Source organism: Nylanderia fulva, unplaced genomic scaffold (genome assembly GCF_048542155.1).
Source record: "Nylanderia fulva isolate GAGA-0341 unplaced genomic scaffold, ASM4854215v1 Scaffold1, whole genome shotgun sequence".
In the NCBI taxonomy this organism is placed as follows: Eukaryota; Metazoa; Arthropoda; class Insecta; order Hymenoptera; family Formicidae; genus Nylanderia; species Nylanderia fulva.
In genome coordinates, this window is record NW_028189192.1 from 8972424 (window position 1) to 10002675 (window position 1030252).

General features: G+C 37.9%; 26 protein-coding genes and 5 long non-coding RNA genes across 75 annotated transcripts; 17 read left to right on the plus strand and 14 right to left on the minus strand.

The window, feature by feature from the left end:
• Positions 1-12802: 12802 nt before the first annotated feature.
• On the plus strand, positions 12803-17441 carry Rh5 (Rhodopsin 5). Its single transcript, XM_029314420.2, has 8 exons — positions 12803-13147; positions 14560-14751; positions 15269-15484; positions 15774-15904; positions 16199-16371; positions 16475-16632; positions 16716-16811; positions 17053-17441. Exons 1-8 carry the CDS (start codon positions 13086-13088, stop codon positions 17159-17161), a joined length of 1137 nt encoding a protein of 378 aa, XP_029170253.2. The 5' UTR covers positions 12803-13085; the 3' UTR covers positions 17162-17441.
• Positions 17442-116169: 98728 nt separating this feature from the next.
• Positions 116170-422870, plus strand: Lar (tyrosine-protein phosphatase Lar). Of its 7 annotated transcripts, none has more exons than XM_029314443.2 (22): positions 116170-116226; positions 157057-157168; positions 205619-205754; positions 291801-291839; positions 303479-303610; positions 304639-304797; positions 383728-383910; positions 397128-397238; positions 398534-398809; positions 399343-399627; positions 400881-400904; positions 401395-401495; positions 401574-401903; positions 402164-402314; positions 403567-403863; positions 412791-412930; positions 413294-413496; positions 413587-413753; positions 413979-415339; positions 415431-415657; positions 415745-417551; positions 417813-422870. In XM_029314443.2, the coding sequence occupies exons 3-22, from the start codon at positions 205694-205696 to the stop codon at positions 417879-417881; spliced, it is 6123 nt and encodes a 2040-aa protein (XP_029170276.1). In that variant the 5' UTR covers positions 116170-116226; positions 157057-157168; positions 205619-205693; the 3' UTR covers positions 417882-422870. The 7 variants fall into 7 exon arrangements, with proteins under 7 accessions (XP_029170276.1, XP_029170267.1, XP_029170273.1 ...); XM_029314434.2 differs by lacking the exon at positions 116170-116226 and adding an exon at positions 155946-156139 and having other exon boundaries at positions 157057-157102; XM_029314440.2 differs by lacking the exons at positions 116170-116226; positions 403567-403863 and adding an exon at positions 155946-156139 and having other exon boundaries at positions 157057-157102.
• Positions 158507-202520, minus strand: LOC114939968 (uncharacterized). The gene is made up of 4 exons (XR_003821369.2): positions 202116-202520; positions 160464-160635; positions 160177-160336; positions 158507-159085 (listed from the first exon to the last, which is right to left on the minus strand). It is a non-coding gene; the product is annotated as an uncharacterized LOC114939968 (long non-coding RNA).
• A 91-nt stretch (positions 422871-422961) lies between the features above and the next one.
• LOC114939977 (putative Golgi apparatus membrane protein-like protein CG5021) lies at positions 422962-425302 on the minus strand. 5 transcript variants are annotated; one of them, XM_029314457.2, is made up of 7 exons: positions 424963-425300; positions 424745-424889; positions 424550-424659; positions 424390-424466; positions 424076-424310; positions 423280-423534; positions 422962-423166 (listed from the first exon to the last, which is right to left on the minus strand). In XM_029314457.2, exons 4-7 carry the CDS (start codon positions 424452-424454, stop codon positions 423101-423103), a joined length of 621 nt encoding a protein of 206 aa, XP_029170290.2. In that variant the 5' UTR covers positions 424455-424466; positions 424550-424659; positions 424745-424889; positions 424963-425300; the 3' UTR covers positions 422962-423100. The 5 variants fall into 5 exon arrangements, with proteins under 5 accessions (XP_029170290.2, XP_085337373.1, XP_029170288.2 ...); XM_085481247.1 differs by lacking the exon at positions 424550-424659 and having other exon boundaries at positions 424720-424889; XM_029314455.2 differs by lacking the exon at positions 424550-424659 and having other exon boundaries at positions 424963-425296.
• On the plus strand, positions 425075-457889 carry Zip48C (Zinc/iron regulated transporter-related protein 48C). Of its 2 annotated transcripts, none has more exons than XM_029314452.2 (6): positions 425075-425854; positions 429717-430101; positions 431625-431776; positions 431882-431967; positions 450068-450325; positions 454218-457889. In XM_029314452.2, the coding sequence occupies exons 1-6, from the start codon at positions 425747-425749 to the stop codon at positions 454294-454296; spliced, it is 1068 nt and encodes a 355-aa protein (XP_029170285.2). In that variant the 5' UTR covers positions 425075-425746; the 3' UTR covers positions 454297-457889. The 2 variants fall into 2 exon arrangements, with proteins under 2 accessions (XP_029170285.2, XP_085337360.1); XM_085481234.1 differs by having other exon boundaries at positions 425077-425854; positions 429717-429966.
• LOC114939978 (uncharacterized) lies at positions 433117-442418 on the minus strand. The gene is made up of 3 exons (XR_003821372.2): positions 442001-442418; positions 433393-433483; positions 433117-433319 (listed from the first exon to the last, which is right to left on the minus strand). It is a non-coding gene; the product is annotated as an uncharacterized LOC114939978 (long non-coding RNA).
• A 10999-nt stretch (positions 457890-468888) lies between the features above and the next one.
• LOC114939960 (uncharacterized) lies at positions 468889-512766 on the plus strand. Its single transcript, XR_003821367.2, has 4 exons — positions 468889-469319; positions 478866-478957; positions 493188-493265; positions 512374-512766. It is a non-coding gene; the product is annotated as an uncharacterized LOC114939960 (long non-coding RNA).
• Positions 512767-523795: 11029 nt separating this feature from the next.
• On the minus strand, positions 523796-553807 carry LOC114939964 (transcription factor Sox-9-B). 2 transcript variants are annotated; one of them, XM_085481286.1, is made up of 6 exons: positions 553281-553807; positions 537193-538740; positions 533244-533372; positions 528140-528476; positions 527337-527650; positions 523796-526684 (listed from the first exon to the last, which is right to left on the minus strand). In XM_085481286.1, exons 2-6 carry the CDS (start codon positions 537417-537419, stop codon positions 526420-526422), a joined length of 1272 nt encoding a protein of 423 aa, XP_085337412.1. In that variant the 5' UTR covers positions 537420-538740; positions 553281-553807; the 3' UTR covers positions 523796-526419. The 2 variants fall into 2 exon arrangements, with proteins under 2 accessions (XP_085337412.1, XP_029170265.2); XM_029314432.2 differs by having other exon boundaries at positions 533244-533390.
• On the plus strand, positions 544887-554565 carry LOC114939974 (uncharacterized). Its single transcript, XM_029314451.2, has 4 exons — positions 544887-546028; positions 551673-551850; positions 552245-552332; positions 553290-554565. The coding sequence occupies exons 1-4, from the start codon at positions 545911-545913 to the stop codon at positions 553959-553961; spliced, it is 1056 nt and encodes a 351-aa protein (XP_029170284.1). The 5' UTR covers positions 544887-545910; the 3' UTR covers positions 553962-554565.
• iPLA2-VIA (calcium-independent phospholipase A2 VIA) lies at positions 553882-559036 on the minus strand. 2 transcript variants are annotated; one of them, XM_085481257.1, is made up of 5 exons: positions 558794-559036; positions 558408-558709; positions 557330-557420; positions 555020-557149; positions 553882-554606 (listed from the first exon to the last, which is right to left on the minus strand). In XM_085481257.1, exons 2-4 carry the CDS (start codon positions 558626-558628, stop codon positions 555065-555067), a joined length of 2397 nt encoding a protein of 798 aa, XP_085337383.1. In that variant the 5' UTR covers positions 558629-558709; positions 558794-559036; the 3' UTR covers positions 553882-554606; positions 555020-555064. The 2 variants fall into 2 exon arrangements, with proteins under 2 accessions (XP_085337383.1, XP_029170279.1); XM_029314446.2 differs by lacking the exon at positions 553882-554606 and having other exon boundaries at positions 554671-557149.
• Positions 559037-559291: 255 nt separating this feature from the next.
• Positions 559292-563157, minus strand: LOC114939972 (uncharacterized). Of its 3 annotated transcripts, none has more exons than XR_003821371.2 (7): positions 562744-563157; positions 562406-562566; positions 561983-562142; positions 561311-561892; positions 560913-561203; positions 560490-560819; positions 559292-560301 (listed from the first exon to the last, which is right to left on the minus strand). XR_003821371.2 is itself a non-coding variant. In XM_029314448.2 (7 exons), the coding sequence occupies exons 1-7, from the start codon at positions 562799-562801 to the stop codon at positions 560263-560265; spliced, it is 1527 nt and encodes a 508-aa protein (XP_029170281.1). In that variant the 5' UTR covers positions 562802-563155; the 3' UTR covers positions 559292-560262. The 3 variants fall into 3 exon arrangements, 2 of the variants coding, with proteins under 2 accessions (XP_029170281.1, XP_029170282.1); XM_029314448.2 differs by having other exon boundaries at positions 560584-560819; positions 562744-563155; XM_029314449.2 differs by having other exon boundaries at positions 560611-560819; positions 562744-563154.
• A 188-nt stretch (positions 563158-563345) lies between these two features.
• On the plus strand, positions 563346-566799 carry LOC114939971 (malonyl-CoA decarboxylase, mitochondrial). 2 transcript variants are annotated; one of them, XM_085481262.1, is made up of 12 exons: positions 563346-563412; positions 563684-563855; positions 563938-564078; positions 564308-564448; positions 564580-564732; positions 564821-564974; positions 565110-565249; positions 565394-565529; positions 565582-565794; positions 565971-566076; positions 566152-566353; positions 566601-566799. In XM_085481262.1, exons 2-11 carry the CDS (start codon positions 563688-563690, stop codon positions 566291-566293), a joined length of 1494 nt encoding a protein of 497 aa, XP_085337388.1. In that variant the 5' UTR covers positions 563346-563412; positions 563684-563687; the 3' UTR covers positions 566294-566353; positions 566601-566799. The 2 variants fall into 2 exon arrangements, with proteins under 2 accessions (XP_085337388.1, XP_029170280.1); XM_029314447.2 differs by having other exon boundaries at positions 563351-563855.
• Positions 566442-570858, minus strand: Rga (CCR4-NOT transcription complex subunit regena). Of its 5 annotated transcripts, none has more exons than XM_085481275.1 (9): positions 570316-570858; positions 569416-569487; positions 568845-569345; positions 568432-568658; positions 567840-568082; positions 567488-567749; positions 567098-567205; positions 566795-567020; positions 566442-566542 (listed from the first exon to the last, which is right to left on the minus strand). In XM_085481275.1, the coding sequence occupies exons 3-8, from the start codon at positions 569168-569170 to the stop codon at positions 566801-566803; spliced, it is 1386 nt and encodes a 461-aa protein (XP_085337401.1). In that variant the 5' UTR covers positions 569171-569345; positions 569416-569487; positions 570316-570858; the 3' UTR covers positions 566442-566542; positions 566795-566800. The 5 variants fall into 5 exon arrangements, with proteins under 5 accessions (XP_085337401.1, XP_085337396.1, XP_029170283.2 ...); XM_085481270.1 differs by having other exon boundaries at positions 570312-570858; XM_029314450.2 differs by having other exon boundaries at positions 570306-570858.
• A 443-nt stretch (positions 570859-571301) lies between these two features.
• LOC114939945 (protein MEMO1) lies at positions 571302-574555 on the plus strand (the record flags this gene model as incomplete). The annotated part of the gene is made up of 8 exons (XM_029314412.2): positions 571302-571407; positions 571799-571880; positions 571977-572045; positions 572396-572508; positions 572670-572781; positions 572943-573162; positions 573289-573393; positions 573504-574555. Coding segments are annotated over 8 exons (945 nt in total), but the record flags the coding sequence as incomplete, so codon positions are not given.
• obe (activating signal cointegrator 1 complex subunit obelus) lies at positions 573555-584422 on the minus strand. The gene is made up of 8 exons (XM_029314422.2): positions 583436-584422; positions 582400-582546; positions 582077-582168; positions 581676-581824; positions 581346-581594; positions 575958-581261; positions 575497-575845; positions 573555-575408 (listed from the first exon to the last, which is right to left on the minus strand). The coding sequence occupies exons 2-8, from the start codon at positions 582537-582539 to the stop codon at positions 575320-575322; spliced, it is 6372 nt and encodes a 2123-aa protein (XP_029170255.1). The 5' UTR covers positions 582540-582546; positions 583436-584422; the 3' UTR covers positions 573555-575319.
• Positions 584423-584792: 370 nt separating this feature from the next.
• SCCRO3 (defective in cullin neddylation 1 domain containing SCCRO3) lies at positions 584793-588950 on the plus strand. The gene is made up of 3 exons (XM_029314424.2): positions 584793-585002; positions 585275-585582; positions 585756-588950. The coding sequence occupies exons 1-3, from the start codon at positions 584918-584920 to the stop codon at positions 586353-586355; spliced, it is 993 nt and encodes a 330-aa protein (XP_029170257.1). The 5' UTR covers positions 584793-584917; the 3' UTR covers positions 586356-588950.
• A 993-nt stretch (positions 588951-589943) lies between these two features.
• Positions 589944-605882, plus strand: LOC114939955 (uncharacterized). 3 transcript variants are annotated; one of them, XM_085481310.1, is made up of 16 exons: positions 589944-590294; positions 590745-590925; positions 591085-591319; positions 591416-591655; positions 591758-591924; positions 592066-592449; positions 593960-594224; positions 594841-595093; positions 595180-595489; positions 595664-595733; positions 595837-596124; positions 596215-596379; positions 596486-596785; positions 601842-602093; positions 602256-602489; positions 602662-605882. In XM_085481310.1, the coding sequence occupies exons 2-16, from the start codon at positions 590760-590762 to the stop codon at positions 605150-605152; spliced, it is 5820 nt and encodes a 1939-aa protein (XP_085337436.1). In that variant the 5' UTR covers positions 589944-590294; positions 590745-590759; the 3' UTR covers positions 605153-605882. The 3 variants fall into 3 exon arrangements, with proteins under 3 accessions (XP_085337436.1, XP_085337446.1, XP_029170256.2); XM_085481320.1 differs by having other exon boundaries at positions 594053-594224; XM_029314423.2 differs by having other exon boundaries at positions 589944-590049.
• Positions 605632-607221, minus strand: LOC114939957 (centrosomal protein 20). Its single transcript, XM_029314425.2, has 3 exons — positions 607062-607221; positions 606491-606700; positions 605632-606346 (listed from the first exon to the last, which is right to left on the minus strand). The coding sequence occupies exons 1-3, from the start codon at positions 607087-607089 to the stop codon at positions 606210-606212; spliced, it is 375 nt and encodes a 124-aa protein (XP_029170258.1). The 5' UTR covers positions 607090-607221; the 3' UTR covers positions 605632-606209.
• Positions 607222-607644: 423 nt separating this feature from the next.
• On the plus strand, positions 607645-615624 carry LOC114939950 (popeye domain-containing protein 3). 4 transcript variants are annotated; one of them, XR_014924427.1, is made up of 10 exons: positions 607645-607944; positions 608827-609006; positions 609309-609570; positions 609674-610041; positions 610885-611042; positions 611161-611263; positions 611404-611544; positions 611761-611926; positions 612578-612852; positions 613728-613792. XR_014924427.1 is itself a non-coding variant. In XM_029314417.2 (9 exons), the coding sequence occupies exons 3-9, from the start codon at positions 609348-609350 to the stop codon at positions 613793-613795; spliced, it is 1227 nt and encodes a 408-aa protein (XP_029170250.2). In that variant the 5' UTR covers positions 607645-607944; positions 608827-608942; positions 609309-609347; the 3' UTR covers positions 613796-615624. The 4 variants fall into 4 exon arrangements, 1 of the variants encoding a protein (XP_029170250.2); XR_014924426.1 differs by having other exon boundaries at positions 608827-608942; XM_029314417.2 differs by lacking the exon at positions 612578-612852 and having other exon boundaries at positions 608827-608942; positions 613728-615624.
• A 1158-nt stretch (positions 615625-616782) lies between these two features.
• Positions 616783-674690, plus strand: pio (zona pellucida domain-containing protein piopio). The gene is made up of 9 exons (XM_029314413.2): positions 616783-618008; positions 621703-621740; positions 628401-628461; positions 647299-647513; positions 670307-670474; positions 670753-670958; positions 671062-671224; positions 671482-671664; positions 671827-674690. The coding sequence occupies exons 2-9, from the start codon at positions 621705-621707 to the stop codon at positions 672028-672030; spliced, it is 1236 nt and encodes a 411-aa protein (XP_029170246.1). The 5' UTR covers positions 616783-618008; positions 621703-621704; the 3' UTR covers positions 672031-674690.
• A 301-nt stretch (positions 674691-674991) lies between these two features.
• LOC114939931 (uncharacterized) lies at positions 674992-691912 on the minus strand. Of its 4 annotated transcripts, none has more exons than XM_029314379.2 (16): positions 691894-691912; positions 688339-688397; positions 686796-687082; positions 686258-686510; positions 685675-686094; positions 684986-685589; positions 683946-684121; positions 682865-683829; positions 682529-682714; positions 682295-682445; positions 682036-682226; positions 681758-681931; positions 681510-681672; positions 681242-681428; positions 681044-681147; positions 674992-679886 (listed from the first exon to the last, which is right to left on the minus strand). In XM_029314379.2, the coding sequence occupies exons 2-16, from the start codon at positions 688352-688354 to the stop codon at positions 679837-679839; spliced, it is 3927 nt and encodes a 1308-aa protein (XP_029170212.2). In that variant the 5' UTR covers positions 688355-688397; positions 691894-691912; the 3' UTR covers positions 674992-679836. The 4 variants fall into 4 exon arrangements, with proteins under 4 accessions (XP_029170212.2, XP_085337470.1, XP_029170213.2 ...); XM_085481344.1 differs by lacking the exon at positions 691894-691912 and adding an exon at positions 690220-690381; XM_029314380.2 differs by lacking the exon at positions 691894-691912 and adding an exon at positions 680845-680874 and having other exon boundaries at positions 688339-688432.
• Positions 691913-708993: 17081 nt separating this feature from the next.
• Positions 708994-721354, minus strand: LOC114939944 (uncharacterized). Its single transcript, XM_029314410.2, is given in 8 exon segments — positions 708994-712758; positions 713191-713503; positions 713758-713939; positions 714080-716239; positions 716340-716694; positions 716697-717571; positions 717810-717971; positions 721195-721354. Coding segments are annotated over 8 exon segments (4302 nt in total). The 5' UTR covers positions 721247-721354; the 3' UTR covers positions 708994-712555.
• A 201-nt stretch (positions 721355-721555) lies between these two features.
• On the plus strand, positions 721556-730703 carry INPP5E (Inositol-3-phosphate synthase). Of its 4 annotated transcripts, none has more exons than XM_085481371.1 (7): positions 721556-722701; positions 722990-723484; positions 724575-724850; positions 725713-726022; positions 726120-726679; positions 726753-727218; positions 727346-730703. In XM_085481371.1, exons 2-7 carry the CDS (start codon positions 723001-723003, stop codon positions 727458-727460), a joined length of 2211 nt encoding a protein of 736 aa, XP_085337497.1. In that variant the 5' UTR covers positions 721556-722701; positions 722990-723000; the 3' UTR covers positions 727461-730703. The 4 variants fall into 4 exon arrangements, with proteins under 4 accessions (XP_085337497.1, XP_029170251.1, XP_029170252.1 ...); XM_029314418.2 differs by having other exon boundaries at positions 724632-724850; XM_029314419.2 differs by lacking the exon at positions 724575-724850.
• A 401-nt stretch (positions 730704-731104) lies between these two features.
• Usp7 (Ubiquitin-specific protease 7) lies at positions 731105-745858 on the plus strand. 3 transcript variants are annotated; one of them, XM_029314385.2, is made up of 18 exons: positions 731105-732440; positions 734014-734112; positions 734284-734559; positions 734664-734782; positions 734952-735086; positions 735178-735372; positions 735471-735642; positions 735724-735916; positions 736047-736200; positions 736663-736857; positions 739511-739732; positions 740303-740597; positions 740735-740954; positions 741127-741294; positions 741429-741933; positions 742024-742095; positions 742163-742259; positions 742397-745858. In XM_029314385.2, the coding sequence occupies exons 1-18, from the start codon at positions 731975-731977 to the stop codon at positions 742519-742521; spliced, it is 3708 nt and encodes a 1235-aa protein (XP_029170218.2). In that variant the 5' UTR covers positions 731105-731974; the 3' UTR covers positions 742522-745858. The 3 variants fall into 3 exon arrangements, with proteins under 3 accessions (XP_029170218.2, XP_029170216.2, XP_029170219.2); XM_029314383.2 differs by having other exon boundaries at positions 731106-732440; positions 742157-742259; XM_029314386.2 differs by having other exon boundaries at positions 731106-732440; positions 742157-742259; positions 742418-745858.
• A 749-nt stretch (positions 745859-746607) lies between these two features.
• Positions 746608-755558, plus strand: Shmt (serine hydroxymethyl transferase). 5 transcript variants are annotated; one of them, XM_029314392.2, is made up of 8 exons: positions 746608-746964; positions 748934-749267; positions 750738-750931; positions 751028-751239; positions 751332-751656; positions 751750-752249; positions 752477-752660; positions 755079-755558. In XM_029314392.2, exons 2-7 carry the CDS (start codon positions 749088-749090, stop codon positions 752641-752643), a joined length of 1578 nt encoding a protein of 525 aa, XP_029170225.2. In that variant the 5' UTR covers positions 746608-746964; positions 748934-749087; the 3' UTR covers positions 752644-752660; positions 755079-755558. The 5 variants fall into 5 exon arrangements, with proteins under 5 accessions (XP_029170225.2, XP_029170221.2, XP_029170227.2 ...); XM_029314388.2 differs by lacking the exon at positions 755079-755558 and adding an exon at positions 752763-752970 and having other exon boundaries at positions 746610-746964; XM_029314394.2 differs by lacking the exons at positions 746608-746964; positions 748934-749267; positions 755079-755558 and adding exons at positions 750322-750388; positions 752763-752970.
• On the minus strand, positions 753635-756714 carry LOC114939936 (Golgi to ER traffic protein 4 homolog). The gene is made up of 6 exons (XM_029314396.2): positions 756560-756714; positions 756393-756471; positions 756045-756279; positions 755825-755963; positions 755508-755648; positions 753635-755423 (listed from the first exon to the last, which is right to left on the minus strand). Exons 1-6 carry the CDS (start codon positions 756670-756672, stop codon positions 755174-755176), a joined length of 957 nt encoding a protein of 318 aa, XP_029170229.1. The 5' UTR covers positions 756673-756714; the 3' UTR covers positions 753635-755173.
• Positions 756715-757630: 916 nt separating this feature from the next.
• Positions 757631-763310, plus strand: LOC114939941 (uncharacterized). 4 transcript variants are annotated; one of them, XM_029314408.2, is made up of 7 exons: positions 757631-757870; positions 758436-758678; positions 758762-759146; positions 759281-759671; positions 759778-759900; positions 760044-760176; positions 760246-763310. In XM_029314408.2, exons 2-7 carry the CDS (start codon positions 758437-758439, stop codon positions 760292-760294), a joined length of 1323 nt encoding a protein of 440 aa, XP_029170241.1. In that variant the 5' UTR covers positions 757631-757870; position 758436; the 3' UTR covers positions 760295-763310. The 4 variants fall into 4 exon arrangements, with proteins under 4 accessions (XP_029170241.1, XP_029170240.2, XP_029170238.2 ...); XM_029314407.2 differs by lacking the exon at positions 757631-757870 and adding an exon at positions 757901-758191 and having other exon boundaries at positions 760250-763310; XM_029314405.2 differs by lacking the exon at positions 757631-757870 and adding an exon at positions 757902-758191.
• On the minus strand, positions 762194-796347 carry LOC114942119 (protein-L-histidine N-pros-methyltransferase). 2 transcript variants are annotated; one of them, XM_085481398.1, is made up of 4 exons: positions 795917-796347; positions 782998-783209; positions 765929-766141; positions 762194-763833 (listed from the first exon to the last, which is right to left on the minus strand). In XM_085481398.1, the coding sequence occupies exons 1-4, from the start codon at positions 796115-796117 to the stop codon at positions 763377-763379; spliced, it is 1083 nt and encodes a 360-aa protein (XP_085337524.1). In that variant the 5' UTR covers positions 796118-796347; the 3' UTR covers positions 762194-763376. The 2 variants fall into 2 exon arrangements, with proteins under 2 accessions (XP_085337524.1, XP_085337525.1); XM_085481399.1 differs by lacking the exon at positions 765929-766141.
• An 85-nt stretch (positions 796348-796432) lies between these two features.
• On the plus strand, positions 796433-802172 carry LOC114942121 (uncharacterized). Its single transcript, XR_003821755.1, has 3 exons — positions 796433-796638; positions 799774-799864; positions 801918-802172. It is a non-coding gene; the product is annotated as an uncharacterized LOC114942121 (long non-coding RNA).
• A 92-nt stretch (positions 802173-802264) lies between these two features.
• LOC114942112 (uncharacterized) lies at positions 802265-969507 on the plus strand. The gene is made up of 4 exons (XR_003821752.2): positions 802265-802308; positions 831984-832216; positions 832299-832340; positions 969201-969507. It is a non-coding gene; the product is annotated as an uncharacterized LOC114942112 (long non-coding RNA).
• Positions 836413-970187, minus strand: zfh2 (Zn finger homeodomain 2). Of its 4 annotated transcripts, none has more exons than XM_085481446.1 (8): positions 969014-970185; positions 925885-929198; positions 920931-923752; positions 920737-920796; positions 917823-920567; positions 917216-917678; positions 866276-866346; positions 843545-843620 (listed from the first exon to the last, which is right to left on the minus strand). In XM_085481446.1, exons 2-8 carry the CDS (start codon positions 929006-929008, stop codon positions 843606-843608), a joined length of 9300 nt encoding a protein of 3099 aa, XP_085337572.1. In that variant the 5' UTR covers positions 929009-929198; positions 969014-970185; the 3' UTR covers positions 843545-843605. The 4 variants fall into 4 exon arrangements, with proteins under 4 accessions (XP_085337557.1, XP_085337564.1, XP_085337572.1 ...); XM_085481448.1 differs by having other exon boundaries at positions 843560-843623; XM_085481431.1 differs by lacking the exon at positions 866276-866346 and having other exon boundaries at positions 836413-843623; positions 969014-970187.
• Between the last annotated feature and the right edge of the window lie 60065 nt (positions 970188-1030252).

The window sequence follows — 1030252 nt, forward strand, 5'->3', positions numbered from 1 at the left end:
GTAAAACGATCACGAAAAAAAAAAAAAATTAAATTAAATTAAAAAAACCGTGTAACGCATCCTTCGCGTTTCGTACTCATTAATGTACGCGTGTAAATTTGATAATTTCAATCGCTAATAATTTGTAATAATTTATAATTCAAATAATAATTATTTCTATTTACGAATTCGAGTAATAATGATTTCGACAATTAAAACAGTTTAAACAATAACAAGTTGAAAAATGGTAAGCTAAAAAAAAGAGTGACATGTGAGGCTGAAAATAAAGGGTTGCATGAAGTTTCGAGGCTCAACGCGCGTGCTTGTATGCGCGACACAGTTTCGGAAACTCTAACGTTGCCGTGAGCACCCGCGAGACTCGTATCCTAGGACAAACTGGATGAGAAACTGCACGAAACGCGTTCAGACTAAGATCTAACGGGAAACATGTGCTATGTGTATAGAGTGTATATACATATCCGTGTATGTCTGAGCTCGCATCTTCGCCACAAAACGTGCTGGATCGCGTGTTCTTCAGATATTTCCGCCCACATAACACACGACAAGTCGCATCGCGAACGTTACAAATAAAGAACTTGCAGACTGGTAACAAAATTCGCGGAATCAAATTGTTCACTTAATGTCACTTAATGGATCGTTGTACATAACGTGACATTTTTCTCAACACGTTCCACGAGATTCAACAAATCGTCGGAATCAATTTTTGATACGCGCGCAAGTTCGCAAGATATATTGTATATAGGATCGCGGATTTCATCGACCGAATGAAAACCGGGCCGCCGCTGCGAATGATATGCCGGAATAATCGTTATCGAACTTGGATGACAGTTCGACGATGAATCGCGACTCGGCTGACCAAGATCCGCCGGTAGGTACATCCCGTCGGAAGTCGGCCGACGACTGTCTGTACGCCGGGACTTCCCATCGAATTAGAGAAAAGTGTTCTCACGGCGTCTTGCACACTCCGCCACAAGGACAAACTTCTCCGTTAATCTCCTGGAAACCCCTGCGGGGCTCGATTTATCGAGGATACTCGATACGCGGAAGCTTCCTCGTTTCTCGATTTATTCCGGACCTCCCTTCCGTCGTGCCTCGGCACCTCCTTTTCCTTCCTTCCTTCCTTCTGCCTCCCGATTCTTGGCAACTTTCCGTCTATCGAGGCCACGTTTTTTCCCATTATACTTCGCTCAGACGTTTTACAATGAGGCACTTGTATATTCGAGAAGACAACGCGACGGATCTCGAATCGCGCGAATGCGCCGATCGTCGGACACCGTGCCTTTGTTTCGAGATTTAACGCGATGTAACTCGGAGTCGGGAATACGTTAGCATGAATGGAATATCTACGAGTTTCTGGAACTTCGGAAGGGGATTGCCTCGTTTACGCATGAGTATTTTGAATATATCGATATACTATGGTATTTTGATGTTCACGTCAATAAATAATATAATATACGGCTTGTCCTAGATTATATTTCTCTCTCATTCCTCAATTATTTTATAATTTATTTATTATACAATTTTGTTATTCAAAAAAATTCATTGAATCACATCAATTTTACTTTTTCATACATATTTTGACATATAATATATAATTAAAAAAAAGGTACAGCATTTTAATTTCTATTATTTCTTTGGATGTCTATTATTTCTTTCTGAAGCATACTATTCCAATGACATTCCAGTGCAATGGCAAAGTTACTGTACAAAGAATTTAAAAAAATATTCCGTCTGCAAATTTAATATAATTTCTAAAATTTATATATATTTTCGGTAATTGCACGCGAGAGAGAGAGAGAGAGAGAGAGAGAGAGAGAGAGAGAAACCGAAAAATCCGCAGCGGCTTAACTCGAACATATTTCGCGGAATTAGCGAATGTGTAATGGAAAAGGAGAAACCGTGAATCGAAGGAATTTCCAATTTGTTAATAGCGCTATTCTTTTCCGCGCCGAATTATCTACTGGTCATTTCGAATATTAAAGAGTAAAAATGGAATCGGAAGAATATGTCCCAGTAGTGACCGAGAAACGAATGTTAACTTAACTGCTCCACATGGAAAATGGCTCGAACCCGAGACTCTCCCACATTCGACTCATTAACTTGAATTATTCGAATAATATTTTCTTGTCTAACAGGAAAATCAATGCGTCTACCGGAGCGATGCATAATTCATGTCGTAGTATCAGACAGATCGAGGATTAATAGGCCTGATCGGATGCTCTGCAATCGAGCATTTACCGTCCTTTCGCTCTCTATTCGCTTTCGTTTCCTCTCTCATTTCTTCCCGTGTTACGTTACTTTGGTACCTTAAAAGAAATCGATGAGCTATACCGAAGAAAAAGCTTTTAAATGATTCAGGATACCATTAGAACGATGTTTCTGTAATTCATTTCCTAACATTATTATCTAATTTTAGTAGATCGATAGTCGACGAGAAAGGGTTATTTCAGTTTACGTCTCGCAGTGTCCTATTTAATATTTTATTTTACTTAATATATTCACATTGTATGACATATAAACAAAACGCAATTTAATGGACCAACTTTTAGACATCACTGCCTTGGTAACGTTCCTTTCTTTCTACATTCACAAAAAATTGATTGCAGAACAGGAATTTAATTATTCTCTCTGGGTATACGGTTTGTGCCGGCTGAGTTCGCATCAGAGGAATATTTAACCTCTTCAGTTAAAATAAAAGTCTTGTCGTGAGCTGCAAATTAACGATTCGAACAATGATTTGACCCTTTCGCTTTTTTAACTCTCTGAGATAAAAAATGAATAAATACAAACAGAAGTACATAAAAATACAATTATAACTAAACCTTGATTTCAAAAATTAGAAATGTATATTATTACTTTTCAAAAATTATATTCTTATTAATTAAGAATTAATTATCAAAATTTTAATTCCACTCAAACTTACAATAGTATACGTATTCTATTTATTTTTGAAGAATTTCGAGCTTGTACACTTAGATAAAATGAAAATTTGATTGCAAATCGGAAAATCAAGACCAAGATTTTAATGCTATTTTATATACATGGTTTTAATATACATATATGCATAGAGATTAACATAGAGATTGTTCGCGATCGGTATAAAGATTTAATCGAGACGAGCACGTAGCGACAGATAATTCAACGACTCGTCTGCAGAAGTTAAGTGACGTGACGTAGAAACTAAGCACAGTTGAGAGAAAAAAAACAATCGGTGGCTGGATTTTAAAAGAGCGGTCGAACAGTAGGTTGTAACGCGGTTAGCTGCGGTCACGAGTCGACCAAACTTCGATAGCACGGGTTAAGAATATATTTCAATTGAAATCGTTAAAAAGTAGTACGGCAAAATAATACGGAAAAAAGAAAAAAGAAGAATAGGAATATCTACCGTTGAAAGAAGCGACGCGAAAGCACAATTTAGCCTCAATTTTATTCTCGAAGCGTTTCTTAATCTTATTATGAAGTTGAATATTTTGTGAACGCTCATTTCTATATTTCATAACCGATATAATTTTCATTATTGTGATTATAGACTATACTTAGAATTCGCTATAGAATAAAGCGGGACAAAAAGATAACGGAACAAGAGACTTTTAAAAAAATTATTAAAATAATAAAACGTATTGCGCTTTTATTACTGACAATGGAACATTTATATATTTTATTTATAATATTGATGTCGTATGCATGTGTGTGTGCGTGTGCGTGTGTATGTGTTTGTAATGTTAAAAGTCGCTGTTCCATTTATAAATATTTTTATAAAATAATTCTGTGCGCGTACATTGTGTGCGCATATATATTTAAAGTTTATTCACGAATATATTAATTATGCAGAATATTCCAGATTAATCATATCTCCTTTCAACTACAAAATTTTAAATCAATATTTTTTATTAAAAATTTAATAAGGTTTTGTAATTTTTTAATTTTTTATGATGAAGATATCTCAATAATTAAAGTTTAAATTAAGATTTTGTTTAAAAGAAGTTTATCTGAAGGCTGTGTGAAGAATAAGACTGTATTACACATTTCCATAACTAATACAAAAGCGTAGAAAAATTTACTCTACAAAAAAAATTTATTTTTAATCCGTCATTAAAATTAAGTACAATCCGAATATTTTATTTTTAAATGTTCTCTAACTTACATAAGATTTCTTAAATATATAAATTTATTTTTGTACATAAATATTAAGAATAAAAAATATTTTTAAATCTTAATACATCTTTTAATAAAAATGTTTTTAGCTTACTACTCAGCCGTGACTCAATGAATCGATTAAAAATCTAATAAACACATTTTTATAATAGTTTTATTTAGATGACCTTATCTTTAGAAGATATCTATTAAAAGTTTAATATAGTTGATTATTCATTTATATCATGGTCAGTAAACGCATGAAAGCATTAGATTCCTCATACATATTTAAGTGTGTATTTGTGTTTCATCAACACATTACAAATTCTGTGCTAACACTCGAGAACTTCCTCGAAATATATTATTAACTACTTAATAAAATCGCCATCCTACATTGCATTTTTCTACAATCTAATTGCTAATCTAATAATAATTAAATTAAAAATAAATTGACAAATTAAAAATACAACATCATAAATCAAACATATTTTGTGTAGAAATTGTAAACAATTTTTTAAATTGTAAATTTACATAATTTTAAAAACAATTCCTAATTGCTTTATCAATTCGTATAACTACTGTATTTATTATCATGCACCAATATAAGCTTCTTTAATTTTACAAAAATAAACAGAAAGTTGATCTAATTATACATGTATAAAAATGATATGCGCGAATGATAAAATTTTTTGTTCACTATTCTGTTATATATTTCTTTATATTCCAATAAATAAAAAATAGGTATATTAAATATTTTGGATTAATCGTAAAATTTTCGAGAAAAACAGCTAACTTTAAATATTTACATAATAAAAATGAATGGCTGCGATTAACCCTTCGGGCGGCGCTTCTTTACTCTCGTCGACCATCATGCGATTCATTGTCAGTATCGATTCAACGGGATTTTTAATTTCTCCAAAAGCCGTGCGGTATCCTATACTACATAGTGTGTCACGTGGCCCGAAGAGTCTCCAGATGTTGGCTATACATCACGGTTGTTCGAGCATTGCGGTGCCCGGTTATATCAATTTCGCGCTGGCGCGCGCGCGTCCGCGTCCGCTTCCCGTCGTGAAAACCACCGACGCCCTTACAAATTGCCATCGCGGGTGCTAACTAAACGTGCACCGTACCCGCTCAACGAGAAACGGCGACCCATTAATATCGCGAGAATGGCGCCGCGGGATCGCCGATGCTCTCGTTGGCGCTCGTACGTTTCCCCAACACGGACTGATTGCAGTCCACGAGAAACGTGCTGAACGACGATAAAAATTGGACAATCTGTGGTTATATTTTTCTTCTTTTTTATAATCTAACAATTGATCCTCTGAAAAAGAACAATTGTAACGAATTTCTAGTGCCAAAATAAATATCTCTACTTATTATATATCCCTGTTCTTCAATAATAATTATTTATATAATATTATCACGGAACTGATCATTTTGATAATATTTTCGGAAAAATACACATTCACTTACCTAATTTATTCTTTCATTATCAAATTTTATTCTTTCATTATAATTCATCGATTAAAGTCCATTTTGGACAATTTATAATTCATAAGAGAGCAAGAGAGAGAAATTTATTCGACACAACGCGCGCGTACACACACATGCACAAGCTTTAATTTAATTTTTTTTAATAATTTTACGTGCCGCGTATTCTAATTCTTTTCTAATGCTTTTTATATTTTAAAGCACGTAGAAATGTAAATAAAATTATATCTTATCTTTTATCGCAATGTATAGGTCATGCAAAGTGCTTGAAATATACATATATAAAGATAATAAAAAAAATATGTCAACTCTAAAAAAATAGCAAATAGACAATAGATTGGCTTATAAGCTCGAGCGGATCACGCGCGTTCAACGATGCTTCCCAAGATTTCAAGGTCGGTAGATATTGTAAGCGATTCGTAAGCCCGATACGATATTAAGAGGGGCCAGTAGCACAAATTAATGATTCCTGCCAGCGGCGTTCGATAGTACAGGACGAGATGTATCGCACGAAATCACGCGACGGCGCACGTAGCTACACCAGGGCGGCGACGTTGTTTCCGGCACAACGCGTTGTTCACCAGCCACTCATATTATATACAACCCTGCATTAGATTTGTCGAAGGTGTGCCAAGAGTCCGTGCATACAGAGAACCGAGAAAGAGGGAGAGTGAAAGACAAGCGCGCGCGGGAGATCAGACGAGAAACAGAAAGGGTGTGCGGGAATAGGGGGCATATAATGGCGAGTATTACGGGCACTTAGTCACTTTTGTGCCGCGGTCGCTATTGTACTAAGACAAAAGATGGCGAATCCCCCGGAGCGATTCAGCTGTCCCGTTTATACGAACCTGTAGCCGCGCGCGCGGCATCGCTCGGCTCGGCTCGGCTCGGCGCGACGCAAAATGCTCGAATGAGCATGATACTCGGGGCGAAATTAAGCCCCCCCGGTTTGCTTCGGCGATATATGTTCGTCTTCGTTGCCAAAGCGAATTGCAGCGAGCACCGCAAGCGTGCGCGCGAGCAAATCCAGACACACATTGTGCGCGTACCAGCTTTTGTTATTGCACTGTTCTATTTTAAGCTTAAACAGAGAACGCGCAGGCGTTGCCACTTGTAATTCTCATCTACGTTTTCTTTGATGTTCTTCTAGTAAAACGTATAAAGGACACTTTGACAGAATGGTTTCTCTTTGTTTTAAATATATCGTTGATGAAGCCATGAAATATTAAGAGGAAAATACGTCGCGTGTCACTAGTTACGGTAACTTTCGAGGAAAATGGCTGTGAAATGGCATATACTAATCAATGTTAAACGTATTAATGAATTGCTTTAGGAACCGATCGCGAAACTTCAAGAAGTACGGCAATTTCAACTGTCATTCATGCGGTTTGTCATCCAATCGAAAATTCAATAAAGGGAAGACGAGAGATTATTGCCTTCGCTGAAACGCAATGACGGATCTCATTGTCAGATAACTCTTGTTTTCATTGCATTTTTTAGAATTCTTCAATTTTTTTATTCACTAAACATTGAAGCTACGAACGAGAAGAATAAGAACGTGTTGAATAAAAGAAGAAGCAAAGGAGATTCGCATAGAAGGTTAAAGAATTCAGCGTCGCAGGCCTTTTATCTCGAACTTCAAAAGACAATACTTGAAATTATGGAGATTTTTCCGAAGAATTTCGCGAAATTGACGTTATTCTACTGACGGGTCACGGGCTCTTTGTCGGTGGTAACACGCTCTGGGACGGCTGACAAAGGAGAGAATAGGTCGAAGGAACAAATGAGATGTTACCTCAATTGCCGTACGTATATACGTACCTCGTCTAAGCCGATGATTTTAGTTTACGTCTTTGCATTTTGCAGCGAAATTCTTGTATTCTTTATGTCGATGTTCGAAACAAATAGATCAATTGTTTTTATTTTACAGAGTGACATTTATTTCGATGTAATCACAATATATTTGTACATATACATATTATGTTGTATTATATATGCGTATTTGTAATAAATAATAATTTTATTTCAGCAAGATAAAAAATTAATGTTATTTGTTGATCATAAAAAATATATTTATTTATATATATTTATATATTTATTATTTATGTGCTGTAAATTTTAATATACATTTAATACACATTTTAATATGTTATAAATATATGCATTATGTTTTATATATTATAATAAATATACATATATTAAAATATACGCGCACATAAATGATAAATGCATCAAATCTTTTTTTTATATATTATATTATGAAATAAAATAAATATATTTATATTTATAAAATTAGAGGTTACTAATGGAATAAATATATACCCGAGCAAACTTATAGATATAATATCGATATTAACAATTCCCATATTGATTGTTCTAATAATTTCATTGGATTCCGAGGAAATAATAATGCATAGTTAATGAATTTGCGATTATCAGAACTATAATGAGTAATGCTAACGCGTTAATCATGTTCGCGATGCAACGAGCCGCAATTGCGCCGCGTATAGAGGCCGACCAAGATAATCCATTTCCACTATCTATTTTATTCAGCATCATCCGGCTGGCTGCTCCGAGCAGGCCGAGTCAAAGTCGTTCGATCAAATCGATCCGTGTTTCGGCTATGCGCTTCGTTTCTGGTTGTCGGATCTGTCGCTTTGAGTACATTTGCGCTTACAGTTGCATCGACCGCAACGAATGTCAAGATCGAATTGCCGCGGCCGTTTGTGTTTCCATCGGGAATTGTACGCGGCCGAAGAAAAAGGAATTGCACGATTATTCGCGAAACGACTTGTAATGATATATAAAGAGAGAGAGATATACAGTTACATTCATTTGATATTCAGAAAGAATTTATAAAAGTTGACGCGATCAAATTATGCAACTTATGATTTCTGTAATAGATACGTCATTGTGTAAACATTTTTCTTTACTTTCTATTATTTATCATGATTTTGAAATATATGCTTACAAAAGCGTTTTATCATTATTTATTTATATGTAAAATAGCATTCGTAGCAACAAATTGTATACAAGTATAGGTGATCTCCTTGTACAGAAACATTATGATACCTTCGATACATTTATGCATATGCAGTTCTCTCTCTCTCTCTTTCATTCCAACTCTACTATTCAAATGGGTGCATTTCGTTTCGCGACATCATGCAATACGCTTATTTTGGACGATGGGTGATATTACGCTTTTGGAAATTGTGATTTCCAACAATCGATGGATATCTACTCACCGCGTGCAATCAGCCGTAATCACTCGACCGCGTATGTACATGGTACGTACTTCCTGCATAATCGGCGGCAAAAATTTGCGTTCGTCGTAAAGTATCGGACAACTATGCCTCGTTTTTTTGCAGTATTCTTTCCATTTCGATAATGACTACTTTTACAATCAGTCACCGTCGCGCTTTTTAAGTTTCTTTCGTGCAAAATTTCCCTAAAATGCGGAGCGAGAGAATGGATTTTTCTTTTCATCGAGCGTCGAGATACTCTGAAAGAATGCAAGTGTATACATCGAATGCGCGCAGAGATATCCTCACGAGAGGTGCATAATGCGCTTTATTGTCCACAGCACTATATCTATATGTATATAGCTTTTCTCCCTCTTCTCGCATAAAAATAATCGCGACATAAAAGCGCATATAACGGCCCGCTGCATATCGTAACTGGCGAGAAAGCGAAAGAAGAGCGAGGGAATTTCGTTGAAGCACTTTGTTATGCTGATAAATTGAAAAAAATTGTTATTACGTCGTTTGTTAAATTAAAAAAAATTAGCCACTCGTGTACTACTCTTTATGTCAACCGCACTTCAAATACCTTGCTCTTCCAAAAATCGCGCGCGTATCCGCGATAATAATTCCCCCTCGGTCGATCGCATATCATAATCTCCCCTGTTGTAAGAACGAACTTTGATTAAAAGTGGTGCTGAATTGATGACGCGTAACAACGACGCGTCGTGACTGACTTTGATGAGACAATTTGAATAATAGTAATGGCTCTTGACTTGGAAAAAAGTGTCAACCTCCAATTCGTGTTGCATTGAGAATCATCTCGACTTCACAAGATTGAACGGTCGTCTGGAAACGAGGGGACTCTACCGTGGGATTATTTCCACTTATATTTATTCGTTTCGGTGAATTGCCGTCGCGAGAACGGCAAAAAACGAAAAGTTATCATCGTCGACCGCACAATTGGCGTTAATCCTCGTTAATCCGTCTCTTCAATCTACATTTCTTTGTCCGTCGTCCCTCGTGACTCGATTTTATATACATACATATATATATATATATATATATATATATATATATGAATACCGAAAATAAAAGATCATATGTACGGGAGAGTGAGAATCAATGTGATGTGGCGAAGCAACGGAATGAAGACATTCGGGAATGAAAGGTTAAAGGTAAACGAGGTAAGATACAGTTTATCCCACGAGTCTTGGCCATTAATACTTCAGTTTCGTATATTTATGACACCGATCAATATCCTATTCCTATCTCGCTCTGTGCCGAAAGCGACCCAGATCCGCGCAAACTAGGGGCAACAGTTTAAGGTCTCATGTGTGTTGCAAGGAGAATGTGTGACAAGTCCTGCCGCTTGGGTCATGATAAACGCATGACCTAACGAAGTGGATGTACTTTAACACAGCAACGTTTATTGTACATGTCAATATAGTTGTCGTTCCAAAAACTTATTTTTAACTATCGTATTTTTTGTAGTGTTTTATACATCCGGTTACAAATAATAAATATATAAACGTGCTTTTATATATATTGGAATTCAATTTATCCTTCCGTTTCGGACTTTTGCGCCGTTTGTAAAATCACAAAATTGCGTTCACCAGATCAAATGTCGTCAAATGTGACTTATCGAATCGTCGGGATAAAAAAAAATACGTACAGAATACTATACGTTATATCACCTAAAAAGACGGGTTACAGTCCAATCAAACGGTTCTATTGGCACATGTCTCGTTGGCTCGTAACCAGAGCCATGATCGATCTCTATTTGTATCGGCTGGCAATCGGATATTGGCTGACGAACATACGAAAAAGAGGAAGGCGTCGACCAAGGCAGCAAATAGATGTAAGCAAGAGATATCGCGTGGCTCTATAGTGGCAGGTGCAGTAATGTTTTATCAAGTCAGTAGATAATATTTGAAATCGATTATCTGTGGCTTTACGAATTCGATATATGTAGTTTATTTCTTTAATTACGACGCGCCATTGTCGACAGACCGAATGTATTGACCGATGGACGTTTAAAATCGAGAAATGATAAACCGCGAAAGTATATCTACATGCGAAAATGCGAAGAGTACATACGACATGTGTGAAAGGCGAAATAGAAGCGCAAACTGCAAACGCAGACAATCGTTCGTCGCTACGTTGCTCGCCACGCTTACATTGTTGTCATAATCTAGCCAGACTAGGTCCATTGTTTGTCATTCAATTTTTCCGCTGAATTTCCATCACGGACAATGGTAGCGGCGCTTCATAAGTCGCGTGAATTACACGAGCGAATGTAGCTCGTAAATATAGCCATAAATATATCGTGCAAAAACGCCGCCGCAGTTACTTCCCCCTCTCCCTTTCATGGACAACGATGTTTCAAATTCTCTTTTTTTTTTCCTTAATAAGATTCTAGGTTGATGCATTCACGCGCGCGCATTTTATTATTTTTTCCTATAAAATTCAAGCAAAACTTTCATTTATCGAATATTAATTTAATACGGAAAAAATAACTAATTTAATAATCGCGTCTAATAAAAATGGAATAATGCAACTGCGACACGTGAGATACGATTTAATATTACTGTATTTTTCATTGCGTTCACATATGTATACCGGGACAATTAAATTCTGATTTTATTTTGCTCTCTCGCTCTGTTGCCGCCGCGCGTGCATTTTTTCCTGATGACGGGTGTTCTTCCCATTCGAATAATCTTTATCGAGCTCACCGATGAAAAGCAGATAGTTCATCTTGCGAGAGAGCCGGGGAACGAAGTCGCCAACGATCGCCGACCGAATAGATGGATAACAACTACGAATACCACCTGCGCGAGAAACGGGAGTAACACGAGTCGCGATATCGCTCGTAAATCAGCGCAATTTTGCAAACGTTCCAGGACAATTTTATGATTTAATCCTGTGGATGCGTGAAGGCTGCGGTCGCGAACGGGGACAGCGAATGGAAACGCGAGACACGTCGCTTGCACGGTATACCGGGTGCACTCTTCGAGATGAATTTCCCCGCGTATCGCGCCGGCATGATAACCGCGAGAGTGAAAAATCTCTGCGGCTAACTGCGAACTCGCGGTGTAACGGGAAACACACTCGCCCATTCGAATTTTCGCCGCCGATTTCAGCGTTGCGTTTACGTTTTTTTTCTTTTTTTTTAAATGGATTACGCAGTTATCGGTGACGGATGTATCGCAATAAGGCGAAATAAAATATCGATTAGGATCTACATCGAAAATTTAATTAACTCGGAACGGACGGTCGCGCTTCTGTAAATTGCATTTTATTATATCGGAAATCGATTTTTTCAACCCGGCTTGAGGCGCCAGAGGTCCCTCTCTTTGTCTCTCTCTCTCGCTCTCTCTCTTTTTTTCGTCGTAACAACCTGCGTTCGCCACTTAACACGTTCCATTCTGTCGGAAATGGATATTTGCAGCCGACGTTATATTGCTTAGTCAGAGGATAAATACGCAATGAGCGTACTTAGCTTCGCGGGAGGTCTGTCTCTCTCTCTCTCTCTCTTTCTCTGGTGCGGAAATTAATTTACCTCGCGTCTCTTAACTGCGGCAGGGTGATAGCAATCATGTATAAAGCGTTACCAAGTTGGTTTTTGCCGATAAGTTTATTAAGTCGGACTATTCGCGAGCGGGGTATTTCAACGCTGACGTCGCACAAAAAAAAACGTCGACGAATCGAATAATCGCGATTACCTTGAACAGAGATTACGATACATCGCAGAAAGAAATCGCGCGGCGAGGATCGCTCGCTTGCGTGACGGACGGGAGCTTTGCGTCCTAGCAAAAGGTTTCTCGCATTCGGTAAATCACAAATCGAATTAAGCTCTCAACTTGCACGCCATCCGAAATGTCGTGGATGTATAAAAGGGTGCGATAACGACGCGGCCGGACAAGTGAGTTGCGGAACGTGCGCCCATCCCTTCGCGCCGCGTCTCACTTCAATCTAGGAGGAATCTCTCGCGGCTATTACTGCTTTTAAAGTGTACAGAACTCGTCATCCGTGTCCGAGCGCGCCGGTGGTCGATCGGGCGAGAACGAGAAAAGGGAGAAATCGACGTCGTCCAACATCCTCATCCGCTCGAGTTCGCGAGTCAACTCGGAGAACTAGTCGAGCTTTATCTGGAGTGCGTCAAGCGGAGCATCGACCTGTCAGTTTGTCAGCTCACGACTCGACTCGCATCGAAGAATGTTGATGCACAACATTAGCGGTATCGTAGCCGGGCCATTGGCTTTCACTAGCAGAGTCGGGTAGGTGTGACGACGTATCATCTTTCTGCATAATCATTTGACATTCTGCAGCGGCTGTGAAGTGCCGCCGATGCGGGGATAATACTGCATCACCAGAGAGGATAGAGCGAGTCAGAGATAGAAACGCGAGCGAGAGAGACGAAAGTTTCCAAGGCAAACGCGTGTATATGCATTCGCAAACATAGATGCGTTATACTCGGATAAGATCGCGATATGATAGGGGAAGCTTACAAGTTATCTTACGGCCGAAAGATAGACGGATTATCAAATCGTGTGCGCACATTATAGTGTTATGCTACTTCGATCTCCCGATATCAGATCAGGAAGACTAATAACCACTCGACGTCCCAATTAACGCGCGGCCAAATTTAATCCACCGATGGTGCAGACACAACGTTTCGCTTTCAACATCATTAATGTTAGCTGTACGTGAAGGCGCATCATTTTCCACGCGATGAATGAGAATTTTCTTTTTTTTTTTTTTTTTTTTTTTTTTTTTCATAAAACCGCCGGCAGACACTGCAACGAAGATATAACAATGCCGACGATAATAATACATATAATATCGACTGCACGCGGACGCGAAATATTTTACGATATTATTCATACCCATATAAGTCTCAGCTATATGCGGTTATATTGTTTAAGTTCGTTCGTTTAATACGTCACAACTTCACGTGATGTAATGTTCTTTTGGTTATATCAGCGGCGATTTTATCGTCGAAATGAACAAATTTGCCGCGCGTAAATGGATCACGTTTGTATTGCGTCGCACTGGGATCGATACAGCGAATTTGCGGGTCGTCTTATTCGGGAAAGTCGCAATTCTTATCGTTGACGCGAAAGCTATTTGTCCTACAACCTGCTTTACATTTGCGATGTCGTGACGGAGTAATAATGTCGGTCACGAAGGAAGCGACAGAAATTACCCTCACATAAGTCTTATGGAAATTCTTGGCCGTTTGTTCAATCTCTTGAGATGGCAATTCGGCAATTTGTTCTTTCGCAGTTTAATCCAACACTTACATTAAGAAATAATTATTTTATTAGTCAGCTGTCATTGCATTAATCATGTTCTTTTTTTATTTAAAAGCAAATTTTTAAGTAAAATCTAAAAAATTCAACGTTAAACTTATAATGATATATAGAGCCTCCGCTAAATTCGAAACCAATTCTGGTTTATAGAAAATTTTGCGAGATAATGTTTCAATGTTCAATATTAATCATCCTGATAATTAAATCTCAGATTAAAATTTTGAGAGAAATCAGATTCACTGAATTTAAACAGACAATAAGCTCTCGTTATTTAATTTGTATATCACAGAAGCTTTATTTATACGCTTGAAGAGTTTTGCAAATTTCTGTAACTCGATAATCAAATATTGATTAGCCCGTGTATTTTTGAATAACAGGGATGTACAGCCGTTACAAGAACGATTTCTAGGATGGAACTTTCCTGCCGAGCACGCGGACCTTGTGCATCCGCATTGGCGCGCATTTCTCGCACCCGGAAGATTATGGCATGTCGCTCTTGCGCTTACTTACCTCTTGCTCTTAATGCTCTCTTTCGTCGGGAATGGCATTGTCATTTGGATTTTCAGCACGTAAGTTTGCATTGTTCAAGAAACTTAATTCCGTAATAATTTGAAAATGCTATAAAGTCACAAATTAAGAAAAGCTAATTATAAGCAAAAATTAAAGAAATTAAGAGCAAATTGTGCTATTTTAAAAAATTAAACTATTTGATGTATTTCTAAAGCATTATATTTTACGATTTACTAGTATCTTTTATTACATAACTAAATAATTGTAATTTTAATTTTAATGGCTATATAAAATTACATACACAATTATTTCGAAATTTTCTGTGTTTTTTAAATTCGACAAGTTAGAATATTTTTTTATTTATTGATTAATCGTAAACTGCAATATGGTAGTGCTGCCGCCATCTCTATACATGCAACTGAATCGTTTCGGCACCGTTTGCGACATACATATCATGCAATGGAAAATATTATATCGCATATTCTCTATTTCATTGTTAATAAAAAAATAATTTTATTTAAAATTTAATCAATGCACGATGTATAAATATATTTATTTCTAGATATTAATTTTCAGATCAAAATCATTGAGAACGCCATCGAACTTATTCGTCTTGAATTTGGCCGTATTCGATCTACTGATGGCAACGGAAATGCCTTTGTTAATTATAAACAGCTTCTTAGAACGAACAATTGGTTGGGAAACCGGATGTGATGTATATGCATTACTCGGTGCGATTTCTGGAATGGGACAAGCGATCACTAATGCGGCGATCGCTTTCGATCGATACAGGTCAGTATGGTCAATCTCATATAATTTTATAATTTTTATTAGTTATTATTGGATAATATCAATGGAAAAATAGCTATAGCTATTTGTTAAAATTTAGCAATCTGTGAATTTATCACAAACGATTATTATTTCGGGGATTATAATATCGATAATATAGATTGGGAAATAAAATAAAAGATTTTACAATCTAGTAAAGATTTCTCAGAATTTATGATTAGGCAATTTGTAATCAATAAGTACAATAGGCTGTACTATATAATGTATGTATATATAATGCTTGATATTACAGAACAATTAGCTGTCCGATTGACGGTAGACTAAACGGAAAGCAAGCTATGGTGTTAGTTCTCTTTACGTGGTTCTGGGCACTACCCTTCTCGATATTGCCCATGACGGGATTATGGGGTCAATATGTGGCAGGTGAACAAATACTATTCCATTATATATATATAACAAAATATAATATTGACATATAAAAAAATATAATAAAAAAAATTAACTTTTGCATCTCTACATTTTAATTCCGAATAGTTAAAATTATATATTAATCTTTATTAATTAAATCTATATTTTTATTTCATATATTATTTAAATGTTTATTTTATCAAAATAATATAATATAGGTGTGTTTTTGGATTATTTTACTATTACATTTTCTAGAAACATGAAACATTTTTACTAAGAAAAATATTTAGTGATTCGTATAATTTTCAGAGGGTTTCCTCACCACGTGCAGTTTTGATTATCTTACGGACAATGAGGATACAAGAACTTTTGTGATAACGATATTTTTCTGGGCGTATGTCCTTCCTATGCTGCTGATTATTTATTTTTATTCGCAGTTGCTAAAGTCTATTCGCACTCATGAGAAAATGCTTCGCAACCAAGTAAGTAACAATTTTGTGCTTCGTAATCTTCTTCTTTGACGTCACGATAAAGTATGCAATTTGCGGGGGGCTCCATTTTTACCGGCGTATTGCGTGTGCACAGGCCAAGAAGATGAACGTCAAGTCGCTCGTTTCAAACCAAGACAAAGAGAGGAGCGTCGAGATGAGAATCGCGAAAGTTGCTTTTACGATTTTCTTCCTCTTTGTACTCGCATGGACACCGTACGCGGTCGTTGCTTTAACGGGAGTCTATGGAAATCGGTAAGACGGTCTATTTCCAAAATTATTTTTTCAAAGAGTTTTTTTTCTATTTTTAAATCGATCTTGTTTTACGTGTGTTATAGCGAAATGCTTACTCCACTCTCGACTATGTTGCCAGCCATATTCGCCAAGACGGTATCGTGTATCGATCCATGGATATACGCAATTAATCATCCTAGGTAATGCATCTATATATGTTTCTAACATTTTATTATTTCTAACCGAAATTTCGGACAGTTGTTAATTTTGATAATCCAAATAGTTTATTGACTAAATAATTAATGCAAAAATAATTTTTAACCGAAATTTCGGACAGTTGTTAATTTTGATAATCGAAATAGTTTATTGACTAAATAATTAATGCAAAAATAATTTCTTTCAATTAATATTTTTTAATCTAATAATTTTTGCATTGTTTAGATATCGACAAGAATTACAAAAACGCTGCAAATGGATGGGAATCCGCGAACCTGTAGCCGAAGATTCCGTATCGACGCAAACCGAGAAAATTACTGCTGAAGAATCATAATCTCACTGATGTTCATTAAGTATCGTCGATGACGATAGTCGAGAGAATGTCGATCGGTCGTGTCACGAATACAATATTGATCAACTTGCCTAGATATTCTTTTCTCTTAAAAGATATTTTATTTGTATAAAAAAATATAGATGGAAATTCTCTCTTTTTGTTTTGTGAAAGCAAACTCGCGAATAAAAAACGATCGCGTATTATTGTTTATAGTTTATACATGTCAAGGTATTATATAAATATAATTCTGAGCAAATATAAAAAGTTTTTTCTTCCCAAATTTTTCCATATTCTTAATAATACATTTATCCTCATGCAATTCAATTTTTTTTTTAATTAATTTTTATTGCACCATGCTTTCTATAATTTATCAAAGATGGCAGAGTATGAAAGTCCGTCTTGTGCTGCCATCCTTACTGACTGGCTTATTTTTTATTGATCGTTGATTACAAATGTGAAAACTTTTTGAATAAAATTGTTTGTCTTGATCTTTTATTAACATAATAATGAAAAATGTCTATACTTAAAAATAATCATAAATTTGTTGGATTCAAAATATCTAGGAAAACAGATTCTATAGAAAAGCAAATCATAATTTTGAGTTTTCTATATTGTTTAAAAATATTTATTTTATTCTATTATATTTCTTTTTATATTTTTCTTCTTATATCTTCTTGTATTATTTTCAATGCCATGTCCCCTATATTGCAATAATTTTTCTTTCTTTCTCTCTCTACCTTTCTCTTTTTCTCTTTCTCTTGGTAAAAAAAATATTTATGTTTTGAAAAAGGTTTTTTTATATAAAATTAATGCTGTATTTAAAAGAAAAAGACAAAATAGCTCTTTTGACAAAATTACAAACAAAATAGCTCTTTTGACAAAATTACAGACAAAATAGTTCTTTTGATATTCTGAAAATCAAACCAAGGATCGCAACGAATCAATCATTTTAGATAGTGTAAATTTTCTATCCGTCTGTGAACAAAGAACGACTTATCTACTGGGTGAATAGAGTGGATAGAGATCTCTTTCTGTCCTCCGAGAGTGGAGAAACATTGTCTTATCTCGGAACGAGGTCACGTGCCACCCGAAGCGCGGAGGAAGCCCGGATAGAAAAGAAAGTCGGTAAGAAGAGCGAGGATGAGAGAAGAGAGCAAAGAAAAAAAGACGAGCACAACTCGAAGACAGCTCCGAAGAATACCACGGCACGTTCGCGTTTATGTGTTATCTTTTAGTCTGGGAAAAATATTGTCCTACAAATCAACTCCAGCTGAGAAATTGCTCGCTCGTGAGAAGACCGAGGCTTCTACTAATCGTCGATCGCATTTCAAATTTTATCCCGCAATCGAATTAGTTCTCGATGATAAGTTCAATTATTGATACGTAAAAATTGTTGATTTCCTATGTAATTAAAAAATATCGTTCTCTATAAAAATTTTACATTTATCGAATATAAAGATTTTCGCATAATGTACGCTTTCCTCTATGCGCTATCACGGAGACGTATCCCTTTTTTATGAGCGCCCTTTGGACGGGCGCTTGTTACGGAAAATTGAGAGGATCTCCTTACTCTCTCGTTATCTTGATCCCCTTAATTCGCCCCGCGGATTTCCGTTCTCTGCCGAGGGAAAGCGATACGCTATATGAGTACCGTTCACAGAAAATAGCGCTCTACGTGTGTCATGAAACATGTTCCCGCAATATATATTTCGTAGAAAATACGTTATGCCATATTTGTTATCTTTTATTTGCTATCTTCATGCTATTTTCAGCGTACTTCGATGTACCTCGATTCGGTAATATTGATTGCTATGCTAATTAATTGCTACTATGCATATTTCCGTCGATATTGTATTATTATCTGTGATATATGTATATGCATTTCAAAAAACATGAATTAATAAATATTACTTTATTTTAAAATCATTGATTATCTAATAATATATATTATACATAATAATAATTAGAAATAAGAAATTTATTTAAAAACTGTCAATATATTACTCGTAAAAAACATCGTTGAAAATAATTATTAAAAGTCAGTTTCATCATAAATGTCCAACTTTAAGAATACTATAACAGCGAGACGAGTAAGCTTGGTTGATCTTGGGTCTTGTACGACGTATTTTTTTTCGCGATTGCCCGGAATACGATCGCGCAGAAGGAACAAAGGTAATGAATAACGCGCGACAGCGTGCTAACTTACTGTCTAACTTTCTTGCGAGCAAGAAACATTGTTCCATGAATACGTATATATATATATATATATACGCATGGAGCGTCTCGCGAAATATACAACTACCGAAGCGCAGCAAAGAACTTTGAAATCTGACGGACGGAAACTAGAAAGAATCGCGCTCTTTCGAAAAGAACATTGCGCGGTGGGATAATATTTTTTATTCGCCAAAAAGAATGTATCCTACCTTATTTCCGGGACTTTGACCATAGCGGACGAAGCTTCTACACCACCTGAAACACAATATAACAATTTTTCATTTGAATTTGCGGATGACGATAAAATAAATAATTAATGTGATTCCGACGAGTTGACGCGAATAGCGCAAAAGGATGCTAATTGAACGATTTCGGGTAATCCCGGTCAACCGGCATGCTGTCGATAATTGTTTCCATCAACGAGTATCCTAATCCATCAGGGAAGACAAGGTGATTACGTGCCCGGCGCGTCGGTCGAGAAAATTTAGTCCAGTCTGTGAAACGGCAGTGAATTGCGCGGTGCGGATCATTGAACAAACGGATCATAGGCGGGCTTCACAGATAATTTAGGCAGTTCGGTTAATATGCAGTTAGTACGTCATTTGTTTCTCGCCGCCGGGAGAGAGCTTATCATTATCCTTGACGTTATGGCACTTTCCGGATCTCCGGCTGTTATCGCGGTAGTAGATAAACGCATATACCGATCAGCTGACATCCGATCGACTGGTTGTCGATTTCTCGAGGTTTCTCGAAGCTTGATTCTCTCGAGATAGTGGCTGGCCTCGTTTATATTGCGACGGAAATAAATCGCGACGATATTACAAAATGTTAAAAATTATCATTTTTCACATATTTCAAACGAATTTATTCGCGCCGAACACGAAGAGATTATCGTAGGAAAAAAAAACGTTGGCGCATCGACTCTATAATACAATTAAGAATGGAATTTTCGTTTTCAGCAAATAAACGCGATTTCTACTCGGTCTATTTTCTTCACCGCACGCGCTTCTTCTGCATAGCTTTTTACGTAAATACATCACTATATCGGCAGATTGAGAAATATATGTGCTATTGAATGACAGGATTTCCAATCAACAGAAATTTTACCGCGTTTAAGCCGGCTCTCGGCAAACGTCGACAATCGATGGCAACCACCTCATAATATTCCTTTTTCGTTCCCGCTTCTGACTTACATACAATCAAAGTTTTCCACGCCAAATCTGTGCGACGACAACGCCGACAACGACGACGGACGAGAGCGAAGGTAAAAGGAGAAGGAAAGAAAAGGAAGGAAAAAGGTGGAGTCAAATTGAGGAAGAAAGCGAGAAAGATAGGGGAAGAACGTTATAACTATAGAGCGAGGTTCTCGAGCAGGACGAAGTCTCAAGAATCGAGGAAATCCTTGATTAGATGTTCGCGTCAAAGGAACTCTTCCCTCGCTGGGAGTCAAAGAAAGCAGAAGAGTCAAGAAAAGAGCGAGAAGGAAAGTCGGCTTTCTCTTTCCCTCTCTCTTTTCCTCTCTTGTTGCATTGCGCCGCGGTTCGATCTAAAAGGCGAGAATTAAAAATAGTCTCTGACTATGAACGTCGTAGAATCGATTGCCATTCTGTCTATCGCGTCATAAGGAAAAAAAGAGGGGAGAAGAGAGAAAGAGAGAAAGCAAAGGAGGAAAAGTCGAAAAGGGCCGCGCCTTTCAAAAGCGGAATGGAATCATCTAACTCCCGTTCAAGATACGTTCCGTTCCGTCCTATTTCCTGAGGTTGCGCCAAGCGACGGCCAGTTATGGATGTTGAAAATTCAATTACGCGGGATTTATGGCTGCCGGCGCTGGGCATATTTATTATCGCACTATCCTCTTCTGTAACTTCCGTTATCCTCTCCGCGCTCTCGTCTACCGTCGCCCCAATGACGTCCGTTTCCGGTGACACCACCAATGATTAAATAAAAATTCATCCGCGACATCGAATAATCAGTGTCGATTTTCATTGCGTTAATAAAAAATTTAAAACAATTTCTTTTTAATTTAAAATAGACATCGTGATCATCAATATTATGTGCACGATTAAGTTATCGAAGGAAGAAAAATTATTGGCGAATAAAAATTTATCGACTGCTTTAAGGAGAATTCAGACATTTGAGCAAGAAATTGAATTCGAATCGCGCATATAATCATATCTTTTCGATCATTCGCACGTATGACACTGCGATTATCTGAATAATATTCGCGTCAACCGCATGCCGAATGAATATGAGCGAAGTTGACACTATGAAGGGCAAATTCACAATGACATTATTAAATATACAATGTGCGGCACCTAATGACGTGACAATGTCCATATTATTATTAATTTGTACATAATTAATAGATACCGTATTTCGATTTCGATCGTGACGCAAACCCACCACAACGGTTTCATATAATCAACGAAGCAATTTTAGCAAAAATAATATATGTATGTATGTATGTATGTATGTATATATATATATATATATATATATATTTATATTTATATTTCTCCTTCGGATACACAAGTGGAATAAATTTGCTTAATCGCCGTGTTCATTAGCGCCCAAACTTTAGTCCATGCGCAACACTATCATGTGATACTGTAAAATTACGTTCCATTTTATGTGTTGTTGTGGCTTATCGATTGCGTATAATTAATTTTAGAATTATAAAAGAGAGTCCGTTTTTTCAAATTAATAACATTAGTTATGAAAAAAATTTTTTTCACTATTTTAAACCAGACAAGATGTTCCTTATATATTTTTGGATGCTGCGACAACAATGCCGCAAATTAATTTTCACTAACATCTCAGGTTTCGGAAACACAATTGAGGTTTAATATGCAAAAAACGACTCTTTTAATAATTTAATTTGAGATCTCTTCTATTACATTAAAAAAGTTAACGTTATCTGGAAAATCTGATAAGATATCATGAATATGTTATTCATCCCTTATTAAAAATATATTTTTTTTTTCGTTATCTTACTTTTTAGTCATACTATGCAAAATTAAAGCTAATAACTGTTCATATTATATATTTAAAGACGGGTGTTTCATATGAAAAATTGTTTCCAATATTTTAATTTTCATTTTTCATAATATGGCTAAAAAATAATATATAAAAAAAATACATTTTATAGGAGATGAACAATACAATCATATTTCATCAAAATTTCCAAATAATGCTAATCCTTTTTACAAAAAATTTCAAATATTGCAAAAAAGCCGTATTTTACATAATAAATCTCAATTATTTCGGAAACCTGACGTGTTGATAAAAATTGATTACGGCACCGTTGTCAACATTCAAAAATCTATAAGAAAAACATTATCTGGTTTAAAATAATTTTGACTGTATATATACTACTGTAATTAAAAATTTTAAAAAGTGCGCGTATGATAGAATATAGGTATATTTAATCGTAATTTATAAATATATAATTTTGTATCATAATTATATATACATATATATAACTTTATATACAATTACAGACATAAATTATTACGAAGAAATATTAATTATATATTATATATTAATATGTGAAATCACGACTGCAGTCGCGAGTGCCATCAATTTCAGCAAGCAAAAGATATTACCGGAATGCGCGTCCTAGTATGCGGCGTAACGTTGTTGTCCCTTAATATCACGACGCGAAGATGTAACATAAACGTATCGCGCCGTCGACACGGGACTGTCCCAGTGCACACCGACTCTATCGACTCGATACACCGGCTTGTCTGACTGGCTGGTTACTACGGTAAACTACTGACTGCGACAATCTGCATTGCGCGTGATTCACACATACGGTACATCCACGATAGATGCCAAGCCTACACTCCGTCCGATAGCGTACTCGCACACCATTGCTGCATCGCTATTACAAACGTAAGGGACGTATAACTGCTATCGACCATGTGTTTCACCTGTCATAGCGGTCCGATACGCACAGAGCTACGGGAACCGACGACCGTGCTGATACGAATTACTTCGGCTTACGCGGTAACGTGCAGCAATTAATTTCTACACGCGAGATCACAGTTTCTGCGATATAATTACCAGAGTAAATAACACATATATATATATATATATATATATATATATATAAATTGAGACGCAAACTTATTGTCCGAAAAATGCACATACCTACTCAAATCTAAAGGTATTAAGACAGTAGTCGATTTTCAAGAATTGTAAATCTGTTATCGTACAGTTTTTGGCATGTACAATAGTTCTTCAAATAAGAGTTCTGATAATAAAAATGATCAAAAATTTTTATAAAACAATTATGTGCGGAAAATGCATAAAAAAGCGCAAGCGGATTTGAAATTCTTAAAGTCGGGTGCTGCGCATTTTTTTAAATTTCGCTTTAAGATCGATCTCGATCTATCTTTGCTTAAAGACTTGCTCGAAATAAAAAATGTCAGGCATTAACTTTCGAATCAGGCATCAGGCATTCCAAAAATTAATTTTCCAACACGGAAAATGATAGCATTTCATTTGTAGTCAATGTAAAAATAAGAAAAAATTAAAATTATGACCAACACCTGATTTTACGATATCTCAAGTTCGATTGCGCAGTTTTCTATAGAATCGTTTATAATTGATTGCAATGATTTTCGTTTCGTTTGTAGTTGCGCGATTTAGAAATTACAGTAGTTTAAAAAAATTGTCTAAAGTGATTTTCATCAATTTTATAGATGTTTAAATTCTGCCTTTTCCATCGAATATAAGTTTTGACTCCAAACAACTACAAACGATTCTAAAAAAGACTAGGCAAACCGATTTGAAATATCTTAAAGATGATCACTTTCTAAATTTTTTCTCGCTTTAAGATCGACATCGATCTATCTACGGTTAAAGACTTATAGAAATGTCGTGTTTTCAGTTATGTCAATGTGGCACCTGACTTTAAAGTATTAATTTTTTAATATGGAAAATGATAGTATTTCGATCGCTCGCGTCGTCAATGTAAAAATCAAAATTTTAAAATTATGACAAGCACTTACAAACGATTCTAAATAAGATTGTTCATTCGGATTTGAGTTGATCTTAAAGTTGAGTGTTTGTCATAATTAAAATTTTTTTATTTTTACATTGACGACGCTAACAATTGAAATATTATTATTTTCCGTATTAAAAAATTAATTCTTTAAAGTCAGGTGCCAAAAAAATATTACCAGAATATTTGGTGAGATATTCTGGTAATATTTTTTTGGCACCTGACTTTAAAGAATTAATTTTTTAATACGGAAAATAATAATATTTCGATTGTTAGCGTCGTCAATGTAAAAATAAAAAATTTTTAATTATGACGAACGGTAACGAACTGATGCCAGATTCGAAAGTTAATGCCTGACATTTTTTAGTTCGAGCAAGTCTTTAAGCAAAGATAGATCGAGATCGATCTTAAAAGAAAATTTTAAAAAATGCGCAGCACCCAACTTTAAGAATTTCAAATCCGCTTGCGCAGTCTTTTTTTGCATTTTCCGCACATAATTGTTTAAAAAAATTTTTGATCATTTTTGAACGGTGGTTCAATAATAAAAAATATTGGAAAAACACGTGACCTAACGTCCAGTTAAGATATTTAATACCCTAAAGTAATGACAAATTGATTATCGCAATTAGCGATTTAAACTCTTTAAAAAATGAAAGAACCTGGTTACAAATATAAAGAAATATTACCAGAATATAGCCCTTCGTTCGATAAAAAAAATATTATAAAAACATGTGACCTAACGTCAAGTGAAGATTAGTGGGTAAATAAAGTTGGTAGAGCCGCACATTCACATAACTGAAAACGCGGTATTTCTAAGTGCGAATAAGTCTTTGATCAGAGATAGATCGATGTCGATTTTAAAGCGAAGAATTTAGAGTTACGAGCTTCAAAATATTTCACATCGGTTTGCAAAATCTTTTTTGGAATTGTTTCTAATTTGAACTATTCGCAATCGAAATTTATATCGATGAAAAAAGCAGAATTAAAAAATTTTAAAATTGACGAAAATCACTTTTGACAATTTTTTTAAACTACTGGAATTTCTAAACCATGCTGCTACTACCAGCGAAACGAAAATCTAGAAACAACTATAAACGATTCTAAATAAAACTGTTTATTCGGATTTGAGTTATTTTAAAGTTGCGTGCTCGTCATAATTAAAAATTTTTTATTTTTACATTAACGACGCGAGTAATAAAAATACTACCATTTTCCATATTAAAAAAATTCATTCTTTAAGTCAGATGCCACATTCACATAACTAAAAACGCAACATTGTAAGTATGAATATGTCTTTAAGAGGAGATAGATCGATGTCGATCTTAAACCGAAGAATTTAAAAAGTGACGAGCTTGAAGATATTTTACATCGGCTTGCACAATCTTTTTTGGAATCGTTTCTAGTTGTTAGAACCATTCGCAATCAAAATTTATATCGATGAAAAAAACAGAATTAAAAAATCTTAAAATTGACGAAAATCACTTTTGATCATTTTTTTAAACTACTGTAATTTCTAAACCATGCAATTACAAGCGAAAAGAAAATCACTAAAAACAATTATAAACGATTCTAAAAAAGAAAGCGGATTTAAAATATCTTAAAGTCGGCTGCTGCGCATTTTTTCTCTTTGACACCGATATCGATCTATCTATTGTGTATTTCTGTACGTGAAACACGAATTTGTAAATTAAAATTGTTTTTTGTCTAAAAAAAAGTTATAGTGATTCCGCTCTTCCCCCGCCTCCCTTCAATAGCGAAGCTAAATTTTAATTTAGACATTTGTTTTTTATGCACAAAATACATGATATTGTAAATGTGATGTATTGCATTTATTTTTGTATGCTATTCGGCAATATTTTGGCGTATATTTTTTCCATCGCTTATCGATAAATAATGAAATAAACATTTTAATGTGACTCACAATTTCGATTATTCTTCTCCGAATCACCGTACTTCGAATTCCTCACCGGCACCATATTTTTCCTGGAGGAAACCAATCTTGTAAACTATCCTCGTCTATAAGCTTCGAAACACTGCATCCGCGTTACTTTTTTTCGTCAAGACAATAACGGCGATGCCTCGGTTTTAGATATCACATTTTCAACGTATTTCAATAAAACACGAAAATCGCGAGAGCTTATTCGCGCACGAAGGTACTCTGTTCTCGCGTCGCCGCTTTTTTCAATGTCCCTTATCGAAGCATCTTGTCGAATAATAGCGACTTTACCACGACGCACTCAGTAATCACCGATATTGGAGAATATTTCGGTCATTACACTTCACTATTATTTTTACTTCACTGAATATTTCATGACGAAGAAATCGCGAAACTCGCGCAGGAGCTCCGAATAATGGCGCGCCAGAAATTGTCCGAAACTCGGATAAATAAAAATCGTAGTGGCGACTGCGAATACCGAAAATCGTCCGACACTTGGGCTTGACGCGACGACGATGACGATGACGATGACGACTTCCCTCGCGACGCACTTGGAAGTCCGCGTCGTAGTTGACCTTGGCGATTTTCACGAAGACTGCGAACTTTGTTCGTCGCGGAAACGGTAGTTCGACACGAAGACCCGAAAATACGACTCGTAATTCGATTCGTCCTAATATAAATTCACGAAACGCTAATCTCACCCAGGACACCATCTTCCGACGACTGGAGCTCGGAGACATCAAGAACGCGAGGAACGAACGTCGAGCGAGATTCGCAACGAAAACAATTTCGCGGATGGGATCACGATTACGATACCAGGACGTACGTCGTCAGATTTATGCGTTAATTAACCGCTCGCGTGGACCAAACTGACGTTAGCTACACACGCAGGGTGACCACCGACGAGACTACGCGGGAGACGGGCCCAACACTGACTGATACGGTTCCAAGATGTGCAACTCGCACCTACACCTCTAGCGACTCCTCTGATTGGTTGGACAAGTAGCGTTCGACCAATCGGAGACCGAGGCCGCGGTGGTGGGGATACGCAAGAGGTCGCGACGTACGTGCGAGTTGGACATCTCGTGACTGTTATCAGTCAGTGACCCCTTTTACTGTACAGTTTCGTCACTCTCGTCGGCGATTACGTACACGCAGGCGCAGCTAACGTCGGTCCGGTCCGCGCAAGCGCGAGTGCGAGTGTTAATTAACGTATGAATCTGATCGCGTCGTACGTCCCGACATCGTGATCGCGATCCTATCCCCGAAATTGATCTCGTCGATCGCGAATCTCGCTCGACGTTCGTTCCTCGCGTCCTTCATGTCTCCGAGATCCAGTCGGCGGAAGATGGCGTCCCGGGTGAGTCCATTATTAGCGTCCGGTTGAGTCCATTATTAAGGTCTCGTGAATCCGTATTAGGACGAAGCGAATTATCGGCTTTCGACGAGAATTTCCGGAGCTTTTTTAGCGTTGTCGATCGCACTCTAACCGGACGATTGCGCGTATTTAGTCGTATTTCCGGGTCTTCGTGTCGTTCCGCGACGAACAAAGCGTGTAATCTTTGTGAAAATCGCCGGTATCAGTTGCGACGCGGACGTGCGGCAATGTTATTGTTACATCTCAACATCGTTTCACAACTTCCACGACTTTGTCGCGAATCGTCGAGTCGGAAATACTTGGCATAGAGCGAGAAAAACATATATTAATCGTACATCATCGAAATACGCCACGCTCGAGAATATACAGTGTTCGGAAAACGCTCCTTGTTTCGCCGAATTCTCGCTCGAGGAGATTCTCGGAATCGCGTCGAGCGTTGTCCGCGCCATTTCGATTCTTATCTGAGTTTCGGCGACATTTTGATGCTCAGTTATTTGAAGGTATCAGGCATTGAAACTCCAACGCGATTTCCGCGATTTCTTCGTATTTCAATCAATAAAATCGCGATCGATAAGTGAATTTCGCGAGTGTCGGGATATGTATCGGGAGCGTCGAATTATATAACGGGTGATTACTTAGTACATTACATTAATTCGTGTGATCAAAATCAATATAATATTCATAGACGACCACAAAATTTTGAATAGGTATTAATTTATTATTTTTAGTAAAATTATGTTTTGCTTGTTTGATTATTTTTTGTAGTGTTTGCTGAAAAATAGGACACATGTAGATAAAAGAGCATGTGCAAGTTTTGTCTAAAAAATATATTATTTTTTTATTAGTAGTAATATTGTTTTCTGTATCTTATAGTATTTTACACGTTTCACCAAAGACAGACTGAAAACGCATAGATAGATTAAAGTAGTCCTAATTAAATATTTTATTAAGTTTTAGTGAAATTGTGTTCTGCATGCTTGATTATTTTTGTAGTGTTTGATGAAAGACAGGAAGCACGTAAATGAAATAACAGAGCACGTGCAAGTCCTGTATAAAAATGTATTGTATTATTTTTTATTAGTAGTAGAATTGCTTTCTGTATCATATAATATTTTATGTTTCACGAAAGACACATTGAAAATACGTAGATAGATTAAAGTAGTCCTAATTAAGTATTTTATTAAGTTTTAGTGAAATTGTGTTCTGCATGCTTGATTATTTTTGTAGTGTTTGATGAAAGACAGGAAGCACGTAAATGAAATAACAGAGCACGTGCAAGTCCCGTCTAAAAATGTATTGTATTTTTTTATTAGTAGTAATATTGCTTTCTGTATCTTATAATATTTTATACGTATGACGAAAGACAGATTGAAAATACGTAGATAGATTAAAGTAGTCCTGATTAAATATTTTATTAAGTTTTAGTGAAATTGTGTTCTGCATGCTTGAATATTTTTGTAGTGTTTGATGAAAGACTGGAAGCACGTAAATGAAATAACAGAGCACGTGCAAGTCCCGTCTAAAAATGTATTGTATTTTTTTATTAGTAGTAATATTGCTTTCTGTATCTTATAATATTTTATGTTTTACGAAAGACACATTGAAAATACGTAGATAGATTAAAGTAGTCCTGATTAAGTATTTTATTAAGTTTTAGTGAAATTGTGTTCTGCATGCTTGATTATTTTTGTAGTGTTTGATGAAAGACAGGAAGCACGTAAATGAAATAACAGAGCACGTGCAAGTCCCGTCTAAAAATGTATTGTATTTTTTTATTAGTAGTAATATTGCTTTCTGTATCTTATAATATTTTATACGTATGACGAAAGACAGATTGAAAATACGTAGATAGATTAAAGTAGTCCTGATTAAATATTTTATTAAGTTTTAGTGAAATTGTGTTCTGCATGCTTGATTATTTTTGTAGTGTTTGATGAAAGACTGGAAGCACGTAAATGAAATAACAGAGCACGTGCAAGTCCCGTCTAAAAATGTATTGTATTTTTTTATTAGTAGTAATATTGCTTTCTGTATCTTATAATATTTTATGTTTTACGAAAGACACATTGAAAATACGTAGATAGATTAAAGTAGTCCTGATTAAGTATTTTATTAAGTTTTAGTGAAATTGTGTTCTGCATGCTTGAATATTTTTGTAATGTTTGATGAAAGACAGGAAGTACGTAAATGAAATAACAGAGCACGTGCAAGTCCCGTCTAAAAATGTATTATATTTTTTTATTAGTAGTAATATTGCTTTCTGTATCTTATAATATTTTATACGTATGACGAAAGACAGATTGAAAATACGTAGATAGATTAAAGTAGTCCTAATTAAGTATTTTATTAAGTTTTAGTAAAATTGTGTTCTGCATGCTTAATTATTTTTGTAGTGTTTGATGAAAGACAGGAAGCACGTAAATGAAATAACAGAGCACGTGCAAGTCCTGTATAAAAATGTATTGTATTATTTTTTATTAGTAGTAGTATTGCTTTCTGTATCTTATAATATTTTATACATATGACGAAAAACAGATTAAAAATACGTAGATAGATTAAAGTAGTCCTGATTAAATATTTTATTAAGTTTTAGTAAAATTGTGTTCTGCATGCTTGATTATTTTTGTAGTGTTTGATGGAAGACAGGAAGCACGTAAATAAAATAACAGAGCACGTGCAAGTCTCGTCTAAAAATATATATTTCTTTTATTATAGTAGTAATATTGCTTTCTGTATCTTATAATTTTATACGTATGACAAAAGACAGATTGAAAATACGTAGATAGATTAAAGGAGTCCTGATTAAAAAATATATTTTATTAAGTTTTAGTAAAATTGTGTTCTGCATGCTTGATTATTTTTGTAGTGTTTGATGGAAGACAGGAAGCACGTAAATGAAATAACAGAGCACGTGCAAGTCCTGTCTAAAAATGTATTGTATTATTTTTTATTAGTAGTAATATTGCTTTCTGTATCTTATAATATTTTACAAGTTTCACGAAAGACAGATTGAAAATACGTAGATAGATTAAAGGAGTTGTGATTAAGAAATATATTTTATTAAATTTTAGTAACATTGTATGGTATTTTAGGAAAATTATATTCTGCATGTTTGATTATTTTTGTAGTGTTTATGAAAGACAGAAAGCACGTAAATGAAATAACAGAGCATGTGCAAGTTCTGTCTAAAAATGTATTGTATTATTTTTTATTAGTAGTAACATTGTTTTCGGTATCTTATATAACATTTGACGTTTCACGAAAAACATATTAAAAACACGTAGATACATTAAAGAAGTTATTAAAAAATATATTTTATTATATATATAATTTTGATTAAAATTTTATTTTAGAAAATATTTTGCATGTTTGACTATTTTTGTAGTGTTTGATGAAAGACAGGAAACATGTAAATGAAATAAAAGAAAACGTGCAAGGTCTATCTAAAAAATATATTATTTTTCGTTAGTAGAAAATATTAGGTTAAATATTTAGGCCCGACATCTCGCGCGATAATTACTAATATTATTTTGCGTTATTCTATCATCAGAATTAAAACAAAGTACGCGCCGAATATAATTATTGGAAGTCGCGCGATCGTCATATTTGAATGATTAGTACGTTTACGATCGTAATTAAGCGCGAGTGTTTCGCGAGTGTTCCCAAAGATACAACAATAATGGATTAGGCGAGAAGCAGGCCTAGGGCGGTATCGGGCATCGTCGGAGCAGTCATGAGGTAATTTTTTATATATTATACATATATTATTCGCGGAAATAATTTTTTGTCGCGATGGTCACATAGCATATTTCAATTCCATTTCGCATTGTACTATATGCAGTACTTATCGTTTATATGACAAACATTTTTAAAATGATAACAATATCCTCCCGTGATCTTCCTGTCACTTGAGAAGCTTGAAACTATTATCTATTGTTATATTTATCTATACTCACAGTTGACTTATCTCTGCACAACGCACAATGAATTGTAATTTGCTGAATAAGTCATTTTATTAAAAAATTTTAAAAATGTTTATATTTCTTATTCTAATTGTTTTAAAATAATTTTAAATAATAGATTAATGAAATTATTGCGATTGAAATGACGTCAATCATAATATTATTCAGACAGTTTTCAGTTAAATACATTTTTACATTTACATAATATATATTTTTACTAACAATAAGTATTATATAACAATATATATTTATTACGTATCTAATATATAACGAACACACACATGTTTTTATTATATATTATTATTGAATAATCTATTTTTATTACCTAATTGAAAATTATCAGAATAATATCGTGTTTGATATCATTTTAATCACACACATCTCATTAATATCTATTAATATTATTGTAAAAAAAATACAATATAAAAATCTTAGTTTATACTATAAAAGATTAGTCACATAATATAATACATGTTTAATAAAATATAATGGTAAATTTATATAATGTTATATTATTTATATATATAAAAAATATTAGGTTTTGTTTTTTGTAAATTTTATGAAATCTTTATTTGAAAGATTTTTTCTGTAAATTATTTTATTGAATACTTGCTTGAAAAGAAATATTTCTATGCGCGTAATAATTTTTTTTTAATATTAATTTTTTATATTTTCTGCTACAATTTGGATATTTTATATTTTATAGGTCAACTTTGATGTTACAACTTTGTCGACTTTGCATCGGTGAGTCAACTTATAGTTTTCTTTTTATTAAAAAGATCTGTGAAAGAGAATTATGGATTAAGAAATATTATTAAGAATGTTACAAGATATATATATATATATTCTTTAAATCGATGTACGATGACACGTTGCGTCGATTATATTTGCATTTGTTTAGGAGGAAAATAAAATCGATAAGCAGAAAGAGATATATTTTGTTTTTATGATTATTTTTTAAAAGTAATAAATTTATTTTATAGTAATAGATTTATGACAAATCCATATTTGTAATTGTTTATAATATATTTTTTAATATTTTTAATGTGTTCTTATAATATTCTTAATAATATTTCTTAATCCAATGATTTGCAACATATTCAAAGTAACGGCGCGATAGCAGAACGAGTGCCATATTATATATTTTTCAATTAAAATATAAAATATATATATATTTCTCAATTAAAATGTGCAGTTATAAAAATAAGAAGATAAATAATTGTTTTTCATTTTAATGGAAAAAAATATTAAAATGTGTCATTTATCACTTATTAGATTCATCATCAATTATATTTAATTATTTTATTCATTGTTTTACAATTTAATGAAATGTATTACATTTGACAAATATATTCAAATTTCTTAAAAAATAAAAATTATGTTATACAGAGAGCATTATCGAGTTATGTTGAGCAATCACGGAACTCTGCAACATAAATGTTTGTATGTCATTCTCGGGTAAATCGACTATTTAACAGCATGCGTTTATGTTACAAGAAAGCAAGATACGCTGCAAAGCAAGTTTTTGAGAGTCGTCAGCAGATCAGGTAGTTTATCTTCAAAAGTTCGTTCGCATTGCTAGTTTGCGCACTGTTACGATGCAGTCTTACCTTTTATCTTTTCTACCATGAACTTTTACGGTGCTTCGCGAGCGTCTATCGAACATCGTGCTTTCATGATATTTTTTCACTATTTTCGCCATTAGGATAGCTTGCAAAAAAAACTTAGTTTATTTTATGCTTAGAGATTTTAAGGATTATCTTTGTCGCGCCTTTATATACTTTCTCATAATTTCATTCTTTTAATATTTGCTAAATTGAACATTTATATGTAAAAACAATGATTTTATTTTCTTTATTTAAATTTATATGTATATGTATATTTTTTTTTGATATGATGTTTTTATTTCACTTATAGTTAGCATGATATATGTATGTATATTTACATTCGCATTAAATATTGCTCTTATCGGTACATTTCGCCACCTTGTTAACGCGCATTGATTTTTCTTGTTGTGCTCGTTAACGTGGGGGGATTGCGGATATATAGACCGGCGCGACGAGTTTTGTGGATTTTGATAAATAGCGTCATCCCATAACTGGTCCAAAAACGTTCGCCGTGCATCCCGTTAAACCCAAATAATTCAGCATTCTCCCTGACCTCCGCGCTATTATACGATGTTCGCGAACTATACCAGTCGCTTCCACTTGCCGACGACCCCTTATTCCGGTTATTAATCTCTCGTAGGCAGTTCCGCGGAAGTCCAATACACCAAAACATGTCGCTAAAAAGTACACTATCATTCAGAGAACCACGTGCAAAATTAAAGGACTTATAGAAGCATATAACGAAATATATAATCAGCATTGTTTTGTATCTTCCGTTTTTTTGTTGTCATTTAGATTTGCTAGTAATTCAAATTAAAGTTATACACGTTGATATCTCTCTCTTATTCTCTCTCTCTCTCTCTCTCTCTCTCTTTCTCTCTTTCTGGAGAACCGTTTTATATTTAAAATGGTTAGTAAATCTAAAAGTCGTAATAGCTCGTACTAAAGATGTCCGCGTTGAAGAAATAGAATTAAAACTTGAACGTGTTCTACAAGCCGGTACGCGCTCAGTTTGAGTAAAAAAAAGTCAAGCGAGCGAGAGTTGAGCCAGGGTTATATCGGATGGAATTAATTGAAGCACTTTAGAAGACTCTATCGTGTAACAGTTTACATAAGAATGTTGTACAGCGAATGGTTTTACCACGCTTCAATATAATAATATAGATAGTACTGAGAGAACTTTCCGTGCAGTCAATATAAAAGATGTAACAATAGTTTTCTCGATATCCGTGTTACTTTTGACGAAAAGTGTTTGACAGCAATCGGAAGAGCTTTAGTCGGAGCTTACTATCGGATAGTAAATATACCGTAAAAATGCTCAATCAAAATAGTTTTCCAAACTTTTTCTTGACGTGAAAAGGTTCTATATTTACAATATTGAAAAATATCTTGTTAACTGCAAACAATTTATTTACATTTATAAAACAAATTTGTTATGTAATTATTAAATTATCGATTGATTTGTTATGTAATTATTATAAATTTGTGATTGATTTGTCATTGACAAATAGATTGCGGAGATTGATTGACTCTATTCTCAGAACATTATATTTTTGTTCGTTCTCATTTTAATACCTAAATCCAAATTCGTGCCGGAGCAAAAGGTCGAGCCATCCATCTATCGTACAATCGATTTTTCCTATCTACGGGTTTAAGTACGAGAAAATGTCCTGCCAGTCACGTGTTCCGTCGATCGATATTTAATAGCAGCTGTCACGGTTAGGAATTCGATCGTAAAACTTTCATCTCAATGGTGCTGAACTCGCAAACTACGTTGAAGATCTTATCGGTGACTGCTCCAGGAATGGCTATATAGCGGGCGCGATGTAAAAACAGTTCATCGATTTTTGTAGACGTAGCCAATCCTGTGACTATCTCGAGAACGAATTAATAAGCGCGAAATCCTCGAACGACTTGACTATACGTTGATGTGACGGTAAATTGCACTTTGTAAACGTAGTATATTCGTCCTAGCGGGAGAAAAGATAAAACGCCGGATCAACGTATTCTCGTTGATAAGTTCTCTGTTATCGATAGTGCATCACGAACACTTCAATAGCTGTAGTCCTGAAAGCTAAGGTCTCGGGCAAACACGATCGACGCCTCTCAGAGTGATACAATACAGGGATTGTTTCTCTTGTATACAGATAACTATTATTGTACGAAAACGACAGACGCATCAAACAAGAGCTAAATTAATTGATATCTATATCACTTAAAATTATAATTGGTTTATAATTAGTCATTTATTTTGCGATATATTTCAATCTGCGTTTATCTTTCGATTTGGTGAAATTTTTGTTGTTAATGTATTGTATGCATGTAAAAAACAATTCATCAATGTACATATAATTTGGACGTGTAAAATATATTCAAAGTAAATAGCTTTTGATAATCGATTATCGAAAGTTATTTACTTTGAATATATTTTACACATCTAAATTTATTATACATTGACAAACTATGTTTTTTACATACATACATACATTAACAACAAAAACTTTATCAAATTGGAAGACAAACGCGGATTGAAATACGGAACGTCTCGAGATCTAATCTGAAACTAATTGAGGAAATTGCGAAAGCATATCCGGGGCAGATGCTTTCGCAGGCACATTTAGTCAGCATTTGCAAGCATGAGCAAATGCCACGTGGCAATGAGAGCAACGTGCGACAAAGCGTGTAAGAACGGAAAGCCGAAGAATATATATTCTCTCTCTTCTGTGTGCCGTGAATATTTAGCGACATTCATGTGTTAAATCTATTTAGAACTTGAGCTCAGTGATATGGGATAAACGGAAATATGGAAGGAGATAGTTGATTATAGAGGAGGTTGACATGACTAAATAAGAGATGAAACAAAAGAGATAGTTAACGCAGGCTTGTCCATCCGCGCGATGCAACTCGTACACCGGGCATTACTTATACCATCATGCAAACGTCGTGTCTGAGACTGAAATACTAAAGTGAACTTAAGTGCGTTGCCATAGGGACGAGGGATAGGGAAGGAGAGGTTGGAAATCGACGAGATAGGTAGGTAGATAGGACACGAGAGTCGTAGGACGGACAGGATGCGCACAAGTATAACGTGTGCCTGACGACGACGACGACGACGACGAAGGCGACGACGACGTTTTTCGTGCTACCCCGGCGGTATCCCGTTATGCACGCCGTCGTGTTTTCCTTTCTCCTTCTCTCTTTTCCCATCCACTCTACTATTTCATTCGTCCGGAGGATTCTCCGAGGGTTCTCTTTTCTCCCCCGTGACACCTAGCGCGCCACTTAACTGTCCGGAAGTAAATGCGATCGAGATTTTCATGGATTCACGCGCGAAATTGAAATCCGCCCCATGAGATCAGCTGCGGATGCGGCGGCGCATACTCTCAAGCCCGGATATTCCCGTCGCGCATCGCGCCATCGCCTACGGCTGCGACGCCTGCTCTTACTTTTTACGAAGTACGAAAGAGGAGGAATGGTGAGAATGGCCGGGTCTTAGGAAAGTTCTTTAGGAAAGTGGATTCGCGCGTGGCCGCGGTTGCGAAAAACGGAGCCATCGCGCTCCGTCGTACGTCGTTATTCGGTCGAGTTATCTGAATTTAAATTTGCCCGCGTACGCGAATAAATTACCGCGGCAAGGAGGAGGAGGAAAACGTTTATTATAGTTTTTCCTAGCGGGAAATGAACGGCACGAGCTCGCAAGGTCGCACGACTACCAGAAGACTATCTTGACAAATTTTCTGCGAGACGCGAGCACGAGGCAAGAAACGCAAGCTATTCGAAGAGAATATTTTATTGGCAAGGAAAGGACTTACGGCTGAGAAAGAATTGCGGAGAAGATATTGGTAGGAACGATCTATACGAGCTGTACAATCTTTTATAGACGAGTTCATGAAAAAGCGAGAGGGAGAGGGAGAGAAAAGAAAAGAGGGTATTTCGTCGAGTTTTGGTACGTCCTAAATACGTCAAATGCGTAACGTGCGCGCATTCATACATTACACGTAGGTACGTCTCTGTATACTTTGCAGGTGCATTTCCGCAGCAGATGCACAACGGCGCGGAAGAACTCTTCTCGGGAATCTTTCTAAATCCGTTGATACGATATCGACACAAGAACGTTCGCGACTTCGAATTTCGATAAGTTTCTTTCACTCTTGCGCACGACGTCAAGTATCACACTCGTTTTGTCAATTATTACTGTTTTATCTAATTTAACAGGTAAAACTATCCGTTTTACTGCTACAAAAAACTTAAAGAGATAAATTAATATCGACAAGAAAATTTGATGAAATTTGAAACGTATGTTGTTTTTCATCTAAGTCCTTTATTATTCATATATGAAAATTCTTTGAAATAAAAAATTATACTTTTATAAAATTTCGTTCTCTCGCTGATACTAATTCTTTCTTGCTTTATTCATTATTTTATCCAAAAACTCGTGCACTATTCAAAAGGTTACGTCGCTTCGAGAATTATGACTGCATACGAGGCGACAAAGTGATAAACAAGCAAGCGTTAAGTGCCATTTTTGTTTTATATTTCGCCGTATACTCGCGTTTCTCAATTTCCGCAAAGTAAAACAGGTAATAAGGGTAACGGGGTGGATATTTATTCCCGTCTCGAACCGACATCCCGAACGCGGGCATCGCGGCCGTTTATTATTTGCAACTTAAGCCGTCGCACGTCCGTAACAATACTTCGTAAGTTCGTAATTTGCATCTCGTTCCGGATGTATTTCGTGTCGTCTGCTACGTATCAGCTTCACGAGGTTGTGCCATCGTTAAACGAGTTTTCCCCGCGCGCGTTTCTTTCTTCCGTTCATGCGACGCCTTTCCGCCCGCCTGGAGTTTCCCGGATGTTTTTCTTCGTGTTTGCTTCGGGCAGCTTGTTGAGAAGGATAAAAATTCCTGTATTCTCACCACGACCGACCTGGTCAGAATTACGAGGGATATAACAGCCCCGGTAGAAGTGACGTTGCAGCCGCACAACGCCGCGAAATAAAACCGCGACGAAGAATACTTTATTAAATCCGGACCTGTCTGATGTGAATGAAGAGAGTAACGATGCTCTGTAAAGGGGATATGATAGGACGAGGTCGACGGCAAATCGTGCTTACTTAGAACGCGGGTTGATGACCGCAGAATGAAAGGAAGTAAGGGAAGGTGAGAAAGCTCGGCATCATAGTTACTTCGTTAACCCTTTGCGCATAGTCGAGTGTCCAGCTTCGTTGCATTCAGGCGCGCCGTAACGAAATTTGGCGCGGTCATCAAGGATGGACGTAGACACAGGCTTAAGTACACACCTAGACGTAATAGATGCATGCGGTGCAGTTGCTTTTCGTTTCCTTTAACGAGCACATTTAAAATTAGGATTTCTATCTTCGATGCAATTCGCTCGGTTAATATTCTGTTAGATACACATAATCCACATATATATATATATGTCACGAACGATATTTCGATTGCTGTATTAAATTAGCATGCGTTACCCGCTACTTATACGCAGAAGAAAATTCACGAGTCGGGATTACTAAACAAAAGATACAAAAATTTCAACGTACCGGTCGTTTCGATGCATTCTCGGTTACGTCTCAAGGAAAGAGAACAACGTTGTTAAGAGTACGTGAAGCTTACTAGAAGAGTGGCTAGTGGAGTAGGAAATAGGAGAGAGAAGAGAAAGAGACCGAAGTAGTGCGAGCTTTTATCGCGTCATTCGGCGGTAACTGTCGACCTTTTTTTTCCAAGTACATTTCAGCGCATATTTTCACATTTTTAACGTTGTACGTGTAACTTCTGCTCTCCTTCCGTCCCTCGGCACTCTGTCCTTGCGTCTTCGATCCGTCGTCGTGGCGTCCTCCCGCTTTCACTCTGTCGACAAAGGAGTTGCGAGAGCGAGGGCTTCGCGATGGGGGACAGAAGGTGTGCGATCGCGACTGCCGTAGGGAAACCGGAGGAACCAGACCAGCTGCAATACCGCGATACACAAACTTATTGGCGAAACTCGCGAAACTTGCGCGAGGCTTTCGGAATTCCAAGATGGCGCGTATCCGCATAGCGGATTAACTTGAGAATACCTTTGGCAGATCGAAAGACAGAGAAAGAAAGAGAGGGAGAGAAAGAAAGAGAGAAGAGAGAAAGGAGAAGAGATGCTACAGATGAAAATAAAATGCCGACGAAAATTCATAGCATGTGATGCAATTCTGGTATTGTACTGTTCGCAATATTAGCAAACTTGATTACGGTAAAAGTATTCTTTACTATTCCAAATGCTGGAAATAATATTGAAATCATAAAGGAACTTTTTTTTAGAAAAGAAAATTCGAGAAAATTGTATATACCAAATACATTTATTTACTTTATTCCGCGCATTTGAAGAAGAAAATTTTATATTAAAATATGAAATCGTGTTTTTTATTTTTTTGTATTCTATTTACTATTGTCTAATTCTAATTTTATAAATATAATTATGATTAAAAAATAGATTAACTAATTTAACTTTTAATATATCTCTTTCACTCTCTCTCTCTCGCTCTTTCTCTCTTCTCTCGTAATCGGCGTACTGTACAAAAAGCAACTGCGTTGGAGGAAGACAACGGATTTCCTCGCTAAAATTCGTTCGGTGAGTTGTTCCACTTGTAAATGGCATTGCTTAATTAGGTCGACCGTGTGACAATTCGGTGCAATGGGATTCGAGCTCGACAACGATAATGGATCGTATTAATTATAAATGTCGTACCATCATAAATATGCACGAAGCAAGCAAGTATTTTTGCATTTTCCGCCCAGTTGTCTGGCGCAAAAGTACAAATTAAACATTATTTTATTATTAATACCTTGATATCGCATAACAGAGGTTTCCTAACATTACGCGTATTAAATTATTTTACAACATTAATTATATTTTTGCGAAAAAGATTTGTATTTTGTTTTGTTCTGTTTACTACAGTTACTGTATTTACAAATACGATTTCACAATTTTATCTAGTTTTATATGAGAATTCATTAATAAAACTCACCGTTTTATTAAGTTTTGGTTAACTTCTTTATTGTTTTTTATTTAATTGTTGAGTAATCAATATTTATTTCTCGATGGCAAATCACGAATTTAAGATTTATTGTCATTTACTTTATTGCTCCTTATTCAAGGTCTCTCTAGAAAAACTGCGATAAAGCAACCACCCTGTTCGCAACTTATCGTTCCTGGTAGTCAGCTACTTGTTACGAACACTCGTTTATGAGAGACGATAGGGAAGGGGGAAAAGGGCGGTGCAGGAAACGTTAACGGTTGTGCAGGAACGAGATAGAGGGAACAGAAAAGTCTCGAGAGACGTATAGCGCGCTGGCGATCGTAAATTCGTCGCGAATTGAGAATGGGAAAGAAAAAAAATGAACGGAGGAGAAAAATGTAGACAATATGGTTCGACCAGTCGTCCATATACGCATTTTTCTTAGACAATTATTGTAACAAAATGTCTTCTTCTTCTTCGTCTTTCAATTAGACATAAATGCACTGTAAAAAAATATGTAATGTATTACATAAATAATAAGTGTAAAATTTTACACGATAAATAATAAAAATGTATATATATTTTCATTATTTATTGTGTAATTTTACACTTACTATTTATGTAATTTTACATATTTTTTTTACAGTGTGTGCTTCTTCATCTTTTTCTGAAGTAAACTCTCAGCTCATTTTTTGGTGACCTTCTCGGGTATTCGATTTTCTTATGTTTTTTTTATTAAGCGTTTATCGTTCTGCTGACGTGATCGTTTCATTCTTTCCTTCGTCTTCTTCCAAATTTCATATTGTCATTTATGTTACACTGCTGTCCTACAGCTGTATTTTGTGAATTCTGCTCCACCTGATTTTATCGATTATAGATCTTAAAGTATTCATCTCCGATATTTTCATTATTTGCTTCGTTTTGTTGCTTTCTGGGGGTGTTTCAGCGTCATATGTCATTATTGATACTATTGATTTACATATTTTTACTTTGCTTTCCAGTGACATGTTACAAAATGTAAGCGATAAAATGCAAGAAAACGTAAATTGCCATGCAAATTGATCCTCTTATTCATATAACGACGATTAAATGAACACTGTAAGTGACAGTTTTGTTGATAGAAACGGGAAAAAAGAATAAACATGCAGCGTTTTTAGTATACATATAAACACATTAAAATAATAATAGTTGTTGCTTTTTTTGACAGCGTCCAAATTCCAAAAAAAAGTTTTCCTAATATTTTTCACCAAAAAAGAACAAAAAATAGTAACATTAGTGTGTGAAGCTAGCATATCATTTAATAGAAGATCATAAATAATTGAGATTTCTAATTTTATTTTCAATATTTATAGAATTCTTGACAGTTTAAATCAATAATTTTCTGGCGATTAAATCAAAGAAAATATTTAAAGACAAATTGATATGCCAACTTCATGCAGTATATTAGTTTATCCTATACAACATTTTCTTTATCAATAATTATCAGGATTTAAAAAATTTTTAGTTTTACGTGAGTCTTAAAGAGTTCTGCCTTCTAAAGGCAAAAAAATGTTAATTAAGTTAAAATAAAAGCAATTGGATATTTATATCTGTAGATATTGAAATGATACGCCGGTCGATTTTCGAGAATTGTACGTATATCTAAAGCTATATCTTTTCGAACGAATCTTTTTTTAATAAAGTAGGATTAATATTAAGTTATGTATAGTATCACGCGCGCTATTAGAATGAAGTTACCGATGTTTGTAGAATAGCGAATAGTTTCGGCCATTATCGAAACGCCGCAAGTATCAGATAGTTCGAGGTGCGTCCTGCTGCGATTAATTATTAAGCATAATCGGTTCTAACTATTTATTGTAATATTTATCAATCGCATATCATAATTTTAATGTTTATATATAGTCGTAATTGTTCGAAACGCATATTTCGCGAGCAATTCAATGCAAAATCTCTTACCAACAATCAATCTAACCCAACCTAATTTTTTTTTCGTGCGCATGAATATGTTGCGATCCGAATATATGTATGTCTATCGTTAATTCTAACTTACATATTTATATTGTGTATATGTCATAATGTGAAATAATAAGATTATTCTAATATGTGTATGTATTTTATTTGTTGCAGGTAGCATTGCGATACACAGTGCGATTCACGCGTCGTTTCGGGAGTGCCGTGTAAAATTTCGCGTGTCGGGAGCGCCGTGCAAAATTTCGCATGTCGGGAGTGCCGTGTAAAGTGTCGGGCGATCGTAATTATTTGTGTTTTCGCGAGTGTCGTGAGTGCTACCAAAAGCGGAGAAGGAGGCCCAGGGAGGCATCGGGCAACAGCGGGGCAACTGTAAGGTATGCAAAATAAAAACATTTTTTCTATACTGCATTGTTTACGAGATATTCGATCGTTTCCAGATTTTTGTATAGGTATACTTAGATATATATAATTTGTATATTTTGTTTTCAGATTATCATGCTGTACTACACTGCTGTAACTCCGCTATGGCACGTATCGGTGAGTGAGAAGTTGTTTATTTTCTAACATTTCTATGATGGTAATATAGGGGTGTGTGAAACGTTTCATTTCATAAAAATTCATAAATAATTGAGAGTTCTAACTTTATTTTTAATAGTTCTAGAATTCTTAATAGTTTAACCAAATAAATAGTTCTAGCAATAAAATCAAAAAAAATGTCTAAGAACAAATTGATACCAACTAATAAAAATAAAGTCAGAACACTCAACTATGATCTTTCACGAAATGATATGCTAGCATTACACATACGTAGCATTATTTATTATGCAATCAAATATTTTAATATTATTATTGCTATATTTTTTGGTGCATTTATATCTACGCATTATAGTTGCGACAAAATTTTGCGAAACACTTGAGATCTAGCTTGAACAGATAGTTGATGTAAGACAGCTAATCTTGCGTAGGCTTCAATTTAACCTGACAGCGCGAACGATCGTAATGCCGACCCGTCATCAAGTTGATTGCTCTGATTCTCGCCTATAACGAGCGTATCCTCTCCTAGGATCGTGGAAAGCTCTTGGCTCTCTTGATGGCCGTATACGTCACTTTCCGACGTGTGTTTGTACGGACGGAGAACGACGAAACCGTCAGAAAATAGGAAGTCGTTCTTTCTCGGGTAGATTTTTCGTCCACATTCTCGTTGATTTTATCTTTAACCCTCGCACATCCGCGTATCTTTAGCGAGATGTCGGCAATCCCTTCGGAGTTACGGGTTACGATTATGGAGTCAACGGAAATGGATTTGCTAGGCCCAGATGAAAAGCTGCCGGCAAAGTGATCGAGCTTTCTCGTGATCTCGCGGGTCGAATTTTCATCCAGCGAAAAATCTTGCGTGGCTCGACGGATTTCGGGAAACGGCTTATTTCGTCGCTTCTTTCAGACATTATATTGTGTACCGGCACTGTCATACGAATCGTATATGACAATATAATTCGCGAATGTAATTGTATATTCCGTGGATAATTGCGGTTAATTGCAATTTTTTGCAGTTAAATACTGCAAGATATATGATTGTATTTCAACACATAATTTGAAAGAATTAAGTAGTCATTAGTGAAAGCATAATGAGCAACTAACTGCTTTTAGTACAGATATATACATTAACTACATTTTTACGAAGTGTCTTGCTCGGAATGCTATTTTCTGTTTTTTCCGCGTATAAAATGTACAATAAAGGCGTTCGATGGACAATTTAGCTTTGTACAATATTTTCTCGAGAGAACTCTTCTCTTCTACTTTGATAGAAAAACGAATAAGATTTCCCGGCATGTTAATGAATTCGTTTGCCGTGGGCGTTTTAATTTAATATTAGCTGTTTTCTCTCGATTTTTATATTAGCGTCGTTTTTTCTTTTTTTTTTCCTTTTTTTTTTGCGCTGCAGCTTAATTCTGTTTCTTCAAATACAACGACGGTAATCTCAAGGCGTGTAGAAATTTAATCGCCGGTCCTCGCGGACATTGGATAATTGCTGCGCTCGCTTTTTATTTGCAAGGATAAACGCGATTGGAAGATCCTTTTTGCGGAAACCGCCGTTATACCCTCGAGTTAAATCTTTAATCAAAGTCGCAAAGACGCGGCGGCGTCGTCTTCTTTTCCGTCGAAGCCCATATTCACGAAGGGGGATTCAAAGCTTCGTTCCTCCGAGGCTTTCGGTGAGCTCGAAGGAAATGGGTTTGCTAACCCGCGCGGGCAAGATGTCTGCGTCGACTGAATACAAGCTTCATACGTATTATATAGATATATATGAAATGATCGAGTTCCTTTGCGGTTTCTTGGGGGGTTCTTTTCCCGGTGTCAAGTTCGCCCCGTCCATCCAGTGCTCCAGAAACTTTCCCCGCATCATTCACGATTGAGGACAACAGAAGTTCGTTTTGCCGCGAGAAAGCATGCCAAAAACTCCGTGATACGCATCGTAACGTCGAGATATAATCCGTGATCGACAATCCGCAATGAACAAGCTCGACATTTTCATTTGTGCTCTCGTTCGTTTTTTATTTTTTTATTTTTTTTTTTTTTACTGCCGCTGATATGTTCTCAATTTTCTCTGCAATTAAATTTTCACGTGTGAAATATCAATTTATCCAGTTCGATTATTGCATACTGCTATTAGAGAGAATATAATGAATAAACATAATATTATTATATCTCAATTTGATTAACGATTGGTATTAATTGATTAATTGAAAATAAGAATTTAATGCTAATTTATCTAATCAAAATGCATTTATCGTCATGCAGATGTGCATCATTGATATGAGCGTGAATGTCTTCGCGTGAATTACTTTGATAGTTTTGCGTTATATAACGCTGCAGAAGAAATATATATTTTATTTTACCGATTATACTATTGTACGGAAAATTATGAAATCTTGAGAGGCTATACAGATTTATATTATAATATATAAAAAGACATTTTTGCTATATTATAATAACGTTGCGAAGTCTTTCGCAGCGTGTTCATTACAACTTATATGAGAAATTTAGCGAAGCTATTTCCATTTTAATTTATTCTCCTTAACTTATCTTTATTGTATTACATAGCATAAAGTTTGATATAAATGAGGTATAAACTTACAAAGTAATGTTTATAATATAATAAAATATTAAGGTACACATTTCATTTTTTATAACTCACTAGCGCGTTTTCTTAATCAAAATTAATATATGCCAAAAGAAAAAAAGTTAAAAAGAAGAATAGGTTACATCGTTTAAAAAAATTTCCACCTATTAATTTTACATAGTTTTTTTGCGAATAATATTGCTCGAAGTTTTAGCGACCTTTCGTGGAAAATTTTTATTGTATTTTTGTTTGAAATGCAAGGAATATAACGTTAACGTAATCTTTCATATAAGGACAGAAGTACCTACTGTATACTAACATTATTTGGACCATTAAACGATTTACGTGTTGACTTCAAGTTCGTTCATTAAACGGTATAAGATCGTTTAGAGCTTGTTACGTAACTTTCTATTTTTATTTTATTCGCCACGTAGGGAGCTAAGAGAGCGTGGGAAAGAAAGAGTACATGGGGCACATGTTTATCCGGTAAACTCAAAACATGAACGTTATTAAAACGGTATCCTGGGGTCAATATCGTGTAGTTGTCAACGATGGCCTCCAACTCTGGCGACGATCTTTTCATCGAAATCGTGAAAGCACAACAAAATTCCTCGTTCGTGTGTCACTAGCGCGTGTCAGTTGACACAGTGTTTTAAATTAAAATCGCCGGCGCGGTTTTATCGCGAACGGAAGAGTGCGGAATTTTTATCGAAAAATACGAGGCGACTGTCGCAGTCGCGACAAAATGCATCGTCGGTGCGACGCGAAGCTGGGGCCTGCTTGTTTCAGCGAAACGTGAGTTTTCCTTCTCTGCGAGTCTACACCACTGCCGGGTCGTTATTTCGTGCCTTGTTGCTAGAATAAAAAAATGAAAGAAAAGGAAAAGGAGAAAGGAAAAAAAAAAGGAAAAAATCGAGTAATTCGCGTAAAAACGAGCCGCTTGCCATTTTGCCGCGCTGAGAAAAAAGAGTTTACAACGAGTTGCCGGCACCGCTTTCCCGTATCTTTACGGCCACGTCGGGGTCGGCAATCGAATTTAAGGGTAGAAAGAGCGAACGCCGGTAAACGTGCGAGGGGTTGCGCCTGAAAGCCGTTCGACTCTCCGCGCGAAGCGAAGAAGTAACGGGTGCTGCCGTGAAGGGACGATTTTCTCTTAACGGGCGAGGATTTTCTTGACCACCCTGTATAGGCGCACCGTGTGATGTATATACACACATTCACACAAACACACACACACACACACATATATATATATACAAAGTGACGTGCCGTTCGCACACAAGCCAAGCGGTAAAATGCGGAGCATGCGCCTGACCATCTACGAGAGTACGACGGTCGCTTTTAGATTCAGTTTAACCCCCGACGTCAGCAGGGGTAGAACGCGTTTCGGTACCGTCCAGCAACGTGGATTTGTCGTACCGCATCTTTCGTCCCGACGAAGCTCGCTTCACTTCGTCGTCTCTCTTTCCCTGCCTGTGTTTCTCCATCAGAAAATCGTATATAAAGTAGAACGAATCAATGACGAGTCAGACGCGACGCCCAAGTAGTTATTCGCGCGTCTGGTCGAACAATCGACGTGACAAGATCCTAGGTGCCCAGACGGAACTGTAATCACGAACGACTGCTACGTCTCGAATGGACGTTTATGTCGTCCTGTTAACGACGCAAATTCGCGAGTGAACGTTTCCTTGTCGATCGAAAGTATAAAGTATCACGCGTCTCGGTGAAACAGAAAACGTCAGCGTGAGACGGAGTGAGATAAAAGGCCGTCGTTTCCGCGTTTGCTATTGTGGTGCTGGTGCTGGTTGATAATAATAGTAGTAGTAATAGTGGAGTTTTGTCGGTGGTGGTAGTAGTGGTGGCACACGTGAACACTCAACGTCGACGTATACAGCGTGGAAAAATGCGGTGAACCATCCCCCTGCTGTCTTGCCGTGCACTACGAGGCATTCCTCAAGCAGCTCGCCCATTCAGGTGAGTGCGAGAGGTATTCCTTTTTCCGCGCCCTTCTTAACGCTTTCCGCGAGAACATTTTTCTTCTTGTGTACCTGACATAGCAATAATTGCATACCCAAATGACATTGCATCGAACATATGACGATGAGGATCGGTAAACTCAATGGTCTGTATTTTCACTGCACACCTAGCACGATAAATGTAATTATTTGATTCTCGTTTGAGATGTTCACATTAAATATATTTTGGAATAAGCGAAACTCACGATCAAACGGTCGTATTTAACATTACATGTGCATTGCAAATATTTTTTAAGTGCGAGCTAATTGCAAATATCGCACGACAGTTTTCGCGAAAGCAATTAAATATTTGCATCCATTAATAAATATAAAATATAGTATTATATATATATATATATATAAAATGTAAGTTTATATATATTAGTTTAACTGCTTGATTCGTATAATATTTGTTTGCAAATAAATATACAGTTTTAAATTAATGCACACCAAGTCTAGTATTTTTCGCCGCGATCGTTTTCAAACAAAAATAATCGTTATCGACATGGACAGGATGAAACACAATGATCGCTCTTAGTATTTTTACGAGCTAGATATAAAAACAGATATAAAAATACGTTGAGCACATCAATAGTTAGCGAACGACGTAATGATCGACTCTGTCGAGGCGTAATCATCGATCCAGGTCATTGCGCGATTATAGTATTTTTAACTATGGTACGATGAACTCGCTCGAGTACATAATACACGAGAATTATGATCAAAAACCAGGTTTGAATATATAAAATTGGTATAACTTTTGAATTTGTGAATGAGGTTTATTCATACGTTTAACGTGCAATCCGATTATAAATAAAGGCAGACGACAATTGATCAAGAACGACGATGATCTAAGCTTTTAACTTTGTAAGACTTTCTCTCATAAAAGTGTTAAAAGCGATTGTATAATAAAGATTTAACTTCTAACTTTTCTTCAAAGTTATAACGATTTAAATTCAGAATCGTATTTGTAATTCAATCGTCAATCGACTTATCTATTTAAGATAATCTTTCTTTAGATGTTACACACACGCGACGAAGAAACATATACATATATATGGATCTGTAATAATTTATTGCGGCTGTCTTGAGCAAGTGCGGAACATGGCGTTTGATACTCCAATCGACCCGGTGCTTACGCCACATTGCCGTTATCGCGTAATTTTATCGCGTAACCCCAAAGCACAGAACCTTTTAGCTGTTATCTCTTAGTAGTGGATTTCATTATCTGTCCTTATGCAGTTTAAATTGAAGTTTGTTTTTCCTCCTAGGAAAATCATTAATTTACTATAAATATTTATTATAATTTTCTAAAAAAAATCTATATAATTTATCCACAACAAGTATATATTAATATATTCTGTGTATATTAATGTATTCTTTTTCTTTGCATGCAAATGTCAAACAGAAGGTTCAGACAAGATACGGAGAAACAGGATTATCAAACTAGCACATACTGTACTCTATCTTTATCTGTTTTATTTTAGTCCGACGGCGATAAATCTCTGAAGACTGAGCTATCTTTTAATATTCATGCATTAATACGAGATTTGAGATTGCACTTCTGTATCTCTAAAATTGTGAATTCTATTTATATAAATATAACCTCACATGATTTCTTCAAGATAATATCTTAATGTTACTAGGATTATATAAATGAGTTATTTTGAATATAATACATTAACATAAAATTTAAAAATAAGATAGAGAGAGAGAGAGAGAGTGAGTGAGAAATTAATAAATACATGAGACAAGAAAAGAAATATACACTCTATTTAAATACTATTTAAATAAATATTTAAATTATATATTTAGAAAAATTATTTTTTTTTAATATTTTAAATATGGCAATTTTATACAATTTGTATCGTGATTTATGTATTTATATTTAGCTCATCTTTGTGATATTATCTATGTTACTTCTCTTAAATCCTTCATTTTAAGTTTGCACAACTAAAACGAGTATTATTCGTTATGGCAGAAAGATTAAAGCATACATATGTGTATGTGTGTGTGTGTGTGCAATAACTGATCGTCGACGAAGTAGTATTTACGTTTCCGCACCTAATTATGCTTGCCATCTGCCTTGAGCGGTAGCTTACGAATATCCGAGGTATTAGCAAAGATTACGGAGATGAGGTACGAGTTTGATCCACGAAAGTACGCACAGAACACTCGTCTATTGCGCACACGGTCAAACAAAGTATCAGGTGTACCGAGAATTCTCCGGCAATAAGTTACAAAACTTTACTTCTCTGATCCCTCTAGCGGTTTTCCACAGATACGAACATATACGGACTATTTCACGACTTGTCTAACCTCCTTTACATTAAATGAAAGCAATTTATTTTTTATATTTTTTCCTGATATAACATTTTTAAAAACAGGATACTCTAACGACGGTACAAAAATAATCTGCCGAGATTTTTATCGTGATTTGCCTTGATGTAACTGTAGCTCTGTTAGAACTATAGCTCTGTTAGAATATTATATCGATATACATTAAAATTTTAATCCATTAAGATAATAAAAATAGATTAAATCACACATAAAATATTTAAAAAATATGTAAAAGGTACTCTCTTTTTCTTTTTTCTCTCTATCTCTCTCTTTAAAAAACATCTAAGAAGAAAATAACTGTTACATAACAAATTCTATATACTTTTGCATGAAAAATATTTTTGTTTATCTTTTATGCGTCTGCTTGGTTCATAATTATCATATGATATTATCATATAATTAACAATGTCCATCACAAATTTCAATACTTCCAAGCGTGAGATTTTGCTAGGAAAATGCAGTCTGGTATCGTTATGTTTCAAATGCGTTCGCACTTGATAGGATTACTAACCGCGTTGATATATCGAATTATATATCAACTTGTTTTATGCACAAAACAATTATGTCGTTTAAAGGTGCAATATTATCATATAAATAATTTATGAATCTAGTGTTTCAAAATCTAATTGTAATGATAAAAAAGGAAGTTTACAGTTATATACCGAATGTTCGGTATATGTAAATATATTATAGAGTACGTGAAACTCAACATGACGTGTGAATAATATTCACGACTAACGCGAGAGTGTACAATTAATTTCAAGTAGCAATTGCATGGTAATTATTTAAGAGAAAATGACCGGACAGATATCATCCGTATTCGTTTCATTTTAATATGCTAGGATTCGCGCGTGAACCAGTATTTTCTTTCTTGACGACGTTAATATCGATCGCGAAACCCATTTGCGTATTTAATTTTTTCTTGATTATTGCGGGATACTCGGATAAATAAATAAAAGCGCAAAATTTGAAGCCAATCCATTTTTTGATGTCGATTTATTTTGTGATGGATATTGCTCAAATGCTCGATGACAATTTTACCTCGTCATTAAGAACAAAGTTTACACAATAATTTCACCATTTTTTTTCGTATTTTCTCTAATTCAAATATATTTTCATGTTACCAATACAAGCTATTAGAAGCTATTGAAGCAATATTATACTCGCGTCTATATAGCTTTTTGAAGCTAGGCAGCTTCGGCTCGCTTATCAATTCTCTCTCTAGAATTATAACCAGAAATTCCAATAATTTCAATTTCGAAATTTTCGAAAATTATTGGTATTTCGAATAATTTGAATTTAATAGTGAGCTCTTTTGAATTGATTAAAGTTCATTGACTGAAATATGTCCCTTAATAAAATAAGTACCAGTATAGAGATGTAAGAAGATAAATTTTATTAAACCTTTCAAGAATATTTCTAAATGAATAAGATATTATTTTAGGAAATATAGCATTTATTAATTTATATTATAGTATTAATTTATTATTAATAGCATTTGTAAAAGAGTTGCAATTTCGTTAAATGTCACATGGATTAGTGATACATCTATATCTATCATATATGCGTTAAACGTGCTAACTTTGCTGCTACCACTCCACTGACATTAATATCATCGATGAAGTTATGGTTATATCTAATGATTACGATCGAACATGTACGTCATGGTAGCTTAAGTGCATGCGGTGTCAGTTTGTCGTCATCAAATTCTCGCTTTACCCCGAGTCACAGTTTTATTCGCGTGGTATATTGATTAATTTGTATTTATAGCTACTATTATTTATAGCTATTTATTTTTATCCGTAATATCGCGTAGCTTTCTCCATTCTGCTCGCAATACTGTCATTACACGCGTGGTTAGGGAAAAAAAAATATATATATAACGGGAAGTGCGGTTACTCCGCTATGAACTTGGACTTTGAAGGCTATGAAAAATATGAAAATAAAAACATAAAAAAGAAAACCTTTGAGATAACATATATCGATTCGTACTTTCAGCAGTTAAATACTATCAAAGGCTAAATTCATAAAATCTCTCGTCGCATATTACTTTGTTTCTTAACAATATCCGTTTTCGCTGTTATTGACATCTGCGATGGCGCTTAAGATATCGAATTGAATCAGATGAAGTTATAACCGGGTAAATCTCCAAGCAGCGTTTAGCACGCTCGAGGCTTGCGCTCTACATCCTAGCTCGGGTGTAATCGTTAACGGCGTTTTACGGCGTTTAACAAATGCCGGGGGCCGTCGAACTGCGGGGCATGGTGACCGTTGGTAGTGCGGGCGCGACATTAATCTCATCGACAGGACGTTGAGGGTGATTATGGACGGTGGAGAGCAGCTCGTTCGGTGTCCCAATGGTGCGCAGGGTGGTAACGTTATATCGGCGAGAGTTCGTCGAAGGGAGACACGCGGATGATAACGTTTACGAGAGGGACTTTGGCTCTCGACGGAGGGAGCGAGTCCGTGTCGTGGTATTCCAACGGAGAGACAGAGAGGGAGAGAAAAAGAGGGAGAAGGAGCATGGCAACGGAACGCGAACGAACGTGGGTGCGTACGTGTATGCGTTCCGCGCGTTGTACGACCCTCGCTTACACGCGCGCTCCCGGCACACCGCAAACAGTTTCGGGAATTTCTAGCATGTGTTGCGAACGCGGTGATATGATTTAGGAATCGCTTCCTGCACGGGCCATATACAGAACCTGTCTGGGATTTGCCTACTACGCAGCGGGCGTTGCATCTCTCCGAAACGGCGCCGTGTAGCGCCGCCAACGACGCGTTTCGATGGCGTTACTCCGTGGCGATAGCGCCGGCCAAGATTTACCGAGCTTACGTGACCTTCCGTCCGCGAAATTAGGCCGATTCATCATATCTCGCTTGAATGCCGAGAGAGAAAGAGAGAGAGAGAGAGAGAGCGAGAGAACTGCTCTATTCAGGGAGAACTTCGATCGGTAGCGGGTTGCGTTGACGTCTCTCACCGCAAGGCGTATTCTGCCCACGGGACATATCGATCATCTGGTGATATATCGCCTCTTCGCCTCGGTACCTTGTCTGTGATCGCCTCGCGGCGATTGAAGGAGGGACTGGACGTCAGACGCAATCGGGGCAATTATCATACGCGATAGGCTGGCGAACTGCCTTGACCGTGACGTTCTGCCTTCTTGTTATCGGTGTGAAAATCGAGTCAAGCAATAATATCTCGCGCTTCGCGATGACGTAAAACACGCTCCTATATTTTCTTTCGCATTATTGAAACGAATATGCGTTGGCGACGAAACACTGTCACCGTATATAGAAATATATATTTATGCATCAATTGTGCAAATAATACGCGACATCCACGTGGATATTTGACATATTCCACAAAATACGCGGACGGCAAACAGATACCGCGAAATTTTGCATAAAAAAATTAATAAAAGATAATTTTTTCCACGCGCGCGCCAACATTTTCCATGTGTTTAAAATATCACCGTGAACAATTCTTTTAAGCCAAATTAAGGGGATAAACTCACGTCGACAAAATAATTGAATTCGGATAAATTCGATAACTCGTCAGTTTTTTTAGTCAATTTGAATACTTAAGTAACTCTTATTTTAAAAACATTGTAATAATTCACATTCGTACAGATGTCATCTTTTCTAAAAGATTAATTTTTGCATCAATTATAATTCAAAAAACGATAAGAGGTATCGATTTACTCTCATCGATATAATAAATTATTCGCAATATGATAATTCGCGCACAAAGTGCTACAAATTCTCATATCAAACTTTGCTCGCGCATAATATTATTATTCCATTATGATTTCCTCAAATGATTGACGAACCAGCTGAAGCTGTATGTTTCTACGTGCGCGTTAATTCTATTATCGCTCCATGTTAAACTTTCACGATGAAGGACGCAATTGGTTTATATCGCATTCTCCATCATTTGTGCCTTGCATTTTATTCCTTTGTTGCGTGCCGAGGGATGGCTGTTGACGAATACCAGTAGAAATTTTCCGCGCGTTAGCCGTGTTGCAATGTAGTACCATAAAAACAGATTTTCGCTTGTCCGAGCATAAATACCACTGAATATTTGCGATGAAGTTTCTTCCCTCTCTTTCTCTTTGTCACAAAAAATTCGGGCATTTATGAAGTGAATAAACAATGGTTATTTCGATTATTTATTAAAAATATTCGATGTTTGTTGAATTTTTACATAATTCACATAATTTATCTTTGCAATCACATGCGATAATAACGTTAGATACTCGCAAATGCATATATTGTCGATTTAAACTTTAAAAAATGCATTGTTGCACCAGGGACATTTATGCAATTTGATTTTACACGAAACGGTGAGCAGTTGAAAATGGTCGATAAAGGAAAAGCAATATCAAAAACGACACGTTCACACGAACGAATGAGAGACGGATATTTTTCAAACACACCCTCGGTCCTTGTTTCATTCGTTTTTCGGCACATGCTCCAGTACCGTGAAATCCTTTTTTCTCGTCGCCCATCGTTCGCGTTACGTTTTTACTTTCCTTTCCTACCGTTCGATGCTACTTCAACCTTCTCCCAGGTTACTCTTTATTCCATCCCTACCTTTAACGGTCGGTGAATCTTTCATCGTGCACCTGTTTTGTCGGATTGCCTAGGGGGATGCGCGAAAGGGCTTAAGGATCCTTGCCAGACCCACGTTTCTTCTGTCTCTATATGTTAGATATTTGCCGAGATTTCTTGAAATACGATTATATTTGTATGATTTAATATTACACATAATATATATAGATGAAATAAAATATATATATGTATATAAATAAAAATTTTTTAAAATGTAATTATAAAAACAGTAGTCTATTGGTCACGGTTTCTGTAATTAATGAATAATAAATAGATAAGATAAGAAATATATATATTTTTTTTTAATAAATAGATAACTTGTCAGATATGATAGAGAAATAAATGAATTATTATATAATCATTATTAAAGATGAGATAGTTGTCCTAAAGCCGCAGATAATGGAATTAAAGGATTTTTTTAATATTATGTAACATGAAAAGTTGAAATTTAGTCTGTCTCATTAGGTCACACTACCGCATGGAAAGGTCGACCGTGGAACCTCACGAACTTCTACAGTCTAATAATAAAAATAACTCGCGTCCCTAAATTGCAAAGTGCACGAGAGCGTGAGCGAGACACCGTATCGCGGAAAAAAATGACGAGGTCAAACGTGATGCCGAATTAGCACGGTTAATTAACGCTGAGAATAATGACTACTAATCAAAGTTGACGTTATGATTCCTCATTGAAAGATATTAAATGTTGTGTGTGTAAAATATAATGATGAAAATGCATTAGCTTCTTTAATATTTCACGCCATTTTTATATTATATATGTTCTTCATTGTATATGTATGCATGTCATGTTATATACATACATGATATTCAACAGCATGTATTCTACAGTTGCAATCCACATCAATATAAATTAGATATTTAAAGTCAGTACATTTGTATTCTAAATTAATACGATTCAATCCCGCTTTGCATGTACAGCGTCAAATGATGATGAATAAAGCAGCAACTTTATTGAAAATGACTTCAAAGTGACAGCAAACGATATCTCAAAGTATAATATCCATGTACGAATATTCATCATCGTGAGAATATAAATGCATAAAAACGCGAATGCTTGTATTATTTGTGGATTCGACTATTTTTTTCCTGTTTCTTTTTTTTCTTTTTTTTTTTTTTTTGCGTAAATAATTTGCCGCATATAGAATTATTTATGCTTATGCACGACCGCACGGCTGAAAATTATAATGCCTCTGACAATTTTATTGCGAAATCAGGCGTCGCGCTGATTTAGATTTATGACGACGGGAGCCTTTTTTCGCGTACCTCGATAACGTTCCCTCGTTATCGACGTTCGACGACGATAATTAATGCGCTGGAAAGCAAATGACGGTCTCGAAACCTTCGTGAACACAAGCACGCGCAACAACGCGTAACTCGCGCACTGTTGCATATTCATAAATAGACAGTAACGACAGTCGGAGAGGCTTTCGGCGGAGATCTAGTTTGTAGGTTTCCCATGTTTGTTAACGCCTCTCTATCGTTTATATGCCAATAACCTGCACGTTTTACCCCGCGCAATACCAAACGTCAATTAACGCGGTTGGTAGACAATGTCGTCGTCGCCGCAGAGAACTATCGTAAATTCCAACACACGATTTTAGCCACGTTCGCTTCATTTTTCTTCACGTTCGGAACGATCGAAGACTATGAGAAAAAAGAGAGAATTTTTGAATGATTGATTGAAGCGCTTAGTGGAATAAATACCTGTTCTACGAGATGAGTTTTTTTTTAGAAAGATGAGATATATAATTGGACTAAACCATATATTTATAGTTATAAAACCATTTAAAGAGAATAATACCTATTTATATATGTTATTATTTTAGAATTATCTCTAAACGCGTGATAATTATACAACAAATTCAAATTGTAACTCATATAATACTTTTTAACATCGGAAAATTTCTAATTAGTTAAAAAATACGCCGTTTTAATTTAAACAAATGCATGGAAACTTTTATCTTGCTTTTCATGTCACAATTGCAATTCTCTATATCATTTTTATTCGCTTTGCTTTTACTCTATATTTTCCATTTAATATACTTAAAAGATTACTTATCACAGTAAATATAATAATTCTACATATAACTTCTTTATTTATAAACTGTTATCATGGTGAAAATTTATCGTCATTCATTAAATCAAATTGATCTGATGCGCACGCGGCGATGACGACGACGGAATTGCCGAGATTAAATGTCAGTCCCAGCTCGGCCAAAAGCCAATTCCGCTTTTGCAAACCCTCTTTGCGCAAAGTACGAGGACGGCCTATATCTCTCGCTGTCTTCCGAGCCCGCGGCGATCTCTCGACTAATCACGATGATCGCAAGAGAGAACGAGGGGGCCAATCGCTTCGTTTCGCGAGAGAGAAAGAGAGGAAGTCGAAATTAGAGCTGTTGCTGTATCAAATCTAAGTTCCGTGTACATCTACCCTATCATTTTCAGACGAACGTTTACAGGATGTGCGAGCTTTATAGGCACGCACGAGAAGCGAAAGCGTCAGACCTCTCTCCACGACGTCACTCTTCCGTGCTGGTACTCTGTCATTAACATTCCCTTCGTACCTTCTCCTACTCCCTTCTCATCTCTCTCCTCCGTCCGCTTATATTTTCCTGTTTCCGGCCTGCACCATCCATCCATCGCTTCTTCTGGAGTTTAGCTCGTTAATCTTACCGCTTATCCTTGCCCGTTTTCTCTCACCCTTTCACCCTCTCTTTCTCTTTCTCTCTTTCTGTCGCTCCTTCTTTCACGTTATCTTCCTTCCTATCGACTCCACTCTATATGACCCACTTTCGTACTCTCCGTGTTTCTCTCGCTTCTTTAATATGTCTTCCTATATAAGTGGTTCCCTTCTTTTTATGAAATATCTGATTTACGGTAATTATTTTGATTTTTGTTAATAAATACCGAGATTTATTAACCTACGTAGTTTTGAGAAAGATGCAAATCAGTCATGCGAAAATAAATTTGAATATGAATTCAATTAAAATCGACTGAACATCTTTTATTCATTCGACAATGCTCGGATCAAATTTTTTATTAGACTTCAATATATACTATAAATTCATAAGGTTGATAACTGAATATTTTGTAAAAAAAAAAAAAAAAAGAAAGAAAGAATTAATTATAAATGAAAAAAATCATTATTTCCGACACACTTCGGATTTTCTTCGTAAATGTCTCTTGTTTCTGCGTCGCGCTCTTTGTACTATTTTATTCGTTTGCTTTGTAGAAGCTTATCCCCGAGCGATAAGCTTCGCTCTTCTCTCGCTCTCTTCGCCCTTATTTCTCGGTTGGGTTCCTGCCTACCTTTAGACGCGCACTCCTTGCTAGCGCTATTTCGTGCAACGCTCACTGCCACAAAAACCGAGTCACCCGACCGCCGCTGCGACTGTTGCCTCTTATCCGCCTTGTCCCAACATCGCGGCCGTTTATCGTAACTTCACGCTCCGTGAATGTACGTCACGGCCGCTTCGGCCTCGTTTTGTCGACAACGAAGCCTGTCCTGAACCATCTAGATCCACGCGAGACTTTATTATGCCACTTCGGTGTTGTTACAATTTTCGAGATTAGATATAGGATTGCATGCGATTGCGTTCGGAGATTGAAAGAATCGATTATAATTAATTTGTTCGAAATAGCAGATTGAGAAGATTTGACGTGAAATGTTACGAATTTTCGCCTTTAACTTATTACAAATGTATCCTATATGCTGCACATTATTTTCTCTTACTGACATGTAAAATTATCTTTTGTCTCGTTCATTAATGAAGCTTTTCGCTACTCTCAGAAACGTGCACATACATACAAAGTATTTTCGTCATATATGGACCGCGTGAAAACGCATGCGAGCTTTCGGTGAGCTTACATTCGCACACGGCGCTACCGGTATTTGCGAGAAACGGCGAGAGACGAAAGGAATCGCGAAGAGTCTGGCATTAAAGCACGCGCGTGTGCACTAAAGTCGAGAGTACGAGAGAGGCAGAGAGAAAGAGAGACAGACATAGCGACTAGACGCGTGGGACGTTCCGTTTCGACATTGCGAAAGAGACGGAAGAAGGACTCCGCTTCCCTCCGACATCCCTTCGTGCTTTCCCTTCGTGTACAGTGCCAGTCAAGCCTGCATTGTTTGAGTTATCACAATGGCGGAACAAAACCTCAACCGGGGGATCGAACTCCACTCCAAAGCCCAAGCGCTCTCTGTTGCTTTTCTCCTCGGCGCTAGAGGCGTCGCCGCCGCCTTTCCTTCCTCTTTCCCTTCGTACCATTCATGTTCACCAACTCGCCATGCCATCCTTCGGTCCCGTCTGGTCCTCCTCTCGGAGGGTTGGGTCCGCAAATAACAAAACTACTCCCAGGCGTTGTGGCACTGCCGCGTGGCGTGCATTTCACCCTTTCTTCTCTCTTTCTCTCTCTCTTACACACAACACACACACATACATATTCTATCTTTTTCTTCCCTACATCTCTCTTTTGCACTCCCTCTTCCGCCGCTTTTCGCGGTAGAAGCTGCCGCTTTTCGAATTGTAAGTGCTAGCCGCAGAACAAAAGGCAAAGGTTGGCGGTGCAAGATGAGTCTATTGTGTCGGCATGAGCGCGCATATACGTCGATGTTTTTTGAATTACGATACGGACCTCGTGTTTCTTGGTATGCCAGATAAATGTTCGCATTGTATAGTTGATCGCTCAGGCCTCGCGAAGGTATTTAAAAAAAGTCTTGATTTAATTAAAACAGAAGAAAATTGCATATTGTTAATATTTATTTTATTATTTAATTTATTTAATTTTACTTTGTGTAATATATTATAGTAAATACATTATATTTTTTCAGTGATGTATCCTTGAACGACATTTATTGTTGCATGCAAAAAATAATATTAGGTATTACTAGAAATAATGGTAAAATCCTAATAATGTTTTGAAAGATTTGGAAAGATTAATAACAAATTACATTTATATTCATATGCATGTAGAACATTAGAATCCCATTAAGACGATTGAGCATATCTGTTCTTATATATAATGGCATAAGATGATATAATAAATTTATTAATATACCGCACATTCCCTCATAATTTTATTTTTTATTATTTGATTTCGTTTCTTTCGCTTTGATAATATGTTCGTTTCTTTTAATCTCGATAAACTGCGCGCACTGCTCTTATATTTTCAAAATTTTATCGTTAAACGTTCAAATTTAATCATTATTAGTAATTTAATTACTAACCAACATACATGTTTTCGTTCTAATTTACACATATGATTTTTTTATTATTATCGATCACTGTTTTATAAATTCAGTATGTCAATTTTACTCTTTGCAAAATGTTCGACAGAGATTGATTTCCTTTGTTGCGTGCGCAAAATCGTGTATCAACGATTGTCGTTCGATGGTATATATCAATCTCTCCCTGAGGGTATACAGTGTATTTATGATAGTATAGTTTACAAACTAAAAGACACAGGAATAATTTAATAATAGTTATTGATTGTTATTATAAATGAAAATAATTAAATGTTAAAGTTCCATCGTCAATTACATTATAGTTGAACACAGTTAAAGTAATTAAAGAGTACATATTGATTTTTACTCGTTTGTTGCAATTAATTACTCGTGAGTTAACTAATAAAGGATTTGAATTGAGTATTTATAAATGAGGAAGATATATGTGTAATTGTGAAAAATTGTAAATTTAATGATTGTTGTACACGATGTAAAATCAAAGTTGACTGATCAAAAAAAGAGCTACAATCGAAGGAAACTTGTCAGATTTATAAATAAAATTTCAATTGACATCGAACGTGTCATGCTCTGCTCTGCTCGGATACGATATATATATATATATATATATATATTCCTATTCTATATAAATTCTCGTAAAGTAATACAGTTCCGATTTCTCCATGTAACTGTCGCAAGAAGCAGAGATTCCTCTCTTCGTCTGTTTTCCATTTCGTTCGTGACTTTATTGCAACAAATTTCATCGATCTTGGCCATTCTTCTAGTTCCTACAGATCTTCTCCCTTTTTCTTTCAATGATCTTTTCCTTCGTCGCAATTCGTATTTTTCTTACGATTTTTATTCTTCTTACGATCGTCTTTTTTGCATCCTTTTATGGCTCCTGCTGTCCGCGTCCGATGTCAGAAGTTTTAGCGAGTATTTTATATTATTTTCTTTTCTTCATTTTATACTTTTTATCTTTTTCCCTCATCCGCCTTTGGTGTCTTCGATGGCCATACCAATCGCCTGTTTCTCTTAGGAAGAAACTGGATTTCCTTTCGCCACCTTTTCGTTCGATTCTCCGTTACTCTTTCATGCGCTGCTTTTCCGCCGCATGGTATCGTCACTTTGAAATAGACTTTAAAAGATTTCTTGCGCCTTGTATGCGATAAAATATTCTTGCTGAGATATCTCCGTTTTACGTGAAAAATTCTCGATTCATAAATATTTTATATATTATATAAAACATGCATTAATATAATATTGTACATGCTTATATATATATACTAATACATATACTAATAATTGATATTATTACACAATTGTAGATATTGTATGCGTATATTTTCAAATATATCATTTAGGAACAAATCCCATGCTAATTGCATACATGCGATCGCACCATAGATTTGTACCTTAAACTCGCTAACTTGGAACGCAAGCATATTAATCTGCGGATATGTAGAGCGTATGGGAATTAATTTCAAACAATTGGTTCGCAGGAAGTTCGCGTAGAAGGGTTATGAGTTTCGTAATTCACGGATGTTTTTTAAAGAAACTCGAAATCGAGTTATCGAATAAAACAGCGCACTCAATTTTAATGTATTCACTATATAAGTGATATCATTTATTTGCGGTATAGGATATATATAATTCCGAATTGGAACGAATCTTGTTCGTAAAATATGGCGTTTCTATTTAAAGCCAAGTTTTTTATGCTGCTACGAACATTCCAGTGATCCTACTATAAAATTCAATTACGGCTTTTTACGCGACTCGCGTAATAATGCGGCCAATAACGTGGTGTAATTCAGTGAACGTGAATCGATCTGGGCGTAATCGACTGGGTTCTAAATTAGTGGCCAAATTTTCAGACGTCACGAATTTGCGGCGCACGTCCGCGACTAAATCTCAAGATCGATCCTACTTGGAGATTGCGTTGCGGATAGAATTGCATTCGTTTCTTGGCACGGAGGATCACTTGGATGTGACTTCGTGCAGTTTTAAAGATGTAACCGTACAACGAGAATCTGACGACAAGATATATTTTTTCAAGATGTTATCTGATGATGTTTAATAATTACATTTGTAAATTAAAAATAGATAATCTATAAAAAAATTTTTTAACGTGGTATTTTATATAACTATCTATTTTAACTATTAAATTCTTAAATTAGAATTAAAAATTTTTTATCAAATTATACTGAAAATCTGATAATTTGTAGAAAAATTTAATTAACTTTTACTGGATAATGCTTCTATATAGGGAATAAATAAAGAACTAAAATTATTGAGAATATCACATACGAAATAAAAAAAATATTCAATTTACTTATAACTTATATCATTCTTATTAATTAATTTCTAATATTTGGAATATTCGATATCTGTTTTAAAGTATTTTTGCGACTTTGTTTTCATTTATTTCATGTTTTAGTTTATGATATATATATATATATATATATATATATATATATATATATATATATATATGATTTATGCTTGGAAGTGATGAAATAATTTTGATGAGTACTGATTATATCGACATTAAAGCGTAATCGATACCGTTCTTTATCGAATATGCAATACTTAATTATTCAAGAATCTGGGAAGGTATAACGATTTTGCGCCTATCTAATGTGATAAATATTTAATGTGAAAATATTTAATGCTTAAGACTCAGCAAATAAAAAAATAATATATTTGTGGCATAAACAGATAAAAATTTAATTTTGAAAGCTATTGAATTATGCACTTCTTTTATTCTCTATGTATCCGTGCAAAAGATATTTATTTATTTAATAGAAATTGAAAATCTGAAACACGTATCAAATGTTGAATTAATTTTTATTGCTTAATAATCTACAATAAATTCAGACTTTTGAGACAACTGTAAAAAGTTAAAATTACATTTATTTTTTCATTTTTTATGAACGCAATAATAATATTCAAATATCTATAAAAGCTATTTTGAAATTGAATTAAATTAACAAGAATATTGATAAAGACGTGATTAATTGTGCAAATATAATATTTATTTGACGAAAATCTATTGTGCAAAATTTATGCATCTAATATTAAATTAACGCTGCAGCTTTGTTGGATGCACTCGCATATTTAATCGCTTGAACCACTTAAGCTCTATGATCATTCAGGAATATTGAAAAAAAAACGCGCGCACTAATCAACATGACGATCGCCTGATTGCCCGTTCGACATTTCCAATACTCGACCATACAAGCGATGAACTTCGGACGTTGACATATGTGACATACGCGATCGGACACCGAGTAGATGCAACACAAGCATGAATTATGCACAGTTAATTGCTATTGCACATACCGTTATTTGAGTGTTCTTACAGCATTTACAAACTAGAATGCAAAAATTATATTTTCAATTATTGTTGGGCAAAATTTGCAATGCAAAGCAGAAATTATTAACTGTCAATAGCATACAACAACATTTATTGTTACTTTTCCACTTTATAAATAGACCAATCGTTCTCCAATGATCTCTTGATGATTTAATTATACAATGACTATCACATATTTCGATGCATTTCGTGAAATTGTCAATGTTGTAATATGATGAGAAAACATCTGTGACCAGCTATATATGTAATGCATCTTGTAATTTCAAAAATTAAGCTTTACATCATCGATGATCGTCACGAACGAAAACTTGAGATTATTCAAGAATTATTAATATATATTGAGTTTTTTCTCATGTGCGGATAGTCGATCCGTCACCAATATCAAATTTATTGCTATCATGCGCGTTTACTAACGTAATTTATCTCGCGACGGTAATGGCTTTCTCGTAAATCAGCGCCGATTGGTTCGTTCATTCATCGTGCCGCCCTTCATCTCTTCATGCTACCTGCGAAAATTCACATTTCGATGACTTGAGAACCAAATAGTCTTATAATGAATAATTTATCTTTAACCTTATTATTTTCGCAATTCTTATTAAACTTTTAATAATAAATAAATATACGTATTTAATCTGTCAAAAATTATCTCTTATAAATTATTAGGCAAGTCAAATTTAATTTCACCGACTACATTATGATAAAATGCATTAATATCAAAATATAGACATCTTCAATATCAGAAAATTTTCAGCATTACAATATTATTTTATAACTTACATATAAAATGAGAAATAAAGAATTAAATAGTCTAAATAATTTTAAAATAATTCGCAATTATTTTCGAAATCTTGATATCAATACTGAAAAATCATGTATTATTGCGTACAACACTTCTTCCTCTCGCATATCTGCGTAGGTAATCATACTCGATGCATTGTTTCATTTCTCATTCCCTTTGTTCTGTATCCTTCCCGATTTTATTTGCCATGCTCTTGTAGCGCCGGCAGGTAGAACGTGCAAAATAGAATTTGCTGGCGTTAAGTCGGAGTGCTTACGGTGCTTTATTTCTTCGCGCTCCCGTGTCCCGCCTTTTCTTCGCTTGCGCGCCGCGATGAACGACTTCTCTTCGTTAGCTGCTGATTATTCGGCTCGTTACCATTGACATTCCGTTCCCTTTCCTCTCCTCGTCGCCTTTTTTATTGCCGAAATAAGAACGCGCGACTTGTGAAATTAGTAGTTGTCATTTACGAGTTCTTCGGCAAGGATACCGCACAAATTGAATTTATGCGAGCAGATGGATGCTATCCTTTACTCTGTATGTCCCGTTGCGAGAGAAAATAATACGAGAAAAAAAGAATAGAAAAAGAGGAAGAATCAAATGTATTGTCTTATAAAGCACGACTTAAAACAAGATTTTTTTTTAATACGAAAGCGCAACATACATATGATAAATTGAGAAACACGCAATTAATGAAAATATTTAATGATAATTTTTAAAAGCTTCAAATTATTTATTATTATACAAAAAAATATTTCATAGATGATAATAACAGATAGCTAAATTATTTATGAAGAAATCCGATAAGAATAGAGAAAAAGACGGATGGCGACGTCGAATCAATGGGAAGGGCCCTATTCGTTGATCGTCTCGCGTGTACACCCGATATGTGGTCGATAACGAGCGACTCGGTGGACCATGGATGCACTTATACGCTTATATGGCCAAGACGCAGAGAAATGGGCGAAGGCAATGAGGTCGGGGGAGATGGAACGAAGGGAGATGGCGGAAAATGTGTAGGTTCTTCCTGTCTACCACGTTGGGAGGTAACGGGAGGTAAGTCTACTGCCGATAGAATAAAGTTGTCAGCCATAGCCCGAGACATCCCGTCCGAACCGCCTCGTAAATCTCTCGAAAGTTTCGCCGACGAGGGACGTTTTTTCGGCACTTTTGCTTCTTGTGCGCTCACACACACACACACACACATACTCGAAACAACGCTTATCAAATATTACGTCAGACTGCATGTTCGACAACCTTCCTTCGATTTTGATGCACGTTCTTGATGCACTTACATGCAGATAGAGCGGCAGACATTTACTGATGGCATTCAATTTTCCTTATAGAGGCGACAGGTTTTCAGCGAAGTAACAAATTTTACATACTGTTAGATATTTTTTGAATGAATGATTATGGATGTATATGTATTTTATTTAATTTTTGCATCTATAAAATTATAATATGAATTTTTTCTAAGTGGGCCGATATATTTTTTATGTTATTTACTTAAGACGCTCGTTGTCTTCTTCAATTATCGATTGCTTAAGCTCACTTGTGCATTACACGTTCCAATTAACACCTGGCAATCATCGGGATGAGAATATGTTAACGAACGATGATTGACAAACAACGGTTCTAATTAAGTAACAATACTAACTAATGTTGTTTCATGTGCCATTTATCTTTGATATCAAAAGCGATTCGGATGATTATACGCTTTATATTATACATACGTCATTTATCACAATAAATCATCAACGAATTCTATGATGCAATTCATGCGCTTATTACGATTTCACTTGTTAGCATTGTCGCCGCCCTAAATTGGAGGATCTGCCCGCATAAGAGATCGTCGCTTTACGGACTAACGACTGCAGCCATTGCGGTCCACGATGTTTTGCTTGACTTCCTAAGGAGAGTCCGTAAATCACGACTAAACGTTGCGATCCCCGGTCGTTATATCGAATTTTCGCATAATACACACGAGACCGCGTACCGTTAAATTTATACGAGTCATTACAAACACTATGGTTTATGCAGTTTCTACGTCGCGTGTTAATTAAAACAAAAAATTCCGTTTTTCCCCAATACGGATGGCGTTGCTCACAAATGAAAGTCGTTGATCGCTACTAGTTTGACTAAAAACATTTACAATGCTTATTTTGCGAGATTAATCCTGTACAAGCATCGCGCGATATAAATAATTTGAATAATTATTATAGTGAATAATTATAATTACATGCATTCTATTACAGTATAGTAAATGTTTTGCATCTAAATTTTGTAGTGAAATAAGATATTTTTTTTAATACACATATTTTTTTACGTTTAATTTACGTAATTGTCAAGATAGAGTCAATGATATAGATGCTTCGAGCAACATAGAGTCGATTAAAATTGATTTATGACATCGAAATATACATCAAGATATTTATGATTGATTGCATTTCTAGAAAGTTTATTCTTTTTTATAATTTCAATACTTTTTTATTAATCTTTGATGTTAGAATCAATACGCGTGTATTGTTAGAAAAAATGTCAAACATTCACAATAACGAATATTATCTATCACAATACACAACGTTCCAAGATTCTTGTACAATGGCATCTTTATCGTGCCATTGATTTTAATTACTCGTAATCACTGTAATTACTTTTGAGGTTAAAGCGATTCACTTTGAAATTGCGTCGCATGCTTTATTACATCGAACCGTTAATTCGCGTCTTAAGGTGCCATTTCAAAATTAGATTAGTGGGTTGTGGCGAGGCAAAAGCAGCATTAAGTCGTTCGGCTATACCTCACGTTAGCGTGCGCCAATTACATCGGAAGTGTATGCAATAAAAATAAGACTATAGGAATTACACTTTTTTTTACGTTCCTCGAACTCCTAGCGCGAATAATCGCAAACGGTCATGCAGTATCGATAAACCCTATAATACCTCAATTCTTTTTCATTTATATATGTACACAAGTGTAAAAAGTTTTAAAATATTAATTAAATTATATTTAATATAAAAATCACAGTGTTCAAACAATCGAATAATAATATCGTAATTTTTTAGAAAAGACTTCTTAAAAGAAATTTTCTTTTTGCATGAAATATATTTTTCCGAAAAGAATAAAAATGTTGAAATTATATATCGAAAGATATAAGATATCTCTTTGGTCAAATATCTTTCTCATGTTCCAAGCGTTATGATTCACGGTGGCCGTCTATCGCGAGATACATTTCGACTTGCGCATCAACTTGAAGTTACCTAGCTCCAGCATCGATTGATACCCGTCGAATGGCATTCTCGATTGTTCCAACGTATAGTTGCATCGAGCGCGCCTCGCGGTAGCGGAGAGAGAGGCGCAACGTCATTCAACCCCGTTCGCGAGAAGGGGAGGAAATGCGAAGAGGGAGATGAAAATAGGGATGGCACTTACACGACGTCGACAACCTCGTAAAGCCGTCGGTACACAAATTCTATGCAAACGAACGCGCGCGAGAACGCATCTTCTTGCTTATATTCCATCTCGGACGAGTATCGCGCGTCGAGTTATCGCGCGCGCACGACCACATACGTATATATGTATATATACGCTATCGGTGTATACGCTCGCGGTAATTGGCTATCGACTCTACCGGGTGCAACAACCGTACGGCGCGCAACCAGACAGCTGGGAATGTGGGTTACGGTATCGTAATCGCGCGCTATCCAATCCCATTCCGCTCCACCAGGTTCTGCGTTTCGCCACCGCGTTCCTTCTTCATTTCCTCCCTTCGTTTCTCTCGCTTCTCCCTTTCTTCTTCAGACATATCGATACTCCCTTTGCCTAGCGGACACTTTTTCTTTCCCCTCCGACAACAACCTCCGAGACTTGCAGCTTTGATGTGGTTATGCAGGTTATTCACCACGGATATTCGGTCTCTCAACCATCACTCATCAACCATTTGCTCTCATTCATCTTCTCTCAACTTCTCTTCTTTTGATCCGAGAAAGAGAGCGCGCCGGTTTCAACGCATTTCCGTAAAAGTAGAACCTCCGCGCGCAATCTCTTTTCACGACGGTCTTTCCTTTGGCATTCTGAATTTTACGCTACGCCGGAAAATGTCAAGCTCCTTTCGTCGCATTTTACGCTAGCCTCGTATCTTGTTTGATTCGTTTCATTCTCATCGCGATTTTCTCCGCTTGTACGCTCAATAATTATTTTGCGATTTTACGTGACACCGTTTGTGAATTTAAAAACTCACGAGAATCGATTGTTGGATAATAATACTCCATTTCTTGTCAATATCATTTATCGAATAAAAAATTTTTAAATATTAAAATCAGTATATTTTAATATTTAAAAAAAATGTTAAAATATACAAATATAGCAAGAATGAAAGAAACGATAAAAATTTTACAAGCAGATCATTTAATGATTCGTGTTCTTCAATTTTCATTCTTCGTTTCTCGATCAGAAACTAAATTATCTCTCAGCCTCGCCCGCCATTACATCCCTTCCTCCGGATTCTATCTATTTTCTGAGAGATTGTAAATAAAACCCGCCGCTTTAGCATGTCAGACATACTGTACCGGCGACGCCGTTGGTCTTACGGCAACGAGACACTAATTTCTCATACGCTCCAGTCCGTCGCGCTCTGCATAATACTCGCCGCTGCAGCGGGATCTCTTTCCTCTCTCTCTCTCTCTCTCTTTCTCTCTTTTCCTTCAACGTTTTCTCTCTCGCTCCCGTATTCTTCCGTCTCTCGCGAATATCCTCGGTAATTTAGAGGTTCGTAGGCTTCTTCTTCGCCGCGTTGCCTTGTTAAACGCAAGCGCTTCAGTAAATTGCAAGAGCGAAGCAGCGTGTTCGGATTATGCTTTCTTAAACGCTCACGGAGAAGAAGCTCGCAAAGTGTCTGTACGCGGGGAAGGGATATCGCGAAGCAGCGCGGCTATTAATTAGCTGGAATTGTAGCGTTCCCGAAAGGTTGAAAGCGGTTAATTAGTATGCTCGCTAGTTTAAAACAGCCAGTTTGCATCGCCACCATCAAGAGACGTCGAGAACTTTATATTCCGCTCTAACGCGGTTGATTTTCTTACAATGCAACTTGCGATCTCAACGCGGTCTCCCCGGAGATTTTGCTCCATATTCATTGCACGTATCTCGCGGCGAACGTACGCGCTTTGCGTAGCGCTGTTTCAAGCGACAGCCGCGCCAAGGTAATAAATGTTACGTCACTTTAGTTACCGGGTATTTGCTCCGAATCAAGAGAGCAACTGTAATGTTTCTCGTAATCAGTGATTTCGTAGTATTTCGTGGCGCAACTAATAATAATAAAAGCGAATGTTGGTGTAAGCATGGCCATTGAACACTTTTACGATAATTTTAGTAGCGTATTCTGCGCGTGCTTTTTACTCGCGAAAATTCACGTATGAGCTAATACGTTATGGCATGACATATAATTATATCATAAATTATATTTATTGCTACTTATAAGGCTAGTATAAAAAACTCGTGGAAAGAAATAAAAGTTTGTTTAATAAAATTAAATAAAATTTAATCTATAGGGACGCATTATAATTGAAAACTACATTATTAAAAGTTTTCCCCGAGTAACTTTATTTATTTTCAAAATTTTTAAGCAAAGATTAAGATAACGAAACATGCATTTGTAAACTTTATAAACGCATTATTCTCGTAATACGCTTCTAGCTTCCGTGTACATATACGTAAACGCAGTGTGTGTGGGCATATGTATATGTGCATATATAAATGAATATATATGTATATATGTATAATATGCAGCGTCACATTGGTGCACCTGCGCGTGTGGCGTTGGCGACTGGACTTGCGGAATTAACTGCGATCCTTAATTATCTCATAGCCGGAAACCGGAAAGCGGTACGCGAATGACACTTTTAACTCTCTGTAATTTTCCCCCAGCCCTCTGGACCATTATAATGGCTTTGCCGGATATGAAATAATCTCGCAAATAGATCCCTTCCCACATTCCGCGAGAATTCATTGAATCATAATGAGAATTTGCGAGGAAACTGTCCATTTTTACCATTTTTATATATCTCGATTTATCCGTTGTTTCAAAGTAGATATTTTTGACGATGAGATAATGTGTAATAGATATAGATGCGTGAGTAGGGAGAGAGACATTTTTATATTCTACTTATAAAATATCTCGGATTAATATTGTATGCGAAATAAAGATCAATATTGATGACCGAAAATATAAAAGTTTTCATTCTCTGAATAAATAATAGATAATCATATTAACGCTCAACTTTTTCTTCTTGTGCGTTAATTATTTATCTCTCTTTTCTATAAGTTTGACATTTATGCATGCGTCTCAAGAATATCGATAGAAATATATATCGCGTCTTTTCAATTATGAATTGATAAAGTTCACATTTATAGAAAATTTAGAAAGCCCTCTGCCACCTAAAATTCCCAAAATTCTTTAATATTTTCTCTGTACCTGACAGAATACTATATACATATATTATTTTTTGATCCGATGCTAATCGATCCTATCGTATATAGTCCTGCAAATGCCTTTATAGTGCATTGAAGCTCATCTAATCGTCGAGGGTGAAGGGGAGAGAAACGACAGCTACGTGTACGTTAATTAATCGCTGTCATGCCGCAAAGTGCTTCCGATTCAGCGTGATATTACACATAACATGGGGCTCAAAAGATATGTAGCGATGACGTAAGCGTCGACGTTGTCGGTGATTGTGACTCAAAGCGCAAACACACGGGAGAAGGCTTGGCACGGGGACGAAGACACGAGACGCGGAGTTCTCTCTCGGTAGAACCGGGGAATATTAATCGCAGCCACTGTTAGCTCCTTCCACTCCTCCCACTCTTGCCGCCTCTTCCCTTGCCACCCCCGACTACCATCCTGCCGGCGAGGTCCTTCAGCTCCCTCTTGGCCTAACGGGACCCTCCTCCATGTAGCGCATCAAGCCAAGAGACGGCTACTAATGAGGCCAAAAACATCAGAGTCCCGAGTTACGACCGTTCCAAAAACGTTACCGTTGTGATTTAGGGGATGATAATGGAGCGGAGTTTACCCTCGACAGAATGCCGCGCGACGTTGCCATTACGGATAGCTTTCTATTGTTGCGATCGGTTGCGATGTCTTAGCTCGCGACTGGACCAGCGAAACTTAATACCGACAATTCTTTATAATGAGCGCGTCAATCTCTTGCTAAAATATAGTGATACTCCTCATCCGTTCTTATTAGACTTATTTGACTTCAACAATGTATGCGACAACTTTTATACATATAAGACAAATTTAATTAAATAAATGATTTCTATTTAATATAATATTTAATTAAGTAAAAGAGATTAAATTATATAAACACACACATGTCTCTTTTGTTTTTGTTGTTTTTTTTTGCTTGTTATTAAATGCAAAACTCGTTTCGTGCAATTTAAAAAAAAACATTGATTAGCTGTTCTCTTCATATAATTAAAAAAACGTTTCAGAGATTTTTAAAATATCATTTAAATTATCCGCGGCAAAAATAATATAATGATAAAATAATGAAAACGCGAATAAAAACTAAAGAGACTATTTTTTAAAAATAGAATTGAATATTCTAATGGCAGCAAAAATTTTACCGATAGAATTTTAAGCTTTTCGCTTGAAAAGAAGACCTTCCATTTAAACTTGGGGACGCTATCGTTTATCTCGACTACTGTAGAAAATGCTCAAGATAGTACCATTTAATTTCATTGTTCACATATGATGTCTCTCTTTCGAGAACATGATATCTGCCGCGTATTTTCTCTTGTAATTATCATCGTTAACCGTTCTACGGAAAAGTATTCGTAAAAGTGGTTTCGAATAAACGAACAAATATTTCCAAACAGTTTCGTTTGTCGACGGTGCGATAACAATTGCAAGAGTTTTTGACGTCCCATGTGAACGCGACTCTTTATGCCGTTGGCTACTTGCTCGCGGTTTCCCCTTTTGATATGCACTTTTTGCTTGCAATAAAAGCCAGAGGTTTCCCAAGCAATAAGAAACTGGCGTATCGCTAGTTCGTGGAAAACACACCGGTAACACATCACCCCGCAGGAAATTCGCGCAACCATTACTTATATCCCAACGTTAGTCAGCTGCAGATGCAAAAGCATTTTTCTCCGCGCCTTGCAAGTGACTATGATGCAGTATAATAATATTCCACCGGTTTTTTCTCGCGGCGCACTACTGTATTCGTCGGCAATAAATGTTAAGGTTTCTTCGCGCCATCCGTCGGCAACAGTCGTATTTGACTTGCGCTTCTTTACAGCGCATAATTAATCTTAGTCGCATAGTTAGTTGACATAAGATCCTCGATTTTGTGCATAATTGTTTCCGTACAAATGGATACAATAGCAATAATAATACTTCTCAGATTAGAGTTATTATTTTCAAAACTTTGATATCGCACACGTTCTTGAGGAAGAAAGTATTACAGGAGAAAACATTGCTGTCGTGAATTAACGTTATGCAGAGATATGCACCCCTTAGTATAAAAGTAGCGAAAGATCGATAAACATTTATCCATATCATATTATTCTTTTGCGATTTTATCTTTCAAGTTCGCTTTATCTCGCGTCATACGAACGAATTATCTTTGTTTATTATTTTTTTGATTTTGTTAATTATTACATTGTATATGCGCGCGTATACAAGTTTGCTCGAAAATGGGCTGTATCCTCGTAGTCTGTTTCGCGGTGAAGAGGGTGCGTTGAAATAGGGACGCATTCAGGAAGTGCCGTTAACGACGCACGTGGCGCGCCACTCGACCGAGCAGGAAGGGAAGAGAGCCGCCCGTGCAATGTTGCGACCCTTCAACAGCGGCGTTACCGCGGTGACATTTGGTACGTGTCTCGAACGTGTTCGCCGGCGTTGGCGGACATGTTCAGGTCCGCTGATTCGTACGAGAGTTTCGACGCAAATACAGTTGCGATTTTACGATTTCAATCCGTGACATGGTCGCCGAATTACTCGTGTAAGATGTCAAAGGGCGTGCGTTTCGCGTAACTTAGTTCAAGATTTAAGCGTCAAGTAGAGAGAACTTCTCACACTTGAATGAAATGAGCATTTCCGAGTCTCTCAGCACGAAATAGAATAATCTACGTTCTCCGGAGACAAGAACGATGTAATTCTTCCTAATACCGTTGAGGAAGATCCAAGCAAAGAAACGTATTTCCTGACGTTGCGAGTAGCAAATAAGAGATAACTTCGGAGTTATGTCGCTCTTACATTAGCCAGAAAACTTGACGGTGCATCAGTGTTTCAAGCTATTTTTCCGGCACGAAGAGGTTTGCAATTTTTTCTGTTATTTTTCGAAATAAAAAAAAGTTGCAATAAGTGCAAATTTTAAAATGTACATTAAAATAGTACCATTACTCTATCTTGACATTTACATACATCATTTAATCAGTTTAATCAATTATGAAAATCTTGACGCGTATATGTCGTAAGGACGATCCGATATTGCATCTTGAGTTCATCAGTCAATTTTGATCGACGACTCTATGTCGTTCGAGGCATCTACAATTGTGAACGGTACTTAAGTCGGTACGCTATTGACACGCTTGGGAATTGGAACTGGTAGGGCAGCTGCTACTAAAGTATGCATGAGCAGAGACTGTTTTGTATCAGTGGCTTCGTTGTGCGCACGCGGGTGTTCCTTGTAGACGTTAGGCCATACCGTTGCTGTATACTAAAACTGCAATGTGTATACATTGTGCAGCTATCATATGCTTAAAGATAATGTCCAATGTCCTTGCGCCGTACTGCTTAAAGTCTTAGAAAATTAATGTAACCTAGAAAAAAATTATTATACGCTTTATCAAGAAAATTTCACGTGAAGAAATATTTTAAAAATTTAAAAATTTCAGGGCAACAAGAGCAAAGCTATTGATTAATTTATAATATGCACGCGATAAGAAAATCTATGGGGAAGAAAAGCTTTTTTTGTATTATAAATATGTCGTATTTTTTATAAAAAAAGAAATATTATTTGTTCTCAGAAAACATTATAACGATAATATAATTGCATTTTATTATGAAAAAAATTGATGGATAGTATATTTTCAATTTTTTAGCAGCATTTGGTTATCCAAACATAAATTTTCTCTAAAGCGGAAAAATAATATTATGCACCGCATGAAAATGCCTTAACCTTTCGTTGATAATCGCAGCATTTTATTCTGCACGGCATGCGCCCGATGATTTTCTCTCCGGCTTAATCGTCCGCGCGATTATTAAATGTAGCCGTAGTCTGCCGCGCCAAGATAGTACACGCGTAAGCTTCAGGCGCAAATCCCGCTATCTTGAGTTTTCCGAAGTTCGCTCGCACCAACAATGAGAACGACAACTCGACTGTAGAATAAAACAGGAGATCGGACAAAATCGTCGTTTTCCTCGAAGTAGGTTGTAACTTACACCGAGGAAATCTATATTGAGAAAAGAGGGCTATTTCGATGAAACTTTAGTCGACTTATCGTCGGGAAGGAAACGAGGAAAATCGGTTAGCGTCGGATAGGAAGAGAGATCTCTCGATGAGATCTTTCTTCACAGGCTTCGCAGGAACTTCTTCTAACTGTTAAAACACCGCGGCGCGAATGATTCTCCGCTGTACGATAACGCGAGAGGAACAAAGATCGCTTTTTTCCTCACTCGGGAGAAAAAAAGAAACGACAGTCGTGATAAAATCAGTTCGCGTAAAAGAGGAAGGAAGTCGGAAGCATAATGTGGAAGTGGGCGCTGAGATTCTTTAGAAGCGATATCAGATTAACGCTGATTAAACAAAGAAAATCTACGACATTATTAAACAGTTTTTTTAAAAAAATGTAATAAAATATCAAAATTTATTCTTTTCAATAATGTAATGAAAAAGTATGTAAGTATTATTTTATATCAAAATATACGTTTCAAGCTCATGCAATGAAATCAAATATATGTTTGGTTGACATTTCAATATTGCATGTAATTATCATAAAACGAACCCCTATCATCAACTCTGGTAATAACGATCGTATACGTTAGGGGCATAATAAAAGTCGCGCTTCAATGAGCTGCTATAGCAAGCATGTACATTGCAAATCATAATGATATTTCGCACATTGAATTTTATGGAAGCGCGCGTTACATTAAATGGAAATTGCCAACCGGCGCATCAAAGTCGTTCCGCTATTCCTTCGCCATTGTACTCTTCCGGCTATAACTTGAACTCATATCACCATTTTTAAAGCAGACCATGATTTATTTGACATCGCGCAGCCAATAATTTAATTTCATCGCGATAAGAATACATTTGTAGCTTTGCCGCAATTTTTACACAAGTACTTTATCAAACGTTGACATTTAATAGATTTTACAATATTATATTATTGAAAAATTAGTACTTTGAAACAAAGCTTGTTTTTTAATAGAAGAGAAAGAAGTAATAATTTTATATGAAATATACATATATTTTATATAAAAATTATGATACATAAATCAAATAAACGACACAATATATTTCTTAATCGTGTAAAGATCGATTGTCTTAAGCAACGTGTACGGATTCTCGATGTCACTGGCCGATGTCTAAAATTATTTCGAAAGTCGGATTGAGTTTGGATAGGAAGCCGGCAACTGTCACGCGAAACTATCGATGCCTCATCGTCCCGTTTCGGCTTTCGACTTTCGAGGGCGATCGAATCCCATCGCGATCTCCACGCGCGACTCGTGTATTTCGCGGCTGCTAATACCTTCTCTCTCGACTCCATATCCGACCTTTTCGTCCGCCATCCACTGCCGGCGTCACCGTAACTCCTCGACAAGGAACCGGCCTTTAATGTACGAGTCGTGTTCGAACCGAAACCTGTTTGAGATAGTTACGAGACGTACGTGGAACTTGAGTGTCTGATACCTATCGTTCCTGCGGTACTCCGCACGTACTCGACCAGAGGGGCTCAGAGGCACAGTGACCTCAGTGGTACGCCTTAGGCGTTATACCCACCGAGTCGCCGTCCCTGTGAGGGATGTACTCTAACTCGGGTGTCGCGACCGACGCTACGAAGATAATTGCGTTTCGCTGCCCCGAAGGCGGAACGACCGCATTCGATAAAACTTTTTCGGCCATCTCTGGTGCTCCCTCGACTATTCCCTTCATTCCAGGCCGCGCACACCGCTACATACCGTGTGGTTCTCGTTACTTCGTTCTCCCCCGTTATATGTGTCCGCATCTCCGTCTGTTTCCCGCTCTCTCGCGACACGTCGCAAACGGGAACGAAAATGGCACCGTGCAACTCCGTGAAAACTCCGAGTGTGGTTTTCCGTTGCCGCTCGCTGCTGCGCATTGCGATGCACCTGAACCCTCAGGCTGACGCCGGCTAAATAATGCGCGCCCAGTTGCGTTAAGAGCTTCCGCGCCCAATTAACGCGTCAACTTTATTGCGCAGACTATTTTGCGCCTTTTCGCGACCTGCGGTGAAAATTATTTCACTTTGTAGTTTGTTCTAATAGAAACGTTACTTTAAGCTAACTTGATGGGAAATTCCATATTAAAAATTATAAAATTCTATTGCACATAATATAATCTTCCGCGCGAATATCTTTTTATTCAAATTTGACGTTGAATTCTTTAAAGACATCTTTACAACTTCTTCGTAGAGAAAACATTCTTTAGTAAACTATTTTTTTTTTTTTTTTGATCGTGCAATCGACAGCTGTTTTATGTATTACACATAGAATAACAAGTTTAGTACTATGGCTTCATCGCCTCTCCATTACTTAATCACTTTCGTAAGACTATTTCTGAAAGACTTTAGTTTCGGCACATTTGACCGGATACTGAATGTAGAGACGACGGAAGTCGAAGAGAAGGACTCGAGAAAGGCAGAGCGTTATTAACGGACGAACTTTATCGGTTACTCTCGCACTTTCGGAGTAAATATCGACGCGATGATATTGCTCGATGATAAACAGCTGGCAGTTGGAGTTCTCAACTAGATATTGCCGATGTCTCACAACTTTTGAGTTCTCGAGGATTATATCTTTTCATTCCGGAAACGAATTATTGTAGAAAACAAATAAGCTGGTACGTGTCGACAAGATTTAACTTCTCTCGTAATAAATAAAATACACACACAATATATATATATATATATATATATATATATATATATTTGATATAGTATTAAAAGTAGTCACGTATATAATCTACGCTTTCCCTTCTTAGCTTAGCGATGTAAAGACGTGATAAACGCGTCGGTTTAACGCGCTTCGAACTTGTAATCACAAGGATGTTTTCGACAGAGTCATACGTCAATGTCTCTTCATCGATACTTAATAATTATTCACAAGAAAAAAATTTACTCTTCGGTGATTCCTGTCTTCGAGAGGATGAATGAAAGTAAATCATGACCGATGGCGATCATCGCGTAAATAATCTTAATTAAATATAACATGATTTGTTTTCATAGTTTCAAATAATTTCTCTTTAAAAAATAACGTAAGCTTCTGATGATTGTCATCACGATACGATATTATTTATTATATACTGTTGTTGTATATTTATTCTGTTTATCGAAAATGCAGTGTCACGTTTACAACTAAAACTTGCCATGGAAAAATTATTTACACGAGTTATTTCTCAAGTTCACACATAGATTTTTCGTCTATCTCTACTGTTTCTTTTTCTCTGCTCTCTCTCTCTCTTTCCCCTCCCCCTCTTTCTACCTGCCAGTCTTTTCTCTCTTTTCTTACTAACATACCTACTTCACTATATGATACGCCCTTCGTTTCGAGTAATGGAAACTCAGACCGCTCGCGCAAAATGAGAAGCTAAGGCATTCCTTATTTACCTGCTGGAATTAAAACACAGTACGCACGCGTACATATACGCACGGTATACCGTGCAGTATAATTATGTAATACAGTACCTATCAGTTGGCACACACCGTTTTTTACACTATTTTTTAAAATAACGCCTTGGGTATTTTACGTTACTTTTAAATACACTACTCGTTAATGCATTTCTTTTCAATTATTTTCAAGACTGCTTCATTATAAAATCCTCGTGCGCGTATATGTTGAATGCTCGCTGCGTTTCGAGAAAAATGAAAAATGTATATAGTACATCTGCGTCCTTGTTATATGTTTTTCTTGTTTATTCCTGTTACTATTTATATTATGAATAAGAGATAATTTTTCAAAAAAGACTCTTCTCTCAGAAACATCTTAGCATTTTGTCGCTTAAGTAATATACCAAGCTCTCTTATGTTATTCTACAAATGCAAAGTTTTTCGCAGAGAAACGCTATAGATAGCTGATAGGCAATCAATGTCCTTTAAATGCAAATCGGCATAAATGTGACGTTATTTGACATCCCCTATTCCGTAGGTTATTGGACGAGAGCGTATACGGGCTCTCTGTCGGGTTGACGGTATTTATCTAATGCTGAGATGCACATACATACAGAGAGAACACGAGAGAGCGAGAGAACGCCAGAGAGAGAGAGAGAGAGAGAGAGAGAGAGAGAGAGAGAGAGAGAGAGAGAGAAAGGAAAATTCGGTACGTCGAACCGCCGCAGTTGAATTAAACTACGGGCATTCCGAGTTGAAAATGTCTCAGGGTCGGCAATGCTTTCCGCAACAACAACCGATGCGACCGTCGTCCCACATGCAGTTGGTACTTTCGCAAATACACGTATGTAAGCAAGGGATTCACAAAAGCTTGGTTGTATCCGGCCATGCGCGTATTCTGGTGCATTTTCTCGAAAATGGGTCGGTCGGTCGGTCGGTCGCTCGGTCTTCAGCCCTATACAGCGCGCGTATACGCTCGTCGAGTCGCGCACCTCCGCTTCGATGAACGCCGACGACAAACATTGCGGATAGAAATTCTACGTATTCTCGGTTATCACGAGTGCGCGCCAACGACGACGACGGTTCTGGCTTTCGTGGTATCGAAATTGTATTTCGGGAAAGTTGCACGGTGTGTTTCGCTCGAAATTCCGGTGAAGCTCGATGCGCATGCTATTTTTCGCATGCGTATGTGTCATTGCACTGTCGCTAGACAGTTGGTTACAAGCACGATTTTTTTTTCAAGACTTTATTTTATTCGTAATAAGGTGAGAATATGATTTTTATACTTGCGCGTACATTTCTTCCTCTCTTAATACGAGCGATTCTTCAGCGATTTTTAAATTATTAGATTTTTCAGGAATTAATTGCAAGTGTCGCTTGTAGTTGCATCTCTAATATAGGAAAATCGGATATGAAATTGAACGAGCTTGTTGGCTTGTGGCTAAGTTGATTTTAAAAAATTGCTGGAATGCACATCGATTGATCATATTATCCCATCGTATCACATTCGTCAGTGGAATTGTGGGATAGAAAACAGAGATCTAGTCCGTAACAACGCGATGTAACAGATACGCTATACTCGAATTCATTTGGGCTGAAACTCTTCCATTCTGTCGTTTCCATTTTGTCTATTCAGCGCCGCGAGCGATTTGAATCGCATAATTTGCTTTGAGTTCTCTCTCCGCGTAATCGTCTATGCTTTTATCAAAGAGAAGATTGAGTGGGCTTTTAAAGAGTTTGGCTAACGAGAGTTCGCGAGAGTAAGCAAGCTTTTCTTAAGGCACCACCGGAAAATTTACATTGAGATTGATCCCGTCAAAGAAATCATCGTTTCCAATCTAATCCGAAGAAATTTTGACGAACGACCGTAAATCGGGCCGGAATTTCGTCGTAAATTAAAGGAGACGTTTGAATAAAAATATCTCCAGCTTTCTATCTTTCTATGTTCGGTTATAAGAGAACTGTTACACTTTGAAAAATTCGCGCACGAAAGCTCTTTACGCTTTATCTAAATCTTTTTTCGCAATTATCCAACACAATGATTTTCAGATTTATTTGATGAGACGAGGAAAGAAATTAGCAAGAAAAAAAATGTACAGGAATATTAAAAACTGTTACCTTCGTAGAGTAGGTAAATTGTCTTGGTCCGTGTATGAATTTTAAATTGTAATATTTGTTTTATCGTATAATTTTATTTATTTTAATATTTTAACGCGGAAATATATAATTCATCAGGAATTTTACAGCAAATAATTATTAACATCCATTCAAGTGGACGCGATACGATATCGGTCTCTGTATTCAATGTGATATTGGCATTAGTTGCCATAAACCTATACGATGCACTGACATGCGATACACTATCGATCGACGATCCAGTGTATACAATATTATATATGCTGTAATTTAAACGTTTATCAACGCGTTACGATAGATAACAGTTCACGGGCACACGAAGTATCATGTTCGACAAATTTCATAAAATAAAGCAGATATATGAAAACATGAATATTTACTACAGTCTTCACGAGCAAAAAATATATTTTTTACATATATTACAAAATACATATTTCGTGTTTCGTCCGTTTAAATCGATCTTTGAAACGTAACGCGCGCATATTATTAAACAAAATGACATTCGTCCGACTTTCTTGTGCGGATTATAGGAAATAAGGTATTACAACGAAGAGACTATGGGGAATATCGGTCCATGACGGTGGTTAGTCCGTGGAATTTCTGTGGATTAAACCGAGCTCGGTAAAGAAGAAAGGAGCAGCGCACCGGCATTATATCGGGAATATTTCGCCGTGACTTCATCCAACCATATCGGTTTCCCCTCTCTATTGTTATACCCCTGCAAGTTTCCCGATACTTGGCGTTATATTAAATTATTTTACTTTATACACACCCCCTTCCCCCATTGGCGGCGAAGCTCGGGCGCATTGCGATGACCCTGTTGTAATACTCTTCGCTTGGCGCGCAGAGTATTACGCATGGTTCCGCGGAAGCTGCTTTCGGAAATTGGGTGATAAATTGGAAAATCGATATGCACCCGCGAGTTGTTAAGCGCGATACTTTACACGCCGCGCCACTACGCCGCTGCCATTAATGAGACTGATTATACAATCGGACCTGGTTATTAATTACTCGAGAATCGCGAGTATCTCGTAACGAGGAGGTCAAAGAGGTTCCGGTGATTTTCGCACAAACGTTAACGCGATTCTCGCGCGAACTGTCTTCCTCGCAAACTTCTTTTTTCCCGGATACACGGATACGCGTACGATGCTACGCTTCAGTCGTTGCAGGCGAAGAAAAATGTTTGTTCGGAAAGTGGTTACGACGTCATAATCACCGGAGGCGGGTGGCACAGCCGGTGGGCTGGCTTAACTGTTGACCGAGCTAGTACGTTAATTCGGGTCGATTATCGCTCCCGTGACTGGACAATAATTAAACGGGCTCTCTGTGAAGTGCTGCGGTTTTGCTCGCATGCTAACCTAAATTCATGGGATATATTTACGTCCGCATACTCACGTGCACACGTCCGCGGCGGTACACTGCCTCTACATCCCGAGAGATTCGCCCGGATCTCGAATGCTATCGTCGGCCGCCGCTACTTTTCCGCATCGGTTCCACCGTTTCAAAACTAGACCGGTTACATTTTCTCATCGTGAGTTATGGCAAAAAGCCATAGGGTGTAAGTTCAAGCCAATTTTCTCTCGTCGCGAAAGTGATTCATTCAGTCGGTACCAATTACAGAATATAGATTTTCGCTTACAAGTGCTCGTTACGTTGCAACAAAGCCTCTTATTCTTATGTTGTAAGAAGACTCTCTCTATTATTTCTGCAGATTTAATGCTACTTACGTTAATAAAAATCACATCATCATTGCCATCTTTTCCGAGTGAAACTATATATCTCAATCTTTTTTCTTTCAAGTACTATTAAGTTTTTATTCTGTAATTTCAAACGAGAATCTTAAATTGCATTTGAAAAAATTTTTACACGCTCAAATTAAATAATCTTTTTCCTAATTTTTAATGTGTTTAATGTACCTGTTGTTATTAAAGATATAACGTATACGTATTATTGGGAGAAAAAGAAAACGATTATTAGACATTGAAGAAAATTCAATTTGTTGCAATTAATGATTCGCAGTAAAGACGGGGAATATCGTGCAAAAAATAATGATCCATTAGGAAACGAACGATAGACCAATAGAGAACTCGGTGTGAGATTCTCCGTTCTATCGACGGATCCATTAGCATCCATTACAGTGCGATGCATTATTGCCCGACTGTACGCTCATAGAAATATCTGCATTCGTAGAACGATTGTAAATAATGGAGTTTCATTGTGTTGAGATGAGGACATTCGTCGACTCCAGTAATAATAGAGCCGGCGATCGGTATTAACGACGTGGCACATCGTGTCAATTGCCGGCGAATGAATTATCTTCGTAGCATGAAAAGGTAGAACACCAATGATATGGCGATTCAGAATAAGTGGGCGTTCTCGTTGTTGGCGTTGGTGCAGTAATCTTATTTTTAAAAAATCAAATTTAAACGATTCTCAATTCAACACAGAGAGATTATCCTTTCTCGGCCAACGTGCTTGAAACGTATTAAAAGTCGTATATTATCGCAACTGCGATGGCTGCTAATTATCGAAACATTCATGAAAATAAGCTAATAACGCTTTTATAACGCGATCGCGTTTATTTTAGCATTTGTCATTCCATCAGAAATCTCATTACACTGTTCTCATTATATTTTGTTTGATAGTAAACACGCATATGCGGCATGTCCTAAATGCATGAGATAAATATAATATAGTAATTATAAATTAAATTATTATACTATATATACATTCGAGAAAAATTCAGAATTTCAAATGTTCTGTGTATGAAAAAAACAATGGGCTGTATGTGCGATCAATACGCACACACAGCATATACTTACAAATCGCAATATTTATGAAAAAGTAGGTTATCGTTTACAGGTCAATAAGCGTTTTCTCACGATGTCTTTTGCGCAATGTAGACTTTGTAATGGACAATCTTATCAATGTGGTGTAGCATACGAATCAGACAAGGTTTTTATTATTTTACGGCTTCTTTTGCGTGCATTGCGCTCCGTTACATCAGTATATCACGTTCACACCAGGCGTGTCTGACTATAACTGGATCTCGCTACTTCGTATTTCGCGAAGCAAATGCTTTAAGTAAATTCAGTGACACGAACGATACACGGAATCGCGATTCGCGGTACGTACATTTTTTTTATACACGCTTCTATAAATATGTATAATATAAATTATCATTTACGTATGTATTATATCAAATAAAATGAAATATTTTGTTTAATTAATTTTTGTCGATATAATTAATAGTAATATAGAGGTTCGGAAATAATGTAAAACATATTGATAAATATTGCAAAGTTTGATAATGGCAAATAAAAACAAATTTTATTACATTATTGTAATAAATATAGCGATTAAAGTTATATTTAATAAAAAGCTTCATGAAAACACATGTCAGTGCATGTATGTAAAATATAATTAATTGAGTAAAACGTGATTTATAATTGTTGAATATATACGAAGCTGTGTATAAAGGACATGTAAATTCGACATGTAATATTAAAATCCAGAAATGTGTTGCAATATTATGAATTGCTAATAATAATGGTTTATTGCGCGATATCGTGTATCCTTATTCAAACGTATTTATTATGTAAATGTACTTTACCGTCGCGATCAAATTTGCCTTGTAAAATTTTTGTTTACTTCTTCTCGTGAATACTTCATCCCGTTTCGCTCCTTCTTCTCTAACACACCGGTCCGTTATTTTCTCTTCTTTCTTGTGCAGAAACGTCGGCGGCAAGTACACAGTTCCCGCAATTTTTGCTCATTTCAATACTTGCAACTGTACCTACGAGCTTTCTCTTTTTCGAAACCTTCATCCCCGATTACAACTTGGAATTTAATTCTCAGTTGAACTGCAAAACAGGTAGGAACCGATTCAAATAACAAATCATTAACGAGAGAGAAAAGGAGATCTTAATATAGGTTCAGCAGAATTGATTTCAACGTGTCGCTTTTAGATCTATAAATACATGACGGAGTTTAAGTGTATCGATCTTTTTTTAATCAAATCTATTTCATTCAGATGCTTAAAAAATAATCGGATATATTTATCGTCGTAAAGAAACCGTTTGTAAATGCATTGCAATATTCATGCATCGATACGTCTACATATCCCAACGACCGATGGGAAGAAGTAAACACTTCGTCACACCATCTTCGAGTACGCTTTAGGGACCTATTACTTTTTACATGGCCGAGCCGAGACGCTCGACAACGAAGTAAAGGACTAACGTGTCATTTCGTACAGCCGCAGAAACTACTACACGATCATCTTTTGGATATAAGATCTAAGATAAGGAGTCGTTCGGAGAATATGCTTTTTAATATTTGCCATAATTACCGATTAGTCCTACTTACGTTTCCATTACTGCAGATAAAGAAATTTACATAAATTCCATTTCGTTCAATTCAACATTGTGCGTGTATTTAATATTATTTGAAGTGAGAGAGAGAGAGAGAAACTTATATCTATTTGACTGTGTTTTTATTATCTGATTTATACTCTCTTGTACATATCTTGAATATTTCATTTAATATTATATTATATATTATTTAGTATTATCTTTTATTTCTACTCTTAGCTACCCTTGTGGATGAAGGTTATATCTCTATGTTAGATCCGCCCATGCTTTTAACGTTAATAATTCAAATTCAACGTAGACAGTAATAGTCATATTTCGAGGATAGTACACCGACGGACATTTAAATTACGTTCGCGCACTGATAATTACTAAAGCAATTGCGATTTTATCTCTCACGACTGGCACAAACACATGATATATGTACCTTCAAAATTAATCGATCGAGTACGGCAATAAGTAATTGCATCCTTAGTGAGCTGGTTCCGCGAGTATCGTTCACGGAATTCGCATCTTTGTTACCGTGATTAACTGATCATTTCTCTAATTAAACTCAAATCAACGTATGCGTAATCGAGCTTAAGAGCGATAGCGCATAATTACAGGAAAACGAGAGATAACTGCAGCTAGTTGGATCGATGCCGTTATTTCCAAGTTGATTCGTTCTTAACGCGATTTAAATTCTAATGAGATTAGCAATTACGAAAAAAATAATCGATCGCTTTTCAATAGTTGTAAAATATCTAAGACGCGGACGGAAATCATTTAATCCTCGAATTCGAATATAGAAGCCAGGTCGATAGTCCGTATAAGCACTCGAGATGCAAACCGGATCCCGTGCGATCCGTCCTCGGTTCATTACGGCATCGTAGTCGCTGTTAATCTGGCGTTACATCGTCCTCTCTAAACCAAGCTCTCCGGATCCTAGGCCGAAACTTAGTGCGCAGCTACAATGCCTCGATCCGGCGACCACGTATATCGTTTAAACACGACATAACGATACTGTGCGAGCGAAGTAAAGGGAGTTACTTTAACCTCCGCGGTTAAGCTAAAACGCCTTAGCGAGCCAAAAGAGAGAGTGGGCGGGAGAAATAGAGGAGGATAGCGACGGTAGAACGCGGGCGGTCTAATGTTACCGCATCCAGGAACGCCGCGATTTCTCACCCTTATCTTATCTGCCAACCTCCGCGCGTTCTCCGCCACCACCAACGACTCTTCGCTTTCTCTGTCGTCCGACGCGTTTCAACCTCAGAGAGAGAGTCCCCAAACCTCCTCCCATCCAACCTCGAAGATAGATCCCTTACCTCCTTCTTTCTCTCTCTCTTTCTCCCAAAAAGGGGATAGAGACGACGGACGAACTTAAATTCGCTTCTCGGGCTTTTAATTCCACGGATTGACGCGGAATTTCGAGTACAGTCACTCGCACCAACACTACCGTTCTCTTTTCACTCGCGACCACCACCTTCCAACCAGCTCGTCTATTTGACTCTTTCGAGTCCGTCCTGCGGCAGCCAGGAGAGACTGGTGGCGAATCGGAGCGAGCTGGAAAATCTGCGCTATCGATCGGCGCTTGGTCGCGACTTGCTCGGAATTACGACCGTCGATCGAGCGAGCGAGCAAACGGAGGAACGGCTATCACCGCAGCGACTAGCAAACTCCGCGTCTTCTTCTCTCCTCCCACCGTAAGATCTGTCCTCGTTCCTTTCCGCTTTTCCGCCTTCTCGACCGTTCGCGGGACGAACGGCCGGCTCATTTCCGGTTTCTGAGGAACGATCCTTCCTTTGGTCGGCAACGCGCGAGGCCTCTGCTATCACTGGCGAGTATCCATCGTTAATCCGGAAAGACTACGGGAAGTGGTTTCCATGAATCTTTCAGATTTTTCGCGACCTCGGGATATTTCCTGAGCTATGCCGGGATAAGTAAATCTTGGAGAAAATTCGATTAAATATTTATGATGAGAATATTACGTTATATTATAGCTTCTACCTATATGCGGCTATGCATGTCAATATTTAATATCAAGTCAAGAAAATGTGAACGGTATCTGCCGTTGTAATAGAGATTTATTTTATTTTATAATTCCGTTTAATATATATTTTAAATATAAATAAAATATTAAAGATGGAATCTGGTGCGAAAGAATATCATTGCGATAATAAGTGAATCATATATTTAGTGATGTTTACTTATAATTGTTAAATAGTTTAAATTAATAATTATAATAATTCTATAATCCCATTGTGTTGAAATAATTGTTGCAAAATAGTTGTACGGGGTTATCCTAAGTTTACGGGAATATAACTTTGAAACACAGCTCCAGTTTGCGATACGGTATATAAACGAAGCGTGTTACCGCGATGTCGTAATCTAGAACGATTAATAAAAGTTTTCGCGAATATATAGTACACAACACGCAGTAGCACGCCAACCAAATACACTTACAACAGCAGTATGAACTATTAAAAAACGAACAGCAACGTTAATTCAACACAAGTTTCGGAATGAACGGCAACTCGTTACATCGACGCGCAAAAATTTCGACAAAAGGAAAGTTTAATCCCCGAGTCGCCCGTGTCAAAATTAGTTACGCGTTTGTAATTGATTTTGAAATTTCCGACAGTCGGCCCGGATTCGCGCGGGTGTACTTGAATGCATACGAGCGGGAAATGCACGAAACGACGGCGGTTTTCCAGGCCACCAAAGAGGACGCGAATATTCCTGGTTCTCGGACATAGTCCAAAAACGACAACGTCCGCTTGCATTATCGCCCCGAAATCGTTCTGCCGTACTTCCCGCATGTCACCGGATGAACGCGATGCCCGACCGACAAAAAAATTCGTCGACGCAATCGCACCTCGCCGCCGTCAACCCGTTTTCACGGCCATTAAGCGCGTTCGCGCGAATGTACGACATACATACTCGTCGTCCAGCTTGCGGAGAACAGGTCGGAAAAATTTTGCTCCACGTTGCGTACGTGGTAGAGACGAGGAACATCGTGACCGGATAGATCGGGGTAAAGGGAGGATGCGAAACGACGGCAAAGGGAGAACGATTTGGTAGCGTGCCGGGCAAATTGGCCCTGGAGCTTTTTGATTCGATCAATTTACCGGACACGCCGCGTATTTCGCCCTCTCGCTCGATCTCTCCTTTTCTCCCTCGCACGTACGCGCTCGTCTCTCCTCTTTCCCGTTCTTTCGTTCAGCAGGATGCAGTACTGCTCGAAATGAAATGCCGAGAATTTATCAATCTCTACCTTCCACCAAAAGCATTCTGCACATGGACGTCGATTCCCAATTATATAATCCTGGAACAAACGATTGACGAGCTGCTGTGCCGTGTGTATATACATGTTTTCGCACATTTTAAGCGAATATTTTTAGCTTTGTTATTTGAATCTGCTGTTCATCTTTGTACAATTAATACAATTTATACAATTAATATCTTGAAGTAGAGATAAAATACGGTTTATTGAGTCGGGCCTGAAAATAACTTGTTACTTGAAAATATAGATAAAATATAAATATATTCAGAATTTCAGTTAGTTTGATATTCTTCAAGTTTAATTATATTTATAGTTATACATAATTGTAATAATTATATACTAGAATAATTTATAACTTTATATGCACTCTCATTAAGGATTAAACATTATTATAGTAATGATTGAAATGTGCAAATGAGGGAAATATAATGAAGATAAATTTAGGTACATTTTGATCAAAATTTGATATTTTCACATATGCATGTCAGATTTCTATAGATATACTTATTACTTCAAAGATTTTAATGCAATTTATTAATTATAATTAGTTTTAAATAATAATATTAAATATTAATAATATGGAAAGAAGAACAATTCTGTCATGTACTAGTTAATCTTTGTTCCAAAGCTGGTGTAATTAAAGTTTAATAACCATTTGCATTATATATGTGCAATATTGATAAAGTATTTTTTGCATCGACTGCTCATTTTAATTTCGAGTTTATCAGAATGCTATTTATAATGCGTTTCTATATTAAGTTTACTGGAATTTTTTTTTATCGCGCTTTATTGACTTGTGAAGGCGATAGAAAGAAAATTCCTTAGGCTTACGATCAAACGCGACCGTGCTCGTGCATGAAATGTGTATCGCCTAAGGAAATAACATTTCTCCTTATCGACGCGCGACATCAAAAGTGTGACGTGTGTACGTGGCCTCTTTACTTTTCGCTGACAAATTCCGCACCAGTCTCTCGGCGGCTATGAAATCGGACGAGAAAAAGACGCGGCAGTAGGTACGTACTGGCGAAGTGGGTTTTGTAGACACACACAATTTGTCAAACTGCCGCGCGGCGCACAATGAACCGTGTATTTTCCCAACAGATTTTCCGCTGCGACAGAATTCAGGCCAACGTTGTCACGCTTCTAATTCCCGCCGCGTGGCACGTCCTTCTCCTCCTCATCATATAACCAACATCTTCGTGTTTCGTCTTCTTCGGTTTTGTTTTCGTATGTGGTACTCTTGTCGCACATACAAATACACATACACAAACTCTCTCTCTCTCTCTCTCTTTGATCGCAGTGCCTTCGCGCTGTTTGCATAATTCATTCGAGAGTAAAGTACCATTTGAAAATCAGGGAGATTGCGCTCGTCATACGTTTATATAGATTTATACGTATATACACGATGTTATTTAGACAGAAAATTACTAAGCATCTTTTTCACATTTTAATACTTATAAAACTTTTTAATATTTACAAAATAAATTCTTTTTAGTGTTTAAAAGATATTATCAATAAAAAATTAATCGTTTAATCGTTTAATATATTTAGAAGTTAGAAAGTAACACGGTAATTCCGAGCTATTCTTTATTCTGAATTGAAATACACGCAACGCGCAATCACGTGAAAACGGAGCTTTGACTATGTAGGTACATCCGATTCCCTCGATACTCGTTTCTACCTATTTACGCAGCCTCGCTTCATTTAGTTCCTTCGCGGTTCGTCCATCTGCCTGTCGATCGATTTTCGCGTTTCCTCTGCACATGTATGTGTATGCGTGTGTGCGGGTAAGATCCAATATCGATAGGATTACGTATAGGAACGCAGCACTTTGGTGACGTCGACATTTGTGATCCGTGAAAAATCTCGGTTTAAAGTGCACAAGCACGTAATCTTATAGAATGTCGAAGGTATAGTACTCCCACATTTTTTATCTCCAATCTAATTCGATTTAAACCACACGGTGATATCAAATTTATCATTTGCAATTATTTTATTAATTGCACGAAACTATATGTGTCAATGTGACTTACTCTTCATTGCGGGATAAATGTTTTAAATGCCAGTAATTTTAATAAAAATATTCGTTTCTCATAATAATTATTCTACCAGTTTCTATAATAATCTCTTCTACTGTAATGTAGTACACTCATTTTTATTCGATGCTTTGTTACGCACTATTTTTACATGCCATGTTACTTTTTCACATTAAATTTCACATTGTACAAAAAATGAGCTTAAAATATCAAGAGATCAGAATGTTCTGATTATGACACTCGTAAAAGCGGTCATTTGTTTTTTTTCGAGTTTGATTAAAAGTTTTCTTCCGCATCCGCAGATCCTAGGAAATCTTGCAGTTCATATATAGATTCTTTGACAAACGTTGCAGCAGCGCGATCAAGCTGCGCGTTTCTGTGTAATTAACGTTCGCGAAATAAAATTGGAAAGCACGCTCTTCGTTCTTCTACAGCCGTTTTTCAAGCTTTACGCCGGGGCACGATTCGATTACAACAAATTACTGCCACTTTCCATCTTACCGCTAAAGTTCGAAATTTCCCAACGTTATATTTTATAAAATGTGCTTGAGAAATAGATGATACTTTGCGGTATTTGCATCTCGTTAATTAAAGATCCAAATGCTGTTTATTTACAAGATCTTTTATATTTTAAGCTGAACCTTTATCGTAAACTTTTCATTAATTATTCCAAGAAATCATTATTATTTGCACGGTTTTGTTGAAAATCCTTTATAATATATGTATATCGCTTTTTTTTTAATGTCACTTGAATGAAAAGATGTGTAACACAATTACTTAAAAATATAAAAGTAACAAGATGCAAGTGATATAAATTTTCGATAATTTCTTTTTTTTTACGTTTGCACAAATTGTAATGAAATTGATTATTTCGTTATAATCTCAAGCAAGTTTCTTTTTCTCTGAACTTTTAAAAATCGACTTTCCGCTTGACCAATGTCGTTATCCAATATAACCGTCGTTGTAAGGAAACGCTGCAGAGAGGTGGGTATGCTGGTCCTAATGGAAGGAGAAAATCATTTTTCGTTTCGCACGCCTTCTTTTCCCCCTTAAAATCGATCCTCGTCGACGCAGGACGCGAATCGCAATCTCCCCTTTTTTACGGTGCATGGCGACACGTCCGGGAAACATTGGGAGTGAGATGCGAAAGATATTTTTTCGCGCCATCCGCCTCGGCGAAACACTGGCCAATTTCACGGAATAGCTCGTACGTGATCCGCAGATAAAGAACTTTGACGTCTTTCGTTGGAAAGTTTTTTATGTTCGTAAAGACGTAGCTTTCGATACCACTACACACCAAATACTCAAGATCTGGATACTTGTGCAAAGCTTTCTCTCGTGTTTGTTTAATCGCCTCTTCTCGCCGCCCACTCAATTTCGCTGCAGGATAGGCGTAAACGCGTGCGAATTCATCATTATAAATGTTTTCATGAATATCAAAATATATGTCAATCTCTCATCTTGTTCCCAAGTCTTTTCAATTTTACACATTTGCATTTAAGTATAACATATATGAATTAATTCATACTCGTCGCAGTTATTTTAGCAGAAGTTTTTATAACTGTTTTAAAAATACATTTAAAGATTATTAATGTATTAATAATTATATTAATATGTTATTAATTATTAATATTAATTACTATATTAATTTCTATAATTTTGAATGTGCTATCAGTACAATAATATGTTGCGTATAATTATGCATACACTCTCTCTCTCTCTCTTTGATAGTAAAAGTATTTTTGCATAATTTTTTAAATCGCTCGAATACGTTTTACGCATTTCATCCCCTTTTCGAAAATGCACGATGAACGAAGAGCATTCTCCATACTGAGATCGTAATTTAGAAATGGAGTCTCCGCGTGATAAAGCGTTGTAAACGGCTGAATCCGTTTTAGAGCTCCGTCGACCTCAGACATCTTCCGCTTTTCCGTAAGGTGAACCGATTGCGGGAGTGCAAGTGCAAAGCGGCGAGGAAGAAATGGAAGGGTGAAGGGAGAAGACTCGGGGTATCTTAACCTTCGATTTTTGACCTGTAGAAGAGAAGCTCGGCGCGTTTGTCGGCACCACTTGAGCAGCTCGTTGAGGAGAACTCGGCGGCGTTTCAAGACCGAGAGAGTCTCACACAAACGCGGTTTCGGTTCCCCAACTTCTCTATCTCTTCTCCGCGTTACTCTACATCGACTTATTCCGTCCTTCTCTCTCTCTCTCTCTCTCTCTCTTTCTCCCTTCGATGTTTCCTGATAAAAGCGCGCGCGCGGCGTACGAAGATGCTGGTCGAGCAAAGGAACGCCTTGGGCTAGGAAAAGGAAGACGTTCATCCTACGATCCTCCACGAAAACGTCTATCCTTTGTGTGTACAGCATCGATTGTCCGTCGGTGTTTGCCCACCCGTGTACGTATATCCTGTCTCCTGCAAGTAACCTCACGCCCTCCGATGCACGACTCGAACCTCACGATCGATCGATTTTCCCCGTGGCCCCGAGAACGAGATACCATAGAATTCGAAGCGACTCTCGAGCACTCGGTCTGGTGGCATTTCTCCCTTTCTCCATCCTTTGGTTCTCTATCTCTCTCCTTTCGAGACTTCCCTACTCGAGAACGCTTAGGGGAAAGGCTCGTCTTTCGAATACGAGTTCGAAGTAAAGTTTTACGGTCCAAGTTAGGCTCCCGCGCGTCGAGGCAGGAAGGAAGGAAGGAAAAGGGGTTGGCAGCGAGAGGTGTTCGAAGCGACGAAGGGAATATAGGGTAGTGAGGGGTCAAAGAAGTGGAGAAACTAAGTAAAGGCAGGAGGAGGTAAATTTCGCGGCGGACGGCAAGCGCGCACGCGGGCTACAACTTCGCTCGTAAATTCGATATTCAAAACAGGAAGTGAACAATGCCCCTTATACACTTCGCCACCCGTGCGGCGAAGTCCACTTCGCGCCGGGTGAGTATTAGAGACGCGATTCCTCAGAAAATTGGACGATTAATGACTCCGCTGCTAGTGCATTGCTCCATTAATGATCAACCTAATTATTCATTTTCCGAAGCTTGGCTCACACCTACACTCATTTCTCGTCGCGTCGTGATTAATACTAATTAAAAGTAAATGAAATGCAAAAAGTAATAAGGGATATGATTTCCGAATTTCTCTATATCCAGATTAAATTGTTCGAAATCATGACACTCGGCGAATGGAATATTAAATATTTCTATCATATGAGTGTATCTGTATATATGTATGTATATACGTATGTATGTGTGTGTGTGTGTGTGTATTTTATTATACGTTTAATTTATCAAAGGATTATTCTTTTTTTATTTTTTAAATATTTTAATATTATTTATATTAATATAATGAATTATTATTAATTAGTTTTCTATGTCATTAATTATCGTTGGTTGAATATTGTAATATATTTCGCACAGTATCCGTTATCGCCAAGGAAGAACATTGGCGAAACATTGTGCGCATTGTTAAATACGCTACATTTGTGGGATGAGTAAGAGGAGGATAAGCCGCAATGGAGAAGTCCATAGCCGATTAATAATTCTCCTGGCCGTTCCCTCTGGCGCTCGAACACTCCAACAGTAATATCCTGCGGACGTAACGTTCGATTTATCGGCAATGGACGCGCAACAGTACGAAACGTACGCGCGCAGCTCGTATAGCTAGAGCTACCAAATTTAATTTCGCATTTCGACGAATTAAAATTCAAACGATCGAACGATTGACTGTATTTGCATACCGTTGGTATTTATTAACCGGGCCGCGGACCGGTCCAAGCTCTGTCTCTGTTGCTCCTCTCTTTTTCTCTTTTCATCTTTCCGACTTTTTCTCTCCCTCTCTCTCTTTTTTTTTTTGTATGTGTGTGTATATGTTAGTCTCTTGCTATCTGAGTCTTTCCTCTGTCGCCGTTTCCCTCACTCTGGCGTTTACTCGCTCCCTCTCTCATCCCGGCATGTATAAAAATGAAAATGGATCGTACAACGCGCCAAATGGCCAAGTGGATTTATGCCGGAAGAGGCAAAAATTTTCATTTTTCCGTCGCAAACTGTGCGCCTCGTCCGTTCGCCAACGGTGCGCCGAGTCTCTCGAGTTTTCAGACGATATTTCCTACTATCTAACGGAGAGGAAAGAGCAGGCTAAACGCCGTGTTTGCAAGGTGACGTAGACGCAACAAACGCGTGGACGCATTTCTTTGACAGGCTCTTTGTAAACGATTATCCATCTATCTGCAGTTCACGTTATCTTACATTGCTCGCGCAGTCATTCTTCCAATCATTCTTTGATCGACGAGATCTGCTTGGATTCGTTCGCGTATGAATTTTTGATAAATGCACCGTCGGCACGTGGTCGAATGGGAAACGCAACGCGAAAAATATAAGGGGCTGCCGCGTTTTATTCGGAACCGGCGCGTTTGCTTTACGACTCTCCTGTGAATGGGAAAAGCGCGCACTCGCAAAGTTCCGTTTTCCATTCCACGATGTTGAAACACAGAATATCTCGAAACGAAAAGCGCAGCTCTACTATCATTTCCCCTGTCTCCCCCGAACTATATTTATTGTTTAGATGTAGACAGTGACGTACAGTCTGCCAATCAATTGAACGGAATGTTTCTGACATATCGCGGCACTTAGACGTAACAGTACAATGTGGAGATTACAACGGAGATGTTAGACGTAAAATTTTGAACGATAATGTGACATATTTTATTTGTGAGATTTTTAAAAATACGTTTAATTTATATATTTTTTTATATATATTATTATTTAATATTTTTTTTATCTTCAAATTTATTTATTGATAACAAATAAGTAATATTAATAATTAAAAATATACTGAAATAATTATTTTATATAAGAAGTCTATTATCTTCTCTTTACACAATTTTGTAATAATACTCGTTATAAAAAATTTTACTTCGAAATCTATTTGTAGTTAAATACAAGTGATAAGTGAATTATTAGACGGAATAAGAGTAAGGGGTTGCTTAAATGACTGAGAAGAAAATGGCAGCAAACAACGGTTGCGAGTGGGCAGAAGTTGAAAAAAGAAAGGGAAAGAACAAGATTGTGAAGAGAGAGACGAGTCGTTCAATTAGAAGACCCTAGGCGGCACGATCGAATGCGAGAATTCAATTTCCTCGGTCTTTCAATCATTTCGAGTGCGCGAGGTCCCTCAAGCTTTCTCGCTCGCACATCCCCCTCCCCCTCCATTTTCTTTCACCCTTCTGTCCTAGTCTCATCTTAGCTCCTGGCTGGCTCTCGCTTCGTTATCCTTGCGAACGGCGTACCATTTTTCCAGCAACCCGTCTTTTCTTCCATGATCCAACCACATCCTCAAAAATCCTCTTCGACATCTCACCCTCGCCCTTCGCCACTTCGTAACTTCTTATAACTTATAAAGTCATCAAAATCTAGCAGGAAGACAATTTCTCTAATGCGGCTTACACGGATTTTCCGTAAACGAAAAGTGAAACGATCACTTAAACACGCATAAGTGCACGGAATCATGTGAGTCTTCGTTTAATCACTGCTTTCACAGTTCGAGAAATTGATCTCTGTAAAGAAGCGTTGTAAAGGAAAATATTAATTACACACTATTACATTATAACCAGTCAATTATTCCTGTCAATTAGATTGAAGCAGGATGATATAATTGATAAGCGTTTGGTATATATTTCAATAAGTTTAAGCCGCGTGAAAATAATGCTACATTATTTTCTCTCGTATAACGTCGGAGACTATACTTGAGAGTTTACTGTTGATCTTCTGCGTTCTGAGGTGCGATCTGTATCAGTCGAATTTATCGTGCTTCTGGGACTTTCGCGAGGGAAGTTCCGAGCTCGTTAGCACGATCCGCATTACCTCATTACATTGGACCGAGTTTGGTACGCACAGTCTACGTATAGAATATCTAAGTTATCGTCTTATAGTCTCTATCAAATAAATAATTAAAGATCTCGTAGGCATCAGATTATTCTCTACATTACACTGGTTTGCTTCGAAATATTGTAATTTGCATTCTGCCCCCTCTTCTATATACATATTATAAATATTTACGAAAATTTTTACATATTGAATAATAGATATTAACAATGTTTGCATTAAATAAAATAATTATATTTTTATTAAAATAATTTTCAAAAGATAAAAATATTTTATATTTATAATATGCAGTATAGAATACAAATAATTCTTCAAATATTATTTTACATAATAATAATGACAAATATTAATTAATAAATATACTTTTGTATATTAAGTGAAAATACATGTAACTAACTTTAAATAATATTTAGTACAACAATTTGATATAAATAATTTTCTAATTTTTTGTTACAAAATTAATATAAATTACAATGTCCTGATATATAAAAGAAGAAAATAAGATAAATATAGTTAGTTAAAAATATTCTTTGTTCACCGACGGTTTTTCAATTAAAAAGCGACCGTTGCTTTCTGCCACTCGTTTAATAACATTATATACAAGCTTGGCACGCTTGGTTCGTATACACCAATGCGATGACAGCAGTTGTTTTCTATCCTCTCTGTAGGGAATGTAACGATACGTAACGTAAAAGGGATCCGCCTTTAGCTCACCTGCTATATGTTGGACTCAGGCGCGTGTAATGAAACACGCGTCCTCAGGGACTTCCATCCCCTGGGTTGTCTTGAAATGGCATATTATCGTCACGATAGTAGTCCAACGTTGGAGTACGTAACGTGGCACAAGCCTCTCGTTCTATTTTATTTTTTGCCCGGCGGATACCGTTTACTCTCGTCCCGCTGTACTCGGATACTCTTGACTTAACTCTAACCATCGCGCGGGCTTCTTTGGAAAACGCGTCGACGTCGAGAGTGGCCTTGTTTTCCGACCGCTTTGATCTCACCAAACGCAATCTGCACGTTTGCACGACGCGACGCAGCCGGGTAAATGAAAAATAACTAAAACTAAACTAAAGGGAGAATGGAAATGAGGTTGTGAACCGCATGGCAAAAGGGCAGAGTTAGATAATAATGGGTTTTACGATATCTCCTGTGAATAAAGAATAGAGGTGGACTAATGTAACAAAAATATTTGATAATACTCTTCGTCCGTCAGAAAAAAATAAAAGGAAAAGCCGCAGTATTAAATGCTGATATATACGTTGCAGTCAAAAATTATAACTTAATGTGTGTATATGTGTGTGGTGAAATATATTAATATACTAAATATAAATTCTAGTCACGGAATTGCATTATGGAAATGTCAATCAATCGAGAGAAGAGATGGGTTGTTTATCTGCATCGTCGCGAAGGAATGGCGGGATTGTTGTGCATTTGTTGGTTCGCGAACGACGTTGCACGAAGCTACACTCGACGCGAGTACAAACAACTTCTCCAAGGTAGGATCTTGCGGTACGTTTCGTATATCCGCTGGGAAATCTATCGGCACGTAAATAAGTCCCGGTTATAAGAGTGGCAGCGTCGATCGATCGTCGACATAATTTCGTTTTCTATCCGGTTTAGCTCGGCGATCTTTTTCGCGCCGCTTTCGCACCCACATGTCGATGATAGCGATTGTTGGTAGTGGTGCTGCTGGTGGTGGTGTTGGTGGTGGTGATGGTGGTAGTAGTGTTGGTGCTCGTAGTAGTGGTAGCGCGAGAGAACGTCGCTGCGCGCAAATTGGCGGATCTATGTCGCGGCGAATTGAACGAGTTTCATTCGCTTCTCCTCGTCCGCGGAATACTTTTGCGAGTGAAACGCGATGCGGTGGCAGCGGCGGCGGCGACGACCGTGCGCACGGTCGTCTAATTTCGAAAGCAATAGTATGCAAATCCGGTGGCAACTTTGTGACGGCCACAATTAGCGTTATAAAACGAACGTCGCTTTCTCTCGCCTCGTCCTACCTCTCTCTCTCTTTTTTTCTCTTTCTCTTTCTCTCTTTCGACATGGGAATTCCGGGAGGTGCGGCGAAAAATTATTTCGTGAAATCAGTAAGCATTAACTGCGAACGTAATGCGTAGCCGACCGTGCGCGCTCTTCCTCCCTCTTTTCTCCTCGAAATTTCAATAACCCGCTTCTCTCTGTTTACATTGTATACCGCAGAAACTGCATCTCTCTGAAAGTCGAAAAAAATTTAATAACCTTGCATCGACGGGAGCATCGCTGGAATTTCGCGTTCCCGCCAGTTCTTTCGGCTTGTTTTTTCTCCCTAAAATGTGACGAGTTCCTTTTTCCAATGCGGATAGAATTTCTGTCTTTTCGGAGTTGCAAATTCCGTTCCGTGAAGCACGCGCGCGCGCGCACGCCGATAAAACAAAAATTTCTCCGCTCTTCTGCCCTTTTGCTCGAGCCGAGCCCTATATGTACTACGACTGCCGGATTATCGTGAGTGGATGTCCGAAGGACGAACTCCTGACAACCGGAAACGACGTAACGAAGAACACAGTAATGCTGATCCTTGAGAAAACACTTCCGTAGCTGTTCGGTGTGACAGCGTGGAATGCATTTTCGTCCCCGAAGACTATTCGTTCTGCCATTTCAGAGGCGAGCGAGATATATGACTTGAGGAGAATTGTTTTGACAGAACCGGAAATATACGACGGCTTAACGAGGAACTGTACGAGGGAATTTTATAACCTTATTCGCGTGACGATGTAATTTTTAATATCACGCGGACACGCACGACCCCGATATTCTTCTTTCTCGCGTGCGAAAAATGTCTTCGGGACTTTAGAAAAGACATATGTGGAGGGTGAGCACGCCGGAAGAAAAATTCAACGAGAGCGTCAGCTGCATATTCTAGCACATATTCTCGCTAAATCATAGGAATAAGTTTTCATTTAATAGAATCTCTAAGGGTAATTTAGACGTTTCCTCCTCCGACGTAAATAATAAAACGCAAACTTCGAACGTACTTTTCAACGGTAACAATTAGATATCTCGCAGATTTGTTCCGCAGTGACGGTGATAAAGTTGGCGCGGAACGAGAAGCAGGAAAACGAAATAGCGAAGTGGAAAGATGGTGAGTAAGTGCTGCAGGTGTGGGGTTCGTCGGGGTTTGAAACTGCGAGGAAGTCGTAGTAAGCAGGAGAGGACCGGCTCCACACTATTTCCACGTATAGCCGGCTCATCAATCATCAGAGTTTAGAGTCGGACACGTAATTTCCGGGGCGTGGGATTCGTTCGACGCTCGCGTCCGTTCAACCGCGTCTCCGATTGGCTTCTAGAGTCTAACCGGGCTACGCGATTGGCTACAACTCCGCACCGCCTATGATTTATGAGCCGCGATGCGTTCGTTAATATAACCGTTGATCGGTTTAGACGAACGAACCGGCAACCATCCAGTCCGAAGAGACACAGTTCAACTGCGACGTACTTGTCGAACTGAGTTATGTCTGAGCATTTACGTCATTTCCGTGGGATACATACGTCGTTTTTAGTCAGCCTTATCTCTCGTTCTTCTCTTCTAAAACGCGTCATGATAACGAATTTCGAAACTGCTATCCGATATTACAAAAATAAAATAACAAAATATTAATTATATTCAATTAATAAAATATTGAAATAATTAAAGTTATAATTAAGTGATTAACTTAATTATAACTTTCTTTTAGGAATCATGAAACGCGAATTTATCGACTAATTCACAAAAGACTAGATCTTTATAACTTACAAGCTCGAAGATTAATAACTATGTATTGATCTTTCGCGATTATATTATAATTTTTACAGAATTTAGCTACTATTCTTGCTGCAAATGGTAAATGTCGAGTGTCAAATTAATATCATCAATGCCGACTTATGTCGATAAACATATAAGATGATCGTTATTATTAGAAAGTAGTGCAAACAACGAATTTTTTCTTAAATGTAATTCTAACATTATTGGTACATTAAAAAGAAAATAATCGTTGAACTTTCTCAATAATATTTGGTGATTATTTGTTATTAAGGTCAAACGTATTTCATCGCTTTTATCGTACCTTTATCATAACATTTCTGTCAAAGCTCTGCTTTAGAATTTTACTTCTTTTTATCCTTTTATAAAATTGGGACTTGTTACAAGACAATGCGTTACACTTTCAATAATCATGAAAAATTATATAGTTAAAGAATATAGCAACGGTGCTGGTGCGAACACAAAGACAGTCATCTTTTCCTTTAACGACATTCGTATTTGTTCAGCCGCTGCGAAGGATGCCATTTCGTTTCACGCGGAGGCAAACATTTACTCTTGTTTCCGGGGTTCTCTCCTTAGCCGATTCCGTGCAAAGAGAAAGGAGAGAAGAGGGTCGATCTCTCCCGAATTTTTATCCCGTTTTTCACTTATGATACACAAACGTCTTATAATAAATTCGTTCGATATATTTTATACTGCTCGGCTTACAGTGAACGCGTTTAATACTTAATATTAAAATGCTCCTGTGTGTGTGTGTGTAAATAATATAATAATGAAAGTAGAAGAGAGGTTTTTTATCGTTTATATTTAATTTCTATATGAATCGAAATTACTTTGTACAAATACTAGAAAGCTCTCTCCATATTTGTATATAAAAGTGTTACATTATCTTTAAAATATCGCGATGAGAGTAAATACTATGCAAACTATCGTAGTGAACGAATTAAATTGAAAGTTTTAATGATGCAAATACGCAAACGCGCACGTTTCGAGGTAGATATGTAAGAGCAATTCTACATTCGACGACGTGTAATTTCATAGACTTCTGCTAATACTGGATTTCTATTTGTCGTGTAAAATAACATACTTGGAAAGAGAAATGTCGGAGCTATATAACGTAAATCTGACAAAATTTAATGAGATAGCATCACTGAGACGAAGAAGATAATTCGTGATGATGTGAACAACTATATTTCTCGTGTTATATAAAGAGCACATTTATTAAATTACAAGAGGATGTGCACTGTATCTTATACATCTAGATTATATAATTTACTGCTATTTGTATTAATTTTTTCAGCTTTCATTAGTATATACTTAGTCAGCTTATTAATTCTCGCTATTGATTCACAAAATAATATATTTTTATTTATATTTTTTATGTTGTTGATTTTTATTTTTAGCCATAAAATTACTTAATCATTAATTAGAAGAAAGAAATTATATTATTAACTATCATATAATATATACATACATTTTTTGTATCATTTGTAAAATTATATATTACTACTATTTCCTATTAAAATCTAGATCTGTTGAACATTTTGATAATATTACATGTCGGATCGGCGCGATTATCGCGATAATGGCAATTTGTGTTAAAAAATCATTTGTAAAAATTAATCAGCTGACGAATTATCGGACTAAATTTATCGCGCGAGATCGGCGCAGCGCTCGTAAAACAGACCCCGACTGGGTAGTTAAGTGCGTCATAAGTGTACGCGTCGCGGTGAGAGAGGAGAGTCGAGTACATTCGTGGACGAGAAAGGAGAGACGTGGGTGGGAAGTCGAAGGGGCTCCTAGAATGGAATCACAATCTCTTAACCAGAGGGTGGAAACGAGCGCGCAGGTAAGGTGCGAAGTAAAGGCGGTTACGACTCGATCTCCCTTGTTACGACGGGAAATGATTATTCACCCTCTTGCGGCCCCGTTCCCCGCCACGCCGTCGTTACGTGGCCCGTCTGACGTTGAACGAACGTTTCCACTTAAAGACGTTACCGGCTTTATCGCGCGCGCCAACTACGACGCGAATTGCTCGAATGACGAACGCCAGAGGTGGATTATCGGTCGGCACCTCGTAGACGTAATTCCGCCATTGACACGGTTGCGTTTGACAAAGAATGGCTGACGCGTCCCGATGAGAATCGGTCCCGATAATTACCGTTCCGTTATGTACCTATCATCCATCGAGCGTTTAATGGTACGCAGCAAGATATTAGAGACGGAGATATACTATCGAACATTTGACAGAAGATTATCGCTTTTTATTGCGGTTTCTTTTACGCGGTATCAGGTTCAATCATCGGCTTGTCGAGTGCGATATTGAATTTAATGTCTGTTTCAATCCGCAAATATCAATTTGTTTACCTGAGAAAAAAATTGAACGAGTTACAATTAAATTATAACGGCTGCGGTATTTTTTGCGAAATTTTCTGGTTGAATGACATGCCATTCTTTTTTTTTCACAAACGCAAATTGATATATTTGATAGCACGTAATCGCCTATGATTTAATGATTGTTGACGTAACAACAAAACAACGATACAAATGATTGCGAGCTCGCGTGTATTCTGCCAAGTATAGCTCCCAAGGAGCTCAAGGAGCATCGCGTTTATTATTTATTGTCCAATCTTACAAGCATGGAATCACCTTCCTGGTTCCTCAGACCCAATCTCTCGTCCATCAGCTTAACTTGCGAGCTATGCTTGCACCGCGGGACATCGTGACGTTGTCCGGTTCCACTCTGTGACTGCTTTTCACTGTTCTGCGTTTACTATTTCGCTCATATTATAAACTAGTTTGAACCGTTTGTGAACTAACAGCGTTATCTATCGAGTATCTCAACGGCATTACGGGACCACAGTTTGAAACAGTTTCGACTTTGATATACTAGGTATACTGGCCTTTGGGCTACATTGGCGGATCTCACTCGCTCGCTTTTTAGGTTCGCGAGGTAAGCTTCGTTCGCGCCTGAGGTGTCCATTCTCGTAATTTCGTTCCACTAAAGTACGCGTCTACGAATGCTGATGGACATTCGGGATTTGTTATTTGCGTGATTGATAGAACCGAAAACACAGTCGCGAAATTTCAAACTATAAACAGCGCATAAAATTTCGTGCAATTACTCAACGGGAACATTGATGAGAAAATTATTTCCGGAAGCGAGATACTGCTGCCAAATAATTTATTACATTTTATAAATAACAGCATCAATTTGACATGGTTATTATAATAGCAGGCATCAATTTGATATAGTTAATTTTAATGTTTTTCACAAAATATTCGATAAATTTTCTTATCAATTATTTTACGCAAACACTTTGGAAACTGTATAATATAAAATTAATATGAATATAATTAACACCAAAATTTGTTATTATTATATGAAATGATATTTCGGCAATTTTTAAGGATAAGAAAATAACTCAGAAATTCAATATTACTACGAACAGGTTAATCGGACGGGATCGAATGAGACGTAAAAGTTTTACCTGAATTCGTGAATACGTAGCAGCAATTCACGATACGATAGTCTCTCAAAATAAAATTAGACGACTCTTATGTACACTTTCGAAACTTTGCCTTGAGATTCGCGTGTACGCTCGCAGTTCGTTATAGATATAACATAACGCGGAGGAGTATTGTCTAACCGCCAAGCTGTAGACACTTCACCTAAGTTACATAATGTTTCGTTAAATATATTGGCCAATTAAACCGTATCGTCATTAACTGCACTTCTTTGTAAAGCACTGCCTATAGTTTATCCGTATATATCGTGAAACTCTTCTTTAAGAAGCGTGCTCGTGATTATCAAAACAGTTTTATACGAATGTGCCATCAATCGTTAACGGTACTTAATAATTCCTTAATCGCTTATGTCGTCAACGCGAAGAGACGGAGTAAGTTTCTCCGAGTTACAATCTTCCGCGTCAATTTGATCGACGCCGCTTACATTAAGCCACCTGTTACTAACGGAAACTACGGCAGATTGTCCAAATTGACCATTAAATGGTCTGCATGTGTTGACAACAGCACTGATTATCAGATAATTGATTGTTAGTGAGTATATTCGTCTTTCTTCTAATTTCCATATCGACTAGTCTTTCATCTCTTTATACGCGAATTATGACAGCAGGCTATTCTTGCAGCTAAAATCTTTAATTTTAGATATGGTTGTTGAGAAAATTACGACTTCTAAGCTGGAAGCGATGTATTTTTACGGTGGCTGAATTTATCAGCATAAGAAATAAAAATCGTGAAATTTATTTGTTTGTTTACAACGAATATTTTGCAAAACGTCGCTGGTATATTGCCTGTGTAAATTTCAACTGGGCAACACGCAATAATTCTGAAATACACTAGACAAATTTATCTTCTCTGATTACTTCGTCGACATATATGGTAAAATTGAAGCAAAATGACGAATATATATTATTATACATGTCCCGTGAGGATCTTTATGAAAGTGGAAGCTGCTTCCGCGACACCCTTTTACGTGGATATTAACATCCGGTTTCGTGCAACATATAAATTTTGCAAATGACGATATTAATGCTCATCGATAAAATCGATAAAATTAAATCACGTTATTTGTACAATATTATGAAGTTAAAGCAAATGCATTCAACTTTGTAATTGTATGCAAACAAGGGAATTGATTATAACATAGAGTAATGAACAAAAATGATATACATTTTTAAACTATATGCATTCTACATGTAATTAAATGTATTCTCTCAAGAAGATATTTTTAATTGGAGTAATCATATTAGAGCTTAATTTATAAATTAAAGGATAGATTTCTGTTTGTTGATATGAAAGTAATACTAGTGGACCATGAGAGTATAAATTTCAAAAATCAAATTTCGAATATAATGAAAACATACCGCGCGATTTCTACAGGGAATATCGATGTAGATATTTTTTACGCTTTTATACATTTCTTTTGAAAGATAAAACTTTTTTGCACGGAGAATTTTTACGAGTAGGCTTTTATGGAGAATTTCAAGCTCTCTCCTCTATCTTGTCGAAGGTACTTGATAATCATCATTACCACCGTAGGAGTTATTTATAGACACGACGATCTGGTTTCACAGTGATGCCAAATTTAATCGCAATTTCAAATTAGTCGGGACATCCAGTCGGGAAGATCGATCGTCATTTTGGCAGCTACTGGTGGTGCTCACGCAATCTCGGATAACAAGTCGACCGAGCGTTAAAGTTTTTAATGGCTCGTCGCCTTATCACTGTGCTATTCGTTCGGAAAGAGCACGGGCAAGAACCGGCGAGAAAGTGTGCGGGAGTATGAGAAGGAAGGGAACGGTTGGGGAAATCCCTTTTCTTCTATTTCGGACTGTCTACTTCTCCCGAGAAAATAGCGTCGCTTAAGAGGATCCGGCTAGGTTTTCATAATGGCCGCGTACCCAATCCCGTGTACCCACCCACTACAATTCCCGCATTTTGCCCCGCTTTTACCCCCTTTTACCCCCCAACGTACCCTGCTACGTCCGGGATGTACGAAGAAGCGTAGTGCTTACCCTTGGAGCGCCGATAAACTTTCAAAGTGTGCCACTTTATCGTTTCGTCTCATTACCGGGACAATGAGAGAGATTGCATTTCACTAACTAAGCGGAGAGCGAGCGAGAGGACGGACCCTCTCTCGCCTACACGAGGAGGATAGCTTTGAAAGTCTTTCGCTTTCGCCCCTCTCATCTCTCCACTCTCTAAGCCTCTGTCTTATGTCGGCCGATAAGATGTATTGCTCCCGTTGCTGAAGCGAAAACTATATACGCGCCTGTAAGTAAGTTTTTACGTGTACTTCGGAAATCCATACGTCTTACTATCGATCCCTCGTAGTCCCGTAGTCTACGAGCGTCACTCGCAACGAGTGGTAATTCGAGCACAACGCGCGTTAACTTATTTAGAGTGAATTACTTTAAAATGAATCTCACGTCGGACCTTGTCGGATACGCGCGGCGATTGTTAGACGTTACCGGCTGTCTGAAAGATGCTAATTGGAAGGATTGAGACGACGCGTCGCATCGCCACGCCAAAACCCCGTTTAACGGCGAATAGGATAGGACGAGAAGGTAAACCGCGATTGCGAAAGTCAGGACCTCCATATTGATTAGCGGTTGCGAAGGCTCTTGCCTGTTTGTCCTGGCTTACCCTCCGTAACACCGTTAGCTCCAAAGTCTGCTCTTGTCGACGATGAGACCAGGTCCGGTTTGCCGATTGACTAATGAGATTGTCGACGGTGATTAACTATAATTATGCGTGACACAAAGGAAAGAGAAATCGTTTGTTATACAATCGTGAAAGAAAGTGGAAGGAAAGAGGACAAAAAAATAAAGAGCAACGCGATTAGATCTTTTTACGTGAAGCAGCGTGTAGTTTCGACAAGTTCAAAACGAAGTGTTTGCGGACGCCACTTGGAAATAACAAAATCGCATCGTTTAGTATTCATCCAATTTGATCGGCTTTGGAAGACTATTCACAAAATACGAATGCACGAAGCGGAATTTTCTCTGTCATCTCTTATAAAGCGTAGTATGCGTTATTGGAATAGGATGCGTTAGTATTGTTCGTCTCTCAATCGGTTAACCGATAAAATATTGAACGGGACACGAGCATGCAAGAACGCGGCGAACTAACTTGATAAATAGCGAGGTCTCGTGTCGCTCGCGAGATTCTAGAGCAATGCGACAAGAGCTTTCGAAAATACCGACGCGACGCGACGGCACGATGCGCGCTTAAGAGAGGAAATAATTGTTACGTATTCTGTTATATGCATATAATGGTCGTGATGTATGATGCAAGATATACAGAGCGCTTCAGCGACAATGACTGTAAAGGCCGTAATTCTGCCGTATCGCGGTGGTCAATGTACAATTAGGTGCTTTGTTGGAATGTACAATCGCGGTCGGAATTCGGGGCAGTATTGCGTGTTTGTTACGCGTTTTACTCAATCGCGACACGTATTCGCTTTACACGCTATACACGCTATCGGTTCGGCTGCGATGAAAATTTGATCCCATAATTAGCAAATACCCTGTAGGTCGAAATTACAAATTTATTTGCACGATGCGCGAAATGACTTTAATCGTTAACGCAGTTAACGCATCCAGCGTGCGTTACCATCGTTGCATTGTGCAGTTTCGTAATAATTATAACGATAATATTAATATTTTCGTCGGTGTGTACATAGGCCGACCGCGCCGACCGCGAATAAGCCGCGCGAATTGGCAATTAGCGCGTCATTAATATTGTCACGTAGGGCTTACTAACGCTGCGACTCAACTTTCGAAGCGAAGCAAATGCGAGATGGTTGTTACGATATCAATCGATGCATGCGCACGACTACATTTCAGTTTCACGCTGGAGCATAAATTGCTTACGTTTGCAAATCACAAAACTCTCCTCTGCAAAGGGATCATATAATATTTCAACACTCTCGAATTTATATTCATATTTCTTGAAAAAAATTGTATCTTTTGATAGATTATTTCTATACAAATTATAGAAAATTTAGGAATATTCTAGAAATTTTTGGCTAGATTATAATTTTGAAATCTAACTTGTCGTTGCATGTCGAAAGAAATATAAAGCACAGTGTTTTAATAATAATTAATGCTTGAAACGAGTGAACAAAATTAACTGAAAAGAATGACAAACATTTTATTACAGTTAAACATTTATAAAATGACTTTACAATATTAGCTTACATGTACGTTTGAGATTTGTAAGCGTACATACACCGACAACGACGTTTGGTTGTCTCGCCTAAATCTACTCGGTGTTCTCGATTGTATACAGAATCACGCGAGCGGGACGAGATCCCTTATTTCATCCAGTTCGTATCTCGTATCTGCAAGGGCGCAGGCTTTCGATTCGTGCTTGGGAAAGAAGATTTCGAGAAGTTCCGTCCGAGATTGGACGCAAAGTATCGCGTTACCTTGCGCTCTCCGTTTACATGAATTCCGGCGCGTTATACCGCCGACATTTCTCCTTTTTTTCCCCTTCAAGAAAGTCACGCGGCGGCGTTTTGTAAGCCGTCGTGGAGAACGAACGCAGATGTTACGCTATTGTGTGGCGTGCCGCCGATGGTTGGCGTGACTTCCGGCGGAGGCGCTGAGCGCCGGAAACCAATCGTAGCCTCTACCAGACCGAATCATCTGCGCTTCTGCGGTCAAGCAATCCACGTGCCGTCGAGCTTCTCTCGGTATTCGTTAACAGCACATCTAGATAGAGACGAGCTGGAATATCGACTGCTCCTACCCTTGTAACTCACGAGATAGGACTCGCCAACTCTTGGGAACAAAGTCATGTCCAAATGCGCGCGAAATATCAGAATTTGTATCCTGCATCTACAGAACAAAATTATATTTATAATATAATTTCATTTATTTATACATTAGATGTGTTACGCCATACCATTAAAGTATTAATTAATCGAAAAGTAATTAAAAGACTTATAAGCTTATTTTTATAAAAATATTTAGATATATTTCTCTTTGCGAATTAGCCTTCTAATTTTTTCATTTATGTTATTGATCTTTTAGTATATCTGCTAATTTCTTGATATAAAAAAAACTATAACAATTTACGGAAAATATTCGTTTTTCAAGTTTTTTATTATGAATGTATATTGTAGCGAACTTTAATGGGCAAGAAAATACGATACTATCTAAAAATTAAATAATAAGAAATTGCATTACAAAGAAATTCCAAAGCAAGATGTTTCCGGATCGATATGACGTGACTTAAAATAGAATGGAAAATGTATAGTGTATCTTAAATAAGAAAAAACAATGCACTTTTGTTATCATTAACAAAAAAATATTGTATAAAAAGTTTTTCTTCCTTATTATTAATGCTTTGCTATTTTTATTGAGAGTATAACTTTAAAGTATGTATCTAGAGATATTTTTATATGAATAGATATTATAGGAAATAGAAATTTATAGAAAATCCATATATGTCGTATATACACATATACTATTGTTCACATTAGATGCGAATCGCTAGCAAGAGATTGTTGCCTAATCTTTCTTGAATATTGGACATTCGATCATACAAGTCGTCATTTATCGTTATCGTCGACCACCTGGGATTCTCTTGTTCTTCCGGGCATAAATCCGCCATAGTCTTGTGATATTCTTATATCGTTGCAACGAGGTATCGAACTACACATTGGGATATTGAGATGAAGAGAGAACAAAAATGGGCGACAAACGAGATAAAGTGAGATCGAAAGAAGGAGAAAAGCGATCGACGGACGAAAGGCATCCGACGTTCCGAGGGTGGATTATCGGTTTTGTTTGCCCGGAGGGCCGTCATCGAGTATCGATATTCGCAATCCCGCGGAGCCTGCCGTCGAGCTGATGCAAAAATCAATGAACCAATAACCGAGGTGGAGTCTCGTCTGCTGTGCTTATGTGTATGGCATGCAAGCGCGCATATACGTGCGCTGCTTGTTAGCCCGGAATCCACGAAGGGCTCTTTCAAGACTGATGAGCGAGGGACAGTAATAAGAAAAAAAAATTGGAAAAAATTCTTTCTCTTTGTTTAAAGTAGCATCGTTTCTGCAGTGCGAAAGCATGGCAATTTACAGTCTACAAACTTGCGATGCGAAGAAGATTTTACCGTCCGTATATCTCGACGATATTAATAATACAATATATGTTAACACGTACGTTATTAATTATCAGTAATATTAAATTTGATACATTTTCGTGAAATTAATGTAATGTTATATCCAAATAATGAGAGATCGTTAAGAGAGTCTCATTTTTATCGAAGGTAATATTACAAACTTTTAATTAGGAGATTTTTAATAAAGTTAAGATTAAATTATGATATTAACTTAATTTTCGCATACATTTTGTTATATTATTATGTTCAAACATTATTTTGTTCAAACATTTAAAAGATATATAAAAATGTATAAGATGGATTTATCGGAATCGATCTAAATCGACGAGATAGTTTTGCTGTCGTCAACAGCAGCAAGGATGCGTAATAACGCGAAATCCAGAAAATAAAAGCTCGTGCATTTTCTTCGTTCGATGCCGCGGTACTGAGCGGATCGGACAAATCGATGGATTAAGTGAACGGGCAGAAGAGTCAGAAAGGGGTTGCACAATCGCGGCGCGCACTAAATCCCAGCAACAAAAAATTCACGATCGGCATAAGCCTTTCAAAGTGTTCCGACGATGTATGACGGGCCAAGCCGAGAAATTGGGACGTTAGTTGTTATCTCCGTCTGAAACAAATTCATTTCTCTCGTCTATTCTTCTATCGAACCATCACTCGAGAAAAATTAAAACTCGATGTTGTGCCTGGGACAGATGCACTCTCGGTACGAATTCACTTTTTTTTTGTACGCGACTGCTGTAACAAATAGAAAGAATTGTCAACCTGGCGGAATTCAATTTTTTTATAATGGACACTGTAAAAGCCTGGGATTTTGAGTGTCTAGGATATAACATGTCTCGTTCTCTCTACGTTCGATCGAAACCCATTACGAATTAATTTCGCTCTTGTCGTCGCGATATAATGCGATATAAAAAAGTTCTTTATTGGGTTCATCATGAAAGCATTGCGCTAATGTACACGATATTCGTGTTAGGATAACATTATGTTATATCGCGTGGAGAATATTGCCGCGAAGGTATTCCAGCCACTGATGCAACTAGTGCACGAGGTGCGCGTCAGCAATCTCGTCATAAAACGATCAGCATTTTTCCGTGGGAGCTTGGCCCAGTGAAAGCACGCGGATTAAAATTCAAAAGCTTCCGGCGCGCCAGAGATCGCTTTAAATTTGCGAAGTTTCGCGGTGCCGGCGTCCAACTTTTCGACGATGGATCCGTCCGAAAAAGAGGCGAGTGAAGAGAGGCGGAGAGGCGGCGATTGTGGCGAAAATAGCATCGAGCCTCTGCACAAATATTCACCGAGCGCTAAATATAAAGAGAACTTCAAAATTGCACAAAAATCCCCGGATTCCGCGAGATTGGCTTGAAACTTTTGTGCACGACGCTCGGAATTTTCGTTGTGAAAAGGTAAACGATTAATTTTCTCCCTCTGTGTGCGCGATGTGATTACGTTATGTTTATTCCGAAATGTTTCGCGAGTCTTTTTTTACTAGGTGCTCTCGATACAATTGCAATATCTAATTTTACCAATTAACGAGTGAAATGGATTTTATTTACACGAAAAGCTTTTTTCGATTACGCGAATATTGTTTTTATATTAAATTTTGAAATACCGTGCATTAAAAAAATTGGTGTGTAATAATTAGAATTTAATAGGTCAAGCAATTCTTTGTAGTAATTTGAAAAAATTTGTTTTTATATGATAATACTGAAACCTTTTTCAACGCCGCTAGGGCTGAATGGTTTCGCAACGTTTTCTCGATTCGCGGCGGTTAAATGTTCCGCCTGATCGTCAATCCGTAGAAATCGCAAAAGAATGTAATACGACATAGACGCATACCGAGTATTATCCGTTCTCTTAAGTCCAAACCAACCTGAAAAACGCCGCCGCAGAGGAACGACACGATATCCGAGGACGACCTCTCTTGTCTGCTGACAAAAAATTGCTAGCATTTCGTTTTGTCCGGATTTGCTTCCACGTCCGAGAAACCAATTTTCCGCAGGCCTTTCCGCGCCATTCTCTTATTCTTCTTTTAAAACGCTCTGGCGAAACGCGGCTGACGGAGGAAAAGAGAAAACCGACGTTCGACTTCGAAGAAAGGGATGGAAGAAAAGTACATCCATTACTAAAAAAGAAGAAAACACATCAGTTTCAATTCTCAGGAATAAATCGACGAGTTATTTTAGCGAGGATTTAGCGACCACGCGAGCATTATGTTTAATCGGGACCATTATAACTCGGCCAAGTTATTACAAGCCAAGGCTATTAAGAACTTTTGTGTTAATCCGTAAAAACTGTCGTGCCTCGCCGAGCTCGGCGAACCATTCTCTTCTGTGAAATTTCAGAACAACAAAGCACAAGCTATTTGAGATTGCTTGCCCGTAATTATGAAGATACCAATCTCTACATTTAGTCGCAGCGTAAAATCGTGGGTGAATTTGCGTTAAAGGGACGAAACATCGTACTCTGCAAAATGTGAAAACGACTATTCTTAAATAACGCGAAAAGAAGAAAAGAGAGAGAGAGAGAGAGAGAGAAGGAGAGAGAACTGACTTCTCTCTATGGATTCTCATTTACCGAGAAAAACGTTTGTAGGCAGTGCGAAGGCGTGGTATATTCTATCCGATGATAAAATTCGAATCGTGCCTGTCCCAGTTTCAACGGAAATCGTAATTTCGTGCCGGTAACATTATTCGCGAAGAAGCAAGTCCATAAGGAAGTACCGGCAGATGCACGAGGTTGAATTCATTACGCGAGACCGGCCTTAGCTTATAACCGTAAAACTGGAGATTCTCACGTGCTATTTTATCGATCCGTAGCGTTTTACAGAAGTACATCGGTCAAGATGGTTGCCTGCTTTCTGAAAAGTAATTCCGCACGGAAGAGCTCGTCCGCATTTAATTACATGCTCGATGCCTCCGTTAAGGCTGATACGATCATTTATTATACTGCTATAAACTGATCATACACGTGTATACCCATGAGAGCGCACGTAAATATATGTAATATTATTATGCTTAGTTGAATTAATAATTCCAAGTATTCATCATTTCCTTAATTTACTATTTGATAACATGTGAAATGTCTTTTTTGTTATTTCTGATTACATAATTACAATAATATATGATTCAAAATATTCTTAAATTATATCTCTTTTGAGATTCGTAATTACAATTTTATAAACGACATATTTTCCGGAGAAATTATATCTTTTTTCGGGAGAAAAATAGAAAAGGAAATAAATTTGATAAATTCGAAAAAATTTTTTTAAGCTCTGCGATTAGAAATATAGCAGTGTCGTAATGTCTCGGTGGAGAATATTTGATCGCGCGGGAACATCGCGGATCGAGAACGAGCTCTAAAACAAGGCGGTGATTCGTCACGTCGAGGTTGTCGCCCGGATTTAGACCGGCATCAATTATTCCGGAATACCAAGCCGATTTTCAATGGAGCGTGATATCGACCCGGTCTGCCGCGTTGCGCGGATAGATACGTAGTACATCGCGTCCGTGATATAGGCCGGGGTGCAGTCGCCTAACGAAGAAACAATGGATATTTTGGCGTTAACCCGCAAAAACCGCAGCGACCCCTCTCTTCGTCTCCGCCGCCATCGTCGCAGTTATCGACGACGCGTTTCGGTAGCTTTTGGTGTCACTTTTTTCGTTAGTCTCGCACCGCTGTGCCGCGCGGTTCCGTGTTTCGTTAAACAAAAAAATAGAACACCAGGCAGGAGTATCGAGGCAGGGATTCGCGCAGGCTGCCGCGGATGTTTATCAATTTTTGCGGGAATCGCCTGCCATGTGTTGTTTCAACGTAGGTATTCTTGATTTCGTTCTGGCATTTCCATTCGCGCGTTCTCCCCGTAATACAGCGGGAACGTCGGAATAGAGAGAGATAGACACACATACGCGTATACACACAAAGAGATAGAGAGGGAGAGAGAAATATGCCGTACCGATATGTCAGACAACACTATATCATTCTCTATCTGTTTGATGCTACGACGTAGCTTATGTGTTACGATTGCATATGTACTATCCCGGAATAGTCGAAATTCCATTATGCTTGTCAGCTTGATGAAAACGCGTTTGAAGAATAATTGACAAGTCTCGGGATATGGTTTGGCTGTAATATGTCAGCCACGGCGTTCGCGTTGTATTATGTATCAGCTTCGCTGTATTGCTTTTGTCCTTGGTTCGGTTATGCATCCGTTTCAACCGGATGCAATTTGAAATTAAATCAAATGCATTAATGAGTGATTGTTTAAAACAATACTATTAAAAATACAACCTATTACATTAAACATAATATCATTTTCGCTTATTTTTACGCTTATTTTCCAAATAGCAAATAAAGTTTAAATTTACTAATTTACGATACATTGTTGAATATGTATTAAAAATAAATTATTTAATATATCTGTTTAGTTAAGAAAATTAAATTAAATAGAAATATTATAATTTAACATTATTAATAAAGAATTATTATTAAACAATTGCCAATTATTGCTAGATGTACCGTTTCAATTTATAACAGTCTGATAATGAAAAAAATTAAAATTTATGACTATATACAAAACGATATGATTTTATCTGATTATTATTTAAAAGATATAACTTTACACATACACACACACACACACACACATGTTGTGTACTTTACATGATCGCAAAAATCGATACATATAGTTTGTTCTTGCTTCGTTCATTTTATTTCTACGAATTTATTCATTATGTTTGTTCAGAATCACAATCGCATGCAAAATTGCAGTGCGAAAATTAGCGTCTTTAAATAATATAACATGATTTTAGATGCGCACATTTTAGTAACACTTTTGTGTCAAAGTTGTGCGTAACACCTTCGTGAAGTGCATAACGCAACTGTTAATTTACGAGTAATGTTATGCTTCGCAGGCGTTAAACGTCGCATGGGTCTCGTTTTGTCGCGTTATTTAATTAAATCTTCTATTCAGACTACTGTTGCGCCACGTTCCAGTTCACGGCTCAACACTTTAATTCGCTCCTGTTTTCGCTCAATACAAGTACAATTTAACGATAAACAGTTTTAAAAAATAATCTAAAAAGAGAAGATATATAAATAAATACAATATACATATTACAAAAATATTTTTTGAGAGTTGAGATTTAAATTGAGAAAAAAATATATTCACTTTTTACTTGACGAGAAATTTTTTGTACTCAATCAATCACGTGAGTTGTGCGATAGGTATAATGAAATCAAACAGTTAATTCGTTCAGTCATGTAAACCTCGCGCGACGAAATTTGTTTGTTTCTAAGTGTATAATAATAGAGAGAAATATATTGCATGAATATTACAAAGATGTCCTAAAATTCAAATATAGAAAAAATACTATATATTTTAAGTATTAATAATAACATATACAATCCCGCGAAAAGAACGTGCATTACGAGAATCTTGTCCACACTGAGAGGTGAAAAATGTCCTATTTACGAAAGGAAAGAATCCACGAGAGAAGGAATCCACGAGAAACGAGTGGATGAAAGGACCGTGTTAACGAGTAGATGGCCAACGCTTCTCTTATCTCGTGTGAATGTCAGGCGAGCTCTGATGAATTTGGTCCCCGTTGTGTTGTCTCGCGTGGCAAAAGGACGAAGAAATACTAGAGATATTTGGCACGAAAATTCCGTTTGAAATGCATAAAGAAATTTTCTCGAATTCGCTCGTTTATTTTAAAAGTTTACGTGAACTGGCCATAAAGTTGCTTCCCTCAGGTGACATATTTTGCGCATTAAAAATATTTCTACACGATTTCATCTCGTTCCCGAAACACTCAACAGGAAATTTTATTTTATCTCTCTCTTTCTCTCTCTCTAACACGTTTTACTTTATCTTTACCTCACATTTGTTAGGCCGCAAGTGAGAGATACGCGCGGGATATCCCAATTATCGACACGACCCTCAGTCGCAAATTAACGGCAAGTTGGTGGCGACTACGAGTTTGACCGCGGCGCAAGCATCGAATGGTTGTGCGATAGTTATCCGGGTAACTTTGCCGAATGACTTTGATAACTGCCGTCATTAAGGCGAGTATCTTCTTATTGGCCATATCCTTCGGCGATTGTCGAGACGGCATATGTCGGATATTAGTGTAATTGGTATCTCGGAACAAAGGCAATTTAGCTATTGGTTCATACTTGAACTGGGTATAACGGACACGTGCACGCATTTCAATAAAAATCGATAAATAATATTAACGTATATTTGTGATTTTCTGATATGATAAAATAAAATATATATCAGTATATATGTCATTATTTACGTATACATATGCATTATATATTTTTTGAAAATATTAAAATTTATTATTTTGTGTGAATATAATAATAAGGAATGATTTCACAATTATGACAGTAAATTACTTGGGCATTAGAATTTCGTGACAAAAATGTATTTAATTCATCCCTTACCGATACAATAGACTGTCTGGAAAGTTGTCGAACAAGAAGCTACGCGACTTAGTAATATCTCAATCTTCTTGCAATCTTGTCATAATCGAAGAATATTATAATAGTTATATAAAGGTGTGTATGTGCATGTCAAATAAACTTGCAAAGTTTGACAGTGATTCAATTGCCTTATAAGGTACCGTTCGATACGTCATTCGTTCATATACGTTCACTATTAATTTCCGAGACATGCCACATAATCATATACCTACGGAGCGGTGGCACGGTTCACGTGACCGAGCGAATTAGCTGTCCGTAGTTGTGTCGCGCGATTCGCGCGTTGCGCGAGGTTCACGTGACCGAGCGAATTAGCTGTTTGTCATTATATCGCGCGATTTGCGTCGCACGCCCATGCGGCTCACGTGACCGAGCAGCTGTTTGTTGTCACGATGGTCGATTTGCGCATCGCGCGATTCGCACGTCTCTGCTCGTAAATCACCGGTAATTCTGGAGAAAGAAAATGTAAAACGGATCAAAGAAATTTAGCGTCATTGATTAACATAATTCTGGCGATTTCGACAAATGCAATATTTTGTGCGAAAAATTTTATACAATTATTTAAAAAATCGCAATGCAATTCTAAATCATATTAATATTAATACATACATATTTAGTTTATTCACATACTAATTATTTATTAGCAATTATATACTAATTCTACAGCTTTATATTTTACATCGTTCATAAATCAATATACTCATTCGAATTTGTGAAAGAATGCTGAATGAAAGAACAATTAACATTCAATAGAATATGCGTTCATAAGTTCTGTTTTCGAACGATTAAAAAAATTATGTAAATTATACATAACATCGGGTTCAAATTTCTTTCAGCACTCTATTTGAGAATCTTTATTGCGCCCTACAAAATGTGATACGTCTCATCGCCGTGTAGCCAGAGGGAATTCTATTACATGTTGAAAATGTTCCAGGTCCCGTTCCACCCCGGAGGAAAGAGCAGGAACGTGCAAAGCGGAGAAAGAGAGAGAGAAAGCATTGAGAAAAGAAAGGAAGGCAAAGTTTTCTCAGCAGCGGCAGCGGCAGTAGCAGCTATAGCTGGTATGTAACGTAAAAATTTAAGACTATCAGGCCAGCTAGTGCCATTTCCTTAACAATAGCGACATTGGTATTTAGCCTCGAGGTAGAATGTATATTTTTTTTCTCGCGAACGGAATCATTCGGGAAACGATGGCGGGACGGCCGTCAAGTTAGACGGAGAACGGCGGATAAAGAGAAGAGCGCGAAGGGGGATAGGAAGGGGCTGGGGAGAGTTGAGCAGAAGAGAAACCGTGGGGACGATGGAAACGCGCCATGGAAAAATAAGAATTTCAAATCCAATTTTCCGAGGCATATTTAATAGGCATCCCTCCGCCGCCCTCCATCGCGGCCGCCATCACCGTCGCTCGACCCGATTTGTGAGCACCCTTTCCGTCCATCGTCTACGGTAGAGTTTGCCACCTCTAGAGTCCTTCTTCGCCGCCGAGAAAATGAATAATTGAAGAATACATTAAATTAGGTGGAGGGACGCGGGAAAGCGAAGAGGGAAGGGAAGGATTTACCGGTAGCAACTTTTCCGCTAGCTCTTACTCCGCTTTAGGTCGCGAATCACCGCTTGCGATTCGGGATGAATGCGCTCGGCGGATTACGAAAATCTCACAGATCCCGCTTTCGGGATATATTCGCCTACCCCGAAAATCTCAGTGTTCGTATAATAAACGCGAACTACTTCTCGATCGTTTTACTATTACGCGTTTTAAAGCTGGGCTTAATAACGTACGGATACGTAAACGCGGCGGAATCGATCGATAAGCTAAAGCGAACGCGGCTGACTAAAGTTCGTGGAATTAACTCGATTCCCAGTTGAATACCGGTGGTACTTATAATTGCGCTCTGTCTCGTTTTATGACAACGTGTGGCGTGTTTCGAGATCGACATCGATCGAACACGATCTATCTAGCTGATGCACTCGTAAGACGTCGAAAGATACCAAGGCGGATTTTCGTTGCAACGAACGGAAAAGAACGGCTTAATGCCTCGAGCTTGACCGACGCTTCTGCGAGGGCTCAATGGTGACGTTAATCGGCTTTTCTAGTAAGTGGCGTATTACTCGAAAGAGATAAATCGAGACAGAGAACGCGAAGAACTATTCGTTTTGCTCTGCAAGGTTTGTTGCTCCAATTAGCTGCGATTCTTTGGCTGAAGACTTCAATCAATTTCGCAGAAGACTAGGTCACAGATGCTACCAATTACGTTCCGTCGGTGGTAGCGCCATCTTTTTCTATCGTGTCCAGGAAGAAGTGGGGTAAATGATTTTTCTCTCCTTCGGGACCAATGGCGTGGGCCGATCGAACGGACGAAAGCCATTTGACGACTTTACTCCAATAATTGTCGTGAGAGCTCGCGACCGTTACGACCTGGTAGTCAAGCATCTGACCCGTTTCTTTCTCTCTCTCTTTCTCTACTCTTTTTGCAACAAGCAGCAATAATTTTCTCGACTCGATAAATCCAATACCGTGAAACGACGAATTACGGTAAAGGTGCCCTCGGAGCCGTTTAACGCCACTTTCGCGAACTAGTGAATCGTATTTGCTACTCCTCTACTTGGTGGAAAATACATTATTTAGTCGATCATATGCGATCTCAATTGATCGTGGTGTGCGTGCAATTAATCCCCACGAGACTGCGCACAGAAATGTTATCGATACTCCTCGAAACGTTGTCGTCCTTCGACTATATACTTAGTCTCGCATGTAAGGTATTAGCGTTGGACGGAACTACCAGGTGGTTTTCCTTATAATTAATTATACGTGAGGCGAGTTCCTCGCTGCGACCTGCAGGGCTTCGTCTTGTCTTAGGTAATGAATGGTAGAGTGCTTTAATCTCCTTTTGGAACCGCAATTTTTCCGAGGATTTTTTTTTAACTCCATCGGCTGCGCACGCTCGTGAGAAAATTCCAGACCTCGTATTTCAGAAGTGGCCAGAAGATCAGTTTATGCCCAGCTATAAATTTACAATCGACGTCTATGGATTTCGAACGTATGTACTTGAACACACAAATTAGTTTCGAAATTTTCGAGTTGATCGAGACCCATAAAAACTATTATTTCGTCAACTCATCATCGTATTTTTTTTTTTTTTTTTTTTTTTTTTTTAAGAACATTTGTAATTTTTTACATCAATCTCTTACCGATTCATGTATAAATGCAAAAAATAAGAAAACATTTTATATTTATATGAAAATTTTTATTTTGTTTTAACATTTTAAGAAGTAATATTTTAAACATTTAGTTGTTATAAATTCTATTAATAAAATAACAAAAGATTAATAAAAAATTAATTAAAAAGTTAATAAAAAAACTAGAGTAATATGAAATAATAACAGAATTAGTAGAAACACAATAATAACAAATGTATTTATTCAAGGAACGGATAAACTACATCGTAAAATACCGATTCTATCTCAATTTAAAAATTACAAACAAATATCGCTTTTATTGCTAATGTTTAAATTTAGATTAAACATTCGAGACAAACAACGAGTTGATTTGCAAGATTTAGAAAATATTTTCGCTATACATTCGCGACAATTTCCGTTTTTGCTTTACAGTCACTCTTTCCTGAATCTCGTTGAATAATGCAGCTGCATCAGACATAACGCGCGACACCGAGAGCTGACTATTTATAAAACAATGAATAATCATCGACGGTAACGATGTGTCTGGATGCGTAAAGCAATTACGCTGCAGGTTGTACAATTTATTTTAGTGCGCCGGTTCTGCGGTCGTTTCAGTCGGATCAAGCTCCAACTGTGCTATATAAATTCCAGTCCTTTCAGCTCATTCTTTTTAACGAATGTAAATGTGATATAACGTATGTATTTTTACTCGTGCATTTCTCACGTTTTATCCTTATCTATTTGTTGTGAATTTTATTTGTTGGCGATTTTTTTCGAGAACCCATATGAGTATAACTAATTATTATAAAGTTAACTTAATGCTGAAGATATATAAAAGATAATATCAAATTAAGAATAAGATATACATATATTAAATATACATTTATTCATTATTATTATTGTTATTATTATATTTTATTGTTACATATTGATTACCGTTGAAATATGTCATTATATAATATTTAGTTTGGATCATGAATTTTCTCATAAAAATATTATTGCATTTTATATGATAGAGATCATACCGTAAAATCGATTCGAAAAATGGATCTGTGTTACATTAATGGGATAGCTATCTTTTATATAACTACATCTTTTTCGAGCGTTTTTCGCAAGCAGTTACGGTCGCTTAACTGGAAATTGTCCAAACTAGCCGACAAGAAGAAAGGCAAAATGCGAAGAAGGGAGGATAACTTAGAGAACATTCTTTTTCTTTTTTTTTTTTTTGGTACACGTAGTCCGCGATAAATTCTCTTGACTTGGCTACGGTCATTAGCCGGCCTACGGCAAGCTGCATCATCAGCTAGTGTCAGTCGTATATTACGAAATTAAAACGCTGCCAAATAAGTTGATTAAGGGTCTACGTTTTGCCAGAATTGATCAAATACGCTTATCCTTTTTAGAGGCAGTTTTTATTTTGAGTCATTTTATGTGAGAAGAAATGCGAGAGAGCTCAGAGTTTTGATAAAATAAAGAGTCCACGGATCTCTCTCACTTTGCGCACTTTCACTTATTCTTGCCAGCGCTCTGATGCAACCGTTTTTTTTAAGGTGCAACCAACAGAAATGACTGATTTGCGTGGCACACGCCACGTTGCGCTCCGCGTTTTTCTCGCTCGCTATTTTAAACATACGCAAGAGACGTTAAATGCGCCTCTAAAAAATAATGAGTTCATTGTGAGATGAATAAAGCGTCGAGCAACTATTAAAATTTTATAATAAGATTTGCTCATATTATTATTACTAACAGATTTATTAAGAGCGCGCGTAGATAACGCAAATAGACATATTATCGACATTTATATATAATTAAAAGATAAGAGGATCCTTTACTTAAATTTAAATTTTTTAAAACTCTGATTTTTCTATACTGAGTTTCCTCGGGAAATTTTATGAGATGTAATGAACAAAGCACTACTTTTCATGTTTTCCTTCGGGGCAAGTTAAATTGTCGCATAAAAATTAAGTGTTTTAACTTGCGATTTGAACTTGTATTACAATCAGTATGCGTCGCAATAATCGTAGTCGTAGCATCTAACGACCCACAAAAGCATGAGGCGACCAACGAGAACGGACTTCATTTTACGGCATCACGAAACTTTCAAAGTGTTGACCCAGAAACGCTTGTCGCTTTCACCCCGAGCTCTTCAGCAGCAAAAAAAAAGAGAGAAGGGAGTGAACGAGAGAGAAAAGAGTGAGAAAGTGAGGGAGAGGGGGAAAAGAAAAAAAAGGAAGTATTCCGGCGTCCATCACAAGACATAATGCGGCACAAAAACGTATGATAAATTTTTCAATAGACGCGAAGAAAAGTTTCTAGCGTACGTGACTGGAACGCGGGAACCCGATATAATAATAAGCATCCCTATGTGCTGTTCTCTGCCGGGTCACTATACTTTCTGAGGACAAATATACTGAGAGAAAGAAGGAAAGAGAAGAAAAGAAGAACCAGCAATAGGTACATGTTGGAAAAAAAGAAAGCAATTCTTATGATGTTCTCTCTCTTTGCATTAAAACTGTATTATCGCCCGCTAAAACCACGAAAAATCCCACGTAACGAAAGTAGATTAAATAGTCACAAAACCTAAAGTTGCTAAAACTTTAAGGTAAATGGATATAGAGAGAAGTTATTATTTTCTATAGAGAAACAGCACGATGTATTTTATACATATATAATATATACATATTCTTAGAAATAATACTTAGAAATAGCATAAATGGTACGTATACATTATAGTATGTGCTTAAATTCAAGACTGACTGATTAAATGAAACATATACATAATTTAATTTGATATTAACTATTTATAACGTTATAAGAGAGCGATAGAGAAAAGTAATCTTTTGTATCTTGTACACCTTTTTACATTTATGAGAGAAGTTGAAAGAATATATATATATATATATATATATATATGTGTGTGTGTGTATATAATGAATATTTTTTATTTTTTTACCTAAAAAAAATGTTAGAATTGAAAAAAAACATATAGTAGTTTATTTATATTGTAATTTGATTTATATTTTTATTTCTTTTTATAGTTTTAGATATACAGACTTTTATGTGATTTGAATAAAATCTAAACTTATGTTTTTGTGGTAAATATTTATATTTACAATATTTAATAACAATAAACGAACAAAAAATTTAAACTACAATTTATTTGATCAATTAATTATCTATAGTTGAAAGTTTCAATTAAAAATAAGATTAATAAGAATAAAAATAATAATCTAACACTTTACGAATATCAGGTACACAAAGTTTCTTGAGAAAATTAGTTCTTGTGCAGATTTTATTTATTTATTCATAGTGCAATAGTGACAAATACTGCAGAGATATCAAAATAGCAAACGAAATGGCGAGTCTTCCCGTTCTGCACGAATTTTACGGTCGCGATTTTAGAAACTCATTAAGCACCGAGAGAAAACTTATCACGCGCGCGCGGAAGAAGAGTGGTTGCAAAGTAAGGGGAGTTTAAAGAACGATCGCAAACCGACGCGAGGGCCGAACGACTCTGCGGAACGAACAAGACGACGTGGAGCAGATAGCAATGGCGACCATGTAAGAACGATCGTGCACGCTCTCGAATAAAATCGCAGATAGCAAGCCTGTGTGCCCCGGGGGGATGCCGATAACGCATATAAATGTTACCTGGTCATTTCCTTCAGCCATCGAGCCCCTCATGATTTTACGGTTAGACTACGGTAGAAATCGGAGAATATCGATGCATCTACGCGCGGAAATTGTAAAGGAAAGTTAGATAAAGCGATTTGATAGAGCAAAACAGGATATCGAGCTTATTTGATTGGATACTCTTGCGAAGAACTTGTGAATTTTGTTTCTTAGACTGAAAGGAGAGTCGCAGATCGATACAATCTCAAACTGTAACATCTTAAGAAGGGTCGGAATAGGCCCGTATTTTGAAAATAATATCTATGAAAAATATTCTTACATAAATTTGTTGTATTCTTTATTTTTATATCATTCGTATGTGAAATTAATTCGAACATCGCTAAAGCTGCGGCTTTCAGAGGGAGATATTAAAGAAGTCTGCTTGACGTATATCATCCACGTGCGCGTTTCAGGGCTATGATAGCGAAGAAATCCGCTCGTCCACCGTAACATTATCAAAAAGTCTTATCCCAGGATAGTATTTTGACGCAGAAATACTGTCAAAATGTATGTTGCAAAATTCTGACCTCATGCAGCAAAATGTTAGATTAAATCGCGACGCGCGGAACAGTATGTAAATCATTTGCCCCGCAATTATGTACCATATACGAAGCGTACAGGGTAAGCCCTTAATGCGGCGTAGAAATAATAAAGGGACGGGCAAACATGCTGGTAAACGCGCGATGGAAGATGTTGCAGGTGCAACTCGTGAATCTAAACATGACCCGTAAAGTCCGCGCGCTCGCGCTTCCTTGTTTTTCCATAAATCATTCCTCGCGCGCGGATTCGACGTATCACCGCCGTCGACTACAGGCGGGCACGTTAACCGCACTCACACGCTCGCTACGAGAATCGATCGACCTACAATAGCGGCGAACACGAACGTCCGGCGCTCAGACATCGAGGGAGGAAATGCGCGCTTTTGTCGTCGCCAGTAAAAAGGGGCGCACGCGCGTTCGTCGCGAATACGTACCGTGGAGAATTTACAAAATTGAACCGCTCGCCGCTAAATTAACCGTCGGCGTGAATTTTAATCCGTAATATCGCAAGCTCGCGACCTTCGCTTACCGGTGAAGCACGGGGCAAAGAGTTGATTTAACGCGAAAAGAGTCGGGGATAGAAAAGTTCAATCGACCAGATTACGTTGAGAAACTACTTCGCTGAACGATCCAGGAGTCTCGCGGGAGAGACTCAAAAGCGCACGAAATTTCGGGATTGCTCGGTGTACTTTGTGTCAATGCCCGAGTCTATACAATTTCGATAAAAAAAAATCGTTCTCGCTACAAGCAATATTGTCGAGATCAAATTGAACGTACGCTCTTCGCGTTTCGAGTAAATGGTTGTGGTAAGAAACTCGGCAAAAGAATGATTCTATAGCTAATTTAGAGAAACGTCAAAGAGTTTGAAAAAGTCCATCTTCGCGAAGCATCGTTAAGCATTTTTGTTCTCTCGTGCTTACCCTCGGATTACAGCCATAAAAAAGGTTCATCAACGACAACGAAGCATGAAAAATGGTTTTTCGCGTGAGTGGAGGAAAGCCTTATAATTTCACCGAAGCAGACAAAAATGACGCATACCAACACGCTGAAGAGCTTCCATATAATTTGCTACCTTTTCATTTTTTTCCAAGATGATTTTTTTAGATGACAAGCGCAACGCGCAAGATTTAATTTATAATGAGCAGAAATTTTGTCGCGCTGACGGAATACAATTTTCCACGTAATTACAAAAAGTGCAAACCTCCTTCCCACAGCAAATGTTTTCCGTCACTCGTATCTTTTGTCAAGTCTAATTGTCTTAATTGGGCAATTTTCATATTTTTCAATGAATATTGCTTTTTAATTTTTAAGCAAAAATTACTTCACATAATTATCGTAAATAACAATATATCGTTACTTGAACAAATGCTTCAATATGCAATGTAAAAAAAATTAGAACCATTTTTCTTCTTGCTCATTACATTAACTTGCTTCGTTGATTAGTCTCTTCTTTATCTCTATCTTTGGCGTCTATTTCTCTCGAGTAATCACCTCTATGTATCGTTTAGTCCGCTCTGCCGTCTAGCAACGATTCTTTTTCTCTCGGGACGTCGAGCATTGCAACCGGCGCGCCGTTTCCATCCGGAGATCGATAATCGAGACTTCTTGCGGGAACGGGTCTAGAACAAGGAGGTGAGATGAAATTATTCCGAGCCTCGGAGTCAAAAGTCCCCCGGGATACCCGCCGGCGAATTTCATATTTTTGCTTCTTATAGATACCGAGCGTCGAAGTCTTCCAGAGGACCCTTGCGCGTCCAATTTTCTCGTAAAGAGAACCCTTCGCCCCATTGCCCTCGTAAAGACCGCACCTAGGGGTGAAAAATAATCAGAGAAGTCCGATAGAGCCGTAACTGCTTCTGATTTATATAAGCGTATACCCTCTTAAAGCAAAACGTGTCTACGTTAACAAATAAAGATAAATCGCGATAATTTGCTGGCGTCGATTATTAGCGTCTTCATTAGTGTGCGGCGCATAATCGCGCGCATTAGCACTCAAAGAACCGGTAGTTTCTTTTCTAATAGAAAAAAAGCAAGATATACATACATATGTGTGTATTGTATATATATATATATATATTTGATGTTATTCATGTTCTAGAAAAATATAGATACTTGATTGACAATTATTGACGTAAAACGATAAAGCCACTGAGAAAGAAACCGATAGAGATGCACCTAAAATAGACTAGCTCGCGAAAACGGAAGAGGTTTCCAAAAGTAATTTATTTCCATGCATAAAAAGAAAACTGGGACGAAAAAAACAACAAGAAACAGAGTAGACAATAAGGCAAACAGTTAAAAGGAAGGAGATGGATGTATAATAGAAACGAGAAGAATGTGTGTAAAGGGGTAAGCAGGGAGAGACACTTCAGGAAATCGTACTAGAAGCTCGCCAGCGTTTTCATCCCGCTTTGGTGCACCACTAGTATTCCGAGAAGAGAGACGACAGCGCAAGAAAAATAAAGGCTTTCTCCTCCTCTCTTGGTACAGAAATGCCGCTTCTTACATCCCACTCCTCGCTATGAATCGCGTTTCTTCGTACCACGACTTGCTTGCTTCTCGTCCGTAGCCAGAGTTTCCTCTCTCTCTCTCTCTCTGTCTTCTCGAGAATTATTAAAGGGAAAACACCCACGAAATCCGTTTTTGGCCGAGTGGAGAAGATGGCGGCGTGGCGCGGTTACTCGCGGATTCTCGCTGCTCGGTGGTTCACGTCATCGCTCGCCGCGTAGTAGATAGATAAATGTCGCAAACGAAAGAAAATTACGTACTACGAGTGGCGGCGAGCGCCACGACCTGCTGCTCGTGAAATTTTTAAGCCGCCCATAAATATTCTATTCATACTTTTACTCTACCGCCGCGTTGGATACGGCCGCGCGCGTCGGCTAAACGCGCCGGCAGCTGCCTCCGTTCGCGTGCGGGATTCGAAAAATACAACGAACGAAAGAGCGATTCGTGCAACGGATTTCGGAGCATTGGGGCGTGATCAAAGCCGCGTCAAGCCGAACGGAAACTTTCGGACGGATATATTCCATATATTGCACAGCGACTGCCTTCAAATTTTGGAAGTTCGATAGCCGCCAGCACCATTATTACATACAAATGGAAGTTCGGTCGAATCGCGGCTGGCCTGATTTGCCATGTTTTACACCGTACCTAACGAACTGGACAACAATCGATTTAACGCACGGTTTGCCTAATAGCGTATCGCGATCAAAGCGCGGAGCGCCGAACCGCGAGACAACGTCGAAAATATGAAGATCTTTATGTGCAATATTATTAATATAGCGCGCGATTATCATTATCTCTATATGAAAGATTAATAATCTTAATTATTTATGTGTGTAATGTATCATAATCTAAACTCTTATATCCTACATCTCTTTCTTTCCTTAATTAAATATTATTTTATTAGGCAATTATATGTATAATTATATACATATATCATTTTGGAAAGATAATTCATCTACAATAAAGTGGAGTAAAGAGAAAAATAAGCTCTTTGCGAAACAAATTCGAAATTTTTATTTTCTGATGTTCTTGCTTGTTAAAAAATAATAAACTTTTAAGCAATACTCAGATCAAGAACTAATCTTCACTTAAACATGGCAGTTTTCATCATTAAACTTATAAATGTTATTTCGAGTTTTTTAAATGTTTAGCATTTGTTAATAATTTATTCCAGAACGTTATCGAAGTTATCTTTATCTTTATATACTACTTTAGTATATGCATCAGTTAATATTTTCTATTAGACACACCGATATCCAATTTTCCATTTTATATTAGACACGAGAGTCATTAAATTAAAAATATTTTTAGCATTAACAAAAGATAATAAAAATATATTAGTGTAAAATTATTTATCGAATTTTCATTATATAAAATTATATTTGCCGTATTTTTTATTATTATTGGCAAATAAAACGCGCAAATAATAATTACGATAGATCCACTTTTTTATGCTTAATATAATTTACTTTTCATATACGTCTTTATGTGTGAATGTATTATTTGAAAAAAGATTCTCAAAAATAACGAAATGTCTCATTCAGGATAATATGATTGATTTTATTATCAATGATTTAAAATTATTTTTGTATTTAATGTTTTGCATACCTACTAATCATTAGACTTCTTAACGCGTGTTTTATTAACGCGACACGATTTATGCTGCATGTACAATACTAGTATGTTGTACACACAATGTGGAAAATCAGCGATTATCGCAACGAGAGGCTGCTAACTTATTGATTCCTGATTTTAGCCTGTATGCGTCACTATGCGAAAATCGCTGAAAATCTGCACTCGGCCGGCCAATTATCGCAAAACATTACATTTTCGCTACCAATTAATACAATCGTACTTGGTTTTTCGGTCTGCTGCGTAACACGTTGCCGGGATAAATTAACGAGGATGAAGAAACTAAAATCACGTATTGTTAAGCGTAACATATTTTACGATCTATTCAAAGCATGAGCAAATAGTTCATTAACAGATGCATCCAAGGCATTTGTAATATCATCAGAAGATTAACGCGGTAATAAAGGATAATGTCGCAAAATACTGGGATTTCCGCGCCATTTAAACGCAGCCCGAAAGTATTCGCAATGATACGTGTCGTACACGATCGGTGACGATGACAAAGATTGAGTCGTGTCGTCGAAAGGAGTGGGTGAGACAAATATGTATAGAAGAATGACGGGAATATAACATGGAGGGGAAGTATATCGACGCGTCAATCGTCCTAAACAATACGTCCCGGTTATATACGTTTGCCGCCGAATATGAAAAATACGTCGCGATAACAGCCGCGTCGATACGAGGTGCATACGAGGCGTTTATGTCATTTTAAAACGAGGCATCGAAATCAATCCGAATAACGTGAAATGGAGTAACGTGACAGATACAATTTTAGAAAATGCAATTTTTCGTTGGAACGTTTCTAAAGAGGGTATATTAGCAGTTGAAAATACACACCATCGTTCTATGAAAAGATTTTTCACTTAAAAATGATATTATTATTCATTGTGTATGTCAAATTATTTTATATAAAATCTTTGTTTATTTCGATTTATTTCGTCGATTGTTTTATTTATATTTATGCTTTATGACAGCATATTATAACAAAAAATATCATTTAAAATATTATTAACAATTTAAATTTGAATAGTTTCCAGATAGTAAAATTTCATCCATATTAGTTTGACATGGCAATTAAAAATTATTTTATTTAACCACCAAGGAAAAAATGCACACATTACTATAAATACAAAATTGTCAAAAAATTAATCTCCCCTCAATGAAAAAAAAATTGATCTTTCCTCATAATTTTCCTTCATTAATATTAATTGTCAAATTAGAGCTATGCGAACCTTTTTATGCGACTGACGAAAGAAATAGCGAACAAAATGACTAGTTCTACTGTCAACGATATCGATCCAATAAGAAAAAAGTGAGATACGATAAATGATGAGCGTGAGTAAAAAAATGTAAGTGTAAAAAAGTAGTAGCCAATGGGAGCACGATAAGAATAGAGTACAAATTGGTTTAGATACGATCGCGATATAAAATCTTGGTGAGACTCAAGCCATATGACGTTCCGACGTTCTACAGTTCGTATGTCCGACCATGCGCATACTATTCTACTTCCGCAGCGATATTTCTCATTGATTTCTTTTCGCCAATGCATCTCTCGCCACTGAAACACAAGGCGATATTTTTTTATGCTCTTTTTTTCTTGGATCCCGCGATCCGCCCCCTTCCTTGCTGTATTCCATCTTCACCTGGATCTTTTTCATTACTCTCGAAAACTTCCATTACTCTGTGAAGCTAAATTGCTCGCTAATAAAATTAATGAGGCATATCCGTGTATAATTTAATTTCGTAATTTCTTATCATAGAGAATTCTTAATTATTATTATATCGATGTTGCATGATGATTACTCGAATATAACAGATGACTTTTGATAGTTATAAATTACCGATTATGAGATACAAATTAAATTTCACGTCCAAGATATTTCTATAAAGTTTCAAATGACAATTATTAAATACTCTGGAGAGAGGGAGAAACTTTTGAATATAATATTAAGTATAATTTTCAAGATAACTATTGCTCCGAGTAGTATATATGTATACATATATATATATAAAAGATCTATATTTTATACGCGATATTGTACAATTATATTTCCTACGTGCCAAACATATCTCGATCTATATCCTCAGCGCGAATCAAGTATAGTTATATATATATATCTTTATATCGGTTTCTTTCCGCGCGTCGTTAAATGCAGCAGCTGAGCACAGGGGGAGGAAAATGGAAATGGAAACATAGAAGGAGAGAGAAAGAGAAAGAGAGACAGATGCGCAATAACGTCGCGTTTGTGCGCGGTCGTAATTCCGGTTATATCAAGCGTCCCACCATGACGAGATAGGAGTGTCTGGATGAACAACGAGCCGGTAAGGAAGGGGATGAAAGGGAGCGAGGCAATACAAGCGGAGGAGGAGGCTCCGGATAGCGGCTAAATCATTTAACGGTACGTGCCACGGCAGGCTTAGGCGCTCGGAGGCTCGGGATTACGGCTCGCTTTGTGATCAATCGGGTTCATTGGTTTCTAATCGCTCGCTACAGCAGGCCCGTATTCGGCGTACTGTGGAGTATAACTACTCCGGTACGTCCGTGATAAGCTTCTCGCTTACCTTTAGAATTGATTGTGAATTCGTCATCCGTTATATGGACAGTTGACAAAGACAAAAATTATTTAAAATGACAAATAAACGATAAAATATTTTTCTAAATTTAGGATCTTTTTTTTTTTTATTTACTTTTTTAAGAAAAAAATTTTTAATCAATCGTCTTGAGAAAATACGTAATTTTGAACATTAGAAATCATAATAAGACAGCTTGATAAAAATCAAGAGAAATATAAGACGTAGGATTCTCGAAGGGTTATTGCGTAGGTAGAACCCGAGATGAGCAACTCGATCATTATGCGAACTTTGTTCCGCTAAATTCGAATAGATGCCGGCATTTCCCACGATTTCCTATGGGATCTTTTGCTCTCTTCCATTGCATACATCTCATTTCCTTTTGTAATACGTTAGCTCCCACGGTGCTAGCTTTGTACAAATAAATTGCATTTCTTTCCATAATAATCTCCTTCGCCGTCGTAGCTTTCCATAAATTGCCACGCGATTATATGCAAGTAAAAATATAACGCGGAAATATAAAAAGTAAAAAGAAAGAAAGGCAATATACAATTCGCGCGTTGTAATGAGAATGTATTAAAGTATTGAAGAGAATTGAAAAATTATTGTATAATGTCTATTATTTCTTGAATATTCCGGGGCAATAAAATGCAATTGATTGATAGAAGATAGATTGGATATATATAGTGTCGTTCTCTCAAGGAAGGAAAGTCTGATTAAAGTTTTCTTCATTTCTGAATATTAATTCAGCGACGGAGGGAAATCAATGTTGCCAACTGGCAAATTGCATCAGTTTAGCAAGAATTCAACGCGATACATCGGAACATTCTTTTCCGAAAGTTGTATCCCGCGCGCTCCTTTCTAGGCACGTAGCGCTGAATAGAGGATTAATGATCGTGTTTGTAACTTTGATGTGTTGCGACGACTGCAAGGCGCAGTCGCGGCAACCGGGATTGAATGCAACTGCAGCATTCGGCTGGTGCTTGCGTTATGCGGCGACCGTAACTCGGCGAAACGCGAGACGGATGGTCGTTTGAGCGAGTTTGAGGGAGGTCGCCTGGAGGAAGAGGGGGTTAAACGAGGTGTTTTGTTGTGTGTCTCGGACCGTACGAAACTCGAGCGTATATATATATATATATATATATATGTATGTCGTATAGCAGTTACCGGCAGTATTCCCAGGTGTAAACAGGCGAGTTTGTCGGATTTCACATCGACGAGATTATTCGATGCATTCAAGTCGCTGATACTCATCGGTTCTCGGGGAATCGTTTTTGCCATGAAACTACAACGAGTGACAGATTCGTTTAAACCATAAAATGTTTAAACATTGTCAAAGTTGTATATGGAAAAAAACGCGAATCTTACGGAAATGGGAATTGAATGCATTGATTTTGCAATTATATTTTTGCTCAAGAGACAAGTTTAAAGTAAAATCGCGCTCATCGAGTCTGTATAGAAGCGATCGTATCGACATTGGACAAAAAAATTTCGTTTGGTTATAAAATATTAAAACTATCGCATTGTGAAAGAGGACCTTGGAGTATTATATCGCGGTAAAAGTTGGGAATATTGGTTTCGTATTTATCTCGCCAGATTTTTTCGTGTCTCTCATGTTTACCTCCGCGATTTTTACAGTTAAAAGCAAATTGACACAAGAATACGACATAAGAGCGTATCGGGGAAATACATCCTCGATACTGACGAGGGACGGATTTATCGGCCAAGCCGATAAGGCACATCCAACAATAAAGGATTGCTTGCATTCGGATCGAAAGTGTTAGGGTGACGGGCGGCTCTAATGCCGCTCGTTGAACATTATTTATAAAGGTACTTGGGTTCTCCAATACTCGAGATCGAATCTAGTATCGAAGAACGCGTTTGGAAAATATGATTGTATCTTAGTATGGAGCAGTTAAGAGCCGAAAGAAACAAGGGTCCACTGTTTCTTTTCGGGTGAATAGAACTTTTTTCCCGATCGTTTGTTCAACGGAGAAAAAAAAAGGAGAAAACAATCGCGAGAGAGGGAGAGAAATATCAAACGAAACTCGTTCTCGAGTTCGACCAAACGTATTGCGGCTTTCGGTTTCAGGTCAGACGTTCGATCATCTCGACATATGGAAGAGGTAAGATCGAAGAGGAAAACGATTTTGAGCACGAAAGCACTAAACCGGCTCGCGGAAGGACTTTTCAAGAGATTTAAGATCTCTCCGATCGCTCGCGTCCCTCTTGAACAATTCTTTCACGATGATAAGTCGATCTGTCGTTACGAGACGAACAAGATTCGACATTTCTTGCAATACTGCGGAATTTAATATTCTTCGGGAGGAAAGTTTGGCGGAATCCTTTTAGAGATCTAGACGAGAGCAAGAAACGCGCCGGTGCTACAACGTTCGTCGTCTGTAAGATCGAAGGCGAAAAGTTCAGGATTTCTATTTACGTTTTGCTTGTAAAGTGTGAAAGTTGAAGCATATTTTGCCCGTCTTGCTAACTTTTCATAGCTCCCGCTGGAATAATACTAAGGTACACGGGGCGAACGTCTAGCGAGAACGAACGGAAGTGTCGAACAGCGTGGTAATACAAGGACACGATTTTCGTAGGAAATTCCCAACGCGACAGTTCGTTCACCGATCGTCGACTTAGCCTTGTATCCTGTCCATCGTATTAATAATTGTTATCATCAAATTTGAAATATATATAATAATTTATCAAATATATAAATAGCTATATATATATATTTATTCATTTTATGAATTACTATTATTGTGTGTAGTGGCATAATATTCGTTGCCTTGTATCCTGTCCATCGTATTAATAATTGTTATCATCAAATTTGAAATATATATAATAATTGATCAAATATATAAATAGCTATATATGTATTTATTTATACATTTTATAAATTACTATTATCGTGTAGTGGCATAATATTCATTGCATATATAGTGAAAAATTGACGTGGATGATAAAGGTAAATGAAGCATATAAATAAGGGGTTAGGGCATTTTTCTTCGATGTTCGCCATACTTCTTGTCAATGTCGCATATACGATCAGAGAAACAACCGGACAGCGGGAAAAATAACGAAAGACGAGCATTGCGGTTGAAACATTTACGATGTATAACTCTCTGGAATGGAAATTTAAAGTCGACACCTAATCCATCACGACATGCTTTCATCTCGCATACAACGTTGCTTTTGAGCGCACTGATTGCGTTATGAATTTCGTTCCGACGAGTTTATTGTCTTCTACGTTTATCGATTTCTCAACTATTGAAAATTCAAGAAGGGAATCGATAATATATTATAGAAAATAGAAAACGCTTATAAATACTGTATGTTGAAAATCCGCTTGTTTAAAAAACAAGTAATCAATTTGTTTCAGTAAGAAAAGCAGGAAGGAACGTTCGAAAAGTTTTATAAGAATCTTCCCATATCGATCGGCGTTACATTAATTATTCCCGTGAAATTTATTTTTATCATCGCGCAAGAAATTTATTCGCGCTACGAAAATCGAACGGTAGGGGTGAGGGGGGGGGGGAAATACGAAGAATGTTCATTCGCTGGATTGATCGGCGGAAATGGGACGAGCGAAAAGTATACAGAATAACAGATGCGGAGAGAAGCGCTGGAGGGACGAGATAAATGAATGGCGCGGATCAAACAGATAGAGAGAAAGAAACGCGAACGAGAGGGAGCGAGAAAAAAAAAGGGGAAAAGCCGGGGGGGGGGGAGGGAGGGAGGGATTGAGAGATCGACGTATAGGGTCGGACGAACGAATGCGGGGAAGCGGAACTCGAAACTGCACCGCGCTCGAGAAAATTGCGTTCCCGTTGATAATATCGAGCCGGGGCTGATAACGCAGGGGCGTGCTAAGGGGTGCAACGAACCCCGCGTGCCGACCGTTATACCCTCCCCTCTTCATAGGTTTCCCCCGTGTGCACGTGATGTATGCGCCGACGTGCACGCCTGCTTTGCATTTTTACGGTGCACGTAGAATGAAGCGGTATAAAGCAGTCTCCGCGTTTCGTTCGCTCTCTCTCTCTCTCACTCTGCGTTTTGTTTTTCTCTCTCTCTCTCTCGGTCACGGGACGCGCAATTGCGTGTTCTACGGGAATCCAGGGAAATATCGTCACGAAGCCAATGGAATTTCTCTTGCAGTTATCCGTATATTTTGCGTAGCTCGAGGCGCGCGCGCATATAGACCACGCTCATTTTCCGCGTGACATGTGTCATCGGATATACACATGCGTTAAGTCCATAGTAGGCCGGACCGCCGCCGCGCCGTGCATTTCCGCAAATCGATTGTGCGCGATGCCAAAGAGGATTGCGGGAGAGAGAGCTCGCCGCAGAGAGTCGGTGAGAGAACACGTTGCGTTATGCGATCATCGAGGTGTGTGTGTTTGCAGTATTATCAACGATTCGTTGATTGGGTCGATAAAGAAATCGTCTTTTCTTATTTTTCCCTCTCTCGCTTGGAATTCTTCCGCCGCATTAGCGAAACAATTAAATCGCAACGTAGGACGAGGCAACGTTCACGCGTTAAGTACACCTACCTGTCCAGCGAGCTCGCGTTCGCTTGTTGAGTGGAGCGGAAAAAGGAACGGAACGGAAGAATCGGGAAAAGGTAGCTACTGCTCTGTTAGAAATACGATTAAATCTTTGCGCGTTAAATGAGATTATTCATGAGGAACATTCCTCTTTATTCGACATCGGTGAAATAGCACGCTTATTATATAATTTAAGAATTATTTGCAAATGAAGATTTGGAGATGTATGTACACGTTAAATCCTCAGCGGTTTCAAAGTTTCGTCTATTCATTGTGACTTATATATGAGCAAAATTGCGCACACATTTAAAATATTATCTTTAAATTTTTTTAAACATGTTTTGCAATCGTAAAAATAATTAAAATGTTTTCATTATTTCTCAAACAAAAAAAAGATTAGATACATGCATATTTTTAGTTGTAATGAATATACTGTTATTAACACGAATTATATATGAAGTCGGAAAGAATTAATACTCTGCTTTCCCAGAATTAACATTATTTAATACAGGAATTCATGTGCATGCGTAAAACGTTATCCGGGATAACAATAATAATTAACGACGTTACTATACTTATTAAGTAACCGTAAAACCATATGAATCGTATATTCGCAGTAATTCAGATCTATGCACTAAAGCTAGTGTTTAAAGAGCAGCTGGTATTCTCGAAATAATGAACAGCGTAATTGCGTCGATGTATATGACTATTACAGCGAGTACGCTGAGTGGAGTAATATCCAGAGGTAAATCTTACAGGCATAACTAAACGCCTGGAATGTGGCGAAATTTTGCAATGTACAATTATTTTACACTCACAAATAACACAAATTTGCTCGCGTCGTTGAAATTTTTTTTTGGAGACATTCTATACACACTCGTGCAAATAATATTTATTGCACTGACACTGCACTGTTCAATTATATTACAAGCGATACTTTTCATATCAAATATGTACTTTGCTGAAAAATTATCGTGCACCGGAACGGCAAATAATTCTTTATTTAACGAAGAAACTCTTCTTTGTCCGAGACGGAAATGTACGCGCGACAAATGGAATTAAACTCAACATTCGCCTTTCGATATAACCCGGTGAACTTTCGGCGCAGCGATGCTGCGAGTCAGAGAGGGTTGCTAGACTATCCTACATTCGGAGCAGCCAAGAGAGTTTCCGCGGTAAACATCGTTCTCCAAATATTTCCTTCGCCGACGTCTCTTCGTCGACCTCACTCCGTTATAGTACCCTCGAAAGAACAATAGTTACGAAACGTTTCTCGGCCATTTTGACGAAAGTCGTTTGTCTCTCGATCTCTTCGCATTCTCTCTCTCTCGTCTTCGTCTTCGGTGCATATCTCCATTGCTCTTCGGATCGATCGAACAACGAAATATCCTCTTAGACTTGTCACTCGCGACACCGTTCTTGGAGATTTCACTCTTGCCGTCACTTCCACGGTCGCGAACATTCGCAGTCAGTTCTTGCGCTTATCTATGTGATTCAGGTTTCCTCGACGATGCATAATCCTCGGGTGCATGTTGCGCCTATACATATTGTCCATATATATATGCGTGTGTGTGCATGTGTGTATTTGCGTGTCTCTTGTCGCTTAAAGCACGTTTTATACGGCCCAATCCTCGTTAATCTTTCAACGTGCATTCGAATGATGAAAATTATATGGCTGCAACAGTTAATAGTAGTAACACAAGCTGTTTCGATGTGGTTACAATGATGCCTTACATGCATTATTGCAAATATCGCGGCACAATTGTGAAAGTGGATTTTTATATTACAAAAATACAATAATTGTTTTATTTTTATTAAAAACATTATTGCATTTTCGCACATATAATTGTGCAAATATAGTATTTTACATACAATAGTAGACTAGAATTTTTTTATTTGACAATTTCACTTGAATTTAGAAAAAATTGTGCAATAATATAAATGTAATATATAGAAATATGTATAATATATTATATATAACGCTTATGTACAAAATTAATTGCAAACGGTCGCGATGCGGTTATTGCAATACCGCATAACATAAAATTAATAGCTGCGCGTTCGCTTTGTTCCCTAATAATTCGTCAATAATGAAAAAGTTTATATAAATATTAATCATAAATAGTTTTAATTATAAATCAAAAATTCAATATATATATATATATATAATATGCATATATACTATTTAATATATGTATATAATCGTATAATATTCATTTATAATAATCCTAATATCCAGTTTCGCACATACATATACATACAAGTACATATATGTTAAAACTCATGTATTTCTTCTCGTATAATTTGCAATCATGAGCGTCTTGTAATTTTCTGTTTTCGTAGTATAAACCAAATTTATAACCGCATTTTCACGCAAAACATACACATTTATACATTGAAAGAGTGAGAGAGAGCGAGCATCTCCGCGGTTTGAATATAATTCGTGAATATATACGTTACACGGGCGTTAATCTTAGGCCGGACCGCGTATATCTAGGATACATGCATGCAATATATTCTACCTTAAATGCAGTTACGTTCACACATACCGCATTCAGAAAAACGCGGACTTTTCCGAATTCGCGGTCACGTTCTATTTTAACTCGCCTCTTTTTTCGTGCTCGCCACGCCACGCTTTTGCCGCTTCCGTCCCGATTCCGCGACGTTATTTTTTTTTCTACGCTACGCTTTGCAACGGGTTCTGCCTGCGTTTCCTTCCCCTCCCCTTCTGTCCCTTGTTTCGTCTGGATGTATCCACCGGTTCCGCCGGCAACCCTCGAACAAAACCCCCGGTCGCGTTGCAATGCCAACGAACGCGTACTACCGCAACAACCCTCCGCAAGCCACTGTAGCAGCATCCCTCTTCGCCGAAATCCCTCCTGTGCCGCAACGGAGATGCAACCTTTCCCAGATATAGTATAACCGCCCTACGACCGTCGAGCTTTTATTTCGAATTAACATTAACAGGTTTCCGCGTCGGAGGATTTATATGCGAAGGTATAACGCACAAATAAGTCGCGCTGCTCGTGTTCAAATGTTAAATGTTAGTCATGTTTAAATTTGTCGCAGTACATACGTACACATAAATATATTTATAAAAATTGACAAGTAAAAGTTGATAGGCACGTGTTATACATTGTTCGGTCTCAATCTGAATTTTTTTATATACGTGTGATAAATAATCTTATATTTACGGAATACGTAAAGCGCGTGATGAATTGCAAATCGATAGAGCGAAGTAAAGCGATAAATTTGTATTTGATTTTTATTTTTAAAAGCAAGAATAATTGACGTAAATATTCCTGTACATATTTAAATAGGAGTGCCAAAAAAGTTTTCTCTCTCTCTCCGCAATAAATCTTTGAATATTGATTTGCAATAAATAGATAAACGCGCCACGGATTTACTTTACATATCACTATTTTACATATCAAATCAGTAATTAAATATTTTCATCAAATTGGTTACATAAACGCTTAAATTACCGCTACGAAAGTTCATTGCACCGCCACGCGCTAACTAGGAGTTACGTCGTTGATAAACCCGACGGAAATTCAATAGTGATTTTGAGGATTATCGATCCTGCCCCATCAACGGTCGTGCTTGCCTCGCCCCGAGAATACGCCAGGAATTTTTTAAAAACGAATCGCGAAAATGCGCGAGGATAAATCCAACGCGCGCAAACGGGTGTGTGCGAGCGGCAAAAAATTCATATTACTACAAATGCGACGCGAATGAATTTATGGCTGACATAAATTCTTGCTTATTCCAAATTATGCCCCATATCTGTCGTTACCTGCCGCGACGGGATAAATTATGGTCCAGATAACACTGATATCTATCCGTTTATAATAAATAAAGCGATCTCATTTTAAATGTCCGCTCTCGATTTGCCCGTCGATGAATAACGGCGCTCTATCTATTGGATTAAAAAAGCCAAATAAAAAGAAAGAAGAAGAAAAAAAGAAGAAATATTTAGAGGATCGCCGAAACTATCGCCGGCGTGCCGTGCACTCCTGAAATAACTGTCGTTCCGAAAGTCTTCCTCTTTTATCTTTTTCCCCGCACCACACTATTCGTTCGCCACTCCCTCTCTTTCACTCTTCTTTTTTTTCTTTTTTTTTTATTCGAGCGTCTCGTACTAGGTATTCGACCATTCTAACCCGAGTGCGGTGGTTTCGAGTAGGTCGACCGACTATTGGACATTCCACTCCATTTGCGAGACCTTTAAAATTGTAATATACTTCTTTTTTTTAATTAAATTCCATCCTATTCGCTCGTTCGTGCTTCTCGTCTGTGCGTTTATGCTGGAGACGCGAGACTCGTTGAATGCATCAAAGTTCGATCACTTTTCGCGGTTCTTTTCTTCGATTCTTCGTCGCGATTAGAAGCCGAATAACTTAAATTTATGCCGTTCGTCACATGTCGATATGCGTACGATATAGGACGTATATTTGTCATCGCACAACGATTGGATGATATGAACTCTCGATATTACGGATCACTACCTATCGATAGAGCGAGCGCAACGTCGTCTCGTCGGTGAGACTTTTTGTACGCTCCTTCACAAGAATATCTCGCGAGATATATCGCGGAACCGGGTCAACTTGAATATAACAAAGTGAGCTCGAATCGGTTCGAGCGTCGTCTATAGTAAGTTGAATCGTTTTGAGGCCCGCTCGCGTTATTGCAAACACGATACAAAGCTTTTGTAAAGCTACACAAAAATAAATACATATATGTGGGAAAAAATTACACCTTCAAACATGTTTACTTTATCTTTTAGTTTCTTTTTATTTACAAAGACAATATTTTTTTATATAAATTTTATATAAAAAAACCACTTGATCAGTTTGCGAAATCAATTCGTTAAATTTGATAATTTAATACGTTATATAATTAATATATTTGCCACACATAATTATAAAAATATACAAGATATTTAAATGTTTTAAATGCGCGATTCAGTTTTGAAATATTAAGTGATATTGAATTTATGAAGCCTTTCAGCAAAATATACGGAATCGACAAAATAAAAATCGCAGAGATGCGAATGGTTTGCAATGAAACCCGTTACAAAACGTATCTCTCGCACAATCCTGAAGCGTTTACTCGTGCCATCCTGCAATTTGGACAGAGACTTTGTCTACGTTAATGGTGGTTCTCTCGTGCGTACGCTATAAATCGGCCGATGGCTAAAACCGTTTACAGTGTCGATTCACGCACCGCCGGGCTTTGATTCGGCATTGCGAAGAGCAATTTTCCCGGCTGTGCTCTTCTATGACAAGCGCACACGCGCGTTACGGCTTTTACCAAATGTAAACGCGAATCTTGTTCCTCGTTCTCGTATATAAGCGGACCCTTCTCTAAAGCGTTTGCACTGTTTGCTTCACCGCGCGCATACCAGCGTCATGTAACGAAAGTGCGAATTTTGTACTTCTCCGGCAAAGAAAGATGACCGAGCTTCCCTATAAATCTCTGTCACCGTCCGCGATAAAGAAAAATGTATCTGCCGGTAAAACGAAAATTTTGCTAAGCTCGCGACTTTTAAGAAACGCTGTCCGATGATTATTCGATTCCCCTTCTCTCAAATTTTCTTCTTTCTTTACGATATTGAGATATTTCTATTTCTATGTGGCTCGTAATATTCGAAACTTGATATATATATATTGATACAATATTTTATTTTTACAAAATCAAGTTTCGAGAAAATAAAATATTGTTTTACAGTCTATTTCTATCTGAAGAGAAAACATTGATCTTATAAAATAAATGAAACGTGTTTCAAAGATTAAACAAACTAATTGTATCTCCGATAATATGTTTCTAATACTAGTCTCTCTCCATCATTAAACATTTGTCCATTATTTATAATTAAACATTTGTATTTGTGTTCGAAACTATTTGTTTTAAAATAAACTTAATATATTGTTAAGTCGATTTTCGACAAACTGCATTTATAATTTAATCCTTTAATCTTGATCGAAAGTTTTTGCACGGGTTTCTAAAGTTGCTATTGAACAAAGAAAGAGCGGCAAGAAAATTTCCCTCACGGGAGAAATATTTCATCGATTATCAAATATCATGTCGGAAAAGGTAGATTTGTAACAAGCTGAAGGGGAGAGATGGGAAACGCGGATAGGGCGTCACGAGGGGAAAAAATTCATCTTAGACTCCCTAGAGACGAGGTCCTCGCATCGCGCGAAGATAAAAGACAGTGATAAGAGTTTCTGAAAGAACAAGAACGAAGAATGTTAGCATTACCGTCCGAAAGGATATAGTCTTTGCGAGGAGTGACGTTGCAATTTATGTCTCATTATAACAGGTAGCTCGCAGTTTTATCAATCGATGATAAAAGAATCGATATCCAGGAACCAAGAGTTTTTATTACAAATCAAAAACTATAAATAGAAATGCGAAAATGTTCCAAAATACTAAAAATAAAAAAAAAAATAAAAAAGCATCGAAAGTTACAAACTATTTTTAACTGTCGTTTAATAGTTTCCGCAACGCGGAGGGGATGGAATTAAAAATGAAACGGGGCGAGTTATTGCGCGGTTATAAATCATTTTACGTGAAAAGTTTCGGCGTGGAAGATATGCTGTTCGCCGATCGTAAACTTGTCTGAAACACGTTCGTTCTCCAGGTCCGATAACGTACCGTTGTCCCAATAACGTTTCTGACAAACCGTCCCCTAGCGAGAAAAGGGCCAGATTCTTACTATATAGTATAGCCACTGGAAAGTTTCTAAGCGCCGCGAAAAGGAGGCCGAGTACACGTAACGTGGAAGAGAGAGTTTAAGAGAGCGAACCGTGCGGAGAGAACTCGGTCGACGACTGGGATGGGATTAGAGCCCGAGCTTTAATGCCTTTAAGTCAATCGGAATCATCCTAATTGAATCGATCGCTTTGACGCGCAACTCGGTTTCCCTCGCGGTTTCCGGCAAAATCGTTTGACCGTCCCACGAAAGTATTAGATACTTCGTTAGACCCTCCTCCGTTAAATCCTATCAGCCATTAACCGACGTAAAGCGGAAGAGAGCTTGCTGCTGACCATGTTCGCCCATTATTGTTCTCCCGTACAGCGCGCAGGTTAAAGTAATGAACGCCTTAAGCGTTTAAATCAAGAGTGTCTATATACTCGGCGCGCTTTAGAAGAGAAGACTACGTGAAAATGTATGAAAAAAGATTTACGAGGTACGACAACATTTACGCACGAGTTCTTTCCCGCACGGACGCGGAAGGGCAAGAAGAGTTCGCGTACTCTGCATTATAAAACGCGCATACGTCACTGCCGCAACGCCAACTCTACTTTCGCGGTGGAGTTCCATCCACCTGACAAAACTAAGGCTATTCCTCCAGTTTTACTCGTCCGGGCAAGTGCACGAAGAATTGGTAAGTGCGCCGGGTGGTTTCTGAATTTAAGACGACGTGCTGTCTCGCATTCCCGCCGGAGAAAGAGCGAGATTATCATTCATAATTCAAGATTAAGAACTACACGCCGTCTCGAAACTTTCCTAATTTCTCATAAATCATCAATCTTAAAAGCCATTTCATTTTATGAAGGATGATTGAAAAATTATTATACATTGTATCACTTTCTCCAAGAATCTAGAATTGATTCTAATTGCGAAAGAAGAAGAGTTCGAATGAAAGTATGATTCGGGAGATCGACATACGCGAGAGATCGATAGATGCGAAATCGTATGCGGACGACAGAGAGAAAGCGGGCGATAAAAGAGCGAGCAAGGGAGTCGTAATCGCGGTTTAGAATGCATGGAATAATTGTGCGCGAGCGAGCGAGCGAGAAGCGAGCGAATGCGTCGCATTGTAGGCGGCTTAAACGCTGCTGCAATCATAAAATATAATTTCTTCAGAGCGGCTTATTACGCCACTCGTCCCTTCGCTTTACGTATTCGCACCCCCTGATCCTTTTTTAAGTCCCGCCTCGCCATTAGGTACTTTACGGCACGGCGAAACAGCCGACGCTGCAGTGAAGTAGCCGTGAGTATGGTCCGCCAGGCAGGACTGAGCGGTGGACCGTACGTAATACATTCGTTCGTGTGTTTCTTCGTGCCTGTGTGTGCACATCCGTACATATATATCCGCCTCAGATACGCGAAATATCTCATGCGTTCCGTAATAAAGTGGAGATAAACAGGACACGAGCTTTTTTCGGCGGCTTTTCACCCTGCACTTTTTGCACGATCCAACGGATTTGCGAGTTTTGAGAGCTGTTTGTATCTCTCGTTCGCGTATATATTTTTCTCGTCTCTATTCTTATTATACCTTACTCTCACGAAGCGCGAATCATACTTGACTAATGCATATCGTCACCGATGAGAGAGTACTGCTTTGATGTTTTTTTTTTTTTTTTTCCTACACTTTCAATACCTAGTTTCTTTTTTTCTATGCCGGCTCGCATTGTTTTTGGACGCCGGTCGCATACCGAGAGTGTTCTTGTTAACGAAATTGCTCGTGTCCGTGCGAATGTCGAGCAAATAAGAGAAGCTATTGTTCACGCGAGGAAACGAGAACGATGGAGAAACGAGAGCGAGAAATAATAATAATAATAATAATAATAATTCGCGCAGAATCACGAGTCGTCTGTAACAATTCGCCGATTGCTCGAGCAAGTTTGTTGACCCGGCAGAACTGCCGTCTTACGAGCGGTATGAGAGAGAGAGGATAGAGGTGAGAGATAAACGCCAGTTCCACGCTTGGCAAATTTTATCAATTTCGCTATTTCCTGGCAACGGTCCAGCAGCAACGGAACGGTCCTGAACGTCCGCGCGAGCGAAGCGTTTATCCTCTGCGCTAGCGCGCGGGATGATTCGTTCAGGAAATCGCGGAACACGTTTATAACGTCGCGCGGATTTCCCGAATGCTACCTCGCTATTCAGACGAACGGTGGATATGCTCCGTTTCAGATTTATACAATACAACTCGAAGCGCGACATTCAGATGATACGTTTCATGCAAAACATATAAGAATTCTTTTTCATTTTTCAAAACTATTTCTCTCGTACAATTCTTTTTGCGAGCATATTTGTTATACGTTTCAAGCTGTACGATCCTGAAACTCGCCGGAAAAAAGTCACGATATATATTTTATATTATTATTATCGGTTATTTAATTTTTCGAGAGCGAGAGAAATTAGCGATTTTCAATTATAATTATTAATTGCATTATTGCTATTCATTTAATTGTGCGAAATTTTTTTATTTAAATTTTTCTCGTCAAAAAACGAACAAGTTTCGATGTGACCTGTGTCTTTTAATAAACGTGGTCGTTCGTTCGTAGCTTCGTTTTCTCGCGTCAACAGAACTCTAGAAGCCGGAAGAGAGCACAAACAGTCTTTCTAATCAAGTGACCTTTCGCGTTCCATTTTTATAGGAAGCTCGAAAAATAAGACGAGAATGCGAAACGTGAAGAATTGGTGCATGCGTGGCAAAATATTGCGTTCTTCGATACGATTGCAATGTTTAAAAAAAAAAATAGGGATTTGTTGTTGCAGAAGAATTCGAGCCAAAGATACGCCATGTAAATGAGACGTTTAAATATCGTAAAATCAAATGGCGATGGTTTTCTCGTTGAAATCTAGATATGTGGTTTATGCGTAAACTATCATTTACGAGAGGAAAAAGGGAGAGCGGAAAAGAGAGAAAGAGATTGAAAGAAAAAGATTGTATTTATATGTTTGCCGACTACAAGGCGTAAAACCACGTAGTATATATATGGAGTTTGCGATCGAAACTCGTTCCTCTCTGATGATTTCTGTATATCGCTGTAAACGTCATATACACATATAGATACGAGATTGAATGAAAAGAAAAGAATAAACCATCTTATTTTGTATAAATTTAAATTGTTTATTATGTACGAGTCGAGAGAAATCGATCGCTCGCGATATTCTACACGCGGATGGTTGGCATTTAAACAATAAATAGACTCTCATCGTTGCACACGATACACAAGATGAACGCAAAAAACGCAATTAATTTTTTTTTGTTCGAATAAAGTGTTGTATACTCAATATGCGTTGTAAGTACGCGTCGATAGAATTTTTACGATATCATAAACTATCTATGCACGGAAAGTGCGAGGTGACGATACGTACTTTACTCTTCTGAATATTCTTTCGCCAATTCGCTTTGCTGACGAAGAGCATAGTATCGAGCACAGTATATAAGAGCCGAGTGCGCTACTGGCCTTTACGCCGGTATTGCTGGAATTTTATTAGCTAGATTTTTCGCTGGTCTCGCGCGTCGGATCTCTTTTTCCTTGCCTATCGTGTGCCTCGTTTATCTCCCTTTCTTTGCTTCTCTGCTGCTCCATCTTTCTTTTTTCCACCCTCATAGGGGCACTCGGAAATCTCGCTTGGCAAGCTTTGGCAGCCAATATCTCGGAGTGCGACTTAGTCCTGATCCCTTCTTTATGTCTGAATTTAAATAATGGAGACTGTGCTAATTTGCTGTCAGTGGCGGTCAATCTTCGAGCATACTCGATGGAATTCAATCGCGCGATTAAGAATCTTTCACGAAAGTCTGTTAAAAAGTGTTCTCGAAGATCTATAATTTTTCTATAAATTCGATTTGCGAACAGAGACCGATCGTTGAGACTCAATCATAAAACTTTCAATGATTTTGTCATAAAGTTATAAGTCTTTTCTGTAAAAGCTGATTGAATTTTCTTTCTGTATTTGTCCTCAGTCAACGCTCTTTTAAATAGTTTTTGCTTAATCCAAGACTAGAAGAATATAAATATGATTAAATGATTTTCCAAACAGTTACTACAAATAGTAACATATTAAAAGTTTATTTTTTAACAGTTTTATAAATGTGGATGAATAACTTAAAATAACTATTTCATATCACGCTAAAGACATTAAAAAGATTTTAAAATTAGATTTTTCTTCTATTAGTAAACATTTTTAAGAGCAGAGAAAAAGAGAGATCTTCTATATTTAATTTTCATACTATTCCACTTTGTTTTATAATGGGGATTAATTTTTTAAATAGTATGAACACACATAATCCTTTTAGAGTAAAAATATAAAATGTGCATTTATTTTAGAAAAAATTTTTAAATTTTAATAAACGCTTTAAAATTAACTAAACGATCTATCATATTAACGATTTTCTCAACAAGACCTGATCGTAAATGCAATTTCTTTATGAAAATAAAATTACTTTTACAAATCAGAACGATGAAGATTTTTTTTATTGAAATATTTGATTTTCGTATATTATTATTGTTTTCAAAAGATCACTATTTTGCTATCCGTCTAATATATAAGTAAGTAACACATTTTCATTGTTTTGCGACATTCTGTCTAATTTTAACTTTATGTATCGGAAGGAGGACTACAGTGAAGTGTTTTCTGTGCAATAAATTACATTATTTATTAAAGAATCAAAGGAGCAGTTAACAAACCAATTGCTCGAAGCTAGTTCTTAGAGATAATTTTAGCGCTGCAAAGTTCAAAATGTTTTCCAACTTCAATATCTATGCTAATCCTGTCTATCGTTTCTTCACCTTTCGTAATCGTACTTTTCCACGATGGTCGCTTTCTTCGTTCCGTGCCGTTGCATTCCTTTGTCGATTTGCCACTGTCCTTTTACGGTTACGTAAACAGCGATTTGAAAAGCGATTTCCATGGCGCGCGCAGCGACCGAAGGCAGAAAAAGATAGTTGAACCTAGCTTGTAATGTCGCAGTAAAAATACTTTTATAGCCGGTAAGGTTCCTGTGATCCTAGTCAACGTAATAGCACGGTATATTTTTAACAAAATTATTTTTATTCAGTAGTGAAACTAGTTATCAGAGAACGGACGATCTATGAACGACGTAAGAGACATTAAAATACTGATTTTAATTATTCTGAAATATTGTACTGAATTTTATTATATTTTATTTCCTTATGCCGTTCCCACACATTATTATCTGAAATCGTATTTTGCGCACCAATAAATATACCGGCGCCGAATTATTAATTAAAATTAACATAAAGCCACATAATGTCGCGACATAAAATTGTCCCGCCGTATTGGAGCACGAACAGCATTGGATTAAAGTAAAACATTGTTTTAAATAAAATTTATTCAAGTTCATATTTTCGTTATATTTAATACAAATGCAGAAAAAATAAGGACATAAAAAATGTTTTAGTAGAACAAAATATAAATTATAAATATAAATATAAATTAATAATACCATATAGCACAGAAAATAATATAAGGATCGAAAAAAAGGGATTGTAGTACATTTCAAGCAAACTATACGATTAATGTAATCGATGTTTACTAAATTACTTTTTTTTTTATGGACGAACGCCCGAGTATTCATTAATTTATTTAATACATTGCACGTTCTAGCTTTTTGCTTCTTAGGCGCTTTGCTACGGTCGTCGTGTGCTCGGAACCAGATAAAATAAAATGAAAAGCCTCACACACCTTACATAAGCGTTATTGAGTTATACAGAAGTGAAAGCTTGCCTCAGCGCTTCCGTGTTAGGACCACGGCGGCAAGTGTGCTCTAGCTCGCTGGTTGGTTTTATGAATATCAAGTGTTATCGTTGTACCTCGAATACTGTCATGGCAAGTAATAATATATTGTACGTCGTTGTTTACCGTATCAACGACGCCCTCTTTTCTCCCGGGCAAACGTTTACTTTTCAGTGCCTGGTATTATTACTTACACCGTCGACAAATATTTGTCTATCGGAAAATTTGCTGTTGCTATATTTTGTTCATAAGTTATGTCATACTGTCTTAATCGTGTGACACTCTGCCAATCTTTCGCGCATAATAATGACAATCGTGGAAATGTGTTCTACTTTATTAAATAGAACTGCTTGTAAAAAAAACTGTTATTGCAAACGTCATATTTTAAATTGTTGGCTATAAATGCTGCACAATTAATAAATATATAAATAGAAATAAGTGAAGAGCGAATCGAAGTTTGTCAGTAGAACATACTAAAATATTTCATTTAATATGCGACTAAAATTCTCTTGAAAATTATCGGATCGCTTTTGAATAGTTTTGCGCATATCGATAACCGCGACGTAGATTGCATCGTTAAATGATGCTACGAAAACTTGTGTGTCTAGAATAATCTATTTATGAGAAACATTAATAGATATGCGATATTTTTGGGCTTCTCGGTACATAAACAACGCCGAATACGACGGATACATCGCGCAAAATTGCGCCGTTCGACGAATTGTTGCAGTCAAATGTGAAATTCAAATCTATTTAGCCTTAGATCGCTCGCTCAACTAGAATCACCCATTTCCTATTTCGGGCCAAATCCCCTCTATAGAACCCATTAGTTCGAGTCTAATCTTCTATTCAGCATTTCCGTTATAGTTGTCAACATTACAATGGAAGGCTGATTAAACCAGCCCGTCGTCGGTGCCATTGCCATTGCGCACGCAGCCAGTGTCGCCGGTAACGCCGGTGTTGCTATTGCTAAAATAATTATTCGATCACTTTCCAAATTGATGCAAATCGGTAGCGCCGCGTGCAACGCGAATAAATAGCGCAGCCGGTGTGGAAAAAACACTGCAAAAAAATGATAGGGGGTAGGAGGAAAGGCCGGCGTGCTTTCCAACGAGAGAGAGAGAGAGAGAGAGAGAGAGCCTGGTATCTCTCGTATTTTTTCGTTCCATCGTGTAGCCGGTCGCTACAATTTCCCAGATCGTTATTATTTATTATCGAAGTACACGGCGTGTAACGCCGATACGCCGCACGTAATCGACCGTGCAGAGAGCTCGATCCGCTCTTGTAAAATGTGTGTGAGAGGGATCGAGAGAGAGAGAGAGAGAGAGAGGAATAGCAAAAACGTTTGTTTTTCAAGATAATTCCTGAAAAACAATAGACAATATATATAGAGAGTTATACTTTTTATACACTGGTTACATCGCGACAAATTGATAATATGACGTATGTTTATGACATATCGTTATGACTATCAGAGTATCTATTTTAAAAATTTTCCATTGACGTATCTACATATACAAAATATACATACATACATACATAGTTATTGTATACATACACTGCTTTCGTCGATATGTATATTTTTATTTCTCCTTCGCCGAATGCAAATATCGAAATTGAAATTTGCAAAAGGGCGAGTTCATCGATACAATATTTCGGTCCACGGGGAAATAATAATTAGCCGATCCGGGAAGAGAGAGAGACGGAATTATTATGGTATGTAGCGTGTTATACGCAGACTATCACGAACATTACAATTTCAGGCGCGTGATTCGCCGGTTTCCAACCGGAATTCGAAATTTCGTGCGGCTATAGCGGATTCGCGGATAAATAGCATGTACCGATATAACTTGTTGCAAGAGGCTAATTTTAACCGGCGCGATTGTAAACGGCGCGAATCGAACCAGCCGCTTCGCGCTGTTCCGTCGCGATAATTTTCAAAAAAATCCGACACGCACGTGTTCTATGCATTTCCCGTGGGCGAATATATACTTCGGCCTTAATTGCGACCATTGCTTTGTTCCTTCCGCTCTCATCTTCTCTTCCCGTGTTTTTCGCCGCCTCTCTCGCTACGAGCATCGATACGAGGCAGTGATCATTAGCGCGAATGCACCGCGAATCATTAACGCGATTACGAGGTGTGTAGCGGCGGTAATCGGCGTAATATATTTCACAATTTTGGACCAAGCGCGGAATACGCGATAATACAATTTTTCCGACATTAATCCGCAATCGCGTATACATATATATGATTATTCGTGGTAACAGTAAAAAACGAAAAATTATTAGTAATTTAATTAAGTTTGTTAAGGAAAGAATGATATGCGTTTGTTTAACAGTCATTTATTAAAAGATTATCAGTGCGCTTGCAAAGTAAATCGGTTGCTTAAGCAAAATCTGCTAAATTATTTGGTACTTTAGATATTATACTGTCGAAATATATTTTCTTTTTTTTTTTTTTTTCATCTTTTCAACATGTAATCTGTTAACATTCCATGCGTGGTACTCGGCGATACTCGCTAGCCGATAAGCCACGCCGATTAAATTTATCCGAAGCGTATATTCGTCGAATTCGCGCGCGTTAATAACTCTCAGTTATCAGCAGTTCATTGCACCTAACTCGCAGACAAATAGATCTACAATAAACATACGATTTATGCTGTACGTGTACGCGCGTATAGAAAGGGACATCACAATTTGACATATGGATATCGCGCGGCAATATAGGCAATACAGGAGTCATTACTTTACATCTCGCGCACGGGTCACCGCCCAATTATTGACAGTCGGTGATGTAATTATCCACCGTTATGAAACGCAGAAATCACGACTAAATGTAATCTGCAACGGCATATCCGATATTCTTTTATGTTGATTCCCGCGCATCGGGATTTCGTGCCGATAATCATTCCTCGTTTTGCATAAAGGCGAAATTGAAACGAGCAATTTTGAAGAGCAGCTAGCCAATAATCCATTTCGCAAAGAGATATACGCTTGCACATACAGGGAGAGTCTGAGAAACGGAACATTTAAATCATCTTTGAGTTTTGAAGATACGGAAAACTCTATGGAACGCATTTAACGTAAATTAAATATATATGTGTATATTGTGATTACATTTGATTTTTACTTTGCTTAAAAGACTTTCTTATTTTTTTTTTATACTAGCGCACACAAATGCATAATGCAACGAAATTTTGATTTTTGAGACGTGTAATCGTATTAGCTAATTAATCTGTTAGAATATATCGGTTCGCTAAATGAATGCTGCACAGAGTATTTGTGCTGCGAACAACGGGATCTCTGTGCTTCTGGTTTCTTTATTCCTTTCATAAACTCACAATAAATTATTTGTACAGATATTTTGTGCCCTATCGAAACAGTTTTGTTCGCGAGTTCACGTATAACTGCCTCTCAATTAATATATGATAACTCGTCATAATAGGATTCATCATAATAGAATAATACGAAATGGAAGTAAAACGCGAAACTTGTCCATGAAATACTATCCATGAAAGCATGACTAAACGTGTCTCATTTTCATTATTTTAAAAACATGATCTATAAAATTTAGATTCACATATATACAATAAATCTTACTATTTTAAAAATAACTATTACATCACAAGTAGAGCAAAAGGCTCATATCTTTTTATACTTTTTACGAGATTATATTTACTTTATCCTCAATTCGCGAATTATTAGACAGACTTTTTAAAAAAACGTCGCGATAAATCTGGAACATCCGGCGTACTTTTTTAATTTCGAAGAAGAATATATATATATATAGATCACTTTACGTACAACGTAGGAATGTCGGTCAGTATGCGCAAAAGCAAACGCATCTTCGTAGGAGAAAGAGCAAGAAGGAAGGAAGAAAGTCGATACACGGGAAACCGTAGCAAGCGTTTACTCAGACTCATCTAACATCGATTTATTCGCGTTATACGTGTTACGTCACGTGTGTCCAACACCCGCGTTGATAATCGATCTGTCGCAGTCTACTCTCGCAAGAGGCAACGAAAGCATATTCACCGACTATCAATCGTCCGTTCCAAATGACTCTAATGTCAGCCGTTATTCGTATAGGAGAGAAATTGTCCGCTGCGAGGAATAATAGTTTTTGGCGCTTGCCCTCGAAACGTTTGTAATTATGCCGCATTATCGTATATCTTACGAAATGATCATTACACCGAGGGTGATGTTTAGTGGCTTTTACGTAAATGGAGGAACGTTTCACGTCAGCCACGCCTTCGGTCACGCATTTTTTCTCATTAGTAACGCGCGGTAAAAAATTTGCAGAATACAGTCAGAGTAGACTTGTAACATGCCATCCGGCCATGAAAAGATATCACTGTTCGGGAGAGTAAACGCGATGAGATAGCAAACGGCTTACTATGTATGCATATATACATACGAAGAAGGTTTTTGCCATTGCGCGAGACTTTATTCCTTCGCTCTGCTCGCGAAACCGGATGAAACTGGCGAGAGATGAGCTTACGTAAACAGTGAGAGAAGAGAGAAAGAAAGCTCTCGAGCGTGATCGCACGTGGGGATGAGTATCCGTTGCGTGAAAACAAAGAGAACGCCACCCGATATATATCCGCTCCGATTGTGGGTACAATCTCGATTAAAGGTGGTTAGCCGGCTGTATTTTCCCGCTGCCCGCTTTTATCAAATCGCGCGTTAAATATCGCGTCGTTATTTGTGGCTTCCGCGCTTCCGATTAATATCTCTGGATATCCTAACTAAACTCGACGACGAGGACAGCGCGGCCGAGAATTCGACAATACTCCGACCAAGCCCTCACGTATTCACCCCCGAGGACCGAGGATTCAACCCCTCGGCTGACCTTTCGTAAATAGCGCGGAAGCTGACTCGATAACACGCGCAACCGTGCATCCTGTGCAGAAAATCAAATGCGCGTATATAGGCGTTTGCGGCTCGGAGAAAGGTCACTCGTATATAACGTATTCAAAGTTAGCAGTTAAATGCCATGCTTAAATATGTTCCGCGGGAAATATCGACTATCTGTCCGGCATAGCAAAGCCGGCGACGTTGGTCAAACCGCTGCTTTCTGCGGCGTGCAAATTTTTCCTCTCGTGCCTCTACGCCGGATTTCACTCTTCGGGGACAGAAATTGAAGTCGCTTCCGCCTCTCGGGCACGTACACCAGTTATTTCAGCGATATAAGGAATTCTTAGGAATTCGCCGTTGGCGATCGAGTGATCTGGATACTTTACCGGTACGAGACAGTGCTATGAATTCTCAAACAGTTGCAAGCTTCGTAATTCCTCACGTATCCAAGCTCGCGTCGAATCCTAAACGTCTCGCGAGTATAGTACCCGCAAATCTTGACTCAATTGCATATATATAGCTTAGATCACCGTGAAGGATGTATTATAATATTTTCTCCAATTTATAGACATCTCGAAGGAATAGAGTGACAAATAGATGAAAGTATAGAAAAATTATAAAATATCCAAATACAAAGACAACTTTTTTTTGCAGATTAAGAATTTAGAATTTTAAATAAATATTTACAAAGTATATTTAATTCGTTTCGACATTTTGATGATTGTCTATCTTTACGAGAAAAATCACATAATATTCTCTCTTATTGATTTAGCACTATCGTTATAGATGCGTACTAATTTACTTTGCCACACAAATTTATTCTTCTTCTAGAGACGCGACGTGCACATTTAGTAATCTGGCATCCCTGAATCTCTAGAAGAAGATCGCAGTCTCGTCCAATTTCAGTTAACCCTTTAATGACACCGATCTTGCTTGGGGTGCGATATAACACTCGTAAGGGTCACACACACGCACGTTCCGCTCCCTTTTGGTAATGGGAATTGAAACGCCAGTCCGACGATTTACGAGATCAATGCCGAGCACTCTGGTCCAAAATTTCGAACACGTAACGCACATCGTATTGTACGTTCGGTGGGATTCGTAACATCGATGGCATATCGCGATTTATTTGTCTCTGAATATTCGTACTTTATATTTTCGGACATTAAAGTGGTGTATCTGTATGTGTATCACATAATAAATTACTACAATAATTCTATATGCACATTATACACGGGATAATTTTATTATAATTTTATTTCTCTTGTATTTTATTTTTTATTCTTTATTGACGATCAATTTTAAAATAACTCCAATAAAACAAGATTTTTATATAACTTGGGAACATAATACAAAGAAGGGAAAGAACAATTTGTAGAGAAGGATGAAACCGGAAGTAAATATCTAAAGTTTTATCTGTGAAGATAGTTATGAAGCAAAAAATCGAAGCGTGTATCGTGTGAAATTGCAATCTAAGTCTTTACGATAAATTTACGCGAATTTCCAGTAAGACATGGCAGCTTTACTTAGGATTTATCCCACGGGAAATCAGTTTGGTGAAATTCGCAATATTATCGCAGCAAAGTAGCAAGTTTGAAGGAAGCCAAATAATCGAACGTCGATCCATTAAAGTCGATAGTCGATTATAAATGGTCGCAATTGACGCGTTACCTTTGGAAATTAATATTAATATTTGTTCGAAAAAGATATGTATGTGTGTGCGCATTTGAATATTATATACTAATTATTATGTAAACTATTATACGCTATCTCTATTATTCACTAGTTATGTGTTTATTAATTAATTTGCGATAATTATAATTTTATTAGCAACATTAGTAAATTTGTATTAGAAAAATATTTTATTAATTATATTGTGAAGTCTTTTAAAAATATTTGATAAAAGAAGAAAAAAGCGCGTGAGAAATTACGTGATATTTGTTCTATGTGTTTCATTCTTCTCATATTCTACGAGAGAATGTCAATGTTGCCCTTTTCTGTTTTCGATAAAACATCATCTGATCGTTTTGTTATTGACTGACGCATATATATATATATATATTGTGCCGTACAATGCTTACAACATATACAATATAAACAGTACCGTGAAAGAAAATAATACGAAAATACATAACGCTTTGATATTTATTTCATTACTCAATTCTTCAGCGCTTATGTTAAGTCAGATGCGAAATTGGTTTTCGTCCAATCTCACTTTTATCTGTTATGTGGTGCTTTTCTACGAATGCCGTAATCAACTCCGACATAACATATCCCCGAGTCGTCGCATAAACATTTCTGCTTCCATACGATGCGATGTAAAATGTCGGATATTTGCTGCTCCTTGAACGTACAAGTGTCCCCTTTGCGAGTAACGTTTCGCGAGCAGCGAATAGCAAAGACGACGCGAGACGTTCACGTTCTTCCTATGCAATACCTTCGAAAGGTATTTTATTAACGGTGAATGAAACAGACAGCGCGGACAAAAGCTGACGTGCTACATTGTTCGGGCGATACATTGGACGGGACGGAACACGCAACACGAGCCGCGCAATTGCACCGACCTGCGTTCCCAATGCACGCGAGCAATGCGGTCGCTGACTGCAATTGTGGTCTTCGCGCGAACTATTCCGGAAAAGCAGATCGACGAGTTCGACGACACATGGTGCTTTCTCTCGCTAAATTTTATTTATTAAATAGTTATAAAATGTTACAATTTTAAATTTAATCTTTCGATTCTCTCTGTCTCTCTCTCTCTCTCTCTTCCCTCTCTTGATAATAAAACGAGAATACTCCTCGTTTATGGATTGCGCTATATCCTGCGTCTATTTCGCTGGCAGTCGGACTCTTTGCTATTGCGTGTCCTGAAAAAAAAAAAGAGAGAAGTCGGCTTACAGAGATTGCGTAACGCACCAGAAACAAGTGTCTAAAAGCTTCCGTTGCATCGTTCCGACTAGTACAAAGTTTGCGAAGTAATCAGAAACGTGGAAGGAGACCCGCGCCGCGCTGCACACATTTATGCGAGTTTGAAACTCCACCTTCGCAACCTCAATCTCCTCCTATTATAACGTCTACGACGATGAACGAAAATATATCTCCGGCGCAAAGTTTTCGGAGGCTGAGTTCAGTGCGAGCATAAGTTATTAGACACGCCCGCGCAATAAAATTATATTTCGCCTATATCTGCCCCCGGTGGTGGAAAGTCACGTCAATTACGTGATATCGCGTCGAAGCTAAATTTTAATTGCTCGCTCGCACTGTACTCCGCGCTCCGTTAGCGGTGAGTGTAACCGGATAACCGAAAACGAGCCAACTTGAAACAGTTTTAAATTCAAGTTGGAAAGTAAGCAATTAGTAATTCCTTTCAACCAGTTTCTCTAACGGGCAGAAACTTTGGACTATCCTCTAATTGTGAAGAAACGAACGATGAGAGAAAGAGAGGGAGAAAAGGGAGAGGAAAGGAAAAAAAAAAAAGGATGACATTCGCCGTTGAAAGCGAAGGCACGTGTTTCAAGTATCTTCCGAGCAAGGAATCCTTGATATTAATTAGATGAGCTCGTAACTCTGAAATCGGAGAAGTAAGAAGCCGAACTTCGTTTGGGAGTTCGTTAAAGGAGTTACTCGCGTTCGTATGGCGGTGGATATCCTAACTCGCGTAACGACTCTTAACGCGATGGTCTCCTCGCTCCTTGCAGCCTCCTTCGTCTTGTAACGAACGCAAAGTTCCTAGCGTGAAACACACCCTTGTGTGCTTACAATTTGTTGCACGCGACAATTTGTTGCACGCATGTCGCGAAGCTAGACATTTTCTCGCGCGCGATTTTCTCTCTTTATATATGTCGCTCTGAAACATTTTACGAGTGCTATCAGCTTTAAACGCGCGTTCTATTCTTTCGAAAGCTCTCTCTGCATTGCGAAAAAAGCTGACCAAACATTTTCATCATCTCTAAAAATCTCTGTTAATAATATCCTGACTTTTATAAAAACATGGAAATTATTATCCAGTTGTAAAAATGAAAAATATATTTTTTTCTAGCTTATATTCTTAATTAATTTATCCTACGAGGCAATTAACAGAATATGAACCAAACTACTATCGAGGAATGTAATATGAATAGCCATTTGTTTCATAATACTCGTTGTTATGTGTCTACATTATTTTATATGTATATTTTTTGTTTTAAAGTCAAAAGAGATGACTATTACTGTAAAAACTTTTGTCGCAAAAATTGTCGTTCTATTTGGCTGGACTTTTAACACAAGCATATATCAAGTACATGCATTTGTGTAAAATAAAATCGCATCAAGTGATGCGTTGAAATAGTTATAAGTAGATTAAACCATATTTTTTGAAAGTCATATTCGTGGAGCCATCTCTGACTATTTCTGTGTAAATGTACGAATAATTTTTAAGTAACATCACTGAAAGTTTGATTTAATTTTAACAATTTGAATCAATTAATCCAAAATTGACGAATAAATATCTAAATGATTAATGACTCGATCAAATTTGTATTCGTTCTAAAACTAATTACAACGTGAGAAGGAAGTAGTCTATTGTACCGACATATATTATGTATCTATATGATTTAATTAAATTCTTGTTCTCTTTATATATTCCGGATTTCCTGTTAGGAAACCAAATAATAAACTTGGAACAAAATAAAAAATTAATAAAATATTTATTTATGTCGATACAACAGACCGAATCGGCCCGCTCTTTTTGTAGATGCTTTCCAAATTGTTCACTAGGTAGAGCAAGACGCGGCGTAGCACAATATGGCCGCCTAGTATTGGCATCACTATGGCAATCCTCTTGGCAGCTTCCTAACTATTACCTCTTTTATACATTTTACACGAGTTTTTTAATATCAGTGCCTAGGAGATAGGTAGTGTGCGTGCGCATGTGTGTTATGATGTAATTGCGGCACGGTGAGGTGTCGGAAAGATCGCCGTAAACGCGGTGAGTGTTTTTCGTCGTTCTTTATGCGCAGTACTCAGCGACTTGCTCCGTTTTGCGCTGTCAGACAGTCGGATTTGTTTACCAGTCCTCGGGCGTAAGAATCGATTCCACAGACTAGTCGCGACATGTGATTCGAAAAAAAAACCAAGCAGCAATCGTCCGAGCGCATTCCGGACAATGAAGTGAAGTGGAGTCGCGTGTGTTAGTACTGTCAGTCTCGCCGAGTCTCGTCAGTGCGCGCGACGTATAACCTCTCTGTATATTTCGCAAAGTCAAGTCAATTTTTCTCTCTTTCCACTTTTTTTCGATATTTATGGCTCTTTACCGAGTCGCGTTACCCGGAGTCGTTGTTCCAGAAAAATTCCGTCGCGTGATTTCGCCGTCAAATGTCGTCGAATGTCGCGTGAATGTCTCCAGGTACGACGAGAATGTAACGCTAGTAAACAATCGGGGATTGTTTATATACCGATTCCACTACGCTACGTCGACGACGTCCGCGTGTGTGCGGTCATTGACGCGCCGGTAGATAAACGAGCGTCACCATAGTAACCCGTTCGTCCGCGAGCGTTTCGCGTATTGTGACAGTTGGCCAGAATGCCGAATATATCGAATGTCGTGGGCGCGAGATCGAACGCTCGTCGCTCGTTCAAGTATTATTGTGATTTTATCGTTGTCGCGTTTCGAGACGAACGATTCTTCGCGTGCACGTCGTCCTCGTCGTCTCGGAGTAAATCGCGTCGCGAACTGACACTTCGACACTGTCACGCTTTAGTCGGATATATATAAACATAATTGCCAGTACTTTTAAATGTGACAATATGGCTAAATATAATAACGACGGCGTTCCTCGAAATGCGAAGGAACGTATTGATTTTTCCATTGAAATTAATGTGTGTCTCTGTAATGTTTGCTTTCAGGGCGGACCTAACCACATTCCGAGAGTTTCTGAAAAACGACATACAGGTGCGTACCGAGAGAGACATCCCGTGGAGGGATGTTCCAAGTATCCGAGCAGTAACGCCGACAAACGTATGTTTATTATTATGTTGTTTATTTTATATTTTGCATTTCTTGCTGACCAGAATGATCACACATATACGCATATAGAAAATAATTTTAACATCTCTATTGTCTTATTTTTTTAATTATAAATTATTCAAATCAAATGTTACACAATTGAGATATATTTTTAGAATTTAATATTTGCCTTGTGTATACACTATGTCTGTAAATGAATATTTATAACAAAATGAGTATACTATAAATATCAATTACATATATACATAATTATTTGTGTTCTATATATATTATATGATTTTATATTTGAAACATTGCAGAGAAAACACAGTTGTTTTACATTAAACTCTTATTTAAGATTATTGAGGATTATTTTTAAGAATCATGTATTTTTAATTTACTAGAGATGATAAAATTCTTATCAAAGAATGTACTATGTACAATGCATATATATGAGGTCTATTTTGTAGCTGAATTTTGTCTTTGTTGCATATATTAATTTGTGCAAATATAAATATAATTACTTTTTGCTTTACTTAGATTCTTTACTTCTTATAATGTTTACATAAACATTTATTCAGTTTTATATTTCTGATCTAATTTATATATATGTTATTGTTAAAATAAACACTTTAATTTAAACTATTTTAATTTACAATTAATATAAAATTTATTTATATGCCATATATATAACACCACAGCAGCTAAATTATAATTATTAATTATATAAAAATAAAAAAAGAAAATTATAAGTTTGCACAAAGGTTAAATATTTTTCTTGTATGAGTTATGCATGTAACAAACTATTTTATTTTAAAACTTTAAATTATTATTGTATTTAACAAAAGAAGAAATTCAGTTATTTATTATACTTTTATCATATAAGGCTATTTGATACACGTTGCTACACTATTAGCAGTACGTTATATTTTATGATATATTCATTACGAAAATTGACCCCAATTTAATTTTTTTATGCTGTGATATATTTTTACAATACAATTCCCAATTCTTGAGCAGTACGACTCGTTTGTTACGAGTACATGAGACATTTTCATTACTCTATTAAGATACCATTGAAATGAATGCAATAAAGTTGATTTGAGATGTCTGATTTTAATTCAGATTTGATCAACAAACATTAATTTGCATGTACAAAAATGTACATATTTTAGTATAATTAAGAAGATTAATTTCATAAACATATCTCGGTGAAAATCATTATCATTTTTTAATAATATTAGATAATGCAAAAACAAATATTATTCAATCTTATAAAATATTTCAATCTTTGATTTTTTTATTGATATGGTTTTATATGAAGCTCGAAATTTAAAGATATGTACGATATATCTTACATTCGAAAATGGAAATATATGTATATAAGTTGTTTGTGCATAATCACGAAATAGGCGAAAGTCTTTCTTAGACATTAATCTTTCTACTACAATTCTATTACAATTATTTTGTTATATAAGTTCAGACTCAGATATTATTATTATAATTAACTATGTCGACATTTATCATTAATATACGGTTGTTATGTTTTAGCGATACAGTCAAGTTTTTTTTTAAACATACAAATCTTTCTTAATATTTAATATATGCATTTTTGTACCATTCACTCTCTTGTAACTACAAAAGATATGTGCTTTAAAGCTTTAAAACTTTATTAGAGAATAGTAGAAAACTGTAATACGATTTTACCGACTCGTATCGCAACATAACACCGTTCCTGGTAACTTACGAACAAAGGTAAGTCTTTGATACCGACGGCAGCCAATGCATTTATATCGGGTGTTGCAAAATTACACCTGAAACTCGTGTATCAACCTCTGCGTTACCGACTTGCATATCGGTAATAATCCTTCCTGTTTGTTGTTACTGACTTCCGGTTTCCGGTTGTTGAAATGTCAGTCCACAGTTTTCCTACAATCGAAACATTTATTTATTATTGCTATAATAGAAAACCTTACATCTTATATCTACAATAAAAATAAAATAAAAATCATATCATTCCATAATAATTCATAAAATAAGGCAATAATCTAAATATAGGAATTATAGTTTGAAAAAATAGTAATAGTTTACATCCAGTTGATATAGAAATTTTTGCAATTTAAAAACAATGAACAAAAATTAATTTAATCTATACATATATACAGTTTGACTTTATCAGAAATGAATATAATTAATACTTTATTTACTGCAAATTACGTTCTAAAATCTACTATTGCGTTAGTCAGTAAATACATCAGTAATTTACTGACTTAAGGAGGCAAAAATTTGAATCAAATTTATATCTAAAATTTATCCGCAGTTTTACTTTGACTAATAACGCGTTTTGTGTATATTTTGTGATGGGCCTGTTCGTAACACGAAAGAATTAGCTGCTTGTGACGGATTAAAATGATATAGTAACATAGCAGCGATGTGAATAAATGGAAAACGAAAGAAAGAAGAAAATTACGAGTTAACGTGAAGTGGAATGGCTTGTGGATGGGTTTACGTTAGTGTACACGTGAACAAATTTCCGACCGCGCACGCGTTGTCAGGTATTATTTTTAATCACTCGATAGTTCGCCCGAATACCCGAGTGCGAATCTCGAGGCAATGCGATTATCTCGTAATTGGATTTACGTTTGGCTTCCACCTGTTTTCATGCAGATACGCCGCGTTCGTTTCTTTTCACATCGCCGATAGCGCCAAGAGGTGCCAATATCGTTTTTTTCTCTTCACTTTTTTAATGCAGCAATTCACGCGCGTTAACCTTTAGTGGTTCTCCATATAATTCACATTATAATTCAACAACGCATTTTCCGACAGGAAGATCATGAATTGTAATGTTTCAACATTATAAATTGTAATTTATTTCTAAATTATAATATCTTCGATCAATTTTTATATTTGACACATAACTTCTTTAATCTTTAGAAAAAGAAAGAAAAAAGAAGAAGCAAGCGAAAACTTAAAATAACAAAAATTTTTTTAATTTGTTTGAATTGCAAATTTATACTGACACACACATCCCCATATCCTTTTAAATTGACCATGAATCATGAATTCCCGATCGTACGAGGGAGCATCTGGTACTCTTCGCGTATATTGTGTCAAAAGGGCGAGAGATCTCAGGAGGGTAGTAAACCAACAGCCAATAATCGATCATACGACTCGGTAACCCTATATAATAGTGTATAAAAGAAGAGATAAGCATTATAAGCATTCAGCATTGAAACGCGTGACATGTATGTGCACATGTACATATATTAACAATCTCTTTCATATGAAAACATTGCCGTTTTTATACCGTGAATTAAATTATTTTTGCTTCCGTTCTCTTTCGTTTTTCCAGTAATTTATCCAATTGATAACTGGATATTTTTTCCTTCAATTTCCATTAAATGAGTATTTTTACTTGTATCTTTTTCTCGTGGCTTAGTGAGGTTCTTATATCTTTATACACTGCTATTGTTAAATACCTGAAAAGAGAAATTTCTGTAGTATTTTCATATAGAATTCGAAGAGATTGTTAAATTATAATGAAGATAGTGAAATTTCTTCTAATACAAGTTTTTTAATTCGTTTTGTGACATAATTAATGAAAAAGTGATTAATTTCAAGTGTAGGATGGTAAAGCTTACGGCACCATCAGATTTGAACCGCATTGCTAGGTAAACTAAACCGGGCGAGAGGACGACAAGTAACTGACCGCAAGAGTTTTTTTATTTATTTTTGTTTTCTTTTACGCGAAGACCCCATTCGTTCATTAGACCTGACCACCCATGCAACACGCTCGCGTAGATCGAAGTTGGTACCGAGTTTTCTCTCGGACCGCATGGCGTACATCTCTCATTCTATCTTCTCGCTGATTTAAAATTTTCTCATTCCATCCTTCTTCTAAACCGTCTGTCCTCACATTGATAATTTAAAATAATTTGAAAATGTGATCGCATCTAAACTTTATATTTCATATGTATTATTTCATTCTTAAAAGATTTATTTAATTTGCATTATATAAGCCATCTTTATATTTTATGCTTTTTATCTTGGTTAAAAATGAAGGGACAAGCAAAATTATACATAGGGAGGGATATCAACGGAATTAAATTTACAGCGCTTTCTTTTTCAATTATTTTGTATTACAAATGATTTTATAATATTTATAAATATTTAAAACGTCATGTTATTTTAGCTGTAAGAATATTTTGCTCTATATTCTCTAAGAATTTACAATTATTATTTCAACATGCCTCGTTCTCCTTCCCTTTTTGTATAATTAATTCTCGCACGCTTTGTCCAAGAGTTAGAACGCATTTTCGTGGTGGGTTGATCGCGTTATAAAACATCCCAGTTTTCATAGTCGGTAAGATTGAAGCAACCGAAGTGGAAGTAAATCTGAGAACACGCGTTTGATCTTAAACCGTCCAAACTATTTTTGATGCCGGTGCATATCCGTTCTTGCGAGAGAGTGAGAGGAAGAGCACGGCTCTTTCATTGATTAATACAGCAAAATGCCGCGCGTACGTGCTTAAGCCTGAGGCTGTATGCATTTAATTACGTAATGTCAGACACACGGTGTAGCTAAATAAACATGCGCGTAACGCATGCGGAGATGCGTAGAGTAATAGTTTAACGTAGGGACGATAGTGGTAATAGTAATAGGTAGTATTCGCACTGTAAGCATTTATATGCTTTGCGAATCTTTTGGCACTGGATACCTTTGAAAGTATGCGAAATTGCATTGAAGTTGAACGTCGGTGCAGCCACTCGAGGCTAATATTTCGGTAGCAACGTTGATCTTTATCCTCACGTTTGTATCTCTCTCTCTCTCTCTTTCTCTCTCTCTCTCTCTCTGTCTCTCTCTTTTCTCATCTCCCTTCTATTCTCTCTATTCCGCCCATCAGTTGTCCCGTGCTTGGCAGCTGCCTCTTCCTGCTGCTTCCGTGCTAATTAATTAAAGGACGAGAGACAGCGCGGCCATAGTGTAGAGTAGCGAGAAAAAAAAACATTTGCCAAAGTTGACCCGTTTTTCAAAGACCGTAATGTCGCCCTCTACGCCGTTCGATTGTTTTGTTATATCGATTGGAACCTACCGCGAAAATAATCTTCCATGTACTGTTCTCTTGTATTACGTATATACGTCGGGCGAATTACAAATGTAAATTGCAATTGCAGCAGCTGGCTTAATAACGCGTTTAACTCTTGTATTACCAAGGGACTAACAAAATTATCGCTTAGGGCTTTCTACCGTACTTTAATGTCATGTAAATAATTTTCATCGTCGTCTTATATGTTGTTGCCTATTGAGCATTACAATTCGAAACTGCTCGTCCCGATGTAAATGATGTATCACGCATGAGAAAGAAAGAAAATGCCATTTCGGCAAAAACCGACCGACACGCGCGGTTTCATTACTGTCACTTAAGACTTAAGCCTAGCTTAAACTCCGCTACAGGCGATCGTAGGATTTGCCGTGTTAAAGCTAAGCCACCAAGAAGCGCCGTGACGGTAAGGATACAACAAAACAGACCGTCATTCGCACGGCATATCCACTTTAGAGTTCTCGCAAAAGTTGTTCGTTTAATATTGTTTACACGTAAATCCGGTCTGATGGAACTAGTGCAGGACAGAGAGTGAGAGAGACAATTTAATTGCTAAAAATGCGGAATCATATTTCCACAGCTTTGTCCGCTCAAATTTTTAGAGCGGATTAATCGACTTTGCATGTTAAAGCATACGGTCGACAAAATTAGTCTCGGCAGAAGTAATAATTATTTATTAGGCTGTGCTAATGATTAATTTACTGTTTATACAAGTATATATACATATATGTATACCTATATGTGGCATGTGAATTGTATATATAAATGTAGCATATATCATATATAGTAATATGGCGAGATTATATTGCGCGAAAATAGAGACCGTTCTATCGCCTGCGGATAATATTGAAATGCCCGAATCTCATATTATGCTTTCGGAAAAAAATTGGATATCCGTAGGCAAGAGAATCCAATTAAAAGATATATTAATACATATAATTAAATTTCATAAAATTTATCGAACGCAATCAACTCGATGCTCTCTGAATTTTTACGATATAGTGAAGTTTTTGTAATTTTTAACTTATAATGCATGATCAATATAAAGAAAATAGAGTTAGGAAAGAAGAAATAGCAGTTATGATAGGAGAAAAAATGACGATTTTTTTTCTTATACATCTTATTGTCAATTTAAAAGAAATAATCATCTTTCTTTTTTATTTATTTATACGTTCCTTGTGCGCACTGCATTTGCGATACGAAAACTACATTTCACCACATTCGGTCGGTGCTTGATTCTTTAAACAGGAGAACTAACTTTAAACGCTAATTGGTAGAGTGCACAAGTCTCTACTTGAACATGAAGCAAAGTTTCGCTTTTAGCGTCGATATTTCACCGCTGCCTAGGAAAAATGTTTCGAGTAGAGTCAACAATTTTAATTCGATCTGATTGAATGTATGAAATTACGCGATACAATATATATTATTATTTTTGATGCGGTATTTCATCGCGAGATGAAGTTTCGTTATATTGGCGTAGTTAGCGGTCCATCGGCTGCTGATATTTCAACGAAACCACGAGCAGCGAATCGCCCAGTCAAAATTGCAAATATTGACGAAACATTACGGGTGTTCCGCAAATTCGATAGGCGTCCATAGGCATTTTGTGTAATGGCTGGGATGGATATGTTTTTACGCAGGAATTTCTCGCGGATGTGCGGATACGAAACACGCGTACTCGATCGTATTCCCTCGTGTGAAAGTACAATCTAATTTACGTAGAGTTTCGTTCGCTAGCGTTTCGAATATACTCGATGCATGATAAATTATGCATCAGAGTTATAGCTATTGCTGTATTCTATCGAATTTTTATTTGCGGCTTGCGTTTTGCGTTTTGCTTTCTCTTAAACATTAAATTTTTGGCTCTTTATAATGGAATATTTGAACACAATATTATAACGTGATTTAGAAAAATTTATATTGTGTTATTAATATATTTTTAATGTAATTATGCTAACAAAGTATATATTAAAACCTAAAATAATCACAGTTTAATTTTTTGTTTATGCAAAAACATTAATTATATCTGTCAGCAGAGTGTAGATTGCGGAATATAATTCTCATCCTCGATTTTAATCTGTGTAAAAACGATGCTCATGAAGATAAAAAATGACGTTGAAAGCAAACTTTTTTTCCTGCGTATGCTAGCGAGATGCCTCGATTATCGATTTATCATCCTTCTTCGTCCGCTGATTCTCTTGGTCCATATTTCCCGGTCGCATATTATCTAGATAGTCATCTACTATCGCTTTAGAACGTTACCGGTTAAGAAATAAAAGAAAAAGGAAATCGAACGAAATAGATAAATGACGATTTTATATAGCCTAATACTCGGCTATTTATTGCATATGTATTATACATCGCGTTAACAAAAGAAAATTTGGAGTATTTTTTACGCTTTATTTTCTATTATTATCAAAAATTTATAATTACATAGAAGTAATAGGTAGACAATAGAACTCTCTTAAGGGAAAATATCTATTAAAAATTACAAGAAAAAATCTATTGAAAAGATCCATCTTTCATTTCTCTCGAAATAGACTTAATAACTAATAATGAAGAATCGCTGAACGATAAAGAGATCGCTTTTCCTTAACAAGCTGTTGAAAGATTATGTTCACGGAACTGTCATTAAGGGTCGATATAGATATAGACAATGGATGTCTATAGCAAAACAACGGTATATATGATGTATTATATGAAATTATCGCAGTCGCTCAGGTAACGCGTGAAGGATTTGTCCAAGAGTTCACTGGCATAATAATATTAATATCGTGCCAATGCTCACGGTATGACGACCAGAAATCGTGCAATCATCGGCACGCGAGAGTACGCCCTGTTACCGTTGGCGATAAGAACTACAATCGCGACGCCGACAACTCAGTAGTTTCCATTCGCGAGCCGACAAAACAACGCGTGTGCCACGGATTGGGATTATTCGAGTCGTCGAGCCACATTTCGCTTTCCCTCACGGGAAATTTCCGAAACCCGGTTACTTGCGTCGACATGGAATTTAGTTTGGCACGGCCTTAATTCACTGCGTAAAATTGCCACCATTCGCGAGTAATGGAACGTAGAGAGGGATTCTCGGACACGTAAAAGTAGGACTGATTTCATTTCGCGGAAACTCCGCGATCAATTGATTCGATTGTCCGAAAGTCCAGTTATCGTGTAGGAAGTAACTGTATTCCCGATTGGCCTCGACCATTGTAGAATTAAAACAGTGAGAAAATGATCCCAAGAAATTTTTTATCGCGAAAAATCGCACTTTCTTATTTTTTCTCAATAATAGAAAAACGTCTTGCGATACAAAAAATATTTTATTTACTAATCTAAATTGTATTAATTGGAAAAAATTAAGAATTTCCGATATTGTGTGGAATATATAACGATTTTAATTCGAAAATTGGCTTGATATTTAAATTACGAATTATATTAGGTATATGAATCTCTAAATGCTGACTGTCACTGAAACACGTATGTGTGCGCGCGTGTGTGTGTGTGTGTGTTATTTATATTTGCAACTACATACGTATTCCGGATAGGTAAGCTCTCCCGTTGTCGCTGAATTTCAAGGCACGCCCTAAGACGTATCCGGTACACGTATGAAAGTGCAATAAAGAAAAGTGGCGTTCGTGCTAAGCTCGAATGCGCCAGCCCACGCGCGACTCGCGCACTCGTTCTCGTTGAATTTATTTTCGATCAAAGTGGCCATTGCTGATTAGCGCGACAATGGCAGCTTTGTTCTACGATTAACGACGTTTTCTCCAATTCCACCCATTTCGTGTACCCTTTCCAGGTTCCCGATAATCGTACACTCGAATCCGGATAAGATTTAAAGAGCCATTCTCCGAAACTTACGAGGGCGCTTAACTATATGTAACGGTTTTCATTAAATTTTAAACCTAGGTACTTACGAAACGCGTACAACAATACTTGTCGTTACAAGATTCAGCTATTTACGATTGCATATAAAACGTAACGATGCATCGCGCTGTCTCAAAGCCCGCCAGAGCCGCCTCGTCTCGTTTTTATCGTCACGAGTAAGAGCGCCGTCCAATTTCATCGACGTACATTTTTTTCGCGAAACGATGTATCGCACATTTTGAGATTATCTACCCGTTAAGATCCCTCGAGAGATAGTATAGTACTGCGAGAAGAAAGGAAAAGTGAGACTTTAACGGATATGATTATAGCACCTTTTTTAAGCAAACCCTCCACGAGAAAAAGTGCGTTATCTTTTGGTGAGAGATATCTAGGTAAAAAAGAAGTTTTTAACGTAGTTGATTTTTTTCCGAGCAAAAACTTGCGAAATCGTCGATATAGGGATGCTGTTCATCGCTTCTTCGCGTAATAGAACAGGAGAGTTAAAGCTCTGGGGCTCTGACGAAGCTTTTGACCCTTTATCCGTGCAATTACATTCGCATCGATGCCTCGATATCTACCTCTCGCGTGGTACTCTCTAAATAATGAAAGTAGTCGAGATCTTCTTCGGAGGAATGCAGCTGCTTTTTTGTTCTTTTTTTGTTTTTCTTTTTTTTTTTTTTATTTCTTTGCCGAGAGAAAAGCGTTCGAAACGGAAGTACAGAATTAGATAGTGAAAACCGCCGGGCGCATGTCGACAATTCCATAGATATTTCGAAACGAGGAATGCGATTGTTCACAGCGCCGTCGAGAGGTGCCAATATCTCATGCTATCGTTCAGTATTTTACCGAGTAATGAAAATATTTCCTCTCAATGCGATTAACCGTTTACATTTTTTTCCTCTTCAGTATTTTCACTCGACAAATTGCTTAAACTATACGGCACGAGGCATGCCGTGCGCGCATTAATCGAGAACTTTGTTATTTAGATTGTTATTTATTGTTCTTTTTACTCTTTTCAAGAGAGCAGGGGATGAGAAAATCGTTGCAGCATAAAGTTTTATGGGACATAGCCGGCGCATCTATTTCGCACAGCGATGATCGATGCGTTCAATATAAACGAGGTAATGACAAAGTATTTATCACGGGTAGCGAGAGTATAGCTCGTCGCGCTCTCGTAAACACGAAACAGCGTGAGATAGCGTTGTGTCGGTTGTGCTTTGATAAACCTGATGATAACCAAGCGGATTCGCGGCATCTGTATATAATTACTCTACGCGGCCGGATATATGCGCAAGAGGCTGCTTCTTACGCTTGTACGCAATTTAAGCACACGCGTGTCTACACCGATATCGGTTTCACTTTAAACTGTACCCCAAAGTGTCGGGAAATTTAATCATGAAGATTACCCTCATAGAGTGTAGGAGGTACATGGTACATGTAGATACGATATAGCATGCGCCATCTCTGTGATTCTCTTTTCTTCAGGGAAAATTCCGCCATCGGATTCTCATAAAATCTCATCCCATCCATTTTCGTGATTAAATACGAATTTATATGATTTATACGATTATTTTAATTACATTATATATGAGTGTGTCTAAAACGTTTTTAGATAGGTCAGAAGATTGTTGATGAAATTGTTGACTGTCATTTAAATATAGTTACTGGTAAAATAGGATCACATTATTATATTTTAGAGTGTTACATTAAAGGATCAATCCAAATCTGTCAATGCACATTTTATTCGTAGATTTTACACATTTTCGAGAATTATTATTAAACACTTTTCTAATATTAATCTTCAAATTACAAATATGTCTGAATCAGTTTATATAGGAAAATTTTTAAAGATAATGTTTTTTCTACTTGCAATTACATTTGTAACTTATTTATTATCAATTTTTTTAATAATTCTGTTAAAAAAATAAGTGGATAAAGGAATCTTTAAAGAGAAGCTGTCGATTTTTGCCGTTCATAAATATTAGGTTGAAAAATATCAAGTATTTTGTGTCATTTATTTTCACCAAACTTTTATTGTGCGGTTTTTTTTTTACTTACATCACTTTTTTGTAATTGTTAATATTGAATACGTTAATATTGAACTTTACAATTATGTTTCGAAAAAAATTTTTGTAAGGAAGAAAGCTCTCGCCTGCAAATTCTTCAAAAAAGCACACCCTCGAGGTCGATCTGACGTTCTATCGTACGGTTTCTCCCGAGATATTTCTCGCGGTCGATTCAGCGATAAAGCGCCTGTCGGAAGGAGAGCGAAGCCGCGTCGAAGGCGGGTGTTGATTGGCCGCCAATCGCAAAGCGCAGCGGAAAACCTCGAAGCTCGCAGTTGGTACGCTGTTGGAGGCTGTTCGTGGATTAAAGGCTTTTCTTTCGAATTTCACGTCAGTCAGCTTTGCGCCTGGGATAATCCGGGTGCTGTATTCGCGGCGCGTATATAAAATAAAGATCCGCCACGTCTGTCGTGCCAGTTGCCCGCTTAATAACGCTTAATAAACGGCGACCGATCTGACGTGATGCGCGCCTTTCTTTTTCTTTCTCTCTCTCGTCAGTTTTCTCTCGCGATCCTTCTTTCCGGAAGCTTTTATACGGTATACGGATTATGCTCTTTTACGCGCGTTTGGTACGTGCGACAGGGGTGGAACGTAGGGACCAGAAAACTTATACGAAAAAAAAAACGGAGAAAAACCTGTTTTGCTATATATACGAGATGAAGTTGATAGGAAAGAGCGAAGTTACCGCGCGATTTGATGAAGATACGGAAAATATGTACACATGGAATGCATATATACAGATTATAAGTTATTACGGGCGTTACATTTCTATTATAAGCATTTGCAGCATTTGTATTATTTATTTTTAGTTAGAGTTTGATATGGTATTTGACGAACGATTCTATATATAACTCGAGTATATATGAGCAAAGTTTTGAGAAAACAAAGTACTCTCCGCGCAATCGTAGATTGTGGCAGGTAATAATTAATTAGGCTAATTGTAATTATATCCAAAAGTTCGATATCTAAAACACAAACGAAATTGATTTGCACGTAACTACCTTTTGTAAGTTTTAACTTTCAAAGTTTACGAGCAGGAGTTTTGTCTTTTTTGCCTCATCAAGAGTAGCAACGGGAGTTTATTTCGCTAGAATTTACTCGGTAATTAATTAACGTGGCGAAGAAGTAGCTAATGTCGAAAAGAAGTTTTATTCTCGTATATATACGTGTAGAAAAGAAATTACGCATCACGTAATGTTCTTTCTCTCTCTTCCTCCATCTCTTACGATTTTCCATTAATTGCTAAACAAATTTATTTACGATGACGATATTTTTGTTATCGGTTTCGACGACCGTGGCGAGTTTGCTTAATGGACCGCGTTTACAACTTCAATGGCGCGTTGATCGAAAAAATTCAATGATTCGGAATTTTATCTGCTTAATGTAAAGATTATATTGAATATACGATAGAAAAACAAAAAATACACATGTAACATTAAATGTGCGATGTTACCTAAAGTTAAACATTTTTTTTAACGTAAGTATAAGAATTCAAGTATTCGAATTTACCCCGATAATTTGCGAACCGATCACGATGATGAAGTAGATCCCCGATCATGCACTTTCTCCTCATTTCCATCGCGATCGACGATTTTTTTCCCCGCATATTCGTTCGCCACTCTTGTCATCTCTTCGATAGAAGTGCTATCGAGCGTAACAACCTATCGATCAACATGAGAGCTGCACCCTCCTTCGACAAACTCAGACGCGACTTTTGATAACTTTAATCCCCCACCCTTTTGCGTTCTAGTAGGGCGCGAGCGAAATCCTTGGATCAGAACGGCTGTAACCATCCCCTACTACCACTTGGAAGCTTTCCTGGAACATGAAGGTATTCCTCGCCAAACCAAACTACGTGGCGGTCCGTGTTGAACTAAACCGCAAGCCGTCGGCCAATTATACGGAACCCTAATAATTTAACCACGTGTCGTTGGCCTGTCTAGATTTGGCCATGATAACGCTCTAGTGTGCGAGGGTCATTGTATGCAGCCTACGACTGCAAAGGGTTGACTCGCGCCCGCCGATCCCCGGGGGATATTTTATGGTAACGTTATGGCTTACTAATAACGGGTTACCGTCGCATTTTAGAGCTGTTAATCACACAAGCTGCACGGTTGCATGAAACCAACGAACGCGTAACATCGGTTTGACATCGAGTTTGAAACGAGCTCACGCACGCGGAAATATAATAGCGAACTTTTTTACAATCAGTAGAGCTTGCGCCTTCAAATTTAATTGTCGATTTTTTTGTATTTTCAAGATTTACACAATACATTTTCAACGGCGGTATCGCGAAAGTGTTATGAAATTTTATTCAGTATAAATTTGACTCAATATGCGTATGTACATGTATAAATGTAGAAGACAAATAATATAAGATAAATATTATTTGCAAAAAATATATATCTTTTGCAATTTATTAAACGCGAGTTGGATACTTTGAGAAAAACTGTTTCAAGTAGAACGCATCTACATACGATATAATTTAAAAATTGAGATAAATGCTTCTTTCCGCAAAGTTTTTCGCAAAAGTCTACTTTCGTAGAGAGTAAGCTGATTTATTTAGAGGCGTATTTGCGCGAAGTGCTTCTATCAACTTCGTCGGAGATTTACAAGTAAGCGCCTAATATTCGTCTTCGAAGTTACTCGGCTTTAACGTCCCTATACAATACTATTAGCCATCTCATTCAGTCGCCTCGTCTCGGGAGTCGTGATTATTGGATCAGTAAGTTTTATTGCTTCCTAAACAATTCTCGAGATGCTTAACGAACCAATAAACGTTATAGGTCTGATAACTGTCTCGTACAGTGCCGCGCGAGACGGCGTTAGTAGTGCTACGCGCGTTAACGGGTAAAGCAAAGTTTCGTCGTACTTTGTAAAGCGCGTCGAGAAACTTTTTCTCCCTTGCGGCTTAGCACCTCACGGATTTGTCGTCGTGCTCGTTGTTATTACGGCGCGAGGCCGATATGTGCCGTTATGGAGCGCTTTCCAACTAATGTTCAAGATACAGGGGCAACTCTCCGCTACACCGAAACTTTCTAACTGCATTAACTCAACCGTACGTGCGCCACATTCCTTGATAGATCGTACTTGTAACCGCCTATTTCGTCCCAGATTGATTACGATTCTAGTAGCGATTGCGTTAATGACGAACTTTGCAACACAGATCGGAAATGTAGCCAGGCGCGCTTGTCCTTTGATTTCATTTACAGCATACGGAACATGACAAGTTTCCTTTCATCTCTATGGATCGTTTGATTAATTTGAAGTCGACCTATTCATGGCGAAAATTTGATTGGACGATCTTTTTGTGTCCGCGACTTTTTACATTTTAACTTTAAAATCTTTGCAACTAATTTTCAAGTTGAAATCCTCTTGAAGTAAAATCCGTTTGAAGTTAAATGAGGAATAAGACTTTTATCCCTTCATCGGTTACTTTTGAAATATAAATCGCAAAAATTGTTTTTAATTTTTGCGCGACCTTATAATTGGAAAAATTATTGTCGCTTAAAAGACGTATATTGTGTTTAAAAAAAACTTTATTTACATTGACAGAAAAAAATAGTTATTATAATATTTATAATTTTTTATGATATGCATAAAATTATTATTACTGTGTATAAGAAATTATTATCAATATTATAGCAATGGCACAAATAATGATTATAAAATGGAAATCTCAAATCTAATTATTTTATTATGCAATTATAATGGCAAATAAATATCACATACATTTTTCTCTCAGTGTGCAAAGAGTTTCAAAAATTATTCATATATGAGAAAAGAAGTATGAGAGAAACTCGAGAATCTCAATAGATCGATGCCGTGATATTTTTAGAAAGTAATGTTGGTAAAGTGCTGCAAAGCGATCTTCCGATAATTTTCCCTTCCAAAGTTACGTGGATGGCTTAGATATTAAAAAGTACCCGTCTTCATTGTTGAACTCTTGTCTCCTCAGACTTCATCGATCATCGATTATGATGTGAGTATTCGTGATGGAACTTCATCTCGGGCCGTTTCCATCAGGGGAGTTAGAGGAGGTCGAAGCGGAGAATAGGGTAGTGAACACGCTTCCATTGTATTTGTCCTCTGTCTTCCCCTACCTATCTTTAATCCTCCTATTTTCTCAGCTTTTTTTAACTTGCCGTTGGCTCCATCAAAGCGCACTTCTGCTTCGTTCTTGACTCGGTTGTCTTTTATCCTATTTTACGCGTGCATCGCACCGCGGTTTTCCGCAGAATTTCCGCCGGAGGCACACAGACAAAAAATATCTAGCAAACGTTTTACGGTCGACGATGAATTTTCTGACGCTTGAATTTTCTTTTTCCTTTTCTTTTATTTTTTTATTATTTTTTTTTTTTTTTTTCACAATTTGACCGAGTGTGTCGCACGACGCACAGGTCATGATGGAAGCGTTCAATCAATTCACGTATCGATACTTAATTGACACAGTTTATATACAAATATCGATAGTTTGAGAAACATGCGCGCGTTGTATCGGATCGTACGTGAAACGCTGCTGCTGTTTGACTTGGTACAGTGTCAGTGGCGCGAGTAAATACTTACATTCCTTTCGTATCGCATAGGCTATAGGATAACAATACACAAGGGAACTGTTTTACGGCATTGTAAGTAGACTCGCGTGGCATTCTGTAACTGTACATTTCCATACTGTACCTGACCGCTCTCTCGCTTTCCCGATCTCGCCCCTCGCAAATACACCTGGCTCGGGCTTCCGTAGGGTCCTCGTGCGGCTTTATATTTTGCTCTCTTCACGCGTGACGTCATCACCAAAATACGTGAGCGGCGTTAGAAATTGCGGGGCAACACGTATAGAGAGTCATGGAAGAGCGCGGTTTCAACGAGCGCGGCGGGAACTACCCACGAAGGAATCTCATTCCGAAAAGAACCGCTCGTTCCTCGAGGCTACAGCTATTCTTATAAGTTTCTTAAAAAAAAAAAAAAAAAAAAAACGATGTTTAGTATTTTCACACAATTCGATCTTCAATCGAGTGCGCACTTTGTCGACTACCGGTGTCACTGTGTTCAAGAGTACTGTACGTTTCGTTAGAGATGACAATGAAAAAAATAGCGCAGAAAGAATCGATCTCGAAACGCTAGCGCGAAAAATCGTCGGCTCTATTGAAAGAGAAATCCGTGGAATTTCGAGGACCGAAGGAGGCGGCGGTATCGAGTTTGGCTCTCGGTACCTGTGTAGTCCCATCTAGAATTCAATGCAATTCGATGGAGGAAAAAAAGAAAGAAGGGAGCGAGGGGAAAAAAAAAAAGGAAAATCGTAATAGGAGGAAGCGACGGAAGCGAAGCCCGAGGGAAACGGATGGGTTTTAATATCGCGGGGCTCGACGGAGCCCGACGGCGATAGTTATAACGGCGGCGCACGCGGACTTGCTAAGCCTTACAGATTGTGGGTTCGAGACTCGACCGAGTAAATCATGGCGTCACACGGTGTGCCATCAGTTTGCGCTTTAGGATGTGCCAGAGCCCAGCTGCCAAGCTACCCTAGCGGATCATCCCCGTGGGATTAGCGATACTTCAATAAACTCTCTCGTACCTTCCCGACCCGAACGAGCCGTGTGCGCGAGTTCAATCCGCCCTTTCCGTCTTTCTCTCTTGCTCTCTCTCTCTCTCTCTCTCTTTCTATTTGATGCCGACAGAGGCGAGAGTAGTACAAGTTCGTGAACGCGAGTGCGCAAACTGCATTTAAGTGCAATAGGATTTAGTGGGGTTAAATGATTATCCAGCAGTAACCATTTAAACAGCGGCTCGGCCAAACGACCGACGGCTATTCTTTGAGCTTGCGTTTCATTTATCCGGTGACGATGACGGTGGAAAATTCACGGAAGAGAACGTTTCCATGATATGTCGAAGGAATACGGGCGCCATTAGCGTCATTTCCGCCGTTAGTTAAAACTCCCCGGGAGAAGAGATTTGACCTAGTTACCGATGCGCGCGTAACCCTGGGACTTTCCGAGATCCGAGTCATTACTTATGTATGGAAAGGAGCAGTAGACGGGTAGCAAAAGAAAAATGGAGCACGAGTCGAGCGGTAAAGGTCGTGAGTCTTGCAAATGAAACTAATATTCGCGCTGACAGGGTCGATAAAAGGCAAGAGAGCGAGCAGCAGCAGCAGGGAGGCGAAGAAAAGAGGCGCTGCTTCTTCGGTGTGCCCGCGCTAAAACTCACGGAAGGAGTTTAGGTTTTTATACAATAGATTTAACTTGATCCCCTGCGTTTCTCTCGACCGTTCCGCCGTGGATGTGAGCGGAGAAAGAATATCTATTTCAGAGGTATCCGACTCTCCGAGGTTACCGCTTGCCCGTTCTTCTTTTTTACTCTTTCTTACACGCTCTTTCCTTCATCTTACAATTCGGGATTCTTCGTCTTTTTTTTTTCCTCTCTTTCCTGCTCCTCGTAGTCGCTGTTCGTGCGCATCTAACAGCGAGGAAAGTATTTTTCGATATCGCCGACGCGACAGGCACTTACAATTATTTCAATTGTAAAAAATAGTTTGTTCCATTTTGATAATCACGATCACATTTATTTTTTTTATTTTATTTTTTTTCACGCGAGAATCATCTATGCGTGCATTCCAAATGTCGCATGACTCGTACTTTGAAATGTCGAAATCACGGTCTCGACTACCTCGCGCGCGCTGCTGCAAGATATATTCGTCTTAATTAAAATGTATATTTTCGCAGGGCGAGTTTATTAAACGGCCGAGACGTAGTCGCGTCTCTATCTCTCTTTCTTCACACCGTTCTCGCATCGTCGCGTCCCTTTCCATATTTCCGCCAGTCCTTCTCTTCGTCTCCACAATCCCTCTTCTGCGCCTTATATTTTCCGCTTTCGCTGCCTCGCAAAGTCTAGTAGGATTTAACGTGACTGACGCCCCAGGATCAACCAAATCAACGTATGTAGGTATACCGCGGATTAAATCCTCCGCGAAGTTAACCCGATGTACGCGGAAGAACGAGCAGCGTTTTGTTTGTGTCGGGGAATAATAACGAGTATATCCAGGGAAACTCGTGTTTTTAGTTACAGTTTAATTATTCCATTCTGGCCGGTAAAGAAACTCTATGTAACACTATCGAGTTTTAGCGCAGCGTGTATGTGGAACCGCAGAGAGAGAGAGAGGGATTCTCTGAATTTACTGTGAACTGCGCGAATAAAATTAGAATCCACAGTACTAGAGATACTCAGTCAAAGGATGTTTGTCCTGCGGACGATAATGATCGATGCAGTTTATATAGGTGTGCAATATTAGCCGACTTACCGTAAATGCACATCGGTTAGATCGTCGCGTGACGATCATCGTAAACAACAGCGCAGGAAAATACGATTGTCTTGAGATTTTACGAGATTACGTGTATATTTCTGCATATGCAAAAATGGCAATTATTTATACATTTTCAACAGTAATTTTAGTCTCGCGGAATACAAATGATGCAAGAATTCCAAGTGCGAAAATAAGTACATAGTATGTGTCGCACGATTTTTTCCACTATTTTTTTCTTTTTATTCGTCTCGTTACTCTCGCGATTATTGCGATATCTGTAAACATTCGTACAAATTATAAACGCAATAACATAAATAATTTGATAAACTAAACGCACATAAATTTTTATTTCGCTGTAATTAAATCTCAAATCTAATTAAATTAAACGAGATATAAAAGAGCAAAATACACGTTCTCGCGTCTTAATCATTTCGTCGAGTCAATACGGATAGGTTCTCCAAGGGCTTCTCGTTAAGGAATTCGTCGCGCTAATACGATTGGTATCTGTCGAATCCACGCGACCTCATCGCCATCGTCCTCTCTGTATATTCACGGGCACTTGACGTTGCATTGTTACGTACGGTAGGTAAACACGAGGTAGTTATCAACACTGAAAGCTAAGTCTCGTTAACCGTTCCTAACAGGCGAATGCGAAGCATCCTGCCATTGAATTTGATGCTTCGCTCGGGAGACCACCTTCCCTACGTGCTGTCACGTCTGGAGACATTTGCTAACCCGCACGATGCACCGTCAGATAACACGAACAAGAGGGTTGCACGTAGCACCCAAGGACGGCGAGAGCGACGCGACCGAATGCTCTCGGAACACTCGCTCGGTTCGCTTATGTACGTACTAATCCTGTGTGTGTGTGCGCACATCCGGTTAGTCCCTCATGGGGCGCGGCGTTACCGCGTTATTTACGTATGACGTGCCTCATTATCGGGTTTGCACGCTGCGGCTTGAGAAAATTTCGACGACGTCGCTTATACATCGCGCCGGAAGAGCGATCGCGTTCTAGGATAGAGGAGGGTAAATTTTCATAGCTCGGAGGGAGACATTTGTTCGCGATCTCTCTCGGCGTGCAAGTAGGCTTCTCCGGCGTCGGCACGTTCCTACCGTTTATCCTGGAACTCAATGGATTCTCGCGCTCGTCGTAAAATATGATTAAATGTAAACACGTGCCACTCCCCATCAGTTAGATATAAACACCCCGGCGTATATACTGCTGGAAATACCACAATATACTATGACGACACAACTATACACTGCATATACATTCGATGTATTGAATATCATATATGTATTTCATCGTTAATGACGAGATTGTACATATCGCGATGGTGTAATTAGGCATTCTGATGCACGCAATTGCGCTGTTTCGGGATCACGGTAATGAATTTCGCCGTTTTTTATGCGAACAATGCAATCTTTTTTTTGCTCATTTTATCCGCGTTACCGCTCTTTCCTATCTGACGCTTCGACGCTTTCTTCCGAATCCGACGCCGTGTAATTTATGAACGAATCGCCGATCGATAATCTGATAGAATCAACGTAGCGTTCGCTTTTCCGCGTGAGTGCGCGCATACCGTGCAATTTCCTCGGACAATGGAATCTCCTGTTTCTCTAACGTAGGGCTTCGAAAACGAAGTCATTTCGCTATCGGGAGTTTTGTATTTCATGTCATCCTCGGTCTTCTGTCCTTTCAGTTTCCCTTCTCGCGATAGATGTTTCGCCAAGGATGCCTTTTTCGTCATTTCGCCGCAGTTTCGTCCAAACGATCCTACAATTTAAGATTGACTAGATTTCTATACATCTTCGATATCGAATTACCTCCGCCACGATTCACAATTTATTACATCTTATAGAACTCCCTATACCCGTCTTCCAGATTTGTACGCTCTTTTTATTGAAACTCGATCGTGCTTATTCGCGACGGTTTATCTTTAAACCGTGACTTTCTTTTCTGTACGAACTGTCGTTTGACCTATTTTATTTAAGCGATTTCATAAGGAGGATATATGCGATCAATTAATTGTATTCTCGCGCGCTAATTCGGGACATCTCGTGAACTTTCGTCCGGAATTCTTGACCGTACTATTTCTATTACGAGGAACACAAATTTACAACTGCGATTGACATTATTCCAAACGTACGTTTTCACGCGTATTATTTATTTACGATTCATCGATAACGCTCAGATTTATTATTGTGTTGCGATAATTTATTAACGATATTCTGCTCGTCGATAATATAGTACATTATTACATCTGTGTGTTCAAAAATTCCCGTTATTAGTTTTGACAATACGTACCTTTGGCATTTCACGGATACCGTATAATCAAAGATAGATTATTTATTATGTTATTATTACGTCACTCTTTGAACTTTGTTATTGGATAATATCGACGGATATTGCAAGCGATAAAATGTACAAGCACACCCGGAGAAGTCTAGGAAGGTACGGAGCAACGTTCGGTCGTTATATGGATGACACCACGGGGTTGGATATGTTGTAAGCCGCAACAGTTTATTAGGCACCCCACCGCGACCTTTATTAGCCTCCTCTATCTCCTTCATAAACCAAGTTACACGTTACGGGCGTGCACGTTCATGGACACGCACACGCGACGGGAGATGTGACACGCACTCACGCGTGTCTTCGCACGTTTATTCCGTACGGGGGCGGCCGTTTGGGCTCCGTGACGAGAATCGCCATGGGTTCGTTATTAACGTCACGTATGCAGACCGACCTCTGTTTTATACCGCGAAAGTTATACATCATAATAAATTTCATCAAATCTATACCGAAACGGTTAATTAAACGTTTTATTACTTGTAGGGGATGGCGACGCGATGGCGCGGCGCATCGACGATATTATAAGCGGTATTTCTTGCAAACGCGTCCGTTCTCACGTTCGCGCGTAACGCGTTAATAGCGAGATGAACTCGAATATTCCGCGAACGTACACCAAGTCAATTTTGGCTCCGCAAAAACCTCACGTCGCTATATCTCTTTCCGCTAAAACCGGATTTCTTCCGGTAAGCGTTTTCTGCCTTTCACCTTTATTCCTTTAGATTTAACGCAATCAATACGTCGACATTTTGCCCCCTGCGTTCTCTCCGATACAATTATATATTCTTATTAAAATAAGCTATCGCTATAATTACGCTCACTTCTAAAGTCTGAAATTAGACGCCGAATAATACTTTATCGCGTGTTACGATCGCGTCCACTTACTGAAATGTTTTTTATCTCGCTGACGAACACTTCTTTGAAGAGTTACAACGCGATGATACGAATTAGATTTCCTACAGATGGAACAGAGGGAAGGTAAGATTCTCCTCTACTCTACTCTCTCGGAAACCGAGCTTTGGGCGCGCGAGGATTGGCAAAAGGTGAGTTCATCACTAAGTCATGATGCTTTTATCCGACGTTCTTCGTCATCCTAACGTCTCGTCTCTCTCCTTTTCTCACTCGTTTCCCGTGGTTCTACCACAACGACGATTCCCGCAATACCCCCAATCTCGCATCTTCTCTTCTACCTCTACCTCCGTCTGTTCCATCCAGAAGACGGTGGGCAACGAGAAAGGTTGCACCCGCTGTCACATTGCCGAGTCCTTCGAGACCGCTTCCTTCTCACTTCTGTTTCCTCGACCGCATTTTCCTCGTGGCCGATATATCCATGTACATGCGAACTGCATGTACCTACGTACATGTATTTATATTTGTTCTCGCAAGCAGAGAGAGAGAGAGAGAGGAGAAATGACCAAAACCAGGGATAGAAAGGAGGGCGGGCTTGGGATTGAGAGATTTTACGAAGGAGGTCATTACAGGTCGCCGAAGCGACCGATTAAAGTACTCGTAGTCGATAAGATCGAATATTAAAGTAGACTAAAAATATTTGCATATGTAAGTATAACGTGAAATTTGTCGAATTTTAATTATTGTATTACTCGGCGGCGGTTTTAATAATTGGATTCATCAATTTATCCCTACTTCTCTAATTATGTAGGTTAAATTAATTTTAATTCAGTTTAATTTTCTAATTTTTAATTGATTTTTAAAATTTTAATATAAGAATACTATCATAATTTATGAGATATTTAATAATTTACATTTTTATGTTTTACACGTTTATGAAATATCTTACCTATAAAATATGAGAAAACATTAATATGCATTGAATATAGATTTACATGGATAATGTAGAGTAGAATATTACATTATTTTTTATAATTAATCTAATTTCGTTCGGCATTTCCCGGTTTAATAATTTTTTTTTGCCGAACATGACATACTTCGTTGTACACAAATTATCAAATTATCAAATTAATAAACCGTTGTTTATTTTCTCTCCTTGTCCGTACATATATATATGTATAGTATAGTATATACAGAGTGTCCGGTAACTAACGGACCAATGATTAAGGGCGGATTCTCTGGCCAATTTGGAGACGATTTTTCCTTAGCAAAAATTGAGAAGTCAATAATTTTCGAGTTATGAGATTGAAAAAAATGGGTTTTTTGAAAACTAAACGTTTTGGAGTTAAAAATCTAACATAATTACATTCTTCAGTTAATTTCAGGTAGAGTTTACTATAATAAAATTTTAATTTGAGGCTTAGTTATAAAGATACATAATGACAAATATTGGAAAGTTGTAAAAAATTATGACTTTTTCGACATTTTCGCTGAGGAAAAATCGTTCCCAAATTGACTAAAGAATCCATTTGTAATCGTTGGTCCGTTAGTTACCGGACACCCTGTATATACATCCGGCTAAATAATAAACTTTTTACACGGAAGATTCTCCGGGTGTGGAAGCGACCTTTGAGAATACTAGGCAAGAAAAGATCAGAGCAACGAGGCGAAAAGCTGTATTTAAAAAATTTAAGCAGTCCGTCTGCCAGTTCAGATATATTTTCTTCGCGCGTAGAAATCTCGACATTGTCTAGTCAATAATTTCACGTGATGAGATTTGGAGTTTCTATTTTTCGTTCTCTCGTAGCCCGCCATGTCAAAAGAAACGATCTGCAGAGACACATTACGTCCCTTTTATACTAACATTATTGATTTGTTTTACTACGGAACAAATTTGGATAACTTGTTTTTTAACTGATATTATACGATTTTACTAATATATATTTTCATTTATCGATTATAAGAGTACAGGAGAATATTTGAATTATTCAAATTATTTACATTATTTAGCAGAAATTAAATTAAACGCGTTAATCAAATTCATTGATCAAATTAGTTTTAAATAATTTTAAATAAACATGTTGTTGTAAATGATACACTTTGCTTTTTAAATGCAACGCAGAATATTTACTATATCATTCTTTTGGGATACTGGGATTATCGATGCATTTTATTTATATCGCATGAATAAATTTATGTGGATTGACATTATGAGTAAAATCTTTATATCGCGTCTAATTCGAAACACTATTAACTGCTTGACACAAGCAAGATTTCTTCTGTATCTTGCTGTTCATTTTTACGAGCGACTCGTTATAGTCGCGAGCGCGGCGCATGCAGTTTATTACGCGGTGCATAATTAAGTTGCGCCATATTTAAAGCTGGGTACGTCTCGTATGCTAAGTAAGAACGGAGCACAGACCGATAACCGTGTATTAATTCAATTTTCTGCCACTGGGAGGGTACTGATTTGAATTTATGCGGTAACATCATCGATCTTTCGTGTGTATCGCGTACTCGACATTTCTGCGGAATAGTTACTTATTTCATATTTTTTAATATGACACAATTGCGCACAAATCCTATGTTCCTATCAATCACTAAAAGTTAGTTGCTAGAAAGTATGCTATGTCATAAATTATATGTATATGTGTGAGAATGCGTTTCTTTATCATGTTCCTTCTGAACGTAAATTATGTGCTTCTACTTTTGACTTTTAAGATTATTGGTGCAAAAAATACATATAATATTAAAATTATGATTTAATGCGCGATACAGTTAGTAATCCTTCGTAATTATATTATTTCTCTAGTGTTCAATTTTAATTTTCTTGATTTTTATCACATGATTTAATATATATTTTGAAAAACATTAAACTTTTTAGATATTATCTGATTCTAAAAAGAATAATTGCATTTCTGAAATATGTAATATATATAATATTTTTATAAAAGGATAAGTTAATTTAAAAAAGCAATATTGAAGGTAATCAAAAATTAAAAGATATATATGTTAAAATATATTAAAAATATAAGACGATTTCTAGTAGTACCATTAAATATAATATCAGCTTTTCGGTACAAAATGGAATATAACTAAATATTTAAAGCCGATAATTTACATAGTTTATTTTTCCCAAATAAAATAACGCAGCGGGTAACTGGATTTTACATGAATCAGAAATAAGTTTGTAGGAAAAGAAAACTGTGAAGTTAATTGAAAACTGGCTACAGTTCTCAGACATAGTAACTAGGAAAATGAATCAGTAAAATAATTCTCAAAGTACTTTACAAGACTGATTAAGAAAAGTATTACGCCAAGCATATAGCGAATCGCTCGAAGCGTAGCAAAGTGCATCGCGGAAAGATCACTTGTAAAACGCAATTCGATACTGTATTCGGATTATGTGTATAAAGGGTGTACTATAGGCAATGAATGGAAACTGACGATGGGGCCGACAGGGATAATGGCTTTACGACATTTCGCCTTTTTCGCGATGGCGGAAAACTGCGACGGAAGTACGTTTTTCTTTTATTTCCGATGTAGCGCAGCTTGGTGACAGTGCAGCGCCAAAATAAATAGCCGCCTCCGACAATCGTACGATAAATATCGGTTCATTCCCTCTTGTATAGTGTTCTCTCTAGCTCTCTTTCGCTCTATTCCTTTTGCTGTTACATTCCGAATTTTTCATAGTATTTTCAAACGGAAAAAAGATATAGAAATACTCGAGATATATTTTACAAGTATTAAAATTAAATCAGGATAAACGCGAATTTGTTTCTGCTCCGATCTCGCGGATGCATTTTTTATTTTTATTAGTATCACTTCAAAAATTTTATATTTATTTTATAATTTGATAAACACGCATACACAAAATTCTTGATAAAAAAATATATACAAGTCACGCTTAAGAAAATATTCTCGATTGTATCAAAATTACAGAGCCTTTAAAACAGATGATAAGTTCCATTGTTAATCAATGATATAAAAAATAAATTAATATCAAGTTGCAAATATAGTAGATAAAATATTAGTTTTTACATTGGAGTAAATAAACTTATTTTATAAATGCGTAATAAAGATTTGTAATATATGCACAATGATCGACGCAAACATAAATCGCAAGCAGAAGGAATGAATTGCAAGTTTGGAAACTATGTGATATATATCATAGTGATCGAGCAAAGTGGACAATCGTGTTATTTGTTCCGCGCCGCTTATTACAAGTTACTTCAGAAGTAACGGACACTGCGAAATTTACGGACAACATTTAATTCGAATGGTCTCTCACGATCGGCAGTAATGGAACCCTTTAGTCCTCCACACATCCGGAATTCACAATATTATTGAACGCGCAACTTCTGCCCAGTCTCCCCTCCTTCTTCCCAGGTCGCTTCTTCTTCCTCCATATACCTGCCATCCTCCTATAGTTACGCAAGTTCCCAATAGCATTATCTCCGGTCGACCGTCTACCGTCAGTAGCGGGCAGAACATCCTCTTTGTATACCCTGTCGTGGTTCTCTCCTAATCGATTTAATTAGGATTTTATCGGATCACGGTGTCGATGTGTACTTTTCCGTGCAAACAAAACCCCCGATCACGGCAACCCCTTGCCCGTCATCGTACGGACTCCATGGCTTAATTTAACGATATTTTCGACGTCGTCGTTGCTTGTGTCCCTTCGGTAAACAGAAACGCCGCTGTCTTCCGAATTAAAGTATCCCCCGGATAAGTGATCGATTAAACGAGGTTCGGGGATGTATCTCTCTTCGTACTTTGACGACAGCGCGGGAAGAACGATTTGACAGTCAGTCATAACTTTTCGACCTTAAGATTTAGGTAACTGCCAAGACTTTACGGCACACCGTAAAATAGATACAAAGAGGCTATATTATCTCGCGAGTATCAGAGCGTGCGCGAGCCGGGACAGAGACGTGAATCTGCATATGGAACGCGCATTAAGTAGTTTCTTCCGCGTTTAATTTAATAGCACGACACAATGAGTGAGACTTCAACGCCTTCGTTATGCGTACCGTGTTATATATATATATACATGTATCTCTCGCACTTTGAGTTTCAATATCGTTTTTGCACACGTCGTGTATAATAAGGAAATATATCAATTTTTCCAAGTCACGTAATATCTTACAATTAATATTACAGCTTATTTCATTCAGTTGTTTTATTCAATGATCAAGTACATTATATAATACTTTGGCCGGAGAGGAGTGTGAACTTTTTTTACCGTAACACTTATTCATATATCTTTATTCACTGGCGTGTTTCCGTCAACAACGATTGCTGCCATGTGTCAATAATAAAAATAGCAGCGAAGAATGGAATATCGAAAGGCTGCAGTCTTTTTTCATTATTTCTCCGCGTCGATTCGCTTATCGCGCAAGGTTTCTTCGCGTTCCCCGTGATCGAAAGATGCTCCATTATTTTTATCTCCGTTCCATTTAAGTACCTTCTGTACGTGTAATCGCTACATTCATCTGTTCCTTATACGTTTTCTGCTTCGAGCGGCGCCAAGCAGATTGCACTCTTCTCTCTGGAAGCGTCGCGACGACTCTCCCTTCTATTCCGTTGAAAGCCGCCCTTAGAGAAATAGGGGTCGAATGGCAAATTCAAATCGATTTGGAGCGAACGGCTATCACGTCGTTCGCGATGACGCTCCGCATCTTTTCCATGGGATAATTTTCGCTGCGACACCAGCTCTTTCTCTGCTGACGTCGCGCGAGGAAGAAGACGGTGTAAGGTCGATAACGTCGGGCATTAGCTTTCGTCTGATTTTATTGGATTTCACCGAGATGGATGTCGACGGGGAACACGGGCGTTACGAGATGGAAACGGACGCGTCCTCTCCGGCCGAGGGAAGGTAAACATCCGGTCGGTCGCGCGAACGTGACAAAAACGGAAGACCCTCGACGTATTCGTGAAGCAGCGGCGAAACCTAGGAGAAAGAGGAAACGAAAGAAGCAGGTGGCAGACAGGGTACAGGGTAGCTTCATTTCTTCATAACTTGGTGCGACAGCCGAGAGAAAAATTGGTTCTACCCTCGCCCGGGCCACGGAGGTGCAAAAGGATTCTCGGGAGGGGACGGGTTTGGAGGGAAGCCTGGAACACTCTCTAATATCTTATGATTTAGTGTTGGATGCAACGACGCAGCTTAAACACCGCTCCGGTGGTATACGGCACTGCCGGCCGATACTGCCTCGAAATTAAACTTCCGCGGATTCTTCACCCTGTCTCACTTTGTCTCGCGCTCTCCGCCACTTTCTCTCTCTCTCTCTCTCTCGTCCTCGATTTTTTATCTTTATCCTCGATACGACATTCCCCGAGAGCCACGCCTTTTTAATTACTCTATAAATATACTTCGCGCGCCATGTCTTCTTTTAGAATTTTAACCAGCCGAGATATACAGTATATGTACGTGTGACACTTTAGCGAGAATTTTATTTTTTATTTGCCAAAAATGGTGATTTTCAACAGTCGGACTAGTTCTGTAGTTTTCTATAGTTGATGAAGATTTAGCTTTGCATAATTTTATACGTATAATTAACATATTGCATTTTATAAATTATGATAATGTGAAAATTCTGTTTCTTTTAATTAAATTATTTTTCACTCTGTATTTTCTACTATTATATTTTTGTACACGAGTTCTTTTATCTTTCTCTTTACATAAATTTTGTATGTAAAAAGAAAAAAGAAGACAATGTTTCTCGCTGAATTCCGCAGTGAATGCTATTTCACATTATGAATGAATACTGTACATATATTCGAAGGATATACGATATAAAGATCAGAGATTTGCTCAAAACGTAATCGACTTACTAGTCACCTTTTATATTTCACGTATATATCATAGACGCACGGTGGACAGCGACTGTCTCTAAATTTACGAGAATGGACATTAAATAAGCGGCATAAGCCAACGCCGTGGACGCTCTTACTCCGGACGACAGTCCGGAAAAAAGGATCGGCCGGCGGTCGTTTGTCAGTTGGAGCGCGTCCATTAGGAGTGAAAAATCGAGCAACGCGTCGACCATAAACAAACAAAATTATACAGCCGGCCGGAGGATTCCCGACTGACTTGTGCGGTGCATACACGAGGTATTATACGGCCATATGTGCGCGCGCGTGTGTGACTCGCTTCCTATTGCTCGTCTCTTCGTCGTCTTTCATCCAGTTGGATTAGCATGCGGCGTTACTATCGTGTGCACTCGCCGAGTAAAGTATGCTTTTGAACGTTTTCCGTCGTTTTGCAATTCTTCTAATAATATAAATTAACACGGCAGTCCTTCATTCCGCGGTTCTTCTCCTCCGACACTGTTTAATAATCTTCTTATATCCGCTCTTTGTTTTTTTCATTCGTATAAATATAAAATATAGAATATATAAAAAATAGATATCTCCGCGAGTATTTACCGAAAAATATTATTTTTAACATATGACAATGCGGGGAGACTGTTTCTCGAACATACAGCTCGGCGTATTTTGTTTTCGGAATCGAACATAGAAACGTGACTGTCGGTCACGCGGGATATATGCGATATATATCGACCTACCCACATGCAAACATGCTGGTACATTGTTACGCTAGTGATGTCGATTGTATTCGGTCGTGAAACTCACTTTTTTTTACTCGTGCAACGCGCCAGCGACGAAATAGCAAATGCGTTACCAGGTTGTTTCAATGGACGACATTATTGAGCAAAATGTATATGCGGAAAACTGTAAAATATATCGCGTGCACAGTATACATGTTATACATGACATATAATACCTATCATGGTGATTTTATTCACGAATGTGAAATTTGCTCACTCAGTAACAAATGTCTAATTTGTTTATATACATATATAAATTCTGTAAGCAAAATTAAATATTTAAATAACAAACGCAGAATATTCTTTTGTTAAAAGAAAATTCAAAATAATTTCTTTTACAAATAATATTTATAAATGTAAATGATGTATAAAGTAAGCACACATTGCTCTTTTGACAATGTTAAAAACGACGATTTGAGCTTGCATATAATTTTATGGCGAAACGATACGAAAGAAAAATCCGATAATGACAAACAAAATAAATCAATTTACGGCACTCTTCAACTTTTTTTTATAATTTACAGGTTACAATCACAAGTCTTTGATAGACTATACGCATATGAAACTTTCTGTAGTATATGAACTGATTTGTGTTTGATGCGTATTCATGCGAGTAAAGTAACTAAACTAGAAAATTAATTTATCTGGCAAGTTTATAACTTTTACTACGCAAACCTTCAAAGTATGCATTTCAACTTTGCTCTCTTTGTACAGGTATGCAAGAGAGGAGGCAAAAATTTGTCTTTTCTCATCCATTGATTATCGAAAAAATTGCATGACCTGTCAATAGTTTTAATAAACATTTTAGTAAACTTTTTTCCGTCAGAATAGGTTTTGATGAAAGAGGACGTGTATTCTATTGTATATAATATTAATAAAATCTATCAAGAATTTAAGGATTAAGAAATTTAACAAGTTTTGAGATTGAAATATATCGCATATATCCGGCTTTTTATGATATTATAATTTTTAATTTTTCATATAAATATGAAATGATGCTCGAAAACCAAGCGTTCACTTTATCCGGAAGATTCGCGCAATGTTACAATATAAAGTTCATAAGTTCTACGCGAGAAGGGATATACGCACATTTTATGGATGTATCCTTTCGCGCGTATCATTTTACGACTATGCCTCATCTATTCACCGCTTTCGCGCACTGTCAAATTTAAAACATTCCGATTCAGTAAGGATGAAATATACTGCTATGAAAAGCGTTACCGTGAACAGCGACGATATCGCTTTCGTCGCGTGCCGTGTATGTGTGAGAGTTTCCGAGATTCGCGGAGAAAAAGAGAAAAAGAAAGAGAGGAAAAAAGAAGATGCGCGCCTGGATCACCGGTAATCTCACTCCGAGCAGCGGGGCACACACTATCTTCGATCCTCTCAGTAAATTTGGCCCGAGGTCACCTTCGACATTCGTGCGGAGAGTTCCTTACGAAACGATCGGTCGGTACCTTCCCTCCTTTCATGTCGAGCGCTGTCCCCAAGGCGGCCATTTATATGTCCTGCGGGAAAGTTTCGACGGCCTGGCGGGCTTTGCGGTTCCCGAAACGGATACTAAGGGCGAGCCGCAGAGAACGAGGATGGACGCTCCTCTTACTCGGGTGCGCTTCCAGTGGCCACGTAGGGATTAGCATGTTTAGATAGCACTCACGGAGTAGTTCCACGAGCTGCCGAATTAATGCCACGACGGCACAACTTTGAACTATACCTTGATCCATCTTGATATTTCGGGGAAAATCCAGGGACGGTTTTCCGACCGAAGGAATAGCGAAGACAGTCCTTTTGTAAGTTTCGGACCGTCGAGCATTGCGTCTTTCTTACTGAAAACATGTGTGTGTGTCTATATATATATATATATGTACACACATAGAGTAAGTCACGAGAAATAGAACATCTAAATTCTAAATATATCTCCGTTAAATTTGAAGATAGATTTTGAATTTGAAAGCTACTTTTGCTTATCCGCACGTATTCTTTGAAAGCGGGATAAAATTTGTTATGATTTACAATGGCACATGTACGCGACGAATATAAAGGGAAGGAAAATAATGAAGGATAAGAAAATGTCGCGGAAAATACTTTACAGGGAAATCGTTGAAACGTTTTTGTCTACGATATTAAGAGCAATTGCGTTGATCGCAATTTTAAAAAATGATACAAGCTAGTAAACCGACAATCGTTTGTGCATAAATCTTCCTTTCTTAAAGTTACGGCTTATTGTTATATATAAAAGCTTTTTATAACCGATATCCTAAGATTTATTGCCGTTGAATTTCTAATTTAACTTTTTTATACTTTATATTTATATATTTTTTCTTACTCTGTATCTACTTTTGGTTACCATTACTATTCAAGAAAATATTTGTAATGAACATAATGCATAAATAGTTACAACAAAATCGAAAAAAATTATTTAATTTGGAATTAGTATAATTTTTATCACATTTCTTTTGAAAAATTAAATTACTCGACAATTTTGTTTCAAAAGATATTAATAGCCATTTTTACGAGTGAATAATTTACATATTTTTTTATTTAACTTTATTTAATTAATAACGAAACCTTAAATTACACTCTGATATTAAAAAAGCTTTACATAAATGTTTGAAAGACTATATACGCGATATATAATTTTTTTACAGAAAGAATATTTTGCTTACAATAACATAGATATTATAAATATTAGCTTATTTAATTTATATGAATCTTTTTATATCATTTAAAAATAAGTTGATATAAAAATAAGAACATGTGCATGTTTTCAAGACTAATTATAAAATATTTCTTCAAACGTACGTTTGATTTCCGAATCCTATGTTTGTGAAATGCAGAGCAGATAATATGCGTATGCAATACTCATTATCTATACGTACATCAGATCATTACTCAATCTCTTGTTATCATTTAATTATAATTTAATTGGCATATGTTGCATCATCCCTCCGGATATACATACCTTATCAAAATTCAAATGGGAGTAGACAATCTGACCGGAAAGTAATCAGATTTCGATAGATGAATATATGTATATCATTGAAGATGGAAACTTACATGATAATTTGAAAATCGTTAAAATAAAATAAAAATATGTCGAAAAATTGTATTTACATATAATATATATTTTTGCAAAAGGTGACGCAAAATGTAAAAAAGCATCAAGGTATTATTTAACGTATAAATTTCCGATGTTCTCAAACCGCACGTTTATCATCTCTAAAAGAGGGCAGCAAAATTTAATGCGGAAAATTTGAAGCTCGGAAGCGCGGTATGTTTTAGACTCAGCTCCCAGCTATTACCTGTCGTCGACTCGAGCCTAATACGTATGAGTTGGCTACCGAGCAACAGGCTGTCGTGACATACATAAATCCCAACTAGGTAACTGGTGGCACACCTGACTTCGTAGCCGACGTGTCGGCTTTTCCGGAGGGAGCGAGATAGTCGGGAAGCGAGCGGCTGGGCTGGTGCAGTTTCATGGGGAATGAAAGAACTTTTCTCACGCTTAAGTTCGAAATTCTGACAGAGTTGAAATAGCGTAGAGTGTAACGTCGCGAAAACTAGCCATTTCGCGACTAATCAACGTTCGTCGGTAATGATCAATTTACCAACGAAATATTACCGCAAAATGTTGTCCTTGTTATTTGAGATCGCATCAGCAGAGGTGGCGGAGGAATAAGGTCGATATCGAAGTTTTTTTTTTTTTTTTTTGTAAATTTTGCCTGCGCTACAAAAGTATTGGCGCAATGGCGACGCCTTCGCTCCATTCGCAAAGCTGTCAAAACTTTTCATCCCCACAAACGGCGATTTATTGTCCAATCTTGTTCGGAAAATGTCGGTAACGCGCACTCTCGCTGACGGACTATACTTTAACGCGCGCGAGCCACGCCGCGGTGTAACTTATATTTAATTACTGCCGGTAATATATTAGATTTAAAGAGTTTTCTCGTAAAATATCGCAACATTAAGGAAACCTCCGGTGCTCCGCCGCAAGGCGAGCGAGCGGTCGAAGGAAATGATTTACCTTTCATGAATTCTTTACGGCTACCTGGACGACTAGAAAACCCCCGAAGTTGCAGCCACTTGAGCCCTCTTTTTCTCTCTTCTTCGCTCGTCTCCTTTCGCTCGATGCACCCCTCCATTTCTTCGCGACCCACCGCGCTCTCGATTTCTTTCCATAATGCGCGAACTTTTCGTGTCGTCGTTCCATCCACTAGTCCAATATTCCCTTAATTTTCCTTTAGTCGCTCGCACTTCTTAACGATTTCCTTTTACTCCTTCCGCAGTTTGGTCGATCAATTAAAAAAGCTCTTAAAACCGTTCGTCGAGAGGATCTAGAATTATCTATTGTCATTTTGTCTTTCAATTATTACCATTGAAGAGAAGCCGCGAATTTATCAATTATAACAAAAATTTGCACAAATATATATTAAACATGCGAACATTGTTTGATATTTTTTTGAATTTTGATTGATTATTTTTTTCAAGGATATTTGAGACGAGCTGTTTGATAGCTTTTGATCTAGCAAAAATTGATGTTATCTCCTTAATCAACGTCAGTTTCGGGCTTTTATTCTATTTACAAAATAATATATATTTTTTAAACAAACTTATTTGCAAATAGAATAACATCATAATCAATAATCAATTAACCTCTCGTTCTTTAAAGAATACTTCTACCCTGCAATTAAATACGAGCAAAAGAAAATATTCGTCACTATAATTTTACAATGTGTTTACTCGCGAATAAATTATTCGTTTTACAAAATGGATATTTTCTAAGAGTTCCGTGCGCGCAACAATGATGCTCCATCATTGACATTTTCTTTCTTTGCCGAGCGCAATGTTAATTGGCTTTGAAAGAATTTATTTCGTCGGGATACACGCGAGTGTAGCGATGAAATAAGGAAAATGTGGTAAAAGCGTACCACCCAACTACAGAATTGATGTGCACGATGTGTGCGAAATATCATACCAGTACATTTCACGTCGCGAGAACGAAGAAAAAGCTTAATAAAGGCATTCGCTTTAATTCATGGTACATCGACCGTACCTAACGCGCTTTTCGTAACCTATCTCACCCACTTTTAAACCTGGTAAAGCCCTTAAGTCGTAAAAAGGTACCCGGTAATACCGTCCGATTTACCAGCCTCCTATAGTGCGAAGTTAATTCACATTTTAAGGGAACTAGGGAGTTTGAAGTATGAAATAAAGAAGCAAAGTGGGTACGCATACAGCGAATGAAGTGAAACGATAATAAGGAGAGTGCAGTATAAATTATTAAATATTTTGATATAATCTTGTTTTATATTTTCGCAATATTTTTCAAGATGACAATATATTTGAAAAAATTTACACTCGTATGAGTTTTCTAATTAGAATCGATTTTTCATCGCACGTATTGTAAAATATTTGTCACGCTTTTGTGTCATAACTGCTCTCGGCAACTTTTCGATACAATTTATTTGTATCAAAACAATCCAATGAAATTAATGTAAATAGACTTTGCCATCGCCGAAAAATCCAACTCAATTCTACGTGGCTTTTTTTTATTTCATTCTTATCAGCGCGCGGCATTCGATTTAGCGTGTGCATTTGAAAGTAACAGCTCGGAATGCGAATGTATCGTGAAAGCGAGCGGGCCAAAAACAATGTACGCGATTCTGTAGCGGACGAGTTACCGTTCAGCGAATATTCGAAACGTTAACCTGCCGCCAGGCCAAGTCCCGACGAGCTTTTTCTCTGTATCAACTCGCGTGTAACGATCCGTCGAGGAGAGTTTCATGGCAGTTCGAATGGTCAATGTTCGATGAAAAATGCAGAACCGGCGCGTGATATCGTCCAACGGAACAATTCCATTAGAGATCTCGCTTGGGATCGACTGACAAGGGATGTTGGTCGAGAGCGCGGAGATCGAATGAGAAAAATAAAAAAAAAAGATGAAGAGAGCAAGGGAGACAGATAGAACGACGGGGAGGAGGAAGTAGGCGACGAGAAGAGAAGTAAAACGAGCAAGAACATTTTTCGAAAAGAGCTTGGAAAACCCAAGCGGCCAGTTGAATTCCATACAATGGCATTTCGTGCCACTGTTAAGGGAGCCACGCGCGGAACTGGAGAATCCCTATCTTGCCCATACCATCTTTCTTTCCCTTTTACATGCATCTCAGTTTTAAGTTTTGTGAAAATAACGCTGCGAATGACGAAGCATTGTCAGTCGATGAAAATTATATGATGTCTAGGCTGAATACGTGATTGAAATATTCAGCTTTATTTCAATGATATGCCACTAATCATTCTTAGCATTTCCTCGGACTAATTTCGCTAAGATCGAATGTCTTTAATGTTAGAGAATTTGTCGAAAATTTATATAGAGCTATGTAACATTAATGCAATATGAACCTTAGCACTTTTTCTTCGAAAAACACCTGAAATTAAAATATTTAGTAGTTGGAAAACTCATTTGCATTCGTGTAACAGACTTTGTTGACGTTGCAAATTTAATGAATTTCCGTTTTCATCTTTTTCAAGGAATTTGTAATGGAGAAAATAAATAAATGATATCCCGTGAAACTATAAACCAGCACTTGAATTTTTTGTCGGCATCGAAATAATGGAAAAACTGTGGAAATATTCTTACCACGAAGTTTCACGATAAAAAAATGAAATGCCATGAATTACAAAATAAATGAAGATGCGATTTTGATATTATATAACTGCATATCATCTTTTGAAATTATTTAACGTGTTTGTAATTTTCACACAATTTTTCTTTATTACATTTAAAGTAATCAGGAAATTTTTTATTTTGCTTTATTATTTATTATGATGCTTCATTACATTATTAAAGATTAGATTTGTCGAGAAAGAGAGAAAATTTTTTATTAAAAAAATTTGTAACAAAATTCTACTCTCTCTCTCTAAATGATAGTTAATTTTTCCAATAGAAAGAGTATCCATTTAGAACGAATTGGTACTAAAAAAATTTTATTTTTTATAGTTTTATATTTTTATATTTTTTATATTAATTGAAAAATTTCAACATTTTTATATATTCATTTTTTGTGCAATTAGTAATTGTGGAAAATATATTATCGATAAAAAATCTTTTAGTTTTCAAAGACTTACGAAAATATTAGTTCTAACTTTAATTCTTGAGATGATACAATGATGAGAATTCTTTCCAATAATTATGTTAAGGTTTTTTTGAGCAGATTTTTATTAAAACAAGAGCTAATAGTTGAAAAAATCGATAGTTTATGAAAAATATAAAAATACAAAATAATTGCATATATTTGAACGTGTTTTATTTGTAATATCATGAAGAAGGTTGTATTAGAGATTAGATTAGAAAAATATGAAAGCTGAGAAACAACGGACAACGACACAGTAGATAATCTTGGATGAGAGACAGCCATTTTTTTGTTTGAGATCCAATTTAGTTGAAAGGAATTACATGAATCGCTATGACACTTATAAAAAAGTTAGCAAAAGGGGGGAGGAAGCAATTTCTCGTACAGATGAAAGTAGGATTAAGATAGTAGTTGAGGAAGTGTCGAACTCGTGTCGCAATCTTCGCAGTCGTTGTCTTGTTGTCTAGACTCAAAAGGTGGATACGACTAGGGGCTTTCAAAAACTTTTAATTAATACAGATGACGAGTATACAAAGCCTCAGACCTAGTAAAGAATTTTGGAACAAAGGCGAAAGAAGAGCATTGTTGTCGGATCTTGTTACGAGAACGTACCGCGTTGGGAAAACAAGATGGAGTGACAGCAAAGCGAGCAAGAGGGCAGGTGAGAAGGAGGAAAAGAGAAAACAAGAGATAAAGAAAGAGGTGGAAACGCGCACTTGAAAGAAGCGAAAACACATAGAAAAGCCTAGATCGACTTTCCGTTATGGTATTATTTGTACCTTCTTTGCTTTTCCTTTTTCACTTTCTTGGGCAACAAAAATATATAAACTAGAAATCTTTGGTACCAATAGTTTAGTGTAACATCAATTTATCATAACGCTAAGTGTCAGCAATGAGATTTTATTAAATATTCCCTTTACTACATACATATATAGAACAGCTATTTTATAATTTTGTGTCTTAATCTTTGATACATTAGAAAAAAAGAATTCATATATATATATATATATATATATATAATACACTTGTGTGTATGTATATGTAATTGTATATATAATTATATACAATTGTGTGCTATTTCTCCTAATTATGCACAGTAAATCATAGTAATGTTTGTATATAGTTTGGATATATTTAGCAATTCGAAATTTTGCTAATGGATTAAACACATATTGATAATTACGTGGCTATTACAAATTTGCACGGTACCGTGGATTACAATCGAAATGTATTTGCGTTTGTGAAATTTGAATTTCACAGTCTTGTTTTAACCGCAATATTTCCGTGAAACTAGAAACATTAATCTAATATGAAAATTTAAACAGCAAGACAGCTAGCGCGTTATTTTATCAATTTATGATAATCGTCTTTACAAATGAAGGGATAATGAATTGAAACAAAATTTGCGCGTATAAAAATTGTTTAACAATTTAATTAACATGGAATTAACATGCGGTATGATACAAAGCAAAATTCATGCATTTATATAGAAACGGATATGATAAACGATTGTATAAGCGAAAAGTTATTACGATATAATCTCATAGCTTTTAATAAGAAAATATTTTTAATAGCAAAATCGCATATTCTTTATTATTTTTATTTAAATTAACAAATTATGTCGTTTCTCAAAACAAACATATGATATGAGCCTGATGCTAGATTTTAATTAGTCTTTTCCGCAATCATATGAAATGTTACAGAACATTAAAATTTTAATTCCTCTATTTAACTTTCTGCGCCCGTCGGAACTTTAATAGCCGACATAATTATGCTTAATTATGAAAGAAGGAAATTTAATAACGATATTATCGTTCATCGTCTTAGACATTCAAAACTTGTAACGTAAGGTAATTTTACTATGCGATATCTTGTTCGTGTTCGTGGCATTTCAAGTAAATATCTATCTCTTTCCTACTTAAATTAATTAGCGACAGGTCCATCCGATAATATATGCAAGCAGTCTCGCTTTCTATCAATATTGACGGATAAACTGCTTAATATATTTGATAATTAAATAAACGCACATTTTATGTGTATATAAAATGATTTAAAATAGAGTCCATACAAATTTAGATACCTACTCATCAAAATAATTAAAAAATGTTCAATTAGCGTAAGATAAAAGTGGATAAAACTACGATATCTTTATTAAAATATATTGATCAAGATTAATAACATTAGTAGATAAGAATATTGACAAAATAGATATTGCCTATATGTGATAGATATTGCAAGTCACACTGTTTGTGATATATATCGCGACTATCATTTATTTTATTCATTAAACTTTGACAAATAAAACTGTCAACTTCTGTCAAATAATTAGCGAAAGAGATGTGAATATTTTTATGGTATCTATTTTTTAATCTTTATAAGAGCATTACACAGTTCTAAATTCTTCTCTGCTTTGATTTTTCTCATTTTAGATTCTTCTATATTCAAATATTTAAATTAATTTTGATATCCATTTATTAATTTGTTGACGTGACAAACTTGTGACATGAGCTTGTGTCATTATCTATGGATTTTATTTTACATGACTATTGAAAAAAAGAATACGTTATCTATAGACAGTGTAGCAGATGTGACACACAAATCATATATAGTATGATTGAATTCATAATCATAAAAATAAACGTTTAACGAGGATTTATATTTGAGTATTCAGATAACGGACATTCGAAATAAGATTAATAGGGGACATTTTTGCGAGATAAAGGCTAACGTATGCGTGGAGTTGAGGCGGCGCAAACGTTGGCTGTACTACTGCCGCACGGTAGAACGTTTGCACGCGCAGCTGAATCACAAACGGAAACTCAAATGATGGTATTGAGAATCTGTAGTCGGACCGGACGACACCGACCGCGTTCGATTGCGGACGCATTCGTTTACACACGCATGTTCGTTACATTCGACGCCATTGCGTTGTGGTCATTGCGGAGTCGGAATGTCTCGGGGTCATGTGGGGAACGAGATTGAAATCGCGTAGGGCGTACTAGTATCCGAACTAGATTAAAAGCATTCGTTAACGCGTTACGTCGATCGTTCGCGTTCTCTAGGCTCGCATGAATACAAAATGACGATTGCGAAAGAGTTACTGCAATTAAACTTTGAAGTTTTTAAAGCAAGGTTTTTAAATGTGTCTATATATAATTTTAATTAATATTATAATTTTTTGTGAAAAAAACGAAGAATTAAGAGTTTATGCCATTTCTACAATTTTATATACATTTGTGCACAAATTGTACAAGGCAATATATTTTTTCTCAAAAGTTTATATATATTATATATTTTTACATATATTATTATACATGTGCATATGTAATGTAATAATATACAGGTAATATATGTAAAAAAAGATAATAGTTATGTGTTCTTATGATGCTATACTCGTAACATTCAAGCACAAGATCTCAAGGAAAGACTCGCTTTCGAGTAATGTGTATAGGTGGGAATAAAACCGACGGTCTCGCGAATGTTGTTTAAAAACAACTTTGTACCTCGATACGAAGCAGATCGCGATTTAAGAATGTAAAAGTTAGTCGATAGTAAAATCCGGCGGCAAGTACAATACAATAGTCCTGCTTCACAATCCTTCTTTCTCGCTACGCCGAATCTCCGATTCGCACTATTCGGCGGTGTTCGAAAGCACTGCTTTAGCCAGTGCCTCGCCGTTCCTTTGGCACTGACAATTGGATTCCTCGCGCTACTCCCGTCGAGTTACAGATTTTTCCTTTCCGCGAGAATTTTCCTGCAGACGCCTTTGAAAAGGGATATCTCGCCGCCGCGCCGTCTCCATCGTCTTCGACGACATTTCTAAATACCGTCCGCGAAAAGAAGGATCGTTACGGCCGGCCCTTTCCTTCCCGGTGCACTCTTTTTCAAATCAGCTTTTCTTTGATTCGCGTCGAGAGAGAAAGAGAACCATCCCCATAAGCACACGATGATGATAACTTATACGGAAAGCGCGAGTCACTGGTCGTTATCGATATCTTGTTTAGCTTGGTAAACGCGAAATTGCCATCGTGCGCAATAAAACTCGTGATATGACTTTAAGAAACAAATACTCGTTACATCTTACGATTTTATATATTAAGCCTTAAGAGGTCTGTTTCGCGTCTCGAAAAAGATTCGATCTTCGAGCAGCATTAAACAAAGTTTTCAAGATGTAATGGTTCTGCCATCTCGAAAAGCCTTTTTTTTCTAAGTATTTTCTCGCAGTCGAAGTGGTTCCGTGCCGAAGTCTTGATTTTTAACTGCTTTCGTGATCGAGACCATTAACAGCTAAAGAGGTAGGGTTAGAAAAAGGGGGGGATCGAAAGGAGAGGAGATTAAGAAAGGAGAGGAAAAGATCGAATCTGCACGTTTCCTAGTGATTTTTCACGTCATCCGAGTCGATTACGCTAGGTAAATGTGCTGTAATATAAAGGTTTTAAGTTACAAATTACAAATTGTTGCGGTTTCCGTGATACCCATGCACGTTTGAACAAACGCTATTATCAATATGCTGAAATCACCATCCGTTTTATTTTATGTCGATTTTTATTAATCGAATAAAAATAGCAAATTACATCGCGGTTAAACACAAGATAATATCGATTGAAATTCTTGGCTTAATTCTCTGCATTAAATTTTGTTTACCTTATTTTATTTGGGAATGTTAGTATCGCATTTTATATAAATATATTTTTGTATGAGGAATTAAAGTTCATATCATTTTGTATTTGCGTATATATTGTTAATTTGAATAAAATATTAAAGTGTATTAATTTCTCTTTAATTTTTATCAATGACTGTAACTGAAAGTAATTTAGTTTTGTAGTTGTTTTAAACAGAGAGATCGAATAATTTTACGTTTGTGACAAAAACACGGTACCTTTATAACCAGTTAACTTTAAAAGCGAAAGAGAATTGGAGAGAGATCAATTTTATATAAATTTGCGCTTAGCATATTGGTTTTATGGGGAACGATTTTGCACCATTTGCGGAAAATAGCAATATCTCTGCTATATTTATCAATGTAATAGCGAACTAATTATGGAACATTGATCATAAACGCGTAAACATTTAAATCGCGAAAAACAATTTTCATGACTTGTTAAACCATCATTGGCAAATACGCATTTTTTTTATCTCACAATTATAGTTAAATTTTTTAAAATTCTACAATATATGTGTATGTATACCTATATATACATATATGTATATATTCATACTATATCTTTCTGTAAATTATATTATCAATCCTACTACGTCAACTTGAATAGAATTTCAAGTTTTTTTGTACTTCAAATTTCTATTTTGAATTTTTATTTATTTAAAGGATTATTTTAAAAAATAATGAATTACTTTTAATTTGTATATCACAGGCAGGTGATCTAAATCCGTCATCGAATATTTTTACGTGACATTATACATTGTTACATTTTAAAGAAACTTAATTTCTAAGAAAAAAAGAGATAATTTTGTTATAACATTTATATATCAATTACTTTTTCTGATAATACAGAAATTTTTCAAGCTCGATTATCGGATTTTACAAGAACAATTCGTGCACGAAGAGGATAGAATCTCTCATGAGAAAATATAATACGAAAATCGAGGTATTTCCGAGAGTAATTTTCCGCTGAGTACCTTCGAAAAATGTTTATTCATAAGTCAGCGGAATGTGCGCGGTGTGTACGATTGTTCCGCAAGCTTCTCCGCCGCTCTTCCGGAACACCGTCGGCGTTTTCCTACCTTCTTCCCATTTTCTTTTGCGAGACGTCTCGACGTTAATATGGTGTTAATGGGGAAAAGATTCGAAGAAGAAGCATCGTTGATGTCCGCTTTGCGGACAAGCGCAAACAAATTCAGAAAGAACGCGCATACTCCGGGAAAAAACTTTTGAGAATTTTCCAGTAATGAGACAACGTCAGCGTCAGCGAACAGGGAAAGAAAGAGAAAGCGACAAACGGGTTATGCATGAAAAATATACGCATCACTCTTTATGACGAGTTTTATCGTAAATTATATTAAAGTCTCCTCTCTTGGAGAGAGAGCGCTATATATTATCGGTTATACTATACATAACACCGCGTTGCGTTCTGAACGAAATCACGTATTCTTTATAATCCGTCGAATTTCTCTGCATTTTTGAAACACGTTAACCAAAATTTTAAATCGATTAACGTTAAATTGTTAAGCGGATCAGGATATTACATCCGTTTCGGGGATAAACGAACAAATTTTGTTTTATGAGTAACCTGATTGCAAATGAAAATCGCTCGAGCGCGCTTGATTATGAATTCCGGATGTCGCGAATGCCAATTTATTCGTCATTAATTTTCCATGAAAGAAGTAAATACGAAAAAATAGGATATAATATAAAATACGAATCAACAGCTGCTTTTCTGGTTTCGCGATAACTTAATATAAAATTCAACGAAGAATCCACTTATATGTATATTTCTAGAACGTGTACAGTAAAAGTAGCGAATATTTTTGTTTTGTAAAAAGATATATCAATAATGATGAATAATAAGCCATAAATGAGTTATAAGATAATACGTCTTCCAATACAAGTTGTATTCTGTTACTCTGTTTCATACAGCATATTTTGACTTTGTTCACATTTTGAACGAGTTACACAGCACTGTATATATGTATATGATTTTAATTTATTTTGTTAAGATATAATAATTAGTATAGTAGAATTTTAATTCAATCACATTGAATCTGCCAAGAAGTTAATTATGAACTGACACGACAATTGCCGACGATTTTTATCCTATAACCCCTTGTCCCGAGTTACTCTCCGTCGTTTCCGTGCACGTTCGTAGCCTGTCTCCTTGTCTTGAATTAAGACCTACTGCCGTGCTCGACCGCCGTGCTTTCCGGTTACTCTTATTCCGGTTGTTATCTTTTGTTCGGGGCGAGAGAAGAACGAGGGGAAAGATTTCAGCATGGACGAGAAAAGCCGGAATAGGAGGTGGCGGGAAGGGTACCGAGAAATATATATCATCGAGCAACGGCGCGCCGGCCACGGTATTAAATTAAGTTATGCCCATCTTAGAATTTTTTATTATCACCGAGAACGGCGAGCGCATTTCCCCGGTCCTCGACTACGCGTAGAACGAGAGAGAGAGAGAGAGAGAGAGAGGAAGGGACGCATTTTTATATTTCTTTCTTTTCCTTCTTTCCTTAGTTTTCGCACCGGCCGGCGCGTGAGCGAGCTCACGCTTTCGCGCATATTTCTGCATTAAGCTCTCGGCACTCACTTTACTGTCGTCCGACTTTATTTGCAATTTTAAACGGCGTTCGATTTATGAATAAAGTTTCCGTATAGATGATGAAGACATGGGCGGGCCTGCCGTTCTACGCCGTCTAATAAATATTTCCACGCGACATTTATCAAATATTCCGTGTTCCTAATTTGAATTACGTGATTAATGTATGATTGTTTCGTGTTTATAATGGCTGTGATGACATCCGCTCTAATGGTCGGATCAATCAAATCATACACATTTGTTATTATCTCTATGTTATTGAAGATCGTAGAAGGTAGATAAATATTTATAATTAGATAAAATAATATTTCGACATTTCTATAAGATGAAAAATGTCAAAATTTTATTTAAATGAAGAAAATTAGAAAAGTTATTGTTTAAGAATATTTTTAGTAGATATTACACATACGTTATATTTAAAACGTCAGCGACATTTTCATGTCATGGAAGTGAAATATCTGGAAACACCGATATCTGTATGGCTAATCTTATCTGTAATTATTATTATATATTGCTCGATTTTTTCTTTATCATGCACGTTACATCTGCTTATATCAGAATTTATTAATAATTTTTTTCCTTCTGTTTTTATCCGAACTAATATACTTGTCACGTTAACGTGAGATTGTAACGAAATAACTAATTTTTATTCACGCCGATATATCATGCTCAAAGAATTCGATATATACCGGCATATGCAAAAGAGTCGCGTGTTGATCCAACACATTTGCAAATACGCATCTATTGCGGAAGTGAGTCAGTATGCTGGGGTTAGCGATCGAGGGGGAACGGGAACGACAGAAGTGATGAGAGAGAGAGGTAGCATTAAAGGTATGGCTAACCGTAAAAAGAGAACGCGAAATAAGAGCACAAAGGAGCATAAATTAGCTTCCGCGTCGATGTCGTAAACATTGACCAATTACCACGAATAATTAATTGCTATTAGACCGCCATCCTATCTCACTGTTCAATACCGAAATTTTGCCCGATTTTCTAAGCTTTCATCGGGATCTTTGGATAAACGAAACGATACGATGAGTTTCCAATAATAAAGTTATTCACTGCGCACGTTTACATTTTCGATTTTATGATAATGACTTTATTTAAATCAAATGACTTTAATACGATTATGATATTAGTTCAAATAAAACACATTATTGGTTCGTTAATAATATTATAGAACATGTAGTTACTGGTAATATTTTAATTTTTTAACGTCACATTACCCTATTTATCTATGATTGCAGATATATAATTTTTTCAAAAGATATTAGACATCGCGATGTTTCCTTTATCACGACAATCTTCGTAATATTTTAGTACAATCGGAAATTCGATTTGTCCCGTTCAAACGCACACATGAACGAATATACACCGGCATATGTACATGTAAACGCGTCACGGCACTTACCTGTTGAAAAAACGATCGGTCCCACCGAGTCCGTCTTCCATGTAGATTCCCAGGAGTCTCTTGAGTTCCGCGACTGGACGACGAAAAGTCCAAGTGTTGGCGCGAAAGAAAGAAGGAAAAGACCCGGACTATCTCTCGAAGCAAGAAGGCGCAAGCATGGCAGATCGTGATCACCGTAATGTATCGATAATTTCTCCTTTGCCGCGTACGTTCTCTTTGTTCCTCCTCCTCCTTATTTTCATCTCTCTTTCCTCTCCCTCTCTCTCTTTTCTCTCTCCCTTTCTTCCCCTTCTATCCGCTTTGTCAACTTTCTTCGTGTGAGAGGTGCTCCTTCAGGAGGTACGTCAGCGGCACCCTCGTGGGTTGCCACGAGCACAGCCGTCCCTGGGAGTACCACGCGGACAAACATCAAGCCAGAAACTGCGATACGTCGGCCGGAGTACGGCAAGCAGCTCACCCCGGACATCCCCTTACGCGGGAGACGCATGCGTCGCTTTTAAACCAACGCCGAAACCAACCCCCTACCTAACTCGCGGCTATCTCTTCTTCCCTTTCTTCGGGTCTCCGAATTGCTCCCGTTTCTCACTCTCGTCTCGCTCGCTCGTAACAGTGCCGCTAACGATTTCGCACAAGATATGATTTGCGATCAATTTTCACACTCTGCGAGATGGAATTGTTAGTTATAACACGCGTATCTCTCTCACGGTGAGAAAGAAAGATCATTTTTTACATCGTCACTTTAATAAGAACGTTAACGGATGGAGGAGGAAATACATTTTTCGAGATGGAAACATCGTTGCGAAGAATATTGAAAAATTTCCAAGGCCAACAAGTTTTCCCGCCCGACTTGCATTCCCGACATATATCCCGGAATGCATAAACTCGCTCGTAACTCGCGACTTTAGTCCAGTGAGAAAAAAAAGAGGTATGAGAGAAAGGAGAACCAAGAGAGTATCTCTCGATAGTCGTAAAATCTGGTCTGGCGCGAATTCGTACGTGTACGTACGGCGATCCCGAGGTCGAGAGGGCCGATGCGCCTGCGTCAGGAATGTCGGTGGCGGACGGATGGGGTGGGGGGTGCCGTCGGGGGGCATGGGGGTGAGTCAGTCAGGCCGCAGCGCGCGTTCAGAAAACTACCCTTAACGCGGGGTCTCATACGCTCGCCGGAGTAATTTATTAATTGAGTCGCGGGTACGCGATAGAAGTCCGAGGCTCTTTCGCGTTCGCCGAATTTCGTGTTGCTCCTTCCCTGAAAAATTTCAAAAACGTGAAACTTCCGAAAAAACAAGCCAAGCTGTCAAAGGAAACTGACTCTTTTCCACGCTTTGCACAAGAAACGCGACACACGGCATTATTTAGAGTGTTGTTACGCCTAGTAGGGAGAAAAAGACGTATAGAGAAGACACGAGAGATTATTGTCCAAGTTTTTATCGTTGTTAAAAATTTTGGGAAATAAAAAAAGACAGGAAGAATGGGAAGGACGACCGGAAACGCGAGCGTTCGCGAATTTGAGAAATTGGATTAAGTTCTCGTGAACGTCGAGTACGACGTTTTGGAGACAAGGGACAGGAAGTGCAACGGGAAAACAACGTGTTGGAAGACATACAAATGCAGCGAAAAACACCGTGGAAAATATACTCGCAGTGCTCGAATGTTGAGAGGAACGTAACGTTGCGTGCGGCGAGAGAGGTAGCACGGAACAAGATTCGAAGGAGTTCGTAGTCGCGAGTGCAATGTACCTCTGTAATACCGCCGTACAAATATCAACACGCGAGCTACTACTATTAATCGTACCCGTCTCGTTTTTCTTTCTCGCGAAACAATTTCTCTGCCCGACTCTGCCGGACTCGGCTTGATCGCTAAACAGAACGGATCGCTCGCATTTCCTGACGAAAGTTGGAGAGAGCTTCCTACATTTTATACAACGCTCCGCCATTGTTTCGCGAAAAAGGGCCGCGTTACAGCACTCTCTCTTTACAGTGGTCTTATCAAAAACCAGCTATTCTATTTCTGGACTTTCTCAGCGGAGTTGCGTCGTATATATGTATGTGTATATATACTTTGCTTAACGGAAAATCAAAGGAAAAGAGAATATAACGTGAACGCGCTAAGAGCATAAAGTGGAAAATGAAAAGTCTATCCGCCTGATGAAAGTTAAAGGAAAGCAGAGAGGAACAATTACAGCCAGTTACGTGGAGGATGTAACACGAGTCGGATCCGTGGTCAGCGCCGAGTCTAAGGTCAACGTTTTGCGCGGCAAAGCTCGTTAAAAGCTTTGTCGTGAGGGCTCTCGGCTTAGAGCGTGGAACGCGCGAAAATATGGGATGGTCGTGGAATCACAGGAAGAAAGAGTCGAGATAATCGCAACGAGAGCCCACAGTCAAGAATGTGGGATTTTTGAGAGTCAACGGCAGAGGAGTGTCGGCATAAGAGGCGGCAGATAATCATTTACAACCAGCAAATACGGACTCTGAAGCTGCTGCGCGTAGCTTATTAGCGCCTGTCGTCGGTATCGGAGAGAGAAAGAGAGTGAGGAGAAAACGACACGAAGAAGACGACGAAGGTGACGAAGGTGACTCGGCGAAACGGAACAAGAAGGAAGAGTCGCGACGTGAGAGTGGAAAATGTCGGAGGGAGAGTAAAGTGGAAATATCTTACATCTCCTGGGAAATACATCGCAACGTTCTGCCTTTCGGAGGCCAGTCTAGAAGTGACATCCTTTCCAAAATTGATCCTTCCATTAAACCGGCAAGAGCTAGCACGAACGGACGCGGCGACGGTGGAAGAATGTAAATAGTCTCACTTTACGAGAGTATACAGAGGGATACCGCCGTGGGAAAGTGGCACACTACGATCGCAGTCATTATTACGATGTCAGCGACCGGCTCGGAGGAAAACGCGCGTTTCTTTCTTCCCTAACGTCGACATCTGTTTTTCGATACATTTGCGGAATATTTTAGCGCGCGCGAGGAAGAGACAGAGAAAGAGCGGGAGCGAGAGACAGAGAGAGAGAGAGAGAGAAAGTGTGTATGTGTGTGGTAAATGGAGTGTGTCGATACTTTCCCTCGACAGCCGCTGAATAAGCACATTTGCGTTATTCCGTCGTTTTGTACAGTTCTATCGCAAACGCATCAGAAACGACAGAAGTATTTTTTTACGCGTAGCTCAAACCCCTCGTTACGCTTCCTCGTTCCTGTCTGAACGAGAAGCGAGAACGCTAATCTCTGCGGGATCGTCCGCGCTCAAGTCGTACTGCTCTAGAATTCAACGTGTCCGATTTTTCTTTCCCCTTGGAACAATCTTCTCCTCGCGGCGCCTGTGTGTGCGACGAAGGAGAGGAATTTTTCGATCCTACCAATCACTATCCAGTGTCACGTTTGCGGAGCAACGTCTTCTTCATCAGGAAGACGTGTCACATCATCTCATCGTCCTGCTTTTCTTCGTCCTCCCTCACAGTGATGAAGGTGGTATGTTTATGACGAAGGTGGTTTATCTTTTCATAGGTGGCACGCTGCTGTGGTGTTAAGTGTGCAGTGATCACGGGTGACCGAGGGAAGGCGGGAAAGAAGGTGGTCAATATGACTCCTATCTTCCTCGTCGTGTTGCTGGCGATTGACCCGATTATCGCGCAGAATACTGGTGAGTAAAGATCAACGGAAAAAATGTTCTAGTGTTAAAAACTCTTTCTCGTCCGATTATTACGTGATACGAACAATTCTCTCCGCTGTGGACATTTCATGAGGACAATGACCGCGGAGACAGCGCGAGTGTTCCTCACTTCCTAGGACTCTCGAAATCTACGAGAGCCCGAGCGACGCGCCACTTTTCCACGCGCGTATCTCGCGTTCGATCGCGCGTATAAAAGAGAATCGAGTCGCATGCGTCGCGTCGCGAAACCAGATCGAAAGCTCCGATACGCTCGTCCGCTCGAGCGTTATTTAAACGCGACGAGATAATCCTTTTGCACGAACGAACGTCCTGGATCTACGTAATTTATTACGGTTTACTTATTAGCTATGACGCCGCTGTCGGTCGTTCGCTTTCGATCGATGGCGCATGCAAAAAAAATTTATCGTCCACCGGAACGCTTATAAAAATTAAAATTATAATTTCTCCCCTTTTTTCGCGATGATATTTTTGACTTCAAAGTACGACTCGATATCTCGATACGCGTGATCGTTTCGCGAAATTAGCCGTGGTCGTAATAATCTCGTTACAAGCGCGACGCAAGAGACTCTCGCCGTTTTATGCGCGAGCGAGAAAATAAGGAAACGAACTATTGTGTGAGAAAGTATGCGTATATAACGTTCTCTCATTCGAAATACAATACTCACGCTTCAAGGACACTGTTCTGCGGAAGCGGAAAAATAGAGAACGGACTATTATAATACATCGCGAGTGCCGAACGCTCGGAAAAAGACGAAGGACGAAAAACATCGTCGACGCGACTGCCGCTCCCTAGGGCCGGGTTCGAAAAAAAGCCCCCCCAGGTCAACTCGTCTCTTCGAGACGAGCAATAACGCGTGTTTCGAGGGAGCGGCTTGGTGACTAAATGGCGAGCGCACGCATTGCGCTGAATTTGCGTGCATGTTATATCGCGAACATGTGTCAGCGTTGCGTCAGCACGACACCTTGCTCGCAATTAAAACTCGACTCGTCGAAAGTACGAATAATTTCCGCGTAACCGAGGTTTTTCGCGTACGTACATGCATTTTCGTCGAAAAAAAAAAAAAAAAAAAAATACGAATACGCTGGCGCGTACTTGCTCGAACTTTGACGGAGGAGTGATTCGCAAGTCCTCGGCGCCAACGCAATCTTGGATATGGCAATGGAGTGTAGACTTTACGGACTTTAAGACCGCTTACTGTTAAACTTGACCGAACGAGGCGATGCCTCGCGAGTCCCCTGGTTTACAGATTAGAAAAGCTTTGTAGTTAGCGTACAAAACATCATGGCATATTTCTTGTCGTTCAGCGAACGTGAATTTAGAGATCGGATGACCGGATGCAATGCTAACTGAGCGATCATTACGCGGTAATCTGTCGCCGCAGTCGGTAATCCGGCGAGCTTTACGCTGACTCCGTAATGACGATGATACATCCCCAACATTTCAGTCAATTAATTATGTCGCGACGTAATCCTAATTCGAACTGTCGGAAAGCTCTCGCTGGATTTCGATGCGAGTTTCAGCGATGTGGGAAATGATAATATCGCATCGATACTCGATGTGCAAAACGCGCGGGGCGTTGTTGCTGCCGGGTCAATGTAACAAAGCAAGTAAGTAGGTAATGGAAAATCGGTGCGCTATACGCTTTTAAAAGCTCCCCTGCGAACGTGTTCGAACGATGATCGAATTACCGATCACGGGTATCCACTCGAAATATCGATTTATTTTCAGAAAAAGCGCGGAACACCCAACGTTCAACGTCCTGCGAACGTATAGTGGGACTAGCGCACTGTTAGTAACGAATGACGAGAGTTAGCTACGATCAGTGCGGAACGAATTATTTTCCCCGATGGAGATGCCGATCTGAATTCAATAGCTCCGTTTTCCGCAATTCTCCCCGACAGTCGACGGACGGGCGTGCATTTAGGTAACACGCCGGGGAAATCCACGGACGCTTTTTGTTTCTTTCTTCTTTTTTTTTTAATTCGCGTAACGCGACGGTCGCTCGGCTTTCTATCCATCGGTCGGTCGGAAAATTGGCACTCCGTGTCAGCGACGTCGAAAGCGGACAAGAAAGAGGCAAAGACGTCGCGAGGGAAAAAGAGAGAGGAGAAAGAGGGAGAGAGACACGGTCGAAGTAGAGAACGGACCACGTGATAGAGAGGATGGGTAGAATCTATAGTTAATGCAGATTCGTCTCGTCTGTCCTGTCTAACTCGAGGAAAAGGAAACAGTCCGGGTCGACTACGAAGATTTCCTCGGAGGCTCGCCTCGTTCGTGTGGCGATGTCTTCGTGGAGTAAAAAGGAGCGCCTCCCTCGCGAGCTAAGAGAACGAAGCTATCGAGATCGCGTCTTTTTTCATTTATTTCTTTCTCTCTCCCACTTTCTCTCTTTTGTTCTCGGCGGATCGCATTTTCCCGCGTTTCCGGCTAGCTTCGTGTACGAGTTACGTGTTGTACAAGCGTGTACTGACTTTGCCGCGTATATTGTGAAAAATGCCGCCGGTGGTGTGTCCCGGTTACAGACGAGATCTGGTAATTCGTGATGACGTAGGCGGCGAATATTTCCAAATCACACGTCATTTCCGTTTCGGCGTAGCGCGTTTCAGATACGATGTAGTACGCGCTAGTACCTTTTATAATGCATACATATACGCGTACATATGTATAAGAGATACATAGTGCGTAGATTGCTCTTTCATGTGTTCTCCTCTTTTGGTTGTTTCTCTCTTCTTTATTCCCGTTCTCTTTTTCCACTATCGTTTCTCTCGGTCGCGCGGTATGTCAACGTCCTGCTTTTCGACGTTACGCTGTAAAATGGATTCTCTACGGCTCGACCTCAGCACGACAACCGAAAGCGAGCGAAGCAAACAATAAATAGATTTTTCGACGCCATAAAGAGAACACCGAGCCGGGGTAGCTGGCTCTGGCAGCATCCAGAAAATAGCTTTGCGAATTTTTTAAATGAAATCGCTTGCTGCAATCGTGTTTCGAAAGTCGTAGAATTTCGGATTTTGAACCTACTCATCTCAAAATGTATATTTTTATATTCTGTCTCTAATAGATTTTTTATTCGCACTTTTAAAATTTAGATAGGACTGCACTCTCAATATCTATATTTCAACATCGACGAGATATCTATTTCAAACTGACTAAAAGAACCGTAATTAACGAGTGATACGAGGAACCTGAATATGAAAAAATAAATATTATAAATAGTCACGTACATATTAAACACAATCGTATATTTAGCATAATGTAATTGAGAAAAATTTATATATCATGGGTAGGTGATCATTTATCGTATTTATGTATTGTTTGCGTTGAAATCTTGATTTTTTTGGCATGCAAACGCGCGTAGGGAAAAATCTACGATGAAATATCCCCGTTCTCTCAGTCGGACGCGATAGAAACGGTCGGCTACCGTCGTTGTTTCCCGAAAAATAACCCCGCCGCGCGTTTTATGAGACATTATGCACGCTGAACGATGCCGCATACACCTACATTCCCACGTTCCACGGACGTTGGTTGCCGTGATCATATTTCATCGGCATGTCAAGCGAAGAAAAACTCGTTTCTACCGTAATCATATCTCTCTACGAATCTGGTTAGACCCGTCGCCATAATACACCGCTATTACGATTGAGATAACCGGAGAAATCGTGCGTCGGGGAGGCCACGCGAGATATCGCGGGCGACTTTTAAAAAAATATTTTGACGTGAAAAAAGAAATTTCTCAAACGTCACTGCTTTCAATAAAATGTTTAGAAAATAGGGGAAAGATTCATAGAGAGAAAAAAATTGTATCACTTTACGCAGGGTGTATAGGGACGTTCAACGGATTTCTGCAGTTAGACGAATGACGCGCAAGTTGTTCTCTCGCGGGATCATCGGCCCTTTTTTTTACATCGTTTTAACCCAGGCAAAACGGCCGCCGCATTTTTGGGCTCGGCGAGGTCGCGCGTTATTTATCGTCCGGCCAGACGTGATAATTTACATTCCAGCCACCCGCGTTTCGGTCGTAGCCTGTCGTTCGCGCCGCGCAACCTGTCGTCGTTTTTATCAGTAATTGACAGAGTAGACGTCGGTACTTTTCAAAGGGCTCGGCGCTGAGGCGGACGAAGAACGAACGGTTGAAACAAACAAAAAAAAGCGCACCAAAAATCGAGCACAACATGTAATGACGGATGACAGCCGCTTGCGCGTGCCATCGGTGCATTTTGTTCTGCCGGTTTGTACCTGGTTTCTGTATTCGTCGTTCAAGCGTTTCGCGCCTTTGTACATATAGAATGAACGCTCTCCTAGGGGAGAGAGCAACCCTTCCTCCCTACCCTCTCCCCGACAGCGTCCCGTCGACTATCCTCATTCGGCGCTTTCCGCACCACCGAGCATGCAACGCCGGACAATTTGGGAAACCGAAACGATTTTCGACGTCCTCTTTTCTAGCGACTGCCATTCGACGGGGACTCTATGCGATTTGTTTCGAAATGCCTCGCGAAAAAAATATTCGCTTTTAAAAAGAGAAAGACGCGGATATTGCGATAAAGATATGCTTAATTAGCCGGCGTCGCGCCAAACACGTACTTATATCACTGAGCAGCCTCGAGGAGAGTCGCGCGACGTCGGCCTGGAAACGGGGAGACTCTAGGTTACTTCGATCGCGCTTTCGTACTCGCGTGTTCGCGTGCTTTACCTTACCTTCGTATGTATGTAATACCAGTTACACCTATCTACCTACCTACCCACCTACATACCTACCTACCTACCTACCTACCTACTACCTACCTATCTATCTATCTACGTACCTACGGTCGCGTATATGCAAGCACGCCGAAGTAGCTCGCAGAATAGCCGGATGATAAAGTAAAAAAGTTACCCCAGTCATTTTATGGGAGCTCTCGAAGTCAGGGGTTTCGGACGATCTTGGCTGGGGAGCGAGAGGAACGACTCCTTTTTTTTTCATTCCACTTTTTCTCGCCATCTTTGATATAGCGATGCCCTGCAGCTTCTTTAGCCTTCCTTTCCCTTTGCTGCGATCTTTGACGATATCGAACGAATGTCATCGTCGAGATAAATCTCTTCCCGGACTGACTTCTCTCGCAAGCCGCAAGGCATCGCGCGAGGAGGATAGTGTAGCTTAGCCGCAACATTCTCGGGTTTACACCCCGCGGCGTGAACTTACTTGCGGATTTAGGATTAGTCACCGCCGACGGAGCTTCGTTTGCGGGCTAAACTGATTTCCCGTTGTGTCGCGGCGGCAAACTCGCGCGATTGCGCCAACTTTTACGGTGTTCGACGCATTCTAGGGGATCGTGATTTTCTGCGCGCCAGGTTTTTTCGTCTCCGAAATGAACTCGAAAACGCGATCGTTTGCTGCTAAGTCGCGCAAATAAGGTTCGGTAATTGTCTCTCTTGATCCTCCTAGCAGATTAAATGAAGAATATTAACGGAAATTTAAATGACGGGTACATAATTAAGGTGAATATTTAAGTAAAGAATATTAATGTTAAACGTATCGCGCGGCAGAGAGAGCTTTGCCGGTGAAACTGTGACTTCAAAAGAGCCTTGAGATTTATTCTCTCTCTCCGGCATCGTCCGTATTTATATATACATTTATATAGAATACGGAAATATCGTCGAATAATATAGTAGACAACGACGCTCGCCATCGTGAATTCAGCGTTAATTAATCGAGCAAACTTTTCGCTCGCGTTGGACTCGCATCGACTGCAATCGCATTTAGCACCGCGTATTGAAATGCAGATGATAATTACCCGCGCGTAATGTGAAAAAAATCGCTCGTGTTAATTGCCAGAGACCGAGAGTTACGACGTCGTGCGGCGACCGTGGCGACGAGTTTCTCATTTCGTTGCAGAAAGCAGAGGCAGACCGCTGTCTCGGATTAGGGATGACGTTGGAGCCCCGCCGCAAAAGTTTGTTAATGTAATTAACCATTCTATGCGAATCAAGCCGCAAGCCTTTTGCTTCAAGACTTTTTAGTCTTGCTCGCGCGAATCTGGCATCGTTTTTTTAAATCCTTGCATCTTTTTTTGTTTACGATAAAAAAGACAGGATATAAAACAGAATATTATAGAAATTAGAATGAAAAAAAAAAAAGAAATTATAGTAAACTTAAAATTTATCGCAGACGTCATCTGCAATGCATAACACATTATTTACGTCGAAAAAATCGGAAATCTTTACTTTAATCGAAAAAAAAATTTATCGATAAAAATGATTATTATATATTTCCGTCATACGAAAAAAATAGAGCATCTCAGTTTTATTAATTTAAAGGTTTTTAATTTACGAGAAAAGTCGCAGATCATAATATATGTGCATATGAAATCATCTTTATATAAAGGTTTTTATAACAATGAAAAATACTCCTGAATGGAAAAAAAGATTGATAAATATATCCGCTTTTTGTAAAATCCGCGATATCTTTTATCCGCTTTTGTGCTATAAGGCACCGCGTTACACGCGGTTAACGTGGATGTTGGGCGAATTTACAGACAGACGCGAATTCGTTGGCAGTTGAACGCGGGTAAACGCCCGCGTCTCTCTATCCGTGCGTTTCACGTCGGATCACCGAAACGTTACAAAATACGGGCATCACCGCGGTAACGATCACGAAAACATTTACGGACGCGAGCATCGCACCGTAATAGTAGTAGGTTGCTTTGCGGAACTACGCTCCGTATTTCTACGAATTGTGCGAGATTGGATTGCAGCGAGGCGCCTAATCAAAGGATAATAACATTCGCGGAACGAATTTATAATCTACTTATGTGTAGGACTCGCGCGAGCGCGAGACGTAAAACACGTGCGCAGTCTCTCGCTCCCCCAAAATTACGGCTAATCTGCGCGCACGAATCTCCGAACAGTTTCTATCTTGACGTTTTGATTTATTAAATGCTCTATGCGATTATTCATTCCGTTCGTAACGCTTTGCGCTGCCGCAACGCCGTCTACGCAGGAGAGACAAAAGCGCGACTCGAGCATCAAAGTATACGAAATATATTTATATACATATTTTATATACTCGCGCAAAATACAAAATATGAGCTACATATGTGTGTAATCTTGCTATATATTTTTGTACGCAGCCTATTATTTCCGCGTTTTTCTCCGTGTTTTTACCATTAACTGTGTATCCGCGAAAGCTATGCGACTTTTGGGCTTCACTAACTGCATTTCCTAGTACATTATCGGACAGATTTATATCGCCGGCGGAAACGAATGGCTCCCAAAGCGCGCGGAACATTCGTGAAATTTCGAATATTAAATTTATGATGGATCGCTGCCTTCCGCGAGGTACCCCCATTTTTCGAGAATAAGGCCGGGGGAATGTTATCGCCATAAAAGGAAGCGATGAAAGCGGGGAAATAAAAGGCGAAAAATCACATCAACGCTGCGCGCTTTCCGTCTCGAAAAATGGGAGGACGTAAAAATCATCGTTTCAGGGATACCTTTATTATTAATCGCGCGATGTCTCGAACATATCTCTCTAATACAAAAAAAAGTTGCTTATGTATATCTCTCGTCGCAATGATAAATTTATAATATTATATTATTTGACTCGGAATTATTTTGTTATATGCAACGTGCTTGTTCGTCGTTCGTTTTTTTTTTTTTTTTTTTTTTTTTATATCGACCATTTTTCCCTCTTTTTTAATGTTAAAATTGCTTTGTACCATTATGCGATCATCGATAATAGGCGCGAACAATTCTCTAAAAATCCACAGGGAATCATCTTTGACAAGCGCGTCAAACGATTGCTTGATTGGATCGGTGCTCCAAGCGAGAGATGAAAAAGGGTCATTCATAAACAATATCAAACGATGGGTATCACGCGGGCGTGAAACATTTTTAGCGAAAGCTCTTGTGTGAAGCTATTCACGTGCCATGCAACTGACCGAGCTTGCAACGAGTGCACGCCCGATATCTCGCTAATGCGAAGCCGATGTAGTCGATGTTTGAAAAACGAAACTGACCCTGTGGAAACTGATCGTCGCTAGGTAGAGGGAGAAGAATGGGTGACGAACGATTGTTAAGGTTCTCTCCATTAACGCTCTTGAAATCGCGGCGCGAATTCGCGGTCGCGATATCAACCTAGTACGTTTTAAATCTGACCATTAACCGCACGGACAATTACGGCAGATTACTTATCGATTACCATTATGAAGAGTCTCGCACGGCAGGCGGTATGTGCTGCTCTACCGTACATGTATCGCCCATCGATGTGAGAGAGTGTCAACGTTCCACATAGTGGCACCATAATTTGCAATAACTGCTATAATAACCGTAGCTCCTTACCGAATATTGGAATAGTATCACAATAATTCCTTCGATAAAAATGCAACCCCTCTCTTTCTCTCTCTCTCTCTCTCTCTCTCTCTCTCTCTCTCTCTCTTTTTGTCAGCCCTTCTCTTTTGCTCGACACATTTATACTCGCGTATCTGATTTTTCCAATACGCGTGTGATTTTTAAACTGTCATGAGGGAAAAAAAAAAGTGAGAGCTCGATGTGTCATTAAAAAAAAATAATAAAAAAATAAAAAAAAACTCGATCGTTGGTTGCGCCGAAACGTTACAGCAACCAACCACTCTATTTACCGCGACCGATGTTCGCCGACTCTTGAAACTCGGGTAATTAACCGAAAGAGTTGCACGCGGCTCGCTACGTGTCAATAGTGCGAATTCCAATTGCTGCAATGTTGCAATCGGAATCCCTCTTCTAGCATGTGAAATACGAACGGCTAATAGCTAGTTGTTCCGTAATGATGAAATGGCGAGCTCGCGCATAAATGTACTTGCGAATCGGATTGATTATTCTTATCCGGAGGCCAATCTGTTTCACCTTACTCCAATTCACCGTATCGATTCCGATAGTCATCGATATTTTCGTTCCCGCGATAATACGGGAATAAAGTTTCACGGTATAAGTACGGATAACCAGCGGCGAAATCTCAAGCGCGATTGAATATTCCGAAAGAAGGACGTGAGTTTCCGGAGCTTTGCGATTCCCCTGCATCGATCTACATGCACTTGTGTATGTGCGTGCATATACAGGATTCTTCGATGGTCGTTGAAAATTCGACAGCCACAAGTACCAGGTTTCGCTCCCGTTTGCATAAAAAGAAAATTTTGATCGCCAGCCACCATCGACCTATATCCTCTCTCCAATTTTTTTTTTTTTTTATTTTTTTATTTGTGACACCTTTCTCGCTTATAACAGCCTACTGTGATGTATCACAAATGTGCGCGCTTCGCACTTTCAATTTTACGTCAACTACTTTTCACGTAGCTTTCTTGCCTCTCTTTCTCAATCCCTTCGGAACTACGTTTCCAGAACTAACTTCGAAACGCCTACAATGTGTATACGTACTCTGCGTCATACGTACTCGGCAAATACTTTTTTTTCGTCGATACGGGATTCTTCTTGCCAACTACTTTTTTCTCCCGTCACGGGGCTTCTCCTTGCTATCTCATATGGCAAGCAATATGCGGATGGAATAGAATCGACGACACGTTGCAATAGCGCATGAAATAGTGTTATGTCGAAACTTTATCCGCGGTATCGTTACAGCATAACGTCAGAATAGTTTTTGTTTCATAATAAGATCAATGATTTTTTTATCGATTTTTTTTCAATCTTTTAAGCTTTTAAATATGTTTATATGGAGAAAAGTAATATGCTGGATATATAACAATCTTAGCGCTGCGCGATTTTATATTATATTTATGCGTAAATAAAGTCTTGGAATTCCGTGCTGCTCTCTATGGATATATTATGTTTATATTAAAGTAACGCGCGTGTTGAATTTGTCGGGATATAATTTTGCATCTCTTTCTCTCTTTTGTTGCATAATTTTGAGAAATTCAAAAAATCTCAAAATTTCACAATGGCTTATCTCGTCTTTGATCATTACCTTGGCTCTTTTTATTAGATTTCTACGTACCTGCCAAAGAGCAATTGCGTATAATAGGAAGTTTTATACTCTGTAAATATGGAACAGTACACCTATATTAAAATAGTTTGTGCTTTATACGTCTAAAGAATGAGCGATCATTATTTAAAGGAAACGTGGAGGAAGAACTCTGTGTTTTGTGCTCTTGTTCCTTTGGTCATACAACATGTAACATATAGCAAATATCTTAAGCTTTCTATTATGCATTATTAAAAAAATGAAAGAAAGCACGGAAAACGACTGCCAATTGAAAAATGCGTTGTAAAATGCCGATGCGAAAAGAATGCACTGTGTGCCCGTCTTTAATAAATTCACGTTTCATAAATACGATGTACAAGTGCTAAGAATGTCTACATTTGAGAGCATCTTCTTAAATACAAAACTAAGAATATTACATCGTTGTTCCTGAAGAATGCACATTCTTTGATGAATTGTGTGCACTCTGTTAATTCTCGTATGAACACGTAGAAAATTATATCGTAATGAGCAACGTGATGCAGCGCATTTTACAGAGGAAAAAGTAACGAGTTGACAAGAATAGAAGCACATATAGACTTTACATACACGTACACAGATTTTTTAAACGTATACACGTGCAAGTACAATTTAAATAAATTTTCGTATAAAAATACGATTGATACAATTTGTAGCTTCTATATAAAAATTAATTTGTATCGTGTCGTTTTCGAAAGTGTTACGCGACGAGATATCTTTCGAAGAGATTCAAGTTCTATCGAATAAATAAAAGTTTGCGTTGCGACACTTGGTGTGTACTCGTTCCGTATAAAAGCCCGCAGAGATACACATAGTCACCTTTTAAAAGCGCACCCGCCGAGAGTGATCATTCAAAGAGAGCTTTGGTTATCCGCGCTTCACGGGCCGCCGGCTCGCGCGCCAGATACTATTTTTACGTCAACGCCCTTTAAAGAATCTCGCGATCGCATTTCCTCTGACCTTTTTCTGAGAAAGCATCGACCGTTGTCCCCGCATCGTTATCGTTGCACGCGTATTTGCATTGCTGGATGCAGTGGGATGCTCATCCCGCATCCGACGATGACATTTCTTCTATATGCTGACCTCCGTGGATCGCGCGAGAATAGAAATGCTCTCCTTCTCTTCTCCTCTCTTTACCGTTACATTTAATCGGGAATGCGTCGATAAAAGCTCGACCGAGTTATTCTAAGCCACGGCAAGCTTCATCATATTTTCTTCCAGCGAGTTTCTCTCGCGAGAGTATTCAGAAGGGGAAACTGAAACAGAATATTCCGACGAATCCGAGTTCACGTAGTTGTACGCGGTGGCTTATCGTATTCTGGAATTCTTCGACAACTTGTCTGTAAAACTCCGGGGCTTATCCGCGTATGAAGTTTCGGTCTTTCTAAAAAAAAAAAAAAAAAAAATCACCTCGGCGAAAGTTACGTTCTGATTTTCGCCCCGACCTTTGCGCGCGGCTGACCCTTACGGTTCGTTTCCACTATGGTGACTTTCACCTCCGTATTTCGGTACTTCCTTTCTCACGCCGCGCCGTCGGTCCAATGGACCAGTAGTTCCTCCCTTGTTCTTATCTTAACAGCCGATCTACATTGTCTCAAGTTCTTTTTCGCCCATTCCCTGCCGAGGAGGTTTATCGTGAACTTTAGCAGCGCGTTATTTTTTTTCCTTTTTTTCTTTTGCTCGGACGAGTCCGAGGTCGGAAGCGAGCTATTTCCACCTTTCTAACGATAAAAGAACTCAGCTCCGAGACTATCTCTTCGATATCTATCCCTGTCATTAATTAGATCCTATATCCAGTTACTCGATTTCGTTTAACGAAACGCGTGTAGCGATCGCAAGTGGAAGAAAAATCGCACGTTTATTTAACGTTTCCCGATCATTTCAATAATTCTATTGTGAGTTAAATTAATAATTGAACTATATAATTATCACTAATAATAAGAAAAAGTTAGCGAAGAGAAATATATACTTATCTGCGAAAAATTTGATTCATCTATTTTACATATACAGCTTACATATTAAAATGAAACATCTTTTGAGAATCTTCCGTTTCAAGAATCACAAGATTCTTTCGTGGCACTTTGTCGTCGCTTGCTCCGGCTGGCTCATCCCGTACGTGTCTTTTCCTCTTTCTCGAATTTTCTTCGCTCCCAGTCTCAGCTGCTGGAAGTTTCGCAGGCTCGAAACTCGGCGAATTAAGTGCTAACTTAACTCGCTCGCGCGAAACTTGGTTCAGCGTTTCCGTGTGCGAACGAAGACTACGGGTGCACTGACGACGACGACGACGAGTCACGTACTGGAACTAATTGCAGTTTTGTAGGGAGCTGTGAGATTTCGTCGCACCTCGCGGAATAAAGCTGGAAATTAATTCTCTGAGGATCACAGAAGTAAACAGACGATGCTTTCGCATGCGCAAGATAAACGAACTCGCGACTCCCTGCTGATCGTTGTCGCGTAATGCGTGTCTTGACAGTTTTCGCATCGGTCCCGATAACGAGAATGTGGCAAATGAAATATTATATCTTCTTCCCGACGACGTCGCATTCATTTTCGCTCGTCAAAATCGTCTCGCGCGGTCGAAGGTTAAACATAGACTACGGTCCGGAGGGATCCTCGAACGGGATACACACTCGAGGGTCGATCCTCGTCTTCCAGCACTCGACTTTTCGAGCGTTACCCGACACCAAATTAAACAGTTAAGAGCCTGCGCTTCGTTTTCCTAGCTAAATTGCCGCGAAATCAATCACGGATGCTCGCGCATTCGAGCGAGAGACGCGTCTACTCTCGGATTTCGCCTCGCGGGGCATCTCACGAGAACATATCCCTTCCGACGAATGCAATGATACCTCGAAAATGTAGGCATCACCGTTCTCGCGCGACACTGCGAGCTTTTACCGAAAGCATAGTTATAATGCTATCCAGATAATGTTGGGTTCCGTTTAAGGCAGTAAATTGCGGTTTCCTGTTTCCTTATGTGTTGTCCACGTGTGTGAGTGTGTTGGATGTAAACTGGCGTTACCGCAAGCACAAGGACGTGAGTGGAGCATGCGGTTGACCCGAGTGTAACGCGCAAAGGCCCGTTACGGGAAGGTCTTTGAGCTACCGCGAAACTACCGACGAGCGAGAGAAGGAGAAACGAGGCAGAGGATAAGGCACTCCGCGGACTAGTACGGACAGTTATAATATAAACTGCTTATACCGCCGTCACGTATAGTTGCATATTACTCATACTTCTCGTAACGATGTCCGTAAACTAATCTTCCCATGGCTGTATTAAGCTGCCGCGTGATCGCGGAATTAAATCTACGACGAGAATAAAATTAGAGACACGACGCGATTAAAAGTCCTGCAGTCTGAGATTGCTTTTTTCTTAAACGACGCGCTTTTACTTTCTCTTTCTTTTCCATTTATCTATTTTATTTATTTTCTTTTTTTTTTTTTATATTAATACAGAAAAACTCAGATTACATTTCTTATATATAATCTAATATTACTCGTTACTTCTTTCTTTATTTTTGATTTTAAAAATAGCACAGAGTGTAATACATGTTTTTTTTTCTTGTGTTAAATAAAATGTCATATAATACATATTATAAATGCACGCTAAAGACGTCAACTATCCGGACACTTATCAATTGATTTTCGTTATTCTCTTACAGCGCGATGACGCTATTTTATTCATTGAAGGAATAGAAAAGCGACAGACGCGAACGCTCGAATGGCGGCTGTAACACAAAATATACATAATATATCGATCGAGTTTATTCGGCAAAAGCTAGAGTATATCCCGCGAGTGCGATTTGTATTCGTTATACGGCTCGAGTAAGGACCAGTAAGTCCAATGGTCCAATTAAATCCTACATCGTCTTTGCGATTGTGTTCTCGCTTCCATTTCTTTTTTTCCATAAGTTCCGCTATCGACGATTCATTGTTAAATCTATATAACGATCTTGGAGTCTATTGTCTTTACGGTGAAACGGAAGAGTACGGGACGGTTATACGGGACACAAGAAACTTGTGTCGTTTTGCTAAAGGATGATGTAATCCTATCCCGTTTAATTGGCGAAACGTGACGACGGATAATGACGGCGATTCGATCGATGACAGAGACGAAGCGTGAGAGTAGCGCTCTACTCTTCCCCGGGACATTATTGAGATATCTTTTGCCAATTACATCGAATAGCTGCAGCTCTGTTTCCATCGACAATTAATTTTTCTACTGAAAAATATATAGTGGAATAATCGAGCGTGCGATAAAAAATTTTCGACGTTTCTGGCGAGGTCTCTAAAAGCCAGTTATTAAAATTATCCCGCGATATCGATTTATTTTGCAAGAAGGAAAACGAATTCAGGGCGATAATTTTAGATGATTAATTGGAAGGAAAAATGAGCGATATCACTTATAATTCATCGTCTTTAAAAACTTTAAAAACGAAAATTCGACCGATTTTTATTCATAGACTCGTCGCTCGTACATATATTGTACAATACTTCATACACAGTAGGCATGCATTAGTTTTTCTACATTTTGCTTCCCTCCCTGTGTTGCTTGTACCCCTTCGTAGTGTGACAAACGACCACTTTCAGCCCTCTCACCCTTCTCTTTCCTCGTCTCTCTTCTTTCTCTTCCACCACCAATCTCGCGGCGGGATTCTTTTGACGTGGGTCGCGAGGACGTTCTGGCGCAGATTAAAATATAGATTTTATTGTTTTCCGAGCGTGTCGCGCGCGCTCGCCTACGATTTATACGGCCGTTACTCACGCCGGGCTCGTCCCCCTCTTTGAATCGCATATGTATAATAATTCATCCGCGATGCACGTTTTATGAGATATTCTATTAGATGCGCCGCGTCCGGGAGCCCGGTAACAAATTCGACGGTCCGACCGTCGATTCGTCTATGCGACGTCGAACCGGAACGAGAAATCCGAACGATAATGATGACAGGCGGCAGCGTCATAAATCCGTTCGAAAATAAGCTTTTATGCGAGATTTTGAAAGAACATTATCCTCGAGCGCAAAAGTTACTTTACTTATTTTCATTATAATAAATGCATTACTTTACTTGATTTCCGACATGTATTCGTTATAAACGGGATTATCATGAATATATTTGAGCTATTTATTTTCCCATAGTAGTAAATATTGAAGATTAAAATTATAATTAATACCACGACTCAATTACTTTTCACTTCTCTATAATTATCCCCGCGAATTAGTTCAATGTTTTATATTATGTAAATTGATTATTTTTTTCTTTTATTTCACGTTTTCCATTACACGGGCCGCGAGCCCGGTACCATTATCGATCAGTTTGTTTGTTTTTAACGTCATCTCAGCAAACAAACTTGCAGTATAAAAGATTGACAAGATACGGTACGTGTAACCGAATCGGTAGCCAATTCAATTAATCGACTCCATTTAGATTGTAGACACGGTTGCGTCCCGGGCGATCGATATAGATGCGAGAGCGCGTTCCGGTATCGTAACGGCGCGGCGGCATCAAAAGCATTTGACGTTACGTTCCGCGTCTACCAGGTAGAGGCAAAGTCTAATTAACAAGTATCGCGAGAAGTGGGTCATTCGGTATCAACTAGAACCTGTACTCCCGATCTTCCATCCGAGCTGGCTCGTTTCGAGACTTGGCTCTCGTATCTACATATTATAGAGATTCGCGTCGATTCCGACGACTCCACGTCCGATAAAGCCGGAATCAACAACCAGCCCAACAAAAACGGCGAGGTCAACGGCTCTCTTCCGTTCGCGTTTTATAATCAACATCTCGACGGATTTCTCAAACGAGGCGGCGCCTCAGGCTTCGACGTCTCGTGCATACATAGACGCGCGTGCAGATCGGTCAGTTAGTGTGTAACCAGCGGCGTGCTAAGTTAACGGCGAAGGGGTTGGAGGGAGGGGGAGGCGGCAAAGTTCCCCGTCGACACGCCACTCGACGACGTACGGCGGATCGCGTGCCGAAGGTTACATCGACCGGCAACCACCGCACTGCGCGAGCAAAACCGGCTCTCTTCGCGTTACTATAGTGTGTATATATATATACGACTCCGTGTGCCTCGCCTTCCCATCCCTCGTTCTCTTTCTTTCTCTGTTTTTCTCGAGAATCAACGCGAATATACTCGTCGGCACTGGCCTGTCGAGCCACCCCCGCGCACAAGCGGCAATCTAACCGGGCGCTTTATGAGAAAACGCTGAAGAGCTCCTTCGTTGGCGGCGGACGTGCCTCCCGGCTGTTATTACAACAGAGACCGCGGCTTCTATGGCGCCCGGCACGATTAGAAAGGATGGAAGACCGGTCGGAACCGGCACGAGAAATTACACCAATTTATGCGCTTGTACAACCCCCCGAGGTAAATGGAGACGATCCTGTTTTTGTTCTTCTTCCGTTGTACGCGATTCGTTCTCTCCTCGCATTCTTTCTCTTTTTATCCATTTCCTACGAGAGAGCTTCCTCGTACTTTTCCCTCCCGAAAGCATCTTTTCATACAATCTCGCGTCGTTTCCAACTTTCCTCTCTGCATAGTCGATACGGCTGATTTGATCACGATTCCGCGAGGATGTCGGGACTCGATACCGAGAAAAGCGCGCGTCTGTAAAATGGATTACTAGTTTCATGCGGCCGTGTGTTCGAACAACCGTACCATGTAAGGTGCCACCGCCACCACGACATGGGCTTTCCGGCGTGGAATTGGAAACTTTTCGGGTTCCGAGGACTAACCGCACACGTTCTCGAATCCAATTCGAAAAGCGCCGCGAGTCATTCTTCCTAGCAATTAACCTAAGAGGATTATACGCGGTCGTACGTACACAGCCTGTGTCGCGATGTGTACTGCATGGCGGTAACCCGCCGGAATGAAACTATCACGTGCTCGGTTTTCATGACCGTTTCAATTTCTGTCACTTTTAAGCGGATTTCGGTGTTCGCCTTATTAAGGCGTACCCTCGCGATCGTTATTTGGAATTCAAACCTTCGACATTATACGGCGGTACAACTTGGGAAATCGATCGGATACTTATAGGCAGCAGCCTCCTTTTTATATTAGTAATGATATTACATTCAAATTCAAGTCATCGAAGTAGGCATACACGATTTTTTTTTTTTTTTTTACTCTCGAACATTCTTTTTCTAAACGTCCACTTTTTCGTTGATCAATGCTAATTAAGCTCAGCTTTTACTTTCCGAGAGACTTATTAATCAAAAAAGTTTTTCCATTATCGAGAATATTTTCCGCTTTCAATTACAATCATTATCGTAATTCGTAATTATTTCCTTCGCATTTTCTTCCGAATTCCTACTATATTTTTTTTTTTTTACCGTCACTTTTATGCCAGCGGATACTTTATCAAACCTTAGGAGAATTAAACGTTGCATCGTCCATCGTGGATGTCATTCAATGAGAAATTGCGCCACGCGCATACTAACTTGCAATAACAATGGCTCGACGTAAAAGCCGAACAATTCTTGTCGCTGGGGGGCACTATTATTAATTATAGTCTGCTTTAGAGAATTGGGACTAGCCTCACATTTCCCCTCGGCATCTGATAAACATTAGAATAGACATTTGCAGCTTTGCGTTCTCTCGCTTTCTCTTGCGAGCAACAAAGTTCATTTAAATAATTCATACGTTCAAAGATGCGCGATTTTAGATTCAAAGTACCACGTCGTCATTCGGGAGTTATGCTTAAGACTTGATTTTAATTCTTAATTAGATTGATAATATAGATATTCTAAATGCCTGAGAAAGAGAGATATTTATATTTTCATATCTCTGTACATTTAATTTCCTAAATTTTGTTCATTAGAAATAATTCGTTTTTATTAACGATTTAAATGAACATGCTCGAGAAAATTAGCGTAACGATAATTATGTTCGATAATATGTTCGGGGAAAGACTGAGGGAATAAAAATACGTATAGTTTTCGTAGAGAGAAAGAGCAGCAATGAATGCGAGTCGGTGATTCTTGGCCGTTAGAGAGAACTCTAATTACTGAGTATTTAAAAACAAGGTATTCTCTTCATTCGTTCGAGCCATTTCCGAGCGTTTTCTTAGCCAACTGGAGGAGAGAGCCAGGACAGAGTTGTCTACTCGTGAGAACTCGTACAAGTAAATGGTCACGGCGCTCACTAAGTGCAGGTTGTGCACGTGCGCGCGCGCGATTCTGCACCCTCGCAGCTGCAGATACTCGAAACAAGAATGTAGAAGTATATCGCCGTTGTTGCCGGTAGCATTTGTAAACTAGCTTTTGATAGCGCTACGAAATGGCGTGGCGGGACTGCTCCAAGTTTCGTGCTATCTTTCTTTTCTTTCTTTACTTTCTCGCTTTCCCTTCCTTTTTCTTTGGCACAACACTCTGTCTCTCACTCTCTCTCTCTACCTCCTCCGATCTCTTTCTCAGTCGCTATTACACTTTCGGCCTTGCCTCCTACTCTCCTCCCACGAGTCCAACGGAATCCGCCCCTGAATCCGACCAACGAGGAAATAACTGACGCTCCGTAAGTCTCTTCCGGAATATCCGCTACCGCCGCTGCATTCTCTCCACCTCTCGCCGAATAGCTTGTTCCCGCTTCTTTTTAGCTCGAGCTTCTTCAAAGCAATCACCTCGTTCTTTTTCGCTAATGCGCCGCTTCTATTTCGCTCTTTGCCGGTAGTCTGAAAACTTGCCTCAGTCACGGTTGCTGCTGTTACCTCTTTCTTTTTTTTTTTTTTTTTTTCAACCTCCGAAGTCGTTGCGCGCTCATTACACGCGCATACAAAGCCAGCCGCAATAATTGAATATAACTCTCCCTGCCGGTTATCGTAAATCGCATCTGCGCTCGCCCTCTAAGCATCCCCCTTTTTTTTTTAGCACCGAGACAATTATCGGGCAACCGGAATTTCGCTACTTTTTCCTTCTTCTCGTACGCTATTTCGATTATCCTCGCGTTTTCTCGCACCATCACACGGGGAAAGAGGAACGATACGAGCTGACCCGACTGTAAACGTCGAGGCAGGCACGGGCTCGCCATTTGGTGGCTGGGAATGAAAAACGTTCTGGAATCTGGCAACCCTTCCCCGTATGTAAATCCACGCCGGGAGACGGATGTGTGTACCCTATACCTATCTCGGCTGGATTCGTGGCGCACCATCCTCCGCATCGCATACACACACACACACACACACACACGCATACACGCCACTTCTATCTCGATCTCCGTTCATTCGTCCATCCGCATACAAACAGATCCGTTTCTCGCCGTCGAAGCCGACTCTCTTTCTCCCTCTTTCTCTCTGTACCGTGAATGACACGGGGCAAAAGAGTGTCGCGCGCTATTCGGCAATCGTCCAATCGAATATTCGCTCGGTAGTTATAAATGCGCTTGAAAGCACTTATCAGCAAAAGGTGCGACGCGACGAATGCTTTTTACGGATTTTTTCACTATGCGCGTGATCTCCTCTGGATTATGTACGCGCTTCGCGTTTACGCATTTAGCGATTGATATTTAAGCTGCTAAGTGGAAAAAAATATGTATTTTATATTTTAAATCGCCTGGCGAAACTCGTGAAAATCGCAGAAGGTTGGCCGAAATTGTTTTCTCGCCATGTGCGTCGATAGAATGGTCGCTTCTCTCTCCGGCAAAGATAAATTTAGACCGCGCGGAGTTTAACCCCACATCGTCCCGTTTCCTTCTCCCCCACCTCGCTATCAGAGAGAATCTGTGATTTCGGTCGGGAGCGAATTGATTTATAGACAGATCTGCGCGAGGCCGAATAAGGACGCGATCGGAAATAAAATCTCTCGCCGTGATCGATACGAACGGCGTCATCTGGCGAAACCTTTTTCCCGAGGATATGCCCGCGTTCTCTTAACTCGCTTACGGTGCTTACCGGCAACGTAGTAACGCGAATCTCTCGTCGAAGTAGCGAGGCGTCTTTTGGTTTCGGAGGCGGAACTTGTTTACCGGATTCCGCGCGACTCGCCGCAGTGTCGAAGTCGCGATGCACTTTGCCGGACTTTGGCCGTAAAATGGGCACTCGCGTCCGCTGTTTGCCGAGGCAAAGTTCGCAGTATGGACGACGTCGGAATTTACCGGAGGTTTCACGGCGAGAGGACGTTGCCACTTGGCAACCACGTCCGACACTCGGGAATGCCTTAGGGATATTATTCGCCGGTTTCGTATATAGCAATCCAGAGTAACTTTGGACGACTTATAAATTTCAGAGGAAGATAATGATTTATATATAGTCGCGATAATTATAATAGCTATCTTGGTTTGGTTATTTCTGTCGATCCGATATTATTCTCAATAATCTTTTGTGCGAAGGTGTCTTTTAATGATATAAAAAAAATGATATTTTGGGAAATTCTTTTTGCTTCGTATGTTGCAGCTTCTTTATTTTTCTTATTCGTGACTTGAAATAAAATAAAAGGGAATATTTCGAATCGCTCTTTTAAATAAGCCTCCGTATTCTGAAAATTGTCACGATAACGAAAAAGCGACATTCTCGAGAGATTGGTCGGCCGACATTATTCTCGATCGTATCTCGACGCTCGGTCTACCCTCGGCAATCCAGCCGGGTGTGCTATTAAATTTGATCATAGCCGGGGCGCGTCATAAAATTTATATCCGTTCGAACTGACGTCGATCGCTCGGTGGATGACACCGCGAAATCCTTGGGTGATAACGGGGCGTAAAAACCTATTCGCCGACAAAATGGATCGCATTCGCGGAAGTGAACAGAAGGAGGAAGTACGTTTTGCGACTCGGTATGCTAATATCCGGCGCTTTTAATCCTTGATACCGGCAGCGTCCTCTTCCGAACGCGCGGGATTGAGTCGAAGAAACTCGTTCGCCATGTGTGTAATGAACGTTTTACGCTCTCCTTCCAATACCACGTATTCCGAATGTACATGCATGCATTGGAACGGCTACGTATTCCCGTCGAAGAATGAGGGTAGACTGGTAGTAGAACGGAGATGGGGGATAAGAGAGGGCGTGATCGAAGGGGAGAGGGTGGTACGAAACCGAAATGACTTTCCATCGTTCTTCCTTAACTTCGTCCGCCTCATCGATGCGCTCGATCGAAACGAGGCTATAAACCTCGTCGTAAGTATAAGCATAATGGCGATTCTCCGCCAAGGAAAATGATAGTGGCAACGCGAGAGTGGGGCGCATCGAGAAAGAGAGGAGATAGAGGGCAGGAAGAAACCCGACGAGAAAATTACGTTTTCGAACAACCACCGGTAGCCTCCCTTTCAACCCTCCCAGTATCATATGGTGGTACCGATTGTGGCTTGCGTGCGTCGATCCAAACAAAGATTAATGTCGACGAACGAGCAATTTTCCATTTTGATTCTGGGCCTGATGGTTCACGCGAACCGCCAGCAGTTTCGAATGTCCTCTCACTCTCTCGAAGCGATCCACCGAATAATTTCGGAACTGCCGGGCTCGTTCTTGCAAAACCGTATAATTACGGAAAAACGGAAACCCGAATTAATCCGGAGACCGAACTGGGGAGCGAGTATATCTGCGCGCACCAACGGGTCTCTTACTACCACATGACCGAGTTCAGCTTGCGAACGGAAGTGGCGTCACATATCCGGCTTCTGCGAACTAAGTTCGTCTCCCATCTACCGCGCGCCAGGTTTACCTACCTATCTACTCTCTTCCTCCTCCTCCAACGAGTTCCCCTGTACCTCTCTCGACCTCTGCTACCCTATCCATCCATCTATCCATCCAGCCATCCATTTATCCGTCCGTCCATCCGCTCGTCCGTCCGTTTGTCGGTTCGTCCAGCCATCCGCGTGTTAGTCGGTGCGGTGAAATCTCACGAATGCAATTATCAACCGCGGAAACAAGCGACTCGCTAGTGATAGAGGATCCCGATTACTTCCGTTAATTAATATCGTTGCAGGAACGTTTTACGTTTATTCTCGAACCGATTCTGCCGCCTTGTGTATTTTTCGCTTATGTACATATACGCTTTTTCTTCTTTTTTCCCCCTTTCTTTGCTTTTATTTTGTTTGCTATGATTTCCGCAGTCAAACATTATCTTTTTTCTCTGTTCTTTTTTTTGTTTTTTCGACATTATGGTCGTTATTATATCATTGCTCGAATTCATTCGTTACGCGACTTAATTGCTAAATTCAAATTGAAACTGAACAGAGTGTAAATGTTCGTAACGTGTGAAATTTTTTATGGAGTTAAAAATGTGTGAAAATTTGAAGAACGTGTACCGATCCGGTTCACCAGTTCAATCTGCGGGGAATTTAATACGATCAATTTTCATTTCATTTTTTATTTGTCCAAAGTGCACCGTGATAAATTCCAATCAGGCGAATGTGCATTTTTATTCGGGATGCACAATATGATGACGTTATTGCGGCTAAAATTTCAATAATTGGTTGATTTACGCTGTGCATTAAACATTTTTTAAATATTTTCACGTCTTATATTTTATTCGTGCGCTGTTTAAATTATATAATTCATCTATCACAATGTAAACATGTTTCGCGTAAGTGCAACGTGTGTAGAAATAAAACTAAAAGATTTGGACATTTCTTCTACATGATGTAGCACTTTATCTACGTCACTAACATCTGATCTTTTTACTCTTTAAATATAATATTTTTGCCCGTCTAAATATATAGAGTGAAATATTGCGTGCGTGCGCAAAAAGGTTGAATTATACATAAAATTTATCAATTCCGGTATCTTTTGCTCTTGTTAAAATTTCACATTAGCGTGCACAAGCCGCGGAAAATCATAAATAGCGCCATTTATTTTTCGAGAAACTCCTTTCGGGAAACTCCTTTCGACTTTTATTCTTATTTCGATAATTAAAATCCTTCTGTCAAAGACAATCGGTGTGTCTGTGTGTGTGTTATCTTTTCCTTATATCTCGGTCATATTTGTATTCATGAAACGATAAATTTGTATTTGTGCGCGTGGATGTGCATCAGTACATGGGCAGATATCCACATCTAACGAACTGACACGGGGGTTGCACCCGTGTGGCATCGGTATGCCATGACTATGGTCCGTTTCTCCGGCATAGAGAGCGCATAGACATTGGCTCAAACCATATTGCGTCCTTTACGCAAATCGTGTAACCTAATGCGTCCCGCAACTGTAACGAGCGTGTGCCCGTTAGTTCTGACCATGATTTAGCGGTGCGGTCGTAATCCCGAAAATATGTACGCGCGGTTTCTCAACTATGCGCGCTGCGGTATAACGCGCTGTAATCTTCCGATTCTTGAGATTTTCGCGAGAGACGTGAAATATTTATTGTAGATATATTATATCGAATATTCATTATATTGGCAATTTAGCTCGGATAATTTAAACCGTCAAGCAATTTTTAATTCTTATTATAAAATATAATACACATTTTTATTTAAAATCTCCAATTTTATTATTTCGCTAATTATATCTTGTGTGTCGAGAATATATAATTGTAAGTAAGACACTTTATGATTTTATATAGAAAAAAGAGAAATCTCAATGAATAAATTATGATTCGTTAAAGATTAATAAGAGTATAATTAGGATAATTAATCGATCTCTACGTTTATCGAAATCTTAGATCGAAGTGTATATAAGTCGCCTAAAATGTTTAAACGCAATTCGTTCGCACATAACTAATAAACGACGCTGTTAAGTCAAAGCATGTGCGCGCGCAAACGCGTGATCCGTGGTCGATGGTGAGTAAGCCGGCTGCTTTTGTGATGCGGAATATTAGTCCATTAATGTCGGCCATTGTGTTCGCCGGCCGAGTCAGCCGACAATACGTCAACGGTTTGACTCCGCCACAATACGGCAATAATCGAGCCTCCTCCTTCTCTTCGTCTTTGCTCTCGAATATCGCAGAATGCGTATACGTGTACACCCACATAGAAGGGCTTCTATTCGCGCTTACACATCTGTACCAAGTACAGTGTACCTCACGCAGGCATGGTTAGAACGTACGTAGAATACGTGTGTATACGCATATATATATATACTCTGATCAGCAGTCATGTCGGGAATTCATTCGAAAACCGTGATACAACATGCTTTCTGTGTTCCTCAATTGGGCATATCGTCTTTCAGTGTTCTCGTCTTTCCTACAGCTCGCACACGTCCGGGAATGTCTTGTCCGCTTTCTTGAGCAAGGTTAAAGTCCGATTATTCCGCGGACAATATCTCCGCCGTCTAGTTTGCATTCGCCAACCAAACGGCCATTCGCGGTCCGCCGAGCACCATTTTGGGACCGGTACGTTCTGCGGAAGGAACAGGAGATGAACACGTCTCAATGGAGAGATTGTGTGTGTGTGTGTGTGTGTGTGTGAGGGAGAGAGACAGAGAGACATGAATCAAAACTTCACTAAATCGTAGCAGGAGTGAAGAATCCATTACTTGAATTCTGACTTTTCCTTTGCAGACATAATCAGACATTTATTCACACGCGATTGTTTAAACATTTTAACGGAAATTTAATTATTTATATAGAAACGTACAATAATTAAATTTAACATTTCTGTTATAAAAATGAAAAAAATTACAAGAGGTTCAGATTCTCTTTACCACTGGTGCTCGAAAACAATTTTTGCCACAAATGATATCCAATTTATGTCTCACTTTCTCTTGTGCAATCAATTGAGTTTTGTTTACATGAAATAAATTGCTTTACGAACGATTCGTGAGCAATAAAACGAGTTAGTAGCCAGCGACGCGTTTTCGTCCTGCCGGTTACACGCGTGCGCACCACTGTTTTCATTAAGCCATTGAAAATGTTTGCTTCGCTCGACGTCAAAGCGCCTTTGGGATCCGCGGTCGCATCCCCTGCGTTCTCCCTCTCTATTCCTCTCTAGTCCTGTCGTTTCTGTCTCGTCCTTTGTTACTCCTGTTCGCTCATTTTCGCTATGTATATACGTACCACACGCATATGAGAATTTCATGACATTCTGTCAGCGCAGAGTAAAAAGCACGCTGTCTTTACGCATTGTTAAACTCAACTTAAGAGCGGTAAAAAGAAAAAGAAAAATTTATTTGACAATATTTCTGTCTTAAATATCTAGTTGAACTTTGTATATCACTCGTTACGTCTTACTCGTTACGTCTTGCGTAAAATGTTATTTCTTCTTTAATAAGAAAAACGAAAGCCGATTAAGACTATAAGACGGAAGCAAAGACCATGTTACGTGCAGATACACATGTGCACGTATTGGATACGCCGATCTTTACAACGATATTACAGCTGCTTTCTTTCATATATAAACGTTACTTTACGACGCTGCAAAATGCACCGTAAATAAATCTCTTTCGAGTCTCGTCTCTCTTCTCCGGCTTGACCGGGATTTACAGCGAAGATCGTGCGTAATTATGTGGTGATATAATGAAGCGTGTACGGTGTATATAACCGGAACGATTCACTGCGTGGTGATAGGATAAGAAGAGACCTTTCGTGCTGGGATTTAAAACTCATGAGAACTACCCTCATCCAATTAAGGTATCATCCTGCCTTTAAATGCGAGCGTTTTCACGGTGAGGGAAGTCGCGGGAAAGGAAGAATAGAGGAAGATAGATAGATAGAGAGGTGGTGGTCGAGAAAGAGCTGGAAGGCGCGTATGGATCTACAATCTACAATAACGATCCCGCGCAAATCTTTCGCTACGTGTTTAAGTCGCGAAAATTCCTCATTCAATCGCGTAATTCCACTTTATCCGCCGGGCGAATAGTTTAAAATAATTTCAGCTGTGAGTAAAGCGAGGCAAACGTGAGGTAACTTTTGTTCGGGCCGATCGCGTGCCCTCGCGAAATAATTTATCCGGAAGCATGTATTTGTTGCTAAGACGTTCATGCCCGCGAGTTTCGAGACTTCGTGAGAGTTTACGGATATAAATGGAATCTCACCTCAATAATAATCTCCTCGAGAGGTTTTAATTCTTTTTTAGAACACTGAAGAATTCTTAACACGGAATTATAGCGAAAACACACAACTCTCTCAAACTCTCTCTCTCTCTCTAAGAAAATATATTCTTGATTATATTACAAAAGATGTTAATATTTTGCTTCTCTATTATTAACGAGTGATTTGTCGAAAAAACATATTTAGAAGTAATCAACATTTCGTTCGTAATATAAGAATTTATTACCCAACTTCTCGTACTAAAATTTCACTTGCTTCTCGCATACTGCATGCATATTACTTATCATTAGAGCATCTGCCTGGATTATCCGAGCTACACAAATATCTCCAAGGTATATAATTAGCGAGTTATACGCGTCGTCGGGAACGTGGGAGTGCTCGGAACGATTAAATTCTGCAGGAGGTGTGAAAAGCTCGCTCTTAACGAAAGTCTAACTTAATATAAGCCGCTTGCTGGCGGCCGACCCTTTCCTTTCCTCTTTCAAGATACCGTTATCTACTATCGCTCGTCTCGCTCTTACCCCCGTCTTATCTTCTTAATATTTCAAAACCCGAATTAATTCTCATTCGCTTATCGTATTTATTTTTCTCGTGCGCGCTCGCGATTTTCCGCGAGTCGAAATCGTGTGCGAGGGAATTCACGGGGGAATAGACGTAGAAGGAGGAAAGAGAGGAAGCAACTGCGCCAAGTAGGAGTCGAGATAGCAAGAAGGTCGATGGTAGCGACGACGACGTTGGAGAGGAGAGAAAGACGGGGGCGCGCGAGCAACCACCCTCATAAATATTCACGATGAAATCTACCCCTCGATAATAACGGGCCCCGAAATATACGTGCGAAGCGCGGTATCTGATAGGGGTAGCTCCACCCGGGCGACCGCGCCCCGCTTAAACCTCCAGGGTGTATTAAGTACCAACATAGAGAGCGTTCCGGTTTCACTTAGGGTTCCCGTCTACGGTAGCGTCCTTCCGATAGCGCTGATTCGAATGAATACTCTTCGCGAATCTGTGTGATCTTGACGTATCTTTCATTTCGACGCGTATCCACGACACGACTTGAGCGAACCTGAGAGATTTACGATTCTACTTGTTCTTCCATCAAAAATCCGCGTCCATAAGTCGCGGCCAATAGCACGGTTGTACGCGAGGAGAATTGATAAAAATGTTCGAGGATTATTTGCGGACTAGCGGACACGAGGGCCATTCTTTTACCTGTCGCGGTTCTCCCCAGGCGTGTCCAAAGCTTTTTCTTCGCCTCTTCCTTTGTCTTTTTCTCCGTCTCGTCGTTGCGAATGTACCTCCTTTTTTTTTCCTATCCACCCTTTACGTTTAACATCGACGGACTTTCACCTATTTCCTTCTCCGTTCCGATTTATGCCCTTTCGCTGTTCTCTTTTCTCCATTGACAATGTTACTTCCTTTGGCCAAGTATATCGTAGAGCGAGACCGTGTATCCAACCAGGAAATCGCCTTGGTTTCGTCAAAGTTGAGTGCACCGGAGAAAATCGAAGTAGCCCTTATAAAAAAGGGGGAGAGAAACGAAGGAGAGAAGCCTTGGGCGCTTCTAGAGAGAGCTCGCTTTCCTCCCGTGGTCTTTGTACTTGTCATCCTGATTCGATTCCTACGTTCTTTTCTAGAAAACGGACCGCGGATAAAAATCCCCTTTGACGAGATATATCGCAGGAAAGGTTGCATCGCGCTACACTGACTTTAAACAAAATCTATGCGGTACACGAATCTATACGAATATTTTTTTTAATTTACATACAGTCATGAGTTTATACATACCTTCATAAAGCTAATTATATAAATGTTTTCAACGTTGACATTTATATTATACTTGTTACAAGGAATTGTCTTGTATTAGTAAATTATACATTTCCATTTTCAATGGCTACATATAAATACTTGTTAGATATAATGAATCATCTTGTACGAGCATTGCCAATTTCGTATAACTTGCACGTAATAAAATTATATTTTTATAATGTTTCTTATCTCTCTTTTTCGAGTAATTTAAAAAAATTTATTTATAAAATTTTACGCGACTTTAATTCGATTTTTTAAAATTCTAACTCGATTTATCTCAACCTATAAATGTATGAACAAAATCTATATCCAATTCGAATAACTTTGTAGTTTATTTGCGATATTCTCTTTCCTTCCTTTACTGCCTCGTATATGCGTATTTCGTTTACTGAACGTCTGATAGTATCGTGCTCAGGCTCACATCTTTCCACCGTTGCGATCACTATGTCCGTCCGGAAATCCGACCTCGTTCGCTCCACTTCTGTCTGGTCACTGCGTCCAAATGAGATTTTCCATCGACCCAGCCAGCACGCTTCTTCCGTGCTCGTACCTCGAAGAAGAAGAAGAAGAAGAAGAAGAAGAAGAAATATTTCGCTGTGACATAAAGACGCGCCTCTCAGAAAGGTTGTTTGATATCGTAGAAGAATACACAACTTTTGTAACTGGAAACGCTCGTTTAGGATTCCATTTCCATTATACGCTCGCAATGTTCCTCCTACTCACCGCGATCTCGCGTTACATTCTCGCCATTATCGTCTCCTTTCTCGCGGACAGGTCAAAACACGAGTACTTTACACCGCTTCGGTTTTAGAGATGCCCGTTTGTGAATCATAACTGAAAAATATATTTTTGATAGGATTCTCGAATCAGCTTTCCATAAAATTAAAATTGGATTACAAGAAATGAGCAAAATTATTAAATGTTCTAATTAACGTAGAAACAGATGTAATAAAAATGGAAAAATTATTTAACCATGTTGTTTTTAATTATTATAATGTATATGATTACATAAGAATAAGAGGTACAACTTTAGTTAATCTTATGGTTCTTCCTAGTAGTTTTTTCATCTCTTATGTTACATGTGCTAAAATATTTTTTATTTTTGATCTCGTTAATATACATAGAAAGAGAGCTTTATTACCTCAAAATATATGTTATTTTGTTGCTGCCATAATCATGACATAATCGGCATCTAATGGACATCTAAAAGCTTTCAAAAATTGTTTCGTTATCAATATATTCATTTATCTTCGTCAATATTTATAACATTAAAAACAATGAGATATTCGCTATTATATGTTCGGATTAACCAATAGTATAATAATATGTCTGTTAATCCTAGTAATTGTTGGATATAATGCAATATAATTTTCAATTAATAGCGAGATTACTGGCGTATTTCATATGGCTGGATTTTAATGTTAAATATATAGGAAAATGATATTTCGAGCATTTCGTAGACTGTGCGAACGCGAATGACAAAATTGACATTCGAATCGGTAATTTGCAATTCGCATGACTATTTGGCAATTCTTACCGCATATGATGTAAAGCATTAATTAATTAATAATATTTTTGTACCTCCATATTTATAACGCAAGATCGATACGAAAAGATACACGAGTTTGCTCTTTATTTCAAATAAGTCTACGCTTAATTGGCCTGATTCCGTTTATTATACCACAAAGAATATATGTACCATTTATGGAACATGTAGGCACAGCACCCTAGTAACTTACTCCGCGAAAGTTTTAAATTTACACAACTTTGTGAACTTCTAAACCTTCCGAAAGTTCGAAGGGGGCAACTTTGCGAACATAAAATGCCGGCCGGAAAGTTACCGGCTAAAAGAATATTTCGTAATATCTTAAGGAATTTCGCTATCATATATCGCACGTCGCGCGACATTTCTTTGGTATCTGTCCACGTGAGAGAAGTTTACATCGGGGCTATATTTTTTATATAAAAGAACCGCCGCGCGGTTACATATCGCTTAACGTTGAAGCTGAACGTATTTCGAGAACGGTCGATGCATTCCGTTTCTGGTGTAAACGAGCAGCCGCAGGCAGCTCGGAAAGCCCGAGCTAGGGGGATCCCTCGTATATCCACGTATGCGACGACGCAAAAAACGACGGCCCATTTCTTGGGGCCGAAGATCGACAAAACGCGAAACAGACGACGACGACGACGACGAGGACGCCGCGGTAGGAACTAAAGCCCGGATCCTTCTTGCTGCGCCTTCGCCAGGGTGGTCGCATTACTGGCCGACAAAACCACCGTCTGTCACAGTAAATACTCACCGTATGCATACCACGGCATCTTGCCACCCCGATTGCGAACTGCTCGCGCGAGTTTCCGGCGCTACGGCGAATTACTGTCCATTCCACGAGCTTGGAATTTTCAATCGCCGAATTCAATCTAATCGTCTTGCTCGGCGCAGCCGGAGGTCGGAGGATATTTCATGGTTATTTTGCCTTTCCTCGCGGAACGCGTAGTTTTCTAGAGAAAATTATCCTTGAAATTGCGTACCCCCTTCTGTACGTCAGCAAATCCGAAGATAAAAGAAGTAAAATTCTTCTTAGACCTATGTTTTATTAGGTTTTCCACAATATTTTAAAATTTTCTAAATATGTTACATATAAATAAAACTAGAAATGTAAGTATAATTAATTAGAAAATGAAAAAGAGAAAGAAGTATAGAAAATATTTATACACAAAGTAACGCACATGGAAGTATGCAATACAATATTCGAGATTGTAATTCAGATACAATACAATCAAATTTCTTAGACTTGTATCAATCAAGATTAAATTTTACATTCTTTTATAAAGGAACGCGGAAAAGTACATTTTGAATTTATAATGAACCATGCTCAAAAGTTTTTACCTCTCTACAGGTATAATTGATTAAAAATAAAATATTCAATAAGTTTTCTATACATATAACGAAATAAGAAATAATAAATCCTCTCAGCATATTTAAGTTAATAAAAGAGAAAGAGAAAAAGAAAGAAATAGCATTTGAACTTTATCGCGACGGGATTTTCTATCTAGCCGGTACTATCAACGGTTCTCAATTTTGCGGGGCGGAGCAGCGACAAGCACGATCCGGTCTTCACGAAGAATCAGAAAAGTCGCACCACCTCGAATAACTTCCGGTAAAACTTTGCGAAAATTACCTAGAGATCGAGCGTGTTCATGGTAGCGGAAAAGGGAACGCCGTGGCGATCTTTTTTCCCGTAGAACTTTTCTTCCATTGATTACGGCGTGCCGATGTCGCAGGCGCCTGTAACTTCGCCTCTTTCTTGTTAAAAAGGTCTTCAAATATTTTATTGTGGGAAGCTTCAGGAATTCTCCCACAGGAATGAAAGAAGACTTATTCGTTCAAGAAATTATTAAGAATTCGATTTATCACAATTGATGACAACTATCGTTCATTCAAAATATTGTAATGTGCAATGAAAAGAAAGAAACAAGTAACGTGTCATCTAGAAGCGACTGCATCAATTTATTGATATTGTATTTACACTGCTTTAACGCGAATATTTATCGAAAAAATTCATAGCTAAAACTCGAGCTACCGACCTAGCAAAAATATTTAAGAAATCGACTTGCAATTGATATTGTAGCTACGTGAGTTAAATTCGCTATGCATCAGAGCGCAGTAAAAAAGACTTCGATTCACCGAGATCCGTAAGCACGATCCGCCCGATCACCTCTAACCGAGCTCGACTCCGGTCTACCTATACGTGCCGGTTTACTACTGGCTCGCACAACCTCGGTTACCACGCTCTCGTTTACCTCTACGTTCGCCCGTGTACACTCTTCTCTAGCCGCAACTCCGGCAATCGGCGGCGAAAGTCCCCACAGAGTGGCGCATACGAGAGCAAGCAACGTCCGTAATGTTTCCTACAACGGAGATGTTATCGGGAAAGCATAGCACTAACCCAGTAACGTTATAGTTATTTGTGTCTCGCGGTGGATAGAAACAGATATTTATTAAAGAATATAAAATCTCATTTTTTTTTTTTTATTTCAATTAAGGTAAACGTCCCAGTGGTTGAACGATTAAGGTTACAAATTTATTTATTAATATTTTTATTATATAAAAACAAGAAATTTTCTTAAGGATTTGCATTTATCTTGTAAACTGATATCTTTATTGTTTAAAAAGCATACAAACAATTGTTTTTATTAATTTTATTATATAAAAATATAATAAAATATGAAGCTGTGTAAAAGTACCAGTGTTTAAACGATAAAAACGCGTTTGTCCTAATGGTTGAACGAAGCTGTCCCAATATTTGAACATAGCAAAGTTTTAATTATAGAAATAATTTGTCTATACAGAAGTTTTTTTCTTGTTCTTTCTTTCGGCATTATCTTTGAAATTATCTAAAATATTAACAAACTTAAAAGAAAAAGAAAAATGACATTTACACAATATATTAAGAGAAAATTCAGTTAAATCTATAAGTGTAGAGTAGCGAGAATAAAATTAAATCGGTGATATTTTGAAAGAATTTTTAGCATTGTAGTCATTTTAATAATTGTAAGACAAGATGAGAATTCTGAACAAACTTTATCTTTTTTTTATCGATCTGTCGTCTGTCTTCTTTTCACCATTCTTTAGGAATATATATTTTAATCAAATTTTAGTCATTTCTTAAGATGAATATTTATAATAATAAAAAAATAACTTTTTATATTGATTATTTATATGAATACTCATCACTATTATCTTTTTTTTTAATTATTACATTAAATATCATCCTACTTTAAATGTCAGCATCAAATAATGTAAGGCTAAATAAAATCTAGACATATGTATCGCAATGTGTTGTGATAGCACAATACGTGTATATATATATCAATGGATATAGTATGGTTTAATAGATACAGATAATCGAAATGTCCAATAGTTCGAATTCGCGATTTATGGGCAAGCAAGTTTTTATGAAACATTACTTCTATTCTTCCACATAGGATTAATTCCCCCTCTCTCTCTCTCTCTCTTTATCTCTTCTGTTGCTGTAATATCCGAGATCTTATCCATGCCTGAAGATATACCATTACTGGATGGCTTCCCCGATTTCAAGTAATATAGTCGTGTTGACGGAAGACAACGATCTACCGCAACAACAAAACTTTAAGTACATATACAACGCTGTATATACATGATACAAAATAACTCTAAAGCTGTTAGATAATCTTCTCGCAAAAGTGTAGAATTACAAATTTGATGTTAGAATTACAAATAGATATATATATATATATACATTGTCTACCTTTTCTACAAATATAAATTCCATTATAATATTAATCGACAATGAAATTGCATGCTGAGTGCAACAATATTATGCGAACATTTATTTCTATTTATCCTGAAGATAGAATCAAACAGCGAGACCTACAAGTTGTATTGTTTCTTGAGCCGCTCTTCCGGTTTGTACGTCAATAAAACACGGGGAAACTTAAGCAAATAAACATTAAATGCACTATTTAAATAGAAAATTGCCAGAGCACAGTCTCTTGCGTTCTAGTTTTTTTTCCTTGACTTTGTCGAAAAGCTGTCCGTTGTTCGTTTGGAAAAAGAAGGAATTTTACCCTTTCTTTCTTCTTTTTCTCTTTCTATTCGTGCATCCTCTACAGTCCGTAGAATTTCTTACGTCGTAAGATAAAATTATTTGTCGAGAAACGTTGTAAAATCGCGATAAAATTGCGAGAGATGCGAGAAATCGATAATCTGATGGTTCGCGGATACAAACCGCCGTCTTTTCCCGATCGTTAGCGGGATATTCGATTTCGTTGGATTGGTTGCGCAATTTACTGTTAATTAAGATCGTAGATTCGCCCGCGCAGCTAACCGTAACACGGTGGAAACTAATTTCGTCCCATCTTGCGAGCCATAGTCCCTTCCACCGCAGCCGCATTCCTCGAGAACGTCGTACGGAAAGCAATGAGCGCGGCGCGACATCTTTGGTGGTCTCTCGATCTCGGGAATCGTTTTTAAATATCCGTTTCGAAGCGCAAGCGCGAATTTTATCACCGGACTTCGAGAAACTATATATATATATACCTTGCATTCGCTCGCAATGCAGCAACAGGGATCGCGCGGCCACGAGAACGCAAGGACCACCGATGTTCATTTCATGGGCCGTCACGTCGTATCAGTCCAATGGCGCAGAGTGTGATTTTTCCCAGGGAATTTCGGTCTGTTTAATAGAGATCCCATATCCGATTCGGCCTGCCGCGTTCGCTCTCCGTGCAATTCTCACGCTTCTCGCTTTTTTCCCGAACCGTTCTTCACTCTTTCGATCTACCCTCTTTCTGCCGCGCCGCTTCATTTCGTCATTACGTCTCTTGTTCTGCTCCGCTTGCGCGGCTTTATTTCGCTTGATTTTGTCTTCGTCTCATTATCCGCTCTCTCTCTCTCTCTTTCTTCTCTTCTTTTCCGTGTTTCGACGTTTCGCAAGTGGCGCGATTGTCTTTCGGCTTCACTGGCTTCAGCGCTAATAGATATTGCGTTTCCGTCTATCACGCTCTTTATTGCGCGTTATTCGTCTAACTCGAACGCGAATCAACTGTAGACACACTGGCTTGGCAGTCTGTTTATGAAGGTAGAATCTACTCGCTGCGATTATTTCAACGCCCGACACTTTTGCTTGAACAATTCATTTATGTTTACATTTACATTGAGATTAAGCTTAGCGCATTTCTTTGCACAGGCTAATACTGATGAAGACTCGCGCGATTTTCACACGCGAGTTTTCATACAATGACTTAACATGACGACGCAACGGAAACGATTTAGAATACATTTCTTCCGTGGCATTCATTCGTTCATTCTCAGAGATCGTTTTCACGTTGGTATTCGAGATTGCCAAAAGGAAGAGATTGCTGTGCAGTCGGCGGTATTAGCGAGTCTCTGAGATTTGTTAAATGTAGAAAGCACTCTCCCGCGAGAAACTCTACTACATACAATTTAGACGTCAGGACGAGAACGGAAGCTTCTCTCTGCGCTCTCTCTCTCTGCGGAGCCAAAACCACTTTTCGACCACGAAACGCAGCCCACTTCTACTGTTATTTTTCTTGCTCTCGTTTCGACCACGGACGTTTCGCCGCAAGTATATAGGATCTACTCAAAGATAAATGACTTTTATATTGCCGTATCATCGTTTTGTAGAATCTCAAAGATTTTTCAGTCAAGGAAGCGAGATTCAACACGAAACTTTTGACACAATATCGCATTATATGAAAACAGCGTATTCCCAGCTGCATATAAATCAAACGAAAAATTAATTTGTATCTTCGTCTCTCTTTTGAATATGCATTTTCCAGAGCCGATAAGCCTTAACGACTTCCTTTTAACACTCACCGCGCGATTATGTCTCAATTATTTCGTGTCGCCCGGCGCTTCGCGGATATTCGAGGGCATTGTCGCGTAACGCTTGACAGCGGCACAAAGCTATTGTTTTCATGACGACCACGCGATACCGCCATAATTAACTGCTTCATCGTCAATCGAGTGGCGCAAGCGCGCGTGTACACACATATTTAGCTCTATTTCACGGTGCAATTTGGTCGCTCTCAACATTGCGCCATAGCTCCGCTTAATAGCCATAATCTTCTTGCGTGGCCGATTAAACGGCCGATTTAGTTTTCTTGCGGAATTATTATATCGCCGCCACCGCGCCAGAGGTCGTTTACGATCCGTAATAAAGTTGCCGAGTGGTGTGTGACAGAGAAAATTTTGCCGGGAATAATGCCGCGATTTAAAATGCTGTGCAAGGAGAGGGAAACGCGCGCGTGCTCATTCGCGCGAAAGTGGACCGACCGAAAAACACAGAATATTCGGACCGACCGTTGAAAAGTCTAAACCGAATGAACAAAAGCGGCGCGAAAAAACTCTGAGCTAAACGAATGGCTTTCGGCTGAGCTTGCGAAAACTTTCACCGTGAAAACAACAATCGTTTAACGCGTAGGAAAAAAAAGAAGTGCTGAACTCGTAGAAAAAAAAGGGAGCAGCTCGCGCGCGCGAGCGCGCTAGAACTTCCCGTGAAGGATGATGAGCTTTTTAAACGAAGCGACCGGTCATCCGCTCTTCTCTCGCTCTCAGAAAGAAAAGAAACAGGTTCCAGTTCGTAAAACTGGTAAACTAGCGATAATGACTCGGCGAAGAAAAAAATCGCGTACGTCGTAAAAGCCGTAACGATTTCCGAAGTTGATGTTGCGACGCCAACGACCGTAAATAATAATCCCATCGATCTTCTGTAATCGACGTTTGTCCTATCTGTATTGAAATTTTTCTCACGTTCGCGTTTGTCGCCTCTCGATTGTCGGTCGGAACATCTACCTCTCGGCGAAAGAGATAACGCGGTTAGAAGGCAACGACGGAGAAGGGATTTGCGGTACTGGTGGCAAATTTTCCGGTGTGCAGACACCCTTAGTACGTACCGTCGCGTCGAGACCCGGACGCGGAATCCGAAATGCGAAAAGTACGGTTGCGGCGACGACGACGCGGCAGCAGCTCGCTCCATCAAGTATTAAAACTTCTCAAATCGACGCCGCGGTAAAAAGGGAAGAAGAATCGTGCCGACACCTGCGAGATTCTATGCCATTACACTCGCTCTCTCTTCCCTCGTTCTCTCTTTCGTGCGCGAAATCCGTCTCCCCTTCCTCTTTCGCGAATCGTTCTCGTACAACCACCTTGCGTCAGACCCTTTCCTCTCTCGTACAAGTGCTTGTATTACACAATCAAATCTAAGAGGCGTCGCTTTCTGCAATCACGTGAACCTTTCGTAGAAACGACGTGACTTTAGCCGCACGCTATTTCTTATACCATGACAGCTATCATTTAACGACGATGTATATACGTGCCTCCTGCACTCCCGCGGAATTACTTCGTCACGCCGGCTAATTTCTTTGTATTCTGCTGTCGGGTATAGGTCCGCCCTTTGCTCTGCGCGAGAGAAAATATTTTTTTTTTTTTCTATAAAACTTTGTTATTCACGCTGTCGCGTGACGTTTTTATCGCGACGTTGGTTTTTTGCGTCCACCTTGGTACACACCGAAAATCTACATACTTTCATCTTTTGTGAACGGAAAGCTTTACTAGTTGGGCAAACAAAATAACACTTTTGCACTTTAAGCGCTAAATACAGCTGCCTGCTTTTCACTTTGTGTGAAACATTGAATGTCGCTACTTTCCAAAGAATATATTGCTCGATATTTAATACTAGTTTTTTTGTAATACTATCGCGTAAAAATTTAGAAGTCGTGTACAATCATGAAAGGAAGCGAGATTGCACGTTTAACGGGAAAGAAAGTTTTCGGTGCGAAATAGTGTGATAATTTATAGGCGAAAGCCTTATCATAGCTTGCTGACTGGCCTCCTATAGCGCTATAATAAGGTGAAGTCGAGGTTTTATCGGTCTCGCTTTTTAATTCAGTGCGCCGTAGCGCTAGTTAGACTTGAATTCCGATAGCTTACCTCCGGTTCGCTGCCCTTTCACGGCTGGCGTGCCGAAAGAATACGAAAGACGATGAACGGAAATGGAGAACGCTGAGAGAGAGAGAGAGAGCGAAGAGATCGGGGGAAAAAAAGGAAAGAAAAGGGAAAGCTTCCGTAACCACGAGACAGTCACCGGAATGCCGAGAGACGGTGTCGCCCGGTGGAGTCGCATTACAATAATTGAATTGCATAGGACACGCGGGTCTTCCCGCCTTCAAAGAACGTAAGAAAATAGCTAGAAAGCTTCTCTCGCGGGGAACGAGATGGCTTCCGGAGAAAGAGGTGGGTCTCTGCGTCACGAGAGCCCGAAAGGGGTGGTTGCGTCGAGGTTCGAAAGCGGACACGGGCGCGAGAGGGAGCCCGCCCCGTTGGAAAATCAATATAGAAACGTTTCGTTCGTCGCGTGCAGTTAAGTGACTAAGAAATTAATATCTTGATGAGGTCGGGCCTCGTCGGACTGAGTGCTTAAAAAGGTGGAGGTATAATGGGGCAATAATAACGGCGGTGCTCGCTCTCTCTCTCTCTCTCTCTCTCTTTCTCTTCTCGGGAAGGAGAGACCCTCTCGCCCATGTTCGTGAGCTCAAGGCCAATCTTCGTGTGCCTCGTGGTCGTACGTTTCTTTCGGTTTTGTTTCACAAAAGTAGAACGGCAAAAAAGTGCTGGTAATACGCGATTAATGTATTTAGAAAAACCATGTAGCATCCATAAATTATTTCCCGAGATACATCATTAAGATTTGTTGTTTTTTTTATCGCAGAGTTTTGGTTTGCAAAAAAAAAATGTATTTTATTATTTTCTGTAAACACATTCTGTATATATACATATATTCAAATCGACATGTAAGAGTCCAAATATTTCTCTTTATTTTCGTCGTAATAATAATACAAAGCGTCTTACATTTGACACGCAAAGTTAGAAATCCTTCATGTCATGATATTGTCCGACTCGGAAAAAACATTCGTGATTTCGCCCAGTTTTCTGTCGGTTGACTCTCGGTAAAATACCAAGAACAAATAAAAAAAAAAAGTCGCCGGGCAGCCTTCCAGTTCTCGGAAGTCGTAGGAATGTCCAGTCGGCAAGACGGTACTAGACTGAGATCGCGAGATTCGATCTACGAGACGGAGCCAGGGAGCTCGAATAGCGATTGAAAAATGGAGGTAGTCGCCGAGGAAAGAAGAACGAGAGCGACAAGAGGGAAGAGTTCGGGGAAAGCTGAAACTACCTCGTGGAAATTGTCTCGGGACGAGGTCGTCCGGTCGAGAAGCGGGGAGGAAACTAGGATGAAAATAGGAAGGAACGTCCTCTCAGGTTCCTTCGGCCATTCAACCTGAACCGGCGCGCGATATCGTTGGTGATTGTCTCGGCGACCGTCCCAATGTGTAGAACAGAGTAGGAAGGGGGAGGGAAGAGGACAAAAAGCTCCCGGACTTGCTCGAGTCCGAAAGCCGAGCTGTAACGCGAGACACCCGCAATTTACTGGCAATCAGCGGTGTGAGTGTTTTGTGGCCGTCGAGGGAGACGAGCCGGATGCACCGTTTATTCCTCGTTGTCATAGAAGAATTATAAGTCCTCGGGCGCGTACACACACACACACACACACACATACATACACGCGCACACGCGACGCAAAACACAAACCAGGTTGCTCCGTCCTATCCAGTGGAACAGGATCGCTACGTGGCGGGCGTAATAAACACACGAAGCCTCGGATTACGATTTCGAAAAATCGCCCCGCACGCGTTCTCGTTTGCGCTCGCGTCGACGATTTATGGCCGGTATGGTGAGAGTTTAAAGAACGAGTGTGCGGTTCGATGGCGGCTTTGTATGATTAAAAAGAGTTGTTTACCGGTGCACGAACGCGCGCTCGTTTACCGAAAAGAGAGAGAGAGAGAGAGCGAGAGGTGAATAGCTCAGCGACGATTTAATCAACGCGGGTTGCTGACTCCCGGCTCCAAACTGCGTGATGTTTCAAAGCGCGATCGGTCCGACGCATTTGTCGGTTCGAAACTACGATGCCGTCGTTATTCGTTGCCATAATAATCGCCGGCCTCGCATAATCGATGAAAGGCGATATGCCGCGATACGCGATATATTTATCGAATAAACTGGATGGCCAGTTTGAACGCACAGCGATATGGTTCAGAATATTATCCAGTAGCCTATTGCATATTTGGGAATATAATAATAGATGATGAAAGGGAGAAAGGAAAGAGAGTTGCGCGGATCGTATTTCAAATTCTATAAGATGCACAAAAACGCTATTTCAATCAGTTTGATTTGACGCGTGTCAGCATGCAAATCCAACTATCTATTTTCATTCGGTCTCTGTTTCGTGTTTTTTTTTTTCTTTTTTTTTTCCATACGTTTCGAGTTTCGATATATATCGTTATCGTAAACGCGTTACGGTTCACTATCATACGAAATGTGAATATTTCGGAATACCCGCGTGAGTATCATATTGTAGCGATATATATTGAATTTTTAAAATTATATCTGGAGAAACTGCTTCCTTGAAATTCCGATCGCTATGACGGTAAACAACGTCTGCGCAAGTATTTACGCGAACGAGCACAAACAAAAGACTGGCTCGGAACATGGAAAGGTAGGATCGCGAAAGTGATTGGCGTATTGTCGCGGAACTTTTAATATCCTTCACCTTGTTTCCGATACGCTGCGTCCGCTGAGAGTGACTGACTCCTATATCTCGTCGCTCTCTCTTTTCTGGTATATCGCCTCCTCTTTTCCTCTGTTCTTCTAGTGACGCGTCTCACATCTCTCCGAGCCCCATATTTTTCCGAATCCCGCTGTGCCACCCCAAAGGACATGAATATCTCGTAGACGCGTTCACCCTCAGCGTCTTCCATATACCGCCCGTCGAGCAAACTCACCATGATGAAAAGTGCATTTCGATATTTATGCATCGGGATTTATGCGATGGAATTACGCGGCTCGCCGCGTATCAACGCAATACATCAGGGTCGACATCTTTGTTCGATAATCTTTGTCCGATTATTCTATAATGACTAGAAAGACTTAATCCGTTTTACACTATGCTATTGGAGAATCACGTTTATCTATTTGAAGTAATTTCTAACAATAGATTCAACCATATTAGTCAGAATATGATTAGTTAAATAGCGAATCATGTGAACTGTCACATTCTGTGCATCAATTGTCGCGCTGTCTGATAATTCTGTCTACGATTAAGTTATGAGTAATTACATTACAGAAATGATCTATTTTGGAGGAATATTATCGCGCAGCTTGTCATTATTTCTATAATAAGAATAATAAGAATAATAGAATAATTGAAATTAACAATCTTTCTTCGGTGATTTTAAAAAGCGCAATTTTGTTATTCTCGAATGATGCATTTATATCAATTTAAAATATGTATTCGAAGACAAATAATAATGCATGATAAAGAGCATTACAATCGACGCACGCATCAAAGAGCTTCGAAACATTTTTCTCACCGTTATTATCTATTCTTCCTCGATTTTACTCCACCATCAGGATAGCGAATACCTGCCATATAAATGGCAACATTATGCCCCGTCCACAGCACTCTTACTATCGCTATTGATAGTCGTCAAGGAGGATGGTGAGTCGCGCTTCAGCTTTCAATATTTCAAACACTTATCGTTCGCGGCTGTGTGCGGCTCGAGAGGTTGGATGGCGGGTAACGAGTGGTAGGTCCTGTCTTCATGGTCGGTTCGCGGATTCGAGCTTGGCAGTTGTGGCACCACCTTCCCACCTTCATCCGGTATAATAGTCGCATTTATATCATCTCTGGCCCGACGGTTTTGACTTTATAATTTAATGCGGAAGCCCTCGACCCGCCCTCGTGCCCGTCCTACGCCATCGTCCAGACTGGAAAGGGTTGCGCACTAGTACCCAAGTATCTCCCCGAGCTACTAGTGCGGTGAATTATGTGAAACGTATCTGATTTTCCGCCACGGTGCCGGACTCCGCACTGGCGGAATGATACACTTCCTTCGACCGATAGTCCGCCGATTTTGCTGTACCATCCTCAGAATATATCATCCGTATCCGTGTGAGAGGTGAATGAGATCGGAATAAGTTTCAACCTCCGTATACGTCGACCAGAATTGATTCCGAATATGTTGAGATAGTGTGGGGAGCTCTCCGACGTGATAGAGTTAACCAAGCAAGTATCTCCCGCAACGTAATACTTCGTTATTACTCTCGCGCGTGTTTGGAAAATTGCTAGAGGAAATAGGGAGGCGAATAAACGATAGTTTCGGTTCCGAGACACGAAACTATTAGCCATAGAAGCTATCAGTGAGATTCGAGGAGAACTTTTATGACATGCGACTCGACAATTTTTCCTTTTCTTTCACGAAACAATCGAGTCATGCAGTTGACGGTATAAAATACAAAGACGCGATTTTTGAGCTTTAAAGAAAAGTTTAAACGAAATGTTTTTTACATATTTTAACATATTAATACTCCAATCATTTTTATGGAACACAAAATTATTATTGAGGGATTATTATATCTTGTTTTATATCTTTGATTTTAAACAATCATAAATTTATTAAACTGAGATTAAAAAATATATTTAATTTTCATTTAATATTTAATTTTAATAAAACATAAATTAATACAAAAGTTTTAATTTAATATGTGTTTTAGCTTCATTCTCGTTTCTAACATATTATCGGCTTTCCGCGGTCATAAGTACAAGTTGTGTGGTGAAATGACTCTTCCCGATCCACTTTGCCCCGTCTTGCGAAGAGCGGCCGGGGTACTTCATTATTAGTTTATGGATCGTACGTTGAAAATGTGGCTCAAGTGAGAGCTAATATTCTGAACGAGGACTTTGAGCGTTGCGCATCGTGGATCTTCCGGTTACGAGCCGACGATGCAGAGAGATACAGTATATTAAATGGCCAAGTGCAATAGGTGAGCGTTATAGCGAAACGTTAGAATGGAATATTGCCGCTATGACCTAACGCCGAGCCGGTATATACATAGCTGAGTCAGGCGGTGCTTCTCTCCTCGGCGGCACAATAGTTTCATGAAGCATGGGTAGATGCGGAAAATATATATTCGCATCGATCCGCGAGCTGCGCTCTCACTCAGAAGCCTTAAATCTTGCCGCGCGCGAGAAAATATATCCGCGATGCGGTGATTGATCCCTGTGAAAAAGTCCATTCGCGGGCCTTTCGCGCATCTCCTCCGCCGTAGCCGACTCGGAATCGGTCCCGGGCCTTTTTATTATGCATCGCGAGATTCGCGCCATGCATCAAGCTTCCGCTGTAAATGCGTTTATATATATATATATATATATCTCGTAGAATATGTACGCGGCAAACGCGCGCGATATTGTATATCTGCAAGAATTCTATTCGCGCGGTCGCGGTGTTCCGGTGCATCTTTTTTGATTCTCTTTACTCTTTTTTTCTTCTCTCTCTCTGACACCCGGAGGCAAGAAAATATCACGCTCGTGTAACAGGAGCCGTCTGGAGTGCTCGTCACGCGAATGCTACTCGCTCGTCTTACGTCACTGCGGGTTTTCAAAAATGTCGATCGGGTATGTCGGGAGATGCGACACCTCGACGTGGAAGAGCTGCTGCGGGAGCTAGAGTTTATGACAACGAATTCCTTGGTGACTCGATCACTCGGCGATGGAACTCGATTTCGGGATTTGTCGGGGAGCGAGAGAGTGACTTTTTACGAAACTATGCATCTCTCCACTCTGTCGTACTTAATTTATATCCTATAAATAAAATCCGAAAGGAAATTTTTTTGAATAATGCTTATTTATTATTTTTTAAGCGAATTCTGAAAGATAGACGACATAATATAATTTAGTAATAAATGGTTTTAGTAATTAAATTAAGAATTTCAAAATTAAACAATGAATGAGAAAAATGAAGTGCACGCGAATAAAATACTATATATATTATATTTGATACCATTAATATTAAAAAATATGCATATTCCGCAAATTCTCTCTATCACGAATATTATATTGTACAATGTAAAGTAGAGAGGAATTTTCCTCGCGATCGAAGTGATTACACGTAAAAATATAATTTTAGAGTATTCATATACGTGTGCGCGTTGTATCGCGTAGATGATGCGACGGACTTAAATATTGTAGCGTCGAGATGGCGTGCGATCCTAATAAATGTCCAGCGGGGGCTAAGTGTCGCCATTATACGGTGGGTCGCCGGGGAACCACAAATGTGTCAGAACGCTTGTCTCTCGACGTCGCGTCGGTCGCGATGTCCCGCTACCCTCTCGGTCGCATACAAGTTCAATCCCCTTTGTTTGTGTCCCTCCGCTTATCGCGTACTCGACATAACATTTTCTACAAGCGATGAACGAACATCCGCGTCGTATTGGAACATACAAGCGCGGTTTAATAGCTATGCTTCACATTTGAATAGTTAATGGCCGCTAATATGCGAAATTAACTGGCTCTTCATGCTCACGTTCCTGCATTTACTATCTCATCAAAGACTCGTTTCAAGAGAGATGTCCCATGCGCAATCCGCTTAAGCCGGTTAATTCTTCCGCTTAAAAATAGATTGACTCTGAACCGATCCCTCTCTCTTCCTGTTAGTCTGTCTTGTGTATAAAAAGTACAATAATTTCATCGTGAAAAAACATATCAAATTTATTAATATTAATAGTCCATATTTAGAGCTGTGTAGACTGTAAAAAAGAATATGACACAATACGTGTGCTGCAACTATTGTAGCTTATTTATATAGAATTTATAAACATTTATATAGATTCACGAGACAACATTCAATTTAGCGATAGTAAGAGAATAATACCACGTGAGCGCATAATTTTTCGATCAATTTTTATATACGTTATACGGGAGGAGAAAGGCCGTAAAGTATACTTGTACACACACACACACACGTGCGTGCAAAGATGTGTAAGATATCCGGTCGGAATGGGGCTCCGGAAACCGGCATTCCCTGTCCCAGAAGACCACATCACAGTGCATTACCAAGCGCGATGCGGATGCGGAGGCAGTTTGGTTAGCTGTATTAAACGCGGCGCGTTCTACTGGCATCGGTCGGCGTAATGCGGCTTTGTACCACTTCGCGGCGATAGCGATGTACAGCCTCGGCCGAGCTGTGCCGTCACCAGTCGACGCCGCTGGCGATCCTGCATCACCGTGTGTATATACACGCTCGGCTCTTTGCACACAGAGACATCGACTGCGAGTGCAATAAACGGCCGATTCGATCCGTTCTATTAAAGCTGCGGCTAACATAGGACGTACGAGCTTGCGAAGGGATGCGGTGGTTTGCCGTAGTTTTGAAATGCGAAAAAAAAAAGAGAAAGCATTTCTCTTACACCTCTCTCGACGCTTCTCGACAGAAATAGAAGAAGCGACGTAACGACAATCCCGTAAATGTAAATGAGAATGTCGCGCGTAACTACCGCACCCAATTGCTTCATGCTCTTTGCCGATCGAATTCTCTCCAAGTGGCTTGTTATTCTGTGAATCATAGGACGCGTCTCACCGGTTTTTTTTTTTATTTTTATCTTTGCATAGAAAAGGAAGATGCGACTCGGTAATTTATAAATAATGAGTGGAATATAATCTATGTTTATCGCGATATACCGCATTAAATACCGTAAATGGAAAAGATCTTGGGGACACCATAAAACGACTATCAAACATTTTTTCTTTAATTTATTTAATATTTGCGCGCACATAATTATGTTTATTAAAATTTAAGTTCAGCCTTGCATTTTTTCTTTTGCAAACTTTTTAAATTGCCGATTTTATCTGAAAGATCCCAGTTATAATTCTTGATCTCTAAAGTCGATGTACTGACATTAAATATAGTTTAAGAACCGACTCACAGAACCTCCGAAAACATTCGTATCACTTAATGCTTGAGCTTCTCACAGACCGTCCAACTATATTTTAGAGAAAACGACTGGAGTCTATCCATTGCAGCTTTCGGGGAAAAAATTTCAACTGCTCTCGAATTGTTAAAGACATAATTTATACTTATATTTGTAAGATCAATTAATAGAAACAGAGCGACATAATCAAGATTTGAAATATAGTAATTTTAAATGATTGAAAATAAAATATCAATATGGCAAAGAACGTGACAGTATTAAAGATTATTTTAAATTAACAAAATAAATACAACAAATTTTAATAAAATTGTCGTCAATTTATATTTTGCAAAATCACAAATGTCACTTTATTCTTTCGAACGCTTTCGTATAGAAACGTGTACTTCTCAACTTTGTGAGTGTTGTAAAGTGTTTTAAAGTTGTAGTAAGTTTCAAACTAATGTTAAAATCAATCGAAACGCCGCAGGATTAAAAGATAATCTAGTTTCCGTTAACTTTGACCGGCGTTGTCGTCGTAATTAAAACGTGTTGCTTAACGATAACGGATGGGGATAGAGAGGGATTGAGAACGGTGGCGTTAAAAATCTAAATGAACGAGAGGCTTCGCACAATCTCTTTCTCTCCCGTAAAGTACACTTATGCGGATCTTAACATCAACGAGCCGACCGGTCATCCACTTCTTTCTCCCTGCCTCTCTCCCTGTCGCTTTTTCTCCCTCTCTCTCTCTCTCTCTCTCTCTCTTCCTTTCTCTGATAACTATCTCTAGGGTGAGCTTGGCCCGCGGCCAGCGTGGCTGCATCTCCGGGGACTGTTCTAGATCTTCGTAGCCGTAAGGGACGGTGGAGAGAACCGTAACACACTGGCTCGGGTATTTACGGTCATTTTTACGGCCAACTCTGTCCCGCCATATAATTGCCGTGGTCTACCAGTGTTTTAAGAGCTCCATGCTCTCAGACAGGGCTGCTCGCAAGATGGGTTACACGAGGTTGCGCACCACCGGTAGATAGCCTGGCCGATGCCGAGACCCTTCTAACTCTCGCCTCTCGTGACTATATATACCAGAAAAGTGAGAACTCACGTGTACGTGACGACGATACCCGAACGTTTCCCAGGCCGGTTTCTCAAAGACGCGGAAACTAGCCAGGCGATTCGCACATGGCGATTTCGCATGGCGACTGCCGTAAAACGAGCGGTAAATGCCTACGGTTTCTTGCGCCGGGCGAATGACCACCACAAGAAAAGACGTAACAATAGTCTGAAAAATCGCCGGCCATCTCCATCGCTTCTGCTTTACCCGCGTGCAATTGCCGCTCGCCGAAAATGTTTGGCGCATTGCCGAAAAATATCTTAAAAATTTATTTCGTACTCGTTACGCGCGCGCAGCTGTAAATCTTTTTTTTTTCTTTTTTTTTTACGTCTGCACTATGTCATCGTATCGTCTATTTTCGAGCGGTTTTAAACTAAGATGTAATTTTATTTCGCCCGTATGCTAGTTGAAGGAAGATAAGCGATCGGGCGGGATCGCTTAAATTACAGTCAAGTAATCTACGCTGCGAATACTCTCTCCTTCTCTCTTGTTACGTTCAAAGCCGCTTTATACAGACTCATAACCCGCAAAATGAAGCGTTTTCTTGGCAGACGATCCACTAAAAACAGACGTTTAAAGATCTTTCTCTTTGCCTGAATTCGAGCGAAATATCCACGAAAGCTCGCCAAGAGGAAGAGGAAAAAGATGAAAAAGAAGAAGAAGGAAAGAGGAGAATCAAGACAAAAACAGCAACAAAAGTAGGGATTCCGTGTCGGAGTTTGTCGCTCGCCGGACGAGGGTTTACGACATTGTATCTTTAGCAGAGACTCCTTCTCTACCTTCTGTTTTCTCGGATCGACCAAGGCTTTTGCCTTCCGACAAGAAAGCGCTACGTATTCACCCAAATTTGATGCTCTTACGGTATTACATTATACTCGCCTGTAAATTTGCTTTAATACGCGTGTAATTGTTTACTCGCGAAATTTCTGTCACGTCGCCACAGGATTTCCCTCTTTTATTCTTCACGATATATGTTCATCTCTCTTATCATCTTTGTTATCGTCATTATCTTTGCCATCGTAGCAGTTTCACGAAAGGAGGAGGCAGTTACGTGATGCAAATAATTTGTCATATCTTCGCTATGTGTCCCCGTCTTTTATTTCTTCGACTAATTCGCCCCGGGACAGTCCTGTTTTCTAACCAATTTCATTAAGCACCATCGAGGGGGCATCTCTATTATATAATGTGACTTCATTGGCAAGGGGAGCAATCTTACTAATGGGTACGCCCAGCGCGCACTTACACATAGGCAGGTAGTCGGGACGAACACAGAGTTGCAAGAATAACCTACCACGAATTGCGCGAGGGGAAACGAACGCACGAACGAACGAACGAACATGGGATTGTCACTCGACGTATATCCGACCAACCATGTTCTACTCGCACGGAGTAATCCTTTACCAAGGAAACTGTCAAAATAGCCCGTCCGACTGGACGAACAACCGGATTCTGGTGACCTGCACTTTGCAGATTTTGATTCGTCCATGCGCTTATCATCGTCGCGCAGAAGTTTCGACACGCGCTGCGCTCGCGTTGATTAACAATATATCAATTTACGTCGCTAAATTACACCGCGCGATCGAGACTTCTCAGTCTCGCATGCGCTTATCGATCATTAAATTCAAATAGAAGCTCGAATCAAATTGAATAAACATATGATTTTGTTACAAATTTAATTTTTCGCAAATTCGGCGGAAGAAAGTGCCGAGTTCCATGACCTCTTTGCTTTTAATTAAAAAAAAAAATAATTGTCTGTAGATACCACTCCAGGAGATCGATAGCCTGAATTATTTTTCTCACGCGGCACCAATTTTAACGCGACGACGTTCGGACGCTTCGTTCTACATTCTCCCAGGTTTTTTTTTGTTTGACGTAGCAGCATGTTGCAACGAATAAAGCCTTTGGGGAATAATATTTTCCCGTCCAATTACGACGTTATTACGAGGCGCGGAACGTCGCGCGCGCGCGCAAGCATTGGTAACATTAATAACGAATTTAATAGTTTTCGGGATGACGGCTGGAACGCGGAATTGGTATATATGTGCACGGGGGCAAAGAGGTAACGGAGGTGAAAGATGGAGGAGGTGCGAGACCGTTCGGTGCCTGCAACCCTTGAAACAATCGTCGTATTGTAAGCGTCGCAATCCGGAGTTTCGCAGGACAATGGCGGGCACCCTAGCACATATCTCGACTTGCTAGACTACTCTGTTCCATCTCTCCCTCTCACTCTCTCGTTCTTCTTGCTTCTCCCGCATCTCGTACCGGTATATCTCGCTGCCAGCCGGATGAACAATGAGAGGCAAAGAGAACGTCGCGCTCTCCTCTTTGGCTGGATTCTCTGTTGTTGCATAATTCGGAGTTTTCAATACTTAAGTCTTCCCCGTAAATGGCGCAAATTTTGCCAAGCTTGTATAATACATAACTTTGAAATGCCTTTACGATGCTTCTTACGTCGTTCACCGCACGAGCACAATGTATCTTGGAGCAACGCGCTATTCCATTAGGTCGTCGAGATATCGTAATGAAGTATTTAATAGTTATATATTGCGAGGCGCAATTTCTTTTACACACTTAATTCGTCGGCATACAATTTCTCGTCGGAACTTTTGAATTATATAAGAATCGTAAGCTCATTAGGAGAAATGATCGCGACTTGATATTGCGTTAAAGACTCGATTCGAATGAAAATATTTTCATTGATAGATCGCTTTGATGATTCATGAAACGTAAATGCAAATAAAGTGCACTTGAAAAATTAAAGGAGAACATTAATGGAACAACAACAAATATATATATATATAAAATAGTTACGACGATGTCGATTACGAGAGAGGCGTAATTAAAACATCGAAAAACATCGGTGCTTTAATTACGAGTAAGAGGCCGGATTGCTTTCCGATAACGTTGAATAAAAGATTTTTACGAATCTTGGATTTAACTCGCGAAGGTACTTTTGAACAAAATTCAAACGCGATGGCCTACTTCGGTACTTTTGTCGTCGCTCATCAATTATTAACAAGACACGGGGTGAAACGATCATTCATTGTTAGTTTCTTCATTATATATACAATACCGATTTTTTTTATTATTCACATCATCAATTATTCGCTTTATCTCTGACACGAAATCTTTGTAATACCTCGCCGACGCCTACAATCCTCGTAAAACCAATGACGCGTACATACTTTTCACCGCGAACGCGGAGAAAGATAAAGAGGCCGAAAGAATGAAAGTTTTTATGGTTATGGAGTTTTAAACGAAAGTCGCGTACGTGGGATAGAGACAATATGAGATCCGAGTTTGCGTTCGTGTGTATATATATGTATGTATGTGTGTTTCCGATCGCCGGCGATATCCAATATCGGGCGTCGCGAGCACCGGTGCGATTTTTCAAAAACTTTTCGACGGAATGGTGTTTCGGGAAAAGTTCCGATCGTCCGGGCAAAACGAAGGTTGACAGGCGACAGCGGGAAGGCTGATGGCGGAAGAAAGGGTCAGAGAGGTTCGCCGAGATAGGCCGGAGGAAAATACCGGCAATACGATCGGACATAAATCGCCGGTCGACCGATTCGATTAGACGAACATAATTTACGCGCGCGCTGCAAAAGTGTGCGGCAGAAGCCACGTTCCGAGAAAACAATTGCCTATCAGGCATAAATCTGGACCACCTACGTCTGTACATTTATACACACATACACAGACACACACAAATACGATACGGACTCTTAAATTCTCAAACTGCAGCGGAGCCGAGAGAAGGACCCTTTATTTCTGTTCGTCCCTTCTCGCCACTCTGTGTCGTGGTATTTTCTTCCGTTTCTCTCCGCGGCCGTCTCTAATTTCTTTCGCCCCGAGGGTCGCCTGTTCTCACTCGGGGGTCGTTTAATTGGCCAAGGACGACGAGACGACTTCCTTAAATTCGGGTCGGCAACGAAGGGCGTCGTCGCGCGGAGCGTCTGACCAGCGAGGAAAGAGACTCCTTGAGAAATATTCGAGTGTTCGGGACACTGCCGTGCTGTCGCTGCGATAAAAGTTGGACGCCAATCTCGCTCTCGCGAAAATCCAAGCAGAAAGTTTGGCGCGACTCCGGCGTCGGCGTCGCCCGACACACAATAGCTTGTTACGGGACAATGGCCGGAGTGGCGTAAATTCGGCCGAATTTAATTATGAGACGCCTTGGGAAGGCGAGCGAGCGATGCTACTCGCTCTCGCGAGAGGGAGCGAAACAAGGAAGGAAGGTGGAGAACTCACACCCTCGGGAGAAATTGAATACGAGGCTAATTTTACCCGCGATACAGCCATTGATTCTCTTCCCCCTCCCGGTTTCATTCTTTTTCACCGCGCCGTTCGTTCCGTACAGACACAAACGAACGCCCTTTTTTCCTGTCGTTTCCGCTAATCGCGGAATCGGAAACCCGAGCAACGCTTATTCCGTTCCTCGCGCTTGTCTCTTTTTCACCCACCCTTACCTTCCGCTGCCTTTATTTCTGTTTGCCTTTGTCTCTTCTTTCTCTCTTCGCGGGGCGCGCGAGCACGTCTTTGTATTCTTTTTCTCTTATTGGCACCGCTTTCATAAATATTCAATGGCCGGCAACGCGACTGCGAAACTTCTGGACGATTTCGCTTGTGTCGAGTACTTTGCGCCTTTGAACTGGATATGGCTAAAGTCGATGTTTCATTAGCTCGCTCCCTGAGGTATTCGTGAAAAGAAAACATTGCAATTTAATCTTTAGTAGCGCACTGCGGTAGTGGTCCTCCGGTACACGTAAAAAGAAAGCGTCCACCGTTTTCGCGCAAATCTCCAAGAGAAATTGGATAATTTCTCCAACAGAATGCGCGATCGATATATAGATATATATATATATATATGATACATGTATACGGGCGACACGCGGGGGATGCATATAACGCAATTATCTCGGCAGATGTAATCTTTGACAGTGACAAAGGCGTGCCTTGTTCGCCTCGAATGACAGATTCCCGCGAACGATAAACTTTTCGTTCTCGCTGATAACTACCGCAGTAAAGCGCGCTGTCTTTTGCCCGTCCAGTTGTTGGTAAGAAATTACCAGGCTATCCAGGTAGAGAGGAGAAGGAAACCGAGGTAGACAATGACAGGAGAAGGAACAACGATGCGCACGGTAGTTTCGAGAGAGCGAGCTCGGCGAAACTCGACTGCGAGTCGCTCTATTATAGTTGCCAAGTCTGTAGTAATCATGTTAGATATTTTAATAAGAGAGAAGGAGCGGAGCAGAGAGAGAAACCGGATATCTCATCCCGCCACTGTCGTCGCCACCGTTCTTCCTCCTTGTCTACCTATTCCACCTTAGCTCGTCTTCCTCGCGGAAACCCTCTGGCGAACCTCCGTCGTATTCCCTCCGACGGGCCTCCCTCGCGTTTTTCCTTACCATTTACATTTATATCGCGACTCCAGGTGATACCGTGTCTATTCGCGCATCTTCGCGCAACGCCGGGATTTCGCCCGTCCGGCAGAGGTATAAATGGAAATTCAGATTTCTTTCGCCTATATCCTCGCGAATCGACCGTGCGCAGATTTATCGGAAGAATTTATATGTCCCGATTCCCATCGTTCTCGGCGAATTCTTTTCTCGGGAAGACAGAGGCGCCGGTAAATGAATCTGTCCAATTTCAACGCCTTCGGTGCCACGCGCGTTCGAAATTGCGAACCCGGGAATTTCGAGAAAGTCGGAACCCGATTTGCCAAATCCGACGTTCTCTACGATCGGATCGTCTTAATCGAGACAATCCTAGCGAACGATCGGAACACACGTCGCCCGTCTCAAGGATAATCACGTTATTTCGATCTAAGCCGCGTTGCCGCCCGCTTGCCCGCCCGTTCGCTATTCCGCGCAATTCCTCTTCGATCCCTCAACTGTTTTCCTTCAGTTCGATCCGTCGTATTCGTTCCTTCCGTTCAAACTCACCGCGCGGCGAGTCCTTTTTTCTACGTCGGAAACAATTTCGCGCTGTCGAGTCGATCGATCGGATTTTTCGCCAGACCGTCTCGCGCGCAACCTCGAAAGATTTTCCCGACCAACGTTACGTTCGTTCTTACGTCTCGTTGCTTTAACCGAGCATTTTATTCTGCGTACTCTTCTCTACGGCTCTCTCTCTAGTCTTTTCATCGCTCTTTTATATTTCTTTTTTTCGCCGCGCGAGGGAAGGATCCGATGAGTCGGGCAACGATCGCAAAACGATCCTCTAAACCGGGGCTGAGCCATTCATCCTGCATCACGCAGGATTAGAGACGCGAGGAGTTTTCCATTTGTAAGAAAATACGTTTTCGGAATTTTCTTCTTCGGGAACACCGACCGCGTCGTTCTCAGGTTTCTCTCCTCATTGTGCGGAAAAACGGCGACGCTCAGAGCTCGAAGCCCTCGTTCGTTGCTAACGCAAATTTATCATCCTGAGTTATGACGTCGATGTTGAGAATTCGGAATGAGTAACGTTAATACCGGGACGCTTTGCTGCCGCTCGTAAATTAAAACGGACTGCGGAGAGAAAGAGTGTGAGAAAAAAAAAGAGAGAGAGAGAAGATAGGCAGATTTTAATAATTCCGATATTCACGGATGGCGCGCGCGCAAACTCCTTTCTCTCGGTTTTTATACATACATTTCGCCTTGAAAAAAATGGACCGGCTCCGCGGATAATTTTCTAGCGTCGCCTAATGGCGCGCGTCGATATTTTAAGTCGCACGAGTCGGATATCGCCTCGATAACGTGATCGAATACGATAATGCCGAAGCCGTCGACTTTGTTTCTGGATTATCCGCGCGTATATCGTCGGCGCGCGTCCTATATGACGTGTACGCAATTTAAAGTCCAGGCGCAGAGTTACGATATGCCCTATGGGCGCAAGTCCGCCTGCAATCCGCGATACAAACAGGTCGCTGAACAAACACGATAACGAGATATACGATAGCAACGCGCGCCCAGGGTAATCGCCGCTCAAAACACGTACGAACACGAAGAGATATTAAATATGAATACTCCGTTCGCTGCATAGAATCACGGGCTAGCCTGGCATTAATAGCCAGCACGAGGGTGCATCCGGAACACGGAGATTTTGCGCGAAAAATATATCGCGCTCGTTCACGAACGAATTTTTACACGCGCTTCTTGCCGCAAACGAAGGGGTACGATTTTTCGCCGATCGACGACGAGATAATAATGGATCCGGCAATTTACAAGTTAATTAATGGTCCGTTGTTGGTTCCGGATCAGAAGTTTCGCCGATTACCAATCAAGTCCTTGACTAATGACGGGGCGAGATCTTCGCTGCCTCTTCTTTGTAACGCGTGATTAATGGGAGCTAATGATACCGATGTCAGACGCAGAAACGGCTTTTAAGCTGCGCGTATCTCCTCCTCACCTGTCTGCCGCCGGCGTCGTAAAAATACGATAGATCCTCCCAGTTAACCCTCACCGATCGAAAATCGAAACAAATAATTTGCATAGAAAATTTTATTGTTTATTTTTATTGTATCTATATCTCTCGTTACTCTATTGATAAAATTTAATTTTGTTCAAATTAAATATTATATACAATATACATAATGTTTAATTAAGACGAATTGGATTGTATATATATTAAAGGGTTAATCGAGAATACACTATATCGATAGACCAGTCTATAGAGACAACCTTACAGTGTGTCCTTCACGAGAATTGCCTTTGATAGAGATGCAAATGCAAATTGTCGCAGTTGGCTTCGAATTTCGAAGATCCAGCTACGATACGATCCTTCCTCTCAAATGCAAGGACTTTGAAATTAACTAATTAATTCTCTCGAATGCGCGTCAAATAGCTTCGATTACCGATATTTCGCAGGAAGATCGAGATACAGGCGTGCTGCGGTAAATTACCAACAAACTTTGCCATTTTCGATGAAGTAATGTATGAAATAATGCGCCTCGCGGGAACGAGCTAATACTTGAATAAGAAAAACCTTATCGCTAGATACTGCAACTTACGCTACAGCGTGATTAATAGCTTTCCTTCATCACGAAACTGCTAGTAAAGAGATCGGCAAATACAGACTCGGTTCCTTCGCCACACTATTAATCGACATTTTATTAATCATGATTACGTAATCTGTTGATTCAGTTCGAGACGAGAAATTTGAAAAATTAAAATTTAAATGCAATTTAAACGCAATTAACCATGATCGTTAAATGAATTTGTAATAGTCCTAATTGAGTAACACGTTAATTGGGTTAATGTTCTTCGAGAAGTCATCGCGAGTCCCCCGAGAATCAAGTAATCAAGAATCCGTTCGACTATAATGTTTAATTTACCTTTATTCTCGGAAACCGAAACTTTACCTTTCTAGAAGGTGTGTACATTTGTACGTCGACATCGTTGGCAACATATACTCTCTTTTCCCTCATTACACCAACTTGTCGGCACTCCCGCTAATTTCGCTCCGCGACTTTGGCAACGTTCTCGTTTTGGCTCGATCCCTTAGACGGCGTAAAAGCTAAATCGACCCGAATCGATCCGTGATGGGCGACCAAAGATGGGAGGCAGGGGACGGCGAATCGTCCGGAAGACCGGTAGTTGTCGAGGGGAGAGAGAAGGGTGGCAGAATTGGAAGGGTAACTAATGGACGTTTTACGGCGTCAATTATACACCGTCATAAAATATGAATAATTGCTCGAGATTATGGGCATGCAAGATTTGTGCGAGCCTGCTTCTCCGGCCAGCGGGAGCTGTAAAATATACTACGGGAGGAGTAAAAATGCGAAATGCCTGGTCAGTCTGGCATCTGCGCGATGTTGTACGCTAGACCGAGTGCAAGCCATTTTTTTTAACGCATGAATTGTAGATGAGTTCTTAAAAATCACTTGATATACACTAATTAATGTTGTACGCGGATATCAAAGCTGAAATGTTGAATTTATTCCACTAAAAAAAAGAGAGAAAAGAAGAGATAATTTTTTTAGTAATCTTTTATGCATGAGAATTTTGATTAAAGATTCCATTGATACATAGCTACGAATTTAAACGCGATATTAATGGTTTATTATATGATTGCAATCAGAGAGTAATTGTGTGTTAGAGATGTTAATATTTAGTGGAATACTATAATTTGCGAGGAATTCTCACGCATAGCGGCGCAATTATTTATATTGTAAATAATAATCTATTCATGTCTCTATTAAATAATTTTGCTACAGATAATTCATGATTTGTGTCGATTTGTTACAATATACTCTTAAAGCACGTGAGGCGATTTGCGTCATAGCGTATAATATATATATATATATATATATATGTGTGTGTATAATATATGAAGAAATGAGCGCAATTAAATACAATGAGTGACAAAAAAATCGTCCTGTAATATTTTTACGCGTAAGGATCAATTTCATAAAATGAAACGTCAAACGTCTCTCGGAAATGACCGAATTATCCCAAGCTATATATCGAATTTCTCAAAGCGTATATGTCAAGACGACACGTGAAACATTTCGGATTCCGGAATACGTGATAGAGAATTTAGGCAACTGTCTTGGATACATTGGAATACCGGATGACACGTCGAGAGAAGGAGAGACACGTGGCAGTGTGCGACTAACGCGGTTCGCTTAATCGCTCGCATTCGAGCGGAGTTTCCTTTGTAGGATAGCTTATCCTCACAATAGTTCCAACCTCGATCACTTTCGACACCGTGCCATGTTTGCAAATTAATTCGCTTTACTCGAGTAGCGAAATGCCAAACTGTCGCGATATCTAAACTACCACGGTCGCCGTTACACAAGTTCGAAATTAAAAAGATATTTTCGAATAGAAAGTACAAATTAATACAAACGGTCGAACAATAATTTGTAGGATAATATTAAATTTTCTTTTTTTTTTTTAGAAAGAGGTCATAAGATAGGTATTTAAATCAGAGTAAAATTTATAATTATACCTGCCTAAATATATTTCAGCTCTTGAATAAAATGCGAATCGGTTAAATATTAATTTTTCGATATTATTATCATATTGTATCTACATTAAAAATTGAATATTCTGAAATAGATATTCGTGTAATAGAATTTCAGCGCACGTAAAAATATTGGAATCGAGGATATCAGCGACACTATCAGTTTGCAGGTTAAATTTAATAATCGAACCCACGGACAATAGGAACAATATGTCGCCCGGCTGTTCCGTATAAGCACGGTTATAGCACTTAAGCACATTCGTCGATTTTAACAGCCGGATGCTCCTGATTTCGCGCAATTCCCATTCACCGACGCATCCCGAAGTACCACGGTCCGCCGGTCACATGTGAAAGAAGAATACGTATTCTTTTTCTCCCTTCGTCCTATAGCTTTTCGTCGTCCTCGTGCTCCGTCTTTACGCGCTCGAGAATTCCTATTGAATCGGACTTTAAAATGTTCCCGTATGATCCTCCTGCTCGCATTCTCATCGATCCGTCTTACGGATACATGTACTCGTATGCGATCAATTGTGGAGGAAAATATAAACGACAAATTTGAGTTTTTTCTGAGCGAAACATTCGAAACTTGCGAACTTTTGGAAAAAAAAAAAAATGTTTGCGAACATTATTTTAAATCCACGTATCATATGAATATTTCAGATTTTATTTCGATTTCTCCAACGATGTAATAGTGTTTGTACGCGCTATCACGCGAAAGTAATGCAACTTCCGGTGCATTGAGAAACGGCATCGCGTCTGCAACGAATAATTTCCGTTACGTGATATATCTGATTCTGACTTTTTTTCACATATATCCCGCGAGATCGCGAGTGTTTCCTATACGCACCGAAGAGAAAGAGAGAGAGAGAGAGATAGACAAAGAGAACTCGTTTCCGCGAACGAGGTATTAACCCGAGTGCATAATTTTGTCGCACGACGGAAGGAGAGGAGAACGTTGTAGAGAGAGAGAAAGGGAAAAAAGCTCGGTATAAAAATAAAATGGCGCATAAAGCAGGAAATGACATTCTACAAACGGTGATGCGGAATTCTGTATATACACAATCTAGCCGCGCATCCGACGAAACGCGCAAAGTCCAAACGGCGATGTGTTTTGCCGCGTTACCGTCTCTAAGCTTGATTGCATTTTACTTTACGACATCGCACGACGGTCGAGTCTCCGGACATCCTCTAACTCCAACGCAAGAGCGATGCCACCGTTCGCGCTGGTATATTCTATCATGGATTTTACCTCTGCGTCGCCGTATAAAGGCGTCCGTTTACGCAATGTTGTGCAATAATATCGTACATGCAGTTACGTCGCTGCCGGCGCAATAGAGGAGAGCGCGAACTTAACGGAAGCTCACCGAGAGAAGCGGCAGCAACAGCTGTTTCACCTACCACCTACCTATCTGCGATACGCGCATTAAGTTTAATTGCGAATTTAGTTAATGAGCGGCGACACTGGATGCACACTTAAGTAACTGGAGAGGCGTTTGACGTCGGATAGTACAGCCTGCCTTTGCACGGCATTGACTCCCGCAGCGGCGTAATGTAATCCCCGGCTCTGTATAGTTACATATTCTATATTTACCGCAATAAACTGTCTTTAGTATTATTAATACTGGCTGAGCGCGAGGGCGTTAGAGCGGGATAAGCTTCGGCAGTATGTAATAAAGCGTGGGATCACGCGAAGCTGTATTCCCTGTATATATCTTGGTGCCTCCTCCCTCACTCGTCGTCTTTTCTCTGCCCGTTAGCGCTAGCTAAAGTCAGAACCCTTATATAGGACCGTATAACCGATCTTACGATCGATCGTTAATCGTCAGGGGGATCATCCTCTCTCGAGCTTCCTTTCTCTCTTCTTTTAACATTCTGTCCATTGAGAATATAGCTGCCATATAATGCGGACATTAATGATGATAAAAGTGGAATATTTTCATATTTTAAGAGATCGCGCGATGAAAATACGCGAGCGAAAATTAACGAATATTCATATCGAGTCGCCAACGTTGTTTCGTAGAAAAATCTAATATTCTCTCTCAAAAATCCTTCTCAATTTATTTGTAAAAAAAATACGATAATTTTCAAAGTTAATAAAAGTAAAGGAAATTATATTTGAGAATCTCTCAAAGATGCAAAAATTCCGAGAGTACGTTGTAGATGGATATAAATAAATTCGCGTTAAACCGACTGAGCTGACTAATTTCGAAGTTAAGATCGAAGGGTTTTGCGCGCAGATCGCGCGAGCGTTTCCGAGCAGACGCGCTGCTTAACTTCGTACGTGCTTCTGTCATGCACCGAACTTCCATAGTTTGGGCTTCCATGGGAAATATAACTTTGTAGCTTAAATAGGAACAAACCTCGCATATATTAGGCGCGGTTTTGTTATCGCCCGCGAATAAACTCGCGGAATAAACTTCGCCGAACTTGATAATCGTACGGAGGGGGCGAATTCGGCTCGGCGGATTCTAATTACCGGCGAGACGCGGCCGAGCTTGCGATTCTTGAGAAACTTCCCACAGTTATGGCTCGTATATATTCCGCCTTTATCGATGCCTCCGCGTTCTCCTTTTTTCCCACCTAGCTAGTAGAAGAGCTAGCTTTCTTTGTTTCGGAGACATTACTCACGCAAACGAGCGGCGGCCTACTTGTGCAATCTGGTCGCGAAACGAAATATTATTGAAAACTCGTTAAAGGGTTATCAGCATATATTCTCGCGAACTTGATTCGCAAAGTAATCGCGCAACTTTCTCGACGATCCCTTTTCTTCCCAGAGTTTCACCTTTCTCCGAAGAGAGTGCGCGCATATTTTTTTCGCACACGATAAACGAACATAAACTCGCGCAATCTCGCGCGAGAAATGTTTCTCTCTCCCTTTCATCGGCATCCTGTCCTCCCGCGGAAAGTTGTTTATTTTGCTTCCGGAGCTTCGTGCTCTCCTTCCGCTCCCACGTCCAGGCATCGTCCCGGTGGCATTGCGAAGCTTTACGACCTTTTAATGGACGTCGGATTTAACAGCGCCGCGCAAAAGCTTCGCGGCAATAAGGCGGCAACCGTAATCGCCGTGAAGAATCTCGGTCGCTGTTTTGCACCCGCGGTTCAGCCCCCTTTCGTGCGCCCCATTGTGATAGCACCCTAAGCAACCCACGCCCAGACGAGCCTCCTCGTCGCTTCGCCTCGTAACACATTCAGAAACGCGACGAGACCGGTAATCACCGTCTACCTCGATAAATCATGATTTTTTTTCCTCCCCCTTAACGATCGCCGTCCGCCGGTTCTTTATATTCCGTCCGAGCTTTGTTTAAATTTAGTCCTTCGACTTCCCCCCAGGCGACACAGGTGTGTGTGTATACACCAAGTATCCACAGCTGACGGAAGGAGTGCGAGTCCCCTCTGCCGTTTGAAAAATTAAATGAAGCTAAAAGTACGCGAGAGCAAGAGAGAAGAGAGAGACGGTTATTGCCGCAACGGCTTCATCCCGCTAACTGATTCATAGTTATCGCCGCGCCATGTATAGGAAGCTACGAAGATTAACATCTTTATTAACGACTCGCGTAGCTCGTTTCCCATTCCCGTGAAAATCTCATTGGAATGCGCTCGAGGGGCTCGTTTCGGCCCGCACAATCATGCCGGCCCGACAAATCGCGGTTTTATTTTAACGATCGACCGCAGCCCGCAACAGAGCGATCGGCGGTTTCGTCGTTATATACGCTGCTGCGCCGTCATTGAACTGGGATTACGTCAATCTACGCTCACAAAGTTCGTCAAGGGGAAGCTCGTTCGCGCGACGGGATGTGGAGGTGAAAACGATCGCTCGTGGTAGTGGCAGGTCGTTCAAATTGGGAATTAAACTGCGACAACAAGGTGCGAAAAGGCCATTTTTTTCGTATTAAATCGCGCGGGCCATCATTCATCAGCGACGTATCCAAAGATTGAACGTGCGTGTTAATGCCTTTGTTAATCGCGTTAAGCGAATTTTTTTCATCGTTCTTTATTATTTAATTTACAAAGAGCATAAGTTTTATTTCGTCGAATAAAACGTTCGAGATATATTTTCTAAATTTCTACTTTGAATAATTTCTTCTCAACTGTTCCAATTATAATAAATAACTCTTATTATAGCTGAAAATTATCGAATAAATTTATCACACTTTTCGTTTCATTAGCATGCGTGTTTTAAATAGCACTTTTCGAATAAATTATCGAAATTGCTTTCTGAAATATATTACATAAATAAACGCGTCATCGGCCCCATTAACACATAATCGTTTCGACCGACATTCCACATCGATTATTATTATCATCCTGTGCTGCAATATCATTTATTCAAGCCTCCATTCCATCGAAGTCAACTACACGGCGTAAGTCTTGTCCAACGATGACGAACTACTTCCTCGTAATGAGCGTAGACGAAATCTTCCCGCGCATATTACCGAACAGGTTAAAGGTAAAACAACCACCACTCGTTTCGTCAGGTGCAATCTGTCTCTGTCACTATGCAATAACTTCCCTCGCCTGCTAGAGAGAGGCGTGACTTCCCCTTCCGCTTCTTCGTGGAAGCGGTGAGTTTACCTTCATCGAGATACCCGCGCGAGTAACGTCATTTTGAAGCAGATTGAACAATTTCAATAATCTTGGACTTTCAGAGTGACTGATTTTATTTTTACACACCTCGGCGGAAATGGCAAAGATACCACCGTTAATACATTCCGCGAACGTTCTCATCCCTTACTTTCGACGCCCCACGATTCGAATCGATCCGTCGGTATTCGAGCGTGGTTAATCTATTACCGCGGTGTAAACATCGCGCGGATACACACAGACTCGTATTTGCAATTAAATTCGATCACGACTACGCTCGCTCCGGAAGACGGAGACGCGGCGCGGTCGATTAATGATCCGGAAAAACGATAGCACGTCTCGAATCTACGAACCGAGATACGAGAAAGAGCTCGAGCTCGAGCTCTTTTCTCTCTCTCTCAACTCTTTCCATCGTCAAATATACGGTACGGTTAGATGTCTATGCGCGCGCACAATCCGCTTCCCATCGGATTCGGTGATGGAGGCGTTAGGATTAATTCGTGTCAGGGCATATAAGTGGGAATGTGGATTCCGAGCTGCAGACACACACACGAACACGTAACTTAATTTTCCGAATCGCCCATCTATTTGCATCGAGCAGAGAATAGGATCGTTTCTAATTAATCTCTTGTTAATCTTTTGCAGAATCGTGATTTCTTCTTTTCAGACCGGTGTCTGTCATTATTACCGCTATTTTCCACTGTTATTGTGTGATTCTTCTCGTGTGTTAGGGAATCAACGGATTAATTTCACGCAATACACTATATTGGTATATTATTATTAAAAAATGACAATTTTTCGCAATACTTGCTTTTAGTAATATTTAAATTTTATAAAAACAATTATATATATATATATATATATATATAAATGCAATGACCTATTTTTTCATAATCTTTTATTTTAAGTGATCTAATTACAATGCGCATATACGTATATTAATTCTTTCGATTTATCGATAGTCGTTTATCGACGGAATTAAAAATTAATGAAACGGTATAAGGGCAATATTTTCCATCCACGGCTCTTACCGAACGACACAAACACACACACACACACACACATGTCATCTTGTCGGCAAACTCTTTCTTTATCTTACTCGCACAAAGCGCGTTATCCGATCGATACTCTCTCGATTCCTTCTTTTTGTCGGTGTTCGATGCTCACGTTCGCTGGGGCCGCGGAAATATCTACGTGCCGGCAATACATGTGTGCGATAACTCGGCGAACGGTGGACATTACCGCGACCTACACGGCTATGCGGGGACACAAAATTACAGCCGGTTGCATTTACGTGACTTCCGTTGCGCCCGCACACACATACGCGCCGCCAAGGCATTTCCTTTACGGCGATTATCGTTCGCCCCGAATTGATCGTAATACAAAGATAACCGTTAATAACTCAATTCCCGGTACGAGGCGTGCTAATGGTACATCTGCCCGCGCCTGTCTCGCCCTGTAGTATCGTACATGTTAACGAGAACGCCGAGCTCTTCTCTCCAACAGTTTAGCCTCTGCGCGCGAATTCATTTTAAGATCGTCGGCAGTCCCCTAAGCTACGCTCCATCAATCATCCGATCATCGAATTGACGTTTCGTTTAATAGCGTTAATTCCACGAAGCGATTACGTATAAAATATATATGTAGCGTTTTAAATATTAATGCGGCAGCATCTTTACTCTCGCTTAATCAGACGATTCTTCTCGACTCCATCGATCGATCATTGAAACTGTGTTTTTGCGGAAGTTACAATGTTTGCGTGGATATACCTATCTAACTTCGACAAAGGAATAAGAGGACATTTCTTTCTCCGTAACCGCGATGGTTAGAGAGAGAATCCAAACAAAGGGAGAGACGGGTTATTTGTCGAAAGGGTGTCGGCGAGAAAATCGCCTGTGCGCTCGCATACCAGCGTTCAATTTGTCGGAGGCTTTTTGGAAACGGAAACTCGTGGCCAGGAGCATCGTATCTAAATCCGGACACGGGTGGTAAGGGATGCGCATTGGGTAGATGGCCCAGGGGCGACGTACATTCGTTGGCTGGGGATGGTGGTAGGCCGCGGGTGGAAGAAGGACGCACGAGCATATGGTTAAACCGTAATGGGTGTAAGGGTGATATATTTAAACCCGGCAAAGTTTGGTGCTTGGCTGTAACGCAGGGGCGCGTCGGGCGTGCCTCGCATAAGTTTACATTATCTTACCATCTGATAGCGACTGTAGCGGCCCAGGCTCTCTCGCGCGCGAGCCAAGAGGTCGGCAGAAATTTTGGCTCTCGAGAAATCGCCTTGGAATTATCGATAACGACGGAACGAAAGTATATACGTCGGCGCGCGAGCGTGTCATCGAGTTCGAAAAATAAAATATCCCCCCGAGACACGCGAAGATCATTCCCTCGGTCAAGATTATACTCTCTTACTACTATACGCGCATTTTAATGAGAAAATGTGTGTGTATATATACGTTACGTTCTCTATTTTATGCGCATAGATTAATAAATATTGTACATACTCGTATATTTTATAAAGAAATATTATAGAGTACGAATTGATTTATCATCTATTTAAATTTCTCGATTTCAATATTTCGTGGTACTTAAATTTTTATAACGTGCGATATAATTATGAGATTATTACTAATTGATTTATCATGTATTTTAGTATCTCGAGTTTAACATTCGTGACTTAAAAGTGACAATCGACAAATCATTTTTACGATGTAGCGATAAAATTACGAGACTACTAATTGATCTATCATCTCTATATATATTTTGAGACTTAAATATATTCGTGACACTTAAAAATAGTCGACAAATCATTTTTATGACGCTGCGATACGACGACGGTTTTTTTTTTTTTTTTTAGTTTTTTTTTTTTTTAGTTTTTTTTCGCGGCCGCCGTTTCTTGGAATAGGATCGTTACCACCCTCTCCGATGTAAAAGATATCGACCGTCATGCACTGTTTCGATTACATATGCACACGTGCGAGTATCACGCCAAGTATTACGCAATCTTTTCAATCTAATTAACCAGGCCGCGCATATAATTTGATACAATAAAATACATCTCGTCCCCATTTGACTTGTCTTGAGAAGGATTTATTCTTCCCAGCAGTCGGTTTTTTTTCCCTCTCCTCTTTTGTCTAGCTGCGAAGATATCCCCGGGCGATGACGAAATTTAAGAATATCCAAGTCTCTTGCTCGAAACTAGCTCCACTAAACGAGACGTGATTACTCGAAGAGTAAACTCGAAAGTTTCTTCAGCCAAGAACCATAGAAGTTGGTGGTAAGCCAAACACTATCGCAACCCTCGGACTATTTTCCATCTCTCTCTTTCTCGTCCCTCTTTTCGGCCTACTCTGTCAACCTTATTATAAAACAACCAATTAATCCGAACTCGGTAAGAGGATCAGCAGATAATGAATGCAATAAAAATATACGCGCCAATAACAATAGCGAACTTGAGCGAAATATGCTAAGAGGCTTAGCGAAACCCTCGTTCGCTACGTTTTGTCTGCCTCGCTCTCGATATCATTGTCTTTCGTCGGCTGCCTCGAGATTTACGAGAAAGAGCGACTAAACGGCGCGATTGTTTGTATAATATAATCCGTCGAAGGAGAGCTGTCTTTGCCGACTTTGAACATCGTTAAACTTAAAATTAACAGATTTATCGTTACTGCTCCGAAAGGATCAATAACCCGCTGTTAATAGTAACTTATAACCGTGGAGAAAAGGACTTATGTTGCGTTCTTAAGAACGGAATAAAATTGTAATAAAATCCAATTAAAATTGTAAACACTTTGCGCTTATTTTCAATTAAGTTTGCGAAACGCAAATCGTTACTGCATCGTGCGATGCGTGATAATGTCTTGCATAATTCGCAAATATGTCCACGCGTTTACGCTCTAGCGTACACTGTCGCGCTCCGTCATTAGTCGGAATCGATTTCATAGTGACGAGCATTAAAATAAAACCGGCTAAATTGCCACCGGACGACACGGTGGTGGCACGTAATACTCGCGCGGTCAAATTACCTTCGGGGAAGGGTGTACTTCACGAACACGCCATTGCGTAATTATGTACTTTATCTCATTAAGAATATTAGTGGTGAACCTTTAATCGTGTTTGAATGAGCATCACTGTTTACCGACGAGTTTCCGGCGAATCTCGCGGTCGATGAACATTGTCGCTGGAGACAGTCAAAAATATATTCCTGAATCTTAAAATATCGCTCATGCATATTAATCTCAAAAAAAAAAAAAAAAGAAAAAGAAAAGAAAAATGTTTCTTATAAAAGTTTTACAATTATAAAAAAGAGCTTACGATAAAATATATTTTCAAATTCTTCTTTTCTTTTTAATTCGGTTATAGTTTTCCGCAGATTTCTACATGGCATTAAGAGACTTTGAATGATTATATTGCTAATAACGAGAAAATGAACAGAAAGAAAAATATAAAAGAGATAAAATTCTTCTTTGTTGCACTATACGTAAGAATATTCTCATTAAATTTTATTAATAATTTCATAAAATTTTAGATGGCGATATATTGCGAGAATATATGTAATCTACGTAATATACGTTATATATATTCCCACAATATTCTCATCTAAATTTTACAGCTAGTAGCAAATTAACTTGCATACATACATATATATCTTGCAAATGAATTTGCTACAAGCTCGCATTCTTCATTATTATAGCGCGTCCTCATTTATCAGTAAAAGATCATTGCTGTTAGATTTTATCCGTATTTTTCGCATCGAAAAATGGACCGGGGTGGATATTATGATGTTGGTTCCGAATTTACGAGAACAGTAGCGACGAATTACAGAGGAACATCGTTACTTCGCGCACGACTTCGCCGCAGGTGCGCCGTCGTACGATATATTCGACCCCTCTAAATCGTCGTGCCCGACCTCTCGAGATATTACCGTGGCGCGCGGTGGTCGTGGCGGCAAGGAGGGCGAAGGGAGATCGCCAGAATGTGTATATATATATATATATGTGTGTGTGTGTGTGTATGTACGTGCGCTATGGGGGAAGTGGAGGAGAAGGTCGGCCGGTATAAATTGCATCGTGCGGTCGACGAAGCGCGGTCGAAATTGGGGAAATTAAGTTCGCCGTGTATAGGGCCAGTCCCGGGCTATACACCGTTGTAGATGGTACACAAAGAGACCGCCGCGTCATGTGGTAACCCCGGCGTCGATGGTCCATGTAACCCCGACGTCGATGTCGAGGTCAGAGCCCGCGCGCGAAAAGAGCGGAGCACGCACACGTACGCACGCGCGTGCGGAAACTGGGATATTCCGAACCGGGGGGAATCCTTCGAGGATCCCGTGGGTTCTCTCGCGATTAAATATATATTTACGTCGCGACAGCGTCGTGGCTCGAAATCGAAAAAACTCCGACCCGAGAGCGAAAATAAGGCGCGTACCGTTTAGACGTAGGTATTTTACTATCAAAGCGCACGTCTCGGCGTCGAGGAAAAAATCAACGGTGACGCGTTTGATTTTTCTTTTTTTTTTTTTTTTTTTTTTTTCGCGCATATACTCGTGCGAGAGACGAAATTGGACCCTTCCCTCTCCTCGTCGGATTTCGCAAACGTTTCTCGCTAGTGGCTAATGCGACTCTCGAGTTTCCGGACAAGCACGTGCGCTTTTCCATCTGTCAATTCGTGTGTGTTCTTGCAATCGATAGAATTTTCGAAACTTGATCAACGAACTTTTTTTTGTCGACATAACGTTATTCTCTTATTTAATCGTTTAGTGGCGGTTAGATAACAATAGAAAAAAAATGTGCGAAAAATTGCGTTCATTTTTCGAATGTGTATCACTTTATTGTGCGAAGTAAATCACTTTTTCCTTTTAAAGAGAGCAATTATTGATCTACTTTGTCAATTTTTTTATCCTACGGATTCTGCTATGGATCCTCAAGTTCCAAAGACAAGATAGGAAATTGTAAAAACTGTTTAGGACGAAGAAATAATTATGGCACTTATACAGATTCTATCAAAGTTTTGCTAATAATAAAAGTTAAATTCGAAATTAATTTTAAATAGCTTTCTTTTCGTCTAAATTTTCGAAACTTTGATATACCTCAACTTTCTCGCTTCGGACTTAAAATATGTAGGTTGACCCTGCGCGTTACTATTTAAAATATTGCTGCTACATATAGTGCTTCTACCGTGCCTCTCTCTCTTCTCTTTTTTTCGTCATTCCTCTTACTCTCCAGCGTTGCTTAATCGTGATTCAATTTAGAAGAAAAGTTACGCCGAGCACCAGAGCGAAATCAACCAATGAATAGCGGTCTAACTACCGGGTTGTTAGCGGCACGCGTGCGAGCATGGAAACGCGTTATGAATCGTTTAATTCCATTTCATTCTCAACCTGGAATCCCGCGCCTCTATTTTCGTCCCTCGCACATCCTCCCTTTCTGACCACGCGACGCATCGACGCTGTACAGTCATTGAAAATTGGCTGCCGCAAACAACCCTGCACTTTGTTAGCTGTATTCGAAAACGTTCGGGCTACCGCTCATTCCTTCCCCAAAGCTACTCTGTCGCGATAACCAACCTTTTTTATTTATATTCCCTGATTCGTTTTTTATGCCACGCCCGTCCGATGTAATATTTAACGCAGTGACGCGGTTTTAGCGGGACCAAACCATATAACGTTATAGACGAGGATGGCGGTTATCATTCAGTTATTATCCAATCGTCATATATATTTAACTTACTATCGCGGTACATTCTCGCGCGCGGAGAAAAAAAACGAGAGAGAGAACATATCTCTGTATTAAAAATATGGAAAGATGATTAGATTTATTTATTAAATTTTATTTACCAGATTTATAAATAAAATCGTAGTAATATCATATAGGCATGAATTGTAGCAATAAATATGAATAATTGAATACTTTATAGCTTATTCTGTGTCATTTCGCAGTAAAATTTGTCGCGAAATTGATCGTATAGTTAATTTTGAAAATGATTTGTTGTATAAATAAATTGCATCACTAGTTACATTATATACACGGAATATTCGCTCGAACGCGAAGACAGATATATATGACTTCGGCAACGCCGATGATGTTCATTTTCAACGGTTTATCGTAGGAGCACTATAACGCGAGCTAAGCAAAACCCCTCGAATGACGGGGACTACCCGACGAAGCGGCGGAGAGAATCGTAGCGGCGCAAAATGAAGAATGACAATCGCGGAGGCGGGGTCGCTCGGAAGAATCAAGCATAATTTCTCGGTGATGGTGCGCGGCGTCGGCTTTTCAACCCTTATAATATCTTCAACGTCCCAGTCACGACCCCTATCGCGTCGTCCTCTCCGGCTTTCCCTATCTCGCGCGTTTCTCTCTATCCTTCGGTTTCGCTACCGGTATACCCTCGCTCCTGGGAATACATTTCCATGCATTTTCCTGGGCCACTCTCTCTCTCTCTCTCTCTCTAACGCTTCTCTTCAGCCGTACCGACCCTGTGCTTCCACCGTCTGTTTCCTACCCATACCTCGACAACTCTCGTCGTCCCCGCCAAACCTCTCTCCCCTCTCTCGTCTCGTTCTCTCTTTATCTGTCTCTCTTTTCTGCGCTTTTTCACCCTTCTTTCTCGCGCTTTAATTACCAACTTTTCCCTGTTTTCCAGAAATTCGCGCTCAAGCGAACAGCTTTCTCGCGCCGACAGTGCTTTCTCTCTTTCGCCTGCTCACATCTCCCTCACTTTCTTTCTCTCCCTCACACATACCTATATACATACATACATACACATACATATATGCAAACTCTCCTTCTGTGTCTTCTTTTTTTTTGACTCGCGATCGACTCGACAGACTTATTTATCTTTTTTTGTCCAAGTTTACCTCCGCTCGCTCTCCGACGATATATCTAACACTCCGTTTTCGGATACATGCAGTTTCCGTCTACGAAGCATCTCCGTAAAACGCAAATATACACAGTCGCGCACTGAGCGGAGGATCGGGAAATCTTGTAATGCTCCGCTTTCCATCCGTCGTCTCTCTCGCCGCTCTTCTGCTTGTTTATTCGTCTCTTCAATTCCCCTCTCGCCTCCGACAGAGACTACGAAATGTGATTTGCCAACATCTGCGCGATACGATGTATCCGTGCAAACACACAAGCGATGGAAACGCTCTCGACGCGCGTAGTCCTGCAACGAGTTTCATAGTCAAAATCGAGATCCTTCCGGTCACAAAATTCACCAACGTTAGTCCTGTTTCAGGAGAGAGAGATAACAACGTGATTGTTCGGGGAAGTCTTGCGTGCATCACTTGCGCGTCGTCTTACGTCACAAATATAGTTTTGTCGCGCTCTCTAGCGATTTTTTATGAGAATTACGTCAACTCACTCAACAAAATTATCACGCGTCGAAATACGCGTGATAATTTTGTTGAGTTCGCTTTCGAAGGGGAGAGAGAAGGAGAGCCGTGAAACATCCTGAGAGAAAACCGCAATCGTACCTTCGGCGGAACATAAATATAGAGAAAGCAGCTGACTCGATAGGCAACGGGTAGGATGGTTAAAAGTTTTCTCCGGTTTTAACGATTTGCTCGTTTGAACCCCCGGAAGTTGAGGCCTTCTCCCTGCCGCTTCTCTTTCCTCTTTTCTTTTCGCCGTTTTCTCCCTCGCGCACCCTTCAACCCATCTCTCCACTCTTTCGGACTCGTTTCCCAACGCGCATCCTTATTTGCGGTCGATGGTAATGGGTACGTAAGGAATGCTCAGAGAGGCCTTCGCGATTCTCAACTAGACTCGCCGCTTCCGACGGCCTCTTTAACTCTCGACAGGGTTGCTTTCACGAGGGATACTGCTGGTCTAGCTATCGTTATCGCTCGCTGATTCAACGGGCGATGTTATCGCTCGCGGTGTTTTGCCTCGACTCGACGCGCTTCTTGACGCTCGTTACATTACCGTGATGTTTTAGCGAAATTTGCAGCGCGGAATAATAGCGGAATAATAGCGGCGAGAATTAAATCGATCCGATGGGAAAGATATTTGGACATTTCGCTTGCGCAGAAGAGAAAGCTTGACAAGCTGGACGAAGGTTGACGAAATTTAATTCGATATCTGATATCTGATTTATAAATTTAGATTATTCTAGAGAGAGAGAGAGAGAGAGATTACTCATCATATTTTCTTCTATTTGAACTGTTTTATCAATTTATCTTGAATTTGTACTCAACCGAAATTACAAAATATTCAGAAGCTCTTGAGTTAATGAGATTTTGATTTGCAATCTCTTGATGCATTTAAATAATAGAAAACGGTTATTCATAAATATATTAGAATAGACAGAGAAGCTTTATATTTTAAATTATGGCAAAATTACATCTTCAAAGTTCTGCTTTCTAAAGCACAGCGTATGTTATGCGCGTCTTGGCTCTTCAATTATCTCGTCTCGCGACGCGCGATATTTCTCTTCCGTCCGCAAAGCGAGCTATTAAGCCGCGTGCGGAAAACTCGCTCGCAACACACGATGGTGTTTTACGAGTACTTGGGGGTAATTCCCAAAGAGATTATCGAAGACGCATCACCGCGGGCCCACGTCCAGATACAAATTGGTCCCATGCAACCGTGACTGGTGGTGTCGGAACGTACGGCACACACGACTCCCTCTCTCTCTCTCTCTCTACGCGTCTATGTAGGTAGATTTGTACGCAGTCGGACGTGTGTGTGGGTGTGTCTCTGGCTTGTGTGTATGCGTGTGCGTTGCACACGTGGGCTTGAATACAGATCGGTGTACAGGTGCGACGTCTGCGCAACGAGGAAATTGCAGACTCGCCGGTCCCCCAGGTGCTCTTCGTCATCATAAAGCCTACGGCGCTGGCGTTGTACCTGTATTAAACCCAGCCTCGAATACACAGCCCTCCGACTCCTCGCCCTTCTCCATGTGTGTTGCCTCGACTCGCCTCCTCGTTGCCCTTTCCTCCGCGTGTATCCCGTGTTCCCGTGTACGCGTCGCGATCCGAGGGACATCAGCCTCAACCATTCCAGGAGACCGCTACGAGCAGCCTTGGTCCGGTGTCGCTGTACGCGGCTATTTAATAATCAGTATTTATGGCAAAAACTTGCCAGACGTCCGGCTGTTGCTACGGACCTCCCTTGTTCGCCGCCTCGAAATCTACGACCTTGCGGATATTTTGTTCGACGACATGAGGAGAGAGAGAGAGAGAGAGAGAGAGAGAGTGCGCAGAGTGAAGTTGTTTTTAAATATACGCTTGAGAATTTTATCACGAGTTAACTCGCTCTTTCGTTCAAATTGAAACGAATTAATTTATAAACTTGTATAAGTATATAGAAAAAAAAGTTTAAAACGTTCATTAAAAAATTTTCAAGTGTAGAATCAATCGCGGTATTCGAACGAGAATATAAAGATTCGATTGGAAAAACATTTTTTTATGAAAGAACAAATTTGTACTTTATATTTAATAGATGTGATTAAATCGCATAATTAATAACTAATTACATATATGTTATATGTCAGTGTGATTAAATTTATTTAACCATTTATCGCGCTCACGGCTCTTCGCTCGAGTTTCCTCGATAGATCTCGATTCGCGGTTTGTTCCTTATACACGAAGGAAAGCGATATCGTGCGTGTGTGTTGGCAATGTGTGTTGCGAATGCGCTTGAGCGTATATATTCGTTATCTCGCGCATAAGTCTCGCGTTTGCGTGTCCGTCAACTTCTTTTCTTCTCTTTTCTCTCCCGAGTCCGTTCTCCGTGATTTCGCCAAAGTTAATCCGTTTTGCCTGCACGTCAGGATAGCGTAGTCAAAATTTCAATGCCCTTTCCGTTAAGCTGTTTAACTGACGATAGCGTGTAGTATTCGTCATTCTAGGATCAATACGTTCGATATACGAGAGAGTTATCGGTGTATGACACTGTACATTAATATGCCTCATTGAAATACATACGGAATGTTTCCGATGATTGCGCATTATATAAACCGTATTCGAGACAGAAAGCGATATGGCAAACTATTAATGAATGACCATATTACTACTGATCGCGTTTGAAAAGAAGATCGTTTTGGCACAGAACGCACAAATATACACGGTTTGGGATAATCATTTATTAGAACGCATGGTTTGGCACGTAAACTGCCGTGGTATCGCTTTTCTCTTTCTCTCTCTTTAATCTCTTTAATCGGTATCTATTGCTCGATTTAACTAACTAATAATGGTCATTTACACTCATTTAAACGGTAGCTTCGATATAGTTGATTTTTCATCTTTATTTAGTGAAAAGTCTCTACAACAAAAAGTTGTTTACAGTATTTGAGTAAAGTTAAATAAAATTATATAAAAATCGAATCGATTTTGCAATTAATCGCAATGTGCATTCGATCGCGTAATTATTTTCGCAAGATTAAGCGGTGAAGTCGCTAAAATACTTTGTAACGAGATAAACTCTGCTTGGGTCCGTGCAAAGAAATTATCAGCTGTGATTCTCAATTGCTGGCGGTAGCTTACTTGGTATAAAACAACATGCAAGATACCGGGATTTTAAGAGTCATTGTCCCGGGAGACCAATGTAAATACAAAGTTTCCAGCAGCTACGGGGATCGCAAGATCACACAATACAGAAAATACGAGAGCTTAGAATAAATTATAACACTTGAATACTTGACATAAAAAAATGTCGATAGCATCCTGTACTTTCTGTTAAAACTTGTTTCTCTTCGCGTATAAAATCAATAATATTAAAAAAAATATTGCAAATACTACTTATATACGAGCAGAATATAAAATATATTGATGGAATATAACAAAATAGATATGAAAGAGAAAAATATTCTTTACTTGTTTCTCTCGAATAAACAGGATAATATTTTGTGTAAAAAGCGCGCACGGCTTTCACGCTGATTGCACCGTTGTCGATCGTACGACTGAATTCCTATCTCCGGGCTCGAAGCGATCGCGTTGCGGTAACGCTCGGATTTTAATACTCCCAGTCCGGTGGTATGACGAGAGATCGTGATCCTACGGGAAGCGTTCGAGCCTGCTGCCGGATGCAAATCGGACCCGCGCGTCGTGCTCTCGCAGCACTCGCCGTTGTCCACATCAGAGACAGCACCTAATAATAGACTCGCTGCCCGTCCCTCTCTCTCTTAGCCATCTACCAATATAAACTTCTCGTTGCTGTCCGTTCGTTCAGACTGAATTACCCCGGTCCCGTCCCTGAGGAGTCTACAGCCCGCCGTCCAACAACAAAGTTTGCACCGGCGAGTAAAGCTTAATTAAAAGCTACGATGACGCTCAAGGGCCTCTCTCGTCAGCCTTAGCCGAGGGTCGCCGATTCGTTTCGCCATGGTATCGGGAATGAACGGCTGTCCTGCCCTAATCGTTCTTTGTTTACTTCAACAGCTTCAGCAACTTCGTGGCCGGCACGCGAGCGAGCCGTCCACAGGGCCGCATTTTATATGCCGATCTCAAGAAAAGTGACGAAAAAAACTTTACAGTATTTTCACGAAACGACCGAGAAAGTGCGTTGTTTCATAAAAAAAAAAAAACATCGAAAAACTCGCGAAATGAGAATAGGATGAATAGTAAATTGCTTTTAGTGAAAATTTATGATAGAATTTAATTGAAAAAGCACTTAATGCAAATGTAAAAGGACTTTGACGAATTTATCCTCGAAATTAGATAAACAGATATAGCAAAATTTTGTTTTTGAATTTATTTTTTGAATTTTAAACGCGAATCTTATTTCATTTACATTTTAAATTTTAATCGTTAAAACATTTAACGTTGACAAATTTATCATATCTTGGTATAGTTTTTATTACGGGAGAATCAACAAGATAATTTTAAAAGTATTTTTTAATAAGTGCAATATTATTCGCCGACTATTACGCTTCGAATGCAAGCAACTGTAATTTCAGACGGGAATGCGTAAGGTGTTCTCTCGCTAGAATTTTGCGGAAAAATGAGCATCATAGTTTCTGGAAGCCGTCTAGCGATGGTTCCGTGGTGCGCCGGACAAAAGCTTTTTAGCATCGTCTAGCGTCAACCATGCTTTCTTTCGCACGCCTGATGGCGGCGCGCATGAAATGACGTTATTTTAATACATGGGACGCCATTCCGCCTGCATTGTGCTGCGCATTATGCGAACGACTCGCAGTTGCAACCGCAAAGGACATTTTGCATTTATAATTTATGGACTCTTCTACCGTGTGACAAGCGCTTATCGCAGTCTTGAAACATTCGGAAAAGATGTTTCGCGGATTTGTGAGAATCAAAATTTTAAATTATTATCTTCATTTTTTTAATGCGCGTATTCCTTGATAATTATTTCAATACTTACATTTTTTAATTGACGCAAAACGTGACGGAATGTCATTTGCGCGTGAGATTAAAGATTTCAAGTGATACAAGTCGTGCATTAGTCAGCCGTACGGTCACATGCATTTGAATCGCAATCTCGCTTTATAAAAGAATTATAATGAATTAAATAATGGAAAATAATCGCGATTCGTGGTTCTAAAAATAATCTTGTCTTCAAAAAAAGAAAAAATCGACGTTATATTGATGAATCGATTAAATCAAAGAAACGATGATAGTTCCGGATTTGTGAAAATCAAAATTTTAAATGATTATCTTTATTTTTTCAATGCACATATTCCTTGATAATTATTTCAATACTTTAATTTTATAATTGACGCAAAACGTGACGGAATATGTCATTTGCGCGTGAGATTAGATTTCAAGTGATACAAGTCGTGCATTAGTCAGCCGTACGCTCACAGGAATTTGAATCGCATTCTCGCTTTATAAAAGAATTATAATGAATTAAATAATGGAAAATAATCGCGATTCGTGATTCTAAAAATAATACTGTCTTTAAAAAAATCGACATTAAATTGATGAATCGATCGGATCAAAGGAACGATGACAGTTCCGGAATACCGTGTACAATCTAACACGCGAACGAAACGAGTTTCCGATTTTCTTGAGAAATGTCATTTCTAACGCAAACGCGCATCATTGTTGCGATTTTATCCGTTGTTAAGTCAAAGTAGCACATCTCTTTTTTTTTGTCGACGCCGAAGGGTTTTCTTTGAAAAATGCGAACCTCGCGTGGCCTGCGTGTTTTTCAGCCTCGGGTCGCCTGCCTCGCGCCCAAACCATAGAACTGCCATAAGAGAACCGAGGCTTACTGCCATTCCCTCTTTTACTCTTTCGCTCTCTCTCTCTCTCTCTCCTTCTTTTTCCTTCAGATTACCGCGACTTGATGTGAATCTACCGTCAGACGACGGCAAAACATCGTAGAAGTTCGAGGCCGACTGAGACAGGAGGGAAGGCCGAGGCAAGTCGTAATTGTGGCACGCAAATTGTTAAGCTAATAATGCCGAGCGTACACGGCTTCTTTTATCGACGTAAATTTTTTGAGAAATGACACGAAACGGGCTCTTATCGGAATCTTTTTTCTCTTGCTATGCAACAATTTTCTCGTCGTGCTCGTCAAGTAAGCCCCTCGGTCCTACCGGCTCTAATTAGTTACACGAGGTAATTAGCATCTAATTAGCGCGCTGCAAATAATTTGTAGATGCTTTCATGGAGACTGATCGAATTAATTAATTGAGATTCACAACACATTGTATGTCACATCTATGTGATATATATCATGTTCTAAGCTATTGTTTAAACGTTCCATCGCGCATTAAATAATTTCTCATACAAATTAACTTGTCTCATACGAAAAGATTCATTTCAAATATAATTGTCAAAATATGCACTTTGTGTGTGTATATGTGAAAGGAAGGCTATTCTCTGTCAGTCCGGGAATTATTAAAAAATCAGATAACGCATTGTGATTAACTGGAATAACAGTTACATCGTTACAAATATATATGTACATTGTTACTTATTTGCCAACATCGATTCTCGTTTACAAAGGTAGCTCATTTTACACGCTTGTCCGCGCACTATTATTCTCTGACGTTTACAAAATATTTCGCTTTTATATGTACAATCGGTCTTAATAGTTTTCTATATAAAGTGCATTTTGAAATTGTGCCCGCGGAACAGGATTCATTTCGAGCAAGGAAGCCTGTGTGTGGAAGAGAACAAGCATCGTTGCTCTTTGTTGTCTCGTCGTTTGCGTGGTGTAGCTGCCGTTTACTTTATATTCTCTATCCCTACCAACTCGCCCTTTCCGTCATTCCACCCCTTCCCAGTTTCCCCGCCACTTTTGCGCTTTTGCCATCCTATATCCATCCCATCCACCGCCACGCACAAAGAATCTTTGTAATCCTGTTCTTGTAGCTCCGGGCTGCAAAAACGTGGCGGCATCCGCTCCAGTCTTCCGTATCGTCTGCAGCTGCATGCATCCGATGTACCCGCGGCACCATCGTCAGCTCGTGAATCAAATGCAGAGATCGCATCGCAAGGTAAATTGTTCGGAAAGCCAGGTCGCGTTTGAATTTCCGCCGGAAGGTTTATGACTATTTCTCCGTTGGGGGTCGTTGCTAGCGAATCGAGCGTATCGTGCGCCTCCTTTCTTAAAGGATAATATATAAACAGAATTCTCTCTCGGCAGGCGTTTAATCGAGTATCTAATCGATTTGGGGGCATGCCTCCTTTTTCTTCACCGGCGCAGCGATTGCTCACTCGGTGTCGCTTCAGACTTAAACGGCATACAGAACGATCTAAGAAAAGCCTCAAGAAATTTAGGAGTATGTACGACATTTAATCCAGTTGGTAAAAAAGAAAGAAAGAAAGGAAAAAAATCTCCGCAAACTTTCGTAAATGTTCTCTCCCATTAAACTTTTCTCTCCCTTCTGCTCGAAGAGAAACACGCGCGATTCCGATATTGCTTACTCGGTCGAATTTTCAGATTTAATCGATTTCTCCATTGCGCTATAAGCACTTACGTCAAATTTCGACGGCGGTGGTTGAGGCAACATCCACCACCGTCAAAGAGAGATAACGGGTAATGTGCGAGCGCAGAGGTTTGGTCGGAAGGGACGTTGCTCGTCGACGGAGTAGTAGCACTTGACAGCGTATACCAATTATTGCATCGGACGCGGCTCGTGGCCAGGGAAACCAATACGCCGGGACAAATTGTCAATTTATGCTTTCTCGTTATTACGCCGACCTGATCATAGCCGCGCGCGCCCGCGAATTCACATCTGTATATGTTTGTGTGCGCTTCGCGAGCTTCCCGATGCACACGCATCGTCGCCGAATGCATTGTGCAATGTATGAGAAGGAACGACCACGGCGTGTACGTTGTGTAACCGCAGATATGGATGCATCCCGCATCTATAGGCGGAATTCGCGCACGTTTCAATCCCGCGGCTGTTCGTGCCTCGTCAGGCTCCATTACGGCGAAGCTCTCCGATCGCGCATGAATAGCGGGGTCCTTTTGTAAACTTATCGGGACCAACAACCACAATGAAACAGTGTTGGACGTAGCTTGTATGCTTAAAGCATATTACCTGACGCATAATCTGTATAGACAAACAACGAAAGCTTCGGTAAAATTCTCGATATACAGTGTACACAAACTGCTGTTTACTCTTTGTAATATTTATCACACATCTGTCACATATTATTAGCTTGGTATATATTTTAAATAAATGTGTGTGCGTGTGTATGTGTCCGTAATGTGTGAGCCAGCGTTTAACTGCGATAAAAATTCGACGAAATAAGATCGAGATCAGCCGCGAGGTAAAGACCTAAGAAAAGATTTAGGGAGTTTTAAGAAGAGGGAAGGATATATAGAATTTATCCGCTGCATATTGCGGCCGCCGCCACCGTGAAGATTCTGAAAGGGGAGAGCAGAGGCTTCGCCACACACGTAGAACCATAAAAATAAAGCATAAAATCAACTGCTGACTCGATTGCGCCTCCTACTCCTTGGCAACGGTGGGAAAATATTGCGGAGTATGCGATTTAAATCATAAAACTCGAATAAAAATCCTAGACTGTTTTTGCAGCTGCAGATGCAGCATCATACCGGCGGCAGGAGTATAAAGGGGAGAGCATCAGAGCGCAGTTTGGCAATGAAAACACGAATTTCAGTGTGTGGCGTGTTAGTCTTCCGTTGACGATTCCTTCTTCTTATATACTCGATTCAATCTGTTTCACACCGCTGGCTTGTGTTTCCTGTTTCGCCATGCTTCAGAAACGATGCCTAACTCGTGGAAAATAGGACAGTAAACTCGTAAAAAGAAACTACATGTGCGATTTTGCCAGGTTGAAGCTGTTCGCGCCTTCGTGAGAATGTGCTATAATACGAATTTACATAATTCAGGTTTATCGATCTCTTAATCTAAAGCGATGTAAAGAATGAATCGTATAAACCAGTCTCTCTTTCTCTCTATTTGCATATTAAATTGTTCTTCTTTTTTTTTCTTGTTATTTTACAATTATTAAAATGTTTGAATATCCATGTAGAATCTATATACTCGATAGATTGTAAAACTGCAATTTTAAAACCGGATCTTTGCGCTTTTGTACGCGTTTGTAATAATAGAGGACGGAATAATTTAATAAACCGGGTATATTTAATTAAGCTTAGATTTTCCACATTAATGCGAGAATTAACGAAATTGCGGAGGTCGGTCGAGAGAAATAGAGGAATAAAAGCGGTACGGAACAGGTCCAGGAATATTTCATTCGCAGGCACGTAATATTATTTTTCAATAGTTCAGCTAGGCGGCGAAATATACCGGTGGCCGGCTATATCGTCCGGCTGACCCTTCCCTGGTTTTTTCCCTATTTCTCACGCCGTCCACATATCCTACCCTTTTTTGTTTCGCTCGCTCTCTGATCTTAGCTTCACGGTGTGCGCAATCGAGCGGTCCCGTATTAGCATCCGTGTGGGTCGCGGCTAGGCGTCGTTTTGCGACGCGGTAGGTAGAGATGAATGCGTCGCGCACGGTAAATTCTCGATGCAAATGAGATCCCTGATACGCGCGAAATATAAATCCGAAAAACCCGGGGAATATTTATGTCTATTATCTGAGGACCGCCGCCGCCGCCGAAATCGCTCCCCCGATTCGGTCCGATCCGCGTCGCGCTCGCTCTTACGCGCGCCAGAAATACGGTCGAGTCAGATTACGCCACCATTTTCGGAGATATTACAGGAAAACCACTTACAGAATCGATTAACCTACTGTCAGGAGATATTGGGATTGAAATACCGCGCGCGGAAGCTGCGCCCGAAAATAGTAATAAGATTTCTCGAGTGGATATTAATCTTATAATAATCGAGAAATATAGCCAATCGAGAGCCATTATCTGTCTCTAATCGGATTAAATAACTCAAATTAATATTTAATTGTTGTATTTCTTCGTTGATGAAATTTAGATCGATTTTTATATATTTAGATACTCGAAAGCTCCTCGAGTTTTTCTGTCTATATGGAATAAATAGAATTTATATAAAACTAATTGAAAAATTAAATCTTTCTCCAGAGAGTAAATATTATTTTCGCATATTAAAGTGTTTTGTAAAATATAACTTGACTTAGAAGGTCTTTTCTTTTAGAAATTTTAAAAAATATTTTATATTATACACATATATATTATAATATAAATTGATTAAAGTCATGAATATCATAGATTAAAATTTGAAGACAAATTTGACTGACATTTAACAAATAAAATGGCCATTTCAAGTCTTAAAACTGGAACTCTAATTAGTAGAACCGCTTAGCCATGTTAATCGTTTTAATCGTATGTTTATTATCATTTGGAACACGTTTCAGAAAGGAATATCACGCAAAGTCTTGAGGCCTTTCAGAAGCATCGATGTACTATATCGCTACACACTGACTAGTTCATTTGACAAAGTTGTCGACTAAATAAAATTACAGATTTATGCCAGTAGGTCGCGTTAGCATTATCTGATTGGCAAATCGTGATTCAGTTTCATAAAAAAAAGAAAAGGAAAACGCGAAATGGGTATTGTATTAAACCGCGGAAATGTGCAACGTGCTCGCAAGCTGCAACTTATCGATTACTCTCGAACTCGATTCGTATATTTTGCTTCTCTCTCTCTCTGTCTCTCTCTCTCTCTCTCTCTCTTTGGAAGAAATATATTTTATTTTGAAGAGAAATATTTTATTTCTCGAACACATACATACCGTATTGTGGAAAAAAATTGGCAAAAATGGGTGAGATTTTTCAATATAAGATTTCTTTTAAATTCATGTGGAAAAAAGTATTTGTTTAATTATGTGAACCTTTGTATTTCTATAATTTTAAAATTGGGGAAATTAGTATTAAGCAAAAAACGAAAATCAATATTATATGAATTTCTCTCTTTTTCTCTTTCTGTTTTAGAATCGCGATTTATCAATCGAATTTCAGGGCTAATTTTAACCAACTATTCGGCAGATTAGAAACTTGACACGTACATACACACATGATAGCATAGGCGCGGCCGGAAAGGTGCTAACTTCTCGAAACTAATAACCGATGTGACAAGCAGATTTCCCATTTCCAATCGAAACCATTATTAAGCCATCTACTGTCCTCGCGGCACTTTGTCCGGATTGGTGGTTTCATCCCCTTCTTCCTTGCGTTCCTCGGGAGCTCGAGCCGGGATTTGGCCGGGTGCCAACGTATTCATTCCAGAAACTAGCCGCCCGATCTAAGAGGCCAATTATTTAATCAATTCCACCCTCTTAGCGGTCCGGGATAGCAGAGATGGCCCATTCGAAGCGTGGAACTGCCGACAACGACGTCGACGTCTACGACGTCGGCGACGACAATTGAAATCAGTATATCCTTGTCTCGCTCACGAAATCCGGACCCGACAATCTCGCCGACCAACATTCGGACACGCTTCGAGGACATCGTGTATAGAATCTTGTACGAAATCCATCTTTGTGACGAAGATTACATCTCGAAATATTAAACGCTAGGTTCGGTACGCTTCGGGTAGATTAATTGCCATTTCATTATTAACTTTATACTCTAAGGATATAAATATAACGGATTTACCGATAAGCGCGATCTCTAAACGATCGCTTAGAGCTCTAAATGGCTGCAATATCTTTCGTTTTACGAGTCTCTCTATAACTATCTCTCTTTTAAAATATAAATGTTTGCGTAAATAAATTGTGCTATAAAAAGCATTATTATAACATATTTTACAAGGAAAGATTTTCTTTAAATAAGATCTTATGAAAGATGAATAAGAAAAATGAAGATCTTTATAAGTGAAAGATAATTTTTATTTTATAACTCTGCATCGCGCAGAGTCTCTAAATATTATTTTTCTTAGAGCTTCTAAAGTTTTCAATCTGTCACAAAATAGATATAAATTCGCATATTTATAAACCCGGGTGTTTCGAACGAACTAAGCAAATAAGCCCTTTCGCACGATGTGTATTCGTAATATATCGGTTTATATTGATCGCGTATCACCATATCCGAAGCGCCACGAAGCAGGTTTAACGTCAATTAATTTGAAACTTTGGCACAGCAATTGCGAGAGAGCGAGAAAGAGGGATAGGAGGATGGGATAGATGGGATTTCATGAACTCGCGAAGATCTGAATATTGCCAATGAAATTAAGGGGAGTGAAGGAAGTACGTAGCACGTCGGTATATACCGCATTACCCAGTTTCACTGATAATATTATAGTCACTGTTGGATCAATTTTCCTCTTATTAATGATTACATGCGTCGCTAAACTACGATTAATTAACTGTTAACCATTTGATGGCAAGATGTAAGCGAAAAACTTTATATCGAGATAAGAGAAAATACCGAATACTTAACGGGAAATGGATTATTTAGAACCAGAGACGCGAGAAGCGTAGATTTTTAATGAATATGTATTGATTAATTCTATAAATGTACGTTTCGGTTTCATCATCAATATGTAAAGTAAGCTAAAGACGACCTTTAATAACTGAATAAAATATTGATTTTTAAAAAGAGAAAATATTCCAATTTGCATATATTTTTAAAAATATTAAATTAAAGATACTCATCTTTTTTTTCTCTCTCTCTCTTCTCTATCTTTACGATAGTTTGACAATTCGTGCAGGCACGAATACAAAGTGTCATTTGTGCGATGCGATACTTTGGTCTCCCTTGGGCACCCTGAAACTACTGAATAGTAGCTGAACTAAACTACCAGAACTGCTGCGTAGTTTAAGAAGTATTGAACGCAATAGGCAAATTCACGCGGCCAGGATCGTGGTCTCGCCGCGCTCGCCAACGTTGTACATCACTGGCCCCATGAGAAGCTGATCCTATAAACTGTGCGCGCGAAATCAGAACGTCGACCATTAAACTCAATCGCGTAGCGGTCAATGACATTACCGAATTAATTCGGGATACCTATTGCGTCTCTGAGATTCTATCCATTTAATCCGAATTCTCCCTTTGCACGTTTTATACATTTTATGTTTTTTTTTTTTTTTTTTTAATTATCGGACGATTAAATCTTAATAAATGTGTCAAGCGTTTGGAGCGAATGGAGCCTCGTAATGTTAAACGAGTCATTTTTATGTGAACGTTACGAAGTAATATTCCGGCAATAATATAATATCACAATTTAGCCGCGATTTATCGAGTCCCGATGATGTGCCATAAAATGTTTCCCTCCCATCGTCGTTTATATTGAATTTCGCCGGCGCGAGCCGACGTCTTGCCTTCACATATTAAGCTAAAGCCCTTTCTCACTTACACACGAGACGCAATAGGAATTCGGCTGCGTGAACTCATGGTCCGATGGCCCGGAATGCCGATGAGCTCAAGAGGGACCGCGTGGAATGAGTGATAATAAAAATCAGCATTCACGCGCGCTCCGTTAATTCGCGAAGCGAAGCGCGTTTCTCGGTGTCTGAATTTACGGAATCCCTGGCACGGACACGGATTTTAATAATCAATCTTCGACTTGGTTGTGGTTAATTCTACGTGCTGGAAATCATCGCGATCTCGCGAGAGAAAACCTGTTCCTCTCCTGCTCTTCCCCCGCAGAGGCAGATGGTAATTTCGCCTCGGTACAATACGGGGCGCGATCGTGATCCTCCGCATGAAAATACGATCGAGTGCGCATATACACGTGATCGCGATACGGATCGCGACGTCGTGTATATAGGTCAGTTATATACAGATCGTCGAGTAGTGCGCGATGCCAACATGCATCCACCGGTAATGGCGCAGATACGGTAGACCTATTTAAATATGTACATAAGGAGGTCCGCATACACAAGAACTCGCAAACATTTCTTTCGTCGACCTTCTTCCCCTAAATATCGATATTTTGCGACGACTCGGCAAACTTTCGCGAGCTTATTTATCGCGCGATTATCGACAATCTTTTCTTACAATCAGAGACGGCTGTCGGAGATAGACTTATCTTGCCTGAAGTAAACGCGAAATAAATATTATATAAATGTATAAAACGAATTGAAATATTCGTCTCGGAAAAAAATTCAAAGTTTATTCGAATTAATGGAGTTTTTTTTCGGATGAGTAAATACATCTTTCAGAGAGATATCTCACAAAGATGTCTTTGTCATCGAGGTTCAATGACGTTGCACAGGTTGAGTAATAGATTCACATTACACTAGCCCGCATGGATTTCCTCTGCCAACGGTGTGACGTATCGCGCTTGCAAGTTCCCGTGCACGGTAACTTCGTCATGACGTCGAGGGGCTGGCATTAATTTAATGTTAGCTCGCGGTAGGGGAACTAATTATAAAATGCATGTTATGCGGCGGTTTTCAAGTTCTCTCACACCGGTAAATTCAACTGTTTATCCAGAGTTTATTCGACACCGACTCACTGCTCTTTTACAATGTTGCAAAGGAATGCACAGAAATTTGAATTTCACAAAATTATAAAAAAGTTTCTCCTCGAAATTATCCGATTCGAATTTAATTTTCGCCGGATTATAATGTAACAATTATAATTATTAAAATACACAATTTCTCTCATGTTTATATATTACTTATATAATATTAAAAACAAGCCACTCGTGCGAGAACTGAAAAGAGAATGCGTAAAACCTTTTCAGTTGTGTGTCAGCTCAATTTCGGCGCTTTTGATACCCATCGTAAAAAAAAAAAAAAAAAAAAAAACTCCGCACCATCGTGGGGCGGCGGCAGTAATTTTCGCGTCTCACATCCGGGTCTGTCGTACGAACGTGTAAGGCCGTGACACGTAACTTTTTATGATCGGAGAAATAATCTCGCGCGATACAACTGTGGGAGAGACCGATACCCTGATATTATTCAGCCGCATAACACTCCTCACCATCCTTCAAACTTATTAACGTATCGCGAACATATAAGAGGAACGGAATGATCTCTTATCGAAAACAAGTTGTGTCGCCTCGATTTTATTAAGAGCGGCAAATTTAAAGAGCGACTACGTAAAATCGAGGAAAATACGCGTGATCGGGGAGATGAATAATCGCGAGATATAAACTCCGGGGTCAAGCCAGAAGGGAACGGAAGAAGGATGGCCGAGGATTATTACGCGAGGATGGTGTTGTATCGCGAACGAATGAAAAACATGATAAAACGTGTCGCCTTAAGTACTTAAGTGTCAGTAGGAAGAGTGATCGGGGTGGAGGAAGGGGGGACTATATGCGTATGTATGGTACGGTAGAAGGTGGCAATGAAGGTGCGATATAGCAGAAGCAAAGCGATACCACGCCCGCGTTATTATACGCCGAGTTAACGACAAGATTGTTTCTCAAAGTTAATTTACATCCACCGGGCCCGCTTAAGAGAAGAGGCAACGTGCCGATGCCTCTTCCTCCTTCAATCTCTCTCTCTCTCTCTCTATCTATCTCTCTTTCGCGTGCACGCGCGCGCACAATCTCGCCAAATTAATATTCCGCTCTATTCGGGGAATCTTCGACGATGAGACGATGCGACATATCGTCGCCGAGCTCCGCAAACAAGACGGAATAACAGTGGTTGGGTTAACACGCGCTCCAAAATGGCGACGTATCTCCAAATGCATCCGCTTGTTTGCTGTGAGAAGCTTCACGCATGAAGGAACCTATTCACTTTATCACGAAAATGATGCTGTGTGAGTTATATATGTCTTTGAATATTATTACATATCGCGACTACAGCGACAGGTTTAATCGAAGAGAAACAAATCAATTTTACAACACGACAGATTTGTCAATTAATGATGACTGTCTGGGACAAAATAATGAATAAGATTATTTCTACAATAATTTGCTAAATGAATGAAATTTGCAAATGTTTGGCTATCTAACATTATATTAGATATTTTTGACATTTTATAATAAAATCTGTAGAATATAGTTACACACAGTCTACAATATTTTAATAATACATAAGTATTAATCTCTTTGAGATGTCTATTTGAGAAATAGAGCGGTTGTTTTTCCAAACATATATTTAAAGTAATAAACGATAATGAGAGAGATGAAAATCCTATGATAAAGATAACACTAATAATATTAGCCGAAAAATAGAAGCGGATCTCGCGCGATTCTCTCGGTATAATTTCGGCAAGACGTTATAATTTTCCGCAATTTCTCGCAGTGCGGATACTTTGAATTTTAAAACGCGCCATTAACGATTCATTTATTCGCGGGAACAGAAGGGAACGCGGCGTTCAACGAGACCATACAAGAATGAATACTAAATATCGAGCGTATAAAAATATCGCGATCGCCATCGACTGTTATATTCTACGAATAGGGAAACATATCTCTCGCATTCACGTTTTTCTGACAGAGGGAGGGAGCTTTCGCAACCAAGTCGCACACAAACCACCAAATGCCCCCCTTTCTCTCCCTTTCGTGCTCCCGAGGGTTCGTGCCCCGATGCTTTTGCACACGCGAATATTCCAGTCGGTGAAGATCGACACGGCACTCTCGAGAGTGCGACTGTATTATCGAGGGATGCGAGTCGCGTGTCGATGGCATGCCTTCGTGGCTCCGAAGAGGACGTAGTATGGCGATGAAATTCGAGAGCGATATCGGAAGCTTGGCGTATATACTCCCACTCTATTGTGAACTTGGTCGGATATAGATACTTGCGACGTTGAATGTGAGAAAAATATGTAGCGTGTGGCGCACCCTACTTTCATAAGTCACTTACCTTATTTATAGAACAATTTTAGGATTCCGCGCGAAAAATTGTGAACGATAGAATTGCGTTTGCGTGTTTCGTCGTCGACTAAAAAATCGAGACGACCTAGAATATAATTAGACGAGTAAGATCGAAAGACGAGAAATAATGCCATGATGTTTGCGTATTCCCGAAATTAATTGTAAGACATGTGTATCCGCGTCTGGACTCGCGAGACATCGCCGTTTACGTACGACTTGACTCAACGAGCTTCTTTCAGGAAACATCAGCGACTCGCAATACATCACGTACATGACAAGTAAGTACAAACAATGCCTAGCATGGGGTAGAGCGAGCCCTAGATGTTATCCGCGTGGTCAACATCTAGGGCGCCGCTCGCGCTCGCGCACACGTAAAGCAACGTATAACAGAGGCAACGAACGGTGGACCCGTTACGCGGGCTCGTTGGCAAAAATACACACTACCCCCGTGTGCACACGATGTGGAGGGGAACGAGGTCAGAAGAAGTGGACCTCGCGCGCGCACGTAACATCGATCAGGCTCAGAATCGCGTTTCGAGACACGCGGCTCTCGCGTATACGTAAATCGGCCTGTTTTTCGAGCACACGAACTACTCAATTTTGGTGAGAGCCGCGTGGTATCTAAATTTCAAATCCGCTAATGTGTATTTTTGCCCCGGTCTCTCGCGCTATTTCTCTTTCTCCTACCTTATCTTTTTCTCTACCTTTCTATCTATCTCTTTCGCCGTGTTATCGGCCGGCTTTCTCCCGGACGCTTTGAATTTCAAATTCCGTACGACCGCTGTGTGTCGGCCGCGCCGCGCCGGCAACAACAACCGACTTTCGAGTGTTTCCACCCGCTTATGCGCTGTCATTTGTTTCCGTCGACCCAGGTATATACGGACATCCCGCGATCTACGGCGCGGTATCTCTCGCGTATCCCTGCACTTTTATTTATGGCGCCACTCGGTATGTATCAGAATTGATTCTGTGATTTATTACGCATTTGATGGCGCCCGCTATATATATATATACACACGATACGAAGGGGAAGGCGATTTTCGATCATCATCATCATCTCTCTCTCTCTCTGGTCTCGCTACGATGAACGACGACGACGACGACGTTGCGTGCGACGAAACGATTACGCGTTACAATTTCTCGCGTCTACTTTACGGAGCGAGTCTACTCGTTCGCACCTCCTGCTTTTCGCGTAATAGTCGCCGGGTGAAATAACGCGCACGCATAACGAAAAGCGAGAGCGAGATAGCCGTCTCCTTTCCGGAGAAAAATATAACACACTCGAGCATCACGCTAATGTGCCGCTTTAACGGCAATGTAACTCCGACGTTATCGTCGACTAATCTTCTGCCAGGCAATGTCTTTTAACGGTTCTTGCCGGTCTTCTTAATGCACGAGACTTTGCACCTAATTGCACGCTACGATCGCGAAAGTTCCTTCGCTCGCGCGAGCAACGACAGGAGCACAAGAAAGTCCTCTCGGCAAGGGACGAGGGAGAGGGCACGACTTCCTCCTTCTCCCCATCCGGGCTAATTGAAGCGCAATTAACCGCGTTAAAACGCCAAGTGCTGATTAGGGCGCTTCGTCTACCATCTACGTCGCAGAGCGACCTACTAATCTATGCGCATACGTGACGCCGGTGGTTCTTGCGTAAATTGAAAGTCGTCCTTGCGCCCTCTCATCGCTCGACTCGGGATAAGCGATGAGCACTCGACCGCCGAAATTCATCGAAGCATTACCCTTCGTCTTATTCGACCCTCGACGCCGTTAAGTGCACCGTTTATGAGTTTCTAAGCGAGAGAGCGGATTAAAGAAATGGGAGAAATTTCAGAGCGACGAAAATTGATTTTATATTTCATGCAGAAATTTATCTCGGTAAATAGCACAGTGAGATGAGTATTGAGATTTTAAGAGTCGATGAACATTTCATTTTATTTTCGAATGGGGTCATGACATATCGAATAAACATATATATATAGTAAAATGATTGAAAGGTAACATGCGAAAGAATGTGAGATATAGGATTAATACAGGAAAGATTTAGAAATGCGTCATATATTTTTTTAGCTTTAATTGAATTGTTTTACTATATTGATTTATTCATTGAATAGCTATTTTATATCGAGTATATATATGGAGCGGAAGCTAGTACAGAAGCTACGTGCTGACGTTATTGATGTTAAAACTCGCAGCTATTTTCAATTTGGTTATAAAACGGACGGTTCTATAACACGGTATGATATAACGATAAATTCTTATTCTTAGATCAGGTCACTCATAAAATAATTTTTAATGCCAAAATCCAAGTTTCGCGTTTCGATCAAATACAAGTAACAGAGAAAAACAATTCCATTCGTGGTAAAAAAGTATTATTTCGAGATTGGATAATTCAAGAACGATCTCGAATGCTCGCGACGGGATTTCGTGAATATTCACAAGTCCGCCGAATCGAGAGGGGGCTTCTCCCGCTGGAACTTGGATTGTTCTCCCCGGATACCGCAAGAAGCATCGTCGTCGTCGTCGTCGTCGTCGTCGTCGTCGTCGGGACACTCGGAGAAACGCGAGGGCGGCTAAGAAACGTTAATTGCGCCGAAGACGGCGAGACGCTATCACGAGAACCGCCAGCAGCGCGATTTTACAATGGACCGAAGGTGGCGTTTGGTTGGTCGGATTCGCTGACGTCGGATCCGGCGCGGTTGAGGACGAGGGGGAGTGTACCTACCTACTTATTTAGAATATTGCCGGCATACATCTGCATAAATTCAGCGCAGGTTCGTCGACATTCGCGCCCAACCCCGCCAAGACTTACATATCTCGCGGAGACGCTCTTACGACGAGGGTGAATAGTCGGTCGACACATGGGGATTGCGCTCCCTCTCTCTCACTCTCACTGTCGTTCCCGCAAAAATTATTTATTCAATCCAAAATCATAAATTCAATATAATCACTGAAATTTTATATTCAATTTAAACAGTTTCAACTTTTTGTTATAATACTCACACAACACATATGATACACTAATTATCTGTTATGACATGTCAATACACACTCGCACAAATACATTTTCATAAGTAACAATTTCTATCTACACACACGATATACTAAATTATTCGTCGAATTATGATTATTTGTATCTCTTAAAATTCGTGCGCTTGAGGGGACTTGTCCCAGAGTGCTTCGATAAATACACGCTTTCTCTCTCTCTCTCTCTCTTTCTCCGCTCGTAAAGAAATCCCTTGCGATGTTGCCCGAAAGCCTTCTTCTCGACGCGAGAGGGTAAAAAATAAAAATTCCAGGCGCGTTATAGACGTATCTTCGACGCGCGGGCGTGTATTATCGCGCGCGCTAGAGAGAAAGATTAAAGTATCCCGACGAACGTGCTCGGTAACCGATGATCCATCCTCGATGGATGCGAACGCGCGCATCTCTTGCCATCCCCCGACACATCAGATGCGCGACGAAAGAGAGAGAGAGAGAGAGAGAGACGGTGTATAAATGAAAAAGAAACGACGTGAGACGTAGAGCGCGCGAGAGAAGCGACGCGGCGGGTGAAACTCGACGGTAATATCTATATTACGCGAGCGAGAGCAGAGCGCGAGAGAGTGTATATACATATACATATACATATATATATATATATATCCCCGTTATATATGTACGCGGGAATTACGCGAGCGCCGATGGGAACGCGGACGTACGCGCGCGGCCCGTTCGCGCCGCAGGCCCCGTATACATATTCAAATTGAATTATACGCGCTACCAGACGCGTTGATTCGAAATCATTCGACGGCTTGGCATCTCCAAAACAAGCTAGTATCGCGCCTCCTCCCTTCGCGCACCCGCTCCGTCAGCCGCCCGTCATCATCCCCCGTGTGAGTTTCTACTCTACAGGGCGCTCCCACCCTGACTAATGGAAATTCTCGGCGAGAAGTTGGTTAAACGCATTCGCTTTGCATACGTATATCGAGGGCGCCTATTGCCGTATCATCTCGTGACAACTTGCGAAAGCGATACTTCCGATGCAAACATCGTTTTTTGCCCAACATTCAAATTTGAAAGTCACGATTTCAATGTGCGTTCGGTGCGATTCGTCGGATTTTCGTTCGGTCAGCGATGACGAAATGTAATTATACGATATCCGAATATAGGGCTCGAAACCTTTTGAATTTGAATCTCCATTCGATAAAGCAAACAAGAATGCGAAACGCGATAATAAATACGATGATTCGTGTCGTCGGCGATAACATCGCTGTGTGTAAGAAGGAACGTTTCGCACGTGTCAAGACTCGCGTATTCATTTCTTCCCGGCGAAAGGAGCGAGTGAATAAATTAAGAAGGCGCCTGGCGCGCGCAAGGAAGAGTAACGAATCTTCCGTCGTGTCTTCTCGTGTCGCCGTGGAAATTATTCTTCCCTTCCCTCTCTCTCTGCTTGCTTGGCGCGCCTTTCCGCCATCGTTGTTTATCTCATTAAAGGAACGCGGAAAACGGATAATCCCCGGTTGACAAATCGCGCCTGGCGTCGACGGAGTCGGTTCTCTCTACGTTCTTCGCTTCTTTCAGGAACGTAACTTTATCGCTGGCGGAAAGAACGAACGGAAGTGTCGGGCGGAAAGGGGTTTTAGAGTGCCGGCGCGGCGACGCTCGGCGATGGATATAGGAGAGAGTAACACCGGACTCCCCTGAGCGTTGCCTGCTCCTCTGTAATGGACGCTTTAATTCCATAGGAGAATAAATTGCAATTTTTCCGACCGTGCGACGTCGGCCGTGGAACCGCGAGAGCGCCGGCCGATCCCTCGTTAGCTCGTACCAGTCGTGTCAAAAAAATACCGTGATTCAATTTGAAAAGCGCGCGCCGTCGTGTATTGAAATCTTCGATCGCATTGTCGCGTCTGACGGAAAAGAGAGACGTGTAATTTTCTCTAATATCTCATTTCATTAAAATGATTCGACTACAAAAGCGATGCAAAAGATTTTTTTGCAATCTTTTTTTAACCAGATTTGCTAAATTATTTCCAGCGGATATATTTCCGTTTATGCCACGAAAGAGTATTTCAATCGAGAGTTGGCTTCGAATTGTGTATAATAAGAAATAAGGACGAGGTCGAGATATTTTTAGTTTGTTCCAACTTTGAATATCGCGTTCCACATTAATTTTAGGTATATTCGTGTTTTACGGTAATTTCATACTTGCGGATTCATGCGCAGATAAATAAAATGTTTGTACCTTTTCAAATTAACAGTTTCCATTTTCAATCGTTATTCGGCGTGCCAATCGGGAATTGTTTAATCGGTCGTGAGACCTTGCTCGTTGACTCTTTCTATTCAAATGCGTCCATTCGATTAATTTTTTTCTGTAACGCGAACCGTGTCTCGTAAAGTTTCGACCGACATTAATAATGAAATCCAAAAATATAAATCAGACGTAACAACAAGTGTGTGTGTCGACCGTAAGAAAAATATCGACGTAATATTTTCACTTTGCTTCATATAAATTTCTATTTAATTACATTTGCCTCGTTCGGTGTTTGCTCAAATGAGCGCACATATTTTCGAAAATTACCCCAACGAGAACGGCGGAAAATTTTCATTATTTTATCCCAGCCCATTCACCGTTGTTAACACATCATATTCGAGCAACGAGACACAAACTCGACCTTACGCCGCGCTCGACCTATCTACCTACCTACCTATCTCTCTGCACCCCAGGTTTGAAATGTGTACACGTCAGCACGCAGAGAGAAGCGCGCCGCGTGTGTGGATGGAAACCCATTTAAATTAAATTAATATTTGCCGTGCGGCCAAACGCGAGGTACGCATGGTCGGAGCGCGAGTCTGGGATTTCGATACCAAAATGCGAATAAGACTGGGACGCAATTATTTATGATAAACCTGTCTCGTATTTGCCTATCGAACGCGTCACATCCCTCTCTACGATCGTCTCGCCTTTGTATACGAACCCTTTACCCAGCGGACATTATCGTTGGTTGATGCGAGCTCGCGTATGTGTTATACATGCATTTATATATATACAATATATATAAATGGCCGCGTTTACAATCAACGCCGAGAGCGGGTCGGAGCGAGAGAGATGGCATCGGCGCGACGACCCTGCATCGGAAATTGCACACACGGCGTATCGACCCGACACGGACGGACGAAATTTCGAGCGACTCGCCGCGCCGTCGGGAATCCCCGCGTTCTCTTTCGAATTCGGTCGTAGTATACCGGCGAGCCCGAAATGACTCCCGATCCGTAATTACCGAGCCGCTTCGTTTCCATAAATGAGCCTCGCGTACGCCGCACCACGCCGCGTTTACGTGTTATTTAGGGGTTGGGCGGATGTATATATATCAGAATCCGTTTAAACGCATCCCGTATTCGTTTCGCGATTCACCGCCACCGAAACTCGCCCACGACGGTCCGCGGAAAACGCGTTAATGTAATTGCCGCGTATTTTCACTAATATTCCTACAGCGTACGCGCGGCCTGGTTCGCCTTCGCTCTCGAAAATCACAGCTTTAATACACCGTATTTTGATATTAATTAACGATAGTACGTATATAGCCTGTGTTCGCTCGGGCGCGCCATTCGGGGATTTACCACGTGACGAAATTCATTGAAGCATTATCAGTACGGCATCGAGCAGTCTATCTATCATCACCGCTCTTTGCCAATCGAAGATTCTACGAATAAATTAATTACCACTGATGACTCTCGCCGAATTCTCTCTCTATTTTTTTTTTTTTTTTTTTTCGATGTCGCGAGGCATCGTTCTCGAGCGCGGTAGCCTCGAATCGATTTTATAATACGTTCGGTAGTCAGTAACGCGTAATGTTATTCAAATCACATGCAGATTGCTCCGTTATCGGCTACTTTTTCAATTACGACGTGGCGGGCTATAAAATGTAATGCCGACACACCGGGAGCGAAACTTTTTCTCCAAGTTATCTGAGCCCCGTGCCGAATAGCTATAAACTTTAAGTATGAGATATTGCCCTCGCGCATTTTTATAAGCGATCGCGATCGATTCGCGCCAAGTCTTGCCGATTACTCGAGTGTGCTCTGTATCCAATAAGATTCGTGTCGAATGTCGAATAAACCGCGCGAGCGCGCGTGCGACCTAGATATTCAGCGGATAGATATTACAAAACATATTTCACACGAGCTCGATCATATCTATATCCTCGATTACGCTGAATTTTAGTATGCGGAATAAGTTTATTGCGCGACGAGAGAGAAACACATTTCTCCACACGAAATTTCACACGGATAACTTTACGAGGATATGCAAGAATCGCCCTCTCTAGAAAAAGTCTATGCTACTATTTTCATTCCCGCTAAAGCGCATCTCCCCTCCCGGAATGTTCTCTCTCTAAAAGTGGTCCAACATTCATTTCGCGAGATGCAACAGCGGCATGCCTCGCTTTTCGCAATCTAATTTTCACCGGCGTTTAATCTTTGTGTACACTCTCTCCTCGCGTGTAACCCAGCCGCGCGAGTCTCTCAGAAAAAGGATGGAGAGTGGCTGGGCACGTGTAAGCTTTTTCAATATTTTTCAAACCGTGCTATTACTCCCGCCTTGACAACAACGCATCCCCTTCTCTCGCGTGCTTTTCTTTTATCGTTTCCGTCGAAATCACATTCATCGGCTTTCATCGCGTTTTTTCTTCCCATTTCTTTCTTCTTTATCGTCTCGTCGTGAATGATTTACTCGCGGGAAATAAATAAATTGGAAATGTGAAACAATTTTGAATAGATAAATGTCGACGGCTGAAACAAATTTTCAGTCTTCAAATATTTGTACCACATTTTCGAAGCACGCGTTCCAATTATATCAAAAATATATTGCGGAGTTAATTCTTCGCCACAATTGGTTCGAAATTCATAAAGATTATGTCTCGTTGTATTCCCGAGATATATATTTTCAGCTAACAGTCACGTATGATAAATCAATTATCGGAATATAATAGGTTAATAGCCCTCTCTCTGTGCTAGATATAACTGCGGCCAATGAATGTACGCGCGCGTCCGCCAGCTTAATTTCGATCTATTCAAATTAAACAGAAATTAGTTTGGCATTAATAATTATAACTATTGCGCACGTAGAGACACTTTGTATCGAATCGTATGTATATAATTTATTTTTTACTTAGACCGTAGAGAGTGTGTGTGGAAAGATGATTCAAATATCATTATCAGATTTCAGAATTATTATTCCGCGGTAGCTAATAATTGTAATAACTGCGATCCCGAAAAACGAAGCGAAATGGCTGCGGCGGTATAAATTACGCGAACAATTAAATTGAGCAAATTGCTTATTGGCATTGTTATGCCTCTCGCGCGGGCTTTACTTGTATCACGTTTTGAATTGCTGACTAGGATCGAGAGGATGGGGAAATGTATACTCTCGCAATAGTAGGGACGGTCTTTCTTCGCGAACGAGATCTCTTTCTCTCTCTCTCTCTCTCTCTCTGTGTTTCCCCGTTCATCGACTTTTAATGGAATCGAGCAAACGGTCACTTTTAGCAACGGAAGATCGAAAACTGCTGCAGTTGGGAAATTGATTCGGGGACCGCGTCGGAATTTATCTGGCATCGCTCTTCCGTATAAAGCAGAAGTTCCGGAGACTCGAAAACGACATTCCGTAATTCCACGCATTGTGCATTTTTACTTGATTTAACTATACATGGTTAAAATTTTCGTAATATAAGTATCAATATCCGAGATTTCAATTATGACAAATGATTTTTAAACGTAGTTATATTTCATAAAGCTAAAAACGCGAAAACTGTGAAATTAACGTAATTTTTTGACTCGCGAACTATATAATTCCGTTTATATTTATCGGGGTCTTTTCAATTGTGACAACGATTACGTTATCTACTGCAATATGCAAAGATAAACATATTTGCGTGAAAATTAATATCGCAAGTTCACGAGATAAAATCGCGGCAAATTATACAAAAAGCACGGATATATGGCGAAAACAGTAAGAGTCGCGGTCTCGTTATGCGTATATGTACTATATGTATTCTATGTGTACGCACAGAACGACCGTGGTCAACTAATGGACCTGTTACGAGCAATTCCGGTAGAACGACAATTGCGCACGGCGGGTACAATGCACATTCGTATATAAGAGTAATTCCGAATGAGCAATTCGATCAAAAATTACCTGCGTTTCGCGCTCGTGAGCGTTGGCGGAATAATATTTAGCTTAAATTGCGCGCACATAAATGCGCAATATGTTTGTGCGAAGCGGCATCCAAACTGCATTTGCAGAATTAGAGTAGTCTGTATCTGTCAACTGGCAGCATCGTCGAGTCTCTTTTCCGCAAATTTAATTTTACATCGCGAAAACTATCGCTCATTTCTTAGCTACATATATCTTGTCTTCATTTCTTTCGCGAAAGAAAGCCTGCCTTTATAAAATCAGCTTGTGTTACTTACCTTGGAAAATTACTTCGCCGTTGATCAAATTTATATAATATAATTTATGATCACCTATTCTTTCCGCGATCTTATCTTTTCCTATTTGCATGAAATTATATTACACTTATTCTTATAATTATATGTACAAGTTCTAAGATCTATAAGTTCTGAAAATTGTAGAGAGAGAGAGAGAGAGAGAGAGAGAGATCGGAGAACTATAGTTTTAGAATTTAAAACTTTGTATAAATGTTCCCAGAAATAATGCAGTTAGTTCTCTGAAAATTTGAAAGTGAAAGCCGCACACAGATCAAAGACATTTTAAAAATACTTGCTGCATATTGCGGGATGTTGCGCATCAGCGCGTTTACCACAATAAATCGTTATTATTTTTCAATACATTCTTCCTTTAATGGGCGATAAAAAAAAACCTACCACTTGTGATAATACGACATTTTATGATAGGATAGTGACCGTTCTAAAAACCCTGCAATAAAAATGTCGCGCGAGCCGCGAAGTTCCGCAAACACTCTCGGGGCGGTTGCGCTTCGGATTAAAAAGTTTTTTACTGCGTGCGATGCGCTCCGACATCGTAAAAGTATGTCTAATGACCTAGAAAGAGGAGATGCCGCGCCGTAGCAAGTAGTAGAAGTCGAGTTTATCGCGTACCGGGACACCCGTAAACGTTCGCCGGACAGGTATTTTTCGGTCGTGAAACGATCGTATAAACGCCTGCATTAGCCCCCGACAGCGCCGAGATAAACATTCTTTCAGCATTCCGTCGGCTGGAAAATCACATTTTATTATTATCCATTAGTCTAGCCCCGCGATGAAATCGTTTCGGCGCATCGAAAACAATTAAGAGAACCAACGACGTTCGGCCAATGTTCGACTATGAAAAGATAAGACTGCTCCGTTTATTTTTATTTCGACTCTTACAACTCTCGCGAGAAAAAATGTTCATAAATGACGTATCGATTTCTACCTGTCGTGGAGTTGCGACGCGATCGCAAAGTTCCAGAGACCAATTTAGTAGTCACTGACGGTAGTCCCGCTCCAGATAGCGCAACTCTAAGCGCCCGTCCCTTTCCCGGGACGATTCTCTCTCTCCCTTTCTCTCAGGAGGACGCGCGACATCAGAGCGAAGCGCGCGGCTGACAAAGGAGCGCGTCACATTCATCCATCTTGCACCGGCCGTCTCTTTATTCCCGGGGTTAAAAGCGTAGCAGCAGAGGCAATTTGGACTTCCCGCTGCACTAAATCCACTAATTTCGGTCACCGACTTCTGGCCCAGTGTATTCGTGCGGCCGCCGCGCGTCCTGCGATCGATGACGAGAGATATATACGTCGCTACCCGACGAGTATAAATTTCGCGAGTGCAATCAGATCGGATTTTTAACGTTAATTCGTAGAGGGCTGCAAACGCCCCGCTCCAGGAATCCGATACAATTATCGGCAACATTATTCCCGGCGTTTCGATCCTTTTACGAGAGAAATGCACGAAAATCCCCGGGATATTCCGCTCTTCTCGACGCGATGATAGTCAAGATGGTTCTGATCATTTTTTTGCCTATCAAGATTTTTTTCTGTCTATCGCATAAAGCTCTCGACGCGCGCAATCCGTCATCCCTTTTTACATTTCACCTAAAATCTACGAAAGCCATTTTAAATGATGGAAAGTAGACTAATGATCCGAATTGCGAAAAGTGGACTAAGTACCTTAGCAGAACCCCGACCTGGAAAGAAAATGTCTGCGTAACCGAGGGCTGCACTTTTCCTTTGCAAATTAACGTTTTCCATGCCGGTCGAGCAAGCGAGCGTAACTGTGAACTTTTTACTTTAAATTTTAATACGAGAAACGTTAAGACGCATAATTTTCACGAACGAACGCTTTATATGACTTTTCTGCTGCTTTGCGATTCTTTATTAAAAGATTACATGGTTTTTCACTGCAAATAAATGATAAAATTTTTACTTCGGTACAATTCCAGTTTGTCAATTTTCCAAAATAAATATTAATATTTTATATAATTTTACTCTGCTGTGTTCTTGGAATAAATATCTTTACTACACATAAATTTAATAAAGTCTTTATTATGCGCGCCAAGTAAAATTGAAGATTTCACATAAAAGAGGCTGCGAAAGGAAAAGATTTTTCAAAATGAACTGTACCTATATAATATAGACATTTAGCGTGAGAGAAGAATTATAATTAATGACTATTTATGAAAAATATTTGACATATACCTTATTTTGCAAAAGAAAAGAAAGTAAATTGCGAATTAACAAATCGCAGCCTTTTTCATATCGAATTCTCCAATTGACGGGAAAAAGAAGTTATATTTTTGTCAGAAAAAATACGTGACGAACCGAGCCTTAAAAAAAGCAGTTTCGCCGCGATATAGACCGTATGATATAGAGATCAACGACAATTGTATTGTGCGAGCCGAGTCTAATCAAAGAATCCCGTATGATCTTTTGTTCGCAGGTCCACCGACAATCCTGGTGAAGCCGCAGTCACAGCAGGTGAAGGCAGGCGGGATAGCGAGTTTCTACTGCACTGCGGAAGGAGCACCTCCGCCGCAGATACACTGGCGAAAGAACGGCAAGAGAATTTCACGTAAGTTCGTGTGCTCTTTCGCGAGAAATCCTCCCTTTCTTGCCCCATCTCACGGTTTGCATCGTCCGCTTGAAATCGTCACCGCCCGTTCGTTGAAAGTGCCCAAGGGTGCGCTTTTTGGCGCTTCGTATAACCCGCGCGTCTTCGGGGGATATGGGTCGTTGCGGTGAAAATGAACGCGGACAAAAATTCTATCGAAATTAAAAACTTCTCTAACCGGGATTCGCTTTCTCGTCCATTCCGTTTTATCGTCCCGCGCGCTGCATTCTGCTGCAAAGTGCATTTTCCGTTTATTGCGCGTCTCGCTTATCTGCGGTGTGCTTTTTGTCCAACCGGTGAGATTTTTGCGCTAACCAGTAACGGTAGCCAATCGAGGTCCCTTGAATGAATTTCGCTAAAGTGCACGTGTCACTTGACATTAAATTTTCTTTAATTTTAACTTTGATTCTCTCTTTAATTTTGTTTAATCTCGATTGAATCAAATATCTCGGCCGCTCGAATTATCGTGACAATGATTCCTCAAGAATGGTTTCCCACGCAACGTTTACAATTAGAAGACTGATCCGCTGAATATATGTATCCGAGCGGTTCGGTGAACGACTCACTAATCCGGACGAGGAATATTCAACATGATAATAGCCGGCGACCGCTTGTAACATTTTGGACGGACAATTCGCGCGGTTGAACGCGAGCGGACGGGGAGAAGAGAGACGATAACAGGGGCAGGCCACCCCACACGAAATTTATACAGACGCGCGATCCAATTCCCATTCAATATTTCTCGGGCCGCGGAATTGGATACGAGAGAGGACACACATACATATATAGATGCCCCCTTTTATTAGATTCCGCAACGGCGCAATTTTCGATCTTATATATACCGCGGCCGTGTGAATCGTTGGTTGCCGCCACCGATCATTTTCGCGTGTGCCCCCGGTATTTTTCTCTCGCCTTTTGTGACGGGGGAGTATTCCTTTTCACGGGGTGTAAAAAGACGTCCGCCTCAATCTTCCGTCTTATGTCGGCAGAATCCCAGTCTCGCTACGTGGTGCACCAGTATGAAAATGGTGCTTTACTGCGGATCGAACCTGTCAAGCCCGGGCGCGATAATACCGTCTACGAGTGCCTAGCTGAGAACGGAGTCGGCGACGCTGTTTCGACCGAGGCTACGCTCACCGGTTACGAAGGTAAGTGAGAGTTTCCGTTACTATCGATATCTGCGTCTAGTTGATAAGCGAGCCAACTCCATTATGCAGCGAGGAAAAAAGTACATTCCCGAAAACGAAAATGTCTTTTATATAAATCGACGCTTTCGTTCAATTATAGGTACTATATTCAAATCGGTAAAAAGATAAGTAAAAAAGATCGTTAATCTTGTTGTCTTCGAAACTCATTTATCTGATTATTATTTGTCTTCCGTTTCTCGATTAAATAACAAATAATATCAGATTTAAACTTTTTTTTTTTATAGTATTTTATTTTTAAAATCAATCATAAATTCAATCTCTCCGCCATTCTCTCTGCAATATCACACGCGCAATATATATCTATTTTTCAAGAATATATAAAACACAAATCTATCTTATTTCCTTAAAAAATTTGCGATTGCGTATATTGGTTTATTCAAAAGTTTTAAAAAGTTTCGTAATATGCGACATGTCGCGAAAGTTTGCAAAGTATAAGTATCACATTGAAGAATATATTATAAGACGCTATTATTAATTGCAATTACGCTGTAAGCTGAAGTAAGATAATAGAATCTTGCGCAAGCGTGAAAGCATACGGCAATAAGGATTTCTCAGACAGAAATACATAGATAAAACGTAACGAATTTCGTGTCGCGGAAACCGCGGAGAGATGCATCACTCATCTCTGTCGTGTAAAATTTTTGCTTTTACGATGGCACTGCATGAAAGAAGGAAGAGGGAGGGACTCTTATTTCGAAACTACATGCCCCAGCATAATTTTCGTCGGCAAGCTCGTGCTCTCAAAAGGACTACGTTATACGGGTATGGCGAAAAGTTCTAGTTTTATCCTTCTGGTAGACCGTGGCTGGTAGCAGGGTGGTACCGAGAGAGCACACGGTTTTGTGTTTTATAACAAAGTCACTTGCCTTGGGAACAGTTTTCCCGGGCGATACCGCGTAATAACTATTAGCGCTATCGGGGACGTCGCGCTGCGTTGTTTAATATTTAAAGGAAGCTTCCGGGACAGCTGCCACCGTTTGGTAATGTTCGAAGCTTTAAGCTTCCTATCCCGTGTAGTTTGACTGTATCGCCCGGCTTCGAAACTGTTTAGTGATTTAAACCTCGCTTAAACGTATGTTGAGTCTGATGCTGACGTGGACGGCTATGCATTATTCATTTGTAATTTATATCCTTAAAATCGGCAATCTCATAGGTTGCGACGCACATCGCTCCTTAATCACTGCTAATTAAAAAAAAATATCTTGAAATTTTTCGCCCACGTATTAGAGTAATTTATAAATGATTGAAAAGTAAAATGCATATTGTAGCACTTTGCTTGATTCCGCCTAGTCACATTAATAGATAGCAAAGTGAATCTTTTTGAAATTAAACAGAAACTTTGCCGAATCCTTCTCTCGCTGCTTTCGTAGTTATGCGATATTTATACGGAAGAACGAGCAACTTTAATGCTGTCCAGTTCAGTGACTAGATGGCAGAGACGTAATAGAAAGAGAAAAAAACATGGTACCGCTAAACCGTTTACCCCTTTCTCAGAAGAGAATCCGTTAAGCTTTTGCGAAACGCTTTAACTGGCTTGTGGTCAGATTTTCGACTCTAATTTCACTCCGCGAATATTTTTGCTCGCACTTTTCGCAACGGAGAAGAAAAGAGATAAGCATTGGACTACATTTGCGCTTCCTTTTGTAGCGTTTTCCCGAGCTTTCTTTATTCCGTCTTGCTTCCATTCATCGATGAGCCGGGTGATCCAATATGCGCGCCGAGCTTTTTGTTTTTTTTTTTTTTTACCTCGATTGTCGTGCATTTCCTGTCAATGCTGCTCTCGCATCCGACAGTTTCTCATAAATCACGGATATTCACTTGATTCTCTGAAACCTGCGCCATGATTTCAATTTATTTGTTATAAAGTTGATTCCGGGCAGATGAGCGTGTTCCCATGGGCGCAATAATATACGCGCGCGTGCGCGCGGGCCACCGTGAAATCAGCATTCGTCAAATTGATCGTCAGTTTTCGCCCCGTGCCGTTTTATTTGCGTCTCTATTTTATTTGCGGATCATTAATGCGCGCGTCGCATCGGTCGATAGAGAGAGCGAGCGAGCTTTCTCTGATGAATGAAAATAATTTTAGCGAGGCATCTCTTGCAAAACAAAATGCATTCCGCGTCGACCGCGCGCGGCATCATTTGCTCGTCCGCTTCCGCTTAACACTGAGAATTAATTCAACGAGCCCTTACTGGACGGCCTACCGGACGAGGTTTTTTTTAAAGAAAAAATCCTCTTGACAAAAGACACAATTAATTCCCCCCTGTGTATTCTCAAATTAAAATGCCGCATTGAAGTTGTGCGCCATGAAAAGAGGCGATCGCGTTTGCTAATTGCACGCTAAATCGCGAACCATGGAAGCTAAACACGTATTTTCTCGTTGAAAGTTCGCTAATCGCTGACGTCCTCGGCAACGTACGCGTGTGCTTTTATATCTGTACATTCTTCTAATGTGTCTCCGCTTGTGTCGTAAAATTGTTGAAGCACGGTTCTTTCTTTTTTTTTTTTTTTTTTTTTACTCGCGGAAACTATTTTTTACATCTCGCATAAAAAACTTTTAAAAGCGATTATCCAATATTTTAAGGCAAGTTTTTTAATTACGAAAATTGTTTGAAAGAAACGATATATTCTTGATAAGCGATATTTTCGCGAAGTCTATATGCTACCCTATTTATCACCACACGTAAGCTCATGTCAGCCATATCGACCCCCTGCTGTACGTATACCACGCAAACTTCGTTATCCAATCCATTGATACGATAAATACCTGCAAGCTCGCGGTAAAGCCTCATTCGGATAATGCGATTAATTGTTAGCCGAGGCATGTAATGATATAATGACGCGCGGTTATATGATACGCGCGCATATACAGAAAACAAAAACGCACAAACGATTAGTCAAATAAATGAAAATATTGACCGAGCCACCCACATAGTTTATTTGTTTCATTTGTCGTACTTGAAAAATACAATACATCGCATTCTTTTGCGATGTTTATTATTAGATAATGCCGCATTAAAAACGATAATTATGCGCTATCGCGCAATATCGTTATTTTCATTAAAATAAAATTTGCACGCTTATCAAAATATCTCTGGCTCAAATATATATTTCGGTAAAGTTGTTCCATACAGTAATAACATATATTCGATAATTGCATCGCATCTCGTGCTAGTATCGGATAAATCGAACGCTTGTAAAACCACAGTAAGAGAGGGAGGTGTGCGAATGCGATGTTGATGCGCGAGGAACATCGGATATAATGTAAGGATCAACAGACATTACGGGAAACACCCGCATTGCCGTAGTAGAATTTTCATGAGAATTTCGTTCCTCTTTTTCCTCCATCTTGTAGATACCGCCATTCTTTCTTACGGCAAAAATCTGAAAACCATTTCGAGATACGTGGCTGGAAACATCGTACTGGCTTGTTGTTATTATTGCGGTTTTATTCCGAGTATCTACCATCTATCGTAATCCGGGATCGCACCAGCATTACGAATTGTTTGTCAATCTTATCGAAATCATAAAAATGTACTTTCAACGACGAAATAGTATCTTGCAAATATCACGATAAAAAAATGTTAGATTTCAAGAACTATAATTATTGACACAAGCGTAATATGTAAAAAGAAAACTTTTAATGGACATAATATTTTCAGATTTTATCATTTTCCCAAAAGAGCTTTTTCTTTTCTTTGAAGGAGGACGAGATACTTAATTTGATTAATTCAGGATATAAAATTATATTGCTATTCGATCATATTCGTTTTTCTCGATACAGATCTCGTTATTGACTTTGTCAAGAAGGAAAGTATCTAGACTCGCTGTTTCTGAGCAAGAACATTAAACAATATTTGAATTTAATGCAAGAGTAATTGCGCGCCAACAAGTAATAGAATAAAAATGTGCACGATTTACGTGAGAAACTTGCCGTGATGGCGACACGGCAATTTCTCGCTTCGGGATTCCCCGAAGCGCGGCTGCAGTTCTTGCGCGTGCACGAACAAAAACTCGATTGTTGAATTATTGGTTGCGTTTCTCTCGACGGGATAATGTCATTTTCCAGTGACATGTTCTTGGATCGATGTTTCCCTTGTGCGAACAAAACAACGCACGTCCGAGAGCTCCGGAAGTTTCGACGACAAATGGAAGGTCCGATTCGACAATCCTCTCGTTTCCCGCGTTTTCGTTCCACGGAAAGTCATGCAATGTTAAAGGGCGGGATTGTGTGTCGTGTCACGTTTTCATTCCCGGGGCGATTCATCGCGCTCTATCGCTAAATGCACAAAGTATATTAACCTTCCTGATGATGCTGCCCCAATTTCGCGTCCCCTGCAGGGAGTTGGAATTAAATTTGCACGAGGACTAAGTGGCGTCTTTGGTTCTCGTAGCCGCGTAGCCGAGCGAACTATCCACTTCGTTCTGCATTCTCCGCATCGAAACGTCGAAAGTTCGATGGCAAATTGCACCCTCTCCTCCCCGTTCTCCCTTCCGAAACTCTGTTTCGGAAATAATTCTTTTAGAATGCCGTCGGCCACTGAAGCAACAGAGAAGCGGAAAACGATCTCGTTTTAATTGCTATTGTACAATCGGCACCCGATGTAAGAACGCGATGAACGGTCGACGGTATTCAGAATGGAAATTGCGTTAAATCCTGCACAATGAACAATGGCTCTATGGCGAAACGCGCACTGTGTTATCTTATTTCTTCCGCTTTGCCGCAGCTCGTAGAGCGGTAATTAAGAGAGCGTTACATTGCGAGGATCGATGCATTGCGATAACAGCGGCATTATTTTAATGAGGCGTTGTAATATTCATTTTAATTTCTTACTCTTTTGTGAGATGTTTCTTTAGACTTTGACAATCTTATAGATTAAGAAGTTTATGTAAATTACTTAAATGACATAACTAGCCACTTTTTATATCTTTAGACTTTTATTGAATTTTATATCTGTAGACTTTCCGGTATTGACTCTCTTTTTTCATAAAAATTTTAGACAAAATTGTCTATTTTTAATCAATTAATTTTTATTATCTTTGCATTTCTCTCTTTCTCTTTTGCCTTCGAAAATTTTATTCTCAAAACCTTTTATTTTCATTATGAATTATTATGGAAATTGTTAGTTCTTTGAATGTTTTATTAAAGAAAAATTAATTACAAATTTAAAAAAAAATAAAAAAAGGTAAAAGTGGCTTGTTAAATTTGGGACTTATTCTTTGGCATTATTCATCAAGACGAATTAATCTCGTTGTAATAGATACATTACACAATTTTAATCACAATAATTGGAAATAGAAATTTATGACTTTTAACTTTTGATTCGATTCCAATAGGCAAATACTCGGACGAATGTAAAATAAAGTTCACGCTCATTGTTTTGTCATCTCTTTAACGTTTCCGAACTCCAACGAAGAACCCAAATGATCAGAATATTGGCTAAATCCGATACTTAATTAGCAAGCTACGTTTCTTTTTCTTTGCTCGCGATTTCCCTGCTATTTGACTTTTCGTCGTCTATACGATTCGCCATTAGTGACTTTTTTGCCTTCAGACGCGTAAAAAAAATTGCGAAGAAAACAACTGGATCTCGCTCGCTTCGTCTTTCAATCCTCTACGAGAATCTCTTTGGGCGGAATAATTCAAATGGAACTTTTGCTAGGTCGAATGTTTTAATTCGAGAAGCGATTGAACACGTTGGAAGAAATGAATCTACGAGGTAGCTAAAACTGTCTCGCTATAGACATCGTAAATAAGTACGAGGCTTTGCGCTCGTATTCGCATTCGTTACATGCAAATGTCGATTTAAATGTGCTCGTGCCGGTACCTGTAAATGCGAAGTAGTTAAGAAAACGGAGACTTTACGATCTTGCAAAATGTGTAACTACTGTTTCCAAAGTTTCAGCATGAAATTAATACTTTAATTGAATGAGATTTAATTGATTATAATAACAGTTTTATTTGTGTATATTATACGAAAATATTCGAATTAAAAATATCGTAACAATTTTTTAATTATTTAAATCATGATTGCATTGAAATATATTTTTATAAAAACATAAAGAGAATTTTTTATTGTCCCATGAAATCTGTGAATATACTATATAATGGTCTCTCTTTGAAATATTGCCGATAAGAAATTTTATTATATTTTTTGTTTTATTTTTTTTATATTTAATTTTTTGACACATACAGATTTAAATAGAATTATAAAATATAAAACCCATGAAAAAATTCTTAAAAAATGCGAGAGACAATGGAATATTTGCAGTATGCAAATATTTTACGAGTAAAAGTACAGTGGATAATCCATTCAATTCTATTGTATCATTTTCTGGAATTCAAAAGTCAATCTATATATTGTGTATTGGGAAATGCATACATTTCAAACGCGTAAGCCATATGTTTATTGCAATCAGCGATTACTATTGATTAATTTTATTGCGGCATGGTAATACAAACTGGATCCGAATTAATTTACATTGTGCATCATCAAAACCATATAAATATATGGAAAAAAGAAATCTTTCGAAACAATAGAGTATCGATATATAAACTGATTGAAAAATGATAATGATGATTGAAAAATAATGAAAATACAAACGAGAATAATTCATATGACGTATACCAATAAATGATCTACATATAATTCCAAATTCTTGGAGTGTGAAATTTCCGCGATAGCGATATTCTCGCCGTGACTTATGAGTTTCGTCGCATCGCTATTTGCTTTATAAAAGAGGCGCACGCTATGTTAACTATCGCGAAATAATCGATTAAGCGTGATGAGCATCGCGCAAGAGAGCTCGAGCGGAAGTATCGATGTCCCGGCTACGTCGAAGCGTGAAAAGCTCGAAGAGACTGTCGGCGCACTGTCGATGTCCCCAAGTATTATAACAGCTGATGTAAACTCGTACGCGAGAGGCGTCTAGTGGACAATATTTACTCCTGCTCTGGAGAAAAAAGGGCGGCGGGATTTCTGTTTCGAGCACGGGACTCTTTTGTTTCGTACGCGAAGGGGTTGTTTTCTTTCTTCGCCGTACTCCATTCCGCTTGTTTGTCCCTCGCTTTTGCACCCCAGGCCAACTCATTCCTTCCTTTTCTTTTCTTGCCCCCCTGACTCGTCCCTTCGCGAAGCTTTTCTCTTGGTGAAATCAACGGCCGGGTAAGCTCGCAGCGACCCTTACAATCGAACCAGGTCTATTCCGCGAGAGTCAAGAAACGAGAGGACGATTCACAGGGAGCGAGGAATTAGAGGAAACGCATAAACATCCCATGGTAGAAGCGCGTCTGCAGTTGGCTGCCTCTTCCATCGAAGTAAAATTACAAGCTGTGCGCTCCTCTAGGCAAGCCACTACCGATAGAAAATCAACCTTATCTTCTTCGGAAAACGCCTTGAAATTTCTTGAAATTGCAGCAAACGGTCTCGCGTTTGCGCGAAGATAGAAATCGAAATTGTCTACTTTTCTGAAAATATTTCATCGAACTGAATGAGCAAAATTCGCCGGCGGTTCTAAGATTAAAAATATTATTTGAGATCGAAAATTAATTAAAGATCTTGGAAAATCTAGTTTTTGAATTTCGCTCACGTAAATGTCTTTAAATGAATTATAAACGTCTTTAAATGAATTATAAGTATTGAAGGAAATTAAAATATCTTTCTAATCAATAAATTCAGGGACTTTATTTATATAAAATTTTAAGTGAATTATATTTTAACATAAATATATATGTGATTTAATTGCCAAGACGATCGATACGAAATGATACGTACATTCTGAAGAATCGTAAAAAGTAACGGGTCACTATCAAATCTTGTCCGAAAAGAAATCGACTAGGAATTTTTCGGAAAGTCTGTAACTAATCGCGTGACTAGATCTCTGGTATTCAGTATATATCCGCGCAAACCCACCGATTAAAGCCTGATCCTCAATGAAAAAGCGAAGGATAGAAGTTTTCGAACGGAAGAAGAGCGAAGTGTCGCTAAACTGAACATCTTTCAAAAAAGTTTCAAACATGAACGAGAAATCGAGAGGGAAAGGGGAGGATTATAGAGAGAAAGAGAGAAGTTTAAGTTAAGAAGGGAACAGTCATCCCTTGGTTGGAAAGAGAGCTGCTTTTGTATTCTCTCCCTCTTGTACCTCTATTTAAACTGTCGTGGCGGTTCGCCCGGAGAATTTAATTCGCCCGAAAAAGCCGCACCTTAATTAGTAATTAATTGGCACATAAATTAGCTGCAAATTTTCACCCGCGACGAAACGTACGTGTCTCTCTCTCTCACCCCCTTATCTATCCGTCCGTCTCTCATCCGCTAACCTCTTTCGTACGTCCTCTTCTATTCTATTTTTTTTTTCTTTGCCGGTGCCGGGCCACCAACCGCGACAGAGATAAGAACGCCAGCAACTATTTCAGCAATCTAACTTTCTCGCGGGTTTCCGGAGAATTTCCTGCCCCGAGGCATTCGCTGCTCCCCCCATCGCCCACTCTATCTCCCGTCGGTCGCGAATTGCACTCTTAAGCCTCGGCAATGAAACCTCTCCAACAACGTCTCGACTCCGAAAAGGAGTGATGTTCCGTCGCGGTGATAAAGCGCGCGCGACGAACTAAATCGACGAACGAAGTCTCATAGAATTAGATCTTCGGCATCTTTTGTCGTGCCGCGCGGAACAACCTGTAGCTTTCGTGTCGGCGAGAATTCACGAAATCCGTTTGTGTATTGTGTAGCGCCAGATCGTGCTTTGATGTCTTTCCGAGTCAATTGTCCATAATAACATTCATTGAACCGAGTAAAAACAATGTTTTTAAGAAAAGGATTTAGTAAAACGTTTTTTTGTGAAAAGAAATAATTTATAGAAAAAATATATCTCCATTGAAATATGTTTATAAAGAGAAGAAAATACAAATATCTTATGTCGATATCTCTCGCGAAAAGAGCATTTCTGATCTTTTTTTTTTTTTTTTTTTTTATTCGCGCTCGAGAAAGAGAATTCCGAAAAAAGCACGGGCGAAAACATAATTTTGCGGAAAATATCGCGGAAGATTCCAAAGTGATCGGACAATGGAGAACGAAAAGAAGTGAAAAGGAAAAGGAGTCGACTATCGAAGGTACGCAGGCCAAGCAAATTGAACCTTTCCAAGCTTTATCGGGGAGTAATGCGGCATTTAACAATGGATGTTTGGTCCTTTTCGGGTAGGCGTGCGAAGATGGTAAATGGCGTCGGAATAGAAAGAGATAGGGAGAAAAGTAGAGATGGAGAGAAGATCCTAGAATGAAACGCGTGGCGGAAAGAACGGCGAAGACGATAGGAAAATGCGCTCTCTCTCTCTCTCTCTCTCGCTCTCTCCTTCTATTCAGCCCTCTCGATCGCGGCCCAAGAAATCCGGAACCAGTTTCAAACGGCCCGACCTTTCAGAAGCCCGTCGTCGCGCACCACATGCACGTCCTTTATTGAAATCGATGATATTCGGTCCATGCACTCCGCGATTTTCTCCGCTGAATGTACGAACCACTCTTTCCACTTCCTTTCTCTCCCTCCCTCTCTCTCTCTTTCTTATATATATACACACACACACACTCTCTCTCTTTCTCTCTCTTTTTTCGATACCTACTCGGAAACGAAAAACCATTATTCGCAACCACAAAGTGGTTTCATGATTTCGTACTCCATTTCGATCGATTCGCCAATCGTACCAATTTTTGTGGTCCTGCGTGATCGTTTCCTTGTATACGGAATATACCTCGAACACATCAACAATTTTATAAGAAATCTAGAGTAGGTAAATTTGATCATGATTTATCTCAATATTTTTAATTTTTTTTTTAATATTTACCCAATTATGTGATAAATTGAATTTTTCTTAAGATGTCACGTAATTAAACTTGGTCGAAACAAAGTTTTGTTATTTACAATCTTAATGTATTTAATTTTAAAAAATTATACTTAAAAATGTATTTTTAATATTTCTGTAACATTGATTTTTCTTTACAAGATTCTTTTTTTATTCGAACGTATTTGCGAAGATAGAAAGTGAAATTCCGAAGAATATTTCGATTGCTGATAAACTTTAATAAACCATGAAATGTCAAGAAAATCTCTCTTTTTCGACATGATATGATAATTAATATTTAATTGAGCTATTACAGAAGCAAATCGGATACAGCATGAATTATGGATCCGTTTTTTTTTTAATTTGTCCTACTTATCGAAGTTCGTTGGATTTTTTATATCGCAGGGAGAGCTATGATTCGTGGGATGCGCGATTCAAGGAGTGTCTTAATTGGAGATTCTCGTAATTGCGTCTCCTCGTCTTATAATGAATTATTGAGTGGATTGCGCTCCGGTGCAGGCAAGTTGTTTGAAGTTGCACTTCTAGTATCTTATTTATTTCTCTTTAGTTAATGCATTTGTTACTTTCGCGGATCGACAATGTTTGCTTTTCGCTTCGCAATTGTTGCTTTCGTTTACTCAATTTTTCATATCGAGCGATCGATAGTTGAAAAGTTCGCATTTGAACAACGGGCAACAAAATAGATTTGTTTTTCACAATTGTTTTAATTGTTATAAATCAGCGCAAATGCTATAAACCAACAAGTAGTTTATATATTTGTTTTTCAATGTAAAGTTGCACTAGTAACTGCGCAAGCGTAACTTAATTACGCGAAAGCGCATAATGCATGCATAAAAATCGCTAGTCTTAAAAATTTAAACGGTCGTTGTCCCGTTTATTCTTTCCTCGGAAAGTCTTTTAACACAAGCTTAAGTCGCCGAGAGTCGAAGATTAAAGTGCCTGCAAGTCCGTGCAGCCAGCACGAAGCCGTCCCTGGGGCAATTTTAATGACCGACTTTACTTCCTTGCAGAATACTTTTTCTCTCGCGGCGCTTTTCCCACTTATTTTCAACCTATGCGAAACGCGCGCAAAGAGGCATCAACTCGACGCGAAAAGTAACCGAGGAAGTAATCATCGTTTGCGACAATGCAAATCATGAAATGCGAAAATGAGTACAAATTTCTGCAACGGATTCATAATATTAAGGGGCGAAAACATGTGAAGAATTTTGGATGGAAAACGCATAATTAAGAACAACATCGCGAACGTAATTAAACTTTCATTTCACAATTAATCGCACAAAAATAAATTTCATTTCGACAAAATTAATTTTTAAGTCTACCGACCAACTCCCCAAACGAAAGAAAACACAAACAGTTTGCAGGAGGGACGTCAGCAAATTTGTTCATATTTTTGTAAAAGATTTCGAAGCTTAGAAAGCATTGCTGATCGTGAATCACGGAGCCATGTTGGGAATAATGCACTCGATAAGTCTCGTTTCTCGCGAACGAGCTGTTGCATCATACGAGACTAGGAAGGAAAGATCGCCACGACAGGAAGTTTGTCTCGTAGAACGGCTATTTGTCTCCTTTACTTCCATCGAGAAACGCGCATGTATCTCTTCTCTCGTCGTTCTAATCTCTCCTAGAGAAGAGGCTAACGGGAAACTCGGTTGTCTTACAGAAAATACCAAAATAAAAGCAATCATTTAGACTATCTTTATTTCTCCATTCCGCCGCATACTTCCTCTTATACATTTGCTATATACGCGCGCTCAATTTTGGGAAATAAACTGAAGAAATAAATATGAATTTTACGCGACAAAAGTTTTTGAACAGCGAAAGAGCGCAGAGTGAATCGAACCGATTCAAGCGTGGAGAGAGAGAGAGAGAGAGAGAGAGAGAGAGAGAGAGCACAAGGGCAGTGGAGTCCGCCTTCTTGCATTCTATGTACGCAGAAGGTGCTTCCAATCGACCGGAAAATCCGGTTTTCCTGGGAATTAAGCCCGTAAGGATGGGTAAGAAGGAAGAACGAACTCCAAACTTAAACGGCGGGTCACTTCCGGAATCGCATAACCGGAACCGCACAATATGTATCGGTATAAACCGGTATTCCGCTGGGTGACACGAGAAATTTTATGATCAATAATTTTTCTTTTTTCTTTTTTTTACACTATAATCTAGAGTAATAGTTTCTTGAACTCTCTCGAAATAATGTACACATTTTAAATGTATGTGATATATATAAAGTTATTCTACATTATAAAATTCTAAATAGAAAGTAAAAATGTCTAATTTGAGAATCAAAATAACTTATAATTTGATCTATGGTACTCTTCGGAATATGACGCGACACTTTTATTATGTTAGAATAATCATATCTACGTAACTTGGGATGTGAATATAATCATCTGTGATTGTACAGAATTATTTATAAAATCATACATTGAATATGCATCGTTACATGCGATGACGTCAACTAAAAATATGGTAGATTCGCATATATTTTGATGGACAAAGTTCGATCGTAACTCTTTGAATCATTATTTACGTTCGATTATTACTATTACGATTGTATTATTATTGTCATCATCATCATTATCGTTTAGTATCATCATTATTCTGCATTAGCCTGGTATGCTGCTATTTTACATGGAGTAAAAGTTGTCGACAAAACAGACGGACAATTGTAAATAATGCATTGAATTATTGAATCGGTTATAAAAGTCATATCAAAATTTCATCGGGCATTGTTTCGACGCAAAACAAAACGCGCTGAATACATTGTCCTGTGTAATCGATAATTAATATTTTGAACGAGTTATTTACCCGGTTGCTGACATTATTTGCCGCGTAATGTAAATCAATCATAAGCTGTACGCGCGCGCGTTACATTTTGATTTTACACAAAGTGCCTCGCAGAAATTGCGCGCATTTTCTGAACCTTTTGAAAATCCTAAGTCAAATAACGTGTATATAATAGTGTTTTTAAACGCGCGCATTAAGCGTTTGAAAGAGACGATAACATCGATCTGCGGAAAACATATATATTCACGGGATTAACAAGGCGACTCCATTAGGAAAACGAAGACGCGAATAAAAGGATGTCGGAGTTTGAACAAAAGCAAAAGAAAGGAGGGATGGGGCAGAGTGACGAAGAATCGCCCGGAGACGAGGCAAAAAGGAAGGTATATTCCGAAATTCGAGAGTAACCGGCATTAATCCAGCGGGCGTTCGTCTCGTGGCGTGAACGCCAACTCGATTTAGTTTGTAGATTGAATCAGACCGGCCGCGAAAAAAGCGGATTCTAATTTCTTGCGAGAGAGAGAGAGAGAGAAGTCCGGGGGATATTCGTCAAGAGGGAGACACTTTCTTCGTCGGCGCGATGAAATCTCCGCCCTTATAAAACGACTTCCAGGACTTGCCTTTCTTCCCTTCGCGTCCTATTCGCATCGACCCTACGGAAGTACCTATCAGACAATTTCTTTCTTCCTTTCCTTTGCTCGAATTCGCGCGTGTCCCATTCTCCCGCCGACTTAAGCCTAAGATCAAAATTGTTTCTTGTGCCGTACAATTACGAGGATCGGCGCTTGACTTTTTTTTTTTTTTTTACCGCGATAAAATTGCTACGCGGAAGCGTTTATATAGCCTCGTTAAGATACTGTTGTTTTTATGAAGATATATAAAGTCTGTCGTATACGCGAAACCCAATAAGTACTATACGCGCAAAACAGTCGCTCGTAGATGAAACTATTAGACGAGCGTTAAATGTGTAGAAGGGAAAAAAGAAACAATGACCTGTAATATCGTATCCTGAAGTAACGATAAACACTTGGCGGTATATAATTTTGTGAAAATAATGTAGCGATACAATTTGACGTAAACTCTTCGTGCGATATTAATTTCGCGTAAAAATCATTGGCTTGTAGTAAAACAACGCAGTAAAACAACAAAAAGCTGTTTCGTTTTGAGATTAAAATTGTGACTGAATCTTTCAACGATCATGTCACTCCCGTAATTATACAGCATAAATTATTTTAGCAATGCACTTTTTACGTGTTTTTTTTTTTCTACGATAATATGATACGAGTATTATAAAAGCCACTATGCAACAGCATATAATATATGGATGAAACTCTCTTCGGAAATAAAACCGCAGTTCCTCTTCAGTTTTATTGAAACTATATCTTTTTGAATTCTCGAAGCGCCACGTACGTATAGTAAATTCAACTTAGCCGTCAATATTTGTCTCGTTCACGAGATACGTCGCATTAGGCGAACGGGAAGTTCGTACAAATGGAAACCGTCATCACATTGTTCTTATTCTCTTACGGCGAACGAAGGCAGACGAACCTTTTTTCTCTCCCCTGAGACTTGTGGAAATGTATGGAATTGTCTGTCTGACCGCTCCTCACGAAAACTCAGGCAAAGGGGGACCCGAGCCGGAAAACTCGGGAGCGTGTTCGCCGGACTTTCCATCTTATTCCCGAGTTTCCCTTAGGTTTCTCTCTCGAAGACCTTAACGGCGCAGGGAAAACCGATTCGCTGACCCATCGTAGAATTGATAGCTAGAATCTTAATTGCGCGCACATAGACGATGGATCGTCACGGACGAACGACTAGGAAACGAACAGCGAACGGACATATCATCTCGCAGCGAGACGGAAAAGAGTCTCTCACGAATGAAACGCGAAAAATGTTCGCTATTTAAATCAAAAGTTAGACCGCGTAGCCGGAAATACCGGCCAAGTTGACAGGCATTGTCCGATAATAGGAGCTATTAGTCAGTGAAATATCTCATTATATTAGAATAATAGTCAAATGAACGAGAGAGGAAGGGAGAGCGAAAAATGGAAAAAGTAACGGGAGCGAGAGAAAGAGAAAGATAACGAGATAAAAGTTGGAAAAAAAGGGAGATTTTCACGAACGAAAGAGAAGAGATAGTCGCGCGCGAGCGATCAACGGGAAGAGGAGAGAAATAGTGAAAAATCCGTTGCGGAAAAACACTTCTTTTTACCGCATCTGATCCGATATTTCGCAACGAAAATATTCAGACTGACTCCTTATTTGTGAGTTTTGCTAAATTAGCTCGAGCTGTCGGCGCGAGGCTCAAGTGCCTCGTTACCGATGTTCAGTCCTCGTGGAATATCCTGAGAAGAGGAACACCAGCTTTAATTTCACGCTGTAACGACGTCCAACTTTGCAAAACTCGATAATCGGATGACTTTGCCGGGTAGGATGAAAACGAAGACAGAAAATCATTCCGAGTTTTTCTTTCGGTACGGAGCATAATATTTTCCACGGAATAGTTTTTCGTTGCCACTGAATTCATGAGAATAGCATACGAATCTTCGTTTTATAGTCTAATTTTTATGTCGTTCCGCTTTTGTCCTATATATATATATAAACATTGTAACGGATTCGTTTTCAAAGTAATCTTCTTTGTTATATAAAAATATATATTTTAATATGATTTAAGAACGTTTATAATATTCACATTTTATTCCAACGTACTTGATTTTTTTAATATTAATTAAGATTTCATATTATTAAACAAAAAATGTTTTCCATTTTAATGAATCGGCTTCCTGTATTTATGTCGCATTATATTATATCTTTATAGTCTTTGTTTAATATCTATTTACATTTATATACTGGAGATTTAATGTCCTCTAATTAAAATTTTCACATTCCTTTAATGTACAGATTATATTCCACATTAAATAGATTCAATAAACGCGAAATGATATAACCACAGTAGTTATTAGTATGCATATATTGCAATAGAGAGAATATAATATCAGAATATGTCTTTAATAATTTCCAATATAATGACTCGGCTCCTATTCAACTCTCATGTCAATCTATATCTAGCAGTTGTGCGCGGCTGCATTCGGATTTATAACCAAGCAAGGTGTATAAACCTAGAATGTATTCAGACGCGAGCTTTTTCGCTATACACGCAGCAAGTGCACTTCCCTCGTTTTTTTATTTTGGCTCCGATGAATCCAGGATACTCTACATCGAAGGTAGCTTCCCTAGTATCTTCTTCTAGCCGCAGGCGCAGGCGGCGCGATGAGTTTCGCGTTCCGGCCTCAACCGGATCCCACGTACTCTCATAAACATGGAGGACGAGCGCTCTTCTCGAATTTCCATCCCCCATCGATATATACAGCCTGGTCGGCGCTGCGTGGCGGCGGTCGAAGATTTAAGGGTGGGTCCCCGGCACCGAGTGGCCGCACGAATAAGTTGTTGGCTGAAGGATGGGCTTCATCTCTCCTTGCCGGTAGGACCGACAGGGGGTCCGATGCTCGGCTACTTAATATGACCGATAGGAGTCTCGGTAACCCATCAAAGTGTACCGTCCGCTATTCGGGGGATGCTGGGTCAGCCATATTAGTTATCGTCAGAAACCGACCAGATACCTCCGCCCGCCCATTTCCACCATCAGCTGCGTCCTCGCTCCACGTCCGAATCATGCAACTTGGAATTATCGAGTCTAACGCGAGACTCGCAAAGAAAATTTTACGAGCTTCAATTCTATACTCGTCGCCGTCACAACGAAGCTGTGTGTAAACGGCGGATCCGAGTAACGCGAGATAAAAAAAAGAAAAGAGAGAAAGATCGAATCGTGCATGCTAAAGCGTGTTTTATTCGTCGCATATAAATTTCAGGAAAAGATGGCAGCGGCTGACCGGTGTACGCCGGGGAAGAAAATCCGCGAAATTCTTAGGGCGCGCTTATGCGCGACCGCCACCGGCGTTCTTCATGTTTATATGCATCGAGATGGGGTGGACCGTTCGCGCCAAGAGCGGTAATAAATAGCCCGGCCGCCGACGAAAATCCGCACGTTCGAATAGCCGTCGAATACGTTTCTGAATTTCTACCGTGTCTCGCACGACTGCCACCGATTTTATTTACACGACTGTTTACGAGGATCAAGCGCGGCGACAAATATCTATCCCCATTTCGCACGATTTTGAGCTTTCTCGAGGAGAAACTTTTCCTTTGGATTTCCTCGACTCGTTATTTTCAATATTTTCCGACATTTCTTAATATATAATATGGTCGCTTCGATCATCATTTTCCTCTTAGCAGCTTGTTTCTTCTTTTTTATTTTTCCAACACTGCTGGAATATCCGATTATTGATAATTATTGATAAAAATATTTTTTTTACGCTTAAATATAAATAAAATTATTTTACAATATTATACAGTTAATATTAATTAAAAAATTTGTCAAAAATATAATATGAATTTAATATGAAGCATTTCGATCGTTTCACCGTTAAGCCGGATTTAGAAAACTCGCAAAATTTTAGCGAAAGCCGAGACCGCGTCGAAGGGAAACTTTATACGTTTTTAAAGGTGGTTTTTTTGCGCGAGCCGTTTTCCAAAGTAAAACGCATTCGGATGCATTCGTTAGCGACCGAACGCGCATGCAACGAGACCTGCCGTAAAATCGATATAAAGGTATTGCCGTGCCGAAATGCAACTCGTTCCGGGCAAATGTGCCCTCGACATAGAAAAGCTCGCAAGAGCCGACCGAAGAGCCTGTCATTGAAATCGTAAAAGACAAGGAGGAGAAAGAGAGACCGTCGTTGCCGCGAATAAAGAAAGATGAAGAAATTGAATTCGAGTAATGAAAAAAATAACTCCGAGGAGGATCCTCCTTCTTCTCCTTGCCTTCAAAATTCCATCGACCTTTACCCGCCCTCTTTCTCTCTCTTAGTTTCTTTTTACGCTTTTTTCTCCTCCGTCTACTTCCTCCCTCTGCTATTCTAATCCACGAATTTTTGCTGAAAAGCTCTCGACAAAAAAAGCTACGCAATTCTTCGCTAACATTATTAAATCTTATGAATACTTGGCTATATTGTATATTTATTACGACGAAGCGAGAACAACAATAACTCCTCGTAGAAAAGCGCCGCGCCGGATACTTCGATGCGTGAGCGACTAATATTGCCGGTCTCGACTCGCACTCGAAATTCTACGAAGGACTAGCTACTCCTCGGGTATGTAGATTAAATCGGATAACTCGCTCCCGTTCTCGGATCCGTCCGTCTGGTACGGGAGAAAATTCCCACGAGCACGATTCGCCGCACGACGAACTCGGAGCCCGAGGGCTCCTCTCTCTCTCTCTCTCTCTCTCGCGAGGGAAGGACGCGGCCTGATGAAGATGGCAGATAATCATATTCGATTAGAATCATCCCCGTGGCCGGATCCTTTGTCCCAAGCGAGTCTTCGGCCTGAAACGAACGAGCGGGCGAGGAGAGATTACGGGGGTAGAAAGAGATCGCAGGTGCTGGAGGATGGGCTCATCGTTCGAGTATCCTTCATCTCGCGCACTTCAATTCCTTTCATCTCGCGCCCTCTTCTCGTCGCATATCCATATATTCGCGCGCCTCGCCGTCGCTTTCTCTCTCGTCTATATATATACATATATATATATATCCATACGCTTTCTCTCTGCTCTCGAGGGTTTCCCTAACTCGATCCTTAATCTAAATCACGACCCGACCACTGCCGCTGTGTTCGTTACTCCCACCGCGCCAAGTCGAGCTCTGCGACCGCGTGTGGTCGTGCAGTCACTATAAATTGCCTAATTATAATCCAAAAGGATTTGCGATCGGGAAAGCGAAAGAAAAAAAATTAGGCGACTACTTTGAAGTATCTCGCGCGACGTTAATTGACGAAATCTATATATCATCTAATTGGCTACGCGCCAATCTGCTCGGCAGTTCTTCGGCAAGAATGAACATTTTAATCTTAGCTCGATAAAGAATGAAGTTAGAAAGTAGCTAATTGTTTCTAATTTTCATGTGCAAAATTTTCACGGAAATGATTATGCGAAATAACACTTTATGCCCATAATTTTGAATGTCACATATAGGCTTTCTTTTATCATTGGCATTCCATTCAAGTCTAGTACGAAGCACGCTGCATGAAAATTCGCGAGTTTTTTTTCTCGTTCCACAAGATTCGAAATTCACAAAAATAGTAAAAAGAACACGATGAGACGGATAGATTTCACGAACGCGGGAGGATGAAAATATACAGAAAAGAGTAAGCATACTTGCTTACAACATATGAAGGGAAACACAGAAGCAAGTTGAATGGGCATTCAAGCGAGTAGCGGCCGGCTCTTGCAACGTGCCGCGTGTTGAATGCTACACGGCTAGTAGCACAATGGCGGGTGGAAGCCGCGACTTCCTACAATACCGTTGGAAATGGCCGCGCGATAAATTCCTACAACTTTTATCGAATAGGAGGAGGGCTAACAGACCGGGGGAATATTGTGAAAGTTCCGTCCCGTGGTTGCGGCTGACTGGCCTTTGGAATTCATGCTCTCCGCCTCATCCCCGATGCAACCTTTACCGTCTATGAAACTACCCCTTTCCTCCTTCCATCGTTTCTCCACGATCCCATACCGCGTTCGCAGTTTCATTCATTCATCCGCGATGTGTGACACGTTACCTATGACATCCAATTTGCTTCTAAAATACACACCGCAGCGGTCACTCATTGCAAATTTGACAATTCTCGCCGTGATAATTCTACTCGTCGAATAAATTTTTCGCGATTCGTTTTCACTGTGTGGAAAAAAAGTTAGCCAATGGAATTACATTTGATTTTTAATTGTTTTTGTACTATTTTTAAAAGTTAAATTTATTCTATAATAGAGATATTTTTTAAAAACGTTCTCAAACGTATTCCTGTCGTTTTACTATTTTTAACGATAATTTGATAATCTTTAATGTCGAATTAGTAAAAGTATCGATATCCTATTAAATTGAAGCGTTCTAATCGATACGCGAAATATCCAGTTCAGATTGTTTGCGATCTCGATAGACGCGACAAATGATGGAACGACTGGGGAGAGAAAGAGGAAAACCGATACCGGCGAGGCATGAAAATCAATTGCGTGATCAAGTCCACTTATTTCCTCGACGAGGAAACTTACCGCGCTCGCTCCTTCCCTCCGTCAAGGAAACTCGCAATCAAGAGGTTTCTGTGGATAGTAGAAAGAGTGTGCAGACGAGTCTAGACGCTAAAGAGCCGTCGGAATAAGACAGAACGAGAGGAAGTAGACAAAGTGGCGATGGAGATTAGGAATGAGACAAGGAGTGAGAGGAAGACGTCGGCCGATAAATGGCGGAAGGTCGCTCGAGACGGCGAGATATCCGAATAAACGCCACGGGCTGGAAGTAACGCGGAAAGCGGAAGTATCTCCGGAAAACCTAACCATTTGTAGCCCACATCCTTAACTCGCTCCCAAAGATGCGGGTAGTTCTCTGGCAATTATACTAATGGAAATCGAGATGTAAGCGACTGAAAGGGTATTCTTCGACTAGGGTTGACCAAAACGCGGGAATGGAAGAAGGCGAGGAAGAAGTACGTTAACGAAGAAGGCGGAAGAATCGGCGAAGCGATGTCTGTATATATGTGTGTGTGTGTGGGGGTATGTATGTTTTGGGATAAAAAGTGAGCAACATTTGGGGAAGAAACTTGCTGGATACCGAAAAGCGAGCGACGAGAGTAAGGAGAGCGAAGCGAAAGAGCTCGGAAGGGTTGGAGCTCGCTCGAGTATGCCTGACCGCGTCAGTCGTTTCGCTGCCAAAATAAGAGAGGCATTAATGAATGAGCCCGACTGAAACACGGGTGAAGGACGAAGGTCGCAGGGCTTGTATGTATGAGACAGAGAGAGAGAGAGAGAGAGAGAGAGGAAGGCACGAGATAAGGGAAACGAGTTTTCAAAGAAACGCTAAGTGGTCTGACAGGAAGCTGTCGAAAAAAATAGCCGAAACGCTCTTTTCGAGCGAGAAATGTACTCCCGTCTCTTTAATCTCCGTCAAATAATAGCTAGGCGAGCGCGTTCAAATAGAACGCTGAACAACGAAAAATGTTGCTTCAAAATTTGGCCTTCCTTTCTTTCTTTTTACGTAGGAACGCGGCAATCGTGTAACGAGCAACGTTATAAAGTTTTAAAATTTGCATACGAACAATTGTAAAATTCGTACATTCATCGTTTTACTGCCTATATTTTTTTCAATTTGTGTCATTAAAAAAATGTAATAATTATTACTTTCTTCACAATTTTTTGTTTCAACATTTTATCAGCGTATTTAAAATTTAGAATATATACCCATCTGCTTTTTTGTTTAATTTAGGACTTTTACTTAATGCAATAATGGTATCAAATTTAATTATAAAAATGTATTAAAACTGAATATTAAAAGATTGATTTAAAAAAGTCTTTCCTAAATAAAAAATCGGTTTAAAATCGATAGAATAGATACGTATAAAAGAAGAATACTATAGTATTTAATTTTCGTCGCAAAATAGAGCATTGTTGCCGGAAAAAATGATATAGCGGCCATTGTACAGATCGAAACGCCGGAAATGGTACAGCTCGAAGTAGATCGCGAGAGAGATATCTAGTCGAGTGAATCGAGTATGATGTTTAACGACAGGTTAAACCATTAGACGAAACTATGATCGATCGGATAATACGAGACGTCTGCGAATTTGATCGCCTATATCCGTGCCAAATTTCTGTAATCGGCGCAAATGATTACAGTGCGCTTTGTACAATACTCGATGCTTCCTCCCTCCGCCACGTTGTTGCACCCATAACGTTCCGATACCGGCCGCAATTGGAGTAAATATTTGAGCACTAATTGAACTATTCGAACCGCATGTATCCCGTAGTTTCCCGGCTAAACAGTTACACTCGATTGCGGTAAATCATAATGGAAATGTCGTTACCGCACAGAGCCGTATTGCGCTTTCCTGCCACTTGCATCGTTCGGCAAAATATTTATGCGATTAATTATATAAACGGGCCGGCGCCCGCGTAATGTCGCTCTTTCTCTCCTTGATTAATTATTATTATATCGGTAGCGTCGCTTGCGCAACATCAGTTCTTGCACGCGACGAGATAGCTTCGTTAAATATTTACGTACTTCGATTTGACCGATCCATGGCGGGTGCTAGCTAGACGTTCGATGCTCGTTAATGACACCCGTGAATAAGGAATATATGCTATATTTCGTCTAAAGTATCTTCTCATCTTAATGCAATCGATACTAATGACGATTTTATATCGATCGATATTTAAATTTGCGCCTCATAATATCGTGTTACGATAAATTCAGAAATTCATTATGCCATAACGATCATCATGTATAATTTTACCTGAGATGTAATTATTGCCGTTTGAATTTTAGATAACATAAATAATCACGTTATTTATATTCCGAAAATTATATTTCTAACAGCATATTCTAAACTATTTCAAATATAAATTGCTAATATAATAAATAAGTAGACGCACGTGTTAAACATATCGACGAGATCTATATTTATACGAATATGTCCGAATAATGCATCGGTCGGACGTTGTCCCTAAGGTCTCTATCGACGAGATTGTCGTCTAGCCTAAATGGAAATGGAGCACGTTTCCGGCACGTTTGGATCAACTCCTCGATATTAGTAACGTACACCGATCCCATGTAAATCCTTCACGCGCGTATGCGTAAGCGCTAATGAGCCGAAACACCTAACCGGGGCAGCTTCGTCTCCGCGCGTGGTGTTGGTTCTAGTCTCCCCACGAGAATATCCTCGCACTAGCGGGACCCGCCATAGCGCCTGTGTACCTTGATCGGGCATGCAAACCGCGCGCAATGCTGACCGAGTGGCCCACGCTCGTGTGCAGACCTTTAAACTCGGATACCAAGTGGAATGAACAAGTAGAACCGTGAAATATACATGTACAATGAATGCCAAATCATTTATAGGAAAAGTTTGTTTTATGAATTTAGAGTACATTTTTCGTTACACCGATGAATATTATTGTACGCTCTTCTTTAATCCGAATGATATGTATGTGTATGTACATATATGTATGTATACTTAGTATTATAGTTTCTGATAACTAAACTGTTATGAACTAGAAATACAATACACGAAACGCGTATCTTGTTTTACTTCGTTCTGTTAATGTACTGCAGAAATTCAAATTTCTCGGTGTTATTATTATTTTAAATTATAGAGAGAGAAATTTGCGAGTCTCTAAAATAAAGATTTTGTTTTGTATTCTGTAGAATTTTCAATTGAACGTAAATTTATAAATAACATGTAACTTAATATATGATTTAAAAAAGATTTTTTATTGTAATTATTATTTTTGAAATCTATTTAAACATTTACATTTGATGAGATTATCTTATTTTATTATTTACTTTAACAATTACTAAATTTATTTTTAAAATTTTATTTCGAAAATACCAATATATAATATTACACGATGTCAAGCAATTCGGGCTCACATTACATTGCCTTCTCTCTATACGTCTGCGATATAAAAATAAAAAAAAAAAAAAAAAAAAAAGAATCTCTTGATTGCACCCTGCTGGTAGAACAAAAGTCCTTACGAAGCGTCTCGAGGGGGATCGGATGAATAATACCCCGCGGTCATAGGGAAGACCCGCATTGCGAAGCACCAGAGGCATTAATTATCCGGGAAGAATCGTGAAAAAGTTGGCCAAAGGAGCCAATCAAACCGTCCGGCTGGCTTTGCCCTGGTTTTAACGAAGGAGCGCGTGGCGCGATGGTAGCGGCGGATGCGCTCGAGCGGAAGAATCACATTACCGGGCGTCAATTAACGGCGCCGTTTCGCGCGGTATCCGCGATTAATTAGAAGCTTCCGGGTGAACTGGCAGCGGCTGCTGGGCTAGGATTGCCGCCGCCAGGAAAGCTGTAGGGATACGACGGAATAGGAACTACGACTACGAGCGAGAGGGCAGAAGACGCGCGTCGCCGATGGAGCATCGTTCCGTACTTCCGTAGAAGTCGTGGAACTCGCGCTCTCCTTCTACGGCAGATTAACCGTTAATTGGTTAAGCGTCCGGAGAAGAGGCTGAGAGGGAGGTGGGAAGGGTAGATATGCCCGCTCTTCATCTCGGTAGCGGAGTTTGATTTCCGCCGGAGTGCACGTGCCCCGTCACCGCGGATATAACCTCGCGATTGCCCGGATTCGTCCTGGGATTGTTAATTAAAAGATCGCATTTCGCTTTCTTTACTCGTTTTCGAATATGGTTGCCATCGCGTTTTCTTTTTTTTCGACAATTATTTATTCCTGACATGTAAAATAAATTTTCATGCACGCTGGAAAGAACAGAATGGAATATGATATGGCATATTTAGCTAAAAGAGAAAGCAGTGATATATCGTGAATTTAAAGAGACGTGCGTATTAGATTGTGAGTAGCGAACTAAAGCCAGAGGCTTATGCGAAATTTATTCCATTAATATTGATGAATATTTTATTTTGAATGTAGGTAATGAATAAGTACTCGAACATCGAATTTAGAGCATTTATATCAAAATATGCGATATTTATAATTAACATTTTAATCAATATTAATTTAATAATTTTACGGCTTATATTTTCTATAGAAATACAAATCCTTACTCTTAACATTTTTATTTTTCGTTTGTCAAAATTATAAATAGAAGAAATTATAACTTATAATTAATATTTCATATTAAAAAATATTTGTTTCATTAATAATTAAATATAAATATGAATAATTAAAACCAAATTCAAAAATGTATTTTATGCTCGCATATTTCTGATTGATAATAATTAATAAAAGAATTGTTACGTAACGACTTTCTATTATCTTAATTATTCGACCCTGCGATTCGTGTGTTACTTCGTTCTCTTTAATCTAGAAATAATAATGATAATAAATCACATATCGGTGAAAAACGGTTCAAGTGCAACGCGAAATATATTCGAGTCAGCATTGTTGAAAAAATAATTATCGCCACCATAAATACATATTACGACGTGATAAATTAAAAGTTTCATTTTTCTATCGCCTCGGACAAGCTATTTAATATTGTCTCGGATATATGTATCACATAAACATATTAATAATCAATAACAATCCCATGATCGGATTTTTTTGCGCTTAATATCGCGTTGCCGCAACAATTTTTGATAAAAGCAAACTAATGAAACATTTCGCAGCACATTTATAGGTAAAAGCAAACTAATAAAAGTCCATAAATTCGTAATAGAGATTTTCCAATCTCTATTACACTCTGTAGGATTACAAAATGGTTTATGCAGTAAATCCAAATAGCTTCTGTCTTTTCAATATTAACAGCATTATCGAATTATCGAAATATCTGAGTTTTTAATGGTCTCATTGGTAAATGTTCGGTTGATAAGTGGCTCTCGTGTTATACATTTTGCACAGAGTCGTATAAAATCTGACAAAACTCGCGGGCGACGTAGAAAATTTATGCTCGATCCCTCGCGACAATCGTTGCGCATTTTAACGTGATAAAATTTGACGTGCTTTATGCGCAATCGTGTTAATAAGTAACGAGGCATATCGATAAACCCAGCCAGTGCAAACCTTCTGCTAGAATGTCGGAAGAATTATCCGGGTGTGCATCAAGCCCGAGCAATCCGAAAGCACCGGTCATTAATAATTCCCTCTGTAACTCGGTAAACATAGTACGAAGCTGAAAGTAATTCGCTGCGGCAGCAACTACCCCAATCTGGCTAATATTAAGCACGGCAACTGCACGGGAATAACTGCGGGAATTTCCGAGAAAGAGCGATGTTAACTCACGTCTCGCGGTTGTAATCGATGGCACTGTTGATGAACAGTGAAAGGTACTCTTTAAATGTACCTCAACGAATTACTTGTATAAAATTACATTTTCAACTTTAAGCGCTAAAAACGTGAGTGTATTATTAATGTCAATAAAAATATTTTTCAGCTCGATACAACCAACGTTTATGTCACAGCATTTCAAAGGTTTATATATTGATGTAATGGTGTATTTTTGTAAGCTTTTTGTAATCTTTTTTTTCGTAATGCATCTTTATTTTAAAATGTGGGTTTAGCACAGTTTTAAAATAAGCTCTTTAATTTTTAAATATCCACATCGAACAATGTATAGCCGCGATAAATTTTTCTCTGCGTTATAATACTATTTAATGCGAAACGAGATATTTATTGTTTTTAGAGAAGACATACTACTTTTAATATCCTCCGCTTGCTCATTCAATTTATCATTATTTCCAATACCAAAGTCGTTCAGTATTTTTTTCTTTTCGAAGTAAGAAGGTCCGAATCATTTTTATTAGCGAAAAACGAGATCTCTACAAGCTACTCCAAGATAATCGTTGTATATCGAGAATTTACCGTCGGCCTGGCAGCTTCTTCCAAGGTGTGTAGGTAAGCCAATAAGCCGCCGCTTACAGGTGCCTGAACCCTCCTTCGTCCGGAAACCGGCGCGGTGCGCATCCGCGTATAGACGGCGAAAGGAGCTCTTATATTTTATGCAGCAGTTTATAGAGATATATCGGGCGTCTAGCGCGACGGCATAAGTCAAAACCTACTTTACCTAATGGCCTCCTGGCGACCTCCCCGGTTACCTTCGCTCTTTCTTCCCGTCTGTCCCCTTCGCTTTCCTAGCAGCCGCAGTTTCCCGGCCTCTAAAGTAAAGGCCACTCGTAGTAACTCCCGTGGTTGTAGCCATGCTCCTTTAGCTTACGAGGACTCTTCCTCGTGTATTCTGCATCAAAATTGCATTTCCAATTGCAGCTTCCTAGACTGCCAGTTGGGACGCATTCCCTTCCCCGTTTCTCTTTCTTTCTCTCTTTCTCTAGTCTCTCGCTCGATCTTCTTTTAACCTCCATTCAAACCTCGCACTCTCCCTGGTGTCTTTTCGTCTATTTTCCTACATCTATTTTACATATGCTGCCGAACGTACTCACGTGACTACGGATACGGGTGTCTGCCTATTCTCGGCCTAGCACGTCACGTCCATCGATAATTCTCGTCTTGGGAGTCTTATCGATTTTTCGATACGCGAATCCGGAGTGCTTTTGGGCGAGGCAGGAGAGAGAGAGAGAGAGCGCTGAATCCATATTAAACCAAAAATCCTGACAGTTTCGAGAATACGATATATTTTGCCATTTTTCACCAACAGTCGAATATCTCGAGAATTACAATATAGGTATCTATCGCTATATATTCTTCGTGACTCTTAATTTACATCTGAAAGAGAATAGGTTCTTAACATCTCGTACATGAGATCACCTTGAATTTATTAGGAATTTTTAAATAGAAATTTAAATAAATTCGCGATAAATTGTCTCGTTTTTCCAAATTTGTTTAAACACGCGGGACAAATTCAGCGAATGCGAAAGCGTACATGATCCTTTCGGAAGAACGTAACCGCGAAATTATGCACGGCAACGTAATGGCATTTCGACATTTCGCGAGAAAGCTTAAAGCTCTCGTGATAATTATATATTTATGGCATTTTAAAACTCGCGATGCTCTTTGTGAACATACCTTCTTATTTAATCACAAACTTTTATTATTCGTTACCGACGATATCTTCATCGCGTTTTCGCGCATCTTTATCAAGCGCTACGCACCCGCAAATGCTCGCTCGTGCGAAAATGCATGCGTGGATGCACCGCGAATTGCCTCACACGCGATTCTCAAACTGAAACACACAAGATCGAGAAATATCTCTCGCGAGCGAGAAATTATCTCGCGTATTCTATATGCATTACTATGCAAACTGCTAGTTTTCCAAATTAGAATATCGACAGATTCTCCTTATCATTAACGCTATAGAATATCCGGAGGCGAACGATCTGTAGAGTAAGTTTCTAACTTTCGAGATAAAGTTTATTTTAATAGAATTGTTTTATTTTTTTAAATTAATCACATACTTGGAATACGTGTGAATTATTATGCCAGCGAGCCACCGTTTGTCGACTGGTAATTTTATCATTTTACTATAGAATTACATTTTAAAGATTCTTCTGGCACTTTCATTCCTTTCAAAAGTATGTTATTAAGAGAAACATGGGTAGTTAAATACATGACGATGTTAATACTTTCAAAAGAAACACCAGAGGTACACTCGGTTATATTCGCCGCTGAAGAAACTGAAGTACGATATTTCAATAAACGTACTTATGTTGTTTTAAATTTTGTTGTTATTCTAAATGTAGCTTTTTCATTCTTTAAAAAAATTGTATAGCGGCGCACATTATAAGGACTTGAAAAAAGTAATTAAAAATTTATCATTGCTAATTAAAAACTGTATAAATAATATAAAAATATAACGATATAAATTCCCCTTTCTGTAGGAATACACCTTTGTACAGTTGTTTCCCCCTTGTTTCTCATGCAAAATAAATTCATTCAATATCGTCTTAAGAGGAGGCCTAATGGCGAGATGTTTAATAATGCAGTGTTCTCGCATACATTTTCGCGTCACCGATATATATATACACCACAGCTTTCCATTTATTCCCCGGTGACGGTGCGGGCCAACAGAACTCGCATGCTATCTCGATGTCGCGTTCGCGTGTAGTTTTTTCGACATAACGCGCGGAAGCGTAGCTATGTCCGATGGCGGACATGGAACGCGGGCATGCGTACGAGAGAGTATGAGTATGTGCACACATGTAAGCGTGTAGAGAGAGGCGCACGTGCAACGTGGGAATATAGCCGGACAGGCGTATACATTTACATACGCGAATACGCGAAAAGAGAAACACGCGAGAATGCGGAGAGAGAAAACGGGGGAAAAAGAGAGAGAGAGAGAGAGAGAGAAACGGTCAGGGCGACATGCCGCCGACTCTGCTAAACAACATGGCCCGTAAAATCAAACATAGCCAAGTACATACGTATGTCACGTACGTACGTAAGTCCGTACGTGTATATGCATCATGCCCCGATACGTATGTATTTTCGTATCCGCGGCATAATTGCACCGTCGCGATTAATAATTACAGACACGTAGAGTCGGAGGGGACGTCGTCAATCCGCGCATAGAGCCAGCGCGATGATTCGATTTATCGACTCGATTCGCCATGCCGCACCGGATATCGACTTCGCGTCGTTGATTCCCCAGATTCCCAAGTAAACTAATTATTGTCGAGCAAACTTTCGACGCCGCGTGGCGTAGGATCGCGCGAGCGAGCTAACATCCGTCGTGATTTTCGACCCGATTCGTCGGTGTCGGAGAAAATCGATGCGAAATATTTACAAATGGTTAAATGAGCTTTTATTCGTTCACCGCTCTCCAATGCAAATCCCACTGCAGAGTAAATTAAAAGCGGCAAGGAATGGCAAATTATATTTGCTTTACCGTTCATATTTCCGTTTTGCGCGCGCGTGGAATTTTTATAAATGTATTATTGCCTTTATTCTCTCGTTGGTCGGGCGAATTTTTCACGGGGGTTGTACGTTCGTCATTGTTGTGTTAGACATCGCAAATAATGAAATGCATTGCGAGATTTTTTTTTTTTTTAATCAGCGCGCAAAGATTCGTCCTGGCGAAGCAGATCGTTGGTCGCTACGAGATAAGAGATTAGGGGACTGGGTAATAAAGATTCTCGCAGACTCACACCTCGATGCAGCGCGAAATGGTCCATAAGCACGGTCGGTATCGTCAGATTTAACCGCGCCCTGTGCAAAGCGCAGAGGTTAACCAATTTAGCCTCGAATAATTCACTAATCTGGTTAGCCGCGCTGGATGAAAATTACAGATAGCTGCGGAGTTGCGCATTAGTCCGTCTGATTAGCGGCCTCGCGCACGTCCGTGTCTGTCTATCCACACGGTGCGCCTTAACTTGATTTAACGATACAGCGCAGTATCCAAACGCGCTGACGAGAGAGCCCACGATTTGAGAGAATAACTTCCCCGAGCGCGCATTTCTACATCTGGCGAGACGAGCTTAAATACGAAGGAGCGCGCAATTTTTACCTTTGAAAGGAGGAGCATTATGCGTTGTTGTAGATTTAACAATTTAAATTTCGATAGTTGTAAATATTTTCGAAACCTCAAAAATGTTGCTGATTCGCAAAAATGTAAAAAATAGTTTCAAATATTTTTACAAACAATTTTATGTGTATAAATATAATTTAGATTTTTTTTTTTAGAGAATTTATATCCTAACTATTTTTTAAATAGAAAAAATCGACTAGATTAACCAAGCTTCATATAAAAATGTTCATTAGATATTATGGCAGCTGGTTTCTCCGGTTAAGTTAAGACGCCTAAAGCGTTTGAAGATCTTGAAATGCCACCTCGCGAAAAATTTGTACTGTCGTGCGCGGTTGTCTGGGATTAACCTTGAGGGCTTGTTCGCCAAACCGCTTCTCTCTCTCTCTCTCTCTTGGTGTCCCAATTTTGCCAAAAAGTGACGAGACCAAGTCGAGTAGGTATGTGTCGTGCTCGGTACCGACTTCCGACGGATATACGAAGTTCCCGACAAAGGTGTCGCGTTTCAATTTTGATAAACTCCCCTGTACGCGTCCCTGGAGGGCGTCGGAACGCTTTCGAAATTTCATGAAACGAGAACCCCGTTTCTCTACTTGACTGTCTCCCGCGCGTCATCCTGCGCTGAGTAGCTTTTTGCGAGAGGTCGAGCTTCCAGAACGAAAAGTCGTTGTCCACCCTTCGGGCGAGAGAGTTGCCGACATCGAGGAAAATGATAAGGAACGCTCGTGCTTCTTACAACGAAAAATCTCGTAAGCGATATTCTTCTTTCACGTAATCTTTGTTAAAGGCTCGAAAGTGTAGAAAAAAAGCGAAACTAAATCTCAAAGTTTTCTTCCTCTTTAATTAAACTTTCGAAAACGTTCATTTAAATTAAGAAAAGAAAAGTTGATGAAAAAATTAATTTAATAAAATTTTGTTTTTTTCTATCTATCGTGAGTTTATTAACAATTTATTTTGAATGTAACATCTCGATTATTCAAATGAAGGTTTCTTTCATTTTTCATCTCTTTCGCGACGAGCGAGGACACGCTTCCATGTGGAAAATCCTTGTCGCTCTCGGGACGGAAAAGCAGGCGAGGAAAATGATAAAGGATACTACTGAGCTTGTCGGGGAAAAATTCCAGCTCCGCTTTCGTTAGGATCTCTCGAAGCAGCGTGTGCGGGATTTTTCTGGATTTCCCATCGACTTAACTGCGCGCTACCCCTTACGGGATTTTTTTTTTTTTTTTTTTTTTTTTCTTTTGAGGAATGTCGCGAATGGTTGGCAGTTAGTTCCTTCACGGACACAATACGACTTTTTGCAACAGCGAAGTCAAGCTCGAGGACGAGAAATCGTCAATGCCATTGTTACACCGACGGTGCAATGGGGCGAGTCGATTCCAAGCTGTTTCACCCTCCGATACCGAACCTCGACCTCTCGACCTTCCGCCATCGCGTTTCCCGTTACGCCATTTGTCCACGCCGCCTGTTATTTCTTCCTGCCGCTATCTGAACACGCTTCACATCCGGACAATGCCCGACACGTTCCTTTTTCGACGACGACGACAAGGACGAAGACTGCGGTCGACGCAGCGCTGTATCGTTGCCGTTGTTATCCCACCGTCTCGAATTCGATACGTCGACGTGAACCCCCGCCCTCGCCAGGGGGGTAGAAAGGGAGAGAGGAGGGAAGGAAAAAGCGTGACCGAGATGGTGTCGTGTGCGGAGCTGATCGATGGGGCGTGAAACCACCGATAAAGCGACCCTTGGTCTCTGCGCGTCGTACGGGCGATATCTCGATTAGCAGCATCGGTCTTAAATTGCTAGTCACATCCCGAGTCTTCCGTGAACAAGGGATGGATCGAGGGGGACGAAGTCGTGAAGAGCGAAAAGCTTGGCTATTTTCATTTCGTTTTCACCAACATCTTTCAGACCTCATTTTTTGTTGCCACAGACCTGGAAAAGCGGGAAAACCGGGAAAAATCAGGGAAATATGTAAATAAACCTGGAATTTTAAACTTTGTTCACCATTTCCCATAAATGCTCAATATTATTGCATTTTAAATATTAATCTATGCATTAGCTAATTAGTTATTTTTAAAATATATATTAAAAATTGTTTCTTTTCTGAAATTTAATGTAGAAATTAGATATATTTACCAATGTCAAGTTTATTTCAATTTTAATATTTTTTAGAGATTTATAAAAACTTAAATTATATTTTTTTTAACGTAAATTAAACATTAAAATATATCTTTTATTAAATATTTTTATTCAATTCACTTTTTTGTTATTCCTTATTTTCGCTGTCGTCTGGAAAATATGGAAAAGTTAGGGAATTTCAAAATTAATTTTTTGTGACAACTCTGATCTTTCAATTCCTTCTTCCTAGAAATATCCAGGAAAAAAAGGCAAAAGTTATCTCTCTGAATTTAAATTGTTTTCATAATGAAATGACACTCTCTTGCATGCAAAGAAATTCAAATTTCACATAATTTATAATTTGTTCCGATACATCTAAATGACAGATCTTGCTTTTGCAACTGTAAATTAAGATTGAAACATTCATGATATAATACAATTTTGTTCGTATTTAGAACTGATAGAAACGTGTCACCTTAATTTGTATATGCTATTCTACTATTTATCGCATTCAAAAATAAATGTAATGCATTTGAATTCAATTGACATTTTTCAACTCGAGTTTAAATTCATATCAGATAAATACTTTTTTTAAAGAAGAAATGTAACAGAACTATTTTTACATAATACATCTTCTAATGTAAAACAGATCTTGTCTCAATTTTTTTTTTCTACCGCATCAAAACATCACCGCGTGGTGAGATTAACATTAAACGTCGCAATTTTTTTCCGTCTTCCGTACGTTTTAAATGCAAGTGAAATACTCGCGCGACGTGACGAGGGATGGATATCGCTCTACAGTCTCGAAAACATCTCGCCTCTTCGTATCCCTAAGTCAGCGTCGTCCGTTGCAAACGGAAGATGAAGAAACAACCGCGAAAATAGAAATATATGCGCCACGTAGCCCAGGCGCGAACACGAGGAAGCGAGCTAACAAGTCGCGCACACGATTCCGGAAATACACGACGTCGTCGTCTTCGTCGTCGTCGACGTTCTCTCGCGCGCGCACGCGTTTGCGACGAGAAACTACGTGCCGGAACTTCAGAATTTTATGTATGGCATTTCGTCGCCGAAGTATGCCGACTCGTTGTAGACTCGCCGCGGAAGAATAGCTCCGTCGTCTCCTCGCAAACTTTTCGTTCCTTCGTCTCCGAACAAGACTGCGGCTCGCCACCGCTATCGCATCTCCTCGTCGCCTTCTCTCGTCCGGATCTTCTCGCGCGCGCGAACCTACTTTTTTCTCTCTTCCTCTTTCTCCAGTAAAGAAACTCTCCGGGAAAACTCCACTGAATATTTTCCTCGCCTAGCCGTCCGATCATCGCCTCGGCCGCTACGTTCTCCGCTAATACTGCGGCAATGGAAAAGTTCCGCGCAGACTATCTATATTCCGCACTAATACCGTGTCGATAGAAAAGTCTGGCGAAATATAAAACCGTAAATAGTCTTCCGTGCACTCCGTTTCGATAAGCGGATTTCTGAACTGTGATAATTGTATCGAATTTATTAACATTTTTTTTCATTGAAACCTTAAAAACTTTAAAGCGTCTGGCATAGGTGTAATATATAAGTGTGTGTGTGTGTGTGTATGTATATATATATTACGTTGTGTAATTAATCGCGATGTTTTTTGAAACATGATTTTTATTTTTTTTTCTTTCGATGCACAATGTCATTGCTGAGATATTGTATTTCGTTCTGCATTGGTCGTATTTTATTCATTGTTATATTTTATTTTTCGAAAAAAAATTATAAAAATCTGTCACATCACGTTGAATAACTTGATGCACTTTTTTACGATGCATGATTCAACATGGCTGTCAAACATTAATTAGACTTATTTATACAAAACCGTTGATGAATATGGCTAGGTGTCCGGCTTAATGATCACGGATTAAACGCGTCGTGACCCCGAAAAATGTCAGTAGCGCGAGTCGGTCTTTCGCGGTCGAGAGGTATAATATTACGGTGCGCCGGTGCATGCAAATTTTATTGTTTCCCCGACCGAAATTAGTTCGCGGCTATATGAACTCGTATATTCCGAAAACTCGCTTTAAATTTTTGAGATTGTTCGTAAAAAATTCCATCCGCGGTTACTCATAAAAATGTACGACGTTGCGTGGAAACGCGCTTTAATGACACCAATGCTCTGTTTAACTTTTTACCGTATTAATATCGCAAAAAAAAAAAAAAAAAAAAAGAAAACAAAAAAAAAATCAGCAGAGAGAGAAACGATCGCTCCACCGCATCGTCCCGTTGTATTCGCGAGACCGATTATTTCGCAGCAGATCTCGATGCATAATCTCGACGCCGGGATTCGCCGCCGACACTAGGCGGTCCATGACCGACTATTTTGTATGTACGGAAGCTTCCGCAACGGAGCCGGCGGTAGCGTAAAAAGATTAGCCGTGCACGCGAGTTTGTAATGCTCTCACGAAAATCCAATTACCTTCGCGTCCCAGAATTGTACGAGCAGGTGCGGCGTAATTGTCGAACCGGTTGTACATTTACTGCCTTTGCCCGGTAACTTGATTATTTATTCGTGCAGAACTTTATTTTACATCTCCGCATCCTGCGTAACGCTCTCTATCTCTCTCTCTCTCTCTCTCTCTTCTTTCGCTCTCGTTTTCTCTTGAACGAATAAAATTCGATCAGCTGCAAGATCTCCGCGACGGGAAAAATATTGTTTCCCGCAGTATGCTCTTTAAAAGGAAACTCCGGCTTCGCGACTCGATCAAAAAACGACAAAGGCACGCCGGAAAGAAACTCCCTTTTCTCCTCTTCTCGGCAGGCATCGCGATTTCCTTTCCCGCTTCAACGGAATATCGGTCGACTAACGGAATCGAGACTATAGGGTTATATAGCGTTTGCTAGAAGGAAACGGAAATTCAATTGCTCGTAGCGATTGTGGACGGAGAACGACACGACGATTCGCGAGAACATCCGAAAGAAAGGATCATGAAAAACTGATTCTTTTTCCCCTCTTCTGATGCCTACTGGTCCCCTCTTTTTTCCCCCTATTTTCTCTATTTTCGGCCAACGAGCGCAGAAATAGCGGTATTATTGGCTTATACGTCTCGCCGCCAAGACAATGTACTCATACTCGTGCACAGTGACATTTCTACGGAAGGAGCCGATACCGTCCGCGATATCACTACGTGACTAAATCGCATCTCTGCTCGAATCGGAGAAATCGGGGCTGTATCGTAATTCAGTTTCCCGCTGAGAGAAACTCCCGGGTATTATTTTCGATATCTTCCCACTCGCGTGGGAGAGACGTGAACTTTGGACGATCCGTAAATAGAAACGAAACCGGACATCACCGCGAGTCGATCGAGGATGAAGTCGATCTTTTCACCGGGACTTTTCCCCAACTTTCGTCAGATTCTATCCCCCTACATACTGCCGTTTACCATCATCTATCCATGCCATATCTTTCCGGTCCACGCGGTTTCCGGTTCCCGCAGATTTTTTCCCCAATCTTTTTCTCCTCTCTTATACCTGCGACTTTCTTTCGAGAACTTTTAACGTCCGTCCGGCCAAAAGCAGATGGAGAAAGTTTCCCGGTCTCTTTCTCTCTCTCTCTTCCTTGTCTTCTTACAGGGATTCGGTAGGATGGCCGATCGTGGCTCGGTTCGCAACAGTACGAGGGTGAGAGAAGAAAGGAGGGGGTATGATTTATTGCCGTTGCGAACTAAGATGTATCGCGAAAGTATAAGCCGAATCGGATAATCACGGCAGTGGATAGTATATATAGGGCGCGGCTTTTGCCAAAGAGAAAGAGACACGAGACGGCGAAACGATCGACGATGAGAGAGCGACGGTGGTAAATATCGACGTGTCTTTGATTTATTTTTCTTTTTTTTTTTTTTTTTTTTCCATCTCGGGCTCGATCTTTCTCGCTTCGCGTGGCGATACGCCATTCAATAACACGGCCGATATTGAATGACGGATGAATTATTAAAATAGGGTGGGTACGTCGCATGCAGAATGCGAAATGAAGTCCGATGAAATTTTCCTCTGGCCGTCGATTTTCGGCGATTTAAATTATACAAAATACGGTGTAATTCAATTACCCCGCGGGCAGCGGCGCATTATAATGAAATCAAAGGGTGAAGAGTTCTGGGCATACCAATTTCGTCCGCGCCCATATATATCTTTAATCAATTATTCCGCGATATTACAGCTCATTATTAATTTGTGTTGTTTCAAACACGCTGCTACGATGTTATTTGGAAATTTCATCGATCTCGTTCGGAAAACATGAATGCGGGACGAGATTCGTCGAAATTAATTTCACGATCGAGCGATTCATTCGTGATTTTAGGATTTTCGTGTTCGTTACAAATCAAAGCCAAACAAATTGGCTTTTTTTTTTTTTTATTATTTCTACTCGAAGAAAGAAACAAATTAGCATTTATTCTACGTTTAAAGATTAATCGATCTTGGTTTGCGGAGAGACCCTAGGATCATTAGTCATCGTACCGATGAAGGAACCGAGAAACTATCGGGAGACATTTCTTTAAGGGACAAGGTTAAGCTGACGGAAAATCTAGAAAAATCCTCCCGTGCGAAGTATAGCGAAACCCTAACGAAAGGATGGGCGGAGAATTCTTCCGCCCTAAGCTCCGGCGTTCTTTATCATTTTCCTCGTGCTGCCGAGCCAGCTTTTCCTCTCCGCCGAAGGGCTGCAAGGAGCTTAAATGTCTCGCCATCGTACGAGATCGACGAGTAATGGAGCAAAGGGCGGTCCCGGGATATACCTCGCGAGGGTTAATGTTTACGTCACGTCGCGACTAAACGGGGTGAAAAAGTCTACAATTACACGATGTCGACGAGAGAATCATAATAGGCGGATATGCTTATTTCTACGGTATTGATCGCGCGATCGAGTCCCCGACGACGTCAATATTTGCCGGCGTCGTGTTATAATGTCGAATCGAACGAGGAAAAACGAGGAAAAACGTCGCAGCCACCGGGTTCATGACGCTACTGCGAACGTCACTCGGAACGGAAAAGGACGCCCATCAATCTCGCGACACAACATCGATATACGCATTCCCCCTATTTAATCCTCTCGGTAATTTCCTTAAACAAACACTGCAACACGCAGATCCACGCGAATTATTTTCGCGGACCCGCTTGCGATTAAAAATTGCATCTCCCGCGTCGTCTGTATAATCCCGCTGGCTCAACCGCATCGCTGTAATGGAAAAATCATCCCCGATACGATATGACGTTCGCGAAATTCACTCTTTCTCCGTCCCTCTGTCACACCCTCCTCCTTTTGTTTGCGAAAAACGTCGACGTGATCGAAAATATTTCACACGCAAAATTAACAAAACATAATTGATTTCCATATTTACATATCCACATGCAATGTTAACTTTCATAATAACATCGTTAACAATAATATTGTTAATGTAAAAATTCACGTTTAAAAAAATTCCTATTGTCTCGCGGCTTGGTTGCAATTTTACGCAATGTATATATATATATATATATATAGAAGAATTAAACTAATCAATCTCGATTTTGTTCTCTTGAAAAAAATCGAGATTGATTAGTTTAATTCTTGATTGACATGATTTTCGATTACATTAAAAAAGAAATTTCGCCAAATTCATCCTAATCATAATCGCACACAAGGAGAACGTACAAGAAGCGCAAGCATACCGAGAAATAATTGTAGCTGCCATCACGACTATTTTCTTATGACACGCTCTTGTCTCTCGACACCCAATCTCTGTTTCGCTTAGCATCGCCAACTACGGCGATAACCATTATAATCAGGAGTTTTGCTGCTTTGGCGCGACGCCATCGTCGTCGACTTTTGCATACGCTCGGAGCGCATTTAACGTATTATGTCGTTGCTCGAAATTACTACGGTTACCGCCTTAGAAAACGGATATTATCTCGCGGCTACAAACGTAGGAAGCAGAAACAGGAGCTTGCTAAAAAAAGAAGGAAATTTATCACACACATATATCCAAGTTGATTGATTCCATAATAATCTAAAATAAATAATCTTAGCTAACAAAATATATGAAATATCTTTAATCCAGATTATCACGATTCAATCCGAACGACACTTGTAAATTAAAAATGAACTTGTGTATAGAATTGCGATAAAAAAATAACGAATGAGACTACTAACAAAATATATATATATTTCATTCTCTCTCCCTCTCTCTTGATGGATTTTGACAGAATTTGAAAATCAGGTTGCGGGGAGACTATGCAGCGGATATTTTGCGCCATGACAGACTACATTAAAAAGGGACGAGCTGGATCTGAGTCAATCGTCGTTATCTGGTCGTTTTTATCACGGACACTGTCACGCGCGTCCCAGTATGACATATGGTGCAATGCAGTTGCACGTAGAACGATGGCATGTCTATCTTTTTTCTCCTTTCTCGGTCATCGATATCTTTCTTTTGCTACTGCGTTCTCTACTATCAATCGCGATGATAATCAAGAATTTTACTCTCCAATATAACGCTTTAGTGCATCCTCAGAATTAATTCTACGATGCATAGCCTTTCCTTTCTTGTTTTTGGAGTCACTCACGCGATGAAGATATCATCCCCAAGTCTCTTAACTTATGTACGGCACGAGAATGTTTGCAGAACTTTAATAAACACTGATAGCACATCTGCCCTTGATTATTTAAATGAGAAACTAAAATACTAAGAGTTATCCTGCATTTTCCCGTCCAACATCTTCCGAATTTTCATAAATATTTACTGCACTTTAATTTAAAATATAAGTCGGCTCGTTAAGGCGACGCTTTTATCGCTAATTCGAACGTGTGTTAATCCTATTAAAAAATTAGAGATTTAATATATAGCTAGATAATAATAATAACCGATATGCGTGACGCGCATTCTCGGCGCGTGCTTCAGAAAGATCATATCACGCTAACAACGATCGGGTATTCATCGAACGCGCCGATCACTAAATCGCGCAATTAATTGAAAACTATCGCGCGGCGCGTGTCCAGTACTTCCAACGAGTTGTCGGTAGCGCTGTAACGATTTTATCCTAAAATTAACGCGGAAACACGCGTCGTTTACCCCGCGCGTCGAGCATTAATTTGGCGTTAAAAAAATTTTTTTTTTATTTTTCATTTTTTTTTTAAAGCACGTTCGCTTTTCCGCCTTCAATTAGTTAAAATCAGATTTATTTTTACCAGTGATAAAAGCTACAGCTTTTGTGGAGAACATACATATCTTATGTACTTTTATCCGAAAATCTATATCTATTACGTGCATGTGTTATTCATAATTAAAACGCTATCAAGCCTTTGCCGAGCATGCACAAATGAGGGAATAATTGCTGTTTTCTTTATTTAAAGTCTTACTAATTACAAAAGAAATCGAAAATGCATACGATATATATTGCGATTTATGTTCGACGCCAATCCCTAATGGAATAATGTGAATGTTGTAAATTAAAATTTCAATGTGTGAAAAAAGAAGAAAAATAGAAAAGAAAAATCCAACAAATTGAATATACATTGCGATTTGAAGGACTTTTAATTTGCTTCCTATATTCGCTTTCAATTTTCCGATGATGGCATTTAACCGCTAAATGTCAAACTGTCGATAGAGAACTCATCGTTGATCTGAATTTGCACACACGAATCCTGTAATTAGGCTAACACTGGATAAACGCCAGAAATGGAAAATTAATCAAGGAGAGTGAGTTGCACAGGGGAGAAATTAATAATGCGTGATTTTAAAAGTGTTTAACAGCGGGATTCGTTCAATCCGCATCAGTTGATCTTTCTATTTTCTCTCCGAACAATCGTTCGAGAAGCTCAAATCATGATGTAGAGTAATCGATTCAGCATTTCAGAAACGTAAAATATATAGAAGAGAGGAACGCGAAGTCGTTTCAAAAGATAAGAAAAGATCGTCCCAAGGGAGACAGAGAAAACGCTCGGACCGACCGTTTCGTACGAGAACGCGAGAATGGCACCTATAAAAGTGCCTTCTCGCGTATTTTCAAGTTTTGCGAGGCGCGTTTCATCGCGCTCTCACTGCCACGATAATAATTATTTGTTTTACGGATTAAATAAAAATTCAAATGAGTTTCATGGAAACTTAGCCGCTCGTCTCGTTGTATATCGGAATAGGCGGAAGCGGGGTAAGAAGACGCACAGGAATCGTAGAGGTTTAAGACCGACCGAGGAGAGAAGGCTACGGGAGACGAGAGCTAAAACTTTGATCTCGCGTTATTACGTTCCGTAGATAGTGGAGAAGCTTTTCCGTAAGCTAATATTGCGCCGAAGATCGACAACAAAGCCTGTACGGAGATTCGCACGGGAAGTACAACCATCGGCTTCCTTTTCTCCCTCCCCAACTGTATGTTTCGCGAGGAACAAATCGCGCGCGCGAGATTTCGCGGACACGCGGAGGATGAAAGTTTTATATCTCGCTCGCACGCGAAAGTTGCAACTTGAGTTAGAAACGCGTTATTTCTACGCGCGAGAAATATTCCAAGTATCAAATCGCATTTCGAAAAGAACGGGGAATCTCTGGACTCCCGTCTCGCGAAATATTGCATTCTCCTCCTCGCCATATAGACGGAATTCTCGATTCGCCGCGCCGCGTCGGCGACGGACGTTCCGAACGAAGATGGATGCGTAAAAACTCGACGAAATGGATGTAAATCGCGCAAACCTAGTTTCCGTGTGCTCGTTCCTTCGCCTTCTTTTTCACCGTTTTTTTTAAACGCTTTCGCGACTGTCTCAGGATAGATTATAGTGCCACAGCGAACATAATTATTCCGTGAGTAAAATTTTGCTTCATTACTCTGAATCAAATTGTCGTACACATTTAACATTGCTTCTTCACTCTCGAGTCTTTTCCTTGTACCGACAAAGTAACTTTGTGCCGTGATAAAAGAATTGCAATTAATGTATGTATGTATTTATAAAAGTTCAATTTTTTAACGAAAACTGACTCAAAGATTGATTTTCAAGACAGAGAAACATTTTTGCTACGAAAACAAAATAATATCTAACGTTAGAAATTGAGATATAAGATATATACATATGTATATATATATATATATATGTATACTACGAATACGAACGCATACATTATTCGCGATATCATATCGCGAACATATCGACAGTTTTGAAACTCACGTGAAATTTTTCCCGTTTGAATATTCGACATCATCTTGCCGGTGATAATGCCGACATCGACCCGATAAAAGTATTAACTTTACACAAGATCGTCTATAAATAGTAATATATGTATATCATAAATATAAACATTTCTGTATGGATTACATTTTTTCTCTATGGAGTTATAGTCCATCTCTTTCGCAATAATCCATAAAATGTAAGATTAAACCGACAGAAGAATCTTATTGTTAGTAGTAAAATGAACAAAATAGTTAGTTGAAATGTTCTTAAGCAAAATTTCCATATCTATTTCGAACTTTATCACACAATCGAAGGCACGTAGCAAACATTTATTTTTCGAAATACTTATTTTCTTCGCGATTTTTATTTCAATTCTTGTATGTTCTATTTCTAAAAATGATGTAATAAAAAACTCATTTTTAAATGTGAATTTAAATAAGATGAAAATATAAAGCGATGCTTCGCCTTTAACAAGATATATATTTTATCATATTCACGGATATATCGCTTTTAAAATATATGACATATATACTAAAATAATAAATATCGATTTTTAATATTTTATTGAAAGTGGAATTATATTGAATCTGTTCATGCTGAAATTAGTTTTATATCATTTTATTTTTTCCGTACTTCGATATCTATTTCGAATACTTATATTAATCCAATTAATGGAGGTCTCGAGATATGCGATTATTATATGTGCAATTCGTAAACGGATCGTCTAATCGAAACTTGTCAAGAGTTTAAATTTTCATATCTTGAAAACTCTGAAATAAAACATGTCAAATACTTTTACAAGATGCTTAATATTTTATATTAAGATTTAAAGACATTATATCTTATATAAGAGCAATTAATTTAACAAATAACCAGATAATAAATTCATAAAGTTATGAATCGCTCACTACATAATTACTTCACCGTCATCCGATGCCTTCTCTGAATCTCTTCCTCCTCCTCTCTTATTCGTCCTTTGCAGCTTTTCCATAGCACTCATGCGACACTCGCGAAAACACAATTACGACGCGCTGTATAATCATCAAAATAGGACTGCAGTATAGCATTTCCCATTAATCACGGCCTCAACGCTATGCGCATTTTATATTGCGAGAGGAGAATGGGAAAATGAATTATACGAAGCAACAATCCACTCGGCGAATCGTTGAAATTGCGCGATTGAATTCCGACAATGTTATTTCTGTCAAAAATGTACGTGTATATTTCATACATGCATGATTTTATTGTTAACTCTCTATATTATTAACTAATTGTAATTGTAATTATCTTAGAGAATCACGTTTGGCATTTCCTTGTCGCAATTGTATTTCGACATGCGGAACGTTTTGCGTCGTTACGTTCTTACTCGCGATTCGTCGCGAGACTGATTCCAGAAGGTGACCGAATATAAACATAACGCGCCACGCGTCGCCTGTTTTGTCCCGTCAACATTGTTGCTGTTATACGTTATTGCTATTATCTCTCAAAATGCAATCACAAAAAGATACCAAACGCCATTCCCAACATAATTATTACAATTACATTTAGTTATAATGAGAGATAAAATCACTTTATAAGCAATGCGTTTACTATTCGTTAAAAGAGATGGTTAGCATTGTATAAATTTGGTCGTGATTTTCTAATGCAAAGCTATCATAGTTTTGTATATTCATTTTTTTACATTCACACAATCAAAATTTAAACATTGCTAAAAATTTATATATATATACAATAATTTATAAATTATAAGTTATAGATAATTCTCTCTCTCTCTCTTATATATAAGAATTTTATTTATCATATTTTATCTACAAGTTTCTGTCCAGAACAATTTTTTTAAATTTTGTAATATGTTTTATTAAATATTTGTTTAAAAAGACAAAATTTATTAATTGCGCGCAATTGTTCGAAATATTTATTATTTTGAATTTTATAATTGGATATATTCAGATTTCACAAATTAATATTGTGTTCTATAATTTCACCGTTGCACTAGATTGATAAATGTTTAATTTTTTTAAATCGTAATTTTGAAATAATAAATTACAAGATAATATATATTACAAATGTGTAAAAATACTTTAAAATATGAATTTGCAATAATGTAGCAAAATTGAGAGATATATACACAAAAGGTCAAAAAATATTTAAAATAAAATATGGCAAGAAAATTTAGAAAAATCAAATAAAAGAATATTTCACAAAAAAAGAATAGAATTTCAAACAATTTATTTTTTGAGATGAGAATTTAAAGTCGGTTACATCTATATTTAGACAATTGCTTATTTGAGTTTGCATATATGGTACTATTAATGATCGCATATATATTTCAAGATCCTTATTAACTTGGCATCCTCTATAAGAAATAAAATTTGAATATATTGCATAATTAAGTGTTAATTACTTTAAATCTGAATGTATTACTCTCGTGAAATAAATTAAAAAATAACTTACTAATTAATTACTAAATTTTTAAAAGTTGTACAAAACCCATATAGCTACAAAAGTAAATTAAGTTAATGTAATTAATTTCTCCTATAAATTCAGGCAAAAAAAATTATAGCAATAAATTAGCACTTAATTATAACTTCAATTTCAAATGTGATTTCTCGCGATGAAGACAAATATCCTAGTTATTACAAAAAGAAAAGAATAAATAGACGTGAAAAATATGTTCTTCAGCCGACGAAAACTAAAGCCAGCTTTGCGAAAGTGCAACCGCGAGCGAATATAACGCGATGAAGTCGCAAAACACGACAGACAGGCCTTGAGGCATGTAGAAGGAGGGTTGCAATCTTCCCGTAGCGAGCAAAACGTCTTGGAAAATCCGCGGTAATGGAGCGACACGAGACGATACGTAATCCAGATGTTTACTTAATTAAAAGTAATCCATTACTGGCGTATCGCTTGGCACCTTCGCGAGGAGACAAACCCCTGTTTGCTTCTGAAGAAAACGCATGTCTGCGTGTCTGTGCATCTGTTCACTATGTTTCGTCCTCCGACAAAATTACGCGACGTAATGGCGTTCGGATAAATTCGACGATTCGGCTAAATATAATTAAATTTTCAACGTGTCAACTTTTCATTTTGCGTAAACTTTTTTAACGAGGATAAATTTTTAATTTCTTCTTTTTTGCTATATAATTTATCTAGCTATTAATTTATTTCCGTACACAAAAGATTATTGCACGTATTGCACTTTTCTCATTTTATATCTCTGTAATTCAAACAAATATCTTGATAAAATACATAATCTTGTGTATATGTACGTTTGTATAACTACATTTAAAGAGAGAATCTTTTTATAATATTGACATAAATGTAATACCGATTGGATTGTTTGTAAAAATGTTCATAAAAAAAACAATGTAACCTAAAAGCTTTCTCAATCATAACCACCGAAAGCTCTCCAAAAATTTATACGTTTTAAAAAACATACCGTACAAATCGAAAAGTCATCTCTCATTTCTCCTAATTTAGAAATGCTGCGCGCAGTGTGCGCATATTTTATTCAAAAGATCATTTTCAGCTGTGATATCGATTTTCCTTACGATAAAAAATGCAAGTCTGACCGTCTAGTCTGAAACAATGGACGTAATAAAAAATAAACGAGTGGATAATAGATTAGTGATCAGATCTCTCAAACTTTTGGGCAACCTTGTTATAGATCGGAGAATCGTAATGTATGAATTATTTCACGGGTTGATAAACGAGATTAGACGCAAGAGTACACTCGGAATGACTCCGACGTCGCGCTTATATATTCCGGAAGCTGCTTGCACAGACAACTTTAGATATCCGGTGGTGTGTCATCGGAGAACATAATGCTTCCTTGAGTAACTCTATCCGTTTGACGCGTAAAACACGGAGAAATGACACGAACGGCGTCGCGAAGGCGTTCGACGCAAATGGAACACTCGTTATAGCAACAATTCTGTTCTGCAGAAAGTAAAGGGGAATGAAAGTAATAAAAATTTAATCGAAAGCAAAACAAAGACACTCTGGATTTTTTAACGAAACTGCTCATAAACTTGACTAGATAGAGATCTCGTCGAACAATGAAAGCGTATAATAACATATATAATTTTCGCGATACCAAGATACTTGTCCGACATAATCTGCTCAAGTATAGCGATGTTGATTGATATTTTTATCAGCACAGAAAGAGAGAGAGAGAGAGAGAGAGAGAGAGAGGTAGAGAGCAGACTATTCGAAGAATCGAGAGGGTAGGAAGTGAGAAGTTTCTCCGTGCGTACTTGTCCTAACGTTGAATGTAGGATGGAGTGTAGAAGAGAGGCAAAACGCTCGGTAACGGTAATTATTTTCCTTTCTCGACCGTAACTGCTCAGTCCACAGGTTAACGGCGACGAAGGACTGCGCTTTTCACGGATTAATTAAATCGTTCACGGAACGTTCGCTGAACAAATACTTCTCTCGGGTCGAAACGAGGAAAGGTGGTAAGAGAGGAAAGCACGAAAGACTTCGCGAAACAAGGTAAAGGGAAAATGAAGGGGGCAGAAGTGTAGGAGGCAGGTCCTTGAGACTCGTCGTCCTTTTCTATCACGGCGATCGGAAAGCGAAAGATAGCAAACGACGTCAGACCTATAAGACGAATTTGTGTGCAAACAATACGTGAAGAATCTAAAATTCATCCTCTGTCTTTCTCTACGCTCTATCGCATTCCACAATATACATACATATATGTATAATACTAGAGCGCGCGTGAGCGAAAATCGTAAATTCACATTTTTCCTTAACTTTTCTCATATCCCACGCATTTACTAGCCGCCACATCGTCGATATCCTCTTCCTTCTTCTCCGTTCGCATGTTTCGAAGTACCGGCTAGGTACATTATCCGGCGAGGTAAAGGTTCGCGAAGTTTATTGCGAAACTTGTACTTAACTGTAGATTCCGCGATAGGCCACGACTTCACCCTTCTGTACAACCCTTCTTTTTGACGATACAGATTACGCGATAACCGTTCGTAAAAATATTCAGTTTTCTTCGCGTACAAATTTTCTGGCACGACAAACAGATTGTAAACAGACACTATATGCGAGTAAACTTTGAAAATCTCAGAAATTCTGAACCTCTTCGGCGTTCATAATAGACAATGATAGATTTCAAATGTTAGAAATATGTATAGAGCAATATATAAACATCGTAAAGATATAAGAGAAGTCATTTTTTTATTCACAACAGAGAGAAAACTGTGTCATATTACTGCATAATGAAAGACAATTAAAAAATTTTATACAATAATACTAATATCAAAAATACAAAATCTATATATATAGATCATAAACATGACGGGTAATATGACAAATGGCGGAACAAAGCGATATAAGTGACAGCTCGATACAATTAAGCCGCGTTCGTCAAAGAAGCAACCTCCGGCCGGATGCAATTGTTTACCCTCCAAATATATTTTTACCCGACGCATTAGCTAATTGGGCGAAAATGATCGCTCGATAGTCGACCGGAAGCGGTAGACGTTCGAGGGTAGGGAGGGTGAAATCTGGGTGAAGCGTTTCAGGACACATAACGACCCGAATTACGTTAACGACCGCGAAACACCCAAGTCTGACCGATGTGCTACGAGGGTAATCGAAGATCCTTTGGATAACGATCACAATGTGGGGAGGCAGCTCGTAAAGCTCGAACGTATGTGCGGGCGAAACGAACTAATAAAGCGTAGAGCCACGTACAGGAAATGACTATGCGCGTTCTGAGAAATCGCTAATGGAGATTGTAGCGTTATCCAGTAATTCGCTCGAAATCCTCCGGGAGATGTGACTGTCTTCAAGATTCCCACCGCTGAAATGGCGCGAATAATAGTACGCGGTTTGATAATCGGAAAATGCGCGTAATCAAGATGGTTGCGAAAAATCTTACGTATAATTTTGACAAAATACAATGAAGGATTTATATATAAATCTCTCTTGTGTAATTATATATATATAATATTATTAATTAAATTCTCTACGACTAAAATATTTTCTCATACAACGAGAATCTAAAAATTGATGCAGAGAAGTGGATTGAAAACGTAAAACCCGTGGGAATAATTGGATAACTCGCATATAAATGTTACGAAAACACACAACATTTGAAATATATATATTTCAAATAAAACGTATTTTAATACTATTGTGTTTTACGCATCGAATTTGCAATATTTTCGTAACATTTATATACAAGCTTTTCAATCATTTCAGCGAATATTTGCAGCGCAGCTACAATGTGTAGTATTTCAATATATTTTAGTTAAATACTGTAAAAACGAAAACGATAAAAAAGACATGTTCCGCGTAAGTGATCTAATGCATAAAAAGATACCTCGTCGCATCTCGTACGTTATCATTTCGAGCTACAAATGGGTTTAACCGGCAAACGCCGTATACGCTTAAAGATCTATCCAAGGTAGATGAGCGTAATGGCGAGCTACCCCGGCTTTTTGCCAAACAGTTTCGCGGCAGGTATACGCAAATAAAACGCCCTCGCGCCGCTCTACGACGCTTTAACGCGCGCATCGAATGCATCGCGAATGCGCTTCTCAAAGCCCGGGAGGTATCCCGTGCATTTACATCCTTTACGCGGCAACATCTTCCAACCCGCAGACACGCCCTCGAGAACACCCCGCCGACGGCATCGTGCGCGCGTTGTATCGAGGTGAAGACTATGCACTCTCTCTCCCGTCCCAGCCCCTCTTTCCACTTGCTCCGCATCATAAACGTCGACGCCGCGTCCTGGCGGGATATACCAAACTCTTCAAGTGGGATCTCTTAGATGGAACCTTGCCTAATGCACTTCCTGCATCATCGCGCTCTACCGCGAGTTACAAGATTCAAAACCCTGAGGAGCTCATACTCTACGAGGGGCAATAAGGTCGAGTACCTTTGACGGGATGTCTGTTCAGACAACGCGTTCGATGTCTGCGGAGGCTTTCAAATTGTCGGAATTGACAGAACCAAGACGAAAGGTTTTTGCGCTTGTTTTGCTTTTTTGCTTCGTTTTTAAGGTGTAATTTCTTTATTTTTTTTTTTTTTTTTTTTTCTATTTTTGTAAATTGTTACCAAGTTTTTAGTGGGCAATGAATACGTCGCTAATGAATCTTTATATTGTATATAGAAAACAATATCGCAATTTGCTGATATCGATCTTGTTTCGACTATATAGTAAAATTTCGTTTTTGCACGTTAAAGTTTTTAAATTCACTTTCTCTCTGAAAATAATATTAATATACACTGTATAAAAATATGTAAAATTACATTTATTACTTATGTAATTTTACATATTTTTAATGTAATTTTACATCTTTTTTTACAGTGTATAATGATTGAAAGAAAATAATGTATTTACAAAGTACAAGCAAATATTAATATGCTTATTCTTTTTTTCGAGCAATGCACATACGGTGCTTTTGTCTACAACATCGAAAAGAAAAGGGAAAGAATAAAGCAACAACGATTGATGCTTTGACATTCGAAATGGATCCGTCTAGCAAAGAGTATATATATATATATATATATCCAGATAAATATTTCTCTCTTCTTACAATAGAGGTAACAGACTATTGAATAAATTGTTAACTATATATATATATATACGTATATTCTAAAAACGACGAAAATAATTTTATAAACGCAAATAAAACTGCAAGTAATAGTGAAATTGATGGACAATACTTTGACAATTAATATTGAATGGGAATCAGTCTACGTCAGGCAAGGATTAAATATATCAAGGAGAGCAATATATCTTTTTTTTTCCGAAGAGAAAAAAAAACAAAATATTGAATTTAACCATTAACTGTACATATTTAAAAAATGTCGATAGCGATATCGCGGCTGCAAGTAAAATTTGACACGCGAAAATCCTCTTTGTCGTTTTTCGAGAAAGCTTCTGATGTTCTATTCTCATGTCTCAAGAGCAAGACTATTCGCGCTTTCGGGCGAAGTTTCACGTTATAAGGGTGGACGGAAGATTTTAGGTCGACTTCTCGCCGGAGTTTCGGTTTCCCTAATATCGACTGCATCTCCCCGGCCTCTTCGTTCGCCCCATCGGTCGGTCTCGAATACGTATCACCCTCTTCCACCTCGGCTGCAGTGAAGTTTCCCTTTATATTTGCTCACCGAGAAATCTCTCTCGCATTTCCTCCGAGAGAGCGAGCGAGAAAGAGCTCGACCACTCGTATTCTCTTTTTACTCGTCTGCCGTTCTCCTTTTACCTCCCGAGACGAGCCGCTCGCCGATCGATCGGCGTCCCTTTTCCGTGTGGTACAAAAACATGGACGAATAATATCGTGAACGGCCAATACTTGAGTCCTCTCTTGCAATAGAGGGCGAAACGAAAGAGAGAGAGGAGAGGGCGATCTTTGAGGCAAATTTGCGAGCGAAACTACCGGCGGAAATTCGAAGCCGTTTCGTTGGAGTATACGAAAATCTACAGTTTCTTGTCGATGCTTCTTCACATCCTCTTCTTCGACCCCTGCATCTTGCTCTCTCGGTCTCTCCTCTCCGGGACTTTCGAGCGACTGATGGATGGATAAAACGCGAGGCGCTTCTTTGAATGGAATCTTGATGCGGGACTTTCGCTGCGTCAAAAAGATTCGTTCGAAGTAATGGCGCGTGCCTTAAGATTCAACCTGCGCCTCGCAAAGATATTTTAGAAACGAGTGTAGCGATTTCTCGTATAACGCGCATGCATTTTTTTATTATTATCTCTGCAAATTGACACCGTGAGTTTTTACCATACTTTCGATCAATTTTTTTCAATTAGAGATTAATATCATGGAATATACACGATATTTTCTTCATTTTAACATATTTAATTTTGAGAAAAATGCAAATATATATATATATTTTATAATTACATTAATAAAAAAGGATATATGAGCTCTCTTGTTATGTGAAATTCTAGTGGAAATATTTACATTTACGAGATTAATTCGAAATTTCAGATTTGCGAGATTTTCTGAGCGTACAACTACACATAATTATACATGTGTGACGCGTTTGCAGATTTATTAGATTATTAATATATTATCGAGATAAAACGGCTATATTCTGTATAACATTTTCGCGATGCGATAAGCCGTATCTCCGGGGCTCCTGTATTGTTATCGTTATCTGGCCTGTTGGTCGGATCAAGATTCGCGACAGGATCATCGGGCGCTATCTCGGGGATTCGGGATAATATCCCGCGGGTCTCTCCAGAACGTAGACCCCTTTCTAGAGAAGAGTCGAGGGTCGGGGCACAAGAGTTAGCAACACAATAACGGTGATTAACGATCGGTGTACGGATGGCGAGGTAGTTAAGGAGTTTAGGAGTCCTAAGTACGGTCGCGCACCGTCGATGACTCGACGGCCGACTCTCTCTCTCTCTCTCTCTCTATTACATTTGTATGTCTTTTAGCGTTCACGTCGGATCTCGTCCGTTCACGTCCGTCAACCTAACGACTGCGTCAGGACGCGCCATATAGACTTCCTCTCCGCTCTAAACCGATAGCGTGCGTTTCTATGTGGTGTACCTGTACGCGCGGCCTACCTCTGTGTACACCTACACACACACACTTACGTGCAAAAGTGCCTACGTGCGTTGTCGGGTATGCACGCTCGTTGGCGTGTACGTGCCGCTACGTCGAACTACGTGTCGGCGAACGCAACCGGCGGCAACGGCAGCGGCTGGCTAGGTGGTACGGGGGTCTTGGATCGATCGACCATTCGTATGGTAATGTAAGCGACTACCGGACCGAACTGCTTGCCGGAGCCGAAGACCCCATCGGCCAACCAATGTCGGCGCGATGTCGAAGAGGAAAGGGAGGCATTCCCGGATCTCCCGCGCTGAAAGGAAGCAGAGAGAGAGAGAGGGAGGCATCATCATGCTTCGACAATATCCACGCCTCGTCCGCTGCCGCTGACAGGGATGCCGACGTGAAGTCAGGAAACCGAACGATATGATCTATAGCGTTAGGCCCGACGCTAGCGATGATTTAAACGCGTAATGGATAAATCGGACGATACGCGGAGTCCATGAAGTACCCTCCGTTTAGGCATGTTGTGCTTCAAGCCGAAACAGACGGCTATCAGTTAATCAACGTTTCCTGTTACGGCTTATGATGGATTTGATGGATTGCCGAGATGCGCGCGAGAGAGAGAGAGAGAGAGTTCGCAACCTTGAGTCTAACCGAAAACGTAGTTAGTACGTCATTCAGAGAGAATCGAGAGGAAATCACAAGGGAATGCGATGATAACGAGGCAGAATATTTTTCGTTAACGAATCGGTTCGGAGAAATTTTAGCGCAAATCTTTCCGATCAAGAATCGGTAATAAAATGATTAATATCGTAACAATTATAAAAATAGATCGTTATAAATCGTTAGACGTTTCATGTATAGGAAAAGTTAATAGTAATAAAAAATAAATTAATAACGACACGATGATTATATTATATACATCCAAAGGTTAATGTTGAAAGATAGGGAGACTAGAAAAGCGAGGAATTTTCAAATTTCAATGTTATTGAATTTCCCTATATCGAATAGCGCATGGCATTGACGTAATGCGGGGTTCGTTTACGACTAGTCAAAGTTGGCGGAACGGCCGCAGCGTGTGCGTTATAGCTTGGCGGACACAAGACACTGCGCGACTTGCCTGGATGACGGCACACATTGGCTAGTTTTGCCGAGCAATATCTTCGGCGTGGTCACGGAAGGTAGGAGAGACCATTGGATGCCGGGGGAACAACAACCCTGTGGGAACCGACGAGCACCCGGAACGAAGTTATCGCGGCAAAGTGCACGGTAACTGCGTTACCGTTTCACAAAGCGTCCTGCGCGCGCGCTACACTTCATCCTACTGTTCCCGACGACACAGGCAACTTACCGAGATACCGGAGATAGAAGGGGACGATAACCGCGAATGGGATTGTTCCCGCGGTCGCCGATTGATTGGAAACGCGTCCCCACAATCTCGCGCGGCCGTTTTCTTCATTGGCCCCCGAATAACGTATTCGTATGCATGTGAAAACATTTGCATACGCTTTCGCGAATCAAAGGCACAAAAGAAGGGAGCATGTTTGTCCGGAACGCTTTCTCCGGAAGCGTTATCTATCCACCGGTAGAAATGAAACGCAAATAAGGAGGGAAAGATGACGTTCTTCCGCGGCGGGATAAGGATCTCGATTCGCCACGCTGGATTTCCAAATGTTTGGAATTCATTAAGACATTTATGATTCCGACTCCGTATATCCCCCGGGACGCGATGTTTCTACGTTTTAAAGACGCCCCATGACGAGGAATTACGAATCTTACGCGGATATAATAAATCGCTCTGTTATTTTCGGGACGAGATACAGATACGCCGAGAACCGCTCGACGACGAATGGGTCAAGATTAGGAAATTTCGTAATTAAACGTGGCGCGAGGATCGGTGGATGAAGTCTCCAGAACGGACGTTATTTCTGCGCTTAAGTACCTGAAACTTTGTCACTTAAGAACTTTCGACTGTTATCAAGATCAGCCGTGGTTACTGGTTAGCACATACCTCCGGTGAGAGCTGTCACTTTTAATTACTACTCGTAAAATTTATATCGAGACGATATCTGACACGATTCCTATGCTGGAACTGCATCGGATCGCAAATATCCCTCTGTAGCGATTTTCCTCGATTAATAACAATTTCGTTGCTTCTCGGTAAAATCATTTCATTTTCGCTTGTCAATCATTAATAACGAAAAGGGCATTTATGAAAACGATGATAATGGAGAAAGAATTTATGCACGGAGAATATCTCCTTTCAGAAACAGAGTTCGCATTCTTAAAAGCATATATTTTTGCTAGAAGAAAATGATATGCGTGTAAAGTACTAAAACAGACATATACGAACATACGTTATCTTTGTGCCAGCGCAGTAATATTGCACGCTTGTTAATACTAAAATTTTCCCAAAACGAAACTTGATTAATTTTTTTGATTTATTACTCGCTGTCAAGTTTAGATTGAATTTTATGTTAGGTAACTTTTCTTATAATGTTTCACCCAACGACGTAAATCTTAAAAATACCGGCCAAGATGAGAGATAGTCGAGAGAAGAAACGCGGCGCGCGAACAAACACTGATTTCCACTGCGCGCACGAGGCCGAAATTCCTTCATTCCGCTGGATATTATCACCTCCGAGACCATCCGCGCTCCGGATGTGCTTCCCCGTGCCTTTGCGGCGAGCCGTTGAGGCGTGCGCGTCATTCCTCAACGAAGCAGAGAGCCGGTGACGTCGACAGACTTGCACGAGCAATCTCTACCAATCTTGGGTACGAAATCTGATTACGCGCCACTTCGCCCGCTTGTAAACTGGATACGTAAAATTAATTATCAGAAGGAAAAGCGGAAGGGAAAGAGAGAGAGAGAGACGACGACGACGACGACAACGACGACGACGAAGCATAGTGGTGAGAAACCGAGATAGAGAGCGAAGGATGGGACGCATCCCCTCGCGATGAGGAGCGTAACACCGAGGGGGTAGGAGGAGAGAGTGGAAATTATACCGAATAGAGATGCTGGATGGCTGACTGGTTGTAATGTCTTACTACATCGGCGCGGCAAGTCCCGGCGACGCTTTTAGACTAATGACGCAAACACAGGCGGAGCGCGATCCACAAAATTGCCGATTCGCGGCGCGGAGCAGTCAGCCGCGTCTGTTTCCCGGATGCTCGACGAATTTACGACGGTCGATTTACCCTTCGGCATTTTCCTCGACAATGGCGCCATTTACTATACTAAACTGAATGCAGCGTGTTGAAAGAAATTAATTCTTTTTCGGGTGAATATTATTACGAATTTATATATTACAATTCTTCTCACTCGTTGTTTCTCAATCAATTTATTCAATGTATATTTATAGCGATTTATAATTCAACAAGCGCTGCGAAATCGATCGCGCATGTTTCATAATATTCGACAAACGTTTCGAGTGTTGTGCTGTTTTGACCACTTGATCTCGACACGAATACTTCCTTTCAGTTATAACTTGTCGTTCGTCGGGAAAAAGCGACAAACAATTAACCGCGTTCTAACAGCGCAATTGCCGATAATCCGTGTGTAAATCCAATTTCAATCAAACGCAGTTAACTTGATATGAGAATTGTGCTTTTCGATAAAAAAAAGATATTTACTGGAATTACCATCGTGTTGATGTACCAATGAAAATACATACGGGAATCGTGACGAGATTATGTTTATCATGCAAATGAATATCTCGAATTCAATTTGGAGCAAGCAATTTTAATAAGCGAAGCGAAATCAAAGCTCTTCTCTATACTATCGCTTTATGTTTTCGTATTTATATGGTCTCCATAATTTTCATAGGACATTTTTAGCTAATATCAGTTTAATATTGAAATAAACTGTGGTTACATAGCATATCATCGTTACAGAACATGAAACGATGTTAAATAGTCTTTTAAGATGGAATAAAACTTTTTTTTCAGCAATTGATTTCATTAGTCATCTAATAACGTGAACTATTAAAACTGTTGCTCGTTTGTCCAATCTATCACGGTTGATTGAAATAATATAATAATAATTATTATTATTATTGTTGTTATTATTAATATATTCATTAATAACGTAATAATAATAGAGTTATTATTGTATCACTCTCATTGCTTCTTGCGATGTAATAATATATATATGTCATCAATAAAAATAACAAGTTTGATTTATCAAGTAAATTACTTTTTGATTGTTTCGATACTCTCTCTCTCTCTCTCTTGCTCTAATCCGCTAACGCGCTCGTTTATATAATCGCACTTAAAAGTTTAACCTTAAAACAGGACGTTATCTGTTACGTCGAGTAGTACACATCGTTTACGGGCGAACGCTATTGGTGCCAATATAATACCGGAGATCATCCCGCCGACCCTCTTCTCTCCCAGGGCGCGTAATCTAAAATTCGTTCGTGGCACAATTTCAACATCGAACCGCGATCGATATTAAAGTCCATTAAACTGGTAACCCGCGCGCTAACGGTTCCCAACCGCCGCCGCGCGTCTGACCTGTACGAGGTTGACCTACTGCGCGTGGGGTATTAAGTAGTAATCTCCAGGCATGATCGGACCGCGCGATGAAAGCGAGAGGAAAAAATCTGCCGCTAAAGAGACCGGACATGCCGCGCGCTCCGTTGAAGCCGCAATCTTCGAAAATATGTTGAATATCTTCTAATATATTATATATATACATATTTTTTTTCGTTTCCACATAATTCCCACATATACGTGCCGGTAATTTAATTTCTCGCCGACGATGGAAAAAAAAAAACGGTCGAAACGATTTACGATGCACGTCGAACAATGGTTCGAGGAAACGTCGCGTTAACGCTCACCAGACACTCAATCGAAAACGATTCGCGAGTAGAAGAAGGGGAATTGAAAGAGAAAGAGAGATAGGGAGACCGTCCCGCGATAATTCCGCCGGCGGCGTGCTGCGATAGATTTTTACGAGGTCGTCGCGGGTTATAACTCACCTCGTTTGCGGGCGGCTCTTTGAATCCATTATACTCCCGGCGGCCGTAATAAATTTGGAAATTCTGTTAAATCCGCTTCTCCGTGCGCGCGCTAACGTTTTCCAATCTCGACGTCTGACCGCGAAGCGAGAGCGAACAGCAGTAGCAGCGGGCTGTTTTACGGAACTGTCGGCCAGCCGAGCGGCGGCATTAAGTGGTAATCTCCAGGTATGAGAGCGGGATGGCGCGCGGGAAGGACTGTAAAAAACGAATTAAAAGAGCGGCGGTGTGTCCGCGCGACCGCCACACCATCACCACCCCGGTTCCGCCAATCACTTTAAAAGGATCGGCCATTTCGCACGCGGCCGCGACGTAACGATCGTTACGCCTGTTAAAGCAATATCGAGGGGGCGATTCGCTTTTACCTTTCGCCGGACATCGGGCACCGAGTTCGTTCAGACGATCGCGATGAATAATTGGGAACTTTTCCGAGCCGGGCTCTTATTAATCGGCTTTCCGATATAAAGAGAAACGCGGAACTGCGCGATGTTTCCCGAAAAAAAAGGAGAGAGAAAGAAGGAGGCAAAAAAGAGGAAATCCAATTACAGCGCCAGTATAATTATAAATTCCCAACTCGTACCGCGCGGAATTATTCGTTCGAGGGACATGGCCGGCAAAGAGAGAGAGAGAGTCAAGGGGAGAAAAAAGGGAAGAAAACGGCAGTTTCGTTGAAAAATTAACCGCTCCTCGCTCTCTCCCTCGTATCGCCCGTTGCCCCATCCTTCTTCACCGGAAGAACAAATAATTCGACCAACTGTGGTCCGCGTAAGTCATTGAGGACGCGCATCGCTCTTTTCACGGTCCTCCGGTCGCTCCCTGCCGCTTTTTCTTCCTCTTCTTTTCCCACTCTTTGCCTCTCGAAAGCCCGCTATCGCCTTTTTTTGCGGTTCGCACACAAAAGCTTCCGAAAAATATGTCAGTTCGAAGAAAATCCGGCTTGACGACGCGTGCGAAAAGCGGCGAACCTCGAAAAAGATGAGAGGAGTGTTTGTAGATAGGACATTCTTCAAGATTCGAGAGGACAAAAAAAGATTGGGGGATAAGTGGGGTGTTAGATCGTGAAATCCTTGTAATCGGTAAAGAACGGAAGTCCGAGCGTAGAAGAGACAAATAAACAGCCGTTTTCCCCTCGTAATCGACTATAAGCACTGTCACAAGCAGATTCCTTTACTAGATGTCACTCGTTTGCTCCCTCTTATTGTGGCTCCCTATATCGTCCCTCTATTCACGATCAGTTATCATCGCAAACGACTTATGGTATAACATCAACCGTCTCTTTTCTACTCTCTTCATTTTTTCCTTTTCTCGCCTTTCTCCGTTTTTCCCCCTTTTTACGTTTTCCTCTATTCTTTCCTTTCACAACAAGTCTCGTTCCCGGGTTCCTTTTTACCGACTCGTTAAGGATACGACTCTTTATGAAGTAATCGGAATTGTATCGAATCGTAGAAGGACGAAATTGCCAATCTTCGGAAATATAGACGCCCGAACAAATACAACAATAACCGCCCGCGGTCATCTTCCTTCAAACCTTTGTCGCATTATAAAATTGTAATAAACGATATAATTTTTTGGCGAGTATTTTCGAACGTTAACGCGGATCGAATTCTGCTGGAAAAAAAAAAAAAAAACGAACAGACAGAAAATAAGAAATTTCTAATGAAGAAGTCACAATAATCATATCATCTAAAACTTTAAATATATTAATTTTAATATTTTTTACGCTAAATCATTAATGTTTGAATATATTTTTTATAACGTGAGCTTGGATCTTATATTTTACATTTTCCACGGATATTTTATATCGAGGGCGATATTTTAACCGCCGGCCGTCCAGAAGATCGATCTCCGCGAGACACGCATTCGAGCTATTCTTGGCGAAATACATATTTGCTCGAATACAGTTGCGAAATCCATAATCGAACAAATCTTATCATCGGCGTTGTTATAACTGTGATACCCCATGAAATACGTTGCGATCACTTCATACGTTGCTGGAACTGACGCGCGTGATGCTTCTTGAAAGCGTTTCTCCGATATAGTCGGACAAGAAAACAGCCCTCCTTTTTCTATACTGGACGCAGTATAAATCGCGGTGAGAAAACAATGGCAACGCGATTTTCATGAATAATAAAAAGGACGAAGTGCTGGAGAGCACAGAATCCCCCTAAGTTGATCCATCTATCGCTTTCCGGAGAAAGGACGCAATGTTTTTTCATTCTTCTAAAAAATATGTTGACCTCTCGAATTTTTCGTCTTTCGTTTCTTCCACGTCGCAGAAGCGGCTTTTCGGCAGCTTCATTTCCTTTGTGAGATCGATCGCATGGGACCAACATGAAAAGAGATAAATACCATTGCTTTTTCTTTTTCTCTGTGATATAATTCTGCCAAATTTAAAATTTCGATGTGATATACATATATTTTTTTCCTGCCAATAAAAACATGACAGTTCGATATTCGTCTTCTCTCGCATATTTATTGTATCGAAAATGAAGCTAGTCAAAATTATGTCAATCTCCATTCGTATCAGAACTAGTAAAATATACATATTGCGGTCGTGTACATTTTCATATTTTCTGCAATCTCTCCAATCTTAGTACAAAAAATAATTCGCATGCACAAAATGGTCTCTACCGAGGGGATCCGTAATAACGCGAACCTCAGCGAAAGCCACCGGAGGGTATTTACTTCCTCTGACTTGAACTCGCTAATAGTTTTCCGATCGATCTCGTCGGTTCGAAAATGAAGGGGTCATTAAAGAGCTTCCGAACTATTTTCCCAAGCTCGCAGCTTTTGCACCGCGTCCGTTGCAAATTCCTCCCGAAAGCTCCCGATCGGAAGATTGCCTTATGACCGATAAAGTGAAACTGCCAACGAACAGGCTTTATTAAATCGATACCTTAACGAATCCCGCGATTCGGCAAAATTAATTTCTTTCAGTTTAAAAATATATGTATTTAGATAAAACGAGATCGTGTCTGTCACACGTTAATAATATTTCTTTTGATGATACTATGTATGTTAATATTTTTAATTATCTTCGCGAATTCAAGGAATATTTAAATATTCTGTGCTCAACGAGAATAGAGATATCAAAAAATAGCATTCTTACTCTCGCAGTTCCACACTTAATCACAGTCGTTGTTTTACGCTGGTCCGTCTTCTTTTACATATTTTACCAGGCTGCCTTCTTTTCGACTTTCTTGTTCTCGCAACTAGATTCCCCTATCTCTTCTCATTCGTTGACGCGTCTCAGACATTAGCTGGCTTTCTCCGGCATACTCCTTCCTTCTCGGCTCGTTCTTTCCCTCACGCCAGCCTTCCATCGTGCCCAAGCTCCGAGTGAGCTTTTGTTGAGCTTTTGATGGAGAGATTCCGCTCTTTGCCATGCTTGTCTGAAGCTTCTTCTTTGTCCTTTATTTTTCCCTGTTGCTCGAGGCTCCCGATAGCGACGTTCTGGTCCCAATTTCTCACGATCGAAAGATTCTCACGAGCTACTCAGCACATTCAGCGAAGAAAATATCTAGCAGGAATGATTTCGATAATAACGCCAAAGTGGAGACGTGTGAAGACGATTTGAGGATGATATCGACGTTTCCGAGATTTTCTTCCTCGCATTGTTCGGCATTATGGTTTCATCCTCCTTCTTTATCGATACACGTATCAACTCGACAGATTCGAATTATATAGTTATCCGTTTTCGATATTGAGAGCACGATTAAAATTATATAGTGACCTATAAATCGCAAATACGTGTAAATGAATCATAGAGTCATATGTTATACAAATATTTTTTTTATTAATTTTACTTTATTAATGCACGAAAATAATTATCTTTGCAAAGTACCGTCACATGTACGACATGCAACTATAAAATTATTAAAAGAGAATATATATATCATTTATATAGATATGTGAAATTATTTTAAGCCAGAATATCTTACAGGAATCCAATCTCGAAGTCTGATAAATGTGCAAGCGTACATGCATCATTAAATGAGACACTGCATCTCTCTATTTTCATATTTCCACACAAATCCTCTTATTTAATTCATTTTTTTATCAAGGAAAAATTATACGACGCATTTCAGTTGAATGCATTACGAGATGAAACGTTTCGTTGTATTACAAAAGTACTACCGACTTTGCTTCAATGTAATATTAAACGACAAAAGATGTACGCGTTTTGAACCATAACTAAAGGAATAGTATTTTTATCTTGCTTCTTCATGCAAAAAAAAAACTAGTAACGTGTCACTTACTTTGCCGTGTGGAAGCAAGAACGTCGATATTTAGACAACTTTCTCTTTATGTGCGAATTTGTGATTTACAAGTCGCACAGTCGATGGCAAAATATATCCGTATTATTTTGCATTATAGTATCTATTGACCGAAGAAGTTCTCTTCGTTCAACAAAGTTCAACAACGCTCTTGCCACAACATAATGACGCACTCGACCTCTATTTCGGCGTATCTTCCGGCAAGTATTGCGGAATAGATTTTTTTTCTTGGCCGAAACCAATTCTATCGCAGAAATCGTTTTATTTATTTTGCTCTCTCAACGAGATTTTATTTTTTCAGCAGCCACTAATCCTTATTTATTAAGTTTGTATTGTCGTTAAAAGGTCCAAAAGATACTAAATATTAAAATAAATACAAAAAACATGCTTATTTAAGACAACATAAAATCCAAGTTATCGTTACAATATCCAACAAAAAGAAAGAGAGAGAGAGAGAGAGAGAGAGAGAGAGAGAGAGCAATTGAATTTTCTATATATAGATACATAAAATAAATTTATAATTTTATAAAAATCGTTGTGCATTAAAGTGGCTTTTATGACTCATGTATTTATTATATTTTGTTAAATTCTTCATATCTATATTCGAACATTGTGGTGCAAAAAAAAAATAACTGTCAAACACGTGTTCGAGATCCAACAACGAGAGAACGCGTCGAGGGTGAAAAATAAAAGCATTTGCGCAAGCAGCGAGCCGGGTCATGAATTACTTAAGAATACGAGTTCACCGTTGGATCCGCGAATTTATAACCGCGGCCCTTGCACAAGTAGCCGCGCAACGTTACTCGCACCCGTATGCTCGCCGGTTGAATTGTTTTAATAAAGCTGGTAAACATATTTTATTCCTTGTAACGCTGTTTGCGTCTCGTAAAAAGGTTAAGCTTCTCGTGTCGAGACTCGGACGCTGACAAAGAATTGTCCTTAAATCGAGAGGAAAATGCACGCGCAAAATATAATGCAACAGTAAATGATATCTCGCGAGAAGTTGATGCGATTGTGTAAACAATCAAGTATCCTCCTATTATACCTTTCAATAATATTAATAAATGTGGAGAAATATTCTTTATTCTTATTTTTCTACGATTTAATTCATTACCTTGAAAATGTTGTCAAATATGGTGCAAGAAAACAATTGTATAAATCTCCGATAATTATCCTTCTAAATGGCATTTACGTATTTTAACACAAAATTATTTTAACGATAACTGGCTATGGCATATATATATATATATAATATGATTGTCTTCACATCTTGCAACACATCTTCAATCGATTTAATCTAATTATGATGTATTTGATTATTTTCTTTAATAGTCGTAAAAAACTTCTACAGCGTTCTTTTTCTTATTATCATCATTTTGTCCGATCTCAGAAAAAAGTTCAAAAAATGATTGAAAACGGCACTATAATATAATCAACATAGAAGAGATATAATGCAACTTTGTATACGACATTATACCGTATGAAACAACTGACTACGCTATCAACGTACCACGTCGAGTCTGACAAAGGCTGTCTGTCGTCCAGTTGCCTCCTGGGGCCAGAAAAGCTATCATCTGCAAATTTCATTAACACCTACCATCCGAGATAACATTGTCTATAATTCTGTGGCCGAATTGCAGAATCCAGGCTAAACTGCACACGCCGTCGCGTCATGCCGGATATTGTGCAAACATTATTAGAAACAATTACGAAAAAGCTGTCAGTAACGAAATTATCGATGATATTTTCATAGTAAATATATTTCAGGCACACGAAAGTTTATCCAATGGTGTCGATATATTCTGTAGATTCCAATTCGTTTAATTCTTTTTATATCGGAACGTTTTATTAACTCTTTCAGCAGCTTAGCGAACGGATTTTATCGTTGATTTTCGCCCGAATTCCATAGAATCACACAGTGATAAATTAATTCTATGAAATTGTGAGAAAAATGTAATGTTCATAAAAAGCATGATTGAACGTCGATAATATCGCATAAATGTTATGCATATTACGATTTGTAGATGAATATAATAAAGAAGCAAAGAACAAAAAAAAGGAAATAAATATAATGTTTCATTTACATCTCATTTTTTTTTATACGCGCGATAAAATTCCGCGAGACGTAGAAAAATAATTTGCAGAAATGCATCGTATTATAAGGTACGCGTGTATACGCACACGTACGTGTTAATCGATCTCGTAGATAGCAACCAACACTTGATGCTGATGATTTTGAACGGACCGTGCTGCGCGGCTAGATCGTCAATGACTCTTCATTTTCATGATGCGGCTATAACGCAGTCTGCGAGCGACATAGGTACGCCGTTCTCGTACATTTAAGTAATCGGTATATATACATACATACCTCCCCGGGATGCGGGGAAAATTTGACTCTCCACATTCATGCCGCGGCACGTATATACGCTACGTCGACCTTTCGGCCCGTTCGAAGTTTAATTCACCGCGAAATACCGGACGTCCATTAGCCGGCGAGTCTGCTTTAACCGAATCCGCCAAAACTCTACTCACGCGCACCGCGTTCACGCATACCTATCACACGACTGTGTGTGCACGTTTTTTTGTATGTGTACACGCTCACGTACGTTTATCACGCTAACCTACAAATTCGCGGCATTGACTAACGATCCCGAGCGTTTTCTATAACGCGCAGTTACGAATTAATTCGCTAATGGACTAATGTATGTTTGATGTTCAGAAATTTTCATCCAGATCCTTTATTCTCATTGATGGGCTGGGCTTATCAAGTCAACGGTAATGTTTGTGCATACGAATAATCTATTTACAATGCGTTTCTAAAATTATCATTAGCCTGTCAGAATATTCTTTATTGCTATTTCAATTCATAAATTACTATTTATGTTCGAAATATCTTATTTGCAAAATCGTTAATTTTTGAATTATAATAGTGTGAATCGATATTTATAAACCATTAACTTCTCGCGTTCAGTGAGTAAATTACGTTTCCTATTATATTCTATATTAAAATGCATATTATCTTTTTAGATTCTTATTCGAGATTCATTAAGATATATAACATGTATAATATTAAATTACATACAATTATCACAACTCAAAATATATCACAACTCTTGTAATACTATATGCATATATAATTCTCTATTTTTAATCAAAATATAATGTGTTCACAGAAAAAACAGTATTCTTGAAAGAATGCAAATATGCCTTGATTCAAGTATATTTTATCCTTATAATAGCGCCAAATATAAATAATTTTGGATAAAGGATAATTTATCCTTAAAACAAAGTGCAAAATATTCTTGGTTGAAGGACAAGTGACAAGTATATATAATAATTCTTAGTTCAAATGCGACTAAGTTTGTTTTTACCATATGCGATTTTTAAAACAAGAATATATCTTAAGGATAAAATAAACTTCACACAAACTTATTTATTATTAAGGCAAATGAAAATTTGCGATTACAAAGAGCATTCTATGCTTAAATCAATCAAATAGCGTTCAAGAATAAAAATAAACTTGAATCAAGGATTCCTTTTTTCTATATTGTAATAATTGTAAGTACTTGCTCATTAAATTTTAACTTAGTAATACAAAGTGCCATTGTCGAGGATGAAAATTGGGCAATAATGCGAGAAGCAAGGTTGTCGCTATTTGGCGCGTCTTCTCGGCTTGATGATCAAACGGCCGGCAACAAAGTTTGCTATGTATAAACAACACAAAGGCCTATTGAACTCCGCGTGGCAGGGGGCATTAGAGACAGCGGAACGTTTCCTCCTTGCAATTAGCTGGCTAATTGCCCGCCGTTGTGATACGGTAAGCGCATTACAACGGAGCTGCGCATCGGATGACTCTGACGTTATGTCGGCGATGCATCTTCGATCTGCCGGGTGTCGTCTGTTGGCGGTGCATTCAGCGGTCCGCGCATCTCGACCTGAATACACCGGCCTCACGTAATACACGGAGCAGCCCCATGTTGCGTTCCCTAATTACCGTCGTAGCCGAGCGAAGTCGGCCCATGATGAAATTATCGGCTTGTAAGCATGTCCGCTTCCCTTCTCTATCGCTTTCCCTTCCCTTCACCTCTTGTTGAGATTGTTTGCGCGCGTTCCAATTCATCTTCAATGAAATTACGTAACGAGACGACAACCCGGGAATCTGCAATAATCTGCCTAGCGGTCGAGAAAAGTATCTCAATTTTTAATTATTTGTACTTCTCGGTTACAATAATTCACACAATTCTAAAAGTATCAAAAATTGATATCGGATATTACTTTTGAAATATTTGGGGATGGGGGGGGGGGAGATTATTCATTGCTATTTAAATGAATTAAATATATATGTATTATAAATATTTATAATGGAATATATTAAACATAATTTATTCATTTTGTTACGTTTCCGGAAAATGCTTATCTATTTTGAAATATTGACAGTATGATTTATGAAACCATTAATTATTAAAGCATGAATCAGAATGAAGAGAGATTTAAAAGTCATTGCCCTACATATTTAGCAATTTATTATTATTATGAATAAAAAAAGAGAAGAGAGAGAGGGAGAGATTTAAAAGTCATTTCTGTGCGCTCAACAATTTGTTATCGAAACAATTAAAATAATGAAAATATAGTTGAAATAAGAATCATTTTATTTACGAGGACAGTCGATTTGTTTTTCTCATCTCAAAAGGCATCATACTTGGAATTTTTATCGCGATCATCCCGCTATGTAGGTTGAATAAGAAAAATCCCGTAGGTATTAAAAAATAAACGCATCCACCGTTTTCGATACCTATTTAGAAGCCGACCGTGGGGAAATCATACAACGAAAGTTTCCGCACCTCACTTTTCCGTGAAATTATGGAATATCGGCGTACGAGGTTTTGCACTTTAACTACCAATGTAGCAACGCTGCCGCTCCATTTATTTTACCATCGATAACGTCGATTCGCCACCATTTGCTACTTTTACATCGAAACCGTATTATTGTGACAGGTTTTGCTGCCTTTCCAATAGTTATGACAAACGGTTTAATACACGAAATTCGATGCAGCAGTTTTAAATGAGTCGTAGTAATAGCTGTCCGCAATTAAATGAGAGACGTCATTCAATTTTATTTCCCGCGAATTATTTCTATAGTCAAAACGCGTTCTCTTTCAGAATTGCAATTTTACACGAAACTATGATTATATTATGAAATGTGAAATCGTTAAACTGTAATAAACTTCCAAACAAAGATTGTATTTATAATTGATGAAATTATATATTTCTTTTTATAAATAAACTCAAGTACGATTATTTACGTCTTATATATAATCAAACAAAGAATACAGTAATATACCGATGTAAAATAAAGATTTATTTATACACGAAAATTCACGAATAGACGAAAGAACGTAATGACTTAGTTTCTCTCTATTTGCACGCTCACAATAGAACAGTGTATTCTACTCTATTTTCAAGGAAATAACGAATGCAAGATATTCCAAAATAAAATTAAGCAAATAAGATAATTATACATAAACAAAAAAAAAACATTTAAAGAATCTTTTTTAGCATTTTAATTTATTCTAATGATGAAAATCGTTGAAACTGTAACATTGCTTATTAAAGTAACGAAGGGTTCTACCCTGCTAACGATATTAGATATGAACATTAAATGTAGACATAAACGTAACATTTAATACAATTTATTGTTTAAAATACTGAAGGGTAAAGGGCACGTTCACCCTCGGAGAGTTGAATGGGATTAAAATGAAATATTTGGGATATACGTTGGCTGCTCATTAAGCTTACCCTGAAAAAAGGAGGGAAACACTTGTGACGCGGGCTTATCCCTAAGAGTCCATTTCATGTCGCGAAACATAATCGCCGTAATCCAAGATGGCGTAAACAGTAATTATTCCTTTGAAAAGGACTCGCATCCCTCATAATCCTCTCTCTTGTGACCCTCACTTGGATCTCATAATTCCACCAGAAGATCGTAGTATCTATGATTATTCTACAAAATGCTGACGGTAGATCTCTTAATTAATCGACGAATAGATGTTGTATAGAAGTATTGTGTGTGTATATTTAATCCCAGAATATTATTTCTACTTTCAGGCAAATACTATTCTGAATATATTGTGTTACCTCTGCATTAAAAAATAAAAAGCCACGTGTTAAAAGATTTAATATTATCTTCGCAATAGCAAAAGAATTATGAAATTTATTTCTTAAAATATATCTACGAAATCTAAAATCTCTTTCGACTATTAAATTTTATTAAAGAGATTATAAGATTTGCGACATTTCAAAATATAAAAAGCGACAGTATAACGATAAATATAAAATGCAAAATAGTCGTCATAAGAGATCGTAATTAGAAAGATTACGCGAAGATGAGACGTTTGCTCTCTCGCGTTAAATGACGCAAAAATTATACTTTAGAGATACATTTTGCCTTCTTCTCTAATGAAACGATTTCGCTATGCGCCACATTTTTTCTATGTCATCTCTCTTCGAGTCATCTCTCGATACAGGAGATATTCTCAGATTTCGCTTCATCTATCTCGCCAAGTTGCAAAGCCGACGGTATTAATCACGAGATCAAACGACGATTTAGGAAGACTTTCTTCGGTGCCTCTCCAAACTCCTCTCACTCCGCCGTTCAAGGTGAATTTGGCTTTAAAGCTTAATCCCTTAAGAGCCGCCGCTGGAAACCAACCTACTCGATGTTAGGTCCTGTTAAGGCGGGCCGACTCGTTGAGAGGGTGGCTCGGATATTACGAACCTACCCCTTCTTCCCCGTTTACCCTCTGTATCCTTTTACACCACCTGCCGCCAGCATCGGGACATTAGTGCAACTTCAAGAGACAAGCTTTTATATTCCGGTAATGTAGCCGGCGCCGGTTGGGTTATTCGTTTAATGAAGTTAACTAGCGTGACGCTCGACGTACTTGTTGGCGAAACGATTACACTCCGCGCGCGCGCGTGAGTGAACTTGAAACGTTTTCTCTAATCGTACCCGGAAAAAATGAACGTGCCGAGATGAAGGGAAAGAGACTAAACATCATTCGTGGAATCTCATTAAATCGCGACATATGCGCTTGTACGTTTGACGCGTTCTTCGTTGCCACTGAGAAAGGCGCTTATTGTAGTTCTTAATCCTCGAGCTCACCGCACGTACTTCTCTCCGACTTTCGTTCTTTTTCTACAAAATTAAATAAAAGACAGTTCGAAACGAAGAATAGGGACGGAGAGATAGATAATCCAAGAGTGAATTTTTACAGAGTAATTGCTGAGGCGAAATTGTATGGAAAATGTATATCATTTTTTTCAGCGCTTGTAAAATCTCTTCGCGTTGCCTTTATATAGAGATTACATTAATAATGTAAAAATTGTTGTTAGAGAAAAACTTTTACTCTTCGTCAGAAAATGAAAACGTTTAGAAAAAAAAGTTTTTTAATCACTATTTTTTAATTTAATTCGCCGATTCTGCGACGTTTCCTTCGCTTCGTTTTGGAACGATTTGCACCGACGCCCTGAACTCGATGGGCTCTTTTTCTGCGACTCAGGGCAATTTCGCATAGATCGATTTCTCTTGAAATGACGTGAAGCCGATATATGAGGGTATATATACAAGGCGTCCCGAAAGTGCACCGCAGCAAATTTCTTTTATCGATTGAAGTCTTTTATTAAATCTTTCATTAATGTAAAATCAACTTTTTCTTAAACATTTTTACATATTTCAAAAATTTGCATTTACAAGTGATGTAAAGATAAAGAATTTTGACAGATGACGAGCAATTTTGCTTTTTAATAAATTTTTAATTAAAATTTACTGTAAGAAAAGTTTTGATTTAAGATCTAATACTTGCTAAAATATTCATTATCAAAAATTTTAGCAAATATTACGAGAAGAATTGTAGGTCAATCAAATTGCTACAAAAATTTTAACTCTCTCAAAAAAAAAAAGAACATAAAATTGACGTCTGGAACACCACATATATAAACCAACCTCCATATACAGATAGTACACCTGCAGCTGCATCGGCGTATATGCTTGAATTATGAAGGCGCGTTTGCATAAGACTTTTACGGCGAATTTTATCCTACGTAGTTTATTGGCACGTTCTTTATTGGCTGGCCCTCTCACTTGGAACCGACAGCGATTAATTCCTTTTTCCTCCGTAGCTGGATATGAATTTTATTTTAGACGCAATCATTACGGATGCATACCGACTGCATTTGCCGCGGTGCGATGGAAAATCTGCTGAATCATCCGTTATTCGTGCTACGACCTGGCGCCAACATAATTTAGCGTTACGAGGCATCGAGAAATGTGGACGCAATTACGAAATCGTGAAAGTTAATAGCATTTGATGACTTGGCGAATTGAACATGCGTTAAACGGTCAATAATTACAGAAATAACTGCGTATTACTTTATAATCAAATTACAAATATATTCTATCATTATATCATTTCTATTAAAAAAAAATTAATTATTTATTAATTGTTTATTTTTTATTACTCATATAAAAATAAAAAATATAAAGGGTATTTAAAACTTTTTCTTTCTTTCTAACAAACTTTTTTTAATCTATAAATATTTTTAAAGATTTAAAGTCAATATTTCCGTAAAAAAATTTAACATTGATTACGAGAGAGAGAGTTTCCAATTTACAAAATATATCTTTTTAATTAATCTTTAGATTAAATATATATTGAAGTCTGACATATCAAATAAAGAGTAAAATAATTTATTATATATTTATATTCGCGCAAGTCTTTCTTAGTTTATAAAAATCGCGCACAATTTTTTTAATTATATATAATTTAAAAACTGTTAACCGATTAATACGTGTTTTCCGAAAAAAATTCAGATTGATTGCGTGATATGTAAATTATACTTCTAAAATTTTTATTTATCAGCTATACATATAATGTCAATCAATTGTAACTTATTGTTACACTATTTATTCATGTGTTGTATTTTGTATAATATTATTAATATTTTTCACCATATTTATCTCTCATTATAATATACATATAATATCCTTACAATTCTTCACATATCAAATAAATGGACAACGTAAAAGTATTTTAATTGGAACATCCATGTCTCTTTATGTTTCACATAACATGTTTCATATAATTATGTATCACGTAATATCAACATGCGGCTGCTTTCGATGCACGAAAAATATTTTCTATGGTCCGCAACGAGATTGTTTCCATATCTGTATACTGTCTAAATTGAACCACTCGAGAAAACCAGCGAATGAAAATTCCATCATCCGACATCTTGCACGCAAATCTTTGTGACAAGTTCTCTTCCTAACCCATACAACCCTATCGAATCTCATCACTCTGTCACTCTTTCATCCGGCAACTTCTCAAGTGTCTTGGGACATATCAAAGTGCCCCGGGTTACTTTCTCGTATCTCCTTGGGGATGGAAACTTTACAACCAGTCAACATACACAAAGATCGCGAGAAGAAAGTCGACCACGGCGAAAGTTCCGAGTGAATTGGCGAAATATTTCGCAGCTGAATACCAGAACTGTTGGAGTCCGATTGCACTCTCGCGTTTTCTTCTCTCGCTTTCGAGTGAGATGAAGAGAAGTCCTCGTCGAAATGTCATTTTAGAAACATTGAGATAAGAAATCCGCGTATAACAAGCAATCCTAAGAACAGGCAAACTTCAAAAAGTGTGCCTGTATATTCTAGCATGCGGCTTACTATAATGATAAATCTAAAAATGCATTATTAGTCATAAATAAAACGCGCTATCTTCAGATATCTTCTTATAAAAAAATATTTAATACGTAAAATGAAATTGATGAAATATAAAATTGCCTAGATTATTTTCCTCGCTTCTTTTTGTAAAATCTCTTGAAAGCGATCGGGATTTCGATTGTTCCAAATCGACTAGAACGTTACTCGAGGATCGCGATGTAACGACCTCCGTACGTCTGAACTGCACGTTCCTGGAGATGACATCTCCAGATGCTACACGTGCGTGTCTCGTCTCGCGAGATATCCTTGCGACGAGTATTTGCGACTCCGATTACGAAAGTCGAAGACGATTCGATTCAACCATCGGGAAGAACGGTACGGGAGAGACGGTTGCGATTCTCCTATCGATTTTCTCCGACACGTATCTGCCCCGAAGCGGCGTTTTCCCTCGAAATATACTGATTATTCGGCGGCAGTGACGTTTTTGTATTACATCGAAATTACGATATGCTGTCTCGCGTCAGAAAGAGAGGAAAACGTGAAATTTATTATTTTTCCGCCATGCCTGACATGTTATTTATATGTTTGGTTTGATTCCTAAAATCTTTTTTAAAGTCGTCGAAGCTTACTCGATTTTTGGCTAACATCGCGCGCTCTTACTTTAGTATAACGCCCCGCGTTTAGACGCGAGAAGAATTTATGCGCGACGTACAGTGATTTGGTACGCATCCCTTGTTCTTGCATACGCGATCCCCACATAAGCCGTCGATATTTCAGAGGTTCGAGTGTGCGTCACTTTCGCGGACCTCCCTACGATTCGTGGATTCTCTGAGATCCCGTGAGAAATCGCCGATTTAAGACTGTCGTACATCTAGTTATCTTGTAGCGATTTCGTCGTAACGACACCGGCAAATTCATTTCTCCTCCATCTGCTTAGTTCTTCTTTTTCGCGAATAGATTGATTCTCATTTGCTTTAATCTCGGTTATCAATTATGTATGAGCCAAATGATAACGCGAACGAGAACGTTTTTGGGGGGACCGCACGAACATTGATCACCTGTTGCTCAATCAAATATACGAAACAGCGCTGTTAAAATTACGATTTATTCCTATTATATTCGTTTTCGCCGCCGGCTGAGGTAGGGCAAATATTTGCCACCGATGGCAAATGCAATTGCGGCTCGGTGGCGCGTAAATTTTGCGGAAATATACACATTACGAAACGCTTCTCTCTCGTAGTAGTAATAGAAGTAGTAAGGCGAGATTGTCGGGGCGGGAAGAATCAACAAAATCCTTGAAGAAGGGCTGTATGTTGCATCATTCGCTTCCGCTAAAACCCCGGCGCTGCTGAGACCTTTCGCACTTCGTCCCTTTCTTGGAAAACAATTTCTTTATCGTCGGCACGTAAGCGTGTCCTCGTAAAACGAGGGTGTCGAGAGATCGGTCAGAACCTTTTCCACCGCGTCCGGCCATCCCTATGCGGACAAATCCTCAAAAAAAGGAAAAATAACGTCTCTCCTTCGGAGGCGTATTCTGGAATCTTACGACGGCGACGCAGGAAAGACGTAAAGCCGAAAATAACGATAAAGGGATCTTTTTCGAATGGGCGCGTGGTGAATCTAAAGGAACGGAAATAAAACTGCGCGGCGTTTGAAACCGATCATTCGTTGACTTCATTGTGTTTTTCACTCGAATACCGATTTACTAGATCATACAAAAGTACGAAAGGCGAAAACTGAGTGAGTGAGAGTGATAAAATAAACGATATAAACGATGAGATTAATATTCTATATGCGTACTCCGATACTTTTGATATTTTAATTACCGAAAAATTGTGCTTATTTATGCGATAAATCGGATCCTACATCGCATTAATGAAATCATTTTTAATTATTACTATCGTTATCGGATTTTATCAATAATCAAATACAAAAATATGAAACTAGGTAATGCACACATACATAATCGAAAAATTGTATGCGTATATTTATTTAAGTATGCAATTTAAAGTTAAATATATTAAATATTCAATCTGGGATCGAATATATCGCGTTTACGTAATTTATCCGTATTTTACAATACCAGAGGCCATTGGACCTACTTTTATTGGCCATAATCATTCTGGCTACATTTAGTCAGATATGTAATTCTCAATGAAGGAAAGAAATTCCTTCCGTTTCCGGCTAATTATCGTTGCCGGTGCATGAGCGTAATTTTACGCTCGGATACGATCGAAAGAAATCATGATCGTTTGTTATATATCATTGCATTTAATTTTACTTTAATTAACATAATGCCAAGTCATCGATCAAAATAGTTTTATTGATATTGTATTTTTATATAAATAATTTTCTAATAATATATATATATATATATATATATATATATATAATATTACTTATAATGAAATTTATTAAAAATTTATTAAAAACATTCATATTATATACATTATTTAATTGAATCGATAACTTGGATTTACATTAGTCAAAGTACAGTATTTTCATAGATGGATAGACTACAAGAAAGTTAGGATAATCAACATTTGTTAAAAGAATAAATTATTTTTATACATAACGCAGTTGTTACTGTGCACAATTAATAAAATCACAAGCGCGTTCCTTAAGTAAAATAAACAAGTAAAATATCTGAATTAAAATTCTTTCTATCTTTCTTTAATTTACACTTTAATATACACTTGTACGTGTAATATGTTTTAATTATGTATATTAAAAGCACCTATCAAAAGTCCAATCTAAGTAAGTTTTATGTAATTTATTCTAGTCCATCCATTTTGAAGTAACGAATTTATCAACAATCTACAACTACGATCTATCAATCCGTTACCTCAAAATTAAATAAAATTTTATCTCACTCACTGACCCTCACTGATGCAACAAAGAAGTAGTTGATGTTTAAGCTGTGTGCGTTGTCTGTAACATACAAATATAAAAAAATTATAACAGTGTTGAAATTAATTGTTATTTTAAAAAATTATTATTGTATGCGCCAAATTTTACATTTGGTACATAATAATAATAAACTATATGTATATAAATATACATAATAAAATAAATTTTATAAATTAAAAATTTTTTAAGTAAAAACTATTATTTAATTAACTATTAACTATTAACACTCATAACTTTGCGATGTATGATGCTGATTTCACATTTTTAAAAATTGTTAAATTATATAGTCAAGTTGGCCAATTTTAAAATTAAAAAGATGGAAATAAAAAATTAAAATAATGAGGAGATAAGTATAGATGATGAAATAAATTAGCAAGTAGTAAAAGACAAAAATAGTCAGACGGAATACAGAAACATTTATATTCTACGTTGATTTATTACAGTACGACGTTGACACGCTTTAATATTTCATTTGAATAAATTTGATCCGTCACTTGGGAGAAATACAGTATCGGTTTCGAACAAATCGTCTAATTAAGTCATACTTAAATATTCAACATACTCACCGTAATCAGCGTGTCTCGACAGTATTCGCAGTATTCGATGTCCACATACTTCCATCGTCAGGTCGCTTGATTTTCATGTCATTCACGAACGCGATACTCGTATACACCCTATACATACTCGCGATGACCTTGTCCGATCTCAGCATTTTCGCGCGCTTACACTCGCGACGCGTACATACATCCGCCATGTTGGACACCGGTCGCGGACTTAAAGTCGCGCGCGTTGGAATAATATTGCCGGCGAATTCTCCATGCAAACTATATTTGAATCGACGAAACGTTTTATTCACGTTGTCGCGCACGACACGCGCAACTTTGGTGTGTTACTTTAACCTTTTAATTCGACGAAATGCGCGAAATAATCGACAACAACGAGGAGACGACGCGACGCGTGCGAACGCGGGACGAAGGATGTGAACGTAACAGCAGGTTGATACGTGACGTCAAATGCCTAGCGAACTCTGCAAATTTTGAACTAGATTAAAATTTGAATTAGAGAGTGAACAATGTGATAGCGTATATTATTAAGAAAAACGATTATAATAATAAATCATAATATGAAAATAAATTTATAATGCGACGCGTATAATCCCAGTAAGCAAAACATCATTGCTACAATGTTATTATAATAATGTTCACTAACATAATAATGTTGTCAAGTATGTAGTTTTTAATATTGTATGCAACATCATTATGAACAAACTTTGACATAGATTTAGAGGTTTCGGTAATGTTGAAATAATGTTTTTAAAATATTTTATTAATATTTTGAAAGTAATATGTTATTAAATAATATTTTTAAAACATTTATAAAACATTAGTTGAAATATTTTTAAAATATTTATTAATGTGTTTATTAAAATATTTTAAACATATTTATAAAACATTTATATATTCATAAAACATTATATCGTAACGGTTAGAAAATTTATATAAAATCAACATTTTGAAATGTTAATTAAATATTTTTTATTTCTTGCTTACTGGGATGCTAAATGCGAATCATTTTAGATATTTTGTTATTAAATTATGCTTATAATATATTTTACTATTCATGTTATTATTTCAGTAATTAATCTCAAATCAAATAGCTAAGGAACTTATGGAACTTATTAGAAAATTGTATCAATCGAAAGATGTATGCGCTAAAAAAATTGTTAACTTGACTACACTTTTAAACTAAATATTATTTTGTTAATTGAACATAAAAAATGTAAATTAAATATAACAATTTAAATTAAATCTAACGAAACTTGTATATTTGACTTAAAAACTGCTAATATATATTCTAACAAAATAGTAATTTAATTAAAAGATTTAGTCAAGTTATAACAATATTTTTTCAGTATGTATAATCTTTATTCTACAAATTCAAAATAATCAATTAATTTTTTTAACACATATTTTCTTAAAAATTATCAGAATCATATAATGCATCTTTTCCTCTTATTAGTCCATAAATTTGATCGAATAAATCATCAATAGTCAAATAAATAAAAATAGTTGTCGCCATAAGACATCAATCTTATTATTTTGCAGCTCAACATAAAAGAAGCACACGTGCTCAATTTGAAACAAACACAGAACGCTCAATATATTTCCGTCACCTGTCTGCGAAATTAATCAAGTTAAGAAAGTAGGGTCGGTGACTTAATTTTGTCTTATGTCTTGTCTCGGGGTGAAAATCTCTGGAAAGAAAAATTCCTTCTCTCGAGAAATGTCGAGGTCTTATGATCGCATTGCGACAAACATAAATCCAAATGTATAACGATAAAAAAAACTCGATGTGCATCGCGTGAAATATGTTGAATACATTGGCGAAAAGAATGGAAAAACGAGAAAGAGAAAGGTGGAGAAATAGAATGCCAGATCATCGTAAAAGAAAATAGTAAAAAGGAAAGCGTTCATCTCCGACGATAACTCGTCCACACGCATTCGGTCCATCATATTCGCCCTTTTACGCCCGCGTATTTGCATACACAAGCGCAAGTAATGCGGAGGCAGAGAAATCGCAAATAAAAGGAGAGAAATCTAAACTGAAAAAAAAAAAAAACGCCGCGGGTAGAGAAAAGAGGGACAAATTCCTGCAAAATCGCGATGTCTTCCGAGAAGAAAACGGCGCGTCTTCGTTGCCCTCGTCATCGTTCTCCGATCGTACAATAGTCGTCGCGCGACCTCGGACACGAGGAAGGTGGCGGTGGCCGGTTCACCAGGTGGACAATAGCTTTGCCGACGACTTTGTTGTCGTCGCGGCGCGGTCGACGTCGGGGCGCTTGTATTGTTTGTCGTCGCCGCGCCGGTGGAAAAGCGCACGGTAGAAAGAGGATATAGCGAGAAATGCAGGAGGGGCGGTGGAAATGGTTGCGGGGGGGGGGGGGGGCATGCGGAAAGTCTGCAAGCGATTTCTATTGTCGACCGCGAAGCGTTCTCTCGGCCGCCGATATAATTGGCGCAGCCGCGCGCGCCGGATAACTCGGACGATAACGAGGACAAAGAAACGGCGCTGCGGAAGAAGACAATGAGAGGGGTGGGAAAGAGGGGAATCCCGAGAAAGTCCCGGGGGTTGTCGAGCATCGGGTCACCGCTCTCTTCTGCCTTTCTGGCGATAATAGCACGCGAATCCCGCGTTAAGTTTGACAGACTCCGCCGAGAAAAAGAGAAAAGGATACGACTTGTACAATGGCTCTTAGAGTTTCTTAATATATATATATATATATATATATATATATATAACTGCGACTATGGTAGAGCAAATAGCTGGTAAAGTTGTCGACCTATTTACGATGTTTTTTTTCTCGATTGATTCATACATCTTCTATTATTTCATTTTTTTTTCAAACGACAGAAAAATGTCGCAATTAAAAGTCTCGTTGTATTAAAGAGGATGAACGTCTATAGATAATTAAATTTCCTTCTCTATTTGTGCTAAAGAAATATAATTTATAAAAGAATGTCACTAGCATTAATTTTTTAATTAATTAAAATTGTTGAACCAGATCATGTACTACATCACTGTTTTAATTATATTTTTATATCAAAATAGTTATTTTCCTAAATAAATACAGTTTATGTGTGTACAAAAAATCGGGAAAATTAACTTAATACATTAAATTACAGTGTCATAAATACGTTCGAAAATCAGGAATATCATTAACCACAAAAGAGCGAGAAACTCATTCGCGCCGTTTTTATCGAATAATTATTGGACGAAAATCTTTGATAAGGGGAATTATAAAGAGAGAGAATAGAAGATAATGGTGAACGGATAAGAGAAATCCAATAATTTTTCCTTTATCTGTAATCCATCCGAATATCGGCTATTCAAAAAATATTAGCTGTTAAAGAAGATATTAAAGTTTATAAAAAAAGAAGATAAAGCAAATGAATATAAATGATGTGCCCAACCTTTGAATATATCTTTACGTTAGTAGGATTGACTAGCCCATCAAGATCCAACAGGTTCATTGGTTTAAAATGTATTTGTGAATGAAGATCAGAATACGCGAAAGTACTACCGACCACTAACTTCGTCTGTGAGTTCCGATTGCTCTTGTAATTGACGAGACTGTGAAAGATGGACTTTCTAAGAGCCGCCCCGAGGCGTTGGTGGTAATTGCAGTTTGATCGCGCCCTTACTGCAAACTTTCACCCAGTTTGTGGGCCTTGTAATAAGTCTCAAGTTCGCTTTCCAGTAACTTTAACCTCAGACAGCGAGAACTTGCAAAAATTGCACAAGTGTCCTCTTCGTAAATTGTAATTCGAATATTATCCAGTTGCAAAATAGAAACACATCCACAAAGCATGGCAATTTGAACAGTAATTTCTAATTTATTAATGGAACAGCGTATAATCCAAAAATAATCCCGTGTTTTTAGGAAAGTTGTAACATTTTTAACGTAAAATAAAAATCTATATATAAACGAATCATGAAGATAAAAGAATAAAAAATAGAGTCAGAGTTTTAAAAATATAAAATTTTAAATAAAGTGTATATAGTAAAACAATTGTGAAATATTAATTCCACGATGCATTGTGCATCTTTTTCATTAAATATTTAATTTTACATTCACGCAAAATAAACTCCATGAATAATCACACACGCGGCTGCTCCGAATGAATAACCGGGCGTCGGAAGGTGGGTATTAAATCAACTCGAGAAGATTGTCTTCATCTCTGTCGTATGAGCGCCGTCGAAACGGAAGCAGGACAATCGCGGGAGTTGTTTGGAACTTCGTATGCCGCGTCCCCAACTTAGATTTAACTACGAGTTCACCCCGAGGATTAATGTAGCGCCGTCGTAATTACATGAAGAACGGGAGCGATGTGGGTCGGATCATGTGTATCTCGAAACAGGTCGAATTAATCTTCTTGCCTGCCCCCAAGACTGAACTTTACGCACAGCTCACGCACGACTTCCTTTGATGCGCTTCAGCCTCCATTTCCAGTATATCTTTTAATTGGATATCGATTAGACGCGCGACGGATGCTTCGTATGGTCTGTTAAAGACCATGTAATTAATAAATGTCACATTTTATGTTAAAAATATTATTTCTTCTTTCTCAAAATCAAATGTTTTTCTCATGGAAATTTTGACAATCTGCCTATTTTAATTAGCTTGATATGCTTTCCTCTCACATTATTAAGAGAACGAATTTATCACAAACATATATTACATGTATAATATAATCACATTAAGACGTTCAAGTTATGTAAATAGAAATGAGAACGTACAAAACATGATAAATTAGTGATATTAAAAATGAAAAATCTTTTGTAAAACAGTTTCAGTTATACAGCATTCGAAAGCGCGCAAATACGAAGCGGAAATTATATCACGCGATTTGTTTTCACCATTTTGGCAAATCGTTTTAAAAAACCGCCGCGGTATATTGAATTCCGCGATTTCATTCCGTTGATCGCGTCAGCGCATCTATCCATATCAGCGACTACCTTTCGAGACGAAAGATCTGTTTTCCCGGGGTGGGAAATGGAAAATGGCACGGAGCGGTCCGGTGGCTTCAGTTGCACCAGTAGCTTTTCCTAACTTTCGATCCCGCGAGACCGGTCACTGAATGCCCAATGTCTACAATCCACAGAGAGCCATCCTGGCTCTATCCTATGGTGCGGCATGTCCAATGTATAATTGACGAGCCGCAAAGTTTATTCCGCATCAATGTAAAAGACGTGTACGCGTCAAATATATCTTGACTTTTTCCTCGAAACATGACATTTCCGAGCAAATATGCGATCTTCTAACTAATCATGTATAACTTGCCCTGCTATATAAATCATAATATTTGATTATGCCGAAGTTTAAAAAGGATACATCTTTTATATAAGTAAAAAATGGATGACGTGATGAAAAAATAACATCTTATCCGATTAATTATTATACTCGTGTGCAAAGGCAAAGATATAGGTATATAAAAATTCATGTAAATCCGTTTTATCCGTTTTATAAGATATTCAAAATCCATATCGTATCTCAGCTTCAATAAAAGATTTAACATAGTTTTACAAATAGATGACTTGAAGTTTATATAGAAGTAATGTGACAGTTGTACAAGTAAAAATATGTTCCACGTGTCTCATAAGTATTAAGGACGAATAACCAGATTATTTTCTTACTCGCAACTATTATAAGCTTACGGTTCGTTGTCTTATTACGATCATTATATAGCTTCGCTTTCCTCGGAAAATTTTCTTAAAAGAATACATAAGCGCTCCTTCTTTTTCTACTTATATAATATTATCAACGCCTTCTCCGTGCTGCATAATGCATCGGTTACTCCCGCCTCTCTCTCTCTCTCTCTCTGTAGACTTTTAAACACCATTAAAATACCTAATAACTAAAGATACCTGTTTCCCTTTGTGATTACAGCGGAGAATCTGCCGATGGGTTTTCCGATGATCACTCAAGCGCCGACGACAAAGGTAGTCGAGATGGGCCACAACGCGGTTCTTCTTTGCGCAGCGGTTGGATCCCCGACGCCCATCATCTCCTGGGTGCGAGATATGCTACCTATCGACACGTCAAATCCACGATACACGGTCCTGGATTCCGGTAAGTAACGAGCACCTGTCAATCGAAATACGACGCAGCGTTATATTATCGTGTATATATTTTTATACGCATATATACATATACGTTTCTTGGGAGATCGCGCGCTCGAAAGCTCCAACTAGTTTATGCGGCTTTAATGTAAAAAGGTACCGTGGGACACGATGCGACGAAATAAACGCGACGTTATCGCGGCGAGCGACCAACGTCGCACTTTATTCGCGGACGGGAAGTAGGCCGATAAGGGAGGAAAGGAAAACGCGCGCGAAAGAGAGAGGGTGAGGGTAGAAATATGGGTGGTGAACGATCGAACGATGACAAAGGCTATGAAAGATAGAAAGATTAAGAGTGTTTGGCGGGTACACAGGTAGGTAACAATGGGGCGCCCGTCGACGGCGTGCGACCGCTGGCGCATGTCATATCTCGTTGAGTGCCCGGGTGCGTAAGTCACTGTCAACTCGCGGCGGCGTTGATCGAGTGGTCACGCGATACGCGAACATCCAGCACATCCATCTCGTTTGCCGAGAGCGCACCTGGCGTCCCCCTCTTCTCGCGTATTCTCGCAACGAAGCACACTTTGCGCTCCCATAACCGCCGCGTTAAAGTGTGCCTTCTATATATTTCGATCGGAGCGCTTAACGATCCGGCTTAAGTAGCGATTCGTTACACGTCGTCTTTTCATCTCGCTTAAACGCGCTATTATCCGTATTTTCAGAGAGACCCCGAGTGTTCGTATATAACTTGACGTATATATACTTGGGAACAATCTCGTTTTCAGCTGCACCTTGCACGATACTCGCGCAATTTCTTCGAGGAATACGATACGATAAACAGGCGGAATGAGAGAGTCAATTTAAATATTATTGATGTTGTGTTTTTTGTTATTTAGAATTCAGGGAGAACACGGCGGTCGCGGAAGCACGTTGCGTGTCTGACCGCACGTAGATGTAACTACTGGCCCCGCGTTTGACACACGTGAGCGCGCTAGTACTTTAAAGATCCGCGCATTAATCTACGATCACAGCCAGTTTAAACAGTAAAATGTTAAGGATCTTTTCAAAAGCATAACCTCATGACACATCTACTACGAATGTCCATTAGCGTGTCGATAAGAAATCTTGCTCGCAATTCATCCAATTATTTGTTAATCCAGAAACAGTAGTGGCGCAGTTGAGTTCGTGTCTGCATGATTACAGATAGATGCAACTACTGATGTTTTTCAAACATGAACACGTACCACTTTCAAAATTCGTAATTTGCATATGTAAATGTAATTTAAAGACGCATATATTACATCAGTCTCCTTCTCCGCCAGCAATTACAGTCTGCCAATAAGTCTGACTTTATAACTCTATATAAGATATCTCGTGTGCGATTACGAATAAATTCGACCTACATAAATCGCGCACTCCTTATCCTCGCGAAAAAAATCCTTTCTCGCAGCGCAATTTCTTCCTTCTTCCCTCTTCGCGTGTATTTTTCTTAACATCTAAATCTAATTGAGAGGGAAGGAAAATATTCTCGACGAAACTATAAGGCTCATCGCTGAGCGGAAACTTGCGAAATATATTAATAATACTCCCCGAGGAAGTCGACGGGTGCGCGATAAGGGAGGGCGAACGAATAATTTTCAGCGCGCGTTATATACCGGAATTTTCGTTAAAGCGCGATGCATCCCATTATCATTACCTTCGCCGCTTGCACCGGGAGCTGCACCTTCGCGCTCGTACGTACGTACGAATGCATGTGTGGTGTATAACGCTCACTTTGTTTTTATCGTACGACGGCGGTATCATTATCGAGCGGCACGTCACGTAATACCGGCGGTGCACTTCCCCGGACTATCTTTACGGTGCTCGCCGCAGTTTGCCGCGACGTGAAAAGTGTACATTAGATGCAGCGAAGCCGCCCCCGCTATATATGTGTATGCAACGCGTATGCACACAGACGGGGCGACTTGCACGTGCCTCGTCGTGTGTGCGTGCGCGAGTTATGTATTATGGATACGTTTGCATACTCTACTCGGCGCATCCGTATGCATCGAGGCCGTGTAGGAACGAGGCGTCGATGCATACGGGCGCGGCGTGGCAATCTCGCTAGAAATTGCCGTAAAGAAACGTCACGGCGCGAAGGAAATTTCGTTCGATGGCCGCCGAGACACCGACCGACCGACCGGAAACTCGATCCGCGCGTGCTGCTCCGTCGCGGTGCATTCGTAAAAATTCGTCCATCTGAAAAGCGGATTCTCTCCTCGAGTGAACGCTCGTTTCCACGATCGATAGCCGCGATAATGAAGTATGTCGAGCGTTTATGTAAATTCATTCGGCAGCGAGAGGGACGGAACGTTACGCGGCTATTATTATTGTAATTAGATGGGAGGAATAATGGCGTGTACTTTTAGCGTTTTTGCTACCTCTCCCCCTCGCTTTTCTCCCCCGAAGGTTTGCCTATTACTGCTGTTACTATTCGAACACATATATACGTTCGTAATAATGATTACGTAGTATAGTGACAATAAATTTATATAGAGTCCAAGTTTCTCCGAAATTCATTTAAAGCTACAATTATCATCTATGTTAATCGCATTCGATATAGGTATAGCAAAAGAGGTATTAAGAATATTTAGAGAGACATGATAGAGGAAAGTGAAAAAATGGAAATAAATAAAGATCTAAAAATATTTGAAATTTATTTCAGCATGATACGTTCGTAATAATGATTACGTAGTATAGCGACAATAAATTTATATAGAGTCCAAGTTTCCGAAATTCATTTAAAGCTACAATTATCATCTATGTTAATCGCATTCGATATAGGTATAGCAAAAGAGGTATTAAGAATATTTAGAGAGACATGATAGAGGAAAGTGAAAAAATGGAAATAAATAAAGATCTAAAAATATTTGAAATTTATTTCAGCATGATACGTTCGTAATAATGATTACGTAGTATAGCGACAATAAATTTATATAGAGTCCAAGTTTCTCCGAAATTCATTTAAAGCTACAATTATCATCTATGTTAATCGCATTCGATATAGGTATAGCAAAAGAGGTATTACGAATATTTAGAGAGACATGATAGAGGAAAGTGAAAAAATGGAAATAAATAAAGATCAAAAAATATTTGAAATTCATTTCAGCATGATACGTTCGTAATAATGATTACGTAGTATAGCGACAATAAATTTATATAGAGTCCAAATTTCCGAAATTCATTTAAAGCTACAATTATCATCTATGTTAATCGCATTCGATATAGGTATAGCAAAAGAGGTATTAAGAATATTTAGAGAGATATGATAGAGCAAAGTGAAAAAATGGAAATAAACGAAGATCTAAAAATATTTGAAATTCATTTCAGCGTGATACGATATAAAAAGAAATGTACTATATAGCACTGCGAATGTCAGTCTTCAGCCGCGATCCCCAGCATCCAGTAAATTAAATTTGTCAATGGGGGGAGCCGCGCTATTTATCATCGTGCATCTTTTTATCGAGTGGAAATAACGGTGCCATTGTCGACCATAAGATCGAGTTAAGCGTAATTTAACGGAGAGGGGTTGATAACCCCAGCCTACGCGAAGGGTGACCCCCGGAGTCACATCAGTCACTCGCTCTCGCGCCCTGAACGTTATTCGCGTGTCTTCGCAACGCCTCTTTCTCCCTTTCATCCCCCAGTCGATATAGTGCGTTTCCGTGGAGCATGTTACCGCCGTTATACGCACGTCCCATAAAATATACGGCTTAATGTATCGCAAAAAGTACATCACGAGTCGATGTACTTTCCGCATGCAGCGGCGCACCAAGTTTCGCGCGAGGAAAATGGATGGACGAGAAATAAGGAGAGGAAGAAGCATGCCGCGCTCGGAAAGAAAAGACGCACGTCGGCGAGAGCCGCCGACTGACGGAGCTCGGCCGGAGCGAAAAACGAGAGTTTTCATAAATTCCATCCCGCGCGCTGACAAGCATTTTTCTCGTAAATCTTACCTGTCTTCGAAACTCGTTAAGCGAGAGCTCGCTCGAAAATCGCGAGCGCGCACGTGTCGTCGTATCTATCGCCCTCGATACCGATACCGTTAACGCATTGCGGGATACCGCGCGATAGATTGCCCGTTCGCACATTTTCGCTGGACTGATGATGCATTCTTGACAGCGTTTTTCATCGTTTTCGTTGCAATGTTTTATCTCGAAACAAGAAGTGGACGTCACCAAATAACATAGAGCGACGCCAAAAATAACATACGCTATCCATCTATACACTCGATACATCACTTTTTTCCTCCGAAATAAAATACAAACTTCTCGATACATGCGCAATTTATTTTCGAAATTTTATTATTAAAAAAAAATAAATATTACAACAAAAAATTATGTTTTACACATTGAACCTTTTGTGCGGTTTAACGCTTGTAAAACGTGTACAACAAGTATTTATGAAACATTTTATTAAAATGTTAACCCAAATATTTTAATCTTTTTTCCAACATTTAATATTCTCTATTGTAATATATATATAATATTTTGTTTTCAGCTGATTAATCATTTATATATTTGCTAATCAAATAACTCAATAATATTAATGACAAGCGAAGCTTTGAATAGCTTTATATACATATATAACGAACTATCAAAATTTTTCTCATGCATATCTCAACATATTCATTAATTTTGTGCAGTTTGCACAAACATTGGGAAATTAACTGCGCATATGAATGTTTGTTAGATGAAAAACGTATGTTCAGCAAGGAAATATAATAGAGGATGGCAAGCGTTTTATATAATAGAAATAGCGAAGAAGGAGGGAGACTGATGAGCGTTTTTCTCTCCAAGTTCATCCGTTTTCTCGCAACAATTAAATATAGAATTATACGAAAATTGCACGCGTGCATACGTATTATTCAAATCTCGCAGATTAAATTTGCCAGGCGCTTCGCCCCGCGTTGTCGGCGAGAATTAAGCCAGTGTTAAAATTTTAACTCACTGCGCGCTCTCTGGTTGTGGCGCTTGTTGTACGCGCGCGCACGCTCCAGATACTCGCCGGCATATACCATTGTTTGCGTTAATTTACGGGAATAGCTACATCCGCGATGTACATTAACGATATCAAAGCGTCCTTGCTTGTTATAGAATAGCGCTTGAGACTACGAAACTATTCTCTCGCATTTTCACCGCGCACGATTAAATTCTGCGAGATCTTCGCACTTCGCGTGTTAACACCTCCACCATCAGCATAAGAACCGTATGAATGCAACCAAGTTTTCCCCAGAGTGCAATGGTAAATTATACATACACATGTAACGAATAAAAATCGATCTTTTTTTTCTGAATAATTAATACGAGTAATGTGAAATTTAGTCCTGTCATAAAAATGATAATTGTCAACTTTTCAGACGTCAAACAAAAGAATCTTTTTTTAATTTTAAAATTTGAAAATTGTATAGCGAGAAAAAATCCACGTCAATCTATTATACATCTTGATGAGAAATCTAAAATCTCACAAGAAAATAAGATATTTACACGTATAATGAAGCATACTTTAAGTGTGACTCGATAAGTCACGTTTATTCTCTCGGAGAACTCGCGAGGGCAAATTTAATTAGATACGCGCGCATATAAGTTAAAGTAATTTAACGTTTCATTTAACTCTCAGCGGCGTCTCGGTGGCTCGGCTTGACGCGCCACTGAGATCCTTGAAGAAACCTCTCTCTTTCTCTCGGTCGTTCTCGCGCGACGTCGCGTTCGCAGGAGTGCAACGACGCGGGCAAAACTTAACACGACGAATCGTTAAATTATATTTTGCAGTCCTCCTCCGGCTCGTAAAGCCGCGAACAAGACGCGGACGGGGTAAAAGCGGAGACGTCGCTTAGCGCTTCGTCAACACTCGTAAAATTCTCCTCCCCGTTTAAAGCCTCCCGGAACTTGACGAGCGAACACTGAACTACGGAACAAGCGACGTAATATAGTAGTGTGACTAACTAAAGACTCTAACTAACTCTAACTAAAGACACCGCGTCGCGATCTGTTGGATCATCTTCGAAATTGAGTAAAGTAAGAATATATTAAAGAGAAGAAGATTCAAATTCTAATCGATGTTTTGAATTTTTTTTTTTTTTTTTTTAAGATACTCATGATTAAACTCTAATCGTGATGATAAGACGAGAATAAATACTGATAATTGCATACGTAAATGAATTATAACGTAAATTACATCTCTCTTTTTATATGGAGATGTAAAAGAAAAGGAAGCAATAGAAACATATTTTCTATAAGTCTTGAAAAAAATAAAAACGCAACATATGATTTTTTCATAACTACGAGATAAAAAATGTTTTGAATTTCTTTTCACGTAATAGTTCTCTAAAAACCTCATTACATATAATATTTATAACAAAGTTCGTTTAATGGCTGAAATATTCTTATTACATACTTTTTTAATCTAATGTTTTTCAGAATTAACTATAACAAGCAGCTTTTCTATTTTATATCATGCGTAATTACGGTTTTAATCATCACGTCTGAAGTAATACTGTGTTAAATTAATGCGATTTTCGCAATTCATCGACGAAACAATACGAGAGAAATATTCACGTTCTTTTAGTGTAAAAATGAAATGTTTGGCAAAATGTTCTCTACTTTATTCTACTTGCTTTGAGTTAATAACGAAAAGAAACCAACTTCGACACAAACGATGCAACGAGAGCGTGAGCGCAATATTCTTATCGTGCATTTTATTTTTTTCCTCTTTTTGTTCGTTGTTTCTCTTTCCTCCTGTATAATAACACTCTTCGCACATTACTGTCCTTTTTTCACGATATCGATTTTTGCAAACAAGAATTCGTTCTTTCTATTCGCGAAAATTAGCCCTGTCTTATAATGTGTAGCAATCACGAGCTCGTCATCATTGCGAACTCATCCTATATTACAACCGCAATAAATTTCTCCGTGTTACGGTTCATTACCTTGAATATTTTAACACTGATTAACAGCGTTACAACGCAATTTGACCAATGATCAGCAGGTTATGAAACCGGGCGACTCGGCATCAAGATTTATCCTGCAAACGACGCGATTCTCGCAGAAACACGCCGGACATGTGTTGACATTCGCAAAATTTCACGCAGATGTTACGAGATGGAACGAAGGATTCGCCTCAACACTTATGCTGAAATTTTCAATATACACTCTTTTCCTCGGCCTCGGTCTTTTAACCCCGCCATTCATCCCTTTTCTCCTTCGTGTTCGGCCATAGCGAGACGGACGCGTCTTCTCCTCCTCTTTTTTCCCAACGACGGCGTCTTTTCCACCACCGCGGCTCTCCGAGAAAGCTCCTCCGGGGCCATTAGACCACCCTTTACCCAGGGGGTTGACTTATGACGCCAGCTACGCAGAGGGAGCTTGAGTGAGTTACTCTTCTCTCGCGGTGGGAAGAATGCGATGGTTGAGGGAGAGTTGGGCGAAAGAGGAAGGATGGGGAAAAAGAGCGACGTGTTATCCAATATAGGAAGAATCGGATCCTCTTTGCTGTTTTTCGTTGTCTAAAGAAGCGCTGGGCGAGAGAAAGGAGAGAAAGAAAGAGAAAACGTTATTCGTTATTTTAAACGATACTTCGTCAAAGGGCCAGGTACGAACTCTCAACCGTGCAGAGCAACGACGATATTCGACGAGGTTTTGATCGCGGGAATAATAACGTTCGAACAAAGCTGGCACGGCGCCAAGAAATCGCAATTGCATGCGATAGGAAGCTTGCGCGAGCGAGCACCGCCGCCTTTCCACTTTAATTAATCCGAATAGGGAGAACTCGGGGCGAACCCCTAAATAACTGGCGCAAACTCATTTCGTCGCTGTTATTCCGCAAGGTTTCCAATGTGTGTATATATCGCCCCCGCCTCTCTTGACGATCGTCCAAAGCGATCTGCCCGCATAATGTCGTCGATTGTCCTTATATTAGCACACCGCGGCGCTTTCAACGGTAATTTCCCATCTGTGCCTTTGATTTGAGATCGAATACAGGCCGCATTTACAATCTAGCTATATCTCTAGAAAGTGTCTCTTCGCACAATCCCGGCAAACCAGCATCGATGTACAACGACATAGTTACTATTTAACGAGATTTATTAAGCCGAGCATAGGGGCTTGAGAATATAAAGTTGCTTTTTTTCCTTGTTTTTTTTTTTTTTTCTTTCGTCGGAGAGCATATAAAGCGTACAATTCTACTTTATTTGAAAAAAGTACAGCAAGATATTGTTGAAATTTATTTTTCAATTTTGTGTAATAATTCTATTTTCTATTTTCATAATTTTCACATCTATGATTTCTTTTAATAAGGAATAAGTTTCTAAAAGAAATAGCTTGCAGTCTTTTCACGACATGAGTCTTCGATCGGACTTGGACGAGAAGAAAAATCTTGCGACAAGTCCCTGAATGATCTCTAATGATCTTGAAGCTATAAGTCGCCATAACGCGTAAAGTGTCGAACTCCGGCGTAATTGAAGTTTTCACGTTCGATATCGCACGTCGGAATTAAAAAGTTTCGCTATACACGGCAACGCCAATGCCCGCGATGAACGCGTATCCGGGGACGGATATATACAAGCGCACACTTGGAAATGTTTTCAATGTAAACATATTTCCTATTTGTATTCTATCCTGATGGAATCCTGTATTCGCCGGCGAATTCATCCCGTGCTTCATCCTTCGATTCTACCCCGTGCAACGACGCATCCCAGCTATCCCCGGAAAGTAAAGGCTGCGAGGCAAGAGTGAGACGACGACGCGCGCATCTCGCGTATTTTTATCCCGCGTGTCGCATTTGCTCCCGTAATATTAAATATAAAGGAAAATATTTCAATATTGGTCGACAAACACATACAAATAACAAGAGCACCACCGTCTGCGCACACACTCGCGTGCCCCGTTGTGCACATTCGTATATGCGATGTTGTCCCGGATCTTTACGGAGAGAGCCGAGAAAAATGCTGTCGCTCTGCGCCTACCAACGGCAGAAACGAACACAATTTTCCAAATCGCAGGAAAATTTGATCGCGCTTCTCGTTCACCCGATCGGTGCTTCATCGATCGCGAAGTTTCATACGGATTGAATCAATCGGTTGGAAAACAACTTAAAAATATCATCGTCCCTTGTTTATCTTTACGGTTTAACTGTAACATGTTTAATGTTTTTATTTTATTTATATTTCTGCATATTGCACATATCAAAACAATTTCAGTTTTTTTAATAAATTTTTTCCTTGAAATATAAATAAAATCAAAAGCGAATTAAACATAAAAATGTGTGTTGTAATGTATTGTGAGTTAAATATCTTAAACGCGATTTGAGATGCAAAATTTATACGTACCGTGTCTTGTTTTAATTAAGAAGCTGAAAATTAAACAAATGCTATTATGTTAGACGATTTAATGCTGTACATAGCTTACTTGTGTAAATCTTAATCTTTCAACCATGACAGATTCCTTGATGAATTTGTAGCCCATTTTTCATCGGCAAAAATTCGTTGTTACGCAGTACAAAGTTCGTAAAACGTCGTTAATTGTCATGTACTGGTAATATTGATCGACCCGACGCGAGAGAAACATGGTATTCACCTATTATTTTTATTCAGCGTATCTCGTTGCATATCCTCGTGAATATAAAAACAAAATGTACGAGCAACAACTATTTAACAAAAACAAGACATTATACCGGACGGCCAAATAAAACATGGAAATAGAAGCAGTTTTCGTAATTTTATACGGAATGTATGATATTAAAAATTGTATTGTATGAATAGATGCGAATGTCATCTCTCTCGTATCCTTTGTGAATCATAAAACAAAAGGGCCAAGTTCAGACATTTACGCATGTACACTGTATTGATCTTCAAAAAATAAAAGAGTAAAAATTTCCAGAAATATACGATACTTCTCGTTCATAACGAGATATATGAGCTGTTATTTTTTAAAACGTGACGCAAGGTAAATTGAAAAAAAAAAAACAACATTCGGATAAGATATGATTACAAATTGAAGCGATATATTTATGGTTTTAAGACTTAAATTACTCCACTTTTGCGCAAAAAGTCTAATATATGCGTAAATATATAGTTCCGGAGAGCAATCATTTTTCACGGAAATATCGCACTATCTATAATATTTTCTCCTCGTTTGAAATATTCCTGACTTTGAATTTTCGATCGATACGATAAACTGGGATTACGAAAAGAATTGAAACACGGGATATTATGTCGGCGATTCGTAACGATGATGTCTCTTAATGCTCTGTTGCATTATATACATACATATGTGTCGATCGTGCTCATAGTGGCACTCGCGTGCGTTGATTATTTAAAATTTATAAACTGTCCGCGATTATCGTCGTCTTGCGTTGTGTTTCACGCGTTCGAGATCTAATTGTTCATCGCAACCGTTCCTTTTTTCAACCCTTATGAATATTTTAAACGGCTATTACGCCGTAGAAATGTTATCATTAAACCAATGGTAATTCGCGCGTTCTCCTGTTAAATTCTGTATCGTTCTTTACCTTGCACGTACGCGATAAAGCGAGAAGTTACGACACCGACCACGCAATGAGATATCAAAATGAGCTTTAAGATAAAACATATAAGACGAAGAGCGAAAGAGAAGGAGAAAGACGTTAATTAATTTTAATTAATAACACACTGCCAGAGAAATTTTCTATTATCGAATTCAGTCCAACAACAACTGCCATGAATTTATTTAGAAGCAGTAATGATCGAACCGCATGAACAAATATTAAATTATTAATGCCCGAATTTTGTAAAAGAATGAAAAATTCAATTTTTTATAAGATAACTCAAACTCTACAATTTGAAACCACGAAATGTACATGTCAAAGTTTAACTAGATATTAACCCGAATGAGATTATTTTTAGTTAGAGAACGAGAGTTAGAAACCAAGTTTCAACGAGCAAAAACCCATCAGAATATTCAGAACACGTACGTTTTCATTTAAGGACATTTAACGGCTAACAAATTAAGGAGAAAATTAAGGAGAAAATTAATGGAAGAAGATATCCAGTGTATCAATTAACACTGCAACATCGCGATAAATTGTAATTATATATATTTAATCTAATTGTAAGTACAGCTAATCAAAATGACAGCTGTACGTCTCGAAAATCTTGGTATAATTTTATTTATCATTTAATAATATGACGGATGAACGAAAGAGCGAGCGTTTTACGTCATATTTTTCGCCAGTCATATAACGTTTTCACGGTGGTATGCTAACAATGCGCACGTGATTCTAGGGTAACAATACGATCAGGCCCATTCCTTCCTGGTCGGCTTACGGGAAATTGTAGATGAGGCATGATTACGTATTCCGATCGTACGCGATATCAGTTCGCCTCGCTTCCCACTCCCACGTGATGGAGTGTTTTCTACCCTCGACCCTTACTCTCTCTCTCTCCTGCTTCTTTTCCGTCTATCTTACCGAACTCTATCCTAGATGACTTCTTTTCTTTCCAGGACTAGCTCGAAAAATTCTGAAGCCCGGCGCTCAATCTTTTTTGGCTACATTTATATATACTTAGTTTCATTTTGCAAAATATAAATCAAATCTCACGTAACACACAATCTTAGAAATCATTCTTTAAATTTCATTATAAATGTCCGATAGAAATTAATTAAGTTACAAATTTGATTAAAAAAAAAAATAAAAATCAATCATCGATTTAAAATAATTCAATATTTTTATTTTATTTAAATCATTTGATTTAAATAAAATAAAAATCAATCATCGAAACAGGTCAAATTGTTGAAAAAAATAATTAAATATCAATTAAGTTATCAAATCAAATTTTCTCTATAATAAGAGCGAGATTCCAACCATTCTAGTTACCTCCTTTATCGTCTTTTTCCTTTATCGGATCGGAATCATGATCGCAATGCGGCTACAGAAAACCACCACGTATGGCACGTGAATCCATTCGAGCGGATAACGAATTCTGAAATCGGGAGCCGGCGAAAATTCGTCGGCCCGCGAAATTAACAGCCGCGCCAGGTCACGCCGATAATTGTGAGCTCGGGTTTTACCCGAGGCCATAATATCCAAACGGAGAAACCCTTTAACAGCGACCGCCCATGCATGTTTCGTTTGCTCGCTCACGAGGGAAACAACGCGTCGCGTCGGTCCGCGCACGATATTTGTCTTCCAGGGAAAAAAAATATATATATATATATATATATATATATCTAGAGTACATCGCGAGTTTCGAGAGAAACCAATCCCCTCGTACGTGTTGTCGCGTTTTCGTTTCGATGCGTTCTCTAGCGCGAATATACGCACAACCTACCTTCTGCCTGAAAGAGAGATGTAATAATACTCTGTTTTTTTAGATATCTTAGATCTTAATAAAAATACTATTTTTTCCATTTTTTATTATTTGCGTTATCATCACAATCATCCTCTAATTATAACCGTCGATGAAACGTTGAGAAAGAATGAAAAACGAATGATCGATTCTAACACAACAGTCCCTCGCCTCTCATTCTCGATGCCACTGGTGCTCCCAGTGTTTATTTTACGAATAGGTAGGGCGTGGGTATGAAAGTCCGGAAAAGGGTGAGGAAGAGGTTGAATTATATCGAACCGGTAGTGTCGGCAACGATAATCACACGCCTCGCAACGACCAGTTCATCATCGCGGTATCACGCTCTAAGGGAGTTGATGCATTGTAAAAGCCTCGCACGAACCCCGGAGCCGGAAAACGAAATGTACGAGCGAGGGTGGAAAAAGTAGAGGGTGAGTGAGGAAAGGATGACACGGTGCGGCCGTTCTCTTTCTGCCGGACCCAACGTCTCCGCAGAACATAGTAGGAACTCTATTAGCGGCGGAAAAATGAAGTAAAAGGCGCAGAGAATACAGAGATCCACTCAAACGCGGCTCCGTCGAGCTCCGCCGCATATGTATTTCCATACTTCGCCCTGAATAATTGCACAAGATGAAGATTGCTCAGAATGCAGTTCGTTAAAGAACGTTTTATTTTCACGTCACATTTCTCTTATACCATCTCTCACACATATTGTTTTTAATGATTTAATAATGAATTTGCGGAATCGCGAATTGAATCTAATTGCGCTAAGTTAATTATTATTAAGAATAACGCAAGATAATTAAGAAGATAATGTTGGATGAGAATATCCGATTCTTAGAGCATTCGTTGTATTTATGTTTTAGGTGCTTTGCAGATTACCGAGTCTGATGTGAGCGATCAGGGCAAATACGAGTGTGTCGCTAATAATTCCGTAGGCACAGAGTACTCCAAATCAACCACGTTATATGTCAAAGGTATGTCATTTAACTGTTATAAATGTTTACACAGAATTATCAATATAATAGATTAATTAATTATGAAGCATAAATATATTTTCTAATTTAGTAATGTGATGCTTTCATTCACTTTTATAGAAAGATTGTGCGTTATAAATTCTTCTTTAGACAATCTATAATTCTAGACAAAATTCTATTTATCAAATTTTATATTCCACATATTCTAATATGTATCTCCTGTTATTATATATGTATTTTATACTTTTTTCAATGTTTTCTATATCACACGACACGATATATTTAAAAAATAAAATTTTGTCTTCACAAATTATAAATTGTCTAAAACGGCATTCTATAAGATATGAAAAAAAAAAGAAATATTTTAATGAGAAAGCCAGAAAAGAATTTGAAATAACAAAAATAATAATGTTTTCGTCGATCAAATAACGAACGCAACTCGAGCTCGTCGCAACAATAACGCCAATGTCATAAACGTAGACATTTTCCTGTTCGTAATTAAAATTAATGTAACGCAATTAGGACGCAATTAAACTAAATGGACGGCACAAAGGGGCTCGCGCGACTCACGTCGCATGTATTATGCGCCGAGACTTCTCGTTTCTTGTGTTTTCGCCGCGATTCTCGAATCACGACAGCATTTTGGTTTAATTACCGTAGCCGCGATTTGTCAAATCTATGTGACGGTTTTCAAATAATCGTTCGAGATTTTATTACACTTTGCGAATAAAATGTGATCATGAATGCAGTTAATTTTCTATCGTAAAATCGTGCGTTCGTAATTATTCTCTAATTAGATACGCTATTACACGTTTTATATTTGCATTTCGATTTAATGACACTAGTAAACAAACACGGCATTCGATTCAATCATAATGTAAGTCATTGCAAAAAATTATGTATATGATATACTGTACATACACACATGTATGCTATGTACAGAAAAGTTTCTCTCTTTTTTACATGCAAAAATTTTTGTAATTTGAAGCTGAATTATTCAACAAAAATATGTAAAAAGGATCATTAAATTTTGTGTTATAAACGATTAAGGATTTAAGAGTTTTCACAAATTAAATTTCAAAAAGATATATAATAAGACATATAATAATTAAGATTTTTTTTGTTTTGTATATTGTATGTTAATCTTAAATACGTATTACTTTAATATAATTTTTAATATCGAGTTAAATGTTAAAAATCGAAAAATTAAAATAATGTTAAAAAAATTGAATCAAATTATCGCTAAAAAAAGGAAGAGTATTAATTCTGCCAATTGTCAAATGTTTTTCTCTCAGTACGTCGCGTTTCACCGAGCTTTTCGATTCCTCCTCCGCCGTTGATCGAGGTAATGCTGGGCGGATCATTGAATATCACTTGCGTCGCGGTCGGCGCACCGATGCCTTTCGTGAAATGGAGAAAGGACCCTGCGACCGATCTGACGCCGGAAGACAACCTGCCTGTCGGCAAGAATGTCTTAAAATTGACCGATATCAAGGAATCTGCCAATTATACATGCACAGCCGCTAGCGACCTGGGTGTAATTGACGCAACTACAATGGTGAAGGTTCAATGTTCGTATCGAGTTCAGATTTCCTAAGATAATTTTCTCTATTCTTGTATCTCATTTCTAATTATAGATATCTTCCCTTCTTTTCTGAATCGCCCTCTCCGAATTACGTTATCGCGGATTATCTGTTACGAACCGATTAATCGCGCATTGCATTCCGCATTGTTCCGCTTTCATCGGATAGGCAAGGTCTAATCGATCCGCTTAGACCTTGTATTACGATAGCAATAATCGCTGCGAAATAACTTGCCGAGAGATAAATAAAAAGGAATTCCCGCAAAAAAATATTCACCCCTTATCACATGCTATCACGTCTGATGAATTTATCACCAACATTTTTTTTCGGAGAGCTATTAAATATCGCGAAAATTTTAGGAAATTATTTATTGCTTCGGATGATTGAATAAATATAAATAATTTAGCATTTCGAGAGCAGATGAGATATTTATAAAGATTAATGTTAGTAATCGCGCGAGGATTTTCATCACCATCGGTATTCGACGCTTTAGAGGTAAAGCCGTAATAATATCCCCACAGCTCTTCCCGGCCCGCCAGAGAATGTTCAAGTGTCGGACATCACTGCGACGTCGGTGAAGCTGAGCTGGTCCTACAAAGGACCAGATGAGCTGCAGTACTACGTAATTCAGCATAAACCGAAGCATGTGAACCAGGCATTTGCCGAGATATCCGGTATCACGACGATGTACTACCATGTTAGGAGTCTCAGTCCGTATACGGAGTATGAGCTATATGTGATAGCCGTGAACAGCATCGGGCGTGGTCCCCCAAGTGCCCCGGTGATAGTCACCACTGGTGAAACAAGTCAGTACCATAGCATTTACTATGACGTACTAATCTCTAACCATTTTTAAAGTTCTATCGTGGCTAGAAACGATTGTTTCCTTCATCGAGATTCATGGATTGCAATTTAAATATCATAGATATATCAGACAAAAAAATTAATAATTTACAAGACAAAATTCTTTATTTGATGTTATACCGTATTAATATTTATGAATGTGTATCGTTATAATTATATTATATTTTAATGAGTTTTCCACTAATTAAAATTTGCTGTCGTTTTTACATTAAAATAAAAAACAAAGGAAAAAATCGTTTCTGCAAAAGTATCTCTCATTTTATCAACATTTTATTCTTCTCTCATCAGTCTCACCTCAAATTTATCGTATAAACATAAACTTAACATAAAAAATAATGACGTTTGTCAAATCATTTTTTACGATACCTTTACATTTACATACACGGAGATCGTATCTATCCAACATGACAAAGTAAACCCACTCATGAATCAATTTATGTTTTATTTATGCGACTCTTAACGAACATACGTACGGTGAATTTCGTCCAATTAAAACGCGAATTCACATTTCGGATCCGATAAATTTTTTTCTCCTCGCATTCACATTCGCGAGGGACGATCGGAAAACGGTAATGTAAAGGTGTAGTGAAGGAACGGCGCTACTCCGATATGAACGTGAATTTTTTGCACGTAGAATTTTTGTACACTATCGAAAAAAAGCGAATTTTTACGCACATTTTTTGAGGGAAATTCTGTACTTTTTTCCATGCTGTCCGCCGTGGACGCACGATTTGATCCATGTAAGTGACAAGAAAATTTTTTTCACCTATCACCAAACTCCCCCCTCTGCTCTTTGTTGCACCAAATATGTTAGTGTTTTTTACGGGCCGTTCTACAGCATATCGTCGCGCTTCGACGTCTCGTGTCATTGTGTATTTTTTCGCCTCTATATTCCCAGCCTCAACTGCCTCTTTCACTTTCTCTCGCTTTCTCTCTCTCTCTCTATCTATCTATACCTTTTTCCGTCTCGAATACGTCTCTTCGTCTCCTTTTTTTATGAAAGAGGGAGCGAGAAACGCGGGAGAGACAGCACGCGAAATTGCACTTTTCCTACAAAATAGTAGCACACTTCTTACTCCGTGAAAATACGAAAGAGACGTAGACTTGTTCTCGCAGTTCGTATTTTCACTCCAAATTTATGATCCACTTATGTACGGAGAATTGACAATAATCTTTTGACATTTTTTTCGGATAGCGGAATCAACAAATGGAGGTGCCAGTAAGTCAAAACATATACTAAGAGTGCTGTAGTGACACATTTACACCGATTTCTTTACCTGTCCGTGTGTTTCTGTTTATTCTTCATTTCAATTTACTTTTCACATAACTATCAATTTTACTTTGACATATACATATATATTTTTAAAATACACACACATCGATACCTACACGTTCGTATGAGTATATTTAAATAGTTAATTGCAGTGTGATTTTATTTTAAAAACGTATCACCTTAGTTTTGTTACACAAAAAAATGGGAATTTTATTTGGTTTTCTTTTTCTCTATTTTTACGTCGCACTAATTTTTACGGAGGTTTTTCTATGGTAAAAGATTTCTTTTCGGGTTTGCTTTTTTTGAAGGGTTTCTTATCGTGCAAATAACTGTGTACATCACTGTTACACCGTTTTCGTGTGTACCTCGTATTTTGTCTGGTCTTCTTAATAACGCTAATAATAATAATAATAAACCGAGTAAATGCTTTTTTCAGAACCCGGTACAGCACCGCGAAAGGTTCAAGTTCGACCATTGAGCTCCAGCACAATGGTCATACAATGGGACGAGCCGGAAACTCCGAACGGTCAAGTGACGGTCGGTGTTTTTTTTCTCCAAAATTATTATTTTTCCCCCAAATAGCAACAAATTCGCTAACGAGCGCACGCTCTATAGGGATACAAAGTGTACTACACAACGGATTCGAATCAAGCGATGGCGTCGTGGCAGTACCAGATGGTGGATAACAGCCAGCTGACAACCATCTCGGAGCTGACGCCGCATACGATCTACACCATAAGAGTTCAGGCGCTCACGAGTGTCGGTCCTGGACCGCTCAGTCTACCGGTGCAAATCAAAACACAGCAAGGGGTACCGAGTCAGCCCGAAATGCTAACGGCGGTTGAGATCGGGGAGACCACGGTAACGCTCCAATGGAGCAAACCCGCTCATAGCGCTGAGAATATTCTCAGCTATGAGCTGTACTGGAATGACACTTATGCGAAGGTAAGCAACGTTATAAATTTCTATAATTGATTTTTTGTTGAAGGATAACTAATTTTATCTCGTATTTATGTGGGCACTCATTTGAAAATTGTTAATGATATTAAAAATAAAATTGTATATTTTAATTTATTTCTAATTAAAATCAATTACAATGAATTGAATGGAAACTCTTAAAGCTATTCTCCGAAACGGACGATTGATTTACGCGCGCGGTATTACGTGTCACGTTAACGCACATCTGGCATTTCTAATCAAATCAGGAGAAGCACCATCGCAGAATACCTGTTACCGAGAACTACACTCTGAGCGGACTGTATCCGAATACTCTATACTACGTATGGCTGGCCGCGAGGAGTCAAAGGGGCGAAGGTGCCACGACGATACCGTATCCGGTTCGCACAAAACAGTACGGTAAGCAGAACGCCGACGAACGTAAATGAAATCGAGCGAGTTCATGCAGCGAGGAGTGCCAGATGCATGCCGATACGAGATTGTCGCGAGATTAAAATCGACTACTCTCAGAATTTTCAAATCGTGATAATCAGACCGGATAAGACGCATCTGAGTCCTCGCGCAATCACGTATCGCGATGGCACAGCAGGTAGGAGGTGCTGTAGCGCTAGAAGACGCTCCTGCAAGTAGCGTAAGCTATTGGACGCACAACACCTTGGAAAAAATCTCTTTTTTTTATAAAGATAAAAAAGTAAAAATCTCTTATCTTCGAAGACGCGTTTAATAGAAGAGAAAGAAAAATATATTAAAAAAAGAGAGCGTCAAAAGAAAAGAATATAGAATAACAGATCGAAACAGAAAGTGAAGTGTGGGAGAGTGAGAATGACTGCATGCGTTGCAAATAAGAAAGCCGTTTTTGGATGCCACTTTATATATATATCTATATATATATACGTACATATCATACATATAAATTGCACTAAGCACTGCATTGATATATGTGTGCATTTTGGGCACCTCTTTTCTCGATAATTAATATTATTAATTTATCGTCCGTTCTTCAGTTTTTCATTGTCTCGTTCCCTTGCAATTATATTAACGTGTAATTCGTTAACTCTGCGCATTTTTTACGCCCGAGTTAACATCGAACCGCTCCGGGAGAACTGTCTCTAATCACGTCTTTTTTCGACTGTTCAAGGATCGATTCATGACTTTTTAACCTTGAATATTTTACACCACTTTGAACCTTGACCAATCGTCACGTACCGTTTCGTTTAATATCCCTCGACAGTCACCGTCGACCGTGCGTTCTCGGTGTTGAGGATGTCAAAAATCGAAGAGTACGAGAACTCGTTCGTTCCGTCGCGTGCTGACCGATCATCTATCATTCGTCTCGTACAAGAATGTCGCAATTACCATTTGCATTATTTTAAAATAACAAATGTACCTAGAAAATCATCGAGATCTGATCGTTAAGGATGCAAAATTTATGTTATTTTTTATCAGACGATAATTATCCGACAAGGAAATACGTCAAGATGCATGATAATTATAATGTATAATTTTTAAACGACGATTATTTTTATATTCTCGTATTCTTTGAGTCTAAAGTACCAGAGTCTGGTACGATCGGCCGGTAACTGTCACTTTATGCCCTCTCGCCCGACCCTCGATTTTGTTTCTTTCCCTCCAATAACTGAGTGTTATACAGTCCCCGGGGCTCCGCCTCAAAATGTAACCGGCAAAGCGATCAGCCCAACCTCTATATTGGTAACGTGGAAACCACCGGCCGCTGAACGTTCCAACGGGAGGATCACCTACTACAGACTGCAAGTCGTCGAGAGCGGTCGCTCTGACTCCGAGGCATGGAATATCAAACTGAATGACACGCGTTTCGTGTTGGACGAGCTCAAAAAGTGGACCGAATATCGGATCTGGGTATTGGCCGGGACCAGAGTAGGTGACGGGCCCCCGAGTTTTCCTATCGTGGTCAGAACTCACGAGGACGGTATGTATCACAGACACTGACTGAAAGTCTCTCTGTTTAATTCTGACACGCGAGGACTAACGTGTAAAATCCGTGGTGACGCGAGAGAGAACAACAATATTATCGAATATCTCGCAATAATCATCTTCACACAAAGCTATCGTATAAATAAAAAAAGGAAAACTGTTATAATATATGTCTGCAATATTTGATATGGAAATTCGATCGAAAATTGAATCGCGACACCAATCTCGATCGGTCGCGGTCGCTACGAATTTCACACGCTAAGCTTCGCGAAGAAGAAATAACATATTGGGATGAAGTAATAACGCGCCTCATCCGAGAGAGCCAAAAATATAAAAGCCCGCCAAAAGTCAGTCCGGTTATACTTTCGCGCGGTTCCAGTGCGGGTTGCGACGACACGCCGTGTTAATCTGGGTGAATGCATATTTACATATATAATGTACATTACTATATACATATATCTACTTTCGATTTCAGATTCCGCTAACGTCACTTCGTCACCTATCTCTTTCCCCAAACTTCTCAAACAACCATATACTCTCTCCTTTATCACGACTTTCTGTTCTGTATTTTCTCTATCGTCTATCTTTTCTCTCTCTCCAGTTGACTCTACACTCATATATTATATTTTTTACATATTGTATATTTTTACGTTTCTATAATTCTATTAACTTACATTATATATACAATAAATCGTAATACTGTATTATATTATATATATATGAGCTTTCCTCTCTTCTCTCACGCCATTCTTGTGTTACAGTCATAGTTTCGAGAAACGAACTATCGAATCGCTCATCGTGACGAGAGAGGAAAAGAGGACGGACACGGCCCTTTTTTCCGGTCGAGTTACCTTTTTTTTTTGCGCGAACAAAAATTTTGAACGCGCACGACTTTTTAGATTTTTCGTGCCTTTCCAATCACGCTTTTCCTGTCGTTCTTTTCGTAAACCTCCTTTTCACTCTTCCGATTTTTATAAAACGGCACCCACGCGACGCGAAACACGAAACGATGATGGCCCTATTTTTGGCTGGCAAGATTTTATATTTTTGGATTTTTTGCGGCAAAATAAAATTTCCAACGACTTATTCTAGCTGTCCCAAAATCTCTCCCGAAAAAGAAACCCTTTCCCCTCTCCCCAGATTTTAGTGTGCCCACGATAATTTTTTCCAGGTGCACGCAGCCACGGATTTTTCAGAAGCTGATAACCAATTTTTGAGCTCAGCTATTAACGATGAAAGAGAAAAAGAAAAAAAAACGAATTTTCTTACCGTTTTTTACAGGGCCTAATCGCAACTCTCTCTCTTTGTTCGTTGCCGTTGGTTTTTTTCATCCCCCTAGCCCTAATTTTAAAACTTGGATATCTATTTTGACACGCTAATTAATACCTAATTATACTCACTCAAGTGTTTTTGTCTTTCCTTAAAGCATTTGCAGGAGGATGATCCAGGTTTTGAACAGCTAGTTTTTAAGATCTATTCACATTATCGTAATATATCAATCTAATAATATGTATTCATTACACTCAGTGTTCTTTCTGGTGGTTACCGTGATTACGTCAGTAAAGATGTTTCGTTTCTCTCCTTTAGTTTATTAACTCACTCTTGCCACGTGTTATGAAGATAGAAGTCAGGCTGGCTGCCCTGCGTGCCATTATTTCCGTTTTTCCTCTATTTTTTTTATATCACTATTAGCTGTACAAGCTGTATGAAATAAATAAATAACACTAACGAACGAAATTAAATAATAACTTGTTACATACGCAACAATTGGACGAAAATAATGGCAAAGCGAGGGACAGCTTGCGAGTGAAGCGCTTACGTATATATATAAAAACTCTAGCGAATGTTATCTCACACACAAGAATATATATATGACGCACTTTTTCACTATATATATATATATATTACACATATATATATTTCTATATATATCTCTGATATATAAGGCTCTTCTGTCTTTAGTTGAGATTTAGTTCTACCTATCGTTTGCACATGTTTAGAGCATGCCTTCGTTTGTTTAAAGATTCCTCGACTCCCTCGATTCCAGAAAAGCAACCCAAATTTTTCCTGTCACGAAAAAGGAAAGAAGTTCCCCGATTCCGATGTCCCACCTATTTCCCGACCTTCTCTCCATCAGCATCATCAAACTTCGCCGAACTGTGTCGAGTCTGCGAAATCACTTCCTAGTAAATTATACCACATATTCATATTATATCATCTATATCCTATATGAATGGCATGTTGATGCATGAAGACAGTTTTGCTTTCTGTTACTTCCTATTCCTGTCCCCGGTTGAACAGTACCCGAAGGTGCCAATCGATCCTGCATGTCGAACATTTTTCGCCCTCTTTCCACCCCCTAGGCCTCCCCTTGTCGGCCCGAATAACGTCCAGCACGATTCCTCCCATAACAAACGAATTCGGCACCGAGGAAAAAAAAAAAATTGTTTGCACGATATTTATACAATAGTCGTTGAAAAAATAAATCTATACGCGCGGTTGTTAGCCACGATATTTCTCCGGGAAATCATTTAATCGTAACGATAACTTCTCTCGGTGCGGAAGCGAAGTGATCGTGGTTGTTAAAAGTTTCACAACGCGAATAAGTAGAAACAACAGATCGCGAGATTGAAAAAATAATAATTATCGAGCGAAAAAACCGGGGATTGTTTTCTATAAAAAAAAAAGCTTGGATCCCCGATGGATTCGAAAGCGCGGAAAGGAGAGAAATAAACCGAGGGAAAACGATAGATGATTGTGACGATGCGACTCTGTTCATCTCTAACGGGCTATGAAGATATTCTCCACGTCGGACACGCGGAGAAGTATCATTTGTCGCGAAGGATGTTACGTCACTATGGTTGTTGAATGAAAAGTCGTACCGACGCGCGTCCATAACGACCATCCTTTGCACCCTTTCACTGCTCACCACCATATGGAACCTCTCTCCTCCTCTCTCTCCCTCCTCCGGATCCTCTTTCGTTTTTCCGTACACACCTTTCCTCCCCCTTCCTTCGTTTCCCGGCATTATCCTGTCTATATGGAGCAACTGATCCGACACCCCCGTTTCAAATCCCTTCCCCGAAGCAGACTCGGCAGAGCGAAGCGAAACGATAAAAAGCACTGCTGAAAGCACCCTGCCGTGTAAGCTCGCACATTGTCAAGCACAAAGATTCACCGTCACGTGTATAGCATATATATATATATATATATCTTTTAACGCATACATTTACTATTATTACTGACTGTCATCGTTCACTATTTATCGAGATATATCACCGCTACTATGGTATCATACACATATATATATATATATATAATGCCTCACACACCGTATGTGCACGGGCACTTGCAAAAGTCACGTATAAACGCGCGCCGGCACCGTGTGTTACACGTATATATTTCTCTCGCACCCACCACGCACGCATACACGCACTTCGTGGAGTCAAGAGTGCTACGCGGCGAACGTGCACGTCGTCGTCGTAGTCTTTGTCCCTTATTACGCACCGAATTCTCAAGTGCAAGCACCCCTCCTCAAGCTTTTACGATCAATTCGAGAGATCACTGCGAGACAGCGCACCGTACACGCGTGCACGTAGCATTCACGTAGGACGTCACGCGTGCGGGCGTGTGCGACTATGGATATGCATATACGTAGAGACGTTGATGCTCACGTTGTTGCGTGAGAGAGCACCGTGCACACAGCAGCGGCTATACACATCCGAATAAATATTGTTATAGACGATGCAATATCGTGCCGCCGAGCACCAGCACTGAAAGCACCCTCGAAAAGCACCCCCACTGTCGACTGTCGTGCGATCTGAAGCTCCTTCCTGAGGCGATCTCGAAATCGCGCGATGCAAAAGCTCCGAAATAGCAGCATTAATCGTGTTTTATGCGTGATCGTGAATACTGTAGATTAGAGTCCAGCGATTTTTAGCTGCAGTAGAAACGATCTGACATTTGTCAGACGATATTACTATCTGTCGGCCATTCATTTCTGAACGCTCGTGAAAAATCAGCGAATTTTTCGAGAAAAAAATAGACGATCTGCATAAGTTGATTGAGCAAATGTGTTAAAAAATTGTTCGTTCGAATGTAAACATGAAAATTATTATTTGACATACGAAGGATTGCTTCGTACGAATTATTTTTGTCGAATATTTTTATTTTCCGGCTTTAGGGCGTACGCATTTATTATAATCGATATTATGTATAATATGAAAAAAATACTTTATTCGACAGTTGAGACAATGATCATGGTTGATCATGGTACGTATTTTTTTTTTTCGAGGTCGTGACAGGAAAGTGTGCGCGTGAATGCGTGAGTGATTGTGTAAAAGGATACCGGATGGAAGAAGGACGACGCGCGTAAGAAAGCGTATACGAAAAGTAATCGAAAGCATCAGGAAAGTGATCAGTCAAAGGAGAACGGTATACAATAAAAGTCAAATCGAAAGTTTTCTCGCGCGAAATTTTCTCTGCGCCCAAACGTCCTCGACGAGGAAAAGAGTCACATAATTTATACTGAGAAAGAGCAGAAAGAAATTCGCGAGGCGTTTTCTTGAAAACATTTGAATACCAATATTTATCAGATCTTTTCTGACCATGTGTATATATATGTATTTTTATTTGTATGCTTAAATATCGGCCACAATTCCATGGATTTCGACGAGAGTGAATAGCATTCAACTCATCAGACTTCACCCACGCCGGAAACGATTTACCTTAATATCCGCAACTGGAATATCCATCCCTTTTAAGCAATGTAAAAAATGGAAATGCGAAATGCACATTTCAAATTAAATTCTCGATTTCTACTCGTGCGCGAAATTCTGTCCAGCGCGGGTGAAGCATACTTTATCTAGAAGACTTGCCTTTATGTTGCGTATGGAGACGAAACGAAAAATCCGGACATATGTGGACTGCGGGCATCGGATTTCATTAATTTTCATACGTAATCAAATTCGTTGGAATGACGTAACCGCTCGACGACCATTTTCTATATTACGTATAATACCTTCATTCTCTGCATGCGAGACTTCGATCCGTTTCCAACTTCTGTCTCTGTAAGTCAAAAATATAATATTTTATTATTCTCTCAGACTTCTCTCGATATGTACGAAATATTCTGTTTAAATGCTACATCTCTTTCTCTTTTTAAATATATACAATATATATATACATTTTATCTTTTATCTCAAGAGATACGCACACATATTTTTTACATGAATATCTAGAAAAGGTATGATTACAATATACTGTTTATGTCAATGTGTGTGTGGTTTGTTTTTTTTTATATTTGAATTATTATAAGCAGCAGTTGAAACAAACACTCTTTCGTAGGCGTAATTTAAAGTCTCGAAAGCTTCGGCTGTCCATTGGTGTTCCTAATTGTTTTCTCTATTTTTTTTACTCGATACACATGAAACTATATTATTGTTATATCCCAACAAACGCATGATTTATGAACACAGTTGGTATTCCTTTTAGCTCGATCCAACTAGTTCCGCCAATTTGAATTAGATATTTTAGATGCCATCGACAGTTTCGACCACACTCGATCATCGACAGGTACGCGCGCACGATTCGTTAATCAAATAAACGACCACCTCTACAGCAACGGCTGTCGAAACGTATTTGCGCGCGCGTTTTACGCGGAATTTTGTGATTTTTGCGTGGATGAATGCGCGGGTGGATGTTGATATTGAGAGAGAGAGAGGGAGAGAAAAAAAGAGGGATGAAGGAGGGACAAACAGCGGGATACCTTTTTATGGTATCTAAATTGAGAGAGAGAGAGAGAGAAAGAGAGAGGTCTCACTCTCCTGTTTGTCTTATCCTTTCTGCCTCTGTCTTTCTCTTATCTTCTCTCTTTCTCTCTTTAATTTACCCTGTTGCCTCCCCCTTTGCTGAAACGACAAAAGTTTTTGATCGAGCTGCTGTTTTTTGCGGGTGACTTTTTGGAGTTGCAAAAAGAAAAAAAGAAAAACAATTTTTCCTCAGAAGACACTCCGCCCTACCGACATGTATCCCAATATCTTGTACCGTGAGTTTTTTGACGATAATGTCACGAGAGGAATCGCGAGTTTTTCTCACGACTGCCCAAGTTCTATAGAATACCGTAGCAATACGATAAAACCCTTCTCTCGTTTGATACATCCTAGAAACCGTTTCCACCTTATTCTTTCTTATGGTTTTGTCTCCTTCCTATAGCTTTCTTTTCGTAGGCATTTTATCATAGGTCTTTCCCTCTTTAATGTCTCGTGTCGGGAGAGGATAAGGGAGATCCGAGATCTCGATTTTCCGTTCTGAGATTATTGCCATCGGCAGCTGCGAAATATACGTCGAGCATATTTCGAGACACGTGAGATACATTTAGCTTTTGCTCCCCGACACGAGGCAGGTGAACATGAGCCTTTAGTTATTTCATATTTGGAGTAGTGATTGCGCATGCCAAAAAAAAGATATTCTCACGTCTCCCGCCTCTCTGCGACCAACTGCAACCGAGGGCCAAGCGATCAGTTTTTTTTTGGTCTATTTAACGATCGATTGGAATCATGAATCTTGTTGCCACCGACATTCGTTAGAAGTTGCGAGATTAAATAAGCGGTACGAGTGTCATCGAGCGCATGAGGCCGGAGCGAAAGGACCGAATCGAGCGAATGCGAGCGCGTGCCTGCTTCGAGAAGAGAAGGATATAAAGAGATCTCTTTTATATATACTTTTTTTTATCGTAAAATCGAGAATAGCCATTATATATAGCGAGGGTCAATTTTTGATGATATAATCAGTAGTGTGCTACCCATTGTGATATGCCTTAAAAAGTAATTAAATTACATTGTAATATTTTATATTCAATGTACGTGCGAAGTTGACACGAATTTTTACGAGTTTTTTTTCCCACTTTTTTGGCGACTTTTGGGGCGCAGCTGAAAAAAGTGAGTATCCCTTAGCTCGAGTTGTGCCATGATATTTTTCTATACCGTCAATTTTTGTTTCACTCTTTCTTTTTGTCACCGTCTCATTTTTTTGCATACATATATATATATATATCACATATATACTCTTCTTTTGTTGTCTGTCGAAAGAGTCGAATCTCAGAGTGTTGTCCTACAGTTATTTCTTTTTGTTTGCTGCAGCCAGCGAATATGTATTATATATATTACGACATAATAACTCTCAAAAGACATGTTATCATTACATACATTACGCTGCGACTTGCGCGCGCTCGCCGTCCTTGTTTTTTGCGCTACATAGCGAAATTGTAAGTGTGATCTTGATCTTACTTAATTGTATATATATATGAAAGCTAGAAAAAAGCAGAGCGAGCACGCGATCTACCAATCGCTTCTCATCAAAACCGCGCTACGACAATTCAGTTTCTGCGTCGAAATTTTCTGTATGTATTTTCGTTGCGGCGCAAGTTTCGTTTTTTGCGAATCTCTTCCCATCGTAGAAACCTGCTATTATTAATTACATATACGTACATTATACATATATCGTGCGGAAGTAGGAATTAGGCAGTGCTGGTTTTTATCTTGGATTTTTTGTTCTCCCCACGTTATGTTTCCCATTTCTCTCTTAATAACTAGCCGTTTAGCGACGACGAATACTGGACCGTCCATGAAAGAACAATCGAGTTATCTTGTCGTTCGAACAACTTCTGGAATCGCGACGTTCAGAAGTTGCGAAACGTTGACGCGAAAACATGTAGTCGTGTGAAAGTGGCGAGTCTCTCGCAACTTGCACCGGATGTCGGTCCTGGTTGTAAATAAACGTTGTAAATAGGCGACGTGCATATTTACCGCCACCGCCGCTGCATCCGGTCCAAGGAGCGTGAGACTCCCGTTTTGTCGCGGCTAACTTTCGGGACTCTCCTCGACTAGGTGGTGCATTCGTTATGCACACTTGCCCTCTGCGAAAACTCGCGTTCAAACATCCACTTGGTCTCTCTCAAAAGTCATGGACTCTCCAATATTGCCGCTGTGTTATCGTGTCCAACGTTACCGCGTACTTGACCGTATATACTCGGTGACGTTATCTACGTGCGTTTGCATACGCGAAGACGCGCGAACCGAAAAACGCGAGCTAAAGAAAAAAAAATAAAAAGTAAAAAAAAATAAAAAAGGAAAAAAAAAGTATTATTGGTATTCAAATGGAGGATCATATAATCGTAATTAGGGGCGTAGAGCATGGGGTACAATGTGCCTCGTAAATATTGTTTGTACGTCGTTTTGTCCATGTGTGATTGGCGGCATGTAATTACCTTCTCTCCACTACTTCTTCATTTCTTTCATTTATATCTCGTTTCATTTTCTTTCTTCTTTTTCGCGACAACTTATTTTACTTATGATTTTTCTTTTCGCTGGTACGTCTTCTCGTTTCTTTTTCGATTGTATCTTATTCGCGCTACCTTATTCTCGCTCTATCGTTTATTTTTCTTTTTCATTTCCGTTACAGCGACGAATTGGACGGATGGACATAAAGTAGTAGAATGTAAAAGAAATGTCATCGCGTTGTATAAAAAGACTAATTCTACTTCTCGCTTTTTTTTCCTTTAATTTTTCAACATTTTCTCACAAAGGATGCGACAAAGGATGTATTTCGGCTACTTGATATATTAACGCTTGCCTCTAACATTTTCTTTTGCTTCTGGGATGTAAATAACAATACTAATGATTGTACGTAATGATCTTTTGGAAAACAAGACAGAATACGAACGACTTAAATATTCTTTCATTTTTTTTGTAATTAGTTTCTTTAAGTTTTATACAAGTATATTATTTGTTATTTCAGATTATGTAAACCCGTTATTTATTATCTCCTGTCCGCGTACGTCTGTGGGTATACATGGGCGTGTGTCTGTGAGTGTGACGTTAGACGAGCATAAAGTGCGCGAATTAATTATGGATTGCGTTACAGTGCCGGGAGATCCTCAGGACGTCAAAGTCACGTCGATCAACTCGACGGCAATACACGTCGAATGGAAGCCGCCAAAAGCGAAAGATCAGAACGGCGTTATACGAGGATACCACATACATGTGCAAGAAGTGAGGGAGGAGGTCAGTTTGCGGTTGCTACACGATCAATAGCATAGCATTAGAAGTTTCAAACTCTTAACATGAAACTTACTAATGAAATCTTATATATCTGTTCTATCATCCTCCTATTCATGTATTATATCAGGAAGGCCTTTTATCTTTACTTCCTATATCCTCTTGTTAATTAATAGAACGTATTAATATAGAGGTGAACACATATCTAATTTTTTTTTAATAAACTGCAATTTTTGTTCTAAATTATTACATTAACAGTCACACGCCTTACATAATAACGTCTGTCTTAAATGAAACAATGGAAAATATAATGTAAAAATAGATAATGAAATAGATAATGAGCTCACGATAAAATTATAATTTCTCTAGGGGAAAGATCTACTGAATGAACCGATACGTCGAGACGTGCACGAGGATGGCGTGCTAGAGGTGAATATTAGCGGACTACAACCGGACACAAGATACTCGGTGCAAGTGGCAGCATTAACGAGAAAAGGAGACGGAGATCGTTCGGTGCCGACTCACATTAGGACACCGGGCGGAGTACCAAACAGGCCGCAAGTCAACGTGAAGTAAGAAACGTCAACTAGAAAATATTATATATATTTATAAAATATCGCGAGTGATCGATTCTTTTATACATTTATCTGTTACTTTTTCAGAGTACTAAGTAGAGGCCCGGATGTCTTGGAACTCGAATGGGTCCAACCCACTCAAACCTACGGTACTCTGCAAGGATATCGTATTCGATACGGTATAAAGAATCAGACACTCAAAGAGGAATTTATCGAGGGCACGCGGACACATATGTATAAAATTACAGATCTCGGTGAGAAATATTAAGTACTTAATATACTATTCTGTAAAAGTATGATATCAATTTTAAAGATACAGACTATGTCTGTTTGGTAATTTTCCTTTCTTTTTTATACTTATTATACGATCAAATTTGCTATCTATCTTTATTTATTTTTATAAATTATACTCTCTATCTCACTCTCTTTTATCTACATATATATTTAACAAACTATTTCTTTACATTATAAATCTATAGGAGAACAAGGTGTTGATTACGAGTTCAGAGTAGCCGGTAAAAATGACATCGGCTTCGGCCAGGAGACTGTGCGATACTGGTTCAGTCCGGAAGGCGAACCTACGGGGCCACCAACGAATTTGTCGTACTTCTTTCAAACTCCCGACACCGTATGCGTTACTTGGGATAAACCACTTCGACAGCATAGAAATGGCCAGATAATCGGCTATGACGTGCAATTCAACAAGAAGAACGATCATTCTAGTACTACAGATAGAAACACGACCAAGACGAGGGCGGTATTCACCAATCTAGAAGAGAACACGGAGTACGTTTTTCATGTGCGAGCGCATACGTCACAAGGTAGCGGTCCGTATTCCGAGAAAATCACAATAATGACGGAGAAGGATATCGGTCGGGCTCCGATGTCTGTAAGAGCAGTGGCCACGTCGGATTCCAGCGTGGAGGTGTGGTGGGAACCAGTGCCTAACAGAGGGAAGATTGTCGGTTATCAAATCTTCTATACAACAACCGCTGTAGAAGACTTGGACGAGTGGAAGCAGAAGAGCGTCGGCCTGACGGAATCGGCGGATCTAATAAATCTAGAGAAATTCACTCAGTACGCTATAACAGTAGCTGCACGCTATAAGTCCGGTCTAGGAAGACTTAGCGAAAAGGTTACAGTGAAAGTAAAACCGGAAGATGTACCGCTAAACCTTAGAGCACCGGACTCATCGACACACTCGATGACTCTGTCCTGGACTCCGCCCATAAGACTGACTCCGATGAAATACAAAGTCTCGTTCGATGCCGTTAAAGAGTTTGTGGATTCTCAGGGTATAACACAGACGCAAATTGTTCCTCGCAGACAAATGTTATTGGATCCTCAAACAACGACCACGATGATAAACGAGTTACAGCCGTTTACAACTTATAACGTTAACGTGAGCGCTGTACCACGCGATGGTCAGTATAGACCACCAGCGAAAATTACGGTCACCACGCAGATGGCCGCACCCAAACCAATGGTGAAGCCGGACTTCTATGGTGTGGTTAATGGTGAAGAGATTCAAGTTATTCTACCGCAAGCATCCGAAGAATACGGCCCGATTTCGCACTATTATCTGATCGTCGTGCCCGAAGACAAAAGTACCGCCGATAAACAGCCGGATGAATTAACTGAGGATATGATTACTGGAAAAGGTAGCAAGCAAGAGAGAGAAAACGCACCCTACATCGCAGCCAAGTTTCCACACAGAGACATCCCGTATACGTTCCATTTAGGCAGCGGAGATATCTACGAGGGATACGAAAATCGAAAACTCACAAAAAATAAACGTTATAGAATATTCGTACGGGCAGTAGTCGATACTCCACGAAAGGTAAGCTACACTGAGTCTTTAGCCAACGCTTAGCGCACGAGAATGTATAATTCGATAATTATTTATAAAAAAAATATTCGTTTTTCCTTAGCATTTGTACACGTCGTCACCATTTTCCGAGTATTTATCTTTGGACATGAGAGAAGTACCTCCCGGCGAACCACCACGTCGACCGAATCCCAATACTCCTCCGGATGGAAATCCAGAAGTTTCTGTAAAAACTAGCGGTCAAGAACCAGGTATGGTGTGGGTCGTTGGTCCGATAATCGCAGCATTGATGGTCAGCGTTTGTCTTGTTCTTCTATTTGTCATTAAAAAGTAAGTTGCGTTTAAAAAAAAAAGAATAATTGAAAACCTTCAAGTAAAAGTTGTATATTCATAACTTTCCCTTCTTAATTATTTCAGACGAAGACAACCGTGTAAAGCACCAGATCAAGCAGCTGTTACACGACCACTCATGGCGGCGGATATAAGTTCGAATCACGCACCGTCAGATCCGGTAGAAATGCGACGATTGAATTTCCAAACACCAGGCATGATTTCACACCCACCGATTCCAATCAGCGAATTAGGCAATCACATCGAACGTCTGAAAGCGAACGACAATCTCAAGTTCAGTCAAGAATACGAGTCGATAGAACCTGGTCAACAATTCACGTGGGACCATTCCAATATGGAAGTCAATGCGTCGAAAAATCGTTACGCCAATGTAATCGCATACGATCATTCGCGAGTTATTCTTCAAACTGTCGATGGCATGCCGGGGTCGGATTACATCAATGCTAATTACTGCGATGGTTATAGAAAACAAAATGCATACGTGGCCACGCAAGGACCGTTGCAGGAGACATTTGGGGACTTTTGGCGTATGTGCTGGGAATTGCGAACCAGCACGATCGTGATGATGACAAAATTGGAAGAGAGAACAAGGATTAAATGCGATCAGTACTGGCCTACTAGAGGCTCCGAGACTTATGGACAAATGACCGTGACTATCAGCGATATTCAAGAGCTAGCAACCTATTGTATCCGCACGTTCCAGGTTTGTCGAGCGGGTTATTCCGAGCGACGGGAAATAAAGCAATTGCAATTCACGGCTTGGCCCGATCACGGCGTACCAGAACACCCCGCACCATTTTTGCAGTTCTTACGGAGAGTCAGGTCACTTAACGTACCCGATAGCGGACCGTTAGTAGTACATTGTAGCGCCGGCGTAGGAAGAACTGGTTGCTTTATCGTGATAGATTCGATGCTAGAAAGGATTAAGCATGAGAAAATGATCGACATTTATGGCCACGTCACATGTCTACGAGCTCAGAGGAATTACATGGTTCAAACCGAGGATCAATACATTTTCATTCACGACGCTCTGCTCGAAGCAGTGATTTGCGGTAATACGGAGGTACCGGCCAGAAATCTGCATTCCCATATTCAAAAGCTTATGCAACCGGAAATCGACAATATAACAGGAATGGAATTGGAATTCAAAAAGCTTTCAAACATCAAGGCTGATTCTACTAGATTCATATCCGCGAATTTACCGTGCAACAAGCACAAAAATCGATTGGTCCACATTCTGCCTTACGAGTGTACTAGAGTGTGCCTGCAGCCGCAACGTAACATCGAAGGATCCGATTACATAAATGCGAGTTTGATCGACGGATATCGTTATCGAGCAGCTTACATAGCGACACAAGGTCCTCTATGCGACACCACCGACGATTTTTGGCGCATGCTATGGGAACACAATTCCACGATCGTTGTCATGCTAACGAAATTGAAGGAGATGGGCAGAGAGAAATGTCACCAGTACTGGCCGTCCGACCGATCTATCCGTTACCAGTGCTTCGTCGTGGATCCAATCGCGGAATATAATATGCCGCAATACATTTTGCGAGAATTCAAGGTGACGGATGCGCGCGATGGTGCCAGCCGTACGGTCAGACAATTCCAATTCATCGACTGGCCGGAGCAAGGGGTTCCGAAGTCTGGTGATGGTTTCATCGACTTTATCGGTCAGGTGCACAAAACAAAGGAACAATTCGGTCAAGATGGACCAATCACCGTACATTGCAGTGCCGGTGTAGGAAGAACGGGTGTCTTCATAACACTTAGCATCGTACTAGAGCGAATGCAGTATGAAGGTGTGGTCGATATTTTCCAGACTGTGAGAATATTACGCACGCAACGTCCGGCTATGGTTCAAACCGAGGTTCGTAAATATGTTAATTTTAATGTTCCATAAAATATACATAAATTACACACGCGCGTACATATGTTGTTATATGTAATATATGTGTAACATACATTATATATAAGTTTATTTATTATATAATATTTAATATATAAAATATATTATATATATATTTTATTATTTTACTATAATATATATTATGTTATATAAATTCTATTATATATTTTATACATGTGTATACACGTAAAAACAATGTCTGTAATAATTTTCTTTTTTCAGGATCAATACCAGTTTTGTTATCGAGCCAGTTTGGAATATTTAGGGTCTTTTGATCACTATGCCAACTGACAAGCCGACACTCGCGAACAGAGAGATCTGTCAAGAGACAAGCGAGACCGGCAAAGAGGCGAGAGAGATGTTGAGAGAGCAAAAGTACGACGTGTCTAGTACAATAAAATCGTGTGACATACTCGTACCTTCCAAGAAGAAATACAATAGTAACGCGATTACTAATGTCGTGGGCAGTTAACATAGGAGATGAAATGTTTAGTTAATGATGTTACAGTAAATGCAAATATGCCGGAAATTTTCATTCTTGATGATATAACAAATGTCCGAATCGTGCTGAGAAGCATTCATCAATTTAGATAATCTCTTTTTAGAAATTAGATTCGAAAGTTCCCTCGCAGTTTTTAAAACGCGAGTCAAAACTGCCGTTTAGAAATACATACAATACGCGCGATTGTATAAACGACGATGTCGTATATTGTCCTATATACGTTCTTTCCTTTGTGCGAACAAAGTGAACTTTTTAATTTTCAGATCCTCTTACATTGAAAGGTCAGTTAAGTACGATGATGTAATCAAAATTACGAACCGCGTAGGCGATTCACATTCGTGAATTAGTAAATTGGAACATATCTCATTACCGAATCAATCATTCGCAAAAGCATTTTTTAAGATCTAGATAATCTAATTCTAAGATAGACTGAAAATATTACGACCATATCTCTCTCACTTATAAAATATAGTGCATTACATGTCTGGGTACCTCTTACTGAGACATCAAACCTTTCTCGTTTATTGAAGATAAGAGTGCTTCCTTCAGTAGCGATTGCATAGAAGAATAAAAGGGTTGATGGTGATGCTGTATGTGAGAAACAAAGTAATGCACTACACATATGTATGAAACACATACATATGTGAAGATAAAAATCTACAATAACCGTATATGATACGTTTTACGTACTCGAGTACTTACTGATGTAGAAAAAAAAATAACAGAATGAAAAAAATTAACTAAATAACTTTCTTTAGCTTTACAAGAGAGAAAGAGAGAGAAAAAGAGATGAAAATTTCCGCTCACAAGAGACAAGAAAATTGCCATACTGCCAAATTGACAATTATTAATGCTGTACTCGTTATGAACAGTAGGGATCTTCTCATTTTACCTATTATAATAATGTTAGATAGATCGTAAGAAAAAAATTGTTTTAAGACTAGATTAAGCGATGCCATTAGGGAAATGATGAAAATGATTCGAGTGAAAGAAGGATGAAAGGAAACGGTGCCTATATTCAATGAAAAGTGCACAAATGAATTTGTGTGCACATTTCTATAAAAGAAAAAAAACTAATTTACATAGAAGCACTGTATGTGTAATTTGTGTAGTGTTCTTCCGAGCCCTCGATACCTTTATGTACAAAGTTCTAATGTAGCTTCTACCTTGAATATTTCTGATTGCCTTTTAAATATGTTCAAATAGATAGTGCACTATAAATTTATTTATCTTTGCGTATATTAGCTTATTTTTCTATTCGTATATAATTGTACAAATATATATCAAAATTAAATTCATACAGGATCACATCTGTTAATGATATATTAAATTTATCAATATTTAAAATATTCGTTTCTTTTCTCAAATGCCAGATCAATGCCAAAAATGCATATTGAATGGAATATTGCTATACAATATATCTGTTATGGTAAAAATATTTAACTTTGCAAATTTATAAAATATTTGATTTCATAGAATTACTATGTTAGTGAATTTGTAAGAAATCAAAATATTTTTTCTTATAAAATCATTTGTGATTTAATAAAATTGAACTCGTTAATCACCTTGTTTTTATATATAAAATCATATTGTTTTTATAAAATCAAAATGAATGTACTTAATACTACTTTTATTGTGTTTATACTGCTATTGCATTTATATATAACAGTTAATAGTCAATTCTATCACTAATGATTTTAAAAAAGAGCTAATTAATTTTTTTTACCATAACATTTTCATTTTATAGCAAAAACTTTCACTATGTATATTGCAATTTAAAATTGCAAACTCTTTAATCTATGAAGACAATAATTGTGCACTTATTTACATCTTCTGTACTTCTAAATTTGTATAATATTGTTCGATATACCATCTTGTATGTATACACTTTAGAAACTATTGATTTAAAAAAGTGTAAATGTAATAACAAATATGAATGTTATCTCAGTGTAGTGCTCAAAAACTTTATTGATCGGATTAGATTTTGTTTTTTGGCATTCTTTTGGTTGTAACTATATTCTATACCTATGAAACATACCCGATACTGATATCCAGCATGTAATATCACATTTTGTTGACAGTTCCATGATTTCCATGATATTGTACAAGTTTATATTCCTTTTTTCATTAATTACTGTGGTTCGAGGGTCAGGAATTGTGACTATCTGTAAATAAATGCACCGTCTGTCATTAGCAACATTACATAAATATATACAAAATGATATATATATATATATATATATATATATAAAATGATGAATAATATATATAACATAGATATATATTATAAATATCATAAAGAGATGCGAGTGTTGTGCATAAAAGACATGAAGATATTTAAAAACATATGGGTATTTTCCAGACTACACGTTAAGTTTTAATTGAAAAAAAGAATGTGTAATCTACTCAGTACATGTCTATACTCATAATATTTAATTCTTTGTATACTTTTTATTCAAATTTTACATTTTTTTGATATTATTTAAAGGACTATTTTTTTAATAGTGTTTATTATATTGTTTCAACTTCTATATACATTGAGAGTTTGTGTGTAAAATCTTATTTTATGATTTGGAAAGATGCATTAAACTAAAAAGATATTGCTTTATTACTAGTATATATATTTTTCAACTTTTTTTCATAAACTGAGGGCCATCTCATATAGCATTTAATATTATACATTTTTTGTGTTTGAAAAAGTACTAATTTATTTCATTACCATTAAAATTCACGAATATCATTACATAATTACATCAAATTTTTCACTGCCTGTTAAACTATTTATAAACCATGACATTTTTCACTAATTTATAATGTAATGATAATAATTATACTACTACTTGTAACAATAATAATAATAATGATAATACTAGTTATAAAAATAATTCTACGATTTGCCTTACGTCTCAAATTTCACTGCATAATATTAACAAGTTAAATTTACGATACACTTATTTTAAATGAATGACACTTATCGCGTTTCGCGGTGGTTTCACGTTAAGTTAATTTTCATAATGTTGGCAGCCTTTCTTACAACTCGATCTCGAATCTCGATAGTATTTGGCCTTCAGAATATATCCATAACCTATTTACATAACATGCAGCTTCAAGTATTTTTTGTTTAATAAAAAGTGTATATTTATACAGTATTTGTCATATAATTTATTTGTTTCTTCCTATAAATGCAAATTTATATATGCATTATTTTAGTCAAAATTAAGTTTAATATATAAATACCTAATCAACATTTTTTTTAATGCAAATTATATCATGAATACTTTTTAACAAAACAAAAAAGTTTTCGAAAATCTATCTTTTTTTCTCAGATTCTATGCATAATTTTAAAGACTGCAATTGGTATTTAAAACCTCACCCAACTGATTCACATTCTTGAAGATTGCTAATAAAATGTTATATACATGGTGTATGACTGAATAATGTTTATTAGCTCAACAATATATGACTGAAAACTTAGACACAAAACCCAAAACAATATATTAAAGACACATAAAATAAGAATGAATATTTTAACAATTATGTGTTGTATAATTATATGTATCGGAAGACTTCACCTGTAAATAATATTAATTCAGTTTCATTGAAATACTTTTATCTGATTCTTCAATACATTGTACAATTATTCAAAAATTTACAACCTAGTGTTAAAGTACTTAAACTATTTATTTTGGTGAAGTTGTATTTGCTAATTGAAATTTCTTGATAAAGAAATTGGTAGCTCGTAAACTTTCAAAGTCAAACGCCCTGTACACATTGGTTTTATTATTCTGGAAAAGAGAAATTGAAGACTTTTGCTAAAAATAACTTTCAAATCATTATAGGTATTCATCTGTAATAAATCATTAAACGTTCATCTTCATTAAACATTTTTCTAATAATAATAATAATAATAATGTAAAACATTAAGTTTTTAATAGCAGTAAACTTGGCAGAATTTTTGTGCAAAAAACTGAACTCAATTTTGAGAGATTTCAATGTAATTATTAATTATTATCAACATATATATATTTTGCCAACTCTCTTAATGGCTTCATGTTTAAAATTTCAGACTAAAATATGTTACAAAAAAAAAAAAAACGAAATTAAATTATTGTATAAATATACTACTAGTTATAAGTTGGTATTATTAATCTATCATTAATCACTAAAATTTACTGTTACAAAGAGAAGTCCACAATATTCGTGCATTTATAACATAATTGTAATATTGCTAAGTTTTTTTATATCATTCCAAAACTTTCGTATAAATTGTACTTTAGTAGCATGATTATTGTTAGTCTCTATAATTTTTTTATGACCTAAAATGTATAGCAATATGTGGTTTGTTGTATTCTTCTTGAAAACGTACACAACTCGCGTGTGTCTTCGGAGCACTTTTGATAATATAATAAAATACGATCGGCTGCTTTATATAGCTCCGTGCAATATATAGCGAGTTTATTACTGTGTATAAGATCGCCTCAATTTCATCTGTAGATGAATCAGTAAAGCGACTGTCGCAGATCCGAAGAATATGAATTTAAAAAAGCAAAGAATAAGTCAAATACTAAATATCGTTGAAAGAATGGGAAATTATTTTGTGATACTTTCTTGCCAGAAAGAATACAACAGGCTGAGGTAAACTGACGATAAATGCAATGTTACTAATTAACAACTATACAAAATAAATATTGTGTAATAGGAAGAGTCTGTTGACAAGGAAAAATACCGTGTACATTATGTATTGCCTCGCGGCATTAATAAACTAGTACTAACGTAAACTTGGCTTTTCTAATATAAATGTTCATTTTAATTTCCTTTGACATCCCAGGAAACACCCCATTAAAATCCTATTAAAATATTATAATAGAATGATTATATATAAAGATTTATTTTATAGAATACTTAAAAGATACTGTTTAACATTATTATATACACAACTATTTATTAAATTGTCGGACATATATATGAATTTGCGATGACACACATTAGTGTTTATAAATTTACAAATTTATATTACATTAGTTGGTTGATTGGAATTATTCGTTGGAGGACTCCTGACCATAATTGAAGTAACCTGTAGCAAAATGGAATAAGAATTTAATAAATATAAATGTAAAACAAATTATTTGATAAATCTTCATATATAAATTGTGTACATATATATTTATAATATATAAATATATATACGTTTTGTAACACTTGTTTTCTGATGAAATCACTGGTGGCTGCTGAAATGTTTTTATCATTTCCCATTTTACATTTAACATAGCCATATAGATTTGCACCATTCAAAACAATGGCAATGCAGACGAGTAAAAGCCACTTGAATTTAAAACCAAACAATGCAACAAAGAATAATATAGACCAAAAAAGTGGACACAAGATTAACGCCAACCAAAAGATTCGAGCCTCTGTTGCATTAATGCGGTTCTGTTGTGCACCCTGAAACACAGGGTACATAACAGGCATTGGATCTATATAAATTAAAATTATATGTAATCTAATTTATATCAGCTATATTTAAATAAATATCTACAATTGTGCAATGGAGCATAAATTCATTATGTAATAATTTATTTATAATATGCATAAGCAATAATGGTAATTTTAGAAAATGTCAAGGGTATAGAAACATATGACAGCTGATGAACCTTGAATTCAATCTGTTTAAATTAGCAGTTGTTAGAACATGACAAATAAAAAATGTAATGATTCAAAGAATTACAATTTATAATAATTCATTTGACAAAAAAATGTGTAATATAATATGTGACATAAAATGATATAAGCTTACATTTTCTTTAAATATAAAAATAAATTAATTGCAGTTATAGGGTCACTACCAGAAGAAATATTTTCTTTATATATAAATAGCAGTTTTTTGTTAATTATTCAAAATTTAATAAAAGTCAAGTAATCTTGTTATTATAGTAACAAATCGAAATATATTTTAAAATATATATAAAATATATATCAAGCAAACCTTTTTAGATTCAAACACCCAATGACTCTTGCCATCATCATCCACATAATTCCACCATCTGAGGCCAACCATTAATCTTCCCGTGATATTCTTAACGGTCCAAAAATCCATTGATAAAAGTAGTACCACTGTTACAAAACTCGCTATAAAGCTATTTGAAAACCAACCACAAAGCATATAAACTACTATAGCTGCTATCCTAAAGGCCAAGTGGAACAGTGTAACATATGGATGTCTAGAAGGAAATTATATATAATTTTACAAAGATACCATCTATTCTTGCAAATTAAAAGACATATCTTTATAATACATACTTGAGTTTGTTGGCATTTTGGCCAGTCTCCTCTTCCTCCCCAAAAGTAATTGCATCGTCATCCATCAGCAAAGGTACCTACAAACGAGATCATAGAACATTTTAAATAAATATATCAAGCACACATTTGTCATGTTATATCTTCACTATCATCATATTACCACTTATGCATGTATGTGGATGAAGAAGCGTAAAATATTTCTTGAAAAACGAAAGAAATACAAATGAACGAAATTAAAGCCCGGAGACACAACGTTTATCCACGTTTGCTCTATAAGGCAAATTAGAACCGGAACATAACTATCATATATATATATACATATATACGAACCCTTTTTACGCTAATATATACATACGGAAATGTGTGCGAATGTCAGAACGATTTTCCACCGATAATCTCTCGCCAACTAGAATTATTCTCGAGATCTCCTCCGTAACAAAACACGACTCTTATATTTCGCATACGAGACAATCAAATATACTTCGGAAGACTCATTAGGACTAAAAAAAAAGGAAAAAAACATGTAGCATAATTATGCGGTCGATTGTACGAAAGATCGGGCCGTACACCTACCATTGCGGACGCCATGTTGGTACGTTGACAGTTCAATTCGAGTGCGTCGTCTGCTCTCTATGTACTATACATTATTATGGGTCGACGGTGGCGCCTTCCTTTCCGTCCGGACGAACGCCGCAGGTCACGTCGCGCGCGCAAAAAACCGCTCCGTTTTCTCAAAATACGCTCGCGTACCGGCGTTTTCACCGTCGAATCAGTGACCGATCGGCTCAAGGGAAGTACCTTGACATCGTTGACAACCGGTTCGTACGCGAGACCTCGAGACGCGGCGCCGAGACAGATCGACTAACACGTACACGGTAACGTATGAACGTCGCGCGCGATCCATCCGTTGGCCGACATGTCGGAAGTTGGCCGCGAACGCAGTGACCGCGTGACGTCACGGACGTGACCAACCCCGCTTGTCGGCGCGCGAGGGAGAAATCGAAGATGGTCTCGCTCGCGCACGCATGCTCCGATCCGCGCGTGTGTGAAGTGTAGTTGTGTGTGTGTGTGTGTGTTCGGTCGCGCCTGCGATATTCGGAAGTCTCGATTCACGGAAGTCACAACGGGACGGTTGGAGCGTAGTGGTGTTGTGCACATTCTTACGACGGTGGTAGTGGTGGCCCCCGATGTCGGTGGTGCGCGCGGTGGTTGAGATAAGCAGTGCGGGGGACTGAGTGCGGCACGTAGACCGAGATCTCGCGCTTCCCGTTCGGCTCTTGCGTCCGCGAACGCACAGTTCGCCGCAAGACACACTCCACGCGTCAATCGTAGCGGCTCTCGCCCGATGTGACACGCGATGCTCAAGGATCATTCACCGATCACTCAGGCGCTCCTCGGAACCCTGTTCACGTGGGCCCTCACCGCGGCCGGCGCCGCGCTTGTCATCGTCATTCGAGGCAAACAGGTAAGTAAACATTCGCATCCTACGAGCCTTTCAAAGCGACATGTCATATTCGCACGCTTTGACATCCCCCGACCTGGTGCGAGGCGACTCGTCTTCGGGACAGTCGTTCAAATTCCTCGGATCCGATTGTCGGAGTAAACTTAACCTTATCGGAGCATCCGTTCGCGATGCGCGGACACTCGCCGTTCGAAAGATAGCATTTACTCTGTTTCTTTTTAACTGCACTTATTCTGCACTTTTCCGTGATTTAAATACGAATTCTTTTGATTGCACATTCTATATTTTTTCTCTGTGTATTTTTTATATATATTTGTCTTATTTTCAATGTAAAAATTATAAAGAAAATTACGACAAATAAGAAATATTTTTAAATAATTTTTCTAATTTTTTCTCTCTTTTTTTCTTGTATCAAAAGCGTGAATCTTGACAATTTAGTTTAAAATATTGCTGGTAAAACAAAAGAACATTGTTGGAAATTCAAAGAAATTAATTTAACTTTTAAATGCTATATAGAGGAATGTTATATAAAGAAAGATTTTACTTCAATATCGCATTTTATATTATCACATAAAATATAAAACGTCAGCTACATGTTAATTACTTATCTTCTTTAATTAATTTCTTTTCTTCCTTCCTTCCACAGATTAAAATTTTTCCGTATAGGAATGTAATATAAATCTTCTATTGATTTCATTCGGAAAAATATTTGATGAAAATTCCTAATTTATGCAGAAATGAATGCAGCGAATAAGAAATTCGACGATACTGATGCATGCAAAATATCAAATGTCAGTCGTCGGTAAATTATTAGCTAAGCATCGATTATTATCGAGCAACAGAATTTCAGAGCAAATGCAAAAATACCGACCATATGCGTAAGCGGAACTATTTTGAACCGATTCTTCGTCGCATTTAAATTTAGAGTTAGTTCAATGAAATCGCTGTAACGACGACTAGCTCGCGTAATCCGCCGCTTCCTCCGTGCGATTTAATTCGCGCGCGTATTACGAGAGCGGCTCGTATCAGACGCTTTCACATTGTTAAAGCCTGTTCAGATCCTATTTGCACGAGATGCCACTATAACGCGTATGTGCAGAAAAATTAATCGATGATTTAAAGGAGACAGCCCCTCTTTGCATCTTACGTATAGATATTATTAATTAAATTTCCTTGTACACATACCTCTTCTATTCAACAGTTTATCGACATCCATAAATTCTATTTTCGTTATTTAGCTAATTGTTATCTCAGATAATAGATATAATTTTATTTATTAAGCTACGATTTTTTTACAACTATGCAGAAATTCAGTTTTACACATAGGTAGATGTCTGGAAAAAGTTGCATTATTGACTGAAATTCGACACGTGCGTATATTTTATTTATATATTACTTTATTTGCATCAGTATCGTCGAATTTTTTATTCACTGCATTCTTTTCTCTGCATAAATTAGGAATTTTCATCAAATATCTTTCCAAATGAAATCAATAGAAGATTTATATTACATTCCTATACGGAAAAATTTTAATTTGTGGAAAAAAGGAAGAAAAAGAATTAATTAAAGAAGATAAGTAATTAACACGGAACAAATTTTTACAAAGAAATATGTAAATATACAACATATTTTATGATGTAATATAAAGTATTTTTGAAGTCATTGTTAATAGAAAATTTCATATAAATAAGCGTAAGTTTAATTTGTAAATGGTTATCTAGATATTAAAATTCATCGTTAAATGCATAATTTTTTGAAAAATATTTTATTATTAAAAATTGAAAAATTGACAATTGACTTAAAATAAATAAACATGTAAATAAGGAACAAAATCTAAAAATCACTTAAATTGGTAAAAAATTATATTCTTCAGTAGTAATAACGTATGTAAATCTCGAGATAAATCTAAATAATCGTTTTATTCTGAATCCATATTTATAGAATATTTTTTAATGATTTCAGAAATACTCCTTCAATTTGTATATTGTGTCATAAAGTTATATTATATCACTTTATATATTTACAATGATTTATGTGTTAGAATGATGATAATTACACGTCGTAGATTTTATTTATTTTTAAAATTATCACTTTATGCTATCTTTTCCTTAGTCTTTGATCTGGATTCGATAATACGATAAAAATATACCTTTTTCTCTTATTGTTAGTATCGTATATAACTGATATCGAATATAATTTTCGCGGAAGTAAAACATACTAACATATATAGAAGAAAACTAGCATTGTATGCATTCTCGACATAATTATCGCTCGACATTATCTACCACATAATAAATTTCACTTTTAATTAAACAGTAGGGAATATATTAATACTAAACTGTTAATAATAAAAGTGTTTTAATTTACATTGCCAGTAAGTCGCTTAATTTATTAAAATAGGAAAATTACGTAAAAAACCATCGTGAGAAAGAAAAAATTATATATATGCATTAAATATTTATAAAAAATATGCTACTATTTACAAACAAATAATTTTTTAATGCACAAAGACTGATATATATTTTCTATCAATATTTATAATAATTTATTATTATCAACACAATCTAAGTAAATAATGTCTATTTTTATAATGTGAACTTTATGAATTATAGCAATAAATATAATAATAACACGCGCACGCGCGCGTTTATATATAAAATTAAACACATATATACAAAGTGTCCCAGACTTACCATCACTCATTAATGGAAGATTCCTAAGGTCATTTCAAGACGATTTTTCCTCAGCGAAAATATCAAGGAAGGTCATTATTTTTTGTATGTTCCAATTTTTGTCATTATATGTATATCTTCGTAACTAACAATTAAATTAAAATTCTATTGAAGTAACTTCTACTTAACACTTAACTAAATAATGTAGTTTTGTTATTTTTTTTATTTCCACAAGGCTTAGTTTGCGAAAAATTATCTTCAATCACTCATAAATATATAACTAAAAAATTATTGGTGCTTCGACATTTTTGCTGAGGAAAAATTGTCTTCAAATAACCTCAGGAGTTTCCGAGGAAATTTCTCATTAATCGATGATACGATAAGTCTAGTATATCTACCTAGTATATTAGGAAGCATAATTAATGTGATAGAGAATTTGTATATAATATTAATTACATTTTCATTCCTTCTCTTTTATATAACATTTTTAATTTTGAAGAATTAATTCTCTTTTATTATTTTTAATATTATACGTGTAAAAAATGAATCTCTACCTTTTTGAACTGCATTTAGAGAATAATCTTTATATTTTTTAACTGTTTGTATTGAAAATCGGAAAAAATTACTTTACACATTTCCTTGTTAATATTGGAAAAAATCTTGGCGTTTACTTTACGGATTATTTAATTGATATCATGCACTTGATTGATACGAGAGATAGTCAACACTGCCGTATTTTACCGCACTGATACACGAGATAAAACTCATGCTACTTGCACAATATTGACACAATTTTTTTGATATTCGCTCGCAAACTTAATGCATGTATGTTCTAAGTAAGCACATGTATACCACACCTCTGACGTTTTAGCGAAAGCTAAATCAGGGTTGCAAATCATCTTGAACTTGGCAAAGTCAAAAAGAAATTAATGTATGTATATATATATACTACAGAAAATTTAAATTATTGCTGATGCTAATAGGTTCTCTGTTAATGAATTTCAAGACATAAGATCAATCAAATTTCTAATTTTTTAAAATAGTTATAGAAGAAAGAGGTTTCTATCAATTTTGAATAGCGCGAAAAGACTGCACGAATTAAATGCAGAAATTCATTCATTCTCTCACCTTCTTCATCCAAGTTTTCGAGTTAAGGAACCGCTTATCTATCTATAACGATTTGTTTCCGTTAGCGTAAGCTGCTCGATGTCAGCCTGGGGTTCGCTGCCGGCGTGATGGTGGCCGCAAGTTACTGGTCATTGCTGGCACCAGCAATCGAAATGGCAACCGAGAGCAAGACATATGGAGCTGAGGGCGAGTACGCGTTCGTGCCGGTCGCAGTTGGATTTCTCATCGGCGCGGCATTTGTATACGGGACGGACGTGTTGATATCTACCCTCGGCATTCAGTCCCCCAATGTGCTTTTAGCTATGCAATCAGTCGGTACGAAACAAAGACGCAACATTGCGAAACTAAAGAGTGACGAGGACTTAGACAATGATTATGATCCGTTGTTTAACGACGTACAAATTTCCAGTGGAAAGATGTACACTCGCGTCGAATCGACCACTATCGATGGTATCTCATTTTCTTCTTGTAAAATCGCAGTTTTTTTTCTCTTTCTCTCTTTCTATAGGCTTGGAAAATGGGATCAGTTCGTGTGACACGTATACTAAATATATATGTATATACATATATCTCCGTATATGTATATAAACGTCCGTATACACTCGCCCCTCTTTGCTTTATCGCAGAGATATAACATTATTTTATTCAGGAATAAGCATTCTCTCAAATTTTTTTGTGTGCTATTTTTATGAGAATTGACGCATTTAGCGTAAAGTTGTCTTAAGATACAATAGTTGGAATCTTTGCATGTAGCATGATAAAATCTGCTTACCCAAAAAGTAATAATATAGTAAAACTGCTTAATGAGAACATCATAATATAGACAAAAGTTTGACTTATAATATTTTGATTTGATCTAATATTCTTTTTCCCAATAGAGATTCTTAGATACAAAATATATATTATACGCGTTAATGCTATTACATTTATCATAATCATATTATATATAACCATAATATTGTACATATTGTACGTGTTAATACGTGTTGTTCTATTACATTTGTCAAAACATGATTATGATTATGATTAATAGTACATTAACACAAATAATGTATATTGAATGTATTGACATTAAAACTTTATCTTATCTCTCTGATATATATTACTTTTATCGAAATGAGAAACCTTATCTCTCTATTAACTTTTATCGAACTTGCTGATTAAATTATCAATTAAGTTTAAATCTAAAATAGAATATATTTAAAATGCCTATATGTACTATTTAAATTAATTTATTAGAGATCATTGCTTATTCCAAACAAATATCTTATTCGTATAAATTGAGATACATATTATACATGTTTTCCCTCGTAAGAAGTTACATTTGATAGAAATATAAATAATTGATATATGCGTTAGTCTAAAAATATCCCAAGCTTTGTATTAGCATATGCATGATATTCGTAGAGAAATACGTAGGACTTAAGCACACAGGTTCAATATAAACTTATAAATAGAAATATCCGACCCGCCTGTTAAATGCATCATTTAAACTGAAATTTAAAATCTCGAACGAGTGGTGTGATTAAAAGTGTGAATGACAAAAACAAAATCCAAATAACAAAGACAGAGAACCAACACAAAAAAGACAGAATCAAAAATGTTAAATCTATAAACTCATATATTATTAACACAAAGTGCACGTCCGCGTAAAATATTATCTCTGATAATACATATCTAAATATATAAATAAAACAAAAATCAATAAAATAAACATTTTGGATCTGTGTGAAAAGTTCTATGAAGTAAAAAAAAACTGATCTTATTAATCCTGCCTAAATAAATTAACTGCAAAACAAATTTAATCGAAAGTATGTTTGTCAGAGTGAAAAAAGTTCTTCTCTTCTAATCCTTCATCTTACACAAATTGCATTTGCATGAAGTGATCCTGTGCCCATGGTTTAGTTATTTTTCAAAGTTTGTGTTAGTGCAGAATGTGTGGTATATTTTGTTGTGAATGTTTAATTTTTCAGGCTTCTACGAACAGAATAGTAGACGTCGACAAATCGCGAATATAAACAGATCATCGGAATCAGCAGAGATCGGAACAGTTTACGAGGATCCTAATAACGAAGCGAAGAATAATCAGTGGCGGAGGATATTACTACTCGTTGTTGCTATTACGGTATATTTTTATGACATAGTGAATAATTATGCAAACTATCTTATAGATCGTACATTACGTTAGTTATCAATCAAATAATATATATATTTTGATTTTTTGCATTAGGTACATAATATTCCTGAGGGTCTTGCAGTCGGTGTAGGCTTTGGAGCAGTCGGCAGTAGTGCATCGGCGACTTTTGAAAATGCCAGGTAAGCTATGCACTCTGAAACTTTATATGTAGATAGCATATAAATATTTACATGAAAAAATACCTACGTCGCGAATGATCAAAAAAAATAACTATTCTCTTGTTGTTTTCAAAATATTTATTTATAAAATATAAAATTTATTTAATATAAATAATTGGCTTTATTTGCCAAATTTTTCACGAAATATATATCAGCATTTTCATTTTTTTTTGTTTTTTTTTTTTTGTTTTGTTTTTTTTTTTCAGAAAGATTGATATGATATGGCAAACTTTGTTGTTAGAAGTTGTTTATTATCATATATTGGATTAGATAATTTCGAAATAAATAGAATATTTTTTTTACTAATAACATAAATTGCATCACAATACAAAATTTTGCATTCATATATTTGTGGTTTATTAATTCAATATGAAATCGTCATAAATAAAAATCGTACACAATAAATATAACATATATAACAGTAAAAAATCTGCATTAGAGTAAGAGTAGTGATTAAAAATCGAATGGTATGACAAAAGAAATAAAAAGTTTTCAAACGAAAATAATATATTCCCCCTGACAATGTGATGACGCGACATTGCTAACAGCGTTTAATAACGGCTGTATTAGTGGTTTAGATCAATCTTGTCTATTCAATTGATTGTGTCATGAAGGTTAAATGCGAAGTTAGCAAAGCAGTGGATTTTAAGTATTATCATAGACGTTTTGTGATCATGTGCAGAATTGAAAAAAAGAAAACGTAAGTACTTATTGAGCAATGAAAAAACAATATTATATTATTTCCATTTTAATCCATAAAAAACGGGTTATCGGATTTCATATAAAAGTATATTTGTGTTCTCAACATTTCTTCGACATTCTATATCTTTTATATTTTTATCGTAGTAATCGCGTTTTAAATGTAACGCGTTATCATTAATTAATTTTGTATAATAAAATATAAAAAGGATTGGTATCATAAGATATCGTAAGATTTATCAGTACTTTTATTATAATAAAAAAAGAGACAATTCTTTCAAATCTTTTTTTAAAAAAGAAACAGATTTTTATTAATGAGTAATTTATATTAACGTACTGATAGAATAAAAATAATTAGAAAAATTACTGAATATATAAGATAACAAAGATATTTATGACATACGATTCGAGTATATCAAATTCTTTTTTTAAATTTTAATTTATGAAAACGATTTTTATATTTCTCTTTTCCTTTTAAATTAATTTGAATTTGAATTAATATTGAAATTTATATTATCCGATGTTGATCATTTCCACCGCTCTTCGTGACACTTAAATTCCGTGCTAGATGGCAGCTGTGTAAAGTATTCGCATTGAACGCATTGATAGACATTCTACAAAAGGTAAGATTAGTAGTAAGAGTAGACCATTTCAATTTGTCTCGGCATCATTTCTCACACCTCTCACCTAATTAATCAGGATTCTCAGGTGACTCTATATACGTATCTTCCACGTGACTCCTTCATCATCTTTCCTGTCGTCACTCCTTTATTCGAATCTATTATCACAAGCAAAGTAAGTATGTAAGAACAGCATAATATTGCGTTATCAAGGAAGGGAGTTCGGTGAAAAAGAACAAGAAGAGAAAAATAAGTGTCAGAGTCGAATGATATCGAACTGAAACGTTTGATAAGTTCCTTCTTATTCTTAATGTCAACACTCCTCTTGCCCTGATTTGGCAGTGTCTACTGTGGTTGATGTATATTCTTATATGTCGATGATTCGCGAGGTCACGAGCGATTGCCGGCCGCGGCATGGTAGGAGGTCTCCATGAATGAGCTCTATGGTGGTCGACCGCGACCGCCAGTTGGAGGCGAAGTTTATTGGCTTCGGTCGGTGCCTGCGGCGCGCGGGCGCGCAGAGAGAGAAGGGCACGTGTGGCCCTGGAATCCGACGAGCCCTAGGCGCCGCGCATTCCATTCCAGCATCCCTCTCTCTTTCCTCCTGTCACCTACCTACCTACCTACCTACCTACCTGCCTGCCTACCAACCTACCTACCTACCTACCTATCCCGCGCCTACGTGTCCCGCTTCTGATTTCGCGCTGCTGCTTCTCGCCTCGCTCCAACTCTTTCGCGAAGATGTCTTCGAACTCGCTTTCTTTGACTCGCGTTTACTTTTCGACAATTTCGCCGTATTCCTCTCGATGTTTCGTCGCGCACGCAACTTTACCGGCCCCCGTCATAACTGTCAGATTTTTCTCGAGAAAGATCTTCGAAATTCACGAGGTGTTTCATGAGATTTCTTTCAGATACATTATCCCCTTTAGGTGCTTTTCATTTAGCAACACAAACATAAGTCGACACAAACATCATTATATCTTTATTCTACATTGTATGAGAATAAAGATAGAATGACGCTTGTGTCGACTTGTGTTCCTAAATGGAAAGCACCTATTGATAAGCTGTTCTGAGTACTTTTTCGTAGAATACTAGATTTTCAATTATACTTTTATTTGCAATCTTAATGGTTTTCAATTGCAACTAAGGTTTTTTTGCGGGCATTTACTCCGCTAAAGATGAATTTGTTCAAGTATATTTCGCTCATTAAAACTTAGAAATGATATATGAGAAGGCAAAAATGTGCTTAGCTATTATTTTTTAAACTAATCTTTATAAAAAAATTTTCTTATAATTAAAGTCAAATTTATAAACATTGATTTTGGGAAAAAATATAACTGATTTTTCAAGGAAAGTATGGTACATAAATGATTATTTTCATATATTATAAAAGAAATATAATTATAATAGAATTTTTATAAAAATAGCACCTTTTTAATGATAATATGTGAATTTATATTCTTTTTAATAAATCTACAAATATACACACGTAAAATTAATCTAGCGGAAGATCTTAATTAAATACTGCGAGAAAAGAGATCGAGTTTATCAGTGTTGAATGAATATGTGAACGTGGCTCTGCACGTGAAATGAAAAATTATTTCCCGTTGAATTTTCTGATTTTTGCATCATTGTTTATTTGACGTATGAATCGACATGCAATTCGCATAACGCTGCCTATACACGGAAAAGAGGATGGGCGCGATCCTGATGACTTATTATCATTACGTGATTCGCAAGCGGATATGTGACATCGCGTTTATATATCGCACTTCTATACAATAGTCAACATTAACTAAGCAACCTTTTCTCGTATCGCTAATTGCATTGAGAATTAAATATTACACGGAGAGAATTTTCTCTTAGAATTTACCTGTGAAAATCATGGTAATCATGAAACAATATGGTCTTAGAAGGATTTTATGAGAATTTCTCTTATTAATATTTATCACAATAAAAAATAATTAATAAAAATGTGTACATAGTAATTTTTACTATGTATATAGTAAAATTAATCGAACATATTTTATATCATATTATGGTAGATATCAATATTTTTATTGTGGTAAATATTAATCAAAGAAACTCTTATAAAATTCTTCCAATACCATATTGTCTCACGATTAACATAATTTTCAGGGTAGATTCTAAGACAAAATTTTCTCTGTGTAGCTTTTTTTAATTTCTTGAAAAAGTATGTTTAAATAAACGAACATTATTTTATATCGAATCCTCCAATTAATTGCAAGCATTATCTGAAACAATACAACAAATCATCTTTATCTCTTTCTCTCTCTCCCTCATTTTTTCATCGCGATTAAGTCTTGATATTAAAGATTATTTTAAATTGTTATATTAATTGAATTTTTTTTTTAGAATTATTTTATATTTTAATAACAATTAACATATTATTTTTTGCGCTTTTTATAACATGTGCCACCAATAATTACAATCCCTCGAAGTAAATTTGCATTCAAGCACATGAAGCGAATCTTGAATTATTTCACCCTCGCTGTAGTGACATTTAATTTTCAAGCTGCCCCACTATACATTTACATAAATTTACAGCATCAAATTATTCGAGGAATTTCAAGTTTTTGTATACCTATATGCGTATGATCGTATATATAGAACTAACTTAACATCAGATGCGCCGACTTACGATGTAAAGCGGCATTCCAGTGCATTCAAATAACGACGACCACGAGAGCGACGTGGCCCCGAGTCCCGAAATCCCGGGGTGTCGGTGGCGAAGGGTCCATTAAGAATCTGTAGAATGAATGAATCGTGTCTTTCGCGCGCTTTCCTTCTCTCTTTCTCTCTCTCTCGCTTGACAACCAAGTACTTAACTCGTGCGATATGAAATCGTTAATCTTATTATCATATAATATCATAGCGCATGCATAAATAATGTTGCTCTGCTAAATAACGTTAAAATGTTATTATTTAACAATCCCGACCTCAGAAGTCGCGAGCGCTTAATTACGCATCCGCGATCTAATGTAAAATTGAGCAACCGCGAACCGCCGTTTCCGGTTATAATGAAGATAAGAGCGTTTCTCGGCAACGCAACGGTTAAAAACGTCAATGAGAAACCGGGCAATTAATACTGCAACGAAAGCAGGAATTTTCATTACGACTACGGGACTAACCTGGGAATATCGCCTTTTGCGTCGCTCTCGCGAGATAATTAGCACCATCACCTTAAAAGCGATCAAATAAGCGGCGATAATAAGTCGCGCGATAGCCGACATCCATTTCGGAAGTGAAACTTCCCACGGGTGTTGTACGCCCGTTATTGGTAAGTCCTAATAAGAGAAATTCTGACTGTGCTGCGTGCAACATTGTGCTTTGTAACGCTTTCGATGCTACCAGGCTAGAGAGCGAGTAGTAGTAGGTCCTGTTTCGAACGCGAACGTGCGAATATGTGTATGTGAGACATGCTTTTATTGCTCGTTTGGAAAAATCGTTCAGCCTTGGACGACCCTAGCCCATGCCCTTTTCTGTCTCGACCAGTTCATAACGAACGACATACCATTCTCACGACGATTGCGATTAACCCTCTTGGTCCTGCATATATTTTCAGCTGCATTATATAAGCCCGCGCAGCAGAATTCGCTTGTATGTACAGAATATGTCCCTTGCTAATCACGCTCGCCTTTAACTTGTGTGTATGAACAAATAAGAACAGTATTTGAAAAGATGTGAGTTTCTAATTTCGGAGCTACAAGTATTTTCTCGATTTGATCACTGCAAAAGGGATTCATTTTTTTCTTAATTAGTTTGCTAAATTAATTTTATTCTGTTAATTAATTTAATAATCGCATACTTTTCGATTTAAAGAAAAATATATTGCATTCAGATTGAAAAACTCTTGTTAAAAACTAATAAATCTACGATAAACTTGCCTAATTTTTTTCAAAATACTTGCAATTTATTCTTTTTTATATAGCTAATAAAAAATACGTTTAATCAGAGAGAATCTAAAGAGAAAAAGAAAAGGAAACGATAAAAAAATGCAACTGGTTCTTCTACTAAAAAAAATTTTTACCTCGGTCTAATAATACATCTTACAGGCGTTACATAACTATCGTGATCCTATGACTAAACTCGAGTTTCCCGTCCATAAATCACGCTATCGATTTGCAATATCCGCAACGGGTAGGATAAAAAAGGCTCAAAGGAGTTGTTACACACCGCGTGCCGGTCAAGGAGAACGTCATTAAAACGGCGTCGTTATGGAAATGAAATTTTTGCGCAATTCAAGCGACAGGTTCGACTGTTGGTAGCAGCAGTCTGATCTACGTTCGTGTCGCGTCCTTTTCAAGGAAACGTAATTCCTTGCGATAGTAGAGGCGGTAATGAATTCCGGTGCGCTACGGCGCTAAAAGAATCATGAATGAAATGTTTCGCAGTTTCTGTTGCCTCAGCAATGTTACAGAACGACCGATAGAGATGCCGCAAGAAACTGAGGGAAAAAGAGGTAGTAGATAGATGGAAAGGCAGTCGAAGCAGATTTGCGCTCGTTGTTAACTGCTCAAGGAGATCCGGTAATGACTCACGATCAGTGTTATGCGAATTTTTCGCGGATGTGACTGACGTTTATTTATTTCTTTCCTCTTTATTCATACTTTTTCGAAACATTTTCACATTTTTATAGCAATTTATGCGTTTCGAATTTTGCCACATAAATGAAAGAAAAATGTAACTGCAGAATCATTCTAGTATGTATGATTTTTTAAATTCTCTTTCAAACAATTAGACTTAATATACATGAAAAAATTAATCGCAGAAAAATATCCTTTTTTTTTAAATACGTATTCTATCACTAATAGCACACATATCCAAAAGACGTTCAGAGAACATCCAGAGGATATTTTACATTCAAAGGATCCAGGATGTCTGAATCTGAACGTCTTTCGGACATGCTGTGCTGTTAGGGATATGAGTTAAAATTAACGTCGTCATCAATGTATTTGACTCTCACCGTTACTATGCGATAACAGATAAGATAGCATCTTTTATCCACGAAAATATATTTTTTAAAGCTCCATTTTCTCCGAAATTTATTTACGACGCGACGTAAATGCGGACATACGACGTTTCGGATCACCGTAGGCGGAGTACGATCGCACAAAGGGCGCGAGGATCTGATTTGTATACACACTGGCCCTTATTCTTTCTCTTCTTCCTTTTCCTCCTCCGTTGTCCTGCTTGTTCTTTTTTTTTTTTTACGGAGCTGCTTCTGAACAAGGAGGAAGTGAGAGAACGAGAGAGCGTGTGTAAAAACGCGAAGGAACCGCGGGCTCTTCTTCGAGTCGCTGCGCCACGTAGATGAGGTGGTGCTATGTTAAACATGGCGCCGGACAAAGCTGCCGACGAAACCATCTCATTTTGGTGCTATCCTCTCTCAGCTGCCTTATTATATACCGGCCGACCGGCGCTCAGCGCGTTCCCTCTTTCTTCTTTCCTCTCCCTCGGTATCTTCTCGTTCCTTTATTCCTTTCTTTTTACCTCTTCGCTTGTATTGGACCTTTCTTTTACTTCTTCTCCCCCTCCCCCACCTCTCCTCTTCACTCACCAAAATCTACCTTCTTCCAACATCGTTCTTCCTCTTTAGCTTCATACTGTTCTCGTTTTTTCTCGATATCCCATGCACGTCCAATGTGAGATACGCTATAAAGATCGAGATAGCGAGCTTTTGATTTTTTTCGATATCGCTATATTTATCTTCAACGTCTTGAGCTTTTTAATTTATATCACCGGGTTTGTCCGACGCGAGAGTAAACGCTTTTTGGAATAAATGTCAGATATAAATACACAGTGCTTATCTTATGACGTTAAACATCGCGACGATGTATTTTTCGATTTTTTTTTAAACCAAAAAATATGCAGGTAATAAGAGATGAAAGAAATAGATTTTGAAAACGTATTCAAATGACAAAATGTTCATTTTTTTTAAATCTTAAGTATACTTGAACTTTTCATGATTTTAATTCGCGACATTATTATCAAAATATTTGATGTAGAAAATCTTTTCCTTGCATATATATTATACATAATAATATCTCATCGCGCAAACACGTGGCCTACAAAATTGACATTAAATTCGAGACATAACTAAACGTGACGGCATTGAATTAATGAATCTCGGCTATTGCTGAACATTTTCCGGCGTTCTACTGCGACGTGGCCTATTACAATCCTCGTAAAGCCCGGACTCGTACTTCTAATCTCCGTCGTGGGTACTTTGCAGCTTATCTCACGCGGAAAACCAATTCTGACGTGTGCTAATAGCGACGGAAGTCTACTACGATATACTACTTCCCGCTTAGGCTCTCCGCACGGTGGGATGCACGTGCGCGCGTGTGCAGTTAAGCACAAATACAGGCACGTCGTGTTAACCGAGAGTTCCAGCACTAGCTTGGAGAGGCTCGTGCGTGTCGAAGTAATTTCTGTTGTCGGCGAGAGACCAACCAGTTCCTCGAACATCGTTCTCGATCTCGTGCCCGTCGGCATGTAAATTACGGGGGACGTTTCTTCCTTTACCGATACGCCGCCAAAATGTCACGCATCGCGCTTCCGAATTCATCATCTTTCGCGGCCATGTCGGATTATCGTAATTTTTTTTCTCTCTCGTGATGCACGATTGTGTTGTTTAAAATATTGTTGCGATGCAAAACCGAGAAAAACAAAATCATTTTTCATTTCTCACTCTTGATATCTTGGCGCAATATGATTGCGCCGATTTAAAATGCGCGAGGATACAAAATACGGGAAACAGAGAAAAACAATTGTGGCGATGTCGACAACGGTAATGAAAATTGTGCAGATGAACACTCATTAGCACGAAGCGCTCGTTCGCTGCGTTTTACGACATTCGCGAAGATATAAGTTTATGCGAGTTGTAATCTCGAACGCGGACTAAGAATGGGAATATTAAATCAGAGAGTGATATACGTTAAAGTGTTACGTCAAAGTACACGCGTATTTACATAACATTTGTATTTAATGATATTGCATCGACATATTGCCACTTTGTGAGCAAGATATTGGCAATAGATAAAAACACGTATATACATAAAATTTTTTTTATTTCATTAAAATATTAATTTTTCAAAGTTGCACTATACGGCTGTTCTTTCCCTTATACATGTTTTTAATTAGTATAGGCACATCTGCCGTCAAATCCTTTTCTTTTGAAACGAAAGAAGTTTATTAAATCACGAGGATTTAAAATATCTCGACACATTCCTTTTACAATTTAAAAAACGCAGTTTCCTTATTAAAACTCGTAAGGAATTTTGGGGCGAAAATCGAATGATCGCATATCAAGTAGTGGGATCTCTGAACCTTAAGGGCCCAATACGCCATATATCGTATAGTCTCCCCTTTTTTAAGGATTCCCTCGATTGTCTCATTATTCCATGAAACGCGATTACGTCGATAAGCATCTCTCTTCCCGTTTTGTCGGTGCACTTTATAATCATTCAGACGCGACCGTTCACGAGTTGAACGATTCTGAGAACTGGACTCGCGAGACGTTCTCTAAGCTAGTGACATTCCACACTGATACTTTTCTCATCTCGTATTTCGCGTTCACGCGTCCTTTCGCCTCCCTTCCATTCACCTTGCTGATAACTTTTTCTCTCTTCGTTTCTTCTTCTCCTTACTTCCTCTTCCACTCGCTGTAGCAGCGGCGCAAAATACTTAAAACCCGACTTTAGAATTTATATCGACCTCGCGGCACCTGCTGCACTTTACCGCATCGCAGATTTCTCGATAATTATGTCATGCTTAATGCGCGATGCACGCGCCGACACAAGGATCACAATTAACATACATTAATTTACCAATCGTCGATTAATGAAATACTCGTATAATTTCTTAGCCTTTCACATTTCTTGGTACACGTCATGATGCTTAGAAAAATGAAGGTAGTTATATTGATTTAGCTTACATACAATAATTGTGGAAAAATTTGACATAATTATATAAAGGCAATTCTAGGTAAATGTGAAATTTATACTGTATCCTATCATTAATATGTTACGCAAAACATTTTATTACTATCTTAAATCTAACAGAGGATAAATAATACGGTGTTATTTAACATTTTAAATTATAGGCTTTGAATTTAATAAATGGTATAAATATAATTTATTCTTTATTTGTTCCGAGTATACTTCACTTTAATGAAATTAAATGAGTTATTCATAATTTCTATATAAGACACACATGTAAATATATTATTCCTATTTTTCAAAATTTATTTTATTCTGCAAAAATCATTTTATAGAACTGTCATTCAGTTTTTCATTATTATTTAAACAATTGAATATTTTTACTGCATATTGTAATTGAATTTGCAACCGTAGCACGTTAATGAATTGCATGATTAATCAAAGTTTAACCAATTTTCTCCTTCAAGAAATAAAACAAGAAATTGGTCGAATCTTGATCAAACTTTAATCTTTCGACTAGTTTCTTGTTTTATTGTTTGAAGAGAAAATTAGTTAAAATTTTGATTAATCATAACGTACGCTGGGATCGCTGATTTAATTGCAGCATGCAAAATAATAGGACGTTTAAAATAAGAACCCGAAGAAAGAGAGAGAGAGAGAGAGAGAGAGAGAGAGGAGCGTGTATCGAGTTGCATTTGAAGAATTTCCTACTTTTCGGCGAGAAGAGCCATCGACGGTGCCGTGTCGGTGATCAGTACAGGCGCATCTTCCAGGAGAGAGCGTCTGACAGCCGCGACGATGCGCTCACGTTGATCGCCTGGACTTGTTCGCCACCGCGCTCCAACTTCTTCGCTCTCTTCGTCGCGCGCGCGCGCGCGCGCGGGCCGATGCACCGGCGCGGCGCGGTGCAACGTCTTTGCAATGTCTGGAATGCGGCGGCATTACGCATGCGCGCCGCATCCCTTACTCTGAACAGACGAACAGCCGGATCCGTTATGTCCCTCGACGACGACCTCACGATCGTCTGCGAGGACTTAACCGAGACCTGCGGTCCGTCTTTCTGTCTCCTCTTATTTCCCTTTCCCTCTCGCTCCCTATCTTTCTTTCCTACCAAGACGATACCTAAGTTCCTAATGCGAGATGCACCGACGACGACGACGACGACGATGATCGTCGCTGTTGCAACGCGAGAGACACCTGTTTTACCTTACCTTACGCGGCCTTCATTGCTCCTCGCCGGCGATTAATCTTGTTCGCCACATACCATGATGCATGAAGAACTCGGAGCACCAATCTCTCTTTCTCTCTTTCTCTCACCGATTAGGCACGATCGGCTAATGCGAGTTAATTGATTCCGGTTGCGAGTGCTGACGGTGTATTACTTGATCGAGAATAATAGAGAAGCACGAGATAATAAAGCGCTAAATTACGCGGAGCACATTTCACAGAGATGACTAATCGAACAATGTCACGATCAATTAGTTCGGTACTCAGTATCCTTATCTCTGATGCAAATGTATCTGTACGCTAAATCTACGCGTGTGAATGCGAAAACGTAAAGAATAAAGAATTTATCATAGCGTAAAACGTGTCAAAAGTTATAATGATTCGAATAAGGGAGAAAAAGAAATAAGAATAAAATTGATTCGAGGGTGGTTCGAGGGTGTCGAAGTCGAATCGCGATCGAATGCGCGACTCGAGATGCAACGTTAACAGCAGCGGCGGCAGCATCAGGGTTGGATCTTACGGTCTTATGGTTTTATGGCGTTAGACCGTGGCCGGTGGCCCCCTCCCCCCTTCCTCTTCCCCCGGAACTCACGGAGCTGAGAAGAGAGCCCGAGAGCTCGCCTTGGCGTTGGTGGAATGCGGGACGGGCAAATCGCGGTCGGCCCGCTTGCGCCTCGTTCCCATGCATTCCTTACTGCCTCTCTCGCCCCCCGCCTCCTATCTCTCTCTTTCTCTTTCTTTTTCTCTCTCTCTCATCTCGGATCTCCCTCTCCTTCCTCTTCGCTCTCTCGATCTGTCTCTCTTATTCTCTTTTTCTCGCTCCTTCATCCTCTCACACGGATACGCCGCGCTCACTCTGCACCTCTATATATACGCTTCTCATCTCATTCCTCTTCTCCTGTCTCCCTCACTTTAGTATACATATATATATATATATATATATATACATATGATACATATACACTACACGAAGATTTCGTCTCCTTTTCCTCTTCCCTGACCTTTTTTTCATTTTCAGATTCCTCTCTGTGTCTCCCGCACACGCGAATCCGCGAGCCTTTCCTCTCTTCTTTCGTCCTTCCCTTTTCCCTTCGTCTCGACGTTTAAGCATGTGTACATACATGCATGTGTACACATATACTCGCGCACACGATAGACGTCTCTTTCTTTCTTCCTTTCTTTTTCACGTGGGTCCATATTCGCACGCGCGGCCGAATCTCTGCGCGCTAACATCCTTGCATCTCCCTCGGAACCAAAGCCATCCTACCTCCTCGTCCTGTTCTTCGACTTCCTTCTGCTTCTCGTTGAACACGCTTCTTTAACCGAGCCGAACTCCGTCGCGGCGAGAAAAGCCTCGTCATGGCATCTTAACCGATCGACTCGTGCCCAACGGGCAACATTGTTGCGCGAATCAGGCCGAGGAAATAAATATTGAGATGGAGCAATATCGTGCTGTTGTGCACTTTGCTCCGTTGTATTATTATATTGTCTTTATTTTTTTAATTTATTCAGCTACAAATTATGCCTTGATAATGATACCATTAAATCTTTGGAGATTAATGTATTCAGCTGACCCACACAATCATTTAAATTATTTTTTTGCCGATATTCGAATATATTATTAAAAGTATACTAATTATTAGTAGATATAATATCTTTAATACACTGCTGTATATTTATTTCTCCATTTTGTTATATCTGTATACATATACTCTTGCAAATTTTTAATCTGTATTTAAAATAAGATTCAAAGTTCTTCGTGATATAATGAGAAAAGGATGTCATCATTGTTATGTTCGAGGAAGTTTTAATAGGATTGGATAAGTACAAGCAACAGATTGTTGCAAAGTGTGCGATGCATTTTCGCAGTATTAGCTGCTTACGTTCCTCGTCCTGTAGCGAGGAGCGGATAGGTGTTGCCACGTAAGGACAACCGCGGCTTTATGGAATTCAAGATGGCTTCCATGGTGCGTCCGACAGAGTTATAGCGACCACCATGTTAGTACTAACAAACTTTTAAGTCGGCATGAATGATCTATTAAATTACGCCACAAGATCCGGCTTGATCTCTCATTTTTTATTCCATTTTTTTTATTCCATTAATAGAGAGTGGACAATGTCAGTTTAGTATCACGATCGGACTCTGGCCTCGCAATTGAATGCGCTATTACAAACTTGTTTTACAAGCTTACGATATGGATTTTAATTGTACAATAATAATTTTTGTCCTTTGTCTCTTGTTTCGCGAGAGTTCGCGTTTTTCCTCGCGAAAGAATCATCTAAATCGCCGACTTGTTGATCGGCCCGGATCTTGAATATGCGTAGATAACGGTATGAAAACGCGGCACGTGTCCTGCGTTCATGTGCCGAAACTCACACGCGCGCAATTTTTTTTCGCTCCGAGATGACCGGCCCGGTCAGATCTCTTTTTCTACTAGGAGAAATCCGCGGTCTTCGACGCGAGACCGCTCGACGCCATATAGTATCGTATACTCCGCGTGTGAAACATCTCTCAATTATCGCTTGGTAAACCAATAAATAATGGAAAGCGAGAGCTGTCTGTTTTTATCGTTTGGTATAATTTTATGAAAAATTTCGTATTTATATTAAAGCCGCAAAGATAACAAATTGCTTAAACCGCCGCGCCGTGTGGAGAAATTTTATGAATGAATAGCCGCCTGTTTAGCCTCTTTCTCACCGTCACGTATCTCGCATAACAAGATCCGGCGGACCACCGACATGATAAACACTTTCTAATCTACACACAAGCGACATTCGAAGAAAAAGAGATACCGGGCTAATGGCTTTTCTAAACATCCCGCGGCACATATGCGAGAACTGAGATAACCATTCGTTTGTCGTTGATTTCTTTATCGAGTCGAGACAAAAATATCAGCTTTCGCGATTTTATATGTCGTGAGTTTCAGATTGGAAAATTTCCTACAGCAATTATGTGTAATTTTACTTGACAAATTTGACAATTTTTATAATGAGATTTGTCAATTTTTAATTAATATTTAATTACGCAACGTTTGTGTCTCATCTCTAACATTTTACTCGAGAGAATATTACTTTTTATCAAATTGCAAAATTTTACAGGAAGAAATAAGAAAGATATTCGATTAAACAGCTTGAATATTTTTCGCAAAAAAATTAAATAATTCTGTTATATACATTCATCTTCGATTGGAATCCAGCGTCACATCATTGATTTTTAAGACGGTCGTGTAAAAGAAAATAAGGCGGATTTCACTAGAAAAATTCCCTCTCCTGAAAACTCGTCATGGATCTACGCGCATATCGACTTACTCGCCAATACTTTCTCCCGGATCCTGAGAACTCCCCGCGCGAAGCATTCCTCGACCCGACATCCTCTATTCCCCATGAGAGAGCTCTCAACCTCCCCGTTCCTAAGGTTATCTACCCGACTTCTCCTGTACTTTCCTTCGTTCACCGTCCTTTGCTCGATCCGGCTGCTGCTTTGCGCTCGAATCTTTTGCGGCCTCGAGTTAACATGCGGTCTTGTCTGCTTCGTACGTGTCGGCACGAAAGAATGATAGCAGAGCTATCATTCTTATTATCAACAAATAAGCAAATAAGCGACGGAAAAATGTTACGGCAATATGATCATTAGGGAAAGATCGGTGCTAATTAATACGTTGCACATATCTTACTCTTGTCGAGTAACATGAAGCTTAGCGTTGTAGATAAATTAAAAGATTAATTAAACACTATAATAAGATTCATTAAAAACTCGTTACAAAGAAAATAACTATTTATCTCATATAAGATGTCTCACTTTTCTAAATAATGTTTATTCCTTTCGAGGAACACTAGAGATATAATGATTATGAATGGTACGCTAGGTCTTTCTCAATCGTTTCTGAACAATTTAACAATGAAAATAAAACTATTTGCCGTCGTCTGGTATCTTAAGTGATCGACGAAATCGGGAATCGGGAACAGCGGCGCCCTGACCGTGGAAAGCAGAAAGAACTCAGGAAGGAAAAGAAGTCCCGAACCAGCGCAGCGGCGGTATCAAGTAGTAGTGCTCGTCGAAGGGCCCGCGATAAGGTAGTGGGGTATTCAGGGAAGAAGATAACCGTACTCGTGTTACAACGGCGAGGAGAAGGAACGACGATACACGGTCAGACACACAAACACATACGTACACACACACACACACACATATATGTACACGAGACTGCGAGTATACAAGGCGAGAGGAGACGAGCGGACGAGGACGATCGTTCTCGGAACTCGGATGACCTCCCCCGATGCAACTGGCGAACAGCCGGACTCGACGGGTTAACTGTACAACCACTTATGTACCTCGACGCCGCAGGAATGCGGCGACGATGATGCCGTCGTCGCATGAAATAACGCGCGACATGTCGCGGCATGACATACCTCTCGCCGGGGACCCTCCGCTTCCCATCATCTTGTGTACGCCCACGGAGGAAAGAATCGCACCTTATACTGGATGATCGCCCTGCGCAAGAGCGCGGATCACGTCATTCATTCACCTGTACTCTGCCTCTGTCGCGCTCTCTCGCCGACGTGTCTACGTGTCGACCTCGACGTCGTGTCGCGTCGCGTCGTTCTCTCTCCTGCCATTCGCGTTGATCTATTGTTTCTTGTAAATCTCGAGCGTTTGCGGATAGACGATTCGCCGAAAGAACCTGCTCTATTGCATCTGGATCGCTCGTTTCTAAGTTTTTTTTCTACTTCGACTATCGATTCGCTCGCGTTCGAACGGTAGTTAGACATTTTTGCGAATACGCGTATTGATTCTTCGCGATACTAACGGCAACATTTTTGCACGACCGCGTTGGAGATAGGTTTCTATTAGGCTGTCGTTAAAAAATTTATTTTCTTGGCAAAAATACACTTTTAATAGATTATTATAAGCTTTTAACACTGTCAAAAAGCGAAAAAGAGAAAGAAAACGAAACGTCTTCCAAACATTATCTCATTTAGAGCTAAAATAATATACTATTTAAAAAATAAGAATTACCATATAGCATTGCGCTAGAAAACGCCAATTATTTAAAATAATAATTGCAAACTTATTTGTGGGATTAATTTATATTTCTCATTAGAGGAAGAGAAGGGAACTTATTAACTATTTGTCAGGCCACAATGTATGATTACTATAACAACGACGACTCTTAAGCCTTCCGAACGGCTTATTCTCGCTATAGCGTGCGCCTCGTCTGATGCTCATGAATATCGAATTACGGGAGCTAGATCGCGGAAGATCTTCGTTACCGCGTTCCACGTACCAGAACCGAAGGGTTTTTCTTCGTTTCAGTCGTTTCGCGCGCGCGCGCACGAGACTTTGTCCGATCCGGTCGAGCCATTCATTCGGAATAGTTAGTCTCCTCCATAAAGCCCAGTACCGTTTTCTCGCTTCTTATGGGTCTTAGAATTGGATCGTCTCCCTAACTCTTCCAACGGCGCTCTCTCTCGACCGTTTCCCGTTCTTCAATTCAACTCCGGCTATGGGATTATTGCGAGGCCTCAGGTTCTAGTTTTGTAGGAATACCATTACACCGATTCTAAGAATCTCTCATTGAAGTTGTATCGATAGGGAGAAAGAGAGAAACAGCATCTTGATAACCCCAGAGTTGGATGATAATTGATTTCGCAATTATCTTTGAAGAAAATCTAACTGTCACTCGAGAAGTGAAAAAAATGCCATCTCACCGCGACACACAGTCGAAGAAATTATTCCATGAATTTTAATATTTTTCCCATAGACCGCTGGGTGTGAAAATCGCAGTGATTATAATTACTTTAGAAATTATCGTCAGAGAAAACGCGACCTACTTTCTGCTGAAAATATGCATAATTTGACAAATATGTAAATAGCTCTTACATATGCATCTCGCGGAATTCCAATCGATTAATCGATCGATTCATCCGTGTAGTTGAAGAAAATTACGAAAAGTTCAACCTCGAGCGTTTCTCGACTTAGCTCGGAGTAGTGAATGGAAGGATTCGTCGCGAGATTGTGGCAAATCGCGGGGTCGAGAGCGTCTCTGCGCGATGATATTCCGAAGATGAGGAGAATTCCGCGACGACGACGTGCAATATGTGAGATATCCCGCCGGCGCTTGTGTGTGTTGGAGACCGTGTACGCGATCTCGTCGTTCATTCACCTGTTACGTCTCTCTTTCCCGCTGTTCCTTTCCTTTCCTCCTTCTCGCTCGCTCTCTCGCTCCCTTGCCTACCTTTCTCCCTCATTCTTCGACGTGATTCTACCATGCTATTACTTGGACCATAGATCACACTTGGCGGTCCGCGAGGTCGCGGAAAAGAGAGACAGAGATGAACCGAGGTCGAGGAAAGAGGTCTCGTGAGCTTACAGCGAAGCTAAACTCTGTGTGTGTCTCCTTTCTGTATATCGATCGTGTCACTATAATAGTATTTGTTGTTTTTCTAACGTGTCTTTTTACTCGTGAGAAGATAGATTTATCTTGATTAAATTTGAAATTAAAATCATATCTTAATTTAATTTGATAATTAATGAATTATCTTGAGAATTAGACAGTAAAATGTATGGTCGTATTAATTAATATCATTTCTATGTTTAAATGGCCTCTGGTGGATAGACACACCTCTTCTCACATACACACCCATGTATACACTTAAATATCATAATAATTCATTATTAATGTTAATGATACGGACATATTACATTGCCTCAATTTATTCGCGACCATTTCTCCGATAATTTTATGTCGCTGCCAGACGTTACAGCCTGCGTAACTGGAAGCGAAACTCGAGACTTTGTCGTTCATTGACATCTTATTTATGAGCGGCGATCCTTGGTCGAGTAAGCTTTGCCGCTCTCCGGTAAGCATGAAAGAGCGAGCGGTACACACCGGCTAGATCTAGGAAGCCTCGCGGCTCTCCGAGCGCTCTGCTCCGTTCGCGAAGATGGAAAAATCCGGGGAATGTCGAAGTCGTCGACCAGTTTCAAGAACTCACCGCTGTGTCGGTGCGATGTGTGTGTGTGTGCGCAAGTTGATTCTCGCGCGGAGCCACCTTGTCTCCTTAGTTCTTATCCTGCGATCGCGCAAAGCGCCTCTCTCTCTCTCTCTTTTCCCATTCCACGACAGAACGGCTGCTATTTTTGCATACCGCCGCCGCTCGCTGCAATCCGCCAGTGCAGCCTTGCGCTTCCATCTTACAGAATTCGCGAATGGATATTTCTTACACTCGAAGTAAGATCGATGAATCCCGCTGCAGTAATTAGCATGGAAATGTCACGAGACATGTGACATGTTTTTCATCATTTCTGGTAGAAAGATTTCTCGTGTTCCGCTATAATAAAAAAAAAATACACTTTACTTATTATTATTGTCGCTAATATTAAAAAGATCAATTCTCTTTTCCCTGATATAGAAGAGTTTGGAGTTTGTTAATATTTTACAAACTTCGTTATTTATTTGCAATGAAATTATTATTATTATTATTATTATTATCGTTTATGTTTATAATTAATGATGTAAGCTTAAAAATTCGAAATTTGAAATGTTGCAGAAATCTTGCGATCGGGATCGGAATACAGAATTTCCCGGAAGGCTTGGCGGTGTCTCTGCCCCTCCAGGCTGCCGGGATTAGTACCCTGAAGAGTTTCTGGTACGGCCAGCTTTCGGGGATGGTGGAACCTATCGCCGGTGTGCTTGGTGCAGCCGGAGTGACGCTCGCCGCACCTGCGCTACCTTATGCACTTGCCTTCGCTGCCGGTGCGATGATCTATGTCGTGATCGACGACATCATCCCGGAAGCGCATCAAAGGTATGTACCGTATAATCACCTGTCCGGGAAAACTTGAAATTGCTAAACGATTTCTATTGCGCGCTCTTTATACAATACTCAAAAAATGCAACCAACGGTTACTTTGCTCAACTCGTTCTCAAGATTACTATTATGTTCGATAAAAGTCTCTCGAAAACGCACAAGTATATAAAATCGATGGAATAATTAAGCAAAATCGCAAGTAAGTAATAAATTTATATTGAACATTTTTTCGACTGCAACTATATATTTCCAAAAGACAAGTAACGTGATAATATTCGTGAAAAATGCACGTGTTGTTTAAAAAAAAACGTAGAAGGTAGTGTTGAATACAGAAGGGTGAAGCTGGTTCGCACAGACGGTCTTGAACGCAATTCGTTCCCTTAACTGGTTCCGGCTTCTCATCCTTTCTTCTCTCCCTTCTCTTCCTTTTCCTCTCTATCTTATTTCTCTCTATCTTCTCTCTATCTTTCTTCTTCATTTTTTTAAAATACCGTTTGTACCGGAGGCACCAGTCCATGGTGCACTTGCACCCGTTTCCGTCTCACGTTTCACCCTCGGCCCATTCAGAACGAATTAGAACCCGGTCCTAGGCTCAGAGTCAGAAGGACGGAAGGCGCTTTTCCCACCGACACAATGACCCTTTATTTCGGGATTTATTCTCCCGCCAATGGAGATGCGGACCACGGATGGTCGCTCGATGGCGATCTCTCGACCATGCGCGACATTCTCCAACCCAATCGTTCCGCAGACTTCTCGCCTTACGAGTAATCTGAGCTTCTTCTCTTTCTCTCGTTATCGTTCGATATCTTTGTATATTTATCGTTCTTTGTCAGGAATATTATTTGCATTGAGCTGATTGCCGCGTATATACGCTTGCTATATAAAGAAAAAAGCTCTACTGTGCGAATAAAATCAATTTAGAGATTACGACTCGATAATAAATTATAATTCTAGTAAATTTATATTTATCTACATTTTTATATATTTTCTTTATAAGCTCTAATCTAAATTTCCATGAAATCTAGTAAATGAATTAAAAGTTAGATCCTTCTCTCTTTAATTCTTATTTATTTAATTTAATATGCTATATTATATATGTCTCATATAATAATTATTAGCGCTATACATGGCAATGAAATAGATAATGCTTTCACTTTAAGTTGTAATGTTATTGCAAACTCTATATAACTCAGAAACATTTTGTATGATCGAAAGCTACTAGAACTCAGCAAAATCGTCTCGGTGATCACGCGGAGCAACACTATACGCATAAATAATGAGAAGGAAAGATTTGTGTTGTGTATGTCCTATGAATTTCTACTTGTGTCAAGTGGACACGCACATATATATATATATATATATATATATATATATATTTATACACGGATATTAAACGCGCACACAAGCGCATACGTATCTACGATGTCCGTATTCGAGAGCGATTACGGTACAATGGCGCGTGACGGCAGTGCCGTAGTTAGCGCGCCGTCGACGAAACGGACGTGGCGAATTTCTTTCCCAGGCCCGGCGACGGTCTAGTTGAAGAAGGCGCATTGTCATTATAATTGGCTCCTTTTGTATTTCGCATGCGATCTAACCGCCCGGATACCCGAGCGCGCGCGGCCGCTCTCTTTCCCGCCTTTATTTTTCCTCTCACGTAGCGCGCGGATCCTCTGAGACTGTCGTTCTAGACTCGCTCCCTCGGGAACTCTCCGGGTGGCCGGAAAACGCAAAAGTGAAAACAGATCGCTCTTTCGCGTCCGTTCCTCGTCTTTCCTCGTTTCCTTCGCGGAAACCGTTGCTCGACCTCCGCGAAGGAAGAGTTCTCCGCGCAAGAGAGAGAACAGTCCTTCTCCGAGGAAGAAAGTTCTCTCGTTTCATCTCGAATTGCATTTGCATAGATTGCACGCAATCCAACTTTGCTTTTCGCTTAACGCTAACGCAATCAATATTTTCGCATCAATATCTTCGAAATTCTAATGACGATCACATTCGAAGAGTATATTTATAACCGAGTCCTTTTAGAAATGAAAATTTCCCCTTTATACGCGGACGCGCGTAAAAATATGTGTATTATTAACAAGTCCTCGTTTCTCCTCAAGAAACGATGAATACATTTCTAAAGTGCCATAAGTGCCCAACTCGCAATTTGTAATATTTGTATTGCCATCGTACTACCAGAGTCATACTTGTCAAACTACTTGCTTTATTTAAAAAGAAAGTATTAAAAATTATGGGTTAAACAATCTACGCACACCATCGACATCACTCGCTGGGTATTAGTTGTTGATCAGAAAAAGGATTTTCTTCGTGTCCACATCACGTGTAAGAATTACGAGACGGAGGAAAAGTGTTGTTGCTGTATCGAGAAATTACATTCGCGTTTAATTAATCAAAACTGGGCCGTGCATGCAATATATTGTAATGACAATCCAAGTCGGAAAGAAATAGTATGAATATATTTTGGAATTTTCTCGAGACTCTGGTACTTTCGCGGAACGAGAAGAACCGGTAAAAATCAGCGCAGCTCGGCTTGGTTCGACTCGGCGCGTTTCGTGGAACGGTCGCCCCTCGTGCAATTTGCATTTTCCTCTGCTCGGCGAAAAGGAACGCCTGCTTCATCGCCCATGATACTTGTGTTCCGCGTTCGACGCGATCTGATCTTTACGATAGGGATATTTAAATTTATCTCCTTATCGAAAACTTTCACTTATCCGCAGATTATCCGAATAATTAGCTGACATTTCCTCCGGCGACTATGCAGTTTCGATTGTAAGCAGAGCTCGAAATTAATAAAAAATTGATGTGATTTAATATTATATAATGTTCGATAATGAATTTAAATTACAACTACGTGTGTCAAGAGAGTTTTTGGAGACCCGAGAAATGAAATGAATATTTCACGAATATCGGATTCCATTCGAATCCTGAATACACAATTGAGATAAATTGAATCGAGGATCGATTTTTATTCAGCGGATGTAAAACGTCACTTTATACGAGGGCCCAGTTTTGTAGCAGACGACGACGACGACGACGACGACGATGACAAGGACGAAATCGGGGATCGACATTGTTATCCCGGCTACTATTGCGCGATGTGTGAGACACGATAATGACCAATAAAAATACAAATTTTCTGAGGCACACCGAAAAGAGGTACTTACCGCGCGGATATGATTGATGTGGTAGAACGCCCACCGAAATACAACGACGCGTTTCGCCGGCCGTTAAAATTGATGGCCGTATATAATTTACGAAATCAACAAGCCGTGACGCGTGCAATACTGGGGTATATACGCGCGGCACGAGTGTGTGCTTTGTATGTGCTTAATCCCTACTTACTTGCCGCGAAAACCCTTTTATTTCTCGCCATCCTGGGCCTCTCTTTCTCCCAGGTCGTTGCCACGGGGCCGTAGGCAGCGAGACGACGAGGATAGTGGTGGGCGACGGCGCCAGTGCCGCCTTTTTAATTCCCCGTACCCTCGTCCCCCGTTCGTACCCTTCCGTATCCTTCGTCCATCGCGTCCTTCGATTTTTACGTTCGATCCGCCGGTTGTGCTAATTAAAATTCTCCCGCTCCTTCTCCTTCCGCGTATAAATCACGCCTGTACCGCGAGTTGTTGCGCAAGACAGATCAAGTGCGACGAAAATCCAGAAGACCGTTTGAGACCAAAGAGAGTTTGAAGGATACTCAGGTATGTCTTTGGATAATAAAAAAAAATAGAAAAAGAGACTTTTCGAGTACGAAATTGCACGTGCGAATAAGATCGTAGAGAAGAGAAAATGTTTGACGTTTCACTGACTGTAATCGACACAGTCGTAAGGACCTCGAGGATTCTCTGCGCGATCTTAATGCGAATACGTCGCGTATATTTTCTGTTTACAGCGGAAACGGCAAACTCGCCAGTTGGGCAGCCATCGTCGGTTTCCTGGTGATGATGTCTTTAGACGTTGGCCTAGGTTAAGGACGTCGTCCACAAAGTAGTCGCGTTCACAAAAGCACAGTCCAATGCTTTTGCGAACGTGTAAAAATTATGTGTGGTAACAAGTGTTTACAGTCGTGGAGACATGTTTCCTAGACTCGCGGTATTTCATCGGACAATAGCATGTTTTTTCGAAAGAGGCAAAAATTAAGTGCTGCAATGTTTCTTGACCTATCTTTTTTTTATTCGCTGGAGCACTCTCTTGCATCCTTAAAGACTCAGGAGAATTGAATAGTAGTGAAATAGAAAATATTGCCAATCGATACGTATTTCCACAATTCCTAACGTATTCATTGAAATACAGACTTTAACGTAAGAAATTATTATATTGCTAAACACACTTTTTATCACGCGGTAATGATTGCATTTCCATTATCGTTACCACACAAATACTTGTGTGACGACCATTTTATTATATTTATAACATCAGAAACCGAATTTACCGAATATCATTAAATGTATACTCGACTAGGTTCAATTTCGATAAAATATTGATTAAGACGGAAATATTAGATTGCGTTTTAATCTTGATTTGCTCGTTGTGATTCGATGTTCGATTAATGTGGTGGTAAAAGTTGAGTTGTTCAAAGTACATTTTCTCAAAGCGGAATATTTCCTGCTTCTCTAAAATGCATTTCTCTCTGAAAACGTCTTCCCTGTATCTAGTCTTCAGCGATTGCAAAACTCAAGTAAAATCGAAGACACAATAGTTGGCGGACTTAAAATCGAACATCGAGCTCAATGTCTTTCAGGATTCACCGAAATAATTGCAAGATCGATGCAATTGCGAAAAATAACTATCAGTAGGTAAAGCAATTGAAAAAATGCACAGCGTTGAGAACTGTCGAAAAAAATTAATTTTCTCAAAATATTTCTTTTATCGAGAATATAATAATGAACATCTCGCAAAGATATACGAATGAATATTAATTTCTTATTTAAACAGATTTATGTATATAAATATTATCTTACAATTGTCAATTGACAGGATTAATTAAAGCATTAATGGAAATTGTTTATCGATTTCCTATATAATGCAATCTATTATTATTGTGTTGTTTTTTGATGTCTCATTATATAATATTGCACTTTAGTTTTTTCATTATATTGTGCTATTAAATGGAACCGTAATATTTGTTGTGCAATATATTTTTAAAGATTAATAATGTGTCCATCGATATTATTCATTGCTCCAATAATACAAGCATGTTAGTCTTCAATCTCACATGCTTGTATTATTACTCGGTCAAATTCCGAATGCTATTAATATTATGAGATTTTGATTGCAGTTTTTTCTCTAATCAATGAATAAAATTCGCTGCAATCGTCTATTCTATTATATACTTTCGCGATTCTTAATTATAATTTATAGAATTAAATGAACTTTATGAAAGACTTATTATTGTCATATCTTTCTTTTTAACAAAAGTCTTTCTGGAAAAAGTATGAATTTCGTAATATTTTTCGTGAACACGATACACACGTACGCAATCATTAACTACATTTCTCATACCTGGAAGGTACAAACCTTTACGCATATTTATTGCGTTACAATGTGCTCTTTCTAATTATACAGCACGCACAGTGCAATTTTATTATAATGACATGGCGTTTACCCTGTAACAACGAGGTTGCTCCCATTGACATAAAAATAGGCCACCTCGCGAAATTGGATAGACGCCTATTATGTTCTCCCCTTTCTTAATACATTTTTTCAACTTTCAAAACATTCTTTATTTTTCTTTATTTTTAGTAACGATATTTACTTTTAATACAAGACATGTATTATGCACTGATAGCATAGAACGTGATTTCATGTTTTAAAAGTACGAATATTGTAAATATGTACGTTATATCGATTTAAAATTTCCTTTTATTTATCCTTAATATAGAACGTTGATGTTTCTTATTCTAAAAATATATAGGTTTTCTCTTACACAGTATATATAATATTTATTTTTAATATGTGATACGAGTACATAATATTCTCTTTTTATTAAAACGATCGACACACAAGCCGGTATTCGAGATCGATATCTCACGCATATATTCTCGTAATAATTGAAAAATATATAATAGATTAATCACTAGATGTCTGGTTCTCGACGCTGTACATTTATATAAGATATAAAGACTATATTTTGATACACTGTCAATAGAACTAAAGTATTAGGAATATACGAGTGTGCCAACACTCACGTATGTATAAAAGAAGTCGTGACGTAAAAAGACAAGGTGAAACTTTGATGTGTACTCTCAGTCAAATTAATAGCGAAGCTTTTTGACGCAGTCAGAAATTGATCCCAAACCATGAGAAGCAATATACTTGCCAATTAATATCGGTGCTCCGGTATGATAATTAATTTAGTTTTTCTTAATTACGCACTTTGATTGGGGATCAATTTTTGATTGGCAATTTTTTCCACGCTGTCGCTATTATATGCGCAATGTTACATCTTGTTTCTTTTTATCGTGCTTATATAGAATTATAATTCTCGAATAACTATAGTTTTGTTAGATAGATCGTCTGGTTTCGTGGACATCGAGAAGCATCTCTCGCATGATAATTTTTACTAATGTCGAGATTTGACAAGGACTGTCATCTTCAGCATGGAATTAATCTCAGTATTATTTGTATAATACTGATATTTCCATGACTGACATTTTATAAGATCACGATTGTCAATTTCGAAGTCAATTGGGCTTCTTACTAAACAATTTTTTTGTTATTGCATGAATATTATTATGGCGGATTTTCTCGAGGATCCGCGATCCGGATAATCGGTTCCATCATTAGCATTCAAAGAGCACACGGCGTACCACCGACACTCGGTTTATATTAAACCAGTGCGAGCAAGCATCAGCCAAAGCTTCGATGATAGAAGCGAGGGTCGATCAACGTTGACGGCACAACATCACGTTGACGATTACGACATATGCGCGAGCGATGCTTTAGCAAAATATATCCTCCGTAATTAATGAGGTAATTAATTACGTGGATCATGTGATTATATCATATTGTACTTTAGACATAGTTAGTACAGTCAATTGTAAAATTTGTGCAGATATATTTCAGGTAAATTGCTAAAATTTACGCCTGCCTGCTGCTTTATTAATTTGGCGATTAGTACTTGATTGCAAGGAATCTATATATCAGCAAAAACGATAACGAATTAATTAAAAGACCTTAATCATGAATATTTTATATTGGATATGGAATTGCGTTGGCACACCGCGCGTAACGAATTCTCTCTTCAGTTTTATAACTGTAAACTACATTATGAATCTTTTTCAATTAAATTACGTGCCTTCGTAACTTAATTAGTATTATTCGTTTAAATAGGAGTGTTAAGTATTCGGAGAATTGATAAGGCGACGATATAATTATTGTTATATAAACTACTTGTTATTTCGTCATTAAATTGATAATTCGTCCCGAAATCTTTACACCTCGCATATTCAAGACATATTCATCGCGAATTCAACGTTGCGATGTAATGGTTTACAAAGGTATGCAATAAAAATAATACATTAAAATATACGTATACATATAGCATATATGTATAAAACAATTACTCCAGTTACTTTTCCTTCAAATTAGCCTGTGAATTAACTGTAACCAATAATGTTAAAAATGTGTATTCCGTAACAATCCCGTTCCTCTTACTTTACTACCTGAGACAACAGAGTAGAATTTTTTATATAGATACATTGTTATATATTTCTCTTTCTATACATAATATTTTATTTTAATGTATTATATTAATGCTATAGCGATTGTGTTTTCATGTTTCTAAGTGCTAAAGATTTTGCAATAACATTTTTCGGTAAAAATAGAAAACTAATTTCAATAGATGATAGATGGTATTACACTAGGAAAGAACACACTTGTCGTATGCATCGACGGTAAGTTCTCTCCTTGACTCTCAGACACGGTAAAGTGTCGGTGCAGCTCGGCGCGGCTCGGCTCGGCTCGGCGCGGTGCATCTCTCAGACGCTCTTCGCGTCTCTCATCAGAGTTGCATAACCCAAGGAGAACCGAGACATGAATGGAGCCGAGCGGCGTGCGACAAGGACGGCTGCATCGCCAGCTTGCTTTCCCGATGCAGCGAGTGCGAGCGCGCGGTAGGTAGTACGAGTGATAGGGCGCACTGACCGCGAAAGGTATGCCAGTTCGAGAACAGTGGCGGATTTAGGAATAGATTGAAAAGAAAAGGAAGATTTTTTCACTCTGAGGTGCTAACCGAGAATAATGCATTTTCGGTATCTTTAAGACAGAGTGAATGCATCATTTATTTTGCGTGTATAGAAATTTGTGTAGAGCAGTTCAAAGCAAGGAACTCGTCGTCGGAACAATTATTAGACTCATTGAATATTTTTTTAATTACGCATGCATTTTTTTCTCCACTTGTCAGTCTTCTTTCAATGTCAAATAGAAATTTGTGTAAAGCAGTTTAAAGCGAGGAACTCGTCGTCGGAACAATTATTAGACTCATTGAATAATTTTTTAATTACGCATGCATTTTTTTCTCCACTTGTCAATCTTCTTTCAATGTCAAATAGAAATTTGTGTAAAGCAGTTTAAAGCGAGGAACTCGTCGTCGGAACAATTATTAGACTCATTGAATAATTTTTTAATTACGCATGCATTTTTTTCTCCACTTGTCAGTCTTCTTTCAATGTCAAATATATAAAGAAGCACTAGATCTATGAAGATACGGGGAGTCTCTACGAGGGGTGGCTTCGAATTAACATACTTAGAGCAGTGTGATGTGTGAATCCGCCACTGTTCAGCCACTGCGAGACTAAGGGGGAGGGACGGAGAGGGAGGGGAGGAAGAGAGGAAACGAGCGGAGCACAGGGCGAACAGAAATGACGGCAGTGGCCGGTATATGGAGTCCGGCAGAGAATGGTGGCGAGAGAGAGCGAGAGGAGGCATTCCGGTGGAACGACGACGTCCGTTTTCACGAGCGGGATATATAGAGAAGTACATTCGCGCGTGCAACAGCGAAGAAGAGGAGCCGGCGCGCATCTGCCGTAGGGAGTGGACAAAGATGGAAGCGGCCGGTCGGTCGTAGAAGAGGAACACGAACCGCGTTCTCCTCTCCACGTAGGGAGGAAAGGGGACGAAAAATTCCAGCGAGCAAAGCACGGACGCGGAGATGCGGATGCGCGACGAGAGCTCTCGGAATGCGAGGGGTGTGCGCGAGAGAGAGAGAGATATATAAAACTTACTCCCTGGTTGAGAAAAAATTAGTTTACTCGACGAAATATATAATTAATCGAAGATTAGGAAATATGTTGTACCGATTAAAATATGGAAAAATTCCAGATTAATTTCGAGAACGGGGAAGAAGTAGCACGATGAGAGAATAGAAAAAAATAGGGCAAGAAATTTGCGAGGAAAGATGGAGGGAGGAGATGATGGTGCAGTAATCGGCCTAGGGCTAAAGAGGGTGATCACGTGGTTTGGTAGGTCGGCGATGCGCGTATATACGATCGAGAAACGGGATGAAGCAGAGAGGGGAGATAGAGAGAGGGGCGAAAAACGGCAACGACGGAGGGTGGGAGGCAGGGTGCAGTGCGTTGCATAGGAAAGCCGGGACACCGGCGCTGCACCCGCGAGCAGTCTCACAATACACTTTGCCCTGCGCGCCGCAGCTGACATATCCGGTGCACGGCGCACGTGCAACGCGGTTCGATGACGAAATCTCTCCTTTTCTTTCTGCCTTTCTTTTCCATCCATCTGCCTCTCTGTCTCTCAGTCGCTGTGACAACGCTTGGTGATGACAGTGTTGTAATTGTTATCGTTGTACACCTGTGTTGCGCGTAATTTTACAATACGTATCGATTTTATTAATAAGCGGTTGACTTTCGTGTTTCCATTGCGATTGCAACATTTTAGTGAAATCTCAGCCTAACTCGTCGCTATTCAGTGCCAAATAATGTGGTCCAACTTTCGTTGTTTGCTCCACACCGTGAGAAAATATCGCGCTCAATCACGCGAGAAGGAGAACGTCAACCTCTCAACCCCTGAACGCTCGAAGCGACTTTTAATTCGATCGTTGTAAGCTGTAACGTTGAATTGCAAGGAATTCGTCGAACGACGAGTCTCGAGTTAATTCGATATCTCCGGATTTCCCTGACAATTTACTTCAATTCGTATGAGAAATTCGCTGCCTGTATACGGATACGTCGATTTAGGAAATAAGTAGCAGAATCGTGGTTCGCTGCGCGTCGATACGCAAGGGTGCGTTCTAAAACGAAACTCGGTTCTTCCAAGCATTAGGCATCTACCCTAGGACATTGTCCTTTCCCTTCTCATTCACGTTTCACGTCTAACTCGGTTCATTCTTTGTTCATTCAGTATATCGACGTAGACTTATTACGCAATTTCTCGTTTCATTTCATATACTAATTTCTATTACTCTTATTATTGCAGTTTTTAATCTCTGGTTTTTACATCATAAATATATTACAATGGATGAAAATTAATTTGTTGAAAACTTGCAAAATTTATTAAAGAGATTCTTGTCTTTTTTATTAAGTTCTATTGTATTTTATATTTTGCTCGGCAAAAACAAAGTAATCGATATACCTAAGCAAAATTATGAACTTTGTCCGTGTGAAAACAAAGATTATTAGAAACTCGTGTTGAGAATTCTAAGAAAATTAAAAGTCTTTATAACACGCGAACTTGTCATAACATATAACATGATCTCTCTTTTGATTCCAGTAATCGTTTCCATCATTCCCACTTACCAACACACTTCCAACCAAAAGTAATCACCGATCTCCACAGCCAGTACCGGAAATTGTAGGGACCCACCAATTATACAATGATATCCGACGATAAATCGCCGTTAATTTAATGCACCAAGAATAATAAATCGACGATAATACGGGAGAAACGAATATTTTTTTGTTACGAGGACTCGGAGAAGTCAGCCACCACAATGTAAGTACAACACTGCTTCAATATATATTTTGTATCTTTAAAATATTTACGCCTATTTTATATTGAATAGGGTCAAAGTTATAAATTAATAATTATAACGAGAATGTAAAACAATATTTGCAAACAAATGATTTATTAATTAAGTACTAAATACCTAAACAAAGATATACATACATCTAAAATATGTTTTTGACACATTTAAGATGATTTTGTAAATGTTTTTTAGTGCCTCATAGTTTTAAAATTTAATCTTTTTCGTATGAATCATTTTTTTTTATTTGAATATCAAAATTTTAATATATAGTTATAGTTATGTCTATACTGAAACGCGCGCGCGTGTTATATATACTTTCATATATTTGTTACGACACACATTCTGCCTCTTATGCTACAAGTTGTTATGAATTCCTTCAGACTTTTTTTCTCATGAATTTTTGCTTTCAAAATGTTGGGAAAGATTGACCTATGACACTTCATTTCCATTCTCTTTGTTTGAAATGCGTTATATATACTAACATTCGAAAACGCATGATGATTATCGCTATCTATGTCTATCATAAAAATCAATTAATATAGATGTTAACAAAATGATAGAATGTACTTTAAAATTATTTTTTATTTCACAACTCTATTTTTGTTTAATTGTTATTGCAATTAAGAGTTTTATATTTTTGGCCAAGGCTGTGTTTAAAAAAAAATTACTCCGTGAATAAACAATTCTTAGCACATTTCGGGAACATCAATTAATTATATAAAAATATTGAAAAACATATCTTTTTATTCTAAAGCAAAAATATCTCGCAGATGATTTCCACGAGCCTGATCGAGATATCTATTACTATACGAACTGATACCATTTTGTTAACATTATATTATTGTTGCAAAACAATATACACTGTTTTTTTTTTTTTTTTTTTTTTTTAAGAAAAATTGAGATAGCCAAAATTATTTCTAAAAATCAATCCCGTTATTATTCTTGGCTTGTCATAGATCTTATAGCATAGCCAAGCAAACTTTGGCAGTTTTACTGCATTCCTTCGCAACTTCTATAAATATCGCATTTTGTTCTACTCGACAGAGTAGCTCTTATTAACAATACATCGAATAATTATATGCAAATATATTACATGATAAAGAACAGAAAAAGTTCTCAATATTTTAAAGTACAAATTGATTTATTAATATAATATTATAATGTAAGCGTTTTACGAGATGATAATAACTATATTCTCTTTTTCTTAATAAGTATTCAATGAAATCGCTCTACCTGAAAGGATTAAGTAATTCCTACGAAAAATCATTCGGCAAAAGTGCGCCGCCTATAAATTAGCTTCTCGTATAACGAAATCGTTCTCTCGTTTTGCGGTGGTATTCGGCAGCGCGCATATATGAATCTTTTATACACGTGTATGCGCTTTATGTCGATAAACGCGTGTGGGTTTATATATAGAAATAGCAGCAGCGGAACAGCACCGGAAGCGAAGGAGTTCCGCCCAAGCCTGTAGGGTCACCGCACTTTGAGAAGCAAAAGATTCACGACCGCGCGTACACTTGACGAAATTTTCATGTGTTTTTAAACATTAGAGATCACGAGAACTATTTTAGATTTTTTAAATAATACTTCAAAAAATTTTATTTTAATTAAACCTGTATAATAATATGATGATATAAATAATGAGTAAAAGAAAAATGTATTAAAAATTCGTAATTTTGGGATTTAAATACTTTTTTTTGCTCTCTTATAATTTTTTACTCCATAATCAAATTAATCTATTTTCAAGGAATCTCATGAAAAACTTGCTTCACTTTTTTTAGTGAAAAATTTAACGTTTGGAAAAGTTAGAAAATCTCTTGACGTTTTTAATCGCGCAAAAAATTATACAAAAATCTTTTTTTTTTTTTTATAAATACTTAAAGAACAATGAAAAAAGCTAATAATTTTTGATCGAGAAAACAGTTGCGGTTGAAAAAGGCGACATTTCCAATCTTACATAAAATAATAAAAAAAAGATCAAGATTCTGATGTGAATCGATTGCAATGCTGTGACAATAAGAGGATGCGGAATCGCGCGATCCATCCCACGGTTTATAGAGCGCGGTAAGAGGGAAAGATAGAAAGAGAGAAGCGAGAGAGGTGCATTAACGGCTCTGCTTTTATTGCCTACCGGCGCGGCGCATCCTCCGACGCTCCGTGCATCCTCGTCAACCGGAAGTCGGCGCGGAGCGCCTTCGTTGGTAGGCGCGTATTAGCGTCTTCTCTCGCGGGGGTATATACGTACCTATATACGTAAGAAAAAGCGAGCGAAGCCGTCTGTTCCTGTCGTTAACGCGCGCGCGCAGGCGTTTCCTCGCGAAACGCGTGACTTTATGAATGAAACCACCACGCGCGCACAGATAGCGAGCGAGAGCGTGCGTGCGTGCGTGCGTGCTTTCATGCGCGCGCGATTTCTACGAGACGAGAGACGATAGTACGCGCACGCATTTACTCGCTCGTTCTACGTATAGGAAGGAAGTCGCGGCGGCGTAAGTAATGTCCTCTCCGTTGCGAACAACGCGGAACGACCGCGTCGGACAGTACTTGCGCGACAGGATGCCGCATTCAAGGAAGTGTAACTCGGTCCGCACGAGTACCGTCCATACTAGGGGTGCCTACCTTTAATCGCGCGATGTATCGTGCATTATTCATCGTTTAATTAGATACCATCGAATTCTTGGCGATTCTCTCCTATAACGAGTCCATAGCTCGAGGTCCATAGCTGGCCGATGGCTCGGGAAGGGCAAGCGAGATTTTCTCTTTTTTTTAATCATTATTTAGGTGATTTCTTTTTTTTTCAAATTTTGAAACAAACATATGTATATATGTATATGAAAATTTTCATCAAACTTTTAATAAATCGCATTACGCGTTTCAATAAAATACAGAACATACATTACATTCGGAAAGTCCTGAAATGATAAAGTTAGTGAAAAACGAAATAATTTTCTCGCGGGATTAAAATTAATACCTCGTAATACCTTAATATCGGACCCTCCGACGCGACTATTTTCGGGCACGACTTATTCATCGGCGCGGCATTTCTGCTCCCGGCGAAACTCACTCTCTCTCTTTCTCGGTGTTACGCCCGTCCATTATTTTAAGACTCTGTACTACGATAATTTTCTCGTGAAAATGACTTCTCAGTAACCGTCGAAGCTTAGATCCGTCTCGCGCATCTCCTGTTTATTATTCATCGCAAGCTGCCCGGCGCATCGCATTGAAAGAGCGATGCACGTTCGAACTCGCCCGAAACAGTGCCGTCCGGTGCAGGCCGCCGTTAAGCCACGTCCGATCAAATTCTAGGCCGACGACTGGCGGCTCTATTTCTAAATCCACTTCTATTCTCTATTTCCACGCGACGACGTCGCCGCGACGAGTTTATACGTCTGCGATATTTCGAGGAAACGAGGGCTCGAGATGCTCATCGCGTTTACAGGATAGGCTGCGATGCAAATAAAATATACCAAACACCTCGGAATTCCTAATTCGAGACTTAATCACCAAAACGTTTCATGTCGTGTATTAACATAAACGAGCAATTTACAATTAGTCTTCCTCGCGCGACGAGAATGCGAGGAAATTCAGCGCGATAGAGAAAGTAGTACCATATAGTTATCAGATATCGATCGTAATCTTATCGTGATTTTAGAAAAGGAATTCGGAGCGTGTCGCACTACAATTTTTCTGCTCGAGTGTCGGCACACGAATGATAACAGAGCCAAAGCATGTCAACAATATCATACTAGACGACACCAAGACGCCAAATGCCATATTATCGTACCTACTGATGATTTCTTGCCGAAATATTTTACGAAACTATGATAGGTATATATACGCGATAAATTACACAATATAAAATATAGATTAATTACTTATAAAACGATTGATGTTTTACGAAGCTTATCCTTATTTTAATTTAATCCTGCAATTGTTTTATTGTTCGTTCTCAAACTGACATTATATTTAGATTGTCGAAAAATTGAACAATAAATAATCGATAAAGTATATTTAAATCTAAATGTGTTTAAATAAATTATCCACAAAAATCGTTTAATCAATCTATACTATAACGTTGCTCGTTCGATTTTCTATTATCTAAATATAATTCGGATTGATTAGTAAAATAATCGAATCGCAGGGTAGAATTAATAAAATAAGGATAAGCTTCATACTACATTAATCTCTGTATCAAAATATTTGTATATAATTTAACATTCTGCGTAGTATAATAAATCTAGAATATTCGATAATAATCGCTGCAACTCTTGTGTGCAATATACATTTATATAAAATTTTAGAATTCCGACATTCTATATACGAATAAGCTTCTGACACTCTGTATATGATGTTGCTTTTTCTATCGCACATCCTGAATTTTCTCGCTGCGACGCGATCCCATCGCGCGAGGAAGACTAAATTGCTCGTTTGCGCTAATACACTTGATATCGTTTAATAGGCTGTTATGAGAATCGTCGAGTACGGACGAAATAATATTCTACGCTTCTTGACGGGAATTCTTTGTATAATCGAATCTCTCTCTTTATATATTTGACATTTCTTAACTCTATTGCTCCATCTTGAATTTTATTTTATTTTAAATTTAATTTTTAGAAAATTATCGATTTTTTTATCTTACATAACTGTCAACGCGAATTGCGTCAACAATTTTCAACAAATAATTTTAATTAACTATTTTACATTATTTTTAAATCATAATACTTCAATGTGTTATGCAGAACAATTTTTTTACATCGATAAGTTCTTTTCGACAAAATATTTAATAAAGCAATGCGTAATTAAAATTTAATTGATAACCTGGCTTTTTAATTACGCGATAATTTAATTTTCTTTTATTTTTATTTTTGTTTTTCTTTCATAGCTATGTATACAAACCAATTATGTTAAGAGGCCAATTGGATTAGTCTTGGTATAGGTAGTTATATATCTAGAGCACAGTGGATCAATATGAATCTCATATTATTTCTTATTAAACATTTCCCGCTTTGTCTCCTACTTTCTTGCAAAACATTAATTTACGATTAGACTGGAGATATACTTTCTTTGATATACATTATTCCATCGGGTCAGCAACGATCGATGCAATGCGAACCTTCGTCTAATATTAACTCTCATCTAGTTGATCATGTTTTTATTAAAACAGCTGCATTTTTGAGCAAAAACATTTTAAAACAAAAAAACTATAAAACATTAAAAAGTCATATACTCTCTTTTTTTATTCATATTGTTGCACGACACATTTTTTTTAGATTTTACCGCATGAATAAGCGCAATTTAGATTAACGATTGCGGAAAGTGATTGCGAACAACGAGCCGCGAATATATGAGACTTGCACGAACACGGAGTGTTTCGGCTTTCGTGGATTTCAATCCCCGACAACGATATATCGTTAACCCTGCAAACATCCGCGTGAAATATTTCCGCGGGAACGTAATCGCATTCGATCGAGCAATTAGCACCACGGTCTGGCGTGGCCATTAAACACCGGGCGCTTTTCACGTGAACATCACGCGCTTCTGCGAGTCCGTAAGAATACAATCGTGACAGATATTATTGCGCGTAAATACATGATGCAAATCGATGCTCGAATATTTGTGAATTTTCGTGAAATTTTACCGCGAACACGCGCGATATATACAAAGTCGATCTTCGACGATGTGCGAATGAAACCTCTCTATATCTAGATTGAATTTTTATATCTGACAAAATCCTATTCTGTCTAACACACATTTTATTTTTCGTATTTTTCTCTTGCATCAATTTTAAATTTTTACACAAATATGTTTATCTGCTTTTCTGCGAATTAGAAAAATTACGACGCACAGCGATGATCACTTTTTTTTTTAATTTATTCTTTTCATAATTCATGAGTTCACTACTTACTCGGGCCGAAACTCATTTCGACATTGACGCAAATCGCATTTCATTGACCTAGCATTTCAATTGTCTTGTCGTTTATAATACGACGTTTGCACCTTTAAAGATTCTAAGCTTGAATTCAACCGATTTGGATTGTTTTCAAATAAACTTAATATAACATATTGTTTTTTAAAACTAAATTAAGGAGTTAATAAATAATTGTACACGAATTTCATATGAATCGATGCACAAGATAAGAACATATTACTATAATTGATCAAACATGCATATCACGTATTAGACGCGTTATCGTGAAACACGAAAAAAATTTAATGTCAAATCTAGGACGCAATTGCGAACTTTCGTCGCTACTTTGCTATTTCTAGCACTCGAGAAAGTTCTCGGAGGAGAAATAAGAGCGACGACCATTTCGCGAAACCATTTCGAAAGCTTGCCACACCGCGTGCCAGAAGAAGGCGCCATACGAATTTCGACGACAATAGTGACAGTAATTTAATAGCTCGTGCATATTAATGCCAACTGATAATTGAAAGAGCACGATTTTTATTTTTCTCTCTCACGCAATTAAATAGATATGTTTCAAACTCCGAAATTTATACTTGAAAAACTGGTATATAATTTTATACATTATTACATAGCTCATTTATTTTGTGATATATTGATGTCATAAAATAAACATCTCAATGGTACACTGTAAAAAAATATGTAAAATTACATAAATAATAAGTGTAATTTTACATATTTTTATGTAATCTATTTTTTTACAGTGTATATACCGTAATTATCAGTATTCTTATTGAGAAATATGTGTCGTTTCGAATGAAAATAGCAAATGTTTATAAACGTTCGTATCATCAGATATGCAATTTTATACATATCACGCTTTAATATGGAGATATTTCTTGTGTAAAGCTGGATCCAGAAACCAAGTAATAAACGAACAGATATAAGCAAAAAGAAGGTATTACCTAACTCATAATTTTATACAAATTTATTTTATATATAAATTTTATAAAAGATTTAAAAATAAATCAAATTGAATACTTAAAACGTCACTATAGTGGTATTTAAAATAGGAACGATATATTTAATTCGACCCAAACTAGCCAAGAAAATTTTTATTTTATTTCCACTGTGGAAATAAAATAAAAATTTTCTTGGCTAGTTTGGGTCGAATTAAATATATCGTTCCTATTTTAAAAATAAATGTTTCGAATAATTAGACACTCGTTTAATATATGATTATGTTCGTTTATTTGGTTCTGATTTAATATAAGAGAGAACTCTATTACACTCGTAAATATACTTTTATTATTCTTTTGCCATTCATATAAAATGATTTTTAAAAATATACATGTACATATATGTATTTTTTAAAATATTCTCTCTCATCTATTAAGAATGTGTGTGTACAATTTCCGTGTTTTCCGACCTCGTGTATTTCCTTTCCCCCGTGTTCACGCATACTTTGCGGCGAGTGTCGCAAAGACTTGCCGAGTCTTGACTGGGGGAGGGTTGGGGGTTGGGGGACAAAACAGCGAAAAAGAATGACTGGGAGAGAGGGAGAACCGCCGAACGTCGCACGGCGCAAACGGGTAGAGAGGGTAGCGTGGAACGTGTGAGCGAGAGAGGGGATCCGCGAGCGATCGGTCGCTCTACTCAGTCTTCGTCCGTCTGCCAGCCGGTTATCTACGGTGAAAGAGGTTGACAGTTTACGCCTTTTGCGACGCTGCTCCGGCTAATTTGTACGATTGAATACTTTGTTCTTCCCTCTCTCGCGCCGTGATCTCGAGACGTGATCTCGCTAATGAATGAACGAACGCACGATATTCGAAGTCCGCGTAAAACGAGAAAAATATCCGGTGTCACGCGCGACCTTGTCGCCGGTTTCGCAAGATTCGCGTAATAGCGCGAGAGCTTGCGCCTATCGCGTTTCTTGTCGCGACGTCGCCATTTCTATTTTCCGGGACTATTTGGATTTCCTACGACGAACTCTCGCACATTACGTCTTCCGACATCGTGACAGTTACGAAGACGCAAACCGGCGGAAGAAGGAGCTCGGGAAACCGTCCTGAAGGGTAGCTGTCATCGAAGGCGCCGAACGAGGAAAGGTACGTGTCGATAGCGCGTTATTAACGAACGGAAAAATGTCTATCGCGGAATTTAACTCGTGATATGTGCGTGCGATTCGTTGTTCCTCGCTCGTCCGGAATACCGTCACTACCCTTTCCGTTACGTCAATTCGACGTCGCAGGAAATTGACGAATCGCCGGTGAACGAGCAGGCGGCCGAGTAATAGCACGTAATCTGACGCGCGATTTATTCCTTTGCGCGAATCAAGATGAATTTAATTAGCGATATTACTCAAATGATTTGTAAATAATAAACTTTATGCCAAAGAAATTTTTGTTACATTAACGTTATATTAAAACGAACATTTCTCATATTTACGCGCTACATATTTCGCTCATAATTTCATAACATCGAGAAGTTTAAATTAATTGAATTTATAATTGCTTCCAGACCTAAAACGTATATATTTAGAGAAACGATTGTTAGTAATTATTATTATTATTATTAAAATATTTCGTACACAATTTCTCGCGATATTTTGAATATTGTTTACAATAATATATTTTAAGTACAAGATTATTATGCGACTATTGTTGCGATTAAAAAATGTGCATAGTCGCTTTAAGATTGTAAATGCAGACACAGAGAAAATTTCCTCTTAGAATTTACCGTGAAAAATTGTGGCAATTGTGGAACGATAGATTGGAAGAATTTTATGAGATTCTCTGATTAATATTTACTACAATAAAAATATTAATATCTTCTACAATAAGATATATAAAATATGTTCTATTAATTTTACAATTAATATTTTTTATTATCCCACGATTACAATGATTTTTCAGGGTAAATTCTAAGAGAAAATTCTTTCTATGTACAACTTTTACATATATGTACATATATACAAATCGTAACATTTTATATGTGAGTTCGTGAAACTGTACTGCGCAAATTGCAATCAACGATTGACTCGTGCAATTTTTAACATATGCACTTAAATTTTTAAAATATTTTTCTAATTAAAAAGTAGGAGTAACAAATATCAATAAATATATATATATATATATATATATATATCTTTTACTTATTTGAATTTAAAAATGTGAATTCTGATAATAAGGATTGCATTTATTTAATAAGGACTATTGTATACGTGCCTTCGTATATCACGGTTACATTGAAAATATTGAAAATATTGATTTGATCGTCGATTACAAATACAAAAGAATTGGAGATTAATTATTTAAATCGGTTTATTAGAAATGTCAATTCCGAAATCGATTGAATAAACTCGAGATCTCAAATTGTGACGACAAATCGTACGATAGTTATTTCCTAGCGAGGACGAGCGAGCAATCCGTTCGCGATAAGACTTGTATTCCTGGTAAAGTCTAGTCATACTGTAATCTGATCCGAGCAGCCTTTCGATCTATCTTTCTTGAAAGTATTCGAGAAGAGTAAAATAATAACATTTTAACGAATATGTACTTTCTCGAACAGCTATGTAGGTCAAAAATCTATGTAGGCGAGATAAGTCTTATCGTGCAACTATATCAAAGTACGTTCCATAAGTCCGCTCGTAAAATCGCGCGCGCTCGCGAACACGTGTAAATACTAATAAGCATATATGTAAACATGATAGAAGAAACGAGATAAAAGAAATATATAGGAACGTATAGGACTTGAAAAATATAGTTGGTGACTAAATATGTCAATTATATGATATTATCGATTATGAATGCAGTTAGGTATAGACATGCATCGCTATTCATGCCCTTTTGCTAGCTCTTTACAACAACTTGTAACAAGTCGCATTATCCGCGGAAAGAGAGAAAATTATATTAATGATGTGAAAAACGAGGCATTCTATTATTTCCTATTCATTCGGGTAAAATAGACGAATGACCTGATCTTAATGAACTGAAAAATATAGATGTTAGTACACTGAAAAAAATCATTGAATTGAGAAATATTCATTTCAACACACTGCCTTATAAATAATTTATTTGAAACAAATAAATATTTATCTGTTTTGAAAAGGATTTTCTTATCAAATAAATATTTTTCACATCACATCAATATTAGTTTCAAATAAATGATTTATATAAGGCAGTGTTGCAATAAAATATTTATTCGAATTTAATAATTTTTTTTTCATTGTAGAACAATGAATTATTTTTTTCACCGGAACACGTAAAAATTTTAAGAGGTTTGTTGATTTTCGTTAAAGATGCACCTTGTCTCGTTTTTCCACATATCTCGACTTCCTAATAAGTGAAAGGGGATCATAGCCGAAAACAGGACAAGTTTAGCGAGAGAAAAAGAGAGAGAGCACGGCCGATCCGCGCAGAACGGCGAACGTACCTTTATTTAGACAGCCAGCCGTCGATCGAACAGTAGTTTTCGATGTTCCTCGAGCGAGGAGAATTAACAACTCGACATTCAAGCGTCCGTGAAGAACGAGCGATGAGATCGAAGAGGTGAACGCACTGGCGCGAAATTTACGTCAAGCGTGCGCATACACGTGTATATATATTATGCGTATGTGTGTCAGGGCACGCACGTGCGCGACAATGTGCGTGCGTGGGATCGTTTGATCTTTGCGAATGGCGCGAGTAAATCCGCGTATTATTAAATAGATAACGGCCATAAATTCGGCCGGGTTACATAAAGGCGCAAAAGTGCGCGTTAAGGTCCAATCGTTCTATTTCCGTGCCGGCGACCAGAGCGTGTTTTAAGACAGCGATTCTCAACCGCATTCCCCGACTTCCCGATGACAGACGGAAATCCGATGCTGCTATGCGGCGAATATCGACCCGGTCGATCGCGAGATCGTGTTGTGCCGAAAGAGATCGTATATAGAATATCATATCATGCCACGGAATGTTAAGTATATTAATATCTCTCTTAGTAAATATCTCTCTACCGGGAATGTTATCTAATTACTGTGTGTCAGTCACTTATAAATCATTCAATTTGCTAATCTTTTTAATTTAATTTATCTATTAAATATTCTGAACACCGCGATTTGCAAAAGAATTATTTGAAAGAAATTTCTTATCATTTTTTACGATTATCATAAATATAACATTATGAATAATGATACAATATTGTATGAATAATATTACTTATACAATGACAAAAAATTTGCTAACTTGACTAAACCTTTTAACTAAATCATTTTATTAATTGAACGTATATTAATATTTAAGTCAAATATATACGTTTAGATTTAATATATTTAATTTACATATTTTTATATATGTTCAATTAACAAAATAATTTAGTTTGAAAGATTTAGTCAAGTTAATAAATGTATTGCATTATAATGAGTATTGATTTGATGATCATAAATCAATTTTGATTAATAAATCAATCTTTGCGGAATATGTAAAATATCGCTGTAGAAAACTATCAGACACGTCAACAAGATAATAATGTAAGGCATTTATACGAGGATTGTGTTTCTATTCATTGTCACATACATAACTTTGTCTTCGATATAAGTACCTAGACATAAGATAAGTGGATATCTGCTATATAAAACGTACATATTACATCGACCAACCTTCCTTGGCGAATAAATGTACGATTTGTAAGCGTGTAAATGAATGAAATCCAATCCTTTTAACTCGATTCTACTTCGGTAATTTTCCGTGAATTATCAATATATATATATATATATATTGATAATGTGATAGAGTCTTAAAACGCGATATGTGCGTAATTCAGATTGTGCGTACGTAAAAGTCACAGGTCGTTTCCGCAGCTCGATAAGAGAATGCTCGATTAGAGAGTCACTGAATGAGAAGAGTATGGAATAATACGCACGTTTGCGGTTATCATCGCTTGTGCTTGCTATAGGTCTGTTTGCTTCTTATCAACGTTGCGCGCGATAATTTCTTCTCCAAATTGCGAGAGTCTACAGCTGAGTGACTATACGATTTTCTACGCATACGCACAGATATGATCGCGCTATATTTCTTGCTTTTAGCATGACAGGGATTGATTGCAAATGAATGCGCGAAGTGATTTATTATTATAGTATCGAATGTGATTTAAATAACTTGGACGAGGCAAATGATTATTGAACATTTTAATATGCAACACTGTCCGACAAAACTACGATAAAAGACAAAGTATCTTCAGCAATCAGCAAGATTGTTGCAAAAGGAAAAAAATACGGGTAAGAAAGAAAAAAAGAAAGAGAGGAGTGACATTATTTCCGAAAGAGGTAAATATCTACATTAAGAAGAAGACGAATAATGCATATACATGTAGAGTATGTTGTCGACGAAAAATAAAACGCGTCTTAAGGTCTCTTTCTTTCTTCTTCTTTCGTCATAGAGATTTTTCCGCGGCGCCACATTACTGGCGAACATCCAAACGAGACGGGGCAGCCCCGTGCCTCGTCTATTTTCGTTGATTCTGATCTTCCTCTGAAAAGCTAGCCCAGCAAACTGGTCGCGCTCACCCTCGTTGCTCCTTCCGCCAATGGTATTTAATGACTGCCGCCGCCTCGTCGGCATACTCTATGAACGCGATTAATATCGCAATAAAGATGATAATAATCATGACAAATCGGCGTCATGCTTAACGAATGTCGCGAGTAATAAAGAAACAATGTGCGCTGCATAAGACGTATTCATCTCGCGAATCTTTAAGATCATCTTTAAGAATATATACGAGTACTTATCGCGATACATACACACAGAATTTTCTCTTAGAATTTATCCGGAAAATCATGATAATCGCGAGACAATATGGCATTGGAAGAATTTTATAGAAGAGTTTCTCTGATTAATATTTACTACAATGAAAAATATTAATATCTACCACAATAAGATGTAAAATATGTTTGATTAATTTTATTACTGTAATAAAATTTACTATGTACATATTCATATTTTTTATTATGGTAAATATTAATCAGAGAAAATCTTATAAAATTTTTCCAATACTACATTGTTCCACTTTTTTCAGGGTAAATTTCAAGAGAAAATTCTCTCCGTGCACAACACGTACTTTTCTTGCATTTTCGCATGACGAATAACTTTTTCAGAAATTAAATAAATCATACTTGCAATGTGCATCACATATGTATGGTGACCATCCTCCTTTATTTTAGAGAACAGTTGTTTATTTTAAATTTTGTCCTTTATTTTTTATTTAGCATTTTAATGTCGTAGTATTAACATAAGAATTTGTAAGAAAACAACGAAACTTTATCTATTTAAGAAACCATTTGTTTCAATATAATCAAATCAGTTTCAAATTACATAAAAAGTACGTAGAGACTTCTGATAGTCACGCAGAATTATTTTTTGCCCTCGATTTCCACTTTGATCGCAAATTGATTTGGAAACATGTTGAAACAAAGCTCTAAAATGTTCAGGGATTGTCCCTTATCTTCTTTCAGAAAATATGGTTACCGTAATCATATGGGAAGAAAACTAAATCGCTTTTGTTATGAATAATAATAAAATAATGAAATTTAGTAATTAACCATATACGACGTTGAATCTGAAGGAATTCTGTCCCGAAGCAAAATCAATCTATTATTTTCTCTCTCGCTTTGGCGCCATCGTCCCGATCATTCGTTGCACGCACCAACGCTTCTCTCTCTCTCTCTCAGTGCGGCATGCAACAGGTATCCGCACTGACGTCACACTGTTAGGACGAAGCAAGAGAAAGAGAGATATACATGCAACGCCCCGCCGACAAAGACGATCAGATCGGAGACGCACTGACAGAAAAAAATACGTCAAAAGTTAGATAGAGACAGACGGAGAGTGCGTTCGGTGGGGAATCACACACGCACATGCGAGACCTGACTGACTGAGAGAACATCGACTGAATCTGCCGTCTCTTTCTTTTCCGTGATTCTCCCTTCTCGCCCCCGTTCGTCGCTTTGTCGGCCGACGAGCTCCGGGCTTAACTCGAGCCGAGTTGTGTCACCGCGACGCGCCGTGTTACGAAGCTGTTATCCAACGCGCGCGCGAAAATATGCGACGAGCAGCGACGTATGCGTCGACGATGGTGCACGGTTATTATTAAACATCGATCGGGAGAAATTCAAAATCGGTCATTGCATTTTTTCCCACCCAAGTCACAATAAAAGTAGAAACTCGTGGCTCCCGTTTAAATTAATTTTCCACTTGTAATTTAATTAATATATACTCTTCTAGAATTTTTTTTTAAGCTTTATGGATTCTTTCGAAGAATCAATTTGAAGAATTTAAGTGTATCAGGAATTTTTTTTAAATTGCCAGTGTAGATGGAATTTTACCATTTTTTTCACCACGGCAACACTTTGCACAGTTTTATTTACAAATTCTTTCGGTCTCGTCGAGAGTCCACCGACGTGTCCGTTACTGTAATTCCGCGAACTGCTTTAACAACGTCATGAATCACGGAATGACTCCGTGCGTCGTAATATATGCGCGCAGAAACGAGAGATAACAGGCGCTGCCATTATTTTCGTATGCGATTATTATTCCGGACGTGACGCGGCTGTGCCGTTCGTGTGAGTCGCTTCCACCCCGATAATAATACATATCGATAACGATAGCAATAAGGGCGGGTGAATTACATTAAGATTAAAAAAAGTTATTCTGAAAACAGTAATATTTAAATATAAGATAAACTTCTCGAGAGCGACATCAGTAGAATTGCTATAGTCAAAGTGATAGGGAGCGTTTTAATTTCTTTTTTTTCTAATTTAAAATTGGAAAAACTTTTTATTTTTAGAACACTAATAATATCGTAATAGAGTAGATGAATTTTTTTGAATCAAATTAAATTGTTATCGAAAGTTTTGTTGCAAAAGAATATATGCATACAGAATGTATTATTAAACTTTTATTGGAGTTTGCTGAATGAAGACTCGAGTTAAAATCGATGAAACAATTCATAAATGTGTTGTATAAATATCCTGCGGATCCTATTTAAAATTGCAAGTTTGACGTTTGCCTTATCTATAATGGGAGAGAACAGAGAGGGTCGTGAATAGAGGAGTACCTCCTCCTTTTCCGTTCGCTATGAACGCGAGCGATGTAAATCTCTCTCCCGGGAATAGTTTTAACAGTAGCGCGCTCGCATGAAGAGGGACGATCTCGAGCATATAAGACGTGCGTTCTCGAAACAAAGTTCGTTTCGCGTGCAAGTACATGGGCCGCGTGCGTGTGTGTTTGCATGTGTGTAAAATAGGGTACGTATGTACAGTAAGCGCAGCAGACCATCCCGTCTCGTCGCGGCTCAGACCTTAATGACGTCATTATCTCTAATTAGAATTCTCATAGTGGTAACCTGGCTGGGACGCCCCGTTACCCACCTTTCACGATACTTGGATAGTGTATCGATGCTCCTTTCAAGAGATACCGGCAGTATTCTTGCGTGCCTCGATGCTTCACTTCCGGTTAAGCCTCGACACGCCGATTTCACTTCCGAAATGTCGAGTAATCCCACGTTTAATTCTAAAATGCATATTTTATCGTAGCGTATATATTATATGTCCATTTGATTGATTGTTGCCAAAGAAGGAAACATTAATAAATTGATATATGTATGTTGCGCAATGTCAGTTTGACACATTTATTTTTAACGCACTCGCTAAATATCGCGACGGTCAATTTGACATTTATTTTACTGGGAATTTCGAGATGTGAAAATATCGGCCAGTTAGCGAATTCCCTCTCGTCGGATTATAGATCGTGTAAAACGAACCGCCGAGCATAGTCCGCGCGTGATAGCACGCCGGTAACGAGAATCGTGTATAGGATAAACTGCGGATGAGCAATCTGGCTGTGTGACCAATCATCGACATGCGTCGCGCGCTCCAAGTTACGTCATTGAAAATGCCATCCTCTTTTTCCTCTCTCTCTCTCTCTCTCTCTCTTTGCCTCTCTTCGCCTCTCTTTCTCCGCAGGATGTAGCGATAGAAGTGGATCATCGCGGAAAATATTCCTCTCTTCCTCTCTTGCCACGCGCGCAGAAATTCGTTCGCGAGTATCGTCGTCGTTCGCCGCGAAGGTCGCCAGCAAAAATTAATTTTGGTCGCGTTCCTCCTTGGTTCTCTCCCGTTCCGCTAATTCGATCCGGCTGATCCGATAACGGGTGTCGCAAGAAGCGAAAAAACGCAGGCTGCAGGTTACAGCCGACACGCATATGTAAGAGAAAACTAGTATCATGTATCAGTATCGCATAGTCCGCGCGAGTCGAGTATCTTCAGAAGTATTGCTCCGTGTGCAATGTGTAATTTAACCCTAAACTTGAAATACCAAGGAAAACTTCCGGACTTATTGTTCGAATTAAATTGTAATCAAAATCGCGCAAACTTTCTCGAAAACCAGATCGGAATCTTGAGTTGCTTCCTAATGACATTTTCGATTGATTAGATGTCTATATATAATTATCTTGAACATAATGAATATAATACAATACGCTGCAATTTAGAGAATTTAATTAGAACACCGATGTCTTAATACCTATTCGCGAATAAATAAAATTGCGAGATCGAAAATCGATAAAGCGGAAAAATAATGAAATGTCAAGTATAAAATCGATTGTGCGTAGATGTCTGATATTTGCTCGCTGAGTTTTTCACGGAACCGCGGATGACCGGACGCTCTATGCGAGCGTGTCTCTCTTTTTATTATTCTCCGTATCGCCGTTCCCCGGGGTCGTTTGTCGTTGGCGTCGTTTCTTCGCCAACGTCACGCGACAACTATGTGCGCGACACACCATTCTCGGAGACGTGCGGCCGGGATTGCAAAAGGTCTTACGTTCGTAGTTTGCTGAACGACCGACGCCGCGATATGATTCTACAATGATAGATAGAACGTGCGTAGTTTCGTCGTTGCGTCAGTCTCTTTAAATGATATACCGATCTGATACCATCATCGGGAATGTCTATCGTATTTTTGGATGGTGACTTATCGGATTGGACTTTTAAATATGTTACATATGTTTTATCAAAATTATATCGCGTGTATACCTTTTAGTCTTTCCCCTCATTAAGATAAATAGGTGATAACGTGATATAGTTGTCGATAAACCTTTAGAAAGTCACATATTTCTTTAATTGTAAGCCATTTTTAATTTCTTTTATTCTTACAGCATTTTTAAACATCTTGATTTCCATATTTTGGGTTAATAAGTCAGACGCACATGCGTCAATTAAAAAAAAAATTTTTTTTAAGAAAATACCAGGGCATATTCAAAAATTGGAAATTATTTTTTAGCCTGCGTTTTCTTTAGGAAGGGTCCGGAGAAGTTCATTAAAAATAAAAATCTCGAATTAAGATTTTATTTAATTACTTACAATTAGTATTGCATCAAGAAAAATATGTGCTCTATGCACTACGATTCAGTTTAAAAAAACATTAATTTTTCTCGCACTACCATTTGCGTCTGGCTTTTATAATATAGCTCAAGAAATTTAAACTCGACTTTCACAGAGAGTCTTACTAATTACTTAATTTTTCTTTTTACATTTGATGTATTTGTACACTTTATACCTATATATCTCTCATATTTTGTATCAATAAAAAATTTTTCATAAATTTTAATTTTTTTCTTTACAGTGCCTAAGAGGAGGAACCTTTGGTAGAGTAGGATGATACGTGCAGATATTAACCAAGACAAAAGAATTTCTTCGAACTTCTCTTCCATAAAAGTAAGTGAAATAATTGTTTAAATCATATTTTTTATAATCGTCCCACTAATTCAAAGATTCTCAACCTTCAAATGAGATACGCTGAAAGCCAGTCGCGCCAGTCTTTGCGAAAGAACGTAATGTGGGTCGCATGGGACGTGGCAAGATGCTGCTAAACAGAACCATATACGGTACAAATATCTCAGTAGCTGTACTCGGTCCGTGATATTTTCCTTAACCTCCTTTTGTAGATATTTCATCTAAAGATCTTTCGTCATCGTTTCGTTATCCGCGCTTTCAGCGATCTTGTTTGCTTCTACTTTAGAAGTCGGATAATTAATTTTTGCAATAATCGAATCGTTGATATTTCTCGATACCAATAAATGAGTCATCTCTAGGAAATGCAAATAGATAATATAATTTTATTTTACATGGAATTTAATATTAATCTTAACTGCACGAGACTTGCAAAGATGTGATATCATAAACAAAAAAATAATCTCAAATTTTGTGCGTAATTTTTGTTATAAATCAAACCGTATATCAGCCTATACTGAAGATTAGAGTTGAAACAATTAGGACAGTAAAAATTTCTGATTAGAGTCAGTCCCAACATTTAATGCAAAATTCGAATGTAATATCGAACTTATTATACGCACTTTAGATAATATATAGATTATAGTTATCTTTCCGTAATTTATTCCGCCACGGCGCCGCGAGTTGAGCATCGCTTACATGCCTAGACGCCGTCGCGGTCGGATCTTTAAACTTTAAAAGCCAACGCGCGCGTTGGCCGCGAAACTATTGACTGCTGGACCAGGGACGCCTCTGTCGGTCCGTGGACCCCTCTCCCCCTCCCCTTCCCCCTTTCCGACAAGGGAGATAGGACCCTTTCGAATTTTCTCCCCTCTACTTTTTTCTCCACCCCCACTTATCTCGCTCTCGTGTCGGCCTCTTTCTCTTGTTCGCGGACACAGTAAGTAAGGCTTCCACCGCGCGACCGCTTCCACCGCGATTATGCAAAACAATTATCGTGGAATGCGGTCAGCTGTTCCCAGACGCACGCTGACGTCACGCGCGTGCTTTCTCGCCCGGGCACGTGCGCAGACATCTTCTTAGAAAATAGCACAATCGTCACAATATGCCGAAAACGTACGCCTTATGATCGATATCAACTTCTTTTCGTATCTTTTCTTGGGGAGATATTCAGGGCGACGTACGATTACGTGGTTGTAGATGAGAAATCACTGATTCAATTCGACATATCTTCAGAAAGTGCGATTTTCTGCGATAATGACATTTTGACTTACACAAGCAATACTTATGTTCTGATAGTTTAAAATGTCACATTTTTAAAATATCGCTGTTTTGTTAGAAAAATACGATACTGCATCGCCTTTTTTTAAAGGGATAATTATATTGACTGGTTATCGAGAGTCATTATTGTAGCGCAAAGCGTGTTTAATTATTTTACAACTCGGTATGACATGTTGTTTTAAGTTTACGAGAGATAAGGGCGTTTTATGTTCTTTTGCCAGGATCATCGGTCGTTTACGTTTTCTCGCAAGATAATTAGACTGTATATAACAGTATCGTGTTATATACGACGCTATATATTACACATTTTAATGAGATTTATCCAAACTAGATGAAATTGCATATGTGTGAATATATATAAAGCGTTCTTGTGTACAATAGTTATGAAGAGTACAAAAAAAATAAGTTGGTATTATATCAAAGTTTTTTGTATCAACATTTATAAGTGCAACAATGATCCACGTATCATATCTGCTTATGTTTGTTATTATTAGAAGAAAATAAAATAAATTTATAATATAAAAAGTATAAGTAAATTTATAGTTTAAAAGTTGGTTATATGAAAGTATATAAAGAATGTTATACACGCACAAAATTCAAATTTTTTCCAAAACAATTTTTTTACGAATTGAATTGTTTTATGATTTTACAATAGTTGATTAACATTCAATTTTGATGTCCGAATGCCCTATTTAAAAATCTATTGTTGTTTTATTGTTTGACTCTCTTCTTCTCTTCTGCTCTCTCTCTCTCTCTCTCTCTCTCTCTATGTAATCAAATATGATCGTGTAACATACTTTGTTCGAAACGAGCTTTCGTGAGAACGTGCCTCTGTTATAATACCGTAGCTTTACTTCCGTTCGCCATACTTCATCTGTTATATTTTTTTTTCTTAAATAATATATCTTGAGACACGCTACGATCTTGAAATTCGTATACGTGCTGAAATTACATTATGCAGATTTATGGCCAAAATAAGTAATTCTATATGAAATTGCCAAATTTACCGTGCCAAATACTTCGCCGATGACTCTATAATTAATTTCTTGATCCCTATAAGGACGCGATTTATAAAACTCGATCGACAGTGAACGCTTTCTACGTGAATATTTGACTTGCAAGTGATTAAAAGTGAAATAAAGTTAAAATTTTTTCCCGATACAATACTTTATCACGTTTTAAATGTAAAACAACAATTAAGTAAACGAAATGAAAAATATAATTGAACAACAAAGATATTATCAAATGCTCTCGTTCATTGCTCAAACACTATATTTTTTGTGGCATTTAAATGACACTCGCGACTATTAATTGCTACTCAAATACTCGTATCACAAAGATATAATCGGTTTATAAATATTTTATTATCATACAATACACACACATATCCGGGATAAAAGATTTGCAAAACCTTATCAAGATCGGGATGTAAAAGATTCTCGATCACTCGAGAGATACGTGATTATAATCTCATTAGAGGATTTTATCGAAATTTATTTATTTATTACTTTTCTCATTATCACATGGATAAAATATAACTTTTAACATTTTTACCAAAATAAATTTAATATACACATTTTGCGGAGATAGAATTTTCATTATTCAGATTTTTGATTATTTTTTCACCAATAATGATGTAACAAAATAATACCGTTATTTATTTTAATACAAACAATCGTTACAACATTTTGAAGATTTCAGATATAAAAATTGACCTAAAAATAATTTACTAAAATATACAACTTTCGAAATATTGTATGTGTGTCATACGGTTTAGAGATTATTTTTTTTTATACATTACCATATATCCTCCTTTATTTATTCATGATTTATCAATCTCTATATGATAATCTCGCGTATATACATTGCGCAAAATACTCATTAGACTAGAAGATAATCTTACTGAAGCCGATTATCGTCGAAAGTAACATTATAGTCTACTCGATTGTCATCGGTGATTTAAATTCCCATTTTGTTCAGCTACAACTTAGTGAAAGATCACTTTTGATATCTGATGCCGCAGTTCTTTTTTACTGTAAAAATGCCGCGGCAATTCTACGCACAGAGGACCTTCCCTCTAAAACTCGTCGCGAAAACCTGCCTCTATTACGCAGCAGAACCTTCATCGGCTTTAACGGTGGTCTCTCCGATAGAAATACTGGAGGTGGGTCTTTAAAAAATTAGCGAGGTTCGGTCCGCGCGTGGGTTCGTTCAACTCTTTATCTGTCTCGCTCGTTCACTCGCGTGTACGCACGTTTTTTTACGCACGAATGTCTCCCCTCCTCTTTTCCACGCACAAATTCTTCCCTCTTTCTTCTCTTTCTCTCTTCTAGTTCGTTCTCCGACAAACGGGGCATGTCCACGTGCACACGAAATGCTTTTGCCGAAATGACTCATTATTTCTCTAGCTGTCGTTTTTTATTCCTTTTTATTTTTTTATTACATAAAATCATTTAGTATCCCCCTTTTCGTCGTTTTTTTTATAACAATCCACTTTTGAAAGATTAGATAGTGAAAAATTTCATAGCTGATATGGAAAAGATTTTTCTCTTGTATGAAATTAGAGATGTTTTCCAAAAAGAGATATTAGAATTTTTATGAATATGCATTTATAGAGAAATATATGAAATGCATTCGCGTGTGAATATATTTTGTTATGCATTTCTTAGAATTAATATTATATGTTATTGAAAGTTTTTTTTTTATTTGAGACACCTTGAATTTACGAGAAATTTTGAAAGTTACGACGTTATTTCTTGAGGAAACTGATGCATTTGACGTTTGGTAAAAGTGACTAATGTATTTCGTCATAAATGCATAAAATAATTTGCGTGTAATAATCACTTTATTTCTTGCAACACCGATAAGGGACAAGAAATGTATTTATATAGGAAGCCAGCGATTTTATTGCTATGTTGAATCAAAAGGAGAAGTGAATGCGGGTGTATATGCTCCATAATTCGCAGAATATATGCTAGTGAATGAAATGGTTCTCTCTCTTGAAACCTAACTCTTTCTTTCAAAATAAAATTTTTTCTTTTTGATTATTAAATACGAATTTTAATAGTAAACAGTATTTTTTATTTATAACGATAAAAAATAAATATTGCAAACGCGTTATATTTTAAATACTTTTTCTTAATATTTTAGATATTCAATAAACTTTTCTTTTGTTAACCACAGTCTCTTATAACAACGTAGTTTTATAATTTCACTAAATAAAGGGCAATATAAAATTACACATGTATATAAAGAGCAAAAGTACAAAATATTGGAGAGACTTGTAATGAAAATGAATAATGATGCTGACGGAAAATTTTTTGGGCGATTACTTTTCGGAAAACAACGACGAAAAATGAGGAAGAAAGCGGTGACGGGTCGTAACAATGCGGTATCACTGCTGCTAAGATAACCGTGAACAACACAGTTCCCACGTACGATGTAATATATTGTTGTTTGAAACTTGCCTATGTTTATGACTAAGGGTACAAAAGTACAAATCCTCAACCGGACCTTCGTACTTTGTGAATCTTTACATCGTTATTTACGACTTCTACCTGGAGAGTGCTAACGATCGATGCTTATACGATCCAACTCTTGTATAAACATTTATAGCATTAGTGGGATCCTAATATAAAATTATTCATTGTCGCGCTCAATATTTATTACCAGTCGATCAAATTAGCAATATCACGCGAAATCTATGTAATTTTAGGAAGTTTTGCCGAATAATTGTCACGTCCCAAAAAATTGATTTTCCCTTTTCGATAACAAAACCGCGACAATTGCTACAATTCATTGTGTTTGTACCAGAAAAATGTGTGAATTAATATTATATCGATTTCAAAAAAAATCTGAAAAAATCCCGATGATTCGTCGGCATAATCAACTATTAAAAAAATAGCGAACAGAGAGAGAAAGGAAGAGAGAAACAGAGACATGTACACACTAGAACGTATATATGTATATACGAATAGTGCGCTTATTCTTTCCCTCGTTCGCAATCAGTTCTCGGATCATCCAATCAACAAGGATAGTTCTAGGGCTCATGGACCAGCACCGACGAATGATCGGGACACGTATCTAGCCGCGATGTAGCTGTGTGTGACGCGAAGCAGCGTGGGAACTTCTTCGGAGTACACGCAGCGGTGCTCAATCGGAATCGAATTTATTGTTGGCCGGAAATTCGCATGACTCCCTCTCTCTCTCGCCTTTGAAGTTTCGAAGCCGGCGATTTGCCGTACGAACGGCGCGCTATCGAAGTTCGCACATTAATTTGGCGGATTTTCTCCGCGGGTATACGTGCGCAAAGTCGAGCGGAGATTAATTAAGAGCACGTTGACAATAAAAAAACCCGTTCCCGCGACCTCACATGTCTCAATTCTTCCTACGGAAATTGTTAAATCAACTCGATATAGCATACATTAGCTGAATAAATTATATCTTTGGAGATACAGAATCGTAATAAAAAGTATCCGTATAAATAAATTAAAAACATTAAGACTCTTGCTTCTCTCACATAAATGATCTGTTTGCCAGAATTTTCCATGAATCATGGAGCAATACACTTTACTCCATTTGCTTTTTTATATATACGAATATAAAAAAGGAGATGCCTCGTAATGAATAGCAGATCGAAAGGAAAGGATTGAGGCTGAATGTCTTACCTTGAATGAAAATAATATCGGGATCCTTAACGCGAGACTCGGTAGGAAATTACTCGGCGGGGATGGACGGGTCAATGTTTCGTGGAATGCGGGGAAATAATGGAGGTCAAACTTCCTCTGGGTCTGTGCTTGCCGCCGCGCCGACGAGATGAGAGGTGGTTGGTTAGGCTCGGAGAGGCCGTACATCGCATAGGTGTATATCTTTCTTTCCTCGCTTCTCTCGCGTACTTTATTTGGCGAGTTTTTGCCGTGTTTTACGAGCGGCTTAGCGGCGCTTTTTATAGCCGGCTCGCTTCACAATGCGCCATCACAGTGGGTTTTTACAGACGTCCTGTAGAGTATCTAGGCGGCGGCGGTGTGTTGTGTATCGAATGTGTGGGTATTTTACATACGCGCCGTTATATAATGAGCAGCGTGCGCAGACTGTTTCCCGCTGTTTAAGGCTTCCGACACATCAGGTGAATCCGTTCGCGCTCTTCTTCCTTATTTCGATGACTTTTAACAGATAATCACAAGTGGCGACAGAAGAGCGCTTAAAGTTTTTCTTCCATTTTTGAAATTGCAATTTACTAAAGCTTTCCTCACAAAGTTAGAGATTTACACAATTTAAGAAAGAAGATGAAGCTTAACAAAACTTCCTTCTCTCTATCAAGATTAAAGAGTGAACAATTTGATAAGAATCTTTTTAAGTTAATTACTTTATTATATATATACCCAGTAACTTTATTCAATTATAAATAAACTGGGATAAAAGAATTATTTTAATCACAAAAATTGCAATAATATATTTAAATATTACATATAATCTTTAAACTAAGAGATTATAAATATCATTAGCAAACATCACAAATAAATTATTTAGGCTGTGTAGTCAAATGCTTCTCTGAAGATATGATCGAATTCGATCGTGTCTCATAATTCGCGATACGATACACATAAACACATAAGCATTTATTTATACTGCTATGCATGTGTGAATATAAATGCATGTGTCCGTATACGTGTACAATCATGCACATAGATTTCACTCTCTCTCTCTTTCTCCCTCTGTCTTCTTTCTCCATTCAGTACTGGCCATGAATGAACCGCAGACTCTTCATTCTTACTCTATAGCAAACGCTTTTTCCCACACTTTAATGCCACAATAATCATCCTTCGAAGATCGAAGCTGTCTCGTCGATCTTTTTTATATACTATGTTGCATTTGTAAATTTAACGTTAATACGAATAACATCGAATTATTATTTTTTTTATTATTTTTTATATTGACGTATAAAATATTATTTTAATGACATATTACACAATGGTCATTTTTAATTATTAGCGACATTATTATACGTAATATTGCAGAAATTTTATAACTGAAAAAGCAGATTCCATAAACAGGTGCATATATAAAATTATTTTATTTTTTATGAAAATATGTTTTGTGTATTTTTGTTTTGTTGAGCAGCAAATGTTCTGAGAATTTAAATATTATTTAAGTGACACATTTTTTATACGATAGAAAATATTTCGATAAAGTTAAAGCTATTCAAAGGCAACGACGTATTGTCTTCTTTATATTTCTTTAATGATTTCCTAAATATTCCGTTGAGTATGTGTCTGTCAAGACGATTATTATTATCCGACCACAAAGCATGATTGGGTGAAGACACTAAAATTCTATTCACCGATGTTTACTGCTGATCATGACGATTCCGTCGACACGTGGTCAACCACGCATAATTATAAGTGTTCTCATACACATTCTTACTCAGATTAATATAAATGAATATCATATGCGTATGTGTGCAATAAATACAAAAGACACAAGCTAATATATAATTTTATTTATTATGTTTATGAAACTTTGCAATATTAAATTTGTGGTCGAGCACCTGATTACATACTAAAGGATATATAATGTAAACCGCAATTTTACATTAAAAAACAATATTAAGTCATATTCATTGGAATCTTGTAGTCGAATTTTTCCTTTAAAAAAGTGAGGTAAACGAACCTTTCTACATGATTATGCGATTGGTACTTTTTTTTGCCATGTTATAATTGGGTCACGCACTCACGTCTCTATATGAATTTATATTGCATATACACGCGCGCCCTGTTTCCGGTCGTGACATCACTTCTCCTTGCTAGCTACGTCCCAGACAGTGCCGTAATATTCATCGTTTCGAAATGAACGAACTGAAAGTTATATATCTTTAGACGTTTTTAGACTCGTGTCTCCAGTCGATTAATGATGATGTACATTATTATGTTGTGACATTCAAATAAAAAATACGTCGAATTATAATTTTTTTTTACATTTACTGAAGCAGGATTAAATCTCGTTTAATGCTTCACGGATTTTTCGTCGAAGAGAGGATTTGTTTTCTATTGTAAGTAGATGCATACGTGTACAGTGCGCATTGTCCGTGATATAACGACGATATTCGAGGAACCAAAGGGGGTTGACCGGATGAGATCGAGACGTTTTTAAAGTGTGCTCCCTACATCCGAGTAGAGAATTAATTTCGGCGCGTTGCCCGCGCGTTCGAGAGAAAGAGAGAGAGATATTGACTCCTACCAATCTCGTAACTCTTTCCGGTTCGCCTACGACACATTGATAAATCGGGAAACAGCTCGACAGTGATGGACAGTTATGAACTGTGTTAGCAAAGTAAAGAGACATTGTTAGGAGCACGGTTATATACAGGTCATTAAAATAAAGTGTATAAAAAATAGCGGCCAACTCGTCATATAATAATATATTTATTATAATATATGTCTTTCACTATTTTTAAATAATTTAATAAAAACTTGTTTATTCCGACCGTTTTTTAGCCGTGTTTATTTTTCACATTTTTGAATTGTGCACAAGATTAACACAAAACTGTCAAAAGAAAAAAACATCTGCGCTGACGCACATTGAATAAATCGGCCTGAGTTGACAGCCATATTAGTTACATTTTGTTACGCTTGACAGCATGTAGTCGATATAGAAATGTCCTGACCTGTCCTGATATAAGACCGTGGTTAGGAGATTCTCTTATAGAAATTACCTTAAATTTTCTGGTGCTCATTTGTTTATAGATTAATTTCAGAATTAAAGAGAGGAACGCGCGCACGGCGACTGAAGTCTCATTATGTACGACGGGAAAAATTAGAAGTGTAATTTACAATTTACTCGAGCGTTTCGATTGTCGGTTCTGTTATCTATGTATAGCAAAGCACGACCGAATAACCGATAAAATATTTGCGTCATAGCGCCACCTGCGTCAAGCACATACGCAGCTTGTTGCGTAAATACACTTGTAACGTGTATGTACATATACACGTATGTATCTTACTTCAATGTAAATTGAATATACGGAATTTGTCGCAAATTTGCGCGCGCGCGTCGAGAGACAATATTGCGTAACGTGGGATGCGAACGTGGGTGTTTATTTCATTGCCTACAAAGGCACGATTAAACAAGTTCTTAGAATTGACGAGCCTGTTGCTTTTGCAAGCTGATAAGTTATCTGTCGTTTAAATTAAAAGAGTATTAAGAAAAATCAGACAATTATATTGAACGGTCAAAAAAAGAAAAGATTCAGAATCCTTATATCCCTTAATAAACACGTAATACTTGCTGAATAAATATGCTTAATCAATATTATTTTAATTAGATTTTGATGAAAGATTAATAAAGTGTTTGATCTCTAGATCTTGTATAAATTTAATGGGTTTTTTCTTATATACCATATATGTTTGCCGAAAATAAATAATTTATAAGTTTTCCTTAATATCCTCAAGAATCCTTTTCTTGAACACTATTTTAAAGTTTTATCGGATCGTAATACCTTAGTAAAGAAGTCATGAAAAGATAGCCGACAAATAACCAAATAAAGATATAATCATTAAACGCTCCTTACGGATATGAAAAATATTTCACACATACAAGAGGATAACATATATATATACATGTATAGTACACATATATACTTGTACTTCCGTGCTTGTGTACGCAAAAAATTAAACATCCGTCCGTTCAAAATTAAAATCGACTCGTTAAACTGTGACTCGTACGCGCTCTCGATACGATCACGATAGCATTTCCATACGTATAAATAAGAGAAAAAAATTCGCTTATCTGAGAGTACGGGCCAGAGAGTACGAGATTTCTCGGGCAGAAGAATCGCGTTCGCAGCTCTCGATTTTGTAATCTCATCTTCCCCGTATCAGTCCGATTGCCTACTCGTCACCTCCGTTTGCCTCCGAAGGTTTCATTCTTCTTCTCCCGTTTCTCGTCTCTGAATGGAGGCGTCAGAATTCTTATCAACCGCCGGGGAGCACTATATAATATTACGTCATACGCGAAACCACGTGGCAAATATGTTGTCCATTACAAAGAGGAGAGCGTAATTATGTATAATTATATTTGCTACTACTTTAATTATAATTATCGGTGCTAATATTGCATCGGATAGTGTGCGCCGCAAAATCCTTCATTGACACATAAACGCGAAATCGAAATTAAATTCCGACAGTTATTTCACGGCAATATATAAGATTAATTTACCGTTTCAACGTAAATAGAATGTACGATGGATTCGTCGGTTGTCGATTTCCCGCAGTCATTTCCATTTTCTCCTCTTATTGCTTCAATATGCAGTTACGATTGATTTATTATTAATGTTTTATTGCAGAGAATTGTTTCTCTTACTTTTCTCATTTTTCGAGATATAAAACAAAAGAAGGAAGTTGTAATATATATATATATATCTCTTAAAATATACATATATACTGTCTCTCTCTCTCTTGAATAAAAGATTGCACTCTGTGTGAATAAAGGCTTTTGAAAGAGTTTGATTTATGAATGAATTTCGGAACATACAATTGCGATATAAAGTCTACTACGGAAATTACTAACCGGCAACACGTCGTCGGCACACGAGAAAATTCGCTTTCGAGAGATCCGCTTACGAGAACATACGGTCAACATTTTTTCAACAGCGTTTTATCGCGCCTCGAGGAACATCGCGGCGCTTATCGCTTGCGCACGCACGATTGTGTCGCTTCGTGTTAACGCCGGGGTCTCTTTAAACGCATGCATCCAGCGCGTGTTCCCCATTCGCGTTCACCAGGCCGAGCTTCATTCACGTGCGCCACTGCGTCGTCGACAATCGGGGCCGGATGTGTCGCCCGACGCAACGCGGCGATTTCGTATCCCCGCAAGCGGACTTTTTCGATCGCACGAAGGTCACGACGGCTGATTAATCCCGAACTGCGAACTGTGTTATTCGATGCGTGACGCACGACGAAAGGGAGGGAGAGTTTGCATCTCTCGATATCGCTTAATTATCGTTTGCATGAGTGCGCCTGCACTTTGGCACCCTAAATATATACGTAATTATAGCGTACACGTAATGAGGCTAAATTAAGAACGTTTAAAAGAAATAATAGATTATTTACGATCATTCTTCATTTTGCCATACAAATTTATATATTATCAACGAAGATGTAGAATCATTTTTCTCTACCATTTTTTGAGAGAAAATACAAACGCATGTACATAAAAAAAAAAGATTTATTAATTTGACTATAAACCTTTCAACTACGTTTTGTTAGTTTTTATATATTATATTTAATTTAAATATTTTTTTGTTTAATTAACAAAATAATATTTAGTTGAAAGGTTTAATCAAGTTGACAATTTTTGTTCAGTGTATAAGGACAATTTTTCCTCGGTTGAATGGCGGAACAAGAATTTTGACGTATTGAGAGAGGGAAAATGGAAATATCGAGAAAGGAAGCAATCATAATTTTGTTTTCTTTAATAATATTTCCATTTGATTCGAGCAGCCGAACGCTCGTCATTTAATTAAAAGCTGACAACGAGAGACTAAACTCATTAGCGCAGGAAATAATCGCAAAATCTGCATGTGGTTTCCTCGCGAAGCCGCACTTGGTCGGGTTATTGACGCGCATTTTCTTTTCCGGTTACGTTTCCCGATCGCTTCAATTATCCTTTCAATGTAAGGTGAAATTCCGTTGCGTGCACGCCGATCGGGCGAGTACGTACACCGCGGTACCTTCTATCGGAATCGTTTGCCATGCCGGTATCCGCCCACTGGCTATGCCGCCACACACGTTGTCGCCATCACCGTCGCAAGCTGCGTACACACTGCCGCGATCCCTGATAAAATAATATATTAAAATACGATTTACATAATACGCATTCACCATGTGACAATCAGAATTGGCCATAAATCGACAAACTTATCTACCGCGAGTTCGAAACTTGAATACTAAAAATTGTCAAGTACTTTCGATTACAAGGAATTATACAAGAAATATTTTTGACATACGCTGTTATTGTTAAATATATTATTTTTTACAGTGATAAGTGATGAATAATATAAGGATCATTGTGGGTAGAATGAACGCGGCTTAATGCTGCGTTCGTGCCATGACTGCGCAACGCATATAGGAGCTAATAACGCTTGTAAGTGAAGGTTGTAATGCTAGAGCGAAGACACGGAATATGTTATTTCATTGCGGGCTTGCAGATATATATTCCTCACGCATACTCTAGCAAGTGCAGCGATACTGAAAATAGAACTGTGTCTCTCTTACGAAACGTTTCTTTTGAACTCTCTTCTCGTATCGTAACATCCTGTCCGAGTCTATTACATTGTTGCACTTATATTCCGTATACACATAAATATGTAACGGGTTTCAAAAAGTTGTTATTATTTCTTCTGTAATTCTTTTTTGTAAAATTCCATTATTTAATATGCGCGTTTTTTTCTTTATAATTTTTTAGAAGTGTTATTTTATAAGAATATATGAGTCTTAAAATCTAAAAATGTTAATTATGTTATAATAATAGATTTATCAATTGATAACACGCATATGCAAAGTAAAACATGCACTCAAAGTTGCATGTCAGTATGCAAAATTGCATTTATATTAGTTAGCAGTTTGCATTTATATTAGTTAGTTATACATCAAATAATTTAATCAATTTTATAAATTATAATTTAATAATATAAAGGGGAAATAAAAATGAAAGATCTCCAAAAGAAATCTCAATTTTTTAAAGGTTGTAAAATCTAAAATATTTTTCACTCGAAAGCATAAATATTTATTGCCGTTAAAATCAAAGATTCAAGATCCCAAAGGTTCTGGCCTCTTTTCGAATAACAAAAGTGTACAGAAAAAGATCTTGCCGCAGATCGATTTCTGCTCGCATCAGAATCATTATCGTTCATGTTTATCTACCGAAGCGAAAAATTTCACTTTTTTGTGAATTTATCTACCGGAACGACTTGTTTTGCGTTAATTTGATATCACACAGTATATCAAAAAAATTTAATATACAGGATGTTTTAGAAATGATACAGGCAGCCAAACTCGAAGATCATATTCTCACTGTAACATTGTTCACACGATAAAAACAGTTATGAAAAGTATATTAAACAATTATTATAAAAGTATATAAAAAATGTTCTTAAAGTTTAGCCAATTTCTGAAATATCCTGTATGTCTGCATACATGAAATTTTTTGTATAAAGTTATTTTATGTAAAATATAGTAATTAATTCTACGAGTAAACTATAGTAACAGAATATAAATAGGTGTTTGGAGTGTCTCTTCTATCCTAAGAATTATAGCAAACGCGCTCATGAATAGATAGCTCAAAATTATATATATATATATATCATTTTCAAGCTAAATAGCTCTCACATAATTCTTAAATCGTTTTTTCATCATTCTAAAGAGAGACCAGAGTATGGTATATCCATACAACGTTTTTCTGCTCGTTAATGTCCGTTTCTGCGTGTGCAACGCTGCTTATTGCACCGGAGTGGGAAAGAAGAGACGGACTCTGACGGAGACAGAGAGCCGGTTCAGTAATGAATGGATTAAACACAGCATGACGTCACAGGATGGATTATATAAACGATGGTGCGCGTGACATCGGACGTAGGAAGGAAGTTCGCTTCCTTTCGTACCTACAAGGTATTCCGTTCGTGCGTGCGCGCATTACTTCGTGCATGGATATATATACGTGTGTGCATGTGTGCACGCGGCCGTTTCGTTGCCGAGGGGTCGTTCATTCGAAAGCGGACGAGCTCGGTTAGAATCTTAATGACGACAATGCCGCCCCTTTTCAGCTCCTCGACATAGTATAGTAGCAGGCTCTTGATACCGCCGTGTACGCAGTGCGAAATTATCATATTTGCCAATTCTAATTCCTGTATTCTAATTGTTGCTTTTTTTTCGTCTGCTTGCAGATTACTCGTTTTATGCGTGCAACGTGACGTATGCGTATAAAAGAGGCCGGCCCCCTGGCGGTTTCGAATGGCGATGCGGTAAGTCTTATTTTGCTTTCGTCGAATAATTATCTCGAAATGATTTTTCTAGACAAAAACACGTTCCACACGCGTGATCCACATGAATCACGCTTTGGAAACTTCCGTGATTTTCGAGCAATGTGATCGCGTCTAAGATAATTTCACGCTTCTTGTTTGAGATTAACTGAATCAAATTGCTGTGTCTAAGACGTATATAAATTTATAATAAATAGGTTGACGAAAACTGATGTAACGAGTCTGTAATAACTAGCTATTAGATAATCATTAGTAACATACGTACAAATTAAATAGCCATTAGTTACAAGTTGTACTGATAATAATAAGCAATAATACGGTGAAATTACTGGTAATAGTTTTATAACTCATAACGTTTATAACTCATAGTGCTTTTCACGATTATACGAGCATTGTATGATATATGTCACGTAGGCTATCATAAATAATATTTGTTTAATTCTTATCCGGGATGAGGGGGAATGATGCTATTGATGACCCCAGTAAGTTCGAATCGTGATATCGTTAATATACATGGATAATGAATGGTCATAAATGGACTTATAATTGTGATGTTTAGGTTCCATTATATTTGCATTCTTTTAAATTTCAATTTATATATGTATAAAACTAATGCGCTCTTTTTTCTAACCAAAATATATACATATATCAATATAATTTTAATGAAAAAATAAAATTTTCAGTTATATATAGTTTTTTTAATCATTTACATATATATGTATAACTATAAATGAAAGGATGGAACACGTGATGATTCTATCCCATTCTAATTATATATCAAAAATAATATTACTTTACTAATTAAAGGAGAGTTAAAATTAATTAATCAAAATTTATTATTAAATGAGAAACAATGGCTAATTAAATATGTGCGCATGGTTGTGTAATATCGTGTAATTATTTTAATATTAATTTTTTATAACTCAATACAGTTGCATAGAGTTAAATTTTCTAATTACAATTTGCATATACATATATCAATTTAAATTTTAATCAAAAAGTGCATCGCCTCATTATATGTGATTCCAAAAATATTATCGTATCTGTTTGATATAAATATATGTAGGAGTATACTTGAACGCGAAATATTATCACGCGCCTATGACGGAGACAAATTTAATCTATGCATTTTATTGAGAGATATATTGTCCGAAGTGATGAATAGCTGAATCTTCGCGATTTATATTCGCGCGCGACGCGACATGTTGACGATGGATGTGGCTCGAAATTCTCCCTCATTCGGCCCGTTTCTGCGAAAGGCTTTCGCCAGCACCTCATCCTGATTATTACCGTATAGTCTGGGAGTCGTCTGCGGGTCGACGTCCGTCGTCTCGGAATAGAAGCGCCTCGCGATGTTACATTTTGTCACTTACGAGAGTGTCGCGTTTGACCGCACGTATTACTATACCGAGTCTTGCAATTTCCGGGTCGTCGTTATGCAACAGTGACAGATCGAAACGATGATTTGCCGTAATTGCTATTTATTTTGCGAAGGATTACCGCAGCAAAATAATTACGGTGACGCGGACATGTTTAAAGCCGGCTTTGGACGATCTATAAATTCGCGACAAAATTCAAGACCGGGAATCTATTTATGATTTTATGTACCGCATACTTTATACATGTGGCAAGCATTATGCCGCGTAATGTATATCTCGATATGTATTTTATGTGTATTTTACTTCGATTTTCTGTGTTAACATATGTGACGTATAAAATTATAAATAGAATTCTGTCTCGAAATTATAGATGTGATCTCAGATGGATTTGACACACTTTTTCACGCGCACATTTCTCAATTTTTGATTCTCTCTTGAATTTTTTCAAGAATATATACTATATATGAAAAATTACATTATCAAGCACTATAGGGATCTAGGGGTTGAAAATCTCAATCGCAAATTTTGCATTTCTTTCGGTTGCATCATCTCGGTAGCGAAGTTACCCCATTTTTTACTCTCGTCGGTCGGCAATACGTCACATGATGATCACCCCGAGACCGGTTAACAGTCATCCTCCTCGAAGGGCAGGTGCGTAGGTCCGCTTTATAGGGAAAAGGGCAGCTGCTTGTTCCTAGACACAAGGAGACGAAGGGCAAGCGAGCAGTGTGGAAAAAAAAATGGGGGGAAGAGAAGAAGGAGAAGGAGGGGGAGGAAGAAGAAGAAGAAGAAGAAGGGCGAGAAAGAGAGGTGGCTCGCTACTAAGGTAAACGATATAATGGGGACGTAACAGTGGGTCCTTTTCAACGGCAGATGTCCTGGTCGAGACACGTGCCCGCGACGTGGTCCCCATTTTTCGGGCTCTCCTGGCCCCCTCCTTCTTTCTTCTTCTTTCACTCGTATCGCGCCTCGACAAGGAACGAGAGCGGAAAACCGCCGAAAAGGAAGGGTCTCCTCTCGCGTATAGTAGAACCTCGCTACGAACTTCTCTACTGCGTCACGCCGCTTCCTTTCTCTCCTCGTGTCGAAGGGACGCCACCAGCTGCTCTCGTTGTACAGCGGATTTCGCACCGGTGTAACGGCGAGTCTTATTGTATTTTTGCGCGACGAGATCTTGCGCGGACCTTTCGCCGATCCGAGGATGCCGTCTTCCGGCGTTTTTTTTTTTTTTTTTTTTTTTTCGGGGAATTTTAATGCGCGAGATCGAGGGGAATTAAAATAAACATTTACAGAATCGCGTCCTTATTGATAAGAACAAGATATGGAATATGGATAATATTCAGTGAGATGACATCTTCGAAGGGCTATTTTATAGTCGCTTAGAGTTTGCGGTTTTCCGGTACAATTATCTTTAATACAACCCCACAGAACGAAATTGCAGAGCGATTAAATCTGGAGGCTATTCGAGATCTCCATTAACAAATTTAGGATATCCCAAACCAATGATTCTATTGTCATATATGTTCCATGGCTCGTTTGAAATATTTCTTCGGTTCGGTGCGAAATCTTTAAATCCCTGCGTGTTGCAACATATATGTCCGCACACATATATAATATGTGGAAAGCATTCAGCTCTAAAAGCTGTTTCCTCAATAACTGTTCGCAGAATTTTAGATAAATCCTTTTTACGAAAATCACCGTCCATGTGGAAATCTCGAGAGCGAAAAGGGACGGCGATTTATGTTCGGATTTTTCTTTTCGTGGGAGAGAATCAATAAATTATATATACATATATATTCCCGAATGTGATTTCTATGCATATTTGTCGGTATATTTGTGAAGGATTTCAGAAAGGTACCATTACAATGTCGTGTCAAATTCTTTCGAAAGGCAAACGTCATTAAGCGATGCATTGAGTATTTTGGGGAAACTCGCTATTTTGCCTGACCGTTCTGTGGCTTGAGTTTGAACGAAAAACGATACTTTTAACACAAGTTTTCTAATAAAGTGCACACAGCGCGGGATGTTTTTCACAAGGCATTTGAAACTCTTGGGACCGCATAACAGGAAGAGAACATGACAGTCCGAAGACTGTCGATTTTAGTCTCTTCAGGCACATTACCACGCACATGTGTGCATACATATATTCTGTTTAAAAAAATATATACTTCATTAAATCGTTTCGCGATAAAAAAGAAAAAAATATAAAATTCTCAATAATTATTGAACATTAATGTTCAATATCATTGAACAGCACGAAGAAAATTTTCTCTTAGAATTTACCCTGAAAATCATGGTAATTGTAGGATATGGTACTGGAAGAATTTTATAAGGATTTCTCTAATTATTATTTAGCATAATAAAAAATGTTAAAAGCAATTGAACGTATTTTTTTGTCTTATTGTGATATTTTTTTATTATAGTGATTAATATTTTTTATTGTAGTAAATAATTAATCAGAGAACTCTTAATTCTTCCAATACTATATTGTCCTCCGATTAGCATAATTTTCAAGGTAAATTCTACGAGAAAATTCTCTCTGTATATACCTTTCGATGCGACATAATGAAAATTAGAACTCGCGGAAATCGCGGAGCTTTTCAATCGCACGTGGATTCTATTCGCCTCGTCTTCGTCGACTTTGTCGCCAGGAGATAATATCTCTCTGCGTTTCGTCTTGAATGAGTCTTCAATTCAGTTACCGTGTATGCCTAAAGGCGAGCTTAACGTCGCGTCGTCTGAGAGCCGCTGCGCGCCGTGCGACTTTTTGAGTCGCTTTGGTCCCACGCCGGGACTATGGACGGTGTATACACATTAATACACACACACACACACACACTCATATATACGTGCACGCACGGCCTGCGATGCACTAACGTGCGGTTACGCATATACATCTACGATGAAGCCTCGTTTTACACGCGCGCGTGTACATTACTCGCGCGATATATCGAGCGCGCATTCCTGCTCGATACCATTACGCGATCGACACCAAGCTTGTCGATATGCGCCGCGATACTCGTACGTGCATTCCGAAACACGAAAGCCCTTCTAATCGAGAAATATACGCGGTTACGAGATGAGAAGACGCCGGTCTCTTCTATCACGTTAGACTTTAATGGCGAATGTTTTAGCTAGAGTTTGTTGGAGACGCCTCTTTCCCAACAAACACGTTGCTCGTTTCATGGGTACTTTTACCTTTGTCCCTCTTCGTAACTAAGCCTGAAATTAAAATACTGATGACACACAGGCCATCTGAAATGAAAGATTAAAAGCCACGATTTTATACTCATTTATATTTCCTCTTTCGGAGATTAGACATCTGACATCCTGTGAATTAAATTCTAAGTTCTGAATATAAAATTAGGTAGAATAAAATTGATCGAGAAATATGAATTCATTGTTATATTTTTTTTTCTTTGTCGTTTGAAAAAACGAGAGAGAGAGAGAGAGAGAGAGAGATTTGTTAGAAACCTCTTATTTGCAATCATTAATTACTTGCAAACTATGGGTACCTCCATATATATGATAATGATTAAAAAACTGTTGAACACCCGGTAAAGGTTTCCGGTAAACATTCATAGTCATGATGCAGCGAATTGTAGTAAAAAGCTGGCAATCATAAAATAATACCCGCATTGACTTCACCCGTGTGCGATTACACTTTGCATGTTTATATAAGCAACAATGTTCCTGCTTATAAGTTCCATAAATCTTATCACAAACGTTAGCATCACATCTTTTGAACGCTAATCTTCTCTTATTGTTAGATACATTTTTTTATTGTTATTTTCGGAAAATTAATATCAGATATTTTGACAATTAAATCTTAAATTTAAGTTTCTATTTAAATAAAGAAATCTCTTTTTATCTCAAGAGGATATTAAATTTATTAATATTCTCTCTTATTAAAGTAATTGAAATTAAAATTAATTGGCGAAATTTTTTCTATTTTAAATGTAAAATTAATAAAACTTTAGTCTGATTTTTTATCCCGAAAAAAGTTTACTTGGAATTCGGCTTAGAATCTTGCCGATTACTTATGAAATATCTCATAGAGTTGTTGATACGCGTGCAAAATTTATTCGAATGTGGAAAATAATGATACTCCACGAAAAGTATTGTCGAGTTTCTGTGAAAATTTTACGAATATTTTACAAAAGATTTTACAATCTATCTGCACAAGAAAAAGATTCAGACCATTTCTCGATGTCTTATGAAAAAAAGAAATAAAACTCGAAGAAACCAAGCCAAGGTCTCGTAGCTTGTTTTCTCCTCGAATTCAGACGCATTAAAAATGCCACGTGTTCGTTTACAATGTTTGTACATTTTTACGCGCACTCGAGCGTCAACAGAATACACAGCTGATAACAAATTTTTATTTCGTTGAAAAAAATATCCCTGTTGAATGTACACGAGAAAACGTAACCAATGATTGAATTTCCAATCATATATAAACTTTCAAAGACGAAAACTTTGTGAGGTATAAAATTTTGAAAAATTTGTATATTTTGCTCGTCCTTATTTTTTTTTAACAAGTCTATCGCGACATCGACTCACAAATCCGCGATCTAGAGCAAAATGATACGGCGGAACTTCTTCTGAGAACCTCTGGCGGCTACTTCGATTCTACTTCGACTTCCTTCGACCCGAATGCAGTGACCCGTGCTAACGATCGCGAATAGCAACGATCGATCTTCGTGATCCGGGGTGCTGTGCAAGCGAAGAAGTCGAAGACCTCTCTCCGTGAAAGTTCTTCAGAGTTTTACCATATCCGAAACGAACAATTTCATTTTGCTTTTTTTTACTTTCAGTTTTTTCCGTCGTTCCGCTCTGACTCGTTTTCTCTGATGCCGATGTCGATGGCTTTGAAAATATTCCCTCCGAAAAGTTCATGAATAATTACGAATAGAAGAAATATACGATTTAAAGATGATCGGCAGTCGGAATTTTTTCAGCAACACCTACGGAACTTTACGAGACGTATCACCTTTTCTATTATTAAAAAAAAACATTGGTGCTATTATTTAAATCTTTAAGAATCTATTGTATGCTTCTATTAATATACAGACAAAGAACGGTTCTGCAAAATATTGTTGAAGCTTATATATAATATTTAATATAATAGTAGTAGAAACACAAAGTCCGGTGTACGTAAATTGGATCTAATCAATTATGCAACGATCGTCGTCTACCTTTTAAAAACTGCATAGACTGACAGTGACATATTAGTATAGGCATTGGTATACGAAGATGAGCGTGTCCCATTATTCATGTAGATTATCGATAAATTATAACACGACGAATCGATAATTGAAGCTCTTCGAATTCTCTGTTGTTCCATTTCCAGGTATTATCCATTTTCTATACGCAAAAATGTTTCCTGGCGATTTATGCTTATAGGGCGATGAAGCAAGCTCATCTAGCGATAAATTGTGCATGTTATTATGCCAGAGTATGAAATGCTTTAACGTCAAACGCTAAAAAACGCGAATAAAATAACTCGCGTATATATTTCTCGCTTTACATTTAATGCAACACGTTTTATTCCATCTTTCAGACCGAATAAATATCAGTCACCTAGGCAATTTACCTAGTTTTATATATATGATCGTCACACTACAATGTCGAAATAAAGCGTCATTTTGTTTTCGCGTTCCACAAACCTCGATTGCAAACGCGTGCTTCCCAAAAATATTCGCAGGTTACATACTTTCGTAAGGTTGTGTAAAATAGATCAAGATTATTATCTACGATAATATATATATATTCACGAGATACAATATACTTGAAAACTGACGAGAACTTGCTTCATACTCAAAACACATAACTAACAGATTGCTATTGCAGCAGCTTCTATTTAAACCGCAATTTTGTATACTTCTCAAGCGTGTAAAATAAAAGTTTCTCGATGCAATTAATATCGAACGGATTATGTCAACGGTGCAAGTTAACAAAGCTGTTTCGCGACACGCATGCATAGGCCTCATGCTTCGGCTATGTGCTTACAAGTGCAATGTACCAAGCGGCATCCGGGGATAATACCAGACGCAACCCGACAGAGACGAGTCCTGCTGGCGGTCGGCATCCTGTTGCAGTTTATCTCGCACGTGCGCGCGCGCGTAATGTCTCGTCCGCGTTGCACTTTCGTTCGAGAAGCGTCAAAGGCATCGTCTACGAGAGCGCGCAATCGCAGTGAAAAATATACATATATACGCTTGCGTATACGCGTCGGAATGCGTTAAACGAGCGAGGATATCTCGTCACGTCCCCTTTATCGGCACAATTATTCGCGCCGCGGCGAGTCCTCGAAAACACATTTTAATACGATTGAAATCGTAAAAGTGCCATCGCGCACTTGGCGTCGACTCTCTTTCTCGCGTCGTGAATACACCTCTCCAAAGGCAAAATTGCCTTAATCCTCTTAACCCTGATGATGTATAGATCGCCGGGATTCCGAGCATTGCTCATGTCCCGCGCGTTCAGCAATTTTATCATTTACAAATTAGATGTATTTGCCATGACTTATAATTAACGAGGAACAAAAACGTTAAATGTGTTTTCGACTTTTACGATGAATTAGTTATAGGTGCACTTTAATGATTTTTTTATTTGAATCAAATACAAATACTTTAGCATAGATACGATTAACGATAAAATAAAATAATTCCTCGTAACAAAAAAATGTTAAAATGAAATCCTGCCGTCTCGTTAAGAATTACGAACGTCTTGAATTTTCGTTCGTTAGTGCCGCGCAATAAAGACGATAGTCATTCTTATCAAATGCATTCCGAGAACGACGTTCAAGAATGTGCAACGCGGCGTCTTCTGATTGTATACACGACTCTTTGAGTGGCGCCGATCACGTCATTCATCATGAAATTACCATACGATTGCCCCTCTCTCTCTCTCTCTCTCTTTCTTTCCCTCCCTCGTAAACGCGCAGGGCGCGTCATTTTTTCTCGGGATTCTTCGCCGTGAACGTGCGGTACATTTAAACATATTCGGGACAAATAAATGGCCGGTTATCAGAGGTGCCTGTGACTGTCCGCGGGCTCGCACGGGCTATAAACTAACGAGCCGCGATGCGAGACGAGCACGCAACGACGCGTTGATGCTAGGTACGGCTCTCGGTTGCCTCTACGTCTCTCTCCTTCGACAGGGCCGCACGTCGACCGCATTCCAGGCCGTGTGTAGCGTGCAAAGCTCAGAATTGCGTGATCGAAATAGAAACAGAAATTCGAAAACTTCGAACTCGAGCGGTTGGTTCGACCCAATTGACGAAATCGTTTGATCGATTCGGAATTTTTCGCGAAAATAACACATTTTTTGCTTCAAATTTATACACGGAGACAATTTTTTCTTAGAATTTACCTGAAATTTTACTCCTACTTTCAACCACTATTTTCTCATATCTACGGATTCTGCGGAGGAATTTGATACACTGAAAAAAATATTTATGTAAAATTACATGATTAAGCTAGGTTTTTTTCCGACCCAGCATAATCATGCAATATTGATACTTACATGGAAGATTACAGATTGTATGTAATTTTATATGAAATATATTCTTAAATATTTTCAAGATTAAAAATATTTCACTGAACATGTAATTACACATAGGAAATGTTAGGAATGTATAAATGCTATAAAATAATGTTATAAATAAAATAGATAAATACTTGTATTTTCACTTTAAAACAAATGGAAAAAAATTACAATGATAAGCAAGTAACTTTTCCAGTTCTGAGCTAGTAATTTCCATGTAAAAGTACATGGATTATTTTCAGTGTAGGTTCTATTTATATAAGAATTTTATTGTACCGAGATCCTACTCTTTCGTTCTACCTTAGAAAAGCAGTAAACGAAAAATTTAAATAAATTGATTGTCTATTAATACTTCATGATCAATATTATACCATGAAAATCATGGTAATCGTGGGACGATATGCTATTGGAAAAATTTTATAAGAATCTCTCTGATTAATATTTACCACGAGAAAAAATAATATGTACATAGTAAGATTAATCGAACATATTTTATATCTTATGATAGATAGATATTACTATTTTTTATTGTGGTAAAAATATTAAACAGAGAAGTTCTTTTAAAATTCTTCCAATACCATATTGTCTACTCGCGATTACCATGATTTTCAGGGTGAATTCTAAGAGAAAATTCTCTCTCTATAAAAGAATGATACAATTGAAATAAAAATGTAATATAAATGGTTCTTAATCGATTGATTGGAAATAGAAACGAAGAGAGCATTCGCAAATAATAACGAGAGACTGCGTGTGCACACATAGTAGTAGCTTAGCGGCAGTAGCAGCAACAGCAGCAGCAGTCGAAAGCAGTAGTAATAGTAGTAGTAGTCCAACAGACGCGCACAGTAATGTAGTAGTAAATGGTGAAACCAGCAGAAAGGTAGAACACGGTGATGATTCGGTAAGCAACATCGTGGTCGGCAGTGGATGCCAAAGAGAGGCATAGAAGAAGAAGTAAGAAGAAGCAGAAGAAAAAGTGGCTGGTGAAGACGGGAAGAAAGAGGAGGGACGGAAGGATGGCTGGTCAGAAGGTAAAGAGGCGGGAGTGAAGCAGAGGACTAGACTCGTACCTGCATTCCATTCCCACTGGTCGTGTAGATCTTTGTATAGGTGGTCGTCCTCCTCCTTCCCCTTCTTCTTCTCCTCCGCTTCTTACTCCTACTCGTTTCTTTCAACGGAGAAAGAGAGAGAAAGGCAGGGAGAGTCCTTCTTGATAGGCTGCCCTTTCGTCTCTGCCCTACTCCTTCTCTCATCGTCATATCACTTTGGCGCCCTGTTCCTCAACCGGATCGGGTGATCCTCGCGATGAAGATATCCCGAGCATAAATTTCGCGAAATTCCCGAAATTCCCGTCTCTCCGCGAATCATTTCCATTTTATCGCGAAATTCGTTCCTGCTGCAGGGAGAGATCCAGGATGCGTTTGTCGTCCCTCTTCACTCGACTTCCTATCGGCTCTTCATCCTCCGATTATCTTCTTGCCCGAGAGCGGCATACTTCACACTTTGCGGAGTGATGGTGTATCGGTCCCCTACGGCTTTCTCCATCTTCTCCCTCTTCCGGGCTCGTTTCATTAGTCGTCTTCTCCGTGGACACCCCGCGGTCGTTCGCACTTTGTCCGCGATTTCGTCTATTTTTCTCCTCGAACTCCCCGTTGATAACCAGATCGCGTAAACGAAGAAAAGAAATCGCGCCGCTCTGATGCGCCGCGATTTCTGCCGAAGTGAGTTCCGAAAGCAAATACAATATTATATGACAACTTTATGTATATTAATTTAAGTTTAATTAATAAAATATATTTAAACAAACTATAGTTGAAGGCTCTTAAAATTTGTACGTGCATAGAACAATCTTGAGAATGAATCTTTGAGAACGAGAAGGTTGAAAATAAAAAGTCATAATATGTTTTGCACTTAAAAGCGTAATGCTTAAAACATCTCGCGTATTAATAACCGCTATCAACACATATCCATCTTTTCCTCTTTACCAGTGACTTTCCATTACAAAGATTAAGCAGGATTCAATGTCGTTCTCGAAATATAATACTGGATCGTGGAAAAATAGCCTCGTGAAGCGACATGGGAACTACGCTCGTCGGTCGTGTCGTCGGACAAATATAAACCGTCGAGTTATTCCGGAGCTGCGATCCTCTTAATTAGAACAATTAACCGCGCCGAGAATAGAAAGATGACGCGTCGCGTCGTGTCGTCTTATGTGTGTTTGTCGGAGCTGCATACGTTCATCGTGACGATATTCGCATAATCAATGAGCAATATTATTGCCTTCCTATCGCGCGTTATTAAACCAGGAAAAACGAGTCGGAGAAGCCATAAAAAATGCGGAAAAGTTGAAGAAATTGTTGAATCAATCCCACACGCGCGTAGATTGTCGGAAAAATACAAGGAAAACTTCTGAAAGCTCTTTCGATTATGAACAGCGATATTTAAATCGCTTAGTATATAGATGCGATGGTCATTAATGTCTTGACATTATTGTCGCTAATTATCGTTAAGAGTTAGAAAAGATACAAGAGGGTGGTTTTTATAGAAAAAAGTTTATACCAGGAGAGAATTTTTCATTAGATTTTACAGCAAAATTAACTACAAATTTTATCACGTTTGGTAATAAATTGAAAATTACCATGCTGTATATTGTAAAATTTGTATAAAATATTTTATGTTTCTTATTTTTTTTGGCATCTATTCTACTTAACACACTTAAAGAATCATCAGTTTTTAACATATTTTAAAATTATTGAAATTTTACTATATATTTTAGTAAAATTAATCAAACGATATTTTATTGTGACAAATATTAATATTTTTTTTATAATGATAAAAATATTAATCAGAGAAGCTCATAAAAACGTAGATATTTGAGAATAGCCAGACAGAATTTAAAAAAGTAAAACTCTTCTCTCGACCGTACTGGCAAATATTATTTATTAAATCACAACGTTTCGACCCTTCTTTGAGTCTTCATCAAGTGATCTAGATATACATAGAGAAGAAATACAGTACAGAGATTAATACAATAAAAAAAAAATTACTTCACTTAACACTAGATTAAATTATGTTAGAAAGATATGTAAAAAAAAAAAACGTTCTCGTACAGTTGTATATGTTTAATTTGTGAATTACGTATACAGGCAATATACGTGCGCCACGTGTCGCTCGAAGTTTAGCAAACTTTTACGAAAGTATAGGTGGTAACCCGGTCGTTGCCGAAACACGTCGACCACGAGGAACGAAAAGTTCAGCAGCCCCTTGCAGAGACCATGTTGTCGCACGTGCTCGATTCTCTTACTGTAGTATATCACGCAAGTATATCCCGAATGATCACGTATATGTCAAACAATTCAATTGCAAGCGTTCTATTTATTTATTTTATGACGAATCGAAATCTCGTAAATTGATGACAAAAAAGTAATATTCCTATTCTAAAAGCTTCTGAAATAAAAAAAAAATAAATAAAAATGTAAGAAATTTATTCGCAAGAGTTTGCCAAAGTTGTAGTTGAAAAGTCAAAGGTTGGTTAAATCAAGAAATAAAATAAAAGATGCAACACATCCAATAATCAATAATTGTCGAAATTGTCGTAAATAGTAAAAGAAAAGTCAGCCTTATTCGAAATAATCGCCGACATAAATTGTATCTCTGTTCGCTCACTCGTTTACACGTTTATAGAAATATTTCGTTTAATTGGAGTAATTTTCTTTTAGCCTATTTCGTATAGCAGATAATTTTAGGGCGAGCAAACATAGTTCGATATCTCGGCCTTCGTGCAACGAAGTTTCTATTGATCGTAAGTTAGTTTAGAGCAAATTACGTCAATCGGGAAGAAGGCTCTTCTCCATGACGTCCCCGCAGGTAGCTATCGACTTGCTTGCAACGATATCGTTTCACAATAATTGAATAAATTATGAAAAAGAGAAGAGGGAGGAGGGAAACAAATACTTGATATCTTATCGATATTTTATCGTTAGGTCTTTCTATTGTTACCATCGGTATTCTATAAGAATATAATAAAAAATAGTTCACCCGCGCGAAATTAAATCTTAATTAGACATGTCTTTCGTCATTATATGACCTTAATATTTGACATAAAATTTTATTATAATTCTCAAACTAAAATTTTGTTAAAATTCAGATTCTCCACTTTTTTGTTAATTCATTATCAATTCTTGCAAGATTTTTGGAAACGGAGACGACGGAGTATTACTTAATATGACAATAAGAATGTCAGACGTGAAATTGAATTATATGAATGTCAATCGTATCAATTTTTTTACTTCATACTACGACAAGGATAAATCTTTCATTGTATATACCTCTCAAAAGAAATCCGGTCTGCAAAAGTAAGAAAAACTCAATTTCAAGTTGAATTGAGAAAGTAAATACGAAGGGAACTACTTAAATAAATATTGCTTCTTGTTCACCCACTTATTTTCAACTCCCCACGTGAGAAATAAATTCAAGAATAACGGCAGCCTTGTCAAGGTGCTCCGCTCCGCACGATAGGATTTGCATGAAAAACATCTGCCTCGTGGTACACGTACACCAACCCCAGGTCGTCCATCCCTCCGATCTCATGATCGCATGCCCTACGCACACGGCATTCGTTTAATCGGCATTCACGATTGCGACTCGGCGATGACATCAACGCGCCGCCTTTTTTTTCAATGCGGTTTTGTAACGCGTTAATGTTTCTTTAATCGCTCGTTACCCGCGCATGCTTGCCGCGCGAGATGTTCTCCGAACCATATTGAATGCCCAGCGCCTCCATTGTATGCAAATCGATCTCGGGACGTGTCACATTTGCGAGACTGTAACGCTCAAATATCGACCTTTGCTTCGCCTTGTGTGTGTCCGGTCTCGCTGGAAAAATTAAGGAGTATCCACACGTTATACGCATTATATCTCGAGTACCGATACTCACCTATCTTATAATCTGTCTATGAAGAAAAATTATTAAGTGTCGAATAATTTGTATTATTTGAGGACAAAAAATTTACTCTTCCTTTTACGATTAAATCTTCCATCTTTTGCATGTTATTATGTTTTTTTCGCAAATAACGTATATTTTATGATATCGATAAAGTATAATGGATAGTATAAAATTTCCATTCTTTTAAAACTTTATATACTTTTTATCGTATATTTAAAATTTAAATACAAGTGGTGTAACAGCTTTCTTGTATAAGGTTAATTTTCTCGGATTAAAAATATACCTATTAATAGTAAACTTCGAATTTTACACAAAATTAAATAAAAATAATTAACGAAAAGTGACATGACTTGCAAATGATGTTAATCTCCTAAATGACGTAAAAGTCCAAGAGAGATATTTAAAAGACGTATTTAAAAAATTAAAATCTTTTTTTAATCAAACGTTTAACGTTACGTCTCTACATATATAATAAGCAGAATAGTCATAATCGCAAATAAACGAAGTTACATACAAAAAAATGAAAGACAGCAGAAAATCCTCTATCTTCCAGATATCAATACGATTCGACAGCTGTGTAAACGTTCGTGTAAGGCGATCTATCGTGAAGAGAAGACGCGTGATGTATCAAGAGTGAATAACGATCGCGGTCTCTAACGAGACTCGGATAATCTCCCAATATCTTTTTTTGTCGGATTTTTTTTCGACCACTGTATCGAGCTCCGGAATCGATTCGCGCCACGCAACGCGACGCGGATGTGTCACGCACGTATACACCCGACCCGACCCAAGTGCGTGCGTGCGTGCGTGCGAGATTCTCCGGAGGGGTCTGTCACGCGTACAAATAGCTGACCTCGCTTCGTCGCCTCTATCAATGGCTTGCCGCTGGACTGAATGACTTTTACGCCTCTTCCGCTTACTACGCCCTTTCGCACGAGGCTGTTCGCGCGAGATTAAAAACCGGTATAAATTTCGATGAGCTCAGCTCTCTTGATGACGCGAACGCAAAAAATTAGAATCTTGCACAGAGAACATTTTTTTCCTTAGAATTTATCTTGAAAATCGTGATAATCGTGAGACAATATATGCGTATTGGAAGAATTTTATAAGAGTTTCTCTGATTAATATTTACCACAATAAAAATATTCATATCTACCACAATAAGATATAAAATAGGTTCGATTAATTTTATTATGTACATATTAATATTTCTTATTGTGGTAAATATTAATTAGAGAAAAGAGAAACTCTTATAAAATTTTTCCAATACCATAGTGTCCTACGATTTCCATGATTTTCAGGGTAAATTCTAAGAGAAAATTCTCTCCATGTGTATTATTGTATCATGAATAAATATAAGAATTATTTTTTTATTATATATGCGCATGCAAACCAAAATGTCAAGATTTTATAACTCGAGAGTCTATCGGTTTCAAACTTTTACAAAGGCAATAAAGAATAGACTATTTCTAAAGGAAAAATATTTTAAATGTATAAATACTTATATATTTATACATTTTTGTGATAAAAAATATTTATCTACGTTTATATAAATTGTTCATATAAATTTGATGCTGTCTTCAATTTTTTTTTTTTCAAATGTGCGAAACATGACTCGTTGCATCATAAAGTTTATGTTAGGAATTTAATTAGCTTGGTAAACTTTTGTATAATAATTTTTTCTTTGCTTTGCACTGACAATGAGTTACAACATATTCTGCATATTCAAGCATGGACTGGATTATGCAAAATATGTAGTCGGTAACACAGAGAACTTGCATGAAGAATATGGATGACCATGTAGAGATCACACTACTTACAATCGGTATAACTTGAGTTCTGCTGTCGGTATAAGGTATCCTTAGATAAGTATACCGGCTGTTTCCCCTGAGATCACTTGTCGATCAATGGTAGTCATTATTATTTTCTTTAAAGAGCCGCGCCGTTCCTTTTTTTAAAGAGCCGCGACGTTCCTTTTTTTAAAGAACCGCGTAAGTTCTTGAATGAGAATTGATATTTTATAATTATTGGAAATAAATATAATTTTTTTAAATTTCTCTTCCATTGATAAAAAATAAATGTATTGTTATTTAAACAATAACATGATTAATAACATTATATATGAATTTCCCGCGTTTATTACATATATAAGTAATTAACTATCAAATATATATACCTTTTTCTTCTCTGTTTTATTATTTATTTCGTATTTCTTATATTATTATCTGTTTATCACAATATAAAATATCTATTCAACTCTTACATTTTTTTTCATTATATGCATTAATTATTATGCAATGCCATTACATGTATTCAATTTTATTTCTACAAATGAAAATTGTAACAATTATTCTTAGCAGAAGAGCAGCAAAAGTTTGAACCCACGGAAGTGGATTTATCCATCCGAATAATTTAATTTGCATATATACATATTGGCTCGAAATACGTTTAAGAATTATTCCAATAATCGTTCTGCGATGCAATCCTTTCGGTTATTCGTACAGACGATTATATCAAGCAACGTTTCGCAACGAGATAACACGCAATCTCGATAACAGCCGGGCAACTTCTCGCACGTACATTACGATCTTCGCTCGTTAAGTTTTACGATCGCTCAGGACCGTCTTGGCCGATCTGACCGCGTTAATTAGATAAAAGCGGCGGTTGGATTCTCGGAAGGATTCAGTAATCAGCGAGCGAACCGGTCGGCGGTGCCCGCTATTACGAGATATCGATACGTCGTATTTCCCTCTTTTATAACGTGCCTCCTCCGCTATTCCAGAAATATACAGAATGGAAAACAGTGAACACCGTTCAAGAAACTATATCAGATGACAGCTCGACGTTTCGTTTACAGTCTCGTAAACGTCCTGGTCCCCAAAAAGTCTGTCCAGTCGTAGATTATTCGGTAAGAAATTCGAAATTAACTTTTTTTCATTCCTCGAAAAACATTTTCGCGGACAAAGAAAAAGAAAGAGAGAGGTCATTGACTGTCTTGACGATCATTGAATTTTACATAAAATTTATCTGTTAAGATAACATCCAAATTAAAACCGATTGTAAAACAGAAGATTCGTCAATGTTGCATAATCACTAATGATTATCGAGAATGCAATGATCACGATTCTCAATCGTCATTAATTAAGGACAGCTTCTGATACGTCTCTTTAAAAGATCAAATCCTCGTGTGCTCGTTGCTCCTCTTTTCGCCGACGTTCTCTTCCATGGAATATATATGACCATCGGGTCGCGAGGTCGCGTCGTATCTTTATCAGGACTCCGTGTAACTGCCGCCGTGCCGTTATCGGCAGACCGATAAAGCACGTATAAAATAATATATATATACCGCGATGGACCCTTACGAACGTTTACTGTCCAATAGCAAAACCATGAAGAATCGTAAAATCGCGTTTCTTTATCCGCCTTCACTTTGTATCCGTTCATATGCGAGAAAGAATTAAGTCCTTAAAATAGACTAATTTTTTTTAATGGATTAAAGCCTGGCAAATTGACTAATCAACTTAATTCGCACAAATAGTCTGTATTCTATAGCATTTATACACAGAGAATTTTCTCTTAGAATTTACCCTGAAAATCATGGCAATCGTGGAATATAATACGGTATTATATAATATTATATAATTATCTACCAATAAAGTATAAAATATGTTTGATTAATTTTATTATGTACAAATTAATATTTTTATGTAGTTAAATATCAATCAGAGAAACTCTTATAAAATTCTTCCAATATTGTCTCGTCACGGTTACCATGATTTTTAGAGTAAATTTCTAAGAGAAAATTCTCTCCGTGTAAAAAAAAGATATTCTATCCCCCTCTTTTCAAGGAAGATTACAATTAAATTATTATTAATATAATTGATTTTTTACGATAGAGCCAATCAAATGAAAATTACGGTTACGAAATAATTATTATAATTAAATTGAGAAATAGCAAAAGAGTAACCTTCGTGTTAAAGAATGCGCAGGTGCCGCATTGCTGCGAACATTTAAGGAATTAACAGACACGCGATAATACGCGTTTATGTAAGAAACGTTTATTCCTCTGCGCGCGTGGATATTAAACAGCGATTTTTAAATCGCCTTATAACATTCCCCGCTGGTACGATGAAAACCTCCCAAGTAGATCTGTCGATTAAGGACCGATGGAGAGTTTAAATATCACTGATCATCGTTCCCCGCATTCCTCGAGGTCATCGTGTTCGGTCCGTGTGATGTTTGACCTGTCCAGCGACACCGCTTTCCGTGATGCGTCTCACACTCCAAGAACGTCAATTTATTCTCAAATATTACCATAATTTCATTAAAGATGTCAAAATGTCTCGGTAACAACTCGGTAATACAAAAATTTGCTATAGATAAATAATAAGTATACGGATTTTCAAGTTCCATCTTTACGTCGACGCATTTTTAATTGTTCTATTTTTCATTATTGCTACGAAAATTAATTTTAATTAATTTTCTTTTGATTTCTTTACATTTTATAATTTTTTTTATTTTTGCTTTATATATTATGTTGCGGAATTAACATTTGTTTCGTCAGACTCTTCAGAGGCGAACATTACCGTTAGCCCAATCTATCGACACATTTTCTAATGATCTCTTAAAGATATACTGACGGCGGACAAGTACTCAGTTCCTTCTCGTTCAAATCTCAGAAAGACGACAGTTTATAGAATCAAATGTTTTCGCACAGTAATCCACTTGAATCTAATTTCTGCGATTCCTCTCTTAGAAAACCTTAGCTGACTCATTATCGGAATCAATACAGTTCGATGTAACACGTGACACGCACGAGGCTGAGGAATTTATTATTTAGGAAACATTTCGTAACAAATGCATCGTTTGCCATTCTCCTTTCTCTCCTCAAAAGGTAGCTTAAGACACAAACAGACAAACGAAATAGGGTGGCGGTCACGAAGGGTGACCGATTCTCGAAATTACGATTTTCGGCAACGTCTGGCACACGTCTGCCTGTTATTTTAGGACGTTCACAGAAATTTGAGGCCCGGTAAGAACGTCTCTTTTTCCCGAGGGCATCGGCCATCCGTCGCGCCCCACTTTAAAAATCCGCAGAAGTGAAAGCTGTGAACGGCGCAAAGAAAGAAGCCCCCTTTCTGCTTTTCTTTTATTCTCTTCTCTCTCCTCTCTTATTCTTTTCTAGTTTGTCGCAACTGATGATTTTTTCTCTTTTCAGGACCGTGCGCGGGAAATGGAGCAACACGAAGAACACCTAGCACTTGCGGAAAATCTTAATTGTAGAAAATCTTCCTGTAGAAAAAAAAATCTTTTATGTAATTCCAGATTATTAAGCTTAACGTATCATTCCTAATTAATAAATCTTGGACCATATCGTCTTACGGATTGGACGATGCTATCGAGCTACGATGAAATTGGAGTCATCGCCGGGGCAATTAAGACAAAACTGGTTTTCACAATGAACTGACAGATAGATATGATTCTGAGATCATTGTGAAAGCTGATTTTGTTCAAGTATCAACGGGACCTTGATCGCGTTAAGCTCGAAGAAGAAAAATGGAAGCAACACAAATAGTAAGTTTTTTAGAAAATTAAAATACATAATAGTATATATTATATATGATTAATATTAGCTTATTATACATAAAATCTATATAAAAGAACTTATTGAAATAAAAGTATGTATGGATTTATTTTTAATTAGGACAATGTAAATAAATATATATGCAGCTAACTTATATATAAGAAAATATATAGAATGATTAATAATCTTACCAAAAATGTCGTTTTCTGCTAGAAAAAAATAAAGTTTTACCGAGATTGCATTATTGGTTTCGATACGAAATTATGAGATAATAAAAACGCCTTATAAAATGATAAATATACATAAACGCGCGTGGGATAAGATATATATATTTTCCCATTTTTATTTAAGATATTTTAAGATATACCCTTATACTAATAAATATATAAATAAAAATTACAAAGGATTCCACGCAGGATAAAACGTAAGTATAAATAAGACTATATGATATCAGCTGTGAAAGCAATGTTTTCCCTCAAGAGGAAAAGAACATTCTAACGAATACTCACCAATTAAACATTTAGAGCGCAAAGGAAGGAGAGAGATAGAGAGCAATGTACATTTTTTTTGTCGGAATTTCCGGTAGTGATTTATCAAACGGGAAAGATCATATCTGACGGACGCGGACGGCGGCAAGAAACGACTCCTCGAAGTCACGAGAAGAAGAAAAAGAGGAGAGAGAAGAAGGAGGAGAATGCTTCGTGATGCCTCCTCGTATCCCTTATATCCATATACCCTCGTGCACGCACCACGTGTCCATGTCTGCCTACGTCATCCCATGTATTATGTCTCTATATATACGTATAGAGATATTGCGCGCATATAGATATTCTAATACAGGCCTTAATAGGCCCGCCTGGCGCTATCAAGTGTCAAACGGACCGAACGTAAGAAAAAGTCCGAAAGACGCGTATCGCGGGCTTCTCTTTTTGACGAAAAGCAGCCGGACGCGGCAGGAAACTTCATACAGTGTCCATATAATAACACCGGCATCTCGCGACTCTTTCGAACCCGTACGGGGATACACTATCGGGCACTTTGGAAACCCTTGCCTCGCGTCAGGCGCATGACAGCTCGAAGGAACGACGGAGTGTCCTCGAGCCTGAAGAACCCGCCCGTCTTTCTCGGTTCCTTACGCGCTAAAAGATCCTCGAGCCGGACAAATTCGGCTTCTCCGAACGTTGGGCGCATCCTTCGCATTCCTCGAGCACGCTCTCCTCTTCTGCGGATCTCTCTTACAATAGTGGGTAACTTTTCAGTCGATCCGTTATGATGAACGCATATTGGAGATAATGCAAGCATTAAACTTTCTCTCTTTCTTTTTCACCGCTAAAGGACAAGATAATATGCTGTAATTCAATATTTTTATCTTCCATGTGTTTTATTATATATATATATATTATTTTTTAAATACACGAAATATATATATATATGAAAATTGGAATCATCGGCGATATAGATTCGTCACGTTTTCCCGGTAAAAGCTGCGTGCGGCGGCGGCTCGTAAAAATCACCTGGCAAATTGGAGAGGCCGAGGTGATATACGATGTGCCGCTCGTGTTTCGCCGTCGGTGACGGTGAACTTAGCTGGTACCGGTCTCGGAGAAGCAACGCTATTGCGGGGGTCGTTGGTGGCCGCGAAATGTCGGTCGCGCGTTAATAACCCGCTCCGGTTCGGGTGGACCGGATGAAATTTATGGTCCCACCAACGTTTTGACAAGCGCGCGAGGAAATTTATCGGCGTGTAGCGAGGAAGGAGGAAGGAAAGAGGAGGACGTGGTGCAAGGTGGTGGCACTTTTTCGTTGGCCAACCCCGGGCGACCATGTTTTCAGCTATTAGACGAAACAAGGCCTCGCTGTTTTACGATCGCTCGCGACCCGGAGCGTGCCACCGTCGTAAACGTGAAAGCTCGGGGAACGTTCTCTGATCTGACGCAATCGAGAAACCTTAGATTTTGTGGTCCGGAGAAAGAAAGAACGATCGAAATGCGTAAAAACGCTCCAATACTCCAATTTAGAGGTATTGTTATTTTTAATTTATAGCGAGAGGAAGTCCTAAAATAATAAAACGAGCAATGAAAAATGTGCAACAAAAGATGATCAAACTCTATTATTTAAATATTACCCCTTTCTCCATTATCACTAAAGAATTTTATCACAATAATATATCGCCACAGTAAAATTACTCGAACCTATTTTATATCTTATTGTAGTAGATCTCAATTTTTATTGTGATAAATATTAATCAGAGAAACTCATAAAAATTCTTCCAATACCATATTGTCTCATGATTACCATGATTTTTCGGGTAAATTTTAAGAATAAATTCTCTCTGTGTATCTATGATTGCTAATTGATTATTATTATTCAAATTACGGTCGAAACGAATGAGCTTTTTCGGAAAGGGTATTAAAAAGGACATTAAAATGCTGATACAGTAAAATTGAATAATTAGCTGGCGCCGGGGTCACTTTCCCAAAAAACCGCGCTCGAATTTCCGTCTTATCGGTCCAGAATTATATCATCGTGGCAAAAGCGAGACGACTTTTACGAGCCGTCGTCGTTGTCGTCGTTGACGACGTCATCGTCGTTGCGAAGAGAGTTTTAAATGGCATCGTAAAAATGTTCTGGCAAGATTTTCTCGAAAACTCGTAAATTCTTGTTTCGTGCGAGAGCAACCACTTGTGCGCCTTGCTCGCTCGCGTGATTATCGCGGCCGAGAAATGTCACTTTGACAACCCGAACACGCGCATACAAGTGCAAAGGAATGCTAAAAAAAATGGTGCTTTTCCCACACCAATCGGATGGCCTCTTCTTTCCTTTTTCGTCTCGTGGGAAAAAAATCGATACATCTTGTATCGATAAAAATAAAATTAATTAAAACATATGCGATTGCAGAAACATTTGATCTCGCTATTTTCTCGTAAATCACTCGACGCGGAGGAGGACCGCGAAAGGAGGAGTTAATGAATCGCATCGCGTTCTCCGTCGCGCGTAATCGATAACCGCGCTCATTCTCACACTGGAAGCTGCAGGAGAGAGAGGCGCTTTTTGCTGGTCGCGGCTGCAAGTCCGCCATCGCTGACCAGCGATGCACGTGCATAATTTACCACGGCACACGCACGCGTACGCGCGTCTGTCTTCTCTTCTCCTTCTCCGTCCGAGCTCGCGGATGTGCGCACCATCGCACATGCGATTCGCTCAAGTTGGCGGACAGCAGCGAGGTCCAGCCGACTCTCTCTCTCTCATCCTCTCTCCTTCTGCCTATCTTTCTTTCCCGGCCGTCATCATCTCGGGGATCCGAGCTTTTATCGGTTCCGAATCGCCGCTAGCCGCTCGGCCACATGTGTGCCGAGCAAAAAGTCCCGCCTTGAGGCTACGCTCTCGCCTTCGTCCTCCCTTATGCGTGCGTGCCCTCCGGAGCTTTGAGGATCGCGACCGAGGCGGGTGGCCGAGGCGGGTAATAAATTTATGACGGCTCGCGCTCGGCGGAATTTGCGAACGAACGCGGAAGCTTCGTTTTCCGACGTGGCTGCGGATTTTATTTGAAACCCATAAATGTACATGAGGGGATGTTAATAAACTTGATGAGAAAATATTGATTTTATAATCATAGAACATTTCACGCAATAAGATTGTAAGCTTTAGAGATTGTGATTTTAAGACTCGATTATTTCAAAAAGATTACTTAGGTTTATCGCAAAATAGGCACCGTGTAAATATTTAAATAAATAAATGGATCTGGGCTTGTGTATCCAGCTGTGTCGTGTCCGGCAACGTTGCGTCTTGGCATCGTGCTCTTGCAACTTGACCCCGAAAGACCTCTCTATCAAGCTCACAGACAATACACGATGATGATAATTTCCCTTTTTTCCGCCAAGAGAGAGAAAGAGTGAAAAAACAGGAAAACTCGCGCATAGGACAACGATATTTTTATCGTTTGCCTTTGATGAGGCCGCGCATTTAACGACTCGATATATCGATTCTTATCCGTATCTCGTCTCTGACTCTTTAACCAATTATGTCTCGATTGCGTAATTGTGCTGATTCGTCACGATTAGATCCCAAAAAGCACTCTTAGAATGCATATAAATTTTTTCCACTCCAATTCTTATCAAATCGGTCCTCCTATCGCAGTGGAATAACGTGCGAGGCCCACAAAGAGGTCAATCACCGGCGATTCGTCATTAATACTGCATTTATTTTGCTCATTATAGTTTGCATTGGCATTTTAATTACGAACGTTATTTGTTTAATATGAAGGTCGTAAGATAAAATTGGATCTGGATGGGCGAATCTTTTTAGTTTACTTTGTAGCAACAATCGCAATCTTTTGACAACAATAAAATATATATTTAACGCGTTTAAATGTTTACGTAAAAGTACAGTGAAAACTGAATGAAAAGTGCAGCATCTTTCAAAAAATTCAATGCAGAAAATATTTTATATCTTATTCATATTTTCTTATATATTGATTAATTCTTTCTATCTCGTTTCGATTTTTGAAAATAAAAATTGATGATTATGGTCACTCACAATCAGTAAGATACTATATCTGCAATTCATTGTAAAATTCGATTTAGAATCGTTTTGATCGACTCCTGTAAACCACAACACAGGATTCAACTCTTTATGATCTACCTTAAAAGTCAACTGAAAAATCATGCTAACAATTTTTCCATTAATTGAGTTCTTACCTCCGAAAGTAATGGGTCCTTTTTGCCGTCCTATAAAAATACAAAATTTAGATGGCATAAAACCGAACAGGTTTCGTTCGTTGGCTTTGACGATGGAAAGGCATGCGCGCGTCACATCGCCGATAACGTGATCGCGCAACAACAATACTGAGTTATAAATTATAATAATAGCCGAGGACATTGTAATCGGAGCCGCAATTAGTCTCAGTCGCCACTGGGTGACCTGAGTGGGGAGGGAGTTTATTGTGTTCGACCATTATCGCGACAATTTTTCATCGCGACTTCCGATAGGAAATCTTTCCTCTCGCCCGATCGTTTGTGTCCATTTGGAGGAATGTCTGCGTTTATCTATGTATAGTTTTGGAAAAAAAATTTACAAATTTCTTTATCTATTTATTAATGACTTGTAGAACACCGAACGTTAAATCGTGGAAAGAGAATAATTATTTATGATACTGTTATCCCATCTTGCTTTAATACTAAAAAAAAATTCACCGATTGAAGAAGTCTGTTTCTTTCTTCTCTTGAATTATAAAAAGAATCATTTAACTTATTTTATATTTCAGACATGAATAATTAATTTTTAGAAGCTATATTTAAACATGTTTACAGATTCTATGTTGAGAGCTTGTATAAACAAATATTAATTAATATTCATCACAAATATTAATTAATATTATGAATAAATGCTGATATGCTAGTTATAATTTTCCCTATGTACTATGATATAAAAATGTTATAAAAAATTCTCTATAATGAAAGGATTCATATTTTAATAATAAAAAAATAATCGCGTTACTAATAAAGACGGATTTAATTGTTATAATAATTTTAGCTATTAAAATTGTCAATATGTCAAAATAAAGTCGTAAAATTGTTCTTTTTTTTAAACATATGTTTATTATATTGGTAAATTTTAAACCCTACTATTGACAAACTAACGGATCGACATATTTCGTAGTTCTCGATTACAAGGACTCGTATACGAGACGAATCAGTAGGTCACGTGTCGGTGTCGCCTCTCGAATTTCAAAAGCTTCTTAAAAGCGGGTTCGAGAAGTGAGACGTACCTGCTACGTGTCATGATTATACGGTGCGTCAAAGTCGCTCGTTAAGAGAGTCGAAAAAGGAGGGTAAAATTCTCCGTATAAATGTTGGCCACTATTATGACGTTTTTACCCTTTTGTATCTGAAAACAGGAAGGGATGACGATACAGATTACAAATTGATAGCGTGAATTCCCTTTTAGCTATGTCATTTGTATTATTGACTGTCAATCAACTCTGTACCAAATAATCTTACAATCTCTTTCCCTCTATAAAAATTAATTGTTAAATAATTAAAAAAATAACACGTATAATGGTAAAGTATCTCTTGCATATATAATTGCATTTGTAATTTTTTACGGTTTTTGTTTTATCAAAATTTCAATTTGCACGATGTCATTCAGCTGAATGTATCGATTCCTCTTTCCTGTCGGAATGTTAAAAGCTACAACGATAATGCGAATATTCGTACAGCGTGATTTCGCTAAGCCTGATAATATTCACGGGTACACTTGTACACATGGTGCTTCTAGTACCTCGATACTGGTGGATACTCTCGCTCTTTGTCAGCCATACCAGTCGAGAGTCACTCACGAGGAGAGTGCTTGAGACAGTGCAGAAGGCCTCGACTCTCCTCTCACTTTTTCCTCTTATATCCTCCACCTTAGGTGACGTCGCGGCATTTATAGTTTTTTCTACTCGTTGCGAATAACTTTCGGATCAGAAGCAACGGAATCTTTTTTTCATTCGGGAATCCTGACCTTCGAAAAGATTTAGACGTAATAACGAGTTGTGACTCTTCTCTCGTGTGAATGGAAGAATCAGAAAAAAGATCAGAAAATATTGAGAGAACATTAAAGATTGCAAAGAAACGAAGGCGTTGGAAAGCGTGTGATGTAATGAGAGACTCATGTGTGAAGATCTAATTCTTGTATACACATACGATACTTGCATATGATACTTTTACAGATTTACATATTGAAATATGCAAGCCAGATAGATGAATAGAAATTTTTTATTACTATGAAGTAGAAAATATAAGTGTGAATGTCTCAAATATTTTGCTGACGATGAATTATGTTTATGAAACAAGCATATCGCAATGTTTATACATAATAGAATTATTTTGAATAACAAATAAATCGTTACATTTCTCATAAATTAAAATACGTAATTAAAATAGCAAACGAAATAGCAAACAATTGCACGAATTTCAAATAAATTTCAAACGTTCTTACGCTTGATTATTAAATAGCGCCAGTTATTGAGGCAAAGGCTTGCAAATCGCAATATGCTTATACATAATAGAATTATTTTGAATAATAAATAAATTGTTACATTGCTCATAAATTAAAATACGTAATTCAAACGAAATAGCAAAAATAATGGCAAGAATTTCAAATAAATTTCAAACGTTCCCACACTTGATTATTAAACAGTGTTGGTTCTTGAGGCAAATTAAGGCTCTCGAATTTTTCGTCAAAAGAAAGACAGGCTTTTGGCAGATTCGTCGTTCACTGTCTTATCTCGCATGCGGAACGCAATTACGTTAATGCATCATCGACGTCAGTAAGTGCTGCGGAGAAAACCGTCCGCGCAGAAAAATGGAGAAAAAAAATTGGAGCAGAGAGAGAAGAGATCTGGGGAGGAAAGGGCTGGATGGGTCCTCTCCCGTCTTTCAGACGGCGTCTTCCCGTATCTAACATCGGCATTGGACGAAGAAAACGACGAGGCTGCGGTCGGCGACGCCTGCGGTAAATTCAAGACCTATAAAACGTACAAAACGGACAAACTTCTTTCCGAGAAGAAGCTACCGCGTCATGCCGCCATCCTCGAGCGTATCGCGGATCACTCGCTGCCAAATGTCAATTATCTTTTACTCGCCGCTGGCAATTAAGACGTGCCGCGCTCGTGAAACGACCGGAACCGAAGGGAGCATATTTCGATACACAGAGAGAAATTTTTCCTCAAATTTACCCTGAAAATCATGGCAATCCAAGGACAATATGACATTGGAAAAATTAAAATAGGTTCGATTTATTTTACTATGTATATACATATTAATATTTTTTATTGTGATAAATATTAATCAGAGAAACTCTTATAAAATTCTTTCAATACCATTGTCCCACGAGTATCATGATTTTCAGGGTAAATTCTAAGAGAAAATTCTCTCCATGTACACATGTTTCAATGTCGTCGAAACGGGAGCGTGAGCTCGTGAAATGTCAATGAGATGCTACTTCATATAAATTGCAGATTATATGCTTATTATAATTATTATTTTTGTATACAAAAAATATCTCGACACATCCCGTGAGACGGGGTGCACGATTTATCATAAGTATGTGTCGAAAAGAGAAAGATTAAAATTCCTGGACGCGAACCCCCTTTGGTTCTTACTGATAAACTTGTAATCGCTACTGCTATGTACCTAGGTGCGCGGTTTATCGATATCTATCTTGTAATTACCATGGTAACGCGACGATAAAACGCTACTCGTATTTGACTTGCTATTGACCATCACGGTAAAATCCTTCTCTTTCTATGGGTATGCCGTCCCGTCTAGTTTCACACGTGGTGAGTCTGCTTTCAGTCTGTGTACCGAAAGAGAGCGATCGATTAGATTGCTTTGGCGCGATCCTGGCTTCACCTTTCCCCTCGTGGAAGAACAACGAGAGCGAAGAGATGTCTCTCTTTGGTGACCGGAAAATGACGCGTCGCGCTCGACTTTCTCAGCAAATTTAATTGATAATCTCGGCGCGCGCGAGTAAATAGACGAAACTTTTATCGCCGCAGAGGCTATTTAGAGCGATTCTTAAAACGGCCTAATTGCCGCGCTAATTAGAGTTATCGGTCGATAAGCTCATCTTTGATCCTTCATATATCTGTCATGCACATGTGTATATACTGAGTGATCGAAACAAAAACTTCGCGAAGTTCGTGCAAATCTTTCCTCTAAAATGTATATTTTCAATTAAAATTATGAAATGCAAAACAATGTCATTTCATTAAGTAAAATTTTGAAATAATTATACATTGTCAAAAATTATATTTTTATATTATGTTTTGTATCTTATATAATATGATTTTACAACAAATTATTTTCGTTGAAAATATCAATGAAATTGCCGATACTAAGTTTTTCAATATCACAATGGCCTACGCGTGCCACAAGGCGAGATTTCGATGAATGGATAGATAGTAGGAAGGATAAATGTATAACCAGCCGATAACGCACCGCAATCTGAACAGCTGTAAGGGGTTTACAACTCTTTATTCTGCAGGACGCTGAATGCCCGAACTGTCGAAAATTTTATCGATACTATCAGTATTCAGCACTCAAATATTTAGTCATCGTACGAAATGTCAACGCACTCGCGATCGGCGCTATTCTCGCAGGAGGGGAATGTCCTTTATTCGAATAAAAAGATAGAATATTCGGATTCAAGCGAAGACGCAAATATATATAATGCTCGATTAGCATGTTTTTAAACAAATACTTAAATTCGTTGACGTTCGATGTATAGTTAAAAATATTCATATCTGAATTGTATATTTATATTGATAATCACGTTTAAACGTCCATATCATGTTTAACAAATAAAAGTTACACACTTAAAAAGTCATATTTAGGAAAAATGTGCTGAAGAATATGTGTTAAATATTTATATAAATTTTTTTCGTAAAATTATTTTAATACATTTCTACTGACGTAATTTTCTGAACAGTTTAAACGTCTTGCAGAGCGTTTTATCGAGGCTCATTATGAAAATATATGAAGTTGAAAGGAGATATGGATGTTTGTATCGAGATAAACGAGGATTTCTGTGATTTCCAGGAACCGGCACCCGGAAGTCATTCGATGTTAAAGAACGACCGTCTTCCAGTAAATCGAATAAACGCGACGAAATTAAAATAGATAAAGCGTAAATGGCCGTTCTTTCCGACACCCAGCATCCGCACTATTTCAATGGGCAGTATTGTCACGTTTTGCGTCACGATTGTTTCTCGGACGCGCTTCGCTACATCTTTTTCGTCCTTTCCACGGATTCCTATCGTGTCAAAGGGTCAAGAGATCTCAGGCACGATTTCCGATTTATTTCGTTCCGTTGCTTGTTCTCGTCAGTACTTTATCGAAATCTCGATGACTGACAACGATGCGAAGAAAAAAAATCGAAGGGCTGACTCTCGTCAAGCTCATCGAGCTCTCCTCTTTCTTCGACGAGAAAGAAAAGGAAAAAAAGGTCAACCGAGTTGATCTAACCCAAAACCCATCGTAAGCGATCGCCGCGAGAGTTATCGAGTTATTTTTATTAAAATGATCTGCCATAGCTCTCTAAAGTAGGCACACATGACTCAGTAAGAAAAGTCAGGCGAATATAATTTAAATGTCGAGGAGGAAATATGGAGAATTCTCAAGTATATGATAAGATATTCAAGCAGCTCTTTTATGACGAATAAAAAATAATTGTGATGTTTGATACGTTTAGAAAAAAATATGTAAAAAATTCGATTTAAACTTAGACTAATGATTTATATACATCTTTCGAATTTTCTACGAGGATTCGAGTTGAATGCTGTAAGTGTCAAAGTACACGTGTCAAAAATGCCATATCGTATACACATGTGTGTGTACGCACCTCCGCTCCTTTTAATCTCCTAAACGCGGATAAGTGATATAAAAGTCGCGACATTCCCACGTCCCTCGCACCGGTTGGATTTCGATAAGCGCCCTGTTTGCTCAACGTCGACCCAAAGTCTATTCGCGGTTTTTGGGCTGTTAAAAGAGGGAAGTAAAGGGCTGGACAAATATTTGAGACGTATTATTACCGCGTGTGACCTAGTCCGGGTTATACTATTCCATTGCGTATATCGTTGCAAATATCATTTAAGAAAACGAGATAAGAGACTCCACGTTGATGTCGCCGAATCGTCACACGGTCTTTTTACTTTTATATAAATACAGCTAAATTCGGAAATCTAAGTAAGTTTGTCGATAAAATTAAAATTTTTACTTTAAAAAAAATGCATTTTTTTCATAAATTAGGAAATTATGTTGAAATTTGCCAAGATAAAATAGTTTCGACTGAAAAGACATTCCAGATGACTATGAATTTTGTATGATTGTCATAATTTCGAATTTACACATTATTACGGAACTAAGTATAAAGTGAGACGATACTAATAAGTATTTCTGTAAAACCATATTACTATTATCGTATTAAAAAGTGTGTGATAGATATAAAATATACATATCTACACATAATTTAGGAAGTCAGGAACGAAAGGGATGAAATGTGATAAATTGACTTTAGTCTCTTTTTGTTTTATTTCTACAAATTAGCGTACATCTCACTTATAAATTACGATTTAATGCTCATCTTCCAATGTGCACAATTACACGTTGGAGACGTTATTCTACGCTTTCTATCCATTCTCGTAATATTGTGAATAAATATCTAAGTACAAAAGCACGGCTGTCAGCGTAGTAACTAGTGTTAATAATATACGCAACCTACATATTTTAGTACAGAGCTGTAAGCTCATTTACGTTAGCTGCAGCGCTCGATATTCAGGCTCGATATTAATTCGGTGCTCGATATATCGCCTCAGTAGCGATCTTTTACAAAATCTAAATTTAGAAGAACTGAATTTATAATTGTAAAACATAATAGTTCAATTTTTAATTTTCGTACTTAATCTCTTTCAAAAAGATATGAATATAACTAGAATAATCGAGATGATTCACGCACATCGCGGTGAGTTTTAGCGAATATTTTGTGTGCGAGGATTTTCGAATTCTGAAATATATACTGGATCAATTAAATAAAAAACGCCAGGCGCACATTTGTTCCCACCCTCGATTGTATTTCAGTCGTTTATTTGAACGAGACGTGTACGAGCGTACGGTAAACCGATCGATGGTTTATAGCGTCCGCACGTATATATATAATATATATATATATATATATTATTATGTATATATGTAGTATATATTATTACATTTGGAACGCACTGGTGGGCACCGTATATATCGAGCGGCCGCCTGTTTGTTTGGCCTGAAATTCTGCGCTTTGGAATGGCCGGCTGTCATGGAATGATGTCATGGTGAGTATCGTGGCCGCGCCTCATCTACATAGTAGGGTTCTAAGTAGTAGAAACTCTCAAGTCGGAGAATGGCCAATTTGCCATTTTCCTATGCAAGCGAAAAATATGCAACGCGACTGTTTCTCGGATTCAATGATGAATTAATAAATGATTTTATATAGACATAATTATACCAGCAGAAACAAGAATATATTATATTTTTTTAAATTTTAATTTAAGATGGAAATATTTAATTTTAATTTTACTAATTATCTCTCCTTTGTAAGGATATTAAAATTTAATTCAGCGAAAATATTAACAATATTAATTGTAGCAATATAATGATTTACACAAAACGATAAATATTATTGCAAAAATATTGTATAAAGATATACAAAATTCTTAAAAATATAAAAATCGAGAAGAAAAATAAATGAAGAAATGTGATTCTGTGTGATTATCTTAAAAAATTGAAAATTAAAAGCATAACTCAAATGATTTAATTCCGCCAATCTCTGACTTGTGAGTATCTCTGATAAAAATATATCTAAAGTAGATAAAGCGTAACCACTTTCTGCAATGTATATATATATTTTTTTCATATTTAAGTTAGGAGAAAAAAAGATAAATTCAAAATGAATTCTATTAATGTCTTTTTTTCAAAATATTCACAATATTATGCAAATATATATATTATGTTCTTTACATTCTGCACTTTTTAAAAGGTGCGATAAACCCTTCCTGTTTGGCTTATATATATATATATATATTGCTTATTTCAGTTAGTTAGACAAATATATTACATATGTAAGTGTTTGTAAAATTTGTACGTGGAATTAGAATCATTTCGATCGTAAGTTTTCGGGACTTCAAAATATATAATTTTTATATTTATTATACTTCTCTTTTTCTAGATTCGCAATGCTATTAAATGTTAGAAATAATATTAGGATTTCCTTCCTGACGAAGAAACGATTATCCTTTTATCCTAAAACCGATATACACGAATGATATCTGAAATATTTTTGCGTTACACGCTAATATTATAAACTTTATCACACAAAGCTCGCGCATCATTTGCGCATTCTGCGTACAGTTCGCGATCAAATTAGCATATATATTTATTAATATAATTCGTCTGTGTAATTATAATCATTAATTACATTGTATTTGGCTATCTTTCTGGCTCGATGCCCAGTAACACCACAGAGATTTAACATCGCAGTGATCAATTCAATTTGTTTATACAATCTGCGTGTTTGTAACTCGAATCTCCGTCGATATAATAAAATAGTCGACGTAGTAAAATAGAATGTCTTTAACGCATCGTTTAAAGCGTTTTATAGAAAAATATATCCGTAAAAGTATCTATACGTTCCACGGATTTACCAAAAAAATTTTAGAAACAGATTTTAGAACGAATTTGATTGATAACAATGTTTTCTTCACGAGAAGCGTTTTTTTGCGAAATCTAATTATATTATTAAAAATAAAACCGTTTTTCAAGTGAATAAAAATTGATTAAATCCTCTTTTCTCCCTGTGTAAAAAATCTTTGATTCCTAATTAATCTAAAAGACTTCAATAACGTATGATTTTATATTAATATCAACACGTTCTAATTTATTAATTATTGAGTCAAATATAATATGAAGAAAAAACCGCTATATCAAATTCCAAAAATCTGAATCCTTGAAATCCTATTCGGCAAATCTGGGATGATTTATGCAAATTCTTTTACGCGCTTATTTGCGTAAATCGAATATTCAACGACACTTTTTGCATCTTAGCGCTCCATTAAAAATAATATAATATGATGACCATCGTCGTGTTTACCTGATTTGGATCCTACATGTAGTTGGGCCACGTCTCGATGCCAGGTACGTAGCGATGAGCATATTGCGCATAGGACGTGGACACGTGCGGATGACCCATCTGCGCGGTCGCGTGCGAATGATGCGCGTTATGGGCGGATATGTACTGGACCGGTGGAAGGGGAGGCTGCAACTCGTGGTACCTGACCATCTCCTGAGTCCTATCCTCCCATGAAACCTCCGCGATCGCTTGCTCCGAACAGTGGCGCTTGATCGGCCTCTCGATCTCCTCCTCATATCTGGAAGCAAGATGCATCTCGACATCTCACAAATTTTACCAAAAAGTAGCCAAGATGAGGAGAAAATCAAGATCATTTGTAAACAATATTCGCATCATTTTTCCAAATTATTTCCCGTACAGCACACAAGTTTACAGCAAATTGCAACAACATTGCAATATTGCACATTGCATAGCAATATTGCAGAAATATAATATAGGCATGAATTTGCAATATAGTTTAAACAACGTTGCAGCAACATTTCAGAAATATTATGAAAATAAAATTCACGAAAATAAAAAGTATTAGGTACAAAACATTCAGTCCGATCATGTATTTAACACATTTCCAATAATCCAATAGTAATATTACATATTTATTTTATTGCATTATTGCTGCAATGCTATAGAACAATATTACTGAAAGTGGACATTTTACCCCGTTGTTGCAACCTTGCAGCAAGATTGCTGCAACATTTCACAATGTTTATGCAATGTTGTAATATTGCAATAAAATGTTGCCACAATGCTGCTTGTTGCGCTGTATGGAAATATATAATTATTTCTTTATATTCAAATTCCAGAGAAAAGAAAAAAATACCATAATTAATTCTGTTTTTTTCCGAAAAATGTATTTCATTAATTTATAGACGAAAGTGAGATGCGATTCGTACCTGTTGAGTAACCATTGCGAAGCGGTAGTAACTTGCACAGGTGGATATTGATGTATCGGCGCGGTCTGGGGTGGTAGATACTGGTCGAGCTCGTTGCTCTCGACCTCGCACTCCTGGAAGTTCACCGGGAGATTCAGGCCGAGCCCGCCCAAAGTGCCGAGGCCATTCAACTGGTTTTCCTCGCCGGGAAGGCCATCTCCGATTTCGATGTACCGAAGATCGACCGCCGGCTGCTGATGCGGAGAATCGCTCGATGGCGTATTGCTAACTAACTCCTGGTAGTATACGGTATTGTTCTGCGGAGGCTGATTGCTCTGTACATCAAGCATTTTCATTTCGCGTGACTTCAACGATTTCATCGGAGATGCAAATCACGTCCGTCGAGCGAGAGGTTTAACCTTAGATAATTATATTTGTGAAATCGGTTACTTTCTCTCTTCTCGCTTAAATATTATAATTGCGAGAGAAGAAGTAACATGAATATTATTTAATTAACGGATTTTTTTCATACTGATAAACGTAAAGTCCATTAAATTTATTAGTTTGTAAAATACAATAATTTAAAAATAAAATGATGAATTGTAACTTATTTAATTATCTAAATAAAGTTTTTGAATATTGATTAATCAACTCAGATTTCTTTCATCCTGATATACGTAAAGTCCATTAAATTTATTATTAGAATGTTTGTAAAATAATTTAAAAATAAAATGAATTGTAACTTATTTAATTATCTAAAATTTTTTTCGATAAAATTATAAATTGTAGAGTCGGAAAAAATCATAAAGAAAGAATTGAAATACCTGATTGACATAATGCTGTCCTCTGGGTGTCGTAGGGGGTGTGGGGGGTGAAAGACCTTGACCGGGGGTCGTCGGTGGCGAAGAGCTCACGCCACTCTGTGGTGAATTAGGTCCTTGGACGCCTCTAGGACTCATGTCCTCCTGTTTCAACGACCTGGAAACGCTAAATGTCACATTGCTCTGATTCCTCGAGGGTGAACTGTCACGACCGGAAGAAGGCCCGTTCTGCTTTCGACGTCGGGGTTGATACTTATAATCTGGATGCTCGCGCTTGTGAATAACGCGCAAACGATCAGCCTCCTCAATAAAAGGTTTTTTATCGTTATCGGACAGGAGCCTGCAACCAAGCATGGTAATAAAAATAAGTAAAAAGAAACATTTGAATTATTAAATTATATACTGAATAAGGCCGATATTACGTCTTAAACTGCACTTTTGAATATACATATGTGCTCTTAAGTGTTTCTACGCGCGAATAATGTATATATAATATTGTGAAACAATTTCAGGTTTCATTTTCAGGTTCGGCCGTATATATGTGAAATCTGTCGTCGGATCGACGTGATTCATGTTTCTCGCGCTTGCCCGTACATGTATACACGCAAGAGAGCGAGCGCCTCTCTTCGCGCCGTTCGACAGAAGAGGCCTGAACGAGAGCGTTTCCATCGGCGTCTGATATACTCTCGAAGAGTCGAAATGGGGATCTGGTTAGTGTTTCTGGTTTAAGACGTTCGTAGACGTGCACAACCGACGTGACACGCCGACTTAGTCCGCTTCGCAGTGGTTGACGTGCGGACTTTCTTCGGCGCTCGGTTATGGTTCTTAATGCTTTGTGTTTATATTCCCACTAGGTTTGTATACTCCGATAAGGTTTTCCGGTATAATAGAGAACGACCAAGAGAAAGATTTCGAGAATTTCCCTCACGCTTCGCTGATAATGATTTATATCACAATTTGCGTTTTTTTTTATTTATTAAACGTGCTATTAGTATTAATGAATAAATAATGTCAATAATTCTCGTAAAATTTGCAGAATAATCTTAGATATATCACGTTTTGCAATATCCTTCATTCTTGTTTGATAATTTGATATTTTAATTTAATATACGAAATAGAAAAAAAATATTGTCTAAAGAATCATCTGAGCTTCCAGCATATTATCTGGAGTATTTGCAAGCTCGCGGGATTTAAATTCCACGACAGAAGTCAAGCTTTTTTTTAAACGGGTTGACATACGAGTTGAAGGCGCATATCTTAAGCTTAAACGGCGCTGTTTTGTCACTGACAGAAGGAAAGAGGAAGCGATAGAGATAGATGGAGTGGAAGACGGATAGAGAGTGAGAGAAGAACGAAGAGAAAGCCCATCTGGTCAATGGACTTGCCATGAGCTTTTTTCACCAGTCGCGGCTTTCCTTTTCCCTCGCCAGATGCAACGCAGGGTCAGCCAATTTAAATTTGTCTTACTTCTGTATATCAGTATACATATATGTTACCTCATAAAAGAGGAGAAATGTTCACACGGTCAAAGGATGCGCAAATCAATCTCGATGGGATTCTAATTGAATCATCACACTTGTCATCCCGAATAATCGTCGACAAATCGTAAAATTGCTCAACTTTCTTGAAACATACTTTAATTAAAGTGTCAAAGCAACAAGATATATGTTAAATATTAAAAAAAATAAATAAAAGCAGAGAAACACTCCGTAATTTCTGCAAGCACACATCAAACTTGACAAAAGAATGATAAAGTTTCTGATCACTGTTGTAAGAGTGATTTACGCTTTTAGTTAACGCTGATAATGCTACCGCGGGGAGGAACGTTCGAAGGAAGTCCGATGTGGAGGAATCTTTCCTTCCGGGAGATAAGACAGATTTACCTGTTCTCGTCACGCGCTATTTGCAGGCAGACCCGGGGAGCAGAAGGGCAGGTTCGGAAAAATTCACCTGACGGGCACAAGGCGCCTATTGTGGTCCCTGGGGGCCCCTTTATCTGCGGCAGGAACCGGCCGGCAGCTGCGAGCACGCGCCAAGGATGAACCAGAGGGGATATCTGTTTTCCTTTTGTCGACAAACACGTCGCGTTTGGAGTATCCGAATGGCGATACGTTTTGAGACGGCCCAAAGAGAGAGAGGAAGAGAGAAAATGCGAAAAAAAAGATTTATTTCTAGACACTCTAGCACCTGGCTCTGTTATCGGGACTGACATGAGACAAGTCGGCGTCAAAGTCCACGAGGATTCGACGGATCGGTTGATGCAATCGCGATTGAAACTCTTGTGCCAAAAGCGTCAAACAAAAATCTATTTGCTCTTTCAATTTCGTCTGTTTATAGAAATCATTTATCCCGCAATTTTATTTTTTCTTTAATTTTATATTTAAATTTTTCTAATTTCCCTACGTTTATATTTCATTTCTTTGTACGTATAAAGTCATATGATTATAATTCAATCGTAATGATATTTCCTTTATCCACTTATTATCTCATCTCCTTTATTCACTTCTTATAAGCAAAGGCTCGCATGTAAACCATCGCGCGCGATTTCGATCTGTATACACGTCGATCTTCGCTGAACTTTGAATTTTATCGGTCTCATCGGTTCGTAAGCAACCTCATCCATGTAGCAATCACTCTAGTACTGTGTTCATTACCGAAGATGACTGTATCATTTGTTTCTGCGCGTAAGGTAGATCAAAACGTCAGAGCGATGCACGGCAATGTTTCTCAATCGTGTAAATCCGATTCTTTGCGAATGAGGAAGGAGCTTAGAGACGATTTGACTAGTTCATTTGCGCGTATTATAAGGAGCCTTGGCGCAATCATGAAAATATCTCTCTCATGTTCGGACGAGAGTGTTAATTGGTACTAGGTCCACCGAAAGGTGTTAAATAATGACTTTTTAAAAGCCGAAACCGTAAGATCAACGTACCCTGTTCCAAGGACGACTGTTGCTTCTTCCAAATTACAAGCAACCAGAAAATTATTTCTTACTTTCAATTTTTAATTTCCATCTCCCGACATACAATATTCTTCTCCTTTCTATCCTCAAATAATAAACGGACGTTTTCATCGAACGTTAATTTCATCGACACGCGATTACAGACCAAGAGATTGCTAATGACCCCCGATACGGTGTTAGGAAAAAAACAATTGATCTTTAATGCTGGATAGCGTTTTATCTTTCGGCAAAAGCTCCGCCGTGACAATCGTCGGGATATCAATCGTCGATCTTTGGCGAGCAATCGCGATCGCGACCGGTGTTATTAAATGATTCGCAACGGGGGTCCTTGTCGGCGCGTCCTCTGATGATCGTTATATGGCCCACTGGGGCACCTCGTTAGTCCCAACCAGGAAACGGAATCATGCACAAGTCATCCTGAAGCCTACGTATACAGGGTGTGTCAAAACAGTCAGATACTCTTTCTCCCTTTCTCTCTCAAGTGTTTTTTAACTCTAAAAAGCTAAATATAATTTTTAAAAGCTGGTTGAGAGCTTGAAAGGCATCACATTTCAAGGGAAAGATTTTTTCAATAAATGTTGCTGCAGCGTTATTTATAACATTTTAACAGTGTTAACATTTAACGAAAAATGTCTTATTCTATTTTCTTGATTGCCAGCTTTTGCATCTAAGTACAATATTGTAGTAAGATTTGAAAGATTTAAATTGAAATTGAAAAAATGGAAAAATTTTAGGCAATATATAGAATATCGAAAAATATTCGAATCGTATCTGATTGTAAAAGGGGCCGCCGACGGCATACAAAGTATCTTCGCTGTTACATATGTGCGACCCGAGTTCACGGGTCTCGAGAAGCAGGAACACTTGTACCACGTGCAGCCTAGGCGCCACGTGTGGTACGAGTGTGTTTAATATACGTGCCGTGGAAGTAAAAAAAGGAGCATTCGCGAATTCGTTGGTAAAAATAGAACGGGTTACGTATGTGAACAAGTGGTCGCAGGAATTGGAACGCAGTGACTCCGAACTTTCACGCAATCATTCTCATTGGGCGACGTTGACTCTTTCCGGTCCAGCGATTTTGATCGAAATCGCATTGTCTTACATAAGCGAAATCGTACGATTTTGAAATAATTGAAATAAAACAAAATCTTAATTTTTTTAATGGTTAAATTTTGTCTAAATCGTAACTATAAGAGGAAAAAATAAAAAAAGAAAGAAATATATTTTCAGCATTTTGTTAACAGCGTAACTTAACAATTGCAATTAAGAACGCGCATAGAAAGATTTTTTATTCATTTTGCTATACATTATAGAATTGTATCAATTAATATCGCCGCAGTCTTGTTCGCCAAGATTATCCTGGCTTCCTCGAGTGAATCGAACGCGCGAGCTTTGAAACCGTTAAATCAATGATAAACGCACAGGTGGCTTCGAATCAACGACAGCTGAAACGATCAACAACAGATTTCCGTAGCGGCTCGCAATCCGATTTTTCTCTAAACGAGGCGAGCGCGAATGAAGATCAACGAGCGCGATTCTCTCGCGTGGCTGATCGCCGCATGGCGAGCTCGTATTTGTGAGAGAATCGGACTTATCAGATCGAGAGAACGGAGAGGCATCCGATTGAAGACACGTGGTACCGATTAGTTTTATCGAAACAGTGTCTTTCTGCCAGGCGCGGAGGCCGCTGGATGTTATTCGGTTGAGTACTCGAGTGCGCATTTGCGTTAATCTTCAAGTGCATGATTTTTATACAATCAAGACAATACGATTAAATCGAATAAACAAATTAAAATAAATATTTATCCGCTTTTTCTCGCGTTCAATTTTATTAGACAGATTTTAGTCTAATGTAATAAATCCAAAAATCTCGAAAAAAAGAGTAAAAAAGAATGATCTCTGTTTCATATTTCATATTTTTAATTAACTAATGTAATAAAAATATATTGTTTTAATTAATTGTTAATTAATAGACTAAAAATATAATGCGTAAAATGTATAAAATTTTACACGAATCGAAATAATTAAGGATCGTATCTCCTACAAATATATATAGTTTGCCATATCATTAATCTATACTACTGTTAATCTATACTACTGTCTAAAGTACGCAAGGATAAAGATAAAGAATCTCACGACACTCACCGCCATAACTTTCCTAGCGTTTTTGACAACTCGGCGTTGTGAAGCTGAGGATACTGATCGGCCAGTTTTCGCCTTGCAGCTTGGGCCCACACCATAAACGCGTTCATGGGCCTCTTGACGTGGGCCGCCCTTTTGTCGCCGGAGCCCCTGCAATTCGAAGACATTATCTTCATTGGAAACGATACCTCTCTACAAATTTACGTGTAAACGCACGCAAGTGTGTTAATTACTACGAAATTATCGATTTATTTTTATATTTATATGTCCGCAAAAAAGATTCCATTTATTGAATTATTACGAACAGAATTTTCTCTTACAATTTACCCTGAAAGTCATAATAATCGTGGGACAATATATATGTTAAATATTTTTACCACAATAAAAAATATTAATATCTATCACAATAAAATATGTACATATACATAGTAAAATTAATCAAACATATTTTATATCTTATTACGTAGATATTAATATTTTTTTATGGTCAATATTAATCAGAAAAACTCTTATAAAATTCTTTCAATCCCATGATTGCCATGCTTTTCAGGGTAAATTCTAAAAGAAAATTTTCTCTGTGTACGTCGTTATCAATTAATGTACAGCCTGCAATTTTCATTTATCGCACTCTGCAACACAATTTTGATATTTCTACGATCAAATTTTTTGTATACTAAACATCCTTTTTAAATTTTCACGAAATTGCATATATATATTTTTGAACGTTATTTTTGAACATATAGATAGAAATAAAAGCGAAATTTTACGGCGACAAAAATGTGAATCTCTCTTTCTGGCTCTGTCTCTGTCTATTTACCTATCTATCTATCTCTACCTCGTCGACTATTCTGGCAGATAATCTGGTGACTTGCAGAAGAAAATAACCAGAGGCGAGACGGCACGTATATATACATCCTACACACGTATACATATCCGTATCGGGTTTTGCCGCGGCGGGCTACCCCCGGGTCATCCTGGCGAGCGTTTAAAACCGGCCTTAAAATAACACCGTGGCTGCCGACGTGTGACGGGTATATAGGAATGGACGTATCCCTTTCTTTCCGAGAAGATGACTTCATAAAACTTTTGCCTCGTCCAGTCGGGGATCGACGTGACTGACGTGATTGCCGCGCCGCGTCGGCGAGATATCCTCCTGTTTTTCTTTTTACCCTTAATCGAGGATTCTTTAAGGACTCGCGCGGCCCCGAGTCATCATGCGAATGAAGAACGAATACGGCATACGGTATATGGAGATTATTTTTTATCAGAAATCCTTGGATAAGAAAATAACTTTTCGCGAAGAAAATCTTTCGAGACAATGAAATCGACGTATTCAACAAAGATAATAGAGGGTAATAGCTTTAATCTCGAGTCGGGATATCGCATGTGTCTGTTTATATATATGTATAATTGTGACGATTAAAGTTCTGTCGCGAGGGAAACAGAATCCAAGGATAACTTATAATATAGCTTATGTAATCGGACCTAAGCGTTCGATTCGCGAGTGAATTACATGGGGATAAGCGTGGCGAATTCGCGTAACGCGGGTGAAAAGGACTCCGGCGTGCGTCTCAAGGATACGAAAGCGACCTCCCTTCCCCCGTATATTTCGGCCTCTTTGAAATGAGAGGGGCGTTAAATCCGTGTGTAAACCCGTGGAGCCGTTGGTAATTAGCGTGGGCTCACTAACGAGGGTTTTCACGGCGCTCCTCGGAACGTGAACGCGGCATACACACGATGGGTGTACGCGTCACGACGCGTGTGCTTTACCTGAATACACGCGAAAAACGCTTATGTGTGCGACGTAGGCGTGGTGCTGCGTAAAATGGCACAAACGTGCAGCTTTACAACAGAAACATCAAAAGGGTCTCGTACGAACGGTGTCAGTATACAAATTCACGCTGGCAAAACATTCTTTTTTCATTAGAAATCTTAAATTTAATCTGTCCCGAATTATTATTCGAAAATTTGTGCGCAACATATTTAATTATACATATTTAATTATACAGTTACCTTAACATATTTAATTATACATCTTAAATTTAATTTACCCCGAATTACGTAACAGTTGCGTTAATGCTTTCGCAAATTAATATTCAATATCGTATATTCCAGTAGAATCAATAGTAATCTCGCAACTTCTGCAAGATGTACTGCCACGGAATCTGTGGGTATATTAAAAACTAATGTATTTATCAGACTCTATCGCCAGGAATAAGCACCCTGCAGCTACCCCGAGATAACCCTATAATTGAGGGTTAGCGATAAGCGCGATACACTCCGTGATAACATTTCCGTTATAACATGCTTTCCTCTACGATTAAACCGCATACCTAATAGCTCTTCTTCTCTGTTTTCTCAAATTCTCTCCGCGTTTCATCTCCAATTTGCACGCGATTTTCCGAAATGCATGTCTATGCATTTAATGACATTAAGATAAAGAAATTGTGAGCAGAAAATCTTTATAGATTCTTCTGTAGATCGTCTTTGTGAGATCATCGGCTCATTTGTATAAAAAAAAAACAGAAAGCAATCCCGACTGTCGCGGCAATCAGGAATATAAAATCATTCAGCATATCGGCAGGCATTAATTACGTCGCGGATCGATCAGTGCGTTGCACAATTTTCTGCGCATCGAGGCCAGCACGCACGATTTTATCGAACTCCGCCGCGATCTAATAATTTTTCTTCGAGCATCCGATGCACCGAGGACAACACCATGATGACTCGTCCCGCAGTCGCGGAAAGAAATCACGTTTTATTTCGTTTTTTTTTTTCCCCGACCGTTATCAGTTATCTCGTCAGAGACCGAGCTTCCTTCCCACGATCGACGAGCAGCCGTGCAGGGAAACGTGGCGATCGGGCATTAATTAGCCAATTTGCGTTAATTGGCGACCGAGGACATTTTTCCGCGAGGCGCGCGTTTCCCAGGCCGGGAAACGAGTGCGTCATAATTGAGTTAGCGTTACGTATTTTTAAGACCGCCACGCTCCTCCTCGCCCTCTTCTTCTCTCTTCACCCCGGCAACTTCGTCGCATCCGTTTCTCTTCGCGTTCCTCTTTTCTTTTCAAGTATTTTTTTCCCCTTGCTTTTCAACGTTACCATCGCGCGGTTGAAGCCCGCGGGGCTTAACGGCAGCCTAACGTGTGCATACCTGTGTATATGTATGTTAACGCGTCGCTAATACGACTCGTGGTGATTAAAGTGCTTCACGAAAATATCGAGAAACATGAAGAAGTTAGAAAACGAGCTTTTGTTTAAGCGATTAATTAACTTTTCTCTGCTAAAGGAAGAAGAATTAAATATATCGAGATTTTGAAATATATCAACGTGAAATCATAAAAAAGATAGTACTATAATTAAATTATCACACATCATTACAAGGAGAGAATTTTCTCTTAGAATTTAGCTTGAAAAGCATGGAAAAATTTTACAAGAATTTCTCGGATTAATATTGACCACTATAAGAAATATTAGTATGTACACAGTAAAATTAATCGAACATATTTTATATCTTATTGCGATAGACATTAATATTTTTTATTGTAATAAAAATATATTAATTAATCAGAGAAACTTATGAAATTCTTCCAATAGAATATTGTCTCACGATTACCATAATTTTCAGGGTAAACTCTAAGAGAAAATTCTCTCTGTATATAGAATATCTTATTCGTCGAAAACTAAGCGTATAATTTTACGCAAACATTGATGACATTCTTTTTTTCAGAATTCGTCCTTTTAATAAATTAAATTCTTTTGTCCCTCAAAGAACGTCTCTCTTTTCATTATTCTCTTCAATTATTTCAACGAAACAGTTTGCAAGGAAAAAGCTTACGGATCATCCCAAGTGCGAACGATTTTCCGAAATCGTTGCCCGGGAAGAGCGATGATAATGAAAAAAAAATAAAGAGAAAGAGAAAAATATGAATTTGCCACGTGATACACTTACTTGGTGGCAACGGGTACCAGAGTCCAGTCGTATCCCTGAAGAACCTTGGCGACGGCGGCGCTGATTCCTTCGCCGCCATTCGCAGCCACCGTCGCCGCAGCTGCGGCTGCGGCTTTACCATTGCCATTAATGTTGTTATTATTATTATTGTTATTGTTGTTATTGTTTCCGCCTGGCGACGAAATGGACGTGCTGGAGCTTTCCGGCTTGACGTCGTTCATCTTCATCCCCTTCGTCGCGTCGACGCGCGAACAATGGAAGCCCTGAAGATCGAATCGAGAAATATCGCACTGTATCAACTTGACCGATTTATCGCGCGGAACACGCGGAAAACACGTTCATCTCGTCTCGAACCGTCTCGCGAAGAATAGCTGTCAATCAATTAATCGCTTTGTTATCGTCGTTATCATCGCGAGGAGCGCGTGTCACTTTCTTTTCGCGATGATTCTTCCCTCACTCGGTTAGTAGTAGTTCTGCCGATCTCTTTGCTCTCGACCCCGTTCTTCTTTCTTTCTCTTTTCGAAGTTCACGTTTCGACTATTGATTGTTGTCACGATTAATTAATTCCGACTCGCGTATCTCGCGCGTGTGTCTCGATATAGCTTCTATTTATTAAGCTCGCTTTTTTGCTCGTCCCGGTTCGCCAGCTCCGTTACTTCTTATCTACGCCCCTTTTCTCTTTGTGTGTGTATCTCTTTGAAAGTCTTACACTTGGTCTCCTACTTGAGAAGGCAAATTCGAACGATGAAAGTATGGATTGCGCTAATTGCATCCTTCGATGATCAGTGTTCTTATACTTTTCGGTAGATTATTGCAGTTTGCTTCAGCGATGACGCAAGCTAGCGGCTATCTACGAATGTGTAGCACATGTTTCTGTAGATATCACTGACGTTTAAATGCAATCTTGTATCAGTCTATCGTTCGACACTCTTTGGCAAAGAGAATGATTGCATCCAAGTATTGTTAGGTTGTAAAATCGTTCGTAATATCACTGGAAAACAGAATTCTCCAGCATACGACAAGAAGTTCTGACACCAAGTCCAGCTTTGCGAAGCTCACGCACCACCTCTATTCTTAATAGAGCTTGTTGCTTCGCGGGTCGTCAAATATTTCACATATCGATACCGTGACTTCGGAGTAATTTCGCAAATTTTCGAAATTCTTTCGCCGAGCCAGGATAAATCGGGTTCGCGTTCGCGTTAAAACTTGCGCCGAGTTGAAAGCGGGGTTCGTGGATGCTTGTCGCGCGATCGGCGCTCGAGTGAGGTGGTTGCATCGCCTCGGGGCAGTTTCCACCACGAGGCTGACATCGTTTCTCAGCTGGTTCGTTTAGGGGCGGGGCAAAAGCAGCGTGCTGGTAACACTTGTTGCTCCGTAAGTCTCCGCAAGTCTGTCGCGTACACCAGGAGGGAGATCGACCGTACTCCGGTGGGGCCGACGGTGGTAGCGAGATGAGGAGAGACGCGCGAGGCATTCGTTCCGCGTATCTTGCAGACGTCGTGTTCCGTCGTCGTTAGACTCCTCGTATGCGACGAGGACCAAATAAGGCTGTACGAGAAAGAGAGAGATCGGCTATACTTTTTATTATACGCTATTATATGGCGTTTGAAATTTTTATGTTATAATTAATATCAATAATCATTTTAAAAATGCAATGTTATAATTAATAATAAAAAATCATATATAATAAAAAAATCATTAATAATAAAATAACATATATGAATGAACATTTTTCATTCAACGTAGAGAGAGAAAGAGTCTCGATTGTTAAAATAATATGGTATATTTGAAATATGTCAAGCTTATTTAATTGCCTTTCCATGTTGATTTAATTTTCTAGCACACTAGTTCCATTAATATATGTTACAATCATCGATGGATCCTGGTTTTCGGCTTAAAACTACCCCCTTTCAAATTAAAAAAATTGTTTAATTCAATTTGTGAAAATATATTTTTACTACTAAATTAAATAATTTTATAGAAACCCACCCCCTCCCTTATTATCGATTTCGGGATCCGCTGGTGATTACAGTTATCTCTTAAAAATTTTTCTGACATTTAATAGTGAATCATGGATAGATAATATGGACGGAAATAAATTTATTTTGTTGGTTGAAAAAAGACTCTTGTTGCAACAATAATATTGCATCATATGATAACAACATTGTCGTATTCTATCAACTTTTTAGTGCGGGACATTATCGGCTGACCGACAATGGGATCACAATAATATCTCGATCTCCCTTTCGTTCTTAGACAGGTCATCCTCCCTCCTTTTTCATGATACCCCATTTCCTCCCTCTTCGTACTGCCGGATCGCCGGTCATTCCATTTATATTTCGGTACTCTCGCCACTCTGACAAGAGTTTCCATGACTACGATATCCTCTGGGAGGAGAACCAATCGGGTTCTGCTTGCTCCACCTATCTCTCGTCTCATCTCACTCTTTTTTCCTCCCCTCTTCTATATCTTTCTCTCTCTTTCTCTTTGTCCCTTCTCGCAGTTCACCGACGTTTCTGTTCGCGATCTCTTTCTTCTACCCGGTCCCGTCGATTGGTCCGCCAGTCGGATGCAATTATGACGTCAGAAGAGAACGAGAAGAGAACGCGCCGCAGCTAAACCGATTGCACTCATAGTTGCATATTGCACTCATCGACCGATTCTCGCGACGATCGGACATTAACGTTACGCACTTTACACTCGTCAAATCGAAAATTTCCTTTATGAACCAATGCGATGTAAAACAAATGTTTGCCTCCAAATTCGTTCTAAATTATTGTAATTATAAAATTGCGTTTACATCCCTAGCACGCATAAATTGATACGCATCTTGATTTACGTGTTAGCTCAGACAACTGTCTCTGAAACGCAGCTCGAATCATTAATCATGTCGATTGTAATTAACGATTTCGTAAGCTTCACTGCGAGTGAATTAATCAGAAAGTTATAGGAATTGAGTTTCGCAATGAAAATTAAGAGTAGAAATGAGGAAGATTCACGAATAAGGAGAACAAAACTGCATTTCTAGATATGATTGATTTTCATAAATAAAGCTCATAAGATCTTTTTGTATTCTAGGATAAATTAATTTCCTACCTTATAAATTTTAGAATACAAAGAGAATCTTTATAAAAAAATTGCAGCAAATTAATTTATATTAATTTACTTATTTAAAGATCATTGTTCTATAAATAGTGATAGAATAATGATAGAAGCCAGTAAAAAGCATCTTCTGACACACAAAACTAAGTACAAACTCATCTTTTTAATTATTTTTTAAATTCGGCCTAATTTTCTTTTATTATATTTTATGTTAAATGATATGCATATATTTGCATTTATTAAAATTTAATGATAATAATTTGACTCTTGTAAATCATAATTCGCATATCTGAACTATTGACACTGCATTACATAAAACATTCTGAAAAAAGATAATCGATAAGTTTAATCAATTAATTCAATATCTCTCATAAAGATTTGCGTTATACTCAATATTTCTCGAAAAATAATAGATTTATTGTATGTGTTTGCGTGCAAATTATCATTCAAATAAATCATTGATAACCTATTAGGTATTTAATTATGCAAATGTACCATTTTAATGACTGGTGCAGACTTTGCGCATTATAATTGAGAATGCAATAATACTTGAATCATCTTTCAAGAATCCGGAGATAAAATCAAATTTTAAATTGCAGCTTGAAACTTGTTTTTTTCAATTTGAAGACAAAACTTGAGACAGATCTACATTGGAGATTTTTCTATTATGCAATATAAAATCAGTTGCAATTATAAAATTATTACTTTAAGGAGCCATATATCAATTATTCTATTGTCATTTCGTGAGTCAATTATTGAAAGCAACATTCTTGCAGAGATGATTTAATCGCGATTCGCGAGAAATAGAGTGGACTTTGCGTACGCATTCGTACACGTGTATAGTTATCGGCTTCGTGTACTACGCAATGACATTGCCGGGATGCGATGATGACGATGCAGAATGTGTCGAAGCTCGTGTCTCCGTTGGGGGTCCGTGCGCGAGTCGCGGTACTCGCCACCCTGGGGGGCTACATGTGTCGGGTACCCGGTTCGATGGGCCCCCCTTCCCCCGCCTTCGGAATCCTTTCAAGTGCCTGCCGCCGACCCCCAAGAATTGCTGGAATTATTATTTTATCGCGACGAACCGCGCGCGAGAATCGCCCGTTTCGATACGTCCTCATTCGATTCTCTCAACAGAAATCCATCGTCGATTTATATAGCATTACATATATATACTGGATTAATAACGGTATTTAATTAATATTTAATAATCGTATACATAAGAGAAATATTCTCCAATTTTTTCGAGTTTTAAGTGATTTTATTCGATATCTTGTCTCATCTGCATGGGCGTTCGCAGAGAGGGCATTTGCTCCCTCCTAGGAATCAGTAAAAAAATTAAGCATTTACTCTCCTTGTGAATAAACACTGGAATTTATCTGCAATTTTATTTAATATCCCTAATAGCACAGCACAACACATTCGAAAGATATTCAGAGGATATTCAAAGGATATCCAGAGGACATTCGAACATCCTCAGGTTCTCTGACCGCCTTCGGGATACGTGTGCTCTTAGGGATAAAAATATTAAAATAAAATAATAAAATATTAAAATAAAAAGTTTAATCATGCTCCTCCCTGGAAAAAATTCCTGCGGACGCCCATGCTCATCTGCAAGATGTTTTTTTTCTAAAAGAATGATATTTCTTAAAATTCTTTTGGTCGTCGATTAACTTGATCTCGCGAATATATTTATTTAAAGGGATGCACTAATCGTCTCGAAATGAAGAAACGCAAACGCGAAGCGTTTCCTCTCGAGGAAACGTCGAGGCTGCGTCTCAGGAACGGCCCTGAAACGAATTCTCGCTTACGTACAACACCGAGAAACGAAAGACGCATATTGACGCCACGTGCGCGCGCGCCGGGATGTTTATCCCGGCAAGAGCAAAATTCCGGCTTCGTGAAATCAATATTATTGTTCCCGTCGGGCTAAATTTGCATTGCCGGCGCATCCCGGCCGCCGCATAATGCGAGCGTACGCCTGCACAGACATTTGGAGAATCTGCGGACGAACGAAATATCTTCGAACAATGATGAGACGTATTTATCGCGGTCGATCGATTTGTTTTATTACTTTCGTTTGTAAGTCTCGTCGGATTAATTTATTTTATCAAGCCTGCATTACAATTGCAGAAAAAAATTAGCCACTATACCTAAAAACTTTTAACTGTCTACCCTAGATTGCAACCTGAAATGTAGTTATCATGTCTAAATTTTAGCTATAGTTTAACAAAGAATTCTATAGCTAAAAAGCTATTAGCTATCATAGGTAAAATTTAGACATGATAACTAAATTTTATGTATAATATAGAGACACCTAAGAAACTATGGCTAATTTTTTCCATGAATTTTTTAAAGGCAAATTATCTACAAATAATTAAAAGTGCATCTTATCATATTTATTTGATATACGATAAGATAGATTATTCTGATGGGATTTTCCCCATCTCGTCGTAAATGTAATAAATAATTAACCGTATCACCTCTGAACTGAGATCGCAAAAAATATTTACAGTCTCCATATTTTTCATGTGTAATAAATTCGATTATTTTTCGTCTCTATTAAATTAGAAATCTTAAACAAATTTTGATTGCATTTTTATACAGAGATGAAACAAACAATATAGAATATGCGTTAATAAGATTGCAGTTCGGATTTGATGTATCTAGCGAAAGAAAATACATCTTCCACTTAAATATAGCACTTAAATTATAAATTTTTAGTAAGAAAATAATAATTCCAAGTTAATGAGGTTTAAGTTGACGAAATTTCAAACAGTTTCAACATAGATCACTCATACTTTATACGAAAGATAAAAAAAATTAGGAATGACTCTCGTTAGAAAGAGGTTGAACGCTGTTGGCGTAGAAATTCGCATAAAAACGTAATTTTTAATCCGCGAGGATCCCGAAAATGTCATGCACTCGTGCGTTTACGCGCCGGCAACGCAAGTTAATCCCGCAAAGTGCGAGCAAGATGCTCTCTTTGATCTTTCCACAAAAGCCGCTACACGGCATTGACCGTGGTTTATATACGCCTGCGGTTTGTATGAGCCACTGTATTTGCTAGCTCACTCATTCATTAAATTCGTTGTATAATTAGGCTCGCCGGAACGAAAGAGGGAACAGCTTCAGGACCTGGTGGTGCTTTTCTCCCCATGCGTAAAAACACACTGCTCTATTTTGTCGCGCATATACTTTTTTTCGCATTCCAATCGCGCGACGACGAGCGAGACAGGCGCGAATATTATTTAAATTTATGTTCTAGATTCTAGATATACCGAACAAAAATGTTACAAGGATAAATACTTGAAGGGAGTTAAAAAATCGCACTTTGTCTCGGCAGAAACGGAATGGTCTCGCTACGTAAGAGCTACATCTGGAAATCTAAATAGAGGTATAACATAACTAAAGATTATATCAATCACACCATCTAATACTTTTTTTAGTCGTGTTCAATGCGGGCGCGATATATCTTTATCTTTCGCGGGTGCTTGTCATTAATCATTTATTCGCAGACACGATCAATAAATTCCTAGGTCTACTTTCCAGCGACCTTTCACGTACAAAACACATGTGCGCGACAACAAACGGACGATAATTAGTCGATGCTTCGTCGCGAATAACTCGCGAAATGAGTATCATAAGCAGGATGTACGTGCATGTTATCTGTGTGATCTTTAGATCCTCTACACTACTATTACTAATTAATATACAAAGTCAAGAAATATTTTTTATAAATAGCATTGTATTTTTTTATAAGCTATGATTTTAAGCCTCTCTTAAATTTATTAAAATTCCATAAACAAATATTTAAAAAAATGTAACTTCATCATTTACTTTAAAATTTATTTTGCGAAACAGTCTTCTATTTCTTCTCATCTCTTTTTTCCCTCAATCATTTATTTTAAAATTATTAATCCTTTAATATTTCTCGCTATCAGATTTAAAGTAAAGAATTTTTTAAAGAATACACTCGGTCTTTTTGAGAAGAGTTTAATTTCAAAACGTCACATTTTTTAAATTCTCTACACTGAAACAAGACGTATTGAATTCCAATAAACATTCATTTCAATACTACTTAATAAATCATTTATTTGAAACTAATAATATTGATTTGATGTAAAAAATATTTATTTGATATAAGAAAATCCTTTTCAAAACAGATAAATATATTTATTTGTTTCAAATCAATAATTTGTTAGGCAGTATTGAAATAAATATTTATTAATTTAATAATTTTTTTAACAAAACCGAAAAAAGGAAAAAATTACGAGTCCAACTTCGTGATATCTAAAATCTCAGCACGTAGGTTTCGCAACTTTCCTCGAAAGGGCTATTCGAGATTCTCGTCTTAAGGATGCAAGGGAGGATATCGCTCATGCAGGATATGCAGGGGTCGACTTTGGCACGGGCGCGAGGAAATGACGAAAGGAGATGAAGCCGAAGAAAGAGGAAGAGAGGAGATGAAAGAGAATGAAGAAGAGAAAGGAAGATTCTACGTGTCTCCCCACCAGAGGTAGGTGGTCCACGGAACCGCCTCCGCGGATGGTCTGCCATCCGCCTGACGGTTTTGGTGCGTGTGCCAGACGTGTGTTTCGTCTCGTTTCGCCTCAGCCTCTTCCACCCGTGTGGACCAACCTGTGCGGTTGAACCGTGCGGACGGTTGGTTCCTTCGCCTCCTCGAGTCCATCGGGTCCATCGTCGCGTCTCTCCTCTCGGCCGATCAGTCGGCCATCGGAGTTTACCTGATTCGCCAGCACCGCTGTTTCGTGCCGTTACGTCTCTCGATCTATCGATGACGCGATTACAATCCTATGATACAGTGTTTACACTTTCGATTTTCGATAATCGATAACGAAAGAGGGAAATAAAGGGAGAGAAGAAAAAAACAATCACAAGGACCTTCCGCCAGGCACACGAGACGTCGTAACTATGACACGACTCGATGATCTCGAGGTCGAGCAGGACGAATCTGTTTTCGTTCGACTTGGCACTTCGAAATAAAGTGCCACACAATTTGGCCCTCGAGACGTCTCGCGTATATGGAATACGAGAAGAACGTAAAATCGATATACTCTCGAAAACGGATCGTTCGATGAGAGACAAGTCGTACCTCTTCTCTCAACGCATCGCATCGATTTCTCTCTAATATTTCCCGGAGCCGATAACGAAGTGAATCTCCGGATGATCTACGAGTTCATAGAAATCGGTTTAATAAGGAGATAAAAAATATCTGATGCGGATAAGGTCGGCGCAGGGTCGGCTAAGTAGCCATAAAGAAGATTCGGCGACCTATCCGACCCGCTAAATTGCGTCCTGATAACCCTCGATTAATTATCGAATCTCTCTCTTCCTACGACGGAAATCTCTTACCGAGAATCTCGCTTACTTGCGACAAAAAATCCACGAGATGCGATTTAATCTCCCGACGAAATTCACCATTCTATTTATCATCGATTATGTGACATTATTTGAGTGATACTTTCGATATTTATATGTTGAACATTTTTTTTGAGTTTGCGAATTTTTGACATCTATAGTTTTTAGTGATTGTGTAAACATTGATTGTTAGTGAAAAGTGTTTCGCGACGTGAATTTAACGGGAATAAAAAAATGGATGTCCATCACAATAATAACGATTTGTCCTCGATGGAAAGTAAAGCAAGCTCGTCGAGCAACGAACACGTTGGCAATAATTCTTTGGACGATGCTGTGGGCAAGCTATTGCAAGGTATGTGTATATAATTTTTGAAAACATATTATATCTGTTAGGAAAAAATGAAAAAAATCAAGATAAATACTACAGTGCGCAATTGTGTTTGAAAATTAGGGTAAGCGAACTTAATAATTATGTGTTTTCTTATTTTCGGAGAAAGACAATTTCAATCAATTATAAAAAAAAAATTTATAGCAAGAGATAAAAATAAATAATACCGAAAGCTTTAAAAATAGTGGATGCTAGACTGAAAATTTATGCATATCTTGAACATTTATGTAATCGAGTTCTTGCTTTCCAAGCTTTGACTTATTATTACGATTTTATTATTAGTATTATTATTAGCTTTTACAAGATATTATTTTCCTCGAGAAGAGGAAGGAAGAAAGAGAAGAAAAAACGTTAAACAAATTTTTTTTAATATTTATAAAATAATTAGCATCTCGAACGCGATTTGCCACATTGATGAGACATTTAAATCGAAATTGGCCGGCGAAAAATATGAATTTCCCGAAATAGCACGCGAGACGCGTGTGTTCATTCGCTGTTCGTTCTTTTTCACTCATTATCGAGTCGTTAAAGAGGGAAAGGCAGGAAAAGGGACGAAGAGAGAAGGAAGGCATATACTGGTAATTGGCGCTGAAAGCCCGCGTCGTCGGCCACATCGCTCTTTTCTCCATTTGGCCGCTCGCAGATTTATCCGGACGATACTCGCAGGAGCGTAGAAAGGGGTAGAACTCGCGAAAGGGAGAGAAAAAGACGAAGCGACGGAGTCATCGCGACGAGCCGGAGAAATATAGCTGAGGAGATCGCTTCGCGAAGAGAGACGACGATTCCTCCGAGGAAAATTCGAGAGCACGGCAGGTGCTGCGAACAGAGCGAGACGAGGCGAACGCTGCCGCCTGCCACCGCCACTAATTATGCTAGTACCGAATTAAATCTGAAAGATCGCCGCGCGGAAGAAAAGGAGAGAGAGGCAGGGAAGCGATACGTGCGGCCGCAAGACGTGATTTATGAAGCGCGTCGAGACTAAGTCTTCGCGACGACGTAATTTCGCCAGAGATACGTACAACATCGTCGTCGGGGAGCGACAATGTACGGGCGACGATGGACAGGTGGAAATCGTCGGGAGGGATGATATCTCTAGTCGGACTAATTTTATCTCCGCGTTTAAATATTAGACAATCGAGACGCGAATAATTACAAGGATTGATGAGGTCTAGTCGATGCTGTGGATTACAAGGAAGAGTCGCGGACTATGTCATCACTCTCTTCGTGTCTAGGCTGGATATTCTAGGGAAATCTAGATGCAAGTAGCATCTCCCTCGCTAAGTATGCCCTTTCATGATTTTCATAAAAAACCCCGCAACCAAATACATGGGATTTTGGCTTTCGGTGGAATTGTCTGCGCTTTTTTCATATGTTGTAGATTAATGTCCTGCTGAACAAAAGATGTAATAGCCTTAAAGCTAAATATTGGATAATTGTTGAGTTATAATCAGTCAAACAACTCGTAGAGCCCAAGTTTTTCGTATTTGACTGGCTGCTAAATCAGTATAAATATCTATTATTTAGCTTTGAGTCTATTACATTGTTTGTTCAACAGGTTATAAACTACAACACATGAGAAAATCAGCTGATCTGACCATGATTTCATTTTATATGATTAGTACGGGATTTTTGAACCTATATAAAATCATAAGTGAAATTGAATCCCACGGTAAAATTAACTGATTTTCTCACATATTATGACTTGCTGAACAAAAAATGTAACAGACTCAAAGCTAAATAATAGATGGTTACCGATTTACAGCCAATTAAATACGAAAAATTAGGACTTTGCAAATTATTTGACTGGCTGTAACTCAATAACTATCGAATATTTTGCTTTAAGGCTATTATTGCTCAGCAAATCATAAACTACAACATATGAAAAAAAAACAGTTAATTCCACCGAAAGCCAAAATCTTATGTATTTGATGCAGGCTCCTTTCTGTTATTTTATATATACGGCTTACATATTTTTGGCGACAATTAAATCACTCTCAAAATATCATATACTATCGAATCACGGGACTTGTTTCTAACTTAAAGTTAAATTCAAGTAGAAATATTTATCTGTACGATGCAATACTACGTCAGGGGCGACAGCGGAGTGATGGACACTTGAATTCGTTGGTGATCAGTTTAAAAACCAATGGCACGCGCGAGATGCTCGTAGGTCGACCGCAGGAATGTATAATCCAAATGGTTTATCGCTCAAGAAGAGAGAGAGACAAGTCTGATGCACGTCTACATCGAGTAAATATTTGCTCCAGAGGCGCTAAGCGATACGCATTTCGTTACAAAATATCGACGCGATGAAAATACAGGTGGTCCTCGATATATCTATACAGGATCCTAAATAAATGCGTATATTATTTTCTAATACCGTGGAATTATTTTGTATAAAACTAATTCAATGTTTAAGGTCTAATTGTCTTTAATTTAATTCCGCGAACGCATTCGCTTCATCAATCTGTATTAAATATCGAACGAAGATAAATTCTCGCCCCGTATCTTTACTCGTATCTATACAGGATCCTAAATAAATGCATATATTATTTTCTAATACCGTGGAATTATTTTGTATAAAACTATATAATTCAATGTTTAAGGTCTAATTGTCTTCAATTTAATTCCGCGAACGCATTCGCTTCATCAATCTGTATTAATTACCGAACGAAGATAAATTCTCGTCCCGTATCTATACAGGATCCTAAATAAATGCGTATATTATTTTCTTATTCCATGGAATTTTTTTGTATAAAAAACTTATTCAATGTTTAAGGTCTAATTGTCTTCAATTTAATTCCGCGAACACATTCGCTTCACCAATCTGTATTAAATATCGAATAAAGATAAATTCTCGCCCCGTATCTTCACTCGAGACCGGAGACGGTGCGAGTCGAAGAATCATCGAGCACGTGGCGACGGGGCTACGTAATGTCAAACATCGACGGGACAAGGTGTCGAAGCGTTAAAGAGGGCCTCGTTAAAGGCTGGGGGGATTTGTAACAGGCGGATTTGTAAAGGAGTTAATGTAGCAAGAGGCTCGACAGGTCGCCATTGACGGCCGAGCACACCGGTTCATTCACCAGACCACACAACCCGCCTATTGTAGCCCGGCACGGATGCGCTAACTACGGCCCTGATCTCCACTCAAAAGCCATTCACAATCCTGGAAAAATTTCTCGGTCACTCGCGTGTGCCGCCAATTCACAGATTCGCCAGGTCGTCGGGCGTAATTAATCAAATCGAAACAGATAAGAGCGCGGATATAATCTAAGATTAAACGCCATTTGGCAAATTGCAACTCATCTGAATTTATTATTTAATCGTCAAAGATTAAATAGTGCACGAACAGGTGCATCATTGTTCTTTAAAGATAAATCTTCGGGGTTTTACGTCGCTAATCGCCGGTTCATTTTACATTTTACATATTACAACAAAGTTACGTTCCTATTTCTCTAAAATATTTTCATTTTTCGTATAAAATTATTCTAAAAAATTTATGCACAAAAATACTTCTTTTAGCTGTTCTAATTTTTGTAATTAAATCCTCTACATGTCGGTGTATCATTGGGCCCTAAAAAAAGTCCGACCATACAAACTGCTCCCTAGAAAAGGGTCCGATGTTCTTTGCATGCCTAATTGACCACGGAGGGTCGTGTTTCGCCCGATTCGCGCGAAAGTTTCTCTATTCCTGTCGCGTTCTCCGCAAAGCCCTTCCGCGTTTCCGTGTAAAATTATATTTCGACGTCGCGGCTATCGGCGCAGGCGTCGACGAAGGACCTCCCCCGGACGCTAAAAGACGCCGACACAAGTGCCGCGCCAGTGGACCATGGACCCACGGTAATTAGCTCCCACCAGCTTTCCGAACTCCGGCTTGACACTTCTTCACGTGTATCGTCCCTCCCGAAGTCTCGCCCATACCCCTCTCCCTCTCCCTCTCTCTCCTCCCCTAACGATCGATGGCAATTAGAAACATGAACATATTTTTTAAGTGTCTTAACTTAATTTTATGTAAGTCAAATCGACTTTTTTTTTGACAGCAATACACAGAGAGAATTTTTTCTTAGAATTTATATCCTGAAAATCATTGTAATTGTGGGACAATATGTGGTAAAAAAAATATTAATATCTACTACAATAAGATATAAAAAATATGTTCGATTAATTTTACAATGTATACATATTAATTTTATTGTGGTAAATATTAATCAGAGAAACTCTTATAAAATTCTTCCAATACCATACGATTACCATTTCAAGCTAACTTCACAGAAAAAATTCTCTCCGTGCGTATATAATTAGATTGAGATATTTAAAAAAGACATAATGAAAATGAATATTACACATTAGCCTTCGGTTTATATAGAAAATACTTTTAAGTACATGCTGATATTTTGAATGATTTATATAAAATGACATATTTTAAGTGCGAACACATAAGACGACTCTTTGTTTTACTATTCTGACTACACTGAAAGAAATTGTTAACTTGATTAAACCTTTTAATTAAATAATATTTTGTTAATTAAATATATAAAAATATTTAAATTAAATATACCATATTAAATCGACAAAACATGTGTTGACTTAAATACTAATATATTATATATTCAATTAACAAAATAGTAATTTAGTTGAAAAGTTTAGTCAAGTTAACAATTTTTTTAGTGTAGATCTAAAAAGTCTGGTCGTACAAATAAAATAAATATTACTGTAAAAATAGAACCCTATTTAAATCGAGGGGATGAATTTATACCGTCATCAGCGAGTTTCGTCAATCTTGCACATGGAACACTATTAATTTTCCAAGCCTTCCCAAGTTACGCATCTGCACATTTCTATCTCTTCCTCGTTCCTCCAAATCTTCCTCCCCCGGACCGTTCTTGGGCCAAGGAATTAAGATTTAGGAGATCGCGGTAGAGTGCGACAGGACAGATTTACATAAGTCGGTATACATTTGTTCAAAGGGAGACAAAGTTTTACGACCGCGGTTGGCTCATAGGGCTCTTTTCCCACGAAATGAAATGTAGGAATACATCCGGAGCCGAATCCTTATTAAGCGGCGCGGAATTTTTGGTAATTCGAAGCATTTACGTCATTTAACATTTCGACTGTGCGATCATAAAAAAAAACGTAAAGTTACTTTGCAATAAATTTCAATATCAGGTCTATTGGCATATAGATATGTCATGTCTAATACATTCTAAGATTTTATTAAATTTTTAAAGATAAAATATATGAGAGAAAAATATAAATGTACCGCAACAAAAATGACTTTTTCTTGTACAAAGAATCAATATTGAATTTCGATCGAAAAACATATTTATAACATTCGAATAATCGACACATGCAGATGATTTCTTTTTCATTTTCTTTCGAGCACAGATTAATGACTGATCTTATATAATCATTGCTCGAAGGAGGCAGTGTTTTTTTTCACTGAGAAAACTAAAAGTTTCTGGAGTTCCATGCGTTATAAATAATTTTTTAAAGTTAGAACTAGACCAGAAGGAGCAAAGCTTTTTGTTCTTGACATGCGTGTTGATATATATATGCCTTAGTATTTTTATAAAAAGATTAATGAATCTTATCATTTATATTATAGGCTACGATTGGACGCTACTTCCGGTGACTTCGCGCGCCGGCGGACGAAGAAGCGCTCACGTGAAGCGTCCCATGAACGCTTTTATGGTGTGGGCGCAGGCAGCAAGGCGAAGACTCGCCGACCAATATCCGCAATTGCACAATGCCGAGTTGTCGAAGACGCTAGGAAAATTGTGGAGGTACTCTAGCTTCGGCTAAATAAATATATAAATGTATAAGCAGATATCGAATTTTTTCGACCGAGATTACATATTAATTAATTTGAATAAGGAAAAGTCGTATTGACTTTCAAAGCATTAAATAATTATTTTCGTTGCAAGAAAACTAATGTTTTGCGGCTAATAATTAAATCGATTAAAAAAAACATCGAAGAATATCGATGCTAAAAATATTTAATATTAAAAAACATCTATCAGCAATAATGACAACATTAATAAAATAGCACACCCAGAAAAAAAAACGATGTCAACAATCTTTATATAAAACTCGATAAAGTTGCATTCAATATAATTACTTTTAAATATTTTTTAACCATCAGCGATGTTAATCGAAAATTACGATTCTTTATCGCAGGATTTTGAGCGATGGCGAAAAGCAACCATTTATCGAGGAAGCCGAGAGACTGCGGAACGCGCATAAAAAGCAGCATCCGCATTACAAGGTAATTTAATTAATTAATTAGCATTGAGATAATGGGAAATGAGCACGTGTTCACAGAAAAAAATTAGCCACAATAGCTAAATTTTAGCTGCCTCTATTACTGAAAATTAGTTATCACCTGTCCAGTTATAGTAACTAATATTCTTTAGCTATAGTTTATATAGAAATTTCATAGCTAAAAAATATTAGCTATCATAGTTAAAATTTAGACACATAATTAAATTTCATGTGTAATATATATAGGAACAGCTAAAATTTAGCTATGATTGCTAATTTTTTTTTCGTGATACGAATAATATGTACATTATACATATACATGTACGTATATATTGCCATTAAAAATGATGAGAAATGTTTCACGCGTGTTACGAAATTACGCAAGATCCATCTTGATTCGCGCGGGACAGTAAAACGAATTAGCGCGTGCAATATGCAATTCATTTCAAAGCGCACGAGTGGTTAATCGAGGCCCGATCGTCGGAGCCGCGATTTAAATCCCACCGCGCCGTGCCGACGATGATTTACGAGAAGAGGAAATGGATTCCCCGATGAAGCCATCCGTGTCGCCGCTCTATGCGAGTGAAAAAGTCGAGCTGCGGCGTGTTAGACGAGATATAGATTGTAAAAAAAAGTTTTCATCAATTTTATTAAGAGCAATTATACTTGATTGAACTTCGCTCTTGCAATATCATTAGACAACAGCGCTTAATTTTTGTAATTAATACAATTTTCCTGAGCAAATCTTTCGTCCAATCTTCACTCATTCATTTATTTTTCTCAGATGATCCTTCGCTGCAGTCATATCGAATTTTTTATAACTCACCGGAGAGAAAAAGTTTCAAGTGCGAAAAAGACATTTTTATTTCTTAATTATAACTGCAGTGAAGAATGAAAAATTTCAAGATAAATTAAAAAATTTAAGGATGATTTTCGAGCGTGTTACCTTTACCTTTCGTAGTATCAGCCGCGTCGGAGGAAGCCGAAGTCGGACGATCAGATGGGTATCATCGTTCACCGAGGTGGACTTGCGTCGTCGGGGACCTCCCTGGACTCCTCTGTCGGTTCCTCGGACTGCACCTACACCCGTCTGTATCCGGATGCTGGCGTGAAAGCGTACGAGCGACCGGCGACCTATCACGACCCGGCCAAGTCCTACGACCTGGCCAGACCGGTCTGGGTCAACGAGACGGTCGCCAAGTATCCCGCTGCTGATCATCTCGGCAAGTCGACGTACGAGACAACGTCGAGGAGCTACGCCGAGGTGAAGTGTCACGAGGTAGCCAAGTATCATCACGAGATGACTGGCACCAAGTATCACCATCATCACGAGCCAGCAGTTACCACCAAGTATCCGGATCTTCAGGCCAAATCTTACGACCTGCCCAAATATCCGGAGACCAAAGGATATCCGGATGGTCTGAAGTATCCCGCGGAGATGAGCGGCGCCGCCGCCGCCGTTAAGGCGCCTTACGCTTGTGTACACGGACAATATTATCCTACGGAGGGATACACGGTCCACGGAGAGGAAAACGACTATCAGCCACAGAATGTCTCATCGCATCCTTCCTTTTATCCGTACATATCGGCGGCATCCATGACGCAACCGCCTTATTACATGGGGCCGCGATAGATTCGCGAGTCTATACAAAGCTATACCTATTCTTACAGTTACAGTCGAAAAATTAGACTTTCTCTTCGCACGTGACATATATTAATTAATTAAATAAATAAATAAATAATTATTGATTATCAGCCGAACAGGGAGTTACTAATATAATTTACGGACATACATAGAGATCAATTGGGACAGTGTTTTTGCGAATATAATGAAGGCAAGATCGCATCAATTTATGTCTCATTTGAGTCTTGATATATATATATATATATATATATATATATATATATATATATATATATATATATAATACATGTGAATATTGTCCTACCACTTAATAAACTTTGAACGTAAACGATCGTTCATTAGCGATCTCTAGAGATTTAAATCAATCGAATATTGTGTGCGTAATCAAAATTTTGTAAAGTATTTAAACAATAGCGAGTGTGTACTTAATGACTTGTACTTAATGACGAAATTGATAAACTTATTCTATAAAATAAGATATATATATATATATATATATATATATCCGATTGCTTTGTAATCTCTTTTTTTATTTATTTTTCTTTGTAAACTCTGTGCCAATGCAAATAAATTAGATCTATTATCTTCTTAATTTGTGATTCAACATGTGACATTTATATTCTTCGAGACTATCTGCAATTATACAAAAAAAAAAAAAAAAAGATGTAAACACGGAATTTACAATTGAACTCATCAGTTACATAAAAAATGATATGTATATTAAATTGTATATCTCGTTTTATGAGATTCCTAATTGCTGAGAAAAAAATTTAATTTAACTAGACTATCAACAATCGACATTGAAAGACAGAAAAAAACGCGAACGTTTATATACAAACGTCTCGCAAATTGCATTGCCTACATAAGTGAAAAGAAACCAATGTAATATATATTACACTCGTCGAGAAATCGACGATAGTAAAATATTGGTTCTAATACACTTGCTACCTACGTGATGAGACATTTGCTAGACTAATTACATAATTACATAATTATCAACCGAACCAGCGGTAAATCGTCAAGATATAATAATATATGTAACATACTTCTACAACCAGGTACTTTTCCACGATAAGACAACGCTGCACTTCTCAGTCACTATCCAAATTAGTATCGCGATCGATGATAGCTGCCAGTTCTTTCACTTGATCTCGATTCGCATGCATGAACGCCTTCGCGGTCCAAATCATGCTTGCCAGAACCTCGTCGCTCTTCTCGTCCATAGCGACGTCCGCTGTCAATTGCGGATTGAATCTGTAGTACGGTACTCCGATCATAGAGCACCAGGTGCGGGCGCGATCTACTACCCGGCCGTCACTGGCTGTTGCTTGATCCACCAGTAGCGTACCCAGCGCCGAGATACCGAATGCGAGCTTGGCGGTATCCCAGAGACTATCAGGTCGATAAACGTCGATCTCGTTCAGCGTAGCAGTGGTCGGCACGATTCCTGTGCCGATAGAAACCACCAGCGACAGCGGTATTGCCTCCTTTTCACGATCGGTGGCTTTCAGCGCCAGATTGTACTCGTGAATCTCCGTCATGGCGTCTAGGGTGGGATTATTAGCAATCAGACCACCGTCCAGGAACCGGCCGAACGCTCGAAAGTACGACGGCGCCGCACCGGTCGCTCTTGCTGCCTTCCAAAGGAGTTGGTCCTGCGGTAATAACGTCGACTTGAACATCTTATTCTCCGGTACTTTCAACAGGGCACTGGGCGACACGTAGTTACGGAACAAATGAAGATCCACGGGCTTCCGGTCGGCGAGCACGCCCGTGATCATTATCTTTGGTTTCTCAATGTTCGCCATGACTGTATTCGAACCGAGGCATTCCTTTAGCACTCTCTCGAGACCCTCGCTGCTATAAGGTCGCGAGCCTACGAAGGCATCTTCCTTGATGCGGAAGTAGAGCGCCTGGCATTCCCGTAAGGACTTGCCCGCAGCAAGACCGAGCGCTAGGATGCCGCCAGTGGAAGTTCCAGCGATCCAGTCGAAGCAGTGCACCACCGGTTTCTGCAGCACCGATTCAATCTCCAGCAACGTCTGCACGAGCACCAGTCCACGAATACCACCGCCGTCAAGACAGAGCAGTCTGCCGCCCCTGATTCGCTTATTACGTCCATGCTCGGCCATCTTCTCCATGCTCGATACGTGAAGCATCTGATCGAGAATTGTACGCGGCACATAATGCGGCGGTTCCGATGGCGCGATGCCAGTATAGTTTTCGCCGTATTTACAACCAAGATGGCAGTTTGTCATCTCTGCCGGACATCTTTCCGCGCCTACCGCATGCAGCAAATAGATTATCTTGTTACCCTCAGTGGTATCGATGTTTGCCTTGTGTCTGGGTGTTTCCGATTTCCAATTCCGCGCGTCGATATCGGCGCCAAAGCCAATGAGCGTCTGCACGATAGCCGGAGTCTCCGCCTCGACTGCGAGATGTAGAGGTGTGTTACCATCATTGTCGACAATGTTAATGGACGCCATATGACCTAACAAGGCAACCACGCAGGGCAGCCTTTTGCGCATCACCATCACGTGTAATGCGGTGCGCCCGTCAAAGTTGAGCGCATCGATGTCGCAGTTGGTGTCGATCAACGCCGTGATCACCTCTCGGCTGCGCGACCAATGTAATGGAGTGCCGCCAAACTTCATGTCTTCCACGTGAAGCACGTTCGGCTTGTCGTGGAGAAAATCGCCGACGTAGCCGGGACTGGAGGGCTGGCCTTCGGTAGCAGGTATGTTTACATCGGCGCCGATTAGCAAGAGTGCTTTGACACACTCGGGCTTATCATTTTGACACGCCACATGGATGGGAGTATGACCGTTGCTGTTACGGCTGTTTAGACTGTTTGGAAGACCCGAACCCAGAGCGAGAATGATCTCCTTAGTGGACGTAGCAGCGTAATGATAGACCGTATTCGCGTTATGATCCAGATGCTCCAGCGAACTTTTCGCCGCTATTAGCATTTCGACGGTGCGTAAGTTGTTGGTCTGTATGGCGACTTGTAAAGGTGAAATTCCGGTCTCCAAATCACCGCTGTTGAGTTGACTGTTAACAACGGCATGCATGAAAGCATCGTGAAGCGCGAAATAGGCCGCTAGATGTGCCAGAGTCCAAGTCGGATGTTCTACCAAAGTATCACAAAGCTTTTGAATTTTCCCAACATTGCACATCTGAAAAAGATGATATAAATCAATATTTAATCATCAAATATATTCTAATTTATATGTAAAAGATACAGCAGAGGTATACCTAAAATAAAACTTGTTTCTATTTAAGATGTACTTAAACATTCATTTTTAAAGATAAACATAAACGTATTTAAAATTTAAAAAAACATTTAAAAAACATACCTCGCGTACTATTTGTACGAGTACGGGAACTTTGTCTTTGTATATTAAGAACCGTGTTTCCCCACCTTCCAGAGTTTCCGATCGGAACAAACTGAAAACAAAATCATTTAAAACAATGTTGAAAAATATTCAATACTCACAAAAAAATTAATAAAAATATAATGTTATAGAAAGCTAATCATATAAGTTGAAAAATGCGGAGATACTGCTATCAATAGACAAATTTATACACAAATGTCATATATTATTAATTATAATATTATTATAATTATATATAAATTATACAAACTATTTATATGATCATATAACTATTATTTTCTTTCATAATCAAATTATACAGGATGATCTACTTCAATTTATATATATTTATATTTCAAATTATGTCGATTTGAAAAATATTTTTCTAAAGAATTAAGAATTTTGAGGAAAAAGATGGAATTTGTGAAAGTTTGTTGAGTGAAGCCATCAAAGAAATTTAAAGGTTAAATGCATCTTTCTGAATAAAATGACTAATTTTTATATATTTATTATTTTTCTAATCAAATACCCATCTCATTAATTGTTATTAATAACATTTGACGTAAGAATAAGAAATTGACCAATGACATGTATATTTACCTTTCACTGTAGCATTAAAGACTACAATAGCCTATAAAATAGCATTCACGCAATAAAATTTAAATAATCTAGTTAAGCAATCTGCGTGTTTTATTTGTTGCTTCTTTTTGTGTTTTTTATTTGTTTCTTCTCGAGTTTATTTTTGCTAACAAGCTCAACACATAACAGAACAAGTAATATTACCTGAATATGAATTAAAAATTATACATCTTGGAAACTATTAAATTTTATCACAAAAGGTAGTTACATATATTGCAATCTAAAAAATGCATTTGACCTTCAATTTTCTTGACTTTATTTAGCAAATTTTTCCCCACATTTTTTAATGTCCTCCTGTCTTCTAAAAGGACATTTTTCAATTCAACACAAGTCCCAAACCCAAAATAGAGATTTATAAATTAAAATGTAAATCATTCTGCATATATTTTGTCAACGAAATAACAACGGTGATGAAATATACCTGTACGCCTGATGCAGGGTTTCAGTGCAGGGTCTGTGTAACACAATCTCGTATTTATCTTGATTTTTATTGTCCCCAGGTCCGTAGAGAACGATGCCATCCTCGCGGGAATGTATACGTCGATTAGTATACTGTTCCGGTCGAACTTCCTGGACGATGTTCGGCGGCACATCCGAGAATTTTCGCAGTACATTATTCGCGATTGTGCCGAGCCATGCCATAGTGCCAGCTGATGCCTGACGGTTGACGGTTGCGACGAAGTGACGATGTTTCGTGACGATAGAACGACGAGACACGGGCCACTATCGTGAGAAAATATTGCGCAATTGTGCGTTACTCATCGCACTAGAAAAAAGCTGCATGACATATAGTTTTGTACTGTGTACCTCGTTCTTTTATTTACCCGGCTCGCATCCTGTATAAAAGCACGGATTCTTGACGTTATTCAACACTCTCGTCAGTCGGATCGACCATGAAGACCTCGCACGATGAAAACATGAAGTTCTGCAGTCAGGGCTGCCAATGTTGAAAAATAAATTATCCATTTCGTTTATTGCAGCTGCTTGATGCAACCAGATTTGCACATTTATGCTTTTTCTCACAATAATGAACTGTACATTTGTAAACAAAAAAAAATAAAAAATTATATAACATTTTATGAAAATTTTTACATGTCACACCACACACACACACATTCATAAATTTATATTAAAAAATATATAATATCTATAATCTACCTATATATATCTATAATTTCTATATAATTTCATATTTTCAACTTATTATATTAATTATGCTGAATTAAAATTCTAGTAAATTATATATATTATATATATTTTATATCTCATAGTTAAAACTATTTTTAATGAAAAAATATTACAATATTATATTACAATAATATTTTAATAAGTGTTACACATTGCGACAAGACAGATCTATTGTATCGATAGTATAACGATCGATCGAATGACAATAATATGAGAAATCACATTCCCGTGTTAACCCTTCATTTTTTAATTAAAGATACAGATAAATACTCTTACGTCACACAATATCACGTGATAATTATGTTTCTGGAATTAAATAATTCATCTAGCTTAATATTTTGCATAGATTTGTTATCTCATCTTTTAAATTTTATCTAAAGTCTACTTTATTCTTTGAATTTAATCTAAAATAATTCTATTTAGACCAAAATCTTTTAAAAAATCTACTTAATAACAAATTATACTAACAATAAGTATAAAATGACACGTACACAAAAAGATTTCTTAATACGAGTGTGACTCAATTCTATCTCTCAATAAAGCCTTTTCATATATTAGTAATTTTTCTATACACATGTGTACATATATAAATAAAGTATAGAATTATTTACTCATTACTATAATATTCCATATAATGTGAAACATGTACGATCATTAGTAAATCAATATAAATCATAAAAAGGACCATAAATTGATCATTCTCATATTTGCAACCTTAAAAAAATATCAAATTTTTCATTTATCGTATTAAGAGCGGTTCTAATACATTGTTGCATACTATATTCACAGCCTATATATACATCCTTCCTTATCTCTATATACATTTTCGATTTGATCATTTGCAAATTGTTGGAAACAATCGCGCAATCTTATATTTCCCTCTTTCTTGTTAACTAGTATCGCACGATCTTTAAGCGAAATCGCTTAATGTCTATTATCGCAATAACAAAATCCGACGAACCTTTTCACCAATATCGTTGAATTTGTTGAATATTTTACCTGATGAATCTCTCCGCTCACTCTTCGCAAAAACATTTGTTATAAGTTAACGTCGTTTTCTGGAAAGTTGCTTCTTGTTTATGCATACATCACTGAAGTGTTTGCGGATTGCTAAGTGGTTTATATCCCTGTAATAAACAATTTATATGTTAGTGGCAGCGACTAGCATTAATTTTTCTCGACAAAAAATGCAAAAAATTTTTATAGCTGTTTTAATCGCTATTTCAATTTGATCATATTAAATTTGGAATAAGCGAATAAAGACTAATTGACAGAAAATAATGGAAAAAACAAAACGGAAAGAAATAGATCATACTGCATTCGAAAATAATAGAAAAATTAGACGGCAATAGAGAAGTCACATAGTTCGCATAGCCTTTTCAGTGATTCATGCTGCCATAATAGCGTACATTTAGCCGTTCGTTTCCAGGTCTTACAGTGTTATTAAATGAGTCGCGCAAACGTTCTGTAAATGTTTTGTATTCCATTTCTGGGTTACTTTGCCCAAAGTCGAAGTCTGCGACTTCTACTGTAAATCTTGCTCTGCTTTGAATATAATACGCCACACCGAATACTATTAGTACCACGGCAACGAGCGAACAAGAGACTGGTACTACGATTACCGACAATTGCGGTTTTGTTGTAACTGTAAAAACGTTATTATATTATTATGCAATTGTGTCAACAAATTGAAGGGACGATGATACTTATTTAGATATTTTGTTAAATTAAAACTTACCTTTGTAAATGTTTATTGTTAATGGATAAACTTGTTTACTGACTTCGTTGTTCAATATGATCAATATTGTGTAGACACTAGGCTCGAGGAAATAATGGAGAATAGAGAAATTGCATGAGTGCAACTGTTCTACATCATCGCATGTTTCGTTTCCCGTTATATTGTATTTTCCATGGTGGAATTGAAGACACTTGCAGAAGGGCCCCGATCCCTTACAGGTTACATTCAGAGACAGCATATCCCATGGTTGGATCCAGTTTGTACCTTCCACTGAGATGTTTGACACAGGAGCTAAAAACATTTATTCAAAAGAAGTTATAAAATAAATTAATATTAATTTGTAGATAAATTTATCTATGTACAAAGTTTGTAAAATATTAGATGCATATTCTACTAACCACGAACGTGAATCTTCCTGTAAAAGTATCCATATGTTTTGTTAGGATCCGGCGGAATGAGAGAAGTGTTTGAACAAATGTAAGGCAAAGACATATTGGCAGCATCTATCGTGCTTATAGTAGTGATCGGAGATGCAGTCGTCACAGGCTTTATCGATGGATCTACACTTGCAACAGTTGTTGACAACATAATTGTTGTTACATCTGTGATACGAGTTCCATTTGGATTTGCTGTAGTAGCATTTGGTGAAACTGTCGTCACATTAATAGGCGCGGTCGTAGTTGTAGATGGCAAAATGGTCGTGGTTGTAGGTGGATCGTACGAAGCAATCACCAAAGCTCCTATTTCATGTGTCATGCCAGGACTCGTAAAATTATATGTAAAAGCGAAATTATCCGTATGACCATAATACTTGCAATCAATAAACCAATATGTCGATATTGCTGTTGCCTTCTGCATTATAAAATCATAATCTCCTTTGCGTATATCTATTGTTAGGTTTGTTTCATTTACTGAAGAGATATAATCTCCTACTATAGTTTTATTAGTTTGTTTTGCAGTTATATTACCATTAAGATATTCTAAAATTAAAACAGTTAATGAGTATAAATAATAATATATGTTTATAAGAAAGAAAAGTAGTGAAAGAAATGTTTTAACAAATGTTTTACCAGTAATCTCAAACTCAATACGAGCACTTGTATCAAATGTCCATATAATTCCCCAAGTATGATAGCTGACTTCTATGTCTACCATGTAGGTTCCAGGTGTGTTATTTTCCCGTGAATAAGTTACATTCCAAAATGTTGTTGTATTTGATGTACCAACGATCTAAAAAGTAATAATATATAAAATTGATAAAATTAATAACTCTCTTCTAAACAAAATAATGGAAAATACTAATATTAAAATATATATCAAATATAGTAATTAAATCAATAACTAAAGAGAATATCCACAAATTTAAACGTAATTAGATGTTAATATTGCCTCCTAATTTTAACAATCTTCTGTCAAAGACTAAAACCTGACAATTTATAGTTTCAAGCAACTTGATTATCAAATATGAAAAATATACATTATAACTTTCCAACCTCATATTCATGTCTATCCATTGAATTGTCGGTCCATTTATATTTGTAGGTCCCATATGGTCGCGTGTTTTCTTCTGTGTACAAATCTGCTCTCAAATTGATTGTAGCACCCAAAATAGCTGGTCCATCGTGTGACAGTTGGACATAGTCCTTGGCAGTAACTGCAAAGTGATTAAAAACTATGAAGTAAACCATGTAACTTATCACAATTATATGCAACGATAAGAAAAAAAAACGACGCAATAAATATAAAAAGAATGAGAAAAATATCCTTGTAACGGTGACAGAACAAAAAATATTTTTAAGTGATTCTTCTTTAATTTATCATGTATTATTACCTTGTAATAAACACCAAACACTCCAAACAAGATGGCAATAAAAACGCGCTGTTTGCATTCTGTACGTTGTTAGAACGCGTCACATTCGCGATTGTTTTCAAATTACTTTGATGCTCATCGAGAACATCGGCAACTATATCCTTGACGGCTCTTCACTGAATCGCCATTTTGCCTGATTCGGATAAATACATTCCACTTGACACTACCTTCGCTTCAAAGCGCAAAATTCTTCGTGCCGGGCAACTATTATGCATCCATTCGAAAACGTTTCCGATCGGAATAATTTCATTTTTCGTCATATTCCTATTATGAACATTTACATTAGGAATTTATCTGAATATTCAGAATAGAAAAATAACAAAAAACGAATTTATTCCAATCGAAAACATTTCCGAATACATAAGAATACATAAGAGCTACCCCGATCAGAGTCCATCAAGCACTTCGAAGTGAAGATAGTGTCAAATGGAGCACGTGTCACGTCTGCCAACAATAACGATTAGTGCCAACTGAATATTGCAACTGTATCGATAAAATAAAATTTTTCCTAAACAATGACCTTATCTAGGGCAGATAAAAATGATTACGTTTTTATCTACACAACGCAAAAATCGACAACAGCTGATCATTGAAACAGCTATGTGACACGTGACACCTGTTGAAAATAAAGTACCTGTTTTGAAAGTTTAATTTATTTTTCATTAGAATCTAATTTTAAATTATGATTGCCTTTTGTTGCATTAAGATAAAAGAATAATTAAATAGATAGAATAATTTAATTAAAACTTTAAAGATTTCCTTACAAAGTTCGTATTTCTTACAAAAAGACGTTGACGTTATCTTAAAAAACTACAATCAAAATAAATTTCATATAAAAAAAGAAGATTACGATGCCAAGAACATTTTTCTCCGACTTTTTACCGATTTTCCGACATTATAGATTTATGAAAAAAATAAATTTTGTCAATACATTGAAGTGGAATGTTAAAGGTGAATATAGAAGTTCATCCACTTCGTTACATGTTGAAACAAACAGTGGTTTGTCTGTGGACGAAGAACTGCAAGAAATTTTTAAACTCAAACACACCAAGATTAGTAACTGGATTATAGAGGTTGCTATATATTTCTTAATTCTAATTCTAATAAAACACAATTTTTCCTATTGGAAATTTTTCCATTGAAAAATATTTACAGAACAAAGTACGTGCACTATGTATTAGATATACTGAAAGCAACAGAGAAAATCGTCAACAGATTTTACGCACTTTGGCTTTACAATATGCTGTGCAACATAACGATATATGCCAAGTGGCAAAGAAGTTGGTCTCTACTGAGGTATATTATTATAGGAGTTTTATGCGATACCTTAATCAAATATCATTCAAGATACATTAAATCTTATTTCAAGTATTTCTTTTATATTTATACTAATACTTTGTGAAAATTTATATATACTTATCACATAAATATAACATTCTTTCTTGGAAAATATAATTATAAGTACAAGTTGTAAGATAATTATAATTAAAGTTGTAAGATGGCTAATATTTTTATTTTGTTTTAGCCTGAAAATGAGAGGCAAATGATTGTCCATGAGAGAACTCTGAAGAACATTCTTACACCTGCTTATTATTGGTTATTTTTTATCATAGGAAGATTACAGCATGGTGTGAAATTTTTAGTCGATTTAAGGACTGATGTCTTGGTAAATAAATATCAAAAAAGTTTATATTACAAATAATTTACTTGCAAGTGACAATGTTACAATCTAATTCTTATAAAATATAAATCTTTGCTCAAGTTAGATTTTTATTTCCATTGAGATACTTTTGTTAGGAACTAATGTCAGAGGCAAAAGATATGGATGAAAGTATAATAATACAACAGCTAAATCATACCTTGCGAGATTTGCTTTTGCTCTGGTTTTCAATAGGTTTTTTACACATGGAGAGAATAACTTGGGAAAGTGCATGTGATATATTGCAAAAGGTAACAATACCTTTAATCTCTTCTGTTATTACTTCATTAATGTAAATTTTCGATTTTAACATCCGATTCTTTATTTGTAAATTTGAAGGTTTCTGATTATGAAGCCATACATCCTATGAGAAATTGGTTGGACTTAAAACGCAGAGTTGGACCATATAGAAGATGTTACATATTTACACATCCATCCATGCCAAGAGAGCCTCTTGTTGTATTGCATACAGCATTATGTGATATTATACCAGGTCAAATATATCTGAAAAAGATTAAATATATGTAAAAAATCTGTTTTTCAATTTTTAATTGAAATTGTTTTATAGAAAGAGAAGAGACTAACACAACTAATCTTTAGCAGTAATCTTCATATCTTTGATTTATAGATTCTGTGAAGGGTATACAGGAAGCTGAATCTAGAATTCTAGGAAATGCAAAAAGACATATAACATTTTTAGAAGAAGATAAATCAAAAATAAAAGCAGCAATATTTTATTCTATAACATCTACACAAAAAGGATTGCAGGTAGTTGGTTTGTGACAAAAGTTTTAATTAGAATGTCAAATTTAAATTCAGAATATCACAAATTAACAAAAGTTATATGTATATATACTTTATATTGTACAAATAAAAAATTATATACAACTATAAATAAATGATTTTGTACAGGGCATTGAGCTTGGTAATTATCTAATAAAAGAGGTAGCCAGTGAAATTATAACTGAATTTCCAGCTGTGCAGCAATTGTCGAGTTTATCACCAATACCAAACTTCAAAACTTGGTTATTTGACAAAATAAAAAAAGGTAAATAACAATTTTTAAAAATTAAATAATGATTACATAATTTATCTTACAGATGTAGCATTCATATTTACCGTGCAAGAACATGAAATTATAAAAGATATCTTAAAAACAAAAGACTTGGTATCATCCTTGAAAAAAGTCTTGAGCACTTCATTGTGGACAAATGATAAGCAATTGTCAGAATCTTTAAAAGAACCACTACTTCGAGCATGCACATGGTATTTATATAAGGAAAAACGACGTGGTTATGCTTTAAATAGTGTAGGTATGTTCTATGTAATTTTTTTTCTACTTTTATAATCAATAAGTGCACAAATTATATTTCTCAGATAAAAAGAATTAATAAAATTAAGTGAATAGTACATAATTAGTATTGTATGCAAAAAAATATAATTTTTTTCTTAATAATTTATATATAAATGTATATATTATATCTTATAGCTAATTTTCATTTACGTAATGGAGCTATGATGTGGCGAATAAATTGGATGGCTGATCCTTCACCACGTGGAGTAGCAAATAGTTGTGGTATAATGGTTAACTATAGGTATACATTTCATTGACTTTAGTTTCTAAAAAAAAAAACTAAAAATATATAATCTCATTATTACTATATTCCTAGATATTTCTTAGAAGAATGTGAGAAAAACAGTCGAAATTACATTGAACATTTTGTCATAAATGCTTCTGAAAATATAATTAATATTGCCACACAAGCAGAAAAATTAAGAGTTACTTACAATATAAACTGTGATATAATATAAAAGAATCATGAAAAAAATATAACAAATATCTACATACATATCTAAGGGCAAAAGAATATGGTAAGATAATGATACTGATAATGAATCATATAACTGAACTAAGGTGAAGGTGCCTAAGTTATTGATAAAAAAATTCTCTTTATTACTCTTCAAATTTTATGTTTTTATTAAAGATTATTAAATTTGTTCATTTATACAATAGCTGATTCGTTTCCAGCTTAAAGACAGCACAATGGTCTGCAGACAAGTCTAGAACAAATAACATAAAATTTCGATTATAATTCAAAAAATTGTCTGTTTTTTACAGAAAATCAAAGAGAATCAAAGAAGAGCATGGGGAGACAATTGAAAAGTGCCATTAAATTTGATATAAATTGAAATCATTAAATTTACACATATAATTTCTTGTCTTAATATTTCTATTTAATTATATACATTTTCTATAAATTTATATATGTATATACATATATATAAATAAATAAATAAAATTAAAGTACATACCTGTAGTCAAGGCTGAGTTTGGTGAAAGTTCGCGGGAAGATGAGGTCTACTTTCTAGTTTTGTGTAATCCAAATGGAATTCCTTAGCTACCTTTCTCCAGTTTTGCGCATCAAAATAATAATAAGTACCACGTTCATATGTCGACGTCTTTTCTACAATTCCCAAACCTGGTGCCTGCGTTATCCAAACTTTTTCTTCCATATGATATCGCCATTCTCTGCTGTACCTTTGTGTCACATACATAGAATTAGATGAATAACGAGTTTGCAAATATTTTCGAGTATGAGAATCAATTGTGCTTACAATTCTGCCGCCGCAGCTAATTGCAATACATCCCCAACATTTGTATAAAACATATAAAACAGTAGATCATCTTTATATCGATTTAGTTTAACTGGTGCTAGCTTATCCCTGAAACATGGAAAGTTAATTTTAGTGATAAAATAATTATTTGTCTCGATGCAAAGTCAATATTATATCTATATTGTTTTCGTTTCAAATTGTATTCACATATTTCAGTATAAATAATATAATTTCCATCTATCTTTTAGATTAATATATATATTCTTTTAGATAAAAAAAAGAAAGCATCTCTCAACAATTTATATGATAATATGCAATTAAAAGATACTTAAGTATTGTTTTTATTATAATCCTGGATATAACAATAATGCATAGTAAAACAATCTGTACCTGATCGCGGCATTTATAAGATATTCCGGTGGTACGTGAAAATCTATATCTTGTGGTCTACAAGGTGTTTCCGCCCAGGGACCACCAAAATTCTGATAAAGATTTTCCGGCGAATTCAAATTCAATCCTAATGCCGTAAGATCTTGACCTAATGCCAGTGACACTAGGTTTGGATCCGTCTCCGCCGCTCTAATAAACGTCAAAAGCCCAACCATACCGAATTGATCCTTCACCATACTTGCGGGTATGTTTGTCACCTTACCTGCATGCGACAATTGTATGATTAAACGAATTAATACAATTATTATTTCGTTTAAGATAATGCATACTGATCCAACGAATCTTTAGTTACCATCGGGCGATGTTTGGATGCCTCTTTTAGAAGACTGAGATTTTTCAGATCCAGGGGCTCTGTTTGCCTGCAATACGTCTTGTCCAATTTCTGGACCGAGCCCTACAGGTATATTTTTATCACCAGACACACTGCCACCGGGTGATGGACCTTCTCGATTCTGTGTACCTGGTAATGCGGGAAAATCTTCCGAGCTCATAGTAAACTCGCTCGATTCGGATGTCGGTTGTTTGACCATCCCAACTGTAACACACAATTACATGAATTGTATTGACAATTACATTAGCGACATAAATTACTTATATTTATGTTAAGCGTATGTAAATTTCGCATATACATATGTAAGTCGCGTTATACTATTTTGAAATTTCAATATCTCAATACCGAGTGCGGTTATATTATTCCAAACATGAGAAAATTAAAAATATAATAAATTTTAATAAAAGCATGTAAGTCTTTCTAAAAAAAAAAAAAAGAAAAAAAAAAGAAGACTAATACTCAAATCAGTAAGTGCATTATAAATATGAATGTTTTACAGTGTATATAAAAATATAATTGGCTCCCGCATTTTTGCATTCTTCTAGACACTAACCATAAGGCCGTTTCCCTGGCATGGGACTAGGTTGCGGCATAGAATCACCTTGACCTCTATTCGTTAGGGAGGGAAACTCCGAGAGATCTAACAGAGGGGGAGTATTTGTATCTCCGCCGCCTCCACTCCCAAAAACAGAGTGGAAATTGTTAACCGCACCTTGAGATCCGTAATTACGACTTGGAGGAATTCCGAAACTGCCCATACTACCCATTGGATTTGAAGCTCTGCAATATAGATGGAGATGATTGCAGAGAGAGAAAAAAAGAAAAAATCAAAAGAGAAAAACTATGGGCTTTACATTATTATGCTCGATTATGCTCTAATTTATTCATTCATAGTGCAATATAAAAAAAAAACAATGCAGATCATAACAAAGATTATAAGATTTTATTATACAGAAGAGAACTAACCCAAGAGCAGGCATCGTACGTCTATCTGTAAAAGCTCTCTGCCCAAACAGTCCTCTACTGCCCATAGGAGAGAGTTGCTGCTGTTGCTGATGGCTATTCTGTCCACCACCAGAGCCCGATGCTCCGGGATAAACGTTAGTGGCAACTATCGCTGAATTGGCTGTACTCGAGGTGCTTGCAGATGACCCTGAGAACATGCCCGAGGTAGGCGTGACATGACCCGCGAGGGTCGACGTGTTTAAACCCCCCCCGCCTCCGGCTGCCCGTGAAGTGAGACTTGCGTTCGCAATACTGCGTGGCGGTTGTTCAAAGTTCAGATTGGCCATAGCCCGATGGCACGACTGTTAATGAAAATGTTTTTGCCCGAAAACAGGCACACCACCGAGCACTCTTGTTTCCCCAAAACTTGGTTAGCACATCCACTTTTCTTTTTCTAATACAACACTCAAAAGCTCTTCGATTATATGGGATCGCCGATGATCCATGACAAAAATTTGTGACCTGAAACAAGAAAGCAATTAATTCTCTATCGATAATTGAGCCATTATTAAAATGTACATTATTGTTTTACCTCCTCCTCTTGTCACAGCCCCCTCAGTGACAGTTACATTAAAATGCAGCACCGAGATAAGAAAGTACACACCTGTAATAACAAACAATACATTTATATGAGACCATTGATTTAATATAGAAAAGTATTTTATATATATACTTCTTACACTTAACTAAAATTAAACATACATCTATGGTGGAGAATTTCAATTCTTAAAATTCATTCTGCTTATTAAATATATGTCAATTCTACTGTAAACACAGATTTTTTTAAATTCACTACAACTGCGATAACTTAGCCTTTATATTTTAACAAGTATTATATTAAGGATTTTAAAATAAAACATTCTAATCCAATTCTAGATTCTAAAGTTTTAATCTAAAATCTTGACATACATTTAACGATGCCAGATCTAATTCTGCCCTCGTGTTCTTCCTGACACACGTTAGATTAAGATCATAGGATTCATAAATTCTACATTAGACACATGTATAAGCTTGGTCTCTCTCATTAATTCATCAATTCTGTCTTGCAAAAGGAGCGTATAATAGTGCGCTTGGCGTACTGCTTTTCCGCGCATTTCTCTGAAAAAGCGCGAAAAGAGAGAAAGAGAGACCAAAGATCCGTCCGCGAATAAAAGCCGCGCGTACCAAGAAGTAAACACGGGCCGATCAACGACTCTGTTGACACTATCTGGACGGGTAGACGAGGCGCAGAAAGGGACGAAAGGTTATAAAAGTGGTGCGTAAAGCGTGAAAAAAACAGCGAGAGCGGCGCGCGCCGCGACACTACCTGGGACGAGATAGCCACCAGCTGCGTATCACGACGCGACGAGTCCCATCGTGTACTCGCGAACGAAGAGCGGACGAATGTTGAGGAGGGAGAAAAAAATGAAAAAAAATACACACACGCACGCACGAGCGCGAGAACGTCGTCGATTCTCTCTCTCTCTTGCACGAGGTTCTTGGCAGTGGCTGCTGCTGCTTCTGCTGATGATGATGATGCTGATGATGGTTGGTGGCTGGTGGTGTCTGTCGGTGGCCTCTCTGGACTCTCGGCGAGGGGGTCTTCGCGGGACTCCGGAGAACACGAAACGGCCGAACTCGAACTGTCACTTGGTCGCGTCAAACTGCGAACACGCACGTGGACGTTGGGGCACGCGGCGATCAGGATTTCATACACATCACAGTGCCCTTCAGTTAACAGGACCTACTGTTTTGTCACTCGTAGTTTCACGAACTTAAACAACACTAGAGGCACGAACCGTCTGCCATATTAACAATTTCTACGTCGTTGCTCGAGCGAGAGTCGAATCGATCAGCGAAGTCCCGATATCTGGTTGACGTTTGGGAGATAATAAATCCACGGACGATATTTCCGCGTCAATCGTGCGTCCGCACGTCGTGGAAAGGTTCGCTCGCGTACGTCGTCGCCTGGGCTAAAACACAACAGTCTCGAACTTGACTAAGGATGCGCAATAACCTCCTCGCCGCGAGTCTAGGGTTATTTTCTCGGTCACTGTTGCGCGTTTCTCCCGTGTTCCGAGCGACCAATCGGAACGAAGTGGACAAAAAGTTCCCTCGCTCTGATTGGTCGGATCAAACTCACCAAAGGTCTCACGCGATGACATTTAATTAAGGCGGATCCGCATCGCGGATCCCGATCCGGAAGAGAGATTACGAATCTATCTCCGTGTTCCACTTCTTTGTTTTTGCGAGTCGACGCGTATCGGTGGGTCAACTTGGAGTATTTACTGAATAATCTATGGAAGGACAATAGCCAAGGTTTTGTGATAGCGTTTTATAAACATTTTACACACTCTCGGCTAAAATATAAGTCACTTTTATCACGCCTGATCTCGCCGAGGTTTCGTTCACATTAGATGAAGTGCCATTAAACGTTAAACTCCAAGGAAAAGACACGCTCCCAGGGAAAAGGCAAGCGCGTTCGGTCGAAAAGTGGCATTAATTAGGAGAGCCTCTCACGCTGGTAGTTGGTACTCGAACAATGGTAAGAAATGTGAAAAATCTACTTCACTTTTTTCGCTTATTGTTCGTATATATCGGCAATTTTGTTTGCTCGATGGAGAGGTATCGATGGATGGATTCGCAGAAAATGTTAGTATTTGAATTTCAAGCAATTTATTAATTTAACGTGCACAAAATAAAAATAGATTACTAATAATAGAATGTACTTGTCATCCAAAAAAGTTAAAATTGGATCTGAAAATCTGTAGAAATGCAATATATTACAAATCAATAAATTGTATTTTTTATTTTTGTTTTATGCACAATACATATAAAAATATATACATTTTTGTTTAAAAATTTTTTTACCGGTATGTGCACCATAAAAATTTCTATTATATTTATGTGATATTAAAATTATAACTTTACTATAGGTTCAGAATTGAGTAAACAACTAGAAGGTTGGTTGGGTGCAGCCGATTTATCTCATGGACCTGCGAGAGCAATCATTGCCCCGTTAGTAATCATTGCAAAATATTTTTTAAACTTGTCGAGATATATGATGCACAAATACGTAAATATGATTATCTAATCACATAATTAATTTTGCAGGCATGCAGGGTATAGTTATTGCGGGGCATGTGCTGGGTTTGCTTACCGGCAAATTAGTCCTGTAGTTGTGTAAGTATATTATACTGATTAATTGAATTATTTTAATTTGCAAACAATTTATTAATGTTTATAAATATATGAGAAAAAGATAAAATTCAAGTGTGATCTTATAATATAATATAGTCTTTATTATATATATATATATATATATATATATATATTATTATATTTTTATAACGATGTTTTATGCAAAATATCAAAGTCTCTTGTTAGATTAATTACAGTAGGCCAGTAAAGATATGATTATGCTGCATTAATGTAAATTTTATTAATGTACGGTAGCCCTTATAATATATAGTTTAGTTTGTAATTTTTCAAATTTCTCAGTCAAATGAAACGTGCAACGTGCTGTTATGCAGCCGTAGGATATTTATTCTAGGGCCTTCTCATCATGTGAGATTACCAGGCTGTGCCCTATCTTCGACTTCCATTTACCGAACACCGTTATATGATCTACATATTGATCAACAAGGTGCAAAAATACAGATTTTATTTTTTTTTCTGCATCAATGCTGTTTACTTATTAAAGCAAGATATATGCTTAACTCATGTGACAAAAATATTACCTATGTTATGTATATGAGCGCTTCTTAAACAAATAAAATCTTTATAAAGTTTAACTTATATGTACAGTGAGAAGAGAACTTGAAGAAACTGGTCATTTCGAATGCATGGATCTGAACACAGATGAAGAAGAACATAGCATTGAGATGCAGTTGCCGTTCATCGCCAAAGTTATGGAAGGGTACGTTTAGAAATAAATTAATTCCCGATTATATAGTCGGAATATAGAAAATTATATTCATGAGAAATAATGCAGAGTAAGTGATAGTTGTCAAATGTTTCTATTTCTCACAAATATAAATGAGCACATTATTTATATGGATTTGTCTTGTATATGCACAGATTTAAGGATTCGTTTACCATAATTCCAATTTTGGTGGGATCCTTAAGCCCGGAGAGGGAAGCGCTTTACGGGAGACTGTTAGCACCCTACATGGCTGATCCGCAAACATTATTTGTCATCTCTTCTGATTTCTGCCATTGGGGACAACGTTTTCGCTATACTTACTATGATAGATCATGTGGGCCTATACACAGATCTATTCAAAACCTTGATAAAATGGTATATATTTTTAAATTTATTTTTTTGAAGGAGAGAGAATACAATCTCTCTTTTTTATTATAATTTAAGAATATCAACACGTTTCTTATTCCATATGCGCTTATTAAATTTGTATGTTTTTATCAGGGTATGGACATTATAGAAACATTGAATCCTGCAATGTTCACTGAATATCTTAAGAAATATGGTAACACTATATGCGGCCGACATCCGATTGGTGTTTTATTGCAGGTATAAAAATGGTTTACATTAAATATCTATATAAAAATTCTAATACGTTTAATTTTATTAAATTATGATTATTAATACAATATATTTAATATTATATTTTATCTTTACAGGCCATTCACAGTCTCAAGGCAAATACAAATGGTCAAAGAATGAATTTGAAGTTTTTGAAATATGCTCAAAGTAGTCAATGTAACAATATGAATGACAGTTCTGTCAGTTATGCTAGTGCTTCCCTAGTTCTCGAGTGATAAAAATATACAATTTGAGCGTGGTCCATTGACCAGTTTGAATATAAACAATTTTCTTAAAGTGGGTTGACACACAATAAGATTCTATAAATTATTAAAAGAAATTAGAGGCACAGAACGTTGAAAGATTTTGTAATGCAGAAGAAAGATAGGGGAACACTGATGTTAACACTCTGCTGTAATTTGTAATATTATTATTTGTATTATGTGGCTATTACACACACAACAGGTGTTGGGGCAAGTGTTGATTCTTGCGTTATGTTATATGTAACAGATGGAAAGTGTATCATTATCGAAACCATTTGTATAAATGCATTTCGGTTTATTACTTACAAGAAATATTCAGTACTTCCAGATTTCAATATATAGGAAGGAGCTTAAATACTTCTTTGCTTTGGTTATTGACACAGCTACATATATGGTAAATGTTATAGTAGTAAAATGTGTTTCTCATGCGCATGTGTTTGAAAGAGTAAATTTCAAACTATTGGCACAAAAGAGAATATTGTTGTGTTGTTTATAAATAAGACTAATTAAAAATAAATCAAAATTGTTAGTTTCTCATGTTAATTTTTATAATTTAAATTATTCTTAGTATCCATTATATTTATATATTAAAAATAACGTATATATTGAAGAATATTAAAGTAATGTTACTTTTTAAAGTTATATAATTTATAAAAATGAAGATTAATTTTTCAGTTTTCTTGATAAAATCAAGTTTATATGATAATAAGAGTTGCTTGCATTATTTTATTTCACTGTGAAGTCCTAAATTGTGTTAAATTGCGAATAAACTCGTGAATGTTTTGTAGTCTCTTTTGTGTCCTTAGCATGAACAACTTGTATCAATTTGTATTGTAATATCGATATATCAATACAAGAGCTAGGACTTAAAATATATATTTATGTTCTCTTTTTTTCTTTTTATACAAAGCAATGGAATGATCTCATATCCTTCCTATTCTATAATCTATTGTTACCTAAGCATAGGAGATTAAATCGAATAATCTATATTGTATTATTGTAACAATGGTGTAAGTCTGAAATGAGGTCAGTATATATAACTGAAATGTATACGCGTGTGAGTCTTCAAATTCATAACATGTTTATTTTTTTTTTTTTACACATTCGCAAATTCCTATATCAAACAATATATTACTTTTCAAAATTGTAAATGATTCGTACAGAATCCTATTTCGATTGAATATAAAATGAATGATATACAATAATTTACGTTTTGCAGTAAAGTAACTTGTTCGTAATGCAAAAAAAAAAGAAAAGAAAAAAAGATTGTATGAAATTGTACAACTGATCTTGCACATGTTGCTTTTTCTATCTTTATATACTGAGGTAATAAGGTTTATATTTGTATGAAAAAAAGTAGAATATAATCTATACCTATATATTGTTTCATAGACGTGTAATAAAATTATGCAAGAAAAAATATACACGTGTTTCTAAATACATAACTTGCTTAAATATATGCCTTAATTACATTTTGCACATACCTACAGCTTACCCTTTTCACGCTACTTCAATATACATATTAACAAAGTTTTATATTTTTTTCTTCATTCTATGTCCTTATATTATCAATATAAAAAGATTTGTAATAATTGAACACAATATCACCCGTGTTTTGTTCAGTCTTAAGTGTTCGATTATTATTAAATTTTTAGCATGTTACGTTTAAATAAATATTGTATTGTTCATCCAATCCCATGTAACAATCAGAAATCAAGTAGAAAGTTAGTTTCGTTATTCCTGAAAAAAGAATTTCAATTTTTCATTTAACAAAAAATTCGAGAAGAAAAATATGAAATTATAAATATAAAAAAATTGACAAGTTTACCCAAATTATTAGGTGCAGTAAATTGTAATTGGTGATATCTTTGCTGACTATTTATTCCAGATACTCTCTTTAGAGCCCACAATTCTTTGTTCTGAATATCGCCTAATACCAAAAACCAACTTTCGTCCTTTCCCTTTAAAAACATTGGACAGTGCGCTTTCAAAGTTTTGGAATTATTTATCCTTTTTAGTCCAACGATTAACGTGTATTCTTCATTCGGTCGAACAATAACAGGATCGACATTATTCTGCTTCAATATTATCTTTTGTTTTTCAGTGTCGTTATCCCAAGGACTTTCCAGCATCAAATCAACGGATATCATCGGCATATCTTTAATTACTTGATGTATCTAGAAAAAACCTCATGATATTGATTTTGTAGTATGAAAGTAATAATAATGTCTTTTATATATAACAGACAGTGAGGAAATTGATATCTTTCTACAACTATAATTCTATTACCTCGCGTATTTGTTCTTCCGAATATTCTCTGCGCAAAACCTTTGCGAGTCTGTCATAATTATTATACGTGATAGAGCACAACTTGGGGAGAGCCATTGATAATGATGAAAACAATTGCAAGTCTTCCTTCCTTATATGTGGTAACGTCGTGATTGCAGACTCGTCTATCCATCGTGCCTGAATGATCATTTGAAATAGTTGTATTATCCTCAAAGTGCTCGTTAACCAGCCACGTTCCGCGACCGTGTCGATCATCGCCTGTATTATTCTGATTGCTTGATCGAGCACTGATTTCAAATCAGTGTTATAATCCGTACACGGTAATGGCAACCTTGAGAAGTGTGCTTGCAACATAAGAAACGCTTTTGTGTGCGGAGAATCATAGGTATACTGATCCACGGAGTAACGACACAGCTTCGCCAATTCCTCATTTAATAATTCCTCATTATGCCTCACAGGTAATTCGTTATATTCGTACGAGTTGCAAAGTATATATAAATATTGATCCAAGGTCAAGTTTTCATTTAGCGATTGCGTAAACATCAGCATTGTATTATATGATAAATAATAAAACGACGCTATCTTTCCCATTGGCAATGAGACTAAAGCGTGTTCGTCCTCGTCGTAATCAATGCAATGCGAATCCGTTAGCGACTTTACCGTCATCTCTACCAACTTTGAGAGATATTCATTGATACAATCAGGTTCTAGGACATCCAGATCGTAATATTTCGGATTCTTCATCAATCTTCGGAAATAGTATGTCCACGTTAAGTAATCGAGAAATTCTTGTTTACTCTTGATAGTCCCAGCGACAATTTCAGCATTAATATGGTCGGGCAATACTTTCATTAGATTAGATTCCACGGGGAATGGTTCGTACAGAAACTTCTTGTAGAAACTCTTTTTTAAATCATGCACGAGAACCACCGCCACTCCGGAGTCATCGAACTGCGGTCTGCCAGCGCGTCCCATCATTTGTAGAACATCCGTTATTGGCATGTCCACGTAACGCTTCAGCTTGCCGTCGTAATACTCTGTGCCCTTTATCACTACCAGATGAGCGGGGAAATTAACGCCCCATGCCAAAGTTGCCGTGGTGATTAGTATCTGTATCTTATTATTAACAAATAACTCCTCCACAGTTCTCTTGTCCCTGTCTTGAAGACCGGCATGATGAAGACCGATTCCGAATGCGAGCGTCAACTTCAGATTCGAGTCCTTTATGTTCTCCAGAATGTTGCTCATCTGTTCCTCCAACATGTGCAACCATTGCTTGGGATTATCCTCCGCTGCAAGATAAGCGATTAGATCCAGAGCGGTCAAACGCGTCTGTCTGCGAGAAGATACAAATACGAGAGAAGGACTGGTGGGTGCGTGTTGCCTGATCGCCTGGAAAGTTGGTCTATTCATGGTCGCCATTCGCGGACAATAATGTTTGCCAGGGAATCCGCTGATATGAACCTCCAGCGGCACGGGTCTCACGGACGGCCGGAAATTGTAGAGGCCCATTTCGTTGATGTCGAGCCAATTGGCCAGGTCTATCGCGTTGGCCAACGCAGTTGAGAGTCCGACGATTCGGACCTTTTTCTGCGTGTGCGACGATATAAAGTTGGTCCGAGAGACGATCACCTCGAGCACTGGGCCGCGATCCTCGCCCAGCAGATGGATTTCGTCGATCACTATGAGTGCCACTTTCTTCACGTAGCTGCGCGTCTGCCAGCTTCGACTGATGCCGTCCCACTTCTCAGGTGTGGTGACAATCACATTTGCACCTGCTATGATTTTGATGTCGGGCGACACATCTCCGGTCAACTCTACCACTTTCTTCCCTAGACGTTCCTCCAGTCGTACCTTCCAATCATTGATGCGTTCTCTAACCAGAGCTTTCAAAGGCGCAATGTAAATGACTTTCTGATCGGGATATTGCTTGAAGACACGGAACATGGCAATCTCTGCCGCAATTGTTTTACCCGAACCTGTCGGCGCACCGAGTAGAACGTTGTTGTCGGTGTGATACAAACAATGAAAGATCTGCGTTTGTATCGGATTGAAGTGAGTAAAGTTGTATAGACTCTCGAACTTCGAATCCTTCAAAGCAGTTATCGCTAATGGTTGCAATTTCAATAGATTTGTGTGCGGCGGATGAGTCTCCGGCAAGATGAGATCATGAAAGGACAAAGGAATTGTGATCTCGCAACTGAGCCAGTGATCACTCGTGGCTTTTACAAGATACTGAGTTGGTAGTGGCTCGGACAACGGTATAGTGATCACGAGTTCCTGGTCGAGATGCTGGCAGACCATCTTCTTCGTCAGTATAAAGTACTCGTGATGATAAATGAAATTATTATCCGGGTCCTCGATCCATATCCAGAAGGCCTGCGAACTTTTTCCATGAATCTTGTCGTTCCAACGAAACTGTGGAATCAGGGTTAACCGTATCCTCAGAATGGTGCGCGTAATAGGTTGTAAACTGTATTCTATGTCCAATGCGGGCAATTCTTCGCAGCACTTTTTCACTAGTATCGCTGCCCGTTGATCTCGCAAGATATTGCCAACTTCCTTCACGTCCATTTCCTGTAATTGATAGAGCAAGAAATTTCGCTGCTCGATCTTGTCGATGACCTCCATAGACAGGCAGTCAAATTGACGCAACGGCGTCAAGAAATTCCATTGTTGAGCCTCGAACATCTTCGCCATCTCCAGCAGTCGTCCAGCCATTATCGGATTGTTTCGTCTGAGCATAATCTCGAATAGTGCCCTGGTTATTCGTACGGTATTTTGTGTGACGTATGCTTGATCCGATATCAATGACACTGTGCTCACGCGAATTCTGGACAGATACGTCTGCAGTAATATATTGACCTTGCCGTGGACATTCTCCACGCCGCCTTGTGGTACGATTTCGCATCGTTCCATCAGCTCGTCCAGCTCCTTCATCTCGTCTTCCCGTACCTTGAGCTGGTTGAATTCCTGAGCGCGCGTGATCATTGCCAGAATATCTCCTTCGGTCATGATATCTTTTTGTAGTTCGTTAAATATCTCAATCGTGTCGTACTTGAGGTAATAGTGGCTCGCGATACGCCCCAAGTCGGTCGCGCTGAGGTCACCGGTGCGCAAATCGTATCTGATCATCTGTGCTTTGTCCAACGCCTTCGCGGCGACATCCACCAGCTCCTTTCGTTTCTTTTCGAGATTGGGATCGTCCAAGAGAGTTTGATAAACCATGCCATATGTCTGAAAGTTTATTTTCATTCGTACGAATAAATAAGTATAGCTCAACCATTCCACGGCTTCTGGCACATTCGATATGGTCCCTAACGCTACCTCGGCGTTTAAATTATCGGCCAGGTACGTGATAAAGCTGCTCTCGATCGGTATTTGATTCGTCAACAGCGACAGATAGTGAGACAACTTATTGTACGACGTGATAATGACAGCATGACCCGATGTGTCGAATTGCGGCCTCCCAGCGCGGCCAAAGATCTGTAAGACATCTAGTATGCCCAGGTCCACGAACGAACCATGCTTCGAATCGTAGATTTCGGTTCCTCGTATAATAACTGCATGAGCAGGCAGATTTACGCCCCACGCCAACGTGGCGGTGCATACCAGCACTTTAATCAGACCGTCGGCGAAGTATTTCTCGACCAAATTCCTATCCGAGCGCAACAAGCCGGCGTGATGTATCGATAATCCGCTGTTAAACAATTCACCGAGCCATTTGTTAGGCGATTTGGCAAAGGCCTTGTTCATGTGCTTCGCTTGTCCATCGGATAGAAAGTATTTAAGCGTGTCGTTCTTCATTGCTAGTTCTTTTAGAACATTCGCCGTTTTCACGGTGGCGTTTCGCGCGTGCACGAATACCATGACTTGATGACCTTGACGTACCATGTCTATAACATTGTTGTAACACACGAGATCCATATCGTTCATTTGTTGCATCGGTTTGACAGCTTTCACGCCAATAAAAGTCTGACTGAGAGGCACCGGCCGGAACCGATAATCAAAGTAGAATAGTCCTTTCCTAGGATTGACGCGGAGAAATCGCGCAACGTCCACATAATTCGGCAACGTGGCTGACAGGCCGACTATCCTGATCATGCTTTGCGATGATTCCACCTGACGCAGAGTTCTCGCGACCAGGGCTTCCACCACGGGTCCCCGGTCACCATGCAGCAGATGCACCTCGTCAATGATTAACAATCTCACAATACTGGTGAGGGAGATATCGCCCGTACCTTTTCTCGTAACGACGTCCCATTTTTCCGGCGTGGTCACTATCATTTGAGTCTGTTGGATCTCCTGTTTCGTCAGTTGCATATCGCCGGTTAACTCGCGAACGCAGACGCCCAGAGGGCCGAGTCTCTTGTTAAAATTGGCTGTCATTTCCGCCGCCAAAGCTTTCATAGGCGCGATATAAATTATTTTGAATTGACCCTTCTGTAATTGTCCATCCTGAATATTTTGCTTCAATTGATGCACCACAGTCAACATTGCCACGTTTGTCTTTCCGGCTCCAGTCGGCGCGCAAATTAATAGGTTCTCGTTGGTGTTGTATGCCGCATTAAAAACTATACTTTGAATTTTGTTTAATGACATTATGCCGTTAAAAGCCAGTTGACCAATTTCGTCCAAAGAAGATGTTAATACAATATCTATGTTAATGTTAACATCATCTTTTTTTGGTGCTGGTATGTGCACTTCCTCGCAGAGGTCACTACTACATCTCTTAACATCTTCCGCTAGCAATAACTTTTGTCCTGACACAAAACCCGCTGTAGCATTAGCTTTAGAATCAAATACAAATGGATATTGTTCCTGCATGCCTCTCTCCAGTGTATATTTTTTAGGAAACAACGGTGCGTGCATAGCTGTCAATGCTTCTTGTCTCTTAAGTCGCAGTTGCAGTGGAATAAATTCAGTTTCCTCAGTCTCCGACTTGACGTCTCGTTTGTTTGCCATTTTTGTTAGTTTTTTCTCTTCTTTACGAACTTGTTTACATAACTGTTTTTCCATTTCGGATTGTACAATTACTTGACCACTAATTATGGGTCCCTGTGCAGTTGTCTGTGGTCTCTTGGGTATTTTTGAACACGGATATGTCGATATGATGGCTTTCTCATGTTCAATAATGTATTCAATAAATTCTAGATGTTCGCAGCCTAACATATCAAATAATTCAGCTTGTATATTCTGGGAGTTTTTCAACTTTTCCACTATTGCCATTGCAAAATCCTGGTATGACATTGCAACATCTTTGCAACAATTTTTTAATTCTTTTGTAAATGTTGCTTTGTCAAACTGAAATCAACAAAATGAATAGAAGTTGAAAAGGATTAATTAAAAATTAATTTATCTATTTATCCATCTCAATATCTCACTCACTACAGATTTCTTCTGTATTGAAGATGTTGTGTCATGTATCATCATTGTAAATTTATCAGTACTTGAATTTATCCCTTGTGTAGACATATTGTGAAGTCCACTGGTGTCAGGCCATAAAACTTTTGCTTGATTATAAGGAATATTTGCACCAAAAATACGTGGATTGAAACCGTCCACATTTTCTTTAGATTCTTCTGATAATAATGTTATAACTTCCTCATAACATTGCTTTTGAATGTTTGTGACTATCTGAATGGAATTAAATGGTATAAAATGATTAGATTGTAAGTAATAACATATCAATATAAATTATAGGAATAGATTACATACTCGCATTATTTTCTGTGCAGATTGATATGTCAGATGTCCTGCTTTTTGCCCAAGTATATCATATTCTTTTCGCGTAAAATCTTCGATGTCGATTAATACACGTAATGCATAAACTGTAAATTCATTTACAACATCTGAAGGGGCGGCAACTAAAAAAATGAATAAAAATTACAAGGTATTTACTATTTAGTAATAAAATATTTTAGTAAAATAAAAAATTACTATTAAATACAATATGTTATTAAACGTGTTATTCATATTTTATAATTACATATTAAAAGTACATATTGAAAATAGAAATGTGAAAAAAAATCATTTCATTAATTTCAGAAACTTAATTCGGAAAATTATATTTGTTAAAAATAAAATTGTTTCATCTTTACTATTTATATAATACTCACCTAAAACTTGTTGCACAATATTCTTCAATTCTAGTAAGTGTATTATAAGATTATCAGATGCACTTTTGCATATGTCATGCCAATCAAGAGTGCTATAATATATGAATATGAAATAGAGCATAAAAAAGAGAAACTAGGTAATTTTAAAATCTTATTTTACTAATTGTTTTAGTTTTCAGATTAAAACATTACTAAATTAAAATTGAAGGGGGAACAAAGTTTATATTTAAACTCTTAATGCAGTTTATATATCATGAATATCCCAGAATTTTCTATGAATTTACTTTCAAATACAGAATCTTTTTTTTCAATTTTTAATTTACCTTTTTAATTCTTTTGCTCGTTCTTGTCTTTCTTGTCTTTTTCTTATTAAATCATTTGGATCAAGATCTAATGCTCCTTCTCTGCGCTCTAGAGAAGTAAACATGCGCAAGGATCTAGTAATACGCGCTAATTTCGGCATTGTGTACCTGCCGATCAAATTTAATTTAATATAAAACACATAAATACATAAACCCATGTCATATATTTTATATATATATATATATATATATATATATATCTGTTTTTAAATTGATATTAAATAGATTTAAATTTGAATAATAAATAAATATAACATTTTTTTAAAAGAGATTAATTGATTCTTCTTTGTACCTTCAATCAGTCATGTTTTCTTATGATTAGTGTAAAACAATTATAACAATTATATACTTTATAAGTAGGTTATGAAGATAATCAAATTATATAAAATAGATAAAATTATGATCATGAATCTAAATTTTAATTTGCATCAAAATTTGAAAATATGGGTCTTTTTTTAATACTTTAATTATATTTACAATACTTGTTACAAAAGTTTTGAATCCTATAATTGATATCAAATTTTAATCTAAGATTGCATATGTTATCTGGCTGATATCAAATTGGACTAATATAGATATAACTAAATAACAAATAATTATTATAAATAAATAACGTTAAAGAACATTATTTTTAGAGACATTATATTTTAGCAAAGATACAGAATCATACAATTATGGCAAGATCTGTGATGTATATAACTATCTTTTAAAAAAATAGTGTGTTACATGATATAATGCAATATATATGCAATACTATAAAAAAATGGAGTTTTTCAAAAAGTGCCATATTGTTTTTACATGTATAACATTTTAATAAAAAGAAATATTTAATAATATATATATATATATATATAACAATGAATTAATCTATCATTTCTCGAAATTTAAAAAAGATATATCTTATAAATGTCACGGCACGACAATTATTCATTGATCTACAGTTTCTGAACGTCGAAATACATTCGTAAAATAATTGCATTTTGATTGATTTACATACCGAAAAGGAATTTCAATGACAGACTTCGTAACAAAGACGGTGATCGTCAATTATCGAAACAATATAGAAACAATGAACTCCTCGTAAAGTGCTTTCCATAGCACTACCGGATAACCTAACACCACAGTTGAACGCACTCTCGCAACTGTCATGCGCCGTTAAACGTTATCGCGTAAAGTTCGCTTTCTATGGCTGCGTTCATCAGAAAAAGCAGTTTAGCAACTGTCATCAAATTCGTGAATTTGATTGGTGTGCATACGCTCTTGATCTCAACTGAATCTAAATTATTTGTCAGTATTTGTGATCACGCCATATTTATTTTCTCCTCGCAACTAATCACAAGTGTCAATAAACAAAATAATCCTAGATCCGTGTAAACGGAGCCTGAGGGTGGCGCTGTTTTTTCCCCAGGTCGGTGACATCCCGAGACACGAGGAATGTCTTTGCTGCGGTGTTTTCACGGGACGATCGCTCGGCGGTGGTGGCGGTGGTGGTGGTGAATGGTGATGAACGTGTTGTGTCGACTGCTGTGATCGGGGACTCGCGGATGAACGCTGTCCATTTGGAATGAGATCGTCGTCGTCGTCCTCGTCACCGTCGTCGTCGTCGACGTCGCGCGGTTGCCCGGGCTCGCAGCATCGTCGCAAATGACGCAGACTCGGCTGCTAGGTCGAATCCTATCTCCGGGCGTTCGTCTTCGCGTCGTCAGGAAAAATGTCCGGGGATATCGGGAGTAGCGCGGCGTCCTCCCGTTGATTCTCGCGATTTTTTTTGCAGAAAACAAACGCACGCAACATATATATATATATATATACATATATAGACGTGTACGTGCGACACGACGTCCGGGAGCATCCCTCTGCTTCTTTCCCACCGCTCACTTTGCGAGGATTCGACGAATGCGACCGAGGTCTTGGTTCGAGACTGATTGATTAGATCAACGCGACGCCCGGATCGGTCCAAGAATGGTCTTCTACCAACAATAAGGTATCCCCTGCTTTTTGCTTCCCCCCATTCTTGATTAACGATTTCATGACTCATTCCTTACTCTCGACGGCATTTGATTTCTCGCGAAACGATTCTTTTACCCCTTCCACATGTAATCTTGTTTTGACAGGTACTTGACGCGTGAAATTGTTGACGAGATTTCTTAGATTTATGAACGAGTTGAACGATTTCTCAATCGCGAAATTCCGCATTTGCTCGTTATTCCATCTTCCACGTTATGATATGATGACTTTTTGTATTAGTATTGATATAATATCTGAATATTATGCTGTTGTTTGTTTATTGAAAAATGAATCCGTTAATAGCACGATAAGAAGTAAAAGTATTGAACTTAATATAGACTGCGAATTGTCAAAATAACAATGACATATGATATTGTCATTCTTCAGCTTTCCATCAAGACTGCCAAAGACTGATGCACTAATCACTGATGCATGGGATAATCATCTTTGATGTCAAGTACGGTCAGCATCAATGGGAAACTGTTTCTCGTGCTTCAAGGTGCCACTTCCACCATCAACCAATACCGATCAATCAATTGCATTGGAGCATAAAGACGGTATGTTCAACACTACTACAGTGTCTTATAAATATCAATCAATTGTATTAATTATATACTTATCATAATCATACTTTATATTGAACACATTGAACAAGATTGCTGCTTATTATTTGTGTAAGAAACAATATTGTAAAAATTTTTTTATGTAATTATATTCTACACTTATTGAAAACTGCTAAATAATAGATTATTTAATTGTGTTTAGTTTTCAAAGTATAATTGCTCTTTTATATAATACCATAGAATCAAAATTTTATTACATTTTGCAGAAACAATGGAACTCAGAGGTTTGTTCCCAAATTCTTGCCAACAATCTGGTTCTTTTGTGCCTGAAACACATATAAATGGAAATAGAAAGTCTATAAGTACACTATCTACATTTAATAATGTAGGCTCAGATAATTGTGGATCTGTGTCCAGTGTACAAAGTAATCAGCGTTTATCGCGAGGATTTTATGCGCGATTACAGCCATTAGGACGATCTAGTACATCATCCGGTCTTAATTTAGCTACTGAACCTAAGCAACAAAAGGAACCATCAGAGAGCAAATTAAATGCTCTTTTTGACCAATATAAGGTACAAAAATATAGTTAATTTATATATAGAGTATATTATGTAATAAAGAAAACATTTATATGTAGAGTATAATAAATTGTTTTGGTATAATAATCTTGAATTATACAATAATTTTATAAGATTATGAAAAGAAAATTATAATAAATGACTAATTTTATTTATTTATTTTTAAGGATAACGATGAAGATATGATATTAATGGAAGGCGTGGTAAGACTCTGTAATGATTTACAATTAGCACCTGAGGAATTTAAAGTTCTCGTACTTGCATGGAAGTTAAATGCAGAGCAAATGTGCCAATTTACGCGCCAAGAATTTGTCACAGGATTAAAAGCTATGAAGGTCGACAGTATACGTGGTATACAAGCACGATTGCCTGAAATCGTTCAGGAATTGACGGTCAATAGTGATTTATTCAAAGATCTCTATCGATTCACATTCCGATTTGGCCTCGACGTGACGTCTGGTCAAAGAATTTTACCTGCTGACATGGCAATCAGCCTTTGGGGACTTGTCTTTACAATACGTGAACCTCCGCTTTTGACAAGATGGCTTAACTTCCTCAAATGTCATCACATTCGCGGGATACCTAGAGATACTTGGAATATGTTTTTAAACTTTGTCGAAAGCATTGGTGACGATCTTGGTGCTTACGATGACGCAGAAGCATGGCCAAGTTTATTTGATGACTTTGTGGAGTACGAAAACGACCAAATGAACCAAAATATCACTAAAGATGATATTATGAAAGATACTTCTATCGATAAAACTTAATGTTCATATTTTAAGGAAAATAACGGTGAAGCAGAAAAATATTGTCTTAAATCTGACCTTTGAACAGGATCGTCGTCGAAATGACATTACTCTAAGAATGATTTTTTTTATTCTTATTAGTACAATCGAAGAAGTTATATTCTTGATTATTACTTTTTTAAAAGATCTTATATTTGTTGATATTTGCGTTATTTTGTTTATATTCGGTATTCTCTTTCCTAATGTAAATATAGACAATTTATTTAATGTAATATTTAACTATGTCTTGTTTATATATACACGCACATATATATATAAAAGATACGCGAGAAATCTCCGTATTGTTAATTTTAACTGGCAGCAAATTGCGTATTATCATTTTTGTAAGAACAAAGTATACATTTATTATCACAAAGTTGTATTTTTACATTTTGTTTTACAATAATATAATCCAATTATTATACATAATTGCACAAAATTACTTTTTCTTTTACAAGTGATATGTAGAAATAGTGCATTTTTACGTTATAAATATTGATATCTTTTTACATAATCATCATCTTACATAAGAATCTAAAAAAATTATCAAAATATTTGATATAGTAATAAAATTGCAGCTTTAAAAACAGACAAATATTGCTAATAGATAATAACAAAAGTTAAATACTGAATATATGAAAAAAAATGATATTGATCTAATAATAAGTAGCATTATTAATTTTTTTTTAGTTTGTTAATATAATATATATATTTGTTACTATAGTTTCTTTTTTTGAAATTTTAAGCAGCTAAAAAGAGAATTTTTATCAAAATATCAATTTTATGTATATAGCATACAAAATTTAGAATATATAGATTAAAAGATTATCTGTACATTATTCTAATAGTTTTGTGAATATTCACATAAAAAGAAAATATTTATTAAAGATATAACAATTCTGTTATAAATTCTATCTTTAAACTAAATTTTTTTTGCGAAAAAACTTTGGTGAGCATCTTGAGGAGATTCTGTTCAAAGGAATTTGTGCAGGGAAAAGTGAATGTAATTTTGCATAAGAACAAGTTTAGAAAGAATTCTCACAATCCAAATTTGTGATACAATGTGTATAAGTATATAGTCTTCAATGCATCAATATTTCTTACATTTTTTGAAAATACTGTTAAAAACGAACAAATGTAAAAAAGAATGAAATATCTCATACAAAGATTTTAAAAAATTTCCTCAGACTATATAATACATATATTATATATATATATATATATATATATATATATATATATATATATATATAAAATTAGGATGGTGTGTACATGCCGTTAATTTGTTCAAAAAAACTTACATAAACATATTTATCGCATATTTATGTAATGCAATATACTTGCTATAAAATTTTGGTGCAACTTTAGCAATTTATTACAATATTACAAATAATGGAAGATGTACGAATATAATTTTAATTGTTCTATTCGTTTTTTAATTTTATTTAAGGGGAAAAAAGCCTTGATAACGTGCTGAGAAAAGGAGGGATGTTAGTTGAGTATTAGTACAGTGAACAATGATATGCAGTAATTTGTAGATTATTAAGAGAAAATGGAGGCTCTTTTTACATTTTACGAGCATACGAGGTTGTCTATATACATGTATATAGTGCCATGTCTTTCTGAAACAACAGGGAGATCTCTATCAAATTAGTATTGAAAGAAATTAATGGAAAATCAAGATATTGATGGCTTCAACAAGAAGATATATATTTGTACTGCGATCTTATCTCTATAATTTTCTATCCCAATGTGAGCCTGAATGAAAAAGAATCGACATTCTGCGAGATATTTTCAGAAGTATCGTGCTTGAAAATGTTCACCGTCCTTTTGTCCGCAGTACCTGATACAACAGGTACAATATATAGATACCAAGGCTTGAAAGTACGATTTAGATTTTAAAATGATGCTTATGCAGAGGATTTAATGTGAAATATATATCGCGCAATATATGATAAATATATTTAAATTAAAACTATTATTTAATATATACACATATAAATGTGGAGTGAATAATCTATTGCGCTATTGTTCAATATTTATTTATTTATTATATTTTATGCGGTAATTCTTCTAATTATTCTCTTTTAAATAATCAAAAGTTTCTTTTAAATAAGTTACAACGATATATTTATTTAATCTTGTATATAAAAAAATTTTGATGACAACACTGATGAATTTATATGTATTAATTTTAAAATCAAAATTTCCTCTGTGTCAGCATTACCTATCAATTAAAATTTTTACATTTCAAATATACAAATATATATTACTCAGCAGACGCACACATGTATTACTAATATATTCTTGCTTTCTATGAATTGAACAAATGCTTAAAGTTAAATTTAAGCAGTTGTTTACTTATAAGAAATTAGATACTCATCTGTATGTGTATTATCTGACTGCAGTGGCTCATGATTTTTTAACGCTTCCATTTAATTGTTAAACTAGTATAGTATTAGTATTAAGAAAATCGCATAGGGCGACTTTCATTGTGATAATTCCTAATCAGGTCAAGCCTGATAAAAAGAAAAATAAAAAATATCATTGTCAAAAAATAAAGATGCTAAAATAAAACAGTGATACCAATAAATAAGAACGAAGTGATAGACATATATACATATACATACATACATTATATATATATATATATATATATATATATATATATATATATATATATATATATAAAAACTTTGCGTGCTGGTATAATAGATATTTATAATTAAAATTGTACATTTCACATAAAAAATAATAAATTGATTTTGATTCTACATACAGCCACATAACTAATAAAATAACTAATTTAATAATAAAATTTGCTTTTTAATGAGACCGAATATAATCGATTGTATATTTTGTCAAAAAATCGAGTATTTTTTTCTATTTTTATATAATTATACATTTTTAACGATATCAAGATTTTTTCTTCATAAACATTTTTATTTCTGATATATGTGTTGAAATATATTTTTCATTCTCTTTCTTATTCTAATCACGTGACAAATATAAATGTGAAAGAATATGAAAGAGTATTTCTTTGGAGAAGAACATTAATTATAATCTGCTATAAACGTACAATTAATACTTGTTTTTGACGCTATATAAGTGTAAGGGAAATGTTTTAATTAATAAATCGAAACGAAGAAATATTTACGTTGAGTAAATATTAAAAAAAAAAATAGCGCAAATTTATAAAAAATGGCGAATTGATTGTCATAAAAAAATGACAATAAATAATTATAAAAAATAGCGAATAAATTATAAGAAATGCTGTCTTTATTATAACGCTATTTCAATTAGACAATCATTTTATGTCTAGAATCGGATATCATCGTTTCATCTGTGATAAATCAAGCCGTTCAGGTTATAAGAAAAACCCATGGTTTCGACTGTCGAGGAAGCTCCGTATTCTCCATGGAAACTCGGAATGTGTTCGAAAATCTCTCGGAGCGGAACTGCTCGATCGACCAATCAGAACGCTGGAAACTTTCGCTCCCGATCTCCCGATTGGTCGATCGGACTCCCATCTTTTCGCGAGTAGATTTCCGAACGCAGCCTCGAGCTCTCGACACCGTACTTGCGCCGATTCGTGCCCGCAACGTCGTCAAAGCAGCTGCCGTTGCCGCTCGCCCTTCGACGCCGTGAGACGAAGACTACGTTGGGTATCCTCGCAGTGAGTAATCCACTTGCACCGGACTCGCACAGCAGTGGTTCTTGCTGACGTTTCGTCGCGGTCTACCATCGAGCTCGCGCTGGTGACCGAGCGTCACCGATTCATCTGTTTAACCTTAATCCGACTGTCTCTCCACGGAGCCTCGTCTCGAGACTCTCTCCTCGGGAATCGTAGTTCACTTGATTCCGTATGCAGTGTTCACCTGAAGTCATCATCGTCCGTTCTCTCGAGGAGATACGTGTTGTGTATGTTTGTACAATATATGCATGTTGTATAATGGTAGTTTGGAGAGAAAGAGAGAGAGAGAGAGAAAAAGATGGAGACGAACCTTGTTTGAAGTGTATGATTGTGATATGTATCGTTATAATGTGCAATATTAGAATGTGCGATATGTATTAGCTGGAATTTTTATCTATTTAATTTACATATGTATAATACAATGCTGTGTCTATGTATTTTTTTTATATACATTTTTGTTATTGCTCCTCCTTGTACTTTTGTTACAAAAGATTATGCATAAACGAAAGTTTAATTTTTCATGTTGAAAATATATTGTATTTGTCTTTGATATATATATATATATATATATATATATATATATAAATGAAATGACATTTTTATATAATACTCTTTGTAATTATTTATCTTGGTAATATTATAGTGCTTGATAATTATAATCTTGTATATTTTTTCAGGCTTAAGTAGTGACAATGTCCGTACATTATAAATTTAAATCTACTTTGGACTTTGACACTGTGTCATTTGATGGACTACATATTTCAGTAGCAGATTTGAAAAAGGCTATTTTTCATCAGAAACGTATCGGCAAAAATACAGATTTTGATTTACAAATTACAAATGCCCAAACAAAAGAAGGCAAATATCTTATTTTATTATTAAATAATTTTACTTCCAGTTTATAAAATTATACAAATATATTTGATAATCTATTAATTTTTTAATCTGTATAATTAAATATTTTGATAATATGCATATTTAATCAATAATATTCAATAATTATTTTATTTTCCACAGATTATACAGATGATAATGCATTAATTGCCAAAAATACTAGTCTTATTGTTGCAAGAGTTCCATTAACAGTACAACAAAAACGTTCTTGGGACCGAAATGAAACTCCTCCATTTAGTAATTTAAAAGATGAAGCTAATTTGAACAGGGCAGTAGATCTCACGAGATTAGATGGTTCGGAAGAGGATAAAATTCGTGCAATGATGACACAATCAACTCAAGACTATGATCCTTCAAAGTATGCAATATTATATATCTTATTTTAGAGAGGTGGAAGCATAAGTTTGTTACTTTATTTATTACAATATAAATATATATCTACATTTTTAAATAGTTATATGAAAATTCGTGGAGCCAATCAGACTGGTGATGTACCTGCAAATTATCGTTGTTATAAATGCCATCAGCCTGGACATTGGATAAAAAACTGCCCATTGGGTACAAATCAGGAACCAATTGAAATAAAGAAAAGCACAGGTATTCCCAGAAGTTTCATGGTACCAGTCGAAGGACCCTTGGTACCTGGTGCTATGATGACACCTACAGGACACTATGCTGTTCCTGCTATTGATCAGTAAGTTTTAATTGTAAATATATACTACAATATCTCTAAATATATTATAAAATACATAATACACATTGTGTATATACTTATTGCTACTTTTTCCATCTTCAGTCAAGCTTACAAGGAAGGCAAGAAAGAACGCCCACCATTTTCACAAGATCCAGAACCTGTGATAGAGAAACCAGAGATACCAGAAGATTTGTTATGCAATATCTGCAAAGACCTTCTGACAGATGCAGTGATGATTCCATGTTGTGGAAATTCCTTTTGTGATGAATGTAAATCATCTATCATTATAGACAATAATTCTGCTATCATTATAGACATAGATAAAATTATAGACAATTAACGCGCATTTTCTTACACTTATCTATGTAGAGTCATTATATTTATATCTGTATTTTTCTTTTGTATTACAGGTATTCGTACATTTTTATTAGAATCTGAGGAACATGAATGTCCCGATTGTAACGAGAAAGATGTATCACCGGAAACTCTTATTCCAAATCGATTCCTACGTAATGCAGTAATGAATTTTAAGAACGAAACTGGTTACGCCAAAAGACAGACTTATCGACCTCCTATTCAAAGTGGTGGACAATCCACTGCACCAATGGAACAACCAAAAGTTGAAGTGCAACAACCTACGAGTCAAGTATCTCCTCAAGCTCAAACTATACAATCATCCATTGCTCCTAATGTACCATTGCAAGAATCTGTGGAATCGCAACCTACTAATCTCGAATCTGCCTCGCAACATTTTCCAACTGCCACCTCTGGTTTGCAGCCACAGACATCAACCAGTAAGTGCTTTTTGGTAACTGATGTTATTGCTCTGATGTATATATATTATTTAAAAAATAAAAATAGATCTGAGTATATACAATATAATATAATAGATATTTCTGTAATATATCAATAATGATAATGCAATCAAAAAAGACTACATTTTGTACAAAGTTTTATGTTCAATTATAGTTTGCTATATAGAATCTCAATTAGTGTGAAATCAGTGACAGCATGTGTCACTTTTTGCTAACAGTAGTATATATTATTTAATAATATTAGGGTTTTTATAATAGATCCAATATAATGTTAAATACATTAAAATTTAAATATTTTATTATTAATATGCAGAGAAAAGATTTTGATTAAAAAATTTACTCAATTACATAATTTGTAATTAAACATTTGTAATATTTTATGATGTATTTATAAGAGAGTCAGAGAAGTAGGAAATATATTGCAATATAATTATATAAAAATTTTACACACACACACACACACACACATACACTTATATACATATATATACGATAGCAAGAGTTTATGTGAGAGTGATTTAGAAGTTTTTCTAGTAATATTTTTACATTATTTTATGTTCAAAATATATTGCAGCAGCATATTATTACTAATCAAACTACAAACAAAAGGTTTGTATATTTGAAATTAGCATCTAGAATTCACAAAGAATTTTATTGCATTAAATATTAATTAAACTAATTTAATTAGATTACATTTTCATATAAAATATGAATTTCTTTCATCAAAGTATAAATATTAAATATAATTAAAGTATAAAGTACAAATACAAAATAACTCATTAAACACGAACATATACATTATCAAAATTGAGTGTTCTTTACAAATCTTTATTCATAAATATAATCAAATATTTTAATCAATCAGATAATGTATTTATATATACATATTCTAGGCTTCTTGATCTACATCATATAAAATAAATCAAAAGAAAAAAATATTTCCTCCTGCAAAAGCTAATATAAACACTAACAAATAGACAATATATTGATCTCTCATTTCATCGCTCGTACGTGAAACTTTATTTCGCATTAAATGATATTTAATCATCATATGTTTTACAAGTTTACAAATCTTTCTTGTAACGCGTTGAACTTTCTATCTTTCCGTGCGTGATATACTTATCACAAACAGAGAAGACAGGCGCCATTATATATTGGAGTATGTGAACTAATTTAGTTTCGGCATATTTAATTCACGTGACGCGGATAATATTTCGAAACATGAGCGCGTTGCGATGAAATGCGTTCGATCGCCGCTTTAATTTCGCGTTTCTAACATATACTTATTGTCGAGGATACATTTCGAATTCGTATTGGCCAGCTGACAATTTTGTAGCGCATAACCTCAAAAGAAGTATGGTACGTCTTTACGTGCCGTAACTTTGTAAAGTGCCATTATGCATCGCAATATTCGCAATCCGCTCTTTAGCGAGCTCTAATCGCCAATTTTCACTTTCGCCTAATCGTACGTGATGTGTGCTTCTGACAGCTCTGCCTGAATCCACTTCAGAATCGCATTTGCAAAGTGATTCGGTAACAAAACTAACAACTGACGAGGAAACTGAAGTGCCTCCTCCTCCAGGGACAGAGCCGTTGCTTCCGATCCCCGCTATCGGCGTAAACTCGCCGGAGAGAGAACGCGAGCGAAGTGATCCACCTAGTCGTGACAAAAAGGAACGGGACAATGAGTACGTCGGGGAACGTCAGTCCAGGGAGCGTCGACGAAGTTTTAGCAGGGATGGACATCGTGAGAGGTGAGAAAATATCATACTTATATCATCGATAAAGATTTAACAATGTGATAAAATTGGCTGGTAGATCTTCTTTTCTCAAGCTACAGTAACTTAATATCAAATTATAGATTATCATAATCCAAAGTAAACAGATGACAATGTAAATAATTGGTTGAATGTAAATTAATACAGCGTTAAATCTTTACTACTAATTTTTGGCTTGATGGGTGAATCATTTTAGTCATCCTCTTGCTATCAAATATCTAAGAAGAAGCAACTTATATTAGGCATGTGTAACATTGAATAATTAATATTATTTATTAAATAATTAAGTCTAATAATTATTCGTTAACATGATTCTGCGGTACTTTATCCAACGCTATACTCCTGGTTCACATTGCGATGCTATATAACAATAAAACCTACATATCTGTGAATCATTTATATATATATATATATATATATATATATATATATATATATATATAAATTTATTCATTCAACAAATATGCGCCTTATTAACTGCACCCAGACTCTTGTAGGCAACTCATTCTGAGACTTAATTATTAAAAGTAGAGCCATAACGATTGTCTGCACTTATTCAATCATTCAATATTATTTACATTTGTTAATTTAGAAGTGGAGAACGTGGTCGTAGGATTGAAAATTTACGTCCGCTGAATCGCAGTCGAAATCGGTCTCTGTCGCCCAGACATTCCCAGCACGGCGAATATCCATCATCATCGAGCGCTGTACTGCCTCATTTAATGAACCCACCTCCTTCCAAGGGTTATCAGGGTCATCTAGCGGACGATGGACATTACCCGCCTGCTATGCATTATGACAGTGGAATACGCAGATCCAACGAGGACCGTGCTGGCACTCCTACGGTGAGCATTTCTCCACATTTGAATGGATAATTAACATTACTTAAATTAGCATTAATTTCATTATTGTACGCTTCTGTGATCTCTAGGTCGACGAACCGCATTTACATGTCCCCACGTCCGGTAATCAACCTCCGTTATTGCCGTTTCCACCTGGCGAGGAGCGTATCCCGCCACCGAATTACAATCAACCACCGCCGAATGTACCTCCGCATAATCCCCCACTTTTGCCGGATCCATACTTGAATCATCGAATACCGATATATCCACATCAGCAAGGCTCTCATTATGGACCGCCTAGATATGATAGGCCTCCTTACCAACAGCAAGGATATCGACCATCTCAGCCACCTCGAAACTATAGTGGGCCACCGAGGCCAATGAGAGGATTGCATCATAGTAAGTGCAATTTGCTAATTTATATAAGAATTACATTTAGAATTACATTTAAAAGTTCTGAATATTTACAATTATATTTATTCACATTTATTAAATAATCTGCTTAATTTTTTTTTTATATAATATTGTATTCTTAGTTGGTATATATCTCATTTTGAATATATTTTGTTTCAGTGGGATATAGAAACATGCAACCACCGCCACCAGGCTTAGGTAGAAGCATACACAATGGAAATCCACCTGGGTAAGTAATTTTTAATATTTTATGTGTTACTCTTAATCTCAGTACAAATATTAAATGTCTTCATTGAATATTATTCTTATGAATACACTTTTATCTTCTTCAGTATTATCGATGATCCATTGGAAGCATTTGAGCGTATGCTCAGAGAGAAGGATGAAAGAGATCGACGTTTAGGAAAACACAGAAGAAGAAGTAGAACTCGCTCTAGATCTCGTAGTTACACTCGATCAAGGTCGCGATCTTTTAGTCGGAGATCTCCATTTGGGTCTCGCCTTAGTCGATCACGCACACCACCGTCGAAGCGAAGATCATCAAGATCACCGTTACCACTTAGAGCGCGTAGTCGTACTCCAAAACGCAGATCGCGAAGTGGCAGTTTCTCCATTAGCAGGTATTTTTATGATTTTAAGAGAGATTTTAAACAGAGTATACGATACTCATCGTTTATAATTCTTCAAGTTTGCTCGATGTGTTGTTGCAGATCTAGATCATACTCTCGCAGTCAGTCGCCGAGGCTTTCTCCGTCGAGAGACAGAGATAGGGAAAGAGACAGAGATCGAGATAGAGATAGGGAGAGAGATCGTGAGCGAGATCGAGATCGTGATTTATTGCCTAGATATCGATCTCCAGTTAGATCACCTCCCAGGTACGCGTTAGATAATATCCTTTATTTATCATAGAAAAGACCTTTTCAAATTGTACATTTAGAATATATTAAACTGAATATACTAACATCGCGAATGACTTTTTAGATTTCAAAGAGAGAGGGATCGCGAGAGAGATAGGGCGCGATCACGCGAGCCTCGAGATGGATACAGCACTTACTATGGCGATTCACCTGCTCACGATTATCAATCGTTTCGTGATCGTGAGCGTGATTTACCGCCTAGAGAGAGACCGATACCGAGATATCCTATAAGGAACCAGCCGTCCCAACACAATATACCGCCGTTGATGCCGCATCTAGTCACTGGAGGTCATCCACCACCGCCGCTTATGTCATTGGGACCTCCACCTACGGACAGGAAAGACTATTATGATTCCTACAACAGGTATTTTCGCCTCAATAGTATTTTCATTCATGTACACGCTAAGCAGACAACCTATCGACATATCTATATCACTAGTTTAATTAAGCAAAAAGACTCTGGAATAATGACTGATAAATTATATAGAAGCGACAAAGTACAAAGATTTGATTGTCTTATTAGCGAGAAATTTGTGCGCACCGAAGTGGCTCTAAAAATTATTTTAACTTTGAATATATAAGTTAAACATATAATCATTGCATAAATTTGACAATAAGTATTTCCCTCTATTCTAATCAATTCTATCATTCTATAATTTTTATTTTACAATTTTGTAGGATAAGGAAATAATAGTTTGTTGTGAAAATAATGTTATATATACAAAACCAATCAAATTCTTATAGCCCAATACATAAATTTTAGCACAATATATAAATTTTAAAATTAAAAATGATAAATCGATTAATATTATTTTTCTAATATTTCTTTTCATCTGTAATTTCATTATTTTTCTCTCTTCTTTCTGTATAAGAGAATTTCAGATCCATTAATATGAGAAATAGTTGGAAAAATATTCAATTATAAATATATGTAATATTCGTATAAAATATGCGTGTAAAGTTTTAATTGTCAAATTTATGCATTTGATATTTATTGTGGCAATATTTTAATTTTTGCAAGAGTGGTTATTTGAAAATTGTATGATGTGAGATTGTTGTGTTTGAGATTAATTTATATTTCGCGATATTCGACTGTGTATCCTATATATTTTATAAACTACTTGTATTTACCTGTGAAGATGGAAGAAAATACTGAAAAGTAAGTTGCGCTTTTAAAGCTGCACAATTAATAAGACTACGTCTGAAAAGCAATTTCAATTTTACAAATTGACAATGAAATTTGCTTTGAAAGATTACTTTGAATAATATTCGAATAATATTCATTATATTATATGAATACATTTTATATGTCTATATATAACAAACATGATTCCAAGAGAATTTTTTCCATTAGAATTGCATACATGTTTTTTTATTTGAAAAGAATATTTATATTTATATTATATTAAAAGAGATAATTTTAAAAAGAAAGAGAGGGAGAGAGAGAAGCTTTAAAGCTCTTATCCATGACAATGGATTAAATATAAAGACTTGGAGTAATATATTCTTTTATATTATTTCAATATATTTTTTATATATAAATTATATATTTTTTTATTTTATACATTTTTAATATTTAAAATTTAAATTTATTAAAAAAATTATATATTAATAAATATATTTAAATATTTCACATTACACATATATATTTACATATATTTAAAAATGTATACAAGTTTTTACATTGTTTTTTCAGACTATAATTATTACTTAAAATTAAATGTTATTTTACATGCATAATTTTTGAAAATTATAATAAAACATATTTTATTAATTTTAATCTATATAGGCAAATTGGTTAAATTATTAAAGTTATAAAAAGTTTTACAGAGATTTCTTTGATTACTATAATCTAGTCAATAATCTAGTCAATATTATTGCTGATGATAAATTGCGTTATAATTTTATTTTGATTAACATTATTACATTAAATGTGTGATACATATATTTTTTAAATTTAATATGTAATTTATTATTTAAATATCTATAAATGGGTATATTTTTAAGCATAGTGATAAGACAATAAGCAATAAGACAATAATGTGCGAATGATTGATTGTGTGATTGAATGTGTAATTTATAAAGACGAGGGTTTTATATAATATTTCTTTTTATTGTATTTACTTTAATTATAGATCCAACGTTTTTAATCCTCATATTTCATGTTTAATAATTATATATATTATCATTCTCTTTCTTTATATTTTTTCTTTTATAAATGTACAAATTTCTTTTCTTTCGTTCTTTTGCTGTACACGCACATAGCTAAGAACACATATAAATTAGAAAGAATTTAAATTTTTTACTTATAATACTCAATAGAATTAATAGTAATTCTATTCTTATGAATAGGAAATGATCAAGATATATTTCTGTTTAGCAGAATTTTATAATAAAATGTTTATAACGATAATATTTATATATATATTTTATATTTCAAAATATATGATTTTACAATACTCTCTATTATTGCTATTTTAATTATTATGAGAAGGTATTTATTTAACATATAAAAATTAGAAATTGTTCAAATAAATCGAATGTTTATATAAATTAATTATATAATTAAATACTCATAATTATATATTTTGAATAAAAATAAATTTATTTTGCAATTACATATGTAGAGAAAGGCTTAAAAAAGTTTTCAAATTTACAAAAAGTATTCTGTATAACTTTCTTGACAAATATTATAATCTCTTTAAATGTCCTCACTGCAATCATATCGAATTATAATGTTAGAAACAAGAAATTATATGCATTTTTATCTTGCAAAATACGTTGAAATAAATAAGTTTTTTGTATGTATTTGCTTTCACACTTGTGTCAAATAAGATGTATAAATTATTTTTATACATCTTACATTTTCAAAAAATAGACAATTTAAGATTTAGATAATTGTTTATTAAATCATGAATTAAAAAAAAAGATATATTCAATATTAATGTATTTTATCTTTTATATATATATATTACTAATATACATATATGGTGTGTACACGAACACGTAATACGGAAAAATTTTTTCTTTCTTAAATTTTATTTTTTCTTAAATAAATTTACATAGTTTCTTGTCTCTATCATAATAATTCAACGAGAGACATACGATTATTTCTTGACTTGATGCAAACATAATTAAAATTAATTCTACAATTTGTATTTTTTCTGTATTAGAAATCAATGTATTATGTATAATATATTCTGTACTAGTACAGAAAAAATGAATTAGAATGAATTAGTTGTAGAATCAATTTTATAATTCATTGATTCAATATACATAAAACAGAAAAAAATTATTTTTTTGAAAATTTTAAAACTTTTTTAAGTTTTTTCTACGTATTTTTTCTCTGTTTTTAGCACGTTTTAATTTAGAATATATAAATTGAAAAATATCAATTAAAATATATATTATGGGTAATAAACATAAGATAGAAAAAATTGTATTTTTAAGTAGAATAGAAAACATTTCTGTAACTCAATGTAACAATATTAGTAGAAGTAGCAAAAGATGACAAGTTTTTAAATTATTAGATTGCCAAATTATTGTAATTATATCGATATTTTTTAAATAATGAAAGCCAACATTTGACTATGAAATAAAATATAATATTTCTTTCTAATTTAGCATTCTCTATGTTATTTCACGAATTATTATGAGTTTAATACACATACTGTGTGAATGTATATGCGTGTATGTATGTATGTATATTTTATATATATTATATTTATATCTACATAGTATTTATTTACATTTATATATACAAAGTATTTATTTAATTTAACATATAGCAATATAAATACTTTATATATATATATATATATATATATATATTTATTTAAAAATATTCTTTATTACACTTAAGATGTAAGGTGCATATTAATGAAACTGTGTATGTGAAAGTGATGTTGTCTTTTAAATTAAGTATATATGTGAAATATTACTAAATATTAGGTTATACTAATATGAATCGTATTTGTACACACACACACACAACACACACACACACACACATATACATATATACACGCGCGAAAACTTGTGATATTATAGATAAATTAAGATATATTGTAATAATGAAAATATGTATAATATATTTTTTAATAATATTTGTACATATAATTATTATGAGTATATAATTATTTAAATGCAATATTGTCAATAGCGTATAATTATACTATTTTTTAAATTGTATTTTTAAGTAAAATATTCGTTAAATTATGTGCGCACATTATTTTATACAATGTTTGATAATTGTTATTATATCAGATAGAAATTAAGTTATAGACTTATTTCGATTTTAATAATCTTTCGTAATTATAAGTCTTCTTGCAAAAAATTGTTAATTTAAGTTTAGTTTTAATATTTGCTATATATATAACAATTTTTATATAAGCATTATTATATTACAGTAAGTGTACTTTATTTATCTATTGAATATCGTCACAATATTGCATATACAATTTTGTAAATTGTACGCAAAGTGATATATATATATATATATTTTGTGTATTGTTTATACATATTTTATATATATATATATATATATATATATATATATAATATGTATATTACATTATGTGAAATATAGTAGTAATCTAAAAGTGCAAGAAGAAGAGAGAAGCAAGGAAGAGCATCGAGGCCCATCATGGAGATTGCAGAAGCTAGCCAGCGGATTGACACGTCTACATGGTTTCTGAATCAGGTGAATTCAGGGCCAAATCAACATTTGTAATGAAAACAAAATTACTTTTTATTCAGTACCAAACTCAAGACGTGTTACTGAAAATGTATCACGTCAATGAATAGATCAAATAATTATAAATTGTACAGACTATAACTTCTGACAATTTCTTAACTATTATATTTACAATGTAATTATTTAATATTCAACATAATTATAATTGTGAGAACGTATATTTTTCGCTTTAATTTTAAAGCCATTTAAAATTACAAATGTTGCTTTCTTCATGATTTTATAATTTTAGTTAATGACTTTAACAAAGTCTGGGTAACAGGTGATTGTGATATTCTATTCTTTCAGCTTATATGAAGATTATTTAAAGAAATGAAGTAGTTGTCTTGCCTTAGAATTATGATATATTCTTGCCCCAAGTATTTAAATTTTCATCAGATAGGTGTGTAGCCTCGTTAACAGAAGTACGAAAGAAAATTTGAGGGGCAGACCGAGTTTTTTTTCTTTCTACGAGTACCTTAACACGATTAATTTTTCCGGTATACACTTTTGGAATTCCAAATTTTCGTCACTAACAACTATTCTGTATATGCGCTATATCAGTTTTATAAAATCGCACTATGTACTGAAGAAAAGAAAAAAAATAGAAAAAGGAAGAAACGTAAAGAATTATACCTTTCGCATTATGACCGATGTATCAAGCGCTGTACTGATTTTCTGTCAACAGATATTCTGGACCACCTCCTCCGCAGCGTTTCGGCAGTCCTCTGAGGGATCCTCCACCTCATAAGCGATTCGAAGACGTTGCACCACCTGGCACCGAGGGCTATTACGATCTCTCACCACCGGGTGTCGAGCATTCTGATAGACCGTTGAGAGAAGATCGGGAACGACAGCGTTCCTTGAGAGATCAAGAAGACCGGGAACATTCGTCGAAGGATCGTGACAATGAAGAGCGTGATAGATTGAGGGACGATAGGTACATAATGTTGAATGTTTTTTGCGTCTAAAATAATTTTTTTATTTAATAAGAGTGTTTTTTCTCCTTTAATCATTTTACATTTAAACAAAGAATATATATTATTTTAATTATATCTTAAAAGAATGAGTATTTGTAATATGTATATTATATGTTTTAAAGGAATCGCGACCGTGAGGATCGTATGCGCGAGAGGGATGACAGAGATCGTAGAATCGTGAACAGAGATCGCGAAGATCGCGATAGACAACCCCCACCGAGAGATCATGAGGACAGGATACGAGAGAAAGATGAACGTGACAGAAGAGAGAAGGAAAAGGAACGAGAAGATAGACACATTCGCGATCGTCGAGACGATGACAGACATATCGAGAAGAAAGACTACGAGAAAGATCGGTGCGTTCTGCGTAATCAACTTAAAATATTGGTCAAGTTATAAATTAAAATAAAAGCTAAAAATTTCAATATTAGATATTTTAATATGTAAATTATTGTGCATTGAATGACGGCTTGTTAAATTGGTTTCTTGATTTGATGCAAATCAGTTGCTTTATATTCTTTTTTACAGTTACAGAGATGATCGAGATCGCCATAGACAAGATGACAAGAATCGACCGCGAGAGAAGGAGAGACGCGAGCGCGAATATGAATCCGAGAGAGAGAAGGACAGAGATCGTCATGAGCGATATGAAAGGCGTTCGCTAGAGCGGAAGAAGGGCAGAAAGAGTCTAAGTCCGTACTCGCAAAAATCCAGAGGCGATCTTAAGGATCTTTCGCCAGAGCGAAGTACGAAGAAGAAGGAAAAGGAACATGATGAGAAAGTGGAAGAAAAGAAGAAGGAGAAAAAGATAAAAGAAAAGAAGAAGAAGAAAGATAGCGATGAAAAAGAGAAGAAGAAGAAAAAGAAGAAGGATAAGAAATCTAGCCAAAAGGAGGCGCTCAAGGACGATACGATCAAGGTAGAGGATGCGTTGATCGAAGATAAGACGTCGAATGACATCTCGTCTTCGCCGCTCAAGCTCGATGCCGTGAAAACGTGCAGTGAGGAGGACAACATCGAGAACAGGATAGAATGTATTGCCAGTGAGGCACCCATTGTGCCAGTCAAGGAGGAATTTGAAGACAAATCTCTGGCGATGAATCCAGAACCGCCGGAATTCAGTGAACTCAGTCCCGGCAGTGGTCGACTCGATCGCTCAGAATTCGGTACTAATCCACCGAATCCAAACTTTAAGCCGATTCCGGAACTTAAGTCGGAGATGAAACCAATTGATAGTCTCTATGGTGGACTGGACGACACAGAGATCAACACCGTGATCACAGAGAAATATTCTCTACTATCGGAACACTCGCAGACAGAGGCAAAAGAAGTCACCGCCATGCTATCGACGGAGAAATCCCCGAAGAAAGATGAGTTCCTGGCACCTATACCCGAGTTGTCCAAGTGGGAGAGAGACGACACAATCGAGAAACCTGAGGACAGCAACGCGGATGAATCACCGACGGAGAAGGTGCAGAGAGATGACGAGCCGAAGTCAATGAAGATGGTTACTTCGGAAGTTTTGAAACGAGCAGAAAATGCTATATTCCAAAAAGCCATCAATGCGATTCGACCAATTGAGATCAAGAAGATTAGCGAAAGTAGAAAGATATTATATCAAAATCCCGAACCTAAAGTGTTGGAGACGGTAGAACCAGCTGCTAACCGAGAGCCGCGAAAAAGCGTTAACGTGACGATTAATGTCGGCAGGAATGAGAGAAATGTCGAGATCACGGAGCCGGTGAAAAAAGCCAAACTTGATCGTACCAAGTTTAAGCCTGTTCCGGAGACAGCCTACTCACCGACTAGGCTGTCCGCTAAGGAAAGACTCGGTGAGAAGATCGAGGAGGGCAAGGAAAGAAAGATTAGCCCTATAAAGGGATTTTTAGAGAGACGCGACATAAAGAACGAGAATCAATCGAGAAGTCGATCACCCAGAAGAGAGAAAAGAATTTCTCCTCCGCTTTTAGAGCGACGCGTGGAACCATCTTCGTTGGGTTTAACTGTGAGCGGTGAGCGAAAGGTATATCTGGATGAAAGAAAACGGGACAACAAAGATAGAGGCGATCGATCGAAGGAGAGGTCGGATTTCCGAGGCGACAGGCACAGTGGCGAATTGAGGTCAGAGAGGGAAGGTAGAATTGATTGTAGAACAGATTTTCGTTCAAATAGAAACGATGTCAAGGGAGAAAAAGATCGCGATAAGGATCGTGAACGCAGAGCTAGAACGCCTCCTCCGTCTTGCGCTTTCAAGCGAACGGATATGATGAAAATAAGCTTATTAAAATCGAAGGATGATGAAGAAGATAGAAGACGCGACAAGAAATCTCGAGAGGAGAAGAAAAGAAAGAAGGAGCATCGTAGCAGAAGTAAATCCAAAGAGCATAAAAAGCGCAAAGAGAAGAAGCACAAAAAAGATAAGGAGAAGAATCAGGAAAAGAAACAGAAGCACAAGGAAGCCGCAGCTTTGAAGGATGGAAAGTCGGACGGCAACGAGACCAAAATCAATTATGAGAATATCGAGCAGCCTCTGACAGAGTCATTGAAGAAACAGAGGAAAAATCCGAGACTGGTGTCCGATCGCAAACGTAGTATACTTGACGAAGCGAGCTTTGAACCCGATTACTCGGCCTCGGACTCGGAATCGGATGGTGAAGACGGAGGAAAGGGATTGGCACCAGCAAAGAAACTGAAATTGGACGAAACAGAATTAGACAAGGAGATGGAGATCAAGTCTTTGAAGAAGCGATCTAAATCTAGTAGTAGTGAGGATACATCCAGCAGTTCTGATACGACCAGCAGTGATTCGGACAGCAGCGACGAGTCGCATAAGAAGAAGAAAAAGAAGCATAAAAAACATAAGAAAAAGAAGGCTAAGAAGGACACTAGTTCTGATTCGGACACTTATTCGGATTCGTCCGACAGCAGCAGCGACGAGGAGAAACATAAGAAGAAGTCAAAGAAATCAAAGAGCAGGAGCAAGCAGTCGAAGAAGAAGAAAAAGTCCAAGCATAAATGACATCATTAGATATTTTTGATGCTCGATCAAAAAAACACTTTACCTGAAAACCATAAAAAAGCGCAAAAAATAAAAGCTTCTTTTTCTTGAGCGCTTTCAAATATTATGAAAATTATTTTATTTTCGTCAATTCTATGGATAGATTATGCAATCAATGATACCACTCGCATATCTTTCAGATAGAATAACGATTATTTTGTACTTGCGATTGTTGTCAGAGTTCAATATAAAATTATTTTAGACAGGATTATCTCTAGCAGTAGATTATTTATTGGCGCAAAAAAAAATGTTTTTGACAAGTGAAATAAATTAACGGACTGACGAGTAGTAGAAAAAAAAGAGCAGCATATATATATATATAAACATACATATATATATATATATATATATATATATGTATATAAAAGATATAGACAAGTTGCTCTAAAAGAGGAACAGATAACATTATATGGCCTTTTTGCATAATTATTACGTTCCGGTTTGGTATATTAAAGTACTGTATGTAAGTTTATTATTGCAATAAGTGATGTACATTGTAACCCATGTGTATCTTACGATATAATTTTGTCGAAAGATAATAAGCATTCTTAAAAAACCCAATAATTATTATGTAATGAGTTAAGAATAATATCATTTAGGATCTCTGCTATCTCAGCATTATATTGTACTTTCATAATCTAATGTCAATATGTAAGAAAAGTCACGAAATAAAATAATAAAATTCTTTTAATACTTTCTTTATCTCATCAAAACACTACTGCATACACTATTTTATTCATTGTGTTTATTATATATTATAATTTTGTTGTAATATTTCGAGGATATAATTTTGATATATATATTAAAGATGAAACTTTAATACATTATTTCTTTACATTGTTTTTTTTATTGTAATGAATATCATGACTTGAATATATTTCAGTTTGTGTATATATGTTTATATATATAAAAAAAATATCTAAGTGATCTATATGTAATATATATCTGAAATAAATAAATAAATAGCATTAAAAATCGCGATTGGATATTGAATAATTTACATGTGTGGAATTTATAATTAGGTATTTTTCAAATTAGTAAATGTTTGCACAAGACCACACAACAGTGGTAAGTTCCTGCTTTTCTCATTGTCTTTTACTCCTAGACCCTGTGCAAGAAGTGTACGATCCAAGGAATGCTTTGGCAGATCACATTCTAGAATAAGAATTTTTAAAAATATTAGTACTTGCAAAATATTAATAAAAATGAATTATTTTATATTTAACAGGATTTCTATTGCTATTCTTAGTATAATGACAGATATAGCTATATTATATTCTGTAAAATAACAATGTGTACCTGCGATAAACACAGTGGAGCTATATTTGTAGCCCATCCAATCCAAATACTCTCTAACAAGTTCATTGAGGAATATAATATCATGAGTAGGCTTAACAATTTTTGATTTATTCTCTTTACTGGAACAATCTAGCAGCTTTATCACTTCTGTACGCATCTCTGCTTTTATACGATCAAGATCTCCATCAGCCTTTAGCGATTCCCTTACAGCTGCAAATTTAAAGTGCAAACAATATATTTCTTTTATATTTTATTAGTATGCTATTGATGTTGATGAGTGTTTAATTAGATTATGACATTTATTATTTACTTTTTTAGACACATATGTCATGTAATAGAATAAACATCTTTTAATATAAAACATGTAATTTTGAATAAAGATAATAAGAAGTAATAAATACAATAAAAATGGGCGAAAAAATATTTTCTCATGCTGTAATATATATTTATAGAGAGAGACAGAAAGAGAGAGAGAGTGGGAGAGAGAGAAATTAAAGGTTACTTGTCAAATATGCTATAATCCTTGATTTCGATTAATATTTATATATGCAACAATTATATAACTATGTACCATTTACTAAATCCTTTTCCGTCGCCATTTCACGCTGTATTTCACTCAAGATCTTTCGCAGAAAGATTCGAAATATAAAGATTCAGATGTGGTTAGAGATGTAAATTAATACCGCCTCCGATTCAAAATCTCTGCCGGACTGGGTCGGTTCAAAAATCCTCTCACGTGAATCACAGTTTGAATGAAGCAACATTCGATCGACCAATCAGAACGAAGAGATCTTTGCTGCTGTTATCCTGATTGGTCGATCGCACAGTCTTACGCACAAGATTATATTATATATATTATATTACATATATTATATTTTATTATATTTTATTTTATTATATTTTATATTATATTATATTATATTATATTTTATTATATTTTATTAATTATATATATTATATTATATTAATCATATTATATTATATTATATTATATTATATTATATTATATATTATATTATATTATATATCGTAGTTGAAAACGGCTTTACTCCGGACAGACGAATTTCCGAACTCACTCAGCCTAATTTTCGACACCTTCCTTCACCCTTCCATCTTGTACAGCCGCCCCCTCCACCCCTTTCTCGGCCGATTCATAACGTCGCGCGCTCCCAAACGGCAGCCGCGTCAGTCTGACGTTTTCCGTTACGATCGAGCGGAGGTGGAGAGATCGCGGCCGATTGTAGGCAGCGGTGGCGATTTCAATTTATTTCCCCGATCGACTTGGCGCGCGCGCGCGCGCTTTTCTTCTCGTCCCTCGATTTTACGGCGAGCCCCCAGGATCAGCAGCGACGAGTCTCTTCCCCCAGCGAGCGACGACGACGACGACGACGACACCGTTCGCCCTTTCGTCTGTATGCCTCGCGTACGCCCCCACCGTCACCGATTTTCCATGAGTAAGTTATTTATTGATTTCGAAAGGGACGTGCTTTCTTAAATAATACGAGAGTCTGTTATTTTTTTCTTTTTCCCCGATGACGCTCCGAAGGAGCTCGCGAACGGGACGTCCCGTGCCGGGACACGTATCGCAATATATATGTAAATTTTCGTGCAACGGCGTCTCGCGGATCGAAATTCGCGTGCGCTTTTTTTTCTCGCACGCACGCACGCACGCGGTGGATTACTTGGAAACGGTAGCCGGGGGAGAGTGTCTCCTCCCTGGAGTAAAAAATGTGGAAATTGTGTGTAAATTGGTAGGTCGAAGAATAGATATACGTAGATCATGTATATTCTGCTGCTTCGAGCGAAACAAGAAATGGGATCGTGGAAACTAGATTAAATTGTCTGCGTGTTCCCCGGCAATTTAAACTGCATTCGAGTCCTTATATGAATGAGTACCAATATACTCCTTTTGTCTATAAATGTTTTTTTTAGATCTACTGAAGTCACTGTTGTAGTCATTTGTGTTTTGTGATACTATGATATGTGGTTTATCTTTTACTTTCTTCACAGATGTTTTAATTTTCCAAGATATCAATATTTTTTAAGATCTACAATAAGTTGGATTTGTGCTGCGAGTCAAGATTTGAAGATCTTAGTGTGAATAAAATTGCATTTTTTAAGTTAACTTATCATATCTCTGCTATTTCTGATAATTTCGACATACTGATAATTTCTTTGTTGAAAACAATCTTGTTTTTTCTACTAATAATGTACGATCTTATCTAATTTTTATTATTTGAATGTTGATAAAGATATATAACAGAAAAAGATGATAAAATATATGTATAATACATAGTCACATGTATTGATTAAGCATCTATTTGTTTGAATTACAGATGTTAATATTGTCTTCCTAGAGCGACTGGTAATGCAAATATTCTTCCTTGATCTGAAGTCTGTAAGATGGTTCTCGTCATCCAGTTCCAATTTTAGCTGAGAGTAATATAAAAATGTGAGCAGTGACTGCATATTCACAAATGGCACAGAGCATTCACTTTTCCATCATTTATGAATAAGTATGAAATGCAATTGTTATTAGTAATTTAATTGCATTTAACTTGCATTTTAATAAAAATTATAGCACTATAAATATGTGATACTGGAAAAGATTATCATATACATATGTGAATTTAAAATAACACATGTTCTTCTCTAATCTGCATTATTAATTTTTTATAGCAAGTGCAATATTATACTAAATGGAAAAGTATCTAATAATTTGAAAGAAATGTAATTCTGATTTGATTGCATTAAAATGAATATTTTTAATACATTAATAATATAATCTATAATCTATAGCAAATTAATTTGCTTGTAGAGCGAAACGAAATCGGTCCAGCTTGGTGGTAATGCGGGGATGTGGATCTGCTTCGACCCAACAGAAAGCCGAGTAGGCTGGGGTACTTCCATTTCGTTTGTCGTGCTTCTATACTGGACCTCCATTACCATCGATGCCAGTCTAACGAATGCAGCGGCGTCCAATGTCCCACGTAGTACTGTCACGTCAGAGGTATCACTACCAGCATCGGCACACCACGATAACGACGAATGCAGGAATGTGACCACTGACAATAGAGAGGGTACATTTGACAATTCCCCATTTAGCAATTAACCCGAAGGATGATTTTCGAATTGTAACGACCATTTGATCGAAAATGTCGTATTGCTCTCATGTGTGTGCAGGTACTGGACTGTCAGTGGTCAGCCATGGATCCGGTTATCCTCATTCGCCGATAGTGCCTCCAACCTTTCTGTACGGAGCTCTTACCTGCCAACCCTATCAAGGAATTTACGTGAACCACATCTACTTTCAACTCGCAAATGCCTTCTTCCTATTGTCACACCTTGCACCAAGCGGCATACATGGTGTGCTCTATTTAAGGTGCACTCTACTCGTGGGCTGTGCCTTTCTTGCTTTGTGGGGCTGGACAATAGCTTGTTGGCTGGACGCTGCTCTCTGGAATGCTCTCTTTGTTGCCATCAACTTCGTCCATGTATGCACGCTTCTTTACAAGCTCAGGCCTATCAAGTTTACAAGGGAAATCGAAGAGGTAAGTGAAGAGCAACTAGAAGACGATGATTTGAGGAGTAATATGTCAATATATCTGATCTTAAAAATATTATAGATTCTTTTAAGGCCAAAAGTATTTATGCTCAATTTTTTTTATTTTGTATAATTTATCTTGTCTCTCTTAGATATATTAGAGGAATGAATTTGTAGACAGTATTTCTAGTTTTCATAAATTTATAGATAATTTGCATGTTTATTTCTTTTTAATTATAGATATTCTATAATATCTCTATATAATATCAATATATGAATGTTTGAATTGTATTAGTAATTTGTAATATTGATATAGAAAGATCAGATATAAAATAATAATTTATATTTTAAAATGTAACATTAGCAAATTAAATATGTGAAACATTTGATCGAAACATTTTCATTTATGTATATTCTTTAGAATATTATATTATTTATTTTATAAATAGATATTAGGAACTTGAAAAGTAGTTAGCAATATATGATGATTTCTGTGTAATTTGCTTTTTGTCTGGCTGCAGCATTTGTATTATACACAATTATTTCTTTATTTTTGCACTATTGTTACAAATACATTATTACGAGTTACATATCTATTTAGCGCCTGTCAAAATCAATTTGTGTGTTATGAAATCTAGTGGCTGAGATCAATTGCTATCAATTTTGTTTTGGATGTGGTAGAATCTGTTTTTAAATACTAATAACAACAATAATACTAGTAATATATTAACAAGGTTCAATAATGCAGTTGAAATCTCACTTTTAATATATTAATATATTAATTTATTTTCATGCTTAAAACGCGAGCAGGATTAATAAAAATATTTCACAGTCATCTTCTTTTACATAGGTATACATTGCAGTGTTCCAGCCATTACGGGTTTCTCGTCATCAATTCAGAAAAGTATTAAATTGCATGAAGGTCATTCGCCAGTTGAAGTATCAAGAGGTTTATGCACAAGAAAAAGTGACCAAAGTCGATTCTTTATCGTTGGTGCTGTCGGGAAAGTAAGAGTGCATCTTATTTATATTCTTTAGATGTATTTATTATTATATAAAGAAAAGAGAAAAAGAGTTATTTTAAATTTATAGTTATTAACAATATATTTTTATTTTCATTATTCAGATTAGTTGTCTCACAAAGTGGGAGAGCATTGCATATTGTCTTCCCACATCAGTTCCTGGATTCTCCAGAATGGTTTGGTGTTTCGACAGACGAATATTTCCAGGTAAATTTGTTATTGGGCACATTTATTAGCGATATGTTCTTCATATCAATGAGTTCTTTTATTGCACAATCAGTGCTTATCAAATATTTTCAATAGATGTCGATATAAATACTTAAAATGCACATTATATATTTACTTAGGTGTCAATAACAGCTATGGAAGAATCAAGGATATTATTATGGCATAGGGACAAACTAAAATTAAGCATAATTAGCGATCAATTCCTGCAGGCAGTGTTTGATCACATTTTGGGCAGAGATGTAGTTAAGAAATTGATGCAGGTATAGTTTTATTATTATATATTTAACTAAAATATTGAATTTACATAGAATTATGTTAATTAATTAAAGATATCAAAAATAGTTATAAAAAGATCAAATATTTTTTGCTTTGCAAAAATTATTAAGATTTATTAAAAATAATAAATTATTATTTGTTAAGAAGATTTGTTAATAAATAATTCAAATATATGTATATGCTATATTTGTTTGCGATAGGTCAGTGAAACAATGGCTGCTAGCAATCATCAGCAGCAAAATGGACAGATAATTGGTCTGGGTGGAATCGGAGCCTTAGAAAATGATGCTGATACAAAACTTTTTGTTGTAAAAAAGACTGGTGACAGTCAAGGCATTACTGCTCTCATTAGTCGTCAACTTCAAGGTATGTATTTATTTTTATGTATTTATTTTTATATTTGGTATTATCAAAAAGTTTAATCAAAAATGTGTATGAAAAATTGTCTTCCCTTATGGTATTACTTTGAACTTTGTTTATCAATATTTTTGAATATATTGTGGCACTTTTTCTCTTAAAAAAGAAACTGTATTTATACTCTGTATATTCTTCATTAATTTAAATCAGCAATCTATCTTTTTCTTATAGTTAGTGAAATGCACATTCTCTATAGAACTCAAGCATGTGCATGTCTTGCGTGCATCCTAATGTTTTAATTTATCTGTAATGTTATTCTTTAGATTTAACATTGATTTCTATAATATATATATTAAATTTTGATTATGTTGCTGAAATTTGTACTAACCAATATAGCGATTATTTATGTAAAAAATTATATTCATTAAAGTCCAATAAGTACAAAATAATTAAAAAGGATCATTAAAAGGACAGCCATTTTTATTTCAAATTTATATTTAGAGCTTTATAAAATATTATGATATTAATTTCAAAGTAATACAATTTCTTATCGAATTTATAGTAACATAGTAATAATTAATACATATTGTAAATTCTTATATTTATTTATATGCACCTTTTTTATAATTTTGCATCAACTTTGATTTGCTTCGAAAATAGAAGAGAGAATGCCGCTACTGTACACGAGCCAAGAAGTATTGAATAATACCTTACACCATACAAATCCTCTACGTGTACCATCCTATGCATTTCCTTCACATCCTATGTCGTACAATGTTCAAACTTCACTGTAATATCCTTGCCTACCAATTGTGCAATCTAGCACAAAATCGTATATGCTGTACATGTTATGTTCCTGCAATGGATGCGTGTACATTATACAAATGTCAAAGAGTAACATCATTTATTGTTCTCCCTGGGTATCGTACTAAAAGGTGAGTTTTCTGTACTTTCAAAAATTATTGTATATAATAAATCACAATATATGAAAAAAGCAGTATTTATAAAATAGATATATTAAATGCCGAAATGGTATAAGTTATGAATTACTAGGCCAACTTAACGAGCTGATTAGTTCGGTTTTAACAATTTATTCTAAGTCATGAAAATAATACAATCAAAATGATAATTAGTAAACGTTTCGACTGTACGACAGTCTTTATCAATACAAATATCGCTTTGCTAACGAATCCATAAATCAAATAATTTGGAAAGACGGAACTTATATCATACATGTAAAATATATAGACTTATAATATGAAAAACGCAGAGTAACCAACATTATAATTGTTGACGTGAATTAAAGCTGATCGTTCGAATTAATCGTTAAAGCGCCTAAACACGAACATCAGATTTCTATAGTTCTTTTTAAATAAACGTCTAATTTTGTAATCCATAATGTAATAATGATATGTAATGAGATCTATGTCGAGACGATCAAAATTCTTTAAAATATTTCTTGTTGAAAACCATTATAAACAATATGTCATTGAAATGGTATTTTTAAGAACATTTAATTTTGAAAATAAATAGTAGTAAAGAGAAAAAAAAGAATATTACATATTTAAATTTTTGCATGCAATATCTTTTAATTTTTTTGTACATTTTTAATTGACATAATAAAGATATTTATTTCTATCTGTATAATGTAGATCTTAAAAAATAATGTACAATTACTACAATTTCTTTATAATAAGAAAAACTTATGTAATATATATTTTGAACAAGTCTATTTTTAAATATAACTTTTACATTATAGTGAAAAATATATTGTAAAATTGTTTTAAACAAATTTATTATTAATTTACAGCGGCAGGAGATCCAAATGCTTGGAGATTGGGAAGAATCGAAGAGACTGATCATGAAACACCTGTTTAATGGAAGGATTGTTAAATCAATGTCATCCTCGACAGTCAATATAAAGTAACACCGGTGTTTTTACATAATGCGATTACAACAAGCTGATATTCATTGTGACTAAAAAAATGGCATGTTGAACTGTGCATAGAACAATTGAACATTCTCTTGCCAATTAATAATTTTCCCAATGACTAGTCAACTGTATGCGATAATAAGAGAAGAAATTCCATCGTTTTGTAGCATATATAATAATGAATTCCAGTCTAGTTTATAAACCAACTAACAATAAGTTTATGCTTCCAGTATATTTGTTGGGTATGCTTGAGCATATTGAATTTTTAAAAGAATGGGGCTATATTTATAATTTACTTTAGTAAAATCGGTATGTATTCTGTGATGGATGAATAATGGATTAAGACTTTACAAGTATGTAGGTGTGTAATGAAATGAGGGTGACACGTTTCGCAGCGGCGTAACTTCTGTCAATGTGAGATCTGTGATGTCGCGGAGGGATTTGATAGAAGTCAGGGAGGCCTAAAGAAACTTCTTTCCCATACCCAGAAATAGTGCCTTTTTACTTACACTTCCTTTCTTAATGTTTCCATGGAGAAGATATGTACAATATTATGATATGCGCGTCATATAACTTATATATATATGACTTATAATATATTTATCCAATGTATCTAGTAGAGTTGTCCAAATATCGCTGTATTACATGTTTGAAGGTCCATGTTGTGATACTATTAAGCAACCGGTGTTCACATGAGTCAAAGAAGCACATGAAGTTACGCCATCATTAACATGTTGGATGTTAAAGTGTTATGTGTGAGAACATTGTTGCGAAATTTATATCGCTAACATTGCTGCTAGAGACGCCGAATTGCGTGTAATTTTCGATATTTAACGGAAAAGATTATTACAAGTTGCTATACAGAGTAACATTGTGATCATAAACATAGTGCGTTCATTCAGACGTTGATTATTATTATTGTTGTATTTGTTTGCGAATAATGCGTGTAATAACGATTATTCTATATATTTTTTCGTGAATTAGTGAAAGTAAATATTTTAAGTAAACATTTAAAGTATGTATCGCAAACGTAAAACAAATCCAAGGTAAATAAAAAAAGTCAATAACGAAATCGAGAAAAAATAGAAACTAATCACGGGATAAAATAAAGATTAAAACAAAAATCTCGAGTTTACAATTAAATTTCAATAATCAAATACATATTATCGAAGAAATAATAATCTTTTTGGAAACAACTTTGTTCAATCTTTGGAAATATCGCATTAAAACATTAGAAAGTTGTTAAACAAAACAATATTATATCCATTTAAGATTGTAATACTTTAAGAAGACTTTTTATATGTAAGATCATAATTCTGCTATTTCGGATATCGCCGATAATTTATCGCACATAATAATTATTCTCTATTATGACACATACACACACATATCCATAATAATATTTTGAACACTAACAATGAGTATATCATTTTACATAGCAAAATACTGAAATATAGGAATGCCTTTTGATATATATAAGTGTGGAATCCAGGACCATAAAATTTAACACCTTTTACATATATAATCCGTATATAAAAAGAAACAAGTTCATAATTACTTTCCATGTAAATGTATGAATTATATGTTACTGAATCTTTGTTGTTTATCGTCTCTTATTGTTGTTATGATTATTTTTGTACATGGAATTGTTTTCTAGTATTATAGTTAGGGATATAAAAAGAATGGCTGATGAATTGAAGAAAATTTGAATCACATTGGATACAATAAGAATGAATATAAAGTGACAACACGAATAAAGAAAGTTAGTTTTAGAGATAGAAGTGACATTTTATGTCCTTTATCCTCCATTCTTTTTTTGATCTTTTATATTGATATTTATCATGTCAATTTAGCATCATTATATCAAACATTTTACATATATAGAACAAATAATATGACTAAAGTTTTATATATTATTTAATATTTATAGTTATTTATGTCGATCTGCACTTTCGAAAGACATGAAAAATGTGCAAATTGATATAGATATGAAAGGGATAATAAGATATAAAAAATTGGTTTTTTTCTAATAAAATTTTAGTCATCTATTTCTTAAATTTATATCGATTAAAATATATACAATTCTTTCTGTAACAATTATATATATTTTATCAAAATCTCGAAGTGTTTGAAACAAAGATTTAAAATTCTTTAATACTAAAAAGACCTGCTAAATTCTGGGCTTTAATTATTACTTAATTATTTTTTTTCTATATCATGAGAGAGATTTTAAAAAATGCATTTGTTTTTAACAACATTTTTTAGCATAAAGATAAAATTACATTGAAAGAAGTAATCGCGCCCATATGATACCAATTTAAACGATGACGTAAACTCGTTCTATCTTGCTTCCTCTCCCGCCTACATCGCTTTCGCATAAGTGTACCTTTAGTCTCTTATTTCGATCTTGCAGCATCTTTTCGCGCTTGTAGCTGCGTCATCCGTTAATCGAAAAAGAGAGGAACGCGATCTTTCCCTCCTTTTTTTCTATTATATATCTATCATGCTCTATCTTTGTCTAATTATGACCTATACTATCTCCATCCTTTACATCGCAAACGCAGCTCTTTTATCCTTTTCCGCCTCTTTTTCTTTCACGAATTCATTCTATTATCTTTATCTTTATCCCACACTCGTATTATCTTCCTTTCTTCATTTTTTCCTTTTTCTCTCTTAAAAAAAACGACTTGAGTGCAAAATTCTTTCTTTGTCATATCGCTCTCATTCTTCAATCTATTAATGCTATTTATTTTCTTTTCGAATAAAAAAATCATAATTATCGTCTAAAATCATAATTATATTCTTTTTCGTGTTTTTGTGTTGGTAATTTTATATACTCTCTCTTTTTGGCAAGCGCGGTTAGATCTTTTCTTTCTGTTCAATTCGAACGTTTCTATTTCTCTCTCCCTTACTCTCGCGCGCGCAGTTAAATCGTCCATCTCTCTCGGACTCGAGCGTTCGTTCTTCTTCCCTCTTCCTCCCACTCTCGCGCGAAGAGTGGCGCCGCGAGCCGAAGGGTCGCTCAGTCTCGGTTCTCGCGTCGCTCGTAGCGGACGTTCTTTCCGTCTCGCGCTCCTACTCCGCGCTCGATCGGTCCCATGGAGACCCGCGGGGGCCCCAGGAAGTGCAGTGTAGTGTCAAAATAAGAGGACAAGAGCGGAAAAACGACTCGAGCGATCAACAACGAACGAGAGACATGCATTCGCGACGTAAACGAACGGCGACGACTCGATCGAGACAGGTATTCTGACATTACGAATAAGCAGCATATCTTATACGTAGATATTCGTCTATTTATTAAACGCATCGTTTGATTCTCCGTTCGACGTTAAAGAGCCAAAGCATCGGCTTCGAAAGTGAAACGAAACGACTCCGAAAAATTTCGAACGAATTCGGGAGGTATATCTACGCGCGCGAAAAAGTCGTTATTTCGAAAAATAAATTGAAGCGCGCTCCGATGAACTTCATGCATTGGCAGTACTGAAAGATCATACGTCATACGCGTATATGTTCATTCATATGTGACGTATGTCAGCTAGTTCAAACGGAACATAGCTTTAGAAAGGCGCGTTGTTCATCGTGTAATCGATACAGCTGATCGAGAGGAAGGAATCGCGTACAACTTCAAGTATCGGCTTGTCGACATCGATCTTACGCGAAAAGTGATCATCGAGAGTTACGTGAGTTGCGTTATTAAAGTGCACACGTGAGAATTTCTCAGAAGAAAGTCGCGTTCGGCCTTGGAAATTTGCGAAAGGCGCGAGGAAGACGCGAAATATTACAAGATTGCCAAGAGAAAGAGAGAGCAAGAAAGTGAGACTGGGGAGAAAGGAGCAGAAGAGCAGAAGCAAGGTTAGGAATTCTTTTGGGATGTCGACGTACAGGAGGTGGATCTTGTGGCCGGCGAGGACGCGTTTTCGACACATCACAAAACCGCCGACGATCCATCGCAGCTGATTGTAAAATTCTATTTATGATCGACCACGATTGATCGCGTTATCGCGGAACTTTCTTCCGGTGATTTGCGCCTCGACGCTTTTATATCTCGTTTGGCGAACGTGCGAGAGAAAGAGAAGAATTTCGCTATCGCTCTCGGTGTCGTAACGCAGCACGAGTAACCTGGAATTATTCTCGGGAGATTCGGAAAAGGAGCAGCAGGTGAGAAATTGGTTTATCGTAATTGCCATTATATCACAACTTCCGGAAATCTGGAATTGTATTTTCTTCAAATATACGCTTGGTTAACATTTCTCATTTTAAAATATCCTTTTTGATGTTTTTTTATGAAATTTCTCTATGATAAGTTGTATAAAGTAATTTTTATTCTGGTATATATATATTAGCAAATTATAATACACTCTGTGATATAAATATTTGTACAAATATATGCTTGCACGCTTGTCCGATTTCGCATTTTATAATTATATAAATTTATAATTAAAGAAAACAAGATTCTATTTAGCATTTATATGGATATTTTTAATATCTAGTATTTTTGCAAATCATTGTGTTATTTTGTTATAGATGTTAGGCACTACATTTTTAATTTAGTAAATCAATTTTAAATATTTAAATTACAAAAAGATTGCATCATTTTTTTCGTGTAAAATGTCTTGCACGTTTGCATTAACGGACATTCAAGGACGCCTGCTATTTTAATTAAAGTAGTTTGAAGAAAAAGATATAAATATACACATCTACTATTAAATAAATTAAAAAATAAAATCGAGATTTATTTTATGCTTCCATTAATTTATCGATATTTACATTAGTCGATAAAAATAATTTAATTTAATTTAATTTTAAACAATTTCATTTTAAATTTGTATTTCTATTGTTACATGTCTAAAGATAATTTTGCGAAATTTTTGATAATATGTATTTTTGGATAAATGAGTGTACAAATGAGAAACGCATGTATTAATTGTCGGATGTATAATGTCAACTTAATAGTCGCTTTGATAATGATTCTTATGCAACAAAAATGAGCCCAAGGCTTTGGCTGTTCGTTGGATTCATCGATACATCGTGTTGTAGGCGAGCTTTAACCAAATATGCAACTATCAAGGGTTGAATCGGACGCATTGCGAAGTCAAGTGGGTTAAATAAACATTTCGAAGTCGATCATTATTATGGAAATAGAAAGAATAATTTTTTTACAGTGGGTTTACGTATGCAACAAGTGTTGCAAAAATAATAGATGTATCTTGATTTATTTAGATTTATTTTTGAATTAATCTACTGTTTATGATGCCGATTAAAATTAATATAGTCAATTAATTATTACGAATCTTCACAATTATACGCATGCAGAGTTAAACACGCTTCTTATATACGATACAGGCATTGATGTCTCCAGTGATTTGAACGCTTTTAGTACAAGTTTTATATGTATATATAAATATTAATACTCGGACTTATGCGTGTACTACATTACACGAATTAATTACTTAATTTATACAGGCTTTGAATTGTCTTATTATAAAGATTTAAGATTATTAAATATTAATTATTTTCTGCTTATATATAATCCGTATTACTTAACTAATATTTATCAATCTATTACCTCGAATTATAAAGGATGTAAATAATGGATAGAAAGACGCTATGTTAAAATGTTTAAGATAATTCGTGTCCTCTATAATGAAGAAGATAATGAAGAACCGCGCTATTTTCTCCAATTTTCTAATCGAGAGAGAGAGGATTTCCAGGCTTACGTGGGACTCTTCTCACGTAAATACCGCTCGTTATATTGTCCTTGAATTTTTCGATTATCCATCGTGGCTCCCCCGCATACTCGAACTGAAACCTTAAATCACCTGCGTGACAGGTGTTTCCGCCGTCGAAATATCCATATTCGCTGCTTAAATCACTCGACCTTACTAGCACCGATAAATCTGCATAGAAAAAAAATTTTAAATAATTTTTTGCTAATCTTATGCTACTAAAAGGTATTAAAATAAGCTATTTTTTTAATAATATATTTTCTTAATTATTAAATATTATTAACTTTTATTTAATAATTGTTTTCTCTTTTTTTTTTATTAGAGTAATAATTTATTATCAATATATTTATTATATTCATTATACTATATTTATTATAAATATATGTATATTATTATTCGATTTTTTTATTTTTTTATTGTTAAAAGATACTTTGTGTCTTCTAAAAGAGAGAGTCTTTTCACCCTCGAGTGCAACGAGCATCGCGAAGGACACGTCCCTGGCCGCGATCGCGAATCCGATCACAATAACTGCATTTCATAAAAAAGGAAATCACGTCGTCGCGCAGGGATGTCGATCTCATAAATCACGGAGCATGTCGCGATATAACATCCGGCGCTGGAGCCGAAGTTGAAGAGGTCTCGCGATAATAGCGATCATAGCCGACCACGGTGGTCCGGTGGTGGTCGAGGTCAATATTTTTCATCGCCTCCGTGGTGTTCTAAAAAGTGAACGTTGCATCGTGCATCGCCACCTCCGCCTTCGTGAACAAACGTGTCGCGCTTTCTCGGCAGGCAAACGCCTGCATCGACTGCATCCGAACGCAGCGAACGGGCCACGCTATATACTAACCCACCTGAAAACGTTTACCTGTCTTGTCATTGAGAGAAAGAGAGAGGTCGATCTTAATCCTCAGTCAGGGTGACATCACGAAGCATCGCGATCTTTGTTCTTTTTTTTATTTTTTTTTATTTTTTTTGTAACCGCAGACCGCCTCAAAGTGCGATTTGTGGAATGGAATGAGAGAAAGAGGCGGATCTTTGTTGTACCCCGTGTCGATTTATAGGATAGTATAATAGAGGATGCTAGGGCAACTGTTCTTTTCCCTCTCAGAGACCCCTTCTATATAGATTAGATGGAATTAACATAGGGAATGTGAGACACAACTCTCTAAAAGCGAGCTCAAGGTCGAATAAGAGTAAGATAGTGATAGGAAAAGACAAACCGGGTGGTGTGAAGCGAAAGTGATTCAGTCGTTATGTCTTGAAATGTTAGATAAATATATTTATTACTTCTTTCTAATAACATATAATATTTTTTCTAATTATAACTATCACTCAAAAAAATATTTCGCTGATATAGTTAGACGTTTAGATGTTTTTTGTATCTGTTAAAACTGTTGTTTGTCACGTATAGAATTTATAGCAGGAATATATATTCTGTCTCTGTTACTTAGGCAAATTAAGTAAATTACATATGCAATATTACAATACTTGTCAATTACTTAGCTGTTTTAGTAAATTTTTTATACCTAGAAAATTTTTGCTGTACTTGCAATATTATTTTTTTGAGTGATATCTCTATTATATAAGATGAGCAAAAATATAAATAGGCAATCAGCAAAAAAATAATTTATTATGAGAAATTAAAAGTTGAGAAAAAAGTAAAATAAAAATTTTTTATACAAGGTTTTATTGTCGAATAAAATAATTAAAAAATTGGAAGATTGAAATTTAATTATTTATCCTTTTTTAAGCTTGAATGATTTCTAATATTGTGCATATTATACCATGACTTTTGGCTTATCTTGCTTAATTATATAGATATGTAATAGATTTTTTTATGAAGTAAATAATAATATATAAGAGTCTTAATTTTTCAATTTAATATTTTTAAAATGTATTTTTTAAAAAAAAGAGGAAGTCGAATTACTTCAATTTATTGACTAGAGGAGTTACTGCCGCTGTGATGATAAAAATATATATCTCGGATAAGCGTGCAAGTATATGATAAGAAATGCGAATTTTTGAATTATCGCCTATATTTCATGGCGTAGATGTTTGCACAGTCGATCGTATTCTCACAAACTTCGACCTAGTTATTAATAAGACTTTCTCTTTTATTTTAGCCATGGACTGGAGGAAGGTCGCATTGGCATTTTTATTGGTGAGTAGATACAAAAAAACATTCCTTTTTCTGTGCATAAGAAGTTTATCTTGAATGCGTGTGTGAGAGGTTTAGATATAATTATAATTATATCTAATCGTAAGCTTAAGCAAATCGATTTTTAATTTGCTTCTTGCGAAATGCAAATTATGTCATACGTCGAAATATTTATATTGTAGAATTATTGGTTAATTATGAAATGATTTTAATCAAATAATGTACATTATTTTTTTTTTATTACGTAATCCTATATTATGTAATTAATATATTTCTGTACTTATATTATTTTATATATTTGATTTAATTTAAAAATATTAAAAATTTTTATTCTTTTTCTTTCTCAAAATATGCAATTTGCTTACATAATAAATGATTCATCTTAAATTGCTTAATTCACACCTAAATTATTCTAAATTCATTTGTATGCAATTCGTATGAGGTAAAGTTGACATAATTCTTAATAATGACAGGAACGCGCGTAAAAAGAAAGTATGTAATTTAAATATTTAATTTCTATCATTGTTCTATCATTGATAATTTTATTTAAAGAAAGATTGATTAATCACGATTATCCTTGTACTCGACTTGACATCCTAAAAGTCAATGAAGGACAAAATATGTAATTGAGAATACATGATCTGGAAACTCACTATCGTTTCGGATAGCATGGATTAATGATGCCGCAATATATACACATACTTTCTCCTGTGCGTGCTGCGTCGCATACACGTGTTGGTTAAGGTATGTGATGCATTATGTAATCTTCTTTGTTGGCATACAACACATCCTAGAGCAACTGTATATTTGCTGTAATATTTGCTGTAATATTTGCAACTGTTAAAAACCCAAACAGCTGCGATTCTAATATATTCATATTCTAATATGCAAATCGATCCGTTTATCAAAAATTAGACAATTTTTTCGAGAAAGTGGCTCGACGGCTTTCATACGATTTTCAAATAGATGAAATAGTAATATGAAATTTTCTCTAATTATACGTAGTGGAGTTTTACTCGATTTTTTAAATATTTAACGGAGCAATACGTCGGGCTGATATTCTATTTTTTCACATCTTATAATGTCGCTGTCGAAAGTTTTTTAATTATAATGTACTGATTGACAGTACAATTGCAAGGCAACAATTTTCTGTGTAGAGCAATATAATTTTATTCTAGCATTTGTCAATCAGTATCAAATATAAAATTAGAAAATGTTTAGAATAAAATGAGAATAAATTGTATATCTTCTCTGTTGTCTAATAGATATCTTGCAGATTAGCTAATAAATAATTTTTACTCCTTATCCGTATAATTATTTCTATAATAAATAATTTATATACGGGTTATTGTGGAAGTGTTAAAAAACTTAAATTTTTTAATTATATAATTAAAGTTAATTGACTAATTAAAACTTGTAATGCAATGCATATTAATTTTGAAGTAAGAATTATATATGTGGCATTGAAACACAACGTAAACAAAAAGTATGATAGCGGGTATTTAAGTATTATGATATTTCGCGGTGGTTTCGGAGAATGTTATGTCATTCCGACAATAGTCGTGGGATCGTTCTCTTGATAGAGCTTGATTTAAAATCGTTAACCCATTCAAGAGGCGGTAATTCCGGCGTTATGTAACACATAATAATTGACAATTACGTTAAACTTGGCGTTTACGCGGCTTAGAAGGTCTCTACGACAGGATCTTTTAAATATGCGTCGGGTGAAATAGAACATAAGTAAGCACTTCCGTTCATTGTTCTCACATTTTTTCATTGTTAACTCGGATTTACTTTGCACAAAATATGAAATAAAATTTCAAAATTCAAATCGTCACTGTTAAAATATTTCAATGTATGATCCGTGCTCCATTTATGAAATGTCATAAGAACTTACGTCACAAGAACCTATATATTTAATGCCGTACGAATAACTTTAATATTTGCAAATGTTTCTCGTGAGTGAAAGTATTTTGTGAAATAGAATTCAAGCTTCTTTTTTTCCATTGGCGAAGCGTGAACGAGAAAGATGTGACGGGTTCGCATGTCGAGTTTTATCGGAATATCCCATGCATATAAGAAGGAAAGACAATCCGTTCAGTACCACGCCCACTTTTACTTCGTGTTCTTTAAAATATCGGCTCGAGATCTTACAGAGCCTAGAGCTGGTATGTTTCCATAAACGTTTCACTCTACGAGAGTCGGGAAAAGGCTGTCGATAACCGGAAGAAAGTATGATATTAAATGTGCGCTTTTCATAATGTTCCGCGTTCTTGCATTTTTTATTATAACGGGTGAAAATTCGATTAATCAATTTTGCGAACAACGTATTGAGATTTTGATATGTGTATTACATCAATTAATTTTTTCTAAGTTGATTTTTTTAAAGAGAAAAGTTCTAAGCATTTCTAAATACTTTCTTTAAAAAAATCAGAGACTTTTCCACACCAGCTCTTCGTAATATTCTTCAAATGATTCGTGAACCATGAATATAATAGATATGCAAAGAGAGATACTCCTAGCTTAGCACATATTCTATTCAAGTGATGAGTCAATCGGAAAAATCAATAGAGACGTAAATGCTGACAAAAAGAAAAGAAAGTGAAAAAATTTCGTCTGTCAAATACACTTTCTCTCTTCCTTTATGCATGTTATATAAACATCGCTGACAGTTCATATGTGACATCACCGTACACACTTATTCATCCGCATCTATAGAAGAACAAATTAGGATTCGCGAATTGAATTATCGATTTAATCGATAGAAATTGATAGAATCGCGTGGTACATTTCATCGGCGGATGTAGGTTTCGCGTGGGTGCGCGTTTAAAGTTCGGAAGTCATCGCAATTGAACTGGGCGCGATCTCCTCGCCCACGCGAAACGACAAACTCCTGGAGGTCTTTCTTCATCGAGGGAGCCTCGTGTCGACGGTATATACGCTCGTCCGCGCTAAATACTTAAGCGCTCTGCTATGACATAATCGCGACTTGGCTCGCGACGTCAAATCGCGACGTCACGTCACGTGAGCACGCGCCGCGACAGGAGGAATTGCGTATGCAAGGGTGACTAACTGGTAAGAGTGTGTCTGCAATAACGAAGGAGCGAGTATAATGGGCGGCGATTTCAAGGAGATCCCCTGCCCACGTTAGATCCGCGATTGCGGCTGTCGATCGACCATCGTTTGTCGCTCCAATTACCCATTGAACTACTTGAAACAGTCCTATGTCTCGCGATAATGTTGACATGAAAATTGCGGATATAATTTTATTTAATATATACATATGTTGTACCTATCATTAATGAAAATTCTTATGCTAATTGAGCGATTAGTAGACCATTTCAATAAATTATGAATAATAAGAAAAATAATTTGATTATTAATTGATATCATTCATATGTATATATTATAAAGATCACGAATTTTGTCATTTTTTTGTCGTGCTACACTAAAAAAAATTACATGATTGTGCTGGGTTCTTTTTCGACCCAGCATAGCATAATCATGCGATATTCCTACTTATATATGGAAGATTACAGATTATATTTAATGTAATATGAAATATATTCTTATATACAATATATTTTCAAGATTAAAAATATTTCACTGGACATGGAACTACACATATAGGAAATGCTAGTAATGCATAAATAATGTTACAAATAAAATAAATAAATGCTTATAAAATATGTAGTTCTAATAAAGTAAAAATATTCAATTTAAACTTAAAGTGATTTTTGCATAAAAATAGTGATTTGATCTATATTTTACATATATTTTTACATTAATATGCATTTTAAAAAATACGGAAAAAATTACAGTAAAAGTATATGAATTTTGTTCAGTGTAAGAAAGACATATATTACGCGTTGTGGAAGGTCAGTTCTTGATAGAGTTCATCGGATGGAACGTCACGAACCTTATATGGTACGGTTCGACTTCTAGTGAGTAATACTGTTGCGTTTTATATATCAAGGTATCTCCGTCGTTGCGTTTTTCGCATTTCACTCACGTCCATGTTTCGATAGAATCCAATTATCGCGGGAATCACTCGGGGCGACATCGATCTCGCGATATAATCCGCCTTATGCCACGAGCGTTTATCAAATTAATGGGACAGTACTCGCTCGATGAAAATCGGTCAGTTGCTAAGCATAGTTCCCTGTCGCCTTCACTTTGGCGCGCGTTATTATTAGATAAAGTCGCAAATACGGTCCACGAGAGAGGAAGAGAGAAAGAGAGAAGTGCACAGCGATCACGTCGCGTGCATATACACTTGAATGGCCAGTGACTCGTTAGACCACTTTCATTGCACGGACGAACACGCGTCGACCATGCTCTGACGTCAGTGTTTGCCGCGGAGACTCCTGTCGTGAAACTTTCCGTAAGTAAACGGCGAAGCGATCATTTAGCACTTCTGCACGCATGCACACACACGAAGATCATTTTTATATATATATTCCGATATACGCGGTTACGTGCGAGGAACATTCTCCGCGTGAGAAAAAAGAAACGCGAAAGTTTCGTCGCGATGTGACGGAAGAGTGTCTTCTAAAGTCGCTGAGCGGAAATCGATCGTCGTTCTCAGACATCGTTCGATTCCTCTCTTGCCGTTTAGTCGTCGATACCTAAATTGGCAGCGACGGGGAAATTATGTCGTGGCAAGAGAGACATATCCGATCTCGTCCTTGTATTATTTACGCTCATTCGCTTCTCTCACCGTTTCAACGGGGATCTGCGTGTGTATGCGGTTCAATTTCCACGACACATACATATACGATGTTTAATCAGTTACCGCTGATAAAAACGGTTTATTCACGCGAGCGCATGAACCGCAATTTGCCCTCGATTAAATCGTCTCTCTATAGAAGCTACATATCTCTCGCGCATTATAATTGCATTATGATCGCGCATTATGCGTTACGCGAAATTACCAGTGTTCCAAGATGCACTACAGTAATGAGTTTTGAATTAGATGAATGGAAGGCAATTACAGTACACTCCATGTGTGTATCACATCGCTTGTTAATCTAAAAATTTACGTCGTTACGTGTTTCACCGGATAGCATAATTATTCACGGATATATTAATGCATTGCACGCCTTTTCCATTATCGGACTAGATCCGCGCGTTTTTTCCACGTACAAAGTCTCACTCGTCTCATTTACAATCTTGTACAAAGGAGTTTCCAAGTCTCGTAACAGATTAATTACTATATATCTTATTAAATACTGCATTTTCTTTCTGCGTTGAAAAACAAAGAATCGCCGCTGTTTCAAAATTTTTTAATGTCATATGATAGCAATTTTGTAAAATAATTCTTTTTTTCTTATATAAATCATTAGAGTAATCATCAACTTCAATAATCCTCGATCATCAATAATGATAATGTCGAATGTTTTAAGAAAGTGATGCTTCTTGCACGCTAATTTTTATTAATGATGGCGATAGTCAACCGAAACGATCTAACACCGTAGAAATTAAAAATATATATCATTCATATATCTTGAAAGGCAAAATACTCAGTCTGTCGGGCTTGACATTTTCATGAGACTTTCATATCGTGCTCTTTAATCGGATGACGATCAATCATCAGATTGATCCCACATCGGCGTCAGCTAAATTAATACTTGGACGTGAAATATATATGCTGGAAGATTTATCACGTACAACGAGCTACAAAAATGTTTGAAACTACATTTGAAATTACATTACTAATTTTATAAATTATAGGATTCTCATCGCCAATTTCTTCGTCGTAAGGAATAATACAGTGTGATAAATGAGTTTCTCTCTTTTTGTATTTTTTTCTAATCAACGGTGGTTTAAAGATATAATACGCTCTGATCACTTCACAACGATATATAACATAAAGCGCGTTATGGCTTTATTGTTATAATGTGTAATGATACCGTGAAATTGCTTAGAAAATTCACAGATGGGAATTAAATTAAATTTGAGTTAAGATAAATCGCTATTATACCGACTTATATTGAGCATAATTACGTACGTTACTTTAATGCGGCCGTCTCGAAACGTTTTATAGTTCTCAAGAGTCTAGATTTTTTTTCAAACCAACATTACGCTCGTCTATTTCGTCATTGACTTCACCTCAAGTACCGATGATATCACACCCTGCCAATTGTGGCAACTTGCTCTGTCACCGGAAATAATCTGCCGATAAATACGGATTGGATTTATAAATAGTAAAAGTAACGGATACTCTCCTTTCCACGCCTTTCTCAGTGTTTACCTAACACCGGTTACATGTAATTTTACGTAACTTTTTCCACGATTCTTCTTTTTCCCCGTTTATAAATTTCTTTTCCGCGTCTTTCATCCATTGTCGTCTGTATCGTTACATATTTATGCCGTCTATAAATCTCACCGATTGGCTTTGTAAATACAGCCTTGAGGGAATTTTATTAAAGCTTATTAGCGCGCTCTCTTACTTAAGTGTTAAATATTTAAAGTACTCACGCTATGTTATACTCGTATTACGTACAATATCGTGTATCTTGCGCTTGCATTCTAATTGTATATTCGTGCGATACGCTCACTATACGAACGACCAACATCGGCGATAGCGCGGTTAAGTTAGCGCTAACAATTGTATCTTATTATGCGAAAAGATCTAAAACACATTGCCTTTTCTCTCTTCAGATCACAATAACGAGGCACAGCAGCGCACACGCAGCCCAGGTACCTCAACAGTTGCCGACGTGTGAGTACACAATATAAGACTTACTTTCTAATTATTAGCGACCAGCAAATGATTAATTAGACCGAATCAATTAGACGTCAAACTCGTGCATGCGAAAATTCGCGTTATATCTCCCGATTCTGTTCTCATTTTTTTTCACCTGTTTCACCTCGAAATATAAACCACGCATATGGTGGATTTTCTCCCGAGGAAAAATCGCGCGTGCTATTCCTCTCACGAAACCAAAGTGCCGGATAATCAGATAAAGTGGACGCTTTCCACATGATGTGCACTTTCTAATGACGGCACAATAAACTTGATGACAATGATTCTAAGAAGGATACTTGTGGTAACAAAGTATAATAATTTGAAAGTAAACGTAATTACTAGAAAAGAGTAATTGATCTACCGCGTATATATTGCAGTTTCTTAAGTTGTTTCATGGAAAGACTTAATTAATCATCCAGATTAATTGTTTATGTACTCAATTATGTGCTTAAATATACATTTGCACTTGACATATTTAATTATATAATTCAAAAATTGATTTTGCACACATAATATATTGAAGTCAAATCAAATTATACAAAAGGTTGAAATATGCAAATATTTAAAAATCTCTTGTCGAATTTTCTGAGAGAATTTGCTATAATTATTTATTAAAGAAATCGTTCTGTTGAATTAATGCAATCCAATTATTAAACTATTACACGCGAGCGATGATTAACAAGCGAAGAAAGTTATTAGCATTTAAAAAATCGTATATTAATAAACCGACAAAATGAAAGCGAGGGTTATTTTTCCATTCGCGATACCGAAGGATCGATTATAAATTTTTCTTACATTTGCTCGCGAGATCGAGGGCAATTAATCGAATCGCGGCAGGATAATTTAACGAAAGGGAAAAGCGTATAGCCATTCGGAAGAGAGCCTTTCCAGACGAGATCGACCGACGACCTTCCTTGAAAGACATTGCTTTTGCTAGAAGGTGAACGCAGCCGTGCGACCTAGATTCTCATGTGGAAAGGAGCGAAGTCGCGTTCGCAGGAGGGACGGAGAACGTGATATGAGATGTAAATGGCACGAAACGAGATGACGATTATAACCGGGACGCGACGACGAATATATATACAACGGCGCGATATCCGCCGCAGCATCGCATCGACGCGAATCGAAAGTCCCGGTAAATGAACAGACGGCGGACACTTTCAACCTTTTACTGCGCGAGACCGTAAGTCGAATTTCACCTGTCGAATCAACGGAAATACAATGTACATATACGATGTATATATATAGTTACAGAGACTTGCCTTTATTTAGTTACCAACGAAATATTTCCAATATATGTATATATATTATATCTTGTCTCGGTTCAATGAATTCAACCTTTATTAATCCGGCAATATCATGTCAAGAAATCTTTGGATGTGTAGCACAATCATAAATTTTAATTTACTGCTAATATGTTGCTTCAGTCTTTATTTCTTCTCGTAATGAGGATGTCAGATTAATGAAGATCTCGAGTTGCACAATCATTAATATTATTATACGCGAGTCATAGACGAGCTTCTAAACGTAGCCGGTGATCGGTTAGTCTCGAATATATATTAAGAAATAAGTATGACACTTTAAATTGTGCAATTGGACACATTAATTTTAAAGTAATATTTCACACAATCGAGAGAGTAAATTGCAGACTCGTAATTTCTTTAACAGCGGATGTTTGGACGTAATAAGATGACGATTAATGCGCGAGATAAGTATAAGCTTTTTCTCATGACACTGACAAACCAATGAAATCCATTGTCAAAGATTCTGTGGACGCTTTCGGACTTTTACTTTTTGTCATTTGTTCCGCTGGAATGTTATTGCGAGATGCAGGGAAATGAAATTGCTCCGTTCTGCCCTGATAAAAAACGTGTGTCTTTTAAATTATATATTTTAAGATATAATTCTTTTTATTATACACTTTTAACATATCAATTTTACTTTTAATATTTTTTCTATCATTAAATTATTTTTAGATTGCATAAATTAAAAATTTACAAATAATTTATACAACATTATACAAATAAAATTTTATTTTGATTACTGTACTATGATGAGCAATCACCATTGGGAGTCGGAGTATTGTTTAATGCCTTTCAAACTGTTATTTCTTCACTTGAAGAGAAACTGCGTCTTAAAAGAAAGTATTTTTTACGCCTTTACCTTCACATGTGAATCTTCATTTACGCTGAGGGACAAGGCGCTATTATTCTCACATGCATTACAATAGCTGTTGTGGTTTGACTGTTCGATTACCGTGCTAAATACCTAAGAGGAAGCATCATATTGAACACCAAAAAAAAGGATATTTTTTTCTCTTGACTTGAAGTGACACTAATTAAAATCTTTTATCGATATATCTCGTACACATTTTGAAAATACATAACGTTTCGATAAAATATAGTAATATATGTACATACATATATAAAAAAGAAAAAAGAGTTATATGCCTTGCCTTATTGTATCATGCATTATTGAATTTTATTTGAAGGATTATTTCAAGTAAGATAATCTGAAAAAAAACCAGTCATATTTTTTTAAAGCATCTCTAAAACATTACAATCGAAAATCAAATGTCAAAATGGTTTTGTCTATGTCAAAAAACTTTTATGAAAAATTTATTATATGAAAAAAATATTCAAGAATAGCTCTTATCACTTTACTTTTAATTGCCATGCACGTTTTTCTCTTTCTCTTTCATTCGTATTTAAACCTTATTAATAAAAAAATATGAATATTCAAAATATGAATGAAAATATAATTGAAAATATAATTCTGCTTATTTGCATTGATTGACTGACACGCATTAAAAACGCATTACCACCTTGGAGAAAACATCACTTTCCACTAGAAAAAACCATGATCTTAATTGGCGTTTTTATCTCAAAGAGATGTTCTAAAATCATAGACTGGAAACTATTTTGCAGAAAGCGAAAGGAATTCGCGTAAATGTACGATTTCCAATATCAGAGAGATGAATAAATCTCTCTAATGAATGTGTGTGTACATATGTGTCAAGTAAGAAATGGCAAATGGTTAATTGCTGAGAAAATCTCGGAAAATGGTTAATTACAGAGAAAATATTAGGTTGATATAACTGAAGCTACAGAAACGCGCAATGCTACACATCATAGAAAAAAATCTAGGTCGTGCAACTCGGATTGGCCGTGTTTAATGTAGTCACATTTATAATGCAAACTTGAATACGTTGTTTTCTTACAACTTTGAAGTAAGTATGTTTCGCATTGCCTTATTTATTCGTACTAAATAAAGCTGTCATCACTCATTAGCATAATTAGACTATGAATATTTGAGTATTTTAAAAGATAATTAAATAAAGATCAAAAATTATTAAATAAAAATATACTTATATATATTTTTTTTATTTTACATATTTTTCTGTCAAGGCTATTGACACACGAACTGTATTTAGATATATTTAACTCAATTATTATAGATATATTACAAATCAATGATTTTAATTTAAAAATGCAAAGATTTTAGACAAAATAAATTAGTGTGTCTTATAAATATCTTATTTCTCTCCATATAGATAATAAAAGAAAAATTTATTACAAGAGGTATTTTTAGCATTTTATAATACGTACGTCAGTGCTTGTATTGGTTTTTTGGACATTACGTTTTTTTTCTGACATAAAATATCTCAAGTTAGAGATTATTTTCATCGATGAGCGCTGCATTAACAAAAAAAAGAATCTTGTTATATCCTTTATATGGCTCTTCGGGAGATGTAAGAACGTATATAGAACTCGCGTCTGTGAACATTCTCGAGAAATGCAGTTGAATTGGCTACGTAAATTGGCTACGTAAATCTGTCTACGCGAAACGTTCATACGCTGCGATTTGCGCGCGAAGAACGCCCACATATCTACGTACGCGGGAAGTAATCGATATATTTCGCGATTAACGCCACGATTTACGATAATTTGTCTTACACATATGCAGTAGAAATTTATTTATAGAAAATATTATTCGATAATCGAATAATCGAAGCATCGTACAATGTCGTGTCCTTCATTTATCACGACTTATCTCCGTCGATTGATCTTGTACTGCTGCATCGTATTAATTATTCCTTTAATTTTACATCGTTAACCTGATGTTCAGACAACTAATGTATATGTTAGGTTTTACGCGTTTTACCGTTGATTCGACGTCATTATCTTTTAATCTGATTTCATCATTACGACGCATTTATTGTATGTCGCGGCAATTAATTCGACGCTTCGATACATCAGACGTAATGACTCGATGCTTTTTTTTAATGATATAGTCATCTCGATTTTTTACGCATGTCTTCTAGGCAAGATAAAAAAAAAGGAAGATAAAAAGTTGATCATTATATTAAACGACAGCGATTGTCTTTAATTTTATATTATATATCTTTCTTGTATTTTTGTAATTAATAATTGTATTTTTTTCTCCTATATATTTTTAATAAATAATTAATAATTTAGTCAATAAAGTATGTTAATATTATAACTGTTATAATCAATAGAATGATATAAAATTAGAACGATGTTTTTTTTAATAATTTCAAAATTTTTCCAGTAATTAGGGAGATGTTTTTTGCGGTGTACGCAATTATGTCTCGCGTTCGCGTTTATAAATTTAATTGATTAACGTTAATTTTATCGGCCTTGACAAGTTCCTTTCGTCGGCTCCGCGACAAGACTAGAGTGACTGGCAATTGTGTTCGAATGCATTTGCATGCGTATAGCTTACGGTGCATGGCTTATGACCGTACGCTTGTATAAATCTGCAATTATCGTCGATGACCTGCGTGGACAGTATTACGAGAGGACCGTAAATAGGATAAGAGCAGGAGGTTATAAATGATCTTACCTAATGACGATTGCAGGATCGTTAAACGGTCAGCGAATGACCGTCTCCGGGTATCCCGTTACCTGCGAATTTATTCCGATCGGTTTTCACGATCCGTTTACACGCGAAAATCAACACCTGGCGCATATGCAATTACGATAATCCATAGTTAACGATCGCGGCCCGTTAGCCGAATTAAAACGCGCGAATTAACTAAATCCGTCGAATTAAAATTTTTGTTTTTCCCAACTAAGATTTGAATTATATAATGACACAGTAAGTCCTTCCTCGATGTTCATTTACGTCTTGAGAGAAACATTTTTCTCCTCGAAATGCACGAATTTTATCTGTCACCTGTCATTTATCGTCGTGTACATCTGCTCTAATCGTTGACACTTGACGGAAATAATATTACCGAACATCTCCTTAATCTCTTTAATCACCGATGATGATGCAACGATGACACTGCATTTCTATACTGTTTTTCTATACTGTCGTTTGCATACGAGTATACGTTGTTTTATCTTCCTTGCGTTACGGTTTGCGCGCGATTGTTCGTTCGTGTCGGATAAAAAAAATAACGTGCACGATGTAAGTCACGAGTAATCCGGTGCAGGACAATGAATCGACCTGAGAAGAATTCGGTTGCGTTCCTGATCGAGAGGAAGATTCGCATTATGGTTCGCCGCGTTTCTTTTCCGGAAGCGCTGAAGTGTCGACGAACGAACGAACCGTTGGAATTAGGGATGGTATTATGCTATTTAACGAAGTTTGTCGATTAGGGATACCTTAAAGGTGCCTTTTCATACGCAGCAGCAAATCAGTCGCGTGATTAAAATGTATTAGAGCGTATTTCTTTGTTCTCTTATTATTTCAAGGTTAAAATTATGATTTTTGCTTTTATATTCTCATAATCTATTTTATTCTTAAAATCCATTTTTCACATTATTCTACATTTGTCTCAATAATTGAAATTTTTTATTAAATAAATAAATATAAACTTTTCGTTGACTTCCAGCACGCTAATTTTCTGTGTTGTTAAAAATCGATTCATCTACATAGCGTGTTCGTTAATTTATATTTTCATCATCGTGTTTTTTTATTTCAATGTGTGTTTAATAGAGATAAAACTAAAAAAATTGATATAATATAAATAAATAAGGTAATTATTTAAATAGTTTATAGTGACATGTTTGTTTCGATTATCGTACATAATGCAGATTGTATAATTGATTTAAATTTTTGTTTTAACTTTCGAATCTTTTCATTGTTGATAAAAATATCTCAAGGATTTCATGATTTAACATTTAATTGATTTATCATATACATGTATACAAATTATATTTTGAAAAAAGAATACTAAAAAGTCAGGGAAAAATTAATTTCTGGTCTAGGAAAATCTGAAAAAGTTAGAGAATTTTTTTCATTGAGTCTGCTGGACACCCTGAAATTGCTGCGGCAAGCTTGCAGCACATGAAACATGTTCTTTGGGCTGTGCCGCTTATTTCAGAATAACGCCCGAACCGATAACGGTATATCCCTCTCACGTGAAATTCACATCCACGGCAATTCATCCGTGCTGTTGGTCTACACGACTTTGTTCAGACGGTGTTTGCGTAAGAATCAATTTAGTCGAGCAAAGCCGTTAGAGAACTGCTCAAAACCATAGTGTCTGATAGCATGTTCCGACTCCGTACGAATTTTTTTGATATTCCTGCTGATTTTATAGTTACCTCGGGCAAATATATTTACGCGATTTTATCTTCAAATTTATTTTAATAAACGTTATTTAACGTTTTATCGAGCTATACAGTTACTCGCAAAATTGCTTTAAAAGTTTATAAAAATTTATGAAAGTTAATAAAGAGAAAGAAAGAGAGAAAGAGAGAAAAGAGGCATATAAAAAGACAGTTACCGTAAGACTCGTTTAATATTAAATTTTTTATTGATATTTTTATTACTTTATTAACACACTTCATTAACATATTAACACACTTAATACTTAATTTTTATATCTGTCATTATACATTTTAACCGACTGAATTTTATTGTGTCATTTTTAATTAATTCTACCCATGTAACAAGATTTATCTATTATATTAATGAAAAAATCCGATTATCTCTTTTTTTTTAATGTATTCCTCTCATTAACTCAAATATTAATTAAAAAATAATATATAACAAACCGCGTAATTGAAATGAGGATACGATCTCATTGAAACGATTACGTGCGCTGAATAGAAGAACTAATTGACGCGCGCGCGCATCTGTCGATTAAAATTAAAGATAAATAATTAAAGATACGCGATGTACATACATGCCTTTTGCAAGAGATGAGCGATGTATTCTCACGAATCGCGCGAAGATATGCGCGAACCTTGAGGCCAACCCTGAAAGCCAGCGGTTGGCTTTTTTCTCGGCGATTCCTTCGCGATTCCGCCGCGACCACAAGTAGACGCGACTTCAGAGGTCATTAATTATGGGAACAAGCATTACCTCGGCCACGGTAAATCGGCCGGTCGGATCGAAGCGAAAAGTTTTAATACTCGCGGTGACGCCGAGAGTGGGAACCGCAGGATTCCTCTGTGACGGATAACACGGTTGCATATATAGCATTGCGTACAGAAATCTTCGCTGCGCATCGTCGACCTTGGATGTTAAATCGAAGTAATTGCGCCGTACGCATTTCAGTGCGAAATGTGCGTATACATAACGCGCGCTTAATGCACCGTGCGATTAATATCGGAATCGCGCGATGATACTTTGCCCCGCGTTTGATTGAGCTTCAGATCCGCATCCGTGGCGAATTTATCAACGATGCACGTCAGTTAAGATTTTTTTGCGGAACGATGAAGCGTTGATGCAGAGAACGCCGTAAAATAAAAAGTTGAAACGCTGAGAAAAATTCTTTAAATATTCAAATAAATATTTATTTTAATACTACTTTATATATAATTTGTTTGAAACTAATAATATTGATTTGCCGTGAAAAAATATTTATTTAATATAATAAATTCTTTTTCTAAACAGATGGATAATTGATTTGATTCAAACAAATGTATAAAGGTAATTAATATAAATATTTAATAAATAATAAATATATAAAATAGCCAAGAAAAATATAGATATAAAACAATGAAATGTTTATTAAATTTTTACGGCATTTGATAGTGGAGTTATCGTCTCTTTGACGTATATATTTAGATTTACGTGACGCATTAAAATACATATCTGCATCTCGGACGCGTTCGAGAGGAACGACCTTCTGAGATGAAAAAAAGTGGCGTAATTCGAACAATGAATATACTCATCATCGCGTCACAAAGTATGCCGGAGCGAAGGCCGGTTGCATCGCACCGAAGCGACACGATGCATGTGCAAATAACTGTAATTCGAACGAACCGATTCATTGCGGTGACACGGTCTCATTCTTTCGCGTACAAAAGCAATTAAGCATCCGGAAAAACACGATTTATTCGCTTGTACTTCGGTGATCCGGACCTTCCGCGACTTTACCAAAGATACATGTACCATATACACGCTATTGTGAGCGACAACCAGAGCAAAGATTCTTCTCCCTATGCAAAGGAGGATCGGTGATGCGAGCGTCAAGGTTGCCAGACCGCAGCAATCGTCGAAGACCTTCGCAGAGAGACGTCGGAAACGTCGTCATAAAGGCGTCTCCGATGTCGATTTGCTATTATTCAAAATAAGCAACTCTACGAGCTGGCACCGTAACGAATGATAGGCCGCGCAGCGACTGTAGAACCTCCGTTGTGTAGGCGGATATAAGAGCGCCGAAGTTTCTTTGCAAGTATGAGGATGCACCGAAGCGCGTCGATCGCATCAAGGCTGCGAGAGTCGTTCAGGCAAAGGAAATCCTTTTTTTTTCAATTTTTTGAGATACGAAGTTTTTACGATGTATATATACCATCATTTTACCGTTAGAAAGATGATATAAGATTTGCTCCAACTATTCGAACGTCCTTAATGCAGATCTCATTTATTCGTTACATGATTACTCTTCGTTACATATTAATTTATATTATTTGATATAAAATTAATACAATTAATATAAAATTTTACAATTAATATAAAATTGATTAATATAAAATTAATCGATTACTTAGTAATAGAAAACATTTTATTTTGTTCAGGAAAGATTTTCTCTCTTTTCTACCTTTCTCTGTCTCGTTAATTAATTTATTAATGAATGCAATATCCGTTCTCAAATAATACTAAATAGCGGATAGAAGAGATCGAGGAACATTTGCAGATAACGAGAGCCGGCCAGGGCCACGCAAAGTGTTGATTGTCGCGGATAAACATCGCGAGAACCGAGCAGGCAATCGATGTCTTTGTTCGTGTTAAGAAGGACAATTTCTGTTTGAAAAAATAATACTTATTAGATCTCTTTGTTCGCTAATTAAAACCTCATTTTTGTAACTTGACATCCATCGCTGGCAAATTATCTATTATTGCGCGAACGACATAAATTCTTGCAGTGATGTTCCTGTTCTGCAGTCTGAATCATTGAATTTCCGCCTATTTCCACTTCCTATCCCTGGCTATTTATATAACTGTACCATTGAATTTTATTCGAACCAGCAGATCATGTCATATTGCAGTGTGATAAGCGCGACTTTATAGATTATTTTTTCAGAAATTTTGAATAAGCTTAGGTTACTTGAGTTTACTATATCGTTTCTTGAATCGGAAAACGCAAAGAGAATGTTAGAATATTACACACACTTATTTATTTATTTATTTATTTTATTATATTATTATATTTTATTATTTATTTTATTATTATTATATGTTATACATATTAATTATGTTTATAGAAAAAATGCAAAGCGGTTTTTGCTATAATCAGAGCAACCTTCTCGTATTCGATAATCTGATTACATCTGTCACGCAATTCACTCATGAAAAACTATGCATACCTTTGAATTTAATAAATATACTTTGAACAGCTTGACCAGTTTGAAAAGATCATCCGTTCGTCCTTTCAAAGTGGCCGTAATTACTTAGACATCTTGACACGAACTGTTTCTTCAGAGTACTATTAATCTATCGGATTGCTTTTATACCGTTCCTCGGATCTACAAACTTGACGGCTAGATCGTCGAGATTGCCCGATGCGTTTTAAATTGCGAAGTTCGCGCGTATAAGAAGCCTCCAACAATTTCATTTCCATTCTAATCCTATTTTATTGGAATCTCTACAACCACGTTTCCGTGTTTCTCATCTTAAAAACGCTTTATATATGTGTATATTTTCATCTTACAATTTTACATAATTTGTTGTCCAATTTTATATATAATAATGCAAAAAAATGAGCGTTTTTCTCATCGCGAGTTTGAAGGAAAAATCCAGGTGTAGATCGAGTAATGGATCTGCAGATTGTATAAATCACATGATTCACCGATTGCAGCATCAAATGTAACCTTGCGCGTCTCCCTCGATGTATACGTAACTTCCTTGCATAATGCGATCCGCGCAAATCGTCTATCGTATCTTATTCGCGAATCTTCCTGCGCGATTATTCCATTAAATTTTTTTTTCTTTTAAAACGCATTATCCGATGATCCTTCGTCACGAGAGATGAGATTGCACGATGATGGTGCATCCAGATCGTGCTAGATTCTTGCAAAGGTCCTCGATCTCGGACGCAAGGAACGCAAGGATCTCTTCCTCGGTACGCCGGACACGTCCTGTTTATGCATCTAGGACTGTAATCTCGAATCTTAATTCAAACAAGACTTAGTCTCGCCACATTCGCACAATCGCGCAATCGTGTCGTTTACATCTCTAATTTCGCGCGATATAAATCGAATTGCGGTAAAATCTCCAAATTTTGCGTCTTATTTTTTCATTACCACGTTTTCAAAATTATATTTCAATTATAATATATTTTACATCTACATTCTTCTTAAATTTTATTTCCTGTTATTCATCAACGGAGGTAAAACTTAAATATAAAATTATCGAAATATAATTGAAATAATTTATAATTGTTTAATTAATTTTTAATGAAGAGAGTCGTAATATTAAAGAATTAAATTGAAAGATTTATCAAAGTCGTGTCTATCATGTCCAGAGATTATGTCATAATTGCATTACATTGAATATTATGCGATGAATAATTGACACAACCCTTATGAGAAATGAAGGAAACGAGCATCGCGTCTGTAACTTCTAACTTAACGGAAAACGGCCCTTCTTCCGGCACCGGAAGAGTGCATTTATTTACATTCTTTATGCTCGGTTCATGCCCTACTCGGTGCATGCTCTATCGTTCGTGGAAATTGTATTTACACGTACATCGCATGTATCTCTTGTTACTTAGAACTTGTTTAACTTGTTAAACGGAAATGCAGGCGTGTCTCGAACGTGAAATCAAACACGCAATGCATGCAATCGCGGTAGAAAAAAATTCACAATTTTCGTAAGAAAAAAATATTCGTCATATTTTCAATATGCATAATATATAATATATAGATACGTGTTACATAATGTTTCGCCTAGTTTGCGAAAAGTTTGCTCGCAAAAGAACGCCGTTGGTCACTTCCGGTGCTCGCTAGCGGGATCGCGATGCAGGACGATGCAGACGCACGCAAAATGCGTGCAATATAACAGTTATAATGCAAGGAGCGGCCGCAAGTTTGTGGAAACACGTTTCGTAGTTCTAACAGGATTTACACGAAGCCGACTGATCATTAGACTCGCGTATTTGTATAATTTGTCTTGTTCAATTCCAAAGAAATCCGCCTCCGAAGGATACCGCTATGCCTTCTGTTTTCAATGAAGTAACGTTGCAAATAGCAATGTATATGAAGTACATGCAACGTATGCATTAGCTATAATTAGTCATAATTGTCCATCGATTGAAATGCATTTCTTTACTCATGTGGATAAGGTTGCTAAAAATAAAAAAAAATTATATAGGAAATACAGAACTATAATTAAAATTAAATAACTGTAGCAATTGACGATTTCGTATATTTCACAGGTGAATGAATGATATAGGTATATAATTTTTAACAGGATAAAACTCGTTAGAAACTTGGACGGAGTTAATCGAAAAGACATTATGATGAAACTCTTCTAAAAACGTTAACACCTTTAAAATCTTGGGTTAGTCGAAGGATTTCAGTGAAATTTCGTAAAGATACATCCGGCAATCTTCGCCAAACATCTTAACGAGCGTAACGAGGTGTTATACGTAGATGCTCGCTCACCGGGGCGTTTCCTCTCCGGATTCTCTCTCCGAGTGTTAGCTGAAATCCTCCGATTTCGTCACGAGTTTCTCGCAAGAGCGAGATCCGCAAAAGCGAGATGATTCAACAATTATGCAAATTAATCACCGCTAAATTTTGGATCGTTAACCCCGTTCTGTTAAACGATCGGCTGTATAATCGCGTCGCTAATAAGTCGTTCGTAAACTTAACGTCAAAAATTTTCATTTCCTTTCGCTCCAAGAGACCGAAAAACCGATCAAAAAGATTATATTAAGTTTTATAAACTTATATATAAAAAACTAGAGGTAATAATTTCGACGAAAAATATTTCTTGTAAATTTTATAACTTTTTTTCTAAAGGATTTAATTCTAGTTTATGTCTATAGTGTTTTATATTATAATAAAACTGAAACAACCTATTTTGTCGCGCAAAAAACGCTTTTTTTGCGCTTTTTCCAAGGAATCGCGTGCAACATTTTTCGCGTTGTCAACGAAGCGAGTTGACGACAGGAAGTCAAACGTCGCTCGTTCAGTTATATTCTCGATATTTTATGCCACTCGTGTCCATCGCGAAGCATTAAAATCTTACGCACGCAAAACACCCGAGTTCTTGCATAACTGTGCGTGTCCGTGTCGGGCAACTTTAACAGTAAGCTATTAGTCATTCGATTTTTCCCCGTTTTTATGATCAGTGTTAATGATTAATATTTATTTATGTTGCAATTTGCAATATACATAAATAAGATTTACTTAATCTTCAACTTCCTTGACTAAAAATTGATTCCTGTCGAACTTTAAGTTTTATGCAATTTCCATATTTTGCATTATATACATTACTTTGTTTTTATCTGTAATTAAAATTTTTTATTTTAACAATGTCTCGTGTACGATATATATTTTTGTGCGATGCGATGGTCTAAAGAGATTCAATGCAGATTCAGTGCAGATTGCAATCGGTAGTATACAATGTAAAATACACAACGGGATTTATAGAAGCTGTTAATTCCTTTTTACATTTTTTTCCTGAATTACTTGTGTGTTCTCAGCGACTTAAATGAATTTTATACCGTAAGCTAAGCATGGAGAGGTCACTGAACCGCCTGTCAGAAGAATTCAGAAAAATATCGCTTTGCCAAAGGTACGGTTAGTTAAGGCAAGTTTCACGAATCTATATTGACAGAACACACACATAAAATCTCGTTATTGCGTAATCCGTATATATATATACATGTGTGTGTGTGTGTGTATCACACGCTTTGTCCATACTTATTCTTTATCCTGAGATCTAAGAAAGATCCAGGTAGGATACATGTAAGTTATTTGTGCAAATGTTACGAAATGGATATAAATGACTATACGTTTATTAACTCGTTTTTAAAAACTATAATTTGTTCTGTAAATTAATTTTTATATTTCATGTTTGTGCGCGAGGAGAAAATTACAACTGTATTCATATACGCACAAGACTTTCAATTTGCATCATCGTTGTTTCGTTAAGCTATATAACTAGGAAGGCAAAGGCGAAATAGATGCAAGACAGCGTAGACTAACGTCAATCGTTTCGTAATAAGAACATTTCGCACACCTGCGTGCATTTTTTTGACTCTCGATATTAATATAGTTATTCCCAGCCAGCTTTACGTGCTGTTTGCATCTCACGATCTCAAGGCAACAATAATCCTCGCTCGTTGAGCGCGTAAGTTGCAAGTTTCAACGAAAACGAACAGGGAAAAAGAGAATAAACGTGGGGGACCAGGGAAGGATGCGAAGGCGAGTTCTCCAATGTGGCGATTCTACAAGCGCCGGAAGTCGCACAGCGAGGCTCGCGTGTCGTTTGCAAATTACACTCGCTCGGGGGAACGTCTTCTTCGACGCGCCTTTGTTTCGCCCTTCGGGAACTTGTGAGTCAGAGGCGGAAAAAGAAAGAATACCGCATCTCTATCTTTCTCTCTATGTGTGCACAACGTGTAGATCGCGACTATGTGAGGGGGAAAAGAAGCCGCCGCGAGAGAAAGGAAAACTGAATAAAGGCGACGCTGAGACACAGGCTCTCATTAGCATTTTTACTTGCTTCGCGCCGTCGTGACAAGCGACATATCAGTGAGAGATTCACTGTAGACGTTGTCCAAGTGAATCTTATCCGATATGAGTGCGCTCCGCACAAAGAGAAAAGGTCAAGTACCTTCGACGTCCGACCCGACTTGGTCCAAGTCGCTGATGCTCGATTTCGCTCGAGAGTATATAACACGATATATATCTCGTGACGGAAGTGCGGCATCGGACGGTAATCTTGGGTATCTAGAATTGATTCTACATGATGATACCAATCTCGCGATTTTAATGACGTAATGATACAACTTGCAAAGGATACCGCTGCATAGTCACTCTTGTCTTAAAGCCAACGTGTCTCTTTGCCACGAGAACATCTTGTTACTTATCATTTCAATTTAACGAAAATACATTTTATATAATTAATATATAGGTAATTAATTTTTAATTAATTTAGGAAAAATAAACTAATTTTTTTGCTACACAGAAAAGAACCAGCTATTACATATGCGATAGCTAATGTTTTTTAGCTATAGAATTTTCCATTTAAATAGCTAAAAAATATTAGTTAAAATTTAGATAAGATAATTAAATTTCAGATTGTAATATGTAATATATAAAATTTAGTTATGGAGGCTAATTTTTTTCCGTGTGCGAAATTTATGACAGAAGCTTTTATTCTCAAAAATTAAGACTGCAGAAATAAATACCGTGAAATTGCAATGGAAAGTAAAGAATACTTTTGCAACTTTCTTGCCTCTGGGCTTTTTTTCTTTAGATTCTGCTATACATATATGGAGAGGATCAAAGAGGCGAAGTAAACGGACGTGGCCGGTCGTCGACCTCGCGAATTTCAGGATACTTTCGAGGTTCTCCTTCGATACTTTGAGACGATGATCGAACGATCGGGGTCTGATATTACGAGGAACGGCGTCATTAACTTTCAGCGTGCCATTAATTGTTTCATTACCTTGATCGGACGTCGTTTCTCAATTTAGTAACGAGGGAGGACAATAGCATTAAATTAAGGAAACGCTCGTCAAACGTATAACTTTGAATCTAAAGATATAGGATTCTTTTGCAATTACTTATGCAGATTATAAACACGAAGCGGAGACGAGAGAAAGTTAAAATAAATAGAAAAAATACTTTTATGATATAACGGACCACTTTCTTATCATGCAAAGGCTACTTGATATCTGCTATTAAATCTTTATTTTATTACACTTTTTCATAATCATCACAATTTTTTTTTAATTATAATAATGACTTAAAAAACGTGCATGTTTTAACAGGGTGTCTAGTCGTCTTTGAAATCTTTGAAATGTTCTGAAATTTTGTTTGTCCTTTAAAAATTTTGGAAGTGTGCTTAAATTTTTTCGTAGATCTTTGATTTTTTCGTTGCTTTTAAAAATTGAGATTATTCGAGTAAAAAATATTTTATCTTATTTTGTAAATAATACAATATATTTTTTATTTTGAAGTCCAAAAGTATGTGTTACGCATAAGTTATAGATTTTAAGCGTTCAAATATAACGTAAGAGAATATTGTATTGAATATTTGTAATGCATATATTAATTTTCATTAACATGCAGTTATATCGACTCGATAAAGAAAAGAAAATAAATAATCATTCAATACAATTGTCAAAGAAAATAAAGTTTTCAATTTCTTTTATATCTTGATTATATTATTGGAAAATCGTGCAAATTTCCTTGAAGTGTCCTGGAAATGGTCTTAAATATTTTCAAATTTTCTAGACAATCTGTTTAATAAAACGCACGGACTTGGAATGGATGTTTTGAACGACGAGAACATTCCCTTTCGCAAAAGCAATCTTTGATACGATTCGCGGTATTCCCTGACGGATAATAACCCGAATGATGCGATCCAGGCGAGAGCAGGAAGAGCTAGAGTACGCCCGACGTGACTGCCTGTGCACCGACGAGAGTCAAGTTCACAACTCTCTCATCATTGTCTCTCCGCGGGGCTGATAATGATAATTCGCCGATGATTATTGTCATTACGAGCCGCGCTCGGCATGCGAGCTTCCCAATTTACTCAGGCGCCGTTCTCCTCTTACTCCGTCGCGTCGCTCCGAAGGCCTCGGAGCACTAATGAATTTTCTGGAGCGATAATCCGCAGGCTCATTATAGGCGCGATGAATGTACTCGAGTCCCGTTTTAATCGCTCACTGCTTAATGGCAGATTTCGTCGATCATATCCTCCTCCTCCTTATCGTACTAACGAGATAATTTGATTTTCCGAGTGTAAAAAATATAATATGAAGAATGAAAGAGATGCACACACACACACACATTGTGCATTGTGATCGCGGTAACGATATGTATGTAAAAGCTATTGTCGTTGTTAATGGTATAATCATTTATTTCGCTCCGTGATTTAATTTTCATCGTGCATTTAAAAAAATACGCTAGCCTGACTCTGCAATTTCGCACACTACTGCCGCGCGTACGCGTTAAATTTAATTAATGTTCTCATCGCGTTGTAATGCGATTGCGCAAAGTTGATGAACGAAATTGTAACGCCAAGTGGTCGGCGCATGATTTTACGCTATGTAAGTTATGTACCGTTTCGGTATACGAATCCACCTTTTATAGCTAATTAGACACGGGACAACGGATACAAACGAATTTTCACCGATATTGTGGAATTTTTAAGTTTTTCTTTTTTTACATTTTTGATCGCGAACTGTGTAACACGGGAAAAAATAGTTACTACGGCTTTTTAGCTGTCTGTATTACACAGGAAATTTATCATGCTTAAATTTTTGCTGTGACAGTTAATATTTTTTCCATGAAATTATTCTAAAATATAACAATGCATATTTAAATATTTCCATTTACACATTTGTTTGAAACAAATAAATATTTATGAATAAATATTCAAATGAATATTTATGTTTTAAAAAATGATTTCTTATATCAAATAAATATTGTTTTCACAGCAAATTGGAAATTATTAATTTCCAATAAATGATGCGTATAAAAGAGTATTGAAATAAATATTTATTTAAATAAACAAATAATTTTTTTTCAGTGCGAAAAGAAGATTATATAATTTACATATCGCATATAAATGCGTGCATTTTGTGTGTGCAATGTTGCATTATTTTAATGAAATCATAATCTGTCAAAATGTTTCATTCTTTTCATATGTCACCTTGTCGATATCGATAATTTGCGATATCAGAAAGGGTCGATCTGCGAAGAGAGTTTGCGCTTCGACTAGGTCAGGTTTGTTTGTTGCGAAAACGAAACGGATTAAACAGAAAGCGATAGTTCACATCGGCGCGGCCCATTTGTCCAACCGTAACGATCTCACAATCGGCATCAATTTTTCATTCTCATTTTCACGTTTTATGGCCCATGCAAATAGTTACGCGGTGCGTTCGCTTTCGTCTCAGCGTTACGAATGATCGTTGTTCGCTGCTGACCTGACCGAAGAATATCCGTCTCTTCGTCTTCCGCTTTATTAAAATTGCGAACGCAATTTCGAAACAGAGCATCTATAACGAAATCAACAGACACGGATGTTATACACCGGAAAACAATTTCGCCGGCGGAACGTTTCATAAAAAATCGTAAAAAGCTCGTCGGACTCTTCTCTGTAATTAGGCCCCGCTTCGCGTAACAGAGAATCTCACGTTCTCGCGATTACCTTGAAATCGAGAGCAGACGCGATTCGTAACAGGTGAACCCTGGGGTTATTAAACTCCGAGGTATATTAATTTACGCGATTCGTATTCCCGACGTGTCGGGCATTAATAACGATAAATTATTATTACTGTACTATGGGTACAATGGCCGCTCATGCTGTATACGGATATAAGATTCGTTCAATGGGTGTCGACGATCGATTCGTATCGTTGAACGTCGTCACTGTTCATTCAAGTATATCTTTGACGTATATGGCGCATAGATATCGAATAAATTGATCACGTCGTTCATAAGAAATACCGTTACGTTATTTGCGTCTGAAAAACGTTTCGATACAATAATATATATACAGTATTCTCCATAAGTTTGAAAACACCTTACATTTTACAGTTAAAGAATTGCATGGCAGCGATCTGTTATAAATAAAAATGTCACATTTAAATATTTTACGTTTATTTTATGATTTATTTATACAAAAAATCTACACAGATCTGTCAAAAGAATGTCTCTTAATTTAAGAGAAAAATTCTCTAAAGAAATATTCTTTAATTGGATATTCGTAACATACAAGAATATAAACTTAATGGGATGTTTTTTATCAGTATATTATTTGAAATATTATTAATCGTGATAACAAAAAACAGTCTTATAAATTGACGTTTCTTATTTATTGCATACAGTACCCTTCAGGGATCTGTCATAAATAAAAATGTCATTTAAATATTTTACGATTTATTGATACAAAAAATCTACACAGATCGCTGCCATACGATTGTTTAACTGTAAAATGTAAGGTGTTTCCAAACTTATGGAGGGTACTGTATTCAAAGAAAAATCTCATCTAATATTCATGATCAAAGTATAATGTTTGCAAATACGATAATTTGTAATTTAGAGAAAGAGAGGGAGAGGAGACGTATAGATTAGATTGAATAATTTTTTTTGTGCTAAAATATAATGCGCTAATTATAAATGATTTCGATTGTTTCAGCGACCGCAACGATAGCGAGCACCGTGCAGATCGAATGTGCGAGCGAATCGATAATCGTTCACATCTCGACGGAGGGCAACACGGACTTCCACGGTCTGGTCTACCCACGTGGGTTATCGAAGAACAGCTCCTGCCTGCAGGAGTACAGGAGTCAGCCCGCTCCGATCACGTATAATCTGCCTCTTCGATCCTGCAACACCATGCCTACTGAACTGGTGAGTTCTGATTTTTCCTTCTCGATCTCTCATTATTTTTCTCCAACGAGTCAATAGGTATATAGCGAGTGCGTTTTTTTCTACTTTTTTTCTATCTATATTTATTCCCTATACTTGTCTCTTTTACACATATATTTTGCATCGACGACGCCGTACAAAATCTTGCATGCCAATCAATTAGGTTATTACCTATTATCTTAACAAGCGCCGTGGAATTATCACGAGGGTGCTCGTTATTACGTTGCATCACCCCTCTGCACCTTCGACCGATCGTTTTAATTTCGTTTATCGCCTCTCTGCCAGTTTAGCTCCGCCGCAATTTTCCCGGTATTATCTATCGGTAGCAGTAATTACGATTCGTGCTTTACAACGCGAGCATGCGGTTCGAAATTATTCGAAAGGCTCAATCAAGAGGTGGAAGTAGTCCCGATATCCGTAATCTTCGATCTGTGACGCAAACGTGTTTCGTTTCTCATTTTCCTCGCTTACACGCGATACACTTGAATCGCAGAAGTACTTATTAAGCTCATTGTGCTTCTAGATTATGACATTTAAAAATTAGTATTTATTATACGTTATCGCATATGACGAAATCATAATTTCTCAAAAGTAATCTTAAAAATCGTAGGAAATAATGAAACAACGATTATGATATAAAGACTATATTATACAAGGATATAACGATGAAAATTAACGTATGATAATAACTGCTCATTTTATCGATCAAACTGGTTAATCAAACAGATAGGTCATAAATATTTGTTTCAAAGACGCTGAAAGAAGGAAGTCCTGCATGTAGGTGTATTCCTGTGTAACGATCGCGATATTATCACGCAATAATCACGCTAATAAGAGCGTTATTAACATTCCTAATGTTACTGTAACGATTGTTATTACGTCATTATGTTATTATTATTATTATCATCGTCGACCGTATATACACAAATGGGGAAGAGTGTGCTTATTTGCGGTCGAGTATCTCGACACGTATCGTGCTTCCCGTAACGATCATCCGCGATCGCGTTTGTTGGCAATAAAAAAATGAAAAAAAAGTTTGATAGAACAGCGCAAATACACACACGAAGAAACGAAGCGTGCCTATCAGTAGCGCGAGATAAGCAGGGGTAGTGGATGGAAGGTACGAAGTACCTGATGGTAATGGTTGAGGACACGTTCGTGTAACGAGGAAATCGTGTGTCGAGGCGAGAGATCGCTTCCTCGCCATACCATAACTGGACCGTTATGTGACCGGACTTGAGGCCTTCCACTTCTTGGCAGCGTTACAAGAAAGATATACAGGGTGTCTCGCAATCAAAACTAGCGTTATTCGATTTTCATTTGTAAATGTATTTTTCTCTGTCAAAAATATAAAGAGATGCATTGTTTACTTTAATTATATATTTATGTAAATTATGGAGTATTACATAAAATCGTTATCTGCTTTCAAGTTTTCGAATACGCTCCTTTTAAGTATATGAAGAAAATTTTATATTATATAATATTATATTATATTATATAATATTGAAAAATTTTATAAGAATTTCTCTATATTTACCACAATAAAAAATATTAATATATGTATACATAGTACATTTTACTTATTAATATGTATACGTAGTAAAATTAATCGAACATATTTTATATTTTATTATACATATTAATATTTTTTTATTGTGGTAAATATTAATTAGGGAAACTTTTATAAAAGTTTTCCAATATCATAGTATTGTTCCACGATTACCATGATTTTCATGATAAATTCTAAAAAAAAATTTTGGAAATCTACACAGAGAATTTTTATTAAAATTGTATTAAAATTTACTGAGAAATATCTTGTCTTCTCTTCATAATTTGCTACAGAAAACTTTCTTATTTTTAATTGTTAATGAGTTAATTTTTGAAAAACCGTAGGATATATTCTCGAGAAAAATTTTTAAATTAATCAACCCTGTGATTAAAAGGCATCGAACAGTTTTGAGACATCCTGTATTTGAAACTAAGCTTTATGCTACACCTAATGTCAACGCGTACAATGCGTACTCACGCTTATATATGTACATAATCAATTCACCGTAAACTCCGATAAGTCTCGTAAAAATATGCGTAATATATAATATTTCCGGAGATTGGAAATTATAAAGTATATAATTTTCGATGTTTGTTCTTCAGAAATTATATAAATTTATTTTTACGAGATATATTTAAAAATTATATATTCTCCGGGCAGTAATTTATATTAGGCAATATAACAATTCGTTCGAAATTATCTATACTATTATCTATACGCTTTAGATTGATAAAATAAGACAGCACACCCACACGATGGATTTTTAATTGTCGGTTTTTCCCGCGGGCCGCAAGGCATTCGCATAAATTTGTAGTGTCGAACATTTCACGAACCGCCTACAAAGGTAGAGATGTAATCATCGGGTGCGCGCGATTGTGAATTACATTCGGTTAACGCGAGATCTCGGGCAGGGAATAAAGGAGAGACACGACTTTGCTCGCAGCTGACGCCTCTTTTCTGCGATGCCAGAGTGCGAAATATATGTCGAGCCGCTGACTCTTTAACGAATTGCTTACTCCATCGATCGACTGATATAATAACACCCGAGAAAATCCTCAGGCGATACGAAACAGGCTCCGTATCGGCGGCAGACGCGTTTAAGACGCGATTGTGATAATCACGGCGACGATAACGTATAGATTAGACGCCGTAAACTTAATCGAGGATGAGACTTAAAGAAATAGCAGCGAAGATAAATATCCGGTTTGCAAGGAAAACATTGAAAAAAAACGTGTTCTAACGTGAGAATTATATTATTGATATATGCTGATAATTACTCCTATTTTCTTTCCCGCATAAACTGAGCTTAACTCTACGAGAATCAAAGCTACAGCACGTATGTTCGTTCTCTGTATCTCTCAACGAACTATTCATTACGACGGATATGAGCTACTTCCATTAGCGGTGCATTACATCATTAACGGCCCAACAGATTGAACTCGCCGACGTTGCATTCATCGTCGTGTATATACGCGAATGCGAGCCCGTACGGCTTGATAATTCGCTTTACAGATGCATTTGAGCGCGCATGCACCCGACAATTTGATTTACCAACCAACCGCATCAGAGGTACAAAACCCTGCGTCACTCGCATGCCCACGGAAGGACAAAGATACGACGACGACAGGGAAGAGACTAGTTTCTCTCGGCGTGTAATGGCAACGGCACGTATACCGCCTGACACCGAGAAGGGGCCGTATAATTTAAGGGCTGGCATGCCGAAGGGTACAATAATTCGCGCCGGTACGACGCCGCTCGCTCGTAAGACGAGGTCGGATAAGGCAAGGGGGAGTCTTTGACCTCCGCGTATACGAGCGCTTTTCTCCGCAATTCTCCGTTGGATCTCTCCGGTGTGGGCGTCCGCGAACCATCGTGGGTAGTCGCGTCGGTGGTTTTCGCATATACGCCTGCATGTGTGTTAAATCGACGTCAAACTACGACTTTGGCGTTCCTGCATAAATTTGCGTCCGTTTGATCCCCTTCTTCGCGAATTTATATTTTTAGCCAAAAGCGCGCGTGTAAATGTCGAGAAATTATATATGCCGGAGGAATAGAATAAGGAGATTTTTTTGTAGCAAATTATAGGGTGTCAAAAATTGGATATTTCTGCTTTGTTTTTTTTTCTTATTTTTAATTCGTTAGTGATGGTATAGAACGAGCACGGGATTAAATGATACGCGAGAAGCCACGTCCTAATATGGCGAAGCTGTATCTCAAGCGATTCTTACATAAGCACTCTCAAGTGCACATTCTCGCGTACACAAGATGACTCGATGTCTTCTTCTTGCGCAATAAAAGGCTCGTTTGAAAAAGGACAAGCTCTCAAATTCCTTTACGCGCAAAACCCGATTATTATCGCTGTTTGATAAATTTATTTTATCTTTGAATTATCGCATTAAGAAATTCTTTGAAAATATAATTGCTAATACTTTCATCAAGTTTATACTTTCGCGAATTAATATTTCATTCGACTCTCACGATCTTTCGAAACTTTTCTCATAAATAATTTTGCGTTGGAAATCGGACGAGAATTTTGATATTTAAAATTATCTTTCTACGATTTTTTTTACGAAATCTCGCGGCCTTTCATTTTTCACTTGTTAATTTAGTATCAGTGAAATCTTAAATTGAGTGGACCAGTGGGAAGGCAATGATGTGATTTTTGCCTATGTTAGTATTAGAAAAGTAAAAGTTTTCGATCGATTTAATTTCTATTTCTGCAGATCTGTGCGTTATTAAAATATGTAGGATGTAAAATATATAAAATTATACATTTTTGCTCTAATCAGTAAGATAATAGTTATTCAAAATTACTAAAAAATAAAGATTAGAAAATTAATATAATACATAAAAATACATTAAATATAAATATTTATGATAGGATAATAATAATGATTATAAAAAATCCTGAATTAACTATAATATATTAATTATATATAATAATTGTGAACAGAAATATTACTAGAGAGCAGTTTTTATAATTTTGCATAGCCGAAAAGTAAGCGAAAGGAATCGTGTCAAATTTCGCCAAGGAGATTGATTACTCAAAATGGTTACATGAGATTCACTATAAGTGGTCAGTCTGTCCAAATTGATGTAACTTTCTCTCCATTTATCGAAAGATGGACCACCTGCAGAAAAAACTCGTTATTATATAATCGGATTCTTCTCGATCTCTTTCCTTTGTTTCTCTCGATTCTTTTCTCTTTGAAATAAATATTCCAAATTTTTTATTGCCATTTAAAATTCTTAATCTAAATTCTGTTTAGATAGTTTTTGCTTTACGATGAAAAAAAAACTTATATCGTGGTCGATGATCTTGATACACGTACAAAATTAGCTCGGCGGCTCTCTTCCACCGGAGAAGATACAAAATCACGAAAAAAAATTCGCTAGAGAGGTAGTCAAACCAGTTTAACAATACATATAACGTGTTCGCCGTTTATACACCATCTGCCTGCTACGCGCGGTAGCGCGTTTATTTTCCTTTATCTTTATGCACTTAATTTATCTACTCATACATTCCGTTACAAAATCCATCAGCGATTCTAATTTAGAATATATACGGACAGTTTAAATTTAACGAATGACATTAACTTAAGTCACGTCGTTGACAATATGAAATGTCTTTACGCGTTAGCGAGCTATGCATCATGAATTTCCACAACCGGAACAAACTCGATTCAACTACTTAAAGAGACAGCAATTTATCTCGACATTGCAAAACCGTGAAATATGTATGAAAAAGAAAATACTCCCTCATATGTCATTCTTGTTGTCGTGCGCTAAATAAAACGCACGTGCAATTACAGGAGTGTTTAATGCGATACATATGCGATAATGTTGATCGCGCGATGCGGCTGCCTCGAACGACCTCGTATATAAATTGTTCATCAACTACATTGATTGCTCCTCAAAAAAAAATTACATTCTAATGACGATGTCAATGGCGAACGAACGCGACGTCGTCAGCGAGAAGACAAGATTGATAGTCGCGATGCCTGTTAATCGGGCGTTTAATCGACACGATAAATTTACTCCCGCTCGTGAACTAACGTTTTGACACGCGGATTCAATTATTGTTGATTTCGATCCAGCGGATGTATCGCTGCTGTCCGATTGCGTCGTAAAAATGATTAACGGAATCGTTGCGACGTGCGGCGGAATTATAAGATAAGGGAGCGCGAGCGGAACAAAAATCGACCGAGTCGAGTATACTAAATCATGTCGCGCGACTTGCTCGCGGCTAACATCGACTGGCATCCTGTTCCAACAACCTCGGACCGGGAAGACGTGTGTCCTTGGCTACGGCCTTGCAAATGCGCCGCACAATTGCATACGCGTAGACGCATCGAGCAGGCATTACGCGCCATGTGCTCTCGACGATTAATCGGACGTAAAGCGAAGCCTCGCGATCGGCAAATGAGACGGCTTTTTAAATCCTCACGGAGGATGCGACGCGTTTCGTGGAAGTATAATTATTGCGAATACTGAATAATTATATGATGCGTATATAACGTATGACATCTAGGATCTATATATATTCAGCCGATGAAGTTGAATCATTTCGCGAGATCAGCTGATCACTTTTCAATCTTCTACACAGAGAGAATTTTCTCTTAGAATTTACCCTTATAAGGGTTTCTGTGATTAATATTTACCACTATGAAAAATAATATCTACCATAACAAGATATCAAATGTTTGATTAATTTTACATATATATGTACATATATTAATATTTTTTATTGAAGTAAATATTAATCAGAGAAACTCATAAAATTCTTCCATGATTTTCAGGATAAATTCTAAGAGAATATTCTCTTCATGTATGTATTTTCATTGTACAATTGTGATTCAGTTTTCGTTTGACAAAGTTTCCCAGAAATTTCGCAGAACAACGTGTTATCCAACATATATTAAAATAACAATTTTCTTTTAAGTTATTCCGTTCTCCAGATTAAAAGGAAACCGAGTCGACTCGCGTTTCATTGATAAAATCCGTGATCAAAGCCGCATATAAAAACTAATATTATATAAATATATAACATATAATTATATAAATTAAAGCGGACACGTCAGAATCACTAGAATGAAAAGAGAGAAATAAATGTTCTCCACATAGAAAGTAGAAATAGAAAAGTAGAAAATATATTTCGACATAAAAAGTTATTTATTCGATATTAAAGTTTCCATGCTCGCGCACCTACACACATCACCTAAGATTGAACTTTATCTCTGTACATCTTCGTGAAGGAGTACAAACCTCGCGCATAAATTGGACTGCGGAGGAATATTCGCGAATATACATGATGATCATCAATTCAAACGCGACGGAGGAAGATAATTATAAAAGACCAGTAAATCGAGAGGCATCGTTATTGGATGCAAAGCAGCATCCATCTCCTTCCGAGGGGAATTCGCCGGTATATATCTCCCGTCGTATTCGTTTAACGCAGCGGGCGGTGCGTTTTCTCGCACCACCACCATTAGACGAGGGAACGGTGCCCTTGCTAGCTCGCGCTCGCGCGGGGTAGACCGGATAATATCTTCCTAGGATAGTGAGGTAACCACCGGTTACGGGCGAACCGCCATTCCTCTCCTCGAGGTCCAATTAAATCGTAAAATCGTAGCTCCGAGGCTTGGAAATTACATGCTGCTTTTACCCCGCTTTGCTGGCCTCGCTCCCTTAGCGACAGTCCTTCTTCTTCAACTTATCTCATCCCAGGGGCTGCGCGTGTATCCTACCCTAGATTTTACTTTATGAACTGGCGGACAGGGGTCGATGATTAACTCGGCGAAGGGTTAATCGCGATTCGTAATCGCGAGCGCTCAAAGCAGACTTTTATTAGCCCTATATATTATCTATAAAAGGCGGTTAGTTATAAATATATACTCCTGTGATATGTATCTTTCTTATCACGTTTTTATGAATCTAGAGCATGAAAAAAATCTTAATTTGAAATTATTTCCAATTAAGGGTCGTATTATATTAGCAGGATCATATATATTACGTGGTAATAGAAATTATTAAATATATGATAATTATTCTCTAATTAAATATCTCCATCGAAACAACACTCGTTTCAATTTTTCCGGCTGAATAAAGTATAGACCAGAGAGATTATACGTACACATAAAAATCTGTGATAGCTCTGCAAAATGTACAAATAAAAGTTCTCGAGGATCCACGTCACTTGAGGCATGGGCGGCTATAATTTTGCGCTCTTACGCGCCGTATAATCATTGGCGTAAGGAAACGTCGTGAGAAAGAACTCGTTGATGCTCAACGTGGTCATCTCGTGATTATCTTACCCACATGCCGCGACCGACGTATCTTTGGAACCCGGGAATTAATGATCGACTTTCACTTCTTTCGTTTCCCTCGAAACAAATATCTTCGTTCCATCCATTTCATCCTTGGCAATGAATTTTTTTCTCTTCTTTTAGTTTGACATAATTAATTACAGTAAATTTAAAGTCAAACTTGTGACGGTCGAAATATAATAGTATTGCTCATTTATTGGCCATAGTAAAATCCCAAATGATTATATTTTATATGCAATGATTTTATTATATGCTAATGTAGCTAATAATATTTCTTCATTCTTGAAACAGTTAGACTTTAATATATTCCATCAAGTACAGCAGATAGATGTGTGTTACCGAGATAACGGGTGCGAGAGATATTTTTATAACACCATCTGTAGAAAGAGTAATGACAAAATAATGATTGTCGTATAACGGGCACTTTGCGCATGATGTATGCATCGGGGCGAACAGATTTAGTTAACGGACGTCTTGCATTTTTTTTTTTACTTCGCGTCTCTGAACGGGGATAAAATCGGGAACGAGCTGTTAAATCCGAGGTGTCCGAGGATTCCTCGAGGTAGAGCTTACCCGACCGCGCTCTCCCGAGTGCGCTGTAATGACATCCCCCTCTGTTGCGCTTTAGTAAAAAGTCACATACGACATTTTAATGCACTCCCGGTCTCTGTCACGGCGGATTACGCCTCTAATAGTAACACCGTTACCCTGTCCGTTACGTTTTCACGATAGCGCAAGGTCACCGTACCCTGGAAAGATTGATTCACTTTACCACGCGATAAATAAGGATTGCCTCAAGATGAGTGATAAACGAGATTCGTATCAATCGTTGTATCGTGCCTCTTTCATTATTCGCCGACACTCATCGTCCGAGTTTTGCAACGCAATGTTCATGTAACGTCAAACGTAACTATTGGAGCCGATGAATTTTTAACTTGAAACTTCATTTAATTTTCAATGAATTTTTTTCTTGATATGCATGAAGAATTAGAGAAAAATCGTTCACTATATATAAGAGAATAATTGGCTCTTTCATGAGCGATATCAGTCAGATTGAGCATCACTGTTGCATACATGACGAGTGCAAGGTTCTGCGAATCTTGTAAGGGTCGGAGAAGAAGCTGCCCGTTTTCTGCGTCCACTCCTCGGGAATATCTCTTTAAACGACCTATTGTTCTGCGGTTTAAGTCGCGCGAATCTAAATGTGGCCTTGTAGACTTTCCATTAACTTGGCGAATGTTCCTGCATGTTCATGACATACGTCGCTTTGAAAGCGGATCGATAAGGTTTAAGTTGAAAACTTTCACTTGCAAATTGTTTTTAAACAATAATGGTGCTTGAAATAACAAGCAAAATCGATATATTTACGTCGAACGCGTACTGTAATTAATTATAATAAATTATGCTGAAGCATCGGTTCCTATGTAATGATATTAAGCCGAAGAAAAAGTTGAATTGATTGATCGATAAATATGATCTTTTCTCTTTCTGAGAGTAATTGTATACAGATACACGGCGTGTTCTCTCGAGAGTGTGTATAGGATTAACGTGTAGGTCCTCTCAACCTCGTTGACCTCTGACTGAGAAGGCGAACAGGCCGCGCCGCGTCGCGTCGGCTGGTTTTTCAAACTGCTGAAGACGGCTGTTCGCAAGGATATACTCGCCCGTAACTTTTCACAGCGGGACCGGTCTCCTCTTTTGCTAGAGAGACCCGGTTAGTGCCCCTTTTCTATCTGGCAAAGCTCCAGTGCCATCGATCCTCGTTGCTCCGAGGAGTCAAAGAGGGAACAATGCTGGCGCCGAGACGAGAGAATATTTACTCGTGCCGCATTATCCAGAATACCAGACTTCGAACGTCATTCCAATGTTTTCTTCTTTTTTTAGCTCTCTTTTAAAGTGGATATTTAAATGTTTCTTCGACTTTGAGCTGGCTCGCTCGGCTAAGGAATCTAATATAGAGAAAAAAAAATCAACCAGCATCTATTTTTCTTTTTTTTTAATAATAAGTTTAGAAAATTTATATTCACACACACACATATATATACTTTTCGTATATTTTATCAGCTCATATTTATTATCGAAATAAATATAAATTAAAAATAATTGTGCACACTGAGAAAATTTTAGAATTTACCCTTATAAGAATATACCGTTTTTCTGATTAATTTATTTACCACAAAAAATATTAATATTACAATAAGACATAAAATATGTTCGATTAATTTTTCTATGTACATATTAATATTTTTATTGTGGTAAATTTTAATCAGAGAAGCTCATAAAATTCTTCCCATACCATATTGTCCTACGATTACTATAATTTTCAGGGTAAATTCTAACAGAAAATTCTCTCCGTGTATGGTATATAGATACGCCAAGATATTATTCGCGAGAAAATTTTAACTCGCGCACCCGCGTTACCGGATATCCCGTTCTCCCTTTCCGAGGAAAGCGATCCCTAGTCGTCGGTGTGATCGAAGTTTCCCATAAATTTAGCGGATAAGTTATCCGGAAGATCAGAAACCTCGAGCGGCCACGGTCGAGGTTCAGGGATTAAGTTATACGTCGTGACGGTTATAGTTGCGATTTATGCTCGATCTTGGGCGTGCAGGAAGTGCACAGTCGGGATGTGGAAGAGAGGCTAGTATTCGAATCTCGACGGGATATCTCTCCCACGATTATTTCAATACCGTAGTCCGTATAGCTGCGGAAGAGTCGTCGCTTCGTCCTGCGATACTTCGTATGAATATAACCGCGGGAGAACAGCCGCGCATTTAATCTCCCGCAATCTAAGCAAATCTCCAGCGAGACGATCGTTCCGCGTAGAAGAAGAAGCCCTCGCTGGCTCCCGGAGCTTGTAAATACGAACGATTCCTGGTGGCCGGACTCGAAGAAATTGCGTATTGTTGGCTGTCGGCTCGGTTCGACCTGACTGATCCTTCCGCGCGTTAGTTATCCCGAAGAATTTGCCCGGAGCCCGGAACGCGTGCGGAAAGAAATCGCACGCGAGATAGAACGCGGAACGTTTATGGCGAATCGACTGAAGCCAGGGGCAAAACCTTCCGAGTTTCGAGAACTAATTTCCTCGTTTGCCGAGCTTGTAAACTTGCACGATATCTTGTCTAAAACAGTGATTAATCTTTTGTTAAGTACCACAAGTATTTATTCACCTATCACTGTTATAGTATTTAATAATATTATATACATATATATATGTATAAATATATTATATATAATCTATTATCTTATACATAATATTATTGATATTATATATAATCACTGTTGCAATATTTAATTATATATATCTCTACAATGAAGAAAAACTTTAAAAAGGGTTGATATATCGCTTTACTAGTTCTAAAAGAGACTGACAAGATTACTGGGGGTGAAACAGCAACATGAGAGAGATTGATATGTGGGGTATTAAAACTAAGTGCGAAACTTGAAAGGTTTTTTGCACCGGTCACACTAGTCTGTACATTCTCAAAGCGGTCGCTAAATTAGCTAGGTAAACTGAGAAGAAAATGAGCGGAATTATTCTCGCAGGTAAATCTTCAGAGCTGATGAAATCTCGTAGGCAAATCGGCGCAGGCTCGTAATAACGCTTGTAAAAGGGCCGTTTCACGCAATTACATAAATCCGTACGTCCAAGCGAAAAGTAGTCATTGCTGTGTACTGTGTAGGCAATACTTAAACGTTATAAGCGTTAGCAACCAAGGTCGTTTAATCCCATAAGCGTATTTTCCTTGGATAACGAGAACGCAGCGATATCCTTAGCTTATAAATATGCTGTCAGAATGAGAAACGTTGATTGCGGATATGAAAAATTATTCGAATTTCCGTAATCGACTTTTTACTTGGAGGATAAAATCCATCAGACGTGTCGAATCGGATATTTTCCTTGACCAAGCATAATGTTGGTCACAGCTGTCAAGTTTTATATTCATTATTCAGGCATCTGATAACGGTAACGACTTATGCGAAGACATTAATAATCGTGAGATCATCGATGTTCTCGGCTAAAAGGCAAAACACGTATGTCTATATTTTCATACATATTCATACGAGATATGCGTCACTCGATTGAAAGGCCTGCTTTCAACAGGGTTTGTAAAAAAGTACGTAAATGGCGAGGGGGACGCGCGAAATCTCGACAAAACGACTGAAAGGAATCATCGAAGTGTATCGATCGATTAAAGTGTAGATAGGAGCGAACGAGGATGTGTACAAGTTGGCTAAGTATGTTTGAAGAGGCTTGTAAAAGGAAGTCGGAGTAAAAAACGAGAGGACGACAGGACGCGAATTGAGAGACGTCCTCGGAAAAAGTGAACTAGGAGCCGCAGAAAGAAAAGTCTCGACTCTCGAAGAATGGGAATAATAATTCGTGACGGCCAGCACGCTGAAATCATTTTCCCGAGCTTCTCGCGTCATTAACTCGCGCGGCTCGCCGAAGCGGCATCTCTTCGCGTTTCGCTTCCTACTCTTCCTTTTCGTCGTTAACTCGTTTCTTGCCCTGAACTTGAATCCGTCTTTTCCCTTCGGCTTCGCTTCCACGTACCTTCCGTGTTTCATCAGCCGTGGACCTCCTCCCTTCGAAGGAGAAGGTCGTTGCGGAGCTACGGTAGCTTGTGTTTGCGTGATGACCAACTGTTTGCTACTTCGCGGTAGCGAAAGCAATTGGAAGTAAGGAGGATTCGAGAAAATTGTAGTTTCGATGAGTAATTCTGATACGACGTACCTACGAAGAGGTAAGATCTAATTAGATAATTCTAACTACGATAGCACGCCGCTCGGATGATCTTTGGAAAAATACAGAACTTCAACACACTCTCTCGCGTAATCTCTTACTGTAAAAATATGTTTCCAATCTCGTGCACAATATCATTTTTATAAATCATTTTATAAAGAGAAAGATAATTTTTGAAGATTTTTAGCAGATATAAATAACTTTGAATTTTTTTATTCGAATTGTATCGAATTTTATTTGATATTCACAAATTTACAAAATGATAGGAACATGTGTATCTGCACGGAGAGAATTTACTCTGAAAATCATGGTAATCGTGGGACAATATGGTAAAAGTTTCTCTGATTAATATTTACCACAATAAAAAATATTAATACATACATAGTAAAATTAATCGGACATATTTTACATTTTATTGTAGTAGATATTAATTTTTTATTGTGGTAAATAACTTATAAAATTCTTCCAATATCATATATTGTTCCACGATTACCATGATTTTCAAGATAAAGAAGAAAAAATTCTCTCTGTGTTAAAGACAAACATTGTCGATGAAAATATTAAACGTGAAAGTGACAAGACTATATTCGGCTTTTGTCGCGATGACGAACGACTCTTGTTCGAAAAGACGGTCATCCGAAAACGTCGATGACGCCAGCGTTTGCTCAGCGCGTGAAAGCGCGAGTGTATTGCAAAATCGTGATTCTGTCAGCTTCTCCTCGGTAGCGAGAGGCGGCTCGTGTGAGAAACGTGGGTGTTTAATGTCGCACGGATTTGTGCACAAGTATATACCCAGTCGTTTTCTCGCGCAAAAAAGGGACGGACGCCCCCACGAGAAAAATCCAATTTAGGCGTTGCCCGAGGGGGGAATTTGCCGAGGTGGGCGCAAATTTCTTCGAGAAGAAACTCGATTTCTTGCGAGACACTCGCAAGGACACGAGAGAGAAGTTGCAATGTCATCTCGTCATCCACCGAATAAAATTACCCACGCGAATACCAATTTTGGAAACGTCTCGCGCCTACGTCTTCGATGATTCCGATTATTTCGACCAGAGATTTTGGAATTAATTGTTTCCGTTGAATCCTGGTCTCTCTCTCTCTCTCTCTCTCTCTCTATATATATATATATATATATAATTTTACACCTATATGTTTTATGTTATATGTATACGTGGTAGTTTAAAAAATTAAATCTCGCGAAATACTCTGTCAATATTGTTTTTAACAGGTCTGCAATTTTTATACTTTTCATTTGTATTCTTACTGCTCTTATATACTTTTTTGTCATTTAATTGCTGGCGAGAATTGTGCTATTTATTTCGTAAACCGATATTACGCAAGAAATTACAAAAACATTATTTTTACTATCGTCAACCTTGTTATTTTCTTACATCATTGCAGATGTCACGCGCAAACTGTAAGTTACATTCTTACCTCATTGGTACGCATCGCGGACCGCTTTTGAATTTCATTGACATACTTCTATAAAGCCGAGCTGTACTTTGGCCAAACCGTGATGCGACACGCAACTATGTGTATTGCGTTAATGGAGATTTTCTCTGCATTTTAATGAGAAAAACTTTAAATTTTCGGACAATTGCGTAATCATTCTTCTTTTCTCATTCGCAGTGGATGGATGAAGCTTATCAAAAGTTTTTTTAATCTGCAACATTTCTTCATCTCCTTTATATAAAGAATAAATTAATATTAATGAATAAATTTTTTCTTACAAATTTTACTTGATTAATTGTACAGAAAATTTCAAGTATAAAAATCGCTAGAAAAATTCTGAAAATCCTTGATAGACAGTAAGACGATGATAGTGTTGATACGTTGAATTAAGGAGGGAATCTTCGCATGTTCTCTCTTCTTCGATCATTTATACTTGGATCTACCATGTGTATTTTTTTCTCTCTCTTCGAAAAGACCGCACCCAATAATTATACAAGATAACTAACTGGTTGCACGCGTCCGTTAACTTGTACCGTGACGCCGATCAGCGAGTTTACAGTGTAATTGACGCCAACGTATATAGCATAGGTAAAATAATTTGATGTATTATTCGTCGCGAATGCATCCGCGCAGCGAAGCGGAAAGAGGAAAATTCCCGCGCGAGGATTCTCGATTTGCATCGGCTATTTTTAGCGATGCGCGCATATTTCCAACGGGAGAATTCCGAGTCGCGAAAATTCCGGGAGAGATTCCACGGGGATGTTGCGCGCGGAATATTGGACGGGGGCCCGTATAACGAGCGGCGCAAACACCGGCATTTTTTCACGTTTCACGCGTTTCCGCCTCTCTATACCCGGAGCTGTTCTTCGTGCCGCATGATTTCATCTCTTAACGCATCGCTATTTCCGTTGACGTGACTATCGTTGCCGCTAGGAGAATTTTTTACACTTAATAGGAAATGCCCATAAGTTTACATTTTATAAATAATTAATTTGCGATTAAATTCTATTTATAATCTTATACGTATATGCTCTGTCGCGAGACGAGAAGAACGTTTGAGAAAAGAGAAGTAAGTAGGAGACACATTTTTTCTGAATTCAGCTGAATTCTAAGAGAAAATTCTCTCTGTGTAGAATTTACCCTGAAAATCATGGGACAATATATAATCAATCATGGGACAATTTTATTGGTATTGGAAGAATTTTATGAGTTTCTTTGTGCGATTAATATTTACCAGAATAAATAATATTAATAAATTTCCCACAATATAAGATATAAAATATGTTCGATTAATTTTATTATATACATATTAATATGTTTTATTGTGGCAAATATTTAATCAGATAAACTCTAAAAAAATTTTTCCAATAAATTTTCTTCGTGCATAAATCAGGTTTGTTTTAAAAATAATTAAACAGTCAAACTATTAAATATATCTAAAAATAAATGCTTGTTTTCCTCTTGGCAGTTTTGATTAGCTTAAACCGATTCATTTTTCATCGCGTCGCCGCCTTCTCACGCGAGGGGTCAAGTTCAACTGTGGGAAAAGTCACAAGGTCGTCGGTGATCAATTTTCAACCTCTTCAACTCTGACGTGTTGGATGTCGTGTCTGAACATTCCAAGTGTCGTGATCGAGAGGGTTACTACCAGAAGTTCATACGTCGCTGAAGGAAAGAGAGACGGAGTCAGCCGGCCGGCGCGATGCAGCTGCAGCTGGAGTCGCCGCCGCCGCCTGCTGAACTGACCGGCCGTCGAACCCGAGAAATGTTCCGCGAGAGAGATGTATCGTAATAAGTGCACCAAGTGCCCCACAGGCAGGGCAAGTCCCGGGAGAGGATGCCCGTCGCCGATCGTGCGAATCCATTTGCATTTATCCACGCGAGACTCTCCCTCTCTCTCTCTCTCTCTCTCTCTCTCTCTCTTTCTCTTTCTCTCTTTCGTCTTTGACATCCGCTAGGTAGCCTGGTAACTTTTTAGTTGATGAATTTCTCTCGATACGCCCCGGCGACACGGATCTTCCTATCTGTCGTCGATAGATCGCACGCGATATGGATATTTTTCATAGTCGCACCGACGTTCCACCGTAAGCTTGCAGAAAAACCTGTGATTTTCCAATCACCGATCCCGTTAGTCGCTCGACACGAGGGTAGGATTTCCTTCTCCCGCGCCTCCGCCAGGGACATTAGCGTGCGGCACGATCGTCGTCACGTAAATCATAGACAGAAAGACAGAAGATGCGCCCTCCGTTTGCATGCATGCACGGTTTGCCGTCTCGCTTCTACTGGTTGCGGTACGAGGAAATTGCCTTGGCTAATAAGAAGTTTAGCGGCTTCCTGGTTTACGCGAAATTAGCGTTACGGTATATATACATTTTTATCGAGCTCTCCTCGCTATCTATGCACGCTTATATTATATTTTGATTGCAATCGTGTTAATCGTAGATTGCGACTTGCACGTTTCTTTTTCATCCACGTAAAAATTGCTGGCATGATCCACAGGATTTTTTCCAGGAGGGGGCATGATTAATTTTTTGTTCTTTCTTAATTTTTTAAATTTTATTTTTTGTTATTTTCATTTTTAAATATTAAATATTAAATATCAATTGATTCCACGTAAACATTGCAGGCATGGGTGTCCGCAGAATTTTTTCCAGGAGAGGGCATGATTAAATTTTTTCCTTACTTTTTTAAATTTAATTTTCTTGTTATTTTTATTTTTAAATATTAAATATTAATGATTCCAAGGAAGTGCAAATGCCCCTTCTTGTCCCCTTTTGCGGACGTCCATGATTGCTGGATATATTTTTTTATTACTTTTCGTCGCGACTGGCATTTATTGACGCATACTTAATAAACGAGTATTATGGTGGGTGTAAAGTTTAAATATTCTTCGCGCAGCTAAAATTCCCACCTCTATACGCTTTTTATTCGTCGCGTAAATCACGTCGCAACCTTTGTGCAACTTCCTGGTTCGCAAATTTGACTGCGTGCCGCGTCCGTTGACGTAATCTTCGTAGAGGTACATTCGTGCATAGTACTGTTACGAGCATTCTATTAGCATGACCGACGTGGGGGAAATGAACAGAGCCGCGTATATAAGGCTACACAACAACGGATGCGAGACTTCTCTATGACAGTTTACTATACGCGCGTATATATGAATTATAATTACGTATATTCGCAGCTTCCTGGACGCGAGATAAGAGAATGCGGACGTATAGCTTGCAACGGATGCAGCGAGAAGTCGACGTTTTAGCATGCATCTTTCCTCGGGTGCCGTTAGTCTTCCTGTTTCGCGTCTTCTCAGAATCCGGGGAGTGTTCTGGCAAACACATGCAAATATGCGATGATATATCGTACTGTTGTAATAAAGAAAACTACTTAATACATAAAGGAATTATATATTATACACATATTTTTTAATGAAGTAAATTAGGATGAACAAGCTTTCTCTCTTTCTTTCTCAACGCTACATCTTTAATCACAAATACACTCGTAACATTATGAAACTATGTATGTTAAATCTATGTGCCACGTTACGTTAAGTACCACGTGTAAAAGACTCGCGAGAGCATTAATAATAATGACGAAAAGGCGGCGCTGATGAGTCGGTTGATGGGCCAATTTGCATGAGAACCTCTTAGCTACTGTACCCTCTAATCAAGCCAGAGGGCAGAAAGTGGATGTCCGTAATGGAAGTACTGCCTCCCTCTCGAGCCTTTAAGCAGATCCACTCTCATGCAGGTCGAATGTTCAACCCGCAGGTCGCGGTATAGACAATAATGATCGCTCTACGTAATCAGGTTTAGCCACTGTAGAGAGAAGAAAAAAATAAAAAATACAGTCAATTGAAAAAAATGCATTCTCGAAGATATCCCGTAAAAATCGAGATCCAGGAATTAATGTCGGTTTTGTGATTGACTTCGTTACTTCAGAAAAAATTCACGATGAGAAACGCGCATGAAAATGTCTCGTTATAGTCGATAGATCGCTCGAGGGATCTCGAGCTGTTAACGAGATATTAACGACGAGAGAAGATGATACTGCTACTCGAAGACTAACGACTCATTCGGCACCGTGCAAGGAAAAAAAAACCGCCGATGATCGCCATCCTTTTTGCCGATTACACTCGCGATATTACCATTAGTATGGCTATTCCGCGCTTCTTCCCAGATTATTGAAGTTCGAAACGATAAAGAGACTGCCGCGCGCTGATAATGGCGTCAGACTCGCAGTCAGGTAGGCGTCAAGTAATACCTGGCATTAGAGTGATCTTCGCTTCTATGCACTCTCATGTCGCTCGAGTGCATATGTATGACGTTTGCGCACGTCCTTCTCTGGATCCACATTTCTCGTTTTTTTTATTCGCACAGAGAGAATTTTCTCTTAGAATTAACCCTGAAAATCATGATAATCGTATCATGAGATCAAATATGGTATTGGAAGAATTTTATAAGAGTTATTTACCATAAGAAAAAATTAATATCTACCATAAGATATAAAATATGTTTGATTAATTTTACTATGTACGTATTTATATTTACATATTTTTTAATTCTTTATTGTGGTAAGTATTAATCAAAGGAACTCATAAAATTCTTTTATGCGAGTATCATGATTTTCAGAGTACATTTTAAGAGAAAATTCTCTCCATGCGTGTATCTTCCCTTCTTCCTTGTCATATCTTTGACGTTTCGCTCACGTGCTCAGACAGCACATGTCCAAAATTAACATAAGACATCTTTAAGATGTTTTTAAGATGTCTTTTGGATATCCTATCATAAGATTTGTGAAAGATATAGTCAAGATTTTTTAAATGATGTCTTACACACTAATTTTGAACCTGTGAGATGAAGGATTCTCGATCGGGCGCAGAACTTTCCGCGAACTTTTCATCGTCTTTCAAAATACACATATATATAATAATATTAGGTAAGCTCGAGATGAATCGCGCCAGAGGGCAAAGGATGCGACGCAACAAAAACACACTCCGCACGTAAGGTCCTGACATGAGGTATCTCTCTTGAGGAGAGACGCTGATTCACGCGCGAAACGTGCGTGTTCATCGATCGTCGATCGTCAAGAAGATGGATATGTACACACAGTAATGGATACAGCTCAAAGGGGTGTCTGTAAATTGCATACACAAAGCGTACGTATTTGTGCGCAAGACGTACGCTTTGACGCGTATATATCGTATACTGTACTTTAGGTGTCCGGGTATATTTTGAATCTTACAATTTCTTCGACACCGATGAGGAATAAACGCTGATAAATATACTTAATATCATATAACATCGGGTTAATTGAGAAGAACCGTTCGGTGACCGACAAGCGACGCGATTAATAGTCACCGATTTTTAACGCGATTCGACTCGATCGGGAGTTGCTGAAAGGTCATCGACCCGTGTAGAAATCCAGCATGAAACGATTCTTTCGCGACAATTATTGAAAGCAATTGGTAACGATTGGAGAGATAATTAATTTTACACGAGTACACGCGTGTTCAAGAATGTGTATGTTTGAAGGATACGCAAGCTATCGAGATAAAAGATCTTACAACGAGCGTCGTGTATCGCGCAATTAACAGAGGAAAAGCAATTTATCGCATCTTCGCCGAGGATACGTCGGACAGGCATTTAGTATCAAAAATACCGGAGGTATGCTCCACCACCCAGAGGGGGTAGGAAAGGGAAGGGTGAAGGGAGGAAAGCTATCTCGAGATCTTAAATATCTTTATATACGATCCAGGAAGAGTATAGGCGCGTACGCGAATGTAAATGAATTGAAATGAAAATTCCTTGAAGCTGAAATACCTGGAGAAAATCACATGGTTCGTAGACAACCTAACGATCGGATAAGCACAAGCGACCTTTTCTGCAACGGGTGGAATCTCTCAAAGAGAATTCCGTTCTTAGTCGAAATAATAAAAACAAGCTGAAATTAAATTGAATAACAAATAGTAAAAATAATCGGTAATCAACATTTAATAAAAATTTGACAAATTCTTAAAAAAAAATACATTTAAAAATGAGTGCTCATGCACGAGACTAAGAGGACAATATTTTTTGGAGAAGAGAATCGCGTTTCTGGGATCGGTCTAAAAAATACGTAAACTCGCGACTACGAGGGTGGTCCAGAATATAGGCAAGAGCTAAGGAGAGAACAGGATGCTAAAAGTGTCCATCCTTTTGCTGCTCGAATCCGTATCGCGTGACAGTGTCCTGCTATCGGTGTGTATAGTGGTATGCGATGGAAAGGAAAAAAAAGGGACCGGTCACAGGACCGTAATCGGGGGCCACCGGGCCCCGCCTTGCGTGTTCTTCTCTTTATACATCGCAATAAAGCCGGCGGAGATCCCCGCTCGTCCGGTTGCTAGGTGGGTGTGTGAAACGTAAAGTCGACGATCCAACGTTTCTCCGGGCTCTCTCGGGCCGATGCACCGCAGATTGCGAGTATCCTTGCTGAGGTCGAACGCTGAGAGGCTCCGCCGAAGGTCGTTGCCTGCTCGATATACCCGGTGCTCGTCTAGGAATCCGCAACATCGGCCCGTTCGCTCGATCCCTCGCTAGATTGCCGCGGGAGAGATTACGGAACTCTAATTTATTCAATACTGTTATCCCTAATCGAAAAATCAGTTCAATATATTGTTGAAATAATTTTTTACGAAGAAGACGATACGCAGTGAAGAGAACACTGTTATTATTAAAAGTTATATTAAACAAATTATTGATTTCAACAATGTTGCTTTAATATTTGTAGACAGTAGAACATTTATATTTTCTATTTTGCTAAATTTTTCGGTGACTTTATATTTGTTATTAATATTCAGTATATATTTTTGCGCATCTTTTATATTAGTAATACATAAATATATGATTTTTCTTTCTTTATTATATTGTATTATAGAAATAATGATATTACATAGAGTACTACGTCAAGATTATTTATTTTAAAATATATACACAGAGAATTTTCTCTCAGAATTTATTCTGAAAATCATGGTAATCGTGGCACAATATAATATTGTAAAATATTAATATCTATTACAAATCACAATAAGATATAAAATATATGTGATTAATTTTACTATGTACATATTAATACTTTTTATTGTGGTAAATATTTTAATCAGAGAAACTCATAAAATTCTTCCAGTATCATATTGTCTTACGATTAGCATGATTTTCAGAGTAACTTCTAAGAGAAAATTCTCTGCGTGTATATATTAAGTGTATATATTAAAAATTAATAAATAAGAAATAAATTTGTGACGCAGCATTCCATATGTAATATGAACGACGCCTGATGATTGTAATATTCGCTCGTAAATTTCGCCAAAGTAAGTTAAACGCGCGACGTGAGCGTCAATTTTATATGCAAATATATAACATCGGCGATTTATATATACTGTCCATATTTTATATAATAACATCGAATTATGCATTACACGTGCATATGGAAGTGGCATATAATGCCAAGTGGAAAATTAATTTTATCGTGCCATCACATACTACTGAATAATTTGTGTGTGCCCCAACTTCCAAGGCTAAGCAAGTTCGAGACTTCCTTTCAATTCTCGTCAAGGACGAACGGTCTTTAAGGACGATGATTATCCATTTGATTACATTCATTGTCCGCTGGAACTGGCAGGAAACTGTTCGATTACGGATTACTACCCTCATTAGAGATCACCGTCAGCATTAATGACGGTTGTCTGCCAGTACAGACAACTACTGAAATCTGATCGCTGATATCTGAAGAAGGACTTGTACGCGAAGGAACTTAAATACCTACCTAAAGGATATATGAGGAAATGCAGAAGAGTATCACAAATTAAACGGAAACTCTCTAATTAAATAAGATTTTTTTAAATGACAAATTCAGATGTCGGAAACAAAATATATCCTTCGCAAAAAGAGATATCATGATGAAACATTAGATAACGTCGAAAATAATTAATTGAGAGAAAGATTTTCATACGAGATTGAGAAATAATATAACGTTTAGTCATCGCGAAAGAAGACGCAGTTTTTAGAGATCGCTCGTAGCAAAAAGATCGATCAAAAACAAAGAAGAGTACATCTAGTTTCTCGAGGAGAGTCGGACCTCCGTGCTCGGTAAAGGAGATCCGAAGAAAGAGCACAATGGCGACGGTATAAGGTCCACAAGGGAACAGCGAGAATGTAAATTACATGTAGGTATTCCCTTTCTGGATATCTCTCGGACGAGCGAGACGGAATCGACGAGAGAGGAGAGAAGGAGCAGCGGTCCGGTTTTTGCTGGCGGGGTGCAAGGACAGGCGACGGCTGCCGCTGCTGCTGCAACATTGAAAGTGGCCAGAAGAGAAACGTGACCGCGTATTATTATACGCTCCTTGAAAAGATAGTAAAACGCAGACCCCCATTCGTATAGATTGCGACACTCGCGGCACCGAAACACGGATACGCAACGATCGGTCGAACAATGGCCGGTTCTCACATCTCTTGATCTGGTGTTTCGAACGTTTTTCTCAAGTGGAGATTCGCGAATTCTTTTAAATAAAATATCCCCAACAATTATAATCGATCGCAATTATATAAACGTGTCATTGCAGGTATAGAGAGAGAAATCATATTTATATCATTTTGATTCGTGATCTTTGTGTAGGAATTTTTAGAACCAGAACCCTCACGATTCCGTTGTTGCCTTTGTTTCGCAGGACGACGGTGGTATCGAGTACTTCAACACCATCGTGGTGCAGCCACACCTGAAGCTGGTCACGAACCAGGGCAGAGGTTTCCACGTGAGATGTAGATACCAGACGCGCGACAAAGTCGTAACGAACGATCAGACCCACGTGTCCATGCTGCAATCTCTACCATTGCAGGTAATAAAATGTGTATGGTACCCTATTCTGAAAAAAATTTTATTAGGCAAACTTTCCCCATCCAATTAAAACGTTTCATTAGAAAGCCTCGTACTATCGGGGTACGAGAATAATCAGATAAAACCAGTATATAGAGGAAATTTGAACGCTCATAACTTTACAATATTCGCATTAATATTTATCTTCAAGTAGATATCCTCGTACGAGCATCCGGATAAACGAGTGTTAATGAATTAACGTGAAATATATATTTAGACTGCGAATTTCTGTCCACATAGGCGACCGCACCGATGCCAGGATGCACGATGAAAATTTTTAGCGGAGATCCAACGCAGCATCACGTGGCGGAGAACGTAAAGATCGGCGATCCCTTAACCCTGGTCATTAGCATCGACAAACAAGAGATGTTCGGTTTGAAGATCTCCGATTGTCTGGTCCGCGACGGTCTCGGATGGGGCGAGCAGCGGCTGATAAACGACGAGGGGTAAGTCGGAGAAGTTGATGATATTAAAAAAATTTTTGATAAGAAAAACGATTTCTTTTTAATGAGAGGACTTTTTTTATCTAATGTACACGTTTATTCGCAGTTGTCCGATCGACGGCGAGATCATGGGACAATTTACGTATAACGAGGACAAGACAGAGGCCAGGGTGAACTTCCAGGCGCACAAGTTCCCGTATACGGCGAGCGTGTATTATCAATGCAACGTTAGACTGTGCATCAAGCATGGCGGAGGATGCAGTAATACGGTACATAATTGTCATTATGATCCCTAAACTCGTTAGCTCTAAGTACTATTATTTATCCCTTTTTAGTAATTTGATAATATTTACTTTGCTTGAAAATATTTGCTCCGGTCTATTCTCATTAAAATCTAATAAATATGTTTCTTAAATAGATACGCGGAAAGCATTACGTAATATTTGATTCTGAAAAAGAATATTCGAATTTGACCATTTTCTAGAGATTCGTTGAAAATTAACATTTATTTATTCTCGATTTGTAGCCGCCGCTATGCAATTCAATAGCTAGACGACGCAGGGACACTGTCAACGATAACGAGCTGAAGAATGTCGAAGGTTTAATAGACGGCACCCCGGCCACAATCGAGGTTTACAGCGGACTGTATGTCAACGAAGCCTCGGAAGTTTCCAAGTCAGATTTCACCGACGACGTCTTCAGAGAAAGGGTAACAGAACATAATAATCGATTTTCGTTGCATTAAAAGTATCGATAACTTCAATATTCGCGTATTTTGATTATTCCTGAGTAATTTTAAATAAGAAAATTTTCAATAAATAAAATTAGGGAATATCAAGTTTATATCTATAGTTTGTGTTTTTTTTCTTAGGCTATGGATGATCCAAACACCATTTGCATATCGCAAAGGAGCTTCGCCATCGGGATCGCCATCGCTGGTCTCATACTCATGCTGGCAGTAGTGGCTGCCATTTTGGTGCTGCTCGCAAAGAGGCGACATAAGAGCGTCTCGACTACGGGATCGTCCATTTACAGTGGACCCTACACAAACACTGCCTACAGCCACAGTAGCTAAGTCCGCCTCGTTCGGCGCGGGATATAAAAGCCTCATTCGAAGATCTGCGATTTTTCGTGGGATCTATATATAGATCTATACACGAAACTTCAGCGGATAAGTCGGATCGATGAAAATTAATTTAGACTAAGTTGCTTTCGATTTGAAGCGACAATCGAAGCCACTGTGCGCGATGTGTAATAAAACGAAACGCGAATCTCTTGCTCAACTGCCCGCTTTGTACACTTTTTAATTTCATGTTTCATATAATATTCTTAGCTAGCAATGGCGGTGTTTCCAGATATCTGAGGAATTAATTATAGTTAGATACTAAATACCGAGCTTTTCTCTTTTCTTTCACACATCTTTACACTGTTCTTTCGAATGAGAAACTTTTACAAGATCTCGATAATCTTTAATGAAGAATTTTATATTCAAGTTCAGAATGATGCAATATTTGAATACGTAAACTGCATATTTGATATGCTATTAAAAAATTGAAAAAAATATTATAAAAGATAATGTAATTTTATATCTTTATAATAAAAGGAAGGAGGATTTATACATCCTCATTCTTTTTCAGTTTTTTTACGCGAATACATTATTAAGATTTGTCTGGAACAGAACTGCAAACAAATTTTTCATTTTGGCAATATCTGTTAGCCTTCACTACACAAAGAATCGTGCTAAGATGAAAAACGTTGTGCTTGAGATAATATAATTCCGTCCATGTAACGAGTTGTATATTTTAGCGAAACTCTTAATTCCAATCGCGTATGTTAACGCATCGACATGACTCATTCCTATCAAGGGTTATTTCACTTTCATATGTGTATGTGTGTGTGTATATATATATTCATATATATACATACACATAATAAACTATACTGTACACTAGTCCGGTATACGCTGTCCTACCTAACACATATCTATCGCACTAAACACACAACACACATGCGAAAGCACCGTCTGTCCAGTTGCGCGGTCGTTTTGATAATTTAATTTAATTATTTTAGTTAGATTTAAGTTTAAGTCAACACTTAGGCGTGAACTCTCAAATAATTCAATCAAATACTCCAATGATATCTTAATGTATCATTATTTTTCCACGTGCAATCATTGATATTTCAGACGCCAATATTTTTGCGTTTTACCTTAATGCAATTTCCAATTTTACGTTTCTCTCAAATACAAATCATGAGCGAGTAATTAATTCTTACATGATTAATAAAAGTAACATCAGTGCCGATATTTCCGATCACGTAGCATATATATTAATTCGATTTTCTTTAAATTAAAAAATTTGCTGTAGCAGAGACATAATTGGAAATAGCATTTTATGATAAAGTTAAAAAATATAATTACAAAAGACGCAACTAAGATTCACTAAGATGTGTGCTGGTGCATTATAAGCTTCCGGTGAAGCTATGTATAAATGGACTGTTGTCGTCGTAGAAATGTTAAAAATATTTAATTTTATCAAAATGAAATGATAGAAATACAAGTTGATTAAAATCTGAAATTATATATAAAAAGTTTATACGGATTACCCGCATATCTACGATGCGATATGAATCGAATGAATACAACGTATGTAAGTGCTCAGTATAATCAGATTTTAATCCCTTATAACGCTTAAATGTTAATATTAATTAGTTTACATTTAGTCACATTGAAATGAGATGCTGCTCCAATGTCGGTATTAAATTCATATAAAAAAATTACAAAGTAAGAATGAATATCGAATTGTTTTCTAATAGATTCATACATTTTCTGATTTAATCCAATTTATCGGATTTAATTAATACTGAATAGAAGAAAAATGCAAACTAAATACCGATATCATGTATTATTTTGGAGCGTATTTAGATTTTAATTGACACAAAGACGAGAAAAAACTTTACTGCCAACGCAGTCGCGTAACTGGGTCCAACGTGGTGGTGGGTACATAAAATTTTACATTTAGAGTGAAATCAACACGTGTAACGTAACTTGTTAACTCACAAAGCGCTAATACGCTAAACCGTTGCCGTGCAGGAGCGGAATGTTGTGGTATAATAGTTATCTGAGAAAAACGATAATGTATGACAGTTGTTCCGAATGGACCCTAGCGCGTCGAATAAAACTGCCAGTTCTGTCGTGAAAACCAACAAATCTTTGTCGATTGGTCTAAAAATATCTTTTAAATGTGCGATGAATACAGAAATTTGTTTTTATCCCGATCGATCAAACGTTTTAAAGCGTTTGTAGCGCAAATGAAATGTATCCTTTATGATGTTATGATACGAATTTATACACGACATACTTTTCTTTGATTTTGACGCTGATAGCAAATTGAATCCAATTGAATCGGTGTCCAATGTTTCTCTCGAAAAGTACTACATATAACTTTGAAGCGCTATAAGAGTCCACGGAATTTCTGTTGAGGGTCGGAATCGCTCGGCGAACGGATCACGCGTGATCTCTTGGCCGCGCTGTGGCATTGGTTCATAGTGATCATTGGGGACGAAAATGCTTGTAGAAATGCCCGATAGAATTTTTTTTTTTCATTTTTTTTTCTTGGTTTACGGTAAACGCGAGTCTCGATGTTCCCGCAATGTTCCTCTGGACCTTTGTCAAAAGAATCTACAACGAATCTATGTAAATAATGAAAACTTAATAAAACATAAAACTGGTAACTGTAAAAATAGCATTCTCTTTCAATATTTCCTCTTCATTCATAATTCTTAAGATGAGTCTAGATATTGCTTAGAATGTACATAATTTTAATTCGTTGAATTTATTGAAATTTATTAATTTAGATGATTTTTGAGCGTATTAAAACACATTATTATATATATATATATATACTAATTTTTTAACTACTTATTTCTTTGCAAAATATATATAATCTGCTAGACAACACAAGCGCGCGTCATTGTTCAATTTCATGTAATGATTATATAGGTAAAAACACAGAAATAATTGATGTGAGCAGGCAAATTATCAAACGAGAGTGTCTTCTTTTTTTATTGAATTATATATATATAATTCGTTTTTTTTGGAAAATATGATATAATATAACAAGAAATATAATTAGACTGACATGACTTCTATATCAAACATTTTTCCGGCTCTATGATGTTGTGCATTTCGGATGAGAATAATATAGCTCTTTATTTACGCCACAAAATTGTCAATTGCTTCGCTTTCTCTCTTCTCTCGTCACTCTCCTCGCGATTATATTTACATACACGGATAATTCAGGTCGGTTCTTCTTCGCTTCGTTAATTCGCTCGCTCCTTTCTCAATTATTCTTCCTCGCAAATTAAGATCAATGCCGTATCTTAACGCCGTACTTCGGTGAATATACTTGAAATATCTGTCCATTTTCGCAGGAGAAATATATATCTTATTTAATAAATATAAATTATATATCTCTTGTACACACGTCGTCGCATTGTACATACATATTCAATATAATTCGGACGTTCGGACAAGCAACAAGCGGCTTGTTAATAAGTTGCTTATAATCGCTCTCTATCTCGTGTAGGATTAGCGAAATAGGAAAGAACGCAATAAAATACGTCGCTAAGCATCGGAGGCACAGCCACTGGTTCGTCCTTATAATACATACCGTGATAAATCACGACATGCATTAAAGAAAAATAATACATATCGATACACTCGCAACTTGTCCGCGTCGTCCAACTAACTTTGCACTTTCAAGATCGATCTCGTTAATATCATTTAAAGCTAATAAATATCTCTCTATATATATATATTTCTAATAGCAGCAGTTGACATCTAGAGATGGGAACCAGTTAAAATTGCAACTGCGAAAATTCCATTGTGAAATCGCGCCAATTAAAATCCCAATTAGAATTGGGCGGATGCGAATAATAATAATGATAATCCCGTTCAGACGAGAGAATACGGAAATATTTTTGGATCCTGAATGAAAGAGAGACCGACTAACTCTTCTATTTATAATTCTAGAATATGGACCGGGAAGAAAAATTGTGCAGTTCATCAACGGATTCGCCAATTCATTCATCAGGATATTAATCGACTTGCCAATGCGCGACCGGTTCTTAAGTGTCAAGCATATCCACCGTATATGATAATTGGGTTCTCCGCTCGCTCTGAGATTTAAAGACAAGCAAACATATGCTGGCAAAGATATGCTTAACGGTAAGATACCTCGCTTTAACGTATTGAGATATAATAATTCTGCCTTCATGTCGCACCAACGCATCAACAAAACGCAGCATCATGATCTTTCTCGCAAGCTGCACGCTCTTATCAAGATATACATATGTCTATATACACGTACAACAAATGAGAAGACGAACAATTTTGTTTCGTAAATTGTTACACAGAATAGGGTATAATATTTTAGCAATCTTTAAATTCTACGAATCGTCAAAGGGACGCTCAAATCAACAGGAGTTCTCTAAAAACAGCGGTTAAAAGAAAAAGAGAGATGACAAGTCTCGTGTAAGAGAGTCGATGTTACAATTTGTGTGTAAATCTCGTTTCTTTTTATTTTTCGCGTCGTTTCTTTTTACTCTCCTCCCTTTTCCCATCTAGCGCCGATCTTTATTGCTCACCGCTAACAATCATCTTACGTGTCGCATTACAAAAATAGTAGGAAACGAATATGAGGTGTGTCTTGCAAGCTTACGACATTTATATTCTAGCTGTTCTCTTTCGTCGTTTGTTCTCTTTAAGATTCTTTTTTAAAGCGTGTCACTCTCGAGCGAGAAAAGTGACTTGCGTGTCTCGATACCTGCCTAATTATTTTTTTTTTCGGTCTTTAGAATGTACGGAGAGGAAATTACAAAATCAGTCGAGAGCGATAGTAATGAAAAATTCGTCACGCTTGTGCGCACAATGATACCTTCATTTTGTCTTTTCATAATAAATATAAAATAAATATCGAAAATATACGCAAATTCAATGATCGTAAGAGAAACCTGTAATATAAGCGTAAATAAACGATAACGATATGTAGATTTAATTAAATAAAGAGGATTCGTGTGTAACATGTGATACCAAATAAATGTAAAGGCGTCGTATAACCAAATATTAGAAATAAATAAATAATACGATATCGTTCATCATTCGTTTACGTGAATTGTTTTGGTTCGTCTGTTCGTTTATTCGCAAAGAAGAAAAGCGATGGCCTAACAAGTAACGTCCGCGCGATATTGTATCACCCTTGGATCATTCTCTCTTTACTCTCCCCTTATCTCAGCTCGTAGGAAATACTTGATAAATCACATGTGTGAATCGATCATCTAGAAAATATATGATGCCGCGAGGTGTCGGACGATACTTGATGGCGATTGAAAGTCTGACGGCTTCGATAAGTTATTCTTTTTTTTTTTAGTCTTTACCTTTATCATTATTATCGTAAAGAGATGCATGAACTGCTTTTTTTAAATAGGTACGATTACTCTTTTTTTCTTCTTTTGCTTTAATCACTACGACGACGTTAGGTACAGTTAAATACTATGGTTGTGCGCCCATCTCTTTATAATTGAAGTGTTCTGGTATCTATTTTTTTTCACTTAATATATGCTCAGGTCTCTTTCGTTTCTTTTTTTTTAAACCTATAACGAGATTAAAATCTTTGCCGCACTTTCTCACGAAGAAAAAGTGGCGTTTCTCGCTGCTTTGTGTGTTACCCGGCTAAAGATAAATAGGTTTGCGCGTATGTATATATATTGCGATCATTTTTCGCTTATTTAAACTCTCATAAAAAGATAGGCACACCTTCACCTACGTTTCTGAAATACAATCACCGTAAGCGAAGCTTCTGGATGGATTCCACTTGGTTTTTCGTCGCGGAGCAACGTGGACATTCCTCGCGGATGTTCGCGATCGTGATTCTACGTTATATAAAGTAACGACGTCGATTACTATTCTTCTGCGACTACTACTCTATTTTTTGCGAAAATTGTGTGATTTAATTCGCGTTTTATAAAGTAAAACGATACCGTGCGATAAATATTCTAGTGACGCGAAATTTGTCCACGCTGATCTGCCTAATTTTCACAGACGGAAACGTTATTAATTATCGCGGGTCACCATCACCGCTGCAGGTATATTATACATGTGTGTATATATTTATATATATCGCGTATATTTTTATTTCGTTGAAACGAGTATGTGCACGTGTATGTGCGAGAAATGCATATTCTTTGCGTGATATTGGAATAACAGAGAACACGATCCCGCAAGATCCATGAAGCAACTTGGAAGACGAATCATAACAGTATAAAAAAAATTCGATTAATATTTTTTGAATTTTATGGTGAATATTAATTACGAATGAGAACTGAAGCAATCTTATCGTTATGTATCAAAATAAATTAACGACAAATGAAAAAAATGAATAGAATCATTTTGGTCATATTTTTCTGCAAGAATGAGATATAAATAGTGTTTTAGGCGGTGATGGTTTCTCGCTGCTTAGCTACTACTCGAAACTAGACATAGAGACCGTATGTGTACTGAATACGTTTACATATTTACTTACTTAACTTAATCAGTGACGCTTTCACTGGTATAATCATGAATTATGATAATTGATTAGAAACATTTTTCTAGAGTTGAATATTACAGAATATCGTGTAAAATGTTAGTTTTGCACTTTTTTTTGGGTAGCTATTATTTCGTTTTCCTTGCGAAATCCGTACAGCGTTTTGTAAAATAAAATAAAAAAGTTTTGAAACTCGAATATATCATAGAAATTATATGTAAATATCCTGCAAAGACGTGGTGCATAGTAAAGGGTTTCATTTTCGCACGTACAATAGATACGTATCGGAGAGAAGCGTTCAGGAATGGCATCGTCAACGCGCGAACAATTTTTAGAATTTTCGTCGATATTATGCTGAGGTAGCGAACAACTCGTTTTTTTTTGTTTTTTTTTCAAAAAATGGACTCGGAATGGGCAGCGACGTTAACGCAATATTCGTTGATCGATGCGATGGCAGCGCGTATCAAAAATTAGCAGATAATAGATAGATAATATATATTTTTTTTAGATCATACGATTTTTTTCAATATCGAGCCGAGAGACTCGCATGCCTTGTAAACGTACTCAGTAAGGTATATCTTTTTCTTTTCGTACATTAGCTTATTATAATAATCGTACGTATTCTCTCTTGGCGGCCGGAAATTGCCGAGACGACCGCCTCGAATTATTCACGCATTTATTTGACCTTAATAATGTTCCTTAAAGTATATCTTACATTCATATAGTATCTGTAAAACCGCAGTTAAAATATCTTCAAGTATAATAATAATAATAATAATAATATATATATATATATATATATATATATATATATATATATATAATACTTGAAATTTTGTCCAGTAATTCTGTTCAATGCACCATTCTTCGCTCTTTCTTTAATGTTTGGACACGCGCATGTGATTACATTTCGTTCTTTTCATTTTCCACATCTCGTACTTTTGTCATATTAATTCAGATTTATTCAGTGCGATTGAAGAGTTCTTCAACTGATATTTCAATTTTGTCTTTTGTGTGTTATCCGAAAAGAAAACAAACGCTCGCATTATAGTATACTATATATCTTCGCCACTACTTTTCACTTAGGATACACGTATACATACATTGTATCCTAATAACGGTTTTTGACTCTCTTCAAATAATTTAGAGCAATAATTAATATAGCATATATATACATATATGTATATATGTATATACACACATAGTATCTCTGAATAATAAAGTAGATTGCTAATCTCGATTGTTGGATAATCAGGACTGTGATTCGTTTTATCAGGGATGTTATCCTATCCGCTTACTTAAAAATGTACCAGCTGATTCCGACGGGTAATTGTCACCTTTACCGTTCCTAAAAAGAAATGTTATTTTTGAGAAGTAAATCATTACTTTTTTAGATGTGTAATATAAGTGAATCGCGTTCTGATGCAAATAAACTGATGTCAGTAAAACAAAGAGAAGATTTATAGAAAATACGTTAACTATAACCCATGAAAAGAAGTTTTCGTAAGTCTATATAAAAATAAAGTATATTTCTTATAAGAAAAAATAATCCATACAGCGCCGCACAAACTAATACAGTTATAGTCGACGTGAGAAAGAGTGAGAAGAACAATATGTTCTTCGAAGTCAACTTGACAAAGTTGATTAGATTATTGTCTGCATTGTGTCGAGTGCGATAGTAAGCATGAAAACTATACCGTATTAGCAGTAAAAAAAGATGTGCAAATATACATTCAGTGTCATCGTGATGTACATCCGCAAAAAAATATTCCAGATGAATCGTATCTTTCCAATTTTCAGACTGATCACATTACGAGTGGTAATAAAAAATATATTTTTATGAAAAAAGAGATATGATTATATGTGAAAATTGGATAGAAACAATTTTCCAAACATTTCCTTAGCAGATGAGACTATTATCCTGTGCGCGTTGCTGTTTAAGCAGATAGTGCGATAATGAAGTACATATATGTGCAAAGAAAAGATATATTTCCTACTTTCTTTCGTAAAGTTATACAACATCTAAATAATTTTTTATCAAAATTTATTTACTTGCAGAACAATATTCGAGAGAAGGCCATAAAGATTCGATGTAATTATTTAAATTATATTCGCATTATAATTATATGAAAATTATGCTTAATATATAAATAAATTTACGAAAGTAGGAATTACTTTCCAGTATATTATTGTACGAATGTAAAAATAAGTATCGAGAAATATGAATTTACGCGTGAAGAAGCCCCTATCGTATAAAGAAGACACTGTGTTCTGTGTGTGTAGTATTTTATACTAAAGTTCTGTACCTTATATCATACTGTCTTCCACAGGTTTCGCTTTTAAGGGGAGACAAGAATGTGTCAAAATCGTGTTCACACCTTATTCTTTATAAGCGAAATGAAAGCAGAAAGTAACTAAATCTTAAGCGACGTATTGAGCGAACATCGAATTTCTCTCTCTCTTTCTCTCTCTTTCTCTTTAATACTTTTTACTAATTTTGTATACCTTCTCTGATGTCTTTGGGTACGTTTGACGAGAGTGATGGCATGGAAGGCGCCTGATAGAGATTGGGCCGTGCGCCGCTCGGTGGCAAAGACGTTACTTTGGACCTGAATAGGTTGTGCACGAGCGCATAAATTTATCAGGAACCAAAAAAGATAACGTTTTACACACTGAGAGAACAGAAGTAAGTTCCAAGACTACCTCTGTTTGCGAATCTTCTGATTTCTGCCATCGAAGGAAGTCGGCGTGCCGGGCCCCGAGGTGTTGGATGAATAAGAGGGCGGCCTGTATGGTCGCGGGCAACCTTGAACAACAGGCGGTGATGATACTGGTGCATACTGCAACCGAGGGTTGGTTGGTACGCCAGGATGCATCAATCTCATATCCCCTGCAATGTTTAAAGTTCATTGAACCGACAATTTAAAGAAAAAATGATTTGCAATAAACGCACGCCGCAGTTGAAAATTACCTTGCACGATATGGACACCCTGATACATTGGCAGTGGGTAACGTGGTTGAGGTTGTGCGCTTCTGTCTCCGCTCCCACCTCCGAAGAGCTCGTGTGCCGGAGTTGGCGACCGACTAGCTCGCTGGGAGTTACCTGGCGTCGTCGCTCGAACACCGGAAACGACCTTTTTAACAAGATTTTTGTAAGAAACATAGTTTTACAACTAAATAAACGAAATAGTCATTGTATACTATCTGTCATATCCTTACAGGAACGTTTTGTCTGAAGACGAGATTGGGAACCAGCGTGGGTGTCATGTATGCGCTAGGCGGTGCCGGGGATGTACCGTTGTGAGTGACCTGATGGCCGAACGTTCCACTGGACACCATCGTCGGGGTCGCATAACTACTCGAGTTAACGTACATCAACGGCATACCAGGTATCTATCAATTTTATCAAATAAGATATATTTTGTTAATGCGTCTCTTTTTGTGGATTATCTTGTTTAATATTAATATTAATAATTTAGCAATAATAAAAAATTTACCTGACTGGACGTCGGCGTATTTGGTGGTGTAGGTACTCGGTACATCACGGGCGGCGGTTGCATCGCCGGCTGTCCTGGCGGATAATACGTAGGAACCATATGGACCGGAGGTTGATACGTATAGTCGCCTGGTGTCGGGGTTACTGCCGGCATCGAATTGTAAGGTACCGGGTAACTGCCAACGTAATTAGCTAAAAAAACAATATTAATTATAAATAAAATGAGAGAGCGGAAGATGTAACAATTGTGAGCAACATACAATTTGTTTGGCTCGGAGGCGTCATCGTTTGCGCGTTAAAGGAATAATTAGTTGGAAACCTCTGTTGCTGTAATTGTTGCCTATCTCCTGGATTCTGACCAACTGAGATAGCCGTTGCGGGTGGAGGCATAAAGTACATAGTCTGTTGAGGCTGAAAAGTTTCATTTTTCGCTTATGTAGAGAATAATAAAGGTATAAAAATAAAGGAAATTGCATAATATTTTAGTTTCATACCGATATTTGATTTGGCGATGGTTGCCAATAATTCGGTTGTACTGTCTGCACATTTTGTACGGTCTGGTTCGCAGATGGCGGCGGTTGCGGATACGTAGAATGCGGAGTTGTCGGATGACTGTCCCCGCTGCCACGTTGATCGTAGATATTCATCCCCAAGAAATATCCAGATAATTCGGTCACATCCTAGTCAATCATATTATTATATTACTCGACATGTCGAACGATAATATTTTATTCTGCTGTCCTTTCTTTAACTGAAAAGTCTATTTATATTTGTGTTGACACTCTGAGTCTATGTAATATTCTTATTTAATTCGCTAAAGACACACTTACCCCTGACTGTGGTATTGGTCCTTGATGTACAGGTACCGCATAATTGGCATAAACCTGATTTTGGTTGAAGACAACATCCCCCTGACCGCCGTTCTGCATGCTGGCTTGACCCTGAGTCGGATGAGGCGCCATCATCACAGTTGGTTGCCCCACGGGAGGAGGCGGATAGACACCCTGGTTATACGGTTCTGAGGTAGGTATGTAGGTCGCGTAAGATTGCTGAGCTATTTGGTTAGTATGACTACACGTCTGCATTGTTGTTGACGATTTGACTAGACTTTGCTGCTGCGGCTGTGGCTGCTGTGGTTGTGGTTGTTGCTGCTGCTGCACTTGTTGCTGCTGTTGAGGAATGGATGGGTTCTGCGGAGCAGGAGCGGGAGGCGGAGGAGGTGGTGGAGGCGGCGGTGGCGGCGGCGTAAACGGTAGACTCGGCGACGTCGCTGTGTTCGTTACTTGTGTCCCGGATGCGCTGCTAACGATGTTCATTTTTGATTGCGATGAACGCTGTTGCTTCTTGCCATCATTCTTGGAGTTACCGCTCGGCATTCTGGACGACTCGGAGGATAGTTCCGCGTGTTGTTGCTTGTTTGTCGCGGATGGCACTGTGTTAGACGACCTCTCGTCCTCGATGGTATAAAACTTTGGCGGATTATCCGGATCGTAGCGATAGATCGAGCCGTCCGGATTCGTGTACGCTTGATTGGTCTGTGGATTTATTATTATACTGCCGGGTGGCACGCTCGACAAACTACTGACTGCCCACATGACCGTCTGGCCGCCGTTCGACTCTGGCGAGGCTAGATCCTGACTAGATACTTGAGTGTGGCTACACGTCATCATGGTGGCCGGCACAGGAGAGGGCGACGGAGATGGCGATATCGTTGCGTCGCTGCGCTGACTCTGCGATTTGTACCCACTGCTCGAGCGACTCGGACTCAAACGTGAACACATACTGGCCCCCGAATCTAAATCAAGAGTGTTTATAATTACAATAGGATAAACGTAACGAGACACAATAATATGTAACATCGTTGTATTTAAATCTTTGTCGATGATTTTAATAAAATCTGCATGCAATTACCTTGCTTCATGAGGCGAGCTCCTGCGCTATGCGTAGACGTAACACTATCTCCTCTTGACAACATGCCTTTAGTGTATCCACCAAAACTGAATGACTTAGAAACGGATGGGCGTAACACTGCGCCGCGAAACGAATCCCTCCCGTCGAAAGATTCGCCTTTTAGCATTCGATTATGCCTGGAAATGACATTTAAATTATTTACATTTCAATATCATAATTGTTCATAAATTTTATAATCATTACGTAAATTAATGAAAATAAAAATTAATTTACCTCATAAAAAGCTCGTATAAATTAACAAAATTTAAAAAAAGGTAAATATTATAGGCCAACTAAACGAGCAATTAAATAAGATCTAAAGATTTATTAATAATTAAATAATTAAATTCTCATTCCGTTAGAGAAACAATATACAGCGTATACAGCGTAAACGTTTCGACTGCACTAGTCTTTTTCAATACATAAAAATCAAATATTAAAATACAAAGTTAAACGATTCTTCGCTGATGACCAATAGATGAGTAAGACGATTGGTCTGAGATTCCAAGTTTTGCGACATTTAATCATGATTATCGTTTTAACAAGTTCTTCTTCTCGACATTTCAAGTGTGAGTTGCGAAGTCTAAATCACAAAAAAACTTTTTGTGATTTTTTTGTGATTTAGACGCAACACACACTTGAAATGTCGAGAAGAAGAACTTGTTAAAACGATAGTCATGATTAAATGTCGCAAAACTTGGAATCTCAGACCAATCGTCTTACTCATCTATTGGTCATCAGCGAAGAATCGTTTAACTTTGTATTTTAATGTTTAACCAACTTTGTATTTTAATATTTAACTTTGTATTTTAATATTTGATTTTTATGTATTGAAAAAGACTGTAGTGCAGTCGAAACGTTTACGCTGTATACGCTGTATATTGTTTCTCTAACGGAATGAGAATTTAATTATTTAATTATTAATAAATCTTTAGATCTTATTTAATTGCTCGTTTAGTTGGCCTACAATATTTACCTTTTTTTAAATTTTGTTAATTTACCTCATTATGTGATCGGAAGGAGGTAACAAGCGATACCTCGCCGAGACATCTGAACTCTCCGACGAGGACCATGGCCAAGATGTGACTTCGCTGCTCTCGCCACTGCTATCCTTGAATATCCTTCGCCTGGCGCGCTCGTACTCTTCCTCCCGCTCCTCGAAACTCTTGCTGCGCCGACAATAATCGCCCGACAATCTGTCTGGCGATTTGAAATTGAAGCTATCTTCGAACGAGCTCGAGTCCCGTTTTAAAATACTTCTCCGCGGTTCCTCCGACAGGATCAGGTCGTCCCTGATGTGCTCCCTAAAGCGGGTGTCCGGTATTCGCATGTTTTTCGTTCGCGTTACGATAACACTTAAACCTGACTGATCCACGTTATGTTCCATGCCGAAGTAAGCTGCCACTCGATGCACCAGCATCCTGTTGTACGACGACATATTCGGGAATCTGTGAGAAACTTTCTGCCGGTCCCTCGCAAAGTCGATTAGATCCTTCTCAATCTTTAGCAGCACCGTACGATCCTTTTGATTGCGATTTATGGTTTCCGCGATGAACAGTTCCAGGTCTATCCCCGTGCTGTCTGTATACAGTTCCGTGCTACTGTCTGTAAATAATATAAAACTTGTATAATACGAGAAGTGATCAGGAGAGGAATCGAGAAGAAGTTTTGTATACATTGAAGAACGTACCGCGTGAGAGACATGGTGACGCGCTGTCGTAACTGCCCTGAGAGGAATTCTGATGTCTCAACTTGTGCCTGGACCCGGGCCTGCTCACCGAAAGCGTGTTGCCGCATTGCGCTGAGCATTGATTATTGCAAATGTTCAACGTGTTCGGCCTGCGTTGCTCGGATTTGTGCTGATTGTTCTGCGCGCTCGGAGCTAGATTGGTGCTCTTCGGTGAGTGCTGCAACGCTTGACCAGACTTGGAGGGCGATACCGGGGTTTGCAGCAAACCCGGTCGCTCGTTTTGATTGTTCTTCACGCAGTTATTGCATTTCTGAATGTTATTCGCGCTCGTGAGCTTGGAGCGATGATTCTCCAACTTATTGCCGTTAGTCGGAGAGGTGATGCTCTTTGGTGAATGTATCTGAGAGGGACTAGATTGACCTGTTGAACACAGAAAAAAATATTAGATATCATATCTAAATAGATGTAATATAGGAACAATTAAAATTTAACCATGATGGTTAATATTTTTCTTCCGTGAAAGATGAAGAAGAATTCTCGAATCTTTTTCAAGCGCAACGTAAGAAGTGGCTCCTTCGTTTACCATTTCGCGACGGTGTCCGACAGGTCGGCGAGGTCGCCGTGTTGCGCATTTGCTTGGGGGATTGAGCGGGTCCGAGATTGCTGTTAAACATGGACTCGTTGTTATTGAGCTTGGCGCCGTTGGAGTTGGGCGAGAGGCCGCACACGATCTTCTTCTCACCGTCCGCCGATTGCGGACTGTGCGGCTCTCGCGGGGGAGACGTCGACTCTCTCATGGCATGGCTTCTGACCAGCAGCTTCAGTTTTGTGTTCGTCTGCAAGGATCATCGTTATATTCGCTTACGGCCGGCAGAGCGTATTATTGTCGTGATGGTGCGCATGGTACGTATCAATATCGTATAAACGATCATGGATTCGGACTTTATTAAAAAAAAAAGTCAATGGATCAATGATTGGTACAATTCCAAATTTTGGTTTACCTACAGCTCTTCTAATTCTTAATTTAACTGACTTTTTCCAGACGTACCTTGCAGCCCGTAATGAGGAAGAACGAGCATAATGTGGGACAATAATCTAGGAGCGATTAATGGCACACGCACCCGATTGCGAAAGTTTTTGCTCTCGGTGTCCGATTTGTCGGACGGCGGACAAGAAGGCGGAGGACGGTGGAACGTATTCGTTGCCGAGGAGGTGCCGACGTTGGCATTCCCGTCTATCATATCCGACTCCAAGACGTCTTGGTGAAGCGCACCACCGCCGGAGCCACCACTTATGGCGAGGCCTTGCCTGGAGGATGGCAGTGAGGGCATTCCTCCTCGCACCACCACCGTGGGACTCTCAGGTCGATCCTGCGACCTGCTTCCTTTATACACCACTATGCTCGGTACTGGAATCATATCGAGTGCGTAAACCGCAATCACATTACTCTCCCGTCTGAAGGAAAAATTCCGATAGGATGGATCGAGATTCTTTGACAATATGAAAACGAGATATTTTATTTTTAATATTATATAATTATATCAGTTACTGCAATAATGGCATAATTCAAAAATCATCTTCTTTTTGAATTATTAGTACGGAGAGAAAAGTTATTACATATATACTATTTACAAGAAAAAAAATTAAATTAAAATCATGTAAAAATTATTTTTTTTTATTATTAAAATAAATTTTATTAAATTTATTATATAATTTTTTCTAATTATATTATGTTAATTTATTGCATGTTATCTTGATATTCTTTTAAAATTCTCGTACAAAGTTATTTAACTTTAAATTGTGTCTCCTGAAAAATTACAATTTTTGAGTTATGTTATTGTTGCAGCAAATGAGTAATATATTGTTTGCTAATTAAATCTTAATTGTTAAAATTAAATTGTTAGAAAGAAGAATCTGCATGTCAAAACTTTAAATCGTGTCTCCTAAAAAATTATAATTTTTGAGTTATGTTATAGTTTTAGCGATATATTTGCTAATTAAATCTTAACTGTTAAATTGTTTTAATTTAAAAAAAAGAATCCGTGGGTGTAAAATCTCCAGTGAAGCTTAATCGTTAATTATTCAAAAGCTATAAATGGTTTTCAAATAATTAATAATTAAGTTTTAATTAAGGATTAAGCTTTGATTCCAAATCGATCACTCGAGGAATCTGTGATAAGAGGAACATTCGGCAGCCTTGACAGATCGGTTCTGTGTGTATATATTTTATTTATTTGCTACTTATTTATTATGGATCTTGCAATCCTTTAAAAAATAATTATTTATCAATGCTTTTCCAATCGAGAAAATACGAGATAAATATTTTATTGTGCTACGAGGACTATCGCGCAGTTGCTATCGATATATATATAATATTTTTATAGCAGAAGTTTTTTTTCATCAACATTGATGAACAAAGAGGTTTATTCATCGATACATCGTCTTATATCGACGAACGATCCGCCTCACTATTAGCCGTAAACTCGGAACTATGGTGCTTCCGATACGCGATTTCCGTTCGTTTCACTTCCCTTCCGCATCGATGTGCGCGTGTTCAAGCACGTATGTATGTATGTGTACGTATGCAGTAAATTACAACACCGCGACCGGAATCGACGAAGAAAAGCGCGGAAAAATTGCGGGCAGAGTGAAAGAGGCACTTACTCTCCAGGCGAGCCATGTGTTAAATGCGTCATGGGGTTACGGGGTGCAGTATCCTGCAACTGATAAGGGGAGGGAGTTCGACACGCAGGTGCAATTAGTAGTTAGTACGTGAATCTTTCGGGTGACGTGCAGCTCGAAGGGCTGATACTAGGAGCCAGATCACTGCACGTCCACCTTCCGACATTGTACACACTGTAAGCAAACACAACACGCTCGTGACGATCTCGTGCGAAAAAAAGGAAAAAGAAAGAGAAAAACGTGAGACACGCGGTCGTGGAAAATTTAACAATATAATGAAAAGCGAGAGATATTTCAAGTTAATCAAAATTGCCAAGAAAAGAATTTTTATTTTTAAATATATTTAATAATTTTCTTTTTAATTAAGCCCAATTAATTTAAAATTAATTTAAAATAAGCCCAATTTATATACAGAGAGAATTTTCCCTTAGAATTTACCGTGAAAATCATGGTAATTGTGGCACAATATGGTATTGTAAGATATTAACATCTAGCACAATAAGATATAAAATATGTTCGATTAATTTTTATTGTGGTAAATATTAATCAGAGAAATTCTTCCAACACCATATTGTCCTACGATTACCACGATTTCCAGGATATTCTAAAAAAAAAAGAAAAGAAAATTCTCTCTCTGTGTATACTTTAGAGAACTCGCGTGATTACTCAGGCTTAATGACTCGGTTTAATCGATTGACTCGTAAAATTCAATTTATCACGTAGATGTAACAGCATGACAAGACGTCGTGTACACATATTTACCGAGTTATCGTGAAATCTTTGCGAAATATCACGCTATTTTTAAATAAATTCGCGTAATTGCTGGTGTAGCGACCTCCAACGCCTCACTTGATACGAAGAAGAGAAATTAAACGTATAATGATGCACTTGTTAGAAAAAAGAAATCACAAAGGAAAAAATTGTCTCTTATCAATCATCAACAGAAGCTACACTGTGTTATCGTATCTTTACATAAAGTCCCCGATAATTATTATGTAGCAAAGGTGAGCTATGAATCACGAGCTTCTCTATAGGTCAGCGTTACGCCATGAGTCATTTGTCCGCCGTTCGATTATTAAATGATGGAGTTACTTTACGAGCGCGTGTGACAATTGTACACGGTTCGAAAATATTATTATAATAATTATTGTCGGCGCATTATTATGCGTCGCGCGTAACGAAAATTATTACGAGAGCGCGGTATTATCATGCGATGTGTTTTAATAGCATTACGAAATCGTTACATACGTAATCGTCGCGAATAAATTTTATGACATATATTCGGGCATAATTAACACTTATTGATACGCGATGTTTTGAGTCATCATTGAGAGTTTAATAAATCCACCCGAGCATGAATATTCCAATATTCGAGAAATTGACTCGATCGCTAATATATATTTACAATAATTGTGCCGGGCATAAAATATAAAGTGATAAATATTCCACGTGTGGATAAAACAATATTATAATTATATATATATATATATATATATATATATATATATTAATAACACGTGTGACATTCGGGTATCAACATGCTAACACAGTTAAATATTATTAATTTTTGCGCAATATTATCTAACGCTCCCAGCAAAATTGATTAAATTAATCGCCGTAGCAGGACATTCTCACGAATATTAATTAGAGTTAACGGAAATTTTCAATCTCCTTTGAATTCCGGAAGTCTAATAAAATTTTAATTAAATTGTGAGTTTATATAAAAACACACGGTGAGTTGCTCAAAGATTGCAAAAAGGCGAAAATAATAATAATAATCGTCAGTTTCGCAAATTCACAGATAAGCCAGGTGATAAAGATAATTTTCTCTCCCTCCCTCTCCCTCTCTCTGTCCAAACAAACCTCCAGTTAAGTTCGGTAGTCTCCATAATTAATTGCGAAAGCGCGCGAATCATCGCGTTAAATTTAAACCGGAAATGCGAGCACCCGTGTACACTCTTCCTCGTCGCTTCTGCCGCATTCCTCTCGCGACGCGGGTAAATTTATCTTCCATTCTCGACCGCGACGAGTCGATCACAAGCCACTCTCGATCGCAATCGATCAGTCGCACGTCACATTTCCCCCTTTTTCCCTCTTTGTCCTCTCTCTCTCTTTTCCTTTTTTTATTTTTATTTCTTTCACGTCCTTGTGCTCGACGTTTCCTGCGTACTCAATGGTTATCAATCGCCGCGCACATCGTTCATCTATTCCCGTCTGGTCTTCATTCAGCCGAACTCTCGCACTTATGTATCCTGTATCGATCGAACTCGATCGCGTCTGAAAAATTTTTTCCGCGTATAGATTTACAGGATAATTCCTCGCGTTTGCGTTAAAAATCGACCGAGATCAAATTAACGCGAAATTTTGCTCGTGATTAAATCGCGTCTCGTTCCTCCGTCGAATCCCTTTTTCCTCTCGATATTCGCGATATCTCGTCTCGAGTAAAGTGATTTTCCGGAGCGCTATCGGCCAGCCGCGTGCGTTTTACAGCCGATAAACGTGGTCGGCCTCGTAAAGCCGATCGAGGCTATTCGTCGATCGGAGGTGTGGATTTTCTTCTCTTTCTTTTTTTTTCCTCGTTGTCCGACTATATATCGCCGAGGGAATCCCCGTGGGTCGCGTCTCGCTCGTAAAAGCGCTCGTATAAGATATATAGTCGTCCTTTGCCACGAGCGGGAAAATATGACGGACACCGAAAATCTTCACCGGAGAGATACACGATGGTTGCGTTATGGCAAAAAGTGTAAACGTGACGACGGCTATTTCGAGATTAACACGGCCGAGCATCTAATTTTCTCTGACGGTTCCCCATCGTCTCTTATATACGACACTTCGAATGACCGAATTTCATTTGCGGGGGAGGTCAGGAGAGAAGGAGACGGAATTAATTAATCAGCTGATACGGTTCTGTCGATTCGGACCAAGCTAGATTGAAACGGCACTAGAATTATCGACGAGAACTATTCCCGGGCACGAGTCCGGGATTATCACAACATATTCTAATCCTCCTTATCGCATCTCGCTCTCGGGATAAATTCTTGATAAAATCACCGAAAATCGTACATATTAATATTATATACATAATCGTCCCCGAACGATTCCCAAAAAAGATCGACCGATCGATCAACGATCTCTCGAGGATCAGTCGAGCGGAAATGCGGATCGCCGCGTGACCTTCCGGTCGCGATTACTCTCTCGTCGCTGGTTCCTCTCGGACCCGAGAAGGCGGCACGTTTTGGCAAGCTTCCGCGGCGTCTCGAAAATAGCAGAACGCTTCTGCTTCTCTCTCCCTCTAGCTCCGACCGATCGCGTTCCTCGCGCGCGGAATCCGATGTGCTGCCACGTTTCTTTTCTCCTGTGTGTACCGTGACGTTCCACGAGCTCGCTGGGATCAGGGCGAGAAAAAGAGAGAGAGAGAGAGAGAAATGGGGAAAAAAAGAGGAAACCCGAAAGAGGAAACGACGGAGGAAAGAGACGAGAGACGAAAGATGCGAAACGAGACGCGATTCGACGGATGAAGAGAGGAAAGAGAAGAACCTGGACCAGCCGCAATCTGTCGAATGCAATATCGCGTCGCCGCGGGACCGCTTTGCGCGAGAGACTGAGAGGCGCGCGCGACGCGCGGTTCACCCGGGTCGACGAAGAGCGGCAAGGGGGTGGGTGGCACGTCGGAGGGAACGAGAGTGTCGCGAAGCCAGGGTGAGCGAGCGAGACGGAGATGGAGAGAAAGGGAGGGAAAAGGTGACGTAGTTACAGTAGCGAGGAGAGAAGGAAGATCATCTGTGTTCCCCTTCCCTCTCTGTATCTTTCTCACTCTATTTCGATATAGAAGCGGAATCGTGACGAGAGAACGATAAAGATAGGAGAAATCCGATAACAGAAGAAGCGACGAGGAAGAGAAAACAAAGACATCGCTATTGCCAATGAGCGCCGGAGGAAAGAGATGCGAGAGGAAGATGGAGAGATCGGAAGGAGATGGCGAAGCGCGGAAAATAGTGACGGAGGATGGAGATAGGTGATAACGGTGTGGAAAAGATAAGGAGTGAGAAGGAACGTTGTAGAGGGACGTATGCACGCGTGCGCGCGCGTGTACCCGGTATATGGTACATCGAGGAACTCTTGGTCTAGAAAAGGACCGTGTCGGCGGAATTTTCGTTCCCCTGCCAGTTGATTCGACAAAATGTAAATGTCTGCCCTATAGACGTTATTACTACTCGTTAAGCGAATTTGTCTCATTATCATGCGAGAAAAATGAGAAATTGACATTTCTCTTCAACATCCAAAAACGGAGCTAATCTCGGATAATTTTTTTTTTTTTTTTTTTTTTTTTACTAAAGGTTTCATTATTCTTCATATTATTTTTATGTGCGATAAATTATTTGGAGAAATTAGAAGGTCTACATTTTTAAAAAATAAATAATAAGAATATTTTGTATGAAGCAATAAGGCAGAAATTTATGTTTGCTTTGAATCAAAATTATCGACGAACATTCAAATCTAATTCCCTGTCACAATCATGTTCTCCGATATTTGCCAGTTGTCGATAGATTTTCAATCCTGCTGAGCGGCGAAAACGTCACTATTGTTGCTTTTTTTTCTCGCGCAACAAGCGCAGCAAAATAGATATAATTTCCATATAAAAGCAAACAAGTTTTTGTGTTCAAGAATATCATTTCGTTTGTGTGCAAATTTGCAACTTACATGCAAATGAAAAAAATAAGATTAGTTGTGTCACGGATTTTTCTACAAAATTTCTCTCCCAGGAGAAAGACAGGTATCTATGTCTTTAGGTATCTCGACGGAGCATCTTATTAATTCGCGAAAACGGCGAAAGCAGAGGTGTAACAAACAAAACCCTCTCGTCCCACATTCGTGAATTACTAGTCCCGTGAACCAGAGCACAGTCGACACACGCGTGAATGTGTGCGCGCGCACGTGCAACCGAGTGCGAATGTTGTCTATGACCCATATAACACGCCCAACCGTAACTAGGTCGTGCACCCCTGTATTCCCTGAAATAATACTGGGTGTCTTGTTCGAAAAAAAAAAAAAATATATGCCGGATATCGATTCAAATATTGTACGACGCACAAAACCGCGTCACGTTTGTTTAACTCTTGATGAGCAAAATATTTTACGCACAAAATACTTTTTAATAATAAAAATGAGAGAATAGAAATAATATCTTATCTAGAATACGCGCCATAAGACATTAGATTATTTAGAGTAATTATATAAGAAATTTTATAAGGTAAATATTAATATTGATCAGAGTAAAATTAAACATTCGGAGTTTAACTTGATGAGTAAAATACTTCACGTACAAAATACTTTTTAATAATTAAAATAAGAGAATAGAATTAATATCATATCTATAACACGCACCATAAGACATTAGATTATTTAGAGTAATTAAAAATTTTATAAGATAAATATTAATATTAATATTGATCGGAGTAAAACTAAACATCCGGAGTTGACAAAGTTCTCAAAACAGATCGATAAAGTTTCTTAATGAGCAACGCTGAAATTGTCATCATATATAGATTATGATCGATAAGGGTAAAGGATATCGAATCGGATGTAAAAGACATATTGTTTCACGAGATTGATTTTATCAGAATCCGCGAAGCTCTTGGTTTACCGACGACGACATTCCGGTTTCCCCGCGCAAATATTTTCCCTGCGACCCTAAAAACTCCTCAGTAATGTAAATCGATCGCAGACGAGACCGACCGCGCGTTAGGTGACGAGAAAGAAAAAAAAGAGAGAGAGATAGAGCAGAGGAGGTCGACGTGATTTCCCGTCCGTCGTAGGAGGCAAAGCCCGTGATTAATTAGATATCGGGTAATTCTGCTGTGGCGATTATATTAGTCGATAACGGCAACCGAGATGCCGAGACATTCGCTGAAACTCCAAGTCTACCAAATATGTCACCTTCGAATAAAGTCAAATCAAATTGATGTAAAATCTAGAAAATCTAATAATATAGAAGCAGGGCTAAAACGATCTGGCCAATCATGAATTTCTCTGAACCACTTGGAATTAAGTCTCCCTTAACGAAGATAATTATCGTATTAATTTGTCTAGAAATAAAGTCAGTTTGATATTTAACGAATAATTTAATAGATTTTGTGATTCGTGTTCGTTTCTTTGTATTTCACTTCGCGGAAAATTCTTCGTGTTCTTCGTAATCATTTATAATTTACGAAATAAATCAGCTATGACATTTGACATTTGAGAAATGTTACTTCCAAACCCGAAAAACCAGACTAATAATTAGTATACATGTACGAAGAGAATTTTCTTTTATAATAGAATTTACTCTGAAAATTATAGCAATCGTTAAACGAATGATGGTATTGAAAGAATTTTATAAGAGTTTCTCTGATTAAAAAATATTAATATATACATAGTAAATTTTATATCTTATTGTGATAGAAATATTAATATTTTATGGTTGTAAATATTAATCAGAAACTCTTATAAAAAATTCATCCAATATTATATTGTCCTACAATGATTCTTGGGGTAAATTCTAAGAGAAAATTCTCTCTGTGAAAATCATGGCAATCATTAAACAAGATGATGGTATTGAAAGAACTTTATAAGAAATTCTCTGATTAATAAAAAATATTAATATGTAAGTACATAATAAATTGTATATCTTATTGTGGTAGATATTAATATTTCTATAGTAGTAAACATTAATCAGAGAAACTTTTATCAAATTCTTCCAATATCATATTATCCCGCAATAATTCTCAGGGTAAATTCTAAGAGGAAATTGTCTCTGCGTATATATGCATACGACAAATATTAGAGGGGACGAAAGGAGAACTAATATATATAATTTCTCTTATTGTTACATATATGTACATCCGCTACTATATCATATTTACTACCGCAAATATCGCGATATCGCTTACAGTAATGGATATCACGTCGAGTACATTCGCCGACTCGTAAGTCTCCGCACGGCGTGGTGGATTTGCCGCTTCGTCGGTCGGTGGCACCTAATTCCGAGGTCTAACCCAATTTCCGCGGGAGGGATGACCTAGGGAGGGACGCAGGTAGGACGGGAAACAGGCCGAAGGTAGGTGCGCGTTACAGGTTACACGGTAGCAGGATATTCCGCAAGGGGCGGGATGTATCCGTGGAATGGGATGAAGAGAGAGAGAGAGAGAACGAGGGAAACCACCTTGCCAAGGCAAGAGGGGCCGTTCGGTTTTAACGATACCAGTACCAGTCCGATGCACCCCTTGTCGCCATGGAAACGACCTACTCTCCCTGGACGGACGCGCGTCGGGCACTCTCGCGCCAGAGTTAAACATTCGAATAAGGATATCCGCTCGGGCGCTCTTTGAACTCCTTTTGCCCTTTTACCTCTTTCTCTCCCCGCCATCTCCGCGTCCTCGTGACTTCGACGATTATCTGGACCAACCCTGTGTTTAACGCCGCCAGCCAATTTGCGACTAAATGTACCTGGCACTCCTGACTAACTGTGAAATTAAATTTTTTGCTTTTTCATATATCTCGAAATTTGTCTCTCTGCGCTTTTGGAATTTTAGACGAATGCAAGATTGTAGAGGACCTTTCGATGCATCGCTGCTATATTTAATATATAATTGGGTTGCTTATTTGTCTTGCAACAGTCATTCGTAGCGACAGCTTTGTGTGTCTCGGTATTGTCTGGCCGAAGATTACGAAGTGTGGTATACGGAAATGTCGGATGTCATTACGAGACGAGACGGTCTGCCGTCGTTCCAATTTGTCGGTATACGAGCGCGTTGAAATGAGCTTGAAATGAGAAAGACAAAGAGGGAAAAAAAGAAGATAATGAAGCGTTAAAGATTCTAACGAGATCGTGACGGCCGCTAAAATATACTTCGATTCACAGTTGTCCAATTAGAACGCCACGCACTGCCAAGCAATTTCACTCATGACACGTTTACCGTCACGTATATTCGTACACTCGAGGATCGGAAAATCCGAAACATCTCCAGGTCAAGTCATTTGGAAAGGAAAAAAAATCTCTTCGAAGAGAAAATGACCTACGCGTAAATTGGGACGAAATATTTACCTATGGAAATGTTCCTCGCGAAATAAATTACGGTTCTAATCAATTTTATTCAGGTCACCCGTTATAGCGGTCGACCTGGGTACCGACCTGGGTTGCTGAACTCCATGACCCATATGTCGGCAAATAGGTCAGAGAATAAACGACGAAGACGAACGCGACCGAAGCAGCTTTTATGGGAATTCATTTCCGGCTTTATGTAGAAAACTTTATCTTTCTTATCCAATATCGTAGATAATCAAGGATTTTCCACATGTTAACATAATGATTTTATATGTTGCCGGAAATTAAATCAATCGCATACATAAAATAGAAATAAAAGTTTAGTTTTTTCTTCAATCGTACGAATGGAAAAACTATTCGAGCGTCATGTCGAAATTTTATAGAACACAATTTTTCACAGAAATTTCCGACTTTTAATGCGATCAATAAACAACGCATCTATCACTTGTATTTTCTGTTTCAAAGAAAAAATTGAAACAGCTCTTTTAGCTGTTGTATTATTCTGACAAGAAATGAGAGATTCGAAATAAAATTCGAATAGAAACATGTTAGTGTTTCTTTTCGCTCGGCAACTCTTTATTACAAAATAGAGACAAGAATTTTCTAAATTACGTAACATATACATATATACGCGATTGCATTAAAATCATGCAAATATATCATTTTTCGAAAAAATAATTTATATGTAAAACGCAAACGTTACACATCCAAAACCAATAAATAATTTATTCCTTCATTATTTAGATAAAATAAACACTATAAAATTACTTGCATCATTTATATATTTGTAGATTTACGTATACAATTATCAATATAATTTCTATTGAGAAACTAGAATATTATTATTACTATTATTGCTTATTTTACACGCTGTCATATACGACTCTGCGGAGAAGAAGCGTCGACAAAAAAAAATCAGGGACAGTCTGGCTTATTTTAGGTTTGGAAAATCTTGCGTTAGAGGCAGCTCTGACTCTCCTTTGAGAAGTTTCTAACGTTCTTTGGCATTCAGGGCCGGAAAATAAAGCGAGCGGCTCACTTGCACCTTTCGCGCGCCTCGACCGCTATTTATAATGAAAATATTTTCGCGACCACCACCGATCCCCGATACCGACCATCACTGCCCACATATCTATCGACGGATACACGTCTCGGCGCGCTTTTAACGCGCCTACGAGCGTCGATCTCTCATGACGTGACGTCTTTTTCTCTCCCCTTCTCTTTCCCGCCTCGTGCGCGACCAGCTTCTTTCGCTTTGTCTCTCTTTATAAGCGATATTAAAAAATAAATAAATAAATAAAATCATACTGAGAACATTAACAAAAAGACCACTAATCAACCGGGCTAGAGCCTATTCCTCTGTACGCGCGAATTTTATTATTATTTTTAGATTGCTTCAATTACGAGTCTGGTCATCGCGCCGGCGATAATAAGGCGAAAATTATCGGTTATCGTAAAAATATAAGCGAGGAATAGAGTACGCGAATATACCTTCATCGATAGACAACCTTCTGACGTCTTTACTCCCCTCTCTCCTTCTTCCGTCCCTTCACGTAAGATAACTATTAACTAGGTAATATTATTAACACAATCTCTTTTTTGTCGTTCCTTACGGCGTCGTGTGTTTCACGGGGTTTTCCGTATATTTAAAATATTTTCTTCGATAGTCTAGATATTTTTTGTCGGAACCGTATTTATACTCGTTATAAAAATAAATGGCACGACCGCTATATCTTTATTTTCGTCGGAGAGCGGAAGGAGAATTCGATTTCGGTTCACAAGGGAACCCGCGCGCGGATTCGATCCGAGAGGATTTCATCGAATCGTGCAATCCGACCGAATCGGGGGAAAAAAAATGATTGGAGGGACCGATATACGTGTGTATGTATGCGCGGCGTAAAAAAAAACGTAACTTCACGGACGGTCGCTCGGGAAGAATGCGCCGAAATTGGAAGCAGGTATACGCGAAAAGGCGCGCAGTTTCGACGGATGGTCTCGTATAGCGCGGATCAATACCGGAGCCACATGTCGCTTCATTCCCCGGCTGACAAGTTGCATTTTGCTGTCATCCCACGAGGTCCAATGTTGACAGGCTCGCGTATTCAGAATCCATTAAATTGTGAATGCGCGAATTCGCGTGTCGCGCGCGAGAATTTTGCGTGTGCAGGAGTCTTTTCGGACTTTAGTAAGATCGATGCTGGCGTCATCAATATTTTCAATGATTAACAAAATAATATAAAGGAATATGATCAAATCGTACTTTGTTAAAATTTCAGATCAAGATGGTAATTAAAAAGGTAACGATCGAAGTTAGAGATGATGAATCTGCGTGTGCGCGTAATCAGCTGTTTTATATGAAAATCCGCTGCAAATTGACAAATATACACTCGAATTGATTTCTCTTGATAGAATTATGTCATTCAATGTTTAAAATTTATTAAAGAAATTAAACGCTATTTGAAATGCGACCCGAATTAAAGCTGACATCTGACACTGTGATGCAGCCTATAGCCACGCGATCTTCTGCAGAGTGCTCGATAAATTAAAATACCTTGAAAAGACATTTAGAGAAATATCACCGAAAAAAAAATTTATCAATTTGCAAAATTATTCATGTCAGTAGTGAAAAGAGCACATATAGAATTGTTATATAATGTTTTCCAATAATAACTCCATTTTACACATTCACTCTAAAAAGTTACATTAATTAAAAGATATAAAACGACCATCGATATATTTTTGCAATTGAAGTATCATATTTATATAAAGAAATAATCGCTCGCCAATCTCTTTACCACTGTAAATCGCACGAAAATTGACAAATGTTGGCTTATATCTTAAATGAGAAGAATGATCACTCTCTTGGCTCGCGTTCAGATCGACGTCAAGACGATCTCTGACGCCAGCATCAATGAAAGAAGCAGGCTCTACGTAGAGAACTAAACAGAATATCTCCAACACGGTTATATCTCTCTCTGTAGGCTTGACCAAAAATACCAGTCGTGAATTAACGTCGAAATGATTTTCGCAATTTCTTGGCAGTGCAAGAAATACGATTCTCGCCATAATAAGGATAATCTTGATACGAATACGGAAATAGCTATATAATTGATAATTGCAATATTATTTTTTAATTTTTTTATCTATTTCTATACATTTTTTCTCATCTTTTATTTGCAATATTTACTATCCTCTAAAATATTTACAACGGACGATTACGATAAATAATTTAAAGTTTTATAATTTCTGTCGAAGTCTCTAAAAGAAATTGTTCGCGCCTTAATAATAATTAAAGAAGTATATCTACTGTAAAAATTTATACTTATATAAATTATTGAATGTCAGCAAACGTTTTTGTCAACGATCGTCGTAATTTTTAATGAAAGAACTTCACAGACTATTCACAAAGTTTGTCCGTTAGTCGTGCTTACACTCGAATACAATCCAAGTTGCTACTAAGGAAAGTCTAGACTTCACATCTTTGCATTATTTAAATGTAATACTGCGTTTTGTATTGACCGGAACTATACAACAACACGCGAAGGCATTGAGAAAAATCAAGTAAGTGCAGACATCATGAAGATAAAGATCGTTTCATAATCATAAGATTCTAAGAAACTGTTAATAATATTTTTTTACGACACAGAAAATACATTCTTGTGTAAACGCCAGCTAAAGTTCTGATATTAATTATATATAACACCGCAGTAACAATATTTATTAAATTATTTATCAGAAATAATAAAACAATAAAGTAATATCGTAGTGGAAAATTCTTCAGGTATGTAGTATACCTAAGAAATGAATATCTAAGAGAATAAAGCACGATAAGCAAAACGCGATAGCGAGTGTTGCGCTAGTCTATCATTTTCTCTCGCGATTTTATTTTTTGAAGATATGCCGATTATCTACTAAAATATTCACAATGCACGCGGTCATTGCATTCCTATACTCCGAGAGTAAAGACACCGGAGCAAAAGCAGTTATTTCACGAGTGTGGCAAAGTTCTTATGCAAGTTCCGCAAGTGAATGACCATTAGTGTGGCTCCTCATTAAGCACTAGTTATACTATAAGAAAATTCTCAAAGCTTTATACAATGAATAGAATGTTTTATCAAGCCGTGAAGCGAGTTAGTCATTAATTATCATAAATTAATTGTCATAAAATATCATTTCATTATTTGATTAAAAAAGCATAATTATAATGTGAAATATAACTGCAAAATTTAACAATGCATGCGATTCTTCGGCCATTCAGAATCTTATATTCCGCATTACGAAGCGTTAAATTTACAAGGATCTATTGACGTGTGATACGTATATTTCTCACAATTCACAACAGCTGATTAAAAGTTTACTCTCCGTAAGCATGCACGCGATAATAAATGCAAATGCGAATCCACGTGCACGCGATATAGTCGGTGCGCGGAATCGATCTTCTCGATATCCTCTGCATGCTAACGAGATATTACGAGAAAAACAAATTTTAGGATAGATGTCGAAATGTTCCGAAAAAGTCGCGGACAACTCTGGGACACTGAGTAAAATATATGTGTAAAATATCGCTATGCTCTTTTCGCTCTCAAGTCCCCAGGCTAGTGACATTTCACGGATGAAATACGACGAATTATCGTGGGCTTGGTTTTTCTACCTGCAGCATCGCGTCGATATGATAAAAGGACAATGTAATTTAACTATTTTGTTCATCGGATGATTCAGAATCCAAGTTTGAAAAACACGAAATTTATCGGAGGCGCTCAATATTACATAATCGTATGTATACATATATGCTATATATATATATATATATATATATTGATCGCAAATAATATATTTTTTGCTATATTAATTGAAAGAAGATAGATAGCTCTATATTAAAATCCGGAAAGGTCGAAAATAGAAACAGCTCGAGTGCACAAAATGGAGAGAAAATATTCTAAAGCCACTAATTATAAAACACCCGAGATATATCTTTAATCCAACAAATATATATTTAACAATGACGTGTCAAAAGTAATATACCATAGGTCAGGCCGCTGAAAATGTCAAAAGCGTATTACTTTTGCCGTTTTACCATTGCGCAGGCAACTAACTGATATAATTTGACTCTCAGCGGATGACTCATAATCAGAATTCGTATTCGGAAAAAGCACCGAGTCGTTTGATACGTTCCACGAATTACTACGTATATCGGTCCTCATACATAATAGCGAGCTGTATCGGCAGCAAAATTGCAAGTTTGTCGATCTTCTCGCTAACATATCGAGCATATCATATTGCAACTTATATGCGTAATCAAAAAACCGGACGTCTGATAAAGACAACAGATACATTACATCATCGGTATACGTCCGATAGGGATTTATCTTTCTTCTGAAGCTCCATTGACAAATTTAAGATTAATACTTTTTATAAAAGTTGAAAAAATCATTATTCTCTCCCTTTTTCGTAACGTTTCATTATTCTGTAATTTTAAGTTAAATATGTCGAATTAAATTTTTTTGATTAATCTATTTAATCTCGAAATAAATTTCAGTCGAAGATACACATAAAGATTATCATTTCGCATATACTTATTCATATACACTTATTATATACTTCCAGTGGTGGTTGATAAATTATGTTCGCCACGCGACGGAAGTCTCGCGAAAAAGTGGGGGAGAAAACCGAGAAGCCCAATGATTCTAAATTGCCCCTGCACCCCGTTAGTAAAACGAGATATCCCGTGAGATATCGTAATGGCAGGCAAATCAGCAGATATATCGCCGACTGGCGACCAGCAAACTTGACCTTCACCTCGGCCGAGTACCTTCGATCGAATCCGCAGGGCGGGAATTCCCTTGAAGTAAGGTTATCGGATGCCTGCGCTCACGGGACACGCATTCTCTCATTGCACGTGCCTATACACGCGGCGCCGACGACTCACGATGGAGAACAGGGAGAGAGAGAGAGAGAGAAAAAGAGAGAGGAAGAGGAAGAGAAGCGTAGAGAGCGACAGTGACAGGAATCTCTCGCGTGTGCCCCGAAAAATCAGGGCTACCCCCGACCCACCGAAATCTATAATTCGTCTCTGACGCAGCCGCGCGCCCGGGGATCGATCCGACCGCGATTCGGCGAATCCCGCGTGTGAGTCATGTTGCCTTACTGCCTTCACCACGTTCTCTACCACTGATGACCTTGGTGAACAAAGACATTGGCCACGAGCGGATTATCGATGTAATTCTTACGGCGGACAAAGGGCGATAGGGCATACCTTGCGCGTTCGTCGAAATTTCTTGCTGATTGTTTTTGATTGCGAGTCACGCGAATACCCGGAGATACACGCAGGATCCGTGTTATAAGCTGTAATAAGTCACGAAAGAATGCATCGGAATGTGCCGATAATTGATTGACTTTATGGCTGACGCGAGGGAAGAGAGGCTTTTTCATGATTTTTAGTTCAGAATTGTGTCACTTTTTGCCCCGATTTTTTTCCCTATCCTATATATATATATATATATATATATATATATATATAGGATAGGATATATATATATATATGTGTATGTGCATGTAGCCTTTTAGCACGATGATATATCGCGTTATTGGATCCTCACTATACTGTTTGCACGAAAATGTGTTTGTCACTTACACAAACCCGTGAGTCGAAAATAGAAGACGAATTACACTTGTTGACATAAACGAAGTTGTTTTAGCTGCAAGCCATAGATATCATACGAATGGCAGTGACTTGTATAAGCGTAGATATGTACTTGTTAAATACCATGATGTGCCAAACAGAAATAGCATTCGTATATATAAAACAGCGCTTCCAAAATATGCCGCGCTGAAGAATTATGAAGGAAGAAAACGTAAAATAAACAATAACTGTCATTTAAATTTATTAATCAGGCTTATAAGCAGGCTTCTAAACAAATCCGTTTATCCATTATATATATTATCGTTACAAAGATGCGGTCCCTTTTACACTGAAAACAAATTTGTTAATTTACAACTAAATATTATTTTGTTAATTAAACGTATAAAAATATTTAAATTAACTATAACATATATTAAATCTAACAAAAATATATATTTGACTTAAATACTAATACATGTTCAATTAACAAAATAGTAATTTAGTTAAAAGATTTAGTAAAGTTAACAAATATTTTTTTCAGTGTAATATCTCCGCATACAAAAAAAAACCTTCAACTTGGAAATATTTCTTCTTATTTGAAATAAGATTTTATTTTATATTAAATTTCTACCAATATCTCTCAATTAAATATCAATATTGAATCAAATAGAAATTTCCTAGCAATATATTTACTCTTAAAGAATATAAAACAAGGGGATACTTTGGAAGTACAGTAAGAATCTTTCCTTGAGGAGAATCTCGTTTCCAGATATTCTCCGGAGAGGAATTTCGCGCGACACCGTAAGCGAGATGCGATGGAAGTGACACGGTGTCCGACCAAGCTTGCTCGATACTACTCGAGTAGGGTCAACGCGTGGACGACCAGAACGCACTCGCATCACTCACCGGCCGGCTGACTTTACGCCGAGTCGCGTCACTACTTCGTCGCGCAGTGATTATGGTATAATGCTGGGCGGCCGCGGACGGAGGGAATCCGCGGGATCAATCAAGGGCGGAAATACCAAAACAGCGTTTCTAATCCGCAGCGGTTGACCGAAAGAACCAGACGGAGATTGGTTTCGCGTGAGCGGCTAAAACTATCGATTGCTGATATGCTAAAAAAAGAAATCTCACTGCCACCGGTCACGCCACGCGGCGATAATTTGTTAGGCGATATGTTATATCGGGTGTTTGCAAAACAGTCGGACGGAGAAGTCAACTTCTAAAGCTGGCAAGGACGAACGAAAACGTTTTTCTTCCTCTTTCAAGGGAATCTTGAAATCGCGCGCGCGTCTTAATTAGCAAGTCTCGTAGTTAAAAAAGGTATAGAGTCGTGCATATCTGTGATGCATTTCCGTTTTAACACGAAACGACGAGCGAAGGATAGTATAAATATCGCACGCATCGGGTTTGGCACGCGATATAAACGACGTGGAAGGAAAGCCTTGTCCACGCGAGGAGAGATAAAACAACCCTACAGGACTATCAAAAATAAACCTGCGGGAATATAGCCTTGATTCTCGCACACGCGACTTATGCTGGGGAGACTGTCGTACATAGAGGTTACAGGACGATTTACGAACCAGGCGAAGGTCTGCGATTTATGTCCGAGATTGTGCGTCCCGTTCGACGATGTTCGTGTACTTATACGCGTATATATGACACCGATCGCAAAGATAGAGCACCCTCTAAATTAGCGCTTAAATGTCACAAAATCGTTGCTCTTTCCGTTGCGAATAGTTTGTACTACATATAAAAAAAATCAATCTTTCCTCAACAAAAATAGCTTTCGGAATAATTTCGAATAATCGTGGAATAAAAATTAGTTATCATAAATAAATTTTAGCTATGGTAAGCTAATATTTTTTAACTATAATTTAACGGAGAATTCTACAGGAGAGAATTTTTTCTTAGAATTTACCCTGTGAAAATCATGGTAATCGTGAGACAATACAGTATCGAAAGAATTTTATAAGAGTGTCTCTGATTAATATTTACCATAATAAAAATATTAATATGTACAATAGATAGTAAAATTAATCGAACATATTTTATATCTTATTATGGTAGATATCAATATTTTTTATTGTGGTAAAACTTCATATTGCCACATGATACCATGATTTTCAGGATAAATTTTAAGAAAATTCTCATTGTATAGCTAAAAAATATTAGTTATCATAAATCATAACTAAAAAGGCATAACTAAATTTTGTGTAATATATAGGGATAGTTAAAATTTAACTATAGTATCTAATTTTTTTCGTCAACGATTGAAAATATTTTAAGATATTTTTGACAAAATATGCTTGAAGGGAAAACAGAACAGACGACGAATTAATATTCTTCTTTAAATAATATATGTATACTCTATAATTTTATTAATTTTCTAAACAATGTGTATATATTCTACATTTTTATTAAAGAGAAAGGGAGAAGAGAAAACATCTTGAAAATAAAATCAAGGGCTCCTATTTCACATCAAGAGATCTTTACATTGAAAAAAGATAAAATTGAAATCATCAAACATATTTATCATTCATCCAACTTTTCGAATTTAAATGCTAAATATCATTGTCCTCCACTTGCGATTTCGAAGTTAAATTTTTCAAATCACGTTGAAAATTTTTCTTTAATTTTTGACGACACGCTGATACGAAACTAGGGTCAAACAGTCGTATCTGGCGGTAAGCACGTGTCGTGAAAATACAATTCCAAGTTCTCGAGGGGCCGCACCCCCGAGATTTCGGGTGGCTCACTCTCTCTTTTCCTCTTCCAACCCTTTTCCGGAAGCCTAGCAACGCTGCACCTCCTGCGCACTTGCAAGAGCGGCACTTTCTCGGTAGGGAGAACGTGCTCTATACCTCCCTCGCGTCTATGGCCGTGATACGTGACGTCGGAGAGAGATAGAGAGAGAGAGAGGGTGGAGGGAGAGTGTCGTCGAAGGGTTGGTGGGGTAAAGCCATAAAAGTAGGGCAGTAGTGCGGTAGAGCAATCAATAGAGGTTGGATCATGGTAGGGTAGATAGAGAGAGTGGGAGTATATAAGAGCGGCGTGCAAATTTGGTGACGCGCGTGAATAGCGAGAGAGGGTGTGAGAAAGAGGACGAAATCTGGAGAAAAATCCTTGCTCGATGGATTCATTAATTTTTATACGAAAATCTCGGCAAACGAAAAAAATTAGGGCTTATTAATCAGTAACATAATTAACGATCTTTCCTCATTAGTATCCCGTTTTTAGGTATATTTTGAGTTCATAATAAATTGCTCAAAATAATTAGAAGTTACTATAGTGACAAAAGAGAACCGACAGGATCGATTCAGCCTCAATTAAGACACAAAATGTTAGGTAGAAAATCTGGGATTGATTATATCACGCTTCGAAATAACAATAAATATATATATGAAATGTCAGAGTTCAATCATGTATTTAATGGATACTTTTCAAAATCCTTATGCTATATACGAACAGCTGTTCGAGTGCTGTGCGCTTCATTATAATAATAGGAGAGGAAAAATCTTATCACGTTGATCAGATAATGAGCATAATGCACATGAGTTTGATCGTTAATTCGATCACGAGGAATGTATACGTTAACATTTTTTTTAACTTTAAGCGAATTGCCAATGTCTATACAATTTTCTCCAATTGAAATGAATACAATACAACTCATTCTGTTGATGCTTTCCAAATTTTCGAAAATACTTTTTAGATTGTAATCGCGAAAAATTTCCTCGCCTGTTCTTTTCGTGTAAAAATTTTCTCTTTATATTTTTCGCTTTTCTTTCTTATATGTATATCTTTATATTTTTTCTTTCTCTCTTTCTCAAATATATATATATATCTTCCGTTTCTCTTTCTCATACATGCGTATTTAAAACGAAAGATGTAACAAATAGATGAATACTTTTTTGATGTACATGTATGAATATAGTTTTTCAATATTTTTTATTATTTTTTTAATATGTGTGTATACATAATATATATTTATATATATATTTAAAAAAATCATAAAAAATATTTTAAAAATATATTAACACATTAAATAAATATTAATTATATATATATATATATAATAACACATATATATTAAATAAATTTTAATAATATATATTAACTAAATATTAATATATATTAAAAAAATATTAATACATACATCAAAAAGTATTCATTATATTTTTTATTTTAAATACAGTGTGGGAAAATGTGGACAGGAGAGGAACAGGAAGTCAATGCTTTGGTTTCAAGAGGATGGATTTCGCATGGTGCCGGAAACAATAATCGGTCGAGTTAGACGGACAATTTGTTCTCGTTCCTCTCTCCTCGTCGCCGCGTCACGCGTCGCTCATATGAGCATGTAAACGCGAACCGCGTACATATTTTATTTACTACTTATAATACACACCTGTCGTGATCGACACAATAATGATGACAAGGACGATGCGTGAGCGCGTGAAACAATTCGCGAAATTATTAAAACACCTCGCACCGGAGAAAAGAGAGAGAGAGAGAGAGGTTATGATACACCTGCTGATATTGTGCAGCGATATATGAAACCACGAAACGTCCTTCCCGAGGATGGTTCCGAGGTTTCGTTTCGTCAAAGCTGGACAAAATCTGCAGGTAAGAATCCAAGGAGAAAGGAAGAGAAAGAGAGAGAAAAAGAGAGAGAGAGAGAGATAGAGAAAGACCTAGTGGTACATGCAAAACAATTTTCAGCATGCCAAAGTGTTTCTCGGGGACGACAGAAAAAAAAAACGTATACAAAGTCGTGCAAATCCCGCACGACATATCGTCCCCTTTCTCACTTTTCTTTGATAACGCTATCACTTTAGTTACGTACGCTCGTTAACGTACTCACCTAACTCGAAGTACTCCCACACCACAACTTCACCATTTCTACACTTTTCGTCGGACTCGGCCGCGCGTATTGTTGTCCTGTGCTTTTTTCTTTTGAAACAGCAAAATTGACCGCTAGCGCCATCTGTAGGCGGTTGAACAAAGGATCCTCCGGGAAAGACTAAAACACTAGATGCACCGAAATATTTCTAGAACAAAAATTGCGGCAAATTCAAAATAATTTTTAGACCGAAAAATCGAATACATGGAATTTTATTAATAAAGAAAAAGATTTGACGCCTGGAATTATCATTTTCTGTCATGCTTAGTTTATTCGTGTACGACTGAAAATTCTGATAACGTGTTATTATAAGGCTGATATTATTTTTGTAAGACAAAAAGTTTGTTGAAGGTTATTCCGGGAAAAATTCCAAAAATTCTATTCAATGGACGATTAACTTATTGATAAATTTTCTAAGATTCAGTCCAAGTATTTAATATATGCACAGAATTAAACATAAAAGAAGAGAGAGCAAATACAGTAATTAACAATTCGTGAAATATTAACGAATAAAAAATGTTGAATCATTTGTCAATCATATGATATCTGAATATTCAGGCACACGATGCACTCAATCAAAATTTATGCCTGATTTTCGGTTATTAACATAATTTTGTACAATTAAATTGACAAAAGCGTATAATATTATTACAATAAAAAATCTTTGTGTAATACCTTTAGATTTCTTCTGTGTATCTCCTTCCCTATAATAGCGCAAAATTAGCTGAACTACCAGTATTACCATTACCTGCCCTTTTCTTTCTTCTAGTTATTAATATAAATTTCCCTAGTATTTATAAATTTGTTGTCATAATCAATTGGTACGAAAATTTGAATAAGAATTTTTTACACATTTACATGCCATCGCAAATTATGATTAAAATAATTTTTACATTAATATAATTTGGTTTCTTATTATAAAAACAAGATTTTCCCATTATTTCATTACTACTGTAGTCATTGAAATTACAGTTAGGATTTTATCTATAATATAACTTACATATTATATGTATATATATATAATATATATGTATATATATATATATAGAGCGTGTTTTTTTATTTATTATATTTATATTACACAAAGATGTATACTTAATCGTATTATTGTATTGATCTCAAATACAATTCGCCGATTTCTCTACCATTCCATATTATTAAATAGAGTTTAATCAATCTTGTTTTTCTTAATAATATTATTAATATTAAACCAGGTCACAAAAAAAATAGATACAGCTATCCTCGACTCGAAAGAAGAGAAATATTTGGGACAGACGAAAGTCAGGGAGAATAGAGAAAAAGAGACAGAACGGAGAAAGTCAAAGACAGAAACAAAAACTCTAAGAGACAAAAAAAAATTAAACTTAAACTATACGAAGAGTAGGAAGAGATGCATAACTCTTTGTTCTCGCATTTAACTGATACTATACGATGCTGTTTCTTTTTGTTGCTGCCTCTATTTCGCGCTATTTTCATTCTCTTACACCCACATATCACGACGCGACAATTTCTTTTTTTTTACTTTACATATTTATCTTTCTTTTTATACAAATTACTTAGGCATTGTGATATTCAGGTTTCTCTGCGCTTGACTATCCTCATGTATCGGCGCCTCGCGTTTTACGCTTCTCACCCTCGACGTGCAATTTACAAGCCAAGTATGATCCATTTATACAAATTGTCGAAATGTGATAAACGCGAAAACACTTTATATCATAGCGCAAATGTCGGCGAACGTGATTCTGCGTACAGAGAGAAAAATTGTTCTAATTAAGGGATTCTCTACCATTTTGGTGATGTAATACATTTGTGTCCTTAGACTTTATCTATCCACAAGATACGGATCTAAATGATAATATGTATACAATCCTATATTACTGACTTACTACAAAAATTCTACTGTACATGAGGATCGCTCTTTGTACGCAGAGTCGCTCGACGATGGAAAAATTGATTGGAATATCTCGTTCGTCGGGCCGTTTCACTACGGAATTTGTCTTCTTTCTTTCTTTGTATCACAAGTAATAAGATTAATATATATATTTTTTTTTACAATTATTCTTCTACGATAAAATTTTTGTTTCCCTTTTTCATACACAATTGTAGAGTATAAGCGTTTCGTTTACAATTCAATATCTCTCTTATTACACATCTAAGTATTTTTTTGGCTGTATACGCGTCCGTTTTCTTTTTTACAAAGATCGTTTATTAACATCGAGAAGCGTCGAAAGTGGTGTCCCGAAAAATAAAAAGAAAATTAGGCTTTGTGTGTACTTTTTCTCGAAGTGTGAACGTGTTCATACCTTTTATTATTATTTTTCAAAACAGAGTTTATATGCTTCTCTAAATAAAAAGAGATATTTTTTACATTTGTTGCTATGCCCTATATATGTACAAAGAATTTTTTACGCTCAATATAATTTTATCTCCATTTCCGAATATATAGTTACTATTTAAAAATGATTATATCTAATTTATATCATTACTCTGTGCTGTAAGAGAAGATGTGACAACTATTTTCAATATATACTTGATGTGTATATTGTGTGCTATGTGTATATATTTATGTGTATATGTATATATATATTATATATATATACATATATATACACATATATAATCTATATATATATGTATATATATATCTTTTCCTCTACGCAAATTAATATTATGTACACATTGTATATATATCTCTATATAATATTATTTTTATACAATTTTCCTGATCTTTGCTAGATAGTTCTTGATGCAGCAAGAGAATCGCTGGTTAATATTCTTACATTCATTATAGCAAAAATTTGCCTCTCTCACGCTCCGATAAAGTACAATGGAAACGATGATGACGACAACAATGACAGCAAAGATGACCACAATATTAATATGAAAAAAATTTATATATATACATATATATTTATATATATGTATATATATATTTATATCAATCAGCAATATAATTATTACAAATTTCATAATAATGCATAGCTGTTAATTTAATCACTAACAATAAATCATACATATGGGACGATGGATTTAAATCACTGGTTTTACAATCATATGGATGCATTAGTAAGATGACAGTGAGTATGATAATGTACAAAACGTATCACTGAATGTAATGAAACGTATGTTCTTTGTTGTCTTATTACATAAGAATTACAGAGATAATAAAGTTTTACAAGTGTTCTCATTTTATCATTTTGCTCTATCCAAGCATAAAAATATTTAACATGCAAAAATTTTAATTTGCATGATAAAGCAGCTATACAACAAAAAAAAATATATATATTAAATTAAATGTAACAAAAAAAATGAACTTTACATGGACAATCATATGTATAGTTAATGATTCAGATATAGAGACATATAAACAAGAGAAAATAAAACACATTAATTATAACAACAATTCTGTTATGAAACACATGCATGTATTCCCATGAAAATAATAAATATAAAGTTTTTAAACTCTTAATAAAATCTTGAATCATGATGCTTCAATAATGAATATAATTTCTTTATTTTTGTATATACACAAAGTTCTTTTTTACATCCACTAGAGAACACTTGCCTTACATATTCGATCGTCGTGAAAAAAAAGACAGAGAATATTCAATTTTCACTTATGTTACTTGGACTTACTCATTTTACTGTGTTTAAGCGTGTCCAATTTTGATGGCTGCCACATTTTACAGATTTTGAATTCGATAATATTCAGTACAATATGCCCTATTTGTGTATTCCTGCGTACATGATGTTAATAAGAAAATTTATGTTTTTTTTTCGTAAATGTGAGTAAAAAAGCAAACGCTTTTCTTTTTGATTATCATTATTCCTCGACAGCGATCCGTCTATTCTACAGATTCAAAATTTAAAAAATCTTGCTTTTTTATATTAAGTCGAAAAGGCCACTGTTCAAGGCCACAGGCCAAGAAAATTAATTAAATTCAACCGTTGAGAAGAGTTTCTATTTCTTCACTTTCGTTCGTCATTCATTTTTTCTTTTTTAATTCTCAGAAATAGTAATATAGTTAATAGTGTTCTTGTTTAAACATCTTGTACATTGGAAAGTATTTTTCTCGAGCATATTGATTCCTACTTGATGTCTGGAAATTAGTATAACTGCTTTCACACTTATACTTTTACATTCCAGATTCACATTTACACGTCGAATGATACAAAGCGTAATCTCAAAACATCTCACATTGATTTTCATTAAACAAGATCAATTTATATTTATTAGAGAAGATAGAGAGAATATTGTGTGAATCAACCATCTGTTAGATTTTATCTATTTATAGTTACATCAATTATATCGTTCTTTCTCGCGCATGTTATTATATTTCAATCAACAATGTAATTTTATTACATATCTCAAGTGATTGTGTCGCGTATGAAGATGTTTTGCTCCTGCGCTTTGTTAACTAGAACATACCTTACTAACTAGTAAGGCTATCTTCAGTCATAAACGGATTTATATACTTAGTCTCTTACATTATTGCCCTTTATTCGGTGCATCTAATTAAAGCCGGTTTTCAGTGTGATATAATGTGAATAATATCTATTTTTCACATTAGCCTATGTTCACAGACTCACCGGAGTTTCACGTAACTCGATGAAGATTACACTTAGGTATGTACTGATTTGTATCGAGATGCCAGCCTTTCGTCAATGCGCATGGATAATGCGTAACAGCCTTGCAACCTCGTTTCACGCAACCAATGTTCGCCCCCGTCAAACCGCAGGAGTTGCAAATTGACTTGGCGGCATCCCACACAGCTTCTTGCAGTCCTGTTACTCTACCACCTGCCAAAGTATAATAATTTTCGTAATATTCGTATATTATTCACTGTCTCATTTTCTTATTGTTTTATACAGGGTGTCCCGAAACTCGCGAATCATCTGTTAATGGTAAATTCCTGGGATCATTTTCTTCCTGGGATTTTTCTTCAGCGAAAATATCGAGGCATCAATAATTTTTGAGTTATAAAGCGATTGAACATAAGAGATTTTTCGCAAATTAAGCCTTGTAGAAATAAAATATTAACAAAACCACATTCTTTAATTAATTTTGAGTAGAGTTTACTTCAATAGAATTTTAATCTAAAGCTTATAAAGATACACGATGGCAAAAATTGAGAACATGCAAAAATGATGGCTTCTTTCGACATTTTGGCTGAGAAAAATCCCAGGAATCTGCCATTAACAGATTAAATTCCATTATTTGCATTGACTTACCCGCCATGTAAACTCCAGCTGCCCATACCGCGCATTGCTCGTGAAGCCATACTTCCCATCGTTGCTCTTCTCCGCCGGGATGCAGAGTCATACCGGTGAAGATGTTTGTTTCGACAGAGTTCCGTTTCTTTTTGCCCATCTTCGCGGAGAACTGGTCCGCCAAACCCGCGTACCTCAAGCTCCTCTTATTCTTCCCGCCTTTCTTTTGTTCCGTTGTAATCTCTTGTTCGTCGGCTGATAAAATACCATCCTCCAACCGTTCCTTACCGATCAAGTATGGCCCAAATAAGTCGCTTAATACGCCAGCAGGAACCTGTTACGCGCATTTATCATATTATATTTGCATTGCTAGTTGCACGAATTGGTTTAATGTATGTAGAGCGTATTTAATATTAAATATCGCTTACAAATACGCTTAATTTTATCCAATATCGTATAGAAGTCACATTTAACACGTACGAAATGCAATAATAATATAGATAAAATAAATTATAACAGATAGAAAATATATATTAAAAGTCTAATTTGTATAATTGAAATATCTAGTCATTTGAAAAAAATGCATACTGTGTATGTTCCAGTCGCTATGTGCGGTCCGGCCAGATTCGGATGAGGCCTGGACGGATCTCCGGGTATAACAGAATGAGGACCTTGCTTGCAGAATACACAGACCCAGGTAGAATCCGTAGTGTGTGCATCGTATCGTGACGACAAGGTTGAACTGAAGAGACCTGCTTTACTAACTTTACCTGCATAAAATGCAAAAATGTTAAAACGATAAAGCGAATCTTGTTCTAAAGATATAATCTAAGGATGTAATGAATGTAGATCTAATGAATCTAAGGATGTATATATAACAAAGATGTAGAAACAGTTTTCCATCACGCACCTCTATAATCTAAATCGTTCTGATGACTGAGCCTCTTACTTCGGCCTCCGTTTCCGTTGCCGACACTTTTCCGCTTCTCCTTGGTCTTCTCTTCCTCCTCCTCACGCGGTGCATTGACCACTTGGATACTCAACGGACTGTCTCTAGGACCCTCTACGTGGACCACCGGACCCCGCGATCTGATCGAACTCGCGTTCGAACCGGAATCATACGCCATCTCCCTGAGGCCGTCGACCTTGGTGTTTTTCTTCGCCTTCTTCGCTTGGTCTTGTTTCTTCGAACCTTTGGATGTTCGCCTCTTCTTCGTCTCCTTGGGCAGAATATCACTCGTCGTGCCGAAGATATTCTCCGATGATCTGGATATTTTCCTCTTGCCTTGCGTCTTGCCCTTCTTACCCTTCTTGCCCGACGACTTTGTATCCACAGTAGAGGAAACGTCGATGGGAGTATTCTGAGCGTTCTGAGAATCCGTCGTCATCGACAGAATACTATTTTCGAGACTTTCGAGTTTTGCAGCGTCGCTGTCGCCCTGAATCTCCGCCGTTACAAGTTCCGTTTTTGATTCTTCATTTTTGACATCTGAATCTGCTTCCACAATCCCGGCAAACATCTTTGCCAATTCTGACTCGACCTCGACGAAGGCGTTCGTTGTCGTCGTCGATGTCGTTGTGTTGTTTACGTTTTTCGGACTCGTCACCTTGGACAATTCAGATGACGCGTCATCGCTGGATTTCCTTCGTATCCTCTGATTCGCCGGATTCGTCAAGTTATTAATCATGGCATCCTCGCTACTTCTTCGCCTTCGAACTGGTTGATTCTCCTCCGATATTTCTTCCACATTCTCGTCCGGTATTGTCTTGTCCGATATTCTCTCTTCCGCTGCTCTAGCAATTTGCTCGTCGTTTTTAACGTCAGTCGTTGGTGCGGAACTAGCCGTCTCTTCCAACACCGGGTCGATAATTCTCGATTCCGTGGGTTCTGTGGGCTCGAGTTCCATATCTTCAACTTCTGTTTTCGAGTCCTTGCTCAGTCTCACGGGCTTTTCAAGTTTTCTTTTTCTTCGCTGCTTGGTATTGTCGTTCGAATCGTCATTGCTGAAGGCCGGCGATACGACTTCGTCCTCGCGAGTTGGTGATTTAGACTTTTGTCTCTCCGGCGACATACTTTTAACACTAGACGTGTCCTTTTCCTCTACTGGCATAACAATCACCGAACCGATATTCTCAGTACTCCCGAGCTTCTTATTTCCACCCTCCAATTTCTCTAATAGAGAATCGACACCCTTCTTTCCTCTCTTCGGCAAGTTTTTAGGCGATCTCACGCTCGTCTCGTCATGCTTCTTGTCTCTCTCGGAGGAGGACTCTCTATTAGGACTATCCGTGACATCCTTCTCCATCTTGGACGTGAGATTGACTATAACAGGTAAGGTAACATTCCTTGGCACTTGCGCGATAACACTCAGCGTGTCCTTAGGTTTCACAGGAGTTTCGAGCTCCTTCTTGTCCGCGATCACTCTCTCTATCGTCACACTAGGCGGCAAATTTATCACTTTCTGCGTAAAATTATCTACATTCATTTCCTTAATCTTATCGTGAAGATTCGCGACTCCTTTTAAATTGCTCTCAAAGTTTTTCACCGTTATTTTAGGAGTGGTGACTTCCTTCGTTGATAGCGAGACCGGTTCGCTGACAGAGTTCGGCGTCGGTACGGACGAGCTGATTCCGCTGTCCGACGAAGTCTCCCCGTTCAGCGGTATCGGCGGTGAGATTATGTTGCCGTTTCGATTGCCCTTATCCACGTTTCTTGCAGTCAAACTGATGGGAATATCCTGAGGTAATCGAGAATAATTCTCCGCAATATCCGACGTGGACGAGAGATCTAACGTACTCTGCGAACCAGGTGAATTTCTGTATTGATTTTGATTTTGACGATTATCCACCAGCATTTGTAAGTTGAACAGGGGATTGCCCGGTGTATTAGACGGCGTAACGCTTTTCGAGGGGACCGTGGGCGTGTGCCACGTCGGCGGTGCTTGTGTATGAGCGAGTTGAGGAGTAAGTTGAGACGGTAGGTGGGACGCTCGCGCCATAGATGGATGTGTGTAAAATCCGGCTGAACTCAGCGCGGCACCAGACAACGCTGTTGGATGAATATTGAGAGCTGAAAATGCAATCGTCATGAATTATTTGTCATATTAAAAATAAATGGCATTGTAAGATTGTAACAACGATGTAATTAATTAGTCAGAGACTTAAATTACCTTGTCCCTGAGTCATAGTGAGGTGGTTCCAGACAGTTTGCGGTGGAGGTGTGCCAACCGGTGGTCGGCTATGACCTGGATACTGTCCTGACATTTCGAAACACGCCCAATTGCTTAATTTTGGGATGCAGGCGGTCAGTTGCACCAGATCGGGATTTTCTGACTTGTGTGCCTCTTCCTCGGTGCAGCACTCTTTCTTGATATTGTTACATTTGGCATTCGACTGCAAATGTGTCCAAGACGATGTTTTACTGTCGCTATTTAAGCGCGATGGTAACACATGCGTGACGTACTTGTCCAAAATATGTGCCCTTTCTTGTTTCAAATCGTTATTTGTTACAGCTCTTCCGTTTATTCACTTTTGTCGTTGGTATGTAATTTGGTGATGGTTTTCAACAATTCTTTACCTTTGCCTGAATTACATGACAACTCGTCTAAATCGGAAAGTTTCAATAAACCATAATCTAGACTCTTGTACTCTGCGTTATAACTCTGTATATTAGGGGAATGATCTATCTGTCTTAAAATGGCACCATCCACCAGAGGTATTTCTTTATCGCCAACTGATGAGTATGGATAATTACAGATTCGATCTTTCGTCTCACTATAAATATGGCTACGTTGTGTACTTTCTTTCGAATTTATTACTAAATCAAGTGGCTCATTATCGATTACAGATGTGGTGTTATTAGAGTCGCAAACTTCCTTTTCTTTACTCTTTCCGATATTGTCAGATATGATTTTCAGTTCAACAATATTTTGCGCGTTAATTGAATGCTTTGACACACAACTAAAAATATCTTTATGATGACAAATTTCTTTCCGCGATTCAGGCAAAATTTTGGTTTGATTTTTTTCGAATGAACATGTGGATTTCGTTATTTTACTGATATTTAATAACTCAAGTTCTATCTCCGCATCAAAATCCTTCCCGCAATTATCCAGCCTATCTTTTTGTTCCTGTTGCAGTTTTCTTGTTTGTTTGGATAGCGATTCATTAATCGTACTAGCTAGTGCATTAAAATTCGCTATCCTATCATTATGTCCTGCCGTTTGCGATAACTTTGTTGAATGTATTGAATTTAGATTACTAGCTTCCGTGATCTCTTTCTCTTTGTGATGTAAATAATATGTGTCTTGGACAGTATTATGTGCTACCAATGCTTGCACATCAACCCACTGCAAATTGTTTGAAAGCGCCCATTGTGGCGCAACATCAAATACGTGTAGTCCTAGAAACAAAAAGTTGATTGTACTTAACATTTAAAATATATAATTTAATTAATTATAAAAAATTAACATATAGTTTAAAGAAAAACAACAGATTTAAATAAATATTACATTAAATTTATCTTAGTTTTATATATATGTATATATAATTTTTATGTTAATATAAAATATATTTTTATTTGACGATTATTTTAGAGAACATGTATATGAAAAAAAGGTACTATAATAATTATATTTTACCATTGTTGGGAAGAATAGAAGAGTCATGACAACTCACACCATACTGAAGATCTGGATTATTTTTATTATCTCGCTCATTTATATTTTGAGAGTAGAAGTAATATCGCTCTACATCCAGAAACTTCTCTCCTTGTGATATATGTTTAGATACATTCAGAGATTCTGTAATCATAACAAAAATATTCTTTAATCCTAATTTGAATAAACAAATTGCAATTATAAATTAAGATATATTTATGCAATATTATAGCTATTATAATTGACATAAACAAGCTGTTTATTGCTCATAAATACTACATGAAAAATTTAGATAATTTCTAAGACTGTAGGAAGTAAATAAAATATTGCAGCCTATGTGTAAATCTCGAGTAAATTTTTTTATTAAATAGAAAACCAAGAAATATTCTGCCACACTATTTCTATTTTCTTGCACACTCATATTGTACGATAACTGTAATTCAATCTCGAACAGAGTAATAATGTTCCTTAACAGAATGAACAAACAATCAAACTTATATTTACATAACAGCAATATAGCAGCTTGTATTCCGATAGAGAATATTGATGATATGAATAAAATGCAAAAAGCTCGTATTTATCAGGACAAATCTTTCAAGATACAAAACGAGTATTTTCTAAATAAAGACAAAGGAAACATTTGTATAGGAAATACACTTTTCTCATCCTGTTCAAACACACGTTTGACGCTTCTACCAAGGGCATTTGCTTTTATTCATACGACCCATCGACATTGACTCTCGAACAGCTCATTCACTATACGAATCCGCGATTCATTGATTCGCACACTTTCGACCGCCACAAAAAAGCCAACAGACATTCCTCCGATTTACGAATATTTTACCGCACAAACGTGGACAATTTTTTTTCAGGATATCCTTTCTTTCTACATAGAAGCGTGCAAATGATCTGTCGCGAATATCTAGCGGCTACAAATTACAAAATAATGAAGGCAATATTAATTTTCTCGTTCACGGAGAGAGGCAAGGAATGGGGAAAATTAGAGCGAGATTTCGAGTGGGAATTTCGCGGCGTCGACCGGCGAGGTGAAAACGCAGCGTCTAACGGTTCGATCCGGCCCGACATTCCTCGTCCACGAGACATTCGGTTCCCGATGCGATCCGGTATCCGATCTCGGCGTCCTGCAACCTCGCGAACTCGTGGCGTACGTTTTGCGAATTCCGTATGCGCGTACACACCGTTTAAAGAGCAAGAGAGAGATGGAGCAGGAGACAAAGACAGACACAGAAAGAGGGAGCGGACAGCGCGCACGAGACGCACGTATACACGCGAAAGGCAAACAGCGACGACGTCGGACACGTTTATTCCACGCGTATTGTACACGTACACGCACTGTACACTTGTACTACACACATCGATAGCGTCGCTAGCTCGGAGCACGAGAGAGAGAGAGAGAGAGAGCTAAAGACAGAGAAAAAACCGGGCGGCGTGGAAGAAAGAGGTGCAGAGGCGCTAAAAAAAAAAATTTTTTTCCTCTTTTCATCGAAATAGCCGCGTGTCATCGCCGACCGATCCATGCACGACATGTCGCAGTTTTACATTTTTATCTATATTAAGGAGACGGAACCGATGTGCGGGCGTGCATTTTTCACGCCGCACGCATTGCACGCACACGCTCACGCACGCACACTCCTTGACGATGCGCGAGAATGAATGCAGGTACGCACGCACTACGCACGGCGTCGCGTTGCCACCGGCAGCGGCCGAGAGACACGCACGACACGCACGTTCTAACGTCTGTTAGCGACATGGGCGCACGTCGTGCGCGATCCGATCATGGTTGTATGTGCGTGCGATGCACGTATGTGTGTGCGAGTGTGCGCCGACAAATTACGGCACGCAGAGAGGAGAAAAGGGACGATTCGCCGACGATGCGAGTCTCGCGTCTCTCTCACCCTCTTCGTGCGAATCGATAGACACGCACTGAGAATCTCACTCGGTTTTTCCCGGTGGTTGGGCACGCCGTCTCTCCCCCGTACTACGACGACGACGATGACGGCGACAACTACAGACGACTATTACCGAGATGATGTATGCGCGATTCGCTCGCGCGAGAGACCCGCCAGTCAGAGACGCCGTCGCCGCGGATGACGTATCCCGGCGTGATCGCGAGACCGGACCTGACCCGCACCTTACCGCAACGAGGCCCTTCCGCACGGGCGAATTGGCGATTTTCGGCCCGAAAATCGTCCGGGGCATCAACCAAAGCAGTGTTTCAACAATGGTGGCCATCCACACAGCGAACCAGCCGTACGCCGCGCCGGCCCGCCATCTGGCGGTGGCGGCGCAAAACGCGTTTCCGTTTTCGGGAGAGTCGACATGAGACGCGACGCGAGCGACCGACTTACGTTTCTTTTCGATTTTTATTTTATTCTGCCCCGCATCTCTCTGTCTCATGACAATATTTTATTATTCGATTAATTTCCTTCTTACATCTTCCCCTCCCCTGAAAATAATTGTTTAATATTTTTTAATTAAATTTTCTCTGATAAAAATAATTCAGAAGAATTGACATAAAATTTAATAGAAAAAGAACGAAGATGCAAGAATATATAAAATTAAAAATTAATGTATATATATATTGTATTTAATATCGATATTCGATGAAATGATTATTAAAGTATGAGGGTTTGTGCCATTTTTGTCGCAATGCGACGCGTGCACTTGGTTTTGAACAAACCTGCATTTATCCTTGGCGAGATTTCAGAATTGTTCCTCCTTCCTCGCTAAAAGCGAGGATGCACAGTCGATTCTCTTGCATCAACGTCATCAACGTCAATATTTTATTTATAATCCCGAAAAATTCATTTTCAATACTCGCCTTTGAAGAAAAAATATAACTCGCTGAAACCGTTTGCTGCCTGTAACCTATTTGTCGATACCTAATCGAGCGCAACAGTCAAGGTCGCTCCCTTCGTTCCACATTCGTGCTATATTCGAAATTGTGATTCGGAAGCAGGGATTCGCGCGAAAGGCGCAGGACGTAAAATTGGGCGCACGTGCATATATATGTGTATAAATATATATACATATATGTATATGTATGTATATATGTGGCAGCTGCTCTTTCGCCTCTTTCTCGAACGTTCCCGGGGCGCGAAATGCCGCGGCGAGAGACCGTGGATTTCCGATTTTTTCTCGCCGATTATTTCTTCGCGAACGAACCCGCATAATACCGATGTCACATAGAGGCGCGAACGCCCCCGGATGCAAATTTTATACGTAATTCCGCGATGCGCAAATTCCCCCCTATCATCAGCTGTTCAGCCGGAGAATTTCGCGGGAACGCCTTATAAGCGCGAGCCGCGACGTCGAATGACAGAAGAATGAAAGAAAGGGTGGCTACCTCTATATCTGCCGTTGCGCGTCGATCCTTCATTCGTATTTTCGTCGAGCATCCTGGATGCCGTCCTCGTAATCGTGGTTCTCGTCGTGCACTCGATGTAAACAAAACATTATCACGACGCAGCCCGCCACTGCTCAACGGAGTATGTGTGCATTGCGTGCGTGCTGGTGCAAGAAAAGAGTAGAGCCGCGAGACGGCGACGAGTTGGAGGCGGTCCGTCATGTTTGGTCAACGCGCGGTCGACGAATGACAACGCGCGTCTCGCCGCGTCGGCGCGCTCCGCTATTGGTCCGCTGGAACAAACATGGCGGACAAAGCGAAAGGCTTGTCGACGTTCGACTCTCTAGTAACGTCACGGCGCGGCAGCGCCGAATCAACATGGCGGCCGTTCTTGTCGTCTGCTCGGTTTGACATTTGTGCGTTATCGCGAATCCTTCCGCGAGTGTCAATTATCTCGATTTCTCGCGCGTTTTTCTCCGTCGCGATATTTTTTTCCTTCCCGAATAAGCAACTTCCGGCCATTTCTTCGTCTCTTTTCTCGTTAGGGGACGAACGCCAGATTCGATCCGATCGTTAAACTGACGTCGTCTGCTGCGACAGCGCAACGGCTGCTGCGCGAGTGGTGTGTCGTGTCGGCGCCGGAATATCATGCGGGTCGCGATAATCGCAGTGTTGTGACGGTCGTGGGGAAAGATGCATATGTAAATGACAGGTACGATAAACGCCCGTAGCTCGTGAGGATGACGCGCGATGTATTCGACGTGTCGTCGCCGCGGGAATGGAGGCTGAAGTCGGAGGGGAGACCCGCGTAAACGCGATTTGATTGAATAATGACGGTTTTTATTATGGATTTTCGGGCGTGAATGACGTGTCGACGAATGCCGATGTTGATCGTCAATGCGACCGCCTGTATGTATATGTACGTACATATGTAGGAATATCATAAAAAAATAATAAACACGCGCGAATCAAGCAGCGCCTTTTGACATTATATTGTCAATCAGACTGTAAAAGACGTATACGAAGATGCATTAAATGCGAGAGAGGAGGATTAAGAAATTTGTTGAATGAGAAGCAGCGCGATTGATTGACGAAACTCGTCCGGTGGATTTATTCTGTGCCTCTGGTACGGAAATGCAATTGCGCTGGCGAGAGGATTCGATAGATACATCGGCAAATCTTGCAGTTGCACACTGTTTCTTCGACTCTAATCCAGATTGCAAACGTACATTATTCGCTCCAAGTACTTATGGTACATTGCCGAATGAATACCGAGTATCTGCTCGCGTTAAACATTTGGATTGACATGTAGCCTTATACAGGATAGTTGACTGAGAATGTAACTGATACCAAAACATGATGTGATGATGAGTACTTATAAAATACGTTCTAGTGTATTACATTGCAATTGATTCTGCAGAGGAATTTATAGATATAATCTTTGACATTTATTGAAGCGTGAACAATTGGCATAAAGAACGGCGTTTTTAATACCAGCAGTCACGATGTAAGACATTTCAGATATTAAATGTATTTCATGTAACAACAGATGTAGAAAGAATGCATGTTAACTTTCTTTATTTTATAATTTTTTATTTTATGAATTATAATATATTGATTATTTGAATATAAAAGAAATATTTCTATCTCTCTCTTTTTTTGATATTTACTGCACAAGTAAAGAATTTTCTTAGTAACTATTATGTAGACAAAATTTGATCTTATAATATTCAAATAATTAAGAAGAGTAATAATATGAAAAATATAATCATTAATTTTTTTTGTAATCCATCAGCTGCAAGTATTATGGAGCAGAGTGATGGAAATGACATTTCTAGTGTTTCAAATATCGCTAAAGTAAATGTTTCTCCAAAATCAAAACAGAAGAAAAAGTCTCTCTGTCGCATGCTCATGAATAAGAAGACTAAGGTTGGCTGCTTGGAACCTTTGTACAAAGACGGAGATTCGAATAAAAATTCAAAGATAGAAAACTCTCAACATGGATCTCAAACTAGCACTAAACTGTCCCTATGTTGTGCCATGACTGAACGTAGCAGAACGCCACCCCAGAGCTTAACTGTCAGTAGACTTTCCCCAACATTAAGTCGTACTTCTGTCAAATCCGAGGTAGCTTCCATCAACAACTCAAACGATCATCAAACGGAAGTACTTGTCGAGAAGGAAGAGATGCATGGTGCCAATGATCAGCCCGAGATGGCTCAAGAGACTGTAGTCAAAAGAAATAATGTAGCAGCGAGAAAGGAGCAGCGTTATAGTTCTTATATAGAAGGTAAGCCTGAAAATACATTCATTATAACAAGCAAGTTTTTTATTATAACAATCAAGTTTTATTAATGAGTTAAGTAGAAATATAAAATTTGCATATTAAAAACATCCTGTTACAATAAATAAACATTTCTGATTCAATAATTATATAATGAAATGATTCACAATATATAGTGAAATTTAATACTTTATTAAAGAAAAAAAAAATGTGGAAAACTTTTTCAATAATCTGATAAGCTACAAAGCTCAGTAATATTACATCATATCTAATTCCGTTTAAGTGTCACTCCTCTTCTTTTTCTGAACATGGTGTAATATGATTTGATGATGCTTAGATGACCTTGCATATCCCCTCTATTTTACATTCTAAAGCCTCTGCAAACCAGAGCATTTCCAATGTATGTATTGATGTAAAGCCGTGACTATATAGGAGAAAGGCACAGCTAGTAACAGTTAGTTATCTTTAACATCTTATCTTTGACACACATTGTGTGCATGTCCCTCCATTAATCGAAGTGCAAGTAATCCATTGAAAATGTCGAGTGCAAGTAAAAGAAAGAAGAAAAGATCTTTTCTTGACAAATTACGACACGTATTTGAAAAGGAAGATGAATCAAAAGGACAGGCAGAATTAAATAGACAAGAGGAAACATTTGATAACAGACAGACTGAAAATTCGGGAAGTGTATCGCATAATTCTGGTCAAAAGATTGTATCGAAAATCGAGAATATTGAAACTTATGTAACAGTTGTAAAAAATAGTCCATCTGAAAAAGAAGGATATAAGAATTTGCCAAATATGGAAAGAGATTGTAAAAATGTGAATGTTGTAACTGATGATAATAGTGCAAACCTTGAAAAAAGCAATGTTACAGAAAACGTACAAGATATTAAATTAGGATCAGATAGATATATAAATACAAAAATTGCATTTTTAAAACAGGACGATGTAGATGTAACTTCTCAATCATGTTTAAAAGATACTGATAAACCGCGCCCTAATAATGAAACACAGAATTCTGATTCCAATAGCACAATGTTACAATCTTTTTCTAATGATGCTGATGTTACGAGCAATACATGCAAATTTTTAGTAAAAGAAACAAAAGCACTTCCTCAAGAGAGTAGTGAAGATAGTGACTTCTCTGCAGACTCAACGGAAGACTCATTCAAAGAATCTTCAGAAGATGAAAATGAACATTTGATTGAGTCTGAAAAAATTCAGAGATACCTTAAGGATGAATACTTTACAAAGGGAAAGTATATCACTTATTTCTTTCTGGAAATGGAACGGCAGTTCTACAATCCTATGGAAGTTTACAGTATGATTCAGTATCATAATCAAGCTTGTCAAAAACCGGGGAAAGAAGGTACAAAATGATACACGAAATTTATACGCTGCTTAAAATTTTGATTCTTATGTTTGCTAATGTTTTATATTTTTTTTTCTTATGGGGTATTGTACTTTTCTCTTCAGCATCATAAAAGTATTAAATTGATGATATACATGTTTGTGTGTGTATATATATTTATATATATTAGTTCTCTATTAGGAAAATATGTATATACAATATTTTTATATATCTAGATTAGATTAGAAACATAAATGTTAAATAATAGGTATATGTCTAATGCTATGATGTTGTTTATGCGCATCTGTAATTGTTTATATATTTTACATATCTCTACTTTCTAATTAAATTATAAAATATTAGGATATATGCATTTATTTAGCAGGATGATTTTATACATACATAGATACCTATATACTGAAGCTAGAACAACACTAATAGTATTTTATAGAACGGAGACTTACAATTAGTATGACAAATAACTTGATTCAAAGCATGGACTATTTCAGTTTAAACGTGATTATATTGATTAAATAAAACTAATTGAAATACGTGTTAGATTGCACAAGATTTTCATTAAAGGTATTATAAATTACGTTGAGCAATTGAATGTTAACAAATTTTGATAATATGCAAATATGCACGAGTGCCAAGATTGTAGTAGGCGGTAATTGAAGCAATTGAGTTTCATTACGACAGAATACCGTAATACTATTGTGAATCTAATCTCTAGGCATGAAATATATTTGTTCAATCAGTATATGTTGTTTGCTTCCAAAATTAAGTACGATCTTTTTTTTTCTTGGCGCAACTATGATGTATTATTTTTAATTTAAAGGAATTTCATATATATATAATTAATCATTATAAATTGTTTCAGGTGAAAACTCTTCTTCCGGATCGCTATCGCCGAGTATATCGGGACAATTGCGTCGTAGATTGCTTCATAGAAGATCCGCAGATAATTTGATTGTAAGCTCACCGACAAATTCTATGAGACATTCTAGTCCAGAATCTATTAGAAGTGTACCGATCCAACATAAGCCACGTTCAACATCGCACGATGCTCTATCCAAAAAGAAGGAGCGCTACTTTTTCCAAACAGGAGCGTCTATGGATAGTTTGGCGAAGCAATCCTTACTCGCCGCACAAGTACTTAATTTGATTCCTACTCACAAAGCACGAGAAAGGTATATTTTTTTCAAAAATATCTATATAATAATGAGAAATTGTCATTATATATCTCATGTCATTTTTCCAATTAACCAATCGAATTCAATTTTGCAGAAATTTTCTTCATGGAAGGATCGCCGCCAATTCTTTACTCGGACCGGTCGAGCTCGAAAAAGTATTACCGAATCGAGAATTGAAAATTTTCATTGGCACATGGAACATGAATGGTCAGACTCCGCCGAAGGAATTGAATGATTTTATGTTGCCATCCGACATAGAGACTGTTCCTGACTTGCTAGCCATAGGTACGCAAGAATCATGCTCCGAAAGAAACGAATGGGAAGCAGCCTTGCAAGAAACACTCGGACCATCGCACGTGCTGCTCACCAGCAGTAATCTCGGTACACTCCATCTCGCGATATTTCTGCGACGAGATTTAATCTGGTTCTGCTCCATTCCGGAAGAAGACAGTTTTTCAACAAGACCCGGCACGGCGTTTAGAACCAAGGGTGCGGTGGCGATAGCTCTTATGATATTCGGCACCAGCTTTCTCTTCGTCACCGCTCACTTGACCGCACATCAAGATAAAGTGAAAGAACGAGTTAACGATATAAAGAGAATCGTTAGAAATCTTGACCTTCCCAAGGAACTACCTACCAGGCACAAAAGCAAAGGTATTCCAAGTGTTACAATAATCTTACATTTTGTACGTTACACGTAATAATAAATAAATTTAATACTTTTCAGATGTAACACAAAATTTCGATTGCGTATTTTGGTGCGGTGACTTAAACTTCCGTCTAGCTCAACCAAGAGAGGAAGTGATCCAATGGATCACAAACACGTGCTTTCCGCAAGAGTCGATAAACTTGCACAAAGATCAATTGAAAACTATCCTAAACGAAGGCGCAGTATTACGTGGCTTCGAGGAAGCCGCGATTACCTTTCCTCCTACTTATAAATACGATCCAGGAACGCAGAATTTCGATTCCAGCAACAAACAACGCACTCCCGCGTACACCGATAGGATCCTTTTTAAAGGGAAGGGTCATACCAGAGGATACATCAGACGTGTTAGTCACGAGATTACTAGCTCGCATAAAGATGGGGCTATAGAGTGCTTGGTGTACGATTCTGTTCCCAGTATTTGCACCTCGGATCACAAGCCGGTCTGGGGAGTTTTTAAGACTACGTTGAGACCGGGTATCGATACGTACGTGTCTATCATTTATTGATATTTCAAGTGACACAAAAGTCTGATAGTTCAAATAATTCTATATATGTATACTATATATAACATATACCAATATGCAATCTATATACGTGCTATGTATTTTTAGAATTCCACTTGGCGCCGGTCTTTTCAATCGCGAGATATATCTGGAAGGTATTAGAAGGCGTGCGGCAGCGATGGATGATTCTCTCGGAACTTCGAAGGTTTGTTCGGTTCAATAAAAAAAATTTGAAACTATTGCGAGCGCATAAACATGTTCTTGATTCTACTTATATACATATATGGTAAAGCTCTATCGGGTTTTTAATATTTCAAATGAGATATGAGAAAATGATCAACGTTTTTTTTTCATTCGATTTACGTAATTTAACTAAGTCTATCCATTTTTTTATAACAATGATAAGGTTTTGCTAGTAAAAGAGAGATTTATATAGTTATTACTATTGCCAGTGAACACCGTAAAAAATCTAGTCAAACAGTGAAATAAATTGTGCGTTTAGATTTAGATGATAAAACAATTTTGTAAATGTATCGTTGGTATATCTCCGACACTCATGTTGTGCCACATATATATTAGAAAACTTATATGAGATCTTATGTGAAGTAAATTATTATTTGGCTATATGTATGTGGCACTTTCAATCTTGCCAAGAAATTACAAAAATAATGAGACATTTATAAATTTTGTGTTATATTAATAAATTTTTGCTATATAAGTAACTATTGATACATATATATACATATTGCAATGTATATATTGTATGTATTGTATCAAAATGTAATTCTATTAATATTTCAAAAATTTTAAAAATTTATAAGAATTTGTATATAATATATCAAAATATTGATTTCATGAATATCAAAAAAAAGATATTCATAAATATATTATCGCAACAAATGGGGAAGTTAATCCACATTTGTTAAGTCAAGTTGTTTCTTTATTGAATTTATTTAGTTTTTACTTAAAAACGCGAGTCTTTTTACATTCAACATAGATTTAATATAAATCATAGACCATAAATTACTGGGCCAATACATTACAATAGAATTATATTAGTCGCTAACATTTAGAGATAATATCTCCATTTATTAAGTTTATATTCTTATTTGGGACCATTCAGACATTGTATCAAAGAAAGATTCACAAAACGAAATATTTTTTTCTTAAATATTATGCATGTAGAATAATATTGCATCAGTTATTTTTATTTATATACATAGTTACTATAGTAATTAAAGAAAAATAGAAATTAGGTGGACTAGTAGACTTGTTGTTTTTAATTGTGTATTCTTAATTTCGAATGGTATTGATCTTAAAGAGTGACAAAATGATTCTTGATAATAGGAAAATGTCCTACCAACACTTTACTACAGATATTGATAATAATAGCAAATTATGGCTAATTATAAAACCCCAAACTTATATACAATATTATTACACAATAACAATTATGCGCACACAAACAAGGTGTCTATGTATCAGTATTAGTTCGAACATTTTTGCTGTAGCAAAAATGTGATAAAATAATATTGAAGGATAGATGTGTACATGTGCAGCATGTGATGCGACATAACAATGTAGTCATATTATATTATTTTTTAATAATTAACTTTGGTTTTTTTCTAAATTTATATAGTTATTTATACAATTATGATTATTAAAATATTAAACAAGTTCGTAAATAGAAATGTATATTTTTAATTTGATTATAATTGATTATGATTTTGTTGTCTTTGATTATTTTATTATTTGTTATATTTGTAATATTATATATATTACATGTTATGTTTTTTTATTAAATTTATTGTATTTTTTATTGTCTTGCAGTAATTTCAAAAGTCTTATCTTATATATAAAAAATAAACGCATATATTTAGAAAATATTATGTATTTAATAATATATATATATATAGATTGAAGAAAAGATAATAACAGAAATTACTGCTTGACAAAAAGCAATATACAAACTACTAACAAAAAGATAATATAATTATATATGTTGAAAAACCATATAAAACTATATATAAAAATTAAACTCCACAACAATGTATATACTTGGAGAATGGAGTTTAATACGCTTATAAAGTTCCAAAAGAGTATTGTAGAATGTTTGATAGAGAAGAAAGAAGAGTGCTTATACTTATTACAATCTAATGTATTAAAAAGAAAAGACAAATATATAATGTACGTGTTAGGTGATAAGAGACTTGCAAGTATTTTAAGAAATGCGATTCAATGATCGCTTAAATTATTATGTAAATGCGTATGTATTTTATTGTTTTATCGCGAGTAAAGTATAAAAAAATGTAAAATGATAGGTACTCGTGCGTGCTCCGAACAAATAATCAAAAGATTAATGTTAAAAATAGAAAAATGTGTTTCTATATGTCCTGATACCTACTCGTGTCATCAGGTTGCATACTTCAATGACTTGTGATAACTTCTTTGTAACTATGCAAACAGGTTGCCAATCTAGGTACCTAAAAACATCTTTTGCATGTTAATTCTGAAGCTTCAATCACGAAGCGAGACTAAAAAATGTTGAGATCTTTGTCTACCGAGCAGGTTGCCTTAACCATGCCTTATATATATCTAATAAATCGTTACATACATAGTTATGTACTGTCAATCTGTATGCTTGCGATTCTATTAAGATTATATTCGATTCAGATCTCTGGTCTAATTAGGAATAAAATTAAAAAATGTGGCAAAATATAAATAATCTATGTTGTAATTATACCTATAATTACCAATATGTTAATAGATATGTAATGGGATATAAAAACATACATAGTTTTATATTATAATGTGTAATTATATGACAACAGAGAAAGACATACATACAATACATGTTGATCGGCTTATTTGTATTAATTATATACTAAAATGGAGAAATAAAACAATATTATAAAGCGTAAAATGTAAATGCAATTATATCCACAGCATAGATTATTTATCGCTTAGAAATAAATTGTTTTCAAAATATACAATTTTAATTTAGTAAAGCTTTGATCGTATTAAGACATATGCGTTACAAATTGTATAGTATATAATTATCAATGAGTGTTTATTAAATAATCATGGTTTAATATATGCAATGAGAGATTATTTGAGACATTTATGTAACGTATGATCCTTGTTAGTAATGTTCTATCTGTCTTTTTTATAAATGTCTTGAAACTCTTATTGTACTGTGATAGGTTTTCCAACGTACATGCGAATCTGTCAATGAAATAAAATGTACATCTAATTATCTCAATCGTAAATCAGAAGCGCACAGGACTCGATGGAGATCCTATAAAAAAAAAAAAAAGAAAAAGAAAAAAAGCACAATTTTATTTTGTTTATACACCCATTGTGTGTACTGAAAGAAGATTCGACAAGTCGAATTTTCTCATTGAAATAATAGGAATTCTATTGAAATGTACTCGATTGTATGTTTAAATAAACGCAGTTAAGCGAATCGTGTCGAGCCGAGATATTTATATCTCCCGACCGGATTATATTTTTGGCGAAGCGCGAACAACGCCATTTCAAATTTTCCCGCCAATTCTCAATCGATCACGACATCGGACGTATATAGATACACCTACTCTGTTCCACTTTAATTACAACGCAGCTGTATCAATATAATCCGCGCAGAAATCTTAATTACAATCAGAACACTCGATTGTGTCGAAAGGGGAGAATTTATTTACGAGCTGTTATATCTTTCATCTAATTTCGTGCGGTATTAAAACTAAAATTCGACTTGTCCTTCCGTTGTTCAAAAGTGTACAAAAGGGGAGTAGTCGCATCTATATAAATAAATTGATCCATGCCGGAGCGCATATAGCGTGTGTGCGTGCATGTATACGTATCAGTATATATATGCGATCGGAACCGTTTGGTAACGAGCGCAACCGCTCCGTCAAACTCGCCGCCATTTTGTTTATTTTCGAGTGACAGAGATCCGCGAGCGACGATCACGACGTAGAGGGATCGGCTCGCGAGTACATTCATTCGTCCCGAAGCGAACAAGTCTCCGGCTCTCGTCTCTTGGGGCTGGGGAGCGAGAAAAGGAAAAGAGAGGAAGAAAGAGAACCCGCTGTGGCCCCCCGAAGCGGAAATAAGAGGCTCGTGCTCGTAAGTCGCAGGCGAGCGAGTCGATCGAGAGAATCGCGATCGAGATTCGAAGCGACCGAGAAAAAGAGAGAGAGAGAGAGATAGAAGGAGAGTCGTTGTCGATCGCGATCTTCTTCCTCCATCCGTCACACGTCATCCTCGTCGGCTGAGAGGCGCCGGTAAAAACGGCGTAGGATCGTTTTTCACGGATCGGCCGCGCGCGGGAGTGGGGAGAGGCGCCGAAACGTGAAGCGAGACGAACGACCATCGTCAGGAGCAGCAGCAGCAGCACCGCCGCTACGATCAGCGTTGGCAGCAGCAGCAGCACCACCACCACCATCATCCACACCATTACTACTTGAATCGCCACTGCTATTCGGTACTACCATCATCGTCATCCTCCTCATCGTCATCGTCATCAACGTCGTTAGCATTATCGGAGACCTCGTAATCGCGAAGGTAGCCGTGGCGACATTCCTCGGAAGGACGTAGCGGGAGAAAGGAGAGACGTGGTATCGTAGATCGGGAAGCAGAGTCTCTCGCTCGAGTCGAGTCGCGGACCTAGCGATTTAATAACACACAGGGTGGAATATATGCTGTGGGCGTCCCCCGTGCGAGTGGGGGCACTTGATGGCCGCAGAAATTGGGCGAACTGCGAGCAAACATCTATCGTCGGAGTGCGGTAAAGCGACGTCGCTGGCGAGTCCCGGTAGCGACGTGAGCTTGGACAGCGGCCGGGTGGAAACGGAGCAGCAGCAATCGCCACCTCCATCGCCGCCACCGCCGACTCAACAACATTTACCACAACATCGCACGTCGGCGACCTCGAAACGTCAGATCAAGAAGGCGCTCGCGAATCCACCCTGCAAGAATAATCGTTCGTCGGAGGACGACGAGCAGCAGCAGCAGGAGGCACCGATCAACGCGGACGACGTAACCTCGACGGCGGAGGCCGTCACCGAGGTACCCGGCGCCATCAAGACGACCATCAACATCGGCTTCGCGATGAACCACGTAAACGATCAGGAGAATCTCAAGCAGCTCAGCCTCGCACCAGTTCAGGTTAACGAGGTCGAGGAGATGGACACGCAGGAGGGTGAGTCTTTCTTCGTCTCTTTCTCCGTCTTTCTTTAGACTCTATTTGTCTATCCCTCTCTCTCTCTCTCCTCCCTCCCCCTCTCTTTGTCTCTCTCTCTCTCTCTCTTGCGAAGAATGTAAAAGCGAGAGAGAGAGGACGATTTCTTTGTCGCGCATCTATCTCTTTCTCTCTCCTTCTATCTTTTTTCTCCGAATTTTCTCTTTTTTTCCTGTCCAATGCGCCAAATGATTCTTATATTTAGAGGAAAAGAGAGAGAGAGAGAGAGAGCGCGCCTTCGTAAGGTTACTTGAAGGAATGCTCTACGAGTCGCACGATAACCAGGTATAAGGGATTTGTGAGCTTGGCTTTTCTTAGGTGTCAATTAGCGCCGACAACATATTTTTGACCACATTTTCCCTAGCTTCATTACGCTTACGATTAGAATTCTTCGCGGAAACGGAAGATTTGCAGCGTCGACCTTGAGAACCCACTCGCGATATATAACTATTAGTAAGAATATTATTTATAAGTTTTTTTTTTTTTCAAGGAAAAAAATTGCGCGCATTTTTTTTTGTTGTGTACAAATTTCAAAAATTGCTCGCTATATAAACATGGCAATTATTTATATCGCGCTCGATGATTTATATATATAACATTGCATTTTTTTCTACATATTTCAACTTTCTTATTATTTTATTCTATTTGAAATGTGAGAGTCTAAATTTTTTTAATTTTTGTGAGATACAATGAGTATATATATATATGTCTCTTATACACAATACATTTACGTTATATTATGACAAAATAACGTGCGAATATACCTGATTACATAGGTGGATGATATAAAACGGCGTGCATTACGTCATAGTTTCATTATCAGAAATTTTCGTGGATAAATAAATGTAATCGTACTGCTGATAAAGGAAATTGTACTCTGCATAATATAGCTACTGAACAAGTAGTCACTATACTTCATCTGCCCTTTCTACACCTCTACATGCATAAATTAACGACATATTAACAAAATTCTGTTTTTCTTTTTGCATACAATGTATTTTCATTAAAATCAAACAAATACATATGTGTGTGGATCGCGAAGTGTGAATATTAACCTAGAATAAATTTATGATCTTCATCTGATGAAAATTTGTTTTTCTTTTTACTTTTTTTTTCAAATTTTCTCACCAATCGTACCGTGATAATTATTTATTATTTTATTAACGAAGCATTTCACATGAAGTATTCTATAAATTGTAATTTTCATGTCCTTATAAAAAAGATTTTGCAGAATTGCCATGCAGCTTTAGGTAAACTAATTACTTCATTTCAATATTGCACCACATTGCAGTATTTGAGTGCAAAAATGTATTATTTGTTTCAATGTGTATATATAAATGCTTAGCATACATCTATTGCGAAATGATTAATTAATTAATTAATAAAATTGCATAAACATTGTTTGTATAATCTATATTGTAAGATTTAAGGTTAACTTTTCTGCGTTATAATCTGTATTGCTAATGGATATAAATCTCTATTTATCAGATTTATCTGTTTAACTGGTAAAAAAAAATAGATGTTACACTTGTAGAAACTCCAAACGATGGTGGGGGGGATGGAACAGACAATCGTCCTATAAATGGTGAACCAGAATTAGCGTGTATAGTTCAAGATCAAGAGATGGAAGAAGGTATAATGCTTTTTCTTTTACATATCGGCTTTATATAAATTACCTTGTAATTTAGAAGTAATTTTACAGTATGTATACATATATGTGTACATATAAATTGTATATTATTATAACTGATATATAATTTTTGTCTCTTTATTCTTCTGTTATGCATTTTTTTTCCTTTTTTAGATGAGGCACGGTCGGAAGCGACCTTCCGATATACTGTAGAGAATATATCCAAAATGAAAGATTCACAGTTGTCACCTGCGTGTTATGTCCGCAATTTACCATGGAAAATAATGGTGATGCCACGGTCAAGTCAGACGCAGGAAAGGCAACCGCAGAGATCACTTGGATTTTTCCTTCAGTGTAATGGGAAAAGCGAATCGACATCATGGAGTTGTTACGCTGTTGCTGAGTTACGTCTTCTTTCTTGCAAAGAAGGACAAGAGCCATTTAGCAGAAGTAAATATAATTTTTTCTTTTTAATTTTCTTTAACATATATCACAAACTTAATCTTGATTTTAAATAACATTTGTTTTGCAATAATATATTTATATTTTTATAGAAATTCAACATCTCTTCTACAGTAAAGAGAATGATTGGGGCTTTAGCCATTTCATGACGTGGCAAGACGTTTTAGATCCTGATAGAGGTTTTATCAAAGATGATTCAATCACGCTTGAGGTTTGTAACTTATCATTATTATATTTTTTAAGTACTATTGATCTTTTTTATGATTTCTTATTCTATCTTGGTTTATTTATTATTTTCATTATTACTAAAACCATATAATTTAACTCTTGCAAAAAATTTATTCACATCAAATATGATTTTTTAAATGTTTGTAATTTAGGTTCATGTAGTGGCTGATGCACCCCATGGAGTTAGTTGGGATAGCAAAAAACACACAGGCTATGTAGGATTGAAGAACCAAGGTGCTACATGTTACATGAACTCTTTACTGCAGACTCTATATTTCACAAACCAGGTAGGTGAAATTTTAATTCGAAAAATATAACAAAAAGAATATTAATTCTTTTTTTTAATCAATCTTTTATTAAACTATTCTTTGTCTCTAGTTACGAAAAGCGGTGTATAAAATGCCAACAGAAAGTGATGATTCGAGTAAGAGTGTTGCGCTGGCCTTGCAGAGGGTTTTTCATGAGTTACAGTTTTCTGACAAACCTGTCGGTACAAAGAAATTAACTAAAAGTTTTGGATGGGAAACACTGGATTCTTTTATGCAGCATGATGTCCAGGAATTTCTACGTGTGGTAAATATATGTATTTTATTGCATTGTTACTCTATAAACTATCTGTTGCATTGTATTAAAACATATATATATAAAAACTACTCTTGTATATTTTTTAGCTATTAGATAAGCTGGAGAGCAAAATGAAAGGAACGTGCGTGGAAGGTACAGTGCCAAAATTGTTTGAGGGAAAAATGGTCTCTTTTATCAAGTGTAAAAACATAGACTACAAATCCACGAGAGTTGAAACATTTTACGACATACAATTAAATATAAAGGGCAAAAAGAACAGTAAGTATTAGAATTGACATCGTGCATTTATATGTGATGTGTAAGTAACAAGAAATTAATAGATCTTTTTTGATATTTCAGTTTACGAGTCTTTTAGCGATTATGTGAGTACAGAAAGTCTCGACGGCGATAATAAATACGACGCAGGAGAACACGGATTACAAGAAGCGGAAAAGGGTGTAATTTTTTCCTCATTTCCACCGGTTTTACATTTACATTTAATGCGTTTCCAGTATGATCCAGTTACAGATTGTTCTGTCAAATTTAACGACAGGTGAGAAATTGAAACTTGTCGCAGCTAATATCAATCTATCTGACTTACATAGTACATTTGTATATCTTTATAAAAACTAAAATATTATTTTATATTTTTTAACATGTAAATAATTAAGTACATTTTTAAGGTTTGAGTTTTATGAAAAGATTAGTCTTGGTAAATACCTGCAAAACAAAGAAGCAACAAGTGCAGATTATACATTACATGCAGTTTTGGTCCATAGTGGTGATAATCATGGTGGACATTATGTTGTATTTATTAATCCTGCTGGTGATGGCAAGGTAAGTGAAACATATTTTAAATGCTTTGACATTTATCATGAATTAAATATTATAAATTTTTTTTATTTTAATAGTTTATATGTATGTATATTATACACATATACCATACATAGTTCTATAATTATTATAAATAATTCTATAATTATCTATGTACATTTTAAACTCTATATTTTAACACCTAGTTTACTTTTATATCTTGATTAAACAATGAATTAGTCTATCTTTTTCAGCCATATATTTTTATACTTTGGTATTTATAAAATGTAATTCTTTTATAAAATTTTAAAAAATTGAATAATTTTTAGAAATTTTTAAAGGCATACTATGCAGAATAATCATATTACTTTTCTTGTACATTTCTTTCAACGATAATTTTCAATTTTCAACATTTAAATATTACATTAATATATTATAAAATTATATTTTTTTCTAAAAGACTTTGCTCCATCTGTTTTGTGATAGTGGTGCAAATTCGACGATGATGTTGTCTCTCGATGTACAAAGCAGGAAGCTATCGAACACAACTACGGTGGTCAAGACGAGGATATGTCTATGGCTGTGAAACATTGCACTAACGCTTATATGCTGGTTTACATAAGAAATTCAGAGCTGGAAAACGTTTTACAAGAAGTCAAGGAAGAGGATATACCTCAAGAGGTCAGAAACGTCCTTCAAAGAGAGCTTTCCCAGGAATTGAGCGACCTTGAACGTGACAAAGACGCGACTGACTCGATTAAAGACTCGCACACAGAGACGACGACTCTTCGTCCATGCACTCAAAATCTTCGAAATCCAAATCTCTATATTCATGATTTTTAACCTATAAACGTCGATATAAGACGGAAATAGATGGGAGGAGTTGTAAATTACTTGCATTGCTTCTCGATCAAATTCTTCCTGAAGTTTCGATGTTGTATCGAGCTACAGCAGTGAGCTTGCTCATAGCATAGAATTGTTAAATTCACATCAGACTGGGAGTAATATACATATGATAAAGACTCGAGGAAATTTCTGTCCTCGTTGCGATACATATTTTGGCTACGACACGTTGATAGTTTAATTTTTTGAGATTCTATGTCTATATACAAATTAGACAATTTATTTGATAAAATTCAATATTCTATTACACGTTTTTTCGAGCCATTGTTATGAACTTTTTGTCTTGAATTTTTTTTTAATTTTTTTAACAGAGATTTACATCACTATCAGCTTTGAACTGCTATACTGATAAATGTTAACATTATGTAACATCATGTCCATTTTTATAATGTTGCATTCACAGAATAGTATAATAATTGATATAAAGATCAAGATACTTTACCAGATTTATTTTCTAATGTACTAAATTTGAATACGTTATGAAGTAAGGATGATTCAGTAACGTCTGAAAAAATCCAAAGATTGATATAGTGATTTTATAAACACTTGTACATTACAATGAAAAAATTATATGATGCATGTTATATAGAGATTTGTTTTACATAGGATGCCTTGACGTCTTTTTTCTTTTTTTCTTTTTTTTTCTTTTTTTTTCTTTTTTTTTTTCTTTTTTTTTTTTTGACAAGATGAGGATCTTTCAGTGCGGGCGTTTGAGGCATATGAGAAAAATCACATATATGTGATCTTTTATTTATTTTTATCTTAACTCAATTTTATATCGGTAACACAATGGATTAAAGAGAAAGATTCATGACTAATGTGCGTGTTACATTCTTATCACTCATGTCAGAAATGCTTATCCAGAATTGGATACACCTGAAGTCTGATTGTCAGACTAATATCGTGATGAGCCTTAGAATTGTTTTGGGAATGTTTTATTGTAACAAACATTGTATAATATAACAATAACAAATTTAATCATTGTACTGTAGTATATCAAAACCGTGAATGAAAAGTGAACAAACATATCGCAAGAGAAAATTGGATATGTGTGAGTAATTGTGTAAGAGAATTAGAAAAAACAAAAAGAGTTATTAGTGAGAATATAAATAAGTATCAATTCGAGCTGATGAGTTTTAGCTCTTGCAATATATATACGGGAAAAAGGAAAAAGTAACCAATATAAGTAGTACTTGTCGGCAACATCAGCTTCCTTGATATGTCTTCTTTAGCATATCCATTATTTAACTGAATTATTTAGTGAGTGAGACATAATGTGATTTATATTACTCATCTCTTCGCGATTTTTGTGAACTAATATTTAAAGTCGACACACATAATAACGAGTAAGATGAGAGCTTCGTGTTTCAACAAAGAACCAGCTTGAACAACTCGTTAAATTCATTAAATTCTCTCCGTGTTAATAGTGATTACGATCATTGACAGATGCTATCTATATATTTATTTGTTGTTATATATTAATAACTAGAGAGAGAGAGAATGTGAGAGAGAGAGAACGAGAGAGAGAGAGAGAGAGAGAGAGAAAGAGCGAGCGAGAGAGAGAAAGAAAGAAACGAACGCTAAAGCATTATCGATAGAGTAAATACTTTATGATAGCTTTAATCGTGAGATACCTTTAAATGCTACATCACTATTTTATATATAAAAATAAAAAAAGGAGAATAACGAAAATAAATTGTTGGATACTAGAAAATTTCACAGGCAGAAATCGCGTTAATTTTATTTATTTTTACCGCTATTCTCTTTCATCTACGTACGATTTGCAAGTAATAGAGATATTCCAAGTTACACAAGGCATCTCCACACTACTATAGTTATACATTACATTGTTATAATTATTTGGCATGGGTGGTGGTTATAATAGGTTTTGATAGGTATGTATTATGCATGTACATAGTTAAATTAAGGTATTTTGTTGTTTTGCTAAAATTTATTTCTGATCAACAATTACACACATTCTAGATATTGATATGCTAACGTAGCATGTAATTAAAGTAATATTATAGGATTCATATATCACTTATACTATATATACTTTTTTTGTACATCATATTTGTTGCAATTTTTTATGTTTAATTATTAATTGTATATTTATTGTGTGATATTGTATTCATTAGCCAGCAAGAGATAACTGGGAACCATCACTCACCGCCAAATAATTTTTATTGTGTAATTGTTTGACTTGGTAGTCGATATAGCGGCAGATGAACAAAATTAAAATTACAGAATAAAAAATGTACCGTCATTCTTTTGATGTTTCGGATACAATCTGTTCTCGAATCTCAAAAGCATGATACATTCTTTTTCTAAAAAGAAAAGAACCAAATTATGTAAATTAAAAAGACAGTCAAATGATCCGATGAGAACTAAATGAGTACACACGTGGATAATTTTAATTTTGTTGGTCTAGCTGGTGGAGAGGCTGCAAGAGGAGAAGAGGCTGGAACAGATAAGAAGAAAGGAAAGAACGGAGGCATACTTGTACATGACCGTTCATGTCCTTCTCGAGGATAGCTTTGACGGTCACCAAGGGAATGATCTCTACGACCCAGAGCACGTTATAAATCGTGCATTTCGCGTACGTAAGCAGGCCACTGTGCAAGAGTTTCTCGAGCTACTGCGTGATAGTCTGGTAAGTGAGTTTAGTCAAGACACTTTGTGTTTTCGGTGCTTCTTCACATTCTGTTATATCGCTTAAAGGTTCACCTTGTGCTTGTACGTATGTCAGAATTTATTTACAAAGTAAATCAATTCTGGTATAACATCTAATCTAATATATTTCTTGTGCTACTGTTTGTGAATCATATATATATATATATATATGTATGTATGTATGTATGTATGTATGTATGTATGTATGTATGTGTATATACACATATATATACATACATATACATATATATCAGTGGTTCTGAATTATATTGTCATGACGGTAGGTAATAAAACGTGAAAAGAGACTAGATCTATCTTTTATATATATATATATATATAAAAGAATAGAGAGCAATAGAAGAAATATTATTTTTCTTTGCAGAATAGTGTAAATGTTTCTAACATGACATTAATACATGGTAAAATAATATTGTAAAATTGATTCAAAAACAGCTTTTATTTTCAAGTTTAAAAAATCGAAAACGGAAAACGGTGATACGGAGAAAGAGATAAAGCAGGTATAATTAATATCATTAAATTTATTCCACAGAATTATCCGATAAGTCAGATTCGAATCTGGCCGTTCAGTCAACGCTCGAATCAAACCTGCAGACCTACATTAATCGAGCCGGATGCTGATCTTCAGAAACCCATCATCGATTGCGCAGAAAATCATAATCCATGGAATGTATTCGTCGAACTTGTTCCTCCAGATTCTGACATGAAGGCGTTACCACCATTCGACAAGGACACCGACGTTTTACTCTTTTTTAAGCTTTATGATCCAAAAAATAAGAAAATTCATTACTGCGGTCATCATTATATGCCTGTTGTAGCCAAAGTCCGTAAGTTGAAGACGTTTTTATAATATATCAATATAATAAAAGAATATCGTAAATATTCTTCTCTTTTTTCGTGTATACATATAATTTTTATATAATTAGAATATCTCTTAACATAATTCTGTTAATAAATTTTGTAGAGGAACTCATACCAATTTTAAACCAACGCGCGGGATTTCCACCAGACACAGAACTTGCTTTATATGAAGAAATTAAACCAAATCTAGTTGAGAAAATAGACAATCTAACAGAGCCTCTGGAAAAAGTTTTAGAGGAATTAATGGACGGTGACATTATTGTATTTCAAAAGGAAGGCGATAATGAGATGTATGAACTTCCAACATGTCGAGAATATTTTAAGTGAGTGTATTTTAATATTTATATTTCTCTCTTATTATATATTTTATATTTCTTATAATATTTAGATTTATAATATTTACTTATAATATTTAGATTTATTTTTTATTTCTAGTATGAAAAATTATATCTTCAAAACTATAAGGCTTACTAATTTAATGATTTGCTTTTTCAGAGATCTATTCTATAGGGTAGACGTAACGTTTTGTGATAAGACGATTCCTAACGATCCAGGTTTTACGATGGAACTTTCATTAAGAATGACGTACGATCAAATGGCAAAGGCTGTAGCACAACGAGTCGGCACAGATCCATATCTTTTACAATTCTTTAAATGTCAAAAGTAAGAATTCATATTTCTATTTACTTATCTAAACATCAATTACATGTTGAAATGTTTCGATTACTTTAAATATACTCGAGCAATTTTTTTTTTTTTTTTATGAAAGTCTTATATCTTTACATTTTTATTTTCAGTTATAAAGACTCTCCTGGCCATCCTCTAAAGTGTACATTCGAAGGCACGCTCAAAGAACTGGTTTCGTACTGCAAGTCGAAAGTAAAGAAATTATTTTATCAACAGCTCAGTATTAGAGTAAACGAGCTAGAAAACAAGAAACAGTTTAAGTGTATATGGGTCGGCCCGTCACTTAAGGAGGAGAAGGAGATTATACTTTACCCGAATAAAAATGGTACTGTCGCCACTCTGCTCGAGGAGGCTAAGAAGCAAGTAGAATTATCGGAAAACGGATCGGGAAAACTAAGGATATTAGAAATAAATTGCAACAAGCTTTTACCCGGCCCCGGGGACGATGTACCTTTAGATAACTTAAACTCGTCAGGCACCAAACTGTATAGGATAGAAGAAATTCCGAATGACGAATTGAATCTAGCGGAGGGCGAGTTGTTGGTTCCCGTTGCGCATTTTCACAAAGACGTTTTCTCAACGTTCGGTATACCCTTTTTCTTCAAAATCAAGAATGTGAGTGATTTTTCAAATTTAAGTTTTCACCTATGTACTCATGTGACATATGATGCATCTTAATGATCGTTTTTAATGTTGTATTTATAGGGTGAACCTTTTCCAAAAATGAAGGATAGATTGCTAAAGAAATTAGGAGTCCAGGAGAAAGAATTCGAAAAGGTAGGCATCCTTAGCTAATTTTTTTTGATCTCTTATGAGAATTCATAAAAAAACTTTGAAGTTTAAGTTCGCGGTGGTGACGATGGGCAAGCCACAGTTCATTATCGATTCGCCGGACTATTGTATCAAAATCGACGATTTCCTTCCTAAATATAGCAATCAGAGTGAGTATAAAACGTGTTTTTATCTCTCCATTTTCTAACGCATGCCAGTAAAGTGAGTGTCGAATAATCGCACAGTCTCACTATATTTAGTATCTAGTATATTGCAATATGATGCTGATGAAGAATAAATTTTGTAGTCTATCCACTTTTAAACGCAGGCACATCGCCACACAGGCCTTGGCTTGGCCTGGAACACGTCAACAAAGCGCCGAAGCGCTCTCGTATCAACTACCTCGAAAAGGCCATTAAGATTTACAATTAAATTTCCACCACACGAAGAAGAAATTAAATTAGGCAGCCACTCATAATAATTTATATACGACTCTGTATAGTAAGAGAGCGACGTCTGATACTAAAGGTTGGAAAATGCGTTTATGTATTCATTTCTTCAGCCAGATTAAAATATGCGATTTTAATATTGCGAGAATACGACATGAGAAGGTAAATCCAGCTTTGTATACGATGGATTATAAGAGACTGTCGTGAAATGTGCAGTGCTATTTTATGCATCATGGAAGAATGATAAAATAGTTCCTCGATTCGAATTTGTAAAAGTTTTATTGGCCCGATGCTTATACTTTGGCGTCACTCAGTACGGATTTTTGCCTAGACTTCGAGAACGTTTGATTATAAAATGCACATACATTGTACCTAATATTATTGTGTCTCTGATAATTCTCTCTAATAAACTATTTCTTTCTTTTTTTTAATTTTATTAGGAAAACGTGACTTTTTGTGTGAGAAATATTCCGGCTTTTATCCTATCACGTAAAATCTATATATAATTGTTACATCCTAAGAGATGCCGTATTATGTTCTGCATGATGTAACATCTAACACTCATAACGTATCGTTGGCATCGAGAAAGGTTGCCTATACACTTTTTATGCCGTGTATGTACAATATTCAGGATATTTGAAATATGGGATTTGCCATTAATATTATGCTGGGAAAAGATCAGTGTCATATTTTTAATTTACTTAAAGATTTCGTGACGCAAGATTATTGTCTCACATAAAAATTCTATTTAAGACGAATCTATTGTGACTCAAAATATAATTCAAGCTTTTTTTATATTTTTGAACAAAATCTAAAGAATTGCAATTTTATGTTAATTTATGTTGCATTATAAAAAGAATATAAGAGCATAAAAGGTGCGCAAGCAAAATTTCTAAGTTGCCTGCTCTGAAATAATTTTCTTCCGTTCGAGTGTATTTTTTGTATGTTTCATCTTATATTTTTTACGAAATTGTATAATGCTAATACGTAAAATGTAAAAGGGTACACACAGATATATAAGGCAAGAAATTAAAACGAGCGATGCTTAACTTAGATGAAGAAATTCTTGGCTATAGTTTAAACAAATACGTGAATAAAGCATATTCTGATTTTTTTTAAGAGTATGAACGAAACGATTGTTCCGTTTTTAAAACACAATGTGTTAGAAATAACGATTTAATCATAAAAAAATCGTCGTAGCATTCTTTTAATTTGATCATGAATTAGCAATATCTATTTTTCCTTTTTATATTTAATTTTGAAAACACGACAAAAGTAGATTTCGCGCGATGAGTTACTTTTAGCAAGGTAACTCGTGTGTTGCACAAGTTTTCTGCTATTTACGGATCCTTATTTATCATTTTTTACACCTTACTGTGATCAATTCAATTTAGTTAACATGTATTTAAACACGACACCGCCGCCTCTCGAATACTTCAATTAGCATAATTGTAAATGTCAAAGAAGGAGGATACCGAGCTTTCTACGTATGCATTATTTAATAAATTTCTTTTTATGTTGAGAAGCTGTTTATTACGCTCATAAGTTTTTAATGAGTTAGATCTATAAGCTTAGAGATGTAGTTTTAAGCTACATTATTTTGAATGTTTAAACTTATGAAGAATTGCAGATCACTTGAAAGTCATAACATAAAATCGTAATGTGTTCAAAGTGCAAAAGCGAAATTTGCACTTTGCAAATGACAAACATAAAATGATACGCCAACACACACACCAACATATATATATATACACACACACACACACACACACATGCACATACGTACATGAATTGCTATAGTGCTTCATATATTTACGCGACAATTCATCGGAAACTTTGTATGTTTGTCGTGTGTGTTTTACCTGATCGATTAATTAATTAATTAATAATAATAAAGAAATCTATGACCCGCAATAGTTTTTGAAGACTGGACGCATAAGTTAAACGACAGCATATTTTGTAAAAAAAAAAACTAAATGTGGCTGTACAAACTGTGCTATTTGGTGGCATATATAAAAAATCGTAATCTTAATATAATGCATCTAAAAAACTTAAATTATACTCTATAGAGACACATTATCGAGCGTGTTTTACTTTTTATTTCTATACTTTTGTCTTTATTTGCATCTGTTTAGAATAATTTAATAGCATGCTTATTATAAATGTCGATCAAGGCGAATGCGAGAGATGAAGAAAGTGCGGCATATTTATAATGAAATTTAAATCGAGTTGTCATAAAAAACAAAACAATCATTACAAATTTAATTGCCAAAGCGATATTTCATTTAAACAAATCAAATATCGTTTGCGATCGTAGCACTATAAGTGCCACTGAAAAAAAATTTATTTAATTCGAATAAGTATTTATTTCAATACTGCCAAATGAATCCTTTATTTGAAACTAATAATATTTATTTGATATGAAAAATATTTATTTGATATAAGAAAATTCTTTTCAAAACAAATAAATATTTATTTGAAACAAATAAATATTTATTTGTTTCAAATAAATGATTCATTTGGCAGTATTGAACTAAATATGTATTAATTTAGTCATTTTTTTCAGTGTGCGTATATTCTTTTTTTTTATAACTGTTCTTCTTAGATAAATAGAAAAATTAATCATTTTACAGAAGATCTCTGTCGAATTGAATATGGAAAGCACGCTACCGATAGGTCTCTTTAGTAAAGGCGGCGATAATATTTTATATAGTCTGCAAGAGAAACAAAGAAAATGAAATGGATTCTCTTTCATCCGAGATTGTTGCAATTTTATAATATTGTAACGTAATAGTAAATGGAAAGAATCATTTTGTTATATATATATATAATTTCGAATATCCTAATAACGAAATTATATATATAATTTATAATTTTGTTATTAGATTTCTCAGAAATTAATGATATAATAGCAATCTCTTTCTTGAAATTGAAGGTGACAGGCGAGACAGAAATTAATAATGAAAAGAGTAAATATCCTCTTTTTGCAAGGAAGAATAGAGATCATATAGGAGTCTATTTGACGAGATCACGTTTAAGTTATTAATTGTATTATCGACATTATCGGCGCGTGATTGTAACAAACGACACGTCGAGGAAGAAATCAAGTTGAGACATCCGGCATACGATCGCTTGTAATAGATTGTATACCAGATACTTTTGCGTTTTTTGTAGAGCTGACTTTATAAAAAAAGAAACTGCTCAACTGCGATTGTATAAATTTGAATATTTGATAGTTCATTTCTCTAAGCAAGCGAGATAAATGCGAGATGCAGGTATACGTAAGAAAAAAAAACAATAATAAAAGCAATATAAATTGACGCGTCATTATTTTTAATGTTACATTTGTTACGAAGGTACTTCTTCCTCCGTTTGTATATTATCTATTAAATATTGACAATACGTAATGGCGGACTAACAAAGATGATAGCTTAACGTGCGATAATGTCATAGTGAAATAGTAAAAGAACAACGAAAATCAGACTGATTAAGAACAGAGACACTGGTTATGAATAGAAGAATTCGACTATATGCTTCTAGTTTATGTACTAAATAAATTTGAATAGATCTAACTTATGTTAATAATCTGGCGAAAAATTATGTTTTGGAACGTTAGCGATTCTGCAAAGGAGCACTATGTATATGCAAGCGTATCATTAACTCGACTTTCTCTAACATTAGACCGGGAAGTTTCTTGTAATAGTGTGTGTAGTTAACTTATTCTCGCTTGAATACTACATTGCTATTCTTTTTATCACATGATAAAAATAGCATATTAAGAAATTAAATGCGTCACTGTGCGGATATCAATCTCTTTTATATGCATTTTTAAGTCTCAGATTTACTAAGATTTCCGACGTTCCGAGACTTAACACGAATTATTTTTAAAAGAATTTGCCAAATTGTAAACAGTAATCTCGGTATTCACTTGATTGGAAAATAACAGCCAGAATATTGTGAATTTTGGCTGTTATTTACTGATCAGTTTGTCTTGTGTATATATATAACTCTAGAACATAACAACTAGCACATTGAGTTCTTGCTAGACATAAACCAGTTATCATGTATATTGATCTGTTTGACCTGATTAGGTTTCTGGTTATTTTCGTTCGGAAAATGCTTCTTTTAACAGTGTCAGCTAATTAATGATAAAAAAATGATTAAAAAAATGAAATTATCTATATGTGCTGATTAGTAGCTAGCCATCTAAAGAGGATTTTATCTAAGCATAATTTTTTACTCGGTCGTTGAGCAGCTAGCTTTTAGTAAATTGAAAATTGTAAAAAACTGACCAGTGACTTGTAATCAGTTTTTCCAAGGCATTTTTTCTACTCTGGAGTTTCTTCGGTTGCTTCCGACGCGTTCATCAGTGTTCTCTCCGCAGTTGTATTGCATTACAAGTAAATGCTTATTTTGCAAAATCGAGGTGAAAGACCGGATTATAATGAGTCGCATTATCAAATTGACGAGCTATCGCGTGCAATGAAATTTCATTTAATTTCGATGAAACGCAATATAGTTTTTTATAATGGTGCTATATTTTTGAACTGTGTATCTCATCATGATAGTTTTTAGTTTCATTGTATTTCCGTATTCTTTCTCTTTATTTGAATAATTATTTATTTTGTATTCGGATATAATAATGTATTATCAATATTTCTCTTTATAAATTATCTTTCTCTTGATGCTTTTTTCTCACATGATGTTTTCACAGAATCGCATGGAAATATCTGTTCTTTTTTTTTATCTTTCTCCCTTCTAATAGATATTGTATTGTTCATTAACATATTGTCTCGCTCCTCAATGTAGTTCCTTAATTGCTTTGAACTTTGCACTTTGTAAAGAAGATATCATATCGTTCCTATTACTTTCGTATTTTTCCTATTACTTTATATCTTAACTCTCTTTTCATTGCCATACACTTTATTGTACACTTTCAAATATCATTTCAAATATGAAATTACAAATAGACATAGATATTGACATTGTTCTTGCGCGATAAAAATAAAAAATAGTTAATAGTGTTAATAATAGTTATGCGATTAGTAGCTTTATCATCAATCATGTTTCATTTTAAAATTAAAATACATTGCATTCTCTATTCTCTTTTAAAAAAATTATTTAAGATTAAATTTTTATTGCAAATATTTAATGAGATAATATAATGTTTAGCGAAAAAATATCTCAATGTAAAAATTATTGTACGATAAGGGTGAGTAACAAGATCGGGTCGAGAGAAGCCAGGCTTGTGATAAGGGAAAGCATTCGGATGTCCACTTTGATAAAAATGTGGACCAGATTGACCGGTGTACAGCGGTCCAGACAGAACGAGAGAAAAAGTCATCGATCGTTCACTCACTTTCGAATTCCGCGATTTGCCTTTAACTAGTCTACAACTTGTCCGCTGTCGAAACGATCGGTTTTGTGATTAAAACGGTTTTATGCTTTAAATTATTCGTGCAAATTCCATATTACGTGTAAACCTTTCTTTCTTTTTTTTTTGTTAATATGATGAAGAAAAGGTGAAAATTGTAAGTATTGAACAGTAAATTGTAATAGAGAAGTTTAATACATTTTATCACTGTGTATGCAAATATAACATAGGCTCATTAATTACAAATTAAAGATATTTTATTATATTATAAAAATATTAGACATTTCATCAGTATAGAATTGATGATGTAATAATATAATTTAGAATATACATTAATCGTGTTTTTTGGAAATAAAAATTGATATGTGTAATTAAATATTATAAAAAAAAATAAATAAAAATCGTACAATTGGAATAAAAAAGAAATAAAAATATAGATTAAAGAATTATAAATATATATAGATTTGTGCTTATATATATATATATAAATTTTAAGAAAGAGAAAGAGAAAGGAAAAATTAGAAATATTGAAATATAACTACGAAAAACATACATATGAGATACATGAGATAAATAAAAAATAATATTTCTTAAATATTAATTCTTTCAAAAATATTTGTGTAATCTTATTTTCATAAAATGTTGAAAAACTTGTCTAAGAAATTTTAAAAAAGAAAAATAAATATAAAAAAATTCAATAATATTTTTATAATCAAAATAATTGGCGCGCTTATGACGTCACGACAAAGCATGCGCACATTTTTTGCGCCTATGTTCATGTTCATGCTTCGTCCAGTACCGCAGTAAACATAACATGGATGACTGGGTTTTCCTGAAAAACAATGCTCGGAGTCAATAAACCGGGTATTATCACATATTATACGCGTGGTACTGTGTCTAGAAGGATGGTAATCCAGCAAGGAGGAAGAAAAAGGAAGAATGTGTTTTGATATTCCTTTTATTCCTTTTGGATTTCTGTCCGGATGCAATACCAAGTAGCGTGCTCTGAATTTGTAAACAGAAATTGTAACGTCGTAAATCGAGGCCAAGAGGCCAAAAACGTGCCAAGAAGACGCGAAATCACGTGCGAAACAGAATTTCGTCACGTGCAGCAAAAGCATCATATACGCACGCACGCTTTTGGTACCAGCTGATCAGCCGTCAGTACACGCACGATGATGGCCGGGAATTGGTTGAGTTTGAATCGTCGTGGTTTTCAATTGGTCGAGAACCTGTTAAGGGCTCGAGGCTATTGTATAAAGAATTTCGTCGATCAAGGACAGCTGCCAAACGTCTGTGGGCTGCTTAGTCGCAGAGATATACATCTTTCAACCACGTGTCGTATACCGGAACGAGTGAGTATTAGATTTCGTTAATTTTGGCGTTAATGTCTCGACAAAAATGACGCTCGACATTTATACTTACGATTGATGAATATGTATATTTTATAATTTTATTCTTGAATTATGTATATTATCTTTTATCGGATCAAATCGGCTCTCGAAAAGTTGATTGTTCAATTTTTATTGTACATATGTGAAAAGACACGTAGATGAATTTGTGGATTTTACATCATGTTTTTATAATAGCTTGAATTATGATAAACTTGGTATTACAAAATGCTTTAATATATATCTTGAGTGCTTATGATTAATATTTGGACAGTAGTGTATTATTTAATTATTAATGATGTAAAATGTCCTGGACCGTGAAACAGAAAGAATATTGAATTAAATATAAGTTAAAAAATTTTTTATATAGAATTATTAATATTAAAATAATCGTCCTTTAAAGTTTATGAATATCTTAATAAATGTGAAGAAATTTTAATGTATATAGGTTTGATTTAAACACGATTGAATACTTTTATCGTGTGAAAATAAAATATATATTGAACTTTTTCAATATTATAATTAAAAGAAATATAATTTGGACATATTTCTCTCTCTCTCTCTTCGTCATTATAATTATTATTTTTATTTAATCTATAATTATACATATATAATATTTTTATCACATATTGTAATTTATATTTTTTCAAGCTCTTTTATTTTGTTCTTTTTCTATAAATAAAAAATTATATCTTGAATCTTATTTCTTATCTCTGAAAAATATGCGATTAAATATTGAATACAAAAAAAAATTACATATTCCATATATACGTTTTTAATTGATTGAGAATTATCTTATTTTTGTCTTTATTGTTACATTTTAATATTTATTTTATCACATAATACTCATTAAATTTATTTATCTATTCACTATCAGTAATATGACGAGAAATGAATTAAGTATATAATCGACAACTATATTCTAAAACAGAATGACGTATAAATATGTTGACGTATAAATGTTTGTCGCTATCATTACATTATACGCGGGGTTATCAATGAAAACTTTGAACTTTGATGAAGTATATATATGAGTATAATACATGCATATGGTATGTCTTATATGACATTGAGTTTCACTCGAGGTAGCGCATTCGCTTTTTGAAGTTATTCAAAGTGTCAGATTAAAGAGACTTTGTTATACAATTTGATTTATTTCTGTAAATTTTACAAAGTAACGTCAAGTTGAACAAATTTAATGAGTTATCACATATTGTTCTTTAAATAATAATTATATAAATAATTTTATATATCATAAGGATGTAAAAAATATATATTTTTTTAAAATAAATATTAAAGTGTCGTTATATTAAAATATCAGATCTAATATATATATAATATATATATTATCTATATTAAGATATGAATAAATAAAATTGTAATTATAATTGCTATAAAAATTCTTTACTAACTCTAATTTGTAAATATTAACAGAAAATGGCAGACATACTTCGTAACAACGTTTGGGAGACCGACCCCGAACTTTTCGAATTGATGAAGAAGGAAAGGAAACGCCAGGAATCCGGATTGGAATTAATTGCAAGTGAAAACTTTACGTCTCTCAGTGTTCTACAGTGCCTAAGTTCGTGTCTGCACAACAAATACAGCGAGGGATATCCTGGACAAAGGTGAGTGTATCTGCTTTTTCATATCATTTTTTTATCTTCTCTTAAATACTTATTATATCACTTGTTAAACTTTGAGTGTTTTATATATTTTCACAGGTACTACGGTGGAAACGAATTTATCGACGAAGTTGAATTACTGGCGCAAAAGCGCTCCTTGGAAGCCTTCAATTTAGATCCGGCAAAGTGGGGCTGTAATGTACAACCTTATTCAGGAAGTCCAGCGAATTTCGCGGTATATACCGGCTTACTCGAACCTCACGGACGTATAATGGGCCTAGATTTGCCTGATGGTGGTCATCTTACTCATGGTAAAAATTTGATTAATGAATTGATACATCTCTCTTTGTCACAGAAACTATTTTGTACATTTTATTTACATGATATATATTGTACGCTATAGGTTTCTTCACGGCGAACAAGAAGATTTCCGCTACATCTATTTTCTTCGAATCGATGCCGTACAAAGTTGATCCTGTGAGTGGTTACATCGATTACGACGAGCTCGCGAAACAAGCGAGATTATTCAAGCCGAAAGTCATCATCGCTGGAGTTTCCTGCTATAGCAGATGCCTGAATTATAAACGTTTCCGTGAAATTGCTGACGAGAATAATGCTTATCTCTTCAGCGACATGGCTCATGTCTCTGGATTGGTCGCTGCTGGAATAATACCCAGTCCTTTCGAATATAGCGATGTTGTTTCGACAACTACGCATAAGACTTTACGGTAAAATTCTATATCTTTTACACATTTATACCTATATTCTCATTGTAATGATAAAATAATAATAGCGAGACATATCTTCTCTTTTTTGTGCAGAGGTCCGCGCGCTGGCGTTATTTTCTACCGAAAAGGCGTCCGAAGCGTCACGAAGGACGGCAAGGAGATTTTGTACGATATAGAGAGTAAAATTAATCAGGCAGTCTTCCCAGGTCTTCAAGGCGGGCCTCACAATCACGCTATTGCTGCTATAGCCACTACTATGAAACAAGTTCAAACACCAGAATTTGTCGCTTATCAGAAGCAAATAGCGACTAATGCGAAGAGATTGTGCGCCGGTTTGCAAGATCGCGGTTACAATATCAGTACTCAAGGTACAGATGTCCATATGTTATTGGTGGATCTAAGATCAACGGGTATCTCCGGTGCGAAGGCAGAGAAGATTCTAGAAGATATTTCTATTGCTTGCAATAAGAATACTGTTCCCGGCGATAAAAGTGCATTGAATCCTAGTGGAATTAGATTGGGAACACCCGCACTTACAACTCGTGGCTTCGTCGAAAAAGATATTGACAAAGTCGTGGATTTTATAGATAGAGGTAATAATAAATGTTATGAAAAGTCGTTAGCGTTCTGTGATTTTGATCGTCAAAATATAAGAAATATATAATAAAAAATTGTGATAATTTGTATTTACATTTTTTATTCGCGATATTTTTTTCAAAGAATGGTTTATATTTCTGAGCATTAATGAGTCAGATATTGTGACTTAAATAAACGAAATTTAGGTTTAAATATAATGCAATTGAAATAAATTTTATTGTAGGATTGCAGCTTTCTAAGGAAGTAAGTGCTATTTCGGGTCCAAAGTTGCCTGATTATAAGAAAGTATTAAGTAGCGACGAGAAAATTAAAGCAAAAGTTGCGGCTCTGAGGGAGGAAGTGGAAACGTTTTCAAGACAATTTTCAATTCCTGGTCACGATATATATTAATTGCAGCAGCACTATATGTAAGTAGATTTACTCAATGTAAAATTCAAAACATTTTACAATACGCATCATTCGATGTGTTAATTATACATTTGAAATTTTTATATCACGTTTTTGTACAGATTTGTATTATAATATACGGATGCGATACAAAATAGAATTTCATATCAATAAATATGAAATATAAGATATTTTTTACAAGTGCATATATATTTATAAAAATGTTGCATAATTGCAAAAATATATATTTTACTCATTTGAATTTAAGAAATTTTGTAATAAAAGTTGTCTGTATTTTCTGGTAAAATATAATATAAATATTTAAATAAATATTATCACAATTTTATTTCATAATATTTCCGTTTTTATTTTTAAGTATATGAGTTTTATATGCACAATATAAAATTCTAAATAAAATAAAAGTATTAATTTTTTCTAGTATGTGTATATATATATATATATATATATATATATATTATATATATATATATTGTTTTCATGTTTATTACGTCTGTGAAAAATTTAATGTTTTTGTCATTCTTTGCAATCAATAAATGAATGGTTATTTGTAAATATAATAACATAAAGTTAAATACATTAAATATGATTATAAGTAATAATGAGATGTATATAAAAAATATTAATGTAAAAACATCTTGATTCACAACCATACATATATATATATATATATATATATTGATAAATGTAAAAAAACTAAGATTTGTTTATTTTATTTATAATATTATATTGTGCATTTAAATATGAATACATTTAGAATTAAAAAATTGTTTGAAAAAAATGATCATAAACGACATAAACTTAAAAGAAGTAATAAGAGTATCAATGTATCTACTGTATTGTGAGACAGTAAATATTTTTAATTAAAGCGCACATGATGTGCGACACAGGAATATTTACACTCTCAGTTTACATATTGTTAAATTAAATGTTTTTATTAGAGGGACAGAAAGAGGAATTTCTTTTTAGAGTAATATATTGGATTATTTGTTATTATATTTTTTTCAAGTGATTTATACAAATATAATACCTAAATTAATTTTTTAAAGTACTAATCTTGCATTCCCACACGTGAGCTGATTGTGATGTGATATCCATGATAAAGTATTCATTTTAGAACAACAATATAATCTAAAATATTAATATTATGCATAACTTTACATTAAAATAATATACATTGTTTAATTTTTGCATAGAAAATTATTTTTATATAAATTTTTGGATTGTTGTATAACGAATATGAATAATAATTTAATTATCACAAATTGATATAACAACATATAACTTTGCATTTTAAATAATTATGATAAAATGACAGATAGTATTAAAGATATTTTTCCAATGTGTATTTAATGTGTTTATAGATGATATATAGAAGGATATATTTATTACAAAGCTAAAATTAGCTGAAAATTGTTTATGCTTCCGTTTCCTTTTTAATACACAGCAATATAATATTACTTTTATTAAAATTAATGCTGTGAAGAATTTTATTACACAGTGATGGTCTTACGATTTTATTTCCTTAACTAAATATATGCATCTGTTTTTCATTAAAATTCTAAATTCGCTTCATATTATTAGAATCCAATAAATAGATATATTGCTTGTTGCTAGTATAGCTAGTATAAGTATAATTTATTTTCTCAATGTTTTTTTTCAACACAAGCAACAAGCAATTTTATTAAGCATTCTTTTTACGGAAGCTATAATTATGTCACATTTATTTGTCATACGTGTTTTAGTTTATATAAAATAAATCTTCTGATTTCCCAGCAATTACACGCAGGTATACATTGATGTGATATATATATGTGTTATATATATGTGTGTATACTATACATATATATATATATATATATGGTATACAGGTTTTAACTAATGGCGAGGATTTTATTTAAAGTCGAAGTACATAAGTGCTGAATTCATAACAGCATATACAGGAAGATGACATTAACTCTTTATTCTTAGAAAGCTTATTTTCTTTCTTTATTTTATAATGTATAACATTAAATAAAATTAAATTTGAATCCTCCAAATTTTATATATTATTTATATATTGTTGTATTTTGAATATTATTTATTACAATCAGTTTTCTTAAACTGAGTTTTTATTGCAAAATATGCATTACATTATTGCATATTTGTTTTATATGATTAAAAGAGAAAAAATGTATATAAAATTAGGTATTTATTAAATATGTATAAAATAATTAGGATGTCGGTGTAAATATTACTATTTTGAATTCAGTATACATAACTTACAACTTTGATAAAGTTCCTTTGACAAGAAAAATTGTCCCAAAAACTTTTATCTCTCAGTGATCAGGACACACACGCACATACATACAAATCAGAATTACTATTTCTTTTTTTTCAATTGTAAACATAATAATTATGATTTGAAACTTTATTATTAGATAACAAGGGAGCAGTCGATGAAAGTATTTGGATTGAGAAATAATATATAAAAGTTCCATATTCAGCATCACACTGCACAGTGTCTCACCTTTAATCAATCAAGTTCTTGTACAGCATGTGAAGTTGAAGCTACATTTCGTTGTTCATCGTCTGAATCATCATCCTCCAGGCCATTGAAGAAAGATTGCAATAACGAACCGAATAATCCCTGATTGCGTGGACGTGGAGATGGAATATTGAAAAAGAGTTGGCCTATTTTATCTAAGTACTGTCGATAATACGGATCTCTATTTAAAGATATCTGGTACTGTTCACAAAGAATTGTAAACACTGCTAGTTTACCACTGAAAAATATCAGATTAAAAAGAAACTAATGATAAACTTATCACAATGAAAATGTATACATCTATTGTAAAAGTACAACATACCTGTCAATTGTTTTCAGTAAAAAAAATAAAAAGTTTAATAAAGGAAGAAGATATGGTGGGCCACTATTTATTTTTGGATGCCTCGAAGTGTAAGAATTAAAGGCTTCTTGCGCCGTTGCTTTGTTTTGTAGACAAAGATACCTAGGAGATTCACAATTTTACTATTATACATATACTATTTATTATTATACATAAATAGCGTTTTAAATTAGTTTCTCTCATTGATTCTCTTAAATTTTAAATATAATTTTATATTTTTGCTCTTTTTCTCATATTATTATATTGCAATGTTATATATTTAAAATTAACATGCTTACTGTAATACAGCTTGAGCTATGAAGAGGTCTATTTCATTCATGTATCCACGTTGTTCGTGAAGTTCAACCAACATTGCTGCGCATCCAGAGCCATCTCTACTATGTATAAAGTGTTGCCTTGCCATTATGTAATTCTTTTCTAATTAAAAAAAATAATAAGTTCTTTATGCATAGTGTGTAAGGAATAATAACAAATGTCGTTTCTTTTTCAACAGTTTACCTCTCCAAAACACTTGAGCTATCTTCTGATGCAAATCTGGATGACCAGTTTTATAATCTGTACCCTTTACGCTCCATTTAAGCGCTGATTGAATAAATACTTCTCTTTCCGGCGATGCAGGGCTCATTAAGTTGAACAAAGTCGTGATCTTCTCGAAGAAGCTTTGCATAGGTTCCGTCCCGGATTGTGTTAAAACATTGATAAATAGGATTCCTAAGTCGGCTCCACTTGCATGCTGCAATAAATGTGTGGTCGGTAGAATGTCTAAAATTGATCTTCGCTCTTTTTTAGAAGACGTAAAAATTGAAGGATACTTTTCGGCGATACCCGAGTAATATTCGAGCATACCTGTTCATGCTGTAAAAAAAGCATCGACCCAGTGTATAGCAATTCCAAAAGTTCCGAGTATTTTCTATGGCCGAGATATCTGTAAGCGTAGGAGGTTAAACGGGCAGAGATTTACGCGAGCGGGAGCGCGCTTTGACAGCGCGAGGCGATCGGATCAGCTGGCTCACCTGAAATACAAAGTTCTGTACATCTGATGAGCCTCATAATAATTTTCCGAGTTTATCGATGCCTCTAATTTCGCTAAAACTCGCTGAACACCGTGACTGTACCGCGAGGCCATGTTTACACTATTTGAGAACCTCGGGACTATACGTGTATAAGGTTGGCAACAGTGTCATCAGTGATGCCCCGCGATCTACGTGCGTGATTTAAATTTTCGAAAAACGCATACGAGATTAATTATGCATGTCGTTATAAAGTACGTACGACGTTAGATGATTGGAGAAAATCTCTACGCCTGCTCGATTAAATCACAACGCGTTGCGCTAAAATTGGACAGTCATCGAATGTTATTGCGTTTTAATTTCGAGATATATATAGACTACGTCATCGCGTGACCAACTATTTTGGTACTAATGTATTTCGGGACATTATCGATTGGCACCGCATTTCGTATCGAGTTCACAATAATGCGCTAATTTCACTTCGTCATTTAATCAAATTAACTGTAATTGATGCAAGTTAATTAAAATTAATATGTATTTAATTGACAGAAAATGATAATTAACTTATTTATTATTATTATTTATTTATTTATATATTTATTTAATAATACATATATTTAATAAACAGAAAACAATATGGTCTTTATACGATTATAAAATAATAATAATAATAATAATAATATAATAATAATCTGCAATCATCGTACGGCGTCACGTACCGTGATCATAATAATTTCTTTTTTTTTTAATACGTTTGGTCTCGCCCGACTCGATTCGCGTCTGGGGGTTCAACGACCGCGCGCAATTTTCGGAACAGAGAAGACGCGGGCGCGCGCGCGCCTGGTTTAATTCGTCGCACGGCGTGCCGGGGCCGGGGCCGGTCGCGCACCAGGGCGGCGTAATATATCAATTGCAAAAAGTAATATTGATAAATGCGCAAAGTGGCGTCGCGTAAGCGCAGCCGGGTATTCGGCCGTGTGTGCGCGCACACACACACATGCAGATGCATCCCGCACGTATTTTACATGCACATGCAGCGTGTGTGTATATATGCACGCGACGAAGGGAAGCGGGAGCGAAAGCGAAAAGCGCGTAGACGCGCGGGGCGCCCCTGGCGGCGGACCTGGCAAGTGACCCTCGCGGAAATAATTATCGCGATTTATGTTATTTGCAAATGTGATCCGGGGGCGGGTTAATTAATTAGGCGATGCCGAGGAACGGCGATTAGCGACGTAGGACCCCGGGCTCCTGGGGCTATCCCCGGCTACGCCGTGCGAGCGGAGGAGTGCGGAGCAGCGGTGGCCGCGATACGGGGTGAGTGTACTGCTCCGAGAGAGCAACATTGCGGTCTGTCCCCCCGTTGCGCCTTGTCGGAAGGGGGGCGGTGGCTCGCTCGCGGGGCCGACCACTTTTTTTATCGGTTTCGCCGGCGAGCTTCGGGACGATAACAATGGCCGTGCCGAGAGAGTCGCTCTGGACGCTCCACGACGACGACGATGATGTTGATGAGCGATCGCCGTTCACGGCTGGGGCTCGACCGGGTGGCTTCTCGCTGACGAGGAGGCACTGTATACTCGAGCTCCGGATGACTCTCTTTCGAGGCGGGAAATCACGCGCGAGAATGGATGATTTGTTGTATGTCAGTCTTGACTGATATTGACTGACTCTTTAATGTCTATTTGCTCTGTGTATGTTTACTTGTTTTATTATCATGCCTCTTGTTTTTGGAGGATCATGTGTCCTTTTATGCACACAAGTATGATGTTAAATAGTATGATTTTATATACTTGTGTAGAGAAGAAGATTTATTTATATTTCTAAAAAGATTTTATATATTCCGTCACAAGTTGTTTATATTGAATTACATATGCCTGCGCAGAATGGACTTGGCGGAAACTATGAAGAACATTGTTGCCAAAGGTATGCAAACAGAAATGGGTCCACCGGGTGGAGGATCAGGTTACTCTGCTACACCAAGCAGTGCTGGTTACGTCACAGAGAAGATGTACATGTTGTTACAAGCATATTTGCAAAATAAGGGATGGAATCCCAGTATCGAGCTGCTACAATGTTTTTCGGAATTTAAAGATGCCTCCATGATGCCAAGCGCTGCTTATTTACAGTAAGAATAAATATATTTTATAATTAAATATAGAAACAACTTATTTGTGCGAAATATTTTTAATATGTTTGATTTATTTAGAGGATGATGGCATCTCGAGTAGCGTTAGATTCGCAGGGAAGACTAGTCCTCAGAGAGAATGGAAAGATAATACTTCCTTACGAACACTTTGCCAATGCTGTAATGTTAAAACATATGAATGGACCGCATGGCTTACATTTGGGTTTGGAGGGTACAGTCAGAGCAGTCATGGAGTCTTATACCATCGGAAGGGAATGTTTTGGAATGGAAAAGGAATTTATCATAGAAGTCGTGCAGAACTGTCCTAATCCCGCTTGTCGTTATTACAAAAATCAATTAGAACTCACTCAGAAGATGGGTCACATGGCACCAACTTATATCCAGGAAAATGAAGCGACTGCGTCTCTTTTACGTAGTGGTTTTCCACATAGTACAGACTTTCAGGCAGTGAGTAAAATTCTCATTTGATATTTTCTATTTTTTTATTTGCTTTTTGTAGTTGAGTTTTTTAAATTTAATATATATTTTATTTATATATATACATTTATAATATAATGTTTATTTATTTAATTTACTTACAGACACTAGGTAGTGCTAATCCGAATACACATTTGGGAGGAGGATCTGCAGCAGATTTAGCAGAGATGAGAGGTGCTGGCAATCAAATGAATCTTCCACGTCCTCCAAGCCGTCCATCATTAAATATTCCGCATCGGCCTGTATCGCAAGAGAAAAAAGTGGCATCTGGCAAGCAGCATTATGAATCTCTAATACCTAATATACCACTCTCCGATCATAAGTTGACAGACTTCTTACGCAATAATTTGGATAACTTGGACAATCTCACTGGACTTGGTTTAGGAAACTTACAAGGAATAGGAAATGCCAACAAGGATCTGTTGGCATTGCATAATGGTGCATGGCCTTTAGAAAATGAAAAGGGATCTCGGTCATCATCTGCAAATTCGGAAGGTGATTAATTATATACAACATATTGCACATTTTTTAAAATGTATTATAAACAATAAAATTAAAATTATATTAATGCATATATGCTGAATTTATTTTATTGTTTCAGGTGGTCAAGAGAAGATTGTGCGTGCTTTCGCAGAGGTGATGAAAAACATGGCTAGGATGAAAGCTTGTGTACGACCGGCGATGTGTAAACCATACGGCAAGCAATCTGAGGCTCTTCAGAAAAGTAATTTCAATTATTTACAAGTTGTTTTTCTTTCTTACTTTTCTTTTTTTCATCATGGACCTATTTCATTGTAAAATTTTATATAGATTCTCTTTATCGAAATAATGTGCAAAGATTTTTACATTGTTTATTCCTAATTGCAGCATTGGTCGATACAATACAGCTTGTACAATCGTTGAGAAGTTTTTTGCCGCCCCCGCATATACCAGTTTCGAGCTGGAAGAATGAAGATAAACACCGATTAGATCATACTGGTACTCCTTACTTGTCATCATTGTGAGTATTTTAATATTTATAATTTTCCAAACTTTATCATTTATTTTATATATATATATTTTTTAATAGAAAGGCTGGCGGAATAGAAGAATTGTGCGAGCAGCGTAAGCTAGATTAAGCGTCGTCTTCGCTTTACTCGCGACAGACCAAGTTTCGTCGTTTTGCGCTCTATGATGTTCTAGTCACAAGATGTTTATTGATTAGCTGGGTGTTTCGTATCTAAACAACCCGATGGATTGCTCAAAAAGTTGTTGGCGTTTAGGACTTCAAATAATAAGAGACAAAATGAGTCATGCGTGGACTGTGATAAACGTGAGTAGCAAGAAAAAAAAGATTTATATGTAGGACTAAACTCACACACCGCGTCATTTTAGGGATTCTTATTAGCTTTGTTTCATCACTGTAATCTGATTTTGTATTGTAATTGCTCTGCCTATGGGGCTTATTCGATGAATAATATACTAATCCCACGTTATATATATATATATATATATATATATATATATATATATATATATATAAATATATCGAATCTCGAACGTCATTTGACATCACAAAGTAAATAATATGCAGTATGAACAGCATTTATATTTTACTGTATCAATTTAATAATTTTGCCGTTTGTGTTCCAATAATTACCTGATTAATAATATATTGTGTAGGTCTTTTTTATATACTACTATGTGTATAAAACTGTTATACATATATAAGCTTAAGTCTTGGAATAAGAAGCAAAGACTAAATTTGGCCTGGTACAAAAGCTTTTGCTACTAATTGATATTTAAAGTTCGCGGCATAGATGCATAAAGGGATGACAATTTCCTCGATTACCAAGTTTCACGTTATTTTGTTTCATATGTTTTTAACTGTTTGTTCTGTAAGATATATTCTTTAAAGTAGCTTTCAATTAGCATAAAGTGAAGTTATTTAATTAGCGAAAAAATTGCCGTTACTCAATTTATGTATATATATTTTCTTCAAAAAAGTTATGTATACGTTATTATTTATTTGTAAGGATAAAATGAATATATATTGTTGTTATTTATCTAATACTGTTCGCTATCGAGCACGCGAGTACGAATGTTAAAAGCTGTGTATGCTACTTTTTAAGCTCCATGGGCAGTATATGCGGTGTGCACGTAAAAAAAGTCATTGGTCAATTCATAGATATTTTTTAAGAAAACAGATTATTTCTTAATACATATATATTATATATATCTAACGTACATAATAGTAAAGGAAAAGGAACGAAAATCGTTGCGTCATTAGAGAATTCTCAAAGGGTGTGATTCACACTGACGCTCAAAGACTTTTCACTGTGCACTAAGTATTATGCAGAAACGTTTTTACTCTTGCGAGAAACTATGAATTGGAGGACTGCGTTTGTGATTTCAATCGATCGCTGTCTCGAGAGTAAAATGGCATATCGTAACAGTAACAGCAGGAGTAAAATCGTTTCCCACTCGGTTGTTATACGCGCATATAAATGATATGAGATAAAAATGTTTCCTTCTTTCTCGATAATGTAAAGTAATAGGCATTCGTCTTTGAATGTGTAAGAAGCGATGTACATCGCGAATGGAAAATAGCGCGGTACTAGAATGCGTGGGCTGTGTTTTGTGGGGGCTGCAAGTATGTATCTGAAAGAGAGAATGCGAAGTTTTGGCTATCAAATAGCAAAATTTTATATGAATGCGCGTATGTTGATAAGATGTCTTTCTATACATGTATCTGTTATATTTACTATACACGTATGCAGCGAATGTGCCGATCGATTACCATTTTAGGAGTCGGATCCATCATCTGTGCAAAATATTCAGTTGTTTGTTTCGTTATTTTTATTTTTATTTTTTTTTTGACAAATTATTAATCTTTTATATTGTATGAAATATATATATATTATAATATGAAAGATTAATAATTTGGCAAATTATATATATATAAATGTTCTCTCATTCTGTATCTGTGCAATTAGAAGTGGGATGCATGTAGAGATACGATTAATAAGTCTGAAGAATAATCGATGACGGTATTCTTTATTCGTTTTTCACGTATAGTGATTGTTTAATCGTACAGATCCGGCTTCTATAGACTGCGTTTTTGTTGACATACATATATGTATATATATTTACATTGATAAAGAGGCTGCTGCAATATGGTTCATAATTCGACGATAACTTGTTGTACACCAAAGTGTATTTCCAATAACTAGATGGACTTATTTCTTATAGTAGTTATTATTGCGTAAAAAAAAGAAATGCAAATGTACCACCGTTTGTCTCGCAATCGGTCGGTTGTATGACCGACGCACAATTAAGCATATCCATGACTAAGTCGCTGCAATTTATGCCAAACGGAGAAAAGGGAGCGCGGAAACAGAGTCTGACAAGAAAGAAGAAGAGTTGATCTGACATACAAAATAGAATTTCGCGAGGCATTGGAGAGGCTACGTTCGAGATAAATCTATAGTCCATATTAATTATTTGAATACAATCGTGCAATTGTTTAAAGTGCGATGCGAAATTTGTTCATTTAAAACAAAGGTCGCAAGACTTGCAGTCGCTTTACATTCACTTTATGCCTAATGATGATATCATCGTTTTATTTTTTTAAATTAATGGTCATTAGAGTCAAGAGAAAAGACTCGTTTTTCGTTACCCGTTTTTTAAAGATTAACTTTATCGCTTAACACGTACGTACATAGTAACTTTCTTTGAGAGCACGATTATTATTTATTTAATCGTTCATCATTATAAATAATTAGCCATACAAAGACTTGGATTCTAGAGGGACGTTCTCGAACGGAGTCGAATATATGAAGAAAGAAGAAGAAATGCAGATTTCATTTCCGGATCTCGTTATTCTCGCGCTCGTTATTATCTATACCATAGAAAACCGTGTACACGTTTCCGCACCGAATTCGACAGTAAGATGATAAACGATTGTAAAATGCGCACTGTTTTGTCGATCCGTTGTTTCTTTTTTAAACTCGGATCGTCAATCGATATTCGTACACCAAACGCTAACCGCTGTGTCTGCACATTAAGCTCGTCGTCGCTTGCCAGTATTGCTCTTCTGTATTCTCGCATAATTCTAACTCATGACAGCAATTATTAAAGTTTTTACAAGTGTGAGAGGATCGTCTTGTATATCACATATTCTCTCCATTTATTCTCTCCACGTACACTTATACTTCCTCTCTAAAAATTCCTTTGTAACGAAACACCGACGTCTCTCGCGACGAATTCGCAGGATCGCGTATTAACTGGCTGAGCCTCCAGCACGAAGATCACATCGTCCAGGAAGTAGTACGACTGTCCCAGATCTCCTTCACAAAGGTACGGCAGTTTGCTCCAGACGAGACATCGCAGACCCGCCGGAGCGAAAACCCGGTCGATCAGTCCGGCTATTTGAGCCTCGAGTCCGCTTCCTCGCACCGGCAGATACTCCGACGGTTTGTGATTACCCCTCTCGCCAACCTCGACGTAGGGACTGAACGGCAACACTAGAGCGACGACGAGCCTGCCACCAGGAGCCAGCGAAGTCCTCAGTAACCTCAGCAAAGTATTTGGACGATCGCAACGGTCGAGAAGGTTCAGACAGAGAATGACATTGAAAGGACCAGCTTCCTGATGCCATCTTTCTACATCGAGTACTCTGTAAAAGCCAAGGTACGTTTATTTACTTGAACGTTAGGGTATATTATGTTTGTGTGCAAATCTTATAATTTTAACATTTCATAGAGTTCACTAAGTTCTTATTTTATTTTTGTTTTCAGAAGAAATATAAAAAATATTTTTGATTGACACGCGCAATTTCTTGTTCTTTAAAAAGGTATTGTACATTCCAAAAATGACATATAAACTGCTTTAGAATAAGCAGAATTCTCGAAAATCGACTGACGTTTCGTCTCGATATCTATATATAGATATCCGGTTGTCTTTATTTCAGCTTTAATCAATATTTATTTTTGCTTTTAAAAGGCAGGACTTTTCTTGAAATTGATGTAGAACTGATGTAAATTTTTTCAATTCTGATAATTACTGATAATTACTGATAATTAAAATGTCATAGGACAAATGGAGATGCTGCGTGAAGTCTGGGTCTGTTTGTCCTAAGGCAAATACATTTTCGTGGCAAAACTATTTTTTGAAAGTATCAGGAAATTTAAAACTAATGTAAATAAAGTTGTAAATAAAGTTAGAACTCTTAATTATTGATAGGTTTCCACAAAATGAGATGGCAGCTTCACACACACACACACCAGAGCAACTTGGCGATGGTGTTCGCCGATAGCGTAAAAGCCACCGTAAACTTCTACTCAAATCAATTCGGCGCAATAAACTTGTTAGTGGCGTTAACGCGTTGATGATATTACGTATCGACGTGTAAGTGTAATGGTGTCGACGAACATGCCTCTTTTATACATCATCCGGCCGCGAGAACGGACCGAACCCGTCGATCAATTATCTTATCTCACTTTATAATGAGACCCACGTTTTTGAGATAACCGTAATAATACCCGCTCGTGATAGCCACTCAATTCGTTCGGGAGCGATGCGCATAATCGCGCAAGCTTTATCGAGAATCTGTGTCGAGTAACCGCGAACATTCGCGCACACTTGATTATTGATTCGTTCTCTTATTGATCCGATTCGCGTTACATTCATTTGCATAAAATTGAACACATCCTTTTCTTTCCTCTTAGATATTCGCAGTTGTACAGAAAAATCCAGATCCATCGGAGTCCTTTCAATCTAATTTTTAGGCATATTTTTGGAATAATGTCTAGGCAGCAATTATTCTATTATAAATCTAAATCGAGATTTTCAAGAATATAATTTCCAAAATGATAAATAATAAAATTTTATTACTCATTTAATTTCAAATAAATTTTAATTTGTTAAAAATTTAATATAAAGAAAATTAAGTAAAGGGGAAATATATAGAAAAAACTGTGTGAACTTTTGTGATGGAACAATTCGAAATGAATTAAGAATCGATCGAAGAGCGCGTTGAATTATCATGTATGATAGCATGAATAAACGTGAATAAAGGAATTTTTAAATAATTTTCTCCAGGAACGAAAACGTTAAATCGTAAATATAGCGCTTTAAACTGTGACGAGAATAAAATACGTGTCGCGCGAATCTGTGTGTCACCGAGAAAATGCAAATACACGTTCAAGCAACGGAGATTCCACCGCCCACCTTTGGTCGCTCGTATTCGATTCGAAGAATGTAATCTGTTTCACGTTCTCGCATATGCGACTCCGCGCGCTCGCAAGGGAGCTTTGTAGTTGAAAAATTCTCGCTCAGTCAATAGGGATTCTTTTCAAGATTTTCCAGACCGAATAGCCTTTGCATAGGCACATACAATGATTGTAGTAACGATTAATTTCCGAACATTTTGTTTTGCTTTGATTTCAAATATCAAATTGTAGACGAATTATAATATACATTGAACATTTTTTTTGTAAATCTTACTTATATATAAATAATAAAAAAAATATTCAAAATTTGACATCGAAAGCCAATCTTTAATTTTTAGAAATTGATGGCTCAAAGTATATTTGTGTCAGAAATAAACAAGGAATAAACGTGTGTTGGAAATTTAAATGATCTAGTAACATAATTTATTGATTCTTTAGAAAATTAATAATTTATTATTTCTTTATCGTTATTACTGCACTGTTTAAAAAATCAAGATAACGAGAGAATTCAAAACGCGCTGCTGTTTGTAATTTACGTACGTAAATTTCCTCTTCGCTAGAGCCCATCTCATGGGGGGTGAGATATCCGTGGCGTACACCTTCTCGAAGAGATGCGCCACGTGGGCGGTGGTTGCGCCATCACCTGCCCCGAGGTCCACTAAGGAATGCCAGGGGCCCGTGAAGCCGCTTGCGTCCATTAGCTTTTGAAATTGCTCGCTGGAGAACACGTGCATGGAGCCGCGGCCGAGCAGTCTGTGACAATATGAAAACCATTTTTCGTTATAAACGCATCTATCCTTCGCAGGCAAATGGCTCAGTGTTTCATAAATTATTTCCTTTTACTTTGAGTAACAATTTATATTTCATTATTTTCGGACTAGTAATTATACAATATAATGGATGATATTATTGATTTTTTTTTTAAAGTGTATATACATTTTTAAGAAACAAAAAACCTGTAAGCAACAAGAATATCCACGTTAATTTCTCAACGTAGATGTTTCAATCGGATTTTAATTTATCTACATTTATTTCACTAGCTTCTTTCAACTTATGTCTTTTCGCTTTTGAAAGACATCGGATCCGGACAGGATCCGATCTCGCTGGTCCTCGGCTATCGATCGATCGAAGAAACGAACACCTGCATATAGAAATCGAATCCCTGAGGCATCTCCGAGGCGGCAGCAGGTTGCCCCGCGGAATTCGTCGATGTCATCCTAAGGGTAGGGGGAGGAGGCGAACGAGAGGGGGAATACTGGCTTCCACCCCCATCCCTCTATCTTTCTCGTGTGCGGAGGCATCGTGAGGAAAAAGGGGCGGGTTCATTTGAAAATACCGGAGTCGTCGCGACGTCGCGGTGATCCATCAATGCCGCGGAACGCGGGATTTTGATCGTGAATTCGGTTATCCCCGGCATTATAAATAAGGCGATGGTGGTCCAGGAGAAAGAGAGCTGCCCTCCTCCTCCCACTCATCCTTCCCTTTCTCGAGTCCTTTTCTTTCTCCCTTCGGTTTCCTCTTTCCTTCTTCCGCGCCGCCGTTCGGCCATGGCCGGTGCCATCAATTAACGAGCACCTTCTGGGCCCATTGAATAATAAACAAGAATAAGAAGGAGAGAGAAAGAGAGACAAAGAGAGGCAGGACGACGGAGGGAAACTCGCGGACCCGGTTGGCGCATTGTTCGTAGTATCGTCCAGCTTCTCTACCTTGTTCCTTCTTTCTGCGGATCCTTAAGTCACCCCTCTTCCTTCTTCCTCGTCTTCCATCCTTCCTCCTCCTCAGCATCGCATGTCGTTTTCTCGTTCCTATTCTTATTCCTGTTTTCCTCTCTCTCTCTCCTCTTCCCTCTTTATCTTCCATCTTTCTCTCCCTGTCTTCTTTCTTCTACGTACTCTCTCCTTTTCTGGGCTTGTTCCCATTGTCAGCCACTAGCAGCAATCTCAGTACAGTCACATCGTCCTCGCAGCCTCCGTCGCGAATTCCGAGTGGAAAAGAGCGAAGGAGAGAGACAGAGACGAAAAAAAAAAAAAGGAGAGAAAGACGCATGCACGCATACGCGCGCGTGTGGCCCACGGTGATATATATGCGCGGTCCACAAATCAGACCCAGCAGATCGCAGCGGTTTCGTCGGCGGCGCGAGCGACAATTAATTCGCCGCTTTTGCTCTCCTCCCAGTCTCCTCTTCTGGTGCTCCATTGTATGCGTATGCATACTCTCCTCTCCGTCTCGCACCCTCGATCCTTCCACCATGTCTTCTCCTCTTCGCCGCGATTTCGAACTTCCTCCTCTCGAACTTGCTCTCCTTCTCTTTCAAGCTCCATCTCTCCGTTTTGTTTTATCAAACCACCTTCTTCTTTTTGCCTCGTTCGAACTCGGAGGGCGATGGGGAGAATCCCGGACCGTAAAAGCGCAGCTTTAATTCGGGCCCGGCGTCATGCGGTCTAGCTACGTGATCACGCCGATCCTGAAGAGAGGAGTGTCGAGACACGCGGAGCAATTGTACATATATCCCGAGATACGGAGTGACCAAGCTCGATCACAATCATCAGAAAGTTGTAAAAGATGTTGAACTTGGCGTACATTTTTTTTAATTGTAAATAAAAAAATTACAATTCTTATTTGTTTGTTAGGGATACTTAGATTTGACGTAACAAGAATAATTTTAGAAAATATTGAATAATTTAAAAACATAAAATTCATATGTATATTTTTGTGTAATTGTATATAGACAAGAGATAATACGCAAAATTATTATTTAATCGTTGCTCCAAAAAGGATCAGAATCAACTTTCGAGAGAACATTTCTTATATATCTTCAAAACACGGACACGTCAAGTATAAATATCCATAATTAGTATATATAGATATTAATTTCAATTGAACATTTCCAACATATTTGAAATGTTATCAATTAATCGATACGCGTTCGAGGAAAATTATAAGATCAATCATAAATTAGAAGAAGCTTATCTCGCGCGCTTTCCAAAATTAAGTTCGAACATTTCGTAACGTTAATAGTCCTAACACGAAACTTATCTACATATACACAGTTCAGAGATGACAATTCAAAATCGATTTAGGAGTAGATGCCGTGGACCCTGATAGTCTGCTCGCCGGGGGCGAGGACAGGATAGCGCTGTGTAAGGTCGATAAGGATCTCCCCGCAGGACGATTATTTACAATTCCAGCCACCCACTCTCTCTCTCTCTCTCTCTTTCTCGGCCCGGGTGGTGCTTCAATTTTTGTCGCCGGACGGAGCACACACTGTCGGAGCTTAAAGCTTGGGCTTTTATCCGAGGAAGGGGGATGCTCCATACCACATCGCGAGCGGAGGCCTCACGATCGTAAAATAGCCCGGAGAGCGAACGAGTAGTGTTAAAGAGGCGCTCGGCGGAGGATCGTTTACCTAATAATAGCAATAATATGTAAATGCGATACGTATCGAGCCGCCATCGAAAGAACGCGCCGCGCGCTAAGGCGCCATTGTTTGCAAATCCTCGGTCGAGCGAGAGATCCGGCGAGATCGGCACCATGGTTGGCCCTTTCTTCTTCTTCTTCTTCTTCTTCTTCTTGGCTCGACGCGATTTTCTTCCTTCGCGCGCGAATATATCCTCCCCGGATTATTACGCGCGAGCATAATCGCCACGCGCGAGCGATATCGATTCGCGGACGCGCGATGCACTTAGGACGTAATCGAAGAGGATGTCAAATATCAGATGATTTACTGTTATTTGATTCATCATTGACCTTGCGTTAAGGGAAAGATAAATTCTAAAATAAATCTTGTATGCATGCTCTGAGATACGATCCCTCCAAGAAAAATCGCCATATCTAATTTTTTTTTTTCAATTGTCAATCAATTATGAAATAATTACACATGAGATATGTCTATTACTTTGTATTCTCATCATAAATTGACATTTTTGGTATATTAAAAACTATAAAATATTACGCAGTAAGAATTTTCTCTTAATATTTACCCTGAAAATCATGCTATCATGGGACAATACGGTATTGGAAGAATTTTATAAGAATTCTCTGTATATAAAATATGTTTGATTAATTTTACTATGTTTATATTAATATTTTTATTGTGGTAAATATTATGATCAAAGAAACTCTAATAAAATTCTTCCAATATCATATTCCCAAGATTACCATGATTTTCAGGGTAAATTTTAAAAGAAAATTCTCCCCGTGTACAGAGAACTCCAAGAGTATTAAATTATATATACATAAAAAATTTAATATATATATATATATATATATATATACACATACATAATTAAAAAAAATATACATGTGTAATATTCTTTTTTTGCATTGATTGGATCGAAAATCATGTGAAAAGATTGCGCGTTAAGGACATCGCGCGTTAGGATTGTACACCTTAAAGGGTTATAAGAGATATGTATAATATATACATATAGCACGAGATGATAACTCGATTGAATCTCGTCACGCTCGAGAGTACGCGCGACTTCGAACGACCATTACGTATTCACATCATTAAGTGCGCGAACGAAATGTAATTCTGTAATATGGCGCGGGACGGAACTTTTCAGAGTTCGTCCTGAATGGATTAATGAACCGAGTGACATGGGATCTGATTGGGGCAACACTTAAGAAATCTGGCCAGTCATCTTTACCTTCGTTTGTCGTCGTTCTGAACGGAGCTACGTCCTGACCTTTCTCTCTTCGCGCTTCCCTTTTTATTTCCTCGATGTCAATTCTCTCGTCAGTTTCTCCGATACGTTCAAATTCCTTCTGTATCATCGGACGAGATTGCTTTTCGAGATCGTTAAGTACATTTGCGTTATCATTTAATGCGACATCAGATTTCATTGTTTACCGATATTGTTATTGCGATATTTCATGCAGCCGATGTACGAACAAAATTTAATATCAATTATTTAAAAAGATATCGATTTCTTAATTGACGAGATAATTGATATGTAAATATATATTGCATTTTTTGTGTAATACTTTTTTTAATAGTTAATAATTGCATCTTTATTATAAATTATTCGAGTAATAATTTTCTTTTTTTGATAGTTGAAGACTGGATATAATTATGAATTTGAGGGTGGAACGTTGTCGGAGGAAAAAGAAGAGTAGCTCATTTCCACTATATCTTATGCCGAACAAAACTTGGAGCCGGTAAATTTTCACGATATTACTTTCCTTAGATGCACTCAATCAATGTCCGCCAGCGTGAAAAATGTATTTCGAATCGGAGAAAGCAAAAGAACCAGCAAAACCAGTAAAATTTCAAAGATCATTGGCCATTGCCGAATGCAAGAAGTTTAAAAATTCCTTCACAAAAAGGTCTAAATAAGCTGAAACTACATAGTTTTTATACTAAAAAATAAAAATAAATAAATAATTCTTGCATTCTTAAGAATATAAAATAACATTTTCGTCGATGATCTGCGATGATGTTCCTTCGATTTTAAAATACAAGTATTGATAAATTGATTCGGTTGAAATGAAACAATATGTGAGGATGCTAGATGGATATTTGAAGTTTAACTCTAAATAAGCTGAAATTATAGCTTTTATATTAAAAAAATAACATTTTCGTCGATGATCTGCGCGATGATGTTCCTTCGATTTTAAGACAAGTATTATTGATCAATTGGAAATAAAACAATATGTGAGGGTGCGCGAGATGGACATTTGAAGTTTAACTCTGAATAAGCTGAAATTATAGCTTTTATATTAAAAAAAAAAAAAATAAAAATAAATAAATAATTCTTGCATTCTTAAGAATATAAAATAACATTTCCGTCGATGATCTGCGCGATGATGTTCCTTCGATTTTAAGACAAGTATTATTGATCAATTGGAAATGAAACAATATGTGAGGGTGCGCCAGATGGACATTTGAAGTTCAACTCTAAATAACGTAAACGAGCCGGTGCAAAGGCAAAAGGGCAACGTACGGGACAGTTGGCCGACGATGTGTGATGAACAAAAATACGTCTAGGTGAAAGGACGCAAAAGGGAAGCGCGCGCGCGCGCGAAAGGAGCCGAGGATGCTTCGCTCCGATATCATTGCACCCCATTTTCCCCATGTGCCTTTCTCTCTCTCTCTCTCTCTCTGTTCCTCTCGTCGCGATTATACAATCGACGACGTTAGCCCCACACGCAACATACACAAACCCACATCTACAGGAGATGGCAGGACGCGTATACACAGAGGCGCGCGTCTACAGTTGTCTGCACCCTGTACATGCCTGTGGCACCCACACAGGCTGAAGCTAACAAGAACGACATGCTTTGCACGACGTGTGCGCTCTCGTAGTGACAATGTAAGTGAAGACTTCGGCGAACATCGGCCACCTTCGACTCGACTCGACGAGGGAAAGGAAAGCCACGGAGGGGGTGAATTTATTTTGTGGGGACCACGGCGGGGGTGGGGATGTCACGGTACCAGAGAGAGAAGAAGACATGGACCGATCGGAGAATCGACGAGGAAGGGGAGAGAGCCCGAGGGGTGGTAGAGGGGACCGAGGTGTATTTAGCATTCCCTGTACCGGCACGGCTTCTCGTTAGCTATCTTCTCTCTCTCTCTCTCTCCTCTTTCCGCTTCTGTCGGTCTTTCTTCGTTGACGGAGCACATAGAACGCGGGAACGAGTTCGCAAGATCTAAGGGGGTGGGTGTCAGGGATTGAGAGAGAGAAAGCGCGCGCGGAGGGGAAGTTGAGCGAACGTCACTCGAAGCTGGGGATGCTGGGTAGGCGTGGACCATGGACCACCCTGTCCACAGCAGTTGGAGGGGAGACCACGCCATCGCGACCGTCGAAAGGGGGACGGAATGGGTGAGAGAAGGTGGGGTGAGAGGCACTGTGGACAATAATAATTATTATACACGCCGGAGTTTTGCAAATGCTGTCCTTCGACAGGGGGTTGGCGGAGATTGGGGAGGTTGCGGAGAAAGAGAGAGAGAGAGAGAGAGGGAGGAGGGAAAATGTCGGTGAACAAAGTGGGTGTCGGGAACGGCCGCCCGTTCTATCTCGCCCGGTTACAAACGGGAGAAGGGTGAAAAGGGAGGGTGAGAGACGAGACGAAAAGGGGAAGGGAGTGATTCTTAAACGGGATCGTTATGCGAGTCTCCGCTCTCTTCCTTCTTCTCTATGTACTCTCTCTACGATTGCCTTCTCCTCTTTTCCTTCCTCCTATTTCTTGCTCTTCTCTCATTCCCCACCCCTGGGCTCTTATATACTCGCCCGCTCGTTTTACCCCTTTCCGTTGTACAGTGGACGACTCTGTGAATTCCTATCGACTAAGAAAGGAGTCTACGCATATTCGTATGTGTAGGGACTAGAGATCCATATAGGGACGAGAGATGTGCGTGTATCCGCACACAGATCACACGTCACATATCGAGATTCAACCCCGAGCAGACGCAACCCTCTTTGCTCTGCCTCCATCTGACCTTACGAGACACCCTGCTCCGTCTCGTTAATTTTGTGAAGGAGGTGTGTTTTCTAAAACACTTTTTTTATCTTCTTTATTATCCTTATTCCTATTTTTCTTCCAGCGCGTCTTTAGTTACTTATCATTGTTTAACGATATAAATGCGACAACCGCGTCAAATGACATTTGGTTGTCAAATTGAAACATATGTACACGATATGCGATAACGCGGAAAATTCATCGACCTGGGTCAATCTTTTCCGTAATTTTCGTGTTTTGCAAAAAAAAAAAAAACGCAACATGACTGAAAAATATCAAGTCACTTTATTCCTGTAACGTGACAGCGAAGGCGGTCGTTAATTTCGGCTGAAGTCGCGCGACGCCATCGGATTTTTCAAGCGGACGGGAAGTCGAAGAGGACGAGGCGCGCACTATTCGCCAGGGAAATATACACTTTTATAACTCGTTTCTCTCCTTCCCGGCACTGGCTACGGCAAATCCCTCTCTTGACGGGGACATTTCTGAATTTTAGACGCCTTAAACATCGTGATTCGCGTACGAGCGTCGTGCGTACTGTTGGCATGTCGTAAAAAAAGAAAGAGAGAGAGAGAGACAAATAATCTCCGTTCAAAGAAATCGCGGCTGCTTATATAAAGTTGTAATATTACCGAGAAAAATCAGCATCTTCATTATTAATTAGAAAATGCAAACGTGACCTTCGTGATCTCGTGCATAAGAAATGTGAAATAAATTGTTATTAATTAAAAAAGATTTTCTTAATTAGAAAAATTTAATTTAGAAAATATGCGATTTCGTCGGAACAATTTCAGAAACATGCTAATTAGCACGCGCCGCGACTAAAGAATTGAAACTTGATTTCGTTTCGGGGCAGTAATCCTTATCCACGACAGCCGAGACGACGCGACGCGCTGGCACGGGTATGAATCAGGGGATTTATTATTTAACCGGACATATTTAGCAGCGCACGTAGCAGACAGGGACATATCCTTCCTCCTTGGCCGCGCGCTCGTTTTTCGGGAGCATATGTATGTGCAATGTACACGCGAGCGGCGGCAACTCGGATGCAGCAGCAGAGTGTGCATTATGCACCGACAAACTCGGCGGACTCCGTGCGCTTGCATGTATGCACTTGGGCCGCTCATCCTCATTAGTCACGCATAGAATAAAAATGATTGGGAAATACGTTTCCAAACATTCGATGGAAAATTATAGCCGAAACATTTCGTTGGACTTTGACAACAGCCTTTTTTGACATGGTGTCATTGTTGAAATAATATAGTTTTAATATAGAATGCAAGATGTTGTATCATCGTGGAATTATAATCCTATATATATTATTTATAATTCATTTCGGTATACTTCTTAATTAATTTCAATATTATTATCATTTTAGGATGAATATGTCAGAATGTGTGCAGCTAGATTATATCTTTAACATTATTAAAATTGTAGGATGTGTGTGCTGTATTACTGATTATAATTATTTTGCAATAGTATACTGTCTGTACTCTAGTCTGTAACGATTTCGCCCTTTTTTTCTATTGTACGTTACATTTGCATGCCATGAATTTGTGAAACATTACTGTAATGCGAGTTTATGTAAGGCTATATGATTGATAGTAAACCGCACAGAAAAAAAGAAAAAAAAATAGAGTAAAGCAACAATGCTGTATTATTACGCGCATCGCGTGCGTTGCAAAGATAAAGGGTGAATTTTAAAAAGACTCCTTCTTGAAGAAATGCGCTGCTTTTTCATCACGTTTGCCTGGCGTTTCCCGGAAAGAATGGATTAATACGTAAGTAACGAGGCTTGTTATTGTTGCACGAAAAGCTCCCTCACTTCAACTTCGTTGTCATATTCTATTGTATCTTTGTGAATCTATAGAATGCCTGTTATCGTGAAAGAAATGTTGTGCAATTTCATTTTTTCAAAATATTACATATGTTGCAATAAAAATAATATCTGGTGTTTTAAGAGAAATACTTTCCCTCCACTTTTTCTCTCAAATTTATTAGAAATATCAGCCTGTTCTATTTTTCTCATAATTTTATTCACGCAAGGCAATTTAAATAAATAAAATAAATATCTTTATTTTTTGTCAGAAAAAGATTGCTTTCTACTTCTTAACGATATGTGTAAAATTACTTTTATTAATATAATTAATTAAAAAAAGAGAAGAAGAGATATTATTTTTTATAACATTTATATTCACGTTATTATATCATTTTTCGATATAATAATTTATGTCCAAACATATTCTCCCTTGTTCTAGTATACGCAAACAATAAAGTGGCTTCAATATTGGATGTTAATTGACTTGTCTGATGTAGCAATTTCGCGTTTGTATCGCATTTATACGTAGTTCTACGAAGACAATGTTGAGTTAAATCAATATCGCACGACTGCTGCGCGTAATAGTTTCGATATCAAGCATGCTGTATAATCTGTTGTCTGGCATTCTATAATAACACATATTGCATCATTTTTTGTCGTTTGTAAATAATTAGAATTAAAAATTTACAATAACTTTTAATTATTTAAATTATTATGTATTATCATCATTTAGAATTAAATTGGAAATAAAACAAATATCGTAGAGAGGACAAGTTAATTCATAATTAATACGTAATATTAATTGTATATATATATATATGTTATAAAAAAATATAGATATAAATATAATTTCAAAAAGTCGATATATAGAATGTCAGACTTCGTCGTGATTTGCAATAGAGAAAAATAACTTTAATCTCTTCTTGAAATATCTCTTCATATATTAAATTAAGCAAATCTCTAATTATCTTGGGAAGAAAATGGCAGACTGGAACAAAAGTCACGCGCAGGAAACACCCCTTTCGCAGTTACAGAAGGACGCGAATCCGCCCCCTTCCTGGCGCATGCCGCTCCTCCGGAAAGGGTTAATGAGTAATTAACAGAGCGCAAACGCGCGCCGGCGCGCTGCCGCATCTCGTCGCGCGGTTCTCAAATAATCCCTCGGGCGCGCCAGCCACCCCTTCGCCTCGTAATTACTGGTCATAACCGAGCGAGAGAGACAGAGCGGGATCGTCGGGCCGAGTCGATTTTCCGAGAGGGTGAACGAGGCGGCGCCGATACTGCTTTTCCGCTCGGTGCAATGCGCGAGAACTCGCGCCTGCGCCCCGTCGTTAATTACACGCGGGAGAGGGTTGCCAATCGGAGGAAAAGCCACCCCTCGCGCAAACGCGTTAATGATAATTACTGACCAATTGGACCGGCGCCGTCGCGCCTTGGCGGACCAATCGTAGGATGCTGCCCGCAGAAAGAAAGGAAAAGCGAAAGAGAAAAAAAAAACGGGTGGATCGGGGGTGGCTCGCAGGTAGCTCGAAAGTGGTCGATCACGGAAACGGTAATCCCGAGTGTACAGGAAATTGCTGACGATGTAAGTAACGTCATGAGAAATTTCAGAAAATTGCTGGATAGTGTAATTGCTACGCGATGTATTAAGATCAAATTCTTGCATCATATTAGTAAAAGTTAATTTAAGAAAAACATAGTAACAGCTAGTTCTGAATGTCTTCTTGATATAAAATTTACTATATTTGATACGACTTATTTTTAATGTTTTTCAAAATATAGATCTACAACTCTTTTTCCAAATAAATCACATAGGATAATTATAAGATTGTTAAAGATAAAGTTTCGATCTCGCGAAACCGCATTTCTATCGCTTATTTTTCTTTCAACGCCTGGCCGCAACATGATTTTTATGACCGACGACGAGGTCGATGCATCCGGAAAAAGTGCATATTGCGCGTTACGCATCATCTAATAAATTACGAAGCGGAATGTAACACATTTTGCTCTTACTGTCGTCTTCCCCTGATAATTTCTTCCTGGTAACACGTGTGTACAAGCGCGACGATGGTTTGTTTCCGGAAAATTACCGTCTCGACCGTCAGCAAATTAGAAAAAAAAAATAAATAAAAAAGAGGAAGTTCGGCCCGCGCATTATTATTACTTCGTGGCTTCTTTTCGCTCATTAAAATCAAATTTACCTCGTGGCGCTCGAATACGCCATACGTGTTCGCTCATTTGTCTCATATTTGGCGTATAGCGACAGACATGAACATACGTGACAGATACGAATTGTTACGTGAGAAAAATGTATCGAATATAGGGAATAAACACTTTAACTTGACACATCATATTCAATAAATTCAGATATATACGAGAATAAACAATGCTCATCTGCAAAAATGCAGTATTACTAATTATTCTGACTTTCAAATATAATATTATGCATTAAATGCAAACCATAGAAAGGAATAATATATGTATGTACGTGTAAAGCAAAATATTATTTTTTTCATATCCCATCGCAGTATTTTTAAAAATTCTCTTATCACAGAATTATTTGAAGCATAATTTTCTTATATTAATATATGAATTAATTTCTCGCATTATCATTTTATGATTTTGAATATTTAAATTTCTAACAAGGTATTAATTTGGTATCAAAATTCTTTTGATATTTTATTTTGCATAATTACGTGTGTCCATATACATATACATATTATATATATTTTTCTTGTTTCCCTTTGTCAATGTAAATTAAGAGTAATATATTAATATATAATAATTTAATCTGCAATATTAAGAGAAACACCTAATTAAAAATATAGCTAAAATCGATATATAATTATCGTTGATACAGATAGTTTATCTTAATCTCGAACGACTCTCCAAGCTCTCGCTGAGCGAATCAGATCATCTGTACGTGAGAAAAGAAGCCGGAGGTCTGATCACCCTTTAGAAGTCAGATTCGAATAGAGGGGAGGTAACAGGTGGCGCGCGGAACTAAATACCCCTTTCCTTCACTCACGTTTGCCCTACCACCGGTGATTCTCGTCGGTCCCATACAGGTTGAGGCCCCTAAGACAAAAACTAGCTACTGGATTCCGTCTCTGACCGCGATGCTTGATAATCCCGCTCTTCTCGTCGGCCTAACTACGCTAGAACCTCAGCACATCATTTTCTCCTCTTCATTTTCTCCGCATGAATCGGCTACCGAATGATTAACCCTTTGACTGGCGCTCGCGCTATCAATCTGTCCGTTCCGCTGAATCTCGATTTTATTATTCTCTTCGTATCAGGATTACGCGTGGAATTGATACCGCAGGATGTCTCTTATCACTTACTAGTTCAATTGTGAATGGTGCTATAGTACCTTTAACCCTGTTTATTTTATAATTGCAAATGATAGCGCTCAGCATTATGATAATACAAAACAATCAAATTATTATAAAGTAACATTTGAAACAGTTGTCTAATTATTCTTATTTTTCGTGAAAAAAATGTCTTTTTTATGTATTACACATTTTTTATAATTTTTTCCCCGCGCGTGGCTAGTTAAATTTGGCGCATTATTCCGCAATGAATCTGACGGGAATCGATAGTAAATCAATTGTGCGAGAAACAACGGGGTTGCGAAATTACATATCGGGTCGGCTCTCCCTTATTAGACGATCGGAAAGCGTAAATTCGCAATGCATCGCAATGTTCTATACGTACGTTCTCTCGATATCGGAATGATAATGTTAGAACAAGATCGCCGAACAGGTAATTACGCGCGTAATCTCACGCGTCCCGCGGTATATATATACAACCAAATTTGCATGCGAGATACAATCGGAGAAACGGGGAGAAACCTCCTCTCTTCGTCCTACATGGCTCTACTTGCTCGGGGAAGATTTCTGGGAGCGACAATTAACAGTAATAACCCATTCCGCCGTGCCGATCAATGTTAATTAACATCGGTCAAATGGGGAGCCCCATATCCCCCGCGAGATAAAAAGAAGGCGAAAGAGACCCTTGCCGGGATTCTATACGTGTGCAGACACACCTGCGCGGGTTCGCCAATCCGGCGAAAATTGCGCGCAATTTGCGCGAAAATAAAATCAAAATGGACGGGCACGACGCGGATTCGAAAAGGTAGCCTGGCGTTCTCTCTCGCCAGGGCGGATGCACGCTTCGAGTGGCTAATTTTCTTCCTTCTCTCTCTCTCTCACCCTGATATTTCGCGCGTATCCTCTTCTCGCGGCGTATCACCTTTCTTTCTTCATCTCTCTTTCTCTCTCTCTCTCTCGTCTCCTCGAGAGAGAGAGAGAGACGACTAGCGCTTTGATGGAGGACATCTCGCCGCTAATTATGATTAATTTGTGAGACGAGCGTGCGAGGACCTCGAACCCGAGAGCTACCGGGGGCGCAGGGGATCAGAAGGGATGGGGTTGGGGAAGGAGGGGAGAGGACGTAATTAATATTCTCAGCAGGACAGCGTTGCAACGTCACGTGAACGTCACCCAGGTGACTCCGTCGATGATTTCCCCGTTCCGTGTCCGATGAGCCTCTTTCGGTCCGCGTAATTACGCGTTCGATATAATTGCACGATGATTATTCACGACTGGTTATCCCGCGCATCATTAATGCGCGGGATTATTGGACGACGCGAGCGAAAACGCTTGTATATGTATTAGATTTGATTCCTTTGTTCTGCAGATTTCTTTTGAATCGCTGGAATTTTTTAAACAATGTGTATACTTTTCGATTCTATCATTTTACGGCTTCTTCATTCGAGAGATTATCGTTGCATTTTAAATCAATCTCTTGAATTAGCTTTCACCGGTGAGATTATTTTAGCGGGGATGAATGTTTTATTCATATATAAACGATATATGTGTATTTATAAAAGGTATTGCGTATTTTAAATGAGACTGCTTCTTCGAAATGAATTAATAAGCGTGTGATATAATCTCGCGATAATGATCTCGCTTTAATGTGAATATTATTAAGGAGAAAACACCTCTGCGAGATTATAAAAGATTGCGATTGATTGCTCAGAACAGATAAAGTATAATGTATTTGATAATAAACTAAGTAAACTGGTTGTTCTAGACATTTTTAATTTCTCGAATCTCGAATTAATTCTATGTTACAAATTACAGATCTTTGACTTTAATTATTTTATATCTTTAATTAATCTTATATACGACAATCGAATTATTTTTTTCATTACTATTTTTATCAGAGTTTTATGTATTCATATAAATCATCATAGAATCCGTATATCTCTGTATGAGAAGAAAAAAGAGACTATATAAGTGGTCTGTCAATTAAAGTCGCTAGTTCTGATTGAATTCAATATAATTGCGTGATCATTATTCATGATTGGTCAGCTACTTTCTTTAATGCGCGCATTGTTAGACAATAGCGTTCCTTGAATTTATAAAAGAATGTAATATCGTGAGGATTTCTGGCATCCAGAAAATAATTTTGATTAGATACATTAAGAGTACTGTTGTAGAGATGAATATTTCAAACAGATGTGCAAAGTTAAATGGTAAGATCGATGTAATCTTCATTTCGATATTTTGTAGTCTAGCAATATACCATAATTACACTCTCGATATATGGTATAACTGTGTAATAACAATTACTGTTAATTACTGTTTAATACGAATTAAATTGTACCGATAATGTCACGAGGCCACGGTGGTTTTATCATTTTTCAAATCGCGTGTGACCGTAATTATACGTCTAAGGTAATTATGTAATTATCGATAATTATTTGGTAATTCGAGGTCAATTGTCGCTGCGTGGAATTGAAAAACCATTTATAAACTTCTGACAAGGAAATTTTTCCAAGCCGTAATTATTGATTTCGTGAAATTATACTGCGCTTGTAATCAAAATGTAATTATCGAAAATAATTCCGAGAAACATTAATTAAGACTTCAAGGTGAATATTTATAAAAAAATTATCCTATTTTTCTTAATAGTAGATAGTATAATAAAGCTACACACATTAATACGTACACGTTGATTGTTACGATGTTTTAACGCTTTTATTTCATTACACGCGAAACTCTGCAATAGATGCAATGTTATATTTCCAAATTAACACTCCATTTTTAGAAATCTCGATATATGTAACTAACATAGTTGTGTGAAATGTATATTAGAAACTCTCTAACTTTCTGTGAAAGTATCAGAGTTCTATTATCTTACATTAAAATTCTAAAACTCGGATAATAGCTTCATCTATCTAAAAATAACATCTATCGATATTTTATTTATATAATTAAATTGAGGATGAGCTCCCGTTTTGAACGAATATATACGTGTAACCAGTATTATCGACTTGCGATATAATATATCGGTGATTATTATACCAATCAATTCGTGTCTAAAGAGCGAGAGGGAGAGAAGGATGAGAGGGTCCACAATGGCGTGGCGAAAGGGTTAATTACGCGCGTCTCGGCGATGACGAAGACAAATACCTAAGTGTGATTGCCAGTAGTAAAATTGTCGAGTTTTCGATCAGCTGGTCCCACCGTGACTAAAGTTCCTCGACGTGCCGACCGCGGGAACGATGCTCGATTAAACTCATCAAACCCGGAATTGCATCGGATTCGGTGAGATCGTTTTACGTCTCATAGTGCGCGCTGACGATTCAATAAACACAAAATAAAAACGATTTTTTTTCTCGCGACTATGGACGTTAGAGATTATCTCACATTTCTCCGGCACGATGCCAACGATTGGATTTAAATTCGTATCGCGTATTTCACACGATACTCCATATGTCTCGATTCCAGATATTTCTTCCGTAATTTATTTATATGCACTATGTCTTTCTATATGTCTTTGTTACGGAACTTTGACACATATGTGCTCTTTAATTTCAAGATTATATATAATATATAATATATATTTATAATTTCTGCTAACTGTATATGCTAATTATTTCGTTAATGATACCATCGAAAACAATGAATTAATTAATTTTTCAGAAAATCATGTAAGCTAAATCAGATAAGGAAGAAAAATTTTAAAGCTATGAAAAAGAGGATTTTCAAAATATCAAACAGATTTAATCCCCCCTAACACTTAAAAAAAAAAAAAAATCGAATCTTTGTTAATTACAATCTAGTCTTAGGTTAATATTTTCTCGAATATATCTATCGGCCAAAGGATAACTTCTCATAAACGATTCTCGTCAATCTTCTCCCGCACTTTTGCTCAGCAATCCGACTCACGAAACTGACAGGGAAGGTGTCACGCCTAGTAGCCGCGGCTAGCCTCCGCTGTCAAGAGAAATTTTAATAAACGGTTGTTCGGTACACATCGAGCCCGCATAACGCGCACAACGTACGCGGCACAGTGTGGAGGTGTTGCCTGGTAGCCGGTAGGACGACGCGGCTGAGGAGGCGAGGTTAATCACCCACGCTGGATTTTAATAAACGGTTCGGGGGGCAAACAAAGCTGGCCATCAATAACCACGGCGCTGTTTCTTTCTCTCTCTCTCTCGCCTTCCCTCGCTCATATATATGTGCTTCGTCTTACTCCCTTCTTTCTCCAACACCGAGGCCCACCACGCCAGGCTGACCGACCCGCAGCCATGCCAGGGCCTTTGCCACCAGCTTGTCGAGCCTCGCAGCGGACAGCGAGATAGGCGGAGATCGTATCTCCGTGGTTATTAATTAACCGGCGAGAAGGGAAGGCCCCCTTTCATCACTTCGCAAACGATCTCGCCTTCAGCGAGAGGAGGACTTTCGGCCTTGCCCTAGCATATAGATGTAGCGCATATACGGACGCAACTCGAAGACTTTTCGCTTCATAAATCCGATGTCACGTCCAAAGGGACAGATACGTTACGAATATGAGTGGAGTCCGTCGAAATTACGCACTGTACTTCTTATTAAGCATATCTCAAAGACGTGTAATCATGAAATTATTTTACTTTTTATTAGTTTGTACGAAATGTAAGAACAATGAAGAATATTAATTACCAAATTTTTCCTTTCATATCTTATTTTATATAATAAAAATTAATCTTATATATTACAACTATAAATAAAATTTAATTACTATCCACATGGGAAAATAAGCGTGATTTCCTTATCATCCGTTTAAAAATAATTCTTGTGCTCAATTTAATTATTGATAAAAATGCATGAGAAATATATGTAGATAAAGAGATATTTCTATACGGAATGTAGCAAAAAATGTAATTATCTTTGACGATGTGGAGTTTGCAGAAAAAGTAAAATCTAATCGACGAGATTCGCACGTCCGAGATATCTTGCGGAAAAATCAATATGAGGCGGTGTAAATAATGAGCACTTACCCGTTTATGGACGTTCGACTGATGAACCAGGATAACGCCGACCGAGCTAACGAGTGCCAAGCTTGTAGAGGCAACGAGTCGGATCTCTCCGCGGATCTCACGAGGAAAACTTCGGCAGCTTTGTCGGGTTGGTCGGAATTAGCACCGGTACCAAGCGGGACCCAAAGATCCTGCAAATCTTCTCTGATCTTGCTTTTGTCCACTCTGTACCACTGTAAAAATCAAACCCGACTAATTGATTTTGACTTACTCTTGTCTGCTTCAATAATGAATTAATGCAAATTCATATCTTATGTTGATTCAATACTACGAATAAATTATTTATTCCATTTTATTTTAATGTTATATATTGAATATAAATAATCCATTAATTTTTATCTGCACCGATTATACGCTAAATATTTTCTAAAATTATTTTTTAGAATAAATCTTTAGTTTTAAAATTCTATAGAATTTATAATTTTATGTACTTTTACATATTTATGTATGTAAATATATGTTATTTTTACGTAATGTAAGATTTCAAGAAAAAATATGGTAGTCGGGTATAATGTCTCGATGAGAATTGATTTTCTCAGAATTTTATGCAATCTTGCGGACGAAAATCATTCGATCACTAAAATCATCGCGCCGTACAAAGTACATCAATTTGCGGGAATAAAATTCGCGAAGCTTCAGCACATTCCATTAACATCCCACCGGGTGGGCCCGTCCAAAATGTATTTCTCGCTTCATTACAACCGCGTATTACGGTATTAATGATACATATATTCTTCGGTCGAATCAATTTTTCCCCTCGAAACCGCACGACATTTCGAGAATTTGCGCAACCACGTGTGCTACTGGAATTTCTCCTCTCATTTCTTTCCCTCGCTTTTGGAAATTACATACGTCACCGGCGAATTTCGACACGTTAATACGCGCGAAAATAAAAACTCGTGAGAGATCTTATATTTCATTAAGGCGCCGTGCGACCGGGATACGTTTTCGCATTGCGTCAGGGTTGAATATTTTTCGCTTCATTATCAAAGGTGCGTATCGTGACATTAACGATATTCTCTCTTTCTCTCTCTCTCTCTCTCTCCGCGTTCTCGAGGAGAAGAGAACCGCGAAACGCCACACAGTCCGAAAAGCAATTACGTTGACCGGTCGGTCGGTCCACCGGGCTCTGCGCTACACGACAGATATCCGATTTCACCGTCAGCTTCCGAGAATAAGAACCAATTACGCGGCCCCGGGGCATTAAGGAATCGATCTAATTTGCGCGCGCGGCGCGGGACGTACGGAGCGGCGGCTATTAATGGCGAGAGAGAGCCGGCCGATGAAATTATACGAAAATGTAATCAAGGCGCTTTTTGTCTCGTTTCGCTCCGAGCAGGGCAGAAGCGTAATTAGGAATGCTTTTGCGCCTCGCGACGGGGGACACTTGTTGCTCCGCTCCTCTCCCGCTCCCTCATTTTCTCTCCCGTCTCTCTTTCTTCATCTCCCAATCGTTAATCGCTACGTCTCGTTCTCCTCTCATCTCGTTTCTCTCTTTCTTCGGTAGTCGAGTGCTCGAAAAAGGAGAAGGAGCCGAGGGAAAAAAGCCGGGAGATGGAAGGACCTCGCCGCAGAAGGAGAGTAATTAACACCCAGGTGCGCGGCCCTAAGAAGTCGTTTATGGATTGCTCGGCTGCCGCATAGCCGGCCATCAATTAGATTCTCTAATTAAAACAGTCCGCTCATCTCACGTCCGCATTAACTCTATACCGCCAAAGTCTCACCAATCGACTTTGTCATCGTCCACCGGGCGGAGCCGCGACGGATTGTCACGTTTCTTATTCGAGCAGCAGCTTGCTCGAATATCGATAAGATATTCTCGCGATATATAACATCACAAGTCATTTGTGATATGAGAATGTCGGGCTTTTGCAAAATTTCGATCGACGCTGCGGATGAGTAATCGTGTTTTCAACGAGCTTTCCTTACGACGTTCTATACGGAGAGAATTTTCTCTTACAACAATGTGACACTATGAAAAAAATATTAATTTGTTCATAGTAAATTAATCGAACGTATTTTATATATTATTGTGGTCATCTTATAATGCACAGTGAATCGTAAATATATATAAACGAACATAATTTGACTTGTAATTGCACTTCCGCAGCCTCGACAAAATTTTATTTTGTAATATTAACCAGAGCATGTATTAGAATATAAAGTCGCGAGTAAAACATATTTCGCTGTCGATTAAATTAGTATAAAATACATCAAAAATGCTAAGTCTACTTATCTTTGAGGGAGAAAGACAGACAGTGATTGCCTGAAATAATGGAGTAAAAAAAAAAATGAAATAATTATATAACGAGCAAAATATCTTTACAGTTCTTGAACGCTCAGCTTTTCCCGCTTCTATTTTGCTTCTGTTGGCGTAAAAAGCGCCATTATCATCTCCAAGGATAATATCGAGACAAAGAAGCCCGGCAATGCGTGAAGGTGCGAAGGGGAGCGCGCCTTTGTGACGTTTGCGCGGCGCGGCGCGGCGCAAAAAGGACGCCGCGCGTGCAATTTTAATTATGGCTACCAGCGTGTGTCGCTAATTGCAGGTAGCCCGACGCGCTCACCCCACGTCATCACACTTTGATTCGACTTTTTCCCCCGGGGCATTACAAATGGCTACTGACGTGGTCGCGCGCGCTCCCGGACAGCATTCCTCTTCGTGTCATTAGTGGCGCGGACTTTCTGCGCGGGACCCCGAGGAAAGAAAGGAAGGAAGGAAGGAAAAGGATCTCTGTTGGAGGAGAAACGCAGACGAAGAATCGCAAGACAATCGACTGTACTACATCTCCCTGTTGCCTTCCGTTTGTAGCACGCACCAACCGACAACAAGTAGCCGACTCGGAAATCGCAGCCATCTAAATCAACGTCGCACCTTCACCGCGACGAACCGGCGAAATAACGCCGAGAGATTTGACGTCCTCGAATCCTCGCGAGATATACGTCATTTTACGGTTCATTTAGGTAAAGTTATGAGATTTCGCCGATTTCACGAATACAATTAATTTCCATTCATCTTTATAGCGTATTGAGAATATTTCATTTCCGAGTATCGAAAAATTCGACAGAAATGAATAATGGAATTTTTCAATGAAAAAGAAAAAAATTAATTTTAAAATTCCTGACTGTTTATTTCACGTAAAAAAAATGTCTAGAGATAGAAGAATATTGTATACAAATTTATCGAGGAATGCATCGCTATAGGGATGCGCGAGCACGATTTTATATAGTCTCAAATATAAAAGTAACAGGGTATAGCATGTTCCTGTTACGTGATTATGCCGTTCGCCTTGCAACAACGGCGAGAAGGAAGTCTCGCTCTATGATTTCAGATCCGCGAGTGGAGTTTGTTGATCATCGCGGAGTTACGTTTGAAGATGCACTTCGTCCGAGATGGTTATGCACCGCTTTATGCCGGCGCGGAACGATGCATGGGAAAACTTGTAAAACGTAAACGTGGAAATATAAACTGCAATGCTGGGTCATTATTTAGACAGTCAAATTGTGCTTCGCGACATGCTTTGGAAAAATCGATATATGTATTCAAATTGTTTTTATATTCATTGCCGGTTATACGACGTATCGCATCTACCAATCAACCGGATCTTAAATTCTTGCAACATGCATCGTAATATATAGTTATGAGTTACATCAGAAAATTATAGCATGTTTGATCAATCGCTCTATTTGTCAGTATTTTCATTTATTTTGTCAGTAATATATTGCTATAAAAATTTTTGCAATTATAAATTATTTTATCGGAAAAATTTTTTCTTTTCTTCATTTATTGTTAGATAAAAAATGTAAATTCTAATATAGTACATGCACGTAAAATTTTTTATCTGTATAATAAAATCTTGAATTAAAATTTTTAATTAAAAAAACACATTATGTAAATAACTGCTATGTAATTTGTTTCAAATGTTTATTATGACAAATAATTATAGCGTAATTTTCTAATCATACGAAAAAGATGATTACCATTATTATTTTTTATATGAAAAATTACAATCTCAGTTCTCACATATTAGCTACGCTCAAACACCCTTCTGCTCCCCGACGAGATTGAAAACTACCAGAGTTCTCTAACATCGCTCGCGCGCGGTTTCGAGGTCCTCTCCTTCTTTTTCTCGCGCCCGGAAAGACGAGAGAATCGAGCGGAGCACGCGTAAACCCGGCGCAAACTACGGGCGATAAACAACGCCGCGTCGAGCGGTTTATGCTTTCCGCGCGGAATACATACTGGGGATGTTTGGCCGCGTGGGGACTCCCCAGATTCCTGAGGCGTGTTGGATCGCGAGTCAAACGCATTCTCTTCCTGCGCCATTATGTTATTGCTGCCAGGGTGGCGGCAGGTCGACAGACGTTATATCGGCGCCGTGGGAGAGAAGCAGAGAGAGAGAGAGAGAGCTTCGTCTTTCAGCAGACTTTTTTTCAGAGAGCGAAAGAGCTTTTCTTCTTGTCGCGGCGAAAGCACGTGACGACATTTTACGCTTTACAAAGGGAATTCGATCGCTCGGAATCGAAATTAGAAGTTTGTTCGAGGGAAAGATCATATGTGAGGATGTGAAAAACATTACGAACATAATTGCTTAAGGAAATGGTATAATTATATTCATTTCGTAGGATATTGAAGTCTAAAATATTTATGGAGAAAAGCTGGATTATTTATTTCCTAAAATATTTTACTTTCTCTATTTTATCTGAGGGATGAAATATAATTTATTAAATACCAAAGCTTTATAAATATTAAAAATTTCCACGTCAAGGAGTGAAATTGTAAAATTTTATCGAACGTAAGTAAAAAGTCTGCTCCGGCGAAGAGCAGTCGGCGGGAAACTAAAGAAGTGATGGAAACGCGAAGCAAACTGGTACCCCTTTCGCAAAAATCACACGAAGGGAACGCTGCACGAATGTCTTGATTGGGAAAGCAACGGCGGTGTAACTAACCGTGAGAAGTTTCCATCGAGATCGACGATCGACTAACGAAGCCGACCGCGCCTAGAATATCACTTCGTTTACGCCAAAAGGAAAGGCGGTTGGATCCGGAAAACACCTTCAGAGTAGTGATGAAGAAATGATCACGGTAGATAATCAACATTATAAGTTATTTCGTCTTTAATCTTAGCAAAACTAAAGTTCTACAATTTTTAATATTTGTCAAAATATTATTGGAGGTAACAGAGATTTTTTTTTAAATATTCTTTATATTAAGAATATTAATATCATATAACATTATTAGATATAATATTTGACATTTTCTATATTTTATGTATATTTTTATTTTTCTCTCTGTTTGCTTTCAATAAAATCAGTTCTTGAATTCTCTAAAAATTCTTCATACTTTTGACAGATAAAAAGTCTAATAATTAATGTCGAGATATTAATAAACGACCACACACATACTAACGAATATAAATTGCTTTTATATTACTTCAAGATAACGAAGAGCAGCTACGTAACGTATATGAATGGACAGTTCAGTGTTTAAGATCTCTATCGGACACACGGACACACGAACACGTACGAGAGAACAATGAGAAGATCCGTCCGATTGCCATCCGTTTTTGCGGTGTGGCACGAGGTCGATCATGCGTAAAACGCGTGGATGAAAAAAAGGCGTTCTCTTGTCGCGTATATCCCTGGACCTGGACTTGCTCCGTACGTATCGTGCCCCCGAGGAACATTTCGAGAACAAGTCGATAACGATCTGTACTGTCCGTCTCGCGGTTTCGTTATCCGATCCGTATTATAACGCGAGCGAAATAACATGCAAATTATAACGCGCGGCTATCCGGAGCTTCTCCGATTTCAACGATGCTGGGCTCGTTTTTCGCACTTCCGCTACACATTCGCGTTTTTTCGATTTGCGCCTCAATTTTATATCAAACGGCGGTCGCAATTTTTTTTTACGGAAACAAGATTGCGGCATGCATGAAAAAAAAAATCGAAAGTGTACCTAAATCTCTCCAAAAATTCTGTAGCATCATTGAAAACATTGGAAAGGAATTCTGGTCGAGTACTTCTTCGTTTCGTCGAAAAACAACCAAAGTCTTTTTTCAGTATGTTAAATGACAAAAATTAATTAATGTCAGACAACATTAATAATATTAAATTAGAAATAAAATAACTTACCTAGATGTCGAAAAATTGATTTGAAACAGAAAAAGGTTAAATGCTGCATATTAAGTATGAATTTCGATTGTGTAAAAGTATGTGTAACAATTTTGATTTTACGTCCCAAATTATATTTTGCAACATTATAATTGAATGAAAAAAATTAATTATAAATTGCAAAATATTAAAAGATGTATATAAAATTATATTTGCATTTTCATCATAGTTTATAAATGTTAATTTATTCATGTGTTATAAGTCAATATCTATTATTATCATTATCTATTGTCAAATTATATGTGAAATATAGTCGCATATTACGTTTTGCATTTTCTTTCTTTACAGAGTTTCAGAATACGTCAGCTGCAACTATAAAAAAAGCAATACCTTCATAAAAAAATAGAACCGAATAAATGTCCGAGAAAACGGAGCTAACGAGATCTCTCTCATCTCTGCCATTCTCACAAAGGCCGTCTCGCGCAATTTTAAAGTTGGCGTTTTAAAATCCAAGTTTCAGCTTCGCGTGAACTTTCAGCGACACAAAGCGCACATCTCTCTTTTTCGGGTTATTTCGACGGATGTATCATTTCCATCTCGGAAACTGGTACATTATTTCTCTCGTACGTGCAAGGATGCAAAAAAAAAAAAATGCGATTACAGTCAATCGACCTCTAATATTTTAGACATCTTTAATAATGTCATTTACGATGAAGATGTACGATTATGACGTGAAATAATTCGCATTTAATAGTTATTTAATATTATTAATAAGTTCGTCACAAAGAGCATTTTTCTTAGAATTTATCCTGAAAATCATGGCAATCGTGGGACAATGTGGTATTGGAAAAATTTTATAAGAGTTTCTCTGATTAATTTTTGCCACAATAAAAAATATTAATATCTACAATAAGATATAAAATATGTTCGATTAATTTTACTATACATGTACATAGTAAAATTCTTAATTCCAATACCATCTTGTCCCACGATACCATGATTTTCGGGGTAAATTTGAAGAGAAAATTCTCTCCGTGTAGCATAAAATTAATTTTCAAAAATGTGCTTTCGTGTAAGATCTTGCGATTATATGAGAGGATTCTTAATTATATTCATCTTCTATAATTGCAATATTGGAAAGATAAGCGTACATCTGCAGGAAAGTCAGTTTTCTGACATAACCGGTCCACGTGCGTGAGTCACGTGTACGATTATGCGGCGCGATAAGCGGAGATCCGCCGGCTATCTGGATTTATCGCGGATCCTCCGCATCGAGATCCGTCTTCGCGATGCTGGGCTGGACCGGGCGGGAAGGAAGCGCATATCTCGAGAGAGAAAGGGTCGTAAACGCGCTCAAGACACATCATCTGCTCGGTTCGCCAAACAATCCCGCGTGGCTCCAATCACGCATTTGCGATAGCGTATCTATAGCAGTCTCTCTTTTACGCTTCTATGACTAAGCTGCATAATGAATATCATAGAAAACGGAGAGGGCGGAGAAAAGAGGATAGACATCGTGCGTGCGGTTGCGATCGCGCGTTGATAGGCACGCTTTAACGTCGGTATTTACAGCAAGCTCACGTCACGGAATCTCCGAGATAACGTCATATATGACGGCGTAAGGCATCTCGTATACATGCAACTCCGTAAAATGTTACGCAAATTGTAATCATATTGTAACGGATTGTTTATTGCATATTATATTATATCCGAATACTTCCGTGTAGCTATTCCTCTTCTGCAACGCGTTGCAGCATCGATGCAACTGTAGCGTTAACGCACGTGCGCCGCGTAAATTCGCCTGAGGCTACGCGGATTTTGATCGATCGACAAGTGATTTTGGATTAGTGATGTTGGCGATCCGACTTTGTGGCTGATTGATTGATTGATTGATAAAAAATTATGATGTAAAAAGATCGATTAATGTGTCAGAATATATAAACTTGCAGATTAGAATATATGATATATATATATATTAATAATCAAATGTATAATTTTAAAATAAACTGTAAGAGTATAATAATATTTTTTAATATCATGTCTGAAAAACTGTGTGTATATATGTAAACAATAAAATAATAATTTTTATAAAATCGTATATAATATTACTATAAATATTGTGTGATCGGTTTATCATTTTCTCTTCGCGATTATATACTTCTGCTTCTTCTCTCTCTCTCTCGTTTGAACATAATCATTGAGAATACCGCTATAATTGCACTTTGCGATCTCACGCATCCGCGCGTCGATGACTCAGGAAACATTGATCGTGGCGATCGTATACGACATAGTTAAAATTCCTAAGAAACAGGACGTATAGAAAAAGCATGGGAGAAAAGGGAAAGGATAAGGGTCGGATGCAGGACAACATGGGGAGGAAAACCTGGAGCAAGGACGAGATATACTCGTCTTGTGCGCGTCTCTCTCCCAGATCCTTCGCCTCTTTCCACCCCTCTCTCAGGAGCCTCATCCATCAGTCACTTAATATTTCAAAGCAGCGCCCTGCGCAACGTTTGCCCTCTCTCTCTCTCTTCCACCCTTCGTTCCCGAGACGCGCGAACGTCGTTGTGAGCCCATGTCGCTCTTTTTAAAAGCTTAAAACACCAGAGCGAAGCTGGCGCATCAACACAGAGAGTAAAGTTTTTAGACTTTGCTATAAGGGAGATATTAGAGCGCGACGTCCTTCTCGCTCGCTCTCCTTCGAACCGACGAGAGAATGACGACGACGACGCGGCAGTGGGAACACGAAGTGATGTCTCGCGTCGATTTCGCAAGGAGGGAAAAAGGAAACCTCGCGGGGCATCTCATCCCCCAGCATCTCTTCCCTCCCGCCGCTACCCCTTGGCTCCGCTCGAGAAATTCAAATTTCTCGTTTCACGCGACCGAATGGGATTCTTCCCTTCTCCCGTGAGCGAGAAGCTCACCTGCCCAAGTACGCGCCGCAGTCGTCGGAGTCGAGATCGATTCGTTCCGCGTCTCTCACGGAAGGAAGGAAGAAGGGGGATAAGGGTTGAGAAAGATGGTATGCTCTCGCGGATACGGAGATAAAAGCTGTTTTTTTTTCTCGCTTATCACGCGGGCGAGATGCGACCGGATTGTCCGGACTGATTCGAACGATGAAGATGAGCTCGATCTGGGGATGTAATTTCGACTGCGAGTTCGAGACTCGCGAGGGAGCGAGATTGTAGAAAATTTCATACAAAAAGGGAACTTCGAGTCAAGAGCAGAGGGACAAAGAAAGTTCTCAAAATACATGAATATAAAAATACTTGAAATTAATAGGAAAATTCTAGAAAATTATACTTTCAGAGAATGAAACTTTGGAAAATTAGCATCATGTGTAATGCGGAACAATTTACTAAAATAAGAATGAAATTTAGGTAATTGTGCTTGATACATACTCGATGGGAATTGGTTATTATCTACGATGCAAATAATGATAAAAATATTGGAATAATTAAACTTGGAATAATTCAAGAAAAATTTTTTAAAATCCTGAAAAAATTCACAATTTGTCTCTAGAATTTGTGTATATTGTAGAGGAAGAATTATATAGGAAATTTTTTTTCAAAATATTGCAAATATCTCGAAACAATTATATACAACAATTATATACAATTTAATACTTTAATAAATTATGTAAATTTTTATTTATACCAAAAATAAAAAACAAATGTGTAAATATAAATGATTTAAAGGCCCATATAAGAGATCATCAGCTTTAAATTATATCTTGCTAATTTGAGATAAGAAAGTATTGTTGAAACGATAACGATATATAAACAGATAACATTATCTTTTGATTTTACGTAGAATAGCGCGGAAAAAACTCTGTGTTTTCGCATAATAATTTATCATTATAGTATATAATGGATAAATATATATGTAAAAAATAATATCTAATCATATTAGTATATTACTGTTAAAATAATTAATATTCTGTGTATATTCTATTATTTTAAATAAATGGATATTTTTTAATATTATTTCATCGTAAAACATTTGAGTTATACGTTCATTTTTATTTATGATTAAGTTCATTGTACGATATCAATCTCATATTAAACAAGCAATTTAGTCAATTAAATTTCTTTAAAGATTACAAAAAATAAATAAGGACTCAATTATAAAAGTATTTGATATTGAAAGCTCGGATGAAAAATAAATAAGTTTATTTTTTTAATCGTCAACTTAAGCAAATACATTTATATTTATGATTAAATTTTCAATAAATAATAAAAATTGCAAAATAGATTTAATTTTGATAATTTGTGAATATATATATGTCTAGTTTTTATAATTAATATATTATAATTAACAAATAGTAGAATGAATAACTCTCAATATTCATCAAATTAAATATAATATTTTTTTGTATTTCACATTATCTATATAATATCAAGTATATTTAAAATATTATTCATACCTAAAAAAACATGACATAACTTTATATTTAATAATTTTTACTAAAATCTCTTGCGATTTCTCAATAATCTTTGACAAGTTAGCGATCTAGAATCTCTCGTGTCTTCGATTACACCTAACTACATTCCAGATCGATGAGGCTCTCGATCAGGTATTTTTCACTTCAGTCGTCGTGAAGAGCAGGATCGTGACCATCGCGAGTTAAATTGGCGTAGATTTCTTCGCCGTAATTATAAATAGGATAGGAAAGTGCGGGGAAGGGACCCGATACGTCGCGGACAGTGCCCGAAGCGGCCCCGAGGATGTTTCAGGAATATCGAGGACGTAATTATCCCATAATTGCCGAGCAGCGGTCTTGACTCTTGAGCAGCTCTACGTCTCGGCGGTTATTCGAGTGGGGATAGTCAGTGGTTGGCCTTGTGCAGTAATTGTACTAATTATTACTGCCCCTTTCCTCCCTCACCCCCGCTCCCATACAACGCCGGTTTCCTCCCCCCGACCGCCCAATTACCATTGGTGGCCCGCGTGCGCGAGAGAGAATCCGGACTCGCGGAGATTTCAGAACCTTGTTTCTTGGAAAAAAAATCTTTGTTAGCGCCCGAGAGATTTGACCGCCGTATCATTGACAGTGGGAGGTTTCTTGGAAATTCTAATTAATTTATGGCTGCATAAATTAGAGATAATCAGGGATAATTAGGGACAAAGAATTGATGTTAAGTATGCGAATGTAAGACGGAATATCAGTGTAAATATGCGTTGATAATTTTGCGATAATTAAAAAAGAATTTATAAAAAATAATATATGCATAACTGTGCATTTTCACAAAAAAATGTACAGGGACTTGTTTGTCGTAACATTAATTAATACACGGAGAGAATTTTCTCTTAGAATTTATCCTGAAAATTATGGTGATGGTGGGACAATATGGTTATTGAAAGAATTTTATAAGAGCTTCTCCGATTAATATTTCACAATAAAAAATATTAATATGTACATACTAAATTTTACTATGTACTTGTAAAATTAATCGAATATATTTTATATCTTATTATAGATATTAATATTTTTTTATTGTGGTAAATATTTAATTAAAGATACTCTTATAAAATTCTTAATTCCAATATCATATTATTCGACGATTACTATGATTTTCACGGTAAATTCAAAGAGAAATTTTTCTCTGCGTATAATTTTTAGTTTTTTTGAAATTTAGATCTAAAAAAATTGTGCATTTATAATTCGAGATTAATCTCTCTAACAAATTTTCTTTAAAGTGATTAAAGTTTCAATTATGATAAATAAATAGTACTTTTTTTACTATCTACTTAAGTTTATAAAAAATTAAACACAAAATAATAAAAACTTAACTTATTATTTTATAATTTAATTATATCGATAATTGGTGATTTTATCCATCATAATAAAATTTGATAGATAACTTTTTAATAATATGTTTAATAGATTAGTGCGCGCAATATGCCTTTTTTACATACATACACACATCTTTTCATATATATACCATATATATATCTATTATTATCTTTTATTTTATATATCATTCTCATATAATTTTATATGCGTATATTTTCTCTTCAATTAATGTGTCAAATCAATTGCTTTCTTCTCAATTACCGTGTCAATGGAAAATATAACATTTTAATGACACTAATTTTACATTTGACATTTTAATGACATTAAATTTACATTTGACATTAAAAATATTGAAGAGAAAATATACGCATATAAAATTATATGAGAATTATTTATAAACAAGAATAGATAAGAACAAACATATACATATATATATATGTGTATTCTATATTTTATACATAATTTTAATTTATAAAAAATTCTCATAATTTTGTGCGCGTAAATTTTCTCTTCGATTAAATGTCATACTTTCTGTTGCCACAGCAATGTAATCGAATAAATGCATACTTAATAGATTTGAGAATCGAATTAAAGGGCCGCGGAGTAAATGTGGCGCGTCTCGTGACGCTTACGGTCCTGAGACCATTGACGTGACCCCAAGCGGCGAGAGGTAAACACAGCCGTAGGTCACCGCGTGTTGATCGTGGCAGAACACAGCTGACAGTGCAAGAAAGACAGGACACTCTCATCGAAACAATCCACGTGGCAAGGACACGTCATTAGACGTCAAAATGACGTCATTTTAGGAATGTTACGCTTACACATGTACTATACACATTTTGCGTGAAGCATATGCTCCCTCAGAAATAGAAATATGTACATCTCGCACACGTTACGTCTGTCTTAGCACCTCGTTCGAATGAATACCGAAAAAATATATAAAAAATGATCTCATGCATCTCTACTCACCCTCCGTTTGTCGTACGCCGCCAGCCACTCGTCCGCCTTCCGTTTGTCGTAGAGCACCCTGGCGAGGTTTCCGTGCGGCCGATACGTCCGTACGGAGCGACTCGTCGTCCCGTTGCTGCTGCGTCCGTCGACGCAGCAGGTGGCTTCCTGACAGCCGTAGGCGCACCTGATGACCTGGGGCTCGTCTGCGCCCGCCGCCATGCTCGCCACGATTTAACGCGCGCACGTCCGACGTGCACGTCGACGAGTCACCGATTACCCACGCATGATTTGATCGAGTCAATTAAGCGGCGATAGCCTCGCGACGCGACTCACCGGATCGACGATCTTAATCGCGACGTCAACGAGGCGCACGAACGTAAAAACGGGCGCCTCGTCGTCGCGTAAACACACCGCACTTCCTCAACACGTGGCCATCTTGCGACTGTGGCGCCGCGCGCGGCGCGCAAACGAACTAAAGGTTTGCCTTGAAGTTTGTCGGTAATTACCGACCGATCGATTGACCGACCGCGACTGTCACTGCTACTCTTGTTGTGTGGTGCGAGGTCATCGCGGTTTAAATGTTGCTTCCAGTGCATTGACACGTGCGAGATGTGTTTACATACTTTCTCGCACGAATTTTTGCATAATTTCGTTGATTGTTGGCGGCACGTGTGTTGGTACGTGTACTTGGACGACGAGGGAATACAGGCGTACAACAACAGTCACGAAAGGTGATCGACGTAAGTAGAATAATATTGAAATCAAGTCTCATTAACATTTCTAACCTGATTAATATGTAACCTATAATTAATGCTCAACGAATATATACGAGTGCATATGATGCTGTTCAACGAATATATACGAGTGCATATGATGCTGCGAATAAAATGGATTTCTATATTTATTCAAGCAATAAAAATATACGACTGTTTTTTGTAAAGTACATCTTTATATGAAGCATATATCGATATATTGAGTCGCTCTCTGAAGTTATGGCGCTTTCGATTGATTTTTGCGTTTCAACGCCAATTTTATTAAATTCAGGGTCCAGGGTCAAGGGCCATCGCGCACAAATTCATACAGCTGCATCCCAGGTTATTTAAAACATAAAAATCATAATAATATGATGACGTCATTATGAGTTTTATGTTCTACTTGCGATATGCATGAGATCTGGATCAATAAGCACGAAATGGTATACTTATTTTATATTTTATTTTATCAGCATTTATGCATTTTGTTATACATATATTTTGATTAGATTAATTTATTTGATATTATGTAAATCGATGGTTATTTGTCCAGGTAGTCTTTGTGTTATGCATATGTATATCTATGTTAAATTTGTGAGCGATGGTTCTCTGAATCGACGATTAGAATGAGTGGGGTGGCCACCTTGTCTATTGGTCACTTTGTCTATTAGTAGAGTGGTCAACCTGCAAATTTCAACCGTTTCGGTTTATTTAGTCAAACGTGGTCGTTGCTGAACGTGCTGCAGATGTTAATTGATATTTCATTCCGGATAAAGCGTGAGTAAAACATGAATCACTGAATGTATATGCTAATATAATATTTAACATATTTTGTAGGTCAGTGCGCTGAGCACTTTCCGTGTAAATCATTTATTCTGCACATTTATATATTCTTCTTATCGAAAATCGATCGAAAAATACATGAAGTAATCTGCGCTTTGGTCGAAATTAACGAAGCACGCATCGTGCTCCGAAATTATCGCGAGCATAGTTTACATATTTCTCGCATCTTTTATCGGCCAACTGTTCTCCCTCGAAGGAAGTTACCGAGACATGAAAGTTTCAGGCGAGATAAATATGGCACGGGGAGAGCACTCGGCGCACCGGTCCGATGAATATTTTAGATGCCATATTGACGCATCGCGCGCGATTTGCTCTCTCTCTCTCTCTCGCATGCTCTCATCGGTCCGCTTGTTCGCACGCGCGCTGATAATTCATTAATTTATGATAAGCCCGGCCGCGCCGCCCACGGGCCACATCCTCTCCCTCTCCCACACGCCATAAATCATTTTCGCGTCTGACATTAATTGTGCGCCACCCCTCGTTACCAGGAGAAATGAGATTTTTTTAATTGGCGAATTTTTCACCGTGGCTGACACCCTGCCACCCGCTTCCGAATATTCCCCAGTTTTTCTGGTACTGAAGAGAAAGAGAGAGCGAGAGAAAGAAAGGAGAGAGAGAAAGGGGGAGGGGGGGTAAAGAAAAAAAGAATGTGGCACGAGAAACGCTGTGCATAATAATTTTCTTAAATTTGACAATGATATGCCGAAATGGTACCTATACTTATTTTATTTTATCAGCATTTATGCATTTTATTATACATATATTTTGATTAGATGAATTTATTTGATATAAATTGATCATACTTTTCTGTGTATTATTATCCCCAATATAATAAGTATTAAATTATAAATGAACAAATAATATAAAAAGATAGAAATATTGAAATATTACAAAGATAAAAAGATAGCATAAAAAGATAGAATTATTTATATAGTACATGTTTTTTAGAATTATATATATAGTACAAGTTTTCAAGTAGTATATTAAATTGATTTTGATAATTATAATAATGTTTTCGAAAATATAGAATTATGATACTACACTGAAAAAAATTTATTGAATTCGAATAAATATTTATTTCAATACTTCCTTACAAATCATTTATTTGAAACTAATAATATTGATTTGATGTGAAAAAATATGTATATAAGAAAATGCTTTTCGAAACATATAAATATTTATTTGTTTCAAATAAATGATTTAAGGCAGTGTTGAAATAAATATTTATTAATTTAATAATTTTTTAAATATAAAAACAGTTAATATAACATAATTTTTTAAATGTACAAATATTACATTTAAGCGTAATGCGAGATCGCTTTTTAATTTAGATTAACTTGCATCGTTTCTGCATGTAACCTTGTCGAGGATTTGTTTGGGCTATGCTTGACATTAATGACTAAACAACGCATGTGGCCTTGCAGAAAGCATCGTGTGCGACTACACATTTGCATTCCTATATTTCTTTTGGTTAGAAATCTAATTTAAATCTTTTAATCTTCTTCTTAAATGGGTCTTCATGAAACACTCGAAAATTCGAATATATTTGATAACAATCACGAGCTATTAATTTCTTCTTTTGACAGTCCCAATATACACTCATTTGCATATATACATTCAATTTTTTATAATCTTTTACAGTTCTTTATACAATAGAATTTGTAGATAAAAATCGGTTTCTTCAATCTTTATTTCTAACAACAACAATATAATCATGCATAAATATTTTTTTGTCATGGGAAATATTCTCATGTCATGTGGTTTTAATAGAATTATTTAATAACTCCATATAAATAATACAATAAATAAATTACATAATAATTAATAATTTATTTGCAAATTATATATTTATTGTTTGAAGATATTAAAAACCTTGTAATCACTTGCTAAAAATAATTGGCTGAGCGAATGATTAATTATTAAAGTATTGAGATGAATATGATTTTTTTTTAATATGTTGAATATATTGATTACTCATTGTTTTCACAATATTAATCGAAAGTATCGAACCGACTTCGAAATAGACGGTGAACTTTATTGAACGCGAATGCTGTCTGACGTAGGTACGAGATTCCTCGCGCGTGTAAAATACAAATCGCATTAGCAAGTCAAAGTACACCACTCTCTTCCGCGGAGTCCCATTTTGAGACATTCCTACCTACGTCCGGCGCTTCGAAAGGGCCTTAACTCGATAAGTCCCCTCGGTACCTGAAGTGAGCTCATAATCGTGAACGAAGCGCGCAACCGCTTATTACAACCGAGGGCATTGTAAATTTGCAGGGAAGAAGCGGAGAAGTGTAGAAGCGAGAGCGTGGATGAGAGCGGAAAGGAGATGGAAAAGAAGAGTGAGTGAAGGAGGACGACAGGCAAGGTAAGGAAAAGAAAGAAGAGGGTGTAAGGGAATGAGTGAGAAAGGACATGAGGGGGAAGGGCAAGTCAGGGAAAAGAATAAGATGAGGGAGGCAAAGAGGAGTCGAAAGGACAAAGCGGCGCAAAACGTGCCCCTCAGGCATCTAAAGTCTTTCTTCAGCGTTGAAAATTTATCGTTCTACAAGCGCCGGCGAACAGAAAAATAGCGAGGGGAGAGAGAATAGGGGTGAAGAGAGGGAGGAGAGGGTAGGAAGACGAAGAGGAAGTGGGTGCCGAGAGGAGATATATACGGACAGGCGCGTTTTGTTCCATTTATCCGGGCAAATCTAGATTTTACACCGAAAGTCAGTGTTTAAGATAATGAGGACATTTCTCTTTCTTTTTTCAAAACTGCGGGCATAATTAACGGTACGCGTGTGGAAAACATTAATTAATCCCCATTGCGACGATACAAGCCGTTATTAGAAAAGGCGCGCGTGCATGTATGATCGCGTATGTATACGCTTGATGAGTAATCGTGTCTATAATTATGCAACTGAGAGTTGCATCTCTCGTGCGTGTATAAGTACGTACATACGTAGGACGATGTCGGCGTGATAATGCAAAAGCGGTAAAAACAGTTTAAATTCCAGGCACATGTTTCGAGAAATAATTTAATTACGCGAGGCTATAACGATGGTAAAGTGACGATGATAATTTGACGTTTAATGCGCGATGGAGCGACGTATATCCTGGCCGAAGACATTTTTCTTAGGAGTGCCTATCGAAAGAGAATCTTTAAATGAGAACATGACGATGTAGCTTGTACTCATAAGGTGGGCTTTGATGTCCAACTGCGTTAATTCTGTGATAACAATCACAGAATCAGGGAGAGTCGCTTATTTATCTTGGCACATGCAGATTAATGAATCTTACTTTCTCTCTCATGATCTGTCTCTCATAATAATACTTAATAAATTTATCATATTATTATTTATCATTTCGACAACTGGGATTACAGTGAAAGTCTAATTAATATTATTAGGAAATACAATAGCATTTATTACATGCCCATATATTTTAAAAAAAATCAGAAAGAAATATTGTATATTTTGCATTTATAAAACGAGAGAATAATTTTACATTATCTTTAAGAAATTGCAATCTATGTATCATTACATTGTACTTGAATAAGATATAATTAGATACAAATTATATAAAATAAAATTTTACGGCAGTTTTAAAATGTTAATGTATGAAATGTATAAAATAATTTATATGTACAAGTAATATATAAAATAATTACATTACGTTAGAGCAATTAAGGATTAATCAATATGTACACGGAAAGAATTTTGTTTTAGAATTTACCCTGAAAATCATGGTCATCGTTGAACAATACGATATTGGAAGAATTTTATATAAGAATTTCTCTGATTATAAATATTTATCATAATAAAAAATATTAATATGTACATAATAAAATTAATCGAACATATTTTATATATTATTGTGAATATCAATATTCTTTATTGCGATAAATTTTAATCAAAGAAACTCTGATAAAATCCTTCTAATATACTATATTGTCCCATCATTATCATGATTTTCAGGGTAAATACTAATGTAAGAGAAAATTCTTTCTGCGCTATTTAGATTTTATTTGTTATCACAGTCAAACTCACGCGCAGCTTATCAGCAATAATATCTGCACCGAACAAATCGTTGCTTTGTGTTTTCGATTATAATTTTTTATTGCACAATGCACCTACTCGAAATATGTGTGCGATTTGCGATTTATATATCTATAAATATTGAGATGAGATTCCAGTTGATTTTCAAGAATTGTACTTATTCTAAAGCTTCATCTTTTCTAATGAATCTTCTTCGAATTTTAATCAGTTATTAATATAAAATCATAGTACGCGCGCGCTATTAGAATGAAGTTGCGGAATAGCGAATAACTTTAGTCATTACCGAAACACCGCGAGCTTGCATATTTATATCATGTATGTTTTAATATAAAAAATAATAAGATTGCTCTAATATATATATGTATTTTCTCTTTGTTACAGATTCTTGAGTGTCGAACGGACGTTACTTCGCGCGATTATAGTTTTTGTATTTTTTTTTTCAGTAGCAATGTACGCGAAATACGCGTGAATCACGCATCGTGTCGGGAGTGCCGTGTAAAGTATCGCGCGTCGGGAGTGCCGTGTAAAGTGTCGGGCGATCGTAATTATTCGTGTTTTCGCGAGTGTTGTAAGTGCTACGAAGGACCAAGAGAGGAGGAAGAGGCCCAGGGAGGCATCGGGCGACAGTGAGGCAACCGTGAGGTATGTAAAATAAAAATGTTTTCTAAACTGCATTATTTAATACACACACACACGTGTATAATATATAATTTGAATATTTTGTTTTCAGATCAATGAGCTGTAGACTACAACTTCGCTACTGCACGTGTCGGTGAGTGAGAAATTGTTTATTTTATATCATTTTTATTAGCGATAATGAGGATGTATCAAGCTAATGTCTTATTTCATGGATATTTATAAATAATTAAGAGTTTTGACTTTAGCTTCAATAATTTTTGAGAGGTCTTGATAATTTAAACAAATATGTCTGGCCATTAAAGTAACTTCACGCCGCATCTCACTTTGTTTTACGACATTTTCCTTATCAGTATTAAAAAGTAATTATCAGGATTTAACAAATTTATAGGTACAGTTCTACATGAAATTCTAAAAAGAGTTCTACCTTCTAAAAGCAAAATAATATTAAGTAAAATAAAAATAACCGAATCCTATCTCTATAGATGAGATGCATTTTTCAAGTAAAATTCTTATTTAAAAATTTTTTAATTGTTTTAATCAGATCTCTCTGATAAAACAATATACATGCCCAGTACTGTCCGAGTAGACTCCAGAATAAGTAGAACTCTTATAAATTCGACTGACGTCTCATCTCGAAATACAGATATAGGTAGGGTTACCATCTCAAAAAATTGTAATGCCTGACTTCCAAGTTTAAAATGCCTGATTTCTGATGAAAACGCCTAACTTTTATTTTTGATAAAAGATCAAAATAAAAAACAGCTTTAACCTATGTAAGAAATTTGTAAAAGGATTAATTTTGTATTTGAGACATTTATTTAAGTAAATCAAAATAATTCATAGTCATCAAAATTGTTTGCTTCAAAGTCAGTTTGTCGGTCAACGCAAAATTTAAAAATGTCTGACACCGTGCAATGCCGGTCGCACCCCTGACGAAAGTGTAAAACGCCTAGCAAATCCGGCAAATGCCTGCCATATGGTAACCCTAGATATAGGTATCCGGTTATCTTTATTTTAGCTTAATTTTATTTTAAATTATTTTTTTACTTTCAAAAGGTAAAACTTTTTTAGAACTTATATAGAACTATTTCGAGTTTCACGAAATAAGATTTCAGCTTCACACACACACACACACACACGAATTAACCTATCTGAAAGAACTTGACAAATTTACACTATTACTTGAAATCATCATATAGTTGATGAACATTTTTAATTAATTAATTTGTACATCTACGATTTTTAAATCGCGATAAACATAATTTTTCTCGACTTGCGCCATTTTCAGTTTATATTTTCTTGGCGCGTATTATCCGTCAGAATCAATTAAACGTATTCGCGCAATCATTTCGGAACGGTAAATGGGAGATGCACAAGCCTCTTTGTTTCCTTTCCCTTCGCGAGTTGCATCTCACGTCCTACGTCCGAGTCCGAGTCCGCGGCTGATTACAGGGGAAAAGGCACCGAAAAGAGATCCACGCACCGATCCCCGCTGTTTCTCTCTCGCCGTGCCGCTCGTTCTTCTTATATCCCTCGTAATAATAATTACCAAGGCGCGCGTGCACGCGACGAGGAGAGTCGCGCGGTTGTGTGCGAGAGGCGCCTAAACGACTCGGCGGCGGAGACGCATATGGAGTTCACGCGTGCGGAGTGATGTATGCCCCCGTGTGTGCGGCGGGATGCGTAAGATGGGTAGCCTATACGTCTTACATGCCCGGAGGCATCCCAAAGTCGAGTCCCTCGGCTTATGTGCCGTCGTCGCATACATGTGCACGCGAGCGTGTGAGCGCGTGTATATGTACGACGACACGAATGTATTACGCGGCTGTGTCCAAAGTCGGACACGCTCTCTATGTTCCTTTGACTTTGTATTACATGCCTCCCCGCTACGAATCGAATCTCTCGCTCTCTTGGAGAACGCGCGTTAATTACGCCGCGGGATGCGCGATCGTGTAAAGTCACGAGGGACGTTAACGAGTCCGCCACACGTAGTTAAATCGGACCGCTTGTTCGCGCGATGGGACACATAAGCCGCGATGTATTTACGAGTAATGTTGTAACTCGTATGTGGATTTCTTCATGTTAATGTATCGCTCGTTTTGTTGCATCAACCATTATTATTAATATCTAGTGATCAAACTTACGTTTATCAGTTCTGAAAAATAAGGAAAATATGACATGTACTTTTTTCTGTTCTGTTATATCATTATAGTTATAATAATTAAGATTTGCTTATTGCAATATATTTCATACGTATGGAATCATCAATGGCTTTGAAAGTCGACAGATTTTCGTCACCAGAATACTAGACGAATGAATGTCGAAGTTAGAGGTGTGAAAGGGCGGTATACGTTTAAATGAATATTCCGTTTATCCTCTTCCCGCGAACACATTCCACGTGTGCATAAAAACTTGAATATGTGGTGAATAAATTACCATAATAACTGGCCATACAGAGTTAAGGCTAGTCATTGAACGGCGCCATGGCGCATTAAACTTATACAGTCATTAACGTCGTGTCGTTACTTGGAGGGAATTAAATCAACGATAGAGCTTCCGCATACCGTATTCGATAAATTAAAAAGAAACTATCCATAATTTTTGTTCCTTCGCATAATTAATACATTAAACATAATAATAAAGCGCGCGGAAATGCGTTACGTACGCGTGCCGCCTTACGTCAAGTTAATACGAGTCTAGAGGAGTCTAGTCAGGGGCATAAAACGCGACGGGCAAGAAGAATAAATAAGCAGCCGGGTGCTCTTTGCTTCCAGCGGCCGACCGCGAGATGATCCCGCGAGGTCTCTACGACAATCTCAATACTCATTACGAATTTTCCGAGTACGTACGTACATATATTTGTACGGCGCGTACGGCAGTAGCGGAAAAGAATCGGCGACGCGCGCATAAGGCGATGGCGCAAGAACTCGTACGTCTTCGGCGAAGCGCAGAAATCAGGGTCGTTAACACCGGACCGCGCCGCGCCGACGCGGATCGGCCGGGGGTCGGTACCTTCCTTTTTGGATTATATATACATATACATATGTACGCGCACAGGGCGCGCATGTACATATATATCCCTTTCGTGTACATATACGCGCGAATGGACGGACGGATATACACATTGATTGCATTTTTGCGTCCGCTCACGCGCGCGCTGGTAATAATGCTAATTTGGTAAGTAGAAATGGGCATCAGCGGGCGGTCGGGCGGACTGTGGAACATACGGTAGCACGGGTAGCGCTAATGCCTCGTTTTTGTCCTCCTCCTTCCTCGCTTTTGCCCTTCTCTCTGCCTCCTTCTCCTTCCTCACCTTCTTCATCTGTTTCCCCCTTGGTCCACCAGCACTGCCACCATCACCACCACCGCCTCTTCCTCGTCCTGGAGAGACTTCTCTCTTTCCACCACCACCACCACCACCGTTCTACTACCACCTTTTCCTCCTTCTGCTGCTGCGCTGCTACTGCACCACCGTCTCTCTCTCGTCTCTTCTCTTCGTCGAATACGAGGCTACGGCGGCAGGCGACATAATGACGGCCAGACCTCAAACCTCAAACTCCTAACTGAATCATGAGTCCTCTTCGCTCGTCCGCGTCCGGGACTAACTTCCACAGGCGCGGCTTCTCGATTTACCGCGTTGCGGCTCCCTCCTGGGTAAGAGAGGAGAGCCGCGCTCTACGTGCCGAGGTCGTTTTGTCCTTTTCGTTTCGGCGACTCTCTCTCAGGGCCGACTTTTGTGTCGTATTGAATCGCAAACGACCGGACGGAACGGGGGGTGCTGCCGCGAGCAGAACAAGGACGTGTGCGGATTGCATTTTTTTACAACTCACGCGTCGTGATTGCGAAACAGTCGTACTCAAGCTTTTAGCTCCTGCAAATTGCCACTCGAGATGTTAGGTGCAATCGTGCTATACGGCGTGTTGAAAAAAATGAGAGCGTGTTAATGTCAAATTATATTATTTAATTTTACATTTTATAGTGTATTTCCCTGTATAAGGAGACAGAAAATTGTTTAGGTTTGTGTTAGTCTCAGAAAGCAAACACTGAAATGTGAAAATATTAATCTTGTATTTTTCGTTTAATTGAAACTTTCGTATAATATATATCGCATTATTAATATTGAATTTTCGATTTAATCTGTATACATTGTATTATATGTGTATAATGTTAACTTTGAGCCCCTTATTATTGCGGCTACATATCGGAATAGCTCGACATATAACGTACCTTTGGTCGAGACGTAGCACTGAAAACTTTTTGGAAACCTTTATAATGGGTTCAATAAAAAGCACCCCTGTGAGACGCATGTGCCACAATGATCTTTCTTTCAAACCGCAAGTCCGGTCGATCCCTCGTTTGATTCCTGCGACAGGTAATCAATAACCAAGCGAATGGCGTGCAAGAAATTCTCGATTTGATTGGAGGCGTCTGATACAACGTCAAATTGACATGGAATCTAATTTGTTTATCATTTTAGTGTGATTCGTATAGATATTGTTATCTACTAACAATACGTTATTAGTCCAGTCTTCCTTTACCATTCACACACATTAAATCCGTTAAATTGTTAGTAATATCAGATTAATCAATCTTCGTTGGTGCATTCAAAATTATAAATAAAACTAATATATATTGAGACGTAACGAACGCATAAGATTGAATATATGTATTTAATTAAAAATTTTTTTATTGTCGATCAGAATTAAAGAAATGAATTAAAATTTCTGCCTTGTTTGCGATAAAATAATATTTTTTAACTAGATATAGTCGTGATTGTCATAGACACATATATTCTATGAACGTCCCACGTTCGATTAATGGTAAAAGATAAAATACGCCTCAAAACGAAGAGTTTTTTTTTCGCATGCTTGTCACGTACGGCCCCCTTTCTCACGAAAGTATTGAGGCCGATGAGGCCACAGAAGAAAGCCGCCTCTTACTCAGTAACTGTTACTTCTTAGGGGTTTTAAAAGGGGTTGAAAGGGCATTATACCAACGAACGGGGGGAAGATCGAGGTTGACATTTTACCGAAGTCACTAGCACGAAGTCGTTGTTGCTGCGACGAAGAGGTTTTACGCTTTTAATGTTTCAGAGCATGCTACGAGTATGCCATTAGGCATCCTGTAAAATGAAAGAAAATTGCATTATTACTTTGCGAGCAATGTTTTTAAAAGTACAAAACTGAACAAAACATTATTACCATTTATATAGAAATATTGCGTACAATTTATTTGAATATATATATATATATATATAAGTTATTCGATTATTTATTTTATAGATTTGTAGTCACGTACATATACATAGATATATACACATAGTCACATACATACGCGTGTAAATTAGGGTATTTTCTTTAAATTGTATTATGTCAAAAAAGTTTAAATTACAACAAGACAATTCATATTTCAATTGGAAATAATTGGCTGCGAAGTAAATAATTTCAAAAGATTACACACATATTTATTAAATGCTAATTATGCATGATTGATGAAATTTATATTTTTTTCTTTTGATCGTATTTCGGTAATTATATTGAAGGGAAATAAATTGATATTATTTAACTCGTCGTTATCATTTAGTTATGAAGAAAAAGAAGCTTTTTCGATAAAAAGATCGAAAAAACGATCAATTTATTTTCTTTTAAATTATTTAAGTCAATTAGTTTGTAAATTACAATTGATTTCTTTTCAATATTTATAATTGATTCGTAATTATTCGAAGGGGAGCCTGTAGTGACTCGAGAATAAATCGATAAACAGTGATTGCTTTTGACATAGACATTTGTTGTTATACTTGATGTTTTCCCTCGTTCACGGCGACTTAGCGGAAACCAAAGTCAGAGCAAGAAAGCAAGCAATGAGTTATGTAGCGTTCTTAATGCGTTCAATCGACGGATCGACTTTTTCTCGCCGATCTGTCGTCAGCTGGCTGGCATTTCGCGCCCCTTATGCCGAGCCTGAAGGAGACGAGCAAGTCTTCCGCGCGGACCATGACAAAGCGCATATCTTACCAGATATAACGTGAATGAGAAAATACGAGACTAGAAATACTCGGGCTAGAAGAACGATGATTCGCTTAAAAGGATGTAAAACTATGTTAAACACATCCAGGAGAGGATAATCTTTTATAGCTTTTAATTATCTTGATTAGTACTATGTTTTTAAAAATTAAATGCTTTAAGAAATCAAATCCATATTAAATTTTATTCTTTTTTTTTTAATGCATAATTAGTAATTTGATTTGATCGAAAAATCAAAAGCACTGTTACATAATAAAAACGGGAAAATTACTTTTGACTCATACGTATATTTTAGCTATTTGAAATTTCTTTCTGAGCATGTGATTACAAGAGAGCGGTCTAATTTTTTCGATCTTTTGTTAATATGCAAAGCAAAATGACTTCCCACTTCCCATAACAACGAAAGGGCGTAGATAATAACGTTAAAACTCACAATTAGATAAAAGCAGTAGAATAAATTCAGTTTGAAATTGTAACGACAGACTCGGCGTGAACTAGTCGAGGAGCAGTGCGAGAGAAGCGCGAAGAGAAAACCGAACGGAGATCTTTGGTCACGGGGGAACGGGAAAGGAGGAAGGGAGAGAAAAATATAATGGTAGCCGGCAAGGTGGGGTGGTATACCATCGATGGATATCGAGTAGGCGAGTTGGTACGTGAGATAATAAGGCGTGCTCGGGCATGCCGATGGAAACCGCACGCGGCATTATTCAAATTGAATCCGGTAAGAATTATTATTGGCGGGCAACTCGGCCCGAGCCGGCTCATTCCGCGGGATCGCATTTGCGAATACGAGGAGGAAAAGAGAAGTCGGACGGAGAGAGGAGGGAAAAAGAGAAAGAGAGAGAGAGAGAGCGGATCAAGGAGAAGAGGACCAAGGGTGATAGGAGGGAGAAAGGGGGCGGGGGAGAAGAAACGACCGGGAGGGAAGGAGGTGAGATGATGGTGGAGGTGGGCTCCTCGAGTGGAGGGAACGACCTCGTCATCACGACCTCGGCGAATGATCCGCTGCAGTATCGCCCGATGACCCTGGTGTCATTACGCCTCACTCTCTGGACGTCATTACGCTAATGTCCATCTCCTTTTCTCTCCCTCTCTTCTACCCTTCCTTTTCTACGCCGCGTCGCATTGCGTTGCGTCGCCTCGATCCATCGTTCGACGCTTCTTCTTCTTCTTCTTCTTCTTCTTCTTCTTCTTCTTCTTCTTCTTCTCATTCTTCTGGTCACCACACCTTCATTACCAAGTATACTTGACACGGTTCGCTCTCTGACGCGCTTGGAGTAGCTCCACTATGCGCTTCCAGTCTTCTAGGGGAAGCTAAGAAGGATTCGTTCTGATTGGTACTTAACCTTCGTGATGCGATCTCCTTTTTTATGGTGGTTGCCTGATGGCGAGTGTTTTTACTGTTATCTGCATTCTGCACGGTGAAATTTTCATTCGGGAAATCGTCTTTGTGATTGAAGGGGTGTTAAGAACACGTTGCGAACAAGTATGGAACTTAAGAAATTTTAATGCAAGTGCATTGGTAATTAATTATCACTTAAAATTTGATTATTTTATTAATAAACTAATTTTTATTTTAATAATTACTTATAGAATAATAGAATTATATGCAGCTTCTTCGATGTACGTGACTCGTGTGTAAATATGTATATTTCTGTGACAGAATTTACTCCTTTCCGATTTTTCACCCGTCTTCATCTTTATGCATTTTTTTTCAAAACTGATATTTCAGCAAAAATTTTTTGTATTTGAATTATTAAACTGATCTTATTGATTCAATTGCTTATGCAAATTGCTTTTCACATAATTTCGCAAACAGTTTTTTTGTTATGAATGAGAATGACGATTAATTAATTAAAGGAAACATGTAGAGGCTGCAGCACATAAATGAATAAACTTGCAGTAATCGAGATGATTAACGGCACGCGATTTTTTTCTTACTGAAATGCCCGGTAAGGAAAATGCAGGGGAGGACGCGATGAAATTTTTAACAGCGGCATCGTGGTTGCACTAAGGGGTTCGACTGAGCGCGTCGCACGCACACAAACGTGCATTCGTTCCGCCCTGCAGAGAGGTCGTCCGCGGGGGTTGTTTGAGAAACGGCAGGTGTCTTTCACCGGCCTGAAGGCAGGTGGACCTCTCTGCCGGAAACCGTGAAAGAGGGCCACGTGGATAGAGCGCGGTCTTTGATGTAGCGCGAACAATGCTCGTGACAACGATGCTCGCGATTGTCTTATCGCTTTGGCATTGATGAATATTGCATCGACTATAATTGCGTGTTGATTAAAGGGGGCTAACTACTATTACAATTTTCGATGGAATGTCTCGCTAATTCTCTTGCTAAAAATTAATCCTCTCTTTTCGTAGAATCAAAATAATATTCTCGAAATTCAAATGCTCGTATCTTTTTATGTCATTAATCATCTTTTGCAAAAGACAAATCCAAGTATTCTAATTTTAGGAAAGGCGAGACAAATTTAGTTATTTATTACACACGCACGCAAATCAGAATGTGTAATATGATTAATTTAAAAAAAAAAAAAAAAAAAAAAATACAATTGAATGAAAATATTAGGATAGATGAATAATATTTTTATCTACAGTTAGTAGAGAAATTAATAAGATTACTCTCTTGGGAAGGAATGCGCAGTCGCTATACAAGATGTAAAAACGTTTAGCACTTGGAAGATTCCCACGAGTTTACGCTCTCTTCGCGAACTCGGTTGTTTGAACGTATAATACATGATTAAGTACGAATACACACGCGGTGCAGCATCCCGTGAATTGGCGACGACGGTGCTGATTTTCGAAACGAGACGAAATATTAACGAGACGCCCGACCGCCGGTCTAATCGGCGCGAGAAAGGCCCCCGTCATCGTGTATCATCGCCACGTCGTTCCTTTCGATCTTTCGTTCCTCTTTTTTTTTCTCTTTCGCTCTCGCGCGGATTTCGCTTCGCAGGCATTCCGGCCGCGGTCCGTTCGGGACCGCAGACCACATCGGGCGCGCTCGCGCACCGGTAATAACCCTTCGCGAGGGTGAATATGGTTACCGGGGGCCTGGGTTAAAGCCCCGGGTAAGTCCCATCGTTCGCCGCCGCCGTGCCGTGTTTTTACGGTTCATAATTCAGCCGAGTGTATTTCAAACGCCTGCCAATGCCAGGACCGTAACGCCGATGTTGTACGCTGTTTCGCGCCGTTCGAATACGGGGTCCGCCCTGGCGCGGCCGAGAGGCACACAGCGGTCGGCGAGAGCAACCCCGGCATTACGAGGCGTCACTTCGGAGCGCGGAGAGATTTAAGGTCGTCATATGCGACGCGAAAACTCGTCACCCACGATTGCCCGGTTATTTATGCACTCTCCATCGGGCCGGATGGATAGGGCCCCGCTCTGCTGGAGTGCCTTGAACGCCAAAGCGACGGGCAATATATGCGGTTAGATGGCTGTAACTACGACGGTGTTTTACGATCGTCTTAAAAATACCGTCGGGGATGTATTTTCGAAGGACAATATGTCGCTCCTCTCGCGATGCGTGCCGTCGGACGCAACTTGGAGTCTGCGATGGGAATGCGCTCGTTACTTTACAAGCTCTTCGAAAATGCACGCGGAATCGTAACGCAGGGCTGCCCGTTTAACTCCGTATCGAAGTGATTAAATAGTTTGTATCTACTGAAATAACTAACATTGCTGAAGCGTTTCTTGATATCTTTAATGCTGGATTAAAATATATTCCTTGATGTATGATCGTCTATATATACAATATGTATATATACATTAGAAATATTTTATTAGGCAGTTGCGTTTCCTTATCTACATATTTCTCTCTAAATTATGGTGATTATTAATTCAAACATTATCGATTTGATTGTTTTTATTTTTTTTTTTACAAGTGTGATAATTTCTTTTGAAATTTGAAGTTTGCAAATTTATTTTATGCTATACATTTCAATATTTTATGATTTTCACGAAGTTATATGCGATACTGAAACGTCAACAAATCTAGTGAAAAAAACATGTCATTTTGTCAACGTTAATATGAGTCCGGTATTCATTCAATTTTCCAAGATTATCATTTCATGACCGCTTGTTCTTCATCTCCTTTTGGCATGTTCAAGAATTTTATTTCATAAATTTTTCGCAGACTTTCAAATGCTCATTCACATTGCAACAGGATGTCATATTTTCTAACGCGTTGCTTCCCTTTTCTACCCCTTAACGTGGATAAATTTGCGATGCTAGCTCGTGAGGGTTGAGGAGAAAGGTTTCTCGTGTCTCAAGGAGAATATACTTCGAACAGTAACTATTGAAATGATCGGCAAGTTCTCTTCTCTCCCCCCTTCTCTTCGACTATACATCTCTTTTTGTTTCTTTGTTCTTTTTCTCCCTCTCGTTTTCACCTCTTGTCACGAATTGTTTCGCTATGATGTTGCACTCATAAACGTATTGCGATGTGTACATTCGCACACGAAATTTTATATCTGTTCGCGATAGGTGCTTTAACAGCATATCCTAAATCGCGTGTAAATTCTTTTCCAGATTAAACTTTACATATATCTACATACAAGCTAATTTTGTATATTTTTATCTATTTCGATATATTATTTTCCTAGACTTTATAGTTTATCACAAAAACGCCGAAAGAAATCATTCAATTATTTCTTTTTAATTGGCATTACGAAATTTTAAATCTAGCTGAACTTAAATATATAAATGGAGTACTTGTATAAAAAAAAAAAAAAAATGAAAATATCGGATGATATTAAATTTTGAATTATTCATGTACATCGCGGGCCTTTTATAAATTTAGCCATATTATGGAAAGCTTAGGCTTTTTTTCTGAAACGTTCATATAATTTGACACCTTATAAAAGTCTCAGGTCTTTATGATATAATTGAATTTCTAAATAATCCGTAAGCATATACGTGATACAGACATTTAAAGAGAGAATTAGATCGAAACGTTCATAGTATTTCTCGATGCTATTGCAAAATTTGCGAATGCAACAGCAGTCTCGCAAATTTCGCATGTCTGCTGACACACACATACACGTGCTAGTTCGCGGTGCAGGTTGAACGCTCCCTGTGCACAATGCACGTGCTGTACAGGCACGGCGGATGATGCCTTCGAGGTGTTACGGCATAACTCCGTGATTATCCGCTGCGCGCGGCCGCGTCCTGGGGAAAATGATATTCAGATGAGAAGGAAATCAATTCCACGATGGAATCGGCGAGGCTTCGATTAGAGGAACGGGAGGGATGGATTGTGCGAGGAGGGTAAGAGCAGGAGGAACACGGGAGGACGAGGCGTAACGCTCGCGCGCGCGCGGAAAGTGGATTAAATTCCGCCGGATGTTTCTTTTTGGACGCGACGCGGGGAATCGATATGGCTCGAGCCTTTGAAACGGCTCTTTCGCGGCACGTTTATTTATTTCAGTAGCTCTTCAGGATGCTCTCCAGGACGCTGGCAGGTCGCGCGATCGCGTCGCAAAATGGTATGTAAAATAAAACTGCTCTACCCTCGTCCTTCCTTCCGCTCCTCGATGTCGATATCTGCAGCCGTGCCTATTGAATATTATGTAATATTACCGCATGGCATGCTGTAATGGAGCCCGTGCCTCGTATATCCCGATACATTTCTGCGTGAGTCATTTTATGCCTCCGTTTTAATCGAAAATGCAATATCAGTAACTCTATTACGTAGTGAAACTCACTGGCGAATCTTCTTTATCCGTAATAGCGAAAAAAAACGAACTCTTATAACGCTTTATCCAAAGCCATTTTTATTTTCGCGTTGAGAACGAAATGATAAAGTGATTTGTTAAAATCAACTTTAATGTCTCTATCTAACGGGGAAAAAGAAAATAGGAAATAAAAATATCTCCGCTCTCACTTTTTTTTTTCTACAGAAGAATTAGCACATTTTTATGTCCGCGGATCGTTAAAGGCTTCGAGTAGGTTGATCCGCAATTTTTTGTCGTGTTAGTAATTACTCCACGCACATAGATATAGAAATAATGACTGGTACCGCGTTTAGCGTTAAATTAAAGACTATGTAATTCTAAATTTTATCGACACGATATATTATATATATTTGATATAAACATAGGTTTGTAATTAGATAGTGCCTCATTTAGAGTTAAATACGTGGCGAAAATAAGTTTTATTAAGAGTACCGAAATTATTTGAAACTCATTTTGGTATATTAAATATGTCTTTGTATTCGTATCTCCTGTTCCCCTCGCTCATTATTTTTATATTCTCATTTTTTCACTCTCATTCTTAGTATAGTTTTTTCACTTTTTTTCCTTTCATCCGATTTCTTTCATCTTCTTTATGGTACACTTAATTGGCGATAAAACCTCACAGTCTCGTAAAAAAATCTCGCCTACCCCCACATTGTATTAATTAGAGTCCTTATAATGCCTTAAATAAGGCACAGCTTAGTTATGGGTTGGTCGAGCAAAGTTGCTCTTCGTGTTATCTCGCTAGTTGCCTCCCTCCTTTTTCTCCTTCTACCGATACTACTCTTTCCTCCTTCGTCCTGCTCTCCCTTCTACTGTCTCAGTCGAGAGATCCTTGAACGACCAATTATCAGCCATAATATCATCGGGGCCCGCTGGGCCCGGATTAATCGTATCCGGTTTTCTACCTTGCGGAAAAGGTGCCGTAAAGGCACGATAGAAAGATATACTTTTCTGGTGAACAAGAAATTCCTGAAAGCCGCGGTAAAATGTCAAAGTACGCGTCGCGTTGTCCTAGAACGTTCATTGATTTTTTTTTAATGCGCTGCACGGTGTAATCATCTTAACGTTTATTCTGTCGATTGTACACGTTCTTATTAGAGAGCTAAAATATAAAGAAACGACATTTCTTTGTTGTATTGTCGACAGAACTTATTTAATGAGGATATTTCGCTCACCAATGACGATAAATTTTGGAAATTAAAAGCTAACGTTTCCTCATACGCTTAAACTGTTATTTCTAACAAATTTCACATCTACAATTTTGTTAAAAATATGTTAGTAAGGGATTATTGCAAGTTTGCTATTAAAAATGCCGCTTTACGAATTTCTTCTTTAATGACAGGCCGCTAAGTTAGAAAGATCGTAGAATAGATTGCAGACAAACCGTGTACCTATCCTGTGGAAACGGAGTTATAAAAATAAATGCCGGGCTGTACAATGGCGCCTTAAAACGGCTATAATTTAATATTCGATGCGAAATTAGATGCGCCGGAAATTCGCCGCCCGCGGCACGATCGCTTACTCGCTAAGTCGGGTTTTATAGCACATTGCTAAATAACTACTCGTTCTAGTATTAATTCCTAGAAATGTAAATCAATATTATTTTGTCGCATCTGCTAGAAATGTAGAGTTTTGTAAAAAATTCATGATAGCTTAGCTGTTCTTAATTCAATAAATACAGGGTGTTTTCGAATAACACCAGATTTTCTCTACAAATTTTTCGTCTAATCTGTTCAAGGTCGATATTTCTTTCGCGATACTTTGATCAACTTTCAAATATCTTTACAATATTATAAAAGTTTGATTAAAATTCTTAAATTTAATTTGTTAAAGTAGAATTAACTTGAATTAATCGCAGAATATACAAATTATCTATTTACACTTAGATAGATTAATAGCAAACATTTTTTTTTCTTTAATAATATTTTCTCCTGTCTCTTGATTATCATATTTATAATTACAATATTAAAAACTTACATAAGCTTATTTAAGATAAAAAAAAAATCTGCTCTCGATTTACCCGAAAATGCACGAAAAGTTGCGCGCGAATTCGCGAATCTCGCGCGATCGGATTTCGCGTTAATGCGTCTCGCTCCCAAACCCCGATAGTTCCTGGGCGTCAACGGCACGCGCTTGGGTGGGACTGATATCCAGGACCCATTGGGGTCTTACTCTTGCCTTCGATACTTATCGTGCACGCTGGACTGCATATAATTACAATTAAAAGAGATCGGTATCGATAACGAAGACGACCTCCGCGTCCACGTTCCTTCAGGCCCCTCCTTCACCCCATGATTCTCTCTTCTTCCTTTCTTCCTCTCCTTTCTCCTCTCAACCGCCCGCTCTATCGGGTCTTACAGTGCAGCCGATGCATCTACCTATATGGTTAAGAGGGCCAGATTACGGGGAGGGAAGAATGGTGGCATAATATCCGCTTGAACTTAAGTTATATTCCTCCTCGTGCAGCCGAGATATCGGTGCGGAGGTGGAGTTCGGTTCGAGGGTATGCTAATTCCGGCCTCGGGCCACCACGCAGCCCTTAATAGCCAGAGCTGAGCAGCTCTTATGCCGGCAACTAGCGCTCGTATATACAGAGAGAGGCGAGGGTCGGAGAGAGTATCTTCGTAGTTATAGAGGCATCCTCCTCGCCGGAGTCTCGTCGGTACCGTCGGCGAGAATCACCGGTTTTTCGGAATGTTAATGTCCTGGCGCGGGGGCGCCTTTATATGGGGCTCACACGACGGCGATTAGCGCTCGTACGTGTAATTGGGATAATGTCTTCTCTCCCTTTTTACCTCTCGCTTCTTCCCTATCGATGATTACGTATATTCACGCTACGCGCATCGTTTATTTAATTTCAAGTGTCACGGAATATAATGATAACACTTTCGAGGATAATATTTTTAATCTGATCTTTCTATTTTTTCAATCATCAAAATGATTCTGGTTTTTGCTAATCACAATTTTTAATCGGTATATTTATATTTGTGTTTTACATTATCTTTATAAATTATAAAAAAATTGTATGGCTGTGTTTTTTTATTATTCGATATATTATATTATATACACTGAAAACAATTATTATTAAATTAATAAATATTTATTTCGACACTGCCTTATAAATCATTTATTTGAAACAAATCCCGTTTTACCTCTCGCTTCTTCCCTATCGATGATTACGTATATTCACGCTACGCGCATCGTTTATTTAATTTCAAGTGTCACGGAATATAATGATAACACTTTCGAGGATAATATTTTTAATCTGATCTTTCTATTTTTTCAATCATCAAAATGATTCTGGTTTTTGCTAATCACAATTTTTAATCGGTATATTTATATTTGTGTTTTACATTATCTTTATAAATTATAAATAAATTGTATGACTGTGTTTTTTTATTATTCGATATATTATATTATATACACTGAAAACAATTATTATTAAATTAATAAATATTTATTTCGACACTGCCTTATAAATCATTTATTTGAAACAAATAAATATTTACGTTTGTAAAAGGAATTTCTTATATTAATATTTTTTCACATCAAATCAATATTATTAGTTTCAAATAATAAATGATTTATAAAGTAGTTTGAAATAAATATTTATTCGGATTCAATAAATAATTTTTTTTCAGCGTAAAACTCATAAAAAGATGGATTAGAATATTGTATGTTCTTCAGAAAAATGACTTTAATTAAGACTTTTGCAATATTTCCCTAATATTTTTGGTAATGCCAAATAATAAATATGTCTCGTCATACAGTTGCTTTAACTACTGATTTTTTAAAGAGATTTTTAAAAATTGCGATGTATATGTGCCATTATGTCGCATTACGTCGCAGAACTTGCTATATGTTTGGCTTTTAAGACAAGCTGGTACGTTGTCGTATCGAAAAATACTCGATCGCTTCCTTCTTTATTGCGGACGGGAGATATTTAAGGATACTGATACAGAGCATCGCGGATTATCATTATCGACGAAGCGACAGTACTGAACAGAGTACGATTTTCGTGACTATAAATTCACCGTGATACGATAAACGGCAATGCGTAACTATTATATCAGAAAATTCCTTTATTATATAATAGAATTATAGCTAAATTTCACCAACCATCTTGTTATAATAATTTATTATATATATAATAATAATCCTACAATCTATTTTTAAATTAATAATTAAAATGCTATTAACCAATTTATTTCCATTTTGACATAACGTTCTTGTTATATTTCGATTGTTTATTTCATTTTATTTACGGGTTATTGTTCAATATATCTATACACTTGGAGATATAAATATTGTATTAAATCTATATAGGTATATATATTTTATATAATTTTTTTATATCACAATCCTCCATCCAATAAGATGAAATTGTTTCGATAAAAAATTAAAGTTTAATCAAATCTAAAATATTACCTCTCGAATGTATATATAGGTACATACATGCACGCTATATTTTGATTTAATAAATGATTAAATTTAATAAATGATAAAAATGACATTTATGAAACAGTGACTTACTGCGCGAATATAAAAGCAAACGAAGAATTAAAAAAATTCTCGACAAAAATAATTACTCGAGTAATAAAGACATTGGACCTCTTAGCATATGTCTCGCAAATTTCGCGGCCCTTCATTTTCGGTCCACAGATTCTTCCACGAATGATTTAGCTTGCGAAACACGAAAAATGTTGCCGGTCCATCCACGAGAGGGATTATATCTTAGAGAGGATCATCCGACACCTGTCGGCTCAAAAGCTTCACTTAGCCCCGCGCACATTTTCGGGGGTGGCCATCTCTCACTCTCACGGCAGCGTCGCGAGCACGATCGTTCGATCGATCATTATTTATCGGCTAATTCGTCTCCATTTAGAAAAAACATCTGCCTCGGCATCGAGCGCTTTTGCACCGCCGGCAACGACGGGGCCCAATGGCGAGTAATACTTAGAGAGCGAGCGAACCGACGCCAGCCGACGATTCCTACCTCATAGGCAGATAATCGCCTTTGATTTCTCTCTTCGATTCCTCTCTCCCGCCTCTGCCACCCCCCGCTGCTCCCACCCTCTCTCTCTCTCTCTCTGTGCTCTTCTCCGTCCGCGCGCCGCCAACCCTCATATCCTTCTTCTCTCGAGAATCCGCGCGATCGGAGATCACTCCCTTCTTATATAATTACCTTATTTCCGAATAATTGGCCAATTTATACTCGAGTCCCAGCTGAAAACAATCCGCCTCTCTCGCTCTCCGTCTTTCGCTATCCCGGTCTCGCTCTCGTGTCCTACACCCCGGCCACGGTGTGTGCCCCATAGGGCCCCGTAGAGCGGTTATTTTATGTATATGGGAGTGTGATTAGATCAGGCCCCGCTCCGCTATGTGTATACATATATATATATGTACAATGTGCGTGTTTGTGTATGATAATTGTGTGTGTAGGTATGATAATTCTGCCCGTAGGGCCCCGTGGGGCAGTCTCCACCCACGCCACGCACACATTATGTAGCGAGATCGTATTCTCTTTCTCTTTCGCTCCGTTTCCTCATCTTTCTCCTTTACGAGGCTTAAGGCTCCTTCTCTGTCCTCCCCTTCCCCCCGTATCTCTTTCTTCTTACCCGTCGTCCCGCGATTCTGCAATTCAACGTTCTACCGTACGGTATAACATTGTAATTTTTGCGCGCCACCGCGCGCGCTCCGCTCGTTTCGGCCCATTTGGATTCGCGCCCCGTGCGACCTCGAATTAGAGATCACGCCATCGCATCGTCTGGATGGATGTCTCGGGGATGTCTTGGAACATCCCGGGTCGTCGCGATTACAATTCGAATTCAAGATTTCATTAAACGCGATACGCGTTCTGAAAATTTTGATATATGTACAGAGTGTCTGGTAACTAACGGATGATCAATGATTAAGGGCGGATTCTCTGGCCAATTTGGAGACGATTTTTTCTCAGCAAAAATGTTGAGAAGTGAATAATTTTCGAGTTAGTTTACTATAATAAAATTTTAATTCGAGGCTTAGTTATAAAGATACATAATGACAAGTATTGGAAAGTTGTAAAAAATGATGACCTCTTTCGACATTTTCGCTGAAGAAAAATCGTTCCCAAATTGACCAAAGAATCCATTTGTTACCGGACACTCTGTATATGTACATGTGTGTCTTTTGTAGAAAGAATAAGAAAATTTTATTTTGAAAAGTAAAATAATTTTTTTAGATATTATATGTATATGACTAGTGTATCATATCATATGATCTCTTAAGGCCTATTTAAGAGTACGTGTACAACTTTTTGCATTATTTATTATAATATTGTTAAGCTTCATTTTATTTTCATAAAAATAATGTAAGATTTTAATAGTAACGGCAAAAGAAGTTTTTCTGTTCTTTGCTTATATTATGTATGAAATTTTTGCATTGTATCCACACGTGTCTCTTTCTAAAGATGCTTTCAGAACAATACGTTCGCTATCTGCATCTATGAATTTCTCAAACATGATATGCGAAGGAATTACATTGGCATTGAGTCAGAATTCAATTTGTTTCCTAAAAACATATTTAAAGCAAGAAACTGAAAATGCAAGAATGTTTTGAAAATTATACAAAGGGAGAAGAGTTATGTTTTTTGAACTTAGTATTAATTATGTACTTTGTATTAGATATTTTTGAATTAAATTAAATAAAAACATTGTCCTGCACATCGTTTTTAAAAATCTATTCTCTTTTTTACATTTATCGAAAAATCAAACTTAAAATAAAATAATGACACAAACAGCTGTATATATTTCTTAATAATAATCGGATTATAGAGTTCCGTGATTATTTCGAATTCTAAAGAATTGCTCGTAAGATCGTGCGATAGATAATCTAAAAGCCATCGAGCGGTCTTCCTCGAAGAAGAGAGTCTTTTGCGCGATGAGGATCTTGACTCTTGAAAGACGAGGCACGTGATCCCACGTTACACTTCCATGGATCGCGCGGTTCAGCGAGAGGTTGTCGGAGAAGCATTTATGTGTGAGAGAGAAAGAAGGGGGAGTAGAGGGTTGAAAAAGCAAAACCGATCGAACAACCGAACGAGCCGGGCGAGAAGCACAGCGAGTATAGCAATTAACTCGATGCTTACGACGATAATTAACGAAAGATCGAATGAGACAGCTGGTCGGCAGAGGAATCGGGTCCCGTCTCTCTCCTCCCTTTCTCTCCTTTGGTCCATAGTCGCATTTACCTACGTAATTATCGTTATGATGATTATGACCGAGCCCGTAGCCACGATTATCCTTCGCCACGTTGCAGTTGGTAATGCGATTTCTTCTCCTTCTCTCACCTTCCCCTCGATACTCACCTCGTAATCTTCGCCGCTTTAATTGTTTACAGCTTATCGTGATCTAGAGTAGAGAGAAAGAGAGAACCTTGTTGACTCTCCTGCGCGCGTTATGGCACGATACTCTTTTTTTTTTTTTTTTTTTTTTGCGTCAAACACGCAACAAGTACATTTATCAAGCGCATTTATCCGATGAGGTGGAAGGCAAGTAAGAGCCATTTATGCTTTTCATCTTTTATCTATTCAACCTATGTAACACACTTATGTAATTTGTTCATAAGTGAAAACGTTTGCGCGTTTCCAGTTTATTTTTCGCATAATCTTATCGCAATCTGATACGAATAATGTCAGAGTTTGATTAATCATGGATTAACTGCTCGACTTACAACTTTCTGACTACATTAGCCAGCTCTCTCCAATTAGTCAATATTACTATTCGACATTAGTCCATCACGTCGCTTAAACAACCGTCATGACCCTAATGAATGCATATTTTTCTCATTAGACTGAGAACTTATTGCTTGTTTCGCTTTAACACGCGATAAATAGATATTGGTTACACGACTCGCAACACTCGGAGAACCGAAGAAATGATAGTTCACGTCCGTCTAAGAATGCACGAAAGAGACAGAGAATCGGCGAACGCGCGCAATTCTACAAAAATGCATTCAACGAGAAGCGCGAACGGAAAATACACGGATCCCATCGTAATTGCTAGGGACCAGTCGACGGACGATCAGGGTCGAGAGGGGGAAAAGTCGGGTGAAAGTTCAGTTAATTCGATTAGAATCGCCTTGGTGTATATCCGCGGTCAGGATTCGCCGCGAGCGATTCTTTCATCGCAGATATCTACTGCTCAGTGTGCTGCGGATTATATGAGAGGTCGGGGAATCGATGGATACCCCCTTTCCCTGAGGTCGTGCTAGGTAATATCGGACTTCCTGGAGCTGTTGGATGAATCCTGGATAGTCTCGTGGCCGCGTCGTGCTAGATTTCTGGGTCAGACCCAGAAATTAATTTTAAAACAATAGATTGCCTTTTTTTGATCAATTTTCTTGTTCCATGAAATTATGTCTATATTTTCAACGTCAATTTATCATTAGAAGATCGACTTTTAGATTCTGAACAGATTCGTTTTCTAAATTATTAAAATAAGACGATGGTATATATGTTTTGAAAATATCTTTTTAAAGGGAAAAGAAATATACATATACAGAATATTAATACTTTTATAAATGAAATATATATTATAATTTATAAGTTATATATATATGTGTATTATAAATATTAGAAATTAAAATTATATGTAAAGAATAAAAAAAATTGCATATTTTCCGAAATGGTGACTGGTTGAATCGATTAAAAAAAAAACTTATTTTGTAATTAATTAGGAAAAATATTGAATTCAAATAATAAATAACTCTGATTTAACATCTTTGTGTAATAATATACATGTAATATAAAGGAAAAGATACAGGAAAGACAGGTTTTCGATATTCAAAAGATCGAGCTACTATCAAGAAACTATACAAAATAGCAATTGCGAGCGAAATAGAAGCATCCACAGATCGTTTTCACGCTCTCATGGCGTGATTTATACGCCTATTTTCGAGAGAGCAGCAAAAGCAATTCAATAAAGAAGAATTTCTTGCCCAGGGCTGCTCGCTCTCACATGATCGAAGACTATCTTGGTGGGACTACAATTACCGATTGTAACTAGAATCCTTGCATAATGTTTGCGTTAAATAATGTATGGCTCCGCTACAATTGTTGAGATATGGGAGCAATCTATCCTTGTAGCAAAGTTATTACGAGTTCATACCATGTGGATTTATCACGCGGCAAATGAACTACTACGATCCTGAGATTCTTGTTAAGAAGAATAAAGTCTCATCTTCCTCATTCGACATCACACGTCTTAATAAATGGATCTCTTTAGGCACAATGCGAAATCAGGCATTGCTTTAAACGCGCACGCGTGCGCGTTGATGATTTTACATGAATAATTGATATTTTTGTTGTGTTAAAAATACGCACTCATATTTTACGCACCCAGCTTAATTGAGTATTAAGGTAATAAATAATCAATGTGTTCGATGAATTTCAATAATATTATTTTATTAAGATGATATTTATATCGATGAGAAATGTCAGAATGCGCGATAAGTTTTTTTCTTATTATTTTTTCAATCTAATTATCTGTGTGATTAGATTCGTAATTTCAAATTTAAGAGATAATTATTGAGAAATATGGATGTGAAAAGTAATTAATTAATTATTCTGTGTTACAATTTATTGTTACATATAATAAATAATAAAATATTAACCGCTTAAATTGACATGCAAGTATATTCGAGCAAGTTTAGTTTCAAATATACAATTAAGTTTTTTGTTCGAATACACGATGTGAGCTTCGGTGTTTATAACTTCATCGCTATATATATATATAAGCACAATTTCGTAGAGTCGTAACATTTGCGCGTTTAATTCGAATTGTCTCGGTGTCGGGTTGCATTCGTTTAATTTGCACTCGAGTGCGTCGAACTTTAGGGAACTTTAGTCGGCGGTTTTAACGCGAACGATGACATAAACACTCGGCACTGGGGGCATTGCAGGCACGCAGAAAGTTGCCCGTGAAAGAGAGGGCGGCAGGGAAAAGTGGATAGAGGAGCGAGAGCAAGGTGGTGGACGGGTGGCAGTAGCTCTGAGAGATGACGAAGGAGCTCTGGGCGCGGGGTGGATCGATGTGTGTGCCCCCGCCTTCTCTACACTCAGCACCCCCTGTCCCCCTCTGTTACCCATCCACCGCCTCTGGCCGCCCCTGGGGGTAGTTATACAAATTTCCAAGAGTGTCTGCTTCCACCCTCCGTGCTTCCCTCGAACCACCTTTTCCTCCTCATCCTCTCTTCGCTCCACGTTCGCCGCTTCGACCTCCCTTCGCCGGGCACCTCTCGCACCAGCTCCCGAGTTTCCATGGCAACCTGGAGGCGGGTCTTTGCATATTATACTCTGTGTGTGACAAGCCGACTCGTTATGTATGCTCGTGTAGGTGTGGGTTACCCACTCGCGCGCGCTCAAGCGTGTGTGTGTGTATGTATGAGCTTGTGTGTATGTGTGCGTAGGCGCTCGTATAGAGGGGGTTGCAAAGGAATCAGCTAGAGGTGTGAGCGGAGGCAGATGAGGAATTGTCACCTCCGACGACGAGGAATGATGAGAAGGGATGCGAGGAGAACCCGGCGGGGCTCTTGGTGTGTAAAAAGTGGGAGCGAGAAGAAATAGAGGGCGCGAAAGGGAACTCGAGGGTGGTGGTCGGGAAGGAACGGAGGAGAGAGAGAGAGATGGGGGACGCCTATGCCGCCTCTTTGTACTTTGCAGGGTTGCTGCAATCTCCCATACCTCGGTGGCCTCCAGCCTCGCGAGTGAACTTACCCCATCGTCGTCGTCGTCGTCGACGACGAGCCCTGCCACCCACCCATGCCACCCTCTCGGTGGAAATTCTACGAATCCTGGAATCTCGTATGGAGAAACGAACGAGCCTGAGGGAGAAGGAGAGAAAGAAATAGAGAGTTAGCCCGGTGCGCTGTGATTTTCAACGCGCGCTCTCTTTCCTGTTTGGGGCGCCACGCTCACGAATTTTCACGGGGATGCCTTTGATTTTTTGAAGGGAATCGGAAGTGATGGTTACGCGGGCAAATAGGATACGCGTGTGCGGATCCCGAGATATTTTCAGACCTGATTTTAATTTCACGCGCATAATTCTGGTCGTTGTTTCTATCCGCGTATTTGAACAATTGTTTCCATCTTGATAAGCTGGATTGGGAATAAATTATATTTTAATTACTTTTGAAGCTAGAAACGCATATTAACTGACTGCTTTTTAATAAAGTGGATTCAATCAATCTTTGCGCATTTCTTCAGAAAATTAGAGCAATGATTAAATTTTATGCAAATTAGAGTATATTTCGAACCGATGAGCTATACATTGATAAATATTATATACTTATTGTATATAAAAAAATTGCAATTATATATAGATTTTTAATGTTTTTTATCTGAATAAATATTGAATAAAATATGTGACTATATCAGAGCTTTTTTAATTCTTCGGTTGAATCGGAAATGATGTAGATTATATGTAGATGGATGAGCATAACGTGTCGATGGAGAAATGCACGGGATTGCGATTTCAATTTAATCCAATGCGCAGCGTGCCATATCTTCCTGCGAAATCATCGATGTTGCGCGAGAACGCTCGTGACACGTTATTGATCTCTCGACATGGAAAATAAATTTATTTAGACAATGTCAGGAGAACATAATATAAATATATATATATATATATGTATGTATGTATACATGAGAATTCATAGTGTATGTTATATGAAAATGTAGATCTACACAATCTATACTAAAATAATACACAGTCTATCCAACATTTATATGTACTCGATCTAAATATTACATTTTGTTCAAAAATAATATTAATATTTTAGAGAAATATAATATCATCTTTACTGTTTCTGGAATAATCGGAATATATTTAATATTTTTCAAACATCTCTCTTGTATGGGCGATATTCAGCTATATATAAATGTATAGGAGGAAAAGAAAAAGGTGTCGAGAAAGATAATCGAAACTACGTTGCAATCTCGAAGGATTAACTTTCGCTGGTATTATATAGCGAACATGATGAGCATTATGCGTGTAGAAACGGCATGTCTGTGGACCATTCGCCCCATTTTCGCGAGAATCTCGCGAAAAAGGGGCGAATTCTTCGGAGAGAGGACGCGTTCGCAGGGGGTGACGTGTTCTTTCTGGTAGCCAAAGCGGGGCGGGGGGATGTGCGAGAGCCCCTAATTATAAAATAAAAAAATCAATATCTTACCCCAGAGTCGGGCTAAAAAAAATAGGGTGACTACCCCCGTCGTCTTCCACCGCCGTCGTTTTAGTCGTTGCTCCCTGACTGCTCCTCGTTTCCCACTCTCTTCCCCTGGTTTTCCCGCTGCCCCTCGTATTGCCCATTCTTCCTCTCTGTTTCTATTAAGGGTGCAGAGAGGGTGGTGGTGCGCACAGGAGTGCCGCAACGAGGGAGGAAAGGGAGGGTAGTTTGGCGAGGCGGCGTATAACGGATAACGGAAGAAACTGCGCGACTTTATTCCGTTGCGCTTATTGCGTTTCCTGAATTTTTATACGCTGCATGCGGCCCATACTTATGGACTTTTAATGCCCTGCTGGCACGTGCGACACGCCCACGCTTTAAGGATCTGTTGCTGGCAGGCAGCGACGCGCCGTTACGCTCGCGAAAATCGGGACGGATATCGTAATTCCGTGTTACGACGATGTCGTTATAATCTCTCAATAATGGTGAGATATCTAAGTTATCACGAGAAAAATCATATATCATATATATATATATATACCTATATGTACAATTTTAATGCGATATACATGTGACAAGCTCTTATGAAACTGTCTGCTATAACATAAAATTAAATTACTAAAATTTTTTGACAGTTTAAAATAATTATGCATTGATATATGGTAGACGTGTTTGTTTTCATATTGTTTTGCTAAAAATCTGACATAATCGTAGAATATTTTTTTACTTCATGTTTTCGTTCACTTATTACATATAATATAATGGAGTGTTGATATAAAATTTTATGTCAATTTTTGATTAAGAATAATTTTATTCTAATTGGAATTTAAATTCTTTAACATTCTTTAAATTTTTATCTTTTAGTTTATAGTTTTTTTTCAGAGAGTAAATAAAATTTTATTTCTACTTATTTTCTATTCAACACACTCTCCATCTATATCTTTCTCCATCACAAATCTCCGGCAAATTTTTTGATTTCAATATATATTTTACGACGACTTAAAGACTATTCTGTCAGCTAAAAAATGTGAAAGACACTAATTAATAGGAATGATTTGGAGAATCTCACGATCATTCTCTCGAATGCTCTATATGCTCGAGTTCGCAAGAATCGAAACAACCCCGGGCAGCGCTTGGTGTGCCGGCACTCAATCAATAGACACATAAATATCATCTCGGAGGCGAGTCCGTTCGCTTTCCTTCTCCCTTGCATACATACTATATCTCTGCTTCGCGTACATCTCTGTTCGTACGTCACACACGTGCGCGTGTCGACGCTCGCGCCCATCGAGTTTCCGCGATTCCGCCAAGTGTCGATGACGGCGTCGGCATCGAGTCAGTGGTGGCGCTTACGCCACATCGATTTCAGGGATTCGTCGTCGTTTTTGTCTCGCGCGACGACACATTCAAATAAGTAAGGGTTCATCCCCGCCGATTCCTTCGCCCGGGGACGGTCGTCTTCCACCCTCGCCGCCCCTTAGGTCCTTCTTTCGCCTTCACTCGCTTTCCCCCTACGTCGGCACGAGGGATGGGTCGCGACGAGATTAAAAGAAGAATCAATAGCGTCTCTCGTCCCACCTCCCCCCCCCTCCTCCCTCTTCCCCCCCGTGGAGGTAGGTGTCCCCTTTCGTCCCGCTATCCCGCAACCTCAAAGGCCCTCGCCATATATTGAAATGCTCTAAGAGAGGACTGCCTCGAAGCCGTCCCACCTCCGTGCTCTTCTGCAACACAACCACCACCTACGTGGGTGGCCGTCGGGTGAGAGGGGTGGCCACCCTTTCGTTTTCGCCCCTTGCCCTCGTTCCCTACGAACACACTCGCTACTCTTTCGGTTCCTCCTGGACAAACACTGTACGAGTGCTTCTTCTTCATCGTCGTCTTCTTCTTCTTCTTCTTCTTCTTCTTCTTCTTCTTCTTCTTCTTCTTTCTAAGTCTATCTCCTCGTCTTCTGGCTCTTTCGTACACATTTCTCTTTTGCTCCGGTGTAGCTTTCGCGAACTCTTTCCTCGTCTATCGCACTAGGACACTCGTCGCGCCCCTTCCTTCCTTCGTCTCTGCTTCCTCGTGCTTCTCATCTTTTCAAACCTTTACGAACCCCGGGGGAGGATGGGAGGGCGGGCCGCTCTCGCAGGTTGAGACCGGAGGAATTGTCAATTTCTATCCCCTTCCTTCTTTCTTCTTGCATAGTGAGATAAGGAGATCCTTCACGAATGATTTTCGCGGAAATAGCGCCGGCGAGCGCTCTTTGAATCCATCCTTTTGGATCGACGAGCCGCCGCGAGACTTCACGACGAAATGCACGTCACGTGAAATCACCCCGGAGATTGCTCGGCCATTGTAGCGATAGACGACAAAACGCGTCATATCGTAAATTGCCGGTCGCCCTTGAATAGCGATCATGCGAAAGACTCTTATTTAGATAGATAAACATAAATACACTTACGTAATTCGCGGATAATTGTGACCATATTTTGTGCAAATAAATTAGGACGGGTATAGAGAGAAAGTATATCGTGTATTCATAGATTTAGAAATATTATTTCATTTATACATATACATTTCTATTTCATTATATATTTGTATAATATTATTCTATATATCTATTAATAACAGGATATAAATATTTTGAATTCAAGTTTATTTCATACGTTAAACGCGTATGAAATAGCTGAAGAGCGAGAGGGAAACGCTTTCCTGTCTCAAATTGTTAGTCGCAATGCATATTAAAGCGAAGATATTTTTTTTTACGAAGTCGGGCGCGCGTTTCTCTCGGGAATTCGTCCCTCTTCCTCATTCTCATTTCCCAGCACTTTGAATTTGGCACCGCGGAAATTGCCAGCCACATTTTGCGGGCCAGCTCTGACAAGGTGAATATTTTAGTGGCAACCCCGTAGGTTGTTGGCTTCACATACATATGCGCGCACACGTGAATCGGTTGGAGATACGCCTCGGTCAACATCGTCGAAAAATGTATTAAAGGCAAACACATGCATCCTAAGGAGGTTGGGCTATCCGCCTCCCTCTCGGACTCCCTCTCGCCCCTTTTTTCCATCCCGCGGTACACACGTCTATGTATTCGGATACTTGCGCCAAGCCTCGTGTTCCTCTATGTTTTATTCCCTCCTTTAGATACGTCCGCCAGTTATCTAAGGTGCACACGCGTCTAGGTTCGATCGCCGCGCTCGCGATTGCGCTGAGAATAATCTATTTGGAAATTACTAGCGACGATGTTAATATCCTTAAAATGTTGTAACAGTAAATTGTGAGGCGAAAATGGGAAATGTTAGGAGAATATATCAACTTATTTTCTTAGAATTTTCTTGGAAACTGTTATACGTAATATCAATAATGTATAGAACGCGGTTAGACACGCGCGTATACTGAATCATTTAATACGTCATTTCATTTTAAAATTGTTTTTGTTAATGTTCCATAATTTTCATAATTACACCAATAATATAATTATCTATTTATAAATAATATGGACATCTATACACATTTGTACAATGTTTAGAAGATTGTACTAGATATTTTCATCAAACAAAATTTACAAATATGCTTTAAATAAATATAACATATGTATGGAAATATATTAAAAAACAATATTTTAAGGTATAGAATGACGCAATAATCCTTGAAAGCGTTTTAATTTTGTAACGTGGATTTTTTATTTTTCGAGTGTTTAAATGCACTTTTGCATTTTGTTCTACATTTTCCACAATTTTAACCAGAAACATTAACTATATTTTTTCAAATTTTCTATGAAGAAGGCATATTTATCGCAAATCAAATCTACGACTGTACTACGAGATATTGCCCGGGATTATCATTTGTATTAATTACGTATGAAACGGGTAACGCGCTCCAGACATGAAAGAGAAGCCTCCCAACAATTCAGCCGTGTAACAGGAATTATGTGGCGGAACGAGTTATTATTTACTTATTAGACGTTCAGCTCTTTCTCTCTCTCTTCTTTCGCTTTGCGTGGTTTCTCTCGCTCTCTGTGGGGGTGTGAAAATGAACTAAGGCCGGTCTGGTAGAAATTAAAAACGTGACTCCGCCGAGCGCGCGGGTAGCTTCATCGCGCGGCTAACGAGAAGATACGACCTCCTGGTAAGCGTGTATATAGGTATAGTCATCTCATGTGCTGTAGCGCGTGAAGATGTACGCTTCTTACGTATCGGGTGGCGCGATTCCAAACGATACATGCGTCTATCTGCGAACCAACTGAACAGTAACGAGGTAGCTGAAATGCAACGTTAAACACTAATGTTTTTGATTGCATTATATTGAAATTCAATTTTGTATTATAATATACAATCTATTTTATTACATCGATTTTTTAACATATACACTTTATCCTTCTAAATTATGCTTATGATATCGAAATTTGATGTGCAACAGTAAATTATTGATGAATCTGCTTTAAAACTTTATATATTGATTTACAAAATGGATTTACAAATATATCTATGCAAAGATTTAAGCAAAGATGTTGCAGAAGTTAATTGAGAAACTGATTTACATATTAAAAATATATCTTGTACAAAATAATTTTAATTTACATTAAAGAACTTGTATTCACGTTGATTTTATCATTTCTGGCACATTGTAATTGCAACTTAAAATTTGTAGAAAATAAATTGAAGACAATTAAGTTTTTCATAAAATAATTAAACGGAGATCATTGCAGCGTGACCATAAAGAAAATTCACTACATACAAAGATAACTTATATCGAATAAAGTTATGTATCGTAATAGTTCCAGGTAACGTGTCTTAATATCGTCGTGTGACGTAAGCTTTAGATACGTGACATGCTTTATCCGGACCAGCAGCGTTAACAAGCTTAGAGCTATCTATTGATTTATGACAATACCGATATAATATAGCAAATGTATTAAAACGACATCAAGATAAAATGATAATAAAATAACAAATATTTATCTCCGATATAAAAGCAAAAACAAAATAATTACTATTTATAACTTGTACGTTTAAATTTGGTGTGGTTAATGTGTGAAGCTGGTGTCTGATATCGACATAATTAAGATTTCTGGCTTTATTTTCAATAGTTCTAGAGTTGATAGTTAAACAAATAGTTCTGGCCATTAAAACAACAAAAATGCCTTGGGGCAAATTGAGACGCCAAATTCATACAGTGCCTCACTTGTTCTATGGCCTTTTCTTTATCAATAATTAATAGAATTAAAAAATATATAGTTCCACATGAGTTTTAAAAAGAGTTTTGCCTCTTAAAAGCAAAAAATATTATGTAAACTAAAATAAAGACAACCAGATATCTATATCTATATTTAAATATAGATACCAGTCAATTTTCAAGAATTATACTTATTCTAAAGCTATATCTTTTCCAATGAATTTTCTCGAGTTTTAATTAATTATTAATATTAAGTACTAGTCATAGTACGCGCGCGCTATTAGAATGAAGTGGCCGATATTTGCGGAATAGCGAATAACTTCAGTCATTACCGAAACACCGCGAGTACCAAGCGGTTCGAGCTGCGTCCCGTTGTGATTAATTAGTAAGCATAATTGTTTCTAACCTTTGTATTGTAATATTTATCAATCGCATATCATCATTCGAACGTTTATATATAGTAGTAATTGTTCGAAACGCATATTTCGATGCAAAATCTATATCAATCTATAGTCAACATAATCCAACCTAACTTTATCTGTTGCGCACGAATGTGTTACGACTCGTGATTATATCTATCTTTAACTTTAGCTTACATATTTATATGATGTATGTTATAATGCAAAAAATAATAAGATTGTTCTAACATATATTATATGTATTTTATTTGTTACAGGTAGCATTGCTGATAAGCTGCGCGCGAGTTTGCGAGATTTTCGAGTGTCGAACGGATATGTTACTTTGCGTGATTATAGTTTTCGTACCGTTTTTTTTGTCTCGAAATACCCGTCGTGTCGGGAGTGTCGTGTAAAGTTTCGCGAGTGCCGTGAGTGCTACAGGAGCAATGACTATCGAGCAAGAGAGGAGGAGGCCCGTGGAGGCATCGGACAACAGCGGGGCAACTGTAAAGTATGCGAAATAAAAAGATTTTTTTCTAAACTACATTGTTTAACACACATGTATATACATAATTTGAATATTTTGTTTTCAGATCAACGTGCTGTGTACTACAACTCCGCTATTGGGCGTGTCGGTGAGTGAGAAATTGTTTTATAACATTTCTATAGCGGTGTGTGGTTAAGTAGAAAATTATTTTTTAAAAGACGAGGAAAATTATTTTGTTTCTGTGACGTCTATTCTCTGGGAGGAAACTGGGGGGTACGTTTGAAATAGTAACTGTGTCGAATTCGATACAAATTGTTTCGTAGATACTACTGCCACGAGTAACCAGATACTTTGGTACATAATGGCGTAGGTGTACTCGATGCGATTGAGTGGAAATGGTTAGGATACGCGGAAACCGTATATAGCTGAATTTATTTCTGCATTTCCTTCCGTCGAGAAGGCTTTCTATGTTTTCTGTGTAATTTTGGAATTTCGAGCATAATACGGTTGAAATTTACTGTTATGTAATCAAAACATTTTCTTCTCATTTGATCCATTAAATTCGTCCCTACAATTTGTACAATCTAATTATTAAAAATAATAGTACTTAACTTTTAAAAGCTTTTAAAGCATTATTTAAGATTATTTGCATGTACTAGAATGAGTATAATGATCTCTCTTTTTTATAAAAAATATTGTGTAATGAAATAATGATAGATTTTGTTTTTTTTCTTTAAATTTTTTCTTTCCAAATTTCTAAAAGAGAAAGACTAGAGTAATAAAGTAATTCATGCCGTTCAATGGTTCAATTATTTATTAAACGACAGATTCCCGCCATTCACCAGACTCCCCCGTTTCCTCAACCAGGTGCGTCTTTAAGTGAGATATCGCGGAGGATGTCTTTTTACGCTCGCAAATTATGCAAGATACCACGAGCTGTATCTTTCAGAATGCATAATGCGACAATGGCGCGATAACGCGCGCGCGAAATGAGTCGTCTAGCGTCTTATGCAAATCTTTTCGAGAGGAGCACTTTGTAATGGGCAATAACGTTAACACCTGCTACCTCGTAGAGTGTATCCCGTATAATGGAGAAATGTTTTTATGCACGGCGTGTCGTTAAATTTATATAGAGACACTCGTCACTCTCCTGGCGTGCCGCCATTACGACGCGGATCGGTTGAGTTAAGCGTGATGCAGAAACGTGCAACGAGGTTTGACGAAATGGAAAAGAGCACTGCGTCAAAACGACATTAATATCTTGAGGTTTCGAAATTAGCATAATGCTCGTTCTGAGTCGTTTCGGCTGATTATACGCTCCCCGCTTTTCATGAATATATTATTACTAACTATATACTTAAGATATATATGTAGTATTTTCACGTATTTATATATCTCATTTATTTGTTACTATATATATCGCACATACAATATATATTGTATATTTATATATATATATGCATTTTTTTGTAATACTTTTTATAAACCGAATTAGAGGATTATTACAGATATTTTTTACACCAACTCAGGTAAGACTATTGCTTTGTCGCATACCAGATTATTTTTATATATTTGTAAGAAAATAATTTTTTTACAGATCTCTTCTTGCAGTTAGATTCAGTATGCATTAGATTGATAATGTTTCTCAATTTTAAAGAAAGACAGGTACACACGAGATCAGGGTTAGCATACGAAACGACATTGCGAAGGAAAGCGTTTCGTTGCTCCATGGTACAGGGGGACTTGACAGCGTCTACAAGCTTTAGTGCAGGGATATAGTCTCCTCTCATTCCTTTCGAAAGATTACGGGTGGCTGGATGGCGTATATTTTACGTGCCGCCTTTATTTCGATACGATGGGGGTTCGATCCCCGTCCAAACCTAATTTGCGTTCCATCTCGCGAGCAAACACTCTTCGAGAACGAGACGGGCGGATAGCTCGCGAGCGCGACTCTTCTCCATTTCCCTCCCTTTTTCTTACTTCCGTCGTAATTCTTCTCTGACACGGGCTACCCGTGACACTGTTATACATCATAAGCACACAAGAAAGGTGTATCTCGAACGTTGGGCGTGCTCTTTGAACTGGCTCGAATTTCCCTCAGGGCGTGATCTGGCCGATGCGAGAGTCACCTTTATTTCCAAAGAAGTAATCAATCTGACATATTTATCTATATTTGCGCTCGATAGATTAATTTGGATTTTATACACAAAAATAAATATTATGTTTAGTATTGATATGATATAGTATGAAAGATCACAAAATAATAAATTAATAATTTTAACAATATATATTACAAATATAAGAGAAAAATTCTGCACATTGAAAAACATAAAATAATAATTTATCATATATATATTTATTGTGATATATAAGTTTAATGCTACATCGTTTTCTAAATTTCAATAAAATTCCAGTTTTTTTCATTATTCTCATTTTGAAATCAGAAAGATCAAGAATAGCTATTTAAAAAATGTAATTATATGAAGTCTAATTACTTCGACTAAAAAATATATAGTTTATTGAAATAATTAAAATTCATACTTACTGTATAATGGCTCTCCTTGAAATAAATCTTCTCATCTTGCCAAGAAATGACGAAAGAGTCAAAAGCTTAATTTAATTTCTTTATGAAAGGGCCAAGCAGTACATTAAAACCATCCTGTCATTCTGGTAAAGCTCAAGGAAACAATAAACACGCAGGAATATTGATTTTCTGATAAACTAGCGTTTAATAGAATACGTTGAGATTCTTTTAGTACAGTCTGATTTTACTCGTTGAGTTTCTGAAAGCCAAACGAGCTTGCAATTCGGTGTGCAGGGATCGAAAGTCAAGAACAATGGAATAGATAATACGAGATATATTCAAAACTATGGCATTTTGATAGCAAAAATGATTATATGCCGAATGCAATTTCTAGTGCAGTCACTCAATCGCAATAATTAAGACATTTTTATATAACTGGTTGATATATAATAATGCTATAAAATGTTATTTTTGCCCAATATGGTAGAGGATAATCGGCAACATATTTTACCACGTGAACACCAATCGTGTCGAGAAACGAGTACGAGAATGCGAGCACGAGTCGTGATTGAAAATATGGCAGTCAAGTCGTCGTTGTTGCTGCCGATAAGCGAATTTATCACGCGACATTGGTTCTTCAAGCGAGCGTGTTTCGCGTCTCTATGTAAATTGCGGGTGAACTAATATTTCGCCAGTCGGAAATAGGGTGCCTCGCAAACCGGAAATAAAATGAAATCCAGCGTAATAGAATGGCAGTACCGCTTGACAGCTCGCGCGTTCGCGACAAATGTTCGCGGTCGAACGTTGATAAAATTTTCGACAACATTGTCATGTAATTTTATGAATTTTTTAAAGATAATTCCATAGCTTATCATAGCTCGAAAGTATCGACAATTTATCTTTTGATTTTTATATTCCGATATTTTTATAATATATATATTTTTTAATAGTCAAACTCGTTGAAAGTCATTTCCGTGTATAAGGTTGACAACTTATATCATTTATAACTTTAAGAGATATGAGATGATTTCGCAAAAAAGCGAATGCAGCAAGGGAATATGTAACGAAATCATTGAATATCTCGCAAGAGATTTTTTTAAAGTATAATGTTTGATAGAGCGAATACGAAGTTAATCCAAAAAGTATTTGTCGACTTTGAATTAGGAATCAGGCATTATTTAACATCGTAATCTTCTTCTTCATCCTTCTCATCATTCATCACGTGGTCCTCGTTCTTTAAATGACTTTTCTTGACACGAAGATAATGCTTTCGAGACGATGTGCTATCATCCGCATATCGATCAGACTGGTTGAAGCCGGAAGCTGGGAATTTTTAAATCTGAAATGGTTTCTGTTCGCAACGCGCGGATAATTAATATTAAAGATAGAGGGAAATAGCAACAGGATGCAGGCGATAAGGGAAAGGCGAAAGAGAGGAAGAGAGAGAGAGAGAGAGAGTATCGCGTTTGTCTCGTCGCTGCAAAACTGCGCGCGATAAATTGCATTCAAGAATGAAAATAATAGTATGCATTATATACGGTACACACACTCTATCTCTGACTTTAGGGGAGAAAATAAAGGAGAGGTTCGGATAATTTTGCAATATCGAGTTTTGGTATAGGTACTATATATATATATATACATATATTATATTATATGTATATATATATATTCAATAATATTGAATATCATCATATCCTTCATCATCATCATTATATTTACTGGTATAATTAATTACTCGCTTAGATATGAAACCTAATAGGAACATGATTGCACCGTGCCCGTTTCTTCCGCACAATGTTGGCGCCTACGATTGCGGCTCCGCCGTCTTCATCATCTTCCCGGTTCTTTCCGTTCTCGCATGCACGCGTGTATCTCTCGCTTCGTGCGTATACAGGTACAACAACCGTGTTCGATGTCATAATCGTCGTAGTCGTCATCGTCATCGTCATCGTCATCGTCGTGATACATCTACGTGTGCGACACGTCTCTCTTCATCGTCGTGGAATAAGAATCTGAACGCGCGTGCGCGACTTGATGCGTGTATATATGGCACTGTGAGAGTGAATAATAAGTCTCTACACGTAATACAAAATGTGTGTATAGATCTTGGAGCGGTGACCGAGCGGACTTAGCTTTGTCTTTTCTCTCCTCGTCCCCGGACGAGCATCGATCGCGTAAATTCATTACCCTCTGCGCGACGAGCCAGGGAGTAGGTTCGATAAAACGCGAGGAAACCAACCGGTCGACTAGAACCAAAGGTGCGAGACGCGGACATATACTTAACATCGAAGATACGGTGAAACACTACAAAACGTATTCATACTCGCAGAAAGTAAAAAATGTCGCGGATCGCGGCAAGATTCGTATAGCGTCTGATTTTTCTCGCGTCGAAAAAACACGCGCGATGTATCTTTTTGTTTTTTCTACAAAGAACGGAACGTCTTGTCAGTCACTTTTACGTCAACCTGTTGTTTTCCTCTCTTTCCAAGCTGTCATTTTTCTCGCGTTCTCGTCGCCAATCTCTTTGCGCCTCCGCGTTTTACAAAAAGGGCCCAAGCGAGAGGCGCGAAAAGAGGCGCTTATCATATCCCGTCATTGTCCATTTAAAATGGGGGAGTTGGTCTTTCCAAGCGATGAGAGATTTCGCTCGATCTGAAACGTCCGATTTGGAATCGCGTGCCGAGCCGCGATACGTGGCGCCAACATCATCGGGGTTGCCCGGGACGGCGTTTCGGGTGCCCCGCGCCTTTCGGTGGGTATGCGGACCCACCAGTGGCTCACGGTGTGCCCTATAGTGAGTACATATAGATATACACATGGCAATCTCTCACAAGAATTAGTCGCTATCGTTTATCAATTAGTATCCATTATTAATTAATAGTCAATCAAGTACCGCTCGAACAAATTCGCAAGTCAATCGGCAATAATGATGCAATAATAATTGTAATAATAATGACAATAGTGTAATAACGTAATAATAATATTGAGATGATAATAATAATAATAATAATTGTAATAATCATAATGATGATAATAATATAATCGTATATAATAAAATGGCGATAATAGTTACAATAGGCAATATAGGCAATCGAATAAAGTTAATAATAAATAGACACGTTCAACGTATTTTTAGTAGAAAAACTCAACGAGATTACAAAAATGAAAAACTTGGACGTCACCGTAGCCTCTTCCGTCGTCGAACGGTTCTACCGACGCGATATTCCGACTGTTTGCTCGTACAGAGCACGACACACGCTTATATATGGTCAGTGTCATCGAGCGTGCATAAAGTATGTAGCAAGCTCGCCACAAATTTTTCCGACCGTATCTCTTCTCTCTTCCGCGTCGAGGGAGAAAAATCGCGTCGGCGAAAAGTTTTCTGTAAAAATGCGCTCTTGATGATCCTCGCGATATCATCCCCATCCCGATCATCGATCGCGTTCCGCACGCGGGAAGAGAGAGACAGACGATTATCATCATCGTATCGATCGTTTTCTCGATCCTATATACGCGGGAGAGGCGTCCGGATTTCTTTTTATTTTTCTTTTTTTTTTTTTTTTTTCGTATCGACGGAAAAGAGAAAAAACGGCGTCGGCGACGTCGACCGCGCTTAAAATTTCTTTCGCAACGCAGTAATATATATATGTATATATAGCATTCGTTTCTCCTCTCATTATCGTCAGTTCATCTCACTCCATTACATAATTCCGCGTACGCTCATCACTCATTCATTGTTGATTTTTAGGAACAGCTAGCGAGGTTCGGTTACTCTATCACGCAATCTCCCGTACTCGAAACTCAAAACGCCAAAACCGCCGACGCGCCGGTTTTGCGTACACGCGCACGTACGTAATCGCGTTTTGAGTGTCACGCTCGTATGCGATGTGTAGCTCCGACTTCATACACAAAATTCGATTTTTAGTGTCGCGCGCGTGTGTATGCGTGTGTGTGTGTGTAGATGTTTTTTTTGGTGTGTACGTATCTTTGTGTGTTTGATTCGTGTGTCTCAATGAATAATTAATACGATTCTTACGACAACGCGTCGCCCATCTCCGCCTTCCGCGAGCAAATTTTCGAAGGACCAGAATCGCGATGGACACCGTCGAAGAGCGCATCTCCTTGTGCGTTCAAGCGCATTCTCGCCTTTCTACGATTATAACACGTACATACGTAATAGGAAACGCGGCGAAGGGAAATATTGTGAATTTCGCTTCTCTCTTTCTCTCTCTCGCAGTCTAAAGCGTCTCGGAGCTTTCAAGAGACGCTTTTTTTTGGAACATCTTGCCTCGTGCTATAATGAAAGTGACAGAGTTATCCGTTTTTTTTTTCTTGCAATGATTTCGAAGAAACAGTATACGAATTTGCGATCGCTAAACGCGCGCGACGATTGCCCTAATTAATAATTCTACGGGATTCAATCGCACCCCGTGATTAATTGTCTTATTTTGCGAGGTATTGGTTTACACGAAGAGAGATTTCGCTCTGAATTTTCCCGGTACGTCCTGTAAAGGTGGATCGTGCCGGTCGGAAAGACGAATCGGCTGATAATTTCGATATTAACGATTCGATTATAGATGTTTTGCTAGTGTACGGTGTGTGTGTGTGTGTGTGTGTGTGTGTGTCTTGGAATATGTAAATGTATACTAGTTCAACGCTGTAACGTTTATATAGATAATAATCAATACATGACCACGTACATATAAATATAATATCGTAATCTATAATAATAATAATAATAATAATTCAAATATAATATTAATAATCGCATCATTACCAACTTTACGTTAGAAAAAGCATCTTTTGCAGACAGGAACCTCGAGTTGCTTAGTACCTTAAAAATAATTATTACTTCGCGTTTCGTTTGATCTTAACGACCACCATACACGTGTTTAATAACGTCCTCGAATTTCTCAGACTCCCTCTCGCGCTCTCTCCGAGTCCTATATCTCTAAAGACGAATGCGCCCATTCGTCGGTACATTTTCTCTATCCAGCATCCCCTTTCGTTCCACGCGATATCCATCACTTGTTCTTCTCCGATATCCGCAGTATACTCTTCCTTTTTTTACTCTAATGATTCGCGTAAATTCACGGCTGCGGCGCGTAAAGAACCATGATTTCGTCTCCTCTTTTTGTGCACTTCCGGTGGCACTTCCGGCATTTCGTATACGCGCCGCATCATATACCCGCGAGTTTTCGTTTCTTCGTCAGCGCTCTAGAATGAGCTTCTAAAGCGAGGAACACGACGTACGTACGCGTGTAAACACGTCATCGTTCCGGATAGTACCCGCGAGGATTCTAGTACGTCACAACATCATATATATATATATTTATGTATGTATATATATATATATTTATCTACTGAAATATATATATATATATATATTTCTTCATTATTCTCTTATTCATTCTCTTCAATTTTCATTCATCTTTTTTTATTTATACATATATATATACTTCTTTCTTCTTTGTGCATACATACCTATGTGTGCAGTGTGTGTGTGTGTGTGTGTGACTGAGAAAGTGTATTTCGTGTACTGCGTATGTGTCTGTGTATCGTCTCTGTCGATGCGCATGTATGTACTTCCCATTTCCCTCTTACATTCTATATAGTTTAATTGTAATTTATCCGTAACTTACCAGCTAGTAGTGAATTCTTTATCGTTCTCGATTTTATACAATCTCTCTCCTGTTGCCAACCGAAAGGGCGCAATCTTCTTTCCTCCCCCCCATCCCTTCCTCAATCTGCGAGATACGGGGCGATGTCTGTCTCTAAAACGTTTCGCTCCAGACGTGAGATGATCCTTCAAATCTCCATCCTCGCGATCGCAGTTGTTAATTTAAAATTTTTTTCATTCCGTTTGAAAAAGCCTCGGATTATATCACCGAAGCGTCTCGATTTCGCGTAATAATATCTATTCATAATCGAAAATGTCTAAAATGTCACTTATTTATGCTAGGTTGCATATACGTACATCCGGTTCTTGTTTCCGGAGGATTTTAAAATCCTGTTTTCGCGCGTGTAAATTTTTCGCTCGAATTTTTCTTACTCGCGTGAGAATAAGAGAGATAGATTGAGAAAAAAAGAGAGAGAGAAGGAGAAAGAGAAAGAGAGAAAGAAATTGATATATATAGAGAGAGAGAGAGAGAGGGAGAGAGAGATCGGAGAACACAGAGATCAGATTCTGTCCTTTCGACGACGGTGCCCCCCCGAGCGTCGATGTATGTCGATCGGTTGTTCGATCATCGAGCGTTGCTTAGCGATAATCGTTATAGCTACCGACAGCTGTCTAATACTTATCGTTATTACTATCATTATTATTACTAGCTTCATTATTATTATTATTACTTATTATTATTAATAATATTATTATTATTATCATTAACATTATTACTAATCATTTGTTTAGCGTTAATAAATATAATTTATTAAATATAGGAACCATGTTTGTGGGTCTTGCTTGCTCGTTCGTGCACGCGAATCGTGTCGACGACGGGCACCGGGGGTTTATTATACCGCCTTTATATACCATCGTTTTCCCTTTCGTCCGCCGTCTTGTTACGTCTCGTTTTATCAAATTATGGGAAATGAAGAACGTTAAAAAACGTACGTGCCGAGCCCGATGTATACACGTATATACGGTGTGCGCGCGCGTGTATGTACGTGTATATGTATGTGTATGTATGAATATTTTGTGTGTCAAAAGTATACGAGCAAGTATACATATGTAGGTGTGTGTTTGCGTGTGTGTGTTTGTGTGCGTGCGTGTGTGTGTGTGTGTGTACATATACGCGTTATGCGAATTTTTCTTCGTTCTTTCGTCGCTTTCCCGCGAGAATCATGGATATCTCTATCTTATTCGCGAATACAAAGCACGCGCGATGGTGTCCTCTTTTTTTTTTTTTACATTTTTTCACGACCGCTGAACGATTTACGACACATACACACACATGCACACATACGCGCGCGCAAACACATACACACAGGTCCGTGCACACGCGCGTCAAAACGAGAAAGAGAGTGATAGAGAGAGACAGTCAAATATCTATATATATATATATGCGTGTGTATATATATATAGACGTATGTATATATATATATATATATATATATATATATATATTATATATATGTATATGAATATGTACGTACGTATGTGTAACGGTGGCGGCGTTTTTTTTTTAGTTTCGCGCGCCGCACACGCCATCTATCCTATATTAAACGCCGCGTCTAAGCAGCGGCGTCCGCTTGTTTCCTCTTGTTCCTCCTTCCTTTTCCCACTTTTTTTTTTTTTTAGTAACTCTGTGTGTGTATGTGTGCTTTAAATCTTTATTATTACTTTACATAGGAACGTTTAAGTTAGCCCACCTCGACGCGCGTCGTTCCGCGTCGCGTACGACGTACTTTCCCAGCCAACCCCCTTCGGGATTTCTCGTACCCTCTTCTCCTGTAAATGTACCGCGCGCATCGCTCCGAGATATGGGCCCAAAAAGGATCGATCCGATCGAACCGATGACCGACCGACCGGTTGTTGTATCGACCGGCAAGAAGAGGATTAGGATTTGCTCGATCGTGTCTGTTCGATCGTCCCCCGGGGCGATTCCACCTAGACGCTCGTCTTCGTCGAGAGTCTCTCTCTGTCCTTTTGCTACCTTTTCTCCCCTTTCTTCTCTTCATTATTTACCTTTTTTTTTCTTCTTTCTTTCGTGCTACGAGAGGAACTTTGGAGAGCGCGCGACTTCACGGCGCGCGCTGCGCGGGATTCGCAATTACAAAAATAATAGGCGAATCGGGGGCCAGGGGGCAGGGAGGCAGCGGAGGGCGAGATGACGAAGAAGAAAATTTACGAGAGAGGATCGTCGCGACTAAGTTTACCCCCCCGCCTGCCCCCCCTCTTACCGCCTCTTTGACGGGGCAGATGCCCCCGACGCGACGGAGTGCTCCACCGCGAGAGATGTATACACCCGTTGCTGCCCGTTCATCAGCCGGTTAGGAACATTGGCTCGTCGTCCACCGCGACGTCCTCGAATCCGGAGCTTCTCCGAGCGACGTCCATCCGTCTCTCTTCTCTTCGATGTGTCCCCTTCCACTGGATCTTGTTTCGATCTGCTCATCGCGCACTTGCCGTACATCTCTCCGGAGGAGATAAGAGGATAGACCGAGCCCTGGCGGCGCCTTAACGTGCCCCGGCGAGGGCGGTGACCTCCTGGACCAGCTTTTGCCGTTTGGCATCAGGCCCGTTGTTGTTGTCCTGACCGCCGGTTCTTTCTCCAGCCTGTGGCTGACCGCTAGTCGTACTTTCAGCGGCCGCGCGAGCCGCCAGCAGGGTGATCTGATTGACGACGTCCTCCATCTCGTCGGTGAGCGGATTCGTTTCTTCCCCGGACTGCGCACCGCCGTCGAACTGTTGCTGCTGATGCTGATGCTGTTGCTGCTGTTGCTGCTGTTGAGCGGCCTCGAGACGCGTGCGATGCTGGAGCGTCTCGGCGTGGCGACGCCAATCGTTCACCGTGGTATAGGTGCGCGTCGGGATGCCGGGTTCGCAGAGCGAGCAGGCGTAGCGCATCTGCACGAGACGTAGGGCGCCCCGACGTTGCTGATTGCCCAGGTAGCAGGAGCGTTGGTGCGCCAGCAACGTCGACTCCTGCGGATAAGCTCGGCCGCAACGACGGCACACCAGGCACAGCTCGATCTCGGCCTCGCGGCAGTGCTGCGGCGACGCGACGCCCGTCTCGTCGGGAACGCACGGCAGACGCACCGTCTCCAGGCCCGGATGGTTCGGGTCCTGCTGCAGGAACGCCTGCATCAAGGCCCGCGGCACCTGCACCTGCGCGCCGCCCTCCACGTGCAGCGACATTAGACCACCCCCGAGTAGGCCACCGCTCAAGCCCGCAGCCGCTACTGAAAGCAAATCGTGAAATCGGTTCTCGTGAGAAAACTCGTTGATATTGGAGTCGTACTTTCATCTCCGATCGCTCTGTGTCCGAGAGCGTCCGCACGGGGGAGCGAGAGCGTTTGGAAAAAGTGAATAAGCGCTGCAATTTATTTGCAATTTTATTTCATATAAGAATATTAAAATTGGAAAAAAATTGAATTTAAAGAATTAGGAAAGATGATAATGAGAAACGAGAGAACATTTTAATCGTGTTCCTCCCGGGAAAAAATCCTGCGGACGCTCATGGTTGTGTCGGTCCAATTTCGTGTCGATGAAATCATCTTACGACCCGCATTTATTTAGCTTTATGAAACTGGACTTACACCGCTTTCGGAATATACAGTCGACTCGCATTTTATCATTACACACGTCAACTAGGATCGCATCTGAGATCAATCTTAGATCCAGCTTTCGCAACGCGAAAGCAATTTGCAATCGAGTAGAATAAATGCCACTTATATTTAAATTGCTTTACGTACGAATGTCTAAAAGATACTGTAACTACGATGATGAAGATTTTCTTTCGAAATCGACTTGTGAAATTGCTGTAAACGCAACGATTCGTGTGTAACTTTCAAAAAGAAAATATATAAAACTATCTGTAAGGGAAAAAATAGCTGGAGCTAGATGGCACATTCGTGCATAATTGATTTGTGCCAACTTAGTTGTCATAATAGCACTGCCCGGAGTAAACCGGGGAAGAATTTATGCGGAACCTGTTTTTGGCCGAGCGAGACAGGTAAATTGGTAGTTATTAGCTCGCCCGCGGGCCGATGCGTATTGACGGGATAATTTCCGACGACCCAAAGTCCGCGTATCGAAAGGCTTTTGACGCCTTGTCGATTAATTTTAATTTCGGGATCATTCACGTCGCGGAGGGGAAAAAGTAGAACGGAGTTACTGTCATCTCATTTTTTTCTTTTTTGTAAAGACGCGATTAAAAAAAAAAAAAAAAAACGTAAAATGTATTGAATTAATTTGGCTGATGTTTTTCATTCGGATCCATGACGCAATCTTTGCACGATCGCGAGGAAGGATGCAGAAGCGCGCTTATGTTCCGACGTTGATTAGGCGGGTTGACAGGTTTACGCAGTGACGCACGGCTATATCGCCGCGTATCGTGTATCAGATGAGGAGTCGTTATGAGGCAGGAAGTGTTAATGATACCCCTGCTCATTCGCTGGACGCACGGCTGTAATTATCAGAGTTGGTAGGGAGGCGCGAGAAAGACGAGGAGGGTGACGCGGGAGAACGCTTTCTCTCTCTCTCTCTCTCTCTCTCTTTCTCTCTTCCGTTCCTCCGGGTTCGTCTTTCAACGTTGGCGTTGGAGTTGATAGTTATTAAACGAAGCGGAATCCCGAAGAGTGCCCGGTTCCGTTCCCTCTTTGTCCTCTAATGAGAACCCGTGACACACACTCACGTTGATCCACTGTTTGACCAACACTTTTCTCTCTCTCTCTCTCTCTTCGGTTCTTTCGCTCTCGCGTATTTTGCGCGTGGATTATGGTTTACCTCGATTGGACGAGCAAATAATCCGCGTTTTTATGTCCCATCGAAAGGGCCTTTCTCGGAAACGAGGAGGCACGGCCGTATGCAGTAAAGAAGAGAGAAAAGTGTTACGGATAAATGGGGGATTAACGCAACAACATTGGCCACGTTGTGCTCGTTCTTCTGTGCTCCCCTTTACTGCCCCGTAGTGTTCGCGGGAATGTGGCAAATTCATTACCGGGGCCCCACGGACTCTCGCTCGTCGGTATCGGAGGCAGGCCGCTCTTCTTGTTTGATATAATCGGCTGAATAATGATGGTCGAGCGCGCAAATAAACGTGTGCTTAACGCGCGATGGACGATAGGCATTATTGTGGAATTAGAATATCGTAGCCTTTGAGTGAAAGAGACAAATATAGCGAGTCATTGCTCGAGTTTAATTTAATCCGCGTGAATATAATCGTGGGACTTTTTTATTTAATTTGCGAGATCTGCTGAGTCAATATTTCTACATATGTCGTAAAATGTTGAACGATTTAATTAAGATAATGATGGAATTCGCTGCCATTTATTATTGCATCGCTGACACGTATCTTTGCATACGAGAATTTCGATTGTTTAAGCACAATATTTCTAGCTCAAATTTGTTTCCGCATCAAAGTTTTATATGCGCATATATAGAAGATTTATTTTATAACTTTAGAAATAATATCTATTTTGGAATAAAAAAAAATAATATTTTTTGATCCTGCGATCTAGAATTGATGAACATTGATATTTTTGACATTGAATTTTAGCATAGCTCAATCGGAGCTGATGTGATAAATAATATGTGTGATCTCTTTAGCCTTCTTTCTTCCAAGGTCACTGTCAGTTCTTCGCCGCGTGCGCGCGCGAGAGAACAAAGATATATATAATATAATATAATAAGGAAGATCGTTAAATAACGCATAGCGCGTCACGGACGATCCGTGTGACACCCTTGAAACAATCGAAACGGTCGAGGAGAGAGATTATTACTCTTAATGATCACTAGTTATTCCTTTGAGTGGCTCTGATTCGTCCTCCCTTCCGTCCTCCTCCGGCACCTTCTCCTCCTAGACGGTCAACGAAGATTGTGTTGCATGTATATGTGCGCGCGTAAGTTTCATCTCCCGTGTATATATATATATATATATATGCATATATACATATGCAAACGATGAAACACACACGCTCATCGTCACCATATACGCACATCACTTTCGTCCCGTCTTCTCAGTGGGGCTCATTTGCGTACGGATTGAGATAGTAGTGCTTCGGTATACCGTCGCGATGTGTGTTTTTGTTTAAATGTGTGACCCGGCGTGTGTATATGCGCGAGATTCTGATTGCCGGCCGCTCCCAAGTCCCCAGTGATCGTCATCGCGACGGACACTCATTATTTAATTTCAGCATGCCACTATGCTTTAATCCTTTGCGCCGGGAATTACTCTGACCGTGATGCTAATGGAGAGCATTTATATGGTACTCAATACGCGCAAACAGCTCTCAATTGAAGCGAACTTTCTGTGACTCTGTAATGCGAGTTAGAATGTGTTACCTATTAGCTTTTTATTTAAATAGAGCAGTATTGTAGTCCGGGAAAAGTTTCATATATATTTCCAATTTATTTTCATTTCCACTTGAAAATATTCCATGTTTTCTATACGAATCGAATTTATCGATTAGAAGTCAAATATTTCTCTGTGCTATGAAATGTAGAACTTGATAGAATGTGTCTATGGGTTTTATATTTTATAATTTAAATTCTACTATAATACATAGGATACATATTTATAGTTAAATTAATCGGATTGCAAGAGATATGTTGAAATGTCATCTATATAAAATATGCCGAATGCTCTTTCTCAAATTAAACATCAAAATTATTCAAAGCATTCCTACTTTCGAATTTGTAATGCATTCTTTTTAAATTTGCTGCTTTATCGATTGTTACAAATTTAAAGAGCCTTTAAACTTTCATATGTGATTCTTCATATGTGAGAACCACTGACCTTAAGATTGTCACGACACATGCTGGAAATTTGTTCGGCGAGAATTTACGAGCGAGTTTCCGTGTCAGACCCATGGACTCTGGTGGTAAGTACGTATAAGTCTGTATAACCTGGCAGCCATAAACTCGCATTCGAGGACCGGTGAACAGAATAATCGGGAATGTCGTTAGTTAACGCGTTCAGGAATTTTAACGACTGTTTCCAAAGATGCGCGCGCGGAAAAATGCAATTTGTCACGTTGCGGGTTGTTGGTCCAAGCCGCGTTATTGAATAATGATTAGTGATCGTAAGCAGAATCCATCGTGCGGAGTCATTAAATTATAGTCTAATGTTATGATATTATGAAACAATAATTATATGGTCGTTTTTGTCATTATTATATGCAGAGCAGCGACTTTGCGAAATTAGGTTCTGCCAGTGATCTGCATTAATTGCTGATTGAACCGAATTAATGTAGAATTTCAAATGGTAAAATTATACTGGCGCGCGTTCTTGTTCACCCTCGTGGGATTCATCAGAGAGCGGGGTAATTCGTGGACTACCGCGGCGGATAAATCTCGGAGGTGGAGTTAATACCACCGAGGAGAGGATCTGCGTAGTGCCATAACTGACCGTTACGCGAAGTATGCACAACGGTGCATTCCGCGTGTGCGTGCTAGCGCGTTCTCACGTGGTTGACCACCGCACACGTACGTGTATAGGAAAACACGTCGTGAACGTGGGCGTGCATTCCTGCCTTCGCATTATCTCTTCTTGGCTCTTTCTCTCTCTTCTTCTTTTCTCGTTTCTTTTGCCCCTTTCTCTCTTTCTCTTTCCTTTTCTCTCCTCTCTTCTCTCTCGTCGACCGACCACGTACGAGGAGGAATCCTCTCCTCTTTTTATTCCTTATCCAGACCCGTTATCGTCGATACCATGGGCCGAAACGACTGTTTCACACCTCCGCTCGCGCGGGAATTAGGAAATAAATTAGCGGCCGGGCTAATTTCGTTATCTCGTTCGATGACCGCCCCACCCCGCTTAAGACGTCAAGGCCTGATGTTGGAGAGGGTTTCGAGACCCGACTCGAGGACACGGTCGTGTCCCGATGCATCGCAGGATCAATGGCTCTGCTCGCTCGCGCAAACTGCGACTTCGTTAAAAACAGGTCAATTCCGATTAAAGCGATGGCGAGGACCTTCTCGCCTTCGAGAAATCGCGATGGTCACTCTTGTAATTAACCCACGGCGAGATGTTTCTGGAAAGTGGCGTGAGCAATGCCATCATTTACTCCATTATTTATTTCATCCTAATGCGCTACGATGTCTTGCGATTATGCGATTAGGGGTAGTAACCCATCATAGATACACGTTATAAAACGGTAACAATTGAAAGTAGTTTTTTTTATAATAATTTAAATAATGTATCGCGTCTCATTTAATCGTGTTTATGAAAATTGATGATACTATACACAGGAATTTATTTATGAATTAATAATTATATATTTTATTAGCATACACTGAAAAAAATCCATGTACTTTTACATAGAAATTACTAGGTCAGAACTGGAAAAGTTACCTGCTTATCATTGTAATTTTTTTCCATTTGTTTTAAAGTGAAAATACATATTAATGTAAAAATACATGTAAAATATAGGTAAAATTATTATTTTTATGCAAAAATCATATGTAATTTTAAATTTACCATTTTTACTTTATTAGAATTTTATTTTATAAGTATTTATCTATTTTATTTATAACATTATTTTATAGCATTTATACATTCCTAACATTTCCTATGTGTAATTACATGTTCAGTGAAATATTTTTAATCTTGAAAATATTTAAGAATATATATATTTCGTATGAAATTACATATAATGTAATCTTTCATGTAAGTGTCAATATTGCATGATTATGCTGGGTCGGAAAAAAACCTAGCTTAATCATGTAATATTACATAAATATTTTTTTCAGTGTACATTAATATTGCAAAATATAAGTAATATAAGAAACATAGACCTTTCAATTTTAATTTAGATTGAAAAATAAAAATGTGATTTTATCAAAATTAATAAGTAATTAAAATAATTTAGGTATCTGATATTTGTCGAAAACTTGTACTGCAACTCTATAAAAGTTCAAGACTGAGAAATTATATTTACATGTTATTATCGTGTGAGATTAACACCGAGAATGCAAACAAAGTGATACATCGTGTTCAAAGTTCGAACTCAAAACATTAAATATCGGCTCAAAGAGTCACCTGCTCATTCGACTGACTTTAATATCCTGCGCGATGTTCGGTGTAAGCAGATTCCCCTCGTCTCTTTCTCCCTCAGAAAATGTTAGATGTCAGGGATCACGAGGAAGTCGTAATTTCCACGCGAACGAGACAGACCCGAATGAATTGACGACGGCTTATCTCGCGGCTCGGCCACGAAATCGCTTCGTACGCGTATCGGACAAGATAACGGTGCCGGCGTATCGATAAATTCCGCTAATTAATTATTGACGTGTCCCAGGGCTATTTTTACGCTCATTCGGACCCTCCGCACGCGAAAACGAACGATTCCTCCTCCTCCGCTCGTGTCCACCTTTTATTTCGAATTCTTTTCTCACCGACAAAATTACGGAGTTGATTTTCGCGTTCGCTTTCCTTCGGCTAAAACGAAATCTGAGATTTTTATCAAAATAATCTCTCTATATATTTAAATAATAGTTTATAAGAATATAATTTCTGATTAAAAATTTAGAGATAATTTTTTAGTTAAAAATTCAATTTTACAAGAACTGATTTTTATACTTAACTTAATCACACATACAATTGTTAAGATCTTGATTTTTAATAAGAAATATTAGATTTAATTAATTTTCTCTATATACCAATAACATGCTTTACGTTGTAAAAAGTAATTAAATTTTATCTGGCGTTTGTGTTTAATATTAAAATCAACTGTATATCGTTCTAATCAAAGATATTGAAGGATTATGGTCATATTGGAATGCTTAATCTCAAAGATACGTGTGCAAAACGTCAGATCCGCGTGTGACTAGGAGCAGGTGTTTCTTCGACACCTGTGTCATTCAGTGTAGTAAAAAGGTAAGGTTTAATGAAGCAAATACATTTTATGAGCGATAGGGAGATGCAAGTATCTATATGTTAAATATTTTAGATGACAGTATTAATTCATGTAATAACCGTTCTCCAAATTTTCGATATACTTTATATTCGATACACTCGATTGTGAAATTATATTGTAGATGCATCTGTTGGTCGTTTGAAGAATTATTAAGTTATATTAATGAATTTGCATTCTAATATTCGCAGAATTGTTTCAACTGCAAATCTATTGATTTGTCCCTTTCTTTTTTTATTTTCTCTTTGATGCAATTGATCATTGCGCATTTCATCTAAAAATTCATTATTTTAATTATTATTGTCTATTGGATGTTTTCATTGTTCAAACTTTTCGGGGATCAATCATGGTCGTATATCAATTCTTTAGTATTGGTTTCATTTGATTACTTTCTTATAGCACTTTATCCAATAAGGATACGTTATTACTCTAACAAATATCTGGATCAAGCGCGCTTTAGCGACCTCAAACGCCCTCGCAGGTGACGAGTCACTCCCAGCATCGAATCTCAAGGATGCATCGGGAGCCAGAAGGTGGAGTCCGCTGTCAGGTACTTGATTTCTCGGCATCTCACGAAGAGGTGGAGAGGTCTTCGACCGGTAGCCTAAGTCAAGGAGCCGTCCTTAAAGAGGCACCGGGGTCATTAGCGAATGGAGCATTTATCCTTGTCCTTCGCTCTTTCTCTCTCTCTCTCTTTTTTTCCCTCTCGCCGACTCTTTCTCTCTTACAACGGGTGTTCGCACTTGATTCGCCGTCGGTATCAACGGGTGCCAGGCAGGAAGACTCGTATTATCGAGTCAATTGTCTCACATCCCCCTCCCCCGTACAGTTCAGCTGACTATAAAATCATTATCACCCATCCACCACCACCAGCAGCTATCTCTTTCCCTTCTTTCCTCTCGTCGTTCCTGTAGCCGTTGCTTCTCGGTCGACGTTGAACGCTCGATTATCCCATTAATACGACGAGTCCGTGCGTCCATCCGTCCCGGCGGATCTTTAATTATTTAAATGCAGAGAGAGAACCGCGGCGGAGACCCGGCATGAAGTACCAGAGCCCCCTAAAGAGACAGGGGCGGATTTGCGAAGATACGTGACTTGGTCGTGTTTGGATGCTATGTATATCTTTGTGAGATCTTCGATCATCACCAACTCTCATATGATGCAGCAAAAATAATTACTCTTGCTTTGCCCTTTAAGTGATCCTAATTAATTAATATCCATCTTAAATTGCTTAATTTCTTTTTAAATACACGTTATTATATTTGAATTGAATACCAGAAATGCTAACATATATCAAGTAGTTTGCAGTAGTTATTGTGAATTTAAGAAAAATCTGATACTTGTCGTCGGCAAGCCAATTTATCATCTTTGCGCGTGATTGCTTGCGATTAAAGACTTTGTGACGCAAGAATCTGCTTGCCATCGAAGCTTATTTCCTCTAATCCGCCCCTGCCCAAAGTGTCGCAGGCTAGGCTCAGTGGGAACACGAGTAATCCTTAGTGACAAGTGGGCTCGAGGCAACGGTGTATCCGGTAGCACTTTGGTATTTATCTCTATAAATACGCATCGGCGTTGAGCATCGTTGACCCTGGCGCAATAACGTACATCTATTCCGTGGTTCAAAGTTTCAACGGATTCTCGTTAGGCTTTATCCGACGAGCGAAGAGAGAAAGATCCCAGGGTTTTGAACATGAATTAAAATACAGATTCCACGTTCGCCGAAATATTTTCGTTGCAGAGTAGGCGAGTCGTAAGTGAAATACTGCATATGAGATGATTAGTGGCGCGTCATCGGATTCCGCTTAACGCGGAAGAATAAATCCGAGTCCTTTGAGGCGATAAATATGGGATTAACCAACACCGGCGTCGAGTGTTATGACTGTGCGCTTTGCCGTGACCATAGCTGGCGGAGACTGACCGATTGCGACTATCATTAAGCGACGACTTAATGAGCCAGGCGCGCCGGACGTGGGAAGTAGCCTATCGCGCAGTAATTACCTCACTTCAATTATTAGACGATTACCATACGGTAATGGGGATCGAAAATGGGAGTGGACGCGACGCGCTCTCACGTCAGATAATAATAGATTTTTCCTGTTGTTTGTATTATGTTCACGGTATAATACGCGCATTTCTGTAGTTTTTAATTGATTGTGCTCTCTTGTGGAAACAAAGTTAGCGCTTGATTTTAAAAGCGACTCTGATGATTGAAAGGCCTGAATTTTTTTAAATCTATAAAGATGCTTTTTATTTGTACTTTTATACGATCACTGAATAATAATAACATCTTGGGATACACATTTAATGCTTTTATTTAAACTTTTATTTATTAATTACTAATATTTATTTAGTGAAATGAGAATGATATTTAAATTTTTAATCGAGCGTATTAGGATTATGAAAAAAATCAGGCTCGTCTCAGTGTTTTAATAAGACGAGAATCGTGAATCTCAATTCACCACGAAGATTATTATTATTCGCTCTCTAATTGCACGACTCGGATCCGTGTCGCCGTTACAAAGTCAACCGTAAGAAAGAGCGGATCCTTCGAAATCTTTCCGGAGGGTAGCCCACCGGCAGGAATGTTACGGCACGGTAATAAGAGATTTCAGCAAGAGGGATTAAAAAGGAACGGTAAGGAGACACCCCTTGTAGCGCGTCCTCCCTTTCGCCATCTTTCCCCGTTCGGTTCTTTCCTTTTCAACGGACGCCACGTCGGCGGATTAGGTCTCGTTAAGATATCGCGAAGTCGTTAAAAATAATTGTCAGTCGGATAATTAAGGAGGGCGAAAAAAAAAACCTCGTCGAAGGCAGATGTCTTCGCGACCAGCGATTTTCAGTTCGCTCCGTCGTGTTTTGTCGAGCTGCCGCGTATATTTGTCTTCCTCACCCAGCTCACCCTTGCTTTTTATTCCGTCTTTCCGCGTAACGCTCTCTCGTCGAGCTTCGCCCTCGATCTGCTTACGCTCCTCGTCTCCTTATCCGTATTTTGTTGGCACATCGTTAGGGAGTAACCTTAGGGGGTTCGTTTTCTCCGTCAGGAATTGTGGACGAGAGTGGTTGGGCTCGACTAACGGTGCAACGGTGCGCGGCTTGTTACCCGCGTCTCACATCAGACGCGGCCAGAATCATACCTCTTCGACACGGAGAACATGCCGCCTCACATTATGCATGCGCGCACCTTGCGAACCTAACTTATACGCGGACGTCGCAACGTGATACAACTTTAATGCCCTCGTCCCCGGAATGTACTCCGCATGGAAAAGTTACGCTCGACGATTCTCTTTCTGTCACGCAAGGAGATTGACCTTGTCGTGAAGCGGCTTTCTTGGCCTATCGAATAGCAAGATACGACGTCTTAATTGATTTTGTGTCGGTTTGACAGAAATAATTCAATAATGCAAGAGAATGTAGAAGAAGCATAAAAGAAAAAGCCTTTCTCTGTTATATGTCTGATTTTGAGAGAATAATCATTTATCGATCCGAGGAAGCTTGCAGACGATAAATATAGCGTTTCTTTTAATTAAAGTGAAGCTTTCAATTTTCCGTTTAATAACTTTATGACGATCTTAAAAGATATTGCAGTTATTTCTTTCATTTCAAATATATAATTTATTAAGATATATTAAATAACATGTTTTTTATTGAAATTTTTTTGATAATTATTTTAATACAGTACAGTTAAACATTATTTTTTACCTTGAGTTGTAACGTTGAAAGCAAATCATAAAAATATCTTTTCAAACTTCGATATAATTTTCCCGAAAAATATCGCTTTCGGGATGTAAGATAAGAAAAGTGGAAACGTCTGCTCGAACCGCGAACTCTTTTCTCGATAGGCACCCCCAGGCAGGGGATTGGCCGACGGGAAGGCATTGTAAATATTAATGCGGCGGGCACGGGCAAAGGAAAATATTTGAATAATAATTACTGAGGCGCCCCCTCGGTCCTTGTTACGCCCTCGTATAATAAAAAGGTTCACCGAAGAAAGAAGGCGCACGCGACGACGGGGTCGCGACGAGAATTTTCTAATTAGGAGGATTCAAGCCGACCCTGCAAACAATACCAGAAGTACCACTTCCACCCGTTCCCGAGAAGGTACTCGAGGACTTCTGAGGAGAGAGATTTTAATATCCAAGACCTCGGCGTTTATTATCGCCTCTTATTATCGTCGCAAAAAGAAATAACGAGATGTATGTCAGAATCCTTTAGAATCGGACAATCTAACAATAATGAGCATTGGAAAACTCAAGCAATTAATTATTTGTCATTTTCATTATTGTATTTCTATCATTCATATTAAAGTGCGAATATAAAAGTACAAATAAAAATATCGAAATTTATAAAACTAAATTTGAAATTATAAAAAGAGATAAATAATCATTTATCTAGCAATTTAAATCTTCAGTAATATAATATGAAAGTGTATTTCTATGCAGGATGTTATTACGATTTTCTGATTTTTTAAAGATTATCGCGACCTTAAATTGAAGCTAAAATATTTTCTAATCATCTAATAAAGAAAAGAGAACACATTCGATTATAAATTTTCTTTGATTCTAAACTAAAGCATGAATACAGTTTCTTATGAATATTCAGTAGCTTTAAATTGAAAGATATACATGTATATGACGATATACACGCAAGTATACCTATCTATACTATAGACTGACAGTTAGCATCGAGCATCACTATAGTATTCTAATACTATAGTACATCAATACTCGATGTTAAACATTGATTCGCGTATTAGATAATGGCACAGGGTGAAAGTAATTACGGGCAACGGAGGGCGCGAAAGTAGGACATTAGTGTTATATTCTGGTGCGATTAAGAAACCTTATCGCGGTGGCGATACGACGGAAATAATTTAAATTTATCATCTATGCATCGAATAAGATTAGATTTACTCATAAGATGTTACGTAAGCAATGTTTTTTACGTATAATAATTTATTAATTCATAATATTTGGCAAAGTTATTAATGTGTAATATTTGAATATAAACTCTTGATTTGTATAATCTGAAATGGTTAAATTAGTGACAATAATTGTCGCTTTATTTTTTTTTCACAATATACTTTCATATGATTAAATAATAATATATTATTTTATTTTATTTTATTTTGTTGTTATAATTAATATATATGAGTTTTATCGTAATTATATTCTTCCTTGAAAGTTGTAAGAAAAACAAGTAAAGCATAAATAATTTGTAAAAAATTATAAAAATCTATCCAATCTCGATTTTCACTTTTGTTTAATTAATACTATTATAATTTTTTATATTAGTTGTTAAAATTGTATAAGTGTATATTGTTGTAGATTGGGTGTACAATATATACGAGGATAAAAACTAGGGCATTAAAGTTGTCAAGTTGGATTAAGAAACCTTATTATAATCCAGGTCGTTCATACAATTATTAGATTCATCAGAACTCGTTAGGTTTAATCTAAAAACGATCTATCTTTTTTAAATTCTAAATATTATTTCAACAAGAAAAATATAATATACGAGTTCCATTGTAACCGTTTAATTACAAAACGAAATTTAAAAAACCAAAATTAAATACATGTTCTTAATATATTGTAGATAAAAATTGTAGAATATTCAGCATAATACGTTTTTCACGACACGCATATAACAGATATCATAGTTACATAACTTATTTAATAATGATACTTATAATTGAAGAAACCAAGGAACACATGCGGTCGAAAATATTCTCAATTAGAATCTCTCACAGTTAATAACACAGACCAATATTATACAAGGATTACGTAGTGCTTTATCCGCTTCCTAACGATCCAAATTGATATAGTCAACATAACGTGCTCGGGGAACAGGACCTTGAAAATTAATTAGATACTGTATGCCATTAAAAATATACCCTATCGGCAATTAATGTTGCAAATCGGTCGCGTATTTTCTCGACTCGCAAATCGCATTAATTACCTAGTAGTTACGCGTCTCTCATGAATTAATCGAAGGTCGCGCGTGCGTAAGAGCGGTTTTATCGATGGAACAATGATGATCGAGTAAACGTAATGCGTAACGAGCAGCCAGCGGCACGTTCAAAGACTCTGCACGGAATAAATCAAGACGGGGTTCATGGCGCGAGCGTGGTTTTGCTTCCTTCCCGCTGACTCCCCGACAGTCATTAGGATAATCAACGAATTAGCGTTTCCGCGCTAAGGACTGGATAAGGCATAAGGAGTTAAGAGGACAAAGTGCGTCTCGACACGCGATCCCACCGTGCCGTGCAGGTACAAAACACATTCGCGCCCCCTCCCCTTTCTCCCCCGATGTAGATACATTTTTCGATCAAACCCACCCGGAATTTGCGAGATCGCGTGCGCCATTTATCTCAAAAAGATTCACACAATTGTCGATTTTTATTTTTGCATTATTATTTATGCGCTCCACGAGTAAAAAGTAAAGATTTATTTTTACAATCGAGCCATTGACTCTAAAAATTGCATGTTTTTAAATATTTAATAAAAAATACGCATATTGCAAGAAAATATAATACAAAAATTGACGAATAGTGAAAATAACAAAATATATCTCTTTCGCAATTCTGAATTAAATTCGAAATATAATAAAAAAAAAAGAATTATCTCAGATATGTACATTTTTCAATAATTTAAGAGAAAATAGCACGTGTGTTGTAAATCTCTTATATATAAAACTCTTCGAAAATACCGTGACATATTTGATATTCTTAAAGCTTGTTTATAGCGATGCAGGGTGCGCGAATGTTAACATAAAACGGCAGTGTTGTTTATGTTTATTTCGATTCCCCCGAGGCATAAATTTCCGCGATGTGCATTCTCGATTGTTTGCAGGTGCGCTCACGCACCGTCGTGTAACCACCGAACGTATAAGATTCATTCGGCGTGTGTCCTCAGAGATCCATTTCGCAGATAAGACAACCCATGTGGTCAAGGAGCTTGACTATCTCATCGCTTTTCACGCCTTGAGATCAAATCGCCCTTCTCGTCGCTACGTAGGGTGCATTCGCGTGTGAAATTGGGTAGAACGAGTGATGGACGCTTTAATTTGCTCTAATTAAACGCTCCTTAACTCCGGTCGGAAGAGTCCGTCATTGTGATCATTGTCGCATAACCGAAATGTGTGTATAGATGTCCATCAAATTGTTTATGTTCAATTTTTCCGCGTCATGTTGCGTAAGTTTTTATTACAAAATTAATAAAATTATATAATTAATTTACACACATATTTTTACAGGAAATAATATATATATATATATCGACATTTCAATATCTCGTGATGCGAAATAATTGAACGATTTGTAATGTTGTGTTGTGACAGTTTTTCCTTCGAGACGTAGATTTTTCGTAAATCTAGGTGGCGATCTAGTATTTAAGAGCTCGTCAGCTTTAAGCTTTTAAGCACCTGACCATAAAGTCACTCGTAATTGTCCCGGCGAATCTCGACGCTCACCCTCGCCGTCAGACATGCAAATAACTCGGGGTTAGTTAGCTAATGGGGTTGGCAGGGTCGGCAGCTCGGCTCGAGCGAGTTCATTCATTAAGGGTTGATGGCTTAATTGCCAGCTCGCAGCATCACGGCCGCCCCCGAGTCGGGCCACCACCGAGACATCCTACACCCCGACTCTCCTCTCTCTCCTCTTTTTGCGCCTCTCTCGTGCCTCCTCTCCTCTCTTGTGCCATCAGCAACAGGTTGCGTCAGGAGCCAGGAGTTATCGGTAAGCCGACGATCCAACTCGTTTGCGCCCCGAATCAAGCGAGCGAGCCGGCATTAATTAATTGTCCCAGCTTGTTCGTCGTACCGCGACGGAAGGTCCTCCGCCCTTCCGGCTGGGGTTAATTGTCGAGCACGTCGTTAACGCGATCTTTTCTGCTCTTTCAACCGAGGAGAGATCCCGTGGTCCTCCCTTCGCGATAACTTTTAAAGGACTTGCCGTGAGTTTCAATTTCAACACCGCGCGATTCGTCCCATTTACAATTCAAAGCGCGTTTCTGGATTTATATTTTTTCTACGCATACATTTTTATTGGAATTAAAATTATTCTAGTTTCTTTATATGTGTAATAATAAGCAGCAAAAAATATATCGTATTGTATTGTATTAATTTTATTCGAATTGGTATTAATGATGTCAATGCATCTATTATTATTCTCATTAACTTGGTGTTAATATCCTAATTTGCAATAAGTATATCTATCTAATTAAAGCTCGGTCCTGTATTCTAATATGTTAATTCACATATGCTACATTCAAAATTTTTGAAATTTATTCACGTTGCTCCGAAGAAATATTTTAATATCTTTTAATAATTTCATATATGGAAGAAAGACTTCTCTAGTTAAGAACTCTAGCGAGTACTTTACGTTTCAGGACATTCGTTCTCAACGATACGTATTCATTGCACACGATATTCCCCTCTTCTTGCTCTGCTCCTTTATTTTCGTTGGCAAGTCCGTGTCGGCAATTTTTTTTGTTTGTTTTACGCGGAGGTAACGACTATACGAATTTTCGCCATTTGTATGCGACACGGCTCAACCGTCAACGTGGGTCGACATGAATTATCGTAAGTGTCAGGCCCTACGACCCGCTCGTACGAACGGTTTAATTTAAAGTCGCCAGTTTAATTCCTGGTAGAAACCGCATTTGCAACAGTAGCTCGAATAGAGACAGAGAGAAAGAGTGAGAGGAAAAATGAGAGAGATAGAAAGAAGGCTTTTTCGATTCAAATGCGCCGCTCCTCTCTTGCTGTTCGCATTGCTATGGAAAGTTCGTTCGCCATGACTTTTTAGCGTCATCACTTTTTCGCGTAAAAAAAAAAAGATATGACTCAAGTCGAAATTTTTCTCCCGCTTTCGGCCCATGTTCAACCTACTTTGATACTTTAAACAGTCGGATTATTTTATTTCGAAGCTATCTTATTTTAATCTATAATTTTGTCGAAATTATTATTATTCAAAAGAACTTTTATAATTGTAGTATTTTTCTCTTTTAAATTTCTAAAAAAAAATCCAAGTTATAGCGCTTAGAAATAGCTTCTTAGAAAATAGAAATCAAACGATAAATTATATATGAAAATTATTTCGCAAAAAAAAAAAAAAAAATGAATCATTTCTTATCGTGAAGACTATAAGTATACGCTATAGTTTAGTAGCGGTAACTCGCTGCGAAATCTCGCGAGGAACTTAAGCTGTAACTTTGCTTCTGCCATTGACCTTATCGGGCGGTAGTATAAAAGAGAGATGTGCCGCGGATGAAAATGGCGGTACTTAGGACCATATCCAGAAATTGCCGTCTGGTCTACTTACACGTGCTGTACGTACACGTGCGTTTATAGCACTGTGTGCACGCCCGCATATGTGTGTGCGTGTGTATGTGCGCGTACGCGCAAGGAGAGAAGAATCTCGGGGAAAGACGAGGATGATTTAGTAATGAAGATATTAACGGACCGAAAGAGCGCCACACAGAATACTGAGATTCAACTATCTAACTGCTGACATAACTCACGTTTATGACTCCGCGGCGGCCGCTTCTTTCCGCAGCCCTCGACTAACGACGCTATCCCTGTTCCTTTTGCACTCCAGTTAGATGCCACGTAATTAATGCCGACGTCGCTTAAGAAAACCCAGAAGCTTATGCCTCATGCTAAAGTTACTTATTCGTGCGAGAATTCCTTATTGACGTATGTTCTTTTTAAAACTATGGGTATCTTTCTTCTTTACTTATTTATTTAGATCCTTTCGGTATTCAGCGATTTCGTTACAGAAATATTTCATATTAAAATAAAAACTTTCTGAGCCCCAAGCTTTAGCTTAATCCTTAAGAATATAAATAGATAACACAATCTTGAATCTTGCTTTGTTATTAATTTTATCAATGAATTTAGGAAATTTTATAAGAGATTTTATATGAAAATATTTGACGTTGATAGTGTCAAAACCGCAGGAAAGAACTTGAAATCCATCAAAAATATACAATATAATCAAAATTTGATGCGATAATTTCTAAAACATTTTCGATGACTTCTCTAATTACAGATTATTTTTAAACATAATTTTAATATTATCAGGCGCCGATGTAATTACGAATCTATCTGCGCGCATTTCGTGGGCGTTTCGCGCATAAGATAACTCACTACGATCTCTCGCGGCAGGAAGTTTATGGATATCGCGTCTCGGTGGCGCGTAGATCTTAATGCGAAGGACCGCCCTCTCCGTCGCGTTAACAGCGAGATGGGTCTAAGGGTCGTGACGGCACCGGGAAGGAACGGGGAGGCGAAAAGATCGGAGGAGCAGAGAATAGGTTTCAGTGGGGTACATTAGCGGAGTTATGCCCCCGAAGGCACGGCCCGCTATACGCTGTATATCTTGGTTATTTTTTATTACCGCTCCTGGCAACACACAACACACGTACAAGTATACTTGGAAAGAACGATTTTTCCATCTATCGAGCCCTCTTCCCTCATCGTCGTGCGAAGAATGAAGCTACGCGATATCCTCCATCATTATTTCGTCGTATATAAGTCGTTCATTGATTTACAATTATTGTAATATGGAATATTGTCCATAATTTATCAGTAATATATCTTTAATCTTTGCAAAGACGAATATAAGTTTATTAGTCAAATATTCATGACAATATTTTATTATATCTCAAATTAATATGTGTACAGTATACATATATGATATATCCATACACACACATAAATTGACCATGTGATATGCTTATGTCTGTATAGTTATTAAATTTTCACACAATATCAGCCTTCTAAGAAAGAGAATTTAAAATTGCATATTAAAAGAAGGTAATCAATTTGACAGATTCTAAATAACATTTTTTTGTTATAAAAATGCTTACATAATATCGCATCTAGAATATTGGAAACAATTTTTATAATGTTAAAGTAAGTGACGCAACATTAAACACAGTGCTGCAAAATCAATATTTTTTTTCTAGCGAACATTCGTCATTGCCATCGGGCCAATGGGACTCCATATGTCGGTTTCGAATCATGTTTTTCACGCGCCGTGTTCAGACACGGATGATAGAGGACATCTTAGGGGTGAGGGCTGTTTTTTATATTTATGGTACCGAGGTAGGGTGGTAGCCAGGAGGGTGGCGTTAATGCCTGCCCTTTTTTTACGTTAATAACCATGCGTGATACAGACGAGCGTAGTGAGAAGAGTCGGAATGAGGGGTGGGCGATCATTTCACGTGGGGTGGAAGCGGCATATTTCGTACGGACCGCTTCACACGCGGTGTGAGTGTGGTATTCTGTCGAACATTTTTTTGTGTGTAGATTTTTTGCTTATATATTTCGAATCGTCAGACTTTTTCGTGTTAATAAATCATCAATACATATAATACGGGAGAGAAATATAATTACACGTATATCTGAATTCGGTATATCAAAAGTATTTTTTTTTAATATTTTATTTACATTAAATATAAATGAAAAAAATATCGTTAAGATTATTGCTTATACATATATATAAACGCATTATGCTTTATATGAATATTATATGTAATACATTTGAACATTTTTAAACCAATACTTTCTTTTTCTTATTTTATTATTGTAAACCTACTTTTATACTTCAACAAACTTAATCCAATAATAGTTTAATAGAGAATTTTTTAACCGAATAATAGAAATTTATCATGTTATATAATTCGTGCCACGCACGAATAAACTTGTGACTCCGTTATACATAATCTAATGACGAGGTGGAACTGAGGGTTGCTATACCGCGAAGACCGAGTCGATGACAGGTCGAGCATCTCGAAAGCAGGGAGGCTTCGAATGACGGTGGAAACTTTTCGCGTTATTTCTTTATTTCTCCCGCGATCGTCATTTCGCCAAATGACTACGTTGCATACTACACGCTTGCTACAATCATTGGACAAGTAAAACTTTTATCGGCGGTTTCCACTGACCGCTTCTTGTTCCTGTGCACCCGGATAATAGCGGATACCCGAGCGAGGGATAATAAATATTAATATTTAAGAAGCACTTTGCGATTGTCTGTTGTAGCGACGTCGATGATTCGCAAAATTTATTAGCAAGCAAAAATATATCGTAAAGAAAACTTTTTCTAAAGTTTGCATATCCTCAATAATTTTAGATTATACACGATTGTACGTTTGTATATAGTTACATGTATCATTAAAGTAAAATATTTATTCAAAAAACAAAGAATAACAATCATAATTGTATTAATATTAAAATTCTTTTTATTATCATTCATTATTATGTTAAGACATATATACAATTATTATTGCTATCGTTCTTAGCATCTTTATCACCATAGTTATATATTAAAAAGATAAGCGTTAAATGTTTAAAGCAATATTTTTGTTGATAATAGAATTTCCTTCAAAATTAAAAAGAAGACGATAATATTATTAATTTGTTTCTTGCGGAATTATAAATGAAAGAAAAGATAAGTCACGTTCGCGTGTATATATGAAGAGCTCTTATTATTGATACGGCGGTAGAGAATCGACGGGGTGAACTCCCTCCCTACGTTATAGGGTTCCACGTATGCGCGCCGATTATATGCTCCTTTATTCTTCTTTGCATTGCGGGGGCATGTCATTTGCGGGTGTAGGGTGGGCGCAAGTGGGAGGCGACGAAAAAAATAGCTTCATGTCACGAGGGATCATTACAGACTTTTTTTTCTAGAGGGGTCGAAAAGTGGCAGGGTCAGGGATGACCCCTGACCTTGCGCACAGTGCACAGTGGTCGTTTGCTTTGACGATCGTGTGCAGTGAAACTAGTATTGAATCGTATATTAGTGCGTATAAAAGAATTGCACACGCCTTCATCATAATCTTTTTAGAGAAAAATCGTATATATATATATATTGTATGCATGCGTATATCGCAGCAGACAAAATTATTTTCTCGAAAACGATTGGACACGAGTTTATTCGAATTTACTTAGATGTTTCATAAATTCTAAACTCGTATGATACATAAAGTATCGTTTTCAACAAATTTTAATGGCAAAGATATACATATAATATTGAAGAAAGAATGAGTTAAAAAATAATTAAAGATACCTCTCTTATTTTTTATTGAAAAAAAGGAAAGAAATCGCTAGTAATAGGAAAATGCAGTAGATATGAATCGTTTGTGTCAGACATTAGAACCTGGCACAGGCCGATGCAACGAAATACAGCTAAAAAGTTTCGAAGCTTGTTTTTCAACGCTTGTTTAAATTTCTTTTCTCCTCGTTGCGAGCGTGTTAACGATGCTTTCTATTCGAGACGTTTATTCCCGAACGATTTAATCCCGGACGAGCGCGCGCGGACGACGAACCCGGGCCGGCGTGCCTCGCCGTGACATTTCGGTACACGTCGCAGAGTCGAGACAACGAGTCGCGATAGTCACGGAAGAGCATCCGAAGGACGTGGGGGCGGAGGACGAAGGCAATGCGGAAGAGGCGGATAGCCATTTCGATCGGATGTCGTTTTCACGCTCGGCGCCGTGTCTTCTCGAACTGTGCCACATTGTTTAGTCGATACGTCACTCTCGCGTGGATCGTCGCGCACCGAACACCCAAGATTCGCAATTCTCCGGAAGGATTGCGACTGCATCTTTCCGCGCGCGCACGTTTCCTCGTCTCTCCTTTCGTCTTCTCTTCGGTTTCGATTCGTCTTCGCAACCGTTTCGATCGGCGCGGCGGCGCGGACTTCAAAGCGAGGACGTCTCATTATCGGATTCTCCTTCTTGCTTGACACCATCCCCGCTTGGCGATCCCACCTGACTTTCCGCCCCGTTTCTCCAGTTTGTCGAAGAACTTACTCTTATACGATGGGATACCGTGACCGGGCGATAATGACAACGCTGGGTGTAATTGGATGCCCGTCAAGCGCGGTAACTATTTGAAATATCGTGCGAAATGCGAGTTCACGAATAGTCGCCTTGGGTGATATCTAACACGATCGTGGAATGTCATTATTGAATTTCTGCTATAATAGACACAATGGCAGAAGGTATAACTATATTAAATTTTAAATATATATTACATAATTTTTTTACATTTTCTAAATATTTTCGAATTAATCATTTTAACATTTCATCGATCAATTGTGTTGTTAAAAAATTGCAAATTATTTTGCAATAAATTTTGTTTATTATATAATCGAAACGATATCGAAAATAACCGAATATTGGATACCAGTTAAGGATATTAAATTGTATAGGCGTAACGTTGACGCATCTAGAAAAATCGAACCATAAGCAGGCATATAAATTATTGCAAAGCAATCGAACGAGTAGTTCTGTGTCCATAGAAGCAGTACGTTTATAACTATCGATTATACTATGTTTATCCCCCCTTTTTTTCTCCCTCACCTCGCATAGGCACAAGCTAGACTTTATTCTATAACCATTTGTCTATTTAAACTACATTTTGTTATAGCAAACTTTACGGTATGATTAAAATCCGAATATATTTGAATGATATATTTTAATCTATTCCGCATAAAATAAGTATTTTTCTATGTAGAAAATACTCAAATTATCAAATATTTATTATTAAATTTATGCTAGTTCTGAGAGATTTTAATAAATGGCAGAATTTTAAAATAAAATTGATATTTTCTATTTTTTCTCGGGTTTCTCGTTCGTGATTATTAGATCCAAATAAATCATCTTTTATATAGATATCATACACTGAAATATATTATATACTTAATATTAATAATATTAATAATCAATATAAAGCAGTAGACACAGAGAGAAAGAGAGAAGTATTCAGTTAGCTGTAAGATGTTTATCGTTTTCAAAACTTACGTTAAAAGACACTCTCTAATCGCGTGAATGTGATGCAAATAAAAAAATCATGATGCTCTCATTTGCATCGAAGGGCGACTGACTCGTATTTAAATAAAGAATCAGAAAGGTATATACCGAATCAAGATGGGAAGAGAGAAATTTAAAACAAGTATCAGAGTGTAATTTCAAGTTATCTTGAAGAAAAAATGATTCCACAGGCGAGGATTTGATTCGAAGTTAGGGCTAATTTTGCAGACAAGAAAAAAGTTGCGCGCGCGAATATAAGGCAGGAAAAAAACGCTTATATGTAGTTTGAAGGGGCTCGAAAAGGTGATCAGGATGCTAGGACCGGAGATGGTGTAGGATTTGGCGGACGTCCATGAAAACGAATTACAGCGATTTAAAGTTTCACCTTTTTTTGCCGAGATCGCCCTTTACCCGAACCACCCTTATGCTTTCTTTTCCCCCACGACGATTTTCCATGCTCATTCCGGGCGGCCCTTCGATCGGCCCAGCGGGTTGTTTCGAAGATGACAAGAGAAAAGGAAATATATATATATATATGTACATATATGTGTGTGTCACGCGGGGAGACAAATTCGTATCGCTAGGGGCGAAAAGTTTTCTTTCGGAACCCGCGCGCCAGGCGGTACGTCGTTCGTCCTAATGCGAAATTCTTCAAAGCGTACTGTAAATTCTTTTTGTTGGAAATTCGCGGCGTATATTTTGCGTTTGCTGAACTTTTTTACCTAATCATTGGCACTTTGATAAAATACATGTCCGATAGATCCACGTAAGAAACGCGTTGACGATGAAGTTAACGTGTATACTACTTAAAATTTCAAGCAAGTGTTTTTTTATTATTATTTCATTATTTCGAGAGATTCCACATTTAATTTATTAAACTTTCCATCAAAGAAAAATATTTACCGTAATATATATACATATATACATATATACATATTACGTGTGTGTAAAATCCATGTGCAAAGTCGTTATCATTAATTAGGTCTTATTTAGCATAAGACAGAGTAGTTTGCATTTTATCATTTAATTATATACGTTTATCAACCTCAGTCACATATCTCGTATAATGATATAAACTCGTTTAAATCGCGATTACATCGTGGCTCTATCGGACGGGGGAATACACTGATAACTTTGAATAATATTTATCGTACTGACCTGTTGATGGCCAGGACGCGACTGAGGTTGGGAGAGAGCCTGGCCTGCATGGTCTACTTGCACCGCTGAAACTGTCACAAGCATTTGGCATTTTATTCCATTGCGCTAGGCTTCGATGTATTTTTTTTTTTTTTTTTTATAAAAATGAGACTCGCGGATGGAGAATTCAGAGCGGGAATCGGAAGCGGTTGGATCGACATCTACAGAATCACGCATTGCCAAGGAACTCTACTTGGACTTGGAAGCAGGTCGAAGGGTTTCGCGAAACACCGTTCGATCGACAAACGTTTTGTTTTGTTCCTTGTATTTTGTTATTTTTCCCAATTTATACCCTGAAAAAACGGAATTACAGGCCAAACTCTCTCTCCGCCTCGACCATCATCACCTCCAATGCGTAGAATTCTTTCACAACTTCATTCAAATCGTCATAGGCAACACTTTCTACTTGGCTACTACTATTAGAAGATGTAGCAACACTGACACGTAATTTATTTATTAGCGCGTATTTCCCTGAAAATCTTGTACGTAGGGAAGAATATTAGCAAGACTATTATTGAGAATGAAAAATTTCCTATCTTACATAATATATATAATTTTGAAAAATTGTCAAATGTCAAATAAAATGTTACTGTCGAAAGCGAAAAAGGAACTTGAAATATGAAGTTTAAATTTTATTGATTCGCATTTGAAAATACATATTTGTCTGTTGGCATATATTTAGTTTAGATTAATGGCATATATTTAATGTTCTTAAATATATATTTGTCATCGTCGCAGCGTTGCTACATTTAAATAGATAATGCGGATGTCGAACGTCAAGCATCGTTTTCAACATCCTCCATGCATTAACATCAGCTATCTACTATGTTGCAAGCAAATAAATTGAGTGTGAAGTTCTTCGTTACAACGCTTAAATATGACCGGAGTCATGAGCGCTGACAAATAAATCGTAGATTTGTTAGAGTCTCTGATTTCTACGATCGCTAGCAATCAATCCTTCTCTTTGCGCAGACATTTTTACCCTTCGACCTTCGACTCTGAAGCGAGAAACGCTTTGCTTCGCCGGAATGGCAACGCTGTAGTTAAGTATCTGCATGCAACAACCTAACGTATAATTAAGACATAGCACGAACAACGTGTATAAAGTCTGCTGTTCGATGGATTGTATTAAATCAATTTTTTTTCTTAGATAGCGCGCTACTTATTCCTGTTTCAAATCGAATGTTTTATTTATCGAATACGTTATAAATTACAACATCTAAATAGATGTGTCATTAAAAGATTTTTTTAAAATTTTAATTTTTGTTTTCTCAAACTATAAAGATTATTACAAAAATAGATTTTCAAAGAAGAAAGCAGTTCATACCGCGGAGAATAGTTTCATCTTTTACAAATGCATACATGTTTGCAAATGTAATGATTATTGATATAATTATTGGGATAATTTTACGAAAATCTGGTTAGATTTGTCAATTTCCAATTTTTTTTCTCTATCTCGAGCAGATTAACAAGAGCGATTCGATAAGAAAGGGTGAGGTGAAGAGAAACGAAAAGAGCATTGGGATGACTCTTGTACAGCACGCGGCCGGATGATCTCGCGATGGAATTTGGTTAAACAGTCGTCGACGACGGTCGGGCTCGGGTGTTTAATAAAAATCGAAGTCGTTCGTTGCGGTCCTCTATGGTCTCCCTCGCCCTCTCACACGTTCTGCGGTCAAGAGGCGAAGCCAACTTGGGGCGCACTGTTCTCTCTCTCTCTCTTTCTGCTTGTACTCGTCTGCGCGTTCTCGCACACATGCTGTAAAATACGTGTCTCTCGATTTTGCACGTGTGCCCACCTACACAAATACACGCTCGCGCTCTTGTCTATCCCCATGTACGCTTGTTTGTGCGCGTGTTCACGTATGCATAGGCGTGTGCGCGCGCGTTGGCCACGAGTACGGTAGCGATACGTTTCTCCGACAAATAAATAAAACGAAACCGTAAGCGAGGGAATAAAATGTGATTTACAACGGTGGAAAGACAATGGCCGAGGCTCCGCACGATAATGTATGCGGATGGCGCGGACTGGTACCCGGGGATACTGACTTCTGATTGGTCGTGCCCCGACGCCACCGCTACAACGGAAAGCGATAAATAACTGCGAGCAGATAAAACCTTTCTTTCTCTCTGCCTTCGGGCTTTAGCCTGGGCGCTCTCGGCATCGAGCTTAGCACTTGCTCGGGGCGTGTTTCTATCTCTCTTTTTCTTTCTTTCTCTTTCTCTTCCCGATTCTCTGCTGCAACCCGTCCCGCCAGAATCCGTCCGTCTCCTTCTTTCCCTACTTCTTTCGTTCCTCGTGTGTTGTTCGTTGTTTCCCGCGGCTCACCTCCGCGAAGCGATTCGCAAGGACCATCCAGGACCATCTCGCACGACTGCTGCCACTATGTATGATACTTAGAGTCTCCTCTTTCTTCCGACTCTTTCCTTTACCGTCTTACTCTTGTCCCGTCCACACCCTGGATCCAGTTTTCCAAAAGTTATTTCCTCATTTTTAGAGATAAAGGAATTTCCGGAATTTAACGCGCGAAATCTCTAATTATTTTATTAATTGAAATATTTGTCACCATTCTCGGAGAAGCAATTTGCTGTTTTTGCATAAAGACAATTACGAAGAAATTCGTTCCGATGTATTAATCAACGCTTCCATCGGTGGCTGAATTGAAAGCACTAAGCAAGTTATCCATTATGTAACACCTCGAGGTAATTTTGTGAAATATTTAATGATTTTCTCGACGCTTAGCCGGTGCCGCTTGATGAGGTTTCATCCTTCGCTTCGAGCCGTATTATCACCGCGCCCCGAGTTTACGGTGACCTAAGAGGGTGCTACATCGAAAACGTACGGCGATGTAAATTTTTCCCCGCCGCTGGCTCCGGGGTGTCGGAAACAATGAAGGGCGATGTTACCCCAAGACGATCGATCGCTTATGGGGTTCGGTGCGGTGACTGAAGTTCAAGGGGAAGTTTGGCCGAAGGAAGAAGAGAAAGATGCCTGGCTTTACAGAAATATTATATTCTCCCCCTGTGACAGCTTGTTAAAAAATATCTAACGGCAGACCTCGTCGCGCATTCTGATCCGGTCCGGAACACACCCTTCGTAAAAGGTCGTCTTCTAATTCACAATGTAGGGATTATTGCAAGGGGTATTTTCTGGAAATTGTAAATGTGTGAGTTTTACGTTATTTTGGCAAAAAATTGATTTGAAGGAGTTTGAATTTTAGTCGGAATAACGAATGAAAGATAGAAAAGATATTAAGCGAATATTCGTAAAAATTTGTGAATATTATTAAATTTTTAAAGATACGTTTCGAATTTATATTTCTTGATATAATTCTCATCTCTAATCAGATAGAAAATTTTCTAACTATTATATAAATTATTATTAACTTCGATCCTATAAAATTCTCATTAATCTAAAATATTTGTGTCTACGGTTCATATCGTCTCATCTGTAATTCTTATGCTGGCTTTCTCTGCCAGAATAATGGATTTCAATGCTATTCATTTGTTTGTAAAAAAATGCATCATCAATATTATAGAAAATTCGCAACCGCGATTTTCGTGGATTGATTGTTGGCAGGATACTCCGGAAATGCTTGCCAACAGATTCTGTTCAACGCATGCATTTAATTAAAAAGCCAGACCCATTTCATGTCGGTGCATAAAGGGAATGAATGATGTAGTAGAGGATTAACGAAAGTATTATATATGTTGTACAAACCGCTCGGACGAATTGGAGGGGAGTGGTACAGAGAGATGCAATTATTTAAAACAGCAATCACGAAAATGAAAGAGCGGATTGGATAGGTCTGCCATCTCTCGCCCGAGAACGAAGAATATTCGGTAGGTCCTGCCAGGCGGAAAAACTCTCTAAAAGGCTTTCCTTCCGGGCCGACAGGCAGCAATGCCAGCTCAAAAATCAAAAGCGAGGGTTCGCTCGCGTCCCGTAATCTCGACGGTTTCATCTGTATGCTCGGTTTTTATATATAATACGGTATGAAATTTTCTTGCAGCCTTTTTTGCGAGAAAATTAGCTCAACGAATATATTGTGTTTTGACACTTCAAAATTATAAATTATAAACGGGAAAAATTAAGTTTATATTTGTAATTCTTATTTTAAGAGAGTCTAAAGTCGTACAAATGTGTTAAAGTTTTTTTTTTTGAAGATATTTGGATATATTTATATTTTTTAGAATTTTAAAGAGATTGTTCTCTTACGAATAGAGGGATAATGCAATCAATCGATCGGTTTCGAGGGTAAGAGAGAGAGAATAGAAAAAACGAACACTGTGATTTATTCGACAACAAAGGGTGCTGCGAATAACGAGAATTAGTCTTGCAGGATCAAACCTTTCGGTTGAACCTATATAATTTAATAAAATTTACGAGCTTGTTGCGATCATCGTTTCGTCTATATTTGCCACAAACTTTATTCGACATTTCGTTGCTGCGAAAACATGAATAATCCGCGTTTTCGATTTGGTATTACAAACATTATTTATTGATAAGTTAATGAAAATAAATATTTCTGTAAGAATCGTAGAAGTAAAGCCGTAGACGAATTTTGTGCTTTATTAAAAAACCTAACGTGTCTTATGATATAAATAAGCCGCAATAATTTAATTTTACATATTTAAGTAATCTATTATATCTCTGTATCCTATCTTTCTTGACATTTAATATTTTAATGCGCACGCAACCGAGAATACACACCCTGCTAACCGCGAACGGTAACAATAAAAATGATTGTTATTAAAAATAACTGAGATACGTATGTTTAAAACTGCGTTGTCACGAACGTCAATGCGCGATGATGACTAACGGATCTTACGCAAATACGGATAAACACCGCGTATAAATGGCAATTGGCGGCGATCGTACGTCGCACAATAGGCACACGTGTACATACAATGTATTTTCGAAATAATGGAATCGCCGTAATCACGTACGCGTTTCGGTCAACTCTCCATATTGCTCCGCCGCGCTAAATCATATTAGGTTTATTGTCGCGACATGATCGATGAACGACGTCATTCGACGATTACGCAGATTACGCCGAGGATCTCTATATATTTGCTCACATGCGCGCCGTGGCTTAGCCGTAGGTAAAATCTATGCCGGCCCCACCCTGCCCAAATCGGTTCTTATGAAGGTAAAATCCTGGACGTCCCTTCAGCGGACCCTCTTGAAAATTCGCCGTCGTCTTTTGTGTTTGTCGCGACGTCGAGAGAGCTACTTTCGACGAGGACATTTGTTATTGGCTCGGATGATCGATTGCCTCTTCTCGATAATAGTCCGTTTATGTTAAAAGCGAAAGGAAAATGTGCGGTGGAAACCGTTGCGGGGTCACGGCGAATCGGACATTGAACATCACCGGATTTAGCTCGCAAGGTCTTAATAAATTTATGCGATCGATTTATGACAGTGGCCTTAATAATAAAAATGTCGGATTAATGTAATAATAACTTTTTCAAAGATTTCTGAAAGAATTCAACTATAAAATATACAACGCAGTCAAATGCGATCACATTTATTGGTCATTAGCTTTTTACGGTATAAACGTCACTTTTTTGTGGATCATTTAATACTTATTGCCCAATAAACAAAGATTATGTCTTTAAAATATAATCGAATTTCGCGCGAGCAGTCTATTCTTAGTTTTAGTATATAAAAATAGTTTTACCGCAGAAAATATGATGATATCTTTTTAATATATTGCGTGAATCTTCTAATTAAAAAAAATGGTGGCATATATTAATTCCGTTTGGGGTAAATTATATTTTGACAAATTCGAGTAAGCTTGTGTTCGTACAAACAGTATATGTACATATACGAGATTTTCTTCATCTCGGCCAATCCTCGGCTAACTTTCTACCCTGTTAAGTGTCTCTTCTCCGGGACGCAATCTCTCCATTTCTTATTCTCTTCTTCGCGGTTAGCCGGTCGCGCGGGAGAACAAGCTGTTACGCCCGAGGTAACGGAGGGCCCTTCTTGAAAGAGGGGCAGCCCATATCGTGGGTTTAATATTAGAAGCGTCTCTCTACCCCGCTTTCAAGCAAGATACGGCGTGGTTTTTCGTACACCCCGTGTCTGGATCCTTTCGTTCCCTTCCCGCGCAAACCTGCGCCACTGTGTTCCTCGCGACTGGCTTCGAATTTTAATAACTCCGGGAATGCTCAGAATCCAATAATGTCCTCTTCTCTTCTCTCTCTCTCTCTCACTCTCTTTCGTCCTCTTTCGTTGTAGACACGTAGTGCTGCACACACACACACATGCACACGTATGCAGGTTCGCTTATGCGGCTTACATACGGAAGAGCCCAGGCTCGCGCGATCGTCCGCCTCTTATCCGCTTCTGAAATTCCGCTCCCGCGACTCGCGACCCCGTGTCCTGCCTGATCCTCTCCCGTCTAGCCGTCGGCAACGCTTCTGGAAATCTCATATTCCGGAATGACGACGCGAATTTACCTCCCTCCCGCCTTTTCCCTCGCCTAACCCCCGGTGCGCTGTCCTGTCGGGATATTCCTCTATCTCTCTACCCTCGAAATATCCTGGGTGTACCCGCGACGATTATGAATACGCCTCTTCGTGCTCGGACGACGTACGTAATCGGAGACGTAAAGTTTTATGAAAAGCCGAGTGAGTTCTAGGGGCTGGATATTGTAAGCGAAATTGGAAATAGTTGCTTGGCTTATATATTCGAAAGATATTGTAACTGTTTCAATTGTGATGTTGAGAAGGTGGATTTAAGAATGATTATATAAATATTCCAATAAATATTCAAAAATTCAGCAATTTATAAAGTGTAGTAAAGTTTATCTCAAATATTTGGGAAAAATGTTTTAGAATATATAAAACGTTAATTATTATTATTATTTTTTTTTTTCATAAAATCCGGAATGTACAACTTTATAATGATTAATTTAATTACGTTTGAATATACAATACTTGAATATTATGGGCGGACTTTTCGATCGCGACTGTCTTTAATTCTCCTCCATTCCTAAATTTCGAGAGCGTTGGAAAAAGTTTTCCCCTTTGAGGTAGGTGAAATCCATCCGGGATATACCTGCGGCGATGAATCTGCGGGATCGACGGGGTCCGCGTGGTCGGTCGCGACGTATAGGGACGCTTTCCGATGTCACGGAACGAGAATCGAGATCGAAAAAAAGGAGAAAACTCTCTTCCAACGCCGAAGTGGTTGGAGAACGACTGAAGGGATGAGCTTCGAGGAATAAGGTAAGGATAATCGAAGCAATCGAACGGCGGTGCCGTTCGTGGGAGACGAGGGCGTTGGGCCGCGAAATGAATTCCGCCCCTCGACGGAGGGTGGTAGAAAAAAAGGAGAGCGTCCGTTCGCATACTCGCGTACGACGGTGCACGTATACGCGAGAAGCACACCAGACTCGCTTGTGGAGGCGGCCGGGGCTGCTGGGAGAATGATAACGTCGCGTTAGAAACGAAGATTTGTGAATACATTAGAGAAAATGCGGTGGAGGTGGGGGCGCGCAAAGAGAGAATTCTAAGGAATGGCGGGACGGTTCGTTCCCGGAGGAAAATGCTCCGGAATCCTCCTCCGCTCGGGTATTTATCTTCCACCGATCGCACTAGGGTCGCGTCCCTGGAAAGTCAACGAACTTTGTTCTCCCTTCTCTTTCTTTCTCTTTCTCTCGGCACGATTCGAGAATTGCGAGCAGTGTAATTTTTTTTGTCAACGACTTCTCGCTCTCTCGGGCTTCCCTGCGGGATTTTGAGCGTTTCCAGTCCTTCTACCGCCCTTCTATTGAATGCCTTCGCGATCTGGCGCAACTCCCGATTTTTTTCCCACTATAATCTCGATAAACGATTCAAGTTGGAATTTGTTATATTTTATCACATAGCAATCGCATGTTTTTAAATTTCTTTTCAGACAATATAATTGCTAATTCAGCAACATCATTTTTTTAAATTCTGTCTCTTTTAAAAGCTAAAGCTTTTATTGCTAATATTTAAATAGTGAATAATTATAATTATCAAATATCTTATATTTAGAGACAAAATATGTACAAATGCAAAAGATCTTAAAAGAAGGCCTTTTCTGGTAACAACAAAGGATCGCAGCTTGCATCTGATAAGAGATCCCGATTACCGTATCCGAGTACCGTCCGTCCTGCGTGAATTATTGCTCGCGTAATCAGCGATCGGTGCGCTTAAAGAGCACCAAATCTCGCGACAGTGATAAAAAGAGCCGTCGGTATTACGAAGGTGGAGACACCGTTTCGGGCCCCGTGTTCCTTCTCTCGCTCTTTGCTCCGATCCGCCCGTCGGACCTCCTCTCGCTCGTTCTCTCTCTCTTGCCGAGAGACTGATGGCGGTTTATATTACGCGGATTCATATTACCACCAATTAAACTCCTATACTACCTCGAGCCCGTGGTGTTCATACGTTATACCAGGGGATGTGAGGTTGGTACCTGGTACACGGCTATATATGCGGCCACGAGATTTTATATAGGGTGACCGAAGAACTTGTTGTCTTGGTTGTATCGATAAAAATATCAAAGACGCAATATAATTATCGTCACGATTGTCATAATTTTCATGCTTTTATCGTATCGACAAATCAAGTTTTTACATATGCAATTATTAATATTTTTACTTCTTTTCTGGGTACGCTAATGTTTCTACAATCAGTTATGTATTTGGAAATAATGATCCCTCCCGTTATATCGATAGATTAAAGTAAATTCGAGAAAGTAGCATTTATCATGATTACGTAGGAAGATCCTGATCGCGGGAGTTGATATTTCTTTGTATATCTATTTCTTTTTACGAAGCATTGACTGCCTGATTAACAACGTGTCAAGCGTTTCCACTTCATCATGATGGCCATTATCGCGCCTAAGGATAACATTTGCTCCTTCGTAAACGTCTCGGTGACCTTTGCGTGCAACGGTCTATCTTGCGAAAAGTCCCTGGGCGAGGTGACTCGCAATTAGAGGTAAAAGTCATGATGCCCGATCAGAGAGAGAGAGAGAGAGAGAGAGAAAGAGAGAACGGAGCGGAGCATGAAACGCCGGAACGATTGGTGGGGCGGGACAGTCACGTGGAATTAATGACGATTTCGATCCTCGATATTGGCGGTGATCCTCGGTATACAAGGATGAAAGATCAAGGCTGCGTCAAAGACCGATTTATTTCATTCTGGATGAAACGAGAGAGTTCGAAGGTTGACACGAATCAAATCGCGATTACTTATCTCCCACGATTGACACATTAATTCGGCATAAATTGTCGATGGAATCTCATTATAAATATATGTATATGCAGTTGCTCCATTACGCTTTTTTACATCGGGACACATATTTATTTAAACAATTTTGGAACTTTAGAAAAAATAAAGTATTAAAAATATAAAAACAAATAGAAAGTAAAATATAGATGAAATTTAATTAAAGTAGTACAGTACTATGAAGCCTTATCTTTTTATATATTTTATTTTTATTTGCAACACACACACACACACACACATGGAATTCAAAATAGATCTATATTTATAATTTTATACGCCGCATATTCTAATGTATGTGCATCTTGAGATATGCACATATTCATTGAATATTGAATATATGTGAATTTTATCTTTAAATATAGTGTGTATTTTACATGACATAAAATTATAAATATAATTCTGTTCTGAATTTTATCGCGAATTATGGATCATCTAATAAAGCGGGTTTAAATCTCCGGATAAATTCGACGAATTATAAAGAAGAATCGAGATACGAAAAAGCGCCAGGAATAAATCGTGACTCTTTCCCGGGGCACCCGGTATGCACGAATGCAAGGATACCTCCGCGAGAGAGGAGACATTAATATTAAGCGTCCCCACCCGAGTCGCAGGAAGATCGCCGATAAGGTTTTTATAGTGCAGCCGGGTGGTAGACTCGTGCACTACCAAATCACACGTTCTCCACCTTATATCGAAATTCAGTGACTCCAATTATTACTGAGATTTAAAGGGAGAAATTATTTTTAATCATGTGTGCCAAAGAACATTACAAGAAAAATGAAAGAATAATTATAACAATAAAATGAAAAAATTATTAATATCGAGCATTTAGTAAAAGTGTACTGTGAAAAAAAGATTGACTTAAAAAATATACACCCCGATGATTTCTGTTATTATTCATGTAATTATATTCATGTTCAAAATCATTTTACCGCACTTGCCATTTAATAAATCTCCGTTATTCTGTGGTATGCTTTTGTGACATGAGTGTGTTTTAAAAGTGTATATGGAATATGGAACGATTCTTTGCAATCCACGTGAATCCGTACGATATTCTTTGTAATGACCTTTGTCTAAAATTAGCAAATTGGATACAATAGACTAGGCTAGGAGGAGTCATCAATTTCACATGGACTCCAGGACGGCACCTAAGACAGTGAAGTCCTCTACCCGTCTTCTCAGAACTCATTTCAATGCCTTGGTATAATTCTGTGCCAAAGATATTCCGACTGACTGGCGACTCCTTTCACGCGGTGCATTCGAAATTTTCGATATTACACACATGTCGAACTGACCGCAACGTGGATCCAATACATATATATGTATAATTTAACAAAGCATAGCTTTAATTCTCTCTTTCGTGAAAATTCTATTGCAAATCTGTATACAAATTAAATTAAGTTCAGTTCAGGTTCTAATCTAAAAAGTTTTAAAGAAATAAATTACCATAATTATTGCATTCGTGTGACGTATTCGAGAAATTTACTTATATAATATTTCATTCATTTTTATTAAAAGCAGACTAAGACCGCGTTAACGACTGTTTAGAAAAATACAATATTAAATTGTACAGTTTTATTTGATAAAAAAAAAATGATACTCATTGGCGTTAAATAGTCGAAATAAAAATTGAACAGATTGAACGCGGCATCGTGATTACCGATGCGAGTTGAATGTTTCATCGATGCGCTAGTTAGAAAGCGGATAGCAATGACTGGGTGAGTGCGGGAATTCAGTGACGGTTAGCCCGGAGCTCCTTCGGGATTGTAAGTTCACTGGCATTGGGATTATCGTGAGGGCAACGATACGTGCGAATCACGTCGCGAGTCACGGCCTCTTTCGTGACCGATGCTCGTGAATGCCGATGGGCGTATTCGTGTATACGTCAGAAGGGAAGGATCGATCCTGAGGAGGATCCGAGGAGCCAGGGCGTTCGTACGGAGGCAGCGGTAGCGGTTTTCTCTCCTGTGGCGATTAACATGCCATTATGACGAAACCGCACATTAAATACCGGTTGCGAGGGAATTAAATAATGATTGAAAGGCGCGCGTTTATTATCGTCTCGCGAAAGTGAAGAATCACGGTCTAGAATTCTGTCAATCCACCGGTACTTTATCCTCTCGATCGAGAAAAGAGAATGCAAGATACTTTGCCGAACGGCAACGCTAGAATCACTCTGTTGCAATTAGAATCTTGATGGATAGTCTAATCGCTTGATATTTATTCTCAATAAAGTTTCAATGACAAACAAGTAATTTATAATGTCTAATTTACATCGTAATTTCATTCTGTTTGGAATGAAAATCGGAGACAAAGAATTCTTTATATTAATTAAAACACAATAGAATTTTATTATACATATACCATATATACATGCCAGCGAAGATTAAAAGCGAGTAAAAATTCGAAACCTTTGCCTTTAGGAAATGCCAAGAATATTTGCGGAGGCGATTGCTCTTTTCTCGTTTACATAAGCATCTCGCACTACAAATCGAAACTCTTATTCTACGCGGGAGAAGAGGGCAGAGAGTAACTTTTAATTCGTCTGCCAAGTTTCCTCGACTGTAAACTCTGCGCGGCCGCGGCTTGTTTAGCTTTCGTGGAGACTTCAGGGCGAGATAAATAAGAAGACGAAGTGTCGGCGAGGAAAAAGAAAGGGAGGAGACGAGAAAGGGCAGGAGATGGCGGGGAACAGCGGTCTAGGGAAGGAAAGGGGACAGCGAGTGGTGGGCAAGTGCCCCCTTTGTAGTCGGTGGGTGATAATTTTTAATCAGTGCGTCGTAGCTCTGCCGTGAAGGAACCCGCTCCTTTGTGCGCCTTTTGCGAGGAACCAAGGCATGAAAGGGAAGATATTGACCGAGGATCTCGCAAGGCGGAAGGACAATAGTTTCGGGATAATTGGAAGAGGCCGGGGGTTCTGGATCGGCGGGCACATAATCGCGTAACCCTGATTTTCAATAGGATCTTTTTGCGCGGCTCTGGCGACCGCGCTCTTCTTTGCCGCATTATCGCGAGTAGGAGATTGCATTGTAATGGAAGTGGTTTTTTTTTATACATTCGTCTCTCTTTGTCTCTCAAAGTACATCTATGATAATAATAACGCGTTCTATTCTAGATCTATTCGCGCGCGTATTAATTTTTTAACAGCAATCGCGCTCGATGAATTTGTGATAAAATAAAATATCCTGACTTTATATTCAATTCTGAAAAGCTATATAAAAGTATACCAGAAAATCTGATTAGTCCCTCAACAAACGTTTCGCTAACTATTAATGTTTTAATATTTTCGAATTATTCGTATGCGAAAGCGAATTTAGCAAAATATCCAAATTGACAAAAATAGTACGAAAAAGATTATTTAGGACATTTATTTCATATTCAAAAAAGAAGAAATCACTTATGTATTGTACTAAACGATCGTCGTAATAAGATCTTGATAGAGATATAAAATGAATGAGATCGCTTGCTTTTTATTTTCGTAGATCCGCGGTTAATGAAGTTAACAGAAACGAGCGACTCGCGTGCAGGAAATGATTCTTCATCGAATTAATAAATCATGCTACGGCAATCGCTAATATAGTCATAGATTCATAGATTTTCGTCAGTCTTCGCCACGAATTACTCTACAAAATTATCTTCTCGAATTAGTGAAACTATACCGCGGCGCTACTTTTGAATTACATTCGAACAACCGTACAAACGATTAATTAGTAATATTTCCAAAATGGTCGGCGTTCATGCCTCGTTCGTATCCATCACTGACGCGGGTATTCTATATATGGCGTGGGTGAGGGACCCAGGTATACGTGTTTGCGTATAAAGGGAATACATCGGGCGGTATGTTGGGACGAGAGGAGAAAGAGGAGGGCAGCGGTGCATTCCAAGACCCATTCAGTCGGCTATGCTCGACGTTGTCAGACATGCTCACAGCAGACAGGCAGACGCCCGGACGAACCTTTTCTCAATCAGGCCAATGCATTTTAAGTTAATTGTCCCGCGCTCTCCGCGTATCCCGTCATTATTCTTTTCGTCTCGTTAAGACACGCCGCGCTTGGAACAATAGTTGTGCCAAGAGGCAGGAAAGTCCGATTCTATTTTCTTTGGACACCTCTTATCGCCGAGAAGCGATCGGTACGTCATTCGCTTCAGCGGTTTTCTAATTTGGTAAGACAAAAAATCATCATGATATATTTACCGTGATAACTCATAGCTTAATTGCAATAATGACAATTATCTTCGAATGAAACGTATATGATTTATATTGATTATTTGAGTACATATATGTATATATTTGCTATACAGTACTTGTCAAGATTTCTAATAAAAATGATAATTTTTTTCGTACAAAGTTTAAATAATTTAAAGTAAAAAATGTATAATATTTTTCTCTTCATAACTACATTATACACGCGAAATGGTTTCGCGTCCGTGCTAATAAACAATATGAATCTAATCCGCGTCGCCTTGAGCGGATTAACTTGATCGTCGTTGCATCGCGAAACCTTCGCGATATTAGATCCCAGGCAGGAAGAAGTCGGCAAGAAAAGGAGCTGGGGAGACGTATCAAAGGCAGAGAGATGGACCAGACGTCTCTCTCGCATACCGCCAATATCTCCGCACGAAGTCCTTAGTGATCGTTGGACAGCTACGGCGATGACGCGACACTACCGGAGTTAAGTGGCGAAACGCGCGGGCAAAAAGCCGTATGAAAAACCGAGGGTGAAGCGGCTGAAACAAAGGAGGTGCGGAGGTGTGACGAAACGATGAGGGAAGCTCGAGAGGGGAAGGAGAAAGAGAGGAGGAGATGAAACGACGAGATCTCTTTCTCTCTTTCGCTGGCTGCTCGTGTTCCTCTCTTCCTCATCGTCCTGTCGTTCGTGAACGCGACGATCCTTCAAAAAATTGATTCCCGCTATACGCTCGTCGCACATTCAGCCTCCTCTTTCTCTATCTGATGCGATTTCCTACCTAATGATCTCGACGCCGCTCGACGACGACGAGAAAAACGCGCTCGCGTCTCCTAGCTCTTTTCGTTTAAATTCGATTGCGCCGAGGACGACGATCGGATGCGATTTTCATTCTCCGAATTTCCGACAGGACTAAAGTATCTCTTGCGCCGCGGAACGCGGAATTAATCGACATTGCTACTGAATAGCAAATAAATTGGAAATAAAAAGCCTGTCTATAATGACTTTTTCTATACCTACCGATATTTCTCGCGTTGCGTTAATATCAAAATACTTTGATATATACATATATTTGAGGCAATTGTGAAAGAACATAGTATAAATGCAGATAATTTGCCATCTCATAGAGAATTCAAGAGAAAGAATTATTTTGGTACGTGTATACGTGGTAACGCTCTTTCATCGATTGCGCGAGGAAACTCGATCAGAGTCGGCGAAGATTATTGGAGCGGGCCGACGTGGGTCGGGATAAAAATTATTTTTCGCCTTGATTGAGATCTCCTGGGAGCACAGGTCCGTGAGATCGCGAGACGTGCGTGTGCGCGGTGGTACGGGATCTTGCCTTATGAAATATCAATGGCTTATTACTAATGTAATCTTTCGCTCAATGCTCGATGATTGCTGGACATACAGATCCTGTTATATCCTGTCTGGTGTAGATCCGCTATGACAGCACTCTAGAATCTATGAACATTTCGCTTGTCCGCCTAGCTAGTCTGGCTGATCGAAATTAAAGATGCAATTCTCTTAATAAACATAAAAAATAAACGAAGGAAGTAATATATCGTTATTATATAATTGTCATTTTATTTTACTCCAAATAACAATATCCAAATAACAATAAGAATTCCAAGGAAGAGATGCGAATAGGATCTCGAATGCTACAAAGATGCGAGCGGTCGAAGGTGGAATCTAAATTCCCAGACACCGGGGAATAAATGTGTGTAAACGTGACACGGACAGGACGAGGAGAATGACACGGATGGCTTCGTGTACGCGAGGGTGGAAAAAAGTAATCGAAATAAATCCTAGAGACCAGGTCGCGGGCAGACTTGCATGCCAAGCGGCCATTTTTAAAACTCCGCCGGGAAAATAAGAAAAACTCATCAAGTAGGGATGATTGCCGTTCCATCCACCCCCGACAGCGAGCCACCGGCAACCCTCCTCACCCACGGGAGAGCCACCTCCAGCCCTATACTACCACTATTCTACCCGGCTATAATCTAGGCTCCCTTATAAGTTCGGAGGAATTCGCCTACGGGTTATTGTCCAAGTATCTTCCTGCTGACGTTCAATAATCGATGAATACCGAGGAACAATATTAAGGATGTTCTCGCTCTCATGTTACGATCTTTTCTAAAGAAATTTGACGGATTGTTGTTACAAAGTTTCTAACGCACTTCTCCATCATTTATTGAAATAATATTTATTTTTTTACCACATTCGCTATTGAAGTATGTACATTTCGCAATGAATATATGTTATTATATTAATATCTGAAATGTTGAAAAAAATCTGTCTTTCCATAATCTGCGGTTTTTTTTTTTAATTTAAATGATACGTCTTTGACATTTCGTTGACCAATTCTGGCTTGCTTAGATTTTTAATTATTCTGATTGCAAGAAAATATTACTCTTGTAGCATGACGAACAATATCACGGCGGAAGGATTGCGAGATGACAGATTTCTGTATTCGTTCCTACAAAATTCGTACATCGTAATTTCGTATGCGCTCAAGGCGATGGTTCATTCCTACGTGACCTTTCGTAGAATCCAAAATTTTCCGCGACGATCAAGGAATATTTTTATGAGCACGGCGCGGATGCACACGTGTGTGTGAGGTGTATACGTATGTCTGAGTGTGTATGTACATGTATATATATATATATATATATATATATATATGTATATATATTTCTCATGTAATACGAGACACGGGTGGCGGCGGTGCACGACCTCGATACGAGCTAATTTCGAATTCGAGCCCCTTCCCACTGTCGTCTTACCTGAGTGAGTACGCCGCGCATAGCTCGCTCTCTCGCAGAAAAATCTCATTTTCTTCGCCCTAAGGGCTCCCCCAAGAGCCACCGCCTCGCACGACCCTGCGCGAGCGAGCGCCCGCGAGCCCGGCCAATATTTGCCTAAGGAAATTCAGAAAAGTTTACACACGAGCTCCGGAGCCTTCCAAGCCGGGGTTTTTCTTCAAGTCAATTTTCTTTCTCCCTCGTATCCTCCCCCGCGCGCACCGGGCCGCCCTTCTTAATAATATCCCCGCGCGAGAAGATAGCGAGGGAGGAGGCTATACGCGAAACGCAAACGCGCGTAAGAAATTGATCGCGAGATATATTACCTTCCATTATAGCGAGCGGAATAGTACCCATCTCGCAACAGCGATACAGAAATATCGCGGATGAGCTGAAAGATATTATATATATTACATTTTGCGGACAATTTGTATTTAATGAAATTATTCAGACACAGGCGGTTTGCGCGAGTGTCGAGATGTAATTAAAAAAAAAAACTTTTTTTATAAGTTTCGGAAAGACTTGAATTAATCAGAGTATTCGAATATTCTGTAAGATTTTGTACGTATTATTTGACACAGAGAGGGACACTCTAGAATCATCGTGATTCCAATCGTATTCTCTCGCTATTCCGTATCAATCAATATATAACTAAACCGGATACGGCCTCTCGCAGTAAAATGGAATCGTTAAAGGCATTAGTTTGGGAAACGGGGTACGTGTCAGGAGGTCTTATCGCGTGAAGCGTCTTCGTGTCCGCGCGAGGCCGAATGAGACGTCCCTTTTTCGGAGGAGCATCCTAGAGGACGCTCGTAAAAGCGGCACGTAAAAGCACCAACGATCTCTCCCGTCACCCTCCTCTCTTCGCCACGGGTTCTTCCTCTGACATTTACGGGATAATCGCACGCGACGAAAGTCACCCGGTCCGCATGCTTTACGCGGTGTTCACGAGCGGAAATTCTTTTTCGTGTGGCGCGTCGTGGTCGTCGTTGTCGTCGCCGTCGTCTCGTCGGCAAAAAGCACAATTATTGCCGCATTACGTTCCCGGAGGATTGTCGTCATTCTCTTTTTTGCGGCACTCGCGCGCGTAAGAGCCGCTCCGAAGAGCGCCATCGCGTCGAACGGACTCGAGAAGTGACGATTGCGCGAGATAAACTCGCCTGTTTTTACGGCGTTTTACGGGTGTCCGTCTTACTTTGTGTATCTTACGCCCGGATACCAACATTGAATCCTGTTTTATACCGCTGGTACATCCGCGCCCGTAATTGAAGAACAAGCTCGGGTGAGAGCCCCGAGTCGTAGTGCTTATCATCATTCGTGACGAATTAATGATTATCGGTGTTGGTTATCGGGAATTTTGCCGAGGGAGAAACATTTTATACTTTGAATTTTTTCGCAATAAAAGATTCCCCTAACACGGATCTCTCAAATAAAGATTTTAATTCATACATTTTTTTCAACTACGTTACTTTCCGCTTATCCGAGCGTCTGTCTAAACAGAATGATGATTAATGAGTTATTAATCGGTTTTTTTTCTTTATAATTTGTTGTTGCACAAATTTCTCGCTTTTCGATTAAGAAACTTCCTTGGTCCGTCAGTGCATAACAATGTCGCGAACGATAGCATCGAACCAGATAAATCCCTTTTCTGGTCCACGATTCTCTATAGAAAAAGAAGTTTGCATCAGTCCAAGCGTCAGGAACCTGGGGGGGATTTGAATGCGATCGATTCCCAATAAATAAGGATTCTCGTGATAATGGCGCTCGTTCCTCCACGTGGAAAGCCGAACGAGGGCGACGCGGCGATGGGAACGGGGGAAGGGGGTGGGTTTCCTATCTGTAAAAGATAACGAGACAGCCCTTGGCGGGGCGGTAGTTGGGTTGGGCTTCGTTAGACTCGTTCAGAGCTCCTCTCGGAGTTCTTCAACCTTATTCCTTGCATAAAACGACGCGATGGAAAAAGGGACTTCCCTCTACAGAGTTTATACATTAAAAGTATAGTCTTAAATAATCTTTTTTTTAATTATGCATAAACTAGAAAAAAAGGCGCAGAAAATATTAATCTATTATGATATTTAATAAATTTAATCTAGCATTAAAAGAAAGTCGAATATTGGTGACAGAAATTTTGTTCCAAAGAAATTTACTTTTTCTTATTTTCTATTTTTGGTATAAATGTACCATCTATAGTTTAATGATTTACATGAAAATTCTTATGTAATGTTAAAGGATTCGTCGAAATTACAATTTATAATTATTCCATTAAATTGCGAGATGTGCATCGTCACAATACGATTGCAATTGTAATGACAATGTTGAACGTCTGGATGTAAACGCGACAATCCGAAATCAGGAATTCCCGGATGGTTGCGCGATTTGGCGCTGATTTATGACAGATACGAGAACTCGGCCCGCAGGTACGCACGTTTCGAGCGGTATAATCAGGCGCGTACCAATAATGAATACGTATAAGAGGTCGGTGGGGAAAGAAGAGATTCCCCTTTCGAAGAAGGAAAAAGAAACGTGGGTACGAGTGAGTCGACTTATTTGAAATGTAAAGACGCGTCTCCTCTCTTTCGTCTTCTTCTCCTCCGTGTCTCTCTCTCTCCTTTCTTTCTCTTTCGTTTCAAATATTCCATCGGCGACGATGTGTGCGCGTAGAGAATCACGTGTGACGAGCGCGTACAGAGATGCTACATAAAATTATTTATACGTGCACCGTTGCACAAGACTAATGTATGCACGCACGTATGTATCATGTACATACATGTCATGTAGATCCGACAGAAGTTGCTTGCTCCTGCGATCTGTTCTTTCTATACATCCGCGGTCCTCGTTACGCTCCAAGATGCACTTCACTTTTCACGTATGCATGTCATTTCTATATACGTAGTGCTACTGCTTCGTACTGTTATCAAAAGATTTCGAACGCGAGTTGCCTTTAGTGTCACTCAATTTATTTTATTCGGAATTTCCTTTTTAATTCTCTCTCGAACGCACATACACACTTGCATGCACACACCGGTAAAATATAATAATAGATTCGAATACAATTGTGCGCTGCACAGAATATTTTCTAAATTTAATATAATAAAGGATATTAGAAACGCTGACAATTTTTTTCTTACTTCGACCGTTCTTTTTCCGTCCGAATGAATGCTCCGGCGAAAGTACAAAGAAGAAAAGGACAAAAAGCAGAACCGCGGTTGTTTCGGACCTATAGCCCGTGCTCGCACCTGTGTGTACCAACACGGACGTGTACGAGGTGTATCCGTGAGTCCCATCGGGGATATATACCTGAATGCATTCTTCTTTACTCGGCGTGCACGCGGATTATCCGTAAAACGCCTCCTATTATGATTATCTGTACGTTGCACCGCGATCCAGATGTCTGTTCGTGGCACGTTCGATCAGGCGGATCTTCGTACGTGATCGGTAAGAGGGCAGTTTTCTTCCTACCCTTTGTGATCGTTCGCGTGCAGCGATGCCGATGATTCCTCAGATCGTCCAGGTCGGATCGACACTTTCGATTATTGGTGGTAACAGACGGTGTAAGTCGCGGATAAACGGAATTAAATCGCGAATCGACGTTAATGTTTAACGAGCATTACGCTTTCGCGATCCCAGCGTATATAGAAATTTTGTTAATTTTTTTATATGTATATGGAAATGTTTTTCCCAGAAATTATTAATTTTTACAATCTGAGATTTTTCTTGTATCAGAAAGTGTTTTGTAATATCCGAGAATTTCATATTAATAAACATTACGTAATAATAAATAAAGCCAAGAGGATTTATTATGCACAGACTTGTTATGAATACATGCATACCGATGCGTTCCTCATCTCGCGCGCACAGTCGGATTATCCGTAAAATGCGTGCCATTACGATTATCTGTACGTGACACGTTCCGATCGAGCAGGTCGTCGTACGTGATCGGCAACGAAGGGGGGAATTTTCATCCTTCGTGCACGATTGCGTACAGTCGTTAGCAATCTCGATGACTATATGGATCAGTTTTGCCCTCCGAGGCAAATTTCAAGGTAGATGAACGAGGATAAGTGAATACTTTAATATGAACATTATATTTTTTTTCCGATTTTCTTCGAGCGAATTGACCATTATATACGAGTTAAAAATGCTCAATTGATGCATAACCACATATATCGCTTTTCAGTTTACTATATACAACTATATGAAAGTTGAAATAAATATATAGAAAATATAATTGCACGATTAAGAATTTTACATTTTTTAAACTCTATTTTTCGAGTAAATTATCATCGCGATTTTATAATAACTAAAAGAAAAAAAAATGATAAAATTATAATATACATTTATCAATCTAAAAATATTAATTAATAATCTCTCACATTGTGAATATTGACGATACAAGACCTTCATCAAGATTGATTATAAAATGTCCCTCGCCAGTAGTATTGAGTATTTACAATATCGTTGGATCCAGATGTTCGTGACGGTTTTGATCAAGCTGATCTTTGTGCGCGCAGCTATGATCGGTAAGAGGGAGAGACTCTGCTTCTTTTGTGCCATTGAGCGTACACTGTGACATCAATAGCCACAGGTCGATCACTCTGGACACGTTTTACGATCGTCTCGCGAAGTACTAGGCGGATTTTAAATTAAGCGTACGCGTCGCTTAAGTATCGTTGACACGTGGGCGTTCGTTAAGTACCGGTTCGTTCGTTATCGAGGTGCTTGATCGCAGGATTTGCGAGGCACGTTTGCAAAAACGAAACCATTCATAATCTTTCAAGTTGCTTGATTTCTTCTTTTTATGCTCTCTAACTAACATATACCATATTAAAAAAATAAATTGTCGACAAGAATAAAAATGTTTATCATTAAATACAGACGCTTTTCGAGAGATATTTCTCCTTATATTAAATAATTTCATCAATAGTTTTCAATATTTTTATTGCATTTTTAAAAATAATATTACAGAGAAATTAAATTTTAATTCTGATTTATTTTTCATTTACCGTATTTCCGAACATTGATATTCTATTGTAAAAATAACATTCAATTATGTAGGTATTAATCGAGATTAACATGACTTTATACTATATTAATATATGTAATAGCGTGTTATATTAAAATTTAATTGTATAAATTACAACATGGTTGCAGTTTACACAAGTTTGTGTTCATACAATGATTAAAATATTCACGAGAGAATCGCATCAGGTAGCGTATCTCGATTTCTCCGAGCCGTCCGAATTGATCGATGATGCGTACTACTGGGTATTGGGAAAAATGAGGGGTGAGCTTTGGCTCTCGAAAGGCGGGGAAGAGGAGGAAGGAAGGGTTTCGCGTACGCGGGTACGTGATCAGCATTAACCCTCGTCAGTCTTCGTTTCTTTTTGGCTGAAAAAAGGGCGCGTTTTAAATTTCCTTGGTTATTCCGAGGGTGGCCCTCCTTTGATCGGGAGAATGTCATTAGGGGTTCTGCTCTTACGAATTGCCCCTTGCTGTTGGAACCTACACCCGAGCTCGAATTCAGGATTCCGCTGACAGATTCACTATAGGAAACTGTATTAACCTTCCACAAGTCTAAACTTTAAAACGTGTCAAATCTATCTTACGTTATAGTATAGATTTTTTCTTTAGCTGACGCGTATACTAAAGTATGCACTTTATTATAGAATGAGAAAGTTTTTCACAATTTAAATAATTTTATAACACAATTGATTAATTTATATTGAATAATTTTTTCAATATATTTGAAATATTTGACTATACGTAAAATATTTAATTTAAAATTCTTTAACACATTGCAAACATTTATTAAATTATATTTTCTTTATACGAGGAGAAGCAATAATTTGTAGAAATATACATAATACAAAAATGAATTAGTTCTTATTATAATACTTTCATAAGATTTTATTTAAAAAAGACTCTAAAAAATAATTAATTTTTTGTCACGTTTATAATATAATATATAATGTAAATAAAACAATTATTTGCAGATGAGAAATTCATGTAACATAATAATGTTTGCATAGTAAAAATCGGAATAAGCACGCAACGGCCAAATGGCAACGGCTGTCTTTCATAGCTTCGTTAGCGTTAGGGATAACACACATCGAAGTATCGTAGAAAAAAAAACGTTAGGGGAAGTATCGTTCTAGGTATTGATTGCTGATCGTGTCGCGCACCCCTGACGTAAATTATCATCGACGATACTAAAAAAAAACCCTGAGTCATCGACTGTTCGATAGTCACCCTTCACCGACCGATACGGAGCATTTATTCCGTTGCTTTGTATTCCATCGACGTCTAATTCCGCATTTTTCTTCGTGTCTCATTATCTTGAAAATCGATAAAAGAGTTTCGAGCAATAAAATATACGAATTACAGAAATAAATAATATCCGATTATATCTGCAATGCCGAATGTCATGAGGAAATCATTAAATCGGCAGAGACTGCGACTTGTGTAAATACAGAATTACCATATAAATTTACAACACTTGGAGCTTGTAATGTTAATTTACTATTATACAGGTGGTGCGGCGGTCATAAACCGTCAAGTATGATTCGATTCCGCGTTCATTAAGCGGTCAGTTTTCCATATCTGTAAAGATTCGCAAATAATTGTGATAAGTGATGCGACGTAAAGTGCGAACAGGAAGTAATTAGCAGCCGGCACTTTCGCGCGGATGTTGCTTTCTCATCTCATTTTCTCGGTAATATAATTGCGGAGAAAATAACACGCGCAATGATTTTCAGGCGCATCGCGGTTAGACATTCTCATATAGAAAGCATTATCTGTCTCGCCTGTTGTAAAAGCGAGAAGATTTTTTTTGATCGATCCGAATATAATTTAGCTGTTCATTCGATATCTCTGCTTTGGTTTATCAATTTTGCTCCTAATAAATTTCAATATAAAGAGACATGTATACTAAAATTACTACATCATGTTCATCGTCAATAGACATGTGTCGCTCTTTAAACGACGAATAACCGCTTGAAGGATTTTTTTTCATATATAATTGTAATACAGTTATATATATTTTCAGACAAAAAATATAATTATATAAACATGAGTTACAGTGGTCGTTGACTAATGACTGGTCGTTGTATCTGCATTATGCCGCACAAGGGATTTGTATTTCAATCATCATTATCATCATTATCCAAGAGCTTGCGACTTCTCTCTCTCTCTCTCTCTCTCTCTCTCTCTCTTTTCTATTCTCCTCTCGCGAATCCGTGTTCTATTCTCGCGAACTTGGTTCGGTCAGGCGCGCGAACCGTTAGGAAGGCAACAGCCGATGAAGAATTCAGAAGGAACCGCGAGATGGAGAGGTCGAAGGTGGTGCGACGCTGCTTTTTTCGCCTTACGGCACCCCAGAGGCGCACCAGAGCAGGCATACCGAACAGGCATTACCTGATTGTCTTGTCGGGAAGAGGGAGTGTTTCATCTCTCTCTTTTTCCTTCTCACTCTTCTGGGTGCGATATCGTAGCGTAACGTAGCCGAAACGGAGGGTACGTCAGACGTTCCTCTCACGAATGACGAGCCTCTCACTCGGAATACTCAAGTAACGATATGTCCCTCCCGTACCTCCCACTCCTCGGTTTGTCGTGAAAAAAAAGTCCGGCAAGTATATCGTGCCATTCCTCCATCCGCTCGTGTAGAATCGCACGGCTGGGAATAGCGCGGAATAACTGATAAAATTGTCGAAGGAGTCGAGGGTGTAATGCCGAAGAAAACGGGGACGTTGGACCCTCGTTGACCTACCACGAGAGAGAGAGAGAGGCGGCTTAACCGCTCCTTTGCTATATTTCTGAACGCGACGAGCCGTCAGAAGAAAGTTAATCGACTGCCTGTCGTCTTATATGACAGTCGACGTTCACATTTCGATCGACATACATTTTACTTCCAGAATATTTCACTTTCGGCATAATAGAATATATCGCTGTATCGAAATGCTGAGTGAGAGTTTATTACATATAATAGCTGGTACATACTTTCCAACGTAATATCCCTCTGAATTAATGATACATTATCAGTTACATTTGTTCCCATAGCAATTTGTCATATACAATGCTTAATAGGGACGGTTATTCGCAAAACGGAACGGTATATTTATCTCGATTCATTAGGAACGAAGAGCGAAGTGAATCATTCTTATATCTTCGAGTCGCACAAAAGCCAATGCGATGGAATATTATTTATCAGCGAAGAATTGAAAAAATAAGTATAGAGGCACAACTGTGTGTGCCCGCGCATTATCAATAGATACTCTCGGCCCCGCGAGTCTCGTCAAGTAACGACCAGCCGCAGCTGGTCGAATGCGGCGAAGAATGCGGCGTAAAGTAAGGTTGAAGCGAAGACCACCGCGCGAGTCGGCGCGTTAATTACGATATAATGCAAAGACTTTTGTAGCTAAGGTATAAATCTTTTAATCGAAATCACCGTCCCCGGCCGTTAAAAGATAGGATTCTAACTCTTCGATTCGTCTTTTTTCAATTTTTTTCTTCTTCCTTCTCTTATCTCTCTCTCTCTTTTCCTATCCCTCTCTTTCTCACGAGGCGAATGGCCAATTAGGACGAGTCGCGACAATTAGCACGATCTGGTCACGTCATTAGTCACGCGGTGACCTCTACGCGCGTCTATATAATTAAACAATTAACGCTCTGTCCCGATTAGTTAAACAAATTAAACGAGAGGCTGACGTAAGAAGCGTCGAGAGACAGCGGATAAGAGTGGACACGGTCGTTCTACCATTATTCTTTCACCTCCTCTCTCTCCCTCCCGTCACCGTCCGGTACCCGGTGGTAATTAGAGGCGTGCATAATTAAGCCGCCGGTGATTGTTGACACGGGACGTTAGCGCAGCAGGACGACTGTCTTCCGAGGGAGCGTCTCAATTAGTACCACCTGGGAACGAGAGCTCGAGTGTTTGCGCTCGCGTTTCACGTTCTGGTAATTTCAACGGTCACCGGCTACTTTATTAATTACTGCGCTCGTGCTCGTGCAAAAGGAAGCGACAAATGACCTGACTCGTCGAGCGAGCCGTGACTTTGTCGCGCCGGAGAACAGCGAAGCGGGAAATCGGGTCGCAGTCAGTTCCGGAATCAGCGCTGTCTAATTGCTGGATAAATATTCATTAGCCGCGCCCGCCTATAGAAATCCGCGCGTATGCCGTCCATTATGCGAGGCATTCTAATGAACTCGTGGATCACACCGACGTTCTGTTGTTCTAAGTATTTAACGGGCCTCGAGTTGCTGGCGATGGGCATCGTTTTAAGATAGCTCGAAAGAGAGCTTCGAAAATTTATTTCTTCATCATTTTTTTCCTTTTTCAAATAATACTGATTCACATTTCCAGCAAAATCTATAACTAGATTTAATTATAAATTTGTACATCAATTTCCTAATATTTAGATATGAAATAATAATTTGCGCATAGTGCATCTAAATAATTTAGATAAGATATATTTTACACGAACCCCGTTTTGTAGATAATTTGATATTATTGTTCGACTTTCAAGATTTTTGTGGAGAAAATGGTTTCGTAAAGTATATATATATGGAAGGAGATGAATTCATTAGGAGAAACAGACATTCGGTTCGCCGAAAATAGATATTGTTTGCGAGTGGAGGAATCGGTTCCACGATTCGCATTCAAAGTCAGACTTAACTATACACCGACTACGTGATTCGAATGACGGCTATGTCAAAATCTTTATTTGTGAGCGCAATGATCCTACGATGGACGTGAGATAATTAAGTCTTTTTTTAGGAAGAGAGAGAGAGAGAGAACAGCGGTGCGTGATGCGAATTTTTAAGAGGTTTGTCAAGTTCTCTAGGCATTATTCTTAAATAGCTAAAAACGAAAAGAGGCACCATTTATACATTTGTTTGATTGAGTTTTCTTATCCGGCATTATTTGTTCAAGCTTAATTTTTCTGATTGTTCTGGAAAACAATTTAAAATTATTTCATTAGTTTAATTATACTTTGAATTTCACGCTCCGATTGTTGGCTTTCCTTTCATTATTCAATTTATTACGAATATATTTGCATTGAAAATTTAACAAAACTTATGCTAATTTTATATGGATGCATACATACAGGATGATTTTTAGAGAAGTTACTTTTTATTTTTTTCTCAAAATTCAGACAAATTAAAAAACTTAATTTTTATCTCACTTCTTATAGAAAAGTAACTTGGGGAGAGAGTATATGTTTATATAAAAAACTCCCCTTAATTTTCGACAAAGAATCATATCCTAAATTTTTCGCACTTATTCAGCTACACCTTGTACTTAAACATTCCTTCCGCGATAATATATATTATACTCGTTAATAAAATATAAAAGATGCGAAAAGATGCCGAGGAAATAGAGACAATAAGCCACTAGAGGAAAATTGACGTCCCTTCTTCGTCATCTTCGCTTATCACGACAGATTCGCTCGTTATCTTCGCATATACGTGAATCGCGGCGGCGTGATACGATAATTTACGATATTCCCATGCAAAGTTATGAACTCGTAATCCGGGCACAGAAGCGCATTTAAGGGGGAGGAAGATATGCACCGCGGCCAATATGCACGCCCAGAGGATCCATCCCAGACTCTTCCTTCATGTCATCACCTTCAACCGGAACATTCAGAGCTACGCACCGACGGATTCCCATCGCATCCGACGAGCGCGTACCACCCACAAGCCTACAGGTAACGCATAACACAGAGACGGGACCCCGAAATGCGTTACCCGCTGGTAACATCCCTTCCCGTCCGCGGCGGCGGCCTCTATTTCTGTCCGTTTACTATCGGCAATCTGCATAAGCGTTTAACCGAAGCGAGGCTGAATCATACGCGAGAAGAATAGGAGGGCGTCCAAGCTGTTTGTATGCATGCGGGAGAGCGAGGATACGAATCCGGTGTGGAAGAGGTAGAGAAAAAGGAAGAGGGCGAATCGACGAGGAAGAGAGAAAAGAAGCAACGGGGGGGACCAGAAGGATGAGAAGGAGGAAGATGGAGGAGAAGTGGGACGAGGAAGGCGCAAAGGCGCTCGCCGATGGAGGCGAAAGTTTACGACGCGTCGCCCGCCGGAGTTACCGACGCTACCACGGAGGCTCTCTTCCAAGTCGGTTTCCTCCTGCGCTTCTCTTCCTCGGCCCTTCCTCGTCCTTCTCATCCATCCCATTCCTCCGTCGTACACCTACGTAACAACACTTGGTACACGCTTGGTCCCGCGCTCCCTCGCCCGTATCTCGGTTACGCTATACACTATATAACAATGTGATGGCCGGCTGGTAGCGGATCATTGCTCAACCTCATCGTTTTCATTTCTCTGGCGTGTATATACGGATGAAGATACGGATCTATGAATCTAGCGCGACGTAATGGCGAATGGGATATCGTAGCTTATCGGCGCGAGCTCGTGAGAACAATGCGAGAAACAGTCGGAGTCATTTATTATTCGGAGGATATTTTCAAACGTTCTCTAAAGAAAATTAATATGTCCGATGATCGGGAAAAAATTCGAATCGACTCACTATAGTCGTCTTAATGAAATATACCTACTGCGATTTTATTAAATGCGGGGGATTGACAATTCCTAGAAGAATCTGTCATCTTCCCCCGAGAAAGCAGAGCGCTGGATCTCGCGGGCGAAGAAAGAGAAAAGAGTTTGCAAACGAAGAGAGAAGTAAACGCGGTAGGAAGGGCGAACCGGGCGTAAACTGGCCGACTAACAACCCACACGTACTCTCGAGAATGAAGAGCTGGGAGAGACGACGAGTATAGAAACGGACGGACAGACACCATTAAGTCGCCGATGGCTTAGGCACTCTAGCGTTTGCTTGCGCGCGCGATCATACGTATAGGGCGACGCGAGCAAAGCGAGAGGAGAAAGAGAGCGGAGCGCAAGTCGGAAGAGGAAAGGCTGAGGGGGCTGTAAATTATAACTCCACCGCGAGGAGTCGAACCCCGAGACTAACCTCAGCCAGACTCGTAAAAATATCCTCCCTCTCCTTTCTCTCCTTAGAATTGAACGGAACTCATGACTCGGGACGATATCACGAGCTCGTGCTCTTCCTCTACCATCATTGTCGTAAAACACCGAGGTGTTTCGCACGTGCGAGTTTTGGATTAACTTCGAGGCGTCCTTCGTTCGTTCATCTCGTTCATTCTCGATTTTTCACTACGACGGCTCGAATCAATTCAAAATTTCGTTTCGTATTAACCAGGTCCTGAAACTAGGGCTCTTCGGTTCTCAGTAATCGCGAGTGAACGTTCTCGAGAATCGTTTTCGAAACACTCGCGAGGGTCTACGGTCGGTGGAGCCTCGCGAGGTCTTTGCTCTCCGGATAGGCAGTTTTTACTGGCGCGTAAATCAAAGTTGCTCACCGCCTCGCCCCGCGTTTGAGGCCGCTCGCCTTCCTCCGCTTCATCGGAGCTCGGAGAAAGAAAGAAAGAAAGAAAGAAAGAAAGAGAGAAAAAGAGAGTTCTGCCTAAGTAATAATTTCGTATTAAACTTTCGCAGTAATGTAATAAAGTCGTTCAGGAGGATAAATTTAGTGCGGGGCCCACGGTGACGGCGACGGCGGAGGTGTCGGTGGCGAAGATGCTGGCGGCGGACCGGGTTAACCGGACGGGGGATACAGTTGTGCCGCGGCCATGTAGGTAGGTGTTGGACACCCAGCGGGGTACACCAAGAGTGGGCGGCCCGTTGCTTGCATATACGCGCTCCGCAACGAAGGGCCTTGACAGAGAACGACGTAAGAGAGGTACGGCGCGAGAAGGAAGAAGAGGATCGAGAGGAAAGAGAGAGAGAGAGCAGTGGTCCCGACTCGAGTGGCTGTGTTGTAGCACCAAGAGGGTCTGGTATCTGTATTTGTAGATACCGAACGTATAGTGGCCTGACAAGGTGAGGCAAGAAGAGAAGAAGCGACCGAGTCTCTCCCTCTTTTCGACACCCACACAACAACGACGATGACGACGACGACGCCGACGACGACGACGACGACGACGCCGTACTGCAGGCGACCATAACAATAAATAACTCTATCCTTCCATGCGGGATTCCTCCTCGCGGTATAACCGCGCCCTCTCTTCCTCTCTCTTTCTCCTTCGAGGAAGTCGTCAGGCACCACCGTACTGCCACCACTTCCAGTGAGGTGTTTCCGAGGTCGCCTCTCTCTTCTTCGCGCGTTCTCTTTCGAGAGGGAAAACGCGAGGTTCTCTCCCTTAATCGAGTTACCTCCCGGAGTAAGGCTTATGACCGGATGCACTCTCGATTCGCGCCGTGTCGCGCGTCTCGTGATAAAATCGTCGGTCGCAATGTCCCTGAAAAACGGGTTACCTCGTATATTCTTTCCCTTTCTCTTCCGAGAGAGAAAGAGAGAGCGGATTCGGTAACGCGCTCATAATTTACGCGATAAACGCGGCGACGCCCCGAGATTTAGCGTCACGCGTCACAGACAATAGGCGCGTTACGATCCTCGGCGCGAGTTTTATTGCGTTTAAGAATACGATTGTGTGTACGAAAAACACACAGCATTCTCGGATATACCCGCGCTATACGCATCTTCGTTTTACATTTCGATCGCCCACGAAAGAAGCGGGCCGACTCGCCCCTTTTCCGGTTGAGTTTCAAGTAGGAGATCGGGCCCAGCGGACACACACTCGAGCGAGAACTAGGTAGCCGAAAGTTTTTACACGGCTCAGCCCCGGAGTTCCTTTTCTCGTCGTGCCCATCTCGTTTCTCGCTCGTTGAAACCTTGGCAATGCGGCCGAGAATCCGAGGATCCGCTGGAGATACAAGGGCTGAGAGAGACGGAGAGAAAGGGAAGAAAAAAGGTCGAGCAGCAATAAAGCGAGAGGGGATATAGGCGATCCGAGGATTCACCAGGGAGCCCAGACAGCTTGGAGTCTGTTTCACGGCGCGCTCATATACGACCAGCAGACGAATCGGCTCGCTTCTTCCGAGCGTTAATTCATTCCCGCCGCGAGTATTTCTTAGACTGTACAGATTTTTTTTTAATTTGTGAAATATAAATTCGAATATCGTCTATTAATCTATGAAACCGAACGTTTAGTCTTTGATTTTTAATTTCATTTACGTAATCAAAATAAATCGCCGATTAAATATTTATGCATTAATCTTGTATATTCTATATTTTCAATTAATATATACAGGGTGTATTTAAATAAGTGCGAAAAATTTTAAAAGATGATTCTTTGTCGAAAATTAAGGGAGGTTTCTTATACGTATAAACGTATAATTTTATATCTCTCTCCTTGAAAAGTTACACTTGTCTAAAGAGGAAGATAAAAATTAAGTTTTTATTATTTTTCTCAAATTTCAGACAAATTAAAAAAGATGAAACGGAAAATATCCACCAAGTTTACATTATTAATAATAAAATAACGATAATTATAAGCTCTGTATAGTAGATCCATTTTCAAATTGTGCTAAATAATTTTTTGGTCATTGTCAGCTGTAATTAAAATAAAATCATGGAAAACAAAGTTAAGAAACTGTGTAATATAATTGATGTTCTTGAAAATATAAAATTCTGAAGATGACACTCGTAAGGAAAGTCATTAATTTCTTTAATCAAAGTTTCTCTCCCCCGGTCGCGGCTGTAACATTTCTTCGAGGCTCAACTCCTTTGGAATGCCTAGGATGTGTCCGAACCCGCGCATACGGTGCCTGCTGGCGATGAAAACGGGGTGGGGGTCTACTCTCGGGGATCTTCTCCCCGGTGTGCGCGCGTCTTTCTCCTCGCGGTCCTTTTTTACGGGACGAACGAGGTGTCGGAGGGCCCGCGTTTATATCCGAACCGATACGCGCCCCGGTACTTGTTGTATTTATTCTAACGCGCATGCACGCCTACGTCTATATGCATTTAAAATATAGCACAGTTGGGCCCTAGTTTATGAAGGGTCAGGTCATGGAGCGCGGTCAGCGTTGCGAGGCGAGAGGACACAAAGGGAAGAGAGACGGGATGAGAGAAGCACGGAGAAAGGAGAGAGAGAGAGTGAGAGAGGGGCAGCTGAAGAAAGAGACAAGGAGAAGTCGGTTGGAATGGTAAGAGGAAGGGAACACACCCGAACCATAGAATCGTCGAACCATTGGCCCCGAGGCCCTGTTTAACAAGAGTCAGTTAATGCGAGTCATAGATCATCGCGGTATGCGCTAAACGTTCGAAATATAAATAAGTATAAACATCGCGTAAATCACGAGGCAGGTCGCGCCGGGCAAATTCGCGCGTAACCAAGTCCCGCTGAATTCAAAGACAATGAACCAGAATTTCGTGCGCATCCGCCGCGCCGCATGCGAATATATGTTGACCGTTGTTCCTGATTACTCTCAACAGTTCTTCTCTTCGTGCGCTCTGCGTTAGAGTATCGCGAACCCTCGAAAGAATATCGTGTGGGTCGCTCCAATCATGAATCCTCATCTCGCGTCCCTGACCTCACCTCACCGCGCGAGCTCGAATATAATTCTGAAGAAAAACAATGCAGCTGCCGAGTCGATCAGATCGACTCTGAATTGCCTTGACGCAAACAAGTTGCAATTTCATGTTTTGATGATTTTTAGATTTCATTAAAAGCAAGAAAATTGATGATGATTTGTTTTATTTTTCTCTTTTCAGTAGTAGATATCGAAGAAAGGAGAGACAAACGATTCTTTTTAGAAATATGAAAATTAATTAATTTTGTAATGCTGCTGCCGAGTCGACTCTGAATTGCCTTGATGCAAACAAGTTGCATTTCATGTTTTGATGATTTTTAGATTTCATTAAAAGCAAGAAAATTAATGACAATTTATTTTATTTTTTCTTTCCAGTAGTAGATATCAAAGAATTGGAAGACAAACGATTATTTTTATAAATATGATAAAAATTAATTAATTTTTTAATATTATTTAATGCATTATCCATTTATTAATGTCGCACCACACAATACACGATCTTAACATAATTTTCATTTTTTCTTCATTGTCTCGAAGCAGCAAGAAAGTTAATTTTGTTGCAAGCAACGACAGAAAATGATCATCCTGTCGTGCGTTGACAGCAAATTAACAGGTTTCTGATAGCGAGCGTCGTGATACAAAACAAGGTGGATTAAAATTTGCGAACAAAAAGTTCACCCTCGTTCGTTGCCTGCCATTACGTCGTCGTTTTTGCAAACCGGTTTAGCAAACGTGGATCGCGCGATTTTTGTACTCGCATTTTAAGAAAATATCGAGGCGCGAATCGATTTCGCACGTCCCTCTTGGCTGAGATACCGTCGCCAAAATTTGAGTAGAGAAGAGAAAAAGAGAGAGAGAGAGGGAAAGAGAAAGATAGAGAGAAAGAGAAGGAACCTGGAGTGGGAACGTAATGGTTTACATCCGGCGGCATTATCAATTTTGCTCGCATTATCTCTTTTTTTCGTTATTCAGTTCCTCTTGCAACTTCTCTCTCTCTCTCTCTCTCTCTCTCTTTCTTTCTCCTTTTTTTCTTTTTTTTTCGGTGCGAAACATCACGTTTTGCTTCCTGCACCAGCCCGGAGCACAGATGGTACCGCATTAAACATTCCCGTAGACTCGCGAGTCATTTGTCATCACGCTAAAATTGGGATCCAATTTACCTCGACTCGTAACCCCCCAAAGACAATCCGAGGATGATCATTAAACTCATCTTGATCACTAGCGGTGAGCCTGTTACTTTGAGAATAATAGTGTCGTCGCCGTTACGAAGTGTCATTACGTTAATGCGAAGAACATTTGCCTTGAAAAATAAGAAGGAAGAAAAATTGTTCGACACATGAATCATCGTACAACGGCGCGAAATACTTATAAATATATCTCAATTTCATTAACACAAGAAATTCTACTTTTTAAATTAGTTAACGATTCATTAGTAATTATATTATTTATTTTCAACCTAAAATAAATTTTCGGCACATGAATCATCAATATGGTGTGATATACTGAAAAATATATCAATACGATTGACACAATAAATTTGTCAACTTTTTAAATTAATTAAAAATTAATTAGTAACATATTATTTTGGATCTAAAAAAATGTTCAATAAATGAATCATCATTCCGAATTTTTCACGACAGTGCGTTTCTCGCGTCGCGAGTTGAAATCAATAAACATATATAATTCTTTACAATCAAATCCTACTTCCACTTTGAGAAACTGCTGATCCTGACCTGGCTCATCCTGAAGATGGTGTGCAGGAGTGCCACGATCAGGACAGACAAGGGAACCAGTGGATCTCTGGTTTCTTGAGCAGTCTTCTCTCTCGGCGGATTCCAAGGAGCTGAGTCTCGTAATGCGATATAAATGGAGGCGCAGGACCGGCCGAATGAAAAGCCAACGGGCAGACTCGGGTGGAGGAGATACATCAAGATCTCGGGCTGACGGTTGACTCCGTGCCCGACGGGGGGGCCGGTAAAAACTGAATCCTTCCCGCCATTCGGGGGCCCGCTCTTTTCGAGCCCCTGCCCTATACGCTGTCGAGCATAATAAGGACAAACCTTTAATCTCGAACTCAATTATAATTTCTTCCCGCTCGCTAGACGACACGGCAGAGGATCAGCTTCTGGCTCTCCGCGGTCGAGCTAGAATTTCGTATCAAAGGTGGATCATTGTTTTCGTGGTTGCATTTTTTTTTCTTCCAAAATCAGGCTGATTTATTACCACCGATATGTATCTCGTATATTTCAATAGCGCACGATCCGTCACTTTTTCTTTGTGTACTTTGCGAGAGATTCAATTTTCAGCTTGCTTTTAAGAACGGCTATAGGAAAATAGTCTTGTGTGGGCGTGTCACCGATTTCCGGTCGTAATCAATGCACATAATCAACACGGTCCTGCATTTTCTCTCTCTCTCTCTCTCTTTCTTTCTTCTTGACAATTGATGGAAAAACTTTGAGGCCATTCGACACCCGCGCACGCATTAAGAGGGCTTCGTCGTTGGAATACGAGAATCCTCGTGTCTCCTTCTACGCGCTCCTGTCCTTCTTCAGGGGCACCCCGGGTAATCTTGGGAATCGAGAGAGCCCTTCTTTGTGCCCGCGTTTCGGGCGAGAAAACGCTTTGTCATCTGCGCTTCCGTCGTACATCGGGGGTGTGCTGGAAGGTTCTCTTTTCTCCCTCTATGGCTGCATTATACTCTGGCCGCGCGATCGCGAGACAGTGCCACCCGACCAGGTGTTCTAGGATCCAAATTGTTACAGCATCCAGAAATTTCTCATTCCTCTCGGGGTCCCGACCGAGCGAACAATGGCCGGGTCGCCCTATTCCGCGCCGCGTTTTCAACGGCCGCCGCCTCGCTGTCTCTAAACGAAGGTACTTTGTCGCCGACGGCGTGACGGGGAAACGAAGATCGTAATCTAGTTTGTGAGAGACCGTCTTCGAGGTATGCCACGGGGAAAGGGGGGACAGTCTTTGTGCTTAATAAAGTAGCAGGGGAGAGACGCGCACATCGAAACATCCCTCTTACCGTCGTTTCACAAAAATCTTTGTGAGTTATTTTAGCATCGCTTGTGAGATCTATGCGAATCCACGATATAATATTTTCTAAAACGTTCGTGACCTCGCGCATGATCATTCCTGTATTAGCATCGTACATTGTTGAGGTAATTGGGGAGAAAATTACAGGTAGTCGTAATTACCTGCCGTGAATGCTTACTTAGCATCGCTCGACGTAATCTGATCAGCCAATCAGCATGGAAGGAGAACTTTGATTATATTGCATTTGCACAAGAGATTGCGATCTGCGCGAGCCGAGTCGATAGTCCACGTGTCAGCGAGTTTTATTAATATTATTTAATTACAACGGAATGACGTTCCATTCCAGCGGATGTATTTCGTGTTAATCATTCTTACGGGCTTCGATAGAAACACAAAGCGGCAATATCTCTTTGATTTCGATATATTATCGATTCTTATACGATTGACGTGCTTGGAGACTTGTAAGACCGAAAAGGAAAAAGAAAGATGACTATCGATATCTTTGCAAGTGTTGCTTCACATTATCCCTCGCATCATCCCTTAGTGGAATGTAAATTAATCAATATATGGATAAATTAAACATATCTGAATATACTAATTTGAATTTCTATTCTTCAGTATCTTCGTTCGCTCTAATCCTAATCAAAGCGCGGTGTATCTTCAATCATTTCCTGGTCTCTAAAAGTTGTTTGATTTTTTTTTTTTTCATATCTGTTGTAAAGCCATTTATGTCAACCAGGGTTTGTCGAGGAACGACGAAGAAGGACAATTTATCGTTCGACTATGAGACGGTTTAATTCTACAATGATTAATATCCCGCAAAAAGGGGGTTGACGCGCGAGGGTTAAAGGGTTAATGCTCTCGTTGGGTCGATCTCGCATTCTCGGTCGCCCCTTTTCTGTCAATTCCGAGTTTTCGAGGCTTCTCCGAGAGGTGGGCGAGAGGGAAACGGTGTGCAAGTGGACAGAAACGTATAGTGTGCAACGTAGATTCGTAGCGCGCTTCGCGCGAATCGGTCCCCACCAGGATGCGCGGTCCAGGAAAAAGGGAAGGGGTTGGCGGTGGCGGTGGCGGCGGTTACAGAGAGAAGGAGAACTCGATGAGGAGAAGGAGTCACGTCGTGTACCGAGACCTCGGAGTTCTGTCTCGCGTACCCGAGAACCAATCCCGGTATTTGCGCTTCCTTCCTACCGTGGATGGCGACCACCTCTTTTCAGGGGCGTAGCCGACGGTTTCCCCCATACACTTACCCCCCTCAGGCCTTCATCCGTTCCTCACTTCTCCCCCGTTGACGCGAATTTTTCGCGCGCGCCAAATTCCGCCCCGAGCGCGATGAAAAAGAGAGAGAGAGAGAGAGAAAGGAAGAGGAAGAAAGAGAGAGAGAAAGGCTGTGCATGAGCTTCATCGGCATTCGATCGAAGAAGCTGGTGACTATACACACTTATCGTCGGCTAGATGGCCTAGGTTCGTTCAACTCAGTCAGCGGCGGTGACGATGACGATAGAACGTGTTCTGCTGTTCGATGCGCGATCAGCGTCAGCTGATCGCTGGATCGCGGATTGACGAGCGATCCGCGCAGTAATTGGGGGATTTCCTTCCGATCCTCCGGCTTGATTCGCATTTTTGTCATTCCGATAGGAGGCCAGTGATAATTATTTCTTCCATTCTCCTGACGCTTAAGCTTGATTGTGTTTAGTTATTTCAGCTACTTTATAACTATGTCTCTCTTTAAAAATCGATAACGCGGCCTTCCTTTCTCATTTCATTCGTACACATTTCTTCACCTCTTTTCTCGTCCGTAGATTATTTCGCTGGTTTCACATGCGTCGATAATCGCACATTAAATGTTAAAACGGAGGGACGGACGGATGGGGATCGACAGACAAAGCTGTAGAGTCTTGGAATATTCAAGCCAGTGACGCCGGCAGATTTACGGGCAGCTCGCAGACGAGTGCCTCTTTGCGGATTCTTGGGCTTCCACCGATATTATTAGCGATCGCGTCCTCTTTTTGATCGTGTCTAGAGGGGGAGCTCTCTTTCAACCGAGGCTCGAGCGTCGTTGTCGCTTTTTCCTTTCTTTTTTTTCCCTCCGGACTCGCGTATAATAACGTCGATAGGCGATACTTGTTCGGAATCCCTCGAAAACCCCTCTTTTTTCCTTCTTAGGTCCAAATATGTTTAAGCGAGTACTCGACCATGTCAACAGGACAAGAACTTGCTTTCCTTTATGCTCGACTCCTTTTTAATTCGTTCTACCGTGCGATAGAAAAAATTGCAAATGTATGTGGTTCGATCGCTTCGCGTTTAATTTAAACAAAACAAGGGCATTTTTGAGTGAAAGATACTTTGTCCGAAAGCGTAAAGATTTGCATGTAAAAATTAGCAATATTCGCGGATTTAAATATCGTCAGTCACTGACAGAAAATCTATTTTATACACTAGTCCAGCGTGAAGTAGAGTCTTTACCTGCTACGGCACTATTCATCATTTAGTACTCGCAATACCAGAAACGCATAATTACAGGTAATTACATTGGTACTATATACCAGAATAATTGTAGTCTTGTAGGCCATCGTTCGCCATCAGTATTCGTTCGATTACTAGCTTCGTATCATCAGGATCGTAGCAACGACGAGTTTCTATCTTTTTATACACACTTTACATGCTTTTATTTTTAATAATCATTAATGTATATGTGTTGGAGCTTGGAAAATGTTCAGTGAATTAGACTCTTAATCGATAGCGCGAATATAATTTGTCTCTAATTCTTCTCTCTAATTAAATGAGAAAATTTTACATATATTATTTCCAAAAAATATAGATAATATTTATAAAAAAATATTTAATGCTGCTTATAAGACTTTTGACATTTTTTTCTAATCTTTATATTTGTAAGCCACGAAAAAATCGCTGAAACCAGTTTTCATGTATAATGAACGCATCCTGTTTGGTTATCTTATAACCGGGAAGTAGGTGTTTGACCGCTCGTAAAAGAGGAATCGGGACTAACGCGTTCCATTTTCGAATTCACACGGTGGTTCGCGCGAGTCTCGCGTGCCCCGCGGAATCTTATTGACTATTCAGACCGTGATACCTTAACTGCTCAGGATTCGATGTCTACGGGCTGTAAAGCGTGGTGTACCGAGAGAGAGTCCCTTACGGTGGTATTATCGAGATTACAGGCAAGAGGGTAGACCCCTGTGCGATCCGATGAAAAAAAAGAACCAAGGATAAGGTGAGAGAGTATGAAAATGGCCGAGTAAATGACTCTCTTTTCTGCTTCGTGCTTTGATCTCCACATCTTCTCTTCTTATTTCTTTTTATTAACTCTTATTAAATTTCTCCATCATTGTTTTCAATTTGTTTTCCCATTTACAATTTTTTAGAATTTTTCATATAAGTTTATTCATATTTCTTTTTGATTATTATTTATATTTGTCAACTATGTAATTACTCCTTATTGCTTTTGTTGGGAGAAATTAAAATTATCATTTAATAATCATTATACACGTATAAAGAATTTTACTTTTAAGTTAACAAAGTTATTTCTATTAAGGATAGTTAAATATGCACATACATGAAAATATAAAAGATGCGAAATTATTGAATATAAATTTAATGTGTTTAACGTTTAAAGTAATTATATCAAAATGGTACTAAAAAAACGAAAGTTATCGTTATTTTTCGACGGATTAAATAGAATATATTCTCTAGATTTTTTCCAACTACATATCTATATTTTTTCATTTATCTTTATAAAGATCTTTGTAATACTGAGCTAATCTTGCGTCTGTTAATATGCGAGCCCACGAATGTCAATAAACTCGGCTAGCATTATGAAACTTATAGATATATGAGAGAGGCTACATCTAAAAAAACAAATATTTTCTTTTTCTACGTTTAAATGTAAACAAAGTGCCAAGCAAATAACCACGATGCCGATAGCTGTTCTGAAAATGAATTTACGGTGGCATCACGGCGTAGATTCGTTTAAAATTTTCTTGTTTGGTAGGATTCCGGTTTAATGTATGCAATGTAATTATTTTGATCGCGAGTCTTTGCGCGTGATTACATTGAGATTCCGCCTGGGCGTGGAGAATTGGACTTGGCTCCTCGACGTTTCTGCAAATTGCACTTTGAATGCTCTAGTTATACGTTAGGCGAGCACTCAAGGGACCGCGAGTATGTGAGAGACCGCGGAGGATATATCTCCCTTTTCGTTGGAATGTTTCTCTCTTGCGCCCTCAACGATAATAATTTATGACGCGCGCGCCGTCTCGGCTAATAAAACGGATCGCCGTATGCTCGTTAATCCCGGGCGATAAAGTATCGGAATTAGTGGTATTAGGCGATTACGGACACCTAGTATGCAATAGATACTCGTATCGAATAATGATAGAGCTAAAAGAATATCGTAATAGTTTATTCAACCGTGAAGTTGCGTAATGCAAAGTTACCAGTAAAAATGAAAAAAAAATTGTTATATAAACTTTTAACAAAATGTAGATATGCTTAGCATTTAAATTGTTATTTAAGAAGGAAAGATAATTGAAAATTATACCCTTGAATAAAAATGAAAAAGAAAATTATTCTTGAATAAAAAAGAAAGGTATCCCGTTGAATAAAAAATAAAAATACTCCCTTGAAAACTGTGTATATGTAAAATGTATATCTTGCAAGTCTAGAAAGAAATTTAGAGAGCTGGAGTAAATATTTTGGAAGTAAACTAAATTGACAACAATGTTTTCGATTTTCTTCGATAATTTTCTTCGCTTCATATTCGTATGCATTTATATAAGGGATGTATTTCTTTATCATTCTGAGGGTGGGATACACGAGATACGTATCTTCAGATTATTAATGTATGTCTAGTAAGTTTGTTTCATTCCGATTTCGGTTATTCAGAAGAACGAAGAATTCTGTAGTCGCGCGAAAAATATCTTAACGATGGTTCTCATATCTTTGCGATCGAGTACATTGTTAAGAAGCTTAATGATTAATTCGCGTAACAATTATTTGCTCCAATACCCTATCGTGAATTGAGTTATTAAATTCGACTCTGATTTAATCGATTATGATTTTGTACATATATTCTATCCGGAACAGGAAGAGAAACCGAGAAGAAGAGACAAGAAATTAGTTAAATTAAGATTGAAGTTAACCAGCCTTGATAAAACCGGTCATCAGTGAAGTGTCGTTAAAATGATTGATCGTGAAATAACAGTTATTAATACCGGCTATAAAACATTTCAGGCCTCATCGTCGTTAGCGTTGAGTAATAATTCTCTTGTTTGATAAGAGTGTCACAACCTTACCGAGCTAATCTGTCAACTTCGCAGGAAGAGTCCGTTTTACATCACAAGATCGCCGTTTTTCGGCTTATTTGTCGAGTAACACGCAACTTTCCTATTTAAGGTTTCCTTTTTTTCTCGTGGTTGAGCATCGCTGTTGGGAAGAATGAGCTCGTATTGATCACACTTGAGAAACCTCGGCTTTCCCACCCACCTCAACCTCCAACGGAGATATGAATTCCTAATATACGGAGCCCCTCTCCCGTATCCTGCCTTCGAATCTTCTATCGACAACGGAAAGCTCGAAAAACTTAGTTACGTCTGGCGTCTCTGGCCGCGATCCAACGGCAATCAGAGCCATCTTTAATTCCTTTCTTCTGTCTAGAGGATGACTTATGCCCAAGAAAAATTTCTTTTTATGATCCTGGTGTGAAAAGAAGCACGTTTCTATAATTTCGCATTCACGTTGTAGTAGTTCATATTATCTCGCAGCAAATGTAGGAACTTGACCGTCTATTCTTAAAATCCTAATACATTAGAAATTATATCATTGTTATTATTGTAGAAATTGTTTCTTCCTTCATAAATTTGATTTTTTCTTCGACAAAATTCGTCTTATTGACACAATTATTTTTTATTTTATTCTTTAATACTTCTAGCAGGGATGACATTTTTTGGAATTTACTTGGAATGCTTTTTTTCTTCAACGAGATACATCGAAGCGCTCCGTCCATCTTTTTCAGGCATATAATTTACGGGGCTTATGTCACACTGGCATCGCAATAACGGCGGCGGTGAATTATCCAAATAATTGTCGAGAGAGGAACGTGCGGGCAACCTGCCGCAGAAACAATAATGCGGCGACCAGATCGTCATTACCGGCCCGTAGAGTTATTATAAGCGAGTTAGGACGACAGCACGGCGGATCGTTAGGTTTCTCGTCGCGCCGAGGAAAGGGACACGGTCGACGTAAAAGCGGTTGAAAATTGTCGGGAACTAAGCGGCGCGTACCCGGATCGTGACAACAAGGCAAGAAAGAAACGTCGACGATCGTTTACGATTTTTCGCGTACCGACTTTCGAAACACTAATTGCTCTCGCGTTGAATCGTGTCCTGGATTAATTAACGCAAGCTGCCCACATTTAAAGAGAGACAAGCGTTAAATGATTAATTTAGAATTGTGACTGAGAAATTTGGTCATTTATTTTGAAGAATGTTATAGTAAAATTTTATACATTAATCGCACAATACTGTAGTAATAAAATACTGAAGGTTAATAGAAAGTTAATTTATTTCGAAGGCGCTCGTCTCTCGGAAATAATCATCCCTGCATTCTCGTTATCAAAACGGTGTGCTATCTGATTATTTAAAAGTCGACTCGTAACTTTGAATCTCCAACACGAGGAATAAATTACTCGGAGAATATCCGACACGTATCCTAGCGGGAGATCGTCAAGTAGTATCTCGTGAAGCAGCGTCGTTGAACGAAACCGATCCGTTAAGTGTCTTCCGCGCTATTAGAAGTGTCACGATTCCCTTTTCTTCCCCTCTTCCCGAGGACGCCACCCCTCGTATTAAGAACAAAAGCAGCCGTTGAAATCGTTCCCGAAGTTATTTTGTAATTCTCGTCACGCGGTACCGAGGCCTGTCTGTAACTAACCGTATTTACGGTATAGACAGCTGCGGGCAAAATGGTGAACAACTATGTGCCGACGTCACATACGGCTTGCGACAATAAGATCTGACGTTCTTTCCGTTTCATAAGACATGAAAATGTCTCTTCGATCAAGTATGAACGATAGATCAAAAATTCTGATGAATAATTAATCTTCCGTAACATTGCTCTATTCGTTTTTGTGACGAGTCAGGTCTTCTGCAAGTCTCACATCTTTTAAATTAAATAATGAAAAAGTGTCGCGAGAACGGATCAATACAGTCATGAAATAATGAATTATTTCTTTTAATTTTCAAAATAGAAGAATTTCTCGTCATTTTCAATAAAGACTATATATAATTGATCTTATTTTCGGAGCATCGGAAGGATGAATCTTTGTGCCTGGCAGGTTCTCGTTAGAACTTGCTACGAGGATCGTTCCGCGGGACTTGGCGGGACTAGCTTCGCCCGTCGTGAATGGTGGTGTGGAATGCGGTAAAGCAAATAGGCTCCTCTCGCGAGCGAATAGCTAATTACGCTTCTTGGCATTCCTGTTTCTGGTTAGGCGAGCGGCCGCAGAGAGCCTAGAGAGTCAGCGGCGCGCCGCGCCTTCGCGAGGAATTACAAGCTAATCCTCGACTCGTAGGAGGACACGAGCGGCCGCGGTCACCCGAGATAGACGAGAGGGATCGCGCCCTCTCTCTCTCTCTCTTCCTTCTCTCGCATCTCGCGTCCTCTTCTCGTCCTCATCTCGCACGGGCCTCGCTCGCTTTTCTCTTTACCCGGGCGCGTAATGGCGTTATTTAATGTTTAATCATACCCGCCGTGCGCTCGCAGTATAATCAGAGTATAATTCAGACAACAACATCAACCACCGTCGACCACCGCCGACAAGCCCGTCGGTGAGTCCAGGGGTTCGTTGCGATCTGCGGTCGTCAGCGGAGAAGCCTGAGCAAAGGCATCCACTACCCGGTTCTACGTGTGCCTCTTTACCTTAGTCTCTATCCGAGTCTTAGTACCCTCTCTGGAGGTCACCATGATGGATAGTCGACCGCGAGTTATGCGTGCACTCGAGAAATTCTATCTCGAACGACATAGGATATATTGATATCATTTGGATTAAGACTTGGTTAATTTTGACAACTTTTCATTTCATCGATTCTTAGCTACAGACGGAGAACTCAAAGATTTGTCTTATGTTTCGAAACGTTTAACTCTTGAAAAAATAATATACATTATTCTCTTTAAAATTACAAAGAGGAAGTTAATCCAATCAGAAATGTAAATATAACCAGTCATTCGTTTTTGCGAACGCGCAAATATATATTTCGTCGTGTCACTTCCATGCTGATTCATTCCCAAGTCGCGGATATACCGTTAACTTTCTGATTTACTAAGTATATTTGAGATCGTCTTTATATAATCGGCTTTCACATATCAAGGATCAGGACGGTTTCTAGTAATTAGCGATCGATCTTTTTTTGCGAGTCGTAGCAGCGAACGGTTGCGCATCGAGGCACTAAACGACCGGGTCCTCTTTTTTGACCGGGAGGCCCAACTCGGATACTTGCCTCGTGCCGAGTCATGCGTGGAACTCCCAGCATCATTGCCATAACTCGTCGCGCCATGTTACCTTCGCGGAGTTTATGGCATCGTCGTTCACGCGCACTCAGGTCGTAACAATTCGGTCGCTGCGGTATGCCCGACGCACAATCATGTTCGTATTTTAGCAAAATCTGCCGCTGCTCGCGCGACTGACAGATCCGAGAATTTATGCGCTCAAAGTACGAACTTCTCCCAGCGCTGTCCATTTAAGAAAATGAAAAATTAGCGATATATATTCAATATTCCTGCTCATAAATAAGTCGTCTCTCGCTGCAATACCTTCGACTATAACATTCCAATTCTCCCTAACGAGAGAACACATTTTTTCCAAATTATTTCTCTGTGTCTTTAAATTGCTAACACACTTAGCTTTCGAACAACGAGACATATCGTTCTTTTTTCGTCATTAATTTTTATAGAAAATATTGCAAGATGCAAGATTCATTTTTTGTCTGATGGTAGATTTCGAATTATATAAGGTTTTAGAGAAAATTGATAAAAATCGCGGCAAAAACCTGTTGCGCCACATTGCGCATAAACGTAATTATTTTTCGAATCAGTCGTTTTTTTCAGTGATGACCAAAACGAGCGGATAATATGTGGGCCAAAGGTATAGAAGCGTCACGGAGGAAGACTCGGCTAGATGGCGGGAAATAACGTGGCACATTATAGTGAAGCATTAGAGTGGCCGGTAGCCGACCGGCCAGTTTTTTGCCGGATTCCAGTAGCGCCTTGGACAAACACCGAAGAGCGGAGGGAAGGGAGGTCGCTTCTCTCTCTCTCTCTCTCTCTCTCTCTCTCTCTCTCTCGGTTCACTACTTTTACTAGGTTATTCACGAACGGTTATCTCGTGACTCGTTCCGCGCCGGTTCCTCTCCCAGCGTCTCGATGAAGCCGGGCATCGAGAAGAGTGCCCAAAGAAACCATCGGAGGAATCTCTTACCTCCTGCTATGTAGCGCTCGTCCGCGGAGAAAGTGATGAGCTGACATTGGATTCACTTCGCGAGCTCGCTACGAGCGCGGGAGAATCGATACTTTATGGCGTTTAGGAACGATCCTCCGTCTCTTTCGAATGCAATGATACAACGTACATGTAAAAAAGGGATGAAAACGAAAAACATTTGATCGAATTCATTTTTTTGTACGATTATCGATAACAAATTGCAAAAATCTGGAACCACATCATGATAATGTATGTGTATGTCTAATTAATAGAAACAAAAATTAGCTAATTGTTTTTTTTTGGAAGAAATAGAAATGAAATATTTTTTAATCACTATTATTTAATCTCAATGTAATCTTATGTAACTCAACAAAAGAGACAACTGGCGAACGCGCGAGCAGAATCTCGCTCGTTGAAACGACTTGAATAACATGCTAACTGGAGCTTCAGTGATGGTACCCCTAGGAAATGCATCACTACCCCTCAAATTTTTTTTGTATAATCTTTGCTATCTCCTTTTCTCCTTCCCCTTTTCAGTTCTCCCGATCCCCAGCCATGAGTCACGTAATAGTTTCTCCACATCGGCCCTAATGATTTATGTCTTCGGTCGGGTTTTATGTATTTCTGCGCAATGCGTGAGGCTTCAGTTTTTTTTTACGTTCTCGCTCCGCTCTTGGAGAACCAGAGAAGAGTAGAATGAAGGAGAGAGAGATGGAGAGAGAAGGGGAGAAAGTCGGTAACGGGGGGGAAAGAAAGAATGGTCATAAAGCGTCACCGATTCTAAAGCTGCTCACGCTGCCGTTAACTATGCGCTGCCTATATAGATCGATATAATTAATAGCTTAGCCACGGATCAGGTAACATATGGCCCGGGACGGGACACCAAGGAGACAGGCGCGGGCAAAAGGTGAGAGGAAAACCGATTTCGTGGCCGCCGCGCGGTCTCAAAGTTGACCGAGAGTTTGCGGTCCCACCCGCTGAATCGAAAGGGATTAAAACCGAATATACGAATACCCGACGTCAAGGAAAAAAGGACGATTCGCGTCACGGCATGCTAATTCCTACCTGGTTGCGTCCACAAGGTCTTCTACTCCTACTCAGAAGGACGCATCTTGCTCTCTCGAATTCTTTGGTCCTTACCGACGACCGCCTTTAATTATGCCTTGAGCACCTCTAAAGCGAATTCTTTTGCAAGCGAGATATATTTTAAATAATATATATTTTGAGATATATTTTAATTTATATATAGCATTACGTTATATAATAATTTCACAAATATTTATTGGTGCAAATAGATGAAGTATGAATTGTGAATTATATGAAAGAAATTGTTGAAATATTATTGTGAATGTACCGTTACAGCTTGATTATTAGATAATTGAGTCATCATTTAATCTTTCAATGTGGCATGCCGAGATAGTAACATATTAAACCGAGATGCGTTTCTGCGATCCTAAGATTTCTTCCGTTAATATGAAATTTTTATCGAAGTAAAAAGCCATTTAGCAAATATGGCATCGACTACCGAGATAAAGCTGACATGATCCTGATCTACGAGGAAGGTAAGACATAATAATGAAGATAAAGTAATCCTAAGGTTGAAAACGTGTTCAATGCCGGATACATTTATAATTCTAAGCCGGGCGTCCTTGCAGAAAATTTCTTTACTGTACAACATTTGACGCTAAGTCTACTGTACATCTATTAAGTTCATTTCTTTTGTGTCATATCGAGATTTTTTTTTAAGCAACATACAATTATACATATACATATATCCGAATTATTTTGTACTCTTATTTTTGTATGTGAATTTTTTAATAAAAAGAATTTAATATTTTACTTGGAGTTGTGACGTTTCTCGAATTTAGTCTCAATCGCTAAATTTTATCGATCTACTACATAGTACGAGTCGCCATTCTGAAATCTATGACTGAGAAGTTGGAGTTGTGAAGCGAAACGCTTTTCTTCAATGCGTCGATTCCGAAGGGTTCCTCGAAGGAACCATCGAATGGGAGGAATTCCAGGCTGCAATTTTACGCATTGTGAATCGCTGGGACGGGAGAGATCCGAGAGATTATACCGGACGACTCAATATCCACCGACACACGCAAGGAGCTCCTCGTCCCGCTCGGGACAAAGGAGAAGAAAGTATATTCGACCCCACGACGAGAAGTTACCATTTGCATTTCCGCTGCAAGCACGGTGCCACGCGCCGCTCGCGTACCCCTCGTATACCCTTCGACGGAGCACGCGAGGAGAGAAGCGGAGAGTTTCCTCCACCGTGTATACTTTGCATAATTTTACGAATCGCGCGTATAATCGTTCGGCCGTGCTACAAAAAACCGTGCCGACGACGAGTCGATATATTAGCATAAGATTCGACGGAAAGGAGTGACGCACGCGTGCGCGCCTGCTCTTATCCTCCGCTGTCAGAAGACACGTGGCCCCGCGATCGGAAGGGTTGAGATCCGGAGTGAATTTGTACGAGAGAGAGAGAGAGAGAGAGAGAGAGGTCCCTTCCCCCGCGTGTGGAGAACTCGAGTGAATGTTTAGACATAGGTGTATATACGGAAGTGTCGATGTGACACGTGCCGCGACACGACGGTACGTTTGCTCGCCGTGTATACTCAGCATTAGCATGGGATTTCAATGCCGGGCTCGGCGTATAGATATTTTCTTGCTTTTATTCTTCGGAGCGCTTTCGGACGTCTCGTGTATATAACTATGGAATGTATAAGAGATTCGGTCTCTCTCGAGTCCTCCAAGTGTAGAGAACTCCTATATACTATATACTAGGATTGACTTTCATAAATAATGGAAAATAAAAATCAATTCGTGGAAGTTCCCTGTATTTTTTCTTTTGCTCTTCACGACACATTCCGTTTATTAATAGATGAAATCTCGTGTCTCGTATCAATGCGTTCGTTTTTACGCTATGGATAAATATTTAAAAGAATGTCTAAATTTATTATTTTAAACAAGCGAAGTAGTAAATATGTAAAGTATGTCTAACATACATATTTTTCCTTACACGGGATCCTAAGAGGGATTAAACTGCATGCGGAATCTTTGTTCGTGAAGCAACTCAACTCAAAAGCGCCGACAGTACTCTATCACCAGAAAATCAATTTTCTCGACGAATATTTGTCGTCTATTGTCTCTTTTTTTCACATGTCCGGTCCTATTCAAGGCGGCGATTGCGTCGCTTAGGAAATTTTATCGAAGCAGTCGCGGCGAAGCCGATGCTGGACTGTCGATGAACGACCATGACCATGCGGCACAATGGTTCATGTGATGCTTCGTCTCTTCGCTCAGTGTCGCATATATCTACGTCGCTTTTGTTGCGCCTAAGAGGCTTCGAAAAAGCACCGTGACTAATTAATATCCGAGTTTTTTGCCGAGAAGCGGTACAGACGCGCGTTTCAGATTTGTGACCAATCGCGATATTATCCCCGGTCATTTTAACAATTTTCGAAACTTTTCCCTTTTACATTATCTCGAAATATCTCTTTAATATTAATTATTTAATATAATTGTGTAATATGAAAACTTGTCCTTTTATTTGAATCGTAAAACTATAAGACTTCCGAAATTATTTAATAATCTAATCTGCACTTCTTGAAATATGTTTCGTCTGAATTTTCGTATTGAACAATTATAACAATTTAATAATTTTAGTAGCTAAAAAATATGCTAGTTACTTAGTAAATTATTAAAGCCGTGTTGAATTTAGTGTTAATTATAATAATAATTAAAATGTATGGGAGTTCAAACGTATCTGTAGACTTAAACTAAAATATTTTAAATTAAAATCCATAAAGTTCTAAAAACTTAACTACCAATTTTCATAATTTTCTTTATATGTCCGTTTTTACAATATTTGTATGTCCTGTGAAAATTAAGAAGAGTAAAGTAGTTTAATTACTGTTTACAACTCATAAATAATAAATGAAAAAAATTTATTGAAAATAATTATAATTGTATAAGGAACAATCGAAACGTGGTAAGTGATGAGCACGGATTTGAAGTGAGCATGTCACCTCGGTGTGTTTTCCTGTCATTTCTAATTTACTAGGCGGATGCGAGTTAGTCTTCCAATTTGCAGCTACTAATTTGACTTATGATTTCGTCATATGATCGAAGGCTTATAGGCTTGGTTAGTAGCTACAATGCCATGTATGTCGATCAGATCGAAATCCTAAAAGCCAATGTCGTAACAAATATTGTGCATTAATTCGCCGTAAATAAAATGACAAAACACCGCATCTGCGTATTACATATATTAATTACGTGTGTATTAATACCGTGTATATTGATATGATTTTTATTCTGATTTTGATGACATGTTTCTATCGAACGTCTCACGGAATTATGCTTTGCCTTTACTCATCATAGCATGTCCATCATTTTTTTATCGGGATATAAAGTTTATCTCAAAATCTTACACGCGAGTCAACATCATAATTTTGTCATTTATTTCGATTTCGTATTTAGTTAAATGATAAAAATTCAAAAGAATCGCGACTTACCAAAAACGTTTCTGATGGCTCCTTGATGGCAGGAATTAGAGGGATAGGATACAAAAATTGAAATAAGAAAAAAACGAAAAAGTAATGTGTAATATAATACAGTTTTATTTTGCTAGTTTTTTATTAGACTAGAAAGAAAATATATTATTAATAACATAAAGTAATAATAATAATAATAATAATAATAATAATAATAATAATAATAATAATAATAATAATATAATAATAATAATTAATAGTATATTAATTATTATCATTTTATTTTTAATTATATAATAATATTAATTATTATTCTCGTGACTAATTAAACAAAATAATATGCTACTATTATTATATAATTAGCCAATAATAATGACAATAATTAAACGTTAAATTAATAATAATTAATATAATAAACTATTATATACATAAGAAAATGGTAGGAAAATAATATAGTGATCGACATACATAACATTATATGTTGGTACATGATTACTAATGTATAGGTACGTGATATAAATGGGTGTATATTTGATATGTGTGAGGAAAAGAAAGCGAAAAGCGAAGCCACACCCTCGTCAGCCACGGAGATATAAACGTAAAATAAAGTAAATTGAAGAGAAAAAGAGACAGAAAGAAAGAAAGAGGGAGAAAGAGAGACAAGTAAACAGATGCATATAAAAAACTATTTAAGGTCGAGATATTCGATTCCAAGCCTAATAGGAATCGTGTAGGCAGACGAGAGTGTGACCACATAAAAAAATAAAAGAAAGGAAAAATGTTTTATAAATAATTAATATAAAACAAAATGATGTTTTGTAGGTGATTAGCTGTTTATAATATTTGCGAGAAATTTTCGAGTAATTGTCATATAATATATGACGTCGTCGTTAATAGCAGGTAAGGCATTATTATGCTGAAACGCTGTTTGTAAACTAAGATGTAAAATTCATTAAAAGTTTACGTCTGTACTTAAATAAAGGAAATCACGAAAGAGAGAGCCCTCGCTCGGATCTCGATTCGGATCCCAGATATGAGCGAGAATTTACGAAGTATTTACACTAACGTCGAACGCATAGCGCGAAAGAAATTCCTGAAGGGTGTGAAGATATTGGAATGGCTTCGCAAATAAGGATGACATTAACGACGGATATAACAGTCGAAAAAAAGCTTCGTAGAATAATCGATAAAATAAAAGAAATTACTCGCGTCTTTACAAAAGGTATAACAGATAAATATAAAACAATAATATATAATTGTCGCAATTTGAGTCTCTTTACAGCAATTTACAGAAGTTTACATTTGAATTTGCTATTCAACAGCGATGGTTAAAATCTTTCAAACAAAAAAAATTATTATCGTTTTATATATTCATATACATAAATATTTTTTTTTATAAATTTCTTGAAAAACCCACCCTTCTTTCTCCTTTTTATTCTCTGCTCTATGCTATTTACGCGAAATCTCATTCGTTCTTATACTAATAGTTATCTAATGATAACTGTAAGGAACTTTTTTCTATATTGTTTAACTCTAAATACATTAGATTCGCGGACTATATATATATATATATATACGTATGTATGCATGCATTATATTATACGCATGCATGTATACGTATATATGTATACGAATGTATATTGTATATATACATAGACGTATTATATATATATATATATATATACATAAATGTATTTTAGAGTATATTTCTATTAATATTTAATTGCTTAATACAAACCATTTAATACTTATTACTGATTTAGTGATAAGTAGACCCTTTAAAATATCACAGGGGCCCAGATTTACAATACAATATCAACATGATATCGTTATATATACATAGATACATAATGTCTAAGATATAGACATGAACGACTATACGCTCGCGAATTCGAAATTCCATAATGCAATTTCAAGTTAAACGCGAACGCCATAAGATCCACACTCATCTCTCCTTCTAAATTTTATAATAAAATTTTCGAAAATCGAAACAAAAAATTTTTTGAGTGACAATCATTGTTAAGTAAATCCCCGGTTGTGTTACAAAAATTGCTATGTAAATATAAATGTTAGTCAAATTATGGTACGAATTTCGAATTTCGGCGTCGTTTAGTCGTCTAAGAGGTCAGCCAGACACTCACCGGTAGTGGTGCTAGCTGCGTTGGCCGTAGCACCGGCGGGATGCTGCTGCTGCTGCTGCGACTGGAACATTGCCGTGGGGTGAAGGAACACGGATCCGTACATCATATTTTCGTCCGACTGTTGCTGCTGCTGCTGCTGGCTGATTTGCTGACTGGTAGTAGCGACTACCGGGGAATTACTGATACCAGGACCACTGCCACCACCGCCACCGGGTACGATTGGTGCCCCGGGAGTCGGCGGCACCAGACTGCCCTCTTCAACGGCGACGCGCACCGATTCGATGTGCCGCCGTGAGAAGACATGCTCCTGCAGCGGGGTCTTGGCAGAATAACGGACAGAGCACAGTCTGCACTCGTCTGGTCCGGTCGGTCCGCGATGCGGTTGAACGGCTGAGCTCTCGGCTGGTAGACCCGCCGCTAGCCTAGCCTTCTTCTCCTTGGCACGAGCATTCTGGAACCACACCTGCAACTCGTCTCTATTAGTCTCCACAAATTCGGATCGAGATTAGATATGCGCGCGCGTCCAAGTAAATAGCTTCCTCGTGGACTATTAATGATTTATTTACGAGCTCGGAGTCGGGCTCGCACGAGGACCATCGATGCTCACCTGGACCACTCGTTTCGGCAGGCCGATTTCGCGACCGAGCATCTCACATTCGGCCATCGTCGGTGTCTTGTAATCCGAGAACAGCGACTTCATCACTTTCACCTGGGTGCCTGACATCTGTGTACGGTACCGCTTACCGCCGGATTGACTAGTGTTCCCGCCGCTGGATTGTGCACTGGTCACCGGCGGTCCAGAGGTATTCCCGGTGTTTCCACTAGCGGGTCCTTGCCTCGAGCTCTGAGTACTCGAAGCTGGACTCGCCGGACCGCTCTCGTCGTCTAAAAATTCCGTGGTCTCGCTCATGCTATCATCGTCGCAAATGCTGCGCTCGGATAAATCAGTCAGGGGTCCGCAGTCGCTACCACCGCGGAAGTGAGCGCCATGTTGCTCTTCGAGAAGACTATTCAGGCCGCCCACCAGAGTCAGTTTCATGGGTCGGCTGAGGTCGACCGGTTTGCTCAGATCCAACGGAGACTCGCCGCTGTTGTTGCCAGCTTGATGATTCGCTGTTTCTTGCTTTCCATTACTAGCACCACTGTGCATTAGTTCGCTAAAGTATCGTTTCATATCCTCATAATATTTCAAAGATTTTAAAGACGTCTCCATGTCGCTATTATTGATTGGCGGAAATAGCGGTGGCATCATATGAGAAGTTGAAGAATTAGAAGGAGCAGATTCCATCGAGAGCTCCTCATCGGGGATGTTGTCGATGTTCACTTCACCGCGAGCTACCTGATCGGCGTGCTTACTGCTAAGATGAGATTCTAAAGCAGACTTCACTTTGAATAGCGCTGGACAGAACGGACAACGCTTGTTGATCACTTGGCTATGGGCGCGAAATTGACCCTTACGTTCACGAGCGCGTGTGTTTTGGAACCAAACTTGCACTACGCGTTTCTTCAAGCCAACCTCGCGGGCGATCGTCTCCAACATCTTCCTCGATGGATTCGACTCGACTTGATATTTTTGATAGAGATAATCCAACTGCTCGGGAAGTATTGTGGTTCGCAAACGTTTATCCTTAGGTTGCTCGTTGTGTTCCGAGTTTAAACGGTTGTCGCCGCCCGTTCCTTCCTCGGAATCCTCGTATTTTCTCTTTTGCATCATGGCAATGAGCGGATGCGGGGTGTCTGTTGTAACAACGGAGGTAGCATTAAGTGCTTGCTGCTGCAGAATTCCGAAAGGTGAATCAGGTGGGTAGCCGCCTGTTGGCGGAAACAGGGTCGGGTTCATGATATGTACTATCTGATGCTCGCGCCAAAGCTCGAATCGTGCGAACACTAAGTTACATTTTTCGCACTGATAGTTACTTTCCTTCGATTCCGTCTGTGACTGCTGTTGCTGCGACTGCTGCTGTTGCGACTGTTGTTGGGACTGTTGATGCGTTTGAGACAATGTCTGTTGTTGATGTGAATGAGGAGGCGTAGCGGTATTCAACGGTTGTTGTAATTGTTCCGCGAGCGCAGGGGCGGCCGATGGATTGTTGGCTATCGTGTTGTTTGTAGTTGTGGTAGAGCTGCTGTTACTGTCTTCGGAACTTAGAACCGCGGCAACTTGAGCCGCCGCAGCCTGGGCTTGCGCACTCCTCTTGGCGTCTTCCTCTTTGAAGCAGTGCGTTTTCTGATGGCGTATAAGCTCGTAATATCGTTGAAATACTAGCAAGCATTTTTTGCACTGATAGTTTAATCCTGGTGTTCTTTGAAATCTGCCAGAACCATCGTCATTCTCGCGTCCGCCCGCTGTCACAGGCTCGGCGGCGGGTTGATTTTCATAAACCTTACGTGCTTTCTGTCTAGCGTTTTGAAACCACACCACAATCACACGCGGACTCAAGCCGAGAAGCTTGCTGAGATACTCTAAATCATCATCTTTTGGATAAGCGTTGTTCTCGAAAAATTCTTGAAGAACTTTTATCTGATAATCGGTGAATCTCGTTCGATTGGCGCGTTTTCCGGAACTGCTACCGGCGCTGTTGCTGCCATTACTATTGCTGCCGAAAGAATAATCCGTCGGTCCACGACCCGGGCTCAGAGATCTCTGTGGTGTAAGTGCCATGGCAGCGATAGCGTTCGACACTACATTACCTGTTCCCGGACTGGGATTGGCAAAATTTTGGGGCGTTAGTTTTGGCGGTAACATCGGAGTACTCGGAGTGTTTGTGGTTGATGGAGGATGGGATGAAATGTCATGATGGATGCCCGAAAACACGGAACTCATACTAAGCGCAGGTGAATGCGGTCGGGATTGTTGGTCACCCGAGCTACCAGGCGAATGATGTTGCTGTTCCTCTTGATGCTGTTGAGTTTGCTGTTGCTGTTGACATTGCGATTGCTCGGGTATCTCTTGCTTAATTTCGGCAGGCTGCGATGTGCTTGCATTCTGCATAGATGGTGGAGGTGTGGTTTGCTTATTCGGGCTTTTATCGTCGGAAGAACTTCCAGACACGCTAGAATTTAACGGAGTTACTTTCGCCTCGCCGGTCTTTTCGTATTCCTCGAGATTCAGAGTAGTACTTGGCGGATTATTGAAATTGTAAGGACTATCTTTGTTACGTTGCCGTTCCTTAAATAACGTATTTCGGAACCAATGTTTTATAACTTTAGGGGGCAAACCGCTCTGAGCAGCCATTTCTAAAATTTGCTCTTCACCAGGAGAATTATTAATATCAAAGTGGCCGCGTAGTATTTTTAATTGTTCATCAGTGATACGCGTACGTGCCCGTTTCTGTGATGCAGCTGCGTTCGCCTGAAAGGTCAAAAAAGTCGTTCGTATTTTCCTTCCGTTTACTAATATTTGACAGTTTTGCGATGGTAAAAGATAATCAAATAAATAGATAAATAAATAAAAAATAAATATATTTTTCTTTTTATTACCTTTGCATCTAGATTAAATATTATTCTAAATTTGTGTTTACCTCCTCACCACTGCCTATATGTTGCACCATCATCATAATATATACTAGTGTTTGATGACACTATTGTAATTTTATTCGTTGTTGATGCGGATGTGTAAAAAAAATAAATAAATAAATAAATAAATAAATAAGTATATAAACGAATAAATATAAATATTACGAATACACATAATCTTATACACATATCTACTTACTGCTGCCGCCGCCTGTTGTTGCTGAAGAGTTGCAAGATGCTGCTTAGCAAGAAGATCCGCTTGATTAATCGGTGGATATCCGGCGGCAGCACCATCATACGGTGGTGGTGGTAACATCATTGGCACTAGAGGTGGCTGCAAGTTCATAGCCGCCAAAGCGGGTACATTCAATGAGAATGGTAATCCCATCATTCCCATCATTAATCCCGGATATTGTTGTAGATGTTGCTGTAATTGCGACGCCGCCATTGCGTTCAAAGCAGCCTGCATTTCTGACATTTGTTGCGCAAATGTGAGTTGCTGCTGCTGTTGCTGTTGTGATTGTTGCTGCTGCTGCTGTGACTGCTGCTGTTGTGGAATATGATGCGAATTGGTAGGCAATACAGTCGGCGTCGTCGAATCTGTGCTTGAAACTGGAGTGTTGCTCAATGCCGGAGTCGTTGTTGGAGTAGTAGACGTGGCTTCTGGTGTTCGACTGACACGTTCTTTGTTTTCAGTGTTTTCTTCCTTTTCTTTTTCACGCGATTCCTTATCAGAACTGAGATCTTGTGGTTGTCCAGCAGCGGGCGTGGAACTTCTCGGCGCCGTAGTGGTTGATGAGGACGTCGCGACGGTCACCACTACACTTTTCTTCTCGTACTCACACTTAAACTGCTGCGCATATTTTTCGAGAAACTCGCGAGGTACGAGATCACGATGAACCTCTTCACAATGAGCTTTCAGAACCCAAACACTACTAAACTCTTTGTTACAGTGCTGACAAGTGCTGCGTGTAAGTTCGGGTATCACGTCATCATCGATGTGAGTCTCCTCGACTTCTTCCTCTTTCTCTTGCGCGGCTTGAGCAGCGAGAGCTTGCTTCTGCTGCTCTTGCTTTTGTTGTTCTTGTTGCGCTTGAAGAGCGGCGGCCGCTTCCTCCTCCTTGCGTTGCCGTCTTTGATGATTCTCGTTAAACTGCATGACAAGATCGAAGCCGAAGCTCTCCAGGAGATGTTTGTACATTTGCGAGGTCTTGTGTCGCGGTTGAGAGAGAATATCTTGCGATGAATGCTGAGTGGCTTGCTGCATGTGTTGCTGCGGTCCTGGTGTCGTAGATGCAGGAGGTGGTGTTTTCGCAGGAGTGGACGAGCCCAATTGTTGCGATGCAGCCAATTGTTGAAACAATGCCAATGGATTGCTAAAAATGCAATACAGTTGCTGATGCGTCGCCAATTGTTCTTGATTGACGAACAGAGCATTGCAACGCGAACAGCAAAGCATCCCGCTTGAATTACTCGTGTTACTGTTGACGGGTGAACTGGTCGGGCTTGTTGGCGGTGGTTGCTCAATCAGTGGCCGAGCGAGATCTAACTGACCACTGGCTGCAAGATCCTGTAGTTTACTGGTACGCGTTTGATGAAGAACGCTTCTCATGTGAATATCCAGGGTGCTACCCTGGCTATACGAGACTTTGCAGATGTTGCACTTATATGGTTTCTTGTCCTGATCTTGCTGGGAATCGGGCGACTCGGTCGGGCTAGCTGGAGGTACCGAGAGCAACGTATTGTTGTTACCTTGCTCTTGCATCGCTCGCTTCAGCTTGTGCAAATGACTCACACTGTTGTAATGTACGAGAAGTATATTCTTTTGCGTGAAGCTCTCCTTGCAAACGTCACACTTGTACGGTCGATTAGGGTCCAGATACTTTTCCATTGGATAAGACATTTTTTCACCTTTGCGATGTAACAAGGTCTTGTTGTGGCCGGTGAGATAGCTCTGACGCGTAAAGGCCACCTTGCATCGGTGACACTTGAATTTTCGACTAGGATCGTGATAAGAATCTTCGGCAATTGTTTGGCTATTTAAGTAATCCTCTAGCATACGTTGCTCCTTCTGCAATGGGGACGAGTCACTAGCATCACTTTCCTCTTCGTCACCTTTACCCGCGTCATCTTCTGTATTCTGCTCGCTCATCAAGCCGCTTTGTCTCCTCAACGTTTCTTCCGTGATTGCTTGAAACAACGGATGTGCGTGAAGTAAGCTCTGCTTGTAGTGAGCTAACTCGTCCTCATGAAAATCGTGAGCAGATTCCAAGTGTCTCTGAAGCGCTTGAACTGAACGAAAAGATCGGCTGCAGATCGTACATTTGGTTGCGTCTCTGATCGCGTGGTACTGGGAGTGTTGTTGAACCTTCTCTAAAGTCTTGAAAGCGAGGCTGCACTGTCCGCAACGATACTTGTAAACATGTTTCTCGCTAACTGCTAAAGTAGGCGTCGTAGCCGGATGAGCTTCTCTGTGATGTTGCTGAAGATCTTCGAGGGTACGGTAAACTCGACCACACACAGTACACCTGGTGAGCTCCTCGATGTCATCGTTGCCACTTCGTTCGCTCAGATCTTCTTCCTGATGGGGTTTCGTCGTTGTTGTGGGCGACGTCGGCGTCGTTGGAACTGTAACAGCTGGTGTTGAAGTATTCCTTGGATTATTGTTAAGCCAATGACTTTGATCCACCAATAATAATAGCCTTTGCAAACCGTCGGTGTTAACGGAATGAATTTGCATCACATGCTTCTCAAGCGCGGGACGTTCCTTGAAACTATCTTGGCACAACGGACATAATAATTCCGGCGTCTCTTCCTTCACTGCTTCAGTTTTCTCTTCCGAATCATGAACGTGAGCCACTTGCAAATGTTGTCGTAATTCTTCCCGTGACGTCGGCTGATACGTACAGTATAGGCACGTAATTTCCTCTTGGTCATTCTCCGGCTCCGCTTCCGGTTCTGGATCATTATCCGGTTCTTGTTTCACTTCACTACCACACTCACTACCTTCATCTCGTCGTTCTGAAACGAAAAAAAAAAACATAATTTGTTTTATATAAAGATATGTAAAAAATGTCTAAAGAATATATTTAATAGATTTTTTGCTAAATAAAATTGTATAAATTAAATTATTGTACATAATTTGTCTTTAAATTGATATTGACATTTATTTATCGATATTTCTGTTTTTACAATCAAAATGTCCTGATGCGAAATTAAAACAAAATAAAAGTTTAATAGCAAATATGTAGGAAAATGTATACAATTTATTTAATATTTACTAATATTTAAGTGCGTTTTGAAATTACTAAACTTTTGTTTTTTATAATCAATAATTTATTCATCATAAAATATTTTAATTTTAAATTCCTCGTGAGAAATGAGTAATTAAAAATGCTAATATTCAAGTGTATAATTACTTATATGTATAAAGCGTGACAAGAAGAGAGCACTTAAAATATTTATATTTTGTATCGCAGAAAATTTCACAATTACAATTTTCTTCAGACAATTATCGTGTATATTATTATCACTATTGAAATTTTTTAAGTTTCAAATTTGCCGAGATTCGTTACAATAAATTGGATTTTTCATCCGGGGTCAGCGTAATATTAAACTTCGGCATTAAGTATTCGGACGCGCGCAGGAGACAACCATCCATTTGGCAGTGATTCATTCCTCGAGACATTAGCTTGAAATTAAACGCCACAAGAGAAAGTAAATTATAGATACTACCAGCTAAACTATGGCACAACGCGCAATGTAAGGTTCGCGTTTAGTATGCACCGGCCGCGTATCAGGGCGAACATTCTCTCTAGAACGGCTCTATTAAACTGATTAGATTCTTATTCGAGTATCGCGATCCTTCCTCTCGGCCCGCCCGGACTGACTCTGATCCGCGAAGGAATTATCCCGGTGTAATTATATATGCCGCCGGTCGTTTCGATGCGCGAACGGAAGAATTTACGCAAGCGAAACGCGCACATATGTACGTCGTGAAGAGAAAGTTTTCCGACGATGCGTCAAAAAAGAGGAAGGACGAGGAATCAACGACCAGGACTTTTGCACGCGTCGCAGATGCTCTTTCGCGACATTCTTATAACAATAATATATCAAATTACAGATTCGAACTGCGCCGATCTGGTGGTTTTTTTTTACGAAAGAGGAGAAAAAAAATGAAAAAGAAAGGAACGAAAAAGTGGCAATCAAAATAAAAAAAAAAGAGGCAAAAGGAGGACAAGACGGTCTGTATCGTGCAGCATTGTCCGAAAACTCAGTTGCACGATAGGACCGTCAGTTGCGATCTTACAACGTGCGCGGAACAACGTTGTGTATGTGCAACAACGTGTATGTGCTCGTTGGTTTTATTTCTCCACGTATATTTATATAAATATAGTTCCTGTCGATATACGTATGTAATAATATGCAGCATTGTGCGCGCTGGTAGTGACGGCACACGCCATGGCCATATGTCATGCAAAATTACCGTCATTGTTATCCTAATTGTGAAATAATAAAATAATGAGACCAGTGAATTCATTAAGAACGTAGTTACAGGTTTTCCTTGCTCGTGCAAATTAATGTAGGGTGCAGGCTGATATAAAAGAAATTATATCCAACACCAATTCTTTTATAATTGCATGCAAACATTTTTTTTAAATATTAATATCAAGTATATCTAGCATAAAAAAAATTTACTAGATATCCATCAATTAATTAAAGAGTATTAAAATCATAAGGGGAAAAGAGGAAAAAAAAAGAAAAATAAAGGAAAAAAAAAAAAAAAAAAAAAAAAGAAGAAGAAGAAGAAGAAGAATGCATATGATCATAATATATTTTGTTAGAAAAGTCATATTAATTAAACATTGCACTTTTATAATTTTCTGAATATATTTAGCATTTAGGCCATTATTAATTGACTGCTCCACGTAACTCAATTGATAAATGTTATTGTCTGTCATGTGTAAAACGCGAGGCATGTCTTTCTGTAAATTTTAAAAATAAATTAATAAATTATTTTTAAAACGTAAGAGAAGTTATTGGGACAATGTGTGATGTAATTAATTAAATAAAAATTAAATATCAACGATATTAATATTTTATGACGGAAATATATATCTATTGTATTTGTTATTAGATTTATTCTAACTCACCATTATTGGTGCTTGTTGCGTTGGGTGTCGTCGGCGTGGTTGGGCTCGGTTGTTGCGTAGACGGTACATCGGGATCGCTCACTACTTGAAACACTTCGCTAATATCCGTGTGCGGGAGCGGAGTCTCGTTTCCTTGGAGGTTGCTTCTCCTATGAAGCTGATGTAGCTGCTCCATTTGAAAATGTCGCATAGATTTCACATGTTGTAGGAGCGGCAATCGGTGCCTGGCACTGAATCCGCACAAAGCACAGTGATACAATTTCCCAGGAGTTTGGATGTTGCCGCTCGCCTCGATAAGATGACGGAGCAAAAGCGTCGCGGCATCATGCCTAGGCGAGGCGGCGTGCAGAGCCAATTTATGGGCGCTGTTGGTGTAATAATCGCACGCGTGGCAACGCAATTGCGCGGCGCTCGTGGGTGACGCCAAGTACTTGAGTTTCCATTCGTTACGTGGACCACCTTCCTTCACGTGGTTCACGTGTTGCAGCCGCTGCAGATGCTTGTCAGTCTTGCAATGCAGCTGGAAATTCGCTTTCAAATTGGTTTTATAGGAACAGAGCTTGCAAACAAAGTTTGCGTTTAACACTGCAAGTATCTCGCCCTCACGGGTTCTCGTTCTATCGATAGCCAGGTGATGGCCCAAAGCCTCGAGCGAATCCGTCGCGAAGTTGTTGCAGACACAGCAGTGATAAATTTGAGACGGATCCTGATCCGCAGGTTCCGGTGGCGGCTCCATGCTATCCGGCGAAAGCCCAACATCGCCGCCAAGATTAGTCATGGCAGCCATGTTCGCCATGATCTCAGGTGGGAGCTGCTGCGGCAGTGGACCGCCGGTCATCATTTGTATTAGGAGCGCTTGATTGTAAGCCATATCGGCCAATGCCGCCTCCGCGTGTTGCGGTTTGTCTAGACCGCCTAAGTGAAGCAATTGTTCAAGCTGTTGTTGATGCTGTTGCGCCTGCTGATGATGGTGCTGCGCTTGCTGATGGTGAGTCAACACGGACAATGTCTGCATATGCTTGATATTTTGATGCAGAACGAGCGAGTTGTGCGTGTGCTTCTCGCTCGTCATATGTATTCTCAGATTCCGCGCAACATTTGTCTCGTAGTTGCACACGTCGCAGCGAAACGAATGCTTCGGTTTACTCTGATTACTACTCTGGGCGGCCATATGGGGATTGTGATTCTGCTGATGGTGAGGACTCCGTGTCGGCATTGGCGCCTCCTGAGACGAGGAAGGGTTACTGGTACTGGAGCCACCCCCGCTGCCTTGCTGCAGTTCCTGCATGTTGTTTAGATGCTTGTCACTTTGCATATGTATACTGAGATTGCCCTTCGTCGTGGTAGAATAATTGCATACCTCGCATCTGTATGGCTTGTAGCCGCACGTATAAGTCTCGCCACGCGCTAACCTAGGATGCGGCTGACCTGCGATGCAATAGATACAGGATGTCTCGTTTTCGGGATGCTTCTCCTTCATGTGTATTTCAAGAGTCTCTTGATACTTGTAATGCCAGTTACATTTAGGACACTTCAGGGTCTTGCAAGAATTCCGACTGTGAATGCCAGCGAGCGGTCCACCAGCACCGGCGAGTCGACTGGTAGCTAATATCAATTCACATCTACCGCACTCTACTCCGCTCGGCCTGCCTTGCATATGATCCGAACACACACCTATCGTAGTACCGCCGCTGTAACTCGGTGGGTTCTGTGGATGAGTGAGCGCGTACGAAGATGGGGATCCTTTAGCCGACGAAGTCGGCGGTGGTGGTGAACTGTAATGCATGACATCGGGAGCTTTAGCCCATGATACGGCGCTAACCTGCGCGCCCGTCCACTGATGCTGTTGATGATTGTATGCGAGAGGATGATTCGAGTGCGACGTCGGCGTTGTCGGCGTGCTCGGCGAGGGCCGCTGTTGCGTCTGTGACGATTGTTGCTGCTGTTGAGGACTACTAGGTACGCCAGGTGTGCTCGCCGGGGTGTTCGTTGTCGTCGGCGTTATCTCGTGTTCGTTAGACTCGTTACGTTGCTGCTCGTTGCGTTGTTGCTGTTGATTTTGTACTTGCGCGGGCAACGCCTGAGCGCAAGCCAAGTTCGTGACAGGCTCCAGGAAACTAACAAGCGGCTGCTTACCTCGACCAACGGCCTGAATAATGGCCGACGCCGTCGATTGCGAGAGTATCTGTCGTTCGTCTTCCATTAAAGTAAGTTGATGCTCGCCCTGAGCGTGCGCGACGAAACTTTTCGCGTATCCGAAACTGAGCTTGCATATGAAACACATTAGGATAGGTTTGATGGGCACTGATGCAGGGGATGGTGGCGCCGTGAACTTTGGAGGGGGTTGCTGTTTACCCTCTGCGCTCCTATAGCTGATCACCCGATAACTGTGCATCACAGGAAGATCGGGATTGTGCTGTTGGGCCGTCGAGCGTTGTTGCTGTTGTTGCTGCTGCTGCTGGTAGACCTGGTGCGCGTACAGCCGCGAAACATAATACGCGTTCGCGATTTGTGGGAAAACTAAGGAGTGAGGAACCGATACACCGCGCCCGTCTACGATACAACCGTCGGGTAGAGAGTCGTCTTCGCTGAGCTCGCTCTCGCCTTCGAAGATGTAGGCCGATCCATCCGGATTGTAAACAATCTTACCGTCGAATTTCTCTACATCGCCGCCCGTCGGACTCGGACTCGGACTAGGGCCTTGCTGTTGCTGCTGACTCTGCGACTGCATAGTCATAGTAGTGGTCGTAGTGGTGGTGGTGGTGTCCGCGATAGGTGTAGGTGTCGGTATCGCGTCGCGGGTGCAGGGTTCCGTGCCCGAAGGTGGACTAGCCGTGCGGGGGTGATGGGGCTGATGTAACGCAGCCCCAGCCGCCGGGGGGGACCCACCCCCTCGGCCCCCCTCCTCCTCCGGGCTCATCTCCTGCTTCTGCTGCGCGTACGTGGAATTTTGGAAAGGCCCGCCGTGTTGCTGCTGTCGCTGTTGCTGCTGCTGATGATGGACCGCCACCAGCTGCTGAAATAACTGATGCTCGATCGCGCTCGGCGTGTGCTGCTGTAGATGCGACGGAGGAATATTGTGGTGCTGAAGGTGGTACGGGGGATGAGGCTCACTGGAGGGCATCACCCCAGACGTGAGGCGGGCGCCAGCCTCACATCACCTACGGTGCCTGCGCCTGCGTTCTCCGGACTTCCTCTTCTTCTTCTTCCGCGCGGACTCGCCCGCTTTCTCGCTGACTGCCTCTCCGTCTTATTCTTCCTTTCGCCACCGAGAGAGGGTTCACTAGCTACCCCGACGTAAGCCCAGGTCGTACCTGCGAACAAATTAAGATCCACCATTAAGATTGCGTGTTTCACGTGTCATTTATATGTGTAAAAAGGTTGATGTGTAAATGTAAAAAAACCCCAAAAAAAACAAAAAAACGAACTAAATTGTATATAGAAATTTATTTTATTTTTGTTATGTACAATATACAGTACAAAAAAAATATAAAATCTTAAAATATACAGTTGTATCCGTTGGATGAGACTAGTTAGCCCGCTCGTGAGAGAACGACGTTGTACAATTGGAATATTTAGGAATCGTCTAGTCGGTTAATCCGGTCAAACAGAGTCGGCATTTTCGAGGACGGTCGAAAGATAGCGAAATACGTAGAACTGCAGCAAGCTGCGTGTGCAGAGGATCGAGCCGGAGAAGACGGCGGACGTAAGATACACAAAGCCGCGGAGAACCACCACGGCGAACACAACGGTTCCTTGTATTCGGATTACCTGAGTGAGCCCAGCTGTGTTTGCGATCGATCGGCCGAGAGCTTATCTATCGATGGAATATCAACGTTTCCGCTCGGCCGATGTGAGAACGAAAGACGAAATGAGCGAAGAAAACTCAATGGTGAATTCGTCGTCGATGAATGCTCGTCTGTATACCCGCAGATCGAGGATTCTTCGTCCTCGCGTCTCTTTTATATAAATATATGTCTTTCTCTCCCCTTTGTCAACATAGATATATTTTCGTCATATACTGCGCTGTGAAACACAGCATTGTTCTCGTTTACAAATAGTAACATTTTATTCCGAATTTACTGCTTCTCTACATGCGCTCGATTTTTCCTTGACTTTATTTTTAACTTCTCTTTCTTCTCTCAACGTAAAGTTAATATAGTTTCGTTGAGATCGTCCGAGATTTCAAGACAAATTGAGTTGTAAACTGCAAATGCGCTCATACATCACAATTCCCCATAAGGGAAGTGCGCTGGGCGAAAAAGATTAAACGCACTTTGCGAATCTCCTAAAACAAGATACGTTGGTCGCTTTGATTATCGCGGGAGGGAAAGGAAGGAGGGCCCGGGAGATATCACGCTCACGGGAGCATAATCCATGTTTCCAACTGAAACGTGCGCGATGATGCGAATTCCTGCCGGGAGCGAGAGAGAAATGGGCGGAGGGGTACCGAGAGAGGCGCACAGGACTCTAATAATCTAATCCCAATTACGCGGGATCGCGGTCTCGAATCAACGTCGTGAGGAGGAGGAAGAAGGGTGGAGGCCGCAAGCATTCACGGAATCTAACGGATTAAAGATGAGTCTCGAGTGGGTGTATGCGGACCCCTTATATATGCTCTCGCGTGCATGCGTGTGTTCACGGGGGTGTGGAACGGCGTGACGATCCGCAGCGAGTATCTCTCGCATCTCTCGCGGAAGAGAAGAGAAGGATATCCCTCTCTTTCTCTCTCCCTCTCACCCGCGGGCGGAATCGCCGGACATTGTGGTACATACATGGTGGAACGTACACAAGCTCCCCTTCCTCCATCCAGCCTCCCCTCCTCTTCATCCTCCTCCCTCGCCATCGCCACAGTTATAATTCCGCGCGGTGCAAACTCCATAATCTAGTCACCGTATCCCCCGGCATCCTCGAACGATACCGCTTTCGTAATGCGTGAGGTACCTACACGGCGATCGTTCCCTCGGATTATCGTCGATCGATACCGCTAATCCTAGGCGAATCGTCTTCGTGCTCGATCACGTGCCGCGCGAGAAGATGCTTCGCGATCCGATAAAACGGGTGTCTGCTCGACGGCGCTCATTAAGACGGAATCGTACGCTTTGCGGAATATAATTGCTTCGCGGAACGATGTTAAATAAGCGAGAGCGAAATGCATCTTTAGCAAATATGTGTAGCGAGAACGTTCCTATACGAGAGATTCTTCCTCGTAATTCTCGATAACGACGATACGCGATACTCCGGCTAATATTCTGATGCGTGAGTTATAGTATGCGAGGTACTCGCATTACTAAATTAACGAAGCATAATTTCAGTCTTTTTTCCATATTTCAGGAGTGCTCTGTGAGAACGTAATATTCACAGGTCTCATCGTGAGATTACAGCTTTGAAAAAAAATATTCAAAAAGCCCAGACACTCTTTTTCATCATCCCTTAATACACTTTCATTTATTTGTGTGTAGCATTAAAATATTTTAGAGTAGACTGCATATTGAATTTATTTTAAAAAATGTTCTCCACTTCGAAAAATGATATTTTTATTCATTAGCTTAAACGAATCCAGTTTCTTAATGATTATAGATGCAAAACATTGTTGCTTTTACAGATGATGGATTTCCCAAATTAAATCTTAAAAATAAGAACATTGATATTTAATACGATAATCTGACGCTTTGATGTCATATGTATAAACGATAGCGATACGTTATCACAGGCAGCGTGCACAAAAGGGTATACGATGAAGGGTGACGTCGTTTTCGAATAAACGAAAAACATCTGCCAATCTGACATCACCTGCCTCGACTCGCCTATTTCTAGTCAATTTATCAGGCGTTTTGGGTAACGATGAAACGAGGAAGAGGACCGACTCTAGCGGCGTCGACACGTCGACGTTAAAGGCGCGTATGGCGTCGGACGGCTTTGTTTTCGTAGGGCCTGGCCCTAATTAAACGATACCATCTTAATTGTCTCCCGACCATTCTAACGCGGCGATTCATGGCCGCGATCGTTCCGAGGATAGAGCGTCGAGTTTCGAGGATAGAGACCGACTGTTTTCTTATATTGTGCATCGTCATAATTCCCGGCCGTACATTTTTCTGAGCCAAAAATCTGCGAGATCTCGTTCAAATAAATTATTTCACATGATTTTATCTTTTCAAGAACAACGACGTGCGTCAGTTTGTCTTATTTGTAAAATCGCACGGGTTTAGATTCATCGTAATTAAACAGAAGAAATGTTCTCTGAAATTCGTTTGAATATTTTTACGTTGAGTATGAATTATTACAAATTCCACAAAATAAATGGAAAGGAGTTCCTCTTTATTTGAAATAATTTCGCTCAAATCAATCTTAACAACATCGACCGTGAAAATATTTGAGAGAAATCTTTCGAGCTAGAAGAGATATATATATATATATATATATATGTATATATTATATATACAATAAAGTGGATAAATATTTTACCAAGCAAGCGGAAGTGAGGCGTGCTAAGAACGAACGCCGATGGTTCTACAAGCGTAACACACGCAGCGGACTATACCACAAAGTCCGACATAATTATAACTTTGGAGAAAGTCGAGGACGATCACAGGTGGCTGATGAGTGTTCAATAGTGGAAAAGGGAAGCGCATGACATAACGCTGCGGGATGAAAGACGATCGAGGGCACACGCGGTGGGACCAGGAGAGAGAGAGAGAGAAGGAGGGAAGAGGCTCCCGATGATGGGAGTTAAACGTTCGGCGAAGGAGCGACCGCGGAGTCGACGCACCGAGCCCTTTTGTTTGTCGCGGCGTTTCGCTCGAAGGTCCCTTTGTATCCTATACCGTAAGGGAGGCATCCGCGGTCCTTCCCGATCGCGGGGCCCACATGGCGAAGCAGCCGGGACCGCGTTTATTCGGCACGAAATACGCAAGATGCGCGCAATTATGGACTCTCAATTATCTCGTACGTGTCTCGTTATTTATTGAATATCGGTGTTTATTTCTCAGGCGAACTTGCGTGTCGCGGTGAGAGAGAAACGGGTGTCCACCGGCTGAAAAACAGAGAGTAGGACGGCGGTTCCTTTCTGCGAGTTTCGACACTTCGCTGAACGCGAGGATTGTATATTGTTCGGTTTAACGGCGAAACCGGAAGTTCGCGGAATTCGGCGTTGTGCAAATCGCACCGCAGAGGACTTTTGCGGGCTCCAAAAAAACGAATGAACGATCCAATTGTATTTCTCTCTCTCTCTCTCTCTCTGCATTATTAATCGTTATAATAAATATTCGGACATTAAAGAAATGGTTCACATTTTTCAAAGTGGAGAACATTTTTGTTTAGATAAATTTAATAATTTCTTATACGCATCTACTCTAAAATATTTTGATGCTACCCAAGTAAATTAAAGTGCGTTGACAGATGAGACGAAAAGAGAACGTCCGGGATTTTTAATATTTTTTTAGAGATGTAATCTTCTTAATTTTCGTCTTTTTCAAAGAACGGCTATTGACACCGTTATACGGTGCATTAGACTGTATCAATCGCCAAGTGCAACGCACCGCGGTTCAATTAATCGGGGCCGGTATTTCTCTCATTATTGTTATTACATGACTGCGCACGGGCTTTCTACTTAATATATGCGAGCTGAGAGCTTGATAAGAATTATTCACGGATGACGACCACGTTTAGCCGATGCATAATACGAAGCTACGCGGAAACTCACGGCGCGAGTTACAATCGTTTCGCGTCTTGTATGTAAATGCCGGTATGAAATAATTATAGTTACACCCTGGTACCGGTGCAGTGTCTTCGATCGCGCGCCATCATCATCATCATCATCATCATCATCATCGCGCGGAAGAGAGGCAAGAGAGTTCGAAAGTGTCTCATCGTTCTCGTCGCGCTATTATCTCGCATTTATGTAAACTATCTCGCGTATTGTTGTACGATTGTAACGACGCTGGACAAATGACGAAAAGAAAAGGAAACCCGTAATAAAAGGTAATAGGTTTATTTACCGATCAGCGTTCTCTTGTGTGTTTCGTAATAGAAATATTGACCGTTCGCCGCGATAATGAGCACTGTCCCGAGGTTTATAATAATACGAGTGCGCGTAAAACTCGTTACAATCGCGAAACGCGAGTTATATAGTAACACGCGATCGATAATTATCTCCATTTCCAGCGGAGATACTGACTAATGCGTTTGAAATTATAGAAAATGATTATACAGAGGTGGGTGGTTATATGTGTTAACGCTGGGAACTTTGCGCTCTTCGAAATTCAACGAACAATTTTTCTCCATCGTCGAATACGGAGAGAAATCCGAGATGACTCTTTTCAAGTTGAATGACTCGCAATTCTGCGCGAAAGAGAATTTTTCTCCTCATCTTATCTCGACATTTTCATACCTCGCGCAAGCTTCGCTGCACTTTGTTGGGGAGCCAACACGTCTTCCCGGTATCTGATAAGCGTCGATATAATCGATATTATTTCGATTGCCCGAAGGAATCCGCTCCGTTATAGAATATTCGCTCGCGATCGGAAGATGAGAGAGAGAGAGAGCGAGCGAGGCACGAAGAAGGTAAGGTAGAAGGTTACGAAGCAGGGGCTCGGGGGCAGCGGAAGAACCGATGGACCCCTCTCTTTCGAAGACAACGGCAATAAGTGAAGGGCCAGAGCGCACGAAGGCAGGCAACCGAGCGAGAGCGCGCGCGTAATTTACGTGCAACATGGATCCGAGCGGCGTTTAATCCGACGTTCGAGCCGACGATTATGAAGTTAGGGTTGGGTTAGGTGCTGAGCGCGAGGAGGGCCTCTTTGTGATATCAATTAAGTATGATTTCTCCCCTCGCCCTCCTCCTTCTTCTCGCGGGAGCGCGCAGTCTTGTTTTCCTCGCGGGCCTCGCCACCTCCGCCGCTGAATTCCCCTATCTCATTTCTCTCGCTCTCTCCTCCGGGCCTTCCCGTCCCCTCGCGAGGGAGGGGGGAGGTATAACCCAGGGTTTAACCCATTCCCTTATAATTTCCTCCCAATGCACCGTGAGAAACTCGCCCGTAACACGCACGCGCACGCACATACACCGAGAGACAGAGAGAGAGAACCCTCTCCTCGTTCCCGCTCGTTCATTGGCGGTCACCGATTATTAGATTTCATCGAATTTTCGTCGTCCGCGCGCAGGCATCCGGTCCAGACACGAATCCGCCAATTAACCCCGTTAGCGTGGGGGATTCGCAATTAAGCCCGGCCGTGAGAGAGAGAGAAGTCTGTTGCAAGCCGGATCCATCATAATTCGGATACTTTTTTTCGGCGCAACGAGAGGTGACGTGCTGCCAATTTCGCTGTTGATCATTCTTATTAATTTAAATTATATATTACTAAATCGTACAGCCTCTTTCTCTGTCCAGCTCTTTCCTCTTTGTATAATATCTACCGTTCCCGAAATAATGAAAGAACATTGATCGATAATTTTCAAAATTATGCGTCATTTATTTTCACGTTAATTAGAGGTAGAGTTTCTATCTTTCATCATCTAGAAATGCTGGTTGAAGTTTTTACCTTATTAAATTATTTTTTTTTATATTTTATAGAAATTATATGTGTTCTGATAATCTATAATCTAAATATAATTTTTAATGAAACGTTAAAAGCTTTCTATTATTTATTTATAGTATATAGTTGATTCTCTTGAAACGTGATCAATGTTATTAAGACACGAATATTTCCGAGTTGAAAATAATCGAAGCAGAAGTTTGAAGAAAACTTGGACGGCAAGCAAAACACTCGTCTCGTATATGCAGGAAGCAGATTGCGGGGATGCATCGCGCGAGATGATGCGAAACCTGCAACCGACTCGTTTGTTAACGTCGAGACGAGTTCCATAACGATCTCATTTAACTTCTCGACGACACTTGACCCATACGTACATCAGAGAAACGTCCACGCGGTGTAGTTGCGTGCGCTTCGGTAGCTCGAACCGAGGACAGACCCCGTCAGTGGAAACCCGGCGAAGAGACGCAGAAATACAGTAATGTGTAGTGTATATATGTACATGTAATTGTTTACCTCAAGACAACATTTCCCGCAAACAGACTCGATGCAATCGACTTCATGTCCACGATATAATGCAATTTTTTTTCTAAACGTCAGGCCGGAACGCCGTCGTGTAACGAAACCGTTTCTAGATCCAAGACGATTATATTTCTTGAGACCGCGACTTCCCGGTTCGAGACTCGGGACGATCCCGATACTTCGATCGACGGACACACTCGCGTCTTAAGATCGGGAAGAGGAACGCGGCCCCGAGGCTTCGCGCGAGCATTGTAGGAAGTGCTTTTTGCCCTGATGTCGAGCCTGAGTCGTCGACGGTCGACGTGGGGTGGCTAATGACAAAATCAATGCGACATAATTAGACATGGCGGCTACCTACCTACCCAGCTACCTAGCGATCTATCACGACTCACGGATACATTTGTGTGCGAACACTTATACACGTTCACGGGCCACCGCTGCGCTGGGGAGAAATTATTGTAAAAACATCCCTTAATGTGATCGATACGGCTTCGTCGTTAGTTCGTGCCTGTCCGTCTCACCCCGAGCAGTAATACTTGGACTCTCTCTCTCTGTTTCTTCCTCCTCTTTTTCTTTCTCTTTCTCCGTAAACAAAGCTTAAAAATAGATTGTAATTAATTTTATATAACAAAAACAAAAAGTAAATTATAAGTTATTAAATAATAAATAATAAAGTCATTTTTTTTTATTCCGCGGCAGAATCGCGGAATTAATTATTCATATCTGGTGCATTATTATTCGTCGTACGCTTTCGACGAATATTGTACAGGACTTTGATATAAACTTACTTGGATTTTCTCGTTTCTCAAGTGGTCAAATTTTTTATTACGGCAAGGCACTCGGAGAACAAGCGGGTGGCCTTCTCCGATTAGATTCCCCGGGCCGGTTCTAGGTGCTGCGCTAATGATCTCCGTTAGCAGATGCCTCGCACCAAGAGAACCGAGCGCAGCATTGATTTATGATCGCCCAAGATTCCGGCGAATTCGCGGCGCATACCATCGCGGAGCAAAACGCGATATTTCACGATCTAGCGAACGTATCTGTTTAAGCAGATCATCACAATCGCATTCAATTTCGAATGAAAAACAATAATTAATTTGCTCTTGCATACTAAAATTAAGCAAGACTTTTTAAATATTATCGTGTATCGTAGATTTATATTTCGAGAAAAAAGATTCTTCTATAATTATTTATTAAATAACATTAAAATTAATCAACCTTACGCGCTTTATTAAAGCGAGATTAAATTGTACCGCAACAATTATATGTCAAAAGAGAATAAACTTTCGCAGAGGTGTATAAAACATAAGAGGATACCAACCAGTTGCGCGCTTTAGAATTAACATTATGACGTAGCAAAATTACTTGGCGCTCTCATTCGACGCGAACAAAGCCACGAAGTCCGTCACTTGCACAATGCGACTTCTTGTGCCTGATATAAAACTTTGTATAAAACCGAGGCGTTTCAACGTGACACGATGCGACGCGCCGATGGCATGGCATGGCATGGCATGGCATGGCGTGACACGTGGCTTCGATTCGTAAGAGATAGATGGAGAGAAGGTGCTTTTATATGCACATAAGCTCGAGTAGTGTAGCGTACGCGGGGCTAATTATACCTCGGGACAAAGGGTTCACCCGCCGATGACGCACAAGTAAGCTCGGAAACATTGATGAGCGTCTATACACAGCGGCGGCGACGATGAGGACGAACGACGACCTAACCAGAACTGGTAATCGCGCACCACCAAGGTGTGTTTACAATTTATTTTGTCGTTTGTTCAGCTACGTTCTCACTGGAGCAGCGCAGCTTAAGAAACTTTCAGCAACAACTAAGCAATTTTTTTAGGAAACATGGAACACTTCAACAAAAAGTTGCTAGTTGTTGCTGAAAGTTTCTTAAGCTGCGTCCTCATTAGAGCAACAACGAACAGCTTTTTTAAGAAACATGGAACATCAACAAAAAGTTGCTAGTTGTTGCTTCAGTGAGGACATAGAGTTGCATCCTTATTGGAGCAACAACGAGCATTTTTTTGTTGATGTTCCATGTTTCTTAGAAAAGTTGTTGCTGCAAAGTGTTGCTGGAAGTTTCTTAAGCTGCGTCCTCACTGGAGCAACAACTAGCAATTTTTTAGGAAACGGAACATTGACAAAAAGTTGCTCGTTGTTGCTTCAGCGAGGACATAGCTTTCCGCTGACAAGTGTGAGGTGGAGCGTCGATAAAACTCGAATCGGGCGAGAAGTAATATAAAGTTGCCGAAGAAAGAAGTCCGAACCTCCTGACGGGGCGATGTTTCGCGTCCAGTTAACGCGTGTCCTCTCTCTCTCTCTCTCTGATCGAGAATTGTCAGCGGAAGGCTGAAAATGCGAGGGGCCTCTCGTCGCGCGTACTCGTGCGTGTCGACAAATTGATTTAAACGGTCCCGCACACCCACCCACCAATTGCACGACAACACGGCACCGCGTTCCGACAAAAGCGTCTATCATGGATACTATCCGCATCGCTTTTACAAAGACAGGGATTAAATATTGACCGAGGAAGAGAGAGAGACTTTAAAATTATACACACAATTATATATCAAGAGCAATAAACTCCTGCACACAAAATGAAAGAGACAAGTGCGTTTTTGTTTATCTCGATGTTACCGCAGTTGTACCAGCAAGAGAAACACGTGCGTTATTGGTCGGAAAAAATTCGCATAAATCCACGTTGTACAGCGAGCTGTAAATCCGAGTGGTGGATCGGCAGTATTCAACGGTCGGGTCGTTAGATTCTCAGTGGCGATCTCATTAAGCGGCCGCAAGAACAAACAATACGCGGCTTAATAACGACTCGCGCGTTCTCGCGTTTTAGTGCCTCCCTCTTTCTCCGTCTTCCTTCGCGTCACCACGTCTGATACACATCTCACCCTCCCGATCGTCGATACGTAACCCTTTTACGGTGAACGCACGCGCATAAAGGAGGTAATCCGGACGCCCCCCGTGCGATTATTTTATGGATATCCTGTCCGGGAGGGAGCTGAAAGGACGACGACTTGTGTAAAAAAGGGAATCGAGTTGTTCGTGCTTTGATGTAGATCGAATAAGAATATCGAAACTGGTCAACTGCATTCAGCGGTTGATACTTCGCGAAAGTGTGATATCGTTTGCGGTAAGAAAATATTTCAATCGTCGCGAATAAAAAAACTTACCTTTGCGACGACGGTTGTTATTACTTCCTGTTTTTTTTTTTCGAGATATATAGCACAGAGAGGTCACTTATGAAATTAATCCTTCCTGAGTTGGAATACATATGTATATACATTCCGTAGAAAAGAAATTGCTTTGCATGTCATAAACGACATGTTGTACAAATCGATCTAATTGCTTGTTACATTAGACCTGAATAAAAAAGTATCTATATATGTATAATATTTTCAGTATAATCATACGAAATTATTTTATTTTTTTAGTAGGGACGTGAAAAGTTTCCTGCAGTAGTAGAAAATTGCAAAGATCGTACTAAAGTTGCAACACATAGAATAATAATAAAACACTATCAAAAATTAATGCGAGATAAATAAATTCGAAGAGGTCCTCGCGATATCGATTATTTCTATTAACATAAGAACCATCGAGTAGCAGCATCCGGATCCGTGGGATCTTTAGGCTCAAGAATATCTCGCGCATAGTGCTTCTCCTACGGTAATTATAACAGACAACGGGGAAAGGGCAAATGCTAAAGAAGTGGCTTGTGCGACTCTGGGTTTTGTGTCGGGACTTAATCGTCCTACTTAAACGCAATTAATCGAACGGCCATATGTCAGGGCTAATCGACCTCGGTTGCATGTCGAGCTGAGCGAACAGTTAGATTTCACCTTTCGATGATCGTTACATCCCCAATTATGTGCGATGTACACATTATAAATCACGAAGATTTTTGTGTTGTCTCCCTGACGATTTCTCTACATTGTATCATTAAATACAACTATCTCACTGTGGCTTAAAACTACTTGCCATAGATCTAAAATAGATCAAAATGTGTAAAAGTCTTCAATCTCATTCTACTTTCATCCTTTATATGGCATATAATTAAAAAATATGTCGAGCTAAAATATCTTAAGAGTACAAATAATTTAAAGAATATAATCTGCTACGTAAAATAATATCGGAAATTGCTTTAATTTTTAATAACGCGTTTATCTTTAGAAACCCAGAAACAGAATCAAATTAGGGCTAAAAATAGATATATACAATTTATATTTCTTCTAACTTACTTACTATATTGTTGATTGATTTTCTAAATAAGAAAGAGACATAATAAAATTCAATTATTCTAATATATCTTGACATCGAAATATTATTCAATCCATTGGGCTTTTCATTCACGTTCTAAAATCAATAAGGGAGGAACGAACATCGTCATTGTAGACTCTGTCTTTCCATAATATTGTTAAAATGAGATGCGATTGAAAAACGCTATGCGCGTTCCGCAAGATCTCCTGGAAAAAAAGCCTCGCCGCCGCTCGGCGAGGAATTATCAAATTCCTGTGCGCGAACGAGATCATTAGAGAGGCTGTCGAGATGAACGGACAAGAAAACCGTACGTGTCGAGTCGTTGCGTTCGTTTCCATCGATCGGAACGTGTTCGTTATTCGACGGGAAACGTCGCGTCGCCGAGGAGCCTCGTCCTCGCGACGAGTACAAATGGCGAAAGAAGAAGAGCGAAGGGAGGAGGGGGTGTAGACGGGGGGGAAAAGAAGATCGCCGTTAACGAGCCGTCAATCTGGGGCCGCAGAAGTGTCGATGACACCTGTTAGAAGACGATCGGCAGATGCTGCGCGACGCGTCGCGCACCGTCTCTCAAGCGAGGAAATCATTATTATGGTCCATCGTGCGATTCAAAGTGAAAATACAATATCCGATCGGTTTTTGCGCTAAATAAAAAGGAGACGAGATGCGTCCCACGACGTAGAAAGTGAATGTCTAACAGATATTCGTATTCGTTCGGAATTATGCGATTAGAAAACGTCTGAATTATTTTAAGTAGAAGGGAAATTGAAGAGAAAAAGTTTCAAATTTCATCTTCTATTATTACGCATCGGTGTACAATATTTAACGCGACTTCTGTTTATATATAATGTACTAGATATTTCGTCCGTCAGTTTTGCTTTAATAATGTTGAAAAAAAAAAAACTATTGCAATTTCATAGAAAATAGATTTCTTTTGCACGTGAAGATGCTAAATATGGTCATATGCTTGATCGCATCATACGAATCTTTTGTACATCTGCGATGGGCCAATGATGACTACGCCGTCATCGTGCGTCCATTAAATGTCGCGTGTGCGTCTCTTTGTCCTGCTCGCGAATGAAATATGCGGGCATATTGTCTGCTGGAATTATTACTAATTGCCGGTCGTCCTTCGAGCGATTGCGAGCGCTCTTGCTTGAGAATCAGTCGTCGAAATCACGTTTCATTGGACAAAAAAAATAAATAATTCATCAAGAAAAAGGGAGTTAATAAAAGAAGAAGAAAAGGAAATAAATGCACGTACTAATCATAATTCAAATTGAAGCTGAATGATGAGAATTATACGGTGCTGAAAATGTTAAAGAAGAAAACCATATAGTGAAACATACATATATTGTATATATATTGCAATATAATATTAGACGTTTAGTATGTTTTCGAAACGAATTGAAGGGTTTCTTCAGAAATATGCTTTGCCACGCGAGGGGGAATACCATGAACGCTTAATTTATTTATCAAAAAGTTTCATTATAGTTATAATCAGAAATTCTCTCCTTTGATATATATGTAGATGTTAAAGAGAGAATAAAGACTGCAGACTACTAAGTATTATTAATAATTCATGGAATTTCTCGGTTATACTCGCCAATAATATCGTTTCGTGTAGCGTGGTATATATTCCTCTATCAAACTGTATCTATAACATTCTTCAGAAAAAATACATATTAAATACACTTTTCAATGGTACGCTTAAAATATAAATAATACAGGTTCAAGGTAAAAGTCTGCGAAATAATATTTAAACTTGGAACTAATTTCAAGTCTAAAATTAAAAGATTAAATTCCATTTTTTTATATATGCACAAAGTCCACAGCGAATGACTTTGCATATAGCGTTTGCGTGTCGCGTAACAAGCATTTTAACAAATTCATTTCTCTCCGCACGATGATGATTATTGTTCCTCCCCCTCGTCGTACGTAGATATATCCTTCCAATTGGCACGTGAAGTAAACATTCGTACGATAACGCCTGTCGCGCTGCACGGTATCCCGAGCCTGGCATTTCAAAGATGTATGACAATATGCCGCGATTGTTACGAGCAACGGCCAGGGGGTGGGAGGGAGGGGGAGCCGAATTAGGGAACTGTCCCCCACGTGGATTATCCGCCGACACGCGATCGGGACCCTCGGAATACATGGGTCGCGCGACGCGACGTTTATCTACGCCGCATCGATACCTAATCACTATACTTGCGTGGATATGTCACAGCTACTTCTCCGCCAAACTACCAACTGCCTTCTGTTCTTAGATGTCCGGCATCTTTTTTCGCAATGTAAGAGAACAAGCGAGGAAAAATATAATTTTTCAATATATTTACCCCATTCACTTTATTATAATCGCTAGATGCTTCGCAGATTTCGGAAGACCGATTTTTTATGTAAATCAAATAGGAGAGGAAATAGGAAAAATAAGCAAGGAGATAAATGAAATCTGTCCGGCATCTTTTTTCGCAATGTAAGAACAAGCGAGGAAAAATATAATTTTTCAATATATTTATCCCATTCACTTTATTATAATCGCTAGATGCTCAGCAGATTTCGGAAGAGCGATTTTTTATGTAAATCAAGTAGGAGGAAATAAGAAATAAATTTTAAAATAAAAAAAGGAATAAAATTTTGTCGAATGAATCGTTCCTCGGGACCGAGTCGCGCCTCGATTCGTAACAAAGTGTGAAAAAGATATAGTTTTGCGGACGACGAGATAAAAGGTGTCGAGAGAATAAACCGCTATTGCGTCTCTCTTTCGCCGGCTATCTGAATCGCTGCCGGACACCCGTTATGCTGCGCTCTAGCAGAACGATGTACTCGCACGGTTCACCGATACGAGCCGGATAAGGCGGATATTCAATTATTCATATACCATTAGTCGACGCACGTATACCGGGTGTACGCGACACGAAGGGATTCGCGCGCGCGGCGCGCAACTTATTTCGTAAGTACTGGTGTAATTTCCTCGGCCAACAACGTGTCATTATTGGGGAGTCGCGGGGGAAACCAGGCAGTCGGGGAGGACGGGATAAAAAAGGAAATAGACATAGAACAGGGAAAGACGAGAGAAAGTGGGAAAGATGATGGGGGAGGGGAGGGAAGAGGGGAGGGCAGAAAAGAGTGTAATGTGACTGCCGATAAAGTATCGATAGCGGCCTCTCTGCGGCGTCGATGATCCGCGCCTCGTACAATGAGTCACGCGGTGAATGATTGATTGGATGACTTGTGAGTCAGTACACGGGTGCGCGTCAAGGAATCTTTACGTCATTCTGGACGATCATGCTGATTTTAATCGCCGACGTAGGTCTTCGCAGGACTCGCGCAGGCGAGATGAGTGTGCGCGCGCGCGAGAGGAGAATAAATTTAGATTTAATTAAAAGTTCACTGTTGCGCGAAAAGAAAAATATGCGGCTTTATATATCAATAATCGTACTGTTGCAAATATAATTAAAAATCGGAATCTGCAGCTAGATAATTATATTTCTAAAATCGTATATAAAAGTATCTATAGTTAATTAATTTATAGCGAATTTAAAAAATGTGAAAGGCTTGAAATAATATTGGAATAAATTTAAATATAAAATCACATAGACATTCAATCGCTTCTTGAACTTAGTTGAATTTCTCTGTACCTCAATAAACATCTTATATTCAACGAAGCACATTATGAAGTCTAAGCAGGACTCTGTAAATATTAAATTCAAGAAAATCCTCGCGACTTTGTAGGCATCGAAGCAGGGAGTCGATTTGTGATATGATGTTTCGATCTTAGCGCGAAGAAGCTCCGGCATAATGCACCACCGCCTACGTAACACGTTCTATTCTACGTTTCTCAAAGGGATGAATGGAGCAAGGTAATCCTATTTCGAAGGGACGTGAAGAATGTCCTTGTTTCCTGTGTTCTCCTCGTAGGGTTATGCGTTCTCCTAGTCGCGGAGTGCTCTTATCGGAAAGTAGGATCACATAGTTAGGGTCGCCCACGTTCGCTGAAGGAAACTTCCTGCTTCGAACGCACTATATATTTGTTGTGAACCCATTAATTTATTCGTGCGATTAATCGTATTCTATCGTGATAAAATCACCCTCTTCGACATTTTCAACGTAACAAGAATGGATAACAATACTCTCCCTATTGTTTTATATCATGCTATTGCTGCATAAACGCTTATAAGTGTCGTTATTTACCTAAAGAAACATTCAATTTTTATCCATTTTAAATATGTCATAATTCTCGTATATTTATCTTGTAACTGTGTTTTAACAATCATTAATAAAATTTAACATTTTTAAAGAAAAAATATCTACATAAGAACTTTTTTAAGCCTCGATTGGAAATTGTGCGATGGATTGTATTAATAAGAGAATCGTGATCTTTTTTTCTCTATAGAGAAAAAAAAGATATAATAATTAATTGAATATTAAATTTAGAAAATTTGTACGCATTCACACGGGTAAATAGCAAGTTAACAGTTTGAAATCGTAAGTAAAGCTGCGTGTTTCTATTCAATTTTATGAGCACGCCTCTGTTTGATCGCTTTGCAAACAAATTAGCAATATAGCGGCGTCTGCAACTTGATCATTACCGTTGCATCTCCAAGCTGCTCTTAGTCTTTCCGCGTTTTCTGAGAGACGTGCATATTGTTAGCGGCTAATTTGCCTGACGTGACATACGAGCGACCCGTCTCACGCTTTGACACGCGTGTTATTTACCCACTATGTCGGAAGCGCAGCGTCGCCACTGAAAGATATGATTGCAATAATGAATGCAACCGCACTCTCGCCATATTGTGCGTCAACAAAGAAACGCGCGTGTAAACCAACGCGGACAATCCTGCCGCATAATCGATCGTTTTGTTTCCATTAAAAGTCTACATGTAGGGATCTAGCGATCAAACGATTTGGGAATCCTGCTCGTTTTATCGAACACAATTCATCACATTATATAACTGTCTTCAAAATTATAAAAGGGAATAAATTAAAAAATATATTGGAATAAAAATAAAATATATTTTTTGAAACTATACATTTTATGAGATACAGTGCATTTAATTTTCTACATTTTGAAGTAAATTTTATGTTGTAAGATTTCCTTCCTTCAGAAAACAATAGAATTTAATTATTAAAATCTTAACTAATTATATTGTACTTATTCTGTATAAAGTTTGCTTTATACATCCTATTGATAGAAATTATCAATCTTCTACGTACGTTTGACAAAATGTTGTTTTTTCAAAAAATTTCTGTACTATGGTTTTCTCAAATATCCTACATGTGTTGCCCGCCTTGCATCACATATTTCTCTCTGCATCTTTTCTTTCTTTAATATTTTTCTTTTACATGCTAAAAAATTGCTTGCATATAAATTTGAGATAAAAAAATTTTTTATTTAATTATTTTATAAAGATTCATACAGTGAATGAATACAGTGAATGAAGACAAAGAAGTTCATGTGTGCAAAAATTTTTCGAAAAATTGGTGCAATATTTATTCACTTTACTGAATGATTCAAGATCTAGTGTAACGACATTGCTTTTATTGACATTTTAGCCAAAATTAGTTACGGTCGATATTGAAAAAAAAAGCAGTAATTTCAGTACGTTTGATCGATTATCATGCGATTATGGGCATGAAAATCAATAGGTAGCCATAATAATTCGCAATGCCCGTTGCGAATTCGTCACGGCGAATTCCGCGACAGCGTTCCTTTTTTTTTTGCCATTTGATCGATCGTGTTCTACTTGGACAAGCAGGCTCCATCGGAACCTCGTCTACAGCTAGCCACCGGCAGACTGGCTCTCTCAGGACGCTTCACTCGCGGGCACGTGTCCGCTCGATTACACCGACAGATAGATGGACAGATAGACAAGGCCTGAGAAAAGTCCGAAGTGTGAATGTCCCATGACCGGTTAAACCGACACGGACGCAGAACTTCTCTCTGCGCGCGTAGCGCGGCGGCAGTCGTCGCGTTGATTTGTATTCGCCTCGTGAAAGGAAGGTCGCAGCGTGTACTAATCGCTCAAATTCTTCATGTACCGCCGTCGTTCCTGCTATATACATATAGCAAGAAGTCATTCGTTTTCTCCGCGTCGATCTACCGACGATTGTAATTCCCGTCGACCATTCCTTCTCTTCTGTCTCCGTTGCCTCGCCGATCATTTTTTTTCGTACATCACGTGTGTGTACTTTGTACGCGATTTGCACATAAGGTGAAGGCAGAATAGCTGGGTAGAGTTTAGAATACGGGATAATTCTCAATGTTCCAGCTATAATGTCTCTAATTACTTTGTTGTGTTTGAAAATTGTTTAAAATTAAAATTATGAGTAAATAGAACTTTGTTCTTTTAGCACTCTTGCTAGTCTTTTTCGATTGTTAGACTCTTAATTGATTACTGATTCTTAAGGTAAAATAGTTTATGTACTATTTTACTTATAATATTTGAATATCACAAAATACTTTGATTATGATATTTGTTTAATTTTTGATACTATATTGTTATCAATATCGTTTAATTACATATCTGCAGTGAGCTATAAATATAGTATACATTGTTGAATGATTCGCTGCATCAACGATTGCAACGATTGCATTATCGTCTGTTAGCTCATGTCTTCTGATTAGACGCTATCAGCATCTTCGGAGGAATTAGATTGATATCGAGAAGCGTAACGGAAACATGAATGACATTTATTACGTTAATCACTGTAGTCTAATCTTCCACAGCAGTCGAACACTCTCATGTTCCACAATATTTTTTTCAAATTATCGATAAGTATGAACACTATCGAATCATCGCTGATTTATTTTAGAACCGTAACTCTAATCGACTGCCATGATTGTACTGCGAATAGTTTAAACATGAATGCATGCATCATATTTATATTACAATAAATTGAATATATCACAAGAATGTAATTCATTCAATCCTAAGTTCTTCGAGAAAAAATTAATCCGAGTAAAGTTTAAAAAAATAGGACATTTATACAGATTCATGTCACTTTAGATATTTCTTGAGTAAACTTTCTCCTTTTTAAAAAAATTTTTGTTTTATTAGAATGGTAGAATTGTTGAATAGAAAATAATCGACTGTAATAATTGTTCGTAATAAAGAACAATTCGTATCTCGAGTAAAATATAATATTCTTTAGACATTGTCTTTCCTAATAATTTTTTTCACAATAATTTCTGCAAATTATCAACATTGCTTAAGATAATAAAATGCATTTAATCAAGTATATATCATATAATTATCGATAAAAATAGTTGTTATTTAATTGATCCCAATTTTCCGATCGCTTTGATCGAACAGATAATTTATTATCAGAGCACACAGACGATTGTTATAACAGAGGCAGCGGGATTGATGGATGGCAATAAAAAAGTCTGGTGGACGTATGCATGTCCAATCGCGGAAATGACAACAATTAAGAGAGAAAGAAAAATCTTATTCTTAACAGGATAAACAAGTACCACTCGACCCAAGCTTGTGACGGCGATATACATTAAAAGTCGTAGGAGAATGCACTTGAATTATGTTAAATTATACGGCGTTGAGATTATAAAATGCACGTTTCTCGAAAAGTGTTTTTAAAGATATTTAAATTTTTATCGTTCTTTATATATATATATATATTAGATGTCTTTTCATGAAAATACGTTATTTATTCTTAATTACATCATTAACGGCGTACTCGCTATTTTTATTGTCTCGACCTTCGTCAGGCACCAGAACCGGTTGAAATTTCGACTTGAATTAAACGGAATGACGCGGCGTTCCGGTTCCAACCGAAGGTACTACTTAATTGGTACAAACAAATAATGACGGAGTGAAACAGCTTTAACTTCGCGCGTCGGCAAATGCGACGTGTCGGCCATTAACGAGCGTCGCGGCGACGATTGCTATTTAATTGTGTCGTTTGTTACTTCTCCCCGTTTTGTCCGCGCATTCACGGCACTTCATTCTAGTTACTTAATGAGTCGCCTAAAATTTACACGGAATTAAGCGGGATGACACGGCGTTTGGCGTTTATCGAAAGGACTCGATTGAAGAGTGTGATGCACGCGCACTAGACGAATACTACGGACAGAGTTAAATCTGCAAGCGCCGGTAACGAGGACAGGACGATCAGGACGAGAAGAAACGAGAGAGAAGGGATCCAATCTGCGGATTGGATGGACGTGTGTGCGAGGAAAGCCCTTCTCTGAGCAGCGCAAAGGGCCCTAAGTCCCGCGCCGTACATGCGCCGCTGTTGAAAGTCCAATCGACGATGATTAACTTCTGAATAGATTCAAGCACGATGGCTTTATTATATGTATCACGGAAATAAGATAGCTCTTCTGTGTGCCGAGCGAAAATTAAGATCATCTATAAATCTCTTCGAGACGAGATAAGACACATAGACACATTAATCTTATTTTTTTTTTTTTTTTTTAATTTAGATTCGCGTCTCTCAACAAGAGAATGTACATTATGTAAACATATTTTTCAACGATCTATCTCAGGAATTAAATTAATTATAAATTTGAAAAATATGCAAAAAATATTTATAAGAATTGATTTGTTATTTAAATTGAAGAAACAGTGTGGAAAGTAAAAGGTTTTAAAAAATTAATTGAAATAAATATTGTCACTTTAACGTATAATGTTAAGTGAGAAATTATTTATATTGACTCGAAGCAATCTATTACATGGCGGTATCACATTTTAAAGAAGACGCAGTGGAATGTTTTTTTTTCCGACGTCAACTTGTATCGCGTACGTGAGTAGAATAGGAGCGAAAATTTTCTCACATTAAAAAGTCAATTTTGATGCCAAAGTATAGCGCGAGCGTTTCTTTGAAATGCAAAATTTCCACGTGCAAGTGCCTGTTCCTATGTTAGTACAGTTCGTTCACGCTTAGTACTTACGGAGAGTAAAGCTACACTTGGACAAGTAATTTATATGATAAATAACGTCAATGAGTGATACTACTACGTGTGTAACTATTATAGCAACGAGTGTGTGTTACAATAGAAAAGCACGACACGTTCTCTTGCAAGACACTTCGTTTGCCAAGACCGATCTTAGTACGATATTCGAGGACTGATTTTGTTAACAATGTTTGAAATTAAAGATATAGAAAAAATTATCCGAATAAAAAATAATAAATATAATTCACTAGGTATATATATATTTTTGAAAATGACCAAAATTTAGGTGTAATCTCATTTCACGATAATACGTCACAATTATATTATACTAAAGATTCTCGATCGACGAAGCGATGGACCGAGGGGAATGCAACGTAGCGTAGCACCGACTGTGTCAGATCCGGATGTTGGACAACGAGACCAGAAGGTCCAGAGGACGAGATCGCCATCGTCACCGGGTGATATCGGCTTCGTGCAGCTATTGGCGAGTCGGTCTTCGAAGCGCGGGCGCCGCGCAAAAAGTCGCTTCAGGGGCCGGCAGGTATGCATACGTGCAACGTAAGCATACCTATGCAGGTGTATATATACGCGCCCGACCTGAGAGAGAAACGCGCGACATTCCCCCCTTTCTCTACCCCTCCCTCTCCCGTAAACTCCTTCTGTTCTAAATCACCGATAGACATTTCAAGGCTGTCTATCGGAGACTCGCCGGGCGTCAATTCCGGCGGGCATGCCGCCGGACCGGAAAATAAACGAGAAAGACAGCCGCAGAGAAGATCATCTCTCTCATTCTCTCGCGAAGCGTCTTTCTTCTCACTCCCATCTCCGCTTCGCACGCGGAAAAATCTTTCTGCCCGGATTTTCATTAAAATGCGGAAAATAAATTATATTATACAGTCATCGAACTGTTATAAATCTCGAAATTAGTAAAGAGTCAAGTCTTTCCAATTTGTAATGCAGTAAAAACAGATAGAAATAAAAATAGATAAAAATAAAAACAAATAGAAATAAAAAAAATTTCATCGACAGTATGTGAGATTATTTAAAGATTTATTCTTAGAAGAGAATAATGCAAAAAAAACGCACTAATAGCGCACAATGAATGCAACAGTGAACAATATTTAGCGAGTTAAGGTCAATGCTAATCGATGTCGAAGGAATCAATCCTAGCGATGGTTAATACTTAACGCTGCGTGTATGTGACGAGGAGAATGTCGCCGGAATCGACCATGTAACTGTTTCGCCCGGGTCTTTTGTCGATCGAACAAAATAATTAACGAAGAGGCATTTGAATCGATACAATTTCCGCGCGTGTAAACATGTATATGTGCCTGTGTGTGTAAGAAGCGAGCAATTGTCTGAAATCATCAGAGCGGCGTTACGTAACGCTAATTAAATCCTGTCGCTAATATGATCACGATTGTCGATACTATATTATCTATAGTAAACGTTTGTCAAACGACGCAATGATGTATAAATAACTCGTTGCCGGGGATACTTTAAACCAAGTTGTAATCGATATTAAAATAATCATCAGTGCAGTTTAATCACAGATCTTTGTCTATTAATTCGCGATAATTCTCAGACAATCAATATAGTGAAAGTGATATTAAAATAAAGATGTTTAAGTTTCATAATTTTCTCGCTCGCAGGCTTATTAATTAATATATTTTTTCTATATCAGCGTATACTATAGTTAGATAATTTGCAATTATGTAACATTTTTTACATAGTTTTTAATTCGAATTTTTAAATCCGTCACACCGTGGAATAGACGAATAAAATCCTTGGTTAAAATTAGAAAAAAATTTCTGCTAATTTCACACATTAGCTCTCTTGATAGCACAAGGTGTCGGTGAGAAAAAGAAGAGACGAAATGGAGAGGCAAATATGTATTAAATTTGATCGATGGAGTGCCTCGTATCGCGTCTCCCCCGTGTTTATACGTATATAGCCGCTTTAAAAATCTACTCGCCATCCTTCTGAGTAGTCCGTTCACGACTCCGACCTTTACATTCGTACAGCATGTCGAACCAATCTGGTCGCGACATCACGCGCCAAATATGCGAGGTGTGGCGAAACGGAAAGAAAGAGTGTAAGAGAAAGAAAGAGAGAGATCGCAAGCGGCGCCCACACCAAATTCGTGCTACGCTATTAAGGCAACTTAACGAGAATCACCGGTTCGATGCAAGGTTGAGGTAATACTTATATGCAACTCTGACTGCAACGAAATTGTTCCAAGTTTGCTGCGACACGGAGTATATCGATTAAATTTACACTATTTTATTTCTAATTTCCTACTAATTAACGTTCATCTTTGTGTCAATAAAATTTCACGTTGAATTCTTATGATCTATATATGTGTGAAAGCACACTTTCAATATAAGAGATGTATAATTAGTCGTGTCATGTCCTCGAGATAAAAGCGTAATTGTATGTTGCTACTATTTAATTTATTCTCATGAAATTAGATTTACGATTCGCACAAAATAACTAACTAAGCAAAATGAGATTCTGTTAATTGTCACGACATGAGCGCCGTTGCGGTCGCTATTAGGCTTGTTCAGGAAAGTTACGATGACAACGTTCTCTCCCGACGTGAATCGCGCGGTGGCGCGAAAAAATCACGTGGCTTCAATCGCTGGAGGGATTGAGCAGAACGAGCACGAGATACAAAACGTGTATCAGACCAGTTGTGACACGAGAAGAGGGGACCAATGGCTATCTATACTACAGTCGGACAACACATCTTATCCGCGATCTCATCTCTCACCCGGTTACAAACTAACACGCCGGGCCACGACCTGCGCGCGATGTCCGCTTCGGCATTTTTTATATTTACGTGCCGATAACACGAAGCCCCCAAGTGTTCCGCAGTTTTTAGACGAGAGAGAATGCAGTTCGGTGCAACGAACTCTCGCTACACATGCAAAAATGCAGTATCGAGAATGCATTCGGATAAATCCCCTACACTTAGACGAAACTTTTTTTTCGATCGACTTATATAGTTTGATAATTTATTCACTTTTAATTATTTTATTCATTTTTGTCTTCCTAATCTTCAATATGCTTCGTATATCTAAGAGAGAAACATACACTCCTATAAGAGTTAGACTCGGTAATGTTTCGATACCGATTCGAGATCCGCGTAATAAAAGGGAACATGTACACATTACGAGGATAATAATTAATAGCTACTTGCGTAATGACCCCCGCACTCGATATAATATGTATTTTACTTTCACTAAAAGGACAGAAATCAGTAGTAGGTTGCAGCAAAAGACTGTAATAGCTGTGACAACGATATCAATGTAACGCATATATATTTTACGAGTCCCAACTATCAAATAAGCATAAAAAAATTGCATAAAATTATCGAAAAATTTTAGTTATCTGTTACACATTCTTCAAATAATATATATTTAGATATCAAAACATTTTAAAAATATTTTATTAAATTTTAAAGTCACTATATTTTTCTGTGCAAGAAATTCTTTGATATAATTAAACATTGATATCAAAACGATCGTTTGATTTTATTAGATTAAATTCAATTTGTTTTATTATCACAACACTGTAACGAACAAACGTGAGTTTGAGTAATCGAAATCAGTCTCATTTATTTGTCAAGTCTCATTCGATCTCGGGCTTTTGTCTCCTCCTAATCCCTAATCCGCAATCAGGACCCATTGTGTGTGGGCATCAGGCCCATGAACGTGTATCTGTATGCGCATACTCGTGCAACCAGTCGTGAATGTTAAAGCAAGGAGGGATTATGAGAGATTAAAATCGTGAGACAGAGAAAGATTGAGAATAAAGAGCAGAGGAAAGAGAAACAGGGGGATATTGAGTTCGTATAAAGAGACGAAGGAGGGTCGAAGAAGGGAAAGAAGAATTTGGGCGCGAGAAGGACGGGGACCAAAGTATTTGTTCCCGGGGCGAAGATGAGTCGCAACGTGGGTTCCGGCGCGGCTAGGTAAGGGAAAGAGGGATATTCAAATAAGTTGATTCGTTAGTCGGCCGGATTAATTTGCTACGACGGTATCGGATGTGCCGGCGCATTCATTAGGCGGACTGTCGGTAGTTCTCGTAGCTGTCCGTTCACGTGTGTGGAAGGATAGTTTGTCCTTCGCTGAATGCACAACGAACTCTGACTACGAAACGAATCGCAGAAACTCGCTCTATGAAGCAACGTTAAAAATCGAACCAAATCAAATATATTATAAAAAAAATATTCGTAAGAGAAAATCCTTGTAGAAAAAATCATACAAGGGTAAGGATTAGAGCCTGCGATAAATAAGAAAAGTTGCGACCTCTGGAGAATGGAGATAACGTATAATATACCAACTGCCCTGTAAGGATCAGAAAGCCATAATCGATACCAATAAGAATAAATTTCGGCTTAAAGCTTTAAATGTTGGATTAAAGCGAGAAATGATGCACTTATAATATATGCGGCTGTATGTAGCGTATTTTTTCCTAACAATATTTTTGCATTTTATAGGGGTAATTTCAATTTAATACAAATATCACGGAGAAAATGTTTGTATGAGTAATTCAGAATTCGATATGATTCATCATGTTTTATTACATCATGATAACAATATCTTGAATGTATCATACAAAAAATGAACAATAAATACTCAAGTCATATAATGATTCCTATGCTAAGAAAAATATATTAAAAGCACATATTGCGAAAGAGAGAGAAGAAGCGAAAAGATAGGAGAAATAGTTATTCAGTCCAAAAACATGTGAGAAAAATAAGAATAAGTCAGGGATTAAACCGAGTGTTAGTAGAAATCATCGGTGTTCCGATTCGCTTGACGGGTCCAGTTCGTACGTTCGTACAAGAATACATATATGTTATATACACACACGCGACTGTTAGAATCTACATATTTGTCTTCGCGTCGGTGAGACAAAGCCAAGTTTCTGCCCGAGGCGAGAGAGACATCGACGTAGAAACCGCATGCGAAAAAAGAGGAATGATCTTGCGAAGGAAGAAGAACAGCGACGATAGCGCGTGCGAGAGAAAAAGAATAAAATGATAAAAGAGGTCCCTCGGCAAGTGTGAAGGAAGAAAGAGACAAATATTGTTTTCTATGCCAGGCAAAGCGCGTATGCACGAATAACGACACGTCGATTAATGTTGGCATCGCCAACCGCACGACCGTCTATTAATAGCGGCGTCGGCGCACACGAGATTTCTGGGTGGTACCATCGATACAGTCGAATCGAAGCGGGACGAGAGAAAGAAGGCGTAATCGGCCTCAGATTTGGAAATCGTAAACCGCGCGCGTTTAAGCTGATTGATAAACGAAGTATAAGTGATTGGAGACACGAAAACGCGATCGATTGGTAATTAGCATAGATATTTCTACCCTAATGAGTCGGCCGCGCGTTATTATTCGTGGACGTGCCTCCGAGTTCTTTCTCTCGCGACACATAGGACGTTTTAATTTCGAAGACGATCTAAATTACGCGCTCTGGCGTTTACGAGCGTTAAACGCGTAACGACGATCGTTTAATTTCATTTCTCGTCTCCGTCGCGTCTCGGGAACTCACGAATGATGGATCTATCGATTGTGGACAGCTAATAAGAGCGACTCGCATTTATTTAGTCTTTAAGTTCAATGTCATTTATGCGCAACTAATATATATGCATGTATATGAATTCTCTTCTCCACTTAATTTTACTTATATTCCACGTCGCGCGAGATAAACGAGGAAAAAAGGTGCGAACGCACTCGTCAGAACTTAATCAGATATCATCAGTGATCGCAAACAGACGTAACCAACGAAGTGTATTCGTCAATTAGCACGGTAATTCACGAAGCGCAATTCTGCACTACTACAGTAAATTTTCGTTGACGATGAACGATAATTTATTTCAATGAAATCGGTTTTTAAGGAAAAGTAATACACAATAGATTCATCATGATAAATACAATATATTATTATTCAAATCAAGTTCGTAATACATGAGATTAATTAAAATTATTTACTTGTATAATAAATTTATTCAATTTTTTCTTCTTTTGCTGGATTCATCTATATTAAATTAAGGATATTGTTTGAAAAAAAATCGTATATTGGATATCCTGTGAGAAGCGTGCGTTTTTTCTCACTTTTGTTTGGATCGATATTATTCTGCACCTGACGATATATAAAATCAGGTCAACCTTGTGTGAATCGTCTTTGAAAAAAATAACGGAGTTCTCGAGAACATCCGATGTAAGAAAAATATAAGAGAAAGAGAGAAAGGAAATGATTTCGCAAGTCAGCCGCAAATTGCAGTTTGCGTGTCACGAGGTGTCGGCTACGGGGAAGAATCTGTTAAACGCGACATCTCCGAGAGTATCGATCGACAAATCAAATTCCACGAGATCGATCGTAATGCATTTCGGAATGTCAGCGGTGATTTTTTTCCCGACGTTTGACCTTCAGATTGATAAGATGCAACTCGATTTAATCAAACGAGTCGTCATCGATAATCTGCGAACCGTTTGCGAAGAGTTATAAAGCGCAAAGACAATAGCTGGGTGCATGAATAATAATGCACAATGCATAGATATAAATGTAAAGACACAAGGTTCTACTCTCCTAATATAATCAATCTCCTCTGAATCTAATTAAGAACAAAATCTGTTGATAATCTGCGATAAGGTAACACAATCTAATATTTAGTTTTTAGCAATCATAGTTTCACACTTTTTTATTTTATATTAAATAAAAGACAAATATTTTATATTCTCTTCCTAAGATTGAAAAACATATAAAGACTGTTCTTCATTTTCTTTGCATATCTTTATAAAAACTATAAGAAAATATACCTGCAGAATAATATAGTATCTAAAATAATAGAGACATAAAACGACGAGCTAAAAATAAATTGCACACTCTTTCTATAATGCTTCACATGAAGTATCCGCGTAAAAGAAATACTCTCGTTATAATGATCTAGTATTAAATGTTGATTTACGTTATTCTCCACGTTTATATCGAGAAAAAAGATCGAGATTCAAGTCAATCGAGTTGCCTATCGACGTCCGTTACTCGAGATGTTAGTCGGATGCAATCGGATCTCCTCTAATTGACAGAGTAGCGGCACAAAATCGTAATATTGTGACGGAGCTTGTCACGTTACGCAGTATATTCGACAATCGTTTCAATTAAGCACACACAAAGAGAGAAAGAGAGAACGCAACGGTGTAACCTATCGCTCGTTCTTTTACATGCGACGCAACACGTAGAGCTAAGTGTAAGTCGATGTAATTGAGAAACTACAGTCGTGTATAATGGAGGCAATTAAAATCGCTATGAGGGTACTCTTTGTGATCGACACAGGACAACCTGCCTGGGATTATCACGATCACAGACGATAAATATCGATTTGTTCCTCGACATCGTCGCCTTAACTTTTATTGTTTCGATTTCTCTTCTCGCCTGTATAAGGTATAGCATCAATATCTATTAATTTCAAGAATATGTTATGCACAATTTGAAATATATATGAATGTGCGTGTTATCAATGTGGCACGTCGATTTATTGTAATTAAATGCACCCGCAACTTGAAGAAATACAGGCGTATTTTACACACGTACGATAAAATATAATTTACAAAGGAAATTTTAATTGTGAATACCGATAGCTAGATTTCGTTCGATCACCCTTCATAGAGGTCCGTATATCCGCTTCGGCACTCGCCGATACTGCTCCACAATAGGTAGCTAATAATGCAACAAAAGGGCCCGTCGTAACCGGTTGAACCCGGAAAGATCATTCGACTGCGGGCTTAAAGCCGCGTTAACAAATGCAAATCGCGGCGCGGCGACTTTTCCACGGGGATTAAAACCAAGTATCTGTCTTCTCTTGTCCGTTCACTTCGATTCTCTACAAATGTCGTTCCTTTCGTCTATTTGCCTTGCTATTATTTCGTATAGTTACGGGTCGTGAGATCCAATGACCATTGTCGGTGTAAATAATAATGCGCGATATATTAACGCGTTACATAAAATAGGATAAAAAACATAGAGAGAGCTAATTTTATAACGTTGACATTGTAAACAGAATGATCTGACTGTTAATGAATAATCGCGATATGCAAATTTCTTACTCGTAATACAAGACTCTCGATATGCAAAGTTATTCTGTCGTCCGCAGGTTTTCCGATTAAAATCCGATCGATTGATCGTCTCCGAGACAAAAGCGTCGGCAATTAATCCGAGATGACGGCCACGACGGAGATCTCGTACACCACGACGCAAAAAGATCTTCCACATATAGAGCGAGAGAGCGCGGGAAGCCCGCCGAAACGCGATTACGCCGTAATCGGCGGGTAGAAGCGAAGCGTGGAATTATCAGGATTTAAGGAGGCAACAAAGTGCGTTTTTACGAGGGTCCGTCCAAGGATGGCCTTTATAGTCTACCACGAGAGCTCGTATTCCCGTCTCTCTCGCTCTCTTCAATCTGCCAACCCCCGGTTAACGCACACCGAGTGTATATATATATATATATATATATATATATATTCGAAATACCGGAATAATCGCTGCTGAGATATAATTAAGCTACTAATGACCGTGGACCGTTCGTGGTTGCAGCCGGCTGTTGCATCTCTCAGCACTGGTCCGAGCCATACATTCGCGCGATAATTATCAAATAAAATAAACACCTTCGAGGGAGAGAAAGAGAGAGAAGGGACGCGTAATGAATCAAGAACCGTAGAGAGACTCATCTCCGGCGAGGTCGGAGCGGATCGAAAATACCGCGAACGCGACGACGAGATTTCGGGAACGGCGCTAATCGATATTATTACGCTAATAACGCGCTTTCGGAACGTAATGGCGACGCTTTCTCGCGCGGGCGACCGAAGAGCGAGGCGCGTAATGAGCGTAATTACGCCTGGAATGCTCAATTTGTTGGTAAACCCGACGCGCCGAGAGCTCGGCCAATCTTCGGATAAGCAGCGCACGGGATTTCACCGAGAGAGAAAATTGATCTGTTATCTCGATGAACCGTCATGCACGCCGCGCCGGATCGATAATGAACGGAATAATAGGCAAAACTATGTTAATTATATAGGCGCGAGCTTGTGCGTGCGAACTCTCAAGTTTTCAATTTCAATTTCGATATCGAGTTTTCAATTTTTGAAAAAAGTATAAATACCAGTCAAACGTGTACCCAATATTCGTGAATTAATAACGCTGTCAAGAAAATAGAAGATAATAATTTTCGTAATAATTGCAAGTAAAATTAAGTAAGAAAACGCTAAAAAAACTGGATCTTTTGGAAATTGAAACCAAAGATCCTTGACGATTTCGAAAAATTGGAAACGCGCGAATAAAATTCGTCAGCGTCGAGAATCGAGCGTCCGTGAGTGCACTTCTGTCATGCGTCGTTTCTTGATGAATGTTGGAGCGGGAGATAAGAGAGCACATAATCGTGCGTGCGGGACAATCCGGAGAATGCTAAGCGGTATTTAATACCTGTACTTTTACACTGTACATCTGCCGCGCGAGCCATTAGCGGCCGCGCGACTTGATTTATATTAATCAAACGTACACGCAGACACATACGACGTGTATTCGGAGAATCGTGCCCGTGACGTTCGATGCCCGTATTAAGAGCCAGTCCTCGTCGGGACTTGTTACGAATAATTAATCCGCATCGAGTTATATTGTGGCTCGCGCGTATCTATACGCACATTCCTTGAGATTTAAGATTTTTTTGATATTATATCGTCAAGTAATGTACGTAATAAATTTGCATGTTACACGGACGTGATTAAAGTTAAAATTATATGTACGATTTCATGCGTAATCATTATAAAAGGAGGAGACCATTCGCAAATGTCAACGCGGAGAATTTCTAGTTTAATCAATCCTGAAGAATTTCTTAATCCGGAAAACACGTGGAATCTGCCGCATTTATGGCGATTTTAATTCCTCGCCGAGGCGAGATGATACGCAGGGAAGAAGTGGTTTAAAAGAAACGACGCGGAACGGAGTAATCAAGAGCGATCATTGAAGGGCCAACGGGGGTAGGAAAAGCGGGTAACGAGCGTGGATGGATTTCTCGCGTGGTGTATTGGCCGCTACCCGGGCTTTGCGTTAGTAACGGACGCGTACGCGTATAAGCCGCGATAATAGATTATGATAATAAACGGCATTGTGCCCGACATAAAGGCGCCTAATACCAGGGGCCTCAGTCATATTCACGGCTTTCTCTTTCTTTCTCTCTCTCCCTCTGTCTCTCGTGTCGCTCAGTATCGCGGAGACTGCTGGAAAGATCGTAAAGAACACGCTGCTTACGGACCGGTAGATTTCCGGAAGAGAAGAAAAAAATCGATTCAAAATTGGACGTAAATTGGGAAAACCCCGATCGGACTTTATGTTATTCTGCCTAACGCGTTTGATTTTCTGTTTATTATCAGCGTTGAATCTTTTCAGTTCAATGCACACTTGCATTGTATATCATTTAATCGAGTGCACTGCAGATGAGTTTTATCAGGCTTTTAGCATGCAAATAGTTTGCGGGTATATTATTAAACTTTTCACGGTAAAAATATTTTAGTCATAATTTTAGCGGTATGAAGATATAAATGTTAACGGTAGAATAAAAAAATAGACTGATACACGGAAGCAAGTGAAATATTAAATTGCTACCGTTCACATTTAGATGAATTATGTATACATTTCTGCGGTTTATCTAATATATATATTACGATTTTTGTGTCATCGGATAAATAAATAATTAGCGATTTCTCCGGCGGGAATTTTGTCCGCGAAAAAGTCGCGATTACAAAAGAACACTTGTCCATTGTTGCATCCGCATCGAATATATTAGCAATAGTTAATGACTTGTAATTATACGTCTTCGTAAAAAATATGGATCGCAGACTTGCAGATTTTCGCCGCTCGTGACTAAAAATTAAGTATAACGACAAACTCTTCGCGCAGTTACCTGTTCTGGTCTTAAGAGCGGTTCGATTCACGGAAAGATCCGATTCTCGGAGGAGTTTTACGACGACCGGGCTTCCCTAAAATCAATGCGTTTCACGTCGAAATAATTTACGACCGCTTTTAATTTTCTTTTTACGGCATATGCGACGCCAGGCGAAATGTATTATTGTGGTTTTATCCGTATGTGTTGATTTCGACCCTATCGCGAAGTGATTTTCGTAAAGCCCGTCTGACGCAAGAAAGAGTCAGGCCAAAATCCGTGTGGTTGAAAATATACTTAAATTATACCAACGAATTCCGACGTATGCCCGGCACACGCGAGCGACAATGCAACGATGACGAATATATGCGTTGCACGCGTGCAAGAGGATCTCGAGCCTTTATATGCGCGTAGCTCGTGCGTGCTCTTAAGTAACATCTGTTTATTGCCGCGCGACAGAGAAACCTCCTCTCGCCTCTTTCGATGTCAGTATATCAACCCTTACACGTCAAAATTTCTACGAATTTTTTATGTAAATATATCAGATGAGAGAGATGCCTCCTCTTCAAAAGCACACGACGATGAATACTTTCTCACACGCGCGTGCCATGTGCTTAACCCTTTCCGACCCGGCAACTTCAATTGTGATTGTATATTTTATGCAAATCGTATAAGAGAAAATTCGTATAACAAAAAATCAACCGAGTGCATTTTCTAATCTTTGTGTAAGTTGGAATTAAAAATAATTATATAGAGAGATAGTAAACGTCACTCAATTAGTCGAATGTAATAAAAATGAATGCATTTAAAAGAACAATATGAAAGCAATTTCTACAAACAGTAATATAAAAAGATGTAAGTTTATATCTTTTTTATACATAATAATAATATATAATGATATATATATAAAAATAAAAAAGAATAATATATTAAAAATTGATGCAAAGGACATTAAACATCAAATTCTCTTATATATCGATACATAATTTATTTATTCTCTTGTATATCAATATATACGACTTTTTAACAAAGCAATTAACAAAGCAAGTACAATTATTATTTGAGAAAAGCAACAGGTTTTGTTACAAATAATTTTTACACAAATATTTTCCCATTAAAAAATATTTCTCAATTTTTCAATTTGTTCAAGCAACATATTTTAAGGAAATTTTGCAAATGTTCAACAAATTGCATGACAATTATATAGACAATGATTGAAAATCTTGGTAGCAAATTGGTTAAAAAAAATGTTCGAGGGAGAGAAAAAGAATGCTTTATGCAACTTCAAAAGAAGATTTAATAGCAAGGACAGATTGTATGTAACGTTAAAGATAAAAGAACCCCTTCAAGGGAGAAAAGCGACTGTCGCGGCTTGAAAAAATAATTTTGAGAGAACATTTACAAAATGCGTTGGTAAGCAGCATAACGGTGATAACTGACAGTTCAATCGCTTATTTCTATGAATTTCATGCAAATCTACCGTGAGAGAGGGTGGCTTCTTCTTTATGAATACGAGATTAAGGCGCTGCGAAAGCCACAGTGGTTCGAGAACTAAGAGCGAGCACGAAACGGGAATTTCTAATTCGACGAACAGACGAGACAGACGGCGGTCTACGCCGCCCCGTTCATTATAAATTGTGCTTATTAGTAAAGCCGATGCAGTTCCACGTGCAGTTAAACGCTAACGTCGCGACAAGTCACATCAGTTTTTTTTCTTTACCATCGATGTCGTCAAAATCTACGGCGGAATAATCGCTACGCTCCGAAATTGCGAGCTTAACGATATCATTACATTTCGGAAACCAATTTTAGCATCAAATGATATTACCTTACAATATATTTACGCCGGTTCGAATAAAATAGCAGCAGCCAATTTATCACGCGAACCAAGATAATGTAATTACATCGATATATAGGTGTATATATTACACACACACACACACACACACACACATATATATATATATATATATATATATATATATATATATATACTCGGTTTCATTATCTCTCGCGATTTCTCTCACGAGCGGTGTAAAAATTGAGATTAATGCTAATGGAGTAAACACATGCAATGTATGCGTAAGAAAATGTGCGTATACAAAAATGAGAAAGTTGTAAACTTATTATGCGATAAACGCTTATTATACGAAAATTCGTAAAAAAAATTTCGTGGATAATGAAGAAAAATAACAAAATTCGCGAGAAAATAATTCAGTAATTTTAGAATCGACTGCGACTCGTATTAGTATGCATCGTGCTCGACTCGATTCCGCGATGCGCGCATTTATATCCCTCGCTTTTGCGATTAGGTGCAGCGACGTAATGGCAGGCGTGCATACGTCGCATCGGCGCTCGATCGACGACGTAAAATTTTACGGTTGCTTCGTGTCCTCGAATCAGTCGTCACGTATTTTTCAGCGGAATATCACGGACTCTAGGCCAGTCCGAGTTTTGCATGTTCAACCCTAATTTGCGCGTCATTGAATTTTGCGATGTAGTCTCGTGATATAATCTCAAATTAACATAAGCGATCTTTCGATCGTAATGTTAATTCATTGCTATTAATACGTTAATAAACAGTGTCGTAATGAATTAATTTTATTAGTATTGATGAATGGAAATTTAAAACTTATATTTTTTTTTATATCTAGACGATTTATAAATAGCATAATATAAATTGTAATGCCTTTAATATGCGATGAGATAATACAGATTACATATAGATTTGATATTGCTTTACTATTGAAGAATACAAAATTGATATATCGGTTCGAAAATACTTCGAAGCTATATATGCAGAGAACAGAAAAAACTATGCTGTTATTGAAGTATAAATGTTTTCAAATGGAGTCATATATAGATATCGCTAGATATATCTTCTAGACATAAACTACTGTTATTTTCACACAGACTGTATGTCGCTGTTAGAACGTATTCCATTAGCTATTTCGATTTCACAAAGAGATCAGGTATTTGTATTATTTTCAACTTTACAAATTTAGTTGCTTGATTGAGTGCTGTAATTGATTGAAAGCTAAGCTGTAATAAACTTATAGCCTTTTCAATTACTTACAACTAAAAATTGTCATAATTCAAAATTTATCATCTTAATAATTTATTCATGGAGATTTTTAAATTTTCTTACAAATGTGACAAACTCTTTCCTCGTCAACTTGCTTCTTTGTATAATAAACGACAGAGAAAAAAAGAACAAGCCTATTTATAAAATAGTATACGTCAATTATTTCGCGTGCTAAGTATTGGCTTCGAGAATTTACGCACGTTTCGTCGAGAATTCATGTACTGACGCGAGCGATCACCATAATTCACGTCCTGCATTGTTAGCCTTAAGGACGAGGCGTATCGCTGCCTGCTCGTAAGCTAGGCATGTCCATTTCGTTGCAAACCGATCGGACTTGACTATACACTTTTTCTTCGCTTAATGCCGACGATCACGGTCGTCGTGTCAATTAACGCGGCTGCGCGATAAACGTGCGGGCCGAAGAATGAACGCCCTCGTTTTTAATTGAATCGGCGCAAATCGAGAGAACCGGCCCCTCGCAGCCCGCCCGTTCGGAATGTCCATTAAACGACTGATCGTTTCAGATAGAGAAAGTATCTAGAGTCGTTTTATAATGGAGCTCGATCGCGCGAGATAACAGAATTACGTTTCGAATCTTCGTCGAAAGCACAACCAACGTTCGAATGAAGATTGTGACGAGTACTTCGATTCACGAATCGTAAAATTAAAGGAAATGTTTTTACATCGAAATTGACAGATGCAAGATTTAAACAGCTAGAACGTATGAATATTGGACATCTGGACATTTAACATTTTTTAAAAATATTGTGGAAGCAATGCGAGTTTAAGCACCTCTACGCATCTCTGACATTGCACATTATGAAAATTCTTACAAAAGTATTACATATGATCCATATCTTTTTTTTATAAAAATATCTGTATATAAATTTATATAATATTTATTTTTTAGATATATTATTTTAGATGCAATGCAAGAGATACAGAGAGAGAAAGAGACTATGCGCGCACAAACATACAGATATATGATTTTCATTAAAATTTCGAGCTAATTGAGATTACTGCGGTTAATTTTTCGGCGCGGAGCGTCGCGGTGATTTCAACGCGCGGCGTCGTGTCCGTCGGATTCGACGACTTACCGGCGCCAGCCGCTTGAGATAACTCGTCAACCGCTTGTGACAGAGAGAAGCACGCGATTGGATTTCCGCGATAAAGTCCGCCAGCGCGCAAAAGTTAAAAAAAGAAAAAAATATTTTAACGAGCGTTTTAATTGTCGCGCGAGCCTCGCGCCTCCGCACGGCCGCAGATAAGCAAGTTACACACAAAGCGAGATAATAAATTATGGCTATTTTAATTGCCGTCCGTCCGTTCTTCCGCGAGAGAGAGAGAGCTCCAAGTCGTGGCTCAGGCTATGCAAGGCGATAACGGCATGCTCGGGCCCGCGCGATATTCTATCCACCAATCCTCTAATGATTTATCGTCGTAAGAGCGGCCGTTAAACGTATTTCGCGGATTCGACTTTTGAGAAGAGGCCCCGTCCGGGGGCGAAACGAGTCACTTAATCTCAATCAGTTTTTTTTTGTCCGTCCGTACTCTCGACCACAATGAGATGCGCTTAGCTGTTAACGTTGCATTATTAATAACAAACGTTACGATCGTAATTATTAATATATTACAAAGTCGCATGTGTACGAATAAATCACACGTGTTTCTCCATCTAATATTAATTGACAGAAAATAGGAAATAACGTATGAGTAATTTTATATTGCGTATTATGTTTTTTTTTCTATACACGAGATTATTTCCTGCGTAGCAATCGCGTCAGTGTTTTTGGCGGAAGAACGTTGATTAATGCATTTGCGAAATAATCGACATTGCGAAACTGCGGATGGACGGCAAAAAACCAGGTAGACTTACTCGTTTAGGCTTACTCGGTCTAATTAGAGATAGAGAAAGCGAACGGGCGAATGTTCCCTGTGTGAGCGTTCATGCTATCGTAATTAATTAGTCCCGAGGGAATTATTTATCTCCCTCTCTCATCCGACTAAACAAATTGCAGAAGTATTAGAAAATCCGACACGTAAACTGTGAAAAAAGAAACCGCTGTTTTGTGCCATTCTTTTGGAAGAAATCACTTTCGCAGCTACATTGCTTGGAACATTTATATTAACGAAAAAGATATTATAGATTTTTATAATACTTTTCTATAGTCTAAATATTGCCTGTGTGAACAGTGAGTGTTTAAATAAGTTTTATTAATTTTTCTCTCAAGCTATATGCATAAATAAAAATTAAAAATTTTTTTAATAATATTCTAATATATTTCTTAATAAATTTTTTATTCAATAATTGTTTTTAAATATAAAAAACATGAGTATATATGTACTAGTTGAGTATGTACTTGTATACGGTTGCTATCGTATCCTCATATAATCGTAATAAATTTGTTCTCGTTCTTATTGTTTAATTTTTATGATTGCTTTCTTTCATTCTTCAATGTTCCCTCTCTCATTTAAAAAATAAAAGGGAGCACTGTTTTATACTTGAAATAAAAAAGATGCACAGTACAAAAATCTTATTTTATTTTTCACACTATTTTCTTTTTTCAAAATTGTACATTTTTATTTATTAATTGTACTGATTAATTGTGGTTAGTCTTCGTACATCATTCGTCAAGATGATCGCAATTAGGTAAACGTCCGTGACGCGAGTTATGCTTCACTATCGCAAATGTCCCGAGATCGCTTTCATAAGTGGAACATGTAAAATGCAATTGGATGCCGTCGTGAAATATCGCTCTTAATAGTGCGCGCATTCGTTGTGTGCTTTCTCGTCTTAACTATCATCGATTAATAACGAATAATTCCTACCGCGACTATTAATTACAATCAACAATCTACCGCGTCACGATTTTCTCACGATCGCGGAATAATTATGGAAAATAGGATGGGACAGTCGATCGATGAATTCCTCGCATTTCTCTGCCTTTCGTAATTTTCATTTCGCGCCTGTGTCGACAGCAATTATGCTTTTCAATGACAAACTCGTCCTGTATATCAATCGCATTTAATTAGTCGTCGACGAACGCTTAGAACCGTGATCGTGTGGGCGCGGGAATAAATCGCGGTAATGTATAAGAAGTATTAGTATCGTTGAATCCGATGAATTCTCTTTCTCTCTCTCCCTCTTTCTTTCTTATTTTGCTCTTTTCCCCTATCTTCTTCACAAAAAAGTTCAATAAATTAATTGCTGGCGAAAAAAAAAACATTGTCGAGTTGTAATTAATTGTATAAGTCTAAACCATAACTTTATTCTGCGAATAAATCTTGAAAAAATTTCATGACAGTAAATATTTATTTCTTCCTTAATATTTGTCAATGCTTCTTCACAGGATTGTTATCTCAAATAAACAAATCTGTAATTAAAACCTAGTGAAGAGAATATTCGATAATTCTCACATATATTTATGTCATACTATATTAATTCATAGCTATTGTTTATACGCGTTTAATGTAATATTTTTGTTTAATTTTACTTTCCTCTTTTATTAAAATTCGAACCTGAAGTATGAGCTGTTCGAATTTATCAAATGCTGATTAAATTTTATATATTTGTAAGGCTATCGCCTGATATGAGTTTTCCCAAGATTTTAAATTTTCGAATTTGAGTTTGCAATGACAGATGGTCTGCGCAAAAAATAAATGAAACAGTTGCGTTTGACAATTACGTTTGACAGTTGACGTTTGACATTTGACGTTTTAACTGGACGTCGCGTCGTTCGCATCGACATTTTCGACGAATTTAAACTTTTCTGGAAATAAAAGAACGAGGGCAAGAAGAGCCAGATATCTAAATAAATGTTTCGCTTTTTAATGGTATATATCATACCTGCGGACGCGATCTGTAATACTGGTTCCTTTTATCTTTCCGTACGCATCGAAAGTCTGGTGTGTCACACACGTTTTCATCACGACCTCTCACCGTACAAAATTTGGCTGGCGTAAAATCTTAGCAAACATTTGCTCTCTTCCTATACATTGACAAAGAATTTAACGTTTTCGCATGCGAATCGTGCGCCTTTATAGCGTTATTGTATAGTACTTCTATATTCTACATCGTGTATTACGACATAAGGCTTTGAGATGTCAAAGAAATGACAACATCGAAATTGTTAATACGTTCTTCAACATGTATGACAAAATTTGTAATAGCTACGCTGTAACAGTCTTCAATCTTTAAGAAATTCGACGAGGCCTGTCAGGATCAAATGATTTTTCAATTTTTCATTTATCTGCGCGAAATAATCGATTGCTATGTGCCAATATGATTAATATTTAAGAAAAATTTCCTTGAACGAAAAGTAATTGAGGTTGGTTAGCATTGACGTCGACGTTAACTAATCGTAACATCGATCGGCATGAGAAGAAATCGTAATACTAAATTGTGAAACGAAAGTCGATGAGAGATTCCAAATTTTTAGTGAAAGCCTGCTACTTGCAACGTGTTGAAAATTCGAAATAATAGCGTGATTATTGTTAGAATCACAGGGTCTCTCAAGTGGGACACATATGAAAAGATGTTTTTTTTTACACACTATTCTTTTCATATGTTAGCTTGCGTTAAACAGGAACCGTAATTAGGAACAATTTCAACGCCTTTTTCGGTATATCAAATATCTTCATTCTGAACGATACACATTGAAATCATATGAAGGAAGAGAAAGTAATTTCTTACGCAGCGTGATTTATAGACAGAGTATAACAGATTGTGCGTATTTTTAGAACGAAAATTCAACGTTGACGAATTGGAAGAATTAATTAATACATGACAATTAGCACATGGATTTTGATCTCGTTTCACTAGTTTGATATTCATTATGTGGATTCGCAAAATTGTTCATTTTTGCCTTCTTTCTTTATCTTTCTATATTTCTCTTGTTAAAAAATCACATTTATTTCGACGCATGGATCGCAACAAATTCCTAATAAATTAAAAATTAAAGTGTTAAAGTTTGATTCGTGTAGGGAATTTCAAACTATAAATTATGACTAATCAAAATTAATATTGGACGCTAGTGGTGAAAATAAACTTGGCAAAATTGATTTCGACGTAACTAGCAATTTTATTCAATACTTTCACGACGTTTCGACCATTTGGTTGTGGTCCTTATCAAGTGAGAATTCCATCAATTAAAATGAGATTAACGCAACATAACCGTATACTGTGTGTTGTGTGTGCTCCAATATCGTTCCTTTCTACAGTATAAAACCGATCTTATTTAAAATCAATAGTTAAAAGAGGAACATGTCCCATCGCTATGATGTTTCGTCAACGGTTTTATGTTGCGTTAATCTCATTTTAATTGATGGAATATCTCACTTGATAAGGACCACAACCAAATGGTCGAAACGTCGTGAAAGTATTGAATAAAATTGTTAGTTACGTCGAAATCAATTTTGCCAAGTCTAAATTATGACGTTTAGGAAAGCCTTACGGATGTGTACGTGTAATTTGTTAAATTATTTTGCGATATTCTTATAACTTTTATTATTTTTTCGATGACACAATTCATCAATTAAACTTTATTACGACCCAATATTTTGATATATAAAACAAAGTGCATACCATTCACTTCAAATAATAAATTGAAAAGATACAAGAATTACGTCGACGTTTAGCGTTTTCACTACATAGATTTTCGGCCTATCACGAACAAGGATTTCAGCACTCTTGAAAACACGCTATCACGACATCGCATCGACGAATTTTCCACTCACTGCATAACGGCCAACAAAATGCTAATGCGAAACGACGTATAAAGATAACACCTTGCCACCACAATAATCAAGATGACATTTGAAGATGACGAGAGCATGATGAGAAGGTAACGTCACATACCTGGGTTCATATCCCGATAGCTCTCGATTTTCCTTTTAGGCGGCAGCCAAACTCGTACCCTGGGACTCTCACTGTACTTTCAAAGCACACGATCTTTCGTTTTCGGCCTATATAGTAGGGAACCTTGTTGATACAAACAGCGTCCAGCACTTTCCACTTTTAATCGAGTTTCCACTATTTTGCGCAGATCGAGGAACCACGGACGGAGGAAGCGCGATAGGAACGTAGAAAGGAACGATATTGGAGCACACACAACACACAGTCTTCGAGGACCGTCCGTAAGCCAACGAGCGAGTTCATTATTGGAGCAACGATCAACCTCTCTGACGTTTCGTCGCATCGACTGACATACGTCACAACATATTCGACAATCTATGAATCGGACGCCAGAATTCATCGAACAGTCAAGACGATCTCTCTCACTGCCTCTTGCATGGAATAGTCTCTCTGCGAGAGATTTTTCACTCTAACAATATATATGTATATTCGATACACGCGTGGAGAAAAAAATATGCACCCTGGTATCGGCGACTCCTTGGTCCCTAAAACGTAGTTTCCTCTCGGCACCAATTAATTTGCACAATCGAATCGAGATACATTCAGTGACATTGTTTCTACGCAAGCTACAGCCATTGTGTTTCTATAGTAATCTTTCTTAAGACTCGAAGCCTTTTTCTTTCTTCTTTTTCTCCTTTCTTAGCTTAATGGATACTTGTTTCGATTAATAGGATACAATCTTTCTCTTAGGTCCTTGCTTCCAGTAACAATTAGGTGCTCTTTCTGTATTCTCGTCTGTTTTTCTTCTATCCTTCCCATCACGAACGAACGAACGAACGAAAACATAAAATACACTAACACGTTCGATTTTCCGGAAAAAGCAACCCCTCGCTGAGCGCGAACATGCGTGCGAAACCGACGAGGGGGTGGCGAGAGTGACGTCCGCTCGTAGCGCGATTTTATGGGTAACGCTCTCTCGCCGGGGCTCCGCGCGGGCTCTCTCCTCTCTCACGCACAGAATAATATTTTAATGAAGGAAAGGCCGGACAGAGCGGCGAAGTGCCCACGTCGGGTCGCACTGCCTAACTGTCGGGCTTTCCCCGCCCCTCTCGCGGCCGGCTGCTTCCGCCCCTCTCCACACAGAGTAAGCAAAAGCAAACGCTTGCTATCAGACTATGTCCCACTCCCGGCCATCGACCATCTCCACTGTGTGCAATGCCGCACGTTATGCCCCCTACTCTGGGACGAGAATCGCGCAAGAGGGTTTCGATAAGGGTGAGGAACGTGGCCAACCACGATCAGCAAGGCGTGGCTTGCTAGATTGTACTAGCTGGATGCTGCGCGAGTTTCAGGGTCTGATGAGTATGGTGGTCTGGTGGGGGTGACAGCTGCGTCGCGTATTCTACCGCTTTGGATCACGTTGTATCCGCGAGTATCCGCCGCGGCCAGAGCACCAGTTCCACTACTGCACCACCTCCACTACCGCCACCTTTGGACACCACCACCACCACCACCACCACTACCATGCAAGCCGCCACCACCACCTCCTCCTCTACCACTACCTCCACCAGATTACGATCGTGATCGAGTATATCGCGCTTGTCTGGAAAAGCATGAAGACGGCACCGTCTGAACGCGAATAGAGCGCAGAAGCCGGGAACGAGGAGGTCGCCGGTGGTATCCGATAGTGGGGGCGGGAGAGTGATAGAGGGAGAAGAGGCGCGATCTCGCGCGCGCATTGTCGCGCTGGCTCTCTCTCCTCCGCCGCGCCGCGCCACGCTAGCTCTTCCCGGATATCTTTCCGGTAAACTTTCCTCTTCGCGCGCCCGCGGAGTAGCCCCGATGCTTCCTCCGTCTCACTCGCTCTGCCTCCAGTTACGCGTCCGGACATATCGTCTGCTGTACGGCTCGATCCGCGAGATCCAGGATTTCCGAGCGGCGCACGGGAGACGTCGCTGATATCGCCGCGGCTACGTCGCGAGACCGAAAGAATTCATCCGACCCTTCCTTTTCCTTCTCGTCTTTCTTTCTTTTCGACGATTTCCTTCCGACAGAATGTAAGACGCGAGGCTAACAATCGTGAAAAGTGTTTGCGCGTCCTAGAATATCGAAAAACTTGTGTTGATTGCGTGTTTTTTTTAGATAGTGATAAAAAGTTTGACATAAGTTTCCGATTGATATTATGAAACGCGACGTGCAAAAACTTTAGAAAATGTTACGTATCACGAATTCACACTGAGAGAAAAGTGTATAATACTTGTAACTATAATTGCATAGTAAAATAATTATAGTTGGGATATTCATTTTTATAGTTATGATTCCTATAACGTTAGTAAAAATAACCTTACATGCATGGTTCTGACAACTAATGTAAAAATTTTACTATAAATTATAATAATTTCAAATATTAATATAGTAAAATATTAAGTAACAAATGGTAAATTAATAAACCATTTTTTATAATAATTACAATTATAATTGCAGTATATATGTCTATAGTCTTAATGCTAGTTCTACTATTTATTGGTAATAATAACTAAAAAGTGAGTAAGAGAAAACAACTAAAAACATTAGTTTTTATAAAAATCTTTCCTCAATGGTAAAAGTCGACCAAACTGGCAATCATTTATTATAGATAATTAGTTAAAATACAACGTTTCGGCTGTCATTGCAGCCCTTTTCAAGTAAATCTATAAAAAGTTACATAAAAATAATTATAATTTTAATACATTTTATCGCAACAATTAATTATAAATTCATATACAAAAATATGTTACATACCAAAAGTAAATGCAAATAATTAACATACATAAACAATGTTACATACCAAAAGTAAATGCAATAAATTAATACAGTAAATCAAATTCACTGCATACCTCCGACAACATTCACTAGTTTTTATGACTACGTTGATATTTTGTTTAACTATATCTCTAACTAAAAATTTACTAAAAATATCGTAAAAACAAACAAATAAAATAGTTACACTTTACATGCATGGTTCTGACAAATAATATTTGAAATTATTATAATTTATAGTAAAATTTTTACATTAGTTGTCAGAACCATGCATGTAAGGTTATTTTTACTAACGTTATAGAAATCATAACTATAAAAATGAAGATCCCAACTATAATTATTTTACTATGCAATTATAGTTACAACTATTATACACTTTTCTCTCAGTGTACAGTTATTTTTTAATTCGAAGAATAAATCTATCTACGATAAAAAAATTAAACTACATAATTAATTTGTCTGATTCAGAATTCATCAAAGTTAGTAACAATTACAAGAAATGTACTATTTATCTTCATATTAATTTATTTTTTACTTGAAATGCAAATCACTACGTAGTATATATGTATACATAATATAAATCGATGGTAAGAGTGACCATAATGTTATTGACAAAAAAGACAACGAACATAAAAAATGAAAAGATTATAGGAACAATGTTCAATTTAAAATGATGAAGTAGATAGATCAAATTACTTTTTCGTAAAAAATAAAACATCAAATTCTATTAGATTAGTTTACCTTGAATATTTGATAATTGCAAAGTTGATTTGCGAGAAATAAGTATAGAAGAAAAAATCACCACATTTTATCTTCACACGTCTGCAAACGATTAATTCACGTGTACTTCAAGAAACCGAAAAATGTCGCCAAAAAACTTCGAGAACTATATACAAATAATTATATACAAATCATCATATTATATAAAAATTATATTGATTTTTTTGATTTGGAGATTATGGTCCCTCCCTAAAACCTGACATATAATTATGAAATAAGAAACGCAGAAAATTTTTACTCATCTCTTTAGAAAAGAAGAATTTTTGACATCAAAGATAGGTAACTTTCTAGAAAATGTAAATTATGTCGTTATTTTACCACAAATTTGTATATATTTATTCAATAGATTTTGTTGAGGCAGAGTATTGGAGTAGCATTTTTACCAAAAAATGTATTATTTATCTCTATAGAGATAAACTATAAAACCACTATTACTTACAAATATAATTTCTTTATCAGTATGTAAGAGATAATTATGATTTTATTTATATATAATACGCAGTGATTTGCATTTCAAGTAAAATATAAATTAATAAAAATAAATAGTACATTTCTTTTAACTGTTTCTAACTTCGACGAATTCTGAATCAAATTTTGGTTTTCACAACTAATTATTCAATATTTAAAATTCACCATTACACACATTAGACTTAATAACACATTACAAGAAAAATATTCACATTCTACTTACTATTGTACATTGCTTCTTTTTCACTGTTCATGTCTACTCTCGAAGAAAACATATTTACAAATGTGAATTCTTGGTTTCCGAAATTTGTTTTTAAACCATAATCCCCTCTCCAATCCCTCTCTAAAATTCTTTTTCTAAAATCTTATTGGTTAGAAGAATTTCCAAAGTATTAACCAATGACCAATATCAGCATTTCGATTTTGATCATTAAACTAATTTCTTCTTATTAAAGTGTTTACAAATTCTTCAAAAGTTTTTCAATTAAGTTTATTATAGAACGAAAATAATTTTTTATCCTACAATAAAAAACTTTTTGTTTGTGTTTTTTAAGAAAAGAAATGTGCATAGTTTGTAAGCATTTTCTGCCGTATTATAAAATCATCACATTTATCCATGTATTGACAATTATGTAATGATTAATTAATAGATATTTTCAACAATATTTTCTTATCCACACTAAAAAAAATTTGTTAATTTGACTAAACCTCTCAATTAAATTATTATTTTGTTAATTGAACATATGTTAGTATTTAAGTCAAATATATGTGTTATTAGATTTAATATATTATATTTAATTTAAATATTTTTATGTTTAATTAACAAAATAATATTTAGTTGAAAAGTTTAGTTAAATTAGCAAAATTTTTTTCCAATATAGATTTTTGTTTTTTAGATTTTTTTGTTAAATTTCCTTAAATTATTAATACAAACTAAAACTGAAATAAAACTAAATGTTACATATAGTTTATGTAAGTTGCTTAGAAATATTTTTATAGATTTTAAAAAATAAGACTATAGACTTTAAAAACAAAAGATTTACGCGTTGAAATAAAGGTTTATCCCATACAATTGTTTGACATTTTTACAACAAAAGAGATCTCAGGTTTTGGACGGACGACCTGCATTTTATGTAGGTAATCTTTGAAGTTATTCTTTGAGTCCGAGCGAAATATAATAAAAAAAAAATGTATTAATTATAAACAATGATCCGACCGATCTCTCCCGTTGAGAAATTCCAAATGTATAGAAACCAGAACTAATTCTAATATATGTAAATTCCGTTCAGCGATTCGGTCTAGCTTTTACGTGTTCGATATATATTCATGTCAAACATTAATTTTATTTTAATGTTTATCGAATTTTTTAATACTTAAAAAAGTCTCAGAGTTGAACAGTAATTTTTTTTACATTAAAAGGAGAAAAGGATAGGCCTGAGTGAGTATTTGTAGGTGGGCCAGAGCTCACCTAGATCCCGCGTATGACTATATGTTATAACATAGATATTAGAATTGAAAACATTAACATAATTCTATTAGGTTATCATGCTCGCTTAGCAGGTCGAAACCTGACCTCACCCTCGCGGTTCCCCAAGGACAGGTACGATGGGAAATTGTTTGGTTCATGTGCGTGCACATGGCTTTCCCCCATCCCGCCATTGTCGCGTGTGCATCGAGTATACCCCTCTGATGGAAGGGCTATTCGACTCTCTCAAGAACTCGAAGGGCGCGCACTCTCGGGCCGAGAGTCTCGGCTCGACCATGATTCTCGCCAAAGCACACGGCACGCGACGGATGGCCGTTGTCAAGTAAAAGCGAATTCATAGGGAAATATCGGGAAAGACTTGTAGCGAAGAAAGTGACATTGATATCAGCGCGACAGAGGAAGATATAAGGAAAGTTATGGAGGGAAATGACATGTGTGGAGACGCGGACTGGACACTCTCTCGTCGACATCATAACTTTTGAATCGAAGGAAAACCAGATCTCTACTAGACAGTCAGACGCCACCGTTAAATGTGCCTCTCCTCAATATCGATAATGAGGGAGAGGGACAGTTACTTGTTCCTCTTTGCGTAATTTTGGGCCGTCGATACACGTCATCATCTTTAATCACTACAGGCGTCGACTGCATTGACTTGATTGCAATATTTAATGTAACTAATATAATAATAAATCTTCGATTACATTTTTGTTATATAGTTATGTGATTTATAAAAGATGAGGTAATAAATAAGGAAACCAATTTTTTATTACATTTCTCAAATATAATGTATAATTCTTTTTTATGCACTTTCTTCTTATGTGCTATTTTTTCGAAGAATTTTCTAATAATAAAACAAACAAAAGTATATTGTCTTATTCCATTGTCTCAAATATTCTATTGTTATGCTAATGCTATCACTAACGCTAAACCATTTATAATACTTTCACTATTTTTATTTTAAAAATTTCAAAATTTCCTTCAAGCCTTTCTTTTTAAATATAAAAATTTATCTTGAATTCTCTGTCTATTTCACTGAACTTATAGTTGTTGCAACTATGTTGGATCATTAAAATGTTAATTATTAATTACAGACGTAGACAATAATAATACGACAAAATAAAACTGTCAAAATTTCGATCGTATATTATCTCTGTCACGAAGTAAATCTTATTCTTTACTTTATTAATTAAGATCATTAAGAAATAATATCATAAATGACAAATTGTTACATGCTCTCTTCTGCGGATGAAAATCGGTATCTCGTCGAGTATTAACAGAATCATTCTCTGCAATCGAGCGGTCGAATTATAGAACCCAACCATTTACTAAAAAGGGACATACCTTCTTTTTATCTTCTGCCGGCCGAATAGTAACCGCGGTTCTATCCGGTTCCCATAGTTTCGTGCTTACTTTTTCGAACGAGACGGTTAATTATAAAATTAAATTTTATAAAGTTAAAAATTAGGAAAAATTTGGTTAAATTCCACTTTAATACTCATAAAAAAAGAGAAAATATTTCTTAGTGGATTTTTATAATATATACTTCTAATTTATTATTTTCAAACAAGTCATTAATATTCTGTAAACTGTAAAGCAAAAACGGGGAAAAAAGGACGATAAGACGTGCTCGTCCTTACTGATGCCAGATTAAACGCACATTAACAAAGAAGTAACGGAAACAATCTAATTCTTAGTTCGTGAGGAAATGCAAAAATGTCGAAAATATGATGGTACCATCTAATTGGTTTGAAGCCGCATAGGTAGAAGAACAGAGGAAGCCGACGATTCGGTTGGCGGGATACGCGAATGTTGTTTAAGGTCTAGACACAATGTTGGACCCCCGAATTAGTGGTCTCCCTACGCGGTGCCTCTACGGTAATTAACGAAATTAGTCGCAATTAGAGAGTGGTCCCGAGAGGACAGGGAAGAGCGGCACTACGTGTCTTTACCACGCGAGAATCGAGATCGTAAGGAACCTCGAAGTCACGTCGGTGGAACGAGGATCGTCCTCGTGCGTTGCATTTATGCTAGGCCTTAATGACTATAACCGTCTCGTTCGAAAAAGTAAGCACGAAACTATGGGAACCGGATAGAACCGCGGTTACTATTCGGCCGGCAGAAGATAAAAAGAAGGTATGTCCCTTTTTAGTAAATGGTTGGGTTCTATAATTCGACCGCTCGATTGCAGAGAATGATTCTGTTAATACTCGACGAGATACCGATTTTCATCCGCAGAAGAGAGCATGTAATTAAAATCAAATTTTTCTAATTATAAAAGACTACATCAAAGTATATAGCAAGGCTCATTACAAATTTTTTATTAAATACTATCAGCTGCGGAATAAGAAATTATTTTTTTGTAAATTTAAGAGAAGTATATCGGTAATCTTTGATTAATTGATTTTCGTTAACTAATCTCTATATTTTTTAAAAATATGATTTCTGATATGGCAGACATAAGCAAATGTTATTAATTATTTGTTAATAAGATAAACATAGCTAAATAAAAATATTTCACAATTATAAATCGCATATTAATATAATAAAAAAACATGACACTCTTGCAGTTTCTTACATTTCTTATTTATATTTTTATTAGATATATTAATAAGATTCTTTATCGCAACAGCGTTCAATATTATTCTATAAAGTTTAGTAACTCGAACGCATTTTGCTCGAGCATTCTTCCTTGCCAGAACAAAGTAAAGCATCGATCAGACTAACTGCGACATAGTGCATAAACGTGCGTCGACCGTAAGATAATAATAGTTTATAAGCGCATATGTATAGTTACCGAGCGAGGTAATCCTACTCGCTCGGGTCGAAGATATAAACTATAATAGTGTATAGCCTCATGTTCTCGAGTGAGTTTTATTCAGTGTGGTCGGATATACCGTGTTGCTTCGAACCAAGAAGCATCGAATGCAAAATACATGTAGCTGAAGCTCCCATACACAAATGAATTGCTTCGTTTTCTTATCGCTCTCTCTCTTAATAAACTTAAAATATTTTATCATTGGCAATAGCATTTTCTTTCTTTCCTTTCTCCATTCTCAACTTTCAATTTCTTTATTTTTATAAAAATATATTAAGAAGTAGCCAAGAAAGTTTGTAGTTTTTATAATAGAGAATGCAGCAAATTCAATAGATTATTCGTCTTTTTTTCAGATAAAAACCAATTCTCCGAATATCATATATATTTTTGTATTTTATATTAATTTTATGTATATCTCTCTATAATTTATTTTTTACTTTTAAAAATATATTCTTCGTATCTATATTCTCCTTGTCTCATCTTTCTCTTTCTTTTGATTGATGATTGCCGCGCCGTAAAAGTCTGTCTGAACAATTCGACATTATACTACTTAATTTTTAAAATCTACATCTCAAAATCTAGATCAATTATATGTATGCATGAGTTTGCTCCTTTGAGACAGAAATCTTTTAGCATGAATTCAAGAAGTATTATTCTTTTTCTTCGTCATATATGGCCTTCCTCTATCTACTGATGTGAGCTTTTGACCGCGTCGTCATGTCATGTCGCCGGAAAGCAGAATAGCGAGCGGAACGCACATAAAAGTGGTAGATAAACGTAAGAGGGCATTGATCGTCCGCCGCTCCTCCATTCACGAAGCTGGCGGTTATGGCTATACTTATGTACTTAGGTGTACGTACACCACGTGCTGGGCCGTATCGTGCGCGTGCACACGCGCGCGGCCTCTCGCGTGTATAGAGCCTCGGTGGTCACCACCGAGATACAGCCATGCATGGTCACGGCACATACATCGGCGGAATCGGGACGTTCGGGGGCCGACAGAGAAAGAGAAAGAGAGAGAGAGAGAGAGAGAGTAACCCTGACCTTCCCCAAGCCCGCGACCGTAACTCGCGATAAAACGAAAGGGCAATGACGTCACTGGTACTTCGTCTGTCGGTCCGACTAGACTAGCAGACGAGATCTACGTCGGAAAGGATCAGTGATCTTTGACGCAACGTCAGTTCACTTTTCATTTATCATCGGAAAATACCAGCAATTCGACAAGTATCGATATAATATAGTGGTATTACGTAAGTATTACTCTGAAAAGTTTTGGAGAAGATAAAAAAGTTTTTTGATTTAAGAATAAATTATAGGCAATCTGAAGTGTGTCTATGATAAATGAATGATATAATTATTTAGGAATTTATTACGCATGATTTATGTATAAACGTTCATCAAGATAATGGGATCTGTTAATAACATCCTGGAAGCAATTTATAATTGTTGTAACATCATTCGTTACACACTCATATAGTATTTGCGGTAGAAATAAATTGTCAGAATAAAATATCGATTTTGTAAAGTTTATTTTCCAGCATAATTATCTAAATAGATAAAATCTCTTGTGACGCGTTTGATGGATAACGTATAAATAACAATGTCGAATAGCTTTATACGAGAGGCCTGTATGTCGTTCTATTATCTGATAAATTCTAGTACCAAGAATTCAAAAGAATCGCGCACGCACATTCAGAGATATTATGTCAAGGAAATATCAGGTCCGTCTGTCTGCTGAACGCAGAAATCTCTGGACGTTGCTATCCTATTCATCGCCGTAATCTTTTATTGCTCCTTTGCGCTATTATTATTATTAACGATAAACAGTTTACGAGCATCGAGTGCCAGTCTCTCTCAGAGAGACGGATCTTCTTATACTCGAGCAACTCCCGTTGTTCCTCAGTCCGTTCTCACCCATGACGCAGCAAGATACCATCCGCAATTCGCGCAAGGTGTGAGAATAATTTATTCGCGCGAAAAAATCCCCGCCCATTCGCGATGTAATCACCGCGAGGGATACACGAATATTTTCCACGGACGTCGCGTTTGTTAATTTTCGCGTTATTAAAATTCCATGCGCGCGAACATTAAGCGAAATGAGCGAGGAGTGCTTCTTCCTCGCTCCTTAGCCTTAATTTGCCCGACTAAAGTGATGATCATATGTGTGATCATTCCTGCAGCTTCCAGATTACATTAAATTCCGCAACCGATTACGTTGCCGGAGCGGGCGTGAAGTTTCTAGCGTGTGGTCTCGAACCGGTCCAATTGTGGGTGTTTGGATGTCAAGTACGCTGTGCAGTAAAATGGAATTACCAGGAGTACACTGAGAGAAACTGATACTGTAAACGAGAGAGAAGGAGAGAGCGGGGTAGAGTGTCATTTGCCTTTTTACGCTCGTTAACCGGATTTGCCTCTAGTTTAGAGTCTCAAAGCGGAGATTAAAAAAAAAAAGGAAATATCCACGGAAGCTTCCAATCCGATTATATCGAAGTTCTGGAGATGGTTAAGTGATGTAAATGTATTTTACTGCCGCTCTTTGAGGCGTGAAAGTTCGATTCTAATATTGGAGAGCTCGGTTAAGATATCCGACAATTTTCTCGACGAGGTGGATTTTATTAGTCAGTGCGCTTCATAAAAAAATTATTATTATCAAAAGATAATTATTGAACTTAACAGGAAAATTTGTTATGTAGTCGACTAATCGACATTAAAATGAAAAATATAAGATCGCAATAAACATATTGAATTTAATTATTATTTGTAAATGTGCTTTATATATATAGGTTTGCATTCTCAGCTTTTCAATTATAGATATTGATAAGCCATAATGCACACGTTTTTATGATTTGCCGATTTTTTCGAAGGAAAATAATGATTGCGATGAGAAAACAGACTGCACTGCTGATTCCGGGGAGCACGTTCGTGATGCACCAATAATCGTTCGCGTGCCAGGAAGGTGCGAAGGACGTAACGGAGATACAAGTCCGATATGCTGTACTACAGGCTGATCAGCCGGATAAGGTAATGACTAAATGCTAATATAGGGAACGGCGTGTATTTGCTCTTTACACACGGCATACTCCTCCCGACACTCTCGTCCAATTTCGGCAATTACGGGCACAATCTATTATATCATTTTTTTTTTTGGAACAGTGCAATATATTCTACATGTATCTTAATATAGCTTCTTTTTTATATGACGGGTGACGACGCTAATATTGTCATGATAAATCTAACAGCGTTTTTTTTTTTTAGAACTTTATCAATATTTTCGTTAAATATCTATGTCTGGACAGATTCGAAAATGATATCTTTAAAAAAAAAAATCGTTTTTCTGGCGCGCGGTTTCATATGATTAACACAGTTATTCATTACAGATTTATGGACCACTATAAGATTTTGAATTAAACACATGTGAAGTTTCCAAGCGTTGCAGATATGATACGATAACAAAGATACCGCACGTGAAAAATCGCTCAGGATTACGGAGCTAATCCCCTCGTATAAGTTCGAGGATTAAATTGCGCGTAGTCAAGAGTACCGCGCAAGACCTTTACGTATGCATTTTAGGAGACGAAACCTAAGAAGGTAACGCGTAGGTACACGAAGGGCGCGCCTCGGAACTTACAATGCGCCTGCGGCCCGAAAACACGTCCCTTATCGTCCTAGTATCTCGCGCGCGTGCACACATACACACACACGCACACGCACACATACACAGAATGCCGATGTTACATGTTCGTATCGAGTGTCATTAAGTGTGATTATATACCTCCGCCCGTTCACGTGTACACCCGCCGTGGAACGGAGAGGGAGGTTTTCGTGCCGTCTCGAGGTGAAGGGCTGCTCGGTGGTGGTAAGATGGCAGGGAACGCGCGGGGGCGGAAACTCGCTTCCAGGTCGATACGTAATTTATTACTATATCCGATATTAAAGTATCGGATGAGAAGGGAGATCGTTTGCCTACGAGTTGCGCCGCGAGGGAGAGATACAGGTTGCACGCGTGTGATAATTTCTCCCCTTTCTTCCTTTCCCTTATTTTTATTCCTACGCGTAATATTGTTTCTCCGTCTATTAAATTTTCTTCAGATTGTATTACAGGTACGCTCAATGGATGTATATATGTTCTTCATTCTTAATGTTATACACATATTTTTTTTCTCATTGACAAAAAGGTGTGCAGGAAGTGCCTTAAGGAAGTAATTATCTTGTTTACTTTCTATAAAAATTTTGTCTTTCAACATCAAAGCTTGATCACTGCCGGATGTCGACCAGGTAATTAAGTAAGATTCACTCAAGAAATGACAACATAACTCTCTCTTTTATAACGTAACTTGAAATGTTTTTGTGTTAAAGAAATATACCATAATTTAGGATGTAATTAATAATCACGACTAAGTAATCATCATATTTATAATCGACTACATCTAATGTTAATCAATGCTGGATGGGAAATCGATATTTAGGATTAAATACATTTACCGCGCGAACTAAATCTTTTTTTTTCTCATATATACAAGCTTGACCCCGATTAGCGACAAAGTTATTGACGGTTCAATCACAGACAAGAGCTCGACCTTATTTGGATATATGTCCTCGATGCGATGTGTAATTTACGCAAACATTACGATGTAATCGGCAAATGATATACGACGCAGGAATTATTACCGATTGTCAATGACCATTCGATACATCTTATCGGTCAAAATTTTTTTCTCTTTCCTACAGATATATATTTTTTGATGATACGTAATTCAAGAATAAAATCAATGTTAAACGTATTCGCGTTTATAATTGCAAAAGAAATAGTTATGTGACTTTTCGTGCTTAAAGCTACCTACTTTCTAAATTTCTCGGAGTGAGATTTTACTGTTTGATGAGATTCCATTCCGGAAAATTTAGAGAGTAACTTGACATAATTCATTATACATTCATTATACAATATATTCATAAAACTTAAAATTAGTGTCCTAAAAAAAAACTGAAATAAATTAGAAGTTTGACCTGAGTAATAAAATAGACAAAACAATAGTCACGTTCTGCCGCAACGTAGATCTTCTATGAATACTTTTTAGTTTTCACTTTTTATTGTTTCTTTATATCTTTTTTTAGTGTTCCCTTTTTAGGATCCTACTGTCTCGATAGGAAAGAGAAAAAATGAATTGTTGCGCGGCTCTGTAATTTTTTAATTACATGAGCGCGCCTCACTCAGACCGGGTGACTTGCAACCGACGCTTCGAATCCGCTCCTTAATTTTTAATAACACCCACGGCAGAAGCACTTGGGAATAGGTTTGTGGGTGTTACCGGGACCGTGTTGTTACAACAGGGAAAACAAAAATAGAGAAAAGGAAACAGCGGAAAAACGTGAAGGGACTGTTGAAATCAGGCGACTATTATATGATAAAATTATAACGTTTGAGGAATTTGTAAATATCATGCAGGAGAATTGGAGTTTCCTTAAGTAAACCGGATATAATTATTTGAAGGAAAAAAATATCAAAAGTCACACGGATATGAATTGTGCATCTTAAATATTTTGTGCCTCGAAGCGTTATTTTTCCTCAAGTTGTATTTCCGAAATTCAGATTTGCGGTTCTGAGAAAGTGAGGGAGCGTCAGCCGGTCGGGTAATCCGCGAGCTTTATTATGCGCGCGATCCGTGCGCGCTCTAACCGGAGCTTATGAATAAATATCGCGATTTCCACCGAAGAGATCGAAACCCGAACCCGGGCATCGACGGCGCGGCAAACACAACGGATCGATAAAAATTCGTCCCGCGCGTATATAGTCGGCCGCCATAAATATTCCAATAAACGTCGACCGCGTGCGTCGTCGAGTAGGAATGTTTCGTCTCGCGTATGCAGTGTTGTATGTTGTTGCTTATCTATGCGTATGTACATGTGAAAAAGAAAGATGCTGACCCACGTTGTCTCGCAGAACGAGACTATCCGGCCTCTTCTCCCCATCGATTCTCGTCCTTTTCGCCTACTGCATCTTTTTTCTCTCATCCGCTGTAATAATGTTTTCCTAACGCTCGTGTGACATTTGCGTCAAGATCTAATCGATTTTGAATTATTTTGCGTCAAATGGTGGAAGCGTTTATGACAACTGTAATTTCTCCTAATTCATCATCAGCATGTTTGCTATATTTTTTCCTCTTAAATGTGTTTTTAATTTCAGTATGTTTTCTTTCAGTGTATTATTTTTTTGTAATATATTTATAATATTGCGTAATGCGCGCGATTTCAATGTATGCGGAATAATATTTTATTATTTGTAATTATAGAATTTTCTCTTTGTACTATATAATGATAAAATGTTGCAACTATAATGTTGCCTCGAAATTTCTGTCCTCATATGCCTGATGCAGATATCGAAGAGCAATAAAGAATTATTATCGTTGATATCTGTATTTGTAGTATGCTTTAACGCGTTAATCCATGCAACACGTCATGGCCATTTCCGAGTAATCGTCGTACATCTTCGTTTATTCGAATATATGAAAGCCGGCTGGATATAACGTAGAATTATTTCAGTCCGCCGTGAATATTGCGGCTATATCGACGGCTATTATTAATGTTACTATTTACTCATTGCTGTGCCGCCACAATTGTCATCACGCCAGACAGTACGTGGCACTAATTACCGTCACGGCAGCCTATTGTTCCACTTAAAGCCGATTGTTATCGTTACGCAAATTACAGCCAATATAGTTCGCGGACAGTAATGATTTCGCGCCGATATCAATTCCGAGTCGTATAGATCGCGCGATAGGCGACAGACGTCAGAGTTCGATTAATTGCAGACCGCACATCTAAGATGTATATGTGATTTATACGTCGAAAAAACATCACTTTTTTTTTTAATCGAAAACATTCGATATTTACGATTACAATTGTGTTTTATTATATAATGTAATTAAATTATGTCAAAAAATTAGTTAAATAATGTATTTATTAAAATATGAGAAATTGTGTATTTAAAAACAGTCGATGTAAAAAAAGAAATAAATGTGCTATTAAAAGAATAGGATAAAATTTTTAACAGAACCGAAAAGCGGCACATAAATCACAACTGAGAATTGCAGTGTGCAAGCGTAATCAATATCGGCGTTTCTTGCTAAGGAAATTAGATCAACGGGCTCGGCATAAAAATACGAAATACAATTGACTTGAGACAGACGTGACGGATGTCAGTGCGCAATAATAGAAGACTTCACGATAGTGATATTGACTACTGCAATCGATTACTATAATTAAAGAAATAAGAAAAAATAAGAATAAGGAAGAAAAAAAGAGAGGTTGAATAAGTGTAGAGTGCATTTCGCAGTATAAATTACCGCATAATGTAATGGGAAAAATTTCTTTTACCGCGAATATGTAAATTATAGCATATCGAAGAAACAGTGTTCATTTGGTGCTCTCGTATACGTTAAGCAATGTTTGTTCGCTTGATCGATGTCAGGAATCATTAAATCGCAATTGTGAATAAAGTTGTTCGAGATCGAGAGCGCAGCAGGTAAACACCCCTGATTGTAATTAACTATTTCTGTCTACATAAATAATCGAAAACGCGCATAAATAATTTGTTAATTAGAGATATACTAATAAAGTCACATGGTTCTTATAAATTTAATTTTAATTTAATATGTAATGTAATTTTGAGATTTCAAGAAAAGAGTTGAAAAATTCAATTCAGTAAATTACCAAATAACGTAAAAAGGACCTGATTTCAAACAATATAAACCAAATTTACATAAAAAATACAATAAAAGTGAAGTTAAAAGAAGAATCATATATAACAAAAAAAAAGAGTAAATGTAGAAGTTTCTGAAATAATACGATGATCTCCAACAGTGAGCCAACTGAATATAAAAAATGGTTACCTGAGTATTTCAGTTAATACTGTTTGGAAATGGAATTTTTTAAACCGTAACAAATTAACTCGCAAAAAATTATTGATTTATTAATAGTACCAATAATTTATTTTTTTGCTTGAGTATTAAAACTACAAGCAAATAATAACTATAAGCAAAATGAAAAAAAGTATAGCAATATAGTGAGCATATAATTCTTCTTACTATTATTCAAACTATATATCCATGATTTTCAAGTTCAAATGAAGAAAAATCACATTATTATATCTATATTTATAAGATTGCTACATTATGTATATAAATTAGAATAAATATAATTAAAATAAATAATAAATTCAAAATTTCAGTAAATTATCTTCCGATATTAAATCATTGTTCTTGAAATTAAAAGTTACATCTGTTTGATCATAAAACCGATCAATATAATAATCTATAATTTACAATATTATCGAGATTCATAAATAAAATATCTAATATATTTAAATATATTGTACAATTCTGTTGCATTTGAAAGATGCACAATCAAGATTTTTATTATCACCTTTATTACATCATATTATCTTCTCCTCGCGCAAAGATCCGCATGCAGCAAGCGTCGCGACGCGAGTGCAAGCATCTCGGATCCGGTGGCGTCTCTTATTAGCCGCAAAGGCGTCGCGACGCCTTGGTTGCAGAAAGTTCCGCGAGATGGAGACGCTCGTAAAGCTGCGAAGCTTTGAGAGAAAGGAATGTAAGAAAAACATACAAAAGGTATATCGTGACGCGATGCCTGAAATCGTGCGTTTTTCTTTGTTATTATCTTGTGAAAACAGGGATTAAATTTCAACGCGTTGCATGCGCGTCTTATTCGTTAAATTCTACGATTATTAAATTATATGATTTGTGCTTGTTATTTTTACGTCAGTATGTCGTCCAATATTGTTTTAATTCAAGATAGATGTTAACAATAAAAATATAGTTCGTCGAAATTTCTTTATTTAAAACTTTGATATCATTTCATTTAAAATAACAATTCATATCCATGTCCCTTTGAACAATTAATACTCAGAAAGTTATTTTGTCTTCACGCGAGACACGTGCTTTTTAAAGTTGCACTCATCGAAGAAGCTCATTCGTCCGCGAAACGTTGACCTGTACATTATCGCACATCCACTTGCACTCGGAGTGCATCCGTCCCGTTGTCACGAGGATACAAAGAGATTTGATGCGATAGGCGCCTAAGTGGAGAACGAAGCTAACGGGTTAGAGAAAAAGAAGCGAGGATTCTGGAAAGAGAAACGTAGCATAGAAGGGGTAGTTTGTGGTCCGCGGTCAGATTGCCGTAGATAAGTTGTCACCTACGTTTTCCTCCGCGGATTTCACGTACATTTTTTCCTCTTTCTCAGTGCTTTACCTTTACATCCCTTTTTCACCCTCCTATCGGAACATCTTCCCTGCTGCTCGAACCAGCCTCTCGAAGCGAGATATTCGGATGACTGAAGACGCGGAGAATGATGGAAAAAATGCGAGAGGGATAGTAGATGCCGACTCCGAGCATAGCAAACTAGCTGAATCTAAATCAATACTTACTTCCGTTCCCTCCCTTCCCTTCTACCGAGAATTTCACCTCCTATCTCTCAGCATCCCCCTTCAAAAGGGTTCCTAGGGCACGCTCCTCTCTTGAATTTCTCAATTCCCGCGCTATCTCATCATTCTTCTGTTTTCTCTCTCATTGCCTTTCCATTTCACGAGAATAGCATTTTTTAATAAACGCGAAGATCACGTTTCATCATTTTCAAATTTAATCAAAGATAAAACAATAGATAATTTTCAATATTTTTACTTATTGACAATAGTATTGCTTTTCATATTATTTAAGATATTTGAGATATAAGATTTCACGATTTAAGATTTATATCTTTTTAACAAAATATATAAGTTTTCAAATTAGCAAATGAAAAAATTTGTTGAAAAATTTAATCGATTAATAATTCCTCATATATGTATAAATGCATTTTTCAATAGAATTTTTATCAAATTTATCAATAAAAAGTTGAGAGAAGAATAATACAAGAGATATTTTGCTATTTTGCAAGTGATGTTATTATAAAGTGCAAGATGTATACTAAATATGAAATATACCATTTAGATCTAATTTAATAAAATGGTGTGATATTTCCTAATTCCCGATGATAGACTACCGAAAATTAGTGCAAAGCGAAATAAGTTATATCTATGAAGTAAGCCAATGTCAACTGAGAAAGCACGCCAAAGAAAACCGAAATGAGTTAGAGTGTGTCATAATATGATGATGCAATCAAAATAATAAAGTAAGAAAATCTAGACGAAAGAGAGACACATTAGAATTCATCAATCTCCATCAAGATGATTTGGCCTGAGTGAACCAAGATGTCATGGAACGTTAAAGAGTAAATCAGTGTATAATGTAAGGAAATTTTCTAGTCAAGTTCTCTCATATCAATAAAATATTTTATCAAGCTCACTTCTTCAAGATATAGTTATCATTCAATGATGTTTTTTTAAATATAAAATTTTATTATACGCGAAATATTATTCTTCAAAAATATTGTTCAAATATGAATGCAATTTTTAAATATTTAAGTATTTAAACTTATTTATTTTGTCTCTTATTTAAAAAAAAATACCGATTAATCGTATTTCGTCAGTATATTCAAGATTGCATCTGCGTCAGAAAAATCGGGGAATTTTCGCAATCGCGAAATGATCGTGGCGCTTATGGGCTCTCGCGCGCGTTTGTATTTACGTCTCGAGGTCTCGTCGACGGGGGTGGTCGACGGACGACGAAGCGAAGAGTGCAGAGGGAAACGAATGCAGTCGAAACTTGGTATTCCCGCGACAAGAGAGTGGGAAGGCGTAGGTGAGATTACGACAAAATCCGTGGCGCGAACTCGCCAGTATTGCCGCGAGAAAATTTCAAAAATCCCTCCGCGACTTAGTTTTCTACGTCTACTATATTGTCTTTAAAATAAAACCAAAAAAATCTAAAAAATACGTAAGACTGAGCGCGGCGCATTTTTCCTCTTACATGTTAATTATATATAGTAAATTACAACATGTCTCAACTCTGCTTTATTTATAATTATTGCACTGATAAAACATATCAATGAAATATTAAGACGAGAAAATGAAATTCTGCAGTCCGTCATTTACAAAGTATTGAAAAACGCGATATTACATCTTATCTTTTTAACATCGTGGTCTCTTCGGCGCCGCTGAAAATTTACATACGCCGTCATCGCCACCCGCACATTCGCATTACCTCTGCACACTCGCTTCGGCGCATCAGCATCTCTCGGCCCGAGCAACCGCAGCTTCGTGGATATTATAATTCCACGAGTTGTGAGAGGCGCGCGAGCTAATTGTGTTGCGTGGGTGTGAATATGGTTTATAGTTTAACGCGGAGAGAGGAAAAAGGAGAGAAAAGCTGGCCGCGGGCCAGGCGAACTGGCTCACGTGACGTCACGCGACGGAAATACCCGACCGGGTTAATTAGGCAAGGCACCTCTCCTCCTATGCTCGAACGCGAACGGAAACCATGCGCGTCGCGACGCCCCGTGCGAAAGTGCATACGCGTGCGTTAGTTTACAATGCCGATGCTGGGCACGCTTGTGTCAATAGGCGACGTCAGACAGACTGATTTAACGTGCATTTGCATTCCGAGCGCGTTTTTCCGCGAACTATTTAAGCCGCGCAAATGGACGCCTACTTCCAGAGAGACGTTTTTTTTTTTTTTTTAATATTTTCCTATAGGAATTTGCGAAAGAATTCGCACGAGAATAATGAAAAAATATATAAAAAAGAGAAGAGAGAACGCTTTCATTCGGAAAGTGTTTTGATATAACTTAAATAAGAATTTAAAAAGAATAATATAAATTTTATCTGTATCTATATGAAATATACTTCTCGTTTCAATAAATTATATTTTTTGTATAAATTAATATGCCGTAAAATTTTACTATATTAGTTCTCTCTTAAAGTATATATATATATATAATATTAATTATTAGACTTGGCAAAATTGATTTCGACGTAACTAGCAATTTTATTCAATACTTTCACGACGTTTCGACCATTTGGTTGTGGTCCTTATCAAGTGAGAATTCCATCAATTAAAATGAGATTAACGCAACATAAAAAGAGGAACACGTCCCATCGCTATGATGTTTCGTCAACGACTCCGTTGGATGGAATTCTCACTTGATAAGGACCACAACCAAATGGTCGAAACGTCGTGAAAGTATATTGAATAAAATTGCTAGTTACGTCGAAATCAATTTTGCCAAGTTTATTTTCACCACTAGCGTCCAATATTAATTTTGATCGATTAACTATTAGATTTCACAGGCGAGGCTGCGTCTTTACATGACTTTTGCGCTACGGGGTGAAAGTATCGGGTATATGAACTGAAACTTGCACAATCGACTTTATATTACACACTGGGACTATAAGCTCGTTCGATGCGTGTCACACGCCACGGGAGACGGAAATAAATCTTACGCGGCCATTACGCGCGCGTCCCGACGGACACTAATCACGTCCGCTAAACCACGGAGACCCTAATTAACCAACGCCCAATCGCCATTCCCTCGGCCAACAAAGTCAATTTCACTGCTCGCGCAACTCTGACGCGATTGGCAGCCCACGCGTTTAATTTGCATCGGGCACGGCGCGCACTCTTTTCCCCGACGGGCACGAGCTGTGTAATTAGCGGTGCATAGCAATTAACCGTGAATCGAGCATACGTGCGTGCGTACATGAGGAGGCTCAGGATGCAAAGAAGAGCGAAGGAGAGGAAAAAAAAGACGAAGAAGGATGACGACGATGCGCCTCTCTCTCTCTCTCTCTCGTTCTCTACTGGAACAATGTAAACCGCGTGTAAACGACGCAAATATGAGGGGTGGGCAAGCGGGCGTGACTGCGTTAAGTCAAGTTAAGTCGAGGTTAACTCCCTTAATTACTCAGATTTAATCAGCGCTCCGGTGTGTATACACCGGGACTCTGGCATAACTAAACGGGCGCGGACGCGAGGAAGAGGTGAGACATGAAAGAAACGAGGATGAAGCGAAAGGCGCATAAAAGGAGCGTAAGAGAGAGAGAGAGAGCGACAAGAATCGGGAGAGGGATGGGACGAGATGCTCGCTACTCATGGTGCACCATACGCGCGAGGTGTCGATGGTGCCTGTACATATATATGTGCATGTGTGTGTGTGTGTGTGTGTGGGAGCGCGTTCCTCGTGCGCGGGGCGTTCGCACGGAATGGAAGGGCTTGCTTGCTTACTTAACGAAGATTAATCGCGCTTAAACCAACCGCGCACAACTGCGGCGCTCGGGTCTCGTCGCCGGGACACGCATTCTCACGTGGCAACACGTGATCCCCACAAAATCTTGACCGTGATTGAAGGAACAGGGTAGTTTTCCGCGTGAGAATCTCTAGGCAGCTTAATATATTAAAAAAAGAGTATGGTAACTTGACGGGCAAGAAACACTTCATTTCGATTTCCTATCCTCCAGTCGTACCGCATAAAGCAATTTTTTATTGGGAATAAAAAATCTGACAATAAAAATTATATAGTGAGATTGCGGAATTTAAATTAACCACGAGTGAGATTATCCGCGCTGTAAGCACATCGTATAATAGGGAATTATCCCAATCAAGACGAGTCGAGATGATCTTTGACAATTATAATTAAATTTTTTCGACCGAAGCAAAAGTATCCCGTGATAGAAAACGAATTTTTCTATATTAAGGAATTGAATTCCATACAAATTAGTGATATTATTAATTTCTTATATTTAAGAATGTGTAATTAGCATCGACGTATATTATACAAGAATTTTAATCATTGTTCCTGTTTTGATTTTTAAACGACATAGCTTAAACGATGCCGCGTTCGATCAACCTGCAGGCAGACGGCAAAACGGACGTATCGAAAGAGGAAGGAATGCTGATGCCATTGATGAAGATTAATGGCATGAGCGGAGTTTGATGTATCGGCGCTAATTGTTAAGCGACACCGCGAAATTTGACCTAGCGTCGAGAATTAAAGTGATAAATATGTACCGCGGGATCGACGAGTTACGCTCGCCGTGGGAAAGTTAACTTTCTGGTCATTACAGAAATTTGGCAAAAATATATAATAACAGTAAAAATAATACAGAAAGTTCAAGGAAGGACATAGAGAGCTATAAAAAAATTATTAACTAATTAAATCGCTCGCAACTTGCGATGCTATCCACAAAGTCAGAATTAATTTGATCGAGATAGATTATTCTTTAACCAGTCTAGAGTTAAGTATAATTGTAGAAGTCATTATTCATTCAGTAATTTTTTACGCAGCCAGAAGGAAAAAACAAGGAATGCAATAACGGTTAAAAATGAGAGTACTATCGTTTTTTATTTATGTTATTTATAGTAATGATTATTAGACATGAAAAATAAAACAAATAAACGAAGTGAAAATATATGTAGAGAAGGTCATATTTGGAGGCATTCAAGCTTTCATTGTTTTGTACGAAATATTTGTGTCTGTTTACTGATCTGTTGTTTTTTTGTAAATTCAAGGATTACTATATTAAGAAAAATTTTTCTTTATTCCGATAAACAAATTAAGTAGAAGTAGTAAAAAGAAAAATGTGAGGACAAAATAATAAAATAAAAGAATTTTCGTCTTCATGCTTGTCACGAGATTTTACTGAGTTTTTTTAATTAGTATTGCTAGGACAGCCTTGCCTTTTTTTAGGCAAGGCTAGCCTTATTTAGAAAATTTTACTATAGAATGCGATTCGTTCTAATCGATTGCACCTTCTTTGGTTTTTTTATTTATTGAAATCACTAGTTCTGTTAAGAAACATTAAAAATATTAATTTTAAATTAAATATCAAAATTTTTTCAAAATGTATTAAATACCATTAGATTTATATATAATGGGATTTTTAACTCACGAAATAATGCGATATAATAATTACAAATATAACAATAAAAACTGGATAATTAAGTTTAATATTAAATGTAAAATATATAGAAAGTAAATTATATTATAATTATGTATCTACGTGTTTCCAATTTTTTTCAGTTTTAATGCAGTTAAAGAGAGAAATATCGCATTGATCTATATTTACTCGGCAAACAGCTTATAATTAAATATCTTTATTTGTTTGCTGAAATATCAAAATGATAAGCGGGATGTAGCCAAGATATTGCACTTTGTTACCGGATATTACTTTGTCCCCTAATCAACGCAACAGAACGTTGCTTCGAGTGGAATGAGCTAATAAGACTGAGAGAGATAATTATAGGACAGCTAATTGCCGGACGACCCGGCTCGCCGCGAGACATAACGAAATAATCCCGATTCCCCACTCTTCCACCGACTTCCTTTTGCTACTCTTCTTCCTGCTCGTCACCTTCTTACCCGCAGTTTTCTTAATTGCAAAGCTAACCCCCATCAGAGGGATTCTTTTCTATAGCCGAAATTAATTAGGCAAACTTCCGGTCTCGGTGTCACGGAGGTTAAAAGCTTTACTGCTAAACCCCTCGTTAATCATGCTTCGTTTAAACGATTTTTATGTATTTAATGAGATTTACTCAAATTAATTGATTTATGATGGTTTTGCTACAATAAAATTCTTCGTTTTTCGATTTGAATATTTCGAGATTATGTAAAAGAAAAAATTAAATAACTAAACATATATATTTTTATTTTTGCATCGCATCTTATTTTATCTTTATTTCTTGTTAAAGTAAATTAAAATATTTATATTCATGGAAACAGGTGAAACGAAATATCGTATTTTTATTTTCAAAATTCAAGTTATAGAGAATAAAATTATTTTTAAGAGTATCTCTACATTTCAAAAATATAATTCACACATAATAAATCTATCAAAAAATATTCACGTTATATTAATTATTTCAGGATAATTAAAAGAAACAAAACTACTTGGAATCTCTCGCGTTAGTGCCTACTATTTAAAACTAACGAGACCTCGCTAGAATCCACATTTTTCTCGCAACTCATTACGCATTAATTATTCAAGGAACACGCTTCTCTCGCGGAAACGAGAAAGTAAGAAAGAGAGCCGGATGGATGGTGGGACCACTCGATGATTCGAAGCGTACGACTCTTTTTCGGCGAGATCTTCTCTCGTCACGTCGCCCCGCGTGTACGTAAAAAAGTCACCTCGTAAATTCGCGGTTCTCTAACACCTAATTTGCTCTGTCCTCTCGAGTACCGCGGCACGCAAGGCGAATGGAACGTACCCGGCCCTGACCGGCCGCGTTGCGAGGGTTTCACGTGCAGAAATGCGGAGAGCCGTAAGCAATTTCGCGAGAAACGATTCGCGTCCTCTCTCTCTACCTCTCGCTCGCGCCAACGCCGTCGTACCCGGGACTCGTATTCGAGATGCTGGTATTATAATCACAGGGTTCTCCTCTCCGAAGCCTCTCTTTCTCTTGAGGACGAGGCGGTCGCCCGGCGGCCGGTCCATCGGGATGATTATCTTCACGGCGATAATTAGGCAGCGGGTCGCGAGTCGCTCGCACGGTGAAAAATAACGAGGAAATAATTGCGGCCAAACTGCGCCAGGAGAGAAAGAGAAGAGAGAGAGAGAGCATAGAGAAGCGAGCACGCATGCGACTCTCCGGAGAATCGGTTGCCCTCGTCCGACGTGCTGCGCGATCATGATCGATGTTTAATTTCGTTTGCCGGGGATACGAGATCTCTAATTACCGCCGTATGGAACAATTTGATTACATTTTTAATTATACAGAAATTACGTGTTTCGTAAGATCCGTGTCAAGTTGCGCGTCTCTTAACGAATTCTCGAGAAACCTGTTCCTCGCAGCAACTTGAACGATGTGTATCGATGAAGTTGTTCAAATAAATCCCCCTTTTTTTTAGAATAATCTCCGTCTTCAACTTATTTATCGAATATTCAATGCTATCATTTTTTGAACGTCTAATCGAATTTTTTTTTTTTAGAAATTTACAAGATGTAAAAATATCTTATATAGAGCACAATATATTATATAAAATATGAAAATGAAATATCGTAACTCGAATAATTTACAATATTTTCATAACGTGATTACTGTATCAAGTAATAATGTACTATGTCATTATGCGTTAAAATTATCTGAACGAATATTTAAGTCTCTATTCGAAAAGAAGATTTAAAGTTGGTTTAAAAGGAGTTATTAAAAGACGACGTTAAGGGAAGTGGAGTAGCGGTAGAGGGTGACGCGGAGGGTGCGCTTTGCGGAAAGAACGTCGGTCGTGTTGCGGCTGCTGGAGAAGCGATGACGTAGAAAGAAAGAAAGAAAGAAAGACGCGATCTTGGGGTAGAAGGAAGTTAATTAAGTAATAAAAAAGTCACCAGCCTCTCGAGAAAATCAGCTCGGATAAGAGAGGAGACCGCGTTGTGAGACTGAAATTAAAATAAACATCCCCTAAATGAGAGAGTTGCCGCGGCACCGACGACCACCCCTGTTTAACCGGAGTAGCTAATTAATTTCTCGAGAGTCGTGAAACCGAGAGGAACAAAGACCGGGAATGGATGTCACGACCCGTGTCCCATCCCCCGGCAAGGAGAATGAGAGAACAAACTCGGAAGGGCGGAAGGTGCCGGGTATTAAGCAGCCGCGAAACCAGCCGCCGCCTGACTCTTTAATTAGCCACCCGCGCTGAAGCACCGGTGTCGGGGGTGTCGAGGGTTGGCGAGCAACAGGTGAGATGCAAAGCAAGGGTTATTCTTAGCTTTGGAACCCGAGGATCGGAGAGAGTGGGTTTATCGAATCGCGAAGGGTGACGCAACGAGGTGTCTCGCTAAATTAGAAAATGCAACGCAGTAAATAAATACTGAAGACTTTGTGATTTACTTCACTCGACACCATCGGCAGAAATATATAGGTTAAATGTGCTACTATATATTATAAAATAATAATTATTCGATTATTAATTTGCTATAGTATTAATTATTTCTCTGTTAGAGAATAATAATTTTAGTAATTTTCTAACGATATTATTTGCATGTGTGAATTGAATTTAATATTTTAATTATATACTATCAACAAAAAGTCATTTCTTGTAAAAATATATTGATAAAGTTGTTCCAATAGATCCTGTTTCTTTAGGAGATTCTCTTTTTTCAATTTATTAATAAAAATATTCAATGTTATATTTTTTTAATCTAATCAAATTTTTGTTGAGAAATTCATAAGACGTGAAAATATATATTACTATTGATATATATATATGATAAAATATATATTATTATATATAATATTATTAAGTTTAAATATCGTGACTGTAAAGCGCTTTTATTAGGCAAAGAATTATAGTATAAACTGCAGACTGTCACACATTTATAACTAGTTTGTCGATGAGGCGTCGGCGGTAATTAAAACCTGTTGAGTGCTGGAAGCTATAAAGTGTTGAATTTTCTGAAAGAGAAGGGTTGCGAGAAGCGATGAATATTCCAGGACTGAATGTGCGTCGCGAAAGGGGTGCGGAGCTAATGAAAAGTACATTATGACTTACGAAGCCGCCCTGAAATACCGTCGCTATATCAGTGAGTGGCCGGCTGAGAAACTCAAGGGTAAAGGGAGGGGAGGGTGGGTTGATAGGATGAGGTGGCTGGCAAGAAGGGAGTTAAATGCGATAATTTGCGTGGGAGGGAGGCCGCAGACGGTAAACCCTCTGCCATTTAATTACGCTTAAAACATGCATTAAATATTGTCGGAGGGTGAAAACGTCGGAAGGGTTGAACCCTTGGGTTCGTTAAATGAGCAGAGATTTTCCTTCCGCGGCCCGTTGACGTCCACGGATTTGCGTATTTGTATATCGAGCGTTCTTCCCGTAACGAGAAGCCGGGACACTTGACGATGATAACGATATGTCAAGTATTGTCACGACGGAGATTGATTTTTTTTTGTATTTGTGAATTTATATTATTACATACTTTTAATAATATTTTTAATAATATTTCATATAAAATGCGTATATAGGTATGCATTAAAAATATCTATTAATTTTTTTCCTACAATGTTTTCAAGATTGTAAAAGAAATAGTAAAAAAAAATGCAATTTCGATAAAATAATGAAAAAAAAACATGTTACATATGTTTAATACAATTTCTAAAATTTTGTTGTCAAATTATTTTTGTGAATTACATTTACATGTTATCGTATGCAAATTAAATCGCGTCGATTAAGAAACCGTTCCTCGTGTTTTCGACACTCTCAGATTTTTTTTTGTTTTTGTGAATTTATATTATTACATATTTTTAATAATATTTCATATAAAATGCGTATATAGGTATACATTAAAAATATCTATTAATTTTTTTCCTACAATGTTTTCAAGATTGTAAAAGAAATAGTAAAAAAATGCAATTTCGATAAAATAATGAAAAAAAAAACATGTTACATATGTTTAATACAATTTCTAAAATTTTGTTGTCAAATTATTTTTGTGAATTACATTTACATGTTATCGTATGCAAATTAAATCGCGTCGATTAAGAAACCTGTCCTCGTGTTTTCGACACTCTCAGATTTTTTTTTGTTTTTGTGAATTTATATTATTACATATTTTTAATAATATTTCATATAAAATGCGTATATAGGTATGCATTAAAAATATCTATTAATTTTTTTCCTACAATGTTTTCAAGATTGTAAAAGAAATAGTAAAAAAAATGCAATTTCGATAAAATAATGAAAAAAAAAACATGTTACATATGTTTAATACAATTTCTAAAATTTTGTTGTCAAATTATTTTTGTGAATTACATTTACATGTTATCGTATGCAAATTAAATCGCGTCGATTAAGAAACTGTCCCTCGTGTTTTCGACACTCTCAGATTTTTTTTTGTTTTTGTGAATTTATATTATTACATATTTTTAATAATATTTCATATAAAATGCGTATATAGGTATGCATTAAAAATATCTATTAATTTTTTTCCTACAATGTTTTCAAGATTGTAAAAAAAATAGTAAAAAAAATGCAATTTCGATAAAATAATGAAAAAAAAAAAACATGTTACATATGTTTAATACAATTTCTAAAATTTTGTTGTCAAATTATTTTTGTGAATTACATTTACATGTTATCGTATGCAAATTAAATCGCGTCGATTAAGAAACTGTCCCTCGCGTTTTCGACACTCTCAGAATGTGTGCTCAGTGCACATATAGATAGATGTCTGTTGTCCGCACCCTCGCTTCGGGGTGACGGCGTTCCGACGTTCTTCCAAGGCTCTTGCCAGGCTATTAATTGTCTCTGTTGATTCATTTGATCGTGCCCGGCGTTCCCAAGCGACTCCGCCAGTACGACGACACTTCGATACGAAGGTCTTTTACGAGCGTATACTGCACTGAGCGCAACCCTTTTCTCACCTTCCCGTCCCACAAATTTCCTCTCTCTGTCCCATACTCTCCCTGTCCCCCTTCTAATTCGCGAGAAAGCGTCTCACCCGATTAAAATTAACAGAGTGGACAGAGCTGCTAGGCAGGTGGCTTCGTTAGGTCGCCGTAAAGTGCCGTCGTCCTCGGAATTTCAAGTGCGTCGCCGCGTCGTATCGCCTGAATCTGATAAAAGCGCGCGATCGTGACCGTGTAAATTAATTAAAATCTAATTTAAAGCACACCGCCGTCGACAGTTTGGCAGCTAATTTATGCACTCTTTATGATAATTAAAAGCCCAGCGTTTTGATAAATATACGAGGTTGTTGCGCGAGTTTGGTTCGGTGTTAAAATAAATAAACTAATCGGGGAACGCGTGAAGAGTGTGAGCGAATAATTGCATCGAGTAAATCATCGTGTATGAATAGAGAAATTAAAGTTCATGAATTATTTTTGGCGTTGTATAAAATTACTTGAGAGTATATAAAGCGCATGAATAAAGTACTTCTTTCGAACGATTAGGCGAAAAATAATTTTGGAGCAAAAAAGAATATTTTCGATTTTGCAGCGGTAATTCGACCCAAACATGACGTTACGTTTCGGACGGTTTTCTCGTTGTGGAAGAAATTGCTGACAGTAATGACCAGCGGCACGGAAGCGCAGTGACTTAAATTCGTTTATTCGAGAGGGGGGAGCGCCGGATCAGAGGTTTCCAAATCAGGACAATTGAATACATGCCGCGCATCCGCTAATAACTCATTTCCGGCGCTTAAAAATGATACGTACCTCCCCGGCAAACAGACGCGCGGCTACATCTCGTTACCACGCTTATCAAGAAGACCGTCAATATTAATTTATTATATCCTCATTATTTTTCGGGCTGCTAAACTTCTTTGCCGAGTATTTTCAGGCACGCGCCGTTTCGTACTTTGTAATAAGGATATCGGTAAAATTTAACCGAAAAAAATGCGCGGCAAAAATACAGATATAAATCGCATATTTAATAACTGAGAGATACAATCCAGTCGTAAAGTATCGCAAACGATCGCAGAAAAATTAATTTCCATCGAAATAAAAATAGTTAAGTGCTAATATTGCTACTGCAAATACGGTGTGTGTTTACCGCGCATCCGAAGATAATTGATCAAACTATCTATTAACGATTGATTGAGAAACCTTTAGCACCAATTGATCGGTCGATTGATGAAAGTAGTGTATTGTACTTGTTATTTTGTGAATTACTTCTAAGAAAAATAACTCATCTGTTATTGTCAAGAGAGATTCACATGTGTGATATTTCTGTATGACACGTGCAACGTTCGACCTGCGTTCTTCAGCTACGGACCAAACCGCTCTCACCGAAGACTTGGCCGTGACCTATCTCTTTTTATGACGTCACCGATGACGCCTACACGAAGGAAAAAGTCAAGATTTAGATAAGTTGTTGAAAACAATTTGGTTACCATTTCAACAGTCATGCGTTTCCATTGTTTGCCGAAACATTTTGCAATCCGAGATTTCTTTCGAAAAAGATGAAATTACATTCCAAATTAAGATTGAAAAGTAAAGCTATCGTTTATTTTAGCGCATTTTCATCGATAAATCAAAAATAAAAACAATCACACAATCCTCTAGTTTCTTATTCAAAAAATTGCATAAAGATTTCCAAAATTTAACTGACGCTAATCACTTATAACTTGAAGTGGTTACAGAGAACGCGCGAATGATCTCTCTCGACGTGTATAAAATCAACTATTTGCATCGCGAAGATCTAAGAGAATTTATAGATGAACGACGTGATCATATCAATGCTTAATGTTCTCCACACAATGACGAAGTCGATGACCATACTCGTTTTTCTATAATCCCTCTCCCTCTGGTTTCGCGAACCTCTTCCCACCTCGGCACGAAGAAACGATCGGTCTGTCGAGTCGCCGCGCGGTTAGCGGCTTCGTATGGTGTGGCAAAAATAAAGATAAAGCCTGAGGAATTAATTAGGACCGGGTAATCAAGAGGATATCGCCGGCGAAAGTGGAAACGCGAGGAAGGCGACGACGACGACGACGGCAAAAAAGGTGCGAAGGCAGGACCCGCGTATAAATATTCACTCCTGTTCAACACCGTTCGAACGACCCATGCACGGATTGACCGGATACGGGGGGTTCTCCACACCGCCCCCACACCACCCCCGCGTGACTCCGAGCTGGAAATTTGAAATGCCTCGTACGGCAACTTTTTCTTTTCCTCGCCTCTTCGACGTCCTCCTCCCTTCGCATCTCCAGCCTCCTTCGACTTTCGACTCTTCGTACCTGCAGCACGCTCTCTCTCTCTCTCTCTGTCGTTTCGCTCGGAAGGTCCCTATCCTCGCTGAGTAACGGCTATTCCGAGAAGTTGTTTCGATAGAGAGCTAATTTGTTCGCGTGCTGCCCTCCTCACGCCTTTCTTCCAGTCGAATATATACGAGCGCGAGATCTCTTCTCCGGGACCGGCAATCTGTGTTTTTCTTTTCTCTACACGTATCTCTATATATGGTATACTCCAAGACTGAATCGTTAAAATATTTTTGTACAAGAATTTTTTTAGATTTTTCAGCAATAAAAATTCTTTTCGTATAGATAGTCTTTAAATTGAAACTATAATAATATCAAATATATAGTCGAGTCAATATTACGGCTGATATATAATTCTGTTACATAGCAGTAAAATCTTGATAAAATTAAATTGTTTTGAGATTAAATTATTATATCGAATATATGTGAGAATGATTAAGTCAAATGGTTGAGATAAAATTATACCTGACAATTTTCCGAGAAATACATAATGTTCTATGTGCGCAAGTATTTTCGTCATTCGATTTGCACTAGACACATTTTAGGTATCAAAAGGGTGGATCATTATCTCTCGACGCAAAAGTCACGTCGTAATCCTCGTCTTCCAGCAACAATCCACGGTCGTGAAAAAGTGTGATAACAACCTCTTCGTGGGCAAGATGCCTCCTTAAGTATCACCTCAAGGAAATATTCGACGATTTCTGACAATGTCTAGGACTAGACGAGCGCGTTTCGGCGCTTGTGACGAAATATTCGCAAAAGTACGAAAGGAATCCTGGGTCTCTCGTGTTTACGCCACCCCTGCATGTTACGATGGCATATCTGCTACAAGTAACGGGGACGGCGGGCGTTTGATAACGTAGGGGTGGTTGGATAACAGGCTAGGGCGAGCCAAGGCGAGTGCCAGGAAAGGGAGAGAGAAGAAGGGAGTATCGCATGAGTTATTAAGATTCCGGCGCGCATGCTCGCGGTTCTTTCATCGATTCATAAGAATATCCTCCGCTCTCGCCCTCACCTTCTTTTCCTTCTTCGTTTCCTTCGGGTTTTCTCATATATATATACTACTACCAACACACCATCACCACCCTCGACACCCCTTCGACACAGGAGCGTAAGCAACCCTTATTCGATGGTACCTCGCCGATTTAAATGTTACTTCCCTTAAAAGAAAAAATTGTTTCGAAATTCGCGACGACGAAGTAAAAATCCACAATCAGAAAAATAACATGTTGTTAATGATTAACTCAACGGTTGAAAAATAATCATTTAAGAATTTAATTTGATTTATACAACCGTAATTTAACTTCGTTAACCAGCCTTTACATTACAATATTTACATTCCCAATTTCAAGTTGACTTTCTTTCACAAGAGTTTCTTTCGAATAAAAAACATGTCAAATCTTATAATTATAAATTATTGAAGAAACTACCTACATAAAATGTGCGAAGTATAGCTTACGTCAGTTTTCACGATTTACTTGTAAATATATTGCATTGAAAATTGTTTGAAATGTAATAATTTTCTTTCCCCTCACGTCGTCAAATGCGATATAACTGAGACTTGGATTATACGTATATATATATATATATATATATATATATATATATATATATATATTTACTTACTGATCGTATAAATATGGCGTGCTTTATATATATATAAAGCACGCCATATTTATACGATCAGTAAGTAACGAGGGGTTCGATCGATCGATCCAGCCGAAGAGGTGACGAATCGACGACTGAGATACCGGCATAAACGATAATGAGCGTGGACGGTAGTTTGAGGCCGAGGTTACGCCTTCTTGAAGAACCGGTATATACCAGAGGGCTTTCCCTCTTCTTCTTCGTTTACATCACGTGGGCGTGGAGAAGGAAGTTCATAGTGTGCGATCTCCTTCGCGAAATCACGTAAAAAGACGCTTCGAGCGTAAACGTGCTTTTTTCGCGATGCAATTTGGCAAACAAACCAGGCCACAAAACGATCCGAATTTAATTGATGTGATTAATCGTGTTAAAAAAAAGTAATACGCGGCATTTATAATTATATACATGGCTCGCATAATTCCGCATCAAAGTTTTAAGTTCTGATTAATCGAATTTTCATATCAAAAGACGATGTTATATAAGAAAAAAATAATTAAAATACATAAAAAATTCTTTTCTTCCGAAAGAGATTTTGCTAGGAGTTTGTAAAGAGTCAGATTTTTAATTAATAAAAATATTTTACCTCTTTTTCTCTGGTTATCGCATTTCTGCTAATAACTCTGTTATTTCATCTCTGTAAATTATAGGTCGCAAACAATCGTATATCCGACAATTATGTATGTGAAAAATTCGCTGAAAAGTTTCTTTACAGCACTGCTGTTATAAAGGAGCACACGCACGCTTATAATGCGGAAGAAGTGTGCGCACATTCGTGGGGTTGCCGAAGAAGAAGAAGAAGTCTGGTATGGGCGGAGGGTGAGCGAGAAGGAGTCGGTGGAGATTGCGAGAGAGAAAGGGGGTGATCTATGCGTTTAATTAACCATAGAGACGCTCCTACCGACTCTTAGCCGCTCTTAGTTCGAGCTGACCGAGGGTGAGACGAGGGTGCTGGAATAAAAGCAGCCGGAGCAGGACGGCAAAACGAGGGTGGAAGCGAGAGGAGAGGCAGGGGAAAGGGAGGAAGGAAAGGATTTCGCTATCGCCGGCGAAATTAACCCCGGAGAAAAAACTTATAATGTGTCTTTGCAGAAAAGCAGCTCGATATGGCGTGTCCGGACGTGTCTGAGAGAACGGTACAATATCGCGGAGTGCATTTATTGTCGCTGGTAATTAATTTCCGGGATAATTAACGTTGGCAAGCTGACGCTTTGCCGGTGAGAATGAGGCATCATTGATCACAAACGCGGTTGTGGTTTCGTCTGTTCTAAAAAAAAAAAAAAAAAAAGGTAGGAATACAGGCACATGTACACATACATACTCGCACCACATATAGGTACACATCTTTTGAACGTATCAAAGTATTTATTCTCTATAGCACAGCACACTTATCTCTCAATATTCTTGAAATATTTGCAGATATATGGGTCTCTCTTCCGGAAAAGATTCAACCGGTATTTCCCTCCTACAGATATCTTATTCCTTATCCTTTTTTCGTTGTTAATTAATTATCGCGACATCCGGTCGCTACATGCGAAGGCATTTCGGATCTCTCAACTAGAACGAATCTGTTGTCCCTCCACTACTTCCTCTATTCTACTTCATCTTCCTGCCTCTCCTTTTTAGCTCTCGCGGATATTTCGAGATCAGTGACTCTATCTCCCGCGCATTTTGTTCCGGGAAGCGGGAGGTTAATGAGACGTTAGCAGACAGTTATAAATGAACGATAAGGTTCGGGAGATCCCTTTAATAGCCGGTGTAAATTTATAACTCCTGGCGAACGCGTGTATGTACAGGTTATAGATTGATCGATTCCGTAGCAACGTTTGATCAATCGTTTGATTCTCCACTGTACAAATAGCGTTCGCCGAATAATTAATTCCAACACATTTGCTCGAGCGCTTTCGTTCTCGGATCAAATGTCAATCTCATACCTCGTTCGACGTCGGAGGATGCGCGTTACCTAGCCGGCATGAATTATACAAATCGTACGGTTGCGAGCCAGACAGAAAAATAATAGAGTGTGGAGAATATTTTTTCCTGTCGGCGCTGTAATAATCTGCCGTCCGAAGCTGTTTTAGAGATTTTAATCAACGTTATTTTTTGTGTATTAAAAAATTTTCTCTTTAATATGTTACTTAATTTAAAAATTGTTTATTTCATTTTGCTATATAATTGATAAAAAGTTCAAAATTTCCTAGTATTTTATATTTTATAATACGACATTATAAAGTAGAATTTTTTTAATATACTTTGATTTGTGACAATGTAAAATTAAAAAGTGCAGTATGTGTTGCGTGAAGCAATCCTCCGAATCAATTCCGCAACCAGCTCAGATTTGCATACTTTTGCCGATGAAATTATCTTCACGTCGCGCGTTAATAATTTCATCGCGACCGGTGTATAGAGTTTCATAAGCAAACGCACGAGAAGTGTCCGACACTTACATGTGCGGCGGCAAAGCGAGTGCGAACACCGCTTTTTTTCTGCGCGATCCCGGCGACATGGATGCCAATCTGGCAATTATGTTCTCATTTCCGAAATTGCCAAGTGCAAAAGACGCACGAAATCGGCGGCGGCATCGGCAGTGCCGCGAGAGAGAAAGAAAGAGAGAGGACGCAAAACGAGAATCGAGGTCCCGCCGGCTATGTTGCGACCGCATCAGCGAACGACCGTGCCTATAGAGCGTACCGAGTCTCGATTCGGGCGTGACGGGGCCGGCGGGCAATTATGATAATTACCGGAATTCGTGGGGCGCAATTAGGCCAGCGAAGCGACAGAAACGCACTCGAGCACGCCTCGCGACGCGACGCGGCGGCGCGTCGATTTTCTCTCTCCTCGTCCTTTATCTTTTTTTCTTCGGTTATAAAAATTAACGTGGTCACCTTAATTACACGGTGGACGACGTTATGCCACGCGGGAGGGGATTGCGTGTTTCGCCGCACATGTTCCCAGTCGCACGTAAAGATCGAAAGATCATTTCGTGTTTGTCCCGAAACACGGTTGCTCTCGAGCGAATTAAGTCTTTCTCTACATAAATATGTGACGTTTCATACTTTGTATCGATTCATATCTCAGCTGCGGATTCTTTTATATATACGATTTTGGACTTATCTTTCCAAGTATAAAAATGATGCAATCGGATAACGTGATTAAAAAATTGGAATTAAAATGTTTGATATTAAAAATAATTATATTAGTTTTTCTGTGACTATATATATATATGACGAGAACGAAGGATCTGTTTTTTTACGGTAATTTGCAAATTATGAAGAACACGGATTTCGTGGAAACGTATTCACGTATATTTTGTAAACAGGAACGTGGACGTGCTCCCATATGTACGGCGCCGGAAGTGTCCCATAATAAAAGAGTGACTTCCGTCGGTGAAACAATACGGTGACTCGGATTACCGCTGCTCGTTGTCCATCTCGCTTCAGTTCCTTCGCTCTCGGCGCTTCGTTTCCTCTTTGGCTTCCTCCTCGCTTCTGTCGCGGGATCATACCGCCAACGTTTCAGCCCGCACGCAAGCGCGTTTGCTTTATCCGCTCTGGCCGGTTAATTTGCGTCAGAAATAATTTAACGCCGGAGCTGCGTGTGCCTGTGCCCGCCCGTGTCGCCACGTCACCTCTGGCAATTTCTACCAGCACCAGATTAATCGTCATGACGATCGTTATCGAGACGACTCTCAAGTGTGTGCTTCGGCATTCCGGATATCGCGAATTACCATTCTCGATTCGCTGACTCTATATACGTATTATAAATTAATGTCGCGCGCGCATCCTAGTCGCGGCAACGGTATCATTTTATAATTTGTTCCTTGTATTTTAACCTCTATACTTTTTTTTAGACAGTAAATATATAGTTAACATAATCTACTAAAATACTAAGAGATTGTAATAAATCATGGTTTTAGCAGTTTTATTCATGAATATGTAAAACTAGTAATTGATGAATGAATTAATGATGATAAAGTTAGGCATTTATGGACGATACTCTTTAGAATAAGTAATTTAATGAATTAATAAAATTTTTTAAAATATAATATATTATTTTGATATTGCAAATTTATGCATTTAACAATCATCACCGAGGATCGCAAATCTCTTTCCGCATTTGAACGTCTATAAATCATCACATCACTACATCATAATTATCTCGTGGTGACTTGTTCGAAATATTAAAAAAACGATATAAGAGATAATATTGCGTATAATACTTAATCAATTTATTTTATTGCATCATTTTCATGTAGTAAAAATTAGTCGTAACAATTCAATTAAAGCTTCTCCTTGAAATTCTAAGCGCTTCGAGAGACCGTTATGCAAAACTTCATCGTGATTGTTTGTTTTCCGGCTGTAATCGCGCGCGTCGATTTTCGCGCTTTAACTGAATTCGCGGCGGATACGCTTTGGGCGCTCGTGCGAAACTTTTTCACGCGATTAATACGCATACGCTCCGTGTGCAGGCCTTACTTAGGCCTTGCTGAAGCTAACGCGTAATCGCTTAATACGTCGACATTGGCGACGCGACGCGAAACGTGTTTGAAATCGTCCAGATAGATGATAGAGAGCTTGTAACATGAGAGAGAGAGAAAGAGTGTACACAAAGGGGAAGGAGAGAGAAGAAGGCATAGGAGAGCGAGGGAGAAAGAAAGGGGAAAAGACTGCGAGAAGGACGTTCCGCTTTATCAGTGCAAATGGGATGCCAGCGTGTTTCCATTAATTCAAATCGCCGAGTAAAATCGTGCCGTGGAATGTCCATTAAAGTCAAGCGGAGAAGTCGTTAGCCTGTCTACGGCAGTGTTGGAAGTTATCTGACGTTTTGTTAGAAATTACATTTTATCGATAAGAATCGTGTGAGAAACGCGGTGCAAAAAGTGTAAGATTTTACATTTTCGAAACGCTTTTCGACAGCGTTGAAAAGGTTCTTGCGCGCGTGAATTAAATCAATGGTTATATGTGGAGAACACGCGAGGGAGAAGTTTCTTACTATTTCTCTCATAGATATTATTTATATAGGTATATTCGTCTATATATATTTTTTTAAATTTCGATCCCTCTATCTATACACACCATGCAATATGAATATAAATTCATCCTTTTAATTGATATTTAAATATTTAAATTAAAGATTACGACTATGCGTATAAACAAATCGTCATGTAATGGGTAAATAACTGTCAAAAGTTTATTAGCTCTAAAGTTTGAAGATGCGCGCGAGTCTTTTTAACATAGCATCGTTCAAGCGTGGGGATTAAATCGTTTGACGTAGAATGTGCTGAGGCAATAATGTGAATAGGATGGTGCGTTGAACGGATGTTCCGGTTTATCAGTGCCTATGGTGTGCCGTCGTATTTCCATTTATTCTGTCGCCGGACAAATTCATGTTATTGGAACGCTTGTCGAAGCCGAGAGACGTAATTTGAGGTAAGTTAACTCTTTACAAAACCGCGACGATGTTATTGCCACCCGAGACAGCGAATTTTTAAACTTGATTCGAGAGGCGACACATTTACATCGAACAAATCACCGACTCGAGACGATCACAGCTCTTCTAATCGTCTTCAAGCGACCAATTTTCATTTAATTCAATAAATTACCGTTATTCTGACAACATGGAGTAACTTTAATTTTAAAATCATTCGAATTAAACGCAACGTTATTATGTAGTCTCACAAGAAATTCCTATTTTTTTGTAACATATAAGAAATAAGAGACAACGAGATCTATATTTTTTTCTCTTAATTGTAGTATTCGAAATAATAGTTCAAATTAATTTCAATACTCATAGTCAAGTTTGAATTAATTTCAATAAAATTTGAATGTGCTTAATAATCATAATAGGACTGATTATTTCGTAGTGCGAACTTTTGTAATTGTTACAAGTATGGTAAACAAATTTTAGAGGACAATGTTAAAAAAGCCAATTTTTTGCCTCTCAGGGAAATTGAGATAAAATCTACTCTATACGTTTTCTATACATAAATACAACCAAAAATGTCCCTAAGACCACCCGCAGGAACTTTCTGCCTAGGGAAACCAAGAACTTGTCCTGAAAGAACTTGCTAAATAAGAAATTTTGACTTGCTAAATAAGATGTTAAAATGTGTTGATTGTAACACATCTTCCATTCATCATTACAGATGTTTTTACACTTTTAACTCTGTAATGATGCGGGAAAAATCGTAATTCAATGCGTTACGAACAATACAATACATTTCAATACTTTATTTAGGAATTTCTAAATCTTAGGAAAAGTTCTTAGCTTTCCCAGGCAGAAAGTTCCAACGGGTGGTCTTCGGGATATTTTTTGGTTGTATTTATGTATAGAAAACAGATAGAGTAGATTTTATCCATTTATCCGAGGGGAAAAAAATCGGCTTTTTTAAAACATTGTTCTTTAAATTTCTCTACTATCAAAAATATATAAAACAATAATAATCAAAAAGTTTGAATATCATTATGCTAACATTCCCAAAGTTATAATCGTATCTCTAATACATAATTGAAAAATAAGCGAGATAATAAAAATTTGCGTTAATTAATCTGCGTTAGGTGCTTTTATTTCAACGAGTCTACAGATAATTAAGAAATGTCACAGAAGGAAAGCATTTCAAAAATGCCGCGAGTATTTAAACATTCTCGGCATTCATGGCACGCGTTACAAATGTTAACGTGACATTAGGTGCCGTGTCTCTATTTTTTTACACTTTTCCACGCGCGCATAAACACGAAATCGGTTAATCCAAACCCATTGGAATCGTCGGGAAGAGAGAAGGCGCGAGAAGGATGCGGACGCGAAATGGCAAACGTTCCGGTTTGTCAGCGCGCGCGTACGGCATACCGCGGCTTGTTTCCATTAATTCGCGTTGCAAGGCGAACTCGTGCCATCGGAATGTCCCAGAGTCGTCGGGATTATAAAAGGCGAGACGTAGCAACCTAATTTGCTATATTGTCGCGAGCCGACCCACACGCGAAATATAGGCTGTAACTAAAAGTCCCCGGTTTAGATCTGATAAACTAAATCCAATTAACCCTCATCACTTTTAGGATGGCAAAGCTTAATTTTTATCCGAAATTGCGAGAAAATCCTTAAAACCGCAATTGAGCAAGCGAAATGGTCTTTAGAGTAAATATATTCATTCGTGTAAATTTGCAATTTATGATTATTTGCATAAAATTTTTCCCTACACATCTTGCATATACTTACAACCTATTTCTAGTTTCTCGATAATTTATATATATTTCATTCTCCATTAATCTCTTGGCATAAAATAAAATTTTACTTAATTGCCGCAACTTTTACAAATGTCTTAGCTCTAAATAAATAAATATATACATTTATAATTTATTTCCTAAAATTGTTTATCGATTAGAGAATTAGTCATTTTAAGTTATTGATATAACGGGCCAATGTATTACACGGAAAGGCACCAGTTATTTCATTAATGAGCGAACGAAGATCTCGCGACGAGTACTTATGATTGCTGAAAGATTATTTGCTGCAGAAAGGAATATTCAACGGCAAAAAGACAGTTATGATCGATTATATGCGTTCCTTCACGTTTCGTCTTATTCCATGTAATTTGCAACCGATAATTCGGTGTACGGTGATCGCACTCAAGCGTGAATGCGGAATCGCTTAATTTCACATACAGTGAAATATATCAAGAAAGAACAGACAGAAGTAGTAGAAATAGTTCACCCATTGCATCAGCGCGCGATAGTTTAGACGAAGTTTCTATTAATTCGTTTCAACATTTTGTACCATCGAAATTAATCGATTTTCAAATACCATTTCAGAATTTTTCGAAAATTTTTTATAAATTCGGATTATGTACATACGTCTACCTATGCGATGCATAAATAATACATAGGAAAACATGTGTTTTCTTTCAATATATAGTTACAAGGATTAAGTCAACCAGAAACTTTTCGTCAATGAAATACAAATTAGCGTAATTGGTATACGCTATGCCATTACATTAATTAAATAAAATTTCTATGGATTTCTAAAGCCAGAATATTCATGTATCCTGACAGAATTTCAATATTAATAAAAATGTAACGTTTATAATTTTATTTACTTGATTCTTTAATTGCGTCCTGCGAATAATTAATAACCTAGTATTTTATTAATAGTAGATATCTTGTATCGCCAGTGATGAATAAAATTAAAAATAAATGTGAGACGACCCAACTGGCTTAAATTAATTCTTATTATTAGTTTGATGCCATGTACAAGAAAAGACAACGTTTCGACCTTAGGTTTAGGTCCTTATCAAGTCTAAAATTAACATTAAAAAATACAATAGATGTACATACAAGCATTTTGATTTTTAAGAAAGTAAAGCGCAAACCAAGATTATAATAACAATTTAAACGTACCTTACAAATTCTTAAGTGCAATATATAATTAATTTTGTTCCATTTTACATATTTCAATATAAATATTGTGTCACGTAAACGTTCGGTATGGATGGTAAAGACGAACTAAGTTAAACAGCTTTGATTATTCTATCATAGATCGGATTCAAATTCTCTGTGTCTTTCTGTAGGTTGATCGTGTTATTAAATTTTTTTATAAAAAACATTTCAGCAATCTCTCTTTTCCTAGTGTTTGTTTCTCGATGTAAAATATTTAGGTTTGTCCATTTAAAGTCATGCGAAAAATCATTTCTATGTTTGCTTATAACATTTTGATTGCTGACATGCATTTTTATATTATTCATATGTTCTTTAATCCGAGTATTAAGGTGTCTTTTAGTTTGTCCGATGTATGTGGCGTCACAGTCATTGCAGTCAACTTTATAAACTATCTCGGTCATATCGGCTTTAGGTAATTTGTCTTTTCGGGGTTTAATAAACGTATCAAGTTTTTTTGGAATCGTATAAATAACACTTAAACCTGTTTTCTTAATAGATCTCTCAATAGTCTCACTTAGGTTCTTAACATACGGCATTAAAATACAAGAAGAAATATCAAATACATTATTTTTGTCAACTACGTTATGAGAATTTTCTAAAAAACATGTTCTTTTATACATATATCGCTCGATGACCGTCCTAGGGAAACAATTATTCAACAAGATTTTTTTAACCATCTGTAAGTTCTCATTATGAAATCATTTATCCGATAACAAAATAGCGTGGTCGACTAAGTTATTAATCGTGTTAACTTTGTATTTGAACGGATGGTTAGAATGGTAGTTTAAATATCTACCAGAGAAGGTGGGTTTCTGGTACCAACTAGTCAATAGTTTACCATTGTTTCTAAAAACCAATGTATCCAGAAAGTTAATCTTGTTATTTATCTCTGTTTCATGTGTAAATTGCAAACGGTGATGGTATTTATTAAACGTAGTCAAAATGTTATCCATTTTATTGCGTGGTACTATTGCAAAAATATCATCAACGTACCTATAATAAACTGAAATGTCAAATTGTAAAGAGCTTAAACATTCTGTCTCAAGATCAGCCATAACTAAGTCTGCTAAAATAGGTGAAAGGGGGGAACCCATTGGCGTACCATGTATCTGTTCATAAAATTGATCGTTGAAACGAAAACTAGTAGATTCTAATACAGCGTCGATTCCATATAAAAATTGTGTCAAACTAAAATTTGTGTTACATGAAATATCCTTCCAACGTTTTTCAATAGCTTTTAAAACTAATTCCTTAGGAATGTTTGTGAATAAAGAAGTGACGTCAAGAGAAATTAACATTTCATTATCTTCAATACTCAAATTCTTGATTTTATTCGCGAACGTCCAACCGTCTTTAATATGTGAGATAGGTTTCGTAATTGATCGTTCCAATATATCATGTAAAAAACGTGCTATACTGTACACCGGGCTCCCAAGTGACGAAACAATTATACGTAAAGGCGCGTTAACTTTGTGAATTTTCGGTAGACCGTAACATCGAGGAAGGTTCCCATTTGTGGTATTAAGTCGTTTATATGTCATTTCATCAATCAATTTATTATCTCGCCATGATTTGATTAAAGAATTGATTCTACCCGAAACTTTCTTGAGCGGTATTTTATATATTTTCAATTTATCGATTAATATTGCAGCAAATATTATTTTAAATGCTGTACAGACAAAAGACAAACAAATAAAAATATTTTCTCTAATCCGTTAACATAATTCATGTTACTTAATTATTGAAATGAAGTAAACCGTATAAGTGTGCCAAATTCCGATTATAATAATCGCGATTAAAATATTGATTAATTCCGATTATACGTAATATAAAACTAATGAATAAATCTCTAATTTTTTCTACACGCGTTTTCTGCTCCAATATCTTTGTTTTTTTTAAAGAAAAGAAAAATATTACACTATAGTAATCGCTTAATATACCAAACGCGACAGAACATAACGATTCGCGACGGCGAGATAGAGAGGTATAGAGAGGACATACGTTCCGCTTTATCAGCGCATACGCGGCATGCCGCGGCGTGTTTCCATTAATTCGCGTCGCGGGGCGAACTCGTGCCGTTGGAATGCCCGTTGAAGCCGAGAGGAGAGAGAAGTCGTTAAGCTGCGTGCCGTTCGTTCGACCGGCAACCGGTTCTCCCATCGGTGATTCGTCGTTAATTCGCCGGCGCGGAGTAAGTAATCGCGCGCGCGTCCCAACGACCACCTCGGGTGTGTTACACGCCTGCGTTTACACCGCGTCAACCACCCTCAGCTTCCCCCCTTGTCTCACTTCTCCCCCTCGATTGCGGATAGCTCGAGTGGAAAAACGAAAACTCTGCGTAGCAAACGAGGACGACCTGTCGATAATGCGCGAGTGGCATCTCGATTTCAAAGTGACGGAAATATGTTGCAGCTTCTCGGAAAGGGTTGTAAATTATTCCCGAGCGAAACTCGTTTGCGCGTATATTAGATTGCAAATACGAAGAAATGAGAAAAATTAAAAATTAGCGGCGCTCATTATATTCAGCGGCACAACCTTGTGATATTTAATTAGCTGGCTCTGTTAGTATCGCGGGGTGAAAAATAGTATAAGGTCTTTTCCTTAAGGTTCGCGCCTGAGATAAGATTTATGCGCGAGTTATTCATATGTAAAATAATTTCGTATAACAGATTTCTGCTCATTATTTCATGTTGTATAAATATGCTTACTGGCGTCTTAGTTGTTTAAAATAAATTCCGCGGACAAGTTCTATATGAACAATGTTGCTTTATACGCAACAAGAATTAAAAACATTGACTCACCAAAGAAGTTCGCCAGCATAGAACTGGAAGCTCGTTCTGAAACAAATAAAAAAGATTTGTAAGAATAAAAATTTAATACTTTCATCAAATATATCTATATAATCATATTGCTATGTGTGAGTCATTAGTTCTTTCTTTTGTGCAAATTAAAAATCCTAAAACACGAACACACATACATATAAACGCTAGGTTCAAATTCTTTTCAGGCGATCTTAAACAAGGACGTAATAGTCGTGACAAACTCAATGTAATGTTTTACAAAATTCAGATCAAACATAAAGATAGAAAGAAATAGCACTAGGAAATGATTCAAGAAGTAAAAACAATTCAACATAACACATTTTCACGCAACGTATTCTTTGCACGCGACATGAGAGAGAGAGAGGGAGAAGGAGAGAGAGAATAGAATAAAATTTGCCTCTCTAATATAACAATTTTTTACAATATTATAGTATATCAGACAAAATAAATTGCTTTAATTTTACCCATAATTTTTACAATATTTACAATGGGACATATCATTACATTATCATTAAGTAAAAATAAGCGAAAAATTCTGTTTTGATTATACAGAGTACACCTCATCATGCGATCAACGTATCATGATGCGGCTGAATCTGATCCTTGTCGGTCAATTTCTCTGTCATTTAGACCTTGTTGGCCGAGATGCGCGTGTGAGAATGTGAATCATCTCGGATGTTTACTACTTCCCTCCTCTTCTCCTTTACGGATTTTACATCTCGAGGATCTAAATACGCACGCGTTCACACTTTTCGCGCAAGTGTCCAACTACTTAAACCTATTTATACGTGAAAGCGATCGGTTGCGCACGAACATAGGCCCCAAACGCGCGCAAGAGCAAATCGCCCAGACAAGGCGAGAAAGACACTCGTATTACGTGCACGCACGCGCGCGACGAGCCAGCCGTGTTATTATATTTTACTTTGGTCGGATGCGGAAACCCTGGGATAATTTGCGCGAACGAGCCGCAATTATTTAAGGGTGTGCATACGTAACGAGGGGGTGGCTCTTTTCTCTCTTTCTCTGGGGTCTTTCTAGGGTCTCGGCCTTTCGTTCGAACATAAAATTCCGCGTCTATTGCCGAGTGTCTATCGATTCGCATCGCGATCGCTATACACGTCGTTGTCGGCGGAGCCGCGAACTCGTAACGTTTTTCTGAGAATTGCTACCTTTAAGTAATAGATATGCAACGTCGACGCGATGCTCGCAGCTGATGCGATGTTTGCTCTTCGCCCCGAAGGAAAAGGCTCGGCCCGTTTTGTGAAGAATCGCGAGGCCAGAAATTTGAGCGCCACTCGCCGCAATGCCGCGATATAATTCTGAGGCGAGATCGAAGCGCGAGATTTGAGATCGCGTGTAAGAACACTTGTGTAAAAGTCGGTTGCCGGGGCGAGAGTGATACGTGGTCTCCTCGCCAAATAAAGATATAAGAAGGTTACAATTATTTATATAACGATTATTACGGTAACGATTATTTATATAAAAAATCGTAGAGTTTTTAACTTTGGTAAAGTCTGACTGGACGCCAGCTCTTGCCTGAAGTATATCGAACAAGCGATACTATCGAGGAAGGGGATGATAATGGTTGGGTTGATTCGAGGGGTTAATTATCCCTCATCGGTATCACTGCTATATCCCCATCATTATGAAGGGTCTGTCTTGCATTAAATTTTACTACAAAAAGAGGAAAACCTATTAGGCTATTAAGATAAAAACCGTGTTCTTCCTTACTTGGAGACTGTAATTCTTTTACTTTTTTCATTTCAGGATTTTTTTTATGAAGAATGCACGACAAATTTGCATATTTATATAGACGTTGTGTATGCTAGAAAAATAGAAGAGGATAATATTCATACATTATACAATGTTCTTCAAATTAAAATATCTCTCTGAAAATTGAAAATTATTCTATTCGCACAAAACACGACAAAAGAAATTAAAGTGTAAATATTTATTATAAGTACAAGGAAAAGTTTGAAAGGGACTATTACAATGGACTATTAAAATTTTTATCAGCAATAAAATTCTCACGATAAAATTTAATGTTTTAATTGTAACACTTGTTGATGCAGTTATTTTTTAAACAATTATCAAAGATCTATGTATGTTAAAAAAAAATATCATTATCAATATTAAACATAATGACAATAAATTAAAATTGTATCTGTAGAATTTGACGTTACATCCGACGCGGTTTATTCCAATCCTTCCCGTTCTACAGAAATACCAATTCGCCTTATTTCGGGATCGACCGGTCGCCGCCGAACGCACGTAACTATTCGAAGCTAATGCTCGCACGCGGCTCCTAATCGTCGCACGTACATTGGGGGTTGGGTGTCCGTCGTCTTCGTGTGTTTACCTCGCGTATACGTATATACACACGTATACAATTACAGACGCGCGCAGCAGACCTACATAAAGGCGAAACCCGTAACGTGTGTCGATGAGAGTGCAGCGAAGCACTAACGCCGGGGTGGTGTCGAGGGTGGTTGGAGTGGCTAGGGGGGTGATTATGAGCGAGTAAGTGCCGCCGTCCAGTTTTTATCCCCCCTTCCCTCACCTTCCCGCAACCCCAGTTGACCGTTCTACCACCATCGTGGCGGCAACCATCTCCCACCCTTCCGTCACTAACCCGCTGGCTCTAGCCGCGTTGGTTCTCTTACCACCAACTCGACTAAACCTCCAACGGATCAATACGCTAAAACATTGCCACGTCGAGACGCCGCCGTGTAAAACCCGAAAGAAATACCGTCGTGGGGGCGGTGTTTTCCCTTAGCCAGCGGCCACCGCGTCTCCTCCGTCCACGCGGCTAACGAACTTCCGGTTTTCGACCCTTTTACCGTCCTCTTTTGCTCTCTCTCTCTCTCTCTCTCTCTCTTTCTCTCCTTCTCTTCCTTATCGCTCATTCTGCCTTCATCTTATCATGGCTTATATCTTTGTTTGGTCAGTAACCAAAATACGCAACGTGGATCTCTCATTAGAGGAGTCATTAAAGAAAATATAAGAGAATTTTGCGTGAGATTCTTATATTGTTCTTTCTTAAATTAGACCGGCAAAAGTTGATTGGTTTAAAAAATTAAACGGCTTAATAAATTTCTGGGATTTTAAATATCATCGATAGAAAAATTAAAAATTTGACTTTATATATATATATAATAAAATTTGCAATTTCTATCAATATTTCTCGTTAAAATAATATAATTGTTAATATTATTTTAATTGCATTTTGAAATTTATGCAAAACTCTAATTATAATAATAATATGTAATGATCATTGCAAACATAGAACTGAATAAATAATAAATGAAAAGTATAGTGCTGCAATAAAAATATATCTGAATATAATATCGGATAATACATTAAACATAAAATTGCATTATTACGTGTATGAAAATTATTAAAATATATTTGTATATAACCTCATCTTAATAAGATGATTATTATATTATGTAATATAAAACACATAAAACATTACGTAAACGTGTTAATATTCGCACGTATAATATAAGATTGAAAATTTAAATTTCTTAAATTATGCAAACAACTTGCAACACATTTTACGGTAATATACAATATTCTCAATTGCGTCAGATAAAATTTTCTGAAAAAGAATGTAAAAGAATAAAAATGTTTATCGAGAGATGAAGCATCCTGAGATGAAGAAAAGAACGTATCAACCTTAAGAAAAATCTGCACATTCGTACGATGCGTAATACGATATTTCACGTTCGCGCAATCATAGCTCGTTTTTCAAGATAGAAAGAGCTTGCTATCGATAGCGGACCTTCAAAGGGCGCGAAAGACAGATGAACGGATGTCCGTGGCCTACCACAACCCACGTAAGGCAACGTATCCCGCTCTCGTCCTTCGGTCCCCTCACCGATGTACGTATACACGTTAGTGTTCCTACTCTCACGTGTGCCCGACATAACGTCGGGTTTCCGTGGACGATCGATATATCGATTGTCGTCGACGAACGACGACCGGCTGGTCGACAGCCACGAAGGTGAAAGAGAAAAGAAGAGATAGATAGAGAAAGAAAGAGAGAGCAAGCGGGGGAGTAAAAGCGCTCACGGGTGTTGTTCGTGTATGTCTGCTCTGTGGTCACTTGTTGCCTGCTACCCCCGGGGGTTGGTTGGCCTTGTCCCTCTGTGTTTGGGGAACGCTTGTCGTGCGACCGCCGACAAACCGCACGGCGACCAAAGCATCGAGATCTTTCCGTTGGTGGATTAGGTCGACTACTCTTTCCTGAGATGCGAATTTCCGATCTCCCCTATTGTTTCACCATTTCTCGTTTGCGCCTTTTCGAGCTTTAGGATTGTTCGAACTCGAAATCTTTCTAAGCGAACTCGAAATCTTTCCTGCGGCTTTTGAATTACGGAGTTTTTAAATGAGTGATGGACAGCTGGGGTCTACGATTATCGTAATTATCTAGGATTATCTAGGATTATCGCGATACAAAGCTGGATTTCTTTTAATTGCTCGAATTTCAAATTTTAATCGTAATCTTTTCTTCAAGGTAATTGAATATTCATATTTTTTTAGTTCAGCCTCTCTATCTTTTCAATTTTTAAGATAACTCTAAATAAATTTGAATTTTAAGAATTGTAAGAACATGGCAGTTTTAATTAGATGAAAAAAGACATTCGTCCTCTATCATCTGGAGTTTTGTGTTTCAATGATTACTTTGGAGAAATCAATGAAAAATTGATCCTAATAATAAGCACAATATAAAGTTTACTTTTAAAGTAAAACACGCGCGAAAACTTGTCCAATTAAAGGAAAAATCTAACGTCTTTAAAATACAGTAATATTTTATGATAATTTTTCAAAGTCAAAATTATTTGTCAAGATTAAATGTTTCACATATCCTACTTTATTTAATTGCAATTGAAAAATTCGCTAGCAAATCTAATTCATGCGCTATACCCCATGTTGATAATTGAAGTTTTTAATTACTTCCTCTAAATTTTTTCCAGAATATAGAAAGAACAAGTTTCACGTACAAACATGCGAAGCTACGCGCAAGAAGTAGCGCCTTTCTTATCTATAGTTTGACATTTTGAAGACATGTTATTTAAATCATCGCGCTTTGTAAACTGCAAATTTACGTTTGAAACTTTTTCAATATTCGCGTGTAATAAATGGAAACGCCTGGAAAGGTTCTTTCAAGATACGTAGATATTTTAGATTATCGAAGGCATATACTGTAAACAAATGATGCCCTATTGGCATCGTAATTTATTTCGGAATCTCACAAGCTCGATGAAAGGAACAGACGTGACACAGCAAACACAGATGTGTTAATGCAGTTAAACACAAAATGTTTCTTTATCTGCTATTTTTTTAGTGAACCCCGTTGTCTCAATGCACCGGTACGATAATCGAATAAACCTGCGTTCTCTCACGGAATTTATTTAAGTTTCCGTCGTACCTGGCTCCGGAAATACACATTGCAAGTGTTTACCAAGTGAATTCTTTGTTAGCATTATTGATGCTATGGTCTTCGATATCTTGTCAATAATCTGATTATTACATATTGTGTTAAAATGACATAATTCTCTTACGAAGCTATATTATTATCGTTTCTTGAATATATTGTAGTTTTTAAATTGTAAAAAAATTTATAACATTTTAAGTTCAATAATGTTACTACGTTGACTTCAGAATGAAAAAGATTATGATAGGTTGCATAAATAGTTTGTCATGTTACGATAATATTTGCAGAAAGATATGTCGATTTAAAAAAATATAGTCAATCTGTCAAATTAAATGTCGAAGCGTTGATCTACGTGCAAGTTTTTTATTTTCAATATCCTTTTCTTCCTTATAAAATTCACAAAATAATAATAGTAATAACGATAATATAGACACTGCAATCCAATAAAAACTAACTATGATTGACGTGAAATATGTTTGACATACTTATGTTTTCAAAATTTAACAATAAATTCCAACAATTAAAGTAACAAATAAGAACGTAGATATTTGAGAATCGCCAGACAGAATTTAAAAAAGTAAGAATCTTCTCTCGACCGTACTGGCAAATATTATTTATTCAATCACAACGTTTCGACCCTTCTTTGAGTTCTTTTCAAGTGATCTAGCTATACATATTCAGCCTCCAATAACTCGTCTAAGAGTCTTGATGTGTTGTCAAACCGACACTATGTTTGTTCTTGACATCTTAAAATTATAATTTTATTTTTATTTTTACAAGTATGTTTCGCTTCTTTTTATCATTTTGTAATATTGTTAGTGAAGTAATTTTGTTTTTTATTGTATTAATTTCTGTCTATGTATATCTAGATCACTTGAAAAGGACTCAAAGAAGGGTCGAAACGTTGTGATTGAATAAATAATATTTGCCAGTACGGTCGAGAGAAGATTCTTACTTAATTAAAGTAACTATTCTAGAAACTGTAACAAGAAAAGATACATATCACAAGTTCGACAGAAACACGACAAAGAAAGGTTTTCTTGATGTCAATGTGATCAATTATTAGAAGCTATTACCTGGTACTTTCGCGGTAGGAGATCCAATCTATTATTACGAATTGTATTTCACTGTTCGACGCTATGTGTTCGCGATAATTGTTTACGCTGAACTTTCGTGTAGCGTGGTCGTCTTTATAACTATAATTAACTTTGTAAGAGCATTAACGTTCCACATTTCTCTCCTATTATACTTGTTAGCAATTATCTCCCATTTGATTATTTTACGGTTAATCTATTAACGCTTTCCAACAAAAACTATTTTTACAAAAACAAGAAATAATTATTTATAAATATAATTTTAACATTTATGATCAATTAAAATTAATATTAATCAAAATTAATATTGGTCGCTAGTGGTGAAAATAAGCTTAGAAAACTTGACTTCGACGTAACTAGCAAATTTCATTTAATTATTTCACGACGTTTCGACCATTTGGTTGTGGTCCTTTTCAAGTGAAATTTCTACAACATAATATTACACAATAGTTTTTAACATACGAGAACTCATTTAAGTGTTAAATTAATAAAATAAATATAAATTTTATAAACATACCCATCAATTAAACCGAGGTTAACGTAACATCACACTGGTGTTATTTAAAAATCGAAAGTTAAAAGTTAAAAGAGAAACACGTCCCATCGTTATGATGTTTCGTCAACGACTAAATTTGAAACGCGCCACTAAACAATTTTTATTATTTTGTCGTAAATGTTTGTCAAATTCTCGGTGTCTTTCTGTAGGTTAACCGTCTTGTCATGCTTCTTTATGAAGAACATTTCAGCAATCTCTCTCTTTCTTACATGTTTCTCGTTATGTAAAATGGTCGGTGATTTCCAATCAAAGTTATGCCCAAAATCACATCTGTGTTTGCTCAAAACCGAATGATTAGACTCATGTAATTTAATATTGCTGGCATGTTCCTTCACTCTAGTGCATGAATGTCTTTTCGTTTGTCCAATGTATGATGCATTACAATTTTCACAATTAATCTTGTATACTACATTCGTTTTAATATCATTAGTTATTAAATCTTTACCTCGTTTTATCAGCTTATTCAACTTTTTTGGCAAACTATAATATATATATATTGTGTAATATTATGTTGTAGAAATTTCACTTGAAAAGGACCACAACCAAATGGTCGAAACGTCGTGAAATAATTAAATAAAATTTGCTAGTTACGTCGAAGTCAAGTTTTCTAAGTTTAACATTTATGTTGTTTTAATTCTATTGAAATTTGTCTTTACCTTAATTAATAAATAAAATATAATAAATTTGCGAATATAATTTATGTAAAAAATTTTTATTAACATTAATTATTGAAGTTTCTTATTCTCGATTATGATAGATACATTAAAAAAGACTTTATGGTACCTAAGTTCTGAAAAAGAAAAAAAAAAAAAAAAAATTCGTAATCTTGCAAAAGCGTGTGCATGATTATTTCCAACTCTGTTTTAATGAACAACCGATTCGTAAGATCATTATCTCCATTTGTGAATTTCTCGTTTCCTGTCCCCCTCCTCCCCTCCCCCTTTCCTCCCACCATTCTCCACACAACGTTACAAACATACGTTACTTTCTATTACCGCACAGCGTGCCCGCAACAAGCTCGTGTCCACGCAACAAAAGCTTTCCGCGCGGCGCAGAAAATCGCTCTCCGTGTAGAAGATCGTTAGTCTCATTTTCCTCGAGAGTCCCACACACGCGGTTCGCGCGACGGCGATCGTAGGTAGGTAGAAGTCAGCGGTTAATGATGGCAGCGAGAGAGCTCGCGATATATGTATAACGCACGTGGGAAACGCCGTGGCATGGTTCCGTCCGGGGATTATATAATATTCAATTTTAGCATGCGTGTGCGACCCGTCTTAATCCAGCCATTACGTCTAATTGGTCGAGATTAGCTAATATCCCCGGTATAGTGATTAGGCCGTGTCCGCGGCTCGTTTTAAATTGAAGCCAATTCCCCGGAGCGTACATACATATGCAACCATATCGTCGGACGTCGATCCCTCGATCGACAGATCGATCGGCTATACGAAAATCAAAGAGAGGGAGGGAAACTCGAGAAGGCTTTTCCACGCCACTACGCGGTGGAAAAGACGTGTTCTTTCTTCCATGGAATTTAGAACATGTCTTACCGTACCGTTAAAATTCAATACAATTGAAGAGTTTGAGTTTAAATAAAAATAATGAAAATACTTTTTCAGCTCTTTTTAATTTTAAAACCACAATCTCCACTTGATTCCTCTCGACCAATAGAGCCAAACGCGATGTTATTGCGACAATTATGAAAGAAAGAAAATTTGAAAACTAAGGAATTTGAATCCTATGGTTGGGATCTCAAAAATTTCCCTTGTTCCTTCTCTTAACATCCCCTGTAAAGAAATAGGCGAGAAAAATATTGTCGGCTGAATCGGGACTTTCAGACCAATATTTTTCTCGCCTATTTCTTTACAGGGGATGTTAAGAGAAGGAACAAGGGGAATTTTTGAGATCCCAACCATAGAATTCAAATTCCTTAGTTTTCAAATTTTCTTTCTTTCATAATTGTCGCAATAACATCGCGTTTAGTCGGTCGGCTGAATCGGGACTTTCGGACCAATATTTTTCTCGCCTATTTCTTTACAGGGGATGTTAACAGAAAGAACAAGGGGAATTTTTGAGATCCCAACCATAGGATTCAAATTCCTTAGTTTCCAAATTTTCTTTCTTTCATAATTGTCGCAATAACATCGCGTTTGGCTCTATTGGTCGAGAGGAATCAAGTGGAGATTGTGGTTTTAAATAAAAATAATGGAGCAAATGTAAATGAACAAATAAGATGACGTATTATTGGCACAGTAAATAAAATGTGTGCACATAATAAATTGAATTATTAAAATGAAAATTAAGGAAAGATAGACAGGCTCATTATTGGGTATGTATATTGTAATCGATTATGTATATTTTAAAAAGAAGAATTAATTAATGTTTATGCAATATTTTTTTAAAGATTAAAATATTGTTGAAGAATCGATTAACGATAATCGCTTAATGGTCCGATAATTCCGCATCTGCAATGCGTTAACATTTGACTTCAATACGCGACGTCCGTTCACCTCGCAAGAGTGAGAAGCGGCGATTTTCTAATCTTCAGGAAGATTCAAAATAATTATGCGAATGTTGCATATACGAACTTTCTCTTTAATACACCACGACCACGTGTGTTTATTAATATGAGAGAGTGTCGTACGAAACATAGAAAAATTCATTTATTTTGTTGTGTATCCTATATGCATGATTACAAATTAAAGTAAGGCTTACTCTTTAGATGCGTTATTTATAACAGAGAAATTGTGCGGAAAAATGATTGCCGTGATTTTTCGTTCACATCTCTGAATTTTACTTTTGCTCCTCGAGGGAAACCTTTCTAAAACCAATCGTGTGCAGGCACGTGTAAACTGCGCTATTATAATGGACCATTCACACATCCTGGCATCCAGGTGTGTAAACAACAAACATCACTGTCCTTTGGCAAGAACCGGCCAGGTGAAGATTGTCACCCTCGTACCTAAGATTTTATTCTATAAAAATTATTGCAAGGAAATCATCGAAGCACGATGATCGTTCGTTTTAATTCCAAGCAAAACTTGTAGATAAAACATAAAAAAAATTACGAAATACGAATGTTTTGAGATAAATATATACACGAACATAGAAAACATAAATAATTTATACATATAATATTACACGCACGAATAATATATTTAATAAAAATGTAACAATAATATGTATATAAAAGATAAAATATAAATCTTAAGAATATGATAATAAAAAAGATCTATTTCTATTATCTTACTTGTTACTATTATATGTATTTGTGTTGCGTTATTATTTTATAATTGTATTATATTATATAATATATATTATTATATATTATTTTAAAATAAATATTTTTATGCAATTGATACTTTTAAAAATATTCTCAACAATATTTAATCGATTATACAGGGTGTCCCAGAATTACCGTATCACACATTAATGGAAGATTCTTGAGACGATTTGGAGACGATTTTTCCTCAGCGAAAATGTCGAGAAAGGTCACCATTTTTTTAATGTTCCCAATTTTTGAAATCATGTATCTTTGTAACTAAGCCTTAACTTACAATTCTATTAACCTTTAGACCGTCGGAAAATCTAAATATAGACTCTTTGGAATAACTCACCTAACACTCAAAAATGTATACAGAAGGTTCAATACATACCTCCCCCCTCCCTCCCTTCCCCCCTCACCCTTCTCACACACACGAGTTGCGCCCCTAACAGAGAAGTCAGAAGCCCACCGACCGTCAGACACTCTCACCAAAGAAAAATCGCATTTTGGCGCATGGGCATAAGAATCGAATATTTTCAAAAATGGACTTCACTATCGTATTCAGCAACCCCAAAAACCTATAAAAATTACCTTTTTGGCAAAATTTGAAATTATGAATTTTTTCCTTACCGTTAACCGCCGGAAAGTCTAAATATAGACGCTACAGAAGATCCCCTATTATATAAGTTATATCCAAGATATAAGTACAATATTTCGGGAATTTTCTAAGGGAATTACTATAGGTCAAATGCCGGCGGTCTAAAGGTTAAAGTAAACTTTACCTGAAATTAACTAAAAGATGCAGTTTTGTTAATAATTTATTTTTACAAGGTTCAGTTTACAAAATAGCTTTTATTTTCAATCATTTATAACTCGAAAAATATTGGCGCCTGGACATTTTCGTTGAGGAAAAATCGTCTCCAAATTGCCTCAGAAATCTCCCATTAACGTGTGATACGGTTCTGGGACACCCTGTATATTCGGAACTCAAATAAGGATCATGGACAGCTCAAAAACCACTGTGCCGAGCTGGTTTTGGGTTTAGTCCTTAGGCTAACAATCGTTAATAACCGCGGGAATAACCCCCTCAAGGCATTTTTAATGCCCTAAACTTGTACGGACAGAGGTATTTCGGACATTTAAAGCATTCCAAACGTTGATGAATCTTTAGAAAAACGGGTCGTCTTAGAAAGAATGGAATGTGTCAAACGGGGATGATTTTTATTATTAGAACGAATATAATAAAATGAATTTATATTAGCTCCATAACAAAAAAAAAGGAAGTCCACCCGCGATTTTCTTCACTTTTCCTATTCATGTTGGTCATGGTGACACCGGTTCAACACAGCTTGAGTTGAATGGAATCTTTGGAATTGTATATTTCCATTATTAGCTGCTGCTATAATCGTTCGTATGTATGCGTGTGCGTACGTGTACACAGTAATGCAGGTGAGAAAGAGAGAAAAACAACAGGGTGGAACATGTGTCTGCGGGGGAGGGAGGCAGTCGTTCCCGGTGGTATCAAAATTCGTAAGAATAAGCCAATCAGAATTTATCGACCGGTCCTCAAACGAAGTTTTATAACACCGGACGTGGGGAATAATATCACGGAGATCTAACTTATATTTGAACGCGTTCCTTCAAAATTGCTTTTTAGTATATTTTCAGGGAGCTCTTTCTTCTCGAAGAAGGTAGACCGAGCACGTTACATTTAATGGCGAAATAAAAAAATAAAAATAAAAAAAGACGATTTAGTCACGACGAGCGTAATTTATTGCTATATCCGATTGAATAATATTCTGTTGAACGTATGGATCATGGTGAAAATCGTAAATAAACGTAATCTACTAGCGAGCGATAAATATTTCACGGCCCGTTCATTCTGTGTACGATTGCGGACGACGCGCGAGGCAGCATCTAGATTTTACGGCGTTTACAGGAGACCGCGTCTCTTCTCATGTATCTTATTTCTCTCGGCAGGTGTTTTCACGCAGGTGCGTTACGTACGTCGCAATTTTTATTCTCCACGCGGAAGAATTTATTATCTCGTCTCAGACGCATTAGCGCCGGCGTTACACCGGTTACACTCTATGTCTCCCCGGATGGAATGCGAAGGAATTTTATTAACGACACGTTATTTCGCCGATCATTAAAAAGTACCACGCTGATTCTTGGTCGCGAGATAACACCATCCTGCTCTCGAGCTGTATCGTGAGATTTATTTAATACTTGTGCGACGAACGGGATATTTTATAAGTAGATACATATAATATCTCACTGCAATTTGTTATCAAAAGTATTTTTATATCGATATATATGTATATTCTGATATATGTATATATTTTCTTACAGTATGATTTATATAGAATTTTATTATTGAGCCATATGTCTCAATAGTAAAATCCTATAAATTTTTGATATGTATAATGCGCTGCATAAATTATCATTGCTAACTATCGATACTAACATAAGATTGATTCCAAAATTAGCAGATGACAAACAATAAGGCAGACAATAATTGATTATTGAGATGAAAGTCTATTGCACGTTGTTACTGTTAGCGTTAATTTGTCGAACACTTTTCTTCAATTTATACTCTGAACGAGTAAACAATAATATTCCTGAGTATGTGTAAACAATTTTAATTAATACACACATACAGTTAAATTAAATTGATTTGATTTTAATAAAATTTGTACGTAGACTTTATTTACATATATAATTTCTATATAATCCGTAATATATTATAATAAAAACGCGTTTATTTACATTTCTATATATTGAATTGAATTAATAATAATTTCATTGAGTTAAAAGTGGGGCGCATCTTATTACATCTATTGATGTAATTATGATCAACGCGTTTTTTATCTCGATGTTATTTCTTCATCGTATAAAAGATTACTCTTATCCTTTGGCTATATTCTACGTTCTCGATAGAGAAGCACATTGTATGTACGTAACTATGGTACGCAAACGCAGGATATCGCGAGTAAATAAGGGTACTGGCCTTATTTGCTCGGAAACGTGGCCTCAAGGAAAGACGGATAACACGTACATTTACTCTCGCCACCGAAGTTCTCTTCGTAGAGGCATAGCCAGTCAGCCAATTAGAGTCTAGCTAGGCTGAGAGCATTTTTACATTCCCAGATATCATTAAAACTGCAATGCGCGCGCGCGCGCACTTTTGTATATGAAAAGCATGCTGCACACGAGGCTCTTAATTCGATTCTAAGTGCCTGCCAGGTGGTGTTGGAAAGTTGAGTTTGAAATCGGTCGTATTTTACGCGCATGCCTGCATTATTTATCGTAATTAAATTGCAAAGTGCCAGTAAACATTGCGAAAATATTAGATCTTCATAAAATTTCAATTAATAAAATTATTTAAATTAGATTAACAATAAAATTTTATATTTACATCTTTATATTTGTATAATAATCGCATAAAATTCGGACTGTTATTCATTATTTTATATATGATCATTATATGCATATTATATTGCAGAGACTTTACGAATATGTAAAATCATCGAAAAATCCATAATTCTTGCTCGTTAAAATCGTGAACATTATATATTGTGTCGTAACAAAATAATAAACAAAGCGAATACAAAATAATAAATATTGAAGAAAATGCACAAGGAGGAAGAATTCGTGGTGGGGGTTAAAGAGGATGTGCGAATAGCAGGGAGTTCAGGAGGAAACGACAGAAGAGGAGATGGACTTTATGTATACGAGGCGGTGCACGGATATACAGCCCATATTACAGACTGCTAGTGCACACTTGCCTGGTTTTATAAGGCGCTTAAAATTTTATTCGTTATAAAATTCTCATCTCGTACTCCCACTGTCCCGTCAGGCCGTTCCCTCCCTGGATGTGCCCTCTAAAAGAAAAAAAATTTCGCGGAGCCGAGGGAGTAACTTTCGAGTAGTCCCCTTCAATCACTGCAATGATCTAAGCAGCATAGCAATTTACGCGTTGTTTGCGATGTAATTAAATTTTCGTTCGCGTGATCAAATCTGATGAAAAGATTACTTTGAAATGTGTTGCACAGATTTTTAATTATATCTTCAAAATTAGATTAAAGCTTCAGTAAAAATTTATTGTATTATATTTGAAACGCAATATATTAATTTTTGTGCTTGATATATATATTTCGTAATCGCAAAAATCTTAGTCAAAGATAATTTATATCAATAAAATTTGTCGACAGGATAAATAGTATGCGTATGTAAAGAGTGATAAAATGGTAGAATTTTCAGGATTCTTTTGAAAATAGTTTTATAGCGAAAGAAGAAACGGAGAAAGGTCTAAGCTGTTCTCGTCACGATGCATTGTTACTGAGTTATATTCGAACTGTTGGATCTGAATTCAACTTAATTTTCCCGAGAAAAGAGATTAAACGAGAATGGTTGGCGGGAACGGTAACGAATACTTCTGAAAAGCTCTTAAAGCATTCATCGCTGTTGTCGCCAGTAAACTAGTAAGTATAACTAGTACATATATTCGTCAGTTTTTACAAAATTTTCTATACGCAAAGTTAGTACGTTTTTAAGAATATAAATTTAAAAAAATAGTACAAATCTTTTTATAATAAATAATATCCATTATAATAAAAATTTGTCTAAATTATATGTGCCCTTGCCCTTATAATAACAGCAATTTATAAATTTATATATATATATTTTAATTGAGAGAAATCATATATATATATATATATATATATATATATATATATATATATATAGTTTCGATAAATTGTAATTTGAAAAGAATACGTCATTTTGCAAAAATAATATAATTACTTAAGATTGGCGAAACTCACTTTAAATAACAGTGAACTTTAGTTTTAATAGCTTCATTGTGATTCCAGCAAGTAATCGCGAAAGTTATTGTCCAGGGAATGACCAGAACCATTGTGAATTGCGATCGCTTTAATTTCTAATAATAAAATTAATTATGGAGAGATATATATACTCTCTTCTCCTCAAGGACTCGGCCCTCGGTCTCGCGTTCGTTCCCACTTTACTCCCCTGGATCTCAGGAGGGCGGCAGGCAGCGTCCCTTAGGTTGCAACCAGTTTCGAACAGTTCGACGGAAACCAGTCGAGCGAGAGGAAAAGACCGGGAAGAGAAAGAGAAGAGGAACTCTCGTTCGCAGGAGGGACTTACGGACACTTGGTCGCTCAATGGCGCGAATTTAAGAGCGCCAGCCGTTACGCTTCTCATTCGTTAGCATAAATTAATTATTTTTTCAGGGATGCCACAGTGGAGGGAGAGGACTGTAGCCAGGGGCGGTCTGGTCTCGCTAAAGATCCCAAGCCCCGGACATTCGTTGCTTGATGGCTTGTTGCTCGGGCGCGGAAATCGAGACGCCGCATTGCGGACCTCACGGTTGATTGTCCTCCGTCAGGATGTTAAGACCCATTAAATAAAACGCGTATCTGTAGTCGTACTAGCCGCCGGCCATGGATTTGCACTCCATCTTCATTTAGTACAAATTTGATAAAATACATTTCCTTTTTATTTTTAATTTTCGACATTCAATATTTTAATTAAGAATTAAATTTGGTTGTTGAGTAGAGATCTGTGACAATTCAGAAATAAAATTTGTACACAATCTTTTTAATTTTTAACGAAAATAATACGAAAATTATACTGTCGGGAAATTATTTATTTATTGAGATGCATCTTGCATCTCAATAAATAATAAATAAATTTCGTATTATTTTCGTTAAAAATTAAAAAAATTGTGTACAAATCTTATTTCTCAATTATCACAGATTTCTACTTAACAACCAAATTTAATTCTTAATTGTTAAAATACTTAATGTCGAAAATTGCAATTATTTATTATATGTACTTATTTATTTATTTAGCGATATTTATATTTATATTTGACCTGCGTACTAAAATTATATTTATATGTATATTATTAGTACAGTTCAAATATAAAAATAAATATCGAATAAATATATATAAATATATAAAATAATATAGTTTGAAGTATCTATAGTCTAAAGAAAATTTAATTTATACAAGTTGAATTGATAATAAATATTATTTTAATTATAATATAAAATGGGTATTATATAGATATAAGCTGATAAAAAGATCGCTTGGGCAAGTTAAGAGGAGTTTTACATTTTGCATCTAAAATCTGGCGGTGACACGAACTTCGATAACGCTCCGACAAAATTAACGGCTTGCCTTCGTAATTCAACGACTGGTTGAAATACTGAATTAGCACGACCGTGCGACATATCGCTTTCGAAATCATGGTGGATAGGTTTTGAGGTCGCGTCCAGTTCGCGCGCGCGTACGGGCGCACAATAAGCGAAGTGGACTTAGATTGGGCTAATTAATTAATGCGCACGTCCTGTCCCATCCCGCCTAATTATCTCGCTTGTCAGCTCTACTACCGTCGTTCGCTACGCCGTTAATGCCAGTCTCTCTGTTCTGGCGTGTAACCGCTGACTGCGTCTCTCTCGCTCGTAATTATAATCGGGCTAATTGTGACGTCAGGCAGGAAACTACACCTAAAAAAATCCATCTGACATACATATGCGGCTCGCGAGAAGCCTGCAGCGGCACACATTGTATATGATCATTCTCCAGGATCGTGATACCGATCTGATGCGATGCAGATGCACGCCCGCGAAGATAAGCCGTGCGAATAATTTTATTTTATTTGCACTTATTGGAAATTTGCAGCGCGAATAGCTACGCTCTCAGGCATTCGCTCTTATTGTGAAAGAAATTAATTAATTGACTAAATTTTATGAAAGTACTTACATAGTCATTTTTAATAATCATGCTAATAATTTTGATAAATTTGAGAAGTTTTCTCTTACATTCATAATTCATATCTTTATTTAAACATCATCAAGAATGCTGTCAATTTTTATCAATTTATATTAATATATTTTAATTTATACACAGAAAGAATTTACCCTAAAATCATGATAAATATTAGGACAATATGATATTGAAAGAATTTTAGAGTTTCT

Excerpts from the sequence above, each read along its gene's own strand:
- zfh2 (XM_085481431.1), bottom strand. The coding sequence starts at position 929,008 with ATGCCCTCCAGTGAGCCTCATCCCCCGTACCACCTTCAGCACCACAAT. Across the intron at positions 920,797-920,930 it reads AACAACAGGCGGCGGCAGCA|TGTCATCAAACACTAGTATA; the intron begins GTAAGTAGATAT and ends AAATTACAATAG. Across the intron at positions 920,568-920,736 it reads ATATAGGCAGTGGTGAGGAG|GCGAACGCAGCTGCATCACA; the intron begins GTAAACACAAAT and ends TTGACCTTTCAG.
- Rh5 (XM_029314420.2), top strand. The coding sequence starts at position 13,086 with ATGTTGATGCACAACATTAGCGGTATCGTAGCCGGGCCATTGGCTTTC. Across the intron at positions 15,905-16,198 it reads ATGGGGTCAATATGTGGCAG|AGGGTTTCCTCACCACGTGC; the intron begins GTGAACAAATAC and ends TATAATTTTCAG. Across the intron at positions 16,372-16,474 it reads AGAAAATGCTTCGCAACCAA|GCCAAGAAGATGAACGTCAA; the intron begins GTAAGTAACAAT and ends GCGTGTGCACAG.
- LOC114939950 (XM_029314417.2), top strand. The coding sequence starts at position 609,348 with ATGTGGATCTGCTTCGACCCAACAGAAAGCCGAGTAGGCTGGGGTACT. Across the intron at positions 611,043-611,160 it reads TCGTTGGTGCTGTCGGGAAA|ATTAGTTGTCTCACAAAGTG; the intron begins GTAAGAGTGCAT and ends TTCATTATTCAG. Across the intron at positions 611,927-613,727 it reads CATTAGTCGTCAACTTCAAG|CGGCAGGAGATCCAAATGCT; the intron begins GTATGTATTTAT and ends ATTAATTTACAG.
- Zip48C (XM_029314452.2), top strand. The coding sequence starts at position 425,747 with ATGCTCAAGGATCATTCACCGATCACTCAGGCGCTCCTCGGAACCCTG. Across the intron at positions 431,777-431,881 it reads TACTCGTTGTTGCTATTACG|GTACATAATATTCCTGAGGG; the intron begins GTATATTTTTAT and ends TTTTTGCATTAG. Across the intron at positions 450,326-454,217 it reads ATCCCGGAAGCGCATCAAAG|CGGAAACGGCAAACTCGCCA; the intron begins GTATGTACCGTA and ends TTCTGTTTACAG.
- iPLA2-VIA (XM_085481257.1), bottom strand. The coding sequence starts at position 558,628 with ATGGCATGGCTCGGCACAATCGCGAATAATGTACTGCGAAAATTCTCG. Across the intron at positions 557,421-558,407 it reads ACCCTGCATCAGGCGTACAG|TTTGTTCCGATCGGAAACTC; the intron begins GTATATTTCATC and ends TTTTGTTTTCAG. Across the intron at positions 557,150-557,329 it reads TCGTACAAATAGTACGCGAG|ATGTGCAATGTTGGGAAAAT; the intron begins GTATGTTTTTTA and ends CATCTTTTTCAG.
- LOC114939957 (XM_029314425.2), bottom strand. The coding sequence starts at position 607,089 with ATGGCGACGGAAAAGGATTTAGTAAATG. Across the intron at positions 606,701-607,061 it reads GGAAAAGGATTTAGTAAATG|CTGTAAGGGAATCGCTAAAG; the intron begins GTACATAGTTAT and ends TTAAATTTGCAG. Across the intron at positions 606,347-606,490 it reads CTCCACTGTGTTTATCGCAG|AATGTGATCTGCCAAAGCAT; the intron begins GTACACATTGTT and ends TTCTTATTCTAG.
- Lar (XM_029314443.2), top strand. The coding sequence starts at position 205,694 with ATGACTCCTATCTTCCTCGTCGTGTTGCTGGCGATTGACCCGATTATC. Across the intron at positions 291,840-303,478 it reads ATACATCACGTACATGACAA|GTCCACCGACAATCCTGGTG; the intron begins GTAAGTACAAAC and ends TTTTGTTCGCAG. Across the intron at positions 397,239-398,533 it reads AACCACGTTATATGTCAAAG|TACGTCGCGTTTCACCGAGC; the intron begins GTATGTCATTTA and ends TTTTTCTCTCAG.
- Shmt (XM_029314392.2), top strand. The coding sequence starts at position 749,088 with ATGATGGCCGGGAATTGGTTGAGTTTGAATCGTCGTGGTTTTCAATTG. Across the intron at positions 750,932-751,027 it reads GAGGGATATCCTGGACAAAG|GTACTACGGTGGAAACGAAT; the intron begins GTGAGTGTATCT and ends ATATTTTCACAG. Across the intron at positions 752,250-752,476 it reads CGTGGATTTTATAGATAGAG|GATTGCAGCTTTCTAAGGAA; the intron begins GTAATAATAAAT and ends ATTTTATTGTAG.
- Usp7 (XM_029314383.2), top strand. The coding sequence starts at position 731,975 with ATGGCCGCAGAAATTGGGCGAACTGCGAGCAAACATCTATCGTCGGAG. Across the intron at positions 740,955-741,126 it reads ACATGTCGAGAATATTTTAA|AGATCTATTCTATAGGGTAG; the intron begins GTGAGTGTATTT and ends TTGCTTTTTCAG. Across the intron at positions 742,260-742,396 it reads TCCTAAATATAGCAATCAGA|TCTATCCACTTTTAAACGCA; the intron begins GTGAGTATAAAA and ends TAAATTTTGTAG.
- LOC114939971 (XM_029314447.2), top strand. The coding sequence starts at position 563,634 with ATGCCAAGAACATTTTTCTCCGACTTTTTACCGATTTTCCGACATTAT. Across the intron at positions 565,250-565,393 it reads CTACACAAAAAGGATTGCAG|GGCATTGAGCTTGGTAATTA; the intron begins GTAGTTGGTTTG and ends GATTTTGTACAG. Across the intron at positions 565,795-565,970 it reads TTATGCTTTAAATAGTGTAG|CTAATTTTCATTTACGTAAT; the intron begins GTATGTTCTATG and ends TATATCTTATAG.
- LOC114939972 (XM_029314448.2), bottom strand. The coding sequence starts at position 562,801 with ATGCAAACAGCGCGTTTTTATTGCCATCTTGTTTGGAGTGTTTGGTGT. Across the intron at positions 561,893-561,982 it reads TATTGAGTTTGAGATTACTG|AATATCTTAATGGTAATATA; the intron begins GTAAAACATTTG and ends TTTTAATTTTAG. Across the intron at positions 561,204-561,310 it reads CAGGAAGATTCACGTTCGTG|CTCCTGTGTCAAACATCTCA; the intron begins GTTAGTAGAATA and ends AAATGTTTTTAG.
- LOC114942119 (XM_085481398.1), bottom strand. The coding sequence starts at position 796,117 with ATGGCGGCGGGCGCAGACGAGCCCCAGGTCATCAGGTGCGCCTACGGC. Across the intron at positions 783,210-795,916 it reads CGGCGTACGACAAACGGAGG|TGGTACAGAGTGGACAAAAG; the intron begins GTGAGTAGAGAT and ends TGATTTTTACAG. Across the intron at positions 763,834-765,928 it reads CTAGCGAAGAGGAAATTTAC|AGTACTCGATGTAGAAAGAT; the intron begins GTACGTAAATTA and ends TGGCTTTTACAG.
- LOC114939955 (XM_085481310.1), top strand. The coding sequence starts at position 590,760 with ATGTCCGTACATTATAAATTTAAATCTACTTTGGACTTTGACACTGTG. Across the intron at positions 595,734-595,836 it reads CACAATGGAAATCCACCTGG|TATTATCGATGATCCATTGG; the intron begins GTAAGTAATTTT and ends TATCTTCTTCAG. Across the intron at positions 596,125-596,214 it reads GGCAGTTTCTCCATTAGCAG|ATCTAGATCATACTCTCGCA; the intron begins GTATTTTTATGA and ends GTGTTGTTGCAG.
- LOC114939964 (XM_029314432.2), bottom strand. The coding sequence starts at position 537,419 with ATGAAGATGAACGACGTCAAGCCGGAAAGCTCCAGCACGTCCATTTCG. Across the intron at positions 533,391-537,192 it reads CTGGTACCCGTTGCCACCAA|GGGCTCCGGCGACAAAAGGG; the intron begins GTAAGTGTATCA and ends TTCGAATTGCAG. Across the intron at positions 527,651-528,139 it reads GACAGCATTATGTCAATCAG|AGCAATCAGCCTCCGCAGAA; the intron begins GTATTTCAATTC and ends CTTGATGTACAG.
- LOC114939977 (XM_029314453.2), bottom strand. Across the intron at positions 424,311-424,389 it reads CAAAATGCCAACAAACTCAA|ACATCCATATGTTACACTGT; the intron begins GTATGTATTATA and ends ATTTCCTTCTAG. Across the intron at positions 423,167-423,279 it reads GAAAACAAGTGTTACAAAAC|GTTACTTCAATTATGGTCAG; the intron begins GTATATATATTT and ends ATTTTGCTACAG.
- pio (XM_029314413.2), top strand. The coding sequence starts at position 621,705 with ATGGACTGGAGGAAGGTCGCATTGGCATTTTTATTG. Across the intron at positions 621,741-628,400 it reads TCGCATTGGCATTTTTATTG|ATCACAATAACGAGGCACAG; the intron begins GTGAGTAGATAC and ends TTCTCTCTTCAG. Across the intron at positions 670,959-671,061 it reads CGGCTGATAAACGACGAGGG|TTGTCCGATCGACGGCGAGA; the intron begins GTAAGTCGGAGA and ends GTTTATTCGCAG.
- LOC114939936 (XM_029314396.2), bottom strand. The coding sequence starts at position 756,672 with ATGGCCTCGCGGTACAGTCACGGTGTTCAGCGAGTTTTAGCGAAATTA. Across the intron at positions 756,472-756,559 it reads TACAGAACTTTGTATTTCAG|ATATCTCGGCCATAGAAAAT; the intron begins GTGAGCCAGCTG and ends CTACGCTTACAG. Across the intron at positions 756,280-756,392 it reads TTTTTTTACAGCATGAACAG|CATGCAAGTGGAGCCGACTT; the intron begins GTATGCTCGAAT and ends CATTTATTGCAG.
- LOC114939974 (XM_029314451.2), top strand. The coding sequence starts at position 545,911 with ATGGATGTCCATCACAATAATAACGATTTGTCCTCGATGGAAAGTAAA. Across the intron at positions 551,851-552,244 it reads ACGCTAGGAAAATTGTGGAG|GATTTTGAGCGATGGCGAAA; the intron begins GTACTCTAGCTT and ends TCTTTATCGCAG. Across the intron at positions 552,333-553,289 it reads AGCAGCATCCGCATTACAAG|TATCAGCCGCGTCGGAGGAA; the intron begins GTAATTTAATTA and ends TACCTTTCGTAG.
- LOC114939941 (XM_029314405.2), top strand. The coding sequence starts at position 758,007 with ATGGCCGTGCCGAGAGAGTCGCTCTGGACGCTCCACGACGACGACGAT. Across the intron at positions 759,672-759,777 it reads ATCATCTGCAAATTCGGAAG|GTGGTCAAGAGAAGATTGTG; the intron begins GTGATTAATTAT and ends TTATTGTTTCAG. Across the intron at positions 760,177-760,245 it reads ACTCCTTACTTGTCATCATT|AAAGGCTGGCGGAATAGAAG; the intron begins GTGAGTATTTTA and ends ATTTTTTAATAG.
- INPP5E (XM_085481369.1), top strand. The coding sequence starts at position 724,016 with ATGTCGAGTGCAAGTAAAAGAAAGAAGAAAAGATCTTTTCTTGACAAA. Across the intron at positions 726,023-726,119 it reads ACTCACAAAGCACGAGAAAG|AAATTTTCTTCATGGAAGGA; the intron begins GTATATTTTTTT and ends TCAATTTTGCAG. Across the intron at positions 727,219-727,345 it reads TTGAGACCGGGTATCGATAC|AATTCCACTTGGCGCCGGTC; the intron begins GTACGTGTCTAT and ends ATGTATTTTTAG.
- LOC114939931 (XM_029314379.2), bottom strand. Across the intron at positions 683,830-683,945 it reads AGCTCGCCTCATGAAGCAAG|ATTCGGGGGCCAGTATGTGT; the intron begins GTAATTGCATGC and ends CTCTTGATTTAG. Across the intron at positions 679,887-681,043 it reads ACCCAAAGACATCAGAGAAG|GAACGGTAAAGGTGACAATT; the intron begins GTATACAAAATT and ends ATTTCTTTTTAG.
- SCCRO3 (XM_029314424.2), top strand. The coding sequence starts at position 584,918 with ATGGGAAACTGTTTCTCGTGCTTCAAGGTGCCACTTCCACCATCAACC. Across the intron at positions 585,003-585,274 it reads TGCATTGGAGCATAAAGACG|AAACAATGGAACTCAGAGGT; the intron begins GTATGTTCAACA and ends TACATTTTGCAG. Across the intron at positions 585,583-585,755 it reads CTCTTTTTGACCAATATAAG|GATAACGATGAAGATATGAT; the intron begins GTACAAAAATAT and ends TTTATTTTTAAG.
- Rga (XM_085481275.1), bottom strand. The coding sequence starts at position 569,170 with ATGGCCAATCTGAACTTTGAACAACCGCCACGCAGTATTGCGAACGCA. Across the intron at positions 568,083-568,431 it reads GCCAGGGAAACGGCCTTATG|TTGGGATGGTCAAACAACCG; the intron begins GTTAGTGTCTAG and ends TGTGTGTTACAG. Across the intron at positions 567,206-567,487 it reads CTTATAAATGCCGCGATCAG|GGATAAGCTAGCACCAGTTA; the intron begins GTACAGATTGTT and ends TCCATGTTTCAG.
- obe (XM_029314422.2), bottom strand. The coding sequence starts at position 582,539 with ATGCCGAAATTAGCGCGTATTACTAGATCCTTGCGCATGTTTACTTCT. Across the intron at positions 581,825-582,076 it reads TATTGTGCAACAAGTTTTAG|TTGCCGCCCCTTCAGATGTT; the intron begins GTGAGTATTATA and ends TCATTTTTTTAG. Across the intron at positions 581,595-581,675 it reads CTGCACAGAAAATAATGCGA|ATAGTCACAAACATTCAAAA; the intron begins GTATGTAATCTA and ends AATTCCATTCAG.